This window comes from Patiria miniata, unplaced genomic scaffold (genome assembly GCF_015706575.1).
Source record: "Patiria miniata isolate m_02_andy unplaced genomic scaffold, ASM1570657v1 HiC_scaffold_13, whole genome shotgun sequence".
NCBI classification, from domain to species: domain Eukaryota; kingdom Metazoa; phylum Echinodermata; class Asteroidea; order Valvatida; family Asterinidae; genus Patiria; species Patiria miniata.
This window is the reverse complement of record NW_024037051.1, coordinates 8,054,187-9,207,619: the sequence shown is the minus strand read 5'-3', so window position 1 is coordinate 9,207,619 and position 1,153,433 is coordinate 8,054,187. Positions and strand designations below refer to the sequence as shown.

General features: G+C 39.6%; 24 protein-coding genes across 55 annotated transcripts in view; 6 read left to right on the top strand and 18 right to left on the bottom strand.

Annotated features, from left to right (window-relative positions):
* Window positions 1-28,036: 28,036 nt before the first annotated feature.
* Window positions 28,037-45,441, bottom strand: LOC119721206. The gene is made up of 3 exons (XM_038191143.1): window positions 45,296-45,441; window positions 42,663-42,836; window positions 28,037-28,607 (listed from the first exon to the last, which is right to left on the bottom strand). Exons 1-3 carry the CDS (start codon window positions 45,381-45,383, stop codon window positions 28,561-28,563), a joined length of 309 nt encoding a protein of 102 aa, XP_038047071.1. The 5' UTR covers window positions 45,384-45,441; the 3' UTR covers window positions 28,037-28,560.
* A 9,441-nt stretch (window positions 45,442-54,882) lies between these two features.
* LOC119721205 (2',5'-phosphodiesterase 12-like) lies at window positions 54,883-63,736 on the bottom strand. Its single transcript, XM_038191141.1, is given in 8 exon segments — window positions 54,883-55,258; window positions 55,261-55,338; window positions 56,220-56,340; window positions 57,815-57,967; window positions 59,027-59,159; window positions 60,255-60,417; window positions 61,803-61,942; window positions 62,664-63,736. Coding segments are annotated over 8 exon segments (1,926 nt in total). The 5' UTR covers window positions 63,611-63,736; the 3' UTR covers window positions 54,883-55,067.
* Window positions 63,737-67,484: 3,748 nt separating this feature from the next.
* Window positions 67,485-80,133, bottom strand: LOC119721561 (striated muscle-specific serine/threonine-protein kinase-like). The gene is made up of 10 exons (XM_038191641.1): window positions 80,098-80,133; window positions 79,975-80,008; window positions 79,200-79,484; window positions 77,310-77,435; window positions 76,421-76,585; window positions 74,617-74,818; window positions 72,631-73,100; window positions 72,081-72,156; window positions 70,427-70,576; window positions 67,485-68,661 (listed from the first exon to the last, which is right to left on the bottom strand). The coding sequence occupies exons 1-10, from the start codon at window positions 80,131-80,133 to the stop codon at window positions 68,382-68,384; spliced, it is 1,824 nt and encodes a 607-aa protein (XP_038047569.1). The 3' UTR covers window positions 67,485-68,381.
* A 2,927-nt stretch (window positions 80,134-83,060) lies between these two features.
* On the bottom strand, window positions 83,061-169,721 carry LOC119721204 (myosin light chain kinase, smooth muscle-like). 2 transcript variants are annotated; one of them, XM_038191139.1, is made up of 19 exons: window positions 169,324-169,721; window positions 162,970-163,085; window positions 161,796-162,021; window positions 144,562-144,918; window positions 135,889-136,070; window positions 123,465-124,421; window positions 121,289-121,381; window positions 120,130-120,429; window positions 115,796-115,867; window positions 115,056-115,337; window positions 112,697-112,978; window positions 112,253-112,346; window positions 110,896-111,096; window positions 92,144-92,282; window positions 90,276-90,475; window positions 88,501-88,653; window positions 87,205-87,250; window positions 86,238-86,318; window positions 83,061-85,395 (listed from the first exon to the last, which is right to left on the bottom strand). In XM_038191139.1, exons 2-19 carry the CDS (start codon window positions 163,010-163,012, stop codon window positions 83,305-83,307), a joined length of 5,799 nt encoding a protein of 1,932 aa, XP_038047067.1. In that variant the 5' UTR covers window positions 163,013-163,085; window positions 169,324-169,721; the 3' UTR covers window positions 83,061-83,304. The 2 variants fall into 2 exon arrangements, with proteins under 2 accessions (XP_038047067.1, XP_038047068.1); XM_038191140.1 differs by lacking the exons at window positions 144,562-144,918; window positions 161,796-162,021; window positions 162,970-163,085; window positions 169,324-169,721 and adding an exon at window positions 137,883-138,450 and having other exon boundaries at window positions 83,062-85,395.
* Window positions 169,722-174,758: 5,037 nt separating this feature from the next.
* Window positions 174,759-194,194, bottom strand: LOC119721202 (myosin light chain kinase, smooth muscle-like). 2 transcript variants are annotated; one of them, XM_038191137.1, is made up of 12 exons: window positions 193,976-194,194; window positions 189,429-189,453; window positions 187,800-188,099; window positions 186,619-186,651; window positions 186,173-186,257; window positions 185,566-185,665; window positions 184,899-185,002; window positions 182,944-183,085; window positions 182,037-182,230; window positions 179,524-179,676; window positions 178,021-178,138; window positions 174,759-176,896 (listed from the first exon to the last, which is right to left on the bottom strand). In XM_038191137.1, exons 2-12 carry the CDS (start codon window positions 189,436-189,438, stop codon window positions 176,846-176,848), a joined length of 1,290 nt encoding a protein of 429 aa, XP_038047065.1. In that variant the 5' UTR covers window positions 189,439-189,453; window positions 193,976-194,194; the 3' UTR covers window positions 174,759-176,845. The 2 variants fall into 2 exon arrangements, with proteins under 2 accessions (XP_038047065.1, XP_038047066.1); XM_038191138.1 differs by lacking the exon at window positions 193,976-194,194 and adding an exon at window positions 190,122-190,718.
* Window positions 194,195-204,864: 10,670 nt separating this feature from the next.
* LOC119721201 lies at window positions 204,865-284,239 on the bottom strand. 3 transcript variants are annotated; one of them, XM_038191135.1, is made up of 32 exons: window positions 284,143-284,239; window positions 278,305-280,110; window positions 275,378-276,703; window positions 271,964-272,275; window positions 269,384-269,435; window positions 267,530-267,720; window positions 266,780-266,983; window positions 266,568-266,619; window positions 264,215-264,366; window positions 261,322-261,519; window positions 252,260-253,876; window positions 250,091-250,885; window positions 249,427-249,533; window positions 249,052-249,195; window positions 247,559-247,655; window positions 246,566-246,678; window positions 244,654-244,970; window positions 243,221-243,391; window positions 242,671-242,740; window positions 241,564-241,656; window positions 240,466-240,612; window positions 239,199-239,276; window positions 238,522-238,704; window positions 237,587-237,673; window positions 224,913-225,021; window positions 223,359-223,439; window positions 221,709-221,848; window positions 219,514-219,730; window positions 218,866-219,144; window positions 217,184-217,538; window positions 210,597-210,762; window positions 204,865-204,999 (listed from the first exon to the last, which is right to left on the bottom strand). In XM_038191135.1, the coding sequence occupies exons 2-31, from the start codon at window positions 278,777-278,779 to the stop codon at window positions 210,597-210,599; spliced, it is 8,328 nt and encodes a 2,775-aa protein (XP_038047063.1). In that variant the 5' UTR covers window positions 278,780-280,110; window positions 284,143-284,239; the 3' UTR covers window positions 204,865-204,999. The 3 variants fall into 3 exon arrangements, with proteins under 3 accessions (XP_038047063.1, XP_038047062.1, XP_038047064.1); XM_038191134.1 differs by lacking the exon at window positions 284,143-284,239 and adding an exon at window positions 282,742-283,318; XM_038191136.1 differs by lacking the exons at window positions 223,359-223,439; window positions 284,143-284,239 and adding an exon at window positions 282,742-283,317.
* Window positions 284,240-287,842: 3,603 nt separating this feature from the next.
* Window positions 287,843-363,836, bottom strand: LOC119721200 (myosin light chain kinase, smooth muscle-like). Of its 7 annotated transcripts, none has more exons than XM_038191126.1 (28): window positions 363,075-363,761; window positions 354,699-354,786; window positions 349,226-349,429; window positions 345,390-345,569; window positions 343,909-344,070; window positions 341,125-341,277; window positions 339,837-339,969; window positions 328,106-329,054; window positions 323,778-323,832; window positions 316,352-319,032; window positions 313,392-313,700; window positions 312,926-313,160; window positions 312,298-312,641; window positions 311,657-311,956; window positions 310,324-311,286; window positions 309,872-310,069; window positions 308,608-308,959; window positions 307,742-308,028; window positions 307,325-307,441; window positions 306,426-307,070; window positions 297,748-298,026; window positions 296,971-297,309; window positions 296,720-296,813; window positions 296,132-296,332; window positions 295,460-295,801; window positions 294,917-295,069; window positions 294,440-294,563; window positions 287,843-290,503 (listed from the first exon to the last, which is right to left on the bottom strand). In XM_038191126.1, exons 1-28 carry the CDS (start codon window positions 363,124-363,126, stop codon window positions 289,799-289,801), a joined length of 10,644 nt encoding a protein of 3,547 aa, XP_038047054.1. In that variant the 5' UTR covers window positions 363,127-363,761; the 3' UTR covers window positions 287,843-289,798. The 7 variants fall into 7 exon arrangements, with proteins under 7 accessions (XP_038047054.1, XP_038047059.1, XP_038047060.1 ...); XM_038191127.1 differs by lacking the exon at window positions 287,843-290,503 and adding an exon at window positions 293,570-293,623 and having other exon boundaries at window positions 363,075-363,836; XM_038191131.1 differs by lacking the exons at window positions 339,837-339,969; window positions 341,125-341,277; window positions 343,909-344,070; ... (2 more) ...; window positions 354,699-354,786; window positions 363,075-363,761 and adding an exon at window positions 329,159-329,506.
* A 3,560-nt stretch (window positions 363,837-367,396) lies between these two features.
* LOC119721199 (twitchin-like) lies at window positions 367,397-418,388 on the bottom strand. The gene is made up of 53 exons (XM_038191125.1): window positions 418,309-418,388; window positions 417,543-417,852; window positions 416,445-416,747; window positions 415,411-415,992; window positions 414,692-414,879; window positions 414,157-414,271; window positions 413,487-413,806; window positions 412,350-412,617; window positions 411,485-411,787; window positions 410,545-410,835; window positions 409,750-410,052; window positions 408,788-409,090; window positions 407,988-408,251; window positions 407,084-407,368; window positions 406,030-406,332; window positions 404,990-405,295; window positions 404,216-404,515; window positions 403,640-403,751; window positions 402,682-402,857; window positions 401,869-402,156; window positions 401,001-401,139; window positions 400,441-400,604; window positions 399,590-399,892; window positions 398,369-398,653; window positions 397,410-397,697; window positions 396,644-396,931; window positions 395,965-396,121; window positions 395,059-395,259; window positions 394,549-394,690; window positions 393,881-394,080; window positions 393,249-393,401; window positions 392,933-392,978; window positions 392,644-392,730; window positions 392,420-392,531; window positions 391,573-391,863; window positions 391,169-391,232; window positions 390,557-390,693; window positions 389,190-389,396; window positions 388,654-388,789; window positions 388,050-388,225; window positions 385,053-385,092; window positions 383,553-383,899; window positions 382,858-382,993; window positions 382,371-382,549; window positions 377,773-382,023; window positions 377,304-377,501; window positions 376,231-376,419; window positions 375,183-375,402; window positions 373,750-373,855; window positions 372,692-372,935; window positions 371,906-372,068; window positions 371,065-371,240; window positions 367,397-370,374 (listed from the first exon to the last, which is right to left on the bottom strand). The coding sequence occupies exons 2-53, from the start codon at window positions 417,802-417,804 to the stop codon at window positions 370,232-370,234; spliced, it is 15,240 nt and encodes a 5,079-aa protein (XP_038047053.1). The 5' UTR covers window positions 417,805-417,852; window positions 418,309-418,388; the 3' UTR covers window positions 367,397-370,231.
* Window positions 417,816-456,692, bottom strand: LOC119721559 (titin-like). Its single transcript, XM_038191640.1, has 41 exons — window positions 456,406-456,692; window positions 455,609-456,199; window positions 455,058-455,351; window positions 453,969-454,559; window positions 453,032-453,325; window positions 451,858-452,448; window positions 450,866-451,162; window positions 449,905-450,207; window positions 448,707-449,009; window positions 447,852-448,157; window positions 446,756-447,058; window positions 446,104-446,291; window positions 445,196-445,310; window positions 444,401-444,703; window positions 443,456-443,758; window positions 442,339-442,929; window positions 441,610-441,906; window positions 441,110-441,261; window positions 440,618-440,768; window positions 439,366-439,668; window positions 438,430-438,726; window positions 434,685-434,987; window positions 433,861-434,163; window positions 432,943-433,245; window positions 431,814-432,116; window positions 431,037-431,339; window positions 430,155-430,457; window positions 429,142-429,444; window positions 428,437-428,739; window positions 427,719-428,018; window positions 427,012-427,172; window positions 426,428-426,569; window positions 425,725-426,027; window positions 424,889-425,191; window positions 423,507-423,809; window positions 422,447-422,743; window positions 421,654-421,956; window positions 420,836-421,138; window positions 419,628-419,921; window positions 418,277-418,586; window positions 417,816-417,852 (listed from the first exon to the last, which is right to left on the bottom strand). The coding sequence occupies exons 1-41, from the start codon at window positions 456,647-456,649 to the stop codon at window positions 417,816-417,818; spliced, it is 12,297 nt and encodes a 4,098-aa protein (XP_038047568.1). The 5' UTR covers window positions 456,650-456,692.
* A 114-nt stretch (window positions 456,693-456,806) lies between these two features.
* On the bottom strand, window positions 456,807-470,323 carry LOC119721558 (titin-like). The gene is made up of 19 exons (XM_038191639.1): window positions 470,184-470,323; window positions 468,973-469,275; window positions 468,345-468,647; window positions 467,777-468,079; window positions 467,135-467,437; window positions 466,054-466,356; window positions 465,298-465,600; window positions 464,549-464,851; window positions 463,890-464,195; window positions 463,151-463,453; window positions 462,429-462,731; window positions 461,678-461,980; window positions 460,798-461,100; window positions 460,262-460,564; window positions 459,343-459,645; window positions 458,410-459,000; window positions 457,729-458,025; window positions 456,939-457,529; window positions 456,807-456,817 (listed from the first exon to the last, which is right to left on the bottom strand). Exons 8-19 carry the CDS (start codon window positions 464,796-464,798, stop codon window positions 456,807-456,809), a joined length of 3,864 nt encoding a protein of 1,287 aa, XP_038047567.1. The 5' UTR covers window positions 464,799-464,851; window positions 465,298-465,600; window positions 466,054-466,356; window positions 467,135-467,437; window positions 467,777-468,079; window positions 468,345-468,647; window positions 468,973-469,275; window positions 470,184-470,323.
* A 5-nt stretch (window positions 470,324-470,328) lies between these two features.
* On the bottom strand, window positions 470,329-517,238 carry LOC119721557 (titin-like; the record flags this gene model as incomplete). The annotated part of the gene is made up of 62 exons (XM_038191638.1): window positions 517,229-517,238; window positions 516,774-516,830; window positions 515,183-516,624; window positions 514,862-514,938; window positions 514,514-514,680; window positions 514,124-514,180; window positions 512,903-513,972; window positions 512,373-512,449; window positions 511,896-512,062; window positions 511,621-511,677; window positions 510,428-511,497; window positions 509,897-509,973; window positions 509,420-509,586; window positions 509,145-509,201; window positions 507,952-509,021; window positions 507,426-507,502; window positions 507,111-507,277; window positions 506,852-506,908; window positions 505,488-506,713; window positions 504,760-504,836; window positions 504,450-504,616; window positions 503,411-503,467; window positions 502,886-503,205; window positions 502,214-502,331; window positions 501,385-501,651; window positions 500,418-500,750; window positions 499,791-500,070; window positions 498,869-499,052; window positions 498,447-498,540; window positions 496,377-496,649; window positions 495,623-495,883; window positions 494,579-494,839; window positions 493,348-493,614; window positions 492,472-492,741; window positions 491,352-491,618; window positions 490,268-490,561; window positions 489,291-489,593; window positions 487,870-488,172; window positions 487,052-487,218; window positions 486,390-486,525; window positions 485,748-486,050; window positions 484,737-485,039; window positions 483,693-483,995; window positions 482,890-483,192; window positions 482,324-482,626; window positions 481,126-481,428; window positions 480,562-480,864; window positions 479,952-480,254; window positions 479,220-479,522; window positions 478,589-478,891; window positions 477,968-478,270; window positions 477,235-477,537; window positions 476,603-476,905; window positions 475,982-476,284; window positions 475,249-475,551; window positions 474,621-474,923; window positions 473,998-474,300; window positions 472,622-472,924; window positions 472,009-472,311; window positions 471,437-471,739; window positions 470,797-471,099; window positions 470,329-470,486 (listed from the first exon to the last, which is right to left on the bottom strand). Coding segments are annotated over exons 1-62 (18,369 nt in total), but the record flags the coding sequence as incomplete, so codon positions are not given.
* Window positions 517,239-518,314: 1,076 nt separating this feature from the next.
* On the bottom strand, window positions 518,315-521,125 carry LOC119721556 (titin-like). Its single transcript, XM_038191637.1, has one exon. It carries the CDS (start codon window positions 521,123-521,125, stop codon window positions 518,315-518,317), a length of 2,811 nt encoding a protein of 936 aa, XP_038047565.1.
* A 1,988-nt stretch (window positions 521,126-523,113) lies between these two features.
* LOC119721196 (titin-like) lies at window positions 523,114-733,833 on the bottom strand. Of its 22 annotated transcripts, none has more exons than XM_038191102.1 (124): window positions 733,396-733,832; window positions 729,093-729,264; window positions 718,682-718,744; window positions 716,801-716,909; window positions 714,730-714,820; window positions 713,404-713,517; window positions 712,825-712,941; window positions 712,439-712,613; window positions 710,467-710,687; window positions 709,815-709,937; window positions 709,332-709,523; window positions 708,695-708,809; window positions 707,926-708,167; window positions 706,724-706,846; window positions 705,969-706,160; window positions 704,711-704,904; window positions 702,266-703,181; window positions 694,302-694,424; window positions 689,420-689,611; window positions 688,009-688,117; window positions 687,095-687,339; window positions 686,197-686,316; window positions 685,834-686,025; window positions 685,079-685,291; window positions 684,298-684,510; window positions 683,692-683,889; window positions 682,290-682,463; window positions 681,656-681,835; window positions 681,061-681,186; window positions 680,143-680,331; window positions 679,454-679,639; window positions 678,343-678,492; window positions 676,496-676,618; window positions 675,490-675,681; window positions 674,339-674,522; window positions 673,245-673,486; window positions 672,214-672,348; window positions 670,804-670,932; window positions 668,964-669,062; window positions 668,227-668,358; window positions 667,573-667,708; window positions 666,501-666,722; window positions 665,307-665,481; window positions 664,334-664,503; window positions 663,468-663,758; window positions 662,096-662,392; window positions 661,283-661,573; window positions 659,432-659,722; window positions 658,229-658,519; window positions 657,184-657,474; window positions 656,490-656,780; window positions 655,517-655,807; window positions 654,982-655,278; window positions 654,051-654,356; window positions 653,339-653,535; window positions 651,441-651,482; window positions 649,157-649,302; window positions 648,468-648,609; window positions 647,307-647,490; window positions 646,575-646,678; window positions 646,083-646,263; window positions 644,964-645,121; window positions 644,197-644,326; window positions 643,203-643,496; window positions 637,236-637,269; window positions 627,905-628,056; window positions 624,410-624,607; window positions 622,604-622,891; window positions 621,452-621,588; window positions 620,657-620,915; window positions 619,346-619,559; window positions 618,192-618,334; window positions 617,198-617,370; window positions 616,255-616,371; window positions 614,761-614,856; window positions 614,040-614,138; window positions 612,546-612,767; window positions 611,427-611,668; window positions 610,611-610,824; window positions 609,174-609,306; window positions 608,093-608,258; window positions 607,262-607,392; window positions 606,824-606,890; window positions 606,285-606,517; window positions 605,509-605,652; window positions 604,681-604,768; window positions 603,913-604,115; window positions 603,167-603,310; window positions 602,410-602,503; window positions 601,700-601,908; window positions 601,052-601,195; window positions 600,432-600,525; window positions 599,678-599,871; window positions 598,975-599,118; window positions 598,725-598,815; window positions 597,587-597,764; window positions 596,273-596,456; window positions 595,514-595,639; window positions 593,920-595,191; window positions 592,410-592,552; window positions 591,783-591,948; window positions 591,005-591,133; window positions 589,951-590,148; window positions 584,480-584,785; window positions 555,866-556,113; window positions 554,279-554,426; window positions 546,080-550,861; window positions 543,854-544,348; window positions 541,464-541,822; window positions 540,907-541,011; window positions 540,667-540,706; window positions 540,104-540,349; window positions 539,026-539,346; window positions 538,263-538,329; window positions 537,693-538,015; window positions 536,361-536,540; window positions 535,284-535,580; window positions 534,718-534,956; window positions 534,035-534,197; window positions 532,702-533,694; window positions 531,602-532,237; window positions 526,317-526,595; window positions 525,477-525,770; window positions 523,114-525,075 (listed from the first exon to the last, which is right to left on the bottom strand). In XM_038191102.1, exons 2-124 carry the CDS (start codon window positions 729,232-729,234, stop codon window positions 524,897-524,899), a joined length of 30,156 nt encoding a protein of 10,051 aa, XP_038047030.1. In that variant the 5' UTR covers window positions 729,235-729,264; window positions 733,396-733,832; the 3' UTR covers window positions 523,114-524,896. The 22 variants fall into 22 exon arrangements, with proteins under 22 accessions (XP_038047030.1, XP_038047031.1, XP_038047032.1 ...); XM_038191103.1 differs by having other exon boundaries at window positions 539,026-539,328; XM_038191104.1 differs by having other exon boundaries at window positions 668,254-668,358.
* Window positions 733,834-748,829: 14,996 nt separating this feature from the next.
* Window positions 748,830-755,599, top strand: LOC119721195 (serum paraoxonase/arylesterase 1-like). Its single transcript, XM_038191101.1, has 9 exons — window positions 748,830-749,136; window positions 749,931-750,001; window positions 750,137-750,192; window positions 750,453-750,621; window positions 751,516-751,645; window positions 752,184-752,378; window positions 753,180-753,267; window positions 753,375-753,503; window positions 754,521-755,599. Exons 1-9 carry the CDS (start codon window positions 749,063-749,065, stop codon window positions 754,686-754,688), a joined length of 1,080 nt encoding a protein of 359 aa, XP_038047029.1. The 5' UTR covers window positions 748,830-749,062; the 3' UTR covers window positions 754,689-755,599.
* A 28,165-nt stretch (window positions 755,600-783,764) lies between these two features.
* LOC119721555 (serum paraoxonase/arylesterase 2-like) lies at window positions 783,765-787,487 on the top strand. The gene is made up of 8 exons (XM_038191635.1): window positions 783,765-783,849; window positions 784,022-784,077; window positions 784,619-784,796; window positions 785,311-785,434; window positions 785,701-785,889; window positions 786,118-786,199; window positions 786,399-786,533; window positions 786,799-787,487. The coding sequence occupies exons 1-8, from the start codon at window positions 783,765-783,767 to the stop codon at window positions 786,967-786,969; spliced, it is 1,020 nt and encodes a 339-aa protein (XP_038047563.1). The 3' UTR covers window positions 786,970-787,487.
* Window positions 787,488-789,576: 2,089 nt separating this feature from the next.
* Window positions 789,577-796,063, top strand: LOC119721194 (serum paraoxonase/arylesterase 2-like). The gene is made up of 9 exons (XM_038191100.1): window positions 789,577-789,899; window positions 790,539-790,609; window positions 790,798-790,853; window positions 791,380-791,557; window positions 792,620-792,743; window positions 792,960-793,151; window positions 793,415-793,496; window positions 794,204-794,338; window positions 794,864-796,063. Exons 1-9 carry the CDS (start codon window positions 789,826-789,828, stop codon window positions 795,032-795,034), a joined length of 1,083 nt encoding a protein of 360 aa, XP_038047028.1. The 5' UTR covers window positions 789,577-789,825; the 3' UTR covers window positions 795,035-796,063.
* A 7,496-nt stretch (window positions 796,064-803,559) lies between these two features.
* LOC119721554 lies at window positions 803,560-835,109 on the top strand. Its single transcript, XM_038191634.1, is given in 30 exon segments — window positions 803,560-803,683; window positions 804,398-804,766; window positions 804,943-805,059; window positions 805,326-805,451; window positions 805,909-806,238; window positions 808,127-808,243; window positions 808,609-808,722; window positions 809,121-809,462; window positions 810,369-810,476; window positions 811,329-811,745; window positions 812,335-812,445; window positions 812,715-812,825; window positions 813,665-814,030; window positions 816,664-816,774; window positions 818,220-818,336; window positions 823,551-823,776; window positions 824,339-824,460; window positions 826,153-826,239; window positions 826,553-826,909; window positions 827,803-827,862; window positions 828,668-828,799; window positions 829,421-829,537; window positions 830,509-830,629; window positions 831,371-831,442; window positions 831,596-831,664; window positions 832,533-832,604; window positions 832,930-833,001; window positions 833,286-833,369; window positions 833,673-834,379; window positions 834,382-835,109. Coding segments are annotated over 30 exon segments (5,748 nt in total). The 3' UTR covers window positions 834,852-835,109.
* A 65,531-nt stretch (window positions 835,110-900,640) lies between these two features.
* LOC119721553 lies at window positions 900,641-935,715 on the bottom strand. Its single transcript, XM_038191633.1, has 26 exons — window positions 935,706-935,715; window positions 933,336-933,671; window positions 931,973-932,089; window positions 931,503-931,616; window positions 930,958-931,290; window positions 930,314-930,421; window positions 929,258-929,683; window positions 928,411-928,521; window positions 927,461-927,571; window positions 919,491-919,856; window positions 918,811-918,921; window positions 918,043-918,159; window positions 916,907-917,129; window positions 915,061-915,182; window positions 913,923-914,009; window positions 913,273-913,629; window positions 912,064-912,117; window positions 911,396-911,527; window positions 909,966-910,082; window positions 908,689-908,809; window positions 907,502-907,573; window positions 906,838-906,906; window positions 905,645-905,716; window positions 905,254-905,325; window positions 904,409-904,492; window positions 900,641-903,713 (listed from the first exon to the last, which is right to left on the bottom strand). Exons 1-26 carry the CDS (start codon window positions 935,713-935,715, stop codon window positions 902,543-902,545), a joined length of 5,013 nt encoding a protein of 1,670 aa, XP_038047561.1. The 3' UTR covers window positions 900,641-902,542.
* Window positions 935,716-937,255: 1,540 nt separating this feature from the next.
* Window positions 937,256-946,266, bottom strand: LOC119721552. Its single transcript, XM_038191632.1, has 5 exons — window positions 946,170-946,266; window positions 941,703-942,008; window positions 939,906-940,010; window positions 938,090-938,476; window positions 937,256-937,338 (listed from the first exon to the last, which is right to left on the bottom strand). Exons 1-5 carry the CDS (start codon window positions 946,264-946,266, stop codon window positions 937,256-937,258), a joined length of 978 nt encoding a protein of 325 aa, XP_038047560.1.
* Window positions 946,267-956,436: 10,170 nt separating this feature from the next.
* LOC119721551 lies at window positions 956,437-993,917 on the bottom strand. Its single transcript, XM_038191631.1, has 34 exons — window positions 993,821-993,917; window positions 989,354-989,659; window positions 987,557-987,661; window positions 985,815-986,201; window positions 985,170-985,292; window positions 983,694-984,062; window positions 983,343-983,459; window positions 982,943-983,065; window positions 979,191-979,526; window positions 977,829-977,945; window positions 977,360-977,473; window positions 976,828-977,160; window positions 976,201-976,308; window positions 975,143-975,565; window positions 974,330-974,440; window positions 973,029-973,136; window positions 971,112-971,477; window positions 970,463-970,573; window positions 969,296-969,409; window positions 968,439-968,664; window positions 967,771-967,892; window positions 966,781-966,867; window positions 965,965-966,303; window positions 965,344-965,364; window positions 965,003-965,062; window positions 964,288-964,419; window positions 962,769-962,885; window positions 961,414-961,534; window positions 960,493-960,564; window positions 960,223-960,291; window positions 959,557-959,628; window positions 959,142-959,213; window positions 957,917-958,000; window positions 956,437-957,610 (listed from the first exon to the last, which is right to left on the bottom strand). The coding sequence occupies exons 1-34, from the start codon at window positions 993,915-993,917 to the stop codon at window positions 956,437-956,439; spliced, it is 6,636 nt and encodes a 2,211-aa protein (XP_038047559.1).
* Window positions 993,918-1,008,460: 14,543 nt separating this feature from the next.
* On the bottom strand, window positions 1,008,461-1,045,742 carry LOC119721550. Its single transcript, XM_038191630.1, has 34 exons — window positions 1,045,646-1,045,742; window positions 1,041,179-1,041,484; window positions 1,039,389-1,039,493; window positions 1,037,566-1,037,958; window positions 1,036,352-1,036,474; window positions 1,035,676-1,036,044; window positions 1,035,325-1,035,441; window positions 1,034,925-1,035,047; window positions 1,032,202-1,032,537; window positions 1,030,839-1,030,955; window positions 1,030,370-1,030,483; window positions 1,029,836-1,030,168; window positions 1,029,210-1,029,317; window positions 1,028,152-1,028,574; window positions 1,027,341-1,027,451; window positions 1,026,041-1,026,148; window positions 1,024,126-1,024,491; window positions 1,023,457-1,023,567; window positions 1,022,290-1,022,403; window positions 1,021,444-1,021,669; window positions 1,020,776-1,020,897; window positions 1,019,820-1,019,906; window positions 1,019,000-1,019,338; window positions 1,018,380-1,018,400; window positions 1,018,039-1,018,098; window positions 1,017,324-1,017,455; window positions 1,014,691-1,014,807; window positions 1,013,321-1,013,441; window positions 1,012,400-1,012,471; window positions 1,012,105-1,012,173; window positions 1,011,439-1,011,510; window positions 1,011,025-1,011,096; window positions 1,010,187-1,010,270; window positions 1,008,461-1,009,884 (listed from the first exon to the last, which is right to left on the bottom strand). The coding sequence occupies exons 1-34, from the start codon at window positions 1,045,740-1,045,742 to the stop codon at window positions 1,008,711-1,008,713; spliced, it is 6,642 nt and encodes a 2,213-aa protein (XP_038047558.1). The 3' UTR covers window positions 1,008,461-1,008,710.
* Window positions 1,045,743-1,060,505: 14,763 nt separating this feature from the next.
* LOC119721549 lies at window positions 1,060,506-1,098,479 on the bottom strand. Its single transcript, XM_038191628.1, has 34 exons — window positions 1,098,377-1,098,479; window positions 1,092,830-1,093,135; window positions 1,091,296-1,091,400; window positions 1,089,848-1,090,234; window positions 1,089,205-1,089,327; window positions 1,087,834-1,088,202; window positions 1,087,483-1,087,599; window positions 1,087,083-1,087,205; window positions 1,084,359-1,084,694; window positions 1,082,996-1,083,112; window positions 1,082,527-1,082,640; window positions 1,081,992-1,082,324; window positions 1,081,365-1,081,472; window positions 1,080,307-1,080,729; window positions 1,079,496-1,079,606; window positions 1,078,196-1,078,303; window positions 1,076,280-1,076,645; window positions 1,075,611-1,075,721; window positions 1,074,445-1,074,558; window positions 1,073,599-1,073,824; window positions 1,072,928-1,073,049; window positions 1,071,939-1,072,025; window positions 1,071,113-1,071,451; window positions 1,070,494-1,070,514; window positions 1,070,153-1,070,212; window positions 1,069,438-1,069,569; window positions 1,066,796-1,066,912; window positions 1,065,414-1,065,546; window positions 1,064,235-1,064,306; window positions 1,063,940-1,064,008; window positions 1,063,287-1,063,358; window positions 1,062,873-1,062,944; window positions 1,062,033-1,062,116; window positions 1,060,506-1,061,731 (listed from the first exon to the last, which is right to left on the bottom strand). The coding sequence occupies exons 1-34, from the start codon at window positions 1,098,477-1,098,479 to the stop codon at window positions 1,060,558-1,060,560; spliced, it is 6,654 nt and encodes a 2,217-aa protein (XP_038047556.1). The 3' UTR covers window positions 1,060,506-1,060,557.
* A 12,201-nt stretch (window positions 1,098,480-1,110,680) lies between these two features.
* Window positions 1,110,681-1,125,346, top strand: LOC119721548 (vegetative cell wall protein gp1-like). Its single transcript, XM_038191627.1, has 9 exons — window positions 1,110,681-1,110,951; window positions 1,115,990-1,116,077; window positions 1,117,162-1,117,263; window positions 1,117,764-1,117,874; window positions 1,118,817-1,118,870; window positions 1,120,867-1,120,941; window positions 1,121,879-1,122,054; window positions 1,122,614-1,122,779; window positions 1,125,288-1,125,346. Exons 2-9 carry the CDS (start codon window positions 1,116,008-1,116,010, stop codon window positions 1,125,344-1,125,346), a joined length of 813 nt encoding a protein of 270 aa, XP_038047555.1. The 5' UTR covers window positions 1,110,681-1,110,951; window positions 1,115,990-1,116,007.
* Window positions 1,125,347-1,138,307: 12,961 nt separating this feature from the next.
* Window positions 1,138,308-1,153,433, top strand: part of LOC119721192 (ADP-ribosylation factor GTPase-activating protein 2-like) — a 17,297-nt gene continuing 2,171 nt past the window's right edge. The window contains exons 1-11 of the mRNA XM_038191098.1: window positions 1,138,308-1,138,460; window positions 1,140,685-1,140,803; window positions 1,143,046-1,143,115; window positions 1,146,254-1,146,385; window positions 1,147,242-1,147,458; window positions 1,147,963-1,148,084; window positions 1,148,913-1,149,058; window positions 1,149,950-1,150,078; window positions 1,150,889-1,151,026; window positions 1,151,720-1,151,845; window positions 1,152,560-1,152,680. Of these exons, the coding sequence (XP_038047026.1) occupies window positions 1,138,392-1,138,460; window positions 1,140,685-1,140,803; window positions 1,143,046-1,143,115; window positions 1,146,254-1,146,385; window positions 1,147,242-1,147,458; window positions 1,147,963-1,148,084; window positions 1,148,913-1,149,058; window positions 1,149,950-1,150,078; window positions 1,150,889-1,151,026; window positions 1,151,720-1,151,845; window positions 1,152,560-1,152,680 (1,389 nt within the window). The 5' untranslated portion in view covers window positions 1,138,308-1,138,391. The remainder of the gene's footprint in view (window positions 1,138,461-1,140,684; window positions 1,140,804-1,143,045; window positions 1,143,116-1,146,253; window positions 1,146,386-1,147,241; window positions 1,147,459-1,147,962; window positions 1,148,085-1,148,912; window positions 1,149,059-1,149,949; window positions 1,150,079-1,150,888; window positions 1,151,027-1,151,719; window positions 1,151,846-1,152,559; window positions 1,152,681-1,153,433) is intronic.

Genomic DNA, 1,153,433 nt, shown 5'->3' with positions numbered 1-1,153,433 from the left:
GATCACCATTTTGTGCTAACCGCACTAGCAAACAAATTATGTGCTAACCCTGTATACACAGAATAGTGACGGGATGTACATGTTCCCGTGCGCATAAGCCAAAATTCCTCGCTAACCCATGGAATACGCTTACCGTAAGCACAGAATTTTCTGCTTCAGTAAGCAGGGATTTTTCGCTAACGGTAAGCAGAGCCATGAAATTAGGCCTGGATTGAACTCCTCATACTATCATTTTGATTAACACTTTGTAGTTTTTGTTCTTTTTGTAGGTATTTTCACCAATAGATCTATCTCTCAAATGACGTCACTACCTACATACATCAGCATTTTGGGAGTTAAATTTTTGTGACGCACATCAGCTGTGCAGTATTCGAAGAAATCTTTAGCAACATGCGTACATGTTTAGAACATTTTACACACTGCGCGCACAAGTACCTGATGGCGTTGAATACATATAGTAGTTGTAATTTTCTGTGGAGATGGCTGTCTATAAGAGGAGTTTATTGTCTAGAGTACATGTATGAAATAAATTATCAAAAACAACAAAACCAATAACTTCTAGTGCTAACAGTTTGCTAAATCCCGGGCTATCCAACAGTATATATTTCCCCCAAAACTTTGAACAAAAAATCAAACTGGATCGTCAAGCTGTCACATCGGACAGAAATGACAGGACCTATCATAGTGATAGTATTAGGGATTTCACAGCACTCAACGCCTGCAACTCACTAGGGAGTGTGATTGAAACCTTATGACTGAGCCATCACACGGAGGGCATACTTGGTCTAACAAGCTATGCAGGAAAGCTGCGGCTGACTCGATGACAAGTTAGGGATACAACCGCACCTCCCACCGACTTAGAATTCATGGAACGCTGATGAAAACCTCTGAATAGAAGGAGGCTACCGGCTTCAGTCTAGCCTCTGCCCTTGGAGAAATCTATCACAAAGATTAGAAAGGTTTCTTGTGAGCAGCGGTTCAAAAGATCAATGTATGAATATCAGATATTTTCAGAGCTTTTATCCCACAACAATGGGATGCAATATCAGGTGAAACCAAACTAAAGATAGATAACAAGAGGTAATCTACTTATGTCAAAACTACATGTAAACAGTCATAGAAACACACACACGATAGGAACTACTTTAATAACCCTCCTGCTGTCTGAACACTCAGAAACAATAAAACAAATCAATCCTCTTCCCCTGACATGCCTTTTATACAGGCTAGTCACTAAAAGTCATATCATATTTCAAGCAAGTACTGTGACTAGTCAAATTCAGTCAACCGACAATAGCAGGTAAGTGGAAGGCTCAGTTGGCTTATCAATCACCTACAGTCAAAGCATAGCTGTATCAATTTATAGTCACAGCCAGTCAATCCTGCTTACATGTGTAGCTGGGAGCTCTTAACTGTTAAAAACAGTCACTTGACTGATTTTGACTGAAAGGGGTCAACTTCGCACAGAGTGTATAGGAGGGTTAATTGAAGGTAATATCTCAAATCTTATCCTAATCAATAAACACATACATGCATGAACTATATCTGTACAAGAACAGCACATAGAGGAACAGAGGGGAAAGATGAAAGGAATCTTGATGTTAACAATGTGCAAGTGAAGACCCTGATTGTAAAGAAAGAATTGGAGGTGGAGAGTCAATAACTAAATTTGTTTACTGCTGAGAAGTATACATGTGTGTAATTGTTATTCTGTAATAATTTGTCTTTTGTGTGTGTAATGGCATGCCTAATACAAGCTATGCTTTCAAGGTTTTGCCACCTCTAGTGGCCTTTATATCTTGTTCAATACTTATATTATTTTCTCATTTCTGTCATAAAGAGGAAATAAATGTGTTTGAATTCAGTTGAATTGAATTGAACATGTATGGAGTTAAGCACCATGTACAAAACCCTCTTTATGAGTTTATGTGGTTCTGAAAAGAATCGTCTAACCTGATGTTTCAAAGGTTTTCAGAAGACATAAAATTATATACAGTTAAGTTACATGTTCTTCCCTACAGTACCCAACAACCCTTCCTCCATCAATTACTAACAAACAAAATATTGAGTGCCAGCTAACAACATTAACTATAATAATTTGGTGCTTACAGGTACATAGCACTTCAGACCAACTTGTCAAAGCAGACCAGCACGTTTCACAACAAACAACTACCATGAAGCTAGCATCACTGAATTACTGGAAACTCTTCAATGGGTCAGCCACCAAGACCGCATAAAAACCCACAGACTGACTTGCCTTTACAATTGATGATCTACCATGACCAACTGGACATTCCCAAGACCCACATCACCCCGAAGACGGACAGGATAAGAAGAGGACACGACCAACACTTTCAAGTCTACACCACCAACCAGGCACCATTCACAAACTCATTTTGTCCACGGACTATCAAAGACTGGAATAAACTCCCTCAATCCATCATAAGCAAACCCACCTTCTTGAAACTGTCTTGTGACCACCCGCCTCCTGTTAAAACTTCATGTGGAGTCCCATGGAGGAGAACCTAGTACCAAGTACCAAGTAAAGTGCTCTACAATTACTACCCCTGTTTATCAAACTATCGGCACAATCCGGTCACTTTCCAAATGCACACTACCCATTTACACTCCTGAGTGGAGAGGGGCAAATGTGGTCAAGTGTCTTGCCCAAGAACACTCACATCAGGTTCCCCATCAAGATTCAATTCACGAACCATTGCACATGAGTCACACATCATAACCATCGGTCCACGGCACTCCAAATTTCACAATGAGATGCACATGTAGCTATAGACCCAGCCTGTTGCAGGTCTGCAGGTATGCAGTATTAATTACATGAATGAACCATGGGAGGCAGATCAAATGAATTATGCACCAAGAAATGACATCCATCCCTCACATTGTCAATGCAAACAGATAACTTGTCATGAGTCCTGCTCCGGGTTAGTAAAAGATCACAAGTTAAGCCAATCAAGATGTTCATACAATATTTACAACGGAGACCTTTCTATTTTCACACTTCTGTACCATTTTGCCGGCACACGCTGACACGTTGGTTGGTTTTCCTGTTACAGAGAGGTTGTTGAATCAGTATTCGATGAATTCGGAATGAATAATCCTTCTTCCTGCCTTCATCCGAGTATACCACGATACTGTCAAATCGTTATACTTTTCCTTACCACTCTCTGAAAGCATGGAATTTGTAGTGCTTATAAGGTAAAGGGAAAAGCCTAATACTAAAAGTTACAATCAAAACAACTTCCAACAAAATCAGTCATTACTTAGTTGAATTTCCATAAACAGGAAATGCTCTTAATTTGATTTTCAAAATGTCTTAGGTTTGAATTAACTTACCAAAAGTGTCCAAAAAGAACAGAACAACTTAAACAATACTGAAAACTCACCCGTCACAAATATGGCACATCAACACAATCAAATGTCAACCTAATAGAATTCAAAACAGCCGACTGGATTGAATGGTCACTATTTATTTGAACCGTTTATGAAATGTGACCTTCCAGTGTCCACGTTTTCATTATAGTCAGCTCTCCTGATTTCCGCATCCTTCACTGTGTGTGAGCACATCCTTCTTCCTCAGGAAGGACTAGCTTCTGTCAGGTACCCCCGGTATAATGGCACGTGATCACTGTACACTCACAAGGCCCCCTTCAATGGAGAAACCATTGTGCATGCTTTTGTGCAAAGCAACTGCCCTGTGATGGATTATCTGAACAATAGCTAGCACAATGCTTTCGCCATTGAAGGGGGCCTTCGTGATAGAATTGAGAGCATTCCTGGACTGGTCTATACCCAACTGTCTCAGTCGTTCAAACCTGATAAATTGCTATACAAACTGACCAATTCTTCTGGATCGCCAGACAGATGAAAAATGGACACAGCTTAAAATTTATTGTCTATAGATGATAAAAGGACGGATGTACATGTGGGCAGGTGTAAGCATCTCTGAGGATTTTTGAAGTCATATAGGCAATCTAGTTAACAAAAACTCCTTGATAAAACTAGGAAGTTGTGGCATGGGGTCAGGGTGCGGTGGGAGTGAGCTTGTTTCTGCATTCAATAGGGGACTTGAACAATAGAGGACAATAGGGTCCCCACTTCCCGAAGGTCCACAACTGACGATCGTGTTTCAAAACATATGGGAGGTCTTCCTAAAAAGTTATAAGTACAAACAAAAGAGGGACAAAAGGGAGTCCACGATTGCAGGTAAATACACACCTGTGTGGGTGTGCGAGGGATTGTATTCAGGATGGATTCAGATTGGTAAGGAATTTAAGCCTTTTGCGAGTTAAATTGGAATAAAATCTGGAACGCTGACTTAATCCAATGCTTTGCACGTTTTAACTTTGCATTCCCCCAACCAAAGAGACTGTTACTATATCACGTGATTCGGGGCAAGCCTTATGCTAGCAACACCCAGCTCCAGCATGGTCTGGTGTCTTTGTGCCATTCTCACCCATTGTGAACAATATATGGGGTGCTGAGCGTCTCTTAAGTAACTATGCAAAAGCTTGCCCCAAATCATGTGATTAGCAACAGTGTCTTTGGTCTGGAGAATTCAACGTTAAAATGTGCGAAGCGTTCTGAGCAAGTCAGTGAACCAGATGTTTTTTCCAATGCAAATCCCAAATTGATGTCTTATTAAGCAGGATTTGGGTCCACGTTAGGTTGGAGTGGGAGATATTGGGGCGGGGTGGGGCGGGGTAGGGGCAGGGTAGGGGCAGGGTGGGGGCGGGGTGCAGATAGAACAAAAATAGGAGACAACTGAATTATTAAAATATTAAACGAGATTCCCAAATGAAAAACAAACAAACAAACAAACAAACAAAAAACACAGGGTCATTTTATTGCACTTTTAAATGCAATTATCACATCAAGAATATGTGACAACCAACTTTGCTAACAGTGGATCAAATAATACGAAAATAACAGCGAATTGACAGTTCTATAAGTTTCGGGCATCACGAAGAGCTCAATTATACAGGGATGCTGCGCTCATCAATCCTCCATGGCACGGAGAATAAACAGAAAACTTGCTAATTAGAAATGATGGGTCGCTGGTCAGGGGGATGCAAAAAGACAAGAGCTAGGATGACAGTCACGCCAGGAATGATCACCCCTAACGTTAATAAGATGAGGTATTTTTTGAGAGACAATTCCACTCAAGGATTTTCACTCGAGATGATTAGAAACTTAGCGGTGCGTTATGTAAACAGTAAATCATGATATTACTCGACTCTGTCCACGATCACTCGACAAAAAAGTTCAGTCACAGTAAGTCCTTGAGATCGTAAAGAATAAACTTGAAGTACTGTTTGGCAGTCACTTCTAAACTCACTATAAAAATGCTTGAAAATTCAATTTGTGACTCAACGTCTTGATCAAACGCTAGACTTACCTATTTGAAATAATATACTTACATTTTTATGAAGTGTGGACAAAAACGGCTGCTGTTTATCATTTGTTGTATTATATTTTGTTCTTATGTTATAAATAAAAATTGTATTCTTATTTTTTTTTTTTTTTTAATTTTTATTTTTGGGGGGGGTTTAAAATATATTTATTTCTTTTCTTTTGCTTTGTTTCATCCCACCCCCCTGTTGCACAATGACTAACCACTGGTTTCTCCACTTTGCCCACTGTACTTCACTAGTGTATTTGGTGGTACGAATAACCCAAAGTAAATATGTCCAAACCCTCCTAGGAAAGGAAGAGTATATAGACAGTCTGTCTTATCCAGACGAGACTTCCATGGAAAGTAAAGGGAGATAGTCATCATGAAAATGTGATCCTACAACCAATGCCGGATTTCATTCGGTAGTCCAATCTGACTATAATATCAGCGAGAAGACAGCCTAAGGTATCAAGAATAATAGCATTAAGAGCAAAGTGAGATTGTGAGTAAGATGCAAAATAATTCTCATCCAGTTGAAGCCCATGAGGAGGATTTTTCTTTGACAGTTGGGATGAATATTTTTGGGGAACCAAAGCTGACCTCATAAAACAGTAAATTCTAAATCAGTGCATTGTGCATGTATTTTACAACCTAAATGCACTGTACATGGAACAAACACATACATGTTGCAGCACCTGTAGCTTAATTGGTTTAAATGTGAATATCCCCTTTTTTTTTACTTGTAAGATTGTGTTTAAATAAGAAAAAGCTTCAAATGTTCGAATTGTGCAGTATTTTGCACTTTTGGCAAACTATTTTTGTATATCGGCATGTCAAATTATGACGATCATAAGTAGCCATTTATTTGTCAAAAACCTATCAAAATAGAGACTGCACTGTTTGAGACACTGCGCAGTAACCTACAAAAAAATTAAGAATTCGTTGTTTTTTTTCGAAACATAAAATTGAACATTTGTCCAAAAGTAGCCTTGGATATTTGGTGAAGATTAAAGATATGGTCCATCATTTGTAATTTTTGCATTTTGTTCGTTTGAAGCAACAAAAGTGCTCAAAATCTAAAGAAGGGTTCTGAACAACTAACCTGATGAAGTTTCATCTCAGCTTCAGCTGTATATTCCGAGAGAAACAGCCTTCTGGGTCTCAATTTCAAATCAAAAGTTGCTGAATCATGTTTTGAATTGGGCCTGAATTCAGCGTCCGAGACACATTCTCACTGAGCCGATTGCAGCTACGCGATGTCGCGCACTGATCCGACGAATTATAGCACTGCGCGTGCGTGTGCGTCGTGCCAATGCTTGCACGCTTCGCCGAATAACAAAATAAACTACTACTTAAAATTTCCTACGGTGCATCTTAAGAAGCACCGTTGGAAAGGCCTTTTTTCGTTGATTACTTCAAAATGACAGCTTCCCAGAAAGAATAATTTCACAGGGAGTTAAGTCCCCTTACTATCTTTGAACCAAGTATATTTTTAAACCATAATTATGCCAGTTACTTTTCGGATAGCTGCAAATGATGGACTATAGCTTTAAAATCCCATTATCAATAAGACTTCATGAAAAGAAATTGCTTACTTCTTGATCTTGCCAAGGGGGAATAGAATATCAAGTCCTTATTCTGTAAAGCAGGCTAAGCTGCAGCATCACTTGAGAAAAGAGCCCGGGGGACCAGACTACACTAAAACCAGTATCCATCACAAGCATTAGCCTGTGATTGGAATAAAGATTGGAACCTAAAACTGATCAAATGGCAAGATTGCTCCAGATCACTGAATAAAATCTAAAGGCAGTTATGGGCCGTGTCCGAAACGGGCTTCCATAGCTATGGCCACGTCTACTGTCTGTGCGTCCCCGCATATTTTCAATGGGCGCAGACCCAGACCTAGCTCTAGACAGCTGATTCGGATGCAGCCATATAGACAACCTTTCTCATACTGCCACAGTATAAAAGCATGTAGGATCATTGGGGCAATTCCACGGTTACTCACGTTACATTTTAATGTATTTTTGAGTTTCCTTGGGCTGTAATTACCTTACTGAAAAGGTTTAATAACTGTTATCCCCATGGTAGATAGAGTAGACCTAGACCTACCTAAGCACCAAAGATGACATCCAGAAAAATGTGTAATGTATGATAAACAAGACGCACAAAATCAGTTACTCACATAACGAAAATGTAACGTGAGTAACCGATTTTGTGCGTCTTGTTTATCATACATAACACATTTTTCTGGATGTCATCTTTGGTGCTTAGGTAGGTCTAGGTCTACTCTATCTACCATGGGGATAACAGTTATTAAACCTTTTCAGTAAGGTAATTACAGCCCAAGGAAACTCAAAAGTACATCAAAAATGTTATGTGAGTAACCGTGGAATTGCCCATTTGCATTTATCCTAAAAGTAACATAGATACCGAATTACATGTTTTATCAAAAAGCTTACTTGGATTAAAGATCGTACTGGTACTTAACAGCCCGTGAAATTACTTTCGTCTGGCTTGCTGTCATTTAGAAGGAATCAAGAAGTGTAAGTGATTTCCAACGATCACTCAATTTCTTAGCTGATGTTTTATCAAAAAGCTTACTTGGATTTAAGATCGTACTGGTACTAAACAGCCCGTGAAATTATTTTCGTCTGGCTTGCTGTCATTTAGAAGAAATCAAGAAGTGCAAGTGATTTCCAACGATCACTCAAATTCTTAGCTGATTTTTTTTAAATAAAAAGTGCTAATGATTGACAAAATTGTGTTTCGTGATCAAAGAGGTACATGTATGCATGGCTTTTCACTGTTTTCTCAAAACCTGAAATATCCACTTAGCTGAAACATCAACAGGTTAGGTTTTGAACATCCGTTTTGGATTTTGAGTGGTGTTAATTTTAGAATGAACAAACTGCATTTATAGCAAATGATCCTATCTGCCTTTAAAAGTTGGCACTTTTTGTACACTGGTGATTGCAAACTTAAAAACAGTGCCACTAAAACCTTCTTTTAGGATTCAAAATAAATTATCTCAAGTTTTTCTGGAAAAGGTGAAACTCCCACTTTGAAAGGGAAAACCCTCAAAATCTGTTCTTAAATTTTGGATCAAAAGTACGTAAAGGCCCTACCTATTTAAGTAAACTTTACAAATGCATAATGCTCAGTGAACACATGTTCCTAATGCACAGATGTCCATCTGTACACATACGTGTATATCCAATTTTGTTCCATTGTTGACACAGACAACAGACCCTAGCTGATACTTAATCTCCCTGTGTTTCCATCAGAATTACAACAGAACGCAGCACATATAAATCCACACACGATTGGATCTTCAATTCAAACAAAATGGAACATAATTGATATGGGGAGTTGAACTTACAAAACTGGTTAAAAAAAGTTATTTTTATGCCCCTGGTTGACTCAAAAAAGATCCTAAAGCAAGCAATCAAAATGACTGCTGCAACAATCACGAACCAACAATGCACCTATATGTACACGCTCCACCCCCCCCCCAAAAAAACCCCCAACAACAACCCAAAACAACAACCACCACCCAAAACAACAAATCCACGGTGACTTTTGGCTGAAAATTTGAACAGAACACATGCCAAAAACACCACATTTAAAAGCAGCAAACACGTGGGTTTTTTTTTGTCACGATAACCACCAAAATTACGTTCATGTACATGTACATTCGCGTGTTTGAATGGTATGTTGAGCATTATAAACACGTGTATCTATCATGTTATTAATGAAGCAATGTATTCTCAACGGATCACTGAAGAATCCCCAAAGAATGTCAATGAAAACACTACACTTCCACAAGCGATGACTAACGATCCAAAACACCGTGGTCGTCTAGTTTCTATTCTCTGACATTCCTTGCCACTTCACTGCAAAAACACAAGACTTCATCCATACAGTTATGAAAATATTTACAGATAACGAAGCTTTAAGCACGCATACGCATGCACGTAAAATGGAGAAAATGTAAAATGCTGCAACACACAGCACTTAACCAATGGAATCAAACTAATGTAAACATGGATGAAAAAAATCCTGCAGGTAAATAACATTTACAGAATATGCGCTCCGACTCAGAGGAATAAAAAAAAATTGGTTTGAATTGATGATGGAGATGTCAGAGGAAGTATATATATCAATTAAAGAAAACAGCCGTTGATGGGTACAGTCTAAACAGAGAGAAAAGGTTTGTAGTTTTAGTGCGCATAAATCACAAAAATATTTATCCCCGCCTATGGAGCACTGGCAAAATATGAAATGGAAGATGGAATATAATCTAGGGATGTTATGGTTTCTGCCGTCGTAAAGTGCATCGGTGTTTATATCCTTCTTCATCATTGTCCATTTTGACCCATTTGCATGAACATTTTTCACATTTTTGAATGTATTTCCCCCCCCCCAATTTTTTACTTCAATTTGAAGGAACAGATAAATGTAGACCTTCCTTTGGCATTTCAGAACAATAATATTTGCCTTCAAAAGTGGAACATGTTTTCAGAATATTACAAATGTGTCAAGCTTTTTTTTTTTTTTTTTACATTTTAACAACAATTTGAAGTTTTACATCAGACCAAACCTTCTTGCTAATTTTTTTTGGGTCAAATTGGGATTTTAAAATGAGATCTGTTTTTATTTACCTCAAAACTTCAATTAAGATGCTGACGCAAGCAGGACAATTTTCAGATGTATATTAAAGCAAAATATCACGATGCTTTTATGATCAGATCAAGGGTTGCAGTTTTTTTATTTTTCATTATTTGGTAATATTTCGCTATTTTTCCATTACTTCTTAAAGGCTTTCAGCAATGGAAACTACACACAAATGAGGCTTGTGATCCATTGCATGAGGTAAAAAACTGCATATGCTGTGAACAATAAAATTGCTTAAAAATCTATACTAATGCACTCATAGTACATTGTAAGTTAATTATGGAGCACCAAATCGAAGTTAATGCACCCACTGAAGGATCAACACAAAATAACTGTGGCTCAAAAAACTTGTAATTCACCTTTTTCAGAATCACAAGAATCTAAATCATGCCTGAAATCTTCAGAACATAAATAAGCAATTGAAAAGAGGAAAACTATATTTTGATCTCATTCTATAAAGAATGTAGTATCCAGACGCCACTTCTCTGGTTGTGTACAAAGTCTATTGAGAGTTAAGTGTATTTTCTAACAAAACTGGAAATGTTTCTCAGTCCCAGATTCATGTCTTTTCAACATTTTTGCAATGACCGACCTTCATTGAGATAATATATGATTAAAAAAAACATATGGATTCCCTTGGGGAACTAACCCACCGGGCTGGTTTTCATGTGCAACCTCTATGAGAGAGAACATGGCAAAAAAATCATTAAAAACGGGCCCTTTTTCACATCTGTCGCCACCACTTCATTATTCGACAGAGTATACCTTAGTTCTTACTACAGTAAGACCTTAACAATATATACTCTTTCAGAAAATGAAAGAAAAACTGAATGAAACACTGATTTTCGAAATGCGAAAGCGGAGCGCAAAGCCCTTACGTCGTGGCTTAATTTGAAATATAGATGCTCTGTGGTGCAATTCGGGGGGGGGGGGGGCGATTCCTATCCACTTTCATTCTACTTTTTTTAGCAAAAGTTTTTTTGAGATTATCTAGACAATTTATTTCATTATTTTGTTTAGAATATACTGTTAATTGCTCTTAAAACGTTTAACTGTACTGAAAAGTGGAGACCGCTGTATTTTTATCTCCATTTTTGGTTCCATTTCCTTCTGGAAAAAGAACTGTATCATTATGCGTGACATGGCATGTAAATACTATTGTTGCAAGGCTGCTTTCTTACATTAAGATTTATCGGTCTACTGAGATTTTATGAGGAAAAAGTTGCAGGGGGGTAAAACATGAATAGCTTATTTATGGCAAGGATGTATTGATATTCTGAAATTTTATGAGAAAAAACTTGCAGAGGTAAAACATGAATAGCTTTTTTATTAAAACGAAACTACACTGGAATTGGCATAAAGCATGACTAGTTTCGATAAAAGCCCATCCCACTCCTTTCAGGTTGGGGATGTGTCACGGTGAGCTTTGCTATTTGTTAATCTTGAGTACAGAATGCTAGCAACATCAATCAAACTTTTAAATGAAAAGAAAAACCTTCAGGGGAAAGGTATGAACATTTGCCCTTTTGCCCCTATTGAAAGATCGAATGAAAAAAATCCTGGCAAGTATAATCAACTTTGCCACCATTGTCAAGGCTGAGGTTATTGCTTCTGGGACAAAGCTTCCATCATGGCAGAATTATCATACACATGTCATGATTTTGGATACCCTGAGAGAAATATTGATTCTGCACTGCCTGAAGATTTAGAAAATACCTCCTCTAGATATTTCTTATACCAGATGTGCCCCTTTGTACAGAGAACATTTGTGCTCCGCCGCGCCCTGTGTTCATTTAATTCATCTTATAGTAAAGCCTAACAGTAAAGCCTGTCAGAGATGTTGTTTCACACTGTACATGTAGTTGTAATAGTTTTACAATATCTACAATAGTTGCTTAACATTATGCATCAATCCCACAAGCTGTTATTTTATTGTACACTACTGTTGTAATGTATTTGTAAATGTATTGTATTTGTACATGTGTGTAGTCATTCGTATTGTATGCAGGACCCCAATGGAAACCAGTTTTAAACTGTTTGAACATACCCTTGGTAAAGAGATGTAATACATAAATAAACAACAATAAAGACTTTTTAAAATGCAAATGTGCTGCCTACCCCGGCCACAAATTGAGTGAATATATATAAATACCGATATTCGCTTTTACAGTTGGATTATTGAGTTTACATCTTTCACTGCCGCTGATGGAACAAACTTTTGCCATGGGGGTGCTGGAATATAGGATGGACAAAATTAATGCGAAAGCGGAGCGCAAAGCCCCTACGTCGTGGCTTAATTTGGAATAGAGATGCTCTGTGGTGCAATCTGAGATGATTCCTGTCCAATTTCATTTGACTTTTTTAGCAAAAGTTTTTTGAGATTATAAAGACATTTTATTTCATTAATTTGTCTAGAAATATACTGTTGCTCTTAAAACGTTTAATTGTACTGAAAAGTGGAGACCGCTGTGCTTTTATCTCCATTTGTGGTTCCATTTCATTCAGGAAAAAGTATTGTATTATTGTTGCAAGGCTGCTTTCTTACATTTAGATTTATCGGTCTACTGAGATTTTATGAGGAAAGAGTTGCAGGGGGTAAAACATGAATAGCTTATTTATGGCAAGGATTTATCAATCTACTGAAATTTTATGAGAAAAAACTTGCAGAGGTAAAACATGAATAGCTTTTTTATTAAAACGAAACTACACTGGAATTGGCTTAAAGCTTGACTAGTTTCATAAAAGCCCGTCCCGCTCCTTTTAGGTAGGGGATGTGTCATGAGCCTTGCTATTTGTTAATCTTGAATACAGAATGCTAGCAACACCAATAAAACTTTTAAATGAAAAGAAAAACCTTCAGGGGAAAGGTATGAACATTTGCCCTTTTGCCCCTATTGAAAGATCGAATGAAAAAAATCCTGGCAAGTATAATCAACTTTGCCACCATTGTCAAGGCTGAGGTTATTGCTTCTGGGACAAAGCTTCCATCATGGCAGAAATATGATATAGACATGTCATAATTTTGGATACCTTGAGAGAAAGATTGATTCTGCACTGCCTGAAGATTTAGAAAATACCTCCTCTTGATATTTTACAGTGTTTGTGCTAGACTTTCGAAGCGCCACGCTTAGCTGCAGCAAAACTAGAAACGAACAAAACGAAGGAGATATGTAGAGCAAGCATAATGTATAGTGTAGCGGTGCAATTTCATCGTCTTAGAACACTGCTTGCTGGAACACATTTTTTTCCTGGGAGTCGGGGGTGCTGAAGCATATTCCAGCACCCCGATCCAAAAAGTTGGGGGTGCTGCAGCATCCACAGCACCCCCGTTCCCGGGGGCTTGAAACTTGATTGTTATTATTCAGAAATTAGTCAATGCTTCCAGAAGAGGCATTAGGCTATGCCCATACGGGTGATTATGGAAAACATGCATGGTCAGTAAAAACCATTGGCCAGGGTTTTTTTTTTTGATGGAAGTCGGCCTAGTGGCCCAAGTGCCATGTTACATATTTTCAGAAGCATGTCAAAGTAACAGAAAATAAGTGGGAGAAAAACACCTTCCTTCATATTATTAACTGTTCCACAAATTTGAGCTTAAATACATAAACTATTTGTTATTCAAAAACAGTTTCATCGTGTGAACTTAACGAAAAGTTAAATCCACAAATGTGCAACTGCAAGGTAAAATAATTATTGACGTTCTAAAAAAAACACCTGAACTGATGTGATAAAAAACTAATGACTATGACTCATAAACACATAAATCTCATATTGGGCATAAACTTCTCTAAGTCATAGATGCAATTTGTATAATGATATGTTTGAGTACTATTAGGTTGATATTACATTGCTTTTTAATCGTTTTTTTTTGGGTTTTTTTCGAAAACTATTGTTTTGTACTGCGGAAAAGAAATTGTATGAATGTTCAATCAACCAACCAAGAGATAATGAACTAACTTGTATGGGATGTAGTTTTTCGTTGACTGAATTGAGTGGCGATTACTTATAAAAATGAGTACAAAAATTGTTTTGAGTACACCTATTTCTGAATATTCAAAACACTCTGTAAAAAGGATGACAAATCACCAAACTATTGGATATTTGTCCAGATTTTATTTTAAAATAAACCCTGTGCAGTGTTGCATTTTTCCAGAGTGATTCAGTCATCGGATTTGTGTCAGGATGCAACATTCTTTGCCTCATTTTTCTTACAAACATTTTCCAGGAAATATGCAGATGAAGACGGACAGATGACAAAAATCGTCCCCAAAACACCTGCATCATAATGTAATTTTCCTTGCATCGTTCACTTTATACTCACTGCTCCGTTAAGTAGACGTTCTCCCCTTTTTTTCCATTTCCCAATGAGTACACTGCATCGCGGTTTCATTGTTTATGTTGGGAAATCAGGAACGCCTTCTGTTGATTCTGACCGATGAGGGCATGCAGAAAATCAATAAGTTAAATCACAGGAGTAATCTATGAGTCTCGCTTTCAAATACAATCACGCAATGCTAAAAATACTTTGAACAAGCACAGCGCTGTAATCTATACTGCATCAATCACATTTATAACAAGAAATGCATAGACCAAGGGCGGATCCAGGGGGGCCCAAAGGGGGCCATGCCCCCCCCCCCAAATGAATCCAATTATTTATTTATTTTTTAGTGACTTCACAATAAAGGCAGGCAATGAGTACACCACCATCTTTTCCTAAAAAAACATTGGTTAAAGTGGTCAGAAATTGCCTCAGATCGCACCACAGAGCATCTAGAATCCAAAAAGTTTTTGGGGCCCTTAAGCCGGCCCCGAACCCGACGCCGTAATTTTGTTTGGACACACTTTTTGGGGACCAATTTAAACCCCCCCCCCAAAAAAAAAATTGTGTTCTGGATCAGCCCTTGGCACATGTATACTGCAGCTGAACTTCTGCCAGCCAAAATTACAATATGGCCAACAGAGGGCCCCTGTTACACTCTTCAATGTACACATGTTGCTTTAGTCATTTTAAATGCATCAGTGCTTAATGCCTAATCACCACATATTTCTCGATTATCGACTGAACTCACCTGAATTCAGTTTTAGTGGCTCAAGCACTTCCTGCATTCAAAAATCACATCATTTTCTTTTTGGTCGTCGGCTACGTTTTGAGATAAACATTTGATCCTTCTACTTAGCTCAGCAAATTGCAAAAATAAGGAAGCTTAAAAAAAAAAAGCAGATGGAATTTCGGCTGATAGTGCATAGGACTATAACAACACCGACATCTTTTGATCACGCTCTGAAGCATCCCGTTTATCATCTAAAAACTCGCCGGGATGAATCTTATTCCTCAACGAAAAAAAAAAAACCACCTGCAAATTCAGATTACCTGCCAATTGAAGCACTTCCGCGGCAAAGATTTACCACAGATCCTGCAAGAAACACAATCCTTTCAGTGCAAACATTGGAGAGTTAGGGTCCTAGCATATGGTCACTTGCTTGTTGGCGGAACTGATGACAGAACGGAACGGGTTTTGTTTGAGCAAGCAAATGCACTCGGTTTTGAGTAAATACAGGAGGAGTGACTGCAACTATCTGATTCGAGACGCTGGGATGGTTTATTTACATCAATATCATTCTTAGTTCTCATGTGAACACTGCAAGAACAAACCAAGATTTCATTTGAACAGTTCAATTATCAAACAACACTGACTTATGTCGTCAACTGTGACATGTTCTGTCAAAACCAGACACTTCTATGTATGTAGGTAGACCTTTAAATGAAAATAACAATGTGGGCCGATTTTTGTTTCCATTTTCACTTTTGCAAATTAGTTATTCTAAATCTGTCTCTAGCATATTGTAAACAAGTTTCAGATTGTTATTTTCCCTCTTAAGATGATTTTTTTGGGATGATTTGTAACAATTCAAGAACTGCATTCAACCTAAAATTTTCATCTGGCAATATTCTTTTTTTTTCACCTATATGACATCATTAAATTTAAAAGGGCATAAAACGGTCACAATGTTTTGAAGTAAATGCCCTTTCAAAAGAATGGTCAGCAGTATTCTAATCATTCCAGTCAAGGCTTCGTGACATTTTTTTAGTTTGACAAAGCACCAAAAGAGGCTTATCCTAAGCCTTTATGCTTCCATACTATCTTGTTTTTCTTTTGTGAATCTTGATACTCTTCGAATAAATGGTGTCCTTTTCAAAAGAATAGTGTCCTCTTTGACAGAATATACTGTAAACAATCAGGGGAGATTGATCTAAGTAAATATTAAGTTGAATTGGTCTCGGTTATCAACCAGGGATTAGAACAAGATACCCTGTTTTGGAGAGGTTTTTGCTTCAAAGTATTTTTTATCAAGAAAGCAGTCCTATTCAAAGCTCCTGAGAACAGGGATTTGATTGTCTTTGAGGATTTATGGATGAAGAATGTAGGATGACCAGGACTGTCTCAAAGCACACGTTTATGAGAGGTACATGCAAGGACGGATCCAGAACACAATGGGGGGGGGGGGCAAAAAAAATGGGGTCCCCCAAAAAGTGGGTCAAAAAAAATTACGGCCTGGGATTTGGGGCCCGCTTAAGGGCGCCAACATTTTTTTGGATTCTACATGCTCTGAGGTGCGATCTGAGGCAATTTCTGATGATGGTGGTGTACTAATTGCCTGCCTTTACTGCGATGTCACATAAAAAAAAAAAGTTGGTTTGGTTTTTTTGGGGGGGGGGGGCCCATGGCCCCTTTGGCCCCCCCGCCCCCGGATCCGCCCTTGAGTACATGTTTGTACAGCAATGCAGTCATTGCTTTACATGTATCTCTCATCATCTTGCCCCTTGGTGTCAATACGTACTTAGCGGTGGGGTCTTGCAGCGAGTGCATGCCAGTGGACTGCGCAGCTATTAACCGAAGCAGCATCCTTCGCACACTCGCAAAGAGGTCTCTGCGCTATACAGTGTGTACCAACAAATACAATTTTAAAAAAATATAACAAAATGCCAGACGTAGAGTGTGTAACCAACATGGATAATATAGGTATGGTTTGAAAGATATGCCTTTCCACTTTAAAAAATATGAGACATCAAACGCCCAAATCTGATAACTTTTGACAGAATTATGAGTAATTTTCCAAGAGAGGGCAAATTGACCATGGGACCAAGTTTTCAAATTTAGGCATTGGGAAAAAGGTAGCCTAATTGCCTCAGTGTGGATAGTTGCCTGGCCTACAAAAAATGTGTTAAGCCAGTTAACACAATTCTAAACACCATCTTGCTATCACCTCATGCTAAAAATGTTGAACATGTAAACACGTTTACAAACACACAGCAAGAAAGTGTTTAGAATAGTGTTTACTCGCTTAACACATTTTTTTGTAGGCCAGGCAATTATCCACGCAGAGGCAATTAGGCTACGTCATCCCAATACCTAAAATTGAAAACTTGGTCCCATGGTCAATTTGAACTCTCTTGGAAAATTACTCATTACTCTGTCAAAAATGGTCAGATTTGGATGTTTGATGTCTCATTCTAAAGTGGAAAGGCGAATCTTTCAAACCATACCTATATTATCTATGTTTGTTACACATTCTATGTCTGGCATACCGTTATATTTTGTTAGCATTTTTGTATACACTGTACAATGGCATGGACCCTTTTACGACTAGATCAAAATTAAGTGAGCAGTGAAGGCATGCTGTGTGTTGCATCCTGGGACAGTTTGCGCAACGAAGGGAGATTTTGTGAAGCGCAAACTGTCCAAGCAAGCAGCGTAAAATATACCCTCACTGAATGTTTCTTGTCTGGCGACTATCCGTAAAATGGTCTATGAATAAGCCTGCTAAGAATGACTTACACCAGGACATCATCCTGCATTTTGATTCAGTGACTAACTGAGCAGAGCAGAGCAAAGTGCCGGGGGGGGGGGGGGGGGGAATGGGGGGATATATATGGGGGGTCAAATGGGCCATTGGATCATTCCCCCTCCCCACTTTTCCTTGGTAAGAAACACAAAAATATGAATTTTGAGGTGCACTGCATTTTTCAAACTTCCGAACAACCAAAATGCATTCAATAGCACTGAAAAAAGGAGAACAAAAAGTACAAAAGCTATAAATGCTCTGCTTTGATGTATGGTTAAGGCGCTTCAGCGCCCCAGTATTGTGTAGCGCTTTGAGACCTTTGGTATAAAGCACTATATGCACCACATTATTATTATATTGTTACATAAGATTTACTGTATCATGAACAGTGCCCCTAGTGTAGCCCTAAACCACCCACCCCCCCCCCCCCCCCCCCCCCCCGTCAACAATTTCCAAATTTCCATGGCTGGGCATTTCTTTATTTTGGTCATCCCCCCCCCCCACAGATTTACCACACCACACTGCCAGAGACCTTTCTTCACTAGTTCCCCCCGGACTGTACTTTTTAGCAATCCACTCGCTTTGCTGGCTTGTCACACCGCATGACTGCTATAAAGTTCCAACGGCTATTTCGGCGAGATATTCGTCCATTTCTTTCTCCTCGAACTGCCTCTCTTTAGAACCCCCTACCTGAACCTTGTTCCCTTCTACCCACTTCTTTCACAATTCAAATGAAATGTAAACTGACATCTTATGTCACTGAGACTTCTTCCATTCTGTTTCGATTCATTCTGACTTGCTGCACACCATTTTAGCGGCCCAGACCTTTCGTATGGGCGATATCCATTATATATATATTTTTTAAGAGCAGAACTGAATAGAGCATTGCAAACATTGCAACAATTGCAACATTGCAACATTGCAACAATTGCAACATTGCAACAATTGCAACATTGCAACAATTGCAACATTGCAAACATTGCAAACATTGCAACATTGCAACAATTAAAATGATTCCAGCAAAGATGACTATCTTTGCTGGAATCATTTTAATTGTTGATTTTTCCAATTCGGGTTTTCATAGCAGGTGCTAATTGCAAAGGTAGGCTCTCTGATGAAGCTGATGTGCTTCATGGGATAATGAATAAGTCGGATATTTAGGGGGATTTATCGGACAGAGACAATCAAGAAAAATGTCTGTCTGGTCAGACGATTGTGTCAGGTCGGCCTTTCCAATGAAGTTTTTTTTAAAACCGGCCAACAATACAAACTTTACGACTGGACCCAGCTAGCGGGTACTGTGTGAACTACAGCATCCCATTAACATGTATGTATGTACACTTTATTCGTGGTGCCAATATGATTTCTACAACATAAATAAGCCTGATATTCTGTAATTGCGAGAAGACATCCCTCAGATATGGACAGGGAGTGTTGGTTAGAATATATAACAAAATATTAAACAGCCGTAAAGAAAGACCACTTTTTAAATAAATTAATAACTGCCCAAAATGTCATTCAGCAAGAATAAGACAAACAAACTGTGTTTCCTATTGCATCTATTATCTAAGAGTTTGCATACAAACTGAGCCACTGAGTGAATTTATGAAGTGGATGACAAATATTGTAGTGTTTGCAGAGCACAGTCGACAGTACGATTCTGCAATGGATGCGCACTAATGGCGATACATAATGAATACTTGGCATTTGATGCAGCGAGGTTCATCTAAAATGTTCACAAATTTGCCCCAATTTGTCAAAGTATACGTTATCTCCTATTCATAAATGTACCTACAAAAGACAGTTTGGCCGGTCTTATATGGTTGCCAAAACACAGGCTGGCTCGGGTCTTAAACACTTTTCCTGTGTCACATGAAATTTGGACTCCCATGAAATCTGGTCACTTTTACCCTTTTATTGATTGAACATTCACAATCCTCACTTTTAAGGCGTGCGCAATACTACCAATGAGTCAGTATTTCATAGTCCTAAATTACACCGGCACAACCTAAATTACACACTACACCGGCACAGCTGCACTCTGCGCCACATCGCGCAGTACGTGCCACATCGCGCAGTACGTGCCACGGGCGCGCCAATCTCCATATAAGGAGTTGAGTTTATGACTTCTCCCGAGAGGCACATATCATAACATAGTTAGAGGTGTGCCTTTCAAAAACCCTGAAGTAAAGAAAGACTTCAAACAATTCTTATGAGTTGGGTAGGTAGTTTGCTATTCATAATCCCTTTGGAGAACAACTGCACGCAGGAGTGTATCCAGAATTACAAAATAAAAAAAGAATGTTTATACAGGGATCCCAAATTTATAGAATGTGGCCAGTAAAAAATATCAAACACTACATTTTGCCTATCTCTGAATGAAAGAGCACCTTTAAATCACTGGACTTGGACCACTTATCAAGTGGGTATTTCGATCGATGGATTAACAACCATGGCTTGCTACTTTCATGAAATACACTTAACTTTTGATCGTCACAGATTCAAATTTGTATATCCCAATCCATATCTTGGATTTTACGATTCTGACTTGCATGAAATCCTCCTAACGAAGAATTAAGATGCATTCAGCACAATGCACTTACCCTTAAATTTCTGAACAAGTGAATTTTATAGTGCAAATGTAGAACTAGCCCCGGGCCCCAGTAAAGTGACACTTACTCTAAATGCGCATCCGTAACGGAAATCGATGTGATGGGTCTCCCACGAATATCCAGCGGAAACCCACACTTGTTCCACTTCTGTGCAGAGCTAAACGATCGCCTTGCCATTTGGGAAGCATGGAAAATGGGCAAAGTTTTGTACTACAAGCGAATGCGATGATTTTGAGAGTTGGTTTTGTACTACCGGTACAAGCGATGATTTTGAGATTTGGTTTTGTTCTACAAGCCATGATTTTGAGATTCGGTTTTGTTCTACAAGCCATGATTTTGAGATTTGGTTTTGTGCTACAAGCCATGATTTTGAGAGTTGGTTTTGTACTACAAGCCATGATTTTGAGATTTGGTTTTGTACTACAAGCCATGATTTTGAGATTCGGTTTTGTTCTACAAGCCATGATTTTGAGATTTGGTTTTGTACTACAAGCCATGATTTTGAGATTTGGTTTTGTACTACAAGCCATGATTTTGAGATTTGGTTTTGTACTACAAGCCATGATTTTGAGATTCGGTTTTGTTCTACAAGCCATGATTTTGAGATTTGGTTTTGTACTACAAGCCATGATTTTGAGATTTGGTTTGTACTACAAGCCATGATTTTGAAATTTGGTTTTGTACTACAAGCCATGATTTTAAGATTTGCCGGGTTTTGTACTATACAAAGCCATGATTTTGAGATTTGGTTTTGTTGACAACTAGGAGTCAAAGCATAACATAACGACAAAATCATGTGACCTAAATTTGAAAACAAAGAATAAAGTACGTTTTCATCTCTGAAAATAATTAACAATTGGTTTGCTTTTAATTTAACAAAGTGAGTTAGCATTATTGTCTCCAAGAGGATGGTTAAGAAATCGTTTCAAATTGGACATTGGGTACTATCAGATACAACAATTACATTCCTTGGTTTTTTTTTTTAATATGACCTTGTTTTTGAATTCTGCACTTTTGACATTTGAAAATTTAACAATGAAATATAACAAAATACCTGAAGAAGATTAAATAAAAGACCCACAACTCTGAGAGCCACAAGAAATTAAAACATTTCGATAATCTCCATCTCCAAGTGTAAAATTCAGTAAACCAAAACTGAGAACAAATCTGAAGGATCATTCCCCCCCCCGCCACCCCCCCCCCCCCCCCCCCCCCCCCCCCCCCCCCGTCTTGCTTGGTGCACGTAATTAATGTCCAATCAGCCGGGCTTCGTTAATTGTCAAGGTACGGTAGTTAATGATTGCCATGCAGCCAACTTGACACCGGATCTCAATAGACTAGGGAATTCGTGAATGAAGAATCACTGCACTGGAAGACAGGAGAGCATCACATAATAGACGGTTAACTCATCCATTATTAACAACTTACCAAGAAGCAATATGATGTGATGCCTTAGGGAGTTTGGGGACATAAGCTAAATGCTCAACAACATTTATAAAATAAGGGAATAAATGTGTGATTTGGAGGTTTAAAACACTATGTTTAAGACCGGTTGGAGTCTGGATGCTGATAATTACCCGAGCTGAAGGCGTACTGTGTGATATTGCGCACAACGCAGATGTACCGGTTTAGTGTGAATTTAGGGCTATGAAATACTGCCTCAGTAGTATTGCACATACCTATGTGAGGATTGTGAACGTTTAACCAATAAAATGGTGCTGGCACCAGATTTTATAGGAGTCCAAGTTTCATGTGACACTGGAAAAGTGTTTAAGACCAGCCAGCCATGTCTTTATCAACCGTTTAAAACCGGCCATGTGACAGGCTCTCGACCAATAGGAATGGGTAAACTTAGTTATTTATGAATTGGTTGTAATATCAGCCATCACAAGATGGGAAAGGTACGAGTTGTCAATTTTCCCCTGCCCTACATAAACATCTATGGTAGTGTTTACCATTTTTAGCTACACAATTAGAACTCCGAACCGACTTTATTGGTCTAATAAAAAAATGGATTTCTTGTGTTTTTAACTGCAATATTTTTTGGTTTAAATAAACCATGAAGACAGTGACAAAATGGGGAACCGCCAAATATCGGGCTGGATAGCTCAGTTGGTACATGTAGGCCTACATGTTGAGCAACATAACGGCATATTGCGAGGTTGAAGTTTCAAACCCCTCTCCAGTCAATTTCTTAATTCAAACTTCAAAATGCAACTAATAATAATAATAATAATAATAATGATAATAATAATCTTCATCTGTACCGGTATAGCGTTCAGATGCGCTGGTCGTGTTAAAAACTTTTAAAAATACACTTCAAAATAATGAATTAATTAATTGAAATAATACAAAGTTCCATGAAAAATGCACAGAAAAAAAATACAGAAAAATACATTATAAAATAATCAACAGAATTTAAGCCATTGCGCAACACTTTTTGTGTTGGTTTATTTATGTTTTGGGGAGTGCATGGCCTATAGTGGTTAGGGTTCGTGACTCGTGATCAGAGGGTCAGGGGTTCGAATCCAGCTGCTGGTCATATGTTGTGTCCTAGGGCAAGCCACTTCACCCCCACTTGCCTCTCTCCACCCAGGAGTCCAGGGGGGATTGAAATATTCTCAGTCATTTCATGCTACTGGAGATGAACGCCTGCTGATAAGCCACATTGGCTCGTGACAGACTTTACTGTTTTCTTTTTTAAATGTTTTTGAACAGTAGCACAGTATCTGTTTTTCTTGACCAATTTCTGACCCATAAAGGTCAACAGAGAAATCCTAATCCTAAATATGGCCGAAAGGAAGAAAAGGACACTACAGAACATTGTCGACTATATGCGTCTTGGCCGATCTCATGCTGCTTTCACACCATGTTACAAACAGCGGCCACTAAACAACCCCATAAATATTATGTTTGTTTGGGTGGATTATGAGATGTTGTATGGTCGGTTACACCTCTATGTTCCGACACCCCTATGTTCCGACTGCACATATTCCTATTCCTAACCCTAACCCTAACCCTAACCGGGAGTAACACAATCTAGGTTGTCGGAACATAGGGGTGTCGGAACATAGAGCAGTCACCGTATGGTCACTACATATTTACATTATACATACAACATTTACATACATTTGCACTGAGTTCGGCTCATTACTAGAGCAACGTCTGAAATCAAGTCACTCCTGAGTCGCTTTGACCGACTCTGACAGTCGATCTTCGCCATCTACCGGCAGCGCATCTAGTCGTTCAGTCTAATTGTTTCAGAAGTCAGACTTTTCATGTACTTCATTCAAATCTTGTCTTTAATTTGGTTCAGCGCAACTCTGGAACGCCTGTCTGAACTGGGTGTTTGATCTGAATAAGTTTTTTGTCAAGGATCCAATCCTGAGATTTTGGAGAGTGTGAACTCTGAATAGGTATGAGAATTGATGGAGACAAGGCAGGTGACCACCGCTGGACTGCTAGACGGCTACAGTTTGCAACTACTAGGAGTAGATGACACATCTTGGTTTTAATGTTTGAATTACTACAATGGAGTGCTGTGGCCTCGTGGTTAAGGGCACTGGATTCGTGGTCTGTGGGTTAAGTTGCGGGTTGTGGGTTCGAGTCCAGCCTGGGGCTGTGGTGTGCCCTTGAGCAAGGCACTTTGTCACTCATTGCTTCTCTCCACCCTGGAGTAAATGGGTACCTGTGAGGGCAGAGATGGTTATTGTGATTGAATAAGCTTGCTTGCGCCTATTAAACAGGCAGCATCCAGCTGTATACTCCCCAGGAAGCTGAGATGGTATTTGGAATGTTTAATTGGCCCGATGATCAGGGGTAATAATAATACTGTAAGCGCTGTGATTTACATGTAGTTTACTAATAAGAGCCTTCTTAAATGCCGATTATTATTATTATTATAATGCACATCAGTGCAATAGTCATATGGTTGAAATGGTTGAACATGGAGGTGAACTTTAGACCTCTAGAATATACGACAGCTATCATCTTTAATTTGTGAAGTGATAACCCTGGTATTAAATCATTTCATGGAAGAAAACTTATTCAATGGCTTGCATTTCTATCATTCTCTTGGAAAAATACACGTCAAGTCATACTACATGTATATATCTCTCTTTTTTGCACCTTTCCATTTCTGATGAAGTCATATGATTTACGGCAAATTTTACTACAAAAGTAAATCGATGCGAACATGCGGAACCTTATCTCCGCAGCTGTGTCAAACGCACAACGCGATTCGTCACTTAAGATCCAAACGGCACGTCTATATTCTCAGGGCTCCACTTGCCATGATTTACAATCCCTCAGTGGCAGGCAGAGTACATCTAGGCCAGTCCTAATTATCACAGCGCGACACATTTTAGTGTGGCGATCCTCAAACCGGTAATCAAATTTTTGGGCCTAAAATGTCAAGATAAGATCTGACTCTTGACTGCAGCATGTGCTCCTGGAGTAGGCCACTGTCTTGAACTGCCTCAGGGGAATTAAAGGAGGCTTACATCCAGAATGTTTCCTTTTGGAATCTTAACATTTCTCATGATATATTGGGAAGATTTTTTCAAAGTGATAATGTTCACACAACTAAGACCTTGAAAACTATCGCATGCATGAAACTGGGTCCTTAAAAAATGGAGCTGTTGGAGTGCTATAGCTGTCCTTCCAGTCATATGTTCTTTTCAAAAAGTCGCATCCAGAATGTGACCTTTTGGGATCTTAACATTTCTCATGATATATTGGGAAGATTGTTTTCAAAGTGATAATGTTCACACAACTAAGACCTTGAAAACTATCGCATGCATGAAATTTGGTCCTCAAAAATGGAGCTGTTGGAGTGCTATAGCTGTCCTTCCAGTCATATCTTCTTTTCAAAAAGGCGCTTCAAACTCATAAGTCTCATGTTGACAGTTCGGCTCATATTCAATGGCTTTATCGGCTATCTAGGCTAGGCAAAAAATCCCCACCATGTTTCAGTATGTAATTAAATAAATTGTGTATTTCGACATTTTCTCCACGAATGTAAGACACAAACGTGGATTTTCTGTGACCCAGATTTTTAAAATATTGCTTGTATTTTGTAAACAAAACAAATCACTGAATTCTGGTGATCTCTGGATTAAAGTGCCCCTTTAAGCAAGAGAGAAGGACGGCCAACAAATTAGCCGCTTTACGGTCGGGTTTCGCACTCTAAGTGACTGCTACTCATTTGTCCGTTTTTATCTCATACAATCAGTCTGTACATTATGTGCTATTTGGTCCTTCATAGGAATACATGTGCCGATACACTTTCACATTAGCAAACCTCTCCTTTGGATATCCAATACGTTCAATGCTCCTAATTCAATAAACCACATGAATGCTACTCAAATGACACATCCGTCTTCTGTAATGGATCCCATGGTGATGTTAAAGGTATAGTCTATCATTTGTAATTTGTGCATTTTGTTCGTTTGAAGCGACACACCTACTCAGAATCTGAAGAAGGGTGCTAAACAACTAACCTGATGAAGTTTCTGCTCAGCTTCAGCTGTATATTTCGAGAAAAACAGCATTCTAGGATCTCGATTTCAAATCAAAAGTTGCTTAATCATGTTTTGAATTGGGCCTGAATTCAGCGTCCGAGACACGTTTGCACTGAGCCGAATGCAGCTACGCGTGCATGGCGCGCGTGCGTGTGCGTTGTGCTTGCGCGTGTTTCGCTGAATAAAAAAAAACGAACTACTAACGGAATTTCCAACGGTGCGTCTTAAGAAGCACCGTTGGAAAGGCCTTCTTTCGTTGATTTCTTCAAAATGACAGCATGCCAGAAAGAATAATTTCACAGGGAGTTTAGTCCCCTTACTATCTTTCAGCTAAGTATGTTTTTCAACGATAATCACGCCAGTTACTTTTTGGATAGCTGCAAATGATGGACTACAGCTTTAAAGTACAGCATTCAATCTTATGGGAGTGTTAAAGATGCATCAAACTGAACTTATTCCTTTTTAAATACTATATTCTGTCTTGATCTTTTTGAGGTTCACTTTACATTTCTTTGTCATCAATCATTGCTTTCCAATTATGGGTAAAAACAAACTGAAGACACACAATTTTGCATGATTGATCAAACAGATATTGAACAAATGTTTTCATGCAGAGGAAATCAAGGTTTAGGGGAAGCTTATCAAGCTTGAGAAAAGACATTTGATTTCATCAATATGTGATACTAAGATTGAAAATTAAAATCTATTATAACAAACATATGATGAAATTTTGTCATTGCTTTGTCTGAAATCTTGATTTTATCCACTTCATACTTTGATCACTTAAAAGTTGACTTTTTTTTAATTAATTGTCAAAATAAAAACTCCTGACACTAAATGTACAACTTTGGAATGAAAATGTTCTTATGATACCCAAACATGTTCTGTTTTACCACAATTCAATTTTACAGACACAAAAAATATAAATTTTGTGTGTGGATCGGATTATTATCCTTTCTGGCATGTGTGCACTGGTGTGATGTGGTGTAACATTGAAGTTTTATTCACAGGATGAGTTGATGCATGTCAGTCATTCTACAAATTTAGGGTCCAAAATGTAACATTTTTTCTGCCACTGTTACCTCTGAACTTTTTATAATTTCCCATTCAAGTGTCATTAAGAATGACTTCAAATTTTTGTTTTAATTGTGGGGTAGATAATTTGCTGTTCATAGTTACTCTTTGGAGGACATGAGTGCATCCAAAATTATAACATAAAAGATGTCAGTGTAGTACAGGGACGGGAAAAGAAGTAGACCCCACATTTATACAATGACCCATGCAGTTTTCCAGATCATATTACAACTTTATTAAAAATGTATTAACCTGTCTAAAGATGTCGCTGACTCACATCAAGTTGATACACGTCAGTTCCCAGCTGGAGATCAATTAGTCAGCTGATGGGTTGCCCAACACTCTATCCATAACTAAAAGTAGTGGTCATTCAATCAAACACAGGCCATACACGGAATGGATGTAATTGGATGCTTCTTGTTTGCTGTAACCTTGCAGAAACAATGACAATTTTAATAAAGAACAAGATGAGCATCAAGCTGCCAAAATTCAACCTCCCTTTAAAATTCTAATCTTAGGCCAAAAAAAAAAAATATTCGGTCTCTGGTCAGACCAAAGTTCCGGAATTGACGCGGCCACGCGGCTTCTTTTTTTTTTTTTTCCTTCAAGTTTGGATTGTACAGACAAGGTGTGTACTATTTTGCTTTTTTGGTGTCCTCATATACATTGGTGTCCTCCATAATTTGCCTTGGTGCTTTCGATCATTTGCCTTGGTGCAATTTCCCATTCCTTGGTGCTCTTTGGTAAAAAAAATTGAGGAGGTGCGGAAATAGAGGGTTGGAGCTGTTGGAGCTACCACGGAACATTTTGGAAAAAAAAAAGATCGACGCGCATGATTAAAATCGACGCGCGCGCTGACCAGAGACCGACTTATTTTTTTTTTTGGCCTTATTTCCAATATTTGTTCAAGCTTTCTACTTAACAAAATTGATCAAGCTTTTCACTTTTAATAAAAACCAATCATCCATTCCAATTTTTCATGCACTGCTGTGTCCTGGCCTAATTATTTCTCTGAATGTTAGTTAATTAACTTTTAGCCAGTGACAGGTTGTCAGTTGGATTTACACAAGGAGCTAAGCGCAAACGAAATCAAGACAATTAGCAATCCCAGCGCAAGGTCTACACCCAGAAGGGACCACATAACATTGATTGCATTTAGCTATATTAGCATCCGCGCTATAACACCAGATCTAGCGACGTGCCTTACGGAGATCTACATGCGTACAGGTGGTGTTGATGCGGAAATGCACTCCGGTGCACCGCTGATGGAAATCCAATTTACAAATCCACCTCACGAAGAGAAATTTGCAGAGATTGTTCTGTCTTGAATCAGTACTTCCTTGCAATCCAATGAAGCGTTTAGGTTTCTCGACTCAACTCACACATCATTAGAATTAAGGGAGGAGTAGTGTTGATTTCAGCTTGATGACAGCACTACAGGCACCTCATCATCACTTGGTGGTTCTAAAGGATTTTGAAAAAAAAGTGTGGCTGGGGTGTTGATGTCCAAGATTTTTTATAGGATTGGGAGGGTGGATGAGGCATGATGGAACAACGGATCGAGATTTGCAAACTTGAGTGACGACTTTATTCTGGGAACTTAAGGAACTTTTGGCTTTTTTCCCCCATTATGCGAAAATTAACATGAGTAAGCTGTGTGTGTATGTGTGGGTAGGCATTACATTCACTGGGTGGACTTCCGAACAAAAGAGGTCCACATAAACCAGGTAGAGGCGACGTTGTGTGGACGTGGGCAAGTCCACACAGTGTTTCCCCATTTCTGGAAAACAGGTTTAGAGGCATTTTTGGGTTAGGTTTATCTGTGGCAAAATGAAGAGAAACACTATAGGAAATCATAGAAAAAAAATTGGGTTGAAAGTGTTTTCACATTGAGAGTATAATGAATTTTTTCAGAGCGTTTTCTTAACTACACGAAACCAAGGGAATGTCCACACTTGGTATGTAACGTAAACATCAGTGAACGTATAAACACTGCCTTATGGGGTACCAGAACAATGGGAGGTACCCAACAAGGAATGCCCACCGACTTGCGGGGTACCGTTTTGGTACCACACAAGTTTTTCATGAAATAGATATATGGATTTTACTCAAAAACTAGGAATTTCCAAGGCGGGTTGATCCGTCGCAAATGGAAGAGTTTTAGAAAAGGGATATTAAGTGCGAATTTCAGCCCAGGAAATAAATTCTGGTTAAAATAAGAGCATTTTGAATTTAGTGTGCGACATTGCAAAATTTTAGTACACGAGAACAAAGGAAGTACCCAACTTCTATGCCTGTGTAAGGGTGAGTATGTAAACACCGGCAATCGTGGACGTAGGACAAAAGAATTGGGGCACAAACAATACGTCCACGATTGACGGAACGTCCACGATCTCAAATCGTGTACAAAACCAATGAGAGCTGTCGCTAAAATGAGTACAAACAAAGGAAAGAGGATTAGGGACAATGGGGGCGTCCACGATTGCCGGCATTTACACACGTGGGTGGGTGTGTGTGTGTGTGTGTAGGGGGGGGGGGGGGAGTGGGTGGGTAGCCACCCCAACCACACCCTTTGGATCTGCCTTTGATCAATGATTGAAACTGGGTTGACAGGTCACAAATGTGGGGTGTCACACTATCACAGTCAAGAACATAAATTAGTGGTGGTGGGATTTAAATCCAGATTCTTTTTAACATTCGGTTTGAATTCCACTATTCGGTTACAATTTTGGAAACTGGATATTCGAAACCAAGCTTTAAAAAAATTAAGCCTTCCAATTTTGTGACACATGCTAAAGAAATCAACCGGAACTTCTCCCAATCTACTCCATGGTGTCTTATTGAAACTGTACTCGCTTGCTAGTAGTAGTCTTCTTGGTGTATTAATAGCCTGCCCATTCGACCTATCATATAGAGTTACCATGCATTTTGTTTTCAACATTACAGCTCTGACATGTTTTTTTGAAAGGTCCAGCGGCCATTCCATCCTGCAAACTATACCCAGTCATTGGGAGGGCATTTCATGTGGCATCTCACTCGTCCCCTTTTTGTTGGCATGACTGGAAGCTGGATGGGAACTTCTGGTGAAATCAGATAACTGTAATTCGGTTTGAAAAAATTTGGATAACTGATTTGTGAAATCTCTGATTTCTTCCACCACCAATATAAATGACATTTTGAACCACTCACAGGCAAAGATTTAATTAAATTAACAATGAATGATGCAATGACTTAGAACACAGCTTCGTGATTCTCATAAAACTTGCTGCTTTTTTACAACAATGGGTATGAGTTAAACGTGTCAAGAAGCATTCAACCTGTGATTTGTATGTGATGAATAAAAGCCTGCCTAAGGCAGCCACTTTCACATAAAAAGTGGAAAAAGCTTTATGCCTGGCCGCTTCTGCTCTTCACTTGGGGATACATGTAGCTAAAGTGCGTCTGTAGTCTAAAAATAATCTCAGACTACTTCTGAAGATTTAAACCCGATTTCGCCATTATTATAAAATTGGAAATAATACTATAGGCCATATCCCGTTATTGCAAACTCCAGCTGAAAAAATGTACTGTCCGTGCTATTTTCGAGTTTCATCTCGAAAATTAGATTTTGTTGGTATGTTGATACTTTTCTGTCTAGCACTACAAACGTTATTCACTTTTTCATGAGAAATCAACTGAACAAATTCAGCCCTTGTTGTTATGGAATATTTTTTTCTACAAAGCAGGAATTGTTGGGGGTCCAACAAAAATTCAATTCTAGCTGGATGTGGTTTTGAAGATGCCAAGATAGTGAAAGAGCAGAAGTTAATGGTTTCAAATATATAAACACTCATGAATAGGTCAAAATTTGTTAGGATAAAAAAAACCGAAATTTGTTGATGAGCTCAAAAAAGAAGAAGTAAATCATGCAGAAAAAAGAAGAAGCACATGCCTGTTAACATCCTCCCCCCCCCCCGAAAGCTTTAACAGTGATGCCTGTTTTTCAAACTGCCTTCCTAGTACTCTGTACCCCAGAAAGTGGTCAACAACACAAGTGTCATCCGTATGGATATGACCCGTGCCCCAACAGGCTGATTGATTCCGATCAATACGGTGTTAAATGCGGGGTCAGTGGTTCCAACTCGGCTCAGGAGAAAGACGAGGAGGGAAAATCAATGAGGTAGACTTAGCATCTGGAATGATGCTTGGGATTCAGGGAGTGAGGAGTTGATGCAGTGCCATTATATGTTGATGTTATCACTGAAAATCAAGGAGGAGTTCCAAGATACAATCTTGAAGGAATTACAAAAGCACAGAGAGAAATATGGTGAAGTTGAAATATGTTGAGCTGAGTTTGACAATCCGGGGATCCGGGATGATTCAAGATGGTCCAAGAAGACATAATGGCCTGCTGTGCAGGGGTAATAATATAAGAATCTGAGAAGTAATACTGTCCATTTGGAATGAGATGAGCACATTTATTCTCTCTAAAGATCTGTGATGATATAAGACGGTCCTAGAACGCAAAATGGCTTGATGAGTAGGGGTAATCGTAGCCTTTCGCCAAGGCCATCGTGCCTTAGAGCGGTGGAGCTGCGAAAGCCCAAAGTGACTGTAGCAAAGCTAAAGTCAGCACGCACGAGAGGCGACGCCACGAGGCCTTTTTCAACTTGATTTTGTTGATTTATTCATAGTTTTTATGCAAATAAGAAGAGTGCTGAAAGGTTAACCAATCACAACGCGGATTTTGCCTAGTCGCTTCCATTTGTAAAAGAAGGGTGAGTAAGGAAAACGTAAGAGCAAATAACTGAAAGTTCAGATGAAAAATAAGTTCACACACTCAAATAATTTCTTTAAATACTTTTATAAGTAAAATTAAAATAAGATAATGTAAGAACAATTACGCGGTCACGATCTCGTGGAAAACTAGACTCGCATTTTCTGTTTTCAAATTTTGTGCAAGCATCTGGGCGCATCGACACGTCCGGGTAGTAGCCACGCACGCACTAAAAGGCTGATGATCGGTTGGAATTTTTGGGGTAGCAAAAATCGAGATTATAAAGAAAGACATAAGAAATTTCTTGACAAGTTAGAAAAGGCCCTCGTGGCTTCGCCACTCGCATGTGTGGTCTCCCGCTCCAGTCGCTTCGCCTCTTTCACCGCTTTGTCTAATGCCGGCAAGTTAAGCCACGATGGCCTGGGTGAAAGGCTAGGGTAATCGGTGAAGCATCGCCTTTGATATCCATCATGTTGGATATATGTGCAATTCGTTCTTCCGTGTTTGTAAATTAGCGAATTTCCATCACTTAAACAAGTGTAAGAAGCTCTTCATTTTGAAGAAGACCTTTAATCTAGAATGCTCCCCTATGGGGTTTAAAACATGTTTACCACAAAATAGTTGGAAATATCAGTAAAAAGTCAAATATAAATGTGCACTCTATAGTCATACAGGTCTTTAAAATAATTTGCAGGTTTTAAGTGTAATTAGCACACAGACGAATTTCACGGTAAAACTTTGGTCCTAAAAAATCAAGCCATTGGGATGCTAGAAAAGTTCAAATAATATAACGACTTTATTTGTTGCTGGAAATGCATTGGTAAGGCAATAAAGGTAGTCTATGTAATAGACCCATGGTGAATGCCATGGGTCTATGATATGTGAGCAGATTCGCTGATTAATTAGGCAAGACCCCACCTCTTGACCTCCCAGATTTTGACCAATCAGCGGGCGCTTTCTATATCGGGTCTTCGGTCATTCACCCGTTGCGCGATATAGACAATGGATTAAAAAAGCCCTGTGTCACACGCTCTGTATATCATGTTACGCAAAAACGCGCCCGGCTGTTGTTGCATTACAAAACACTGCATTCGAATTGACCAACCAAACGTTTAGTCCTGATTTGGGAATGAAATGACGTCACGATTTAATAAAGTCGACTCCGATTGGCTGAGGCTCGAGATCGCATAAATCTGCATGCTTCAGATGTTAGACAGGAGTCTTGGCTCCGTGGATAACGGGTGATACTCAGACTACAATAAAGACTGCCATCTCAGATAAATACAGGATTTTCTATATGTTCAAAGGTAAAACAGTGTGTGGATTTCTTTTCACCGAGACCTTTGAAATATGGTTAGGAAAAAAACAACAACAACAACAACGACAACAACAAATTGGACACCTTTCAAAGATGAAAAATATTATCCAAACTATTCACTTGATCATGACAACAACTTGACGTCAGCGCAATCAGGTCAGATGACATTGTAACCATCATTTCCAGTATATTATACATCACTCTCCGCAGCCAATCAATACATATTTCCGTGCCACCAAATACGACACCCACCCCACCAGGTGCGTGATTATACAGACCCATTGTCCAGCCTTTTCAATCGCAGCGTCGTCAGCCCCGGGATTTTGAAAGTCGATCAGTATGCAATCTGTTATCAGCATGCAAACAGAAGAATACGGCCAGTAGAGCAATTTTGTCCCTCCTTTCCTATTGAACGTCTTGACATGGATTTCTCGGGAGCTATAGATCCGGGAGACTAGGGGGCAATTTCAGTATCAAATAGGTGTATCATGTACTTTTGGACAAAGTGCTTGGCATCTGCGGAAACACGTCTCACAGCTTTGAGCGTGTGTATGGATATGCACGGTTCCCTTCAGGGTGTAATATGTAGAGTACCGAATATAGCTCAGGGCATACCAACATTAACAACTCCCACAACAAAATATCTGTGTGACTCACAGTAAAACGTGAAGACATTTCAAAGATTGTTTTGAATTTTTTGTTTCATTCCAGATTTTTCTTTGACCTATTTTTGTATTCTATGAAATTCCAGCTCGTGTCCTTTATTACTTCACACCAGCACTTACATACGTACACCTTAAAATGATTTTATAATTGTTTTAAAAATATTTAAATTGTTCTATAAATCTTGTGATAACAGTGAATCTAAAGCAGTTTTATCAAGTGACAAGACATCTCTTTTGTGAGTTTGTGTGTGTTCTGAAAAGAATTTCTTGTCAAATAATGCAAAGTTCTGCAAACTTAACTCTTGTTGCTGTCTTCACGGACTTCACCATACCACCTTCACATTTGATCAATCTTGTGAGAAAGGTGCTCATTCAATTCAAGAGCCTTATTTGGCAAACTCTAATTCTGAGGCTTTAAGAATTAGCTTTGGCAGTTGAGGTGCAAGTTTGGGCACAGTGTAAATGCATGTACCGGTATCTAAAGGGGGATAAAAGTCATAAATTTCAAAAGTGAAGAGAAATGTCTACCTTGCCCCCCACCACTTCTAACTTCTACTTCATATACAGGATGTATTTGTAATATAAACCCCAATGATACAACCACTTCCTTAAAGCTAACTGTAAAGTAACTGGCGTAATTATTGTTGAAAAACATACTTGGTTGAAAGATAGTAAGGGGACTAAACTCCCTGTGAAATTATTCTTTCTGGCAAGCTGTCATTTTGAAGTAATCAACGAAAGAAGGCCTTTCCAACGGTGCGTCTTAAGACGCACCATAGGAAAATTTAAATTAGTAGTTCGTTTTGTTATTCGGCGAAGCGCGCGCAAGCATTGCCACGATGCACACGCGGTTGCTATAATTCGTCACATCAGTGTGCGACATTGCGTACAGATGCAATCGGCTCAGTGAGAACGTGTCTCGGACGCTGAATTCAGGCCCAATTCAAAACATGATTCAGCAACTTTTGATTTGAAATTGAGATCCTAGAATGCTGTTTTTCTCGGAATATACAGCTGAAGCTGAGCTGAAACTTCATCAGGTTAGTTGTTCAGTATCCTTCATTAGATTTTGAACACTTTTGTTGCTTCAAACGAACAAAATGCACAAATTACAAATGATGGACTATATCTTTAATGCAGAAATCATTATTTCATGTCATTTACTCAGGGAACAATAAGATATCTAGGCAGGTGCACCATTTTTCAGTCCCTACTCCACACTCAGTAAGTGTGACATCAATGTCATTTTGGTTGTTTCCTTCACATTCAAGAACACTTTAGTCTCATTATGTTGTATTGATTTCAATATAAAGACGGTATCAGCACAACCTTTCAGAAACATGTTTAAATGCTGCGGAACGCCAAAGTTTCCCCCAAAAAAGCTTTCAAATTCAGACATCAGATTCCAACTTTCCAATGATGTGTTTAACTAACAAGAGGGGAAAAATAATGCAAAACATGGACATACCAAGCCTGTGAATGAATATTATCGTGAGATTTTTAATCAATAGCACATTGATGGTATAGGGTTCAATTCCCACCCATGTATTGATTCAGGATTTCATCCAAGAGCTGCCTTGCACGCCCACTGTGCGTCAAGATGTGATCAGGTTCCAAATGGAATGAATTTGCATCTTAATTACAACCAAGTACAGTACTGTCTGATCCAAGAGGTTGTTCAAGAGATCTCAAACAACTAGGGCAGTAGTACACCCCCCCCCCCACCCCCAACCCCCCAAAAAGGACAGAAACAGTTGGAAAATAAAATACTTTAGCATCATGAAGCACTGAATGTTGGGAAAAACAGTATTAAAGTATGGATAGGAGAAAATGGTGGCAAAGATTCTGACAACAGGCTCACAGCACCCAGAGTAAAAAATACTCCCCATACCTTTTAAAAACAAAATTAAGTTATTGTGACGATACTAAATATGCCAAGAAAGTAGACAAAAGAAAAGATCACAAAGACATGAAATTGAAAAACATTAAAAAGCGGCAAAAAATACATCCTTCGACACTGGAAAACAAGGAGAGGATTAATTGATGTATGTGGCATGTTTTTCAATCTTGAAAGTCACATTGCCTGAAAAAAATAAAACGATGAGGATAAATGTATAAAATTTAAACAGGCCAAACTGACTAATTTCAAGCAGTGTGGTTTGTTGACTTCTACATGAGAACAACAACCTTTTACAATTACAACTATGATTTGTAGAGTGAATTCCCGACCAGTTTCACAACCATAAAGTTTAAGCCTATAAATCCAAGACATTCCTACAACATTTATGCATTAATTACAAATTCACTGTGTACCGTTTATCAGACTGAACCAGCAACATTCACTTTAAAAAGCGTACATACAAAAGGACATATCCTATACAAAACATTGGACATTAAACCATTCTATTTCTATGAATATGAATAAAAGCGCTGCAAACTGATTACTGACTGGATTGACCTGATACAAATCAACAAAATGAGGGCCTAAAGATCTGATCCTAAGAGAATCTTTGCCTTTGAGAAGAATTCTGCTGGAACGAAACGTTAACCTTCTAGGATTATTCTAAGCATAATGTGCAGCTTTAGCTGGTCTTGTTTAAAGATATAGTCCATCATTTGTAATTTGTGCATTTTGTTAGTTTGAAACGTTCGTTTGAATGTTCTCAAAATCTAAAGATGGGTGATAAAGCTGATGAAGTTTCAGCTCAGCTTCAGATGTATTTTTCGAGAAAAACAACATTCTAAGATCTCAATTTCAGATCAAAGGTTGCTGAATCATGTTTTGAATTGGGCCTGAATTCAGCGTCCGAGACATGTTCGCACTGAGCCGAATGCAGCTACGCGATGTCGCGCACTGATACGACGAATTATAGAGGGTGCGCGCGTGTGTGCGTTGTGTCAACGCTTGCGCGCTCTTTGCCGTATAAAAAAAAACGAACTACTAACGGAAATTTCCAACAGTGCGTCTTAAGACTGCCTTTTTAATAATGCCTTTGTTTTGCTGGGATGTGCATGAGTGAACCATTTGTGCATTCATTGTTACTGAATTATACTATCAAAAGATGCCCTCTGAGCTGGCCGCTACACAGAGGGTCAATTCGACTGCATAAAATGTACATTTGGCATGCTCAATGTTCTGGGTGCTGTAATGCATCTCCATTAGCACGTCTACGCATTACTGCCTGCTGCATATTACAACGTAAAACCAATCACGATTTGAGATTTAATCATCACAGAATAAGACATGTGACGAATGAGAATGTCCAGCCATTGCAAGTGCAACACACTGTGAAGTTTGATTATAATACTGGTACATGATGTTCTCTTCGTAAGTGGTTTGTGGCTGAGATGCTTTTATTGCATGCACTGCCTGCAGCCGTCGGAGGAGGACGAAAAACTTGGGAGCTTTTCTGAAAAACACTCCTTATGCACACGGCTGTGTTTCAATGTAAACACAATTCATCTTCAGGAATCTAAATGTATTTTTACACTCAATATGTATCTGGTCACTTTTGCGATCAAACCTGTTCAGTATTTAACTCCAACTGCGCCAAACAAGTATAGATTTCATGATTTTCTTTTTAAGATAAACAATCCAAAATAATTCATGTAAGCTAACAAGGGAACCAAGAAATGTGAGAGGAGTTCTTGTTCTATTTACACATTTTCAAAAAGGTACCGTGATTCAAAGCATTTTTTTTTATTGCATTAAATGAATGGGGCCGTATCATAAGTCCGACGCCTCATAAGTCCGACGTCGGAAAAACAAAGCGTACGAGGCGTCGGACCTATGAGGCGTCGGAGCTATGAGGCATCGGAGCTATGAGGCGTCGGACTTATGAGGCGTTGGACCTATGAGGCGTCGGAATACATGTATGGTCCTCTATTTGGTTGGGGGATGCAATTTTGTGTGACTTATGAGGCGTCGGACCTATGAGGCATCGGACTATGAGCGGACTCCGAATGAATAGGTCTCTTTCAAAGATGGCCATCTGTGTAGGAGAACTGCACCGTATTTTATGCATTCAAGCACACATTGCGCAGTGTTGAAAATGTTCCAAACACACGCGCTTGTTGCGCGAAACATGTTCAAAATACGATGCAGCCAAGGCGTGTTAAATGCAAGTTGAGGCTCAAAATGCTGTAGGAAATGACGTCATTTGAGAGGGACCAGTTGTTGTATAAATACCTTTATAACTTTACAATTGTAACTTTACACTCGGCACAAAAGCGAAAGGAACACAAATTTGTGACGTCACAGCAAGTATATTTGTGCTGCAAATTCACAAGAGTTGAACACATTTCACCTCAGGCAAATTTCGCTGTGATTGTTTCACAACTTCAGATTCACTTCGCTTTTCATTCATTCGTGACATATAAACCGGCTTTAAATCTGCTCATCAGATTATTACTTTGGCTTCCACCGTCTCCCTGGGCTTATGATCCCTTAACTCTTGAGATAATCCCAAAAAGGGGGCTGCTTATAAGTCCGACGCCTCATACGTCCGATGCCTCGTATGTCCGACAAAATCGCATCCCCCAACCAAATAAAGGCCCATAAGTCCGACGTCTCATAGCTCCGACACCTCATAAGTCCGACGCCTCATAGGTCCGACACCTCGTACGCTTCGTTTTTCCAGTGTCGGACTTACATGTATGAGGTGTCGGACTTATGAGGCGTCGGACCTATGAGGTAGAATAAATAAACTTTATGCCTCATATTCCGACGCCTCATAAGTCCAAAATTTCGGACTTATGAGGCGTCGGACCTATGAGGCGTCGGACTTATGATACGGCCCCTCCCAAAAGTCATAGTCGGCAAATGAAAGTCCGGGTGAAATTGGGGGAATTTGAAAAATAAATGAAATAATAGATAGAGGGCTTGAGGGTCGCGGAGGGCCTCAGAGCAATGCTCATAGGGTCTACATGTTTGTATTTGCCTTGAGGCACACCTTACAATACCTATTTCTTTTGTTCTACATACAATCATGGGTAAAAATACTCTTACTGTAAAAACCTCAGTGATATTCCCCATTTCAAAAGGGATTAATTTAAAAATCCTGAAATCAGGAGGCGAAAATCTGACAAAAACATCCTGTCAAAACTCATCCCTGCCATGCGCCAATGAAAAAGTAGTGAACTGGCTAATTAATCAAATTCTCCCCTTACCAATTTCTCCAAAATTGTGACTCTATAACTGTAAAATTGGAGTCCAGACAATTTGGAAGTTTCACAGCTAACTACCGGTAGTAAGAACAAAAACTGGTTCAAGTCCCATCCATGAGCAAATGTGCTACTTGTAAAAAAAGCTCAGCAAACAGTGCTGTAATATTAAAGCTGTAAGTTGCAAACCCTTGCATAAAAATTTACACTGTAGTAAAACCCTACCAAATGTCATCTTACGCATGCATGCACTCTACTAAGACATGAAGGCACGGATCAAACCATGACAGGTTAGATTTCCAAGAGACTTCTGAGAAGCTTTTAACCAATGCTGGCTGAAATTATCATACGTACTCATCGGTCTGGAAGTTGCCTTTTTTTGGCCTCCGAAAAACTTGTTTTGAGGTATACCTCGACTTCCTTGAGAAAAGAAAAAGATAAACGGTAAACCTCTTGCAGCTGACGTTTTGGAGGAGAGGAGGGGATGGGCACTGTTCCCTTCAAGTACTGTGTTTACGAGCCTAAATTTTACCTTTGTAGCCAATCAATTGACAATAAGCCATGATCAATAAAGAGGCATCCTTCCAAAAAAAATCAATTAAAGTAATCAGCCTGCTCATAGACAAAGTAATATTATGCGGGGAGAGATATTTACAGTTAGACAAGACAAGCTACATGCTATCCATACTATTGATTTACATAAACCATTAGTCTCCAAGTCTTTGTAATGTTAATTATGCAAAAAGGATCTCTGCATTTTTGTGCAGAAACTTTCTTGACCTCTACTCCTCAGTTACACATGAACTGTACGTGTTTAAAGATATAGTCCATCATTTGTAATTTGTGCATTTTGTTCGTTTGAAGCAACAAAAGTGTTCAAAATCTAATGAAGGATACTGAACAACTAACCTGATGAAGTTTCAGTTCAGCTTCAGCTGTATATTCCGAGAAAAAAAAACAGCATTCTAGGATCTCAATTTCAAATCAAAAGTTGCTGAATCATGTTTTGAATTGTTTTGAATTGCAGCTATACGCGATGTCGTGCACTGATCCGACGAATTATAGCAACCGCGCGTGCCTGTGCGTCGTGCCAATGCATGCGCGCGCTGCACCGAATAACAAAACGAACTACTAATTTAAATTTTCCTACGGTGCGTCTTAAGACGCACCGTTGGAAAGGCCTTCTTTCGTTGATTACTTCAAAATGATAGCTTGCCAGAAAGATTAATTTCACAGGGAGTTTAGTCCACTTACTATCTTTTAACCAAGTATGTTTTTCAACAATAATACGCCAGTTACTTTTTCAAATAGCTGCAAATGATGGACTATAGCTTTAAGTTTCTACAGTAAGGATCATGATTCATACATGTACTTCTTTTATTTTCCGTAATGAAAAAGACCCAAAACGTATAGTTTTAATACAAAAAGAAATACAAATAAGACTGCATCAAACTACCCACGAGCTCAGAAAAAAAAGTTACAGTAAACAATCCATTACCACCGTCCTTGGTTTTTAAATGTTCCAATTCGTTAAATGTGTTTGCTCTAATACTCGAGAACAAAACACTCTGGTCTCCTTACCGGTGAGATAATTCTAAGCTCTGTTGTTGTGTGAATAGCTAATGGCTCGTGGGTAAATACCTCATTCCAGACAGACATTGATTTGTTAATTTACAGGTGTATCAACAGACGCACTTCATAGTGGGTGGAAGAGACAGCACGCAAACACGCTGGGAGATATAGAACATTGTAATGAACAGGACTTGACAACTCTCTTGAGGAACACGGACAAAAATTGCCAACAGCGATTTGAAGAAAAGAGTCAACACTGACAGTTCAGAGACTATCTAAGAACTTTCAGCAGTCAACCACAAATTTAAATTAGAGATAACAAACACTAAAAAAAAATATATCCCTCTTTTGGAAATTACACTTCTCTCATTAATTTAACCCTTTTGTGCACAGGACGGTAACTAATGACAGCCCAAGAAAAGTATGCATCTGGTCCAAATAATCTGTGCACCGAAGGGGTAACGCACATTTTTTCATAATTTTCAAATGCCAAAACACATTCATCTTTTGGGTAATTCCACGGTTACTCACGTTACATTTTTGATGTACTTTTGAGTTTCCATGGGCTGTAATTACTTTACTGAAAAGGTTTAATAACTGTTATCCCCATGGTAGATAGAGTAGACCTAGATCTACCTAAGCACGAAAGATGACATCCAGAAAAATGTGTTATGTATGATAAACAAGACGCACAAAATCGGTTACTCACGTTACATTTTCATAATGTGAGTAACCGATTTTGTGTGTCTTGTTTATCATACATAACACATTTTTCTGGATGTCATCTTTGGTGCTTAGGCAGGTCTAGGTCTACTCTATCTACCATGGGGATAACAGTTATTAAACCTTTTCAGTAAGGTAATTGCAGCCCAAGGAAACTCAAAAGTACATCAAAAATGTAACGTGAGTAACCGTGAAATTGCCCTTTTGGAAATTACAGTTTGTTAATGAATATATTTTTCATGCTTTCAAATGCCAAATTTATGCAAATTTCAATATTGGGTTTTTCCCCTTACCGCTGTATTTTATAAACACTAAATTCCAATTGAAACCCAAAATCAAGTTGCTCTTCATTAAAAAAAAACCCAACAATACAACACTGTTATATTATTTTTCTAAACATAATGTACCACGTGAAATCAAAGTGCAGCGTTCTAACAGAAAGAAGGCAAATGCTCTTAAAACAATGTCCACCGACTACATGCTTCAGTATACCCAGCCACAAAACACAAACCAGACACTTAGGAGTTTAATCAAATTTCCCTGCAATAAATTCAATAAGTCATGCAGTCATGTTGTGTAATCAAAAAGGAAGAGCGTTACGCCACTCGGAAGAGCGTTACGTCACTCAGTTTGAGTAATCCATTGATAGTCAATCATTTTTTTTGCAATTCCAGAGATCAACCCGACCAGATTTCTCCAATCTTTCTATTAAGCCGAGGCTATCTTACAATCTAGACTCCAACCTCGGAGCCATTCTCCTCATTCTGTGGATTTCATTACACTCATCTGTGTCTTAAGGATGAAGTATGGTAGAATCAAGTGCGTGCACCTGTGATTCTGCATCATTTAATTTATTGATGAATTTGTAATGGATCATTAAACAGAACCACCTGGTCGTTAAAAACTTAAATTTTTTAATTGCATTTGAAAGCATTGCGCAACATTTTTTGTTTCCAACTATGACTCACACCCTATATTAGGATTCTTTCTAAACAAAAACCTGCTCACTGATATGAACATTTGTCTTCTAAATGTCAGAGAGTTTATCAACCCAGCTGATTTCACACAAAAACAGATTTTGCTTTCCCTTCAATAAGGAACATTACATCATTTTGCTATCGTTATTGAAATTTTAAAATGAAATTTGGTAACTTGTCACATCGGGAAAACAATATACTAAAATTCAGAATAAAAAGGTTATGTGTAAAAAAAAACTAGAAATGTAATATTGCTTGGAAAATATGAAAACATTCCAACCAATTTGAATTGCAAGTGTCTCCATCAGCGATTCATTCAATAAATAATTTACAAAATTCACTTACCTTTCCAAATCTTGAAAAGTTGAAATGCAGAATTCCTATCCAGAAATGCAATCGTATGGAAAATTCCAACTGACACTCCTAACGATAGTGATCTCTTGAGACGAATCAATTCCCAAAATGCTGATGAGATTTCCTCCTCTTCCAGAAGACACTGCAAGATTTGTTTTTCCTTTTCTGTAATCGTCAATAAAGAAGAAATAGTAGAGGTAAATTTTCTTCCGAAAAAGTATTTCCAGCTCCAATCCTAATGTTTTCGGTGAGGACTGATGTTACACGGTATTTCAAAACTCCGCCGACTCTCTGCAGAAAATGTTGTCAATAGTTCATCTCCAAACAGAATCGCATTTGTTTTATGGCCTGACAGCACCGTACGTTACTTAAATCCACACTGAAAATCCCCCGGTGCCCTGTCACAGCCGGTATCCGCAAGGATTAACCTGTGAGTACATCACAATACAGGCTTGTAATTCCAAACACGTTGCTGCAAGACTGTGCAAATGGGCCGTCCTGTCCGTCCTCCCCAGCCTATGATCGCAGGCCGGCAGACAGCAGCAATAATAGATTCTGGGATGGATTAGTGAATATGCATGCCTCTAGGTACGGCCACGACTTAATAGCACGGAGCTGAGCATCGGTCTGCGGGAGATTAAGCTCCTAAGAGGAGGTCTGGCTGGCTGGCCGCAGAATGCAGCCGGGATGGAACTAGGCCAGCCCACTATAGTCACAGCGAGACCTTCATTTGCATTTGGAATTGTGTGGGATGTACACGTAACCCTGGGAATATTTGGCCATCAGGCAAGCTAGATTAGATGAACAAAAGATTTCTAAATGTTGGCACCTTGCCAGTGGCTGTTTCCATTATCTTTACTGGGGCCTCAAGACATTTTTTCGGCCTTATAATAACTTTCCTGGCTGGTACTTCCTTACTAGGAATATTTTAAGTGCAATCAATATTAAAGACGCGTTCCCTGTTCTATTTTCGAATTTCTGCTCGAATAATAGATTTGTTTTTACAAGTGCTATTTTCCTAGAAATAGACAAGTTATTCACTTTTGAATGAGACATCTGACGTAAAAATCCACCGACATTCACAAAAATTGATTATTGACTACAAGGCAATAATGAGGCTCTCACAGGGCGGGTCATTTGTGTGCAAAATGAATTCCTTTTTCAGAGGGTTTCAGCAAAAAATTATCAATTTTTTAGGGTATGCATCTTTAAAGACTGACACAATGAACAAAGAAATCAATCATTCATTGAATATAAATTGGGCATCTTGGAGCACCTCATTGGGTTGATTTGTGTCATCTTTTTCCTTCCGAGAGATTTCAAGCAAAATTTATTGCATCATTTATCACGTTGTGATATCATTCCAATCGGTTTAGCGGTGTCTGAATCAATTAATCTTATTAATACCAAGGCTAGACTGGCAGAATTTAATGTCATCTGTCTTCCACTACAAATTCCTTTGGCAGGGTTAGCTCTGCAACTGGGTGGAAATTAGTCTGATGCTGCGAACGTGAAATATCTGAGCTGATTACTTGAAAATATCAAAATTTATTGGGAAAAAAATGAACTACCGTAAGCTTTCATTAGGTATCCTATGGTACACATACCGGGTACACTGCAGATTGCTAATCAGTTTTATGAGATACAAATGTTCTGAAATTATTCCCTTTTTACATTATGAATATGAGAACTTTTGGAAGGAGGGTTTTTTTTATAAATAAAAACAAGATTCCAACTGAAATTGTGATTCTTGCAGTGATTTAGGAAAATTGGTTGTCTACAAACAGTACTCTATACCTAAATCAAAAAAAGAAACAAAATTTTAGCAGACAGGGTCACTCTCGATAATTGTTTTGGTCTCCAACCTAATTGCCGAATTACAAGAAAACACACTTGGATTACATCATTTTCACACAAAGTCTGTTCACTACTGAACCATCAATCTTTAATTTCATACCCTCAACAAAATTGGCTGACTCTGATTTTATGTTAGAGCTAGTAATAAAACTGTCGCCAACTTCACGTTCACAGAGGATAAAATTGCAAATGATTGTTCACGTAATCATTGCAAAGTAGCACAACAGGTTTTCATCTCAATAACAGATGCAAGCAATTCAACAGACGTGATTACAATATGTACCTGTAGTTATTAAATGGCTAAGTGGCTTTTTTTGGCTTTCTTGGCTATTTTGGACGGTCTGTCCAATTTGCAGTAATTGACTGAGTACCCATCTGTGACGTGTGGTCGTATCACTGCGTAATTGGCAATTTCCACTAGCAGGCTTCTGCAATGGATCCACCGTCAGACCATATCACTTGTCATACAAGTGTTATTGTAGCTTTGTACGTGCATCTACATATACTGATATTAATGTATGCTAATATTAAAGCGTATAAAGCTTTGATGTTATATATTGTTGTAATATTGCCATCAGAAGTTACACAAGTAAACCGTTTTATTTTGTTTTCCTCCCACCTCTAAAACTGGAATGTCTTCTTATTGTCTTCTCTCTACAGGTTTCTTCAGGCTTGCGAGCTATAGTGCCTTGTGCGCTTTTGAGGAATCCTTGATTTTTGACAAGAAATAATTAATAATAAAGAAACTTTGAAATGAAATATGTTACCTTCGGCTGTTGATAGCGTAGGAGAGTAACATTCAGCTGATGAGAGCTTATAATTACCAGGCTCATCCAGTCTATCCTTGATTGCCATATTGCCACAGTGAATGTGTCAACGCCTTCCATCTCTTAGGCTTCAGGCAAAAGACATACACGCTAAAAGAAAATCAAAAACAAAACAAAATCTTACTGAAAGTAACTACCCTTTCTGGTTCAACATTCTACTCTCACTGTTTAAATACAGTGTGTTACAGTTACTTTTTAAATCATATTTGGCTTAAAGCTATAGTCCATCATTTGCAGCTATCCGAAAACTAACTGGCGTAATTATTGTTGAAAAACATACTTGGATGAAAGATAGGAAGGGGACTAAACTCTCTGTGAAATTATTCTTTCTGGCAAGCTGTCACTTTGAATTAATCAACGAAAGAAGGCCTTTCCAACGGTGCGTCTTATGACACACCGTAGGAAATTTAAATTAGTAATTTGTTTTGTTATTCGGCGAGGTGCGCGCAAGCATTGGCACGACATTGCGTAGCTGCAATCGGCTCAGTGAGGACGCGTCTCGGACGCTGAATTCAGGCCCAATTCAAAACAGATTTAGCAACTATTGATTTGAAATTGAGATCCTAGAATGCCTTTTTTCTCGGAATATACAGCTGAAGCTTAGCTGAAACTTCATCAGGTTAGTTGTTCAGTACCCTTCTTTAGATTTTGAGCACTTTTGTTGCTTCAAACGAACAAAATGCACAAATTACAAAAGATGGACTATATCTTTAAGTTGAAGATGACTCCCTGTGCTGTTTTCAAGTGTCACCCTTAAAAAAAAAAGTCTTTTTACAATTGATATTTTTCTAGCACTATAGAAGTTATTCATTTTTTGATGACACATCGAATGAAAACAGTTATTGAATTATTTCTTCACAAAATTTGAATTGTTAGCCGACAGACAATAATTAATAAAAAAAACTTTTAAATGAAATATTTTACCTTTGGTTGTGAATAACTGACAGGCTCAATAGGCTAAATAGCTCCTTTTTTAACAAAACATAACAAAGGTTGGTTTTTTTTTAACAAAACATACTAATTTAAAATATGCCAGTCGCAGTGCAGTTTCATTTGTGCACAATATGAAAGCCCCACTTCAGTGGGTTGCAGATGTTGGAAATTGGATTAAATAATTTTTTCTGAAAAACAAAACATACAAATTGAAAATATGTTGGGAGAAAATCCATACTTTTTGAAGAGCACGGAAACTTTAATCAACGATACAAACAGATATTTAAATACCATGCACGCACACTGTTGTGTTCACAATATAGTGCCTTAATTGGACTTTTTTGTGTGTTAATGCAATTGTAGGCCCCCCCCCCTGAAAAAAAATCTGCAGGCTTGGTGTGAGTGCAGTGGGTGAACTGTGAAATCCAACACTTGATAAGATGAATGCGTGATAGCGGGGATGAGCCCAAGATCCCTCAGGCAATTTGACATGTCAAGTGATAATCACTTCATCGTCTCGCTTTTCCCTGCTCAATGCACTGACTGCTCATCAACGCATACTGATGACCGCAAGACAAGCCACACACACTGACCGCTCTGTGGCCCTACACTGACCGCTAAGCAACAGCATGGAGGTATAGAATTACCTCCATGGCAACAGACACTGACCACAACAGCATAGGGAGTTTTCCGAGTCATTTTGCAGGTCAAGTTGGTCAAGTTGAAAAGGAATTACACAGGATCAGGAGCGTTGCCATACCAATTTGAATAGGGGGGGGGGGGGGGGGGGGCGGAGCGTGTAACAACACAATTGCCAAAAGACCAACCATGTTGGAAGGTAGCCATTGTATTATGGTAGTCATCGGCTGTTGAAAAATCTAAAAGTGGGTTGGGGGTTGGGGCAGACACCTACTTGTGGGGGAGGGAGTAGGGGTGCTGTTCATAAGCGGAGCTCTTGGACAATAGGTGGCGCTATTCGTTGCTGCATATTTGCCAACATGCACACAATTTTCCTAACAGGGTGACAAATTTGCTGTCCATGGGTGAGAAAAAAAATCAAACAAAAAAATCACATGCAACGGCACCAAGCTCAAAAAGGGAAAATTTATCACGAAAAAATAGTCACGTGACCACGCACATTGCGAAAAATTTCTTATCGTACTTACCATCTGGACACTCTCATGTCCGGATCGTAATTGTGAGGGGTCACGTGACTACGTGATAAATTTCTTGAACTTGGGGCTGGTACCATCTTCCAACATAGGGGGCGCTCTTCAAAACCAGTGATTATATGCTAAACATACATTATGTGCCCATTTTCAGGGCGTCTTGTATGGGTTTTGGGACTTGGTTTTCATATTCCTCGTTTATATCAAAAATATCTCTACCATTATTGGGAAATGGTTACTTCTAAGAAATAGTAAGATACTTTAAGGGCATTTTTGATTTATCTCGAGGGGACACTTTAATGCTCGAGGGGGCACATTTATGGCCGCAAAAGGGGCACTTGGGAAAATCTGGGGGGGCAAACGCCCCCCCCCCCCCCCCCCCCCCCCCCCCCCCGTTCCGCCGCCCCTGCCCATAGACAGCTCAATGTGCCATTAATCAGTTTTAACTGAAAAAAAGAGAGATTTTTCAGAATAGGTCTGACCTTCCCATGCCTTTTACATTACAGATTTTCAGTGTGGGTCACGTGTGCCCCCCCCCCCCCCAGCCATTGCGCAATCACGATTTCAGGCAAGATGGCGGTATCTGCGAAACGGCTTATGGAGCTTGATCAGGGCTCGCTTATAAAGGGCCCCGAAAAAAATTGGATTCTAAACGCTCTGTGGTGCGATCTTCAATTTCTGACCACTTCAACCAATTTTGTTAGCAAAAGATCATCATTCAAACATCAACTTTGAGTTTGACCAAAAAAAAATAAGTCGGTCTCTGGTCAGCGCGCGCGTCGATTTTAATCATGCGCGTCGATCTTTTTTTTTTCCAAAATGTTCCGCGGTAGCTCCAACAGCGCCCTCTATTTCCGCACCTCCTCATTTTTTTTTACCAAAGAGCTCCAAGGAATGGGAAATTGCACCAAGGCAAATGATCGAAAGCACCAAGGCAAATTATGGAAGACACCAATGTACATGAGCACACCAAAAAAGCAAAATAGTACCCCACCTTGTCTGTACAATCCAAGCTTGAAGAAAAAAAAAAAAAAAAAAAAAAAAAAAAAAAAAAAAGCCGCGTGGCCGCGTCAATTCCGGAACTTTGGTCTGACCAGAGACCGAATATTTTTTTTTTTGGCCTGATTAAGTTATTTATTTTGTTTGCGTGAGAAATCTCGCGTGCGCATGAGAGCGTGAGAACAACCTAAAATGCGTGAGTCTCACGCTCAATGCGAGAGAGTTGGCAGCCCTGGGAGTGGGGAGGTCAGTCCAACAGGTTCCCCAGGCTTATTAATGCACATCAAATTTTCCTGACTAGCTTACCCTTGGCCACTTGAACTATTCCGACAGGTTGGAGGATTACGGAACTAATCTATAACATCTTGACACTAACTGACTGTGAATCAAACACCAGATAATAATGAACAGTTCCAGGTGTATCTTCGGGTCAATCGGCCAAAAAGTACATTGACTTGATCAACAGGTCAGCTCAGTGTGGGTTAGTTTCACATTGAAAAAAGTCTCCCGTTTCTGGTCAGCGCGAGCGTCGCCGTAGCCATGCGCACCGCAAAATCAAAAAGTTTTTTTTCAATGCAAGATCATCTTGCATTGAAAAAAAAACTTTTTGATTTGTCTCAAAACCGCCAAACTCACTGGTTGATTGGAGTCCTGCTGCTGCACAATTTTAATATGTTTTTAGATGGAGTTATCATAGAGTATATGTGGCCTCTCTGGGCTCCCATATATTCTGCACCAAATTTAGTTGGGTACCATTTGCAGACGGTGTTGTCATTTTGTAACTGTGTGTCTGGAAGCCAGACTGAAGGAGCAATGGTCGTGTATCTAGAACCTGTAAACGCAGTTTTATGTAAGCGCAATATGTAAGGAAGCAGACTAATGACCAGCCTGGCAGCTCTGCACAATGTCGATGAAGGGTGCACGCCTGTAAATAGGCCAAAAATCCGTCCGCCAAGTTCATGAATAAAAGTTATACCCTCAAAATAGTTTTGAGAGCCATAAAATTGGGGAATTGAAAAGATATGGTAATGAACCTCTGGCCCGGACTTGGGGCTTCCAATTCTGAGCATTTTGGATGCTATTGGGCTCGAAAGTGGCGCTATTTTGCCATGTTGTGGAGGGATCGTTTTTCAAGATGGCTACCTGTCCGCTTTGGGGAAAATAGGGGTCGTCTTCTTTGGGCGAGAATATCTCGAAAAGTCAATGGTCAACCCACCCAAAAATGAAAAGGAAATGAAAGACGACACATTGATCATCATTTTTCTGTGCAGCTTGAATACCTGTGAGAGTTTGAGCATTTTTAAAAGAATTTTGAAGTATGCGCATTTAGCACTAGTGTCTATGGGATGTTTTTGCAGGGTTGCACCCTGAAGCTGTATGGTCTGACCTTTTCTCTGATTTTTGTCTTGACTATCCAAATTTCCCAAAGAATTTTCTTGTCGGTCTAGAATTGTAAGTGGGTGCAGAATTCTCAAGCCTTATGGCCTTACTGAGGTCACCTCAAGCTCCACTCTAAAGGATATTTTTGAGAGTTTTCAGCCGATGTTTGAAGAAATAAAAAGTAGGGGGGAAAAACATGCGTCGCCGCAGTTATAAACCGTCTGCAAATGGTACCCAATCAAATTTGGTGCATGGGAGTCCAGAGAGGCCACAAATAGTGCATCTGCAATCAGCCGACATTTGACATTTGAAGAAATAAAAAGTAAGGGAAAAAAAACATGCGTCCCCGCAGTTATAAACCGTCTGCAAATGGTACCCAATTAAATTTGGTGCATGGGAGTCCAGAGAGGCCACAAATAGTGCATCTGCAATCAGCCGACATTTGACATTTGAAGAAATAAAAAGTAGGGGAGAACAAAAAACATGCGTCACCGCACCACTTTTGGGGCAAGCTCCATGCCAGAAACCGGAGACTTTTTTTGGCCTGATGGAGATCTTTAGTTTTTAATGATGGTTAAAATTACATGTTTGTTTTGTTACGATAAATTGTCATCCAACATGTATTAGCTGTACATGTACATATGAGTTTCAGTTGGCAAATTGTTTTAGACGGGACTTTGGCAGATACGAGTGGTAACACCATTTTATAATCAGTTATGATTTCATTTTAACCAATCACCAGAAAATAATTTTTGGACAGTGAAAATGATCTCAAATAATCTGACCACATGGTGGGCGTTTTCGAATCCCTGTTCTTGACAACACTCGGGTTAACCTGACACGAGAACAGCGGTCTCGAACGTGACGAACAGACCCGAGAGGGCGTTCGCGGATCGATTTTTTCACTCCCCGGTTGATGGAGGGTTCGGCGAGGTGCAGCTTGAACAAAATGGCGGACTGTGCAGATTCGAAAGTTGTTTTGTGGTTGTTTTTTTTTTTGCTAATACCCTAATGATTGGAATAAGAATACCATTATAGTGCAGGTCTGCAATTTTGGTCTGTTTCACATTCATCTTCAGAGTCGTCCTCGTTCATTTGGAATAGGCCCAAGTACAAATTCAGACGATTGTCGGCCATTTTGCATTGCTTTATATCGATGCGACACGCACCCGCGCGTTCGTAACAACCGGCTCGAGAACACGTTCTCGTGCTACACGCGTGTTGTCAAGAACAGGGATTCGAAAACGCCCATAGGCGCTGTTTCTACTCACAATCAATGCTGATACAACAGGTTTCCTCAAACTGATTTTTGTCAAACATCTTCATCCCTCCCAAAACTTCACATTGTTTTCTGTAAGTAAAGTGACATTTTTGAGAATTCTTGGCATCAATCCTATTTTCATGATATTACTGTTGCTTTTCAGGACCACCAGCTATTTTGGCGAGTCAAATAACAAAAAGTGGATTTCGTTGTCCTTCAGGAAAGATAAAAGTAAACATTTTACCACATTGTAACTCAGTGAATGTACAAATTGTACATGCATGGGTTCTGTAAATGTAGCGACTGCATTGGGCACGATCAGCGGACTTCCGTAAAGGGCACGCAGCGCTCAGCTGTTTTCAGTCTTTTCCCAGTTGAATATATCTTCCACTGTTGGGTATGTTTGCTGTTCAGGTGACAGCGCCCTCTGGAGTCAAATCAAACTTTATCTCGAGACCCAAGAAAAAAATGAAAAATTGTGCTCTTGATTAAAAGTAACAGGATTCTGTCTCAGTACATATCAAAACAACTTTCAGAATGAAAGTATCAAGTTAGAACCCATCTTGGTACCCATCTTTCAAAAAGGGGCGCTCTTCAAAACTGACCATTTATCATATACTAGAAAACATGGTGCAGTTATGATTTTGGCGCTTGCTTTTCTTTCATTTTTCATGTCAGACCTCTCTAACCATTTATGGAAATAGTTACTGGAAAAATATCTTTGACAAAAATCTATCCGAATACTATAGGGGTCCTGCTCCAAAGCGGAACCATGCTGTATACTGATTATACTCTAGTATAATACAGTCAACAACCAAAAAAAAACTAGAGTTGAGTTTAGCAAGACCCGTAGTCTCTAGGGATATCCCAGATTCATGTCTTATCATTTTTGCAATGAATGACCTTCATTTTGAGATATATATGTTTTCCCCGATTTGTACCAGCATGACCAGTCTGAACCCCCCCCCCCCCCTCCCACCCGTAATCAGTAAGGCCAAAAAAAGAATAAGTCGGTCTCTGGTCAGCGCGCGCGTCGATTTTAATCATGCGCGTCAATCTTTTTTTTTCTCCAAAATTATCCACGGTAGCTCCAACAGCACCCTCTATTGCCGCACCTGCTCAATTTTTTTAACCAAAGAGCACCAAGGAAAAAAGCAAAATAATACCCCACCTTGTCTGTACAATCCAAGCTTGAAGAAAAAAAACCCACAAAACGAAGTGGCTATCGTTACGGCAGCCGTTGTTTAGCGCCCTCTACGATACTTTTTTGATATGCACGCAGGTATATAATTATTTGTTTCCCCACGTTTTTAGCGAGTAGTGCGACAGCTCAGTCGATAGAGGGTAGGATTTGGCACCGCGAGGTTGCGGGTTCGCATCTCAGTTTAGCACTCGAATTTTTTTCCTTTTCTAACCTGAGGCTTTTAAATTGGAGGATTTTTTTTAAAAGGGAAATAAAGTCCGAATTTCATCACGTTCAAATTCACTTTTTTCCGTCTAATTTTATATTTTCTTCTCATGTTTTTATAAAAGTTGCAATCTACCGTGACGATAGAAAATGGGAAATGCGTTACGGCTGCCGTAACAATAGCCACTGCGAAAAACAAAAAGCCGCGTCCCTGCGTCAATTCCGGAACTTTGCGTCTTTGGTCTGACCAGAGACCGAATTTTTTTTTTTTTGGCCTAATGGCGTAATGCACAAGCAATTTAGAAATTAGGGTCTAGGGAGGGTTTCCAGAACCTACCTCGCTTTGTGACTCAACTTTGCTTTCTTGTGAGTGAATCTTTATTTTTAATAAGGCGATTCAAAAGTTACAGCTCGATCAGTCTCAAGAATGTCAAGTGAGCAACCAAAACTCTCGAAGTCGAAGTTGTCAAACAACTTCCGTCAACAACGCGTGGCGCTCAGCTGTTTTCAATCATCTCCCAATTGAGGACGTCTTCCCATTCGCGAACCGGGTGGGGTTTCGCCTGAAACTAAAAAAGGCCCGTTTGCAGTACAAGCGACAGCGCCCTCTGTAGTCAAGTAAAACTTTATTGGGAGGCCATGGAAAAATGGATATTACTTTGTGCTCATGATTAGCAGGATCCCATTTCGGTACATGTACAATGAGACTGAAGGACCACTTTAGAACTTATTTTACAAATTAATGTTGCGATACATGTTCCTCGGGAGACTATTCAATTGTCCTTTGGATAGAAGCCTAATGGCTCATGGTTTATGTTAATACTCGTTCACATTTTGTCTGTTCAAAGTAAGTTGTTACATTTAAATAATAACAAATTCACATCAAAACATAATGGTGTGGCTAGGTGTGCTTTATTCTCAATCTCCGATCAAGTTAGTACATGTAATTGTAGGACTGTTTCAGGCACTTTAGTGAATAAATTTGACGTTTTTTAACCGTAGAACAAGACAGCAATTAAAAACTACAAATTCTATTGGCCTTCATAGACAGTCTTTTCAGCAAACTGAAGTTTTGTTTTGGATTGCAAGAATAAGTCTTTCAAAAAAGATACTTTTGAAGTCCCTTAACTAACGTTTTACAGGACATGGATACTGAAGTTTGCCAGATATGTTGCGCTGGTATGTGGACTTCACATAGTGCACTGTTTTAGTTCCATCTTGTTTACTCAATTATTTCTATAAAATAAAACATAAAAAGTTTATATAGTGGAGTCCCCTAACGTGGTGCACGTCAAGGTTTCGTCCAACTTTCCTCATGCAATGTTGCCAAACCTCTTGATTGACAAGCTTCAAATTCATTCAGTTATAGTTACTACTACTATTACCTTAATAATGCTTGCTGTTGAACACTTGCGAAAAACGTTAGTGTCAGGGAATTTTGTCCCAATTTCAAATACAGTGGCGTTAGAAAAATTTGGCACAAAACTGTTCCGTAATGTGGTGCATTAGAATAAATATTGTAATTTCTTTTAAAATGACTTTCTGAAAGTATTGTTATTTCCACTCACATATCCACTACATGTTTACCAGAAACATTCTTATTTCTTACTTATCTGGCGAAGTTAAGTACAATGCGCACTTCACAATAACAGTCGGAAAACACACCAAAATAAAATTTCTCTCTTAGGCCAAAAAAAAAATATGTCGGTCTCTGGTCAGCGCGCGCATCGATTTTAATCATGCGCGTCAATCTTTTTTTTTCTTCAAAATGTTCCGCGGTAGCTCCAACAGCGCCCTCTATTGCCGCACCTCCTCTATTTTTTTTTTAACAAAGAGCACCAAGGAATGGGGAATTACACCAAGGCAAATGATCCACAGCACCAAGGCAAATTAGTACCCCACCTTGTCTGTACAATCCAAGCTTGAAGAAAAAAAAAAGCCGCGTCTCCGCGTCAATTTCGGAACTTTGGTCTGACCAGAGACCGAATATTTTTTTTTTTTGGCCTGAACTTCGTAACAGGCAGGTAAACTCAAGGTTAATAAGAAGTGAACAGAATGTTGAGCAATTGGTTTATTTCACTTACTGTGAAATTTGAGGTAAAACGTTGACTGCGGCAAGGCACAAAAGGCAAAAAATAATCAATGTGCGCCACATTAGTAGACAATAGTCAGGCAAATTGGTGCAAAATATGATAGAATTGCTCGTTTGATGATAAAAGCATGAAAGTTGGCACACGGTAAGAAAATGCCCAAGAGAAAGTTTTCATCTATAGGGTCATGGCAGATTTGTATCTGTAAAAACAAATAGGTGGAATAACAAGCAATTTTCAAAATTTTCAGAATGGCTGCCATTGCTTGTTATTCTACCTATATATTTTTTCAAAGGACAAATCTGCGATGGCCCTATAGCCAGATATCTTTCTCATGGCATACTCTGACTGTTTGCCAAATTCCACGCGTTTATCAAAAAATGAACAATCTCATCACCAATCAGCCAGAATACAAGATGCTCAGCACTGTAGTACAGTAAAGGAGGAAGCTTCAATATCGGGATGTTTGACATCAAGACGTATCTCTCCAACCCAGTTCACACACCAGCGGCAAGTGGTCGGATGGAAACACAGCGTTAGGCAAAGCAACATGCCTCGTCACTTCCTCGTGGGTCGACATCGGAACGACGCGTTCTACGTTCATCTCGTTTCTCTCAATCATGATGTGGTCCAGTTTACCTCTGAAGCTGGCCACGAGGTTGTGTAAGCGATGTCTTGACAAGCATCTTGGAGGTTGAGGGAGTGTGTCAGGGCCATGCCTCCACAAAACTCGTCTTTTCCACCTGCAAAATAAATTTTAAAAATAAATAAAATACTGAATCACCAGATGTCATGGCCTAGCGGTTAAGAGCACCGGACTCATGTTCTGGTGTTTCAGAGGCAACAGTGACGTGGGTTCGAGCCCGCCGGTGGACACTTGTGCCCTTAAGCAAGGCACTTAACCATTCTTGCTTCGTTCTTCGGATGGGACGTAAAGCCGTAGGTCCCATGTGTTGTATAATGCACGTTAAAGAACCCAGCGACACTTGTCGCTAAGAGAAGGGGTTCGCCCCGGTGTCCTGGCAGTGGCCGCAGCACCTTATAAACCCTTAAAAGGTGCTACATAATGGGTCTCATATTTCTCATGTACTTTATTCATCTAATAATAGACATAACTCCCAGTGCCTTGAGTACCTATACTCCGTTGCGATAATGCCTGAATAGGTTTCTGCAACGTAACCATACAGACATACAGACAGATGTCCTGAGGTCTCACAGACTATCAATCAGGATCATCATTTGGAGCTAGATCCAACTCATGCTACTCGGAAGCACCACCCTTCTCAACAAAGCAAAATCTGTTACCTTCCAAAATTTAATGCAGTAGTGTCATATTGCAGTGCTTTAGACATGTTAGGACTGTAAAACATACCAAAAACTCTCAAGAAAGTCAAAACATTCACAAGAAAAATCAAATACAACCTAAAAAAATAAAATAAAAGCAATTCAAAAATTGTTTGAAAACTGAAAACAATCAAAACAGAATGCAACCAACACCCTAAAAAAAAAAGAGAGTGAGGCAGCAAGAATCACGATTGAAGACTAGGGGAAAACATGTCTCAAAGCAAATAAAACATGGGAAGTTTGTTCTTATTTTCTGGGAGATCTCAACCTGTATACTTACTTGTATACCAATCCACCGAGTTCTCTGCCACGCTTCCCTTGGTAAGAAACTCATACACACAGCCACCAGGTGTGCTGTTGAGATCACCACACAGAAGAACAGCTGGTCTGACTCCACCGTCCTACAAAACAGAACAAATTGAAAATAATCGGTAAGGATCTTTTTGGAGTCTATGCATGACTAGTTGATGGGGCATAGTGACCATTTACAAGGGCTGTATATGCAGGACACAACAAGGGGACACGCCGATTCACACCAGCACGACACTTCGCATGCATAACAAAGTTTCATATGAATGTGCACAAATCCTGTAGTAGCTTTGTGGAGGCATTGGATGTACAGCGGCAATTGGGTAAGAACATCTGTCAGATCACTTTGAAACTGTTGGCGACGTACATGTGCTTGTGCATTGTTCTTAGGCTCCATGCACAAACTGAAGATGGCGGTGCCTAGCCGATTCTTGACCTACGACTGGATTTAGACTGGTACTTGGTTGGTTCTTCTCCTAAGGACTTCCACAAGAGAGCACAACTAGGAGGCCAGAAACACCGGGGCAAACCCCCTTCTCTTAGCGATACGTGTTAATGGGTTGTTTTACGTGCGTTAGGCCTTATACAACACACGGGACCTCCGGCTTAACGTCCCATCCGAAGGACGAAGCAATAATGGTTAAGTGCCTTGCTTAAGGGCACAAGTGTCCGGGCCCGGGCTCGAACCCACGTCACTGTTGCCTCTGAAACACCAGAACATGAGTCCGGTGACTGTCTTCCCCAAACATGGCAAGACCATGGCAAGTGCAGCTACGCCATCTTGGTGGTAGACAGCACTATCAACAAGATGGACCAAATCCAATCTTGGAATCTTGGCACTCAGACCCAAGAAATGCTAAGGGTGCCTCATGCCTGCACATTAGCAAGAATAAAGCCTGTGTGAGGTATGCTTGGAATAGACCTTATGCATTAACCCCAACTCCCATCTTATACTAAGAACTGTACCAAGTGCAGGACCAAATCCGCTGAAATCCACCACAAGACCACCACTACTACAGGTGGATTTGGATGGACTTGGTAAACATGGCTTGCCTGCCAAAATCCCCCAAAAGGGGAAATGGATTTTGATGGAGTTGGGAAGGTTAGGGTTAAGGCTGAGTCAGAGAGCAATGGTTTTGTATCAGCAGGATAGACATGAGTAAACCATTTGTGCATTCATTGTTAACATATTCAAATAGCAAAGAACACACCCTGAGACACTTGCAACGCATGGGCCAATTTCATAGAGCTGCTTAAGCACAAAATTTGCTTAAGCACAAAAACGTCTTGCTTAATAAAATCAGGTTACCGGCCAAAACTCCATGCGATTGTTATGCTAAGTAAACAACTGCTAAATACCAGTCACAAGCAATGTACATCACATGGAGTTTTGGCCGGTAACCTAATTTTACTAAGCAATGTTTTTTCGTGCTTAAGCAAAGTTTCTGCTTAAGCAGCTCTATGAAATTGGGCCCTTCCCAAGGTCTACTTCTTGGGTCCGAGTGCTGAGTTTCTTAAGACAATGCTTAGTCCAGCAACAGAGAGAAACTTCTGGATCACACCCACCTGTTGATACATTGAGCAGACCCTCTCCACATGCTGCGTGACAATCGCTGTCTGGATCAGGCGGATATGAGAAGCTCTGGGATGGAAGTACAGATGAGTGTTGGCAACACACAGCCTTCTGGACGGATCGGAGATGAGCTCAAGAACTGCTACCTGGAAAGAAAACCCCCCAAATAAGGTTAGAAATCATGTGAAAACAAATAAAATATTGCTTTGAACTCTACATTTATTTGGGCAAGTAAAACTTGCAGCGATCAACAGGATACAATGTCAGATGAAAGTGAACATGTCAGTATTATGCAACAACGAGGTGGGGGACCTTTCAGGAGTCTAAAGCAGGTATGTATGAAGATCATGGATAAATGCAAAATTTGGACGGATAACATGATGAAGAATACAACTTGGGAGAAGTCTGTAAGTTCCAATTTGAAGTGACTTTGTATCACTAAAAGAGAGCTCTGAGAAAAACCACAGACGTTCCAGTTCCCAGAACCACATCTCTTTCAATGATACATATTCACTACTCAATGTTTTGTACACTCCATCATGCAAAGCACTTTAGATGATGCATCTGCAAAATTATCACAATTAAGGAATGTCAATAGAACATGAAATATTAAATTGACCTTCAAAACTGCTTATTATCCCTAACCCTCCAGGGAATTTTGGCTAGAAACCCTGCCAAACGCAGCAACATGCAACACTTGTCGAAGTGATAATCCTGCCCAGTGCAGCAAGATCCATCAGGCAAAATGTCTCAAGGCCAAGCTGCCTCAGAATCTGTGGTCCCCGAATGCACCAGGATACAACTGAGGCATTGTTCTATGAGATTAGTTTTCGCTGTCTCAGAACTGGCCGTTTATGCACTGGTGTTGGTAGCTGAATGCATCAAAGTGCACCAGACTTTTCCACCTGATGCACTGTGTTGTATCTGGCAGGGTTATGGTTAAAACACTGTCTTTAATAACAGAAGTTGCTTTAGCTCGTATGTTAGCCAATGAACGGTACTTCAGCTACTTCAGTGGAGTCCTTTAAGTCAAGGCTCCATGAGATGCAGTTGTCTTCAACACTAAGGGGGCCTACTAACAAAATTGTATAGGGACGCTGCTAGCCACCACGCGCCTGCAACCGTACATCCCATAGTGGAGTTTGCTTGCAGTATGCTACAGCATAGAGCAAGGAATACAGAATGGTCAAAGAAACTAAACCAACCTGAACGATAGCAGCCAAGCCTAGAAACCTCTTGAACATGGCCTCACTACGGACGACGGCCTCAAGGATATTTCTGTGCAATGGGTCCTTCTCTATTGCCTCACAGAATGCTACATCGTGACTGCCAAGTAACCTAAGAAAACAAACAAGACATCAATTTTCAGAAAATTCTTTCCACTGTTTGCCTCCTTTTGCATAGGCATTCAATTAATTGTTGTGGTGTCATTTGAGCTGTACAAATATCAATTCTCCAAAATTATGCAAAATCGCTTCTTGGATTTTGAGAATTTGTGGTGGTTGGTGTCTCTTCGACTTCAACGCTCCATTCCCATAAAGCTTGACAAGGGTTAGAAATAGGGGAACGAAACCATATAGACTTCAAAATCAATGGTGCCAATGGAATGTCTATCTAACTAGGTTTAACCACTTCGCGACGGGATTATCTTTGCCTAAAATTTCGATTTTCGCAAAAGGCAAAATTTTCCAGCCAACTTTTGATATACAGACAAACGCCACAAATACTGATTCGCAAGAGTCATTTCAACGGTATTTGTACAATATTTCTTGCCGAAACCTCATATGTTTCAATACTCTGGGGTGTGCACTGGAGCGTTAATTGTTCAACAAAAGACCGTACAACAATAGGCCGTGCACAACGGCCAATTCAAGATAACACACCGTCCACCTCCACTGACTTCACAGACTTTGTGTGTGTGTACAAAAGGCACGCGGGATTTAATAGCGTTATCCGGTTCGTTAGTGTGACGTCACCTCCATCACTTTCTGCACGATTGGAACCGGAAGTTAACGCAGCTGGAGCGTTTGTAGCCAATGGGCACTAGTAATCAGTGGTGGGCGCCCGTGAATGACGTTTTTACTGACGAACCGGATTAGACAAATTAAACGCCTCGTTTTTCCGTTGTCGGACTTATGAGGCGTCGGACCTATGAGGCGGAATAAATAAATTTTATGCCTCATAAGTCCGACGCCTTTCGGACTTATGAGGCGTCGGACCTATGAGGCGTCGGACTTATGATACGGCCCCAATAGAACAATTTCTTCAGCAAGAATCAGCAATACACTTAGCATGAGATACTGGCTGGCAATGCTACTGGAAACAAATGTTTTGCCAAGCCGAACTGTTCCGTCTTCGTCAAATTTGACTGCTTATAGTAGGCCCGTGAATTTTGCCCCTGACATGAATCACAGGGAATTCCCCCATCCCAACCTGAATTTGTCGGTCCGGTAGAAGACAGCTTCTCCCTCTGCCATGTTGCCGTGTTTGCATCGCAGGAGACCATCCAGGCCTGATGTCTTGAGAGAAGGAACCAGGGAGCATTCAAATAGCTTCCTGCCCACCTCCTGAAGACACAAAATGTCTGCATTGTAACCTGATAAAACAGGACAAAAGCAAAAAAGAAATTCATTACCGGAGTTTCCATTTTCATCGATGGAACTCATACTCCACTTCTGAAGCTTTGCAATTTCCTTTGATCAAAAAGAAATTCATCACCATCAAGCATACATGTAATTCAAAAACACAAATTTGTTTCTTATTTATAGGAAAAAGGTCTTCTTTTTTTCCCTTCAAACTATCATTCAAAAGTTTGTATTTTCTGGCGACCAAATATGGCAAGAGTGTTGCATCCTGACTCCATGTTTTTCTTCATATATCTCAATAATGGTCAGTCACTGCAAAAATGTTGAAAAGACACGAAACAGGAACTGAGAAACATTTCCAATTTTGTTAGGAAATAGTTTAACAAAATGTTCTTGACTCTCCATAGACTTTGCACACAACGCTTAAAGGGAATGTACATCATTGGCTTTTGCTGTAATTTTCAGAAATAAACTATTTTGAGGGGTTAGTATAATAGATCAAATATTGTTACACTGACATGTTTGAAGTTTTGTGTTCGAAAATGCTGGAAAGACCAAGAAAAACCAAAAATGTTCAAGTAGTCTGGTTCCCTGGGAACCAGTCTAGCTGGCCTGCACCCGTTCATGAACATGTAACCAATAGCAAACAAAATTTGGACTGAAAAAATGGTAACTTTGGAGCAGTAGTTGAAAAGTGGTCGGTCGACCACCGTTGGAAATTTATACAAAAATACCACTTTTCTTGAAAATGACAACACCAGGTGCCCTTATTTTACAGGATGCTTTAGACTGTCATTTACCAACATCCTAGTAAGGTATTTCATAAAAAAATGGTAGTTTTATTTTTCGATGTTTGCAAATGTTGTATATTCCCTTTAACCCTTACTCTCTGAGGGTAGTTTACTGCATGTCAGTTGGTTATGCCAATGCCCTCCAGCTGCAGTTTATTGGAGGATACTTCTATGTAGCAGTGAAGGCTCCAATTGGCAGGAGTTGGAGGCCCTGGAGGGTGCCTGATACTGACCAGCTGGGGGCACTCACTTTGTTATCAGAGGACTCTCATTGTTCTCTGTGGCATGTATTGGAATGCCTGTCCAGTTACCCTTGAAATGACATGGCAGATATTGGAGGGCCATGCAAAAAACATAGGAGATTTTCTTGAGGCACATATTGGCATGCATTGGAGGGTCAAGTAGGGTAAGGGTTAAGTGGCGTCTGAATACTACATTGTTTCCCCAAAAATACAAAATTAGGCCAGTTTTCAGTTTCTTAAACGAAACTGAAAACTGGCCTAATCTTGTATTTTTCCAGCCTCAATCCATAGTTATGGCCTTATGGGAGACCAAATTCTCAACAAGTTTAACACTGTAATCAGTGCATTGACAACTGTTGTCACCTGTGAGTTCCTTCAGGATAAGCTGCTCTCTGTAGTCGATATCCAGCACGTCTTTAGGGCAGTATGGATAGAGTACATCTCGCGAGAAATCCGAGTCGGCGTACATGTCTGCCAGAATATTGTAGCTTACAACTCTGAAACTGAAACGCATTCAGTAACACATTAAAAAGTTTGACCCCAGCAAAATTGTCATTTAAAGCCTAAAGAGTAAAGTTAAGTAATGAGCTATTGATATATACTTCGGCGAAGACTTCTTTGGGGGGGGGGGGGGGTATTTTATCTCCCATTACTTTGACTTGAGATGGAGTAGACCATGAATTTACAATTTTGATTTCTTCCGTAATTTATTATCTGAACCTTTTTTGGTAATCGTGTAGTTTAGGATCCCGTTTTCTATTAAGAGAACGAAAAGACACTTCTGTTTTTGTGGGACATAATAGTACCTAAGCATTTGGTTATAGGCTAATACAAGCAGGAAAAGTAATTTGATGTGTTTTGAATCATCTGAATAGTTCCCTAAGATACCATGTTCAATATCAGCTAGCTTCATTATGTGGAAAGAGGGCAGGGTTTGGAAAGATTTCCATATAAGAAGTTCACTCAACACCCTGTGTACAAACCCTATGAGAGTGGACTGAAAAATTCTAAGTGTTTTCTAAGAAAATGCTTGTATTTTCTCACTGCTCAAATTGATGATGACATGAAATTGCTATCTGGGGGCTTGTTAGTCAACACAGAGGAAAATTAGTGAACTTCTTATATGGAAATCTTTCCCAGGGTTTTGATTTATCAACACAATAGAACTTGTGAAACATAAGAGGTGTCCTAAACTACACGATTACCATTTTTTGGGGGACTTGCCTGTTACTGGATGTTTTATCTTTGGTGTATTCATGTCTTCTCTCAAATGGGAAAGCATCTGGTGCCATCTTCACATCGCAAGCCGTCACAACTTCCTTAGAGGTCCCCAATCTTTCCCCGTCACTCGGCATACAGACCAACTTCAAATGGCCACCCAGTTCAGAAGCCTGAGGTGTGTACACTTTTTCTTTGGACACTTCTACCCAATGTTTTTGATATCCTTTGATTTGCGATGTCAGGGAGGGGCTTATCACAATGGGAATCTGGATCGCTGTGTCAGCTGCATTGGTTTCCATGGGAACAGATGGGCAAGAACCTCCATCATTCGATAACGAAAACGTCCTACTTGGACCGATGCTTATCTGCGGTGTTCCGCCCAACTCTTGCCGAACTTCTCGATACCATGCATATGTACAGGCATCAGTCTTTGTGAACTCAAACTCCACCCGCGGGTAAATGGGACAACCTACTAAAATGCAGTTTGGCAGTTTTATGCTCACAATTGTAGGCACATTACGACAAACGCGGTACTTTGCCACGCCTAAATGTAAAATGGCACCGTCGACCCATGCGTCTTTATTCAAGACATCGGAACCAACTTGGCTCCCATTAACAAACAGAGAACAAAGTATTGGGGCATCTTCAGTAGACTGACTTGCTGCATCCGACGTTTGATCGCACTTCATCTTTTTATTCTTCTTCTTAGGCCTGCCCAGTTTCCGGACGTTGTTTTCTAATCGCGATAGGGACTTCTCGGCAGTTTCCATTTTCGAGCGCAGCATGTTGCTCTGTTTGTCACCGTAACTGTATGAGAGTGTCATGAATTCTTCTCCCTCCACACACCTTACCAGAAGTTGCTCCATCTTGGAGCCACGATGACGAAGCAAAGCCAATGCTTTCACTGAAACAGTTTTCTGTAAAAATGAAATTATTCGTTGCACAATCATGGAGCAATGTTCGGATTTACAACCGCACGGACGTACAACATGTGTGAAGGGCGTGTGCCCAATAGCGGATTTTGACCATGTGCGAACGAAACGTTTTCCCACGTGTTGTTGGCCACCCAATTGAAACGTAGTCGAGTGTCGTCTGCTGCAAGCTTACCGCTTTTAGCACACCGTGCTGGCTGAGTGCTTGGAGCGGCGGTTAGATTGTTTGTCTGGTCAAGAATATCGCTAAAGACGAAAATACAGTGCTTACGTATGATGCATGAAAGCAGAGATCATGTTCTTTCCACACGTTCTTAATTACAAAATATTACACACCTCAGCTACAAGTTTTAAATAGGAACCAGGCGCGAATCCGGGGGGGGGGGTGTTAACAAAAAACCCAGCTCTGTCAAACAATTGTTTTTTTCCATAGAAATTCATGAAAAATAATGCGAAACCCCACACCCCCCTGCTCCGACACCCAAAAATGTAGCAAAAAATACGGACAGAGCCAGCTTGGTTATTTACAACGTGCAATTTACGAAATAGAAATGGCACTTTCCCATTAAGTGGCACTTCTCTTGTGACTTGTAATTTGTATGGCTTAAACTGCACTTAAAGCATGAATACTCTTTGCCAGGTATATCCGTTTAAAGGTTAGAGAGGGCGGACATAAGAGACCGAACGACTATTTTAGGTTGAGTTATCAAATGTGATTCTTTTATATCGAACGTCAAGATTGTGATTTAGTGATTTGTTTTACATGTTGTACATGGCAGTTCATAGTGTGGTTCTGCACATGTGAAAGTCTGATCTGGTTTTGAACTTGATAGAATATATAACAAAAAAACTCAACACAAATCATTGTCCACAACTTACTTTTGTTAGCACACAACCTGTTGATGTCTTTATTGCAAACAATCAGTTTGTAATGTCAAGTATCCATTCTAATAAATAAATGGAGATTGACAGGAATATCTACAGCATAAGGAATTGCACACTACAAGCAACAAACTTAACCAAAGATCATGTAAAGCACTGAATTGAACACACATCAGAAATAAAATAAACATCTCAATGTCGGTTACACTGTTTCTATTTAATTCTTGTAACTGATGTGAACATCTACATATTTTGTTACATATCTTCCCGATGTCATGCTGGGGCCACCTGCATTTTAGTGTTAAATCAGCGTAAAGTTGAATATTTCATCCTTTTGTCTCCCAATGGACCATCCAGTAAGCACCGCCCCATGGTATTCTGACCGATCACAGCTGTGATTTAGGTCCGACGTGCGTGCACAAAAGTCTGACATGCGTGCACGCGCGTATGATGCGCGTGGCAGGAAAATACAGTGTGGCATTGGAGAGGAGCACGTGTTAAATTGCCCACGTGCGCAGTGGGTGGGGCCTACTGGGTCGGTCCATTATCGCTCACAAGGTTCCCCACCCCCAAACTTGACTTTTGTAAGTTTTTAATATTGGCAAGGTTGTAAATACTCTGAGTATCATCCGTTGACCAACAGAGCCCTCGCCGTAACCAACGGCTGATATATGTGAGCAATGCAAATTGTATGCGACCTTGCGTGCCAGCCAATCGAAGTTGACTTTAGAAATTGTGACGTCATTTCAATCAGAAATGTGGACTAAGCTGTTGATTGGTCAACTTAGCTGACATGTTTTGGTATTGCAAAAACGGGTTACGGAAGACTCGTAATACAACGGGTTACGGAAGACCTGATAGAAGGCGCCTGCTAAACGGTCAGAATCTCAAGGTCAAGACGTAGTCTTGTTTTGAATAATTAATTGCCGAATCTGCTCACAAATCATAGACCCTTGCTGTGCAAGGGGATATTCCATAAATGTATTGTCGGGAAATAGAATGGCAGACTTATCAATTTGTCGATGGAAGCGCTCTACAGGATAATTGCCGTCAAAGCAGGCATTTGAGGCGATGAAAACAGCCATTTTATTTTACAAGCGAGGAGAACCAATGTGCGATTATAGTCATTGTGAGCAGTGGGTGTTGAGGGTAACAAAATCACTCCCTACAACGTTTTAATTACATTACTTCTACATTGATGGTAATGTATAAGCACTCATGAAATCATTTACAATAATTATGCGGAATTTATATCATTATGTAACATTCAGTAGATTTATATATAACATATCTTTGTCAATCAGTAATTACATACAGATTTTGTTTGCATATTTTGTATCATGTGATTAAAGATTATTGCATTTACGAATACTTTTTTTAATGAATTTAGGAACACTTTTTATGTTATAATCAAAAATCAACAAAGTAAGTCATCAAACCTAAAGATGTTTTCAAAATAGAGCAGGTTTCGTGCTCTGTTGTTTCTGAAAATTAAAGTCATTTTTCTTTCTGTATTTCCAATAATTACCCCCCCCCAACATACTAAACTATCTAGATGTACGTAAAATAATAAACTTAAAAATCTAAATCAAAACAGAAAAATGACATCCTCTAAAGTCAAGATTCTGTACCATATCTCCAGCTCGGCAGTGAAAGTGCAAAAACTTCTTTCAAGTGAAGACACCTTGTGCTAATTCCATTTACATTTGGGTATTCTCTTAACTCTTCAATTATCAAAATTCTTTCAAAGAAAAGACGACTGAAAATGTGCAATGAACACCGAGCCAACATGCATAAGCCATTTGGAATTGTGGAGTTGATCGATATTGATATATCTGTTCACTATACACAGAGAGTTAAACATACTATGAGGATATGTCGAAAACATATTTTTTGCAAATTTTTCATGCATACAGTTTGCAACCGCAGGATCAGTGTGATTTTGTCATATACACCACAAGAGTTGAATCAAGGTCAATCACTATTCACAAATAAGGTGATAATAGTATAGGGTATAAAAAATAACAAAGGAGTAACTTTGCCACAATTCATTTGAATAGCTTGGTGATGACTGAACGACTTTTGATTGATCTGTGACTTCATAAGTTGTGATCAAAGTGCTATATTAAATTATTAGAGCGCTAACTCGCAGTACAAAGTGAAGCCTGGTGGGCGTGTCCATGTTTGTGCGCAAATGGGAAAACTTGAAACATGGGAAAACTTGAAATTCAGTACAGCTTTAGTAGGGCTATTTGCATTATGCATTTGTATTCTACACCGGTGCGTTGTCGAAGCCGATGCGCCCAAAAACCGAAATGCGCAATCAGTAAATGAGTGTTTCATTTTGCTCTGCGTAAACAACGCAAATGTGTGTGCGTATGTGCTGCAGACTGAAAAAAAATTGCTGCACTTGTGCGTTGCATTTAGAGCACATTATTCTGAATGCCTTCCATCTAATCCATTACGTTCTACAAACATGCACATGAATTCAAAATGCCTGTGCTCAGGATGGCTTCAAAGTATCTCCCCGGCGGAATGAGGAGTTAGCGCTCTAGTTATTTAGTAATAGCTCTATGGTTGTGATTGACTTCTGATGACTTGTCATAACTAATTACATGACTTGATTTAAACCCACGAATTGCAACCCGCCCATACGTGGTTCTAACACCCTTCAATTCCTGAACCAAGTATGATTAATGGCAAATAGGATCATTTGTTTTTCATACATTTTCTTCGTTTCGTTTCCAAAAGTAACACCACTCAAAATCCAAAGATGAATGTTCAAAACCTAACCTGTTGAAGTTCAAAACCTAACCTTTTGATCACAAAAAAAAAATTCGTCAACAGCACTCTTTGTTTCCCAAAATCAGTCAATTGACTGATGTAAGCTACATTTCTTGAAATCACCTACATTTCTTGATTTCTTCTAAGTGACAGCAAGCCAGATGGAATGATTTCACGGGGTGTTTAGTACCAGTGTGATCTTTATTCCAAGTAAGCTTTTGGATAATAATTTGGTAGGTTACTTTTGGGATTAATGCAAATAATATTATCTGCCTTTGATCCTTTCAAATGCTTATTAGCCGCAATGTGTAGAATAAGATGCCTCTATCATACATATTTTCTTTAACTGCAAATTTCTGTTTTACCATTAAATTCTTTGTTTTGCTGATTTTCAATATTTTTTATTACAATAATCATTATATTCTTCCAAAGAATGCAAGCAAAACCTACTAGGTGGATTCACTACTAAATACAGCAACCATCTTGGAAAATAGAGGGAAAAGTTTGACTCACTGCAAAATATTTATTCCAAATAGTTCCGAAGCCACGATAAGCTCCAACACCTGGGTCCAGTTTTCTGCTAACAGAGCCATCGTCTGTTACATGGAGACTGTAAGCAGTAAGCACAGCAAAAGGCACGCTTACCTCAGAGGAAAAAGATGCTTGAATCAGTGATGTAACAACAGAAATCTCCATGCGCATGCATACGTTAGCACATCCACGCTATGAAATAGTACTTGACAGCACAATTTTTCTGCTTTTTTTGTTTCGCAGCGCTATGAAATTGGGCCCTGGTTTTGCCGGTTTTGCTATATTCTGATGGATACAAGACTTAAAAAGTCAGCCACCATTTCTTAACATGTGTGGGCTTGAAGTCCCAAGCTCAGTATAGAGAATATGTCCAAAGCAAAAAATTGGCCAGGAAGTTAGGCTGTCAGAAATAGGCTCCATATATGGCTATGTCTCATGTCAGCATGTTCCCGGAAAGTTATTATTGACCGGGAACTACAGAATAGCTCTGGACAGGAGATTCAGACACGGCCCTAGTGTCAGGTGCCACAATGGCATTCCTGTCATGTGACTGCAGCCAGACCATGAGGCCAACGTCACATGATCACAATTCTCATTTAACCTGAACCTTTGGACGTACCAACGAGTTTAGGACACCGTTCCTCGGTTTGGGTGACGTCGGCGCTCCGGGTGATTTCAGCTCTATCGTCGAGGAGTACCGTCTCAGCGACATGTCTTCTCGGGTCTGCTGGGCCAGTAGGCGAAGCTTGTACTCCGTACGCTGCGTTCTGAGCTTCCTGGAGGAGAAGACAGCGCCCTCACGCTTGGCTTTCATGTCGGGCTTGTCGCTGAGCCACGGACTGGCAAAACACTCGTCAACTGATGGCCTGTCACTGAGGTAAGAGAATAGAACTGTCAGAATTACAATCTGAATTTTGGACACGAAATTAAAAAAAAAAAGTGTTCAAAACTGCTAACTTGCTGAATTATCCTGAAACATACAAATTGTAAAAGTGAAAATGAATAAGATTGCTGCAAACTGCTTTCTGACTGGATTGACCTGAAATATACAAATCTCAAAAATTAAGGCGACCTGACGTTGCGATCTTTACAAGATCTTCAGAGGCAAAATGGCAGAGGAACAAGAAACAAACATGTAGGGGACAGACCAGGGAAAGGAGTAGAAGAACGTACAAAGAGCAGAACAAATCAGGGACACACCACGAGGGATTAATTGGATAAATTGTAAAAGTTACAGAACCTCACGTTTCAGCCTTTGAGAAAGATCCTGCTAGTATCCAAACATCTGGCGCTCTAACTTTATGATTTGCATTTTTGATGGGATTGATGGGACACGGCCCAGAGCACATCCACAAAACGGAGGGTAAAGTAATTAAGAAGCTCACTACGAGCAATGGTTATATTTGGTTTGGCGCGAAGCAGTTCTTGAAAGATAGAGGCTCCAACTTAAAGTTCTCTGTAGCCTCATCCCCTTAAAAAAAATACTTGGCCTTTATTTAAAGCCAGAGTCCATCATTTGCAGCTATCCAAAAAGTAACCGGCGTAATTATTGTTGAAAAACATACTAAGTTGACAGATAGTAAGGGGACTAAACTCCCTGTGAAATAATTCTTTATGGCAAGCTGTCATTTTGAAGAAATCAACGAAAGAAGGCCTTTCCAACGGTGCGTCTTAAGAAGCACCGTAGGCAATTCAAATTAGTATTTCATTTTGTTATTCGGCAAAACGCGCAAGCATTGACACGACACACGCGAGCGCAGTTGCTATAATTCGTCGGATCAGTGCGCAACATCGCGTAGCTGCAATCGGCAAGTGAGAACGTGTCTGGGACGCTGAATTCAGGCCCAATTCAAAACATGATTCAGCAACTTTTGATTTGAAATCGAGATCCTAGAATGTTGTTTTTCTCGAAATATACAGCTGAAGCTGAGCTGAAACTTCATCAGGTTAGTTGTTCAGCACCCTTCTTTAGATTCTGAGCACTTTTGTTGCTTCAAACGAACAAAATGCACAAATTACAAATGATGGACTATACCTTTAAAGATAGATAATAGTTATATCTTTATCAACAATAACTTGAATTTCTTGCTCTTGTGTTTGGTGACTATTTCCTTTACAGGCTTTCAAGCAGTCCCAGGTGAAAAAGTAGGACAACGGTAGGATCAAAACTTTCCAAAAAGTAGGATATTGGAGGACAAAATCAGGATAAAAGTAGGACTTTTGCGGGCTTTCAGTAGTAGTTTTCGTTGATACTCACCCATGTCCGCAGCATCATAAGCCTCATTTGGCATGTTCTGTACTCTCAACACTTGTGCTCCATCCTCAACTAAGCTCTTAGAAGTACAGTTGCAGTACTCCTGTGCCCAAGCCCTTCATTGTGTGATTTACATATGACAGCGTGTAACATAGTTATGAAAAATATTCAATGAGATTTCATTTTTTTGAGTCGTGGGGAAAAAAAGTAGGAAAAAGTAGGAATTTCAAGAGAAAAAAAAGTAGGAAACGTAGGAACAAGGAAACTAGGAAAAAGCAGAAAAACTAGGAATACTTGAAAGCCTGCCTTTAAATTCTCAATTGATCTCTCCTCATCTGTAAAACCACGGTCCCAAACGACAACTTTCAATTTAATAATCTTACATCGGTTCTTTCTGCAGTATTGCCCATATAAACTGCTTGGCCTCCGCTGTGCAATTCTTGAAGAGATGTTTCCTGTTGATCTTCATCCTGGTGATGTTGTAGATCGTCTTCTCTCGATTCCGACCGAGAAATGGAGAGGTTCCACTCAGCCTGGCAAGGGAAACAAAAGGATGCAGGATGGATTCTTGTAATTCATCGTTTGCCTTGTTTTCCCGGGCAGAGCCACAAGTGACCTGTACAAGTGATCTCCAAAGAACTACAAAACTTGAATCGTATAGAGGTGACTAATAATCTAACACAGACTTGACTGTCTTGACACTAAGGCCAAAAAAAAAATAGTCGGTCTCTGGTCAGACCGAAGTTCCGGAATTGATGCGGCGACGCGTTTTTTGGGGGGTTTTTTTTGGTGGCTTTTTTTTTTTCAAGCTTGAATTGTACAGACAAGGTGGGTACTATTTTGCTTGTTTGTGTCCTATTTATACATTGGTGTCCTCCATAATTTGCCTTGGTGCCCTTTATCATTTGCCTTGGTGTAACTTCCCCCATTCCTTGATGCTCCTTGGTACAAAAATTTGAGGAGGTGCGGCAATAGAGGGCGCTATTGCAGCTTCCGTGTTAATTTGAAAAAAAAAAAGGTTGACGCGCATGATTAAAATCGATGCACACGCTGACCCAAGACCAAGTATTTTTTTTTTGGCCTAACCCTCCAAGATCCTTAAAGATCCATCAGAAGGTTTTGGAGGGTTTAAAGGCATAACCCTCCTGTGCTCAGTGACAATCTGTAGAGCGTTACCCTACATGTCAAATACTATCAGGTGACAGATTTTACCGAATCTGCAAACTGCCCTCACATTGGTACAATCAACCATTTTAAAATGGCTGCTACACAAGCTGTACTTGTATTAGTGGTCATACTATCTGCCAAACCACTTATAGCTATAGTCCATCATTTGCAGCTATCCGAAAAGTAACTGGCGTAATTATTGTTGCAAAACATACTTGGTTGAAAGATAATAAGGGGACTAAACTCCCTGTGAAATTATTCTTTCTGGCAAGCTGTCATTTTGAAGTAATCAACGAAAGAAGGCCTTTCCAATGGTGCTTCTTAGGACACACCGTAGGAAATTTAAATTTGTAGTTCGTTTTGTTATTCGGCGAAGCGCGCGCAAGCATTGGCACGACGCACACGCACGCGCGGTTGCTGTCTTTTTATTCTATATCTATGGCCGGATCAGTGCGCGACATGCTGCAAACGGCTCAGTGAGAACGTGTCTCAGACGCTGAATTCAGGCCCAATTCAAAACATGATTCAGCAATTTTGATTTGAAATTGAGATCCTAGAATATTGTTCTTCTCGGAATATACAGCTGAAGCTGAACTGAAACTTCATCAGGTTAGTTGTTCAGTTGTTCATTTTCTTTAGATTTTGAGCACTTTTGTTGCTTCAAACGAACAAAATGCACAAATTACAAATGATGGACTATATCTTTAGCTCTGATATAAGTTGCACAGTTGAATCCATAGGGATTTGTGGCAGTTGAACAGCAGCCTGTACAAAAAACTGTCCAGAGAGGTGGGGTTAGAGTTTTTGACAGTTTGTGATAGTTAATAGAATAGTCTATAATAGAATAGAATAGTCCATGATTGGACTTACCAGACAAATATCGTGACACCAACAGCCCAGAGGTCCGTCTCATACTCAATCAACCCATCAGTAGCTATTTCAGGAGCTACAAAAACACAGATAAAAACGACACCATCACAGCATCGCCATGAACGTGGCACTGAGATAAAACCTTCATAGCACAACGACCCAACAAGTGGCAAATCAAGGACTTTCTTTTCCAAGGCAACGAATTTGCCTTGGGGAGTCAGGTTGGCGTAGGGGGAGTCAGGTTGGCGTAGCGGTACTTTACTCGCCTTCCACCGCTGTGACCCGGGTTCGAATCCCGCCTGGGCCAATATGTGGATTGGGTTTTCAGTCCCTACCTGATTCCGTGGGTTTTCCCCAGAATATTCTTCTGGGCTTTTCCTCCCACCTCTAAAACTGTAATTTCTTCTCATTGTCCTCTCTACAGGTTTCATCAGGCTTTCGGGCTACAGTGCTTAGGGCACTTTTGAGGAATCCTTGGTTTCTTTACCAGAAATAAATAAAAATATAATAAAATAAAATAAAAAAAATTGAAATCAACAGAAATCTTTACCCATGAATTCTGGCGGAGAGTCTAACCCCTTCATCTTCATCCCCTCTTCCGATACCATCCTCCTAGCCGACCCAAAGTCAATCACCCGCAGCGCGTCCCTCCTCCTACTCTCAAAGACAATATTGTCGTGTCTCATATCCAGGTGAACGATTCGCCTCTTGTGCAGGTAACTGAGCACGCTCAGAAGCTGTCGCACCAATCGCACGATCTGTTCCTCCGAGTATTTGTCCTTCTGGGTCAGGTGACTCAAGACTCCGCCGCCATAGTAACGCTCGGTCACTAGTACGTAGAACCGTTTCGTCAGGAAAGCGTCGCGGAGTTGTAGAATGTTTGGATGCCTAACTTCTTTCAAGATTTCATACTCGAGGAGACTTTGTTTCTTGAGAGGTTGGGCCGAGAGCATGATCTTTGCGACGTGTTCCAATCCCGTGCTGTACTTGTAGCATTTACGCACTACAGCATATCTGCCTCTGGAATTGAAAGAACAGATCAGATAAACAACTTTATTTTCAATTCTAAACAGCCAATGTCCACTACAATGCACCAAGGCCTGTTCCATTCATGTGATTTGCATACTAGAATTCATACCATGGAAGTTAAAGGGAATATACAACATTTGCAAACATCGAAAAAAAAACTACCTAGTTTTTACGAAATACCTTACTAGGATGTTGGTAAATGACAGTCTAAAACATCCTGTAAAATTATGGCACCTGGTGTGAAGTCATTTTCAAGAAAATGGTATTTTTGTAAAAATTTCCAAAGGTGGTCGGCCGACCACCGTTGAAAAAACCTAACAATTTTTCAACTACTGTTCCAAATTAACCATTTTTCTTTCAGTCCAAATTGTGTTTGCTATTGGTTACATGTTCATGAACGGGTGCAGGCTGGCTAGACTAGTTCCATTACCTTACAAGTTTCCGGCATCTGTAAATTGATCCATTTTATATTTAGTGGAGTCAGGGAACCAGACTACTTGAACATTTTTGTTTTTCTTGTTTTTTTCCAGCATTTTCGAACACAAACCTTCAAACATGTCAGTCTAACAATATTTGATCTATTATACTAACCCCTCAAATAGTTCATTTCTGAAAATTACAGCAAATGCCAATCATGTATATTCCCTTTAAAGTGATAAATTTTCTCTAGAAACTGATTGCTTTTCAACATGAATTTCAAGTGATTTCCATTTTTTTCTTGATTGTGTTCATCATGTTTCATCAAAATTTAATTCTTTGAGAAAACTGCATGGCATATCTTTTTTTTAAACTCTGGCAGGAGCTTCTAAATGTCACTTGGTAGTCGGTCGGTCGGTCGGTCTGTCTGTCTGACTGTACCCAAAAATTGACCAAAAATATTTGACCAAAAATTGACCAAATGTGATGCGATCAAGCTAAATGAGACGTTTGTCGACCCCGGTCAAAACAAAAATTATTACAAATTCGAAAAGAGCACAATCTTATCATTACTGCTGTGGAAACCGCAAGCTGATACCATCTTTAGTTAAAAAATTATGGAAGTTGGAACACCAAGAAATGTGATGAAGTGATGTGATGAAGTGGCCTGAATTTTGGCCTGTATCTCCAATTGAAAATTCCCGACAAACGACTCATGTAGCTTGATTGCATCACAAATGCCTGCTGTGGTCAAATGCACTCTTGCCAAAAATTTTCGGAAGACCGGCTTTGTTTCGATCGATGCGCATCTATTTTGCATATGAAGTGAGACATTCTCAAACCGGGCCAGAGCTTATTGTGTAATCGCGCTTGTTTTTTTTTAGTTTCATCCCCAAAACTTCTGTCAGTGTTGAAATCCAGCATTTTTGTCTTCAGAAATAGATTCTTCCAGCAGTATTTCCAAACAGCCAGAACCCAAGTCATTGTTAAGATCACAAGATTCAAACACACCTTTAGTTTTGTCAAAAAATGAGACCAAACAAGAAATATTGATTAAAACTAACTTTACAGCAAATCAACAATCACCTACCGGCCAATTTCAATGTTGAAGTCGTAACCTTTTTGTGGCAAGCTTTCCTTGAGAGTCAAATCCACCGTTTCTTCGATGTCTCCATCGGGGAAGTTGTCTAGTATGCTCCCCTGCGAGGCAGATTTGCGATCTCGATCTAGACTGCAACTTCTTGATAACGTCTGGAATTTTGCGATTGCTTCTATGCTAAGAGGCTGTGAACCTGAGGAGAATAGATTACCACATAGTTCAACATTAAAATGATGTAGTTATTAGGAAAAAACCAAGATCTTCAAAATAATTTGTGAACAAATTTTGAGGGAAGAGGGAAGAAGTAGTTACTGGATAGGAGACAGGCAGGCATAGCTTGCTGAACATTTTTCCAAGGGCGGATCCAGGGGGGCTAAAGGGGGCCATAGCCCCCCCCCCCAATAAAAAAACGAAACCAATTTTTTTTTTTTTATGTGACATCGCAATAAAGGCAGGCAATGAGTACACCACCATCTTTTCCTAAAAAAACATTGGTTAAAGTGGTCAGAAATTGCCTCAGATCGCACCACAGAGCATCTAGAATCCAAACAAATTCTTGTATTTCTCAACACATTCTCGATTTATCAGTTTTAGAGGGGGGCAGGGACATTTTGCCCCCCCCCAACTATTTAAATTTACACCACTTTGTCTTCGCGCCTCTTTTCTTTTCTTTTTTTTTTTCTTTTCTTTTCTTCCTTTTTTTTTTTTTTTTGGTGTGGTTTTCAGTGGGGGGGGGGGGGGGCAAATGCCCCCCTTGCCCCCCCCCCTCGCGACGCCCATGCATATTTTGCAAGAGCAGTAGAGGTGTTTTGTCCATGGGGAAAAAAGAGGTTTCAAAGAGAGAGGGTGAAATAATAAATGAAGATTTATTTAAAGGCAGTGCAATTCAAAATTTCTTGTCATTTATCAGAAACTCAAACAAACCACATGGGGAAACTGACTATCTTTAGTTTTAACAGTGTTACGTTGAATATAAAAGAAATGATCTGTTGAGGGATTTGAACTTCTAAACTTTAGAATACTTGTACCAGTGCTCCACTAACTGAGGGATGTAATTGTTGGTGGTGTCCCAAGTTATAATTTGGTTTTTTTTCATCACGCCGGTAAGGGCTCCGTGTACGAACAAGAGAGGGCGCTTATTTACCACCTACAAGAGCCCCATGTACAGGACACACCACGTGCGCATACACTCTTGTGTTACTATACTCTCGAGGACAATGCTTTGTGTTTCCCTTTATCCCTGTAATATAACACTCTCCCATAGACTAAGCACACAAACTTACTACAGCGGACCGTTTCCAACAAAAGACCCAACTCCCGAGGACTGAAAGGATCTGTTGTTCTCCCTTTGTGTGTCGGTCCTCGGGGGTTATGTAGAACACGTACATACTGATTTGCGTGCGTATAACGCAAAGTACGCACAGCTACATTGGAATTCTATTCTAAATGTGCACAAAGTGTCGTCGGTATTCGCGTGAGCGTCAGGCGTCATCGGCATTGCGTTCGAATGTTTCTCCCAGTGGTCTCCCAAACTTTCCCTGTCTTGCAGTTGAGGGGGTACTTGTGCACTGAGCCCACAGTATTCTTGACTTCACGAACCTGTTCAAATTTGTTCGTCAATTCCTTTGTGCAACCTAATGTGGATTGTTTTACACGTATGTTTATTTACATTTGACTGATCCATATTTTTCTGAATAGATTCTGTGTTTTATAAATCAGAATAATAAGCATCAAAAAGTGTACTTTTCCTGTTTTTATCTGAGTTGGGTTCCTTACGTAATCAGTGATAGCTCACCTATGGGTAATGTCGTCACTGGGACCGATGATCGACTGTACAAACCAATGCCATGCTGCGTGCAACACGCCACACGAAACCGGTACTCGGTAGATGGAAGCAATGGTGTGATGTGCTTGAAGCACTGCTGGATCTTGTCATCCACATTAACCCACTGTTTATCATCTGTGAGGCCAAAAAAACAAAAAAACAATGTAGATTGTTTACCAACATGTATTGTACTATATGAAAGTAAATTCTGTGGGTGCAAAAGATGGATTAATCTCTAACACGGCAGAAACAAGAAGGCATACAGACTGTGATGGCAGAAGTTGTGCAATGACACGAAACAGGTCAATTGGATTTTGAACATCTAAAACAGTCAAATGCAGCTACTTGTTAAGAATTTCATATAGCGAAGATAAAAGCCAACCATTATCTTTTTAAAACAAAAAATATCCAAGTAAATCGAGTACATGTAGTTGTTAAGCTTTGATCTAAGCTGAGCAAATTTTCCTTCCGCAACGGCGATCCGTAGGTCGACTTCAGCATCCCCGGTTGCTGGTTCATCACACCTGATGTTGTCTCCTAAGTAACGAAAGACCTGAACATTTTGACAGACTTCTTGTTGAGACTGACAATGCTCTTGGGTTTGCCAGTGGTTGTGCTATCAATGTCTATATATTTGAAGTTCATCACCATTGACTTGACAAGTCAATCAGAAGTCTATTGCAACTCATTCAGGCCCAAGTCAAGATGCAAGCGTCCAGTGACAAAGGCACTCCTTCAATTTGTTATCGTTCACCGACCCCCTCTTCCTTGTGACTTGTGAATAAACCTGTCATTGACTTGTGATAGTCTTGTGATGGACTATTGCACTACTGATCAAGGGTAATATTCTAGAACTAACCTTCTTTCCTGCTCTGTAATCTGAAGCCAGTGATGTGGGCTCTACTGATGGGGAATTTCCAAGTCACAACCACCTCAGTGGCAGCAGCAAGAGCTACCTTTGGTCTGGATGGGGGGTCTGGCCGCTCTGAAACATCAACAAGGTTGGAATCAAAACAGTTTACATAAAGGATTGCCCAAAACGAGAAATTCTATTTTCAAATGTGACTTGCCCGTTTCATTTAGGGCCTGTGATTTGAGAGGAGCTCTGGCAACTTCAGATTAATTTTGTACAGATGTAAAGTCAATGCCAGCACCCAATTTCATCAAACTCTTCGTAACTTACGATGCATCGCAGCAATGCGACGCGTCGTATCTCTACGATGCCTCGCAGCTGCGACGCGTCATGCGATCCATTTCACGAAACACGTCGTAAGTGCGATGCGTCGTAGGTGTATTTATAGCACAACTCAGTGACTGTTTTATTATATAGTCAGCGTACAGTAAATAGTTGTCTAATATTCAACAAAGAGTCGTCAGATCTAGATCTCAGCTCGAAATTTGTCAAAACGTAAAACAAAATGGCGGCCGTGCGATGCAATTTTGAAGGAAAACAAGCTCTCAGTGGACTGTATATAGCTACTTTGAAATTTCAACTTCAATATCCAGTCTATTTCATAATTATTTAATGAATGTTCTATTTACAACTTTACACACATTGCCTCGGTATTACAATCTTGTTTATGTAATGTTTATGGCATAAAACTGGCTTAGAAAATGACTCTTCTTATTTTGCGATGACCACTAGACACGTCGTAACTTGCGATGTGTTTTAAGCCGTTGTCAAGGAACATAAGACACGTTCAACACATCGCAACTTTCATGAAATGGATGATACGACGTGTCGCGAGTTGCGACGTGTTACACGTCGTAACTCGAGTTGCGACGTGTCGCAGCGCTTCGTGGGCCTGTGCTAAAAGCACCTCCAGCTTAAAAAAAATGTGGTTCGTCAATGTCCCCTGCATATTGGACTCAAGTTATGACATCTGCAAACGTACAGGTTTACCCACTCCATTATATAGTGCAAGGGAATGTATGGTTTTATCAATAGTTGTTGTGAAGTGAACATCTAATGATTGTGGTATTTGATCTCTGTGTGAGAAAGCAGGCCTGAATCAGTTAGTTTACCCTCAGACTCAGTGATCAAGTGGCCAAGACGTCTGTACTATTCATATTAAAGATGGAATTTTTGCGTCGGGGTGATGTAAATCAAACTAGGTTTTGCCCTTCACCGACGTATAAACACTGTATACTCAGTGTGTTACCTCCTGAGTAAAAGTTGGAAAAAATCACTCGGGTGGGACTCGAACCCACAACCTCCTGCTTTCTAGTGCAGACGTCTTACCACTCGACCACCGAGTGATTTTTTCCAACTTTCACTCGGGAGGTAACACACTGAGTATACAGTGTTTATACGTTGGTGAAGGGCAAAACCTAGTTTGATTTACATCACCCCGACACAAAAATTCCATCTTTAATATGAATAGTTATGCGGTACCTGCTGCTATGTACATCAGATTTGAACCAGTCAACCGATCCCGTTAGTTCAGTGGTCGAGTGGTAAGACGTCTGCACTAGAAAGCAGGAGGTCGTGGGTTCGAGTCCCACCCGAGTGATTTTTTCCAACTTTCACTCGGGAGGTAACACACTGAGTATACAGTGTTTATACATCGGTGAAGGGCAAAACCTAGTTTGATTTACGTCTGTACTAGTAATAAGGAGGTTGCGGGTTGGAGTCCCACTCACATACGCTTGTGATTTTTTTTATTAAGTCTTAGACAGCACCAAGTGTACCACACTTATGAAATTACGTCAGTGAAGGGAAAAACCCAATTATTAAAAGCATACTCACCAAAAACGGTAACCTTGGCGCAACTGGTGGCACTCCCTTGATCGTTTGTAGCGATGCATTTATACATCCCTGCCTCCTCGTCCTCGATCCGCGTCACCACCAGTGATCCCTGACCTCTCTTGTCCGACGTCGTTTGGATGCGTTTGCTTCCCACAAGCACGTTGTCATCACGGAACCAAGCTAGGGACGGCAGAGGGTAACCCTTGACCTGGCAGGTCAGCTGGAGGTCGTTGCCCCCGGTGATGAAGGTCTCTTGGAGATGGACGGAGAACTTTGGAGGAGATTCTGAAGGGGGATGGATTATGGAATGAAAGGAGTAATGGACAGATGTTCTTGAAATGGTGGAAAATGGAATCAATTGTGAGTAACACTTGAGTAAGATAGTGAGGTTTTCAACAATGAGCGTACAGTATTAATGCAACAAATTAGTTATTTTCTTTTGTGAAAACAGATAATAATAAAACTATCTTTTCCCCTGATAACCGTCTTGAAATTGATTCGTCATACTTGTCTCCCATTTTTCTTTTCTCTTTTTCAAGATGTACCGGTAAGCCTTTTGCTTGGCTCCGTTAAATTTTGTACGAGTTCCGCCAAAAGCAATTCAACACAGAAGTAAATCTACAATTAACTAATAATTGAGATGCTTCTACATTAAAACCAACAGCTACCTACTTAAGCAACTAAAACTCAATAGTACAGTTCATTCAACTTTCAGGTTAAGAATGAGTAAAATATGAATCAACAAATTATTCTACAAATCAAAATAAAACATTACCAGTTTGGCAGGTATCCACAATCCAGGCAGCAAGCTGGGATTAGGTCAAAACAACATCCAATCGTCAGTCACAAGTTAATAATTTACAACTGGGCATGCTGGACCAAATTTGTTTCGTGATACTAGGCTCTTATTCCACAAGTCAACTACACTTTCCATCGCTCTATTTTTTTATTTTGTTTTTAACCAAACTGAGTAGTAAGGCCAAATATAAAAAAAAAACAGGTTTAGCGTATCCACCCACTTCCTTTGTGGAGGCCGCCTCCTTTTCTTTTTTTTAACCGAAAAAATGAAAATTTTTAAACAGTGACATCATTTTGGCCTCTTTGTCTGTTGCATTTAGCCTATATAAAGCTGGTATGACATTTCCTGAGTCCAATGGTGGCCATTAAAAAAAACACTGGCAGCCATCTTAAAAAATAGCCCGGTTGGGCGGCCATTTTGGAGGACACTAAACATGTTTTTTTAATCAATTGGCCTAATCGAGTCGCAAGTCACCACAACTCATCGCAGGTCAATCAAAAGCCATCCAATTTTAAGTCAAGTCACAAGCTTTCAGACAAGCTGTGAAATTGATTGACTTGTGAATTGACTAGTATAAACAACACCGTTACCCAAACACTGTTCTGACAAAAAATATATATGGTTTACCATTTGGGCAATTCCAATGTTATGAAAGGCAGTTTAATGTCCGCAACAGGGTCAATTAACCACGATATCTAATTAATGATTTGGAGAAATGATCCAAAACTCCTAGTCTGTAATCTCCTTGACCATTACTGCATAACCGATGGAGGAGATTTGAAAAAAAAACCACCATTTTCCGGTTTATTCACTGAGCTCTTAAAAGCTCTGTTACAGACATTACACATAATGCAGGAATTACCAATTTGCTTCAGAATGAATCATTTACTGACAGAGACAATAAGACTACAATAATTCATGCAACACAATTATACACAAACAATACCACAAATGCTAGCTGCATTTTTTTATGTTTTATTATTGACTTGTACAAAAATACAAAAAGGTAGAAAAAGTACTAAATTTTTTTTCAGTAGAGACTACATATAAACTTGTCTAGATGCTTCTGTTAAATAGGATCCAAAACAATTTTTCATTTTAGATAGCAATTTTGAATTGATCACTGCCAAAACTTAATGTACATGTATGAAACTATTCATAATTTTATGAAATTTAATCGCGGTACCCGCCGCTACATCTACATCCCATTCGAACCAGTCAACCGATCCTGCAAGCTCGGTGGTCGAGTGGTAAGACGTCTGCAGTAGAAAGCAGGAGGTCGTGGATTCGAGTCCCACCCGAGTGATTTTCCAACTTTCACTCGGGATGTGACAGCGTTTACACGTCGGTGAAGGGCCAAACCTAATATTAATGTACAGTAAGTACGAACTCCCCGCGTGAAGATTACGCGCGCCCGTGCATGCACGACTAGTACGCTGTTGCCACGGCAGCAAGCGGCAGCAAACGGCACGCGCGTGTACGTCTTCACGTGGGGAGATCGTACTGAAAATGTTTTCAATGAAAGCGTAGAACTTGCGGTTTATTTTCGGTAAACACGCCGCCCACGGACATATTTGCCTTTTCTAAACGCAGTGCAGGTACAATTCTGGACACAAGGAATATGTAAGCAAAATTTCAGCTTCCTCCGTCAGGTAAAAATATGAAAAAAATGTGTTATAATTTTTTTCGCTGTGGTACAATTTATACCCTGGACGTCAGTCGTAATGCAATAAAGACGTCGTTCAACCTGGGCTAAGCATGAACCAGTGTCCCGTCCACTGAGATCTCAAAAGCATCATCTACATAGACTAAGTCCATAGACTAAGGCAAGTAAAGTATTAACTACACCTACAAATGCAATCTATATCCTCTCCTGCATACATAAACTTTGGTGTTAAAAGCACATTTCTACTATATTAGTCATTCATAAATACCAGAGACAGTTTACCCATTCCTATTGGTTGAGAGCCTGTCACGTGGGTGGTTTGAAACACCCCTGCATTCCGCGCCACATCGCGCAGTACATGCCGCACGCATCTTCCAAATAAGGAGATTTTTAGCACTACGTGAGTGAGGCACATACCATAGATATGGCCGAAGGGGTGTTTCACAAAACCAGAAGCAAAATTGTTGAAAAAAAAAAATCGTTGGAAATCTGTGAGTTTCTGACTTGTTTTGACTCTTTGACTGAAACGTATTTATGAATGGGAATAAATATGTGCTTGGTCTGTATTAAACAAGTACTTGTTTAAAAACAACCAAGCACCTATTTTATTCCCTAACTAAAGAACATTAAATTCATCACCAAGGTCCATTTTTTTCACAAAGGAGCTTAGAAAAAAAAGGATTTATGGTCAATTCGGCTGAAAACAAGTTTCAAGTGCTTCAGTAAACATTTTGATAACCGTCTAGCAACAATTGTTTCTAGTATCTTTTATATGCAACATGCAAATTTCTGTGCCTCACAGCTCCGTGAAAAAAGTTTTTAAAATGTAAATCCATTATGGATGTACACTCAATATATTCATTTAAATATATTTTATACTATCTTTTTCTGCATACAATAAAGCCAAAAGTACAATAAATAGTCACCCAATTCTTTCAGCCAAATCTTACTTTAGTGGACGTTTATATTCTTAGCATCATATATTAGTAGTTTATTAATTCACAACTAATCACTAGAAATCCAGAAAATCCCTCAAGACACTATTCAGATGAACAGAAACTCTACAAGTTTTGAGACACTTTCTTTCTGCAATTTTCTATTGAAAAAAAAAGCTCAACTAAGGCCCCCCCCAAAAAAAATAGTTGGTCTCTGGTCAGACCGAAGTTCCGGAATCGATGCGGCGACGCATTTTTTTTTTTTGAATTTTTTTTTTTCAAGCTTGTATTGTACAGACAAGGTGGGTACTATTTTGCTTTTTTGTGTCCTCATTATACATTGGTGTCCTCCATAATTTGCCTTGGTGCCCTTAATCATTTGCCTTGGTGCAATACCCCATTCCTTGGTGCTCCTTGGTACAAAAATTTGTAGCTTCCGTGTTAATTTGAAAAAAAAAAAGTGGACGCGCATGATTAAAATCGACGCCCGCGCTGACCAGAGAACGAGTATTATTTTTTTTTGGCCTAAGGCACCATTTTTTTTTTCATATGTGTTATATGTTGTATAAAAATAGCTCTCTATATCAAAACATCTACATCTAGTATCACCACTACTTTGCTTGTAGACCTACTGTTTTTTTTCTGATTTTGCTGGAAGTGTTATTTTAATGAAGACTACAAACATACCTGTGATACTGGGGTTGCTCAGAAGATTATACGGCAGAGTGCACCAATTACCATACCAAAGATAACACCAGCAACAAACCGAACAGTTTGACTGTACCTCAGTAACATCCAGGTTTCATATCGTCCCAAGTTCAGTCTTTCATCCACCTCGCACACAAGAAAATCCAGATGGCCTTTCAGATCAAACTCCTGGCTGGTATTGAACGAAACAGCTCGGAGTCTGCCCACTTCAGGACTCCGTTTGGTTGAGAGGGATGCTGCATCGTTTGGCGAGAGTCTCTGTGGATCAAGCTTCTGTGGACTGTCTCTGCTCTCCGATTCTTTCCTCTTGTTGTCGCGGCTTATCTTCAGCATGAGCTCCGTGATGCTGAGCAACTTTGGCTCAGCCTCCTTGCCGAATATCTGCGGGGAGGAGACTTCTTCGTCCTTCAAGATCCGCCGCTTCTTTTCGGCAGAGTGGCGTGAATCAAAGGCCATGACTTCTGGCGAGAGACTAGAACTTTCCTCAACCTCTGGCTCATAATCGTCTCCAAAATCAACGGAATCCATGGATTCCTTGGACCATTTGCTAGAGAGTCTCCTTGGCAGAGGAGCCGAGCTGTTGGAATTGTGATCCACTGTCTCCTTTTCAGGAGTAGAAGACCCGGCTGGAGGTGCTTCCTCCGTGGAGAGAGCTCTGTTCTCCTGGATACGTCGTAGCGTGGACGGAAGCACAAGTTTCGATTTGGACCATTTGCGCTTGGAGAAGGCTGCCGCGCCTGGATGAGCCTGTTTCTGAGGCTCATCATCGAGACAACTTGTCTCCTTAGCCCCTGCACTTTCAGGCTGGCCGTTTTTTGCGACGCTGCCAAGAATCGAGCCCCACCCTATTTTCCCAACTTTTCCCTTGACTGCTTCTTTGCTACCTGACCTGGCATAATCTTGGCTGGCCTCGTTCTCCTTTCCATTGCTCATCTCTCCGTTTACTCCATCAAATGTAAAAAACGCACCGTCTGCTTTGCCGTTCTCCTGCTTCATCTGGTCGAGTTCGGCAGAGGCCTCGCTTGGCGGGACGGCTTCCAGGTCTAAATCAGGAACGTGTTCCGTGTAACAACCTGCTAGCGTTGTCATGGGTTGCATCGCAATATCTGTATCAGTCACCGAGATGTAGTCCTCCCCAATCACTCGCTCACATGATACCGAAGTTATGTCGGCACTGTTTAATACGTTAATTGAAGTTCTGTCCAAATCGTAGGCAAACGTTTCTTCACAATCTTTAGTTGTAGATAGCAATCTCAAGGCATCCTTAAGAAGCAACATGAATTCCTCAGGCGATACTGCCAGTTTGTGTAAAAGTTTGCACACACTAGATGAGGTTGCGATACATTTCCGATCTAGCACACTGGTACTTAGAGAGCACGGACTATCCCGTTCACTGGCTTTGAGATTCGATCTCTTTACATCACATTGATCAAATGGGACAAAATTACTCTCAAATGGTTCTACATCTGTAATTCTACTATGATTTGCACTGTCTCTTGGTCGTGAATTCTGCACACATTGACAAAGTACACCAGTTTCTTTGAGATCACAGCACTTTACAAGGGACGGATCATGCACACAAGCACACTCAACATAACTGGCCAAGTTCATCTCCAACAGACATGCATTGCACTGACACAACACGCATGCATTGTGGGATACGTCACAGACTCCCATACCTGTGTTCTCCGCGGACAGTCCAGCATTGCCGGTGCTCAGCGCTTCGGAATCATGCAGTGGGTGACCCATAATGCTTTGCGCCTTAAAGGGAGGAACGACCAGACATGCGGGGTTCTCATCATCACCGGCGCCCATACAGTCATCAATGATGCATGGCAGGGGTAGGATACCAGGATGATGATCATCATCATCTTCATCAAACCCATACCCCATACCTGTCTGAGCCTGTGTGCCACCCTCTCCCTCACCGTCCACCTGCAGGGTTTTGTTATCTTTCTCCTGGGAGCCAGCATCTTGACTCTGGCCCTTGCCTTGCAGCTGACGTTGTCTGAAGGCATTGATGTCGCTAGCTGCTATGCTGGATAGACGTCTCAACCTCATGGCGGATTTCACAGCGGTCAGTGCTTTCTACAGTGAGGAATAAATGTACAGACTATAAAATTCAAGACAAAAAGGAAAAGAATAAGTACAAGGAAATCAAGTCCCAAGCTATTCCAATGAAGAATGACTGAGGTATTCCTTTATCATTGGTCATCCCACATTACTCACACTCATGACCCCACTTGTGTTAGGACTTGTGATATAAACATGCAAATCAAGCCCTAAGTCCCTACTTTCAGATCCAAGCCCAAATGAGTGAAACAAATCACCATCAACCAACCAAAAGTCTGCATCAACCAGAATTACCAGCAGATGATTTCATGAAACTCTACGCAATGGCGAAGTCCACTTGCGCCACAATTTTGTGCCACTAGTTGTGCAACATTTCACGCTGAGCAACATTTCAGTCATGACAGTTTCACAAAAGTTTCATAAGCCCATGATACATTATGGAGTAACTTGCGCAATCATTTTAGGCGGCGTGAGTAAGATTTGACCAGCAAATTGTGATGGTCGTGGAGCGTCGTCAACTTATCAAGATTGATACAAGCCACACACAGCTTTGTGTTTGAAGTAAATGAATTGCTATTTTACTCTTATCAGGAGTTTTAGAGTTGCCGCACGGTTCCTAAGTCTCCAAGTCCTCATTCAAAATGGGATAACCAGTCCTGTGCACACTGGTTCAGGAGTTAAGTGTGTGGAGTACATGCGACTCATTTTTTATCTGCACGTGCACAGAACTTTAATGTCTTATGCATACATGTAGGAGCCAAAGGTACAGTGCCTGTGCACAGAGACAACACCGATAGGGCTGTACCTTTATGCCACTAGTTCCCCCAATCATTCCCAAGATGCACTGTAAGACTTACCTGCCATTTGCGTCTGGAGTTGAATGTCTTGAGTCTCTGTGTGCTGAGTTTAGCTACACCCTGGTCATGACGTTCATCAAACTGTGGTGATAGACCAAACAAGGATGTTAGATTCACATATCAGGTGGTGTACTATGTGGGCTGTCTATATAAACAACTCTAGCAGTGACACTAGCCTCCCCCCACCCCCGAGGGGGGAGGGGGAGGAAATGAGGAGGGAAAGACTGTGTAAAGTGGAGAGTTAGGAAGTAAAGCAATGCTTCATACGGGCAATTCCACTGTTACTCATGTTACATTTTTGATGTACTTTTGAGTTTCCTTGGGCTGTAATTAACTTACTGAAAAGGTTTAATAACTGTTATCCCCATGGTAGATAGAGTAGACCTATACCTACCTAAGCACCAAAGATGATATCCAGAAAAATGTGTTATGTATGATAAACAAGACGCACAAAATTGGTTACTCACGTTACGAAAATGTAACGTAACATTTTTCTGGATGTCATCTTTGGTGCTTAGGTAGGTCTAGGTCTACTCTATCTACCATGAAGATAACAGTTATTAAACCTTTTTAGTAAGGTAATTACAGCCCAAGGAATCTCAAAAGTACATCAAAAATGTAACGTGAGTATAAACCGTGGAATTGCCCATACTCATTTTTCTCATTAACATCAAACAAACCGCAAAGGGAAACTGACTGGGTTCACTTGCAATCTAAATTTGACCGCACAAAGAGAGAAACTGGCAAGTTCGGAGATTAACAAACATGGCCAGATCTTTAAAATTGTGGAGTGACCGTCCAGAGTTCCAGAGGTCGCCTGTTCACATCCCAGTCCAATTGCTATCCTTGTTCAATTGAGGCTAGAACTGCTTTTAAGGTACAACAGTAGAAACACAAAGGAACAGACGGTGAACCTTTCCAAATAGTCTTAAACTCAAGATTTATTTTGAAAAAGTAAAATTCATACCTTCAACCAGGAGTGTTGTAAACACTGATCCAGTGTAAGTCTTTTTCTGCAAAAGAAAACAACATTTTAAGGTAATTCTGATGACAATAAAACTTCAGAACTTATGGGGGGAGTAATTAAATTTATAATAAAAAATGTCTTTAAAACTATGGACTCAGTGACAAAGACAGAGGGTAATGACAGACACTGGAATAACATTGCCGTCTTACACCTGATGAAGCCTACATAAAGACTCGGTGGGTTTGTGCACATTCAACTGAAAAGAAGTTGGGATTACCTCATGTCATGTGTGCACTAATTAGTCAAAAAATCATTCCTGTTCCCCTGCCATCCCTTTTACACAGACTCGTCACCAACAGTCACATCATATTTCAAACAAGCACCGTGACTAGTCAAAATTCAGTCAACAGACAAAGGCAGGCAAGTGGTAGGCACAGCTGGCTTATCAATCACCTACAGTCAAAGCATAGCTTTATCAAGTTTTATAACACCTCACCCACAGATTCTGTGTCTTGATTGGCCGAGAGCGAGTCACATGTTACTTTCTAATTTTGCTATCTTTCTGTGCACGGCCGAAAGTACTATGCGCATAGCAACCAAAGTACTATACCATTAGCAACCAAAGTACTATTTCCACAGCGGGATCTGTGTGCAAATGCATGCTGGTGTGCGCGTTGCGCATTGTGCGTAGCGCGTATTATTCCAAAGAGAGCGCGCCGCAGACTTGGGTTCAAACATTTCGTGAAGGGTTAGTTTTTAAAAGAGAAATACATTTTCCACCAATTTTGTATTGAAATTGAAGTTTATTTCAACTGTGTTCAGATTTAAATAATGTAACATATTAAAATCAAGCAGAATCTGTGGGTGAAGTGTTATAAAACAAATATTGAATGCTTTATCTCGTGGTGAAGTAAAAGTAGCCTCCCTCGGTGATCCATGGAGCATTCTATTTTCCCTCGGCTTCGCCTCGGGAAAATAGAATGGTCCATGGATCACCTCGGGAGGCTAGTTTTACTACACCACTCGAAGCATTCAATATTTGTATAACATTAACAGTCACAGTCAGTCAGTCAATCCTGCTGTGTAGGCTGGGAGCTCTTAAGTTAACTGTTGAAAGTAGTCACTTGATTAATTTTGACTGAAAGGACACCTTTGCGCAGAATGTATGTTTGCAAAGGAGGGTTACATAATTAGTGCCAGCAAGTGGCGTCCTTCGCCGAGCAATCATGCATTACCATCTATCACTCTTCTGTGGAGTGCTACTATTCTTCAAATTATATTTCCAGGACATCTTACTTTGGATCGAGGACCATGACAGCTTTCAGGAACTCCTTGGCTTCATCTGAGATGTCGTCCCACACCTCATCCTCAAAGTCCCAGTACCCACGCTTGACTTTTATCAAGGTCTGCTTGTCATCTTCACCCATGAAGGGAGATATACCGCTCAATCTACGCAGACAGAATAACAAATCACAAGTTTGTTTTAAAATGATATAAACCAGAAATATACATATACTTTTCAGGGGCAAGATTTGACCAAAGGGGTGTCTGGCTATCCTATGAGCACCTTGTGGGATATTTCGGACACCTCATTTCTCCATGATGATTTTTTTTGGGGGAAATTTCAATTTAACAATACTTTGGTCATCAAATTTTCGAATGCTGACTTAAGCCCTTGGTTAAGGGGGAAATTATGGTCAAACTCTCAGACATTTTCCCGACAAATATATCAGGGTTCCCAGTACTTTATGAAAACAAAATTCCCTGAGTTTTTCCCCGATAGTTCCCTGAGAAATTTTTTAAAAATCCATGAGAAATATTTTCACTTTAAGGAGGTTGTTCTAAAGTCAAGAGGCGGTGTACCCTGTAGCATGACTGTCTTGAGAGGTGTGTAATATTCACACTGAATAAACACTAAAAATCTACAATAGCCAGTCAGTCAAAGGACACAACTTAAACACACATATGCCTATAATTGGAGAAACCTTTCCCTTCTGGGTCACTGTCAAATTCCCTGAGTTTTCTCTGACTGGAAAAATGGAAACTAGAGTGGCTGGGAACCTTGTCTAGCTAGGTATGCTAGTCCATTGTATATAGAGTTTACGTCAGAGAAGGAATTAGACAGTCTCAAATTCAATGGTGCTGGACCAAGCCTTTTCTGCTTTATTTAAGCCTCTGTATACAATGCTAGTGGACGATGTATTAAGTGCGAAGCAGTATAAGTGTGCCGACAATGTGGTCCAAGAACCAAAACCAAAAACAACTTAGTGATACCAATTTGTTAAGCTCTTGAGTGCCTATCACAAAGTATAACTCCTTTTACTCCTTTCAAACAACAGTAATTTTAATCTACCCATTTAAGACTGACATGCTAGAGTCCCACCAGACCAAACCATTCTGAAAATTTGAATTTTCAAATGACATAAAAGGTTTGATAGCATAAAAGGTTCGATGTTAGAAAACACAGACTACTGCAATATTTGGGACATTTCCAGAGTCTAGTCAATGACAACATTGAAACATAAAGTTCACCTTTCTAAACCAAAATGTATTTGGGTCGACCACTCCTTGTGGGCAATTTCAGGATTATGAAAGGAAATGTAATGTCCGTGACAGAGCCAATTAACCATATCAAATTAACGAGTCAACGAAATGATCTAACACTCCTAGTCTGTAATCTCCTTGCCCTTTACAAGATGATGGCTGTATATTAGATTTGAAACAAATATTTTCAGGTTTGTTCACTGGCTTGCACCTGTTCAAAATGTGAACTAAATTTGGTCGATGTTCGGTCGACCGTCATTGCAAGTTGATATGAAAACTCTGTTTTTCTCTAAAATGAGAGCACACCAGGTGCCATGATTTTACAAGATGCTTGAGACTATTATTCACCGACAGTCAAGTGAGGTATTTCATAATAATTTTGTAGTTTTGTTTTTTTGATGTTTGCAAAGGTGTTGTGTGCTAACTTAAAAGCTCCGTCACGGACATTACATACAACTGGAATTGCCCTTGTACTTTATGTCTCAGTTCAACTCCAGACAAGTCTGTAACGGGTGTAATTCACTCACAAAATGTGCGCCATGACACCAATACTCCAGACATCGGAAGCAGTAGTCACAGGCTGCTTACAAACAACCTCAGGGGCTACAAACTCAGGCGTGCCGAATTTGCATATGACGTCTCTGTCTGGCGACACCACCCTGGCTAAGCCAAAGTCGATGACCTTAAGGTCGTCCGAGTCCGGTGACACCAGGAGAATGTTCTCGGGCTGTGGTATGAGGACAGAGAAAAGGGTTTGTAAATGTTAAAGGTCAACAAATATTCCGAGGGTCTGTTGATGGTCAGATTTAGATTTTTCATCATATTACATTTGTGCACACGGGTTCACGCTGGTGGGGACCATGCAAAAAAAACATGTTAGGGCAAATAATTAATCTGTCTGACAAGTTAATAAAATTCCAGTTGAATTATGTGAACTGTGACTTGTGTAAAGGGATAATGACTAATACCAGAGACAAACTTCATTGAGTCACTAACCAACGAGACATATTTTGGCAAAATTGTATAGTAACCCTCCTACTGTTTAAACAGTCATAGACAGTCAAAAATTCCACATTTCAATTTTCAAGCAAGCACTAGGACTAGTCAAATTCAGTCAACAAACAAAAGCAGGAAACTGGAGGCACAGCTGTCATATCAATCACCTACAGTCAAAGCACAGGCATACCAAGTTACATAAACAGTCACAGCCAGTCAATTCTGCTTGATTGATTTTGACTGAAAGGACAACTTGGCACAAAATGTATCTTTGCATAGGTGGGGTAACTAAGAACCAACAAACTGTAAGCTTTTTTTTGCTGAGCATATTTATTTTCTGTGATTTCTGAGCTTTGGAGCTCTCAAAGAAACCCCAGCTGGTCTCAGGCCTTGAGATTAGCATTCAGACTCAAAATCAATGTTTATAGCTATGGACGCCATTTTAAATTGGGGTTGAAGACAAGTCAAGCAAGTCTGATTTCCTGATAGTGATACAGTTGTCATTTGATCAGTTTAACATGAGAAGAATCTACCAACGGATTATGTGATGCTGGATAAGCTTACGCTAGCAGGTATTTTGTCAAAGGTCAAAGTTAACGTTATGTGGAAGTAAGGAAAGAAGACGGCGACAAGACAACGTCATTGAATTTATTTCTTTTGGATTAAGTTAGCCTGATATAAATAATATTGGATGGCCTTTTTTTCTGGGGATACAAGAGTTTATTGCACTCACTGTAACAATATCGCAATATATTATGGACTCGTGCAATGTTGTTATACTGGCATGCAACGGAGAATTTTGAAAAAACAAGGAAATTCCAAACCACATAAGACTTGTACAGTGTTTTTTCAATTTGTAATGACATTCATGAGAAGTAAAAAAAAACAAGGAAATCAGGGGATCCGAGGAAAAGATGCATGCCTGGTTATAGCATGTGAAATACAGTATATTACAGTGTTGTAACTGAGAATTTTGAAAAAACAAGGAAATTCCAAACCACATATGACTTTGTACAGTGTTTTTCAATTTGTAATGACATTCATGAGAAGGAAAAAGGAGGAAATCAGCGGATCCGAGGAAAAGTTGCATGCCTGGTTATAGCATGTGAAATACAGTATAGTATAATCATCCTTACTCGCAGGTCGCAGCTGAGAAGCTGAATTGCGAAGGGCACGGCTAGAATGTGGTCAAGCAAAAGGCCCCTTTGGCAGCACCCATTATGACCCATGTATGACCACGGAGCACAGCCAGAGATTGACAGTGTTTGATTTTTCTGATATGCAATCCAAGTTGTGAAAGAAGTTGATGCCTCTCTATGCAACAGCTGTAAATTGTTTCCACTGACTCATTTTTTCCAGGCCAGCTTTACAGTCCCACTTCATCCTCTCCAGTACCCACCTTGAGATCCAGATGTACTATATTCTTCTGATGCATATGATGAACGCCCTCAATGACTTGCTTGACGAAGAAGACCGTCTCGCTCTCGGTGATGTGATCTTGAGATACAATCCTCTCGAAGAGTTCACCGCCACTAACACTGGGATTGGGAAGATTGTTAAGGAAACACAAATTTTGACACAGTTCACAGAAAACAAAACCTGTGAATACATTATTTCAATGAGACAATGACACAATTGGCTAACAAAAAAAACGAGCCACACCTAATTTCCTGAGTGACTACAGATGTGTACAATGCTGTTTAAATACTGAACACCTTTGCACATCCGTTCCTTGAAATGTTCAGAAACAGGTCAGAATGATGTATCTGAACACAAAATACTGATGCAAACACATCTTTCTGTTTATTCACACTTAGCAATGTTTAAAGGGAAATGCAATGAATTTTTCTCAGGAACATATTTTGTGCATTTTTCTGCTCCTCTTTATGTACATGCATGAAAACTATTTGACATCTGTTTTAGTGGTAAATTTAATAGAACTGCACTTTGTTAACATTCTTAAAAATTCCATGTTTTTTTGGAGAACTGAGGGCACAGTTGCTATAATGCCATTTCAGGAAGACACTGTTCAGTTTAGGGGTTTTCTGTTCAAATCTTTAACTCAAAATGTGCTCATTGAAAACATTTGTGAGAAAGGGTTGCTCATTGGCTTACTGCCATGTACTGATGCAACAACAAATCACCAACGGAAAGAAAATGTATGACAGCAAAATAACCAAAAGTCTAGCAATTTTTTGTGCTGAAGTAGCGGTGACATTGGGGTACCTGCTCAGAATGACATCACAGTAATTTGTTCATAAATATGGAAATTTGCAAAAGCATAATAACCAAATAGGAACCAACATTGTTTTTAGTGTGTCATATTTAATCTGTTGGAGAACCCTCGACAGAAACCATGTTTCTTTTGGGTAATCCAGTGGGAGCTGGTTAAATTTTATACTGTGTATGTTTTGTCTAAAATGTTCATGTGTATTTCTGAATATTTAATGTTGTTGTCTGTTGTACCAAATGTATCCCGAAAAATGAAATAAATGTAAAAGTACAATGGCAAAACGAAAACGGAAATAAGGTAAAATTGGACACAAAGGTGCCTTTTCAAGGATAGCATTGAACAAAATTACATTGCATGGGCCCTTTAAAGCCTATTTTTTGTTCTCAATATATGGAGAGCTCTTTTACATACTGGTTCATAAACTTTAAAGTAACAATACTTTTTAACAGCCAACTACCATCAGATACGAGACAGGAACTCCTAAACAGAAACAAAGTAGTTGAACCCTTGACCCTTTGTTCCACACATGGTTAAAAGGCCCAAGATTTCAGTTTCGGTTTTAAAGTATTCAAGTTTCACGAAAGCACCATTTTAAAAGTAATTCATAAATACCTTAGACAGTTTACCCATTCCTATTGGTCGAGAGCCTGTCACGTGGCCGGTCTTAACCGGGTGATAAAGACATGGCTAGCTGGTCTTAAACACTTTTCCAGTGTCACATGAAATTTGGACTCCTAAAAATCCAGTGCCTCTTACCGTTTTATTTGAACGTTCACAATCCTCACGTAGGCATGCGCAATACTTGCCAGTGAGTCAGTATTTTATAGTCCTAAATTCACAACGCAGCACTCCAGGTGCATTCTGCGTGACATCGCACAGAAGCGACGCGCGCGCCAATTTTCACAAAAGGAGTTTTTAAAATCTTACTCGCGAGCTAGACACTCCATTATTTAGCTAGAGGGGTGTTTCACCAAACATTAAGTGAACTTGTCGAACAAAATCGGGTTTTTGTCGACCGAAAAGTTTTGATTCTTTGACCAAAAAGGCATTTATGAATGGGAATTTTTGCTCGGGTAATTATCAGCACCCAGACTCCAAGTGGTCTTAAACAGAGTGATTTAAACCTCCCAAACACACATTTATTCCTTATTGTAAAACAAATTACAACATGGGTAAACTATAATCATATTTGAATTAATATCTCATTTTCTGTTCACATTAATATCAAGCCTACATAAGTTTTATCCTTACCTCTGATTACTAGACATACTTCCTTAAATATCTTAAAAATCTGTTCCTGAAAAATGTCCCAACCTGTGAGACCATGTGCAAAGCATTTGCACACCGGTATACACGTACGGGACACTAGTCTGAACCAATCCTTTAATTATACACTGCTCACTGAATCCGATCATGTAGTGCTTTACACCAGAAACCCTTGAATGGAAATCCCTCTTACTAAACCAACCACTCAACCATTCACCAAAGTAAAAACGATTTCGCAGCGTGCACTCAATCATGCAAACTAGTCCCAAATCTACAAAAAGTGAAACTATTTACTTCACAATCAAGCGACAATCATCAATTGTGTCCACTCAGTTCTTCATTGTGTCAGAGTCTTTCACAGATGTATTCTACTCACTATCTTGATTCGGAACAAAACCACAGAACGTTCATCGGGCAGCATTTACATTCAACGTTCCACCTCTAATATTTCTGCTAATTAGTTTTGTCATTTTTACTGGTTGGAGCTATGCTACGTATGGGTGTATTAATATTTTACAACCAAATAAAACTGGAAATCTATACATAAACCTGCCGATAATCATTGTGAAGGGTGTATACACCCACTGATAGTTATTGTGAATTGTAAAATATGATGTACATAAAACAGAGGCCTTTACATATATGCATACATATACCGGTACGCTTGCCCTAACACATGAGCAAAACACTGGGAAGAACATAACACTGCTATAAACATACCAAGTGTTCTTGTTCAAAGTGGGCTACAAAACTGTTTTACAGTATTTAAATTTTATTCAATTCAAAAGCACGGTCTGTTGACAAAAATAATTTCCAAATCATGACCTCGGATTGGGTGTGGACAACTGGACATCACTTTTGCCTTGGTCACTGAACAATGAATGATCATATACAATTGTATACAGGCAGTCCCATCATTGTCACGGTAACTACCAGGTCATCACTACCCACACGGTTACCTTGACTTCACAACCGCCTGATTTGTCCTCCTCACCAACTATTTCTGTAACAGTTACGAATAAAGTATGGTGGATTGGAAAGCGACATGCAGGATGTAACTTAGTCACAGCCAGTTGGTGAAGTACACTTGCTTTAGTTGTCTTTTATTTGTTTTGTAGATTATATTTTGTTTCCCGTTTGTGAACTTTTTTCTGTTCAAAATTGTTAAACAGGAAACATCTGGCAAATGCATCATGCGTGACCCAATCAGTCAGGCAACTCATGTTAGAAATTGTAAGTATTTTAATATATTTCCTCAAACTAAATTACACATTGTATCTAGTTTATAAATTTGTTTCAACCAATTTCATATCACACATGAAATACAAGGACTAAAACAATCACAGAAAATTGTAAGACCATTTGAAACAGTATCTGAAACCAAAATTCTCTACACCAAAGAGGAACAATTCATAGTTCTTTGCTCTACAACTGGTCATAAAATATTTATCTTGTGAACTAACAAAATTGAAACTCATTCCCAGACAACCAAATCACACCAGGATTACCAGGATCATACTGAAGGTAATCATGTAAGTGGTGTAGACACAATGGACTCGGCAAACAGAACAGGGATGGGCAAATGACTGATCATATTTGCTTCGAGTTGAATAAATATTGACTGGGAAAACAGCCAATGGGGCAATGGGCATGGTGAAACTGACTTCAAGGCTTCCTTGAAAAGATACGCCAAGTTGAAGCTGACAAAATGTCTCCATGTCCTCATATTTTGCAAAGAATCTGACCAAACAACCACACCAATTTATGAGTCTCTTTATGTAAAGGTGTACAATTCTTAAGTTAACATCTGGGGCTGTGGGCTAAATTTCAATAAGCTGTAAAGCAGACAAATACTGCTAAGCCAAAAGTCAGTTCGGAACCGGTCATGGGTCAACATCAAATAGCGTTTTGGCTGGTATCATGTATTCAGCCCAGCAGATATTTTCAATGCTTACATGTAGACAAATTCTGTGCCTATCGGCCCTATGACACTAGCGCCGCAACTGGTTACTTCGTATAAATATAAGAAATAATATCCCAAAATAAAATACTTTTTAACACTTTTCAGCAGATTTCTTCCCTTTACTTCAAATTTCTCTCCTTTACTATCGGGTCATTTTGATAAATTTCGGGTCCACTTTTTTTCCTGTCCCTGTTACATCTGACATCTGATTTTATATATAATTCTGATGTCGTCCTCCAAGAGTGATTATAAACAGAAACTACCTACCCAACAATTAAACCATTCTTAGTGATACTTTGCCCTAACAGTCCTGAATCCTCCAATTTCAATATAATTTTGCACACCCCCTAGGGAGTTAGGGTTAACGGCAAAGTACCAAGGTAACACAGACTCGAAAAATGCCACAGTTCGGACCCAAATTTATAGAATGACCCATAGATTGCTTCTTTATACTACACATTTATCATCCTCGTTACTACAGATTTCTGCCCTCTGTCATGAATAACCTAGTGACAAGCCTTTCAAAACTCAAGTATTAAACATTTTGATAAAATGATGTAATCCTGTATACAATACCGTGTATTCCAGCTCTGCACACATAGTTCATCCATTTCATAAAAAAGGCCTTTTAAAACCATCCAAAATGTCCATGTGGAACCCGAGTCCAGTAGATTTCAGGAACCCTTTCACACTAACAAGAAGTCAACACAGCTTCTACTTGGGTCCAATGCTCCGCACAAAAATCCAATCCTGGTCGGGCCCAGGGTGGAGAGGCTCCACCTGCTTGGAAAATCCAAAATCTACAGCCGACCCGTGTACAACCCAGTCTATGTGCAAGCGGTATGCCCTACTCACCCTGGTAAGCCAATAGAAGACCTGTGTAGTCTGCACGGGTAGGCAAGACAATAATGTGAAATGATTATACATTCAGATGAAAATTGTGTATAACAACACCACATCTTCAATCTGCCCATCACCTAAAAAAAACACCGAGATAGAAGGAAGTAACAGACCATTGTGTAGACAATTTTAGCGACACCACGGCAGCTATACAAATCCCCAGTAATCTAGGCATTATTGTCACCTCTAACCGTCTACAAGCAAACTAGAAAAATCAATAGCTGTCACAAAAGCGAGGAACTCTTACCCAGAAAAGAAGTCTACTTATAGGATTACACTGCCTGGATTTAGCTGGAGTCAGTCTGTGCAATGGGCATTGTGGGAATGGGAAACCACCAAGACTCCCAATTAGGCATTTTTGATGAAGCCATAAAAAAAAAGTATTGGGGGTTACTGACGTACGTGCTGACGTAAATCTATTTTTTGAATACTATTGAATGAAAAAACAAGGATGTTGTTATTGGGTCGTACTAACTACTGCACCAAATATCCTTTGACAAAGTTCTTGAGTGATACTTTAACATGTTGTCAACTTGCCATACAATGTCAAATGCATTCTTATCAAGAACAATATGCAGTAATTAGTCTCCTGAAGATGACTAGAGCAGGTTAGTCGAAACGTTGCGAGACCAAAGACAAGTTCTTTTAGATCTTAAAGCAGGACTGTTCTTACCAGAAGTAAAAAAACTACTTAGCGAAGTTGATGATAAGCAGGACAAGTTCTTTTCAGAACTAAATATCTACTGAGCAGTACATTGTAGTTATTACCACATGGTGTTACCGCAAACTGAAACGATACCGATACTCCACCATGTAAAGCCTAAAATCTCATAATATGCAGTTAGATCTCCACGCAATACGTACATGTATGTATACAAATGTACATGTATAAGTACTATGCATTTTATAAGGGTATAGATTGAATAACCCTCCTATCCTCCTATATGCAAACATACATTCTGGGCCAAGTTGTCCTTTCAGCCAAAATCAATCAAGTTAAGAGATCCTAGCCTACAAAGAGCAGGATTGACTGGCTTTGACTTTTTATGTAACTTGATACAGCCATGCTTTGACTGTAGGTGATTTATAAGCCAGCTGTGCCTACCACTTCTCTGCTTTTGTCTGTTGACTGGCTTTGACTAGTCACAGTCCCTGCTAAAAAATCTAATCTGACTGTTGGTGACCAGCCTGTGTAAAAGGCATGGCAGGGCAAGAGGCTTGATTTTTTGACTGTCTGTGACTGTTCAGATAGCAGGAGGGTTAAGCCCGCCCAGTGTGCAAGTGGGTGACAACCCATACAAAGTCTCCATTCCTACACTGATGTTCCATGTGATAGAGCATCATAGTCATACACATGTGCTTCCGTCAGACATTTGTGTTTCACCAATTACAGGTCAAAACATCATTTTCTGCAAAGCAACCCAATGAAACTGATCCAGGATAATAATACCTTATTGAATAATTTTTTCCTGCTATTGCTACAGGATTCCTAGGTCCTTCACAAATAAATGGCCAACAAAGAAAATGGTGTTTAATACGCACACAGACCCATACTAGATTGCATTTCAGGAAATTGTAGACTGGGTTTCCTCAGCACATCCTGTATGTATAATCTATATAGCATTTCTAAAATCACAACTGAAAAGAAAACGGAAAACATTATTCTTGTCCGGGTTAAAGGGAAAGTACAACATTTGCAAACATCCAAAAACGAAATAATCAAATTATCGCGAAATATCTTACTGGGTTGTTAGAGAATGCCAGTCTAAAGCATCCTGTAAAATCGTAGCTCTTGGTGTGCTGACGTTTTCAAGAAAAATTGTATTTTTCCAACGCTGGTCAGCCGACCAGCATTGGAGAAAACTGGCCTTTTTTCAAAGACTTCTCCTAATTTTTGAAATCTAGTTATTCCACATTTTCTTTGCAATTGATCACACACCTGTGAAGGGGTACAAGCCTGCTAGACTGATTCCCTGACCTTACAATTCCCCAAAGTCTATAATGTATAAATTACTCTGTTTCATCTTAAGTGGGGTCAGTGAACCAAACTACAAGAACATGATTGGTTTTCTTAGTTTTTCCAGCATCCCAAGCCCAACAAGTGAAACAAGTCAGTTTAACAATATTTACTATGACATACTAATCCTCCATGTCCATTTATTTCTGAAAATTGCAGCAAAAGCAAATGTTGTACATTCCCTTTAACAGGAATAGCAGATTGTTTCCAGCCAGCCATATGCCTGGTTTTGTGATTAATCGTGTTGCGTGCATGAAGCCAGACAAACAATGAATGCATTAGTAAATGATGTGTTCCACCGCATCAATGCAAACTTGATATACAGGGTGTGTCTCTATGCACATAGACTATTCATCAGTGAATAACTACAATAAAAGTTCTGCCAAAATATTTCTATGGCTGTGAATCAGGTTATGAATCAGGCTTCAGGCTATGGGTATTGTGTCTTTTTTCCTGAAATGGTGACCAATTGTTACATTTTCATTACTTTACTCCAGTTCATTTCATTGTAGGCTCAAATTTTGAGTTAAGCAGAGTTTTAAGTTATCCAATTGATTTCTAATTCTATATTCACAACAATTGGCGGGAATAAGATTTTACTCCGAGTTAGAAGGGTTTTTGTGTTAACAGGATCAAAATTTCACTGTACATTATCCATTAAAGCATAGTGCTGGGACAGTTATGGGCAGTACAGGGAGTACGAAGCACCAGGCCGGGCAACTTGGGACAGAACAGGGTCGACTGGGTTAAGATCCTGTACTAGAAAGACTTTAAAAGAAAATTTGCAATGCCAGAACAAGAGAATGTTAATTGTAATGCAGTTATGAAGTCCCTAGCAATGACTACCAGCAATGAATTTATAATTACAAACAGAATTATGAAACTATGAAGGTTGGAGACAGACTATTTAGAATGACTGATGATTGAATACCTCACATGATCACATCAGAAGACCGGGCACCTTTCACCTTATCCACACCGACATGCCATCACAACAAATCATGACAAACACAAATCAACTTCCCTGGGAGTAGTAACCAGCTGTTCAACTCCATTATCTGTGTCAGAGTATTGGGACAACGGGTTTTTTTTTTAAATGAAACCTTCTTTTCTGAACTGAAAAAAAAGACGTTTCTTTTTCATGTCAATTTTAATCAATGTCACTCACTCCAAAAGCTTCCATTTTCTTGTTTAAACAGACCTATTATTGACACAATGCAAGTGGAATAAAGTCCTAGTCTTTTAACTTCTAACTATCAATGAGTAACAAATCTCCTACAATGTAACCATACACATGTACATGGCAGACTGTATGATGACATTTCTAACCCCAGCCATTTAAAAGATATTGCATAGAAATTAATGGACTGCCCAAAACTGGGCTGACAATCATGCATAAATAAATACCCTACGTGAATTCAATTGACCTATTGCCGTTTGCGAATTAACCACGCGCCTTAGACAATTAACCCTATGGAATTTTGTACGCTAAGATTTTGTTTGTCTCAGATTTTGAGCGTTCCGCGTCCATTTGTACGTCAGGTAATTGGACAATATTTCACAAGCTGTGTTGACGCGATTCTACCGCGATAGGTTAATTGGGTTTTGCCCTACACCGATGTATTCTATAAACACTGAATAATCAGTGATGTCCTGAGTGATTGGGAGAATAAAAAAAATCACTCGGGTGGAACTCAATCCCACGACCTCCTGCCATGCCGTTTTGGTTTGTGACCAGTTTTGGCTAATAAATGAATATTTTCAGTGGTATAAGCAAATTCCGGCAGAGCCATAAAAACCGGCCTCAGGCTATGTGGTGGCACAACTACTACAACAGAAACTGTTTAGAAACCAGCCCTCAGGATTTAAGACAGTATATCTATGCTGAACCGGTTAGGCTACGTGGTGGCACAACAAATCCTGTAATAGAAACTGTTACTACAGCTGAATTAGTTATGATACATCCAAGCATAAAATGATTGTAATGTAACAAGTCTGCTGTACCAACATTAACATACCTGCTTACACCTCACACTACTGAAACTGCTTGACAGCTAGCAGCACATGCTGTAAATCATCCAAATCAGTGTTGAAGTCCAAGTACACTCGTGATCAACACAATGGTTGGTGCCAGTCAACACACAATGATTATGTAGATTCACTACATTCCTTCGTATTCCTCCATGTTCAGACTGACTCATCAGCACAATGATAGTACATCATAATTGTGAACAAAACTACTGAATTCACAGATATCAAATCAACTTGCTAAACATGTCCACAGTCCACAGAAATCAAGTGTGGGGCTCAGATCTCCTTGGCTTGAACTTTGATTTTACTAGGCTAAATGTCACTACTGACTCCTCCCCAAAGCACTACGGTGTCACCAGGCAGTACTTGATGTTCACGCAGATTAATAATTCACACGGTGACTTCCAACAATGGGTCTGAATAGGGACTCCCTTCATTTGTGCCACCCTTCTATTTACATGCCACATATTGGGTGCTCAGCCCGACTGCTGAACTCCCTGACAGGTCAAATATCCGTGCAGCTATTTGGGTGTCTCAATGCACAGTGGTGGTATTAAATTGGGTGCCCCACCTGCACTGGAATGGACTGGTCCAAATTCCAATAGGTGAACTTTGTGACAGGTAGTTGGTGAACTGGGTGCTGGGCTACAGGTGGCTTGCCACAAAAGGTGGTTTTAAATTGGGTGCCCCACCTACACTGGAATGGACTGGTCCAAATTCCAACAGTTGAACTTTGTGACAGGTAATTGGTGAACTGGGTGATTGACTTCAGGGGGCTTGCCATAAAAGGAAACACAACTAGAGGTCTATGTCTGTTTGCAACAGAACATAGGGCTTTTCCGCATTATGATTTTTTTTAATCAATAATATGCCCTGAATATGCATGAACATAAAATCTGTCAAAGTTAGCCGAAAATCGGCTAAAACGGTCACTGTGGACAGGATTTGACCTCGGCAATACGATGTATGTGCGTGTGTACAAGGTCTTTGCTTGGACAAAGAGTGATCTAAATAAATCACTGGCAAAGAGTCAAAAACGCACTTTAAAAATCGACAAATATTTATAAATTTTTTGATGACGTCATCGTGAAGTCACTTCGAACTTTGCATACTAGTATGATTAACTACCTACCCACCAAGTTTCATGACAATTGGACCTTTCCTTATATGAGTTTGGAAAAATTGCATTTTGATGACGTCATGATGACGTCACACATTTTTCAAGTTTTGTGCGAATAGCTATTACATAACAGACCAAATGCAAAAAAGAATTTTGCATTTTGCATGTTGCGTTCGGGAGATATGGCTAAAAGGTCCAAAAAAATTAATATTCATATAAAATCTCAGGATGACGTCATCATGACGTCGCCTCATTTTTAATCTATAACACATCCTGGTATAGCCACATACCAAGTTTCAACCCAATCGGACTTACATTTCTGTAGATATAAGACTTCACAATATGTACGTAAAGTTTCAAAAATCAATTAAAAAATTAGGTGATGACGTCATCGTGACGTCATAGTCTTGACATACTTTTTGTATGAGGGTCTTCCTTGGCTGTAACTTTGATGACGATTCCAGATCGCCAAGTTATAAAAATGGTGGCTTGAAAACGTGTACAAAGTCTATGGGTTAAAAATCCAAAAGCAGAAAAACTGCACCTTTAAATACGTGATTTGCCTTTACACTGAAACATTTTTATAAAATATTACTTGATATTCTGACTCTTGGGAATATTTTCAATCGAATGGCAAACGTAAAAAAATACGATTTCTTTTTCCTTCTCATAGTAATTCTCGGCCGAAGTTCAGAACTACTCAGTAAGATATATCAGTGTCGTATAGGAAAAGACTTGTGGAGAAAGCTGTGTACAAAGTCTATGAGAAAAAAATAATTATTCATGAATCCATAATAAATCACTTGATGATGACGTCATCATGATGTCATAGTCTTGGCATAATTTTTGTATGAGGGTCTTCCTTGGCTGTTACTTTGATGACGATTCCAGATCGCCAAGTTATGAAAATGGTGGCTTGAAAACGTGTACAAAGTCAATAGGTTAAAAATCCAACAGCAGAAAAACTGCACCTTTAAATGCGTGATTTTCCTTTAAACTGAAACATTTTTATAAAATATTACCTGCTATTCTAACTCTTGGGAATATTTTCAATCAAATGACAGGCGTAAAAAAATACGATTTCTTTTTCCTTCTCATAGTAATTCTCAGCCGAAGTTCAGAACTACTCAGTAAGATATATCAGTGTTGAATAGGGAAAGACTTGTGGAGAAAGCTGCGTACAAAGTCTATGAGAAAATTAATTATTCATAAGTCCATAATAAATCACTTGATGACGTCACCATGACGTCACTCTTCGGGACACATCTTGGCTATAGGGACTATGCTTATGCTAACTTTCAATGATATCTGACAAAGATTAATGCCAAAAGTGCTATAATACGTCCCTGTCTTTGCGCATGCATGAACATAAAATCTGTCAAAGTTAAAGGGAATATACAACATTTGCAAACATCGAAAAATAAAACTACCAAGTTTTTGCGAAATACCTTAATAGGATGTTGGTAAATGACAGTCTAAAGCATCCTGTAAAATTATGGCACCTGGTATACTGTCATTTTCAAGAAAAGTGGTATTTTTGTATCAATTTCCAACGCTGATCGGCCGATCAGCGTTGGAAACAACTGGCTTTTTTTCAAATACTGGCCCCAATTGACCATTGTACTTGTTTGCAATCGATTACAAACCTATGAACGGGTACGAGCCAGCTAGACTGGTTCCCTGACCTTACAATTCCCCAATGTATGTAAACTGCTCTGTTTCTTCTTATATGGAGTCAGGGAACCAGACTACAGGAAAATGATCGTTTTTCTTGGTTTTTATAGCATTTTCGAACCCAAAACCTCCAAAAAGTCAGTGCAACTATATTTGCTTTATATTTCCAACCCCCCAATTCCATCCACTTCTGAAAATTACAGCAAAAGCAAATGATGTATATTCCCTTTAAGCCGAAAATCGGCTAAAACAGTCACTGTGGACAGGATTTGACTTCAGCAGCACGTGCGCTGCAGTCTGACTGACATACGATGTATGTGCCTATGTACAACGTACGTGCATGTACATGTACACTGTGGACGTCCTGTCCTGTGCATGTTTTGAAGCAGAGGTATTGTCAATGTGAAGTTTTAAGCGTGCGCAGGGTATGTTCGAGTTCGCTTATCGCCTCGAAACTTCAAAATGTTTTAGACCTACCCTTCAATCGACAATTAAAGTAAAAACAAATATAAAAACTGCCATGGTTGATTTTTCAGGAATTTTCAAATGAAAAAGGGTCTTTTTATTATAACTTCCGGTCTGATGACGTCATTCGCCTTAAACTTCGCACACGTCTTAAGTGGGTCAAGGTCATCATATACACCAATATTTAGGCGATTCCGACAAACTTCGCCACAGACATCTATTCAAAATACATTTTTGCTAATTTTCAACCTGTCGCTAGAGGGCGCTCGAAGATTGCATGACGTCATTGGTAGATGATTTGAAGAATACTTTTAGCCAAGAGTCTAACACCGTTGAAAGCAAGTTCATCTCTATTACTATTTTCAAATAATAAGCCACTTCCGGTTTGGGCCATTTTCGACCGGAAGCAATGGTCACGTGATTTCACGCACACTGAATGAAATGAAGACCTCAACCTACTCTATCACTTGCCGGCAACAGAATGCTGCGGACGCGTACGGTTGATTTCTTATGCATTTTTAAATATTAAAAGTGCCACAATTTAATTGCCTATAAATTAACACGGGATGACGTCATCATGACGTCATCATTCCACAATGTTGTTTGAATTAGGGTCTTTGCTTGGATAAAGATTGGTGTAAATGAATAACTGGCAAAGAGTCGAAAATGCCCTTTGAAAAGCGACAATTTTTTTAAAATTTCTGTGTACAAAGTCTATGGGAAAAATTAAATATTCAAAAATCTATAATGAATTAGTCGATGACGTCACCATGACGTCAATCTTCGGGACACATCTTTGCTATAGGGACTATGCTTATGCTAACTTTGAATGATGTCTGACAAAGATTAATGCCAAAAGTGGCGTGTAGAAAAAACGTGTACAAAGTCTATGGGCTTTTGGGAAAAAAAGAAGAAGAGGAAGAAGAAGAAGAAGAAGAAGAAGAAGAAGAAAGAAAAAAAATCAGAACAAAAAGAAAGGCTTTTCCGCAACAATGCGGAAAAGCCAATGAACTGGAGTGGACTGTTTCAATTTATCTTGGGGAGGTTAGCCCCAGGATCTGGTGACAAAAATAGGAGTGGGTTACAAGGCCCTCTAACAAATTCACAAATAGACCCCAACTTGAAGGCTCCCATAAATAAATAAGAGATGGAAAGGCAATCAAATGAAATAAATCAAAGTGTATTAAAATGCAAACAAAATCAAAAGTCTATCCTTCCCCTCTCAAAAAAAAGTACCTATACATGTGTAAGCCTGACTTTTTTTATTTCAAAATTTAATTTTGTTTTGGTTTTGTTTATTTCAATTTACCAGAATTATAAAGTCTAACTAAAATATTCCAGGTATTTGTAAGATAATGTAGATGAACCCCATGTACTCCCCCCCCCCCCAGTGGCGTACGCAGGATTTTTTCAAGGGGGGTGTTTCAAAATTGGATGTCGTCATTTATGACGCTAGAAATGAAGATGGTAAATTGTGTTGGCGCCAGAAATAAAAAATAGTATCAGTGGGCTAAACTTTACGCTAAAATAAAAGTCAGGGTATATTTGGATGGGTTAAACTCGAAGGGCCGGGAACCCACGACCATCAGTTATCTTTTTGAGCTAAAGCATAGTAAATCGGGAAAAAAAATGTTCTGTGTCTTTAGAGTATGATGAACATATGAGTAAAGGGGTCAATGTGGGCAGTCCCCTCCCTCAACAGCATTTAAACCAAAAAAAAGAAGAAATTCAAGAAAAAAAGTGACACGGGCTGCGGAAGTGCTAGGATCTGTTCTTGTTATTGGCTAAAATCACTCAGCTTCGTCCCCTGGATCTCATGATTCTCATCCGTTGGGAATCTTTGTGTAAACCGCCCCACCCCTAAGGCCAAACTTCAGATACAGGATACATATGCGCTCTGGTCACAGGAGCGGATTCAGACTGCCATTTGCCGGGGGCCTAGAATTATTGTAATGAAGGGTCCAGGACCTGCGAAGCCCTTACGGCGTGGGGTCCGGGGCCCGCTTAAGGGCCCCGGGAAAAAAATGGATTTTAGATGCTCTGTGGTGCAATCTGAGGCGATTCCTGGCCACTTCCACCGTTTAGAAAACGTTTTAAACATCGAAAATTCCATTTAAATTTGTTATTTTTTTTGTTGTTTTTAAAGTTTGTTACGTACTCAAAGTTGAGAACCATGTTCCATCTCCGTATTTTTTCACAATTTTCTATTTTGGAAAGGGATTTATGCCACTTGTAGAGCCATTCGCTGCTGAAGGTACAAAATGGTGGGGGCACCGCTAGGGTGAAATTATAGCATAGAGGGAATTTGAATCCCGGGACATACCGTTATTTCGTTTTACCGTTTTGGATTTCCTAAAAAACAAAAACAGTAAACGAATCATCGACTGTTTTGTCGTTTTACAGTGTTATAAAACGACAAGCGGTATTAAGATAAATACGGTTTCTCCGTTTTATAAGTTTAGTAAAATTCATTATAGCATAACGATCAATGATTTTTGTTTTACAGATTACACAAATACAGACTGTTTTTTTCATTCCAGTGTCATGGTTAACAGTCCGTGGTGCATTTTGTGGCGGTGGGCAAGGGGGTGGAGGGGGACCATGTTTTACACGAAGAAGTGTTACCTCGGCATAATTAATGCGTGATGTGATTCCTGGCGCGGACCCTGACCCCTTTCTCATGCGATTCAGTCAAGTTGGTGGGGCTTAAAGAGTTCCAAGCAAAATGGCGCTGTAAAACTTCAAGGGAGGACATTACTTTTCACAATGGAAACAGGATGGTAATAAGACGTTTGATGAAGTTGCAGACATTTTGAAGGAAACTGGGGTTCAAGTCGACGCGGCTCTTCAATAGCCAATTCGCAAATGTTGTCGTGAGAACGAAATGTAAGGAGCGGGGCCCAGGCAATGACTCAATCCCAAGGACGCATTAATTAACATTTCGGTGCGTTGCTTAATTGCCGAACCTAAAATCAAAAAATGGTCGGCAAGACTATTGACCGTTTTGTCATTGTCATGATTTTGTAAAACAACACTCTAAAAATAAAGCAACTAACCGTTTAACGCTTTTTACAATTAAAAACAACAACAAAAAGTATTTTTGTGTGTGACTTAATACCGTTTGACCGTTTTACAAAACTGTAAAACGAGAAAACGGTCAATGGTTCGTTTACTGTTTTTGTTTTTGAGGAAATCCAAAACAGTAAAACGAAATAACGGTATGTCCCGGGATTAATTTGGCCGGAGGACCAATGCGAGCGCGGAGCGCGAAGCACTTACGGCGTGGGGGTTCCGGGGCCCGCTTAAGGGCCCCGGGAAATTTTGGATCGTAGATGCTCTGTGGTGCAATCTGAGGCGTTTCCTGGCCACTTTCCTCTGGTTTTTTTAGCAGAAGTTTTTTAAATTATGAGGGGATATTTTGTTTCATTTGTTTCAAATACATATAGGCCTATATACTCTTGCTCTTACAAAGTGTCTTCTGTATTCAAAGCTTAAAGTTGAGAACATGCACATAATTTGTAATTGTTCCGCGCTCGGTCACATAACTCTCTTTTCCCTCCATATTTTTACATGGCAAAGGGGGGTGTTTAACAGCCAAAACACCCCCCCTGCGTACGCGCCTGCCCCCCCCCCCCCCCCATTTTTGTTTGTTTAAGCTTTTGGATTATTCAAAATATTGCAGGCTAAAACGCACCCTACAGAACGATGTGCCACTTCCACCTTTCCAAACTATTAAAGCACCATAAAAATATCGCACATTTGGTAAGAAACACAACTTGTTACACCTGTATATTGTCAAAAGGATTCTTCAAAAGTTTCAATTCTCTGATTTCACATCCACTCCAGTCTCAGACCACCTGTACAGCTAGTTTATAAATAACCTGGACTTGTTTGTAATCTGGGATACTTTCAAAACAAACACTGTCTCAGATTCTGTCTAGCAGTTATAAATGCCAGATTTCTTAAACGCAAAAAGTCAAAGGTGAACTGAGGTCATATATGAATGTTGATATAAGCATTATCAGGTTACAAGGGCTCCTTTATAAGTCTGCTACACAGACTTGTGATGTCTGAGAATTTGGACAACTTGGAAAAAATATGATGATGAAATGATCCCTACAGAGTGCAACCCTGCAAAAAAAATCCCATAGACACTAGTGCTAAATGCGCATACTTCAAAATTCTATTAAAAATACTCAGAAGTCTCACAGGTATTCAAGCTGTACAGAAAAATGATGATCAATGTGTCATCTTTCATTTTCTTTTCATTTTTTGGTGGGTTGACCATTAACTTTTCGAGATATTCTCACCCAAAGAAGACGACCCTTATTTTCCACAAAGCGGAAAAGTAGCCATCTTGAAAAACGATCCCTCCACAACGTGGCAAAATAGCGCCACTTTCGAGCCCAATAGCATCCAAAATGCTCAGAATTGGAAACCCCAAGTCCGGGCCAGAGGTTCATTACCATATCTCTTCAATTCCCCAATTTGATGGCTCTCCAAACTCTCTAATATAGAATATTTTGAGGGTATTACTTTTATTCATGAGCTTGGCAGACGGATTTTTGGCCTATTTAGATCCACTTTTGGAGGATGATGGGAAAAGTCTCCGCCCACAAAAAGGGAGCACAATTAAAAAAAAAGAAATTCTAATAATCACGTGGTTAACATTAGGTAAGGTTATTATTATTATATATAGGTTTTCCCCACTAAAACATTTTTCATTAAAATCCACAAACATCTATCATTCAGTTTCGTCCGAGAAAAATTTCACACGCATGAAGAAAACCAATTTAGTCATTTATCATTAAATTTCAAAGTTTGGTCACCGAGTTGAGAATATTTGCTGTTGCCAAATGGCAGCATTCAGAGATTGAATCTGTCTGATATAAATCAATTAGACAAATTTGATTTCTGAATAACAATGTGTGCTGGTTGTTTGAATTTGCTTGAACTGAATTTGAAATTGTCTGACAAAAGACGAAATGAAACATTGGAAGTGCAAAATATTAGAAACGGTGAATTCGAATGATAAACATTTTAACATAGCCGAGAAAACCTCCATTAATTTTGAGCCAATGTGTTTCTGGAAGCATATCACCAAAACAAACATTCAAATGTACTTACAATACACAAGTGACACATTTATTTAGGCCTATTCTATTCTGCCATGGAATAATATTCAACTGTTCGTAATGCACATTAACATAATACCATTTTTACACCTGTCATTAGACACTAATTAACATACATGCAGCGAATTCAACTATCACAATATATTTTCACCTGTCATCACAACTCTTAACAATGATATGAAATTGATAAGAAAAAGAACAAAAGGACACCTGTGGGCTTGTCACATTCAGAAGGGCATACATTCAATCACAATTTGGGGTCTCCCTGGATGTACAATGCTTGTTCTTCGGCGAATATCACTGTGCAGTGCGCACAAATTAATGAAATTGTGGTGCATAAATTAATAAGTAACTGTAAACAGCTGCATGGGAAAACACTGGCAGCAAATTGACATCATGTTGATTGAAAATTGACAACGGCCGGGTCAGCGAAAATAAGGCCAAAACATGCTCAAATTAAAAACCGCCAGATTTCATGGCCAGAACAAGTAATGGAATTAAACAACCTTTTTTAGGTATACAAATCAAACTCTTCTTCAAAGATTTCAATTGAAAATTTGGGATTACAAATATTTTCATAAAGATGACCAATTTTTGACAAGCTGAGTTTCAAACATTTGTAGGTATTCTTCGTAACATTTTTTGGATAGCATATTATAATAATTTCTCAGACCGGAATAAACAGGAAAAAATTAACAAAACCGCTGCAAACTGCTGGATTGAACTGGATTGACCTGAAAACCAGAATTCTAGAAAATAACATACATTATTTGCTTTTGCTGTAATTTTCAAAAATGGATCATTAGGGGGTTAGTATTTTATAGCAAATATTGTTTCATCGACATGTTTAAAGTTTTGTGTTCATAAATGCTGGAAAAACCAAAGAAATTGCTGTTCTTGTAGTCATGGTTCCCTGACCCTACTTCAAATGAACAAAGCAATTTACAGGCGTCCAAGAATTGTCAGGTTAGGGAACCAGACTAGCTGGCTTGCACCTATTCATGGATGTGTAAACCAAATGTGGACTAACTAGATCTATCTAAAAAGGTGAAGGTCATTTCTCTGACACCATTTCTCTTGCCCTTACACAGGCAAGTGTGTATTTGCCTGCACCCCCCCCCCATTGTCCCTCTTTTGTTTGTACTCAAACCTTTTAGGAAGACCTCCCCACATGTTTTGTACACAAATCCAAATAAGGGACCTCTCAGGAATTGGGGACCATATTGTCCTCTACTGTTCAATGTCCCCTATTGAATGCAGAAACAAACTCATACACACACATTGGTCAAGCTGGATGGAAAAAGCCCACACTTATATAAAAATGATAACTATAAATTAAAAGGATACAGTTCCATGACCATGATGACATCTTGTTTGGTCTCGTAGGAATCGTAGATATTGATGAGACGTTTATGATCCAGCATCCCCATCACTAGGACTTCTCTCCTCAGATCATCCCACATCCCGTTTTTGACTCGGATGATCTTGACAGCGCACTCCTTACCTGTCTTCTTGTTGGTGCACTTCTTGACGACGCCGTACGCACCTCTGGAATCAAGGGATTTCGGAACAAATCACATTTATTCTCATTTACTGCCCCCTCTTACCCATATCAATTTTCCTCCGAGGTCTAGTAAAGTGATGTATTCCTCAGGATTCTTTCCCCTGACTGCCTTGTTGCGAAACTCCTTGCCAGAATCCTGCTTTCTCTTATCATGATATTTATCTCAATTCAAGGGAAATTTTAATAGATCCCTTCTTAGTCTTTTCCAATACTTCTGTGTTTAGTTTGATTGTGGCTGGCAAATTCCATTAAAAAATGATTTCCAAGATTTCAGAACAAGGTTTTTGTAAATAATTCACAGGGATGTACGTTCCACAGCGGGTGAAATGAAGGTCACATGTCCCATTTTTTCTCTCCATTCACCACATTGTCTGAACAAAAACCGATTTGTTTTATAGTCAAATTTTGTATCAAATGTGTATTCACAGTTAGTGAAGGAATTTGAAGCTCTGCACATGACCGCTCATAGATTGAGCAAGTTAATTTTGTCTCTTCTGTTTGTTTGTCTACTTTTATCGTCTGGTTGGAGGACAGAAGTTTGACCATAAGAGAAGAACTGTATCTTTTTTTCTGAACAGTTAACTGACTAAAACCTCAAATTCGGTTTTGCCCTTCACCGACGTTTAAACACTGTATACTCAGTGTGTTACCTCCCGAGTGAAAGTTGGAAAAAATCACTCGGGTGGGACTCGAACCCACGACCTCCTGCTTTCTAGTGCAGATGTCTTACCACTCGACCACCGAGCTAACGGGATCGGTTGGCTGGGTTTTTTTTTCCAACTTTCACTCGGGAGGTAACACACTGAGTATACAGTGTTTAAACGTCGGTGAAAGGCAAAACCTAATTTGATTTATATCACCCTGATGCAAAATTCCATCTTATAATGATTAAAACCTTATATTAAATAAGATGAAGGTCTGAGCTATACATCTCCACAACAAAACAACTGACATGCAAATAATGAATGTTTATGATTGCAATGGCACAAATAATTTCATTCAGTGATAGATGGAACATTCCATCTGTCACTGAATGAAACAACTCTTTCCATTGCATGTTGGTCTAACTTTACACCGCAGTTTTATCACACCAAAAACCCGAGGCTCTGATCACCACGAGAGTAAAACAGAACTGCTTACCTGCCAAGTTCAGTTTGAACATCATACTCATCTTCAACGGTTATATCCTTCTTGATTGTAATCCGACTGTCAGAGAAGAAATACTTCATTGGATCTAACAAAGAGAAACGATGGCCAAAAATATCCAAAAATATTCACAGAGGAGAATTTTAAAAGAATAGATATCTTTCAATTAAATTTGCTTAACAAAAAAAAATTGGTTTTACTTTATCTGACTGTTTTCAGCTGAGGAACACTCTATCTCAAAAAGTCTTAGTGAAAGAAACTTGGCGAGAGCAATGTCGAAGAAATGTTCCGTCACAGGTGGGAGAAAAGCATGGAATTATATTGGACAATTTGGAGGGATCGAAATCCCACAAAATCAGGCAAAGGTGGAAGGCGAGGAAAAAACCACTTTACAAACCTGGCTCCTGTATCACAAATCCTCAGAATTACTTTGCTCACCTGGTACAGTCACTTTAGCAGAATGTGAGACCTCCCCTGCCATATTGATAGCCGTCATCTTATAGCATCCCTCATCATCTGGCACGGCCTGGTCTATCTTCAAGGAGCACATATCCTCACCCTCAAACAGGAAGGAGAATTTACTGGTCGGGGAGAGAGGACGGTTGTCTTTGTACCAGATCACATCGGGTTCAGGGATGCCGCCCACGCGGACGTCCAAGCGAAGCTGCTCACCTGCCGGAGCGCTGGTGTCTGCGAAGCCTTTGATGATGTCAGGTGCCTCTGTGGAGACAAAAATATGAGAAAACTAAACATTCATTGTTGAACTTTCAGTCACTTGACTAGCTAAACTCCACAAGTCAAATGGCTACAAGTTATAACCTGAAATCAAGTAGAACAAAATTTCTCAAACACAGTGAAAACAGGCTACCAGCAGGCTACCAGCAAAACAAAGTCATGTAATGTGTGCATGGAATGCGAGTCACAAACCACTTGAAGTCAGCTTATGCAGTGGCAAAAGGATGATCTAAAACAATGTCAAACAAGACTATGAAAGACCATAGTCATCTGTTGAAGTTCATTCTGGTTACATCATCCTTGACCTACTGTTCGGTTCAACGACTCCGGAGAGCCCTCTGTGGTTTCACAACGGCAAGTGGCAGGCTTCAGAGCAAAAGCTTCAAAACATAATTTCATCTCAGAATCAGTCCATCAAATCTACAGCTAACACTTGTTATTTGAACTCTATTTTGACACGGCTGTGATAAATGAACAGAGAATGGCTTAGGAAGCAATGCAGTTTTGTTTTTCTTGTCAACCAACGCCAGCTGAATAAAACAAAACCATGTCACAATTACTGCTGACTCACCAACTGAACCATCCACATGTGTACACCAGGCAAGCACACCAACATATGCTCTTGAACATTTAGCTTCCGAATAGCCAAAGTGACGGGATGGGGGGAAAAAAATCCATCATTTACTCAGCTGCGCCTTGGCAGACAGTCGGAGGAATTACAAATATTGACTTTATATGATTGATTCCAACATGCTGGTTGGAAGTTCACAATGAAAATACATAAATTACCAGTGTACATTAGCGGTCTCTTTTTACATGCAAGTCTGCTTTTTAGCAAAGTGGAACTATAAACAAATGGGAAATTTATCTTGTCATTTGTATCAATGCCAGGGAAACGCCATTTAAATAATATGGGATGAATTAACATCAGCATAAATTTGAGTAAAAAGTAAAATTTAGTAAATCTGACTTCAGTATAAAATCTTACAAGTGCCGAATGAAAGGATTCAAATTTTCAAAGTTTGGAATCAACTATAAACGTCAGGCTGTCCTAAAAGGATGAAAATATCAACTTTTGAATTGTGACAAGTGAAAATTATTCTGTGAGAACATTTAGAATTGTAAAAAAAAGAGGAAAAACATAAACAAAAATAAGAAATAGAAAAATGAACGCATGTATGGCTAATATGCTTCACAAAAAGTTATTGTATTGTTCACTTCTTATTGATGCGAAAAAATTTGAACACACTTAATCAAGATCCTCAGGTAACACTAATTCTAAAATAAATGAAAAAAATTTCAGACTATGGACCACTGAAATACTATCGATTCAATGGTAAATCAGTAAATAAAAGTCAACAAATTGCAAATATGTGAAGTGTCAGGCAAAATGAGACGGAAATGGACAAAGGCTGTAGTCGAGAAAAATGCCAAAAAAACTAATGCAGGTGATTTTTTTATATTTTCAGATTTATTGATTTTTGTAATCTTTGATATTTCTACTACACAGATTTTAAAGACATACATGCAGTATAAAAATTGTAGAATAAAAGAGTTTTTATGAAAAAAACAATTGCCATCTTTCATTTTCACGAATACAAAACTTAAAACATTAGGCTAAACGCCTTTTATCTCAGCCTTTTTCGTAAAATGCGAAATTTAAAAGCAATATTTTGTCAATGGAATGTCTTAAGTGCAACAAACAGTATTCTCCTTCCTTCCTTATGGGCTCCATGCGCCGACAAAGAGGGCGCCCTTTACCTAGCAACGACGTCCCATGGGCGGGACATTTCGCTGGTTGATGCACACCGTTCCTTGCGTGTGACGCATGTACACCAGGGGATTTGTACTATGTACACGCAGTGGCCGTGCTTCGCGGCAAATGAATTGCAGTCAGGCAAAATGGCTTCAATCGGTCACCCCCAACTATACTCTCTTTGCCGGTGAGGGGGTACTTGTGAACGGAGCGGATACCTGCAAACCCTCCTTTTGATCTCTGCCCAGTTCTGTCTCATTTTGCCAGAATGCATCACTTATCTTGATTGCTAACCAACCCACCCACCTGCAACATCCAGGTACAATCTGCAGCTAGCCTTCCCCGTCTTATTCTCAGCCACACATTCGTACTCTCCGATATCCTTGTAGGTTACATCCTTGATCTCCAACAAACACGTGCCATCCTCCTTGTAGGTTGCTTGCATCCTCTCGTTGTTGATGATGTCTTCGTCTCGAAACCACTTGACGATCGGAGGAGGCTCACATAAGACCTTGCAGCTCAGGACGGCCGTGGCGTGCTCCATGACGTACACGTCTTCCAGACTGTCCATGAAAAATGGCTTGATGTCTGAGGTTGGAAAAAAAAACACATTCAGATGATAGTTTGCTTTTTGATACGGTACATTGACAACAGTTCTTATCAAGCTCTGGTTTGGCTTTTTTAAAACAAATTTGAAGTTGAAGTTGAAGCCATTCTTGTGACTTAAATAGAAAATTTGTTAGAAAAACAAATGCCTTATTAATATATTTCTATGATTAAAACATTCAAGTCTTGATATTCTCTGCATAATTGTTTACAGTAAAAAGTAAGAGATCACAATAATCTCTGAACTTTTAACAAATTTAGTATTTTGCTAATGATTTAAATCCTATTAAAACTTTTACAAAAAAAAATGAAATCCCAGAACCATCATGAAGCAAGCTTTATAGTTACTGAGACAATATCTTTTTCCCCAATAGAAGGCTTTTGAAACTTTTAATCATCTTTTTTTTGGTTCCTTTTATCACAATGCTGATATTACTCACCTTTTGCTATGGCAACGGAGTTCTGCTTCTTCAAACAGGATCCTGACGCTGATGCCTCTTGGTTCTTAGATACTGAGGGCAAAGTTGACAAGAATGACATAACAAATTTATAGTCAAGCTAGACATTTCAATATTTTTCACCTAATAGATCATGTTTAATGTGATGAAACGGGATAAGTTTACCCATCTGTCCGCAAATACAGGTAAACTATCTTACATGTACAATTAAAAGTGATCAAGTTGAGCAAAAGAGGCAACCTGTCACCTCTACGGCTGACAAATTGAGCAAGCCATCACAGCAGTCAATCAAGTGACTGTTTGGTAATTTGATACAAGCCATGCTTTGACTGGAGGTGATTGATATGTCTTTATGCCAGCTGTACCTACCAGTTACCTCTTATGTCTGTTGCTGGAATTTGACTAGTCACAGCGTTTACATGAATCTGATCTGACTGTTTTTTCTAGTCCATATATACATATGCATGGCAGGGGAAGTGGAGGAATTTTGTGACTGTCTGTGACTGATCAAGTGATAGGTGGTTTAATTAATACTTAATACAATTAGTTCATTGTTTGAACATTTAACTCACATGTTGTAGAAAGCAAAAAACAGTTTTGTAGTGAAAACACATCACTGCTTGTTTATGTTCATTCTTCTTCACTGGTTTAACCATTAAATTGCCTGCAATTCTTGGATGCAATTTTTGATAGATTCATTTTTTAGATACATGTAGGGTCCATGAAGTGAATTTTCTTAGGAACATATTTTTCGCAGCTTTCAACGCTTCTTAAAAACATTTGACATCCCTTTTTGGTTAATTTTATTGAAAGGTGCACTTCTTTAAACATTGACAACTTTCCATGCTTTTTTCGGACAACTTAGGGCACTGATGCTGTGATGTCATTTCAGGAAGACACAGTTCAGTTTAAGGGTTTTCTGTTCAAATGAAGAACTCAAAAATTGGATTACTGAAAAATTGCTCATTGGCTTACTGCCATGTACTGACACAACAACGGGATCATCAAAGTAAAGAAAATTTACAACAGCGAAATATCTAAAATTCTGTCAACTTTTGGTGCTGAAACAGCACCAAATACATTGTGGTTTCTGTCTGAAATGACTTCACACTTTTGCTCACGAATATGGAAATTTTCATTAGCATAAAAACCAAAAAGGCGCCAAAATCATACCCTTGAAAATGGCAAAACAAAAATTGAAAATAGGATTCAATGGGACACAAAGTTGCGTTTCCAAGAACTGCATTAAACAATTACATTGCGTGGGCCTTTAAAGTAGGGCCACAAGTACTGAAGAACATTCTATTCTGATCAAAAACATTTGCCAATTACAATGCACTTCAGATACAAAATCTAGCACGCTACTTAAAGTGCCATTCTTCATACCATTTTATCAACTGATAGCCTACCATTCGCAATATCTTCCACTACCAACGACACTGCATAAAATTACACTGTCACACAGAGTACAAGTGTGCAGCATTTCATGGCATTACTACCAACTCCCTCCGCATTGCTGAGAAGTCACCGAGATGCTCACGTGCGGAGTGTTTTTCCAGATCATGTTTATTGTGACTGTCAGTTTGAAATTGATCTGTAATGGCTAGCTGTGAAGGGCTATGACGAAGGTAGCGAGTCAAAACCAAAAGGCAAATACTCATAGTGTGCAAACATTATTCGAGTATTGTTTGACTCTGACATCTGCGCACACTCGGTCAATTTATTTTTCTTATTTCCTATGCTAAGTACTCTTCGGGTATTTGATTTATACAAGGAATAACAGGAAAGTTTTGCCAAATGTGAATGGAGAGGCACACCTTCGGAATTGTTTGTTGGACTAACTGAGGGATTTCTGGAATGATGAAGTACTGAACGTGCAGATTTTTCATTAACTTGGTCAAAATGATAAATCTTCGATCTTGCAGGACTAGAAAAACCCGAAGTGCAGTGGTGGGGCCAGACTCTAAAATTAGGGGGGGGGGGGCAGTAAAAACAAAATCTCAAGCCCGTGTACGCGCGCGCGTACCATTGTCAATGGTCCGGAAATATCCCTGTTAACTGTAACAGAAAATTCTGCAATATTGGTTAAAGTTGGAGTCTATCATTTGCAGTTATCCAAAAAGTAACTGGTGTAATTCTTGTTGAAAAACATACTTGGTTGAGAGATAATAAGGGGACTAAACTCCCTGTAAAATTACTCCCTCTGGAGAGCTGTATGTTGAAGAAATCAACAAAAGAAGGCCTTTCCAGCGGTGCTTCTTAAGACGCACCGTAGGAAATTTGAATTAGTAGTTCGTTTTGTTTTGCGGCGAAGCACGTGCAAGCATTGGCACGACGGTCGCACACGCGCGTGCGCGGTTGCTATAATTCGTCGGATCAGTGCGTGACATCGCGTGGCTGCAATTGGCTCATTGAGAACGTGTCTCAGATGCTGAATTCAGGCCTAATTCAAAACATGATTCAGCAACTTTTGATTTGAATTTGAGATCCTAGAATGCTGTTTTTCTCGGAATACACAGCTGAAGCTGAGCTGAAACTTCATCAGGTTAGTTGTTCAATACCCTTCTTTAGATTTTGAGCACGTTTGTTGCTTCAAACGAACAAAATGCACAAATTACAAATGATGGACTATACCTTTAACATACATGTATTTCACAGGTATGAAGGCGAGGAAAGAACAAACCATTGAGCCAACCTGACTTCCAAGGCAAATAAGGCATACACCAATCACACTATCACACGTGTGCACAGGTTGGCTGTAGATTTCGATTTTCTACCCGGGTAAAGACTCACAACTCTGGTCCCGACCGGTTGGATTTTACCCTTGTAGAGCGCTGGACCCATGTAGAAGCCATGTCGGACTCTTGCTAGCGCGAGGGGTTCCCAGGTCCAACACAGAGATTTGGAGTGGTGTGAAAGGCCATTAACTCTTTCAGTGCCAAAGTCGTACATGTACGAGGTATATTTGTTAGTTCGAAGTGCCAACCTCGTACATGTACGAGGTAATGTTCGTTCTTAAAACTTCGCCAAACCTCGTACATGTACGAGGTAGAGTAAGCATGTTATCACAAGGGGGCGCTCTCGCTCTTTCTAATAATATCATTTTCATTTAGGTACGACCTGTATTTATTTGTTTCATTCGAGTTCTTGCGAGAGGGGGCAGCACTGACACTCAGTGTTTCAGGGTGTAGCACCATGTACGTGACTACTATTGACTTTCCAATGTACCAAGGATATACCAGAGAGCAACAGCAACAAATTTAGTGAGTAAAACTTATTTACTTCTTTTTTTACAGAATTTTGAACAATTAAGAAAAACGCTCGAAGTTGGGCACTTTAGGGTTAAACTTTTCAAATTTCGCGGGTACTGAAAGAGTTAAGAATTTTGTGGCCGGCAACAAGGTTTGTGCAGAATTTCTGAACTAGAGCTGTTAGTATAGAATGGTAATTTTAAGTGCAAACTTGGCCATTAGCAGAGCCATGTACCTTTCCCATACATGCGGGTCTTTGATACACCCCACCCCCCTTTAGCTCTAGATCTATGGCCCAGTCTGCAGCTCAGTCAGCATTTGCAAAAGTGTGCACTAGTCTATGGTACTTAACACAGTCTCATAAATAGATTTCCTAGATAAATATAGAAATTGTTTTAAGATGTAGTTTATTGACAGAACGTTAAACCCGTTGGTGATGAAAAGACCAGGAAATGGCCGTGACATTTAGACCCGTCGTAAGTGCGTTGGTGAGTGGGAGTGTAGGGATGCCATTCTTACTGCACTGAGAATGATGGATAATGATGGATTGGTGGAAGTAAATCATCTTCAACAACTGCTGCACGAGTTTCACTTCAGGTGCAACTGACATCACAGTGAACAAAATCACTCATAAATGAAGGACTTTTTTTGTGTAAAAATTATTTATTTTCCCTATTTTCATCATCCATGTTGGCGTGCCAGCCAATCAGAGTGGACTTTAGAAACTGTGACATCGTTTCAATCAGTAATGAAGACTAAGCTGTTGATTGGTCAATTTAGATGCCATGTTTTTGTAATACAACAACGGGTTAACAAAGACCCAATATAGAAGGCGCCCGCTGAATGGTCAAAATTTTGAGGTCAAGACAAAGTCTTGTTTGCATAATTAATCGCGGAATCTGCTCGCATACATAGACCCTTGCTGTGCGAAAGGATATTCCATAGACTACCTGGCACATGGGTCCAACACCGTACCGGTAACCATTGGCCCACAGTGCTCCACAGCTTAACGTATCAAAAAGGCAAATATCAAATTTGATTCAAACTTACATGTAGAATACTTACATAAATGCATCAGACAGACCACATCGGATTCCTCAGACGGTTCGCTGATTCCATTCTCTCCCTCCGCCCGTACCCTGAAGACGTACCCTCCTTCAGGATTGACACTGGACACCCAGTATGAGGTATCGGTGACATCGGTAGCGATCAGGATCCAATCTTCTTCGCTGGCATCCTTGCCTTCTATGATGTACATGACGGTGGAGTCCAAGTCATTGTTGGGTATAGTCTCCCATGTTAGGAGGATGGATTCGCCGGCGATCTTGGAAACGTTGGGTTTGCCGACTGGACGACTGGGAATGTCTTGAAGCAAACAGGAAAGGAAAGTTGCACAATCGGGGTACTTGAGAAGTACCGTACATTTGTAGTTTTAAAAAAATTGTAGCACTCATATCCACATTTAAGTACTAGTCTGCACAAAAAACAGTACTCATCTTCATCACCTTATCTTTCACAAATGATTTACAAATACAGAATTGTGTTTGTACTAAAAGTTAAAAAAGAGGGCTGGATCGTGACACTGCAGAGTTTTCACTGTGTTACACATGCATACTTAGTCAATATCCTATTAGTAACTGCAGAGAAAAGAGCCGTTCATAACAACTTTTAGTATCATTGCAAATACACCACCAAGGACCTGGTACGCGATCCCACCACCGTACCCCCTGGTTTCAACCTAGACAGGCAAGAGTGGACCACTCTCAACAGGATCCGCACTCTACATGCCAGGTCTGCACACAATCTACATCAATTGAAGTTCTGGGACAACTCGGCATGTGAGTGCGGCCATCCAGATCAGACAATCTCACACATTGTGAATGATTGCATGCTGACGAAGTTCCCAGGAGGCATCAAGGAAATCCACCTTGTGACAGACAATGCCCTTACCTGGCTCTCCAATTTGGATCTGTCACTATAGTATACACTGCTGCAACAGTCATACGCAAGAAGAAGTATCATTGCTTTACCGATTACTGAGTTATCCAGTTCTCGAATTTTCCAATATCTGTGTGATAAGAGCACTTCCGAGTGCAGCACATGTAAATTCTGTCACCGACGGAGAAATTATGCTCCTCGAACAGCTTCCAAATCTTAAACTCAAGCTGTAAATGATAGCAAGGTTATAAATAATAAAGAAAACAACCCAAGAAAAATTTGATACCGGCACTTCCTGAACTGCTACATCGGAAGTCATCACTAAGCCTTCTCTCCTGGCCACGATAACCACTATCTTGCTCTTGATCATCATCAGAGACTGCAGAGAGAGAGACAGAGAGGAAACATGAGGCAAGGCGCTGTCACATGATTGGATATACCGGTATCTCTAGGTTTAACAAACTTAAAGCCAGAGTCCATCATTTGCAGCTATCCAAAAAGTAACTGGCGTAATTATTGTTGAAAAACATACATGTACTTGGTTGAAAGATAGTAAGGGGACTAAACTCCCTGTGAAATTTTTCTTTCTGGCAAGCTGTCATTTTGAAGAAATCAACAAAAAGCAGGCCTTTCCAAATGTGCTTCTTAAGAAGCGCCGTAGGAAATTCAAATTAGAAGCTCGTTTTGTTATTTGGCGAAGCACGCGCAAGCGTTGACACGACGCACACGCGCGCGCGGTTGCTATAATTTGTCGGATCAGTGCGCAACATCGCGTAGCTGCAAAGAACACGTCTCGGACGCTAACTTCAGGCCCAATTCAAAACATGATTCAGCAACTTTTGTTTTGAAATCGAGATCCTAGAATGTTGTTTTTCTTAAAATATACAGCTAAAGCTGAGCTGAAACTTCATCAGGTTAGTTGTTGAGCGCCCTTCTTTAGATTTTGAGCACTATTGTTGCTTCAAACGAACAGAATGCACAAATTACAAATGATGGACTGTACCGGGTACCTTAAATGTGTAAGTGTAAGTTTGTGGTTGAACTATGTGCCTTAAAGCAAATGTCTTTCATGAGCATGTTTGGTTTGGATAAGAACCGACAGGTTTTGAATGGCTTGGGCTGTATGCCCTGCCCATCATCAGGTGAAGATGAAAACGGACAGAGTACAGGGTGAGCGTCATAGGGATGCATGTGAATTGTTTCCGTTATGCAGAAAGAACACTTTCCTTTGTTGTGATCCGTGGGAAGAACTTTAAAATGGTGTTTGTGTTCAAAATTCCGTAACTTGAAAAGTACATAAGTGATTTGAGCGATTCTTGTACTAAAAGAAAACTTAATGACTGGGCTTTTATATCATAGATTTTAAAAGTGCTACAGGCAAAAGTTCATTCAAAAATTGGTCCTGCCTTTTGAGTTTTGTTATATTTTTTACTCACCCTGTATACTGTCAGAAAGTTTGAGTTCTACCGGTTCTTCTCAGCTCAGAACCACACCAGTAGAAAGTCATTAAAGATATTTGCCTTCACATGGTGCAACTGCAAACTTACACTTATTGCTGACTTCATCATGCGAAATGTCCAATCTTATTAAACCTGGCCTATCCCTGTGATTGAAGTGCAAATGCTCTTCTAGCAGTGAAACTGTAAGAACTTTTTTTTTTGTAAAGAGTGGGAACTTTAGTCATACATTCTGACAGATGACAAAACTGGATGAGTTACTCTCGTGCAAAAACTGGTCTACTGTCAAGTTGGAAGAGTAGAAAGAAAAGTCAGAATGCTGAAAAACTACACAGTGGCCAAGGAAATTGTAAAAACAAAATGTAGAAGAGTGAACCATCGTGAGGTGTTGCAAGACTATACTGGTAATTATAAAAAGGATTAAAAGACTCACATTCAGTCCTTCTGATTTGAGGCGTGCGATCGCACCCCCACGCCATCACACGCCTAAAAGCTTCCTGAGAAGTGCGAATAATCACACGCCTGAATCCCTCAGTACCGCACACCTTGGCATACATTTACGGCATAATTATATTTCATAAATTTTTGTCCATGCATCACTAATTTTTCCCTTCAGTGACCTATCAGCCATCAAAAGTGATATGTCCAAAAAGTCAAATTTGGCAGGGAAAAGATTGCAGTATTTACGGAGAAAACACTTAGAAATTTTCAGACCAGTCTCATACGGATTGTGCACAGGGTGACAAGTGATGGCTACATATGGGTATCTTTTCGTGAAAAATAAAGTACGTCAGTGCAGAGAAAACGGCTTTGTTGTAAACCAAAATGAATATTATGAAGGAAACAAACAGATTGTTCAGTCCCAGCTTGGATCACAGAATCACACGCCTAGAAAATCACACGCCTAAAAAAATCACACACCTAAAAAAATCCAGGTGTGCCTTTTTCCACACACCTGTGATTTTCAAATCAGAAGGACTGCACATTATGAGTTGGGTTACTTACTTCTTTCTGTGACTTCTAAACCGGCAATGCTTTGAGCAACTCCCAGTGAACTCCTTGCGACACATGTATACTCTCCCACATCCTTGGGTGTGACATGCGGAATAATCAGCATGCAGCTCCCATCCTCCCCGTGTTCCAGAATGTGGTGGTCGTTGGCCCCTATCTCCGACTGATTGAAGAGCCATACCACTTCCGGTTCGGGGGAGCCGGTAACTTTACAGTTAAAGGTGGCCGGGCCGCCCTCAACGGCTTTGCAGTCTTTTGTGTGGCTGAGGAACGACGGTCTGAAGAAGTTCGCTGTAATGGTTCCAATGGCTGGAGAGGGGATCGTGGACTGTGTTTCCTCCACAAAGAGCTCGGCGCTCCACTGAGACTCTCCGACTGAGTTGAAAGCTCTGCACGTATATTCCCCTTCGTCTTCCGGAAAGGCCTCAACGATGTGAAGCACGTACAGGTTGTGCTTGCGGAAGAATAAGAAATCCGGCGACTGCTTGAGTTCCTTATTGTTGAACAGCCAGGCCACTTTGGGTTTGGGATTGCCGCGTATCCGACACTCAAACTTGACTTCGGTTCCCTCAGCAACTGTCCGGTCGTGGAAAACTTCAGTGAATTCTGGCGGCTTAGGAACCAGTTTCCTAGACTTGATCTTTTTGACTTTCAGATGGGCACTACAATTTAATCGTCCTCCTAACCCATTGTAAATCTGGCAGGTGTACTGGCCGCTGTCTTCAGGGTACGCCGCCGCGATGATCATAAACGTCGTCCGCCCGTCAAACGTCATCTTGACGTCCTGACATGGGCATAGCACCTCGTCATCTTGAAACCATGTGACCTCTGGGATGGGATGGCCGATGATCTGACAGCGGAAGAGAGCCTCCTCGCCCTCTGTGACCGTCAAGTCCTCGATGCGATTCAGGAAGCGGGCCGGGACGGGATCCCATGGCTTGGGTTTTCTCTCTGTGGATAGAAAAGAGGTAGGGCCTATAGAGAATACAGGGGGTTGTAGAAAACAGTTATGAAAACACAATTGTCTCTACACACACACACACACTCAGACTTACGTTACATACCTTGTGTGGACATTGCTTTGTTTTCGTGTAGTTAAGAAAACTCGGTACAAAAAATAACTTTACTTAAACTGTGAAAACTCTTTTAACCCAATTTTTTTTCTATGATTCCCTATAGTGTTTCTCTTCATTCTGCTACAGATAAACCTAACCCAAAAATGCCTCTAAACCTGTTTTCCAGAAAGGGCAAAACCTTATGTGGACACGGCTTAGTCCACATAAGGTTAACACAACCTGCATTATGTGGACCTCTTTTGTTCACAAGTCCACATAGGGTATGTAACACAAACTCACCCCCACACACACAAATCACAAATATTGGTCTACTCGCCAAGGAAATAAATACCAGTATGTGAAGTGTGAAGTCAAGGCAGATATTTGAACAGGCCAGGACTATCCAAGGCACTGTGCCCAGGGCCTGCAAAACATTTGGGGGTCTACAAAATAAATTGAGGGCGTAGAAAAAATACCTGTTCGCAAACAGGCTTTTAGAGCTAACAGTTTGGCCTGGCTTGCTTAGTACACCAACATGAAATTGGTGCCTAGTGCGGAGTAGGGCCTACAGAACACTGATGCCTAGGGCATACAGAACATTTAAACAGGCCCTGTATTTGAATAGTCAAGGATTAGCAAGTTAGGGTTGCACAATGGCCGTTCCTTGCCCTTTAACTTTTCAGACCTGGGTTCTAATCCCAACCAGGCAAACACCCGAGGTTGGTTTCAGCCCCTTCTGATTCCAAGGGCTTGCTCTGAAATATTTTCAATTTTGCAGTGATTGGGTTCATTACGTAAATCAATTCCATTTTACAAGAATCATTGATAGTTTCATACTGGAAAAAGTTGGATGTGAATCTAAAACACTCAAAATAAAGAGTCAGTTTTCAACTAACTGAGCCATCTACCGGCAGCTCAATGATGACAGTCCTGAACTCATCAATATTTAGTTTCTGAAAATGCTCACAAGAATACTAACAAGAAGACCAATTCCTTTTGAAATATATCTCAAATTGTTTGGAATCTGATGAGCATGTAAACAGCTGCAGTGGCGTACCGGTATGGGGGAACTCATTCTCTCCCCCCCCCCAGCATTTTGGTTTTTAAAGATGGTTTTAATATAGTTCAGACATCATATAGTTAAGTCTTAATTTAGTTCCCCCCCCCCCCCCTATAAATAGCTGGATACGCTGCTGAACAGCTGTGTTACCAATCTTTTTTAGGTCATTCACTCCAAAAATAGATTCTTAAAATTTTCAGAATCAAACAAACTTGCAAATGTAAAAAAAAAACACACCAATATTTAGTCAAATGAAATAATCATAAAAGCGTAACTCATCATTATGCATTTACTCTGATTACAAGACCGTACTGGCTTCTGCTTGTGTGATCTGGAAAGACACCAAGAATTCTTTGAAAATGAGTAACACAACCAACACGTGTTCAAGCTTTTAACAGCTCATGGTACACGTGCACACTTCTATTGAAAAAACATGTTTGGCATTCAATATGCCCTACTTTACAAAACTGAAATAGCAGGATTATTTCTTTTATAGGAAATATGAGGTTAAGCCAGTTACAGTAGTGACCTATAGAACAATCTGACAACCATTTTAAAATTGTTTAAACAGCACTCTCTAAAGCCTGCCGAGTTTCCATTTTTACCGGTTCGACGGATCATCGGGCCATCAAAATACAGAGGTGTGCACTGAAAAATCAGACCGATCTGAACGTACACCGGGTGATTTGATGAAATCAAACATTTTTTTCACCGGAAAGGTATGCAGGCAGCACTCCTATTTCACCGGCCGCAATATTTATGTTTTAACCAATCTGATTAAACAAAGGAAGTCACGTGATTCAAACTTGACGGCTGCCAGTTTGCCATCATGTGACTGGTCATCATGTGACTGGTCATCATGTGACTGGTCATCATGTGACTGATCATTATGTGACCGATTATAGAACGGAACCAAGCATGTGTGCGGGTTAACGCTGCGGTCTCCGCAACGGTGAAACAAAAAGGTAGCAGTGATAACAGGTACAATTGGAATGGTGTGCATCCGGCTTAACATGTAACTTTTTTAATTCACACTAATGTACAAATGTAAGCCCAAATGTAACCCATCAACTTTATTGAAGAACTTCAGTTCAATGATCAAGTTTGGATGATATCAAGGTAATGGAAGAATTAATGAAGGTTACTACAGTATGAAAATTGTTTATGTTTTTTGCTGCTACACTGACAAACCAAAACAAAACTTCCATGTTTTGTTCCACATTGTTCTTTTTGAAATGACAGCACTTCCCAGCAGGCACCGACCGTCAGACTGACGTTGTATAATGGTTGTTTTATGGTCGCAACGTCGGATCAACCATACATAACCGAAAATCAACGTTGTTTTAGTCGACCAAAAGACGACGTTGGCATTATAACGTCTGCCAGACGTTGCTTTAGTGTCGACAATTTAACGTCAGAATTTTACGTAACAACAACGTCGAAATATAGTTGGAATTTGGTCGGGAATATTACCAAACGTAATTGCAACCATGGTATGACGTTGTTTTGTCAACGTCTATACAACGGACTGAAAAACAACGTTGTATTATTGTTATTTTTGCGTTTCCCTTCGCGACGTCACAATTAAGTCATGTTTTCAACCAAGATATGACGTTTGCTTTCTAACGTCGTTTCAACAACTCAAAAAACGACGTTGAATTGTGGTTGGCCGTTGGTTTCAATATCCGACGTCGTACTTATGTCATGCTTTTAACTAAAATGTAACGTCCGTTTTTTGACGTTTTTTCAACGACTCAAAATGTGACGTTGAATTATGGTCGGCTGCTGGTTATAATATATGACGTCGTTATTTGGTCATGTTTTTAACCATGATTTTACGTCCGTATTCTAAAGTCGTGTCAACGAATCAAATAACGACGTTGACTTCTGGTCGTTTGATGGTTAAAATATTTAACGTCATTATTAAGTCACGGTTTTACCTAAAATATAACGTCCGTTCTCTGACGTCTTTTCAGCGACTCAAAAATGACGTTGTATTGTGGTCGGCTGCTGGTTATTTTACATGACGTCGTTATTATGTCATGCTTTTACCCAAAATATAACGTCCGTTTTTGACCTTTTTTTTTAACGACTCAAAAAGTGACGTTGGATTATGGTCGGCCGCTGGTTATAATATTTGACGTCGTTATTAAGTCATGTTTTCAACCATAATATTACGTTCGTTTTCTAACGTCGTTCAAATGACTCAAAATCGACGTTGTATTGTGGTTGGCTGTTGGTTATAATAACTGACGTCGTACTTATGTCATGCTTTCAACCAAAACACAACGTCCATTATCTGACGTCATTTCAATATCTTAAAAAGCGACGTTGAATTGTGGTCGGCTGCTGGTTATAATATTTGACGTCGTTATTAGGTCATGTTTTCAACCATGATATTACGTCCGTTTTCTAACGTCATTTCAACGAATCAATTAACGACGTTGATTTCTGGTCAGTGGATGGTTACAATATCGTTATGTCATGGTTTTACCCAAAATAAAACGTCCGTTTTCTGACGTCTTTTCAGCAACTCAAAAATGACGTTGAATTGTGGTCGGCTGTTGGTTATTTACATTACGTCGATAGTGTGTCATGGTTTCGACCAAAATATAACGTCTGTTTTTCAATTAATAAAATAAAAAAAGTCATTAAGGAATGCATGTGCAACGTCGTAATTCCCAAACGAAATTATCGGACGCCTTATTAATTTGAACGACTAAAAAAGACGTTGAATTGTGGTCAGCTAGCTGATGGTTATAAAATTGATGTCCGGTCGTTATTATCATTGTTTCAACCAAAATATATCGTCCGTTTTGACGACTTTTCCACAATAGCCGCGGCGCGCGCCAATTATAATTGTCTTGGCCCAGAGCCAAATGCCGCGCGCGCGAAAACCGTATAGCCCAAACGTATTACACGTAAGCATATGTATGCCCTGTGTGTGACCTCTTGCATTCCAACGAACTCCACTGCTGTACGAGGCTGGCCAGTTTGAATATCCGTTAAAACAACAGTCACAACTGAAGCAGCTCCGGGAAGAGACATATTGGTCCAAAATGAACAAGTTTTGTGCACCTTTCAACAATATTGTCAATATTTGGTTCTGCGATGGAGTACTGTACACATTGGAGATGTTCCCACCCCTGATCTTAACTTCAAGTCAAGATACGACATCAAGATGTATAGGACAAGCACAAGTCAAGATTTCGATTGAACCGCAAGCAAGATGATCTGATTTTGCAATGTCTGAAAATGGTAAGTTTCAAACACGAATGTTTCCGATTTAGGGATTTGCAATTTCTTTGAAGGTCAATAGTTTTTGAAATTGTATCCTTATTATACATATATTATGTTCCCTATCAGTCATGTCAGTTGTAACATTAAAAGTCCATGGAAAGTACCTTAACTTCATTGTAGAAAGTTATTAGACTAGACATGTTGGATGCTATTGTCATTTCTTATTTTAAGAACAAAGTTACACTAACGGTGCCCTTTATTTAAACATTGAAGAAGTAGAAAATCCAAACTAATCAGCAGTCATGCATGTTCTGCCCGCCTTCCATCATCATGTCCGATCTTTATTTAGGCCTAGGAAAAATGAGGTCATTTTAAAGCATATCTCAACATGAGACGAGTTTCCCACACGTACTGTGTTGATTGAAGATTTAGAATATTAAATTTATTGTGAATTTAACTGCACCGCAACATATTCCGCATCCGGCCTAACTCAAACGATCGGAATGTCTCTTTTATTTTGATACAGATATTTTTATACGTTTTCAATCTAGTTTCGAAAGAGTTCAGAGTTTGGGAACCACGTATGACGATACATTATGCCACTTTTCTTTTGTTGTGTACTCTATGTCATGTTTTGTTATTACCAGTATTTACTATAATAATTGGTTTGTTATAGTCTTTGCAAAGCGCTTAGAAACACGGCGTATGAAGCGCTAAATAAATGTTAATTATTTTTTTTATAATTATAAAGAAAGTTACGGTGCTTGCGATTTCAAATTTTTCATTAATTAATTTCAGTAATATTCGTTTCTTAGAATCGCATGAAATTGCCCATTAGACTTAAAATAGGCCTATGCTTCGACTTTGCTTCTTCATAAGAATTATTTTTAATGCTTGTTTTCGGATTTCTGAAAATTAAACTGCTGCTGCACTTCAAAAAATCTGTTTGTTTTAATTATTTACGAGTCACCATTATTTTAAAAATGTGTTGGTATTCAAAACAATTGACAATGTTGTTCATTTTTTTTTCCTTTTCCAGCTCTCTGCTTTGGTCAGTTGAGGGAGACGAATACGCTACCTAAGCCCTACTTTACGTGGCACCATGCACCATCAGGATCAACATCGACCATCTGATGTCTTCTATACCTGCACAAATATTCACAAAAGAGATTAGAGATCATGTCTGTGTTGGTTGTGATTCAGTGTTTGATGCAAAGGCTCAGACCGACGTCTATTTTTTTAATTTCATGTCCAAATTAAGTTGAACTGTGGTAATGAAATCTGATGTCAAAATTGATCGGCCCATCAACATTGAACATTTGAAGTGTCTAATTGACATTATTAAACCTGTCAGACTGACGCCATTATTTTGACTATTAACTAACGTTAGAAAACTTAACACTGTTATTTCGGTTGTGTACTATATGAACCTAGCCAAGCAGTTGTGTAAAAAAATGAACACATTGTGTAATATGTTTACACTGTTGTGTAAACAACAGTTTACACAACAGGTTGCTAGGTTCATATAGTACACAACCGTTTGATTTTTACACAACCGAAATAACAGTGTTTAACGTCTACAAAAATAACATTTGCAACCATGTAGTGACCTAACTTCAACCATGAAATCCTTACGTTGAAAGGACGTTATTACGACGGTCAGATAGACGTCAATTTTGACCTCACACAGACGTTATTATTTGGTCATTTTTCGACGTCTAAATAACTTCAACCGCGACGTCCTGTTGACGTCCATATAACCAGTCAAATCACGGTCAGACTGACGTCATAATTTGACTATACACGGACGTTAGATTTCGGTCAGGTTTTCGACGTCTAAATAACTTACACTTTCAACCATATTCTGACCTAAATTCAACCAACAATCTGACGTCCTATCGACGTCCATGTAACCAGTTAATCATGGTCAGACTGACGTCATAATTTGACTATATACAGACGTTAGATTTCGGTCAGGATTACCAGTTAATCATGGTCAGACTGACGTCATAATTTTGACCACATACCGACGTTAGAATTTGGTCAGGTTTTCAACGTCTAAAAAACTTACACTTACAACCACGGCGGCAACCAAAAAACAACGTCGGAGTTGGTCGGAATCTGACGTCAGATAGACGTTAAACCGACCAAAAATGCCTGCTGGGTTAGTCAAACTCTTCAAAACTGCGAAAATGTATAGATCTCCTAGTTTTGTTTGACACATCTCAAATATATTGGTCTTATTGTAAGTTTTGTGGAATTTCCTTTCTAGAAGAGAGGAGTCCAACACCCAGTATCCTGAACACAAATCTATTTCAGACATTGACAAAGCCAGCTACATGTGCATTAATCAAACCAATTATTTTAGAAATTTATGACCGATCCCTTATTCTGATGTGTTGATACCGCACAGCAGCAACCTAACTTCATCACCTGTTCAGATAATCAAGATGGAGCACGCAGTTCATGTATGCCAGAGACACAACCTTGATGCCCAGGCCTTCTCAGGCCTCAACTGTATATGATGATACCAAGACCTTCATGTACTGATGATATCAAAACATTCTTAGGCAAATTCTACACAGGTTTATTTGTAATGCACTTTCAGCATTTGGATTAATGTACAGGTTTTTTATCTTTGGTGTGTTGAGTCTGTAATTTTGCTGATTAAAATGCTGATTAACATCAACATCAACAGGCGATAGAGCATTCTCTGCAGCTGCTCCCAAACTTTGGAATGAGCTTCCATTGTCTATTAGATGTGCCAAGTCGGTAGATGATTTTAAGAAATTACTTAAGACTCATCTTTTTAACTGTAATTGAACACAAGTCTGCATTTTATTCATGTTTTCATTTGAAGCGTTACATGCATTTGCTTTGTCCATGCATTTACTAGGAATAACAGTGATTGTTTCTTGTTCTATTGTAAAGCGCTTTGAGGAATCTTTGATTCATATTGCGCTATATAAATGCTGTTTTATTGAGTGGTCGGGCACAACCCGACCACTCTTTGGATCTGTTACGATTAATCTTTCTTTCTTTCTTTCTTTTTTTTTCCGGACAATACTTCTCCGCGGGTTTTCTCTTAAACGGTATATGGTATGAACTTGTAACTTTCAATATATATCGACCCTCATCCGAAGTGGTGCATATTACTCTGACGTCACGATTACGTCATCGGGTGTCAAATTACACGCGATTTTAGAGGAAAAAAGGGCCAAATACTTTCATCTATAACTCTTAAACAAAATGATCAAATATGTTCCAACTTTGTAATCAGATAGACCATTAGGTGATCAACACTTTTTGTCGTGTACGTGAACTCGCTTGACCTTTACTTCCGGGTCCACCGGAAGGTCAAAGTTACGTGAATTGAAAATGAAGACTTTAGCCTGAAATCAAAACAAAGCACAATTTCTTCCACACGGTTTACGGTATGATCATAAAACCTACTGTGAACTTGTACCATGTTACGAAGATAGTATAACTGTTGTTACGTCATCATGACGTCATCAGGTATCAAATTACAAGCGATTTGATTGCACGATTTGACAAAATACTTTGACCTATATCTCTTGAACTAAATAGGGTATCGTGTTCGTTTTTTCGTGAGGTTGTAGACGGTGCCTTGAGCAACATTTATTATTCCCGGGCACAAAACTGCTTGACCTTTACTTCCGGTGTTACCGGAAGTGCAATAGAAACTGAATCTAACTCTAAAACGGAAGCATTTCCGTACAGACAAATACATTATGGAAGTGTTAAGTGAGGAATGCCAATCACAAAAACATTATTTTGACGTCATCCACGAAAGGGCGCCCTCCAGCGGTACATGGAAAACAGTTTAATCTTTTAAAATGTTAAAACCCTCAATCAAATTTTTATGATATAATTGCCCCTATATATCCCGTGAGCAACCACAAATGAATTTGCAAGGTTTCATAATCATGACGTCATCAGACCGGAAGTTACTGTAGGGAGAATTCAACAATGACCATTTTATGTGTTAAGTTAAATCCATCATTTGATCCCTGTCTCATGACTTTGTTTTTTGCCCCCCCCCAAAAAAAAATGACATCTGTTACACTTTATATTGACCTTTTGCTTCCAAATACTGTGACGTCATCAAACTGGAAGTTAGCTGTTATTATTACATACACTTAATTTCCATATTTCCATGCGTTATTTTTACTTAATGATTAACAAGTGTCCTCCCTTCCCTGTTTTGACTGATGACGCCATCAAACCGGAAATAACTTGTACTCAAACTGTTAACTGAAATTTATCACACCTTAAAAGACGCATTATTTTTGTAAAAAATAATTGGTACTGGAAATGTTGAAGTTCTTGGTCCTTTTTTTCTGACATAAACATATTCATAACTTAATTGGACAATATCTAATGAAATGGTTGTCTACCCGACCACTCTGCGTTTGTAACAACAAACGCGAACCTCTAGTTATTATTATTATTAAAACTAATACGATAGTTTGTGCAAAGGAAAAAAAATGACTTCACAGCCTTTTATTTGTACATTCTCCAGATGACGTATACTGTCCAAACGGCGAGTCCCCCCCCCCCCCTTTTCAGAACTGATCTCTACTCCATCTTCAGAAATATAATTAATGACTATCCTTGGACTAAAATTCTGCAGTTGTTCCCCAGGGAATTCTACGAACATGCTCAAGAAATTGAAGAATGAAGCCTTGACTCATGAATGTCCTTAGCCTCCTTGCTCCATCCTGTAATCATCAAAATGTTCACAGAGCACACGGGCAAGGTCTTAACCAACTCCAGAGAACACTCGCAGCTAATAGGTCAAGTTATGGTGTGGCATCTTCCCCAGATGCAATTCTAGCCTCACCGACTGACCCAGGGATCAATCCGTAGGCCTGCCTGGGCCCGTATTCCATTACATCACTGATGTCACCGGTATCACTCTGACCGAATACCGATGAACGTGATGTCAATATTTATCATGGGACTTCATACTGACTAAAAGTTTATAGAACATAGGTCTTGAGGGTATGTACATGTACAGTCAATGACCATACAGTGCGTTGGAGGGATGTGGGAGTGAAGCATGATGGGAAAGGGGTTCGTGATACAAGGTCTATAATTAGGGACCACTCAGTGTTTTGTAGGGATGCATGGGCGGAGTCTGGTGGCAAAGGGACTAGTGATGGGGGCAAATCTCCAGGACTGAATTTAAAGGGGCACAAGGTCCTGAAATCCTCGAAAATGTCATGTTTCGGATTGTTTACTTAGCCTATTTCAAACATCTGGTTGAAAGGAAACCAACCTAATGTCTTACCATTCCCGAGAAAATACGAAAAAAAAACGCTTGTTTACATCGGACACGACGGAGCACGAATTACGTTTTTCATGTCGTTCTCAGTATACGATATACACGTTGTGTGACTCGGGAACAGCGGTGACCAATCACCAATGCAAAAATAGTGGTTTCTTCAACGTCCGCAAAAGACGAACACTTCACGAATGAAATCACAACTAGCGTCCAAACAGCTCGAATTTGTGGGGTCGCAAAAGTGGACCCCGAAATTCGTTCTCGCACCCATAATACAGGAATTACACAAAAAATGCCCAGTTTTGAAAGGATAGTTGTGTGGATGTTTATATCCTACTTTTAAATGTTATTTCCGATTAATATCATTTCGTTCACAGCGCGTTTTGTAGCCCAATTGGGCCGTTCCAGGACCTGGTGTCCCTTTAACCTATTGAACAAGTTCAGTGCAGGGGATCTATTTTTTTCATTATTTCATCTTGTTTATTTACGGCCTTCACCGACTTTCACAGTAAAGACATTTCAGTATCGTGATACTTGATCAATTTGGAACCCCAATCCATCCATTGTTCTTTCATTTTGTCTTAAAGTCATCTCACTTGACTTTTTGTCATTTTTACCATTTCAAACATGCAATCCTGAAAAGAATAGAGCATTAAACAACTCATAAAAGTTTGGTTTGCTTTACCCGCTGCCATATCAGTCTCAAAGCTCGGTGGTCGAGTGGTAAGACATCTGCACTAGTAAACAGGAGGTCATGGGTTCGAGTCCCTACCGATTTAGCTTGTGAATTTTTCTTGTGAGCCCTCAGACAACACTGAGTATACAATGTTTATAAAAATACGTCCAAGGGCAAAATCCAATTGAAAAAAATTCCATCTCATAAAAAAATTTCAGACGGATAATTCTTGCTATTCCACATTCTGAACATCATCCCGATTGGCTACTGTCAAGCTGAAGAAGCACGCGGCTCTTGGATTAAAAGTAGCAGCTTAATAAACCGAAATGATACAAACGAAAACAAACAATTAACAGGTTTGTGTCACTCCCTAATTTAATACCCCTCACTTCTTTACTTATTTGCTTTTCTTTTAATTTGACCCCTTTTGTGCTTTTTAATGACTTGACCCTTCCTTCAGCAGATCTAAGGTGTAGTTGTACGATGGAACTTTTATGTCGCTGAAGTCTGGTCAGTTACATCTAGTGTTTATTATATAACTGACATACAGATCCTTGTCATTTGATTGGTGGAACTCACATCACGTGACATTCGTTATTGCTCCCATTCACGCCGCGGCTCAAAAAGTACTATCTGCCCATGGGGAATGAGAAAATACTATCGAACAGTTAGGAGTATTCTTGTTCCATTACGCGGTATTTGTGTGCAAATGCATGCTGGTGTGCGCGTTCAGCGTTGCGCGTAGCGCGTATTGTTCCAAAGAGCCAGCGCTACAGTGTTGGGTTCAAACATTTTCGTGAAGGGGTGGTTTGGAAGAAAGAAATACATTTTCCTCCAGTTTTGTATTGAAATAAAAGTTTAAATATATCAAATGACAAGGAACTATATGTCAGTTATATAAAACAAATATTGAGTGGCTTTAACTTGAGAAATGAGAGGAATATTATCGCTCGGTAAAATCTGGACTTTTCCAGTTTACTCGGCTTCGCCTCATGAAATGGAAAAGTCCAGATTTAACCTTGCGATAATATTCCTCCCATTCCACGCTGAGCCACTCAATATTTGTATAACATTCCCACCTTTCATGATGAGTTGGGTCGTACTGGAAGTTACGCAATCCTCAGTAGCAGCAACACACGAGTATTCCCCTTCGTCGTCGGAGATGATGTCACTTATTTCCAGTGAGTGGACTCCGCTGTCGTCATGCCTCACCTTGTAACGTTGGGAGGACTCAGGGCTAATCTCTTCATCCTCTTTCAACCTTCAAGATGAAATGAAAACAAATCATTTCAATGAGATTTGAAGGTTTGCATTGTGAACTTGAATAAAGAAAGGAATCCACGCCACCATTGCTTAAACCACTACACCAGCAAGAGTCGAACAGAGTCCAACACCAGCAAGAGATGAACAGAGCACACTGTTTGAAACATGGAGTTAAAACAACTGGTTCTTCTCAGAACCGCACAACTCAAAGAGATATTAGTCACATGGTAATAATGCAAACCTTCCATTCTTTTATTTAATAATAATAGTGGATCGAGCATGAAAGTTCGTTTCCTGTCCCATTATTATATCACTTAAATAAAAGATACCTTTTTGAGACTTTGATTACACCAGTTGACAAAGACACCGTGATGGTGCCGCAAGCTCCTGATACGAGTTCTGTAATCAAAGTCTCAAAAAGGTATCTTTTAGTGTAGTGTGAGCCATTTTTGGCCTTTGAGAAAGACCCAGCTAGAACTGAAACGTCAGGTCCTCTTAACTTTTTTGATTTGTATACTTCAGGTCGATTCAGTCAAAAAGAAGTCGGAAGCAGTTTTATTCATTTCCCAAGATCCCCAGCTGTTCAGATTAGCTTTTTGCTGTAGATAAAGTTAGCTAGAGTTCCTTACCAAGTATCTTGTATGCAATTCTTTTCTCACAATATCCATATCTTACGGCTAACTCAGAACTGAATGGTTTTGCTTTGGTAGAAATTCCCACGGAAGTATGCCCTGCACTTTTATAAATACCATCCTGGTGTGTATGTCAAGAATTTGTGGTTTGCAGACGGGAAATGTTCTTATAATGTCCTCAACCTTGTCCAAAGTTTTTTTTATATTCTACTAGATAAGTAATCAAGTACTTTGTGAGGGATATGTAATGTTTCAGCACGTAAGCCTGTGGCAATGTTCCAAGATAATGCCATTCAACGTCTAGTTTAACGCACCGTGTGTGCAGTTAAACACGTAAACCTGCAGGCAATAAAACAAATTCCCATATCTGCCCCCACAAACTGAAAGTAATGTCCCTTAATAATGTTGTGATTGAAAACAGCCAGTCCGACTCGAAATCTGAAAGGGACTTGTCAAGTTCCAGATTTCATTGGATGTATGTTTCTTTCAGTGAGCAGCTATCTGTTCAAATTTAATCACAATGTTTTTGTGTAGTTTATTTAAAAGCTTATTCACATTTCTTCTCCAGATAATTTGAATGTTTTCATTCAACTTGTAAAAAAACCCAAGTGTGTCCAAGCCAGCAGAATTCATCTTGTGTGACCTGGTAACACCCATCCAAGATGTAAGAACATTGTAGCATTGAGATTTGCAAACAATGAGAGGACTCAGAAAAAAATATTGATTGAATGCATTTTGGATCAATTGAAAATGTTATCTGAAAAACCCAACTATCAAATCTTTGACAAAAAGGAGTACAGACAGGATTGGTTAACACAATGTGAAGTTAATTCATAGCTTGGTGCTATACCCTAAACCAACTAGGAATTTTATATCAAATAGCCAGTTTCCAGAGATTTTAATTTTAGAAATCATTGTTTGAAGATCCAAAAATTAAGTTGTATCCCTGCAAGGAAAAATATATGTATAGTTTTCTCATTTCCCTCCAAAAAGCAGCATCTACACCTGAAATGTCAACAGCTTTAGTTAAAACATCCTAAAGCCTATATATATGTTGAATACAAACTAAAAATAAAAAAATTTAAAAAAATTAAAAAAACAAGTAGCTGGTAAAGATGCCTATTGGCTTTTAATTATTTCTACAAACATTATACGTGTACATGTACCGGTATACCTACCCTACATACTTGAATATTATTCCACGTGTCACATAGTAGGCTAGTCTTCAACGAGCATCGTTAACAAATCCTGCCTGCCATAAATTCTATCACTATTCCACCAGTAAAAATAAATTAACACTCCTTAAAAGCAAAAGGTAGTGTAGCTCCTCCAAGATCACATGTCCTTAGCTACCCAAGCCTCGTCACTCATTTACTGCATTAATCCTTCGTCAAGACAGAATTCCTCCACCATCTTGTTGGACTAAGACATCCTAAAGAAACCAAAGAGTGCGTTACTACGTTGGCCCGTCTAGTCCAACGCAGACTAAATACTAAGCCCATCCCAGCTAACCATCATCATCATCATCATCATCAACGTTGTGTCTCTACTCCGCTGCATTCCGTCCTTGGCACAGCTCACTGCACATGCTTCACATTTCACACTCTTCTCCGCTCTACGAGTCGCAAGTTTTTCCAACGCCGTTCAGCTGTTGCAAAACCGTACCTAGCTCAATGCATCCCCCGCAGTTCTGCTGGCCTATACTCGCCAATTTGTGTGTACCGGTACTGGTTTCTGCAAGGTGACGTGCGTACATGTCACACAGCCTGGGGTAGTGATTTGATCTGACTTGGATGGGCCTACCTGGGGACTTCAATCCTAGATACCTAAGTCGGCCGGAGCGGTTTCGAGCTCACCGTAATGTAACACAAACATGAATATGTACGACAGGACTACATGTAAATGATTACACCATGTGTGCTAGATACATACATGATGTAAATGTCCGGTATTCAGAGCTGGTATTTATATTTCATTCGAGTCATAACTACATGCAGGCATACTTGCCCGATAGAGTCAGCACAAGCATTATTAACATGTGGTAATTAGCTTGACCTAATTCTAAATTTATTGACACAGAACAAAATACTAAAATTGATAACACTAACTCCCTACCATTGGTATAGGGAGTTAGTGTTATCAATTTTAACCATGTGTGAAAAAGCATGTTAAAATTTGAGGATTTCGGACCGTTAGGGTTATACATGTAAGCATGCCACAAAAGAGTAGAATATAATGAAGCAATGAGCACTGCATTAACGTTTTAAGTAATTTTCAGAATATGCACTTGTAACATGAAGCCTTAAAAAAAAAAAAAAAAATCCAACTTAATTCAACTACATTGTATAACAAGTCTCTGTGAACTTTCCTCCCAACTGGGTAGGCATTACATTCACTGTGTGGACTTCCAGACAAAAGAGGTCCACATCAACCAGGTAGCAGCGACGTTGTGTGGACTTGGGCAAGTCCACACAGTGTTTCCCCATTTCTGGAAAATAGGTTTAGAGGCATTTTTGGGTTAGGTGTATCCGTGGCAGAATGAAGAGAAACACTTAAGGGAATCATAGAAAAAAAATTGGGTTGAAAGAGTTTTTCACAGTTTGAGAAAAATGAGTTTTTTTCACTGGTTTTTCTTAACTACACGAAAGCAATGGAATGTCCACACTAGGTTTGTAATGTAAACATGCGTGTGTTCACAAATGTTTTTGTCCAAACACTGCTCATCATTCAGGTACAATTCTGAACACAGGTAACCAAATCATCATACCAAAACAAACTTCAACTTAAGATAGATTAATTGGTGGAGGCAGAGAGAACGAAAAACCACCATCCGCATGTGATACCAAATGGCACGCCACATCATCGTCAATGGACTAATATACAAACTTGATGGAAGAAGCGATCCTTAAAGACAATCCTTGGAACATGGCCAATTAATGCTTTACAGATGATGTTGTTTTGGGAGACTATGATGATGTCTTTCTCATCCATTCTCATCTGCGACTCAAGAACATTCTGTCGTGACACATGGTTTACAAGATTATGCATGCATCACACATACTGCACACACAGCATCAAATCATTCATCTACACGAACATAAGGAATGTTCACCAAGTCATACCGGTACATCTGCTGCGTCCATTTTATTCTATTTCTACAAGCATCAAATGGCTCAGAGAATCCATCACCAGAAACATCTCAAGTTTATTTTGAACTTTACTGCTATATGGTTAGTCAATCGCAATGGCTTTATTAGCTTCCAGTCCAGTAGAAGTAGGCCAATGGGAACATACCAGAACAAGCCTGGGATGGGACTTGAACCTTTATTTAGAACCTCTTGTTTACAGCTCCAAACATCCAAACTGCTCAAAAAATTTATCCACTGCCCCTACCACAGCATATATACAGGCTGGTCACCAACTGCCAGAACAACCATTGATTAAACCAAAAAACTGTCAAACCAAGCTGTTTTGATAGATAGAGTGACCTTGCATACTCCTACAACTTGCACAGCAGCCATCTTAGAGGGCAATGCCTTTGTTTTGCCGGGATATGCATGAGTGAACCTTTTGTGCTTTCATTGCTACTGAACTAAATCCATCATTGACAGGCACTCACCAGTGCTGACCCACCATATAGCAATGTCAGTCAAGGCATGGTACCCTCAGTTAACAAAACTACCACAGCCTGTCAATTGTACCAATATCAGCCCAATTGACCTATCGCCGTTTGTGAGTTAGCCACGCCCCTTAGACAACCCTATGGAGTTTTTGTACACTAAGTTTTGTTTGTCTCAGATTTTGCGCATTCTGCGTACACTTGTATATCATGTAATTGGACAATGTTTCACAAGCTGCGTTGACGCGTTTCTAACACGATTCTACCGCGGTCAATTTACAGAACTGGTAAAACCTGTCACCTTATAGATTTTGACAGATAGGGTATCTGTCCCTATATGTTGTCACTAAGAGAGGGAGTGATTTTAATACAGCATTCTCCCGAGGATGACATGTCCTGAGTACAATGTCCGAAATGTCATGAACAATCCATTAAGCCGAACCCAATGGTACTTTGACCAATCAGAGCCGCGATAAATGTCAGACAAAAAAGTTTGACATGCGTGTGCGCGTGCGTGTATGACGCGCACTGCTTGAACAGCGACATTGGAGAGATGGACGTGTATTGGTTGCCCACTTGCACAGAGGGTGAGGCATGATGATGGATCAGTCTTTTCTCACCTCCGGTTCTTTTCAGAACCAAACTTCTTCACAGAGGAGCTATGCCAGTGGTGTACGGTATGATCTCCAAACTCTATCGTTTATCACATCTTTAATTCATTGTAATGTATTTGACCAAGGAGCTCGCTGCCTTAAAGCTGGAGTCCATCATTTGCAGCTATCCAAAAAGTAACTGGCGTAATTCTTGTTGAAAAACATACTTGGTTGAAAGATAGTAAGGGAACTAAACTCCCTGTGAAATTATTCTTTCTGGAAAGCTGTCATTTTGAAGAAATCAACAAAAGAAGGCCTTTCCAACGGTGCTTCTTAAGACGCACCGTTGGAAATTTAAATTAGTAGTTCGTTTTGTTTTGCAGCCAAGCGCGCAGGCGTTGGCATGACGCACATAATTGCTATAATTCGTCAAATCAGTGCGCGACATCGCGTAGCAGCAATCGGCTCATTGAGAACGTGTCTTGGACGCTGAATTCAGGCTCAATTCAAAACATGATTCAGCAACTTTTGATTTGAAATCAAGATCCTAGAATGCTGTTTTTCTCGGAATATACAGCTGAAGCTGAGCTGAAACTTCATCAGGTTAGTTGTTCAATATCTTTCTTTAGATTTTGAGGACGTTTGTTGCTTCAAACGAACAAAATGCACAAATTACAAATGATGGACTATATCTTTAAACTGGCAGATTCTGGTAGTTTTAACAGGTTAAACATAGAGCATTGAGTTATGCCTATTTGTGCAATGTATATCATTTGTAATCAAGGGTTTTCAATGATACAATAAAATTAGAAAAATCACAAGACTAAGGTAGGGAGAGTGTGGCCTAGTGGTTATGGTTTGTGACTTGTGATCAGATGGTCAGGGGTTTGAATCCAGCTGCTGGCCATAATGTGTGTCCTTGGGCAAGCCACTTCACCCCCACTTGCCTCTCTCCACCCAGGAATATAAATGGGTACCAGTGGCATTAGCTGGGGAGTAACCTGCCATGGACTCGCATCCCATGGGGGGGGGGGGGGGGGAAATGGAAATATCCTCAGACATTTCATGCCTAGAAAACCGGAGATAAACGCCGGCCTGATGAGCTACATTGGCTTGTGACAGACTTCAAAAGACTAAGCTGCTTTTTTCAGGAATCGTGGAGGAGGCTTTGCTTTGGCATTCCGACTGCAGACAAATCAACTCACTTTAATTTAGACAATGCCATAAAACAATGAGTGCACTCATGATCAGGCTTCTGTCTGATAACTCATATGGTTTCTGCACCAGCCTACGTGCACACTTCAAGCACAGCCACAATATTAAAATGGCTGACATGAAACAGCAGGCCCATCACTAATCCTGTCTGACCATCATTCATGGCTGCTCCTGCCCCCTCCAATTTGTCGTTCATCACTCCTGATCATCTGAACATCTGCCACCATGTCAAAGACGGACCAAATATTTCTGATAAGCTCAATAATGTCCCATTCAGTTCATTATCAACGCTATTGACCAAGTCAGACAGACACTACACCTTGGAATGTCAATGGCACAGGAAATGGGTTTTGTATGTGAGTTAAAGTGGCACTTAATAATAGAAAACGGGAGGAAAGTTTTGAAGAGGATAAGCTGGCTGTGAAATAATGGGGCCTTGCATCAGTCTGGATTGTGGAATTGTTAAACACTTCCAAGATCCACAGATAGATTATCGGAAAGTGGACCAGTTTAAAATCTGCCGGGCTGGAATATATTGAATACACCATACGGTTTTGTTAATAGTGCAGGCCTACTTCTGAATCTGGAAAACCAATAAAGTGAGAAAAAATGGAAAAAAACTAAAACTTCATATTTTCAATCCAATAATCATATTCAATAATTAAAGATGCACTGTCCGTCCAATTTTAAGTTTGAACCTGAAATATACATGTAATTAACTTCTATTTTTTTCTAAGTAATTCAATTTTGAATGAGACATTGAATGAATAATATCTGCTTACATTTAGCTAAGACATAACTACTTTCCAGATTTTCGAATTATTTGTGGCTCAAGAAGAATTCAGTTCTCGCAGGGAAGACTGGTTCTTGGCCCCTATTAGTGTCAATAATATAGGGACCAGGCCCAGGAACCAGTCTAATCACAGGGTGGATATATATACATGCGCGCAAACGCAACCCAAACTAAAAAGGTTTTTTTGGTGTGTCGCAGATATGCCAAAAATGAAGCGATAACTTTTCATTTTTTTGTTAAAACAGAACACATTTAAAGTGCATAGTCAGTGCATCTTCAATTTTTTTTTAATCATAGGAGTCAATCAGAGTTTAAGAAGATAAAACTGATCATTCATAAATACCTAAGACAGTTAACCCATTCCTATTGGTCAAGAGCCCGTCACATGGGTAGTTTTAAACTGCTGATAAAACACCTCTGCGTTCTGCACCACATCTCACAGTACGATGCGCGCGTGCCCATCTCCATATAAGGAGATGTTAAGGACTACATGCGAGGCACATACCATAGACATGGCGAGAGGGGTGTTTCACATAACATGAAGTAAAATGGTTGCACCAAATCATTTAAAACCGGCTAGGGGCCTGGACGTGGATAATGACCCTCACCTTTGGCTCAGGCCATTATCCGCGTCCAGCACCCGATTTCATCAAACTCATCGTAACTTATGATGCATCGCAGCGCTGCAACGCGTCGCATCTCTACGATGTGTCGCAGCTGCGACGCGTCCTGCGACGTGTCGTAGGTGTATTCATAGCACAACTCGATGACTGTTTTATGTCTTTAGTCAGCATACAGTAAATAGTCGTCTGATATTCAACAATGAGTCGTCGGATCTCAGCTTGACATTTGTTAAAACGTAAAACAAAATGGCGGCCGTGCGATGCTATTTTGAAGGAAAACAAGCTCTCAGTGGAGTGAATAGCTACTTTGAACTTTCAACTGCAATATTCCAGTGTAATTCATAATTATTCAATGAATTTTCTATTTACAACTTTACACACATTGCCTCGGTATTATATTCTCGTTTTGTAATGTTTATGGCATTAAACTGGCTAAGAAAGGGATTCTTCTTATTTTGCGATGACCACTAGACACGTCGTAACTTGCGACGTGTTTTAAGCCGTTGTCAAGGAACTTACGACGCGTTCAACACATCGCAACTTTCGTGAAATGGACGATATGACGCATCGCAAGTTGCGACGTGTTACATGTCGTAACTCGAGTTGCGAAGCGTTGCAGGTGCAGGCGGAGCCCTCTAGTCAGTTTTAAACGTACTTGTTTAAAACCGACCAAGCTCATACATGTATCTATTCCCTAATGACTACTATCACCAACAGTATCAAAACTAATTTCATCCAAAAGCCATCAACTTTTTGTTTCAACATTTTTAAGTAAGATTAGAGGCTTTGCATGGTGGAGATACTAAATAATGAAAGGTTTGCGGAAACACCATGTGCGAATAATTTCTCAACTAAGAGAATGGTTCTGAAAAAGAACCAGAGGTATAAACTCGACGTTCCGGTCAGTATGCTCTGACCGTCTTCAGGAGAGCTATTCCCTAATGACTACTATCACCAACAGTATCAAAACTAGTTTCCTCCCAAAAGCCATCAACTTTTTTTTTTCTACCTTACCATTTGACTTTGACGTTTGACTTTGATGTGTCACAGCAACACTCCAGCAGGGCGGTATCCCCCGGCTTAATCCTGATCCTCTTCTTCAACATCTTGGCAATCTCCTGTGACCCCTGAACTTTGACCTCGTGACCTTTCACTACGTCTACATCACCTGATGAGTCTTCATCTTCACTGCCGTTTTCTGCATTTAGGTCTTCAAGGAAAGATTCAGGCACACCGTTTAGCTCATCGTCTGTGAAGATTTCTTCCACCGTCAATCTGGCATGAGAAAGTCTGACCCAAGAACGGTTAAATGCCTGAGCTGTGTAGATACCGGTGTCTTCAGGATATGTAGGGTTGATCTGAAGGGTGTGTCTGTTTAATGAAATCAAGAAAATAGAAATTTACAAATAATAGTTACACCATGAAACATCAGGGGTAGGATTGGGGGAAAATAAAAAGGGCAAGAATGTTGTATCCAGACACCACTTCATCGGTTGTGTACAAAGTCAATTGAGAGTCCAGAAGTATTTCCTAACAACATTTGAAATGTTTCTCAGTCCCAGATTCATGTCTTTCCAATATTTTTGCAATGACTGATCTTCATTGAGATATATGATGAAAAAAAGTGACGTCAGGATGCAGCATTCTTTCCATAAAAATAATCCACCAAATATATTTGGCAGAGCTGTAACTATTTCCCTTTAAATGCCACTCCAATAACAGCCCTTTCCATTTCTGTCATAAACACCTTTTATCCAAAAAGAAAACTCCTCAATCAGATTTTTTTTTTTTTTAAACCTGGACTCTGGAAAAATCCAGAAAAACCCCACCCCTGTAACATAAATAAGTGCTTCTGATTTGAAAATCACAGGTGTGTGGAAAAACGCACACCTGGATTTTTCTAGGCATGTGATTTTTCTAGGCGTGTGATTTTTCTAGGTGTGTGATTCTGTGGTCCAAGCTGGTACTGAACAATCTGGTATTTGTTTCCATAATATTCATCTTGGTTTACAATAAAGCCGTTTTCTCTTCATTGACTTTATTTTTCACAAATTATGAAGTATAATTATGCCGTAAATGTATGCCGAGGTGTGCGGTACTGAGGGATTCAGGCGTGCAATTATTCGCACTTCTCAGGAAGCATTTAGGCGTGTGATGGCGTGGGGGTGTGATCGCACGCCTCAAAACAGGACTGATGAATTAATCTCTTTGTTGAAGAAGTGTTGGTTCTGGACAGAACTGGTTGGAGAAAGATCTCAACGTTTCAGACAGTGCATGTACTATGTCTGTCCTCAAGAGAATAACAGTATTCAAAACTGAGGAACAGATAATTAACTGGTATTGTAAAGACCTCTACTGGCATCAAGCAAATAACACACTTTAAAAAAATGAGAATGTTTGCATCAAGGGGAAACTTCTATCAATGCTAAGAGAATTAATCATACATTTAACATTCCTTTTATGATAAAATCCCTTATGTTGACAAGCATGTTATCATAATGCATTGATCCTAGCATTTCAAATTGTTTTTTAGAGAAATCATTAATAATACACGGCATATAAAGATGGACATTTATCATCCACAATCACACTTTCATATCAAAATTATCATTTCTAGATTCTCAAAAGGCAAAGACTGATTCCAAAGTACAACTCAATAAATGTTATCAATCAACTCTTAAATAAACAGAGCACAGCACAACTCTTGCAAGCAATTTCAATTAATACTTGTGCTCAACACTCAAATTTAATACAATATAAAAAGTAGAAAAAAAAATTTCTACACCAATATTTGTCATGAGTAGACTTAATTTTGCTTTTCCTTTTTCAACAATAAAGAGCGCCAAAAACACTTCCAAGCTTCCACAATCTAAAAGCGAGTCACAACTGAACAAATATTTTTGTCTGATGCTTTTTCTTCACAATTTAGAGGGACATTACGTCCTGGAATGCACCCAATTAAGCTACAAAATGCATTTTAAACATAATGATGTTCATTGGAAAGAGCATTAAAAAGTAGAATGTAAACGTTCACACAACCATCCTTCAAAAATTTAAATGAATTTCGGGGGTCAGAATTTTGACTCTCAAAAATCGAGCTGTTGGGCGCTAGTCATGAATCCTGCTGTATTTAAACCACTGCTATGACGTCACACTATTGTTAAAAGTGTGTATTCGGATACTACGAATCTCTTACACTGGTCACAAGGTGTGGATTTGGAACGACGAATCTTTAATAAAGTGTGAATTCGGAATTACGAATCTAAGTAATAGGAGAAAGTATTACTTTCTATAAGTAACTTTAGCAAATTTTTAAATAAATAATTTTTAAAAGTAACTAACTTTTGCACTGCTAGAAAAATGGCAATATAAAAACAAAATCTATTTTTGGGTCGAAGCTAAAAAATAGCATGGGGACAACAACTTTAAACTCTGGTTCTCATCCAGATATGTTTTGACTAAATGCCGAGGCACGTGCATAGCATAAAGACTCAGCGGACATCGCTATTTCTAGCACACGATTTTGTCGGAAGCACGGCTGGAGTTTATTGGCAACCAACCGGCCAATAACACACCGACTGGAACAGATGTACATGATGGAAGCATTCCATTCTAACATCAAAATATCTCCCGATACAACAGGAAATATCCAGTCAGCATCGTATTTACTCAGACTGTACGCATGATGTGCATACAAAAGAGGGGCAACTAATAACAACAAAATCAACATTAAATTACACGTGTATAAAACTATACATGTAAATAAAAATTTATGAATTCATTCAAAGCCACTGTCAACAGTTTAAGGACCCAGGGATAAGATTGGAAGAAAATGAAAAATCCATGACATAATTGGCAGACCAACAAAGGGTCTATGTTATTAGTTGGTATACATTGCATGTACCGCTAAATTTTCCTTTTGTTCTACATCAACTTTGTTAGGTAAAAACACCTTCAAGGTAAAACATTAATTCCAAATTTCAAAAGGGACTTTTTTTAAAAGCCTGAAATTAGGAAAAAACATGACAACAAAATCCTGAAATCACAAAAAATCCTGACAAAGCTCACTCCTGGATCCTTAAAGCATGCGTGATGTACATCATGTTTCTTCTTTGACAAAAAGACCGCAAAAGAAAAGGTTGAATTTTGAATGTGGGAGGAGGGTTGAATCTTTGGGGAAAGCCCACATCATCAAGTACCTGTAGTACCTGTAAAAACCAAGTCCATCCTGGTGTGCCAGGCAGGAACTAGAGTCGCATGGGAGGTAGCCTTTAGTCAAGTCCCACGCGCTTATCCATACACGTTACGCACCCCAGATGCTGGCACGTAAAACGACTAGCACCGTGGCAAAGCCGCAAGGACTTTACCAACTCGTGGAGAGCGCTTATGTTTTTCTTTACATTTGTCTACCGATTTGGTAGACAAATTTTCATGCATAATGCATGACATGTTGTGAATGCATGCGCATTTTTTTTTTTTAGAACGCGTGTGGCGTGCTCGCTTGAGGGCACGCGCGCGTGTCATCACCTTAAAAATGGCTTGTTCGTGGTGATTGGTTCATATATCCACATACGTGCATGATTCAATTTACTTGAAAAAATGAATAGCTCCACGAGATGGTAAAGGCGCTCATGGCTTCACCACTCGACTGGTCTTTTTTCCTGCCTTGACTTTTTCGCACCTAGACTAAAGGCTACATAGGAGGTTGAATGACGACTCCACTCACTAACCTGATCTGCATTTCATTTTACATATGAACGGGACTTGGTATGCTCTCAGTTTATATCATAATACTCAAACTTAAAATATGAAACCTAATCATAAAAAAATTCTATGGTACTAGTTACGTTTTGATAAGTTAGGAAGATATTACATCTAAATGCAACTTCTATCTCTAGTACAAGTACAAGTACATACCAATGCATGTACATGTACCTCAATGATCGATACATGTACATGTACATGGAAAGCATCAACGCCAGATATGCAATTGAATGTGACATCACTGATATGTGACTTCAAAAAATTGCAGCTCCAATTGTGCCAAGTGCGTAAGAAAAACTTGGATGTTTGAGAAACCTCTATCCTATATCATGCTGGTTGTTAAATACCCAACATTAGATACCTGCTGTTCATGTTACGCAGAAAATAGTTTTGAGTTGTAAAATATTGATGAGGATGTACCAGTATGATATTTGGCTTGTGTTATATATCTACCTAGGGTTAATATCTAGACTTGGAATTTTGTAATGATTGATGTTTGGCATGTTTAAACTACTATTGTTTAATGCCATATTTAAAGGGAAGATACAACATTTGCAAACATCAAAAAAACGAAATGATCAAATTATCACGAAATACCTTACTGAATTGTTAGGGATTGACAGTCTAAAGCATCCTGTGAAATGGTGGCTCCTGGTGTGCTGACATTTTCAAGAAAAATTGTATTTTTCCAACGCTGGTCGGCCGACTAGCGTTGGAAAAAAACTGGCTTTTTTCCAAAACTGCTCCTAATTTTTCATATTTAGTTATTCCGCATTTTCTTTGCAATTGATTACACACCTGTGAGGGGGAACAAGCCTGCAAGAGTGATTCTTTGACCTTACAATTCCCCAAAGCCTTTACATTTCTCCGTTTAACCTTAAGTGGGGTCAGGGAACCAGACTACAAAAACATGATTGGTTTTCTTGGTTTTTCACAAGCCCAAAACGTGAACAAGTCAGTTTAACAATATTTGCTATAAACATACTAATCCTCCAAATCCATTTATTTCTGAAAATTGCAGCAAAAGCAAATGTTGTACATTCCCTTTCAATTACTTTCTTAGTCAACTCACAAAATTTAGTTGTTACTTGAGTTTAGCTGTTTGATTGCTCCTGTGAAAAATACAGACCTATGCTACTTTTCAGTAAATGAATATTTTGAAGTAAAGACTTTATGAGAAGTTCAGACAAAGATAACTGATACTGAATTTTTGATATTTCAGGCATGATTCAGGAAGGGGGAGGGGGAGGGGGAGGGTTGGATGGTGGATTTTTCCCTCAGTCCCCCCCCCCCCCCAAGAGAATACCATCTCCCAGAGAAATTCTCTGTAACCTCAAAGAAAAATCTCCCAATTTCCTAGAAGATTTTTAAATCTTGGTCATTGACTACTGTCCAAGAGAAAAAATTGGGCCAACTGTTCACTCACTGTCTGTATTTCTTAAGCACGGAAATATTTGTTGTACTTGAATGCACTTCATCGTCTTCATGGTCATTGCAACCCCTCAATCCTCCCCGGTACCCTGTTCAGCGGTCACCGATCCTCCTCACAGCATCCTTTACCCATTGTCCGCCTCAATTTGTTCCATCCCAGCCCAAGTACACATGCTCCACATGCCTCAGCCGTTTTACGATCGGTGTTAACCATCTGTAACTCCCGTTGATTTACCACAAAAATCTGGATCCCATCATACGTTGTTTGTTCAATATGGTCTCCATTTCGGTGAAATCTTGTGTGGTCAAGCCGCAAGCATGCCACGTGTAAATTGTAGATTGTATGATTACAAAATTTCAGAAATTCCAATCTGATGCAAAACATCATGTGATCAATTTTTCTGAAAATGATAGTAGGCCCTACCGGTGTCAGATTTTCCAAATTGGGAAATAAAAATGTTTCACATTTAGCTTTGCCCAGTAAACCTACATGTAGATCGAGATGGCATTTTGAGATACGGTAGGAATCAGTTCTGGGAAACGGGTTGTTGCAATCATTATAACTTTTTCTGTGACGGTAATTTTTTATAACTGGCCTAATTACTGAGACAGTCTATGTTATTGATACTGGTCAATTAAAGGTACTTTGGATCATTTGCATTGCATGCTTTTTTCCCTTTTGAAGCAACAAAATTGCTCAAAATCGCAAAGTACATACAGTCCTTCTGTTTTGAGGCGTGCGATCACACCCCCACGCCATCACACGCCTAAATGCTTCCTGAGAAGTGGGAATAATTGCACGCCTGAATCCCTCAGTACCGCACACCTCGGCATACATTTACGGCATAATTACACTTCATAATATGTGAAAAATAAAGTACGGCGGTGAAGAGAAAACGGCTTTATTGTAAACCAAGAACAATATTATGGAAAAAAATACCAGATTGTTCAGTCCCAGCTTGGACCACAGAATCACACACCTAGAAAAATCACACGCCTAGAAAAATCCAGGTGTGCGTTTTTCCACGCACCTGTGATTTTCAAATCAGAAGGACTGTACATAGTAGAGTACATGTAATAACTACCATGTGGAAGTTTTAGCTCATTGGCAAAGTACATTTGAGAAAACAGAGAAAACACGTGCACACTTTTTCAGGTCTTCTAACTGGATCCCGTTGCTAATATGCTTCAATGATTGTTTTCTTCCGAATGATGATACCATTTTGAGACAGAATAATGTCACAGGGTATTTGGTACCATCCCTTCACTTTGAGAAAGGTTTTTCTCATTAAATCGGTAGATCAGTTTCCAATTTTTATTAATACTCCTACATGTCATTAAAGACAGCTGACCTAATATCGATTTGAACTTGCAACCTCCACGATACCATATTTCAGTGCTACAACTTGAACTTTTCACCCCTGTGTTGGCAGAATCATAATTTGTCCATGTCTTTCCTCTTTGGGCACTTATTATTTTTAGTTAGCAGTGATAACTTAGCCCTGCAGTGAAATCTACATGGCACTACCAAAAATCTTCCAAAATAAATCTGAAAATCATTGGACTGGTGATGAGGCTTGGTGATAAAGGGTTTGTCAAAACCATAATTATTAATAGCTTAGAAGAAGCTTGACAACAAAGTTGAGGAACTGCAGGGGTTGTTATGGTTACTCAAAATATGACAGCATATAGCAGTCAACTGAGTGTGACTGCCCTCAAAGGGCCAATTATTTCTCTCCTTGTTTTAGAAGGGGTCAGGTTTTTTTAATTTAATTGCTAGTCAAAACAGCTAGTCAAAACAGCGGCGGGCTAGCCAAACTACCGTATTCCAAGTCAAATTATTGGGCTACGGCAAAGATGAAAGGACAGGAAAAAATAAATCATTAAATTCAGAAAGCAAACCTGTATCAAATTGTGATTAATGTTATTAACTGTTTAAGGTTAAATTAATTAGATCTCTTTTTAAAAAATATTGACAAGTTTGCCCCACTCTATAAGAGTACATGTACATGAGACACTCTATAAAAGAAAAAAACATGCAGGCTAGTGAAAATGCCTTCGGGCTAGTTAAGAGCCCGGCTCGCTAGTGAAAAAAAGGCTCGCAAGTGAAAAAAAAGTTAAGGTTGAACCACGCTGAAGTGTTCAAATTATTTTGGCAGCTTATTTTTCAGAACCCAATTTTAACAAAAAATTCAACCTGAGTCAGGCTTTTGTATAAGAATATTAACAACGTTACATGTAAATATGAAAAGGTGTTATTTAAAGTTTTTAAAAAGTGGAAATACAATATAGTTTTTGTGATCAATAACCTACAGCCATGCACTTGAATGAATAGCAAGAAATTTTCAGTGGTGATTGGGAAGTTGGCTACCATAATAATTGGGTACTGGAAAATAAATCTGTATAAAAACGCTAAACTTTGCAAGCATTGCTTTTTTTTCAGTACTTTTCCTGGAAGAGACCATAATTACATGCATGCACAAATTTCGACCAATAGTGATTTTTCCATTCCAAGTTTGTCAAACATCCTGTCGGCATTTGAGATTAAAATTTGCAGACAATCCCTGGCAAGCAAGTAACTGGAGATGACATCAGAATTAATTACTTATCAACAAGTGCAATGGCACTGCCTGCGCCAGGCGTCCTTTATGCCGCATAAGGAAGTGACCTTGCGGGGTCCTTGCGTGCAGTACACGGTTGGTGACTTAGCCATGTATGCAGAATGCGAAAGGAACATTAATTGAGGATTAATTTGACACGCCAGCATTTCATGCTGGAATGTTTTGGATGTGATTCAGATGATTATCGGGAATACCAAGTACCAAGGGGAAATTAAAGTCCTTCAAAAAGTGATGTGTCTTCTTTCTAGTAACGAAAGGCTGAAATAGAAATATCACTCATTTGCAAAAGTTGAAATGTAAAATAATTAAGATAATGCAGTTCAGCAAGATAACTACCCAACATCATACTAAAAAATAAACATGAGTTGGGAAAATAAGCAATTTTTTTCATAAATTATCTGTCTGAAGTCTATTTGTTACTTGTTCAGCAAAACATGTACATACATACACATGTATGTATAACGGTCTCTATGAGCAAATGGAAACATTATCACTGGAAGGTACAATAAATCCACTGTCTCCTCAGTAGGACAGTACAGCATCTGTCAAAAGATTTAGCAACAATTTGCCTCTATGGCAGCAGATGACACCAAGATCCTGTTTAATTCAGATATCTGCCACAATTGTGGTCTTCCCATGCTTGGGATCCACAAAGGCCCTGACAGTGACACGTTATAAAAACACCCATTTCAGCTGATACTGCGCCCAGGATGATGTTCAACAGGGAATACAAGTCTCGCTTGACATTTGGGTATACATGTATAAACTCATAAACTGAACATGGTCAAGCATGGAGCAATGATCCTTTTTAATAGCTCCATTGGGTTGAGAGTGTAACCAGATATACCCAGAAGGGTGTGAAAAGTGATTGGGTTATGGGCTTAGGGGTATCACATGATTGATTGGGTAAATCAGATTAGCTTTGATGGGTGTGAAGAGGGCTGGTTCTTGGGCCTTTGGGGCGTCAATGAAGTGGGTGAAGTGACATGACTGACTGGGTAATCAGATTAGCTTTGATGGGTACTGGGTGTAAAAGGGGCCAGGTGTGTGGGCTTTTGGGGGTTATGAAGTGGGAAAAGTGATTATTGTTAACTGGGTAATCAGATTAGCTGTGATGGGCGTGAAAAGGGCTGGGTTGTGGGCTCTTGGGGTATCAATGAATTGGGTAAAGCGACATGATACCTGGGTAATAGCTTTGATGGTTGTGAAGAGGACTGGGTTCTTGGGCTCTTGGGTAATCAGATTAAAGGGGAGATACAACATTTGCAAGCATCAAAAAATAAAGTGATCGAATTATCACAAAACTCTTTACTGAACTGTGAGGGAATGACAGTCTAAAGCATCCCGTACAATCACGGCTCCTGGTGTGCTGACATTTTTAGGTAAAGTGGTATTTTTGTATCAATCTCCAGTGCTGGTCGGCCGACTAGCTTTTTTTTCAAAAACTGCTCCTAATTTTTCATATTTACATGTAGTTATTCCGCATTTTCTTTGCAATTGATTACACACCTGTGAAGGGGGACAAGCCAGCTAGACTGATTCTCTGACCTTATAATTCCCCAACATCTATAAATTGCTCCGTTTCATCTTAAGTGGGGTCAGGGAACATGACTACAAGAACATGATTGGTTTTCTTAGTTTTTCCAGCATCTACAAACCCAAAACGTGAAACAAGTCAGTGTAACAATATTTGCTATAACATACAATTCCTCCAAATCCATTTATTTCCAAAAATTACAGCAAAAGCAAATGTTGTACATTCCCTTTAAGCTTTGATGGGAGTAAAAGGGTTTTCAAGTTTGTGTTTTTAGGTATTCGGAAGTTTCACCCACATGTATGCAAGACTACACCTGTCACCAAAGCAGGCAGAGATCCACAGTTGACAAATTTGGATTCCGCCATTCAAAAAAAACCCACAGTTTCCTCTATCATATCAGTCATGAATTCCTTTCTCAGAAGATAAACAAACACTCCAAAGTTATGGTACTATTACTGCAGGGTAAGCATCAATTGAAGACCATAAGTATATATAGTCCAGTACCGGTACTCTGTCCAGAGTTGACGAGACGTTCGTTCACTTATTGCGGCCCCATTATAAGGGGAATGTCAAGACTGACCCTTTGACCATTCATCAGCTGGTGACTTGGAAGAGAGTTTTCACAAGTGATAAATTTTTACAGAGGTCAAGTGGATACAAATTTGCTGAGGTATCAGGAAGAGTGATTGGCAATTTCTATTTGTAAAATTCTCACTGACCTGGGTGTGTGTACACAAAATTGTTGCTGAGTGGTAATTTCAACTCATTATTGATGTCACTTTGGGAAGAAAAACCTTAACTAATATATATTTACCATTTTGTTAAAAAAAATAATTTCTTTTTTCTTCAAATAATGTCCTCCAAGATATTTTTTGAAGTCTTTTGAAGTTAAGATTTCACGTGTACGTTTCTATGTAAGGAATGTCATTTGCTCATTTAAATTTTTCTCTCTTTTTATCCAAATTAAAACAAATCAAAAAATAAAGCACAAAGTGAAACTGACTAGGTGCATATACAGGGTGGATAAAAAAAAACGAAACCGAGATATTATTGCTAATTGGAACAGAAGTAGGGCACATGTGAATCAAAGGGAGATATCCTCTGTTAGGATTGAATCTCCTCTTTAAAATGACACCCTGGTCATGTCATTACATTCACGGTTGACTGAGCAGTGGCAAATTTTATGAAAGGGTTTATTTAGAGAATTGGGCCACTTTTCATGGTGAAGTTTCTTTTTTTACCCACCTGCCTTGATTGGCAACCATAGCCTTTCACTCTGTGACAAATGACACCACAAAAACCACAATTGAAAAGTGGCGCAATTCTCTAAATAGACCCTTTCATAAAATTGGTCACTGCTCAGTTAACCGTGAATGTAATGACATGACCAGGGTGTCATTTTAAAGAGGAGATTCAACCCTAACAGAGGATATCTCCCTTTGATTCACATGTGTCCTACTTCTGTTCCAATTAGCAATAATATCTCGGTTTCTTGTTTTTTGATCCACCCTGTATATAGGCCTATATCATGCTTAAAAGATTGAATAAAGAAATTGTTCCAAGTGGGATTTGAACCTGCGAACCTCCGGAAAATTAAAGTATTTCTGATTTCAACTCAAGTCCTTCAAAATCTCCAGACGCAGACTCCCATCGACTGTAAGGTGAATGAAAGCTTGAGACAGGATGAATCACTCCATGCAGTTACAGTTGGTCAAGTTGACATCTGCAACATGTCCACCAGCACTAATTGCATGTGTTGGCCATCACATGGTTGGCCATCACGAACCTACGTTATTACCTCAAGAGTTACATTGGAATGCGGACTTGATCCCCTGCTGCAGTGGAAGCCAACATGTTTTAATTAACCCATAACTTGTATTACATTGTACTACATAGTATTTTTTTTTACCCCTTGATGAATTCATACAGCCATAGAGTATGGGTGGATTGGGACAGTTAAGAGGTAGAGAAGTTCATTTGTCATTTGTGCATTTGTTTCGTTTGAAACAACAAAAGTGCTCAAAATCTACAGACGGACGGGTGCTTTTAAACAACTAGGCCTATAGCCTAATGAAGTTTTAGCTCTGAGAATGCTGTATATTCTGAGAAAACAATATTCTAGGATCTCGATTTCAATTCAAAAGTTGCCGAGTCATATTTGAGCTGCGCCAGAAATCAGAAACACGTTCTCGTTCAGCCGATTGCACTACGTGTACGCGATGTCACGCACTGAACCGACGAATACTAGCAACCGCACGTGCATGTGTATCGTGTCAATGCTTGCATGCACCCATTCACAGATTTGCCCAATTACAAACCAACCACTAACGCATATTTCCAAAAATGCGTTGCTTGACTCATCTTTAGAAATGGTCTTCTTTTATTGTTTTCTTCAATGACAGCATGCCAGAAAGAACAATTTCACAGGGAGTTTAGTGCAATTGCTATATGTATCTTTATAACAAAGTAAGCTTTTTAACAATAATTTGGTCAGTTACTTTTTGGATAGCTGCATATGATGTTCTGTACCTTTAAGGAGTAGCAGGCTGGGGGCTTTGTGGCAGCTCAGGAACTAATGAGTTAAAAAGGTTTCTCGAGTAATCTAAAGACCACAATAGAATTGATCATAAGTGTTTTGTTGAGTTATTTACATGTATAAAAATCATGGTTCACGACCACAAAATGCAACATGATCCCTCCAAACATTATGAATATAATGTGAAAGCGCAAGGACGCTTGAGGACACTCTCTGAAAGATGATCAGGAAGAATTTTCCAGACAAGATGACCCGGACAGGAATTTTAATATTAAAAAAAAAATTCAATAACATGAACATGTATGCACCTATTGCAGGGTACAATTTAAGACGGTGCTGAAATATTAAATTGAACTTTTAAATGAAGGCCCTGTCAATGTGAATTTTCCTTTGCAATTACATGCACATGTACAGTGTAGATATTGACAAAATTTAAATTAAAATAACTGAAAATTAAAAGTGCATATTTAGCAATATACATTCACTTCTGCAACAAAAACTAAAAGAGACGCGATCGGAACAGATGGAAAATCTCAAGGCTTTACAGATTTCGAGGAATGGAATGGGAATTTTGAAGAGGAGATTTAGATAGCATAAGTGTCTGGAAAGGATGCAGTGACTACACGAGTGTGAAGTTTGACAACTTCTAATCTCATAAATTAAATTGATGTCAATCAATCACTTGCAGAAAAGAATACGGGCTAACAAAAAAACCTGAAATGCTCAACTTTGTTGCTTTAATCTTTTATTCATAAATACCTAAGACAGTTTACCCATTCCTATTGGTCAAGAGCCTGTCATGTGAGTGGTTTTAAATGGTTGATAAAACCCCAACTGGTTTCAAACACTTTATTCCTGCACCGCTGCGTTCTGCGCCACATCGCGCAGTACGCCCCATCGCGCAGTACGCCCCGGGCGCGCCAATGTCCATAAAAGGAGATTCAAGTTTAACACTATACGAGTGCGAGGCACATACATGTACCATAGACATGGCAAAAGGGGTGTTTCACAAAAATATGATGTAAATCGATGAAAAAAATCCTTGGAAACTTGTGAATGTTTAACTTGTTTTGACTTTTTGACCGAAAGGTATTTATGAATGGGAATTGTGCTTGGCCTGTCTCAAACAAGTATGTTTAAAAATGGCTAGGGGTCTGGACAGGGATAATGATCCGAGCCAAATATCAGCGTCCAGTCTCCTAGCCGGTTTTAAACGTACTTGTTTAAAACCGGCCAAGCACATATTTATTCCCTTAATGCAAATGGCAATAAAATTGGTTTGAATATGAAATCTATTTTAGCATGATGTTAACAGCCAGGGTTATGAGTGCACACAAATAAAAGGATGTACCAACTAATGGATGTAAACATTTTAACGTATAACCAGGCTTAGTACGTTAAAAAAAAATTGTTTCTTTCATATAAAAAGCATTGTTGATCACGTTGAGAAACTAAGAATTATTCAAGAGCATGGTTCATCTTTTCACTAAAATCTTGTTTTTAACGAACACATTTTTGTTTTCTGAGAATTTCTCAATATTTTCTGAAACTTTCTTGTAATTTCCCAATATTTCCAAACCAGATTGACAGCTGGGAAAAAAAATTAGTGACACAGAAATCAAAAATAGTTCTTCAAACCATGCACGTACTCCAAAAAAATTAGAAAAATGGTACTTATGAAAGGCACCACACCTCATGTGACAAAAATACCATCAACATTGCTTTCCCAGCAGGTAGCAACCTCCAAGATGTGCACAGCGAGATAAAATAAGTAACCACTTAATTAACTGGGGATACAGTAACAGTTCCACGAACCATTGACGCAATGTCTACTCATACTGACCAATACCAATTCCACGTGGGCATTCCTGTTTGGGTCAGCAACTGAATCCCGCAACAACTACGTCAAAGTTAGCCTCACCGATTCTCAGAAACCCACCTAAGAATTATGAAGTTGTTTACCGTGATATTTGACAGAAATAATGCAAACAAGAACATTTATCTTCAATTATAAAATTTAGTACCTCGACCTCGCAGGAACCTGCTTGTATGTTATACAAAGATGTAGGGCAGTTCCATAAATAACACACGGAAGAATTTGAACACTACAAAAAAAGTTAATTGACATACCTGTAAATTAAAGTTTAGGGTCACGAGGTTGTAATTTTATGGCATGTTGCTTGTAATATCGTGGATTTTTCTGCATTTGTTTGATTAGCCTGACATTTAATTTGAAGATAAAATATGTCACTTCTCAGAATACAATATTTATTCTCTTCAAACAAAATCGTATTTCATCCAGATAGAAATCCTGAGCCATTGTGTAGACTTCCATTTCCATAGACAATGTGGTGTTAGGATTTTTACGATTCCTCCTTGCCCTAAAACTGTGGGCTGATGTTACTAATAAGTACTTACCCATAGACTCTTTTCTCTTAGCAAATAACTAGTGCCTACTAAGGTATTATTGCACTATGGGTAAGATGAACGCAGTGGAGTTTAGTTAAAGAGGTTGTGGAATGCTTGATGACATTTCCGTCATTTTTGGGGTATATGTAGCCTAAGGTGTGATGAAATAAAAACGACTATTGTGTCTTTCATGAAATGAGTACAAAAGGTACTTTTGAGAGCTGTTTTTCAGGTCCAGTTTCGACCCGAAATGCAATTTGTGTAAAAGTCGTCGTTGGGGGCAGCAAACAAAACATAGTAAATCGTGACGTAATAAACAGGACTCGTTTATACTACGCTGCATCGGGAGTCCTGTTTATTACGTCACGATTTACTACGATTTGTTTGCTGCCCCCAACGACGACTTTTGCACAAATTGCACATTCGGGTCGAAACAGGACCTGAAAAACAGCTCTCAAAAGTACCTTTTGTAGGCCTACTCATTTCATGACAGATACAATAGTCGTTTTTATTTCATCACACCTTAGACTACATGTACCCGAAAAATGACGGAAATGTCTTCGTTTTATAGTGGACCTTTCGGACAGATCCTATGGAGACCAGACCAGGTCGCTAGCCACGCCATGCATCGCTACAACTACAGCACAGACCAGAATAATGATACTGCGACGTGCAATGTGACAACTAATACATAGGCTATAAGTAGCGCATGATGGAGCTTCTGCTAAAAATATCCTGTTGAAAAACCATCTATAGAATTCTTTTGTCCAAAGATAACATGCAGCATATTTTGAGTAAAACTAAAATATCAATTGCAAGGGAAATGTGGACGGCCCTACGGCTAATTGGGGGGGGGGGGGAGGGGGGTTTGTTCAATGACACCCCCCTCCCCCAACCCAGCTACAGGCCTGGTGAAAATTACATTTATTAGGTACCGGTGTTGCCCACTGCAGAAAAGCAAGAAAGAATTGCGGATTTTTACCTACAGTGTACCGGTATGTACATGTACGTCTCTGACGACTTTCTTCAATATGTACACTTACAAATATCACGCACCCTTGCTGCGGAGATTCCAAGCCCCATATTATTTACAGCTTCTTATGACCTATTCACTGACACAGACTCTTCCTCTAGTACTCTCTGACCCAGTTTCCTACTCTAATTGGCAACTCTAGAGGTCCTAAATAGCCGCCCAGGCCCAGGGGCAATTTTCTTTTTGCATCTCAGTGAAGTAATTGATCTAATACGCATGCTCGAATCACATCACGTGAACGAATAAATATGTCACCTGATTCGGATTAAGTTCTTATACTTTATATTCCACGGCGCTCAGCGTGGTTTCGCTATAGCCTGCTGCATTACTTTTTTCTTCTTCTTTTTTTTTTTTTTAAATCGGTAGTCTGAAAGCTGCAGGTTCCGGGTTTCGAATCTTAGAGGAATTTTACTTTTTCATTTGTTTTTCCCAAATGTGAATTTTCTTCCCTAAATTGTGTTTCATCAAGTCTTGATGATCGATAAAATAAATTGCACCCTTTTCTTCTCATTCGTAGCTCTGGGGGATTTTTAAAAGGGAAGTTCTTGCTTGACATGTGATCTGACTGCTGGTGACTAGCCTTTGTTAAAAGTATAGCACTTGCGGGAAGTGGAAGTGAATTTTGACTGTCTGTGACTGCTTAAATAGTGGAAGTTTTAAGGACTGCATCCGAATTATAAAATCAGAGATGTCAGATCAGATGTAACATGCACAGGACAAAATGTGAACCTCATAATGCCTAGTTTGCTCCTTGGCCATATTCATGTATGCCGTTATCATTTCCTTCCTGCCACCAATATAATTAATCCTTATCTCATCATAAACAACATTCTAACTTAAGGATTTCAGATCCTTCTTGAGTGAAGGACATCGAACATAGATAAATTCTCTCAAAGAAGATGTTTTTTTATTGGCTGTATATCTGGCTGACAAGCACATGATAAGAGGATACATAAATAGCTTTGGGGTGTAGAGGAAGTTGATTGTATGGAAAAGTAATTGAAACTCAAAATGAAAACAAACATCAAGTCGCAAGGATAGAAAGTGACGCTCTTAGATATGAGATGCTCTAAGATATATGAGATGTGGTTTCATTATTAAAACAGGAAAGTAAGTGTCGATTACATTGAAAAGTTATAAGCATTCCAATTGGAAAAGTGGGTTATATAGTTGAATGTTGGTATTCAATGTATTTTGATGGCTCATCCATCGCACTACTAATAAAAAGAAAGTAATTTTCTTCAAGGCTGCTTCCGGTTTCGAGGAAAACCACAACTATTCAATCTCAAACATATGTTGAAAAAGACTTCCGGTGATATTTCGGAAGGAATGTTGCATCCTGAAACCACTTTTTGTTATCATATATTATCTCAATCAAGGTCAGTCAATGCAAAAATGTTGAAAATACATGAATCTTGGACTGAGAAACATTTCCAATTTTGTTAGAAAATACTTTGAAAATGCACTCGACTCTACATAGACTTTGTACTCAACCAAAGAAGTGGCGTCTGGAAACTACATTCTCTCCTATATTTCATTGCATTAACAGATGGCAAAATTTCTACAACACGGTAACACAAATGCTTAAGCTACAAGTACAGCAAATGTTTATCACTTCATATGTATACAGGTAAAAGTCTTCCTGATCATACTGTACATTTCACAAATACAAACTTTGTTACAAAAGAAATGTGCATTAGTTTTAATTGGTTTTGTGTTGCGGTTTATACTTCATAAATATAAGCTTAGTTTTATAAATGTTATTAAATAATGGAGCCCGTACATTCAGACTACGACATTCTAATTTGAACTATCAAGTTTTGACTCTGCTTTTTTTGTTTGAAAAAGCACATTGTATGAAAGGAAAACAGTTTCTGTAATTGGTTCATATAACCAAATATGGGAATATTTCCTTACCTGTCTCCCTCCAAAGTGATGGTGAAATCTGGATGCGTTCCAATAGCCGACCCGTTACAGAACCAGTTCACGTCCGGTCTGGGATGACCGCTGGTTACACAGACAAACTTGACCGGTGCCCCTTCCCTGGTGCTCACATCCACCAATCCCTGCATGAACTCTGGCACCTCCTCACCTTCAGACGCTGTGTCAAAGCCATCGCTGTCAATATCGCTATCGCTAGACTCTGCGGGGAGTGATTAGATAGAAAGAGGAAAGAGGAGTGGAAAGATTCCAACAAAAGAGGGCAGCATTCCAACAAGCAATGGTCTAAGTTGATGAATAGATCAAAATACTTTAGATTCTTGGTTCACCAATGAGACCACAAGAGGGCAGTCTTTTCTCACAGCATGTGGATGGTGGATGAACACCAAAGTTGGAAAAAATCCATGGAATAAAGTCTGTTACTTTCCAAGGCTAGGTCACATGGGTATAGGAAGAACCATTTCCACATTACCTAGATTTCACATTATAAATACAATGAACAATCATCACTTACCGGAATATAAAACATTTAAAGCTATAGTCCATCATTCGCAGCCATCCGAAAAGTAACTAAGTAATTATTGTTGAAAAACAAACTTGGTTGAAAGATAGTAAGGGAACTAAACTCCTTGTCAAATTATTCTTTCTGGGAAGCTATCATTTTGAAGTAATCAACGAAAGAAGGCCTTTCCAATGTTGCGTCTTAAGATGCACCGTAGGAAAATTTAAATTAGTAGTTCGTTTTGTTATTCGACGCACGACGCACACGCTATTCGTCGGATCAGTGCGCGACGTCGCGTATAGCTGCAATTCAAAACATATCAAAACATGATTCAGTAACTTTTGATTTGAAATTGAGATCCTAGAATGCTGTTTTTCTCGAAATATACAGCTGAAGCTTAGCTGAAACTTCATCAGGTTAGTTGTTCAGTATCCTTCATTAGATTTTGAACACTATTGTTGCTTCAAACGAACAAAATGCACAAATTACAAATGATGGACTATATCTTTAATAGACTAAAACTAAGTAACCTTTGACACTATAGGGTAAAAAAAGTTTATGGTATTCTTAAAACAAGTGGAGAAAAACGGGGCTTGGATGTAATTGATGGAATGACCCATTCGGTACAACATTTTCCCAGTGAATTACCTTCTATTGTCTCCAAAAGTCGACCAGCTGCAAAGTAAGACATCTTGGTAGATCAAGTATCGCTGCAGTTACTGTGGAAACCAGTCATCAGGTTGATCATCATCATTTAGTATTTTCTGATAAAAAAAAACAACAAAATTCACATGGATAATTTTTCTTACACTAGGAAACAACTTGTGACACAACTTAAAATGCTAAATCAGTTTAGTTTCTACATACATTCTTATCTGCATGATCTGCCAACTTTTTGTAAAAATGTTATAATTAAATGTAAGGACAATGGGAATTTTTAGCAAGTACTTTTTTGTCATTTTAATTTACTTTTAAATGACATGTCCAATCTATGGAATGGAAACCTTTCAATCTAAATGAAAATGTAAATGGCAGTGTCCAATCCATTTAGACTCCAAGCCAAAAATCCATTCCTTTCCAACCAGTCTAGATCGAGTACTTGCACAGCAAGGGACAATAAATGCACGAGGGCTGAGTGTGAGATGTGCGATGTGAAAAAGCAACTGCTTAAAGGGAATATACAACATTTGCAAACATCGAAAAACAAAACTACCAAATATTTACGAAATACCTTACTAGGCTGTTGGTAAATGACAGTCTAAAGCATCCTGTAAAATTATGGCACCTGGTGTGAAGTCATTTTATAGAGAGGTGCTATTTTGTGTAAATTTCCAACGGTGGGTCGGCCAACCACCGTTGGAAAAACCTAACTATTTTTTAACTATACTGCTCAAAATGTACCATTTTTTTCAGTGCAATTTTTCTTTGCTATTGGTTGCATGTTCATGAACAGGTGCAGGCCATCTAGAGTGTTACACTTACTTTACAATTTTCCGGCATCTATAAATTGATCAGTTTCATCTTTAGTGGAGTCAGGGAACCAGACTATTTGAACATATTTGTTTTTCTTGGTTTTTCCAGCATTTTCAAACACAAAACTTCAAACTTGTCAGTATAACAACATTTGATCTATTATACTAAACCCTCAAATAGTCCATTTCTGAAAATTACAGCAAAAACCAATGATGTACATTCCCTTTAAAGGATGATTCCCTGTCTTTTTTTCATTCAGAGGCAAATCCGGGCGTGCACGTGATCACTGCACACTCCTGAGGCCCCCTTCAATGGGGAAACCATTTATGCACGCTGCTGTACAAAGCAACAGCCCCATGACGGAAGTTGAACAACAGCTAACACGCTGCTTTCGCCATTGAAGGGGGCCTTCGTGATAGAATTGATGTCAGTGCCCAGATTGGTCTACTGCATGTATCTATAGACCGAACCACAAGATGTGACACATTTAATTCAAACTGATCTCCTGTGATTACCAATGGGTGTAAATACTGTCAGACAGCGAAACTGCATGACTTTTCACAATAATTGCTTTTCAAGAGATGGAATCAAAAGCTGTAACAATTACTGCACAAATTGCAATGCAACAATGTTGTTAGTTTGTCTGAGTGACTTCTTATTCTTGAAACGACTAAGGAGACTTCAAATGGGTACATGTACAATATATTTTTTTTTGGGTAGGCGGGGACTTAAAATGTGCCTTCGCCTCAGTTTTGTCACCTTTCATTGGATGCATTGGACCATCACTTAATCTTATCTTCTCCATTTCTTAGGATTGCAAGGATGGAGAGAAGTAAATTTTGGTACAAATTCGATGTAAACCTGTTAATTCAATGATGACAGAGAATCTTTTATAAAGAGATGTAGAAAGGTATCTGGAAATCTGGCAAATCCTTGAAAGTGTCAATAGGGTGTCAACGGGTTGATTCAATGAAAGGAAGTCATGTGTTCTGATGTTGCGATGGCTGAGAGTACTTAAGAATGAATTAGACACTTAGGATATATGTACATGAACCAGTACATATAGAAGAGTAAAGGGGTGGGGTATGAAGAAATGCATGGGAGGGGTTCAATAACGAAAATGTGGCAAAATTCATAATTATTAGTAATTTTTGATGAAATAAAAGACAATGATTAGGCCAAAAAAAAAAAATACTCGGTCTCTGGTCAGCGCGCGCGTCAATTTTAATCATGCGCGTCAACCGTTTTTTTCTTCAAATTAACACGGAAGCTACAACAGCGCCCTCTATTGCCGCACCTCCTCAAATGTTTGTACCAAGGAGCACCAAGGAATGGAGAAATTGCACCAAGGCAAATGATAAAGGGCACCAAGGCAAATGATGGAGGACACCAATGTATAATGAGGACACAAAAAAGCAAAATAGTACACACCTTGTCTGTACAATTGAAGCTTTAAAAAAAAATGCGCGTCGACGCATCAATTCCGAAACTTCGGTCTGACCAGAGACCGATTTTTTTTTTTTTTTTTGGCCTTACACTCTGTCATTTTAAAGGAAAAGAAAGTTTCGTAGTCTGGTAGGATTTAATACCCTCCCTCATTTAGTTTCCACTTAGGCCAAACAAAAAAATAGTTCTGCTTCCGATTACATGCCTTTCAAAAATAGGGTCGGTCGGTCTGAAATTTTTTTTTTTTGCCAATTTTTTTTATGCAGATTGAATGGGGTATATAATTATATGCGAAGTTTTAGCCTGAACTATTTCTATTGCACTACGAAAGCTATACACGAAATGGCAACAAAAAGTGAGTAAAACCTACCTTTAATTATTGTCAATATATTTACGTTCGATAATTTCAAAAAATAATGGAAAATTCAGGCCGTTCGCACCATATGTACAACGCTAGTCAAGACGCGGGGAGCTGGCCAAAACTCCGAGGTGTGTAATGCGTGCGTGTGTGGCGAGCGGCCCACCATGGGCCGTCAGAGCTGTTTTTACCGTCAACAATTTCGGGAAAAACGCGGCATGTATCACTCCAAATACGAGTAGTGCGATCTCAAAATGAACTCCTGAACACAGAAAATACATATTCAATACAATCAATTCTGTAAATTAACTTGCAAAAATGTTCTTTCTCAATCGGTGTTTTCTTGGCATTTTAACGATGTCGAATCCGACCAGTTGACAGTGGCCTGCACTGTACTAATAGCGCGCTATCGGTCACATAGCTAGCTATGGACTGGTTACCGCATTTTCATTATGTCTTCTAAATTGGCCCCTGCATGGCGCGGCGGGAACCAGTCGTCGCCACGTGATTATAGTCACCGTGCGTGACATCGAATTGCGAAGTAGTTATATCGCGAAGCGAATTTGTAATAACGGAGGTTTCTTTGAGAAAAAAAGCGAATGTAAGTAAGAAAACAAATAAATACAAGCATTTTTGGATGCAAAAGGGTTGTTGAGAGGTATTTTGTGAAGACAGAAAAGACAGATTTTATTTGTATTTATTCAATTTTTTTTTTTTTTTTTTTTTTTTTTTGAATTGCCAATAAAATTTTTAGGGTCGCAGCCTAAAAATAGGGTCGGTCGGGTAACCGGAAGCAGAACTATTCTTTTTTTTGGCCTTATCATTCAATAAATACGTTGACAGCTCATAATTATCGTGAAAAGTGAATGTGAAAAAGTGAATCATTTTTTAAATAGCATTCCCCCCCCCCCCCCCGAAGCAATTAACATAGTGTTCATTGAGTTAAAAAAAAAACAGAAGAAAGAAAGAAGAATTTTGAAGAGAAAAACTTTTAAGATAGTTTAGTTTTACTCAAGACCCTTCAAAAATGACTGCAAATTTACAGTGCTATGTGAGATTGTTGCCTCAGAATGTGTTGCTATGGATTGCGACAGGAACAAATGTGTGAGTGCACCTTTAAGGTACTTGTCACCAGCAGTTTCCAGGCCATTGCATTAGCGTCACACTCAACTTGACACTGTGACCAGTACGGGCAACACTTGATACTTAAAGTAAATAGCTGGGCATCATTCATCTTACTAAACAATTCGAACTATTTACATGGTCCATTAAAAAAATGATGGAATGCAATGCATTCTGGACTTCCTGTTTCAAACCTCAAGAATCAATATCCACTGCACTTGGTTATAGTGGGATTTATCTTATCCAAAAAAAAATATGCGGTCCGGGCTAGGGTGGAAAAATGACTTCACAATTTTCAAATTCTCAAATCTGAAATATACAACAAAAAAATAATAATATTTTTTGTAAACTGCTTACATAGATTGACTGGACTGATCTAAAGTATAAATCATAAAATATTTAGCCCTGATATTTTAATCCATGCAAGATATTTTAGAAAGGCATTTAAAAAAAATGTTTCATGTTCAACCTTAACTTTATGTTGTATTTCTAAATACTCAAATATTTAAAACCATTTTGGATGCCTGTAGGACTGTACACCCAAGAAAAGATTTGGAGGATTTGGGATTCTTCCTTGCATAATGCCTGAAAACAATGTTGTCACTTTCTTTGAATACAGGGTGAGTAAAAAAAAAACTGAACCCAAATGTCAGAACCACTGTTTTAGTGAAGTTTTGCATGTAGCACTTTCAAAATCTAGGATATGAAAGCCCAATTCATATAAGCTTTCTTTCAGCACAAGAATCATTCAAATCACTCATGTATTTTCCAAGTAACGGAATTTTAAACACAACCACCGTTTTAAAGTTCTGTCCACGGATCACAAAACAGTGTGCATTCTTTCAGCACAACTCAAACCATTCACACACATCCCTATGCGATTTGTTTTCGTTTTGCTGAAAGAACACTTACAATGGTCCCGACATTTGGGTCTTGTGTTTTGTTTACTCACCCTGTATAGACCTAAATGAAAAAAATCAGAAAGCCTAAATGCTCAATTAAAAAAAGTTGTTAGTTTTGAAACATCCATCCAATAATTTGTACATAGTGCAGTCAATGACTGGTGTGACAAAGTATTTCATTTTATGTTCACTGAAAGTTTGCGTGCAACAATTCCGGGCTGCATTGACAGCATGCATTCCTAGTTATTAAAAGTTAAGCTTGGTTGATTTACATGTATTCCACTGGACTCTAAATGCATTGCTCGCTGTTACTATATAATTTCTTGTTACAATTCATCGGCAAAAGTTTAGTCTCTGAAAGTCCTTTCTCAAATTCTGAGAAACTTAAGATAATTTTTTAAAGGACCTGATTCCACAAATGTACCCTTCAATTTTCAATCCAGCCAACAGAACCACAGTAAATCTACTGTGCTGTCAACTTTTTTGTTGAGTTTTTAAGAAGAAAAAGTAGCCATGAAATGACAGCTCCAACACATGGAAAGTGACCAGCAACCCTGACACAGGATATCAAGAGATCTGGAAAATATGCAGGGTTATCACAACAATTTGGATGTTTCTTTTAATGGTGCAACACTTGAGGATAATCTTGTCTGGTATTTGATTGATGACATCTCAATTGAGATTCACTTTTCCGGCAGACAATTTTATTTCTTACAGACTACCGGTATATATGTAGAGAGTTTAGGCCAATTAAACAAAATAAACCAGTTTCTCGTTCCTGCCCGCTTCCTTTTTCCCCCCCGCCGCCTCCTTTTTATTTATTATTTTGTTTATATTCATACATTTGCAATATATTTTGCACATATATTGTAAATAATATTGTCTTTTTATTTGTTCCAACAAAATTGTAGCTAGAGGTAGAGAGGGTTATGGCTCCTTTGGAGGCCATTTAGTATCAGCAAAATAGTTGAGAAAAATGAAGAATCCATCCGCCATCTTGGAAAATCTGCCATCTTAGGGGAAAAAAAAGAAAAAAAACCACCCACCTCCTTTCTTAAAAAAAAAAGGCTGGATGAGAATGAGAAACTACTTAAACTTTTCCTACTCGGACTTATAAAATAATATCTCTTTACAAATTGGATTATTTAAAGGGAAGATACAACATTTGCAAACATCAACAAACAAAATGATCAAATTATCACAAAAATGCCTTACAGTTACACTGGATTGTTAGGAATGACAGTCTAAAGCATCCTGTAAAATCGTGGCTCCTGGTGTGCTGACATTTTCAAGAAAAATTGTATTTTCCAACGCTGGTCAGACGACCAGCGCTGGACAAAACTGGCTTCTTCTTTTTTTAAGGATTTCCTAACAAATTTGGAAATATTTCTCAGTCCCAGATTCATGTCTTATCATTTTTGCAATGAATTTCCTTCATTGAGATGATATATGAAGAAAAAAGTGGCGTCAGGTTGCAACATTTTTTCCAAGAACAGTAGTATCCAGATGCCGTTACAGTGGTTGTGCACAAAGACTATGGAGGTTACGGGGCACGTCCAGAATATTTTCTAAGTATTTTCTAACAAAATTGGAACTTGTGTTTCTCGGTCCCAGTTTCATGTCTTTTCAACATTTTTGCAATGAATTATGATGGAAAAAAGAAGTGTCAGGATGCAACATTCTTTGGGAAAATAGACTTACCTAGCTGCAGTTTGTAAACTTGTCGCCTTGCTGGCCGTAATATCCAATGCAGTCAGTAGACACTAGCAGTGAGTAGTACTGGTAGAACAACTACAACTTCTACTGGCTGCATGCATCAGAACCACTTGACGGACGTGCGTGTGTGCCGAGTCGGTGATGTGGCAACGTGGACCCGTTCTCAGTTGTTACCCTGGAGGCAGAATTATTATTTACTCTAGCGCGTCTGTGGGGTCTTACACTGTTGTCGGCCTTTATATTGCAGATATTGATAGACCAACTATTCAATTAGATTGAAAAAAATTTTAGGACGAAATTTATGACTCACATTCTTTACTGCGCTCACTAGTCTTCACTGATGTAGATCCCCCGCCTACGTAGCGGCGCAGCTAGCTGCTCACACACCACCACTACGTACGTGTACACGCAACACATGTCTGTAATAAATACAACTACACGTTCCAAATGAAAACATCGACTACACATTCCAAATGAAAGCATCACCTACACGTTACAAATAAAAACATCAACTACACGTTCCAAATAAAAACACCAACTACACGTTCTAAAATATTCGGTATCAAATGATGAAAGGTTTGCGGAAACACCATGTGCGAATAATTTCTCAACTAAGAGAATGGTTCTGAAAAGAACCAGAGGTATAAACTCGACGTTCCGGTCAGTATGCTCTGACCGTCTTCAGGAGAGTATATTGAGCATACTGTCCGGAACGTCGAGTTTATACCTCTGGTTCTTTTCAGAACCGTTCTCTTAGTTGAGAAATTATTCGCACATGGTGTTTCCGCAAACCTTTCATCATTTAGTATCTCCACCATGCAAAGCCTCAAATCTTACTTATTTGGTATCAATTTAGAACATGTAGTGGATGTCTTTATTGGTAACGTGTAGTTGATGTTTTTATTTGAATTTGTGTATATAGATGACCCCATTTTTTATGGGTATAGTCCATCATTTCAGATCAAAAGTTGCTGAATCATGTTTTGAATTGGGCCTGAATTTAGCGTCCGAGACACGTTCTCACCGATTGCAGCTACGCGATGGTCGCGCACCGATCCGACGAATTATAGCAACCGTGCGTTTGTGTGTCGTGCCAATGCTTGCGCGCGCTTCGCCGAATAGAAAAAACGAACTACTAACGGACATTTCCAACGGTGCTTCTTAAGACGCACCGTTGGAAAGGCCTTCTTTCGTTGATTTCTTCAAAATGACAGCTTGCCAGAACGAATAATTTCACAGGGAGTTTAGTCCCCTTACTATCTTTCAACCAAGTATGTTTTTCAACAATAATTACGCCATTTACTTTTGGGATAGCTGCGAATGATGGACTCTGGCTTTAAGAACAGTGTTGATAGTATTTGTCTTTGCATAGACTAGTGTAGGGAAGAATGGTGTACTAAATTATGTTTGCTTCTTTTTTTTTCCGTGTTAGTGGGGATTTCTACAGCCTGGCATCCCCTAGCTTCCTCCCTACCTTCCGTAAAGTGCAGACTTCTACGACTGCGGGTGGGGGCGGGTGGGGGCGTGCTCCAAGAACAATGAATGCGCTTGACTCGCTGTGCTAATAAAAACTATATATGTACATGTATAGTGCTGAAGTGCAGGTTAAAAACAGGACAACTTGAAGCTAGTGAGTACCATCCCTCAATGCTGATTTGAACGCATCGAGGGAGGGTAGACTAGCTGGGTTAGAATAGCTGTACTAGAATAGACATCACACGCCGCCACCCAGCGTTCAGTTATTGTCTATCAACAAATTTGTGAAGTGATCCCCGTACTAAACCACTTGTATGAGACATTAAGATAAATTCAAAACGAATTTTTAAAAATATATTTGCAAAGTACTTATTTACATATTCACATCAACAATCGGACAACACTGAAACCTGGTATAAAACCGAATGTATATATATATTGATGTGTACATACCACTCTAAGTTCATAGGAATGTGTCTGGCAATAATATGTTGGACTGTGATTAGATTGCCAGATACAATTTAATATTCAGAATAATATCTTTGAGGAAAACAATTCATCTAATCAATTCCATCAACATCGATTGCTAATGAACAACTTCTCATTGACCTCCAAAGACTCCTTAAACATGGCAAAACTTCCTCTCTCATAATTATCAGATAAATGACAAATTCCACCATTCATAAATAATTAATTCATCCACTCGTCCAGATTCATGTTTAGAGAATTCAGTATTAAGGGCACCCGACTATTCTTCGATCAATCAAATCCAGGTTGTTTATGAAAATCTAACTTCATATCATAAATCGAAAATTCAATGTTTGCTTTCGTTTTGGGTGCTTTCGCCAACCGGCCATGACAATCCACGTAATGCACAATTTTGAGAGCCCCTTCTTGCAAAACCATTATTAATAAGCTGTTAATTTTCATTCGATAAAAAAGTAAATTACAGACAAGTACTTAAAAGCCAAATTCACTCGTATTGGGAAAGTTGCCTCGTATTCCTATACTATGGTTTCCCCGCCCCGGCCGACGCCACGTTGGTACTTGTACTTGGTAGTGGTTTGGTGACAAAATGTTTTCAAGGAATAAAAATGACCAGTTCAGCCAATGTTTTGTCAGACAATACTTCTTGTCTTTGCTGCCATGTCGGCGTGTTTGCGCAAAGGACGATGTCCGACTGTGAAGCTAATGGAATTTAGCGCGCAACACAAATAGCTCGAGCCATCTTAAAGTGAAACATAATGAACGCGCAATATGTTAATGTTTCATAAGATAATCACAGTTCAAAACCAACCATTGCATTTTTGAAATTACCAAAGGTACATAACATGATTTTGTGGCCAATCCAGGGAAAATTTTCGTCCTGTCTTTATAATAAAAGCATGCACAGTACAGTTCACGTGTAGCCTCTTTTGCTTAACTTGAATGAAATCGCAGTGACGTAACTGAGGGGAAGGAGCGAGGGAACGGGTCCCCCGCTCCTTCCCCCTCCCCGGCCCCCTCCCCACTTCAGGATTTGGAGAAGGCACAAAAAAATTTCGTTTGAAACTATGACCAAACCCTTTGAATGCAACCCCCCCCCCCCCACACCAAAGGGGCCCCAGTTTCGCTACTGTGAAAGCGATTTCGAGCACTAAACATCAAACTATCGAGGATTTGAATAAACACAAGATGCCTGAATCCAATCGTTTCGATGCAAAACAAACTTCACGAATTAAAGAAAAAGGATACTTTTTCAGGTTTGGAAAATTACTGTTTATTCCGTCCACAATGCGTCAAAATGGAACACACGATCTCTCCTATATCAACTTGAATAGAATATCACTGTCTATAGAACGAAAGGGTAATGAGTTCAAGTTTACACCACATGGCATGAGTAAGGAACTACGGTTTATTTTGAATATAACAATATTGAACACGTCACCAGTGATTTTAATAGTCTTAAATTTTGTTACAGCTAAGAAAAACCCACTCCATTTTCTGTCTAATAATTAAAAAGCTGATGAACAACAAACAACGCTCGGTATTTGAAAAAGCAGAAATTAATTTCAATTCATAATTTGTCCTATATAGTACAATATTCTTTCATACAGTGTCGAAATTCAGCGCTGCCCACCCCCTTTCACGCCCACCCCTCGTGCTAAAGTGGTACGCTCCACTGCGCCCGACAATATGCAAATGAAGCACACTTGAGGCTGTCAATTGGTCGTTCGGCCGATAATTGGCCACAATATGCTTCGGCTGTTCCAGTATAGTTCAAAGAGGGTGAGTTCGGTAAGGGGTGTGCCGATCCACAAGTTTGCTGCAGATAATTTTTATCCTGAACAATTTCAGACCATCCTGCTGTTCAACTGAGTAAAGGAGACCGATGGCAGATTTCTAGGTTTAAAGATGGTCAGATATCCTGCAACAAAATTGGATAATTCTGAACATCTTTGTGGCTTCCAAATTAGGGAAATCCCCTCAATTGATACAGTAGAATGCACAGAATCTTTGTAACTCGTACAGTTCGGTTTCTGAAAATTCAGTGGGCAGCGTGAGCACGAACGACAGAGAATCATTGCAAGAACACTGGTCCAGAACTGTCTGTTTGGAAGCAACAAAGGAACATCCTTCGATTTCAATAAAATGTTAACAGCATTAAAGATCTGTCCTAACTCTACGACGTCAACTGCAGGCACCCATCAACCGGGATATATATTTATATCCATATTTATAAGTAAATGTAAATATATTACATACAGAAAGATAGACAGAGTAACAAACAAACTGACTCGCTGATTGACGAGAATGAACACAGGGGAACAAAACGTGAATTACAGTTTAAGGTAGTATTTTAGAAATGGCGAGTCACATGAATTTGAGAACAAGAAAGTAAAGTTGTAAAGATTTCAGAGAGAGGAAGGAAGAAAGAAGACAGGAGTAGGGGGATGAACGGTTTGGACGATCACACGAGTGACAGAAGAAGGGGAAAATAAGAAGCAGATGAAGAATAGCGGTATATAGACGTAGAACATGTAGCGTAGGGGAGTTATAATAGATTACTGTTAACACTTAAAATTCTCGTAAAAGTAACATCTGACAAAGTTTAACGGATAAAGACTTTTGGAAAAAGATGGAGAAAAATGATGTAAAATTGAAAAATCTACATACAGGTTGGCCAGATTTTTTTCTGAATATCAACACAAGTATTTTTTGTTTTTGTTTATCAAACCACATATAAAATTACAACTCACCCTGAACGTTAAAAAAAAATGAAAACGAATCATAAAAAATGTATAAACACAAAAATTGTTACAAGTATGATAAATATTTTAAAACTTATAAGATAGTTCACTCTATCTACACAAATAAATAACATCAAACTTTCCCTAAATAAAGATCACTCGAGACTAGCTCAGTACCTGAACTCAAAACCTGAATAATGCACATTAACGAGAAATTTACAAGAACACCAAACAAACGACGCTCTTTTGGCCAGTTCACCTTACATTCTTAAAAGTCACTTTCGTAAGAATTAGGCCACTTCTTAAAATTGGGACCACGGTTACTTGGTTTCCAACAAATAAAAACATGGAAATATAACATCAAAACACTGTTTTCATGAAGACAGTTAAGATTCTATATATGTCTCACTCACTACATTAGTACTACTCATGACAACTTATTCAAAACGCCATGACAGTCTAATTTCAAAACTGCTAATTTAGAGGAAATTCCATGAACCGTTCCCGAAACTTCTCCATGAGATGCCTTTTTCCACCAGCTTTCAAGATTAACACTAGAATACACTTAACAAAATGTTTTCTCCGAAGAAACTTTTCCTGTAATAAAGCATCTTTGATTACAATCTCAGTAAATTCCAATGTTTCATCCGATTCGTTCAATTAATTTGTTTCAAATGACCGGTTAGATATTTCTGGTTTTTTTTTCAACAAATATTTTTTTCACCATATAAATCAAAATCAGGATTTAAATGAAGACATTTCACACAAACCCTTCACAGTCAATCACTGTTTACCAACAACCAATCAGATTATATATGACACAAGCAAAATGGAAAATGTAAACACCAACATCAGTTATTAAGATGACATTTACTAATAAATTTATTTTCTCAATCGCCTTTAACTCTCTCATTCAAATGAACATGTTTTGAATTATTTGGTTAGGGTTGGTTCGATGTCATTCTTTGACCGCAATACCTATCAATTTTGGTATAAAAAAAGAAAAATTAGAATATAGCTTTATGGCGGTTATCTTTCCAGAGATAAAAAGGGTTATCTTGCCAGAGATAACTGTAATATGTTTGATTCTACTTGAAGAAACAGTCGTAAACAAGTCATAAATATTGCACACTACAACTAGACCACGGCTCGCTATAATAAATTATCTACAATGAATCAAAATATGATGGAATTATCGACAAATTTTGATACTGTGCCTCAAGTTTTTGAATTTTAAATATAACCACCACACGTAATATCTGACCAAGTTTAGCAAAATGCTGAATGACTGACAAACAATGCCTTTTCTTATTTTCTGAAAGTTTTTGCTTGACAACTACCTTTTGAGAAATGCACACCGTTCTTTGAACTTCACGAGATATGTGATAACTTTTGGTATTCTTTTATGGTCACACCAGATTATACCACTAGAATACACGTACCAAGTAATGCTAATGTTAGCAAAATCAATTCGGGGAGTATAAAATAGTAGGGTGACATTAGGAATTACACGATGCATCAGCAATGCCTCGTTACAAATAAATGAACTGTTAGATGTCAGGTATTAGTGTCGGCACCAACAAATTTGGCACTTACACACAAAAACTCGGCGAGTTCAACTATCCGTGTTATTTCTTCCTGTTCCTAGCAGTTCCCAAGCCAGATCTGTTTTAAAACACTCATTTCGCCAACAATATATTTCACCATAACCCTACAAGGCACTAACGCTGGTTATGCCCTGTTATGTTTTTATTCCAAATTCAACTTCCCAAACTGCGGGATGTCTTTCCAGATGGAAGTTGAAATATCAAGAAAAGTCGAGAAATAAAAGTGTCAGCATTAAAGCAACCTCTTTGTGGAAAATTAGTACAAAATACGCCTTTTCCACCACTTTCGACTTTGGTGTACTACCATAGTATCCTTTCTATTTCAAATTTGCACCAAAACCAACCATTAACTATTTTTTTTTTTGGATTCCACTTGTAATTTTTTTTTTTTTTTTTTTTTTTTACATTTTTTTAATTAGATTTTTTTTGTACAGCTCTATAAATCTACAAAGAATGACAAAATATTGGACATTTTACACGTGTTTAAAAATCTTTCACAGTTTTTGTACAATTGTCAAGGATTCCTCCTCTATTAAATCAATCCCATATCCAAGCTGATCACAGTAAAAGTTTGAAAGCAGAAAAACTCATCATTTCACTTGGACGGGGAAATTTATTGAAATTGTTCCATTTTTACCATTATACAACATCCTCTTCTGAAATTTCTTCTATGGAAAACATTTGCTTGAAAGATGTTTGTCTTCTGCAAACACTTGAATGGAGCTTATTCTGGGAAATAAATCATGGCGCGATTTGTATTTTCTCCAAAGAAGGCATTTCTTTGCATACATTTGGTGGACATTTGATTTGTATATGATGTATATGAATAATTCTATGAATTGACAATGACGATAATGACAATACGGTCAAAATTGGGAGTACAATTAAATTCATTACTAGAAAAAAAATCAATCAAAGATATGTGTATACAATATGACTTGTCCGAGTACTTCATTTGGACTTTGTTTTATTTGTTTGTTTGTTTTTCTTAATCTGCTATCCGCCAATCAAAAGGCTTGCCCGGGGCCAAATGTCTAGAATGAAAGGTCCCACAATGCCGAGCTGCAGTTGCTGTGACAACAGTTGCCATGACGACAGCGGGGCAAAGACTGGGTGCAGAGTGGCAGCTGAGCTTCTGGAACAAAATGCAGCTTGGATGAAACAGAGCGAAGGACTGCCTCACAAGTCTAGTGTTTATAATATGCCTTTGACACGTATCATGGCTCGGACGGCGTTGATGGCTTTCTGTAAATCACACAGGGAAAAGAAAACCGAATTAGTGAAATTAATCGTCACGTATGGTGGAATTTCGCATCAGTTTGATGGAAATTTGCATATACGCGATTTCACCCTTCACCATGGAATTCTATGGACTCCATGCACGATCAAGAGCGGACACCGTTTGACTTCTTTTGAGAGCCCAGTGGTTGGGTGGAAGACACAATGTGCGCATGTGTGTACGTGTTCTACATAGCCCCCGAGGACAGACACACAAAGAGAGAACACATCCGTTCAGGCCTCCGGAGTTGGGTCTTTTGTTCAAAACTGTCCTCTGTAGTAGGTTTGTGTGCTTAGTCTATAGGAGAGTGTTATATTACAGGGACAAAGGAAAACACAAAGCATTGTCCTCGGGAGTAAAGTAAAACAAGAGTACATGTTTGCGCGAGTATGGTGCAAAGTATGGACAAAACTATATGTGCACAAAACTATAGTGCATTCGCGTGAGCGTCAGGCGTCATCGGCAATGCGTTCGAAATGTCCCTACCAGTGGTCTCCCCCAACTCTCCCTTTCTTACCGTTGAGGGGGTACTTGTGCACTGAGTTCATTCTGATTTCATTTTAAAAGAATAGACTGCCCTGCAGTGATCACTTACGCTCAAATAGGACACAGATTAATAACAATAATACCGGAGTCTTATATAGCGCACGTATCTACCAACAATTAGGTACTCAAGGCACTGGAAATTATGTCTATTATTAAAGACAGGTAAATGAAGTTTATGAGAAATATGAGACCCATTATGTAGCACCTTATATAAAGGTTTACAAGGTGCTGCGGCGCATATTGCAGCCACTGCCAAAAACACCGGGGCGAACCCCTTCTCTTAGTGATAAGTGTTACTGTGTTTTTTAAAGTGCATTACACAACGCACAAGACCTACGGCTTTACGTCCCATCCGAAGGACGAAGCAATAATGGTAAAGTGCCTTGCTCAAGAGCACAAGCACCATGTTCCTACGGTAAGGATCGAACCCATGTACCACGTCGCACGATTCAAACATCGTAACCATTGGACCACAGCGCCCCACATGTGCAGATTAGTGACTGATTGATCATTTAAACTCCCCCTGATGAGGTTTAACACTCACCAGCCATCTTCTCTTGATGACGTATTTCTTGAGACGAGCCTTGGACAGGGATGCTGTGCTCTTGATCTCCTTCTTTAGCCAATCGTCGTTCAGACACTGATCTGCCGTCATTCTCTCCCTAGTGCAAGACAAATACAAACACAGCAAAAAGGTGAACATCATAATAACAATAATAACAATGTGGTGCTTACATAGTGCTTTATGCCAAAGGTTTCAAAGCGCTTCACAATTATTACCCCTGTTCATCAGGCCTTGAGACCATTTTTCTGCAGCAGCTCGAGATCAGCACAATCCGGTCTCAACTCTCATGGGTACCTGTTTATGCTCCTGGGCGGAGAGAGGCAATTGTGGCGAAGTATCTTGCTCAAGAACACAAGCACCACCAGGGCGAACCCAGGTACTGTGGCACATGAGTCAAACACCGTAACCATTGAACCACAGCACTCCACATGCATTTCAGCTTAATGGCCAGCAAAAGCACAACACTAAAGACCAAATTAGTGCAATAAGTTTAAAAGATAACAGATTCCAAAGAATCCAGAGCTTCTCTTGAAAAAAAATATAAAGCTTGGGATGAAGGAAAAAGTATCTCAGGTAACGAGTTCCATCAAGAAAAAGTCCCACACCGCCTTTCAGATTGACGCTCAAGAATCACAGCAAATTGAATTTTTCCAAAGATTTGAGTTAAGTTTAACATTTTGAAGCAGTTAAGAGCAACAACACGCGCATGATGATTGTTGAATGATTGACTGCTGCTGTCATTTGCAAGGACTCGACCAGAGTGTCTTGGTATCAGACACCGCAATAGCAAATTGGAAATGGATTGCATTAAATTCACCTGTCAGTAACCAAATTCTATTTGGATCAAGCTGAGTTGCCCCAAATACTTTGCGTTTGGCGCAACTCTGGAATGTCTCACTGATACGAGTCTTACATCTTCCAAAATGGAGGCTAGTGGAGTGTCCCATTTTAAGACATTATCTCAACATGCACATTGATTTAAGGGGGGGGGGGGAAGAACACGAAACGGAAAAAAAAAATGTTTTCCAAACACCCCAAATCAGTGTTGTAGTGGAGACCTGTCTGAGACTTTCAAAACACTTTTTTTTATCCATTATTTAGATTTTCTGAGACAAAATAAGTCAAATAACTATGCTACAGATTGTCATTATTTGATGTATAGAATGCTGAGATAAATTTTTTTGAGATCAACACTCAAGTTCAAATAAAATTCTGTTACTGACAGTTAAAATCTTTCCGAGACCTTTTGGACGTCTTTTCAAGATCACTTTTTCCCATACACTGTTTATCTTAAACTCTACATTGAAACAATCCAACTGTTTAGTTTGTTCAAAGTCAAGGCACTGAGTCTTTCATCAATCACATCAGACTTGACTCAACTCCGACATTCTATTATATTACAAGCACCCCCCTATTACCAAATAAAATGAAACGGATGAACAATAAATGAATCAAACACAAAAAAAGAAACAATGTTCATACGACTTGTCTTCCTTCAGCAGATTTTCGATGAAATTCTTGGACATGTCTGAGATGTCATCGAAGCACTCGTCGTCAAAATCCCACTCCACCTTGAGAATGTTGCTCATTGTCTCTCCTTCATTGTCGCCCATGAATGGCGAGAGACCACTCAATCTGAGAAGAATTGACAAGAAATCCATGTAAGACACTGGGTGGAAGGATCATGTACAAATTCATCACACACAATAAGCCAGTTCAGTATCTCGATGAAGTAGTCCAGGTCAAAGGTCATTCGGGATAAAATCGCTGACGTGCTGTTATGGGATGTTACTTGAACGCCCATTCGGCTCGTAATTAACGCGCGAGCATTGTGCAACCATCTCCTAGCGCGTTCATGCGCCTTTGATGAGCGTTTGATTATCTTGAATGACCCGTGACCCATATCATTGTGCGTATGCGCAGTTAAAATACAGAACTGGCTTATTAGGAGCCATTAAAGCTATAGTCCATCATTTGCAGTCCTCCGAAAAGTAACTGGCGTAATTATTGTTGAAAAACATACTTGGTTGAAAGATAGTAAGTGGACTAAACTCCCTGTGAAATTATTCTTTCTGGCAAGCTGTCATTTTGAAGTAATCAACGAAAGAAGGCCTTTCCAACAGTGCGTCTTAAGACGCACCGTAGGAAAATTTAAATTAGTAGTTCGTTTTGTTATTCGGCGAAGCGCGCGCAAGCATTGGCACACGTGCGCGCGGTTGCTATAATTCGTTGGATCAGTGCGCGACATCGCGTATAGCTGCAACCGGCTCACGGTGAGAACGTGTCTCAGACGCTGAATTCAGGCCCAATTCAAAACAAGAATCAGCAACTTTTGATTTGAAATTGAGATCCTAGAATATCGAGATCCTAGAATCTCGGAATATACAGCTGAAGCTGAGCTGAAACTTCATCAGGTTAGTTGTTCAGTATCCTTCATTAGATTTTGAACACTTTTGTTGCTTCAAACGAACAAAATGCAAAAATTACAAATGATGGACTATATCTTTAATGTTGTTCCTCAAAGGAGGACATGGGTACACGCATAGTACTTGTGGGTCAGTGTGATACCACCTCAATAATGACTTCTGACTGAGGTAGTTGGATTAGTTTAAAGCAGAGAAGTTGAGGAAAATGATGACAATGGCACAACGTCTGAAATCACATCAATAAGGGTGCTATTATGATGTTGTGATGATGGGTAAGAGTACCCTGGTGAATGCGAAGATAGTGATGGTCATCGTGGTGATGATGATGTTGGTGTGGCAACTGTGATGACTCTTAAAAGTAAAAAAACTATTAAACAGTTCTGTAGTCAAGTCCATCACAAGTCCAGTCACAAGTTTTTGTTCGTTTTTTTGCTTTAACTGGATAGCCCATTCAGTGGAATCCACTGGTCTCCCATGGGTCCCAAAGAAGACAAAGAGAAGAAATTACAGTTTTAGATGTGGGAGGAAAACTCAAGAAGAAAATTTGAGGAAAACTCACGGAATCACGAAGGGGCTGAAACCCATTCTGCATGTTGGCCCAGGCAGGAATTGAACCTGGGTCACATTGGTGGAAGGCGGGGAAAGTACAGTTACACCAACCTGACTCCCCAAGTGAACTGTGTCAAATTGCAGTCCCAAGTAAATCACATGTCCAGTCACAATTCCATACACAAGTAACAGGGGATGAGCAATGACAAAGGAATACATATTCAAAATTACTTTTCGCCCTTCACCGATATAATTTTATAATCACTGTTTTCTCAGTGTTGTTTGCAAGACTGCACGAAAAAAAATTCCACAGTCTTACTCGGGTCGACTCAAACCCATGACTTCCTACCTACTAGTAGATGTCTTACCACTTGACCACCGAGCTTGCCAGGATTGATTGACTGGTTCGAATCTGAGGTACCATAACCAATCAAGGCGAGGGAAAGTTGCCTCAGGGAGATGTAAATTAAATATCGGGGACTGCCTTTGGCACAGTTTTGAATAACTTGTGACTTGACACGGGAATGGATGACTTGAGATGGACTTTAATTTGACGGACCTATGAGGACATTTTTTGAACTCAACTACAACACTGGGTGCTATAATAAGGGATGAGATTGTCAATTAAAAAATTAAAGTCTGAAAATGGAATGAAAAGTCTGAAAGATACACTTCTTTCTAAGGCCAAAAAAAAAAAAAATTCGGTCTCTGGTCAGACCAAAATTCCGGAATTGACGCGGCCACGCAGCTTCTTTTTTTCTTTTTTTTTCTTCAAGCTTGGATTGTACAGACAAGGTGGGGTACTTAAAATCGACGTGCGCGCTGACCAGAGACCGACATTTTTTTTTGGGGGGGGGGCCTAACTGGTGTCTTTGTCTCAGATTCAAAAAGTCTGATTTCAGACAAAAGTCTGAAAAATCTCATGCCTGTATAGTGATATCAACACTGACAGTGGTAATAGTGGTGAAGGAGTTGATAGTGATAATGCGGTGGTGATGTTGATGGCATTGTTTTACTTACAAGACATAGCAGATGACACCAACAGACCACATATCTGTCGTGTAGGCGACCTCGTCATATGATACAACTTCAGGAGCTAAGAACTCTGGCGTACCGCACGACACTTTCAAGCCTTTCGTCATCTTCTGAGCGAGACCGAAATCTATAATCTTGATTTTATTGCTATTCTTCCGTACGCATAGGATGTTCTCTGGCTGTAGGAAGGAAATAGAACAGAATCGAAAAGATAACCTACTGATTAAAACTGGTGAGGGTTTGCGGTTACACCATGTGGAAGAGTCTCTTTTGAGAAGATGTGTGATTCTGAAAAGAACTGGTCGGTTGAAAAACTTGACGTTCTGATCAGTATGCTCTGTTCGTCCGCAGATGATCAGAGCACACTCACTAGTTTACAATACCGCCATGCAAACTTTCAAATCTTGTTTGATTAAAACTGATAGAAGTTACACCAATGAATGAAAATTATTTTGAGGATCTAGTTCATCAAGGTCTGAAAATGATAATAAACATTTATAATGCGCACTCGTCCAACTAAAGATATAGGCGATCATGGTGCAACAAAAAGGAAACTAAACTAAACAAACAACTTCTAGATGCTACTTGAAAATGTGATAATTTACAAAAACAAAAACAAAAAACAAAACAGAAAAAGAAATTAGCTGTTTCGCCACCTAAAGAAACACAAGAGTTTCAAAAAATTGCATACTCTACTTCGTTATTTACAAAATTGGATAAGTAAGATTTGAGGCTTTGCATGGTGGAGATACTAAATAATGAAAGGTTTGCGGAAACACCATGTGCGAATAAATGAGTTTATACCTCTGGTTCTGTTCAGAACCATTCTCTTAGTTGAGAAATTCCGCAAACCTTTCATTATTTAAAATTGGATAAGAGAAAATATTCTTACTTTCATGTCCAGATGTAGAATCTTTTGAGCGTGCATGAATTTAACACCTTCGCATATTTGCCGCATAAAGAAAGTGACTTCCTTTTCCGTCAGGTCAAACTCTTCATCAATGACCCTCTCGAACAATTCACCTCCTGATACACTGTAAATACAAAGTGGTTGTGACAGACTGTAGTTCTGGACTCCAAGTTCTTATTTTCTTTGTGAAAGAAGTCTTTTTGGAAGGGGAGGGGAGAAGGCTCATGTTATCATTGCTTTCATAAAACTGACAGTGTACCATATACAGGGCGAGTCAAAAAAGCGAAACCCAAATGTCGGGACCATTGTTTTAGTGAAGTTCTGCATGTAGCCATTTCAAAATTTAGGATATGAAAGCCCGATTCATAGGCTTTCTTTTCGTGCAACGATCACTGAAATCACTCATGTACTTTTAAAGTTAGGGAATTTTAAACAAAACCACCGTTTTAACGTTCTGTCCACGGATCACGAGAAGGCAAGTGTTCTTTCAGCAAAACGAAAACAAATCACATAGGGATGTGTGTCAATTGTGTTCATTTTGCTGAAAGAACGCACACCTTTTTTGTGATCCGTGGACAGAACTTTAAAACGATGGTTGTGTTTCAAATTCCGTAACTTTAAAAGTACATGTACATGAGTGATTTGAATGATTCTGGTACTAAAAGAAAGCTTATGAATTGGGCTTTTATATCCTAGATTTAGAAAGTGCTTAGAACTTCACTAGAAAAATAGTCCCCACAATTGGGTTTCGCTTTTTTTGACTCACCCTGTATTTTTTTGAAAGTGTCTGGAAATTGATCTCATCTCAGCAAAGACTACAGTGATGATGTAAGACTCATAAATCAGGGTTTTAGACATATTTGAGTACATCACAAGTAAATCGCTAGTCAAATTGCAAGTAAAATAAAAAGACAATCACAATCAGCTCAACAGGGGATGAACATCGTCAACGAAATGGCTTGTTCAAAGTTCATGTAAAAAGCTTACAACTTCAATTTAACCTGGGTAACTTGTGATTGACTTTTAGTGACATGTGACGACTTGTGACTGACTCCATCACAAAGCCGTCATCATCTTCTACCAGTGTTGCAGTATTCGTACTCCGTACAACTTCAGTACTTTTGTGAGAATACTTGTACTCGCACTCATACTCCAATATCGTAACACTCAGCCTCGAACTCAATGTACTCGTACTCGAGAAGCAGAGTACTTGGACTCCACCATTAGATACTGTACTCCATCATCAAAGTAATCGTACTTGATAAATAAGGACTTGGAGGAAAACTCGAGTAATTGAATTTTTGAACGGACTTGAGAAATCTTCCTATTTTTATGCAGTGTTGCTGAATTCCACTCAGTACTTGAGATTTTTTTTTTTTTGCTTGAGTACTCCAGTAGTACTTGAACTCAGAGGTCCACTCAGAGGTCCAAGTACTCATACTTTTACTCGGAGGTTCGAGTACTCGTACTCGGAGGTCCAAGTACTCGTACTTGTACTCGGAGGCCCAAGTACTGGTACTTGTACTCAGAGGGCCAAGTACTCGTATTTGTACTCGGAGGCCCAAGTACTCTTACTTGTACTCAGAGGGCCAAGAACTCGTCTTGGAGGCCCAAGTACTCGTACTTGTACTCGGAGGCCCAAGTACTCGTATTTGTACTCAAGAGGCCCAAGTACTTGTAATTGTACTTAGAGGCCCAAGTACTGGTATTTGTACTCAGAGGGCCAAGAACTCGTACTCGGAGGTCCAAGTTCTCATACCCAGCGTTGCAAACCTTGTACTCGAAGGTCCAAGTACTTGGACTCGGGTACCTGTACACGTTCTGTATTGGTACTTTATAGCTTGGTACTCGGCAGTACTTTGTACTCAGATAAAAATACTCAACTACAACACTGTCTGCAACCATAACCATTGAAAGACAAGAAGACACTAACTTACTATTCTAGAATCATAACCATGTTGTTTCCTGTAGCAAATGCGTCGTACAGCTGAAGTAGTTTGGGGTGTTGTAGAACCATCATGATTTCAATTTCATGTTCACACTGGTGAAATACAAAATCAAATCATACCATGTCTGACAAAGTGAAACAAGTTCAATTGACCGAAATTGGATAAACAAAAAAGACTAGCAGCATTTAGGCAGATTTTTTTTTAAGAAGTGTTCCTTCGTTAAAAAGCCTGAATGAATTGTAATTGCACAAAGAAATAGACCTTTTTTTCCTGAGTTTATCTTCATCTTGTGAAGGAAAAACTAAGGAGACAAACTCCATCAGAAAATACTGGTCTCAATCTAAACAACAACAAAATCTTAAACTTTAACGCCGGTTTCATACTGGCATTCCAGTGTTGCATCAAACTAAACCATATTACGAGCAATTCAGGTAGATCTAGAAAGACTAAATAGTAATTTCCATTGAATTAACTCTGGAGCCACCTTTGATCAATAGTTGATCTTTTGATGTGATCACTCCTGTGTCAAATGTTAAACTGTTCATGCACATGTATGTAACTTTGATCTTTGGAATAATTTGGTTTGAAATGACCTCAAAAAGGGTGTCAATCTAACACAAGAATTGGACAAGAAAAGTTTAAATTGCAGAGTTACCTCTTTTTTGTCAGCTGGTTTTTCGGCTTTGATGAATTTGGCTGCCAACATTTTCTTTGTTTTCTTCTCCACACACTTGTTTACCGTTCCAAACTTGCCCCTGAGGAAAATCAGAATCCAGAAATTATTCACAATGGAAAGACGGACGAAGTTCACACTTTAGTACCACACTCCTTAACTTCAATACACTACCACTTAAATCTAGGTGACACTAATTTGTTGCCTACATTGAGAAAAAAAAATATAATGTAGTGATTAACTTGAACTAAGGCCTGTTTCTATTTTTTAGGCTTCACTCTAAAAGCTACAGGGAAGTGGGGCCTAGCGGTTAGGGTTTGTGACTCGTGATCAGAGGGTCAGGGGTTCGAATCCAGCTGCTGGCCATATGTTGTGTCCTTGGGCAAGCTACTTCACCCCCACTTGCTTCTCTGCATTCAGCAGTATACATAAATAGATACCGGCATTCGCTAGGAATTAACCTGCGGATGACTGGCATCTGAACCAAGATTAATAGAAATATTCTCAGTTGTTTCATGTCAAGGAAACTGTAGATAAATGCCTGACTTCACTTCATGTTCAACTCTATCTTCCATTTTCCTCAACTTACCTTCCAAGTTCTTCTCTTATCTCGTACATGTCTTTGACATTTTCTTTTCTGACTTTGACCTTCCTCTGTTCAAATGCGGCCTCATCTGAAGGTGGAAAATACTTCATATTAATGAGCTCACAAAGGTTAGACAATTCTCAGACAGCGCGTTCCAGAGTTGTGCTGAATCAAGATGTATTCAAAATGACTCAAGTCAGCCCAAATGTAATTCGGTTCCAGATGGGCAAACTTTATGTACTAATTTTCCATTGACTAGATTCTGAAGTCATTTTTAAACAACTGAAACAGTTGAATTTTTTGGCCCCTAATCAGTCCCGGTTGTTTCAAAAGACAAACTTCAATTCTTGAAGAAAGAGTTTACACGTATGTTGGGATAGAAAGAGGAAGAATGGCTCAATATTACAGAAAACGAGAGAAAGATAAAAGGAAAAAGAAAATTCACAAACCTGGCTCATCCTCTTCATCAACATCATCCTCAGCTTTTAAGACAAAGAAAACAGAGAAACGTTAAAATTTACCCTCCAAATACAAACTTGGTTATTTTAATCAACAAAATCTCCATAATCACATTTTAAAAAAAGGCTTTGATAAGTCATGATTTATTTACGCTCAACTACTTTCCTGTATGAGTTGTTCATTTCTTGAGCAACTTGTAACGGAAAAAACCCTTCTCCTTTCAGGTTCATGTGTAACGAAACCCGCTGCAGTAGCGTATAAAGTTCAATTCAGGACCCTTTCATTGGAAGTAAAAGTCAAGAATTGATCTATTTGAATGTAAAGTGGGAAATTCCTAGTCTCCCATCTGCTGAAATCCAAAACATTCCCTTTACAAAACCCTACATGATTTCGTCTACTTTCTTCCTCAAAGACGACGATGAAATTGTTTTATAGATTTCATTTTTGTTTTAATAGCATTGAGGAGATGTAAATTCAATAATCAGTTTAACCACACACCGACACAGTTTTATAAGCACTGTATACTCATTGCTATTTAGGACGTTTTTCAAGAACTCAAACTCACGACCTCCTGTCCACTAGTGCAGACGTCTTACCACTTAACCATCCATGTAAGATTGTGAAAGTTTTACTTACAAACACTCAGACAGTGCTGAGTATACAGGGTGAGTCAAAAAAAGCGAAACCCAAATGTCGGGACCATTGTTTTAGTGAAGTTCTGCATGTAGCCATTTCAAAATCTAGGATATGAAAGCCCAATTCATAGGCTTTCGTTTAGTACAAGAATCATTCAAATCACTCATGTACTTTTCAAGTAATGGAATTTTAAACACAACCACCGTTTTAAAGTTCTGTCCACGGATCACAAGAAGGTAAGTGTTCTTTCAGCAAAACGAAAACAAAATACCATAGGGATGTGTGTGAATTGTTTTTGTTTTGCTGAAAGAACACACACCTTTTTTGTGATCCGTGGACAGAACTTTAAAACGGTGGTTGTGTTTAACATTCTGTAACTTGAAAAGTACATGAGTGATTTGAATGATTCTTGTACTAAAAGAAAGCTTATGAATTGGGCTTTCATATCCTTGATTGTCAAAGTACTACATGCAGAATTTCACTAAAACAATCGTCCCGACATTTGGGTTTCGCTTTTTTTGACTCAAATCTGTACCTGTTTCTGACGTCATGATAGGTTCTGAGATGATGCTAGGCTTGCTGGTGCCCACGGCGTTCACACAACAGACCCGGAATTTGTAGGTACAGTTCTCCTTCAGCCCCTTGATGGCATAGCTGGTGCTGAAGACGTTCTTAGTCAGCACTTTCCAGTTGTTCTTGCCGTCTTCGCACATCTCTACCTGGTAGCCGGTCACGATGCTGCCCCCATCGTACGTCGTCCCCGGCCAGACCAAGTTGACCATGTCTTTGAAGACCTTGGCCGCGTACGGCTTGTTGGCAGGGGGTTCCGGAGCCTCTGAGAGTGGACAGTATCAATGATGTATTATCAGCAGAACTTACTTCAAAAATTGAAAAAAAACTTAATCTCTGCCATTCCCAACTGACCAATACAAAATTGCTATTTTAAGAAAGTGTCTGTGGTCCCCTCATCAGACATGAATAGACTTATTATCTTTAAACAATTGAATGAAAAAATTGTTTTGATGTAAAACAGCCAGGAAATAGCCTGAGCCCCAGAAAAACGATTCCATTTTTGAATAATTTCATCCTCTTTACATTGTTAGATGTTGATAAACACGATTTCTGGGGTTTTTTTGCTCTTCAGGGTTGATATATATATTCAAACTGGTAAAAACTATTTGAATATTTGGTTTATGATCGAATATTTGAGTATTCGATATATTGGGAACAGCCCCATTAAGTATCATTGGATTAATATCAATCATTTAAGTGCTATTAAAAGTTTTGTCAAGTTCATGTGCTATACATAACACAAAAGCAATAACTGAGACAATGAAAACAAACACTTCCGTATCCAAGTAGAAGTGACCAATAAGGTAAAACAAAATCCTGTTTAAGGGAATGTACAACATTTGCTTTTGCTGCAATTTTCAGAAATAAATGGATTTGGAGGATAAGTACGTTATAGAAAATATTGTTAAATTGACTTAATTCAAGTTTTGGGCTTGTAGATGCTGAAAAAAAAAAGAAAACCTATCATATTCTTGTAGTCTGGTTCCCTGACCCCACTTAAGATGAAACGGAGCAATTAATACACTTTGGGGAATTTCAAGGTCAGAGAATAAGTCTAGCAAGCTTGAACCCCTTCACAGGTGTGTAATCAATTGCAAAGAAAAGTCAGAATAACTAAATATGAAAAAGTAGGAACACTTTTTGAAAAAACCCCAGTTTTCTTGGACGCTGGTCGGCTGACCAGCGTTGGAAAAATACACTTTTTCTTGAAAATGACAGCACACCAGGAGCCACGGTTTTAAAGGATGCTTTAGACTGTCATTCCCTAACAATTCAGTAAGGTATTACGTGACAATTTGATCATTCCGTTCTTTGATGTTTGCAAATGTTGTATCTTCCCTTTAAACAGGAAGAAGATTTTTTAAAATGTGCATCAGCCGGAAGTTATTTCCCTTCGTTGATATTTGTGTCATTTCGAAGATGTCACAGCTGATAGATATAGACTCAAGGTATAAGTGTCGGATATATTAAGTGCATAGCTCGACTATAAATAGATATTTCAACAGCTGTTCAGCCAAACAATTTCTATATTAAGATCGGATCCGTCGGGAGTTGACGACTGATTCGTCGGGACCGGACATGTATAGCTTACCTGCAGGCATGGTGTCTACTTGTCACTGCAGCAGGGAGAAAGGGAGAGAAAAATTCAATAAAACAAGAGACAATTCAATAAAACAATTACAGCTGTTTAAATCATAGTTACTTATAAAAATGAAAAACAACAGTTTATTATAGTCCAAAGTCACACAAGATTGGAGGAAAACAGGTTTTGACGCCAATTTAATTGTTTACCTTAAAAGTTTTAAGTAATACAACTATAAATATAAATGTGTTCACTACAGAGTTCAAACTTTCTAAAGAATCCTTACATACACAACACCCAACAACGTACAATGTACAGTCTCTCTGCTGCCAAAATCTGGTTCCCATTTTTTGGGCCAGTTTCAGATGAACAGAAAGCTACAAAACACAATTCTGAATAATCTACGAAAAGTAGACACTATCGTCATGTAACGCTGTCGCCATCAAAACTCCTTGATAACCTTTGACATAGGCCAGAGGGGTGACCATAAACCTTGATAGCTCAAGATCTCATGGAGACTTTCCATCGAGAAATCACCATCATTTCACCAAAGACTGCAAAATCCCTTTACTTTCCATCCAGTGACGTTGGGCATCAATTACACGAAGAAACGCCAGAGTTCTCATTCACAATATGCATATCTCCAGATCTGTATAAACATCGATGATCGATTTCCATTTCTATAAACAGCTCGTTTCTTACCAAGTTGTACTTCCCTGGACAGTCAGCCCAATTTGTTTATCCAGTGAACATCAATGTACTTTCCAACACCACAGAAAAGTTCGCATCGATTGGAAGCAAGACAAATACTCCCGGAGACCACAATCTCCGTGTTTGTATCATTAGCAGTGTTCTTGGTTGATAAGACAAACTTTTCTGGTATTTACTTTCTGATGACAGTGCCGGAAAGAAGACACAAGCAGCTTAAGATATCAGTCCAATCCTATGTCTCCATCAGACAAAAAATAAAGGCATCTCTTATCTTACGGGCAGGGCCTACTTTCCCGGAGGGGGAGAATTTACGCTGTCTCCCATAACGTATGTCGGCACGTCTCAAGAAAGTACAGCCCGAGCATTGAAACTACCAAAACAAACACAACTAATCATTCCATAACTTTGATTTGAATATTAATCTTATCTTTGGAAACCAAAATAGTCGGTAAAGATGTTCTCTTTTGTTAACCAAACCCCCTTTAGAGTAAATGGAACATCCCGGTACCAGTGAGATGCGGAGGAAAGATTCTTAAGGTGCAGCAATCTCATATGGGATGCAGGGCCAGTGCAGAATGCTCCCTAACCATTCGCTCCCACAGAGAGCAAGTCCTTGAGGGATATATTACGACCTACGTCATCACCCTGGTTGGCATTTACCATCTGACGTAGTTCCCGACCCAAGTAATGTTCGTGGCATGTTTTTTCTCTAATCTCCCCACAAGCTTTTCCTCGGAAAAACCAGGGGGGTAATTAATGCAATCTGGATGTGTTGTTTGTTCCCAAATACTAAAGGGGAAGGTCGGAGTTACAAATGCAGATGTGTAAACAAATATAGAATTATAGAAAACAAGTTGGAAATGCTAGTAGTAAACTTTATGAGATATGGGTCATTCGATAAATTGGGGTCCAAAAGTATGACACTTTCTTTGTTTCTGTGACACCTGACCCGTGCAATTTGCCACGCAAGTATCATTAAAATTGTCTTCAAACTATTTTTATTTGTTTGGCAGGTATTTAGCTTTACACAATCACTTTTGGAGATGTAAGGAAATACAGAATGTGTCATGAAATAACAAAAACTTATATCAGATGTAGCAGGGACACGAAAAATAATTGAACCCCAAATTTATGGAACAACCTTCATCTTTAAACATGAAAAAAAATGAAGTTTTTATTTCAAAACTTTCAATGATGGAAATCTTTTCAAGGGACTCACACTAACTTAGCAACTGTAAAACGGTACAGCAAAACAGACTTAACCCTCACAGTCTTCTTTTTTTTTCATCCAAACCCAGAACTTGCCAGTTCTACCACCATTGGGTCAAATTATTTAAACACTGATCGCTGCAGCTGGATATTATGGGGTAAAGAAATTAGCAACAAATCCTCTGGTTTTTTTTCTTTCAAATTGTTACTTTTGGAAAACCTGGCAGAGCTACAGGCACAACATTTAAAAAGTTAAGGACTAGTGAAGGTTTGATTATAATGCAAAACTAGGGCTGTGCATCGGAACCGGGTGCCCGAGTACCCGACCGTTCATGTCAGGAACCGGTTCCAGATTAAGGAAACGGGTACCCGCAACCAACTTGACAAATTATCAAGTAACTTCTCAGACAATAACAAAGAAAGGTTTCGAATGTCATTTGTGGAGGATGTCAAAATGAAAACCAGGCTACATGGGAAAACAAGACATATTTCACATTTATGACGCTGGTATTTAAGCTGTATTTAAGCTCACTGTACACACTTGTATCTTGCTGTATTGGCGCACCGATGTGGAAGTATTATGGTGCGGACCTTTATGAACAATCTAAACAGCAACTTCCGAGATTTGAAATTCGGGTTTCTTTCAAGGGTACCCGGTTTTGTTCAATCAGGTACCCGGTTCTCATACTACCCGTAAATGCACAGCCCTATGCAAAACTCTGTGAAACAACACAGAAACACACAAAACCTTGAAGAACTTAAGAAAAAAACAAAAACAAAGACAAGCTAACATTACTCGGACACTTCCACAACCAAAAGCAGTTTTTGTAACTACTTTGTGATGATGAATTAATAATTCAATTTGACTTCTATCATTCCTAAGTAAGAGCAGACGTTTTAGTTTGCCGGAGAAATTATGTTGATGGGTTTGATGGTTAGAATTACAGCGGTTGCATGCCTTGCATAGCCAGCTGTGGTAGGGGGCTTGCATAAAGGAGCACGGTGAAACAGAATACCTAACTTTCAAGGGATGTAATCGCAATAATTTCTTTTCTTTTTTGATAATTGTTTTCAAAAGATTAGAAAAAATAGTAACTTTGAAAGAAAATGTATTCATTAATAAATTCAAAATTTGGTGAAAATGTCCAAATTTTGTTTATTTGAACCTGCATTGGTGCAGGGTGATATTTTTTTTCCCTGTTTATGTCTCAAGAATTAACACTCACAGGAATTAACATATTATTAAACCCTAAAACAAAAGAGCAAATTGAACAAACAATTACTGAAACTTCAGAATCAATTTAAAGTGTGCAATGAAGAGTTTGGTATGCATACCAGCGACAAGAGTTCAGGTTCTATTTCAAAATTGATTGATTCAATTTTGGTATGATTTGTACTCAGTAAAGATACAGAGTAAGGAAAACTATGTTTCAAAAAATGAAGGTACATGTAAGTCCTTAGAATATAACTGAAGGAAATATCACTGCTGTTGCATTGTACAGAAATTTGAGTAGAAAATGTAAAAAATGCCGGAAACAAATGAGGATTACACAATTTGTTTTCATACACTAGTTGAAATGAGAGGATATTTCAAATTAATAATTGAATAAATTGTTGATTTTCAGGAAACGCCCCCCCCAAAAAAATACAACAATACAACGAATAGGACTAGATTAAGTTTAAGTAAATAAAGCCATGTAAAAAATACCCTAAATAATTTGTCTTCACCTGTGCTTTTTAAACCATACTCCTGAAAAAGAGAAAACATGTAAGTATGAGTGTACACTTATAATTTAATTATAGGTTAATAACAAATTGAATTAAACAAACAAACAAACACACAAACAAACAGAGACACTGAAAAGAATCGGACTAATTTTATTTTGCAGTGAAAATGAAACATAAGAAATCAAATATTATGTTCAAACAGAAATATTATAGAAGCAAGCTTTGAATACTGAACATAGTCAAAGCAACCGAGGACTTCTAAAAATAATCAAGGATAAACATTACGTTATTAATAGATTAAATCAATAAATCTTACAATAGAACATTTACAAACTCATCAGCTGTTGAACTCGGCTTTTTTTAATGTAATTTTCAGATTACCCCTTCCCCTCAAAAAGTCACACACAAAAAAGAATCATACAACATTGGCAATGAGCCCCCAATAACCTTTAAAGCAGCATAAATCATACATCAAACACATCTATCAATTTTGAAATAATTTAAGCAAATTAGCGACAGCTATGAACGGAGGAGAAAAACCACGACACAACAAATAGTCCTTCGCCAATGCAGGTGACAACTTTGAGAGAAGAGTTGGACAGAAGTCGTTCGGGAAGATACAAAATGTATTACTGTTCGTCCAATTACAAATTTCAAAATGGAGGCACGACATAGCCAGGCATCATGATGCAGCATACTTCAAATTCCTTTCAGCAGTGCACGAAAGGTCCATCCACTATTACCATCCTCGGTTTACCATTTGTTTTATCAAAATGTCTTCCGAGGGGCAAAAAGAGTCTTCCGAGTAACAAAAAGACACTTTAAAAAACAAATGAGACAAAAGCATTGAATAATTTCTTATCCAACAATGGCAAGAATATGGAAAAGATTTGAAAGACAGAACTCACCACAAAAATCAGCAGAGAAGTACCAGCATCCAATATGGTTGCCTTCCACACCGTGATAAAAGTATGACAAAAATTCTGCTTGCAAGCCTGAGCTACATGTACACGCTGGCTAGCATCCCCCTATCTGTAGCTGTGTGTATACGTAAGAGATGTCCCTGGCCAAACCTGGACAGCAAAGGATCATGGGTAATTTCCCAACTCCGGAGCTCGCAGATGGAGTCTGCATGGGAGGTTCAAGGCAGAAAGAGCAGGCTTAGTAAAGAATTGCAGGGTGCTTTTTTTTCCCTCCTTGCAACGGGAAGCCCTGAGGCAATGGCAAAAACCTACAAACAAACAAACATGTCTAAGACAAGCAATCCGCAGAACATGCAGTCAATGATATGTGGAAATACACAAGCCATATATTCTTACATTCACATGTAAACTTAGATCAAAATTTTACAAGCTAAACATGGAAGATATTTTGGATAATTTGGCACTGTATTTCTGAGGAAGTTAGTATACAAAACTTACAGGGATAAGTTTGTGTTGATTAAGTGAATAAAATGTTACCGACTTAGTATACTTCTTTTTAATTGCAATGTTTAACTGGGAGGGCATATTTCAAAAAGTATTTAAATGAAAGCCCCTCTTAAGATGGATAACAGAGTTGAGTTTCATTCTGCTCAAAATAAAACTGGAGAAAGGACAAACATTACCATCAAAGGCTCAATGTACATGTAAATAATCGTTAATGAAAATTCAGAGATATTCAAACTCTCCCACATCACGAGCCCCTTCCATTTACATAGCAGATTCCATCCTCCTGGTATGCCTGGCATTCACAACCATATATGGTCAAGGAGTTCAACTCTTAGCCAATCACGGGAAAGCATGTGGGGAGTATGCTAAATAGAGTACGGCAGCTGCCAGGGGTCTCCCACCACTATTTTGACACGGGTTGAAAGTGGTATTTAATGTTGATAGTGATTTAGAAGAAAATGAATATACACACACTAGGGTTTCATTATAATTTGGTGTTTTGACACGGAATCGTCAGACAGTAGATTTTGGTGTTGAATGAACAGGACGATAATGGGGTCATTTGAGGATGTTTGTGATATCAGAGATGCATTATGCTGAGTAACACCATTATTTATTAAAGGTCTTGGATAGCACGGATCTATATCTGAGAACAAATGAGAAAACACTAGTTACATTATTGAACAAATTAAGAATTCTCTTGTGTACATGTTATGTTTGCCAAAAGTTAATTACTAGTATAATATAATTTTCATAATTAATGACATGGTGATGAACAAAATTAAATTTTACCATCAAATATAATTAAATGAAATAATATTTTTTTCTGGGTTTTTTTTTTCACCAAATAGGCCCTACTTGAGTTTTTATTCACCAGTTACAAGATTCTATCAACCATCACAATAGGTGAATATTCATTAAAATATTTACATAAAATCATTGATTCATTGATTGATATAAATTTTATTTCTTTTCACTTGTACACAGCTTTGCTTGTGAATATAGCAAAATTGAAACCCTGTTGTTTATAATTAACATGTACTGTGATACTAAACATAGCCCCTATCTGTTTATTATGGAATTAAGGAATAATTGTACGACTGATTTATTGAATCTTAGTGTTCCAGTCGACAGGGGTACACTGTTTATGTCCTACCAGATCGCCAACATGCCTAAAATATTTCGGGTGGGCCAAGTTTAAAGATAGAATCCAAATCAACCGGGACAAAAATGACTGGTTGGTGATGTTGAGACATGGCATGTGTCAACGTTGCCACCAGCTGTTCAAACCCAGTGCATGTCCAGTCTTCAATTATTGAAAGGTCATCCCCAAACATGCCAAACTCAAGGATTTTGGTGTCAATGTTTTTTGCAGTTTGTCCATACACAAAAAAGAATGACATAAAACAATGGATAAGGTACATGTACATTAGGCAAAAAAAAAAAGCATCTTTAGCATCCTGCATTTTTGGAAAAAAAGGAAAAAGGAGGCCCTTTTTTTGTTTGTTTCCAACATGGCCACCCGACCCATTTTCCAAAATGACTGGCCGGGCTATTTTTCAAGATGCCCGCCAGCTTTTTTTTAAAATGGCCGCCACTAGGACTCAGGAAATGGTATACCACTATTCAAGCTATATATGGGCTAGATGCAACAGACAAAGCGGCCAAAATGATGTCACTCATTCAAATTTATCATTTTTCTTTCTCTTTTTTCCGATTAAAAAAATTAAAGAGGCGGCCTCCAAAAAGAAAGCGGACAGGGATGCTAAACATTTGGCCCTAATCCACAGTTGCTAAAATTCTCATCTCATACTGACACAAAAAGTTGTTTACAATGATGGTTCTATTTTTATATTCCACCTTGACCATAATATAGCCAAATATGTTACCCATTATCTACTGTAAGTATTTAGAGCATGACCAATGACCTTTTAGTACATTCTTCCAGAGAATGCTTTTCACATTGGCATCATGGACATGGAAAATTGCTTAGCACATTTACATACAAAGCAAATGGCTAGGAAACAGCACTGGGATGAATGTGTACATTTCACATTTAGTTTGGTAAAAATAAAATATTACTATTATTATTTGTTTTCAAAGTAAAACTTCTGTCAGCTCCAGCTCAAAAAAATTATTGTTGGCATGGCAGCTTAGTGGAAAAGGGCCAAGTAATCTACCACTTATTGTGGCAGTTTCCACACAAAAAATATAGAGAGTTTTTGGTTTGACTTTTAGTTGAACGGAAGGCATAGAAGCGATTAAAGTTTAAAGGGAGATTCATTCTCCAATTGAAAAGAAAGAAATCCGATCACATGATGCAGGGATGTTAAGTGGACTCCAACATTTCTGCCTGAAATTTGTGTTAATAAAGAAGTACAAACACATGTATGGTGTCAAAATGTTATAGGGAAAAAGCCAGAAATCAGGCAATGGCAGGAGGACGTACAGGGTGAGTCAGAATGATCTGGACCCAAATTAAAGAAAATATTAACAAATATGTAGCAATTATCAAAACAAGTGCAAATAAGATATGTTATAGGCTGGTATTTTGAGCATTTTTGGTGAAAGTTTCATGTATGTCCATTGTACCATTTTGAAGGAAAAGTGCTAACAAAAAACACAAAACACTCGGTTCCACGGTTCCGTGGAGCAAATTTATTGAAATCGTGTACCGAAGCAGTGTAATAACAACTAAAAACCTAGTCGAGGTGACTGACTCACTTGAAGTTATTGTCACAATTAAAAAAGGCAAAACCAATTCCGGTGCAGACTGGAAAATGAGCCACTTTAATAAAAATGGCATAACTCCTCATCACAGCCACTTATTTGAAAAATTCAAAATTCCTGTGGAAGACAAGGTAATAACCATTCATATGAAACACTCATTTTTTTTCTCAATATACTCTATTTGCTAAAAAACATTGGTGAACTTGGGTCCAGATCATTCTGACTCACCCTGTACGCTCATGATTGATGTACTGCACATGTCTAAAACCTTACCACCTTTAATGTCGACCCTTTAGGGTCGACCTCCACATCCATGGCGTGACACCAGACGGACCAATCAGAATTTAAGAGAGTCGTCGTGTAAAAGTTCAAATGGTCAATCAGGAATACTCCCCCCCCCCCCAAGTGATGCATTGCAGGATAAGCAGACTTTATCATCTATTAATGTCAAGGAAACTGCTGTTTGCAATTTATAATCAAATTTTTAACTGTCATTTTTAACAGTCTTTGCGAGCTTGGACATCTTCAACTAATCACAAAATTGAATCACACAAATAATTGAGAATTTGAATTGAGAATGCAAGAGATACACAGCATTTCAAAATAAATTTCTTATATATAATTTCTAGTTGGTAATCATAACAAGAGAGAATATCTGACTTTGATTTTCTTTTCAAAGTGGAAGGGAGATTTGATTGCTGTGATTTCAACCACAGAATTACCACCAAAATCACCACAAGTTTCAAGTACAGGAATAGATTCAAATGAATTCAAAATGAACAAGAAAAAAACTAGTCGCGTGGGTCTTTTCTTTTCAGTGTTAAAAAAAAGGAAAAGGATTTTTTTATCAACAAAAATATATGGCAGAGATTGGCAGGCCCATTGGCTGGTGTGCGCCAAAAAGAATTTCCACAGAAAACGAAGTTATTTAGAAAAGCTCTCCCTAAAAGCGAACCCGAAAATGAAGCGTCTTTTGTGAGTATGATCTCTTCGGTGGGAGACATTTTTCATGGGGTGTGACAAAATTTGTTCCCAAAAATTTCAATTTGTCAGACGGCTGTGAATTTTTTTCTTCTAAAGTGTACTCCTACTCGGATTTGGAGTCCGGTTATACCAGGAAAAATCTACCTCTGTTCTTCCCCCCCCCCCCCTCGCGATTTGTTGTTGTTGTTGTTTTTGTTGGGGGTGTCATGTTTTTTTGTTAAACTTCCCTACCCCCTCACTAGCTACTAGCTCTTACTGTTGACAAAACCCTAAAGCAGTGTCCAAACAAGCCCCCAACTAAACTAAACACATTCCTGTTCAATAGGGCAGTCTACATGTATCATGTTTAAGCAGGCACACTTCGTCCACACTTGGGCCACACTTATGCCAGCCTTCTCCAAATTACAAAAAAATGTACATGAAGTGTGTGTGGTCCCTTGTGGCAGATAAAGTTGATAGGTTCAGTCACAGTTCACCCATGAGCTTGTAGAAGGACCTACTGGACACTACTGCTCAACCACAACAGCAGGAGCAACTGTTTCAATTTTCTGCTAGCAGAGCCTCCATCTATTTCATAGTGAGCGCAGCAAAATACACATTTACCTCAGAGGAAAAAGTTGCTTGTTCAGTGAAGTAACAATAGACATCTCCATGCTCAAGCAACCATTAGCACATTCATGGCATGAAATAGTGCTTAAGATCAGCAAAATTTTCTGCTATAGTAAACACAACTTTTCTGCTAACTGTTAAGCAGTGCAATGAAATTGGGCCCTAATTTGGGCAGGGGTTACTTTTGAACTGTTTATTGGTTAGAAAGGGTCTAGTGATATGTCCCCCCCCCCAAATGAGATTTGTACATGCTTACTCCTCTGCTCTGGGCATCTTTCAAAAAAAATGAAGGAATTTTTTTTGTTTCAATTTTTTTTTTGGCTTGGGGGGGGGGGGGGGGGGGTTGGAGCGGGGCTTTCTTTTTTGCTAGACCTGAGGGGCCCCAGAGCAGATCCACAACCAAATTTTCAGGGGGGTGGCCCCCAAGAGATATCGAGTATTGGTTTTTTTTTTCAAAAAGGAGAATGTGTCTTCACTCCTCTGATTAAAGAAGAACAAAAGTTCAGGGTTTTTTTTTTTTAGAGGGGGGTGGAAGGGGGCACGGCCGCCGTTCCCCCCCCCCCCCCCCCCCCCGGATCCACCAACGGAAGGGCCAGCCGACTGTCTTCTGACTGACTGAGCCACTATGTCCAAAGCTGACACTTCAGGGGGGGGGGAGGGATTGGGGTGAGGGTGGGGGTGGGTGTGGGGTCGGGATGGAAGGGGGAGGGGGGTTTAATCTGAACCTACATGATCGGGAACTGCTCAGTCACAACAAACTAAACAGCTTTACAATCCAAGTCACAAGCACTGTCATTCTATCCGTCTTAGATGTTGTCACTCAAAAAGGAAACAGTCAGGGAAGAAGACATAATGGTCTGGGCAATACATCTAATTTGTATTCATTTGCTCTTATCATAAAGCCATGAATGATGACGGATTCATTTGGTAATTTTTCTTGAACTTCGCCCACGACCTTTCAGTCCATTGCCTTTCAGTTGATTACCCCTGGTGATAGTCTGGCCCTGTGCCCAAATCTTGATCCACAACCGTGGTGGCACTCTTCATGTTGTCCAATGAACTTGTTAACCAAAAAAATTTGTCTGGAAAAATCTTACTTGTAAACTACCTGAAAATATGTTATTGCAATCAAAAACATTTACTTGCTTTTTGGTGAAGATGTGTCTTTGAATTGACTTTATGAGTAAGGAATGGTTACCGTAAAATTAAATGAAATTATCACAACATATCTTTTGTTCAAAATGAAGTAGATTCCCAAAACTAGATAAAATCCCAAACATAGCTTCTATCCCATGATCATACAAACATTTCTAACATTACCATGCCCGATAGTCTAATTAAATGGCCCCCATATCTTAACCTATTATTCACAGTGGCAAAAAAATTGTCCAAGTGATGGACTTCAGAGTATTAGTGGACAAGATTTATGTGTATTCCATGGGATTTAGAACAGTTGTGAGAAAGACTCGGACACTAGAAAATGAATGTCCACTTGAAAACCAAAGCCAAGTGAAAGCATCCACTCCCATTAATATGGCCCTATATGGTCATTTGCCTGTCCAATACTGTCCTATAGACCAATCTATGGGCACGCCATCAATTCTATCACATCGACCCCATCAATGGCGAAAGCATTGTGCCTCGCATTAAAATTGCGTCAACGCAGCTTGTGAAACATTGTCCAATTACATGATAAACAAATGGACGCGGAACGCAAAAAATCTGAGACAAACAAACATTAACGTACAAAACTTCCATAGTGTTGTCTAAGGGGCGTGGCTAACTCGCAAACGGTGATAGGTCAATTGTTCAGATAATCTGTGCACGACGGTTTCTCCATTGAAGGGGGCCTTCCAATTGTAGCAATAACGTGCCCGGATTTGTATATAAAGAAGCCTAGTGAAATCTATATCCACTACTTTAACAGAATCGTTGAAAGAAACAACCCTTCGGGGGGGGGGGGGGGGGGTTTGGAAGTACCCCTCCCCTATCCATCCATGAGAGGGGATACAGAAGTTCCTGACCCATAATAGGGGAGGATAATGGAAGTACCCAACCATCCTGGGGTAAGGGGGATGGACCTTATTCAAGAGGAAACCGTTTTTGTTGTGTTCCCTGAATGTGTTTCATAAATTGTGAATTTTTGAATGGGATGGTACCAGACTAATTATTCATTCTTGCCCCACATTCATTTTTTTTAAATGTGGCTTCAAACATTAGGCCATGTTTAATAACAAATTCTAAATTATTCATCAGAACAGACTGGTATTAATTTGTAACGTCATTGCTTTCATTTCTCTACACAAGTTCCAAAAATGAAGCTTTTACAAATGTATACTCACTCTCCATTTAATATGGCTGACTCGTGAATAAGGCCCATGGAAGTAACCAACTCATCCTGGGGGAGGGGTATGGAAGGGGTATTGAAGTACCCATCCCGTCTTGGGAAGGGGGGTATTGAAGTACCCATCCCATCCTTGGGAAGGGGGTATGGAAGGGGTATTGAAGTACCCATCCCGTCTTGGGAAGGGGGGTATTGAAGTACCCATCCCATCCTTGGGAAGGGGCGGGAAAGTACCCATCCTATCCTAGGGAGGGGGTATTGAGGTACCCAACCCATCCTATAGGAAGGGAGTATTGAAGTACCCATCCCATCATGGGCGTCGCCAGGATTTTTTCTAGAGGGGGGCAAAAAAAAATTTGCCAAAAAATGCTTGTATTTCTCAACACATTCTCGATTTATCAGTTTTAGAGGGGGGCAGGGACATTTGGCCCCCCCCCCCACTCATTAAATTTACACCACTTTGTCTTCGCGCCTCTTTTTCTTTCTTTCTTTTTTTCTTTCTTTTTCTTTCTTTCTTTTTTTTTTTTTTTTTGCTTTTCCAGGGGGGGGGGGGGGCAAGTGCCCCCCTTGCCCCCCCCCTCGCGACGCCCATGCATCCCATCCTTGGGAAGGGGCGAGAAAGTACTCATCCCGTCCTGGGGAGGGGGTATTGAGGTACCAACCTATCCTATGGGCGGGTAATGGAAGTATGCAACAAATCCTTGGGGAGGGGAAAGAAGGGGGAGTATCCAACCCATCAATTTGGGGGGGGGGGGGAAGAATGGAAATATATCCAACCCAAGGGATGGGGGTAGAAGTACCCAATGCAACCTGAGGGAGGGTTTTGGAAGATCTGCTTTTATTCTGAATCACATTTTTGGTTATGGGCCTGTAGCAAATTCAAAAGAAGGAATAAAAAAGGGAATTTAAACATTTATACAATGTTTCTCTGCAAACCATCAGGTCTTTTATTGGGTCTGGTAAATTGATGAATAAATCAACCAATGATTTATATATTTTAAAAAGCCAAAATACTGGTAAAATACACTTGTGATGATAAGGGAGATGATAAAAAATCTGATCAGCAACACTTGTGAATGTCCTTAAGGATAATGTGAAGTTCCAAAATGTTTAAATCATGTAGTCATACATGTATGTCTCATTAAAGATGAATAAAAGAAAGTTAAAGTTCTTTAGAAAGATCTAAACCGAACTACAGGGTAAAAGGCAAAAATCTGTTTATTCCCAGGATGAACTAAATTACAGATGCCAAGTTCTATAACATCTCTGTGCCTAAATATCTGTATAATATTCTTTTTCTGGCAAATCGTGAAGTATACGAGTGATCGTGGGTAATTATCAGCGCAATACATGTACACACTTAGGGAGTAGTTTAGAAAACTTGGATTTCCTTCATCGTAAAACATATTACTGTGAGATTACTGTGAGTGTTTAGATATCCAAGTGAATATAAAATTGCATACTGACATTCTGAATTTATGCCTTTGATATAAAAAGTGTCCAACTTACATACATATCACATGTACAAATAACCTACTTATATTACTGATATGTTAACTAGGGTTGATTGACCAGTAACCTGCTTATAATCTAGTTGATCTACTACTAACCTAGTGAACACTGATCTCAAATAGTTCTATGCTTTTGTACAAGTTACACTAGAAATGGTTTTACGTACTTATGTTACTACCGAAACATAATGTGAAAATGTTGTCACGTTCAGACAAACAGTAACATATATTGATCTGATCTACTTCATGAGGCAGCCATTTTTTTTGTTTGCATTTTTTTGTTTATATTTGTATTGGTTTACATTTAATAAATATTAATATAAACTTTGTACACAGCACACATAGCTACAAAGCAAAGGCAGTATTTGTTTGTTACCTATTTGATTCTAAAAAACCTACAAAAATGTTCTTTGGATCCAATAGTTATTAATAATGATTACTTGGACATGGTATAAAATCATGTAGCAGCTCATTACAAAGTAAGGCACATTATGAGATGCCGTAATCATTCATATCCAGAAATGGATGACCTGTGTGGAAGAGGACAGGGTGGGGGGGAGGGGGGGTTAGGGGGGAGCAGGGACAGAGGGGTAGAGCCAGGGCCCAATTTCATTGCACTACTTTCTGCTAGGCCTCTGTCGGATCTGGGTAATATCAGGGTTCAGGTTTTGAGTGGCATGCTGTAGTGATTCGCTGTAGCCCTAGCTAATGATTACCATTTAAGACCAGGTCTCGACCAGCTTACACACAGACTATAAGCAAAGTGCATGCTAATTTTGAAGGCAACATTTGTTTCAAATCTTAATGCAACACACTGAAGCATCCGTGCATACATGTGCAAGAGTTAGCATGTCTACACCACGAATATGCTACACGTAGCGCTTTTCTGCTACACATTAAGCAGTGCTATGAAATTGGCCCCATGGGCGCAGCAAAGAGTCAAAATGGGTAAAACAAAATTTTCAACAATTAAAAAAACCTTGTATTTGTAAAGTCAGTTTTGTAAATAGGAGCTCGCTCAATGACAGCCATCTCTGCAGGAGAACTGCAACTGCGTATTTTATGCAATCAAGCACGCATTGCACAGTGTTGAAAGTGTTCCAAACACGTGCGCTTGTTGCTCAAAATGTGTTCGAAATACGATGCAGCCGATACGCGTCATGCAAGTTAACGCTCAAAATACCGATGCACGTGGATGGTCTGTAGGAAATGACGTCATTTGAACGAGACCTATACAACATTTGTTCTCTGTATTTATTTGTATGGACTAAAGAGTTTGTTCAGTTTCTCCAGAAACAATCTAAGCAAGATTTCTTATACAGGTTTGAAAAAATATGCTCTTGAGAGAAGGAAGAACATTTTGGAAAATGAGCCATGATCACACTCTGTTGTGTTTATCCTAATTCAGGCAGCTCTTACTGTTTGTGGTGTTGTTGTTATAAGGGAATTTCATATGAAAAAAGAAGAAGAATAGTTGACTAAGAACAAACAAACATCTCTGTAACAAACACCAAGGGGTTCACATTCACAATAAATATGCATAGTGATTGATGAAGAAAGTAACATTCTAACATATTACAAGCTAATGTGACCTTCTTAGTGGCAAATTTCTGATGTGTGATATTTATAACAGCATGGCTCCACTGCAGATTATAGTAGGTTAATCAGGTTCGGTATATTTTCAGCCTATAAATCTTTCTACGTTGGTTTAAGTACTTAGGTGCTTACTAATGTCTATATTTATGGAGTTGGCTGATTAGGCATGGAAAGTTCATGACACCGAAGCGTGCTGGCTTCTCTGCGAGTGGAATCTGTCCCAAGAAAATAGTCTGTACTGTGAACTTGTGATGCGACGTTTTCCGAGTCCAGTTCAATCAAACGGAGACACTTTTCTGTCCAATGGTCATGACTGTTTCTTTTTTGAGGGGCTGTTCTAAATACCAGGGAGGGGGATCTCTTGAACTGAAGCCTGCTGCTTTAGTTTTATTCCTTGTGTTCTACCTTGTCGACTAGGGTCTTGGCAGTTTCGGGCATTTCTTCTACGTATAGGGTGGCTTCGGAAATCGTCGAGCCATGTTTGTTTGATGCTTCGCACCTATATAAACCGGAGTGCTTCTCAAAATCGACTTCGGTGATGGAGAGCATGTAAACGCCTTCGTCTTCATCGTCGTCGCAACTGATTAATACCCCGTCGATGTCCACTGGCCCGTCTTCGTCACTCCACTTGACCGTGATGGGTTTGTCACCGCTGATCTTAACTACGAAGGCGGCTGCACTCTTCTCAATCTCGGAAACGTCTTTCATCTCCTGAACAAACACAGGTCCTGCATTTTTGAGACAAATTGACAAAAAAATACACTTAATCCAACAAGTTTACCCGTTTCACTTTGGATAGAAAACCGGTGCAAACATGGCACCCACCCCATATTATTCCAAACGGTAAAATGGCTTGAAGTCAACTGATGTGAAAACCTTGCTTTCAAGGCCCCACAACTTATTTGGCAATTAATTCCTGATGCTATGACCATCTGAAGTCTCGTATAGTTATCATGCAAATGACGGCCAAGTATTTGGTGGTTTTGTTTCAGACCACTCCACATTATATGAATCTAGACACAAAAAAAGTAATGTTGTGATCTTGGAAGTTTGTCAATGTAATGCTGCCCAACATACATGTACTTAAATAAAGGATTAACTGAAATTTGAAAGAAAAGGTTATCAATCAAAATTCAAAAATAAATGCATTAATACAATATGCAAAACAAAAATCATGCATTAACAGTCAATGAAAACACAACTGTCATTCATCTGTAATTAATCCTTCATTAATCCCTATTAATCCTCAGGCAATTCAGCAGTTCCCATTGGCCAAAAGAGTCACATGCCTGCTATTAACATTTGTTTCTGACTACTTTTTGATTTGTATCTGGCAAGCAAACCAGGGAAGAGCACAGACTGGGGATGCTCAAGTTTTTACAAGGTGGTTTGATTGAAGGGCATTTCCCAATGTCCAAAATCTCCGTGTTGGTTAGGTTTCGTAAGGTTCACACTGTCACCCGAGTGTACATTGGTTGGTTGTAGATTTTGGATTTTCTACCCAGGTAGAGCTCCCAGATTTAGTCCTGACCAGGGTTGGATTCTATCCGTTGTACAGGGTGTATAAAAAAATGGAAACCTAGATGTAAATCTAAATTATAAAAAATGTATAAATATTTTCAAATAAGTTAAAGATTATGTGACAGACCAATGTGTCCTCTTTCCAATGATACATTGATTGTGTGTCTGTGGCCATGGATGACTGATCAATCATTGTTTTTCTGTCAAGGGTAAAAACCTACACTGGGCCAAGTTTGAGCAAAAAGTGAATAACCTATGGAAAAGTCCGGCCATGGCAAGACGGGCGGTCGACGATATGCGACGTCTTGCACAGTGGTGGCAACTTTGAAGGCATTAGGCCATGAGAGGTGAACTTCAACAATGAGAGTGGATACATTACTGTGTGAGAATTGAATAAATTGTTTTAAAGACAAGATGTCTTCTTTCTTTAAATTTAGCCGTTCCACATGAGATACCCTTATGCACAAACTTGGCCCAGTGCAGGTTTTGGTCCTTGACAGAAAAACAATGGTTGCTCAGTCATCCGTGGCCACAGACACACAATCAAGGTACCCGGTATCATTGGAAAGAGGACTCATTAGTCTTTCACATAATCTTTAACCTATTTCAAAATATTTATTACATTTTTGTATAATTTAGATTTACATCTAGGTTTCCATTTGTTTTCCACACCCTGTACAACGGATATAATCCAACCCTGGTCAGGACTACTGAGAGCTCTACCTGGGTAGAAAATCCAAAATCTACAACCAACCAATGTACACTCGGGTGACAGTGTGAACCTTACGAAACCTAACCGTGTATGATGGGAACCAGTTACGCGTACCATGGACCCGTGTTGATTTCAACATGGGCAGACAAGACAATAGTTTGAAAAGGCCTTTAATCGTCTTGCGGCATTTAACCGTGTAAGAAAGCACAGTGGAGACGTTAGTCACAAATACAGCTGAGAGCACTTGAATGAACAATAAATTGTGGGTAAAACTTGGGTGTGAAACTTTTCTTTTTAAAACTTTTCCATGAATTTTAATAAAAATATGACAAATACTTTTTTTAACCCTAACCTTCCGAACTCCATCAAAGTCCACCCCACCCACATTTTGGGGGATTTTAGCAGACAAGCATGAGTACCAAGTCCATCAAAACCCACCAATAGCAGTGGTGGATTTGTGGTGGATTTCAACGGATTTGGTCCTGAAGCATTACTTGAAGCAGAGTCAGTGATGGATTTTGGCAGACTTGGTATCGTTCTCAGTAAAACTCAGTAGGGAGTTAGTAGTAAATACCTAATCTTTACCAGTAAAACAATTATTTTGGTGGGTTGTGTGTGGTGCAAATGAAGGGAAACAAAACAAAAACAATTGGGGGGGGGTGGGAAGATCAGGTGCTTCTCATTTTGGTCTCTCATTAAATTTTGACTAATTTAAGTAGTTTGGAACTGTAGTTAGAAGTGAATCCAGGCTGGTAGGCTAAAATTATACCTCTGATTGGGATAATATATCCCAAAAGAAGGAATATATATCCCAAAAGGAGGGTAATGTCTGCCAAACGGGGGACATATCCAGACATCCCCTGGGAATATTATCCCTCCGAATGATACTGCTCCTAAAGGAAGACAATAATAACCCCTAAATGGGGAAAAATATATCTCCCAGTTGGACAGTTTCTAGACATACAACAAGACATCCTAATACACCCCAATTTTCAAGCCAGAAACCATCCTCTGCAATAATTAGTTCAGTTATTAAAATGGCTATTCGGGTTGATAATACCATACAGCATACCAGGCATAATAACAATGCTATATATGGCATGTGCAATGAATGGTATGGGCAAGTGAAGCAAGACTAAGCTAAGAAACATGCAAAGCATAGTGAACCGGTAAGAAGAAAATGAAGAAAGTAACAAGTATAAGGAGAAAAAATATATATAAAATTTCCCCACTTGTTTTTAGACAAATTAAAATGGCAAAGTATAGTGAAAACTTAATGTTATGGGGTTGATACTTTTTCATGCGGTACAGATATTTTTAATTTACACATATTTAGTGTGGTGTTGAAGTCCTCACAGAAAATAGTTTAAGAATAAAACCTTTTAACAATGATTAATTGGTAATTGCTAATGATGTACGAATACTAATTTAACCTAATGGAAATTATGTTAGAAATCAAAGGGGGAAGGAGAGCGTTAGTAAACCATGCACAAAAAGAATGGGATGAAAAAGAAAATTTTAAAAATAGAGAGAAGAGAAATGCTCACCCTTTGTGGCCATGTTGAAGCTGACTTCCAACAGAATGAGAGAGATTAACTAAAAAGAAGCCTCGAAGATGGCAGATGAGGAGGCTGAAGTTTGCTCGTTGGCTAAGCTCAGATACTAAAGTGTGTGTGTGCGGAAACCAACGTGGCTAAACCACGAGGAGAAAAAAAATGTACTAGGCAGAGCCAGACACACCACAGAGCAAAGAAAGCAAAGGGAAGTAAGACAGTCCTAGCGGCCTAATGCAGAGAATCGGCGGCTGAATACGGAAAGCCAGGGGCCGCATACAATGATACCCAGCGATGACCTCCTATCTGGTATGCATGGAATGAGTTCTAAAGAAGGCATTGCTACTAATCAAGGTATGTGGTGGCCACTTGCGGCCAATCACAGCGCGGGACAGTCAGCCCGGGGTGTATGAGTCGCCGGCCGTGATTGGCGGACGGCAGCCAGGGATGGTGTTGGGATTTCTCGGGGAGAAGCATTTTGTGGGCTAACCTCTCCGCGGTATCTCCAGTGGCATTTTTAAATAGACTGCTACCAGCGGTGAGCGCTGGCCATATATGAGCAATGATCGACCGGCCCTGTAGTGCTTTGTGATGTAAGTGTCGTAAGGAAAAATAGAGGAGGGTTGAAGATGATATACATGAAGAGGTGGAGAGAAATGACTGCCAATGAAATACTTCTTAGTTTATTATCTTAAAAAATTATCCACATTATATAGATAAAAAAAAAATTCTTGGGATGGGCAAGTTGCAAGTTTTAGTTCTTCACTTCCAAACTGAAGTAGTCATTCAAACATACAAACAAAAATTTAGAATAAACAAAAAGCTTGTGCTCTATCTTATAAATGCTCTTTTTAATTACTCCTTAATTGGACAATCTCTTAACTAAGACTTATCACCTCTTACTCATCTTCATACATACTGTGCATGTAGAAAAAAGGAGAACTTGATGTATTTTTTAAAGACATATCAAAAAGTATAAAATAAAAAAAAATAAAAAAGTATCTCTTCCGGCACAATTAATTTCAAAAGCTAATAAAAAAATATCAAGAGGAATTATTAAATGTATACTAGCTAGAGACTGGAGTTCAAGGAAATCAAAAGTTTTGAAGCAACTTATTACCAGTATCCCTTCAATGGATTAGTATTTTCCAGGGTCGTAACTATTGATTTAAATCCAAGCTGATGAGGAAGGGAATATTAAGGTCAATTGACCCTGACTCGGGCTGTACTTGTACCGTGAAAGTAGTGACTGATTTCATTATACTGTTCTGGGAATGAGCCAAGATTTCTATGAAATACGGATTCTGGCACAGGGCTAGCCAAGGAATGGCAGAAAATGTCAGGGGATAAAACGTGAACCCCTGGGAATCAATCTCAGCGAGATCGTAAACTGAGGTATTATGTATATGTACACAGTAACTTTGGCGGGATTAGAACCTTGGACATCATCGGCATCACTCTGTCAATCTGACAACCCAGAAACCCGCTTCTTCCTCGTAATCAATAATATTTCACTTAAGGCCTTTTCACACTAGAGCCTCACAACCCGGGTTGAACTCAACCCTGGGTGAACCCAGTGCTGGCCAGGGTAAAGTTTTTGATTTTTCAACCCCGCATTAAGAAGCTCGGTTGTTACGGTTTTGAACCCAGGCGAGAGTTTCAACCCGGGTTGAAAATTTCAACCCGGGGCAAAATCAATCTCAGGATTGACGCAGGCTTGATGCAGGGTTGAACATTTGAAACTCCGCATGTATTCAACCCCCGTCAACCACGAGATTTGTCCAGTGTAAGAAGGCCTTTATTCAACAGATGTGAAAGTTCAAAAGTGCAGTTCAATTAAAGCTCAACATGAGGTAAATGCCCACAATTTTGATTAAGTGCCTCCCTCCCACAAAATATGATTTTTTTTATCAAGGCCTCCTAGATTTTAAACATTTTCAAAAGACATCTCTTCAAAAATGAAAAGAATCGGTTTTGTGGGAATAGAAGGATAAACATAAGGCATGACGTACATGTAATGTGTCACCTAACGTCAGGTCATGCCAATAACTATAAACCAGCTGTGGTTGTAAGAAAGACCATTCATAAATTATACCAGAAAAAGTGACGCAAATCCATTAGCTAAAACCACCCCTATCCAGTGGCCTTAATGAAAACCCATCAGAGTGTAATAATTCCAACAACAAGATGTAGTGTCTACTATCTAGCCCATTTACTTAATTTGGAATGCCGATTTCACATCTTCTGAAAAGTACTGTAAAAGTCTTTATTTTTAGGTACAAAATTATTTGCTTTATTTTGAAAAGCAAATTTTGATGTGGGAAACACTGATTTCTTTGAAATAAGCAGTCTTTTTATTTTCTGTGTGTGCATTTTTTATTTGAAGAATCACATGACGTTACTTCTGATTGGTCAATAGAGGGCACTTTGATTCAATTACTTGGGCATGGTACTCGACAGACTACCAACTAGATTGTAATAGCTTGTATGTAATAGCTGCCCTATGAAGGCAGGATCAAAACTAAAATTTATTACTCACCTATTTGACTGCCGCATCTTCTTCTTCTTCCATCAGTGTTTCTTGACTCCCCGCCATTGCTCTTTGCGTGCACATCTCACAAAGGGCGTGTCCATCCTCCCCTACATCGTCCTTCAATGCTTTGCAGTGAATGCACGTTGTTGATCTCTGTTGGTGTTTACTTTTCCTGCAAAAATTAACAAAACGTCTTTTAGTATGTTGTTATTTACTCCCCCTCAATCCCCTTATAACAGAAATCTCAAATCTGTCACAATCCCGAACTATGCAGTTACCGAAATAGCACATTTTGATCTGTTGTGCTCTACAAAAAACAACAACTCCACAACCCCATATCTACTCAATACTTCCCCGCCAGCAACCCCCCCCCCCTTCCAAAAAGAAAAAGCTATGTACCCCGTCCACACATTTCTTTTAGATAAAGCATTTTCAATTATTTTCTAAGATTTTGTACATTTGCTGAACATTTCTGATAAATTTAGGATATATGAAACCTTTAGGCAGATCAAATGCTGTTGATTTTTGGGCACACTTACTCCAGGGGTGTGAGTGACCACTGATAAAAAATAGCTGAAAACAGCTGGATAAAGATGTGAAAAAAACCCAGATTTTTGGAAATCTCCTATACTTTTTTACACAGCAAGTGAGGGAAAAAAGCTGAAATCCAAAACAAAAAAGGCTGAAATCAGCTTTAAAGCTGAGATTTCACACCCCTGTTATACATATATTGCTTTGTTGTTTTCTTATGTCTTGAATTGTGATTACCGCCATAAGCTTACTAGTTTCCTCTGATTATGTGTATAACTGTGCTGACAAAGCATGTGTGCCACAAATTTCCCCAAAAATATGATAATTTTAGAACCAATGTTAGCATTATCTTTCTTTACTCCAGTTCAACAAAATACGACTTTGTTCTTCACTGAAGACGTTGAAAATGTCACTTCAATTTAAAGATTTCTTTTCATGTATTTCGCTCCAGTTCAATTATACTGAAATGCACTTAAACAATTTTAATCTGTGTTTATACATAATTTATCATATTTTAATGAACCTCATGTCTTTGTTGTATTACATGCCTAGTAATTCTCTCAACTGCAAGTGCACTTTGCACAAACCAATAGAGCAAAGTTCATTGCCCTGCAATACACTTGTCCACCAACCTCAACCTTAGTTAATTGGACTGCCAAATTTTCATTTCAATCCTCCTTCATTCTGCACTACTACAGCTGTGCAGAACCTAACACCCCCAACCGCCATATAAGCAGGCTAACAGGGCAAGTCCGGTGTACAGTCGGACAACATAAGTGCTGTATATTACCACATAACTTGACCATATATGTCCATGCACAGTGTGCGGGGCTTGATGATAGAGCAATGAACTACGGTTTTGTACTGCCCCACTGAAGACTGGAGGACATCAAATAGCGGGTAATGTTTTAATGAATTCAAAACCACACCAAATTAGTTGTTATTCTTGTTTTATGTGTCTATAGGAAGTGAGTGGTGTACTGCATGTAGTGATATCTCAGCAGAGATCCGAAACAGCTGTTTATGTAGTAAATCCAACACCATGGTGTACCATCAGCATAAGGCTGCCAGAATTTTCTTCTTCTTTTTTTTCCTACCAGAAAGTACATAAATGTCATTGTTGATAATGTTCAACTTAAGTGATGTTAAAGCGTCCCTGTTTTCATGAATGGATACGTGTAATGCACTGTTCGGGGAAAAAAAATTAATTGTGACTGGAGGTTTCGTGATGTGCCTGTCACTGTACATGCAAATGAAGCCTGCATGAGTTTCAATCTTAATTCTCTCATTAATTTTTCCTTCCTCCATGGTTCAATAAATACATCTTTTTGTTCCAATTCAATTTCTTTTGGTTACTGGAGATTTTGTGACGTGCCTGTCACAACATGACATGAGGCCCGCATGCATTTCAATTCTCATTCTCTCTTAATTGTTTTTTTTTCTTCATTTTTTTGTTCTACCTTACGGTTCAATTAAAAAAAAAAAAAATCTGAACTTGATTGATTTTGTGTTTAAGGGGTTGGGATGGGCTAGGGAAGGGTGTTGTAACCACGTAGCCTGCTATTACGGCAAATCCCAACATTAGGCTAATAAAATTCAGCAATTTACACCTCAAACCAAGATTCCATATATAAATATATGAATAGGTCAATGATGAGTGAATATGTAACTGAAAGTAACATAATCACTCATCAAACCTCACAATTGAAATGGTTCTGTATTTTTTCTTTGTTTTTTTTTCCTCAAAATGTAGTTGTCATGGGGAAATCTCAATACAGTTACAGAATGTACATTGATGAACAGAAAAACAAATGTAGTTGTTATCGCGGAATAGAGCTTTAGGCAAGACAAGTTCAAATTTCAAGTAACAAACTTCCCCTCTTTGCCATTTAATAATTTTTGGGTCTGAAGTTTAACTTTTTTTTCCTTCCCCCATTACCTCTGAACTTTTAATTTGCCCCACAAGTATCATTAGGCCTAAAACTAAATTCAAACTCTTCTCATTTGTTGAGTCAGCAGTTTGCTATACATAAGGGGGAAAAGGCATCAGGAGTACGTCCAGAATTTACAGAAATTGTTAATACTATAATAGTCAGATAAAATTGAGATAGGAAAAATGTAGACCCCAAATTTATAGAATGACTAATCTACACCAAGAAACTGATCATTTTCTATACAACTTCAAAACCTTGAATTTTTCGTCCATTATGACAGGACCTAGATTGTTCTATAATTGTGTGAATCCATGCAAAACAAAAAAGCACGTCATAAACTGAGCATGCTATCACCCTTTGCTGCATCTACCAGTAACATGGCATGTGCACTCCCATCCCATCCATCAATGTGCCAGACATTAGAGAATTATCACATGCAACGACCTTGTTAACACATGATGAGCGTAACATTATATCAAGGCATGGCAATAATGTGCAACCGACGTAAGATGGGTGTGCCAATGATAGAGCACCGGTATGTATACAGACATGATAAAAATGTTATGCAAGTGTGCAAAAAATGTAAATTACCGGGAAAAAATGAGTCAGATTTGGTGGTGTAGCGAGAAACTGTTCATGGGTGGGGGAAGGGTTTATCAAAAATTTCCCTGAAAAGTTTCAATTTGCCAGATGACATTGAAATGGAGACGAATCCAGGGTTTGAGAAATGCTTTAATCCACATCTGCTTTTTGGGGGGTGGGGGAGGCGAAGTTAAGGCTTATCTCGGCCAGCCTAGCCTTTTATTTTATTTTATTTTTTTGGCGACTGTTTTACCATGCTATAATGAGCATTTACTTTCCTAATTTAATTAATAACCACAAATAATTCATTTGTACCCATTAGGGTAATAAAGTGAACAAACAGAAAAATACCCAAATTATTCCAATTATTTTTCACTTTAGACCACTCTCGTAAATCTTGTACCCTCCATGGCTACCTTGTTTAATACAATTAGTTCTGCTGTCATAATTTGGGCGATTCACAATGTAGTGCGCCACCAAGAGTTTGCCACGGAAAGTTAATTTTTCAAGTCTACGGTCAAATGTCCCGCGTTGCGAATTTGTCGACCATCTCCCACAATGCACTGGGAAAAATGAACTCCCCGTGGCAAACTCTTGGTGGCAAACTCTTGGTGGCGCACTGCATTGTGAATCGCTTGAATTAAGTGTTTGTTGTTTCTCTTATTGCATAATCTTCTTCAAGTACCTTAATTCTTTGTAATCCTACCATTTTCAAAAAAAAATGAAGTATATTCTGCGAATCAATAAAACGCAGAAAGAAAAACAAAACTTTATGACAGTGACAATGCCCAATTTTAAATAAACAGATGGAAAAAATTCATGTTACATATTTGCAAACTTTTTATACACTCTTAAATTTAATGAATTTTATAAACACCAGAGGGTGCTCTATAAACTGATGTAAACTCTGTATGCAATATATACTGGAATTTGTATCCTTGTGGAGTCATTTCTTTGTTCTCGAGTACTAAAGTTTTCGAGTTTGAAAGTGTAGTTTCAAAATGCTCCTATTTTAACCAGAATTAATTCCCTGGGCTGAAATTTGGACTTAATATCCCTTACATAAAATACTTCAATTTGCAACACATGACACACCTTGGAAATTCCTAGTTTTTGAGTAAAATCCATATATCTATTTCGTGATAACCTTGTATTCACCTATAGAAATTGCCCTGTGGAGATGTATTCAATCTTTTGTTCCCTATTACACCCATGTCTCCACAGGGTACCGTGTACCAGATCATACAACATGAACATCCGGCTGTACACTGAATGTCAGGCAAGGTTATGAACACTGTCCAGACGATAACTCTCGACTATTTCAAAAGGTGAAGAGTTACAGCAACAGCATAATTCCAAGCTTTTTCTATTCTCTTTTCCTCTTTGAATATGTCTCAACCTCCAAAGAGCAAGCCAGTTCATGACACTGTTCTAACCTGGGTGTCAATTAAGTTGCACTCAGAAATTGTCAAGGATAACTTGCAGGCACCTAAATGAACTGCAAGCTATTTTCCCTACGGTCGAAATTATGAATACATTTTTCCGACAGATTCTGAAAAGTCTCCAGAACAACAGTGTGCCATCACAGTTGAGTCTATGTTCATGGGATAATTCCAGCCACGAAGCTCTAGTATATTCAGCCTTTTTTGCCACAATACAAATATAGCTTTTTCTAGATTATTTATAGTTACTTTTATAAAACATAGGCTCCCAAATTGATTTACATGTATATAGATCTTTATAGTTTTTGTAAGTTTTAAAGGTTTTGCTTTGAGGCCTGATGAACATCACATTCCCAGAAACAGTTCTAATTTAAGAGGCCAAGTTATGAGAGGGCTTTTCAGATGGAATTACAACATTTTTCGAACAGATTAGGAAAATTTCTTTAAGCATATTTCAAGGAATGAAATTTGCTTGCATTCTTCTTCTTGGAGATTGCCCCAAACAAGTTGTGCTTTAAATGCCTAAAGCCCACTGCACACCGTCTTATTTTACCAGATCATCAGACGTACACATAGCAGACGTGTGTGCTGAAAATTGGACCAATCTGACCATACACCAGGCGATCTCGGATGAAATCAAACATGTTTGATTTTTTCGCATCCGATTTCACCGGAAAGGTGTGCGGGCAGCACTCCAATTTCACCGGACGCAATATTTATGTTAACCAATCAGATTCACGAAGGAAGTCACATGATTTAAAATTGACGGCTGCCATTCTGTCATCATGTGAATGGTCATCATGTGACTGATCATCATGTGACCGATTACAGAATGGAATCGGGCATGTGTGCGGGGTAACGTTGCGGTCTCCGCAACGGTGAAGAAACCGGTGATCCAGTGAACCGGTAAAACGGAAAGGTGTGTGGCAAGATTTAGTGACATGGCCCTAACACAATTACTCATGACGGCCTTCTTACAATCATCATGTGTATTATGGTATTAAAATAAAGAGAAATATATTGGATCATGACTTCCTAATCTTGATCCTTATCAATGGATGACTTATTGTGTGATGATAGTTAACCTTAGTTGATCTCTGTCAAAGATTACATTGTATGTTTGTTGAGGACTTTGTGTTGCCTTCCATGATTTTTGTCTGAGGGGGTATTAGGGGTTAGTTCCTTTTTAGTTAGAAAATTCCGTTGAACAGCTAGGATATTTCTGAGATGGCATCACAAACAACATTCTTAGCTGTGTAAGATAGGCGACACTTTTTAAACGATGTATTCAATTACAAATTAAACAGTAGTACCCGGTGATTTACTGACGTGCATTTGGATTCGAACTTTCTGGATTTGTTTTTTTTTTGCTTGTTTTTTTTTTCCCAGACTTTTTTTAAATTAAAAACTAATAAGCCAGTTCCGTATTCCAAATGCGCATGTGCATATCAAGATTTGACGAGTTTCGTTTCGGGACAAAACAATTTGCCGTATGCTCGCAAAATCGTAGCGGGTACCAAATACTAAAGAAATGTTGTGTTCTGAAGTAAGCACAACATTTTTAAAGTTTGGACAGCGAAGTGTTTTAAGGTGTTTAGTATGCCCCAACTTTTTTGTGAACAAAAGTTTTCAACGTCTTTTTGACTGCATCGTGAAAAATTGCAAAATGCAGATTCAGGCACCAAGTTCCCAGTAGACTTGTGTGCAATTATCTGCCAGCATTTATCCTGAAGTAAAATCATTTCATAAATTGTTAACTGCTGAATGGGATGGCGCCAGGCTATTTTTGCAGCCTTATTTTACTTTAATTTTTTTCTATTCTGGCTAAGAACATTAGGTAACGCTTAATTACAAATTTAAAATTATTCATTTAAGCAGACTTGACTTATTTAGTAATATACTTTGCTTTTATTTCTCTTCGCAAGTTCTCAAAAATAAACAATTTACCTCACTTTCAATTCAACATGGCTGACTGGTGAATAAGGCCCATTTGTATACTTCACCTTTTACAGATCAGTTCAATTTGCCAATCTAAATCGGCTTGTGAAATTACAGATGAAGAAAGTAAATCCGGAAGAAAAGTGACAAATGAAAGGAAACTTACTGTAAAGAACTCCCACTTTGCGATCTCTGTAAGTTGGCAAAGATCTTGTCTTTCTCCATTCCCACCGTGCTGAAGGCCTTCCGGAAATGCTTCCGGAAACTCCCAATCTTATCCATGCCGGATTTCTTGCTCGAGTTCAGCATTCCGCGTCCGGAGACCGATGAAGCACGGACAATCTCACCAGGCAAGACTTCGAAGTCGTCATCTAATGTCTTGAGATTCTCCAAGGAGGAGGAGCGGACCATGGAGGGTTCGTCCAGGGATGCAGGGTGGGTAGTGAGAGGACTGGAGGAACGGGCTCGGGGGGAGTCACGAACATGGTCCAGGTTGAGATCTGTTGGAGCGAGGGTCTCACCTAGCGAGAGAAGGATACATGTAACCAGATCACCTCTTTGCCCTTGTTCATGTACACCGGTAATTAGTTCACTTTGTTTACGGGCATTGATTAACCCTCCTGCTGTCTAAACAGTCACAGACAGTCAAACAAAATTAATCCACTTCCCCTGCCATGCCTTTTACACAGGCTAGTCACCGACACTCCGATCATATTTCAAGCTAGCATGGTAACAAGTCAAATTCAGTCAACAGACAAAAGCAGGCAAGTGGAATGCAAGGCTGACTTATCAATCACCCACAGTCAAAGCATAGCTGTATCAAGTTACATAAACAGTCACAGCCAGTCAATCCTGCTTTATGTAGGCCGGGAGCTCTTAACCGTTACAAACAGTCCCTTGACTGATTTTGAGTGAAAGGACAACTTTGCAAAGAATGCATGTTTGCATGTATACGAGGGTTTTTAAAATGATAAAGTTACAAATCCAGCTGATATACATCTGTGCTTTGTCTCTGTTGAGTGTCACTGAGATGGCATATATTAGCCAAAAGCAAGAGAGTTCAAACAATACCACGGTTTGGATATATTCCATTTCAGTGGCCTATATTACAATGTGGTGGGACTATGCTTGAGCGCAGGTCGTACTCACAAACTCAATACCGCTCTGACCTAAAAGGTTAAAAAATGCACACAGGCTCTGACTTTAAGAACATGTGTGACATGTGAATGAGCATTGTCCCTCTTCAGTAATGGCTCCTAATTTTAATAATAATTTGGGAGGCTAATCATCTTTACTCGCAGCTGGTATGCTGAATTGCGAAGGAATGCGGCTACAATGTGGTCGGGCTGCTGGCACGTAAAGGCGCCTATGACTGCCGGCCACATCGACCCATATATGACCACGGAGCACAGCCTGAGATCGAAAGTGTTTGATTTTTCCGGAGGGAGGAAAACTGGAGGGCCCGGAGAAAAACCCTCGTGGCACAGGAGAGAACCAACGCACAACTCTACTCACATGCGATCCGTGGCAAGGATTCGAACCGTGGTCACCTTGGTGAGAGGCAAGCGCTTTACGCACAAGCCACCCATGCCACCCTTAATTTTGGGGGATACATAACTGTATGTGTTATTTTAATCGACATTTGTCACAGACTTCTCACAACATCTACCACAAGAAACACACTTGTTGCTGACTATTCCAATTTTCATGACATACAGCTACACTCCAAGAAGTGGAATTTGGTTTCCAAAAACAGGTAAATGAGACGGTCAGATGGATACAAGGAGTTCAAATTGTTGCATTTCAGAGTTAAACTAATCACAAAGACAATCAAAGTTCAAACACTACCTTTGACATCAAGTTTAGCTGTGCAGGACACCGATCCATTGGAATTCTCCACAGTGCATGCAAACTCTCCGGCGTCTAACATGGTAAACCTGTGCAGAGTTAGCATTGAGCTTTCCTCCGTGTTCACAATCTCTATCCGTTTATTGTCCGTGTTTAGGTGCCTAGGTAGCGACCAGGTAGCTGTCGGGGTTGGCCTGCCAGTGAAGGAGCATCTTAAGACGGCCGAATCATCGGTGCTGACCAGGCACGATTTTAGCCTCTCTGTGAACGCAGGGGGGTCTGTAAGGGAAAATGGAACATTGATGATGCTGTACGTTTGCTTCAGGAACCTTTCCTTGATGAGAAAGACATCTTAAGACTTCTAAAGGTTAAAAAGTCTATGGCATCAACGACTTTTTCCAAGTTTGCAAGGTGTCAGATGCTTGGGGATTCTCAGTGTAGGAAAATTAAAGTTTTCAAATTTGTTTTCAACTTTTTTTCATGTCCTCAAAAGTCATCAAAATCCCGTATCAAAAGTCCCCCAAAAGCCATCCACAAGTCATCCAGTATCAAGCCAAATTGCAAGCTATTCAAATTAATGTGTGACGGACTTGAAATTATTGCCAAATGTGGCACAATCTATTTAGAACTAAACCCAATATTTCTGACCTTCAGCCAAGTTCATCTTTTTCAGCAATCCCGGTGTCACGTATCCCTCCATCCCTTGACTGCTCTCATTGGACGGGATGGTCTGAATGTGGAACAGGTTGTTCTCGCACACCTGCAGGAGCTTGACGGCATCTCCTTTCAGGATCTCTCTTGTCTCGTGACCGTCTGCCACCAAGTCTTCAAGAACTTCGTACGTCGAGCCGACAGATGGGACAAGCTGGGGGAAAACAAGGAAGTCAAAATTTAATCCGTTGTTTGCGATTTCTGGTTAAAGCTATAGTCCATCATTTGCAGCCATCCGAAAAGTAACTGGCGTAATTATTGTTGAAAAACATACTTGGTTGAAAGATAGTAAGGGGACTAAACTCCCTGTGAAATTATTCTTTCTGGCAAGCTGTCATTTTGAAGTAATCAACGAAAGAAGGCCTTTCCAACGGTGCACCTTAAGATGCACCAAAGGAAAATTTAAATTGGTAGTCTGTTTTGTTATTCGGCAAAGCGCGCGCAAGCATTGGCACGACGCACACGCGCACGCTATAATTTGTTGGATCAGTGCGCGACATCGCGTAGCTGCAATCGGCTCAGTGAGAACGCATCACGGACGCTGAATTCAGGCCCAATTCAAAACATGATTTAGCAACTTTTGATTTGAAATTGAGATCCTAGAATGCTGTTTTTCTCGGAATATACAGCTGAAGCTGAGCTGAAACTTCATCAGGTTAATTGTTCAGTATCCTTCATTAGATTTTGAACACTTTTGTTGCTTCAAACGAACAAAATGCACAAATTACAAATGATGGACTATATCTTTAAGAGAGTTGCTCGACTACATTCATTTTGGTCCCACCTTAACACCTCTGAGACTTTTTGGTAAAAGTAACGGAGACTGTTGTCAACTCAACCAAATTAAGTCCAGTACCGACGGCCTGTTAACTTCCCAATTTGAGTCTGCAATTGTAAGTTATACAGGGCCAACTGGGTTGCAGAAGAATTACAATGTTAGTTTTACCAAGTGAATGACTTTCCGAAATTAATCCAAATGCGAACACACAGTAAGCATAACCACAACAGAATGTTAACAATCACATGCGGTAACTTTTTCCAATGTGAATGCGCCTTCAGTTAGAAACTTATTCTAAAAAACAGTCCCTCAACCAAAATCACAGGCCAATGATTTAGACACCCTCACAAACAGTCTCACAAACAGCGATCAAACAGCAAGAGCGCTCATAATTAGTGAATAGCAAGACATTCAAACCCCCTGTTCAACAAACTAGGCCATCAGCCTCGGTCCAAAATTATGGCCACCGGTATCAAATGAGGGAAACAATTCGGGCGATTCACAATGCAGTGTGCCACCAAGAGTTTGCCATGGAGAGTTCATTTTTCCCAGTGCATTGTAGGAGATGGTCGACAAATTCGTAGCCTGGACATTTGAAATTGTTAGTTTTTTCGGTCAGTGGTTTCGTAAGCGTATGATTCGAGGATCTGTTCGCCCATTTCTTTTCTTGTTATCAATATGGTGTTTTTTGTAAGGCGGCAGAACGCTATGCCCCAATCTATGACATATTAGCTCAAGTTGTCTACCGACATTCATTCAAATGGGCCATGTTTTGTCGACCGTAAACTTGAAAATTGGACTCTCCATGGCAAACTCTTGGTGGCGCGCTGCATTGTGAATCGCCCGATTTTTGGCAAGGTATACACCTCCAGAGTTTGAAAATATGTGAAAGCATTGCAGCGGTGACAGCTTTTTGGGTGTTATCACCCTTTTTTTCAAAATGTCCATCAAAATGCTTGTTACCACTCTAGGGGTGGTATACCTTGCGCATGCGCACAACAATCATTTGTGCCCTGATTCGATACTGAACAAACCCCCAGGCTGATGGCCTAAACTTTGATAGGAGACAAAGTGGAAGACCTCCCGTGTAGATGCCATAGACCAGTATCGACCATGAGATAAAGTCAATGTATAGACCATTATCACGTTGCGGCCATCTTGATTTGTTTCCCATTCAAATCAACGTAACCAAAGCGAGGCTGGAAGGAAAAATAGTCTGGTTCCTTTTTGCACAAAAACCATTATCATTCAGTACTGTTATTGCATACAGGGAACATGACTGAAATGGCGGCAGCATGAGAAAGGTCTATTTGGACATATTTTGAAAATGCGAAGTAAGAATGTTTGAACTTACAGTAGTGAAACCGCTCAAGTCCACTGATCCAGTCATACTGTCGATACTGCCTCGACCAGATCGTGGGACGCTCAGCAGTGTTGGGCTGGATATTAAGCTGATCAGAGACTCGGTGGATTTGCTGAAATTGCCATTCAAACCTGTACAGAAAAAAAATTAATTTAATCCATTTAATCCATTTTCATAACATGGAATTGTTACATTTTCATAACAAAACAAGTGGTTAGGAATCACAGAAGATGAGAAAAAAGAGAACAAAATTCCTCTATCAAGACACGTAGTAAGTTGATTGAGAGGTTAATTTTATATGGTTCATTTTTGTTAATTCATTTTGAATAGAATTCAGTGATTAACAATCAGTTTGAAACAGTTGTTAGCTATCACACAGTCAGTTATTTTGTTGAATTGGTTATCAGACACATATTGGATTTGTTCACATGATATATTTTTGCATATAGATGCTCCATTCATCAAATGTTTTCTTTGCTCACGAGTTGTCATCGCTTATTATGTCATGTATTAGTTTCTTAAGCCAAACAATCTGTGCACACACAAGACTCTCAATGTCATGATGCATGACTTTGTCCAGGTTTTTTCATGGGAACAAGACTTCTATTGGTTAACAAACAGTTTTGTATCGAGTGATTAGTTTTTTTTTATTGTTATATGTTAAATAACCTTCATAACGAATCATGTTAAACTTGGCATGTTGGAAAATTACATTGGGAACACTGTCAGTTCACAATGAGAATTCACGCGGTATGCACAGGGAACTCTGGGTCTTCCCATATAGGACTGCTGCAGCTGATTTCACGAGAATTTACGTAATGTTATAACTCCACTTGCGCCACAATTTATTGCATAACTTGCGCAACTTTTCACGCTGGGCAACATTTTACTTATGACACATTTCAAATAAGTTTCATTGTGTGGAAGTCCGCAACTTGCGCAACAAATTATGGCATAACTTGCACAATCATTTTAGGTGGCGTAAGTTGTGGCATAGCGACTGAAAATTGAACTATTGTACAGGCAAATCGTGATGGTCATGGAGCCCAGCATTGCAGAGCTAATCAAGGTTAATGAAAGACGCACACAGCTTTGTGTTTGAGGTAAATGAATCGCTATTTCACTCCTGACAGAATTTTTAGAGTTGCCGCACGATTCTGAAGAAAGTCGGAAAAGACTTTTTTTTTTTAAATGGCGGGCGGAGGTGATTCACGGACTGTTTCGTGACCCAACAAAATCATACACAAACAGCCCTTAAAAATGTTGCTATTAATCCTCGTCCAAGATGTTTAGATTATTCGAATCATTGCGCAGCTATGCCAAGTTTCGTGACATTGATCATAAGTAAATTGCGCAACTGCACAACAAATTTGTTGCACAAGTCCTACACATGGCGCAAGTTACGCAGTGTTTCGTGAAATCAGCTGCTATCTGAAAACAGTAAGAACACAGCACATCCCAATCTGAATGCAACTTCCTTCATTAAAAAAGTGTGTTCCAAAAGGAATGCAAGTTTTTCGAGTTTTGAGGAATTTCTTAAATTAAAACTGTTCTCTACTGGATCAAATATTCTGTAACAACTGCTTCCAGTATATCCTGTATGGAATGACTACACTTCCTGATGGAATCGCTAGGCAATACCTGGTTCCAATAGTGATGTCATGGAGCTTCCGGACAAGTGCATGGATACCGCACGGCGTTTACGCATGATTGGTGAGTGGTCTGATGATAGAGGGCGGTATAAATAAATCCCATCACAGCACACAGGAATGAAGAGCAGTTGTGTTAATGAAACGGAAATGTAGAACACACAATGGAAAATAAAAAACCATGGCAACTGAATCTTTGCTCGGCAACATCGGCCATTTGTGAACAAAACTTGCAATTTTTTAAAACAAAAGGCTGCCATAAAAAATAACAATTTATTTCCTGACATCAGGAAATAAAGATGTCAAGGAAGAAACATTAGCAAAATCTTGTGCACTATCTTCACTTCTTCTTTTTGCAGAAACTTCTATTTTTTTTCTTTTCTTAGAATGGTATTTTAGAAAGTAATAATTTCGATTTTTATATTAATGAAAAAGTTAGAAAGGCCTGATATATTTCATCTTTAGCAAAGACGTCGGTATTAGTTAGATATAGTTTGGCAGTTAGTTATTAATTGTTATTCATCAATGTAGTTAAATATTTCTTATGGATTATAATCTTGAGTTACAACATCTGCTGAAAAATTATTGTTACAACAGCTAGCAAACATTATTAGGTAACGTTTAAAACAGAAAAGCAACACAGCACACAATATTAGTTATCCCTTGAGCACAAATGAACATATTTGTGTCCTAGTCCCATATACCAAACTGCAAATGTTTTTCATATTCCATAGATGCAAGTATGATAACAACTTTATATTCAAGCAAACTTTGTTCAAAACAAACGTAACGATCCTCATACACACTGCAGGCTTCATAAATGCATACAAGTGATTAGAGTACGATACATGTACATATTCCATGTTACAGTAATTTTGCAGTATTGGAAAATATCACATTGCTGTTGCAATGGAACAACCAATCAACACCGAGGATTTACGTTTGCTTGAAGATAAAGCTGAATGTCATGTGACCCAAACACACCAATGTCAATGGAGAAAATGCATTTGAAACATCTCAAAGCACATCTTATGTTCCAGATGCACCAATCAATTCATCTTTTTTGTCTTGTTTAATTAGCAGATAGATCTTCGCATAAACAAAGATATGCATTGAAAATTATGCAAATCAAATGTTGGTCAATTAACAAAATGGCACGGCCAACCAAACAAAAATTATGTACGCAACTCAAAATGATTCAACCAAACAATGAAACAAAATGTTGCCTCAATGTAAATTACAGGGAACACAAATATGAAACAAAATGCTTGGCGGATAAATCAATCACTGCAAAGCACCCCAGACAATGAAAACACTATGCAAATCAAGCTGTTTAGGATTGGAAAATGTTTGAACTTAAAAACAAATTTTCCTCAGAAAATATGAAAAACAAAAATCTGCCTTTTTTCATTGTAAGATATCAAATGAAGACGATTTCTGAGAAACGCAAACCATGTTTATGGCCAACACAATTCACACTGACACAAATAATGATAGATCACCAAGCATGATCACCGAGCTAGTCATTACAGTCGTGGTCACATACCAAAGCGCCTCTCGCTAGAGGATTTGCCTTCCCGTAGATCTTTCGGGACCTCAGCAATCAAATCATGCAGTGATTTGACCCAAGCCTCCTTCACATACTTTGTCTTGGCCTAAGTGCACATACAAAAAAGAGAAAGAATCCACAAGTTTGTTACTTACAAGAAATTAGTAAAATCAGCAACTTTTTCTCATACCATTTCTTCTAATATAAAGTTATACTTATTATACTCAAATCTTTATCTTCTGTTTATAACAATAATAATAGTGGACATTTATAGTTCACCATGTCTATTCTGAAGCAATTACGGATGATATGCAATATTGCAATGTAAGCATAAAGCCCGGTTCATACTTCACGCGAAAGCATGTGCGGAGCGAAATTCATGTCATCAACAATGGTGGACGCGCTTCGAACGTATTGTTGACGTCACGAATTTCGCTTCGCATTCGCTTTCGCGTGAAGTATGAACCGGGCTTTAACATGTACAATGAACATGTATTAATACAACAGTTTACTAACACAGAAATTTAACACAAGTTAAGAAGTTGGGAAAACGTAGGTTTTTAACTGAGTTTTGAATTGTGCATGTGAGCTTTCTTTTTCTGAGTTGAGGAGGGAGTGTGTTCCAGAGAGCTGGGCCAGATCAATAGGGAATGTCAAATGTTTCCTACACTTTAACCCTAATGTACCTGAATCCATCAAAATCCCCCCCCCCCCCTCCGTTTCGGGGGATTTCGATGGATTCAGGATACCTCCATATTGCACAAACTGGGGGATTTTGATGGATTCAGGATTGTAAGCCAAGCGGAACTGCAGGATGATACATGTGTAAGGACGCCCGCTGGCACCCACCCATGCGCACACGCACACCCGTGGCCTTACATACATATTTGTTGGGAGGGGGGGGGGGCCATTTGTTTCCATTCTCTTGTTGTCCTTTGTTTCTATTGTAATCTCAAACTCCATTGGGCTTTCCTTATGGGCCAGATTTGTATTGTCCCTATTGTGCCTACTAGCTGCCCCATTGATAAGGAACCATATGTACATACGCACTGACACGGACGGACAAAGCAGATACCACTACAGCGATGGGGCAAATATGTGTTGTTTTTTTACTACAAAAAGTTCCCCTCAAATAATTGATTTCATGAAACCTTCTCTTTCCTACATGAGCCATTATTTAACAGTTCAGAGTTTACAATCTACATTACCATCTATTTATGAACTTTGAAATAATCAATAAATTTTTCTTTTTCAAGTTTTTGAAGTTAGCGGGACTATCAATGTGGCCACTGATTCGCTTAGTCACAGTTCATCGTCGTACGAAAATTGCCAGATAACCTTTGAATAACGACAGCAGATCTTTGGATATACCAAGTGTAACTGAAATCATAAAAAAAATGTATGCATTTGACGTCTTTGCATATTTATCCTCATATATTTCTCACACATGGACAAACTTCGTAAGATTTTTTTTTTTTGGTCACATGTCCACGTACATGCCTGACATGCGCAGTACGCCATTATTCTATATTTTTGCTGCGCACACAAGATAAAAATGTCTTTGTACTTTTGTATGATTTGTGCTATTTTGGTGGCTTTGTTGCGGCTTTCCGCTCCAATGGAACAGCCAGATTGTAAGTCAACAATAACTCATATTGGCGATAAGCCACAAATTCAATGGTGTTCTTACACTGAACCAGACAATGGAAACATCGACTTGTCGTTTCACAAACATGGCGTCGAAATTATGCCTTTAGAAAATCTATCTCTGTTAACGCAGCATAATATTTCTGGAAAATATTTGGCCCTGACTAATGATACTTCCTCTGAAAAGATCCAGTCTGTCAATTTGGAGTGCAGAGCCACATCTAAATTGAACAGTACCAACTTTGCAAGTAAATCCTGCAATTTTGATACGTGCATGAAAAGTGAAGAATACTCATGCACCCTGAACACCACCGCCACACCGTCTGTCTACGATGGTCACTGTGTCTACCGAAAAGGATGCCGAACTGTGCCAGTGTGCTATGTGAGCAATCAAATGTTGCCTGGATTGAGACCAAACCTGATGAACTCCAAGTACTACATGGATTTCCAAGTTACACTCCAACCAACGGACGCAATGGATTGTTGGCTTCAGAGTCCACACATGCCACAAAACTTCTGGCAAAGTATCCAAGTCACCCCTCCCCTTCAAAATGAGTCCTCCCACTCTACCACTGTAAGGCCTCGCACCGGTACGTATTATTTATTTGGTCCTGACAGTCCTAAAATCCTTTGCATACATTAAAACAAACATGTATCTTTTCAATTAAAAAAAAATACAATTCTTCCACCTAGGTCACATTTAGCTATGGGCATTGTATGTGAAGAAGAGAGGGGTGCGTATTTATAACTTTTGAGAGCCCAGTGAACAGGACACACCGCATGCGCATACTGGTTTCTGCACATATATGGTGCGAAGTAAACAAAGCTAATTTTATTCTGAATGTGCAAAAGCTAGCGTCTTCGCGTGAGCGTCAGGCGTCTTCAGCAATGCATTCAGAAGTCTCTCCTAATGGTCTCCTCCAACTCTCTCCTTCTTACCATTGAGGGCGTATACTTGTGCACAGAGCAATAGTTGGCAGTAACAAATGCTAACCATGAAAGAGGCTACATGACTTTTCCTGCTATAGAACTAAAATTCCTGCTATAGAACATGTACTGTTGTGCTGTTAATGGACCGAGACGAACCCCCAAACCCAGTCATTATCACGCAGTGAAGACCGGCTCCTCACACTGTTATTCCCTTATTTTCTCATCAACTTGTACTGCAGATGAAACCACCCAATCTGACAAATTTGTGAGTCGAGGTCAAGTAGAACCAACTTCCAGGATTATGTTAACGACAAAGCGGAAATCCAAAGGTTAGCAAATTTTCCTTATTATATTCTTTTTAAAGCCGGCCTGCAGGTCGAACCACGATTTGCTTGCGCCACAACGGAACCATGGGTATCACGCAGAAAAGTAATGCTCAGGTCACAAAACTGAGAAATCAACGCGACGGTGATTCCAAGGCATAGCCAGTCATGTGACTTCTTTAACAATAGCGGTTAAAGCACGTTGATTACTATGAAACGACATTCCATGGCAACACCTGTTTATTCAGCCATTTTTGCCGCACACTTATTGGGTACACGACTGCGAATGATTTCCGCCAGTCGCGGGAACACGTTGCAGAAGTTGAAATTTTTCCACTCTTGCAACTGTTGATTTTTTTTAAGCGCCCACCGATGCCGATATCATCTTAATATGCTCCCAGTTACTCTCAAGTTGCAAAAAATTAGCGACAAGTTTGTTCCCAACAGTCGTAGCTCATGCTGAAAATTAAGTCAGTCGCCGACTGTTCAGTGTTATCGCAAGGTCGACCTGAGGGCAGCTTAAGTCACCTGTAATTTGTGTGTCATGGATTTAAACATGGTTAATAGTCCATCATCTGATTTCCAAAAAAAACCATAAACTTACACAATGCATTATGATAATGTTGTTAGCTAGGGCACCCCATAAAGTACGTACGCACAAAATGCTGACTTTTTAGACACCCGACACCTCCCCCCCCCCCTGTACACATGGCTTACACAGTGGTTCCCCCCCTCCCCCCCCCCCCCCACATGGCTTACGTCCCCCCCCCCCCCCCCCCCCCCCACCGCCTGTACACATAGGTACACATTTTGGTGTACAATATACATATACTGTACATGTACACGTACTGTACATGTACTGTACATGTAGTGCACATGTACACGTACTGAACATACATGTACATGTAGTGTACATGTACACGTACTGTACATGTACATTTACTGCACATGTACTTTTGATTGGCGATGAGGTTATTGAACTTAACAAACTAGTTAGCAAAAACAAACAAGATTGTCATGGATATAAAGGGCAGGGTTTTGATTTTGTTGGTGGGAAATTTTGGGGTAAAACGATGACGAAGACGACAAAGTGCAACACAAGTATAAAAATTGCTATCACCATGGTGCACCGCGAATGCACAAAACTACGTTAATTCACATTGCATGAACTGTAAAATGCCTACGAATATCGCATTTTTTACCAAAAGATATCATTTAAATTTAAAAAAAATTTGTTGTTAGATTTTAGAGAAGTCAGCTGTAGGTTGCAAAAGTTGTTTTGGAAAAACACTCTTGACTCTCCAACTATGTGTACTTGACCAAAACTATAAAGAGTGGCCCGTATCACAATCGCCTTTTATAATGTTGCGGTTTCTTCAGTTTAATGGCTTCTACAGGCGTTGGCACTAGGAGGATAAATTTAAAACGGTGAGGTTAGGTGTACATCGATACATAAAAGCTGGTCCTGGTAGGTATTAAATATGAGAAAGTATATCGATTTTATGACAATTTATTCAAAGCAAATTATATCCCTCTGTGTTTGTACGTTTTTGGCTTGGAACACCCCCCCCCCCCCCGTACGCATGGTGTATGCAGTGTTAACAACCCCCGCCCCTCCCCCTCGTGCATACGTACTTTATGGATGGCCTCTCAGCTGTGCAAGACAATGAAATCATGATATGCTATTTCGTTGGTGCAATGCATCATAAGTGTATTTCTATGGCAACATGATGTTTTTCAATAATTTACTCTATGAACAGGTTTTATAGTAATCCTCTTAAATATCCTTGTGAATGATGCATAAGAAAACACACTGGTTGTTTTCTATTGTTTGCGTCATTTTGTTTGCGTCATTTTGAACATATGCACATTAGCTTAAACATGACCAGGGTTCGACCTTAACTCTTTTTTTTTTCCTAGCCAGCCGGGCTACTGAAACAGACTCTTAACTAGCCCGCGGGCATTTTCACTAGCCCACATTTTTGCTTTTATAGAGTGTCTCATACAGATCTAATAATTTAACCCTAAACAGTCCTTTCATGTTTTCCGTAGCCCAATCATTTTTCACTCGCCAGCCAGGCTAGTTAAGGAATAGTTTGACTAGCCCGCCGCTGTTTTGACTAGCATTTGGCTAGCGGGCTACCGCTAAAGTCGAACCCTGAACATGACGCAAACAGGACCGTTGTGTTTGCTGCCACCAAATGTCTCAAAAGTCTCCCATTCAAACATTTATTTATGTAAAACACACACAGATGTACACATGGTCAATTCTGTATATTTAATGTTCATTAGAGATTAAACAGGTGTGATATGCATACAATTAAAGCTTGGAATTTGCAACACATTTTTTACTTCTATTCGACAGTGTTTTTAGACTCTTTATCCCTATGTTTGTTTTCTAAAGCAAATGAAACCAAAGAGTCCAACGAAGGTGTTGAGAAGCAAGACCATGCACAATCCCAGGAATGGCAACTTTTACTGTTGTTACTGCTCCCAATTCTTCTTTTGTTAGTGTACATTTGGCGGTGGCAAAGGATTCAAAGACACAACATTAAACAGTTGCGTCTTCATCAAGCTTGCAACGTCTGAACAACTGGCTGTCACTTTCTGCCCATTGGTCTTTTAGACTGAGAGCTGGATACTGTTTAATCAAAATTTCGGGAACAAATCCCCTGATTGTCTTAAAGCATAGTATTATCGACCCTGATCACAGAATGGCCATTCTTAAGTTTCGCTAGATCAGACTATAAGGCCCATTGGCGCCATGCCGAATGGGGTCAATTTTACATTTGATCAAAATTTTGAGAACAAGAATGAAACCAGTATCATGTGATAGCTTGGAACTTGTAATTATGGAAATATAACTTAAGAATGATTTTAGATCAGACTAATTAACTTAAAAATGGCCCGAAAAGCGTGGAGGGTGGGCGTGGCATTCACCCACTCCTTTTCCTTTTCACTGATACCGTTGCAATGCAACGGTAGAGGAGAAAGTGAAACCAGTTGGTATTGATGCCTTAACACTCATGGAATATAAAAATATATCTTAAGAGTGGTTTTAGGTCAGACTAATTGCCTTAAGAGCGGCGGGAAAAGCGCACAGGGGGCAGGGCCTCAACCCCCACCATGTACATTTTGGATCCTATCGTCGCAAGGTATGTGTTAAATCCTGCGAAGTTTCTTTGATAGTTGTTCTGATGTCTTGCGGTTATTTTGACACCAAGTTTATAAAAATAGGGCATACGTAACTTTGTCACAAAATGTCCATTTTCCAACACAGGTGGGCCTAAATGTTAACTAATCCCATTGAAAAGTACATGCACATGAAAGCGTGCATGACAGTGCCGACTAACAGATCGAATTGAAACTGTGCAAATGTACTACAAAATTTAAATTGGGAGAATGAAACCATTGTTATTAATGCCTTGGCACTAGTGGAACATGAAAATATGACTTAAGAGTTCCTTTTGTCCAGACTAATTAACTTAAGAGCGGCGTGTACAGCGCGGAGGGGGCAGGGCCTCAAACCCCCTCCATGTACATTTTGGCTCCTATCATCGCAATGCATTTATTAAATTCTGCCAAGTTTCTCTGACAGTTGTTCTGATGTCTTGCGGTTATTTTGACACCAAATTTATGAAAAGTAGGGCATACCTTCGTCACAAAATTTGATTCAGCAACTTTTGATTTGAAATCGAGATCCTAGAATGCCGGAATATACATGTACAGCTGAATCTGAGCTGAAACTTCATCAGGTTAGTTGTTCAGTAACCTTCTTTAGATTTTGAGCACTTTTGTTGCCTCAAACGAACAAAATGCACAAATCACAAATGATGGACTATACCTTTAAGTTAATTAGTCTGATCTAAAATCATTCTCAAGTTATATTTTCATAATCTACAAGTTCCAAGCTATCAAATGATACTGGTTTCGTTCTTGTTCTCAAAACTTTGATTAAATGTAAAATTGGCCCCATTTGCCATGGCACCAATGAGCCTCGGTCTGATCTAGCGAAACTTAAGAATGGCCATTCTGTGATCAGGGTCGATGACACTATACTTTAAGACAATCTGGGGATTTGTTCCCGAAAATTTTGATTAAACACTATCCAACTCTCCGTTTATTTGAATTACAGATCAAATGATTAAATTATCCATGGGCGTCGCCAGGATTTTTTCTAGGGGGGGGGGGCGCATTTTTTCTACACAATCCTTGTACTTGCTCCAGCATATTCTCAATTTATCATTTTCTCGAGGGTGGGCGGGACATTTACCCACCCGGGCCAACCCCACTGATAAACCTGTAGACGCCCATTTTGTTAAATGTGTATTAAATTAATAGCAAATATGACTTCACACCTCTTTTTCTTTTCGTCTTTTCCCCCCTTCTTTCTGCCTTTTAAAAATATTTTTATACATTTGTTTTGCATTTCGGGGGGGGGGGGGGGGGGGGGGCCAAGCACACCCCTTGCCCCATCCTGGTGACGCCCATGTTATCAACGGAAGACATTGTTTTCATTCTTTGGTTTACCATTCTATGGATATGAATACCCTGGAATGTCCTGAAGCCCATTTGACAAAACTTGTCATTAAGATTTGAAGAAAGAAAAATTCAGTTTGAGGACAAGATTTGATAAAAGCTTGGAAATTTTCATTAGCCTAAGTAAGTAGATTTATATGGAGTTGGGAATCAAGATAAAATATTAACAGCGAATGAGTATCTTCCATTTTTTTTTCCATATTTTTTTTGGGGGGGGGGGAGATATTTTTGTGCGGTTTAATTCCCATTGTTCTCTCCCCAGTTTTTGCAAGCAAAAACTATTGACGAGAAACTGCTCATTTTGCATTCTGCTCTTGAGTATCGAAACTAGAATCTAACAGTGCCTACTATTCAAAATTACACTCAAGCATTTCTCATACAATGGGTGAATCATGCCTTACTGTAAAGACCTTTAAGCCCAAGTCACACATTCATGGTTGGAGCTACGAATACCCACAGTTTACCAAGAATCAATCGATCACGATGAACCGTTGAGATTCGTGGAGAAATCGACTTTCTAAGAATGCACTACGGTTTCAGGACAGATAGCCACGACCGTCCTAAGGTTTCTCTTCGAATACACCACCGTTTGTCAAGAATATAGACGGATTGTTGAAGAATATAGACGGTATTACTAAGAATAATGACTTTAACGCCACGGATGTCTGCGATTGGGCCACGGATGACCAAGGTTCTCCTACGAATAAAGCATGCATATTCGTAGTACAACCTTAGCAGAACCCTAGCACATCCAGGCATATCCGTAGGACATTCGTAGCGAATTCGTAGAGATTTCTAACACGAATGAGCTACGAATCTCCAAGAATATACACGAATAGCCACGAATGACACTACAAATGAATACGGTTGTCCTAAGGATGTCCCACGATTGCACTACAGATTAATTTTCATGAAGGTTCACCACGGGTATAATGAACATTTTAAAACTTCCGTAGCTCATCCACGAAAGGATGAATACTCCCAAGGAAGTACTCCCACGGTTTATCACGAATTTCAAAGCGTGGCAATCCGTAGCTCCAAACCATGAATGTTTGACTTGGGCTTTATACTGACATATGGTTTCAGATTGGCTATCATGTACTCAGTGCCAAATACTGCCTCTTAAGTGTGACTGACATTGGATATTCAGTATTTTTTGTAGTGTTAATTTTGCATGTTTGCTATACTCATTTATACTCAAGTGCCTAAAGGTTCAAACTTATGCAAAAGTGCCTAAGGTTCAAACTTATGCAAGATAGTATTTTACACAAAGAATGAAAGATGCCTTATTGTAAATAAAATGATATTAAAAGTCATCACTAAGGATGTCATTTTACTACACCTCATAAATATTCATGATCAAATTGGAGCGCGTCATTGGCCGATTCCACCGCCTTTGTCCGGGAGTAGAAATGATACGCGCCCAGATGATGACATCCCAGTGAGTATCCAGCTCGCTGCGTTTTTCTGATAGCTCCAAAATTCCCTCTGGAACCCCGCCTCGTAGAACATGTAGTCTGTGGCATTAAAACTTTACGGAACCAGTCTGTTGTTATAGTCCTTGTAACTACTGCAGTAAAGCCACATTAAAGAGTGTTGTCCACCAGACTATATCATTGACTGATGAAGAACTTGAAATCTGGGAGGGCCGCTATCGACAAGGCAGTGAGACCACTAAAAAGGCAGTGAGGCTACTAAATATTTATGAGGTGTAGTAAAACAAATACAGCATGGTTTATTTCTGGAAAGAAGTTGGAATTACTGGTCCCTCGGTGTAGGTCAGCTTGACTACCTACCCTCTGCTTCGCGTTGGGAGGTAGACAAGTAGACCTACACCTCGGGACTAGTAATTCCAACTACTTCCCAGAAATAAATGCTGTATTTGTGAAATATGTACTCAAGTCACAAGTGCCTACCTATCTGTTCAAATAAATGCTAACAGTATTTTACATAACAAGTGAGAAATGTCTAGTCTAAATATATTGTTTAATGTTGTGCAATTGAATGTCATTGCATGTCATTGGTACTAGCACAATATATGTGGTCTGAATGGACCAATACTGTAAAATAATTCAAATATTGCCAAAGTGACCTGCACACATATCAGGGTATTGTGGCTGACATTGGATAATTACATAATTTCTAATTTGTTTTTTATTTTTTGGTAAGTTTGTGTAACTCATACTCAAGCGAAAAGTGCTATGTAAATTAATGCTGACAGTTTAAAATAATAAGTAAAAGGTGCTTTAGTGTAAATACTAATTTTATATTTGTCCAGGCATGCTTAGTGCAATTGCATTAAATAGGTACTTAAGCGCAATCCAGTCACTCAGGATTCTGAATTTTCGCTGGTATCTCAGAGGGTGCTCGTTATCTTAACTGATGTTAAGATAATATTATTTATTTTGAACACATAATTAATGATCCCAATGTCTAGAGATTGTTTAGACGCTTGTAAATATTACCTTTAACTCACATTTATTTCTGTATAAGCAAGAGTTTACATCACACACGCAATTGTTATGAATATTGTATTAATGGCGGAGTAGTTAATGCCCGAGTTGAGGTGATTCACCCAAGTACAACTGTTCGGCCTCTTGCCATGCGTGTTGGCTCCCAATGTCTCCATTTTATTACTGTTTCTTGATATTATTTCATTATTTCTGTCTTTTGTTGACAGGTGGTTTTTTTTTCTGTACAGACTAATCAAATAAAAGTAGCATTTGATCAAAAGCTAAAGCAGTGAGTGCTGTCCTTGATGATTGACAAATTTATCCATCACACGCCCCTGTGAATATACAGGGTGTCTCCACATACAAAACGAACCCTATAAGCTCTCTCTTTTTCATATCTTTTAAAAAAAAAATATGTCGCAAATATCGATACATATTTGGAAAGTATACATGCAGATCATTAGCTTTTCAAAAACAAAGCAAAAATTTCCAATCGGGTAAATATTTATCGACTTATGGCCAATTCAAAGTAAGCGCCGATTTTCCTATCTGTCCACAGTCTCCATTGTCATTTGTCAGAAATGTAATGGATTTGAGATGAGGGTAATTTTGCTTTCTTTAATTTTAACTTCTTACATGTTTACTGTGTTTCTCCATCTGTGCCCCCTACTTGGTAGTCTATGTAATAGACCCTGGCCCTGGCAAAGTCGACCATGGTCTAAGATACGTAAACAGATTCGGCGATTAATTATGCAACTAGACTGCATATGACCTCGAGAAACTGACCAATCAGCAAGTGCCTTCTTATCTATATGCGCGTAAATATCACGCCCATGATGAGTCGCATTTTTGTACAGGTTGTTGTATTACAAAAATAAGGAATCGAAATTACCAATCACAATCTAAGTCCTGATTTCGGAATGAAGTGACGTCACGCATGCTATATCAGGCGTTCTACCGAACATGGCTGCGTGGAGAATGGGTGATACTCAGACTACTTGGTAGCTTTTTCGCAGATTTAAGTTTCAGCCCATGTTCTTATTGCGGCAGTCAAAGTTTCAGTCGCCATGGAAAAAATGAAAAAGCGGCGCTTGTTTTCAATTGCCCGTAACTCAATAAATATTTACCCAAATGTTTTTTTCCGTTGTTGAAAAGTTGATGAATTATACTCTCGAAATATGTATAGCATTTTTTTCTTTTTAAAGCTGTGAATAAGTAGGCGCCTTTAGGGTTCGTGTTCTTTTTTAGACACCCTGGGCATTGCCAGATCATATTAACATTTCTTCTGGTGTTAACTGGCTAAACATATCAAGAAGAAATGGATGGAAATGAGTTCACATTTCGTGAGAAAGCCTGGATAGTAAAAACAAAGAACGTGGCACATACATGTACACATGAATCAAGTATCAAAAATGTGACATTTGTTTACAACATTGGATGTTGTGGTCACCTGATGTCAACATTTTGCAAACGATTCTCTTCTTCACTACAAATCTCTTAAAATGTAAATGATTCAAAAGTGTTCACATGTACTGTAATGTACGCCAAATAATATGCAAAAGATGCTTAAATTTTTGTGTTGCAAGGCGGTTTGCATGAGTTACAGGGCACATGGTCTATAAGGTTAGAGATTTAATGCATCTTGCATTCCCTGAAATACATTAAAACCTTGGCATGCATGTTGTGCACACCACAATAAACCATTTGAACTGTATAACTTCATCCCACAGTGTTTTAGTTACAGTCCTATGTCATCCAGGGAGGTACTCAAATGCACATCGCTGGTACATTTCAGACAAACGGACCTGCACCTTGGCACTGTATTCAACTTGCCCACTTGCGAGATTTAGTCCCAGAGTTCATCCAAATCAGGATATAGTACATGTAAATCCGACAAAATAGCCAAATATACGGAATTTCTTCCAAATGGTTCAAGGGATGATGATGAAATCTTGTTAAAACATGAACACTTGTCTAAAGATGTGAAAAATCATGACGTCACAGCACAGTAAATTTATAGCGATTTACCGCAGAAGTCAAAACTTGACAAAAAAAAATAGGAATAGGACATTCTTGAACTGAATTGAGTACAGTGTTCAGTTTTGTTAATGAGGTGGTAGATACTGCTTTGAGCACCATTTGCTTTTCCAAGGCACAAAACTGCTTGACCTTTACTTCTGGGCTTACCGGAAATGCAATGATAAGTGATGCCATTTGTAATGCCATAATTTTGCATTTTGCTACAAAATGCACCGTAATGGTAGTACAGTTCGAATCTACCATATTTTGTACGTGTAACTAAGGCTGAGGCTTGGGCCATGTGGTGTGATGTACTGCAAACATTGTATACATATGTACATGCACTGTACATTGTATTGCATGCATGTATGTATTTAGTGGATTCAGGATACCTTCATATTGAGCTGTTGGGGGACTTTGGCGGATTCGGGATACCTCCAGTATCTACACTGGGGGATTCTGATGGACTCAGGATACCAGCATTTTTGCGTGACAAAATTGGTGGATTTTGGCGGATTCAGGATACTTTCTAGTAAAAGAGCCCCAGGAGTTAGGGTTAAACATTAATTTCAATACACTGTTTATACAATAAACTGGCCATTTGTTTCCACAACTTACGAGGCAAATGGTTTGGAACTAGTAACCTTTTTTATGAACTGGTCCATTTAATTTCTCGGGAAATTTTAGAAAACAATAGATAAAACAAAACCATCTGATTAATAACTGACAAAGGGGACAAACACAGACTTAGACATCTTACCAGAAGAGTAAGCGGTGCCAATCTGCCCTGAGACAGTTCAAATCGTCTCTCATCTGACTGGTCCTCTGTGACATTTAGAGCGGCCACCTAAAACGAGGAGTTCAAATACAAGGTGAACGCCTGTCCTCTTTGAACAAAAAAATCCTAAACAAAAATTGTCAAACTGGTAGTTTCCAATAAAGACAAGATAAGTTTGCAGTAACACCATGTGAATAAATCTCTTTTGTGAGTATGTGTGGTTCTGAAAAGAGCCGGACATACTCACAAAAGAGATTTATTTACATGGTGCTACTGCAAGCTTATCTTGTCTTAGTATCTTTCCACCATGGAAACCTTCAAATCTCATCTAGTTTCCAATTGGTTTTTTTTCCTGAACGATTCATAAAGTCTTCCAAATGTCCACGAGTTCTGGGTTGAAAAACTCTTTTTATGGCGAAATGCAGTAATCCCGGTTTTTACTTCAATTAATATCCTTTAGTGACAATCATTTATTTTCCTTTAAAAACAAAAAAATAACGTGCAACAGTAACCTCAATGACCCTCCCAAGGGAGGTGAGATGGTCTAGGGAATGTTTCATGGGCCGGATGAGCAGGGGTAATGGGTAATATAGGACCTTAATCACAAGTGTGTAAACACCTTCAATCGTGGGCCCTCTATTGTCCCTCTTTTGTTTGCACATTAACTTTTTAGGGAGACCTCCCATATGTTTTGTACACCATCGTCAATCGTGGACTTTCGGGAATTGTGGTCCCTATTGTCCTCTATTGTTCAACGTCCCCTATGGAATGCAAAAACAAACCCAACAAAACTGGTGTATATGTGCACTGTACAACTATGCATTATTGCATTCCTATTTGTATTCTAGCACACTGCCTACAATCCCCACTGGCAAGTCCCCCCTAAAAACAATGATATTGGATCAGGTATTGCCTACCATCAAGTGACTCTTGTAGATATAGCCGACTACATCTCCCTTGACTTCCTTCTTGGGCTTAGTGAAGAGCAGGATATCCTTGAAGAGGAACAGATGTCTCTCCTTGCCTCGGCCTTTGGGTTTACCGGACCAGGCGGAGAAGCAATCTTGACGGTAGAGTTTACCCAATTCAGTTACATCACGCTGGATGGAAAACAATTATCAAGAGATTTTCTCCGTAAACTTTAACAAAGCTAACCATCTCTACATTTGTAAGTGCTCATTTTCCCCATGGAATTTCATAAATGAACATTGTACAATGCTAAAAAAGTGTATTTTGTTTAACTGCGGGTTTTAGTTGCTCATAACTCCTCTGGCAACTCACTTGCTCCAATCTCTACCTTCCTCCTTCATACTTCCCTTCCCTTAAGTCTCTTCAAACTTCCGATTCACGTGGTGGCATCACCGGTAAGAATTTTATTTGTGTAAAGTGTGAATATGGGCATGAAGAACTCTTTCGTGTTTCTGAAAATAAGTTACTTTTACTAATTTTAACACAACAATACCTAACCAAATTTAGCTTTTTGAGCAAAAATTTGAAATTAAACCATTGGTCTGTTTCAACACTTGAAGGAAAATCGGCAAGAAATCAAGATAATTTGAATGTTGCAAGTCCAGAACTATTTATTTTTGCTTACCTGGAATCCCTCAATCAGGTTCAGATGCATCAAATCATTGGCTCTCTTTGGCACTTCAATCATCCCATTCAATGCAACCTGCAAAACAAAAGTACATCACACTATTACAAATTTTTCAACACCAAAATACTAGCAGACAAAAACACTTTACCACGTCACCTCTGTAGAACAAGGGTCTCTGTAAATTGACCTGAAAATAATTGCAGACCCGAGGTGTTTGTCATCATTAAACAAATATTCTGCTAGAATTCATGTCCCTATTTCCTTGTATCTATTTTTTTTTAAAGTCAAGTCCGTCACGAGCCAATGTGGCCCATCAGGCCGGCATTTGTCCAGTTTCAGTAGCATGAAATGACTGAGAATATTTGTACTCCCCCTGGATGGTATGTCAGTCCATCGCAGGTTACTCTCCAGCTAATGCGGGTACCCATTTATACTCCTGGGTGGAGAGATGCAAGTGGGGTGAAGTGGCTTGCCCAAGGACACAACATATGACCAGCAGCTGGATTTGAACCCCCAACCCTCTGATCATGAGTCACAAACCCTAACCACTAGGCCACACTCCCCCTTGTTTATCTATATAATACACATTTGTTAATTTCAGTTCATTGAAGTTAATAAGCAGGTTGTATCTGCTGATTACTTATAATTCAATAATCCATTACATATTATAATTCTTGCATCACAGATGATGGTTCAGAAGACCTTCACAGATACACAAGGTCTGGGTTAAATTGTTGTGGAATGCTCGAAGACATTTCTGTCATTTTTCGGGGATATGTAGCCTAAGGTGTGATGAAATAAAAACGACTATTGTGTCTGTCATGAAATGAGTACAAAAGGTACTTTTGAGAGCTATTTTTCAGGTCCTGTTTTGACCCGAACGTGCAATTTGTGTAAAAGTCGTCGTTGGGGGCAGCAAACAAAACATAGTAAATCGTGACGTAATAAACAGGACTCGTTTATACTATGCTGCATCGGGAGTCCTGTTTATTACGTCACGATTTACTATGTTTTGTTTGCTGCCCCCAACGACGACTTTTACACAAATTGCACGTTCGGGTCGAAACAGGACCTGAAAAACAGCTCTCAAAAGTACCTTTTGTACTCATTTCATGACAGACACAATAGTCGTTTTTATTTCATCACACCTTAGGCTATGTATACGCGAAAAATGACGGAAATGTCTTCGAGCATTCCACAACCTCTTTAATAATGTCCAGTCTCTGTAACCAGATATATCCATTGTCTGATTTGCACTCCATACCTCCAATTCTTGGCAGTCTTCTTTAGCTCTGGATGTATACTTGATGATCTCCTTCAGAAGCAGCTGGTACTTTGTAATCCTCTGCACCGGTTTGATCAGGTAATCCCCAAGGCCGAGTTGGCCGGGACCGGTACCGCCTCCATATTGCTAGATTTGACAAGAGGAGGTATTAAAGGGAGAAAAATATGATTTCATGTTATGATTTGTGATGCTATCAAGCTAAATGAGTCGTTTGTCGACCCTGGTCAATTTTTTTTTTACAGATTTGAAAAGAGCACAATCTCAGTATTACTGCTGTGAAAACCGCATGCTGGCACCATCTTTAGTTCAAAAATTATGGAAGTCGGAACACCAAGAGATATGATGAAGTGATGAGATGAAGTGGCCCTTGGCTTGAATCTCCAAATGAAAGTTCCTGACAAACGACTCATTTAGCTTGATCGCATCACATTTATAGTTTTCAAAACTGAAACATCTTTACGATTAGAATCGGAAATGATCAGAAGTGAAATGCATTTTTCATCATCACCACCACATATAAAGACAAAGATCATTTTGGTGGGTCCAATCCTTCAATCCCTGTGCAGATTTCTGCTCCTTATTTCACTGATTTAGTAACCAGTTTTCAACTGAATGTGCACAAACCATGAAGGGAATGTATATAAGAGTCATGTCGTAAAGGAAACGACACTGAAATCTAGTCATCAAACACCACATCGATTGCATTTTCACCACTGACAAGAGATCACAATCATGCATGGAATACAATACAATACAATACAATTAGGCATTTATAAAGCGCCCTTCAAGGAACACAGCGCTGTACAAGGCAATACATATAATAAATTACACAATGAACAATGAAACTCAAAATACAGAACATCAGTAACAAAACGAAGTACAAAGCAATACAAGAAATTAGACAAACATGTGTGTTTTCAGAAGGCCTTTGAAAATGCCCAAGGTTTTGGCCTCCCTGATGTTGATGGGCAGACAGTTCCAAAGGCGTGGTCCAGCGGCTTGAAACAGAAGCACATCTGAGCCCAAGAAGTCCAATGTGGCACAAAACACAGAGATGTTGACATGAGTGAAACTTACCAGGAAGAATGCTTTCGCCGCAGGTGTCAACACTGTGTCTGCCTTGGGTTTATTCTTGCAGTACATGACGTGCAGGTCGATGAAGGTAGATTGCTAAGAGACATAAGATGAAAAAGTGTCAAATTTGAAACAGTTTCAATGATATTGCTGTACTCAAATTGTCAAATACAAAAAAAACACTATGTGCATGCAAGGCCAAAAAAAAAAATAAGTCGGTCTCTGGTCAGCGCGCGCGTCGATTTTAATCATGCGCGTCAATCTTTTTTTTCCCCTAAATGTTCCACGGTAGCACCAACAGCGCCCTCTATTACCGCACCTCCTCAATTTTTTTTACCGAAGAGCACCAAGGAATGGGAAATTGCACCACGGCAAATGATCGAGAGCACCAAAGCAAATTATGAAGGACACCAATGTACATGAGGACACCAAAAAAGCAAAATAATACCTTGTCTGTACAATCCAAGCTTGAAGAAAAAAAAAAAAAAAAAAAAACGAAAAAAAACCAAAACACGTCACCGCCTCAATTCTGGAACTTTGGTCTGACCAGAGACCAATGACCAGGGGCCTAATACTGCTGTTCACAAGAGTGTCTTTTTGCAGAAACAGTGTGGGCAGGATAACGGATTATCAACACAGTACTTTCACATTCTTCATACACTTACTAAAGTGACAAATATCTGAATTACTAGGACAATATTAGTTATCCCGCGAGTGCGAGTGGAACATGGAATAATGTAGTGCGTCCCTGTCCCACGAGGCCGAAGGCCGAGTGGTATGTGGGATGCAGACGCACTACATTTTAAGTGTTCCACGGGCGCGAGTGGGATAACAAGTTTATCTTCAAGCAAACCTGATGCACAGTTAGTTGAGTTGGAATACGCACCGTATGCTGTACAGCGGTTTTCTTATTATTCGTGCGTGCAGCATGAATGGCGCAGGCATCTTAGTATAGCACGATACGCCGAGTGCGGTATAGACCGTGCTACATGGGATAATGTAGCACAGTTTGTTGACATGGATCGACAATCAGTATCGAGGATTCGAGTTTGCCTGAAGATAAATAATCAAACCTAAACTGAGAAGTTAAAGCGTATGGAAGTAACTTACCCATTTGATGAAAGCTCTGCCAATGCTGTTGGCATCATTTTCACACTCTTCCAACTCATGAAGAAAGTTACTGTTGAAAAGAGAAAAAAATTACGTAATAATTAAAATAGGCAACCACAGTGCAATACTCACATCAGAGTGTGTAGCAAGGCCAACTTCACATAATGAGCAGGTAGAGAATTTCGGAATATAAAGAGATAAAAACTAAGGCGATAATAGTGTGGTAGCGCAGTTAAAACATGTGGTAAAAATCGGTATGGGGTTATGGAGGCCCCATTGAAAAGGCATCAGATTCATGACTTGAAGTTCAACCTGCAACCTGAATACTACTGCTGCAGCCGAACCACCGAACCGAACTAAAAATAGCCGAACTTGGCCTTCCGAACCGAACCCGAACCGAACCGAACTTTGAGGATCAGTTGCAGCACTACTGAATACCCATTTGGAGCTCCACCAGTGGAGTAGTTTTTCAAACAAACTTTTGTCTAAACTTCAAAAGAATAAACTAAAAGTGTCAAAGCATCCCATCAGCCACTTTAGTTTGACTTACGTATTGTGGAATTCGTAGATCTCTTTGATGTTGCAGAAGATGTCATCTCTCTTGCCTTTCAGGATGATGGGGACGTTGGGATGTTGGATGGGAGGAATGAAGCGAGTTGTGACATACTTAAGATCCTTGACGAAGTCTCGCTCTGTGTCCAGAAGCTCCTTCAAGACATACCTACGGAATGCAACAACATGATGACATTAAGCTTCTGCTCTGCATCTTGTGAGCATGCATGGTTCTTAAAAATAAACTCTCTTATTGAATCTTTGGAATATTGTTCTTGGGCAGCACAATCCACTGTATGTGTACATTCAACTTCATGTGTTGCATTTTTAAATTTTGTGTACATATGTTACAGCTATCAAACTGTTGCTGCTCAAAAACCACAGCAAATAGAACTTGCTGAAGATAAGAGTTTTGATTAAACTCTCCAATTGGTGATGAAAATGTTCAACATTGAGTTTGTGTTTCACTAGTGTTTTATAACATTTCAGTTAAATAAAACTATTGCTGTCCAAAGCAGAGCTGTTGTGAGATAATCACAAAGTCATCACAAGTTATTACAAGCCATCCTAAGTATTCACAAATATTCACAACTCATCACAGGTCCTTCAGTCGTGTGAAAAAGGCATTTCCATGTTACTGTTATTTCGCTGTTACCAGTCAACTTAGCCATGATCAGTGTTACAGTTCAGCCCATGACAAGTCCCCACAAGTCCATCGTACGTGAATCACTCAAGTTGAGCAACAAACTATTTTCAAGAACTGTGACAAGGGCATTCCTCTCAACCTCGTCCCCAGTGCTTACTTTATTTCCAACCTCTTTTCCAATAGTAAGCCCTGGATAGGAAACTTTCTTCCTGTATCCTGATTCGATACCGCAATTGGCTAGTAATGGATTTTTATCGTGTACTTGCTGTTGCTATTCACAAAGTGCAGTACGTGTTTTCGCGATTATTCGTCCACGCCTTCTCGAAAATACTCATTTCCTTTCCAATTTGTTCATATTAAAATGAAATGTGATACTGCATGTTGTCTCGATAAGATCGTAACAGTTTAATTAAACAAATCGTGTTTTCGTAACTCACGCAATGCTGATATGCTCGCGCTGCGACAAATTGACTCTGCTTTAATACCCCAGACATACAACACCGCATACAAAAACAAACGCTAATGTAACGCACAAGCAGTCACCAGACTATTCCTCATTTGCATACGTGTTCAAAAATCTTGCACATGCAAATGATCCAATACCAGGGTGAGAGAGCAGGTAGTGATGGGCGCGTACTGCTCGACACCCTGGGGACGAGGTTGCATTCCTCTGGTCTTGCTCAGCCCCCTGTTTGACATGATCCTGTGATTTGATTTTGATGGACTTGTGATCTGAGATGATCACAGGACACATGACACGACAGTAAGCCAGTAAGCTAACCTACCCTCTTTTCGTCATAGCCTCCTTCCACTTGCTCCCCACCTCCTCCGCCCCTTCCTCGCCTTCCTCGGCCTCAGGACCATCCTGCTCCTCCCATAAATTCCTCGAGCCTCGTCGAGTGCCGTTATGACTGCTACTCACGTACGGCGTCAGGTAGCTCGCTGGTACCCAGCCTATGTCACCGGTCTCACCCCGGACTAGCCAGTTCAAGGCGCTGTTTGAATCCAAGACCTCAAAGACTTGATTCTCGGTCATGGAGATGGAGCCTTTCTGCTCGGTTGTTGGTGTGTAGGAGGCGACTGCCATGTAGAGATCATAGGACTAGAGAGGAAAACGTTCATTTGGCATTTAGCTTTAAGCTATGAAATCGGTGTCAAGCCAAGACTGATAATAATCTTACAAGAGACCTCCTAAAAAAATGAGTAATGATGAACTTACCAATTGCGATTCTGTTGTAACTGGGTTGTTAACTACAAGACATTACTGATGTTGTGTATTAACACTTGTTTCAGTAAATGTTACCATGGACTTTAATATTAATTTCCAATATTGTCCACTGCTTAAGAGAATACAGGAGTTTAAAATTGACAAATAAGGTAACTTTTCAACACCGATTTCTAAGGATTTGAGGAATGACGTAAGTTTTTTTTCTAAGAAAAATGAAACTCTGCTAAATAAAAACAATATCAAAAACGGTCTAGTGCACAGGGGCACTACTGAGGTATTTTGTTAGGATAAAAATGTAGTGCATATTAAATTGAAATTTTAAAAGTGAAAACCCAAATATACCTGTGCTGCCTCTGTGTCCGAAAACTGGACGGAGTGTAGAGATGGATTAGATGAATGTTAGTGGGGGTGCAGGTGGACAAATGAAACATGCAAGAAAATAAACAGATGAAATAATGGAAACAGTTACGAACACATGCAATGTAATATTAAAGAATTTGGGGTGGGGGGGGGAAGTAATTTTCATTTGCTAGCTTTTATTGTGTTACGTTTTTGGGAAGTCAAAAAAAAGAAATTGTTTATCCTTAATGCATGTACATGTAAAATGAGAAGGTTGATAGCCAAGTGAAATGACATCATTATCAGTAAATCTTAACCCTAACTCCCTAGCATAATTTACTACAAACCGTACCCATCCTGGCAAATTCCAACACACACATGGGAAATTGCACACACTCACTGTTGGACTTAGTTTCTTGAGGTATGCCAAACCCAATGTAAAAGACTGTCAGTTTAGGGGTACTGTACCCATCCAGACAGATTCCAACAATATATGCTGTTGGGGTTTGATGGGTTGAGTTCTGTTAGGGTTAACCCCAACTCCCCAGCCTAATTTACAAGGAACCATACCCATTCTGGCAAATTCCAACACCCACATGGGAAATTGTACACACACACACTGTTGGACTTAGTTTCTGGAGGTATGCCAAACCCAATGTAAAAAACTATCAGTTTAGGGGCACTGTACACATTCTAACAGATTTCAACAAAACCTGCTGTTGAGCTTTGATGGATTGAGTTCGGTTAGGGTTAATTAAGATTTATTTAGACAAAGCACAATATCAAGACTTCTCCTGTTTTTGAAAAAACATTTCAATTCAAACGTGTGATTAACACCATGGTTTAATTGCATAGTCATTAGATTTAAGGCAATGAGTATAACAATGAGTATAATGAGTATTATGAGTATAACAATGTAATGTAAAAAATAAGAGCAATTGATGTACCGGTACATACATGTACGAACAGGAATATTCGGTTGGTTAGAAGATGCAGTGGTGGTTAAGTTATTGTTTGTTATTCAGCCAAACAAAATGAAAAAAGTGACCAATAAAATACGTTTTGTCAAGGAGATGTAGTGAAAGGATACCAGACCACAAGAACAGATCAGGAGGAAGGGTTCCACTTACATCTTCAATCATCTTTCCCTCATCCAGTTCAGACAGCTGACCCTCTTTAAGAGATAAATGTCGGACGACACGCGGTCGTTTCTTCATACCGCCACTTGGCCGTCTCTCACTGCCTACAAAGACATAAGATTTGCCAGTTGGAAATATCAAGATTTATAGACTGAGTGAGTCTTCTGGATGGACAATTTTTTATTCAAGTATGACAGTCTTTTGCAGAAAATAAAAAGCATCATAAGAAAATCATAATTCTTATATTTTGTTTGTCGGAAGTCCTTGTTTACAAGATGTGAACCCGTGAGTCCCTGTACCGCCCCAAACCAGCCTGCTTGTCTCTCCTCGTACCGCCCCAAACTGCCCCACGAGCACTCTTATGGATTCATCAAGGAGTAAATACAGTGTAGTACAATGTAATAAAATAAAATTCCATCTTATGAATAATGTAATACACTGATGTGAAAGGGTTCAATAAAGCAAAAGTCATGTAGGAAGATTTTGATAATGAAAAACAAGAAAGCGTCTAACTTCCTAGGCATATTTGCTAGGATGGAACCTCAATCCTGCAAAATCCTCCAACTGCCTCCATGTAAAAATAGCACACAACCTTAATCCTCCTAAATCATCCGTTATTTCTTGAATGTGGTTCTTGGAGGGTTGACCACTGCCTCAATCCTGCAAAATCCTCCAGCAATCACTGTCACTATGTTGAGGCAGAGCCAGTGACATCCTGGAGCAGTGCGGAGGATTTCAAGTATACTATAGGCCTAACTATATGCACAGCTGAGCATAAACAGCACAAGGTCCTGCCTTGACAATGTGCATCCTCCAAAATCAGCTTCACATTTGTGCCATATAGGCTCAATCCTCCAAAATCCTCCCTTTTGCAAAGAGGATTTGGGAGGATTTGGCAAGGTTGGGGTTAAAATAAGTATTTGTAAAAGAAATATGTTCATTCATGCTGTTATGGGCGAGTGCTTTCTGAAAAGAAATTCTTACTCTGTTTCGAGATGAAGGTGTAGATTATTTTCTTGTCTTCTTTGTCTGAGGCTGAGGAGGGACTTCTCTTCAACAGTGTACATGGGATGTATCCAATCTGTGACAATATATTAGTAAAAAAGGATATTAACGACTGGCCCCTAAGAAAAATATCATTAAGTAATAATCATTTTTCCAAACTTAGCATAATGGTGGTCTTTTGACCAGTGCAAATGGCTTAGTTAGACCCAGCGTCCATCTAAGTCCTATTAACAAGGAAAGAGGCAATAAGCGATATAAGTGTAGCTTTGGTGCTGACTATGAAACTCCTATTCAGCTGAATTACTCAAAAGATCTCAAATTTTGATACACAATAACACTAGACCACAACACTGCACACTTTAATTCCAAATGAATCTAAAGTGTGCCTCTAAATCTAAAGTGTGAATGACACTAAAGCCCACCGCACACTTTCCAATTTGACCAGTTTACCAGATCATCGGGCTATTGGACGTACAGATCGGAGAGGCATGCGCTAAAAAATCAGACCAATCTGACCCTGGGCGATCGGATTAAATCAAACATGTTTTATTTTTTTCACATCCGATTCAATGACACCGGAAAGGTGTGCTGGCAGCACTCCGATTTCATTGGCTGCAATATTTATGTTAACCAATCAGATTCACAAAGGAAGTCACATGATTCAAAATTGATGGCTGATCATCATAATATGACAGATCATCATATGAACGATTATAGAACTGAATCGGGCATGTGTGCGGGTTAACATTGGGGTCTCTGCAACGGTGATAAAAACCGTACCGGCAACCTCGTCCCCAGGGTGTCGAGCAGTACGCGCCCACCACTACCTGCTCTCTCACCCTGGTATCGGATCATTTGCATGTGCAATATTTTTGAACACGTATGCAAATGAGGAACAGTCTGGTGCCTGGATATGCGTTGCACATTAGCGTTTGTTTTTCGTATGTGGTGTCTGGGGTAAAAACAGAGTCAATTCGTAGCAGCGCGAGCACGGCGTGAGTTACGAAAACACGATTTTTTTAATCAAACTGTTACGATCTTATCGAGACAACATGTAGTATCATATTTCATATTAATAGGAGCAAATTGGAGAGGAAATAAGTATTTTCGAGAAGGCGTGGACGAATGATTGCGAAAACACGTACTGCACGTTGTGAATAATAGCACCAAGTACACGATAATAATCCATTACTAGCCAATTGCGGTATCGAATCAGGATACAGGAAGAAAGTTTCCTATCCAGGGTTTACTATTGGAAACGAGGTTGGAAATAAAGTAAGCACTGGGGACGAGGTTGCCGTACCGGTGATCCTGTAATCCAATGAAACGGTAAAATCGGAAAGATGTGCGGTGGGCATAAGATTACCCAAGGGAATCTGAAGTTATCAGAAAAACAGCTGTACATGTATAATCCATCAAATCCATCAGCTTATTTCCTTGTTTGCAAGAACAGAATATCTAACAAGCCTTACCATTTCTGCGTTGGTCTTGTGTCTGACCAGCCACCTGTCTTTACTGCTCCTATCTAATAACTCCACCTGATCACCTTTCTTGACAGACATTCTGCCGTTTGATTCACTGTAATCGGACTCTACAGTGAAACTCTTCAATAAATCCTAATAAAAAAAAATCACAAAACAAGTCTGTCACTTCCCTAAGTAATGATTCCTCATGGTTATCATGTGGCGATCATAAGCACAGCTTTTCATGGTGAGGAGAGCCATGGTATTAGGCTCATATTACTGGTATGTGCATTTGAAACGGACACATGTGTGTGTCAATACGACTGAAAAACTTTAGTACAAATGGATGTACATGTACGCACTGAAAAATCAGAGGATGTTTACCTCCTCAATCTGAGATGATTCCCCAAGGCTCTGCTCCTCTTCTCTCTCTTTGAGGAGTCTTGAGACGATCCTATCATCATCTCCAGTTCCATCATTAGCGTTCAGAGCTGGAACCAGACAAAGACAAAATAACTTTCATTCCATGCATCACTTGATGTCCATGGCACTGTTCCCTACTATTTGTACAAACCCACCACTTTGTGAGCAGTTGGTTTTCTTCCTTGATAGCAATGAACCAGTTATGTTTGAATACACGTAGTTAATAAAATGAGTTTAACTGACATGGATTGACCCAAGGGCTGTACATATCTGGAGCAAGCATACAACGTTTTTAATGATTAACAGAAACAATGTTCATCATGTACATATGTCTGGGAGAATAAAAGGAATCAGTTGGTCAAATTTGGTCTAGATACAAAAATGTTTTTCAAATATTTTTATTTTGCCAGTAAAAATGACTAGTTTTTCTGAGTTCATTTGGAAAAAAAATCCTATATAGTCAACAAAGCATTTGTGAAAAGAATCATCTTTGTACAGACTTTTTGGATTATGCTTCAAAAACTCAATTTCAAATTGAGTAAGTTCAGGAGAGAATACCAATCAAGAAAGTGAGAGACAATTTAAGAGGATTTCAAAGTACACGACTATTGTTGAGACATCTTACCCTCAACAATGAGGAAGGCAGCACAGCTCTTGGCACCAATACTGTTCTCTGCTTTACAGACGTATTTTCCATCGTCAATAGTCCTGACTTTTGAAACTTCCAGCCGGCATGAATAACTGTCACCACTGTTTTCAACACGGGAACATTTGATGCGGTCCGTGCACTTGAGTTCCGTTCCATCGTGGAACCACCGGACCTTAGGTTCTGGCTCGCCGCTCACACACACATCAAATTGCACTGATTCTCCCTCCAGAATTTCAGTTGTTTTCAGGGGTTTGGTGAATTTGGGAGCCCCCTCCGTGTCGCTCTCAGATGTCGAGTTACCCGTCGAGCAAGGTTCTGTAGATGTCATGCTATCTCTGCTCGGATGCTTCCTGAAAGCTTTCCGATGGCGGATGGTCTCGATGTTACTATCCGGACGGTTGCGTTTGTTGAGACGGAAAGGCGCACCCTTGTCAGAGTTGTTGGAGTTTGACCTGCTGATATCTGGCGATGATTCGTCGGCCCAGTTGTAGTTTCGGTCCAAGTGGAGAGCTTCAGTCAATTGGGCTGTCAGTTCCTGAAAGTCCTCGTCCCCGCTTTGACCTGGGGTGACGTCGTCAATGACTGTTTCGTCTGCACTGAGCAGAATCCGTGGTAAGCCCTCTTTGGAGTTGGTCTGTACAAAGACATCATCATCCAGAGCTGAGGGGGACGATATTGAGATTGTCGGGCTGAAAGGATTTCCTTCTTGGGCATCACATTCTTCTTCATCGCCATCTGTAGCATCTGTAGCATCCGGACCATCGGCAAGCCCTACAACAAAATAATGATTGTAATATCTCTTATTAACTTATTATGAAGTGCCAATGCCAGCACATTTAAGAGTATTAAAGGGGTATGGTATTGTAACATTGTAAACTGTACTTTATAATCTGACACGTATGCCATGCCCCCTCCGATAGTTTTATTGCTTCGACTGTAGATGAATTTGATAGCTTTCGTAATGACACCAATGAGGAAGTACATGTTGACACAAGCAGTGTCCCATCAGAATAAATTGCCCTGCTGTCAATCTGTGGAGTATCATAGATTGATCAAAACAGTTCCATCCCTTCGCTTTGAGAAAACAAAATCACATAAACTTATTAAAAACTATGACTGCCTGTTTGACTCAGATGTATTAGAAACATAGGCTCTGCTTGAAGCTTTGTTTTGTCAAAGAGTATTTTGGAGTTAAATTTTAATAAAGTACACGTCAATGTTTAGGTGAGCACCAATATTTCAGATATATGCATGAACCATGGTTTTAAAATCATATAAACTTATTGAATAAAACTATGACTGCCTGTTTGACTCAGATCTATTAGAAATGAAGGCTCTGCTTGAAGCTTGCAATTATGGTGCAACTTCTCTTTCCATTTACCCTTCTACATAAATATTGCAATTTCACAGTACCGGTACTTGTAAAAAAAAAAGAGAGAGACATTTAGATGCCAAGTTAGTTGGCAAAGTATATTTGTTGAAGGAATTTGTTAAGGTAAATAAGTTCTTTGTGGCTGGTTCGTACTTCACACGAATGCAAAGTAACAGGGTTGGAACATTTGCAGTAAAATTTGACAGTTAAAGTTGTTCAACTTTTGCCTATTTGCAGTCCCGAAATGAATGATGATATCATATACATGTATGTGTGACATTCTGGTAAAATGAGACTGAACTGGGCACAGGCCATAATGGAGAAAAATGCAAAAAATGAATAGTGACAATTTTTTTCTGATTTTCAGATTTACTGATAATTGTATTATTTGATATGTCTACTATGCATGCTTTAAAAGAAATTGTATAAAAATCGTGGAAAAAAAGCATCTTTAAGGAGAAACCAATTGACATCTTTCATTTTCACGTAATTGGTATCTTTCATTTTCACATAAATGGAACTCCAACGTATTTTACTTTTTTGACACGTCAATAAATGCGAAGGTTAAACAGCCATAACTTGTCAATGGAATGTCCGATTGAAGTGCAACAAACAGTATTGTAGGGACAATTTTATTCTCTTTCCTATTAAACACCCACAAACCCTCATTTCGACCTCTTCCAAGTTCTATCTCATTTTGCCAGAGTGTCTCAAATATGTGCTTTCACGTATGGTATGACTGTAAGAGTGAATTCAGCCTTTTGAAAACTCACCTGCTACAGCAATGGCCCCACTTGTTGATGATGATCCCAGCTTATTCGTGGCACTGCAGGTGTACACTCCGGCTTCTCGCGCCGGTATGTTCCTGATGATGAGAGCCCAAGTGTCCTCTCCATCAAACTTTAGTTGGAGATTCTTGCCTTGATGTAGCTCAGTACCATCCCTGTACCAAGTCACATCGGGGACTGGGCAACCTCTTATTTCGACCTCTAGTCTCATGGCGTCTCCCTCGAGGACGAAAGTGTCTTTGAGTGGAGTCAAAATCTCGGGAGAGGATTCTTCGAGAGGCGAGTCTGTCGGTTCGGAGTCCTCTATGGAGTAAGGAGTGTCTGAATGGGTGTAACGTCCCAACAATGTGAATTTCTGAGTCTCCTCCCCAGGTGAGGCAGAACGTGGACTCAGATTAGGGTTCTCATCAACAGCGGTCTCTGGGAGACAATCGATGATCTCATCCAAGGTGAAGATTTTGTCTTTCGGGCCACGAAACAGGGAAGTCCTGGGTGACATGGATGGTGTGATATCGTGAGAAAAATCAACATTCAGCTTTAGATCGTTTCTGTCGGTTTCACTTTCAATGCTTGGAAGTGACTCCTGCACTTGGGCAGTTGTTGTGTAGCAGATAGGGGATGTGTCCTCCGGATTACTTCCCCATAAGTCTTGGTCATCGTCTTTGGACGTCCTGCCAACCTCCTCTTCAGAGGATTCTTTGGTTGCTGGGCTAGCTGGGGCAAAACCATTTTCTCGTGGCGAGTCGTCGGTAAGCTTTGGCTCTATCTGTAGATTGTTAGCTTCACGCATCATTTGCGCAGCGATAGCATTAGCTACAGTCTGTGCTGCCATCTGTTTGATAAAATCAACGTCTGTGTCGCTATCCATAATAACATCTCCTGTGTTGTCAGAGCGACCAACGTTTCCTTCCGATTCCCGTACACCTGGTTGGAGTGCATAGATTTGCTCCTGAAGTGCTTCGTCAACCTCCTTATCCAATGACGTCATCTCTAAGACAGAGTTCACAATGTTCAAGCAAGCGTCGGCTTTCTCTGACAGTGCCATGATCCTCTCCAGTCCAGTATCAAACTCTTCATCGGAGGAGTAAGAGTTCCTATACTTCCTCGGAGGTTTAGTTTTACGACTTGGTGTCTTCTCCTTCCGAGATCTTCCTACACCGTCACTTGAGGAGTCAGAATCGGACGAGTCATATCTTAAATAAAGATACTGGTTGGAATCAGGGTTGTGCTTGCTTCCGCGACTGCTCTTACGGTTCTTCCGACTCTCCGTGTGTTTTCTCGGGGATGCGTAAGGAGGCTTCTCCCTCCATTTTAAGGCAGGGCCCTCGCCGCTCCCGTGGCTTGAGTTTGGGTTCTCAGAGTAGCCAACCCCATTCCGGCTTCTGTTCCCAGCATTCCTACTGTCAGAATCGTCAAATATCGGGCTAAAGTGGAGTGGATTGACAACCTCAAGGCTGTCTGTGTGTTTGACCTTCGTCTGCCTCAGATTGGAAAGTCTTGTCTCATCTTCAAAGGAGGACGACCTTGTGCCACTCTGAGGAGCTAAGGGTACAGGGGTTGAGCTAGTGGGGGCATTTCTGTTGTCTGCTTCAGACTCTGCTTCTGTAAAACACAACAAAAATATTAAAACCAAACGGAATTAGCCATGTTTTAAGTTTTGTCAAAGAGTACTTTGGAGTTACATTTTAATAAAGTACATGTACATGTCAATGTTTAGGTGAGCACCAATGTTGCATGAACCGTGGTTTGGCTAACTCGGCTAGTTTGGCATAGATCAGCCACAGCACAGTTCACAATTAACATAACAACCAATGAATTTCTGTCACTACATGTAAACTTGCGTTTACAACTGGAACACAAAGTAACTAAGTTCTCTGAAAAACCAATATCCTGATGTCAAGAACTATACCCTGAATAACAGTGAGTTAGCAACCTGATTCATATTGACCTATTATGTATATAATACGTACTTTGACCAAACTGGTGCGATTCAAATGCAAACAGATCCTTCTATGTGAGCCATTGCACAGCAACCACACAGAGTTTTTTTGTTGAAGATCACATGTCAAAGTTTGATAGAAAGAATGAACCCCCTACATATCTGCGCTTCAACACAATCAACTGCTTGCCTTTTAGCTAGCTTTCAAATTGTGACCGATATTCGTGCTGCTTCAGGATTACATTTTTGACCACAGAATAATTTAAAACAATACATGATTAATATGGGTCTTTCCTATCGGCTTCTTAGGCACTGCTATAATGCATCTAGTTTCTGACTAAAACTGTGGTGAGGACACGAGAAATAAATGCAGAAAGACAGTACTGAGTAGTTTTACCTTAATTTGAGCCCTTGTAGTTTTGTTGAAGGGAAACATAAATTATCAAGCCAATCCATGCTCCTTTTTATCAGTATACAATATCCTGTACATGTACCGTACATCAAGATTTAAGAATGTTTCTTATTTCAGAGGAATTCACATGTAAATGCAGTAAACATTTTTTTGCATCATGAGACATTTTTGGTAAAATGGGCCTGGGTTAACAGGTGATCAACTTTTGTGATTTCGCAGTGCAAACCCTTGCCTTTACATAAAAAAAAATGAGTTCTCATTCGCATCATTGAGAATGTGTACACACTGAGGCTGCTTTGTCTGCTTGATTAACTTGCCAGTACCGGTAATTGTTATCAAATGGTAAAGAAAAAGTAAGGTTAATTCAGTTTAATACGGAGTGAAGAGAATTTTAGAAGTCCTGCAAAATCATTAAATGAGTTTGCATATCAGATGCAATTGAAAGAAATCTAGAGCTTAATAGTTTCCACCTGTTTGCTTCTCAACATTTGCTGATTGAACAGAATTAGCCAATTGGATTCAAAACAATTAAAGTGAAATTGATTAACGTCAAGTGTATGATAACATTATGTCAACTGAGCATGAGGACTACATGTACATGTAGATTGCGTTATAAAAACCTTAAGATAACATGCTCAGAACACAAAGACAATGATAAAAAGGCAATTATTGGATACTTTTTTATACAACTTTGTCTTGGTTTTCAAAAAGGTATAGTGCACAGACAGATCTACTGACAGACTTGATGAAGGACGAACCTTCGCCAGAAATAATTGTCCGAGAAACGTAAAACAGAAGACAGATTAAGAGTTGCTGAATGTACCGGTACATGTATAGTCGTCTGCACTCCAGGTCTGGTTTGAAACTGTTGGACTTACTAAAGATTTGTGAACCATCAAAACATACGTAAAAAAATCAACACTTCATCATGGATTTGGAATACACAAATGAGACATGTGGTAAAGAGCACATTTGGCTACACGTGTCATATGACAATCCTACAAGACTCTGCTCAGGATTCTTGTGTCATATTAAAGACATCATCATTATTACTTTAGTACTTCTAGTCCTGATCGGCAATTCAGTCAATCTGATTATCGTCGTTCTGACAAAATCTCTTCGGAACTCCCACGGTTATCTCTTGACATCGCTGACTTGCGCAGACTTGGGCCTCGGTGTGTCATCGTGTCTGGCCATCTACCCGGCCATCAAACACAGCGGATGGCCTTACAGCTGCACAACGTGCCTCCTCATGGCTTACTTCAGTCACATTTTCAAATTGGTGTCTTCCATGACGCTGGTTTTCTTGAGTCTCGAGAGATACGTTGCCGTGGTACATCCCTTAAAATATTCCCTGCTTGTTACGAAGAAAGCTACCCTCATTGCTATCCTAATTAGCTGGATAGTAGCCGCTATATTTTACTCGCCAGTTTTTGCTGACAATCTTCTTGGATTTGAGTATATGCCAGAGATGTATTTCTGCATTCCGGCATACTTCAGAAGCACAGCGTTTTCTCTGATATATCTCTTCGCTATTGGCTTTCCGTACCTGCTCACAATAATCGTGACTACCGTGAAAGTTCGGATTACACTCATCAAAAGCAGACGACAGAGAGAAATCATGACAATGGCATCGACCAGAGACAATCCTGTCACCAGAAGGCAAGACGTGGATGCAAGTTCAAAGCAAACGGTGAAACTCTTCCGAATGGTAACTCTGATGGCAATCGCGGGCTGTACTTTTTGGATCCTAATTTTCATAACCAATACCATAGTGTTCTGGTCTGAAGGCAGGCTGGTTCCGGACTTTGTCATGTTCCTGTCTCACTGGCTCGTCATCGCTAACAGCTTCATCAACGTCATCATCTATTTTGCGATGAACAAGACTTTCCGGGATCGTGGAGTGGAGCTCTTGAAGACAGTTCTATCAAGATTCTGTGCAAGGGTTTGCATCCATACTTTGCTTGGTAGAAAAAGAAATGAAGTTGATAGCGAGTATACACTTAATTGTCACCCAAACCGACAGCAGTCTGATGTACAGTGCTTAGAAAGAGTAGATCACAGAAGAAATATGAGTATTCAGGAACTTCCAGTTTGAGAAACATTTCGAGTCGGTTCACATCCAATTTTTCTATCATGTTCTGCCTACATGTAGTTTTCAAATATTGATTATTTTACTGTAAGATGTAGGACACGAGAGACAAATTATCTAGGTTTACGCTCTAAGTATGAACAACTGTCATCATTTGCAGGGTAAATTTTAGTTTTAAGGTTTGTTTTAAGCTTTATGTTTAGGTTCAGTTTCTTTAGGTTTTGGGGTTTGTTTTGTTGTGTCACTTGACATCAATCATACTGTATACATGTAGTACAGACATCATTCCACTATTACATACATGTGTATAATAAGAAATTAATCCAAAGCGTCCAGAATCCTCCAATTATGATATGATTTTTCACACATCCTACCGTAGGGTTAGTCTTAATGTTCACATAAATTTTACAAAGCCGTTGTAAACATGATAAAGTCCTTTAACCCTAACCGCCCTGAATCCTCCAAAATCCTTTTTGCAAATTGGAGGAATTTGCAGGATTGAGGTTACATGGCAAAAGTGCGTTGCTGATTTCGGAGTACGCACTGTGTCAAGGTCTCGGGCCGGACCTTGTGTTGTTTATGCTCATCCGTGCATAAATTTAGTCCTTGATTATACTTGACATCCTCGGCACTGCTCCAGGATGTCACTGCCTCTGCCTCAGCCTATTGACAGTCATAGCCGGAGGATTTTGCAGGATTCAGGCAGTGGTCACCCCTCCATGGACCATATTCAAGAAATAACGGAGGAATTTGCAGGATTGAGGCTATATGCTATTTTTCCATGGGGCCAATTGGAGGATTTTGCAGGATTGAGGCTACATCCTAGCAAAAAGGCCTAGGGAGTTAGGGTTTTAAAGTATGATGTACAAATGTACACACTGAAATAGTTGTATAATTAATATTCTGAAACAAACTCTGATTTTTAAAAAAATTTAACAAGAAATTGTGGAACACTGTACAGTACAAAGTCTACGCCAAAATTTTGCTTGCATGATGCTACTATTATAAGTACTGGTACACTAAACATCTAAGACAACTTAAGCTGATGTCACATGGGGCAATTTATGGGCAATCAGGAGTGACATTGGCTTTAGACAAAACTTTTTGATGCAGTATAAACTTTTTGGAAGAAAAATAGCCTCCAAAGTTTTTCCTTTGTTAAATAAAAAAAGGAGGATAGGATCACTTGATGTGATTGGCAAATAGGATTTAACCAGATAATTAGTTTTCAATTATATGACAAAATGCATGTATCACTATTTTGCATGTGAAAATGATCCTGATAAGCTTGCTTCGCTGGTAGCTTGATGTTTCATTTACATCCTGGTAAAAAAAAGAGTATATTTCATAGTATCCTATTTTGAGGTCATGTTGAGATACATGAATACATGTACACGTAAACTGGATGCAACTAAGACTACAGTACATGTACATGTAGGTATAATTAGATTCTTTCTTTTGATTTTGGACTCAACATGTTTAGAATTAAACCGTTTTGTTTCAGCAGCCACGACCTCCGGTAGCTGAAAATACACAGTCTTTGTGACCAAGAATAAAGGTTTCAAAGACTCCAAACATAGGCCTATATCTGCGACATCAGTCAGAACATCTGTGAAAAAAAGGGGAATTTTTATCACAAACTCCCCGACTGCTTCCATTTCGTAATATGTCAGAGGTTCACCTAACCCTCACCTGCACCACAATCTTATCGGACGGTGATAGGAATATTTTCTTAAGGGCCCTTGAATGTCTGTTTATCTTACTGGTAAGTGAAGAAACATCACACTGGTCCACATGGCCTGTAACACTGCCAAATCGCCCACAAAATTAATTGATTTACACTTTGAGCTTTGGGAGGCCTTGAAAATTAATGGAATAAATACAGATGTTGTTTGTGAATGACCAGATGTATAGTTCTATTACTCATAATCACATGCAATATACATGTACATAAAGTACTGTACTTTGGCTGTATTGTGAAATATAGCAAACCGAAAGTTTGTCATCGGGAACATAAATAGTAACAAATTAATTACATTATTGACGCTATTGGGATAAAATTGTGTTTCTTGGCCTGAAGGCACTTGTGGTGTAAAATTGCTTTATATTTTTAATCAGACAAAACCTTTTCATTATGGTTATAGTAAACACTCTTGAAAAAAAAAATGAAAAATTTGCTAAGCCATGCAACCGAACCCAAGTTATTATTACAATTATCTGACCAACCTCCCCCCCCCCCAAAAAAAAACACCTCAAGTAAAACCAACTAAAACAGAACTAATATCCATAAGTAAGGCCAAAAAAAAAAAGTCTCCGGTTTTTGGTATGCGCGCGCGTCGCCGCAGCCATGCGCGTCGGCAAAATGAAAAAGTTTTTTTTTTCAATACAAGATGATGTCTCCAAACCGCCAAACTCACTGGTTTGACTGGAATTCTGCTGCTGCACAATTTTAACGTGTTTTTAGATGAGGTTATGATCGAGAATAAGCTTTATGTGGCCTCTCTGGACTCCCATATACTTGCACTAAGTTTAGTCGGGCACCATTTGCAGTCATCAGCCGACATTTGAAGCCAAAAAAAAAAAAAAAAACAGGTAAAAAAAAAAAAAAAGCCGCGTCGCCGCACCACTTTTGGGGCAAGCTCCATACCAGAAACCGGAGACTTTTTTTTTTTGGCCTAATGGATCAAAATATATATTTATTATGAACTCTGAAACAGACTTTTTTTTTATAAACGAATTTAAAACAAAAACCTACCAATGTAAACTGCCTAACAGAAATATTTAAATGTTGAAGTCATAAGTCTTCGAGAAAAATACTTCTTCAATTTAAATTTCAGCCCCTCCTCTGAAAGATGGCATCATGTTTGGGACTGAGGCCATCCGGGGAACAATGTTTATAAAGTTTTAAAGTTTGACCATAAAACTGTGTCTAGCAACTTTGGTGGACACAAGTTTTGCCACATAAATTTCACACTTTGCAACACTTGCTGGTAGATGATTATATACATGTACAGAATGCATGTACTTTTCTTTTCTGTTATTTTGATGTTGTTCAGTGTGGGTCATGTGAACAATAGAAAAAAGGGCAGTTGTGTCTACTGCATTAATCGTTCTTATAAGCCAATGGATAATGGGCTAAAAATACTGCCCAAGTTAAAAAAAAATTTGGAAGAGGTTATTCAAATCCCCAGTTTCAGATTATTCTGAAGATTTGGATTAATAACATAAGACTGTCCATTTTCTAATAATTTAGTGTATCTGAATATTCATTTATCAAGTTAACATACTGTGCCAGCTGTGCACAGCTACCGGCAAGTTGTACGCAAAGCATGTTGGATAAAATTTGCATGCAGTGATCAATGTTATGGGCCACTGGAGTGTTTTGCAGTACTTATTGTATAAATGTCAAGGGCTTTAACCTGCTAAAAGGATGAGAAAAAATGAACTGCAATCAACAAAAAAGCTGCTTGTGACAATGAAGCGCCAAAACTCTACGATTAAAATAGCATCACAGATGCGTACCATACCGGTACATTTGTTTGTTTGGTTTTTTTCTTTCTTAATATTCGAACCGGTAAAAAGCTATTCGAATATTCTGTTGATGGTCGAATATTTGAATATTTGGTATATTCGGGGCAGCCCTATAATTACATGATAAGTTCAATGTGTGGAAGGCTGATTGTTGTGGCTGTTTGGAATGACTCTATAGAGTCAATTCAATGGAAAATTAATACATGAAGTTCGCATGTCTGAAACCTAAATCTGATTGGGTCAACCCGAATCCTTTCTAATACTATTTAGCTCAGCAAAACTCTGGAACACCAGTTTGAATTTGGTGTTAGCATCAACCATGCCAAAATTTGAACTTGGATGATACACGTATAGATGTCGAGAAACAGCCAGAGGTGAGATTGAAGTAAAAAAGTGGGTGGACTCTGGGCTGAACCAGAGGGTCGCAGAGCATCAGCCTACATACATAAGACTTACATAAGGAAAAATCAATGGTTCCATTACTTTTTCAAGCCCTACCCCCAGACCCAAGTGAACCAAACACATTCAATCCTGTATTATTAATCAATACTCAAAAAGTTAGTGAACAATTTCTAATAAGGCTACATGTAGAAACCTGTAACATAGCTGTAAGATTAACCTGTAAGATACCGGTAGCTGTAAGATTGGAATGTCCATTAATAAAATGTATACATATAAACTCAGTAGAAATACTATTAGTTATCCCGCGAGCGCGAGTGGAACACGGAATAATGTTGTGTGTCTGTGTCCCACATACCACGAGGCCGAAGGTACGTGTATGTGGGACACAGACGCGCAGTAAAGTTGGACCATCGCATTACACGAACCTTTCAGCGGTTTAGCGCATGCAGCTAGAATGTCGCTCTCATCTTGGAATAGCGCGCACGCAGGGTGCAATATGGACCGTGCAATACAGCCTCATATCACATTGTTGTTGCCATGGATCGACTAATCAGGGTCGAGGATACAAGTTTGCTTGAAGATAAATGTAGAAATCAGACAGAGAGAATCGCCGACAACCAAATAAACCACATCAGCTCAAGTACAACTTTGTTGACAAATTTCAGACTTACCCTTGACCACAAGAACACAGGAACACAGTAAAGTGCGAGGTGACTCCGTCAGACAACACGTGTATTCTCCCTCATCATCCAAACGCGTCTTAAAGAACGTCAGAAGACAATTATCTCCGTCACTGCTGAGGACTCCGTGGTCATTAGATGCTAAGGCTTCCTTGTCTTTATACCAAGTCACAGTTGACCGTTCATGACCTGCAAATAAAAAATAAAAAACAAGAATAATAAATAACAAAAAAAACACAATCAAATTTTCAAAGAAAGCAATGCCATTTTCTATGAATACAATCTCCACTTTAGTTTAATCTTCACTCTTACAAGGCCAACATTCCTCAATAATTGAAGTTAATCCTTTTCACCTCGAAGAGTCTCCAATTTTATTTGAGAATAAAAGATTTCAAACAAAGCTAAACAAAACGGTTATTAACTTACATTTTTGATGATACAAAACAGGGCTTGAAAAATCTGCGGGTATATGCTATCAAAAGTCACACTGCACTGTGCTCTATGCACTCCAAATGAATATGAAACTAATATGGGGCCCACCCTGTAGTTTTTTTCTGTACAATCCCGAACCCGAAAATAGCCACTTGTGCGGAACCCGGTTTCTGATATCATACACAAACACATACCAGACCTTAGGGGAACCAGAGCTCCTTCTGTTGACACTGTATTGTTAGGATCATTGCAAGGTAAATTTTAGGAATGATAGGGGTATTAATTATTAACAGCCTCCGTTATGCCAAGTGTTTGGTCTTTGAACTCACAGTAGGAACCAGCACGGCAATCATTAATTTCCATTCTAATGTTTCTATGCCTTTGAGGGGGGGGGGGGGCTTTTTCTTATTTTTTTCTTTGTGGGGGAGGCATTGATATGGTAAATTTAATATTTTATGAACTTGAGAATCTGGTTTAACATGTATGACTTTGGACTCTTGGAGCACCGTGATCCAATACTAAAATTACGGTGTTCGACCCATGTGCCATGGTACAGTGGTACGAACCCTGATGGAGAACATGGTGTTTGTGTCCTTGGGCAAGACACTTTACTACAATTGCCTCTCTCCACCCAGGAGTATGGGTTCCTCAGTTTGAGGGACTGAGGGTAGAGACCAGATTGCGCTGATCTCAGCTGTAGAAACGTGGTTTCGTGGCCTGATGAACAGGGGTAATAACTGTGAGGTGCTTAGAGACATCTACCTTTGGTGAAAAGCACCACACACTATATTTTCCATGGACAAAGACCAGAGAGCAGTCAAAAATTTTGAATACATGTAATCAAGGCGGAAACTGTTCAGAACATGCAAGTATTCACATTAATCCTCCTGCTATCTGAACAGTCATAGACATTCAAAAAAATCAATCATCTTCCCCTGCCGTGTCTTTTACACAGGCTAGTCACCAACGGTCAGATCATATTTCAAGCAAGCACTTTGACTAGTCAAATTCAGTCAACAGACAAAAGCAGGCAACTTGTAGGCAAAGCTGTCTTATCAATCACCTACAGTCAGCTTTATCAAGTTACATATGTAGCTGTATCAAGAGACATAAAAGATACATAAAAGAGACATAAAAGTCACAGCCAGTCAATCCTGCTTTATGTAGGCTGGGAACTCTTAACAGTCACATGACTGATTTTGAATGAAAGGACAACTTTACGCATGATGCATGTTTGCATAGGAGGGCTAAACAATTGTTTTCCCTGTTTAAATATTAAAAAAGGAACCAAGTTACTTATCATTTCCAATTTGTTATCAAGAAAAGAGATAAAACTCCAGTTTGTGGGATAGTAAAATACAAAACTTTGATTTTGTTATCAATCAAAATCAAATGCTGGTATTGAAATCATTTGTCCGACAGAAAAAAAGAAAACAATTCCAATCAATCTCAATTCCAAAGAAAAGAACAAAGCTTAGATATTCACGATACTGTGTTTTTGTTTGTGGTTTTTATTAACTACACAACAAATTAAATTCACTGCATGACCCAAATATTTCTGTCTGAATACAATGAATAAGCAAACCATAGTATTCTTGGAAATCTCAATCCAACATCTTCCAAATGTTTTACATCAATTCCAGTTGCTTAGTGTTATTTAAAGAATAATCTCGCCTTATCTATCCGGATGATGATCATGTTTACATGTACAAAATGTTTACTTAAATCATGAGTTTTTATTTCAGGTAAATCCTTCGGTGATACAGAACCAACCTTAAAAGTAAACAAAAAGATAGCCAACCCCATCACTCATGACTGAAATGTTTTTGTTGTGATTGTATTTTCCCATTTTTTCTTTAGGGTTGTTTCATATGGCTTTTTTGTTTACTTATCTTGATGTAAGCCAAAGGGAAAAAAATCTACCCCTGGCAAATGGAAAATAGGTCCTACAATTTATCAAGTTTTAAATATATTTCACAAAACTTTAACCCTCTTGCTGTTTGAACAGTCACAGACGGCCAAAAAAAATCAATCCTTTCCCTGCCATGCCTTTTTCACCTGTAGCTAGTCACCAACAGTCAGATCATATTTCAAGCAAGCACTGTGACTGGTCAAATTCAGTCAACAGACAAAAAAAGGCAAGTGGTAGGCACAGCTGGCTTATCAATCACCTACGGTCAAAGCATGGATGTATCAAGTTACATAAACAGTCACAGCCAGTCAATCCTGCTTTATGTAGGCTGGGAGCACTTAACTGTTAAAAACAGTCACTTAATTGATAATGACTGAAAAGACAACTTTGTACAGAATGTATGTTTGCATATAATGCTTGAAAATGATATGTAATATTCGTCATAAGAGAGCAATAGATATTCAATTGAACAGTCTGAATTTGTAAGTGTTGGAAATGAAACTTCAGAATTCTAATTTTTATTAACTAAATGTCACTCACCAACCACGGAACAATGAAGTTTGGTGGTCTCGCCCTCCATCGCGAATAGTTTCTGTGGGATAACAGGCCGTGCCTCCTCCTTTGGGGGTGGAGCCTCAACCGCCTCCTCATTTCTGACGTCAGGTCCATACTGGAGATACTGGACTGGCAAGCTTTATGGGAGAAAAAATACAAATAAAGACGATTTTACAGTGTAATTTTCAAATTATTGTCAACTGACAAAACAAACAAGTTTATGTTCCTTCAAATGCAAGCCACAAGTCCGAACTCAAAACTACCTGAAGGTTTGAAAAAAATGTAGCAAAACAAGTCCAAGAACGATACCACTCACCAAACTCGAAACCTCTTCTTTACTTCTGCCATCCAAAACAACAAAAATCGACTACTGATTCATCCAAAACAAACTTGCCATGCTCACAAACCCCGATACATTTTGACTGACAGTTTTAGGGTACTTCCAATCTCCAGATACCGGCAAACTTTACCCATCGAATCCAACAAAAAAATGACCTCAAACATTTCTTTGCCTCCGTGTCCAACAAGGAATCCCTCCGGGGAAACCTTTCTGACTAAACCCAACAACAACCCACCCTTAACCAATGTGAACCAACAAGCGACATTGTGCATTTTCCACCGACAGCCGAATGCACAATACCGTTCGTTTGTATCGGTATTCCATTGATTTCTAGTTTATCCTTGCTACACAGCCTGACTAGCCATGTGACAGGGAATAACCCTTTGTGCAAGCCGTGAAAATAATCGATGGCCGTTCCATGAAAAACAACTTCCCAGGGTGCCGAACCCATGTGACCTGATTTTACACAATGTCTCATGTTCGGCACTGATTCGGATCGCCTACCACTACCAGTTGGCGCAAACCTGAAAGGAATATTATTAAACACACAATCGGATTGGGTGAAATGTCATTGAGCCGGGTTTTGAATAAAGAATATTGATCTGTCCCTTGCTCTATGATCTAACACACCAGATTCCGCATGGAGCTGAACTCATGTGACCCTGTTACATGTGTTGTTAATGTAAATCATAAAGGATACTTGATACTTCAGTCCATGTGATCAGCTATGCGCAATGTAAATTGCACATAATCGCCTTCCTATTGATCAAGGTGACGTAATTATCTTCTCTTCATGCAGCATAATACTTGTCTGAATCTTTCAAGTCAAGCATTAACTTTAGCTTTGGTTAATTCCATCATTATGACATGTACCTGCCACAAAGAAAGACTTGAATACCACACAGCTTCTTAGAAAATCTGATTACATGTCTCAAGGACAAGCCATGAGCAGGCTTGGCATTTGTTGAGGAAGGCCACAAGACGAGTTTGAAACTTGGAACATAATGATGTAGACTGACCTACTGGATTTAACAAACTAAAGCAAACAACAACAAAAGTGTATTTGTGTCTATTGTTCTGAACAGAAAGATTCCTTAATAATAATATGTATAGAAACACTGACAAACAGGCTGAGGAAAAAAAAAAAAACGATAGAGATAAAAACCCAAGAATTGTTCCCAACTATGATGCCAGAGCTTACCCAACAATCATCACCATCTTTTCAAGCGAATGAACAAATTTTATATACATGTAGGTCTTCATGTATTGCAATTTATGTCTAATAAGAGAAGTTTGTTTACAGTTGTAGGGCTGCTGAAACCGGTAAACAAATAAAACTAAAAGATAAGACTAAGGAGCGGAAATGCAATACTCAAAACAGAAAGTATACTTTTTATGGACATACACTAAAGATTCAGTGATCAATGTACATGGGCTAATTTTTATCAGGCAGTGGACTAGCCCGAATGCCTCTGCCGTACACTACTACAGAGGAAGAGCTTATGATAGTGTACGGCCAGAGGCATTCGGGATAATTAAGCTTGGTCAGGCTTTTTTTTTAGTAAACGATATTTTGCCGGGCAGGCACTGATCCACTACTTTCGCTACCATTACATACATTACACAGAATAAGTATTTAATTACACTTCCAAAACAACCCCAAACCGGCCACCCCTGCCCTTTTCAAATTCAAGCCATGAAGGAATAAGTTCAACCGCAATATCTTCTCACCACCAGTCACACACAGTAGCATGTGCTGAAAAGTTTTAGGTCTTTGCTTATGACAGTTAATGCATACAAGCAACAAATTGTTTAATTCGGTGAAACGTCCCCATTTTGTACCTTCTTTCAATAATATTGAAGTCGCGGATACCGAACCGCTCGTTCTCGGTTTTCTCACGCACGCATATCATGTCAGAAATCATCACACGTACACGTGCAGAACACGCCCTCAATCGTCCACTAATTTTATGGCAAAATGCGGGGAGGACAACCTACCTTGACATTTCGTCTTCTACAATCTTAACATCAACTTCTGGCTCGCCAAATTCTGTTAAAAAAATATCAAAATAGTAATAATAATGATCATTAAAACTTTCGAGCACCCAAATGTGTTGTAATTACAAAGGGGCTATTCAATATGACAATAATGCTCCGTGAAGAAGAAAAAAGGAAGGCGAAGACAAAACAAGTAAACTGAAAACACAAACCTTCGACTGAGAGTTCTGTCGAGCAATAAACCTGCCCGACGATATTGCCAGCCGTACAGGTGTAAGTCCCAGCATCCGTGGGTCGAACCTCCCGTATCTCAAGCACGAAGTTGCCCGGTTCATCACTCTCAAACACACGGTACCGTCCCTCGTTCTTGAGCTCCATCCCCTCGCTGAACCAGCTCACCAGAGGCTTGGGGGATCCTGGGATAATGTGTTTGTTTTTGGTATTAGCAATTAACGGATTAAGGGGATTACGAGTAAGATGCAAATATACATAGAAAGGGACAGGCTGGCATACCCATGCATTTTTGCTGTTTTCGGGGCTTGCATGGAACCACACAAATCCCCTTCCCCTCCTTCTTACGAAAGTCAATCAAAATAAAAATAAAATAAAAAAAATAAAAAATCAGGGATTCTCCGACATAATAGGTGCACATACCGTTTAAATTTAGAAACAAACATTGACATTGACAGCCCAATACAGTGTACTTCATGAGTTATTTTGAAAACAAAACAGTCGATTTTCTCAAAATTACATCTCACGTTGCCGCTTCTTTTAATTTATTTAACCCTAACTCCCTAGGAGGTGTGCAAAATCATATTGAAATTGGAGGATTCAGGACTGTTAGGGTTTTAATAGAAGAAAGTATCGTTTCACAAAGAAAATTTCGTTTCACATCGGGGGCGATTAGTTACTTGAGGGTTTTTTACGACATTTATTTGCTATTTTCCAGCAAAAATGTGTACCTCTGACGCCACAAATTAGCCTTGCTGTTTGCCCAATCTCGACCACTCTACTCTGCGGCTTGAAGACGAAGCGAGGCGCCGTGGCTCCGTGCGTCGTAATCCGTACCGTACGCTTAGGGACCGCCTTGCCTTCATCACAACCGCCTCTCGGCGACCACGTCTCGCTTGGATGATGATCCACTATCTCATCCCTAAGCGGCAAGAAAGTCAATCTCTAATAACTTACAATGGAAATCACAAGACAAAGTATATAGGGACTCATACGTTCATTTTTTTGTAGGGTTAAACTTTGACTTCAAGACAAAGACAATTTCATTCTTTTTTTCCCTTTTGGAAAAAGTCCAGTTTCTAACTAGCTTCTGCACAATCAACATTCAGAAGAAAGATTTACAATTTAACAGTGCACTGTGTTTATACGGTAAGTATTTAACCTTTCTTTTTAATGTTAATATCCTGCGTGGTTTGTTTTCCTTTTTTGACGAGAGCCTTACTCCTTTGTATAAAAACGAAAAAAGTATTCTTCAAATCAAACCATCGCATTGCGATCTCATGTCAGTTTAATACGCCTCATCAGTGTTAAAAGACAACTGGCCAAAAAGAAACCTCTCTTTTTCCAGCAATTAAAATGGACACGAATGCAACGAAACAATTGCAACGTCATGCATCCCCATATAAATGTCAATCTCTTGGTAATCGAAAGCTTAAATTCCTCTCATGCTTATTTGGAGATTTTTAAATTTCTTTTTTGTTTTCTAGCGACACAAACATGTTATTCACTTTTGAATAGTAGTCAAACTAAAAAAAATTTCGTCCACGCTTCACCTTTTTTTGTCAACAAATTATTTAAAAGCGAATCTGTTTGTGTGTTTGAGGGTCAAAAGCTACCCAAAATCAAAAAAAAAATACACCTTTCCGAAGATTTCAAAAAAGATTTCGTGTGCTTTTTTGTTTAAATTAAACATACAAATTGAAAATTCGTTCAGAGAAAAAAAAACCCAAATTTGTTGAAGAGCAATGGGATCCGGAGAGCAACATTAAAAGATTATATTGATGAATTTCAAACTGCATTGAAATGCTTTGGAGGTCACACAGAAAAGAAAAGAAAATCGACCCTTGGTGCAAGCATCTGTGTACTTTTATCTGTGTGTATTAGGGGTGATTGTTCAGAATTATGCAAAAGTTAGGTTACCGCTTAAACTTTGCTAAGTTACAGCCGAAAATTATGTCAATACTTCACTGCTTTTGTGTGAACAGGGTCATCTCAGCCTGGGAAAAGTCGACTATATGATAATGCCTGTCCCAATATTTTTGGTATCTTCCGGCTTTATTTTTTACTTTTTAAACACCTGTGATATTGCTGACCAAACAAGATGCCATGCAATGTCATGATTGCCAATGCCCCTAAAATGGAACGCCTAAATTTACGTTGAAAGTAGAGGGCGCACTGCAACCAACACAGACCGTTTCCAGTTTCAGTCACAATATTCACGGTGTTTAGTTATTACGGATATGTGTGGGGCACACTACAAGAATAGAACTCGAAAACGTTTGCTTCATTCCACCATTCATCTAAATTCAAATAAATTTTCAAATCATCAGTCGTTCAGCTCTGGGAAACATTTTCCTAAAACAAATTTTACAAAAGCAGTCTTTCATTTAAAATAAAATAACGAGTTTACATTTTTTTTTCACAGTAAATATGGCACATTCAACGGTCGGTTCGACTGATATTTCTTGAAGCAAATATCATATCAAGATGTTGTGGAATATTAAATAAAATCTCAAAATAGATAATAATCAAAACTCTATGATTAATATAGAATTGAATACAAATATACGTACAGAAACACTTACCCGGAAGTGAAGTATGAACGAGCAGTATCGTATTCAGAATCTGAAGCCGATTCTATGAAACCAAAAAACACATAAATCATGGTTTTCCTTCATGCTTGAATATGAACAGAAAACGATTGGACTGAGAATGTCGGTGATAAATTTACGCTCAAAAAAAAAAATCCAAAGTTAGTAAATCGGGTTTTGACTAGTTTACATGTTCGTTTTCCACCCTGGACAACTGTCATTGGAAGATTAAAGCGTGACTACGGTATTGCCACAACTGGAAGGAAAAATTGTAAAGTACTAAAGTCTTAAAAAAAAAAACACACACAAAAAAACCCACTGGCGTTTCTCTCCATGACTGTCACGTAATGACAAGAGTATCATCAACAGCGACTCGACAGTTACCAACATTTAGTCAAATAAGACGGGATTTTTTGGTTTGTTCTAGAGGTCAATGATCACGTGGCATTTGAACCAAAAATGAGCAGTTACAGCCGGCAGGCTTAGTGCAAGAATGCAATGATAATTTCATCTATTGTCAATTAATCCCTTGCTTGCACGCATGGCTGACTGACTTGATCCTCTTTGTGTTATCCCCATAATAATCACTCACGCCCCATCAATTCCAAGCGCTTGCCTGACTTTTGACCAGGGTCTGTTTGTTTGTTTTCTTAGTTCTGAAGATTATAGTCCATCAGAGAACACAATTATGCCATATTTAAAGGACTGAATATGGTAGAGTATATTAAAGATTTGCAGATTTAGATGGGATGGGAAAATTCTCAAATTGCAAAGAGGGTAATTGTCTCTCGAATAATGCTCGTTTTATTTTTTCATGTTATACTGTACAGGGTGGTGCAAAAAGAAGGAAACCCACTTTTGACAGCAATTTTAACCAACTTGAATTATTTGAATTATTTTTATACAACGTAGTATAGCTCTTCAACCATTACATGGTGAAAAGAAAATTAAAAAACCCCGCAAGAATACTGTTATTATGCTAATTTGAATACAATTCATCAAAATCACTGTTGTCCACGTGTAAGTCTGGTGCCTTCAAATCAAGCTAGCTCCGAGCTCAGTCAAGCGGATGGAATAAAGCCGGCCGTGGACAAACTGGTTGTGCACATGACATTTTTAAACTACTCAGAGACAAAATATGCATTTGCTATCATTTTTTCGTCATTTTTGTTTAAAGATCAATAGTATAATACCTTTCAATTGAATGCTTGAAATATACTTATCAAGTCGGTGAAAATTGCTGTCAAAAATGGGTTTCCTTCTTTTTTCACCACCCTGTAGGCCTATATCAAATGTTGGGTTTTGTGTAGTCAATGCAGTAGTTTCCAAGGTATTACATGGTTACTTAGGAGTGGCGGGTCTATATCAACACAATTTTTATTTTAAACAAAGTATCAAAATAATCAAAACGTGTGTTTGACAAGGCGGTACAATCATGTTGGAAACTGACGAAACTGACGAAGATCTCTCAAACATTTTAAAACAACACTACTCATAAAAAGGCCTATTATCGGAACATTTCGAAATCCAAAATTCTCGCATAGGACAACTTTTCAAGCGAATCATAAATACTCTAAAAACAAATGAGGTTTTAGAGACAAGTCTGTAATAAGTATCAGTCAGTTAGCATTGTTATAAAGGGAAATGTGTCGTGCGCTACCGGTATGTGTTATTACATGTACATTAGCTTTGACCATGAACAATGAAAAGCGATCACGTTGAAATTGGACTATAGTTCCTTGTTTACTTCGCGGGTTTCCGTATACAATGTAGGCATTGCCTGAGGGATCCAGTCTTCATTGTTGCAGTTTGGTGAACCGAAGTAAAAAACGAAGTTGGCTTTGTGGGTGCTCTGTATGTAGTGTGTTCTATCAATAGCTCCATGGTTCTGCATGTGAACCTGGGCTGACCTATGCAAGGTCATGGATTTCGAAACTCGTTTTACTTGTTGTAGTTAATTGTTTATACAGAGGTGTTTTGAGATTTGTTGATTTTAGTTTACGCCACGGGTAAATTGCACAACCAATACGTTTGAACTGTGAACACCGCAATACTTAAACCTTCGATAAAACACCGTCTGTGACTTAAATAAGGTCCATGATGTTTGAATTTAAAAAAATAAATTTGTAAAAAGGGTTAATGAAAAGTATCCAATCTCTCCTGAGTCATGTTTTCTTGAAACATGACAAACACGTACAAAATACCACTGAATACACGTAAAAGCTGGACAGCGCGAATTGCAAGAGTGAAACCTGCTATCGTATGACGAAAGTCGGTACGCGCGTTTAAGTTTGTGAAGGGCTTCCTTTCGTTCAGGTAGTGGAAAACAAATTGCAAAAAAAAACATTGCATAAGCTGTTCAAGACAATGTTGTGAAATATAATTTGCAAATAGCAACTATATCTATTCAGTAGGAATTTGCTGAACTTAAATCTACTCAAAGACGCTGTGTTTATAGTGTCTCGTTATCTGAAAATTAATCATGCATGAAAGTTATGATCTTCACAGAATTAAAGATTTATATCAAGATCATTTCTTGATTATTTCGAAGATTCTAAGGTTATTTTCTCTTACCTTGAACGATCAACTCGGCAGCACTTGTTGCTTCACCAATTTCGTTGCTAGCCCTACAGGTGTACACCCCCGTATCGAAGCCTTCAACCTCCTTCAATAAGAGCGTATACACTCCCTGGGTTTCATCAGAAGTCAGCTCCACACGGTCAGGGTCTACAGCTTGATCGCCGTCTCCGAGCGATTCGTCTTTGTAGAACCAGCTGACACGGGCCGGTGGCCAGGCGTGGATCTTACACCGCATCAACACTGCATTCTCCCCGTAGCCCTCCCCGCTCGGCGCGCTCAGGAACAGCTCCTCGAGAAACTCCGGACCTGGTGTAACGAGAAATTGAAGTTGGCGGGAAATCTAAGTTGATTTATTCTTAAACAATTTCTGAAGTGGGGACTGAGTGTAGCAACTGCAGGAGATGAAAAGTTGGTAAGACTGGAGCACTGAACTTCTGAGGCCGTGCTGGTTACTTGATGCAAAGGCTATTAGGTTGTGACAAAGAGGTGAACGAACGGACCGCGGAGAGGCTTATAACATTGTCAACAGAGAGACTGTGACTGTCAGACTCGGCCAAAGAATTAAGTCCCACTAGAGAGGCCCCTGTATCGGTCTATAGTGACAACAGACTTTGAATAGGTCTCGAGTGCTAAACGGCATTATTGGTTGGCAAACCAAAAACCACAGACACAGACCGGGGGGGGGGGGTGTTTACATTTCTAGGGACACGGGGCACTGTGGTCACCTCCTTGACCTGGACATCTAACTTCGACATCCTTTCCTGAAAGGAAAAATTAACAATGCAATTAATACAGTCTGCAAGACTTAAGGGCACTGTAAGACCTTCAATATCAGAATCAGTGAAAAATATTTTGACATTTACTAATTGAATGTCAAGCTGGTGTTTTGAGAGCGAATACAGAGCTAATTATAATGCTATTTTGTCAACAAAGACAAACAACAACAACAACATCAACAACAACAACAACAACAACAACAACAACAACAACAACAACAGGAAACACATAATTCTGTGCACATACAAAAAAAGTCCGACGAAATTAAAATACACCAAGTTGTTTTTCCAAGTTAAGTGCTGAAAATACGATAAATCGAATATCTTACCGCCGGAGGAGTTTAACAAAGTATCGACTAAATGCGTCGTCAGATCTAGTCCAAGCGTCCTTTAAATATAGCGATTGTATGCATCCACAGGGGAGTGAAATGGCCGCTCGCAATAATGTAACAGAAAACACGAACGATCGTGTCTCATGATCATACGCTAAGTAAGGCCTACATACCTATCGATGTCAGCTATTAAGGTCTTGTGTACGTGTGGATCACATTATACACTGATATCAGCTACTCCCATATGCAACCTAGCATCACTAACCAAAACATCGTTTACAATTACCCTCACATCACTTATTGTTGTTTGGACGTCACAGTGGTTGCCATGGTATTAGTCAATAAAGAAAAAATTATCAGTTAGCCGCACCCGATGGAAGCTAGAGATGTGTGATGACGTGACAACCTGGAAACGTTTGTTCTATGAGACAAAATGATTTAAAACGGCCGCATAATAATACGTTATTAGGTATCCTGCAATAAATGAGGCTAATAACCTATAAGGTAAATAAGACTATAAAGAAAGGGGGTATCACCGTTCTCATGTTAATGGGTAGTTTACCACGGTACCGGTGTCTTCGATTTAAGGGGAGCCAGATCTTATATCCAGAATAAAAAATAATCCTGGTATTACATCGTGCACACGGAACAATGGAACCCTAACTAGTACTCAGTCTAGTCATATAGAAAATGTTGCGAAATCCGAGTGTCTCATAATTTTACCAAGGACACCAAATAAAGTTTACTCCATGTCATGCTGCCACATGATCCGTTAATAATCAGCCAGACAAGAAACAATTATAATTCTAGCCTAAAAATAACTCCCGTTACCAAAAATAACCTTTTATTTTCCAAGAATAGCAGCCAGGTTTATTTTTAGCGCTCATTAGCCAGCCATTTTGGTTCCCGTTAGGAAATCCCAATGCCCGGGCTTAAAGGATTAACAAAAGGGGCTGTCAATAAGGATTATGACAACGTGAAAGTCTACAGAGTTTAGCTCAAACAACTCAAAAGAAGACCCCAGACGCTCTCATAGTTTATCCGAGGGTAATGATGGGGACACAAGACGCTCATCACCGGAAACCCTTTAAAAGTTTGGTCTGTCCGTATCTGTAAACAAGGAGCAAGGCTGGAGGCATGCATCCATGCTCGTCTTTAACAAGATGGAGCATCCTCTATATTCAAGTCGAATGGACAAGTATCACGTAGCTATCACATGATCTCTCTACAGGTGGGACGGAGGGGGGCAAGATTGGGAAGGGCGGTTTAAATGTACATCAGTTATCAGTTTAATACCACCGAGTCGTGGTAACTTTACAAGTCTTAACGCGCTGCGTAAGCTAAAAGACTAATGGCTAAGGTAAGGAAAAAGTTGGGGGAAATGCTCAAGGTAGTCATTTTTTTCTCAACAGAAAAAAAACCCAGATTTGAGAGAGTATAGCATCACATCATTGATATAATACTAAAGCTCAAAGTATGTGAATTTTTGCGTGCACTAGTTGTTCAAAAGCAGGTCGTGCGCGAAGCTGGCGACAGGCAGCAACAGACAGCGAAACCTCCTTCGCGAAAGCGAGCAAGGTGAAGCCTCGTTAATGAGAATTCAGCTGATGACAGAGAGGAAGTGTCTCTAGGAACAGGAACCTTACATCTAAACCTGATCAGTTTGGGGGAAAATACCTAGTCTACCCTTTAGTTTCAATATCACACACTCAAATCAGATTGCAACTGCAGGAGGAGAGGGAAACTTAGCTGCTGAAGGATTACGGTAGTTTGGGAAATGCCAATACATGACATATGCCAGTACATTTTTTCAGTCGCATGTATAGATAATTTTCCAAGTTTCTTTATCAGGCAGTTCCACTCCATCGTCCGTCTGTTCGTGCCAAATTCTCTGCTCGTGCTTGAAATGTTGGCTCTTTAATATTTTACTACTTTACTTTATGCGTCCGCTCCAACCAGGTTGAGTGATGCCATCCTCTGCATAACGTCATTCCATTTTTTTTTGTTTCTTATTTGAGCTGTTCTGCTTGCTTCTGTCAGTATCAAAGCCGCTCAAATAATCGGATTAAGCGCCCTCATTTGTCAAATTGCAGATAATGTCCTCATTTGTCAAGTTGTAGATAATGCCAAGGGGCATTATAAAGCAAACACATTTATTTCATCAATCTGCCTAACTTTTACAAGCGATGAAAATGTAATTAAAAAACATTAAATTGGTCAAGCAATGTAGACAATTATTTACACGGCAGCACAATAAACATAACAATTACATCAAAAGGACATTTGATGTAGTTTCTTACCTTTTGGAATTCTTTTGCCTTCATTCGTCGGCGTGGTCGACTGTGAATCCGGGTTTTTGACCACCCTCGGGTCAAAGGTCGCCGGATTCCCGAGGATTGGAGTCAAACTTCCTTCATCTTCTTGTGAAGACGCTACAAGAGAAGCATCATCCTCGTCAGAGTCTTCTTCCTCGTCTGAATTTGGTTCGTTACAAAAGGCAGTTTCTTCCAAGTCAACCCTGGAAATAATGTCCAAACTGTTTTGTCTCGAGTCATCGTCCATGGATGAAAATGTGTCAGTATGACGCAAATAGCTGACTGCTGACTGTCTTGAGAGACCAGGGGAGCGAGGTGAGGGCGTCCTGTCGTAATCAGGTTTAGTTGCCAGCTTGAGGTCAAGGGTCAAGGGTCGAGAGACTGGTGACTTGACTTCTTCAGGTGGCGACTCTTCTTCCCTTGATGCCATCCGTGGAGGTGGGATCACAGCTGGGCCACCAAAAGCTGCATTCATGGCTATAAATTGCTCATACTCCTCCTGAGATAGATCCAAGCTGTCGGTTAGGTTGATGGTTGTTTGAAAGGACTCAGAGCGTTCTACCTTGTTGCCAGTCTGTTGTATGGATGGTTGTGGTGGTGCAGCTGGATTGTCATTTGAAAGACACTTTGGAGGTGGGATGACCGCTGGTCCACCAAAAGCAGCGTTCATGGCCATAAATTGCTCGAATTCATCCGGTGTAATATCTAAGCTATCTCTGAGTCCAAAAACTTCAGTCTGTGGTTCTTCGTTAATCTGCTCTCCCGGTGTTTTGTGCTCTACGCTCGAATGTTCGTTTTGAAATGAGTCTGGCATAATAGAGTCTGAGAAAGGATGTGACATCATCACAGGCGGTGCACCAAAGACGGCGTTCATTCTCATGAGATGATCCTCCTCCCCCTCTGTCATATCAAACAGATTTGATTCCACGTGTTGAATCATGTCAGGTGCTGGCACACAGCTCAGAAGTAAATCCTCATCTTCGAAAACGTCTTGAGTTTGCTCCTCATCCATGGCTAACCCAGGGTTGTCTTGGTCGAGGTCGGTGATGGTGGAGGACCGAGTTCTTTCTCCATCCTGACAATCACTCAAACTGTAGCTTCCACTATGACCCGACGATTCTTCCACATTGAATCCTCCATCGGAGACACCCTCATCTCGCGCTGCCTCATCGGCTGCGATATCGCTTGCAGATGACCCGGAAGTACTTCTTTTCCGGGGGTCACGTTCTTTATTAATCTGTATTGTAAATTCCACCGGAGTAGTGGCGTCGTGGTCGACTCTTATATTGGATATTCTATCTGGCAAGCCATCTGAAAAAGGGAATTATACAACATTAATACATGCAATCTCTTCCAACATCCCAAAATAAAATGGACATCTCACTTGAGCAATAGAGCCTGAAAAAAACGTCCCCAGGGCTTACTTTATTTTCAACCTCGTTTCCGATATTAAGCCCTGGGATGGGAACTTGCTTCGTGTATCCCGATTCGATTGCACATATAGCAAGAAATGGAATTACATCGTGTACTTGGTGTTGTTATTTCCAATGTGTATTACGTGTTTTCATGTTAACTGTAATTATTACGTCGGACATAAACTCCTTCTCAAAAATGACTCTCTCCTTTCCAATTTGCTCATATTATATTAATATGAAGTGTGATACTGCATATTGACTGGATAAGATTGTAACATTTGAACTGTGAAAAAAAATCGTGTTTTCCTAACCGTCACGCCGTGACGAATTTATTGTGTTTTTACCCCAGACACCATATACAAAAACAAACGCTGATGTAACACACAGGCAGGCACCAGACTATTCCTCATTTGCATATGAATCTAAAAGATTTGGATATGAGAATGATCCAATACCAGGGTGAGAAAATGGGTAGTGGAGAGAGCGTACTGCTCGACACCTTGGGAACGAGGTTGAGCCTGAACGTACGCCATTTTGTATTTGAGCTTCCGGACCCCTCCGCCACTCTTCTATGGGCATTTTACACGGGGTTGCCTTTTCTCTAATTTTAAAAACTCCGACTTTTACATGCTGATTTTCCTATTCGAAGGGTCTGGAAGCGCTCCACCAGGGGTCAACTTTCAGGCTCTAAATAATTGCGCACTTTGTGATCACACATGCGCCATAATCACTGTACCGACTATAAATACACACTTTCACCATTACTCGATCGTCAGGGTGCCCGACACAAAAAGCTACCGCGTAGTGAAGGTTTGTGCATGGTAGGGAGGTATCACGCGCCCGAACGAATGGATTTATTTCATAGGATTGGTGATCAAAATACTGCTCATCAAAGTTATCCACTAAGCAAAAAGCTGATGTTTACAGTCTCGCTGGTAACGCATTTTTTTTTGCCAAGACAAACTTGTTACGTGCACAACACGCTCGTTCGTTGTTTCACTTCACTCTACCAATCAAACCCAGTACCGCTCTATAGGTGATACTCAGTCTGATAAGGTTTCAATACCATCGTGTCCAACCCTCATGTTACAAGCGAACAATCACAGAGAATGAAACCCTATTCATCCAGCGTTGCTCAAATTTACACTCGGTGAAAGGAAGTTTGCTTTCACAAGAGCACTCAGGTTCAATGAAATATGTAGCAATTTTGATGTGCAGGCCTTGCTCGTTAAATAAAGGGACAGATATAGAGGGACACATTTCTTGCAATGAGTTCTGAACATGAAGATTGGTAGTCTTGTTAATACCAAAATAATTGATCAATTCAAGGCTTGATTTTAATTACTAGGGTAATGCAAACTGTTAATATGTTTTAATAAAATGGTTTAGATGAACTCAGATATGACTAAAGTTTTTTTTCTGAATAATCAAAAGTGAAAGAAAGCTTCGTTTGGAATGAATATAAATGAATTGCACCAAGTTCAATGTGAAACTTACCTGTCTGCGTTGCTGCGTCTGATGTATTTTTGTCATCTTCAGTCATGGACATTGATTCATTTGGGATTGATCCGTCATTTTCTGCAGAATTAGTTGTTGGAAACTCAATGCCAATTCTGTAGGTTTTGAGCGACGGAAGATCAACGTAGGCACAGGACAGATATCGCTTTGTAGGCACCGAATGTTCTCTTAGCGAGTGTCTCTGCATATTGTACCGTGCCTTGCAGCTTGCACACGGAGCGTTGCAGGTGCTACAAACACCTGTTCTCGGGGTCCGTTCATTATCGGTAGTCCCTCCAAATCCAGGTCTCCTCTCGAAGACATTTCCTGAACCTGTCGTCTGCTCCCAGTATTCATTCATTGGTTGAAGCTGTACTTTCATGCTGCATGGTTTAGAGGCGTCTATGGACCGAATGGCGCAATCCGATTGATTCTCAATGCCCAACTCTAAGAAAATGCTACCTGGTGGCGACATTCTGGAGTCTCTGTTATTTTGCCTTTCACCAAAACAACCAGAACGGTCCGACACAGTTACATTTATCCACAAGTGGTCTCAGATTGACGCTTAGTTGGATACCTTTGACACTCAATAGCACAATTTCATGCGTAGTAGGTGCAGAACAATACACCCACGTTCAATGCCACCGCTGCCAAGTTCACTAGTGTCTAATATCGATCAGAAATCAGGAAACAGTAAGGCACACTGGTACTACTGATGATGCAGACATTGAAATGACATCAAGGCATCAAAATAAAAGTCCAACCATCACCGATGATCGCAAAGACATGTCAAGGGCGGACAGGCAACTTTTCTTGCTGACATCATGAACGTTTCTGTATCTGGCACTTAGCTCATTCCAACGGTGTGCGATTCGGTATCCTTGTCTTTTGTGCTTTTTGTTATCATCGTTATGTTGGAATAAGGTCCGTGAACGATTGTCAATATACGCAGCCCCTCTCTGTGGGTCTTGTCCGTTTTATATTATTCTACTGAGGTGGAATATTACGCGATTGAAGGTTGACCTTTTATTAGTGTTGGGATATCGGTCCCATTGTTTGAGCTTCTATCTCGGCGACTGGAGTCGGTACCAACACCCAGGCGATGCTCGAGTACCGGTACGTGCCTCTTGAAAAGCGCAGAAAAATCCACTGATGAAATATTTCGTCTGGAATGTTTGATGTAGTATGAATTTATCAAACGGAGATGCCAGAATGATTGTAGCGGATCAGATCAAAGTGATGACGTTAAAATGACGTGAAGTTATGTGCACACAGAGGAGTGACGTTATACATCACGTGACATTTCGAAGTCTTTTACCGTAGTCGTCAAAACACCGAGTCAAACCACAAAGTTTAATGTCATTAAACTTCATCAAAAATGCAAAGGAAGTGACATGGGTTCCGTTAGGAATGTGAAGTCTAGTAAGGCCCGATGGTGATGATCATGGATGAAATGATGACGTCACATGATTATCTCTGCTCGATGTATTCAAATGAAACTTTATCCAGCACAGAAGTGATCCTACTCAGCGATGTGCCGTGCATAAGACTAATGAGTATTCTAGACAAGATGATGTACAATGATGAAGGCGTCCATTATTAAACTGTGTAATGAACAGACTGAGAATGATCACATGTCTGCTGCTCAGAAGGTGTACTCGCCTGTTCCCAGGGTTAATGTGAACTCCACTCGGATCCCATTGGAGGCTGTTGAGGTTGAAGTGTTCGGGGAGGTTCTCCTGTCTTGGAGATGACGTCTTGGTTCATCTTGATAGCTCGCCATCTCTTTCATCTCACTTGTCTTATCTGTGTTGAGAGAAAAATAAATTAAGGAGAGTTTTTTTTAATATATTTTACTAGCCATAGACGTAAGAATGCTATGGTGACTGAATAGGGCCGAGGAGATTCAGACTTATTGGAGGATCAGGACTATGTAAATTGTATCAAAGGCACCTGTTTTGGAAAAGTCAAATTAATCCATTGTGATTGAAGTGACTAACGGTTTGATGAAGCTGAACGAAGGCGGCCACACAGACACTCAGACAGCCAAAAGGCGATGAACATATACAGATGTAATTTTCGGATTCAAACAAAACGAATCAAGCAGATCCGACAAAGTTCAGAACCGGAACATACGAAAAAGCAGGCATCATCAATCAACCCATCTGGAAAAAATGGAAGTGGCCTTCTAGTTGTGTAGATAGAGTCCAAGTTAAATATGGCGCACATTTAAATTAGGTCCCCACACATCTCGAGCCAAGGTATAGTCAAGAGTCACGGTGTGTAGTAATTGAGCATGTCAACAAAATACGCCCAAGCCCCCAAATTTGTCATATCGCAGTCGCATAAGCTAGGCCAGCAATCACCATGTCCTTTTCATACATGATAAATGTCACTAGATATAAATGCCATTAACAATATTCCCATACCAGAATTTAACATTGTTTCCTGTGCTTGATTTTGATACCACACAAACCTCGCACCATGTTATATCTAAGAACGAAGCCAAAGTACTGCAATCTGTAACACGAGACAGGAATTGTACATGTTCTCTATATATAAACAAAAAATTGGGGTGACTTTTATTCAAAGATTCTTTATGCGATAGGAATATGAGAAACAATTTTTCTTGGGCGTAAAACGGGTGAAAGATAAAGCACTTTGGCAGAACCGACAAGTGTTTACGCACTGCCCGCACTATCAACACTTGTATCTGATGAGGTTGCTGTATTCTGAAATGCTTCCCTGCTCACCAACGATCTTCGTTGTTATTCGTGCATTAAATGCAAGGTTTAAATCACAGCTCCGCAATATCAAAACCACTAACCGGTGACATTTATGTCACAGTGACGTACAATCTCTCTGGATTCATATTTTCAAGGCATATTCTATACGTGTACTTGTTTTCACGCTTTTGACGCAGTAAGGGCCTACACAGTATCAAAATGATTAACGAAATTAATATAATAGCCCAGATATATTCAAGGATAGGATCGAACCACAAGCGTTATATTGAATTCATGAACAACACTTTGGAAAATGTCACTGACTTCAATAAGCCATAAAACAAGTCATGAGGTAGATGATGTTGAAGGAATAAAACCTCATGAAACACAAATTAACTGCAATACGGTATATCAAATAGTTACATGTAATGCAATATAATGTTAATGATATTCGATATCTAGCCTACGAGATTTTTTTGATGAGCACGATAAAAGAATAGCCTAGTAACCATCAAATAAATGCAGAATAATAAAATCCCTAGGCAGAAGTGGACGAGTTCGCATACATACGCTGTTTGAATTGATGCGTCTCGAGTGGAAACACAAGGCCATCGATGAAGCACTCAAACACAGAAAAATATACTTATCCGTCGGTTCTGGACATCGCAATATTGAAACTCAATAACCTATAGTTGTTATTATTTTGGCTGGTAGATGAACATCGAGGTGCTTGTAATGGTCAGGGTGTATTAGTTTGAGTTGACGAGCTCAGGGAGACGAGAGATGAAATTAGTGTTTGCTTTTGTCATTCACGTCTCCAATCAAAGTGGGAACTATCGTAATTGCAATATTTTAATGACAGGTTTTGCCATGGAACTATCAACTGTATTTTTTTATTATAGCTCCAGGGTTTCTTTGTCTTTCTTTGTCTCTCTTTCAAGAGGATCTACAGGGGGTTGGGATTGCAATCTAAACCCCCCCCCCTCGTTCAGCGCTGACTAATGTTATGAAACTAAAAATGGGGCAACAAAAAATAGGAAAGCTAAAGTTCCTAAATTTACTCTGGAATTGCCTTAAAATGCATGAGAAATCATCGTAGATTTCAAACATTTTCTGGCGGGCGTGCCCCCGGACTGCCCGTTCCATTAACTCCCCCTCACTTAAACCCACCCCCCCCCCCCCGTATCCTGCATGCTAGATCCGCCCTGATGAATCAGCTTTGCGTACTGTGACGTAGGCCCGCATTGTACATGTACATTACCAGCTGATATTGTTGCACAATAATCCATGGCACTAATCGCATATTTTGTTTGTATTCCTCAACATAATTTGAAAGGCTGCGTAGGCCAGTCTTATACCCAAGATGCGTAACCATAGAGGTAAGCAATTTGAGACTCCTTCATTTGAACACTTGATTTGCCTCTAAATGTATGCTCCTGCGTTCTGTGTTGACCTATTTTTCTTCTTCATATCTCGAGATGAGAGGTAAGGACTTGTGACGGACAGTCATTACAGGTTAATAACGTGCCAGAAAGCTGCGCATATAAACACTCATCGGACTTCGGGTTCTACCCATCCATTATAACAGTCCCTCGGGGCTTAGATAGCCGTGATGTCTCACTACGGAGTAAATTAGACACGTTAGGTAATCAACTTATCAAAGCCGTTGAGAGCAAACAAGCGAGGAGGAGGAAAAAAGAGCACTAAATACCTGTCATATGATCATCCGGTAGTTGAGTGCCTGGCAACAGTATCCTAGCAACGTTGTACCAAGCCTGCGCTCACCGAGTGGTGGTGGTGGTGGTATACAGTGATGAAACGCATAATGGTAATTGTTTTCATGCCGCCATTTTCTGTTCCCCGTTGTCGTATTCCAAGAGATATTGTAATACCACGGTTATCGATTTTCATAAATTGCTAGCATCGTCTGCATCCTGGCTTCTCCCGACTGGTCATTATCCAACTAGGTGGTTATACCGTTATATCGATAATGGCAACCCACCAGCGTGCTCTCTACAAGCAGTACATGTTTGTATTCGCCTTACCTCTGTCAATGGTTTTTCATGTGTGGATATAACTGGCTAAATTCCTCAAAGTCAGCCTAGCTGGGTTTCCAACAATGGATAGACAGACTTATTGTTCATGTGCGCATTGTGCTGATCCATATCCGCCTTGTCGTGCTTTGTCACTCTCAGTCTCACACGTGCTGGAATTCGTCTCTGCCTCCTCGGTCTTGTTTTCCCTCGGAATTTCAGCACAAGGTTAAAGTTGGTCAATCGAAATCCTCCGTTGAAATTCAAGGTTTCACTTGTCACGAGTCATTTGATGAGGATGTTCTTCCATAGGTCCAATAATATCTTTACTTATGCTTTCTGATTGCGTTGGAGGTTGTCAATCCTCAAAGTGTTAATGTGATGCCAGACTTCCCTGGTATTATCAACATCGTAACCACCCTGGTATGCTGTTTGATCCCTGGATATTACATCCACTTAAACAAACGACTCAATAATTCGGTGACTAATTATAATAACACAACAGACCAGTCAACCATGAAGAGAGTCTTCATGAATTATGGTAGTATAGCTATAATGCACTACTCCCATAAAATACCTCATGAAATATAAATAGTCTCGAATTAAGTAAATGGAAAACTGTAGTGGCTGGCTCCTGCATTCATTAGCTGTATGTGTGTTCTAAGCACTGTAGGCCTACATTTTCCATTTTAACGGAGAACAAAAACCATTTGAAATGTAATTTTTAAATTATTTAACAGTTCAAAAGTACACAAAGTAAACTCTAATTGTACTTGTACAAGTACGGAATATTTTGCCAACAGACATTTTAAGGGAAAAGCCTGAACAGTCTGGATAATTTATTCATTTGAGGGTCTCATTTGACATAAAAATTTATTCAAAGAGGATTCTGAACTGGACATGAAACCATTTCAAAAACAAAGATGGCATTTAGAGTTTTAGACCAACCACGATTAGTACACCATTAAGAGTACACCATTTACACGCACAATTATCGTAGGTTTACTTGGTGTTTACTTTTTGACACAACAAAAAACGAGATTTTAAACAATGGAGGAAAACAGGTTGCTTTTCATTACCTTGTGGCTAGCTGCATGATGGCGAGAAACTATAGCTCAATCACGAAATGTAGACAAACTCGGCTGGTCAAAATGTAATATCCATACTTGACGAACAGTGACACTCGATGTTTATGGTCAAGGGTTAAAACTGGAGGTGCACTCCTCATGATTATCTGTTATAGCAAACATCATACGTAATGAATGTTGATCGTACGATTATTAAACGGCCTTGTCTGTATAGGTGCTTCATTGAAATTAATAGTCGTTAATGAGAAAATGAAAAACGCACGACTTCAGACCCCTTACGTATCAAGCAGGAGGGTCATTGCCGTTCAGTGAAATGAGAAATAGATTGGACGGATGAATTTGATAATATAGTGATTACATTTTTGCATCTTATTCAGGGAGTCTTTGGAGGTCAATTTGGCAAACTGAATTGAATAGGATCTACTATCAGTGATTATACTGCGTCTCCTTATTTCAGTCGGTTCTGATTAGCATTACTCTCTGTCAAGGGCAAACAAACGAGACATGGATTTGCTTAGGTCCCCTCTGATCTGGCTCGGATTCGAATACACAACGCGTGAGGTCGGCCAGCCTTGGCGCCATTTTGGGCAGGACGATGCATGTTTTGATCACACTTTTACAAACAATTAAAGCTAACGCTGGTATACCCAATTTCATCATTGGAATGCTGTACGGAAACAAGTAAACCATAAACCACTCAAATCGTAAACATTTTTAATAGAGATGTCTCCAAGACTAGTAGCCTACATCAAATAATTTTCATTTTTAAAAGGAAATTCGATAAAACAAATAGCATGGTGATAATTGCATTTTTATATAAATATAAATCAACTAAAGTATAATACAATTGTTTACAATTCCATTGTTATGGGGTGGCAATATGGCGAATGGAGACTTCAATTCGCACAGCCAGTGCACTATTGTCGAGGGTGATCTCCATGTGGAGATGAATGGAGTTGACATGGCATGTACCTGTGCGTGGTCTCCATGTAAACTAAAAGTTGTCGCTTGTCCATTTGGTGAGACGCGTATAAATTTTAAGAGGATCACAAGAAGCGTCAAGTTTTCGAACCCATGTGCGCCCTCAATGTCTGGTCCGCTTCAGGTTTTGAAGCCTTTTAACATTTCCTTCGCCCCAATTAATTGCAGGCAGTATGATAATTTATTGAAAACTCTAATACGGCTCTAATGGGGTGCAAGGTAAATTCACAACAAGAACATTTGGCACTTATATCCATGTGGGTGGATGCAGCGACACTGGCTAGCAAACAACAAGTTCAGCTTGTTAGTTTTTCCTGTCCTCGTTCAATTTGCAACGATCAACTTAATTTGAAATGGGTTATTTTTTCTTGTAACCGCCTACCAGCATCCAAATCATCAACCCGATAACCAAGCCTGTGCCATCATGTTTAATTCAGAATGACGATATGGGATTCTGCATGAAAACACCGTGGCAGACATGTCAAGAACAAAGAATTACCTCAAGACAGACAATGAAAGGCTTCTCGAGTGTCCCTAATGGCATGGCTTCCTTTTAACGTACAATAGTATAAACCGGTCAACGTCACAACTGAAGACTTTTTTATTTTTACAGAGTTTAACCTCAGCCATTTTACGGGCGATGAGACCAAGCTTTGGTTTCTAATGGGTTACCCGGGTAAACTAAAACGATAAATAGAAAATGAATATCATCAGAAAATGAATATCATGGAAGCCAAACTTGGTATGGATGCGAAAATTGGACTCAAAGTAATAGATCTAAACTCCCCCAAAGTATGGAAAGGATGATGACTGGTTACAGAAGAAGGGACCGTAAAACAAAATGGGTGGTTCAGAGACCTGACTAAAGTAAATGATGTGATGGTATAACAGCAAACAGGAATAAAATGGAGATGGTTAGGACGCCTGGCAAGTAAAGAGGATGAAAGATGGAGCTGACTATTACAACAGAATGGCAAAAACTATATATGGAAAAATGGAAAGAGTGAGACCTCGGTCTAGATGGAGAGATAAGTTGGTGTTGGAAACAGCCTAACAGGGACAACAGCCTGGAAGAGACATACCGGTGACAGAGAGAAATGGCGTGCTATTGGCGAGGCCTTTGCCCATCAGTGGGACGATGTAAGCTGATGATGATGATGATGATGATGATGATGATGATCATCATCATCAGTTGGCTTGGTGGTGGGTGGTGGGTTGGGCGAGTTGAGGTGTACTTTTTTGTTGCAGTTGAGGTATTTGCGATGGATCACAAAATCATCAAAAGTGCATCGCAAGTCATCCAGTCCCTACTCACCTCACAGCAAGCTTTTTTTTCTCCCAGATGACCTGCGATGTAGCTCTTCCTTTGTTATTGTTAATTTCCTGTTACATGTACTTGTTACTTGACTTGTGAATCATTTGTGATTTACTTATGGCTGGACTTATGATAGCAACACTTGAAGCGTTCATCAAGGACAGAATGAAATTAAGCTATACTGTGGCAACCTGTATTAAGTTGGAAACCGTGTACAAAACAAATGAGTTGAGATGGGGAAAAACATAAAAGAGGTTATGTACGAAAAAACAAACAAGAGAAGTGTTCACCGTAAATAAACCTGTGTATGCCTTACGAACGTTGCAACAAAACACGAAAAAGTAGGCCACTAATTTTTGAGCCTACCCCAATGTGCATGGTTCTTCGTATACTGTGTAGCACTGTGTCTGTCTCTTCAACAAGTGTGACAAAGGGCTGCATATACCCTAGTCTGATATTTTCCCTGTTGCCCTTGACGTGTGAAACCATTCAATAATGTATTCATCGCACGACTTCAATATATAGTCACCATGGTAACAGCTACGACCGATTACTTTCGACTGGTATTATTATAATGTGGGGGGATTTCCCTAATTGTCCTGGTATTTTACACATCGCAATGTTGTTCCCACAATAGGTCAAATGTTCGAGAGAAATTTACAATGTACATTGCATATCTTCAAGTTTCTACTTGTACTCAGCCGTTACTGTTGTTATAGAAGATTCCGAGCATGTACATTCACAGAGCCCCCCTTCAATGGCGAAAGAATTGTGCCAGCTGTAGTTCATTGCAACTATCCCGTGAGGGATTATCTAATCAATATAGTTGACACAATGCTGGCGCCATTGATGGGGGCCTCATGCCCCTGTGAGTGTACATGTAATCGGAATGGTCTTTACTTCAGATAGCACGGCAAACATTATTACATTTTCGTCCAGGTTATCATGCGTTGAATAGCTTGTCAACAGAGGGCGCTATTGATTGAAGCCATAGTGATACGCCCCCAGATCGGTGATCTCCTCCGCTTTCCGAAACATTTTAGACGGATCTGTTAAACGTTTATTACTGGAAAGTGGAAACAGTAAGTGAAATAGACTTTGTGGCAATCCCTCTCCTTTCGAAGCAGACAAAGTAATTATAAAGTATAAGTAATAAGCTTTACCACTGAACGTCACAGAACTAAAGTAGTTGTGGGCCTTTAGTTTGAAGGAATGCACAATCAGAGGACGTGTACGAACTCTATCTCGATAATCGGTTATCAAGCTGTGCATCGATGAAGTTACCCATATAAAGTATTACGAACAATAAACAAACGCGTAGAAAATTCACAAATTAATGCATTATTACAGAAAATTCTAGATTGCTAAAGTTAGAATTCTTGACCACGTGTAACGTATTTTTTTAACGCACTTTTAATTTATTCGATAAAATCGGAGTGAAAAAAATTATTACATAACAATTCCGGATAGTATTGAAACGTATCTATCACTATTATACTCTCAGCGTCCGATTACATATTGATACCCTGTGTACTATCTTGGCGGTCATTCTGGGGATGCATGCAACTCCATTATAATGGTAAGAAATTCAAACTATGAATTTAATACAAGTTACTGATAACTTCTCTGTATCTATCCCTAGAAGAAAAACTGCACAGTGTGTATGCATTGCCTCTACAAGAGCACTGTATAAGCGTTAGTAAATAACCCATTATTTAGAGACCTGAATAGAGCCGAGTGTTTTGATTGCATTTTGAAAGATTTTAGAAAGCGTCCTTACTCAGACGATTCGGTTTATTTGTTTGCAATCCAGTCTTTTCTTGGTTATAAAAACACTTTTTCTGAATGAAAGCTGGCAACAAAAAAAATATTTAAAACTGAAGAGCATAATTGAAATTTGTGAGTGAGATTTACCCAATTGATAATCCCGGCCCATTTAATACCCCATGCCAAAAATATCTTCTTTATTATTACAAAGTACATTGGTAAGATATTTTGGTCGCGAAAATAGCACAGCGTGATTATCTGCTTTAGGAATTCAATCACAAAGTAGGCTTACACATAGGGTGAAAGTATTCATGAACCACCATTATTATGTATACATTGTACATTAAGCATCATACATGGAGATTTTGTACCACTTGGTATATATATTTGATAGTTAATAAAATTCGACATGCAACATGCTAAATGCAGGGCTAAATCCTAAATGCAATATTTATACTAATGCATATTATGGTAGGAAACGATTGAATTGAAAATAAATGCATTATGGCTTGGGAAACGAACTACGTTTCTAGATGAAAGATCTCAAATCTATTAAAAATGTAGAAAATATGAAAAGAACAAATAAGTACATTGTGAAGTACAAAACCTCAATATCTGCGGCCATAAATATCTGAATTACCTTAAATATGTTCACACGACTTTTTTTTTAAATTAAAACAACTCACTACATTCGTTGGAGGGGTATTTAAGAAACGTACAAGTTTGGTCCAATATTACTTTACCTTTTTAAAAAAATAATGTCAATTACTACACGATAACAATATTTCAAGAGAAAATTGTAGAATACACAGCAAGGTAATGCTAACTCAAAGAATTAATGATCCTAATGATCAGACACACTATTAAACGTTGAAGGGTGAAAGCAATAAATGTTTCCTTTGAGATAAAACAAAATCAGCTATTTCGTAGAGCGACGTAGATTTCTTTAATCATAAAAAAAAAAATTTAACACAAATTCAGCCAGGTCACTTTTGAAAAAAACGTTTCAAACAAACTTCAGCATTATCATCATCATAAGATTTGTTATGCCAATTTTCAGAAAACAGGAAACTCTTCACAGCACTGCTGACTGCAATGAGGTTTTAAAATAAATCTACCAAAAACATTTAAACAAAAAAGAACATGGCGAAAAAGCACCGAACTTCTTTTTTTACAGTAAATATTTACAAATAGCTATATAAAAAGCCTTCAAAAAGAATTGAATCTTAACGAATTCCGACACTTACTGAATACTACAGCTTGAATATCCTATTATATCGTCAAAATCTTTCCACTAGTAAAAAAATTTTATGATACACTGTAGGTCTGTACATACATGATTTAAAATATTGGACAGAGCTAAGAAAGCTGTACAATTTATCATTAATATTATGGAGGAAATGTTGCATAGATCTATTAACATTCATTTCCTAAGACAAAAAGACATGAAAACGATCTGAACTCCTCCACTTACCTTTGACAGTTCAAATTAAACCGTTACAAACGACTATGGCAGAGACTACCGACACTGAGCCTAAAATGCAGCAAATTGCTCGATGGGTTTCACTATATATATATATGCATTCATTTCCTACGTGGGACATGTACAATGAGCTCCGCTATACTAGACGCCTTTCCAGCCGAACTGACGGCCTCCACCATGTACTCGGCATCATCGTCCTCGCACACGTTCTTGATGATGAGCGAACAAGCGCCCTCATCATCTTGCTCAATCAGAAACCGACGGCTCTCCTGAATCTCCTCATCGTCCTGGTACCACGTGACTTCCGGTTCCGGTTCGCCCTCCATGCGACAGTCAAATCGCGCGCAGTCTCCTTCGAACACGGTAGCGTCCATGATTTGCTTAGTAATTTGTGGTGGGCGACTGAGAGCAGAGTCCGGTACATCCTTAGACTGCAACCCACTCGACAAGTTCGTTTCTTCGTCGTCACCCAAACCATTCACATCATTCACTGATGTCTTATCATCATTGTTGTTCTCACTGGAGTTTTTCTTCGCATGTTCATTCACTTTAGGACTCGTTTGCTCCACCTCTAGTTTACCACTAAGTTCTACTTCTTCTCTTGTTTTCTTTGACAGGTCGTCTTCTTCCTTGTGATGGGAGAGAGGCAGTTTACCCGAGTCTTCTAGTCCTTTCTTGAGGGTGGATTTGAGGAGAGATTTGTGGGTCGGTGAGCAAGGCGGAGACTGTTCGTTGGCCTTCTTCAATCCAGAGAACATGGTGAGTGAAGCCATGCGGCCTATCGCCCGGACTGCAGTAGTGGTTTTCTGTTTGATAACAAAAACATATTTAATGGTAAGTGTATGTGAAATGCCTGGTATGATGCATTTTGTGATAGGTATAGTTGTAAAGAGCGCCATCTATTGAACGGCATGCTGTTGCACATCAAAAAAAAATAAAAAATCACACTGCATGTCAATTTCTGCAATGAGTTTGCTATAATGATGCATTGTATGGTCCATCAACGTGTTAACATAACTTCTTTGTATTTAACAGTCAACAGATGGCGTCCTATGGATCAACTGTGTCACATGCGTCTCCAAGATCCCCAATTAAGACCGCGTCCGAATTACTTCCCTACGGCTGGCAAAAACACATAGGCCTACGTCTAAGTATGAAGGGCTGAAGCCGCTTTCCATAGACGCGTGTGTACCCGCCAGCCGTAGCCACGAAATATTCAGATGTAGCCTATTAGTTTGGAAAAGCAAATACAATCCATGCAATTGAACTGAAATCAACATCTTTCTTAGTTAGCGATACAAGCTGGCAAAGACAAAAAGTCAATTATGTTATTAAAACTCAAAACGGCGTTAATGATACAGAAAAGTGATTGGAAATTGATTCTAATCTCTTTTAATCGAGTACTTTAAGACTACTTCTCGCTTTTAATTCTAAAAAGTCTTGTCTCGTGAACATTTAGTTTCAAACTAGTTGAAAAAACAAAACGAATTTTAAGCACATGTAATTATGATCCAAGGACCGATTATAAGCTTGTTGTAGCAGGTGTAATCATAAAGCATCTAAATTAGCCTCGACAGACCCTGAAGTGAAGCATATACGGCTCTACAAAAAGATGGCAGTTTAAAGTGAATGCTTGAAATGTACTTCAAAAAGATACGTTAGAAAGATCACAAAGTTATGGGCCTTTTCACTCTATCAAGCGTAATATCTACCAAAAACACGAAGGATACTTCGAGATTCAACATAAATGAGACAAGCGTTACGAAAATGTGCGTTGGTGACTCGTAACATAATTTCTGTCTTGAGTACACTAGTGACAGTTTCAGACGAGCCAATAAAACGACTGAATCTCAGCTACCTTCTTTGGTATCGTATAACAAAATTTCCAAAAGCAGATTCAGATTAATTTCGACAGAAAGCCTTAATGCTCATGAGCAAATAACACAATTTGTCTTATATTTCCTTGTAAATGTATCTGTTATTATTTTGGTTAGACATCTTGGTTGTAGACTTCATTATTTCCGACGTGCATATTATCTCACACTACGTGCGTTCATCATTCCGCGTGAAACATGCATCGAGCCATATAAATGTGCGTGAACCAAAATAAATAATAAACCTTCCAGTACGCCAATCTGTGTTGTGTGGTTGTGCAAAAATATACATTCTGAAATGCTTTTACTTTTTTAAAGAAACGACAACAGTTTGAAGCAAACGAAACTAACCAAGAGTTTCCAAGTTTGTCATTAGCGACCAGCATTAGGGAATTTCAAGACACCGACATTCGGTCAATGTTGTTTACATGAAACACAGTAGCGTCTTTAAATAATTGAAGACATCTTTTCCAAATATTTGAGGTTATATATTTCAGTTTGTAGCAATATCTGACGCAATGGTAAACTACTTCGATATTCAGAGAACAACAAAAGAGGTAGCTAACTTCAGCTTAAATAAGCGTTTCAGTACGAACAACTATGCTATACTCAAACATGTTTTGCAAAAACAGTTGCGCTGAAAATAGTAGTCTCAAAAAAGCTTACATGAGTCAAAATTTCTCCAGGCACTGATTTAAAGCAAGCCTAAATAGCAGGACCTCGGCTTAGTTACCCAGCAAAAATCTCGTAAATTTGACTGAGCATCTTGGTTTTATCATAAAGCAAGGACCCAAGGAGTCAGAACTCTTGGGCGATTTACATTTTGACCATTAACATACCAATCCCACGGGAATGTCTATAGCTACAGCACTGTGACCGCAAGCCTCGACCATTCAAAGCGTGAATGCCAGCGGCCTTTGAACACGATGATCGTCGCCGCCTTTTTAGTTGGTAACCAACAACCTCCCTATATGCTGCATAATAAGTCATGTCACGTCGCTGCTCTTTTTTGAAAAATATATTTTACGACAAGATAGGTTTTTACAACTGCGCAGTTGTTAAATGTGAGTTATGAACTCAAGTTAGCAATGTGCAGTTGTTGGTGCTTAAAAGCGTTATCTGTCCCTGTAATTTGGAGATAAATTGGATTTCTTTGAGATAAGTTTTCATATATTTTCAGACATTTTAATTGGCAATATATCATTGATGAAATGTGTTTTTTTGGAAAATTTCAGAAGTTTTTACACTAAAGGTACAGAGCATTTTGTTCTTCATGAAATGATTGTTTCAGTGATGTTGACCACATTGTTAGCCAGTATTAGCCAACTCCGAACAAACACTTCAAAATCATTCATTTTTAGCGATGTATGACAACTGCGCGTGCGTATTAACCATGGTACTGTCTACGAAGCCATGCAAACTCCTTTTTTTGGCATTAGTGAGCGCGGATCTCTATTGTGTCGAGATTAGCGTAGTGAGCAACTGAGCAAGCTGGCGCCAGATGCTTTCTATTGTAGCTTTCGAGCGCGGCGACCATCATTTTACTTTTGAAGTCTTGGAGTATGAACTCCTTGCTCTATGGTTTTATGAAATAGCTCGAACTATTTGTTAAGGACTAAAAGTCCCCTGAAAACTTTGAGACAGTGTCTACTGAGTACATGAACCTTTTCTAAAGATGACGTCATTCTCATTCACATCAGAAGTGATACCGCCCTCTGTCATATATTCCGGTGGCAAAACTTCGATGTGAATACTGCGTTCGTTACAAACACATTTGACTGTTAGTGTCCACAATAACAATCGGATTATGTTTTGACTGCCACCTAGCTATAAATATCAACAGAGGGCGTTCCATGTTCAAGAATGACCCCAACTTTAACACACTCCATTAAAATAAACGTAATAGGTGTTAGGGCACTCCACGTATCAGTCATTCACGCGGAGGGTGAATTGTTAATAGCATTTCCCACGGCAACTTAGTCTGGTGCCTGAACTTGCCTCATTCTCCTGGTACATGAACTATACGTTCGAAAATCCCTCCGAGGCCTGTACCTAACAAAACAGCAGATATTTCTGAGTAAATCAAAGTTAGTATTCCATCACCTGTATCAAAAAAACATCCAACGATCTTTCTGTCATACCAGAAACTCCCGTCCAAACGAACCAACCTGCCATTGTGGTGTATTTAAACACTTCGATAATTCATTAAGTCCTACTGTAAAACAAGTAAGAATTTTCGTGTGACGTCATTGAACCACTGCACTCATTGATGTGGTAGTCCTTCGCACATGGGTCGCACTACAATCAAACTTAAAGGCATATAGGATCATTTCCCTATCATGCATTTCGTTTCCAATAATAACACCACTCAAAATCCAAAGAAGAATGTTCAAACCTAACCTTTTGAAGTTTCAGCTCAGTGGATATTACACTTTTCGTGAAAACAGACCAAGAAAAATGCACAACCTTTTGATCACGAAACACGATTTCATTCATAGCACTCTGTATTTCCAAAAACCAGTAAACTGTCTGATCATTGGATGATCACCTACATTTCTTGATTTCTTCTAAATGACAGCAAGGCAGACAAATTGAGAAAAAAATTCACTGGGTATTTTAAATATAAGGAAAGTACGACCTATAATAATTCGGTAGGTTACTTTTGGGATAACTGCAAATGATCCTATATGCCTTTAGAAAGGAAGTATCGAAAAAAAGTCAAAACCCACTGCAACACCTGCCGATTAAATAATGCAACAGACTTCAGGTTCCATCATTGATTCGATTGACTATAGCTGACACCAAATAAGACACATTTTGCACGCCATACAACATTTTTCCCAGCTCATTCCCAATGGCTATACATACCTGCCATCTGCGCCTAGCCACGAACTTCTTCAGTTTAGCCGTAGACAGCTGCGTGGCTTTCATTGTCTTGATGTCTTTGTTCAGCCATTTGTGCTGGAGACATTCCTCAACAGTCTGGCGTTTTCTGCGACAGGAAACAAGAAACGGAAATGTATGTCTTGGGTACACCATGGAGAAAGGAACGTGCAGAATCGATCGTTTGTCAAGAAAAATATATTTTTTTAAAAAAGATATACAACGCATTTATTGCAAATGAATGGTGTAAACCATAACATAATTCACAAAAAAGGAATATAACAAGCGAGTGGTATCAATAAGACAATATCAAAAAAAATCTAAATTCCGGAAAAGCAGGAAATTGATTCGTTTACTGTTGGCATAACCATGTCTAACCGATCTCTTATATGGTAAAACAATCTGTGCAACCCAGGAACATTGAGCGCTGACAAAAAAAGATAACATGTATACATAACATACTCTTTCCTCTTGATGAGTAGCTTTTCTATAAATTCTTTAGCCTCGTCCGTGATGTCATCAAAAGCCTCGTCTTCAAAGTCCCATTCTGCCGCCGTGACATTGTTGAGCGTCTCTGCGTCTGAGTCGCCCATGAACGGAGACAAACCACTCAGCCTGAAAGTAAACAAAATCCGTAAGTTAAAAGAAATAACTCTTGTAATGTTTTCACACGCCTCACTTTCTATAATGTTTCTCTCTCCTCGACTGCATCTATACAACTATTAATGTTCTTATAACATTGGAAAAACAAAACATTGTTATCTGAGTGATGGAAAAGATTGTACAACAATACAATATTTGAAACGTATTTGTAACATTTGGAAATTTTGTTTTCAAATTCTAAAACCTATTATTTACCGCAGTAAATAACCTTTGTTGATGCTCGCAAAAAACATATCTCTTTCCTTTAAAGGAAAATATCGCCTTTAATTCGATTAAAAAAGAGATAATACTCTGGGCAACTGAATATTTATTTTTGAAAAATACTTTAGGAATCAAACTTACAAAATATAACAGATGACTCCAATACTCCACAAATCAGTCGCAAAGCTGATCTGCTCGTAATTAATCACTTCTGGGGCAACGAACTCTGGCGTCCCAAACATGACCTTTGTGCTCTTGGTGGGGTCGAACTTCCGGGCCAGGCCAAAGTCTATCAGCTTGATCCGGCAGCCGTGGGTGTCCACACACATGACGTTTTCAGGTTTCAGGTCAAGATGGAGGATGTTCTGTAGGTGCATGTAGTGCACGCCTGCGCAGATCTGACGCATGAATTTGATGGCGTCCTTCTCGGTCAGGACGAAATCGTCATCGATGACGCGCTCGAATAGCTCACCACCGGCGATGCTGATTGGACAAAAATGACGTCATTGGTAACAAATATAGTTTTATTGATTTCTTTCACCACAATACAGATTGAGTCATTAACTTTGATATTAAGCTGCAATGAAGGATAACTCAAATGGTGATAATTACACAAATCCATATACAGATTTCAGAGGTGCACATTTTTAAAAATTCTTGAAAATTAGAGCAGAGTATGAAGAATGAAAGCAAAGTATTCAACTAAATAAAACGTAAGTCAGGCATCATTTCTATATAAATATATATATTTATAAATCTCTTCTTCATTCTATTACCGCAACTTTCCAAATGTTTTTTTTTCTTCCAACTTACAATTCCATGACCATGACCACCTGCCTTGGCCCTTCGAATGCGTCTACACACTGCAGCAGCTTGGGGTGATGCAACTCGTTCATTATGACAATCTCCGATCTCACCGCCTGGCGATCAGATGATTTGATCTTGATGAATTTGGCGGCAAATTGTTTGCCGCTCTTTTTCTCCAAGCAACGATACACAACGCCAAAGCGCCCTCTGTTAGTGAAACGAAAAACAGGCACACATTTTTAGTCTATGGTGAGGTAACTTGAGTTCAGTGAACTGACAAGTATTTTCATAGACTGTGAATGCATGGTATACCATGTAGAAAGTTTCTGCAATTTGGTTACTGATATCCAAAAATAGACTGAATATTGAGCATGACAATTCAATGCCTCGATAAAAACATTACACAAGTATCAATTAAGAGACACTTAAGCCTGATCAAATATTTAACCATTTTTTATTTGTTCTAACTTATTTATCAATACCGCATTTAAAAATAGGATGAAACAGCTTAAAACATTTTAAGAACCACGAATGAAGTAAAGATGAAAACAAACAAAGATACATCCCAACAAACAAACTGACAATCAGACTTACTTTCCACATTGTTCCTTCATATCGTAGAGCTCAGTGACCTCCTTGTCAGTTCGGATCGCGACGTCACCACGAACTACAAATTCTTCTGTCTCTTCTATATAACAATAAATAAATCAAATCAAAATACACTCTAATAAAATCAACAAGTGACCAGCTGTTAAAATATTTAAAAGTTGAGATAACCTCAAGTGACCAATCGGTTTTACACACTGCTACATTTTATTTCTGTTACAGTATACACAAACACCTACCATCAGACTCGCCACCAGTCTTCTCATCGTTTCCGCATGCCGTTTTCACAACAGTCAGCACAGGGTCCGAAACCGGACTGGGCTCGCTGACTCCATGCTCGTTTTCTGCACCGACCCGGAAGAGATACTCCACTTCTGGTTCCAAGTCAGCTATGACGTGTGACGTGCTGACTGTGGAGGTGACGTTCTCCCATTTCTTGTCGTCAGCGCGACACATTTCGATGACGTAGCCCAGAATGCGACTACCGCCATCATAGGAGGGACCGGGCCAGGAGAGGGTTAGGGAGGTACGGGTGACGTCAGAAGCCGTTGGCTTACCGGAGGGAGGGTCAGGTTTATCTGATTACGAAAAATCAAATGTTATCATCATCTCAAGCTGCTTTTCATTCGCTGTTTCTTAAATTGTTGCAATCTTTTCTCTTTGTTCTCAGCAAACACACTGTCAAATGTCTTTGAAATATTTCAATATATATTTCACTTTGCACTTGGGACATCAAGACAGATATTTCTTAACTTTTTTTCATCAACATAACTCATCTCAAACTAATATAAGGATACACTGTATCTTGTCAAATCTATTCATTCTTTCTCTAGCACAAAAACTATATTTAAATAAACTACCAACTTGTTTTCACCTAAAATAAATAAAAGATGTACATGTCAAAACTACCCATTTGTTCTCTCCTGCAACACTGATAACATATCATAAAAGGTCTTCACACATACACGACAATGACAGATATCTCAAACTACATCCACGATCCATTTTGTTCTCACCTACGACACTGACTGATATCTCGAAGCAATCTCCACCCAGCTCATTACAGACGGACAGAGTATATCGCCCGCCATCCCCTTCGTCGGCTTGACGTATGACGAGCGTTGCAGCACTCTCTGTCACGTCTATGTGTTTGCGCTCACTTTCCTCCACCTCTTTCCGGTACTTGGTCCACGTGACTTCCGGTTCTGGGCTGCCGGTTATTTGGCATGAGATGCTGAGGGTTTGACCCGCGATGACCTGGATGTTCTTCGGGCCGGACTCAATTTTTGCAGGCACTGTAACAAAAACATATTCAACATTTTAATTCAGTTTACTACAGAAATTGCAACCGATGCATTTTATACTCATAGACTCAACAAGCCTCGACTTTACTCGAGTAAGTTCCAGAAAACTAGTCCCTCGAATTAAAACTCCGATGGTTTGTTTTGTTTCCATGAACAAACTGAGAAAATAATAGGGCGACGGTGTGGAAAATACAAGGAAGATGTTTTTAAAACGACTTGCATGAATATTCATAAATGAGATTTATTCCCATTAAAAACAGCGAATGTTGTCCATTGTTTTGTGATCGATATTTTTTTTTAAAGTCAACAGATGTTACATTTACCAATTGAACTAAAGGCAACCACAAAGAAATAACGTACAATTTAAATACATGTACATCGAAACAAGAAAAGACTAAAAAGGATTACAACCTCAATCAACAACCGTTAAACACATCACTGAAAAAAACTACACCAGCTTTGAACCGTGTGAACCACACCATGATCACAGCATGCATTATTTTATGGCCTTCCCGCCAGTACAGCTCAATTTATTTCTTAGTACCACAACATACACGCATCCAGAAGACACACATATCCCCCAAGTGCATATTGCTGCATAGATTCCTCACAGTTTAAAGAGATGCCGAGGAGATAAAGAGTACATGAAATAGTTGAATTAATATGCCCCAGGCAACGCGGGAAATCCGATTACCAAGGATTGGCCAGTTTCATAACTCTGTCTTCAATTATGGTTGCATGTGACCCTGTGTGTTCGTAACCTGACCCAATTTATTATACATCATCACAATAAGACGCGGTCTTTATGCAACTTTTTGGCGATTTCAGATTGTCAACCTAATTGGCAATCTTGCAAGACGTGAACCTTAAAGAAGTGCTCACATTCTTCGTTCTTTAAAAGGACTCGTATAGGCCTACGGAATATGGTTTACGGTTGCATCAAACGTTTACCGAATATGTCAGTTATCGAGAAGAACTTGTGATTCTTCTCAGAACCAAATATCTTTTTGTAAATCAACAAATTGCCGATCTTGAAAACAACGCATGAAAAAAAGTTTGTATTCAATATTTGATTGAGAAAAATAAACAGACAATTTTTAAACATGGAAATAGTGGGGCCCAGTCATATTAACCCTGTATCAAATTACGTGCTTTTAATTTTTATTAATTTTTTTAGATTCAAGCCCCATGATCCCCAAAAGACACTTTATCTGTTTTGTCAAAACCCTCTTTAGCTTTGCATCGCCGGCTCAACCCACAGAAAGCCACCCACATTACAGATCAGAACAATTTTTGTTCTCCTCTTTATATCTTCCGTTCTGATGACTGCTTCAGATGTGTACAGCGCGTAGATAATATTAACCACAGTATGTTGACACGGTCGAGTGGGAAACAAATTAAGAACGATAAAAAAACAGAAAATATCAGCCAACAAAAGTTACGGTTCAGCTGACATGAAAAGTCCAGATGACAAAAACAAACGTGGCAATAGGAAAAGCTGACGGTGTTGTGTGTGTTCGTTGCTGACGAGTGTACGAGTAAAAAGGGAAAATACTCGATCTGCAACCCCTATAGCCCAACAGGCCAACACTATCCCCTGCAAAAGTGAAATATTGGTATATTCTTTCAAAGACAGCGACCTTAAACAGATCAAAGACACAAGCACAGACAAATAGTTGTTAATGTTAAAGAGAGCTCCACAATCCATGTTTCTTTCAACGTCTCCCTTAAGAATCTAAACACAATAATGACATCACATTGCCAAATTGTAATCGAAAACGACGTGGCAGTTTCTGTTTTGTTCCGCCCAAAACACGGAATTATTGTTGCATTTGGAAATATCGATCACACTCAGCGATATTTATTAATTCACAAAGGTAAGAACAAGCGTCGTGTATACCGGTAGTTATTATAGAGTCTATCACAAAATTTCTATAAATGGCGACAACGCCCCAGGCGTACTGCTCAACCATCTGTGAGACGCGAGTCGGAACGTTCCATATTTTCTCAGCAAGGTGCATCCTCATCATCGGTACGCTATTAAACGCGAGAGAGGCAGGTGTCTGGTCAAGCAGGGAAATGTTTGAAATTTGTCACCATCTCGACAGATGGCCCAATTTCAAGACGATTCGCATGCCTAAAAATATCAAGCAAATGTAGCATATTCTGCCTTAAAGTCGTTGAGACTGCACGAGATTGTAGGAAATTAATATAGAATGTGAATGCTAGAATAGTATTTTATAAACTTTGGATACTAAAATAAATGTTATTTTTTTTGCATTTAAATAAATATCTGACTCAAGTTTGAACAATCTTCTATAAAACACGAAAATATTGACGGAACTAAAAATATAAACACAATGTATACGGAAATCATCACAATGGTGCTGATATTGGCAAATGAATATAAACACGTGTATTTATATCCTTGTTCCATTTTCGATATAAGGAAATCGGTTTAATACATGATCCTTTCTGTACAATCTAAAATAAAAATGTGATGCTGCTACAATGTTCACATTCAGATTTCTACATTTATACAGTTTGTCTCATGTAATATGTTTATCAAACCGAATTAAATAGCCCCTCTTTAACCACACTATCCGTCATACACACTTAGAATTGTGATGTGTACCGAATCCATTTAAAAGCTTTTAAAATTAAGTTCACACTGGTATTTTTAGCGCAGACTTGTGAGTCTAAGTTCAAGCTAAATTGCGTGGGAAAATGAGGTTTAAAGAGGTGTTGTGGTTTTGTCGAGCGTCTCAAACAGCCGTTGGTAAACAAACCGAGTCTATGCAATTCCGATTCAAGATAAAAAGAAAAAAAACCCACCACGACGACCTTTGCCTGCTGGAATGTAATACTTGATTAATTAACTACGAACTGAATGGAGAATACCGACATTTGACACGAAAGCTGGGAATACATGGAGTTCACTTTGACGTAGTATCTGCTGCGATTCAAATATCGTGATAAATGACACAGATACAAGAATGCAAGCAGACAATACATTTTGACAACACTTTTCAATAAACTTTTTTTTTTAAAGATTACTTGGAGATATCAAAGATTAGTAATATGACGATCCTTATTTTAACACCTCGTCCTTGTCGATCTCTTTTATGTTAGGGATGTAAAAAAAAAATACAAATTGGCCCAGTTGACACATCGGTCACTTTTAAAATTTAATTTAGTCGAGCACCACAATTTGAAATGTAGCGAACGTGGGACAAACTTTTTTTCACGAAATAATATATGAATTAGAAACTTCTTTGTATACATTTAACAGGTTGTAAATTAAATGTTTAAAAATTGGGCACATACACACCATGTGGCTGAATTTATACCAGTACAACTTAAACCAATTTGCGACTTGACAGGCTAGCAAACATTCAAAGCGTGAAATTACTCCTTCCACATAGTGACAACTTAAGTGAAACTCCTGCACGCAAGGTAATCACAAGGAACACTAATTAAAGGGTCGTGACAGTTCGAAAACCTTTTAAACCCTGGGGATTTCTGTCTGATTCCGGTCGCGTTTGCTCAAATCAATTCTTTTGAACAAAAATAAAAACCCACAGCATTTACGGTAAATCTGCGAAGCTATTTACTGGAAATTAATTTCTGACAATATTACTTCCCGCAGCGTTGTTGTCGAGCAGCGATTATTGGGATTAATTCAAGCGTGATATCGCTGGAGTTATCAGCAAAACGATCGTGAATTAATTTCCATTACACCTGTAGGCTCGCATTTGTCAAGTGTGGTCATATCACATCGGGTAGAAGGAGGTACTTCCATGAAACACAGCGCCAAACACATATTAACCGTGTAGGCCCTATCGGTTAATAGTTTTCTCAAGTTTAATTTCGTACCTCATGTCAAGAACCTCAAGTGAGGTTTTCTTTTACGATATCGTAAATCCCATATTTTCATTTCACTAGCTTTTATATTAGTACTGCTTATTATGCTAACAATTAACCTATCGCATAGAATCGCGTCATCGCAGCTTGTGAAATTTTGTCCAATTACACAGGATATACAAAATTAATGGAAGCGGAACGCGCAAAATCTGAAACAAACAAAGCTTAACGTACACAATTCCACAGGGTTGTCTACGGGGCGTGGCTAACTCGCAAACGGCGATAAGTCAATTATAATCAAATCAATTAAATTTTATAATCATTTATATGAGTGACCCTTAAAAGCGAATTGTCAATTCAGACATAGGAACATACCTATCCATCATTCTGAAGATGAATAATTTAAAAGCGCAGGAAATGTTGATGTGTTCGTGACAGGTATGTGCGTCAAGTTAGCGAGATCGGGGCATGGGTGAGTGCGTGCAATAATCCAATATGTCTGATCCTACTACCACGTCATGTCTCGTTTGAGTAACGGTGAAGTGTGAATTGTGGAGGTTTTCTAAACCTTGGTTTTGTCGCATGCTGCGGCTCAATCTCTGGGTCTAGAATTATTTTGGTGCCTTTGGTGCTACAATCCAATGGAAACACTTTTATTTTTGGCCTCATATTTATGATAGAATTTAATATTCCTGAAGCAGGCCTATATTCAGAACCGGAGTTTCCCAAGTTAGGAACCTAAAAATCTCCAGGAGCATGTTGCTGGAACGAAGCCGAGGTTTGGAAAACGGATCCTTAATTTACAAAATTCCACATACCTCAGTACAAAAACAATATACACTGAGGTTCAAATTGCATAATATAACAACGGGAAGTTTGACTTGAACCAAGGGCGACTTGGATGAACACTGAGTTTAAATACAGATCAGTCTATGTTTATACAGGAAGTCAATAAAATTGGTTAAAAGGAAATCCAGAGCTGCTAATGCTGGATTTATAGTGATATCATTGTAGAAATGTCACAATGTCAGAAAAGCACTCGGAGTGCAACTTGTCATAATAAACTACATCGAACATGGGATAAAAAAAAATCTTCAATGACGTCAAGCAAAATATGAGATTTTAATGTTTTCTAAATCGTCAGGGAGATTCTTAAAACCAACTTTTCAAGATAAGGACACAAATAAACTCCGCCCGATAAAAGTTGCAATGTTTACCGTTCACACACAACTTCAGCACGGGACATTGTTGAAATGGGGCAAATTTAAACACTATAGAGCTGGCTGACCTTTGCTTAATGATTTACTTCCAAACTTTGCCCATTCCTCAGTTGCAGTCTTGCTGGAGAAAAAAAAAGGAAGATATCTAAAAGAAAATACATTTATAAAGCGCTCCCGCCGGTGAGACTTCGGCTTGTGTGAATGAAAGGCCAATTTGGATTTTAATTACATAGTGTATACATCTGCGATATACGACACGTCTCACTGTCAATCAAGGGGGTATCGTCTGCCGAGACCAGACAGCGATCGTTCCCACTGCTAGCGAGGAAATATCCGGCAGATTTAATTTGCGCGAAGGCTTGTAAATCACGGACGAACCCGTGTAATTGAGAGAATTTTCTGAGAAGTAAATCTGCGCTGACGCGGTGAAATTTAAAGTAAACTAGCGCGACGGGAAGGGAATGTGTATGACACTCAAGCCGCATGAACATCTTGCAATGGTGTATTAGTGTTAATGTTATTTTAGCGTGAACTATCGTGTTTCCATGGGTTTTTTCTACCGAGTTCTCTTTCTTGTTGTCTGCAGTAATCTGCAATGGAAACCACTAATTACATGGACACACCCTAATTAAGGAAATCAAATTAAAACAGCTACATGACAGGTGCATATTGGAGGATAAAAATCTCACTTGATATTTCTTCCAAATTTTCGAAATTGGAGAGACAAGGAGTTATCAGTTTTCAATGTACTATATCACTTTGATAACGAGGTGGTCCATATGTCCTTATATGACTGCAGCAATACCGATCAAACGACTGCATCATTTAAATGCGTCAGTGCTCATGTTTAAGTCAGATGTCACTGCATAAGCTTGTAAGAGACCACTTTATAAAGTGCTTTGGCTGATTGATGCATATGTGACTTTGCTTTCCCACAACATAAACGCTTTAAGACGTACAAATTGCATTACACCGGGTTTATCATGCCAGTATTCCAACATATCTTACTCTATTACATCCGAACAAGGTTAAATCATGTACGACATGTCGCGTCGGTGCATTACTGACGCTCCGACTATAACGTGCAATGCACATCAACTTGAAAATATTTTTGTTCTCAAATAAACCACACAGGGAAACCGGCTAGTGCATTATGATTATTTTAAAGTTCAACAAAGAAATTGACTGGAGAGGGGTCTGAACCTGCGATCTCCAGATTGCCATTCCGGTGCTCTACTAACTGAGCTATCCAGCCATATGATGGCGGTTCCCCATTTTGTCAATGTCAAAGGGCTCTATAGTCAGAAGCCATAGACCCGTATATATGCCATAGCCAGGGAGCACGCCCAAAGTGCTAGCAACATTAGCAATGCTGCAAACCTGGGAAATAGCAAACGGGGATCACTCAGAGAGCCGGCTTTTTATTATACTATTAAAACACTTGGAATTAAAATATACATCGGCAGCTTGCATAGGCTTAACTGCTAGGACTTCAAGATGTGATGTTCTTCACTTCAGTCCATTTACATGAAACGAGTGATACAAATGAGATTATACACTTGCACAAAAATCTGAATATGAATGCTACTTTTTCTTGATGAGCATTTCGTTAAGGGTTTGAATTAAGTTAAAGACATTACTAAATGATATGCCGTTAGTGTGAAGACCCTCAGGCGTGAGGTTGGGGTGGAAAGCGAAGTACAGTACTGCCGGGATCTATCGTAATGTTCTATGTCCAATCCGAGAGGTTAATTCAGCTTATTGCACTCGGTGTTAAGGCTGAAATTCTAATCAGCCATTGGGTGTATTTAATATCACAGCGCGTATACAGTCGACTCTCGTTAGTACAAACTCTGTTTAATAGTACAAAAGTCTGGTTATAACAAACATAAAGCCTTGGTCCCAACTGTGCGAGTTTATATTGACGAGACTCGACTGTACATTAACACGGCCCCAGTAACTCTATGGCAGGTTTGTCAAGTTACTCTCAACTTTTCGGATCCATTAAGCTGAGATTTCAATTAGACCTCGTGTGTTGCAGATTATTTCGGAGGGTACTTTGTTATTTCAATTTAGGCCTAGTACCAATGAATACACAAAGGGTTCACCCACTCCTATCCAACCAATACAAAGCCATTGCCCTCTACGGTCCATTAGGAGCCTCAAAATGTATTCACGCGTACATGGTAAATACAACACAGCACACGCCTTCATGGCAAGTTTGACACATAAATCATCGGTTTATGATAACAAAGTTACCGACATAAAACGAGAGACAACAGGTTTTTGCAAGGTGTTTCTAAAGGTGTGTCTGTCCACAACCGAATTAGGTCAATCAAAATATATTTGCAGAAGGTAGACGCCGAGGTCTGAGGCATAATCAAAATGGAAAAGGTTGTGGTATGTTTGAATAGCTCCATGCAGCATTGAAAACTTTTAATAACTTGACATGCCAAAGGGACCTAGGATGTTTACACAATGCATGGAACAGATTTATTGAGGGATAGAGTAAAAAAAATCCACAAGGTTATACTAGTACATGTAGCGTACTACGAGGTTTTCAACATTTGCAGTAATTCTGCCGCTGACAAAAAACAGTTTGTGTTGACTTGAAAAGGCCTTTGTCGTGTATATACAGTTTCGGAGGGAACCGAATCGGCTTATATATTTATGCCGCAGTGTTCGTTTCGTGCGAGGAATGTAGGATTTGACTTTGAAGTTTACTCGATTTGTACATATTGATTTCGCTGTGAAAAGCGACGTGAAGAACTCGTCGTCAACCCATTTTCCCAGGATTACTTGGTTACAGAATCGGACACTAATAATAGGGTCAAGTAAGTGGCCTTGCTTTGTTGAATGCATTTTGTCATGGTTCAATAAAACATCCAATATCAACCACTGTCATGTAACACTAAACCTGTCTTACATTTCTTTGATACTTACGGCAGATGACAAATTATTTGAGATCTTTGTTAACTTTCCCATCGATTTGCATTGAAAAATCCAAAGCAAAATACCCCAAAATACAGAAAATAAATTCAAAGGTGGTAAGTGAAAGTCAATAAACCCTATGGATATCTCAGAGTGAGTTCTTTGATACTCTAACAATTTAGCAACCATTTATGCACAATAGGTTCCATCCGTGCCTGTCCAATGCTCCAAGAGATACAAAACCATTGCCATTAACTCCGCCTTAACATATAAGGTCTATTCTTAAAGTAGTCCTTTAGTGCGTTGGCTGAAACAGTGAAAACGAAATGTTAGTTGAAATGTTATTATTACAGAAAACAAAATCTGTGAACTGACCTCCAGCGATGAGTTGAGCTGAACTCTCGGCCGTCCCAGCTGCATTGACAGCCTTGCACGTGTAGGTTCCTGCGTCACTCATCCTGGCATTATTGACCACCAATGAAACACCGTGTTCTCCCTCAAATTCGTACCGATACTTGGGGTCTGTCTCCCCGATCTCCACTTCGTCACAGTACCAGAAGATGTCCGGTTCGGGCTCGCCGGTGACTCGGCACTCTAGCACGGCCGACTTGCCCTCCACGATCCGCCGGTCGCAAAGTCCCTCGGTAAACTGTGGCTTTGAATGGGATTCTATATTGACTTTCCCATCGGCGTACGCTGGTTTTGACTCGATGGCTTTGCCAGACCAGTCAGAGTCTGACTCTTCAAATGAGGGCGCTCTCATGCGCGTCAGCGAGGTCTTTTTGGCGGGAACTGGCGGCGGTGTTTTCTTGGATTTCTTGGGCGAGGCTTCGGTGACTGTAATGGCGGGTCGGGGTGGGGTGCCGGGATTATCTGCATCAACATCGTCGTCATCCTCGGATATTGTCAGTGTCCTCTTGAAGACTTCGTCAAGATGATCTCGAGGGCTGCTGGTGGCTTTGGATGACGATACTTGGGACCTGAGAAATTCCTCATCATCATTTTCGTCCTCTTCCCACGCTGTTGAGAATTGTACACAATATCATTAGTGAAAATTGGTGTTTTTTTTTATACATGTTGTGTTAAGGGATATTGTGAAATTGACAGAATTTTCGGCATAATATCATTTGATGGGTACAGATAGGCTCTAGTGCGCAACAAATTGTTAACTTGAATATTCACCAAAAGAAATCGAAAGTCAGGTGAGGGTTTTTGGTCATTTGTCCATTTTTTGGCCAGTTATGAAAACGTTTTTTTTTTTTAAATCAACTTACGGACAATCTTGAGATCTGAAGTTGTCTTGTCCTGACCAGCTGTATTGGAAGCAATGCACGAGTATTCACCCTCGTCCTCAGGGAAAGCTTCGGTTATTGTCAGTTTCACCAGCGTGCCTGGGTACAATAGGAAAAAAACCAATGCTATAATACAAAGTTGTTTCAAGATTATTCGGACCAAAAATAAGTGGTCGTTACAATATTCAAGAACGAAAACAGTTGCATTCGTAAGACCTACTTCTGCAAGATTTTAAAGTTCGGTCGACAATGCAAAATTGGTTAAAGTTGGTTTTGTATACGAAGTCCTATTGATACAGATGTGTTTGGTTGATCTTAAAATTGCAACATTGTCAGTTTTATATCGTTATCATTTACACCCTTTATATTCATTTCTTGCAGGAACCTCAGTTCACGAACCTTCAGTCGTCATTTTGAAGTATTTCGACTCTTTGATTTCCCTGCCATCTACCGTCCAAGCAATGGTAGGCTTTGGTGTCCCCTCCACCCTACACTGAAACACCGCCAATTCTCCCTCCTTAATGCGCATGTCCTTTAACCCCTCGATGACCTTTGGCACCTTCTTGGTCTGCACGTGACGTGTGAGCACGTGACGGAAGTCTAATTGTTGCGAGTCGGATTCTGGCGAGCTTTTGTCCGTGCTGCTGTTGATGGTGTTGTTGTTGTTGATATTCTGAAGTCGCGGTCTGTTTCGAAATAATAACATAAAACTTTAATATTATGAGGTATGTAATTTTTTTTAACAAACTGCTTAACACAGAATGATGACGCTAAGTTGGCTCTTGGTGCATGATTCAATTTAGGTTTTTGCCCTTCATATGATTATTCAAAGGCAGTGAACAATACAAATCGAGGTGATAAAACCCCAAAATGACTTTCAAATGTACATAGGCCCTAAAAGAGTAAGAAGGCATAGGGACCTATGACAATTTTACGTTAAAAAATCCTTTCAACTGAAAAGAGTGCAAATTAAAGTTAGGAAAAATTTAAATTTCAATATCATGTTTTAAACCTCATCCGAACTTTTCAAATCCCAACTAAACCTCAGTTAGTTATCCAGGGTCGTATCATTGCAACAATTCATATTTTTCCCAAAGTGATTTTAAATTTTACATGCAATTATATACCACCACATGGTTGTCTTAAGAACCGGAACCCTATTATTCGTCTTTCCCAAAGCGATTTAAAGTTCTACAGGCAATCACTACTTCAATGACCGCCTTTATCTTTAAGAACCCTTCTATTCTTTATCCTGCCAGATTTACCTTGATTTCAACAGTTGTCTAAAATCTGTCTGCTCCTCTTCCAAAGCATGCACAACCACCGACACAGTGCACTTCTCCTCGCCGAAGGAGTTACTGACCGTACAGGCATAAGACCCAGCATCCGTCGCCAAGGCGGCAGGAATCTGAAGGATCCTTAGACTACTTCCGATACCAAGCTTCTTCATGAGGATCCGCTGTCCTGGCGAGATGATGCGACCATCTTTGGCCCAGGAGATTGCGGGCTCCGGATCGCCTTCCACCTTACAGGTGATTCTCAGGCTACTGCCTTCATCTACTGTCACCGACCGTGGCTTTTGCGTGAATCTGGGAGGAGACCCCGGACAAACTGGGTCTGTAACCAAAAGAACAGAGTGCTTTGATACAAATCAAGGAATACCATCTTTCCAAAAATACGATTGGGAGGTTTGGTAGACTACAGCACGACTAAGAACAAGAACGTTCGAGAGGTATGAAGGCCTGATGTTTTGTATCTCGACCAAAAGGTTGAAAAATATTGTAATAGGCTTGAAACGTCGGGTGCTCCTGCATTGTGTCGTTGGTTTACACATTATAACACACACCACAGCAAACATCAAGAATGAGATTTAATCACTAACGATGAACTTGTAACTTGTCACAAGTATACAACATGTTACAAAAAACGGTAATTACCACCAGTTTCCCGAGAAAATATTTTAACAGTTTACTACAACGCATCATGCTGCAACTGAAACAAATTAGCGCTATAAAAGGCAGGAAACATTAAGATAAATCGCGAAATCATGCATGACGTCAGACACTTTAAAACAAATGATTTGAAATTGTCAAATACAGCCATAATATTAACAATAAACAGCACACTGGGATCGCATGCATGCAGCCGTTTACCGGACAGCTTACGACAAAGGAAGAAATAGATGATCTGAAGACGTGAACTCCTACGAAGAAGTGAGCTAAAGAAAAGAAATAGTATTTAGAGGATTGGCTGATAAATTAAGATGAGTGCACTCAGTTTCTTTTAAATTAATGCCCTTCTATACTCCAAGGCTTCACGGAAACGAAAACTATAATGCTTCTTTTTATAATTAGCATAGAATTTCTTTTAACTGAGATGTTTGCTCCGTAGCAAGGCAATCACCAAATTGTCACTTTTTCAGATGTCAGATCAATTTTTAGCAGCCTTGATATTAAAAAGATAATCCCCAATTTATTCATTCTTAAACGTTATTGCGACGATTCAGAATGCATCACGTCATCAGCTCACCTTTTACGACGATCTTGGCAGAACACTGATCCTCGCCCGCCGCGTTGAACGCCTTACAGAAGTAGACCCCAGCGTCCTCGGGGTAGACCTCACGGATGACCAAGGAATGAAGCTCGCCATCATGAAGGAGTTTGAAGTCATCATCCTCCAAGATCTCACAGCTGTCAAAGATCCACATGACTTCGGGCTCTGGTGTCCCTAAAATCCGACAAGCAAATCAAAAACAATTTCAACATTGTAATTTACATTACCTGGCATATGTCTAAGCGGGTGCAATAATATGGTGTGGTATTTGTTATGAAGAGCACCAAATATTTTTTTGTCACCAGGCAAACAAGAATAACATGAAATGTAAAAAGCCGGGCGGTATCAATGCCTGGTTAATAAATTTGGAAAACAACAAAGTAGTATACCATATCAAGACATCTTGTGTAAATCAGCATCGTTTATACCTTTGACTTTTACAGTGAGAGCCAATGGACTACCATCCATCACCTCCACATCACTGGGTGTCTGAAGGAACTCTGGTTTTGTCTGAGAATCTGTCACGGAAGGGACAGATTCCTCGTTAGTCTTGGACTCAGCTTTGATTGCTGGCTCCTCTACGGCATCTCCAAGAACAAGTTCTACATTCTTGTCATCAGTGACGGATTCAAGATCCTGGCTTTCAGCTACAGAGACCTCAATTTCAGACAGACCATCAAGATGAGACTCGGATAGCATCTCCGGAGCAATGTCTGCCACTTCAGGTTCTTCGTTTCTCTCAGGCTGTTGGAGTTCCTTCTTGACTTGAGTTGATTCCACAATTCTCAGACTGGCTTCCGGTTCCGATTCTGATTCTGATTCCAGCTCGAGTTGCAGATCCAAACTCGAAGGCACTGCTTCATTTTTGTTAGCTTCGATCTGAACGGAAAGAGTGCCCATGTCGGCAACAGATCTTTCGACCGAAAGTTCTTCAGGTTCCTGCACAGGTTTCGTTTGCAGGATTGGTTCTGAATCTGGAACTAACTCAAGTTCAACTCGAGGGTCTTCTTGCACATCAACAGCATCTTGGTTGTCCAGCAAACTTGGTTCATTTGGTGATTCACTCTTCGCTTCTAAGTCTTTCTCAACATCCAGCACCTGCTCCTTGGGATTGGTAACAGTCTCGGATTTGGGCAACTCATCCTCAGAATTTGAAGAGGAAGCTGCTTCTGAATCTTCCGTAACATCTTTGGCTTGTTCCTCTTGCTTGGGCTCATCTTTTGGTTTCAACACCTCCTCCTCAGACTCCGATGGAGTAGTTTGGAGGAATATTTCCGTTCTTGAAGTCTTCCTTTGCAATTCCCAGGGCATTTTCTTCATCGCTTGAACCGCTGACACGGGTTCGGTTGGAAGGGCAGCCTCAACGGGTTCAGTCGGTTCACAAGGAGGGACTAGAATATAAGGAATTCAAACAGGTTAAACCTGATAAGTGACGACAGTTTCTTTGAATTGGAATGTTAATTTATAACGCGATTCAGTTTGTATAGAGAACGGCTGGAAATACATGTAAAGTGGAACATGTTTTATGCTTAAATCAATCATGCAGGTGCCATTGTACCTATAGGCCTACTTGTGTTCAAAATATTATATAAACTTGATTATATAATTATCAAGAATACAAAATAGCAGTTAAAATCAACGATTACGAAAACGAGTTTGACAGTTTAATTGAACTTCTACTCATAATGCTTTATTTCGTTGCTCATAATCCAAACTACTCGATCATCATATTTTTTGATTAGTGAATTCGATTCTACTTACTTTCCACGCTCAGTCTAGCTCTGCACGACGCCTCCCCAGCCCTGTTGCGCGCAATACACTCATACTCCCCTTCATCCTCGGGCAGCACCTCCGGTAGAACCAGCGTAGCCTTCTCGCCGTCAAACGCGATCTCGTAGATATCGTCGTCGGGGGAGATTTCCTTACCGAGGAACAGCCACTGAATAGTAGGGGCCGGCTCGCCGGACACACGGCAGGAGAATCGGGCGACACCGCCGTCTTTAGTGCGGCAGTTCGTTAGCCGTTGTGTGAATTTCGGTGGGTCGTCCCTGGCGACTTTGCCTATTTAATGGTGACAAGGTAAAATATTAACAATTTCAGGTGCTTGTTGCATTAAAAAAAAAATCAATCCTCAAGTTTTTGACATCTACATATTCAAACCAATTAAAAGCACACCAATAATATTCAGTTTAATAAAAAACCATTTCCGCAACACAATGTTCTTCTCAAAAGCTCAAGTAAACTAAAAAAAATAGGACGCAACAAAATCTGACACCTTTGAAAATGTTTGAACCCTGAATTTAAGTTGATAACCCATGGCTTTGACAATAAACAACATTATCTGGGAAAAAATCATAAAAAAATGGAATTCAAATACCAAATCCCCATTTGAAAAACCTTACCACGTAAAGCAATATTAGCACTTGATGTAGTCTTGCCAAGCTCATTGGCCAAGACGCAAGTATACCGTCCGGCATCTTCCTCCACAGTGTCATAAATCTCCAAGAAATGCTCCCCTCCGTCTTGATAGATCTCAAACCTCCCTTCATCCTTCAAGACTTTGGTGTTCTTCTTCCATGTCACGTCGGGAGCGGGGAACCCTTTGACCATGCAGGAGAAGCTGGCGGTCTCGGGCGGCGTGATGTGGGTGGATCGGGGTCGGAGGATAAACTCGGGGGGTTTGGGCGCTTGGGAGGCAGATTGGAGCGATGATCGGCGGGGCTGATGGTGGAGGTTTTGCGGTGGCCTGAAACAAGAACAATAGATTTAAGATAATATTGAGCCTGAAGTTTTGAACATGGCTTCGGTCGTGAGGAAGAAAGGTTCTCTTTTATAGTTTAATTTAAAAAAAATCGGATATCAACGGTATAGTAAGGCCAGTGAGGACCAAAGACAAGAATAAATACATTAAAGAAAGTTTCAGTAATTTTGACAATTTATTTTACATTATAAATATGAATTTCACATATCGTATAGGCCTACATCAACAAATCATTAGAGTTTATTTTCTAAGACAATTGCAACACTTACTCGGCATGAACCTCCTCATCTCGTTTCTTAACTCGACTGTCAGTTTCATCCTTCAAGACGGTACCATTCCTCTTAACGTCCTTCGTCTCAAGTTTGACGGGCTCAATTTTCTCTTCTTTCTTTGGTACAGGCTTTGGCTCATCTCGTGGCATCGAGGCCTTGGGTTGTGCTTTGGATGGGGCTTTTTCGACTGCTTTTACTTTCTTTGGCTCTTGGGGTTTCGGAGCCTCGAATTCTGAAAAAAATATATCAGAATTTCGTATAAGTTAAATCGAGTTCTTTAAGGAAACATATAAAAAACAATCAAACCTCTTTAAATTTTTGCAGTTTTTAAAAAAAATCGCTTGTTCTAATCCAAGACACAAATTTTCAATTTTGAATTGGTTCAGGACGGCTGCCGTTTATCCTGAGAATCTTGAGCTGTTAATCTTCCTCGGTTTTTGGTAAGTTTCACATACGCACTTACCTACAATCAGCTCAGCGGTGCTCGAAACCATGCCCAATCCGTTCTTTGCCGTGCACGTGTACACAGCATCGTCTTCTTCTCTGATGTCACTGACCACCAGTGCGCATGTGCCGTCCGGTTTGCGCGTAATCTGATGACGTCGGTCCTCCTGTACCACCTTACCGTCCATGATCCACGTGATCTCGGGAAAGGGATCGCCTGTGACTTTGCATTCAAACACGGCCTTCTCGCCTTCGCAGACCTCGCAGTCCGCAATCCTGCGGACGAAAGACGGAGCCTGTCCCTTTGGAATGACTGGCTTGGGTTTTTCTGGGCGAGTAAAAACAAACAGAGCAAGTATCGTCTAAATGGTTGACGTAAAATGTTGACACAGATAAAGTTGAAACTACACGCATTTTAGCTTTGCTGAATTCAAAGACTCAGAGAGAATTTCAAAATGCAGTTTAATTATAAGGCAAGCGATTGTCGGTGCATTCAGCCATTTCAGCCACAGGATTATTCACAAAACAATAGCAAAGTTCAGTTTCGACATGTTTCCATAGGCCTATAACTCCGTAACAAAATACTATCAGGAAACTGTAAGTGAAGTTTTGACAAATTAAACAAATGGGTGGATATAAACAGAAACATCGTCGTGGTAACTTAGTAAACTTCGAAAAATAGATTTGAACCTCGCCTTCAGGACCCAAGGTTACATTTCGAAATGCTTCTATTTCATTTCAACCGAATGCACAAGGTCATTGTACAGCTCCCTAATATGCCCTTTAGGCAGAGACATGATTCATCTGAAATATCTACAATTCCAGCTAAAAATACGCCATTTTAAGGCAAATACTCAAAAACGCAAAGAACTGGACGGGAAACACCTGCGTCAAGTAATCCAAAACTCCTGGTCAAGAACAAAGAAAGGTCATTGGAGTGAGATTACAGCAAGGATTTGGTATTGTCTGACGCTAAACAGGCGTGATCAGTGAGAATATTGATTACATTCAATAATACAGAGGTACTTGAAAACAAAAGGCCTATTTATTTCTGGTTGGAAAATGGTGACATTGATCCAGTATTAAACATTGTAACATTTTTAGTGATCATAAAATGTAGCGACGTTTGTTAAAATAATTTAGTCAGAAAGAAAACAAACGGCTCATACGAAATTACCAATTGTCTGGTATTAAAATAATGGGGGCCTGGATTTTTTTCGAGGAAGTAAATAATCCAGGACCAAAAAGACTGCCATCTTAGACCATATTTTGTTATCCCATTTTCTCACGTAGTCACAAACCAACAAAGTAATAAATTCCCACACAAAATGTCAGGGTGCTTCATAAGAATCAGTTAAATAACAGTAAGATGATGAATCTACGGAGTAAATAGCTCACAATTCATCAGTCACATCGTCCGAAAATGTACCTTTTTTGTGGTCATGATATCTCAAAATTGACGGCTTTCTACGACAAGTGAGTGTTTTAGAAACTCAAACTGAAAGCTGAATTTAAAGGGGCCCTTTGCACGAGTTGGCCATATTTGTCGAGTTCCCTGAATGTATTTCATAAATTGTTAACTGTTGAAAGGTATGGTGCCAGACTATTCATGCAGCCTTATTTTACTGTCATTTCTTTTTTAAATCTTGCTTAAAAAATTAGGGAATGATTAATTACACATTTTGAATTACTCATTGAAGCAGACTTGAATTAATTAGTAATTTACTTGTCTTCATTTCTCTCCGCAAGTTCAAAAAACTAAGATTTTACCTCACTTTCAATTCAATATGGCCGACTCGTGAATAAGGCCCATTACATTTTACAGCCGTAAAAAGTAGTAATTAGCAGCAGAATTAATTGCCCAGACTTTTAACTTGAAACAGAAAATATACAAGTGCATTTAACAAAGTACTATAGCAACTGTAGGCCTACCATGCAGGCTGATAAAGTTTAGCTTCACGATACGGTATACCGTACACATTTACTGCTTTGAAGCACTATTCCAAGTGTTCGTTTTTATATTACACCGTCTTTTGTGAATGTAAACGACACTTGAAAATATGTGGTTTTGGACTTATTCGATTACACGAAGAATTTGACTCCCTGCAATCACACAAACTTCTCCCTGGCAATTTACGCCTCTACTCCCACATCAGGGAGCAATTTGTCGCCAAGGCAACAGGCATTCCGCATCGTTCATGAACTCAAGGGATGTGTAAATATTACATGGTTTTGGGGCAATACTTTTGGCGGTTGACATTCCTCACGGTATTTAACGCCACAAGATAGGCTTGCTTTGGAGAGAGTTTTAAATTCCACAAATTTGATACAGCTAGCTGTATAAATTGACTCATTTTGCTTAGGGGTCCTTGTTATTTTGGGACAATCGAAGTACCACTTAAGGTATTGTTACTGAAACTGAAGGACGTATATTTAAAGACGTCACATCATTCGATCTTTGCCATGGAAACCTAGGCTATTTTAAATCAAAACTTTCTTTGTTTTTTTTGTTTTCGTTTTGATTTTTTTATTCCATTGCTTTGATTTTATCCATTGCTTCAACTATAATTTTAAGTTCTACATGAGGGGCATTAATAATTGTGGAGGCCCAAATGTATTTGACCTTTTGTACCTAACTACCTACTTTATCCAAACTTCGTTTTTATCGAACATCAATATTAAAGTCTAACAACTTAATACTGATAGCTATTCGAATTTGAAAATGAGACTGATCAGGATGACCTGTAAGTAGTATTCAAAGTGAATACAAATACTGAAAGCAAAACAAAAATAACAAACAATGTAAAACCAAATTTTTGTTTCGGTTTCCTTTTGTTTGATGCATCTTATTTTTTTTTCTTCCCTTGTGATTGTCAGCTGTCTGTTGACATGCTTGAGATTCTGACTATTCTGACTTCTACATCCCACGGTAAAGGCATCCAGATATTTCATAAAGTGTGAAACATTCTTAGCACTCACCTGTGACTTTGAGTTCTGCCATTGCCGAGGCCCGTCCGACTTTGTTCACAAGACGACAGGTATACATTCCAGCATCACTCGGCTCCAAGTCAAACATCTCCAAGAAGAAAACATCTTTCTCCGTGTAAAGCTCATATCTCCCCTCGTCTTTGAGGGTCCGCCCCTTGTAGTGCCAAGACAGATCTGGTTTGGGATTTCCCTCGACGGAGACAGCAAAATATATGGACCCTCCCTCTGTTCCTGTTTGATCTCTGGGTTTCTGGGTGAAAGTAGGCGGTTTTTCATCAGCTGCTGGTTTCACCTGATAACGGGAAGCAAGGGGAGACGGAGATTTCGCTTTCACATCAACGGGGGATTTGGCGATTTCCACGGCAGGCTTCTCAACGCTCGACACGGTCGTGTTTCTCAATTTCCCCGCTGATGACGAAGATAGAACATCCCTGTAATTGACAGTGTTCCCATTGTTCTTTGGCTTGCCGGTGCCATCAAATAAATGTTTCCTATCATTGAGCCGAGACATGACTACAGATTCGATCTTGGCCGGTGATTTGCTTGATGTGTCTACAGCCTTGCCGTTCTCAAATTTGGCCGTGAGTTTGCCGATACCTCCCGGTAACACCCCTCGACGATTCATGGCGGGGCTCGCTTGCGGTTTCCTTGATGATGTGTTTTCCTTGGAGTCTTTTCCCAGGGACGAGGTTTTACTGGGTGACACTGAAGTTATCAAAGCAGACGATCCAGCAGATAAATCATTCGCTGTGGTCTTTACAACTACTTCAACTTCGGTTGGTTTTAAACTCTTAACAGAAGAATGATCGCCGTGCGTCTTTCCTTTTGGCATTTGATGCTTCTTTTCCGGAGGGGGTGCACTCACGACAGTTGCTTCGCTTACTTTAATTGTCTTCTCAGTTACACCCCGTGGGATGGTAATGTCAATCGTACTGGAACTACCCTTCGTTACGTTGATAACAGAATCTGTAGTCTGCTTTGTACTCGGCACTTCATTGGTAGTCTTTGTAAGTTTTATGTTTTTATTACTCAGCAATTTACTGCTGGTACCCTGATCGGGCTGGTCGACAGCCACTTTAGGTTCCTGGTATTTTAGTCGAGCAGACGAGAGCTCGCCACCCCTTGCATAGTTTACATCTGGTCGCTTTTGATCTTTCTTCCGTTCCTTATCGGCCACCTTAGCGGCACTATACTCGTATTTCTTTGAGCTCACCGGTTCGTTTGTTTTCCATTTTGATTTTGAATCTTGGGTGCTGGTTGTATTTTTCGCGAATTTCTCAATTTTAGCGGCAAGTGAGCCACCGCCTTGTCCAGGGTACAGCGCCCTATCCACTGATTGCGATCGTTTCTGCTGCGTCCCATTCGTCGGGTTCCATTTCCCACTCACCGGCGATTGCATGACTGGTTGCTGCTTTTCTGCTTCCAGATCCTGGGGACTCTTCAGGGGACTACCCTTGGCGAACTTCTCAATTTTCCAGGCGAGAACAGCGCCTGGTTTTCGAGAATTTACGGCCCTGTCTCCGAGAAGTTCGAAAGTTTTCTCGGTCCGATAGACCGGCTTCTTGGATTCTGGATAGCCTGATGATGTGCTGGATCTCTCGCTATCCGTCAAGGAATCGTCACTTGAGAGCCGACCGTTCGTCCGGTCGTGGTTTACCCTGATCGATTCGATAGGTCGACCTTTCAAGTGGGACTCCTCTCTGGATACTACCACTTTAGGCAACGACTTCACTTTGATCTCCCGTCCAGCGTAAATCTTCTTATCTGGTTTTGATTCGGGGCTGGATATTTTGTCCGTCTTCCCGTTCGATCCGGTGCCTGAGAACACAGAAATCTTTGTCGCGAACTGCGGCTTCAGAGGTTGGGAAGCAGATCTGACGCCGGCAGAGGGAACACGAGAACTCTTCAAGAGTTTGTTGTAAGCAGACTCGTAAGTCTCCCTGCTGGGGTAATTCTTACTGGCCTTGCTGTCGTAGGTCTTGGACTGTTCGGGTTTGGAATGGCGAGAGAGAATCTTGTCCCGTTGGTTCTGGAACTCGGGAGGAGGCTCGCTGGATGAACGGGTCTTCCGTTTGGATTCAAGCTCTGCAAGACGAAGTCGGGATGGCCTCTCGACGCTTGCGACGTAAGAGGGTTTGTCACTCTCTCCGGATGATGCTCTTCCTAGGCGAGACTTGATGCTAGTAATATCAGTCCCTGGTGTTGATCGTAAACTTGCCCGGGCACTATTCACAGTCTGTTTCGGTCCTTTCAGTCTGTCATCGTATCTTGAGATTCGTTCAGTCACCTTTCCGGTGTTGCCACTCCCTTTAGGCGATGTCTGATGATGAAACTCTAGATTACTTCCTCGCCCACGTTTGTACCAGGAATCCAATTCAAGCAGAGACGAGCTGGGACTAACGCCTGCGCTGGTGCAAGGAGAAGACCTCGGTGTCCAGTCACTCGAACTCTTCTCTCCTCCGGACAAATAATCAAAATCGGATCGGTTTGAAGACGTCTGGCTGTCCTTTCCACTCGGAGAGGTGACGAAATCGTTGGTGAGAGAAATCTCTTCCTGTTTCTGCTGATCTGTGGTCTTGGTTACATCTGTGGGGATTCTTAGATCGATCTGGTTATGTTGCGCCTTCTCGACCTGTCCAATGTGATCCTCAGTCACTGCTCTCTCGCCCAAGCTATGTACGGAATGCAAGCAAACAGAAAAGAGTCAGGCAACAACAACATACAATCTTTCAAGTCTCAGTCAAGACACTGCAGCCGCAACAAGGACTTGCCAAGGTCGCTTACACTTGTTAGGGTTCTCGTGAATAATAAATTGTCTGTTTATTTCGCGACGCCGAGGAGTTTTCTTTGAGCCTCTATACCGCGTGGTGGGTTTTTATTATGCTTCCATGACCTCATCATCATACTGGCAATTGTGGCTCGTTAAATACGGCTAGACATTGCGCATAGTAATCTGCATGTACTGTGCCAGAATTAAAAATTCTTCGAATCTTTATTTAGGAAGGGAAATTGACAGTAATTACAAGTGTTTGGATTTTATACAATGTATATTACTGTTTTTAACACTTCATAATAATGTCAAACGGTTTTTACGGTTTAAAACACAGAGACAAATATCAATTTAATTTTTTTTCTTAAACAAATCTAATAACAAATATTAATTTCAGAAAGCATGTACATAAGTTCTAGATTATGTCAACAGTACTAAGAAATATTTTTTTCTCGGAGAAAAATATTATGAAGGCCAATGACCCCCCCTCCACAAAAACTCTAGTATAACTACATTTTAAAAATATTTCTCCTGTGTTGTGTATAACAACTTTTTACACGTTTTTATTTATACATTCGTCACAAAATAACATGGCCAGAAGAATCGGCAAAATCCCAAATGAACATTTTCAGACTCAAATTATCAAACTGAAAACTTAGCTTCTACAGAGCGCTGACCCGAAGGGCTGAATGTAATCTATTAGTGGTTTCGTATTTGTCTTCCTTTGTATATTTTTTCTTGTCGCGCAAAGCGATCCAGGAAACCTGTCAACATGACCCGCACACTTTGTATGCCCCTCATTGAATAAAGGTCACAGGTTGTACACCCTCTCTCGTCCGGGTGAATACCTGTTTATTTGTCTACAGGTAAGAGCAAACAGTTTGAAGTTCCAACTTGTTCACCATGCCATTGGGGGAATGGTGTAAAGACACCGCAATCACATCCACATAACCTTCCACCTACTGCACTTAAAGGGAATATACATCATTTGCTTTTGCTGTAATTTTCAGAAATGGATGGAATTGGGGGGTTGGAAATATAAAGCAAATATAGATGCACTGACTTTTTGAAGGTTTTGGGTTTGAAAATGCTATAAAAACCAAGAAAAACGATCATTTTCCTGTAGTCTGGTTCCCTGACTCGATATAAGAAGAAACAGAGCAGATTACATACATTGGGGAATTGTAAGGTCAGGGAACCAGTCTAGCTGGCTCGTACCCGTTCATAGGTTTGTAATCGATTGCAAACAAGTGCAATGGTCAATTGGGGCCGGTATTTGAAAAAAAAAGCCAGTTGTTTCCAACGCTGATCGGCCGATCAGCGTTGGAAATTGATACAAAAATACCACTTTTCTTGAAAATGACAGTATACCAGGTGCCATAATTTTACAGGATGCTTTAGACTGTCATTTACCAACATCCTATTAAGGTATTTCGCAAAAACTTGGTAGTTTTGTTTTTCGATGTTTGCAAATGTTGTATATTCCCTTTAAGTTATAGGCTTTTCATTTAATGGTTGTAAGTAACAAGAACTGCAGACGAAGGTTGGAAATCGAAGACAAAATCGACTACATATAAAACTACAAAACTATTTTAAGAGAACATATTTGTTGTTATCTCCATTCCAAAGAACTTGGCCGGACTGGCTTGCCGTATACACCACCTTTAAACGTAAACAGCGCCCCCATGACATCTCATAATTTAATCGATAGCTGCAGTAAACTAATGTGATTTGTAGCATTTGTGTTATTAAAGCCAATTAAATATAATTTATTTATTTGTTTAAAGAAATGTAATCGTGAAAGTGGTTAAAATAAGAACTAAATAAATAAATAAGTACATTTATCTGAATGCCCAAGATGACTAGTCATCAGAAACAGACAAATTAACCCTAATTAAGAAAGCTACCCCACCAACAAAAAAGTTCACGATCGGATTATCATCGGAAATGTCGATTTCAAGTTGTCGATCCCTTTTCATAACGTCACATAAATCATTCAAGACATAAACATTCCAGTGATAGTTCAAAGCCATAAAAGCACGTCCTTCACTGGCGTCCGGAATCATTTCTTGTTGCACAAAAAAGATCAAATGTCACTCCCTCTGCATCCACATCTCTTAATATTTAAAGGGTTCATGACATCAGTTTTACCGGGGCTGATATTTTGTGCAACTTTCTCCTCCTCTTAAAGGGAATATACAACATTTGCAACCATCGAAAAATAAAACTACCAAGTTTTTATGAAATACCTTAATAGGATGTTGGTAAATAACAGTCTAAAGCATCCTGTAAACTTATGGCACCTGGTGTGAAGTCATTTTCAAGAAATGGTATTTTTGTAAAAATTTCCAGCGGTGGTCGGCCGACCACCGTTGGAAAAACCTAACTATTTTTCAACTACTGCTCCAAATTCACCATTAATTCAGTCCAAATTTTGTTCGCTATTGGTTACATGTTCATGAACGGGTGCAGGCCAGCTAGACTGGTACCCTTACCGTACAATTTTCCGGCATCTGTAAATTGATCCATTTTATATTTAGTGGAGTCGGGGAAACAGACTACTTGAACAGTTTTGTTTTTCTTGGTTTTTCCAGCATTTTCGAACACAAAACTTCAAACATGTCAGTGTAACAATATTTGATCTATTATACTAACCCCTCAAATAGTTCATTTCTGAAAATTACAGCAAAAGCCAATGATGTATATTCCCTTTAAAGGTATGAAGCTAAGACACTGTTCAGTTTAGGGGTTTTCTTTTCAAATCGTGAACCCAAAAGTTGCTCACTGAAAATGATTGTGGGAAAACTTCGCTCACTGGCCTAATGTCAGGTACTGAATCAACAACATGATCAGCAAAAAGAGAGAACATTTTCGATAAAATTGTGGCAAATTGATGCTCAAATAGCTGTAACATTGAGGTTTCTGCCTGAAGTTACATCACACTTTTGCTCATGAATGTGGACATTTGCAATAGCATGAAAACCAAAAAGGCACCAAATATCCCCTTAAAAATAGCAAGAATTGGGACACAAAAAGGGTGCATTTCCAAGGTTTGCATAAAATAAATTACGTTATGTGGGCCCTTTAAGTAGAGAAAGTGGGAGGGGTGGGAGGTGGGAGGTTAAACCTCACCCAACCCGTCCCGGAATGTTGACAGGCAGTTTATCCTGAATGTTTTAATTCAATGTCAGCCCTCCTCTCTGTACCACTTCTGGCCCGAAGAAAATATGCAACTTTCTTTAAGTTTATGGAGGGGGGGGGGGGGTACCGTGGAAACCGATTTCAGCTTGTATTTTGAACGAGTCAACAGATTTTTTTTTAAAATCTACGTAGAAAAAGACGAAAAACAGTGATGAGATGACTAGGTCATATTTTGGCAATGCTTTTGTTCGCTTTGAGCTAGCTACGGTAATCAGTTACCGGTTGAACACGAATCCGGCCAATGGCGATACCAGCGTCACCTAACATCAATCACGACAACGTTAACGTTCAGAGTAAACAAATTAAGGACAACACTTTAGAAGCATGTCAACAATCCGCTCACGCAAGATCAGGCATTAATAATACTGAACAAGGAGACCGCTTTTTAGCAACAAAAGCAAGAAGTTTTGGCAACAAGCCGAGTGGCTTACTGGTTCATTGTTGAGTGATTAACGGGAGATTTAACAGTTAACCGGTAATTGAGGACGCAATCTGTCCTCAAGTTAAACCACTTAACTCTGATTATTAATAGCCACTTGATGACAAACTGCCCTCGGGCGTTAAACAATCTCACGTTCTTAATAAGCTGAGTGAAAACATCAATGGGAGTTCCCTTTTCCCCTTGAAACTTTCGACCCTTTCCGATCGCTCCTTTCATAAGTACGTGAACATAAATAAAGTGCAACTCTTGAAACCTTTTCTAGACCTAGTTCAATGAGTTTTTGTTTCTGTTTAGTATGACTTCATGTTGTGAACAACTCAGTTTGTGTGGGTGTTTGAGGAATCAAGTGTCATTTGGTACGAAAGAGACAAACAGAGATTTCCTGGACGCCTTAGGCAGTTCCTGTTTAAAACGTACAAGTATGTGCTCTGTTTACTTCTAGAGAAAAGCTGTAAAGCATGGCTTTCGTGAAAGTGGTTTACGGAAGATTTGGAGTCCATCGACCTCTCGTCAAGTCTTTCTTTTCACTTCAAAGAAAAGCCACTACAGGTTGTCAAACTGTTCTCATACTACATGGTTCAGCCTTGTTTTCTCGGATCTGCCATTTTGTCCAGAAATGTTATCGAACAAATTCCATATGCTGCACAGTTATTATACGGTCTGTAAAAGAAAACAATTTTTAAAGCACTCGGTTCTCTTGTAAAGCTTTCGATTCACGCTGGTGGCTTCAGATAAAAATTAAAAAGATGAATCCTGGCTAAAAATACAGTAGCATGAAATGCATGATTTAAGGCATCAACCTAGTTAGAGTGGCAAATGATGGGGTTACGTGTCTGAAAATCAATGGCCACAGTTAAACAAAAGACAATTTCCCAAAGTGCAGTTCGTTCATTTGCACGGAAGGTTTATCATTTATAAGACTGAAACGATAGGTACGTCTGCTTTTAGTTACCATTGCCAATCAATTAGTGATAAGAAAACAACAGGTGTTAAGATTAACATACCTTTGTTCAGAAGGTGCACCGTCGTCCTCTCCTTCCGATCCGTCTCCACCAAGCACTGTGCAAAAAAGGACGGTGAAATATCACAACATGAGTACTGTGTAAGGAGGGACATACCAAAATGTTGCCGAATACTTTACAAAACCACTGCGGACCGACATGGCCGTCTGAAGCTCAGAAGGGGGTAGAGCACTGGTTTTAGGGCCGTCTCTCAGTGGTATAAGTGCTGTCAATATGGTTTGTGTTTAGCCCCAATCAACTGGCGCTGTGATTTGACCTAGATTGCAGGCACACTCTCGTCTGATACCCAGACTCGCCAGACGGTAAAATCATCAAGATGACCCGCCGCAGGATTTGTTTTTCTGTGACCTCCAGGTTGTTATGTTGTTTGGTCTGAGCATGGAGGCAGAATTAGACTTCTGAGTCCGGTCTGAGCACGGGGAGTAAACCGAGGCCTTCTTGTCTAGAGACCCGTGGACTCTCGGCAGTGAAGGATAGAGGAAGGAATGCAGTAGACAATATGGTGAGTAAGTATAGGTTCTTTACCTTGCTTGGAGCCAGTGATGGCCTTATTTCTAAATATTCCAATGACTTTTTGGGATAGGAACATCAACGTGATGTCTAACGACAGCCCAAGGTTTTACTTTCAATACCTCTTTGGGACATGTCAAGACTAGCTGCAATTAATATTTGATTGGCTGAAAGGTGTTAAAGTAGATGTCAGCATGCAACAAAACTAAGCTTTTTATTTCTTAAAAATCAGTTTTATTTTTCTCAATTTCAAAAGCATATTTGTTTTCAAATCAAAAGCAAACTAATTCATGACCATAAACTACACACACTATCATCAAACTTGACCTTTGAACTGCGTAGAACCAATTCTTTGTCAACAGACACGACAGTTCAAATGTTATCCCCAATAAAAGCACTGTGTAACCAAAGTTCAAGATATCGTTAACGCAAAGCGCTCAAATTTTGTGGAAGGTAAACCTACATTCCGGAAGCACTGCCGTCTTGTTTCTTTATTCAACTACGCTATATAATAAGATAATACGTCGAGTGGCAATTTAATATTTCAGGTGCATTTCAATTTTCAACTGTACACGTTGGTCAAGTGCTTAATTCAATTGATCTACACCAACTTTTACTATACAGTTAAAGAAAACCATCACTTTATATTACCATGGAAAAGTACTAGTGCAGTTGACCTTCTGAAGCGAGGAATCGGATTCCAATTGTTTTGGTCAATATTGTTTTTACTACCGGCTCCATGCAAAGCCGAGATGATTAAAAATGAGATACTTGAGATACTTCTATCTGGAAAATATTCTCCCAGCAATAGTTGAAATTCTAACGGAACCGAATTTGATTGATATTCACCGATATTTATTTGGATGATTATCGAAATCCACATTTCATTCCAGATAATTCGACATAATACGAGTTAATACGAGATAAGACATGCTATGTGACTGCACACCTGTACTGATAAACCTCCAAGGTATCAGTGGCGACAAGTGGGTCAATCCGAATGGAATTCGTTCTTTGACCGCTGGAATATCTAGCCATTAATATACCCGGATCCGAATTAACGTGCTACGACCAGTAGTAACACACTTCTCTACGAGAAGCTGCTTCAGCTGCGTCCAAAGACGCAGGTGTAAATGCAAGCCGCAGACAAAAAAAACCAACTGAGGGCGCACTTCAACTAAGATCGTGCTACTTCGTAAACACGTTCTGTGAAATGTATGCAGTGATGTGTATGGTGTTATTGATATCAGGTGTAAGCTGCCTCAGTACGTGCTCCATTTGGAACTTTTCTCGTATTACACGTAATTCGAATTCATCAGCATGCTTGCCAATTTGTTCCACCTGACCTCAGTGCCGAGGTTATCAAAATACTGACGCGGAAACAAAAGTTTGAAATGTAAATGTATAGTAAATGTAAAAAAAAAAGAGAGGAATGTTCGTATACCTGTATAATCCGATATCAATCTTAGCTACCTTCAGATAAATCCGTTTGGAAACGAATTTCATTTGTACTGTCTCACATTATTAACAGTTGTCACATTATAAAAAGCCTTTCCGAAATTAAAAATGATACATTATGCACAAAGCAAATAGATATCCCAAATTGCAAGTTTGCTAAATTGCATTTCGTTCCCTTTTTCGATAGTAATTTGAAATCTTTACTTCACAAATTCATAATTTGAATATTCTAGTTGGATAGACATGGAACAGTCATGAAAATCGTGCTGGGCAACTTTATATTCCCTTAAAAAGTCGATAAGGTGCAAATTGGGACTGTAGGGTAATCAGAGGTCCTTGAAATGCCGCTACCGACCAAAAGAACTGCTTTTTCTCCTGCATCTTTTCATCTATGAATTGCTCAGACAGACCGCAGACACGGAAATGTCACTTCACGAGTCATCAACCGACCTCAGTGAACAAACCCAGGCGGAAAATAAGGGGGAAAGGCGGCAAAACTACAAAGAAAGCAAAGTGCGCATCGTCAGTTGTTTTTCCTTTCGAGAATTGAGGTGTTTTGACTCGGAGAAAACAACACAAACCTGCAAAATGCCCTAGGAATGTATCATAGACTTTTTGTTATTTTGCTGTAGGAATTTACAAGTCTGGCGAGCTCTTCCGAGTAAACAATAAGAAGTTGAGGGCGTCGTTAGGAAAACAAGGTTCTTTTTTTTTGGTAAACAAGACATGTATATAAGCGCGTTTCGCTGGACACCTCATTAGGTAAATATGCCATCTTCAATTTCCTTCCCAATTTACTTAACTTGAAGCATTGAAGCAGGGTGCTAGATGACGGGCGCTAGTGTGTACCGTCACAATAGTTGCTCACCCCCATGTATTGATTACTAGTATTTGCTACCGCCAGACGAACAATAGCTAGCTGTTGCAAGAGGGTATACAGTGGTAACAGCTATCGCATACGCCATACCATGAATGTCGATATGTTTACTGACTTTAGATAGCGCAGGCATTTTATGATCAAGTGTGGCCTACCGAGCACAGTATAAAAACTGTATACGCGAAGCTGGCGGGTGTACTGTTTTACAATCTATGTGTAAATGTTTACGATGTAAAAGGTGTGTAAGGGCACGCAAATGTCAGTATTGTAAATCATTCAACACATCCCATATTACCAGACAGACTTCGGCCATTTTTATAAGTGAAGTAACAAACTATACAAGCCCATACCGATGCTACAAGCAAGATGAGGATAACACAAAAGACGCATAATGCTCCTGTCCTCCGCACTTCTTTTCTACACTTCAAGGACAAAATTTGTTCGCAAATTGTTCAATGGACTCTTCACGAGAAATTAGGTTCGGTTTTTCATAATAAGCCGACTCTTCAATGACGGTGCCAGCACTGTTTATTTAACTGATTGTGGTGCACTACGACGGTTTCTTATTGTGAGGACTTTCCTCGGTTGCGCCCACGCAAGAAGAGCAGGAACTGCAAGGAAGTATAGGCCTATGTTTTTTTTATAGACTATATTAACGAGTCGGCCATATTAAAATGAACACGAGGTATAGACTCTTCATTTTTGGAACTTACGAGTAGAAATGAAAGCAATGGAATAAAATTTCTTGACAAATTAATACCATTATGCTCTCATGAATAATTTAAAATTTGTGATTAAACGTACCCTAATTTTTAAAGCCATATTTAACACACACAAAAATGAAAGTGAGGATTGGAACGCACTCCAATCATAAAATAGTCTGGCACCATCCCATTCAACATTTTACAACTTATAAAATAGATTCAGGGAACACGATTGAAAATTGCTTCCTCGTGAAAAAAGGTCTATTGGTAAGGTTCAATGATATTGATATGTGGGGTGAATACCCATGTTCGCCCAATACCTATGTTCCCCCAAATCCTTAGGGTTAGGGTCAGGGTTGACAACCCTTACCCTAACCCTAACCCTAAGGATTTTGGGGAACAAAGGATTTTGGGGAACATAGGTATTGGGGAACATAGGTATTGGGCAACATCGGGTAGACCCCGATATGAGAGAATATGAGGGATGTGCATTCCTATTCCTCCATGCCTTGCCCTACCTCTTCTGTCTTGGACACGACTCATTCAAATGAATAGCTGTTAGGTAGGCAGTATTGAATTCCATAGTGAAAGCCTCTTATTCAAGTGGGCATACCGCATAGATACCATTTTGCCCCAACCCTTTCTCTGGACACACCTCTTGCTTAATTAGGTAAGCAAGTTTGCTAATTGGAAAATTATAATTCATGGAAAATTCTGCATAATGCATAACATTAAAATGAATAATGATGACATCATCTTACCTTCGACAAGGAGTTCACCCTCGCTGTATGCCACCCCTGCAGCATTTCTAGCCTCACACTTATACACCCCCTCATCATCAGGCCCCGCCTCCCGAATAATCAACGAGCACAGATCCTCCCCTTCAAACTCGATCCTGAAGTGTCGGTTCTCCTTAATTTCCCTCCCATCCTTGTACCAATACACCTGCGGCTCAGGAAAGCCCGAGATCCGGCAATCAAATCGGGCAGCGCTGCCTTCAAAGACATCGCAATCACGGATATCTTGGTGGATGGCAGGTGGTTGGTAGGTTCTTTTACGGGTCCTGTGGCCCCGATACACGGCCTGGATCGTGGTGGCCGCGTCGGTCACTTCCCGAGCGGGATTGTCCACGTCTATATCCATGTCTTCCGAGTCTGAAGTATGACTGTTGAAATCGGCAAGACCGTGGTCTGAAGCTCGATCGTACTCAGCAAAGTCCGAGGTGCGGTCTGAACTGGTCAGGTCGCTTCCGTAGTTTGAGAAGGGTGCCTCGGTGTCAATGGTCAGTGTATCCCGCGTGGTTGTGAGCTGAGTTACGGTCGGTGTAGTAATGGTAGACTCATCCGTATTATCTGCTTCACCACCTGTATCTATATCAATAGCTCTGCGGGGAGGCGAATCCTCTGTTTGATACCTTTCCAAGGGCCGAGCTGCTTGTACTATTCTATCACTGGCCGCCTGGTGCACCAGTGGCTCATCCCGATCGTTCAAATCGATATTGGAATCGTCACAAGCCTGTGGTTCGATTTGCTGGTGATCTTCTTGTTGTGCTTGCCTGTTAGCGTCCTCTTCTCGCTTCGCCTTCAGCAAGTCTGCCAGGGAAGTTGAGTCGTTACTCGTCAACGGATCCTGACCTGTCGATTTCTTATGGTTACTGAATAGCCTCAGGGCCGTCATACGACCAATAGCTCTCACTGCGGTAGCCGTTTTCTGTAGTGCAAAAAAATACAGAATTCAACAAAATCCGAGTTAGTATGAACACTGTGTACACAAAACTATTACGAACCTTTTTTCTTGTCCAAAAGAAGACTTACATTGACGGCAGGTTATAAAGCGAAACAACCCAAGCTGCCCAGAGGACATAATAAATTGGGATTGATATGCCAGGGGGGTTCCGTGCAAGCAGCTTACCTACATTGATTATTCTCCTGGTTTTACTACAGAGCACGCTACGCCATAGCTACACCACCACGTCCCCATTCTGTAATGGAATGCATCTTTGGTCGTTGGTTCACACAATAGGGTTAACATTACTCTGTGCCGAACCGCAGGTATATGTAAATATCCCCCTGCCAAGCATTACTGCAACTGTACAATTAACAAGTGTGTACAAAGGCTATCTGGTTTCTAAAAGTGGCTACCCGGGCTGTAGCATGTGCTGATAAAACAAGGATCGGTGTGGCCGGATCACCTTTCGAGACCCCAAACTTTGCAGAGGGCGCGAACAATGGAAGTGGCAGTTTTAGCTCATTCAAAAGAACCATGAATGCATGAACACATCTCCTTGAGAATTCTCACCACACACTTGGCGACGCCAGGAATATTACAGTCGCCCATAATATCTTCAAGTACTTATTTTTCCCCCAACCTATAGGCTTAATGGTCATTATGAGGCTCAGGTAAACCCTTCACGGCCCATCACAAGATCATGGATCGATCTCAGTACTAGCACGGGTCGTGGTATAAATTCGGAAATTCCTTTATCTGGTTTTTATCGATTAGGATTAGAGCACCGCTAATTATGGCTGGGCACTGACTTTACGTCACTGTGTCTTGCCGCATGTGAATCGAATAAAAAATGTTTCACCCCTTAGTCTATATAGTTTATATACCTAACGGGCTTGCCGCTTTCATGCTTGGACTGAAACCCTCGACAATACAAGTACGACGTTCGCACTGTTACTGTCAGGGTAGATAAGCCAGTTTCATTGCCATGCAAACATATCGGACAGAATGATGGATTGCCTACGAAGAAAAGTAAAATCTTTTCTACGCCGACAATTTGTGATAAATAAGTTGTCAGAGAAAATAATACGTGCTTTTAAGTGCAAAAACAAGTTCGTTCCTAATTTCAAAACTCCTCCTTCTTTTTGCGTTTCCTGTATTCAGTAGCTCTATCGTGACCCAGTTCAATCACGAACAAAGACCACCAATTGGAGGAATAAAAATTCAAACTTTATAGACCGCAGCCTTTAAAATAACGATGTCTGTGGTCTGGGTATTCTTCTTCTAGCTCTCAAGTCACAAAAAATCGACTCAAGGGAGCGCAAATTACGCCCTTAAAAGTGCTTCAAATTGGAGGTCAAGCTATTGAACTAAACCAACATGGCCGGCCGCGATATCCAGTCAGAAAAAAACACGAATTCTGCTATTCTTAAAACTTTAAACCAAACAATAAAAGCAGAGGAATGGAGCACTGAAAACTATAGCTAGAGAACTTCAAAAGCTAGCCGGCACATTCCGTGGTACACGCGGGTCGAATCACTTACCGGTTCACGGATTTACGCGGCCGAGACACGGAGACTGCTAGGATTAATTGAGGGCAAAAGGCCAGGCATAAAAGTCCCGAACCCTTTTAAAAATGGACTGTAAAATCGGAGGTGGAAAGCAGAAAATGTGATGGAGGAAAACAGGAAACCGGATAATGACACGAACATGACGTATTCCCATCAGGGCGCTCGACAGCTTGAAACTGTTTCATACCAATTTGACTTCAGGCGATAAGCTTCTGTGGCGGACGCTTTGCTGTCAGGGTAAACTTGGAAAAACATTTCAAATCATTCAAACTGTGACAAAAATGTGAGTAATAAAAAACAAACAAATCGGCTTACCAATGCACTTAAACGCAGACCACAATGCACAGACAGCAACTGCTCTTGTATGACCTAACCATGATCAAACTCAAACCCTACACACAAAGGACCCGACCTCACATTGGAATAAATTGTCCATCTTTTATCCCATTTTCGTTAGGCGAAAATAGTTCAGATGAAATCGATTTGTCATGTTGACAGATCTGCATGTGTGGGCCACGTTTTTCTTAAACAATCCTCTAATAAGATTCATAAAGGTTGCTCTCTACACAAGAATAATTTACGACTTGCTTATTATGGCCAGATTTGTAATAGCTGTAAATCATTTCTGGTCCGCCAGCACGATATGGAAGACTGAAATGTATGGCATTAAATATTCTGCCGAGGGAAAACGTGTTTGTTTGGGTTAAGAGTTGAAAAGGAATGTGGACGTTAAAAAACCCGACAATGTACTGTGATAAACACCGTATTATGCAGAGTTTATGAGTCAGAAGCGACAAAAATATTTACTCCTTTTCGCTTTAAAAAAGGGAGATGTTTCGCGGAAGTCTAAACAATGAAATCCTTGAGAAAACGAAGACACATCTTGCGTGGGTGTTTCTGCTGCAATGGGCCGAATGTGTATAACAAAACCATGCATTTTAAGAAGTTGCTATTCAAGCTTTCAGAGAATCGGATCAGCAAATGTCTTTACCACGAAAGGCAAGTCCGTTTCAGCGCAGTTTTTCCGGCACCATTTTGTGAATAAGTTTCGACACCAATATTAATTGTCCGTGGTCAACATGTTGCCAATTATACGCATTTGCTCATGGGATGAAAGGTCGTTATGATATCCTTATAACTTGATATTTCATAAATAATGAAAGGTTTGTGGAAACACCATGTGCGAATAATTTCTCAACTAAGAGAATGGTTCTGTAAAGAACCAGAGGTATAAACTCGACGTTCCGGTCAGTATGCTCTGACCGTCTTCAGGAGAGTGTCAGAGCATACTGACCGGAACGTCGAGTTTATACCTCTGGTTTTATTCAGAACCATTCTCTTAGTTGAGAAATTATTCGCACATGGTGTTTCCGCAAACCTTTCATTATTTAGTATCTCCACAATGCAAAGCCTCAAATCTTACTTGATATTTCATGTTTTTCGAAACAAAGAGGTTATATTTGCCAAGTTTGTGTTCGGTTGTTGGTCAGTTTTCCAGCTCCCAGTTATGACCAAGATGAACAATGATGGATACAAATAATGAGTCTCATGAAGGGTTCGTCTTTTTTATATCACTAAAAATACTTAAAGTCAATGTGAAAACAGTCGTCCATTTTAGTGCCACAGAGTTTAAGAGTGGATCTTACTAATAACTGCATTGTGTTATTTCAAACAACGCGGCCTGAAAGGTTCGCAAACTGTTGCCCACAATTTGATTCATCGTTATTTTGTCGAACACCCGAGAGGATACTTTTATCAAAAGATGCATTATGATGAAAAAGAGTCACTCGTAAACGAAAGGAGGCGGAGGAGGATTAGTAGGAACAATGGAGGAGAGATACAATGATGACTTCTGACAGGAAGAAAGTGGGGGGTCTTGCCTGTCCACGCCCCAAGGCGAGACCCTTTTCTTTACAATTCTCAGTTGACCGACTCTTCTTCACGCCTCGGTGTGTGTTTGCTGGCGGGTAAATAACACCGAGTTTTGGGTCAGTTTTTCGGCTTCGCCGTTCATTCTCTCTCGGCCCCTAACCCATGTCGTATGCGTGCTTCGTTGGTCAAAATCATCAACCATCCAGTCTTACATGGAGGCTAAAGTTGTTTATCTTGAGGGATTTATCCTCCCTTGAGATTTCATTTTCTGTTAAATTTTGTCCCTTTCATGCTGGGGTGCAAATATAGTACCTGCTATTGTCCCAAATTAATTACAATTGAGTGGCATCAGCGTGTAATCTTTTTCTAAGGTTATGACCCCGATACTCTTTGCGGGAAGTCTTGAACATTGAAAATCAACGAGGGTAGACTCGAGGTTTTCATGACGCCATTGTACGGTTTAATCACTAAGTCTGTCACTCCATAGGCTGGTAACTTAGAATTCAATCACACCCCGTTAAAATGATTTGATCTTCCTCAAATACAGTGATTACTGTCTGCCACAGTCACCGATAATCGGTATCGGTATATATAGCGCAATCAGTAAGGGTGCAATGAGTACTGCCAAAGGGTACTACTACTAGCTGACTAGGGATCCATTTATTTCAAATTGTCATAGCGACCAGGTTGACGAACTAGCTGAAGACCAACATCTTGCAATTCTGAAAGTCTCCCGGGAATATTTCATTTAACTCAAAAACTTAAAAGCGAGCAGTTTTCCGACAATAATCATCAAATGTGAGAACAGCCCTTCGACAGAAAAGCAGTAAAACATCATAATTTAACAGCAGAGCAGGAAGGACATACCAATGCGAAACCACTAACTTGCGAAAAAAAGGTGATAACATTTCATTCATTACCATTCCTGTACCTGGGTGCTTATATACCTTTTAACTTTATGAGCATTATTTTTCTAAATATTCATCCAAATGAATATTGTGTGTGCTCTGTCCGTCCTCCTGAAACGTCCGAAACGTCGAGTTCTACACTCAACCAACCGGTTCTTTTCAGAACCACACTTCTTCCAAGAAGAGATTCAATCCACTTGGTGTTACCCGCAATCTTTCTACTTTTTCTCATCCGCCATGCAAAGCTTCAAGGCATATATATGATAGAGTACACTTGAAACATCATTCATGTTTAATGTATCAGTAAAGAAAAAGTTCCAAACTTCGTGCTTAATTTAATCCATAACTCAATCGACAAAATGTAAGATATTGAAATAATTTTGTAATCCAAGTCTGCTACTCACCCTTGACAGCAAGCCTTTGCTCTTCTGAGCGTTCGGATTCTTGGCATCCATACTGGTAAAAAATTACCGAGCAAAATGAGGAAGAAGTCACAAAAAAGGTTGGCAGGTTGTCCACTAGCACTCCCGGTCCCAGACAGCAGACACGCTACAACCACCTCACGACTCTGCAGACCTGGTTTAACTTTTGCCTTGGCTCGCTTTGATCCCGCGGTTTTATTCGAGGTTTTAATAGTCCCCGCCAAACAAGGCAACCGATTGTTCGGCCCTGCAAGACCCGCAGCGAGTGACCCTCTTCAATCACTGCACCCCAGAAGTTTCCCGGATTTGATGACGTCAGGTTTTTTCTCAGATCACGGAGGGCCAAACACCTTGCCCTAGAAGCAAAGCTGTCCTCCAACATTATCTTCTCACAGCGGTGGGTACTTGTGCCATCATTCTCTCTCCTCCTTTCCAAAACTCTTCTGGGAAGACTTGCAAGTGAGGTAACTCCACAACAAAACAATGCACACACCAACACCATCTGAGTTTGTCATTGTCAAAAAGTGTGCCTTTATGCAGGGCCAAAACCTTTAGCAAACAGGGTAACAAAAACGGGCAAATCTCAGCGGTATACAGATCCAAATTTGAACAAAGTCCTCCCGAGGAAACGTTAGAGAGAAAAGTTTTCAGTATTCCCTGAAGTCCCTGTGGCTAGGAACCTTCGAGTGCAACGACCTGTTTTTCTCCTCACAAGTTCTGACTTTAGAATATCAACAAGGACGTTTGATTGACATGAAGTTCATTAGAATGTTCAGGAACTAATGGGTCATTAGCAAGTGTTGGGATTAAAAGCTGAGGGAATTTATGAATGAGGAAAAGAATGCTGTCTGCGTCTGTATAAACACACTTTTTGTCCCTATAGACAGCTGTTTGGTCAAAGTTTCTTGAATTGGTTATACTGAATGTGTGGTAATTAGCACATTTTGGTCAGGAGTCCTTGTTCAGTTTTCTAACCAGCAGACGCCCTCTTGTAGCACCTCAACACACAAGGTTCTTGGGATAATCTCTTGGGCCTTGTGTTGAGTGAGTTGACTGACCTCAAGCAGATTAACCTTACTCAAGAGTTAGATCCTTCAAAAGACAACATTCACCGACCAAACATGCGTTAGGAATAATTCAATCAGCAATAGGTTATTGCAGTCGGGGAGTGCGCATCTAGTGGGTTTGGGAGAGTCCAACGTCAACAACTGCATCTGTTGTATAATGTTGAGCAACATGTAAATACCACGGGCGTGTGCATGCCGGCTGGTATTAGATGGCAAGGGGAAGATAGAGAGGGAGAAGCTGGAAAGTTTGATTCAGTTCAGATTTATTTTTCTTCTTTTTTTGTAATGAAATCAAAGGTTCTTCAAAACAGGTCAGGCACAGTAAGCTGAAAATTCTGCAGAGAGAAGCTGATGGTAACATGCTATATAACAAGATCTTACGCTGTCTGTCTGTGTGTCACGCTTTTTGTAGAAGGCCTAAGGAGTTTGCGGAAGCGCAAAATGCAAGGATTATTGGAGAGGTATCCAGTGTATGCTGGTCATGCTCCGATTTCATTGTCCTCTGAAGTCACGGTTGGCACGCGAAAAAAATTATGTATTTGAATTTCGTTCTGCTTCTTTGGCAAATTTGTTTGTTTCTTTGACACTTTGAATGCATTATCGCTGTATGACGCGAAACATAACGTTGATGATGAAAAATGTGGCAAAATTGCTTCACCAAGATTTACCACGCCCACAGTGGGGTCAACATGCAAATATGGGTCAAAGCAGAATACAACCCTTTAACCGTCAATCGTACAAATTCGCACGATATGAAAAGGCATTTCAAAACCTTACTGTACAATCGACCTCTTCTCAAAAGTACGTCGATTGAGCCAGAGGGCTTTACGACTCCATCTTGACCATCCAGCCAGCAGGTGCCGCGCGAAGCGCGGCATCCCGCTAGTAAGGAAAGCCCTGGAATGATATTTCATGGAAAACATCACAACAGTAAGTCCACTTTTTACCACTCGAATCCAGAAACAGGTCTGGCAAGACGAGAAGAGTACCACTACGTCAACCTGACACCCTCCTTTTTTCCTTTAGTTTATCGGATAAAAAAAATTGCAAACAAAAAAGATGTACTTGGCGAATTAACCCACCTTATTATGCACGTTATAAGGGTCCCACAGTTAAGATATATAGGGAAACAAGCAACACACACTAAACGGATTACGTGAGAAGACGGCTTTTACACCGTAAACATGACTTATGTTGAGACGTGTAACTTATTATTTGTTGGTGCAAATAAACCCAGCTGCCCCAAACACAGCCCTGTCGCAAACAAATCTTGATTCATATTTGCTCCAAGACACGTTGTCAATGAAAATATTTGGATGGACATTCCTATCTCACACGAGAAAGCTGTGTTTTCCTCGTTGCTTACGTACATTCTTGGAGTAAACACTTATTTGGAATTTCGTCAACATTTTTATGGAGGAAATAATTACCAGAAGGACGTCAGTAAGGTAGCGAATTCCACACCTAAAATTGTATTCTTTTCATCAGAGTGACGCAGTAACCACATGCAAGCAGACAGGATGTCTGGACAATGACATTATCATCGAGGTGAAATATCCTTCAAATTGATCATGATTTGGAGGTGGTATTTAGTCCAAAAGCATGGGCAGGATTCCGTAGGTGTGACTAAACCACCAAAGACGGGCATAAACACGGCCAGGAAGGAGTCAGAAAACACGGCCATAGGGCTTTGATGTCCTACCGCCCGATTCAGCTTCGAGAAGAAAGAAAGTCACAATGGTACACAAGGATTTACCCATGCTCATTATACACCCGGTTTGCCGTCTTAAAACTACCGCAAAGAAGTCAGTGATCGGGGACAAGAAGTCGATTGTTGGCAAGAGGACCTTATTAGTGCCGAACCTTGGCGGCAGATCACACCGGATCAAGCAACTTCGAATATACAACGTGTTATTCCACTTTCACATTGGTTAAAAAAGACACAAGAAAGAAGACAGTTTTTTTTTAACTGAGAATGGTCATGTTTTGAAATGCCATGCCTGAACGAAAGTGCTCAGAAGTACACAAGGGACGAAGGATTGAAGTTGGTTTGCATGTGGATGTATAATAGCAGAAAGCATGCCATGCGTTCCGTTCCCATGTTATTTTTCAATATTGTTCAGTCTCAGTCACATTTTCCCTTCGACGAAGATAGAATGCTTTAAGCATTCGGTTTCATCCGTGACAATCCACCCTCAACCATAACTCCCTCAGCTGTTTTGCAGGGAAGCTTCATGCATCATCCAAATCCTTCACAGTGGGGACCCAAAAAGGCACATTTATGTTTACTCTAACTTTCAAGTTGCATCAAGCTCCACGTGGAGTAATACTAATAATGACTTAGCTTCCCCCTACTCTATCCTGCAAAATCTACCAAAATCTGGCGGATTTTTAGAGGACTGGAAGATAAGGGTTTCCACTATTCTCATTTAATAATCACAGTGTACGTGACCTTAGGTCAACGGGTAATTTCAAGGAAGGCGGTGGTTACTTTAAGCTAAATGCGCCAAAAGTTCTGAAGTGTCGTTTCTATAAACACAATGTAAGCTTTTCACCTACAGTTAGGCCCTAGTATGTAAAAACATCCAACTGTAAGAGTGACAAGGTTCCATGATAGGCCTATGAGTTTTCCGAAGAGAACCTTTCATTTCAAGGCAAAATTCCTTTATGGAAGGATTACACGTTTCATTAAAAGTCATTTGTTCATTTGCCGCAGCCAACGAATGTCGGCTCATGGACATGTAACATTCATGTAAAAAGAAAATCGTTATTTTCACACGGACTACAAGATTGGCCTTCAAAAGTAAGCTTTTACTTGCTGAGAACATTAATGATTCAAGGAAATCGAAAAAGTCCTCCTCTGTCATTACAAGTCAACATCTAGATAAGGCACCATCGCTTGTTCTTGTTCGTTCATAAAGTCTTATTTTAAAAGCCTATTTTAAAAACCACATCTTACTTTTTAAAGAGAACTTTAAAAAAATGTTAGGAATGCTGAGCATATCTGAATCAACACACTGCACAATACTGCAGCTACAGTCACTCACTCCATATCGATTTCTTAAATCCCTCCAAAGTTAAACTCATTATTTATTAAGTATTGGTGTTTTCCGCTTGCTCAGCTTTCAAACTTTTTTTTAAGACCGATCCCTCGACTGAGGCAGAGTGTAGAGCGTACCGCGTATTATCAATGCTACACGAAACGAGGTCGATGAAGATTATTGGCTATAAGCATCACGTTATAACTCATTATACCAAGCCCACGGCACCGTAAGACACATTCCTACCATTACAGTTATTCAAATAAATAGCCAAAGATGTGACATTGAAAGGCGGTTAATGGTTTCATATTTCACAGCTCTTGTGAATTTTTTTTTATCACAAGATGGATCTGACGCGAAGTACCCATTCGCACGGACTTGGTTATTGGACATGATTATCGTTTAATAGTGGGGCACAGTATATTATAGGGGAAATATTTGGGGGAATTGTGCCTTTGATGATTCAAGCATGGCATTTGGCACACAGTCAGAGCACGTCAGTTAAGAAAGATATTTGACTATAGGGCCATCACAGATTTGTCCTATGAAAATATAGGTAGAATAATAAGCATTTTCAAAATTTTCAAAATGGCTGCCGTTGCTTTTTATTCTACACACATTTTTTTTCAAAGGACAAAATCTGCGATGGCCCTTTAGCCTAAGCTTTCGACCACACAATAACCTTAGTCTTTCGACCTCACAATAACCGCTTCAAACATAAAGTTTTGAAGCATTCTCTGTCTCACAATAACCGCTTCAAACATCAAGTTTTGAAGCATTCTCTGTCTTACTGTATTTCTAAAAGCAGGTTATTCCCTTTCGAATTGGCTTGCGTTTAAAAAAAATGTACCAAAATGTTCACAACATAGATAAACCCAACATGGTCGATGAGGTTCATCTTTGCCTCAAATTCAAAAGGCTCATGACTGCTGAGAAACATTTTCTCATATCCGCCTCGCCCCCATGGGGCGCGCCACTGTATGGTATTGCATGACATGCAGGAAATATCTCCTGTATGCTAGAGGGTGAAAATCAAGTTGTTTACGAGTGACTTCCACTTTAAGGTGAGTGACTTCCACTTTTAGGCCGCAAGTATTTGTCAACAGAGGGCGCTATGACTGCAAAACAGTCACTGTCCGGTTCTCTTTATCATCATTATCAGATATTATGATTGAAGGCCCAACACCAATCGACATGCAGCGTTCATTCTTGGCTCCAAGGAGATTTTACGATGATGACCGGAATCCGCTAATAAAGTAAACTCCCATTTACATTTTTGATCAATCAGATTCACGGAAAGGCAACCCAACATGCACAATTTATGGAACGCATACATGATTTTCATGGATTGAATTTTCTACAGATTCTTGTATTGGCCTAAACCTATCTTAACAATGGTGCCAACCTGGATAAAGAATGGGGCGAGGAAGGTGGAAAGGAGGGTGGGGGTGGGGCTGGGGTGGGGTCAGTGTGGAGTGCAAAGTAGTTAGAATTGGGTAAGCTATAACGATGGTGCATTATCAAATTCTTAAGTGGCAGCACTACCCTGCAATTCCTACACTATCCTACACTTTTCGATGAGTGGTTCATTCACCAAAAGGCACCTTCTACCACAAATATGTACAATGGATGTATCAGCTGCTCAGACCGAATGGGTAATTGTGCACTCATCAATGCCTGAAATGGCTACTTGGTTGTTCTAAAAGGCTATCGTCATAATTATGCACATTTATCTTTCACTCAGTCTTACACATGAAACTGTAAAATACAATCATTTGCGCGCCGACGATCAAGGAACAAATCTACATAATCACTCAAAGTGTTGAACATTATTTATCGAAACAGGATTGAGGGAAGATTTCGAGATTAGAAACTGTTGGGCTTACCTGCCATCGCCGTCTTGCCATGTAGCCCTTGAGTCGCAGCGATGCACCCCGTAACCTGTTGCTCTGTCGGTGTGCCAGAGTTCTCCTGGCTAACCACGGATGCTCCAAACACTGAGATATTGTACGCCGACTCCTGAGAAGAAAAAAGAAAGGAGAAACTCAGGGGCTTCAGATCAAATAAGGTCTCAAGGAGCCAGCACAAGGAGTCCCAGTCTTTTCTCTCCAAGGTTTTCTATTCCTCCACAATGGGTGGTGAAGTGGACCAGTTACGTAAATCAAGTGAAGGTAAACATTGGCTGATAATAGAAAAGGAAGCTTGAGGGCGTTTCAGACCGGAAAATGACTCCTGATTATAATTACAATTCCTCTGGAGATCGGTTTATGAAATGGACGAGAGCATAATCTGGGATCCTCAAGTGGTTTGGGCACAATGGGGCGATTCTTTTTTTAGGAGATGAGGAAATCCACTTGGTGGGTGAGTATATAGGGGGTATGATGGGTGTGGAAGAACTATATGGAACGGGTCAAGAGAGGGCAGGGTGAAAGAACCAGAACAAGATGTAGGGCCAAAACAAAAAATAGTTCTGCTTCCGGTTTCCCTACCTACCCTATTCTGACAGCCCCTACCCTAATCTTTTTAAGGGAAAAATGAGGAAAAGCACCCAAAACCATCATTTTTTACCTTTTACCCTTGACTACACACAGACGCCTTCATGTGATCGTACACAAAAAAAAAATGGCAAAAAAAATTCCCTACCTATACCTACCCTATTTTCGCATGCCATGTAATCGGAAGCAGAACTATTTTTTTTTGGGGGGGGGCCTCATTAGTACATGTATTGCACTGAAGAAATGACGATACCAACACAAACATTGACAATTAATTCATTATGCGTGGTGTGGTTTATGGTGTAACTATAGGGCTATGGTATCAAGTTTAACCGTAGAACCATGGACAAAGTAAAAAAAACCTAAAATCTTACTATACTCAAAGCATGATTCAAGCTAGCCTAAGTATCTTCTCCTATGTACTAATCGTGTACTCAGTGAATTACCTATCAAAATGCTATCTAACGTTTAAAGTTGTGACGTTTTCCTAGCAAAACAATTATCTTAACACAGAGGACTGGCCTATCATCCTAGGTAATTTTCTTATTACCTTGCATGTTTATACCATAGGAGTGATTCTTTACAAACACCTTCCTCTAGAAACACTTGCTCACACAATTAATTATCAGACCAACCAATCAAAGTTGTGGACAGTCTTGTTTTGGCAGCTCCCACTTACTCTTTGTCCTTGATTAATAATTTAATGATGAAATCCCTGGCGTCATTTGATACGTCATCAAAAGCCTCGTCCTCAAAGTCCCACTCTGCCGACGTGACATTGTTAAGTGTTTCTGCGTTTGAGTCGCCCATGAACGGAGACAGACCGCTCAGTCTGAAAGAAAAATTAATAGATGATTATTTTGAAATCGTCGGTCTTGCAAAAAAAAATCACGTGTGGTAATATATCTGGTGTGATTGGAAAGGGTGTGTATTACGGATGCATAAAAGAGAGGACAGTGAGACAAGTGGCGGCAGAGAGTTTTTCCTCAAACATCTCCATTTTCAGTTTAAAGTTTGCAATGATATTGTAAGAGTTGATGGTCGACAAAATACAAGAAATTAATCTGTTCATTGACGGAGTGTGGTTCTGCAGAGATACAGTTTGTCTGTTGGGGTTGTTAGGCTGTTTGTTTGCTTGGCTGCTTTTGCTTCAAGTACTTCAAGTCATCTGGCATAATCATTAAACATGTATTTTTTTTCATAAATATATTTGAATATTGCTAACCACGATGAGAATCTAAAATAATTCAATGAACACTAAAAGTTCACAGACGACTGACAACTTCGGAATGTCATTTTGAAGAACCAGGGCGGACCTATTTCAATTCACGGACTCTATCTTTATCCTTTCCACCTATACGTTAGCCTTTTCGCGATCAAATGTGCCTTCCTTGAATTTCTTACTGGAAAGCTCTTGCAGCTTTCTCTCATGATCTACAAAGCGCTTCACTTCTAAACAACAGGGCGCCCTCTTGACGCTGTCCGAGCAAAAACGATCAGACGAACAGTTTGCCAAGTTGCGCCAAAAATCACTGCGTCACTATTCCTGCCAAAATGTTTTTGTTACAAGTGTCTTCACGTGGTGCAAAATTAAGAAAACTATACCAATTCAGTACAATAAAAATAATGTTGCCGAATGCATAAATCTCTTCATGTACAAATGTTGGTAGGTCACATTAAAAAGTTTCCCTGTAACCTTTAATTAAAGAGTTATGACGCTTTAACAGGGTGCACTACATGTACGTGATTAAATTTGACAAGATTTGGTAAATGAGATGAACCTGATCAAATGACCTATGAAATTAAAATCTCATTCTCGATAATATCGATTTAAGTTTTCAGCATCAAATTTCACCACAGACATATTGCGGATAGAGTACAATAATCCTGGGGAACAAACGTTTGTATTTGTATTCGTGACCATTCGACTCATGCCGAGCATGTAATTTGGGATTCTTTTGTTGGCTCATACCATGGAGTTAATGACCCACAAACTGTCACAGTGGGCACAAGGCCCGTCGACAATAATAATGCTAAAAGTTGCGCAGACTCAACGATTAAAGATCGGATTACCACTTCAGTTGGACTTTTATGCTTTCATAAATTTGTTTTGAGTTTCGGAAAGTTTGGTGAACTGTCGTTGGAATAGCTTAAAGTTAATCCAGCTCACACACTGTCGTCTTTACTTCTTCGGGGTCACTGTAGGCCTACTTCTATTTAAAAATTACATTTATTCGACACAATTCGATCTTGTATAGGCGTACAAAATGTTGTAGAAATGTTCGAATCTTTAAATGACTCAGATAGAGCTATAAACCTGGCACAGAAAACAAGAGGTAAGAACTCTGCATAATTCTTTTAGGCCTAGTGCTTTTGGTTTCAAGTTGTGTCTTGGGGTGCGAGTGACAAACACGGTAAAACCCAGCACCTGCCGTAAATCATATATCGCCAAGTTCTGTTCGAGTTCAAGCCAATATAGCATGGGCCTTATTCACGAGTTAGCCATTTGTCGAGTTCCCTTAACGTATGTCATTAAGTGTTAACTGTTCAATGGGATGGCGCCAGACTATTTATGCAGGCACAATGCAGCCTCATTTTACTGTTTTTTTATCTGGCTTTAAACATTAGGGAATTTTTAATTAAAAATTAAAAATTATTAATTGAAACAGACTGGAATTAATTAGGAATATAATTGCTTTCACTTCTCTTCGCAAGTTCCAAAAATTAAGATTGTACCCAACTTTCAAGGGGCCATGGCCCCCCCCCCCAAAACGAAACAATTTTTTTTTATTTTTTATGTGACATCGCAATAAAGGCAGGCAATGAGTACACCACCATCTTTTCCTCAAAAAACATTGGTTAAAGTGGTCAGAAATTGCCTCAGATCGCACCACAGAGCATCTAGAATCCAAAAAATTTCCGGGGCCCTTAAGCGGGCCCCGAACCCCACGCCGTAATTTTTGTGACCCACTTTTTTGGGGGACCAAAATTTTTTTGGCCCCCTCCAAAATTGTGTTCTGGATCCGCCCTTGTGGCCGACTCGTGAATAAGGCCCATTGAACTCTAATGGAGATCAATGGGTGGCAGCACGTTCACGCACAGGTGACAAACGCGCGCACTTTGACCAATAAGATTGCCCGCACCTCAAATGCGTATACGACATGCGCGTGGGCGTGGCGCCACTTCATTATCCGGTTCGTAAGTATGACGTCATTTGAAGTTAAAACATGCCCACTACAAACGGAGTAGCACTGACAATCATTTGAACCATTGGAACCGGAAGTAGTGCAAAGTTGCGAGTTAAGCCAATGGGCGCAAGTAATTAGTGCATGGTGCGTGCGCGTGTGTGACGTAGCCACTTACGAACCGGATGGTGGCCTTTGCCTGATTATGACCTCTTCAAGACACAGATGTTCCAGACACGCGCCAGCCCAGATCGATGCTCCTGGGAGCTATTACTCACAAGACATAGCAGATAACCCCCAGACTCCACATGTCAGTCGGGAAGCCGATCCGCTCGTAGTTGACGACCTCTGGGGCTACAAACTCCGGTGTACCGAAAAGCACCTTGACGTTCTCATCCGGGTCTAACTTCCGTGCCATCCCGAAGTCGATTAACTTGATGCTGTGGGAAAATCAAAACAAAATGTCTGAATGACCGTTCTGTTTTGTTGTCAAAAAGCTTTTACTTCGTTATTTCTCTCTTGTGCATACAAAGTACACATTTAATGGATAATTAGAATTTATAATTATTGACGTTCTCGTGTTTATTGTTTCCTTTTCCTGTTTTGTTTTGTTGATTACGATGTCAAGAAAGTGGAATAAAGTGAAATTGTCCTTTTCTCTTGTCTACATTTTTAATAAATTCAGGCGAGCTGCAAACAAAGTTCTCTGTTATACAACCCTCATTTTACATCAATGTCATCTCATTTTCCCATAAAAACTGATAAAAATGATTTAAAAAAATCAAGGATAGACAGTTGTGATTTTGGTAACTTTTTTCTCTAGTCACATTCGTCGCAATCCTTCATCAGACACTTTATTATTATTATTATTTTTGTGGCTGCCGTGTTACAGCCCAGTGGGGGTATGACCCATTGCCCCCTCTGCTTAGAAGACAACACGGTCAGCGACCCAGGGATGTAATCGTCTGCCCAAAACCCTAGAGAAAGTGCCACACAGGAAAGGCATAATTGATCATCAGTTGATTATAACTGTCTTATTTGGGTTCAATATACGAGAAACCATACACACCTACTTGATTTGGTCTTAATGTACCGTAGAAAAAGTTTTCTGTGTCTCGAAGAAAAAGTCAAGAGGTCCTCTTGCCATATTTAATTAAATGTCATCCGCACTGCTGCTTCAACATCTTAAAAGGGTGTTGAAGATTTTGAAGGATTGAGGCAGTGGTCACCCCTCCACTGAACAATTTCAAGCCAAAATGTGGATGATTTTAGCTGATTGAGGCAATATCGACTGTCTACATGGAGGCAGTTGGAGGATTTTGAAGGATTGAGGATAAATCTCTGCAAAGGTTAGGATTAAGCACTTTTTAAATTTTAGTTTACGTCTTTGGGTACGAAAAGTTATCATGAGTCTATTATTTTAAAAATGAAAGATGTAACAGGTGTATGAACAAAAAGAAATTGAAATTTTAAAAGGGAAAAAAACACAAAAAGGAAATCATCCCCTCGAAAAAAATGTCCACGTTTATACTCTGCCCGTCGTCAGGAAACTGGTCTCCTGACGACGGGCAGAGTATACTGTTCGAAACGTTGAGTACCCTCCAGTTCTTTTCGGAACCACACATACTCACAAAAGAGATGTTGCCACATGGTGCTACTGCAACAACTTACCTTATTATTACCCTTCACCATGCAAATCTTCAAATCTCTTCAAATAAATAAAGAAACAAAAAGCTAGCTTTCCTCGGACTCATCTCACCTTGTTCCTATTTTGTCCACGCACATGATGTTCTCTGGTTTGAGATCGAGGTGGAGATAGTTGTATTGATGCATGTGCTGTACTCCTTCACACACTTGGCGCATGTACATGATAACCTCTCTCTCAGTCAGGTCGAAATCGTCATCAACTACACGCTCGAATAGTTCTCCGCCTGAAATACTGCAAATGCGAAACAGATGGAAAGGTTTACTTAAAGATGATGTTCTTTTCATCGTCATCTTCATCTTCATCTCAAATCTAGGGGCGAATTGGGTTAAAATCACTTATATTCATTTAATAGATCAGTAGTTAAGATTATCACCAAGTTCCATTCATAATGGGAAGCCTTTTGAACCTTACAAAATATTTTTAATTACTAAGTAAACAAACTCTTTGAGGTATCTCTTGCAAATTCGAAAGTGAAGAAGAATGTTCACTGAAAAGTTGTCCAATTTTGAAACATTAAAGACAGCTACAGCAACCTTTTGTGTGTGTATTTCCCTGTCAAAAGAGGGCGCCCTGAAAGGTGAATGGATCATGTCATCTTTACTCTCCGGTGGAATGAGTCAATGCTCTCAATCAATGGAGGACGCGTCACATTATTTAAGTTGACTGAGGGTGTTTCCCTGTCCTCGGGCATAAAAACATTTATCAATCAAGACGGAAATCACACGACAACCCGACACCAAAGAACCGGCGGTGACGCCGAAATGACTCGAAATGAAACCATTATTGCTATAAGGGATCAATGTCTACTTTCTTGAACCCAACTTCATCTACATTTTTTTTTCTAGGAACCTTCGTGAAGCCTCCAAAATCAACCACAGTTTTGGAAGCCTAGAGGATCGTAATTTATTAACTTACAAGGGATATAATATCAAGTAACGCAACAGTGGCTTGGTACGGTTAGATCTACCTTTTTGATCATGCCAAATTCGTCCAAACCTCTAATGGTTGGTTTTGAAGGATTTCGGTGTGTTTGGGTTAATCTTCAAATATTTTGCTAGAAATTCACGATGGGCCTTCATACTGCAAACCATGCTGGTCTCTATAACTCCAAAGACCACCAAGACGAGAAAAACTAAAACATGATCCCTTAAGACTCTCAAGTATAATAAAAACAAACACTATGTCATTTAAGGCTTCATTTGACGGAAAGTATAACCTGAAGGGAGTTTTCAGATACACCTTATTATTATTAGGAAGTGACAAGGTTCCTTTCTTCTCAAGGTGACGGTCACAGCAAATAATGACCGAAATTCCAAAAACGTCGACCGAGTCGTTGTCTTCGAAGAACCACACGTCTCTCTTGGAAATGGTCATTTTTAATTCATGAACTTCTCGAAAACTTTACCCATCGTCTTGTTGAAGGCACTGCTATCGGATTTTGTGCCCCTACAAATTGAAGGCAGGAAAAGGGGTCGGGATAGGACTTGATTAAAATATAGTATCAGTCGTGAGATTTTGTCCTTTTGTGTGAATAGAGGCAAGTTATAAGACCCCGTTCCCAGAGAATGAAAGAATCAAAAGGGATGAACGATCAACACGACTGTGTTCTGGGATACATATATATTGACACACTACTTCTCCCTCCTTCTGCTACTTCTTTTTAGTAAGCCGTCAAAATAATCCTGACAAGTTCCCAGGGAGAGAAAAAAATTAAAACAAATGCAAGACTTCCCCTACCCAAACCCCAATAGTTCTACCGCCGGCTACTCAACACACGGCAGACATTGTCAAGGAGGAAATGAGACAGCGAATTTTTAGGCTTCCTGTTCCGGAGGCGAATCCTGACCGTCCACGGGTGAGTAGAAACGTTCCAGAGAGAGGGGCGACGCATTGCGGTGAATCACTGGTCCTCGTGCGGTTTGATAAAACGCAGGCTTGTTGCGAATACATTCACCTGGTTTCTCTGACAGGTGAGAGATGTCAAAGTCCCCGTTTTTTTCTCTCTCTAGAGGTAGTCGTATTTCAGTCAGAGGTAGTGATGTTTGATTCAGGGGAACAGACGGAACAGAACATGAACACTTTCCCGAAGCGGTGTAGCAATTTCTTAACCCTAACCTTCCCAAATCTTCTTTGCAAAATGGAGGATTTTGCAGGATTGAGGCTATATGGCAAAAATGTGTGGCTGATTTTGGAGGATGCGCTGTGTTAATGTCTTAGGCCGGACCGTGTGTTGTTTATTCTCAGCCATGCATAAATGTAGGCCTATTATACTTGAAATCATCCACACTGCTGAAGGATGTCACTGGCTCTGCCTCAACATATTGACAGTGATTGCTTGAGGATTTTGCAGGATTGAGGCTGTGGTCACCCCTCCAAGGACCACATTCAAGAAATTAATGGATGATTTTGGAGGATTGAGACTGTATGCAATTTTACATGGAGGCAGTTGGAGGATTTTGCGGGATTGAGCTTGCATCCTATTCCTAGGCAGTAGGGTTAATGAAATAAAAGACTTTACACCACTTGGTTGGTTTTCAGACTGAGTAGACGTGCACGTATTCAGTTCATATCGCTTGTAATTCGTACTGTTCATGCATAGTGTAACAAAAAAAACACGTTTTGACTTCAGCAATATCGAGTTTATGATTTCACCACAGTGTTTTGTTCGTGTATTTACACTCAAGTGATCAGCACCAACCTAACTGATGGTATAGATGTATGGACAATCTGTAAGACCGTTACAGACAGAGTCCTAGACCGAAAAGAAAGACCTTTTTGGAAGTCTATGGACAGAGTAATCCATGGGGGACTTCCGACGGATTACGAAGTCCGCGTGAAGTGTTTTGTACTTGTAGACCAGGAGCCGTGGGTCTCGCATCCGGCGATTCATGAGACCCGATCGCCTACCACCTGCAGAAATCCTTGGAGATCTGAGTCTATTCATCGATGAAGCCCCATAAATGACAAGAGTTTTATCTGTGTCCCTGGGCGGCCTGCGTACATCGAGCAAGACAGGGTCACTGCACCGATAAAAACGGCTGGAAAAACATGACTCAAAGCTCAGCAAGCAACCCGACCGAAAAATAAAACAAACATCTTCTACATTTTAGGGTCTTCCTTGTTATTCGTCGTTCATTAGGAGAAGATAAAGAATCTTGCAAAGATCAGTGCATATCTGTGGTGAGGTGATTTGGGGGCATGTACTTCAGTTGACCTAAACAAGGAACTAATTGCCATATAAGTGTTTTGGTTAGCGACTCAATCTTGCGGAAGATGGGTCTGAGCAGTCCGTGATAAGAGGTGCACCAACTTATCAGGCTTCCTCAGTTCAGGCATAGAGCAAGGAACTATGGTTCAGGCATGGAGGATGTGTTCTTATTCCTCCAGGCAACGCACCCAGAGAAATCCTAGTGTAGCCTGTAGTCATCAGGTCTAAGCTTTATGGGCTTAAGTGTAATACAAACAGCTTTAAGTTTGTTTTGTTCTCAAGCCAAGATGGCGGACGGCAGTCTGACCACACCTTCACTCCTCTTCCAGAAACTATTTCTCATTACCTCAATCCCTCAAATTTGAGGGATTGATGGTATATAAATGCTGTTAAAATTCGTCAGAAACAGAAAAAGTTTTACAAGATCATCATCTGGTTCTTTTTCTACAATGCATCGGCGTCGGACTGTCTGATAGTCACAAATTAAACAAGTTAAAAAAGATCATTATTGTTGTGAACATCTCAGAAAATTGTCCTTTAACAATGCAACAAGTTTTTTTTGTTTTGTTTTTAAATGCAGCCCTCAACTTCCAAGTATATTGAACAGAGGGCGCCCCATCTGTACATACAAATGATGGCATCATCTACATTGTACATGGAGCTCCATGATTGTACTTACAATTCTGTCACCATGACAACCCTGTTAGGGGTCTCGAACGCGTCCACACATTGCAGCAGTTTGGGATGTTTGAGTTGGTTCATCGTGTCGATCTCGTTTCGCGCCATGTCCTTGTCTTTGGACTTGAGTGCTTTGATGTATTTGGCCGCCCATACTTTCCCCGTCGACTTCTCGATACAGCGGTACACGGTGCCGTAGCGTCCTCTGCAAAACAGTTGATAACTTTTAAAACTTTCAAGTTGACAATACAGAGAGCAAACATTGAAGATTAGGCCTAACGGGAGTAACGGGAATGTACAACATTTACTCTTGCTGCAATTTTCAGAAATAAATGGATTTGGAGGATTAGTATGTTATAGAAAATTTGTTAAACTGACTTGTTTTACTTTTTGGACTTGTAGATGCTGAAAAAAACAAGAAAACCAGTCATGTTCTTGTAGTCTGGTTCCCTGACCCCACTTAAAACGAAACGGAGCAATTAATACACGTTGGGGAATTGTAAGGTCAGAGAATCCGGGCTGGTCTAGCAGGCTTGTACCCCTTCACAGGTGTAATCAATTGCAAAGAATAGTGAGAATAACTAAATATGAAAAATTAGGAAAAGTTTTGAAAAAAAGCCAGTTTTCTCCAACGCTTGTAGGCCGACCAGCGTTGGAAAATTACAGTTTTTCTTGAAAATGTCAGCACACTGCCGGAGCCACGATTTTAAAGGATGCTTTAGATTGTCAGTCCCTAACAATCCAGTAACGTATTCCGTGATAATTTGATCATTTTGGGTTTTTTATGTTTGCAAATGTTGCATTTTCCATTTAACAAGCTTGTCGTTGTTTGTGATACAGCAGAGTGATCAATGTTGGAACTATTTGTTACCTTTTTCAAGTCAAATATTTTCATAATATTAATTTTTGCACGAAGAGGCTAAACAGAGAGCACCCATGTGCATCGAATATTGAAACTATATTTCCTCACTAATTCTCTTTCGGTACATGTGTATTTCAGCTAATCAAACCACGTTTCAGTTGATCGAAACATTTCAATTCTCATGCTTGTTTTCTCACTCCCACAAACACACTAACAGGAGAATGATCCCATTTATTTTAAAAGGATACTAATGTTTTGTGGCGTTTTAATATAAAAAGGGGAACAGTTTGTTCAAACTCATGAAAAGAAACCTGTCGCCAGATTGCTAGCTCCAAACTCCGCATTCCTTCTCAACAATAACTGTTATACAAGCGTTTCCTACATCCATTTATACATCCATTTAGTATCTTTTAGGGTCTCTTTATTCCGTTCGTTTCCTCGCATCAGACACGCTTGGACAATTCTTCATGGCGATTAAACATCACAAAATGTGGCCTTCCCAGATACAAAAGAGTTGTTACTTATCGCATTCCCTAAAAATCTTCTAAATTAGCATCTTGTGCTTTTCTAAACCGACACGCCTCGCTTGACGCCACGACGAAGCCTATGCGTCTAACAGAGCGCGAAACAGGGTCTGAAGTCTGAAAGATCTCACCAGAGGTTACCTTGAGTCAACTTCTCACAACATCCGGGAAAAACAAACTAAGGTTTCTGTTGTGTCAGATCTTAAGTTTTTTACCTATCAAAACATTACCCAAAGTTTAATGAAGTCGTACAAAGTGTCTTTTGCCGAGAGAGCACATCGAGAACGATCAACGAGAGATAAAAAGAAGACGTTATGGGCTATAATTCAAAAGATTATTTTTGTAATGATTTAAGGCTCGCTTTCTCTGGAATGATGTTTGGTGAATCTAATGAGGGATTTTAAACTAATCCAGCAACGCTCCGAATCAATGTAAACGAGGAAAGACCAGCAGTCTTCTCTTCTGCTTCACCACAAGGTGACACCAATCTTTAGAATCGTATATAGCAAAAGCAGAAAGTTAATGCGCTTCCCCTCCAAATATCTTTAAAGTAATTATTTTTCTGGGGGGATTTTTATATGAGATTCTTTTATTGATCTTAGTTATATAGTAATTATCTTTACTGTATAATAATCATTTTTTGGTCTGAGACATCTTTGATGACAATTTTACAAACTTTCGTCTAGACCATGACAATATTTCTTTCTAAATATATTTTCAATTACTGTCCGAAGATATAAAACAAATTAATAAAATAAAATAAAAGTGTTTCTGTTTTTCTTTCCAAGCTCTAAGTATGTCTATTTTGGCACTTGCCCAAACCAGAAATTCCTCTTTTGTATCGACTTTACAGCTTTACACCTCCATGGTGTTACACGCACCAAGTACCAACAACAATCTGCGAAATTCCAATCAATTCTTACAGAAAGAATGTTGTCTGTGAGATCCTGTATCGACGTATACGTCCATCAAAAGTCAACATCGCCCCAGGTCACAGACGCTGGGGCAAAAATATTAGGAGGACTGAACACTAATCGATACCGAGCAAGAGGACGAGGCAAGCATGAGGGCGAAATCTAGTCAGTTTTTAACCATGCAGTAACTCATCTCTTTCAAACGGCTTTTGATTTGTAATGGATTTTATTGTAGGTTTTTTGTAACGAATTTAACTTAACACTATTTTTTATCGACGTCTTTCAATGTATTGCTGATTTAAATTACAATTTTTATTGTATCCTGTGATTTAAATGCATTTTTGAATGTACACTTTTTATTGTACCTAGTTTTAATTATTGTAAAAGCGCATTTGAATATTTTTATATAAAATGTTCGCTCAATAAATAGCGTTACAACTGTGTATCGTACCTTTGGTAGACCTGTTATCGTATTTGTTTCCGAACGTAAGGAGACACCGGACGTTAGGGAGACGTTTTGATGCCTCCCTAATGTAACAGCCCCCTTTAGAGTCAACATTTTACTGCCGCAATTAGGTTATGTTTGTTGCTCGTGGTCTAATTAGTAAAAAATACCCAAATTCGTGGAAAAAGGGATGAGGGAATATTGGGTTGGGGCACATTTAGTTGGGGAAAAACGTGTGCACAAGTCTATGGGGATTTCCCCCTGATTAGGTACCATTTTGGCAACTACAGAAAAGTACTTCCAATACCATAGGCGCTTGTGATCGCTTATCATGGTAGGCCTTCTTTTTAGTCTCTCTTTTTTCCCCAGTCAAGTTAGAAACGAAGCATTCCAAAAACAGTCGAAACTGGATTTGTTGCCTTGCCACTTCAGTTTGGTGAGGAAAACATCTTTAAATGTAGCCAGTGACTTGGAGTTAGAATGGCATAACAAGTGACGTGAGAGTTTGCACTTTAGGACTACGAATAGGGACGCATAAAAAAACAGGGACACTTAGATGAAAACATTACCGAGAAATGCCTTTTCATGAGGCAACTGATTACTGATTCTCACCCTTCCACACCTGTGTAAATGAAGAATCTTCTATTAATCCTAAATCGGGTTTAAATTATACGAACAATTCCGTATTCCCTTCATAAGCTTCCTCAACACTGCGGAATCACGTTGAGTTTATCCGAGTCATCTTAGGCTCTTGTCAAGACAAAAATAATGGAAAACCACCTCTGGTAAAAGGGGCATTCTTGCGTGAGATTTATTCCGGGAAAGTTAGAATCGACCACAATACTGTGCTATATCCAGTCCCGGTTAGTTAATTGAGGTTTTTTACAATGCAACCCATCTTTAAATGGACTTTGAGGGGCAAGGGGAGGACAAAGTCATTAAAAAAGAAGAATCTATCTCCGTATTGGCTGTCCATGATAGCCCCACGAACTAAACAGAATGTGTGAAGAGGTGTGTAAATTGCGTTCCTTATCCCAACCCAACAAAAAAAGCTAGAGCGAATGGGACTACACAATCCTGGTGGTCTTTTTAGTCAGCAGTCAGCTCTTCGTTTGTGAATTTGTGTAAGGTTCGGGATTAAATGGAGCTTTTCATGATCTCAGGTATAGATGTAATGATCGCTTGGTCTCCCTTTGCGAAACGCCTCACGATATAGACATGCATGTGGAACGCTGTATCGTGCACTTTGATATACCTGCTGCAGGCTTTACAAGTACTGCCACAAAATTATCAAATGAATGTTTCTTAATACTGTATTATTAAGATGCATCGATAATTTATGATAAAACTTTCAGCCTTATTTGAATTCGTTACATGTTTGACAAATTCAAAATCTGCACACAAAAAAATAACAATAATTAATTTAATGTTTTTTTAACATAAGTCCATCGTGATTTCTACGAATTGTATTTGAAATTAACACTTTTCTTCCTCAGCAGTTCGGGGAATTCTCTAATATTTAAGTAACTCAATTATTCATTTTAGGACTCTACTAAAATCGTATTGTCTTTAAAATATATATCTGCACATCAAAGTTAAAATGGATCTTTTTTTAACACCGTGAAAAAAAATAATCTAATCGTAACAATTTCCTTGATAATTTAGGATCAGCAATACTTTTTTTGCTGTCATTTCAACTTTATCTGGGTTCACTACACATACCACCAATTCACAAATCTGCCAATCGAAAATTAATGCAAAATCTTTTTACAAGTCACTTCTCCCCCGACTTCAATATAATCATTTATCAATGGCTCTATCAATTGTTACATTCCTACAATGGTAGTCTGTTTGTTTTATTGACCCCGTTGACCTTGTCTTTTTGAATTCTATACACCCCTTCACTGGTCGGTATGAACAGCAATCCAAAGTGCAAACAAACGGGTACTAAGGTAGCTTCTAAATATGGTCACGGTAGACACCTTGTTACTAAACACAGGTATGGCGGGCCTACATTATCATGTCAATGGTATGCCGAGTTGACATATTAATCAATACAGATATGAAAAATATTCCAATTTTCGGTCAACATCTTTGTTTTCTGTTTTGAAGGATAGGTGCGGTATTATGACATGCAGCACGAGGCATTTGATATAATAATAAATTAGGAGGTGCGTGCATGTATATTTGAAAAGAGTGCGATGTACGCTACCTGTTGCTAAAGTCAATAGTACTGTATGTTATTTTGGACCTCTTGGCCGCGCCTGGCAAACGTGGGAGACATTTTCTTTTTCTTCAACAGTCACAAGGGTCCAAAATGTCACACCTCCCAGTGAGTTTAATTACCATCGGGGCATATACTTGATATCAGGGTCTGCCGGTCTGGTATAGGTTTGCAAGACGCAATTTCAAACTTAGTTTAAAAAAAGAAAAGAAAACAAATATCTCCCAATTACCCTAGTTTCAACGATTTTTGTTACTTATGAAAAAAATCATTACCATTATAAACATTACACTGAAGACAGGATGAAGAAATAAGAATTATGCTTTTGAATCTTTCCAGTTTAACTTAAAAAAAAAACCCAAACAGGCAAATGAGCAATGCAATAAAGTGTGTTATAAGTCTAGTGATTGGCTTATCTTTACGGATGCCCGTGGACTATTTTGAGATCATATCCCTAATAGTATAATATTCAATATTAAGTTGGAAACTTATTTGGATAACTTACTTTCCCAATTGCTCCTTGATGTCATAATACTCTTCCACTTTTTCCTTCTTCCTGATGGTCGCTGTCCTGGGCTCAAACGGCTCCGCGTCTACAAAAGTAGCGAAAGAAACGTGTTTATGCATATTTCCAACAGTTCATCTGAACAAGTTTTCAGAGAGGACGTCAAGTGCCTATGGAAGAGGCCAGATGAGTATGGGTTCTTTTCACCTAAGATAGCCAACCCCGTCTGATTCAGCGATTTCAGATGCTGAATTGCTTCCTATTAACATGCACATTATTCCCAAGTCACTTCATGAAAGCTGATCAGGCTGAATATGCCTCCAACAAGTGTCCAGTGTGGTCAGTAGGCCTAGTGGTATGCAAGGTGCTTTCGGTCAGTGGTGTGGATCGATCTGGCCGTATTGTCCGTACCAATGACACGCTCAGTCAATCATGGTCAGCGTACAAGAGAACCAGTGAGTCTGATGACAAATCTGAGGGGCGATTAGTGACCACTGGTCCTCTTAAGGATGAATTCTACAACGGATTAAAGAGGATTAGCTGGGGAATTAGGAGTGCATTATAAAGAGGAATGTCCTTGCGCGTTTGGGGAAAAAGAGTGAAATTGGAGGCTTTGATTTGGACTATAAAATTTCAACTCGTTATAATACATGGTTTGTTTCAGGCTATGGGACTAATATCAAACTTTGTCAGAATACTTTTACGAAAACGAATGATGAACATCTTTATTTTTCAATTACAAAAATCAAGTCAGAAAATGGTCCATTTGCAGTTATACCACAAATACTATAGGGGGAGGGGAGGGGTCGAATGTTTTCGTTTTCAAAACGTCATGCTGTATAGAATAACCTATTGTCATGCTGGCTTGAGTCTTCAATACTCTACTAATTATGATGGAAACAAGTCAATGACGTCATGTATGGTTGTCTTCAATACACAGTGACGTCACTGTCAAATCGCCGGGTTAATGTCCTGCGGAAGTGGGATGATCTTTCAACAAGAAAAGCTTTTGAAGCATCATGTTCGCAGAGGTTTACTTGGACAGTAGGTAGAAATGTTTTCGAGTATTTATGTTAAAGACAAGTCGAGCACAGAGCTATGTAAGCCTATGGCCAACACATTCCATCTCTCAGTCTTGGCTTTCATGGCTGGTTACCCAAAGGCATTATACGATACTTATATAGCAAGGCAAGGTTACCAGGGAAACGAACCAAACGAAATTGAGGAGGACCAGAACAGACAAGGTTGATAAATATACCAACAAATATTAGATAAAAAAGTACCATGCGTCAAACAATTTAGTTCGTAAAAAATGCAAAATAATTTTTAAAGCTTCAGTACATAAAAAGCATGAACATAATCAAAATCTTTTTGTGTCACTTGAGGTGTTATTTTGTCCAGAGTTCACACCAACCAAGCTCTGTTTTCAGCAAATATAGCCCACATACCGAGGGTTGTGTTACCCCACAGCTCGACCGGACACAGAAGGGGGAGGCTAGGGTTACTTACCCGGCTTTGTCCGGTACTGATTGACGGAAGGTGGTATGTATGGGGTCGTGCAAAAAAATGCTATACCATGACAACATGTCTTGGGATTGACAAAAAGGCTACTTTAGGCTTTGAATTCCAGTTATAAGTAGGCCTGGGTGGGGTGTCAAAGGCGAAATAAACGCCCAAGGTCAAAAGTGTGAAAGTATGGGTTTGGTTTGTTGTTGGAGCATGGTTGGAGTGTGCCACTTGTCACCAACTTCTTGGTGACAAATCTCAGGTCAGACATTCCAAAACATGACCTGTTTTTTTACAACAACTGTACATTTTTTCTGCAATGTGAAATCCTTCAAGGTCCATACCACATAACTTCACATAACAAATGGGTTGAAAAAAAATTCAGGTTTTGGAATTTCGACCTCAACTGGCGTTCAACAACATTCATGCCATGGTTTCTTTGTCAACTGTGTAAATATTATTCGTTGTGTATTGAATAGGTAGCATACCACTTATGCACAATGTGTGTATAAAGCTGAATTTGAAGATTAGGCCCCCCCCCCGACTGTATGAGTTCATAGTCATACAATAAACAAATTTCATTGTTCACCTGGTTATATTGGAGTGTGCTGTGATCTACCTCCAAATCTGATACACTATACACCATCTTTAGCCTATATTTTGAAATATTTGTTTCCTTTGAATTCAGATTCCCGATTCGTGCTTTTGTCGTGTTCCAGCGAGCTTAGACTCACGACAGGGGGTCATATATAGCTTAAGGGTGTCAGCCTCACACGCTGCTTTGAATGTCAAAAATTGGCCGTTTGTGGCCTTCCGTGCACTAATTAAAGGGTAATACTTCAGAATTTCTGGACATGCATGACGCATGGGTTCTTATTCCTCCATCGTGATCAAGAATAAGATCGTTCTCCTCTCTAGAATAAGACCGTTTTCGTTAATAAAGTTTTAAAAGACATACATATCATTTGCACACCGTATTATAAAAAAAACTTACTTGGATATGGTATACTGTTACTAAACACCCCGAGTCTTGCTAAGACGTTTTTTTTTTCACTGTCTTCTCGAAATGTGTAATATCCACTGAGCAGGAATTTCAACAGGTTAAGCTTTGAACGTTCGTCTTTTGATTTTGAATGGAGTTATTATTGGAAAAAGAAGAAAGAGCATGAAAAACAAATGATCCTATATGCCTTTATAAGTCAAGAAATCCTTTCACGATACACTGTCCTTGGAAGAAAATCCACTTCATTCGGATCAAAACCCGGATTTATCGACTCCCAATTAGGCAGCTGACGTGAATGGCGTTCTTGTTTAGGAATGTCAAAATGCTCATGTATCATCGACTTAGATCGACATGGCGTTGTTGCCAGTCAAAAACTCGAATGAACATCAACAAAAGGGAACAATCTTCAGGATTTTAGTCAAGCCTATTGAAAGAACTTAGGGATGTTAGTCAGACTAAAATGGTAACCTAATGTGCTGCCCACGTGGGTAACACCAGCTGTTAGCCACAGGGATCATGAACTCGATTCAAATGTGTTGGAAAGCAGACACGCCTAGAAAAAAAAACACGACTTGTATAGCTCAACTTCCCTTACGTTTGTTTGTTTGTTTGACATTATTTTATTGTAATAAAGATAATATAATTTACATCCATTATAAAAAAAAGTATCAATAATAATGATTATTTATTTCAACTGTCGTTTCCCATAATTCCTCAGTAAGCTCCCGTTATTCCAAGCAATTACATATGTCACTTTACCTTTATAATTTTGTTATGTTTTGGAGGTAAATCTGCGAACATTCTATATTTGTAGCTACTTTAGCCTTATTTCAATTTTAAAGAAATCATCTACAATTCTCCGTGCATTTCCAATGCAAAGCCCGATCCTGCGTTGCAAATGAGGGGGTGTCAAAACTCAAAACAAAATGGAGGTACACACAAAAGAGGGAAATCTAACTATTCCTTAACTGGACGATTTCGGATAATCTTAGGTCAACTTAGGATGGAACCAAAGTGCTTCCAAAACTAGAACTAAGCCTCTACCCTCAAATCAACATAGCACATCTGTTCTTAATTAATCAATGGAGGAAGGAAACAACTAAGCACAATAATATTGCCTAATGCTCTTCTTATTTGACTTGATGTAACCACACATGTCAGAATTGAGGTTAATCAAACATTGGTTACTTTTGTTACCGTACAAGTTTTGTCTTTGGCCCTCGACATAAAATCAGGAGTGATATCCTCTTGCAAAGTAGTGATATTCTGAAGTATAGTGGACCGAAATAATGCTCCCGACTTTTTGGCGTCGGCAATAGTTAGTTCATGATGTTGCCGTAATGCAAACAACAAAACATTACAGACCCACGATACCGCGATACCTAGCTCACAAACAAAATCAGAAAAAAATGCATGTGGTTAGACTTTTCATTCAGTACACTGCGTATCAAAATGTCCATGACTAGTGGGGCAGAATGTAAATTAATGATGAAAAAGGATGGAATTTTTGCTGTTAGGTATTTGACCTCTACACCTTTCGACCGTAAGTCACCTCAAACTTGTAATCGACTGTACTGTTACGGACGGAGCACTTACAAGTCTTGGAACAATAGGCCTTATTCACAAGGACGCCATTTTCGATCGTGTTCCCTGAATCTATTTTATAAATTGTAAACTGTTGAATGGGACGGTGCCAGACTATTTTTTGATTGGAGTGCAACCAAACCTCACTTCATTATTTTCTAACGTGGCTTAAAAACATTAGGTTATTGGTTAAAAACAAATGGTTAATTGTTCACCAGAGCGGACTGGTGTTAATTTGTAATGAACCTCTTTTCCATTGCTTTCATCTCTACTCGCAAGTTCCAAAAATGGAGTCTTGCTTTCAGTTAATATGGCCGACTCATATTTTGCTATGTCCTGAATAACGATTTGAGAAACTTTAAGTATGCAACCGGACAGCAAAATCCTTTGTCACTGTCAAGGTAAAACACTAAACCAATCAACACCGAATTGCAATCACAGAAATGGGAAAGAAGTTCAAGACCTTTGGTTACGTTCAAAAGATGTTGAAATATTGACCGAACTTCTGAGCCAATCAGACGCATGCCCGACGGTATCAACCTGTTGCAGAACTCAACTAAAAGGCTTTTGCTGTGTAATGCATTTGCTTACTTACTTCGCGACACACTAAGGTCAGACCATAGTGAGGCGACGGCAGGTCTATTGAATGGTACACAAAACACGGCTGAAGAGATGTTTTATGATCTGATGACTGCCTTGACTTTTGTGAATTGTCGGGAAATATGCGGGGAAACGCCTAAATTGAGAAGGAAATGGCACACTGCAACAAATTACGAGTAGGAGAACATTATTCATACCGAGTCTAGCTCAAGGACTTGTGAAAAATAATACTCCACTAAAAAACTCTAGATTATATGTCCATGTACAAATGTACATTCAGGGTTGTTCAGCAGTTAGCAGTCCAAATTGCTCAATGCGGTTTGAGGTCTGCATGGTAGAGAGGAAAACAAAGGTATGTGTGGCGATGCGCGGATGGCCAAGCGACTAATTGGGGGAAAGTGTATCTGAGAACTGCAGGGATCAACTCGAGTTTTCGGTCAATATGCATGACCGTCATCGAGATAGAAAAACAGAATTCTTCTGATGACGATCACTGCATACTGACTAAAACGTCGAGTGACCAAGTCTTGTTCTCAGAAACAACCCGTCTGTTACAATTGGTCTAACTTTACACGGTAACTTCCCATCCGCAAACTACTCCTGACTTTTTCTTATAAACCGTACCATTTCAATCTGACCCCACTTGATCACTATGAACGGAATCATTTTAAATTTAACAATCATTTATATGCCTAAATAAAAAAATTCTAATTGTAAAGGGAAAATCCCCTTTCACTTAACATACAAAAAGCCCTTCTCTCAGTTAACACACAAAGAAGACTTTTCAGCATGATAATTTAAAAAGTAGTGTGCGTGTAGCCATTTCGACGAATTTTCAGAATACGGGGTTTGTTTGGCATATGAAAACTAGTTAAACTCCAGTAGCAGCCTGCGGGCTCCACTAAAATATCCTTTGTTAAAAACTCATTCAACTGGCAAACATCGTAACCGTCAAAAAGAAATCACGACAAAACCTTCAATAAGTATAGGGAGAGAGCCCCAGGTCAACTAAACAATAAATGTTGCAACGGTAAGTCCTTTACGAACGTGCAGGTATTTCCTCATCTGACGAGGGTGAAGTGAACATCTTTAGGAAACTCATACTGCACGTTTTCTGAAAGATTTACACCTCCCCATTATAATCAAGTTACAATTATACTAACTTACTGACATCTTCAATGTAATTCTTTACATGTTTGCAGAAATATCACATGGAAAGCTCTAATGCCCTGAATGTTGACAGCATCTGACAACAAAGTTCTGGTTTGACATGTTTTGCATCATTCAATCAAAAAATTGCATCCCTGATGTAGTAGTTGTTGCTATGAAAGCTTATGCAAACTTTTATTCTCGTTAGTAATTTAAGTGCTGCATAATATAATATTCTCCCACGTGTTTCTGCCTAATAAGTTGCCTCACACGGCTGCCCACCACTTTTAACACAGAGGAGAGTAAGTGTTGTACCCAAGCCTGGTACCTCTGCCATGGGAATTAGATTCACATTACTCGCAGTCAAAAACGAGTCTGGGAACGTGACAATAGGAAAGATTTGAGTTGAATTTAATATAGCCCCTGAACCATCACGGGTGACCAAAAATGGTGAAGGTTCATCCCTGGACTATGAGATTTACGGAGTGTCCACAATGACAAACACTCTACACCCCTAACGATCCCAGACAACCCTTTCAACGATCGACCTGCTCGTCAATTTAATAATATTTGAACATTTCGATAAGTGTGTTTGCTGAACCTATATATTTCGGTGGGGGTGTGCTGATAGCGCAAGACATTGGGTTATACAGTATATGATTTCCATAACAGACTATAACCGATCAAATTCCACCCAAATATTATTTTTTATAAAGCAAACAGTTAGTCCGAATAAACGTTTTACAGTTTGCACTTTTAAAAAAAATTTAATAGCCGCGGGACACCGTTCTGTTATGCAAAGATGTTTTTTTTCCCCAGTCAGTCATAATACTGAAAACCAGAAATGTAGGTTGTGAAAAAATCACACGTCATTCAGGCTTCAGCTCAATCTCTCTCAATCGGGCATATTGTCTTTAAAAAAGAACAGTTTTCAGGGGCGGATCCAGGAATTTTTGCGGGGGGGGGGGGGGTTCAGGCTCCTAAAAAGGTCCGATTGTTGCGGACAGGCGGACATAATTTATAGGTGATTATTATCACTACAAGTGTTACAATTTATTTCTTGGGTATCAGAGCAGGGGGGGGGGGGGGGGTTCCGCCTCGTTTTAGGCAAGTCCAGAAACTTAACTTATAGTGCGACTGTAAATGAAAGATAACAGCTCGACGCATATAAAAGCACAACACAAACAGCGGAAGCGTTCTTGCAAGGGAAACTATTTCAACTCACTTGGATCTATATTTCTGTAAGTAGGCCTATGACTAAACAATCTGGTCTAGCATTACATCCAGTGAAATCAGTTGGAAAAATGGCGAGTCGATTTATGAAAACAAACACACCTAGCCTTACTTTTTCCTAGGTCACGTTAGGAAATACGTGTGCAGTTGGGGTCGCAAAGCAGACCTTCAAGGACGAATGGATTGTCCTTGAAATAACTCCGACAGTTTTATTCCGGACACTAGACATCGTTTTCGATGCCAATATAGGAAACCTATCAAATACATTACCTAATTAAAACAGGGTTTAAAAAGCTGAACATGTTTCTTGATAGTCATGGAGGCGTGGAAGTTTAAACCGCATTACATTCGAAGATTTTAATGGATAAATAACTCGGCATATGTTCTAAATTAAAAAAAAAAAATCCATTTTATCATCATGACCACGGAGAGCTAAGATCCTCCATCATGCTTAATAGGCCATCATCCTGGGGGTTTGGCCAGTATCAAATCAGGGAATAAATGATTATAGTGCGCATGCGCAAGGTATACCGCCCAGGTTTGGCCAGTATCAAATCAGGGAATAAATTATTATAGTGCGCATGCGCAAGGTATACCGCCCCTAGAGTGGTAACAAGCATTTTGATGGACATTTTGAAAAAAAAGGGTGATAACACCCAAAAAGCTGCCACCGCTGCAATGCTATCACATATTTTCCATCGCTGGAGGTGTATACCTTGCCAAAAATCGCTATGACGATTTTCCCCCTCATTTTATACCGGTGGCCACAATTTTGGACCGAGGCTGATGGCTTATAAAAATTCAGACTGAGACCTCGAGTGCAGAAAACATGCAAAACAAAATCAGGCCAACTTTACTCACGCTTTAGCCGACAAAATTCTCCAAATTCTCAAAATTTCAGTAATTTGTTTGAGGTCTCAATTCAATTTTTAAGGGAGAAATTTCTGCAGCATTTTGTACCTGAGACAGTGAGAGTGAAACCAAGTGATTTGAATTTGAAGCCTATAAATATAATAAGAAAAAAGTAGAAGATTGACCCTTCAGTAATCTGGTGGCATGACCTGATGACTATTATGTGCGGGTATAGAGACTAGGTACCAGATGTTCCTTTTGACTCGGTTGATTGATGCAGTACAAAACTTAAAAGGGGTGTTGGACTGGTTGTTTCATGTGCCAGTCTATTTTCTTGTGTTGCATGTTTTTACTCGCTTAAGTTTTGGGACTCTCATACACAGAGAGTCCCAATTTTCGGTCTAGCTAAAATCATAAGGCTCAAATTATATCATAATGCTTAAATTTACCTTCGGTCGAATCCGTGTCATACTCGTATTCCAAATCACTAGCGCTATCCATAGTGTCTATAGTCTCCTGTAAGTTACTGACAATCTCTATTTCTCCATCCCTCTATGCTCCATCAAATAGTCATCAGAAGTTAATATAATTCTACAATAAGGAAAGAACGGATGACCCATATCAAATCAACGGTCGGTTTGGTCATGGAGGTAGAATTCTACCTCCATCATGGTTTGCTATACAATTTCTGCAGCGAATGCAGGCAAGACTTTCAATCAGATTTGTGCAAGTCACAATCAGATTTGTGCAAGTCACAAGCACATGTCACTGTGATGTCAGTACTCCAGTAGTTCACATTCCACAACTTGCCGACAATTGTCTATGTTTACGGTGAGTACATAACACAAGGATGGAAATAGAATCCAGAATCCATCACTATACGCTGTCTGTAACCTCGTGTTGTTTCCAATTCCACCGGATGACTTCACGATATTCCAACGCTAACAAGCGAGGCCTTGGCTAAGTACTGTCCGTGGCTTAACGGCGTAAAAGTATCTCATCCGGATGTACTCTGCAACCGGTCCCCGTGTAGTAAAACGCTACTGGAACTCCACGATAATTTATCAACAAACTTAAAGCTCTGCTAAAACATAATGGCCTGAACACGGAAAGCACGGGTCTACCTGGACCCCTGTCTATTTACTGATGACACAGAGTTAACTCAATTTATTTTGAAAGCTTGAATGATGGAATTCGTCACAAGCGTACTATGCCCACGCTTTACACAACCATCAGGCATGACATTGACACAAAGAACTTCACTTGAATGGGACACACGTCAAAGTTGAACCTCTGTGGTTTTAACTTCGGGTCAAACCGCACTAGACGGGTAAACCTTCAGGTATTTCCATCTGAATGGAAACAGAGCGGGAAGACAAAGTTAAATAAACAACAACAAACCCTGATCCATACTGCTGATGATCAATCACGATTCCACCCCTGAATGGAATGTATTGTTCTTTTGGTTTTTTTTCAGTATAATCTATTTTTAACCACATTGGGTGATTCCATTTTTCTGTAAAGGTAGTTTCTTCCGTTTCTTTAACAATATTTTTAATTGAAGCTAACAAAAAGACACATGAACTTGGTAAAATCAGCGAAATTTTCCATAGCTTCATAATTTTATATTATTATATCATTTCTGAAGTTGACAATAAATTACAGACAGAGAAACATAGGGCCTACTGACTAACAAACGAACAAAATTACGGACATCAACTCCTAGTATAATATCAAAGTATAATAGACAGAATTGTGTTGAAAAGAAATACGCGTACGCAGTGTATTAAACCTGATGAAATGTTTAGGTTATTTCTCAAGCACAACTGTTATTCTGACCAGGATTTTAACTACTTCCCCTGTATTATATAAATAGTTACGCTTCTGTGTGGTCTTTCGATTGCTGACACCGCAAACTAAAAGTGCTTGGGGAATTGCAGGCAGTGAGTCAGCCCTATTACGGAAAGTTCTCGCTGAGAGAGGGCGGTATCACCTTGGTTCCAGGCAGGAAATGCCCCAGTAGGCGTTCCACTCTGACCCTGACACACGGCATATTATTACAAAAGGAAATATCAACTGGAACATTTGTGGTTTTATTCACGAAAAGAGAAAAAAATTGAGGGGATATTTACAAAAGACCGACTTGAATAAACCAACTGGGCATGTAGGCCTATAAAAAAACATAATGAACCGAACAATGTTGTTGTTTTTAATGGTTGAAAATTACGGCAACAGATATACCTACGTCCATAAACAAACATAGGCCTGTCTGGAAAAAAATATATTAGGTATTGACTGTTTTTCTTGTAATGACAATTTAACTTTGTGTCACGGTCTTAGGAATTCATATTTGTCAATACCGCCATGCATACCGCATCAAAACTATTAGCAATGATTTGTAATCGGAATTGCAAGATTATTGGCGGTGTCGTTGAACTTACTTTTTGTTTTATTGTCATGATTAAAATTTTGTGACGACTGAAATTATTCATTAGGCCTAATGGTTGTAAAATGTGAAAGTGTGCATGCCCCCATCGCTTCATATATGCACAGTGCAAATAATAACAATTTCTGCAACATTCCTTACATAATTCTCGATCTCTTGAATACTCTTTTCCATTGCAAGTCGTGTGAAACTTTCTGAATTTCTTTTTTTTTTCCTATCTGCTGTAAAAATGTAAACATAGCTGAGACAGGTAAACATTGACATTCTTGTCATTCACGTGTTTCCATATATAACTCCACTATTCTATGACTGAACAATGTTGATTGATGACTGACATATACCAAGTGCAAAATTCTACGCATTTGACCTTTAAACTTCGAACCCAGTAATTAAACTGGTAAGCTTTAACCTTTGTTAATGACATTTAAGCGTTGTGGTGATATTTAAGTTTTATCTTAATCGCAGGTGGAATATAACTGGGAGAAACAGTTTATTATATATCATTTCATTCCTTGCGGGAAAATGTAGAAAGTAAAAATTTGGGAAAAATATAATAAGTTTTATGATCATGCAAAATAATACTACTAGGCCTATACCTTTTTAACAGAGTCGGCATGTTTTTTTTCTTTAATATATACTAACATATTATAAAAACGGTGGTTCAATAGAAGTAATCGTCGGAATGGAAAGGATTTTTATTTTACGGAGGCCGAGTGTCCGGAGGAAAAAAAACCTGTCTACAAAACATTTGCGAGTGCCCTTTTCACGAACTTTGTATCCCCAATAAAAATGAACTTGTTACGCCACTGGGACATTAAACAAATCTGACGGGCCTGACACCCCCCCCCCCCCGAAAAAATTCCTGGATCCGCCCCTGGAACAGGTATGACGATAATCATACGGACATTGGTCGTCAGTTCCCACAAAACCAAAGGTTCCAAAGACATCTACTCATTGTGATTCAAAACGATGATGCTGATCGAAAACCAAATGATGTTCATATATGTTCATTTTAACAGCAGTGATTTATACGGGAAGGATTCGGTCACTTAAAAAAAAAGTCTTCATCACTATAACAATTGATACTAAATCCTTAATATGTTAATGTAATGTAATCAAACCCAGATACTCACCATTAAAAGTGCGTCCCCGTCGCATCTCGATTAGGCCTGGGTCCTAGCTCTATGATCCAACAATTTGTTTATGGGACACCTCTCTCTGTTGTTTGTTGCACTTTTCGTACAAGCCTGTTCCTCATGCGAATCCAATTACTCCCAAACGGAAACCGCTCAGTGGCTGCAGGAAGCAAGTTGATGTACAAATCACGTTGCGCAGGGTCATCAACAGAACGTTAAAACTCGAGACACTATTTTAATGTTGCTATTTAACTGCTGTAGCCTACAAGTACAAACCAACAAAGTGTCGTGAATCAAAACTCGTTATATTGACTTAAATGCAATGGTCACAATTTACCCATCATTTTGTATTGATGGGGAAAATGCCGCGAGCGTTAATAATTCCCACGGCCGGTGAAGATGCTACTACGTCAACATGATTAGCGGGGATCAACTGGACACAGTAGGCCTACCCCCAGGATGAATATAGGCTTGCGTAAACAATAATGATATTAGGTTTGATTGTTATTTCACGCGGGAATGATGTCCAACGATTGAAAAGTGCATGCACCGGCTATTTATCCCCGAAAACCTTGAATGAGACAATTGTTTTCCCAGTTCCTGTATTCCTTTTGGTTTCTGTCTTGTGTGTCAAAATTATTAATCAAGCGACGAAACCGAGAGATAAAACCGTTTCACGACGATTTGTTTCAGGCGTATATCTGTGTCTTTTTGGACGATGGGAAATATTCAGGAGTATTATTGGGAAGTTTAACGGGGAAATCGAAGGAAAGAATCACCGAGCTTAAAACTGACCGTCAGTATAAAGCACAGGTAGCCTATGGGTTACAATAGCCCCGCCCCTCCTTCGAATAATCCGTCCAATCACCTCCCTTTCTGTTTACTTGCGTGTATTTTCGATAAATGAATAACGCGACATTCAAAAGAGAATGTCTTTAATTAGGTGGCATTTGATAAACGGTTCCCCGAAATGTGTTCATTATCCTGCCACGCAAACACCTCTATGAAGACTAAATCTTCTTATCGTGAGGTTACCGACAGAAAGAATTAAAAATCGGCCTCGATGAAAAATCTAAACGTTGAAAAATCTAAACTATGGACAAAAATAACACGAGAGACCGTATCAGGGAAAAAGAAAGAAAAATAAGTAAGAGACACTCAGATAAAAATCCACACATTTGCCAGACAATTCTTTTTCATGAGCATTGCACGTTTATTGAAGTGCACTACATATAGGGGAGTACGGCTAAGAAAAATGTAAATAGAAATAAATAAATAATTTAAATAAATAGAAAAAAATCTATGTGCAATGCTTCAACAAAACAACAGTGAAACATTAATAGACCCTGATTCGAAAACGTGCCTTGTATAATAAATACATTAAAATTTGAAAAATAAATGTCAATCTACAAAATTACTGCATCATCAAATAAAATGAAATATTATTGAAGTTATGGGCAATAATTTCAATGCATTGATTTGCTTTTAGTTAATTTCACCATTCAAATCCAACCATGAAATAGTGATTCGGGTTCAAAAATTATTATCAGCCAAGAACACATCTATAAGTAAGTATACTCAACACGGTAAAACGCATGTGCAAGTGCCAAAAACGGTACAAACCAGGGTCTGAATTACAGAACATTTTATTTATTTAACATTCAAGAACTGACCAGAGTAAACATTCGTACTTCGATTTTTATGTCCAAGAATCATATTTGATATTCAATTGATGTGAGCCCGATGTGGATTTAAATTTCCCGCGTTACCAACAATTGGTTAATCTGATTAGTTTGACACTGTTTTTTTCCCAACATGTAAGTTCTAGAAGATATAATTTATAAGCATTCATACCGATTTTAATGTTCAAGAATTATGGTTGATATTCGATTGAAGTGGGCCGGACGTATATTTAATTTTCCCGTGTTATCAAAAATTGGTTAATTTGATTAGTTTGACATGTTTTTTTCTCTCCATCAAGTCCTAGAAGAAATAATTGATCAAGGTCTATTGAAATTCTAGAGATTTCTTTAGACGCTAAAATGACATTTTATGACAGAGCAGGTTTTAAAGTTTTAAACTGTATTTCTGATACAAAACAGATAACAAAGAATACAAGAAAATACATGGAAATTTAAAGGAAGAATTACTCTGGTCAGTTTTTGAATATTTCGTATTATCAATTAAGTATGGTTATTACTCAGGAGAACACGAAGCTGAGGGATGCAAGGGAAAAATCTGACCCCCACAATCATTCAAGATATTAACGCCCACAACTTAGATGACAAATGACAATCTGGAGAATCACGTGATTACCACCACGAAACCAGGCGATTCGATCCAGACTATGACGTCATCTACATCCATATTTGGAGGCCAGATCGAGGTTCTTATTATTTAAAACCACAGCAGTACATAGAAACATAAGTTTAACCGAACTAAGTGAAATAATAACACTATCGAATTGATAATGAATACTTCATAAACAGAATGACGAGAAATGTTTCCATTCAATGAATTATCGGGAGATTTATGAAAAGACAAAGTTGTCAACTTGAGTTGTCAGCAACAAACAAAACTTTGAGAGATAATAGATAAGAGAATTTCAAATTAGAAAATAGAACTGACAAGTCGTTTTAATCCAGTTGGAAAGATTTCCCAAAAGTAATAAAATTAAGAGTTAATGTAAACAATTTTGGGGGGAAAGGCTGAGGGATTTAAGGACATGCACCACCACAATGCCTCCTAGTTTTCCTCAAAGCCGTCCCCGGTTCACGCAGCCCCAACATTCTGCGTTTTGTCATCTTCTTTTCTCTCAAGAGTTTTTTTTCCTCCCTCTTTGGTGAATTTCATCTTCTTGACGTCTTCCAAGTTTTACCTCGTGCATCAAGATCCATTCAAAAAGGCACCAATATAAAGTCTTTTGTTTTTTAAAAGTCGGAGACAGCGGAATGTTTCAGTGAAGCTCAGCTTCATTATCAACACTGTCGTCCATTTGAGGATAGAGGGCGCCACCCTCTTCTCCTCTTGAAGTACTATTTAATCTGGCCCTTCCAGTCCCTTTAAAGAACGAGGGCCATTTATTTGGAGGATCTCACACATCTCTGTGGAAATCCTTGGTCATTGTAAAAAAAACACCAGCGTTACTCTCACTGACCTCGGGAAAAGTCGGGTCGTGGGAACGCGGCGTAGTAAAGTCATTCATTTTATAAAAAAAGTTCCGCAGTGAACAAAATTTTACAGACGCAAATTTCACCAGTGATTGTTTAAGTCCAACCACATTTTGTTTTTACATCCAAGTTACTGCAAGGAACATATTTAAACAAGTTTAACATTGATTTACAATATAAACTTTTTCTCTCTCTGTCAGTTTGGTTTTTAAAAAAAGGAATATTTACATCTTGTTTCATGTGTTGGAATAATAAAACATATAGTTTTTCTATTGTACACTGTTAATATATAAAACGTTTGTGCACAGTGCACAAATTTACCCGAGAAGTTTTCAAAAGATATCGTTACTGCTAATAAATAATGTCTGTAAAAGTACTAAATCTATCAGTACTATACAAAAACTTAATTTCAGAACCAACAAATTTTATCAAAGAGAATCAATAGTACACTTTGACAGGACATTCAAATGAACGGAAAGAACAAACTTAATGTCACATTATGTCAACAATTTATATTAAAATCGGTAAGATTGACTTGATTGAATTCTTGGCAAGATAAAGGGCTGATGTGGTTAAAGAAAGAGGCTGGTGACTGTACTTTTGAGGAGATAGCTTGGAATTTTTGAGAGGTTTTAAAATGAAGATGGTTTATGATATAACAAAATATGCATGACCTTACTTTGTTACTATCCCAAACTACTTGCTTTAAGTTGTCGATCCAAACACATTTGAAAAAGTTGAACCAGTAAGTAAACTTGACTTTTACTCAGTGGTACAACTTGGCTGAAACTGTTGTTCTTTTTTTGCTACTGAAATCACCAGCCTCGATAGTTGATGTCTTATTGTTGCCATCTTTACTTGCCAAACATCTGAGCTCTTGCCATGACACTGCTACCCCCTCTGCTTGGACCTATGGGGGCCTTCTTGCCTCCCGGCCCACTGCCAGGCGATGGTTTGTCCTGCTGAAACTTGTTCAGGAAGGGTAGCTTTTTAGAAGCTGGAAAAACAAAAAGACAAACACATTGTGTAAAAAATAAAGATGATAGATTGTAACACTATGTGGTAATAACTACTGGCGCTAAGTAGATTTTGTTCTGATAATAACTGTCCTGCTTAGTTCAAAAGAACTTGTCCTGCTTATTATCTACTTTTGCCATTAGGTTGGAAGGCGATGGGACTTCTCGCAATTATCTTCACTGAGACTGAGTGAGATAAATTTTGGTCTCAACGTTTCGACTAGCCGGCTCTAATCATCGTCAGGAGACGTCTAAACCCCAAACAAAATCCTTATTTAGCAGAAATCCATTAAATTCACTCACAATACAAAAACAAAACAAAAGAAACAAACAAATGAAACAACTCATTCTTCTATAAATATATTGGACTACAAAAAAACAAACAATTTCAGCTCCTCCCAATTTCCCATTTACAATGAAACCTCGATAGATCACTCGCTATATCTGGAAGAAAATAACCAGCATGGTGAAAAAAAATCATGTTAAAATTTCAACAAAAAAACAGAACCCTGACAAATAAAATCACATTCCATACAGGAACTTCTTTATCATACTCACATGCTACACATCATTATCAAAACAAAAAACAACATAATCCAATTTCCTGAAGTATGAAATTTTTTGTCATGTTTCAATTTTGACCGAGTCTCGGACCAGCTTCATCCACTTACTCTTCACGTTGAGTTTAGCGGCGCATGATGCACTGCCCTGGGCGTTTTCCGCCTTGCATTCGTAGTCACCGCTGTCCTCCATCTGTGCTCTCGGGATGATGAGTGAGCAGAGACCGTCTTCTCCTTGAGAGACCTTTTGACGAATGCCGTTCTTCAACGGTTTACCATTCTTGAACCTGGAATCATACAAACAGGTGTTTTGAAAAGTTGGCTTTAGGGATAACTGACATATAAACAATGGCTTTAGGCATGCAATTTTCCTGGGATCAGCTGATTTCCTCGTTTTTCACTTCACACTTATGCCATTAAAAAATGGAAAACGAAAACCACTGTTTAAAATCTTGTAAAACTGTGAATTTCCTCTTCTTTTGTTACTTCCCAGTTGCATGCCTAGGCGTACTCAATTTATCTAATACACAAAATTGAACCTAATGTATTACCCCTTATTTGTTTACAGGAAGATTTTGCCTGAACTCTTCCCAGGTTAAACAAAGTCTTCTAAAATATGAATTTATGCAAATTTTGTGTGCCTAAAGCAAATCTTTTGGGGGGCACCGATTCAGAAATAAACTGGGGGCTATTAAGGAGGTGACAGCCATAAAATAACAATATTGTTCAAACAAATTTTGCTTCCAAACCATTTTGACAGTTGATCACATAAAGGAAAGCTGAAGCAAGAAATGGGTGACTGGCAACACCCCGTCTCCCCCCCCCAAAAAAAAACCCCTTTCCGCTTAGATCACTGCCTAAATTCCCATGAATAGTTTAATAGTGTGCATCTTAAAACATTATATAAACAAAATATTACAAACAATGATTTATGGCCCTTAAAGGCCCTTACCATTTGCTCTCAGGAGGGGGTGTTCCAATGACAGTGCATTCAAATCGTGCTTCACTATTGGCTTGTACTTCACAATCTTGTATTTTGTTGTCAAAAGTGGGCGCTTGTTGACTGACTGGTTCAGCTGCAGGTGCTGGTGTCATGTCAGCAGGTGGGGCTGGTTCTAAATAGTAGGAGAGAACAAAATATTAGTAGCGGAACGGGTTTGAAACTGGGGAGGCATCACCAAAAAGGGGCACTTGCTCACCTTTTTTTCTTTTTGCACATCCGTGCTCAAAGGTCGACACATATTTTTCACTGGACACTTGGCCTCTGTACAATCAAATAGTGTGGGGGGGGGGGTGTGCTGGTACTATCTTCCAACATCGGGGGCGCTCTTCACAACCGATCATTATATCGTCATTACGCATTATGTGCCCATTTTCAGGCTCCATTGTATGGGTTTTGGGGCTTGGTTTTCATATTTCCTCCTTATATCAAAACTATTTTTACCATTAGGGGAAATGGTTACTTACAATTAATAGGCAGAAACCTTGTGGGACATTTTTTTTCAGCTCGAGGGGGCTCTTTTATGCTTGAGGGGGCACATTTTTGGCCGCAAAAAGGGGCACTTGGGTAAATCGGGGGGGGGGGGGGGGGGGGGGCCCGATTCCGCCGCCCCTGAACTGAGCCATCCAGCTTTATGTTGAAAGTCTACAAAACTTGTTGACAAATTTGGTTGACGGGGTGTCATTTGGTTTGTGAAAGTTGAAGATGTTGTAATTACAGACCAAACCAATGCCTCACCTTCCACCATCAACATGGCCGACGTGACCGCCTCCCCTGCTTCATTGTTGGCATGGCAACTGTATTTCCCAGCATCCTCTGTGTACGCCTCGGCTATGATGAGGATACACAGGTCGTCTTCCTCACTCATCTGGAAGTATTTGGACGATTTGATTGGTCGGTCTTCAAAGTACCAGGTGATGTCGGGAAGGGGCTGCCCCGTGACGCGACACTGGAAAGTTGTCCCGCTTTCCTCGGTGACAACCTGTGGTAAAATTAACACTGTTAAAAACTTCCACTTTGGATAAACAACTTTCAGTCACAGAATGATTTAACTCTATGAAAAAGTTTTACTGCCCAGCATCCTCCCCAAATATGGATTATGGAGGTGCTATAATCATTTGCAAAATGTCTTATTCATAAGAAACCAAGTACATGGATATCTAAAAATACAAAACAGCGAATGACATCACTAAAAGGTCGAAACCTCCCCTTATGTTCAAACAATTTCTAAATTTCAGAAACTTATTAAACCTCCACATTGGCAGCCTGTGCGGATTTAATTTTAACATGGCTGTTATCTGAACAATAATAACCACCCTGAACCTTCACCGAAGTTTGTCTGAATAACGTTATAGTCTTGATCTATGGTCAGAATGATAATAAATATTTGATTATAATAAATGAACGATAACCAAACTGAAACATATTCAAGTGGGCAGTAAGTATTGACACAGATTAGATGTGAGGACATCGCATCCGCTGGCGGTAGCCAAATGCTTCCGATCGGAAGTAACTTCATGAAAAAAGAAAGCTTTATAAAGAAATACTTATATAATAGGCTGCCTTCAAATTTCATAATTACTGATAGTTTTCAACTTTTGTTAAACCCAGCTGACAGGGAGAGACTGGTACCTGTAATCTTTTTACTGGTGCTATGGTAACTAAGCTAAGTGACCCGAGTAAGGCAGCGGTTGCCCAATTTTCCGTATTCTGTTTTCAAAAGGGCAGGAAATTATTGAAGTCTCAATAATTAAATTCTTTTTTTTTCTGTGTAACCTATCTGGAATATTCTTTACCTGGTCTTTTAGTTCTTCTATGAAGATGGGTGCTTCTGAATCGGCTGAGAATCGGACTGGTTCATCCACAGCATCTGTGGAGTCTTCAAACTGAGCAATCACCTCACTGATCAGAGAAAAAATATTGAAAAAATTTGAGATCTACGATGAAAATTTAAACCAATTTCTTTGAATATCAAGATGTGCTTAAGGGAGTCCAGTGTTGAAAACAAAGTTAAACTACAATGAACGCCGCTATTACAAACATTTGGCTGTAAGGAACATCCCCCTAGGCTCCCTAAATAGTAAATTCTATTATAATGCACAAAAATTTCAACGAACAACCGCTATAATGAAAATTTGTTATGGACCCCAACATGTTTGTTATAGCGGCATTTAACTGTACTGCTTTAGTCAGTGAAAAATTGTAAGATATGAATAGATGTACATGCTCTGCAAAAAGAGAAAGGTTAATTCACAAGACTCACATACAAAATGTGTTTTTTTCACTCTGAAATAAAAGAAATCAAGACAAGAAAGAGAATAGTACATACAGCGAGACCAGTGTATATTCTTGACTGATCAGGGCGCTATCCAATGAAATTATTGGAGTTTGTGCGATAGTTACTCAATTTGTCAGTTTTTGAAACAACCCATGGTTCATTATTACAGCTTTTAATCTGTAAATTGGAATCCAGGCACTCAATAGTATAAGAACATTTATTTCATTAAAAGCACGTCCATTATGTTTGTATCCCCATTTTCATAGTGCATTGTCATAGCGCCCTCAATCGGTCAGGCATACGGCCAATGAAAAAATTGATCTGACCTGTCCTGATCAGCAGGAGCAGATTGTGCAACAGGTGCAATGATTGCTATTGGTTCAGGTGAAGTGACAGGTGGAGAGGACTGTGGTCCAGTCTCACTGTAAGAAGGTGAAAGAAGCAGGTGTGAGTGAGAGAAAAGTTAAATGCAGTGAAGAGAAATATGTGGTGCATTATTACAGCAGAACAAAATTCAAGAAAGAATATAGAATAGATACAAATTAGGGTGATAGAATAGACCGGAAACAAAACACAATAATTCAGGGGTGAAAGCTGTGACACTCGAGACTGACAATTTGGGGGCTGAAGTTACGCTTATTTTACTCAAATTCTCAAGGCCCTTTCTGGTAGACCTATGCCTAGTAGTGTTGAACACAAGTCATCACAAGTCAATCACAAGTCAGCCAGTCCTATATCAAGTTAAAGGCATTCCTTTGCTACTGTTCATCACCTGTTACTTGAGACTGGACATGTGAATTGACTAGTGATTTACTAATGACTTGACTTTTGTGATCCATCACATATACCTTGACCACAACACGGTTGCCTATGCTATACACGGGTATAGCTTGTGCGAAAAAAAAGAAGAAAAAAGACAAACAAGCAAACTGACTTTTAAGCCAAACTTACTCAATGACTTGTTTGTCTGTAACGGCTGGTGTCTGGTCGTGAATAACTCTCAGACTAAATCCGCATTCTGTCTGGCCTTCCTTATTGGTGGCTGTACACACATATTCTCCCTCATCCGTTGCCAGGGCAACAGGAATTTCAAAAGTGTGGGAGAATTTGTCCGAGTACACCCGGAAGCGGCCTCCGTCTCTGATTGGTACGTCGTCTTTAGACCATGTGACTGTTTCAGGAAAAAATTATACACAATTGGATAAAAATGTATTTCACGATTAGCATTGAAGACACAAAGTCTTTGAAGTCAGGGGAAAAATAAGAAAATTATCTTGAAGCAAAAAATCAGAGTCAGGTGGTCAAGTAGAAAATTTCTCAAAAATTGTGTACACTAGTAAATTTATATTTGACTATGATAACCTGAGTAAAACATCACAAGACACATAAACCTCATCCTCTAAAAACTGCACAATACTTGCCCCACAAGCTTCCTTAGTTTCAGTATCTTTTCATTATGAAGTGATCCTTGTCTCTGGAACTCCTTATCAGACGAGTTAAGGGCAACACAGGGATTATCTCTCTTCACATGCCACCTAAAGACCCACCTCTTTAATCAGTTTCTCTCTCGCACATAATGACCTGTACTTTCACACACATTGACTTTTCAATGACCGGCGCCTTTGAATGACTATTGTTTTCCAATACTGTGCACCTTTAATACAAATGGTTTGTATTACTCTTCTCAATTCTATGTTAAGGCGACACTTTGTGCTTAACTTTTCTATATGAGGGCGACGCAAACCATTAAGGTGACAATTTGGTGTCGCTCTTTTGTTGTTTTAACTACTACTATTTGGAGAATTGTTGCAAACAACTTAAAAAGATTAGTTAGGGTAAAAGTGGGGTTAGGGTCATTGAAAGTTATGCTCAAGTCTATGGAAGTGTCGCCCTTTTATAGTTTTAAGAATAATTATTACTATTATTATTAGTCGAAGAAATCTATCTTGTATAATTACACATTTTACTTTTGGAAGTAAAATCAATCATTGTACAATACCTGTAGGGACTGGTTCTCCGTCTACATCACACACAAAGCGTGCCATCCCTCCTTCCTCCACAGTCTGTGACTGGGGTTCCTCAAAGAACTCTGGAGGGATGTTCTCATCATCCATGAGGGCTTGATGGTCAGTGGTCGTCGAAGTGATGTCTTGACTCATGTTGATACTGATACTGACACTAGGCTCTTCTGTAGAATCAAATACACATGTGAACAATTGGCATTTAGTAAGTAAAAGGTGTATTCTGACGGGACTTCCACTATTTCTAAGAGCTCCTTTCAGTCAATGTAACATTTCTTGTCTACCATGGCAATGCTACATTAAGACTCTTTGGATTTATTTTACTTGTAGAAATACATTCAAGTCTGGAAAAATTAGACAACCGCCTCCAATCCTTTAGAGAAACTCAATCATCAATGGTGACTTTTAATGCTGACAACAGTTCTGTCTTTTAGTCCTGCGCTAATTTATTTTAATAAAAATTTAATTTGCAGGAATGTAAGTAGACTCTGACTTTTTGGCCGGAAATCTGAGGTATGAAGGAAAAGTATAAACACATGTATGGTGCCAATATTTTATTTACAATTTGAGAAAACTAGAAATCAAGCAATTGACCTATCGCCGTATGCGAGTTAGCCCGCCCCTTAGACAATCCAATGAAATTTTGTACTTTAAATTGTGTTTGTCTCAGACTGTGCCCGTTCCGCGTCCATTTGTATATATCACGTAATTGGACAATACTTCACAAGCTGCATTGACGCGATTCTATTGCGATAGTTTAATTGCAGGAGGAATGTATCCTTTTATTTGACTTTGTGATTTTCTTTTTTTGTTGGAGCAGATTGTAGGTGAAAGGAATTGACCCATAAGCATCTGTACTACATTGTATTACATTGTGTTTATTCCCTGATGAATCCACAAGAGAATGGAGTAATAGGAGTAAGAGGAGTACTAGGTGGGGTGGTTTAGGGCAGTACACAAGGACTACTTGGTTAAGGTGTTAAAGTAGGAAAGGAGGTTAGCTCTACAACTTGCTAGTATAATCTGACCCGTTAGTTTATTTTTTCCTCACCTGTGACATTCAGTGTACACTGGCAGTCAGCCTCGCCGTGATCATTCAACGCTTCACAGGTGTATCTGCCAGAATCTTCAGGGAAGATCTCAGCAATCACCAGCTGGTGAATATTACCTCGGCTGACATAACGGAACTCATCGCTGTCTGGTATGTCTTGACCATTACGGAGCCAGCCAACATCCATTGGACGTGCACCTGGGTTTCAAGGTAAATCCAAATTCATTTACTAGTTAAAATATCAAAAATGTTCAAATACAGTCATTATTTACTCAAATGAAGACAATACTAAAACTTAGGGGCAAATCTAAGTTACCTTTATTTATATTACTCAATTTTCTTTAGATCACTGTTGTATCCATATTACCCATACCATTCACAAACTATCAAGTTGAAGATTACTTTCATCATAACTAGCAAAACTTTAGAATAAAAGAAGAAAAAAAAAAGCAGCCGAATAGTAACTTACCAGTGATATGCACTTCCAGGACAACTCGAGCTCCATCACTGACTGTCATATCCCTCATGCGTCTGACAAACTCTGGTGGTCCATCTCCCTCGGTGTCATCAATCTTCTGATCAGTCTCAATCATTGCCTCCTTCCTCTTGGCAATCAAACGTTCGGAGTCTTCATCTCTCTCATCTTCTGCTCTCTCCTCCTTCTCCTTCTCTTCTTGCTGAGCATCCTCTTTGGTGAGTTTGACATCTTCAGGTACATCTCCTTTTGTTTCATCTTCAGGCTTGTCAGGAGTCTTTTCTTGTGTGCCCAGGCAGATGGCTTCTATGCCTTCCTCGTCAGCAAGAGGGATGAATCTTGCTGGGCTGGAGTGATCAGAACCTGATTCCTCCAGCAGATCCGATTCCAATTTGAAAGGTAGTTCAGCTCTAGGGACAGAGCCAGGCTTGCTTACACCGACTGGGGCAAAGGCACCAAGCTTCGAACTTTTCTGTTTTGAAGAAGTGGTATATGAATCAAAGCTTCTGTCATATCGATCTTCGGCTGAAGTTGGTGACAGCTTTGATTCAGAGGGTGCCTTTCTGTAAGAATCCTCCATGTAAGATCTATCAATGTCATATCGCTTACCAGCTGAGGCATAGTCTTGGTCAAAGTCTGTTGTGATAACTTTCGGTGATAGTGATCTCTGCCGGTGGCTACGGCTTGACTCGTAGCTGTCACGGTAAGACTTCCTGCTGGTTGATGAATACAAATCCCTATCCTCAATTGATTTTCTTGAGTAGATTGGCGGTGAAGACCTTCCAGATGTTGGTGAGACTGAGCGTCTCACTGGTGACGAAGATCTCTGCCTATATGAAAGGCGAGGTTCATACCTGTCATAAGATGGGGAGGAAGAGGTGTATGAAGAACGGTAATCTCTACGCTCAGGTCTTGAATAACTTGATGTGCTTTGTGTTGATACGCCATAATCTCTGTGTTTTGAAGAAGAGGGAGGAGGTGGTACAGAAGTTCTATCTCTTGTTGACATCCTTTCAATGATGCGGATCTCTCTTGCTGTACGTAGAGAATCTGTGCCAACTGGTGTAACAGGACGCTCTGGAAGTGGCGATACAGGCCGAGGTTCTAGATGGGTTTTGTAAGATTCACTCTCAGTTGACAGCTTTCTGTAGTCTGTGCGTTCTCGCCCAGAATCACGGGGCAAGGGTTCTCTTGGGGAGGCAGGTCGAGGAGATGTATGAAATGTTCTCACAGCTGGTGCAGGTTGAGGAGAGGTCCTGTCCCTTTGGGACATCCTCTCAACAATACGGATCTCTCTTGGTGTACGCAGAGAATTTGTAGCGATTGGTGTTACTGGACGCTCAGCGAGTGGTGATGCAGGCCGAGGTCCAAGATGGGTCTCGTAGGATTTGCTCTCAGTTGCCACTTTTCTGTAGCCTGTGTGTTCTCGCTGAGAGTCACGGTATGAGACTTCTCTCGGAGAGGCTGGTCTAGGAGATGCATATGACTTTCTTGTGGTTGATCGCTGGGTTACATCAGAAATTGATGTCAAGGAACTCCTTGACAACTCAGGGGAAGCAGAAATCTTCGGACTTACATGTCTTCTGTCGTCTCTCTGTCGTCGCTCATATGTGGGTGTCACACTGCGTCTAGTACCTGGGATGGGTGACATGGCACTCTCTCTGGATGTATCATAAGTTGACAATTTGTTAATGATGCGAATCTCTCTGGGAGTACGCAGTGAATCAGTGGCAACTGGAGTAACTGGTCTTCCAGAATGGGGTGATGCAGATCGGCCACCATATGACTCAATCGAGTCAGTTGACAACAAGCGGGAATCTCTGTACTTGTGCTCGGATTCAGAAGACGTTGGTGTAACGCTTCGTCTTTGGCGTCTTTTCTCCTCTGGTGAGACAGGTCGTCTTCTGTGTGTTTCAAAGGTTTCTCTTTCTGATGAGGATGACCCATGATAATCTCTACGATACTTCTCAGACGATGTTGGTGTCACACTCCGTCGTTGGCCTGATGAAATTGCCGATGAAGGTTTCATTGGGGAAACTGGCCTCTTGACATCTCTCTGCAGATGCAGAGATGGAGTTACAGTACGTCTTGTTCCCAGGATCGGTGACATACCACTTTTTCTTGTTGAATCATAGGATGCCAATTTCTCAATAATGCGAATCTCTCTTGGGGTACGCAAAGAATCGGTGGCAACTGGTGTGATTGGACGGCCAGGAAGAGGGGACGAAGACCTTCTACTGAATGACTCAATGGAATCCACTGACAGCAAACGGTAGTCTCTTTGTTGTCGTTCAGCATCAGAAGATGGCGTTGTGCTTCGTCTATGTGTAGATATTTTTGGAGACTTGGGTCTTGGCCTGTGACCTTCAAAGGATTCTCTGTCAGAAGATGACAAGCGATAGTCTCTATGTCTTTGATCAGGGTAAGTTGGAGTGCTACCACGTCTTGGAACTGAAGAAACTGTGGGTGAAGCTGAGGACTTCCTCACAGTTGATCTTTTGGTTTCTCTCTCTCGTTGTTCATAGGATGGTGTCACACTTCTCCTTGTGGCAGGTGTAAGAGGTCTGTCACTGGTAGAATCATAGGACATCATTCTCTCAATGATCATGATTTCCCTTGGTGTACGTTCAGAGTCAGTTGCAACAGGTGTCACAGAACGTCTCAGGCCTGGTGAACGTGACCTTGAGCTATACGACTCAAGTGAATCAGTTGATAATAGTCTGAAGTCTCTAGGCCTGTGCTCTGAGTCAGAGTAAGTTGGTGTTGTGCCTCGTCTTGGAGCTGCAGCATGAGGTGAAATAGATCTTGGCCTGAAAGTGTCAAAGGATCTCTCATACTCAGGTGTTGTTGGTGTGCGACTTCGCTTTGGAATAGCTGACATACCTGGTGATTTGGACCTCTGCTTAAAGCTCGGAGGGGGTGGACGTTCCAGAGAGACACGGCGGTAGTCTCTTTCTCCATAGTCAGAAGCTGGAGTTGTACTCTTTGCATCGTACCTGGCCGTTGGAGTTGTTGACCTACCTCTGTAGGAGCTTGTTGAACTCTGTGAGTCATATCGAGGCCTTCTGTCATACGACAGAGAGCGGTCTTCATAATCAGAGGTGCTCGACATTCTGCTCGGTGTTCGTTCAGGAAGAGTAGACTTCTCTCTTGGCATGAAGGGATGTGGCCTGTTGCCGATGAACTCTCGTAATGAAGGTAGGTGATAACGACCAGCTTCTGATTTCTTGATCGGTCGACCTTCTTTTGGAGGAACCGACTTGGCCCTGACTGGTTGAGGATACCTCTTGGGCACAGGACGAATTCTTTCTTCTTCATCAAAGACTGGTGTGAAAATCTCTGGTAGTTGTCTCGCAGGAACGGAACTAGGTCTGAAAGCTTGAGCTTGCTTCTTGAGGGCTTTTAGGTGCTTCATGTAAGCTTCGTAATCAGGTGCCGAGGGTGTTATCCGTCCTGCTCTTGTTGGAGTGATACTTCGGGTTCTCTTTCCTTCGTAGCTCAACCGCCTTCCGTAGTAATCTTCATAGTCTGATGATAGGGTTCTTCTTCTTCGTGATGGTGTTGTGCTTCTAGCCCTAGACACACTTGGTGTTCTTGACCGTGGGAAGGATGGAGTCCTCTCTCTCAGTTGATACTCGTATTCCGAGGCACTCATGTAATCTTCAAACACAGCAGCAAAGTATCGCTCATCGTGGGGCGTAGGTGTAGCAGCACTTCCAGGGAGTGCGTGATGAGGCACATAGGACGGAGTTGGGGTTTTGAACTCTCCATATTTTCCCCTCTTCGGAATCTCGTAATGTGGGATGTAAGTAGGTCCATACCCATCATCTACCCCAGGATGCGAGACAGAGCGTCTGAAAACAGGTACAGGTACTGACTGGGCACGAGCAGGTGTTGGTGTTCGGGAATAAGGAATTGGCTTGTATCCTGCCAAGTGCTTCTGTTTCCTCACGTCAGTGGTTGGACTGTACAGAGGAGGAGGTCCGAACGCTGGGATGTAAGATGGACTGTAGGAACGTCTGCGACTTCTCACAGGTACTGAAGATGGTCGATAGAGTAGAGGCTGCTCCATTCTCTGTTGGATTCTTCTTGCCTTTCGTTCCTCAAAGGTCTCAGCAACTGGACGCACCTTGTGTGGTTTTCGATGTGGTTTAGGTTCCTTGGGTTCTGCTTTTGGTTTGTGACGAGTTCGGCGTCTTCCCCTGCCAATTTCTCCTTCATCTTCTGATTCAATATCAGCCTCAACTACAGATTAAAAATAATAAAACAAAAAAGGAAGATGATCAGCTGTCATTCCTACAAAATATTAAGCTTTTTGTCCTCCTTAACTCTGGAAAGAGACAAAAAGATATCTTGATTTAATGATTGGTAAATGATAATTTTGTAAATCGATGTTTGCTAAACAATGGATAGTTTTGTACAAATGTATATAACTAAATGCAATGTAGTAAGAAAACGAAAACAATCACTTTTCAGAAAAGGGAAAACCTTGCCTCATAAGTTACAACTCTTTTTCATTATAATTTTGTACATTGTAGAAACATCATGCTACTTAATTTATTACAAAAATCGTTTTAATTAATCGTTTGCACCTTCCAGGATTATCAGGTCTGCAGCACAGGAGGCCTTGCCAGCGGGTGAACTTGCCGCAGCTTTGTACCGCCCGGCATCAGTCGGTGTTACTCCCGTGATAACCAAGGTCTGAGCTCCCCCGGCATACTTCTCAATAGAGATGTGATCATCTTCATCAATGCGGACGTTGTCTTTGTACCTACAGCCCAAAATGAAACGGGATAGAAATTTAAAATACAAATTTAAATTGGGATAAATGTCATCATCACAGATTACAAAATGCTCAAGTGACCTGTTTTGAAAATATTGCCCAATCATTGCGTATTGACAATATGGTTCAAATGCACTAGATTATGTGTTAATTTGCAATCACACTTTTGAAGTGAATGCAGCATAGTGTAATAAAACAGGACACAGGGTAAAACCTTTTCTTGAGAGAAAAAAAAATAGGTAACAGTGGAATAAAATGCAAGAAATGAAAGTAAAGTATTAAAATTGCCGACATACCAGACAATTTGCGGTTCAGGATATCCAGATACTTGTATCTCAAGACGTGCTGTTCTGCCTTCCCTGACACGTTTGCCTCGTACAGGTTTGTGGAAGGATGGACGTATGTAGTCGAAGGTTTCATCTGGCTCCATTCCTTAAATGGTCAAACAAACAAATAATCAAAACTTGAAGCAGATTCAATTTAGGTGAAAATTACAAACTCTTAACGTTTGATCTTTAATCCATTATCGATTGGCATAATTAGTAGTGGTTGAGAAAATGTTAAAGAAATGTTTTCGTTGGTGGAACTCGTACCTACTTTTGATACCTAAACCACATTTACGTGAATTACTCCCCTCAATGTCCAGGTCACGATACTTATTATAAAATCTCAACATCAAATCTCCAAATCTAGAGTTCACTGATCACTGGCAATGCAGTGACTGTCATGAATACCTGGTGCCTGTGCAACTTCTGCCTTATCTCAATTAGGTTTAAATGCCATTCACAGCAAAATTTCACAACTCGAGCATAAATTAAGTCCAGAATAGAATAACTTACTTCAAACCATCCTCACTTACTGCAAACCACCCTACCTTATTCATTTTGCATCATGGTATATATCAACCACGTACAAAATGCACACCTAAACATCATTGAGACTGTGTTTTTTTTATATTAAAAAATATAAAAAACAAAATAAAATTACTTACTTTCTTCCACAACCAACTCGCATGCCGAGCTATCCTGACCCTCTTCATTGGTAGCTGTGCATCGGTAGGTTCCCGTATCACTCAGCCTAGCACTACGCACCTCCAGCGTGCATACACCCCATCTGTTGGTAATGTTGTAGTAGTACCCATCGTATATTGGGTTTCCGTTCTTGGTCCAGGCCACTTTGGGCGCAGGGTAGCCCTGTACGGCACAGGTGAGGCGAGCGCTGTCATTTTCGGCGACTTTCTTGCGACGGAGTGGCAGACTGAAGAATGGAGTGCAGTTCAGACGACGTCGGGCTGGGATGTGTTTGGAGATTGCAGCTAGGTCTTCAATACTGGATTCCCTGCGATTAGAATGATTTATTTGTTAGAAATGACATAAAGGAAACATTTATCTCTGTGAAATATTCATAATTACATCCGTAAAATTATGAGTTTAAAAATAATAATCACTGAAGCAATTTAGTTTAAATAGATATATGACTTCTTTCTGAAGCAAGCTTGTTTCCTGACTACAAAAGTTAAATTTATACTGGAAAATAATATCCCTTGCCATACCTTCAACAGATGATACAAGTTCAACAAATATCAAACTATAACACTGCTCAGAGGGCAATAGTTATTCAACTTGGCATATTACATTTAATTTTAATGATTGCTAAATAAAAAACATCTGATCTAAAAAAAAAATAAAATAAATAAAATATTGCCAAAATGTGAATGCTACAGTTTTGTTCATAGAGAAAGTGCACAGGGCAATTAATTCAAAGCTACAGCTCTATCTGATGAGCATCCTTAAAGGTTACGACAACACTATACAGGAATATTAGGAAAGGAAAACACAGTAATATATACACAATAACAGTTCGTATCCAGATTGATGACATAAATTTTGGGGGCATGCTGAAATAAAGACAGGGCACTCTATTCTTCAACTATTATTTTGAGGGCAGAAGGTTGCAGCATTTTCTGTACTGAAGAATAATGATTTTCAAAATAAATCAATTAGAAATAAATTCTAAATTCTAAACCTCAAAGGCAAAAGTCTTTTACTTTATTTTTTAAAATTGCTGAATAGAATAATCATGGACCCAGAATGGAAATGTAACCAATGTTGATAAAGTATTGTACTACCGGATTATTGTTCAAGCCTAAATATTCTTCTGAAATTGAGCTCATCACAAGGACCCAGCACTTAACACTTGAAACAGATTGTTAATCCGTAATCGATTGGCATCATTAGTTGTGGTTGAAAAAATGTTAAAGCAATGTTTTTGTTGGTGGAACTTATACCTACATTTGATGCCTAAACCACATTTATGTGAATTACTGGATTATTGTTCAAGCCTAAATATTCTGCTGGAATTTAAGTTCATCACAAGGCCCAAGCATTGAACACTTGAAATATTAAAACAAGGAAAGAAAAAGAGAGAAAAAAAAGAACTACAAAAACCCCCCAAACAAACAAACAAACAGCAAATCTGATTTCCAACTTACCTTGACAGTTCCGATCCTGGCTCACTCTCGGCTCCACAACCTGTGTGTAGTAACAGCAGGATTCAGCAACTTCATCGTAATTAACTTCACGGTTAGTAGCTAGCCTCTCGCAAATTAGTATCTTGACAGAAAACACATGCAGGTGTTGCACCATGCCAAACCACTCAGGAACAGCTTTTATTTGCAGCTCATTTAGTTGAGGTCTTTCAACAGCTGGATTGTTTGATTTCTGAAGTTTGCACTACTTTGTAGAATCATGCAGACAGATTATGTTGTTAGCAGCATATTTGAATGTCTTGCTATTCTAATACATGCACATTAGCTTCATATCCATGCAAATGTTCGTCAGTTTGTCCTTGGTTATTGTTTGTGTTCGTTTGTACTTTTCCATTGGTTTGTTGGTCTTTCTTTAAGTTATTTGAAATTATCAGAATTATTTTTCAGTTTTGCATTGCCACTCTATAAGCTTCTGCATTTTATAATCATGCCTCCACCTTTACATAACAACCTATTGTTCTCATAGTTCTTTTACATTGCTTTTGATGGAAATAAATATTATCATTGAATTTAATTGAACTGTAGATGAAACATTTGCCTAGCCCTAAAGTTTCTTCGGACATACTTTACTGGACATACCCTCTGGCGAAAGTCGCGTGTCCTCAAGATCATAATCCAAGCTAACGATAACCTGGGGTACGCGTTTGAGAACATCTCTGGCTGTGTCGCAAGAACTAGGCACTTGTGATTGCGAACTTGGCAACACGTCATGAAAAACTTCACAGTCATCAAGGTCGTTCAAATCCAAGAATTCCGTCAAGACAGAGGTTACGCAAGATTCAGCATCGTCATCTGAATTTTGAGAAAAACTTCGACGAAAGCCAGCCGCTGTAGCCGAATCCATGATGTCTGGTTGTCTCTCTGGTTTAAGGTACTGGCTCATTGATTCCTAAGATGTTTGGTTTTGTGCCGACGTTGAATTCAGAGACTGTGATGGATGGAGCTCGGTTAGTTTATCTAAGCCTGTGCTATCAACACTTCTTTATTTATTCTAAGTTACCGGCCATCTAAATTAAGAAGAGAATTCACTCCTGGTGTTGCTTTCATTTTAGCTGTGTCTATTTTTCTAGTCATGAGAAGAATTTATTGGCAGTATCCTGAAGCGAGAGAATAAACTGTGGTACGATGTTTCTCGACCAGCAATGTCTGCTTGATGCACACAAGCAGTCATCAATAAACATCCTGCAGTAACACATAAAGGCCCCAGAAACCCTTAATTTAGCCAAAGTCACATAGAAATCAAAAGGCAAACTGTCAGTTGTGTATAACATCTGCTCCGAAGTATCAACTTCAGTATGTAAACTATGTTTTAAACCCACCAAAAATAAACCCAGCCATAAAATAGATATGCTACACTCCTGCTGCGTGACAACTGCAGATATAAAACGCTATTCCCCTTGAGCCATTGAAAACCGATTAATGATTCTGATTTTAAAGAATTTTTCACAGCTGGATGGACCAAATCCAAATCAAAACTCGTGATGATACTGTCCTAGGAAAAAAACCCAGTTTCCTTAAATCTCATCCTACATCAGACTATTATCGATTAAGCTATCTATAGATAGGCCTACCTAATGCTGTTCAAAGTTAAGCTTCAGTTGAATTCCAAACGCTACCACATTTTATCCTCAATTGCCAAACTCTACCATGTAACCTCTGCAACCAACTGAACAATTCACATCCCAAGCTGATAGAGCTTACACAAAGAGTAACTGATATTTAATACTAGCAGGCAATAGCCTTATGCATATGCAACCGGGAAAGAGTCAGATTATACCAGAACAATGCATTCCATTCGCTTACACTTGGGTATAAATTTCAAACATTTGGACTTGCGCCACAGCTTTATAAAACTAAGTTTATGGTAGGTTCGGTACACGTAAAAGGGGTTAAAAAATAGATTGAGTGACAATGATGCATTTAATTTTGTTACTTTTCGGTTTAAGTTTGAAACCACTTAATATTATGTCAAACATTGAACCACAAAAGAAGAACTGTTCATCTTTCCCAAATGCCAAAATCTTCCCCCTTCTTTGAAATGTATACAGAAACAGTTATTTCCCTTTGAAATTCCAGTTACTGAAAAACCTATGAGCCTACAGGTAGCAGGGGCGTTATTTATTTTAAGCTGAACTATCCTTATATTTGGGGTTATTGCACATCGAATATAACTGTAGAGGGATAATCTGCTTAATGTCTGGATTAAGCAGCTTAACCACAAGGTGCTATAACTGCAAAGGGGTAATCCTGATTAAGACCAATTATTACAATCAGCTTAAAAATCAAGGGCACTATAATTGTTGATCACATTTTGAGAAAATGTGTGGATAAAATCAATATCCAAGATATTCTTGATGTAGTTTTGAGTGTTTTACTTATCAAGTCGATCTAAACAAGCCGATGCTGAAATAGGGTAACTTTTAATGCAACTGTTTCACAACACTAAGAACTAAGGCGTTCCAAGTTAAAAATTGATGCAAGTGAAACTCACAAAGTTTCTAAATTACGTTATCAGTAAATGTAGGAAACAAATAACAAATAAGTTTTTAATTGTTAGTAGATCTATGAAATAGTTACTGAAACGTCATTGTTAACATTACAACTTAGCCGCACTGTACATAACAAGCATGCATGTAAACAAAGCATGAATGTTAACAAAGCATAATGTCATGTTGTCTTAGGTAGACAATTTGTTCTTCGATTTGTTTAAATTTGATTAAATGCCAATGATCACATTTATTGATGAAATTTAACAACAAATAATTCCATACACCATTTGATCTACCGAGAATCCGTAGATAGAAATTATTTATCTTTTATCATCTTCTTAGCTTTTTTTTTCGGACGGGGGATTTGTTTTTGTGTCCTTACAAAAGTTTACAAGGCCATTCATAGTGTTAAAAATGTGAAACAAAGATGAAAAATCATGCAAAAACTTACGTTCAACTTTGACGTGTGAGTCACAGGAGATACGACCAAGGAGGTTAGAAGCTTGGCAGGTGTAGGTTCCAGCATCTGTCAAGAACACATCCTGCAGGATCAGGGTGCATGTGTCCTCATCATCAAACTCCATAGAGTAATGGGTGCCATCTTCAATCTCCTTGTGGTCCTTGAACCTGTGTTGAATGTGATAGGACAGTTAATTGTTTCATAATGCTTTTCTTGCATTTTAAAGTTGTTGTAACAATAAACTAGGACGTTTTTAAAAATTAGTACAATTTCATGAATTTGAATGTCATTGAGTTTCCATTTCTGTCAAGTTAAGCCACAGAAAGTCTCATTTATCACAAGAATTTGACAGTTTATTCTTTTTTTGGTTAATTTGTGTGTGTTTGTACCATTCTTATAAACATGTGCGCTAAAACTCTTTTTTAGCTGTGAGCATACTTTTTCAACATCACAAATCACAAAATTACATGTACTCAAAATAACTACGCTTAGATATAAATACTGTGCTCACTATTTTAAAACTTGAACTTTAAAAAGAAATTTTTGAAAGATATATTTCGATTATTTTTTGGTCTAAAACTGATGGGAATCTTACCATCTAATCTCTGGATCCGGCATACCGGTGACTTTACATTCCAGTCTTGCTGCACTGCCCTCAACGATGAGGATATCGCGTAGACGTTGTACAAAGCGCGGTCTGACATAGCCTGCATACTTGTCCATGAAATTGGCTGTACACAAAATATCAAGTCAATGGAAGTTATCCAAGTGCTGCTTTACCAACAGAATATGACTTGGCATAAAAACAAGGCTCCGTTCCGACGGACCAGCTACATCCATGCATTCATACAACCAATGTTATGTTAACTGAGTATTTTTTTAATGAGTAGGATATACGTCAGAGGTAAGCAAGAAATGAACAAATATTGACTACAAGACTCTGAACCAAGTTTGTGTCCTTTTGCAAATATTTTGACATTTTGAACAATTTTTTTTTGTCCAAATACTCAGAGTCCTATCTGATATCAAAAACTCAAACACTCAGACCACATCGCCTAGTTTCTCAGGTTTAATTTCTACTTTACCACCTTATACTTCAGTTTAAGACTCAAATTCAGCATTATTTCTTACCATCTACAGCCACTTTGCACTTTGTGATTGACGTTCCCGTCTGATTGGTCACTTCAGCGCAGTATTCACCCATATCATCAAGTGTTGTTTCCTGGATCTCCAATGTGTAGGTACCATTGTCCACGTAGAACTTGTAGCGCGGTCCTTCCTTCAGCTGTTTACCGTTGAGATACCAGATCACCTTGGTTGGTTCTGGTGGCACGGTCACTGATGGTGGAATCAGACATTGCGCATCATGAGGTTTCAAATCAAGTCAGCAACAAGTCAGGCACGAAACTTGCCACAATGTTATACAGGGCACGGCGATAACTCCTTGTAACTTGTATATTGTGGAATTAGACGTTGTGGAATCAGACGTTGCACATCATGAGGACGACCGTTTCAAATCAAGTAAGCAACAAGTCAGACACGAAACTTGCCACAATGTTTATACAGGGCACAGCGATAACTCCTTGTAACTTGTACAGTGTGGAAACCTTTATGAGGAGTTTTCAGTACAATAAAATCCTTTCCATTCGCACTCAGTCACACAATTTACAACCGGACAATGTTCTGTTGAATGGCCTTCCCCAACCAGATTTTTATGCAGGTTTTGAATAGACGTCCTTGTATACATTAATGAGGGAAGCCGTTTGCTTACGCAGTTATTTTAACAACCGTGAGAAATTGACTTTGGCACCATGAATGTACATTAACCCAAAACTCGTACTTTTCATTCTTCATGAGTGTACTCTGTACTGTACCCGAACTCTTAATCATGACAGATATGATTTATTCACAATTTTCAAGTGGATCAAAGGTAGAAATGCAAATCTCACAGGATGTTTACAAAAATGTTTGGAAAAGGTCAGCAACAAGTAATCAAAGAATTTTTTTAAAAAGAAAATCGGGTGTAAAATATATCAAAACAAAGGCAATTAATGTATGAATGAAATACAATTCTATGTTAGAAACAGGATCTTACATTCAGGGTCAATGGATAATAACACGAATTGAACTTTCAACAAAATTTAAAACAAGATTTTTTGTTCAAGGGTGATGCAAACAACACGTAAGAACATTGAATTATTAAGATAAGGCTAACACCTGTTCCAGACAGGTGCTTCAGAGTCGCGCCAAATAAAACCGTATTAGGAGCCACTACGATCAAGCAAAATACCTTTCGGTTTCAGACGGGCAAACTTTGTGTATCAATTTTCCATTGACAAGACTCTGGAGTCATTCTAAGTGACTACAACGGACAATTTTCAATGACCTGTGTATGTATTCACTCCTGTTTCAAACGTGGAACTTAATTTTTATCTATCAAATAATTTGGCTCAGCGTAAGTCTGTAATGCCAGTATGCAATGGATGTTATATTCTTACCTTCAAATGAGAGTGGTAGAATGAATCCTAGACCACATTCCTTGTCTTGTAGTGTCTTGACAAACTGTGGGGGTTGGTCAGCTCCCATCTCAGCTTGCATGGCGCGTAGACGACGAGCACGCTCACCAAGAGGGATCCTAGCAAACAATGATTACAACAAACAGGAAATCTTTGCTAGAAAATATCATAAAAGAAAACTGTTCATGACTAACAATGGCATGCCTGCTTTTCTTGTTAATGTTTGTTGTAATATATATTCTAAAGTTTGGAAGTTATTTATATTAGCCAGTTTTTTATGCGTTAAGATTTTGTACTTGTTTAAAACGACTCCCTTCACAACTGTACATTTGAAGTAAAGTGATTTAAATAAATGCTTAGCCCTCAAAATTTGAAGTGGGTCAGAGCTCCTCCAAAGTATTTGTATTCTATTTGTATTGAATTTATATTTTTGAATGATTGCATAAATGCCAGTGTACTGGATTTGAAAGTGAAAAAAAAATTCAGTAACATATATTTGAAAAGCTGTTGTCTAACAAACACGATTTGAATAATAAAAAAAAAGGAAACTGTTTAATTGTTCAAAATACAAACAAATCATCGCACAAAACTTACTTCTGTCTCTTCATTTCAAGGGTTCGTCTTTCTCCACGTCGCTCCAACTCCTCTTCATCAAGTACTACAAAAATAAGATAGTATACACTTCTCTTAACTTTCACAGGAGGACTGACAAGGGATTCATAAATGCATCCTACAATTTCTCCCCAAAAAAGAAGGAAACACATTACGGTGAAATCTCCATAAGTCAAACCCTGATAACTCAAAAAACTGTCAAGTCAAAACAAAGAATCCATTGCCTTCAGTAGTATAACAATGATATACAACCCTGCTTAACTCAAAACTTTGCTTAAGTCAAATTTTGAACCTGTTCCCTTGAGGTTTGACTTATCAAGATTTCACTAAAATACGTCATTTTAGAAGAAGTAAAGAATTCAGGATATTCAGAAACTCTGACTTACGTTCAATGTCCAGTGAAGCCACTGACGTTGCCGATCCGTACGAGTTCACCGCTTTGCAGGTGTACTCCCCTACATCATCAACGTTGGTGTCCTGAATGACCAGTGTGTACTTGCGATCATCATACAGCATCTTGTACTTGATTCCAATCTGGAGGGGTGTTTTACCCTTGAACCAGGTAATGAGGGGCTCGGTCAGGGCTGAGACTTCACACTCGAAGCGAGCTGCATTGCCCTCGATGGCTGTGGTTGTCTCAACAGGGACTACAAACTTAGGGGCAGCATCACGCACATCTGGAAATAAAGAAATCAATTTATTTTGTCATCTTCTGACTCAAATAAAATAAATAGCGTTCCAAATAAAAAGGTCCTTACAGGCATATAGGATCATTTGCATTTATCCCAAAAAGTAACCTACCAAATTATTATCAAAATGCTTACTTGGATTAAAGATCGTACTAGTACTAAATATCCTGTGTAATTATTCTGTCTGGCTTGCTGACATTTGAAGAATTCAAGAAGTGCAGGTGATTTTCTTCATATTTTAGTCAACTGACTGATTTTCGGAAATACAGAGTGCTATGGACAAAATCATGTTAGTGTCAAAATGTTGGGTATTTCTTTTTTGCTGTTTTCTCAAAATCTATGTCCTGGATATTCTTTTCTCAAAAAAGTATCCACTGACCTTAAACTTCAATGGTTAGGTTTTGAATATTCTTCATTTTTCAGCGGTGTTATTATTGGAAACGAACAAAATGCATAAATGGTAAATGATCCTAAATGCATGCCTTTAAATGCTGCTGATGCACCAAAAAGATCTCTTAAGCTCCTCCTGAAAGATGCAACTTACCCATGTAGACTACCCTCTCGTGTAGGGGTTGGCCACGGTAGACCTTGTGAATCTCACGAAGAGCGCCCCCATGAGCCAGGCGGCCAAGTGCATTGATGGTCTGTCCAGCTCCCTAAAACAAAATGAACATTTGAATTAATAAGATGAAGTAACTCTTTAAGGAAAAGTATGCAACTAGATTCCTCTCAGTTAGAGTAAACGATTTGAGAAGGTAGAAGTTTTACCTCTGGCTTGCGTTTCTCGTGCAGTTTTCTGAGACGCCTGGAGTTGAGTCGTCGGGCACGTCTTCTTGCGAGGGTATCTGTGTCCATCTGTAATTGAAAAAACAGTTAGGTTAAGAATCAAACAATCTTGTAAACTCTTACGTCAAACACTTATAATCACTTAGATTATTGAGGGTCTTCTGGAATGTAAAACCTGCTTCGTTTTCGTGATGATTGTTCTAAATCTGAAAGGCCGAGGAACACACAACTTAAACTTTACAATTTCAAAAAAAGGTACTGAATCACTTACATTGAGCCATGGATGGGCCAGGGCTTCTTGGATTGTCATCCGTTTGCTAAAGGAGAAATAACAGTAAAAGTTTACAGAGAAAAAGGCAAAAGACAAGAAAAATGCTTACTTGTCACGTTTTAGAATTAATATGCCAAATCACAGGCATTTTTATTCCTGGAATAAATCTGAAAAGGGATTTGTTAAATAAATTTATTAATTAAATAAATTTCCTTCAAATTGTAAATTTTCACAAAAATAGTAACAATGATTAACAAAAGATAAATCACAGATAAATAATCAGAAACTTAACGAAATTAATGATACACAAACTTACTTCTTGTCTTTGATGAGAATCTTCTCAATCCAATCCAATCCTTCATCAGAAACATCAGCGAATGCTTCCTCGTCAAAGTCCCATTCTCCTTTGGATACGCTCTTGAGGATGTCAATGTCGGACTCTTCCATGAATGGTGAAATGCCACTCAGCCTAAAATAAATGATCAGACAATTGTAATATTTCCGATCTCAGAAATGCAGTAATCACTAGTTATGAACTTTGGTATGCAAGTAGAAACATTTCAGCTTAATTCATATTTACAGATTTAGCTCAATCTGACAAAGCGTTTTTTTTAAAATTATGATCGTTAATATTGCAAGCTTTCATTCACCAATAAGTGCATTGTTCTATACACAGTCAACGGAAAACAAAAGATTTTTCTGTATCCCACGTTGACAATTTGACATTTTGTGGTGTCAAAACATTCACAAGACATCAGTTTACAAACCCATAAAAGTTCGTCTAAAAAACAAAATTACGTGCTAGCCTTTTTAGGGTTAAAAATTGGAACTTTAATAATGCTCTATTACAACAGGCCAATATATCCATTTCTCATCGCAACAAGGCATCATTTTAAGTTAATATATATATTGGGAAACCACACACAAGGAGTTCATCTTTAAACTTACATGACATAAGACAGCACTCCAAGTGACCACATGTCTGAGGGTAGACCAATGGGTTCAAAGTTCACGACCTCTGGGGCAACGAACTCTGGCGTGCCGAACATGACACGCACTTGCTCATGAGGATCAAGTTCTCTGGCTAGACCAAAGTCAATCAGTTTCACGTCATTGCCGGTACGCGTACGGAGCATGATGTTCTCCGGCTGAAAAAAAATAGTACTTGCTTTAAAAAAAGTGAAGTCTTTGGAAAGTCTCATGTGAAATAATTTTCTTCTACTTGAAACTTGCAATAACTCAAATCCAAAATCAAAAAACCAAAATCAAAAATCAAAAATCCAAATCAAGGAATGGTCGTTTGACAAGTTGTTTATATTTCATACCATAATCCAAAAGCAACAATCAGTTCTGAAATTTATGAGTTTCCTTTTCTCCAAGACAGACAGAGCTAGTACGCTGACCAAAATATCAACTTTACTGGTCCTCCTTAAAACCATGCACAAATCAAAAAGGAGGTACATTATACTATGGCAAAACTCCTTCACGCTGATTCTCCAGATTATTAAGTTCTTTTCAAAACAATGAGCGGTCATGTTATATCTAGGTACATTATTTTACCTCATCAATACTTGCCCAATGATAAATTCTCTGAAGACATTTTGGCTGTATCTTACCTTGAGATCTAGATGCAGGACGTGTTTCTCATGCATGTGTCTGATTCCTTCACAGATCTGCTTCATGTAGTCAACCACTTCAGGCTCAGTCAAGATGTGGCTCTCATCGACCAGACGATCAAACAACTCACCCCCAGACAAGCTGTGGAGCACAAACGATGGTGGTAAACAAGCAGGAAAGATTAGCTTCACTGGTTATAGTCTGTGAAAATTATTCTAAACGGTTTCTTAGAAATTAGACTCTTGAACTTTTAAACAATTCCACTGAACTAAAAAAAAAATGTAAATTGTGTGAATCCTTCATGTGTGAAATAGAACCCGTTAACTGAATATTAAGAACAGTATGCTCTCAGAGTTAATTTTGAGGAAACTCCACTTAGTCAAACAGTGAAAACAACAACCAAATCAAAAGAATAAGATGGTTGAATTTCAACTAAGATCTACTTTCAAATAGTAAGAATCTTTGCTTTTAAACTGTTCGTCACACTGTGTGAGTGGGATTTGACTTACAATTCAATGATCATAATCATCTCTTCATCGTTCTCAAACACCTCATGAAGAGACAGCAATGCCGGGTGATGGAGTCGTTTCATGATATCGATTTCTCGTTTGACGACGTCTCTCTCGTGACCCTGGCAGCGCAGGAACTTGGCGGCGAACGTTTTGCCTGTCGCCTTCTCGACGGCTCTGTAGACCACACCATATGACCCTCTGTGAAGGGAAAAACATGAGTTTCAGGAAAGTCAAATATGAAATGCAAGAATTTCATTAAAAATCTACAACACTAAAAGATAAATTTGATTTGCTTATTTTGTATCAAGATATGTCATATTTGTTTAGACCGTTCCAGAAGAACATTATTCTGAAGATTCCAATGAACTAAATGAAATATTTGACATTTGAAACAGTTAGGAGCAACTTCGGCAGAAGATCAACTGTTACATTTATTAGGAATGACTCCAGAGTCTAGTCAATGGGAAATTAATACATCAAGTTCAACTATCTGCAATCAAATTCTGTTTGAGTCACTTTGCGTCGCTCATACTATAAGTTGGAGGACAAGACTGTAAAATGTCAGTCTGCAACAGGTGTAGAAATCAATACCCACGGATGCTTGCCATGGCTGAATGTCTTGAAAAAAAAGATTGAGAATAAGGAACTACATTTGACCCTGGATAAAGGTTTTGCTATCTTCAACAGCATATAAGATATAAGATTTGAGAATAAAATCTTGCCTAACTTAATGCTGAACTTCTAACTTATGCCGTGTCTGAAACAGGCTTCCAGCTTGCTCCTAAGTAGTTGTAATAGGCAAAGGCCAAGACAACAGCTCTAGACCACAGATTTGGAAGCAGCATGTACTTGGAGGCAAAGAGATGAACTCCATTTTGGGCTAGGGCAGCAAGAGGTACTTACCTTCCGAGTTCTTCAAAGATGTTATAGTAATCATAGACAGAGCCGAATCGCTTGATGTAGTCAAACCGTGATGGGACCCAGCTCAGATCAACCAGGGAGTCGTAGTAGCGACGTTTGGCTTCGTAGTCCTCTAGCTCTGGACGAGTCAAGGCTGATGCTGTTGCAGTACAAAATATAACAACTTATTTAGCGTTAACAGCTAAAACAACTCTAAGGGTGGAAAACACAAGAATCGTTTTTACAACAAACTACAATGAGAGACTGCATTGAGAGGTGCATTAGAATAATTTGAAAGTTGAACAAAGAAATAGCCTGGAGTGGGGTTTGAAACCCTATGCTCCAGATTAACGTTCCGGTAATCCGTAGGTCACAGGTCCAAACCCCGCTAATCGGTAATCCAGGGGTTGCAGGTTCAAACCCTACCCCAGTCTTTGCTCAACTTTAAAATAAAAATTTTAAAAAAATGTTACATTTTTGTATTGTTTTGTTATAAAGTACTACAGAGAAAAAATAGAGGGCTTACATAAAATCAGTAAATTTTGCCAAAAACCTAAACGTACTTCTTCAGAAATTAATTCTTTATTCTTTATTCCACTTTTTCTTTAATAGCTCTTACATCAAGTGGCGTTCTAGCCTTGCAACAAACAAATTCCATAAAGATAAAAAATTACCAACTTACGTTTAGTTGCAATGACAGAGGATGCCTCACAAGGCTCACTAGCACCATAGGAATTCATTGCTGAGACTCTAAACTGATACTCAGACTCAGACTTCAACCCGACGATGGTGTGGAAGCAGTTTCTGCTAGTGATGCAGCGAGCCCAGGTGTTGGATCCAGCGTCGCGCTTCTCGACCACGTAGCTGATGATGGTGCTACCTCCATCATGGAGAGGTGGTTGCCATGAGAGACGGACGGTGTCCGAGGTAACGTCGAGGACTTCCAGGTTACGAGGTGGATCGGGATGCCCTAGGAAATCAAAGTGAGGAAAACTCAAATGAGATGAAAGTAAATCAAGAGTAAAACGATTATCCAGTTCAAGCTTTCTAAGAAATAGACCTGACAAAGCAGCTCCATAAGTTGAGTCCAGATCGCTTGAACTAGGGTTTTGTTACTAAAATCTTCACAATCGATGTTCAAAGTTTTGTTATGAAAAAACTTCTTGGAGAGGCAATGCAATGGAGGCACAAAGCACAAATTTCCTCAGCAAAACATTCTTCTTAGTAGCTCCAGAAAACTGACACCAAAGAAAATTTGGTCGAAATAATTTTTTGTTTATTTTGACCAAATTTTGATTGTAAAGTCTGTAATTAGATATTTAAGATTGAGTGCTAAAACACTCAATCTTAAATATCTAATGACAGATATTTTAGATATTTAAGATTGAGTGCTAAAACACTCAATCTTAAATATCTAATTACAGACTTCAAAATCATAATGATCTTACTCAGGATGTTGATGATGATGCTGGCTGACTCGTATCCCAACTCGTTAGTAGCCACCACGGTATACTTCCCAGCATCCTCCTTGGTGACCTTATTGATGGACAGCGTGGTCTCCTTGTCGCTAGTCTTGATCTCCAGGTTACCGGCGGGTTTGATGTCCACTCCGTCACGGTCCCAAGCGATGGTGGGTAGAGGGATGCCAGAGTAGGGTATGCGAAGCTTCAAGATCTCACCTTGAAGACAGTCAAGTGGGACGCGGAGGCGAGGCGGTACGTTGACTTTAGGAGCAACTGTGGGTTGAGAGAAAAAGACGATGCAAGGTTTAGAAAAGTTGTAAATAGAAGAATAAACTAAGAAACTGACTGGAGTAGGATTTTGACCCTGCAAGATCTAAAACACCATATTAGGCTGCAGACTGTGCTATCCATTCTAAGTTTGTTAGTCTCTCTATACGACAACATATTTTGTATCCCAAGGATACTAACACAGCAAATCAAATGTAAAGGAATTTGTAACAAAAAGAGTTCATTCCTATATGCAAAATCAAATTATAAGTGAATACGTAATTTTTTGAATATCTTAATTTCAACCTCACAGTATTCAACATTTGTTGATTTGGTCCAAAAGCAGAAATGTTAATGTATACAGGTCTCATTGCAATCGTTTACTTGTTCCTTCAAGAAAAGTAACAAAGTGTAACATTTTTCCTGTCCCTGTTACCTTGGTACTTTGTAGTTTGCCATTCAAGTATAAAAGAATGACTTCAGATGATTCTTAATTTATTGCGTAAGTAGTTAGCTATTCATAACTACTCTTGGAAGACGACTGCCTTGAGGGCTGCATCAGAATTATAGAAACATAAATGTCAGATATGTAACAGGGCCAGGAAAAAGAGTGGATCCCAAATTTATCGAACTACCCATGTAAGTTATAGGAAAAGGTGGAATCGTGAAAGCCATACCTTGTATCTGGACATCAGCCTTCTCCGTCTGCGACCCAGCTTTGTTCGTGACCTTAACCGTAATCTCCCCAGTATCCTCATCATAGACGTCACTGATCTGTAGCGTATGGATGTTACCGCAGGCTCGGATCTTATACTTCCTGCCGTCACGGATCTCACGGCCCAGACGGTACCAGGAGACTTGAGGAGAGGGGTAGCCAGCTACCTCGCACTCCAAGGTGCCTGCTCTGCCTTGGGTGACGGCGATGGAGTGTGGAGTACGGACGAAGGCGGCTGGGATGGATCCTGCGGGTGAGATAAATAAGACAATGAGTGAAAACATCATTCATATTGATAAGGGAAATAGACCAATCCAATGAGCGCCGCAATGATTAACATCTGACATAAGTATGTAAACACCGGCAATCGTGGACTAGGGACAAAAGGGATGGGCACAAACAAAGGGTCCACGATTGACCGATAATCTACGATTGAAAACCAAAGAGAACTGTTGCTAAAAAGTTACAGTACAAACAAAGGAATGAGGATTAGGGACAATAGGGGGTTCACGATTGCCGGTGTACAAAGATCGGTGCATGTAGAATGTCGGTCATGCATGTACTTGAATATGACACATGTGTCTGGAACACTTAGTGTGGCATTGGTGACCCGCACCTGTTGTTTCCCACGCCCAATGGAATGGCCTATTTTGTTGGTTAGGGACAGAAAATTATAATTATCTTATTTTCGACTCAAAAAGATATCTTTGATGATTAAACACCAATGGCAGATGACTTTTGTGCCAGTAACAATGGTACGTCCATCGTAACTGCAGAGGTCTGCAGCTGGACTGTACTGCAATAAATGACAAGATTTGGATCCAGAGCAACTGATTAATTTTCTCTTTTGTGTTTCATAAAGCTGGAAGTCTTTGGGTTTGACTTGTACTTGAGAAAGTTAATGGAAAGTAGCTATAAAAGGCTTCTATAAAAATGTAGTATGCAAATCTCAGGGACAAGAAAGATTGTAAAAAAAATGTAATCAGGACTAAAACATTTTCCTCTATCCAAAAAAAGAATTGTGCCTGTTTTTCATTTTTTTGCAAGTTGTTCGTACTTTTAGAATTGCTATTGCTCAATTCAAAACCTTAAAAGATTCTGACCAGTGTACATATACGCAACACAGAGACTGAGAGAGATGCACAAGTTTTCGAAGATAACCACATCGTAGGTGCTAACAAACCTCTTGGATCCTTGACCACCACTCTCTGTGAGGAAGCACTCGGCGGACCGAAGCCAGCTTTGTTCTCTGCGATCACACGGAACTCATACTCAGAGTCCTCGATGAGATTGATGATCGTGTGACTGTTTCCTGTCACTTCTTCTCTGTTTGCACGGAACCATCGTGTACTCGTTGTCTCTCTCTTCTCGATGATGTAGTTGGTGATTGGGCTGCCTCCGTCTGAGTCTGGTGGCACCCATAGGAGATGGACAGAGTGACGTTGGATGTCGGACACTGTGGGCTTACCTGGAGCACTAGGAACATCTTTAGGAGACAAACACAAAACAAACAATACCAAAAAGTGTTAACATTTGTAACAATAAATGGTTGGTAAAGCAAGTAATTGCACTGTCTAACATGAAATAGGGATTAATCCAACTTTATAAGGAATGCACCCAACGATTTTAATTTTGTTGTGGTTGGCCTCGTGACAACTTCAAATAAAGTTGCACATTTGAACTTTCTAGCGAATATACCCACTGTTGTGATTTTTCCACAAACTTAACATTTTCACAAACTTGGAGACACTGTAATAGCGTCGCTTTGGGAATACAGTATATATGAAAGCCTTTTCAAGAACAATTTACATGGGAAAGCTCACTCCTATTTTTTTAATATTGTGGTATTGGATGTATTCTTGCAAAGCTGACGCTTATCTTGTTTAAATTGGTCAGTTTTATATACTGGTATCTTTCTCATACTTTTGAATTTTTTTATCGAATTGGCCCTATAGAAAATGAAGAAACGTTAAATGTTAAATGTAACATCAATAGCAACACCAATTTGTCAGGAATATGGACAATGGAACTGACCATAAGGAGCCTTTGCCATGACTGACTCCCGCCCAATCAGAGGCTCGCTGGTGCCATATTGGTTCTCAGCGGAGACACGGAATAGATAGGCAGTGCCCTCCATGAGACCGCCGACTGTATGCTCAGTAGCTGATGACACGGAGCCAGCATTCTGCCAAATAGTTCTAGGGGAAAAAACCAATGAAACTGGCTTGGTGAAGGTCTTTTTATCTATGAGAGGTACCAATAGAATTGCTTATACTAGTACGTCTTGTGGAAAACAATATTGAGAAAGCTATTTGTAATAGCAATCAATCAAAGTCTTAAAAGAGTCTTCTTAGATATTATCATTGAAATAATAACCTTTTTTTTATTTAACCTTCTTAACATCACAATGGATCTTTTACAAAAAATCTTCTGAAAACTAATAACGGTATAAGTGCTCTTAAGCGATTCAAAGTTTCTTAAGGTGTTGGAACTCAGTTGAAAGGGCGATACAACACTGAGCAGAAAGAAAACAATCAAAATGAAATTTGTTTTGAGTTTTTCTTTTGGAAGTTAATTTTTTATCTCATTTGCACCTGTTTGCTTCTCTCATCTCTATGATGTAACGTAGGATGGGACTTCCTCCGTCATCGAGCGGTGGTTGCCACGACAATGTGATGGACTTCTTGCTGACTTCTACAGTGTGGATCGGGCCAGTGGGAGGGCCTGGCTTATCTGGAGTTGAAATAATTATGGCAATTCACAGTAAGCAACCTCTCACAGAAAATGTAGTTTTAGGAAAGTTTGATAATTTATGAAAACCAAAAGCACTACTTTCAGAAACATTTGTAAAATGATCATGAGTGCTCATGTCTCAAATTATTTTGTTCTGTGTTGAGGATATTTAATGAATCACAAGTGTACTACAATAATACAAGTGTTCAGTTGTTGTTTATCATGTTTTTGACACAAAAAAAGTCGTAAATTTATATAATACCGTATTAAATAAGTATAACTCTTGCTATAAAGGGGATGGCTTTAGGTAGTCCTTGTTGTTAGGCCAGTAAATCGACTTCAGTGGACCTCAGTGATAAATACTCGCACTTCCAAAATTTATTCAAAATACTTGTAACTCTCCAAGGTGTTTGAGACACCATCAAATTAAAGCTCATTTCATCATCTTCCATTTTCTGTTCAATTTTCAGGTGGTAATCAGATGACTTTTGGGAGAAAATTCCATCCAAAGATGATCTTAAATTAGCTCTACTAGCAAAACAATTTAGGGCACACAAATCATGATTTGGAATGCGAAGGGAATTTTGGGCCTATTTACCGGTCTTCACCCTTGTAAGATGAGCTCTATCACAAGGTACTCATGCATATTGCACAAAAATAAAAAGAACACTTTCACTTTTCGGTATTTTCCCGAAATCTATGCACAAAAAGAAATTCCAATATTCTTACCAACGACATGCACTTTAGCAGAGACCTGCTGGACTCCAAACTCATTCTCAGCTTCCAGGGTGTAGATGCCGCTGTCCTCTCTCTCTGTCTCTCTGATAGTCAAGTCGGCCTCGCCTCCCGAGGCATCGATGCGGTAACGTCCTTTAGTCTCCATCACTTCTCCGTCTTCTTTCTTCCACCTCAGGGTGGGTTTGGGTGTGCCGGTGAAGGGGATGGTGATGTGGAGAGTGCTGCCGGCACGGATGTTGAAGTCTCTCATGCGGCGGTCCAGGTCGAGTGATGGCAGCGCTGTATGAAGGCACAAGTTGGGATTATATTGCGAAATACGTTTCAAGTCATTCAGGTTAATTGATGGAGGGTTTTGTAGTTGTGACATTAGTACAAGTATAGTAAGTTTGTGTTACACATAGTTTTGAGCAACAGTGCCTGCATAGCACAAATGGAGAGGCAAATGCACAATTTGTGATGTTAAGGCAAGTTGTGTGCTACTCACTTCAATTCCTGTGATTTTATTGCACATACTTTGTGACATCAACTTTGCTTCATATTTGCATAAATTTGAAGTATAAACTGGACATTCTCCATTTTACTGAAAAAAACTTAACAGGTTCTTCTCATAATAACCCAAGAAATACATCTCATAAGACAATCAATCAATATCTATCTGGACACATCCTAATACCAATGTGCAGGAATAAGTGCCAGTACAAGTCATTATTTACTCATTAACATATTACAAACTGGGGGCAATATTGTGCATCTATAAACATGCTTGATACAATGTATACACAAACAATGCCAATTGTCACTTACATTTGATGTGGAGCTCTGCAGATGCTCGGACCTTCCCGTTCTCATTCTGTGCCACTGCCGTGTACATTCCACTATCCATCTCCCTAGCTTCGTGTATGGTCAATCTGTGTAGACCATCCTTGTCTGTTGTTATGCTGAACTTGCGACCGGTGAATAGCTCCCTTCCCTTACGGATCCTGTGACAACCAAGATACAAATGTAACGGTTTGTCTAAACAGCTTAAAGTAGCAAGCTTATTTAGATTGAAAATCATTATAAGCTTGACTATTTCATAAGGGAATAAATATGTGGTTGGTTGGTTTTAAACAGGCACGTTTAAAGCCGGCTAGGAACCTGGACGCTGATAAAGGCCCAAGCTGAAATTCCTATTCATAAATACCTTTCGGTCAAAAAGTCAAAACAAGTCAAAAATAATAATTTCTAACGATTTCGTTCAACAATTTTACTTCATGTCTTGTGAAACACCCCTCTAGCTATGTTTAGGATGTAGTATCTTCCGACGTAGTTGCACCTAACCGCTTCACACATTGAACTTTTTTTGTACCTAATTAAAATCTTCGGTATTATTTGGTTCTGTGTGACTCTAGAATGCCAGTCTGAAACAGGTGTTTTTTACTTTTTTCAAAATTGAGAATGTGTACTTCCTTAATTTAATGTAAGCATAATACTATGGAATTTTTCTGAAAAAAAGAAAGAAAGTTACTACATTGCTCGGGTGAGACTCAAACCCACACCCTCCTATCTACAGGCTAGGGTTCTACAATGACTTTTTGTTGACAAATTCAGAGGTGAGATCGGGGAAAACGGGAAAATCCACAAAATAATTGGCAGAGGGTTTCGGGCTGCTGATGGCCCAGAACAACGTAGGGTATGTGGTATATGTTTGTATTTGCCAAAAGGCACCCCTCAAACTACCAATTTCTTAGTAGTAGCCGATATTTAAAAATGTGAAACTTACCAGTCCACTTGTGGCGTTGGTGTGCCCGCAACTCTGCAGGTAAACTCAGCTTTGCTCTTCTCTGCAACCATCACATTGTGTGGTTCCTCAGTGAATGTTGGTGGTACTCCAGCTACGAAAAAAAGAAGGATTCAAATTGTCAAATGAAATGGCTGATCACATACTCCACAACTTTAATCAGTTGTAACGAGAGACACAATAATGTAAAAGATACAGTTTTTAAATTACTTGTGCAATACCAATGACTTAAAAAACAAAGGAATTCATGCCAAGGTCTCTGTTCAATGTGTTAGCAAAAAATAAAAACAGGCTTGTAAAACCATAAAAGCTGATGCTTACTTTAACTTCTTAATTTTGCTCACTTAAAAAGGGTAACAAAAGACAGACACTTATTCACTTTGTACGAAAAAAATGTGTCAATTAACCTTTTTTTCTTTTAATTAATCACAATCTAAAAAAGTCTGTAAATTAAAATATTAATAAAAGTGTATAAAAAATGACACAAAGGCAAGCCTACAACAATAACATAGCTTTGTCTCTATATTTTCTAATTACTAAATATTTTTGATTACTTACGGAGTGATTCTTTTGTGACGAATGCCTCTGATGCTTTGCTAGGATCGCTCTCCATCTGAGCAGCATTCACAGCACAAACCCTGAAGACATACTCCACGTTGGGAGTCAGGTTCTCAACATGACAGGAGTTAGTAGGGGCGGTCATCTTGTCTGTCCAGTCATAGGAGCCCTTCCTCCTACGCTCTACTGTGTAGTGGGTGATGGGCTGACCCCCGTCGGAGAATGGCACGGTCCAGCTGAGCTTGACCGAGGTCGGTGTGACGTCTTTGATGGCTGGGAAGCCGGGTGGGGATGGCCGTCCTAAGTGACGTTGAGAAAAGAGGATAACGGAGAAAAATGACAAAGATTACAAAATGATGTTTACAACTTTTTTTTTCAATTTAAAAGATTTTGCCGAAATTTGGACCACATTGAGTAAATAATAAATCATAACAATCATAATATGTAAAAAAAAGAATTCTTCAAAATAGAGGACACTGACAAATTGGAAGACTACTTCTATTAGATATTATATATATTTCAATGAACTTATTTTTTCCCAAATTTGGGTTTTTCTTTTCTTTCCCTCAGGCTAAGTAGATCAATTAATATTGGCTGATAGAGCACTGTTACGGTAATCTGGAGTTTACAGGTTTGAATTCCACCTCATTAAAAGTTGGCATGAAAAAGTAGATCAGTTGAAAGTGGTTACATTTCAGTAATCTGAGGTTACAACTTCAAATCCCACCACAGTAAAGTTTGACAAAACGGAAAGAAACATTTAGATATACTTACTTGCAGGGTCTTTGGCAATCCTGGGTGGATGCGTCGGTTGACTAGGCTTGCCAAGCCCGACGGAGTTCTCAGCCGTCACCCGGAATTCGTAATGATGGCCTTCCACCAAGCCCTTGACCGTGTACGTGGTGTCCAACACGGCTTCCCTGTTGATGCGCTTCCAGTGACTGCTGAAGTTTTCCCGGACCTCGAGGACGTAGCCTGTGATGGGTTTGCCGCCGTCGTGTTGCGGCTCGGTCCACGTCAGTGTCATGTGGTCGTGGTAGATGTTGTGGACTTCTGGTTTGCCTGGTGCACTTGGCACAGCTGAAGAAAAATAACAGAAAGATATCACAGCGATTGTTTGAAAGCTTGGAAGCAACTCTTAATAAATTGGTCGCAAAATAGTACGCAAGGTGTAGTGAGGGCAATATCTGATCTGGTTCAGATAATGTCGTCACTGAATCATAATGGACACAAACAGATCACAGTTTCTTGCAGGATGGAAGTTTGTGAATTGTGGAGATGTCAACTGTGGATTTCGTTTTGCCCTTCATTGATGTAAATTATGTCACACAAGCTGCGCAAACTTGATGATTGAGTGGTTAGAAGTAGTAAACAAGCGGTCACTGGTTGAGGTCCACCAAAGCCAGCTTGTAACTTTATCGTAAGTAAGATTTGAGGCTTTGCATGGTGGAGATACTAAATAATGAAAGGTCTGCGGAAACACCATGTGCGAATAATTTCTCAAGTAAGAGAATGGTTCTGAAAAGAACCAGAGGTATAAACTTGACGTCCCGGTCAGTATGCTCTGACCATCTTTATTGTGCAAGTTCTCGGACAGCACCAAGTATACAGTGAGTATACAATAACGTTAAAATTTAAAATAGTTTATAAATTGTAACGCTGATACGCAACCTTCAAATTAATTGAAAGGCTCACTTTGCCAAAGCCTAATATCAACTTATCTTATTTTAAGTACCGTACTCTAATAACTCCATTACATCAGTAGTCTATTTCTTTCTTAGCCAAAATAATTGTAAAAAACCAAAAAAACTTACAGTAGAGGCTCTTGCAGACCACAGCCTGTGATCCTTCCAGAGGGCTACCAACTCCGTTGATATTCTCAGCGCTCACTCGGAACTCATACTCCATGTTCTCACTGAGTCCCGTCACCGTGTAAGACGTGGTAGTTGCGTAAGTCGTAGCCACTGTCCACATCTTACGGCCTTTCTCTCGTCTCTCCACAGTGTAGTACTCAATCTTGGAGCCACCGTCTTCTCGTGGTGGGGACCAGGAGAGGCTGACTGAGAACCGGCCGATGTCGGAGATCTCAAGAGGGCCAGTGGGTGGACCAGGAACATCTGCAAATGATAAGTTGACGATAACGAACACCTGTAAAACTCTGATTTTCACAATGAAATATGTTTATGGTGCATAATGTGTCATTAGATAAACAACTTTAAATAAAAAGAACAAATAGTGTTTAAATTATGACGGGTGAACTAAGGTTTTGGGGCATGATTTAAGTGTTTTTACTGAGGTTTTGGTGTGATCCAGTAATATCATTATATACATTACATGCATGAAGACATATTATTATATGTCATTATAATCAACAGACTTCATGTACTACACAGTATCTAGCAGAGATTTGCCATTAAAGGATGATAATCCATGCTGAACTTCAAAAAAAAAATTGCAATTGAAGAGTATTCTATTAATCATTTTGAATTTCAGGTTCTGCCATTAATACTCTGATACTAGACTATGTCCTCACTATCTTCGGGGAATTCTTTGCAACACCAAACTTTTGTTCAAATAATTTTGCGACAACCAAGGTGGGAGTTACACCTTATTTTTATCAATATTTTATAAGGAAATGGGGAAGGGGATGTGTAGCATCGATTTAAAACAGTCATCTGCACTCCTTTTATGGTATAATTATTTAAATGACAAAACAAACAAACCGAGAGTTTTCACATATTTTTTTTGGGGGGAAGGGGGGAAGGAGAGGCTGTTCCCCATTGGCAACCCCTCTCGGATTTGCCTTTGGTGACGACCATACTGGATACAATAAAACAAAGATTCTATTGAGGAGAATAAAATACCTACCAACAACAATGACATGGATGTTAGCCGTATGTTTGCCAGCCTCATTACTGACGGTCAGCGAGTACTGCCCAGTATCAGACCTGATGGTGTTCTTGATGACCAACTCAGTCCTGTTCTCTTGTTTCTCAATCTTAGTTCGGTTGTCTTCACTGATGCGGCGGTCGTGACGGTACCACTCGGCGGTCGGTGTTGGGCACCCGGTGAAAGGCACATAGAGGCGAAGGATGTTACCAGCACGGACGGTGATGACGTCTTTGTAGTCAGAGAGGTCGATCTTTGGTTCAGCTGGAAATGGAAGAAAGTTGCAAATCTCATTGTTAAAAATGTTAAAGATAAAAAAATTAAAGACTTTAAGAGAATCTTTCGATTTTATGAAATGTGGCATAGCTGCACAACGTTTTAAATAATCTAAACATCTTGGACGAGGATAATAAGAGCATTTTCAACAGCTGTTTGTGTATGATTTTGTTTGGTCACAAAAAAGTCATTGAATCACCTCCACCCACCATTATGAAAAATTCTTCGGAATCGTACAGCAATTCTAAAAATTCTGTCACAAGTAAAAATCAAAACACACAGCTGTGAGTGTCTTGTATCAACCTTGATAAGTTGTGCAATGACAGGCTCCATGACGATCACAATTTGCTGGATAGTTCATTTTTAGATGCAATGCCACAACTTACGCACCTTAAATGATTGTGCAAGTTACACCATAATTTGTTGAGCAAGATGAGTTATGCCATTACGTAAAGTTTTGTGAAAGCGGCTGCTGGATTTGTGATTTGACTTGCAATGAACTTGACTACAATTCTGACAATCTTAGGTAAGAAAGATCTTGGTACATTTTGATGGGCTACATATTTTTAAAATTTAGAAAGTCATGTTTGACCTTGACAGCACTCACATTTGACCCTGACTGTAGCCTCTGTGCACGCGTCCCCACATTTACATGAGTACTTTCCGATATCTCTGGGTCCAACGTCTCTGATCGCAAGAGCTCTACGCTGTCCCTCCCTGATGATACTGTGTCTGTCTACGGCAAAGATCTGAACTCCGTCCATGAACCACTTCACCTCGGCTTTGGCGTTGGAGATGCGGCACTCTAGGGTGACGGTCTTGCCAACCTTGGCTGAGATGTCTGTCAGGGGTTCAGTGAACTCGGCCGTTTCTGTTGAGAAAGGAGACCAATTTAGAAAAAAATTTGATACTTGACAAAACGGATGCCAAATTAATGTTTCTTTTTCATGATTTTAAGAAGAATACGAGAAAATTACTATTAGAAAGTAGGATACAGTTGTTCTTTAAGTGCGGTTAAAAACTGAAGAGTACGAGAAAATTATAAACCTGCTAAAGTCAACAGTTGTTGCCCAGCCACAAGGGCAACTGTTACGAGACTTAGACGGGAAAAACTTTAAAGTGTATGGGCCTTGTGTAGAAAGTCCTTTAAATACATAAGCAGTGGGCTTTGTTCTATAGAAGTAAAAATCAAAAGTTGGTCCGTATAAGCTCTCCATCTCTACCCGTTGTCATTCTGTGCTAATGTCAAATTTAAAATTGAAACTTAAAAAGGTTTCTCAAACTTGCTCTATCGACCATTTTATCCCCGCGGGGAAAAAGCTAACACAAATTATACATTACAAAGTAAATATGCATTTATAAAAGGTCTAAAACAACAATTTGTCAAACTGTGATCATAATACGTACCAGCAGGTGTCTTTGCAGTGGCTGGCGCTGAGTTCCTGCTCATGGGTCCCACTCCCACCTCATTCTCAGCAGCTACTTGGAACTCATAGTCCCTCCCCTTGACCAGACCGGTCACGGTAAAGTTGGATTCCTTCAGGACCTTCCTGGTTGCTCGCATCCAGCGGATGCCAGACGTCTCCTTCATCTCTAAGACGTAGCCGGTAATCTCGGAGCCTCCGTCGCTACGAGGCGGTTTCCAGGAGACAGTCATGGTAGTGTCGGTGACGCCTGAGATCTCTGGGATGCCAGGTGCATCAGGGACATCTGACAAATGATAGCATTTTGATAAAGTAACATTATTAAAGTGCAATGGATGTAACTGTGATAAATGTCAGTCATTCAACGTAACCAAACGAATTTAGTTCTCCATGCAAATTGATAGATCTTACTGTTTGATCTGAGTGTCATGGATTTAATTATTTTAAGAATAGCATGACTTTTCATCAAATAAGGTTCACATCAAACTGCATCTATTCTAGAAGAAAGATCCCTATTGAAGATCAGTAAACAAAACTGGTTTTTTCACTGACAAATGATATAATGTAAGAACTTCAGTAAAATTGCTACAAAGGGCATATCTGTGTTTCGATTGGCAACAACTTGTTCTCAATATCCGAGCTGACTTTTGGACAAAATAAAGAGATATGCACCATGAACACATCCGAGGGATATGTAGGACGCATACACATTTCCTTAAAATGTTGAGCAAAAAAAATCTCTAATTCCGTTCTTTAGAATTAGATCGAACAATTTTATGGAGCCGTTAAACAAACAATGTTGCTCAGAAAATGTACATATGCTGAGAAAAACTCAACCCATTTGTGCTAAGTAAACATTATTTGTGCTTAACAAATATCCAGGTTAGCAGTGCATTGAAATTGCCCACACTGGTTATTAAGATATGTCTGAATTAATTTGCTTACCAAATGGACTCTTGACCAGCACAGCATCGGTGCTATTCAGTGGCTCACTCTGTCCGTACTTGTTCTCGGCTCTGACTCTGAACATGTACTTCGTACCGTCGATCAGTCCAGTCACTGTGTAGCGCGTTCCTCTGACCGTCGCAGACACGCGCGTCCATGTCAGACGTTCTGCTTCGCGCTTCTCCAGGATGTAATTGGTGACTTGGCTGCCTCCGTCGTCGGTTGGTGGTTGCCATGACAGCGTGACAGAATCCTTGGTAATGTCACTTGTGTTCAGAGGACCCTCTGGTGGGCCGGGTTTGTCTGTTGAGAACACAATTATTTGGATACTTAGTTTTTACTGTGTGATATCTGATGAAATATGGCACTGAAGAAATATCAACTTCAACATTAGCTTGTTGCTCTTCACTGACTTGACTTTCATGTACATTGTTTACTCAGTGCAAAACTTTAAGCTACTTTAAATATTTGAGTAAGGAGCTGCACGGAGAGGCTAACATCATTGCACAATGATCACATGATAACCTAGTAGTTTGGGTAACTGATGTATAACTACAACATCTGTTGTGATCACCCTGACTAAGTGGTTCTACATTGGACTTGATCTGTGTTGAGTCCAATGTGGATGCTTCCAGTTTGGGTTATGTACAGCATTTACCTCTACTGCTCAGATGTGCTTTTGGGGTACTGTCTTTGTGTCTTTCTTTGAAACTCATGTTTTGTACTCCTTCAACTTAAATGGCTTCCTGCCTCATAAAGGGGAAACTTCCGAATAAAAAACAAACTTCAACTCACCTAAAACTACCACTTTAATGGTACCACTGTCAGACCCTGCTTTATTTGTCGCTGTCAGTACGTATGTCCCTGCGTCATCCTTCCCAGTGTTCTTAACAGTCAGATTGGTAGCAAACTCGCTAGTCGCTGCTCGGATTCTGATAGCATCTATTGCCAGGTCTGAGCCATCTTTTGTCCAAGTGACCGTTGGGGTAGGTTTGCCTCGGCAGGGCATGTCCAAATGGAGGTTGGATCCAGCACGGACCGTGACGGTGTCGTGGTACAAGGCTCCAAGCTCAAGTTTAGGGGCAGCTGATAGGTTGAAAATTAAAGTTCATTTACTCTTTTGTTGTTTTTTAATCCAAAACAGGACAAATATTGATCAACCCGGGGAGGGTTACATCAAAACTGTCACAGTAATTTTTTTTTATAAATAAAACATGCTATAATGTTTACCTATGTCATATGAAAGAGGAAGAATGGATTCCAGTGATTGAATTATGAATCAAATCTGGTTAATATGGGAAATGAGGAGAACTGATCTATTTAACGATTGGCAAAAGAACTTAAGTAATCAAAGATTTTGAAATTAAAACAGCATACATACAGACTTAAAACGATTTTTCTACAATTTTTAAATTTGAACATTTGTCATTTTCTAACAACCACAGAAATCCATTTCATAACCATTCCACAATTAGGAATATCTCTTTTTACAGTTATACTAAACTTTTGTGAACATGAGCCATAGTTATTACAGTCTACATTAGTTTGTTTAAAAATGTTCGAGCAGGAAAGTTTGTTTCCTGTCCCATTATTATATCAATTAAATAAAAGATACCTTTTTGAGACTTTGATTACAGAACTCGTATCAGGAGCTTGCGACACCATCACGGTGTCTTTGTCAACTGGCGTTGTATCTTTTATTTAATTTAAAAATGTTGTTTTAAAATTGACTTACCAGCAGGTCTTTCCACCAAGACTCGTCCCGGAGTCAAAGCTGGTTCCCCGACTCCCGCCTTATTCAGCGCACTAACACGGAACTCGTACTCTGTCCCATGGATGAGCCTAGGTACTTTATGACTGCTGTCGGTGACGGGTGCCGCGTTGACTCTACTCCAAGTATCGCTAGACTTGTCTCGTTTCTCGATGATGTAACCGCTGATTGGTGCTCCTCCATCTTTGGATGGGGGCGACCAGTTGAGGGAGACGGAGTCGCCATGGATACTGGCAACGTTGACTGGTCCCGGCTTGCCTGGTACCTCTGCAATAATTAGGATCAAGGAAATATTGTAGAGGCTATTTTACATTTCCTAAGCAAACACGGTTGGAGAGCCTTTGTAAATAAGGTCACATTGCCAGCGTGGCTTTGTGTCCTAATTTTTATAAGGATGACAATGATGATAAAGATGATGATAATGACGATGCATGCAATTTTTTTTCAGTGGTGTAGATTTGGTCTGTACATTGTGAGGTACCATTTTGGAACCACAAGAAAGTAACATTAATGAAATACCACAAACTAATTGGGATTTGAACCTGAGACCACTGGAATGGCATACCGGAGCTCTACCAACTGAGCAATCTAGCCCTATGTTGGCAGTGTCCTAATTTATCAATATCTTTGTGAGGACATTAGTCAGAACCCAAAAATCCATGTGCACCATTTGGCCACGAATCAAACCCAAAGCCATGATGCTAGCAATGCTTCAAAATCCTGAGAAATGGCACTTAGAGATCACTAAGAGGACATACAGCTTTTCGTGTTTTTTGGACAAGAATAATTCAAAAGCAAATATTAAAACTGTGTTTTAAAAATGACTTACCGTAATCTCCTTTAGGCACAACCTTCTCTCCCTCCAGTGGCTCACTGACACCAGACTTGTTCTCGGCTCGGACTCGGAACTGATACTCGCTCCCTTCAGTCAGTCCAGGGACACGGTGCATGCATTCCGTCAAGGCTGCAGATACTTTAGTCCACATGCGCATGCTGCCCTCGCGCTTCTCTAAGATGTAACCGATGATCTGGCTGCCACCGTCGTCTGAGGGCGGGCTCCATGAGAGAGTGACATCGTTGCTGCCAAGACGAATGACCTGAAAAAAAGATTAAGGAATTTATAAGTGAGTGGTACCACAGGACAAAGTTTTTGAACTGGTAGTCAAATTAGGTTTTTGCCCTTCACCGACATATAAACACTGTATACTCAGTGTATTACCTCACGAGTGAAAGTTGGAAAAAAATCACTCGGTGGGACTTGAACCCACGACCTCCTGCTTTCTAGTGCAGAGGTCTTACCACTGGACCACTGAGCTAATGGGATCGGTTGGCTGGTTTGAATCTGATGTGCATAGCAGCGGGTACCGCATTAACTGAGTATACATAACTGCGTCAGTGAAGGGCAAAAACCTAATTTGATTCACATCACCCCGACGCAAAAATCCCATCTTATGAATAGAACTGGTAGTCATTGATCAAATTGTTACGTAATAACTGTGTGGAAGAATGAAGTATTGAGACAGATTCTTGTGACATTGCATAGGAATTAAACCAATTTTTTGTATGGATACACTTGCAAAATTTCCAGTAATTTTTGACAATTTATTTGGATAATTGGCAAATTTGTCAAATTTTGAAATATCTTGCAGAAATTTCATACACTGAAATCAAAAGGAAAAGAAAAAGAAACCTAAACAGTTCGAAATTCAGGTATGACTGATTTATAAAACATTTGTATCTTGTTAATGTTGGATTGATTTTAAAAATTGAAAGTATGAACATTTCTTTCCCAACAATACTCTCTGCATACTGTAAAAATAACAATATTGCAGTTTTATACAGAACCTCATCACATTGGCATATTGAGGCATTGCAGAGACTATGTCCATCATGACTTCTCAATATTAATTAGTATAAAAGCTTCAAAGACTGCTGGAATACATTGAGTAACCACCATAAAACTCACCTGCAAAGGTCCTTCAGGTGGCCCTGGCCTATCAAACACCTTGACTGTCACAGTCGCTGAAGCTTCACCCGATTTATTAGTAGCAGTGATCACGTAATCACCACTATCTCCTCTCTCAGAGTTCCTCGTGTTCAGGACAGTCACAAAGTCACTGGTGTCTATGCTGACCCGTATGGTACGGTCGATGGGTTTGGAGTTGTGTGTCCATTTGATGGTGGGTACCGGCGTGCCCTTATAGGGGACTTCCATACGGAAGGAGGTACCGGCCCGGACTGTGATCACACGTTGGTACTTGAGGTCTAGGTCCAGTTTCGGAGGGACTGGTTTGAAAAAAAAAAATTATAGTTGTGATATGGAAAAACAGTTTACAACCTTCAACAGAAAATGTTCCATTACAGAAAAATATTATACCATTTTACACAAAGGCAAGCTAATAAAAAAAAATCAAACTGGTACCGGAATTCCAAAAATTAATTTTAGTGAAGCCTTATTCACTCATTCGTTCTATGGAATGCCTTTTCTTTGAAATTCATTGATTTATCGAGGATGCTCTACCGCAACTATATGTTTTTCTGATTTGATGGTCTGTCTTACTTGTGTCAAACCGACTGGTAAAAAGGTGGACGCCAAATTTATAGAATGACTATTATCCAAATCCAACGGAACTAACCTGGTGGGTTTTCAGCAATGACACTCTGTGAAGGCTCGCTGGGGTTACCAGTTCCTGCTCGGTTGACGGCAGAAACTCGGAACTCATACTCACTGCCTCTCAGCAATCGACCAACCTGTCAAATACAAAGAATGTCATTCATTGGGTTTATCCACATAGAGTAAAACTATAACAAAAGTTCAGCTTTACAGCTTACTTTCCTTGAGCTCAATCTACGTTTAATAAATAATCCACTTTTCTTTAAAACAAAAACAAAAATACTTGTCTCTGTTCTTCAAAAATTGATATCCTTTGTCTTTTTCCATCTCAAAATTCTTCTTAGAAGCTGTTTATCAAGAGTGCCTTTTAGCCTCGAATGACCAATTTCAAAAATGCACTACAGAAGTGACTGGTCCATGCAACATGAATAAAGATTAAACGTGCACTTGCTGCGACATCACAAGTTCATGTTTATGTCTGCATTTCCACGGAGTATAGACAGCACTATGACAACCATCTTTTTATAGGAAGTTTCAATTTAATTTGTTTCACTCACTTTGAATGTAGTGTCAGGGATCGGTGTGAGTGTCGCCTTGACCCAGCGTGGACTGGTAGTCTGTCTCATCTCGACTACATAGCCGCTAACTGGTGCCCCACCGTCATGCAGAGGAGGGCTCCAGGATAGGGTCATGGAGTCAACGGTGATGTTGGAAACGTCTGGAGCATCTGGGGCATCAGGAACATCTGAGACAAGAACACAAGAAATACGTCAAAACAAAGCAAAATGAAACTGTAGTGATTCAAGTCTTGCAATGATCAAAACTATTTTTGATGATATAACAACACCATCGGTACTTTTCTTATGCAGCTGGTTCAATTATTTCTTTTAATTCCCTAAAACCCTTTTTCATTATTTAACTGACGGAGATTTCTTCCATTTCTTTGCATATGACTTACTTTTTGGTCTCATTCAATAAATTGCCAACACATAAGTCACACAAGGCTGTATCTTGTGACTTTGGAGGAGAACTTCTAAAAGCTTTCCAAGAATTTCTTTAATTTGCAAAAATCTTTACAACATGCTATAAAATGTTTCTGAAAAATTGCTACATTCTCACAAACACACAACATTTAACAGAAATCCTTTTTTTTCCCAGCTAAAATTTTCAGTTGTAAACTAAAGCAATATGTTAATGCATCGAATAACATTTTAAACATTTCAAAAACAAAATTTGATTAATCCCTCACAAAATGAGAGAAATTGACAGAACTCACTGTATTGTCCCTTGGGTGTCACTGCCTGTCCCTCCAATGGTTCACTCGTACCAAACTGATTCACAGCCATCACTCTGAACTGATATCTCTTATATTCCTTCAACCCGGTCACTCGGTAGGTCAAATCAGTGATGTTATTCTCCGTCACTGGCTTCCACTTGTAGTCAAGCTCTCCCTGTTTCTCCACGATGTAGTTGAAGATTCGGCTACCTCCGTCATCTTGAGGCGGGCGCCAGGAAAGAGTGACTGCATTCTCAGTCACGTCGGTTTGTTCTAAGGGTCCGCGTGGCGGGCTGGGCTTGTCAAAGATCTTGATTTCGATCTTGGCCGAGTCGCTACCGGCGTCGTTTTTGACGGCGACGGTGTAGTTCCCTGCGTCAGATCTCTCGCAGTTCTTGATGATCATGGCGACTGAGCGGTCTGTTGTCTCAACCTTCATGCGATGCGATGATGGTAGTGAAGCGCCCTCTCTTGTCCATGTGGTGCGTGGCACAGGGAAGCCGGTGTATGGTACTTCTACTCTGACAGTGGTGCCTACTTTGGCTGTGATGGGTTCTTTGACTTCTCCAAGCTTAGGGGTTACTGTTAAATTAACATTTTGAAGAATTTTTATGAGTGTCAAGAGATTTTACGAGTGAACAAACAAAATAAACAGAGGAGGGTTTTAAATCTATGACCTATGAAACACTGTTTTGGTGCTGTACTTTTGAGATTCCAACCCTATTTTGGGTCTTCCAATTTGTCAGTATCTTTGGTCAGGAGGTGCTAGTCAAATGTCACAATCCCTTTTGAGTCATACGATAATGTCAAGAGATTTGTGAAATTTGAAGGTATCACCTTGAAAAACTGGCTTATCAAGCATGGCTAAGTAATTCAAGCAATGTACTTGATTATCTCCATTTATTATGTTTGGTGTTGAATGATGCTTTTTGGCTAGTATAATGTAAATATCTCTGGTACTCCAAAACTGGTCAAAACTGATTTTGAGCCAAACAAGAAAGGAGATTACAAAATTATTAGAAATGTAAATTCACCTGCAGCCTCTTCTGCCTTCACTCTGATGGAAGGTTCACTAGGAGCTCCGACGCCCACTCTATTCTCAGCCACGATCCTGAACTCATACTCCCCACCCCGCGTGAGTCTGGTGATGATGCAAGACGTCTCGTCTCCGCCGAGGGTCGCCACTTTAGTCCAGTAGATGCTGGTGCGGTCTTTCTTCTCGATGATGTAACCGATGATCTCTGCTCCGCCAGTGGTTGATGGTGGGAGCCAGGAGAGACTGACCGAGTCTGCCGTGGTGTCGGTGACCTGAGGAGTGCTGGGGGCACCTGGGACGTCTGTAGTAAGAGAAATGTCAGAAAGAACAATGAACTTCAGGACTGAATGACATTTCTATTGTATTGTACCATATGCAAAGGAATAAAATACGAACCCCGGCCAGATTGGTGGTACAAACTCAACATTTATTTCAATTATGTAATCCCTTGCATAGCCTTGTGAGGAATTCCTGTGCACAAGGATATGAGCTAAAGTAGTACCAGTAATTTGAATATTGGTGCATATTACAATTTCACAATATTCATACAAGTAGGAACATAGGTAAGAATAAGAAAATTGTATTGGTCTTTAGAACTTTTAACAAGTAAACAAATATATATCACATTGAAGTTGATCAAAATTTAAAGTTTCCTCCTCATAGAAAGAACTGAAACAGTGTAACTTATAGGTGACCAGTGCCCACAAATTCTAGTAAAGTAAAAATAAAAGTATAGCTTTAAATTTAATTACCACTGGATAAAAAAAGAACTTTCCAGTGGTTTTAACTAGCCAATAAGTCTTCGAAATGTTGCAGCAATCTTAAATTTTTAAGAATCAAGTGGATGGTTACAATCGCACATTGTTTACTTCTGTGAGTTATACTTGGTTCCGAGAGGAATCTTAATAAACTAAACTTTTCAAATACTATGCGCTATTTCTTGTCAGCAGATGATGAACAATTCTAGGGAATTTAGTTGAAAGCATTACAGGTCAAAAAGGAGAGAGTGGCAACTGAAACCTGGAAACTGTATTCAAGTTTGTGGGAGCAGGGCACAAATCATATCAATTATTAGTAAATAGTTTGAGAGATTTACCGTATTTGCTCTTCATCAAAATCCTTTCCGTTCCCTCCAATGGTTCGCTCTCGCCAATCTTATTGATGGCAATCACCCTGAAGACATACTCTGCCTTCTCCATCAGATTCTGGACTTTGTAGGTGGTATCGGTGATGTTGACCGGTAGACGTGCCCAAGACGTTCGCTTTGTGTCGCGCTTCTCGATGACGTAGTGTGTGACGCGGCTTCCTCCGTCGTCTGATGGCGGGTGCCAGGAGAGAGTGACAAAGGTGCTGTCCATGTCGAGAGTGTCTAGAGGACCTTGAGGTGGGCTGGGACGATCAAGAACCTTCACACACGAGGAGAAAAATATAGAAAAAATAACTTGTCAATAGTTGTTAGACCTATATGATTGAATTCCCCTTTTGTAGTCTCTGTAAATGCAACCTCCTGAAAGTAAACGAATCACATATTAACTGCAAATCAATGTTAAGTTGTGAATAGAAAAACAAAAATAAAATTTTTAGCTGAAAATTGATGTAAATAAGATTCTTCCTTGCAATCTTGGGATGAAATGAGGAAGCTTGATATCTTATAATACAATCACTGAATGCTTGATTTTTGCTTATATCTCACATATAATGGGTCAGAAATGTGATATTCCATGTTACAAATTCCAGTACCCTCAAGTTCCTGTCAATGACAGATCCATAATCACAAACTCATTCTTTTGCTAATTAAAATGAATGTTACTTAACAACATTTCAGGTTACCATTTGGCGACAGTCCTATCCACAACTCTCACCTGGACGTGAATGATTGCATTCTCACTGCCTGCTGAGTTGCTGACGCTAAGTTTATATGCTCCCTCATCTCCCTTTACACAGTTCTTGGCAGTCAAGACCGTCTCTCGATCGCTAGTCTCAATCTTGACGCGAGTAGAAGACACCAGAGGCACACCATCCTTGTCCCATTTGACCGTCGGTTTGGGTTTGGCTTTGTAGGGGACGTCGAGGTGGAAGGTGGTACCAGCTCTGACCACCAGCGTGTCACGGTATTTGTTCAGGTCAAGCTTTGGAGCAACTGTGAATAAAATATTACTTGTTTTCATTAAGACCTCATTGTTAAAGTAATACCATTTACAAGAGTTAATATTTATTAGAAAAAAACTGATTTAGTGTATTCGTTTTAGTGCTGAAACAAGTTACTGAATTTTGTGACTCAAGTCGATTCAAGCCATTTCTAAGGCAGTGATTTGTCTGTAATGACTCACGTTGAGTTGAGTCACTGAAAATTGTGACTTGAGTCAAATAGGAGTCAAGTCATTGACTCAAGTAATTACAACCCAGCCTTTTTTCCGAAAAAAAATCTGATTATAAAATGGCATATTCTTCTCATGCTATGCTGATCAGTAGTTAAAGACAGAGTCCATCATTGGCAGCTATCCAAAAAGTAACTGGCGTATTATTGTTGAAAAACATACTTGGCTGAAAGATAATAAGGGGACTAATCTCCCTGTGAAATTATTCTTTCTGGCAAGCTGTCATTTTGAAGAAATCAACGAAAGAAGGCCTTTCCAACGGTGCTTCCTAAAAAGCACTGTAGGAAATTCAAATTAGTAGTTCGTTTTGTTATTCGGCGAAGTGCACGCAAGCATTCGGCACAACGCACACGCGCGCGGTTGCTATAATTCGTCGGATCAGTGCTTGACATCACGTAGCTGCAATTGGCTAGTGAGAATGTGTCTCGGACGCTGGATTCAGGCTCAATTCAAAACATGACTTTTGATTTGAAAACAAGATCCGAGAATGTTGTTTTTCTCGAAAAATGCAGCTGAAGCTAAGCTGAAACTTCATCAGATTGGTTGTTCAGCATCCTTCTTCTGATATTGAGCGCTTTTGTTGCTTCACACAAATTACAAATGATGGACTATACCTTTAATAAGTTTTATAATAATACATGCAGTTTCCTACACCGATTGCATCACTTATTTTTTGTCTTCCCCTCATCTCCAATATGTGTGCACTTCTGTATCATAGATTAAATCCAAATCATTTATTTTGTGGCTATGGCTATTTTTTGTCATTTGTGGGCTACAGCAAATAGCCATAGTCGTGGCGTTACCTGCAGCTCCCTTGGCATCAGTTACGTCACTCGGTCTACCCGTCCCCGCATCATTGACTGCCGACACTCTGTACTGATACGTCGTTCCTTTAGGGATGTCCCTGACCACATAGCTGCATCCCGTCACTGGTTCCTTAGTGATGGGGGACCAGCGGGTGCTGAACCGATCTGCTCGTTCAATGATGTATCCTGTGATTGGATTGCCTCCGTCTTGGGTCGGTGGGGTCCAAGTGAGTGTCAGGGAGGTAGCAGTCACGTCGGAGATTGCTGGAACTCCTGGTGCACTCGGGGTGTCTAGAAATCCAAAATGAATACAATTTTCTCTTCAGTAAACACAAGAGTGGATACATCTAACCGAGACTGACCAAGTATTATAAATCTGGAAACATTATTTAATTTTTTTATGGAATCCGTGAATATGACCAACACAATCCAAAATCAGAAAAATCAGGAAAATTTGGAAAACATACCAGTTTGTTCTTTTTAAAATGTGTTGACACACTGAGAACACATTTATTTGGGAAAATGATGGAAATTGTAAACTTATGACAAGCTGTAACAAAATTTACTTACATAATTCAAAGACCACGACACATTACATGTTTGGGACTCAGGCCGTGTTTGCATTGGTTTTTTTGGGGTAAAACTAATGGAGACTGTCGTCAACTTAATCAAATAAAGTCCAGTGTGAACATCCGGTAAACTTACTAAATTGTCAACTGTTGATTGTAAGCTTTTTGCTCTGCAGCGGTAAGCTTTACAGGGCCAACATTGTTAGTTCTACATAACAAATGACTACAATAATAACCACAATGGAATATTAACAATCACTTACTGTAAATTTCTACAAACTTAAGTCCAATGCCAATGTGGCTTTAGATTAAAAGAGTGATATTACTAAAACAGGCGATCTGAATAATTCTTGTCTGAATAAAGTAATGGTTTAAAAAGTGTTGTCATGTTGACATCTATATTAAACCCTGATTCAATTCAGGCCCAATTCAAAACATGATTCAGCAACTTTTGATTTGAAAACGAGATCCTAGAATGTTGTTTTTTTCAAAAAATGCAGCTGAAGCTGAGCTGAAACTTGATCAGATTGGTTGTTCAGCATCCTTGTTCAGATATTGAGCACTTTTGTTGCTTCAAACAAACAAAATGCACAAATTACAAATGATGGACTATACCTTTAAGGCAAGAGATCTTACCGTATGGAGCCTTTGCAATAACCGGTCTGCAAGGCTCACTGGGTGGTCCGGCTCCGGCTTTGTTCTCAGCACTGACTCTGAACTCATACTGACTGCCCTCCCGTAGGTTGGTCACTGTGTACTCCGTCTCGTGGATGGAGTGAGAAGTGACCCGAGAGAACTTGAATCCAAAGGCTTCTCGCTTCTCAAGGAAGTAGCCAGTGATCTTGCTACCTCCGTCGGATAGAGGAGGCAACCAGGAGAGCGAGATGGCTGACTTGGTGGTGCTGGTGACAGTCGGTGGTTCAGGTTGGCCTGGTAGATCTGAATCAAAACAGAGAAAAAGGTGTAAGTATGTTTTCCAATGAAATTACTCCTTGAACCAACAACAGAAATTTTTCAAAATCTATTTAGAAAATGAAAAAAATATGGTTATAATTTGAAACAATTTCCTGAAGAAAATTGGTTATTGATTAAATCAATTTGTATAATATAAAACGAAGTCCTGAGGAGCAAATATACGGCAAATTGTTGTGAGGTGAAATGTGATTTTCAAATTTTTTTTAAAAGTATGATCTCTAAGTGAAATTTAAATAACTGCAATACGGGAAACACGTCCCAAATAGGGAAAGGTCACCTTAGCACAAGAAATATCACTGTTCTGTGAGTAACTTTAGAAAAAAAAATATTTGCTTCAGTATAACCAATAGCTTGAATCTTTTAATACCACAAAGAGATACATTTGATCTACAGTAGGGTACTTTTAACATCAAGTGAGAAACAACTAAAAGCAGCCATTACTCTTACTGAGTCTATTTCTAAAATTTGAGTGTACATACCATAAGCAGGTTTTGCCATCTTAGTCACCGATGAGTCGCTAGGCGGGCCAAACCCAGCCTTATTCTCAGCCAGGATTCTAAACTGGTACTCTGACCTCTCCACCAGATCCCTGACAGTGTACGTCGTCTCTGCAATACTCAGGTGATTCACTGGTACCCATCGCAGGGCCAGTTTCTCTTTCTTCTGGATGACGTAGCCGATGATCTTGGAGCCGCCGTCAGAGAGAGGTGGAGACCACTCAAGAGTCATGGAGGTTTCTGTGGTTTCGGTGATTGATGGGGTACCGGGTGGGCCAGGCACATCTACAAAATTGAGCAAAGTAGACGATTACAGTATATTAATATATCAGTTTTGTAAAGAAAAACATATACATTATTGCATAAAGCCTCTCAAAGTTACCATGACATAACAAAATATAGCCTTATTTTAAAACTAAGACAAGCAGTCCCAGAGTAGTAAGGTTGCCAGAGTATAAAACACTTTAATTTAGGTTTTTTTCAAAAATCAGCCCACAGCCAATTAATTCATTGTACCTTTGACTAAGGATAGTGACATTTGCTCAGCAGTGTAAAAATTAACAGCCGGAAGTCCAAAAATGGTTTATCATTATTTGACCAAAACGGCTGGTTCATACTTCATGAGAATTTCATTGCAAAGCTAATTTGTTAGGGTAACGATGAGCGACACAATAACATCTCAATATCTGATTATAGTTGCTTGGCTTTCGCCTTTGGATGAACCAGGCTTAAGCCAGAATATTGTTCACAAAAATTGATTTATAACCTTTCTTACCATATGGAGGTTTGGCCACCCTCGGCTGACTTGACGCACTAGGTTTCCCGTTGCCTGCCTTATTAGCAGCAACCACACGGAACTGATACTCATTCCCCTCACGCAGACCTCCGATGGTTCCCGAAGTCCCGGTAAACGTCTCTACGGGAGTCCAACGAGAGCTGAACGGTTCTTGCTTCTCGATGACGTAGCCAGTGATTGGACTGCCTCCGTCGGTGGTGGGTGGTGACCAGGACAGGGTCATGGAGGTGCTGGTGATGTCGGTGACTGATGGCGCTGAAGGAGAACCTGGTATGTCTGCAAAGTGGAAATGAACCGTTTGGAAAACTGACCCATTGAATCCCTCTCACACAATCCAAAATCTGTTTGGACCCAAGTTGAACCCTGAGATTTTGAGAACCCCTTTCACACTAGCAAAAATTCCACATGAACTACATGGGTCTGGCACTCTACATAAGTAAAATTCAGCCCTAGTTGGGACATGGGGTTGGGACGCAAGAGGATAGTAGGTCTAACATCCCTGTACCACCCCACACACCACCCTGTCTCAACTCACTCTATCCTCCAAAACCTCCCTAAGCACTCTACTGTTTTATGGATTCATCAGGGTATAAATACTATTGAATACAATGTAAAACAAGAAGTTACAATGGGTTACTAGAACCTTATGGAAGCGACTTTGATCTGTGTTTTTTCAAAATTAGGTATTGGGATTCAATAAAATGGTCCTCAACATTAGGGTACGTAAATTAAAACGACGACTGACTTGAGCGATATGAAAATAGATCATCAGGTATTGACAATCCATGAAATAAATAATCAACAATTAAATAATAATGAATAAGATGAGGTACTTTTGAAGCCTGCCGGGTGAACCGAGCCCTTTGCTAAAAACATCCCTCCTCAAACACTGCTGCTGTTTTATGCAGAAATACGTTAAACTTCACAGAAGTGGTCCTTGAAAGTTTGTTAACTTTTAACAACTGAAGTAAAGCACCCCGAGACCTCTGAAACTGCATTCTGTCAGACGAGAAAAAGGTATCCATACTTATCAACTTACCAAATGGTGGTTTGATGACAGTCGGTCTAGTAGGTTCACTGGTCCGTCCAACACCAGCCTTGTTCTCAGCGCTGACCCTAAACTCGTACTCCATGCCTTCCTTCAAGTCCGGTACAATCATCTGAGTCTCTGTGACTGGGATGCGATTGACTCTAGTCCAGCGTGAGCTGTACTGATCTTTCTTCTCCACGATATAACCGGTGATTGGTGCGCCGCCGTCTGAACGAGGTGGGCTCCAGGACAAGGAGGCTGAGTTGGAGGTGGTTGCTGTGATGGTGACATTCTCAGGAGATTCTGGAACATCTACAGATAGACGAAAAATAGTTTGATAAGTAAATGAAAACTTAGGCTTTTTTGCCCTTCACCGACGTATAAACACTGTATACTCAGTGTGTTACCTCCCGAGTGAAAGTTGGAAAAAGTCACTCTGGTGGGACTCGAAACCACGACCTCCTGCTTACTAGTGCAGATGTCTTACCAATGGACCACCGAGCTAATGGGATCGGTAGGCTGGTTAAAATCATACATAGCAGCGGGTACCGCATTAACTATTCATTATACGTCGCTGAAGGGCAAAAAAGCCTAATTTGATTTACATCACCCCCGACTCAAAATTCCATCTTATAAATGAAAAATTAATCCACGTTATTGTTATATCATAATTACATCTCAATTAAAACCAAGTACTGTAATATTTTGGACACTTTTTTACCCTAAAATTAATTGGATTAATTAGATCGACTGACTGGTTTTATTTGAATCATTAAAAACTGTTTTAATGTATCAGTACTGAAGATAAGATGCAAACTGTGAGACTGCTTTCTTAACACGGGAAGAACCTTAAAAATATGGGACTTTTCTTTCCCAGTAGGGGATCTAGCCGCTGAATATTGTTATGAAACCAGTAAAATGAGACCAAAATAATAAATAGAAGTTCCAAAATTTATTCTCAAATTGACTTAGAATGCAGGAGAAAGCATTGCAGATTTCAATATTTTCTTCAGCAGGCCTTCACTCACACCCTGCCTTTACCATTGTATCAATCCCCGTTTCCTGAACAGCTAGATCCGCCCCTGTATCTTCATGTCAACTTTATGAAGGAATGAGAGTAATTTGATGCAATAGAAGCGGCTAGTTCTGCTCCTGCAAATGTTGATTAACAAGACTGGGCTTTCAAAGTCCAGCTGCACCTGAAAGTCTCAATTTAGGATATTATTTGTACTCAGGGAATTTTTAAGGGATGAAGATGTTCATAGTGGAATCAGTCAGTCAGTGGCTCAATCAGTGACTCAGTCAGTGGACATTGGCCTGTCCATTTAGCTCAAGCAAAAACTTTCTTTTACAGGAGAAAATGGTAAAATTTACTTCTCAACAATTCTTACCATAAGGTGGTTTAGCAACAGCAACATCAGACTGCTCGCTAGGCTTGCCGACCCCCGCTTGATTCTCAGCGCTCACCCTAAACTCATACTCCATCTTGAAACTCAGCCCCGTGGCTTGGAAGGTGGTTTCAGTGACTGTGTAGCGGTTGATCTTCTGCCAGCGAGTACTGAAGCGATCTTTCTTCTCGATGATGTATCCGATGATCTTGCTGCCACCGTCTGACGAGGGTGGGGTCCAAGCGATGGTGATCTCGGTGCTGTCTGTTTTGGTGACTTCTGGCTTACCTGGGGCATCTGGGACATCTGTGAAATAGGCAGAAAACCAGTTGAAAATGCGCAGAAGTGTAGAAACATGCGGGCAAAACTCTCAGCTTAAATTTTGTGTACACAGCTTCACATGCAATATAGATTTTCATCTATATACAAAGTTGCATGATGACAGAGTTGACTTTATTTAGATCTTGTCAATGATTAATGATCAAGGTCAAAGATGCAAAGGATTACACCCGTTTATAGACAGATTCTTCATGTTGTTAGCACAAAGTCAAATCAAACGAATGCCACAGAATCTATTCACTATCTGTTACAAAATCGCGACAGCATCACAGGTGATGTTTAGCTCCATGGAATTATGGAAAGTCACTATTACAAGTTTGAAAAAAAGCCTACAAAATTGTGAAAACTGAAGAAAGCAACAGTCTTGTTCCTAATGAAACCTAAGGTCATGTCCGAATTTACTGGCTATGGCTAGGGAGCAGCTTAAGCTACTTCACCTAGCCGTGTGTTGCTACTAGCCATAGCCGAGTCATTAAGACACAGCCTGAGACAGTACATACCATATGGAGGTCTAGCCGTTCTAGGAGCCGATGGCTCACTGGCTTTTCCAACACCGGCCTTATTCTCAGCACTGACTCTAAACTCGTACTTCTTATCCACTGTCAAATCCCGGACAGTGTACGTCGTGTCTGTCACCGGTTCCCTGTGTGCCTTGACCCAGCGACTAGTGCTGAGATCATGCCTCTCTATGATGTAACCGGTGACGAGGCTACCACCGTCGCTGATGGGCGGGGTCCAGGAGAGAGTCATTGAGGTCTCGCTGGATTCTAGGATTGTTGGGGCACTTGGTGCATCAGGAACATCTGAGAACCAAACCATTGAACATAATGTTAAGTTTCGATAAGGCAATTAAATGTCATGATTGGAAAGAATGACATGAAAGAAACCCATTTGAAAAAAGTCCGAAACTGGATTGCCCTGAAAAATGCCATGCAGACATCCAGTGAGTGGCCATTATGAATCGATTGAATACAATTGTGTGCACTCTGGGACCATTTTACTAGCCTTGAAAAAATCCATTTCTTGAGAAGCACAGGGTATCAACTTTGATACTCTCCTTTTGACAAGTCAGCATAAAATCTAGAATATCTTCTCGTGATCACCAATTTGCTGAAATTTAACGGGTAGCCAGGTACCCATGTTTTTTTTCAATCGGGTACTCAAATCCCATGCTATCCGTAAATGCACACCCCTATGACTCACCATATGGCGCCTTTGCCGTGAATCTATTGGACGAGTCACTCGGCTTGCCGACTCCAGCCTTGTTGGTAGCACTGACACGGAATTCATAGTCATTACCCTCAGATAGGCCACGGACAGGGAGAGATGTTACATCCGCATTCACCTTATGAAATGATACACAAAAGTTCAGTTTGAAAAGGTTTCATCGTTCGGAGGTTTTATCGTTACAAGAGAGAAGATAGTGCAATAAGATAATCCACTGTGATAGAAAAACACTAACATCTCATAAGAAAGTGTTGCTGTGATACACTTCCATCGAAAAAAAAGGCCATTATTGCTCAACCAGATTTAAAACTCAAAATTTTAAAACTGCTCTTCTTCAGTACATTTCCATTTCACTGTGTCTAAGTCCTGAAGAAGCACAAATGCACAATTTGGCCAACTCATAATTTTCTTAAAGTAACTTTCATAACGTCTTGTCTAAGTTTTGAAAAAAACAAATGCACAAATTTGTCGACTCATATTTTTCTTGTAACTAGCATACTCATTCTGTAACTTAACTGACGGTGCAGTTGTAGAAGTAAATCTTTACACATTAGACTTACCTCATCCACTTTAGTCCAGCGTGTTGAAAACTTGTCCTTCTTTTCAATGACGTAACCTGTGAGGTCGGCACCTCCATCCTCGATGGGTGGAGACCAACTCAAGAGGGCACTATTCGCAGTGACGTCAGACACTGTTGGCACATCTGGGGAACCCGGTGCATCTGTGGGTGACAAGTGAATGCGATCAGCAAATGATGAATCCCAGAAAATATGACAGAATATTCCCTCATTACATTTGTTACAAACTTTGGAATTTTTAAGCAAATTTGTATGAAATTTTTGAACGGATTACCTTTAGGTAATTATGACAGGCTTGCCTCTAAATAATCCTTCTAATGGGAATTACAACTCTTTCTTGAAGTCTTCTGTAGCATTAAAAATGTCATTTTCAAAAAACCGAAATTTAAAATTGAATATCATAAATCCATTCACAACTCACTTCCACTTTTTCATTTGATGCTTTTAAATTTGCAATCAGTTGAACTCACAATCAAAAATTTATAAATATGATAATTTTACTCCCTGAGTGTGGTACTAATGGTCTCATAAGACAGAATTAAACAATGTGCAACATGAAGAGCCATTGTCTTCCGTAGGTTCCATTTGAGGCTGATGTAACGGCTCTCTCAATGGCTAACCACAACTTAATATTGGCATGGGAAATCATATAAGTCGCTGTCAGTGGCCTACTCTATCACATAGCTTACCATAAGGTGGCTTGGCTAAGGCTTGGTCAGACGGCTCACTGAATTTCCCAGCGCCGGCCTTGTTCTCAGCCGCCACTCTGAACACATACTTGCTGCCCTCAGACAGGCGAGTCACGGTGTGTGTAGTCTCCATAACAGATGTGCTTATCTTGGTCCAGCGCATGGCAAAGTCTTGTCTCATCTCAATAATGTAGTTGGTGACTGGACTGCCATTGTCAGACTTGGGTGGAGACCAGGTGAGGGTCATGGAGGTCGCGGTGATGTTGGAGATCTCTGGGGTGCCTGGGGCATCTGGTACATCTGAATGACAAAATATGACGATACATTAACAATACTGAAGCATTATAAATTACTGGAATCTATCTATGCATTCAATAAATTCAAAAGGTTAGTCTCCTTTAAACACATAGAAGATTAAAAAAAAAAACTTCTGTAAAAACGAACATATATATGTCTAGCAAAAAAAGGAAGATTTCACTGAATTTTCTCTAAATGACAATTTTAAAATTCCATATTTTGTTTTAAACTGACACATGTTTAAATTAAATATTCCCACTGACTAGCATCACCAGTACACAGACGTTAACATTTGAGCTAAAAATGGTTACCTATGTAGAGTCCTGGTAAAGTAATCCAGGTCACTGGTTTTAATGACTACTAGTTCATATGTTTGATTAACCTAAAATTTGGGAACACAAATTAGGAATAAGACACATACCATATGGAGCCTTTGCAAGTTTAGGCTGCGAGGCTGCTCCTGGCTTGCCAGTTCCCGCCTTGTTCTCAGCGATGATCCTGAACTCATACTCAGTCCCTTCCCGCAGGTTTGGCACGGTGAACGTCGTGTCGGTGATCGGTACCCGATTGGCTACAGTCCAGCCCATCTTGCTGGTATCCCTGCGCTCAACGATGTAGCCCGTGATAGGGCTGCCACCGTCAGAGGATGGCGGGGACCAGTGAAGAGTCATGGAGTTTGCTGTGATGTCTGTGACTTCCGGTGAGCCAGGTGCTTCAGGAATATCTGAATGAAGAAGAGAAGAAATATTGAACCATTTGATTTGTAATCAAGCCATCACACGTCAATCACTCTTCAAACACAAGTCATTAAATTCCAAGTTGAGTGACAATTAATTCAAATGAACTTGTGACAAAGACATTGCTTTGTTATTGTTCGAACTCTTTTTTTACAATTTTACAGACTGACACATTTTAAAACATTTTATACACTTGGTTTGAGATTCTATTGAAGTTGTGTGCCAAAATCCCATGTCAGACAAGGTTCAAGGTTCAACCAAATATTGATTAATCTGGTCAGTTCCCTTTGTGATTCATTGAATTATTCCATAGTAAACTAGTTTCAAGTGTGAAACACATGAAAATCTGTAAAACTAAAAATCAAAGAGACGTTTGGTGCTACACTTACTGTAAGGTGGTTTGGCAACGGTAGGTCTTGTCGGCTCACTAAACTTGCCAACTCCAGCCTTGTTCTGACCAGCTACTCGGAACTCGTACTCCGTCCCTTCCGTCAACCCAGTCACTGTATAGGAAGCCTCGGGCACTTCTCGTTTGGTTACAGGAGCCCACAGGGTGCTGAATCGCTCCCGTTTCTCCACGATGTAGCCGGTGATTGGACTGCCTCCATCTGATTCAGGCTCAGACCACGACAGGTGCATGGAAGAGGAGGTTGTATCGGAGATGACGGGTGTCCCAGGAGTGTCAGGTACATCTACAAAGAGGGAAAATCAAACAAGAAATCTTGTGTACAAATCTGACTTTCATAAAATTTTATTCTCTGGACATTTTTCTAAGACCTTCTAAATCCTCAAAAATCCTCTGCTGTGTAGGAATCCAATAAAAAAAGACATTTTCTTTGTATCTGTGGCTTGATTATACCTTCCTCTATCCTGCCTTATCCTACACCACGTACGAGTAAGAAAGAAGTGGAGGGTTGAGTTAAGTAAACACTCAACTTTATCAATCATTTGCCCTCGCTAGGTACTCAAACTCCATTTATAAAGTCTTTGCTCGTAAGTTAAATCATTGAAAAGCAAAGCCCAGGGTAACAAACTCACACCTTCTTGAAAACCAACTATTCTTACCAATCTTTTGTCCACTCTTCTAGATATTGAAACACTTAAAACTTATAACCCTGACCTACTGCTTTGTATATATCTACCTGCTGATCCACATCAGAAGAACATGGTTGGTTAAGTTTACTACCCCTGACCTAAGAACGACCTTCCACTGACAATCCGATTGGCTGATCAACAACAAATACACAAAACACCTACAAAAACAACATATTCTGTTGGTTTCTCCTTTCCTCCTTTATCAGTGGGTTTTGCTATACCTTGTAAACTGAGAAATCTTCAATGGGAATGTGTTTAATATGTTAATCTGTTGATATGAGTTTTCATCGAACAAGACAAAATTTACCATAAGGTGGTTTTGCTTTGGTGACATTTGACGCATTACTGGGACCACCAACTCCAGCCTTGTTGACAGCAAACACTCTGAACTCATACTCCGATCCCTCAGTCAGGCCAGTAGCCTTGTAGGTCACATCACTGACCGGCTCACGGGTAACACGAGACCAGTGTCTGCCAAGAGCTTCCTTCCTCTCAATGTGATAGCCGATGATGGGTGAACCGCCATCCGAGAGGGGTTCGGCCCAGTGCAGAGTCATGGTGGATTCGGTGACTTTGGGGATTTGAGGGACGCTTGGTGCACCAGGAACATCTGTTGGGAATGATTAATTTTCATAATTTGTCATGTTGATCAACAGTAATACTCAGACAACTTCGAGATACTGAAAGTTATTTTCTTAAAAGGGGAGTCAAAAAGGATGCAATTTTCTCATAAAAAAAATATAATAAAAAAATAGAAAATATTGTCACATCTTACTGAATATAGATATACTAAAAGTTATTTTCTTACGAGGGGAGTCAAAAGAGATGAATTTTTCTCAAAAATAAAAATTTCAAAATAAATCAGAATATGGGTGATACTGATAGTCGTTTTATTCTAAAGGGCAGTCGAGAGGGATGCATTTAAAAAAAAAAGGGAAAAAATGAAATATGGGTGGTTTTTATTCAGTTATCAAGTCAATTGAATGTTGAACTGTACCAATATATGCATATGAATACATGCATGAAAAATCAAATAAAGGTTTTATATGAAGAATCCTGTGTCAGCGTACTTGAGCAAAATCCAATACTGGATTTTTCAAATTTACAGACTTGTTACAACTAACACTCGGTGATTATATTAATTGTTTTACTGTCCAACAAAAAATCACAAACCAATAACAATTCCTACCATAAGGTGCCTTGGCAACTGTTGGCCCTGTCGACTCACTAGGCTTCCCTTCACCTCCTTTGTTCTCGGCAACCACCCTAAACTGGTACTCCTCGCCCTCGCTCAGTCCCGGTACCCTCATCGTCGTGTCTTGGGTCGGTTCACGGTTGACTCTAGTCCAGCGCAGCCCAAAGCGGTCTTTCTTCTCCACGTAGTAACCGGAGATGGGGCTGCCTCCGTCTGTCTTGGGCGGTGACCAGGAGAGGGTCATGGAATCGGGTGTGATGTTGGATACCACGGGCGTGGCTGGTGATGATGGTGACTCTATGGATGCAAATCACAGGACAAGTTTTGGGATTAAACAACTTGTAATAAATGTTTCGTCTTCAAACATAATGGACTAAGAGTAAAATGTGGCAAAATCCATTTGTATATAAATCAACAAATAGGGAGGTTCAAGACTTTCAAAACTCAAATTTCAAGGGCCGTTTATGTTGCGGATGTCAACAAATTCTGAGTTCCTAATTTGCCAAAGAATTGGGAAATCCTCTGTAATTTGTAGAATTTCTATAAAACTAGAGTAATTTTGACAAAGGAGAAAGGCAATTTTGGTGCTTTAGAGGCATAGTTATAGTGTTTAACGATAACGTGCCAAGCAATTTTGTATGGAAAATCCCTCTATGTGTGGTTTTTTCAGCACAATCAGGCCAGTTACACCTTTGACGAAGAATTTTTGAACAAAAAAAACCAAAATCAGAAATAAGGAAACAGTCCTAATAAAATGAGATATAAACATACCATAAGGTGGCTTAGCCTTGACAGTTCTTGATGGCTCACTGGGTCTACCCACACCAGCCTTATTCTCAGCAGACACTCGGAACTCATACTCAGACCCTTCCTTGAGATCTGTCACGGTGTACGTGGTCTCGGTGAGGTTGTATTTATTGACGCGGGTCCAGCGAGATGTGAAGCGGTCTCGCTTCTCGACGATGTAAGTCGTGATGGGACTGCCTCCGTCTGAAGAAGCCTCAGCCCAGGTCAGGACCATTGATGAGGAGGTGACGTCAGATATGTCTGGAGTGCCTGGGGCATCTGGAACATCTGGAAGTAAAAAGACAGGAAAAAAAATCCTTTTAACAGCTATATTGTATTAATAATAATAATAATAATAATCGGCATTTAAGAACGCTCTTATTAGTAAACTAAATCACAGCGCTTACAGTATTATTATTACCCCTGATCATTGGGCCAATTAAACATTCCAATTACCATCTCAGCTCCCTAGGGAGTATAAAGTTCTATGCTGCCTGTTAGGTGCAAGCAAGCTTATTCAATCACAATAACCATCTCTGCCCTCACAGGTACCCATTTACTCCTGGGTGGAGAGAAGCAACGAGTGACAAAGTGCCTTGTCCAAGGGCACACGCACCATGACCCCGGCTGGACTCGAACCCACAACCCGCAGCTTTACCCACGGACCACGAATCCAGTGCCCTTAACCACGAGGCCACAGCACTCCACACTGTATTGACTACAGATTCAGAAGCTGGTTGAAGCAATTATAAATTTAAAAGTCCAAATAAGTCCAGAAAATCTCATTGCAAGTCATCCACTTAAAAGTCATGGCCCAAGCCATTAAAATGAACTACGGCAAAGGCAGTCATTGTTTATTCCCAACTTTTTTTACTTTACTTGTGATTTAATTTGACTTGTGGTGCAACTGACTTCATCTCTTATATCAAAATAATTTAAAAAAAGTAATTTAATTCCCATTGATGTAACTATTTAAAAACATAACTGAATTAAATAAAATCAATGACCGAACAAATAAAACTAACATTGAGGGTTCAATTCGAGAAACTTGATTAACAGCAACCTTTCTCACAGCTACTGTGACAAATTTTTGAGCTTAAACCTACAAACTCACCGTAAGGTGCCTTAGCAACTTTACTCTCCGATGGCTCACTAGCAGGTCCCAATCCAGCTTTGTTCTCAGCAGCTACTCGGAACTCATACTCAGTCCCTTCCATCAAACCCTGAACAGTAAACTCAGTCTCCGAGATCCTATCACGAGTGACTCTCATCCAACGAGTTGAGAACTTGTCCTTGCGCTCCAGGACGTAGTTTGTGATTGGACTGCCACCGTCTGAGTCTGGTGGGGACCAGCTAACTGTCATCTTGGTAGTGTCGATGTGTGAGATGAGCGGTCTTGACGGGGCGCCAGGGATATCTGTAACATGATTTTTATCAAATGTATTTATAAGCACATCCCATGAAATGAGATTTAACGACATTTTTCCAATCTACATTTGAAGGAGCAAATTATATCTCTCCATTACTCTTTATCGTGACATCTTACTGAAAATAGACATTACAGCAGTGGCAACTTTGAGATATTTAGTGATTTCCACTGTATATCGAGGGATTGTAACTAAAAGAAGCTCATGTGTTTATTGGGCTGGGTCACAATTTAAACCTAATATCAGTCATTTGCTTCAATTTAAACATATATCAGGAATGATTTATTCTCTTGGCCTGTGACCAAAAACTATAAAGGAAGACTCATTTATCAATTTCCTCCTAAAAATTACATCACCTCAATTTAAATCTCCACTATCTTTCATTGAAAATATACCCACGACCAAATTTGAACCAAATTTGTTTTAGGCGAAACCATTACAAATCAACCTGTCCCAACTCAAGTCACAGACTATTCAGATAAACCTTGACAAAGGCATTCATTTGTTATTCAAGTATTTGTAACTGGACTTATGAATTGACTTGTGATTAACTTGTGATGGACCCAAAAAACAAGTCTTATTTGAACACAAACAGTCTGACTTACCATAAGGATGTTTAGCGACCTTCGCCGCCGATTCCTCACTCAGTTTGCCGACTCCTGCAGCATTATCAGCGCTAACTCTAAACATGTACTCGTTGCCTTCTCTCAGATCTGCAACGGTGTAACTCAGATCTTTTACCGTGTACTTGTTGACTCGAACCCAGCGATTGCTAGCGGTGTCACATCTCTCAATGATGTAGCCTGTGACTGGGCTGCCTCCATCAGAGGTAGGTGGAGCCCATGATAGAGTCATGGAGGTGGGTTGGATGTTGGAGATGTCTGGAGTGCCAGGCTGGCTTGGAACATCTGGGAATGAAAAAAAAAAAGTGAAAAAAGTTATTGCTTGTAGTTTTACCTTACCAATTCAACAAATTACCTCACAAATTCAACAAATTAATTTTCATTTTATGTGCTCATATAACTGAGAACACAAAATTTGCAACAATTTGCAAAACTTTGCAAAGATTTCGTAACAGCATTAATATGCAATTTCTCAACACCTTTTTTACTGGTACCTTTTACAATGTGACATGACTTGATAAATATTTTTTTTAAATTCTATTTTCAAATGACAGACGCAGATGATGTATAAAATGCTTATTAAACTGTAAATTGTTGTTAATTTCTTTTTCTGATAGTAAAAACATAATAATGAGAAATCCACGACGGCTTTCATTCTTAAAACAAACCATAATTTTTTTGGAACTACCTCACTAATACACAAAAAATTAATATCATATAACTAAAAAATCACTACATGAATGTTTTAAATTTCCTTGTGTTTTCTTCAAGGGTTAATTCTAATAAGACAAATCTACAGCACTTACCATATGGTGGTTTAGCAGTGTACGTCTCCGACACTGGACTCGGTTTGCTTACACCAGCCTTGTTTTCAGCACTCACTCTGAACTCATAGCTGTTACCTTCCTTCAAGGAAGACACCTTGAAGGAAGTTGAAGTCACTTCATGAGGATTGACTCTCTTCCAGTACGTGGAGAACTGCTCCTTGATCTCGATGATGTAAGTGATGATGCGACTTCCTCCATCAGATTTGGGTGCGGTCCAGTTCACTGTCATGGAAGTAGAGTTGACGTCTGTGGCTGTTGGCTGGCCAGGGGCATCTGGGACATCTGAAATGCAAAATGTTTCAAAAATAAATCATTTAGTTTGTATTAACAAGATGATCCCTTAATATAACAGGGCTCCCCACAAAAATCTTAAAATGAAATTCCACGACTTTTCCAAGGACAAAATTTGAGCTTTCCATGACCAACTCATACACACTTTTAGGAGCCTATGCAAGTACAGAGCATACGTGCATAAAGAGGAAATGTATCATCACATATGGGTTGTGCAGGATTCTATGACTTTTCCTCAACTTTTTTCTTAGAATATCAACATTTTGTATGACTCCTTAACTTTTTTTCGTAGAATATCAATGTTTTGTATGACTCCTAGTAAAATAACCAACTTCCATGATTTTCCATGTTAGCTTTTAATTCCACGAATTTTCCATGACTGTGGAAACCCTGTTTTAGTTTGTGGTCCTGGAAAGGACAAATTCATTGTTGATGTAAATTTACAAATTGATGTACTCAAAACTTTTAAGACTGCAAATTACACTATGAAATACGACAAATTCATTGTTGATGTAAATTTACAAATTGATGTACTCAAAACTTTTAAGACTGCAAATTACACTATGAAATACGTAATATCTTAATAGGAAGACTTCATTATAGAATCTATTGACTTCACTGAGCCAACTAAACCAACAAGCTTACTGCACCAGTAAGCAAGAAGTCCCAGGTTCAAGTGTTGCCCAAGCAAATTTGGGACATTTCCTCACAGATTTTCAGATGTCATTAATGGAAAATTCAATTTTCTGTAATCACCATCGCATTGTTCCTGATTCATCTGATCAACGAAACAAATTCTGAAATCTCCCATGAATGTTGAAAAACTACTGACCAAAATCCCAACCAACCCACATTTATTCCCACATCAGTTATGAAGCATAACAAACCAGTACTTTAAATTAGAGTTTATTAAGTAAAGGTAAATTCTGTCACAAGCCTATGTGGCCCATCAGGCCGGCGTTTATCTCCGGTTTCAGTAGCATGAAACGACTGAGAATATTTCTATTCCCCCTGGATGGGATGCCAGTCCATCGCAGGTTACTCCCCAGCTAATGTAGGTACCAGTGGCGTACGCAGGATTTTTTCAAGGGGGGTGTTTCAAAATTGGATGTCGTCTTTTATGACGCTAGAAATGAAGATGGTAAATCAGTGGGCTAAACTTCACGCTAAAATAAAAGTCAGGAGTTTGTGTTGGCGCCAGAAATAAAAGAGGGTATATTTGGACGGGTTAAACTCGAAGGGCCGGGAACCCACGACCATCAGTTATCTTTTTGAGCTAAAGCATAGTAAATCGGGAAAAAATGTTCTGTGTCTTTAGAGTATGATGAACATATGAGTAAAGGGGTCAATGTGGGCAGTCCCCTCCCTCAACAGCATTTAAACCAAAAAAAAAGAAATTCAAGAAAAAAAGTGACACGGGCTGCCGAAGTGCTATGATCTGTTCTTGTTATTGGCTAAAATCACTCAGCTTCGTCCTCTGGATTTCATGATTCTCATCCGTTGGGAATCTTTGTGTAAACCGCCCCCACCCCTAAGGCCAAACTTCAGATACAGGATACATATGCGCTCTGGTCACAGGAGCGGATTCAGACTGCCATTTGCCGGGGGGCCTAGAATTATTGTAATGAAGGGTCCAGGACCTGCGAAGGCCTTGCGGCGTGGGGTCCGGGGCCCGCTTAAGGGCCCCGGAAAAATTTGGATTTAAGATGCTCTGTGGTGCAATCTGAGGCGATTCCTGGCCACTTCCACCGTTTAGAAAACGTTTTAAACATCGAAAATTCCTTTTAAATTGTTATTTTTTGTGTGGTTTATAAAGTTTGTTACGTACTCAAAGTTGAGAACCATGTTCCATCTCCGTAGTTTTTCACAATTTTCTATTTTGGAAAGGGATTTATGCCACTTGTAGAGCCATTCGCTGCTGAAGGTACAAAATGGTGGGGGCACCGCTAGGGTGAAATTATAGCATAATTTGAATCCCGGGACATACCGTTATTTCGTTTTACCGTTTTGGATTTCCTCAAAAACAAAAACAGTAAACGAATCATCGACCGTTTTGTCGTTTTACAGTGTTATAAAACGACAAGCGGTATTAAGATAAATACGGTTTCTCCGTTTTATAAGTTTAGTAAAATTCATTATAGCATAACGATCAATGATTTTTGTTTTACAGATTACACAAATACAGACTGTTTTTTTATTCCAGTGTCATGGTTAACAGTCCGTGGTGCATTTTGTGGCGGTGGGCAAGGGGGTGGAGGGGAACCATGTTTTACACGAAGAAGTGTTACCTCGGCATAATTAATGCGTGATGTGATTCCTGGCGCGGACCCTGACCCCTTTCTCATGCGATTCAGTCAAGTTGGTGGGGCTTAAAGAGTTCCAAGCAAAATGGCGCTGGAAAACTTCAAGGGAGGACATTACTTTTCACAATGGAAACAGGATGGTAATAAGACATTTGATGAAGTTGCAGACATTTTGAAGGAAAGTGGGGTTCAAGTCGACGCGGCTCTTCAATAGCCAATTCGCAAATTTTGTCGTGAGAACGAAATGTAAGGAGCGGGGCCCAGGCAATGACTCGATCCCAAGGACGCATTAATTAACATTCCGGTGCATTGCTTAATTGCCAAACCTAAAATAAAAAAATGGTCGGCAAGACTATTGACCGTTTTGTCATTGTCATGATTTTGTAAAACAACACTCTAAAAATAAAGCAACTAACCGTTTAACGCTTTCTACAATTAAAAACAACAACAAAAAGTATTTTTTGTGTGTGACTTAATACCGTTTGACCGTTTTTTACAAAACTGTTAACTGAGGAAATCCACAACAGTAAAACTAAATAACGGTATGTCCCGGGATTAATTTGGCCGGAGGACCAATGCTCGCGCGGAGCGCGAAGCACTTACGGCGTGGGGTCCGGGGCCCGCTTAAGGGCCCCGGGAAATTTTGGATCGTAGATGCTCTGTGGTGCAATCTGAGGCGTTTCCTGGCCACTTTCCCCTGTTTTTTTTTTTAGCAGAAGTTTTTTAAATTATGAGGGGATATTTTGTTTCACTTGTTTCAAATACATATAGGCCTATATACTCTTGCTCTTATAAAGTGTCTTCTGTATTCAAAGCTTAAAGTTGAGAACATGCACATAATTTGTAATTGTTCCGCGCTCGGTCACATAACTCTCTTTTCCCTCCATATTTTTACATGGCAAAGGGGGGTGTTTAACAGCCAAAACACCCCCCCTGCGTACGCGCCTGGTAGGTACCCATTTATACTCCTGGGTGGAGAGAGGCAAGCAGGGGTGGAGTGGCTTGCCCAAGGACACAACATATGACAAGGAGCTGGATTCGAACCCCCGACCCTCTGATCATGAGTCACGAACCCTAACCACTAGGCCACGCTCCACTATTATTATAAGGTTGACTAATTTGAAACGTACCGTAAGGTGGTTTCACAACAATTTTGTCGGTGTCATGACTCGGTTTGCCCGGCCCCGCCTTATTCACAGCTGTCACTCTGAACTGTAACTCCTCCCCTTCCTTCAGACCATTGACAGTCAGGCTAGTGTCTGGAGTACGCCCGACCTCAGTCCATCGGATGCTGAACGGTTCTTTCTTCTCAATGATGTAATCGGTGATTTTGTCACCGCCGTCGTCTTTGGGTTTGTTCCATGACAGACTGACGGAGCGAGACGTTGTGTCAGTAACTTCTGGGGTGCTGGGTGCATCAGGTGACACTGTTTAGAGTAAATTAAAACAATTTTGTTTTAAAAATGCTCTTTCGTAAATAAATTGAGCAAATCTTTAGAATAAAATTTGCATTTGCTTGGTTATGAGGACCATTTCAAAGGTTATACTCTGGTGAGGAAAAACAGCTTTTCTGTAGAAAATGCTGGTAGCCTGAGTACCAATTTCAGTTGAGATTTTGAGATCTAATTCCAATAACCGTAATTCATAATTTCAAGGTTTTCTACAGTGACTCAAAACATTAATTTACTGGCCATAAACATGTAAACTACTGGATCACCTCATGTCGTTCTTTACTTCACAACTACTTGTATCATTGTCAGCAAGTGTAAGTGAATGACAATTATCTTATAAATCACGAGTCAAATCACAGTCAAATCATAAGCCAGTCACATGTAATATGGGACAAACAATGACAAAGGACTGTCTTTCTCAAAATGCATTTGAAAAGTTTTTAACTGGATATGGGAATACTCAAATTGTAACTGACTTGTGATTAACCTTTGATTATTTTGTCATTGACTTGGAATGAGCTCTGTAAATTACCTGGAAGCCTGAATAATTATTCAACTGTCACAGACATTGTAACAGCTGCAGTCATAGATGCATCCATTGTCCAGTAAACTCACCGTACGGTGGCTTGGTAGTCACACTTTCTGACGGTGCACTAGGCTCACCAGCGCCAGCCTTATTCACAGCACTGACTCTAAACTCATACTCCTTCCCTTCCATCAAATCCCTCACGGTAAACGATGTCTCGGTGACTTCATATCGACTGCACTTGGTCCAGCGGCCCATATCGCCTTCTCGTTTCTCGATGACGTAACCGGTGATGGGGCTACCGCCATCAGATGACGGAGGAGTCCAAGTGATGGATGCTGAGGTTGATGTCGAGGTTGTGATTTCTGGTTTGCCTGGGGCATCTGGAACACCTACAAGATTGAAGAAGTGACAATAAATTAATAAATATCTCCACAGCAATATTTTCTTGATAACTTGATTTGTCAATACAAAGTCGATTTGCATCCTATTACAGTGGAATGCCGCTATAACGAACATCGCTGGGTCCACAAAAATTGTTCGTAATAGCGATCGTTCAGTAAAGCGATTTTAAGCTGCCAGTGCTCTGGTACTCACTTTTCAATAAATAATATTTGCACGCCCTGGTAGTTACTGAAAGACGACTTTGAACACCTGCCGACTATTGAATCATGTAATTACACAGTTTTTGAGCTTACTACCTACAGCAATGGGTGGCGTATCCCTTCTATTCCTTGGGGAAATAACAGCCACTTGTCACTCTTCTGCTGACATTTTTTTAACTACAATGTTCGGTAGGCTTTGGGCACAAAAATAGGGAGCCAAGGACAATGTTCGGTATAGCGATGTAGCGACGTTCCACTGTAGTATTACAATGTATTACTACAATGTATTACCTTTTACTTATTCCCTGATGAATCAATAAAATCAAGAGGTTTGGGGCAGTATATGGACAAATGGTTTAAGACATTTTTATATGGATACTTTAATGCAAAACTGAACATTTTATCAGTTTTATTTATACTACATTTATTTCTTGCCTACGGTCTGGTTCATAGTTTATTGTAAGTGACAGTAAGTACATGTAAGTACACTTTAGTAAAAGTTAAAATTAAAATAACATTCATTTGATGTTCCTTACTGTTACCAAAATTAATTCATTTCGCTGTAAAAAGTACCATGCAGTATGAAACACACTGCGGTACCATTTGTTTCTTTTGAGAAATATCTCAAACAGCATGCACATAGTTAATGGCAAGTTTCACTGTCTGAAAAGGTACACATTCTTTAAAACTACTGGAAAAAAACCCAGTACTATCTAGATACGTTGTGGGTACTTACCGTACGGTTTCTTGGGTGTGACTGTTGCGGATGGTTCACTGGGTTTACCCAAGCCAGCCTTGTTCTCTGCACTCACTCTGAATGTGTGCTGAGTCCCTTCCTTGAGTTTGGTTGCTGTGAACTCAGTGTCTGTGATACGCTCTTTGGTCACCTTTTTGGACGTCAGAAAAGAAGTTTGTACAAATATGTGCAATTGATTTTGTGTAACTCTGGTCCATATGGAAATATTTAAGTTCTGTTTTATACTTTTAAAAGACTTGTCGGTCTCTCAAATGAGACTGAAATTTAAAACACTTTATCTGTTACTTGTAATTTGTTAAACATAATATAGGATTTCGAAGATTTTTTTTTACAAAAATTTCTAATGACAACAGTAATCTTAAAAATGTCCTTCCATTGGCACGTGCAGAAAAATGAATTCTCATTAATCCTTGATAATAAAAGGGCTACAAAGAAGACATTTCTTTTGTAATTTGTAGACTAATTCGATACCTGAGTCCATCTGCTAGAGAATTCCTCCTTCATCTCAATGATGTAGCCTGAGATCTTAGCTCCTCCATCAGATGCTGGCGGTGACCATGACAACGTTACTGAATGCTCCTGGATGTTGCTTGCAGTGGGTCGGCTGGGTGCATCAGGAACATCTGATGAAATTAAAGAAATGAGATTTCAGATTGAAAATTGAAATCCTTTCTTCATAGTTTTGGAAACAGGTTTTTTCCAAAGTTAATGTCTGGCTACGCAAAGATAAATTGAGTCTTATATGCTGTGTGCACTAATGGCAATCTAGTAGTAGGGAAAACAGTTGTAAATATGAAACAGTGTCTTTGCCGGCCATCATGCAGCATACCCTCACTGAGAGGTGATGAACTTAAATCCATAAATTGAAACAGTGAATTTTTTTTAGAGAGAAATCAGTCGTAAACAATTATTGCATAGACCCAAATTATCTATATCTTACCATAAGCATAACTTAACCTAACTTAACTTACCATAAGCATCCTTTGCAACAAAGGTCTTGGAAGGTCTGCTTGGTTCACTCAGCCCAGCCTTGTTCTCAGCTCTCACTCTGAACTCATACTCCTTGCCGGGAGTCAGCTTGGTGACCTTGCATTCCGTGTCTTGAGGTTTGGCTGCGACGGTCCAGCGAGTTGAGTACTGCTCCTTCATCTCAACCGTGTAACCAAGGATCTTGCTTCCTCCATCAGATGTGGGTGGTTGCCATGACACTGTGGCAGATGTCTTGGTGACATCGGATACTTCAGGAGTGCTAGGAGACTCTGGGATTTCTATTAAGTAAAAATCATAAAATACATTAAAGCTTTCCAAATAACAAGAAAATGCAAATGATTTGAACCATCACAATTATTTTGTTGGTATCACGAAACCCAAGGGTTCCTCAAAAGTACCCAGCACTGTAGCTCAAAACCTGAAGAAACGTAGAGAGAGAAGAACTTTTAAAGGTGAGGGACAAATTCGAAAAGGATTCCAGACAAACATCTGGGGATTCAGGTTGGGACTGAAACCTCAATACACATATCCGCCTGGTGGGCATTGAACATGGGTCACAGAAAGGTAAGGAGAGAGTCGTTGTACCAATCTGACTCTCAAAGAAATAAGCAAACCAAGGTACCTATCTCATTAAAGAGGACTTTAAACAGGCAATTATACCAATTCACATAATCTACACATAAAGAGACAGAAACACCAATAATCCTTACCATAAGGTGGTTTGACCAAGACCTGCTGTGTAGGCTCACTAGGTTTCCCAGGCCCAGCCTTATTCTCGGCAATCACTCTGAACTCGTACTGAGCCTTCGACATCAAGTCAGGAACAACCATCGTAGTCTCCCTCACAGGTGCTCTGTTGACTCGCACCCAGCGGTCTTTAGTTACATCCCTCTTCTCTACATAGTAACCGGTGATCTTACTGCCACCGTCAGACTGGGGTGGAGACCAGTTGAGAGTTAAAGAGTTCTCCTGAATGTTGGAGACCTCGGGACAACTCGGAGCATCAGGTGGTTGAATGTGGTAAGTAGAGATGTTACTCGGTTTACTCGGCCCAGCTTTGTTCTCTGCAGTGATTCTGAAGTCGCACTCCTGGCCTTCCGAGAGGCCGGTGACAGTGAAGCTAGTGTCTTCGACGAGAGAGGCGTTGACGCGAGTCCAGCGGGGCGAGAATTTGTCCTTCTTCTCGATGATGTATCCCTGGATGTTGGAACCGCCGTCTGAGTCTGGAGGGGACCAGTTGAGGGTCACGGAGGTCGGTTTGATGTCGGTGATCTCTGGGGTGCCAGGTGAGTCAGCCACATCTGAGGAAAGGGTTTTTGGAGAGTGTAAAAAATTAATTTAGTATGTTATTTTTTTCCCTTGAATCCTGGTGTGCAGTTGACCTTAAAATAAGGCCAGTTCATGCTTCAAGCAAATATAAGGCCAATTTGACGGCAAAAATAAATTTACTGCCAAAAATTACCCAAGTGAAAATGTGCTTTTAGCTTTTTACTAAGGGCAAATTCTTTCAGCAACGTAACCAATTTGCTTTGGAATTTTTGCCAGCATGAAGCAATTTATAGATTATAATGGTCAAAACAACCACACCCTTGTCGTTTGAGGGTCTACAAAATGAATGTATCTTCTGTTTCTTTAAAATCTCTTCACCTATCAAGATGGCAAATATTTTACAAATAAAAACGTCAAGAGCACTGACGATGAAAAGATCAGAAGATTAACTAAAAAAAAACTAAAGGACCTTTTGGAAAATCCAGAGCAATTTCAGCATTAAAATCTAGGGTCATCTCATCAAATCAGATTGTTTCGCATCAAAAAAAACTTGCTCACCATATTGAGGTTTAGCCACTTTGTAGCCAGTCGACTCGCTGGGTTTCCCAACTCCTGCTTTGTTCTCAGCAGCTACTCGGAACTCATACTCGGAACCCTGCTTCAGACCACTCACAATGTACTCAACATCCTGAGTACTGTAATCATTGACGCGCGACCAGCGAGAACTGAAGCGATCTTTCTTCTCAATGATGTAGCCTGTGATGGGACTACCGCCATCTGAAGGGGGCGGAGTCCAGGTTAGTGTCATGGAGGAGGCGGTGATGTTGGAGATGGATGGCTGGCCTGGTGCATCTGGTTCATCTTGGAGATTATGAAAATTTAATGTTTTTAAATAAAGCTGGTTTAAAAAGATTTCTCAAGATTAAATCATAAGAAAAACTGTCATACAAATATTTCTTTATATCATGTGAATATACTTTGCAAATTATTTGACATAAAAAAGTACTTCCTAAGAAATATCAACTTATCAAAAATTGTTTGCCAATTTGTTTGCAAATTGTTTTTCTGAAAATATTGGAGCTCTTAAAGGCAAGAATTTAGCAGACAATGGAGTAGACTATCATAAGTCATTCAGTCTCCAGTCAAGTCACAAGCGTTTTGAACAAAAGTTAACAAAATTTAATGAAATGTTTCCCCCGTTACTTGTGGCTTCATTTGTGATTGACTTGTGCCCTGACTTGTGATTTGACTTATGATTTCACTTGTGATTGACTTATGATAGGTCTGTGATTTGACGGATGATTGACTTATGACAGACTTGTGATTTGACTTATGATCATCTTATGATTTGACTTATGATTGACTTGTGATAGACTTGTGATTTGACTTATAATCATCATATGATTTGTCTTATGATTGACTTGTGATTTGACTTATGATTGACTTGTCATTTGACTTGAACTGTTGACAGAAGCACTTAAGAATATCACGGCAATCTCTTACCATATGGCGGTTTGGCAACAGTCGATCTCGACGGCTCGCTTGGTTCTCCCACCCCAGCTTTGTTCCCAGCACTGACCCTAAACTCATACTCCGATCCTTCAGTCAGGCCAGTCACACTGTAGGTAGTCTCCGTCACAGTCTCCCTGTTGACTTTAGTCCAGCGTGTGCTCATGCGATCCCGCTTCTCTATGATGTAGCCGGTGATGCGGCTGCCATTGTCAGACTCGGGCGGAGACCAGGTCACAGTCATTGAGGTGCTTGTGATGTTGGAGAGAGTTGGAGTGCCTGGTGCTAATGGAACACCTGAAATATATTTAAAATATATCCAGTGACATTAATATTTATCGTGGAAATTTGGTTTGCCCCAAATGGCAAACTCAATTTGAGCAAAAGTGTCCAGGTATAAGTACTTTATTACAATTAAAAAAATATTATTTGCATCCCGTATGATGTCAAAATTATAACAATCTTTTTTGTGTGGGCACATAAAATATACCACCAAGTCCAAATTGCTCAACAGTGTAAGGAAAAGGGACAGTGGTTTTTAGTGGTGTTATGGTTTCATGAATTTACAATTTAGTTTTTCACATACTCATAAGCATACAATACTTTCAAATAACTTGTAGGTTTAACACAAATGACTCCACAGACTTTAGAAAGGATAAAACTTATTTTCAGTTTGCCAAGGCTTGTAAACATCTCAATTACATAAACACATTCTCAAAACAAACCAGTCAACCAATACAGTAAGAAGTTTTGAACAATTAGAATAACTCTGGGTATGCCGACACTTACCATATGGGTGTTTGGCAATGACTGTTGCTGTAGGTTGGCTAGGTTTCCCTGCACCGGCCTTGTTCTCAGCTGTCACTCGGAACTGGTACTCATTGCCTTCAGTCAAGTTATTCACCTACAGAAATATATACAATGCACAGACAGTAAGACTTACTGAGAACAAAAAAACTTATTAAGGTAGTGAAAGCAACGCAAAGGTAAAATTTGATACTTGTATTAACATTGACATATTCACTTTTTTTTCTCACACTGTTATTGGTTTTCCTGAAAAGTAACTTGGAGTGGTAGGGCCAGTTCATTCTCCGAGCAAACGCAAATTCTCAAACATTGAACAAACTTCAGTGAATTCCATGATGAATGTTTTGCAAAGTCAAACTTAGGTTGGTTTTGCATTTGCGCTTGTATGAAGTATGTACTGGCTTTATACGTGAATGTGAGAGGCAAATTACAGAAAAGTAGAGAAACTGAACTGACAATTGTACTTATGTAAAATAACCCTTTAAACTCAGCCCTAATTTTGAGGTTTTTGGACCGAGTTAAATTCTGGGACCTTTTTCATTAGTATTTTTTTATTTTGTCTGGGTAAGTTATATACCAAATGAAAGCTTGTGAGCTAGGCAATCGACAATTTCGGAAAAAAGATCAAAACGATACCCCCACCCTCAATTGCGGCCATTTTAAAAACCTAAATTTTGGGTTGTTTTAATCCATTTTTTTGTATGCTTAGATTGGATCATGCTTCCTCGTTTTCGAAATTATCAATGCATTTTTCTGCTAATCATTTCATGATAAAGAATCAATGTAAAATAAAAATCACTGTAATTTAATGTGATGCATGATCTACAAATTTATGCCAGAAGTGTAACATATAAACTGTGTCAGGGCATTGCATATTGTTAATGACGTACCTTGTATGTAAGATCGGTGATGGAGTCTTTGTTGACTCGGCTCCATCGACTGGCAAACTGCTCCTTCTTCTCAATGATGTACGTCGTGATTTGACTTCCACCATCACTAGAGGGAGCTATCCATGTCAGGTTGAGCGTCGTGGCTGTGATGTCAGAGATATCTGGAGTGCCGGGAATGCCTGGTACATCTGTGATTGCAAGATAGGAGAAAAATTCATCAAGAAATCTTTGGAGTGGCTTTACTTCAGTTGTAACTATGTTTATCATGTCAATATTTTGAGGTACCAAACTTCTGAAAATCAAACAAGCCAAACTTTTAATTCAATGATAAATGCCAGTGCAGTCAAATCTGTCATTAGAAATTTGAAATATGATTTCCTACTTGTGATTTACACTTCAAACTATAATTGTATTGATTCAAGTTTTTTTTATCTTGTAGCTTTAAAAACTATAAACTATCATTTCCAGAAACCATACAAGCGGATTCATTCAGCTTATATTTATTGAAGATACTTGCCTTTGAAGAATGCCATTAATAAGGTTAAAAATCAAAAGAAAAATTCAAGATGAATGAGGAATTTATGTGATAGTACATGTTCAAACCCTATCTTTTTAATTTCCGAGAGAGAATAACAAATCTTGTGATACTCACCATAAGGTTGTTTGGCAACCTTCTTCTGAGATGGCTCGCTGAACTTCCCGACTCCAGCTTTGTTCTCAGCAGCTACTCGGAACTCATACTCGGTCCCTTCTCTCAACTCGGTCACCTTGAGTGTTGTCTCGGTCACTGAGTACCTGTTGACCTTGGTCCATTTCGTAGTGTACTTGTCTCGTTTCTCGATGGTGTAGCCAGTGATTGGACTACCACCGTCGTCATGTGGGGGTGACCAGGTTAGTGTCATTGTGATGCTCGTGATGTCAGTGAGGGTAGGGGCATCTGGTGCTCCTGGAACATCTGAGAAAAGAAGAAACCAGAATCAAGTCAAGTCACAAATCTCCACAAGTCCATCACAAGTCAAGTCACCAGTCAAATCACAAGTCAATCACAAGAAAGGTCACAAGTAGCAGGAGATGGACAATGATAAAGGATATGCCTTACACAGTCAGAAATCGGACTGCGTGGAACAGGGCCATTAAGGAAAGACAATGTCCCACCCCACAGCGTGGGAAAAATGGACGTTAAATGGAAATGATGATGAATGATGACAGTCATTTGTTAAGCCTGTAAACTTAGACTTGAGATTGTTACGTGATTGACTTCGGAGGACTTCTGACTGACTTAGGACTGACTTAGGACTGATTTGTAGGACTTGTGAAAACTTCGCTATATTTCTTTTGAAAACATTCATCCATAACCAAGAAACTGAAAGAAACTACTCTTACTTTTCGACTTATGCTGCAGTAAAAAAAAAGGTTATTTAAACTCTTTGAGTACAGGCAAACATCCACTTTTTATCCTTGAAACCTGGAAATGACCAAGGTTAACAGTAATTAGAATCTTTTTCATTCGGTGCAAATGAGGAGTTAGGAGTGAGTTGATTTTGATTAGAAGGTCCTGGTTTTGACCCCCCAATTTTTTCTTCACCCAAAAAAGTTTCTAAAATTAATGTATAGAATTAAGCTCAGCTGTCTTTTAGGGGAGTATTTTACCACGGTGATACAGCAAAAAATAAACCCAGTAAACATTAATCCTTTTACGTTAAGGAAAGATCTGATTGAAAACATTTTGTGCAGACTGTTCTTCTTACCATATGCAGGCTTGATGACCCTAGGCTCCGACGGCTCAGATGGTTTCCCGACTCCCGCCTTGTTCTCAGCGGCTACTCTAAACTGGTACTCTTCACCCTCCTTCAAGTCTCTCACCACAAAGCTTGTCTCGGTCACCGTCTCATCTCTGTTCACGACGGTCCATCGTGTTGAGAACCTGTCTTTTCTCTCGATGACGTAGTTCTTGATTGGGCTGCCTCCATCAGACGGTGGGGCTGCCCAGGTAATATTGGCCGTCTTGGCTGTAGTGCTGGTGATTTTGGGTTTGCCTGGAGCATCAGGAACATCTACGACAAAACCAGTACAAATTGAGAGAAGTAAATCATTTGTACAAGTAAATAAAATTTTTCCTATTTTAAAATAACTCAGTCTTACAAGTTGAAATAATTATTTAATTAATTAATTTATGCGTTTCAAAAAGTAAAAATTTGGAGATTGTTAAGATATAATCTAAAAATATAATCATACCAGAGTGGCCCTGAACCAAAATGTAATCAGAGCGACTCACTGAAATAGAATTTAGTTTTTATTTCAAAAGTAGAACTTATGTTTGATGTTCACAATAATTTATTTAGGCATCACTTTGGAAAGCCAAACTGAAACAAGCGTAACCTGCAATTTCTAGAACTATACCGGTGCCTTCAAAGATGAGGAGACATGCTTTGCAAAAGAAACAATGTGGATCTTTTCCCCTATTCATTTCTAAAACTGGAATTGTCCAAAACCCAATCCATCACAAATTATAATCCCAGACCCCAATCCCGTCTTAAAATTAAAACCAAGATTTCCTTGAATTTTTTTTTGGGGGGGGGGGGGGTGGGGTGGTGAACACTTACCATAGGGTGGCTTCGCAACCACAGGTATCGTAGCCTGACTCGGTTTCCCAACTCCAGCTTTATTCTCAGCACTCACTCTAAACTCATACTCATCACCCTCTTTGAGGTTCTCAACAATGAATGTCGTGTCCGTTACTGAGGTCGGATTGACTCTACTCCAGCGACTGCTGAATTTCTCCTTCTTCTCAATGATGTAGGACGTGATGGGTGAGCCATTGTCAGACGGGGGTGGGGTCCAGGAGAGGGCCACACTGGTGGCTGTGACGTCAGAAATGCTTGGGGTTCCCGGGGCACCTGGAACGTCTGTATAAAGAAAATTTTGGCAAGTGATGAGTCATAGAAGTGATAATTGGGAAATTAGCTTGCAGCACATGAAAACCAAATAGGTCTGTGAAACAGAAGTATTCGAAAGAAATGACAATTTATAAATAGAGAAGCTCAGCACATAAAAACCTAAAAACCAGAAGAGTGCGCATGAAAACCAGAAGTGTTCAATAGTGTTCAATATCAAGCATACTTCAAGCACAGAATTGCTCAGCACAGAAAACAGAAGGACACGGCATACTGTTTGAAATGTTGAATTACCAAACTGGTTCTATTCAAACCACACGTAGTCACAAAAGAGATTTGACTACGTACAACGTACGTCTGACCACGTGATAAACATGTACAAGGTCTTAAGTTGGTGGTACCTTACTTTGGTCTGTAATTGCTTTCTACCTATTAGATGTCACATTATTAGTGATGTATCAAATTCACTTTTCCAACAGCAACTCATAAAAATGTCTGACAGGTACGTCCCAATTAATACGGAATTGCCCTACATGGAGCTACAGCAAATCTTCAAGTCTTACTCAACAGAAAACATTTGGTTAGCAAATGCAGGTTCATTTACTGATGTGTATATTGCTTGTGACTTGTTTTCAGCTGATATATGCATTTCTGTTCAATATTTTCATGAAATTGGGCCTTGTCGTATGAAACCAACCGGGAAAACATTTCATTCAGCTGCTTAGCACAAAATATCGCTTAGAAAATTCATGTACTGGGCACAAATAAACTGAGTACCAAGGGTAAGAAATATACACTGCAGGATATGTTTTGCGTGGTAACCTGCTTTTGCTGAGCAAATATTCTGTTCACGCTTAGGAAAACATTTCTTTGCTCCTAGAAAATTGGCCAAAAAAGAACAAATTACCGTAGGGACGTTTGGCAACAACAGGTGCAGACGGCTCGCTGGGCTTCCCAGGTCCTGCCTTATTCTCAGCAATCACTCTGAACGTGTACTCTGAGTTCTCCTTGACGTCCGTAACCTTCAGTGTGGTCTCTGTAACTCTGTCTCTTGTGACTTTAGCCCATCTGGTGCTGTAGGCGTCCTTTCGCTCAACGATGTAACCAAGGATTTTGCTGCCTCCGTCTGAGGGTGGTGGAGTCCATGTTAAGGTGATGGAGCGCTCGGTGACATCTGTTGGTTCAGGGGTGCCTGGGGCATCTGGAACATCTGTAAGTTGAAGAAGTATTTGATTTATTTATACGTGATTTAATTACGTTTTTCTCATTAAGGTGGTACACATTTCAATCTTTACCTAAATAGTCAAATTAAGAACAATACACCAATATAAAAAAAAATCTTGACAATTTTTTTTTCAAATTGTCTTTCTTCAAACCTGCTCCAGTCAATTTCTTTGTTAAACTTTAAAAGAACTTTTTTTTTGTTTAAAATGACAACTGGAATGATCAACTTCACAGTATTTTTTTTTTATTACTATCTTTACACCAAGTACTGTCGGCCTTTATCCAGACTTTTTGTCTGTAAAAATTAAATAAATACTTGATTTTGCCTTTGCCTTTTGACTTTTATAATCTCTGAATGCCCAGTGCTATATGAGTGCTAGTGAGAAAACCTTCATTGTAGTAAGCACTAGTAAGTAGGAGATTGGGGGTTCATATCCCACCCAGGCAAGCTCGTGACACTTTCCTCACAAGATCTTGGACAGCGCTAAAAATACAGCACTTAAACAGTATAGTCGGTTGAGGAAAACCATCTGTGATATCATTAATAACAGATATTTATAAGTGAGCATTTACCGATTAGCACTGAAACAAATATGTAAAAAAAAAGTCGCATCCTTTTCCAAAAATATAAATGACAAACTTACCATAAGGCTCTTTTGCCACGGTAGGCGCTGTGGTGGGGCTGAACGCTCCCATCCCAGCTTTGTTTTCGGCAGCTACTCTGAACTCATACTCAGTCCCTTCCTTCAATCCTGTCACCGTGAAGGACGTGTCTTCTGTGTTACCGACGGGAGACCACTTGGAGCTGAAGGGTTCTTTCTTCTCGATCACGTAGCCCTTGATCTTGGCTCCTCCGTCTTCAGTCGGTGGTTTCCAGGACAGGGTCATGGAGTGAGCTGTGACGTCACTGATGGTTGGTTTGCTTGGCGAGTCTGGTTTGTCTATTTTTTGATATTATAAAGTTGGAATTCATGAACAGATATTTCACCAATAATACAAAAAGGGGGAAAATTATAGAGATATGGGCCCAATTTCATAGAGCTGCTTTAAGCACAAAATTTGCTTAAGCACGATAAAACAGTGCTTAGTAAAATTAGGTTACCGGCCAAAACTCCATGCGATGTACATTGCTTGTGACTGGTATTTAGCGGTTGTTTACTTAGCATAACAATCGCATGGAGTTTTGGCCGGTAACCTGATTTTATTAAGCAAGACGTTTTTGTGCTTAAGCAAATTTTGTGCTTAAGCAGCTCTATGAAATTGGCCCCTGGAATATATTCATCTTAAACAATAATTTAGGTGAACAAATTTAATGAAAGCTTTCCCACAGTGAAATCATGGGATGAAAAGAAAAATCAACTTTGTTTTCATCTAGAAGCAGATACTTCAGAGAAATACCAGTAAAGTGTTTACTTTTTAACCCATTTCTATCAATATTTCATTCTTTTACATGTACTTTGTATTGATTCCCTGTTGAAACCATAAAACGGTAGCATGCTCAGGCAGTTTGGGGTGTTACAGGGAATAACAGGCAGGTCGGTTGTGGGTTCTACAGGGATTAATCATATAGGATCATTTTAGGATTACAAAAATAAAGATGAATATTTTCTTTTTCCCAAGTATAATTGGAACTCACCATACGGTAGTTTGGCCACAACAGCATCAGACAGTGGACTAGCTGGTCCTGTTCCTGCCTTGTTCTCAGCACTCACTCTAAAGCGATACTCGCTCTTCACTGTCAACTCCTCCACTCTCAGCGTAGTCTCCTTTACAAGGCTCCTGTTCACCCTCACCCATCGGTCTCTTGAGGTGTCACACTTCTCAACAATGTACCCAAGGATCTTACTGCCTCCGTCTGATTCAGGGGCCGTCCAAGTCAGGATGAGAGATTTGTCAGTGATGTCAGAAACATCGGGCTTGCTGGGAGCGTCAGGCTTTCTGATCTTCAAGGAAGCGGGGTTGCTCGGTTTACCCTGACCAGCCTTGTTCTCAGCTGTCACTCTGAACTCGTACTCTGTCCCCTCTTGGAGACCGGTGACATTATAGCTGGTATCCGTGACTGAGGTGATGTTGACTTTAGTCCAGCGAGAGCTGAACTTGTCTTTCCTCTCGATGATGTAGTTGGTGATTGGAGCACCGCCATCACTCTTTGGAGCTGTCCAGGTAAGAGTTAGGGTGGTCGGCTTTACGTCTGAGATATCTGGTGTTCCAGGGACTCCAGGCACCTCTGCAGATGAACGAAAATCAAAAAATTGATGTTAAAATTTAATAAGTCATCATTTAGTTAATTTCAACAGATTTTGTTTTCCAAGCCATCACCGATATTGTCTGAATGCTCAAGTTCATTGCCATATCAGGTATGGCAATCTGACTCTTGAATATTTAACCATTATTTATTACAATTGAGAAAAGTACAAAATAATAAAATCCAAAATATAAAATCTAATGATTTTTTTCCCAAATCAAACAATCTTTGTGTCAAATAAATAACAGCACTTCAGATTGGCATGGCAGAGTTGAGCTAAACCAAATAGTATTAGCAGGTACTTAGGTCAACCGAAATAGATTTTGATTTCTGACAGACAAATGTGTGTATCTATTTTCCACGGACCAGACTTTTGAGTCTGTCTGAATGACTACAATAATCAATTTGTGGCTTAGTTGCTCTAGCTGTTTCAATCGTCAATAGCTGTTTGACCTTTTCATGAACTTAAGTACTCTTTGGAATAATTCAGTTCCATCGACTCTAAAATGCTGGTCTGAAACAGGTGTTAGAAACAAATAAAAAAAATTGATCTGGATATGATTACCGTAAGGTTCTTTGGCAACTGTTGAATCAGTTGCCTCACTGAAGTTGCCGATTCCAGCCTTATTCTCAGCAGCAACCCTGAACTCATACTCCTGGCCTTCCTTCAAACCCTTGACTGTGTACGATGTGTCTGACGTCTTGCCTACTTGCACCCACTTGCCGAAGGGTTCTCTCTTCTCAATGATGTAATCGGTGATGGGGCTTCCCCCATCTGATCTCGGGGCTTCCCAAGACAGAGTCATGGACTTGGAGGTGATGTCGCTAAGGGTTGGTGTGCTCGGAGATTTGGGTACATCTGTCACAAAAACAAAATTTACAATAAAACTGGCATGCAACTGGGAATTTAGAAAAAAAAACAAGGACATTCCAAACCTCACAAGACTTTGTAAAGTGTTTTTCAAATTGTAATGGCATTCATGAGAAAGAAACAAGGAAATCAGCGGATCCGAGGAAACGTTGCATGCCTGAATAAAATGTCACTTCATAGATATGCTACCTTTGCACCCTTGGTTTGTATTTTGCATAGTTTGTACATTTTTTAATACTATGATCTTTGAGAATTCAAGTCTTTATTCAACAATTTTTTTGAAAAGTTTTTTTTAGCTCAATGACTACGCCAGCTCAGCTTTGTCTTTAATAGTTGCATCTCTTATTTCAGTAATATCTCAGAAATGTTTCAGGGAAAGTATTTTTAAATTTGTAACTGCTGCTGTTGTGGGCTGGACCTGCTGATTTTTATATTCCATAAACAAAAATAACTGCTATATGTTGTTTAATCTCAATGTGGATGTTTACATAGTGCTTGAAATGTAGATAGAAACATCACAAACAACAATTAAATCCTAATTTTTGGAAAATCGAAGAAGAAATTTAGTAGATGAATAGACAAAAATACATTTATTTGGTTTTGATAATTTTTAATTGAAATTGGAACTTACCATAAGGCAGTTTAGCCACTGCAGCATCAGATGGTTCACTGGCAGGCCCAGTACCAGCCTTGTTCTCGGCACTGACTCTAAACCTATACTCTGTCTTAGCTGTCAGTTCTTCCACTCTGAATGTCGTCTCCTTGACGGCACTCCGGTTGACTTTAACCCATCTCTCTTTCGAAGTGTCACACTTCTCAATGAAGTAACCAGTGATGCGGCTTCCACCTTCGGACTCGGGCACAGTCCATTTCAGGGTGATGGCTTTATCGGTGATTTCGCTTAAGTCGGGTTTGCCAGGAGCGCTCGGAGGACTAATCTTCAGAGACGCTGGGTTGCTAGGCTTGCCGAGTCCCGCTCTGTTCTCGGCGGTCACTCTGAACTCGTACTCCTCTCCCTCCTGTAGGCCTGTGACGTTGAACGTTGTCTCTCTGATTGAGGAAATGTTGACTTTGGTCCAGCGGGAGCTGAACTTGTCTTTCTTCTCGATGATGTAACCGGTGATGGGAGACCCACCGTCATTTTCAGGAGCTGTCCAGGATAGCGTCAGTGATGACGGCTTGATGTCTGAAATGTCTGGTGTGCCTGGGGCATCAGGAACCACTGCAGAAAGAAAAATGTCATAAATTGGTTTATCTTGTCATCAAATAAACTTCCAATCAGATACAATGCACAGAGAATTAATCAAAAAAATAAACAAATGAAATCTGACACTACAAAGTTGTTACCATCAAAACACTATGAAGAAAATAATTTCTTATAATTCTGTTTTTTAACGTATATAAAACAAAACTGGGTGTTGGCATGATGGAAATTACAACTTGAAAGAAGGTTTGCAGATGCACCATGCAGTGGCAATCTCTTAAAAAGAAAAGTGGTTATAAGAAGAAACAGAGGCGAATACTGGATATGTTGTCACTATGCCGTGACCTTCTTCAGGTGTTCTTCTCTCAAATGAATTTCTGAGACTCTTGAATTTGTACACCAAATTTATACCCAAGTAAACTGTTTTGTCACACAATCAGTTTCCCTGAATAAGAGTACTTTCAAGCAGGTAAATATTTCTTAATTGGAAATTCTCAAAAATATCTTCAAACGTACCATAAGGTTCTTTAGCTTCCGTTGGAGCTGTGGCCTCACTGAAGCTTCCCCTGCCAGCCTTGTTCTCAGCGGCTACTCTGAACTCATACTTCTGACCTTCCTTCAGACCGACCACTTTGTAAGACTCTTCGTCAGTCTTGGCAACCTGGGACCATTTGCCGTATGACTCCTTCTTCTCGATGATGTAAGACGTGACTGGGCTGCCTCCATCGGATGTTGGAGCACTCCAAGACAGGGTCATGGAGTTGGCTGTGATGTCACTGATGGAGGGTCTGCCTGGTGACATTGGAATTTCTAGAAGAAAAACAATCATAACCAATTAATGAGAAAATATATTTTTGACTATTTCCCGTGCACATTCCACTTTCTAACAAAATTCAGGGTTTTGCTTATTGAAAATTATCAGTTAAAGAAAACGTGTTTATTGGTTAATCTTGAAAGTTGAATTTAAAGAATCCAAAACAGCAACATAAAAACACAATTCTCAAGTTAAATAAATAAAAGAAAGCAAACTTTGTAAATTTTGTCAAAAAAACTTTGTCAGGACATACCATATGGCAATTTAGCTTCCACTACATCTGATGGTTCACTGGCAGGCCCAGTTCCAGCCTTGTTCTCAGCACTGACTCTGAACTGGTACTTGGTCTTTACTGTCAACTCCTCCACTCTGAGAGTAGTCTCCTTCACAAGGCTCCTATTCACCCTCACCCATCGGTCTCTTGAGGTGTCACACTTCTCGATGATGTATCCGAGGATCTTACTGCCTCCATCAGACTCAGGAATACTCCATGAGACTGTAGCGGCTTTATCAGTCACTTCACTCACGTCTGGCTTACCGGGAGCACTTGGTGGCGAGATCTTCAGGGAAGCTGGATTACTAGGTTTACCAACTCCAGCTTTGTTCTCGGCACTCACTCTGAACTCGTACTCAGTGCCTTCTTGAAGACCAATCACATTGAAGGTTGTGTCTTGTATGGAGGTGATGGTGACTTTAGTCCAGCGAGAGCTGAACTTGTCTTTCTTCTCCACGATGTATCCTGTGATTGGAGATCCACCGTCATGTTCTGGAGCAGTCCAGGTGAGAGTGAGTGATGTTGGTTTGATGTCTGAGACCTCAGGAGTGCTAGGAGCATCAGGGACATCTGAAGAAAAAAATATTGTTGAAAATGCTACATGAATAATCAGGAGGATAAAAGCGATTAATGCATATGGGACAGAATGTCATCTTTAATTCAAATTAAACTCACTGCATCCCTTTGAATTTTGTTTCACATGCTATTGTTGTGCATCAATTGTTTCGTTTCATATTTTGAATTTAAGAAGCATTTGGGAATAAGGAGATACTTACCGTACGGCAGTTTGGCCACTTTCGGTTCACTAGGCTGGCTTGGTTTACCCACACCAGCTTTGTTCTCAGCGCTGATCCTGAACTGATACTCAGATCCTTCCTTCAATCCAGTTATTTTGAATTCAGTGTCGGTCACTTTGGTGACTTCAGTCCAACGGGATGAGAACGGTTCCTTCTTCTCCAAAATGTATCTGGTGATTGGTGAGCCACCATCAGAGTCTGGTGCAGTCCAAGAAACTGTCATTTCGGTCTTGTCAACAGAGGTTATTTGAGGCTTGCTAGGAGCATCAGGCACGTCTAATTATCAAACAAAAGTGATGCACAATCCAGATTTTAAGGAATTTCTTTCAGGGGATATATAATTTTCTTACATTTGCGGAGAATTACTCCATTCAGTAGTTTCAGTATAACTCTTTATATTGTTTATCAATCAGGTGCAATATCAGATAACTGGTCTGATTTCTATGGTTAGGATGGATTCTCAAGGCAAGAAATATTCTAAAAATTTATTACTACAGATAAAAATAACTTACCATAAGGCAGCTTGGCAACAGCTCTCTTTGATGGCAGGCTGGGTTCCCCGATGCCTGCTTTATTCTCAGCAGCCACTCGGAACTCATACTCCGCATCCTTGACAAGATCCTTAACTTCAAATTTCGTCTCCTTGATTGCTCCTCTGGTAACCTTCACCCAGCGATCCTTGGCAGTGTCTCTTCTCTCAAGATGATAACCGGTGATGGGACTACCGCCTGTGCTGTCAGGAGGTGACCAGGTCACGACGGCAAATTTGTTGTCGATCTTTTCAATCTCTGGAGCTTCTGGAGCTCCTGGTGGTTGAATCTTTAAAGCCACAGAGTCGCTGGGTTTGCTTGAGCCGGCTTTATTCTCAGCAATCACTCTGAATTCGTACTCGGTTCCTTCCTGGAGTCCTGTGACGTTGAAGCTAGTCTCTTGAATTGAGGCGGTATTGACTCTGGTCCAGCGGCTACTGAATTTATCCTTCCTCTCGATGATGTAACCAGTGACGGGAGATCCTCCGTCACTGTCAGGAGCTGACCAACTCAGAGTGAGTGAGGTTGGTTTGCTGTCAGTGATAGCCAGATTCTTGGGTGATTCTGGCACATCTGTAGAAATAGAAAAAAAGATCATTTGGTTTGCTTGTACTTGTTTGATGTTTTTTGTTTTATTTCTGTTTGGAGTTGGATTACTAGAAAAACATATAATTCAAGGAATCTAGAGGAACAGCCATAACAATTACAGATTTTTTTTGGAAACAAAAGAATATCCATAAACAGGGTTTCTTAAACTCATTTTAAAACTTACCAAAAGGCAATTTGGCCACTTTGGATTCGCTGGGTTCACTCGGTTTTCCAACACCAGCTTTGTTTTCAGCACTGACCCTGAACTGATACTCGGTCCCTTCCTTCAATCCAGTCACTTTGAATTCAGTCTCAGTCACTTTGATGACTTCCGACCATCGGGAGGAGAACGGTTCTTTCTTCTCCAAGATGTATCTTGTAATTGGTGAGCCACCATCAGAGCCGGGAGGGTTCCATGTCAGTGTCATTTCAGTCTTGTTGACTGATGTAATTTCAGGTTTGCTTGGAGCATCAGGTACATCTATAAAAGAAGATCAAAGAGACAAAATATGGGCATGTCAGTGATTTTTTTTTTCTGCCAGTTTTGAAAGGAATGTGAAACAAGAAAAGAACATGGCACCAAAAATATCTGCAATTTGAGATAGAGGACTTACCGTGCCTAGAGAGGTTTTCGCCAAGATGTCCAATACATGCCCATTAAGGTTAAATAACAATGCACAATTTTATACGGACTTACAATTATGAACTTTAATTTAATTTTGAAAGCCAGAGGCATCTAAGTGTTTCATGGAAGATAAACTAAACTAGAGAATGTGGATGTTTGTCACAATGCCAACAATACTTCAGTTCTTCCTTGACATTTGATTTCTTTTGAATTATACCCACAAATACAGTATCATCTTACCATAAGGCAGCTTGGCAACAGCTCTCTTAGATGGCTGGCTTGGTTCCCCGATGCCTGCTTTATTCTCAGCAGCCACTCGGAACTCATACACAGCATCCTTGACAAGATCCTTAACTTCAAAAGTCGTCTCCTTGATTGCTCCTCTGGTAACCTTCACCCAGCGATCCTTGGCAGTGTCTCGTTTCTCAAGCTGATAACCGGTAATGGGACTACCACCTGTGTTGTCTGGAGCTGACCAGGTCACAACGGCAAATTTGTTGTCGATCTTTTCAATCTCTGGAGCTTCTGGAGCTCCTGGTGGTTGGATCTTGAGAGCCACACTCTCGCTTGGCTTACTCTCCCCAGCCTTGTTAACGGCAGTGACATGGAACGCAGCTTCAGAGCCGTCCGCTAGAGACTTCACTTTGTACGAAGTTTCCTCAATAATCTCGGAGGTAATCTTATTCCATCTTGAGGAGAATGCATCCTTTTGGTAGATGTAGTAACCAGTGATTGGAGAGCCCCCGTCATTTGATGGTGCACTCCATGTCAGCTGGATGGATGTTGGCGACACGGGAGAGAGTTTGACATTCTCAGGTGGTGAAGGAACATCTGTTCATTTGAAAGAAATGTGACAAACATTCAAAACATCTTTCACTAAATCAAACATTTAAGAATTCCAAATTGTAGATGCAAAGTTTCTCGTTTTTTGGGTGGGAGGGCTGGGGCTGGGGGTTAAAAAGATATTTTGAAAGACAGCACATTTCTATAAAACTTCAAAAATTTGGAAAACATTCTAACAAACTAACTGTTTTTTAGGGAGTTGAAGCTAAAACTCTAGTCCCCACTCTCCAGATTAAAGCTACCTTGACTGTGACTAGGAGAACAGGGGGGCAAAAGTATAATGTTTTAGAAGAAAACAATTGCTTCTGAAAACCATGAATGGAGACCTACCATATGGCAACTTGGCAACGATAGGGTTCGAAGGTTCACTGGGACTGCCCACACCAGCCTTGTTCTCAGCACTGACTCTAAACTGGTACTCAGATCCCTGTTTCAGGTTGCTGACCGTACACTCAACGTTGGTCATTTTGGTTTCCAGGACACGAGTCCAGGATCTTGCAAAGCTCTCCTTTTGCTCAATGATGTACGAAGTGATGGGGCTGCCACCATCTGACTTGGGAGCAGACCACTTTAGGTGGATGGTTGTTTCTGTGTCGTTTGTGAGTTCTGGTTTACCAGGGGCTCCTGGGACATCTAGAGGAGTAAAATAATTGAGAACAAATCCACATTGAATGTGAGCTTTGAGGAAACATATTACAAAGTGAAGCACACTGGGTTATGTCAACCATATCTGTAACCTGCAGGGATACGATTGGTCTCTGAAAATGAAAAAAGTAAAACCTGTATGGTGTGGGGTCCGCGGCCTATGTTAGGGCCCCAGGAAATTTACAATTCTAGATACTATGTGGTTCAATCAAAGCCAAGGCTACCTTGGGTAATTAGGATGGTACAGTAGTTCTGTCAAACTTTCAAACTGTGGTACTTGTTTGAATCAGACCAGGTGCATCAAGAATTGATTCCATATTAGAAACTGACATTTTGGTCTTTATATGATTTGAAGGTTTGCATGGTGAAGATAGCAATAAGATAAAGTTTACGGTTGCACCATGTAACAGATCTCTGTTGTAAGGTTCTGAATAGAACCGGGGAAACTCAAGGTTTTGGACAGTATACTCTGCACGTCGTCAGTCTTTGTTTTTGCTCAAAAGTTTCTGAGCTTTGTTGAAGTAAAGTGCACATATTTTCTTTCATGCGTCATTAAGAATTCTTGAGATTAACAAAAAAGAAATTTGAAATTAAAGAGAAGTACCGTAAGGTGGCTTGGCTTCGTTGACATCTGAAGGAGCGCTTGGTTTTCCTGTTCCAGCTTTGTTCTGGGCGCTGACTCGGAATTCGTACTTTGAACCCTGGGTCAGTCCAGTGACCTCAAAGGTCAGTTCGGTGATGGTTTCTGTTGACACCTTCAGCCAGCGTTTGCTTGAGATGTCTCGCTTCTCTAAGACATAGCCTGTGATTGGGCTACCTCCGTTGGAGTCAGGAGGAGACCATGTGAGTGTCATGGAAACGGCTGTGATTTCAGAGACTGTGGGCTTCTCTGGGGCACCTGGTACATCTGGGGGTAAAAATAAAGACATAAAGAGTTATAAATTCTTCCAAGCAGTGTGCCAGACTATTTATGCAGTCTTATTTTACTGTCATTTTCTTTTTAAAATCTGGCTTAAAAAATTAGGGAATGTTTAATTACACATTTTAAATTATTCATTGAAGCAGACTTGAATTAATAAGTAATTTACTTGCTTTAATTTCTTTTTTGTCAAAAAAATCAAAACTTTCACAGTCACTTACCATATTTCGATTTTGCAACTTGGGCCTTGGATGCATCGCTTGGTTTCCCAGCCCCAGCCTTGTTCTCAGCCGTCACTCTGAACTCGTACTCAGTTCCCTCTTTCAAGTCTTTGACCTTGAACGTCGTCTCACTGATGCTTTCTCTTGATACCTTGGCCCAGCGTGTGGAGCTTGTGTCTTTCATCTCAAGAATGTAACCTGTGATTGGACTGCCTCCGTCCGACTCGGGAGGTGACCATGTGACTGTCATGTGACTGCTGTCTACATCGGTGACCTTGGGAGCTGATGGCTTGCCTGGCAAATCTGTGAACCAGAGGTACGTATTGTCATGACTGATGTAACACATCGTTGCATCGTATCTCGACCTCCATTGACTTTGTGTGTACATCCGGGTTATTTTAAGTGAGATACGACCTTTTGACATTCTGAAACTCGCGTTTCACGTACGGCCCATTTTAGGAGATACAACCTTGTTGCACGGACACGGCGACATGAAAGTTTGCATAGTGGAGAATCAATGAGTCAGTGATGGATATTACTGAAATATCTTGTGCATGTATCGCTTTTGAGAATTGTGTGTGGTTCTGAGAAGAATCAGTTAACTTGAAATTTCAAAACATGCCCTCCTGAGGACACCAGATTGAAGTTTAAATTTCTTGATTTAGCCAATTCTATTCAGAACTACACACAAATTACAAAGGAAATACACATACATAGTGATCAGTCTAAAATACAAGATAACAAGAAAGGGGGCCCAAGCTAGAGTCGTTTTTATTAAAATAATATCAAACTTCTCTATTGACACTTATACTAAAGTAATGCCTAAATGGAATATATTTAGACAAGTGCGAGGCTGCCCATAGAAGTTATTATCACTTACCATACGGAGGCTTGGCTTTCACGAATGAACAAGCATCGCCCGGTTTCCCAGGACCGCGGATGTTCTCGGCTGTCACCCTAAACTGATACTCCTCCCCTTCCTTCAGGTCAGTCACCTTGAAGGTGGTCTCCGCTACAGGCTCCTTGGTGATTTTAGACCAGCGGGAGCTAAATTTGTCCTTGCGCTCAATGGTGTAGCCAGTGATGGGAGTGCCACCGTCAGACTGAGGTGGAGACCAGTTGAGGGTCATCGAGGTGGCTGTAATATCTGAGACGACCGGTGCGCCTGGAGTGCCAGGAACATCTGATGGAGAAATGGATAAGTGTTAATTAATTAGTAAACATAATTCCAAAATCTTGATATCAATTATACACATAAATAATCCAAAACTACTTGATCACTAGTCAACTTAACTCATTAGAAAAAGAAGTTATCAAAGTCATTATTTTCCATTAAATATCTCTACAAATTGAATCAAGTGGAATTGCATGAATTAAAAACAGCATATGTTTTCTAACTCAACCCATTTTGAATCAAGTCATAATAAGAATGACAGTTTAATTGAGGGGAACATAATTTAATAACTCCCTTAAGGTCTAAAATTTATGCCTTGAATTTGTAAAATTTCTTGTTTTCTTAAAATCAATACTTACTTGGGCAAAATGAGAATCTTCTTGACCAATTAAAAATCCTTCTTTTCAAACCGACTTGCTGTTTGTTAATTCAAGTATTACTTCAACTGAACACTTACCATACGGTGACTTGGCAACTGTAGGCTTGGAGGAATCACTGGGCTTCCCTGGACCAGCCTTGTTTGCAGCAATCACTCTGAACTGGTACTCATTGCCTTCCTTCAGACCATCCATAATACAAGAGGTCTCAGTGGCTTGTACTTGGGCCGCTTTGGTCCATCGTGGACTGAAGCGGTCCTTCTTCTCGATGATGTAGTCGGTGATGTCATCGCCGCCGTCTGATTTGGGTGCGGTCCAGTCCAGCTTCATGGAGGATTCAGTGACATCAGAGATCTTGGGGATTAACGGAGCATCTGGTACATCTAGAAACAAAAAAAAGCATTTGTTGAGACTTTTGGTGAAAAGAAAAATGAAATGTATAAACTTGACATTAGACAAAATAATTGACCGAAATGGGAACCTGCGACCTCTGTATTACTGCAATGGTACTCTGCCAACTGAAGTTTCCAGCTCAATGTGGTTAATTTAATAAGTTTATAAATTTGACAGATAACTATTGAAATTTCAAAGTTGACAACATCTTCACTCTAAGTCAATGGTATAAATGCTGTACCTTGATGAGAGAAAAAGAAATAGTGTAGACATACCACCAAGAGAAAAGAGCACATAGCCTAAACATTTAAATTAATTATACAATTGACAATTCAAAGTGATAGATTTGGGGAAAGTTATTAGTTACTGAAAGTCACTTTAAGTCATACTTTAATTTGATTGAACTTACCATAAGGCAATTTGGCCTTGATAGCAATAGATGGTGCACTTGGTTCGCCCACGCCAGCCTTGTTCTGTGCGCTGACTCTGAACTCATACTCCTTGCCCTCAATCAGATCGGTAGCTGTGAAGCTGGTATCCATCAGCGGTGTCTTATGAGCCTTCACCCATCGGTCTCGGCCAACATCTCTCCTCTCAACGACGTATCCCGTGATCTTGGCTCCCCCGTCGTGTTCTGGGGGACTCCAGGTGACTTTGACAGAGGTCTTGTCAATGTTTGATACGTCTGGACTGTTGGGAGCATCTGGGACATCTGAGAAAGGATAAGATTTGAAGGACAAACTTTCAGCGATTTCATGTGACAGCAAATTCTTGTCACCTGTGGAACTTAACATTTCAGAGGGTATCCTCTGCCTGTGAAGTACAAATTTCACAGTCATTATGGAATTACTGATCAAAGTTCATATTGTCAGAATTATCTAAACATTAATTCCCCCAACTGTTCATTGACTCAATTTTCAAGAAAGTCATTACAGTATAAAAGTAAGACTTTCCAACAAAAAAGTTGTGCATGGTTTTTCACTGTTTCACAAAAACTGTAATATCCACTGAGCTAAAACCTCACAGCTTAGGTTTTGAATGTTCTTCTTTGTGGTGTTATTATTGGAAACTAACAAAATGTTTGAAAAGCAAGTGATCCTAAATGCCTTTAAACTCGATTTAAAATGCTATTTCCATAGATGGCTTACCATATGGTGGCTTAGCTTTCTGAGGACCAGCAGCCTCGCTAGATTCGCCGACACCCGCAATATTCTCAGCGCTAACCCGGAACATATAACTGGTTCCTTCTACTAGGTCAGCCACAGTGCATGTCAAGTCTGTTATCATATCCTCCTTGTGTGCTTTGACCCATCGTTTCCTGTCAGCATCACACTTCTCAATGATGTAACCTAAGATGTCGGCTCCTCCGTCGTCAGTGGGTGGGGTCCAGGTGAGTGTCATGTGGGTGCTGTCCACGTCGGATATCTCTGGGATACCTGGTGCACCAGGAGCATCTGGTATGATGAAATAGAGGAGAAACAAAAAAATCAAAACATCAAAGTAGATGGTCCGGGATTTTCCAAAGGGGTTGGCTGGTGTGTTGAAGTCAATAGATTTTTCAAGGGGAGAGGGTAGACGAGGTGTTGCAGTCAACGCATTAAAAGATCAAAAGGCCTGAAACAGTGAATCGAGATTTGGTTTGGGAAAAACCATCCCAAGCCTTGGTCCCATCAATGTCAAAAAAATCCCGGGGCAAAGTGGTTAATCATGATTTTCAACAAGAAATTTAAATGCAAATCAAAGGTTGATTATTCAAGATAATCTAAGTCACTTTCTTTCTTTTTTGGTCGTGAATTATCTTACTTACCATAAGGTGGTTTGGCAACTGTCTTGTCAGAAGCCTCGCTCGGTTTCCCAACACCAGCCTTGTTTTCTGCCGACACTCTGAATTCATACTCGGTCCCTTCCTTGAGATCTACAACCGTATACACTGTCTCCGTGATGGATGTCTCTTTGACTTTCAGCCAACGTGAGCTGAAGCGATCCTTCTTCTCGATGATGTATCCGGTGATGGGACTGCCTCCGTCTGACGCAGGGGCTGTCCAGGTTAAGGTCATGGAGGTACTGGCAATTTCAATGACATCGGGCTTACCAGGTGGTCCCGGCACATCTGTAAAACGAAGAACAGCGATTTTATTAAAATATTCGTTTTCTTCCATTAATGATATTTTACTCTATAAGCACTGTATACTCCGAGCAATGTGAGAGCAAAAAGACTATAAACCAAAAGCTTGCTCAGATGGGACTTTAACCGAAGACCCAAACAGATTGAATTTGAATATTTACAGTTTGTGAGTCACCTGATCTGAATTAACAATTTTTGTATTAGACTAGGTCAGAATTACTCGGCTACAGTTAGAAGTAATACATGCTTCGATGGGACATGAATTAAGCTGCTTCAATAGGTGTATGTGATAATAGCAACTGTGGCCAGGTAATTGAGACACAGCCTGCTATTAAGTACCAAACACTCTCTTAGATCTAAGGACAGCTGTCATAGAGGCAGTTTGTTTAAGTTACACGCACAACAGAATCATTGGTAGAAAAATTACTTACCATATGGTGGTTTTGTGATTCTTGGTTCTGATGGAGCACTGAATGGTCCTGTTCCAGCCTTGTTGACAGCAGCTACACGGAACTCATACTCCTTGCCTTCAATCAGATCTTTGACTGTCAGTGTTGTCTCTGTGACTGAGTCTCTGTGAGCTTTTGTCCATCTTGTTGAGGAGGTCTCTTTCTTCTCAATGATGTAGCCAGTGATTGGACTACCACCGTCAGATTCTGGAGGTGACCAGGAGATGGTGATCTGTGTTCTGTCGACAGCTGTCGCTTCAGGCTTCTCAGGAGCTCCAGGTACATCTTTTTAGAGACATTAAATGTGTAAAAGCTTAAACAGGTAATGAACAGTGGAGAGTGCACCTTGGGCAAATTCTTATTGGATATATCATTTTAAGTGACTATCTCTAAAAGAGAACAAGGTTTCAAAAAGAATTTGACCAGAGCAGTTAATTCTGCCGAAACTTCTGTTCGTTTTCAGGAACCAGCCTCCTAACATGAGTTGAGTATAGCAAAAAGAGCTATTGTTCTGAGAAAAACCAAAGGTTACTTCTGAGAAAAACTGGAGGTGTCACCTTTGTGTAAACATCGTTGGTTCTTCTTAGAACCATTTGTATTTCTGGGATAGTCACTTCTAAATGATGTATCGGTCACAAATCCCCAAAAATTCTGGTATAAACCATTTTATAAGTCCACAATTCCAAGACAAATGAATTAAGGCAAATCAGAAATGGCATATTCAGATAACAAGCTCACCATATGGTGGTTTTGTGATTCTTGGTTCTGATGGAGCACTGAATGGTCCTGTTCCAGCCTTGTTGACAGCAGCTACACGGAACTCATACTCCTTGCCTTCAATCAGATCTTTGACTGTCAGTGTTGTCTCAGTGACTGAGTCTCTGTGAGCTTTTGTCCATCTTGTTGAGGAGGTGTCTTTCTTCTCAATGATGTAGCCTGTGATTGGACTACCACCATCGGATTCTGGAGGTGACCAGGAGATGGTGATCTGTGTTCTGTCGACGGCTGTCACTTCAGGCTTCTCAGGAGCTCCAGGAACATCTGTTGAATAAAGTTAAGTGTATAAATGTGATTAAAGAATTTCCATGGTGGAAAGTACAACTTGGAAAGGTTTGGGGACAATAAATATGATCTGACCACCTCTCAAAAAGAATTAATTCTGAGAAGAACCTGCAGGTTTTTATACTGTTCCAACACCTCTGGTACTCTTTGTAATAGACCATGGTGAAAGCCATGGTCTATAATTTTTGAACAGATTCGCTGATTAATTATGCAAGACAACCGCATCTTGACCTCTAGATTATGACCAATCGGCGGGTGCTTTCTATGTCAGGTCTTCTGTCATTCACCCGCTGTCTCGTTTAGACATGGATAAACATACCCCTCTAGACACAGCAACAAAGGCTGTGGTCACGCGCTCTGTATTATGATATGCCACATGTGCGCGGCTGTTTTTGTATGACAAAACACCGCATTCGAATTGACCAATCACAGTTTTAGTCCTGATTTGGGAAGGATATGACGTCAAGATTAAGCAAAGACAACTCCGTTTAGCTGTGGAGCGAATCGCATAAAATTCCATGCTTTGACATATGTATCAGACGTTATGCAGCAGACTTGGCTCCATGGATAACAGGTGATACTCAGACTACACCTCTGGTAGTTATTAGAAAATTTCTCTGTTAGAGACTGCCACTTCACATGTTCACGCAGGGTTAATTGTATAAACAGGTTTATCAAGTGCCTAAGTCAAGACATGGGGTAAAGAAAGAAAATTTCTTGCAAAATAAACATCAAAATGTTCAGACAACAAGCTTACCATATGGTGGTTTTGTGATTCTTGGTTCTGATGGAGCACTGAATGGTCCTGTTCCAGCCTTGTTGACAGCAGCAACATGGAACTCATACTCCTTGCCTTCAATCAGATCTTTCACTGTCAGTGTTGTCTCTGTGACTGAGTCTCTGTGAGCTTTTGTCCATCTTGTTGAGGAGGTCTCTTTCTTCTCAATAATGTAGCCGGTGATTGGACTACCACCGTCAGATTCTGGAGGTGACCAGGAGATGGAGATCTGTGTTTTGTCGACGGCTGTCACTTCAGGCTTCTCAGGAGCTCCAGGAGCATCTGTTGAATTAGATAATTGTATAAATGTAATTAGAGACTTTCCATGACATAGAGTACAATTGGGCAAAATTTGGGAATGATCCATGTAAAGTTACACTCCCTAAAACAGAAATGGTGCTCAAAAGGACTGGAAGCAGCAACTATGTGTATCACCTCAAATACTTCAAAGAATTATTTCCCTTTTAGAAAAAGTAATTTCACTTCATTATCCGAGAGACTTTGTCCAATTTGATTTTGTAATCAGGAGTAAAAAGAACAAATTCACAACTTGGGGATTCATAGTAGAAAATTCAAGCAAAATTGACACTCAACATACATGTTTGTACACAGCAAGCTTACCATAGGGTGGTTTCGTGATTCTTGGCTTCGATGGAGCACTGAATGGTCCTGTTCCAGCCTTGTTGACAGCAGCTACACGGAATTCATACTCCTTGCCTTCAATCAGATCTTTGACTGTCAGTGTTGTCTCGGTGACTGATTCTCTGTGAGCTTTTGTCCACCTTGTTGAGGAGGTGTCTTTCTTCTCAATGACGTAGCCAGTGATTGGACTACCACCGTCAGATTCTGGAGGTGACCAGGAGATGGTGATCTGTGTTCTGTCGACGGCTGTCACTTCAGGCTTCTCAGGTGCTCCAGGGACATCTTTTCAAAGAGTTTAAGTAAAAAAAAGAAGGTTTATTATGGAGTCGAGAGTGATGTCCTGAAAGGCAAAGTTACTTAAGATAAAAGATATAAACTGAGGTACCAGAAATTGCTTCCTGACTGGATTGACGTGAAATATTGAAATATGCAAACTGTAAACATAACATGACCTGAAATTTCATCCAAGCTGAATCTTTCTTAATCTTGCTTAATGGATAGAAAATCACCGTTTTTTAAATTTAAATATCTCAGGGAATAAGCTTACCATATGGTGGTTTCGTGATTCTTGGTTCTGATGGAGCACTGAATGGTCCTGTTCCAGCCTTGTTGACAGCAGCTACAAGGAACTCATACTCATTGCCTTCAATCAGATCTTTGACTGTCAGTGTTGTCTCGGTGACCGACTCTCTGTGAGCTTTTGTCCATCTTGTTGAGGAGGTGTCTTTCTTCTCAATAATGTAGCCGGTGATTGGACTACCACCATCAGATTCTGGAGGTGACCAGGAGATGGAGATCTGTGTTCTGTCAACAGCTGTCACTTCAGGCTTTTCAGGTGCACCAGGAACATCTGTCGAAAGAAAGCATATAAACACAATCAGAAGCAATGCATCGTGGACAAAAGTTTGAGAATGAGTAATGTGAAGTGACACTCCCTTAGACAAAAGTGGTTCTCAGAAGAGCCAGGTGTTAACTCTATGTTTCGCTTCTGGTTCTTTCTTAAACCGTTTTTCCAGTAAAGAAAGCCACTTCAATTGAAACTTCAGAGAGACATGACACTACCCAAATTAACTGCATAAACGGGTTTAAAAGATGACAAAGTCAAGACTCTGGAGCATTAAATGTAGAAAATTCAGGAAATTCAAAACTTTTAAAAATGTATGTAACAAACTTACCATATGGTGGTTTTGTGATTCTCGGTTCTGACGGAGCGCTGAATGGTCCTGTGCCAGCCTTGTTGACAGCAGCTACACGGAACTCATACTCCTTGCCTTCAATCAGATCTTTCACTGTCAGTGTTGTCTCTGTGACTGAGTCTCTGTGAGCTTTTGTCCATCTTGTTGAGGAGGTCTCTTTCTTCTCAATGATGTAGCCAGTGATTGGACTACCACCGTCAGATTCTGGAGGTGACCAGGAGATGGTGATCTGTGTTTTGTCGACGGCTGTCACTTCAGGTTTCTCAGGAGCTCCAGGAGCATCTGTTGAATTAGGTTAATTGTATAAATGTAATTAGAGACTTTCCATGGCAGAGAGTACAATTGGGCAAAACTTGGGAATGATCCATGTGAACTTACACTCTCTAAAACAGAAATGGTGCTAGGAAGGACTGGAAGCAGCAACAATGTGTATCACCTCAAAGACTTCGAAGAATTATTTCCCTTTTAGCAAAAGTAACTTCACTTCATTATCCAAGAGACTTTGTCCAATTTGATTTTGTAATCAGGAGTAAAAAGAACAAATTCACAACTTGGGGATTCATAGTAGAAAATCAAGCCAAATTGACACTCAAGATACATGCATTTACGCAAGCTTACCATAGGGTGGTTTCGTGATTCTTGGCTTCGATGGAGCACTGAATGGTCCTGTTCCAGCCTTGTTGACAGCAGCAACATGGAACTCATACTCCTTGCCTTCAATCAGATCTTTGACTGTCAGTGTTGTCTCGGTGACTGATTCTCTGTGAGCTTTTGTCCATCTTGTTGAGGAGGTATCTTTCTTCTCAATGACGTAGCCAGTGATTGGACTACCACCGTCAGATTCTGGAGGTGACCAGGAGATGGTGATCTGTGTTCGGTCGACAGCTGTCACTTCAGGCTTCTCAGGTGCTCCAGGGACATCTTTTAAAAGAGTTTGAGTAAAAAAATGGTTTATTATGGAGCCAAGAGAGCTATCCTGAAAGGCAAAGTTACTTAAGATAAAAGATATAAACTGAGGTACCAGAAATTGCTGCCTGACTGGATTGACGTGAAATATTGAAATATGCAAACTGTTAACGTAACAGGACCTGAAATTTCATCCAAGCCAATTTTTTCTTAAAGGAAAAACTTGCTTAATGGATAGAAAATCACCTTTGTTTTAATTAAAATATCTCAGAGAATAAGCTTACCATATGGTGGTTTTGTGATTCTTGGTTCTGATGGAGCACTGAATGGTCCTGTTCCAGCCTTGTTGACAGCAGCTACACGGAACTCATACTCATTGCCTTCAATCAGATCTTTGACTGTCAAGGTTATCCCTGTGACTGAGTCTCTGTGCGCTTTTGTCCATCTTGTTGAGGAGGTCTCTTTCTTCTCAATGATGTAGCCAGTTATTGGACTACCACCGTCAGATTCTGGAGGTGACCAGGAGATGGTGATCTGTGTTTTGTCGACTGCTGTCACTTCAGGCTTTTCAGGTGCACCAGGAACATCTGTCGAAAGAAAGTATATCAATACATCGTGGACAAAAGTTTGAGAATAAGTATTGTGAAGTGACACTCCCTTAGACAAAAGTGGTTCTTAGAAGAGCCAGGTGTTAACTCTATGTTTCGCTTCTGGTTCTTTCCAAAACCATTTTGCCAGTAAAGAAAGCCACTTCAATTGAAACTTCAGAGAGACATGACACTACCCAAATTAACTGTATAAACGGGTTTAAAAGATGAAAAAAACAAGACTCTGGAGCGTTAAATGTAGAAAATTCAGGAAATTCAAAACTTTTAAAAATGTATGTAACAAACTTACCATATGGTGGTTTTGTGATTCTTGGTTCTGACGGAGCGCTGAATGGTCCTGTGCCAGCCTTGTTGACAGCAGCTACACGGAACTCATACTCCTTGCCTTCAATCAGATCTTTCACTGTCAGTGTTGTCTCTGTGACTGAGTCTCTGTGAGCTTTTGTCCATCTTGTTGAGGAGGTGTCTTTCTTCTCAATGATGTAGCCAGTGATTGGGCTACCACCGTCAGATTCTGGAGGTGACCAGGAGATGGTGATCTGTGTTTTGTCGACGGCTGTCACTTCAGGCTTCTCAGGAGCTCCAGGAGCATCTGTTGAATTAGGTTAATTGTATAAATGTAATTAGAGACTTTCCATGGCAGAAATTTCAATTGGACAAAATTTGGGAATGATCCATGTGAAGTTACACTCTCTAAAACAGAAATGGTGCTAAGAAGGACTGGAAGCAGCAACTATGTGTATCACCTCAAAGACTTCGAAGAATTATTTCCCTTTTAGCAAAAGTAACTTCACTTCATTATCCGAGAGACTTTGTCCAATTTGATTTTAAAATCAGGAGTAAAAAGAACAAATTTCCAACTTGGGGATTCATAGTAGAAAATTCAAGCAAAATTGACACTCAAGATACATGCATTTACGCAAGCTTACCATAGGGTGGTTTCGTGATTCTTGGCTTCGATGGAGCACTGAATGGTCCTGTTCCAGCCTTGTTGACAGCAGCTACACGGAATTCATACTCCTTGCCTTCAATCAGATCTTTGACTGTCAGAGTTGTCTCGGTGACTGATTCTCTGTGAGCTTTTGTCCATCTTGTTGAGGAGGTATCTTTTTTCTCAATGACGTAGCCAGTGATTGGACTACCACCGTCAGATTCTGGAGGTGACCAGGAGATGGTGATCTGTGTTCGGTCGACAGCTGTCACTTCAGGCTTCTCAGGTGCTCCAGGGACATCTTTTAAAAGAGTTTGAGTAAAAAAATGGTTTATTATGGAGCCAAGAGAGATACCCTGAAAGGCAAAGTTACTTAAGATAAAAGATATAAACTGAGGTACCAGAAATTGCTTCCTGACTGGATTGACATGAAATATTGAAATATGCAAACTGTTAACGTAACAGGACCTGAAATTTCATCCAAGCCAAATTTTTTTTAAAGGAAAATCTTGCTAAATGGATAAAAAATCACCCTTGTTTTAATTAAAATATCTCAGAGAATAAGCTTACCATATGGTGGTTTTGTGATTCTTGGTTCTGATGGAGCACTGAATGGTCCTGTTCCAGCCTTGTTGACAGCAGCTACACGGAACTCATACTCATTGCCTTCAATCAGATCTTTGACCGTCAAGGTTGTCCCTGTGACTGAGTCTCTGTGAGCTTTTGTCCATCTTGTTGAGGAGGTCTCTTTCTTCTCAATGATGTAGCCAGTTATTGGACTACCACCGTCAGATTCTGAAGGTGACCAGGAGATGGTGATCTGTGTTTTGTCGACTGCTATCACTTCAGGCTTTTCAGGTGCACCAGGAACATCTGTCGAAAGAAAGTATATAAATACATCGTGTACACAAGTTTGAGAATAAGTAATGTGAAGTGACACTCCCTTAGACAAAAGTTGTTCTTAGAAGAGCCAGGTGTTAACTCTATGTTTCGCTTCTGGTTCTTTTCAAAACCATTTATCCAGTGAAGAAAGCCACTTCAATTGAAACTTCAGAGAGACATGACACTACCCAAATTAACTGTATAAACGGGTTTAAAAGATGACAAAGTCAAGACTCTGGAGCATTAAATGTAGACAATTCAGGAAATTCAAAACTTTTAAAAATGTACGTAACAAACTTACCATATGGTGGTTTTGTGATTCTTGGTTCTGACGGAGCGCTGAATGGTCCTGTGCCAGCCTTGTTGACGGCAGCTACATGGAACTCATACTCCTTGCCTTCAATCAGATCTTTGACTGTCAGTGTTGTCTCAGTGACTGAGTCTCTGTGAGCTTTTGTCCATCTTGTTGAGGAGGTGTCTTTCTTCTCAATGATGTAGCCAGTGATTGGACTACCACCGTCAGATTCTGGAGGTGACCAGGAGATGGTGATCTGTGTTCTGTCGACAGCTGTCACTTTTGGCTTCTCAGGTGCTCCAGGAACATCTGGTGAAAGATGATAATTATATAATATAATAAGTGTAACCGGTGAAATATTTCAATCATATCTTTTTTGGCATCTTTGCTTTTCTGATGTCTTTTGAAAGTTTTATTAATATTTTTTACCCCAATAGTCGGTACGTGGGATTTTTTTCACAAGTTTTGGATTGTTTTTCATGTTCACGCATTTTCCAAGTATTGAAATTATTATTATCTTCATCGTTTTATGTACATGTTATATTGTGAGAAAATCTGTCCTTTAACCCTGGGTGGGTCAGCCACACATTCCAAGTTTCTGGAAAAGTAATCAACTCCAGGCAGGAGGCCTGACCGCATGGTCCAGACTGGAGTCTTTGTTTCTAGCTCATTATTATTCATTAGATAGACTCTAGCTTTTCTACACTAGTTACTTTGTTTTATCACCCCCTCATTAGCTCTGTTTATTCATGATCCCTGTGTGGTTTGCCCAGGAATGTGAGGCACTGGCCAACATTCTGTGGTTTAGATTAGCTTGATTCAGTTTTGTGTTGGCCACCGACAAGAACACACACATGTTGTAAAAGTCTTGTGATTTAAAGAAAGTTTTACAGCGCTGGCTGCGCACAGCTGCCATGCTGCCACTGAGAAATAAAAACAGTATATTCCCATCTCAAACTTGAAGAGCCTATTCCCCTGGTCACATAAGAGAACTGCATTGTAACAGAATGAATTTTGGCAAATTTTAAATATACATCATATGAAGTGACTACCCGAAAAGATAAATAGTTCTTTGAAGAACCACTGGTGTTCACTTGTGCCTACACCTCCAGTTCTTAGAAACATTAAGATGAAGTCACTCTAAATAATAACTCCAAAATAGAAATGGTTCTGAGAAAAACCAGGTGTTAACTCTTGGCCAACACTCTGGTACTACTCAGAACCATTTTTCTTGGAGAGACAGCCACATCATTTGATGTATCTGAAAGACTTTGTCCAAGTTGTTTGTATTCACAGATTAATGTGATGCTGAATTGAAGACTCTTGTTCAAGAAAGAGATTTGAAGAAAATAAACAACAACATCCATTGACATCAAGCCTACCATATGGTGGTTTTGTGATTCTTGGTTCTGATGGAGCACTGAATGGTCCTGTTCCAGCCTTGTTGACAGCAGCTACACGGAACTCATACTCCTTGCCTTCAATCAGATCTTTCACTGTCAGTGTTGTCTTTGAGACTGAGTCTCTATGAGCTTTTGTCCATCTTGTTGAGGAGGTGTCTTTCTTCTCAATGATGTAGCCAGTGATTGGACTACCACCGTCAGATTCTGGAGGTGACCAGGAGATGGTGATCTGTGTTCTGTCGACAGCTGTCACTTCAGGCTTCTCAGGTGCTCCAGGAACATCTGTTGCACACAATTATATGCAATTAGAGACAATGTATGGTACAGAAATGTTTGAGAACAAGTAATGTGAGGTGCCACTCTCTAAAAGAGAAGGGGTTCTTAGAAGAACTAGTTGTTAATTCCATGTATCACTTCTGGTTCTTCTTAGAACCATTTCTCCTTTAGACAGAGCCACTTCATGTAAAATGTCAGAGAACATGACATTGCCAAATTTGATTGTATTAATGGGCTTATATAAGACAACAAAGTCAACACCATGGGGGATTAAAGGTAGATAATTTAGGTAAATTAAATTTAACAAATTCATTCAACAAGCTCACCATATGGTGGTTTTGTGATTCTTGGTTCTGATGGAGCACTGAATGGTCCTGTTCCAGCCTTGTTGACAGCAGCTACATGGAACTCATACTCCTTGCCTTCAATCAGATCCTTGACTGTCAAGCTTGTCTCTGTGACTGAGTCTCTGTGAGCTTTTGTCCATCTTGTTGAGGAGGTCTCTTTCTTCTCAATGATGTAGCCAGTGATTGGACTACCGCCGTCAGATTCTGGAGGTGACCAGGAGGTAGAGATATGTGTGCTGTCGACTGCTGTCACGTCAGGCTTTTCAGGTGCACCTGGAACATCTGTCGAAAGAAAGTATATAAATACAATCAGAAGCAATGCACTGTGGACAAAAGTTTGAGAATAAGTAATGTGAAGTGACACTCCCTCAGACAAAAGTGGTTCTTAGAAGAGCCAGGTGTTAAGTCTATGTTTCACTTCTGGTTCTTTTCAAAACCATTGTTCCTGTAGAGACAGCCACATCACTTGAAACTTCAGAGAGACATGACACTACCCAAACAAAATTGTATGAACGGGTTTAAAAGATGACAAAGTCAAGACTCGGGAGCATTCCATGTAGAAAATTCAGGAAATTCAAAACTGTGCAAATTTACGCAACAAACTCACCATATGGTGGTTTTGTGATTCTTGGTTCTGATGGAGCACTGAATTGTCCTGTTCCAGCCTTGTTGACAGCAGCTACATGGAACGCGTACTCCTTGCCTTCAATCAGATCTTTGACTGTCAGTGTTGTCTCGGTGACCGAGTGTCTGTGAGCTTTTGTCCATCTTGTTGAGGAGGTGTCCTTCTTCTCAATGATGTAGCCAGTGATTGCACTACCACCGTCGGATTCTGGAGGTGACCAGGAGATGGTGATCTGTGTTCTGTCGACAGCTGTGACTTCTGGCTTCTCAGGTGCTCCAGGAACATCTGGGGAAAGATGATAATTATATAATATAATAAGAGAACTGCATTATAACAGAATGAATTTTGGCAAATTTTGAAGATACATGATATGAAGTGACTACCCGAAAAGATAAATAGTTCTTTGAAGAACCACTGGTGTTCACTTGTGCCTACATCTCCAGTTCTTAGAAACATTAAGATGAAGTCACTCTAAATAATAACTCCAAAAGAGAAATGGTTCTGAGAAAAACCAGAGGTGTTAACTCTTGGCCAACACTCTGGTACTACTCAGAACCATTTTTCTTTGAGAGACAGCCACATCATTTGATGTATCTGAAAGACTTTGCCCAAGTTGTTTGTATTCAAAGAATTATGCGATGCTGAATTGAAGACTCTTGTTCAAGAAAGAGATTTGAAGAAAATAAACAACAACATCCATTGACATCAAGCCTACCATATGGTGGTTTTGTGATTCTTGGTTCTGATGGAGCACTGAATGGTCCTGTTCCAGCCTTGTTGACAGCAGCTACATGGAACTCATACTCCTTGCCTTCAATCAGATCTTTGACTGTCAGTGTTGTCTTTGAGACTGAGTCTCTATGACCTTTTGTCCATCTTGTTGAGGAGGTGTCTTTCTTCTCAATGATGTAGCCAGTGATTGGACTACCACCGTCAGATTCTGGAGGTGACCAGGAGATGGTGATCTGTGTTCTGTCGACAGCTGTCACTTCAGGCTTCTCAGGTGCTCCAGGAACATCTGTTGCACACAATTATATGCAATTAGAGACAATGTATGGTGCAGAAATGTTTGAGAACAAGTCATGTGAGGTGCCACTCTCTAAAAGAGAAGGGTTTCTTAGAAGAACTAGTTGTTAATCCCATGTATCTCTTCTGGTTCTTCTCAGAACCATTTCTCCTTCAGACAGAGCCACTTCATGTAAAATGTCAGAGAACATGACATTGCCAAATTTGATTGTATTAATGGGCTTATAAGACAACAAAGTCAACACCATGGGGGATTAAAGGTAGATAATTTAGGTAAATTCAACTTAACAAATTCATTCAACAAGCTCACCATATGGTGGTTTTGTGATTCTTGGTTCTGATGGAGCACTGAATGGTCCTGTTCCAGCCTTGTTGACAGCAGCTACACGGAACTCATACTCATTGCCTTCAATCAGATCCTTGACCGTCAGTGTTGTCTCTGTGACTGAGTCTCTGTGAGCTTTTGTCCATCTTGTTGAGGAGGTCTCTTTCTTCTCGATAATGTAGCCAGTGACTGGATTACCACCGTCAGATTCTGGAGGTGACCAGGAGATTGAGATCTGTGTTCTGTCGACTGCCGTCACTTCAGGCTTTTCAGGTGCTCCAGGAACATCTGTCGAAAGAAAGCATACCAATACAATCAGAAGCAAATCATTGTGGACAAAAGTTTGAGAATAGGTAATGTGAAGTGACACTCCCTTAGACGAAGGTGGTTCTTAGAAGAGCCAGGTGTTAACTCTCTGTTTGGCTTCTGGTTCTTTTTAAAACAAAACCAATTCTTCTGTACAGACAGCCTCTTCAATTGAAACTTCAGAGAGACATGACACTTCCGAAAAAAATTGCATGAACGGGTTTAAAAAATGACAAAGTCAAGACTCGGGAGCATTCAATGTAGAAAATTCAGGAAACTCAAAACTTTACAAATTTACGAGACAAACTCACCATAAGGTGGTTTTGTAATTCTTGGTTCCGATGGAGCACTGAATGGTCCTGTTCCAGCTTTGTTGACAGCAGCTACATGGAATGCGTACTCCTTGCCTTCAATCAGATCTTTGACTGTCAGTGTTGTCTCGGTGACTGAGTCTCTGTGAGCTTTTGTCCATCTTGTTGAGGAGGTGTCCTTCTTCTCAATGATGTAGCCAGTGATTGGACTACCACCGTCAGATTCTGGAGGTGACCAGGAGATGGTGATCTGTGTTCTGTCGACAGCTGTCACTTCTGGCTTCTCAGGTGCACCAGGAACATCTGGGGAAAGATGATAATTATATAATATAATAAGAGAACTGCATTAAAACAGAATGAATTTTGGCAAACTTTGAAGATACATCATATGAAGTGACTAACCGAAAAGAGAAATAGTTCTGTGAAGAACCACAGGTGTTCACTTGTGCCTACAACTCCAGTTCTTAGAAACATTAAGATGACGTCACTCTAAATAATAACTCCAAAATAGAAATGGTTCTGAGAAAAACCAGAGGTGTTAACTCTTGGCCAACACTCTGGTACTACTAAGAACCATTTTTCTTTGAGAGATAGCCACATCATTTGATGTATCTGAAAGACTTTGTCCAAGTTGTTAGTATTCACAGATTTATGCGATGCTGAATTGAAGACTCTTGTTCAAGAAAGAGATTTAAAGAAAATAAACAACAACATCCATTGACATCAAGCCTACCATATGGTGGTTTTGTGATTTTTGGTTCTGATGGAGCACTGAATGGTCCTGTTCCAGCCTTGTTGACAGCAGCTACACGGAACTCATACTCCTTGCCTTCAATCAGATCTTTGACTGTCAGTGTTGTCTCTGAGACTGAGTCTCTATGACCTTTTGTCCATCTTGTTGAGGAAGTGTCTTTCTTCTCAATGATGTAGCCAGTGATTGGACTACCACCGTCAGATTCTGGAGGTGACCAGGAGATGGTGATCTGTGTTCTGTCGACAGCTGTCACTTCAGGCTTCTCAGGTGCTCCAGGAACATCTGTTGCACACAATTATATGCAATTAGAGACAATGTATGGTGCAGAAATGTTTGAGAACAAGTCATGTGAGGTGCCACTCTCTAAAAGAGAAGGGGTTCTTAGAAGAACTAGTTGTTAATTCCATGTATCACTTCTGGTTCTTCTCAGAACCATTTCTCCTTCAGACAGAGCCACTTCATGTAAAATGTCAGAGAACATGACATTGCCAAATTTGATTGTATTAATGGGCTTATAAGACAACAAAGTCAACACCATGGGGGATTAAAGGTAGATAATTTAGGTAAATTCAACTTAACAAATTCATTCAACAAGCTCACCATATGGTGGTTTTGTGATTCTTGGTTCTGATGGAGCACTGAATGGTCCTGTCCCAGCCTTGTTGACAGCAGCTACACGGAACTCATACTCATTGCCTTCAATCAGATCCTTGACCGTCAGTGTTGTCTCTGTGACTGAGTCTCTGTGAGCTTTTGTCCATCTTGTTGAGGAGGTCTCTTTCTTCTCGATAATGTAGCCAGTGACTGGATTACCACCGTCAGATTCTGGAGGTGACCAGGAGATGGAGATCTGTGTTCTGTCGACTGCCGTTTCTTCAGGCTTTTCAGGTGCTCCAGGAACATCTGTCAAAAGAAAGCATACCAATACAATCAGAAGCAAATCATTGTGGACAAAAGTTTGAGAATAGGTAATGTGAAGTGACACTCCCTTACACAAAAGTGGTTCTTAGAATGCCAGGTGTTAACTCTCTGTTTGACTTCTGGTTCTTTTTAAAACAAAACCAATTCTTCTGTACAGACAGCCTCTTCAATTGAAACTTCAGAGAGACATGACACTTCCGAAAAAAATTGCATGAACGGGTTTAAAAAATGACAAAGTCAAGACTCTGGAGCATTCAATGTAGAAAATTCAGGAAACTCAAAACTTTACAAATTTACGCGATAAACTCACCATAAGGTGGTTTTGTAATTCTTGGTTCCGATGGAGCACTGAATGGTCCTGTTCCAGCTTTGTTGACAGCAGCTACATGGAATGCGTACTCCTTGCCTTCAATCAGATCTTTGACTGTCAGTGTTGTCTCGGTGACTGAGTCTCTGTGAGCTTTTGTCCATCTTGTTGAGGAGGTGTCCTTCTTCTCAATGATGTAGCCAGTGATTGGACTACCACCGTCAGATTCTGGAGGTGACCAGGAGATGGTGATCTGTGTTCTGTCGACAGCTGTCACTTCAGGCTTCTCAGGTGTTCCAGGAACATCTGGTGAAAGATGATAATTATATAATACAATAACAGAACTGCATATTACAGAATGAATTTTGGCAAATTTTGAAGATACATCATATGAAATGACTTTCCGAAAAGAGAAATAGTTCTTTGAAGAACCACAGGCGTTCACTTGTGCCTACACCTCCAGTTCTTAGAAACATTAAGATGAAGTCACTCTTGATAATAACTCCAAAATAGAAACGGCTCTGAGAAAAACGAAAGGTGTTAACTCTTGGCCAACACTCTGGTACTACTAAGAACCATTTTTCTTTGAGAGACAGCCACATCATTTGATGTATCTGAAAGACTTTGCCAAAGTTGTTTGTATTAACAGATTTATGAGATGCCGAACTGAAGACTCTTGTTCAAGAACGAGATTTGAAGAAAATAAAAAACAACATCCATTGACATCAAGCTTACCATATGGTGGTTTTGTGATTCTTGGTTCTGATGGAGCACTGAATGGTCCTGTTCCAGCCTTGTTGACAGCAGCTACATGGAACTCATACTCCTTGCCTTCAATCAGATCTTTGACTGTCAGTGTTGTCTCTGAGACTGAGTCTCTGTGAGCTTTTGTCCATCTTGTTGATGAGGTGTCTTTCTTCTCAATGATGTAGCCAGTGACTGGACTACCACCGTCGGATTCTGGAGGTGACCAGGAGATAGTGATCTGTGTTCTGTCGACAGCTGTCACTTCAGGCTTCTCAGGAGCTCCAGGTACATCTGTTGAATAAAGTTAGGTGTATAAATGTCATTAAAGACTTTCCATGTTGGAGAGTACAACTTTGGAAAAGTTTAAGGATTCAAATTATGATTTGCCAAACACCCAAAAAGAAATGTTTCCAAGAAGAACCAGCAGTTTTTTTTACACAATTTCTCTTTTAAAGACAGCCACTTCACCTGACGTACCTAACAAATGTTGAGCAAGTTAATGGAATAAACAGGTTCATCAGATAACAAAGTCAATATGGGGGTCAGGAAAGAAATTTCTTGCAAACTAAAAATCAAAATGTTAAGACAACAAACTTACCATATGGTGGTTTTGTGACTCTTGGTTCCGATGGAGCACTGAATGGTCCTGTTCCAGCCTTGTTGACAGCAGCTACACGGAACTCATACTCCTTGCCTTCAATCAGATCTTTGACTGTCAATGTTGTCTCGGTGACCGAGTCTCTGTGAGCTTTTGTCCATCTTGTTGAGGAGGTGTCTTTTTTCTCAATGATGTAGCCAGTGATTGGACTACCACCGTCAGATTCTGGAGGTGACCAGGAGATGGTGATCTGTGTTCTGTCGACAGCTGTTACTTCAGGCTTCTCGGGTACACCAGGAACATCTGTTGGAAGATATTGACATAGAGATTCATAAACAGTCTCAACAGGTTTTCTTTAAAGAATATTCAGATCTGACAAATAACCAAGAACTATTGCAAATTGCTTACTGACTGGATTGACCTGAACTTTAGAAAATTAAAAATACCTGACGTTTGGATCCAGGCAGAATCTTTCTTAAAGGAATATCCCACTACGATCTAAACTGACAAACCAATTAACTTTTACAATTTTGTAACTTAAGATATCTGATAAAATCAGCTTACCATATGGTGGTTTCGTGATTCTCGGTTCTGATGGAGCACTGAATGGTCCTGTTCCAGCCTTGTTGACAGCAGCTACATGGAACTCATACTCCTTGCCTTCAATCAGATCTTTGACTGTCAGTGTTGTCTCTGTGACTGAGTCTCTGTGAGCTTTTGTCCATCTTGTTGAGGAGGTGTCCTTCTTCTCAATGATGTAGCCAGTGATTGGACTACCACCGTCAGATTCTGGAGGTGACCAGGAGATGGTGATCTGTGTTCTGTCGACAGCTGTCACTTCAGGCTTCTCGGGTGCACCAGGAACATCTGTTTAAAGCATTTGATCAACAAATAAATTCATACAAAAGTCCTAAGAGTCATTCTAAAAGGTGAGCAAAGTAACTTTAGATATGAAAAATAAAGCTAGCATGATCTTTCTAAAAGGAAGATTCAACTGGAATTAATAAAAATGGCATTGCTCACATTTATATAACATTTCATGGCTTTGAGGGGGATACAAAATACATTGAACAAGCTATAACAATTTTGCATGAGTCAAAGACGACTGCAAAATTGTTATAAAGAGTGCAAAATATTCTTGTATCCCCGAAAAAGTCATCCAATACTATAATTATTATTTATATCAGGCTGACTTGATCAAAAAAAAAAAAATCTACGACACTGTCTTGTAATAATTGCAATCTGCTTTCCTCCCTTCCACATTAATGTCAACTTAGAACAGCGAAAAAATACCCCACTAGCGTAAGCTTATCCAGTGTCTCAAATTCCATCAGTAAATTCTTTTCGATCAGAATATTTACTGTCTTCTTGGTTGCTTTCAAGGTATTTTCAGCATCTTGATTTCGTAGATTTTATCGTATATTTCTTTGCTTACTGAAGCAAATCTTGCGCCGCTCGAAGCTGCCATTTTTGTTGTTGACAAACAGTGCGTACGTACCCCGCGTATGTGCGACCCTACCGCACACTACGCTCTGTTGACTGATTAACAACTGTGAGTTTCTACGCTGTTGCTTGAGCGGGAACCAGCAAAATGCACATCAATACCATGAAATGCATGGATATCTATGAAACACCCAAAGGGATGTTTCATAGCCATCAGGGCTATGTAATACACTGATTAATTTTTACTACTTGGAAGCCTGATATAAATAATAATAATGTTCAATATTGTAACTCAAGATATATAGGAGATAAAGCTTACCATATGGTGGTTTTGTGATTCTTGGTTCTGACGGAGCACTGAATGGTCCTGTTCCAGCCTTGTTGACAGCAGCTACACGGAACTCATACTCCTTGCCCTCAATCAGATCTTTGACTGTCAGTGTTGTCTCGGTGACTGAGTCTCTGTGAGCTTTTGTCCATCTTGTTGAGGAGGTGTCTTTCTTCTCAATGATGTAGCCAGTGATTGGACTACCACCGTCAGATTCTGGAGGTGACCAGGAGATGGTGATCTGTGTTCTGTCGACAGCTGTCACTTCTGGCTTCTCAGGTGCACCAGGAACATCTGTTGAAAGAGTTTGACACATACATTCACAAAAAGTCTTGAGAGGTGTTCTTAGAAAAATAGCAAAGCTGAAAAGTAAAAAGAACTGTAAATATCTTACTAACTGGATTGACCTTAAATATAGAAATTGACAAGTAAGAAACTGACGCTTGGATCCTTGCAAATTCTTTCTTTAAGGAATATTTTTTTCTAGGATCGAAATTGACAGGCTCATTAACCCTTTACAATTTTGTAACTTGAGATATCTTAGAAAATCAGCTTACCATATGGTGGTTTTGTGATTCTCGGTTCTGATGGAGCACTGAATGGTCCTGTTCCAGCCTTGTTGACAGCAGCTACACGGAACTCATACTCCTTGCCTTCAATCAGATCTTTGACTGTCAGTGTTGTCTCAGTGACTGAGTCTCTGTGAGCTTTTGTCCATCTTGTTGACGAGGTATCTTTCTTCTCAATGATGTAGCCAGTGATTGGACTACCACCGTCAGATTCTGGAGTTGACCAGGAGATGGTGATCTGTGTTCTGTCGACAGCTGTCACTTCTGGCTTCTCAGGTGCTCCAGGAACATCTGGTTTTGAAGAATGATAGTAAAAAAACATTTTGAATAGTTGTCAGTCACCATGAAGTTACCTACTTTCTTTACCAGGCCAAGGTTAAATTGGCTGTCTAAAATCTATATAAGTGTATTTAAAAGAAACTTTCCCATTTCAACTACCAATGAGAAACTTTTTTTTAGTCTATACATTACGTTCAAGTAGTCTGTTGGCTGACTGCAACATTTGTTATAGCAAAATGTACAAATTTTTCAAATTAAAAACTAAATAGCCCATTCTGATGCTCAGAATTTTCAAGCACTTTCATGGAAGTTTTCAGAACATCTCAGAAGATAATTATGTATACGAACTAGGTAAATTCTTTACGGCAAAAATAGGTGTAGTTGAATGGAGAACTCCTTTAAGATCTGAACCCATGTAGCTGTTTACGAGTGGAAGTTTATTCACTTCTTTATTGACAGAAATTATAATTTTTACCCAACCTTACTGATAAGAAAATAAGGATAACAAGTACCGTATGGCGGTTTGGCTTTCTGTGGTTGAGACGGCTCACTGAATGGCCCAGTTCCAGCCTTGTTGACAGCAGCCACATGGAACTCATACTCCTTGCCTTCAATCAGATCCTTGACAATCAATGTTGTCTCCGTGATCGGTTCCTTCGTGACTCTCATCCATCGCGTGGACGTCTTGTCCTTGCGTTCCGGTATGTAGCCGGTGACTGGACTACCACCGTCTGTAGAGGGCACTGTCCATGTGACGGTCATCTTTGTGCTGTCGATGTCGGAGACAGTGGGTATGTCCGGAGGGCCTGGCACATCTGAGAGACGAATGTTGAAAGAATTAAATTTTGTTGAAGACTTCCCCTTACTATGATATCTTCCTGTCAGTGGTGTAACTACGTACATACCCACCCCAGCAGATGTCTGTTCACCCCCTCCCCCACCATTTAAAATCTTGAATTGAACACAATTATATATCACTTGCCTTGAGGTGGCCCCCTTAAACAATTTCTGCACCCCCAGGTGCCCCCTTCAGAACCCTAATTACGCCACTGCTTCCTGTGTTAATTTTTTAAAGGTGTTTTTATGCATTCGTAACGCTGTAGACATACTAAAAAATAAAGTGAATTTTTAAAGTGTGACATTTGTTCTGTCCCTTTCTCTTCAGAACTTTGTAATAAGCCATTTAAGTATCATTAGGAATGACTTTTTATTTTTATTTGTTGGGTTCTTAGTTTGCTATTTATCATCACTCTTGGAGGGTGACTACATTAAGGAGTGCATCCAGAATTTTAAACTCATTTATACCAGATATGACATGGACAGCAACAAAAAGTGGACCCAAATTTATAGAATAACCCACATGCAAAGAGTTAATTTGTTCACTAACTTAGAATCTATTATGGAACAAAAATGACTGAGCATATAATTTTTTGGACAAATATTTATTTGACGGTTTGAAAGTGTTCAATGTTTGACTGCATTGCCACTCTCTGTAAAAATAGACAATGAATGATCAGGAATTTAAGATGTACATAAATCGAAGAGACCCTCCTTACCGTAAGGTGCTTTTGCCTTTTGCAGGTCTGATGGTTTACTGAATGGTCCTGTCCCGGCCTTATTGACGGCAGCCACATGGAACTCGTACTCCTTGCCCTCGTTCAGATCTTTGACGGTCAGCGTTGTCTCGGTGATGGTCTCCTTGGTAACCCGTGTCCATCTGGTGGACGTTTTCTCCTTGCGTTCCAGGATGTAGCCGGTGATTGGACTTCCACCATCACTAGAGGGCGTTTCCCATGTGACAGTCATTTGATTGCTGTCGATGTCACTGACGGTAGGTTGCTCTGGTGCACCTGGAACATCTGCAAATCAAGGAGTACATTACATCCGCAAAAATATTAACATGATATATCCAATGTGTCCAATAACATACAATATAATTGTTCACTATGGACTTGTGATGACTGGGTGTGTGGGTCAGTGTGTATGTGTCATGGTTCGTGTGCATATGGCGTGGAGTACATGCAATACTTTACTCTGATGTGCACAAACTCAACTCATATTTATGTACAGCATACAACAGAAATAGATCCAAGAGTCTTGCTTTACACTTTCTTTGTAGCAATTGAGGGGATGCTTGCACAAAGAAACCACATCCAACTTGTTTGTAAGTTGGGACACGGTCACTGGTATAATGCAATTCTTCTTCCCCAGTTTTAATTACAATGGTTGTTTCCTCAATAGTTTACCAAAATTCCACTGCATTGTGAATTAAGAAGACAGATTTAAATTCTAACACCAAATATAGTTCCTTTTTCTGGGGATGGGCATGAAGCTGGGAGAAGTCTCAAGTTGTTGCACGGGCTGACTCCAAGAAGAGATGATGAAATCATTAACAGTTTAAGAAAGTTTACGAAGTAGGGATAAATAGAAATTGACAAGTAAGAAACTGATGCTTGGATCCTTGCAGATTATTTCTTTAAGGAATACTTTTGTCTAGGATCGAAATTGACAGCCCCATTAACCCTTTACAATTTTGTAACTTGAGACATCTTAGAAAATCAGCTTACCATATGGTGGTTTCGTGATTCTTGGTTCTGATGGCTCACTGAATGGTCCTGTTCCAGCCTTGTTGATGGCAGCTACACGGAACTCATACTCCTTGCCTTCAATCAGATCTTTGACTGTCAACGTTGTCTCTGTGACAGGTTCCTTTGTCACCTTGGTCCACCTTGATGAGGTCTTCTCCTTGCGTTCCAAGATGTAACCTGTGACGGGGCTACCACCGTCAACCGATGGCGGTGACCAGGTGACTGTCATCTGAGTGCTGTCAATGTCACTGACAGTTGGTCTCTCTGGAGCTCCAGGGACGTCTAAAAACAACAAGGAAAGTAATTATTGATAGGGCAAGAAAATTGACTTATGTGAGATTTGAACCTGCAACCTCTTGAATACAAGTACCTGGGTTCCCACAGAAATCTTAAAATGGAAATTCCATGATTTTCTTCATGACTTTACCAGAACAAAATGAGAGATTCCCAAGATTAATTCCAATGCTGTGTTGGCATCTTAGGAGCCTATTTTCAATACACTGGCCAGTCATCACTCTAAGGCGAGGGATGACAATACCTTTCAGCCATAGAGGTGACTAGTTTACTAAAGTGAGAGAAAGAGCCAAAAGAATTTGAAATGAGAGTAATAAGAATTCTTACCGTAAGGCAGTTTAGCCACAATGGTATCAGAGGGTTCGCTTGGTTTGCTGACACCTGCTAGATTCTCTGCAGAAACTCGGAATTGATACTTGTTGCCCTCCACCAGATCTGTGACTTTGAATGTGAGTTCTGTCACCTGTAAATAAGACAATGGAAAGCTGAGTTAATAGATGATCTAAATGACAGTTTGTCATATTTGCATGACAGTAAAATTTGATGATTACAATCTTTGTTCATTAAGAATATTTCACAGCATAGAACACATGAATATGATGACCAAAAATGCACAGAATAAAGGTGAAAAAAGTGGTACTCCTCAACCTCGGGGGCAGTTTCAATGTTCTTCAGAAATCACCAATCAAACAAAACGTCCCCTTAATTTCACAGAAAATGTATAATTTTATATTCCATTAGTCCTTGTACCGCCTCAAACCATCCCAGCACTCAATAGTTTTATGGATTCAATAAGGAGTAAATACACTGTAATACAATGTAATACAAGTGCTAATGGGTATAACTATAGGCATATACATTAAATCTCTATTATCCTTCGTAAAAGTATGTAATGGAAAATTGAACACCATCTTAACTCATTTGAAAGCTTACTACTCGTGAGTAAAAGCAAAGGCAAAATCTACCATCCATTTCCATATTTGACTTACTTTCTCCCGATTGGCTCTCACCCAGCGACCACGGCTGACATCACATCTTTCAATGATGTATCCAGTCACAGGGGAGCCACCATCAGATTCAGGCGGGTTCCATGTGATGGAGATGGTAGTAGCGTCAATGTTCTCTGGTTTCGGTTTGCTGGGCGCCCCCGGGACATCTAAGACACATGCAAAAAAAAAAAAAACATGAACGGGCAATACCGTGAAAAGTGTATGACTCTCTTTAAGGCTGGTTCAAGTGAATTTGAATGCAATTTTGTGATGCAACAGGGAGATTTTGTGATGCAAATTTGAAAAGTTGAACACATTTCAAGTTGGGTCAATTTGGTCCCCCCCCCCAAAAAAAAAGGACATTAAATTTGTTTTCAACTTGATTTGAAATGCTACCAAAACGAAATCGTGGAAAGTGCATGCAAACGGCACAGAGCTGAAACCGAATTTGGTGAAATGAAATGAAATAAATGACTTTCATTATTTTCACAAAATTAACAGTTTTATTTTGTCCGTTTGGAACACGAGATCTAGTTTTGTTTGGACTGAGCCCTTATACTCACCCAATTTTGCATTATTACCATTGTATTCATTGAATCAAAACACATTATTAGAAATTATCAAAGAGCTTTAGAGAGCAAATATAGGTCACTTGACTCAACAAAGAAGAAATAGTTTTGTTCATTTAGCTGATTTTTCTCTCTAAAATGGATCTCTTTAGGTACAATACTGTCTTTAGTAACAAACCACTTGTGAGTAGAGAAGAGGGATTTGAGCTTGTGATGTAGAAGTGCAAACAGTTCTATAAATTATCTCACCATAGGGTGGTTTAGCCATGTGAGTGTCTGACGGCTCGCTTGGTTTACTCAAACCAGCTTTATTCTCGGCCACAACTCGGAATATATACTCCTTCCCTTCAATCAAATCAGTACAGGTGAAGGTCGTGTCAGTCAGTGCGACCTTGTTAACTTTGACCCAGCGGTCGCGGCCGACCTCTTGTCTCTCGAGAACGTAACCGGTGATCTCACTGCCTCCATTGAATTCAGGAGGAGACCAGGTGACTGTCATTTTGCTCGAGTCGATGTCTGAGATTTGTGGCTTAGATGGCGGGTGTGGGACGTCTGTTATGATGGGATGGAGGTGGGTGGCAGGTGGACAGGTAATGATATGAAAGAAGAAATGGATGATGATGGTAATGATTGAGAAAGAGAAATTGATTGATGTGATGCATCTAAGAGCAAATTTGAGCAACAATCACTGGCTTTAAGCATTGGTTGATTCTTGTCTTGCACTGTAGTAAAAACTCTCTTTTGTTGAAATGATTGTGGTAAAAATATCAATGAGGAATTTATACTCGCTAAATTTAAAAGAGTGAAGAGCAAATTGAAAAGACTTGTCCACCATATGGCTCTTTAAGAGGGTGGAAGTTTCACTCTTTTTAAGAGCAATACTTTACTTAACAATATACGTAGCTATAGTAAACCACCAATAAAAAATGCTATTGAGGCTGGTTCTGAAAATTTCAACAGTCTACATGCAATGAACTTGACATGGTTTGGGTCAAGCTAGTCTCATTATATTTAGCCAATGGTTATTGTGCAAACTTGCTCTCATACATGAGTCATGTTCAATGACAAAGGCAGAAAGATTGCATGAAACATAAATAGTATACACATAGGTTCTGAATTTGTCAGAAAGAAATGAGTTCTGAAAATGTAGAATGAATGATGATTAATGGTAAAAGAATAAGTGTAAGAAGTAACGAAATTATTGAGAGGTTGGTATGAGTCAGAAAATGGTATGCCAAAGATGAAAATGAAAACAAAAACCACTTGACCTGGTCTAGCATACAAAGACGGCACTGAGTATGAATTCAACTTGAGAGTTTGAAGTGGTGACAAAATATAGCACAGTAACGGATCCAGAAGGGGGCGCCCCCCTCCATTTTCCCAAAGTTGTTTTTTAGGAGGTACATCTTGTCTTTATTCCCTGTTTCTTCTGCTGTCAACTGGTTATTGTATCACTTCAAAGACAGAAATTTTCACCCACATGAGCAAATATATGCCCCGCTTGTATGTTTGGGATTCGCCTCCATTTTAGGTGCACACCCCCCCCCCTTCCGTAAATGATGTATCCGCCACTGTAGCACGTCTTTGAAAAACCCAAGAAAACTGAATGTGGAACATAAAAAAGGCGTAGAAAAATGGCAAGTGGATCATGGAAGTCTTCTGAATCTTACCAAATTGATGCTTGGCAACAACGGGCGATCCAAGCAACCTTGGTTCGCTCTGCCCGTGTTTGTTCACAGCGCTGACACGGAACAGGTACTCATTGCCTTCCAAGAGCTTACTAACTGTAAATTCTAGCTCTGTGGAGGTTGTGGTTCCCGCTTTGGACCATGTCGCCCGTTTCATGTCTCTCTTCTCGATGATGTATTCTGTGATTGGGCTGCCTCCGTCATCTTCAGGGGGCTCCCAGATGAGTGAGATAGTCACAGGAGTGATGCTGGTGATTCGGAGGTTATTGGGAGGTTGAGGTTTGTCTGTCGGAAAGGATGGAATAATACATGTAGTTATTTCTTGTGAGGTGAAAGTGAAGAAGTATTTGGAGGCTCAAGGAATGTTGCCTTTTCAAGTCAAATCTTTGAAAAGAATTATCAATATTTAATATTACCGTAATGGAAACTAAAAAGCTCAATATTTCCAGACAAAAATTTATCTAATTTTTTAAGAGATGACAGAAACAAAAGTTTCGTACTCCACTTTCATATATTCACCTACTGAGAACACCTATTTGTTTCTTGGCTAACATTTGGGTAAATCAACCTTTGCAAACTTGATGTTCAGAGATGTTTAATTCTTTTTTACAATTTTAATCACTTTCCTGAAATATGTCAATAAAAATTTTATATGAGGTGACAGCAACAAAATGTTTGTATGGCTATTTCGTATATCGACCTTCTGTGAATGGATAGTTTCTTTAGCTAGAATTTTGAAGGGAAAATTGGTGAACTTGATTTATTTTGATTTTTTTGTTTGTTCAAAACCTAGTCAAATTTGGGGATCACTGTGCTGAGGTTTTTACAAATTGTTGAGAATGTCATTCCTTTAAAAAAAGATAGAATATCACAGGGGCTAAAAAAGCATGAATTTTGTAGGGGAGGGGGGGGGGGAGGCAAAATCACCTGAAACCCCAAGAACTTCTCCTGATACTTACCAAGGACTATGACTTTGACAGTAACTGTATCCGAGCCAAGATCATTGGCTGCAGTGATTGTATACTCTCCCAGATCCGTCCTCTCTGATTTGTCAATGGTCAGTTTGACCTTTGCCCTCACAGTGTTCTCTGTTGTCATGGTGATACGCTTGTCTGGATGAAGTTCAATTTCATCTTTGGACCAGGTTGTGGTAGGTACAGGTGAGCCAATCACAGTGGCTTCTACAACGATCTTAGTGCCAGCTTTGACGGTGATGTTCAGTTTGTCGGTGTCGATTTCTATCTTTGGTGCAGCTGTTGATGAAACAGCAGACAAGAAATCCAAATGAAAATGAGAAATCATAACTTCACTGCACATGTCTGTCACTCTGTCTTAAGGATCATGCAAAGGCAGAGGACTGCGAAGGGTCAAGAAAGAAGGGTCAGAAATCCATGTCTTGTAAAAATTGAAAGGATTTAAAATTGTAAACTATGTCTCCTCAACCAGGAGCTCAAAAGGCTTTAGACATAACCTTTGGTTAGCTTGACAATCAGTAAGTCGGAATTCATTTATTTTAAGTCATTTAATAAATGTATGTACCTCTGCCATCCCTCTACAACACAAGATACAGGTTTTTTGGGGGGCAAAAAACAAGGCTTCCAGAATCCACATCGTACAAGCATAGTACATTCTTGAAAAAAAAAATGGTCACATGTGATGTGACACGCAGGAGATAACGCAAGCGCATATAGGGTGTGCAGTCTTCGAAATATGCGTGCAGTACACTCTAAGGACACTTTGGGTCGAGCAACTGGGACCGCCCAGCAAGGTTGACAGGCTCTGGAACCAGGCTACAAACCGCGGACACAGGAGATCAGCGCGACGGACCCCAGATGTATATGCGGTAGAGTAAGTGAGTGAGTGACACTCTAAATAGTCAATCAGCATTGTTTATGTATTCTACATGGCCGGCAGTTGATGAACGAACGTGCATGCAGCTCATGGTGTCGAGGCTGAGTCAGTCAGTTAGTCAGTCACTGAGTCAGGTAGGAAGAGAGTTATAGGCTGGCCCTATGGGAACCAGCAAGCAAAGTTTGTTCCTACCTTGTACAACCAGGGATGATTTGGACTCCACATCCTTGACCTTCACAGTGTATTCGGCGTCGTCATCAAACTGAACACCTTTGACCGTCAGCTGATGATGTTTCCCGTCCTTCTTGATCACAAAGTGATCGGTCGGTTTGATCTCCTTGCCGTTTCTCATCCAGACCACGTCGACGTTGTCTTTGTTGAGCGTGCACTCAAAGGTGGAAGTGTCACCGGGGCTTGCTTGGAGGGCTTGGAGGGGCTCAGTGAACTCTATGGGTTTCTCTGTAGGGAACATGGAGGAGAATTTGTCAGTGGGATTCCACTACATTTTATGGCCCTGTGAAACACCTTAAGATTTGCAAGAAAATGCATTCTTTCCATGCAATTCTTATAATGTGTCACTCGGGCACAGCGTCATTACAACTTTCAGTTTCCGATGGATGGGTGACGTTGAGATCAAGCAACTAATAGCAAACATTCAGTCAAGTCCACAGAGGTCCATTAGTATTCAATCATAAGTCATCCAGTCTCAAATAAAAAAAGAAGCAATTGACAAGTGTATTCCTCTCTCATCATTTAGCCCCCATTTCTTGTGACTTGTAAACTGTTCATAGCTGCGCAATGTTTTAAATAATCTTAACATCTTTCATGAGGATAATAACAGCATTTACGACGGCTGTTTGTGTATGATTTTGGTCGTTTATGAAAATTTCGTTGAATCACCTCCGCCCGCCATTTTGAAAATACTTTCATCCGACTTTTCGGACTTGTGTGGCAACTCTAAAAACTCTGTCAAGTAAAATAGTAATTCATTTACTTCAAACACAAAACTTGATAAGTTGTGCAATAAAAGACTCCACAACGATCACAGTTTGTTGGTAAAATAGGTCATTTTCAATAGCTACGTCACAACTTACGCAAACTAAATGATTGCACAAGTTACACCATAATAATCTGCGCAAATTGCGGACTTACGCGCTATGAAACTTTCATGAAATTGTCACAACTGAAATGCGCAGTGTGAAATGTTGCTTATGCAATAAATCACGGTGCAAAAGCACTTAAGCAATTGCGTAAAGTTTCGTGAAATCGGTTGCTGACACACGATGGACTCAACAACAGTTCTGACTCATACCTTCCACAATAAGCGATGCTGAACTCTCCTTCCTGCCAACCTTACATGTGTAGTTGGCAGCGTCCTCCAAACCAATGTCTTTGACAATCAGCGAGTGTCGGCGGCCCTTGCGCTGGACTTCAAACTTGGTATCATCCTCCTCAATCTTCTTGCCGTTCTTGAGCCAGACGACATCAGAGGTATCCTTGTCGAGCTCGCAGACAAAGGTTGCTTCTTGATCCTCGGACACCTTGACGTCTTGCATGGAGACGGTGATTTCCGGTTCGGCTTCTAAAAGATTAAATTAAGAGATAGGATTAAATGGAAAGATTTCAATTATAATGATTGGAAATGGAAAGATTTGATTTAATTCAAGAATTAAATTTAAGAAAAATTTTCCCGAACCCTTTTTTATTTATTGTCAGCTAGAATCTTTATGAAAATGAAATGCACACCAGTTAAACTTCAAGACCCTTTTAGGCAAAATAAAGAAATGGAAATAACTGTTTCATTGTTTGTTACTCAATCATTTTTTTCAACTGTTTATGCTGTTTTTATACAATGTTCTGACACAGTGTGTGAAAAAATATTGAGAAATATTTCAAATTGTCAAATTTTGCTGTAATTCAGCTTTATTTTTATAAGCGTTCTCAAAATAAATATTCTTTGTTTTGCTTGCCTTTTCTTTTCTCTTCTGACACAATGTGAAAAATCATTCAGAAAACTTCCAGTGCAGTATTAACAACTTGTCTTATCTGTTTGAAACACGTTTAAGTGCTTTATAAGCTTTTTAAATTTTTTATAAATATTAACACTTCTCATTTTGCTTGCCTTTTCTCCACTCATTTCATTAGATGGTTCTGCAAACTGAGATGAAACAATCTGTATGCTACTCACCATCAACCAAGAGCTCAGCTGAAGTCTTTCGATCCCCAATGACGCAAGTATAATCAGATTCATCAGGAAACTCGGTGTTTGTGACAGAGAGGCGACGTTCTCGTCCCCGTTTGACGATGAGATACTTGTCGCTCGGCTCAATGGGCTTGCCATCTCTCAGCCAGGTCACCTCGGCTTTCTCGTCTGAGACTTCACAGATGAACTCGGCCGTCTGCCTCTCTGTGACTGTGATCGGTGTTAATTCGGTCAGGAACTCAACTGGTGGTGCTGTTAGGATAAAGGACAAAAATCTCGTTGTTAAGGAGCATAATGTAATTCAGTCAGGGTACATTACATTGGTTAGAGTCTCAGATACCTAAAAATTGAATGGTTGAAACCAACCCATCGCAAATTTTCATCCAATTCATTTTATATAAACAAAGGAACATCAAACATTTCAAAGCAATGTGCATGACTATCAGTGCCTCTAACTAAAATTGAATCCAATTTCATGGAGCTTCTACGCTGAGGAAATTGGTGGTCAAAGATATATGAGCTAGAAAAAAAAGGAGTCACAATCATACGGAGTAGAATGATGCTATAAAGAACACCGCTATACTGAACATTTGGCTACAATGAAAATCACCTTTGCATCCCAATTTTATGTACATTTATAATGAGCACAGGGAGCCAAATAACTACACCAAAGGACTGCTGTACCCATTTGCAGATCCAGGGTGGGGGCCATGGCCCCCCCCCCCCTCCCCGTCCAAAACAATGGGGTTTTATTAATCAGAGGAGTGAACACACCTTTTTGTCTTAAATTTTCAGGAAATAAATGAAAGCATTGCATATGGCCCCTGCAAGCCATCAGCTACTCTTGCTTTTAGTTTTAATATTACTATGTGGAAAAAGCGCACGATACTATATATTTAATTTCCTTCCTCTTTAAAAAAAAATAAAAAAAAAAAAATCAGCCCTCTTGGCCCCCCGAAAATTTGGTTCTGGATCCACCCTTGGCTGTTCCAACCGATCTTTGGGGGCCCCTTGTGTTTGTTATAACAAACTTCTACTTTACACAGGGAGACATTTCACAAGGTAACTGTTTTCCCACACAAAATGTTTCTTATGCTTAGAAGTTCCATGATTTTAGGCCCGGGATTATAAATCAAATGCATGATTGAACTTAAATCTTGAATAATCGTACTCTGGTTATAAAAAAAATATGGTAATGCTGTGTATCTCAACTTACGCTCGACAAAGAGTCCAGCCGTAGTCTTGTCGTCACCAACGACACACGTGTAATCTCCCTCATCATCCCGCTGAACGTCCTCGATCACCAGGGATCGAATCTTACCCTCAGCCTTGGGCTTAAACCGTGGACTGTCTGGGAGCTCTTTACCATCTTTAAGCCACTTGACGACACCTTTCTCATGTGATATCTCACAGGTGATGGTGACCGTCTCCTTTTCCGGGGTCTCGGTTTCTTTCAGTGGTTTGGTAATCTTGGTGGCTGCGTGACAATACAAAAAGAATACAATTTTAAGGTTAGGAAGAAATGATTCAAGGTGTTGTCATGGCACGAGAACATGCACCAGCTAAGATGGCAGCCACTTACTAGGGTTTGGATTAATTGCTATACATGAAGCAGGGTCCACTGTCAGGTATCTTATTTAGTATTTTGATAGTGAATAATGATTTGATTTATCAAAGTAGATTGAAAAACACCAGCAAATGATCATAAAAAGACATGCAACATGGGCAGGTTTCTGAAAATGTATTCGTAAAGCTTTGCATTCTGCTTCTTCCAACCTGCGTGTTGTTTATGACTACTCCCTCCTCCCTTTGCAACTATAGAAAGAGGCGAGAGGTGCTTGCAAATGGAAATAAAGGGTCTGTTTTGCTGGCCCCATTGAGAGAAAGACTGTCATAAATACCTTCACAGACATGAAAGAGGGACATAATTTCTTAACCAGATCCTGAAAACAATACTTGATGATTTAGTATCCCAAAAATGGTATAATATTGCACAAAGTAATTGACTGCAGTGGGTTTTGAACCTGTAACCTCTTCAATACCATAGCACATTACAGCATTGGAAGAGGCTGTAGGCACAAATCCCCAACCAGATAATATTAATGTTTTACCAAATATTGATTAAAATTTAAGCTAGTCAATTCCACTTATGATTGGTTAAAAAAAGGAAACAAACCCTCATGTAACAGAGACAGGTTTTCTCATACAGATTTTTTTTTAAAGGGCGTAAAGTTTATAAAGAAATATCGAGTCAACAAACCTTCAACATCCAGTGTGGCCATGGACTCAGCGTCGCCAACGACACAGCTGAAGTTCCCTTTGTCTTCTGGTGAGATATCATGAACGACGAGCACTCGTTTCTTGCCGTCCTCTTTTATCTCATATTTAGGACCGGCTTCGATCCTCTCGCCGTCCTTGAGCCACGTCACTACAGCCTTCTCACTGGAGACTGTGCAGTCAAACGTGGCGGTTTGGTCAAATTCGGTCGCTTTTGTGTCATGCAGTGGAGTGACGGTGAAACCTGGAAAATAAAGATGATTATGAATTGACATGCAGCATTTCACATCATATTACCCAAGAAGACTGAAGACAAAATTATAGTAAATTTAAGATGAGGACATATTACTTATCATGTTTGCTTGGAACTATATGATACGAATTGAAAGAACTAAGGCATGTGAATTTTAGTGCAAAGCAAATTCCTTAGGGTATTACACATGTACAAGCATCACCAGTGGTGTAACTTAAGCGGGAGGGGTGTTATAGGGAGCATATCCATCTTCGACAGGCATGATGCCTGTGCCCCCTTTCCCCCAATCAGAATTTGATCAAAGGCAAAGATGAGCTTTTTATATTGTAGAAGCCCACTGAGAACACCCTCCAGAAAATAAATCCCCCTAAGTAGCCCCCTCAATGGAAATCGGAACCCAGTTACCTCTTAGTATTACAGCAAATCACAATTATAGACATCTCGAAAATCTATCTGCTTAATCTGTAAAAGGAAGAATTGATACCTTTGACTTGAAGTGTTGCTGAAGATCGTCTTTCTCCAATCATCACCGTGTAGGCTGCCTGGTCTTCCTTCTTCAAGTCATGAACGACCAGCGACAATCTCCTGTTGTCCTTCTTGACTTCATACTTTTCACTAGGCTCAATCTCAGTGCCTGCCTTGAACCAGGTGACCTCAAGGTCCTCCGGGAGGTCATCGGTCAGCTCACAGGTGAATTCAACGTCTTCAGACTCATCGCCTCTCTGACTCTGGAGATCCTTAAGGATCTTGGGCAATTCTAAAGAATAAGACAATATAAAATCAAAGTTAAAATTGGATGTTTATTTAAAAAATGTAAACCCATTTTTGAAGAACTGCACTTGTGCAAGTAAATAGTGTCATTCAAACACAGGAAGATACAGAATCTTTAAAGTTTTCAAGGGAACAAATTCTTACGTATCTACTCACACTGCTCAGCAAGACTCAAATGCTATTTATAAACTTTGATTTCGTTTTGGTTGGGCAGAGAAAATGAACTTAAATAGGATTTGAACCCCGAACCTCCACAATAAAGTACCAAACATGTCCAGCTCTGCTATGTCACCTTGTGGTTTATTTCAAAATGAAATATTTTATTCACAGATTTTACAAGGAACCTTACAAAGATTCATAGTTGACCAGCTTTTTATGTTTATTTTCCCCGTACCCTAAGAAGGTTAGCTACATTTTATGGCATGAACGATTTGCTAAATGATTGGCACATTGTGAGAGAATGTACCAGAGAATAAATGTAGTTACTCAATTTTTATTGGGACAGGGAGCCACCTCATGTATACCTTCAGTTACTCTGAGAATCGTTGAAGTGGTTTTCTCTCCAACTGCACACATGTAGGGTCCAGCATCTTCTGTTGTCACATCAGTGATTAACAAGGAATGCCTTCTATGGGCTTGTACGACTTTGTATTTGTCGTCATCAATCTCGATTTCTTCATCTCCGCAGAACCACTTGACTTTGGCTCTTTCACTTGAGACAGTGCACATGAGCTCGGCCGTTTCGTTGGGCGCCACGGTCACATACGGTTCCAGCATCTCCACAAATTCAAACTCTTCTGTAGGTTGCCAATGGGTGGTTGGTATTGATAAAATGTGTGTGGTGTTGGGTTGAGCTGGGTACTTCTTAATACCAAACTGTTGTATCAGCTGGGTGGAGGTGGGTTGCTGCTGGGTGGAAGTGGGTTCCATGCCCAGAACTTGCATGCTAAACTCACACTTACCTCAATTAGTGCCGGGTACAATTGGGTACAACTAGGTACAACTGGGTGCAATTTGGTGCTTTAAATTGTCACCTGCTGGGTGGAGGTGGGTTCCATTTCCAGAACAGGCATGCAAAGCTTATACTTACCTATCTGGTGATGGAAGCAAGGCGTGCAGCCATAAAATCACATTTTGCAAGCATGCCATGTAATATACTTACCTTTATTTGCTAATTAGGAGGTGGGTATGTGGAAAGACTGTGCCGTGTAAAAAGCTAGAAAGCAGGTGGATTTCAATAACAAGGGACAGGTCTTGTGTTACTCACAGTGAGTAAAACACTGTGCCAAACTACTCATTCGAAGTGTCTCAAGTAATGTAACAATTAAGTATAACTCCATTGTAAACAACACTCAAAGCTTCTTGTGACTCCTTAAGGGTGTATGTGCAAAGCTAATAAGCGGTATTTAAAGCGGACGAAAGCGTAACACACCAAAATGCAGAAGCTGGGGACATTTTCAAAAGACTAGGAAGCGAGAACATGTCAGTGGTAAAACTAACAATTAAACGAGAAATTGAATTGACACTTATGACAGACAAGATCTTCAATGCACAGAAATTGAAATCAGTTATCAACTGTACATAAATGTGATCATCTATAAAAATTACATATGAATAATCAATGGACTATAAAAACGACTAATGAACTTCTCATATACATTTCATGTTCAAAAGTTTTTCAGATAGAGTTTTGAACTGAATTGGTCATTGAAAGCCATATGGTCTCTTTTTTGTGTGGATTGAGAAATATTCTGCACTCGGAGGGCTGGGGGGAAGAACGTACCTTTTGGTGGTTCAACAAGGGGTCCAGCAGAAAACATGGGCGACTCCATCTGGTATGCTTCCATTTCTGGTATGAGTTCCTCCTCCGGCAGCTCCTGTTATGAGTGAAAAATGTACCAAGAATCGTGCTGAGGAATCAAATTGTTGGACGGGTTTGAAGAGTACAGCTTTGGGTGTTGGCGGGAAAACAAATATTTGGGAGTACCATTCAACACGTTGTAGTATTGAAAAAGTCTATACATGCATGACATATGGAAGTTTTAATAGTTTTTGCCCTTTCATAATTTTATAGACACAGTAAATTCACCCACTAGTGTGTTATGTGTTACTAGTTCGTGAAAATGGTCACGAGACACACACACAAACATCGCCAAACTTTAAAAAAAAAATCTGTCATTGTAGATTAAAGTCTCAATTCCTGACCTCATATTCTGGTTCCTCTTCGATTTCCAATTTCTTCTGCATCATCTTGAGCTGCTTGAGAATGGCTCGGAAGTCATAGACCCCAGCTTCACGCAGCACTTTCTCGTAGTCCTTGGGCTCCACACTTCGCAGGAGCTCCATGATGTCAATCTCTTGCTGTGCTCTGAGCTCCTGGGACGGCCGTCTAGGAGCAGAACAGGAAAATTGCAATCAAGACGGTCCAATTTAATCTTAGTGGATCCTACAATACAGTGCTTGACATTTTATTCCACGTCTCCCTGTTCTTTTTTAGCCAACAGTGTGGTATCAAAACAAAATCTGTTTTTATAAAACACTTAATGAATTATTTATTATCTAATTTATTGATATCTTTAGACACCACGCTTTTCATGACCATTATTAAGTTTGGTGATTTTCCTCCCACAATTGATGAAAAGCCACATGACAACAGTTTTATATTAAAAAAAAACTCAACCTCCGTTACAACTCCAGCTTTTGCTAAATTGTTTTCCATATGCATGCCCAGTGTTGTAGTCGATTCCATCGCAATTCTGGTCACAATCAAATCATAAATTCATGCACATGTCCGGGAACAGGGAAGAAACAATAACAAGAGAATGTTTTTGCTACAGTTTATCCAATAACGTGTGATTTGACTTGTGATAAGCTTGATGGTTCATGGTTAAACTTTTGCGGCCAAAATGTTGAATTACAGTTTAATTTACAAATGCTACTAAAAATCATACATTTAAAACACTGAAGACCATACACCACATAAAAAAGGGTAGCTTGAAAACCATACAGAAAATTAATCATTTTATTACCATAAAATAAACAAGTTAAAAACAAGAGAAGAAATAAGAATGACTCAGGAGTAACTTGTGGTGGATCTGTGAGGACGTGACTACAACACTGTACTTACCTTTTGAGTGGAATATTGAATGGAACCTCCTCTGCAGGTTTCTCTTGCACCATCAAGGAGACACCATATTTGGTCTTGCCGTTCTCGCTACTCAGCTGACATTGGTACTTGCCGGCATCTTTCGTGCTGACAGAGTGAATGGTGAACCGATGCTCATCTGTTTCCTCGTCGTAAGTCATGGAGAATTCGTCACCGGGTGTGATCTCACGCCATCCCTTGAACCACTGGACGGTTGGGGTAGGGGTGCCACCAACTTTTAAACGGAACGTGGCAGTTTCACCTGAAATAGAATAAAACCCAATTTATGTGTTGTTACATATTGGAAAGGGTAAAAAAGACAACAAAAAAAGAGACACTTAAATCAAAACTTCTGTCCTGATGAGAATTATTTTAAAAAAAAATAGGAGTCTAGAGGAAATAATATCATTAACAATGTTCAGCCAGCATCCCAATTTTCCTCCCCTCTTAAAGTCAAGATTGAGAACATTTACAAATTTACGACATCAACCATTCCCTGTTTGATTCTTTATATTTCTATAAACTAAAATAAAACATTATTAGAAAATGTAAAAATCAGCCAAAACCCAGCCAAAGTTGGAGATATCAACTATTAAATCCATTTCTTACCTTCAGTGACATCCAGAGCCTTAGGCACCTGGACAAAGATCGGTGGATTTGGTTTTGGCTTCTCGTCAACAAACATCCTCACTGTCGCCTTCACCTCCTCCGCTGTGACAGTATATTCCCCAGCATCTTCCGGTAAGACGTCGTTGATGGTCAATGTGGCCGTGGTACCCTTCCGGACAATCTTATACTTCTTGCTGGACTTGAGCTCTTTACCGTCCTTGAAGAAGGTGACTCTCTTGCGGGAGACGTCTTTGTTGAATTCTACCTCCAGGATGCCCTTTTCAGCTTCCTTTATGGTGGTCTCTTCGGGGATGTTTATGATGTGGACAGTTTCTATGGAAACAGATTTTAAATTTGTTATTGAGCTACTGGTACTTTGTGAGCAAAGAAATTGGTTGAATATCCTAATAAGAAGAAAACTCTTAAGCAATAAACAACTTTGTATTGCACGTTTCACACTCCCAAAATTCATCATACTCGCTTCTATTTCAAATTCAAACCAACCAGCTGACTCTTGCAAGCTTGGTAGTCGAGTGGTAAGACGTCTGCACTAGTAAGCAGGAGGTTGTGGATTTGAGTCCCACCCAAGTAAGCTTGTGAATTTTGTCTTACACAAGCCTTCAGACAGAGTATACAGCTTTTATTAAAATTAAGGCTGTGAAGAGCAAAACCCAATACTGAATTTACATCTCCCCGACACAAATTCCATCATACAATAAAGAGTGAAATTTCATAGTTTTCTCTTTCCAGATATGGTTGTGAAGAGAATATCTGCAGTCCAGTACTATTCAACGCAACAACAAACGCTACTTTAACCTCTCCTCTTGGTTTCATAGGCATTCCACAACCCCTATGACTGGCATAATCGTATAAGGGTTATACAAACAAGTGTACAGAACTAAAAGAACTGACCTGATTTAAAAGCACATCATTACAGTTATACAAGCTAACGATCCATCAGACTAACCTTTCACAAAGAGTTTTGTCCCTGCTTTGTCCTCTGGCAGCAGACACATATACCTGGCTTTGTCTTCAAGAGTTGCGTCCTTGATGATCAGCGAGCGCCGTCGGCCTTCCCTCTTGAACTCAAACTTCTCCCCTGGTTGGATCTCCTCCCCTTCTTTGAACCACTTGACATCGGTCAGTTCGTCGCTGATCTCGTACGTGATGATGGCTTCCTCGTCTTCGATGGACTCGACAAAGGCTCCGGGTTTGGCCACGAATTTGGCAGGGCCTGTAATTGAAAGAAAAGTTAAGTACATAAACTTTAAGTGTAGTAATGCTATAGAGCATTCATCAGTACAAATACTTGTATGGTTAAATGAATACACTTTAGGAATGCACACATTATTAGTGTGTTCCAAAATTTTTATATTAACCAAGTTAAGATCTCATTTCTAAGCCATTGTAGGACATGAGGACATTTTCATTTGAATCCTTTCCCAAAGTATAGCACTGAGACTTTCGATTTTGATGCCAATTTGAACTTCTTACATACATGAAAAAGTGATTGAAGAGGGCAGAATTAGTTACTGAAACTTTTTGGACAAAATGAAGCCACACACTTGAGCTGTCACACACAGCATGTCAAATTCCTCTATGAACTGAAAATGCACTTACAGTATAAACTTTGACCAACCACATCCGTTTTTAACCGTTTTTAACAAATACAATACATTTCTGCTGTCGGATAGTACTGTCAACCATAGAATTGTAAACTAAAGCAATGCTAAGGTGTGGCAACACAGATCATAAGACTTGAGCGAATGATCATAAATTGACTGAGTTTGCCTCACCTTCTGGTTCTTTGACTGGTGCTGCTTCTACCTCAGGCTTGCTGACAGGAACGATCTTCTCTGGAGTCACCTCAGTAGGAATCTCCTCCGGTTTGGATGGCTTGACTTCCTCAGTGGGCTAGAAAAAGAGAGAACATAAAACTCACCGTCTTCTCTTTTAAAGTATGTTTTATGAATTTGGAAAAGGTAAGAATTATAGAAGTGTTGGAGCAATAAAAGATATAATACACATGTCGGAACTGTAACACAATAGTTGCAAAGTTGAACTCCATAATAAACAGATAAGGAACCATGATCTAAAGAAACATTTATGGTTATTGTTAAAGTTTGTTAACTTTCATCCTTCAAACCGATTCCACACTTCAATATGATTTCATGATTTTGAGTAGACATTTCAAGAAAATAGTTCCATATAGTACTGTCAACCAAAGGATTGTAGACTACAGCAATGCTAAGGTATGGCAACACAGACCATAAGACTTGAGCGAATGATCACAAATTGGCTGAGTTTGAAACAATGAATATACAAATTAACAACAAAAATTAACAGAATTTGAACAAAGGAACTTTTACGGGGCTTCACACACAGCCCGGGGAAACCTTGCTGCTAGTGGAAATATCTGTAACATTAATGTTTCAGTGCACAAAAAACAATAAGAGCAAGATTCTTACCAGCGGTTCGGCTTTTTCTTCCGGTTTCTTTACAACTTTGACCTCAGGCTTCTCTGGTACCTTGACCTCTTCCTTGGGTTTCGGTGTGACCACCAAACTGACGTCAGCCTTCTCCTCTCCCAATTGATTCTTCAGCTTACATGTGTACTTGCCGGCATCAGTTGGCTTCACATCCTTGATGGTTAGTACACTCTCTTGGGTTGTATCATCAAAGCTGACGTCAATCTTAGCTCCTGGTGTGAGCTGCTTCCAGCCTTTGGTCCACGTGACCTCAGGTTTAGGAAAACCTTCCACTTTACAGCGGAAAGTGGCATCAGTACCTGAACAGAAATGCCGCAACCAAGATGAACGGAAACGGAGAACAAGGGAAAAAGTGTAAAATTCAACCACTGATCTTTCTTTGGTTCCACTTTTTTTTTCTCGAAAAATAGCTATGCCAGGTCTTCAATAAGCTCCTACTGTCTGGAAAAAAAAATTCTACTTCTAAAAAGCATTTCTGGAAATTTATTAGCAACAGAATCTTACCTTCAGGTGTGCTTGGCACTGTTGGTTTTTCCTCAAATTTAGGAGATTTTCTCACTTCTGTCAATTCAATCAAGCAAAAGCAAAAGTTAAGAATTAAAACAAGTACATGTAGAGGATACTCCCTTACCTGGGCTGTTTTTTTAATGACGTGGTTAAGTCTTTAACCATATAAAAATCATATCAACAATAAATTCATAAAAACGCAGCACAGAAGTCTCGACAGTCTTGACTGCAATCACTCTCTGCCCTATTACATTTTTCCTTTAAAGGGAAGATACAACATTTGCAAATATAAAAAAAAATAATTATCAAATTATCAAGAAAAACCGTACTGGATTGTTAGGAAAAAACAGTAAAAAGCATTCTGTAAAATTGTGGCTCCTGGTGTGCTGATATTTTCAAGAAATATGGTATTTTTCCAACGCCGGTCGGCCGACCAGAGTTGGAGAAAACTGGCTTTTTTCAAAAACTGCTCCTAATTTTTCCTTATTCTGCATTTCTTTGCAATTGATTACACACCAGTGAATGTGTACTTCTAGACCGATTCTCTGACCTTATAATTCCCAAAAGTCTATAAATTGCTCCGATTCATCTTAAGTGGGCTCAAGGAACCAGACTAGAAGAACACGATTATTTTTTGTGTGTGGTTTTTCCAGCATCTACAAGCCCAAAATGTGAAACACGTCATTTTAACAATATTTACTATAACATACTGTTCCTCCCATTTCATTTATTTATGAAAATTGCAGCAAAAGCAAATGTTGTACATTCCCTTTAATCACCAGGGTTTCTGCGGGAGTACAATCACATGTGTCTTCTTTGCCTGCACATTTCTTTACTCATTATGGTACAGTACTTATCCATTTAACAATACTTATCTATTTAATAAATCATCTATTGAACCACAAAGGGAAACAGACAACGAACTTGAACGTGCAAGGATTTGAACTTGTAACCTACAGAGGGTCACAGGTTCAAAATCCGTTCTCGTCAATTTCTTAGTCCAACTTACTATCAAAAAAGAAAGACATTACGATACCTTGGACAGTCAGCTTAGCAGTGCAGTAGTCTTCTCCTGATGGATTGATGACCACACACTTGTATTCCCCAGCATCCCTAGGTTTGGGTTTGGGTAGCGACAAGATGGCAGTGTCAGCTTCAAAAGTCTGGATGTTTTCGCTCGATGGTTTGAGGAGCGTTCCATCCCTGAAAATTAATATAAAAAATGTAGCTCACTGCCTCTTGCCAGAGTTAGTCAAAATATGTAAAAGGCTTACACAAGTGGAATTAATTAATTATTTACTCACAGGAAACATGTTTGGAACATCAAATAAAATCAAATTGTTTACCTGAACCACTTGACCTCCGGCTCGGGTTGCCCAGTTGCAGTACATGTGAATTTCATAGGTGTTCCTTCTTTCACATTCTACAAAATATAGTAACATAAACAAAAAATGTGTTGTAGTAAATACAACTTAACATTTTAAATGTTTAAAAGAATGTCTAAATTTGGCGGTCAACTGACATTTATCTATTAAACACACATTAGCAGCATGTGGACTGATACTGGAATCCTACCACAAGCTGGTCAATACTATCAGGTCTTCCCTCGTACATCCTAAGGACAAGACCTTGTAACTGCCCTGAATGTAAGGATACATATATCGGGGAGACCAGCAGATCTCTGGGGACCAGATTTAAGGAGCACACAAGATCCAACCCCCCACCCCTCGCAGCTGTGGGTGAACTTTTAGTTCACCAGAAACATAACATCACCTTGGACAATGTACAAATCATAGCACGAGAGGAACGCTTCTGGAACAGAAAGATGGGGGGGGGGGTCATAGAGATCAAGACCAAGAACCCAACACTCAACAGGGATGCGGAACACGACCTGCCCGCCATCTATGACAATCTGCTCTAACGTGACCACCCCAAAGGTTTCATGTGAGCGGGATTTAGCCACAACGCTGAATGAAGAGGTCGTGACTACCTCGCAAGCTATGTCATGCTTAATCAACAAACTTTGAAAGGTAACTATTATTTTCTATAAATACACATTATTCCGTTAGCCTACCTTGTCCTTGATTTTGTGGAGGATGACAGGTGCAATAGGAAGCTCCTCAACCTTCTCCTCTTCTTCAATGATGGTAGTGACAGCCTCCAACGTCTCTGGTGTCTCTTCTAGTATAGCTTCCACCTCCTCAAGTTCTAGAGGCATAACTTCCTTCTCCGGCAAACCTCTGATCTTCTCTGGCTTTTTCTCAGAGATATCCAAGACTTCAGTAGGAGCGAACTGAGGAGTAGCTTCCATAGGAACAACCTCCTCTGTGGATGGAAGCACATCTGCTTCATCTGTTGGTTGACGGATACGTTTAGTGATGGCGGTCTCTAGTTCTTCCTCTGGAAGAGTTTCCAACATTTCTGGATAGGCTGGAGCAGCATAAGGAAGTTCCTCTTCGGTGAAGGTTATCTTGGGCTTAGGAGCAGCTTCTTCTTCGATTGAAACAGCTTCAGGGAATTCTTGCTCTTCAGGCTTCTTGAAAGCAGCTTGCACTTCAATCTCTTCCTCTTTGCGAGGCTTAAACTTGGCAGCAACTGCTGAATCCACCTGCTCCTCAGTTACAGCCTTCACAGACACTTTAGCTTTTGGAACCTTGGTGACCTCCTCTTCAGAACTCACAGTGAAGGCTGGTTTCCTTTCAGGAACTTCCTCTGGTTTGGTTTCCTCTTCTGGGACAACTTCTATGGAGATTTCCTCAAGCTCAGTGGTAACTGGAAGAACCACTTCTTCTTTGACACGAGGCTTGACCTTGAATGCTACTTCTGTCTCAGCCTTTTCCTCTGTTACTGCTTCAACGTCAAGTTTGGCAATTGGAACCTTAGGTTTCTCTTCAGGAACTGCTTCTACCTCCTCAACAGTAACCTCTTCAGGAGAAACCTCTTCTGGTTTCTCTTCCGGAATCTCTTCAACTTGCTCAACCTCCTGGACTGGTGCTTCCTCTTCAGGCTTTTCTTCTGGTTTGGGAGTGATTTCTTCCTCCTTGGGTTTCTCTTCTGGCTTAGGAGTGACTTTAAGACTCACAGAGGAAGTCTCCTGTCCAAGAGGGTTCTTAAGAAAGCAAGTATACTTCCCAGCATCGGAGGGTGTTGTATCCTTGATGGTCAAGACACTTTCCTCAGTGTCCTCGTCGAAGGTAATGGTAAATTTTCCTCCCGTTGTGATCTGTTTCCATCCTTTGTTCCAAGTAATTGTGGGTTGGGGGAACCCGTCAACCTTGCATCGGAAGATGGCCTCCGTTCCTGTTTGCATTAAACGAAACAAATCAAGTTTGTTAACAAGGAATTTTGCTCAAGAGAACAACACTTAATTGGAGAAAACCCTGGTTGATCTTAGTAATTTAGAACACAAAGCCAAACACATGTAATTTTTTTTTTTACCTTCAGGCGTATCTTCAACTTCTGGTTTCTCGACAAATGATGGGCCCCTTCTTACCTCTGTAATATTAACAAACAAAAAATTTGGTCCAAACATTAACATCAATTTAAAAAACCATCCGAAAACCTATGTTCGGTGTTGTTTTATTGTATTTGATTTTCTGTGAAGGTTTGGAAAGTGGTAACACAATTTATTTTTAAATGTGTCTCAATCTGAAATCATGAGCAGTAAATCTCTAAAAAATAAAAAAACTACAAATACCTGTCACAGTCAGTTTGGCAGTGCAGACATCTTCCCCTGCAGTACTGATGACCACACACTTGTATTCACCAGTGTCCTTGGGTTTAGGGTGTTCAATTGTCAGTGTGGCTACATCTTCCTCAAAGGTTTGGATGAAATGAGTGCTTGCTTCAAGAAGTTCTTTGTTTCTAGATGAAAAAAGGGAGAATATGGCAAGACATTTTTCGTATTGTCTTTTGAAAACAAAATAATAAAATAGTGCAACAACATGTGCTTTAAGAATTGCAACCAAAAACACAATAGTGTATTTAATTGAGAGAAAGGAACGGCACTTACAGGAACCACTTGACCTCAGGCTTCGGTTTTCCAGTCACTGTACAAGTGAATTTCACTGGCTTCCCTTCCTTGGTACTCTGAAATAGGAAAATGTTTCAAACATTTTGAAAATGGTGTGTTCAATTTAATGTCTTGCAATACAATAATCTATCATCTAATCTTACAGACTAGTACCTTTTGCATTATACTGTGATTTGAATGAGGTACAAATGTTTTAAGTTTAAACATACTAACTTAAGTGTCTTTAAAAGATAAAAGGTCTCACGCAAGTTGAAACGCACTGAACGATACCTAGAATGATTAAAACGAGAAATACCAAAACTGAAATTGTATGAAGTATCAAATATGCTCAATAAGGGATGTACAGTGTATGTCGTTTGTTACTGCACATTCGTTTGTAGTGGACTCTGCGGCCCAATGTGTGACAGAAGAACAGTGGTAAACATTCCAGTGATCAAAGTCCTACCTATTTCAAAACTTTGGCCAATCACACCGAACGTGTGTGTTTGATTAAGGCATTACCCACCTTGCTCTTGAATTGGTCAGTGATGACAGGTGCAATAGGCAACTCTTCCACCTTCTCCTCTTCTTCCACAACCATCTCAACTGCCTCATGTTTCTCAACTTTTTCTTCAGGGAAAGCCTCTGCTTCTAGAAGCTCCTCTGGGAGGACCTCCTTCTCAGGCATGCCTCTGATTGTTACTGGCTTCTCAGATACATCAAGAGTCACCTCAGATGGGGCAATTTCTTCAGCAAAGGTTGTCGCAGGCTTAGGAGCAGCTTCTTCTTCGATGGGAATAGCCTCCGGGATTTCTTCCTCTTCTGGCCTCTTGAAAGCAGCTTGCACTTCAACCTCTTCCTCTTTTCGAGGCTTAAATTTGGCAGTTACTGCTGAATCCACCTGCTCCTCAGTTACAGCCTTCACAGACACTTTAGCTTTTGGAACCTTGGTGACCTCCTCTTCAGAACTCACAGTAAAGGCTGGTTTCCTCTCAGGAACTTCCTCTGGTTTGGTTTCCTCTTCTGGGACAACTTCTATTGAGATTTCCTCAAACTCAGTGGTAACTGGAAGAACCACTTCTTCTTTGACATGAGGCTTGACCTTGAATGCTACTTCTGTCTCAGCCTTTTCCTCTGTTACTGCTTCAACGTCAAGTTTGGCAATTGGAACCTTGGGTTTCTCTTCAGGAACTGCTTCTACCTCCTCAAAAGTTACCTCTTCAGGAGAAACCTCTTCCGGTTTGGAAACCTCAGGAATCTCTTCAACTTGCTCAACCTCCTGGACTGGTGCTTCCTCTTCAGGCTTCTCTTCTGGTTTGGGAGTGATTTCTTCCTCCTTGGGTTTCTCTTCTGGCTTAGGAGTGACTTTAAGACTCAAAGAGGAGGTCTCCTGTCCAAGAGGGTTCTTAAGATAGCAAGTGTACTTCCCAGCATCGGAGGGTGTTGTATCCTTGATGGTCAAGACACTTTCCTCAGTGTCCTCGTCGAAGGTAATGGTGAATTTTCCTCCTGTTGTGATCTGTTTCCAACCTTTGTTCCAAGTCACTGTGGGTTTGGGGAAACCATCAACCTTGCATCGGAAGATGGCCTCAGTTCCTGTATGCATAAAATGAAACAATTTTGGCTGAAGAGAGCAAACTAACTTGGATGGAAAAAGCCTGTTTGATCTCAGTACTTTAGTACCAAAAGTTGCACACTGGAATTGAAATGGTTTCCTACCTTCAGGCGTATCCTCAACCTCTGGCTTCTCAACAAATGATGGGCCTCTTCTGACCTCTATAAAAAAAATAATAAATCAGGAACAGTGAATGGCTCTGAAAAATAATACGGTCCAAATGCATCAAAGTCATCTGGTTCACAAATGTGTTGTTAATATAGTGTTGGGTCTTCTTGAAACATTAGGATGTTGAATCCTTCAACCCATTTTGGGTTATGTCACATTTTAACAACTTGAGCAATACATCTCTAACAGAGTGGAAACTACAAAGAAATACCTGTCACAGTCAGTTTGGCAGTGCAGACATCTTCCCCTGCACTACTGATGACCACACACTTGTATTCACCAGTGTCCTTGGGTTTAGGGTGTTCAATTGTCAGTGTGGCTACATCTTCTTCAAAGGTTTGGATGAAATGAGTGCTTGCTTCAAGAAGATCTTTGTTTCTATATGAAAAAGGGAGAACATGGCAAGACATTTTTGGTATTTATCTTTTGAAAACAAAATAATAAAACAGGGAAACAAGAGGTGCTTTAAGAATTGTAACCATCTGAATTCGATATGATAAAATCACAATAGTTTATTAAATAAACCTCTGTACTAATCACGTCACACTTTGTTTACATGTGCACTTTCCCATGGAGCCAGTGGGGGGCCCACGGTCCACTGAGCACCATAGGAAAGCCCACACGTAAACAAATTTAAGTGTGACATCATTAGTACAGAGGCTTATTAAGAGAAAGGAACGGCACTTACAGGAACCACTTGACCTCAGGCTTCGGTGTTCCAGTCACTGTGCAAGTGAATTTCACTGGCTTCCCTTCCTTGGTACTCTGGAAAATAGAATATGTTTCAAACATTTTGAAAATGGTTATATTAATCAATTAATGTCTTGCAATACAATAATCTATCATCCAATCTTTCAGACTAGTACTTTTTCCATGGTACTGTGATTCACGTGAGGTACAGCTTTTTACATTTAAACCTAATTAACTTTAGTGTCTTTTAAAAAAAGGCCTCACAAAAATTAAAACGGATTGAAAGATACCTAGAATGATGAAAAGGAGAAATACCGATACTCAAATTGTATGAAGTGTCAAATATGTTCATGTGAGACGTACTGTGTATCTCTATTGTTACTGTACTTATTTACTATGCATATTTGTTTGCATTGGACTCTGTAGCCCAATGTGTGACAGACGAAACAGTCGTAAAAGTTCCAGTGATCAAAGTCCTACCTAATTTAAATTTTGGCCAATCACACCAAATGCGTGTTTGATTACTCACCTTGCTCTTGAATTGGTCAGTGATAACAGGTGCAATAGGCAACTCTTCCACCTTCTCCTCTTCTTCCACAACCACCTCATCTGCCTCATGTTTCTCAACTGTTTCTTCAGGCAAAGCCTCTGCTTCTAGAAGCTCCTCTGGGAGGACCTCCTTCTCAGGCATGCCTCTGATTGTTACTGGCTTCTCAGATACATCAAGAGTCACCTCAGATGGGGCAATTTCTTCAGCAAAGGTTGTCGCAGGCTTAGGAGCAGCTTCTTCTTCGATGGGAACAGCCTCAGAGATTTCTTCCTCTTCTGGCCTCTTGAAAGCAGCTTGCACTTCAACCTCTTCTTCTTTGCGAGGCTTAAACTTGGCAGTAACTGCTGAATCCACCTGCTCCTCAGTTACAGCCTTCACAGACACTTTAGCTTTTGGAACCTTGGTGACCTCCTCTTCAGAACTCACAGTGAAGGCTGGTTTCCTTTCAGGAACTTCCTCTGGTTTGGTTTCTTCTTCTGGGACAATTTCTATGGAGATTTCCTCAAGCTCAGTGGTAACTGGAAGAACCACTTCTTCTTTGACACGAGGCTTGACCTTGAATGCTACTTCTGTCTCAGCCTTTTCCTCTGTTACTGCTTCAACGTCAAGTTTGACAATTGGAAGCTTGGGTTTCTCTTCAGGAACTGCTTCTACCTCCTCAACAGTTACCTCTTCAGGAGAAACCTCTTCCGGTTTGGAAACCTCAGGAATCTCTTCAACTTGCTCAACATCCTGGACTGGTGCTTCCTCTTCAGGCTTCTCTTCTGGTTTGGGAGTGATTTCTTCCTCCTTGGGTTTCTCTTCTGGCTTAGGAGTGACTTTAAGACTCACAGAGGAGGTCTCCTGTCCAAGAGGGTTCTTAAGATAGCAAGTGTACTTCCCAGCATCGGAGGGTGTTGTATCCTTGATGGTCAAGACACTTTCCTCAGTGTCCTCGTCGAAGGTAATGGTGAATTTTCCTCCTGTTGTGATCTGTTTCCAACCTTTGTTCCAAGTCACTGTGGGTTTGGGGAAACCATCAACCTTGCATCGGAAGATGGCCTCAGTTCCTGTATGCATAAAATGAAACAATTTTGGCTGAAGAGAGCAAACTAAATTGGATGGAAAAAGCCTGTTTGATCTCAGTACTTTATTACCAAAATTTGCACACTGGAATTGAAATGGTTTCCTACCTTCAGGCGTATCCTCAACCTCTGGCTTCTCAACAAATGATGGGCCTCTTCTGACCTCTATAAAAATTTTAAAAAATCAGGAACAGTAAATGGCTCTGAAGAATAATAAGGTCCAAATGCATCAAAGTCATCTGGTTCACAAATGTGTTGTTAATATAGTGTTGGGTCTTCTTGAAACATTAGGATGTTGAATCCTTCAACCCATTTTGGGTTATGTCACATTTTAACAACTTGAGCAATACGTCTCTAACAGAGTGGAAACTACAAAGAAATACCTGTCACAGTCAGTTTGGCAGTGCAGACATCTTCCCCTGCACTACTGATGACCACACACTTGTATTCACCAGTGTCCTTGGGTTTAGGGTGTTCAATTGTCAGTGTGGCTACATCTTCTTCAAAGGTTTGGATGAAATGAGTGCTTGCTTCAAGAAGATCTTTGTTTCTATATGAAAAAGGGAGAACATGGCAAGACATTTTTTGTATTTATCTTTTCAAAACAAAATAATAAAACATGGAAACAAGAGGTGCTTTAAGAATTGTAACCATCTGAATTCGATATGATAAAATCACAATAGTTTATTAAATAAACCTCTGTACTAATCACATCACACTTTGTTTACATGTGCACTTTCCTATGGAGCCAGTGGGGGGCCCACGGTCCACTGAGCACCATAGGAAAGCCCACACGTAAACAAATTTAAGTGTGACATCATTAGTACAGAGGCTTATTGAGAGAAAGGAACGGCACTTACAGGAACCACTTGACCTCAGGCTTCGGTGTTCCAGTCACTGTGCAAGTGAATTTCACTGGCTTCCCTTCCTTGGTACTCTGGAAAATAGAATATGTTTCAAACATTTTGAAAATGGTTATATTAATCAATTAATGTCTTGCAATACAATAATCTATCATCCAATCTTTCAGACTAGTACTTTTTCCATGGTACTGTGATTCACGTGAGGTACAGCTTTTTACATTTAAACCTAATTAACTTTAGTGTCTTTTAAAAAAAGGCCTCACGAAAATTAAAACGGATTGAAAGATACCTAGAATGATGAAAAGGAGAAATACCGATACTCAAATTGTATGAAGTGTCAAATATGTTCATGTGAGACGTACTGTGTATCTCTATTGTTACTGTACTTATTTACTATGCATATTTGTTTGCATTGGACTCTGTAGCCCAATGTGTGACAGACGAAACAGTCGTAAAAGTTCCAGTGATCAAAGTCCTACTAATTTAAATTTTGGCCAATCACACCAAATGCGTGTTTGATTACTCACCTTGCTCTTGAATTGGTCAGTGATAACAGGTGCAATAGGCAACTCTTCCACCTTCTCCTCTTCTTCCACAACCACCTCAACTGCCTCATGTTTCTCAACTGTTTCTTCAGGGAAAGCCTCTGCTTCTAGAAGCTCCTCTGGGAGGACCTCCTTCTCAGGCATGCCTCTGATTGTTACTGGCTTCTCAGATACATCAAGAGTCACCTCAGATGGGGCAATTTCTTCAGCAAAGGTTGTCGCAGGCTTAGGAGCAGCTTCTTCTTCGATGGGAATAGCCTCCGGGATTTCTTCCTCTTCTGGCCTCTTGAAAGCAGCTTGCACTTCAACCTCTTCCTCTTTGCGAGGCTTAAACTTGGCAGTAACTGCTGAATCCACCTGCTCCTCAGTTACAGCCTTCACAGACACTTTAGCTTTTGGAACCTTGGTGACCTCCTCTTCAGAACTCACAGTGAAGGCTGGTTTCCTCTCAGGAACTTCCTCTGGTTTGGTTTCCTCTTCTGGGACAACTTCTATGGAGATTTCCTCAAACTCAGTGGTAACTGGAAGAACAACTTCTTCTTTGACATGAGGCTTGACCTTGAATGCTACTTCTGTCTCAGCCTTTTCCTCTGTTACTGCTTCAATGTCAAGTTTGGCAACTGAAACCTCAGGTTTCTCTTCAGGAACTTCTTCTACCTCCTCAACAGTTACCTCTTCAGGAGAAACCTCTTCCGGTTTGGAAACCTCGAAAATCTCTTCGACTTGCTCAACCTCCTGGACTGGTGCTTCCTCTTCAGGCTTCTCTTCTGGTTTGGGAGTGATTTCTTCCTCCTTGGGTTTCTCTTCTGGCTTAGGAGTGACTTTAAGACTCACAGAGGAGGTCTCCTGTCCAAGAGGGTTCTTAAGATAGCAAGTGTACTTCCCAGCATCGGAGGGTGTTGTATCCTTGATGGTCAAGACACTTTCCTCAGTGTCCTCGTCGAAGGTAATGGTGAATTTTCCTCCTGTTGTGATCTGTTTCCAACCTTTGTTCCAAGTCACTGTGGGTTTGGGGAAACCATCAACCTTGCATCGGAAGATGGCCTCAGTTCCTTTTCACATAAAATGGAAACAAAGAGATTATTCCTTTAAGAACCCAACCAAGTTCACCAATGTAAGTTAAGTGACAGGAAACCTGTTCGTTTTAATTTAATCGTAAGTCAAGTTGTAATGAAACATTTAAATGAAAATGGCTCATCTCACCTTCTGGTGCATCTTCCACCTCTGGTTTCTCAATAAATGAGGGCCCTCGTCTGACTTCTGCAATTGAGACAGAAATCAAAAGTAAAAAAAAAACATCTGGCAATGAATAAACAACTAACATTACAACGTTGGTTTATGAAGAACTTTGTGCAAATGCTTTGAAAACACATGAATCTAAATACACAAATACCACATAAACATTAAAATCAAACCTTTAAAGAGAATTCTATCAAGACCAAACTTTAATCAAATCCTGTATGTTTTACTCACGAGTCAACTGTCTTCATTTGAAATGTTGAAGGAGACTGCAGATTTATAAGTAACGTTATGTGCTAAAGTCTGAAAACAGGAATTTCCCACTAAAACATGTAACTACCAAAAAGAATTTACCTGTCACAGTCAGTTTGGCAGTGCAGACATCTTCTCCTGCGGTATTGATAACCACACACTTGTATTCACCGGTGTCCTTGGGTTTAGGATGTTCAATTGTCAGTACGGCTACGTCTTCCTCAAAGGTTTGGATGAAATGAGTACTTGCTTCAAGAAGTTCTTTGTTTCTAGATACAAAATTGAGTACATGGTAAGCTTCATGATTATCAACTATATTTATTGTAGTACTGGTAATCCAGGGAGTATTCTCAACAAGTTCACCATCTGAGCCAGAAGGAACATTAACTTAGGCATTTGTAGTATCAAGTTAAAAATGTTACAGTAAAAAAAATGATTTTTAATGCTTACAAGAACCACTTGATCTCAGGCTTCGGTGTTCCAGTCACTGTGCAAGTGAACTTCACTGGTTTCCCTTCCTTGGTACTCTGGAAAATGAAAGATAATTGAATATTTTGAAGAAAAACAATTATTGCATTTTCGAAAAGGTCTCTCCTAACAGACCGTTCAATCAACTAAGGACTATGAAATCAACTATTAAAGCCAAGTGTCAGTCTTCCAACTGGCATATATCATTCAAAAATATATTTATCCACACATTTTGAATGCAGGTTGTACCAACGTTTTGGAATTTTGTTTATCTGTCTGTATTCAGTTTTTAGCATCACTAACCTTGCTCTTGAATTGGTCAATGATTACAGGTGCAACTGGCATCTCTTCCACCTTCTCCTCTTCTTCCACAACCACCTCAACTGCCTCATGTTTCTCAATTTCCTCTTCAGGGAAAGCCTCTGCTTCAAGAAGCTCTTCAGGGAGGACTTCCTTCTCAGGCATGCCTCTGATTGTTACTGGCTTCTCAGAAACATCAAGGGTCACCTCAGATGGGGCAAGTTCTTCAACAGCTTCGACTGGAGTGATTTTCTCAACAGCTGGAAGCAAATCAGCCTCATCCTCAGGTTGAGGAGCAACTTTGGTGACTGCAGTTTCTAATTCCTCCTCAGTAACGATGTCCAGGTATTCCTGAGTTACAGGTGCTGGAGTAACCAGTTCCTCTGGAGCAGATATGATGGCAGGCTTCAGCTTTGGTGTTACCTCTTCGGGAGCCTCCTCCTCTGTTGGAACAGCTTCTTCAGGCTTCCGGACTGCAGCAAGGAATTGCACCTGTTCTTCTGAACGAGGTTTCACTTTGGCCATGACTGCAGTTTCCAACTTCTCTTCTGTGACATCTTCAAGTGCAACTTTTGCCTTAGGCTTCTTTGTGAGCTCCTCTTCTGAGGCAATAATGAATGCTGGCTTCCTTTTGGTTTCTACTTCCTCAGGAGCTTCCTCAATAGAAACAACAGCTGGGATGACCTCCTCAGGTTTCTTGATCTCAGCCAGAATCTCCACTTCCTCCTCTTCATGAGGAGTGAACTTTGCCACGACTGCTGTTTCTAGCTGCTCCTCAGTGACCGCTTCCATTGCCACTTGTGCCTTGGGAATTTTGGTCACTATCTCTTCAGGCACGGCGATCACAGCTGGCTTTCTTTCAGGAGTTACCTCTGTGGGAGCTTCTTCAACCTCCACAACTACTTCCTCAGGCTTTTCAGTCTCAATAAGGATCTCAACTTCTTCCGTTTTGGGAACTTTGGCAACTCCTGCAATTTCAAGTTTCTCTTCTGAAACAGCATCCAAGGAAACTTGAGGCTTAAGCACCATCTTGACCTCCTCAGGAGCTTCTTTAACTGATGGTCTCTTTTCAGGAACCGTCTCTTCCGGACCTTCAACAGGCATAACCTCAGGGATGACTTCTTCAGGTTTCGACACATCAGCAAGAACATCAACCTCCTCCATCTGTTCTACAGTCACTTGCTCTGCTTTCTCCTCTTTGGGTTTTTCTGTGATTTTAAGACTTACTGAAGCACTGTCTTGGCCGAGGGGACTCTTGAGGTAGCAGGTGTACTTGCCAGCATCTGTTGAGGTTGTATCCTCGATTGTGAGAATGCTCTCTTCTGTATCCTCATCAAATGTAATGGAGAAGCGGCCTGCTGGTTTGATTTGCTTCCAGCCTTTGTTCCATGTGATGGTAGGCTTAGGGAACCCATCAACTTTGCATCTGAAAACAGCATCAGTTGCTGAAAAGGCAGAAAATAGTGATCAATTAGCTACAGGCACTACTTTGTTAAGCCTTGGTTAAGTCTGAGAACTTTAAAATCATTAACACCCAAATTTAAGCAATGACAAGAATACACTATAGTGGAAGATAAACAAAAGGTAAACTCACTCTCCGGGGTTTCAGGAACTTCAGGCTTTTCTGTGAAAGAAGGAGCTCGCTTGACTTCTGTTATTAAATTGGATAAGAAATCAAATCTTATTAAACAATTATATTGCTAGTTCCTTTATGCAAACACAGATGAAACAAATAAAATCAACACCTTCAAGTGCTTGTATGGAACTGATAGTCGCAAACACATTTGGATGAATGACACAATCATGGCTTTAAGTTGAGAACACTATCAACTATATTTTACCCAACACTTAAAGTTTAAGGCTTAATCCTGAGAAAATTAGATGGCTGTGATTTCTTATACAAAGTTAATAGATATTGTATCATACTACACAGCTAATTTCACTTGAGATGTTAACAGAACATTGTTAATAATCATCAATATTTTTAAATCAAATCAAATGGCTTACTTTTTGGATTTTGAAATGTACCCTGAAACCTTGGTCAGAAACCTACTGGCATAATACCGTTGTGGCCTTTTTAAATAATGGAATAATGGTAATACATGCAAAAGATTACCTGTGACGGTAAGTTTAGCAGAGCAGATGTCTTCACCAGCTACATTGACAACAACACACTTGTATTCACCAACATCCTTGGGTTTGGGTTTTGGTATCTCTAGTGTCGCGACTCCCTCTTCGAAGGTTTGGATATGTCTGGTTGTAGTCTCAAGCAGCTTTTGGTCACTGAGAAGAAATACAGATAATAGGAGGTTTCATAGAACAAAATCTACCAAAAGAAAACCCGGGACATCAAAATCTGGATGAAAATTTGGAGACATATGAAAACACATACAGAAGCCAACTAGTGAAGATTTTAGTCCAAATTATATTTGGTCCGAATCCAAATTTAGCGCAAGAAATTAACATATCAGTAATTATACATGTCAACTTGGACATAAACGGGTCAAAACTCAAAATATTTCTGCATTTTATAAGCTGTCAATTAAGAAATAAAAACAATTAGTTATCCATTCACAAGTAAATTTATCCAACATCAAGAAGCCAATAATTTCAGAATAACACTTACAGGAGCAACACGATAAATGTGGATAAAACTGAGAATTTACTTTTATTTTTATTTTCATGTCATCAGTATGGGAAGGATATGACTTACTGGTACCACTGGACCGTTGTTTCAGGTGTCGCATCGACAGTACAGGTAAACTTGACTGGTTTGCCCTCCTTAACACTCTGCAAATAAACATATTCAATAATAAACAATCAAAGAGTAGAGTTTAATAATAAACATGACACAAAATGGAAAATGAAGATGGAAATGGAAAAGTTGTTATAAATGTGAAAATTTTACATTAAATGGGTAGTTTTTAACCTTTTTTTTCTCCACAATTTCCACGCCTCCAAATGTATATTAGCAACTCCTTATTTTCTTTTATAGCCAAAGGGTCAAACTGAAGCACAGAAAATTAAAACAAATTTTGTGAAATTCATCTCAACTTAACTTAACCTGATAAATTAATTTCATCTGATTGAAGTGAGTTGTGAATCAGTGACAGACAACTGCGAAGCTCAAGTTGGCTAAATGAGGAAATTATTATCAACACTTGCCTTGCTCTTAAACTTGTCAGTGATGACAGGTGCAACTGGTAGCTCCACAACTATCTCCTCTTCTTCCACAACCACCTCTACTGCTTTCTGTGACTCCAGGTCTTCTTCAACAATTCCTTCAACCTCCTCCAACAGCTGTGGACCCTTCTCTTGTCCAGGCATACTGTGAACTAGAGGCTTCCTCCCAAAATCAAGGGTTATCTCAACTGGTGTCTTGTCAGGCGTTGCCTCTGCTTTTTGTGACTCCAAGTCTTCCTCAACAATCCCTTCAACCTCTTCCAACAGTTGTGGACCCTTTTCTTGTCCAGGCATACTGTGAACCAGAGGCTTCTTGCCAAAATCAAGGGTTATCTCAACTGGTGCCTTGTCAGGCGTTGCCTCTGCTGGAGAGACTTCTTCAGTGGTCAGTGTCTCGGCTTTGAATTCATCTCGTGGGATAATTCTTGCTGTAAGTGCTGTTTCAAGTTGTTCTTCTGGGAGGGTCTCCAGCAACTCTCTCGTTGGCATATATTCTGGCTCTGGTTCGTATGGATGTGAGATGACAACTGGCTTCCTCTCACGAATTGTATCTGGTCTATCTTCTTCAACTGGGGCAACCTCCTCAGGCATTTCTATGGGAGTGAAAAGATCCACATCCTCTTCCTTCCGAGGAGCAACCCTGACCGTTACAGCCTCTCGGAGTTCTTCCTCCTCAACAGAATCCATTTTTGCAATAGGTCTCCTCACTTGGGCCTCTTCTGGTGCTTCACGGACAAATGTAGGCTTCTTTGACACCTCCAATGAGACATCAACTGATGGAAGAGATTCAGACATTGTCTCCTCTGGTTTTGACAATTCCACTAAAATTTCAGCTTCCTCTTCTTTCTGAGGAGCAACACTGATTGAAACGGCTTCTTTGAGGTCTTCCTCATCAACAGAAGCCATGCGAGCTGTGGGTCGTTGAAGTTTAACCTCCTCGGGTGCATCTCTCAGTGGGACTTGCTTTTTGGAAGCTCTGTCAACACTGGCTGTTGCCGTTTCAGGAGAATACTCTTCTGTAATCTCAGTTGGAAGAACCTCAGATTCTTCAACAACTTCTGGACCAACTGTTACAACAGCTGCCTCTTGGAGCTCTTCTTCTTCATATGAGTCGAGTTTGGGTCTTGGTTTTGGAAGTTTGACTTCCTCTGGTGCCTCTCTGACTGGTGTCGGTTTCTTCTTAGATATCATTTCCAAAGACACATCTTCACTAGGCACCTCCTCTGGTCTAGCTTCAGGAACCTTACCGACTTCAAATTCTTCCGCCTCGCCTTCTTTCTCAAGAGGCAGTCTTTGTGTAGAAGCTTCTTTCAAATCTTCCTCTTCCACAATGTCCAGGTACTCTGTCCTTTCATACACAACATCAATCTGTGCTTCATCCTCTTCCCTAAGTGGTACCGGCTTCTTGACAGGTTTTACTTTGCTCACCTCTTCAGGAGCTGTCCTGACAGATGGTGCCTTCTTGCCTACCTTGTCTGCGGCTTCACTTGGAAGTTCCTCTGGTACTGCTTCCGGGACCCCATCGCTCACAAAACTTTCAGCTTCCTCCTCTTTCTCTGTAACTGGCTTCACAGCAGCTTCTCGAAGTTCTTCTTCAATGACAGAACCAAGTCGCTTCAGTGAAACAGTTGCCTCTTGTGTGTCAGGAGTAGGCGTAATAGTCAGTTCTATTTCTTGTGGTGTAGCTGTAATCAATGCTGGTTTCTTCTTGGAAACCTTGCCGACTGTGACATCAACTTTTGCGATTTCCTCTGCAGTGATGTCAACTGTAACTGGCTTTGGAAGCTCAGCTGCTTCCTCAATGTCCTCAGGGATGTACGCCTTTGTTGTTGCTTCAGCAAGCTCTTCCTCCGAGACTGATCCAAGTCTCTCTACAATTGGAACAGAGGATGTTGCTTCCACCTCAGCTGGACCTCTAATAACAGATACTTTCTGCTTATCAACCTGATCCAAGGGAACAACCTCTTCAACTGATTTCTGTGGACGTAGTTTTGCAGGTTGTTCTGGTGTTATCTCCTCAGCTTCTAACTCCTCTGTCGGGGCAAGCTGAACAGTAACAGCTTCTTGAAGTTCTTCTTCCGTCATCGATTCCAGAGGCTTCCTGGGTTGAATCAGGGATACCTCTTCTGGTGCTTCCCTTGGTTGGACAGTCTTCTTTGTAGCTTTGTCAACAGAAATATCTTTGATCTGGTCTGCTGCTGCTCTGTCCAGTTCCTCTCTAGGCAGCTCTTCTGCTTCATCCTCTCTCTCAGGAACTAGTTTAACAACAGAAGCCTCGGACAACTCTTCTTCTGGGTAAGACTCCATGCGCTCCCTGACTGGTAGAGGAGCTCTCTCAAGTGACTCAACCCTGATAACAGATGGTTTCTTGCCAACATCAACAGTCACAGCTTGATCTCCTGGTTTCTTATCAGGAGCTGGTCGTGATTCATCAAACACCTCAAGTTCTTCAGCTTCAAGTTCTTCAGAGGGAGCTATTTTGATCGTAGTAGCCATTTCAAGCTCCTCTTCTGGTAAAGACAACAGTCTCTCTGTCTTTTCTTCTGTAGGCGCAGGCTGAGTTGGAAGAGTACGAATCACTACTGCTTTGTCTTCTGATGGTAGATCTTCTATTGAGACCACCTCTTCTCCTGATATCTCAAATGAGACTGCCTCTTTTGGTGCTGTGCCTTCCAGCTCAATGTTCACTGACCTCTCACTTTGCATGACCTCAACAGTTACCTCAGCTTCTGAGAAAAGATTACAACAATGAACCATGGGCATCCTGAATATAGTGAGTCACACATTTGATTTGGTCAGGGGGAATGGTATCTAGAGTTGCAGGTAAGAACGTGTGAGACCGGGTTCAGAGATAAGGAATTTTTTTTGGTTTTTGATCCCTTTCTATTTCAATTCTAAAACTATAAAAGAAACTTATTCACATGATTTCACATGTAGGTTTTAAGCTCTGTCAATATGTCACTAAAAAGTTGTAACTTGTGGTCTGATATTAGACCACAAGCAGTTAGCGATAGGCCTTACAAAAAAACAAAAACGGTTGGTGTTTCCAAAATTTGCGGTTTTTTTTTCTAAATGTCAAAAGAATTGAGTACTGTGTATTTTCTTATGCTTTCTGTCTTATCCTACATTTTGTCACTTTAGTTGGTATTTAGGCCCATTTTAAAGTGGGGAGGAGGGTAAGGGTGGAGGTCAAGTTTGGGGGGGGGGGGGGGCAAATAAGTCATTACAATCCTGGTCCCTTGTAGTCAGGAAATCCTTTAGAACTGGTAATTTTTGGGTTAGTTTGATGCCGCGAGATTAACACAGAAAAAGTGTGAACCTTTTACAATGGACAAAGGTAAATACATGCTGGCCCAAAGTTTTGAAATTCTATTTATAAATTCCTTTAAAGGCATATAGGATCAATCGCATATGTCGTAATTTCATGAAATGGAACAATTTCAGGGCTATTAATTTATAGTGGACATCGTTAAATTAAGCTATTCAATGATTTGTGTCCTTTGGTGCTGGAAAAACCCGAAAAAATGCTGTTCATTTTCAACCGTCAAAGTGCAGCTAGTGGAATCTGTCGTGCATAGAACCCATAGGTCATAGGGAGTGCCCGAGTGTTGGCTATGTCATGGGAAAGTAATACATACATATACTTAGTTCACCCGAGCGTACGCATGAAGTCAACAGCTGGCTTGCAGCTGTTTACTGGATGCAGTATTTTAGAATTTGTTTTGTTCTCAGCGATGGTTAGGTCCTAAGAAGGTACTGATGCAAAATTCCTCTTTTTTTTTTTTTTTAGAATGGCAGCAAACCAGGCTCAATGATTTCACAGGATATTTCATACTATTATTTACTTTAAAATCAAGTGGGCTCTTTCATAATATTTTGGCAGTTTCCTTTTGGAGTGTTTGCAAATTATCCTTTCTGTCTTTAAAAAAGCTTACCCCAACCTCTCCACTTCCTGATAAATCTTACCCATCGCCTTAAAAAAAAAATCACTTTATACCTCGCAAGAAATTGCACTTATTGGCATGAAAAGTGTTGTAGTCGATCTGATCACAAGTCCTCACAAGTCCACAACAAGTTAATAACCAGTCATCCAATCCCACGTCAAGTCGCAAGCTATGGGCCTTACTCACAAGTCGGCCATATTAAATCGAAAGTGAGGTAAAATCTTGAAAATGAAAGAAACTTAATTCCTAATTAATTCCAGTCTGCTTCAATGAATAATTTGAAATTTGTAATTCAAAATTCCCTAATGTTTAAAGCCAGATTTAAAAAAAAAAGAAGTAAAAAAAGGCTGCATTGTGACTGGAGAAATAGTCTGGTGCCATCTCATGGAACACTTAACACTTAATGAAATACGTTCAGGGAACTCAACAAAAATGGCCAACTCGTGAATAAGGCCCATTGGGTATTGTTCATCCCATATGACCGGACTTGTGAACTGACTTGTGTTATACTTGTGACTAGTCTTGTGACAGACATGTGAACACAACTACAACCCAGGCTACCAAAGAAACTAAAAAAAAAAGATTCAATCCATTTTTTTCAAGTTCTAGATGCACATGCAAAATATCCGATTGTTGCACTAATCTTTTTCGGCAAAGATTTGATCATGTTGTGACTAGTTATACTTGCAAACCCATGCTTTCTTACAAGTGAACATGTGTTAATGTTTCAACTAATCATGCCAACAAGCAAACTGTCATTCATGTAATTCATCAAACAACAAAAACAAAAGACAAAGAAACAAGGCAAACTTTTTCAATTTCAAGATGCATATATTGCAACCAAAGCTTACAATACAAGGTTATGTGAACAATACTAACAATACAATGTTTATAACTAAAATGTAATAAAAGAAATACAGACGACAAAATACTCCTGCCCGCAATAGTCCTGGTTCAGTAAAAGGTGCAGACATTAAAATAGGGAAAGCTGCATGTGTATTATCTGGACATACCATTTAGAATAAACGAACTGTCTTACAACTACGTATTTGCCAAATATTCCTTCAAAACCAGGTGAATTATTCACACCATTTACAAAAAGGTTTGATCGAGTTAATTGCGATTTGACGGCAAATTTGGTAGAAAAGTAAATGATCCTTAAAGAGTTTGGAATTTAAACTTGTCCTCTATATAAATGATTCCAGAATACCATTTTCTTTCTTCTTCTTTTTTAAATGAAGAGAAAATATGATCATTTGGATACAAATCAAGATTTTAAAATTGCTAGAGATTGTTTTTTACTGGATTTTTTCCCCACTGTGGAGTTGTTTCAGTTACTGTTTCAAAGGAAATTTGAGACCAGGCAGCATTAGTTCACACATGCAGCATTCTGGAATATATTTTGTCAGGACGGGGCTTAACCTCCGTAAAAAGACCGCCTTGTCTGCCCCAACCTGATGGTATACGCTAGAAAATATAAAGCCACAAATTTAACTTGACAATTGTCAATACCTGGCTCCAATGTTTTAATAAAATTCGGAAAAAAACTTGGAAATTCCCTTTTCTTTTACTACTGTTTTAAGTGAACGGTAAGTCTTGCAAATTGAGTGCAAAATAGCCATGCAGCAGGTGTAGAAAAAATAAAAACAAAGTTTAACTAAACTGGCAAAATGTACGCTGTTAACCTGAGATTTTGTTGTTGCAGGTGGACTGATCTTTAAAATAATTACAGTAAAAGTATTCTTTGGACGTAATCAGTCATCAACAGTAATATGAGCACAGGAAAATGACAACTAAGTTTCAGTTATCAAAAGTGAACAATCAACAACTGCCAAAGAACAACTACAATTTATGTGATTAATAACTCATGCATAATTTTAAAATGTGCAGTCAAACGTTTTGTTAGTAAATAAAGCGAAAATAAAATGTTTTGGAATTGATCGGAAGAGGCATTCAAGAAAATCAATTGTAAATAATTTACGTAAATTTAATATTTACATTTGGGTAATAATCCTGATTATAGAGGTGATTAAAATACACTTTTTGCAGAGTAATAAAAAATAGTTTGGTATGAATATTTAATTAAGGTATGGAGCAAAATTACGAATCAACATTTGTATAAAAACTGTACAATAAGATTCATGTAAAACAAAAATATCCTTGGAATATTGCTCTTTTAAAAATTTGGACCACTTGGTACAAAGAGCCAATGAAATTTTCAGACATTTTCCAATATATAAAAAGCTGACTCTAAATTTCAATTAACATCTATTGCTCATTTACAATTGCTTAAATTTTAGTTAGATATAAAAACACTAAAACAACTTTCAAGTGTTAGTACAACAGTGTAAGCTATTAGAGACATATTTTTGGTGTATTCATTTTGCTTAAGAAGAAGCCAATTGATCTGAAATCGAAATAAACAAAACTAAAAAAATTGAAAATTTGGTCTAGCTTTAGGATGAGAATGGAATGGGTGACATATACAAAAAAAAAAAAATATTTACAACTGAAAAATTTATTTAATAGTCAAATAACAAAGCTTCTCAGTGATCATGAATACACCAAAAATCTCTATCATGCAAAGTATTTAAAACAACAAAAATAAAAAGACGTAACCAACGGAAACAAAAACTGCCAGAAATGCAACAACATCCCATTCCAGAAAATCAGCCAGGCTTAGCGTACCTTCCGTAGGGAACAATTCGGCCGACTTGACGAAGGATTGGTCTGGTCTGGCTTTTTCCTCCTCTGGTTTGGGTTTGGCACCTGGGACAAATTCAAAAGAGAAAAGGCATTAAACTTGTATTCCCCGTGTTCTTCAAAAATTTGATTTTGTTTTTACAAATAAACTGTCAACTTGTAATATTTATTTCAACCCCCAAAAACTCCTTTCTTTCCTTTTTCTTGGTTGTCTGCAACCTTATTTTTTGTCTGGGGCACAAACAGACCCACAATGGAAAACCATTGTGCAAGCTATTGTACAGAGCAACAGCTTATCTGAACAAAAAGCTAGCACAATGCTTTTGCCACTGAAGGGGGCGTTCGTGATAGAATTGTTAGCGTGCTCACATTGGTCCACAGCCTCTCAGCTCGACCTGCTTTTGGCCTTAACTGGGCTGCATAACTTCCAGAAAAAAACCCATACTTTGACTGAGATAAAAACCAACCTTTCTCAAGTGTAATGATGACTTCCGATGTGCTAGGTTTGCTCATGCCTTCATCGTTGATGGCCATCACCCTGAACAGATATTCTGTCCCAGGGGTAAGCTCGACGGCTATGTAAGTCGTTGTCTGTATCTCCGTGGTGACTGTCACCCATGTCTGCTTAGTGATCTCCATCATCTCGACGATGTAGCCGGTGATGAACAGTCCTCCCTCGTAGAGGGGCTTGGTCCAGCTGAGCGTGATCGAGGTCTGAGAGATTTCAGTGGCTTCTGGCTTGCTTGGAGAGTCTGGAACATCTGTGGATAAAATTAAAGCAAAAAATAATAAATAATCTAAACAACTACCTTGTAAAAGTGAAACAAGCTCTGTTAGTCAGTTATACTGCTAATGTATGGAGGCAAACAATCCTAATTCTTTAGTTGTTCATTGGGGTAAAACTTTACATAATGAACAAGTGAATTTTACAGCTTATGCAGTTCTGGAGATCTACTGCCAAGGCAGAAACCCAAGTGTAAACTTTTTTTTTTTTTTAAATAACCATAATTGGCAACTACTTTTCTTAATAACGGCCAAAATCAGCAGACTCATACTCAAATCCATCACACGTCAGATCTTAAGTCGGGTCAAAAGTCAAGTCATAAGTCATTTTCAAGTCCCGTCACAAGTAACAAGGGATCAACATGGACATAGGAATGCCTTTGTCACATGTCATTTGAATATCTTGCAAGTTGACTTAAAGACTGGATCATTTGTGACAGATATAAGATTGATTTGTGATTGACTTGAGAGGTCTTGTGATGATTTATAAGGACTTGACTACAACTCGGGATGAATCCACTAACCTATGACTGCCAGCGACACGTATCTCTCATCAGTACCAGCTGCGTTCTCCACGGCCACGTTGTATCGTCCCTCATCATCAGCCTCTGTCTCCGTGATGACCAGTGTCGTTCTAGACTCGGTCCTCTCTGTGTACACCCTCTTGGTGTGTTTGACCGTCTTGTCGTTGTGGGTCCAGCGGATCTTTGGCTTGGGCACTCCGCCCATCTTGCAGGTGAATCTGGCAGGTGCGCCTCGCCGGACAGTTAGGCTCTCAGGTCCCTCTATGATGCTGGCCGGGACTGATGATGTAAAGGGTGGGGCAAAAAAAAAATGGCATATTTAAAGTACTGAGTTTTGTTTGAAAATAAGGCTGTGACTTTAGATGTTTATTAATAAGGTGAATATGCTTTGCGAGGTTGAATTTGTGAAATGAATTGTGTTGTTAATCGCTGAAACCTGTGTAAACCTATTGAGGTTTAATAAGCATCAGTTCACCATAAGCAAAGGAGTTCAATTCCAAATGTAAATGCCAAATGCAAACAGTTCGGTAAAACTGTGGCATGATTCTTAACATTCTTGAATTTCTTTTATTGGTTGGACTCATTCAGACAGTAAGCTCAACAGTATGGTACATTTCTGCCCCCCCCAAAAAAAGGCAAACAACTGAGAATTCACAAATTTAAGTCTGAGCTTTACAAAAATATCTGCAGTGTTCTTTTCTCAATTATTAATAATGAGAATAAAAAAAGAAAAGATTTCAGCCAATCCTAGGAAAATTTGAATGCCTGAATTTTTTTTCATAATCACAAGTAAATTTAATGACATGGGAATCTACATCATTGTAGTCTTCTCTACTGAACGTAAGACTAATAAGCTACTGAAATATACAGATGAAAAGCATGACAGGTGTAAAGGGAAACAAAAGAAGTGCGAACATGCCACTTCAATTAAACAGCAACCAATGAAAAGGCACAGAACACCTGCATAACATATTGTCAGCTGCACATCACAGCAGTTACAAATTTGAAATATTTTTTTTAAAAATTAATCTCAAGCTCAAGCAAAGGCAGGTATGCATGTTTGCACTCCAAACATAAGAAAAATGTGGAAATACTCAATAGCTGGCAGGGTTATAGTACATACAAAAGTCTGGATATCATGCAAGACTCCGCTCTTTGGAAATTCAAACTTATTGCTTAGCACAAAGTTGCTCAGCATTTGCAAGCCAAAAGCTCAAGAAATAATCTTGAAGACAGAAAAAGCAAAGCTTGAAAATCCACCAAGAATTAATTACTAAAACTTATCTTGCAATTAAAACATTCCCAGAGAACAGACAAATTGGGAGATGAATGTTTACTAAAGACATCTAGTAATGAAACATGATCAGCTAGAAGTAAGAGCAAATTTTAGAGAATGAAAAACAAATGCTACGTAAATAATACATTGAACAATGAAATATTTTGGAAACATACAAGATTGCTAATCTAGTGTTTGAAATGCTTTGGACGAGTTAACAGAAACAGAAAAAAAAAATGAAATTTTTGGGGTTAAATGTTTTATCAAAAATAACAAAACAAAATAAAGAATCATGCAGATGCTGTTAACCAGTTCGCGCAGGATGACAGATAAACATGCAGTGAGCAAGGCGGAGATATCTGTCAGTGACACCCTCGCAGCCGGAAATATGAGTGTGCTGCCCAAGGGTGATGGCTTCAACCCGCCTGGCATTGAGGTCGAGTGAAAAGTAATCCCGCGCCATGTTCCGTTCTTGTCAAAATATTTCTGGCGTGAACTGGTTAAAATGACTCAAGTAATGAGGCAATGTTAGAATGTTCATGCTGTTAACTGTGCTACAGCTATCCAAAGTAACTCACTAAATATACTCACAAAAGTCGACATCTCCAACTAACATATGGCACAGTCCATTCTGTTGCCATGCTTTGATTATTTTAACAGAAAAGTAACATACAACAGTCCAAACACATGATGGCCAAATTCTGACTTCACAAAACTCCCAAAACAGAAACAAAACCAAGCACAAAAATACAGGAAAGCACACAGACACATTACATTGCAAGAAATAAAAAATAAACGGTGATGCAAAAATGTTAATTTCAGTACAAGTCAAATAAATTGCATATTACCACGTACAATGTACCTATGGTAACATTTTTGGATCACCATTTACATTTTTTCTACAAGTACCACATGCATTTCATTCAGAAACTAAAATGATATCTGTTTATCAATCAATGCTTTAATTAACATATTTCATGTATGGTATGATAAGTTGATATAACAATACTGACTTTGAATTTATATGTGATTACATGGAATGTGCATTATTATACAAAAAATTCAAGACATAAAAATAATTCATACGTAGTTTCAATGTTGAAAATTTACATTGCAAAAGCTACACGCCAAATATTGCTATATTTTCATATAAAAAACCCGCATACCATATATATGGAAACTTTTTGTTTTTACCTACGTGTACACTTAAAACTAGAGTAAAATATATATTGCTGAAAACTGAATACAAGTCCACTAATATAGAAATATTGTAATGTGTTTTCCTCAAAAATTACATCGTCGCATCAGTGCTACAAGTCGTAACTCGGATTTCTAAAATATTTAACTTGTGGGGGCACCATGTAAATTTTGAATTGATTTGAAACATGCAGAATTTAGTATATCGCGCATGTTTCAAATCAATGAAACCTTTACACTGTGACACAAAAGTTTAAAATTGGAATTATTTGAGATGAGAGAAATCTGAGTTACGAACTTGTTGCACAGATGCAACAACATAATGACTACATAGTGTAAACATCGGTGGGTAAAAACTAAGGAGAATACAGAGAAACCATTATAATACAAATATCACCTACATTATAAACTGTACATTTTGGACAAAAGTTTCCTGATCACTTATTAATCAGTCATGTAATCAAACAAAGACTTTTGAACATTTTGAAGTTTGCTTATCTTTCTGGTGCAAATATTTTTAGCATTTAGTAGTAATAACTAATAGTAACTTAATGGTTTTCCGAAGCACCTCTGCAGTTTGACGAGGATCATCAAAGAAGTCCATTTCTTTTTCAAAAACCCTTATTCATGAAGCAGCATCATGCTACTAATTTCATTAAAATATTCTAAAATGTCCATATGAGCTCTGTAAAACATGGAATAACGCTAACTTCTAAACTCTAACATTAATATTTCTGTGCGTACAAAAAAAGTAATATTTACATGAGTTGTAAACCCAACCCAACTAACTACATTAAACTGATAGATGGGTATGTTTAAAAGACTGAGAGCCATTTTGTTCATTAAAATAACATAATTCTTGCAAAGAAGTAACTTGGCATAACTAACAGTATGTAGGTGAAATCCTTCTTCAAATGATAATATTCAAATTTAACAACGGAAAGGTTGGCAACTGATTAAAATCAAGTCTCAAACAAAATGCTTGTCATAAGTAATATATTTTGTTATGCAGGATTTGTTTAACAATAAAAGTAAACTAGATGCTAATGGAGAGATTGAGTGTGATTGAATGTCAAATGGACATTAGTGCTGTTTATACTCGGATTTTTAAAACATTTTCTATACTGACTAATTCATTTTAAAAAAGTCCAAATTGAAATATTTGTTTTGCTAAATAACAAAACTTGGTACCCTTCTCCTAATTACTTCTACTTTTCCAATTATCAACAGAGGTAACTGGAAAAAAAAATTTGGTTCTACTGAAATCTACCAAACTATCTGCCAACTTCTAGCTCTAACCATAACTCTCACCGTTACAAATTAATTTACGCGATAACAGTTTTTTTCTAGGTTTGACATTTTGATCACACCATGCAAACAAGCATGCTGGGTAGGAAAGGTAGGTTTTCCATCACAAATACACCAACATGAAACTGTTATCAGGATCAACTTTGTCAATATACACGACATCACCTGGAAATGAAGAAACAAAGAGGGAAGGAACGGACAAGGATAAAAAAAAGGGGGGAAAACAGAGAAAAGGAAAAAGTCAATCTTAGGACGACGGATAAAACTTGACACTGAGGTTAGAAGTACACATTTTTTTCTCAACACGTTTAACTCCATTGCATGCAAACTCCAATTCTGAATTTGTGTTTCTGGCTATGGAAAAAGTAAAACATGCAGGAATGCTGAATATTTTGACAACTGATGGACGCATGAAGTCCATTTTTGAAGATGTTGCAGTTTTATTTGAAATTATGACAACATCTAAACATGCACAATTTGCTGTATTAACCTCTTTTTTTTTTGGGGGGAGTGGGTGTTTTTTAAATGAGCCTATAATTGCAACCAATCAAGCTTAAATGTTGACATAAAGCATGCAAAAGCGTAGCACAAAAACTAAAAAATGACTTTAAGGTTGCCAACATTTCACTGATGATTTACATGCCAAGTTTATGAAAGCAATGAAATTCATGATTTGAAGTTCAAAAAGGGAAAGTTTGAAATAACGAAAAATTAAATCGTATCATAACAGAGAAGAATTTTATTAGTACCATCAATATTTCAAAATGTTTGTTAAAAGCTGGATCAAACTTACAATTCTGTATCTACAAATTAGTAAATAAATTAGTACAAAACAGATCTGCACATGCTACAAGATAAATTCAAGTGCTAGATTATTAATTTTTTTAAAGGGTGCAATCAAAATTACAGCATACAATATACCGTAAGCAGTAAAAACTCAAGCCAAATTAAACAGAAGCACAATACAAAAGTAACAGAAAAACCAAACCCTGCTACCTCGTAACTAACATACATGACTAGTGTTATGAACACACACAAAAAACCCATTATGTTTAGTTACAGCACTTTTTTAAGGGCAGGAAATTATGAGCCTTGAAAAGCGAGACCTGTTTCCACGAAAACCTGGACAATATCACATTAACTCACACTCATAAATTTGTCCATTAGCGTTTACAACTGTGTGTGAATTTGTCCAAATTTTACAGGATTGAAAATGCAGCTCAATTTAAACACAAATATACTACAAAACAATTCTACTACTGCAAGCAAAAATAATAACAACAGATTCTGTGAGTACAGATTTGGACAGAAACTGACAGTTAAAGGAACAGTTCAGGTCACATTGATAAAACCACCAATACACTGTGCTACAGGCAAACCTCACACCAGAGATAAAGCAAAGAATTAAGCATGCAGTTAGCTTACAAGTCATCATCACTGAGAGAAGCAACGGTGAAACACAAGGAGTTAATCTGGTTCTTAAGGATGAGCATTGCCGATTTACCTTCAACGATGAGCTCCCCTTTGGTAGACACCTCGCCGGCTACATTCACCGCCTTGCAGGAGTAGGTCCCAACATCCTCCATGGATACAGTTCTAATCAGAAGGGTGCAGACGCCGGACTGGTCATAATCCATGGAGACCTTAGGGTTGAGTTTGATCTCAACCTCGTTCCTGTACCAAGTGATGTCAGGTTCGGGATTGCCGAAGACCTTACAGACAAAATTGACGCAGTCGCCCTCAATGCAGCTCATCCGTTGCAGGGACGTGATGAAAATAGGTGGGTGCTCGTCTGGCTCTTTCTTGTGAGCCGGCTGTAAGAAGAGGTCCGCTTTGGAGATTGCCTGACCGGCCTTATTGGTGGCTTTACAGGTATACTCCGCATCATCGTCACTCAAGACTTCTTGGATGATCAGAGAACCGAACCCTTCCTCTTCGCTGAACTCAATGGTGAAGTGTTCGGTGGGCTGGATCTCCTTCCGATCTCGGAACCAAGTCAGGGTTGGCATGGGAATGCCGCTCACCTGGACATCAAACTGGACAGGGTGTCCCCGAATGATCTCCATGTCGACCATATCCTCGACAAACTTGGGAGCCTCTGTGATCTCTTCTTCCTCAACTGGAACAATTTCAGGTTTTTCTGAAAGTGTTGGAGGCAAAGCGTTGGGTTTTGCTGTTAGTAGCGGTTATGTGTGTGGTTAAAGCAAATGTGCATACCGTATATACCGATTGCAAGATGTTGTTAGAGCAGTGAAATTAAGCTTCTCCATTACCATAGTAATGTGACTGTGCCATCGTCCAAAAGCTTTTAAAAGGCTCCAATGTTTTTATATATTGTGAAGTAAAAAGAGACTTCTCCGAATATCTTCCTCTACCAAAATACATCGTCATTCTATTGCATGTGAGTAATAGCAACCTCCCCAAAGCATTACCTTGAACTATTTTGTATATGAAATTTAATGGAGAATACTTACACCATGTACAAAGCAGTCTGTAGTTATATGTGATGTTATTAAAGCAGTGAATATGTTGAGCGTATCGAATAGTTGTTAAAACGAGATGAAAAAAATATAAATATATATAAAATATATGAAAAATACATACTTTCTGGAGCAATGAGCATCTCAGCCTCCGTTTCGGCACTTCCAGCCAGATTGACTGCCTTGACGGAGTAAGCGCCTTCGTCCTCAGCCAAGACATCTCTGATGGTCAGAGTACATGTTCCATCCTCCAGTTGCTCCATCTTGTAATGCTCATCTTCTGGCAACAGCTCAACGTCATCGAGGTACCACTTGACCACTGGCATGGGCTTCCCAGTCACCTGGCATATTAGCTTGGTCTCGGTGTGTGTTGTGATTTCTTGAGGTTTAAGGGGCTGGACGAAGGTTGGGGATTCTAGAGGCTTCTCAGGAGCTGCTTCTTCCGGTTGCTCCTCTTTAGGTAAGACAGTCACTGCGATGTCTACCTCATCAGTCACACGAGGAGCCTTGTCTTCAGGGACAGGAACCTTGAACTGCACCTCTGGTAGCTCCTTGGGAGCTGCCTCAATTGGAAGCTCTGTTTCAGTCCTCTCAAGAGGTGTTTCTAGAGTCACTTTAGCTTCAGCATCCTCTCTAGGACGTGGAATGCCAAACTTGAAGCCAGCAGAAACATCCTCTGAAGTTCGCCTCGGTCTGAGCTCATACTCTGCTTCCTCCGATGAGATCTTAGCTGGTGTCTTCTTCTTCTTAAGAGGGATCTTCACTTCTACTCCATCAATGATCTCGACAGCCATCTCCTCTGATACCTCTTCCTCCGGTTGCTCTTCTTTAGGTTGTTCAACCTCCTTAGAGACCTCTTCAGAAGACACCCTGATCTCAAACTCAGATTCAGTGGAGAACTCCTCATACTCCGGCATGACTTCTTGGAGGCTTAGTCCCTGACTGAGAATGGGTGATGGCATGATGACGGCACCAAAGCTATGATCTTCCATATCAAATTCTTCCTCTGATATCGAGGGGGCTTCACTGGTGCTGATTTGCTCCGTATCTCTGCTTGGCTGCTCAAGGAGATCCTGCTGGATGACAACTTTGGGTGTTCCTTTCTTTACACTCAATTCTGAAGGAAAATAAATGAGGGGAAGGAGTTAATACTTGAAGGTTTGCATGGTCAGCAATTAGAGTGAGTTTGCCGTTGCACCAAGTGACAAAAAAATTCTTTTTGTGCAGTTTTTTAAAGAAAATTTGAAACTCAACTTTTACTTAGGCTAGATTTACAAGGTAATGACAATCTTTTAAATTTCAGAAAATGCTCTCTTGAAAACTTTATAGCAGCAGTGCCAAAATACACATTACACAGTACCAAAATACAATTTTCAAATGCCTCAAATATGCATGGGTCACTAGAGGGGCCTTGTATGAATATTCATGATTTTTGTGTAAACACGTTATTTCAGTACCTTCCTCGATGATGATATCAGCTCTGCAAGTGGCCATTCCAAACTTGTTCTGAGCCTTGCAGAGATACTCAGCGTCATCTTCAGGTTTGGCCTCTGGGATGATCAGTGACGCATTGCCTTCATCATCAGCAACGAGTTTGTGATGATCACTTGGTTGGACCACCTGCATGAACAAACACAGAATTGTCCATATTGAACTAAATACAAAAGACACTGAATTTTAAAATAACTTCAAAACTATCTATAGGGTGAGCAAATTAATCTTGAGTAATGAAGACTTAAAACAGCATTTGGCACAGCAAATACAGAATACAGTACTAGCCTTCATGTCGCAATTTCAACTTGTTTCCAAATGTTAAGGAGCACTTGTCAGAAGTTATTTTATGCATAGATGTAACAAAGACTGGAAAACTTCACTACTGAAAGAATTTCTTATCATCCCAACGAGCAGCACCATGATATTTACTCTTAAACAGGCACCTGACAATATTTAAATCAATGTGTTATAGCTTTGGTAGGGTTTGCCTCCCATCTTTTCAAATGATCTTCAATAACATTTTCTGCAATTGGTGAAACAAGAGTTTCTTATTTTAAATCAGACCATAACAGAGACCAACAGTAACATCAGAAATCTACAGAAAGCTAAGTCTGGTTTGTACATCATGTATTATCTCAAGTAGTACCTTGCCATCCCTATACCATGTGACCTCTGGCAGTGGTGACCCAGTGACCTTTGTGACAAGTTCAGCCCTCTCCCCAGGTTGAGTCTCGACATCTTCTGGTGATTTCAGGAACTTAGGGGGTTGGCCTTCAACCTCTGCTGGGGTCTCCACCTCAGAGCGAGTTTCAAAGTCGCTTTCTATTTCACTGGTGACCTCGGTGGTTGTCACATCTGTTGTTATTACAACTTCTTGGGTCTCATCTGAAATATAAACCCCCAATTTTTCATTTACAGCATTCTCATCAAGGGGCAGATATGGTTGGCATGGGAGAGTACTTGTGTGTGACAATAACAAAGAATTACAGGTGCGTAGGATCATTTGCCTGATGTACTTTTTTTCTTTAAAAAAACCAGCTCAAGTAGCTCATTGCCAATTATACATTTTGAGAAAACAGAGAAAAAAAATTCACATTTTAAAATTCAGAAATTCTCCTTTAAAATTCAGCAATATCAAAATGACAATTTTGAAAAATCCATCAAGTCATTTAGTTTGTGACAACAAATGGCATCAGTCAACAACGTGCATACCTCTCTGTACAGTGAGTTCAGCTCCACTGATTGTCCTCCCAGCGATATTCTCAGCCATACAGGTGAAAGTTCCCGAATCGCCCACTACCGTCTCCTTCATGGTCACCCAATACTTGTCTGTCCCATCAAAGCCGATCTCAAACACATCGCTCTTGGTCAGCATGATGTTATCACGGAAAAAGGAGACCTCAGGCTTAGGACTGCCACTGATTCGACACTCAAATTTGGCGACATCGCCTTCTTTGACAGTTTGAGAGACCAGAGGTTCCTCGAAACGAGGAGGTTCAGGTTCCTCTCCTGAAGTGGAATTGAAAGACCAGTCTTCAATATTTTGGACAACGGTCAAGTCCGTCTGAAACTGTTGTTAATATTCATGCATGAAAGTAATATTTAGAAATGGTTTAGTAATGAGTGGTGTCTAACATGCTCTACTTTTCTATCTAATCTTTTTTTTATTATTAAGGTACCTGTACACTGTAACAGAATTCAAGAACATGAAATTGTCATTTATTAGAAATGCATCTATCGATTGTTGTCCCATCCCTTACCCATCAAACAGACTTTCTTCAGACTCACTGGGATTTTTCACTCACATTCAGTGACATGATTGACTGATGGTCTCTTGTCTAGTCCCTGTAAACCCTTATATATGGACTGATGACAAATGTTGTGAGGCAGTCAATGAGATGTCCCACCAGACTAACAAAGCCAATCATAGGCTTGTTAGTCCACATCTATTGGTACGGTATGAAGCAGTTATCAGGGCCTTCTGCTGATATTCAGTCGGTGACTTTTTTTTCACCTTTAAATAATGGCGTCTTTTAGCAGGAAAGAGAATACGCCTTTTGCAAACTTTTTTTTTCACAACAGCACTTTGGATTTATCTTAATGGGACAATTGGGCACTGAATAGCAGTGTTTGTCCAGAAAAAAAACGTAGCATTACTGTAACATTATTATAGGGAACTTAAGAATTTCAATATTAGATCCAGACATGATCTAGAATTGCTCCCCCCTGGGGAAGGGTTGTAGACAACAAATCAACAGGTGCATCACAATCAAGACACAAGAAAATCACCTGCTGTCAGAGACTTCTGGACTTCCCATGTCTCAGAAACTATCCACTCGGGTTTGGAGAAATCAAATGGGTTAGAGGAGTCATGCAAAGTTGGAGAGAAGCAGACTATCTCAGACGGAGGTGAGGACTCTTCGAGAGCATGCATTGTGGACAGAATCATCAGACTATCGAGACTGAGTCCTACACACATGTAGTGATGAGGGAATGAATGACTCTCATGCGGTCATGTTAACGTGGTTAATGGGGAGGGGTTATGTCGGGAGTGGAAAAACATGTTCGTTGATGACTTGTGAAAATGAATTTAACTAAACCTGTGAGTTTTCGTAAATGTGACCGGCTCCACAAAAAAGGGTATTTAGTCGCGCTGAGCATTATTATGTAATGGCCCACTCAACATTGAGAGGGTGAAAATTTCTTCAAAATGTGATTTTAATTTTTTTGTCATGAATGACATCTTTAATACCTACAGTTTTAAGTTTCATTCACAGAAATGTTGATTTTGATGAACAAAGTGGAAAAAACGACCATTTTGTGTGCATCGTTCTGTTGTTCTACAACAAAACCCTTTTTTGTGGAGCCTGTCACAAATATGGAACTTTTTTTGGCTTCTGGCAAAAAAGTCCACTGCAAGTCTTAATAAAAGTCAAGTACAAGTCCTTTCACAAATCCAGTCACAAGAAACAAGGGATGAACAACAAGAAAGGGAAGCTTTTTTTGTCACAGTTCATCTGAACAGCTTGTGACTTGACTTGAGACCGAGTACTTCAGAATGACTCACACTTAGATGTAATTTCTTTTTTGGCGCAAGTCATCAATGAACATGGAACATGCAATAAAATGTTGATTAGTTGGACTGATGTTATCGGCAACGGATATGTGATGTTGGAAAATGTTATGTCAGATGTCTAGACAAAAACTATGTCTACAAAAGGCAATTTATTCAGGCTAGCCCACTCAGTTCAGCACATTCAGTTTCTAAGCATTTTTGCAAAACTTCTATGCTCGATAAAAATGTCAGATTTTGTTGCACAATTCACATAAAATGTTTCCTACCATAGTAAAGAAATCTTAAATCAGATCAGTCAGCAAAAATGAAAACAACAGGTGATATTAAAATAGAAACAACACTTTCAGCATATATGATCACTCATAAACACAACATCTCTTGGAGCTCAGATGTGCATGTTTGAAAATGTGACAAAAAATGACAATTTATACTTGATTATTCTTTTCACTGCAATCACAATCCACAAATGACTTACTCACAGCAACACTTAAACGCACACCAACAATTAAAAACAGGAAATATTGTCAGAATGAGCCTCTACTCACGATTGACTTCAAGAACCACAGTCGCTGAGGCTGACCCCTCCTTGTTCCTTGCTTCGATCCTGAAGATACCGTCATCGTCTGGTTTGACATCCTTGATCTCCAAGGTCAGGATATAAAGATGGACGTCAGCGTACATGCTCATCCTTCTCCTGGACGTCTCTTCGATGGGCTGGTCGTTGTGGAACCAGCAGATGGTGGGACGTGGGGCAGCGATCAGACGGAACTCAAAGACCACTTTGCTGTGACCCTCGTCGACGCGTTTGGCTTTGGCTTTGGACATGAAGGCTGGCTTGATGCCTTCTGGTTCTTCCACAGTTGACTCCCTACAATTAAGATGCAGAAATACAATATAACCGTAGTAATTAATGGAAATTACTGAAACTATTACCGAAAGACATTAAATTATCAGGTACAAGTTGAGTAATATGTACTTTGGTTTATCAGCTGTGCAATATGCAACTTAGACTGAATTTCAATGTTTGTTTCAACAATTAAGTTGACCTTTATTGTAAATACAGTAATGTTCATATTAAAAAAGTTGGTTTTATTATTTTTCCAAAAACTATTCACCTGGAGAGACTCTTCCTTGAGACTGGTGTGTGGCTGCTGTCATAGCTCTCAACATCCGACAAATTAACTATAAAATAAATTTGATAAGAAAAACACTTTAATGCTTATTCTCTTTGAAAGTGTGGAGTGGAGAAATGGAAATGATGTGGCATTTGGGGTCTGAAATGGAGTACAGGTTAAGTTGAACACAGAAATCAAATTATCAGCATGGAAATGTTGCACTCTCTTGGCACCATTATTCTCAGGCCTATACATGAGACCCAAAAGGATCTTGAATTTGTTGTCAGTCATTCTTATAGGATGCATTGTATGTAACCAATCTCCAGACGTGCAAAAAACTATGGTAATTCGGGCAATTCACAATGCAGTGCACCACCAAGAGTTTGCCACAGAGAGTTAATTTTTCCCAGTGCATTGTGGGAGATGGTTGACAAATTTGCAGTGTGGGACATTTGAAACTTTTCTTTTCCGGTCAGGAGTTTCGTAAGCGTATAATTCAAGTATCTGTTACCCTTTCCTTTCCCCTTTATCAATATGGCGTGTTTTGAAAGGCGGCAGGATGCTATGCCCCAATCTATAACATATTGGCTCAAGTTGTCTTCTGACACTCATTCAAATGGGCCATGTTTTGTCGAGCGTAAACTTGAAAAATTGTCTCTTCATGGCAAACTCTTGGTGGCGCACTACATTGTGAATCGCCCGAATTGTTGAGCACCCTATGTTGTTATGTGCTCAAATACACATAAAGTATTTTCATTCAAACCTTCAACAAGAAGTTCAGCGCTCGTGGAAGCCATCCCTCCTTGGTTCTTAGCCACGCAGGTATACTTCCCAGAATCCTCTGGGAAGACCTCCCGAATCATCAGCGTTGCCATGCTTCCGTCATATTCCATCTCAAAGTCCTCAGACAGTGGGATAGGGGTGCTCTGACGATACCATGCAATGGTGGGCATGGGGTTCCCCTCAACACGGCACTTCAGGGTAACCGGTTGGCCGTCTTTGCACTTGGATGTCTCCAAGGGTTCGATGAATACCGGTGCCTCAGGCTCACCCTCGACTGTTTCCTCTGCATCGGAAAAAGCGGCTGGTTTGTTTGAAACAGCGGCAGCGCAAAGCAGTTTGAGAAGGCGACAAATTACCCGGCATGGATGAAAGCATTTTGGATTTTGTGTAAAACATTATGACAGAAAGAAGGGAACATTTACCCAGCATAGATGGATTTTGAAAAAAAAAAGAGGAAAAAAAGGCCAGTATAATTGACAGTTAAGAATGTATAATTACATGATAGTCACATCAAAGGGAAAATAAGCATAAACAAAGTGTGAATTGATAATGGAAAAAAAATGCAAAAAAGGCATCACACCATAAGGTAAATGAAAGCAAGCGATTCACATATTTGAGAAGTTGGTGACCAAATCAATGAATTTGCCACAGCGCAATGTAATTTTGTTTGGCATTGAAGGAAATGCCCATATTGTTTTATATTTATATATAAAAGAAATTACAGAAGCAAATGTTTGCAGATTTTTTAAACGGCAGGGATGACATGATAAAAACAAAGACACAACCAAAGGAAAATGATGCCCACAGCAAAACGCAAAGAGTGAGGGATACAGGACAAAAAAACAAAATAAAACAGAAAACAAATTACAAAACAAGAACAGACAGTAATTAAACTACAAACATTGACTAAAAAGTCTTGTTATAAATATGCAACATACAACCCATAACATACGATCATCAGATATTAATTTCTCCATTTGCAAAGACAAGATCGAGTACAATGATTAGATCCCTGACCCTTGAACTGGTAACCCTCAAGACAAAGCAAACAAACTAACCTCCAGTGGGCAACATACTGATGTTCTCCTGTAGTTGTTCTTCCAGCTTGTCCTCATACTGTTCCTCAGTTGCCAGGTAGGTTCTCGGCACCCATCCTTCTTCCTGTGTCATCTCGCTACGAGCCAAGCACCAGTCTCCCGTCCCCTCGTCAACTACGATGAGTTTATCGCCCTCGCGCAGCGACATCACCTCTTCAGACTCGGCCAGGTAGTTACCCATGGCAATGAATTTGGTCTCGGCGGTTTCTGAAACAAGAAGTATATATACACGTAATATCTTGTGAATTATTCAATGTTCTTCAGATATGGGTATTTAAACTTCTTGGTTATTGCTCATCCACTGTACTTGTGACTGGACTTGTGAAATGATTTGTGAATTACTTGTGAGTGGATTGTGATGGACTCGACTAAATACCTGTGACTGCCATTGTGTACCAACCAAGTCCTAAGCCAGATTGAAATTCTAACATTAATTGAGCAAAAAGAGAACGCTTTCTATTCATTTTAAGAATTGATTGAATATACATCTTGTAGATTTTATGAAATGTTGCACAGAATCCTACCCGTAGCTGTGGTGACTTCCACCTCCACTGTTTCAGCGGTCTGAAAATTAAAACAAAATATTCCACAATTTTAAAGATAAACTTGACGTAAGTTTTTTTTTTTAAAGATGTTTGTTCTGTGACATTTTTTGTTTCAAGACAAGGGACAGGAAACTTGCATTGATTTGCAAGTTTTAAGATTCTTTTCAAGAAAACAATAAAAGGACTGCTAGATTTATTGATTAGCCGACTGAATGTTACCCTTTTGCTGATGACAACAGTTTCTGTAGATTCTGTAGTTTCTGTAAATTCGACCGGTTTGGCTACATCAGTTGCGTCTTCAGGTAGGGGAGCAACTTCCTCAGTCTAAGCAAGGGGAAAATAGTAAGAAAGAAAATGTGAATGGAAGACCCTGTACTGCAGTGTTGAAGAACCTAACTCATACTAATGTGCTTATTTCCTAACTTGTATTAGCAAGGAATCTGCCATCTGTTCCCCAAACTGATAATTGTACCCATGATGATAAAAATGAAGTCCGTCAGGACCCTTGGGTACTATTCAGTTTCACAGACTTAAGTCCTACCTAATATCAAGAAGTAATTAACAAGAAGAACATTGACATTCAAAAAGTTACGCCACTTTTCTTTCAAATCAAACATCTCCTGTAAAGTTACTCTGCCTGAACTTCATTTTTACAAAAATTCATTCCATTCTTCAAGCATTTGCATTTCATATTTGAACTAAGTGAATAAAAACTTTTGGAATTCCCTTCGCAAAAACATGAATGAATCAAATTGCTAGAAAGAATAAAATCCTACCACTTCTGGGGCTTCTTCCACAATGGGTTCTTTCATGACTGTGACTGGCACCTCTGGAACCTCTTCAACTTCCTCAGGTTGATCTTCTGGAATCTCCTCAACAAGCGGCTGGACTGGTTTCTCTTCCACCACTTCTTTTGGTTTTTCCTCTTCGACAACTTCCGGTTTTTCCTCTTGTGGTTGTTCCTCTTCCGGTTTTTCCTCTTCCGGGGCCTTCTCCTCTGGACGTTCTTCCTCCGGTTTGATCTCAAATTCCACTGGGAGGACCTCTTCCTCTTTAGTGACCTCTGCTGTCATGGTAACTGTCTTGCGAGTTGTCACCACCTCGACTTCAGTATCCACTTCTGTTGAGTCGTCTTCTGTGTATTGAAAGAGAAACCAAATAATATTGGAGATATAATTTGAGTTGAACATTGAGAATTAGCCAGCACAGAGAATTTTACTGCACAACATGCAATTAACAAAAGTGATGCTTTTGATAATTTTTTTTATTTATTGACTTTAACAAAATATAAAAGGGAAACACCCGAAATACAAATTTAACTCTTGTACTTCACACACAGTCGTTCATAGAAAAACGACAGAGTTGCGAGAAAAAAAAGGACTTAATGCATTCTAACACACTACTTTTTTATTTATACACATATAAGTATCAAAAGCATGCAAGATACAACTAAATGACAAATATGGGAATAGAAAATGCAGGGAGAACATAAACTGCATTCTTCCGAATCCACAGTTTATAATGTACAGTAAAAAAAACAAAAATTGCCAAACATCTACACAACAGTGTTACAATTTAATGTTGAAATCAACACACATGTAGTAAATCAATGATTATTCTTCATAAAAGATTCACAGAATTTAAAATCATGCGGTCTTAACGTACACAACCCCTATACATTTTCTCTTGCAAAAAACACCCCCTGAATCTACCAGTTTCTAACAAACTAACATAAACTTACAGATGAACCAAACCAAAACAGCCAAAACAAAACAAAACAAAAACAAAAAATCTAACAAAAACATTCTGCTGTTGGACCATCAAGAATGAAGACAAATTAGTGTTGATAAAAATAAGCAAACACTTGACCTTTTTACATGATGCTTAAAATAAGCACAAATACAGACACACTTTCAGGCAATACTACGAAAATAAGAAGCTTTCTTCATTTTGTGTAATTACAGCCTGATTTGATTTCATCAGCAAATTTCATCTGGCACAACATTGGCACAATACAGCGAAAAATAACAAAACAGTGCCCCCCAAAAAACATGTTAAATGTAATAGGGGTAATTTATGAGTAACACAGATTTTTTTTATCACACTTGATTTACAGGTGCAACATAATTAGGGAACTTTTTCAATATACTCATGCTTGCATGCCTAATATGAAGGAATATCCAACCTCTGACGATCAATTTTGCGGAGCAGGTAGCCACGCCAGCTGGATTGGATGCCCGGCAGGTGATCTTCCCAGAATCCTCCGGGAAACTCTCGTCGAGAACCAACTCGCAGACATTCTCTTTAAACGTCATCGTGAATTCAGGGGCATCCTTTAACTCAACACCATCCCTGAACCACGTCACCTTGGGTGTCGGGAAACCGGAGATCTCTACGGTGAAGGTTGCTGGCTCGCCATCCTTAACAATTACCATTCCGATGGGTTTGGTGAAAGAAGGCGGAACCATCTCCTTGGGCGCATGTTTGTCAACCTGGACTGCCAGTTCAATCTCCTGAAGAGGACGTACGTCCTCGACGTCCAGTCCCAAAGTGGTTGTTTCTCGCGTCTCAGGCCGAGGTTTGGCATCCATCGTGACTGAGGACGTCTCAATAGTGGTCTTCTTGGGTCTTGCAACCTCAACTTCGATGCCAGCGAGTTCAGGTTTAGGAGGCTGTCGCTCCAGTTCAATGTGAGTTTTCTCTCTGACTGGCTCCTCAGGTTCTTTCTTAATTTCTGTTATTTCAATTTTCGATTATAACATTTCTCAATCTATAAAAGCTAAATTAGTTAATGGGTTGAACAAACACATTAACTGGGGCAGGATTGGAAAGTTAACTTTTGGAATTTCATACAAGAATTTTTCAAATTGAGCTTTCCAGCCCTATACTGGCAGCCTCAAAATTTGTCAATGTCTTTGTTCACAATAAAATACTGATAATGTTAACAAAATTATCGAAAGGGAAAAAGAAATATATTAAGGGAAAATACAGTGGAACATTTTGTAGAAATGTAAAAATTGAGCCGAATGTATGGCTTAAGAAAGAGTATCAAGAATTTCCATTTTCATGTGACAAAATGCACCAAGAAGAAAAGTTCATTTTAGGTTAGTTTGATTGTTTGGTATCTTTGATCCTTAGCATGCAAGATAATTTAAGAGAGACTCACCTTCAACAAAGAGCATTGCTGTACATGTCTCCTCCCCGGCCTTGTTGATAGCTTTGCACACGTACTCTCCCTCATCTTCAGGGATGACCTCAGGTAAGGTCAAAGTGCATACACCATCATCAGTAGAGGTCACCTCATACTCTGGTTCATCCTTGATCTCGGAACCATCAACGTACCACTTGACGACCGGCTTCGGCTTGGCTAACACAACAGCGGTGAAGCGAGCCATGTCACCATCGGCAACGGTCAAGGTTTCGATGGTCTTGGTGAAGTGGGGAGGAATGACTTCCGCAAGCTCCTCCTTAGGAAGCTCTTGGTACTCAGCTTCCAGGAGAATCTCCTTGGGTTTCATCTCTTGGATGATTTCCTGAGGAAGGATTTCTGCTTCTTCATCTTTTGGAAGTGGTTTCTCTTCAGGCTTGGCTGGAACAGTGACTGGCGGGATTTCAATTGGTTTCTCCTCATCAACCTTCTCTTTGGGAGAGGGAGGAGCTTCTGCAAGAAGTTGAAAACTAGAGATTATTCCTGCATCAAACGTAGTGTTGACTCTAAATAGTCTTGCAATTTGCAATGCTTTGTGGCACTTATAGCTGTGATGCAAGTTTTTTTTTTGCTATGCTTGTTTTCTATAAAGTCATGATTTTTTTGCATGCAGTTTCGTCAATTCAGATTTGTCACAATTCAATGAATTCAAAATTAGAGACTCTAGCTATCAATAAACTATACTGTGACCAAAAAAATACTTCATTTTCTGTGCATTGTTTGGCATGATAATAGCAGTGAAGTATCTGAAAGCACACATCTGAAAGAGAGAATATTTGTTAGATTTAGAGATGAAGAAGTTCTGAATTTTCAGTGCATTTTTTTTACTAGCTGATGAAGGATCTACAAGCACACATCTGAAAGAGAGCCGTTTTGTTAAATGAATCGTGAATGAAGAAAAAGCCATTTCTTCTTGAAGAAAGTACAAGATAAAGATCTGATGATTAGTACATGGTAAGCATGTTAATGATAATTTAAGCACTGGTAAGACCCTTTTTATAATTTTGTCCTCAACTAAAACAAGAAAGTACAAAACAAAGATGGTGATGATCAGTACATGGTAAGCATGTTAATGATAACTTAAGCACTGTAAGACCCTTTTTATAATTTTGTCCTCAACTAAAGCATCTACTCACTACTGTAAACCAAGCATTGTTCTGGTTTACAAGGAATGTTAGACTGAGACAAGATGAAATTTTGCATAGAGCAACACCTAAACAGTAATTGGGGTTGAATCAGCCAGCTGACCACAGCAAGTTGCTTGAGTGATTAGGATATTTATACAGGTGCTTTGGTTTGAGTCAAATGATTCTGCGATAACAGATTCAGCAATGCATGAATTTATGAACCATACTATAACGGAATGCTGAATACAAGAGCCATGAAAATGAATCAAAAAGCGATGAAGATGAGAAGCAGTGAATGATGACAGGAGCTCCTATTTAACACAGTATTGTTACACCAAGTTCCCCCAAACTTGGTTTATCATTTAGGTGTCTTGTGATTAAAACAAAATACCAATATATTGCAGTTCCATTCACATGTGATAGCTCTATTTTAATGTAGTAACCCCTCACAAGATAGCTTAACAATTGAGCAATTCACCCACTATAGCCTCTAATGTACCGGTACCTGAACAAAACCCTACAAATACGTTCGTTACAATACCAACAGAACAAAGTCATAAATGAACGCATGAATGCTTTTATGCTCAAATTATTTCCAAGCAATCCAATTATTGACCTTTATCTTTAAGACTCCTTTATTGTTATGGTTCTTTATAAATCGATTTTAGGTACAGGCATCCTTGCGCAGTTTAATGAAATTGATACATTCGATGATTTAGTATGATTTTATTAATTCTATTAACTTGTGACCTTTATTTAAAAGCTTCCTTTGTAACTTGGGCCCTTTAAAACCTTACTTTGTACTTTGTGGCCTTGCTTTGTAGATCAATACAGTAAATTAGATATTTTTAAAGGAAATTCAGATTAGGATATTCAATGGGAACAAGAAAAACATATTCTTCTGCTGTGGAGGAGAATGGGTAAATTGGGTGCAAACAAGCAATGAAGCATTCAAAAGCAAGTGTGTTAATGGTTACCATGAAATCTCAAATAACACTCAGCTACGTGTTAGGTGCTACATGCTGTTAGCAAACTACTAAAACACATCGCATCAAACCTTCATTGGTGACATGCAACAGGCCTGGTTGAGCGAAGTCATCCGATGGCTCAGTCGCGACATGCTCGGTCTGTACGTTCTCAACAAGAAAGGTGTCATCAGCAGCTCTAGCAATGCACAAGTCAGGCTCGACAGTCACAGCTGCAAAGAGATCTTCCACAACCATCTGCTTTGGAGGGTTGTTACACGCTCCCCACGCAGCCTGCTCTAATACATCAGGTAGCAGGTCTTTCTGGTAATTGTTCTGTTGATTTTGTTTCTCTTCCAGGATGTTCTTATCATCTTCAGGAGCAACAGAAGTTTCAGAGATCTCGTCAGTTGGTTCAGGATATTGGAAATCAGGAGATTCATTTGCAGGCTCAACTGTAACATGACCAACAGTGCATAAATGGCTCTTGAAAACCATTGAAGTGGATGGGGTCTCTTCATACTGGGCAAAAACCTTCTGTGGTTCTCCTTCCTCGAGTACAAATGAAGCATGCCAATTTGGGTTGTCTGTATCGATGTTACTAGCCTTTAAATCAACTGGGGGCAGCTCCAAGGATGGTGCCTGTTCATGATGGGCTTGGTCAGCCTCTATGTTTGAATCAACATCTGACATGTCTGGGGAAGAATTAACTGCATCACCAGGTTCTTCATTGCTGCTCTTGTGCGGCATAGAGTCTGAGCTTCTGGAATCCTTTGAGTCCTGTTTTCCAGGCCTGGCATCTTTGTCACTGGATGATCTCCTGCCGGATTCTTTGTCAGATGAATCACTTCTCCCAGATGTCCCTGTCTCCGAATCCTCACTTCCAAAGACCTGTACGGTCAGGCGTGCTTTACAGTATGCCTCTCCTTTAGAATTCCTTGTCACCACCTTGAATTCACCCTTATCATCAGCTGTCACCTCATGGATGACCAACTCAGTGTAGCAGTCCTCAAAACTCATGGTGTTAATCTCGTACACGTCATCATCTTCACCAAGTTCCTTGCTATCTTTAAACCACACAAAGGTCGGGTTTGGTTCCCCTTTTGCATAGCACTGAAACATTGCGGCATCTCCCTCCAGAACAGTGATATCTTTGAGCTCTTTGGTGAAGATAGGAGCACCAAGTGACGGCTTCTTCGAGAAACTAGGAAGGTCTTCTGTCATTGGAGAAAGAAATGAGGGCAGACGTTCTCCTGCTTCAATAAGAGTACCACGATCAGGAGATCCAATCACAAGAGGCAGTTCAGGTTGTTTGAACTGACTCTCAACATTTCTATTTTGGATTTGTGATTCCTGTGCCTGTTCTTTCTCTTGCAAATCCTCTGGCAAATCTTCGTGCTCTTGGCCATCCTTTGTTGTCACTTCATGTTTATGTACATCTTCAGTATCAGAGCCTAATGTTATCAAGTCTCGTTTCTCCTCAGTATTATCCCCAACTGTTACAACCGCAGAACCACTTGGAGTTTTACCAATATCTATCTCAACTTCTTGTCCCACATCTACTGATTCATTATTACTTTCATCACTGGCTGAGAAAAGAGTGATCGGTTTTAATTCACTGCCTGGTTGAGAGAGCAGAATTTTTCTGTGCTTCTCTGGGGATGAGACTGATTGCAAGGCTTCCCTCGGTGTACATTCCAAGTACACTTCAACAACCCTTGGACTGTGAGACTCGGCACTGACGTTCAGAGTCAAGTGACTGGACCTATGTTCATCTTCACGTGATGAAGTAGGTACCTTAAGTTTGATGTTGAGGGGTATGTAATTCTCTCCAGCTACTGGTGTAGCTTGGTTTGGAACTTTTGTGTCTTCGGTATCCTCTGAGGAGGAACAACTTGTAGATGTTTCCTTTTCTGTTTTCATTCGAAGGACAACTTCGGTAGATTCTACTGATTTTGTGACTGGTATGTTTGTCAGGACTTCTTTCACTGAGACCTTTTTAAAAGTCTGCTGGAACACAGATGTTTCGTAGACAGTGAAAGGCTTGTTGTCATCTGGCTGTGAGGAGCTCGAGTCCTTGCCTGGTTTGTCCACCAGAATCTCTCTGACGGTGACCATTTCACTCTCAGAGGAGGATGATTCAGACACTTTAGTAGCTGGTAGAGTTGGAACAATAGGGTCAATTTCAAGATAAAGCTGGTAAGACTCGGGCCTTTCAAGCTCTGTTCCTATATCTAACTGGGATCTTTGAATTAAATCAGGCTTAGAAGTGTCATCATCATTTCTTTCATCAGTTTTCTCATCATCACTGTCGTACTCTGCTGAGGAAGAGTTTGCTGAGGAACTTGCCGATGAGGTTGTTTTCGTTGGTATAAGCTCGCCAGAGAGAGTAACTGGACCCACCTCAAGATAGTCTTCAACAACAAATGATTCTCTTTCAGCATCAGATGAGGACTCCGGTAGAGAAAACAGATCTCTAGTCAGCTCTAACGTGATAACAGGTCTATCATGGTCCTCTCCATCAGGGGAAGACCTCTCTTCAAAATTGGTTGTGTGGATCTCAATTTGTTGTTCCGGTAAATGAGGAGCAACCCACTCGAGGAATGTCTGTGCGACTGGTGGTGCTTCGTCATCAACCTCATCTGACACAGATGAATTGGAATGTTTCTTCTCTTGGGCATCTGACAAGCTTTGTTCACTTTCGTCCTCGTCAGACGTGTACTCAGCATCACTGGAGGTAGTGGGACTGGATATTGATGGAGACTCGCTGTCCCAATCTTTACCATGTACATTCTCTAAATCTCCATCATCAGATGAGATGTCAGGGCTATGAGATGGTGATTTCTCCTGTTGTTTCTGTGTATCGTCAACATCTGACTTATTTTTTGATTCAGGCTCTTGAAACTCAGATACATGTAACCTAGGTCCACTGGCCTCAAGATAAACTTCAGTTACAGAAGGAACTGGCTCTCCCTCAGAATGTTTGTTTTCATTGTCAGAGTCCTCGTCTGATGAAGTCTTAGAATCATCTGAAGACCTACCAATTTCGTCATCTTTACTATCCTCATGGTCAGAAGACGACTTGGAACTTGACTGATCAGGATGCTTTGCTGGTGCTTCATCGACAAAGTCTTCTCTGTCAATTGGTTCTGGTTCAAGCTGAGACAGTTGAGTTTCCTCATCGTTTCTATTGTCATCATCAAAGTCCTCACCTGCAGCACTTGAAGACTTGCCATCCACATCATCATCATGACTGGATGAAGACCTTGAAATTCCTTTGTCAGAGTGTTCTTCCAATGCCTCTTCTTCAATCTCATCACTTTTTATGGGGCCAAGATCAGGATGATCATGACTTTCTTTGGTAGCTTCATCCTCCGAACTCTCACCCAATGAAGTCTGGGAGGAACCTGAAGACTGGCCAGGTTTAGAATCATCTTCACTATCAGAGGTAGACCTGGAACTCGCTTTATCAGAATGGCTTTCCTCTACAGGCTCATCTGCAAGCATTTCACCTCTAGAGGAAGCTGGTTCCAGATATTGTTGGTTTCCTTCCTTTTCTTCATCATCAGAGCCTTTTCCGTGGGAAGACTTGGAAGAATCTGATTTCATTGCATCAGCATCTTCTTCATCCTCGTGATCTGAAGATGACCTGGAACTTGATTTATCAGAATGAGTTTCCTCATCGACATGTTGGTCATCTCCAGAAGAATCTGGTTTAAGATTCAAATCTTTGTCTGAATCTTCAGCGTCCTTATCCTGTGATGACTTGGAAGAAAATGATTTTGCATCGGCATCCTCTCCATCTTCATGATCAGATGATGACCTGGAACTTGATTTAGAAGACTGACTTTTATCTACAGGTGTATCTGCAAGCTTTTCACTTACAGTGGAATCTGGTTGTTGCTTTTCCTCCTTAATATCACCATCAAAGTCCTTTCCCTGTGAAGACTCTGAGGAAACTGATTTTGCATCAGCATCCACTTCATCTTCCTGATCTGAGGACGACCGGGAACTTGAATTATCAGAACTGCTTTCATCTACAGGCTTGTCTGAGAATTTGCCACTTCTAGTGGAATCTGAATCAAGATGTTGTTTTGCCTCTTTGATATCATTATTCAAATCCTTTCCCGAAGACGACGTTGAGGAATCAGACTTTGCACCAGCATCTTCTTCATCTTCATGATCAGATGATGACCTAGAACTTGATTGATCAGAATGACTTTCATTTAAAGGCTCATCGGCAAGCTGACCACCTCTTGTAGAATCCGGTTCCAGACGTTGGTTTTCCTCTGGAATTCCACCATCAGAATCCTTCCCCAAAGACCTGGAATGGTCTGACTTGACATCACCATCCTCTTCACTTTCATGATCAGATGAAGATCTAGAGCTTGACTTACTAGAATGGCTCTCTCCTGAAAGATCATTAACCACTTGTGGACCTCCACTGGATCCTAGTCGAACGGAAGAATCCTTGTTTTGATCCTTAACTCCATCATCAGCATCTGCATCTGCCTTTTTATCAGCTTCATTGTCATGATCAGAAGATGAACTGGAACCTGACCTATCAGACTGCTTCTCAACAGACCCATCAGCCAACCTCTCACTCTCGACAGAATCTAGTTCAATATAGGCATCAGAACTAGCATCTGATTCGGACAGTGATCTCTCTGCAGCCCCCTTGTCCATGGGAGCCTCTGATTCAGTAACCTTTTGTTCCTCTGGCTCTACAGCCTCTTCCAATGGTTCATTTTTATTGTCATCTTTCGACAATGCATCACTTTCAGAGTGCTTCGGTGGTTTCCATTCCTCTAGCTCCTCATAGCCGAAGTGCTTCTTCAAAGGAGATGACACCCGTTTTGGTTTCACCTCATCTTCTGGAATGGGTAACATTAATGCAAAGAAAAAAGACAAAACAAAATGCATGCAATAAACACTAACAAAACAAAAATGACTGTAACAAGAACATGTAATACATGCACGTAATCGTTCTTCCTAGCAACATTCATGCTACAAGCAACAAAATGAATTCTGTATACCGTAATAAAAACTATCAAACTTTTTTTTTCTGGAACCTATATTTTAAGCAAAATCATTAGTTTTCTTGAAAAAAAACCCATTTAAATTAAAATCATTAAAAATTGTGTTATTTTGTTAAAAGTGTTTTAATATGTTAAAAAACACATTTGTCACTGGATGTCTATGCTTACAGTGAATGCAAAACTTCTGCCAAACTCAATATGTTCTATGACAGACAGGAATCTTATTCCTTTTTATTTTGCTTACGGCTGCAATGGCTATTTGTTGGCTCAAGCCTTTCAAATATTTTCTTTTGTAAAATTTTCAAAATAATATGCTTTTTTTTCTCTCCAAATCCTTAAATAAAAAGTGCAACAAAAAGAAACAAAATGTGCATGTGACTGATTTGATGGAGTTAAACATAAGTTAAGTTGTTTAGATTTCTTTTCATAATTACACCAAATGTAATTAAATGTAATTGTTTATACTAATTCCTCTACTGACTAGAGCTACTTATGAATAATATGAGTAAGTGATGATTTTGCTATTACATCTAAGATTACTCATTGCCAACCCAACTGTTCCATTCATAGAGTTCATTTTTTTAATTGACCGCTTCTGACACTTTGTCAGAATGCTTGACCAAGTGAAATCAGATTTGAGTGGAATATAAAAATGCAAAAAGTGCATAATTTTGTGGTAGTAGTTTACGGTATTCTCCAAAAGAAAATTCTGTTTGAAAGTAATCCAAAAATTTCTCAAAAACAAACATCATTGAGTTGGTAAGGAGTGCAGAGTGATCTAACATGCAATCTACAAAATGTGAAGATTAATCAAACAAAAACATTAGTGTGATTAGCCAACCTTCGACAATTAGTTTAGCTGATGCACTGTCCAACCCCAACATGCTCTTTGCTACACACGCATAGGTTCCTTCATCTGCCTTGGTTACATCAGTTATGATCAGTGAGTAGTTACATCCCCGGCTGGCCACACTGTTCATCCTCGGATCCGTTATCTCAGCTTCATCTTTGTACCATTTGACAATAGGAGTTGGTTTCCCAGTGATGTTGGCATCAAAGCACGCAATACCATCCACCACAGTTGTACAGTCTTGTGGCGGTTTGGCTATGTCGGGCTCTTGGAATTCCTCTATCGCATACACAGTAATTTCAGGGATACTAGGCTCCTCAGTGAGAGCTTCATTTAGAAGTTCTTCCCTTGAGACAACCGGATCTGTTGACTTCTCAACCTTGATCGCGACTCTCCCTTCTTTAACCGGTGCAACTGCCAAGGAAGGTGCGTCCTGTTGATCTTCATCACTGTCTTCCTCATAAAAGTCTGAGCTTTCATATTCTGAGGATGACATTATATCCTCTGAAGACGTGATGCGTTCCCGCCAAGAACCCCCTGGTGTTGTGACAGTTATCATTGGTATTGAATCAACATCCTTGACAATATCAATGCTTCTCGGGCGTAATGGACCTACACCTGCTTGGCTAGAACTACTCCTATTATCCAGTTCCAGCTTTTCAGAATGACTCCTTTCACTAGTTGAGGGGTAATCTTTTTGAACAACTTCCTCAGAACCAGACTCCTCCCCTTCAGAGGAAGTACAGCTTTTTGATGTGCTGCTTAGATCTTTTTCTGACTTGTCTTCCGGCGCTCTATCATCAGTCCCCTTGTCAACTACATGTACTTCTTCGGAATCAGATCTACTAGTACCTGAATCCGAATCATCTTTTGATTTGGATCCCAGATTATCCCCATGATTCACACCATCCTCAGTAACCTTGGGAGAATGGACTGATTGCTCATCGGGTGATTCACTTTCAGAGGAGTCATAGTCTGAGCTGGAAAATGTGTTTGCCCTAACTATACCTGGCTTCCTTTGTGACAGAGAAACAGGTGGATCTACTTCGGCTGTCATGGCTGTTGGTAATGAATCTCCCTTACTGTCTTCTGTGACAGCATCTCCAGTTGCAGCATCTGTGAGATCTAAGGATTCATCCACTGAATACCGAGAAGCCAGTGACCTGAGTGAATCTCTAAGACTCGATTTTTGAGCGGGAGGGGGTGTTTGGGAAGGTGCGTATGTGAGAGGTGAGGGTTGTGAACGTGCAGGTGGGGAGTCAAAATCACCTGTTTCGTCTTCAGCATACATCGACGACAGGGCTTTCAGGGATTTGGTCTTTCTAACCGGTGCGGTCACTTCGGGCTCGGTGAAATCAAATGTGTATTTGACCTCTGGCTTGTCAATTTTAGATTCAACCTGGTTTTCGTGAGAGCTTGATTTGTCATTTTCACTGTCAGAGCTCGATTTGTCACTTTCGCTGTCAGTTTTTGACCCACTTGACTGTTCTTCCTCAGTGTCATCTTTTTGTTTTGGTTGGGATCTCAATTTTGCCTCTGTCTTGGGGAACACTGTGTCCAATTCAGGGGATGTAACTAATACATCTTCCTTTCCTGGCATAGCGTCTTTGGGACCATTAATCTTTTGACCAGGTGAGCCTGTTTTTTCAGCAGGTGGTGAAACCTCTTTCAAATTTCTTTTGTTCACATCTGCCTCTTCTGTTGAGTCAAAGTGGGTTAGAATGAATGGGGTTAGTACTGTTAGTGCAACAACCAATCAAATGGGATGAGTTAGCTTTAATGTACATGTCTTACAAAACTGAACAACCAAAATTGTCAGAAAAGGTCCTGAGGAAATACATATATGAATGACCTTGAAGCACGCCTGGTTGAAATCCATCACTGTCACCTCAAGAGTGAAAGGCTATTTGTTCATGAATTAGTACTGCAGTTATTTAACACGTTATTCTAGTTATTTAACACCTCAAAGTCACCAAAAGGCCAATCATTGTATTAGAACCCCTTTTCCCATTACTGTGTTAAAGAGTGAAACTTCATATAAATTAGATTTCCCAACTCTCCCTCTAGAATTTTGATCGAGTTAATCACAATTCAATTGCGCATCAATTCACTATTCAGGTCAAAAGTAACAAGAGATTAACAGTTACTCACACTTTATTTAAATAGATTGTGAGTTTACTAGGGACTGGATGACTTGTGATTGAATTGTGATGGACTTGTGGTGAATTGTGACTGGCTCGATTACAACTCTGTCTCTGTCTCCCACTTTCTTATCTTAATCAATTGATTTATTATGATAAAAAAAACACTAAAGGGTATAAACCTACCACCCCAAACCACAGACTTAACAGAAACAGTGTAGCACATAATAACCAAACTCTTCACAGAACCAACTGACTGACCTGACACATGGAGGGTGGCCACGCAGGTGGTAACACCTGCCTGATTGGCTGCCTTGCAGGTGTAGTCGCCAGAGTCTTCTGGAATGACTTCCTGTATTTCCAAAATACAAGTGTCGTCCTTGAAGGTGATGGCAATCTCTGGAGATGGCTGTGAAGGGGAGAAGTAACATTTGAAGGAAGAGTTTACTGGTGATAAACATGAACTGATGGTTATAGTAACATTCGTTTTGTATTCTCAGGAGGCAGGAACAAACTTAACATTTGGAAGGAGTTGTATTTAAACTTAACATTTGGAAGGAGTTGTATTTTAAGTCCACCACAAGTCAAATCACCAGTATGGTAACAAGTAACAGGGGATGAATGATGACAGAGGAATGTCTATGCGAATATCTTGTCAATTGACTTGTGAACAGATGATTTGTGATTGACTGATGAGGAATTGGCCATAACTTCTTCATGTGCGACTGGAATTAAGGGGTCTCAACGCATGCAAATTCTTTAAGTTGAATAAAAGGCAGATCCGTGTTGTATCAGACAAATATCTTGTTATATTTTCTGTGTTTTCTGGATCTTAATTCCTTAATTCCTACATAAAGTAAAAACAATCCAAAAGGTTTGTTGGGCTGTTTCAGCAATTTTAAACATAAAAATTGTCACTATCTTCATCTGCATCGGGTCTTAAAATTTCAAACTATAGAGTCCATGCATAAGAACCCTCACTCGATTACAAAGAGAAAGTCAGGAGGGATCTGAAGGCATTGATACTGTTTTGCCCAGCATTCGCACGAAGATTATACAGGTTTGAACATGTTCAAAATTAAAAGTGGAGTATATCATTTGTGATTTGTGAATTTTTTTCGTTTGAAGCAACAGAAGTGCCCAAAATCTAAAGAAGGGTACTTAACAACTAACCTGATGAAGTTTTAGCTTAGTGAATGCTGTATATTCTGAGAAAACAATAATCTAGGATCTCGATTTCAATTCAAAAGTTCCCAAGTCACGTTTTGAACTGTGCCCGAAATCAGTGTCTGGGACACGTTCTCATTCAGCAGAATGCAGCTTCGTGACGTCACGCACTGAATCAACAAATTATACTAACCGCTCGTGGGTGTGTTGTGTCAATGCTTGCGCACACCCATTCATGGCTTCCCCGAATTCAAAACAAACTACTAATGGAAATTTTCAAAACTGCGTCTTTAGACATCTTTTGAAATGACCTTCTTTGATTGTTTTCTTCAAAATGACAGCATGCCAGAAGAACAATATCTGAGGGAGTTTATTCCGATTATTATCTTTAAACCAAGTATGCTTTTTCAACAACAATTTTGTCAGTTACTTTTTGGATAGCCGCAAATGATATACTCTACCTTTAAACCAATCATACCTACTTCCTGTCAAATTCACACAAACCAGTGTGTCCCCCGCAATGTGTCATGTCCCTACCATAGAGCTTTCACCGATAGTCACGATGCGCCATCTACTCTTCATGCATGGATTCCATAATTTAGAAACTTTTGTAAGGAATCAATTGTTTTAGCACCAGAATGAAAAAAAATAAATATAATTTAAATAACAAAATCAACTGACCTCAAGCAGCTCTTGTCCATGGTACCATGTGATCTCAATCGGTCGCGTTCCCACCACACGGGCTTCAAACACAGCCTTGTATCCCTCAGTGACCTCCAGACTCGTGATTGGCTCCACAAACTCTGGCGGCTGGAAGGTGATCGTAATCTCTAGAGGTTTCTCCTCAATGGGCTTGATGACTTCCACAGTCTCCTCTGTGACTCGGTCAACCTTCTCCTCCTGTATCTCAATCACAGTTGTTGTCTTATCTGCATGAGGAGTGAGTTACAGATGGGTATCATCAAAGACTAGTCATAGCAGCGATGTAGTTGAGTCCAACACCAGTTCTTGCAAGTCTATCACACGTCCTAGTTCCAATTCAACTCACAAGTTATTGAGCTTTGACAACGGCATTCCTTTGTTGTTGTTCATCCAGTATTACTTGTGACTGGACTTGTGATTTACCTGTGACTGGACGTGTGATTAACTTGTTACTGGACTTGTGATGGACTCAACTACATCCTCGATTCATAGTGATATTTTTGTATCAGCTTGCAGTTACATGTACATGCATGTAGTAATCTCTTATTAATTGTCAAACATGCAAAACACAGGAGAAACATTAATAAGCAATAAAATTGGCAGTATCCACTAATCAAACAAAATGAACTCTACAAACTTGTTTACACATAAAACCGAATTCAAACTGAGCTGTTGCGCATTCAACACTCACCACAGTTGTGTAAATCTCAAACTCCACACTTTAAATATGTCATTCACTTTTTAGAAATCATGCAAACAATGATGTGTCAATCAATAAACACTCTTGCAAAAATACTCAAATCACACTTGCTCGACTACAAAACATAACAAACCAATTTATCATTAAAAAAGTAGGTTAAGTCACATAATATAATACACAATATCTAGAAAAAAATCATGCAAATATTAAGTTAGTTCTGTTTTACAAATATTTCACACAATGTAACTCAACCACTTTGAGTAATACATGAAAACATTTACAAGATGGTAAGAAAGGTATACACAATCTGTAAACAAAGAACAGCATTAAATACAATTACTCATTACAGACTTTAATAACCAATTGGATTCTAAGTAGTTAAAAAAATGTTAGTCAAAGAGGAGACTTATGAAATACAACTGTCATGCTTTTTTTTCATGCATACTTAGATTTCAAATACTATACCAGTGGTAATTGTAAGCACAGCTTCAGTTGTTGCTCGTCCAAGCGGATTAACTGCTTCACACATGAAAGTACCAATATCATCTTCGGTAACTTCAGTTATAAACAGTTCGCTGACACCGTCATTGTAATTGATGACAATGTACCTGTCCCCGCGGAGAGTCTTGCCATTGTGATACCACTGAATGGTTGGAGCAGGAACACCTGTAACCTGGCATTCAAAGCGGGCCTCTTCGCTCAGAGTGGTCGTGATGGTGGTTATCTCTCGGATGAACACAGGGCCTTCTCTGTACATCTCAGTTGTAACTTCCTTTATAATCTCACGACTCAGTCTGTCGGCAGTTATCTCGGTTGTAACTTCTCTCATAATCTCATGACTCAGTTTGTTGGCAGTAATCTCTGCTGCCAGGTTTTCAACTACAAATTCAAATTCTGTTGGTTCTTCGACTTTGCTGTCTACTTCCGTGCAGACAGTTGTTGTCACCCTGCGTTTGATTTTAACTTCCTCAATCTCCTCTGTGGGTTTCTCTACAGTGAACTCAATTTCCTGAGGCATTTTTTCAATGCCTTTCTCAACAACTGTAACCTCGGTGGGACCAACTTTTTCCGGTTTGTCAATTACAAACTCTATTTCACCAAGTTCCTGAGGAATGTCCCGTTCAATTGCTGTTCGTACAACTTCGGTTTTGCGTGGTTTTACGGACACTTCAACTTCATAAGTTTCCTCAGGTTTATCCACCAAAACTGTAACATCAACTTCAGACGATTCTTTAGGCTTTTCAATCTCAAATTCGATTGGTTGTAACTCCTGAGGCAAATCCTTTTCCACGACAGTTCTAACTACTTCAGTCTTCTCTTGCTTCACTGTCACTTCTGTTTCGGCAACTTCATCTGGTTTTTCAACAACAAACTGGACCTCCTGGAATTCTCGTGGGTAATCTCTCTCTACAACTGTTGTAGAAACTTCCATTCTGGGCTTCATGGAGATCTCAACCTCTGATGTTTCTTCTGGTTTTTCCACAACAAACTGCACTTCCTGTAGTTCTTGTGGAAAATCTCTTTCCACTTCCACCATAGAAATTTCCTTTCTTGGTCTCATTGAGATCTCAACTTCAGTTGTTTCTTCGGGTTTGTCGACTTCGAAGGAAACCTCCTGTGGTTGCTGCTGCTCTTTCAAGAACTCAGTAGTAACAATTTCTGGCTCCTTTGGCTGCTTCACCACTTCAACTACTTCGGTTTCCTCTGGCTTTTCTACGACAAACTGGACTTCTTGGAATTCCCGAGGGAAATCCATCTCCACCTCAGTTTCAGACACCTCCATTCTTGGTTTCATTGAAATTTCTACTTCGGTGGTCTCAGTCTCAAGTGGTTTTGTCACAGTGACATGGACTTCTTCTGGGCCTGCCTGCAAAGTTTCAACTTCTGTCTGCTCTACAGTCTCAAGAGGAGCTTTAGGGAAAAAATGACACAAAACTCAGGATTAAATACTTAAATAATTAAATACAGGAAAGGCAATGAAAATCTTTGTATCATTCTATTATTATGTTTAAGTTAAATTATTATTGCAACATAAGTTTGTTTCAATGAAAAGAACACAAACAGAATATAAAGAAAACACTTACATTCAACAATGAGCTCAGCAAATGAAGAAACGATACCCAAGATGTTGGTTGCTCTGCATTCAAATTCAGTGTCATCTTCCTCAGTCACTTCAGCAATGAGAAGGGTACTTTTTCCTACCTCCACATCTGTTGTGATTGTGTAGCGCTCACTGGGAGTGACTTCCACACCATCTCTAAACCACTGAACTGTTGGTTGCGGGGAACCTTCCACTTCACAAACTAATTCTGCTGGCTGGCCAAGGTGGACCTCAATATCAACCAGCTTTCGTACAATTTCAGGTGCCATTTCAAGTTCTGAGCGCTCTCTCCTCTCAGGCTGAATCTCAGCATGGGAAGTAATATCTGGCTTATCAGCAACCTTCACAGTCACCTGTGCATCTTCTGAGATGGGTGCGACGGTTATATCCGAGACAACTTCCTGATCAAATTCGGAAGGTCTAACACTGAGAGTAACTTCTTGCTGTGTTGGGATTGATAGAGGTGTGATCTGGACCTTTTCAGCTTCATGATCAACCTCCTTGGCAGTAACAACCTCTGTCTGGCCCTCCCATGTTGTTGGTTTTGTTACTTCACTTGTCTCTAGTGGAGTGACTTGCTCTTCAGAAACTGTAACAGATTCGTCATGTTTGATAATGTCCTCAGGCCTAGTCCAAGGAAGAATTTCTTCAGTGCCAGGAGCTTCCAAAGGTGCACTTTCCCATTCCTGGATTGTCTCCTTCTTGTCACCTTCTGGCACATCAGAGGGACTTTCCCAAGACAAAGGAGCACGCTTTGAAACACTCTCTACCGCATCTGAAGTAACAGTTGTTAGCTGGTCTGGCTGGACAGGAGTCACATCTTCTGTGTCGTGCCATGGAACTTCGTCTTTCTTTTGTGGTACAGAAACAGCATCAGAAGGGACTTCAGCAGCAGTCTGAAAAACAGCTGACGGTGCAACACTGTCAGGTTTGTCCCATGAGGACACTGTTGTCTGACCAGGTGCTATAACAACCTCAACTGGCATCACTGTAGCTTCACCTGCTTCTTCTTCTGTGGGTTTAACTTTGTCTGATACCTCCCATGTTACTTCTTCGTGTTTTCTTGAAGTCTCTGTAAGAAGCACTGCCAGTTCTTCAACAGCCTCTTCCTTACCCACAGTCACACTTACATCTTCCACTTGTTCCCATTCAGATGGGAACTTTTTCTCTGGGGCAATAACAGCCTCAACAGAAACAAGGGAAACTTCTTTTGTTTCTTCTGCAGATGGTTTGACATCTTGTGCAATTTGCCAAGTCGTCATTTCTTGTTTCTTTGACGTCTCTGCAACCAAAGTTGCAAGTTCTTCAACAATTTCCTCCTTGTCAGTGGGTACAACAACTTCTTGAGTTTCTTCCCATTCTGCAGGAAGCTTCTTCTCTGGAGCAGAAACAGCTTCTGAAGGAATGATACTAACTTCCATAGCCCTTTCATCTTCAGTGACAAATTGCTCTGGTTTGTCCCATTCAGTGATTTCTTTAGTTTCAGGAGCAATCACAGCTTCAACTGGCACTGTTGAAACTTGGTCGGGTTGAACATCTGAAGGTTTTACCTTTTCTGGTGCCTCCCAAGTGATTTCTTCTTGTTTTCTGGATGTCTCTGCAACCAAAGTTGCCAGCTCTTCAACAATTTCCTCTTTTTTGGCTGGCACAACAACTTCCTGAGTTTCTTCCCATTCTGCAGGAAGCTTCTTCTCTGGAGCAGACACAGCTTCTGATGGAACGATACTAACTTCCACAGCTCTTTCATCTTCAGTGACAAATTGCTCTGGCTTGTCCCATTCTGTGATCTCTTTAGTTTCAGGAGCAATCACAGCTTCAACTGGAACTGTTGTAACTTGGTCAGGTTGAACATCTGAAGGTTTTACCTTTTCTGGTGCCTCCCAAGTGATTTCTTCTTGTTTTCTGGATGTCTCTGCAACCAAAGTTGCAAGCTCTTCAACAATTTCCTCTTTTTTGGCTGGCACAACAACTTCCTGAGTTTCTTCCCATTCTGCAGGAAGCTTCTTCTCTGGAGCAGACACGGCTTCTGATGGAACGATACTAACTTCCACAGCTCTTTCATCTTCAGTGACAAATTGCTCTGGTTTGTCCCATTCTGTGATTTCTTTAGTTTCAGGAGCAATCACAGCTTCAACTGGCACTGTTGTAACTTGGTCAGGTTGAACATCTGAAGGTTTTACCTTTTCTGGTGCCTCCCAAGTGATTTCTTCTTGTTTTCTGGATGTCTCTGCAACCAAAGTTGCCAGCTCTTCAACAATTTCCTCTTTTTTGGCTGGCACAACAACTTCCTGAGTTTCTTCCCATTCTGCAGGAAGCTTCTTCTCTGGAGCAGACACGGCTTCTGATGGAACGATACTAACTTCCACAGCTCTTTCATCTTCAGTGACAAATTGCTCTGGCTTGTCCCATTCTGTGATTTCTTTAGTTTCAGGAGCAATCACAGCTTCAACTGGCACTGTTGTAACTTGGTCAGGTTGAACATCTGAAGGTTTTACCTTTTCTGGTGCCTCCCAAGTGATTTCTTCTTGTTTTCTGGATGTCTCTGCAACCAAAGTTGCCAGCTCTTCAACAATTTCCTCTTTTTTGGCTGGCACAACAACTTCCTGAGTTTCTTCCCATTCTGCAGGAAGCTTCTTCTCTGGAGCAGACACGGCTTCTGATGGAACGATACTAACTTCCACAGCTCTTTCATCTTCAGTGACAAATTGCTCTGGTTTGTCCCATTCAGTGATTTCTTTAGTTTCAGGAGCAATCACAGCTTCAACTGGCACTGTTGTAACTTGGTCAGGTTGAACATCTGAAGGTTTTACCTTTTCTGGTGCCTCCCAAGTGATTTCTTCTTGTTTTCTGGATGTCTCTGCAACCAAAGTTGCCAGCTCTTCAACAATTTCCTCTTTTTTGGCTGGCACAACAACTTCCTGAGTTTCTTCCCATTCTGCAGGAAGCTTCTTCTCTGGAGCAGACACGGCTTCTGATGGAACGATACTAACTTCCACAGCTCTTTCATCTTCAGTGACAAATTGCTCTGGTTTGTCCCATTCAGTGATTTCTTTAGTTTCAGGAGCAATCACAGCTTCAACTGGCACTGTTGTAACTTGGTCAGGTTGAACATCTGAAGGTTTTACCTTTTCTGGTGCCTCCCAAGTGATTTCTTCTTGTTTTCTGGATGTCTCTGCAACCAAAGTTGCCAGCTCTTCAACAATTTCCTCTTTTTTGGCTGGCACAACAACTTCCTGAGTTTCTTCCCATTCTGCAGGAAGCTTCTTCTCTGGAACAGAAACAGCTTCTGATGGAACGATACTAACTTCCACAGCTCTTTCATCTTCAGTGACAAATTGGTCTGGTTTGTCCCATTCAGTGATTTCTTTAGTTTCAGGAGCAATCACAGCTTCAACTGGAACTGTTGTAACTTGGTCATGTTGAACATCTGAAGGTTTTACCTTTTCTGGTGCCTCCCAAGTGATTTCTTCTTGTTTTCTGGATGTCTCTGCAACCAAAGTTGCCAGCTCTTCAACAATTTCCTCTTTTTTGGCTGGCACAACAACTTCCTGAGTTTCTTCCCATTCTGCAGGAAGCTTCTTCTCTGGAACAGAAACAGCTTCTGATGGAACGATACTAACTTCCACAACTTTTTCATCTTCAGTGACAAATTGCTCTGGTTTGTCCCATTCTGTGATTTCTTTAGTTTCAGGAGCAATCACCGCTTCAACTGGAACTGTTGTAACTTGGTAAGGTTGAACATCTGAAGGTTTTACCTTTTCTGTTGCCTCCCAAGTGATTTCTTCTTGTTTTCTGGATGTCTCTGCAACCAAAGTTGCCAGCTCTTCAACAATTTCCTCTTTTTTGGCTGGCACAACAACTTCCTGTGTTTCTTGACACTCTGCAGGAAGTTTCTTCTCTGGGGCAGACACAGCTTCAGAAGGAACAATAGTTACCTCAGTTGTCTCATCAGTTGCTTCAAATTGGTCAGGCTTGTCCCACATAGTTACCGTCTTCTTTTCTGGTGCAATGACAGCTTCGACCTCGACCAAAGAAACTTCATCAGTGCCATGCGATTGGACCAACTCTGTTCCCTCCCATGTTATTTGCTCTTGTTTCCTAGATGTTTCAGACAGCAAAGATGCCAGTTCCTGGACAACTTCTTCTTTGTCAACAGGTTTGGTATCCATGGTACTCTCCCATTCAGCTGGAAGCTTCTTCTCAGGAGCAACAATGGCCTCTGACACGACAAGTGTGGCCTCATCTACCTCAGTAGGAGAAACATCACCAGCCCCTTCCCACTTGGTTTGCTCCAGTTTTCCTGGTGCAGATAGTGATGTCTCTGTTACCACACCAGCAGTTACAGCGGTGTCTTCCATTTCAACGTCTTTTGGCTGATCGTACTGTGTTACTTCAAGGTTAAGTGAGACTGACATTGGAACTCTTTGAGTTCTTTCAACCTGCTTTGTTTGGTCTTCTTCTAGCAGTACATCTGCAGGCTTAGTCCAGGATACAGATGAATCCTTCTTTTCAACTGTTGTAACAGGTTCTGTTGGTATAATTGAAACCTCGGCAGTATCCTCAACAGTTGTTTCTTCTGACTGAAGCCATGGGAGCTGTTCTTCCTGTGTTGGAACTTCATATGCATCTTCTGTGATTTCTTTAACAGTTACCTCGCTCTCCTCTTCAGGGGCCTCCTCCAAAGAGGATTCCCAAGGGACAAGAAGGGCCTTCTCTGACATAGCAAGAGCATCTGTAGGAATTTCTTCTGCATGCACCGGAGCTTTTGAGGGCTCAGACTCTTCCGGTCGCTGCCAAGTGATTCTTTCCCCTTTCTGTGGAGCTTGCATGGGTGCTGAAGGAAATTTCTCACCAAGCTGTGCTTTATCTGGATAAACATCTTGGCTTTCTTGCCAGGAAACATTATCAGACTGTTCAGGAGTTTCAAGAATCAGAGAAGGACGTCGTTCAGAAGAGGCTGCCATAATTTCAATATGTTCAACATCCTCTGGAACATCCCACTCCAAAGCCTCCTCTTTTTTCGGAACCTCCATTGGTGCAGATTGCATATGGTCACCAGCTCTTGCTATTTGCTCCGGCTGAGCTATATCTTCTGCTACATTCCAGGGAATACTTTCTTCAATTCCGGTTGTCTCCACTGAAACAGAAGGTCGGCGATCAGATCTGACTGCTCTTTGCTCTGGTTGTTCGATATCCTCTGGACTTTCCCATGACAGACTGTCTGATACTTGGGGCACTTCGACAGTCAGTGAACGCCGCCTTGTACTTGGCACAGCTTGAACTTGTAGGCTAACAATATCCTCTGTTCTGTCCCACTGGAGGGCATCTGTCTTTTCAGGTGCTTCCATAGGTGCTGATGGTAGTTTAGTTCCAGAAATTGCCCTTTTCTCTTGAGAGATCTCCAAGTCAGACGATTCCCAGGAAATTGTATCAGACACTTCTGGTACTTGAACAATCAGGGATGGACGCCTCTCAGTTGAAGTTGATACAGACTCAGGTTGGAATTCTTCTGAAGTATCCCACACTATGTTATCTTCCACACCTGGTGCTTCAACCGTTATTGATGGCCTCCTCTCTCCTGACTCTGGTTTGATATCAAGACTGACACTTTCATAAGCATCCCATGGGACATTTTCTTCCCTGGCTGGGGTTATCATTGGTCCAGAGGGAAGTGCACTTCCAGAAGCGGCATGAACTTCTTCTGGCATATCCTCAGGACTCTCCCAAGAAACAGGAGCCCGTTTCTGTGGTACCGTAACAGCTTCTGGAGCAACAGCTTCAGCATGTTCAGGAACTTCTTCTGGTTTGTCTTCTTCTTCTGGACTGGTCCACTGCACAAGATGCTCTTGTTGGGGAGCCTCAAGTGGTTGCGATGGGATGTCTTCAACATGGAAAGGCTGCTCAATGGGCAAGTCAGAGGGTGCGGTATCCCATGACACCTGCTGTTCTTCCTGGATTCCATCTGGTAGAGATTCCATGAACTTATGCAAGATGTTCTCATGCGGTAGCCCAAGATCTCGCTCCTCCTCTGATGATTCCTCCTCCTCCTCTACGGTGATTTCTTGGATCTCCCTTGTTGTTGTTACTGTTGTTGTTGTCTTCCGTGTGATCTTCTTGATGTACCCCATCTCATCTGGCAATTCTTCTTCAATGACCTCAGTGGTTGTTACTTCCCGTGTTGGAGCTGGATGAAGATCAATATCTGAAATCATAAGTTGGTAAGATTTCTTCAAAACCTGATGCAAAACTAATAAGAACATTGATAGGAATAAAATTTGTTATGTAAAACCATATTGTGTGTGTGTCATTTTTGTAAAACAATAAGGGAAGCATAAACAAATGTTTCAAAATCACTGTATGTTGCTGCTTTTCATTTTGAAGCAAGAAAACTTACCTTCATGGAAGATGATGAGTTCTGCCTGGGTTGACACACGGCCTGCCTGATTTTCTGCAACACACTCATACACGGTTTCATCCTCTTCATTCACATCACTAAGGATCAGTGTACAATTACCATCAAGTTCATACAATGAGATGAATCTATCACTTGTCAATGGACGGCTGTTGATCAACCAGGTGATAGTGGGACGAGGATGGCCAATAATTTGGCATTCAAACCGAATGTCTTCTCCAATAGTGGCCTCAATGTCGGTAAGATGCCTGACAATTTCAATAGTAAATTTCTCTTCTACAGGCTGTTCGCCAACATCAATAACCATCTCAATAGGTTGCAGTTGCTCTTGCTCACGAGAAACAAAAACTGTGGTTGTTTCTCTTCTCGCTATCTCATCTTCTGGCTGGATTTCAAATGCCACTTCAGGGAAGGTACGCTGGAGAGTTAAATCACTATCTGTTCTCTCTGTTGTTGGTGCCTCCTGCATTTCAACTATCAGTTCTACAGGATGAACTTCACGTGGTCTGTCTACCGAGATCACTGTAATTTCTTCTCTTTCTTCTTCTGGCTGCTTTTCGATGACAACTTCTGTGATCTCTCTAGTGTCCGGTACCTCTTCTTTTTCAATTGTAATCTCGGTTAAGTACTCAGGAGTTTCCTCAGTCTGTCTATCAATTATAACCTCAGTGATTTCTCTTGTGTCTGACACCTCATGTTCTTCAATAACAGTGGTGACAGTTTCGGTGACGGTTTCAGTTCTTTCAGTAACCACTTCTTCAACAGGTGTTTCAGTTGTTTCAACGATCTTTTCATAAGGTAGGTACTCTTGAGGGCCATGCTCTTCAACAATGTCAATGAAGTCTTCTACTATATCAACTTCGTCCCCGTACTCTGGTTGAACAACTTCAAACTCCTCAAAAGGTGCTTCTGTTGGTCCAGTTGGTTGTTGCTGGACATCTATCATAAATTCTACTGGCTGCAATGTGGTCTTCTCTCTATCAATTGTAACCTCTGTTATTTCCCGAGTTTCTGGACTTTCCCTTTTCTCAATAACAGTTGTCACTGTTTCGGTCAATGTAGGCTTTTCTTCAACATCCACAACAAATTCCTGAGGCTGGGGTTGTCTTTCAATGGTGATCTCCATTCTCTCAGACATTTCAGTCTCTTCATCTGTTGGCACCTCTTCTGGAGATTCTTTTGGCATTAATACAATCTCAAAGTCAGGAAAATCTTCGGGATGCTCCTCTTCTGGAGAAAGTTCTACAGGCATGACAATTTCTGCATATTCTGGTGTTCTTTCTTCTTGAAACTCAATTATTATTTCCTTCTCCTGTTCAACTGGCTCTTCTCTCTGAATAACAATTTCCGTTGTTTCCCTGACATCAGGTTGCTCTTCTGATTCTTCCACAGTCTCCACTGTTGTTGTAATGGTCTCTGTAGTGGTCTTGGTGACCTCAGTAACAACCTCGTCTGGTGTTTCATCAACATCAAACACCACTTCAATAGGTTCAAGGGGTTGTGGTGCTCTTTCAATGACAACCTCTGTTGTTTCTTTTTCTTCTAAAGGGGAAATCTCCAATTCAACTGATGCCACTTGTTCTGGTTGAATCTCTGTAACCTCCACTGTTTCTGGTTTGTCTGACACATACACATCTGCATAAGAGGATACTGTCCCTTCTAAATTGGTAGCACGACACTCAAATTCAGCATCATCCCCTTCTTCAACAGGACTGATGATTAAAACATTTGTACCATCAAGTTCACTTACAGATATGAAACGATCACCTTGCACTCGTTTACCTTCTCGCAGCCATTCAATTTTGGGACTTGGCTGGCCAATAATCTGGCACTCCAGCCGTGCATCCCCACCAAGTGGTACATCAACATCACTCAAGTCCTTCAGAACAACTGGTCTAACACATTCCTCAACAGTTTCTTCCAAAGGTATCTCATGTGGAGTTGCCTCAACTGGCAAAATTGATTCTGGAGTAAGGCTGTCAGGAAATTCAGTCATAACTGTTGCCTCTAGCTCTTCTGGATACAGTTTCTCTGCTTCAAGTGTCTTCTCCATCAGCTCTGGCTGAGGAAAACTTGGACTTTCCAGTTTTTCCTCAGGTACCTCTTCTGGTTGTTCTTCATGTACCTCTTCAGGTTGTTCCTCTTCAAGCAAAACCTCAGCAGGTCCTCTTGGTTGCTTTGGAACGTCAATGACCATTTCCACAGGCTGAAGTGGTGTTTCTTCTTGTTCGATTACAACCTCAATGCTCTCACGTACGTCTGGAACCTCTTCTTCCTCGACCACAGTTGTAACAGTCTCAGTCACAACAACCTCAGTCAATGTTTCTCTGGGCTGCTCTTCAACTTCTACAATAAGTTCAACTGGCTGCAGAGGTTCAGTCTTCTTCTCAATGGTAATACTTGTCTGCTCAGAGACTTCTTCAAATGATTCTTCCTCTGAAGAAACCTCCTTGGGCAAGTCAACAACCTCATACTCCACAAGCTCTTCTGGTAGCTCTTCTTTTGGTGTTATTTCTACAGTGACCTCTTCAGACGGCATTACAATTTCCTCAAACTCTGGCTGAGGTTGAGCTCTATCAATGACAACTTCTACAGTCTCAGATTTCTCTTCATCTGTAGTTATCTCCAACTCAACCACTGCCACTTGTTCTGGTTGAACTTCTGTAACCTCCACTGTTTCTGGTTTGTCTGACACATACACATCTGCATAAGAGGATACTGTCCCTTCTAGATTGGTAGCACGACACTCAAATTCAGCATCATCCTCTTCCTCAACGGGACTGATGATTAAAACATTTGTACCATCAAGTTCACTAACAGAGATGAAACGATCACCTTGCACTGGTTCACCTCCTCGCAGCCATTCAATTTTAGGACTTGGCTGGCCACTTATCTGGCACTCCAGCCGTGCATCCCCACCAAGTGGTACATCAACATCACTCAAGTCCTTTAGAACAACTGGTCTAACACATTCCTCAACAGTTTCTTCCAAAGGTACCTCATGTGGAGTTGCTTCAACTGGTAAAATTGATTCTGGAGTAAGGCTGTCAGGAACTTCAGTCATAACTGTTGCCTCTAGCTCTTCTGGATACAGTTTCTCTGCTTCAAGTGTCTTCTCCGTCAGCTCTGGCTGAGGAAAACTTGGTCTTTCCAGTTTTTCCTCAGGTACTTCTTCAGGTTTTTCCTCCTCAGGCAAAACCTCAGCAGGTCCCCTTTGTTTTGGAACATCAATTACCATTTCCACAGGTTTAAGTGGTGTTTCCTCTTGTTCAATTACAACCTCAATGCTCTCACGTACGTCTGGAACCTCTTCTTCCTCGACCACAGTTGTAACAGTCTCAGTCACAACAACCTCAGTCAATGTTTCTTTGGGCTGCTCTTCAACTTCTACAATAAGTTCAACTGGCTGCAGAGGTTCAGGCTTCTTCTCAATGGTAATACCTGTCTGCTCATAGACTTCTTCAAATGATTCTTCTTCTGAGGAAACCTCCTTGGGCATGTCTACAACTTCATACTCTACAAGCTCTTCTGGAAGCGCTTCTTTTGGTGTTATTTCTACAGTGACCTCTTCAGATGGCATCACAATTTCCTCAAACTCTGGCTGAGGTTGAGCTCTATCAATGACAACTTCTACAGTCTCAGATTTCTCTTCATCTGTAGTTATCTCCAACTCAACCACTGCCACTTGTTCTGGTTGAACTTCTGTAACCGCCACTGTTTCTGGTTTGTCTGACACATACACATCTGCATAAGAGGATACTGTCCCTTCTAGATTGGTAGCACGACACTCAAATTCAGCATCATCCTCTTTCTCAATGGGACTGATGATTAAAACATTTGTACCATCAAGTTCACTAACAGAGATGAAACGATCACCTTGCACTGGTTCACCTCCTCGCAGCCATTCAATTTTAGGACTTGGCTGGCCACTTATCTGGCACTCCAGCCGTGCATCCCCACCAAGTGGTACATCAACATCACTCAAGTCTTTCAGAACAACTGGTCTAACACCTTCCTCAACAGTTTCTTCCAAAGGTACCTCATGTGGAGTTGCTTCAACTGGTAAAATTGATTCTGGAGTAAGGCTGTCAGGAAATTCAGTCATAACTGTTGCCTCTAGCTCTTCTGGATACAGTTTCTCTGCTTCAAGTGTCTTCTCCGTCAGCTCTGGCTGAGGAAAACTTGGTCTTTCCAGTTTTTCCTCAGGTACTTCTTCAGGTTTTTCCTCCTCAGGCAAAACCTCAGCAGGTCCCCTTTGTTTTGGAACATCAATTACCATTTCCACAGGTTTAAGTGGTGTTTCCTCTTGTTCAATTACAACCTCAATGCTCTCACGTACGTCTGGAACCTCTTCTTCCTCGACCACAGTTGTAACAGTCTCAGTCACAACAACCTCAGTCAATGTTTCTTCGGGCTGCTCTTCAACTTCTACAATAAGTTCAACTGGCTGCAGAGGTTCAGGCTTCCTCTCAATGGTAATACCTGTCTGCTCATAGACTTCTTCAAATGATTCTTCCTCTGAGGAAACCTCCTTGGGCATGTCGACAACCTCATACTCTACAAGCTCTTCTGGAAGCGCTTCTTTTGGTGTTATTTCTACAGTGACCTCTTCAGATGGCATCACAATTTCCTCAAACTCTGGCTGAGGTTGAGCTCTATCAATGACAACTTCTACAGTCTCAGATTTCTCTTCATCTGTAGTTATCTCCAACTCAACCACTGCCACTTGTTCTGGTTGAACTTCTGTAACCTCCACTGTTTCTGGTTTGTCTGACACATACACATCTGCATAAGAGGATACTGTCCCTTCTAGATTGGTAGCACGACACTCAAATTCAGCATCATCCTCTTCCTCAACGGGACTGATGATTAAAACATTTGTACCATCAAGTTCACTAACAGAGATGAAACGATCACCTTGCACTGGTTCACCTCCTCGCAGCCATTCAATTTTAGGACTTGGCTGGCCACTTATCTGGCACTCCAGCCGTGCATCCCCACCAAGTGGTACATCAACATCACTCAAGTCCTTCAGAACAACTGGTCTAACACATTCCTCAACAGTTTCTTCCAAAGGTACCTCATGTGGAGTTGCTTCAACTGGTAAAATTGATTCTGGAGTAAGGCTGTCAGGAACTTCAGTCATAACTGTTGCCTCTAGCTCTTCTGGATACAGTTTCTCTGCTTCAAGTGTCTTCTCCGTCAGCTCTGGCTGAGAAAAACTTGGTCTTTTCAGTTTTTTCTCAGGTACTTCTTCAGGTTTTTCCTCCTCAGGCAAAACCTCAGCAGGTCCCCTTTGTTTTGGAACATCAATTACCATTTCCACAGGTTTAAGTGGTGTTTCCTCTTGTTCAATTACAACCTCAATGCTCTCACGTACATCTGGAACCTCTTCTTCCTCGACCACAGTTGTAACAGTCTCAGTCACAACAACCTCGGTCAATGTTTCTTCGGGCTGCTCTTCAACTTCTACAAAAAGTTCAACTGGCTGGAGAGGTTCAGGCTTCCTCTCAATGGTAATACTTGTCTGTTCAGAGACTTCTTCAAATGATTCTTCCTCTGATGAAACCTCCTTGGGCATTACAACAACCTCATAATCAGCAAGTTCTTCTTGGGGAATTTCTGTAGGCATTACTATTTTTGCAAATTCTGGCTCTATTCTTTCTGGCTGCTGAATGATTAGTTCAATTTCTTCTGGCTGAGGTTGTTCCCTCTCAACGACTACTTCTGTTGTTTCAACAATTTCAGGCTGTTCAAACATTTCCTCTGTCTTTACTGAGGTGATGGTTTCAGTAACTGTTTCTGTCACTTCTGTTACTGTTTCCTCAGGCCGTGTGTGAATATCCAGAATTACTGTTGGAAGTGGCTGTGGAGGTTTTTCAATTACTACCTCTGTTCTTTCACTGATTTCTTCAACACCTTCCGCTCCTGGAGCTATCTCAAGCTCAACAGGCGCAAAGTGCTCAGGTTGTTCTGTTATTTCAACTTCTACCCTTCTCGGCTTATTCAAGACATAGACATCTGCATAAGACGACACAGTGCCCTCAGGATTGGTGGCACAGCATTCAAATTCTGTGTCATCTTCCTCAAGGACAGGGCTGATCAACAACAAGTTGGTTCCATCCATTTCACATATGGAAATAAACCGATCACCCTGAACTGGTCTGCCATTGCTCAACCACTGAACAACTGGTCTTGGTTGACCAATGATTTGACATTCCAGACGAGCTTCTTCTCCAATTGCTACATCAACATTGGTCAAGTCTTTGAGTATCTCTGGTGGTCTTGTTTCTGTTACAGTTTCTTCTTCAGGAACCTTTTGAGGTGCTGCATGCTCTGGAGTAGTTTCTTCAGCAGGAATTTCTTCTGGAATTTCATCAACCTTTTCTGGATAGACTTCTTGCAGTGGTTTATGTTTTTTAACTTCTGGTGTTTCATGAACTAATTCTTCCTCAGGATAAGACGGAAGAATAAGCTCCTCAAATTCAGGCTGAATAACAACTTCTACAGATTCAGATACATCTTCATCCGTAACAGTTTCAACAACTTCCGTCACAGTTTCAGTGACTGTTTCAACCTTCTCTCTCACCACTTGCTCTGGTTGTTCTCCAGGCATTACAATGACTTCAAAATCTGGAAATTCCTGAAGCTCTTCTTCACTAACGACTGTTGTAACAGTTTCAGTAACAGTTTCAGTCACTGTCGTTGTTAATTCTGTTTGTGATTCTTCTGGTATCTTTCCAGAGTCAATGATTAATTCAACTGGTTGAAGACGATCAGGTTTCTTTTCAATTGTAATGCTGGTTCGCTCAGAAACTTCCTCTTCAGATTCGTCTTGAGGCACAACTATAACCTCAAACTCAGGCTGTCGTTCTTCCTCAGGCAATACAAGCTCTGCATACTCTGGCTGTCTTTCAGTTTGCTCGGCTGGACCTCTTGGCTGCTCATGAACATCAAATATCACCTCAACAGGTTTGCGGGGTTGAGTTTCGTGTTCAATAGTGACCTCTGTTGTTTCCATTGTTTCTGGAATCTCCTCCTCTTCCTCCGTTTCCACAACAGTAGTCACTGTTTCAGTCACAGTTCTTGTCACTTCTCTCCGTATTTCTTCTTCAGGTCTTTTGCCTGCTTCAATGATAAGCTCAACTGGTTGCGGTTTCTTGGGTGTCCTTTCAATCGTAATGCTTGTTTGCTCTGAAACCTCTTCATCTGATGTGTAGCTCTCTGGTTCTTCATGAGGCATTATTATAACCTCAAACTCTGGCTGAGGTTCTTCTTCGGGTTCAACCAGTTTTGCATATTCTGGCTGTTGTGGTTTAGTTTCCCTTTGAATGGTCACCTCAGTTGTTTCTCTGACAGAGGGAATTTCTTCATCTGTCTCTTCCACTGTAGTCACAGTTTCTGTTACCGTTTCTGTCACTGTCTGGACAACCTCTTCTACTGTTTCTTGTGGTCTTTTTCTTACATCAACAACAAATTCAACAGGCTGTAGAGGCTGTGGTTGTTTTTCTATGAATACATCAGTCCTGTGAGTGTCAGAAACATCTTCGCCTTCACTTATAACTAGTTGAACTTCCTCAAAAGATTGAGGTTGTCTTTGAATCTCAACTTGTACCCTTTCAGATGGTTCCTCCATCACATAAACCTCTGCAATGGAAATCACTGTGCCACCTGGATTTGTCACACGACATTCAAATTCAGTGTCGTCATCCTCATCCACAGGATTGATAATGAGTACACAAGTACCATCTCTCTCAAGAACAGAGGTGTAGCGATTACCTTCAACAGGAATACCATCTCTGAACCACTCCACTGTGATAGGTGGATGACCAACAACTTTACATTCAAGACGTGCTTCACCCCCAGCAGGTACATCAACATTCTTTAATTTCTCCAAGATTTTTGGAGGTTCAATTCGAGTCACTACCTCTTCAGGAGGAACCATTCTTGGGACAGCCTGAACTGCTTTATGCTCTTCTGGCATTATTTTTTCTGGCATTTCAGAAATAGTTGGTGCAGGATGTTTGACAGCAACTTGCTTTGGTACAACATCAACTTCCTCCAGCATTTGTGGCATGATTATGTGTTCATATTCTGGTGCAGATTGTGGTTCCACAGCAGGCTTCCTTGGCTTTTCTTTTGGTTTAGTGGGCTCAGACATGACCAATTCAGCATACTCTGGCTGAGGTTTTGGAGGTTTTTGACTTACATCTACAACAAACTCAACAGGCTGCAGAGGCTGTCCTTCCCTTTCTATCAGAATATCTGTTCTCTCGGAGCTTTCTTCGTCTTCACTGATGACAAGTTCAACTTGAACAGGTTTTGTTGCCTCAACACGTACTTCTGAAACTTGTGTGGGCTCTGGTTTTTCCATGACAAAGATCTCAGCTTTGGTGAACACCATTCCACCAGGATTTGTGACAACACATTTGAAGTCAGTGTCATCATCATCCGTAACAGGATTGATAACCAGAATGCATGTTCCATCCCTTTCCACTGATGAAAAGTATCTATCCCCCTCGGCAGGAATATCATCTCTAAACCACTGAATGGTAAGAGGTGATTCCCCACCTACCCTGCATTCTAGTCGAGCTTCTTCCCCAATGTTGACATCCACATTCTGTACTGGTTTCAAGATTTTCGGATGCTCAACTTTCTTCACAGGTTCTTCTGGAGTTGTTACAGGCTCAGTTTTCTGGGGTTTCTTCTCTGTTGGCTTGATCAGCTCAGGCTGTTGAGTAGCAGGATGGATGGATATTTCTTCCTTGACTTCTTCTTTGGGGGCTGGCATAATCACCTGTTCAAATTCAGGTTTGGGCTGCTTTGGAGCAAAAGGTTTTGGTTTCTGAGGTCTCCAAGGTTCTTGTTTTGGATGCTCTTCTTTCACTCCAACCAATAATTCAATTGGCTGTGGTGGCTGTTGCCGTCGATCAATGACAACCTCTGTTGTCTCTCGACGCTCCGGTGTCACCTCCTCAATGACTGTCTCAACTCTTTCAGTAACTGTTGTTGTTGTTTCTTCCACATCCCTTGGAACATCCACGATGAACTCTACTGGCATCAATGGCTGTCCAGGACGATCAATCACAATCTGTGTTTCTTCTCTCTGGTCAGGTGATGGATGCCTTGTTAATGGAAAGACAGGTTGTAATTTCCTAGAAACAGGCACAGTTTCCTCAGGAGCCCCAGGATGAACAACCTGCTCATAATCAGGGATTGGTGTGGGTTCTTCTACTACTTGAGCACTAGGTGGAATGTACTCCACATCCATAGGAGGATACTCTTCAATTCTCTCCTCAGCTGGAGCAAGTCTGTGTATTACAGGCTGAGGGAATGTCATTTTTAGAGGCTCTGTTGTGTCACTCACTGGAGCTTTCTGTTTTGGGAATATCATCTCGGATGGCTTCTTCTGAACTGGTTCAGGCTTTCTATATGCAAAATCAAAGGGAATTTCACTTGGCAAAATCTCTTCAGGTTCAAGCCTTTTCTCTGTGGGAAAGGATGGTTTAATCTGAAGCTGCAATGGAGACTCTGGTAGGATCTCTTCTGGCCCAGGAGCACGCTCTGTTGGTTGTGCTGGTTCAAATCTTAATTCCAGAGGTGGAGCTTCTTCCTTTGGATAGATGCGTTCTGGCTTTGGCTTGAACGCTTTAGGTGCTTCTGTTTGAGGTAAAGGCATTTCATCAAGCGGTGGCTTCTCAAACTCCAGTGGAAGCTCCTCTTGGTAAGGAGTTGTTTTTCTTCGAATGATGGTGGACATAGTCTCTTGACTAACAGGTTGTCTCAGTTCTGTGACATCGGGCCTTTGTGGAAAGTCTTCGACCTCTGATTCTGTTTCTACCTCTTCCACTGTAGTTGTTACAGTTTCAGTGGTAGTTGTGGTAGTTTTCTTTGTTATTGTTTCATATTCTGGGCCTTCTCTTCCAACAACCCTGGTTATTACTTCTGAAGGTTGTCTCCCTGGTCGAGGAGGCTGCTGCTTTGGTTGAACAATGAGCTCAACCTCCTCAGGGGGGACATATTCTGGACGGATATCAACCTCAGTCCTTCTTCGCACTTCTGGTTGAATTTCTTGTCTTGTTACCTTGGGTTTAGGTGTTGGAACTGATGGTTGTATGACAAACTCTACCTCTTCTGGTGGTAACTTCTCTGGGTGTAATGAGAGCTGTGTCCTTTGTGGTACCTGAGGTCTATCACGTAATGTTTTGGTAATAGTTTCGTGGACACGGGTACTGGTTACAGACTCGACATCTGATTCTCTATCGATGCCTATCTGTAACTCAACAGGTTGGCGAGGTTGCTTCCGATCAATAGTTACAGTAGTGGACTCTGGTCTGTGTGGCTGGGACATCTGCTCAATACGAATGATCAGAGATGCAAAGCTGGATGCTGTGCCAAACTGATTGGTGGCACGACACTCATATTCACCCTCATCCTCCTCTATTACAACTGTGATTATCAAAGTACATGTACCATCTTGCTCTTGAATGGACAGGAATCTATCACCCTCAACAGGTCTTCCTTGTCTAAGCCATGTCACTCTTGGGGTTGGATATCCATCAATTATGCACTCAAGCCTAGCTTCCTGGCCAACTGTGACTCTTGTATCTGTCAGTTCTCTTATCACATATGGCAGGTGAGGTGAAGGAGCATAAGAAGGAGCTCCTAGTGGTCGAACAGCCAGTTCTGGTTTTGGTTTCCTATCACTCACAGGTGCCCTTCTTGGTTCCTCAGGCTCAGGGAACCGTGTAGGAGTTTCTTGTGGATATATCTGCTGATGCACAATTGTCTCATCGACAATCTCTGCATATTCTGGCTCTGGCACATCTGGGAAAGTGATAGGTGTCTTTGTTGGCACAACTTCTTGCAGCTGAAGTAGTGGCTCATGTACCTCTGGAGCTTCATGGGCAACTGGAAGTTTATCAAGGCTGTCAAGCCATTTAGGTTGTGGCTTCACCTTTGGTTTAATTTCTGGCTCATGTACTGTTGCTGGTTGTTGTGGTGATGGGATTCTTTCTAGAGGTTTCAACGAAACCTCTTTGGGTTCTGTCATCTTTGGTTTGATCTCCTGTTCTCTGACAACTGGAGGGGGATGCAAATCCGGTATTTTCTCCAAGGGCTTCAATGAGACCTTGGGCTCAACCTTCTGCTCAGATTGAACTGGCTCTTCCTCCACTGGTACCTTGGGTTCTTCAGGTTGGATATGCAAAGTTGACCTGGATGGTTTAGGTCGAGGAGGTTGATAATGCACTGCCTCAGTCTCAACGCGATCCTGAGGTGGTTCTTCAGGCCAACGTCTAGTCTCAATAACAACCTGCTGAGTGTGCTCTTCTGGTGGCTGTTGATAAACAGGTCGTCTTGTTTGAGGACCTCTTGCAGGCAGTTCAACCGTCACACTCTCTGCTCCACTCTCATGGTCAGATGTGACTGTTCGTACCGTTGTCGTTGTCTTAGTTGTTACAGTCTCAACAACTTCTCTGCCATCTTCAGTGTGCCTGTTAACATAACGCTCAGTCCAACTGCCTTCCTCTTCAGGTTCCTCATGGATAGTGGTTGTGATGAGGCTGACATCTCGATTCCGATCTGGAGACTCAAACTGCACAGTCAGGTCGGCATAGGTTATACACTTCCCAAGCTGGTTAACAGCTTTGCACATATACTCTGCATCATCATCAACTGTCACATCCAGAATTGTCAGAGTGCATGTACCATCATCTTCATAGGTGATTTCAAAACGTTCATCACTCGGTATAGGTCTGCCATTCTTGAACCATGTGATAGTTGGTGTTGGCCTGCCATTGACTTTGCAAGTGAAGCGAGCAGTGTAGCCTTCTAGAATCTCCTGTGGCCTGCAAGGTTGTACAAACCTTGGCCTTTCACCATGTTCAAGCAGGATTTGAGCCTCTCGTCTACGTCTGTGCCTGCGCTCACTGCGAGGAATTGGCTTCACAATCAAATCTGCAAAACTTGTGACTTCTTCTCCGTCTGGATTGACAGCCCTGCACTCAATCTCAGCAGTATCATCTCTCCTGACATTGTGGATAGTCAGCGAGCAATGACCAAGGTCATCATAGTGAAGTGTGTATCGCTCCCCAGGATGAATCTCTATTCCGTCACTAAACCAGCGGATACGAGGCATCGGTCTGCCCGTAACACGAGCATCAAACTTGGCGGTGCTGCCCTCCAGAACCTCAATATCCAATAGCTCATTCATGAATCTCGGAGGTTTACGGGTTCTGATGATGCGATCAGATCTCTCCGAGAAAGAAATCTCTGAAGGAGCCTCAGTGTCACTTTCAACTGTGGTTGTGGTAGTGGTTGTAGTTGTCTTCTTGACACGTCTAATTATCTCTGACTGGGACGTGTCGTCCTCTTGAGTGATTAAAGGTCCTGAATTGTAGAAACACAAAAACAAACTTCAAACATTTGACAACATTTTTATAAAACCCTAAAATTCAAAATTGTGTAAGAATAATGGATAATGGGCTTTGACAAAAGTTTGAAGCATACAATATAAAACTTACATGGATAAACTGCCAAACCAGCCTCTGGAACTAGACCGAGCAAAAGAATAATTGTTTCAATGAACAGCTAATCACAAAAATGTAACGTACCTCCAACAGTTATTCTGCATGTACAGGCTGACGTTCCAAGAGGATTTTCTGCCCGGCAAGTGTACTCTCCCGTGTCTTGCGGAACGGCATGAGTAATGACAAGACTCACACGATTTCCGTTGATCAAGTACTGGTAATCTTGGGAATCAGGTACAACCTGGTCATCTTTGAACCACGTAATGGTTGGGAAGGGATGCCCAGTGATGATACACTCAATCTGTATCGTCCCGCCTTCGTGGATGGACACGTCGTTTAGAAGTCGTCGGAAGTGGGGTGGTTCTGGCTTAACCTCTTGGTAGCCACCAAATCCCCCGATGGAGACCGTGATATTGATTGGCTGAACCGGATACATTCCTGGCTCCACCATATACCGTCTTCGAGACTCTGGTTCCATTGTCACCATGGGCTGATGCGTGGACTGGATTATCATTGGTTGTATGTCCACGTATCTCATGCTCTCTGACCCATCATCTGTGACGGTCTCTGTCACGGTCCGTGTCGTGGTGGTTGTCCTACGCGTCACAGACCGAACCTCATCATCTTCGGATGCATCACTGAGAAGGTTGATGTTGATAGGGCGACGCGAGTATGAGATTCTTGGGCTTTGGTCATCGATGACAACCCCACCAGGGGCTTTATCGACACCGATGCAAATTCTCATCTCGCGACGACCCTCACTGATGTCACTATCAATTCCAGGGTCAACTATAGTCGACAAAAAAAAATGAAACAAATAAATCATTAAAAAATTATCTCAGCCATTATTAGATAACCAGCTAATTTGAGAGGATATATTTGTTCAAGATATTGTTCAAGATTTTCTATGCAATACTTTCTGCTTAGCAGGTCTCGGAATGGCCAATTGACTTTACCTCTGACATTGAGAGTTGCAATACATGTTGATTCGCCTGCAGGATTTGATGCTCGTACCATGTAATCCCCTTCATCATTGGGCCTCACATTCCTAATCTCTAGGACATTCCGCCCATTCTCTGTCACCCTGATGACAATGCGGTTGCCAGATCGTAACTCTTTCCCACTCTGTGAAGGAGATAGACATGACAGATATAAAGTGATCAGAAAAGGCAATATTACGTATCTTTTTTTTCATTTATTGTAAATCAGTTGAAAGGCTTTAAAATGATCAACTTACTCTCGATTTCATGTGCCGCTACGTATCCCATTATAGTTTAAAATTTCTAAGATAATTACGGTAGTGCTGACAAATATGTATTTATTCAGCATTCATAGCGACAATGACAGGGATAATACAAAAATACGAGGTACAAAAGTTTCTTTCAAATGGACATATTGCCAAAATACAATTAAAAATCTGTTTTTAAACATCCAAGACAATTTCTATTGAAAAGAAAGAAAAGGTTTTCTTGAAAGTGAGAAATGTGTCAAAGGTAATTACATGTATTCCTGACGGTCAAAATTTGATCATGGAAAACATTGACAAATACACACTTGTCATATTTTCTTACCTTGTACCATCTGACAGACGGGCGTGGCTGCCCAGACACATGGCATTCAAATCTTACATTGCCACCTTCATGTACCTCTTGGCTACTCATACGAGAGTTGAATGTTGGAGGTGTGGACCTGACAACACGCTTGCTCTTGGGCTTAATGTGGATCTCAAAGTCTGAGGAGTAACCTTCGGGTGCCATGGTGAAGGAGGAGCGGAGCGGTCGCTCTGTGTCACTTTGGACAACTCGTCTAGGAGCTAGAATGGTGACAATTCAGGGACAAGTACAAATTTTTTTTAGTACAAGTTCGTCTAAAGAGAGTACAAGTTCACCTAAAGAGAAATTTCTTTAATGTGGGCCTGTTTCAAATTTCCAACGAAGCGTGAGACAGTATATGACAGATATCAGGCAAATGCATGATCATTTATTTTATTACTTTCTGTACGGTGTTTTATAACTCACGAGACAATCACAAGTTGTCCAGTCTCATGTCGAATGACGAGCTGTTTAAAGGTAGAGTCCATCATTTGCAGCCATCCGAAAAGTAACTGGCGTAATTATTGTTGAAAAACTAACTTGGTTGAAAGATAGTAAGGAGACTAAACTCCCTGTGAAATTATTCTTTCTGGGAAGCTGTCATTTTGAAGTAATCAACGAAAGAAGGCATTTCCAACGGTGATTCTTAAGAAGCACCGTAGGAAAATTTAAATTAGTAGTTCGTTTTGTTATTCAGCGAAGCGCGCACAAGTATTCGAACGACGCACACGCGCGCGCGGTTGTTATAATTCGTCGGATCAGTGCGCGACGTCGCGTAATAGTTGCAATTCAAAACAATTCAAAACATGATTCAGCAACTTTTGATTTGAAATTGAGATCTTAGAATGCTGTTTTTCTCGGAATGTACAGCTGAAGCTTAGCTGAAACTTCATCAGGTTAGTTGCTCAGTATCCTTCATTAGATTTTGAACTCTTTTGTTGCTTCAAACGAACAAAATGCACAAATTACAAATGATGGACTCTACCTTTAAATGAGCTGTGAAAAAGGCATTTCTTTGTCACTGTTCACCCTGTTACTTGTGACCTCACTTGTGATAAACTTAGTACAGACTTAACAATTTTGTCACCCAAAGTAAGGGCGGTGGCTTCTAAAACATTGCAACTTATGCAATTGAGTTTGTAAGAATCTCTTTTAGGGAAATGGCCTGAATGTCGCACGTCAGTTAAAGAATAGGGTTGGGTCAAGATTTCCAAGGTTCCAATTTAATACATAGGCAGATCATCTATGGACTGCAATTTTGACTGTTTGACCTATGAAGGCTCTACGGTCTTATGATTTGACTAAAATTTCTAAATGGAGTAATTCCTTTTGAAAGAAGACAAACAATTAACTTTTTTTTTTTCAAGATTTCACTCATATTTATACAAGCAATTAACCTCTAATTTACAGGTAACAAATCACAAAGCATTTATCAAATATGTCTGTAATCTCACCTTCAACAATAAGCTTAGCAGTGCACGACGCCAATCCAGCAGGATTTTCAGCTTTACAAGTGATCTTCCCGTGATCCTCTGGTCGGACTCGCTGAAACACCAGCGTGCTCGTCCCGTCATCCCTAACAACGATCTTGATGTTTGGAGAATCGTGGAGCTCTTCGCCGTTCCTAAACCACCAGATTTCTGGCCTCGGGGTTCCGACAACGGTGACGTCAAACTTTGCCGTCTGGCCCTCCGGCACGCGACAGTGATTGATGAACTTGGTGAAAGTCGGCGGGATGCGAACCTCCATGATTCTCTTCATTGGAGGCGGGTGCGGGACAGCTGTCGGTGTTTGTAGCTGGTGCACCTGTGTCTGATGAGTACGAGTGACTTCAGGTGTGATCTCTGTTTTTGTTTCCTTCTTTGTTGTGGTTGTGGTTTTCATTGTACGTCCTGCGAAGGGTTTTGCTTCCTCCACAACTTTGGTTGTCATTGTGATTGGTTTTTCAGCAGCTGCAGACGTCCCCTGTTAAAATATTGTAAATATAGCATTTGGGTCATTCCATAAAGTTGGAGCCAAAAGTGTGACATTTTTGTGAGTCCCTGTCACACCTGACCTGTGTAATTTGCCGTTTAAGTATCATTAAAATGGACTTCACGCTATTTCTTATTTGTTTGGCAGGTACTTTGCTTTACATGATCACTCTCGGAGATAGAAGGCATTAAAAAATGTGTCTTGAATTACAAAATCTTATAAATGTCAGATGTATATGTATAGGTAATGATGTAAAAAAACAAACCATCAATCAGAATATCAAATGCTTCAGCTCATGAAATCTGCAACAGCAATCGTAATTCCTTGCTGATATTTTTTTTTCATCATAAATGATATTGCCATGTAGGTTTGCCATCTTCTAATATGTAAAGTAACATTCAATAACATGGATCAGTGTTGTCAACAAAACATGTTTTAAAAAAATCATAAACAATGCTATAGGGCATGTTTTTTAGTTTTTCTTCAAATCTTATATAAAAATGCATCATTTGCTCTTGAATGTGCCTGTTTTTTTTAGAATTTTAGGAGAAAGTTTGCATTCCTGCTTCTATGAATATCCTATGTGATAATCCTATGAATATCCTATGAATATCATATGTGATAATCCTATGTACCCAAACTAGGATTGGGACCAACTGTTTGGCAGTTAGTATCCAATGTGGTAGCATACACTATGAAATGTTCGATGTTGCTGTTGCATTTGACGTCAGTCTGGAAAAAAAAGGATTTCTTCAAGTTTGACATTATAAGGTTTGTGAATACTACCTGCAGCGGCTGTGATGGTTGTGAAGGCTCAGAGGGCTGTGATGGAGACGATTCATGAGTCGACGTCCCACTCTGCACCTGTCCCTCAGGATGAGGCTTCTCGGCCTCGACTGGCGGTCTCTGTATGACGGGAACGGCGTGGACATGTGGCTTCTTGACCTCACGCTTGACAGGCAGAGGGAAGGCAACCTTACCGTCGTATGGAAGGAGCTCGTCAATGTCTTCATCGGTGTCCTCAGAGGTGTCTAGGCCCTGCTCAGCGCTGTAAGCCCCGCTGACGTCACCTCCGTATGACTCGCTGAAACTTAGCGGGCATACTCCTTCTGGAGCACCAGCTGAAAACATACAATGAGGAATTTTGCTATCTGACATCTCTCAATGAGCTTATAAACATGATGGTGGAAAATTGTTGTACTATAATCAACGATACTGTAATCCTCATTACACTATTGACAAAAACCAAAAACTTTTGTTGGAATGCACACGCAAGAACAATGTTTTAATTTAGTGTATGCATGCACTATAGGTGTCAGTTGAAATTTAAAAAAATTATAAGGATTAAGGAAATCTAGGGTAAATTGCTTCTGACAGTATAATCTATTGAATTTAATAATCACGAAGTGCTACTAACCACATGCAAGGTAATTATTGGGAGGAATAGGTTACAAAAAGAAGTAAAAAGATGGTGGACAGGAATATAAACAGATCACTGATATATATCATATATAAACCATGACAAGTACATCTCATATATAACATGTATAAAGTTCAACATAAAAAGGTGTAATCGGGAGCATTACAATTTTAGTACAAACTAAAAATATTTCAAACTATACTTACAAACGTGTTATCCTTGGGTGGGAGGTTCAAAACAGGTGAAGGAAATCAGATGCGGTTAGCAATTTTTGGACATTCAGGAATTCAAGAAACATTTGGATGGGGAAAGAGTCACACATCATGCAGGTGTCAACTAACTCAGACAGACATATTGCGCATGCTTCAAATTGTATGATAATTGTAAATTTCAGCATGTTCCTTGTTATAGACAACAGACTGATCCGAAGAGTGTACTGATTTATTTCAATCCACTGATTTAGGCAAGAAATGCAGGTCCAGATCAACATTTTCAGGGAAAGAAAGAAAATTTTGGAACACCTTATTGTGTACAATATGTAAAGATTTGGCGAATTTCAGGAAATTATGAACAAGTTTTTGAGCTTTTTTGTGGCACACAATGAAAATAAAAGTTGAACAAAATAACACATGTAAACGTAATCAGAACATATCTTTCTTCCGTTTTTAATATTTTCAACACATATTTGCAAAAGACAACATTAGTACTCAAAGTGAATCATCAAATTTTCATGCCGATGCAAACACAGAATCTATAACCTTCTAGCAACAACAAAATTGGGACAAAAATAAATTTGGAGTCAGTATTAGGTATTAATAGCTCGGCAGACACAAGCAGACAAAGAGAGAGGCAACCAAAATGTGGGTAAATTGTATTCGCTTTATTGACCATATTGGGAAACATTTACTGATTACAACAAACCAATACAAGCCAGGGACAGGACATACAGGAAACAAGACATACTTTTTAAAAGGGATAAGTGAAAAGTAGGATTTTATTTTGACACTTGTTTTTGCTCTCCTTTACATCACAAGCTCCACTTGATTCTTCTCCATAATCTCTAAAACAAAATCTTCACGGTCAGAAAACACGTATTCAGATACTCCTACAAATCCTTTTTTTTCGCCCTCATCCCTACAGGATCATGCTATCATCAATAACTCTCATTCTCTTGTCCTCAAACATATAAGGATTGCTACAAGTTTTTCTTATTGCCAAGAACTGTAGCCCAACGGAACCCTCTACCGGTAGATATTAGGGACTCACAAAGTATGTCTTCAAATCTACAATCAACAATACAAATCTTCTCGCATTCACAAAGGGGGTTCTTAAGGCTGCTTAGTACCGTGTCTGTGCCCTGTGCGGGATATCCTATTAAGGAGTTTGCGGGTATTGTACAGATGCAGGTAACAGATGATGAACTAAAACCGGATAGAGGAGGATGGGATTAACTTGGGCAGCAGCTTTTCTCACAGACTTGACTCTGGGTATTCAGATATCTTGTAACAAAATCATATGTCCAAATTGTTCATTTACGATTTATTTGAACATAAATGAACATGAAACGAGGGTGGCCAAAGCTTTTTAAATTTGTACAACGGTGTATCAAACTGATAAATGAACAGTGGTCCTCCAACTGTTCCGCAGAAGGCACAACAGCTTTAGGCAGGATTTAGTCAGAGCAGTTTTTCCAAAGCATCCTCAATGGCAAAGGTAGAAGGTGGGAATGGGACCAAATCTTTTCACTACCACGGGATTCAGATGCTATCACACTGTCAAGATTCCAGCTAGCAATCTCTCTCTCTCTTTCCGAAGCTTCTTCTTTTTCATACACAAGTCCCGCTAAAAATATAAACAGACTTACCTTCCACAACGAGCAACGTGCTGCAAGTCACCTCCCCAGCAGGGTTGGAAGCCTTGACGGTGAACCGTCCCGAGTCATCTGCAAACACCTCCTGAATGACCAAGGAGCAGGTTCCGTCCGGCTCGTCTGAGATCCTCATGTAGGGCGAGCTCACGATCTCCTTCCCTTCTAGGTACCATTTGATTTCGGGTCGGGGACTGCCTGTGACCTTGCAGTCAAAGCGGGCCGGGTGACCCTCCGTGACCTCCACCTTTTGAATCTTCTTTACAAACTTAGGGGGCACGGCCGCCGATTGAATTTCTTCAACTGAAAGGTAGGACACAGACAGAAGAGTGAGATGGTGGGATTCATGGTGAAAGATCTTCTTTTTTTTTTCATTTAAAAGATTTGGTCCAAAAGAATACTTCATACAATTTTCAGTGGGTTTGCAACCGAAATGTATTACCTTAAAATCCGGGTTTGGGTTTGTGAGATTTATTTATGATATGGATTAATAGTAATGAAGTTGTAGTTAATGGAATAGTGGTATTAGGAAGCAACTGCACATTGCATCAGCCGTCGGGAGTGACACGTGCATCTTTGGCCATGCCAATGTAATAACCAGTCAGAACCAGTTCAAACTGGTCCATATCAGATTCAGCTGGTTAAAAGTTTTGATTATGTCAGGGGAAATAGGGGATTAGGTGTGATAAGCCATGAAAGCTTAAGAAGGGATTTTTTTTTTTTGGAATCAAGGAATGCATCCCACTTCAATTGAAGAAATTGTGCAAGCGTGCGGCCATGCCTGTCCCGTTTTAGCAAGAAGCTGTGCAGTGCTGGATTGCCACATATAAATACAATGCTAAGTGCTTGGTGCAAGAACAATGGTTAAAATATGAATGAGATTTTACCTCTGGAAGTTGTTTTAATGATTGGATGAAGGAATAAGCGATTAGTTTGTTGTTACCATCAATGCTGGAAGGTAGGAAATTGAAGATGAACCTGGAATCTTTAAATGTCCATTCCAATTAAGTCACCTTATTCAATGTGTATTCTTAATCATTACCAACACAAATTACACAATACTCAAGGTAGATGAATTTTCAGCAAGTAAATGCAAACATGTTTTGCCTTTTTTCCGAAGCCTTTGAAATTACCATGCATGACAGCCGAGTCAAAATTTGAGACTAATTTATTCGAGTAAGACTAATTTGTTAGAGTATTACTTTTCTAAAATGTACACTTAAAAAAATTTCCAAGAATTTATGTATGGCTCTTCGACTGTGGTTTTGGTAATGTTACGTTATTTCAAAGAAATATTAAGAATACACATAAAGGGACGGTTTGTGAACATTCAAGATTCCAATTCCTCTATGAATTCATTTACCTCTATCCAATTAATTTTAACCGGCACCATGTTATTAACCATTAGCACTGTAGTATATGTGTACAATTCAGCCTCTTCTTTTAGACAAGAATGCAATTTCGGTAATGTGATTTACTTAAAAAGTGAATACGAAACTAAAAAATATCAAAAATGCTGTAACAAACACACATTTTGTTAAAATGTTGTCTTTGCTTAAATCGATACGCAAAAGCAAAATCACACAAAAGCAAATGTCACATTGCAAAATTTCAAAACTGTAAGGTGTATTTCCACTTTTTTCTTCTTTTTTTTTGATTCTGAAATTGCATTCTTGTAGTTTTTCAAGACCAAAAACACGAGGCTGATTGATCACTATTGGAGACATTATGTGCGGTTGCAAACCCACTGCTTCTAAAAGCATTTTATTGTACAGCTCTTCAGTTTTCCATTCAAGGGAGTTTAGATTCATTACAATGTTACGGGAACCAGCTCATACTTAACCCCAACTCTAGAGGCATTTATGTTTTGCTAGAGACTTTCCCAAATCCTTCAAAATCCACCACTCTGGAGGTACCCATGGCCCATTCTTTCAAAAGACATCAAGCCCAACGTAACTAACAGTGGCCGATCTCTTCCTTCCTCGATCCTACAAAACCCTACAAAACCTCCTGGTGGATGTTGAAGCATCTGGGAGGGTTAGGGTTAATATGATACTTTAAAACCTTTGGTCATGCTTTCGTAGAGAAAAACAAACGATGCCAGATGACATTTTGAGAAACACTACAACATTGTTTCTCCTTGTTTAAACTAAAAATGTATCACAACAAACAGGCCCTAGCAGTCTAGAATAATCAAACAGTTCACTAACAATGAAAAAACAACAACTGAAAAGCCAAAAAAGTGATTTCACTTTGGTATACCATGAGCCGAAGCTAACTTAGATGTGAGTGGCTTAAATCTGAAAGCTCTGATTCAGAAAAAAAATCTACATTGTAAGTATTACCAAATGAAAATCAAGAAATTTCTGAAAACATTTGAAAATCAAAAACAATTAAAACACATGCATTTAAAAAAAAAATTGAAACCACTGGGTACAAAAACAATTAGAGTTATAACAAAATCAATCTATCAATTTAAATCACTGTGATTTACGTAAAGTACATTTTAAAAAAGCCTAGAACACAAGATACGCGTAGTTAATGCTACAGGTAGACAGCACATATAAATTATTCGTTTATATCAATCCTTTGATAAAAATTCAATTTGCACCACATAGGTTGCATAGAAATGAAAGAAAAGCCATTGCATCCAAATAAAAAAACCAATCAATACTGAAAGACTAAGGAAGCACATTTCAAATCAAAATCAAAATCAAGACATCAAAAACAAAGAGGACTAAAGAGCTAAAACCATGCTTTTTTTTGAACAGCAGAATGCAAAAGCCTGCAAGTTTTGCGCACTTAAAAACTTAAAAACACCAACAGATATCTTGCAAACTGCATTTGTTTGCTACAATCTGTTTGCATAAAATGACCTTCACTTATGAAATTTTAGGTGCAATTTAATCCTAATTTTCTTTTCAGAAATAGCTTACATCTCTTGTATTTCTAAAGTTCTTTTGTATTTTTTCACTTCAGTGATTCTGTGGCTAAGAAAGTGCATTTCAGATCTAAAATTGTGCAAGTAGAATTGTTCCTTAAAATATTGCATTGTAAAATTAAAAACTTAAGGCTATAAAACTTGTGCATATTTCTTCTTCGTCTTCTTTTTCTAACTATAAAGGATTACATGCTATAGAAAACTTAATATTGCCTCACTCTACTTTTGTTTTTGTGCACACTTCAAACTCCAAAAAAAAAAGAAGTAAAACACAATTATACCAAATTTTTTTTTAAAAGGTGCATAGTACTCTGTCGAAACATTTAATTTTGCCTAACTAAAAATTATTTAATTTTAATGATTTTATTATTTTAGCATGTTCCTTTGCAAGTGCAATGACAAAAAAAATATTACATTTTGCATAACTATGTCCACAAATTTTGAAAACATATATAACTAAGCTAGTTTGACTATTTCAGTGCATAAATGAATAGTGAACTGATGTAATTGAAACAGGTTTTGAAATTGTGCAATGTCATTTCTGAATACTAAATTTATCAATTTGGACATGCAGCTGGGCTGGTGAAACACTGGACACAACTAAAACTTATACGTAAGTTTAAAAACCAGACATGTAGGTGGCATGAAAGTCAGTCATATAATTAGGGACACAGCCAACAGTTATAGGGACAGGTTTGACTATTAAAGACTCTTTTCTCTGGATGTTACTAATCAGTAATGCAGACATTTTCAGGACAGGGTGAAAAACCAGGTAATATTTTGAGGTAGCAGTTCATTTGAAGGCATAGGCAGTACAACTATTCATGAGTACTAGAAATTTTATATCGTAAAACCTCCACATACGTGACATATTTGAAGGACTTGTTGGTATTTTATCATGCATTTTTCTAGTAAACCAAATCATGTACTTAATATATAATGAATATATATGTGGTGAATGAGTGGTGGGATTAGGTCAGCTAATCTATTAAGGTCTTCGTCTTGATGCTCTAATCCAATACCATCAGCATCTGTTACACGTCAATTACACCGAGTCAGCCCAACGTGCCGCAAACTTGTACTAAACTTGGCAATTGCTATCATTTAAGAAAATGTAAAGCACCATATGAACTCCACCTGTTAATAGCAGCCTGGCTGATTCCCAATCAAGTCTTATTGGCTACGGCTCGGCATTTGCACCCCAACAGTTCGATCAACAGCCGAAGACCAAAAAGCACTCAATTCGAACTAAGCCATAAAACTGCTTGCACCAATGAAAGAAGTTAGACCGCCCAGCACCATTACTTCGTCTCCAACCAAGTATGTGAAGCAGTTAACAAGATGCATATCGGCTTCTCCCTATTTTTATCTACAAGATACATCGGCAGTATGTGGTTGAATTTCCACTTTTCACTCGATCAATATAATCAGAGTGCAAAACATTCCAACGAAAGGCGTCTGGCAGAGCCAAGCTTGACAAAATTTCTCACTTTTTTGTCCCTTAAAAAATGAGAATCTACACATTAAGCATCACATGATATTCTGTAAAAAATATAGGTGCAATCTTATTTTTGATATTAAAAATAAAATCAAGCTTGCGCGATCACATGCTGAACACTTTAAAACTAAGCATGGTTACAGTTCCAGAGGTTTAAAAATAATGCAGAAAATTACGTTGCAGTATTTGTTTTTGTCAAGCTTGTCTCATAACAATTACATTGGAAGTTCAACCATCCATTAAATTCTTCTTTTTTCAAAACATTTTTCATCCCAATAAGACAAGTATTATATTGAACTTACTAGAACTATTAGTTTGAATCTTTTTCTTAGCCTCTATTAGTTTGAATCTTTTTCTTAGCCTCAACATGAATACAACCAATGCTGAAATATTCGATTTTCAATACCTCCCGTGTCTTTTTTCAAACCACTCCTAACTACAACTTTTACCACACATGATTATTCTTAAACAATTTTGAATACACTTTTTGTTTACCATTACTAGAGTTTATTAAATGTTATTTATTTACTTTTATACTCGATAAAAAAATTCAAATGATCGTAAGAGCACTAAACGGCAAGGCTACAGCATGCGAGTGCAATAAAGACAAACAAATTTTCTTTAAAAAAAAATCCCATACTTTACTGTCGTAATAAAAAATTACTGTAAGACACTTTGTGAATTGCTCCAAGTTAACTGTTGGAGTCTCTTCATGAATACAAATGTAAACTTACTCCATCATTGACTCTTGTCTATTAAAATTTACTCTTATTGGGTTATTTTCAATGATCTATCCATTATGCCCTGCCCACATGGTCAACAATGCACGGGTAACAACATGTGGGCCCCTCTCATGCCACACTCCATGTTAAGGCCAAGCATGTTATAAACTATTCGTCACTGTCAGACTTACACCGAACATAAACCACGCTGTGATTGGTCAACACATGACAGGGCAGGGCTTAATGGAATCGATCAGTTGGTCGAGTACCTCACGTTGCGTTTACAAATCTTCTCCCGAGGACTCACCTGCAACTGTCAGCCTAGCACTGCAGGCTGCTACTGCCGCTGCACCTGGCCCGTTACGCGCCTCGCAGGTGTACGTGCCTGCATCCTCTGGGAAGACTTCGTTGATCTGGAGACGGGCGATGCCGTCCTCGTAGATCATGCGGAAGTAGCGGGACGGCTTGATGATGGCATTGTTGAGATACCAAGAGATGGATGGAGCTGTACATGAGGGGACAGAGTAGCATTATCAGGGGTGAGATTTTGGGGAAAAAAGAACTTCCATGAAATAATCGGCAGAGGATTTGAGGGTCACCAAGGCCCCCAGAGCTGTACAGGGTCTATGGAATATGTTCACATTTGCCTGAAGGCACCCATTAAAACACCCGTGTTTGTTCTACATAAACTTTTTATATGCAAAAACCCTTTTATTGGAAAAGTACCTAACGAATGCCAGATTTCAAAAGGGATTCTTTAAAAAAAATCCTGAAATCGGGAAAAATATGACAAACAATCCTGAAATCAGGGAATATTCCTAACAAATGGCACCAGTGCAATATGAAGAAAGGTTTTATGTTTATGATCTGAAAGATTTCAAGCAGCCATTAAGTACCATGTTCGTCTTCTTTGATGGGGTATTTTGAGCTTACAGATCAAATTTTGGCCTCAAAATTCTAGGGTTCTCCCAAAGCTTTTTTCCCAATCCACAGGCTTATTTACATTCATGTCCCTCATACATTTATTGCGGGTAGTGAGACCAGTGTCCTTTCACAACTTGTCAACAATGCTCAGCTGTGGTCTTCCTCGCGCAATTCACCCTTTTTTTCCAGTCGGACTCAAATCAGCAAGCCAATTGAAGGCATCTTAGTTGTGTGGTTAATAACCAATTAGCAAGTGGTCTTCAGTTCAAATCTCACACGAGCAAATCTCTCCAAAGTTTTCCTTAAGGGCTCAAAAGCACTAGCATAATCTTCTATTACATGACGCTGGCAGAAGCCCAACATTGTTTACAAAAAAACACACCATTCACAACCTATGAAATCAGTTTCTGGTTAAGAAGTATACATGAGATACTTACCTGGAATTCCTGATACTTGACAAGCAAACTCCACAGGGCTTCCCTCTCCTACCTCAGTATCTCTAATGGGAGTGTGGATGACAGGTGCCTGGCCCCCTCCTGGTACAGCTGCATCGGGTGCTTCACCTCCTATGGAGTATCAAGACAATCACCCCTTGTGTTTGAATTATACTTGATCACAAACAGGGAAAGAATGTTGCAACCTGACGCCACTTTTTCCTTCATATATTATCTCAATACAGGTCAGTCAGTGCAAATATGTTCAAAAGACATGAATCTGGGACTGAGAAACTTTTTCGAAGTTTGTTAGGAAATGCTTAGAATTTTTTTTTTAACTCTCCGTTGACTTTGTACACAACCACTGAAGTAGTGTATGGATACTACATTCTTTCCACAAACAGGTGTGTAAGAAAGTTGTGAAGCAATGCAGTACCAAAATTAAGGGGCAGTATATCCTGCCATGGAACGTCTGCTGTACGAAAGTGACACAAGATGTCTCCTCCCATCCATATAATATTGTCACTGACGAGTTGGTATATTGGAACGTTTTTGTTATGCAAGATTATTCAAGCAAAAAGATTATTCAAGAGTTTATTATTCACTGATTTTATTCGATTTCTGGCTTCAATATGGAACTCTTTGCCAGTATCCTGTGTTCCTACTCTTTTATAACTGATTTCCATTTCTTTCTCTTTAATTCATGTCTCTTCCTGTCTTCCCTGGCCTTGGCCAAATGGTCTGCAAATTCCACGAGGAAAAAAAAATAAGAGAAACTTACGTTCAACGACCAGATGAGCAGTGTGGCTGACTGAGCCAGCCGAGTTGATGACCTCGCAGCGGTACATTCCTGAATCCTCTGGTCGGGTTTCGAGGAGAAGCAACGTGTGGACATCTTCATCTTGCAGTTTCTTGAAGCGAGGATTGGTCGAGAGCTTCTGGCCGGCCTATGAGTGTCAGACCAAGAGAAGTTGAGACAAACAAAAAGGAAGCAAAACTATGACAGTAGAAGAAGCTTCTTTTAAGATAAAAAAAAAAATCAATATGGATATGTGGGTCTGTTGAGGGGGAGTTGGAAGAGTTCAAATCCAGCTAATGGCCACAGTACAGCATGTTGTGTCCTCAGGCTGGTCACTTTACCACAACTTTCCTCTTTCCTCCCTGCAGCATAAATGGACACTATGCTAACTAAGGGGAAAGGAAATATTCTCACTTGTTTAATGCCACTGAATTCCAAGATAAACACTGGCCAGATGAGCCCACAGAACACCTCAAACATGGCTGCTCAATGCAAGGGGTCTATAGACTCCAGATTGACCTTATTTTCAATTTTTTTTTCCTCCCAAAACAGTTACATTTCGATCCTCGCAGGTTCTATGTCAAAGCCATTTTTCCTTTCATTGCTTACCTTGAACCATTCCACCTGTGGTTCGGGTGAGCCAGCTACCCTGACGGTGAATCTAGCTGGCTCTCCTGCTGTAGTGACGGTCTTCTGAGGCGGCATCACAAACTCAGGAGCCTGACCCTGAGTGGACTTGCTGGCTTGAGAATCTGGTTTTAAGACAAAGGTCAAATGAGCCCGTTTAAACAACATCTTTAAAGAAATGAATGAAATCAGAATAACTTTCAACACTGCCAACTTTGACAAATATTTTTTATTTGGTTTAAGTTAGAGTGTTTGTGCTTTGATGAGGCTTCGGGTCTTTGTTCAAACAAACCTGTCTACAATTTGCATAAATATGAAGAGACACCATGAGTTGACAAATGTTAGCTATTCAAATATTGAGGCTGTGAGCATGTCTGCATATGTGAATGAAAGGGGGAATTTGAAGAGGATAAAACAGTAAGACAACTAATATATCATTGTGAACATTATTGATTATAATTCACCAACAAAAACCCAAAACTATGCAAAATGTTGCATGTAACTTACTAATTTTTCTAACACTTACAACAGTTGTCTTACATGTTTTAACAGTTGTAGAGCTGGAGATCAAGAAGTGATTTAAAGCAGGACATGGTGTAGACATGTGGTATTTATGGAGCATTTGTAAACATGTTTTTCTTCTGGAGACAAAGGCCAGTGTTCTTTTTGAATTCTTCAGTTACTGAGCAATTAGTTTTTGTTAGCAGAACCATGATGGTTTACTTTAAGTCCAAATACTGCTTTTCCTGGAAGAGAAGGCGTTAATATGAAAGAAAGGGCCAACCGTGATGTGCAGAGAAAAGTTAATACAGAGATGATGAAGGCTATGAAGGAAATCGCTGAAATGAAATCTGTTAGTTTCCGCAGGGAAAACGTGAATTTGTTAGTCCAGAAAAAAGGTCAGAAAATAAAGAGTACAATTTTGAAAGTAGATAAATGCTGTGAATTGATAAACATCTACAACTCATCTCTAGAAACATGTTCATCAATTCATCACTGAATGTGACTATGTAATGCCAATGCTGAAAATATGTTTCCATTGAATACAGCAAGAAAGAACAATCTCAAAACGACTGAGTGCAAATCTAAACTGAAGAAGATCATGAAAGAAGTGCATTCCAAATGAAGTGTCATTATGAAGTGTCAATACCTCGGAGATGTTAGATAGAGAAAGCATCTCTGTGCTGAAGAAACGATGATGGCAGTGCACTTAAAACAGTCAAAACATGTACACTTATAAACCATCATATTAAAAGAGCACAATCCACCCAAACAGTGCACTTGAAGCTGGTTGACTATGCATGAATATAAAGCAATAGGGAAACCTGTTGTGTATTCTGCTCAATCAGCTTAAAATGGTCTAACAGAGTTTGCCTGTGGTTGGATCTTCAAAGATCCAGATGAAACAATGAAGAGTGTTAGTGCAATGACAGCGACCAATGTTAGCAATCACGCCACCTGTGAAAATCACCTCAAAAATCACAAACACTACCTTCAATGGTTAAACATGCAGAGCAGGATGCTTCACCCTCGCTGTTTTTAATCGTCACTTTGATCGTTCCGGAGTCGTCAGGGAAAGCCTCGGGGATACACAAGGAACTACTGGTGGTGTCGATCACGATTTCAAAGTCTTCGGAATGGCGAATGGGGACTTCGTCAAGAAACCAATGGACTTCTGGCTTTGGGGAGGCTACAAATTCCACGTCAACGAAGACGTCTTCTCCATCTTTGCAGGTGAAGTCTTCAAGAGGAACGATGATCTTGGGAGCCATGGGTTTGGCTGAACGCGAAGACGGATCCCGTTTGGAAGCTGCGGCTACTGGTTCATCTTGAGACCCTACCTCCTCATATTCACTAGATCTTGATGAGCTGGATCCTTCAGACTCAACGGATTTACTCTTATCTTTTCTGCCAGCATCAGGAGTCAGGTATTCTCCATCATCTTCCTTCTTACCCTTGACATCATCTGGGGTCAGGTAACCTTCTAAAGATGATGCAGACGGTGACCGCTTCTTTTTTGGCTCCGAGTGGAGCTGTTCGTAGTAATCCTCATTCGAGGAAGAGCCTGGTGGTCCATCCTCCTTCAAATCATCTTTTCCTTCCTCTTCGTCAGATGATTTAAGAAGATCATCAATCTTAGTCTGGACAGGTAGAGCTGCTTCATCTACTCTTGCTTTCTCATAGACATGGTCCGATTCAGACTCACTTGAGGATTCCGAAGGACTCTTCTCTACTGCCTTTGCTGGTTTGGGTGTGATGCTCGTTTCACAATTTTGCTCCGAGTCATCGCTGCTTGATGACTCTGAGCTGCTTCTCGGACGTGGCTTATCAGCAAGGATGTGATCAAGTTTGACCTGCTCAGGACCTTCTTTTTTCTCTGCACTTAGAACCTCATCAACTAAGGGCTCATTATCATCTTCTGATTCTGAGCTGAAAGGAAGGGTGGTTTCCAATGTAAACGGGACAGCGGCAAAGTCCTTATTAACTTGCTTAGGTTTCACCACATCTTCAACAAACTCTCCGTCATCGAGTTTTATCTTCAGCTGGACTGGTTCCACCCTTTCAGCCTGAATGGGAGCCTCCTGATCATTCGCAACGGGAGGAGAGGCTGAGGTCTCTAGTGACGGAGGGGCTGTCTTGGAAGGTTTCTGGGCAACTGGAGGAGGGAGTTTGGGTTTAGGCTTGGGAGGTGTCTGGGATTTGGTTTCTTCATGCATTTTGGCAAAACGTTTCTCAAGTTCACTCATCGGCTTCTCTTCCTCGGCTACAAAACAAAAAAGTGTTAGGGAAAAACAAAACAGTTAGGGAGAACAAACACAAGTTGATGCATGCAACGAGTAAAACCTGTTGGACACATTTAAATAACAAATTGGTTCCGATGCAAGAACTTTCAATTATCAATTAATAATTCATGCAGTGGTACAGGCAGAACTGACAAATGAAATAAATCAACTAAAGATTTGACCAAGATCCAATGAACACATTTTAAATAATGTTGGTTAGATGGACATTAAATGTTTTGGGTAGTCGAATTTCAGTCTTTAAAGGTGGGAATCTCTGTAAGGTTTAAAGGAATCAAGACCTACTTTTGTCTGGTTTAGGCACCACTGATACAGGCTTATATCCCTTTCTTGCTTGGAGAGCCTGCTGTAGTTCTGGTGACATCTCTTCGTGTTTTAGTTGGGGCTTGACCACTACGCCCGATTTGAACTCTTTAATAGGAACATACCAAAACAGAAAATGCTGCGGGTCAGCTTAAGGGGGGTGCTTTGTCTTGCAAATTTATTGTTATAGCAGGAATGTTCATGCAAGATCATTTATCAGATGTTAGCCATTTTGTGCCAGACAATTCACAGACTTGGGAATTTATTTGATGCAAGATCATTCTCCTTTTTTAATTTTTTTTTTTATTTAATATTTCATAATGCCACAAGTTTGTAAAGTTGCATGGTTGCCATAGAACCATGAATATTCATCTCATTATGAATATGCAATATAAACAAAAAGGCTTAGTCCATCACACATTCAGCTGGAGCACAAACATGCTAAGTGCACATTACGTTTTGACAAAAATACTGCAAAAGTCTGATCAGTACCTGCTCACAATCGCAAATGTACAAGGACCTTTTGACCTTGACCCAAAATTACCCTCTGGAAGTTTGCCCCTATTAAAATCATCAATGCACATTGAAGCGCTTAGTTTATGCATTAATACATCGAAAATACCGATCAACATATTTCTGTTGATGTTTCTGAAACCAAAACTGCACTTCACAGATTTATGCTAATATTGAAATCAGTTAAGGTAGTTACTAGTTAGCTTCATTTTAAGTCATGCCTCTTACCTTTGCCTGTTCGTTTGAGCTGTACTCCTTGGTCAGACTTCCTGAAGACGTGGAGTCTGGTTTCGTGGGAGATCATGCCAAACTTGTTCCTGCCTACCACCTTGTAGATGCCGCTGTCTGATGGCCGGGTCTTAGGGATGTCAAAGTAATGGATGCCATCAAACCAGATCTTCGTGCGGGAACCCTGTACGGAAATGTCACACTTCAATTTTACTTCTCTTTATCTCTATTTCCCTTTATTAAAGGGAATATACAACATTTGCAAACATCGAATAACAAAACTAATACATTTTTACGAAATACCTTACAAGGATGTTGGAAAATGACATTCTAAAGTATCCTGTAAAATTATGGCACCAGGTGTGAAGTCATTTTCAAGAAAAGTGATATTTTGTATAAATTTCCAACGCTGGTCGGCCGACCACTGTTGGAAAAACCTAACTTTTTTCAACGACTGCTCCAAATTTACCCTTTTTTCAGTCCAAATTTTGTTTGCTTTTGGTTACATGTTCATGAACGGGTGCAGGTCAGCTAGACTGGTTCCCTTACCTTACAACTTTCCGGCATCTATAAATTGATCCATTTCATCTTTAGTGGAGTCAGGGAACCTGACTACTTGAATATTTTTGTTTTTCTTGTTTTTTTCCAACATTTTCGAACACAAAAATTAAAACATGTCAGTGTAACATTTTTTGATCTATTATACTAATCCCTCAAATAGTTCATTTCTAAAAAGTACAGCAAAAACCAATGATGTAATTTCCCTTAGGGGTTAACAGTGACAATCTTCAAACAAATATGATTTGAACGGTTCATGGTGACGCCAGCGAAAAACAGTACGATTCAATAGAACCATGGGGCGTGAAATATCGTTTGTGAGGTTGTCTGGTCCTGAAAAGAAACTCAACGCTTCAGATGGCATGCCCTGCCTGTCATGAGACTCTTACTTTTTTAAGAATGATACAAAGGTTTGATTTCAGAGTGTCAAGAAGTTGAATATCCCTCAAAACAAATTAAAACAAACTTTACATTGGCCTGTTAAATATTTTATAAATAATGAAGTATTTCGCACTTATGTATAACCTCAAGCTTATCAATCTACTGTAATGACACAACAGAAATTTGTGTGTAACTTCACTGTCTATCAAAACAACTTCTTCCTGAAAACAAAGAAAGACAACTTCTTCAAAGAGATCGTACAATGAATAAACTGTAGGAACTGTGTAACAAATCTGTACTTCATAACAACAACAAAAATATATGCAACTGTTAAAATTTGCTCTTCCTAACATTAGTACCACATTAAGCACTTACGTCAGCTTGCATGATGTTATCCTTGTACCAGATGACCCTGGGTACTGGATTGCCCACCAGCCTGACAGTGAATCGAGCTGGTTCGCCCTCAACAGCCTCACAGGGTTCTGGCAAGGTGACAAACTGAGGTGGAACGGGTGCATCGACTTGCTCCGCACCACCGCTGTGTTGCCTAGCCCTGAAAATAAGAAATGACAAAGGTTAAAGAATATCACTTTTTTGTGATTGAGGGTTAGAACTGCTACAAAACAGAAAATTGTTATCTACTGTAGCTGCCACTGGGAAAAGACATACTCATAGAATTTTCCCAACAGGGACAAACCACTGTCATGCTAGCATTAACTCCCATGCAGAAAGATTTAGGCAACCGGGTTAAAATCCTTGGGCTTCACTGGATTCAAATTTTTCAATTCCACATGGCGCTTTGATGTGTCTATCAGCATCTTAACCCTAACCCTCCAGGGTATGTTTGCTAGAACCCTGCCAAGCACAGCAACATGCAACACTTGACTAAGTGACAAGCCTGCCCAGTGTAGCAAGATCCATCAGGGGAAAAGTCTCAAGGCCACACTGCCTCAGAGTCCGTGGTCACTGCAGGCAGCAGGATATAACTGTGGCATTGTTTAATGGGACTTAGCTCTCATTGTTTCAGAGCTGGCCATTCATGCACTGGTGTTGGTAGCTGAATGCATCAAAGTGCACCAGTTCTTTTCCACCTGGTGTACTGTGTTGCGTCTGGCAGGGTTAGGGTTAAGCCTAGTTTCCATATTGACGTTAAGCTTATGCAGACTGCACAGACAGTGCGTGTAACCGTCGGCAAAGTTGATCTGGGTTCAACTTTGCCAGTCGTCTGCAAGATAATTTGTGTCTGTCTGGGTTGTCAGTGACATTACCGGACTAAAGTTTCCATATGTCTGTTTGGGTCTTGTTTGCGTTGCTCTCTGCATTTCTTATGTCGATATGGAAACCAGGCTTTAGGTCTTGTGTGATAGATTTTTGCATTGGGTAGACGTGAATGTTGACATTGGGTTTTGCCTACCACTGACACATCGCCCCCTACTAAAGTGCACAGGTAAGAGTAGGAAACTACATGTTGAACTGTAATATTTCTCACTGTCTCATTACTACAGCAACTCACTCTGTTTTGAGGTACTCTTCAAATTCCAATGTCTTCTCAATTCCTCTCATTTCCTCCGGAAGTTGGGTGTCTAGAATGAGAGCTTGCTGGGCTGCAAAGTAAACACAAATACAACCAATCAAACACTGCAACTCCTTTTAATTCCTCAGTTCAATTTCTTATGAGACTATTTTCATGACCATCATTAATGGAAACATTAATGTAGCTAATCCAGGATAAAGGTTAATGAAGATCAGCAAATATTTCTAACCTTTGCAGACAAGTTTTCCACTGGTCTCAGCTCTACCACTCTCATTTTGGGCCACACACATGATAACTCCTGCATCCTCGGGGTAGATGCCTTTCATGTTCAGTGAGCACAGGCCAAACTCGTGCTTGGTTTTGATGCGTGATCCTGAAAAACCAAGACCAAAAAACACTCATTAGAAAGCTGCTCCTGCTATAGCCCAAACCTCACCTCAAGCTACAAAATACTTTCAATGCCAAATTTATTTCCCAGCCTTCCATTGCTGTGACCCGGGTTCGATTCCTCCACTGGCCGAATGTGGATTGGGTTTTCAGTCCCTACCTGATTCCGTGGGTTTCCCCAAGAATATTCTTCTGGGGTTTTCCTCCCACCTTGAAAACTGTAATTTCTTCTCATTGTCTTGTCTCTACGTGTTTCTTCAAGGCTTGCGAGCGACAGTCCCTAGGGCGCTTTTGAGGAATCCTTGGTTTCATTACCATTAAGTAAATAAATAATAATACATCGGGAGATCTCCAACATAGGGGGTTGAATAGCTCAGATGGTAGAGGGCCGGTAGCGTTTTCCCATGGCCAAAGTCTGAAGCCCACTCCAATCAATGTCTTTGTTCATCCTTATACAAGTAAGGAGGTTAGATGAATAATGTGCAAGACTTACTAGGGAAGGGGAGGGGGGAGAGGGGGAGTTTGAGGCAGAGAAGATGTCTTACCAGTAACGACTGGCTTGCTGTTCTGCAACCAATCCACCTTCATGGTGCTATCACTCGCTGGTTGCAGTTTGCAAGCAAAGTGAGCCGTCTCTCCTTCCTTCTTGATGACGTTATTCAAGGGGACGACAAACTTTGGAGGCGGCGCTTTGGGAGCCTCGTAAATCTGGGCTGGATAGTACTGACCGCTGCCACTCCTGAAAATCATTCCACAAAATATGAAACGTGATTGCTAACAGCTTCTGGTCTTCACAGGAATATTAAATTTAGAAAAAAAAAAAAAATTCCCTTCATTTAAAACTATTTTCTTCTCTGTGTTGTTATCTTTTCAGTTCGGTTCTTTGCTAAGATTACTTATTCTTCAGTTTCTTTGTTCTATTTACAGACTCGTACTTTCTGAGTTATTGAATCTTTCCTTAATAACAAACTGTTCAAGATGTGGCCATAAGCCCTTCTCTATTTGCAGCATTACGTACATCTCCTAATGCCATGTGTAAGAGCATGCATGTCAGACTTTTGTCAGTCATAATGGTTGCGAAGATATGACTTTGCTCGGACAAAACATCAAGGGACAGGGCTTAACAGATTTATTTGGAGTACTTGACTTTTTTTCTTTGACAATTATGAAAGGTAAAAATGGTTTAATGATGGATAAAATGTTCATTGTTTTAAAGAAATTGCCAAAGCAAAGCATTACAAGGGTAAAGGATGCCATGGAAAGAACAATGTGAAAAGAGACAAAGTAGATGAGACTTACTCTTCACTGAGTGATCTATCATGTTCCAATGTCTTCCCAATACCAGCTTGCATCTCCTCAGGCAACTGGCTCTTGGTGATCAGACCTCCTTGAGCTACAAGAAAAGAAAAACTTCATCATTGTCATCATCATGATTGGTACCATGGCAATAGAAGCTATAATTTAATCAAGGATCTTTCTTTCCACGTTTGTCCTTTGGACCGCGGAAGCAAAAGTAGACTTGGAAATGGTGCAAGTATAATTAACTGTTTCTGTTGGTTGAGCTCGGTCATCGTATGTACCATTGGTACTTTGTAAAATTTAATAACGATAGATTTAATAAAGATAGCCGTTCAGATAAAAAGGTTGATTGAACATCAAAAGGCAAGGTCTACTATATCCATGATCAACATCTGTTTAAATCCCCCCCCCCCCCCGAAAAAAAAAATACTATGTCACAACTCATCAGATTTACATGAAACAATCAGAACTAAAAATATATTTCAAGGAATTCTTTGAGGTCAACAAATTGTATTTTCTTATTTGCTTCAGAGTTGTAAGGACACAAACAGTGTTTAAAGGTAATAGACACCATTTGCAATTACCCTTTAGAATGTTAATATTTTTAAGCTATCTCTTACCTCTGCAAACCAGCTTTGCAGATGTCTCTGTCCGCCCACTTTCATTGGTGACAGTGCAAGTAATGGTCCCAGAGTCTTCGGCTGAGACGTCTTTGAAGTCCAAGCTGGCGATGCCAAACTCAAAGACAGTCTTGATGCGAGAACCTGCACAATAAATATTTGAGGAAAACTTCCATAATATTACAGCTGTTTCTATTGAATTTAAAATACAAATGAAAAAAAAAGGTCGTTTGTCATTTTATAGTGGTGATGACTCATATTTGACAATTCCTTTAATCGTTTAGCATTTTTAACTGCCGCAAGGTTTGGAAATTCATTGGAATTTCCCAAGAAACTTTTGAAATTAAAACTTTTTGAATTATCCAAAATCCATTATTCAGAGCCACATTGTTACAGCATGAAATATGCATCACTCAATGAACAGTTAGCATGGGCGCCTCATTCCTTTGCGCTGCAGCTGCATGTAGTTGTGTTGGTTGAGTGTAATGGCATTCTGTATGTGTGTATAATTTGTCTAATGGTTATAGTTGTAAGACAATCTTGGCCACATGGTAAATCCAACTTTGTCTTAGAACTGAATTGACTTAAAATCTGGGGTACAAAATACAGGTACAAAATACAACTGTCACACTACAGCTTTTTTCTTACCAGTGATGAGTGGTCGTCCATCCTTGGACCATTCCACCTTCATGGTAGCATCGCTGGCAGGTTCAATCCGGCAGGCAAAGTGGGCCTTCTGTAGCTCGGATCTCTGTAAGCTGTTGATTGGGACGATGATGCGTGGTGCTGGGGCCCTGTCTGCCTCGTGGTAGACGCCGGTGTCTGGTCTGGATGGTCGGCCGTCCTTTACAATACCACTGCAGTAACACATGGTTTCGAAAATCAACATGGATATGGCGTGATAATGGCCAAATGTGAATATGAATTTGTTTTACGCCACACAGGAAAATATGCGCTTCTAAATTTGCAAAAGTTTAACGCATTTTGAATCCGGTGCACTTAGCAGCTAACGTTTTTTGTTTTGCATTAACTTGAGGCATGCACTGACCTTATGCACTGACCTTCTGTTAGAAAGGTTTGAAACCTTTGGAACTTTATTTCAAAATTTCCAAGGCATACATACAAATTCAGACCTCTTTTTGTCTATGAGCACCATTTTGAATGGAATTTGAGGAAGTTTAATGTGGGAGTTCCTCTCATACATTTTCTCATGTAAGGTACCAAAACTATTTCATTGCTTATTATTGGTGCTGTGACTGTGCAACATTGCACTTAATACACTGCTTGATGACATTTTGTTTTTACTATGGGGAGAAAACAAAAGATTTCTTTTAAATTCTTTAAGATGGTCCACTTACTCGTCACTGATGGAGCGATCGTATTCCAACGTCTTCTCAATGCCCTCTCTCATGCTGTCTGGAAGCTGACTTTCGGTGACTAGGCCGTCTTTGGCTGTATATCAATCAGAGTTACATCAATGTATAAATAATGGAACAATATGATAAACTAGCTTGTAAATGCCATGTGAACATCATGTGATCACCATGTGAACATCTTGTGAATACCATTAAAACACAATGCACAATGAGAAAACCACAGGAACAGCAAGAGAACACCATGTAAAACAATTGGAGCACCACATCAACACTATGAAAACATACATACTGGAATTTGTATCCTTGTGGAGTCATTTCTTTGTTCTCGTGACTAAACAAGTTGAGATTGCAAATCTGCATGTAGCTTTAAAATGCTCCTATTTTAACCAGAATTAATTTCCTTGGCTGAAAGTCGGACTTAACATCCCTTACATAAAATACTTCAATTTGCGACAAATCAACACACCTTGAAAATTCCCAGTTTTTGAGTAAGATCCATATATCTATTTCGTGATAACCTTGTAGAGACGTATTCACCTAGAGATATTTCCCTGTGGAGACGTATACAATCTTTTGTTCCCTATTATATACCCATGTCTCCACAGGGTACCGTGTACCACATCACCATGTGTGATGAAGGGTTCGCAAGTGCCCTATCTAATGGGGACTAAGCCAAAATACAAGCAAGTTTACCAGTTTTTAAGCAAGTAATTGAGTTCCAAATCTTGACATGACTTACAGTGCACAATGAGCTTGCATGAGACTTCATTCTTTCCACTCTCGTTGGCAGCGCGACACGTGATGACTCCAGCGTCTTCAGCATACACACCCTTGATGTCCAGGCTGGCAATGCCAAACTCAAAGGTGGTCTTGATTCTTGAGCCTATGGGATAAAGTAACATCAATTTTATTTCATGAAGTTTTGAACAAAATTAGGCACTGTTTAGTTTGCAGAAAAAGAAAGACTGTTTTTTTTTTTGAAGAGAAAATGGAAAATAATTCAAATCTAAACTATTCATAAGATGGAATTTACGTTGGGATGATGTAAATCACTTTTAGGTTTTGCCATTCACTGACGTATAAACGTGATCTTTTTCCAACTTTCACTCGGGAGGTAACACACTGAGTATACAGTGTTTATACGTCGGTGAAGGGCAAAACCTAATCTTGAATTTAAATCTATATTAAACAAGATAAGGCAGAATTGGCTTTGTTTCTATGTCTTCAAATACTTAAACAGTTACTTCTAATTTATGTGAAAGCAAGCCTGTTTTCCTGATTCTGTTTATAAAATATTTCACGAATGTTTCCAAAATCTGCAAAAGTTCTCTTGCTTAATTGTTGTGAAGGAAAGGGGGAAAAAACAATTACATATTTTGTTACATCCTTCACAGCCTTGCAACTACGCACTTTTCTGATTTTAATTTAAAGTAATATAAAATATTTCAAACTGTATAATTAAAAAAAAAATAACACTTGTCTCACTTGTGAACAACGGCCTTCCGTTCCTCAGCCATTCCACTTGCATGGTGCCATCACCGGTCGGCTCAATCTTACAGGCAAAGCGAGCGTCTTTCCCCTCATGTTTCTTGACATCTCGTGGGGAGATGACAAAGTTCGGCGGGGGAGCCCGCTCCGATTCGTAGGCTTGGGCTGCAGGCTTTTCCCTGGCTAAGGCATCATCGGGTCTGTAGTAAGAAAATTTTAAAAACAATTCCAATAAAAATGACTATTAACAGCATATTTCACAGTGATGTACAATAGTCTTGCTTGCCAATCAAAAACAGAATTTCAAATTACAATAAAATATATTGTAATGCTTATATAGTGCTTTCCATCGTATGAACCATCTCAAAGTCCTTTACAATTATTCCCCTGTTCATCAGGCAACAAGACAGCCGATATCAGCGCACATTCGGTCCTCTACCCTTACAGGTACCCATTCATACTCCTGGGTGGAGAGAGGCAACTGTAGTTAAGTGTCTTCCCCAAGGACACAAACACCATGTTCCTGGCATGGTTCGAACCCACCTGCCATCGTACATGCGTCAAACACCGTAACCACTGGACCATGGGATTCAACATGGCATTCTACAAACTGTGTAAACATGCCATTAGTTTCAACATTGAGCTTGAGATTTGAAGCTTTTATGTCAAGAATACCACACTACAGCTCTACAACATCGTAGGATTTTGAATAAAAAACTTGGTATTGATGCGAACCCTGTGACCTACAAGATTGTAGCCACCTACCCTCTGAGGTATTCCTCGTACTGAAGAGTCCTCTGTATTCCTCTCATCTCCTCAGGCAGTTGGCTGTCAGAGATGACTGAGCCTTTAGCTAAAAATGAAAGACACACAGTGACCGTTAACAGCAAATTAATATTTTTATTATCATTATATTGTTTACATTTGTAAAGTGTTTTGCTAACAAAAGAACAGAAAACAATACAAATTAAAATATTATAAAAATAATGAATGTTTATGAGTGCAATGGTAAGAATATGTTCATGAGGTGACAGATTGATTGTTCCATTCCACCAGGCGAAGCCAAGTGGAATGGAACATTCCATCTGTCACCGAATTAATTTATTATTTCCCTTGCACAAATGTGAACATTCATTATTAGTTTTATACAACACCTGAATAAATCCTCGCCACCAATCATGTGACTGCGCAATGAAACTTCTACTTACCGTGGAATAGAACTTATATTTTTGAGGTGCGGCCGAGCCGTGGGTAGGTACGAATAATTCAATGACACATGATCAATGACCCACCAATCAGATGATGGGGATTTATTCAGGCGTTGTATAAATTACACCGTTTAAAAGCACAAAGACAATAAAAAGTATCGGCCACACCTCAAAAATAGCAGTTCTATTCCACGGTAAATGAAGTTTCATTGCGCAGTCACATGAGTAAGTCATTTTACATATTGTCAGTAAATATTTCTACTAATTCACAATAAATAACTTTGCATATCACAGGTCTCGGGTGATAAAAATTAACTTCATAAATGTAAGTTTTTCAAGTCAGACCACTGTATTAAAGACACTGATGTGTAATCTATTGGCTTACTCTGGCATGTGAGTCTGCCGGAGGTCTCAGTGTGCCCGCTGGCGTTAGCAGCTCGACATGTGATGATCCCAGCATCTTCTGGGTAGATGCCTTGGATCTCTAGGTGACAGATGCCAAACTCGTTGCTGGTCTTGATCCTAGAACCTACAGAGTGAGAAGATAAAATAAGATACATGTACATTTAGAATGAAGCACAGACAGATACTTGTTTAAAACAACTAACAAAGGTTAAAATCAGCCACATGAAGTCTGGTTTCTGTAAACTCCTGTCTGGTAGATTAGGTAAAAGCAATCATCTCTTCTTGTATATTTCTTTTGCGTGATACTTATTGGCACCAAGTTTTGACACAAACGGCAAGATGCAAAAGTTCCAGACACACTCACAGAATAAAAAAACTATTAAAAATTGGTACATACAGACGGGGAAAACTTATCAAAAATATGGCACAATGAAATGGGACACAGCATGTTGTTACTTAAAGTATCTTAATACTTGGTTTATGACACGGGAGAAACCAACTTTCATTATCTTCTTACCAATGTAAAGTTGAACAAAGATACTGACCGGAGCAGGATTTGAAAATGCAGACTTTGAAATATTAAGTAAGTGCTTCGCTAACTGAGTTGTCCAGCCCTATATCCTTAAACTTTCAAAGGCTATGACAGCCTTGAATATGTCAAAGGACTTTAAATCAAGTCTCCAAAAATATTCATTGTCAGAAGTAATCAACTCATGACAGTGTGAATTTTGATAGAAATTTCCAGCCGATTCTTACCAGCAAAGAGTGGCATTCCATTCTTGAGCCACTCTACCCTCATGGTCTCATCGCTAGCTGGCTCCAGCCGGCAGGCAAACCGGGCGTTCTCACCCTCCTTCTTGTGCATGTCGTTCAGCGGGATGGTGAAGCGAGGCTCGGGCGTCTTGGGGAACTCCTCGTCGTCCGAGTACTGATCCGGCCGGGTGAAGATGGAGCCGGAGGAGTGAGGCTCCACTGGAGGTCTGCTTTGCCTGAAATAATAACGTCGTAAGAGTTAACATTAAAGGCGTAAGAGCTAACAATGAAAATTGAAATCATTCACTCATGACTTTCTGCAGTGTCCACTGTTAAATTGCCATGCATTTGTGCTACAAGTACCTAAAAGTTGACGACATGTTTTTATATAACTGTAACTGAATTATAGTTTTTAAGCCACACCATAACCTGGATTTGTACAATATTTTTGGCTTGTACAATTGGCCACAATTTAGCCACTGCTACAAGTTATATTTCAATTTAACGTAAGGCAGCACAAGAGTAATATGAGTTGTACTTACTGTGTGGGAGCCTTCCTTTTCACCAGGGGTGGTGCCGTCCCGTAAATCTTTCCAACGGGAGGTTGGTCTAAAATTTAAAAAAAATTTAAAACAAGAAAAGAAGACTTAAATTACCCCTTTTTTTTTACAAAGTTTCAAGAACTGAGGAACTTCCAATAAACTTGCTGACAAAAGAATATGTCTCATTTGATATAACAGAAGAGGGCATTAAATGAAATATGATGTCTATAAATTAGGCTTCACAAACTTGGCAAACTGTAAAATTGATTAAACACTTTCATTAAGTTAACAAAAGTGTAAAAGCAATTGGAAAAAATTGTGGTTATGGGATTTAATACTTCTGCACTTCCCTGAAAGGCATTCCAATTTCCATAAATAATCACTTTATATCACTCATGAGATAAAAAAGCAACTTTTAGGAGACACTGATATACTTACAGGTGACTTGCACTTTACACCTGCAGGAGACGCGGCCAGCTGAGTTGAATGCTGTACATGTGTACCAGCCGCTGTCTTCACGACTCGTCTTGTCAATGGAGAAACTACACACGCCTTGTAGCATCTCAATTCTGTCAAAGCAAACATCCCATGAAAAATAAAGCTAGAAATTTGGTAGGCTCCATAAAGTCTTCTAAAATTCATTTAGTTCAAGTGCACTGCTGTAAATTTGAACAAAATCATTCTATTTTTAACAGCACTGTCATATTGCTGAGAATTTCCTGAATCCTCCAATATCCTCCACTGTGTAGTTCACTAATAGCACATTCCTTCTTCATACTATTAAGGCACCCATGTAAAATAATAATAATAATATAATATTAATAATAACAGGTTCTTATATAGCGCGTTTAACTAAGATCAAAGCGCTTTACATTATTATTACCCCTAATCATTGGGCCAATTAAACATTCCATATACCATCTCAACTCCTTGGGGAGTATACAGCTCGATGCAGCCTGTTAGGCGCAAGGAAGCTAATTCAATCACAATAACCATCACTGCCCTCATAGGTACCCATTTACTCCTGGGCGGAGAGAAGCAATGAGTGACAAAGTGCCTTGCCAAAGGGCACACGCACCATGACCCCGCCAGGACTCGAACCCACAACCTGCAGCTTTACCCGCAGACCACGAATCAGTGCCCTTAACCACAAGGCCACAGCACTCTACATGTGCTTTACCTTACTCAATACTGAAAAATGCTTGACAGCCTCCTGAGGTGTTTTAGCGAATCTGCATAAGTTACGGACAGTACAAAAATCCTACCAACCTGTATCGGTTTGACCCTCTAGTGATGTGATGCCCGTCCTTCTGCCAGTTGACTTGTGGACTAGGTGCTCCATGGACCTTACAGCTGAGCGTGATAGGTTCACCCTCCATCGCAGTCACATTCTCAATCCTGTCGATGAAGGATGGTGCCACTAGATGTTGCTTGGCTGTAGAGAGAAATAATGCATCAGTGTTTACAAAAAAGAAGAATAGAGATGTATCTTTATGTAAAACAGAATTACTGATATTTCAAACAGATTTTGAAAATTCAGAAGTATTTCTTTTCTAATATAACGTAACTGAATTTCTTACAACAGAATTCTGGAAAATGGGTGACCAATGCTATGGCCAAAAAAAAAAAATCTCCGGTTTCTGGTATGCGCGCGCGTCGCCGTAGCCATGCGCGTCGGCAAAATGAAAAAGTTTTTTTTTCAATGAAAGATGATGTCTCAAAACCGCCAAACTCACTGGTTTGATTGGAATCCTGCTGCTGCACAATTTTAACGTGTTTTTAGATGGGGTTATGATCGAGAATAAGCTTCATGTGGCCTCTCTGGACCCCCATATATTTGCACTAAGTTTAGTCGGGCACCATTTGCAGTCATCAGCCGACATTTGAAGCAAAAAAGTCAGGTAAAAAAAAAAAAAAAGCCGCGTCGCCGCACCACTTTTTGGACAAGCTCCATACCAGAAACCGGAGACTTTTTTTTTTTGGCCTAACTAACAACACAGCATTGGAGAATTGTGAAGCAGAAGATATCTTTAGATTTAAGACACTATTTTCGGGAAAATGAGGGGAATAACTTCTGAGACTGATACCCAACAAATTAACGAACACATTAAATGTGCATGCTAATTAATTTCTTATTGGTGAACTTGCGCAGTTGGTGAAGCTCTAGTATGGTATTCCGTATGTGGCTGGTTCTAATACTGTTCCAGTTTTGTTTTCTTCGCTTGCAACGTTATGTTGAAATTTTTGTCTGAGCAAGAAAATTTCTAAGCAAGTAAAGTTTTCTGTTCAGTGACTCTATGATACTGAGCCAAGGTCTGTACTTTACTCAAAAACAAGAAATAAGGCTCACCTTCTACCGACAGCCCCACAGTAAACTCTGACTGTCCTGCTCTGTTGGTTGCCACACATCTGTACTGACCGCTGTCCTCAGGTTTGGCATAGGTGATGAGGAGTGAGTGAACACCGCCCTCGTTGACCAACATCTGCCAGGTGAATAAAGTTCAAGTTAAGTCAGCTGGCAGGTCTATGCTATCCATCCCAATGACCAAGTTTATGATGTTAATTATGTCAACCTCCTAGGTGATAGTGTCAGCAAAATAATTCAATGAAATCTGGCAAAGTTTTACAGAGCTGAGCAGATTATTTGAAGACGCATGGTTAAATTATTCTATAAAATATGTAAAACAGCTTTCCTCTGCTGATAAAGTCTTGTCTTCCAAGCATTGATCTTTGCACTGATACTAACGTCTGCTATTTTCTAGGTGGCTTGTTAGCAAAATTCCCCATCAACAGCTAACACACATTCTAAAATAAATTATAGCTATTACATGTAGCATCAAAATATCATTTAAATATTACATTTTGCCCCTTCATCGATTTTATAGGCACTTCACACTCAGTGCCAAAAATTAAATAAGTGAAGGGCAAAGCCCAATATCAAAATTTACAAAATTCTTAACTATTAATGTAAGGTTTACAATCTGCCTTTGGAATTAAGTAACTCAATTTGACTGAATTTAGGCAGTACTTTGAGTTGAAATGTATTGGCTTACAATCTCCAGGGTTGGTCATTTTGAGCTCGTACATGTATATCAACTCACGTGAGGGAGTTTGGCCCAGTGGTTAGGGTTTGTGACTCATGATCAGAGGGTCATGGATTTGAATCCAGCTGCTGGCCATATGTTGTGTCCTTGGGCAAGCCACTTCACCCCCACTTGCCTCTCTCCACCCAGGAGTATAGAAAGGTACCAGGAGTAACTTGCGATGGACTAGCATCCAGTCCACGAGGGATAGAAATATTGTCAGTCGTTTCATACTACTGAAACCGGAGATAAACGCCAGCCTGATGACAGACTTTACTTTTTTTAAATTTATTATTTTACTTTATATCAACTCACCATAGAGAAAGACTTTATCAATTGAAAGAACAATATGAGATTTGAAGGTTTGCATGGTGGAAAGATACTACGACAAGATAAGTTTGCGATAGCACCATGTGAATAAATCTCTTTTGTGAGTATGTGTGGTTCTGAAAAGAACCGGAGGGACTCAACCACACCCATCCTTATAACATCGCATCATCGTTGGAATCCCTCATTCTCCTGATGACGGGCAGAGCATACTGTTCGAAACGTTGAGTCCCTCCGGTTCTTTTTCAGAACCACACATACTCACAAAAGAGATTTATTCACATGGTGCTACCTCAAACTTATCTTGAAAAGAACAATAGTTCAACTATAATCGCTAAAATCTGAATATTTTGAAAGCAAATCCAAAATCAACTCACCCTGTGGTTAGGATCACTATAGACCCGCTCCCCATCCCGGTACCACACCAGGTCAGGCGGCGGTCTACCCTTGACTCGGCAGTTGAAGCGAGCAATCTTGCCTTCCTTGATGATCAGGTCACTGGGTATCTCCTTGATACTCGGTTTGTAGTGTTTCTCGTTGACCTCACTGTCTGGGGTACCGCGCTCTGGGATGTTGTATTCTTGGGTTTCCCTGTGAAGGAAATTTGACAAGGGTTAATTACACAGATACAAATTAACAGGATCACAGAACATAACACCATATTCACTTGTTACACTCGTAGTGTAAACAATAGCGTACAACATCATCTACAAAATAACTAGAATTGTTGATTGTCCTCAGTGGACAGTATAACTGGCTTTTCTGAGAAGTTGTTTATTGATAGCTGAATTTTGAAGGAAGGCCTATCAATTTATTTTATTCCTTTCATTTCAAAATTATTCAAAACACTGTAAACATCAAAATTGTAACACGGAATACTTCTTTTAGTTAAGAAAATAAATTAAAAATTCATTAAGAAATTCATCGTGACGTCATTCCATATTATGCATAATATTCACATAATCTAACTACCCACCAAGTTTTAAGACAATCCGACATTCCATGATGTTTTTACAAAATCACATTGTTGTAGATCTCTAGATATAGAACATTAAACTATGCACCTTTAAGATGATGTCACATGACATATGTCATGTGAGGACATGATGAATTGGATTGATTTTTTTTATGGTTTGAGACAGTTTTATCAATAGGAGGGTTAAGGTAGTTAACAGTAAGTCTTTTAAACTTACTGCCTGACTCTGTGGGCCAGCACACCCTTCATATGCTGTGGCATATCGTTCTCATCCACTCGTTCCACATACAGCCTTCCCGTACTGACAGCTCTGCCTTTAGGGCTGGCTGCAAAAATGGTGTAGGCACCCCTGTCCTCTGGTAGGACCATCTGAATGCGTAGTGAGCAAAAGCCCTCGGTGGACTTGACATCTAGGCGGGTGGAGCGAACCACGGGCTGGCCGTTCTTGAACCACTGAATCTGAGGGGAGAAAATTACACACGTTTAACAAACTGCCGCGAGTGTGGAATATTTACCTTCACTGACACCAACTTATCTAAAAGTTTTTCTTTGTCCTTTTATTGTATGGTACAGGCATTATTTACCATGTAGACAGTTCCTAAAGAAACCTGTCAACCCATTAAAGATTGCTGTTCCAGAGACTTGCCAAACCAAATTATTCGAAAGATTAGAATAAATTGATTAATAAGTTCATGTGTGAAATAGTTAGGATTTACTATGTTGAACAAAAGACTACTGTAGTAATTTCACTCCACAGTCTTGTCAATGGAAAATGTATACATAAAGGTTGCCTGTCTAAAATCATAATTTGTTTGCGTTGGCCCGAGTTGATCCTAAACTATTTGGTTTTGAGCAACTCTGGAGCGCAAGTCTAAAACTTGTGTTAGATATGTTCAAATGGAACAAAAGGAAGACACATGTACATGTATATATTTCAACAGCAGTTTTGTTAAACAGTGAAGGCTTAGTGTAGACTGTTCAGACACAGGGAACTAACTCTGCAGTACACGTTGTTTCAAAATCCATTCCACACATTTCTACAATTAGTTGCTGGAAAACTCTACCACATCCGACCTAACCAAGTTGATCCAGTGTTCAAGCTACCACCTACATACAAGTCACATTTCATAGAATTGGGGGGGGGGGGGATTTCATGGAGCTGGTAAGCTGAGAACTGATTTGCTTAACAAACTAGGTAACCAGCCAAAATGTCATGGCATGTGTATTGCTTGTGATTGGTTCACTGCATCTTTTTGCTTAGTAAGAAAATATGCTAAGCAAAATGTTCAGCTAAACGACTCCATAAAGTTGGGCACAGGTCAAATTCTCAACTCACCGTTGGTTTTGGAGAGCCCTCCACCCTACAGCTGAAAGTGAAGGGGCTGCCTTCCAAGACCTTGAAGTTCTTCAACTCCTTGATGAAGCACGGGGCACCCGGCCTCTCCGTGTCTGTCTCCATGCCGGATTCTAGCTCAGTCTCTGTCTCTGTTTCTGTCGCCATGCCTGGCAAGTTGGGATCCTGGAGGAGCCTGGCCTCAAAGGCAGGCACACTGAAAGGCTGCAAGGAAATAAATCAAGACAACTTGAAATACATGATTTTATCAGATATCACCGATTCTGCAAAGTCAAATGGAGACTTTCTGTACAGCATCAGCCTGACCAATGCAAATTTGGTTGAAAAAATTGTAAAAGCGGAGCCTATTTGAAATTTATGTTCAAAGGTTGCTATCCTTTACCAATAGGAATTTCCTCGTGAAATTTGATTCTTAATGAATACAGGTCAAACGATCTCCCAAAATGTCTATTTTTAATTGATATCACTTGAGAAGGAATGTCATGATTTCAAGTCACAGAAAACCCCTTAAATAATGTCCTCTTTTTCTCCTTTAACATTGATTTTTTTTCCTTTTAAATCTGCCAATTTTTTTAATGGTGATTCATTTTAGACTGTCCCCATTGAGTTTATTTACCACAGCTTCGATCATTTTCAAGACATATAATTGGGAAAATGAAAATCTAGCAAAATTTAAGTAACTTGGGCTTTTTGATAATGTCATGCTAGCATTTGCCTGAATATGGTGCATGGTAGCAAGAATGACAGGAGTTTTTCTGTGTGCCAGTTATGAATTGAAATTTAGAGGGCTTTTCCTGTTTTAAATTATAAAGATTTAATAAGCTGATGATACATCTTAAGATAACTTGGATCATAAACTTCAGAGGTCTACCTCTACATGAAACTAATAAATAACAATGAAGAGAGTGTTAGTAAATGCTTGCTTCATGTGATATGGAGGTACTATCACACAAAAGGAAGAAATCTATGTCATTTGTACTTCTCAAAGCAGAAGCAACATGCCTCATGCCTGGACTTCAAAGTCATGCTTACAATTTATAAATCAGTCAAAAGTATATCAAGAAACCCACACTTCATTTGGTATCAATTTTTTTTCTTGGACTTAATTCAACAGTAACTTACAAATTTAGAATTAAAAAAAATAAATACATTTCACACACCCTTACGTCCATGCAACACACTTAATAATTTCAAGTAAACAAACAATACAGTCACACATTGCTATAAATTGATAAAAAAAAATCCTGGATGAGTTAATAAAAGAGCCTCGTAAACATGTAATTAATATATTTCTCTTTCCAGACTGTTGGCTGTCACTTCCGTTGATGTTACATCAGTTAGGAAATTACACAAAATCATATTAGTATACAAATGTACCGAACTAGTAATCATCATTTTACATCAACATTAATATTTGTCATCATGTTCACAACTTGACACACCACACCATGCCAATAACCAAGCTTCTCTACAGACCCCCGCTGGTGCCATGTCTGGGTAGTCACCCGATGTCCGACGATCTCTCAAATTGATCTCTTTCTGAAGTCTGGTTTCAAACGGCGACACCTTATACACCTGCGAGTGAGAACGTTTGTTAGCGACTTATCTCTGTTCTACTGATGAACAACACTAATTAATTTTGGTAAGTACAGAAAGTGTTCTATAAAATGGGGAGGGAAGTCAACAAACATGATGCAAGGAGTCCCGCAGAGGGACAAATTCATGCAACAAATTCTAAGAGCTTGAACAGAATGGTTTGGAAAATGCCTTTTGACAGTGACTTAGTTTTCATCCTATTATCCTGATTATGTGTCCGGATTTGTCAATAATGTGAAGATTTTGTTACAAAATGAGGAAATAGGTCAGGGGCTAACGGGGGGGGGGGGGGGGGGGGGGCAAAGGGGGTGGATCGGCACGCCAATCAGATAATCCATCATGGGGTAGTTGCTCTAATAAAGGGGCTTCGTGCATGTAAACTGATTATGTGTCCGGATTTGTCTTTAATGCATTGGCGGAGGTGGACCCAGATGAGGGAGGAGGGGGTAGAGGGGAGGGGGTAAGGAGGGGGTAGGGGGAGGGTAGGGGGAGGGTAGGGGGAGGGTAGGGGGAGGGTAGGGGGAGGGGGTAGGGAGGGGGTAGGGGGAGGGGGGTAAGGGGGTGGAACAGCACGACATGCTGAATGGTGACATGTCTCTACCTGATCGCTGGGGCGAGGTGGGGATGGGTCTGCCGAGCGTTCTCTCAACTGCACCTCTCCCATTAAGCGTTTCTCAAAGGGCGATGGTTTGAATGGCTACAATGTCAAATGATTGGAGAGCTTGAAGAATTATGCCGCACAAAGCATGAGTTTTGCAATGGTTTGTACATGAAGTAGAAATGTACTTTACATATGGGTCATTCAATAAATTTGGGGTTCACTTTTTCCCCTGTCCCTTTAACTTCTGACATCTGTGATGTTATAATTCTGATGCAGTCCTTAATGCAGTCATCTTCACAAGAGTGATTATGAAAAGCAAACTACCTACCCAACAAATAAAGAATCATTTGAGGTCACTCTGTTAATGACACTTGAATGGCAAATTACAAATTCCGAGGTAATAGGGACAGGAAAAAAGAAAAAAGCCTCAAGTTTGGACCCCACATTTTCAGAATGACCCACATTTGAGAAACATTAGCAAGGATTGACTGCATGGAACGTACTGGTATTTTAGCTATGGTCTGGAGAAAAAAAAAATGATCAACTCCAAGACAACTTCTTTATTATTATTTATAAAAACCAAGGTATTCATACGAAAAAGAAATAAACGTACATGTATCATCTAAGTAATTTTTTCTTCTTTGGTTTCATTGGGTTTTTTTTCTCAATAAAATTCAGAGAATCTTGGAACTATTTGGCATTGCAGTTCAACACAAGATTTGGGTTTGAGAATTCTTAGGAGATCCACTGAAATGCTTTCCATTCAAATACATACATGTACCTTCATATAACACCAACTACAAGTTAGAAATATGAAAACATCTCAACAGTGTTGATTTACTTTAAACTGAAACTTAAAAAACAGTCAATACCTGCAACAGAAGGTGGTTATTATAAATGGATAAAAAGTAATAGTATTCATGGATATAAAGTGCACTGCAAAGAACATGTGATAATCTTAACAAAACAAAAAAAAACTTTCAAAATAAATAAAACCGACATTGTTCTTACAGAACATCAATTTAAAATACTTAAACTCTCACGCCACATACAGTGTAGTTTATATTTGAAATTGTAAACGTGGACCTCAGTGACTTCTGTTTGTTAATGTTAATATCAGGGAACGAAGGAACGCTAAGTGTTAATATTATGAGCAAATGTTTTTTTCAAACACGTGAGCTCTTTATGCAAGAAACGTACTGCATATTGCTAACAACCTACATACATACAACATACAATAGGGTGAAGTGTGCACATGAAACTATATCAACTATAATTCAAGTCACAAGAGAAAGTATTCTATTTTCGATTTCAATTGAAAGAACTATTCGCTGGTGATGCAATCACATAATAAATGACAAAAAAATAACTGATGATTGTGATCAGTTTATTAACATGCCAGTTGATGAATCTAGCTCATGCAACAAGATGGCTGGCATAGCAACAGGGTGTAGACATAAGTAACAGATGATGGTTGTTATAGCAACAGTATACCTCAGCAGACTGTATACTTTTGTCGCCGTCCGCCCCACCGGAAGGTTGAGGGAGGTACCTCTCCCTGTAAGCAACTTCCTGCAAAAGACGCTTCTCAAACGGGGAGATTTTGTAACCCTAGGGGGGTAAAGAGATGCATTTGGAAGGAGGCAGGGAAGGGATAAAACCATGCACTCCATCGTAAATGTCACAAAATTTCAGTTCCGGGAAAATTTAAGAGGAAAATGAGGAAGAAACGCTATTATGGGGAGGGGTTCTATCCAAGGGAGGCAGGTTCCATTTAGTACAAAATTTGGGTCAAAATGCTCTGTTACAAGAAAATCACATCAGCTTTGAATTAGAAAATCACTTTCCGTTTTTACCAACTACGGGTGACTTAGAAGCTTGTGGATTCAAGACCAAATGCTGATTAATGAATACAATGAAATAAGTGATTTCAATTCAGATGTAATTTGAGATATATTGATATCAAATCTCTTTCCCTCACACTTTCTCCTTCAGACAATATGCAAGTTTTCAAGTAGTGCTCATTTTTGTCTTTTGATTGGACAAAACAATTTCCAAATAGTTGTGAAATAAGGACTGCAATAGTTTCAGAAAATGTCTTAATAATGCTTTACATGTCATTCAGCATAACTATTTACCAAAAGCTAGCATACTTATGGTCTACCATAACAAAAATGCATGGAATTAACTGATGATACCGTAAGTTAAAAAAACCACTCAGGAAGAATAAAACCAAAGAATGTGGCGCATACAGAAGTTTCAGCAATAGCTGCTCTGCTCACTCTTTAAGAACACAAATTGCAGCACAGGCAGCAGCAAACTAACCTCAACAGCTTCAATTATAAATGTGCGATGTCAAATAGCTTGCAATCACTTCTTCCACTCATCATTGCGTATTTGTTCAACTACAAACAAAATGTATCGATGAATTGTTTACCTCATGATCGACATCATGGTAGACGTTGCCCTGCATGTCCACACTGCTCCCGTGCACAGTGGCCCTGCCCGGTGACAGGGGCTCTTCTTGGAAGGGATCTGAGTATTCTTGGACTGGACCGCGGAGACGAGCTTGCTCCTCGTATTTCTGACGCATCCAGCGATTATAGTCAGCTGTGGAGAAGTATAGCAACATAGTGTTCAGTGTATATGCATTTATATTCATCTATGCAAATTTGCTACTGACATTAAGTTGGAAAGTGCGTACTTCTGCATGTATTCAATGGTTTGTAAGGAAAAATGCAGTGATTGATCAAATTTTAAAGATTTTACACATTGGGTTCATCCATTTTTGTGTTCATATTTTTGAATGTCTTTTTCCAATGCATCTGATGACTTTGCTTTTGAACATTTTTGTGCTGGACTTGAAGGGCAAGCCTACTGTACTGTCTGACTGAGTCACTAACTGACTGACTAACTAAGTATGACTAGTGTCCTCAATTGAGACAGTTAGGTCCAGTTTTAACTATGTAAGCCTAGTTTTGTTGCCTTAATTTGTTATCTAAGCTATACATATCAATACCTCTTGTATCCTTTTGTTTGACGAAATTCCTATATAGCTAAATCTTGATAGCTTGTTTAAGTTTGGAATCTGTTAAAATAATGATGACAAGTTTATAACAGGCCCAAAGAAAGCAGTAAACATACAATAATATGTTTTTCTCACAATGTCTCGGGACAGCACTGAGTATATAGTTTTTTTTTTTTTTTTAATGTCGGTGAAGGGCAAAACCCTATATTGAATAAACCTTTGTTGCTGGAACCAAAAGCCCGCCTATTGTCATCTTAGTGACTGAGTCACTGGCTGACTGATTGACCAAGACAGTATGTCCTAAACAGAAACTTGAAGGTCCAGCTCAGTTTAGCAAGCTAGTCTTGTTTATACATGATCCAGTGATTTAAAGTCTCTTAGCTTTATCTTTGAGAGGATTTACCTTCAGTCATAAGCAAGGCTTTACAGACAGCTTCGCCAGCATCATTCTTGGCGATGCAGGTGTACTGTCCGATGTCATCGTCCAACATCATGGTGATCTCCAAGGAGACAAAGCCTGTCTTCATGTCTTGTCTCGGGATGAACCTACAAACGACAAAATTCAAAATTTATCTTACCACGACAGATAACTTTCTGAGCGGTCTCAAGAAAAAAAAAATTCACAAGAAAAACAAAATGGAGTCCCAATTATATGTCAGCAAATAAACGGAGACCTTTAAGCTTTTTTAATTTTTGCGCTCTTTAGTTAAAAAGTGGAGTACCAACTTAACTTCAAATTTTGAAATACAAATTCTGCATGCCTCTCTTGAACAGAAGCCTATACTTTATTTCAAAATCATGATCTCAGTTTCCACTTTAATGCTTCTGTTTAAACACAGATGAATGATTTGGAAGTAACTGGGATAATGGAGTGAGAGTGATAGTAAGCCTCTAGCTACTATGGACAGAGAAGTCAAGTTTCACGAAGGTTAATTACGTGTATACATCTTGATCAATCAGTATTGATCCACATGGCACACATTTGGAGGCGAATTAGACACATCAATCTTAAAGATTGATGTGTCTAGTTCGTCTCCAAGTGTGTACCATGTGTAAGACTATTCACATAAAGGAAAGAGAACCCCTTTCATAACCTATTCGAGTACTGTGATATCCAATATGAGTTTCACAAGTTGGCCTATATTGTGGGCGTATAATTGTGCAAGTGCATAACAGGAACTAGAAATTTACGAAATTATAAACATCCAATTGGCAAAGCAATACCTAGAGCTATTTATATTGCTTATTTTTATAGAGCATTTGCTTAAAATTTACTGAAATTCTATGCAACTTACTATAAACCTGACACTTCAGTTGTTAGAAAAATTCCAGTTTGAAAAGGAATGACTCCAAAAATGGTTTTATTATTGTGGAAATGGGGAAAATAGTCAAACTTTAATTTGAAAGACAAGCTCAACTCTCTTCGTGCAGTGAACTTAATTTGTTGGCTTGAGCATCATAATGCCTTGTTTTAATTCTATCTGATGGAGGCAATGAATTCTTTACTCAAAGGGTTAAATGCAGTTTTAGTTCTTCTTTTTAATCTTGATGACCTACCTGTACCCAGCGACTGGGGCACCGTTCCTCAACCAGACAATCTCTGGGAAGGGTTTGCCTCTGACAGCGCAGTCAAAGCGGCAGGTCATCCCCTCGTTGAATCGCATGGGTTGCATCTCCTTGGTGAACTCTGGCTTAGTGTCACCAGCAGAGGGTGTCTTGCTGTCGGCTGAAGGGACACTGTTTAAGGCATTGGTCTGGGGTTTCCCAGAGCCTGAGAAAAAATGAGAGCGGGTAACAGTAAGCACTAAAAACATGTTTGAATCGACTGACTTTTGGCCATGGGGAATGAGAAAGTACTTAACTCTTTGAATTGGGAAGGTTTTGTTAAGCAGAGTTGTAATCGTTCCAATCACAAGTCAAATCACAAGTTAGGTCACATATAACAGGGGATCACAGTTCATTTGAATAGCTTGACCTGACACTGGATAACTTGTGGTGGACTTGTGGTGACCCGCGACAGACTCCATTACAAATCTGTTGTTAAGTCATTTCAAATGTCTGAAATCTCGATTTTTAACCAGCTCAGAATTAGCCAATATGGTATCTTGATGAAGTAGTCCATGTCAAAGGTCATTTGCGATAAAATCGTTGACGTGATACGCGATGTTATGCGGACGCCCATTCTGCTTGTAATTAACACGCGAGCATCGCGCGCCTGTCTCCGTGCGCATTCATGTGCCTTTGATGAGCATTCGATTATCCCGAATGACCCGAGACCCATATCATTTTTGCGCATGCGCAGTTGAAATACCGAACTGGCTTATTGTACTTTAAGTCCATTGCAAGTCCTGTTCAATTAAACAAAAATAGGTCAAATAAAAAGCCAAACCACAATTCAGGTTCACAAGTAACAGGGGATGAACATTGACAGAGGAAGGCCTTTATCACAGCTCATCTAAGTCGCTTATCACTTGTCTTGTACATGTAGTAAGACAGATGGCTTGTGATTGACTAATAGGATTACTTGATTTCAACTCTGCTTCAGCAGTTCTGAATCCATTAGGGTCGAGCAATGTCAGGATATGGATTTGGAGAGCTAACCACCATTATAAACAGGCATTCTAGAGTTGCTGCCAACACAAAAAAGCAAAAAAGAACCTCAGGTCAACCCAAATATGATTTGGTCTCAGACACGCCAACTTGATCCATTAAGTTTCTATTGACTAGAACGATGGCTGAAATCAGGATGCTCTGATCAAGTCGCTTTGAACGACAACATCTTGAGCACGTAGTCACTCCTTATTGTTTTAACATCGAACTTCATATCTTCTGAATAATTCAGTTTGGTTAAATTTACTGAAGACACACCTGTCACTCTCAATTGGCAGGTGGTTGACCTGCTACCAGCTGGGTTGGTAGCGGTGCAGGTGAACTTCCCTGCATCATCGGTAAAGACCTCGGGTATAGTCAGGGTGGCTACGCCGTTGCTGTAACCCATCTCAAAGTCCAGGCTTGGCTCGATCTTAGCACCGTCGCGGAACCAGGCGATTGTCGGTTGGGGTTGGCCCTTGAGGGTGCAGGATAGTGTGGTGGATTGCCCTTCTTTGGCTTGGACGTCAGAAAGAGACTGTTCAGAAAAGCAGAGGAAAACCCATTAAAGTCAAGTCAATCAATAACAAATTAATGAATATGAAGAAAATGAATAGATTCAGATTTTACTACGTTTTCATTTGAAGGTCACAACCCAACGTCATCAATGTCTTGTTCAACTGTATATTAATTAGCTCTACACTCCTGGCTTTCTTCCAAGGAACTTTCTCCATTCACCAACAAAATCAAACAGTGCACAAACCAGCAGCACATATTTTTCAGTTAAAAAAAAAATCCTAACGTTAAGAATGATGTAAACAAATGATGTTTGGAACCTGCATATTCAAGCCTTTGAAATCATGAAAAACCACGTGGGAAATTACAGTAGATTTTGCGTAAAATCTAAAATTGAATTAATGTTATCACCGTTTTTTCCCTAAAAGGATGGGCATGCCAAATCTGACAGGAAGGTTGTAATGTAACTGTTGACACGCCCATCAAATTATGAAAACCAACGACGGCAACAATGTATGGCAGAAGGATATTTTCGCCTTGTGATTGATGAATGCCAACCTTAGTGAATACTGGAGCAGACTGCTGTGCACTCTGTTGTGGTGGTGGTGGTGGTGGTGGTGCACTGTGTGATACAGCATCCTGCTCCTTAGTCACTGTCTCAGCGGGGATGGGGCCCTTCTGACCTGCCTTGCCACCTGTTACAGACAGAATGGGGAGGTCAGTAACTAGACACACTAACTGATCGTTTTTCCTGTTGCATCTCTGAACCTCGGGCAACATTCACATTACTTACGACCCACACTAACACAGGTGGCTATGGGAAGTGGCCAGCCACTTCCATTGGCACATGTGTAATTTCAAGTTGTAGCCATGTAATTCAGATGCAGTCTCACACTAAAAATGGAAGGTAAACTGCTTTTGAGCATATCAGGATGCTTTAAAGGGTTCATCATGTTGTAAATTGCCTTATTTCAGTTTCGTACCAGTCAGTAGGGCAAAGTCAATATGCAGAGGCACAAGAGAAAACTTTTATGAAAGAAACACAGGTTTTTAACATTGCCAGGTTGTTTCACCAAGATTTACTTCAACCCAGAAGCACTTGTATTCCATTGCTCTACACCGTATTCAACTCCTCAATAAAACCATAAAACCAAAAAGTGGAAATGGTTTGGGGCGGTATAAGTAGCAACAGGCAGTACACTTTGGGGTGGCACAGGACTAATATAAGTTTACAATAGGTGAACTGTGGTGACTCAAATCATAGTCACATATTTGGCACAATGACAACAATGACCATTCTTCCATTATAACTTTCCAAATTTACAAAGTTTTAGTTTACCACCCAAAAAGATAATTTCCCAACCTTGTATGCTTTATATATGACTTGAAGCTTTGCATGGCGGATGAGGAAGTTTTCGGGTAACACCATGTGGAAAGAAATCTCTTCTTAGAAGAAGTGTGGATTTCGGTTCTTTTCAGAACCAGTTCAACCAGTTCTTTTCAGAACCACACTTCTTCCAAGAAGAGATTTCTTTTATGCTGTCATCCATCCATACTTACTGCTAACATTCAGCTGCGCCTGACTGGACGCGACGCTGGCCGAATTCTCCGCTCTGACCGTATACTAACTTTCCAAATTTCAAAGTTTTAGTTTACTACCCGAAAGATCATTCCTCAACCTTTAAGGCTATGTCATCCATCCGTACTTACTGCTAACATTCAGCTGCGCCTGACTGGACGCGACGCCGGCCGAATTCTCCGCTCTGACCGTATACTCCCCTGTGTCCTCGTCAAAGACCTCCGGGAAGACCAGCGTGCACCGCTCACCATCCCGGCCGATCTGGATGTCCGCCGAGGACTTCAGCTCGTCCTTGTTGTGGAACCAGGTGACGGTGGGAGCGGGAAGGCCGGTGACGGTCACCTCGAAGCTGACCTTGTCGCCTTCCTTGACCTGCTGGCTCTGGAGGCGTTGGGTGAAGCGAGGTGCATCCGTGACATCTATTGGTTCAACAGATTGCAGAATATCATCTTCAAGAAAGATCTTTCATTTTAAGCATGAAAACGTTCAGTAATCAATGCCTATTTCTTTTTTCTTTGCATGCAGTGGTTATTCAAAATTTCAATTAAAACATTTTTCAATAAGAAAAACGTTTGCGAGAACAATTGATGCAGAACGAAATTTTCAAAACAACACATGCTTAGTGTGTTATAAACCAATTGCACAGGTACTTGTATTAGCACATGAGAAAAATTTCGATTTTATCCTCTTGAACACTTATTCCAGAATTACAAACATTTGATCATAATTACATGTACAACAAATAATTAGTGACTTGTAATTAAATTTAATCTTTCCAGAAGATCAAAAGTTTTTTTGAATACTGCATCACAATCAATTCATGCAGTGAAAAACCTACTATTGAATTACATCACCCTGACGCAAATTCCATCCTATGAAAAATCCATGCAGTGTTTCCAGATTAAACAAAATAAAAAAGAAAAGCAATCAAATATCTTAAAAAAATAATGAACTTAAAATAATATTCAACAAACGGTATAGTTATTATCAATTTTAATAAAAAAGCAAAGGTTTTATCTTTAGAAGGCAGTATATCTACTCAAAAAAACAAAATAGAAATACAAGTCAATTGTTGAGAATAACTGCTGGGGAGAAAATTTGCATTCAAGTAAAACTGCAATCACAACACATCAACAACACAGCACATCAAAGCAAGCAAGCAATATGGCAATCACACTATTGTATCCACAGTAAGAGGTTGCTTCAGAATCACACACACAGTTTCAACTGCAGAACCACTGCTTTTGTACATATTTGGCTGGGCGAAGACTGACAAATCAACGACTGTAGTCAGTAAATTCCATGCATAAGCCACATGCAAGCCACTCAAGGCTCTACTCAGAAAAACAGAAGTATAACTGCAGTTAATATCGATGTATGATACTGAAATGGACTTGTCCAACCACCTAACATAGAAGACATTACTGGGGAGTCAGGTTGGCATAGCGGCACTTTCCTCGCCTTCCACTGCTGTGACCCGGGTTCGAATCCCGCCAGGGCCAATAAGTGGATTGGGTTTTCAGTCGCCACATGTACCTGATTCCGTGGGTTTTCCCTAGAGTATCATTCTGGGTTTTCCTCCCACCTCTAAAACTGTAATTTCCTTCTCGTCTTCTCTCTACAGGTTTCTTCAGCCATGCAAGCTACAGTGCCTAGGGCGCTTTTGAGGAATCCTCGGTTTTATTAACAGAAGTAAATAATGATAATAATGACACACTGTGACTTGCTTGCCCATGTCGCAAACTTAGTATTAAATTTGAGGCACACATTGATTTTAGCAACTGCACTGGTCAATGGCGCATTGAGTTGCATGTATACAAAATATTTACAAGCACATGTTCCATGTACAAGCACTGCCCCACCTCAGTAATGACTTCTATTTGTGGTTGTATTTGTTTTTAAAACAGAAACCCCCGGCTACCATTTCAGCAACTAACCTTTGACTACCAGCTCAGCGGTGGACACAGCGGTACCGACAGGGTTTTTGGCCTCACACTTAATCTTGCCCGCATCGCTAGCGTCCGCTTTAGGGATGCGGAGGGTAGCGCGGCCCCCTTTGAGGCTGATCTGATATCTGGGGGAGTTTTTCAGCTCAGTGTCATCTTTGAACCAGCTGACACTGGGCTCGGGGTTGCCTAGTTTAGGGAGGAAGGGGGCGATTTGAAGAAAGCAAGCAAAACAGAGATAGAATAAGAAAGATGCTACAACTGTGAAGACAGGAGACAGCAACATCTATGCAGAATATTTTATAGAAAGCAACAATTGGCTAAGTTTGCAAGGTGTAGTACAGCAAGAACTTATAAAACACTAATGAAGTTCCTATGAAAATAAAATAATAATGAAAATGTAACACTCAACCTTATCTTTTTTTTTTGGGGGGGGGGGACTTTTTAGCAAGTATTTTTTAGATGGGCGAATGATCAATAAAAGCTATTGAAGATAGGATATGTGCAAACAAATTCTTAACCCAACAATTTAAAAAGAAAAGGTTGCAAGGATAAATTTTCAATTTCTGTTGCTAAAATTTACACTATGATATGTACATGTACCTCTACATCTATGTATTTTTTTGACGATGAACGGACCAAACTATATACTGAATAGATTGATTGCATTCGACAGCCACCTTGGAGGTGTGTTTCGTTATGTTAATTCATTAACAATGAATGCAAGAAGAGGTATTACTCTGTGGTGGAACAAAAGCTTACAGCTCCAAGATGGCTGCAGTGCAAACGATCCATAGTGTTGAGGGTGCAGACAGAAATTATGCAAAAACACTACAAGGGCCGTGCTATTTTGACCATCTCTCAGCCGGGGGGAGATCTCGGCCATCGAGTGACAAACAATTTTGCAACTCAGTACATGCATAGAACAACTTATCATATACATACCCAAGAAATCTCATGACCAAAGGTTAAAGGGTTTTGGAATTATGGCTAATTAATTATTCATATGCATGAATGGTAATTCTGCTCTGTGTACACTACATATATTGGGTAATTCAGTTTTCACGGCGCATAGCGCCGGAAATTTTTTTTCGCTGCGCGGCAACCCGTATTCCGATTTTCATGTTTTTGGTATCAAAAGATGCGCAAGGCTCGAGGCTTAACAGTCAGAACAGCTCAGGTCATGAAAAATTTGTTTTAAAGCTATCGCGGAAAAAGTTGAGGGGTAGCAGATTCCGCCCATCCCCTTTAGGGTTAAGTATTCAAAGGTATTTTGAAAGAGACGGAACTGGGCACAGGCCATAGTGGAGAAAAATTTAAAAACCAAAAAAAATGGGGTGATTTTTTTTTCAATTTTCAGATTTATTGATATTTAAAGAAATAGTAGAAAAATCGTGGAATACAAGTGTTTTTAAGGTGAACGATTGTCATCTTTCATGTTCACGAATAAAAAACTTGAAATTTGTAGGCCTATTTCTCAGTATTTTAAATTTGTGACATTTTGATAAATGCGTTCTTTCATTAAACATCCATAACTTGTCAACAGAATGTCCGATTGAAGTGCAACAAACAGCGCTGTAAGGAGAATTTTATTCTCTTTCCTAATATCTGCAAAACTTCATTTTGACCTCTGCCCAGTTCTGTCTCATTTTGCCAGATTGCCTCACATATAAATGTATGATAAGGTTAACAGTAACTACAGTTTTTTTTAAAATTTCGGAAAAACCTTAGTAATTGAACAGACTATAGAGATGTAAGTATATCAAAAAAAATAGCACCTCCAAAAACTGAAAAAGGAGTGTACATGTAAGCAAAAACCTGCTTGAATGTGAAAAAAAGTGGAAATGCAGTAGATAACCCCGAAAAGGCCCATGGCGGATAGATGAGAAGTGAAGATCAACAACTGAATGAGTGAAGTGGAAACGTGATGCGAAAGACTAAGCGGCGGTAAAAACTAGCTGTGGACAAACAGAAAGCCAATCCGTATCGCTACTTGGGACACTGAGTGTATAAAGGATGGCACACACGCTCCCAGGCACGGCTCAAGTGTTGTACAAACAGTGCAAGGCTGGTGGATAAGTGCAGAAGTCATGAAACTACAGTGATGCATGTGCAAAATAAAACTCGGTGGGTAGAACTTCAGATTTGTTTTCAAGGGTTGAAATGTTGTGTTTTTGGTTCAGTCCTTGAATTTTTGACAACATGTCAGGATTGGTAATTACAACTCTGTTCTAAATTAGAATATCTACTCGATTATAACAAACTACTGCTCTCCCCTCCCCCCTCGTCCCTAGGTTTACTTGAAGGACAGAATCTAAAACACTGCAAGAATAAGTTGAGCAAGTCAAGTAGATGCTCTTGTTTTAATGTGCTCAAATGTTCTAATGGATGTTTTGGAGTGATGGTATGACTCACAGCAGATCTACAGCAAACAACGAGTGCCCACCTGATTAAAGTTACACAACTGAATTTCCACTGGACGATGCATTAAGTTCTCCATTGCCACATTCAAGAATTTATAATGCTGAAGAATTTGTTGTGTTTTATTGATACATTTGTGGGGAATTTTTCTGCCAACCAAATGTAAATTTTGTGACAATTCTTTACCTTTAACAAATTACTTTTGTCAATGTTTGAATACATGTATTCTGAGGGCACAAAATCGCAGAAGGCAGACAGAACATACGTACATCAAAGCATGAATGTATTCTTGTGATTTGTTTTCAATGATAATGCATGTCCATTGAAGAGTTTATTTCTAAAACGCAATCTACTCCATTTGTTCCCTTTTAGCCCAAAAGGTAATTTCAACTACTATTATACAGTTAAACACAATACAATACAGTGAAACAAGAATACAATAAAGTGAAAAACAAAGTTTACAAATGGCAGCTATACTGTTTTCATTCTTTAAAGTTTCGTTACTGTGCAATTTGTTCACATTTTTTTACAAATGGATGTATCACGTTTTGGAAATAGATTCGACATAGAATTCATGAATGAGTTGTGAATTTTCAATGTTCCCCCAAAAGGTAATCTTTTTAGTTTTTCACAGTAAAACACATCTTGTATCAAACATGCAATATCATTACATGTATGATGCAAGATATGTTTTTCATTTTTTTTTTAATGAAGCAATGGAAAAACTATCTGCTGACCAAAAAAAAAAAAATTCCAAGCGTTTTTTAATTTTTAGAAATTATTTTTTTGGGGGGGGGGGTGTTGTAATAATCTCGCAAAGTGATGATGCCATTTCATTTGGAGGTTATTTTCATGTTTTGTCTTTTGCTTTTTTTCAACTTTTTTTTTAATGTTTCATTGTTTTGAAAAGAGCTAAAGGCAGAAATTTGCAGAAGGCAGAAAGAAAACATCAAACCAAATATCAAATCTTGCAGATTGCATTTTTCAAGCATGCACATTTTTTGAATGATTTATGCTAAGCTAAATCACAGATTGATGCTCTAAATGACCATGACAAGTCCCTACCTTGGATGACAGCCTCGAAGGAGGCTGGCTTTCCCTGGACAAGTGACACGCTCTTGACCGGCTGGCTGAACTTGGGCGGGTCCTCTTTGAACTTTGACCTCTGGCCGAACATGGCGGTCACTTTGGTGGAGGTGGTGGTGGTGGTTTCAACACTGTCGAGAAAACAAAAAAGGAAATTGTAAATGCAAGGAAAACCAAACTTGATTTATTCTCTTTTTGAGTCACTTGTCGTGAGAATGAACAAATAAGTAAACAATATTAAAAGTTACAATTATGCAAAGAATTAATCACCAATTTCATTTAAACATTGAAAAATTTGAAGTTACTGATTTATGTAAATATCTATGCATCTATGTAAATATATTATAGATTACAATTGCAGATGCCATTTAAAGTGTAGATGTAAGTACAATCCAACTAGTATTTGTTCTCTTTTTGAGGCTGTGTAATTAGAATGAACAAACAAGTAAAAAAAAATAAAGGTTGCAATTATGCACAGAATTACTCACCAATTTCATTTTACAATGAAATAAACTGAAGTCACTAATTTATTTTGTATTGTGAACAACTGTCCTACATAGTGACATATATAAGATAGTGACATATAAGTTGGATTTTATTCCTATAAGATAAAGATTTACAGTAGCACCATGTGACAAATCTCTTCTGTGAGTTTGTGAGGTCCTGAAAAGAATGATGTTACCTGAATGGTAAAATCATTCATCATGTCGGACTTAAAGAATCCGGTGTGTGACGCAGCATCCAAAACAGCCAATTAGGATTAGGTAAGAGAAAAGCGCACAGCTAAAACCTAATGGACCAGGCCGGCGGTGTGACACGAAACAAACCTGGATCAGCCCACTGACTTACATACCACGCCTGTTGACATGCAGATGCGATCATGAACTACTAACTTACTACTTCTTAATGAGGGGTGGTGACATCCCTGGAATTTAGCATTTATGGTGTTATATTTGGGAGCCCTGTGGTAATTCTTACTGAGGGGGAATTGGAATGTGAAATGGAATGCAGCTTTTTTGGCTACAAACTGATTCCAAGAATTTTTTTTTTAACTCATGAAAAAGGGTTGCCTTTCTCTTTCAGTATTGAATCATATTTTTTTCCCTAAAGAATGAGGTTAAATTTGGAGACTGATTCAGGTACCATGAGAGCAGATGCCAGTTCAACTATGACTTGTTTTCAATATGGACTTGGATATTTTTCTTCAATGCGTGGGAGGGGATTTACTTGTGTCAAGCCTGTTGAAGTACAAGCATGTGGGCTCCTTGTTTTACATCCAACGTGTCAGATGATTGGAATGGTCTGTTTGGCATCAGCACGTGTTACTTCTTGCATCTTTTTCTTATTTTAAGTCCAGACGTCAATACCAGATTTGTTACATTCCTGACTGGCAGAAGTAAATAAACAGCACCAACAACAGAAACTCAGTGAACCATTTGTTCCGCAGAAATGGCAAAGGTTATAATAAAGCAACAAATAAAGCTGAATTGTTGGGCCTCAGCACATGTACCAAGTACATTACTGAAAAAACTTTTCTTCCAATATCATTTAGTCTCTCAAAAATGAGTGCATTTCAACAACAACAAAACCGACAAATTGAATGTACCTCCTACATTTACATGGAACTGACAACAATGCTATGGTCTCACCAATTTAAACATTTTAGAACAGCATGTGTGTTTCGGCACATGAAATTCCAACACCAAAACAAAGATTTCTGAGAACGCAGATCTTCTTCAGAAAATTACTATTAAAGAATTTCAACAATAATTGCAGCTGGGCAGAAGAATTTCTACAAGTACAGTGTTCAGGCCCGTTGACAAAGGGGGGGGGGGGGGGGGGGGCTGGTGGGGCCAGGCCCCCCTTGGCGAGCAATTGACCCCCCCAACGGCAAAAGCCATATATATGTATTTTTGTATTTTTATGGTAGTGGGCCCCCTTAGTTGGTACTATGGCCCCCCTGATGCTCAGGGCTGGCGACGGGCCTGACGGTGTTCATCTTAAAAGTTATAGACTTGCCCTTATTAACTCATAACACATCCCAGCATGTGATTTACTAGCTCCAAGGGTTTTGAGTTGTCAAAGTATGTGTCCTTAAACAACCTTGATTTGGAGGTCACTGCACTGTGGTGTTGCCTTGGTGACAAAGATTTGAGGTCAGTGACCTAATATATTTATGACTGTTTTATAATGCAACAATCAATGGCAAAAAGGCCAATATGAAATAAAAATGTGTTACTAAATTATTGTTTTTCTTGTTCTATACCAAAGTAAAAACAAAGTTAAGTTGAAATATTTTAAACCCGGTTTTAAGAACTGTCATATTGGTGTCGCTGTCGATGTTAAACAGACATTAAATTTCTTTTACCTTGTTTCTTTGGGGAAATTTTTTTTTTTCAATGCTCATAAACTATATCAGAATTTTGTTAAGAAAAAATTAAGCCAACCAGCGACAAACTTTGGTAGTACATAAACATTTGCATAACTGAATGCAAGCTATCTACTTTTCAAGTGAGTTTCTCTTTCTTTTGGGAGGGGGAGGTTTATTTAGCAGCTTATTTTTCTTGATAAGATCCATGAGTCACAAAAATAATTGATGACACAATAATGCATAGTTCTCAATAAACTTGACTGACTTAATATGGGAAACATTTGTTCCTGACAATTCATCACGTACGCACACACATTGTGATGCAAGTGGTGTGGAATGTGCTGATACCCATCTGGTGGCTCATGAGGGCCGAATTACTAGTAAGACGCGGCAACATCCAACCACAGCAATTCTCTAACTAAGCCTTGATGTACAAGCTAGACTGCTGTAAGCATCACTGCTTCCCATGAGCCAAACTAAGACATCTTGGAACAACATCAGTCCACATCGGATCCCTGACTGTAAACTGTTTCAGTTGCCAGACCTTTCTTACATGTACATGATGTACCATCCTAAATGTGACAAACAGCTGAACGCTAAAGGGAAAGCTCATCTTGGCAAAATACTCTCACAAGAGCATTCTTGATGAAAATCCAATCCAGGTTAGGCCAGCCCACACATTTTGAACTACAAAAGTCGGTATCGATGCATCATTGCTCCACATTCAATCGAGATGACTTTCACATGTCAAGAAGTTTCCACGCTTGTCGATCATGGAATGAAATAGTTGAGGCAGTTGGCTATTAACCAATTTAAGGCACACAATACCATTTAGGGTATTGTTCACCTTCATTTTGAAGTGTGATTGGCAAAGTTAACATTAAAAAAAAGTGGCCACATGCGACTTGCATATAAACTGCAGGCCACTGTCGAAAAAAAGACACCACACAAAATTTGCCCTAGACAGGGGAACATTTTACTTCTTCGAATACCCACACAATTGTTATGGACAACACCCTGATTCAGTCGCAAAAAAAAAATAATAATACAAAGGCATGGACCATTTGCAAGTTTCAAAATTCAATACACGAATATTTATCTTGCAAGAAGCATGCCAAATGATCACAAAACAAACTTGTGAAATCTGATTGATCAATAATTCAAATAAATTCAGAGTTTTTAGATTTTATCAAGAAATGGACACCACCATTAACACATAAACAATTTGAAAACACATTCTCAGCACCATGAAATACAATGCTTTAGGACGGTCCCAACCAATCACACAGTAAGGAAACAACACAACGATGACATCATTCTATTTTCGTTCTGAAATCTAAACAGTTCTGATCTAAGTCCTTCCTGGCTCAGCCTGCGTTGGCGGTGGCCCCCATGTCTGGAATGCCAAGCATCTACATGACATCTCAGTAGGGAGCTCAGAAAGTGAAATATAAAGATGTCTGATAACGACAGACCATCCAACTCCCAATATCATGACTGATGGTTATATTTATTAATACTGGTGACATCATGGCCTATATTCTTGGTATCATACTTTTTTACCAGATGTGTTGTTAATTATAAATAATATTGCAAGTGATACAGTATAAAAAAAAAATTCAATTTTTAATGATTGCTAGACTTTAATTTTCATTGGTGTTTAAATTTAGTAGACAGTGAAAGTTCCTTTTTTTGCGTGAATTTTTTTTGGCAATAGGAAACACATATGGTTGAAACCACTATGAATGCAAAATACAGAGAAGCTCTATAAATAAGATCTTTAAGACATCTAAAATATTCATCAATCTCACTCTTCGTCCTCAAAAGAGGGAGGAAAAAATATCGAGTAAAAACTCTGCTTACATTCAATAGAAATGTGACCTTACATAACCCATAAACACTCTCCATCAAAGAAAAACAAACAACTTCAATTCTGGATAATTTGGGGGCAAAACCTAACCAGAAAAACAAAAGCCGAATTTTCAAGATTAAACTAGTTCTGCATGAGTACTTTAATATTGAAGGAGTTTTGATTTCAGTGTAAGGAAATCCCTGCCTATGCATCGCACGGCACAGAGATGCCATCAACATACAAGCATATGGTAGGCCTTACCATATAAGGTGCTGTACACTGCTACCGCAGTGTGAGCTTCAGCTATGCCCATCAGGTACGGTACATACACACACTCGCTCAGGTCCCCACATAGCAAGTCATGGTCAGCAATAAAGATGGCCCGATATCATGAAGGCCATGGACTAGAATCTTTGTGGTTTATTCATAGTAGCGCAGGTAAATATCTGCGACAAAAGGACTTTTTTAAGACTTCAGGTTTTTACGAAGGATATTTAATATGCCTGCAGGCTCGACTATCTAAAGTACAAAAATGTGCGGTATGTTGTGAAGTGCGTTTACCAGAGTGCTGCGAAGCTAGTGGTATTATTCAATACAATTTCATGCTCTAATCTATGCCACTACTTGTGGTTAAATTCCTATTACATAAAAGTGACAATTTTGTAATTATTCGAACTCTTACACAGTGCATTATATTTCAGTCGAATTAATGTAACAATTAAATGGTACAACTATTTAGTAATTTGTATTGTGATCTAATACTTTTTAAGTTGGAGTTTCTGTTAATAGAATAATATTCCAGCTACTCATGTTAAGGTGCTTTTATAGCCTTCTCTGTAAACAATCTGTTAATCTGTTAATCAATTGGAAAAAAAGGTCAGATGACAAGCTCACTACACGTCCAGCATTAAAAAAAGATTTCGCTAAAATAAACAGGATTTAAGATGGCGCAGACAAAAATGAAAGATGCAACTAAAATTTACAGTTTCAGATCTAAAGAGGATTACTGAGGGGCGGAGCTAAGAAGCCACTCCCAAAACTCAAGCTGCTGCCCAAACTAATTGAGCTCTTTCTTCACATGAAATTCATTGATTTGCACAATTTTATAAAATAGGAATTACATCCATACATGACGTACCTTAGTACAGAAATTAAAGCAAGTACTTTTTTAAAAAATGAAACTAGTTAATTCTTAAAATTACACAAATTGTTTACAAATTAATGGAAACATTTTTCCTACCGATTGAATCACCCCCTTTGATTCCAGGTCCATTCCCGACAGCTTTAAATTGGCACCAGCAGGGCCTTGTCTTGGTTCTTCGTTGCGAAAAAACAGAAGCTTCCAAACTTTTTTATTTTACAAAACACCAGACGTTAATTCCAGACACTTTCTCACAGAAAAAATGGACGGCTCGACAGCCGAGTTTCTCTTGCTCTCTGGATGTTGTTCTCTTGGTGGTAGGACTGCAAGTCAGCCCAACATTATGGTTTACAGATGCAGCCCTAGACTGGCTAATTAGCATACCGGTGCACTTATACAAGCTGGTCTCTGATTGGCTGGTCCCTCCGTGAGCTGCATGTGCAGATTCCATTCCAATTAGCACGAAACTGAGCAGATCAATTTGAATAACCCCGCCTCTGCTGTGATGTCATCTGACTGGCAGAGTGCCAAACTTTTTAATGGAGAGCATTTCATAAGGTAATTCTGTTGAGGGCTTTAAAGTATTTTGCATATTTGGGCTGTCTATACATCCTGCAGTTACTTGATTGGCAACGGAGTACGGCTCTAGGATAAATGTATTATAATTTCAACTACTGATGTAAAGCTTATTATTCCAAGATAAGTGATAAATGTGATATAGGAGGCCCAGCCCAAGGCAATGCTGCAGACGGCTTGCTCCCACAAAATGAAAGTTAAGGTCAACTGCTGCTGAATGAAAAGTCCAAAATACAATCCCAAAAGGCAGGAAAGATTTCAGGTTATTTGAAATACTTAAAAAATGTATATGTATGTGTAAACAGTGTGTACTTATCTCCGAATTCTAAAAAAAAAGAGAGTTCAAATCAGACAAATTTTGCTTTATATGCAGTTGCTGATATTTATTTACTAACATTTAAAAAAAAATGTAAATTAAAAAAAGTGTTGTTTTATCCACTTATTTTACAAATTTGTCAAAGTTAATCAACTAAAATTAGCTGACAAGCAGATTTATGCTTGAAAAATGGAGCAAAATAGGGCAAGAAAGAGGCACAGAATACAGGGGCGGATCAAGGTTTGCCGGATGAAACGGGGGGGGGGGGGGGAGGGGGGTTTGCTGCCAAGAGGGGGATTATGCAGGCATTTGCTGTATTTGTCTGCATGATTTTCTTATTTTTTGCAGTGCAAAAGGAGGGTCTAGATCCTCTAAACAACACCCCCCACGTCCCTTAGATAGATGCACCACTGGATATGATCTGGTAATGATGCAGACTGGCAAAAGGTCACCCAGCTTCTTCAGAAATTCTATCACAGATGACATTGCAGGTCTCCAATAAAAGCACCAGGCATTTTCGCTTGGATACGGAGTGTAATGAAGTTCACTGTACTGCAATAAATGTGAACTTTATTTACCTGTCCACTGAGTGATAATGAATTGAAATATGCAAACTTATCTTTCACGTTTTGAGTGGACGAAACATTGCTGCTGCGGCTTTTTATAAAACCCCAGGGTTAGAAATTCCTTCTGTCAAGATTCGTTGATTGCGACAAATGTACCCTCAAATCAAAGTAATGTCACATGTTTAACCTTTTTGGCGTGCTGAAGTGCTACGAGTGTGTCTGAATGTCTACTGCGATGTCAATAAAAGGTTAAGGGTAGAGAGTGATATTGAACCTTTTGGAAAGCTCTGGAGAGGGAGATGTCATGCCGATAGATTCATTGATTTCCACAAATGCACTCTCAAATTGAAATGAATGGGGAGCGTTTAACCTAAAGGTACTACAGCATGTCGAGGCAGAATACTGCATGTCTGACTGTATGTTACAATGTCTCTTGAAGGTCATAGTGAACAGTGGTATTGATCCTCTTGAAAAGCCCTTGATGAAGATGTCTTCTGAAGAGAATCACTGATCGACACGCAAGATTGTAAATCTGGAGTTTTACCTTTAGATACAGAATCAACAATCCTGGGAGAATACAGAGAGTACAGGACAAATTTGTGAAAGTAACACATTTTTGGGGAGTTAAGAGTTGGATTTAGCCTTTAACAAACTCCTGAAAGAGAGGTTACTGGACATGAAAAATTGTCGATTCACAAAAATCCGACCTGAAACTGAAGTAGAGCACCTTAGTTAAAAAACATCAAAATATGTTGCTAAAATGCAAATCTAAGTTGAAAGAACTGCATCTTTAGCTGAATCAATTAGATATTTTGCACAGAACCTACCTGAATTAACAAAACACAACGCACCGTTTTGATGGCACAATCTTAAAAATTAATCCCATACATCCTCCAAAATGAACCAGACACAGATTTTGAAGGTTTGAGGCTTTTTGGCAGTTAAGTGACCCCTTTGCTTTTAGGGGATACATCAATTGTGTAATGTTCAACCTCGATTTACCGCTTGTTAAATTTGAGCATTCTTTCTTTAATTGGGGTTTCTGATTTATAGAACTTTGGTTCCACTCGCATTTAGTTAAAGTTGTGTAGTTTCTTAGAATGCTCCTGTTTTTTTTAAAGAACGCTGGAGATGTGCAAGGCATGCCAAAGATTGATAGCATGCCATGGTTCATAATCAGCAAATCAACGCTCTGAATTGGCCACCTCTCCTCCCCATAATTTTCCCCTCGAGTAAGCCACTCAAATCCACCTGCCTCTCGCGACTTAGGAGTCCCGGAGATATTAATGGATCAAGGAGCAGGAGACAGAAACCTGTGAGGGTCTGAAATCCTTGTGAAGGACATTGATAATGGCCAATTTCCATGGAAATCGGAGAGGAGTCGGTGATCCCATGTGTGAAGTACTTGAGACAGAATTTTTTATTGATCAATTATTGAGAACCCGAGAAAAAAAGTACTTTTGTTGTACCATATAACAAAAGTAGCCTTAAGGCTGAGACTGTTGTACAGGCGTGAGTAAAACTTACATATGGGAATTCATTGCCAATTATATTGAAATAACAAAGAATATTCTCTGAGACACCTGCAATGCCTAAGGTCTATAGGAAATTTCGAAATTCTTTAATATATTTCAAATACAGGGATGCAAGGGGGTTCTTATATATTTTTCGAGAAATTTCGAGAACTTTGGCACCTATGTGTTTTCTGCAATTCTTATGAAAGTTTGAAATCCTGTGAATTCAGGACTTGTATGTATATCCCGACAATTTTCTTAAATAACCTCAAGAAAAAAAATTTCTTCAATCTACTTTGATCTCTTTATCTCATCTTCACATTTCACTTCTGTGAATATAGAGTAGCCTTTGATGAGAGTTTATTTTGTGAGTGATCCAAACTGCCGAGACACTAGCTTCATCCATAATTCTCACCATCATAATCTAATCATCGAATTTTAACAAAAATTAAGCCAGATATTCTTCATTCAAAATGTGAACTTGTATAGGTTTTCTGAGATACTCAAATACTTTTCTAACATTTGTTGTGAGACTGTAAAATACATTTTTTTCACTGGACATGTTTACATGTATTCAAACTGATGCTGACGTCTTGCTCTGTACGTATGCCTGTAGATTTTTTTATTTTATAACTCTTTATCTTTTATTGTCAATCATCTGGGCAAGGCAGTTGAAATTTATTTTTCACCTGTGTTTCCTCTTTTTTTGGGGGGGGGGGGGGGGTTATGTTGCTAATAAGCCTCTGTACTGATGACGTCACACTTTAGTTTACATGTGCGCTTTCTTATGGGAGCCTGGTGGGGCGATGGTTACGTAGCCCGATCAAGTAAAGTGTGACATCATCAGTACAGAGGTTGTTCTCTCTTCCCATCTGTCTGTTGTTAATGTTTTCTATCCTTTCAGATTTGTTTTATTATAAGTTCCTTCAGTTCTGAAATAAGACTACTAAAATGAAAAATAATTATAATCTTACCTGTCAGATTCTGTAGTAACAGTGACTACTGGACCTACAAAATAAAAATGGAAAACATTTTTTTATTTGAAGTGGACAGAAAAAAAGGCTCAGTTTAAAGGGCATTTTTTTTCATAAACAAATTTCATATACTAATTAATTTATATTTGACATAATTTAATATGTATATATGAAGACCTTGTTATATGATGAATGTTTGTCATTGGGCTTGTCAAAATAGACACACAGTTTGTTTACATGTTGATGTTCCCTCCACTCAACCACAATTTACACGTCACCGCTGTGACAAATTATTACACACACTGAAAAAAAGAAATAATTCCAATAATAAAAATGGGGACATGTCTGGAAATTAAACCAGCTGCCAAGAGTACTGAGTCCCAGACGGGATCCTTCCATACTTAGAAGCCGTCCAATCGAAAACAGAGTCAGCATGATCTGGTTGGTATGCGAGGAATGTCTAACATGTCTGGTATGGTGCAGCACCTTTTGGGGCTGTGTTGGCAGACTGTAGCACAGTGTACATTAGAGGATACGAGTGTTTTCCAAATCGTGGATTCTTTCCCAGTTTGGCTACGTCTCTTGTTCAAGAGTGTTTTTAAGCTTGTAGGTCAAAACCAAATGGTCAAAACCATATTACACGATATGATGCGTTTGAAGCAAAAAATAGATTTATATTGAGTCAGCGTCCCTAAATCAGTTGACTTGAAACCATCTCATGAAGAAAACCTGACGAAGCCACGGTTTGGAAAAAACCCAGCGTTTCTCAAGTCAAGAGGGATTAGGCGACTGAAATGTTAAAGGTTTTAGCGGGATGAGGCAGGGTTAAGCAATACCCGGTTTAGGCCCTCAAGACATCGGTTGAATGAGAAATAAACTAAGACGTATCTAGGGCCTCTGGGGATGCAAGAAGGCATCTGTACATATGTAAGGGACGAATGCAAAATTAAGCAAGCGGTAATTCAAGATAGAAAGCCCCAGGGTACCTCACAAAACAATGTAGAACCCCGTAAAACCTCGAAATAAACCTCGAGTTACCGCCTGTTAAATTTCGCATTAGCCCCTAATGAATGCACTGCACGCAACCTCACATTAGATTTGCAAGATCCGTGACTTGTAGCCTGACTGCCTAAAGATAAGCACGTATGCTCTGACTTATTGCATACTCCCTGAATGATATGCATAATATAAGATTTCGAGGACGACAATACTGAATGAATCACGAACCCCTTATCCATAAAGAAACCCAGTGATAACTACATTGAAAGTACATGTATGGCATTATGCTAAAATGATACTCGGCAAAATTTGATATTTTACATGAAATCGAAAAAATTATTTGGAGAACCACGATATTCAGATGCACAGGAAACAAAACAGTGCAGGTCAAATTTAGGCCTTCATTTTGATTAAAGAGACGTCGTCATAAACCTGAATCAATTTTGAATCAAAGGCCAGAAGTACACAAATTAACAAATGTGATTATAAAACAAGCACTGTTTGCAAGCAAAAAAAAATCACCAGTCGGCACTGCCTGCCTGCCATCAGAAGAAATCATCTGATCTTTCTGACGACGACAATGACATACAAGATTTCTAAGACAAGAGGCCTGGAAGATTCAGGGTGAAAGCTTGGCTGTATATCATTGGCTTCTTAATTGGAATGTCTGACGTGCTTTAGCAGATGTTACGCAGGGAGTCAGGGGCAGATTATCTTTCATGATATCCGACCACTTTGACTTTAAAATTCCAAGTACCGACGAGCATCAAACACCAAAACAATTTGCTTTTCTTGTGGATCTTTAAGCCTTTGAATGAAAACAGACAAGTATGTGATTGATATCACATATCATGTATGTGATTTATACTTCTTTTTTTTACTGGCTTATTTATTTGGTCATTATTGTACGATGGTCTTATCTATTCTTTATTATCCTTTATTCTTCATGTATTTCTTTTTTGCCAATTTTTTCCTTTGTTTGTTCACTTTATGTAGGATAATGAATTAGTTGTCAGTTTCGTTAATTCTCCAATCGGTCAATCTTTCATTTTGTTTGTTAATTTATTCATTACTGTTGAATTTGCGCATGATAATCTTTCATTACTACATGTACATTGTTTTGTAAGTATTTCGATCCGCTGATTCATCTGCTTATCTATATAATGGTCTTCAATTTTTACTTGTACTGCAGGCGCGGATCCAGAGGGGGGGTTTTGGGGTAAAAAAAACCCAGCTCTGTCAAAAAAAAAAAATTTCATACAAATTCCTAAAAAATAAGTCGGAACCCCCCCCCCCCCCCCCCCCCCTGCTGTGTCACCCAAAAAAAATTATACTGGATATAATGTCTGCCTGTTCAAAATACAGTACACCATTCTGAAATCTAGTGTTAATAATTGTCGGATTTGAACAGTGCCCCCTATTGAAATATGGTCCCCCCCCCCCAAGTTTTTGATTTTACGGAGGCCAAGTGTCCGGAGAAAAAAACCTGTGTACATTTTCAGATTTTTTTGCTGATGAAAACCCCCCCTGCTAAAATTCCTGGATCCGCCCCTGTACTGTTATGCACTGTTCTGATATTTTTGTTTTTGACTAGTTGCATGATTTATTTTCCCCACTGCAGTATCTATTTTGCTGATCTATCACTTAATATATTCATCCCATGTGTATTGTATCTATGTTTTCTCCGATTGTTAGTGTGTCACTCTGTTTGTTAAGTTATCTCCAGTCCACATAAGCCCTAGGCTTCGCAAGATGCCTCCATAATTGCCATTCAATTTATTGTTCTTTCTACCTTATTTTCCTTAGTAATATTAATGGTATCAATTGTTATTTCTCTTTGTTACACTATTTAATATGTTTTGGCATTATGGAAATATCTGTTGAATGAAATTGATGTAAGGGCAACTCTTACCAAAAAATGTATATACTTTTTTACCTAAAAAGACAAAAAAATTGAACTCAACAGGCACCATGACAAAAAATTGCTTCACTAGTTTTCCCTCTTGGGCAATTTGAAAGTTTCTAAAATATATGCATTGAAGCGTTTTAAAATGAACTTGTTTTAAAATGATTGTTTTGATGTTTGGTAATTAAATGTAACTACCCTGTGGTGTTCTTTATTAAAAAGCTCACGTTGCAATTATGGATCCGATTTAGAATTCTGCTTAAGTTATTTGATCCAAGGATGCCTTTGGCAATTTGGTAAATTGCTGCAGGACATGACATTATCAGAGACATTTGAAGAATTCAAAAAATCATTTAGAATGTTTGCTTACTGCATCTAATGACTGCAATTACATTCTTAATGCAAACTTTTAATTTTAGAAAGACTGTCATCATCTGTACAATATTTTAACCCAGCTATCCCAAATATATCCAAATTCAACATCTGTTTTTTGCATGATTTAGAGAGATAAAAAAAAAATCAAACAGTTATTCACCTGGGCTTAACATCTCAAATTGGTTGAAGTAAAAAAGAGTGTGTGATTGTTTTAGCTCACTCTACGGGATTTTAGATGCTGAAAAAAATTCCTGCCAAATATGCTTTAGTGGTTATAAAATCTGTCGATCTAAACACATATATGTTTTTGAGATAAACCGAAATTGCCTCAATGTTCACAGATGGTCAATGGTTAACAGTTTTCTTGCCACAGTTATTGCCTAATAAATTTTTGTTCAAGTAGTGCTGCGTAAAAGATATCTTTCACAAGAAACTGAGATGTTTACTTCAAAACACTGCTGCTGGTTTCTCCACATGTCAGCATGATAGAACATGACTAACATCCCACGCAACATTTCTCTGGCATGATTAGAATGTGCTAATGATAGAAACCATGCAACTAGCTGCCTTAAAAGTAAAGGTACACATGTATATCTTGAAGATTGAAAAAAAAATTATGCAAGTATTATTTTCATCACGAAAACTCTAATTTGAGAACTAATCTAGGGGTCATATCAGAAATATTATCTTGACAATTGATCACACCTCCCATGCAATCCCTTCCACATTATCATCAATACTGACGCATTTTCTAGCTATTTCAGGAATTCAGACAGATATGCATCATTTTGAGGGGCATACAATTTCAAGGGCAGGAATCGAAGAGGAAGATGTGACTGCGGACAGATAGGGGAATGCATGTAATTCAGTGAAGGCAAGGTCAATAGCATATGAGCCACCGTCCTTAACTGACAGTATGTCTTTTATAAATCAATGAACCACTGAAGGAGAAATCAATTCAGGGTAGAAACTTGGGGGCCATTTATGCGTTCTTATTTAATAAAGGTCATGTTACAGTGCTGTCTTTTTTTTTTCAAATTGAAACAAATTGACACAAGTTTCAGATTACATTACTGATATTATATCATAGCCAATAGCTCAAGTTACACAATTCAAAATACAAAAATTGGTTATGAAATTAATATGAAAATTATTCTTAATTTTGTAAGATAAAAATGGTCTAAGCTCAGCATATAAGACAAGGCGAGCCTAGTAAAGCTGGTACCAGAGGGAACAATATTCTACTCAATGGATTCAGAGGGGCTAGTCACTGGAAGTCATTTCATGCATCTGAGCTATGCAAAGGGCAACATTTAGCCCATTCGCCTTCATTTCGGGCTAATCCATTTGCTGTAATTTCAGGGCAATGTTTAATGTGGATAATCTTAACTTTTTAACATTTAAATATCTGCGATTTTTACTGTACATATATTGTATAGATATTTTTTTAATGATTTTTATATATATATATATTTTTTGTGCAGACATAGGTATGGCATGTATGCAGTGTTCTCCAACCTGTAAAAATAACCTGGTGCCCCGCCATGATTTCTGAGGCACCGCCATGCTTTCTGAGGCACCGCCATGTTTTTTGAGGCACCACCATGCTTTCTGAGGCACCCGCCATGCTTTAAAAGTTGCCGCCATGCTTCAAAAGTTGCAGCCATGCTTTAAAAAGCATACCCTCCAGGGCATATTTTGGCTAGAAACTCTGCAAAAAGCAGCAACATGCAACACTTGTCAAAATGACAAGCCTGCCCATTGTAGCAATCCATCAGGTCAAAAGTCTCAAGGCCAAACTGCCTCAGAGTCCCTGGTCACTGATGTATTAATAACAAATTATGCTCAGCCAGAAATTGCCTAAAAGCTGTTATCAAACGTAAATTACATGTTCATCTGCAAATAGCGCCCCCCAGCATAAAGAAATGTATATCTGCAAATAACGCCCCCTTGCATATAGCGCCCCCCCCCCTCCACTTTTTGACGGAGCACTGACCTTTAATTTTCAAAGTTGGAAAACACTGTGTATGGGAATTGAAGGCCTTCAGGTCACACTCACAGTTTTTAGGTTAACTTTTTTTCAATTCCAGACATATGCCTTTGGCTTTCATCCATGTTTTTTTTGTATTTTGTGATTTATGTTGTTGTTTTTTTATGCAGAATAAATAATAATAATCCTATGAGATAGCACTGCCCGACTCACAAGTGACAGTCAGTCAGTGAGTCGGTCGGCGAGATAGGTACAGAGAGGCCACTAGGCTGGCACTCTGGGTCCAGCAAAAATGCTTTGCTGAGCAAAATTAGGCAAGCAGGCAAAGGTTGCATCATGCTTATTTCTTGTACAGAGTCTTGGCTGATTACTAATAGTGGTTCTTAGCACAATTATGCGTAGCACATTGACATTTTCTTTGGAGTAGCAGCACAATTTTGTTTAAAAGTGCCCAATTTCATTGTGCTTTTAACTATAGGTTACCAATCAGCTTAGCATAAAAATGCTTTGTTTACCAAAAGCACTGTTTCGTTAAGCTTGCTTTATGATGATTTATGTTTCACAGAAAACCTTTTGTGGTACATGTAAGTTGGAGCACAGTTTAGCAAAAGTGCCCAATTTGATGGTGCTCTCCAACCAAAGTTGCAAATCAAACAAATATCAAAATCAAAGCAAATCAACACAAACATTAACTCACCTCCGATCTTGAGGACAGCAGAGCAAGTGGTCTCTCCATGTTTATTCTTGGCCTGGCACTGGTACGTCCCGGCGTCTTCATCGAAGACTTCGCCGATGATGAGGGAATGCTTGTCCTCTTCCTCCAGGATCTGAAACACCCCCTGGTTGACCAGCACGCCGTCCTTGTACCAGTCGACCTCTGGCTTGGGGTCGCCTCGGATGTAGCAGTCGAAGCGGACAATGTCGCCCTCGTAGGTGTTGCGGTCGCCGAATGCGCGGACGAAGCGTGGCGCCTTGCTCTCTTGACTCTCCGCTGCGGGTGAATAAATGGGTGAAGTGGAATGTTCATAATATTTTTTGCTTTTAAATTCAAGTTTAATTTTATTAAAGAATAAACGAAACTAATACAATTTTACCAAAGATGCAAGGCTCCAGTTGAGACTTAAGATGCAAGGATATGAGGATAATTGAGGAACCCCAGAAAAATATAGGCCAAGTTCAATACAGGAAATTCAATCATGCTGCACGACCTGTTTTGCTTTCCAAATTTCACGCAAAGACTTTAGGGAATATATTGTTTCAATGTACACATCAACAAAACAGGTCACAGTTCTTTATCGTGCGTGTTGGTTGTGGGCATGGAAAAAGCTACACAAGTGTCTTTCTTATTTACTGTACCGTCTAATGTAGAGTTTTTTTAAACCCTCTCTTATTTAAAATGCTATAAATGCAGTGCAGAGAAGTTTCTGCTTTCCTAGTGAAAGTTGGTGTTATGTGACTGAAACATCCAACATTTGTAAACAAGTATCCAATCTTGAGCTGCAGTGCAACAATGAGACACCTCACCGAAACACAAATGAAGTGATCGTCATTTTGAAAAAAACGCTGCCTCAAAACTGTGAACCTATCTGCAGTATCCCATAAGTGTGCAGTGGTCAACTGTCTGGAAATCATACACTTAAACATCCGCCTTTCCACAAAATATTCTGCTGTATTAGTTTTGTCTTCCTTACATCCAACATGCAGCTGTGCCACCGAGGTGCAATCTCCCGCATCGTTGCTCCCTTTGACGCTGTATGTCCCAGCATCCTCCAGTACCACCTCTGGGATGATGAGTACTTGGCTCAACCCTTGAGACGTTACCTGGGATTGGTCATCAAGAAAGAGGGCAATCACCGATTGGTCAAAACTAACTGCGATATGTGATGTCAACAAAAGTTTCAATGTCAAAACTGCTCCTACATATGGCTGCTTCAGCCAGAACTTGAAGAAACTCACAAGAATTATTATACTTGGTGATGTTTGTTAAACAAAACAAATTACCTAAAAACTGGCTCATACTTGGCAAAAAGGAAAATGTAAACAACAGTATCTGACTTACACTGCCAATTATCTAAACTTAAAACACATTTTATCACGCAAATTTTGCTACAAATGTTTTTGTGACGTCAATCTGCTCATTATTGGCATGGATGTAATGCATGAACCTGCCTCAAAAGAACACAAGAAACCAGGCACCAATTTCATGAGACCCCAACATTTCTGACTTCAGCTCACGTCTCCAGCTTCATAGTGTCAAGCTCCAAACTCAATGACTCAAGCTCAATATTGACAAATTGTCTGCTTCTGCAGCATCTAGTTCTACAACTTATCGTAGCCAACTTTTGGGAGTATTATTATTCGGTTTTAACATTAGTGCAAGTCAACCTGGAGCCAGCGACAAAGCAAGACACAAAACAAAGATTTAAGATATGATCACGCAGAAAAGTTTAACACCAACCTGAATATATTTGCTGGGTTGTATCTCGACACCGTTCTTGGACCAGATGACTTCTGGCTCTGGGTCGCCCGTAATCTGACAATGGAACTCCACTCTCTCTCCTTGCACTGCTGTCTGGTCAACCAAGGGCTCCACAAAGTCTGGAGGGGTCTTGGGAACTGATAAAAGGAAAAGGACTTTGATTTGTGGTTACTGGGGCGGCTTTAAACCATACCTGGGATGCTCCAAAACTTGTAATTCACACAATGAATTTACTTTTAGTGATACACTCAGAGCTTTAACCCATTTTTGTTAGGATGCAACCCCAATCCTGCAACATCCTCCAACTGCCTCCCTGTAAAAATTGCCTACAGCCTCAATCCAGCAAAATCTTCCGTTATTTCTTGCATGTGGTCCTTGGAGGAGTGACCACTGCCTCAATCCTGCAAAATCCTCAAGCAATAACTGTCAATATGTTGAGGCAGAGCCAGTGAAATCCTGGAGCAGTGCGGAGGATTTCAAGTATAATCTAGGCCTAAATTTATGCACGGCTGAGCATAAACAACACAAGGTCCGGCCTAAGACCTTGACACAGTGCATCCTCCAAAATGAACCACACAGTTTTTCCATATACCCTCAATCCTGCAAAATTCTTCATGTTGCAGAGAAGATTTTGAAGGATTTGGGAAGGTTAGGCTTAATAACAACAATGTGGTACTTATATAGTACTTTATCCTAAAGTCTTAGTGTTTCAAAATTGTTATCACTGTCCATCAGGCCATGAGACCAGTTTGGTGCAGCAACTCAACATCAGTGCAATCTGGTCTCTACCTTCACGGGTACCCATTTATACTCCTGTGCATGGACCGGCAATTGTAGTAAAGTGTCTTGCTCAAGAACACAAGCATCATGTTCCTCATCAAGGTTTGAACCCATGTTCCACTGCACATGAGAAGCGCACTGTAATCACTGGACCACCGCGCGGCCCTCCACAGTGCTTTTCAGAAAGCACGTGTAATGGGGACTCGCAAATGAAAGTGTCTTAGTCTATCCACCCAGCACGTTACTCACAGCCTGTAAAACATTATGAATTAAACAACATTAAATTTAAGTTTCTGTCATGCACAATCTTTAACTCACCATCAACACTGAGGACAGCAGAGGATGTGGATTGTCCAAACGTATTAGTCAGAGTCACCTTGTAGATTCCCGCATCGACTGGCCTGACGTTAATGATCATCAGACCAATCTTGTCTCCGTTTTTGACGTATCTCACACGAGACGTCTCAAACACTGGCTTGTCATCTCTGAACCACTTGATCTAATTTTTTTTTTATAAAGAAAAACATAAGCCAAGGTGAACAGTTGTTCTAAGGCGTTTGACCAGCACCAACTGATTTGCATATTGTAGCCTAGCCGCGTGAGGTCACTGTAAACACTTCGTAGAGTACGTGTGCATGCATAGCGCATGGCTACTGTTTTATGTTAGCAGCACGTCCATCGATCATCAGACACTGTCGTCAAACGCCTTGATAATGGCTAGGTCTATTCAGGTTGCAAAATACACTCCTCAAGTTCATCTTATATTCAGATATCCAAACCAAGAATAAGAACACTACATCAAGCCCTTACCTCTGGTTTGGGAGCACCTTTTATCATCCCTTCAAAAGTGATGACTTCGCCCTCTGTGGCAGCTATGCTCTCAAGCGGCTGCACAAAGTCTGGAGGTACTTTCTCTGCAATCACAAAGACCAAATTTTCACTCGATATCTACGGACACTGTCACAAGACGTTAAAGCTTCAACTCAGGACAAATCAGTACAAATCAATGAAATCAAAACTGTGCTTAGGGTCGGGACAACAGTGCTACAATCACCCAGGTTGATTTCATGCAGGTTAAAAAGGTCTTAAAATGAAGTGTTTTGATATTTAAATAACTGGTTAACCCTTCACCAATGTAATTTCATAAGCACTGTGTTCTCAGTGCTATCCAAAAACTTGTGAGAAAACAATTCACAAGCTTACTCAGGGAGGACTCGAACCCACAACCTCCTGCTTACTAGATGTCTTAATCACTCAGCTACCAAGCTTACCGGGTGGGTTGGTTGAGTTAAATTAATATTTCAATATTTGTGCGACATAATTTTGCTGATTATTTCTGGGGAGAGACACTTCTACTTGTTAGAAGATAGTGATTGGTTCAAATCCCACACGAGTAAGCCTGTGAATTTGTACTTGCAAGCTCATAGAGATCACTAAGTATACAGCCCTTTTAAACTAATGCCAGTTAAAAGAAATTTAACCCAATATTGAAATTTACATCTCCCTATCAAAAAATTCCAACACACAGGAATATTTACTCACCTTTGATGATAAGATGACACTCAGACCTAATAGCCCCGTGTGTGTTCTCAGCTTCACAGTAGTAAGTCCCGGCATCAGTGGTGGTAGATTTCTTGACAATCAAGGCGTACTTGTTACCAAGCTGCTGGAACTCGTATTCATCAGAGGACTCACGGATCGGACGATCCTTGAAGTACCAGGTCACCTGACAATACAACACATGAATGATGTAGCACCTTGAGCACCAAATACTGGTGGATACGCGCGCTTTATAAATACACGTTATTATTATTATTGTGAACAAATGACTCAACTTCAAAACACAGACATTTAATTTTTTTTTTTACTGGTTGCCAAAACCACACAATCAATGACAAAAATATCTTGATCTAATATGTTAACGCGATAGCTGGTTTCGATACATACGAATACCGATTGTCATCTATTGATCAATACCAGAATGACTTCCAATTGTTTTTAATTCTACTTTCATGAATTACTTGCATTTTTCTACTGAATGACATGTATTGGTCTATGTCAAAATGTCTTAATGGAACAGGAAGTTTCAACACAACAGTCATAACTGTCACTGAAAAGAAAATTCAAATTTATAAATCAATTTAAGATTGACATACAAACTTGGTGATTCAATTTTCAATGAGTTAATAGACCAAGCCCTGCCCAATGTTGTTTTGACCACATCACTGTGATTAACGTCAGACAAAAGTCTGACGCGCATGCACTTGCATATGACGAATGTGGTTGGAACACCAAGTGTGGTTAACATGATAATAATAATAATATGGTGCTATATCTATAGCGCTTTTGCCACAGGTTTCAAAGCGCTTCACAATTATACCCATTTATCACACAATGAGACCAGTTTTTGCAGCAGCTTGAGATCAGCGCATTCTGCTTTCTACCTTCACAGGTATCCATTAACACTCCTGGGTGGAGAGAAGCAATTGTAGTAAAGTGTCTTGCCCCAGAACACAAGCACCATGTTCCCCATCACGATTCAAACCCACGTACCACGGCACATGAGTTGAAAACCGTAACCATTGGACCACAGCGCCCCACATGTTGTTACCCACCCATGCAATAAGTGGGCCCTAATGGATCCGTCAATTGGACTTTGCCGCAGCTTTCTACAAAGACATGTCTGGAGCAGCACTGGCTAACCTTTGGCGGTGGACTGCCCACAATGACGACCTCCAGTCTTACTCGAGCACTCTCCACAACTTCTGTCTTCTTCTCGAGTGTCTCCACAAAGATGGGCTGACCCGAGACTTGGGGTCTGGACTCTAGCTGGACTACAGACACACTGTGTGTGGAAAGAGGGACAGCCAGCATGAAAAATGGAAACTTCCACAAACTTTGTTTCTTTGGATTCCCTGCTATAAGTTACTGATTTCAACACAATTGTTGACAAAGACCCCAAATGGTTAAAAAAAAAGGCCTTTATTCTGATACTCTCACAGTAAAAATCAAACTGCCTACAAATCACAAGTTACAATAAAGCCCGTGGAATCAGCAACCATCTTTGAGGTTTTTTTTGTCAATTCAAATCAGAAACAGTGAATGCACCAGAGGTCTACTCAGGTGCATCACTGTGAAATAAAACACACCTCCAGATGGTGGCAATATAAAGGATCTGTGTGGCTGACAATTAAATTTGTTTGAAATGTGCAAGTCAACCATCAAACAATTAAAAAGTTTTTCAAACTATCTCTAGACTATTTTCCTCACAGACTTGCAGAGTACAAAGCTCATAATACTTTGGTTAAGAAGGAGAAAAGTTCACTTGTAAACATAAACTGTGTTTAATTTTGATACACATTTTTGGAGTAAACATGATCAGTATTTCTTACTGTGAAGCCGGCTGCTCAGCTACATTGATGTGGACAGCATTGGACTCCACTCCAGCCGCATTCTCAGCCACCACCTTGTAGGTGCCAGAATCCTCAGGCTGTGCATCTTTGATAACCAGGGAGTAAATCTCCTTGTGCCTCTTAATCTGCGAAAAAACCACCAGTATGGAGACTAACATATCACTTAATGCAGATGAAGAGCAAACATCTGTAATTGGCAACTGACTTGATGTATGGAGGTACCGGTAGGGACTAATACAAATGTTACTGGTTTTTCAGAGAGGGGCTGTTACTGAATCCGGGCAGGCAAGTAGAGTTTGGTTTGGGGAGGCTAAACAAACCAAGGGAGGACATTTTTCCATTCCTTTCACTGAATTTGTAATAAAAAAGAGAGTAAAATCTACCGGTAACAAGAAGCACTAATTAGACTCCTATGAATGGTTTTAGAAATGACGCAACTTTGCAGAAACAAGATTGAAAGTCGAGATTGCATTTGTGAGGGCAGTTGGATGAAATTTCCATGCTTGCAAGCAGAATAAAGGTAGGATTTTTGGTGACTATATAGAGATGGCACTGAATTCGCACAAGCTTAGCTTTAGCTGGAAAAAAATAGCATAGATTGGTTTGGCTGATCTGATGTTAATTCTGTCTTGAAGAATGAAGAGTTGGATGAACAAATACATATGCTGCTTCAATGGATAAATATTGCTAACAGAAATAAATTTGCCCGATTACGGGTAAAAAAAGATGAGCACAGCAAATTATTCTTAAGTCAAAGATCCTCTTTTGATTGGTGAGTGTCAGAGTTAAAAAAGGTTCTGTACAGGTTTTGGCTTCATTTCTTTTGTCTCAAACATTTTGTAGAATTGTTGATTTCCGTCATGATAGGATTGCAAAACTTTCACAAGAAGAAGGTTCATCGCAAAGTGTCCTCGTTTGTGATTCAAATTGTTTTGGTTTGCTTACATCAATACGTTCTTGGCCAACCACTGCTGTGCATTTAATTTGGGGAATTTCCGTATTGCAATTGCAAGAGCTTTCTGCACCTTTTTACACAAAAACTAGAACTAGCAAACTATCCCATTCTATGCTACAATCTATTTGCCAGATACCTAAATTTTACTTTGTAAATCTACTTTTCTATTGTTTCTGTCTATTGGAAGCATGCAACGTAATCTACTGTGTGCATAGCTGTGCACTTAGCAGTGTTCTTAAAAAAAAAGTCAAAGAAACGAGCTGCAAAGAGAATGGTGTACAAGTACATAACACAACATTTCAAAGGAGGCAAACATTTTTATTTAAACTGTAATTGCTCAATTTGAAATAAAGTCTGGTATGTCTGGTTTATCAGTAAATTATGGTCAGGCGAACATGTCATTTGACAATGATCAAATCAAAGAGGAAAGATTGTTTGGATATCGATTCATAGCTTCTTAACTAATCTTTGAAAATAGGCTTTGAAAATATGACTGAATAAGCAGCACGAGTAGTGAAGAATTGACCAGTCAATATGAAAATAAAATATTAGGACGATTGCAGCTTGAGTCACTCCACCTGTCATACTTTTCTGCACAGATGAAACTGTCAGTGTTTAGTTTGGTTAAGTATTTGGAGAAGGTACGGAGTGGTGCAACCGGTTTGTCAGAAAAGAAAAAATCCTGCAGGGTGAAAAAAGGGGTTAATTGTTATTCTACAAGAAAATAAAATATCTATATTATTCAAAATAATTTGTTGGATAGGAGGCGACATAGGTTGGTGTTTGTTATCATCGTCAGTGGAAGAGAGTTGAAGAGGTCCTTTGGTTGAGGGAAAGTCAGAGTGGGCTTGGAATCTGGAGAAATAATTCCAGTCATTTTTACCCCATACATATCTCGTTACTGACAGTTTCTTTAAAGGAAGAAAAACTGTTGAAAACAGTATCTTGACAGCGAATCACTTTTTTATGTTAATAGAAGAGCAGTATTATTTGTCTCAGTACATTTGTTTTCACACAAGAAACAGTTCTAAAAGGCAAGTATTCAGGGTTTTCAAAATTCAGAATGAACAAGCTTTCCGTACAGCTTAAAAAAAGAGATTCTTTCAAGTTTAAAACTTTACAAAAGTCAAAGCCTAAAATGACTGGAATGTTCTCCCTATTCCTTTACTTTTGAATTTGTTTTGTAAACTTTAAGCCAGAGAGAGAGAAAGGACAGCAAGATGTTGGAGATCAGTTGGTTAATGGAAGTGGGGGTATAAGGTGCTAGTGGCATCGGGGCAAGAATGAATCAGGCCATTCTCTACGCACCTCCTTGACTGTATGGGTTCGTGTCTCAGTGTACTTCACACACTGAAATGAAATAAAGCATCCGCAACAAACGCATCGTCAAATTGGATGGACGGGGACAGGTGTCTTTGTTGAAGTGTTGTTCACTTGTCGCAACCCAAACGAAGATATTTGCTGGACACAAAAGCGTCAGCATATTGATCTCTGACTAACTTAGTCACCCACTGATTGACTGACTAAGCCGCTGAGAATAAATAATGTCCTATACGGAGATTTTCAGGTCTAGCTCATCAAGGCAAGCCTAACCCTTCTTACCATATGGTCATTCTATAAATTTGGGGTTCGTTTTTTTCCTGTCCCTGTTGCATCTGAAATCTATCATTTTATCATTCTGATGCACTCCTAATGAAGTCATCCTACAAGAGTAATCATGAATAGCAAACTACCCACCCAACAAGTAAAAGATTGTTCTTCTTAACCAGTTGAGGTTGGGTTTATTTAGACAAGAACGAACCAAGGCACGGGTTTAATATTCACTCAACCGCAATGCCAGGCGGTGTCAAAGCTATCACCCTGGGGCTGCAGAGTCACATTTCCAGCCTCGGTCGGTGGCTGTGGCTTGCCGACAGATATTTTCTGGCCTCCATCATTGCGTTTTTTTCAGTCATCCGATCTGACTTTCGGAAACTTTTGCTTGTACACCCGGCCTCCGGCATGAAATGGTTAATGATGCTTGACAAAGTGCCAAGGTAACAGGGACAGGAAAAAGCCACGATTTAAAGACTGACCCATATACTTCAAACAAGAAAACATTTAAAAACAAAATCTATTGCTCAATTCATTCCAAATTGTAGAGACCATCAGTCAATATTTATGGACGGCATTAACCCTAATCACCGCAACCCCTCAAAACCCAACTGCAAGATTTGTTTGACTCTGTTGGAGTGAGTACTGCACTAGTAAACTGATTATGCTTTACACAGGGTTAGACATACCATCATAATCAGAGACCAACTGTTTGGGTATTGAGTTTATGGTGTTGGATATTGCAAGAGTGAGGATTGAGGAAGGTTTCCTAGTAAATCACTTAAGGGGTTAGGGTTAACGATGTAAGAAATTTGTTTGCACTGAATGCAAAGGTTTTGATTTAAAATGAGTGAATAACTCTTGCAATTGTCAAAATTAATGGTTTGCTCTACGATGAGTAAGCATGAAGTAGTCTGCATGTAACATCTACAGTGCATTATGGTATGATATTGCAGAGTCTGAAACAATTGCTAAAGGGTAGGTTGGCAGATGTCATTTGGCAGCTAAGTTCAAGAAATGAAGGGAGCATATTAAAAACCTAGAATGTTGGGAGTGTTACTTTGATAATAGTGCATCTTAAAATTGACAGTACGTAGTAAGGGGAATTGAACATGAGGGAAGAGAGTTAAATTTCCAAAGATAACAGTTGTTTTCCCAAAGGGAACGTAGGTCTCCCAAAGACAACATAAAAGGTTTAACATAGGGAACAGCGTTTCCCACAAGAATATAAAAGCCTAGAATGTTTGGAGTGTTACTTCGATAATAGTGCATGCTTGTGTGTCCCCCACATGTTTGTTTCTTGTTCCTCCGTCATTTGCCTCTGAAGAAGGCCTTGCTATGACTCAAATATCAGGCCATGTTAGTTTTCTGATAAGAGTACAGGTGTTGTACATTTTTGAAAAACTGCTCTTAAAGACTTACTATAGATTTAAATTAATCTCAAAATTTTTGAAAATTATTCTGAGCCATTTATGTTCCGGATCAATGAACCCTTATATTACGAATCATATACAAATAATCACAATAGCAATGAAGTAACCAATGAATGAAATTCAAAAGGCAGTGAAGAACCTGGCAACAAACTGAAAGTTCATAATACACACTGCACATACCTCAATCGTTTCAGTTTCAACAACTTTAGTCTCGTTGCGATACCATGAGACACTAGGTGCAGGCAGTCCTTGAATACGGATGGTGAGGCGTAGCTCTTGACCTGGGGTGACCGTCACCGATTCCTGAGCGGACATGTTGATGAAAGTTGGACCCTGGGATGTATCCATGTCCTCATCTGTGGATGGAACGTCTGGTGCTGAAAAAAACAAACAAATGATTGCCAGTTTAATCTCAGTATTAGAGCACTGACTGCAAGCTTATATTTGTAAAAGTCCAAAGAAAGATGCTGTAATATGTTAGGAGTATGTTGGAGGCAAAGTAGAATGCCGTGGTCCAGTGGTTACGGTGTTTGACTCATGTACGATGGTGCGTGGGTTTCAGACCCTGCCAGGAACATGGTGTTTATGCCCTTCGGCAAGACACTTAACTACGATTGCCTCTCTCAACAAAGGAGAATGAATGGGTAAACTCAAGAACAGATCAGCATAAAACAACCATGGAGGGAGCTAAAACAATTTTTTTATGGTACAATTCTTTGAAGAGCAGAGAAAATTGACGGGCACTGATGTAAATCTGTAACATGTCGACACCACACCGAAACTCCACCAGCTGAGTTATATAAAACCCCTGAAGTTGGTTATCTCCGATTAGCTGGACCAAAACAAGACTACAAAGTTCAATAATTTGAAAAACTACTAAAGTTCTTCTTACCCCTGACCATAACCTCAGCTGTGGAGGTGACAATCCCAGCTTTGTTGGAAGCAACACACTTGTAACTGCCGGCATGATCCATTTCCGTCTTCTTGATTCTCAGAGTAGCCACGCCGTTCTCAAACGAGATCTCGTAAGGAGGGTAGTTGGTGACGGTCCTCTCGTCTTTGTACCAGGCGACGGTAGGTGGAGGGTCGGAGGTGATGGTGCATGACAGCTCCGTGGGTTCCCCTTCTGTTGCTACTACAGTACCTGATGGAAGTCTGGAGGTGAACTTGGGTGGAACTCCAACTTTCTTGGGCAAGCCTGAACAAATAAAAGTAGACATCAGTCCACTATCTATGAAACAACTTATGAAATTTAAACTTTTTTAAGTGGTAGCTTGCTTCAAAATTTAAATGTCACAGGATTGTCACTGAACTGCCCCAAATCGCCCTGGTCATTACTCCCTGTAATATCTGAAAGCATGTGAGTGGTTTAATGGGTTCAGCAGTGAATAAATACAATGTAACACAATGTATTACACGTGTTAATGGATTAAATAGGAAAATTTTAAACAAACAGAGTCTATCTTGAAAGTGAAAACACTGGCACTTAAGAGGAGGCAAACCCGGAATGTATTTAAAATAATTACATTGGACACAAAGTCCGCCATGAAAATAACAAAATGGCAGTTTTTTATTTGTAGATTGAGAAATTGTTCCTATATCCATTTTGTCAATTCAGCAGTACTAAATGCATTTAAAAGTCAATTGTATTTTTCTAAACTTCCCAGATAAGTAAAAACTGAACTTGCCTATTACTCCCTGCACTGCCCCAAACTGCACCAGCACTCTATGGCTGCATGGATTCTCGGGAGATAAATACAAAGTAATTCAACGTATGACAACAAACCACTCGGTAATTCCAATAAAACAAAGTTGTTCATTACCTCTGACCATGACTTCCACTGTTGTGCTGACCGTACCCATCACATTCTTAGCAACACACTTATAGATGCCAGTGTCGTCAAGAGAGACCCTTGCAATATCCAGACTGGCGACATCCTTGAAGAACCGAGTCTTGTAGGTCAGCTTGCCCTTGACCGGCTTGCCATCTTTGTACCACGTCATGTTGGGCTCCGGCTCGGCTAGGACTTGGCACTCCAGGTGTAACGGTTGGCCCTCTGTGACAGGTGCAGCCACCTGTAGCTTGGAGGTGAACTCGGGCAGCTTGGGAGCAGCATACGCTGGTAAAAAATTTGGAGAGAGAAATGATACAAATTTAGAAGTGCTGTACACACCTGGCATAACAAGGCAAACTGAAATGTCAGAATACAGAGATGAAACTGGCCTCTGTGAACAAAATCGAAAAATAGGCCGAACAAAAATCTGTGTCTGAATTCTGGGCCACGCTGCAGTTACATTTACACATGTAGATTTATTTCTGTTCACGTATTAAACAGAGCAGTAGTTAATCTATTTTACCTGGTACCATCACCTCCACTGTAGTCTTAGAAGTACCCACTGCATTGGTGGCCACACACTCATAGACTCCCGCATCCTCTGGCCTGGCATCATCAATATCCAAGACAGCAATGTCTTTATCAAACGACGTGCGGAATCTTGGCTCGTTCTCGATGGGTTGGCCATCTTTGTACCAGGTGATCGTGGGTGTTGGCTTGGCCGAGACCTGGCATTCAATGCGGTAGGGTCTTCCGACGATGAGTGGATCACCGTGTTGCACCTCAGCGACAAACTCTGGTGGCTTTTCATATCCTAAAGACGGATACAAATTCACATTGTTTGCCAATCTCTTTTAAAAATCCAGATGAGAAAGTCCATCACAAGTCAAATCGGAAGTCAATCAAAACCATCACAATTTACGTCACAAGTACAAGAAATGAATAAATGCCTTTTTTTCACAGCTCATTTGAACAAGGCTTTTAGTGTGTGAAAAATCACATAACAATTGGAGGATTCGAGACTGTTAGGATAAAGGCTGACTTCTGTCAGACTTATGAAGACTGTGAAGATTTAACGACAACACCGTTGGAAAGATATTGAAAAGTGCAAGATTTTCCAACTTTGTTCCATTTTTTTTGGGGGGGGGGGGGTTTTGATCTTGAACTTTTTTTGGTACATTTCATTACATTCAATAGCATACGTATTAAAGGTTGAAAAATAAAACTTGTAATACCTAGTACTTTACAACCTTGGATGTTTTTTTTATGATTGGAATTTGTTTTTAAATTCAGTCTTAATCCTGACTAATACTTCACTCACTGTCAATGAGTACATCTTACTTAATTAACATTTAAATGATAAAGAAGATAATCAGAACTAAATATCAAATTTAAAAAAAAATTCATTAGAACAGGATTGGCAACCAAAACGCTTGTGAGCTGGTCAAGCGCTTCAGGATTAAACAATGGTTTAATTCAAGATGAAAGAGGCATACCTGGTACCATGACTTCTACAGTTGACGTAGCTGTGCCAAGTGGATTAGACGCCACGCACTCATAGACTCCAGCATCTTCAGGTACGGCATCAATGATGTCCAAGCACGCAACATCTTTCACAAAAGACGTCCTGTACCTGGGCTGGTTCTGAAGTTGCTTACCGTCCTTGTACCACGTTATTGTAGGAGATGGTTGGGCAGTGACTGGGCACTCAATGCGGAAGGGTCGTCCCTCGAGGAGGGGCTCGGCAACTTGCATCTTGGAGACAAACTCTGGCGGCTTGTCATAAGCTAAACGGAAATGATCAAAAGACTTATATCTTGATAACGAGAGACACATTTATAAGTGTCTAAAAGGTTTACTAATGTTAGCCTAACACAAATCATTTAATGGAAATTTGAGGCAAGAATTACAGATGTATCAAAAGCTCAGCAACAATAAAGTGTCTTTACTAAAGATCAGAAACATTTATATATTTCTGCAGTGTGGAGGATTTCAAGTATAATCTAGGCCTAAATGTATGCACGGCTGAGCATAAACAACACAAAGTCCGGCCCCAGATATTGACACAGTGCATCCTCCAAAATCAGCCACACTTTTGTGCCTTACGGCCTCAATCCTGCTAAATCCTCCATTTTGCAAAGAGGATTTTGGAAGATTTTGGAAGGTTAGAGCTAAAGAAATCCAAGTTACCTGGAACCACGACCTCCACAGTTGATGTAGCGGTGCCCAACGGATTGGCTGCAACACACTCATAGACACCAGCGTCTTCAGGCATGGCATCAATGATGTCCAAGCACGCAACATCTTTCACAAAAGACGTCCTGTATCTGGGCTGGTTCTGAAGTGGTTGACCGTCCTTGTACCACGTGATTGTGGGAGATGGTTGGGCAGACACTGGGCATTCAATGCGGAAGGGTCGTCCCTCCAGGAGGGGCTCGGCAACTTGCATCTTGGACACAAACTCTGGCGGCTTGTCATAAGCTAAACGGAAATGATCAAGATATATATCTTGATAAGGAGAGACACATTTTTATAAGTGTCTAAAAGGTTCAATAATGTTATCCTAACACAAATCATTTAATGGAAAGTTGAGGCAAGAATTACAGATGTATCAAAAGCTCAGTAACAATAAAGTGTCCTCACTAAAGACCAGAAACATTTATGTATTTCTGCATCATGCTGATAGTAATTTCTCTGCAAAGACTACACAAGACTAGTAACCAACTTTCAAGAATTTATTCACTCAGGATTGATAACAAATCTGATAATAATCTCTTCTGGCAGACCGTGAAATAGTTAGCATCACAAATGAGAACGATGAACCCTAACTCCCTAGGCATTTTTGCTAGGATGCAACCTCAATTCTGCAAAATCCATGTAAAAATTGCATACAGCCTCAATCCCCCCAAATCCACAGGTATTTCTTGAATGTTGTCTTTGGAGGGGTGACCACTGCCTCAGACGGCAAAATCCTCCAGCAATCACTGTCAATATGTTGAGGCAGAGCCAGTGACATCCTGGAACAGTGCGGAGGATTTCAAGTATAATCTAGGCCTAACTTTATGCACCGCTGAGCATAAACAACACAAGGTCTGGCCCAAGACCTTGACACAGTGCATCCTCCAAAATCAGCCACACTTTTGTGCCATACGGCCTCAATCCTGCTAAATCCTCCATTTTGCAAAGAGGATTTTGGAAGATTTTGGAAGGTTAGAGCTAAAGAAATCCAAGTTACCTGGAACCACGACCTCCACAGTTGACGTAGCGGTGCCCAAGGGATTGGCTGCAACACACTCATAGACACCAGCGTCTTCAGGTACGGCATCAATGATGTCCAAGCAAGCTGCACCTTTCACAAATGATGTCCTGTATCTAGGTTGGTTCCCCAGTGGCTTGCCGTCCTTGTACCAGGTGATTTCAGGAGACGGCTTGGCAGTGACTGGGCATTCAATGTGGAAGGGTCGCCCCTCAAGGAGGGGCTCAGCAACTTGCATCTTGGAGACAAACTCTGGTGGCTTGTCATACGCTAGAGGAATAGTTACAAAGTCAAGCTATTTCAATGACATACACACTTACAGAGTGTCTTGTCTAAAGATCAAGAAATATGTACACAATATTTGTCAGACCCATTCTTTGCTTACCTCAACATAATCAAGGCATTTCATATCATTAAACCTATCTTAGAACCAAAACAAAATGTAAAATATTTGGCATTAACTCTTGAACGACCATACTATCCTCAATGTACAATGCTGTATAATCCCCGAGCAATTCCTAAACGAGGCAAATTTTGCAATTTTTTATCCATGTGGAAATAGTTTACAAATCAGCCTACATATACTGGGGACTTCTTGATAATCCGTAAATAACTGGGTATTTAAATAATGGACACGTTGCAAAAAAAAAAATTCCTTAAAAATCAGCTAGTTGGAATGCTAGCCATCTGCATAAACTTACTCACACTTCTGTTTTGGCTGGTTAACAGGTAAAAATTTAACATGATGGACCTTTAATTTCAAATAATATGAATTTTGATTCAAACTACTCATGAATTCTTGAATTACACAACGTTGTGTCTTGTCTTGATGAATACTGCACCAACACCCCTTCTCAGGGGTCACACGGGCAGGGTATACATATCCTTCCTGCCAGAAACACCGGAACGAACCCCTTCTCTTAGCGATAAGCGTTACTGGGTTCTTTTACTTGCGTTAGGCCTTATACAACACACGGGACCTACGGCTTTGCATCCCATCCAAGCAAGAATGGTTAAGTGCCTTGCTTAAGGGCACAAGTGTCCCCACCCGGGCTCTAACCCACGCCACTGTTGCCTCTGAAACACCAGAACATGAGTTCGGTGCTCTTAACCGATAGGCCATGACACTCCACATGGTAAATGTAAATTTAAGTATTGAAGAAACTATTGTTAGAAAGTTACCTGGAACCATGACCTCCACAGTTGAGGTAGCTGTACCCGATGGATTGGTTGCCACACACTCATAGACCCCAGCATCTTGAGGTACAGCATTGTCAATGTCCAAGCAGGCCACGCCTTTCACAAACGACGTCCTGTATCTGGGTTGGTTCCCCAGTGGCTTGCCGTCCTTGTACCAAGTGATTGTGGGTGATGGTTGAGCAGTGACTGGGCATTCAATGTGGAAGGGTCGCCCCTCAAGGAGGGGCTCGGCAACTTGCATCTTGGAGACAAACTCTGGCGGCTTCGGCAAACCTACAAGAAAGTTATTATAAAAATAAGATGTTGCTGACTTTGTTGTTTGTTTCTGGGTACAGATTGTCAGAGAAGTTTATCAATAGGGAATGCTGTAAAGCCATGGCAAGACATTAACAAGACTCTAATGTAGCCGTAAAAAAATTTGGAAACATTGTTTTCATCTCCAATTTCGGCTGCATCATTGGCTTTAAATCGTTGAGAGGCAGTCAATGTTTAAACCAAATGGAGATACTCTAAACATTGGTGTCTTATTAAAGGACTTGACGTTCCTGAAGCAGAGCATGGACTGGTTCTGAGCCTGACTTTCCCCAAGTTAGAGCCCTGAATCTCCTATAGACAAAGTAATACCTGAAGCCTACCGTAGGTTTTGTAAACCCCCTTAATTTCTTCAAGAGATTGGACAGCCTGGGTTTACCTAATGGCACCTTGCAATTAATGGACAGGCGCAACACATGTGAGGCATTTCGGCAAACTGAGACAGAACTGGGCACAGGCCATAGTGGAGAAAAATGCAAAAAAACAAATGGGGATGATTTTGGTTCTTATTTCAGATTTATTGACATTTGTAATCTTTTATATGTCTTCTACACATAGTTTAAATAGCTAATTTAAAAATCGTGGAATCAAATTGTTTTGAAGGAAAAACAGTTGGCGTCTTTCATTTTCACTACTGCGAAATTTGAAACTTTAAACCTTTTTTCTCAGTATTTTATTTTTTTGATTGTCGATTACATGCGAACTTTAAACAGCCATAACTTGTCAACGCAATGTCCGATTGAAGTGCCACAAACAGCATTATAAGGAGAATTGTATTCTTTTTCCTCATTTCGACCTCTGCCCAGTTCTGTCTCTTTTTGCCAGAACGACTCACATTGTGTCATGAGTGAATAACTGGATATCAACTTGCTCTATCCTGTAACTTCAGCCATACTCCATGATTTCAGCGCTATTATTAAACAGTTTTGAGTGGTAAGATTCACAATTTATTTTTTTAGAATAAAAACAAAAGTGGGGAAATTAAAGCTAAAGTCCATCATTTGCAGCCATCCGAAAAGTAACTGGCGTAATTATTGTTGAAAAACAAACTTGGTTGAAAGATAGTAAGGGAACTAAACTCCCTGTGAAATTATTCCTTCTGGGAAGCTGTCATTTTGAAGTAATCAACGAAAGAAGGCATTTCCAACGGCGATTCTTAAGAAGCACCGTAGGAAAATTAAATTAGTAGTTCGTTTTGTTATTCAGCGCAGCGCGCACAAGTATTGGAACGACGCACACGCGCGCGCGGTTGTTATAATTCGTCGGATCAGTGCGCTACGTCGCGTAGAGCTGCAATTCAAAACAATTCAAAACCTGATTCAGTAACTTTTGATTTGAAATTGAGATCTTAGAATGCTGTTTTTCTCGGAATGTACAGCTGAAGCTTAGCTGAAACTTCATCAGGTTAGTTGTTCAGTATCTTTCATTAGATTTTGAACACTTTTGTTGCTTCAAACGAACAAAATGCACAAATTAAAAATGATGGACTATAGCTTTAAACAGTAAAGGCAACTTCCATACCTGGTACCATGACTTCCACAGTTGACGTAGCCGTACCCAGCGGATTGGTGGCCACGCATTCGTAAACACCAGCATCTTCTGGTACAACATCACTGATATCCAGACAGGTGATGCCCTTCACGTAAGATGTCCTAAATTTCCTACCGTCCTGGATGGGCTTGCCGTCTTTGTACCACGACACGGTGGGGGCTGGTTTGGCCGAGATCTGGCACTCGATGTGGCACGGCCGGCCTTGTTTCGGAGGCTCAGCCGGCTGAGGCTTGGTGGCAAACTCCGGAGCTTTGTCATACGCTGGAAGAGCGAAACAGGTAAGGTAGCAGTGAGGGCTAAAATATGAACTGAATCAATCTTTCTGAGATCAAATCTTGATGACAGGAAAAAACAAGAGTTGAATTATGCATAACACAATGGAGTCTGACTCCCACAGTGGTACTTACGTACCTTGTACCTTGCTTTAAAAATTCTGTGACCCATGTTTCTTTTCCACCAAGGCAGATGTGTAGGTTTGGTTTTTAATCTCTAATTCTGTAGGTTTCTCTGAAACATTATTCTATTTTTGGTCTCCTGCCTCTTTAATTGAATTTTCTTCATCGTCTCCTCTCTAACTTTCATCAGACTTTCGGACCAAGAACCTCTGCACATCTGAGGAATTCATTGCAGAACAGTTCTAATGAAACCATTGAATTCATTACCGAAATGAATGATGATAAAATAAATAGTCGTCAGACAATAAAGAATTGCAATGGTAGTATAACAACATTTAATCATGAGTGATTGTCAAGAAAAATGAATTCAGAATTCAGAATACATTACCTGGAACTTTTAATTCCACTTTTGACTTGTTGGCTCCAGCAGGATTGGAGGCCACGCATTCATACACCCCAGCGTCTTCAGGAAGAACATTGGGGATGTCCAAGCTAGCGACGTCCTTCACCAGCGAGGTCTTGTAGCGCGGCTTAGTCCTGATGGCTTTGCCGTCCTTGTACCAGGAGATGGTGGGAGGAGGCTTGGCCGAGACCTGGGCCTCCAGGCGGCACGGTTGGCCCTCCTGGAGGGGCGTGGCTAGGTGCAGATTGGAGACGAATGTAGGCGGTCTGTCTGCATCCAGGGCTGGAGGTTAGATACAAAACAAAGAATTCATTATAAAATCAAAATCTCCTTGGTCAATGGGCATCAGGTTTTTTTATTGGGGGGGGGGTGATTTAATCCTGTTTTTTTTCCCTTTGTTAAGTGCTTTGATTTTGTTAAGTTAGACAAATATAATATTTTTAACATGACCAGTAAGTTTTGATTTCATCAGCTCTACTTTTAATTTTAGAGTTGAACAAAGAAATTGACTGTGGCAAGGTTTTGAACCTGTGATTTCCAGATTGCTGTTCCAGTAAACTTCAGCTCTATTCTTTGAAGTTTATGTGTAGCCAGATGTATTAGGTGTGTAGCCAGAGGCGCTGACTTGAAGGCCTTCGGGTCACAGTTTTTAGGTAAACTTGTTCAATTCCAGACATACGCCTCTGGCTTTTTGGTTGTTTGTTTTTTATGCCGAATAAATAATAATATTAATAATAATACTAATAATTACTCTTTTTGCCCCAATAGGGTGACTTTTCCATAGACTTGTGCACAAACCTAAACTGTCACCTAACCCAAGTTTACCTTATGTTTTTTCCACGAAATTTAGTATTTATACTAATTGGACCATGAGGAATCGATCTAGATGGTTAGCGACAGCAAAATTCCTTGTCCTAAGGGTCGTTTTCATAAAAGGCGACAGTCATTTTGTCGCCTCAATAAGGTGTAACGCCCTATTGTGGACGGAGTTCGCAAAACCTGTCGCCCTATTACAGTAGTAGTAGTAATAATCATTCATATGATTCCTAGCCAATATTGTCCAAATTGTTCACATTTATTTGATGAGCTTACATACAATCATGAGAACCAAGTACAAGTAAAACTTATTGAAAAGAGTTAACACACGGATACGTGTAAGAAGGTCAATGAGATTAAGGGAACGTGTTCATGTATTTTACACAGGCTTCTGTCAGCAAGACAAGGGCATCACTTGTGTAGTCGATGGGAGAGTGTTACAGGGACAACAGGCAATACATTGCCTTGTCTTCATAAATAACGGTAATGTGGGATCCACTGCTTTCAAGTCCTAATAAGCTGACTTTAATGTTGCACTCACAAGTGACGGTGATCTTAGATGCCGTCTCGGCCCTGCCAAACTCATTCTTAGCCCTACAGGTGAATCTGCCCGCATCATCCATGAAGATCTCCTCAATGTCCAGCATACAGACTCCTTGCTTGTCTCTGGTGATCTCATAGTCTGGGTGGGTATCGATGGATTCGCCGTCTTTGTACCACTGGACGGAGGGGGTCGGGTCGCCGGTCAGGAGGCACTGGAGCTGCAAGCGTTGACCCTCGATGGCCTCAACGTCTTGGAGAGGCTTGGTGAAGTGGGGAGAGGAGCCTCCCTCTGTGGTTGCAAGAAAGTACCATTTCATGTGTTTACTTAAGACCATGTCCAAATTTGGCATTTCTTGTATACAGCTACAGCTATTCACTGTAATATGCCAATGGCAACAATCAAAGCCGTTGTCAAAAATACTTAATTCAGACACAGTCACATTTTAAAATATCTGGTGGGTTTAATATGTCTATAGCTTTTGACAGTTGGTGATTTTGCAAACGTCAAATATGTGTGTGCATGCATTAGGTTTTCAGTCTGTATGAAATCAATTCTCGTCCTTGTTCCCTGAATTTCTTTCTTCGCGGGAAAGTTTGATAGCATGCCCTCTCGCGGACAGTTTTACAGCTAAAAATGGTGCAATCCACAGTAAGTATCAAGTCCAGCATAAGTCAATAACATGTTAATAGCAGGTTCCTCTTAACTCAAATCACAAAGTTTTTGTAACTAAAATTGGATGAATCGTGAAAAAGGAATGCCTTTGTCGTAGTTTATTTGACTTGAGACTAGATGCCCGAAGATCACTTGATGACTTGAAAGGATTTCAGATGACTTGACATAAACGTAGAGTCAACAGCACATACCATTGACAGTGATCTGTATAGTACACTCTGCTCTGCCAACAGGGTTAGTGGCAGTAGCAATATATGTGCCCTCATCTTCCGGCAAGACGTCATCAATAATCAAGGAGTGTGTGTCTCCATCTTGCTTGAAGCGATAGAAGTCGTCTCCCAGACGCTCACCATCTTTAGTCCTAAAAAAAAAAAAAAACAGAAGGTGCAGAGAAATATTTTAGAACCTGCTCAACTGTCTCCTGCAGGCACCGCCCTTTGGAAGGTAAAAGTAAAGTCAGACAGCAGCCATTTTACCTGCCATTGTCGTATTTGATCAACAACAAAAAAAGTAATTGAGGTGCTCAGTCAAATTTTGTACTGTAAAAAGAATACAACATGCAGGTGACATCTCGTCAGGAAAGCATGAGTTACCGGGTGTGTTGTTTATTATTTTTATCGCTCTGGTTTCTTAATAACTTAACCAGCTGGGACACTACATGTTTTCACAACATTTCAAAATGTTGACAGTTTCTTGACTGTGTTACGTGCAATGCTTACAGTTGATTTCAACAACAGTTGAAAACTATTGGTTTCCAATAAGATCACCTATGAGGTATTAGCAGTGTCTTTATCTTTATCGTTTCGGTTTGCGGTAACACCATGTGGTAATAAATACTGCTTAGAAGATATTTAGTTCTGAAAAGAGCTTGTCCTGCTTATTATCAACTTTCGCTTAGTAGTTTTTGTTCTGATAAAAACAGTCCTGCTTTGAGTTCTAAAAGAACTTGTCTTTAGAACTTAAAGCAGGACTGTTCTTATCAGAACAAAAACTACTTAGCGAAAGTTGATAATAAGCAGAACAAGTTCTTTTCAGAACTAAATATCTTCTAAGCAGTAGTTATTACCACATGGTGTCACCGCAAACTGAAACGCTACCGATACTTCCCCATGCAAAGCCTCAAATCTTATGTCTTTATCTTTACTTCATCCACACAATACTAACCATGCGACAGTTGGCAAAGGTTCTCCCTCAACTTCCACTGTGAGTGTAAACGGTTTGCCCTCATCCACTATCTGATCGCCGGGGTTCCAAGTGAAGCGTGGGGCTTTCTTGGAAGCCAGGTCCAGGCGGCCCGAAGACACCACCGATTCCTTCTCTGGGACAATCTTGGAGTCCGCTGAAATTCAAATAATAAAAAGATGCGGACGGTTACCTTGGGAATTTGGCAAATCAATTCTGTGCGTGGCAGTACAAGTTTTGATGGGTTTTTGTATACAAAAACAATACATTTCATTTTCAAGTTTTCAGAATGTTACGTGTTATCAAAAAAATTAATTGAGGTATATTCCGTCAAAAATATAAACATCTATGCCTAAAGGAAAATTACCATTACTTTTATCCATGAACAATTAAACTCAATGCATTAATTATGTAGCCATAGATTTAAGAAATATTTTAATGGTACCTTGATGACTATAGATATAGAAAAATGAAACAAACTGCACTGAAGGTTCCAGTATTATTCCTACAAGCTCCGTGCAATTACACACGACTGATCGTCTCTCCCAGTGGTCTCCCCCAAATCTCCCCTTCATGCCCAAAAGAATTGACAGAAAACAGTAGAAAATCTACAAAAACACTTCAGATACAATGCATAGTCAAACTCAAAAGAGTCTACAACTTTATACGAGTATTTATAAGTCAGTTTCTTTTCTTTTGAAAAAAAAAAAACCTTTGAATAGGGACTAGATACATACAGGACTGGATTGAATTGACAGTTAGGCCCAAAAAAAAATAAGTCGGTCTCTGGTCAGCGCGCGCGTCGATTTAAATCATGCGCGTTGATCTTTTTTTTTTCCCAAAATGTTCCGCGGTAGCTCCAACAGCGCCCTCTATTTCCGCACCTCCTAATTTTTTTTTACCAAAGGGCACCAAGAAATGGGAAATTGCACCAAGGCAAATGATCGAAAGCACCAAGGCAAATTATGGTTGACACCAATGTACATGAGGACACCAAAAAAGCAAAATAGTACCCACCTTGTCTGTACAATCCAAGCTTGAAGAAAAAAAAAAAAAAGCAAAAAAAAAAAAAAAAAAAAGCCACGTGGCCGCGTCAATTCCGGAACTTTGGTCTGACCAGAGACCAAATATTTTTTTTTTTTGGCCTTACAAGATGAAGTAACATTTGCAACTTACGAATAACAGTCAGTTTTGCAGAGCATGTGGCTTCACCGACAGTGTTGACCGCTTTGCATACATAGGTGCCTGACAGGTGGGGCTTGGCTGGGGTGAAGTGTAAGATGCAGGAGTCGTCGTCCCCAAACTCCATGTTGATCTCGGGTGTCTCTTCAAGTTGAACACCATCCTTCTCCCAGAAGACGTCAGGCTCTGGCTCACCCTTGACTACGCAGTCAAAATCTGAGAAGAGAGCAGTGAGATGTTTCAAATGTTATGAGCCAAGTTTGTCAAGAGCCGATATGGCCAATCCGGCCTGCACTTATCTCTGGTTTCAGTGGCATGAAACGACTGAGAATATTTCTATTAGCCCGGGATGGGATGCCAGTCCATCACAGGTTGCTCTCCAGCAAATGCTGGAACCAATTTATACTCCTGGGTGGAGAGAGGCAAGTGGGGTGAAGCAGCTTGCCCAAGGACAACATATGACCAGCAGGCTGGATTCGAACCCCTGACCCTCTGATCATGAGTCACAAGCCCTGACCACTAGTTTAAAGCATTCAATTATTGCTTCATCTGAATGTACAGAGATTCTTATACATTATTTCACTGTCCAGTAGAAAATACATCCTAAACAATGAATTATTCTGATGCAGAAATGGGGATATAATGAGGATGGTGAAACCGCATGTGACTGTGGGGCTGAACAGTCCATGGACCACCTGCTGGTCTGCCCCCACCTGCCAGAACCCTGCACCCACGAGGACCTAGAGAAGTTCAACCCCCGAGCGAGATTCTCTAAACCCAATGTTGATTTAAGGTGTTCATATACATGTAATTGTTCCTCCTATCTCATTCTATTTTAATTACTCAAATTTTATCTGTAATGTGAGTCACTGTTATTGTTTTTTATCTGTTCCAGCTTTACTATTTACATGCCTGTTGTGCCATACATGTCAGAGAAGTAAATGAGAAATGTTTGCTCTGGTAAATAGTAATAAAAAATGCAACTGTTGAGATCAGGACTACTTCAAACAGCTTAGATTTTTCAAAAAAAAACTTTCTTGATATGAGAAATCAGGCAAGAACTTACTGGCAAATCTGCCCTCCTTTATGGTGCAGTCTCGGGTGAAGCGGGTGAAGTATGGCAGGGTCTCTTTAGGCTTTGTCTCTTCTTCTGGCTCTGGCTGGACCAGTTTGCCAAACTGCTTGACACGAGTCGGTTTGAACTATTATCAAAATGGAGGAGAATGATGAGTGTAAACATGTGTTATGACGAAATTAAGAAGGGGGATTTAATAAAAAATCAATACGTTTTGATCCCTGCAGGTTATTTCTCTTTTGTTTTTTTAAGATATACCCTACTACGAAGGAACATCAGGCCCTCTACTTTTTACTAACTGTATATTTGAGGTCAACCCTGTCATTACGGACACTGCAACTTTTATTTTTTCTTAAAATTTAGAACTCTCACAAATATGGAACTCAAAATACAGTTTTAGACTGCAAGGGGAAAAACAGTTTCTTTTTGGAAGACATGTTGAGTTTCAATGTCCTGTGAGGACTGTGACCAACCATGTGGTTAAATTTTCATGTTGTTACAAAATTTGTTCTTTGATAAATGGTGAGATTTATTAATAATAATTCTAAATACAGATTATAAAGCCACTATCCTAGAAGTATTTCATGATTAAATAAATATGAGAAATAGAGAAATTGCAATGAAAATTCCTGTCCAGAACATTACCTCCTCTGGTCTGACAGTATGTCTTACAATGTGATCATAGTCATCATCGGGCTCCGCCCAGTCATGATCTAATTCAGATGACGGGCGACGTTCGTCTTGAGTTTGGGGTTCTTCATCTACTGATGATGGGCGCTACGTGTACATGGGTTCAAGGGATTAGTTAGCAATTTGTTAATCGGTATCACATGCAAAGGGATGGGCAATCTCTAAATGGTTTACTTGAATAAGCTTTGATTACTTTATTGTCTACAGCATTAAGGGCTGAGGATGATTACAGCACATGCATTTCTCCTAGTCTAGAATTTCGAAATTGTAGGAATATGTAAAGGGTTAAACCCTTCTCTAACATAAACTCATAAGTCCCATATTGTCAGTGCTAGAGGATAAACATCACAAGCTTCCTAGGTGATATTGAACTTAAATATCTTCCTTAATAGGGCAGAAATCTTAACCATTTAACATCTGCCCAATGTAATTCCATCAAGCTAAGTTTATAATTTGACTTTATAAAAGTTCTCATTTATATCCTGTAAAACATTAGAAAGGTTCTGCATTTTTCATTTTTTTCATAGCTATGCTGATCAACCTGATCAAACAACATTTTCCAATCGGTGATAAATCACTTGATAATTCTGAGTCATAAAGATGATGAAACATTTGGTATTATTCACATCCCATGAACACAACCAAACAATAAACCAAGCATCCTTTGCTAGTGATCAGGATGTACCACCTACCTCGTCCATGGGTCCATCCAACTCACTCAGGTTCAGCTCATAGGCCGGCCTGACTTCAGCTTTGTCCAAGGGTTCCTCAAGGACTACAGGACGGGAGAACTATTCAAGGGAAGTAGGAAAGAATGGAGACTAGAGCTAGGCCATGCATGGTAGGGGAGCAAGGAGAGGTTTTATCTACAAGTCAGGATACTCTTTCTAAATAAGCCAGTTCGGTATTTTAACTGTGCATGCGCACAATGATATGGGTCACTCGGGATAATCGAACGCTCATCAAAGGCGCATGAACGTGCAGGGACCCGGGCGCACGAGGCTCGCGTGTTAATTACAAGCAAAATGGGCGTCCGCGTAAAATCGCGTATCATCACATCAGTGATTTTATCCCGAATGACCTTTGACATGGACTACTTCATCGAGATACCGAACTGGCTTATTATAATCTACACATTTTTCTTCCCAACATTTCTAGTTTGTTTTTAACAACCCATAGACAGATAATCAAGAGTCAATTTTGTACAGTTACCAAGGTATTTCACAACTGAGTTGAGACTTGGCAGAAACTGCTTCTTGAATATTTTTGTAAACAGACTTTGTAGTTATCATTGTTTCCTTCAGGAATTATGTGGGAAAAACTGGCTGGATTGGAACCTACTTCAGAGAAAATTATCTCATTATTAAACTCATCACAGCCTGCTGCATAGGCCAGCGTGTACATATTCAAATTTTGAGTTTGACAAAATGATTTTCAAAACAATTGTATACATTTCATGAATACCACCACATGATTTCATCAAAATCCACTTGAAATAATAATAAAAACCAAGTCAGGAATTTTGTGCCTAAATTTGAGAGATGATTTTAAAAAATTGTATTGCACACTGCAGAAGCATTTGAGACCAGGTCCAAAGTGGGCATTGTTGTCTGTGGCTATGCCTTCTCACTGTAATAAAGTCAATGGTAAAGCCTCAAGCCATAGCCACAAAACACCTAGAAATTATTACTAAGCAAATAAATGTGTTAAGCAAAAACACACAGTGAACCAGTCATGAGTAGTTTATACTGCATGATATTTTGGCTGGTAATCTGTATTTTTGTGCTTAGCAATTTCTTGTTCTTATCAGCTCCGTGAAATTTGGGCGATTCACAATGCAGTGCACCAGCAAGAGTTTGCCTTTGAAAGTGAATTTTTCCCAATGCACTGATGGTCGGCAAATTTGCAGCGCGGGACATTTGAAATTGTTAGTTTTTCCCGTCAGTAGTTTCATAAGTGTGATTCAAATATTTGCCTTTTTCTTTTCTTTTACAAATATGTTTTTTTTGTAAGGCGACAGAGCGCTATGCCCCAACCTATAACAAGCTGAAGTTTTCTACTGACACTCTTTCAAATGGGCCGTGTTTTGTCGACTGCAAACTTGAAAAATTGACTTTCCATGGCAAACTCTTGGTGGCGCACTGCATTGTGAACTGCCCGAATTGACCACTTATTGGTCATTAGCATTTTTGAGGTATGGCACAATCAATAGGAGGGCTATAGATCTCTCTCATAGGGCGCCATCTTCGTAGGAAAATTACAACTGCGTGTTCAACGCCATTAGATGCGTGTGCGCGCAGTGTGCAAAATGTTAACATAAACGTATGTTGCTCAAAAATTCTTAGAAATACGGCGCAGCCGATGTGCGTCATGAAAATTTGACGCCCAAAATCAATGCACGTGGCAATCTGAACGAATACATCATTTGAGAGAAAGACCTACTTGGAGTGAGTAAATATGGCTACATAATGCACCCTCTTATTGTGTCCACCATATGCCAAAACAGCTTAATGGCATGACACTCAAACAAACCTCTGTTGGTTCCTCGGTCTGTTTAGTTACGAGGTCATCATCTTGGAGGTCAGAAGGAATGGGGTCAAAGGTCAGCAGGTCACCAGCGGCAATTAGTTGCTCTTGGAGTGCCAAGGGTTTGCGGGAAGACTGTTGGGGGAAAGGGTGTGGGAAAGGAGGGTTGGCGGGTTTGAACTGCATGGAAAGGTTGTTACATGCATGAAAGAAAGCTAGGAAAACTACAATGTATTTCTCAGCAATTTTGTATTCTTTGTTAAAACATTTCAATGTGTTTTTTTTTCTAATATATGAATGATAATTTGTAGATAACTTTGTTAGGGTTGACTTGTAGAAATTACTACCCATTTTGAAATGTAATGATGGGTGGAAATATACTGTTCAAAAAAACTTTTTTTATCTTGATTAAATGCCACCGTAAGTTAAATATGTAAAGGGGGTGAAGGAGATATGCCACAACCAGAAATATTACAGTTTGGGAATGGAAATCGCAAATATTCTTTTTTAGGGGTGCGAGAATTCAGGCGGCACACATCTTAACATTTACCAAGACAAAATCTGTAAAAATCCAACACGTGCAATTTCTTGATATTGGGATTCAGAAATTGTTTAAATTTGGATTTACTGTAGTGTTGAAATGGATAAACTGATTGTTATGTCATACATGTTGTGTGCACTGAATCACAAAAACTTCAATAGGTGCCCTTGATGAATTTTAAAAACAAAATATGAAAATTATATTTGACGGGGAAGTGTTTGATTTGGGTTTTTTTTTAAAGCAGAATAAAAGGATGATATGAATACCAAAGGTAAGGCATGAAGGAATGGATATGAAACACCACAACCAGATTTTAAAGGAATAATACAAATCTTACCTGCTTTTTCTTGACATGGAATCACAGTCACCCCACACAACCAGATGTTTTCTTAAACCTTTCACAACCATTTTTTTTTTAACCAATATTCGCACACAAACCACTCAAAAATAACTTTGAATCATTTTGGACAATTAGTTTGAAGTATTCGTAACTCCAATTTTTAAAGACTTGTTTCATTCGTTTAATCGGCGGACAGAGTTCCATACCTGGACATCACATGACACTCTGTGCACAAACTCTATGAGACTGGTCTGAAAAATTCCGAGTGTTTTGTCAGTAACGCTTCAATAATTTTCCCTGCTAAATTTGAATTTTTAGGACATGTAATCGCTTTGTAATGGCTGATAGGTCACTGCAGGGATTTTTTTTTAGTGATGTCCATGTATGAAATTCTTCCCTAATCAGCTATACCTTAACATTTTTGAAGGTTTTATGAATGGATTTGAAGCAATGGAATGTTGTTTTCTAGACATGGAAGGTTAATTAAAAAAAAAACCACTTGAATCAATTGAAATAAGTAAATCAAGCTGCATACCTGCACTGGCTTGACAGTCTCTTTGACAATGACTTCATCCTCAATGGGTTTATCCAGTCCAGTAAGATTGAGCTCATACTCGGGTTTATGCTGAGCTCTAGACAGGGGTGTCTCAACTACCGGAGGTTTGGATAACTAAATAAAAACGGGTACAATAACACATGCAAGGAACCAGGTATCAACAGAAAAGTAATCATGCTTCAAAGAAATGGCTACGGGAGTTCTAAAAATTTATAAGTAAGGCCAAAAAAAAAAAAAGTCGGTCTCTGGTCAGCGCGCGCGTCGATTTTTATCATGCGCGTCGATCTTTTTTTTCCCCAAAATGTTCCGCGGTAGCTCCAACAGCGCCCTCTATTTCCGCACCTCCTCATTTTTTTTTTTACCAAAGAGCACCAAGGAATGGGAAATTGCACCAAGGCAAATGATCAAAAGCACCAAGGAAAATTATGGAGGACACCAATGTACATGAGGACACCAAAATAGCAAAATAGTACCCCACCTTGGCTGTACGATCCAAGCTTGAAAAAAAAAAAAAAAAGTGAAAAAAAAAAAAAAGCCGCGTGGCCGCATCAATTCCGGAACTTTGGTCTGACCAGAGACCGAATATTTTTTTTTTTTGGCCTAAAAGGAAATTTGTAGAAATCTTTGGCTATGTTTTCCTAGGGAATGCTAGGGAATGCAACTTCTAGAACTTTTTATTAAAGTATATTTCTGTCTACAGTAGAAATTAAATATGAAGTGTAACAAGATATCTGGGTCATTCACTATGATGTTATGCAATTTACTGGAAAATCTAAAAATAAAACAATTACAAATAATCTATATTTCTAACTTGTCAACATTTTCTACATAATCTACTCATATCAATTTTCAGGGAAACCTATGGGATATCAAATAATGTTAATTAGAAACCAAACTTAATTTTGACACAACAAACTGATTGACAGAATTGAGTTAAAATTACCCTCTACATCACGGAAATGTTTGGTTGGGTATTTTTTAAATTTGATCCTTAATTCTTCTATGCCTACCTGCACTTTCTCCATTGATGTCTTAGCCAATGGTGCGTAAAGAGGCCTTTCCTTTGCCTTCTTTGCATCTTCCTGTTTCTTGCGCTTGTCCTCCAATTCCGTCTTCCTCTTCTTGTCTTCATCTTGTAGACGGTCGGCGAGGCGGAACAGCTCGTCATTCTTGTTCTCGAAGGACGACATGAGGCGGTTGTTGGCCAGATGGAGGTTGTTCAGCTGGCTGACAAACGTTGGCGAGTCAGGTCCTAGAAATTGATTCGCAGAAAGAAATTGTTTTAAAGATTGTGCGGCGTACTCACAAGATACACTTGTGAAGGTCACAGTGTTTACGTGTACTAGTTGGGGCAAGCATGGCCCAAAAGTTGCATGACTAATTTTACAGTGAGTGTAGACAAACTCCATGCATGTTGGGCAACGTTTACGTGTCCATCATATTCATCACTGTGTCACCGTAAAGGGAGTGTTTGTGCTAGGAATCCACAGGGTGAATTTACTACTGATTTGAATGGAATGATTTAAGAGAAAACAAATCTTTAATCGTTGAGAACCGTATTATCAATTTGGACTATCAAACTTTATCGTCTATTCGGACTGTCAAACTTTATTATCTCTTCGGACTATCGAACCTTCCCATTATTTAACCTTACTCCATTTTCGGACTAATGAACACTTCAGAATACCTAACCTTCGGACTAACGAACCTGCAGACTATTGAAACCTTGGACTATCGAGCAGGAACCGGATAAACGCCTGTGGGCACCGTGCTTCAGAACGATAAACTTTACACGTACATTTAATACGTAAATGTACATGTAGCTACGTCAGAGTCAGTTGGTGAAATCGAAAATTGTGAGAGAACTGTAGGTGTGGGTGTATGTGTATTATGGCACAATGCGGTATTTTTTGTAGGCCCCCTTAGTTTCCCTAAGCCCTAGGCACAGTGCCTATTGTGCCTATTGGATAATCTCGGCCTGCTGGTACCCTGTTTTTATTTGGCAAATTATGTTCCATGTTTACAAAATGTCTTTTCAATAGCTCTGTGAATTTTTTTTTTCCGTTTCAGAGCTGAGCAATTAGTAGTATTCTAGTAGACTCACCATAGAGTTCCCTGGCCATCTCATTGAGTTTCTGTAGGCGAGCCTTCTGTGGTTTCTCTCCCTTCTCAAGGAAATCATCCACCTGATCCATCAGCTTGTGAGCCTCCTCCTCAGATTTGCAGATGGGGATCCTACGACCGATGGCCAACAGCAGACCGTTGCCTTTGTTCTGCCATTCCACAGTCTAAACAAGAGGGTAAAATTAACAAAACGTAATAATTTTTAACATGAAAAATGTACTGCTGAATTTTGAAGTTTAACATTTTTACTAGTGATTCATTTCTGCTGATCCAACTTTTTCATGCTCAGCAAACTTGTGTTCTAATTAACTAACTATGTACTGACATAAACCCTGTGAATTCAAATCACTTTAATGAGTATCATTTCAGTAGACACAGACACAATAAACCAAGGTTGGATGCCAACTTTGGACTACCAGAAAGCCGTACCAGTGCTAGTACAATTAAGCAATTCACCTGTCCAACATTTTCCAATGATAGTCCAACCATACTGACCAGAATGTCCAATTTAGACACTAGTTTTAAGTAGCTTTTCTCCCCTAAAAATCTTTCAATTGTTTTGTTTCCCTCCACCAACTTTGTGTCAGAAAACAGTTTGTATATAGTGCTTATAACATGTTGTCAGTACAGGGCAAAACCTAATGTCATCCTAATGTCAACAAAACGATGTCATTCTAAATCTTCAAGATATCGCTTGACACGATGTTCCCCCAAATTTCTCGCAAGCCAAAATATCCAACCCTATACACATATTGGATCACACAGTCGTGAATTTCTTTACGCCCAAAGACAACGTGTTTCCCTTTGTCCCTGTAATATAACACTCTCCCAAAGACTAAGTACATAACCGATCGAGATTATATCGAGGACCGTTTTCAACAAAAGACCCAACGCTCGAGGACTGAAAGGATATTTTGTTCTCCCTTTGTGTGTCTGTCCTCTACTGTATGTACACACATACTTGTTCCGTAGCTGTGGGGACTGCACACGAGTTGTCCCATGGTACTATGGGGAGCGTAAACACTGTGGGGCCAGCAGAAAGTCCCCACAACTCGGTCCTAATTTGCCTGACAATTTATTCCCCGTTACGCAGTGACGGCCTGACCAATACGTCACACAGATACCACTCACTGTTTTGAACAGCTTCTGGAAGTCAATGGACAGCAGGAGTTTATCTCGATGATCATCTATGTCAAGGTCGAGTGTGTTCCATTGTCTCATGACCTGATCCATGTCATGTCGGACTAAGGCAGACTCGGGCGGATTCTGCTTCAGGATGGCTGTGGCCGAACTCATGTAGGATTTGAGTTGGTCCTCCAAAGGCTGTAACAAGCAAAGAATTTTGATATTATTATTTTCAAGTGTGTCAGATCACAGACAATAAATGAACGACTACAGTATTTTACAGTTTACCATTTGAGTCGCATTCCAGGGATATTTGCTTTTGTTTCATACGATTAGATCCCACATCCAGAATATCCTAGAAGTATTCACTTCTTAAAAGCCACTTGTGCAGAGTAAATAAACTCAAAGTGATTCAATCTAAGGCCAAATCTTGTATTTGTTATTGGTTTCTAGTAGGCAGTACGATCAGCGCTTTAAGCAAAACGGGTATCATGTAACGGAAGATTTTGTCTAAAATCAGTTTAAAACTATGTGCATACTATGCACCACCGATGTGCACTGTTTTAAGCTGCCATGTGCAAAACTGGTATTCTGAGAATCAGGCATTCACGTTGGCAAAGCCACAGTTAAACGTCTGATATATCATAGCATGTAAATTTTAGGTGACCCCGTGCGCCAGCCATTCAGAGTGGTCCTTACAGGCTGTGACATCCTTTCGATCAGAAATGTGGACTAAACTGTTGATTAGTCAATCTCGATGCCATGTTTTTTTAATACAACAATGGGTTACGGAAGACCTGAAAGAAGGCGCCCGCTGAATAGTCGGAATCTCGAGGTCAAAACGCAGACTTGTTCTGCATAATTAATCGCCAAATCTGCTCGCACATCATAGACCCTTGCTGGGCAAGGGAATATCCCATAGACTACAGAACTGGTTCACACTGAGTAAATGTAAATGTCATCACTGACCAATTCTTAAAAGCTCATGACAAAGTTTAATTCCATTTCTCACTTCAATCTGTGATCTCCAGTCATCAAAGCGTCTCAGCTTGGACTTGGCAGTCTCCTCTGTGTCTCCATAGTTACCCTGCATGCCTTTCAGTTCCTTCTGGGCTTTGGTCAGGTTCACAGTGAGCTGCAATGAAAACAAAAAACATGATTTATTATACAATTGTTAATCAAATTAGGTTTTGCCCTTCACCAACGTATAAACACTGTATACTCAGTGTGTTACCGCCCGAGCGAAAGTTGGAAGAAAATCACCCGGGTGGGACTCGAACCCACAACCTCCTGCTTTCTAGTGCAGATGTCTTACTGCTCAACCACCGAGCTAACGGGATCGGTTGGCTGGTTCGAATTTTTTTTTTACTTCCAACTTTCACTCGGGAGGTAACACACTGAGTATACTACATAAGATTCAAACCAGCTAACCGATCCTGTTAGCTCGGTGGTCGAGTGGTAGGACATCTGCACTAGAAAGCAGGAGGTCGTGGGTTCGAGTCCCACCCGAGTGATTTTCTTCCAACTTTCACTCGGGAGGTAACACACTGAGTATACAGTGTTTATACGTCGGTGAAGGGCAAAACCTAATTTGATTTACTTCACCCCGACACAAAAAATTCCATCTTATGTATACAATTGATCCATGTGGAGAAGTAGGAAACTTCACAGTATGTGACGTGGCCTGATAAAAAGAGGATAAGTTGCTAAATTATCAAAACACCTTTCACTCCCGAATTATCTGAGGAGTTGTACCTCTGATATTAAAAAGTACTGCCGGAATTAATTTGATCAAATCAGGTTTCAAAGTATGGTTTCAAGTCTGTTTTTTTTTTTTAACTTTGGGCTGGTTTCTTTTGACTGTTACAAATGATGTTGAGCAAACTGTTTACTTTAAATCAGAAAACAAATTGTTCTTAAATTCTTAATCTGTAACCTACTCAAGAGTAGATTATAGCAAGCAATATCTTGGGCACAAATTAGGATTAACCCTTTCCTTACTACACTGTTGGATTTATTGACTTGGCTCTCCCAAGAATGAAATTGTTTGCTCAGTCATGCGGAAATCACTAGAGCGTGAAAAATGGGCCACAAGTTGAAAATTCACTTTTTTTTAAACCCAGATTTTCACTGCCAAGGAGTGATTAAAATCAAAAGTGTTGTGGAATAAGTTTGTTCATTGAACTTTACTCTTTTACGGGATGTAAAAATCAAGGCTATATAGGTGCAAAAATAAGAAAATTATGCCTGTTTGCTGAGCTGGTCCCTGTTATCAAACTGGAAGCCATTTCACCACATGACCAAATGGCAATCCATACCTCAAACCGTGAGTAGTAACTTCTGAAGCACTTTTCTTTAATATATGTTAATGTAAAACTGTGAATAAACTACACCGTTAGAATGATTCTGAAAACAGTCTTTCGGCTGGTATGGGCTCCGTGCACTGACGAAAGAGGGCGTCCTTTTACCTAGCAACATTGTTCCATGGGCGGGACATTTCGCTGGTTGACGCGCACCGTTCCTTGTGTGTGACGCATGTACACCAGGGGATTTGTACTATGTACACGCAGTGGCCGCGCTTCGCGGCAAATGAATTGCAGTCAGGTAAGATGGCGTCGGTCGGTCACCCCCAACTGTTGTTTCTTTGCCGGTGAGGGTGTACTTGTGAACGGAGCGAATATGGTTGATGTAGCAGAAGGGACGTATTCCATTGTTGACAAAAATCGCCCATGGTAAGGAAAGGGTTCAAGATTGTAACCCAGCGTAATGGAAGCTCACATAACGTTTTATCATAATGTCATTTTTTACCAGATTCAAAGCAAGTTAAAATTTAAAAATTGAACTGGACTCATTTCCTACCTCAGACTTGTGCATTTGTAGCTCAGCTACACCCATGGAGTTACTCATCTTCCTCTTCTGTTGTTCCAAGTTTGTCAGTAGTCGGTCTTTCCTCATCCCAGTCTTGTGGAGAACCAGCTCAATATCAGCCTTTGAGACAGACACTGGATCCTGAACAACAGAAAAAAGAACCAACACGACATCTTACAAGACTGACAAAAACCAATGCTAATTTTAAACACCCCCAACCCCAGAAGAAATCTCTCACTTCAAAATCGAATGAGCATGCAAAATATAATGCATTCACAAAGAAAATCTGATGTCATAAAACATTAAGAAGCATGCAAAGTGATGTTACAACTTTTAACTTTTCATCGCAAACATAAACCTTAACAACTCCTACAAAATTAATAAGTAGACCATTTCTCAAATTAGGTTTTGCTCTTCACCGACGGTTAAACACTGTATACTCAGTGTGTTACCTCCCGAGTGAAAGTTGGAAAAAAATTGATTTATATCACCCCGACGCAAAATCCCATCTTATAATAGACCATTTCTGTTGGATCCTGCTGATCTTTGGTACTGTTGGGATTTGAGATATTATTGGGTCCTTGTGAAATGCTAGGGAATTAACACTGATGGAAGTTCTTAACCTTGACAACTCCTACAAAATTTAAGAACCGGCCATTTCTGTTGGATTCTGTTAAACTGGGCAGTGGATAACATATTTTTGTTCAAGCTGTAGGACGCTGTTGGGTTGAACAGTTGTACACGCTGGAATTTGTTGGATATTGTAGAGATACTGTTGGCATTTGAGATATTCTTTGGTGCTTGTGCAAAGGTAGGGTATTAGCACTGATTGAGATAATCAACTCAATATATGTAATGAGCATTTTATAAGAGTGTCTCCTGACGTAAGGCAGAGAATACTGTCCGAAACGTTGAGCTTCCCCCTGGTTCTTTCCAGAACCACACAAAAATCACAAAAGAGATTTCTTGTCACATTGTGCAACTGAAAAATTACTCTTATAGCTGACTTCACCATAAAAATTCATAATGAGCATTTATAATGGGATAGAAAAGTTTGCCATGATCAGGTTCAGGATAATCTAAAGCCTTTTCCAATACTTACAATCTTTTGGATGCCAGCAATCAACTTCTCCCCTTCATCCACCGTCTTGTCAAACATGTCATCCAGGTCTTTCTTTTGATCTTCCAGCCTCTTGAGACGGATCTTGGCTTCAGAAAGCTTCGTCGGAGTCGACGGGGAGTAAGGGATTTGGAGTTCCTTCTCTGTCTCGTCCATGGCTCCGTTGAGCTACAAGAAAGAACGAAAGAAGATCTTATAATAAGATCTATTTCCTCCAAACTCACAGTGTTTCCGCTGTCCTCTGCTTAATGAAAGTAAGGAGGCTATCAATGCATGACTGTCAGTGGAAGTTGGGGTTATATTAAGTTCAAAATGAAAATATCTGGCCTTCAACAAAGTACAGTTGCTAACACTGAAAGTTTAGAACTCAGCGCTGCAAAAGTAAGAGAAAAGGTTGTGGGTTCAAGTCCCACCTACTTCTCCTGTGATTTTTTCTTCTAACAGCTTTAGTAAAGAAGGGGTGTGCATTTACGGGTAGTACGGGAACCAGGCACCCGATCGAAAAAAAAAAGAAGTATGGGCACCCCAGTACCCGTTAATGAAACCAGTTATGGGTACCCGATTCCATAATCTGGAACCAGTTCCTGACATCAACCGTCCGGTACTTGGGTTACCGGTTCCAATGCACAGCCATAATCCAAAGATTGACTGTTTGTCATTTTGGTAGTTACCTTGTTGACATTATCATAGAATCCGACGGTCATGTTGAGCAGTGTGCGGTACTTCCCAGTGCGATCCTGGAAGTGATGATACAGCTTAGTCAGATCATCAATCAGATTCTCCCGTCCTCCCTTGGTGTCTCCTTTCTTGCCCAGCGAGTCGGCGGTGTCAATGCGATCCTTCAACTCATCACTCACTCTCTGCCGGAGAAAATCCATGTATGCGTGTTTGAAAATGCATCAACACGAAACAAGTCATTTAGCAAGTCAAGATTCTGAAAGTGATCATGTGATTAATGGTTCGTCCTCAGCTTAATACAAATCAAGGTTCAAGTCCTGATTAATGGTTCATCCTCAGCTTAATAAAAATTAAGGTTCAAATCCTGAGAAATGTTAACAATGAGTCAGAATTCCCAAGAGAATTCCTCAATCACTGCACGCCACATTTTCTATGATGACGATCCGGTCTTAAAATCTATGGTATGATTCCTTAGCCTTTCATGAGTCACAAGTAATTCACAAGTCATTTCACAAGTACCAGAGGATAAACAATAAGCCAGTTTGGTATCTCGATAAAGTAGTCCAGGTCAAAGGTCATTCGGGATAAAATTGCTGACGCGATGTTACGCGAACACCCACTCCGCTTGTAATTAATGCACGTGCAACGTGCGATCGTTTCCTTACGCGTTCATGCGTCTTCGATGAGCGTTCGATTATCCCGAATGACCTGTGACCCATATAATTGTGCGCATACGCAGTTGAAATAGCGAACTGGCTTATAACAAAGGAATGCCTTATCCCAGTTTATTTGAAAAGCCTGTGACTTGAACTGAGACAGGCTGACTTGAAAAGGGATTTGTGAACTTGTGACGTTTTTGTGATGGACTCTACTATAACAATATCTGCACTAAGGTTTAGCTGTCTACATACCTTTGCAATGTCCTCAAATTCAGCCACTCTGCCAGGCAATCCCTTGGTGTCGTCTGGATTCCTGCTCACATCAGAGGCCACCTGTGGGTAATACTCGGTCTCTGTCCGGTGTGCTTTGTCCATGCTCTGCAAGGATGCACAAGATGTGCAGTATTGGCATGAGTTGTGCAAGAATTCAACTTTTAAAAAAAATTATTAGAGATTTCTTAAAATTTGGTTCACATCATTTTGTACCTTTCCCCCAAATAGCTTTAACCCAATACAACATTCTCCTGTCAATAGGCACAAGCCTTTGATCATTAGTCATTTGATAAACATTCATTAAGCAGAGGTTTCCAAAACAATTTCACAAACATATTTGAAAAATATACAAGAATGAAAAAGCAAGAACAACCACAGTGAAATATGACTGATGCAAAACATTTCAAGACCTAAACAATGATACAACAAATTACGGATGTTAATGTTATGGAATTAAAATGTCACATCAGTGAAGGGCAATATTTTTGGCTGCTTCAACCAAAGCAATGTGTGTTTCTCAACTTCCGTTTAACCTTCAAATCGGACTTGATCTGATTCTAACATCTGTATTTACCTGTCTTGCATCTTGGACAAACTTCTGCCACTTGGTCAGAAACAGCTGGCCAGAGTTCAGTCGCTTGGTCAGCATGTCGTAAAGACCACTTAGATACTGATTCCGCTCACCAAAGCTCTTCATGACATGGCTGACGTACAGTTTGGAAGATTGGACGTCTAAATCCGGGTCATTTTTTATCTATAATGTGGTAAAAATGTAGTCATCAGATAAACGCAAAGCGAATGAGGTTGCTATTTAGTGAAGCTTCAATTTTGTTTCAGACCAACATTCCAGAGTCATGCCAAACTTAAATATTCTTAGTAAAAGTTCAATGTTTGAAATAACAAGAACAACAAGGAGAAACTTCACACAAAAGATTAACTCTGGAGGTCTTATAAAGTTTGTCTTTTTTTATCACTACATTGTATTACATTGTATTTATTCACTGAAGAAACCATAAAACCATTCGAGTGCTCCGTCAGTTTCGGGCGCTATCGAGAGTAACAGGGAGGGCGGTGTCAGATGCTAGAGGGACTTATTTTATGGACACAATACAGAATCTGAGTGAATGGACACACACTACAAGATTTCTGTCTGAGCATTTATAGACAACATGACTTTGAATAATCCAACTCTCGCAATGAATACTCACAGCAGATGCCTCAGAGAGGAAGTTGCGTCCAGTGTTCTCAAACTGCACATAGATCTCAACCGAATTGTTCCATTTCTCCTGCAGATTCTGCACTGTCTTGGCTGGTATGTCAGGCGCATCCATGCTGATGTAACAGTTCAACTGCTCTTCGATGTTCTCCATTGCATTTGTCAACTGCAAAGAGAGGACAATATTCAGTAGATAATTCGTTTTCTACAGTTAATACAAATGGATCTCAAAACCAAAAATGTTGCATGTGACTAACAAAATAAAGTTAGTACGAATGAAAAGAGGCATTAGCGAGACAATGGTGGGAAATGGTTACTTTAAGTGCAATCTATAGGGCTCGCTCAGTTACGGCCATCTCTGTAGGAGAACTGCAACTGCGTATTTTACGCAATCAAGCACGCACTGCGCAGTGTTGAAAATGTTCCAAACACGCGCGCTTGTTGCTCGAAATGTGATCGAAATACGACGCAGCCGATGTTATGCAAGTCACGCTAAAAATGCTGATGCACGTGGATGGTCTGTAGGAAACGACGTCATTTGAACAAGTTTATTGCATGCTTGCCATACATAATTGGCATGCATGCTGAATGCACACTAATATAACTGTTTCATTATAAAAGATAGTCCATTTGAATGTCTCAAGCTACATGACCTAAAATGACCATCACCCAATGACATGGGAGACCTTTTAGAAGAGAGGTGGTTAACCGTGGTTCCAACACAGACCACAATAGTGTTAACTTGACATTTCAATAAGTATACTTTTTGCTTTATCAGGAGAATGTTGCACTTATCACCCAATATTGGAATCATGTTTATTACCAACAAACTGTAGTACGTATACAGTTGAATATAAAGCAGCTGTAACATAAATCTTATCTTCCTCAATACTCCAAAGTCCTCCGGGCGGTTTTGGAGGATTTTGGAGGATTGAGGCTGAATGCAACATACAATTTTTGAGGATTGTGGCAGATTGAGGGCATATGGACATTCAGTATCGGTTGATTTTGGAGGATTGAGGCTAAATGGTGTTTGATGGACATTCTATATCGGTTGATTTTGGAGAATTGAGGCTGAATGGCGTTTGAAGAAGAGGAGGATTTTGGAGGATTGAGGCTGAATGTATTTTGAGAGGCAGGGCTGTTGGAAGATTTTTAAGGATTAAGGCAGTGGGTATCCTTCATTTGAACACAAGTGCAAAATTTTGGAGGATTTTGGAGAATTTTGGATGGTGCCTAGCAAAAAGGGCCTAGGGGATTAGGGTTAAGAGTTGCAATTTGGGCAATTATAGCAATTTTTTAAGTCAGTAATATTCATCTTTCAATAAACACTTCGGCTGTATTTTTTCAAACCCAGTTCCCACCTACGTTTGACAATCAGTATATATTCCTACCTGTTTGGTTAGCTTGTGGAATTTGATCAGTATGAGCACAGCATGCAGCCTTTTGTCCACACAGACGGTCACACGGGACCAGTGCTGCTGTAGTTTGTCACATCGGTTCTGCAAGGCGTTGACCTGCTCTCTATCTACTAGAGCTGGTATCAACTCAGCTGATGTCTTGAAGACTTTGTCAACTTGCTTGGTCCTCTCCTGTAAGACAGAAGAAATCTCAACTATTACAGTTTTCAGTTCTCAGCTAAAGTGTTCAATATAGCAAAAGCATTTCCTTTAATCGTTATCTCCAATGACTGGTATTTTCAACATCAGTCTGTGTTCAATTCAAACATATCTGAAAAAAAAAATATTGCCCTAGCAAATAAATCGTTCTTTTTATAAACTGGAATGGTGTTTGAAGAGACAGACATGACTTTACCCTTGCTTAAACTATAACATGTGTGAAAGAGGCTGTGTTGGGATTGGGTATAAAATTGTTACTGCGGCTTCAAATTTTTACTATCGGCTTGCAACATTAAATGGCTGTAGCTGTTCACAGTTTCTGTTCTGGCCATACCCTCAGACTTAGCCGCAATTGCAAGTCTGGTTCCAGACTCAACCTACCAATATATCATTCATCAGTCTCTGGTGGCCGTCCTGGAAATCCATACTGGTCTGCAGCTGGTCTCCCATGTCAGTGCTGGCTGCCAGGAACGTATCGGCCACGTTGACCAGCCACTTGACAATGACGGAGTAGCTCTCATCAAAGCTGACTTGTAGGGAGGATTTGTGCTGGGTCTCTGGACTGCATTCTGACTGCAGACGTTCGGACTGGCTCTGAGGCAACGGATCAGAAATAATACCACCTTTAGGGTTGTATTTTTCAAGTCAACTTTGAAGAATTAAAGTATTTTGTCTGAGCGATGGATGTAATTATCAAAAGTCACACCAATGTGCCTCAACCCATTAGCACTTATTTTAATAAACTGTATTTATTGTGAATCCATAAACTAAACAGTGCTTTTGGCTGTTTTTGATTGGTACATGTATAAGGAGTAACAGGCTCGGTAGTTTAGAGCAATACAGGAACTAGTGGATTTAATTTGAGCCACATTAAAAAGTAAAAATTTGAAGTCTGTCGGAAAGTGAAACTGTTGCAATTTTTATCATTCAACTTAGAGAAATCGGCTTTCAATAATTAACACCTGTCACATTGTAACACCTCCTGCGAAACTATATAGATCAAACTTCAATTTCTTAATGATCCATATTGCAAGGCTACGAAAGAAAAGTAAATGTTATTCTCAATAGCTGAATAAGGCAACAGAGACTTCCACGGAACTCAATTTATAAAAATAGTGGTAACATTTGAAATCTGAATGGTCATCTGAATCCTCCAGCTTACCTCCAGCAGGTCCAGTTTGTCCTTGATCCCGGGTGCTCCTGGCGTCCCCCTGCCAACCCTCTCCAGTAAGGTGTGACCCTCTTGAATGACGGGCTCGGATATCTCGGCCACGGCATTGCCCAGCTGGGCCAGGCGGGCTGCCTTGCTGTGTGGCTCACTGGGCAGCTTCTTGGGACCGAGTTGAATCTCGACCTGGGACAGGTACGTCTGGGCCTGAGGAAAAAAAAAATCAATTTTATCTCATTAATTCCAAGTTACTAATCTTTGTGAATACTCCAAGTTCTTCCATTGTGAACGAACAGTGACTTCTTCTTTGTTCTTTTAATGGGCATCAATCACTTTTGTGGATGAGCTCTACATGTATGTTCCAAAGTCTGCAAAAATTAACAAACCTGCTGATTCTAGGAGAGTTGGGGTTCAAAGGTCTGGCTCACGCCATGACAGATTTGAGGCATTCTATGTCAAATAATACATTTGGCGAACACAGATTTAAACACAGATTGAAATGTTACAATGTAGAAATTTGGAAATTTGCCCTTGCAAATTGTTTTCAAATATTGTTATCACTTTGGGATTTTCAACTCTGGTCCCCGCTCTTTGCTCTTACCAAGGATGGCAATAGATAATCTAAGCTGAGGTCAGCCTTAATGTTAATCAAAATGTGAAAAGCAAACATTCCAGGGTCTGCAACAGGTCATATTTCTAAGATTTTTTGTTTACAGCAGTGATGTTTTGAGAGTCAGTTTTAGACTTACAAGTTCAGCATTTTTGTAGAAGTCCAACACAGCCTGTAGCAGTCTTCCCCTATTGGCCAAGCGTCGAATGTAATCATCGCTGAGTGTCTCAATGGCTCTGGTCTGGCTGCGCAGATGATCGGTGTGTTCTGGATTGGAGTGTGAGATCTGCTCAGCTGTCTGCCGTAAGCGGTGCACGTTGCCTTGCATGTCCTGTCAAATATAAGGTTAGGATACCCTCAATCACTAGTGGTATAACAGTTGCTATATAAAACATACAAATGACAGAGACAGAAAGTGCAGAGACTTTTTATAGAATTTTTTATCATGGAAAATATGGATTCCTATCATTTTGTGTGTGTTTTGACAATAACAGAGACTTACTTGAGCCGAAGACTGGAAGTCAAGATGTTCCTTGAGGAGGCGTTCAGTGGCAGCTGCGTCTTCACCAACGTCCTTTCTCTTCAGATAGTCTTCACCTCTGGTCTTAAACCAGTCAGAGATCTGAAACAATGGAGTGAAGGTATGACACTATCTCAAACTTGAAATGCTGTAATGTTCTACCCCGATTGTTCTGAACAGTTCTACTCAATGTCTTCGTACCTGCTGATGCTACATTACATTCAAACCGTCAGTTCACCCCCTGCCAGGAAGGTGGATGAGTGATAAAGCATCTGCATTACTATAAACCAGGTAAGCGTGTGAAATTTTCTCACAAGATCTCAGAGAGCACCGATTATAGTGCTCATAAGAAATTACATGGGTTAAAGGCAAAGCCCAATGTTCAAATTAATTTCTATTGCTACTTTTATTTGCTAATGCATGACCAAAGTCTTTTCAAAATAATGTTTATTTTAAACACTCAGATTCATTCATGTATCTTCTGATTGTGTGTCATTTCAGGGTCCCAACTTTCGGAATTCTTTCAATAATATTTCTAAATTAGTTAATAGCCTTCCCTGTTTTCAAGAAAAAGCAATACATTTTGGCTTCTAGAAAAATACTGTCAACGTTGATTTCTGCATTTTTAAAATTTGTTTTAAACTTTGTTAACTGAAGTTTATGGGGGTCTCCGTTTTACAAGCTATACTTTTTGGAGACCTCCAACACTTATTAAAATTTGAGATATTGACAATTCTTGTCGTAAATTTTGAATTGACTAAGTGAAAAAATAGATGAACTGAACTGAACTTCAGCAAAATCTTCTGTGGACGTACCGGCAGCAATATCAATGACAAGGAAACCCATTTAACTTTGAGTAAACTATGAGGTATTACTGTACCTGATTAATTTCCTGATCCAGATCGCTCAGCGCAATATACTGCTCCAATCGTCTCCGTTGTTTGTTCCACAGCTCCTCCAGGCCGCGCCTCCTGTCCTGCAAGTCATCCAGGACCTTCTCCACACCCAAGGAGGATTTCTTGGAGGCGTCCTTGTCGTCTTGGGAGGAGTCCTTGCTGAGGGCGTGGAGTTGCTCCACTAGTTCCTTGCCGAGATTCATCGTGTCCATGGACGTGGTTAGGATATCTTTGTTCAAGAAAATTAAGAAGCAAGTACATATTGAGGAATTTTTTTTACAGACAGGAAATGCATTATGTGAATCAACTCTCTTTACGTAAGAAAAGCTAATATATGACATGGGTTCTCTATACCACTACCCCCCTCAATGGTAAGAAAGTGAGAGTTGGGAGAGACATTTCAATGCATTGTCAACGACACCTGATGCTCGTGCGAAGATGCTATGGCTTTTTGCACATTCAAATTAATACAAGTCGTACATACGTCATGGGATTCTCGAAAGTGGTAAAAAAGCACCCTGTCTTGTTGGCACACGGAGCCCATATTGTCTGATACCTAATAAATCTGTCCAAGTTCTTTAAACGAATATTCCCTACAAACACTAATTTATAGGTTGGCACCAAGTTTAACTACATAAAAGGCTTAAAATAATGTGTGAAATTCTGGCTTGTATATGAAAAAGAAAATGAAAATCTTATTAAATTTCTGGTAACGGGGGTTTCATATGTAAATGGTTAAACCATTTTTAATTTGGTTTGTGGAAAAGACTGTCCATAGCATTAGTAATCCTAATAACAAGGACGGATGTACCGGTATTTTACGTTGTGTTCTTAAATACATCAAACTAATAACATTCGAGCAACTTGCTTGTAACTGAAGAATCAGTTTGTGAATTACCTTCTCTGATCTTGTGGTGGTCCTCCATCAGCTTGTCAGTGCCTGGTATATCAGGAGGAAGATCAGGAGATCTGAACTGCGCATTGGCCTTGTCAAGTTTATCAGAGAACTGAAACAAAGAAACGAGTATCAGTATTGTTATGTGATATATCTTTATCAGCAGAAAGTGGGTAGGTTTCAAAGATACAGCACTTGTCATTTCATCAACAACATGTTGGGGCAAGTGGCATTTTTCTTGCCTTCCATCACATTGAATCTGGTTTAAGCCCAAATGTGAATTGGGGTTTTCAGTAGATACTGCAATACTGCAAAACTGGAAATGTTTTCATTGTCTCTCCTCTAGGTTTCACTAGGCTTTTGTTACAACTGATCATGTAGTAACCAACTGACAACGTATCACCAACCGATGCTGTCACAGAAATTGACCGATACTGTATCACTAACCGATAATGTAACAAACACTGACTGACAGTGTAGTAAAATGTAATACACTGTCAGTCAATTGTTGTTACATTATCGGCCCTAATGTTGCAAAAACTGACCGATAGTTTAATAATATTTACTACACTATCGGTCATTTTCTGTTAAATTACCGGTAAGTGATACAGTATTGGTCAATTTGTGTGACATTATCGGTTGGTGATACGTCATCCGTTGGCTACTACATGATCAGTTGTAAAAGGCTTTACAGCCTCGGTTTCATGTCAGAAAGATATTATTTAATAGGACAACTTTTTGTTTCTTTCCATTGTTTAATTACACCTGGCCTGCTGAATATGAGTAGTCCTTCCCAAATTTGTCAAGGGATAAGATTGAGCCTTAGCATAACTCATATCTTAGGAGTTTCCAATTTCTTTTCAAAGTTCTGAAGAAGTGAGATAATCTAGAGAGCTTTTTTTCATACTCTGTAGACTTCTGTATACTAAGAGTTTTGTCCTGTCCTAAGAAACAAATTTATTCAACGTGGTTGCTACTACTCTTACTCCATCAGACATTTGCTTTTTAAAACATGGATTTGATAATAATAATAATAATAATAATTTGGGAGGCTAATCATCCTTACTCGCAGCTGGTATGCTGAATTGTGAAGGACGCGGCTACAACGTGGTCGGGCTGCTGGCACGTAAAGGCACCTATGGCTGCCGGCCACATCGACCCACAATGACCACGGAGCACAGCCCGAGATCGAAAGTGTTTGATTTTTCCGGAGGGAGGGAAACCGAAGGGCCCGGAGAAAACCCTCGTGGCACAGGAGAGAACCAACGCACAACTCTACTCACATGCGATCCGTGGCCAGGATTCGAACCGTGGTCACCTTGGTGAGAGGCGAGCGCTTTACGCACAAGCCACCCATGCCACCCATGCCCCATTTTACCATTTGGTGAGCTCTTTGATCTTAAGATGACCTCACCTCAACAGCACTTTGATGGAAGGCCACCGACTGATCCAGCAGCTTCCTTCTCTCTTCCAGCTGCAGGTTGAGATCCTTCCAAGCCTCACCCAGAGACTGGGCCATGGCTTCGTAAACGTCATCGTAGAATTGTTGGGTTGACACTAGGAAGTCAGCCTGGGTCAAGAGGCTGTTGATGTGTTGCTGTTTGGCCTGGTAAAATACAAAAAGGACTTGGACTGAAACTTAATGATTTGAAACTTCACTGAAGAAGTGGAACTATTCACCATAATTGTCCAAACAAGAACAGAAGAGCTCGTTTGTATTGTAAATGTGTTCTAATTTAGTGACAGAATTTGTACACCTGTACAATCTATTCTACAATGTATATGTGACAGCGCAAAATTGATTGTGCTTCTGCATGTTCTGTAGTTCATTTTACAGAACCCATTTTGTGTCTTACTTTTATCATCTAACGAAGGATGATCCAATATGTTCTGATAACCTATTTTTGAATCGGCTGTGAAATTGTTTATCCGTTTGTTTTCTGTGTGTGTGCTGCATCTTCTCAAGTCGACCACAATAACACATTGCTGATACACTGTTTTCGTAAATTTCTCTGTTTATCCAGTAAGTAATTACGATTTTGTTGTGTGAATTATTTTTCAAGAAATAAAGTGGCTCAATAATTTCTGAATTACCGGTAGCGCCTCGATAAAGCATTATTAGCACTACAACAATTTGGTTGTTGATGCAAGTATTGCATTGTAAAGATTTCAAAATAGTTGGTGTTCATATCAGGCTGGCTTTATGATATTCTGAAGTGAACCGGGTACTTTGTAAAGCAAACTTGATTTATTGAAGAACGTTTCCCTTTCTCAACTTTCAGAGTGAGGTAAGTGAATACATTGTAACAAGATGTAGAACTCTGCTTAATGTCACATCACATCTCTTGTTTACTTCCAAATGCCAGCACAAACTTACAAAAGTTACAGTTGTTCAACTTTGGTTCACACAGTTATCACCCCTTCAATACAAGTTCAAGTGTCACAGGTTTTGATGTTCTCAACACGTAGTTGGTAATAACTGTTTGACTCGATGGGTTCACATGGTCTGATTAGTGTACTCTGACCTCAACTGCACGACCTTTTGATCTAGGATCTTGAAAGGGGTAATGTGTCTAATGCATTACATGTAGTTACTGGTATTGTAAGCTTCCACAAATGTACGACAGCTGGTTCATGCTATCCAACAAAGTGAAGCAAATTCAAAGTTGTGGTTAAGATCTTCTCATTTGGCTGAGACTGTAAAAATTGTCAAGGAGACAATTGTCTCCCCAAAAGTTGATTTAGATTTTTTTTTTTAAATCCAATACTCAGGCTGTTTTAAAATACATTACTTTTGATAACATCTTATGGTTACAGTGGGTTCAAACCCGGACATGGAACATGGTGCTTGTGTTCTTGGGCAAGACACTTTACTACAATTGCCTCTCTCCACCCAGGAGTATAAATGGATTGCGCTGATCTTGAGCTGCTGCAGAAACTGGTCTCATGGCCTGATGAACAGGGGTAATAATTGTGAAGCACTTTGAGACCTTTGGTACAAAGCGCTATATAAGCACTATATTATTATTATTATTATCTGGAGAATGACAATCTTAGTTTTACTAAGACAAGATAGGTTTGCAGTAGCACCATGTGAATAAATCTCTTTTGTGAGTATGTGTGGTTCTGAATAAATCTCTTTTGTGAGTATACATGGTTCTGAAAAGAACCGGAGGGACTCAACGTTTCGAACAGTATGCTCTGCCTGTCGTCAGGAGAACCACACATACTCACAAAAGAGATTTATTCACATGGTGCCACTGCAAACCTATCTTGTCTTAGTATCTTTCCTCCATGCAAACATTCAAATCTCAATCTTAGTTTTGATTTTGGCTCACAATGCTGGAAAACCAGTCAGCCAAAAGTACAGAATTGTACTGAATTTCTTTTATTGCTTTCCATACATGTACATGAACATGTACACAGCAAATGATGTATCAGAGATTCACAGGTGCTGCCTATAACCCCTTGCTCTATGCTATAACAAGCAGAACCTCCAGTCAAAAAGTCTGGATCTACTTTGGAGCAAGGTCAATCCCCGATGGGCTCAATTTTTGATGAGAATCCACCAGACAGACTAACGAGTACATCAGTGCTGACATTGGACAACTCCAGACTTTCAGTTTCTATGCCTCATGTGCACCAAACCCTTAATCTGATGTCTGTGAACTAAGGTTGTTAAATTATCAGCAGATTTGAGTTTGTCATTCCAGTTGCATTTGGTGGCTCCTATCAAATGTCACAGTCAAAACTGAAAAACATAAAGAAGGCAGTACCGTACCTCTTGATTTATTTGTCCGGAAGGGAAGAGGCAAAAGGTCTCTGATGATCTCATAAATTCAATAACGTAGAAAAAATGAAATTCTCTACAGTGTGCAACTTGACTGATGAGGTATTTTTTTAATGAAAATATGGTGTTCGGACTTTTGGGTATAAACAGACAAAATACTGAAATACATGTATCTGAACTGTTTATTAACCAAATTAATTGACTGTTTCAATTATCATCCGACATTATAACTTAACTCTTTATTAAATTGAAACCAAAAATTCTTATAAATTTGAATAAAATTGTTTCCCCCCCATTTTTTTTTCAATTTCTAAACAAAAGGTTTAAGTAGTAATGATTTTTGCAATAATGAAGTTGTATTGGTTTAAGAAAAAAAAAATCAGTGCTGATGGACATGAACATTTTTAAAGGACTTTCCTTAAAAAAACCCCATATTTTCTGCGACTTTTTATCATTTTTATGGGTAATGCAGGTAAATCACTGCTTTATGAGTCTCACACTGAAGAATGCAATGGTGAAATCGTTTCCAGCATGCATTTCATCATCTTGAATGACAACTCCAGTCCCTAATTAAATTTCAGGAATCAATAAGAACGTCGGAGCCTTCTCCACTATCGCATCTCACATCCAGTCATCAACGATTAGACACATTAGACAAACAATCTTCAAGACATAAGGTACTCATGTGTAGAGTCCAGTGCCATCTCATTTTTTTTTTTTTGGTTGGCTCCTCTGGATATATTTACATCTCAGGAATATTCTGGAGGCGACTTATTCAATCCAATTCTCGGGTGAGCTTTGAAAACAAACCCAGGGCATTCCTCGTCAACGGTAGATGCCTGGCATTCCAGCAGAGCTCTGCATCTGAACTTCAAGAGTCTTGACCGGGACCCTCCAGAAAGTCACTGATCATGCTGATGTGATATACATGTACTGCAGCATAGTTGTCTATAAATACCACTCCGAGAGAAACTGGACAAAACTTTTCATCTATCATTTCGGTTTCCTTGCCAAGGAATTCAGCCAAGATTGCTTGGTACATTTTTGTCAAAATTTATTTCAAATTTTGAAGATGTTGTTAGCAGCAAAAGACTTGTACATTTCTAACTTGTATTTTTTACAATAAAATTCTCTATCCATGGACATTTTAATTGGCAAGCAAGAAGCACAAGCCGTACTTTATATTGATGCTTGGTACATTTTTGTCAAAATGTATTTCAAAAATTGAAGATTTTGTTGGCAGCAAAAGACTAGTTGGACATTTTAAACTTGTATTTTTTATAAAATTCTCTATCCATGGACATTTTAATTGGCAAGCAAGAAGCAAAAGCCGTACTTTGTATTTATGTAATTTGAGTAGATATCATTTGAAAGTTGATTCAATTTTGCATCACGTTGATGTAAATTTCATTAAAACAAAATACTTTGAAACATCTGTTTCGGTCATTCTGGCTTCAGACGACTTTCAGCAAGATAACAAATAAAATATCTGACTTAAACCTGGACTGGCCAGTCCCCAACAAATACTGTAAGAACAAAATTGCTGACTAAATGTGCACAGCTGTTCTTAATAAAAAAGGACTTCAACAATCTCACCACAGAACACTAGACGAAAAACCATCATCATAAAACCTTACCAGATCATAAGACGTCAAATGAAAAATGAAATTTCTTATCATCAATTTTTTTCTCTGTGCAAGATTTAAGCTGGTTTTCTTAGGAACAACTTGAACTTTTTGAAGGCAAATGATTTTGCCAGAGCCCCATCAGACACCAAGCCAGACGGAATAATTTCACAGGGTGTTTGGTAACATAACAAACTTTAATCCAAGTAAGCTTTTTGTTAATAATTTGGTAGGTTAATTTTTCGGATAAATGCAAATGATCTTAAGGGCCTTTAAACGCAACAGCCTCACTTGGTTCACTGTGAGATGGCAAAATAGCACCATGGTTCTTGCACGTTCCCATCCACTACAGACAATCGTGCATAGCTATACATTGTATTATACGTAAAAGTACAAGTCACTGGTACGTAAAATAAGCTATGGTATCATATTATGTGGGGCGCTGTGGTCCAATGGTTACGGTGTTCGACTTGTGAGCCGTGGTGCATGGGTTCGAATCCTGACCGTGGGAACATGGTGCTTGTGCTCTTGAGCAAGGCACTTTACCATTATTGCTTCGTCCTTCGGATGGGACGTAAAGCCGTGGGTCCCGTGTGTTGTGTAATGCACGTTAAAGAACCCAGTAACACTTATCGCTAAGAGAAGGGGTTTGCCCCTGGTGTTTCTGGCAGTGGCTGCAATGTGCGCAGCAGCACCTTGTAAACCATTATAAGGTGCTACATGTACATAATGGGTCTCATATTTCCCATAAATTTTATTTACCTTTCTTTAATAATTGACATAATTTCCAGCGCCTTGAGTACCTAATTGTTGGTAGATACGTGCGCTATATAAGACTCCATTATCATATTAACAGGAATAAGAGAGTATGGGATACATACTGCAAGTTGTTTGAGCATGTCGTTGTGTTGCTGCCTCAGTTGAAGGGCTTCTTCCAGTGTGGTGCCAACATCGGTCATCTTGGGTGTCATCTCCTCCACTTTGACACGAATCCATTCTGTGGACTGAATGAAACCAAACGCAAACATGCAATTCTATTAATTTCTTTGTTAATCCTAAAATGTTCAATATAAAAATGACCACTATAGGATGTTATTCTTGATGTCTTGGTTTGTCTTACCATGACACACCAGTTAACCTAAACAAAAGGTGAAGCCTAGAACATCACTTTCGCGCAGGATCACTCACTACCGGTACCTACTTGTGAAGGCTAAGAAAAGATGGCAGGTTTATGTCAAGACGACAAACTAAAACAGAAAACAAGATTTTTCACATTTTTTGATGCGAACAATTTTTATTTTCGATGCAGAAAATGACAAAAACTGAATACAATACCTTATTTGGTAATTTAATAGCAACAATGTCCAAAGCATTGCCTAAGTGACTGAGGATTGTGTTCATAAAAGTGGTAAGTTGGAAAATGCAGAATAAATTAACATTTTGTTCAAAATCTGGCACATGATGACACTACTTTCCACAAATATACCGGTATATAAAGTTTTGAGACCTGCAGAAACTTTACAAAAATCCCTGGCATTCTTTTTCCACCTACGCTTTCTTTCAACTCGTGTTTATGTGTTCCCTTACTCTTAGCCCATGCTGGTTTAATCCTGGCTTATCTTACAATAACAAAAACAGACTCCAGAAATCCCCCGGCATAACATTCATGCAATACGATGATCCATAAGAATGTCAAGTTGAATACTCTGAAGCCAAAGCATAACATTCTATATCAAATGCATGGCACGCGCAGCCTCATGATATCCCGCTGTTATCACAACGGTGGGAGAAGGCAAGGACCAATTTTAACCCCGATCTCCCACTGGCAAAACAAGGGCACGTCATGACCACAGCCCGAAGGGAGTTAATAGGCTAACGAGCCGCATCCTATAAAAAGGAACTTAGAAATAAAACAGGTTTTGGGTTTCCAGTGACTACAGATCATTAAACTACTCCTACAGCCTGAGATAAATTGAGAGTCAGCTTGACTGTTTCGTCAAGTTGTACTCTGTACTTCCACCAATAATGGCTATTGTTGACTACCGTTTGCTTTACTTTCAGGGAAGTTGAAAGTATTAGCATGTCTTTTTACACTAATAATCCCCATAAACTCTTTCACTACAGAATTAATTTCCCTAATTTGACGGAATTAAACCAAATGTGGAATTAAACCTTTGTGTAGATGTCAGACCATCGTCCCCACTAGGCACCCTTGCAACTTGCAAGCCAATACATGTACCGGGTATCTCGGCCTCAGCATATGCTAAGAGTTAAATCAGATTTACATGTATTTCTCAAAAACATGCTCTAGGGTTTAGGGCTATTCAGCCAATAGCTTTTCATATTGTCATTATTCAGGATAAACTGAGGTGAAACTGGTAATGTTCCCAGACCCGACCGAGCATTTCAATCAGTGGACATTATCCATCAATGTAGCCTCATGGGGCTACTCGACAGCCAACTTCAACCAAGTAGCAAACGCATGACAATGGTTTGTTTTGGCTTGTGGGACCCAACTTAAATTGGTTTCGGTATTTTCCCGAGAGTTTGTCTCTGTCAGTTAAGAAACTTGAAGAATGTTTAAATCTTAAATTGGGTTAACAAGCCATCGAAACACAGTGTGAGGGATACTTTTGGTTAGCAATTTCAATACAAGTTCACGTTTTGATGACAGAGCAGTTATTTACAGGGTAATGAGTTGCACTGCTGTAAACATGTTAAATGCACGTTCAATTTTTTCCAGCATCATGGAACTTTGGCAGAGTTTGCATTTGACACAGTGTACTGCATTATTACTTATTCTGATGGCCTACCCTTTGTTTTGTGATGCAATGCTAATGCAGGAAGGCTTTGGTATAGTGCAAACATGATGTACATGATTCCTCTATGGTTTAACATTTCACACAAATTATTGTTTAGTTGGTTTTCAATTAACTTGTCTTGCAATGTCCTGACAGAAACAAAATACCACTGATGCCATCACATTTTCAACTCCTATTATGTTGTGATTCAATCAAATTTTAAATACTGCCAAAAGAGATTTAAAACAAGTTTCACTGTCGATTCTGAAAAGGTAATACAATTCCTTTTGGGGCAAATATACCTGCAGGACCGCATGTGATCAGTGTAAAATATTCACAAATAACTGCTTCACGCACAGCATGGCCTTAGAAGGAAAAGAATTTGCTTGCGAGTGAGAACCCTGTTGAGCTGGAAGGCTGAAACTAGATCAGTCTCCGTAAAGAACTTTATTGCCAGAAGACAAAACAGAAAATGAAGAAACTTGAGATGAAGATGCTGGTATGGGTACAAGGAGGGACCCTGAAGGAGACAGCCAGGGGGGAATCTTAGGATGCGAGGAGAAAGATTGAAGGTCCATTTGTTGAGACAAGGTCGGTGAACCAGATAAAGATATGTTACCCTGGGCTTTTTAGATTGATGGGTGATATCCAATGTATAGGATTGCAAAATTTTGAATACAAAAAAAACAGATTTGTTTTTAGAAAAACAGAAGTACATATAAACTTCTTGTAAATTTTCTTGTGTCATAGACTATATTTTCTTTTCAGATTTTCTCTGTCTGAAATTAATCTGTTTGAAATCACTGCCTGAGCTGTTTTACTTATTTGCTTTGTTTTATTTTGTTTAATTTGAAGATATAATAAATCAAACTCTTTTCAATTTGCTTGTTTTAAAAGTTTCAATACCTCTGACAGAATCTTTTAACTCGGCCACTATGTTTCTTGTAACCGATGCGCAATACTTTCCGAATGATAAGCTTTGACCCAAACACTCAGTGCAAAGCAAGGGAGGGGTTACAAGTGCTGAGCACTGGACTGATATAAACATACAGAGAAGGCAAGCAGGCACACATAATAACATAAACACATTTGATAACCTCAATGTGCATGTACTTTGTGCATGAACTTTGAAATTCTTGTAAATGCATCAAGATTATCTTCTTAAAGGCATATCTATTCATAGGATCATTTGCTTTTCCATTATGTTCATTTCCAATAATAACAACACTCAAAATCCAAAGAAGAATGTTCAAAACCTAACCTGAAAAATCTATATCAGAAATTACAAATAAATTTTTTGTGTGGCCTCCAGAACACTCAAAAACTCAGTAGCATGTAGATTTCCCACGGATAACATACAGAGCAGCACATCATCAGGAAAACTTGTTATCCTCCAGACAAATGAGGAATTTAATGATGGATAATTTTAAGTTTGATCCCCTCACCCACTGCTTTGCAAAACATCCAACCCCCTGAGTGCAATGCCTTCCAGATGGCAAGGTTATTGCTTTGACAGCAAAATGTACAAGTGTAGGCACTGGAGTTTTGATCACTAGCAAGAACGGTTTTGAGACAGGGCAGACAAGAACAGAATTGTGTCATCCAATAAACAGAAATAGGAAATATGAACTATGCTACATAAATAGAATACTTACATGTACAATGTTTTGTATATTTTTCTCTATTGATACGACATAAAACATGTTTTATTTTATTTAGGCCTAAATGTTTTTATTATTGTTATTATTATTAACATTAATATTTTTTTGGCCTTTGAGAAAGGTCCTGCCAGGATCCAAAGTAAGGCCCTCTTCTTCTTCTTTTTATTCAGCTTTATGAATATTTTTGTTAAAAGTTTAATTTGGATTTTTAGCTCATAAGCTGAAATTATGGAAGACTTGACGATGAGAATCAAAGAAGGTTGTTCCCAGAAATGAATAACAATCTGGAGCTGACATTTACCCATGACTGGCAGTTTCAGTCATCTGGCATCTACATCTAGTTGTGTATACTTGGGTCAGACTTTTCTGACCCAGTCACAATTGAATAAACATGTTACATACATTGTACAGTATGTATGTATGTGTAATATGTGTATACACTGTAATATGTGTATACATTGTAATAGCCTTATGTTGAATTTCATTCAAGTACGAATACTATTTAGTGTGTGTGTGATTTAACATTCAGTATGCACACATACACTGTACTTAAATGGCACTAAACTGAGAATGTTTCTCAGCCCCAGATTCATGTCTTTTCAACATTTTTGCAACAACTGACCTTCAATGAGATAATATACATTGAAGGATGAAAACAATGGCATCAGGATGCAACATTCTTTCAAAGAATTTGGAGTAACTTTTACTTTTAGCTCTGGAGCAATGTTGGACATCAGCCCAGATGAAGGCACAGTGCACGAAGCTTCAACTTGTCACGTTTGTTATCATTCGGAGTAAGTCTCCTATCACATTCCATAGATACCGCTTTATGGGAATTTTATTGCAGATCTGGAGCCTATGATTGATGTGTGAAGTCTGGCAATGTTCCGGCTCCAGTGTAAAAATAAACACAGCAGAGCTCATTTTGAAAGTTTAAAAATGAGACATAAATATGGAATCATGAACTTCAATAAATAATGAGAAGTAATTATATTTTGCACATAGGACCAAAATGTATGTTCCATTTTTTCGGTCAGTTGTAGATAATACCAATTAAATTCATTGGTAAAGTGCATGATAACGGTAGGCCTAATATTTTTATTACATAATACTGACAATAACAAGCGATGCAAACTTTATAATGTGCACATTCATTTGTAAATTAAAAGTACATTTGAAAATATCATACGGTAACTAAAATGTGTAATAAAAACTTACTCTTAAAACTGCGAGAACTATGCGATTATCTCCAGATTGCACGGCAACCGTGCTAACAGCTGTCACGGGTAACTTCGTTGCCATGTTTATAATGTAATTTCCTTCATCCACGGATTAAAAAAAAAAAAAAAATCAATCAAATCCTCTCTCTCCGCATCCGGGCAAATATACAGTATTAGAGCATCAAGACGCCATATCTACGACTGATGGAATTAGGGCGCAGGGGGACGTAATCAAAGGGAAGTGAGGTTTACGATGATCGGGGACGACCCACTGGGATCGGGCTTCAAGCACACTCTGAAGAAAAAAGTCCCGCTTGCTGGGAAACTTGCTGTGATGAGCTTAAGCAACGGCACACGCCGGACAACCGGTCCAAGCTAGCAGGGAGGCCACACCATATTTAGCTAGACTGGTGCTGTACTAGTTGTGATTGGTTGGCCGAGTGGAGGGGGCTGATGTACACTAGAAGTACTGATGTGATGTTACCAACACAGAACCGTGCATCACTACAGCATAGCTGGAGCTCTTGTACATGTACATGTAGACTTACACCAGTTGACAGTGTACCACGATCACAAACAGAACACACTATCCCATGATTGGCATAGTCCCCCACAAACTCACGACAACTTCTTAAGTCGGTTCATTCGCCAATTAAATAGAAGTTGGTTGGCCGGTGTGTTTGCCGAGTGACTCTGGTGTCAATGGCGGGACCCAACCATTTCTCGTCAAGGGTGGATAGGCATGAAAGGAGCCAGAGACTTGGGTTTCTCTGGAATGTTTATTAATAAGACGGCCTGGGCTGAGGTCAAACATTTGGACTTCGGGTAATAATTCTAAGGCTTTGGTATTTATAAGTGGCGTCTAATCACAATAAAATAAGAACATCAAAGACACGGAATTCAAGGAAGTGACATGTTATCCCAATAAAAATGGCACACAAATAAGAAGACATTTACTAACTAGGTCCAGTCAGAAAAAATAGAAAATGACACTAAAAATTAGGAAGGGAATAAATAATCAGTTGCTGTTGGTCAAGTTAAAAAAATTACTCACCGTTTAAACTGTTCACAAAATTTGTTAACTTTTTTTTTCAGCTCACAGATATTATTCACACAGTGTACCCCAACTACAAAACAAGAAACTTTTTCAAGGGGGAAATAGATTGCCTTCATTAAAGTTCAAGGATCTTACAAGGCTGCTAATACTACACGTAACTGATTTCAAATGTTTTTCTTTCCATTTGCAAGATATAGTCCAAATAATCCATTTACTCTGCAAATGTTTTGTACATAGTACATTTAAACTGTTCAAATTATATTAGTTCTGACATCAACTACCGGTACACTGCACAAAAACTGAAGTTGACTGGTTCTCAAAATAGTTGAGGGACAGATTAATCGGACAGCGCCACCGCTTTTCAATAATTGACCAACTGTTATCATTGTGTGGAAATGATAAAAGACTTCAGATATAAATATGAGATCAGTAATTGGCATACCGGTGTAGCATGAATTTAGGTTTTATGAAATACGGACTCATTGGTGGTATTGCGCATGCTCATGCATAGACAATTAGGAGAGGGAAATGTCACGTGAGAGGGTTTAACCAATAAAAGGGAAAGAGTACGATTTTCATACGAGTACGATTTTCATATGACACCGGTGTGCTCCGCGCTTTCAATGCTGTCTTTCAAGATCAAACTGTGTGAGTACAGGTCCCGTGATAATGAGCAACTCAAACTTATCACTACAGTGAAAGCGAATGGATATTGACAGAAAAGATTTGTGATGGGCTTTTTGTAGTACTGATGCTATTACATGGTCTAGTAACATGTACAAATATACATGGGCATTCCAAATGTACACTGAATGTTTAACTTGAGCAGTTAATTTAAACAGTGGACAATAAGTGAAGGTTTCCTTTGTGTCCACCAAAAAAAAAGATTTGATTACAAATGGTTCTTGATTGCATTTACAGTTAATTTAAACAGTGGATAATGAGTGAATGTTTTTTCTTTCTGTTCACCAAAAAAAAAAATGATTAAATGGTTCTTGACTGCATTTACCATGTATACACATCGCCATAAAACAAAACAAAAAATGAAGGAGATTCAATTCCAAATATGTAATCAAATGGATGGGTTTCAGACCTCTTCGCCATTAACACATTGTACGGCTAAATGCCATAGTGCAAAACAAAATGGAGTACACAAATTACCCACACCCGGTTGAATGACTAGGCGAAATTTTAATCACCTATAAACCTTAACCTTTCTCACTCCTCTAATGTCCTCCGGGCGGTTTTGGAGGAATTTGGAGGATTGAGGCTGAGTGCAACATACAATTTTGGAGGATTGCAGAGGATTGAGGGCACTTGGACATTTGGTTGATTTAGGAGGATTGAGGCTGAATGGTGTTCGAAGAAGAGGATTTTGGAGGATTTTGACTGAATGCATTTTGAGAGGCAGGGCTGTTGGAGGATTATGATGGATTGAGGCAGTGGGTATCCTTCTTTTAAACATACATGTAATAGCAAAATGTTGGAGGAATTCTGGAGAACTGAAGATGGTTCCTAGCAAAAAGGACCTAGTGGGTTACGGTAAACACGTTTCAGACTGGCGTTCCAAAGTTACACCAAACCAAATTATTTTAAAGATTTGAGTTATGTTTAACATTTAAAACAGAGCTTTTACGCAAAAATTGATGAAGGATTAACTTTCAGTCACTTATATTTTATCAATGGAGAATTCATGCATAAGGTTTGCCAGTCTAAAACCAACATATATTTGGGTAAACCTAAGTCCCTCCTGTTGTTTGGTGTCAGAGGACAGTTGTTGATTTCATCAAGACTGTAAGCAGTAAGCAACTTGGCAGCGGCATCTTCTTTGGAAAATTGAATAAATATCTCAGTGCACACACGGTCACACATTGTTAAGTTAAAAAAAAAATTAAGTATACTCTCAAGTATATAAATTTGTACAAAGCCAATATCCTTCAGTACGACAAGCCGTCAGGAACATGACGGATGCAGATTGAGAAGATTCTCAAACATACAACATGACCAGAATAACAGGAGAAAACTTTGCAAATGTACCGGTAGGCTTGTGTGAAAGTGACCTACATCTCCCCCACAATTAAAGAAAAATTAACTTAGAAGACTCACCTCATGCACCAAGGCTTCAAACTCCTCAAGCTTTTTGGCTGCTTCATTTTCAGGTGTTTCCTCCCTCTGTTGTTGTGGCAGAGATGGCTCACCATTGACTCTCCCTGATGGGGGTGGAGACATCCTACCGTTTGGGGGCGGTGTCCGGTACACAGGAGCAGCTGATTGGACCTGGTTGACAACCACGGGGCGGATGGGTTCATCCACTGCACCGGGGTGAGCCGTTGCTCTTGGGGCCACTCTTGAACCAGGCGAAGCCAAACGGGCACGAGGAGAGGTCATTCGGTCGTGGGGGGAAGACACTTGATCACGAGGGGAAGACATTTGATCACGAGGGGAAGACATTCGATCACGAGGGGAAGACATACGGTCATGAGGCGAGGTCATCCTTTTCGGAGATCTACCCATAGCACCAGGATGTTGGTCATAGGGTCTACTTGGTGATGTGTCCATCCTTTCAGGTCCAGGACTCATCCTGTCTTGACGGGGGCCGAATCTTTCATATCCAGGACCCATCCGTCCATTACTCGGGACTCTACCATTCGAAGAAGCTACTCGTCTTGGATCCAATCTCTCTGAGGATGGTACTCTCCTGCCCGAGAAAAACTGACTGCCTTCCTCGCGTGACACAGCCATGGGTTCGATCATGTCTTCTCTCCTGCCTGAGAACACCTGACCACCTTCCTTGCGTGTCACGGACTCCGGTTCAATCATGTCTTCCCTATGAGCGACATCTTGCCAGTCTGGGATGGACCGGAATGAACTGGATCGTTGCCACCCGGAAGAACTGACGGGAATACCCCAGATTTTGTCCATCTCTCGTTTCTTGGCCTCCAGCTCGGAGAGCTTTTGACTGATGTTGTTGACCTGTGGTTGGAGCTCATCGGGAACACTCGAAGCGGGAGACTTCACAGTTCTGAAATTATAACAAACAAACAAAAATCAGACAATTTCGGAAAATTTTTATCAAGTACTACTGACTGCTCTTACATTTTTTAAATAAATTAATATGGATTTTAAAACAAAGTCTATGAAATTGATTCCTCTGGTCTCCATCATACTTCCAGCGCCTTGAGTACCTAATTGTTGGTAGATAAGTGTGCTATATAAGACTCCAGTATTATTATTATTATTATCATCATCATGTACAACCCTCAAATAAAAATATAGCAGAATTGTTTCTTTTCAGTACAGCACAAATATCTTTGTCTTGACCTGTAAGGGCAGAGATGGTTATTGTGACTGAATGAGCTTCCTTGCGCCTAACAGGCAGCATCGAGCTGTATACTCCCCAGTGAGCTGAGATGGTATTTGGAATGTTTCATAGGCCCACTGAGCAGGGGTAATAATGATGTAGCACCTTGGGCACCAGTCCTGGTGGATACGTGTGCTAAATACCCACTATTACTTTTACTGACAGAGCACTGTGGTCATAAACACAAAATTCCTACTATTCCATATTTCAAGGCATGCTTAGCCCTAACCCCCTCAATTGATGAACTAGGAACCTTCCTCACTCCTGCAAATTCCAACACCATATGGGAAACTCTACACCCAAACTGTTGGGTTCTGATTATGGTGGTATTGTTATTTCTACTTTAAACTTCCTGTTGTCTGAACAGTCACAGACAGGCAAAAGAAATCAATCCTCTTCTCTCCCATGCCTTTTACACAGGCTAGCCACCAACAGTCAGATCGCATTTCAAGCAAGCACTGTGACTAGTCAAATTCAGTCAACAGACAAAAGCAGGCAAGTGGTAGGCACAGCTTGCTTATCAATCACTTATAGTCAAAGCATAGCTGCATCAAGTTACATAAGGAGTCACAGTCGGTCAATCCTACTTTACGTAGGCGGGAAACACTTATCTGTTAAAAGTCGCTTGATTGATTTTGTGTGAAAGGACAACTTTGCTCAGAATGTACTTTTGCATAGCAGGGTTAAATAAAAACGAAAACCTACACAATAAAAGCTCCATATAATCAATTCGGGTGATTCACAATGCAGTGCCACCAACAAGAATTTGCCACGGACAGTCCATTTTTCAAGTATACGGTCGACAAAACCATTAGAATGAGTGTCAGTAGACAACTTCAGCTAATTTGTTACAGATTGGGGCATATCGTTCTGCCGCCTTACAAAGAACACCATATTGATAAAAAGAAAAGAATAGGGCAAACAGATACCTGAATCATACGCTTACGAAAGTACCAACTGGAAAAACTAACAATTTCAAAAGTCCTGTGCTGCGAATTTGTCGACCACCTCCCATAATACACTGGGAAAAATTAACTCTACGTGGCAAACTCTTGGTTTCGCACTGCATTGTGAATTGCCCGAATTCAAGGTTGAATACTCTCGCCACAGACAAATTACTTGGCTGTGGCTGGAAAACACATATGTCCATGTGTCATTCTAAAACAAGTAATTCAGACACCCTCCCATACCTGTCAGGTGAGAGTATGGGCAGCACCATCCGATCCAGCAGGGCCTTGCCCATAGCCATGGTATCTCCATATTCCCTCAGCAGTGAGTTACGGCGTGGGTTGTAAGCGTTTAGCAGCCTGTGGCTGGTGTGGGGGTCCGAGGAGGTGATCTGTGGCGCTAGCTCCAGGCACACTCTGTCCATCTGATCTATCAACTGGATTGGGGAAAAAAGGAATTTGTTGAAGATTGCTAGACAATTCTTCAGCCCAGTAAGGGATACTTTCAGCCGTTTAAAGATTCGTTTTCTGATAATGTTGTAGTTTATTTTTTTAAAATGTGAACAGTTGATGCTGTTGATGATATTGTTTAAACTGAATGGTCAATAAACCCATCTGCCAGGTTTAAATTGGATAAGCCCAATTACAACATAATCACTCCCTATTTTGACTAATATTCACAACTTGTGTCAGCTTTAACATATTAAGCTGGAACAGACATTAAGTTTTTGAATTTCTCACATTTTTTATAAGAAATGTGTACATATGTAACAAATAATTTAAAATGTACTAAAATCAATGAATATGAGCAAGTATATCTGCTTCAAAATCAGAATTTTTTTTTTCCCGAGACAACACAATCATCAAAGATCAGAGATAAAATAATAAGGGTGAACAAAGAAAATGATTTCAGCAGGGTTTGAACTTGCGACCAACTCCACCAACTGAGCTATTCAGCCCTTTGTTAGTGGTCGCCTACTTTGTCCACGTCTTTGTTCAAGGGGTACTAGTCAGAATCCTAAAAGCCACGTGCCAATTGGCCATGGATCACGCCCTTAGTTGCAAAGCTGGCAACATTGGCAATACAGCAAAAACCTGGTAAATGGCACTGCAAGTTCACTCATAAATACATATGGCGAGGGGAAATACACGGGGGGGAGGTGGCTTTGCCACCCATCGCCCACTTCGGGTGGAAGTCCTCCCATATGTTTTGTACACGAATCCAAATTGGGGACCCTTCGGGAATTGGGGACCCCATTGTCCTCTATTGTTCAAAATCCCTTATTGAATGAAGAAACAAACTCACATACACCCTTTCTTCTTTAAAGTATGGAGTACCGAAGTGAATACGTCATGTGCACAAAATGTGTGAGAAAGACATTAGCCTGTGATTCAGCCCGTGAACCAACACGCGCGCGTATTCCATTTGTTTGTACTACACTTTCTGGTTTTAACTGATGTCACACTTTGGTACTCCATAGCAGTGAAGCTTAGATCATACCTTTTCAGCATTTCGTTGGAACATGTGTGACACGGACAGCCTGGATGCCCTCTCCCCAAGACCCTGTGTGAACCTCCTCCAGGCTCGCTCTAGTATCTGGGCTTTCTCGTGGTTGGGTTCTGGATCGTAACGGAGGGATCGTCTCAGCACAAGGGCGGCACTCAGGAGTTCTTTGCCGTAGTTGTATGTTCCCTAAATGGGAGACAAGAAAATGCAATACAAATTTATTGAATCTGAAGAATATCGCCAGAGAAATCAAACGGTGCAGGAAGGAAATTGCTTTTAAGGTTTCAAAAGCTGAACCAATCACTCAAAATTAAGTAAAAGCAGAAAAACATATACATGTTCCCATGTCTACAAGTTTCCTTTAATGCAACCATTCACTTGAAATTAGCTTGTTCTTTTGAACATAAATTGGAAAACAGAACACTAAATTGGGCAATGTTTACATTTTGTAACACTTTCCGACTCAGCAACTGCGGGTTACCCAATCCAAATAAGTTTTCATGCACACATAATCTCTAGAAGTTGTACAGACGGAACGACTAATACACTGCTGTAGTTTAAGTCAATTTGATTTCATCGGCTTTCTTAAACTTTTTACTCACATTTTCGTGTGGCATCATTTCTAAAATCTGATTCAAAACTTACAATACACGGATGTCTGTTCAATTGATGGAAATGAATGAAAAAGAACGTGCATGTAGTATCAGTGTCAACAATTATTTGAACTAAATGGAAAGACATAATCTTACCCTAGCTGTTTCTTCAAACTTGTTGTGGTCTCTGCGTAAGTTTTCAGCCTCTGCTGCTGAGCGGCCGATATCGATGTGCTGTGAAAGCATCACTTGCAGTAATTCCTGCAGCCATGCTATCGCCTACAAGAAGGTTTAAAAAAAATCATCAATCACTAGGTTAAGATTCACCTGATTGATCCAGGGCAAATTTCACAGAGCTAATAAGCACACAACTGAGCATGGAAACAATTGCTGAAGCAAAAACAGATCCTTAAAGTAGAAAGATTGCGGGTAACACCAAGTGGAAAGTAATCTCTTCTTGGAAGAAGTGTGGTTCTGTGGTTCTTAAAAGAACCGGTTGGTTGAGTGTAGAACTTTTCGGACAGTGTGCTCTGTCCGTCCTCAGGAGGGTGAGTGAACTTTTTCAGAACAACACTTCTTCCAAGAAGAGATTACTTTCCACTTTATCTCATCTGCCATGCAAAGCTTCAAGCCATATAAAGGGATCCTTAACACAAAGGTTAAGTCACTAGTTTTTTATGACTACTGCACACAACTGAATCCTCCAATTTTTTATACGATTTTCACAATTCCGAGGGATTTAAGGCTACACTATGTTCTGATTAAAGTTAAAGCAGATTGAGTGTAAACTGAAATGTTACGAGGGAATTTACTCTCAAAATATAAGAAAAAGGGCCACATGTAAAATGCATACTGCCCTCTATGGGTGTAAATGAGAGTGACTGTTAAGAACAAACACGACATAAGCTCTTGTACCTGAGGATTAACAGCGGCAATATTATTATCTGTGATCAACAGGCAAATGCATTCCTTAACCTAACCTTCCCAATTCCATCAAAATCCATCACCCCGTTTGGGGGGATTTTGGCAGATAAGCCATGTGTGCCAAGTCCATCAGAATCCACCAGAACAGTGGTGGATTTCAAGATGTGAATCAGAGTCAATGATTGATTTCGACAGATATGCTACTGTTCTTAGTTAAACTCAGTAGGGAGCTTGGGTTAACACAATATCATACCCTGAAGTGTTTACTCAGTCACAAACACAATTTCTGTTGGTTTTTTTTTTTCTTACACAATTGTCACACTTTTTCAACCCAACGTTGGTCAATGACAAGGGATACTCTAACTACTAATTCTGAGACTAGAGATTGCTAACAGCTAAAAGATATCCAATATAAAATGTTCACTCAGACTAACCTGGTCAGCATCTCTCTCACACGTCCTAAGCTGCAAGATCTGCTGCAGTTTCAATTTCCTCAAATTAGCCATCTCATCGCACCTGTCCTTCCGCCCTTCCAACTCGGCTAAGAGATCCTCGACATGGTCCTTCTGTTTGGTGTAGTCTGGCGTGATGTCTTTACCGAAGGCGTTCTTGACCGGGAGGGAGAGCATGTCCAGCAAGGAGTGTCCTTCTTCTTTGCTGTCCTCGGCTGCAAATGCTTTGTATGATCAAAATGAACACTGACTCTGAGTTTTCTTTTTGTTTTAAGGAAAGCACGAAGTTTACCGAGAACTTCTGTTCACAAATGTTATATGAATTTATGGCATTAGTGAAATTTATGGCATTTTACAAGTTACAAACTGGTGTTAATTTATTGAAGCTGCCATGCGAAGAAGAAAGTTGCCTTGTAAAAATTGTGTACCAACTAAAATATCATTTGTTACTGGCCGTGTGGCTAAGAAAAGAACCCCAAAAAGCGTTGATATTCCGAATCTCTTTTCTAACTGGTCCAAAAAGTGCAACGAAAAACTGTGGAACTGTAAAGACTGCTTTTCAATGAAATTTGGGGCTTAAATGCAAAAGTAAATTAAACTTCATTCTCAAAATATACTCACAGATTTGCTAAGGTATCAATTTACTTTCATATTAAACGAATCCTTTCTGTTTGTATATTACCAATGGTAATAATATAGTGCTTCTCAAAAAGTTAAAAAATATAACTTCCTCTGAGTCAGAGCAACTTACCCACAGCCTCACATTGTTCCGTCAGTTCTCTGAGTGCATTCTCGACCGTCTCTACCGTCTCTACGTTTATTTCAGTTACACATATCTCAAGAAGAATGTCCATCTTGCCAAAACACTGGTGAAAAAAAATAGAAACCATTACACGTATAGCTAATCCATACCTGATATATTTGTTGGCTTTTCTGATAAACCGTTACTCTCACTAGTGTCAGACTTCAACCTAGAAAACCTGGAATTCTTATGAAATAACTATTTAATCTTCGTCGGCAAACTTGACAAATTCCAACACTGGTTTTGTCACATCTTGAAAGAGCTATTATGAAGCAGCCCTTTGTACAGAATCAGCATATTGTAACAGAAGTAAAGGTGCTCTTCAGATAATTTCCAATCATTACTATCTAGATCGCTCGATATTCAGATATTCAGGTGGTTAAAGTTTGTTAGCGAAGTCTCTCTTTCAGCATAACCATGCAAATAGACCACTGCACGGTTGCTTTCTGTTGGCGCTTCTTGACTTTGTTGTTCTTATTTTATTTCAGCACCTTGGATTCCTGTTAGATTTGAGTAGATTCAGAAAGGTTCCTTGAGAAAATAAGGGTGGGGAAAAAAAAAACCATGACACTGTTAAAAGGAATACCTGTTCAGCTAGTCGATGGAAGCGCACGGAGCAGATCAACAGGTTCCTTCGCTTCTCCAATCTGGAAGCATAACTCCTACAGACGGTGTCCATGAATTCCTTCTGAGCGCTGATATCATCAGCTCTGGGATGACCCTGCTTGATCATGCTGTCTGCTACGTGTCTCAACTCGGCAAAGTTACCATAGGTGTCCTGAAGAACAAAAAAAAGTTGTTATAATTCTTATGATTTACAAGCGCTACAAACTCCAAGATCCAGTTCATATTTCAAAAAAATTTTGCCAACTAATGCCACTTCAGTGGTTGTTTCAAAAGCAGAAAGCTGTCATGATTTTAAGGATCAAACAATCATCACATCATAAAGCACAAACAATGAAGTAAGTCACACTAATCTTTACAATCAGTAATTGCTACACCAAAAAGTTTTATCTTCCTCTTCCTATGATCCAGTGCGACACAGCTTCACCATATTTTGTCTACTTACAGTACATTTCAGTTCCAGCTTTTCATGTTCTCTCCTAAGTTGATCGGCAGCACTCAGCGTGTTCCCAATGTCAGCCTGTGATGCTAGAAGCTTCTCACCGGGCCCAACAATCCAATCAACCACCTGCAAAAGACAGACAGTACCAGCAATTAGCTCTCTTATATTTCTGAAGTCAGATATTAGAAGAAGGTTTGCATGAAGTTCAAACTAATGAATATGTGGCGTTCTTGTAAGTTAATGAGTTATCTCAGCAAAAGATAGATCAGCTTTGAATTGGGGGAAGAGTTTGTTTGGATTAAAACATCTGTCTAATTTTGCTAATTTTTTTTTAATAATCAATCTTGTTGGATTCAATGAATTCTTGCTTCCAAAGTTTAATATGTTTGAAGTTTGTTTATTAAATTCTGCACAGGTGCATGGAATAGTAACTTTCATTTCGCATCATCAAAAAATCAGTCAGTTAAATGGTTATCTATTATCTGTGTAAATGCTACATCTTCATTCCCAAGACAAGATAAGTTTGCGGTAGCACCATGTGAATAAATCTCTTTTGTGAGTATGTGTGGTTCTAAAAAGCAGAACGTTTCGAACAGTACGCTCTGCCCGTAGACACCGATATTGACTTGCTCAACTCCTGCAACATCTCCTTTACCTTCTTAATTCCTCCTTCCAGATCACCCAGGTCCATGTTGACCCCCAGCTCTCTGTCCCTATCAGTCAGGTAGATCTTGAGTTTACTCTGTCTCTCTTGTAACTCCTCCAAGACTTGCTCCAGCTGTCCCTGGAGCCTGACCTGGTCCTCTGTCAGATCGTTGGCATCACGTCGGAAGCCAGAGTCAGCGTCTTCCTTGAGACGTCTTAGTAAGGCGTGACCTGAGGAGGCATCATTCGATGAATTCACAAAAAAGATGAGTACGCACGTCTGTAACTTGAGTATGGGAAATAGGAAATGCTCCCAACTGCTAAATGACTGAATTGGCCTGAAATATAAAAATTGTAAAAGCTAGACGACCTGCTGTTTCAATTTAAGCAGGATCCATCTAAAAAAAAAACGCTTCTGCTACGATGGAAACATTAATAATAATAATAATAATAACACGATTTATAACGCGCATTTTCGCAAGTAACAATGCGCGACTAAGGACAACTCCAGAAGACAAGTTACAGATTATGAGAAAACAGATCAGTTTTCAGTCTGCCCTTAAAGTTGTCAAGAGAACTGATGTTGCGGATGTTGTGTGACAAGACATGTGGGGACCAGACATTTGGCCCTCTGATAAGCAAACGTAAAGCCTTTTAACTTTAGACTTTTTAAATTTTAATTGTAATTTAATTTTTATCTGTAATGTCTGTGATATCTCAGATGTGGGATAACTGGGATAACTTTATATAACTCCGATATAGCAATACAATGTAAGTGGTAACCCTGACAGTGTCAGGGCTGATCATTCAATGCAACTGCGAATTAAAGAGTGCCAATGGGCCCTCAAATGACCAAGAGGAAATAAAATCATGTGATTCTGCATGGCTACTGGTTAAAGTCATTCACTGAGAACACACCATTAAAAAGATTATTAAAAAAACTTGGTTGTGCAATCACGCTGCGTGACATTACAACCATTTGCCAAGAGGGTGTGCACAATTTAACCCATTAGCACTTATACTACATGGTATAGTGTTTATTCACTGAAAAATCAATAAAACCATAGAGTGCTCGGGCGGTTTCGGGCGCTACAGTGAGTAATAGGCAGGACGGTTTGGGGCACTACAGTGAGTAATGGGCAGGGCGGTTTCGGGCCCTACAGTGAGTAATAGGTGGGGCGGTTTGGGGCAGTACAGAAATAGGCAGGGCGGTTTGGGGCCCTACAGTGAGTAATAGGCAGGGCGGTTTCGGGCCCTACAGCGAGTAATAGGCAGGGCTGTTTCAGGCGCTACAGTGAGTAATAGGCAGGGCGGTTTCGGGCAGTACAGAAATAGGCAGGGCGGTGTCGGGCAGTACAGAAATAGGCAGGGCCGTTTGGGGCACTACAGTGAGTAATAGGCAGGGCGGTTTGGGGCAGTACAGAAATAGGCAGGGCGGTTTGGGGCACTGCAGTGAGTAATAGGCGGGGCGGTTTGGGGCAGTACAGAAATAGGCAGGGCGGTTTGGGGCACTACAGTGAGTAATAGGCAGGGTGGTTTTCAGGCCCTACAGTGAGTAATAGGCAGGGCGGTTTCAGGCGCTACAGTGAGTAAAAGGCAGGGCGGTTTCGGGCCCTACAGTGAGTTATAGGCTGGGCGGTTTCGGGCCCTACAGTGAGTAATAGGCTGGGCGGTTTTGGGCGCTACAGTGACTAAAGGGTTAACAGTGACAGACTTAGAATAAAAAAGCCATAAGTCCTAAAAAATATAAGTCCTCACAGTCAACTCACAGTCAACCCACACCAATCGGTCTCAAGTCGAGTGACAAGCTACTCAAACGAGCAGTCACAAGGCATTCCCTTCTCACTGTTCGTCCTGCGTCACTCGTAACTTTACTTGTGATGGACTTGTGACAGAATTGCATAAACACTGCTAGGGTTAAGGAATGACTCGAGTTTCAATGGCATACTATTATTACCCTTTTTTTTTTTAATGAAACCTACCAAGTTGTAAGACACTGCTTGGTTGGTTGATGACCACCTCACGTAGTCTTCTCTGTCTTCTCAGGAGATCTTCCGGTGTTAGCTGCTCATCACGTCTTCTGTAGAGAACCTCCTCGTTAGCTTGTTCAAAGCGACGCTGGATCACCTCAGAATCCTTCATGAATTTCTCAAAGTCCTGCAGGGAAGAAACGATAGTGATGTGAAGTTCCAAGAACACGAATTGTAAGGGCTTCATAGAACCGAGTTATCAAGTTTTCAATACAAGTGCATTTCAAGGTATTAGAATGCATCTAGTGATATCTTTCGGAGAAATTTCAAAGAAAAACAGACTTCCTCAATCAGTGCAGTGCACTCAAAGTTCATTGTAAATATAAACGAGTACTTACTATTCTGTTCTGGACCCATTCATTATGGTTGTAGGGCAGCGTTCCACCAAAATCGTCCGTGAGCTCGCGAGGGTCAATGAACTTTGTAAGCTTGGAGACATTGGACAACATCAGGGTCTGTAAAGAGTACAATTTTTGTTAAAATACACAAGAAAGGGGGACTGGAAAAGTTACTTTACTTGTGTAGGCATATTTACCGACAGATTTTTAACAAGGTGGGGTCCTCTCACCTGGGTAAAATATTTTTTCACTCTCTAATAACGGGTATGTCTGAACATATCAATCATCTGAATACAGAACTGAAATCAGCTGGGCCCAATTTCACAACGCTGCTAAGCACAAAAATTTGCTTAGCACAAAAAAGTCTGGCTTGTAAACAGCAGGTTATCAGCCAAAACTCCAAGTGATTTTCATGCTAAGCAAACAACAGCTGAATACTAATCACTAGTTATATACATCACGTGGAGTTTTGGCTGGTAACCTGCTTTTATAAGCCAGACTTTTTTTGTTTGTGCTTAGCAGCACCGTGAAATTGCCCCCAGGTTACATTAACTTTGTCTCAAATTTGTGTCTGCTTACCTCAAATCCATACTGTGGTTTATCCTTCTTGAGGCTAAGACTAGCTCGCTTACTCTCCCAGAAGGCATCTGGCTTGATCACATACACAGAGTGTATACCGCTGGGTATGGATTCCTAAAGAATAAGCAATGAACGTACAGACAGTACAATTACTAACTGTAAGAAACTTCCAATTCAATAAGGATTAATATAAGCGATTTGGACATTTTATTTTGAGTATTACATACAGAGCAATATGTGATTCCTTTAATGCAGAGCTTGGATTCTGTGCCCAAGTACCCCTTCAATGGATAGGACAAAGGAAGGATATACAAAGGAAGCGTTGGGGGGAGACCACTGGAACGGACATCCAAAGGCATAACCGTCGCCCCCTGATGCTCATGACGGTATGGGTTTGTTCACATTCAGGATAAGAATTAGCCATGTGTACTTTGAACCATACGTGCTCGAACCAGTACGCACATGCAGTGTCTCCCCACTGGAGCTTTGAAAGGGCTCAAAATTAGCCATCTACTGTTTGTGAACAGGGTCCATGCCTCGTTCAAGTTTACTTTACTAATAACCAACTACACACATCATGCAGGTTCTCATACAACTCAAACTTGAGTGATTCTCATCAATTCCACCAATTTGGCATGATAGTAACAGTACAATTTGGACTAGGCCTGGACGAGAATTAGATTTTTCTGCTCGGGTACTCGCAAAGAAATTACTCACGAGTAGTCGAGTAGTTACCCAAATTTTATCCTTACTGTGCAAAGTTTTGAGTCATTTACTTAAAAATTTTTTTTTTGGACAAATGAAATTCTAGGGAGAGAGAGGCGGATGGAGTGATTCCCTGTTTGCAGGGGACATATTAAGCAGTGAACTCTAAACTTGAAATTGCTACTCGTGAGTAACTACTTCTACTCGTGCCAGGACGAGTACTCGAGTAGATGAAAAACCAAGAGCAGAACAACGAGTAGCATAAACTACTCGTGAGTACTTGAGTAATCGAGTAACTTGCCCAGCGGTAATTTGGACCCATACCAAGACATCTCTTACATTACGGCAAAACAGAATATGAAGATGATTATGCACATCAACGCCATTCCCATTAGACAAAATCTATCTGATACCGAATGGCCTCCAGACTGAGTAGGCAACAAAGGAAAGGAACGTGGCCATGACTACTGATCTGACCCATCACACAAGCAAATTGCCTCAGTTCAAACACATTCATGCAACCAAGTAAGTTTGCCCATCTCCACACAAGCATAGACTCACTGGCAGAGACGCAAGAAGTTTATATTTAACCGTAGCCAGTTAATAGTGCCAGTCATTTACCTGGAGTACTTTGAAGAACGCCTTGAGAGACTGCCAGGTGGACGTGCGCATGTCAGTCAGGATGCTATACCCATGCTCCCTGGCCTCCTCACTGAAATATGAACACGTCGTCATGGTAATCAATTAGTGATGAGGCAAACCACTAGGTCTTTGATTGAGGTGAGATTAGTTGCAAATGCAATGCAAGGGATGATAAGCATCTCTGCTATGAGCAAAATAATGGAATTAGAGATTTTAGGGGTTTCTTGTGACATAAAAGAGTGTCACTGTGTTTAACATAAAATCCATGAAACTGTGTTTGATTTCAATAAAGAAATTAATCTTATGAGTTCTATTTAATAAATTCGATGGTGTTTTTCAATTTCTTATGTGTCTTTTTTCCCCCCATATTCCAGTGTGGACAAAATTACTTTGAGGACTACAATGGACTGAGTTCTTAGAACATTTTATACTATCATTATTTTTTTCCTCTTCTATTTATAACAATGTATACACTTTATCAAAGAAAAAGTCTAAGCTATTATCCTTAAACTTATTGTATAAAGATTTCACAAATAGTTTCTTCACTGATAACATTTTTCCCAATGACTAACTGTAATCTCTTTCAATGAAGACCTTCAAATTGCTTACAATTGCTGAACTCATAGAACCCATAGGGTTTGTTTCGGAACACTCTTATTCAGAAATGCTGATTCAGTAATACTCCACTCAAATGCCACCTTGATGCAAACAGCGTGTGTCCATTGGCATAAAGCACACTGACAAACAGAGTAGTAAATGTTGGGCTAGGTTTTATTGCTGTTGGTATTATACAACTATAAAAGTGCCAGTTCCAAGTCTCTGGTGTGCATAAAGTGGGCATGGGTGTGGGAAAAGTACTCAGTGTTGCTGGATGTTACATGTCTTTGTTGGGTTGAAGTTTGGTTCCAATATAACAGTAGGGTGCCCGTCAGTTTCCAGTTTGTTATATGATGGAAATTGACAAGGACAGTCTGTTGGAGGTTTGAGCTTTTTAGGACAATGTGATCACCAGGACAATTAAAATAACCAGGGAAAAATTGAACAGTGGAAATGATGCAAAAACAACCACTCAATCAACAACTTTGAATGACTTTTTTTTATAAATATTCTTGGGTCTTGTAACATTAGTTAAGATTATGAAGACAAAAAGAAACTGAGGTTTTAAAAATTTTTTTTTTTTATAAATAAAATCACGGGGCTCCGAATATCTAGAGAGTAGGTAAATTAGGTTACACCTTTGGTATTATCAGGGGTGTGAGTGACCACTGATAAAAGAAAACAGCTGAAAAAGGTGTAAAAAAGCTGAACTTTGGAAATCTCCAATACTTTTGTACACAGCAAGTGAGGGAAAAAAGCTGAAATCCAAAACAAAAAAGCTGAAATCAGCTTTAAAGCTGAGATTTCGCACCCCTGATTATAACTAATTAACTAATGTACGGTACAATACATTTTTCTTTGTACTGATCCAGATCAAGTCACTTATAAAAAAAAATACAAGCCAACAGTCAGCTATGCTTCATTAACTGCATACCAGGGAGACTAGATCAGTTATAAATGCCACAGCTCATGACATATTTTACACTCCCCTGACATGCAAACAATGTTTGGATTAGGAACATTACTGCAACCTGAATGTCGCTGATGCAGAATTGACTGTATAGTCTCCTGCATTCTGTATATACTTCAATGATTGATTTTAAACAAACTCAAGTGGATCAACACAGCAACACACATGTAAACCCACTCCAACTGGAGAAGATAGTGACAGTGGCAAGTAATAAGTTTTTTCCTATTTAATACTTTTTTTAACATAAATTATCTGACTTCATAGCAAGTAAATAATGTATATTCTTCTGATCTATTTAGATTTTTCTGGCAAATCAACTTTTTTTCAGATAAAATCTGTTTAAATGACTTTCCATTAATCTGCATATTCAGATTTTGAAAACCATGTTTAAATTTTTAAACAATGTTTTTATTTGACCCTTTCATTCAGATACATGTATTTAGGAACCAAAGAATTGGCCTGCTTGATTCCCTTAAATATTACCTGGGTATTGTGGCAAGATAAGACAAACAAGTGGCAATGTCTTCTAAGGAGACCTCTGCAGGTTGGGCAGGGAAGGAGATGATGGGACCTCCTCTTCTATCTTTGCCTCCTGTAAATCATTGACAGATAATCAACAGTATTAAACATCGACTTGGTGGAGCTATGCACACAAACTATCCTTTATGTACATAAAGTGGATGGAAACAAAAGTATGTCAACATGAAACACAGAATCTACATTGTACATGTACATGTGAGCACTAGTTGTTACATACCTCATAATGTATGTATACTTGTACATAATTTGCTAATATTCTCTATAGTACCTGAGAGCAAGGCCGGATTCAGAACACAATTGGTTTTTTGGGGGGCCAAACAATTTTTTTCCCCCCCGAAAAAGTGGGCCCAAAATTTTCCGCCCCAAATTTAATATGAAAAGCAAGGGGGGAGGGATTGTATTGATTTTGTTGAGTTTTGTGTGTGGTAAACGAAGTGGCCGCCTTTTTTTTGCGACATCACTAAAAACAATATAAATAAATAAATAATAGAGTTCGTCTTTTTGGCCCATTGCCCCTCCACTTTCCTGGGACTCACCATTGCCTTTGAGCACATGAACTTAAAAAAAAACCTGTTTGGTGTTTATATAATTCTTTGGATTGCTATACTGAGAAGATAACAAATTGAAAGGTGATTTGCCAAACTCACATAAAACCTGTTTCATTCTGTGGCATTCTGTGATATTACTTGTCATTGTCTTTGAAAGGACATGTTAAGAATTTTTCTCTTGTCTGAAATTGTAACAAACACCACAGAATGATATGCATCCATTCTTGGTTATATAAATATTAATCAAAATAAAGAATGATCAACCAAAGTTGGAGGCAGGTCATATTGAAGCGTATATATTGAGGTTTGTTATATTTTGAAATGAGATGGACCCTAACACCATGGCATTCGTAATGGTCATAAAATTTATAATTATTACTGACGTCCCCAAGTCATAAAACTGAATGCCAAACACAGCAGACTCAAGCAGCAGCAGTATGTACACGTACAAGTACCTGTATGTCCATGAATAACAATTTATTTGGAAAGGGAATTGTAAATATACATGTATACAGTAACCACTGTACATGTACATGTATACAATGTAATTAACCCATTTAAATGTACATGAAGGTCCTCAGGCCCGAATAACATGTGTTTACAGTAACCCTTCCTACCAATTTTTTTTTGCAGCCAAATAGCCGTCTTCAAACTTCTTATTGTCTTATTTGGCCCAAGATTTAAAATAAAGTTTGTGTAAAAACATGTCAAAGTAAAAAAGTCTTCCCTATGCGAGTTTTTTTGTTGTTATTGGTTAATTAAACAATCCAACGGGTTAATTAAACAGAATAACATTAAAGATGTCCTGAAGTAAACAAAGTAGGTTTAAAGACTGACAAACACTTTTTAAAAACATTACGCAATAAAATTATTTTCTTACCTACCTGAACCTGAACAATATTTAGGGCGTTACCATTGAAACACAATTTGTTCGGCCTTATACAGGAATATTTACATGTATAGGCTCTAGTTTGAAATCTACATGTACATGTACAGACTGTCAACTTTGTAATCTATCAACTGGGTATATTTTTTTCTCAATAGTATGTGTATTGTTTAGGCATCCTTTATGAAGAACCTGCCCTAGTTCAATCTATCATAAAAAGGTTTAATAGCCCATTTAATCTGTAAATCCGATTAAGGATATGGGCTCAACTACTTCCTCAATAAACTTCCTGTACACATTCCAACATTTCCTATTGGCAAGGAACTTTACAAACAATAATAAATAGCAAGTACAATCACTGACAAATTGCAAGCAACATTCAGAGTTTACCTGAGACTACAGCAATCTTTCGCTTGAGGAGGTCCGTTATCTGGGAAGCCTGCATGACTGGATCTGTTACAAAAAAAAAAATGAAAAAATGGATTGCAAGCTGATATTATTACAACTTTAGGTAAATTTCAAGTTGGAGCTCAGCCACAGCAACTGCAAACTAAATTATTCATTAAAGATAATAATAATCAAAGGTTCTTATATAGCGCTTTTAAATAAGATCAAAGCGCTTTACATTATTATTACCCCTGATCATTGGGCCAATTAAACATTCCAAATACCATCTCAGCTCCCTGGAGAGTATACAGCTGGATGCTGCCTGTTAGGCATTAGGAAGCTACATGTTGAATCAATCACAATTTAACCATCTCTGCCCTCACAGGTACCCATTTACTCCTGGGTGGGGTGGGGTGAAGCAATGAATGACAAAGTGCCTTGCCCAAGGACACACGCACCAATAGCCGCAGGCTGGACTCGAACCCACAACCTGCAGAATTACATGTACCCGCAGACCACAAATTCAATGCCCCAGACCACGAGGTCATGGCACTCCACTACACATGTACTCAACAGATTAAATTGTCAATCATGCTTATTATTGACACTGTACAGCTCTACAACTGCATCACTTTCAAAGTGCACAGAGAAACAAAAGAGGAAAATCAAATTCTGGAAAGAAATTCTATGCCAGGTGTCTGTACCATTGACAAGAACAATACTAATATTTTGCTGATGTCGGCTAAAAAAAATTCCACTGGATGATACGCACAAATACAAATGAACATAGTGAACATTCAATTTTCGGAGGCCTGTAATTCATAAAGTGCATGATACCAATACTGTGTGCCACGCCCCTTTACATGTACAATGTACACGTGTACACCCACTGCCAACTAATGCAAAACCAATTGTATCTTTACACACCGATACAATACATAATGTACACATTTGTAAAGACCCATTTCATACACTACCGAGGTATTTGCTCTGTACATATGTGTTGAACTACCGGTATTTCAAATACGTTCAAGACAAACAATAACAAAATAGTCTTTTGCTGTTGATTTCAAATAAATCAGCACACGCTGGTTGGTCCCGGGGATTTCCGGTTGGCACTCAGCTGGAGTTTGGAGGAAATAATTCGTGGCATTCAAGGCTGGTCAAATTGTAGAACTCTAAACAAAATATGTAACACACGCAACAAATTGCACATGTACATGTACATGTACATAAGGCCAGAGAACACAGAAAAATGTACTGGTACATATATGTACAAAATATACATACAGTACATTGAAAATGTAAATCCCTAATACATGTACATGCATCTCTGTTGTCAAGTATACAAATATTAAGTGGCTCAGCGTGGAATGGGAGGTATATTATCGCAAGGTAAAATCTGGACTTTTCCATTTCACAAGGCAAAGCCGAGTGAACTGGAAAAGTCCAGATTTTACCGAGCAATAATATTCCTCCCATTTCACAATTTACAGCCACTCAATATTTGTTTTAACTGACAAATCCTTGTCATTTGATATATTTGAACTTTTATTTCAATACAAAATTGGTGGAAAATGTATAATTTCTCTCTTCCAAACCACCCCTTCACAAAAATGTTTGAACCCAAATTTGAACTGTTAATTCAATTAAAAATTGGTGGAAAATGTATAATTTCTCTCTTCCAAACCACCCCTTCACAAAAATGTTTGAACCCAATTCTATAGCGCTGGCTCTTTGGAAACAATACGCGCTACGCACAACGCTGAACACGCACACCAGCATGCATTTGTAAACAAATACCGCGTCACGGAACAAGAATGATCCTAACTGTTCAATAGTATTTCCCATTCCCCATGGGCGAATGGGACATTTTGAGCCCTGGCGTGAATGGGAACAATAACGAATTCATGTCACGTGATGTGAGTTCCACCAATCAAATGACAAGGATCTGTATGTCGGTTATACATTGTATAACACCTTTTATTTAACTCTTCAATGACATAATTTTAAGTACATGGGTGACCACTGACAATATGACAATGTATACAACAGGGTGTATTTTTCAACTTTCCGAAAATGCGAAAGTTTTCAGGATTTGTCATATTTTAGTTGTAAATTGATGCATAGTACGAACATTTACCTGTTCACATACTACATGTACATGTACACACTGTACTTTGATTTTGTCTAAATTTGCTACACAACCAATTTGGTTGAACCAAACTTAATAAGTTGTTCAAGAAAATCGATCCATGCAAAAAAACATAGTTCTTTTCAAAAAATGTAAATCACTGTCTCGCATTCAAGTCCAAGCCTTTGGAATTTTTATCGACTATCAGATTCTAGTCCATCCTACAATCGAGACTGTTGTTCTGGAGTATGTTTGTGCAGATAAGATGTTTAACATCGAGACAACTGCCACAATATTATCATGATGACTATCTACCGTACGCTTGCAGACAGCAGCCGCTTAAAGGCATGCATATCAACCGAAGCTTCCATGACCTTTACAACACTCGTTGGTTGTTAGGAAATGTACTATAAAACTGGAGCTTGTGTAAACGTTCACTATTTAAAACCAGAACCCGGGGTTTAAAGGTCGAAATGGAAAAGAAATGGTTATTGAACCAGCCAATTAAGGAAAATGCATGCACGCTGACTTAATTTATGTTATTAATAATTATTTTTAATAAACAATTGCCAGATGACTAATAGCATTTTCGACTGCCATTCAACATCCACGGTGTTCTTTTTCATTGTGTATTATGAGTTCGTTATTGTGATAAGTGAAGCGTAACATATCAGAAACAAATGAATAATGGGGGTCATGTACAGGCCACTGGTTATTAAATTAATAACATGTTTGCATTGCTTTGAATTATTTCATTCCCAAATTTAAACTTTAAATTGATACATAAAATTTTACAAAGACATGTTCGGAAACAGAACTTTTATATTTGTTTATTTTATTATTTTCATTTTAATTTTTTTTTGAGGATTCTGGAAATATTTACAGAACAATTCAGGAAGGTACTGGTACAAGAATTTTATTAATAATTTTGCATTACAGGTACGGGGTACAACAGCTGTTGAGTAAAAAGTGCAATGGACACGCATTCACCTGGTGTCTCCTTGATCTCAATCTCTTTTGGGATAAAAATACAAGTCCTTTCAGAAAAAAAATTACCACATGTACAAAGCCATCTGAGTGATAGATGAGATGCCTTGAACAGTTAAGCTGGAGTTCCCAAGCTCAGAGAATGGAGTTATTCAGTTGTCACAGTTCACGAAGGGAACAAGCAAAGCTTTCAAGGTACCGTAGTAGGCCTGGTGCTAAATTGAATTGCCACGGGGAAAGCAACAAATTCAGGCATAGAAATCACTGGGGTCATTCAGTCAAACTTTTTAGTCCAAGGGGCAGACTGGCTATTAAACAAAAAGTTACTGCATAAAAACTGAAAATTGAATTGGTAAAAGGGCCATAAACTTCCTTTTCTCTAGTGTACTTTTTTATTATAATTGACTCAAACTAAAATTTTACAACTTGGAAGAGTTCAAAGGGTGAAGGTTATCTATATCAGACAAAATGCTGTATGATACAGTATTATGTACAATTATGTAAACTGTAAAAGAAAAACGGCACAACTATAGCAAGGTACAATGTACCAGTAGGCCTATGTAAAAAATAACTCTCTCAAAAATCTATTTAAACTGAAAATTAGACATTTGAAAACCACAACCATTAGATTTTGGGGTAATGATAATGCCTCGCTGAAATGAACCGACTTCAACTTCTGTGTACACATGTATGGATACATCAACTGTAGGCACTCACATGATATTCTTTTGTAGGATAACCATTTTGTTTCAATCAAAAAAAGTACCCAACACCCACACAGATCAAAGGGCATGTTTGAGATGCGTGCGGTTTAACTTGCACTTCAACTACAATTACATTTTTAAACACTTCATGTACATGTACATGTAGGCTTCCTTCAAATACAGACCTGTACATATTTTTGGATACATCAAAAATGTACATTGTACATGTACTGTACACGTACATGATATTCATAAAAAAACTTTGACCTCAATGTCAATGTTCAAATATTTGAATATTTGATCAAATTCAAGTTCCAATAATCAAATACTAAATTATTTTTTAAATAATGCACAACATGCATTTTATGGACTTTTGAAAGGGCTATGCTGGATAATGTAAATACTCTGCATTCATAAATCAACACATGATGAAGGCCAGTATCTTGACACACAAACCCAAGGGCCATGGCTTTCCCTAGAGAACAATAACCAAGTGTTATTGTAATGACCAATACCTCAGGAATTAGCCATAATACAAAGCCACTGGCATTTCTTGTAATGGATACAGGCGGCGCTAAGGTCAAAGGTACTGGCCAAAAAATGTGGAGTCTAAAAAGGGCTGGCGCAGTAAGGCCACAAAAAAAAAGTCTCCGGTTTCTGGTATGCGCGCGCGTCGCCGTAGCCATGCGCGTAGGCAAAATGAAAAAGTTTTTTTTTCAATAAAAGATGATGTCTCAAAACCGCCAAACTCACTGGTTTGACTGGAATTCTGCTGCTGCACAATTTTAACGTGTTTTTAGATGGGGTTATGATCGAGAATAAGCTTTATGTGGCCTCTCTGGACTCCCATATATTTGCACTAAGTTTAGTCGGGCACCATTTGCAGTCATCAGCCGACATTTGAAGCCAAAAAAAAAAAAAAAAAAACAGGTAAAAAAAAAAAAAAAAGCCGCGTCGCCGCACCACTTTTGGGGCAAGCTCCATACCAGAAACCGGAGACTTATTTTTTTTGGCCTAATGGTGTCCTTGGGAGAAAGCGAAACTACAAACATGTGGGGCTATATAAACCTGGTAGTTTGTTTGTGTGACTTAAGCCTAATAGAAAAAAAATCCCCTTGTAACGTGTGAATAGTTAGCTGCGAATGATTTGGATTGAAAGCAACGATTTATGGCAAAAGGCTAGATGCTTTCTCTTTTTTAAGACTTAGAGGGTGGAACAAACAAATGACGGGATCTGATCTATGTCAGAGCTAGTCAGAATTTATAGGAATTTTGTTACTTTGCCAAGACATGGGGGGGGGGGAGGAACAACTTTGGGGCGCGGCTTCTCAACACATAAATAAGGAAAGAAAAGTTTTGTCATCCCACACAGTTAAAAAAAAAAACAATTTTACGCCAAGTAAAGGTGTACATGTACATGTATGTTCTAAGTGGTTCCTAAATATCAACATCTACTTTGAAAACCGAAGTCCCTTGGCAATGTTTGCTAAGTATTACTTAATAAATTGAGATTATAAGGTTCTTGTGCAGCAGCAGGAAACCAATGGAACAATCTTTGAACTTGGAACTTCCAAGTCAGATCAAGATCGTACCCAGCAATAATTAGTTGCTGGAATTAGGCCTATACCTTCATTAATCTAAAAAAAAAATCCTCCAAAAATCTCCAGGTGGATTTTGGAAGACCTGAGAGGGGGTTACGGGTTTATTATTAATTAAGCCAATTTTCAGGGATGTGCTTTCTTCTTGGTAAACACAAGTACTGGTACCGGTACTGCCATCAATTGCTTTGGGCGCAACATGTTTCAATTTGCACAAACCATGCAGATAGGGAACTTTTTTAATTGATCCTGTTGGACAGCAGGCTTTGAAATATAACTTTTGAAACCAACTTTTTCATATATTCAACAGGACCACATAAACATGTTCATGCATGAAAGTCTTGATGCTACGGAAGCTTGAATTGCCTTCCGCGATACCGCGTTACCGCGATAATTTATCACAGAAATCCAGAAATCAGAGATACGTATTCCTCGATACCGCGTTACCGTGATAATTTATCACAGAAATCCAGAAATCAGCGATAATTCCTTCCGCGATACCGCGTTACTGTGATAATTTATCACAGAAATCCAGAAATCAAAGATAAATCATTCAACGATACCGCGTTACTGCGATAATTTATCACAGAAATCCAGAAATCAGAGATACGTATTCCTCGATACCGCGTTACCGTGATAATTTATCACAGAAATCCAGAAATCAGAGATAATTCCTTCCGCGATACCGCGTTACTGTGATAATTTATCACAGAAATCCAGAAATCAGAGATAATTCCTTCCGCGATACCGCGTTACTGTGATAATTTATCACAGAAATCCAGAAATCAAAGATACCTATTCCGCGATACCGCGTTACCATGATAATTTATCACAGAAATCCTGAATTCAGAGATAATTCCTTCCGCGATACCGCGTTACTGCGATAAATTATCGCATTTCTGGATTTCTGTGATAAATTATCACAGTAACGCGGTATCGCGGAAGGAATTATCTCTGATTTCTGGATTTCTGTGATTATCACAGTAACGCGGTATCGCGGAAGGAATTATCTCTGATTTCTGGATTTCTGTGATAAATTATCGCAGTAACGCGGTATCGTTGAATGATTTATCTTTGATTTCTGGATTTCTGTGATAAATTATCACAGTAACGCGGTATCGCGGAAGAAATTATCTCTGATTTCTGGATTTCTGTGATAAATTATCACAGCAACGCGGTATCGTTGAATGATTTATCTTTGATTTCACGATTTCTGTGATAAATTATCGCAGTAACGCGGTATCGTGGAAGGAATTATCTCTGATTTCCTGATTTCTGCGATAAATTATCGCGGTAACGCGGTATCTCGGAAGGCAATTCAAGCTTCCGTATGATGCGCATATGACCGACCATAAAGTTCCAACAGAGTTGGTGACCTCCTGGGGTCAGGGTAGAGGTTAAGATTGAATTCCCACCAACTGTACAGGTTACTTCACTGTACTATACACATCTGATATAATCAATGTATCTTCAACTTTTGAAGACTTGTATTGCATACACATGGAACATTTGCAAGAAACAGTGTAAGCAATGTATCTTGAACTTTTGAAGACTTGTATTGCATGGGGAAACTGTGAATGTCTTCGATACAACTGAATAAAGCCTCAAATATTTGAAATGTGAATTACATTTGTACAATCACTGTTACAACATGTTACTTTTAAGTAAGCTTTTGGTCACCTTGGTCTGGTGACAAATGCATGTCTATCAAAAGATCAACTTTCTTGGAGCCGAGTTGTCAGTATCCATCCTGAATACAAATGTGATTCTGCATGTATAAATACATGTAGGGACACAACAAGTTCAAATACTTTGTGATGGCGATTACAAAGTGATAGCGGCTGGGCTGTAGGTACAGTACCAGGTGCCAAGTGTTGGCAAACCGCGAGCAATCAGTATCTATTATGAAACAGTGACTGCGTTGAGATGAAGTATTAATCACAATTAAATTTACATTGTAAACAAAATTAGGAGTGGGTGGGTGTGGCAAGGGGAAGCATTGAGGTTGGTGGGGGTTGGATAAACTTGGATTACATCATCAGACCTACATACCTGGGAGTTTCACACCGATGCACTCAGACTTGTGTTGCCAGCCGTACACTGCCATTACACTGATGTTATAAAATCCAAACTGAAGTCAGAAATCTCAACACGAAACAGGCTCAACCATCCCAAAAATTATGACCAGATAGCTGATCATCACTGATGTTCTTCAGCGTGATTTCAAATTTCTCATCTTCAATTTCGCACGATGATGTCCCCTTTAACAGCAACCTATAAAATTATGTACACCAATCAAGTGGGACAGCATCGCAAGCTGGAGCAATAAAAACAGCAGAGATGTGTTTATCTTGATTCAAAACTAAGAAGTGCATCCGCTGGGGGTGGTTGGAAGACACAGAATACCGAGTTTACTGGTAATCCAGGCCATTAGTAAGTCCAGAGGATCCAGCCTCCATGCTGTGCCCAGACATCCAGGCACACTGACACGTCTGAAATCCAAAGCCAAGGACTATGAACCCCCTTAGAGCACTCAAGAACTCCGAAGGATTTGATAAGAACAAACCGACAAGCAACGACCTAGTACCCGCCTCCGCCCGATACAGCGAAGGAGTTGTAATAAGCTGTCACCGAACCCACGTAAGTATGAAAGGCATGCGATCCGCTAGGAAGGCAGAGCTGTTGACATATTCCATGTTGGAGCCAGAGCAACAGATGTAAGAGGTTGAGGAAGAAAAAAAAAATGGTACCAAAAGGTGACGGGCTGTATATGGTAGGATAAACAGAGTCCTGTGGGAGTACATCAGTAATTGTGTCTGAGGTCTTGTAATCAATGTCTGTGGCAACGAGCTCCAGTGGGACATCAAAGCTGGCAACTGTAGTTGAATTTGACACCGGTGTGCGGTAATTGTGTAAAATATTAAATTTTTTGGACAGCTTGGGTGCGTCCAATGCAAATCTTCAAGACCAATATTTGGCAAAGCAGATTTCATTCTTATAATCTCAGCCTTATCGATGGCATCCGGTGATTAAAACTTAAATTCATTATAATTTATCGCTTGTACAATACATTCTTCACAATTTAATCAAATAGTAATCCTCAGCATATCGTTTATAAACAAATATTATTTCGAACCATTGGATGTAGTTTCATCACCCCTCCCCCCCCAAAAAAACATATTAGGGGACTGCGTTGGGGGAGTTAGTTGGGGAAATGTTACATAAATATATTGCAGGCTACATGTACATGTACATCATTTTCAGCACAAAAACGCTAAGTCAAGAAGCAAAAAAAAATTTAACCCTCCTACATTTGTATTGTTTGATCAATCACAGACAGCCAAAATTTTCTTCCACTTCCTCTACCATGCATTTGTATACAGGCTGATAAAAAGAAGTCAGATCACCCATCAACAGACAAAGAGGGAAATGATACGTGTAGGTACACGTGTAAATGTACAGCCGGCATATCAATCACGACGTTGCTTGATTTAATATCCGGTACAAGTGAACTCTTAACTGCTTTAAACAGTCACTTGACTGATTTTGACTGCAATGATGGCATACAGTTGAAGCTGAAAATTCCAGCCAAAGAGGGATAGAAAAACATTAATAACAACAAACCAGAACGATTGAACTAAATTTTATGGCTATAGTATAAGTATAACAAAAATCTTGTAAAAAAACACTGAAAAAAAATTCAAAGGTTGAGGTAGATGTAGCCTTGAAATACTTCCCAATTTTTTAGGGGAGTTGATTATTATCTTTATCAACATTCCAAAATAACAATAGTCATTATTTTGAAAATTCCTCAAAGTTTTGAAATTCACTCACCCATTGAATGAGTGGTCTTTGGGTAAGAAAAATAGCCAGACATACCAGTATGCAAATAAACGCCTGCCCCCAACAGCGATTTAGACTTTTGTGTTGAGGCTACTGATGATAGTGTGCTTGAAACGGAATCAGGTCTGGGTTGATATTTAACCCACATGAAGCACGCAATACATGTGGGACAATCGCTGTTCAAAATGGTTCTCCAAAAATTAAACAATTTTAAAGTTTTGGCAAACACAGACTTCAAAACCAGCTTTTTTGGAACTTTTCTAAGCATACTTAAATGCATTCCAAATTACGTACAAAAACATTTTGTATACATGTATGTATGTAAGCCACAAAAGCCACCATACACAGCTTACTTCAGACAGAATTGTCAAAAATAGCTTGAAAGTCCTCCATCCCACACCAAATTGGCACACAATTGTAACATCGATCTAATGGGTGTCCAATTTTGAAATCTATACTCTCCATTTAACGATTCATGCACTTGGAATGTATTTCTAGTTGGCAACAATGATTAACGATTGGTGACTAAGTACAGCATCAGTGCACGCTGTGTGATGTAGGTCTACTCCCCGTCTTTGCTTGGGTTACAAATGATTATTTTTGACACAACTGTGTACCAGTGGCCGTATAAACAGATCTACAATGTGCTGGTTTAATTTTTTTACTAAATGCCACAATGAAGCATGAAGGCTTAAGGGTTCTCCCTAAAAATGTTTAAACTATTTGAGAATCTTTTATTTCTATGTTGAGATGTTTATCAACAATACCAAACAGTTTTCACCTGTTGTAGAGTCGTAAAACCTTCCCACTGAATTAAATGTACATGATTTTATATTTTTTTTTTTTTTTTTCAAATACATACATTTCTGAACAGTTTCTGTTTTTCTGAACAGTTCCTGTTCATTTTAAAAACATAAAGAAAACTACCGGTAGTAACATCATCAATTTTAAATGAGTAAATTACTAATTGATTTCTTTGGTACTACTCTTGTGCCAGTTGTGAGTGACTCTATGAAGAGACTACATGTAACTTGGCGTTTTGAAGAGTGTGATTTGTTCATTTTTTAAGTAGTAATTTAGTTTGTATTTTTCCTAATTTCTTTTTTTTAATAGAAAAAAAATATAGAAATGAAGAAAATCATACTCACGCTTGCGTTCAGTGTAGACACCACCATTTCTGGTGTCGGACCCACTTGTATCATGGACGTAGCTGTACTCTACAATGCCAGACGTTGAGCTGAGGTTGGAAGAGTAACGTTCACCTCTGCCTCTACGATGACTGGCAGCCATCTTGGACTACCTCAGCTGCATGTACACGTACTGCAAAACAATTGGGGGTTGTAAGATTTGAGGCTTTGCATGGTGGAGTATCGGTATCGTTTCGGTTTGTGGTAACACCATGTGGTAATAACTACTGCTTAGAAGATAGTTAGTTCTGAAAAGAACTTGTCCTGCTTATTATCAACTTTCGCTGAGTAGTTTTTGTTCTGATAAGAACAGTCCTGCTTTAAGTTCTAAAAGAACTTGGGGGTTGGAAAGTAATGTTTATGAATAAATTGTTTGAAAGAATCAAATTTTGAACATCCCAACTCATAGCTGCCTGGAGAATCTTTCACAGGACACGGTACTTAATAGGATTCAGTCGTTATTTCTGGCTGTGTACCGGAGGATGTGTGTGGAAAAAAAAAATCTCTTTTTGACACTGGCTTCATCTTCATTGATTGACAGATTTATCATAAATTTATATTAATACAAACTTTACTCAGCTGCCTACACTAAGGGCTATAAAACAAAATTTAAATGAAAAGTGTTTAAGTTTAGACACAAACTTTGCATTTTATAAAGCGTAACTTTCGTGATTTTCTTGTATTTATTGGCACTGACGAAAAAAAATTAATGCAAACTGACTTTTTAGGGTGTTTAATACTTTAATCGGGGGAATATTAGCCTACTCCAATTTTTCTCTGGTTGGAAAACTGGCGATCATGTAGTTACAGCCCGGTTCAGAACAAAATCCACTTTTCATTGATTTGACTTACCAAACTACATGTTATTGTAGTTGGCGACATAGTAACAAAATGCAGGTACATTGTATGGCATAGATAGACGGCAGTGTTTCAAATTTTTTGAGGGCACTTTGGGGGTAAAATGACGATAGCAACGACAAAACGCAACACGAAAATAAAGATGGCGATCACCGAGCGATGCACTGTGAATGCTTAAGGCGCACTGAATCACATGGCACCAATGAAAAACCGCGTACAAAAATTGTAATTTCTATCGCAAGAAACTGTTCAAAATAGCCCCCAAAATAGTTGTTATTGGAATTGAGAGAAGGCTGCTTTCTGAGGTTGAAAAGGTAATTTTTCAATGATATAAATCACCCTTGACTCTAATTTGATCAAAACTAAAGTAGTAGTGATCACCGGTTTGAAGCAGTCTACCACATTCCACACAACTTTAAAAGAACATTTAATTAACATGAAGCATGTTGCAAACATTTCAAATTATGACTGTCGTTTAATCATCTACAGCTCAACTAATGCCCCACCCACACAGACCTGTTGTGGTACATGTACACACACAAATCCCTGGTAGACTCTGTCCTCTGAGCTTCCCACACATAAAAAAAAAAAACCAGCATGGAAGTCAATACAATCTGGTTTCCAACAATGGCATACCATCAATGGGTATATCTGTTCACTGAGCTGAATGCAAATTACATGTCAGGGGGTACAATGGAACCAACTTCTGTGGTATTTCACACACTCAATACTCAGCATGTGTACACACACTGGCCTAGCTGTGTACTGGGAGGGTTAGCATAGTAGGGATTAGAAGGTCAGACAAGTTTAACAAGACCCTTGCAATTGGATATTATGGACAACCAAAACTTTCACACAAGTGTGAATATGGAATGCGGATTTGGTATTATATTGCAAAGTTGTTTGGAAGGTAGACTTGGTATTCAGTCTCGTTGTAGGCCTAATATTTTATCTTTTGGAACTTCCTTTTGAACTTCTTATTCACACTGTGTTGTTCAAAATGATGTAATTTCTTAGCACATGAATAGAGGCTTTAACAATGCTGGGGATTAGTCAGTTAGTAATCAGAAAGTTCACTGACACATGACACCAATCGATACTAATAACATGATGTTGTTCTGGCTGAATTCACAGATGAGTCACAAATGAACCATCACTTGTATAGACTGCATTTCACACTACATATTCATAACCATTCACTAAAAGATTTACAACCCAAGGATGCACTTAAATACTACAGGTTATCACAATCCACATTTAAATTAATTCAGCCAAACAATTTTTCAGGTAAGGAATTACACCAAAAATTGTTGATATTAAATCAACTGTAAATTCCATAAATTCCTTTGAGAAAATATAGGTAGAATAACAGGCAACTTTCAAAATTTTCAAAATGGGCTGCCATAGATATTTTTTCAAAGGACAAATCTGCGATGGCCCTTTAGCCGATCTGTTTCAAGACATAATCTGATTGTGTGCCAAATGTCATGCTCGTATCATCAACGGCACAATCCCATCCTATTGGCCATACTACACATGTGATGTTTAAAAACGGTTAGGGGCCTGGTCGCCATCTTGGGCCAGGCACCTACCTGGTTATAAACCACACATTTATAAAGTCTGCTCCATCAACAAGTAGGAACAGGCCCCTCTTTTTTATGAATTTAAGAGTCAATGATTTTTTTTTATTATTCCAAAACGACTTTTTCAATGTACATGTAGGCTATAATTAAAAGCAGACTTCTATGCTAAGGACAACATTTTGTTTGTATTAGTTTTGAACAGCTTCGTGCGATAAAAAGTGCGATATTCATACACGTTTTATTGTTGATTCCATGCGAATCTGCACAGTTTGACGTGTTCATAATGTAGAAAATCACGGAAGCCACGAAGCTACAAGAAATTTTCTCCTCGATACATACATCACCACTAGGACCGTGAGATTTTGAATATTTTGTTCATACTCTGCAATCGTATTTGCTCTTGCATCAAATGTTTGTTGAATCAAAATAAATTGCAGAGTCTCTAACATTTGAAAATTCATCAACAAACGACCGTATGTTCTTGCCTAAATGTACTTTCTGGATTTCGCGTACATGTAGGACCCAACCACACGAGCGTTAAGCGATTTTATGTGACGTATTCTGTGATATGGGTCAAAGGTTTTTGGTCCGTGCGTGTTCGTGCCGTCGCGCTGCAGACAAAGTTTAAAAATAATTTACATAAATTCTCTTTTTTAAAATTTGCTGGAATTCTCTTGAATGAACTGTTTTTCAAAACAAAAAAATTATCGGAAAATGTGCTCGATTCATGGTGGTTCTGGCTGAAAAAAATGTATTTGCACGAAGCAATTTTTGATTGATTCGGAACTGATTAAAAAGATCTGGAATTAGGAAAAATGGCATCAGCACTGTTGACATTGCAAAGTCAAAATTAAAAGAGCATACATTTGGAAAAAATATTTTGTAGTAACTCCATCACTCAAGGTAAACTTTTTAACCAATTTCACTTGAATTCACGGATTTGAGTCGAAAGCAGCCTGAATGATGTTTGTTATCCGGAACTCATGGAACAAGGTAAATGACTAACATTAACAATGACTGAACCATTTGAAAACAACATGAAATAAAATTCAATAACAAACTTAGGCATTAGTCTGACGGCTTCAATTACACCTTATGTATAAGGCCGAATAAAAAAACAACATGTTTCTCGTCCAGGTTTTTGAAAAAAAGGAGGAAGAGGGGCTTTTTATTTTTCCTTTTTTTCTAGATGGCCGCCATTTTAAAATTTCCTGCAACCGTTGGTGTTTCCACTGTTCAAAGACACTTTTAAAAAGAAAGACAAGTTGGACAGGAGAACTGAACATATTTAGGCTTACAGTGTCATTTAGAGTTGTATTGGTCTACAATGACATGAATGAACAGTTTTAGATGCGTTTGCTTTAACCGCGGACTTTTTCTGTGTTTTTTTACTGCATTTTTTAAAAATAAAAAAATTATTAAAAAAATCCAGGCGGCCTCCAAAAAGGAAGCGGGCGGGGACGAGAAACATGGGTTTTTTTACTTCGCCTAATTAAAGTAAATCACTAAAGCAAATTACACACGATAATTTTGAAATATGAAAATCACATTGCTCCATGAATGTCTACACACATGACACAAGCAATAATGAATAGACATATAAAGATTCAACCAGTGTCAAATTATTCAATCCAAATACCCATATCCATTATCTGCTGTCTTTGACTTGACATGGTGTGTACATGTATGTACATGTACAATTTACAAACACAAACACTGACCCGTGAAACGGTTCATCAGCTGCTCTTGAATTTTTATTATTTTTGCAAATTCTGAGTGATTATGAAATATTTAATGAATGTCATGCATCATATTCACCCTACCTTTACTCAGGATACCTCAAGACAGCTTCTATAATTCAACACTGTGTCTACATTATCGTCTTTCGGTAGTTTCTAGAGATAAAAACGAAGCATATTCCTCTTTCAGTGTGTAAAGTACCGCCCTACATGTAGCTTGTCATACGCTTGAATAGTCCGGCCTGCCGCGGTCGCAGGTACGGTACAGGTCGCTTGCCCGAGGATAACGCTGCGGCTGTTCAGTGTGTTTTGGACTTTGGTCGTGATTGTCACAACCCTCTCTACCAAAATGTACACACGCTTCCTTATTCCTCCATACAAAACATATAAGCCAATTACTTCCTGTGTAAACTCTTACAGAATTTTTTTACCAGAAAAAGTTAAGACATTTCTGTTTGGTATGAACAATTTTTCAAAAGGTGCATTTGGTTGTAGATCAGTAGAATTTTCCAGAGGGAGAAATTGTGATTCTACCAACAGCACGGAAGTCACTTTTTCAACAGGTGTTTCTGGTATCGGCCTCTAGAGGTCGCTCTTCATGTTTAACGGGCACGCCCTACCTTCATATGAAATTTCCAGGGACGTAGTAAACTTTGATCGCTCCTGTATTTAGTTACTAGGCTAGTATTATTACTATTTCCAATGAGATTGAAATGAAAATAAGAAAGGATTTGGAAAAGTATTTCACGATCAGAGCAAATGATGTGTATGCACATGGCTGTATGAACTGTGCCTTATAATTTGTTTTCTCTTAGTTCCTTTTGTCTTTTTAAACTTGCCTTGTACAAGTGGATGACAACTGTTGCATACTGTCTACGCACAAAAAGACCTGAGGCCTAAAGCAATGAATCAGGATTATTAATATTCTTGAAATTTAAGTATTTTGATTCCCCCCCTTATTATATTAAAATAACATTGGTCAGTCGGATTAACAGGGGCTTTTGTTTTAGCTGGTTTGGCTGACTTACAATCTCCCGAAATGACCAACACGGCGAGTTTCATCTTCAAGGCGGTAGTGTTTATATGACTGTTGTTCTGCTTCAATTAAAAATTGCTGAAAGTAGGGGGGGGGGGCTGGTACCATCTGTCGATGGGTGCGCTGTTCAAAACCGACGAGTACGAGGCTTTTTCAGGGCGATACATGTGCGAAATTAAATAAAAAGGCACTCGTAACTGCAGCTGGCACGAAAAGGGCACGATTTTTTTCTCTCAAAAGGGCACTTGTTCAGAAAAAAGGGCACTTGTTAACAAAAGAAGGGCACTCTTTACACACATTGGGGGTGGGGGGGGGGAAAGCTGGTGAAAAAAAACCTTTTCAATGAAAATGACAGACTCTACAAAATATTGGGGTGGTTTTTTTCGCGTTCAAGATTGGTGGCGCTTTCGTGTTCTTCCTTTTATTTCGCCAAATGTCGGATCAGACGATATAGCAACGTTGTCAAATAATTGAAGGCTGTATAATTTGAACGTACTACATATAAACATGCATGAGGTGAGCCATCCTGCATGGCTTAACCTGGTACCTAACGTTTGCTGCGCTCTCGTATTAAGATATTTTTGTCTCTGAATAAAACAAAACAAATGTGATGTTAAAGAGTATAGTGTCACTTCAGGGACGCAACAAAAATACACAGCTATATAATACTCCTGTAGATAATCCGTGTATATCTGATATCGATGTTTGTATGTCTATCTTTTTGTTGTCTTTTTAAACCCAAACACGAGTCGGTTTTCTTTTATAGTTTGGGGTTTAATCGATAATTTTGAGGGTTTGGTTTTCAGTTCTACAGGTATGTTTCAAAAACTAATGAGACCATGAATTTGCTAAATTTATGAGACGTCAGGGGATCGCGTAAAGTGATTAGAGCCAGACTTAAACGGTAAAAACCGGAGATTCGCTGACAGTCTCTATTTTTCTTTTTAAGAAAGTCGAAATAGCTGGAGAGGGAGGTGAGAATCTATATGTGCCCAGATACAAGGAGTAGAAATCTACGCGTCTGCCTTTTGAAAATACACAATTGCGGTGTTCATTGTTGCGTAATGATCCGCCTAGCACTCGACTGTTTTGCACATTAGGCTGTGTTACCAGCTTCTTAACAAACCAAACACACTGGGCTCATTATATCGACTTGTTTTTACCCATTAAGGTAAATCAAATGGACCCAGTAATCTTCCTGGCACGTTTGCTCACCTATCATAAAGACAACTTTTCTCAGTTTAAGGAAAATTCTAAGGTAACGAAATGGCCGAGTGGTTAAGATTCGTCGTCCACGGTTAGCGGGGTCCCGGGTTCGAATCCCGCTGGTGTCTTTTTGGTTTTTAACGTATGAGTTCAATCATTTACTATAAGAGATTTAATTTCCCGTCGTAAAGCACCAACAGTACCTTAGCTTAATCGGTAAGCACTGCTGCTGGTACTGTCCGCGAGTTCCAGGTTGGCGCCTTCGTACAGGTTCAGGGCATGTGGTCCACTCGGAGGATCAGGGCTTAGGGGCCGCCCTGTTCCTCCCTTAGCTCTTTGCTTTTACATGGTGCCTGGCCCTCCGGGGTTATATGGATGGACAGGGAAGGAAGTGTGTATTGGTCGGGGACGCCGAGACCCCGGAAGAGAACTAAGGGATCGGCTGGGGCATTGTTATGGCTCAGACCGACCCCTGAAAGCTTGACTAGCACATAACTTTTTGATTTTTTTTTACCCTCTATCTTTTATACATTGGTTTAGTTTGATATTTACAGCTGCTCGGCAGGTCTACGGGTAGTATCAAAATTGAAACAAAGGTGTATGTCATAAATCAATGAATATTTCATAATTGACTATAATCAAAACGGAGTTTCGTTTGATCAATTTGACTATCATTATATAATGACGCGATTGCCAATTGACGTAAGAAACGCCATAAATTATACGGGGAAAGAATAAAGATGTACATTGTAATATAAATATTATTTATACATCTTTCAAATAACGTGTCTTTAATTGTGAGCATTTCAAACAATACAGTAATTCGCAATAGTAATAGAATGGTATATGATAGCACGATCAATGCGTCTCTACTTAATTTTAAAAATATATAATTTAGGCCCCTATGTGTGAAATATTCTTTGATTGACTATGAGCATTTCGTACGAATGAGTTAATTCGCAAAATATAGCAACACCAAAAGAGAAAGGAAAAAGACAAAATTCCTTTACCCTAAAAACTGGAAAAATAATTTGTTTTAAAAAAGTCAAATGGGACACTTCATGTATTGATTTAACAGTTTGCAAGGGGTCAACCTTACATATTAGCAAAATTGGGAAAAATCAGAAGTTTCTGGAAAATTGCAGCTTGTAAGGGATTAACCTTGCATTTTTAGTAAAATTTAGATGTTTATGAAACATTTCAAATTGTAAGGGGTGAACCTTGCATTTTTTAGCGAAATTGGGCAAAATCAGATTTTCTGGAAAATTTCAGATTGTAAGGGGTTAACCTTGCTTTATTGATATTTGGCAAAATAAGATGTGAATGAAACTTTTCAAATTGTAAGGGGTTAACCTTGCTTTTTAGTAAAATTTGGCAAATTTAAATGTTTCTAAACAATATCAAATTGTAAGGGGTGAACCTTGCATTTTTTAGCAAAATAGGGCAAAATCAGGTGTTTATGAAAAATGTCAGATTGTAAAGGGTTCACCTTGCATTTTTAGCAAAATTTGGAAAAATCAGATTTGTATGAAAAATCAAAAATTGTAAGAAGTTAACCTTTGCCCAATTAGGGCAAAATCAGATTTGTATGAAAAATCAAAAATTGTAAGAGTTAACCTTTGCCCAAAATTGCAGATTGAAAGGGGTTAACCTGGCATTTTTAGCAAAACTTGGCAAAATGAGATTTTTATGAAAAATCTCAAATTGTAAGGGGTGAACCTTGCATTTTTAGCAAAATTGGGCAAAATCAGATGTGAACGAAAAATGTCAGATTGTAAGGGGTTAACCTTGCTTTTTTTAGTGATATTTAGCAAAATAAGATCTGAATGAAACTTTTCAAATTGTAAGGGGTTAACCTTGCTTTTTAAGTAAAATTGGGCAAATTTAAATGCTTATGAAAAATCTCAAATTGTAAGGGGTGAACCTTGCATTTTTTAGCAAAAAAGGGCAAAATCAGGTGTTTATGAAAAATGTCAGATTGTAAAGGGTTCACCTTGCATTTTTAGCAAAATTTGGAAAAATCAGATTTGTATGAAAAATCAAAAATTGTAAGAGGTTAACCTTTGCCCAATTAGGGCAAAATCAGATGTTTCAGGAAAATTGCAGATTGAAAGGTGTTAACCTTGCATTTTAAGCAAATTTTGGCAAAATGAGATTTTTATGAAAAATCTCAAATTGTAAGGGGTGAACCTTGCATTATATTAGCAAAATTGGACAAAATCAGATGTTTCTGAAAAAAAATTCCGATGTAAGGAATTAACCTTACTTTTTTCTTTAGTGAAATTTGGTAAAAATGAGGTGTTTATAAAAATTTCAAATTGTAAGGGGTTAACCTTGCATTTAAGCAAAATCGGGCAAAATCAGATGTTTCTGGACAATTTCAGATGTAAGGGATTATCCTTGTTTTTTTTTAGTGAAATTTAGCAAAGTTAGATGTTCATGAAAATCTCAAATTGTAAGGGGTGAACCTTGTATTTTTAGCGAAATTGGGCAAAATCAGAACTTTCTGGACAATTTCAGATTGTAAGGGGTGAACCTTGCATTTTTTAGCAAAATAGGGCAAAATCAGGTGTTTATGAAAAATGTCAGATTGTAAAGGGTTCACCTTGCATTTTTAGCAAAATTGTGAAAAATCAGATTTGTATAAAAAATCAAAAATTGTAAGAGTTAACCTTTGCCCAATTAGGGCAAAATCAGATGTTTCAGGAAAATTGCAGATTGAAAGGTGTTAACCTTGCATTTTAAGCAAAATTTGGCAAAATGAGATTTTTATGAAAAATCTCAAATTGTAAGGGGTGAACCTTGCATTATATTAGCAAAATTGGGCAAAATCAGATGTTTCTGAAAAAAAATTCCGATGTAAGGAATTAACCTTACTTTTTTCTTTAGTGAAATTTGGTAAAAATGAGATGTTTATAAAAATTTCAAATTGTAAGGGGTTAACCTTGCATTTAAGCAAAATTGGGTAAAATCAGATGTTTCTGGACAATTTCAGATGTAAGGGATTATCCTTGTTTTTTTTTAGTGAAATTTGGCAAAGTTAGATGTTCATGAAAATCTCAAATTGTAAGGGTTGAACCTTGTATTTTTAGCGAAATTGGGCAAAATCAGAATTTTCTGGACAATTTCAGATTGTTAGGGGTTAACCTTGCTTTTTTAGTGATATTTGGCAAAATAAGATGTGAATGAAAAATTTCAAATTGTAAGGGGTTCACCTTGCATTTTTAGCAAAATTGTGAAAAATCAGATTTGTATAAAAAATCAAAATTTGTATGAGTTAACTTTTGCCCAATTAAAGCAAAATCAGATGTTTCAGAAAAATTGCAGATTGAAAGGGGTTAACCTGGCATTTTTAGCAAAACTGGGCAATATCAGATTTTTATGAAAAATCTCAAATTGTAAGGGGTGAACCTTGCATTTTTAGCAAAATTGGCAAAATCAGATTTGAATGAAAAATGTCAGATTGTAAGGGGTTAACCTTGCTTTTTTAGTGATATTTGGCAAAATAAGATGTGAATGAAAAATTTCAAATTGTAAGGGGTTAACCCTGCTTTTTAAGTAAAATTGGACAAATTTAAATGTTTATAAAAAATCTCAAATTGTAAGGGGTGAACCTTGTATTTTTAACGAAATTGGGCAAAATCAGATCTTTCTGGAAAATTTCGGATTGTAAGGGGTTAACCTTGCTTTTTCAGTGATATTTGGCAAAATAAGATGTGAATGGGCAAAACTGGGCAAAATCAGATTTTTATGAAGAATCAAATATTGTAAGAGTTAACCTTTGCCCAATTAGAGCAAAATCAGATGTTTCAGGAAAATTGCAGATTGAAAGGGGTTAACCTGGCATTTTTTAGCAAAACTGGGCAATATCAGATTTTTATGAAAAATCTCAAATTTTAAGGGGTGAACCTTGCATTTTTAGCAAAATTGGGCAAAATCAAATGTGAATGAAAAATGTCAGATTGTAAGGGGTTAACCTTGCTTTTTTAGTGATATTTGGCAAAATAAGATGTGAATGAAAAATTTCAAATTGTAAGGGGTTAACCCTGCTTTTTAAGTAAAATTGGACAAATTTAAATGTTTATAAAAAATCTCAAATTGTAAGGGGTGAACCTTGTATTTTTAACGAAATTGGGCAAAATCAGATCTTTCTGGACAATTTCGGATTGTAAGGGGTTAACCTTGCTTTTATTAGTGATATTTGGCAAAATAAGATGTGAATGGGCAAAACTGGGCAATATCAGATTTTTATGAAAAATCAAAAATTGTAAGAGTTAACCTTTGCCCAATTAGAGCAAAATCAGATGTTTCAGGAAAATGCAGATTGAAAGGGGTTAACCTGGCATTTTTAGCAAAACTGGGCAATATCAGATTTTTATGAAAATCTCAAATAGTAAGGGGTGAACCTTGCATTTTTAGCAAAATTGGGCAAAATCAGATGTGAATGAAAAATGTCAGATTGTAAGGGGTTAACCTTGCTTCTTTAGTGATATTTGGCAAAATAAGATGTGAATGAAAAATTTCAAATTGTAAGGGGTTAACCCTGCTTTTTAAGTAAAATTGGGCAAATTTAAATGTTTATGAAAAATCTCAAATTGTAAGGGGTGAACCTTGTATTTTTAACGAAATTGGGCAAAATCAGATATTTCTGGACAATTTGGGATTGTAAGGGGTTAACCTTGCTTTTTTAGTGATATTTGGCAAAATAAGATGTGAATGGGCAAAACTGGGCAATATCAGATTTTCATGAAAAATCAGAAATTGTAAGGGGTGAACCTTGCATTTTTAGCAAAATTGGGCAAAATCAGATGTGAATGAAAAATGTCAGATTGTAAGGGGTTAACCTTGCATTTAAGCAAAATTGGGCAAAATCAGATGTTTCTGGAAAATTTCAGATGTAAGGTATTATCCTTGCTTTTTTAGTGAAATTTGGCAAAGTTAGATGTTCATGAAAATCTCAAATTGTAAGGGGTGAACCTTGTATTTTTTTGCGAAATTTGGCAAAATGAGATCTTTCTGGACAATTTCAGATTGTAAGGGGTTAACCTTGCTTTTTTAGTGATATTTGGCAAAATAAGATGTGAATGAAAAATTTTAAATTGTAAGGGGTTCACCTTGTATTTTAAGCAAAATTGGGAAAAATCAGATGTTTCTGGAAAATTTCAGATGTAAGGGATTATCCTTGCTTTTTTTAGTGATATTTGGCAAAATAAGATGTAAATGAAAAATTTCAAATTGTAAGGGGTTCACCTTGCATTTAAGCAAAATTGGGCAAAATCAGATGTTTCTGGAAAATTTCAGATGTAAGGGATTATCCTTGCTTTTTTTAGTGAAATTTGGCAAAGTTAGATATTCATGAAAATCTCAAATTGTAAGGGGTGAACCTTGCATTTTTAGCAAAATTGGGCAAAATCAGATTTGAATGAAAAATGTCAGATTGTAAGGGGTTAACCTTGCTTTTTTTAGTGATATTTGGCAAAATAAGATGTGAATGAAAAATTTCAAATTGTAAGGGGTTAACCCTGCTTTTTAAGTGAAATTGGGCAAATTTAAATGTTTATAAAAAATCTTAAATTGTAAGAAGTGAACCTTGTATTTTTAACGAAATTGGGCAAAATCAGATGTTTCTGGACAATTTCGGATTGTAAGGGGTTAACCTTGTTTTTTCAGTGATATTTGGCAAAATAAGATGTGAATGGGCAAAACTGGGCAATATCAGATTTTTATGAACAATCAAATATTGTAAGAGTTAACCTTTGCCCAATTAGAGCAAAATCAGATGTTTCAGGAAAATTGCAGATTGAAAGGGGTTAACCTGGCATTTTTTAGCAAAACAGGGCAATATAAGATTTTTACGAAAAATCTCAAATTTTAAGGGGTGAACCTTGCATTTTTAGCAAAATTGGGCAAAATCAGATGTGAATGAAAAATGTCAGATTGTAAGGGGTTAACCTTGCTTCTTTAGTGATATTTGGCAAAATAAGATGTGAATGAAAAATTTCAAATTGTAAGGGGTTAACCCTGCTTTTTAAGTAAAATTGGGCAAATTTAAATGTTTATGAAAAATCTCAAATTGTAAGGGGTGAACCTTGTATTTTTAACGAAATTGGGCAAAATCAGATATTTCTGGACAATTTCGGATTGTAAGGGGTTAACCTTGCTTCTTCAGTGATATTTTGCAAAATAAGATGTGAATGGGCAAAACTGGGCAATATCAGATTTTTATGAACAATAAAATATTGTTAGAGTTAACCTTTGCCGAATTAGAGCAAAATCAGATGTTTCAGGAAAATTGCAGATTGGAAGGGGTTAACCTGGCATTTTTAAAGCAAAACAGGGCAATATCAGATTTTTATGAAAAATCTCAAATTGTAAGGGGTGAACCTCGCATTTTTAGCAAAATTGGGCAAAATCAGATGTGAATGAAAAATGTCAGATTGTAAGGGGTTAACCTTGCTTTTTTAGTGATATTTGGCAAAATAAGATGTGAATGAAAAATTTCAAATTGTAAGGGGTTAACCCTGCTTTTTAAGTAAAATTGGGCAAATTTAAATGTTTATGAAAAATCTCAAATTATAAGGGATGAACCTTGTATTTTTAACGAAATTGGGCAAAATCAGATCTTTCTGGACAATTTCGGATTGTTAGGGGTTAACCTTGCTTTTTTAGTGATATTTGGCAAAATAAGATGTGAATGGGCAAAACTGGGCAATATCAGATTTTTATGAAAAATCTCAAATTGTAAGGGGTGAACCTTGCATTTTTAGCAAAATTGGGCAAAATCAGATGTGAATGAAAAATGTCAGATTGTAAGGGGTTAACCTTGCTTTTTTAGTGATATTTGGCAAAATAAGATGTGAATGAAAAATTTCAAATTGTAAGGGGTTAACCCTGCTTTTTAAGTAAAATTGGACAAATTTAAATGTTTATAAAAAATGTCAAATTGTAAGGGGTGTACCTTGTATTTTTAACGAAATTGGGCAAAATCAGATCTTTCTGGACAATTTCGGATTGTAAGGGGTGAACCTTGCTTTTTTAGTGATATTTGGCAAAATAAGATGTGAATGGGCAAAACTGGGCAATATCAGATTTTTATGAACAATCAAAAATTGTAATAGTTAACCTTTGCCCAATTAGAGCAAAATCAGATGTTTCAGGAAAATTGCAGATTGAAAGGGGTTAACCTGGCATTTTTAGCAAAACTGGGCAATATCAGATTTTTATGAAAAATCTCAAATTGTAAGGGGTGAACCTTGCATTTTTAGCAAAATTGGGCAAAGTCAGATGTGAATGAAAAATGTCAGATTGTAAGGGGTTAACCTTGCTTTTTTTAGTGATATTTGGCAAAATAAGATGTGAATGAAAAATTTCAAATTGTAAGGGGTTAACCCTGCTTTTTAAGTAAAATTGGGCAAAATCAGATGTTTCTGGAAAATTTCAGATGTAAGGTATTATCCTTGCTTTTTTAGTGAAATTTGGCAAAGTTAGATGTTCATGAAAATCTCAAATTGTAAGGGGTGAACCTTGTATTTGTTTGCGAAATTTGGCAAAATTAGATCTTTCTGGACAATTTCAGATTGTAAGGGGTTAACCTTGCTTTTTTAGTGATATTTGGCAAAATAAGATGTGAATGAAAAATTTCAAATTGTAAGGGGTTCACCGTGTATTTTTAGCAAAATTGGGAAAAATCAGATGTTTCTGGAAAATTTCAGATGTAAGGGATTATCCTTGCTTTTTTTAGTGATATTTGGCAAAATAAGATGTAAATGAAAAATTTCAAATTGTAAGGGGTTCACCTTGCATTAAAGCAAAATTGGGCAAAATCAGATGTTTCTGGAAAATTTCAGATGTAAGGGATTATCCTTGCTTTTTTTAGTGAAATTTGGCAAAGTTAGATATTCATGAAAATCTCAAATTGTAAGGGGTGAACCTTGCATTTTTAGCAAAATTGGGCAAAATCAGATGTGAATGAAAAATGTCAGATTGTAAGGGGTTAACCTTGCTTTTTTAGTGATATTTGGCGAAATTAGATGTGAATGAAAAATTTCAAATTGTAAGGGGTTAACCCTGCTTTTTAAGTAAAATTGGACAAATTTAAATGTTTATAAAAAATGTCAAATTGTAAGGGGTGTACCTTGTATTTTTAACGAAATTGGGCAAAATCAGATCTTTCTGGACAATTTCGGATTGTAAGGGGTGAACCTTGCTTTTTTAGTGATATTTGGCAAAATAAGATGTGAATGGGCAAAACTGGGCAATATCAGATTTTTATGAACAATCAAAAATTGTAATAGTTAACCTTTGCCCAATTAGAGCAAAATCAGATGTTTCAGGAAAATCTCAAATTGTAAGGGGTGAACCTTGCATTTTTAGCAAAATTGGGCAAAGTTAGATGTGAATGAAAAATGTCAGATTGTAAGGGGTTAACCTTGCTTTTTTAGTGATATTTGGCAAAATAAGATGTGAATGAAAAATTTCAAATTGTAAGGGGTTAACCCTGCTTTTTAAGTAAAATTGGGCCAATTTAAATGTTTATAAAAAATGTCAAATTGTAAGGGGTGTACCTTGTATTTTTAACGAAATTGGGCAAAATCAGATCTTTCTGGACAATTTCGGATTGTAAGGGGTTAACCTTGCTTTTTTAGTGATATTTGGCAAAATAAGATGTGAATGGGAAAAACTGGGCAATATCAGATTTTTATGAAAAATCTCAATTGTAAGGAATGAACCTTGCATTTTTTATCAAAATTGGGCAAAATCAGATGTGAATGAAAAATGTCAGATTGTAAGGGGTTAACCTTACATTTAAGCAAAATTGGGCAAAATCAGATGTTACCGAAAAATTTCAGATGTAAGGGATTATCCTTGCTTTTTTAGTGAAATTTGGCAAAGTTAGATGTTATGAAAAATTTCAAATTGAAAGGGGTTAACCTCGCATTTTTTTAAAACTGAAAATAAGAAAAAAAATTAAATGTTTCTGGAAAATTGCAGATTGTAAGTGGTTAAACCTTGCTTTTTAAATAAGATTGGGAAAAATTAGATGTTCATGAAAAAAATTCAAATTGTAAGGGGTTAACCTTGTAGAATGTTTTGACGGTACCGGTATAAGGTCGGATGGGTTTAGGACTATTTACCGGTATGCGCCCATAGGGGGTGTTGGGGAGGGCGCTCTTTGGCACGCCCTCTCCAAAAACATGTTTGATGAATATTCTCTTGGACCATTAAACCAGAAAAGCACTGGTACGCTAGTTTTCAACAACAACAACAACAACAACAACAACAACAACAACAACAACAACCTAATGCTTCATTTTAGCATGGCCTGGGCTTTAGCGGTCCGAATTTAGAACGATGCTGTATAGGTACATTGTTTACTAGGCATGTCTACGCTGTCCTTCACAATATATTATTAAATGTCAAAGGATAACACATTTGCTACTTTAGGCTTCAAATGCTTGTGTATTCGTCCGAATGTGACAAGTTATACTAAGCACAAGCGGCTCACAAACATATTTTTTTATCAAAAATACTTGTGAAAACCTCTTCACCAAATAGGTTACTTTCTGCCTCCAATTAAATCATACAATGATTCGTGCCCATGACCATGATTGCAGCGATCGCAAAGCCGCAAATCTCAAATCGGTGTTTTGAAGTTGCTGTCCTCGTGATTAAAACAATTAATTTTTTTCCCTACGTACCTTCACTTTATTTAGTTTATAAAACAAAACCTATTTTTTCCCCTATCTGTTGGGCGTCTACATCCTTTCGTAAAAAGTATTTCTTTTTATCCAACTTGCACGTGCCTGGATCCTCAAAAAAAAAAAAAAAAAAAACAAAAACGGACCCTTTGAATTGCGCCCTCAATATTATGTATATATGCGGTATCTTATTAACTTTTGCTCTAATTGGGCAAAGGTTAATAAAATACCGCATATTAACAAAATGTTAACAAAATGTGTGCCTTTAACAAAAAAAAAATTAACAAAATGTGTGCCTTTAGGCCAAAAAAAATAAGTCTCCGGTTTCTGGTATGGAGCTTGTCCAAAAGTGGTGCGGCGACGCGGCTTTTTTTTTTTTTTTACCTGATTTTTTTGCTTCAAATGTCGGCTGATGACTGCAAATGGTGCCCGACTAAACTTAGTGCAAATATATGGTAGTCCAGAGAGGCCACATAAAGCTTATTCTCGATCATAACCCTATCTAAAAACACATTTAAATTGTGCAGTAGCAGGATTCCAGTCAAACCAGTGAGTTTGGCTGCATGTTCGGGCGCCTCTACCTGGGTCTGGGGGCAGGGTCTCCCACATCCCATTTTAAAGCATGTACTTGCATTTGCATGAATAAAAATGAACCAAGAGTATTTACTTGTACTTGTCAGCTTTTACGGGCTATGACCGCGGGGTTTTGGACAGCGTCGTTTACTTTTTACATTTTTTCTTATTCCCTCTTCCTTTCCCCTTTCTTCTCCATTCTTCATTTTCTATTTTGCCGAATGCTCACAATTAAAGACACGTTATTTGAAAGATGTATAAATAATATTAATATTACCATGTACATCATTATTCTTTCCCGGTATAATTTATGGCGTTTCTTACGTCAATTGGCAATCGCGTCATTATATAATAATAGTCAAATTGATCAAATGAAACTCCGTTTTGATTATAGTCAATTATGAAATATTCATTGATTTAGACATACACCTTTGTTTCAATTTTGATACTACCCGTAGACCTGCCGAGCAGCTGTAGATATCAAACTAAACCATAGTATAAAAGATAGAGGGTAAAAAAAATCAAAAAGTTATGTGCTAGTCAAGCTTTCAGGGATCGGTCTGAGCCATAACAATGCCCCAGCCGATCCCTTAGTTCTCTTCCGGGGTCTCGGCGTCCCCGACCAATACACACTTCCTTCCCTGTCCATCCATATAACCCAGGAGGGCCAGGCACCATGTAAAAGCAAAGAGCTAAGGGAGGAACAGGGCGGCCCCTAAGCCCTGATCCTCCGAGTGGACCACATGCCCTGAATCTGTACGAAGGCGCCAACCTGGAACTCGCGGACAGTACCAGCAGCAGTGCTTACCGATTAAGCTAAGGTACTGTTGGTACTTTACGACGGGAAATTAAATCTCTTATAGTAAATGATTGAACTCATACGTTAAAAACCAAAAAGACACCAGCGGGATTCGAACCCGGGACCCCGCTAACTGTGGACGACGAATCGTAACCATTCGGCCATTTCGTTACCTTAGAATTTTCCTTAAACTGAGAAAAGTTGTCTTTATAGGTGAGCAAACGCGCCAGGAAGATTACTGGGTCCATTTGCTTTACCTCAATGAGTACAAACAAGTCGATATAATGAGCCCAGTGTGTTTGGTTTGTTAGGAAGCTGAATAACACAGCCTAATGTGCAAAACAGTCGTGTGCTAGGCGGATCATTACGCAACAATGAACACCGCAATTGTGTATTTTCAAACGGCAGACGCGTAGATTTCTACTCTTTGTATCTGGGCACATATAGATTCTCACCTCCCTCTTCAGCTATTTCGACTTTCTTAAAAAGAAAAATAGAGACTGTCTGCGAATTTCCGGGAGTTGAAATAAGGATCGTCCCCTCGATAGACCTCAGACTCAGTAAAGTTCAACATTGGGCTCTTTTCAACAGCTGTTTTTGCGGAAACTTTACATCTGGATTTTTTAGACGCATCTGATTTAGCCCAATTTTAGTAAAATATGCTCCAAATTTTGCTAAAAAAGCAAGGTTAACCCCTTACCATTTTAGATTTTTCATACAAATCTGATGTTGCCAAATTTTACTAAATATACAAGGTACACCTCTTACAATTTAAATGTTATCATAAACATTTCTTTTTGCCCAATTTTGCTAGAAATACAAGGTTAAGCCCTAACAATCTGCAATTTTCCAGAATCATCTGATTGTGTCCTATTTTGCTAAAAACAAATGCAAGGTTAACCCCTTACAATTTGAATTTTTTTTCATTAACATCTAATTTTTCCCAATCTTATTCAAAAAGCAAGGGTTAACCCCTTACTATCTGCAATTTTCCAGAAACATTTGATTTTTTCCCATTTTCGCTTTAAAAAAATGCGAGGTTAACCCCTTTCAATTTGAAAATTTTCGTAACATCTAACTTTGCAAAATTTCACTAAAAAAGCAAGTTTAATCCCTTTATTATTACATCTGAAATTTTTCGGTAACATCTGATTTTGCCAAATTTCGCTAAAATATGCAATGTTCACCACTTACAATTTGAAATGTTTCATAAACATCTAACCCCATACAATCTGCGATTTTCCAGAAACATCTGATTTTTCCCGATTTTGCACAAAAATGCAAGGTTAACCCCTTACAATTTGATTTTTTTTTCATAAACATCTAATTTTGCCCAATTTTACATTCAGCTGATGCTAACAAATTATCAGGTAACTGTATCATTAAACGGGACAGGTGCACATCGGCCTTGGAGCTCAGACCATGTGTCATGCCCTCCTCATTGCATAGATGATGCACATAACACTGCCCAAACAATGATGAACGCATTGCGTATGCTTAAAGAATTACCCACAATTCCGGTTTTTACCGTTTAGGTCTGGCTCTAATCACTTTACGCAATCCCCTGACGTCTCATACACTGACTTTAGGCAAAATAGTCAGACTTTCGCGGTCTAGTAGCCAGACTTTGACTCTTAACGAAACATCGAATGAAAAGGGAAACATCAAATGCATATTGCAAAAGATCGAATGCAAACATACCGATGAAACATCGATTACAAATAGCTCGAAATGTCAAACATATGTGTAAAACATTGCTCACATATTTGAGAATATCGCAAATATATTGTAAACCAACACACACAATTTTATCGAGAAACATCGCACATTTAATTAAAAAAAATCGAACATAATATTGAAAACATCGCACATATATATCGTCAAAAACATCGCATATATAAATTGAAAATCGCATATAAATGTAAAACATCGCACACATATATTGAACATCGCACATATATTGTAAAACATCGCACAAATATATTAAACATCGCGCAAATAATGAAAAACATCGCACACTTATATGGAACATCGCACATAAATGTAAAATATAACAAGCACATATTGAACATCCAACATATATATTGCAAAATATTGAATATTGCAACGTTTCACACACCATAGAGGTCAGGCCCTATGGGATTTTAATCAACAAAACTGTTGACTGAAGGTCTATTCTTTTCTTACATGATTGACGGGTCACTGAGCGTGGAGACCAAGGTTGAACTTTGTTTCCATTTACTTTGGACTCCATTTTCAAAAGGCAGGAAAAGGACGCGTTGACACAGCATCCTGAATCACAGTGCACACAAACCTGGCAAGGTTTTGCAATTTGCACAGACATCGCAGCCCGAGTGCACGTAGGTATAGGAAAGTGCCGCTGCTAGTGAGCTAGGCCCTACTGGTTTTGCCCGACTAATATCTCTCGAAGCGACTAAAATGGCAAGTTTCATCTTCAAGGCAGCGTTGTTTGTTGTGAGTGTGGTGCTGCTTCAACGACTGATGAGATTTGCGTAAGCACGTTTACAAAATTTGACGATTTGAGTCTATACTAAACAAAATTATTAAAATGCCAGCGCTTGTATTGAATATGTATAGGCTATGCCAGGAATAGGGACGATTATCATATCATAATAGGCTATGGACTATGCATGCTGCATGCATGTTAAAGGGAATGTACATTATTGGCTTTCGCTGTAATTTTCAGAAATGAACTATTTGGGGGGTTAGTATAATAAATCAAATATTGTTACACTGACATGTTTGAAGTTTTGTGTTCGAAAATCTGGAAAACCAAGAAAAACAAAAATGTTCAAGTAAGTCTGGTTCCCTGACTCCACTAAAGATGAAATGGATCTAAAATGCCGGAAAATTGTAAGGTAAGGGAACCAGTCTAGGTGGCCTGCACCTTTTCATGAACATGCAACCTGAAGAAACCTAGTAAATTTGGACCAGTAGTTGAAAAACAGTTAGGCCGACCACCGTTGGAAATTATATACAAAAATACCATTTAAATGACTTTACACCAGGTGCCCTAATTTTACAGGATGATTTAGACTGTCATTTACCAACATCCTAGTAAGGTATTCCGTAACAACTTGGTAGTTTTATTTTTCGATGTTTGCAAATGTTGTATTTTTCCTTTAAAGGCAGGGGAATGTTACATAATCCCATGACTGCGCAAATAACCCCATTCCCCATCCCCAAAAGGATGCTTATCAAAATATATATTATAAGAGGGAATAAAAATAATGCAAAATTTGCGACGAAAAGTCTCACCACTTCTTTCCCATGATTTCCCTTTTAGAATCATCATGGGAGTGCATAGGCACATGTTTAACCATACACCAGGACCCTGCCGCACCATCCCGGGGATAGGTGAGGAGAACCGTTATTAACCCGTTTACTAGATATCAATGAATATTTATTTCAAATCATATATGCACAAATCGTAATTGATACTTTGTACAGCGTTGAAACAATCATCACGAATTCTTCCTTTTATTTCATCAGATGTCGGCTCCGAAGATATAACGACGTTGTCAAACGGTGTCGCCATTATCACTTCGGTTTGTTCTCTATATATATACATTGTAGGCCTATATATATATATATTTTAGAATGATGTCATAAGGTAACTCTGTTATGATAATAATAATACAAATTGAACTGATGAACATTGCAAGTTTCGCCCAGTTTCAGATGGTTATGACTTAAAACGGCGCATAACGGCACCTCACCAAGAAATGAGGAACCGATCGGAAGATAATTATATCTCAAATTTAACAAGGCTCGAAAAATAACCCTTGCCCCCTTGTTACTACCCAAGGGCGTAGCCATTATCGAGGCTGAAATGGACACGATCCAAGGCCGCATCTTCTCCTTTGACTTCAACCAACCGGACAAGGCCGTGAAGGAGGTCAAGATTACGGGAAGTTCCTTCAATAAGACGGCCTTGAAGCCAGTGGGAATGAGCGCCTGGGAAGACCCCCAAACGGGTACGTTTCTGTAATAATTATACTGTTAGTTTATATATGCATCAACATTTATTTGCAATTGTTCGAGCATTGCACGGTTAGAACTAGCCCCAGTCTATGGTCAATCACTGGACTAAATTCCAAAGCACAAAGTTGAGTCTAAGTTGTGAGGTCCATCACGAGGTGCACTCCTGTAAATAGGCCCAAAATCCATGCGCCGAGCTCATGAATAAAAGCTATACCCTCAAAATATTCTATATTAGAGAGTTCCGACAGCCATAAATATGGGGAATTGAAGAGATATGATAATGAACCTCTGGCCCGGACTTGGGGCTTCCAATTCTGAGCATTTTGGATGCTATTTGGGCTCAAAAGCGGCGATATTTTGCCACGTTGTGGAGGTGGCTACTTTTCCGCTTTGAAGAAAATAGGGGTCGTCTTCTTTGGGTGAGAATATCTCGAAACGTCAATAGTCAACCCATCAAAAAAAAGAAAAAAAGAAAATGAAAGATAACATGTTGATCATCATTTTTCTGCGCAGCTTGAATACATGTGAGAGTTCTGAGTATTTATAAAAGAATTTTGAAGTATGGGCATTTAGCACTAGTGTCTATGGGTATTTTATTGCAGGGTTGCACCCATAGACTTGGGCAAGGTTAGAACGCGCGGATGAGTTCTTTTATGAACCTAAATTCGAACCTGTAGTTGCAAGCTAGACTGGTTCCCCCATACACTGGAAATCAGAACTTGGAACCAGTCTACATTCAAACCAGTCGGAACTTAGGAGGGCGCTATGTAGATAGGTTGACAGGCTGTTTCCGAACCCGCCATTTTATATATTTTAATGAAGTAAAACAAATTGAGTTTTGAAATAGAGACACGGATTTCAGCCCGAGATTGTCTCATTTTTTCCAGGCAAAGTCTCCTTGTTTGTGGTCAACAAACCGCTACCCCCAAGAACACAATCAGTGGAGTTGTTTGACTACGACCACAAATCCAACACGCTACGTCACAAGAAGACTGTCATCAGTGACGCGATCTTTTCGTAAGCATGACTCATTTTTCCATTTACCTTGTCTTTATTGGCTTCGGGCCTAGTGGATCTTTTGTCGCCTTCCACCTCTAGCGAACCAGTTCACAATCACTAATCGGTATGAAAAAAAGTGTAGATTACCGATTGACCGTAAAAAAAAAAATATTGTTCGTCTGCAAAGTTTAAATGTTACCAAGCCAATTTGCATAACTTATGGGCTAAACAACACATATAAAGGGAGGAATTTCTTTGAGGAGTGGACTGATAATGACAATAAATTAACGTTAAAACAATGCACGTTGGAAAGTTAGTAACACCAAGTACTTGATATATATATCCATTAAGCCTATTGCTATTTCACAACCGGGGGTTACGTATTGGATACAAGTGAAACAAAGTATGTAAACGAGGTTGACCTACTCAGTAATGTCGTCGTAATATCAAGTTTTTTCTTGCACCGAGTAAGTAAGCCCAATTTTCCGTTATCAGAAAAAAGTCACATATCGTAACGATTTGATGTGTCCATCTCGGTCTTGCTTACTTCCCATAGCCCCAATGACGTGATAGCCGTGAGTGCAGACACGTTTTACGTCACCAACGATATGCGCTTTGGTCGCCTTGGGCCTCTAGAGGTCGTCCTAACCCTTCCCACGGGAACTGTTGCTTACTACGACGGGTCTGAGGCTGTACAAGTAGCCAGCGGCTTATCTGGGGCTAACGGCATCAGCAAATCACAGGATGGCAGGTAGGCTTAATTGGTGTAAAAAGGCTTATACGGGCATTTATGGATCATTTGCTTTTCACGCATTTTGTTCGAAGGTTCCCATAATAATACGAATCAAAATCCGACCAAGAATGTTCCAAACCTAACCTGTTGAAGTTTCAGCTCCGTGGAAATGATACTTTTGGAGAAAACAGTGAGAAACTATGCACAACCTTTTGATCACGAAACACGATCTCTGGATCTTGTCCTATTTCTGGTTTTTGTCCATCAGAAATTTCGCCCATAAAGCATTGTTTAAAAAAAATCAGTCTAGTTGGAAATCACATACATTTCTTGATTTCTTCTAAATGACTAGAAGACAAACGGAATAATTTCACGGGGTGTTTAGTACCAGTACCAGTAGAATCGTCAATCCAAGTAAGCTTTTGATACTAATTTGGCAGGCTACTTTTGGGATACATTCAAACGATACTGTAGGCTATATGCCTTTAATAAAAAAGGAAATGCTGTGATAAAATCCAGCTGCCATTTTTATGAAATACATATTCAAGCACAAACATTTGCTCAGTACTGACATTTCATGTGTTTGGTAAGCAGAAAGGGTTACAATGCCACGTGACACATACTACTCTTGATTGGTTCACGGCAAATATTTTCCCTTGGTATATAATTTTCTGAGCAAAGCTTAGCAAGTCCGTGACATTGGGCTCAGGTTGTTTGCAATTGTTGTTCTCCATTTACTTTACCATTTTCTGAATAAATAAGCTTAGCTTCTGATTTCAAAGGTTTTGTTTGGTACTTGTTCTATGTGACATGCTGCAGGTACATCTATGTTTCTGGACTACTGGACGCCCAGCTTAATGTTTTTGAAAGAGGCAAGGACGGTCGAGGTTCACTGCTGCTCCGCAAGGCAAGTTGAAATCGGACCACCAGACACTGCAAATAAACGATATTTCTCAATTCTATACATTCCGAACTTCTTTGAACATGCCATTGTATTAATTGTTTGGTTTCCAGAAAATTGACGTGCACACGTCAGTGGACAACATCAACGTCGACAAGGCGGGCGACCTGTGGCTTGGCTGCCATTACCTGGGGTACACACTTGATCTACTGACTGGAAATAGGTGGACGGGAACCGCTCAGGTACGTGGGTACCAGCTAGTTATATGAACCTTCTTTTATATGGCAAATCACGAAACCATTATACAAATTTTTGAAGATGTCAAATTGTGGTTATGCTTATGTAATACCTGTTGTTATGCTTACCGTTATGCACTATTGATGACGTGGATAGGAGTGAATTAAATTTTACAACACTTTACATTGAAGTTTGATAGCTGTTTTCCTGCCGATATTCTTACCTTCCTTGTAAGAGTTATTTATTTATTGTGTTTCCGTTTTCAGATCAAACAATTTCTTTCATCGAATAGCATTAGATAAAATGAAAAACAAATTCCCCAAAAACTTTCTGAATAGCGCAAAATGCTTAATGTAAAGGCACACGTGAGATCTCACAGTCATAATAGTAACCCCGTCCCTTACCATCTTACCCTGTTGTTAATGAACCTTTATCCAGATGTTTGAAAACAACTCAAAATGTCTCATACACTCAACCAAAAAAGTTAGTCCCCCTTCCATTACTTTTTTGCCTAACTCCAAAACTACTGAGCACCTCTCGCTCAAATAAGTTCAAAAGTTCCTTAGCAATCCAGCCATACTCTTTATTTGGCCCAAACCAGTGATAATGTGTACGAATTTATGCAATTTCATGACAAATGATACCGAAAACAGTTGCACTTTTGTATACGTGCAAGTTGTGGTTCACACTCACCTTGCACGTATACAAAAGTGCAACTTTTTTTCGGTACCATTATGTTATACATTGCATAATTTTGTAAGCATTATAACTGTTTTGGGCTGAACAAATTGGAATTAAGGAATTTCTGTACTGATCAGTCGTAATTTGAGCAAGATGTGCCCAGTAGTTTTTGAGTTAAACAAAAAAGTATTAAGAGGGGACTTTCTTTTTTGGTTGAGTGTTGCTCAGTGCTTATAAGACTTGTCCTCGAGAGAATCCTCAGTAACTGTCTGCCTTTGTTACTATATAGGCCTATACATTATTTTGTATATATTATTTTGCGAAATTTCCTCATCATGTAGGTCTTAAGGATGCGTCTTGATGCGGACCTGAACCCCGATGTACGGGAGGTACTCGCTGACGACGGCAAACTACTCAAAGGCTCAAGCGTGGCCAGCGTCTACGGAAACAAGATGCTGGTTGGAACGATTACCAACCAAATGATACTGTGTGATCTCATTGCTTTCTAGATGAGCAGATAGATATTGACCTTTTGCACAAGCAAATGTGCTCTCTCAATGGTGGAAAAAAAATCAATATTGACGGACCCTAAGTTTGCCTGGAACACTCTGGTACACCATGTGAACGAGAGATTGGCACACTCAATTAGGTTAGATACTATCTATACACACGATGTTAGGATTAACAGTAGGAACATTTGCAATTACCGATTTAACGAGAAAATAATTGCTCAGAGTGAAGACATGACTGGTACCAAATATCCTCTGAAATATTCTACCTGGAATGGTATCATTCGGAAGAAAACAGTTGAATGTGGTTCAGGATAATCTGGCCGCGGGTACAGATTTTACGTGCGTCAACAACGTAAACGAGACAAAACAAAATTGTGCATACGTTTTCTCTGTTTTTTTCCCTCCAAATGTAATATATCCGCTGATCTGAAACGTCAATTTAATTTGTATGCACCGTTCCTAAGATTTTGAAAAATTCGGCTGTTTCAAACTATATTAAACAACAATATATTCCTTTCTCCATTGTACTATTAAGCAACGGCGACTGAGCTACTTCTTCCGTGTAATTGAGCAAGTTGACTGAAAACATTTTCAAGAAATAGAAATCTTTCATCTTGTATTCAGCTCGTTCGTCTGGTTTTTCCTTGTCCAAGGGTTATTTGAGGGTGGCTGGGAAAAAAGAAGGACCAATTTACAATTTATTGGAGAAATTGATGATCGGTGCAAACTGTGCTATCAATAATAATTCACACTGCAATACCATTAGACCGATATATTGAATTGATGTGAATAATACCATGCTCTTTTTGCAGTCATCTAAAATCATAAACGATTGGACGACTTCTTGCGTATGGCGTGCACAGCCTATCGAGCCTAGAGTTGTCGGTCAAGGGTAGAACAAACGAGATTTCCCGAGATCATGTTATGAGACTTTTAATAGGCATCTCGTATGGAGACTTAAACGTGTTCAATAGTGTTTAAGGGGGGGGGGGGAGGGGGGAGTTTTTTCCTAGGTAGTTGTGTCCTTACTGCATGCGTGGCTGATACGTGGTAGTCTGGCCTAGTGGTTGGAATTTTTTATCCAATGTCTTGGATATATGTTATCGTTACAGGTTCACAAACATTTCTCATTTTAAATACCCCCCCCCCCCCCCAAAAAAAAACACTTGTGGCGATAAAAAAGTTACTTCAGGGACGCAATGACTTTGTTTGCCCTTAAAAGAAAATAAGAGGAATGTAAAAAGATAATTGACAATAAAGAGTAAGTAATAAAGACCAATACTCATGTAGAATAATCTGCAGTATCTCAATGTTTGATGTCAATATTTTCTTGTCTTTGAAACTCTTACGCAGGTCAGGCTCTTCATTATAATTTGGGGGTTAACCAATGGTTTTCGGTTTTACATGTATGATTCAAACTATTACAGGACTGAGACCGCGAATTTGCTAGATTAACGTCCTAAATCCCCTCCAAAAAGTTAAAGAGGTTGTGGAATGCTCGAAAACATTTCCGTCATTTTTGGGTATATGTAGCCTAAGGTGTGATGAAATAAAAACGACTATTGTTTCTGTCATGAAATGAGTACAAAAGGTACTTTTGAGAGCTGTTCTTCAAGTCCTGTCATGATGTCTGCCCAAACCTGATGTTTTTCTTTCGCTCGAGGGGGAATGGGGGGTACGAGCGAATGTTTTTCTCAGCTACCTCACGTGACAGGCACAACCTCGTATGTCACATGTCATCCACCTCATCAAAAAAACCCGACAAAACCACGGTCATCTTTGTGGCTTCCAAAACTGCAACCTGTCTTTCCCAACAGCATATCAGCTGGCAAAACACAAGAAAACTGAAGGTCACCAGTGCAAAAGAGGAAGACCGATAACTTCACGCCGTCACTGAACTAGACACACATGTAGGGCCTACAGGGGTATACATGTTCATGTTCAAGTATATGTACATGCAAGTGCATGTACATGTACATGTTCAGTTTTTTTTATTAATCGAAATTAGGGGGGGGGGGGTGGGTGGGTCAAAATAATTTGGGAAAAAAAGTCGAAATTTTTAAAACATTGAAAATTCTGAATGGCAAGGGGTGAACCTTGTATTTTAGCAAAATTTGTCAATATCAGATTTGTAGGAAAAATCTAAAATTGTAAGGATTAAACCTTGCTTTTTTTGCAAAATTTGGTGCATATTTTACTAAAATTGGGCAAAATCAGATGTTCCTCAAAAATTCCAGATGTAATAGATTAACCTTACTTTTTTGTAAAATTGGGCAAAATAAGATGTTGATGAAAAATTTCAAATGGAAAGGGGTTAACCTCGCATTTGTGTAAGCGAAAATGGGAAAAAAATCAAATGTTTCTGGAAAATTGCAGATTGTAAGGAGTTAAAACCTGCTTTTTGAATAAGATTGGGAAAAATTAGATGTTCATTTAAAAAAATAAATTGTAAGGGGTTAACCTTGAATGGTTGGTGTGTGTTTTGTAATTATGGCAATAAATAAGTGTATTACTTGTAACTACACCCACCCTTCATCGTATGACCCTTTTCCTGCGGTTTCTTTTCCTAGAAGTTTGAACGTCATTTGCCTTTTAAATGAGACATCAAAAAGGTACCCTCATGATTAGTTTTGTGATAATTATATAGGCCTGGACCTACTTGAAATTTCGAATTATCAAACAATAATGCAGTAAAACTACACTACAACGAACACCGCTATAACAATCATGTGGCTACCACAAACATTCCCTTTAATGTGTATATTAAATTGTTTTATAGGTTTCCAGGCTATTTTAAAATGTTTATCATTCGAATTCACCGTTTCAAATATTCAAATGCATCCATCAACATCGATTTAGTGCACTTCCAATGTTTGATTTCGTCTTTTGTCCGACAATTTCAAATGCACTTCAAGCAAATTCAAACACGTTTTCGTCCCGGAGTATTCCATTTCGTCTCGCCTACGCCAAACCTTGTTATTCAGAAATCAATTTCGTCTAATTTATTTATACAGGCTAAGACGAATTCGATCTCTGAATGCTGCCCTTCTTAAAATGTTAGACGAATTTGATCTGTAAAGACGAATATTTGCGACCCTGTGACTAAAGAGGGTGACCAAATTTTGAAATTGAATGGCAAATGACTGAATTGGTTTGCTAAAAGCGTGCTATTTGTTTCTCGGACGAAATTGAATGTGACAGTTGGTGAATTTGAATGAAACATGCTTTAAAATAGCCGGGAAAACCTATATAATTCGCAAACACTACAACGAACGACCACTACAACAAACATTTTTGACAGACTCCGTCATGTTCATATAATGTGACGTTCTAGGTAGAGCCCTTGTACAACCTATGGGCGTCGCGGGGGGGGGGGGGGGCAAGGGGGCAGGGGCGTAACTGGGGTGAAACATCTGGGGGGGGGGAACCTGGGGAAGCACACATTTGTTCGAGAGGGCAACGAAAAACTGCCGCTTGCCTTTTTCGTTTTTGGACTGATAAAGGCCAATCTACGTGCATGCATATAGTCCAAGCGCTTATTTCGATAGCGCGGTGTATAATGTTTTGTTCATTTCAAGGTTTCAAATGGGGGGGGGGGGGGGGGGGATCCGGGGGCATGGGCAACCGAAGTGGGAGAAAGGAGAAAAAGACCAGTAAAAGAGACTCGAGGTCATACTGCAGTTTATTTAACTGGTTCGGAGGGAGCGTGGGGGTAAATGTCCCTGCGCTGCCCACCCTCGAAAAATGATAACTCGAGAATATGCTGGAAGAGTACAGGTATTTCGGGAGGAAATGTGCTTTTCCCTGGCGACGCCCATGCCTATACTAAATCAAGCAGTGGCGTAAATTTGTGTAGAGAAGGTACATGACGATATAATAGTCATAAACTTAGTGCTCTGATTTTGCTAATTCGAAAAGCGCGGGGTTGGGGTAGGGGTGGATAGGGGTGGGGGGGAAGGACAAACACATGATTGCACGTTCATAATTGCAGTCTTGGGCATACATTATTCCGACGCATTGCGTGTGCATGCTTTAAGTCCGTGAATCTTACTTAAGAATTTAAGCAACTTAAGAAATCCCATTTCGCAGTTGTCTCAGTCACTCCTACATATCCCACACTTCAAACCTTTTGCACTCGAAATTATGATTAAACCTCTCCCGGACTAATATTGCCAATTCGAAAAGCGCGGGGTTGGGTAAGGGTGGAGGGGGGGGGGGACAGCCTTGCATGTTCATAATTACAGTCTTGGGCATACATTATGCCGAGGTATTGCGTGTGCATGCTTTTAGTCCGTGAAACTATTGCATAACTTTTTTCATAAAAAAAACCTGTTAATTTCGTCTCCTCTGACAATATTAATCGAAAGTTTCCGCAAAAACAGCTGTTGAAAAAGAGCCCGATGTCGAACTTTACTGAGTCTGAGGTCTATCGAACTCCCGAAGATTCGCTGACAGTCTATATTTTTCTTTTTAAGAAAGTCGAAGTAGTTGAAGGCGGAGGTGAGAATCTATATGTGCCGAGATACAAGGAGTAAAAATATACGCGCCTGCCTTTTGAAATACACAATTGCTGTGTTCATTGTTGTGTAATGATCCACCTAGCACACGGTTGTTTTGCACATTAGGCTGTGGTATACAACTTCCTAACAAATCAAACACACTGGGCTCATTATTCCTCGAATATCGACTTGTTTTCGCCCATGGAGCTAAAGCAAATGGACCAAGTAATCTTCCTGGCGCATTTGCTCACCTATAAAGACAACTTTCCTCAGTTTAAAGAGAATTCTAAGGTAACGAAATGGCCGAGTGGTTACGATTCGTCGTCCACAGTTAGCGGGGTCCCGGGTTCGAATCCCGCTGGTGTCTTTTTGGTTTTTAACGTATGAGTTCAATTATTTACTTTAAGAGATTTAATTTTCCGTCGTAGAGTACCAACAGTACCTTAGCTTAATCGGTAAGTACTGCTGCTGGTACTGTCCGCGAGTTCCAGGTTGGCGCCTTCGTACAGGTTCAGGGCATGTGGTCCACTCGGAGGATCAGGGCTTAGGGGCCGCCCTGTTCCTCCCTTAGCTCTTTGCTTTTACATGGTGCCTGGCCCTCCGGGGTTATATGGATGGATAGGGAAGGAAGTGTGTATTGGTCGGGGACGCCGAGACCCCGGAAGAGAACTAAGGGATCGGCTGGGGCATTGTTATGGCTCAGACCGATCCCTGAAAGCTTGACTAGCACATAACTTTTAGATTTTTTTTTACCCTCTATCTTTATACTTTGGTTTAGTTTGATATCTACAGCTGCTCGGCAGGTCTACGGGTAGTATCAAAATTGAAACAAAGGTGTATGTCATAAATCAATGAATATTTCATAATTGACTATAATCAAAACGGAGTTTCGTTTGATCAATTTGACTATCATTATATAATGACGCGATTGCCAATTGACGTAAGAATTATACCGGGAAAGAATAAAGATGTACATTGTAATATAAATTTTATTAATACATCTTTCAAATAACGTGTCTTTAATTGTGAGCATTCCAAACAATACAGTAATTCGCAATAGTAATAGAATGGTATATGATAGCACGATCATTGCGTCTCTATTAAATTTAAAAAATATAATTTAGGCCCCTATGTGTGAAATATTCTTTTGATTGACTATGATCATTCCATACGAATGAGTTAATTCGCAAAATATAGCAACAACAAAAGAGAAAGGAAAAAGAGAAAATTCCTTTACCCTAAAAACTGGAAATATAATTTGTTTTAAAAAAGTCAAATGGGACACTTCATGTATTGATTTAACAGTTTGCAAGGAGTTAACCTTACATTTTAGCAAAATTGGGAAAAATCAGATGTTTCTGGAAAATTGCAGATTGTATGGGGTTAGATGTTTATGAAACATTTCAAATTGTAAGGGGTGAACCTTGCATATTTTAGTGAAATTGGGCAAAATCAGATATTTCTGGAAAATTTCAGATTGTAAGGAGTTAACCTTGCTTTTTTAGTACAATTGGAAAAATTTAAATGTTTATGAAAAATTTCAAATTGTCAGTGGTTAACCTTGCATTTTTTAGCAAAATAGTGCAAAATCAGGTGTTTATGGAAAATTTCAGATTGTAAGGGGTTAACTTTGCATTTTTAGCAAAATTGGGCAAAATCAGATTTGTATGAAAAATCAAAAAATTGTAAGGGGTTAACCTTGCCAAATTAGGGCAAATTCAGATGTATCTTGAAAATTGCAGATTGTAAGGGGTTAACTTGGCATTTTTAGCATAACTGGGCAATATCAGATTTGTAAGAAAAATCTCAAATTGTAAGGGGTGAACCTTGTATTTTTAGCGAAATTGGGCAAAATCAGATCTTTCTGGAAAATTTCAGATTGTAAGGGGTTAACCTTGCTTTTTTTTTTAGTGATATTTGGCAAAATAAGATGTGAATGAAAAATTTCAAGCTGTAAGGGGTTAACCTAGCTTTTTTAGTAAAATTGGGCAAATTTAAATGTTTATGAAAAATCTCAAATTGTAAGGGGTGAACCTTGCATTTTTTAGCAAAATAGGGCAAAATCAGGTGTTTATGAAAAATTTCAAATTGTAAGGGGTTCACCTTGCATTTTTAGCAAAATTAGGAAAACATCAGATTTGTATAAAAAATCATCAATTGTAAGAGGTTAACCTTTGCCCAATTAGGGCAAAATCAGATGTTTCTGGAAAATTGCAGATTGAAAGGGGTTAACCTTGCATTTTTAGCAAAACTGGGCAATATCAGATTTTTATGAAAAGTCTCAAATTGTAAGGGGTGAACCTTGCATTTTTAGCAAAATTGGGCAAAATCAGATGTTTCTGAAAAATTTCAGATGTAAGGGGGTTAACCTTGCTTTTTAAGGAAAATGGGAAAATTTTAATGTGCATGAAAAATTTCAAATTGTAGGGGTTAACCTTGCATTTTTTAGCAAAATACGGCAAAACCAGGTGTTCATGAAAAATTTCAGATTGTAAAGGGTTCACCTTGCATTTTTAGCAAAATTGGGCAATATCAGATTTTTATGAAAAATCAAAAATTGTAAGTGGTTAACCTTTGCCAAATTAGGGCAAAATCAGATGTTTCTTGAAAATTGCAGATTGAAAGGGGTTAACCTTGCATTTTAAGCAAAATTGGGCAAAATAACATTTTTATGAAAAATCTCAAATTGTAAGGGGTGAACCTTGCATATTTTAGCAAAATTGGGCACAATAAGATGTGTATGAAAAATTTCAAATTGTAAGGGGTTAACCTTGCTTTTTTAGTACAATTGGAAAAATCTAAATGTTTATGAAAAATTTCAAATTATCAGGGGTTAACTTTGCAATTTTAGCAAAATTGGGCAAAGTCAGATTTGTATGAAAAATCAAAAATTGTAAGGGGTTAACCTTGCCAAATTAGGGCAAAAGCAGATGTTTCTGGAAAGTTGCAGATTGAAAGGGGTTAACTTTGCTTTTTTAGTGAAATTTGGCAAAGTTGGATGTTTATGAAAAAATTCAAATTGTAAGGGGTTAACCCTGCATTTTTTAAAACGAAATTTGGAAAAATCAGATGTTTCTGGTAAATTGCAGAATTGTATGGGGTTAATTTGGCATTTTCAGCAAAACTGGGCAATATCAGATTTTTATGAAAAATCTCGAATTGTAAGGGGTGAACCTTGCATTTTTAGCAAAATTGGGCAAAATGAGATGTTTCTGAAAAATTTCAGATGTAAGGGGTTAACCTTGCTTTTCGAATTGTTAGGTGTTAACCTTGCATTTTTTAGCAAAATAGGGCAAAATCAGGTGTTTATGAAAAAATTCAGATTGTAATTGGTTAACCTTGCATTTTTAGCAAAATTGGGCTAAATCAGATTTTTATGAAAAATCAAAAATTGTAAGGGGTTAACCTTTGCCAAATTAGGGCAAAATCAGAAGTTTCTAGAAAATTGAAGATTAAAAGGCCAGGCGTTAACCTTGGATTTTTAGCAAAATTGGGCAAAATGAGATTTTTATGAAAATTTCAAATTGTAAGGGGTTAACCTTTGCCAAATTAGGGCAAAATCAGGTGTTTATGGAAAAAATGCAGATTGAAAGGGGTTAACCTTGCATTTTTAGCAAAATTGGACCAAATCAAATTTAAATAAAAATAAATAAATTTAAAAAAATAAATTTTCATGAACACCTGGTTTTTCCCAATTTTACTTAAAAAATCAAGGTTAACCCCTTACATCTGAAATTTTTCAGAAACATCTGATTTTGCCCAATTTTGCTAAAAATGCAAGGTTCACCCCTTACAATTGGAGACTTTTCATAACAATCTGATATTGCCCAGTTTTGCTAAAAATGCAAGGTTAACCCCTTTCAATCTGCAATTTTCCAGAAACATCTGGTTTTGCCCTAATTGGGCAAAGGTTAACATCTTACAATTGATGATTTTTCATACAAATCTGATTTTTCCCAATTTTGCTAAAAATGCAAGGTGAACCCCTTACAATTTGAAATTTTTAATAAACATTTAAATTTGCCCAATTTTACTAAAAAAGCAAGGTTAACTCCTTACAATTTGAAATTTTCCATAAACATCTGATTTTGCCCAATTTCGCAAAAGAAAATGCAATCTTAACCCCTTACAATTTGAAATTTTTCATAAACATCTGATTTTGCCCAATTTTGCTAAGATGTGCAAGGCTCACCCCCTTACAATTGATAAATTTTCATAAAAATCTCATTTTGCCCAATTTTGCTTAAAATGCAAGGTAAACCCTTTACAATCTGAAATTTTTCATGAACACCTGGTTTTGCCATATTTTGCTAAAAAATGAAAGGTTAACCCCTAACAATTTGAAATTTTTCATGCACATTAAAATTTGCCCAATTTTACTAAAATCTTACAATTGATGATTTTTCATACAAATCTGATTTTTCCCAATTTTGCTAAAAATGCAGGGTGAACCCCTTACAATTTGAAATTTTTGATAAACACCTGATTTTGCCCTATTTTGCTAAAAAATGCAAGGTTAACCCTTTCAATCTGCAATTTTCCAGAAACATCTGATTTTGCCCTAATTGGGCCAAGGTTAACATCTTACAATTGATGATTTTGCATACAAATCTGATTTTTCCCAATTTTGCTAAAAATGCAAGGTGAACCCCTTACAATTTGAAATTTTTGATAAACACCTGATTTTGCCCTATTTTGCTAAAAAATGCAAGGTTCACCCCTTACAATTTGAGACTTTTCATAAAAATCTGATATTGCCCAGTTTTGCTAAAAATGCAAGGTTAACCCCTCTCAATCTGCAATTTTCCAGAAACATCTCATTTTGCCCTAATTGGGCCAAGGTTAAAATCTTACAATTGATGATTTTTCATACAAATCTGATTTTTCCCAATTTTGCTAAAAATGCAAGGTTCACCCCTTACAATTTGAGATTTTTCATAATCATTTAAATTTGCACAATTTTACTAAAAAAGCTAGGTTAACCCCTTACAATCTGAAATTTTTCATTCACATCTTATTCTGCCAAATATCACTGAAAAAAACAAGGTTAACCCCTTACAATCTGAAATTTTCCAGAAAGATCTGATTTTGCCCAATTTCGCTAAAAATACAAGGTTCACCCCTTACAATTTGAGATTTTTCATATAAATCTGATATTGCCAAGTTATGCTAAAAATGCCAAGTTAACCCCATACAATCTGCAATTTTCAAGAAATATCTGATTTTTCCCAATTTCGCTTAAAAAAGCAAGGTTAACCCCTTTCAATCTGCAATTTTCAAGAAACATCTGATTTTGCCCTAATTTGGCAAGGTTAACCCCTTACAATTTTGATTTTTCATACAAATCTGATTTTGCCCAATTTTGCAAAAAATGCAAAGTTAACCCCTTACAATATGAAATTTTTCATAAACACCTGATTTTGCACTATTTTGCTAAAAAATGCAAGGTTATTCACTGACAATTTGAAATTTTTCATAAACATTTACATTTTTCCAATTGTACTTACAATCTGAAATTTTCCAGAAATATCTGATTTTGCCCAATTTCGCTAAAAAAGCAAGGTTAACCCCTTACAATTTGAAATTTATCATACACATCTTATTTTGCCAAATTTCACTAAAAAAAGCAGGGTTAACTCCTTACAACCTGAAATTTTCCAGAAAGATCTGATTTTACCCAATTTCGCTAAAAATTGCAAGGTTCACCCCTTACAATTTGAAATGTTTCATAAACATCTAACCCCATACAATCTGCAATTTTCCAGAAACATCTGATTTTTCCCAATTTTGCTAAAATGTAAGGTTAACTCCTTGCAAACTGTTAAATCAATACATGAAGTGTCCCATTTGACTTTTTTAAAACAAATTATATTTCCAGTTTTTAGGGTAAAGGAATTTTCTCTTTTTCCTTTCTCTTTTGTTGTTGCTATATTTTGCGAATTAACTCATTCGCATGGAATGCTCATAGTCAATCAAAAGAATATTTCACACATAGGGGCCTAAATTATATTTTTTAAATTTAATAGAGACGCAATGATCGTGCTATCATATACCATTCTATTACTATTGCGAATTACTGTATTGTTTGGAATGCTCACAATTAAAGACACGTTATTTGAAAGATGTATTAATAAAATTTATATTACAATGTACATCTTTATTCTTTCCCGGTATAATTCTTACGTCAATTGGCAATCGCGTCATTATATAATGATAGTCAAATTGATCAAACGAAACTCCGTTTTGATTATAGTCAATTATGAAATATTCATTGATTTATGACATACACCTTTGTTTCAATTTTGATACTACCCGTAGACCTGCCGAGCAGCTGTAGATATCAAACTAAACCAAAGTATAAAAGATAGAGGGTAAAAAAAAATCTAAAAGTTATGTGCTAGTCAAGCTTTCAGGGATCGGTCTGAGCCATAACAATGCCCCAGCCGATCCCTTAGTTCTCTTCCGGGGTCTCGGCGTCCCCGACCAATACACACTTCCTTCCCTATCCATCCATATAACCCCGGAGGGCCAGGCACCATGTAAAAGCAAAGAGCTAAGGGAGGAACAGGGCGGCCCCTAAGCCCTGATCCTCCGAGTGGACCACATGCCCTGAACCTGTACGAAGGCGCCAACCTGGAACTCGCGGACAGTACCAGCAGCAGTGCTTACCGATTAAGCTAAGGTACTGTTGGTACTTTACGACGGAAAATTAAATCTCTTATAGTAAATAATTGAACTCATACGTTAAAAACCAAAAAGACACCAGCGGGATTCGAACCCGGGACCCCGCTAACCGTGGACGACGAATCGTAACCACTCGGCCATTTCGTTACCTTAGAAATTTCCTTAAACTGAGAAAAGTTGTCTTTATAGGTGAGCAAACGCGCCAGGAAGATTACTGGGTCCATTTGCTTTACCTTAATGGGTAAAAACATGTCGATATAATGAGCCCAGTGTGTTTGGTTTGTTAGGAAGCTGCATAACACAGTCTAATGTGCAAAACAGTCGTGTGCTAGGCGGATCATTACGCAACAATGAACACCGCAATTGTGTATTTTCAAAAGGCAGACGCGTAGATTTCTACTCTTTGTATCTGGGCACATATAGATTCTCACCTCCGTTCCAGCTATTTCGACTTTCTTAAAAAGAAAAATAGAGACTGTCAGCGAATCTCCGGGAGTTGAAATAAGGATCGTCCCCTCGATAGACCTCAGACTCAGAAAAGTTCAACATTGGTCTCTTTTTCAACAGCTGTTTTTGCGGAAACTTTACATCTGGATTTTTTTAGAAGCATCTGATTTTGCCCAATTTTAGTAAAATATGCTCCAAATTTTGCTTAAAAAGCAAGGTTAACTCTTTACCATTTTAGATTTTTCATACAAATCCGATTTTGCCAAATTTTACTAAATATACAAGGTACACCTCTTACAATTTAAATTTTTTCATAAACATTTCTTTTTGCCCAACTTTGCTAGAAATACAAGGTTAAGCCCTAACAATCTGCAATTTTCCAGGACATCTGATTGTGTCCTATTTGCTAAAAAAAAAAGGCAAGGTTAACCCCTTACAATTTGAATTTTTTCATGGACATCTGATTTTGCCCAATTTCGCTAAAATATGCAATGTTCACCCCTTACAATTTGAAATGTTTCATAAACATCTAACCCCATACAATCTGCAATTTTCCAGAAACATCTGATTTTCCCCGATTTTGCTAAAACAAATGCTAGATTATTCCCTTACAATTTGAATTTTTTTCATGAACATAATTTTGCACAATTTTACAACTGGAATTTTTCAGAAGCATCTGATGTTGCCCAATTTTAGTAAAATATGCACCAAATTTTGCTAAAAAAGCAAGGTTAATCCCTTACAATTTTAGATTTTTCATACAAATCTGATTTTGACAATTTTGCTAAATATAGAAGGTTCACCGTCACAATCTGCAATTTTCCAGAAACATCTGATTGTGCCCTATTTTGCTAAAAAGGAAAATGCAAGGTTAACCCCTTACAATGTGATTTTTTTCATAAACATCTAATTTTTCCCAATCTTATTCAAAAAGAAAGTTAACCCCTTACAGTCTGCAATTTTCCAGAAACATCAGATTTTTTTTCCCAATTTCGCTTAAAAATGCAAGGTTAACCCTTATAATTTGAAATTTTTCATAAACATCTAACTTTGCCAAATTTCACTAAAAAAGCAAGGATAATCCCTTCCATCTGAAATTTTCCAGAAACATCTGATTTTGCCCAATTTTGCTAAAATGCAAGGTTAACTCCTTACAATTTTGAATTTTCCATAAACATCTGATTTTGCCCTATTTTGCTAAAAAAATGCAATCTTAACCCCTTATAATTTGAAATTTTTCATAAACATCTGATTTTGCCCAATTTTGCTAAGATATGCAAGGTTCACCCCTTACAATTTGAAATTTTTCATAAAAATCTCATTTTGCCCAATTTTGCTTAAAATGCATGGTGAACCCTTTACAATCTGAAAATTTTCATGAACACCTGGTTTTGCCGTATTTTGCTAACAAAATGAAATGTTAACCCCTAACAATTTGACATTTTTCATGCACATTAAAATTTGCCCAATTTTACTAAAAAATCAAGGTTAACCTCCTTACATCTGAAATTTTTCAGAAAGATCTGATTTTGCCCAATTTTGCTAAAAATGCAAGGTTCACCCCTTACAATTTGAGACTTTTCATAACAATCTGATATTGACCAGTTTTGCTAAAAATGCAAGGTTAACCCCTTTCAATCTGCAATTTTCCAGAAACATCTGGTTTTGCCCTAATTGGGCAAAGGTTAACATCTTACAATTGATGATTTTTCATACAAATCTGATTTTTCCCAATTTTGCTAAAAATGCAAGGTGAACCCCTTACAATTGGAAATTTTTGATAAACACCTGATTTTGCCCTATTTTGCTAAAAAATGCAAGGTTCACCCCTTACAATTTGAAATTTTTAATAAACATTTAAATTTGCCCAATTTTACTAAAAAAGCAAGGTTCACCCCTTACAATTTGAAATTTTCCATAAACATCTGATTTTGCCCAATTTCGCAAAAAAAAATGCAATCTTAACCCCTTACAATTTGAAATTTTTCATAAACATCTGATTTTGCCCAATTTTGCTAAGATGTGCAAGGTTCACCCCTTACAATTTATAATTTTTCATAAAAATCTCATTTTGCCCAATTTTGCTTAAAATGCAAGGTAAACCCTTTACAATCTGAAATTTTTCATGAACACCTGGTTTTGCCATATTTTGCTAAAAAATGCAAGGTTAACCCCTAACAATTTGAAATTTTTCATGCACATTAAAATTTGCCCAATTTTACTAAAAAAGCAAGGTTAACCCCCTTACATCTGAAATTTTTCAGAAACATCTGATTTTGCCCAATTTTGCTAAAAAAGCAAGGTTCACCCCTTACAATTTGAGACTTTTCATAAAAATCTGATATTGCCCAGTTTTGCTAAAAATGCAAGGTTAACCCCTTTCAATCTGCAATTTTCCAGAAACATCTGATTTTGCCCTTATTGGGCCAAGGTTAACATCTTACAATTGATGATTTTTCATACAAATCTGATTTTTCCCAATTTTGCTAAAAATGCAAGGTGAACCCCTTACAATTTGAAATTTTTGATAAACACCTGATTTTGCCCCTTACAATTTGAAATTTTTAATAAACATTTAAATTTGCCCAATTTTACTAAAAAAGCAAGGTTAACCCCTTACAATCTGAAATTTTTCATGAACACCTGGTTTTGCCATATTTTGCTAAAAAATGCAAGGTTAACCCCTAACAATTTGAAATTTTTCATGCACATTAAAATTTGCCCAATTTTACTAAAAAAGCAAGGTTAACCCCCTTACATCTGAAATTTTTCAGAAACATCTGATTTTGCCCAATTTTGCTAAAAAAGCAAGGTTCACCCCTTACAATTTGAGACTTTTCATAAAAATCTGATATTGCCCAGTTTTGCTAAAAATGCAAGGTTAACCCCTTTCAATCTGCAATTTTCCAGAAACATCTGATTTTGCCCTTATTGGGCCAAGGTTAACATCTTACAATTGATGATTTTTCATACAAATCTGATTTTTCCCAATTTTGCTAAAAATGCAAGGTGAACCCCTTACAATTTGAAATTTTTGATAAACACCTTGTTTTGCCCTATTTTGCTAAAAAATGCAAGGTTCACCCCTTACAATTTGAGACTTTTCATAATATCTAATATTGCCCAGTTTTGCTAAAAATGCAAGGTTAACCCCTCTCAATCTGCAATTTTCCAGAAACATCTGATTTTGCCCTAATTGGGCAAAGGTTAACATCTTACAATTGATGATTTTTCATACAAATCTGATTTTTCCCAATTTTGCTAAAAATGCAAGGTTCACCCCTTACAATTTGAGATTTTTCATAAACAGTTAAATTTGCCCAATTTTACTAAAAAAGCTAGGTTAACCCCTTACAATTAGAAATTTTTCATTCACATCTTATTTTGCCAAATATCACTGAAAAAAGCAAGGTTAACTCCTTACAATCTAAAATTTTCCAGAAAGATCTGATTTTGCCCAATTTCGCTAAAAATACAAGGTTCACCCCTTACAATTTGAGTTTTTTCATATAAATCTGATATTGCCAAGTTATGCTAAAAATGCCAAGTTAACCCCATACAATCTGCAATTTTCAAGAAACATCTGATTTTTCCCAATTTCGCTTAAAAAAAGCAAGGTTAACCCCTTTCAATCTGCAATTTTCAAGAAACATCTGATTTTGCCCTAATTTGGCAAGGTTAACCCCTTACAATTTTTGATTTTTCATACAAATCTGATTTTGCTAAAAATGCAAAGTTAACCCCTTACAATCTGAAATTACTATAAACACCTGATTTTGCACTATTTTGCTAAAAAATGCAAGGTTATTCACTGACAATTTGAAATTTTTCATAAACATTTAAATTTTTCCAATTGTACTAAAAAAGCAAGGTTCACCCCTTACAATCTGAAATTTTCCAGAAATATCTGATTTTGCCCAATTTCGCTAAAATATGCAAGGTTCACCCCTTACAATTTGAAATGTTTCATAAACATTTAAATTTTACTAAAAATGCAAGGTTAACCCCTTACAAGCTGCAATTTTCCAGAAACATCTGATTTTTCCCAATTTTGCTAAAATGTAAGGTTAACCCCTTGCAAACTGTTAAATCAATACATGAAGTGTCCCATTTGACTATTTTAAAACAAATTATTTTTTCCAGTTTTTAGGGTAAAGGAATTTTCTCTTTTTCCTTTCTCTTTTGTTGTTGCTATATTTTGCGAATTAACTCATTCGTATGGAATGGTCATAGTCTATCAAAGAATATTTCACACATAGGGGCCTAAATTATATATTTTTTAAATTTAATAGAGACGCAATGATCGTGCTATCATATACCATTCTATTACTATTGCGAATAACTGTATTGTTTGGAATGCTCACAATTAAAGACACGTTATTTAAAAGATGTATAAATAATATTTATATTACAATGTACATCTTTATTCTTTCCCGGTATAATTTATGGCGTTTCTTACGTCAATTGGCAATCGCGTCATTATATAATGATAGTCAAATTGATCAAACGAAACTCCGTTTCAATTATAGTCAATTATGAAATATTCATTGATTTATGACATACACCTTTGTTTCAATTTTGATACTACCCGTAGACCTGCCGAGCAGCTGTAGATATCAAACTAAACCAAAGTATAAAAGATAGAGGGTAAAAAAAAATCTAAAAGTTATGTGCTAGTCAAGCTTTCAGGGATCGGTCTGAGCCATAACAATGCCCCAGCCGATCCCTTAGTTCTCTTCCGGGGTCTCGGCGTCCCCGACCAATACACACTTCCTTCCCTATCCATCCATATAACCCCGGAGGGCCAGGCACCATGTAAAAGCAAAGAGCTAAGGGAGGAACAGGGCGGCCCCTAAGCCCTGATCCTCCGAGTGGACCACATGCCCTGAACCTGTACGAAGGCGCCAACCTGGAACTCGCGGACAGTACCAGCAGCAGTGCTTACCGATTAAGCTAAGGTACTGTTGGTACTTTACGACGGAAAATTAAATCTCTTATAGTAAATAATTGAACGCATACGTTAAAAACCAAAAAGACACCAGCGGGATTCGAACCCGGGACCCCGCTAACCGTGGACGACGAATCGTAACCACTCGGCCATTTCGTTACCTTAGAAATTTCCTTAAACTGAGAAAAGTTGTCTTTATAGGTGAGCAAACGCGCCAGGAAGATTACTGGGTCCATTTGCTTTACCTTAATGGGTAAAAACATGTCGATATAATGAGCCCAGTGTGTTTGGTTTGTTAGGAAGCTGCATAACACAGTCTAATGTGCAAAACAGTCGTGTGCTAGGCGGATCATTACGCAACAATGAACACCGCAATTGTGTATTTTCAAAAGGCAGACGCGTAGATTTCTACTCTTTGTATCTGGGCACATATAGATTCTCACCTCCGTTCCAGCTATTTCGACTTTCTTAAAAAGAAAAATAGAGACTGTCAGCGAATCTCCGGGAGTTGAAATAAGGATCGTCCCCTCGATAGACCTCAGACTCAGAAAAGTTCAACATTGGTCTCTTTTTCAACAGCTGTTTTTGCGGAAACTTTACATCTGGATTTTTTTAGAAGCATCTGATTTTGCCCAATTTTAGTAAAATATTCTCCAAATTTTGCTTAAAAAGCAAGGTTAACCCTTTACCATTTTAGATTTTTCATACAAATCCGATTTTGCCAAATTTTACTAAATATACAAGGTACACCTCTTACAATTTAAATTTTTTCATAAACATTTCTTTTTGCCCAACTTTGCTAGAAATACAAGGTTAAGCCCTAACAATCTGCAATTTTCCAGGACATCTGATTGTGTCCTATTTGCAAAAAAAAATGCAAGGTTAACCCTTACAATTTGAATTTTTTCATGAACATCTGATTTTGCCCAATTTCGCTAAAATATGCAATGTTCACCCCTTACAATTTGAAATGTTTCATAAACATCTAACCCCATACAATCTGCAATTTTCCAGAAACATCTGATTTTCCCCGATTTTGCTAAAACAAATGCTAGATTATTCCCTTACAATTTGAATTTTTTTCATGAACATATAATTTTGCACAATTTTACAACTGGAATTTTTCAGAAGCATCTGATGTTGCCCAATTTTAGTAAAATATGCACCAAATTTTGCTAAAAAAGCAAGGTTAATCCCTTACAATTTTAGATTTTTCATACAAATCTGATTTTGACAAATTTTGCTAAATATAGAAGGTTCACCGTCACAATCTGCAATTTTCCAGAAACATCTGATTGTGCCCTATTTTGCTAAAAAGGAAAATGCAAGGTTAACCCCTTACAATGTGAATTTTTTCATAAACATCTGATTTTGCCCAATTTCGCTAAAATATGCAATGTTCACCCCTTACAATTTGAAATGTTTCATAAACATCTAACCCCATACAATCTGCAATTTTCCAGAAACATCTGATTTTTCCCGATTTTGCTAAAACAAATGCTAGATTATTCCCTTACAATTTGAATTTTTTTCATGAACATATAATTTTGCACAATTTTACAACTGGAATTTTTCAGAAGCATCTGATGTTGCCCAATTTTAGTAAAATATGCACCAAATTTTGCTAAAAAAGCAAGGTTAATCCCTTACAATTTTAGATTTTTCATACAAATCTGATTTTGACAAATTTTGCTAAATATAGAAGGTTCACCGTCACAATCTGCAATTTTCCAGAAACATCTGATTGTGCCCTATTTTGCTAAAAAGGAAAATGCAAGGTTAACCCCTTACAATGTGAATTTTTTCATAAACATCTAATTTTTCCCAATCTTATTCAAAAAGAAAGTTAACCCCTTACAGTCTGCAATTTTCCAGAAACATCAGATTTTTTTCCCCAATTTCGCTTAAAAAATGCAAGGTTAACCCCTTATAATTTGAAATTTTTCATAAACATCTAACTTTGCCAAATTTCACTAAAAAAGCAAGGATAATCCCTTCCATCTGAAATTTTCCAGAAACATCTGATTTTGCCCAATTTTGCTAAAATGCAAGGTTAACTCCTTACAATTTTGAATTTTCCATAAACATCTGATTTTGCCCTATTTTGCTAAAAAAATGCAATCTTAACCCCTTATAATTTGAAATTTTTCATAAACATCTGATTTTGCCCAATTTTGCTAAGATATGCAAGGTTCACCCCTTACAATTTGAAATTTTTCATAAAAATCTCATTTTGCCCAATTTTGCTTAAAATGCATGGTGAACCCTTTACAATCTGAAAATTTTCATGAACACCTGGTTTTGCCGTATTTTGCTAACAAAATGAAAGGTTAACCCCTAACAATTTGACATTTTTCATGCACATTAAAATTTGCCCAATTTTACTAAAAAATCAAGGTTAACCTCCTTACATCTGAAATTTTTCAGAAACATCTGATATTGCCCAATTTTGCTAAAAATGCAAGGTTCACCCCTTACAATTTGAGACTTTTCATAACAATCTGATATTGACCAGTTTTGCTAAAAATGCAAGGTTAACCCCTTTCAATCTGCAATTTTCCAGAAACATCTGGTTTTGCCCTAATTGGGCAAAGGTTAACATCTTACAATTGATGATTTTTCATACAAATCTGATTTTGCCCTTTTTTGCTAAAAAATGCAAGGTTCACCCCTTACAATTTGAAATTTTTAATAATCATTTAAATTTGCTCAATTTTACTAAAAAAGCAAGGTTAACCCCTTACAATTTGAAATTTTCCATAAACATCTGATTTTGCCCAATTTCGCAAAAAAAAATGCAATCTTAACCCTTACAGTTTGAAATTTTTCATAAACATCTGATTTTGCCCAATTTTGCTAAGATGTGCAAGGTTCACCCCTTACAATTTATAATTTTTCATAAAAATCTCATTTTGCCCAATTTTGCTTAAAATGCAAGGTAAACCCTTTACAATCTGAAATTTTTCATGAACACCTGGTTTTGCCATATTTTGCTAAAAAATGCAAGGTTAACCCCTAACAATTTGAAATTTTTCATGCACATTAAAATTTGCCCAATTTTACTAAAAAAGCAAGGTTAACCCCCTTACATCTGAAATTTTTCAGAAACATCTGATTTTGCCCAATTTTGCTAAAAAAGCAAGGTTCACCCCTTACAATTTGAGACTTTTCATAAAAATCTGATATTGCCCAATTTTGCTTAAAATGCAAGGTAAACCCTTTACAATCTGAAATTTTTCATGAACACCTGGTTTTGCCATATTTTGCTAAAAAAGCAAGGTTCACCCCTTACAATTTGAGACTTTTCATAAAAATCTGATATTGCCCAGTTTTGCTAAAAATGCAAGGTTAACCCCTTTCAATCTGCAATTTTCCAGAAACATCTGATTTTGCCCTTATTGGGCCAAGGTTAACATCTTACAATTGATGATTTTTCATACAAATCTGATTTTTCCCAATTTTGCTAAAAATGCAAGGTGAACCCCTTACAATTTGAAATTTTTGATAAACACCTGATTTTGCCCCTTACAATTTGAAATTTTTAATAAACATTTAAATTTGCCCAATTTTACTAAAAAAGCAAGGTTAACCCCTTACAATCTGAAATTTTTCATGAAAACCTGGTTTTGCCATATTTTGCTAAAAAATGCAAGGTTAACCCCTAACAATTTGAAATTTTTCATGCACATTAAAATTTGCCCAATTTTACTAAAAAAGCAAGGTTAACCCCTTACAATCTAAAATTTTCCAGAAAGATCTGATTTTGCCCAATTTCGCTAAAAATACAAGGTTCACCCCTTACAATTTGAGTTTTTTCATATAAATCTGATATTGCCAAGTTATGCTAAAAATGCCAAGTTAACCCCATACAATCTGCAATTTTCAAGAAACATCTGATTTTTCCCAATTTCGCTTAAAAAAGCAAGGTTAACCCCTTTCAATCTGCAATTTTCAAGAAACATCTGATTTTGCCCTAATTTGGCAAGGTTAACCCCTTACAATTTTTGATTTTTCATACAAATCTGATTTTGCTAAAAATGCAAAGTTAACCCCTTACAATCTGAAATTACTATAAACACCTGATTTTGCACTATTTTGCTAAAAAATGCAAGGTTATTCACTGACAATTTGAAATTTTTCATAAACATTTAAATTTTTCCAATTGTACTAAAAAAGCAAGGTTCACCCCTTACAATCTGAAATTTTCCAGAAATATCTGATTTTGCCCAATTTCGCTAAAATATGCAAGGTTCACCCCTTACAATTTGAAATGTTTCATAAACATTTAAATTTTACTAAAAATGCAAGGTTAACCCCTTACAAGCTGCAATTTTCCAGAAACATCTGATTTTTCCCAATTTTGCTAAAATGTAAGGTTAACCCCTTGCAAACTGTTAAATCAATACATGAAGTGTCCCATTTGACTATTTTAAAACAAATTATTTTTTCCAGTTTTTAGGGTAAAGGAATTTTCTCTTTTTCCTTTCTCTTTTGTTGTTGCTATATTTTGCGAATTAACTCATTCGTATGGAATGGTCATAGTCTATCAAAGAATATTTCACACATAGGGGCCTAAATTATATATTTTTTAAATTTAATAGAGACGCAATGATCGTGCTATCATATACCATTCTATTACTATTGCGAATTACTGTATTGTTTGGAATGCTCACAATTAAAGACACGTTATTTAAAAGATGTATAAATAATATTTATATTACCATGTACATCTTTATTCTTTCCCGGTATAATTTATGGCGTTTCTTACGTCACTTGGCAATTGCGTCATTATATAATGATAGTCAAATTGATCAAACGAAACTCCGTTTCAATTATAGTCAATTATGAAATATTCATTGATTTATGACATACACCTTTGTTTCAATTTTGATACTACCCGTAGACCTGCCGAGCAGCTGTAGATATCAAACTAAACCAAAGTATAAAAGATAGAGGGTAAAAAAAAATCAAAAAGTTATGTGCTAGTCAAGCTTTCAGGGATCGGTCTGAGCCATAACAATGCCCCAGCCGATCCCTTAGTTCTCTTCCGGGGTCTCGGCGTCCCCGACCAATACACACTTCCTTCCCTATCCATCCATATAACCCCGGAGGGCCAGGCACCATGTAAAAGCAAAGAGCTAAGGGAGGAACAGGGCGGCCCCGATCCTCCGAGTGGACCACATGCCCTGAACCTGTACGAAGGCGCCAACCTGGAACTCGCGGACAGTACCAGCAGCAGTGCTTACCGATTAAGCTAAGGTACTGTTGGTACTTTACGACGGGAAATTAAATCTCTTATAGTAAATAATTGAACTCATACGTTAAAAAACCAAAAAGACACCAGCGGGATTCGAACCCGGGACCCCGCTAATTGTGGACGACGAATCGTAACCACTCGGCCATTTCGTTACCTTAGAATTCTCTTTAAACTGCGAAAAGTTGTCTTTATAGGTGAGCAAACGCGCCAGGAAGATTACTGGGTCCATTTGCTTTAGCTCCATGGGCGAAAACAAGTCGATATTTGAGGAATAATGAGCCCAGTGTGTTTGGTTTGTTAGGAAGTTGTATACCACAGCCTAATGTGCAAAACAACCGTGTGCTAGGCGGATCATTACACAACAATGAACACTGCAATTGTGTATTTCAAAAGGCAGGCGCGTAGATTTTTACTCTTTGTATCTCGGCACATATAGATTCTCACCTCCGCCTTCAACTGCTTCGACTTTCTTAAAAAGAAAAATATAGACTGTCAGCGAATCTTCGGGAGTTCGATGATAGAGCAAGGACCCAAGGAGTCAGAACTCTTGGGCGATTTACATTTTGACCATTAACATACCAATCCCTCGGGAATGTCTATAGCTACAGCACTGTGACCGCAAGCCACGACCATTCAAAGCGTGAATGCCAGCGGCCTTTGAACACGATGATCGTCGCCGCCTTTTTAGTTGGTAACCAACAACCTCCCTATATGCTGCATAATAAGTCATGTCACGTCGCTGCTCTTTTTTGAAAAATATATTTTACGACAAGATAGGTTTTTACAACTGCGCAGTTGTTAGATGTGAGTTATGAACTCAAGTTAGCAATGTGCAGTTGTTGGTGCTTAAAGCGTTATCTGTCCCTGTAATTTGGAGATAAATTGGATTTCTTTGAGATAAGTTTTCATGTATTTTCAGACATCTTAATTCGCAATATATCATTGATGAAATGTGTTTTTTTGGAAAATTTCACAAGTTTTCACACTAAAGGTACAGAGCATTTTGTTCTTCATGAAATGATTGTTCCAGTGATGTTGACCACATTTATATACAGTATCATCCAACTGCGAACAAACACTTCAAAATCATTCATTTTTAGCGATGTATGACAACTGCGCATGCGTATTTACCATGGTACTGTCTACGAAGCCATGCAAACTCCTTTTTTGGCATTAGTGAGCGCGGATCTCTAATGTGTCGAGATTAGCGTAGTGAGCAACTGAGCAAGCTGGCGCCAGGTGCTTTCTATTGTAGCTTTCGAGCGCGGCGACCATCATTTTACTTTTGAAGTCTTGGAGTACGAACTCCTTGGGTCCTTGCTCTATGGTTCGATAGACCTCAGACTCAGTAAAGTTCGACATCGGGCTCTTTTTCAACAGCTGTTTTTGCGGAAACTTTCGATTAATATTGTCAGAGGAGACGAAATTAACAGTTTTTTATTATGAAAAAAGTTACGCAATAGTTTCACGGACTTAAGGCATGTACACACACAATACCTCGGCATAATGCATGCCCAAGACTGTAATTATGAACATGCAAGGCTGTCCAGCCCCCCCCCCTCCACCCTTACCCAACCCCGCGCTTTTCGAATTGGCAATATTAGTCCGGGAGAGGTTTAATCATAATTTCGAGTGCAAAAGGTTTGGGATTTCTTAAGTTGCTTATAGTTCTTAAGTAAGATTCACGGACTTAAAGCATGCACACGCAATACGTCGGCATAATGTATGCCCAAGACTGTAATTATGAACGTGCAATCATGTGTTTGTCCTCCCCCACCCCTACCCACCCCTACCCCACCCCCGCGCTTTTCGAATTAGCAAAATCAGAGCACTAAGTTTATGACTTATTATATCGTCATGTTCCCCTTCTCTACACAAATTTACGCCACTGCTTGATTTAGTATAGGCATGGGCGTCGCCAGGGAAAAGCACATTTTCTCCCGAAATACCTATACTCTTCCAGCATATTCTCGAGTTATCATTTTTCGAGGGTGGGCAGGGACATTTACCCCAACGCCCCCTCCGAACCAGTTAAATAAACTGCAGTATGACCTCGCGTCTCTTTTACTGGTTTTTCTCCTTTCTCCCACTTCGGTTGCCCGTGCCCCCGGATGCCCCCGGATGCCCCCCCCCCCATTTGAAACCTTGAAATGAACAAAACATTATACACCATTTTATATTTTTCATACAAATCTGATATTGACAAATTTTGCTAAATATACAAGGTTCACCCCTTTACTCTTGTTTATACAACACTCGGTGGGCTGTTTATTCGAGAATTACGATGAATAAACTGCACCCGGTGTCACGGTCTCGCTTCTCCGGCGTGCTGGATTCTCCGGGTGAATGCGGCGGATAATTGAGCACGTTACAGTGCACGTTACATGAGCACGATACATGCTCATATGTGTCCGCTGTGCTTACTTTTCCTCGGGCGGTGCTATGGAGTCTTCCAAGTCCACCCAAGAATGTGTTATGTAACACTTCCTGTGGGTCAAGCTTAAAGAGGACTGGAGTATTTTGCCCGGGTCATTCCATGGTCTTGCAACAGCGTGGGAGTGTACCTGGGTGTATGGAAGAATAATTAAGAACGAACTCCTTAGCTCCATGGTCTGTGCATGGCTCCTTGGTCTGTGAAAGGTCTGTGTTCCTTGCTCGTTCGTGGTTGTCTTTATTTTCGCAACCATGTGGATCCTTCACATCTTTACATGTACAGTGTATTGGGAGTTCCGCGCGCCACGAAAATTCTGGATTCGACTGGTACCTTGTAACGTATACATTTGTACATACAAATATCCAAAGATCTCACGTGCACCCGTACAACCCCAAAGGACTCAGCACACAATAAAGTTGGCGAAATGTACACTACTGCGCAACTTGCGCATGCGTGTTTAGGCGAAATTTCCCTCTGCGGAGAAGCTAGCACGCCGGAGAAGTGAGACCGTGACACCGGTACTGCGCAGATTGGTTTTTATAGCGCCATGCTAACACCATAAACATCCAAATTACGAAAACATGCAGCTGGCGGTACTGCCCAAACAATGACGACTGCTTTGCACATGATCCAAGATTACCCACAATTCCGATTTTTACCGTTTAGGTCTGGCTCTAATCACTTACGCGATCCCCTGACGTCTCATGCACTGACTTTAGGCAAAATAGTCAAACTTTCGCGGTCTAGTAACCAGACTGTGACTCTTAACGAAACATCAAATGAAAAGTGAAACATCAAATGCATATTGCAAAAGATCGAATACAAATACCGATGAAACATCGAAAACCTATTGCTCGAAATGTAAAATATATATTTGTAAAACATCGCTCACATATTTAAGAAAATCGCAAATATATTGTAGACATCACACACAATTGTATCTAAAAAAACACCGCACATTTAATGTAAAACTTCGAACATAATATTGAAAACATCGCACATATATATCGTCAAACATCGCACATATAAATTGAAAATCGCATATAAATGTAAAACATCGCATACATATATTGAACATCGCACATATATTGTAAAACATCGCACACATATATTAAACATCGCACACATAATGAAAAACATCGCACACTTATGTTGAACATCGCACATAAATGTAAAAGATAACAAACACATATTGAACATCCAACATATATATTGTAAAACATTGAATATTGCAACGTTTGACACGCCATAGATGCCATCCCTACTTCCTTCACAAGATTCTGTGAAGCTCATCAGCCTAGCCCTTCCCGGCCCAGCGCCCTAGGCCCTGTTTGCAGGGCGGGGGTACCGTACGAAGTGCTATCATAAAGGAAGCACATCGGTATCGTGAACAGCTCCCCTGGTGTAATGTGGTGTTCTTGTGTAATGTTGTTTTCGTGTATATTTACGGTTTTTTATTTGGGGGGGGGGGTTTAGAATTAAGGATGAGAACGTACTGTTTACTTTATTGTTCAGGAAAATAATGTTTGATTACAGCCTGGTGAAGGACTGTTGGGAACAGCGAACGGAATAGGCATAGAGGCCTGATTAAAGAGGTTGTGGAATGCTGAAAATCGTTTTGTTTTTTTTACATTTTTATATTGTAGAGTAGACCCATATATAGCATAATGACAAACTCCCATTCTTTTCTAATGTGCGTTTATATGTTCATAAAACTGAAATTCATCGAGTAATTTGTTGGTCGGCGAGCGCATAATTGAAATCAACAGTCGTCGGGCTCTTCGTAAAATCAGAAAAAGCGTGACGTAATAAACATGACTCGTTTATACAACGACTGTTTACTGCTGTCCAACCCGCCCCGTTAGCATGTGTGACTCGCAGTCAAGCAGTGAAAAATCAACATTTTGTAAAAGACTCGCGGAGATTGATATTCCTTCCCATTGCTTAATTTTTGGATGAGTATATTGAACAAGGACACGGTGACCTCTGAGATGTTCTTCCGTATAAATTTGAGCCCCAACTGCCCGAAAAAGAGACCAGCGAAAACACGGATACTGCAACTGGCCAGCTGAAAACGCCAGGCAACGCGGCTCTGATGAGTGGTAGGTCTGCGACGTTTGCGTGAAAAAAACAGCTGCGTTTTATCCTAGGACTCAAAGTATTATGTTCATGATAACATTTTTAGATGAGCATCAACAGTCCTACCGCAACTTTCTTCGTGATTTACAGACAATCTTAAACGTTATTCTGGTGAATATTCAGTCCAAAGAGACGACAAATCATCAGGTTGTTTTCGAATTATACGCGTACGGCACGCATAACGCATCACGGCAGTGGATGTGGTCGACCGTGTCCAGAACTAATGTTGTACGGTTAGCAGCGTCGCGGGCCCCGGTCAAGTTCCTTGCGTTGCCTGGTGCTTTTTATGTATACGTTCGCCACAAAATATTAGTCCTCTTCTCTTTTCTTTCCTTGTGCATTTTAACCCTTGTTTTAACATCCTGAAACGATAATTACGAATTTACTTGAAAGTTGAATTTCGAAATTGTTAACTTTATTGTTTACCAAAAAAAGCTCTTGCCGTACAAAATGTACAGTGCATGATCAGCGCTCTATCCGTTAATTTGGCTGAAATCCGATCTCGTGTTTTCGCACGGTACCCTTCGGACAAACTGCATGGCTACGGAGGATTCTTATTCCTCCATGCTGACACCCGGACGGGAAAGCTGGAAATTTATTGCAAACAAAATGTGGTGTGATTACCAGCGACTGACACAATTATAGGCATATAGGTTTGCCTTGGCCTAGTGCGTTCGCTACCCGTACACGTATCAGCAACGAATTATTTTGAAATTCCAACACCGTTTACCGGTGTCATAATCTACGCTCCCAGCGGCCGGGCAAGCGGCAGTACACCCGTGAATTTCCAGCCAGCTTTACATAGCGCGTGTCACGGTGATGCGATGTGCATGTTGATGAAACGCAGACATTTCTTACTATGGTTGGCTGTGGGGCAAACACAAAAGAATGATCCCCGATCTATAATAAAATTATGTGTATCTATCAAAACACTAAATAATCAATAGAAAGTACCAAAAAAGTCAATGGAGATATCTTCCTATTAATTTCTGAACTTGCCCATAAGAATTTCGGGGGTAAAAGCTGTTGCCAACTACGGTTGAACTTATGGAGCATGTGGCTGCCCATACGAAAGGTCGCTCAGTGTAATTGTAAACAAAGTCATGTCGTTGCACGGAGTGATTTGCAAAAAGTTTCGCTGGAACTACATGAACTACGCTGCATTGGGAGTCCTGTTTATTACGTCACGATTTACTATGTTTTGTTTGCTGCCCCCAACGACGACTTTTACACAAATTGCACGTTCGGGTCGAAACAGGACCTGAAAAACAGCTCTCAAAAGTACATTTTGTATTCATTTCATGACAGAAACAACAGTCGTTTTTATTTCATCACACCTTAGGCTACATATACCCGAAAAATGACGGAAATGTCTTCGAGCATTCCACAACCTCTTTAACAGTGTTACCAAACAAACCTGTAAAAACAAATTCTCGTTTCCTCTTTTTTTCTTTTCAACACGGTTCGAACCCCCCCCTCCCCCACCCAGCTGGACCCCCCCCCGCTCTGACACCCCCAGCTCTCCATGTTCATTGGGTGATGTAAATCAAATTAGGTTTTGCCCTTCACCGGCGTATTAACAGTGTACACTCAGTGTGTTTACCTCCCGATTAAAAAGTTGGAAAATATCACTCGGATGGGACTCTAATCCACGACCTCCTGCTTTACACTTTACCACCGAGCTAACAGGATCGGTTGGTTGGTTGGTTGGTTCGAATCAGATGTAGGCCTACATAGCAGCGGGTACCGCATAGAAGATGATTTTTTTGGGGGGTGGGGGTTAGCAGAAGAGTTATCCGTGATGGAATAAAACCCATTTGAAGATGTCCGTGGGGTTTGTCCACTTGTTGAACTTGTTTTGATTGTATGAAAAAAAAACTTTGTGAAAAGGTTAAGGATCGAAGTCCAACACGAGTCCTGTGTGTGTGCAAACTTGGGATTGTACATTCACCACAATATAAGTGTCATGGTTGCTAATATGTCTACCGGCTATATCATGGTTAAGTCTTTGTCGACTGACTGAAGCAATATGTTTCATTGCAACTGAGTCAACATTGCCTCGACAAGATACATTATGCTGGTTAGGTTAATCCAGTGAGTTTTAAACCAACAAATTTAGCTGTGTACAAGGTCTATCGGCAGAAAGCATATTAAAGATGGCTGGAGTTTTGCTAAAAGCTACACTTTTTCTTGTATTCGTCGTCTGCCTGCGGTTCGGTATCAAAACCGCGTGAGTATTTTTATACCGTGTGATTTTTTTTATGCCGAGATTTCATGCGTTTGGACGGGATCGAATAAAATTTGTAGGGACCTCAGTTAGCCAACTGTCTTAAAAGGGTAAGTTTGAGTGATTGAAGAATAGATTTTGCGTAGTATAATCAATAGACAATGGAATGAGACATATCAATCATGTTTTGCTTTTTTTTTTTAGTTTGTATACCATATAACTTGAAACGCCATGATGTTGGGTATCGGTATTTAGGCCTTCCAACACGTCCAAGTGCTTGAAAATTGGGTTTGATTTAGTCTCCTTGTCATTGGACAGCACTGAACCATACAAATTGAATTTAAACGAAAGATTACTGTTTATGTAGATATTTTGGAAGTTGGGCATTTGCTCCGTTGTCTTTTATTTTTTTGGACAACTTAACAAGTCTGTGTAGTCATGTTTCTTCGCAGGTTAATGCTGGGCGTGCATAGGCACTCGTTCAACCACACGCCAGGACCTTGCCGTGTTGTGCCCGGAATTGGTAAGCATAATAAGACCTTATCGCCAAAGGAACTTTGATCAGAGAGATAATGGTGTGCAACTTTGAATAAAAGGAAAAGAAAATCTGACATATAAAAATCACGAACAAAACAAAACTCTAACATACTGTAGAATATAACTGGACAACTGTGTTTTTGAATTGAATCATTCAGATATTGGGTCTGAGGATATCACAGTCACATCGTCAGGACTGGCCTTCATCTCTTCCGTAAGTACAACATTGTCTTGCAATTTCATGATAACATGGCGGTCCTTCAATTGCAATACACCCGAACTTCGCATGGCTTACATCCCAGCAGGAAGACACGATTCCAAAAAAAAATAAAATAGAAACTAGGTGTATGACGTAAGAGAAGGATATACATGTAGCTGATCTTGTTTTCTCATGTGCTGTTATGCTTCAGGCTCTTTCGAAGACTCTAAAAGTCGCAAATCAGTGCATAACCTCAAAAGTGCTTGCGCCGATCGGATCACATTTTATTTCTTTCAACAGTGTCAACACTCATACCTAGATTGAGAGATTCTTTTAGGGTGTGTAAATGAAGTGCCCATGAAACATGCGCGGCTCGGCGGCTCTTGCACCCTAAAACGGCAATAAATTGAAAACGAGGTGTACCTAAAAATGAAATCTGTTATGCCGAACCATGCACTCCTCTATTACCGTTACTACGCACGCGCGCATACTGTTGTTTTTCTCCCTTAATGATTTACATGGTCACTCTGCAAGTTTAACTAAAAACTTTTTCCAGGGGCTCAAGTATTCCCCAGCGGATTGGGAAACAGAATCTGAGAGACAGAGTCGCATCTTCACATTTGACTTCAACCATCCTGAACGGAACGTGAGTGAAGTCAGCATCAAAGGAGAATCGTTTGACAAAGAGGGCGTCAACTACTTCGGATTGAGTATTTGGGAAGATGAGAACACAGGTATAGTGTACATGTTATTAAAAAGAAACCCGCAGTCTTACATTTCGGTACATCTGTGGCATGGAATGTAACAATTAAGACTTCTTGCCATCATCTGCCCTTTTAAGCCTTTTTTCATCCTTCTTTTTTTATCTAACAGTCAACCCTCGTTTATTTTATAGTACATTTTGTACATGAACAATACTTTGCTATAGCCCTACTATGTATTTTCGGACCTTCAGATGTAAAAAGCAGACCTAGCCTGGTTCCCGGACAAAAACGATTGTGACTACTATATTCTGTCCGTTTATGCGCTCGTCTGAATGCGACGGTTACCTGACCTAGAGGAAAGTAAGGCTCAGGGAACCAGACTAGTGTAGACCCATGGCGCTCTGTATCGAAGAAAAATGGGAACTGTCGTCACCACCTCCCATTTTCCTTGCACCCAAACCCGAGATGTTCTTTTCCTTGAAAGACTACGAATTCAAAACCCTCTCTTACCGCAACACTTCATGCTCTGGTCACATTTCACCAGGTAAAGTAACACTCTTCGTCGTCAACCGGGCAAAGACAAAGTCATCAGTTGAGTTATTTGACTACGGGCAGGAAACCAACACACTGGTGCATAAGGAGACGGTTACCAGTGAAAATATATACAGGTAAAACATTGTCCACTTTGGTATTGAACGGTCGATTACGTATACTGAGGAATGGCCAGGCAGGCAACGCTTAGGGTGCAGTGCTAATAAAAAAATTAGAAGGAATGGCGAAACCAAATATCTAAAAAATTCCCCAACAAAAACTTCCACCGTCCATGACATTATGTAACTATTCAATTGCTGTATATGCTTTTGGGCTATTATCTATATGTTATTCTAAAATTTTGCATCACCTGCTGAAACAATGAATCTTCATTTTCCCAAAGCCCAAACAATGTCGTGGCAGTAAGCACCAGGAGCTTTTATGTGACAAATGACTCAAAATACAGAAGCATCTTGGAAATATTTTCTCCAATACCGACCGGGACGGTGGCTTACTACGACGGCAAAAAGGCTAGGATTGTGGCTACTGGCTTCACAATGGCCAACGGAATCAACCAATCACCGGACGGCAAGTATGTTGTGAGGGGTGGTTTATTTCTCTACGAGCAATTTTGATTGTCTCAATTTAAACGCAAATTTTAAATGACTTCAGAGTAGCTAATGGTTCCGCCAATCGTCAGTTCTGATTGGTTACATTATTAAATGCGGATTCAGGTTGGTTCAAATAATTGCAAGATGTATTTTAAAGATTATTTTGTTGCAAATACAAATCTATTACTACTAAAAATGTGTTCTCGCAGGTACGTGTACGTGGTTGGGGTCTTTGATGGCGAAATCAGCATTTTTGAGAGAAACAAGGACGGCTCTCTTAGGTTGTTAAAAGTAAGTTTTCAGTGAACCTAAACCTCTTTTGAATTTATAGTTAATGAATGAGCAATAACAAAACACAGCTGAAAGATAACTGCTGAGTACAGACAAGGGAGTTTTTATTTGTATGCCCATGTTTTTGGTACTTTTAGACAGATCTCAACCGCTATCACAACAATTTACTTCTCAACTAGATTTGTTCACAATTATACAGAAAATGGACATGCACACAACGGCCGATAACATCGACGTGGACAGAGCCACTGGTGACCTGTGGCTTGGTTGTCACCTCCAGCCGTACAAAGCGATCTTCGGTGGCGAACACAGCCACAACAGGGGCACTTCACAGGTAGAGAACCTTTAATACTTGAGGATTGGATATCAGAGACTACCCCAAGTCTTTGTTCTGAGACACTCAAATGTTCTCTGCTGTTGGAGCGCCCAAATTTCACATCTCACTGCACATTTTATGGCACAATTCCGAAACTTTTTTCCATCGGTCTTAGCGGCCGAAGTTTCGTAAATCATCACTAATAAAGTATCATTTTTAAAAAGGTTAATGATGAAAACCTCGACTGTAGTTTTCTATTTTACATTTGTTCTCTTCCTCATAGGTTCTGAAGGTAACCTTTGACAAGGACCTGAATGCGGACGTAAGAGAAGTGTTAATAGATGACGGGCAGTTACTAGCGAGCGGTTCTAGCGTGGCTTGTACCTACGGCCAGCAAATGCTGGTTGGGACAGTCAGGGAAAAGATGTTATACTGTCAGTTATTGGCATACTGAGCTTGTTACCAATATTGTTACCCAGCCAACAATATGAGTCGCATGTCGCCAGAACATGAGCCTTTTAACAGAATCTTACACGATGAAATAAATCGGAACAGTCAACCTTTCTATCCACATAACATCCCTCTGCTAATATTGAAATGTTGAACGGAGTGAATAATGAAAATGAGCAATTTATGTGTTTCATACTGCATAAGAAAGCTATGAGAAAAAATACTCTAAGTCTCATTTCGTATGAACTGTTCACAGTTTTATGCCTGGGCGTCGGGGTCCCGTTGCAGATCATTTCATTTAAATCGGCATTACAGCTGAAGGTTTTTGAAATGTGTTTACAGAAAGATATACATGTAGTTGAACATAATTTCATTGCGTTTTATAATTTGAAGACGGGTGACATTTTAAATCCGTTGTGTTACTGGTATAGGGTCCTCGCTTCTATCCCTGTCCGATCTGGCCCCTGGAGGGTGCTGCTTGTAATCTTGCTCATCGCTTTCGAAATAATCTTGTCAAGAAAACGCAAAATTTTTGTCGGCAAGTTGCTCCTTATCATAACCAAAGTAAGTTCATTAGGCCAAGAAAAAAAGTTGATCGCCCGGGATTTTTTTCAAAAAGAGGACGATAAGGGCCTTTTTAATGTTAATTTTTTATTTTGTTCCAAGATGGCCGCCAAGTGTTTAAATTCAAAATGGCCGCCATCTTCAGTTCAAAATGACCGCCAGTTTTTAATTAGATGTCCTTATAGTAAGTAAAGTAAAAATATTCACATTAAACATGTTTTATGTATTTTATTAAAGCGAAATACAAGAAAAAGGTAGCTTTATGAGATGAGAAAAAAAAATTCGGCTTTAAAGAAGGATGCGGGTGGGGACGATCAACTGTTTTTTTACTTGGCCTCATCAGCGCTACCTCACTGCATGCTGATGTTTTTTGGGCATTTGTAGGATCACAGAGTAGCAGGGGTGAATCTAGCTTTCAGAAAACTGGGGGGGGGGGGGGGGGGCAGGGGGAAGGGTTGATATAAAGGGGGCTGAGTGAAGACGTGCCAAAGTTACGCCCTGTTATGTGGATCCGGAAGCAAATGCCTCCAGCAAAATGTTCAAATCTACGATGCATTATTCTGTATTCTAAGGTAATTTAAGAATAAATGTATATAGGAAATTCAGCAGTTCCATGTATTATTCTTGGCCCCATTTTTTTTTACTTGCATCATAACATTAGTCAGCGGCTGAACGAAGGGTTGCACCCCCTCCGCCACTGACCAGGAGTTGGAATTAAAGGAGAAAACATCATTGATTTTTTCCCCATTCAAATCAATGTAACCTAAGCGAGGCTGGAGGGAAGAATAGTCTGGTTCCTTTTTTGCACAAAAACATTTATCATTCAGTACTGTTATTGGATACTGGGAACATGACTAAAATGGTGGAAGCATTATATAGGTCTATACGGTAGGCCTGAATGTCTATATAGTGTATTTGTGTAGAAAATTAGTCCATGATTAGCTCGCAATTTCTCAATGTAATGATATTACACCGTTTTATATCGATAATACAAACAGCTTTTTACAGTCATCTAAATCAACAGGTTATTTGCATTTTGAAAAACGATTGGACTAATAAAATGTTCCTTACAGCAAACGTAAAGTCTTTATCCTAAACCTTGCCACATGCATTGACTTTGCTGTGCCGATATAATTCAAAGAGAACGTTTGAATCAGTGTGAGGCCAAATAACATCCTGTTTCTTTTTATTAATTTATTGAGAAAATGTTAGCCTTTAGTTCAAAAGTTGAGGTTTCTATTTAGAATTGAACACCCCTTTTGAAAGAGTGGAAGGGCCCCACCGTAGACGACAATAGAAGCCTTGCCCCTGAATGATTTCGGTTCTACGTGTTCTATAGAATATTTGCTATTATGATAATGCCAAAGGTCAACAGGATAGACCGACAACGATGTCTGCGAAAGCCGGAGTTTATTTACGGTACAGCGATATTATACAAATTCACGAAATCAATGGTAATGCGGTGTTGGCTAATTTTGTCTACTTGATCCCGACGCGGAGCAGAGGGGACAGTCAGAATCGGCCAACACAGAATGGCCAGTCCTTTCACAGTACTTCCCCTCAAACCATGTATTCGTTTTATTGTAGCCTAGTACGTACCCCATCAGCATAATAAAATTCGAAAATGTTTCTTATGTATGTAATCATTATTTTGTATGTTCGAGGCTCATATATTTTTTCACCACAGTGTGACGTGACAGCACTTTGTTAGTCTATGGAATATGCCCTTTCACAGCTAGGATCTATGATATGCGAGCAGATTCGGCGATTATTTGTGCAACTAGACTGCATCTTGACCTCGAGATTCTGACCATTCAGCGGGTGCCCTCTATATCGGGTCTTCGGTAACCCATATTTGAAAGCCAATGTCGGTTTTTAAAGATCTCTATGCCCGTTATACGAAAACATGGCATCCAAATTTACCAATTAACAGCTTTGTCCAGATTCCGGAATGAAATGACGTCATGTCGACTCCGATTGGTTGGCGCGCGGTGTCGCATAAATTTGCAGGCTTAGTTATATCAGACGTTGGATTGGAGACTGGGAGGGCTCCATTGGACAACGGGTGATACTCAGTCTAGTACTTTTGTGTGGGCTTGTTGCAAAACCCAAGCCATTTCAGGTGCGTAACATAGAACCACCTTGATATCGCTGTTGATAAAGGTTTCAGGATTAACCAGTGACTGTGCAGTTTCCACTGTCTCTGATAACCGATAATAACTCCAAACCGATAAAGGAAGCGGTGTTATCGGCCAATACGTCCGTGGGATTGGTGGATCGTGGAACGGTATCAACGATGGCTGGAATATTGCTGAAAGCTACACTGTTTGTTGTCTTCGTCGCCTGCCTGCAGTTCGGCATTAAAGTAGCGTGAGTAGAATGACGTGTGGGACATTCTCATGAGTTGTGACCGGGTGGGGAACTCACTGAGTTGGTCTACATGTACTTATGCGTAGGCTATAAACACTGAGGCATTCAGGGGTCAATGTCATGGAGCTGCTTAACACACACATTTGCTTAGCATGCAAAGTCTTCCCTGGCAAAAACAGGATTACCAATGAAATGTCCACGTGATGTGTATCGCTTGTGACTGGTATTCACCTGTTGTTTGCTTAGCATGAGAATCACATGAAGTTTCGGCTGGTAACCTGCTTTTATAAATCAGAGGCTATGCTAGTTTGTTGTGCTTAGCAGCTCATCAGGACTGATGTTCAAGTGTTTGACACTGAAAAAGTTTTGCTTGTGGGTTTGAAATCATCATCCTGCACATATTAGTGTCGTCTAATCAAGAAATTACACGGATCGAGAAGTACTCAGCATGTTGGGGTTTTGTCCTGCACAAACATAATTTCATAGCCATTGTATGCTCAGTGCAGCCTGAAGGCTTGCGAGTTGAATTTAAGGGCTAACTCGGGTTGAACTTGAACCCAGGACCTCCATTAAATTATCCGACTGCTCTATTAGTCGGTGTGCATTTTTGTAAAACTTAGACACTATTTTTCTTCCTAGGTTAATGGTGGGTGTGCACAGGCACTCGTTCAATCACACGCCAGGACCTTGCCGTGTTGTACCCGGAATTGGTCAGTATATATAGATATAGTTACCAAAATGAAATCGGAATCAGAGAGACAAGATTGTAACAATAACAAAGCCAAACATGCCCAAAGCAACATTGAAAAGACGAAGATTCGGGTGCAAAATATTTACACAGCTTATTACACGGTGTTTTGGTTCTTGTTTGTCCTTTTTTTTTTATTTAATCATTAAGATTTGGGGTCTGAGGATATCTCTGCAACATCATCCGGAATCGCTTTCATATCTTCAGTAAGTATCAAATTGATATGATTTACATTTATATTCCCGCCAATAATTGCTTGATCATAATCTCTTAAGTAAACTTCGATATAGATCCAACTCATCAATGTGTGGCTTATATCATAATAAAGACAAGAGAAGGCTTACACTTAAATACCGTAGATCCAGGTTTCATCAATATGCATTGTGATTTAAATTATGGCATTTTACACCCAGACATAACTGTTTTTATGTGTGCTGGTAAGATGTGGCCGATGCGGGTCAAAGGGCAAGAAAAGGGCAAAGGGGTTAGGTTTTCAGTTTCGTTATTGAGGTTGTGAAGAACAGTTCGATCATTCAATTCAATCGTTTGCCGAGATACCGGCCTGTACAGTGCACAACAGGATTGTGAGATTTTGGTAGGATATTTTTCTTCTCAAAATATATGAACAATTTGCAACTTAAATTTGGCCAATACAAACCAATAAATCGTTTGGACAGTCGTCCCTGGATTATAAGATCATCTTTAAAAAAACCCCGCTTTCTACCTTTTTAGGGGCTTAAGTTTTCTCCGGCGGATTGGGCAAGGGAATCCGAGATTAAAAGCCGAATCTTCACCTTTGACTTCAATCATCCGGAACGCAACGTCAGTGAGGTCAGCATCAAAGGAGAATCCTTTGACAAGGAGGGCGCCAATTACCTCGGATTGAGTATCTGGGAAGACAAGAACACAGGTACGACCGCAGTTTTAAATCAAGTCAAAGTTTGATCACCCTATTTTTTTTGCAGTGGAGATGGTTAATATCGTTGTCATCAAATTCCTATTTACTTCGATTAATATGCATGTCGATATTAACATGCTTTTTATCTTTATGTTACACCCGATCCACCAACTTATTGGTAATCGCGTCCATGTTTTCAGCTTTAATACATGATGGCTGCGTCGTTCGAGTAGCTTACACATGTAACACGAGAGCGTTCAAATAGCCACAACGTGACATTCGTGGCTGCCTCGGCGTCAACCAGCCACCACTGCCCCAGCTCGCGTGTGAACCCGGTGTGTACACGGGGAAGCTAGTCGAACGCACCAAATACATTGCTCACATTTATCCAGAGCCTACATTAAAGCGCGAGCTGAAGAGCGCTATCTAGCGATGAAAAACGGCAAGTTATTGCCTCCGCATTCATGTAGCTTTTTATTATTTTCACCAAATGTATTACAACGTGAGCTCACGGTATTGGGGTGAAGTGAAGTATGGTTCACAGACCAAACGATTCTGACGATTCAGTCTGACAAATCTCAGGTAAGGTGGCCGCCACTGCTAAAAATAGGCAGGACGAAACACGGGCAGTATCCTGCCCGTTTCCGAAAACACACGGATACATTTACAACAGCTCGGGGATTTCCGGGAGTTAAACAATTGTTATTTACCGTCAAAATACCCGTCCTGCTTTTTATCCGTTTTGACAATTTCGACTTCATAAATTCAGGCGTATTTACACAGCAGTGTTGTAGTCGAGAACATTTCACGAGTACGAGTACTTTGTCATTTGTACGAGTACAAGCATAAGTACTTTCCACCAGAGGAGCAATTTTTAATATGTACACGTGTTCTCAGGGCTTTTTGTCAAACTAGGTATCTAACAAATGTAGGAGCCTCCCAAACAGTAGAAAATCAGTTCCTTATACCTGCATGTACCTCTGGTGACAGATGGTGAAATGAAGAGCGCCCACTATTGAAATTGAAGACAGAGAGTTCAAAAGCTGATTTCATGTCATATAATTATTTCACCAGGTAAAGTAACACTGTTCGTCGTCAACCGGGCAAAGGGAGGGTCATCAGTGGAGTTATTTGAGTACACGCAGGGTACCAACACACTGGTACACAAGGAGACGGTTACCAGTGAAAGTATATACAGGTAAGGCCAGGTAACTGGCACTAACGATTTTCAGTTATGACGCCAATTGTAATTAAATGGCCTCATGGTAAATACCTATGGTATTTTATTGGATATTATCCAAATATCCCACGTACGGCACCACGGAAGATAGGATCTGCTACCAGTGTATTCTTAATTGCAGAAATGTGTTGCAAATGATGAAATAAGGGTTTTCTTTCCTTTTCCCACCGAAAGTCCCAACGATGTCGTGGCAGTGAGTGCAAGGCGTTTCTATATCACAAATGACTTCAGTAAATTTAAAAGTTTCTTGGAAATTCTGTCTCCAATACCGACCGGAACAGTGGCTTACTATGACGGGGAAAAGGCTAGGATAGTGGCTACTGGCTTCGCAATGGCTAACGGAATCAACCAATCACCGGACGGCAAGTATGTTCTGCGGGCTCGGTATTTCTCAGTATGATGGATTCTGATTGGTTATTTAGTTATTGAAGCACAATTAAGGGGCTACAGGCTAACTGGATTAACCGATCACTGGACGGCTAGTGTATTCAATTGCTGTGTGTTTCTGTATTGTCAGTTCTTGTTGGTTATAATTATTGAATCACAGTTCAGTTCATTTAAAATAATTGGAAGATTTTGAGACACTTCTGTTAGTAATGACAGCTTTTGACTTGCGTCTGTTGTGGCAGGTACGTGTACGTGGCTGGGGCCTTTGACAATGAAGTAAACATTTTCGAGAAAAACAAGGACGGCTCGCTGACGTTGTTAAAGGTAAATTGTCTGTGATCTTTAGAGTTCAGAATAAAGAATAGAAACACTAATTGGTTCTTGGGATAGTGTGACTCAGTCAGCATAAGAAAGTCAGGGTGAGTAAAAAAAAAAAGGAAACCCAAATGTCGGGACTGTTACTTTATTGAAGTTCTAAATGTAGCACTTTGAAAATATAGAATATGAAAGCCCAATTCATAAGCTTTCTTTGAGTACAAGAATTATTTAAATCACGTATGTACTTTTTAAGTTACGGAATTTTAAACACAACCACCGTTTTAAGGTTCTGTCCACGGATCACAACAATGGTGTGCGTTCTTTCAGCAAAACGAAAACAATTCACATACATCCCTATGTGACTTGTTTTCGTTTTGCTGAAAGAACACTTACCTTCTTGTGATCCGTGGACGGAACTTTAAACGGTGGTTGTGTTTAAAATTCCGTAACTTGAAAAGTACATACGTGATTTGAATGATTCTTGTACTAAAAGAAAGCTTATGAATTGGGCTTTTATATCCTAGATTTTGAAAATGCTACATGCAGAACTTCTCTTAAACAATGGTCCCAACATTTGGGTTTCGTTTTTTTTTACTCACCCTGTATAAGCAATTTCTTTGTAAGTCATCAATGTTTAATTTCTTTCGTCCTTATGAAAAATTGATCTCAGTCTCTGTAACACTTTAAAAATTCACGATTTTTCATACTGACAGAAACTTAACATGTTCACTACGGTCGATAACATCGAAGTTGACAGGGCTACTGGTGCCCTGTGGATCGGTTGCCACCATCAGCCGTACAAAATGTTGATGGGAGACGAAAATGACCGCAACAAGGGCACTGCACAGGTACAACCTTAAGAGTAACTACTTTCAATCTCGCATTTTAATTCGGGCGATTCACAATGCAGTGGGCCACCAAGAGTTTGCCATTGTCGACAAATCATGTCCCATTTGAATGAGTGTCAGTAGTCAACTTTAGCTAATTTGTTATAGATTGGTGCATAGCATTCTGCTGCCTTAACAAAACACCATATTGATTAGAAGAAAAGAAAAGGGCAAACATTATACTCGAATCATACGCTTACGAAACTACTGACTGAAACAGTTTGAAATGTCCCGCGCTTCGAATTTGTCGACCATGCATCTCCCACAATGCATTGGGAAAAATGAATTCTCCATTGCAAACTCTTGGTGGTGCACGGGTCCGAGGACGGGTCGTCGAAAAAATTGCCAATAAATTAAAGTATATGTACATGTATCAATACCGTGTAATAAAGATATTGTCTTTCTTAAAAATAAAGTTATAAGCCGAAAACAGAGTCATTTTTATATAATATTTTGTTAACTTTTAAATAAACCTTTACCTCACAGGTTTTGAAAGTCGTCTTGGACAAGGACCTCAATGCGGACGTGAGAGAAGTCTTAATGGATGATGGGCAGTTACTAGCAAGAGGTTCAAGCGTGGCCAGCACCTACGGTCAGCAAATGCTGGTTGGGACTGTTAAGAACAAGATGTTATACTGCCAGTTACTGGCATACTGAGGATGAACCTTACGGCATGTAAATGTCACAAATGATTTTTGTTGATTTCGTGACGTTATGAAATAAAGTGTACACAATAAGAGGACGCTATTTAGTTTGGGTAAACTCTGTTGTATTGAGCAAAATTTGCCCAATCAAAACAACGCTTCTATTACGTCCGCCATGAAACATAACAGGCTACAGATGCCTTGGCATCGGGGTTTTTGCATTTAAATTCCTTCAAAATCGAGTTAGCTGGAGAATTAAAAATATTAGTGTAGAAGTAGTTTAAATAGTGGGACTTATAGCCACGTTTATCTATATATAGGTGCTTTAAGTAGTCGTTTTTATAGCCAAAACGAATTTGAAGAGATTGAAGAATTTGAAGAAATACCATTTCAAAGTCTATTGAATGACTGGTTACGGTCCACCTTATTTCCGCAAACATCCTGCATGTTTCTTTATGATAAATTATTGTACAGCGCCATCTTGCGGTAGGTTTAGCTTCGGGGAAGCTCATTTAGGGGTTGCTGATCTCCATGGAAACAATCTGGAAAGCTCGTTTGCCATTCTGAGCTGCACAAACAAGTGAAGCTACGCGCTGGTTGCCCACCACTCCATTCGAATGTGGGAAGGGAACCAGTCTCAACCATTCCCGTTCTTTAGAAAAGCTTAAATAGATCCGTCTTGAAGTATACATTAAAACATTTTTTTCAACGGAAAATTTATATAAAATAAATTTTTGTGTGAAGACAAAAAAAAAATGCTATGTCAAATATAAAAAGGTAAAACATGTCAATTGCATAAGATATTGTTCTTTACAAATCTATTGTTCTTGGAGTGGTGATGTGGTGGTCGGTGACTTCACAATAACGGCCAATTAATCAGTGGTGGTAGGAACATAGGTAGGAGTTCAAAGAGGAATACGTTGCGTAATACAGCTTACTCGTATCTTTGTTCTGCTGGCAATGCACACCTGAAACCATTGTTCACGTGTAGTTTTAGTTAATATTTTTTCTCTGTGATCAGAAACAAGGTTGTTTGAATAAACTGAACGAATCTAGACTACGTGTATGAGAACAAAATTAAATCGCAGTGAATTTATTTAATAATACGTCTAACTCTTGGTATTTTATAGACCTTTTCGCAGGATTTCAAACGGGGGGGGGGGGGGCACAAAAGCGCATCAAAATAACGGGGTTTGGTCTTGGACCAATGATCTTGATTTTACCCCTTTACCCCCAAGGTCACAGCATTTCCGGAGTAATCCAAGCCTGCTATGGATTCACTAGTCGGCCATATTGGATTGCGAATGAAGTAAAATCTTCATTTTTGGAATGATGTGTACAGAAATGAAAGCAATGTCGTTACAAATTAATACCAGTCCGCTCTGATGAATGACTTACTGTTTGTGATTCAATATACTCTAACGTTTTAAGCCACATTTTAAAAAAAATGTGAGGTTATGGTGAATAAATAGTCTGGCATAGTGAATAAATAGTCCGGCACCATCCCATTCAACAGTTCACAATTAATGAAATGCATTCAGGGAACACGACAAAAACTTGTGCTTAAGGCCCATAGTCCGCTAGTCGACTTAAGTTGTTCCGAAAGTGTGCGGTGAGACTAAAAAGACCAATCGTTCGGGTGTTGACGACAACTCCCTAAGCCACGGGATTAAAGTAATTTGTCAGGGATTGTTTGATAACGCCTTTCTTTTGGCGGGCGGCAATTACTCTTTTCTGCAACCAAGTATATTCAAAGACCATAATGCGCATGCGTCAGTTGGTTACGAAATGGTTCTCGTACTTAACTTCCCGTAAAATAAAATCCTCTAGAGCCACGAATGAGAAGAAAAGTGGAGGAATCTATTTGATATATCATACCAGGACTAGATAACACAATTTACGGGGAAGAAAATTGAATTTTGGGGAAAAAAAGAGAAATGCAAAAGTCCTCCACGATTCGAACCCGCAAACTGCAGCATTCAGACTACCGATTTAGTGCAACCACGCTGACTGACATGGAATATAAAGTCTTAGAACTTATTCCGAATCAGGCGACACATATATTCGTGTACGTGATATGTTTCACACATGCGTATTACATATATAATGTTTTTACATAATGTTGCATGTATTTGCATTTTGGAAGAGCAAAACTTGATGCGTTGCCGCGCGCCGTAGATAAAACAAACACACTTTGCCCGATTCCTTAATTCGTTAATCCCAGCTGGAGAGAGTCGCGTGAGACAATAGTACACGCTAAACACGCCCACAATGAACAGTGAACCCGTGTTACATGCGCAATGCCCCGTAACTCACCATTCAGCGCTTTTGGTCCTTGATGCGAGCCTTCTCATAACCACTCTCCACTCTCTGCGGGCGAGATCTACACACAGGCGGGATTTTACTTCAACTTCGTTTGGTAAGGAAACATATATATCTAACTTCCAAACAAGCAAAGACGAACACTGATTGAGAAGTTCTTTATTTGAATGCAGATTCTGCCAAAAAATAATGTCAAAAAAGTAATATGACATACGTACAGTTTCTGCAGTGTTGTACTGTCCCAGAAGAACGACTTTACAAACTGCGATAAACGCTGGTTCTTGTTGGCAACGTGTTCAGAGACTTACATGCAGTATTCGGTTAGTGCTTTCTTTGAAACGGTATTTTGGTAAAGTTTTCAGACGTCAATTTCAGACTTCAATGAATACCTCGCCACGTACAATAATGTAAACGACTTATAATTACACTCCTGCCAAGTGTTACCAGTATTTTACACACACATACACATTACATCTCAGCCGCTCTAAAAAGCACTAGAAATATTCTGCTCCCGATAAGCAATAAAGTAAAGGTGTTTTAACGCAATCGAACATGAGATGAAACCATGCATATTATGGTGTACTTACTGTTGATGGGTATTATAATAAATGATATCATTAAATACAATATTCATTTGACTGTCAGATTATGTAATGTACTTCACTTTTTAACTTTTCATTTTAGACACTGCAGTCTTTCAGTTCTTGTGCCCTTGAAGATGGGGAGGGCGTGGCCATTGCTGGCTCCTCCCCTTCTCGCTGTGGCTCTGCATCTAGTGTGCTACACACCCGCAATTTCATTGGAATTCCCATCGGGTAAGTCCGGTTTTGAAAGTTTGATTAAAACCAGCATCCTATATGTCCTTATGCACAGAAAGAAAACTGGATTATGGCAAGCCAACTCTGATCCTTAGAGGGGCGGCGGAACTGGGGGGCAGGGGGCACTCCCCCAGTTTTACCCAAGTGCCCCTCTTGCGGACACAGATGTGCCCCCTCGCGCATAAATGTGCCCTCTCGAGATGAAAACCAAACTGGCCGTAAAATTAAAGACAACAATGTGTTTTCAGTAACCATCTCCCAAAATGGCAAAGAGAGTTCTGATATGAACGAAGAATATGAGCCAAGCCCCAAAACCCTTACAATACGCCCTCAAAATAGGCACATAGTGCGTAATTTGCGTAATAACAGGTTTTTGGTCATCATCAATCCTGCCATCTGAGATTTTGTTACGTTGTTCGTTCACATTCTCAATCGAGGTGTGCAACAAACGCTTGGGTATTATTTGTGTGATCTTAAAACCAAAATACTGTCTGTATCAATACATAGTTATTTAGAAATACCTGCAAATAAAGTCCTTACGAAAAACACGCCGATTGTTTGAGCGTCCGAATACATTCCCATTCACTTTAGAAGCTCAGGTCAAATTTGGATTACTGTAAATACAACTACATTTTATGGATTTTTAGGGCCTATAGCATCAGTTAAACAGTTTTTTAAAGTTTAACCTGACTTCATTCGAACCTTGATAAGAAGAGCACTGTTAATACAACGTCATGCTTATAACAAGCACAATTTTAGGTCCAAAATCTTTGTTTTTCTTTGTTTTCCAATACTGTTAATACAAGGTACCTGTTATAACGAGGTAATTAGTAAAGTCCGAAGGACCTTGTTATAACGGTGTTAGATTGTATACGATAAACAAGGATGTTCAGAAAAACGTTGCTGTGTTGATATTTGTATGATACGTATTGCTCACTCCGAAGATTTTTTTTCCCGCGGAATTAGTTTTATCATTGCCTAGTCTAATGGGATTGCTGGACCTGTCTGCTGTATTGACCTAAATGAAGAATTGGTATGGCGACTTGCGGTAATGGGCCAACAGAGTAATAATTACGGAAGTCACAACTAAGACAGATGGGGCAAATAATTGGAAAAGCAAAACAGAACGATGTAATGTCTTGTCATCATTAGCCGTCTTTGGTTCCGAGCGTGCTCTGTAATGGATCCGTCAGTTTCAATTAGTGGAGCGAAAACTGGGAGCAAAATAACACTAAATTGAGATCTAGGTCTATTTGTCCCACGAGAGCAACTTATTAATTAATTTAAGTCTCAGTGACAACCATGACAAGCTGTGCTTTCAAATATACAGCAACGAAAGCCAGGGTTATAATGGGAACTGTACGTACGTATGTTATGTATGAATGGTTAGTCTTATACTAATGTTTAGCCTACACGAGCAACAATTATATGAAAAGGTGCAATCAGCAAGTACAATGATGGATATGACAATAATGAACTTTAATCACGTGACGTCGGGTAATCAGGGCGATGATCTTGAAGCCGGGAGTGTGGATTGAAGTTTGGGAACACACGTCAGAACCAGTTGCGTAGGCCTATATAGCCACTGACCAAAATGCAGCAACGGTCAAGTTCGAGCAAGGACCAGTGGTTGACCAGTGGTTGGTTCGTGACGTACCTAGCGCATGCGCACTGAAGATGAAGTGCTAACGATTCAAGTCGAACTATTGTCATGTCAACGACCGTCAGAAAATGGCGATTGCACAATTATGCAACACTTGTGTTTCTCTTTATTTACACAAATAATAGTAATTAGTTTAGAACGTACATCTTACATAATCGCCAATATTATTGTACAATGGTGACAAAAGTGACATAATCGTAAACAAACGTGGAAAAACTGTGCAATGAAAGTGAAATGTAACGCTCAAAGTTTCGTTTCCGCCATTTTTGTTGATAGTTGGTTTCCCCTTCAGCATGCTATGGAAATTGCTATTGTTGACCAGCTATAAATCGTGGCTATGCTGGTCCTGAATAATTGACTAGAATCGTCCAACTATCGTCGACTAGACAGAGTTCGGGCTAACTTAGTCGAACTAATGGTTAACAATAGTTCTTGCTCTAACTTGGCCAACGCTGGATAAGCTGATGAGCTTCACAGAATTTTGTGAAGAAAGTGGGAGTGGCATACTGGGTAATTTGTCATGACCTATGAATAAAGCATCTGGCTGCAGCTGCTCAAGACCACAGTTAGCCGATGCAGGCAAATGCTATCCGAAATCTTCCTCATAGAAATGCATACATTCCGCACCGGATGTGATTTATTTGTCATTGTGGACCATGTGGACACATTTTGAGCGTCGCATATACCCTTCGTGAATTCGAAACGGAGCCTGAGCAAGTGACGAGAATTGAAAATTTACAAAACAGATAAGTTTTAAAAAATTTCCTACATTATTACGCTTTTTAGCGGAAACCCCCCCCCCCAATTATGATTGGGAAAAAGAGTGATGACTCAGTCTTAACGGTCGTTAAAAGCTCATCGCAGAGTCGTGGCCGTGATGACTTGCATGTCACAGGTCACAGGTCACGCAAAATCTATCCAATCAGAGCGTGAACTCATCAGCGTATCCCAGCGTCCTGTTTGCAGGGCGGGGGTACGAGCGAAAAGTGCGCTCAAATTGTACACATCCTTCGGAGGTTCTATCAACCCAATGATAATACCAAGCCTTACGAGATGCACTTAACATTCATACACAATTTTGGTTATGGTGACTTGGCGAATAACCACACACGTAAACAAATTGAAGTTCTCCCACTTGTTTGGTTTCGATCGATTCAACTCTAATTTAATTTGACTTTGTTCATTTTTCAATTGGCAAACTGCTATCCAGGGATGGCATTACACATGCACAAAGAAACTACAGAAGTCCACAAAACCCCTTCCCTTCCTAAGTAACTTTAAGTGTGTGAACCTCTGGGCTGCGTGAGTTTGGCTTTGGTTTCCTGATAGTACAGAGTGCAGGTGACGGAAGCTATTTTCTCCTTATGTTCTGATTATCCTGTGAAAGACAAAACACATTAATTTAGCAGGCAGATCACTACCGATCGGTTGCTCTTTCATCTTGACTGTACGTTATTAGAATGACGGAAGTATTCGCCCTCTGACCATTCGCCCACGTTTGGATCTAGATCTGTTATTGACATTGAATTAGGCGCAAAGCTGATCTGATTGATAACCTTCAAACAATCCATCATGTCTTTGAAAAACACCATCAGCACCGCCACCGTAATTAGGTAAAAGTGCCGCCGTTTATCAACCCCGACAGAACAAAACGTGTTTGGTCTGAAATGTTTGCCGCTTGCGATCCGTATTCAGAAAAGCAGAATTTGTGTCCAAACTATGATACTCACGGCTAGTTGCTTTTAGTATCATCGTTTGTTTTTACTTAATGAGTAGCTCATTCAAACGAAAAGGTTGAGCTTTCAATTGTATTTCCACCAGATTTATTCCCTTTTTCCCCCGGAGTATTCTGATCTAAAATTACAGTTATTTGCACATTATAAATCGTCTGGTCCCTAGTTTTACTCTAAGTATAATTTTTTTCAACAGAATGCAATGTTCCCCTTTTGTTAAGAAATAAAAAGGCTTGTTAGGATAAAAGATGTCTTACACCATATTGCTTTTGCCCTATTCTGACCTTTTAATTAAGAAACTATAGGATCCGTATGGAAACCAACATTAGAGCAATTCTATTTGGGTGCAAAAACTGCGTGTTGTGGTCAATCCATGCTGACTTGCACCGGGAAAATCAAACCACTTTAGGGACACTTTAATCGGTTTGTTTGAAAGACAGACTGCGCAAGAAGGCTTCGGCCACTAAGACGAGTTCCACCTAATCCTAGTTCGACAACCTACATGGCAACGACGCCGCAGATGTTTGTTTCCTTGTTCTATTTTTGTTGCAACATAAAGCCTCGTTTTTGTTCCAATGTGGCGATTCCGCACTGGTTCTGCACTTGTGTTTTCAGTTGAAGTACATAGGATCATTAAGAGGTTTGGAGCTGTTTCATTGCTCAAAATCATAAGTAGGGTGCATAACCACTATATCTTGAATGTTCTCTCAATCACTATACATTTTGAGAAAACAGAAAACACGCCTCGTGAAACTTTTAAATTAAGCCCGCCTGCACCCTATTTTGAAACCGCTTTCAGTGATGACTTTCTTCTAAAGGGAAACATGGCATGAATAATACTTCAAAAAAAAAATATTGTGTGCAATTTCCTACTCCTTTGAAATGAATGAAAAGTATTTAACGTCCCTTTTGGTTTAATTTGACTGAAAAGCGCACTTCTTTAAACATTTAAAATGTTTCCATGTTTTTCCTCAGAACTGAGGGTTTAAGCGGTGATTTACCTTTAGGAAGACACTGTTCATTTAAGGGGTATTCTGTTCAAATTGTGCACCCAAGAATTTGCTCAAGAAAATTACATTTCGGAGAAGAGTTTGCTCATTTGCTTACTGTCATGTACTGAAACAACAACGAATCACCAAAGAAAATAAAATTTACGACAGTAAAATATCCAAAATTTTGGCCACTTTTGGCGCTGAAAATAATACAACATTGAGTTTTTGCCCAAAATGACATCACCGTGAGTTTTTCTCATGAATACGGAAATTCGCTCTTAGCATAAAAACCAAAAAGGCACCAAAATACCCTTGAAAATGGTAAAATAAAAAATTTAAAATAAAGTTACCGGTGGGACACAAAGGTACATTTTCAAGGATTGCATTAAAAATAATAAAGATTACATGGGCCCTTTGACGGTACCATTCAGCCGGAATAATTTCACAGGGTATCTCCACTTGGAGCAGTACAGAGTTTCTGTCATTAAAATTGTATTTTCCAGGTAATTGCATATGATCCTACGTTGCTTTGCGGGCGGATTTAAGCTGTTGAAATTAGCTGCATGTATATGTCAAAAGAGAGAAAAATACCTGGATGGTATGACGTCACGGGTCACACGATCTCAAGGTCGTTGGTAACTTGTTTTCTTTTGTCATTTTGCTTTTTATCACCAGTTCACTAGGTACATCCAAGCATTATCACGTTACTCAACTTTGTTGACATTTCGCCGATATCGATTCATTAAGACGATATAATAATCGACACACAAAATATTACAGTGTGAAACACTTCATTTCTTAGATTTCAACTCGCATCGTTTCGCAAGGAGCTCAAGCTCACAAGAGATTTATTTCCTATGAAGGGATGTTAATTTATATACACTAAACCTGATAATAAATATAAACTTTCTCCTTTTGTTTTACATAATATATACCGGTAGTCTCGCTTTTTCAATAAATTAATTTTGAAAAAAATAAAATATTGACTGCAACCCCTCCCTTTATTTTTCATGATACAAGTAACCTGTCGACCTGATGAATTCAAGTGTGGTGAGTCAATATGTTACGATTCTACCATTGTATGTGATGGGCGTCAAGACTGCGACTCATCACCACATGATGAGGAGGACTGTGGTGAGTTGGCTAAGTAATCAATCTAGCACGATTGTGCAAGATAGCGACCTCGCAAGCAATTTTGCTGTAATTTTACAGCGTTTGCAAACACATGCACAGTAGTTTTCTGAAAACATAAAGTACAGTTATTTACATGAATAATATTTCACGGAGTATTCAATGCTATAGCGCCGATTTCACACCAAGCTGCTTCGTTTGATCAGACGATCCGCACAATTAGCACCTTTAAACGGTCACTGAAGCTATTTTCTAATTACAAGTAGTTTATTATCGTTATGAACTCTTGTTGTCCTAGTCCAGTCCCTTATTCCGTATCTTCGCCCCTTCTCCCGCCCAGCTTCCCGTCTAGTCCTTTGGCTAGTTTACGGTATGCCAAACTCAATCTTTGCTTATCGGGAAGTAGCCTACCTCCAGTTCAATGTGCAAGTACATTTTGTTAGTTCATTCATCAATAATAAAGTACACCGTATCCAATAACATATAGCTATTATATTCTCAACTGGTAAATACAGAATTGCAAGTGAAGTCATTGAATGGAAATAACATGCTAGAAAGCGACGACCATACTGACAAAGACCTCGAATATCCACAATAATTAGAACAGTGACTGCAGCTATAGCAACCACTTCGCACATCCCTGCTCTTTTCATTGGCACTGTACATCAGTGGTACGCCTTACATCGCTGTAATTACTTCTTAATGTTTAAATGTCAGATTACTGCGACGACGATTACCCGATCATTCTTTCGGCGAGAAACTCGTCATACGACATCAAGTATCCAGGCGGTCGGCTGAGAGGAGATCCAACCAGCCTAACATCCACAAGTGCCAACTGTTCCTGGACAGTGCAAGCCAGTAGCGACCAAGTTATCCGAATTCGCTTCTTGGTTCCAACGACACATCCATACCTAGATGCGTTTGTCTTAAGTTTCACAGTGGGGTCAGAGACAGTTGCAATGTACAATGGAAAACTAAAGGAACCGAGTATGTCGATTACCAACTCGGCGGTCCAAATTACCTTCATCAAGAGTAACTTCGACTATCCTGGTCGACTCCACTTGCGGGTTGAATCTGAATATCCAGGTACGAAGATGTAGCTTGCCTGTTCTGTTTTCCACTTTCTTATATGTGCAAGAGTGTTTTAGTAGGCTCCAATCGACTAGTTCTTAGTCAATCACTATGCCAACTGCGTACATTACAATTTTCCTACTAGGCAAACTGAATGTAACGATTCATTTTTGTCTTGACCAATCTCTAAGTGTCCTGTGAGAATGGGACGGAATTCAACTGTGAGCCCGATAATGTCTGCATCCCGATCAGCAAGAGATGCGACGGATTCCCAGATTGTGACAGCAAAGCAGATGAAATAGGATGTGGTAAATACATGTAAAGAGGTTTAAAGAATGGTTTCTTTACGTGGGCCTGAATAATAGAACTATATATCACAAATATCGTAAAAGGTGTGAAAATCTTGGCAACATACGCCACGATTTAACCATAAGTCAACCGCTCGGCGGTCCTTCACGAACTCAAGAATGCGCCTGTAGCTTCTCATGCGGGACTTATATAGCATTAGCCAGAACAGAAATGCCGATGTTGAGGCCGCTCTTAAAGGCATTTCAATGTTTTCTCTCTTCACTAGGGGAATGTCGTTCAAACAGATTTCGGTGTTTGACGTCTGACGGACAGTCAAAGTGCGTGAGCAGTGACTATAATATATGTGACCTGGAACCAGATTGTAAAAATATGTACGATGAACTGAATTGTGGTGAGTTTTTGTCTAATGGCCATCAGAAAAAAAGCCAGGTAAAAATCGTCTTGAAATGCAATTGTGTTTGCCGCTACGAAAACGAGAGACGCTTTGTAAATAAACTGATTATAACCATTTATTTTTTTACATATTCATTGCAAATTTTTAAATTATGTCACGATAATACTTCCTTCATCATGGCCTTTATCATGACCAGGCCCTTAGCCGGTTTTAAACATGTTCATTCCCTTATTTATACATTGATCATGAGTTCTTGATCCCAAAAGATATAGGTTGTAAATTGGACTGCATATCCGCACTCGATTGTGAAAACACGATATTAGACATGTTTGTCAGTCAAGGCAACGTAGGCCTACTCTTCTACCTTACCAAAAGTTACTTAACTTACCAAAAGTTGCCCGCTCTCTCTTAGAATTGAATGTTTTCTTTGTGTTTCCTTGTTTTATGGTAACAGCTATATGTGGTCCACCTGTTAATGTATCTGACGGTGGTATCTACCAGCTGACCTTACCACGCACCACAGATTCAATGTTCTGTGTGTGGTTGGTCTATGCTTCTCCTGGCCACCTCATCAACATCCGCGTCAGCGATACATCACTCATCATTTTAGGGAACATCCTTGTAGGCTCTGGCCACGACCCAAGTAACGAGAGCTCGACAATCATTAACAAATCAACGGGCACGATTCCCCAGGTTATTACGGTTCATTCGGGAAAGGCTTGGATACCGTGCGCTGTATCCAATAACAACTTCTCTTTCGAAATCACACAACTAAGTGAGGTAGGTGAGTAAAACACCAGTCTTGTTGCCGCTTTTTAAATGCTTTTAGTTAAGTTCGGTGTGTTAAGGTAGACATAGGCCTATACAGTAATAAGACTAGCCTTTTGCTTTTTAACACCCGATATTTTGTTTGATGGGCCTGCGGTTGCATAAAAATATGAAATGCAGAATGCACCAAAAACTAGACCTACCTTGGGTTTCATACAAATTGGAGTATGTGCCACATGTGCGAAAATGGACAGTCTGGACGTGGTCCCATCGTTTGCGGGTACTGCAGCTTTGCGCGCGTATGGTGCAGAGTATGAAAGAATTATTACATGTATGCACAAACCCGTGACGTCTTCGCGTGAGCGTCAGGCGTTGTCGGTAATATTTAGGGAGGTTTCGCAAGCGAACGGATACGCTTACACTTACGCTTAGCTATCTGTATCCGTTTTTTACTTACGTGAAGCGAGCAAGATATGCGTGTCGTCTGCACGTTTAGCGGATAGTGAGTGGCGTATGACGTCATACGTGCAGACGACACGCATACCTCGCTCGCTACACGTAAGTAAAACACGGATACGGATAGCTAAACGTAAGTGTAAGCGTATCCGTTCGCTTGCGAAACCTCCCTAATATGGCCAAGGGTCCCTCCTGCGTATTTTTTTTCCTAGGAGGGTTAGGGGCAATGTCATGAATAATTCAGTTTTTCCTTTGAATCATTGCAAGACTTAGGTTGTCGTTCTATTTTCCCCTTAATTTAAAATTATCTCAGTGATAAATTTGGAGAAGAAAAATAGCTGATGAAAATGAGCAGCGACGACGTGGATTCGAACCAGGGATCTTTCTATCCATAGCTCATCTCGCTATCCACTAGGCTACTGTGTGGTAGCTCGACGACAACCGTTCTTTAAAATGCTTTAATGTATTGTAACTAGTTGAGTAACTAACAACAATGCTGTTGATGTCATTGTCCGTTCTCATGGATAAACATGAATTATTCATGACATTGCCCCTAACCCTCCTAGGAATAAAATTTACGCGTCCCTCCTAATGGTCTCCCCAACTTTTCTTTTGTTTAATACCGTTGAAGGGGTACTCGTGCAAAGAGTTCATACCATAAACATCTTAATGGCTGCGTTCGCGTTACTCTTGATACGCTCAAGATATTGTCAAGAGTAGGAAAATGCGTGCGCATTACACTCGGGTCACATCGCTCGACGGTTAATGTTAATAATCGGTCAATGTTAATAAAGCAGACACAGTTATTACTGCCGCACTTTACTAGCAGAAGGCAATTCTTCGTTACTAAAGCTAGGCCTAATGCGCCTATGCTGTTATATACGTTGTGCGTTTTTGGATCCTGTTTTCCCTTTTGATTGTGTTTAAACAATGTATACTCGGTGTTTTCCGAGTGCTTACGAGAAAACATGGACAAGCTTACTTATGTTACACTATGAACACTGTGTTTAGCAATTAAACACAATCTTGCTATCACTTTGTAAACATGTTTAGCTTCTTAACGTGGTCGATTCCTAACCATCAATGTTCAATTGCTAAACACTATACATCCTTACTCTAAACATGTATTTACACATGTTTACAACAAACTGATAGCAAGAAAGTGTTTAGTAGATTTAGCAGTTTTTGCAGTCTAGGTGGGGCTCGAACCTAAGACCTCCTGCTTATACTGCCTCCTTCTGCTGATCGATCATAGTAATGATTTACATTTAAGCGGTCGAGGTCACTAACTGTGGACGCATGGGCCTAAAACACGAGTATCGGGGGAGTGAAGGGGCATGTGGGCACTTCACCTCTCGACAATGCTTGTGAAAGTACGTGAATAAACTTGCAGACATCAATATACTTCATCCTCCTCACTTCATTGTCACACTGTTGTCAATCTACAGTGCAATGCAACACCACAACCGAATTCGCCTGTTCGTCTGGAGTGCAGTGCGTAGCTGCCGACCTACGCTGTGATTCTGTACGCGACTGCAACGATTATTCAGACGAGTTGGGATGCTGTAAGTAAAAAGTCTGTTGATGAAAGGGAACGTAGATCTACTCTTCGTATTCTCCTTTTGGTACAGGTTATTGGGAGTTATAAGCTTTTAGGTGACATTTGGTTCCAAAGAGGACCATCCCTTAAAATAAGCGCTGAAATTCAACTGGTAAACAGTTGCAACTTCTTACCCACCGCTTGTCGGGCCACACTCACTGCCAAACTGAAATAGTTCAAACTGAAGGATATAGTTCTGTCCCCCCTATTAATCTTGAATACGCCATGCTGCTCAAATCCTGTCAAGTGCTGTTCTGATGGGGCACCCGTAAGAGTAGTAAACAGGGTTTCTTTTTATATTTCACACTGATATGTTTTCTTTATGAACAGTAACGTGCAGCAAAGACCAGTACTTGTGTGGTCATCAGGGCGCATGTGTGGATAGTCAGCAGATCTGTGACAGTTACAATGATTGTGGCAACTTTGAAGATGAATGGGACTGCTGTAAGACTTTTTTTTAAAAATCACATTAACCATAGCCCATGTGAAGAGATAAATCTAGAGGTGTTATTGTGCTGTTCTGATGATGTCTCTGTACATGTACTAGTTGCACGTTAAGTCGTCATGCATAAACTTCAGAAGAATGTCAAGCAATGAAACTTCACACTGTTTTGTCAAAGAACTAGGTTTGACGAAACACTTTCGGTGTTTCGTCAAAAATAGGTTGGACGCATGAAAGATATGTTCTGGATACCGTGCTTGTAACTCACTGGACAAAACCAGATTGGGCATTCAAATTAATTATCCCCATATTCCATTTAAAAACATAACGTACAGTTTACAAGAAATGACACCATGTCCACATTTTTTTTATGGTTTGCTGTTCATGTCTTTTGGAACAGATACTACGTGCGGTCCACGTCTAGTTCATGTCAACGTCTCCGTCGTAATATCGATGCCGCCAACCCAAAATGGCATATACGTGTGCGTTTGGCAAATTACAAGTGACCCTAACACTTTCCTCACCATGGAGGTTCTTAAGATGGAAATTGGATATCAGAGCTACGCAGCCTTTGGGAACGGGGATGAAGTGTATTCTCTATCCTCCCTGGTCGCTAACGAAATAAACGTACAAGTTGCTGGAACCTTATATCTCTTTGATGGAAGTCAGGTGTGGATGGTAACACGTTCCTTCTGGAATGAAATCGATTTTGAGGTCAGGCTTAATGCTGGAACGGTCAAAGGTGAGCTTTCCGATTAAGAAGTTCTGCAGGGGCGTACGGGCTACCGAATTTCGACCTGACTCTTTTCTTGGACAAAATGGATATTTTTTCTTGTCAAAACTACACTTTTCAAGTTAAATGGCCCGGAAAAGTGACGCGGAGTAGTGTCATTTCGACCCAGGAATGTGTCAGGCTAAATCTGACCCGGATTGCGGGTCGAATCTGACTCGATAGTTTTAAAAGTATGTTGTGTGTTCAGAGGCAAGAAAACAGCAGCTGCTTCGCAGCATGTGACGCACACAAAAGCTACTACTCCAGTTAAATGGAATATACAACATTTGCCTTTGCTGTAATTTTCAGAAATGGATGGATTTGGGGGTTAGTATTTTATGGCAAATATTGTCACGCTGACTTGTTTGACGTTTTGGGTTCGTAGATGCTGGAAAAACCTAGAAAAAAGAATCATGTTCTTGTAGTTTGGTTCCCCGAATTAAGATGAAACGGAGCAATATATAGACGTCGGGGAATTGCAAGGTCAGGGAATCGGTCTAGCTGGCTTCACAGGTACGTGATCGATTACAGGGAAAATGTGGACTAACTAAGTATGATAAATTTGGGGCAGTGTTTGAACGCTGGTCGGACCAGCGTTGGAAATTGATACACAAATACAACTTTTCTTGAAAACGTCAGCACACCTGGTGCCATGATTTTACAGGATGCTAGAGAGTGTCATTCACTAACAGTCCAGTGAGGTATTTTGTGATAAATTGGTTTTTTTTTATGTTTGCAAATGTTGTATATTCCCTTTAAAATTGAACAACCAAGAATGAACGGCCACACGTAAGGCCATTCCATGTTTCCTCGACTTCCCGTCTTTCACGGATGGAGGCTTGATTTAAGACCTATGTTTTGTATTTCATTTGCAAGGTTCTTGTGACGCCCAGAGTCTTCAGAGTGGCTCCAAGTGCGTGCCTGGCAGTGCACGATGTGACGGTAGAGCAGATCTACCAGACTACTCAGATGAAGTGGATTGCGGTAAAATAAATTCACTTGCTGCACTCGTGAGAGGAGTCTCTCTTTGGTTGATTATCTCTCTTTATTTGTGAAAATGACAAATGTATTATAAGTACCTTCTGCAGAATCACCACTTGAAAGATATCTTGAGCCGTTGTTATTATAATTATTTTCTCATTTTGGAGATGTTTCTATGTTTTATTAGTTTAAACCCTGTGAGGTACCATTGCAAAATGCAAGCATTTTCACACCACGGTACTTTACTATTCAGTACGATGGTGTATGAATTGTGAATGTGAACAAAATCCTTTCAGTAGACGTTTTGGTGAACACATCCATTCTCAAGGTTGTTTAAAATAGGTGGATAGAAGCCCTTTGAGCCCAAGAAAAAAATGTTACCCAAATCCGCATTTATTGGCATTGCTCAAATCCCTTGAGAAGGTCTACAGAATATAATGTACAGAAAAGAATATAAGACAATAGATCGTATAGGCTTCAGGACTGGGACCATAATGACAGGATGATTGACTTGTGGTAAGACTTGCGTGATAATATTTTGGACAAATTCTATGGAAGTTGGCCTTGGTCTGGAGTTTGGATCGTAAAATCTGGGTCATGACTTCAACCCAGGCTAGAAGTGGATTCACCAGGATTTTTTTGACCATGTTTCAATAGGGAACTGCTAGATTATGCCTTTTTTTTCGACGGAAAATTATTTAAATACAAACTATTTAAAAACATACGGACAAGGTCAGGAGCGTTGCACACATTAATTTTGGAGTATAGTTGCCATTGAGATGAAGGAAAAAATGCATTTGATATTGTTAAACAATTCCAGATTAGATTTAATCTTATTTTGTCCCCTAAATGCAGGTTTTTGTGGAACGACCAACTTGAATCTGTCAACTCACACAGAAGTGGTAACAGTGGAAGTTGTCAATCCTAGGCCCCGTCAGCAGCTTGTTACAGTTTACGTACACCGCAACCAAGATATCCCCCTGGTTATCGCTAACACTTCATCAAACATCAGCGAGTGCGTGTGGAAGGTTTCATCGTCAATAGGAAATGTAATAGAGATCAATGTTGCCAAGTTTGCCGGTAACAATCTACGCATTGGTAACGGCCACGACCCAAGTGAGGGCGTGCCCATTTTGTCCCATTCTTGGATTTGGTTGTTTTACAGGAAACTATTTTCTTCGGGTTCAGCTTTGTGGATAACAACTGGTTTGTACAGTTACGATTGGGAACCTTACCAGCTACAGTTTACCCTCCGTAGCTTCGCAAGTATCGGTAAGCAGTATCGGGAACTACACTCAACCAAAAAAGAAAGCCCCCCTCCAATACTTTATTGTCTAACTAAAAAACTACAGAGCACCTCTCGCTCAAATAACGACTAAACAGTACAGAATTTCCTTAGCAATCCAGCCATACTCTTTGTTTGGTCCAAAGCAGTGATAATGGGTACGAAATTATGCAATTCATGACAAATGATACCGAAAACAGTTGCACTTTTGTACACGTGCAAGTTGTGGTTCACACTCACCTTGCACGTATACAAAAGTGCAACTTTTTATTCAGTAGCATGTGTCATAAATTGCATACTTTTTTCCCTGGACGGATTTCCCTGATTTTGTGTGGTTCTGTGTCCTCTATAGACAATTGTTTCCAGGGAAATAGTGCCCCCTTCAGGATATGGATATTCTGTCCCTTTTTCAACGGATAATTAGCCCCCAAAATATTGTGTACCCATTCAGGAAACCCATACTTCTATTTTTTTTCGGGGGATTCGATTGCAAAGGAGCATTGAGTAAAGTGAATTTTGTCCGGTTAGGATGAATAACAGAATTATTGACATGTTTGAAATTGCTTTCGTTTTCAGATTGTGACGAGGGCCAGTTTGCATGTTCTTCAGGGACTAAGTGCCTGGAACAATCTTCGGTCTGCAACGGGATTCACGAGTGTCCAACTTATTCAGATGAACTCAATTGCAGTAAGTAAAGGCCTACTTATACCTCATTCAATCTTTTATATACACCTCATGTCAAATCAGATGAAAACGAAAACGCGCAACAGTATTGTATCTACTGTAGGCTTCAGATAAAAAAAAAAGTTTATGTTTTCAGATGTGCTATTGGATGAAAGCCCCATGTATAAATAAAACCAACTCTCTTACCAGTTTAAAAAGATAACTAAAAACCAGAAGTGACTTTTGAGACGCCACTTGATAACGACAATATGTCATGGCTTTCGTTTCGATAGCAAGTTGCCAGGAAGAAGAATTTGCTTGTTCAACAGGAGAGTGCATACGGATCGAAAAAGTGTGCGATCGGTACTCCGACTGCCCGAAGCTGAATGATGTATACAACTGTGGTAAGTCCAGCTAAACAGTTTTGTGTGTTATGATCAACTTTCAGTAATTTTGTTTGACCGTCCCAGCTCTAAACGAATCCAGACATGCCCAGTGCATGATCACTTTGCACACACGGAGTCCCCCTTTAATGGCGAAAGCATTGTGCTAGCTCTTATCCTGACCAAAAACTAGCACAATGCATTTGCCATTGAAGGAGCCTCTGTGATAGAAGTGACGTGTGTCCGGATTGGTCTATACTTCGGACGATGCTCTAGTTTGGGCCAAGAGTTTGCAGGCGCGGTTTCATGAGGGGGGGGGGGGCTGGGGGCTGTAGCCCCCAAACTTTGTTTAGCCCCCCCCCACCCAAAAAACAACAACAACAACAACAACAAGAACAACAAAACAATCGCCCCCCAAAAAACATATGTCAAACCCTCCCCCTTCATGTTGAAAACTGTGGAAAATTGTATTGATAATAAATACGTATAGTGTGCATGATAGTATGATTTGATCAACGCTCCCCATTAGAAATGTGGTACGAGTCCCCCCCCCCCCCCCGAGTGTCCGGAGGGGGAAAAAAACGGTCTACATTTTAGCACACCTCCCTGCAAACATTTCTGGATCCACTACCGTTAGCCTCCATAAAATATATGCCTGGATGGAAATGTCATGACCCTTACAACTCAATTTTAGTCTACCACACTTTCCGTGCCGCGAAAAATATCAAGATGACCGATGTTTAATACTTTCTTGTCTGGAACTGCGCTATAGTTCTCTTCGAACAAATGACAATCAGCGATATATTTTTTTTCAACCCATTGATAAAAGACTCTTACAAATGCTTATTTCACAATTGCAGGTCTCTGCGGGGACCCAAATATAGCATTGAATGCTTCAGTTAGCCGATTTTTCACGGCAGCATTTGACGTAGATCGCAGGTACGACTGTGTGTGGACTGTTACCGCTGAACCGTCTACACGAATTCTAATCACCGTTCTGACCTTGCGATATGCACCCACCACCTTCTGCGATGGGAATTATGGAGACTTTGTTAGAGACAGCAACCGAAGCCAATGTACGGAACTTGCCGACTTTGCATCTTATGATAGAATATTCCGCCGACATATTTCTTCGAGTGGCCCCGCACTATGGATAAAGAACACCGGCTACCCTTATGTTGATAACTGGGATATTACGCTTACACTCAGTCAGTTCGTGGATGTTGGTAAGTAAAGGTAAAAGAAATATTGCCGACCGACTCTGCAGGGTATAAAGTCCATATAAATCATTGTATACAGATATTGAATGCTTCGAGTGGTGTAGTAAAACTAGCCTCCCGAGGTGATCCATGGACATTCTATTTTCCCGAGGCGAAGCCGAGGGAAAATAGAATGCTCCATGGATCATCGAGGGAGGCTAGTTTTACTTCACCACGAGCTAAAGCATTCAATATTTGTTTTATAACACTTCACCCACAGATTCTGCTTGATTTAAATATTTTAAATTATTTATATCTGAACACAGTTGAAATAAACTTCAATTTCAATACAAAATTGGTGGAAAATGTATTTCTCTCTTCCAAACTACCCCTTTACGAAATGTTTCAACCCAAGTCTGCGGCGGTCTCTCTTTGGAACAATACGCGCTACGCGCAACGCGCAACGCGCACACAAGCATCCATTTGCACACAAATACCGCGCTGTGGAAATAGTGGTTGCCAATGGTATAGTACTTTGGTTGCTACGGGTATAGTACTTTTGGCCGTGCACAGAAAGATAGCAAAATTAGAAAGTAACATGTGACTCGCTCTCGGCCAATCAAGACACAGAATCTGTGGGTGAGGTGTTATAAAGCTTTTTATAACACCTCACCCACAGATTCTGTGTCTTGATTGGTCGAGAGCTAGTCACATGATACTTTCTATTTTTGCTATCTTTCTGTGCACGGCCAAAAGTACAATACCCGTAGCAACCAAAGAACTATACCATTAGCAACCAAAGTACTTTTCCCACGGCGCGGTATTTGTGTGCAAATGCATGCTGGTGTGCGCGTTGCGCATAGCGCGTTTTGTTCCAAAGAGAGCACGCCACAGAGTTGGGTTCAAACATTTCGCGAAGGGGTAGTTTGGAAGAGAGAAATACATTTTTCACCAATTTTGTATTGAAATTGAAGTTTATTTCAACTGTGTTCAGATTTAAATAATTTAAAATATTAAAACCAAGCAGAATCTGTGGGTGAAGTGTTATAAAACAAATATTGAATGCTTTATCTCGTGGTGAAGTAAAACTAGCCTCCCTCGGTGATCCATGGATCATTATGTCCATGGATCACCCCGGGAGGCTACTTTTACTACACCACTCGAAGCATTCAATATTTGTATAATACAACACCTGAATAAATCCCCGTCAGCTTTATACAACACCTGAATAAATCCCCGTCATCTGATTGGTGGATCATTGATCACATGTTATTGAAATATTCGTCCAAACGCACGGCGCGCGCGCGGCGCGCAGCGCACCGTGCAATGGAAGTTCCATTGCACGGTGAATAGAACTTCCATTGCACGGTGTCATCGCTGCTGGCAGTGGCGCTGTTTTAAATCGAGCTTACTTGAATTTGATGGTTCTCAACCCGTTGAACAGTTTGCATAAATTAAATATGATGAACTTCCTTGTCAAACTATCAAACAGTTTTTAACCTGAATAAATTGGCTATTAAAAGTCAACCAATCAGATGACAAGGATTTATTCAGGCGTTATATAAAAAAATAATGAATGTTTCACGTTCGTGCAATGGAAAGAATAATTTCATTCGGTGACAGATGAAATGTTCCGTTCCACTCGGCACATTTCATCTGTCACCTCATGAAATTGCTCTTACCATTGCACTCACAAACATTCATTATTTGTATAATATTAAATTACTAGAGCGCTACTTCCTCATTCTTGCGCGCGGAGACGCTTTGAAGCCGTCCTGGGCGCAGACATTTTGAATTTATGTGCGTGTTTGTAGAACATAATGAAATTAGATGGATTGAATTTTGAAAGTGCACTCTACATTCAACGCGCAAGTAGAACATACGCAAACAACTTAAACGCGTCATGACAGTTCAAAAACGTCACGGCAAAAAGCATCTGCAGCGAATACGCGCACGCGTTGCGCTGTTTGCGTAGAGCAAAATGAAACGCTCATTTGCTGATCGTGCGTTTCGGTTTTGGGCGTATCGGCTTCGATAACGCACCGGTATGGAATACAAACGCAGACGTACAAAATACGTACACAATTTCTAGTTCTCTATCCGTTTGTGTACAAACATGGATGCGCCCATCAGGCATTACTTTGTACATCAAGTTAGCGCTTTAGTAATTTAATATAGCTCTATGATATAAAGTGACTGTATATTGTAGGTCGGGGTGCTCGTATGGATGTCAGTTGCGGCACTGGAAGACGGTCTGAAATCCTCTTTCACTGTGCATCAGGTACAGCGAAAGTAAAATATTTGCATTTTGCCCGGAAATTTCTACTCAATAGGTTTATCCAGAAATGTCCGATCCTCTCTGGAAAAAAAACTCGGTCCTTAAAAAATTATTATAAAATGAAGTTGCAGTGTAGCGTTTTTGGCATATACGTATAAAGAACGTTTGACAAGACAGATTTTGAATTGTTATCAGGACTGGTCTTCACATGGTCCCAAAATCCGACTCTAAGCTGAAAATTGGGTTTAAATTGAAAGAGGTCTTGCCAAATTGGTTAAATATACTATGTGCATTGCAAATTGAAACGCTGCGATTGGTAAACAAAAAGTATAGGACCATTCGTACATGTGAAAATAACATTAAGCCTTGTGTATTTTGGCAGTGTGCCAAAATGGAGAGTATAAGTGTCCCTCTGGGAGAACGTGTATCGACCAATCCGCTGTCTGCGATGGCTGGCCAGACTGCCCTGAGTACGAGGACGAATTTGGATGTAGTAAGTGTCTCAAAGAATATTAAATTTATTCCGACTTGTGTTTATGTGATACAGGTTGTATTTTACATCAATGTAAAATTGTTTTGTAGTCTGGTTCCTAGACCAAAAGATTCTGACTATTCCCGATGAATCTTAGGTCCGGTAGCCTCCGGTAATACATTGTATTACAATTTACCTCATGTGACTAAAACGGGAGGAATTCCTCCTTTTTCCGAAAATTTCCGGAGTTTGCCGAATTCGTTTCGTCGACAATCGGATAGCGCCCGAGTATTTCCGAATATAATATAGGTTTAATTAACTGCTAATTGCTTATTATTATTTTTTTTAAATGAGTTGATAATTAATATTCATTGCTTTCATTTAGAAAACTTGAAATTCAACGACGATTTTGTGCATCAAATATACTCGGATCGTATACGCTCGAATCGTATGGGCGAACTTTTTGCTGCGTCATGTACAATTTTAAATTTGACAACCGTTACTGAGATTTTCCAAAACTTGGTCTTCATTCGGCTCCGCCTGCTAACAGTGCTATTTGGGTGCCTAATTTTGAAGATTCCAGATCAACATTAGTCAATGTTATCTTACAGAAACATCAAACTGTATTATCATAACTGTATGATATTACAAGGCAAGTGATTCACTTAAAAATTTGATCAGATCGAACATTAAAAGCTAAAAGTGATAAAGCGAAATCGGAAACGAAGCCGAGCTTTGAAAAAGGGTCATCAATGTCGTCATGTTTATTTTTTTAGCTACGGAGGCTGCCTGACCTAAGATTCGTCAGGAATAGTCAGAATCGTTTGGTCTGGGAACCAGACTAAATTGTTTTGGTGGTGTGGAGGATAGTTGTCGAGTAGGCCATAAGCATTTCCTAAGGAATGATTTACTTTATATAATTGTTATAATTATTATTCGTGGTTTATTTATTTCATTTAAAACCACTCCTAGCAGCAAGCAAGGGCTAAATAGCGGCCATTTACAACAGTTGTCAACTTACATAATTTACAAACCTTAACATACTTTGATAAAATATTTGTATAAAGACATGTATTTATCATAGTACAGACATGGATACATGCATCAAAAAGGTTGAGAATGGAAGATGAAGGGAAAAGGGAAAAGTAAAATAGGAAAATGTCGAATCAAGTAGGGGACGGGAAGGATATTAGGCCTACTTAAATAATAAATAAAAAAATAAAATTAAGGAAACTATGTATAAATATATTTTCCCCCTGAATCTAAAGGAATCTATTTAGTCTCCTGGCCGACGAATGCTAGCCTGTTTATCAAAATCTTGACAAAATCGATCGCTCACAGATTGTGCACAATGCCAAACATTTTAACTAATACTATGTTGTTGCTGTGAACTTTCTGTCGTAGTTGACAAATGGAAAACATTCAAAATGATAATGTTAATGGGTTTCTATTGGGTTCCTTTGCAGGAGGTTGTTCTGAGGAGGAATTTACGTGTGGGACAGGCTGGAGCGGATGCTATGAAAAGAAGCATATTTGTGATGAATACGCCAGTTGCTCTGATAAGTCAGATGAGCTCAATTGTGGTGAGTTTTTCTTGCTAGGCTACATTATCCTAGTCTGAGTATCACCCGTTATCCACGGAGCCAAGTCTCCTGTATAACGTCTGATAGGCTATGTCTATAGACATGCAGATAATATGCAAGCCGTGGGAAAGAGCATATATGTAATGGATTCACCGGCTGCTCTGATAAGTCAGATGAGCTCAATTGTGGTGAGTTTTTCTGGCTAGCGTCTTAAAAAGTCTCAGTTTCACATCTAACAAGATTTTAACTACATAATTAAGTTGTGGCAAAGGGGAAAATTATGTAAAATATAATCTATAAGAGATTTGACGGATCAATCCGGGCACGCTGCCAATTACATCACGAAGGCCCCATCATTGGCGAAAGCGCTGCGCTAGATATATCGCTTTTCGTCATGTGGCAGTATTCTGTAGTATTTGGTCCTTGACCCCCTTCAGCATTCATTACCCTTGAAGTTGTTATCTTAAGCATACACCTGGAAGAATATCGCATCAAATACAAGGCTCTATAGGCTTGTCAGGGTTCGAAATAAGCGGTAGCCCGCTAGCCAAATGCTAGTCAAAACAGCGGAGGGCTAGTCAAACTATTCCTTAAGTAGCCCAGCTGGCGAGTCCAAAATTATTGGGATACGGCAAAGATGAAAGGACAGGAAGAAATATCTCATGAAATTCAGAAATCATACCTATCAATTTGTGTATAATTTATCAACTGTTTTAACGGGTTAAGTTATAAGAATAGATGAGAAATCAGTTGGAAATGGGTACTAAAGCGAATTTTACCTACGACCTATATTCGTACCTAAAGGTCTCCTTGTTCGATCACGTCAGTTTCACATCGCGTACTTGCGTGAGAACGAAATGATAACGACGCGAAGAGTTTAATACCTACCTACATCTGATGGATTCTAGATTTCGTTTGGATCACGTTTTAATACAGTTCTTATCAAAGGTCATTTTAAATTTATTTGTAAATAAAAATAAATCCTTCAAAAAAAACTTGTCAGCCACAAAATTATTCAATGAATATTCATGCCTAAACGAGTGATCGAGTTCCACGAGTCCACACGGAAGTTTTCGGAAGTGACAGGTCCATTTTTTGCAGGATATTTTTCTTTCTTATCATGCGATTGTTCAGTTTCCATAAAATTCCGCGGGTGATTTTTTAAAGAAATCAATATACCAAACTAATTTTTGAAACTCTGACTTTTAAACATTAACTATTCTTTACGAGGGGCCCTGAAGCGCCATCACCAGGCCCGGATTAAGTGTTTCGTAGGCCCCAGGCACCAGTGTTCCGAAGAATGGAAAGGAAGGGGAAAGGAAGAGGGAATAAGAATGTTAATAATAAACACCGCTGTTCAAAACTCCGCATAGCTAAAATCCGGTTCTGAAATCTATGTCAAAAGATTGTACATTGTCAAAAGATTGTGCCGCGCGAAGTCGCTTCATGTACGGGGGTTGACAGCTGCAGCTGTGCATATAAAAGATATAAAAATATTTTTTTAAATCCACTCTAGGATTTAAAGACCCCCCCCCCTGCAGTCTGGGATCAGGGAACAGGCCTGAGCAAGGTATGCGCAAAGGTACTGAGCATGTACATGCAGTTTTGCGACAATGAAATAAAACATTATAGCTGGATTGAATTTTGTATTTTCGACCAATTTTAAAAATTAATTTCGAACGATTACAGTACAATTAAGCTTTAAATAAAACAAGTTAATCATTCTTGAAATTGTCATCCGATAGAAAAGAAAGAAAATAAAACAAAAAGTTATGTGGCGATGGCCAAGTCTTCAGGAGTCGGACTTATGACCCTAACTCAATGAGCCCCTTACCGACTTCCATATAGAACTCTTCTGGGACTCGGTACCCGGCCCACCACACCTCCTTCCCTGTCTATCCATGTAACTCGAAAGTCAGGCACCATAAAGGGAGGAAACGAGGTGGCACCCTAAGCCTTGCTGCCGAGTCAGCAAAAGAACCCCGTACCTATACGCAGATGCCAACCTGGACTTCGCAGACAGTCCCAACTTGTGAGTCAGCTTACCGACCGACCGAGCTAACTGCTGTTGGTAAATGACGACGGAAAATTAATACTCTTAAATGACAGAATCGCGGGCATCGAAAACCAAAAAATGACACCAAGCGGATTCGAACCCCTAACCCTGGGTCCGCTGTTAGACAGCTTAACAACTAGGCTGTTTCAGTTGGTGCTTTTCTCTTTGCGTTTAAAACATAATCCTTATTTCCGCAGTGGGAGAGTTACTTTGTGTTTCATAGCTGCACTAAAGATGCATCAGCATCGTGCTTTACACATGAATGCTGTTACGTAACTCTTTTCTACAATCATTCTTATGTACCGAGCAGTTGACTATTCAGAGTCACTACGATCAATTAACCTTACCAAGCGCGTCCTTATTCTATCTCATCAATTATTGTTTCGCGTCGCGCGTCTCTCGGCCGGCACTGACATGTCGCTATGATTTAGAGAAATTCTAGCAAGTTTCCCCTACCTCATTATATTTATATCAAACTACTGACCCGTTTACAAATTTTAAGAGGGAATTGTGTTTGTCTGATTCTAATTCAGCTCCCTTAGCTAGCTTGGGAAACTTCATCTTTTCTTGTACTTACGCTAAGTCTAGAGAATGATGCCATTATAATACAATGTCGGTTGCATGATTAGAATCGTGACCACGCGAGGGCAATGACGGCCAGTGGCGTAAATCTGTGCTGGCGAGTGGGGGGGGGGATGGGGGATGACAAAATCATAAAATTTGGGCGATTCACAATGCAGTGGGCCACCAAGAGTTTGCCATGGAGAGTCAGGTTTTCAAATTACGGTCGACAAAACAAGGCCCATTTGAATGAGTGTCATTAAACAACTTTAGCTAAGTAGTTATAAATTCGGGTATAGCGTTCTGCCGCCTTAATAAAAACACCATGTCGATACAAAGAAAAGAAAAAGGCAAATTTATACTCGAATCATACGCTTACGAAACCAATGACCGGAAAAAACCAACAATTTCAAATGTCCCGCGCTGCGAATTTGTCGACCATCTTCCACAATGCACTAGGAAAAATGAACTCTCGGTAGAAAACTCTTGGTGGCACATGAAACGCCCGAATTGCCCGGCCATGGACATTCGAAGGGGAGGGGGGGGGGGGGCTGGACACCACATTACACTGTGACGAATATCAATTATGTATAGTCGCGCTTACATTTTTAGAAGCTTTTGTACTTTGTTTCTCATCTTTCCAGTGCTATTGAATACATTTTAGTTGCTGGGACGTTCCGGAAAAAACCTCAAAATCCTCATTTTTTTTCATCACAAAAAAAGTCGGGGATGATTCAATAGCCCATCCCCGCGGTCAAAAAGTGTGGGGGTATATATACCCAAACCCTACCCCCACCCCGGCAATTACGCCCCTGATGACGGCCTACGGAGCCAACGAGCCTGCCACTCGCATGGTCTTTTTTTCGTGTCCGGGTTGCCATACGCCTTGACTCAAGTCTACGGTCATGAAAAGGCCTTTGAGATGAAACAAAACAAATCCATGAACCTTTGGCGACTACGATCTAAATTGGGGTCGTATTGTGTACTTAGCAAGCGAGTATAATTTGTACTTACACCTGAACATGTAATACGCCAATCGGCGGCGGCGGAACGTTTTTAAAACTGGGGGCATCACCAAAAGGAGGCATTTGCTAAAAAAAAAGGCACCTTCCGTCGGTGCGAAAGAGGAGAAAATTGTGAAACTATTTTCATTCACATTGTAAGGAATACATGTTACCCAGAGCAAAATTTACTACCAACATTGATATTCACTTTTAAAAATGTTTGCATTACATTTTACAAGCGTAAGGAGCACTATTATTTCTTTACAGGCCAGTTTTCCATTTTGAGAGGGGCACAAATTGTTGTATTGCGAGAGGGGTCATTCGTGTTTTCGAGGGATAGTTTTCCATCTCGAGAAGGTTCACAATCTTGTTAATGCGCGAGGGGTATTTGTGTTTTAAAGGGGCACTGTTGCATTATAAGAGAGGAGATCATTTTTAAACGCGATCATAATGCTTTCAAGTGCGTTTGAGGGCTGTTTTATTTTCATCGCGAGGGGGCACATTTGTGACCTAATTTGGCAAAATGAGGAATGTTCCCCAAAACCATGTTATGAGTTATCAACGCCTTAAGTTGGATACACTAGGAAAATCATGTAACAAGAACCGGAGAATGTCCCTGTCTAAACAAACACATAATACAAATCTGTGGCTATAGATTAGGCCTATTGCATGGGAGTGGGGGTACAAGGACGGATCCAGAACACACTTTTGTTAGGGGGGGGGGGTGGGAGGGGTGTACAAATCAAGCCAGGCCAAACTGGTATAGGTCCTAGCTCTAACAACCCGTTGGCACCAATTCTCGAGGGCGTCATTCGCTTCTCAAAGGGGTGGTACATGCATGTGTATCTTGATCAGTACTAATTGTGCGAGTGCGAAGTCTAAACGGTGCGGGGTTCGGGGCCCGCTTAAGGGCCCCTGAAAAAAATTGGATTCCAGGCGCCTAGCTGTGGTGCGATCTGAGGCAATTTTTGACGACTGCCAAAGTTTTAGTACAAGATCATCATTTAAACATCTTTTTCGAGTTTGGAGTCATTAAATCAGCTGTTCTCAGCTATAAAATCAAATGTAGGCTACGTATTTTTATTCAGGGACGAAAAACGTTGGAGAACGACATCAGTACGTCCCCCCGTTCCCCACCAATCGACGCCCATGGTTGGCACCGTGCTTCAAAACGACAGACTTTACACGTACATTTTATACGTAGGGCCAATGCATACATGCTGTACAGCGTCAGTTATGGCACACTGCGGTATTTTCGCAGGCCCTCCCCCAAGTTTTCGTAGGCCCCCAAATTTTTCGTACGCCCCCGAATTTTCCGGGCCTGGCCATCAGGGGTCAACTTTCAGGCCCTATACACGTTTTACGTTTTACGTTGCCACATTGTTGTTTATAAAAAAAAAAGAGAGAGAATATAAAGGAAAAAAAAACATGCAGTCTAGTGAACATGCCCTCTGGCTAGTTAAGAGTCTGTTTCAGTAGCCCGGCTGGCTGGTGAACAAAAAAGTTAAGGTCGAACCCTGCTTCTTGCCATGCACCTGGAGTTTATGTATTTCTTAATTTCTCAACTGTGAATGTGGCTGTTATACATTGCAGGTCCGTGCGGTGACAGCCTTATCAACATGACGCTAGGCTACGCCAACTTGACCTCGGCCGGGTGGCCAGGGAACTACCCATCAAATATGAGATGCTATTGGGTTGTGCTGGCTCCCATGGAACACAGAATCCTGGTCATATTTATCGAATTTGAGACTGAAGGTGTTTACGATTACCTGCAGTGGTCCAACGGACGTTCATTTAATGATGGCCTCAAAATAAGCGGGTAACTGATGAGATTGCACATCAACACGACATGCATGATAATAATCGGTTTCTTGCTCATTAATATTGGTATCGGTACTCGTAAAGGAGAAGCTGTTGTGACTTTGATATGACACAAAACTGTTGATTGGATTGTCTAGCCAGAGAAGATCGACACTTGTGGCTAATAGTTTATGCAGCAATTCCCGTCTATCGAATTTGTTCAGTTTCGTTAACGTGAGCCAGTATACAACTAACATGATCTTCTCAATCTCCCGAGTTTAAGACCTTTGCACGGTGCGCCATGACAGTGGGTACTGGGTTTTGTTATTTAAATTCAGTTACAATGAAAGTACAAAGTGCCTATAATCAAGTGTATCACACAGGAACTAAGAGACCTGCCCCGCTGCCCACTATAAAACACGAAGAAAGCACTCCTCAAATGAGTTGTATTGTTAAAATTACTTTTTAAAGTCGTGTTAATAACGAAAAAAAGAGAAGAAAGAGCAAATATCTTGTTTATTACACTCTTTAATGCTCATATATTGTCTTTACAGACTGATTTGTTTACTTTCCAAATGCAGGTCAAATGGTCCCAGTAGAGTTGCCTCAAGAGGCAACGAATTAGCCCTGCATTTCTATTCAAACTATTACGACGAAAGCAAGGGATTTTTACTTCAACTTGAACAAAGGTCCGAAGACGCAAGTAAGGAACTTGATCCATAGATACACAGTTTTTCCTGTTCAGTTTTCGTGTAATGGATTCCACATACTAAAGGTGCTGCTCTGTATTTAATCAATCATGCCGCTATGAATCTGTTAAAAAATTAACACGGGTTGGTATGGACTGGGGACAAGGGCGGATCCAGAACACAATTTTTTTCGGGGGGGGGGGCGCCAAAAAAAATTTGGTCCCCAAAAAGTGTGTCCCAAAAAAATCACGGCGTGGGTTCGGGTCCCGCTTAATTGCCCCGAAATGTTTTGATTCTAGATGCTCTTGGTGCTATCTGAGGCAATTTCTGACCACTTTAACCAATGTTTTTTTTTAGGAAAAGAGGGTGGTGTACTCATTGCCTGCCTTTATTGCGAAGCCATGGCCCCCTTTGCCCCCCCCCCCCCGGATCCGCCCTTGGTAGGGGAGGGGGTCTATCCCCCAACGCAATATTTCTACGAAGGGAACGCCAAAGGCGATGTCCCCATATTATTTATTGCAGCGCGTGTAAATGTTAACAATATATAGGCCTATAAATGTATGTGCATTCCACCCTCCTCCCAAATATAGTGCTTGTCCGCCACCTTTCCACGTAAGTGTAAGTGCAAAAGTGTATTCCCCCTTGTTGACAAGAAATTGCCGCCGCGGCTCGTAGACAGCATGTTATTAGCAGATAAAACAACTACATTTGTGAAGTATATATAGGATTTTCCGGTCAAATTCTTCAAATAAGAAGCCGATTTCACTTTCATATACAATTATATTAACATGAATTTTACCTCGCCAGTTGCATCTGTGTTTCAAATTAAGAATCCAAACGTTCAATTTTGTTTTAAGGCAAGCAAATTCATTTGGCATCATATTCAATTTAATATAAGACGTTCTTTAAAACTGCACATTTGTCATCCGATTCTGCTGGAGATTTTCACTAAAATTTTATTTTGTTTTTCGTATTAAGGGCAATAAATCAATTTCGCAAAATGAGAATTCAAAAAAGTTCCAGAAAGAAATGCAAACAAGTAGGTTAATTATACAAGTCAACTGAATACGTTTCTTATTTGTACTTTAATTCATACTTCGTTGTGTTATCTCTAATCAAGTGCGTTTCTTGCACACTAAATGTGGGCAATTCCAGTGTTATGTAATGTCCGTAACAGAGCTTTCATGAGCTCCGTTAATAAACCTGAAAATGTTTTTTTTCTTCAAATCTTCTACATCCAATATCTAGTAATGATCAAGGAGATTATAGACTAGATCATTTTTCTGAATCATTAATTAGATATCATGGTTAATTGGCTCTGTTACGGACATTACACTGCTTGTCATAATGCTTGAATTTCCCATACATGTATAGGGCCAATTGGTCTTTTTGTCGTACTCTGTTTGGTTAATTATTCTCTGATTGTAAATTCTTCTTTTCTGATCTGGGCAATTCTGTAATGTGTGTTTGAAACATTTATTTGATTTTGTTTGATATGTGACCGTTTGATTTGATACCCGGTGGCTGATGTAATACCTTATTGTTGATTAGAAACGTGACTGTGGATTGGATACCTGATTGTTTTGACACCTGACTCTTGATTTGTTGCCTTATATATTGATGTAGTTGATTTGATATCTCATCCTTGATTCGATACCCGATCGTCATCTATTCGAGACAGCGATACTTTTCGTTTTTCTCTATAGTTTCATGCGGAGTTGGAGAGGTATTGTGCGACTATCCGGAGTTCATATGTGTTCCTGAAAACACTGAATCGCTGCGATGCCCGACAAGTAAGTGACTTTTTTTGTATGGTGTATGAAAGTTCCGTATAGGTGAGTTATTTTTCCTTTTTAATGTTCAAGTGTGAAGAACCGTTCAGTATCAAAGAAAGGACATAGAATCCTGGTTGTTTTTTTTGTGAACATAATCACTTTGCTAACAGGATATTCAACCAAAAATAATGCCAGAGTACGTGATGCTGATTGTACGGCCAGTTACGGCATATACAGTATTCATTCGAAATTAGTTTGGGGAGATTCCTTGTTCAATTTTTAAAAAATTGTTTTGGAAAGACTAAAGTGTAACATAACTTTGAACCCTCAGATCATTGCGGCGAGGAAACCATCTCTGTGAACCTTCTACCAGTGAGTTTTTCTTCGCCAAATTACCCAGCCGATTACCCCGATGAACTTGACTGCACGTGGACTATCATTACCTTGCAGTATCGCGTGATTTTTGTCCAAATCGAGGATTTTTATACGGAACTTAATGACGATGTGTTGCTATTGCAAGGTCCCACATTCTACGGAGTCTTGCCTTCAGACTTCAGATTTGACGGCACAACAAAAGTTCGCAGCATGGTCTTCAACTCATCGTCGATTTTCATTCAATTTACATCGGATTGGATTTTTGGGATGAGAGGATATCTATTATCGATTCAAAGCAGCTTGCCTTTCAATGGTAAGTATGACTGGGGCATATCAGATCCACGCCGTAGATTCCCCTTGTAATAAGCCTGAGAGGAACGTCACGCTTCGTTAACGATGTCCACTCATCCCCACCTACACTGAACACCCCATGGGCAATTCCATGGTAACTCGCGTTACATTTAAAGGGGGACTTGCGTAAACTTTGTACTTTATTCTATTAAGTCAAATTATTTAGGGTAGACTTTTTTCCCCTCACAGAAGATCCCTTGAATTTAAGTGACTACAAAAAAGAAGCGAACAACATTTTCTGTTGGTTTGGCAAGAAGTTTGTTTTTACAATTAATTCGCGTTACACAAAAGGACGTGGCAGAAACTCTCTTTTGAAAGTTTCTTCATACTGTGGACTGTGGGAAGAATCTTTTTAGTGCCCTCACAGCAGTAGGGTGTAAGTCATGCTGCCATATCAATGATTAAAAAAGACCGATCATAACATTTCAAGGGGGTCATATTTCGGTAACTCGCGTTACGGTAACTTGAATTACTGTTTGTCCGCCAATCTTTGATACAAGTTAAAACATGTTCGAAACCTATAATCGGACAGCAGTTTTTCACATAAAATATGAATCCTTCTCCATGCCTTATAAACAAAACTTAGAATAACACATGCATATTAAAAATACTACAATACTAAATCCACAATATTGGCCACCAAAACAGATTTTTTTTTATACTTTTTTTGGGGGGGGGGGGTTGCAACCATACCCTCTAGATCCGCTACTGTTTGCAAGGTACTGATGTACAATGCAATGGTTCCATGGCAGATTATCTGAACAATAACTTGCACGATGCTTTCGCAATTGAAGATGCCTCTTAATGGCTGCCAAGAAAGAAATATATCCACAAGTATCTCATCTTTTACTACAGATCCAACTTGGTGCGAAGAAGTGGAATCGCCAAGCGAAGACTGTGAACAATTTGGGATAGGTACGTTTTTACAAAATATATTCAACCAAACACGCTTTTCCCCAAAAAATACAAGAAGGATACATTAATCATACAGGGTTGCAGGCCCTCGATTGCACTTTAATCATAGTCGAATGTGGATGCGTTATCAAATCGAAACCCTTAATCGATTTGATTCTTTGGAGGAGAGCGGCACATTCCGAAGATACTTTTGTCATTTTCTGTGCTGAGCGCCTCGCTCCCCATGCGAGATCTTGCCCTGAACCATACACCGGAGGTAAAAGGGTTTTTTAGTCAGAGATGTAATGTTTCAAACTTATTAAACGAATCGCTGAACCAGATCTCATTTAACTCTGACTGTCAGTGAGTGTACACTCACTGAGAGTCAGAGTTAAATGAGATCTGGCCGTTAGTCACTTTAGGTAACTTGGAACTGTGATACCTTTTGTGTTTACTATGTTATGTAAAGCTGCAGGTTGTGGGTTCGAGTCCAGCGTGGGGTCATGTTGCCTGTGCCCTTGAGCAAGGCACTTTGTCACTCATTGCTTCTCTCCAACCAGGAGTAAACCTGGTACCTGTGAAGGCAGAGATGGTTATTGTGATTCAATTAGCTTCCTTGCACCTAACAGGCTGTATCAAGCTGTAAATACTCCCCAGGGTGCTAAGATGGTATTTGGAATGTTTCATGGGCCCAATGAGCAGGGGTAATAATGATGTAGCGCCTTTAGCACCTGTCCCGGTGGATACATGCGCTTTAATAATACCACTCTTATTTCACATACGCCAAACTTTGAAAATGTCTCACTCTTTTCTCTTTTCTTAACAGAGAGAATCCCGGTGTCGTGTGATATGAACAACAAAAGTCTTTTTGACTGTAAAGACGGGTCGTGCGTGATTCCTGAAGCCAGATGCGATGGGTTTACAGATTGTAAAAGCGGACTTGATGAACAGAATTGTCGTAAAAAAACTGTTATTTTTATAAACTGGAATAGGGTATTCTTGTGGCAATGCATGATTGATCACCATCACAGCAGTTTACATTTTCCCCCAGCTCTCCTCATAAGCTTCCGATTTTCTTTTCACGTCAGTGGGTGTGCAAACCTGTCAGGCATATATGATCATTTGCATTTCATTCAGTTTGTTCGATTCCAATAATAACACCCTAACAAATCTAAAGACGAATGTTCCAACCTAACCTCTTGAAATGCCAGCTCAAAAATGGTATATTACATTTTTTTTTAGTGTACGTGGCATGATCCGGAGAGCCTTTTCTAAAAAAATAACAAATAAATTATTTCCACCACATTAATACGCATAATTCAAAATCATTTTTATTGGTACACGGTCGCATCACAAACTTCATCTCATTATGTTCATCATCATGACCTCAAGAGTTGAGAAAAATAACCATCTGTATGGAATACAACTTGATATCAACATGGTTGAAAACTTGGTGAGATAATGAGAAACAAAAAGGCCCAACCTGGCCTAAGAATCACTTGTCTATAATTCCATCGTCCGAAAGTTTGTATATTGGGGCCACACTCAATTTGAATGAACGATGTTTTCCTCTTAACAGAAAATACCCACTGCCCTGAGTTTTACGCGTGCAATGCATCCAGCAAGTGTATCTACTGGGAGGAAGTATGCGACGGCACGGTCAACTGCGGCTCTGGTGACGACGAGATCGATTGCGGTAAGTCTTGACATCAATTTCAAACACAACCCAAAGTTTGAAAGAGCAGAAAATCAATGCATGAAAAGAAAACATGGCCCTCGGCTCAAACCTCCCCATTGTTTAGATAATGTAGACCATGTTGGAGGCAACATATTATAACACAGTACACGCGTGAAGACCCCAGTACGGGTCAAATTCAACCAAGCCAAAATCCGGCTTTGACCTAGTACTCTTCCAAGTCAAAATGACACTTCTCCGATGCACTTTTTCCGGGCCATTTGTCACGGAAAAGTGTCAGAATGACACAAACACAAATTTTTATTTTGACCAACAACTAGTGTCCGGCCAAATCCGATCCGGATTTGGGTCGAATCGTATATCTGGGACATTGAAGAATGTATAATTCACAAGCGCATGAGTAGGCCTACTGCTAAATCAACTGTGGTTAGTACCAATCAAAATCGAGAGATTATTGACGGGTCCACACTCGCACAATGACTCGTTATTCTCGCGTATTTTCCTTCATTCTCCTTATTTTATAGCTAAAAATCATTTATAGCAATACCACGTGCATTACCACATCAGTTTACACATTGACACAATATATAATGATAATATATAGTGCTTAAATAGCGCTTTATACCAAAGGTCTCAAAGCGCTTCACTATTATTACCCCTGTTCATCAGGCCATGGGACCAGTTTCTGCAGCAGCTCAAGATCAGCGCAATCTGGTCTCTACCTTCACAGGTACCCATTTATACTCCTGGGTGGAGAGAGGCAATTTTAGTAAAGTGTCTTGCCCAAGAACACAAGCACCATGTTCCCCGTCCGGGTTCGAACCCACGTACGGGGAACACGTGCGTGAAATTACCCAACTTATGTTTCTGCATTCTAAGTTGTTGCACGGTAACAAATCATTCATATTTCCCAATATTATCTATAAGAACAATTTTTAGAGTCTCTTAATGTTTAATTTCATTGTTGTTAGATACCAAGCGTTGTCCCAATGGCTGTCAGTGCAACTATGACGTCGACGATTTCCATGTTCGGTGTCAACAAGGGTGGAGTCCAAGCACCCTCGCCAACACTGCAAGAAGGACACAGGCTCTGTGAGATATAAATACAAAGTTGTACACTGTGTAATGTCTTTGGTTTAACAATTTTTTAAAATATATATTCAAAGGCACATGAAATCATTTGCATTTACCCCAAAAGTAACCTACTGAACTGTTATCGAAAGCTCACTTGGATTAAACATCGCCTGGTACTTAACACCCCGTGAAACTATCAGTGTCTCGCTTGCTGTCATTTAGAAGAAGTCAAGAAATGTTGACGATTTTCAACCATCAGTCTATTAATTGATTTATTTTTTATATAAAGAGTTCAATTGGCGAAATCGTGTTTCGTGATCAACAGGTTGGCCATGTTTTTCACTGTTTTCCCAAAAAGTGTAATATCCATTGAGCTGAAGCCTCAACAGTTTAGGTTTTGAACGTTCTTCTTAGGATTTCGAGTGGTGTTATTAATGGCAACGATCAAACTGTATGGAAAGCAAACGATCCTATATGCCCTCACAGTTTGACATTGTTTAACAAAGACGCACACATGTAGTGTTCATCCCGGTTCATACTTCACGCGAAAGCTTGTGCGAAGCGAAATTCGTGTCGTCAACAATGATGAACGCGCTTCGAAAGTCACGAATTTCGCTTCGCTTTCGCTTTCGCGTGAAGTATGAACCGGGCTTTCGGCTCTATTTAAGAATAGCAGTACCACCAACATGCGCGTGTAGCTGCCGATTATTGACACTGTCTAAAACAATTCTTAACGTTTTTCCTTTCAACGGTTTACAGACAACTTACTAACGGTGACATCCTTACGCTTGAGTCGGGTGGTTTCAAAGGACTGCACTACCTCGAGGCGCTGTGAGTAGAGTTTTCAAACTGCATCAGAAAGGGCTTGCATTTCTGGTCTGAAACTCAAAGAAAGATATCTAAAACTGACTTTCCCCTTTTCACAATCCAGTAAAAATACCCCTTCTGTCCTTCTGTCTCACAGATTAATGTTTATCATTTCAGGTACCTGACAGATAACCACATACAATGGATACAGCAAGGTGCTTTCACTGGGCTGAATATAACATATTTGTAAGTAGTAAATATAGGTTTTCCCAGATGTTAATAACACTATCACAGAAAATAAAAAAACATAAACAAAACAAAACAACAGCAACAACTTAGCTTTTTCAATACAGCGCCGATATCGCCATATGAGACGAATTTTACGATTTAGAATGCAGCTACAAATGTGACATATGTAATACGTTCCTTAATAAAATTCATTGATGGCTGTTTGAAATTGAAATTGAGCTCGAAGATATTCTGTAATGAATTTCAAGTATTATGCCAGGAAATTTGCTTGATATAAGTGTTCATATAATTGAAAACCTTTTAAAAAATCTAAGGGTGTATGGGGGGGGGGCAAAGGAGGCCATGGCCCTCCCCCCCCCCAATTTTTTAAGGTGACTTCGCAATAAAGGCAGGCAATGAGAACACCACCATCTTTTCCTAAAAAAACACTGGTTAAAGTGGTCAGAAATTGCCTCAGATCGCACCACAGAGCATCTAGAATCCAAACATTTTTTGGATCCGCCCTTGAAAAAAACCCGTTATGCGTCGCCCATTGTTTTGGGTGGTGCAGGGCCGAGGGGCGGGAGCGGGATTTTGAGTAAAGAACGAGCATCGTCTAAACGAACAACAGTTGGTTGTCCGCCGGCACGTTTTCCGCAAACTACGAATTATGGACTGAAAAAATGCACAGGCACTTCTAATAATGATCGATGCATACTTCCATACTTCTAGTATATAAATATTTGCTTAGTAATATTTCTTCTCAATTCAATACTATTCCTTTCAAATTTCAAAACATCTATATTCACAGGGATTGTACACCTATGTGCGTTTATTTAAGCAAATACCCACAGATATTTAGGTGAATATCTTTTCTTTTCCGCAGAGATATTTCTAACAACAATATAACAAGGATTGATTTGCCCATCTTTAACGAATTGGAGCAACTCGAAACATTGTAAGTGGCACTTTCATTTCATTCGAAAGGAGAGACGTGACTAAAGTATTTGATGGGGGACGGCATGCCACTCTTCTATTGCACACTGCTGGCTTTTTTTCTATCCGACGTAACATGTTCATATTTTTGTACCAATGCCAAATTGGCCATCTGCTAGACCAAACGTGATGTGTAATTGTATACATGCAGATATTATTTTGTCTGTAGCATTCGATGGCTCTCATTGCACGTGTTAACATATACCCTGCCCACTCCAACTTTCGTCGCGTCATAGATTGAAGTGTATGAAAATTTGACTTTTTTCATTTTCCTCCTTTCCATACAGGATGATGGTAAATGTTCCCATCAGGTCTATTTCTACAGATGCTTTCCAGGGACTGTCAAATCTTGAAACACTGTAAGAGAATTATTTCCTTCTTACGCTTGCATAGTTTTACCTGCGTGCCTTTATGAAATTCGATCATGGTTCTACAATTTTAATTAGAAGATCAAAAACGTCCATAAAGGTACAAACAACTACTTTCGAAATCTGTTATGCTATAAATATAGGCCCTGTAGCTTTAAAAAAATACGACCGCTCCCAAAAAACCTTGTTTCCCAAGCAAGGCATAGTAAGCAAGCAAAATTCACAAACACATGAAATAAATGATTTCTTTTTGATTTTTCAACAACTACTTTTAGTGTGATCATAACCAAACTACGAGGCGACATGTTTATTGAGGTGGAAAAGGGAGCGTTTCAGGAGTTAGAGTCTCTGCAAACTGTGTGAGTAAATGAATTTCATTAACTGCTCTCATCAACTCTTTAGATCAACTTTAAAAGATAGATGTTATCCACACTGTGATTCTAGGCATCTGGTGAGTTTTTAACAATCTTTTTTTTTTCGGTTTTACCTCCCCTTTCCTTCATAACATCCAAACACTCGCTTGTATTTTTTATTTAGATGACGGTAAACATGTTCTGCTTTTGTATACTTTATAGTAGGCCTACGTAGTTCCCTGTTGACAGGTGTTTCTCGACAAGATACAATTAATAGCCTTTTTGGTTTCAACTCTGTTCGCTTTATAGGTACGTTGACGACTACCGTTTATGCTGTGATTTTGCAGAGTTAGAACATTTCTCGTTCGAAACAGACTGCCACACTACCGAGTTGCAACCACCACTGAACCTGTGTGGAAGTCTGTTGCAGAACAACGTGTTGCGCGTGGCATTGTGGGTATTGGGGTTGAGCGCCCTCTTGGGTAATGTAGTGGTTATCATTTGGAGGATAAAAGGCGCAGGTGGTAGAGGAGGTAAGAAGACGCATTCATTTATGGTGTTGAATCTGGCAATTTCGGATTTCATGATGGGTGTGTACATGCTAATGATAGCAGGTGTTGATCTTTCTTATGGCGAGGCATACTTCCGTACTGCTAGCGTGTGGCGGTCCAGCGTGGTGTGTAAGATAGCTGGAGTGATATCGGTCTTGTCCAGTGAGGCGTCGGTGTTTTTCGTAACACTCATCAGCATCGATTGCTTCTTGTGCATTGTGTTTCCATTCAATCGTGGTATCCACCTCCGAGAACGATCGACAAAAATTGCAGTCAGTTTGCTTTGGTTTGTGGCTTTTTCCTTGAGTGTTGTTCCTACTATCTTGGTCGAACCAGAATCAGATTGGTATGGACTCTCTGATGTCTGCATAGGACTACCTTTCACCACCAAAGCGACCAGGGAAGATAGCAGCCAAGCTGAATTAGACACCAACAATCCACTAGGAAGCCAGCAACTTACTCTTAATTTGGTACTGACAAGAAACCCGCCTGGATCCTGTCGGTGGTTCTGTTTCTCGGTGTCAATCTGGTTTGCTTCTTGATCGTCTTCTGTTGCTACGTCGCCATTTTTGTCATTGTCAAAAGGTCGAGTAAGCTGGTGAGAAAGAGTTCTCATCGAAACCGCGAAATCAAAATGGCCGTCAAGATGGCGGTGATCGTAGGTACGGATTTCGCTTGCTGGATGCCGGTGATCATCATGGGAATTCTCTCTCAGACTAACACGATTGAAATAGGAGCCGGTATGTATGGTTGGATTGTTGTATTTATCCTACCAATCAACTCCTCACTTAATCCGTACCTGTACACGATTTACTCGGCTTGCACACGGCAAACTACTAGCAATAGTGATTCGCAGGACAAATCTGAACCAAAAAACCCAAAGGCATGCTCAGTCGAAACATTGGATGTCTCAATGTCTGAACTCAGACAAAATTAAGCAGCTGCTAAGACAAGTTCAGAATTATTATGTAAATGAGATTTAATGTTCAAAATCTCATGTAGTATCGTTGGACTCGTGAAGAGTGCATATCTATAAGTTTGAAAATCATGATGTTTGGAATAAGTTTCCTACACTAAAATAACACAAGATGTATGGTTTAATTAAAACAAATGTAATGACTTTGATTTCGAAAGCAGACACCCACACAGTCCTGTTGTTTAATGTTTAGGATGTACATGTTCAACCCACATGTAACGTGCATTTCTGACATTTATTGTATTGATATTTTAAGTAAATATTATCTTAATTTAAATGATGCAATCAAGAAAAGAGAAATAAAGTAAATGCTCAACTGCAAGATGCAATATTATTCAAGCACAATGTGGAAACGTTTTGAAGAACAATGTATTGTTCATGTAATGTTACGTAGCAAATTCGAGAGTATCTACATAATATAATTGTATGATGGCATATTCTAAATCTTGTGTACCCTGTAAATCTGTTTCGTAGAATTTATGTATATAACCATTATCTTTTAAGGTTCAGCTATTTAGAATGTTAAAACTGAGATCGATTTGAGTGACTGTTTCAAAGCAAATCCAGTGAGAAACACATGCAGTTTTTCACTGAAATGTTAATAACCTGTCTTTGTTGAATCTTAAGAGCGATATCCTAATGATGACAATCATTCTTGCCGTAGATGGTGTTTTTCAATGGATCCGTTTGTGTCATTTTGTGAATTCAAAAAATTGTACAGCTTTCTGACGCTTGAACAATGCTTAAATCTACTCCAGGTACAGGGTTACAAAAGAAATTAAAAGAAGAGTAGGTACTCAGGAAAACGGAAGGTAGGAATTAACATTCCTTTGGAAACAGGACAGATCATAGGTTGGAGGGAAACAAGCACCAGGTATCAGCAAATCATTGCTGAAATTTAGACATGTATTTTTGCCCGGACACTCGGTCTCCGTAAAATCAATGGGTGGGGGGGGGGGGGGGGGGGGGGGGGGGGGCTCGTATCATACATTTTAATGGGGGCGCTGTTCAAATCCGACAATTATTAACACTACATTACATAATACTGTACAACTAGCCCCTATTAAACCAAGCAGGCTCTGTCCATATTTTGGGAACAGGCGGACATTATAACCAGTATAATTGTTTCTGGGGTCGGGGCGGGGTCGCCTTATTTTTAATGAATTTATATGAAAAAAATTGGACAGAGCTGTTGGTTTTTGGGAGGACCCAGTGGAAATTAACTCTTAGACGAAAACACCAACACCCGAACATATTTTTATGGGTATTGTCAATCTATACGAAAGGGCGTCTCTGAATGGGTCTGAGCCACCATTTTCCTTATCCTAAAATGGAGTATTATTATACAAACACGTATAATGAACTAACATGTACTTAAATTGTCTAATTATTGGTTCATGTTTTCAGCAAATCTTCATCTTTAGGTCTTGCATGTACTTTGTGAAATTCCTTTGTCTTCTGTGTAATACCAACAGTAAAGTCAGGCATCATCAACCTAGTCTACAAGGTGTCTCAAAATATAGTATACCAATTTTTAAAATGTAAATTATCAGAAATGTGCGGCGCTTTAAAGCTATAGTCCATCATTTGTAATTAGTGCATTTTGTTCGTTTGAAGCAACAAAAGTGTTCAAAATCTAATGAAGGATACTGAACAACTTACTTGATAAAGTTTCAGCTCAGCTTCAGCTTCATATTCCGAGAAAAACAGCATTCTAGGATCTCAATTTAAAATCAAAAGTTGCTAAATCATGTTTGGAATTGTTTTGAATTGCAGTTTTACGCGATGTTGCGCACTGATCCAACGAATTATAGCAACCGCGCGCGCCTGTGCGTCGTTCCAATGCTTGTGCGCGCTGCGCCGAATAACACAACGAACAACTAATTTAAATTTTCCTACGGTGCTTCATTTTTCCGATGATGTCGCCGGCCCCTTTACGCTCCCTCCCCCCTCCCTCCCGGCTCGCTTTTAAAATCTGTAGCCGGTTGCCATTTGCAACTGTGCATCCCCCCGCTATGACACTGCCCTGAGGTGGGTTTTATCGGCGCTAAGAATGTCGGTAAAAGGAAGAACAGCAAATATCAAGCAGCGGCATCCATTTTTAGAGATCTTCGAAATACTGCATCGTCACGCACATATTTTCTTTTTTTATTAAGTACGACATTCTTAAAAGTTGGTATATAGAGCCCACGTGCCTTTTAAAACTTTTGAATTTGTAACAAATAAATTTGCTTGTTTGAGTTTGCAGGCCTTTACTCAGATTTGAAAGTTGGCTTTAACTGACGCGCTCCAGTTCTGAAATTGCGCACACTATTCACACCGAATTATTCGAAAGTTGAAATTAAATAATTGATTGCTTGGTGTGGGCCGATTTTTTTCGTGCGATGTCTCATTTGAAAGCTCATTGGAATTTTCTATTTGGGGGATATAATTCCATTTGTAATTGTAAACAACATAGTTATTTACGATCATAAGTAAGACTTTTTTGACACGACGTATGAAAAGACGTCGCGCCGGCAGATCAAATTCTAGCACTGTACAAGAGTCGCCATGGCCCCTATAAAGGAGGGGGGGGGTTTCCAACCCCCACTTCTGTGATACAATCGTTTTCATAGAAATTATCTGAAAATAATGTGAACCCCCCCCCCCCCGCTCTGACACCCCAAATAATCTATACTGGTAATAACGTCCGCCTGTGCACAACATACGGACAGCAGAGGCAGCTTCGACGTGGGATATTTGTACGCTATTTTGCAATAATATAGCATTAAAAGTCGTTGGATTTGAACTGCGCCCAAATAGTATGGTGCGAGCCCCCCCCCCCCCGATTTTCGGAGGCCAAAATGTCCGGAAAAAAACCTGTCTACATTGCAAATTTTTTTGGCTGATGAACTCCCCCCCCCTGCCGAAATGTCTGGTTCCGCCCCTGCCGCCTGTTGGGTTCCACGCTTTTAGCGGGTCATTTATATTCATCATCGGTAGTTTTTCAAGGTGTCAAAAGGCAACTTATGAACGGACGAGCCATCGGCTGATACCCCGCTGTTTGGTCGTGGCCCACAGGCCTTCCCACATTCTGGGGACTCCAACAATAATTGCTTACCCCATTTCATTCTTTCATCCTACATGAGCTACAGAACCTTCATTTGGGTCAAAAAAGTGGTAAGTCGATATCACATTTCATATCAATGTACCAACTTACGTCAGATCTAGTAACTATTGAAGGGGATGGGTTGGGAGGAGGGGGAGTGGTTCAGGCCCGTCAGATTCAGATACACATGTACATACTTTATAGTGTCAGAGCAGGAGAAGGGTTCGCCCCCCAGCCTCTCTGGATCCGTGACTGCATGTCACTGACAGTCAAAGGCTAGTCTGTAAAAGCCCCATGTTATGGAATTTTCCAATTCAAATTTTAAGGTACATTGGGGTTTTCCACTTGAATTTGTTTTTCTATTTTTTATTTCCAGTTTTAAGGCTGAGGGGCTTTGTTTTCTTGCGTGTTCCTAATTTGCGAATAACTATATATTTGGGAAATGTTCACAATTAAAGAAACGTTATTATTTTGAATCGTAATAAACACATTACAATGTACATTTTTATTTTTCTTCCGGTACAATATTGCATACTGCGTTTCTTACTTCTATTGAAAATTGCGTCATTAATAATGGCATAGTCATATTGATCGAACAAAACTTCGTTTTGATTATAGTCAATTATTAAAAAAATCATTGATTTATTACACATACCTTTGCTTTGTTTTTAATACTACCGTAGGCCTGCCGAGCAGATGTAAATAGAGGCTAAAAAGAAAATCAAAAGGTTATGTGCTAGCCAAGCATTCAGGGATCGGTCTGAGCCATAACTATGCCCCAGCCAATCCCTTAGGGCTCTTCCGGGATCTCGGCGTTTCCGGCCAATACACACTTTCTTTCCTGTCCATCCATGTAACCCCGGAGGGCCAGTCGCCCTGTAAAGCAAAGAGCTAAGGGAGGAACAGGGCGGCACCCTAAGCCCTGATTCTCCGAGTGGACCACATGCCCTGAACCTGTACGAAGGTGCCAACCTGGAACTCGCGGACAGTGCCAGCAGCAGTGCTTACCGATTAAGCTAAGGTACTGTTGGCATTTTACGACGGAAATTAAACATCTTATAGTGACTGAATATAACGCGTGTGTTGAAAAGCAAAAAGACACCCACGGGATTCGATACCGGGCTCCGCGATTCGTGGACGACGGATCTAACCACTCGGCCACCAGGCTTCCTTAGAATTCTCCTCAAAAACAATTTGTCTTATTAAGAGGCGGAGAAACCTGGAACATTGCTGTGTGCATCTGTTTGGCCCCAAGGACGAACAGAATTGAAGTCGGCAGTAATGAGTCAACTGTTTTCATTTGTTTGGACAATTGTATACGGCAGCCTCGTTAGTAGTAGGCCTACACGTGCGCTAAACGTACTTATCGTTACGCAACAATGAACACTATTATTATGTAGGCTAGTTTGAATTTTGGCGGGGTGGGGGGGGGGGGTCAGGCCTGTTAGATTTCTATATCTGATCTTATCATGTTTGTAATGTTTAGCCTATTTTGTGTGTGTCAGAGCCGGGGGGGGGGGGGAGGGTCCAGCTGGGTGGGGGAGGGGTTGGGGTTCGAACCCCGGATCCGCGCCTGACTTCTACTGTTTCTATTTGGACAGATACAGATTTTCAACTCCATCACTACTATTGATATTTCCCTTTTCATTCGATGTTTCTTTAAGAGTCAAAGTCTGGTTACTAGATCGCGAAAGTCTGACTATTCTGCCTAAAGTCAGTGTATGAGACGTCAGGGGATCGCGTAAACTGATTAGAGCCAGACCTAAACGGTAAAAACCGGAATTGTGGATAATTATTTAAGCATACACAATGCGTTCATCATTGTTTGGGCAGTACCCCCAGCTGTGCCTGTACTACCCATAGTGTTATGTGCATCATCTATGCATTGAGGAGTGCATGACACATGGTCTGAGCTCCAAGGCCGATGTGCACCTGTCCCGTTCAATGATCCAGAAACCTGATAATTTGTTAGCATAAGCTGATGTAAAATTGGGCAAAATTAGATGTTTATGAAAAAAAATCAAATTGTAAGGGGTAAACCTTGCATTTTTTTTTAGCAAAATCGGGAAAAATCAGATGTTTCTGGAAAATTGCAGATTGTATGGGATTAGATGTTTATGAAACATTTCAGGGGTGAACAAGGGGTGAACATTGCGTATTTTAGCGAAATTGGGCAAAATTAGATGTTTCCGAAAAAATTCAGATGTAAGGGATTAAGGCCAAAATAAAAAAAGTCTCCGGTTTCTGGTATGCGCGCGGGTCGCCGTAGCCATGCGCGTCGGCAAAATGAAAACGTTTTTATTTTCAATGAACGATGATGTCTCAAAACCGCCAAACTCACTGGTTTGACTGGAATCCTGCTGCTGCAAAATTTTAACGTGTTTTTAGATGAAGTTATGATCGAGAATAAGCTTTATGTGGCCTCTCTGGTCTCCCATAATATTTGCACCAAGTATAGTTGGGCACCATTTGCAGTTATCAGCCGACATTTGAAGCAAAAAAAAACAGCTAAAAAAAGAAAAAAAACAAGCCACGTCGCCGCACCACTTTTTGGGCAAGCTCCATACCAGAAACCGGCCTAACCTTGCTTTTTTAGTAAAATTTTGCAAAGTTAGATGTTACGAAAAATTTCAAATTGAAAGGGGTTAACCTCGCATTTTTTTAAAGCGAAAATCGGAAAAAATCAAATGTTTCTGGAAAATTGCAGATTGTAAGGGGTTAACCTTGCTTTTTGAATAAGATTGGGGAAAATTAGATGTTCATGAAAAAAATTCAAATTGTAAGGGGTTAAACCTTGCAATTTTTAAAAGCAAAATAGGACACAATCGGATGTTTCTGGAAAGTTGCAGATTGTTAGGGCGTAACCTTGTATTTCTAGCAAAATTGAGCAAAAAGAAATGTTTATGAAAAATTTTAAATTGTATACCTTGTATATTTAGTAAAATTTGGCAAAATCAGATTTGCATGAAAAATCGAAAATAGTAAGGGGTTAACCTTGCTTTTTTAGCAAAATTTGGAACATATTTTACTAAAATTGGGCAAAATCAGATGCTTCTAAAAAATTTCAGATGTACAGTTTCCACAAAAAACAGCTGTTGAAATAGAGCCCAATGTTGAACTTTACTGAGTCTGAGGACTATCGAGGGGACGATCCTTATTTCAACTCCCGGAGATTCGCTGACAGTCTCTATATTTCTTTTTAAGAAAGTCGAAATAGCTGAAGAGGGAGGTGAGAATCTATATAAGCCCAGATACAAAGAGAAGAAACCTACGCGTCTGCATTTTGAAAATACACAATTGCGGTGTTCATTGTTGCGTAATGATCCGCCTAGCACACGACTGTTTTGCACATTTTGCTGTGTTATGCAGCTTCCTAACAAACCAAACACACTGGGCTCATTATATCGACTTGTTATATGGACCCAGTAATTTTCCTGGCGCGTTTGCTCACCTATAAAGACAACTTTTCTCAGTTTAAGGAAAATTCTAAGGTAACGAAATGGCCGAGTGGTTACGATTCGTCGTCCACGGTTAGCGGGGTCCCGGGTTCGAATCCCGCTGGTGTCTTTTTGGTTTTTAACGTATGAGTTCAATCATTTACTATAAGAGATTTAATTTCCCGTCGTAAAGTACCAACAGTACCTTAGCTTAATCGGTAAGCACTGCTGCTGGTACTGTCCGCGAGTTCCAGGTTGGCGCCTTCGTACAGGTTCAGGGCATGTGGTCCACTCGGAGGATCAGGGCTTAGGGGCCGCCCTGTTCCTCCCTTAGCTCTTTGCTTTTACATGGTGCCTGGCCCTCCGGGGTTATATGGATGGATAGGGAAGGAAGTGTGTATTGGTCGGGGACGCCGAGACCCCGGAAGAGAACTAAGGGATCGGCTGGGGCATTGTTATGGCTCAGACCGATCCCTGAAAGCTTGACTAGCACATAACTTTTTGATTTTTTTTACCCTCTATCTTTTATACTTTGGTTAAGTTTGATATCTACAGCTGCTCGGCGGGTCTACGGGTAGTATCAAAATTGAAACAAAGGTGTATGTCATAAATCAATGAATATTTCATAATTGACTATAATCAAAACGGAGTTTCGTTCGATCAATTTGACGTTCGATCATTATATAATGACGCGATTGCCAATTGACGTAAGAAACGCCTTAAATTATACCGGGAAAGAACAAAGATGTACATTGTAATATAAATATTATTTATACATCTTTCAAATAACTTTAATTGTGAGCATTCCAAACAATACAGTAATTCGCAATGGTATTAGAATGGTATATTATAGCACGATCAATGCGTCTGTAATACATTTAAATATATATAATTTAGGCCCCTATGTGTGAAATATTCTGTTTATGAAACATTTCAAATAGTAAGGGGTGAACCTTGCATTTTTTTTAGCGAAATTGGGCAAAATCAGATCTTTCTGGAAAATTTCAGATTGTAAGGGGTTAACCTTGCTTTTGTACTAAAATCTGGCAAAATAAGATGTGTATGAAAATTTCAAATTGTAAGGGGTTAACCTTTCTTTTTTAGAAAAATTTGGAAAATTTAAATATAAATGAAAAATTTCAAATTGTCAGTGGTTAACCTTGCATATTTTAGCAAAATAGGGCAAAATCAGGTGTTTATGGAAAATTGCAGATTTAAAGGGATTAACCTTGCTTTTTTAAGCGAAATTGGGAAAAATCAGATGTTTCTTGAAAATTGCAGATTGAAAGGGGTTAACTTGGCATTTTTAGCATTACTGGGCAAAATCAGATTTATATGAAAAATCTCAAATTGTAAGGGGTGAACCTTGTATTTTTAGCGAAATTGGGCAAAATTAGATCTTTCTCGACAAATTCAGATTGTGAGGGGTTAACCTTTCTTTTTTAATGGTATTTGGCAAAATAAGATGTGAATGAGAAATTTTAAATTGTAAGGGGTTAACCTTGCTTTTTGTAGTAAAATTGGGCAATATTAAATATTTCTGAAAAATTTCAGATGAAAGGGGGTTAACCTTGCTTTTTTAGTAAAATTGGGCAAATTTTAAGCATTACTGGGCAAAATCAGATTTATATGAAAAATCTCAAATTGTAAGGGGTGAACCTTGTATTTTTAGCGAAATTGGGCAAAATTAGATCTTTCTCGACAAATTCAGATTGTGAGGGGTTAACCTTTCTTTTTTAATGGTATTTGGCAAAATAAGATGTGAATGAGAAATTTTAAATTGTTAGGGGTTAACCTTGCATTTTTTAGCAAAATTGGGAATAATCTGATTTGTATGAAAAATCAAAAATTCTGAGAGGCTAACCTTTGCCAAATTAGGGCAAAATCAGATGTTTCTGGAAAATTGCAGATTGAAAGGGGTTAACCTTGCATTTTAAGCAAAATTGGGCAAATTGAGATTTTTATGAAAAATCTGAAATTGTTAGGGGTGAACTTTGCATATATTATCAAAATTGGGCAAAATAGATATTTTTGATAAAAAAAACGATGTAAGGAATTAACCTTACTTTTTTCTTTAGTGAAATTGATAAAAATTAGGTGTTTATGAAAAATTTGAAATTGTAAGGGGTTAAGATTGCATTTTTTTTTAGCAAAATAGGGCAAAATCAGATGTTTATGGAAAAATTTCAAATTGTAAGGGGTTAACCTTGCATTTTAGCAAAATTGGGCAAAATCAGATGTTTTTGGAAAATTTCAGATGTAAGGAATTATCCTTGCTTTTTTAGTGAAATTTGGCAAAGTTAGATGTTTATGAAAAATCTGAAATTGTAGGGGGTGAACCTTGTATTTTTAGCGAAATTGGGCAAAATCAGATCTTTCTGGAAAATTTCAGATTGTAAGGGGTTAACCTTGCTTTTTTAGTAAAATTGGGCAAATTTAAATGTTTATGAAAAATCTCATATTGTAAGGGTTGAACCTTGCACTTTTAGCTAAATTGGGTAAAATCAGATTTGTATGAAAAATCCAAAATTGTAAGAGGTTAACCTTTGCCCAATGAGGGCAAAATCAGATGTTTCTGGAAAATTTCAGATGTAAGGGATTATCCTTGCTTTTTTAGTGAAATTTGGCAAAGTTAGATGTTTATGAAAAATCTCAAATTGTAAGGGGTGAACCTTGTAATTTTAGCGAAATTGGGCAAAATCAGATCTTTCTGGAAAATTTCAGATTGTAAGGGGTTAACCTTGCTTTTTTAGTGATATTTGGCAAAATAAGATGTGAATGAAAAATTTCAAATCATAAGTGATTAACCTTGCTTTTTTAGTAAAATTGGGCAAATTTAAATGTTTATGAAAAATCTCAAATTGTAAGGGTTGAACCTTGCACTTTTAGCTAAATTGGGTAAAATCAGATTTGTATGAAAATTCCAAAATTGTAAGAGGTTAACCTTTGCCCAATTAGGGTCAAAATCAGATGTTTCTGGAAAATTGCAGATTGAAAGGGGTTAACCTTGCATTTTAAGCAAAACTGGGAAATATCAGATTTGTATAAAAAATCTCAAATTGTAAGGGGTTAACCTTGCATTTTTTAGCAAAATACGGCAAAACCAGGTGTTCATGAAAAATTTCAGATTGTAAAGGGTTCACCTTGCATTTTAGCAAAATTGGGAATAATCAGATTTGTATGAAAAATCAAAAATTGTGAGAGGTTAACCTTTGCCAAATTAGGGCAAATCAGATGTTTCTGGAAAATTGCAGATTGAAAGGGGTTAACCTTGCATTTTAAGCAAAATTGGGCAAAATGAGATTTTTATGAAAAATCTCAAATTGTAAGGGGTGAACTTTGCATTTTTAGCAAACTTGGGCAAAATGAGATCTTCCTGAAAAATTTCGGATGTAAGGGGGTTAACTTTGCTATTTTAGCAAAATTGGGCAAAATCAGATATTCCTTAAACAAATTCCGATGCAAGGAATTAACCTTACTTTTTTTGTTAGTGAAATTTGGTTAAAATTAGGTGTTTATGAAAAAATGCAAATTGTAAGGGGTTCAGCTTGCATTTTTTTTTTAGCAAAACAGGGCAAAATCAGATGTTTCTGGAAAATTTCAGATGTAAGGGATTATCCTTGCTTTTTTAGTGAAATTTGGCAAAGTTAGATGTTTATGAAAAATTTCAAATTATAAAGGGTTAACCTTGCATATTTTAAGCGAAATTGGGGAAAAAATCGGATGTTTCTGGAAAATTGCAGATTGTAAGGGGTTAACCTTGCTTTTTGAATAAGATTGGGAAAAATTAGATGGTCATTAAAAAAAATCAAATTGTAAGGGGTTAACCTTGCATTTTTTTTTAGCAAAATAGGACTCAATCAGATGATTCTGGAAAATTGCAGATTGTTAGGTCTTAATCTTGTATTTCTAGCAAAATTAGCCAAAAAGAAATGTTTATGAGAAATTTTAAAGTGTAAGAGGTGTACCTTGTATATTTAGTAAAATTTGGCAAAATCAGATTTATATGAAAAATCTAAAATGGTAAGGGGTTAACCTTGCTTGTTTAGCAAAATTTTACTAAAATTGGGCGGAATAAGATGCTTCTATAAATCCAGATGTAAAGTTTCCACTAAAAATACAAGGTTCACCCCTTAAAATTTGAGATTTTTCATATAAATCTGATATTGCCCAGTTATGCTCAGTTTTTAAGAAACATCTGATTTTTCCCAATTTCGCCTAAAAAAGCAAGGTTAACCCTTTCAATCTGCAATTTTCCAGAAACATCTGATTTTGCCCTAAATTGGCAAGGTTAACCCCTTACAATTTGTGATTGTTCATACAAATCTGATTTTGCCCAATTTTGCTAAAACTGCAAAGTTAACCCTTACAATCTGAAATTTTCCATAAACACCTGATTTTGCCCTATTTTGCTAAAAATGCAAGGTTAACCAATGACAATTTGAAAATTTTCATAAACATTTAAATTTCCCCAATTTTACTAAAAAAGCAAGGTTAACACCTTACAATTTGAAATTTTCTATAAACATCTGATTTTCCCCTATTTGCTAAAAAAAATGCAATTTGAACCCCTTACAATTTGAAATTTTCCATGAACATCTATTTGTTACCAAATTTCACTAAAAAGAACAGTAAGGTTCATTCCTTACATCGGAATTTTTTTTTTTGATTTTCCCCAAAGTTGCTTAAAATGCAAGGTTAACCCCTTTCAATCTGCAATTTTCCAGAAACATCTGATTTTGCCCTAATTTGGCAAAGGTTAAACCCTTACAATTTTTGATTTTTCATACAAATCTGATTTTTCCCAAGTTTGCTAAAAATGCAAGGTGAACCCCTTTCAATCTGCAATTTTCCAGAAACATGTGATTTTGCCCTAATTTGCCAAAGGTTAACCTCTCACAATTTTTGATTTTTCATAAAACATCTGATTATTCCCAATTTTGCTAAAATTGCAAGGTGAACCCTTTACAATCTGAATTTTTTCATGAACACCTGGTTTTGCCGTATTTTGCTAAAAAAGGAAAGGTTAACCCCTAACAATTTGAAATTTTTAGATGTAAGGGGGTTAACCTTGTTTTCTTAGTGCCCTAATTTGGCAAAGGTTAACCCCTTACAATCTTAGAATTTGAGATTTTTCATAAAAATCTGATATTGCCCAGTTTTGCTAAAAATGCAAGGTTAACCCCTTTCAATCTGCAATTTTCCAGCAACATTTTATTTTGGCCTAATTTGGCAAAGATTAACCTCTTACAATTTTTGATTTTTCATACAAATCTGATTTTTCCCAATTTTGCTAAAAATGCAAGGTTCACCCCTTACAATTTGAGATTTTTTATAAAAATTTAAATTTTCCCAATTTTACTAAAAAAACAAGGTTAACCCCTTACAATTTGAAATTTTTCATTCACATCTTATTTTGCCAAATATTACTAAAAAAGCAAGGTTAACCCTTTACAATCTGAAATTTTTCAGAAAGATCTGATTTTGCCCAATTTCGCTAAAAATTCAAGGTTCTCCCCTTACAATTTGAGATTTTTCATATAAATCTGATATTGCCCAGTTATGCTTAAAATGCCAAGTTAACCCCTTTCAATCTGCAATTTTCCAGAAACATGTGATTTTGCCCTAATTTGCCAAAGGTTAACCTCTCACAATTTTTGATTTTTCATAAAACATCTGATTATTCCCAATTTTGCTAAAATTGCAAGGTGAACCCTTTACAATCTGAAATTTTTCATGAACACCTGGTTTTGCCGTATTTTGCTAAAAAAGGAAAGGTTAACCCCTAACAATTTGAAATTTTTAGATGTAAGGGGGTTAACCTTGTATTCTTAGTGCCCTAATTTGGCAAAGGTTAACCCCTTACAATCTTAGAATTTGAGATTTTTCATAAAAATCTGATATTGCCCAGTTTTGCTAAAAATGCAAGGTTAACCCCTTTCAATCTGCAATTTTCCAGTAACATTTTATTTTGGCCTAATTTGGCAAAGATTAACCTCTTACAATTTTTGATTTTTCATACAAATCTGATTTGTCCCAATTTTGCTAAAAATGCAAGGTTCACCCCTTACAATTTGAGATTTTTTATAAAAATTTAAATTTTCCCAATTTTACTAAAAAACCAAGGTTAACCACTTACAATTTGAAATTTTTCATTCACATCTTATTTTGCCAAATATTACTAAAAAAGCAAGGTTAACCCTTTACAATCTGAAATTTTTCAGAAAGATCTGATTTTGCCCAATTTCGCTAAAAATTCAAGGTTCTCCCCTTACAATTTGAGATTTTTCATATAAATCTGATATTGCCCAGTTATGCTTAAAATGCCAAGTTAACCCCTTACAATCTGCAATTTTCAAGAAACATCTGATTTTTCCCAATTTCGCTTAAAAAAGCAAGGTTAACCCCTTCCAATCTGCAATTTTCCAGAAACATCTGATTTTGCCCTTATTTGGCAAGGTTAACCCCTTACAATTTTTGATTTTTCATACAAATCTGATTTTGCCCAATTTTGCTAAAAATGCAAAGTAAAGCCCTTACCATCTGAAATTTTCCATAAACACCTGATTTTGCCCTATTTTGCTAAAAAATGCAAGGTTAACCACTGACAATTTGAAATTTTTCTTAAACATTTAAATTTTCCCAATTTTACTAAAAAAGAAAGGTCAACCCCTTACACTTCGAAATTTTTCATACACATCTTATTTTGCCAAATTTTACTGCAAAAGCAAGGTTAACCCCTTGCAATCTGAAATTTTCCAGAAACATCTGATTTTTCCCAATTTTGCTAAAAATGCAAGGTTCACCCCTTACAATCTGACATTTTTCATAAACACCTGATATTGCCCTATTTTGCTAAAAAGTGCAAGGTTCAACCCTTACAATTTGAGATTTTTCATAAACATTTAAATTTGCCAAATTTTACTAAAAAACAAGGTTAACCCTTTACAATTTGAAATTTTCATTCACATCTTATTTTGCCAAATATCACTAAAAAAGCAAGGTTAAACCCCTTCCGATCTGAAATTTTCCAGAAAGATCTGATTTTGCCCAATTTCGCTAAAAATACAAGGTTCACCCCTTACAATTTGAGATTTTTCATATAAATCTGATATTGCCCAGTTATGCTAAAAATGCAAAGTAAACCCCTTACCATCTGAAATTTTCCATAAACACCTGATTTTGTTCTATTTTGCTAAAAAATGCAAGGTAAACCACTGACAATTTGAAATTTTTCTTAAACATTTAAATTTTCACAATTTTACTAAAAAAGAAAGGTCAACCCCTTACACTTCGAAATTTTTCATACAAATCTGATTTTGCCCATTTTTGCTAAAAATGAAAAGTAAATCCCTTACCATCTGAAATTTTCCATAAACACCTGATTTTGCCCTATATTGCTAAAAGTGCAAGGTTCACCCCTTACAATTTGAGATTATTCATAAACATTTAAATTTGCCCAATTTTACTAAAAAAACAAGGTTAACCCCTTACAATTTGAAATTTTTCATTCACATCTTATTTTGCCAAATATTACTAAAAAAGCAAGGTTAACCCCTTACAATCTGAAATTTTTCAGAAAGATCTGATTTTGCCCAATTTCGCTAAAAATACAAGGCTCACCCCTCACAATTTGAGATTTTTCATATAAATCTGATATTGCCCAGTTATGCTAAAAATTCCAAGTTAACCCCTTACAATCTTTGATTTTCAAAAAACATCTGATTTTGCCCTAATTTGGCAAGGTTAACCCCTTACAATTTTGATTTTTCATACAAATCTGATTTTGCCCATTTTTGCTAAAAATGAAAAGTAAATCCCATACCCTCTGAAATTTTCCATAAACACCTGATTTTGCCCTATTTTGCAAAAAAATGCAAGGTAAACCACTGACAATTTGAAATTTTTCGTAAACATTTGAATTTTCCCAATTTTACTAAAAAAGCAAGGTTAACCCCTTACACTTCGAAAATTTTCATGCACATCTTATTTTGTCAAATTTTACTACAAAAGCAAGGTTAACCCCTTACAATCTGAAATTTTCCAGAAACATCTGATTTTTCCCAATTTCGCTTAAAAAAAGCAAGGTTAACCCCTTTCAATCTGCAATTTTCCAGAAACATCTGATTTTGCCCTAATTTGGCAAGGTTAACCCCTTACAATTTTTGATTTTTCATACAAATCTGATTTTGCCCAATTTTGCTAAAAATGCAAAGTAAAGCCCTTACCATCTGAAATTTTCCATAAACACCTGATTTTGCCCTATTTTGCTAAAAAATGCAAGGTAAACCACTGACAATTTGAAATTTTTCTTAAACATTTAAATTTTCCCAATTTTACTAATCGATTTGAGGCCATAACTTTGGCTTCAAATAATTTATCCCAGCTGGACACTGAGGCTGGTCAGGTAGGGGTCAAAAGGTGGCCCTCCAGGTTTGACCGCTAGACACAATGTTTTATTACCTTGGCTTGTCAAACTGAAGGGCGGTTTGACTATATATACCCTGGTTTTACGAGCAAAGTTCATGATTGCTTGAGCAGCCAAAGGGTGAAGTTATACCCATGTTATTTCGTTAGCATAGAATTTCTAAATTTATTATTTTCCGGCTTTCATGAGCTTAGTTCTGCGTCTGTGATTTTTAATTATGCCTCGCACTAAGTCCAAGCAACAAGCTGTCTCTGGGCCGGCGGATGGAGCGAAACGGTCTCGGGGACGGCCCTGATCGTCCTCCCAACCAACGCTGCCGGTCGCCGGTGGAAGTGCGACTGCGAGTTCCGGCGAGATGGACGCGGCAGCCCCGGCTGGCACCGCGGTTCCCTTGGCTACAGGCGGTCAGGGGAGTATCAACGAGGTGAGTTGGTTGCCGCTCCATCAGTCAGTCGGCCCGGAGGAAGCTCGTCCAATGCGGAGTTGGGTAAGTACATTGTGACCATATCTTCCCCATTTCCATCCCTGTCTGTAAGTTCGGCCGCGATCACTTCTTCAATTGCATCGTTCTCTTTTGCTAATGATGTCGCTTTAACTAGTGTGTGTGATGATCTTGGGTCTAGAGTGCCACAAAATTTGCAGGGAAAATTTGGAAAGGGGAGTTTGTTGAGTTTGGCGCACTTTTAAGTCCCACCGTGGTTCGGGTGCTGATAATTCTTTGGATGATACTGGTTTTTGATCGGGTCCATTGAGTCGCCGGCTTGGCAGTTTCGTCCTCATAAGCAGGCTCCTAGATTTTTGTCAATCGAACAGTGGACATCTGCCTTTCTAGTTTTTGCATCGTTATTTGGTACGACACCCTACGCATGCCCGCCATTTGCTAAATTATGCGGATACCATCCGCTCTGCTGCTTTCCGACATGCTGGCTATGGCTGGCGGGATTATGATGTGCAGTTTTGATTGCGGCAAGCGCGTTTGCCATCTCGTTCCTGGGCCAGCATAGATGCTGAACTGTGGCTTGCTCTTCTCGGTGCGCCGGCTGTTAGTCAGCCGCATAATTTTTGTCCCTTCCAGCAACGTGACCGTAACGGTCTCGGGTTTGGTTTCGGCACAAGACGTGCAACCTCCCTTCCCACCAGTTAACTCACATGCAATGATTTTAACAGGGGATACTGTGTCCGCGCCACTTGCCGTTCCACCCAGCAATTCGTTGTAGGGGAAACCAAGCAATTCGCGCCACAGCACGCCCCGCGGCAGCTGGCGCAAACCCCAGTAAAGCTAAGTAAGATGCTGCCATTTTTACGCACCTTCACGAATCGGCAAGATGCAGCTTTGTTGGCTGACGGTTTCTCACAGGGTTTTAGGCTTGGCTATTCAGGGCCTAGGGCAAGCTTCTCTGCTCGTAATTCATTGTCAGCTCGCAAAAAAAAAAAGCCACAATATTACAATCTAAAATTGATCGCGAAGTTGAACTGGGTCGTGTGGCTGGCCCGTTTGAGTTTGAGCCTTTTCCTCATTTACGTTGTTCACCCGTAGGTCTTGTTCCAAAACAGACTCCTGGGGAGTTTCGATTAATTCATAATCTGTCTTCTCCAGTTGGAAATTCAGTAAATGACTTTTTTGACACAAGTTTTAATGACGCCATAACCATGCTACCTAACTTTGATCAGGGTGCCTAGCTTCTGGCCAAATCGGATATAAAAATCTGCATTTCGTTTGCTCCCCATTCACCCTGACGATTTTGAGTTAGGTTTTTCTCACGAGGCATGATCTTTTATGATAAGTGTATGCCTATGGGTTGTTCTATATCATGTGTTACCTTCGGGCGTTTTAGTACGTTCCTTGAATATTGTACTCGTAAGGTAGCACAATTGCCACGTTTTCTGCATTTTCTTGATGTTTTCTTGTTTATGGGACCAATCACATCTCCCGAGTGCGCACGTTCCCTCAAGGCTTTTCAAGTAGTTTGTGATCAGTTTGGGGTCCCGTTAGCATATGATAAAACTGAGGGTCCCACCACTTGCCTAACGTATCTGGGGCTCGAAATTGATACACTAGCCCAACAGGTACGAATCCCACCTGACAAACTGGTTGCAATCAACCACAAGCTTTGCAGTTCGCTAAGCAAGAAAAAACGTACCCTACATGATATCCAATCATTGCTGGGCAGTTTGAATTTCCTTTGTAGGGCTGTATTGCCGGGTAGGGCTTGTCTTCGCCGGTTACATGATTTAACTAAGGGTGTAGCCAAGCCTCATCATAGAATTCGTATTTCGCATGGTGCTCGGGCTGATTTGCAGGTTTGGCAGCAGTTTTTGCTGCATTTTATTGGCACGGTTTTCTTTCCAGCGTCAATTTGGCTCAATTGCGACCATTTACACCTGTACACCGATGCGTCTGCAGTGATTGGGTTTGGGGCTTTTTTTTTTTTTTTTTTTTTTTTTTTTGGATGGGAGTTGGACTCATGGTAAATGGCCCGAGTTTATCGAATCGAGACGTTTTTCGAAAGCATTTTTCGAGTTAGTGTTTCCCATCACTCTTGCATTACTGTTGTGGGGTGAGCATTTGCGCATCAAGCGAGTGATTTTTTGGTGTGATAACCAGGCTGTAGTTAGTATCATCAATAGACAAACGTCTAAGTGCCCGTTAATTATGCAACTGGTGCGTACATTGGTGGTTCAGTGTTTGACATGTAATGTTCAGTTCAATTCTCGCCATGTGCCAGGCCTTGCTAATGGCGTTGCTGACGCTCTTTCCCGTTTCCAGATGACACGTTTTCGTCATCTCGCCCCCAATGCAGACTGCGATATGACTCCCTTGCCTGCCAACCTGTGGAGCAGTTACAGTTAGAAGTTCAAGGTCTTTTGCAAGAGTCACTTGCACCCCGTACGCATTCATTAATTAAGCGAGCTTGGAGTCTTTTTCGATGGTTTAGCGATCGTCACAATTTTGATTCCGAGCGATGTCCGTCTTACAACAATTGGTGCAGTTCATTGCATTTTTGTCTGTTTCTGGCTTACCGCCGTTATATTAGGATCCCACCAAATTGGTTTAATTAATGTCATGTGCAGCAGATTTAATCAATTTGGTACATTAAATTTTTTGTTTTGTTTTTTGTTTTCTAACCTACATGAGATTACCCGGGCAAGCCAACAGTCAGGATTGTCGGGGATTCGTTTGTGACCAGGGCATCTCGTGTGGCGAACGTTTCTCCCTGGGGGATGAGATCAAACAGCTGGCCCACATCCACTGGATGGGTCGACGGGGATTGCAGTTTCACCAATTCAATGAACTAATAACTGAGGCGTGGCACAACGCCACACAGATGCCGGACTTCATCATCTTACACGTTGGGTCAAATGACCTCGGCCTTGTTCACAAGCAGTTGCTGACTTTTATAGCCCGTCAATGCCTTGTTGCCGTCCGCGAGATGTTCCCCCATGCGGTGATTTTCTTCTCAGAGCTCCTGCCACGATTAGTTTACCCCACTGCCTTGAAACAGAGCGCCGTTGAGAGGTCCCGGCGGTCCATCAATCGCGGTATCTATGCCCTTTTCCGGAACACTCTCGGAGGGGTCATTTGGCATCCTGAAATACAGTGGTCCCGTTCTGAGTTGTTTGTTGCCGATGGAGTCCACTTGACAATTGAGGGATACGCATTCCTTATTGCCAATTTTTATAATTCCCTTTTTGGTTTTTGTTAAAGTATTATTTACCGATTCTAACTGAGGCTCTTTGGCGGCGGTCATGTTGGAAGTCCCAACATGTCCGTTTGGCGGGAATTGCATTCCAAGACCCCCAATAGGCCTCAGGTGCTTACCATAAAATCAATACTTCATTTGCTGCAGGGCATGGATGGGATAAACAATTCCTAAATCCGGTGGTGGTTACTGTACACATTTTGAGCGGCAAACTTATGAAGGGGGTCAATTACAATTTGTACAAGGAATGCGACTTGATTAATATTGCTAATTGCATTAAACGAGAACAGTCTTGTTTAACAATAATATGATATGTACTTGCACTGAAGTTTTGTCAATGAATTGAGCTGTTTCGTGAGCCAGCTTCGGCCGGAAACAAAATATGCTGCAAATATTATGCTGAAAAGTTTCGCGAGTTAGCATCGACCGGAAACAAATTATTGCAAATGTTATGCTGAAAAGTTTCGCGAGTTAGCATCGACCGGAAACAACATATTGCAATTATATGCCGTTATGTTTCCAGTTTTGGACGGAAACAAAATATGCTGCAAATATTATGCTGAAAAGTTTCGCGAGTTAGCATCGACCGGAAACAAATTATTGCAAATGGTATGCTGAAAAGTTTCGCGAGTTAGCATCGACCGGAAACAACATATTGCAATTACATGCCGTGATGTTTCCAGTTTTGGACGGAAACAAAATATTGCAAATATTGTGCTGAAAGTTTCGCGAGTTAGCATCGACCGGAAACAAATTATTGCAAATGGTATGCTGAAAAGTTTCGCGAGTTAGCATCGACCGGAAACTACATATTGCAATTATATGCCGTGATGTTTCAAGCTTTGGACGGAAACAATATATTGCAAATATTGTGCTGAAAAGTTTCGCGAGTTAGCTTCGACCGGAAACAAGTCATTGCACATATAAATATGTTTAAGTTCATATATGTTTACCTTATGATAATTGCAGTTTCGCGAGTTACCATCGACCGGAAACTTTAGACTTTTCCGAATTTAATTGTGAGAATAAAAGGCTGCTCAAGCCACGATGAACATAGAATGGTGAGTTTACTGCCTCTGTTTTGTGTCCAACTTTTTGATCATGCGGGGATAAAAAAGAAAGGTCAACCCCTTACACTTCGAAATTTTTCATACACATCTTATTTTGCCAAATTTTACTGCAATAGCAAGGTTAACCCCTTGCAATCTGAAATTTTCCAGAAACATCTGATTTTTCCCAATTTTGCTAAAAATGCAAGGTTCACCCCTTACAATCTGACATTTTTCATAAACACCTGATATTGCCCTATTTTGCTTAAAAGTGCAAGGTTCAACCCTTACAATTTGAGATTTTTTATAAACATTTAAATTTGCCCAATTTTACTAAAAAACAAGGTTAACCCTTTACAATTTGAAATTTTTCATTCACATCTTATTTTGCCAAATATCACTAAAAAAGCAAGGTTAAACCCCTTCCGATCTGAAATTTTCCAGAAAGATCTGATTTTGCCCAATTTCGCTAAAAATAAAAGGTTCACCCCTTACAATTTGAGATTTTTCATATAAATCTGATATTGCCCAGTTATGCTAAAAATGCAAAGTAAACCCCTTACCATCTGAAATTTTCCATAAACACCTGATTTTGTTCTATTTTGCTAAAAAATGCAAGGTAAACCACTGACAATTTGAAATTTTTCTTAAACATTTAAATTTTCCCAATTTTACTAAAAAAGAAAGGTCAACCCCTTACACTTCGAAATTTTTCATACACATCTTATTTTGCCAAATTTTACTACAAAAGCAAGGTTAACCCCTTACAATCCGAAATTTTCCAGAAATATCTGATTTTTCCCAATTTTGCTAAAAATGCAAGGTGAACCCCTTACAATCTGAAATTTTTCATAAACACCTGATATTGCCCTATTTTGCTAAAAAGTGCAAGGTTCAACCCTTACAATTTGAGATTTTTCATAAACATTTAAATTTGCCCAATTTTACTAAAAAACAAGGTTAACCCTTTACAATTTGAAATGTTTCATTCACATCTTATTTTGCCAAATATCACTAAAAAATAATGCAAGGTTCATCCCTTACAATTTGAGATTTTTCATATAAATCTGATATTGCCCAGTTATGCTAAAAATTCCAAGTTAACCCCTTACAATCTTTAATTTTCAAGAAACATCTGATTTTTCCCAATTTCGCTTAAAAAAGCAAGGTTAACCCCTTTCAATCTGCAATTTTCAAAAAACATCTGATTTTGCCCTAATTTGGCAAGGTTAACCTCTTACAATTTTGATTTTTCATAAAAATCTGATTTTGCCCATTTTTGCTAAAAATGAAAAGTAAATCCCTTACCATCAGAAATTTTCCATAAACACCTGATTTTGCCCTATTTTGCTAAAAGTGCAAGGTTCACCCCTTACAATTTGAGATTTTTCATAAACATTTAAATTTGCCCAATTTTACTAAAAAAGCAAGGTTAACCCCTAACACTTCGAAAATTTTCATGCACATCTTATTTTGTCAAATTTTACTACAAAAGCAAGGTTAACCCCTTACAATCTGAAATTTTCCAGAAACATCTGATTTTTCCCAATTTCGCTAAAAAAATGCAAGGTTCACCCCTTACAATTTGAAATGTTTCATAAACATCTAAATTTTACTAAAAATGCAAGGTTAACCCCTTACAAGCTGCAATTTTCCAGAAACATCTGATTTTTCCCAATTTGCTAAAATGTAAGGTTAACTGCAAACTGTTAAATCAATACATGAAGTGTCCCATTTGTCTTTTTTAAAACAAATTATTTTTCCAGTTTGTAGGGTAAAGGAATTTTCTCTTTTTCCTTTCTCTTTTGTTGTTGCTATATTTTGCGAATTAACTCATTCGTATGGAATGCTCATAGTCAATCAAAGAATATTTCACACATAGGCGCCTAAATTATATTTTTTTTAAATTTAATAGAGACGCATTGATCGTGCTATCATATACCATTCTATTACTATTGCGAATTACTGTATTGTTTGGAATGCTCACAATTAAAGTTATTTGAAAGTTGTACAAATATATTTATATTACAATGTACATCTTTATTCTTTCCCGGTATAATTTATGGCTTTTCTCACGTCAATTGGCAATCGCGTCATTATATAATGATAGTCAAATTGATCAAACGAAACTCCGTTTTGATTATAGTCAATTATGAAATATTCATTGATTTATGACATACACCTTTGTTTCAACTTTAATACTTCCCGTAGACCTGCCGAGCAGCTGTAGATATCAAACTAAACCAAAGTATTAAAGATAGAGGGTAAAAAAAATCAAAAAGTTATGTGCTAGTCAAGCTTTCAGGGATCGGTCTGAGCCATAACAATGCCCCAGCCGATCCCTTAGTTCTCTTCCGGGGTCTCGGCGTCCCCGACCAATACACACTTCCTTCCCTATCCATCCATATAACCCCGGAGGGCCAGGCACCATGTAAAAGCAAAGAGCTAAGGGAGGAACAGGGCGGCCCCTAAGCCCTGATCCTCCGAGTGGACCACATGCCCTGAACCTGTACGAAGGCGCCAACCTGGAACTCGCGGACAGTACCAGCAGCAGTGCTTACCGATTAAGCTAAGGTACTGTTGGTACTTTACGACGGGAAATTAAAACTCTTATAGTAAATGATTGAACTCATACGTTAAAAACCAAAAAGACACCAGCGAGATTCGAACCCGGGACCCCGCTAACCGTTGACGACGAATCGTAACCACTCGGCCATTTCGTTACCTTAGAATTTTCCTTAAACTGAGAAAAGTTGTCTTTATAGGTGAGCAAACGCGCCAGGAAGATTACTGGGTCCATTTGCCTTACCTTAATGTGTAAAAACAGGTCGATATAAATGAGCCCAGTGTGTTTGGTTTGTTAGGAAGCTGCATAACACAGCCTAATGTGCAAAACAGCTGTGTGCTAGGCGGATCATTACGCATCAACAATGAACACCGCAATTGTGTATTTTCAAAAGGCAGACGCGTAGATTTCTACTCTTTGTATCTGGGCACATATAGATTCTCACCTCCCTCTTCAGCTATTTCGACTTTCTTAAAAAGAAAAATAGAGACTGTCAGCGAATCTCCGGGAGTTGAAATAAGGATCGTCCCCTCGATAGACATCAGATTCAGTAAAGTTCAACATTGGGCTCTATTTCAACAGCTGTTTTTTTGCGGAAACTTTATAAAAGTAAAACAAAAACAAAAACAAAAACCCCGTAAATATACACGAAAACAACATTACACAAGAACACCACATTACACCAGGGGAGCTGTTCACGATACCGACATGCCTCCTTTATGATAGCACTTCGTACGTACCCCCGCCCTGCAAACAGGGCCTAGGGCGCTGGGCCGGGAAGGGTTAGGCTGATGAGCTGATGAGGAAGTAGGGATGGCATTCTGGGTAACTTATCATGCCCTATATATAAAGACATAATTAAAGCTGCTGTAGCTTTTAAAGGGTACAGGCTAGTCTGGTTCCCTGACCCCATTGACTTGAAAAAAATATCTTCAGGTGGGGCCGGGAAACAGTCTACAATCCCGGCCAAATGATTGGGACACTTCCTGCATGAGCCTAGCAACAGTCACCCACTCCCCCGCTCCCCCGGTCAACGTTGTTCTCTCTAGCTGATGGAGCACACACCGCGCAATGACAGACAACATTGAACGGGGGTCGGGGAGGGCGGGGGCCCAGCGAGACTCGGCCAGGATTGTAGGCACGGTGCCTACCGTGCTTATTTGGTAATCCAGGCATGGCCACCAGGGCTCAACTTTCAAGCCCTATACACGTTTTACATGTATGCACATTGCCACGTTGTCGTTTACAAAAAAATAGAGAATATAAAGGGGAAAAAACATGCAGCCTAGTAAACATGCCCGCGGGCCAGTTAAGAGTATGTTCAGTAGCCCGGCTGGCTAGTGAACAAAAAAGTTAAGGTCGAACCCTGGTAACTTCCTTCCAACTCCCAAATCACCCCCCCCCCCATTTCGCTCGAACTACTGTAATACGCGGATGATGACCCATCAGCCCCTTCAGAGTTGGAAGCATTTGTTGCAGAACTGCCATTTTTTTTACCCCTTTGAAATGCTGGTGTCCCCAGGTCACGCCCCTGACAAAAAAAAAACACTGTCGTGGCATAATAATGCGCATGCGCAGCGCAATTTTTACAACCCGACTTTTAAAAGAAGCGACGTTTTGAGAAAAAAAAATCCCCCAATTTACTTGTACGATAACTCATATTTCATCAAAACAAAAATCCAAGTTCGATCTGGCCTGAACTTGACACAAGCCCAGTTTTTGCGCCTGCCTTGCTGTAGGGCGCCCTCAACGGGAGATAATTGAGTTCCAGCTCCTTCCAACCCGAGAAATACCCCCTCCCCTTCCCCAATTTTCGAAATTGCTGTCATCGGATGACTGTCTATCTGCCCCTTCAGATTTGGGAGCATTGTTGCGGAACCACCATTAGTGACCCCTTTGAAAACGATGCCCCCCCGGTCACGCCCCCTAACAAAACCACTGTCGTGGCATATAATGCTCATGCGCAGCGCACTTTCGACGAAACCACCCAGTAAATGGATCGCCATAGTGCAAATACGTGTGTCCTCATGTTACAACTCTCTGAGGTGTCCAAGACACCCATGCATCAAATTAAAGCTTATTTTCAGCAGTCTATTTACTGGTCTGCACCCCTAGGCTTTTGAATGTACAAAGCGCCCTCTCTTGTTCGTGCATGGACCCCAAAGACATGAATTATGCATTGGGCGGAGTCAGAGGGCAAAGGTTTTCTATTGCTGGGCTAGGTGTAAGTAAACCAGTTGTGCATGCATTGTTAATGAGTTAGATAACCAAAAAAACCTTTTGAGATTATGCGCCTATCAATTGTTTCCCCCCGGGCTGCCCCACCCAAGATGTGGGGATTGTCACTTTTGAAGTGACAAAATCCCCACCCCTCGGGCAAAATTTAAGTGACAATCCCCGACCATGCCCCGACATACCTACGCGAGGCGAACTAGTAAATGCCTTTCCAGTAGTACGCCAATGTTAACAATTTAATTTGAGTGACCAAAATCCCCACCCTGGGGCATGACAAACGTGACCAAATCCCGACATCGGACCTGGGGCAGCGGGGGGGGGGGGGGGGGGGGAATTTTGATAGGCGCATTACATGTAATTACGCATAAAAGTCTACAGACCACGTCACCATTGACGTCATACCAACGGCCAACACACGGGCAACCCAAACATTTGTTTTTATTCATTGCTTTATTTCTTAATAATTAATGCTAAACGCAAAACATTTGTTGTTCAATAGTATGAATAATATGAATTCGACAAATTGTAAGGCTTAAAAAGGCCCATTAAACGGCATGCATTTCGCAAAAGCTAAAACTGATAAAAGATAAAAGAAAAAGCTCAAAGCAAGACAGCAATAAAATAGTTCAATAATGTGTAAAATAGCGTTACTAAAATAAAGAGCTGAAAAAGTACATACATGCGTAAATCTTATTGATAATTCTCAGGAATGTCGAAAGGAAGTACAAATGAATAACAGCGGTCCAAGGTTTGAACCTTCAATGGTACGTATTGAGCGCTGGGCCTTTCAAAGATTTTGGATACATATTTTTCTTGCCTTTTTGAGGTATGCTGGGAACAATAGGACAGCGCTGTTTGGTTACGGTGTCATATGAAAATCCGACTCCTATGAAAATCGGACCCCTTTTCCCGATTATTGGTTTATCCCTCGCACGTGACAGGTCACTCTCCCGTATGTGATCCTAAAAATAGCATAGTCTCGTACTTACGCATGCGCAATACTACCAAAGAGTCCACATTTCATGGAGTCGGATGTTTACGCTACACCGGCATAAATGCAAAAGAGTTTACCCAAACTAAATAGCGCCCCCTTGTTACCTATCGCGATAGAATCGCATCACCGCAGCTTGTTAAACATTGTCCAATTCATTATACAAATAAAAGCGGAAAGCGCAAAATCTGAGACAAACAAATTTAACGTACACAGTTCCTGGTAGGGTTGTCTATTAGGGGGCGTGGCTAACTCGCAAACGGCGATTAGTGAATAACTGGTCCGTGATTTTGTCACACATTATCTCATAAAAGGCCAGTGACCGACAATAGAGCCTGAAAAATGACTGATGGCGCGCTTCGCGCAATTCGGGATCCTCGAAGAGGAAAATTAGCGTGTTACAATTCGGAGTTTTTCACACTTATTTTTGGTACATTGGTGTCGGGAAATCACCATCGGAAAAGTCCTTGGTAAAAATGTTATTAGCATCTCAATTAATGGAAACTGAAAGAATCGCTTAATGTGAAAGAGAAACATGGTGCCCAAAGTTGACATTTCACTTCCAAAACTCTAAAATACATGAGGACTGTTAGAAGTCGGAGCACTCGTACAAAAACGAACATTATTTTATGAAACAATTTTGTGGAGGTCAATGGGCAAAATCTGAAACTTTAAATTTAAAATAAAATGTCTTAAATGTCCTTTCAATAAAAACTTGAAGAAAAAATTGTTATTCACAAACAAATCTAAAATTACCTTTGATAACTGTATTCAAGTAAGTCCGTCCTAATCTAGAATCCATGGGATGTAGGTAGGTAACGATTTGCGTCGTTATCATTTTCGTTCTCACGCAAGTCCGCGGTGTGAAAATACACGCGATTAAACAAGGAGACCCAGGTACGAAAATCAGGATGTGTTAAGATAAATTGATAAAACATGAAAGTTTCTTGGAAAACATGAATGTTTCTTGGAAAACATTCTGTCAAAATTATAGCAAGAGAAAGGGCGACCCCGTGTAAAATGCCCATAGAAGGGTCGCAGAGGGGCCCGGAAGCTCAAAGACAAAATGGCGTACTTTCAAGCTCTATTATGAAAAGATCTTACACAAAAAAAATACTATAATTTGCATTAGAAATTAAACTAGAGGTACATTGTACTCCGACAGCACAAACCTTAGCAGGGGCGGATCCAGGAATTTCCGCAGGGGGGGGGGGTTCATCAGCAAAAAAATCTGAAAATGTACACAGGTTTTTTTCTCCGGACACTTGGCCTCCGTAAAATCAAAAACTGGGGGTGGGGGGGGGGGGGGGCTGATAGCATATTTCAAATTCGATGATTATTAACACTAGATTACTGAATGGTGTACCTTATTTTGAACAGGCAAACATTATACCAGTATAACTTTTTTGGGGTGTCACAGCAGGGGGGGGGGGGGGGGGGGTTCTGACTTATTTTTTGGAATTTGTATGGAAATTTTTTTTTTTTGGACAGAGCTGGGGGGGGGGGTTGGAAAAAATATATCTCGTAAAAAAGAACTTGGAAAAAAACCCAGTACGACTAAGGTAATTTGTCCTTTACATTGTTATTTAAACTGGAATATTTGAACAAACAAAAAGCAAGCTAGTGCAAGGAATGCATCCAGATTCTCCTACAGGGAGGGACGGGTTTCTTCTACTTGGAGGCCTTCCTAAGAAGCTCCGCCCATCTTGTTGACAATGTTGCTCAAGACGTTCAGCTTCTGGTTCACTTCTGAGGACTGGCAGAGAGGTGCGCAGTTGTTGGGATTCTGAAAATGAATGAATGATTAAAGAAAAGGGGAATGAGATAAATTGCAAAACTATAGGTTTTTGTCTAAATTGACTGTTTTTGGTGATTTTCTTCAGATGGTGTTTGACATGCATTTTACTTTTTTTTTTTTTTTATAATGTAAACATTTATTATATACAGCCTGGCAATGAGGTCACTTGTGCATGTCAATGGGTGCACACCTGTAAATAGGCCTAAACCCATCCGCCGAGCTCATGAATAAAAGTTCTACCCTCAAAATATTCCATATTATAGAGTTCTGAGAGCCATAAAATTGGGGAATTGAAGCAAAATGGCCATGAACCTCTGGCCCAGACTTGGGCCTTCCAATTCTGAGTATTTTGGATGCAATTGAGCTCGATCGAAAGTGGTGCTATTTTTTTTTCATATCGTGGAGGGATAGTTTTCAAAAAGGCTAATTTTCCGCTTTGGGAAAAAAATTGTCTTCTGTGGGTGAGAATTCCTCGAAAAGTCAATGGTCACTCCACCAAAAATTGAAAAGAAAATCAAGGATGACATGTTGATCATCATTTTTCTGTGCAGGTTAAGTACCGGTGAGAGTTCTGGGTATTTTTAAAAGAATTTAGAAGTATGGGCATTAAGCACTCTTGTCTATGGGAATTTTAATACACTGTTGCACACCTATGCGCCCCGAGGGACTGTGTGTGACCAGAAGAGGGTCCTATTTCCTGAGGGCGAAGGTCGAGGGAAATAGGCATGGGCGTCGCGAGGGGGGAAAGGGGCGCTTGCCCCTCCCCCCCCAGCAAAAAAAAAAGAGGAATAAAGGGGGAGAAAGAAAAAGAGGCGCGCAATCATGTTGTTATTAATTTAATGGGTTGGGGGGGGGGGGGAAATCTCCCTGCCCTCCCTCAAAAATAATGATCAATCGGGAAAATGCTGGAAAATGTAGGGATTTTTTTGGGGGGGAAATGTGTTTTGAGAGGGGGCTGTTATCGGGTGCTGTTATCGGGTACTACCGGCTCGTTTGTGTGACATCATCTCTTCTTAACCACGCGTACTTCACACGCATAGAGCTATATGACTCTGTGAGATAGCACAACCTCGTTTCCACGAGTACGATCTTGCTGCGCCCATAGACATCTAATAACATTTATTATAATACACCTCTTGCTTGTTCTTTATCCTGGTTGGCTGAAATGTGGTCACGTGTGATTCACTTAATAAAGGTTAGTGTCTGACACTTGCATCAGCGTGAACTAGACGCGCGTCGAGGCATTGCGCGCGTAATTTCCAGAGTATATTGCCTGATCGGGCATTATAACACCTCACCCACAGATTCTGTGTCTTGATTGGCCGAGAGCGAGTCACATGGTACTTTCTATTTTTTGCTATCCGTCAGTGCACGTCCAAAAGTACTATACTCATAGCAACCAAATGACTATACCTCTAGCAACCAAAGTACTATACGCACTGCGTGTAAAATGCATAGGGGTACGTTGCGCGTTGCGCAACAGAGCTGGGTTCAAACATTTCGTGAAGGGGTAGTTAGAAAAAGTGCAAGTTAATTTTCAACTAATTTCATAATCAAATAGAAGTAAATTTGTATTGTATTCAGATCAAATTAAGAAGTTATCGCTTAAAATCAAGCAGAATCTGTGGGAGAGGTGTTATAAAACAAATATTGACTGCTTTATCTATCCACCCTGGGTAATCCATGGAGAATGCTCAAAGATCATCTCGGGGGGGGGGGGGGGGGGGGCTAGTTTTGCTACACCACTCAATGCAGTCAATATTTGTAAACTATACTCAAACATTTTGAACTGGTAACAGCGCCCTCTGACAAAAGTCAAACTCAAAAATGTAATCTAGGGAAACTAAAAGCGTTAATTGACGAATTGTTTATTGCTTAAGAGTTATTTGTTAAATTATATAAATCAGTACAATAAAGTTTCTGGTCTTATTTTATATTTTGGACATACATGTAGGTGAGTGATATCAATACTTATGGACTGGCATAATTCGGTCAAAGATCTACCTGGATGTTATAATACAAATAATCAATGTTTTGCATTCGTGCGATGGTTAGAATATTTCCATTGTACCATTCAACTCGGATTCGCCTCGTTCAATGGAACGTTCAATCTTTCAACTCGTGAAAATAATCTCACCGTTGCACTCATAAACATTCATTATTTGTAGCTTTACAGTCCGTGTAGAGTCAGGAATAAGACCAGACAAACAAAAAAACAGGAATGGCAAACCGATATATTTTGAGTAATTTGACTTATTCATAGGGTATTTATGTGCATACTAAAGGTAAAATATTTTATGCTTTAAAAATACTGACCAAATAGGTGTTGGCGAATGCTATGATGAGGTCTGGGACTGCCTCCACGTAGGCGTCGCATTCAGTCTTGAAACCCGCAGGGACCCAGTAGATGCAGTAGTACTGGCTCACGAACGTCTGCACTAGGTGCTGTAAGCAACATTTTGATTTCCATTAAAACCCAGTACAAATAAATAACTTAATGTTAAGCCAAGACAAGATGAGTTTGCGGTAGCACCATGTGAATAAATCTCTTTTGAGATTTATTCACATGGTGCTACCGCAAACTCATCTTGTCTTAGTATCTTTCCACCATGCAAACCTTCAAATCTCATCTTAATGTTAAGCCATTATGAGTAATATTATCACGGCTCATGTACATGTTTATTTGCCTTTGATGTCCAGAAAAACCAAAATGTACAAAACCAACCAAAAAGCGAAACTTCAATTGCTGGTTGCTTGTTATTTCAATTGTACACAAATAGGCCTACGTATTGAAAAACTGTGCAGAGATGAGCGAACATAAGAAGCATGAGCTTGGCTAGCTCCCGATTCGTGAATGTTAGTAACATTGGGGAGGCGGGAACTAGACTAGGCCGCAATACAGGCTGCAACCACGCCATCGTGCTAGCAATGTGTTCAAGGTGGAGCAATGAAATCAATTAAAAAAGTGTACTCGATGTGTACTACCGAGTACTACCGTGCAAAATTTGAGTACGAAGAATCGAGTACGGGCCAAGTCCAACATTTTTTCGAGTACTGATAGTCGAGTACGGGCCGAGTACCTGTGTGTACTCGAGTTGTACTCGAGTACGAGTACTAGTACAAGTACTCCAACACTGCTGACTGGTTCATTGATTAGCACTTGTGAACCGGGCAGTGCTATCATATAGGATAACCCAACGCCAATGAATGGGCTCAATCTGACCCATTGTGTAGACTGATGCGTGAACAGACTTCCAATGAAGAGATACATGTACGAATACATTGAATATAATTTTTTGTGTGATTTGTTAATGCTTGCATATAGTCTTGATGTTCTAACTTTTGCATTGAACTTTCTGCAAGTTGGGAAGGTCTCAGAATTAACCGGGCAACCTCATTAACATGTTTAAAGTGAGTAAACATCATAAAAATGCTCAGGGGTAAGTTGTGAGAAATATTTTACCAGACCAACCCCTAGAGTAAAATGGTCCCCGCTATTGTCAGGACCTCAACCATGAGGAAAATATAGAGATTCTCACTCACCAACAATCCCTTGTCGACGGCCATGCCATGCGCCATGGTCAGCAGTTGCTCACACCACATGCAGGGGAAGCTGGAATCCTGTACGGTCGACAACTTTTGGCTCTCTTGGATACCGCTGGCTAAAACATAAAGATGTAAGAACAATCCATTTATTAACTTGATATCACTCAAGAATTTGGTTCCTCGGAAGGAAATAAAATGCATCGATTACTTGTAGCTTGTATCTTTGGTTTCATTATAAAAAAAAAAAACTGGAGGAGTGACACCGTATACCCTATGATCCGCAATTGCCCGAACTCCAAATTTCATTCTGCTATAAGAGAGGTATTTTTCTACCATTCTTATATTCCTAACTTGGTAAGATTCTTATCTTACCAAGTTGGTGGAGCATCCTAGCCACTTTATCACTGGTGGACGTGCCATGTTCTTCTGCATACTGCACCTCTTGTTTCATCGTCAGAACATATTCTTGTGAATAACAAAAAATGGAAGGAAATAAAACTTTAATTACAGAAGATATGCACCTTGCAGGTGGGCATCGGGAAAAGACTAATCAAGAACATCGGCAATCACTTTGCCATGTAGTTTTCAAGCTCTCCCCGTGCTGAGTTCAACTTCAAGTTTCAACCCGAAAAACAAATTTTGTTTTAAAGTGCTTTTTTTCGTGCTACCGATACAAAATTTACAAAAGTTATTTACTTTAGATAAAAACAATGACCAATGTTTTCCTTTAAATCCACATTAATTTTAGCTATGGATTGTATTTTACAGATTTCGAATTATTGCGGCACAACAATAAACCAGGCGTATCTTTTTGTGCGGTATGCGCGCAAAATAAAAGCACATTTTCAGAGGATTGGATCATCCATAGTCGAAAAAAGTAGCTTTTCTGGTTAAACAATACTTCGTAAGGAGAAATATGTTGAAGAACATGGGTAGAGAAACTTACTTTCATCTCATTTCCAGAAAAAGAAAATTCGTTTTGGAAAGATTTCCACATACAAAGTTCACTCAACACTCTGTGTACAAACCCTATGAGAGTGGACTGAAAAATTCTAAGTGTTTTTTAAGAAAATGCTTGTATTTTCTCACTGCTCAAATTGACTTTGATGACTTGAAATTGCTATCTGGGGGCTTGTTAGTCACTACAGAGGAAAATTAGTGAACTTCGCATATGGAAATCTTGCCTTCGTTTTCTCTGATCATGTCTCTCTGTTTTACTGACCTTGCCCGCTAACCGCCACGATGAACATGATCACCAAAATCCCAACGCTTTTGTCCATTTTAGGAGAGTTTTTTTTCGGATGTACTGAAAACCGTCAAATGACAACACAAGCTTTGCTCTCTCGTGAGGAGACTGCACAAGGTTTCGACTTTAAGTGACTAGCTTCCAGCTCGCGATAAAGATTTCAGACCATCGGCAGCAGTTTTTATACCCCATGCAAGGGCGGATCCATGGGGTGGTGGGGTGGCTATTTTGGGGACACTGAAAACGTCATTACAAAATGTTACGAAACATGACTCAATGCTTCAGGCCTTTGGTCGATTTATGTGGCAAACCTCGTCCAGCCCATCCTGAAAACTTTTTTAATTTCAACACCCAGCCACCCCTTTTTGGAAAAGTGGATCCGTCAGTGCCAAGCTTCCTTTTTTTGATGCCCAGGGGAAGACAGGCAATGTCCCAAGTTATCCAATCAAAAGCCGTGCAAAACAATAAGGTCTTCCCCACCGACGCCTCATCCAATCGTTCACAAGAAGCACCGTTCTAACATTATGCTTTTATTGTTACCAATGCATGTTGGAACTTTCCAACTACCAACCTTTGGACTTTGGTGTGTTCAACTCTGAAAACTTGACTTGTGCATGGAAATGTTAGGCAAGCCCCTGTCCGTGTCTATATGACCACGGCGAATGCCGTGAGATGGCTCCGGTGATACTCAGACTAGGCTGACTACGCCTCTGTGTCCAAATCTTGCGGGAAGGCGTACATATAGGAATGTACATGTATTATTACTATATAGTCATATTTTTTAGGTGTCACAGCAGGGGGGGGGGGGGGTTGACCCCCTGGATCCGCGCCTGATATACAATCACAAATCCATCCCCCACAATCCATCTCAGCTAATCATATCCACGAGGATCTGTTTCCGTGGGATAACAAAGAATAAATAACATCATCTGTCTATACCCTATTACTGAATTTGCTATTTACACTACATACTAACTAAAATTTGAAACTTTGCATATGCATGGTGGTAACTAGTGAAGGTTTGTGGTAACGCCACTGGACAATCTCTTTTGAGATGTGTGCTTGTGAAGGATCAGCAGCCTCATCCAACCTCATCTAGTTGCAGCCTCATCCACGCAGTCTGGCTATCTTCTGAAGACGATCAGAGAATACTGATTGAAACGTCGAGTTTCACAACCAGCCGGGTCTTTTCAGAACCACACATCTTCTCAAAAGAGATTTTTCCACATAGTGTCACCGCAAACTTTTAAATACGTACTTGTTGATATATCTTGCTGCTATAGGAGGAATTTGTGATTTAGAAATAGATTTTTTGCTAACTAACTAAATGACTGACTGACTGATTGACTGACTGTCACTGGCGACAATCAGTGATAATGCACATCAGCATCAGGAACAGTAGTTTGAGTAGAACCCGTTATCCACGGAGTCAAGTCTCCTTTATAACGTCTGATATGTCAAAGCATGCAGATTTATGCGATCTCGCGCCTCAGCCAATCGGAGTCGACTTTACTAAATCGTGACGTCATTTCATTTCTAATTCAGGACTGAAATTGTCATTGGTCAATTCGAATGCAGTTTTTTTTTGTAATACAACAACAGCCGTGCGCGTGTCGCTTAAACGTTACATAATACAGAGCGCATGATCACAGCCTTTTTGCTGTGTCTAAGGTGGTTTTAGGCTGATTAGTCAAAATCTATAGAGCTTAAGATGTGGTTGTCTTGCATAATTAATCGGCGAATCTGTTCAAAATTTTAGACCGTAGCTTTCGCCATGATCTTTTACATAGACTACAGGAACAGCTGATTATTGCAAAATGTGACTGATACATTTAACCCTAAAAAGGCCGGGTCGGAATCCGCACCCCCCCCCCCAATTTCCAACGCTGGTCGGCCGACCAGCGTTGTAAAACCTAGGTTTTTTTAAATACTGGCCCCAATTGATCATATTTAGTTAGTCCGGTTTTGTTCGCAATCGATTACACACCTATGAACGGGTACAAGCAAGCTAGACTGGTTCCCTGACCTTACAATTCCCAAACGTCTATAAATTGCTCCGTTTCATTTTAAATGGAGTCAGGGAACCAAACTACAGGAAAATGACTGTTTTTCTTCGTTTTTATAGCATCTACGAACCCCAAAACGTAAAATATCGGTGTAACAATATTTACTATATATAAAACCAACCCCCCAAATCCATCCATTTCTGAAAATTACAGCAAAAGCAAACGATGTATATTCCCTTTAAAAAAATATTTTTGTACGCACATTGTTGTTCATGATACATTCTATAAAGTGAACAAACAACATGCGGGCTAGTCAAAATGCCCGCGGGTTAGTTACAAGGGCGGATCCAGGGGGGGGGGGGGGCAAAGGGGGCCATGGCCCCCCCCCCCCCCAAAAAAAAAAAACGAAACCAAATTTTTTTTTTATTTTTATGTGACATCGCAATAAAGGCAGGCAATGAGTACACCACCATCTTTTCCTCAAAAAAACATTGGTTAAAGTGGTCAGAAATTGCCTCAGATCGGGGGGGGGGGACCAAACATTTGTATAAATTGTGTTCTGGATCCGCCCTTGGTTAGTTAAGATCCTGTTTCAGTAGTCCGGCTGGCTAGCGAACAAAAACATTAAGGTCGAACCCTGTTTAAGGTTGTAAGATTGGATGCACCAGTGGCGGTTCTACGGGGGCTAGGGGAACCCCCCCCCGAAGTTTGTCTAGCCCCTCCCCTCCCCCACATAAATTCCATAAAAAAAATGCACTAGCAAAATGTAACAATTTGAAGTACATAGGAACAGTCTCCCCCTAAATGAGAAGGGTGCATTTGTACACTTTTAGTTAATATAGTGTGCCTGATTGTAGGATTTTATCAGCGCTCCCCATTGAAAATATGGCACGAGCACCCCCCCCACGTATTGATTTTCAGAGGCCTAAGTGTTCGGAGAATATAACCGGTCTACATTTCTACGAAAGCCCTGTAGTGCCATCAAGTATATGTTTTGTCCAAGTTCGTTTTTATGAGATACATTTTGACGAAGTTCGTTTTTATGAGATACATTTTCTCGAAGTTCGTTTTTATGAGATACATTTTCTCGAAGTTCGTTTTTATGAGATACATTTTCTCGAAGTTCGTTTTTATGAGATACATTTTATCGAAGTTCGTTTTAATGAGATATATTTTACGGAGTTACGGAGTTTTATGAAGTTACGGAGCCCCTAAAGGGACATCCAAAATTATTTCCTTATCTCGTGCTCACGACATAATATCTCGTGCGCACGAGATAATTATCACGTGCGCACGACATAATATCTCGTGCGCACGACATAATATCTCGTGCGCACGACATAATATCTCGTGCGCACGACATAATTCTCTCGTGCGCACGACATATATCTCATGCGCACGAGATAATTATGTCGTGCGCACGAGATATTATGTCGTGCGCACGAGATATATGTCGTGCGCACGAGATATTATGTCGTGCGCACGAGATATTATGTCGTGCGCACGAGATATTATGTCGTGCGCACGAGATATTATGTCGTGCGCACGAGATATTATGTCGTGCGCACGAGATAAAAAAATTATTTTGGATGTTCCTTTAGGGGCTCCGTACCTGACACGCTGCTTTCGTTACACACAAACTCGTCCACTGCACGTGCAGCAAGCTCCGTTGATACTTATAATTATCTCGTGCGCACGAGATATATGTCGTGCGCAAGAGATATATGTCGTGCGCACGTGATAATTATCTCGTGCGCACGAGATATTATGTCGTGCGCACGAGATAAGGAAATAATTTTGGATGTCCCTTTAGGGGCTCCGTAACTTCATAAAACTCCGTAACTCCGTAAAATATATCTCATAAAAACGAACTTCGAGAAAATATATCTCATAAAAACGAACTTTGACAAAATGTATCTCATAAAAACGAACTTCGAGAAAATGTATCTCATAAAAACGAACTTCGTCAAAATGTATCTCATAAAAACGAACTTCGAGAAAATGTATCTCATAAAAACGAACTTCGTCAAAATGTATCTCATAAAAACGAACTTCGAGAAAATGTATCTCATAAAAACGAACTTCAACAAAATGTATCTCATAAAAACGAACTTCGAGAAAATTTATCTAATAAAAACGACCTTCGACAAAATGTATCTCATAAAAACGAACTTTGGGAAAAATATATCTCATAAAAACGAACTTGGACAAAACATATACTTGATGGCACTACAGGGCTTTCGTACATTTCAGCTCGCCTCCCTGAAAAAAAATCTGGATCTACCTTGCTAGCCCCCCAAAAATATTGGCTCTAGAACCACGTCTGGCCGATGCACTTTCAGCTTATTGGTAATCTCATTAACTTATGTTACTCTTCTTTGGGGGGCTGAGGTATGTATTAACCCATCAGCACGGAAGCTATGCCTTGACACCTCTGATCTGAAGAAACCTTGCACCTGATGAAATAATACATAACAGAGTTTCGTGACTCGTATACTCGGTCAAATGACAATGGCTTTTCCAGTGGAATCTTAACAAGCACGAGGTTATACAGTCACGATCCCGTGTGTGTTTTTCAGCCAACACCTAAGGAACTGACTCTGTGGGAAAATGTGATCAAATGTGTTCGATTGGTATCGTAGGTGACATAAATTATACGACAGATTATAACGAGAAAAAAATGTCTTCTTGCCTACCCGCGAGAGCCTTCAAATAAAAAAGATTGAAAATGCCGATGAATATAACCTTGCAATGTATAGTCATTCCATACCTTCATCAGGCGCAGATCCAGGGGAGGGCCGCGGGGGCACGTGCCCCCCGTTAAATTTGAGTCCAAAAAAAAAAAAAAAAGAATAGAAGGGGGAAAAAAGGGGAGGTGAGGGAAGGAGGAGGTAACCTCCTTACAAAAATACCGGTGCCGATATTAAACATGAGCCTGCAAACATTGCGTACTCGACTCGAGAAGCTTCGAAATAAACCGCGATCCCATCGTACGTACCCCGTACGTACGTACGTACGTACGTATTACCCTGCATATACCATTATTAAATGCGATTCATACGAACGTACACGATTTATTCTCTACGAACATGCAGCTTTATGTGCGCGACAAACACACGTTGCGCAGTGCTCTTTGGACCACACCATTGGTCAAGGGTGTGTTTTAGTAAGAACAATTTTCCAGCAGTTCCACGCGCTTTTGAATTACAAATTATACTTTTTTTTCACGGAGTCCAAAACATTTCCTTGTTTTAAATTGACTTCTTCAACGTCACGTCATCATATAAGTTTCGTAGACTTTATTCGAGAAACGATGTAAAACCCTGAAAAAAATTGAAACACCCCTGAAGGTCATGGATCCGTCCATAAAACGTTTTTTTAACGAAGAAAGTTGAGATCCAAAAGTTGGGTTTTGACGTCACTACGCGTTGCAGAAAATACAAATCTGAAAAGGTTGGTACATAAAAGAGCTCTGTTTGTCTGAGGACAAAAACAATCAGCAGTTATTGCCCAAAGGCAAGTTTTAGCACTCGAGACATGCTCTTGCAAGCTAGACAGAAAGCAAGTGTGTTGCTTTTTGAATTGCAAGTGGGATAAATTTGATCGTAGTTCGCCGGTGGCGACGCGGGCCGGCATCCGTGCCGGACCGGGAGGTATACACCTATTCCCGATGTCTATTTCTCAACGTTATCATCAACAATTATTTACTGTAATTTTTTTACATAACTAAATGATGAATCCACCTTCAAAATTGTACCATGCGGAAATTGCAATCATGGCGCCGAAAGACCCGATGTCTATTATAATGTAAAGACCAGACGCAGTGTCTCACACAATTTGTCTTGCTGCGCCGCCGATTTGCCGATGGTTTATTTACAAATACATGCACGTGCAATAGGCCCTATTCTTGAAATTGAAACTTGACTGAATTAAAAGAACATTTCTTTAAAATGTTTGGGCATTTTACATTATGCAAAAAAAGAGGTAGAAACTTGGATGACCGTATGATTAATTTCTGTAGTCATGAGATAAAACTGAGCTGTGAAGTTACAATGCAGGCTAATTGCTCCTCTGTTTTAGTTTGATTAAATTACACTAATTTTAAACTTGAATTCAATTAACATGTTCAGGCGGTTTCTTCTCGTTGATAAACTGAAAATTTCAACTTGAAACAAAACATTAGAAAGCATCCTTACACCAGTTTACAAACTAAGTTTGTACAATTGCTTTTTCAAAAATATAATGCACGAAGACACATGCAGACGAAAAAACATGGTATCAAGTGAAGAACAGAAGAAACTGAAAAGGCTTGTAAAAGCAAGATTATATTTTAATCAATGAAAACATCTTATAATCTTAAAACAATTTACTCAAATAACTCCGGATAAGAGGGGCCAGGAATTGCCTCAGATTGCACCACAGAGCATCTAGAATCCAAAACTTCCCGGGGCCCTTAAGCGGGCCCCACGCCGAAAGATGTTCGCGCTCCGCATTGGTCTTCGGAAAGATGCCCTATACTCATCCTTGCAAGATACAATTCCTTTACAAAAATAAGCACGGAAATAACTATGCAGACGAAAATGTTTGGTTATACAAGTGAAGAACAGAAGAAACTGAAAAGGCTTGTAAACGCAAGAGTATATTATAAACCAATAAAAAACATCCTTATAATCTTAAAACATTTTGCTCAAATAACTCAGGGGAAAAGGGGCCAGGAATCCCATCAGAATACACCACAGAGCATCTAGAATTCTAAATTTTCCGGGGCCCTTAAGCGGGCCCCGGACCCCACGCCGTAAGACAGGCGTGATTCGCCCTCGCATTAGTCCTCGGAGCAAATGCCACAACGCACCGTTGCAACAGTTTACAAAACTAAGTCAATACAATTCCTGTTCCAAAATAAAAAGCAAGAAAATATAAAGACGTAAAATGGTTTTCGACTTTCAAGCACACAGTAACTTAAAAATTGTAAAAGTGAGAGTATGTTTTACAAAAAATCCTTAAAATCTTAAACACTTTTGCTCAACTAATTCAGGGGAAAGGAGCCAGGAATCGCCTCAGATTGCACCACAGAGCATCTAGAATCCAACATTTTCCGGGGCCCTTGAGCGGGCCCCGGACCCCACGCCGTAAGGGCTTCGCGCTTGGCGCTCGCATTAGTTCTCGGAGCAAATAAATCAATCCTGGATAAGCGCCTGTTCAAGTTCAGACAGGTCACTGAACAGTCACTGACATTTACTTGAACTCACATTCCATCTGGTATGGGTTTGCTATGTACCTCTTATGTTTTCGTTAGACTTAGCGAGCTGAGCTAGACCAGCCAAGAAAGTTCCCAATCCTCCTGTTAAGAAGTTCTTAACCAGAAACAATACCTTCCTGTCTTAAATGTTCTTCCTTCGCCAATTAAAATCCTTCATGTTGGCTTAATGTTTGACCTATTTTGTGGCTGAGATTCATCAAGTTTTTTTTTTATAATCGACATTTAGAACATCTTTTGACAAGCTTGTTTTATTATCCCCATTGAAGCAGTCAATATTTGTATAATTTATAAAATATAAGTTGTTTAATTATCATTGGTAGCAATATCCCATCCAAACCTCTGGCCATGTCAAGCAGGCAACATACATTAAAGTAGCTAAAGAGCAGTGTAGATTCAGAGCCCATCTGAAAATCTCTGCCACTTTTGGTCTGTTTGACGTTTCCTCCTTTTTTCCCTTAACAGTCTTGACAGTGGTTACCAGGTTTGAACATATTTATTTCATAAACACAACTGGGCATCTTCATCGGGATAACAGTGTCAACTTTACATGTTCTGAGGACTGATAATATGACAGGTGCCTTCCCGAATTAAATTGTGTGTGTGTGTGTGTGATAATGCACAGTAGGAGCAATCGAACACAACAACGTCATATAATAATAATAACAGGTTATTATATATTTATTAACTTAAACACTCTGCGCCAGATTATCTCTCCTCTCTTCTCAAAATCCAAAAGAGTTCTTACTCCCTTCGTTCTTCTGCTTGTGAGTCTCTTGTCATCCCCAAGTCACAGAAATTGGCTGGTGACAGGGCCTTCTCTGTTGCCGCCTTCCGGCTATGGAACAACCTGCCCATCTCCATCAGAAACTCAGGCAGTGTCTTTTCCTTCAAAAAGGCTCTCAAGACCTACCTTTTCCCCCAAACGTAGCTGAATGTCCTTCTTTTTCTTTTTTTTCTTCTTTTGTTGTGTCTTCTATTCCTCTTTCTTCTTTTCTAGCGCCTTGTATCCTTTGGTAATTTGGCGCTATACAAATCTAGTTATTATTATCATTTATTATTATAGCGCTTTTAACTAAGATCAAAGCGCTTTACATTATTATTACCTGGCTAGCGAACAAAAACGTTACGGTCGAACCCTGTTTAAGGTTGTTAGATTGGATGCACCAGTGGCGGTTCTACAGGGGGGGGGGGGGGGGGCTAGGGGGCGCTAAAGCCCCCCCCCCCAAAAAAAAGTTTGTCTAGCCCCCCAAAAATAAATTCCATAATACAAAAAATAAAATGCACTAGCAAAATGTAACAATTTGACGAACATGAGAACGGTCTCCCCCTAAATGAGAAGGGTGCATTTGTACACTTTTATTTAATATAGTGTGCCTGATTGTAGGATTTTATCAGCGCTCCCCATTGAAAATATGGCACGAGCACCCCCCCCCCTCCCCCACGTATTGATTTTCAGAGGCCTAAGTGTCCGGAGAATATAACCGGTCTACATTTCAGCACGCCTCCCTGAAAAAAATTCTGGATCCACCTTGCTAGCCCCCCAAAAATATTGGCTCTAGAACCGCGCCTGGCCGATGCACTTTCAGCTTATTGGTAATCTCATTAAATGTAACTCTTCTTTGGGGGGGCTGAGGTATGTATTAACCCATTAGCACGGAAGCTATGCCTTGACACCTCTGATCTGAAGAAACCTTGCCCCTGATGAAATAATACATAACAGGGTTTCGTGACTCGTATACTCGGTCAAATGACAATGGCTTTTCCAGTGGAATCTTGACAAGCACGATGTTATACAGTCACGATCCCGTGTGTGTTTTTCAGTAAACACCTAAAGACCTGACTCTGTGGGAAAATGTGATTAATTGTGTTAGATTGGTATCGCAGGTGACATAAATTATACGACAGATTATAACGAGAAAAAAATGTCTTCTTGCCATCCCGCGAGAGCCTTCAAATAAAAAAGATTGAAAATGCCGATGAATATAACCTTGCAATGTATAGTCATTCCATATCTTCATGTTCAGACAGGTCGATGAACAGTCACTGAAATTTACTTGAACTCACATTCCATCTGGAACCCATACCAGATGGTATGGGTTTCAAGTTAAAGTTTGCTATGTACCTCTTATGTTTTCGTTAGACTTAGCGAGCTGAGCTAGACCAGCCAAGAAAGTTCCCAATCCTCCTGTTTAGAAGTTCTTAACCAGAAACAATACCTTCCTGTCTTAAATGTTCTTCCTTCGCCAATTAAAATCCTTCATGTTGGCTTAATGTTTGACCTATTTTGTGGCTGAGATTCATCAAGTTTTTTTTTTTTTATAATAGACATTTAGAACATCTTTTGACAAGCTTGTTTTATTATCCCCATTGAAGCAGTCAATATTTGTATAATTTATAAAATATAAGTTGTTTAATTATCATTGGTAGCAATATCCCATCCAAACATCTGGCCATGTCAAGCAGGCAACATACATCAAAGTAGCTAAAGAGCAGTGTAGATTCAGAGCCCATCTGAATATCTCTGCCACTTTTGGTCTGTTTGACGTTTCCTCCTTTTTTTCCTTAAAATCCTTGACAGTGGTTACCAGGTTTGAACATATTTATTTCATAAACACAACTGGGCATCTTCATCGGGATAACACATCGGCGGCGGAACACTTTTAAAAGTGGGGGGGGGGGGGGGGGGGCAAGGTCCAGTTACTGTTTCCGGAGGAAAATCAAAGCAAATGGGAAAAGTGTGAAGTTGGTCCGAAACGTGTGACCTACGTATGTTTACTGCGGCTTATACACAGGGCGGCTTATACGCTGAGCCTTGAAGAATAAAAATAAGATTCACATGTGTAGTTAATGTACTGGTATAAGAAGAGAGGTGTTGCTGAAATTAATTATCAATTACAAAGGCATTAACAAACCGAAACCAAGGTACCGAGCGGTAAAAAGTGATACCATGGGTGGTGTGCAGCTAGCTGCATGCTTTCCCCCAGCGGACCACACCATTTGTGGTAATGAAGGGGTGTACTTTCTTGGGAACAATATTTACCAATATTTCTGCATTTAAAAAACACGAAAAAAAGACGACTAATACTTTTTTATGGTGTTCGAAACATTTCTTCATTAGATAATAAGTTGTTTAACGTCACAGTATATATTTTTTTCTTGAAACGAATTCAAGAAACGATGTAAAACTCAAAACAGGGACTAAATCACCCCTTACAAAATTAATGGATTCGTCCATAAAAATGTCAGCATCGTTTCATACGGCGCTAAAGGGTCTTTGTTTTTGACTATTTTTGAAGAAAGTTACGATCGAAACTAGAATTTTTTACGTTACTATTCGCTAGTATTAACAAAAAATTGAAAAGTTTTGAGATAAAAACGGACCTGTTTATTCTTAAGACAAAACAAGTAAGCATCTGTTGCCACAAAAGCAAGATTTGTAGCGCTCCAGTCAGACAACACACGGTGGGTTGCATACTCTCTCACGTACTGCGGGAAAATGTTGTCATTCACCGGCGCGGCGCAGCTAGGCTGCCTGGCCGGCCATGCACTAACTTTTAAGGCCGGGGACCGGGACGGGGCAGCCGGCAGCACTTCCCGGTGTTTATTTCTCATCATCAATTTCCATATGTGTTTGTAAGAGTATCGATTGAAAATGATTTGATATAAATTTTGTGGCCCTTTTTATAGCTTCTGTAGTGTAACTGGAACTGGTTCAGAGCTTTTTGACTAGAATTTTTGGAGGCGGCTTATATACGCCGACTTCAGATCTTAATTTGCAGATTTTTGCGTGCTGCGGCTTATACACCGCACGGCTTATATTCCGAAAATTACGGTATATCCCTATTTTTCGAATCATTTTTCTAATTTTGTGTCGCCATACTCACTTAGGTATAAGGCCTATTGTCAAATTTCAACCCCAACCAGGGGTGTCAATCGCTTTTCAAAAGTGGGGGAACATACCTTGATCAGAATCGATGCGAGCGTGAAGCGCGAAGCCCTTGAGGCGTGGGGTTCGGGGCCCGCTTTAAAGGGCCCCGAATTTTTTTGGATTCTAGATGCTCTGTGGTGCGATCTGAGGCAATTTCTGACCACTTTAACCAATATTTTCTGAGCAAAAGATACATTGTAGTACATAATACTATTAATAGGGCCCTATAAATGAGACACGTGTTCAAAAATCTTTTTTTTACCTCTTGCATCATTTTAATTAACCTGTTTTTTTAAAAATCGCTCCTAGTAAAAAGTAGGGGGGGGGGGGCAAAATAGCTACCTATTCAAAAGTGGGGGGGGGGGGGGGGGCAACTGCCCCCTCTGCTCCCCCGGTTCCGCCGCCGGTGGGATAACAGTGTCAACTTTACACGTTCTGAGGACTGATACTATGACAGGTGCATTCCCGAATTAAATTGTGTGTGTGTGTGTGATAATGCACAGTAGGAGCAATCGAACACAACAACGTCATATAATAATAATAACAGGTTATTATATAGCGCTTTTAACTAAGATCAAAGCGCTTTACATTATTATTACCCCTAATCATTGTGCCAATTAAACATTCCATATACCATCTCAGCTCCCTGGGGAGTATACAGCTCGATGCAGCTTGTTAGGCGCAAGGAAGCTAATTCAATTACAATAACCATCACTGCCCTCGTATTTTTTAGGTACCCATTTACTCCTGGGTGGAGAGAAGCAATGAGTGACAAAGTGCCTTGCCCAAGGACACACGCACACACGACTCGAACCCACAACCCGCAGCTTTACCCGCAGACCACGAATCAGTGCCCTTAACCACGAGGCCACAGCACTCCACATACTGTGCAAGATTAGATGCACTTATTTTTGGCTAAGGAATATTATCTTATTATCACCTAGCGTACTTTTACGGAGCCCCTACAGGGACATCCAAAATTATTTTTTATCTCGTGCGCACGACATAATATCTCGTGTGCACGAGATAATTATCACGTGCGCACGACATATATCTCGTGCGCACGAGATATATGTCGTGCGCACGAGATACATGTCGTGCGCACGTGATAATTATCTCGTGCGCACGAGATATTATGTCGTGCGCACGAGATAATTATGTCGTGCGCACGAGATATATGTCGTGCGCACGAGATATTATGTCGTGCGCACGAGATAAAAAAAAAAAAATTGATGTCCCTTTAGGGGCTCCGTATACTTTGACTCCTCTGGTCGAAAAAAAAAACTGCACCTGATGAAATAATACTTATAGGGTTTCGTGTCTCAAACTCGGTCAATTGTTATTAGTTTACCAGTGGAATCTTTAAAACTCAAGATGTTTATTCAAAAGTAGACCTTTCCCTTCACCGACCTATAAACATGATTACTAAGTGTGTTATTTCGCGAGTGAAAGTTGGAAAAAAATCACTCAGGTGGGACTCGAACCCACGACCTCCTGCTTTCTAGTGCAGACCTGTTACCGCTCGACCACCGAGCTTAAGATGTTTACCTGCACAGCGTATGTATACAATCACATCTTCTCCAGTCAACACGTCTTGACTCTCTGTGGGAAATGTGATAAAATGATATTCCTCAATAAATAAAAATGGAAAATGTTGATGAACACATGTTATTAAATACATGTCTTTATGCCATGTATAGTAATTCCATACCTCCATGGACCAATACATGTTTTCAGCACAGAGTTATTTTCAGACAAACCGATTCAAACAGTTAGTGAATTTGTACTTGATCTGGTATGGATTTAGTATGCGTCTCTTATGCTTTGTCGGACTTGGTGAATTGAGCTAGACCAGCCAAGAAACGTTCCATCCAGATCGTCCTGTTTTAGAAGTTTTTCATAACCAGAAACAGTACCTTCAGTTTTGTCTTTGATGTTCTTTCTTCGCTAATTGAGTCTCTTAGGTTGGCTATATTCGTTTGGGTCTGGGGTTCATCAGTTTTTCTAACAATGCACATTAGTGAAAGTTGGGAGAAGGGTGTCAGCATTTCGTCTTTTGTGAGACAATTTCAAATTCAGTTCAAGCAAATTCAAACAATGAGCACAGGTTTTCGTCCGGGATAGTCTGGTTCCCAGACCAAAAGATTCTGACTATTTCTGATGAATCTTAGGTCAGGTAGCCTCCGGTAATACATTGTATTACAAATTACGTCACGTGACTAAAACGGGAGGAATTCCTCCTTTTTCCGAAAATGTCCGAAGTTTGCCGAGTTCATTTCGTCGACAATCGGATAGCGCCCGAGTATTTCCGAGTATAATATAGGTTTAATTAACTGCTAATTGCTTATTAAAAGTTTTTAAAATGAGTTGATAATTAATATTCATTGCTTTCATTAAGAAAACTTGAAATTCAACGACGATTTTGTGCATCAAGTATACTCGGATCATATGGGCGAACTTTTTGCTGCGTCATGTACTATTTTGAATATGACGACCGTTACCGAGATTTTCCAAAACTTGGTCTTCATTCGACTCAGCTCCGCCTGCTAACAGTGCTATTTGGGTGCCTAATTTCAAAGATTCCAGATCAACATTAGTCAATGTTATCTTACAGAAATATCAAGCTGTATTATCATAACTGTATGATATTACGAAGCAAGTGATTTATTTACAAATTTGATCAGAACATTAAAAGCTGTAAGTGATAAAGTGAAATCGGAAACGAAGCCGAGCTTTGAAAAAGGGCCGTCAATGTCGTCAATGTCGTCATGTCATATTTTTAGCTACGGAGGCTGCCTGACCTACAATTTAGACGTGAGCGTCGGGAATAATTGTCAGGTATATAGGGAACCAGACTACGTCCGGAAGCATTCGATTTCGTCTCGTCTACGCCTTTCGCCGCTTTGTCTAATGCGGGCAAGTTAAAACTACGATGGCCTTGGTGAAAGGCTACGCCAAACCTTGTTCAAGATTCGGAAATCAAGTTCGTCTAATTAATTTAAATAAAACGAATTCGATCTCTGAGTGCTGCTGATTCGGCAACCTTGAGTTAATTTGATCTGTAATGACGAATACTCTCAACCCATGACTAAAGAGGGTGACCAAACTTTGAAATTACTAAATTGGTTTTGTTGAAAGCGTGTGAATTTCTCGAGGCCGAAATTGAATGTTAGAGTTAGTGAATTTGAATGAAAAAATATGGTTTAAACTGTAGCCGGGAAAATCTATAGTGGATATGTGTAACAGATCTTATGCTTATTAGATCATCCTGTACTCTGATTGAGTATCAGAGTCATTCGTTATGATTAGCCCAACATGCCTAGTGGAGACGCTCTGTCTGTTTGAAGACAACTTGTAGTCTGGTGCAAAAATCAACTCCTAATTTTCACAAGAACAGCCTGAGCAAGGTCAGTCTTATTCTGCTGATCAGGAAGGACTGCCTCTGTACTGTAAATGTAATCAATTTAATGGTGACGATATTTTCCCCCTAATGTCGTCAAAATGTTCGGCTGAGAGCCCTTTCAACCCCTTCAGGTTTTCTTAAAAAATATTGCTGATTCTGTGTTTATCAACCTTTACATAACATAGTATACGGCTCTACCTTTTCGACCTCCTTTTAAGCTTGTCCCTCGCATTTTGAAGAACACAGACTTGTACGTGAACACATAACTATAATTTACAAGTCTGTTGCGGGCGGCGGAACTGGGGGGGGGGGGGTGCAGGAGGGGCCTGCCGCCAGATTTTCTCAGGCCAACAAAAGTGCCCCTCTCGCGGTTGTAAATATCCCCCCTCGAGATGAAAACAAAACTGCCCCTCAACGCACACAATATGAAAGCATATGATCGCGCTACAAATAAAATTGTCTCCTCTCTTGTAATGCCAAACCGCTCCTCAAAAACACAGTACCCCTCTCGCATTAACAGGATTGTGCATCTTCTCGAGATGGAAAACTATACCCCTCGAAAGCACAAATACCCCTCTCGCAGTAATAAAATTGTGCCCCTCTCGAGATGGAAAATTGGCCATCAAAAACAATATAGTTGTCCTCTTGCTATAACTTCTCGAGATCGAAAACTGCCCCATGAAAGCACAATTAGTGCCCCGCTCATTAAAATTGTGCCCCCTCACAAGATGGGAAAATATCCCCTAAAAACTAATAATACTCTTCACGCGAATAAAATGATCACTGAACTTGCCATCAAAAGCAACAGTGCCCCTCTTGCGATAAACAAAAATGGTCTCTCTACATATTAAACTAGGTAAAAGAAACACAAAGAGCAAGATAGACAACATATTCATAATTTTTTCCTCGTCACATAAGCTTATAGCGAAATTAACTGGACCATTATTCATTTCGTCCACGTTCACACCGACAGAAGGTGGCCGGTTTTTAAGCAAGTGCCCCTTTTTGGTGTCCCCCCCCCCCCCGTTTGAAAAGCGTTCCATCGCCCCTGATCCGGGCCTACAATTGCGCAGCTACGCCAAATAATGGATCGTAACTTTATTGCGCAGCTGCGAAACAAAGTCTTACGAACATGACGCATGGCGTTAACTTCTCTCCCACTACGGATCAATCCACTCAAAAACAAACCTGAATCCAAGGACAAAAATATTTCAAGGGCGCCCGGGTAATGGGGATTCTGCTTTCCCAAATATAGATGACAGTTAATTCCAAGAAATTTGACAAACGTACATAAATTTACCCAAAATTAGCCAATTATGGCTTAGCTGATATCTCCGAAAAGTGTACTGAAAAGATTCCCAAACTTATACCCATCCCAGCAAAAATTATACCATCTTTTGCTTAAAAAGATGTTTTTAAAGTGGTCAGAAATTCTCGGATCGCACAACAGAGCATCTATAACCAAAGATTTACCGGGGCCCTTAAGCGGACCCCGAACCCCACGCCGTAAATTTTGAATCGCCTTTTGGGGAAACCAATTTTGGCCCTCCCCCCCCCCAAAAAAAAATTGTGTTCTCAATCCGCCCTTGCCTCGACATCTACCTTGATTCCTCCGTTGTGAAAAACTACACCTGATGAAATAATTGGTTCGTGACTCTAACTTGGTCTTAATGGTATGGCTAGCTTTACAAGTGGAAACCACTGGAATGCTTAAAAATCGAAATATTTACGAAAATCTGTTAAGGTACTTTATCGAGTTTGAGTCAAGTATTATTTCATCAGGTGCAGCTTTTTTATCAGATCAAAGGAGTCAATGTAGTTTGAATCTTAATTTGTCGATCAGGAAGGACCGCCTCTGCCACTGTTATTTCGGTTGTGTAAAAATCAGACGGCTGTGTACTATGACCTAGCAACCCGTTGTCTAGACTAAACTGTTGTTTACACAACTTGTGTAAAATATACGGGAGTGTATTTAGGACATGACGAAAAAAAAAAAATTCCGGACCGCTATTTCGTCCGGGCGGATTACTGTCGAAATTGTGAAACACGTTAGTATACGTTCTAATTCAATCCACCATGGATAGCAGAACTTGCGAAGTAATCAGCCCGGGCGAAATAGTAATCTGCCCGGGCGAATTAGTAATCCGCCCGGGCGAAATAGTAATCTGCCCGGGCGAATTAGTAATCCGCCCGGGCGAAATAGTATTCTGCCCGGGGCGAACTAGTTATCCGCCCGGGCGAAATAGTAATCCGCCCGGGCGAATTAGTATTCCGCCCGGGCGAATATGTAATCTGCCCGGGCGAAATAGTCATCCGCCCGGGCGAAAAAGGGCCTACAATTGCGCAGCTACGCCAAATAATGGATCGTAACTTTATTGCGCAGCTGCGAAACAAAGTCTTACGAACATGACGCATGGCGTTAACTTCTCTCCCACTACGGATCAATCCACTCCAAAACAACTAGCCTGAATCCAAGGACAAAAATATTTGAAGGGCGCTCGGGTAATGGGGATTCTGCTTTCCCAAATGTAGATGACAGTTGATTCCAAGAAATTTGACAAACGTACGTAAATTTACCCAAAATTAGCCAATATTGGCTCAGCTGATATCTCCAAAAAATGTACTGAAAAGATTTCCCAAACGGATCCCCATCCCAGCAAAAATGATTTCCTTAACATTCCCTACAAAATTTTTTAAGAAGAAACACACTGTAGAATCGGTCATCCTTTTGTTTAAAAGTGGCATTTTATTCAATTTGTTATTTATGTATAAGCAACACAAAATATACAAAAATACACATACATTCAAATTTACTGTGACTACTCCAAACACTCAAACAGTAGTATAAAAATACATAGACTACACCAGAATGTAGACCTATTTCTCCTTCCCAATACAAAGCCCACACGTTCCTTTGTCACATCAAATGATAAATGTCATGATGCCAAAATGTGACATTGACAGAGCAGGCTGTTCACAGAATTAGTATAATTTCTATTCAACTGACATCCCAATTTTTATTTACGGAATTCACATTGTCATGTTGCAAACCTTCAATCCTTACCTATATCATTGCTTAATAAACCTCAGCATATTACTTTACAACCAATTGGTGAAGTTAACAGTTCTTTTTTCAGCTGATTTTGACAAATAAAATTTTTTTTTTTTAGATCACAAGCACTGAATGGTGGTCTTCTTATTCATGGAATACTTTTAAATTCGGGCGATTCACAATGCAGTGCCCCACCAAATGTTTGCCACGGAGAGTTCAATTTTCCCAGTGCATTGTGGGAGATGGTCGACAAATTCACAGCGCGGGACATTTGAAATTGTTAGTTTTTCCGGCCAGAAGGTTCGTAAGCGTATGATTCGAGTATCTGTGTGCCCTTTTCTTTTCGTTTGATCAATATGGAGTTTTTTTTGTAAGGCGGCAGAATGCTTTGCCCCAATCTATAACAAATTAGCTCAAGTTTTCTACTCACACTCGTTCAAATGGGCCATGTTTTGTCGACCGTGACCTTGGTGGCGCACTGCATTGTGAATCGCCCGAATTGAGGACACAAAGTATTATGTACCATGTATCCTCCAATACAAGTAAATATCTGAATTTAATTCATCAGTGCACTTTTGCACAACGTAAATGTACTTTTTTGACGAGGGTGGTGGGTGGAATGGAGATCGAATGTCATTATCCCCCTAAACAAAAATCATTTTTGTTGAGAGTAATTGAATTGTTGAACTGTCGCCAAATACATGTAGTGTGTCTCGTTGATAAAAAAGCTATGCAGCACACCCCCCCCCCCCTCACCTTCTCAATTTAGGGGGGGGGGGGCAGGTGCATGAGGTGAGAACAATTAATAATAATAATGATAATAATAATAATAAGCAGGCATTTATATAGTGCTTTTACGCCGCAATGGGGGTATCAAAGCGCTTTACAATTATCATTTCCCCTTTTTCAACGGGCAAGCACTCCTGAAACCTTCTCAACTCCCTGGGGAGCATACACGGCCGTTGGCGGCCATTTCGGCGCTCTTGGCTGTAATCAACCTCGCACAGTCACCAACACTGCCCTCACAGGTACCCATCTACTCCTGGGTGGAGAGGAGCAATGAGTGACAAAGCATCTTGCTCAAGGGCACAAGCACCATAAACCCTAGGTTATGGTGAGTTTTGTTCCTGCATTCAATAGGGGACATTGAACAATAGAGGACAACAGGGTCCCCAATTCCCATGATCCCCGAAGGTCCCCCATTGTGTACAAAACATATGAGAGGTCTTCCTAAAAAGTACAAACAAAAGAGGGACATTAGGGGCTCCCCCATTGCAGGCAAATACACACTTGGTTTCTGGTTACCCCCACCTCCTAAACATTTGTCTGGGGACATCCATTGATATAACCCCAACAACGCATTCATGTATTCACTCAGTGACGGGTCTAAAAGCCTCCGGGCTGGCCTCTCCCATGTTGGACGGTAAAGGGGTGTTAGGCTGTGACAGGTTATTGGTTGGACTGCTGCGGGCACTCTGGATCCAGTCTCCGCCCCCTCCCGCTCCGCCCACCATTCGCTGCTCAAAGTTCTTCCGGATGTCAAACAGGTTGATCACCGAGACCCTCTGTGTAAAGGATGGGTCAAGGAAACATGCTTCCAACACCTCTGACTTGATAAACAGCTGTGATGCTGTACCATTATAGACCTACCAGGACAGGGATATGGGTTCTACGCATGAACAAAGATCCGTGCCTCTGAAGAGATCCTTTTAACTCTTTCAGTGTCAAAGTCGTACATGTACGAGGTATATTTGTTAGTTCGAAATTGCCAACCTCGTACATGTACGAGGTAATGTCCGTACTTAAAATCGCCAAACCTCGTACATGTACGAGGTAGAGTAAGCATGTTATCACAAGGGGGCGCTCTCGATCTTTCTAATAATAGGGACCATTAGAAAACGATGCAGATACGGGATGCTTGTGCAGCTCGGAAAAACTGTGGATGACGTCATCAGTTTGTGCGGTAAATTTCAACGCACTCGCACGGCGTTTCTGCATCGCACGTCAAAATGGTAAGTTCACGTAAGGATTTTCCTCGATAAATCACGGCAAAAATACTTATCTTATGAACTCCCAAATTTTGCAACTTTCAGTTATAGTGTGCAGATAATGTTACCAGTTTTATTGAAAGAAGAATTACAAAGATGTGATGGGGACTTTATTATTATTATTGAGCCTTTACTTTTCAGCTAAAAAAATCAGCGAAAGTTTATTTTGTTTAACCATCAGTGTTGTAGCCGAGGCCACAACCTCCGAGGCCGAGGCCAAGGCCGAGGCCACAACCTCCGAGGCCAAGGCCGAGGCCGAGGCCACAACCGCGAGGCCAAGGCCGAGGCCACCACCTCCGAGGCCAAGGCCGAGGCCAGCTATCAAAACACGTAATAAAATATAAATCACTAAAACAAGGCTAAGATTATTTTGGAGTTTTAACATCTTTTTAGTTGAATTCACTGAGTTTTGGAGTTCCTGGCTTACAAATTTACAGCTTGCGATGGGTTTCCTCTTGTAGGGAGTCCGGCCTATTTATTTTTTAAAGAAAGAAATTTCAAGTTTTGTATCACTGAAAGCAAATTACACAACAAAATCAATGGCGTTTGAATTTGGCTCATAGGTGTTTGCCCTTTGGAAAAAATTTTGGCCAAATTTTGAGTTTCTATTCTGTAAGATTTACATCAAAATTCCATCTTATAAGATTTACATCATTTACTTTTAGCATGTTTTATAAATCTTATTTTCAAAACCTATCAAAATGCTTAATATCATAGGAATCCCCATTAAATAAACAACAACTTGATTTTTGAATCAGGTTTTACCACTCATAACCAAAAAGCTACGACCCCCCCCCCCCCGACCTTCGCACTGTCCAGGCGCGCGCTGAGCAAACACCGCGATGCGACCAGACAATGCCAGACGGCCCGCCGTTACGCACGGGCAAAGCATAGTTCCAATCCCGCTCCACACAACGGGATAAGTGTCCACGCATCATCACTGTTAATACCTCGGTACCAGACAAAGTCTGGCAATGGCCAATCCCGCTCCAAACAACACGGCAACACGGAACATGCGTGCATGATATCACTCAGTTTATCAGAATTTTTTCAGATGTCTATTTTTTTGTGAAATTTCCAGATTCATTTGCACACGTTTGCGTATCAAAATTTCAACATGAAATTTCACAAAAATTAGACATCTGAAAAAGGCAACACTTTCTGATTAGCCTGTAAAAAGGGTGAGTATGCTTCTAAAGCAAAAAAACCTACAAACTAAGCCTAAATGTGAAAATCAAAATTTGGCAAAGTGCGACACGTTTTTGTACATGTGGATGTGTGGCCTATGTTTACGGAGGTAGTCCAGTAAATTGGCCACATTTATGGGGCTAAACCGGGGAGAGCTAAATTAATTGGTTTACTATGGTTCACTCTCCTACAACCGAGTGGTTCTACTTATAAAAATAACTTGGCGGAACGAAATTTTCTGTTGTTCGCCAATAATATCAAAATATGTTATTGACAAGACAAATACGAGACAATATATATACAAATGATCAGGTATTTACAAAAAGAATTATAGTAGGAACTTTGGGTATGTAGAACGGAACTTTGTTGGGTATATAAAACGGAACTTTGTTGGGTATATAAAACGGAACTTTGTTGGGTATATAAAACGACAGTCAAAAAGGGAAAATAGGCTAGTTAACTGTCACTCCAAGGATAGTATCTGAAATGCATAAAAACAATAAATGACTAATGAATTATGGGAATAACTTCCAGATCAAAATACATTATTAACGATATTTAATTCAAAGTAATTTGGGAAAAACTGTTTTCCTTATTCGTAAATCAAAACACTTTTTATAAATGCATCAGTAAAAGAACAAACTGTGGCATAAAATGACTGTTGCCCAAACAGAAGAATTATTTAAATGGCAATTATGCAAGAATATGAATATTTTATATACGTGTAGTGCAATTTTAAATCCGAAAATAGAAATGAATTATTCACCAAGTTATGTTATAAAATAATTCATTTTATCACTGAAAGATAAAATACATTATTCTCCACGAACACACGGCTGGCTGAGTTTCAAACTCTCTGTTAATCAGCGGATGGTTGCTATGGTATGGAATTAGTAAACATTTTGATTGCCCAAATTGCAGCTGGCCATCCATTGCTGGCATCAAGCCAAAAGTGCTGTTCATAGGCAGAAGTTGATGTAACTTCCAAGGGAGATATAAATATTGATACAAATGTGATAAGTCCACGCGCGCGCACAGACGCACTACGTGCACGCCGTGGATGAAAGGCCAGTTCGGCGTAGCTTTTTGAGACCGCAACAACAAAAATAAATTTCTCCTGGAATAAGCGTTTGTTTGCTTACATTCCATGGATTTTCGTTCACATTTGAACTTCGGTTAGTGAACTTATGATTTGCAAATGTTATGCAGCTGACTTCAGTGATCTTTGGGGGTTTTGGAGACGGCATTTACGTATATCCTACGAGTACGACCATACAGCTTTTACAAGATGCCTCGTCAGAACGTCAGCCCAAGCGATCCGCTCGCTTGTCGACATTTCATGCGATTTGTCACAGCCGTCCAAGGTTTCCAGAACATGAATTCTCAGCGTTATAGGCCTAGGCCTACTCGTACTTTTTGGAATGCTGAATCACCACTGGATTATGTCAGCCGTCCATGATTGAAGCTTGTGTAGTCCTATTTGAATCATGGCCCTTCATAAGTTTACGGACACCGAAGTCCAGGTGCTAAATCAACGGTCATGACGGTGCGTTCCAGCCGAGTCCGGGCGGTGCATCCCCGCCCAGCTTTCAATCCGCCCCGGTGCTGGTGGCTGGTGTTCTCGGCATGCTTGACCGCGGCAACGTGTCGGCCTGCAGTACAGTGTGAACGCTGGATCTTTGTTCGTCACGACCCTCTCTCGAGATTTCCCGCTTCGTGCAATGGCTTGGACATCATGCTCAAACATGCCAGGCATGATGGAATTCAAGGTGAGAATTTTCCAATCACACAGCATTTGTTTTGGGCCCGTTTGTTTGTTGTACTGTGCAATATCGTGTGAAGTTTAGTTTTAACGCTAGGCCTCAATTATACGCAGCCAGCGGTAGGGCCCTATTGAAAGTGCGGAGATCGATCGACATTTGATTGAATCCTACAATTTACTTTCATACCTTCATGGTTTGACCTAATTTGGATAGTTGAATTAATGATTTTGATATTTAAACTGAAAAAATTGTCCAATATGTCTGATGAGTTTTACGGCACATTGAATGTAATATCACCATGATCACTCAGACGGGGCATCGGTGTTGACGTCGGCATAGGCCTAGGCCGATTTGATACAAATTCGATCATTCGGGGACCGTTAAGCGCGATAATAAAATGCCTATCCACTGCAAGCTGAAGGCGAATCATGGCGATTAGGCATCACTTGATCACCGAGGCCTTAACTTTGGTAGCCTACTGAGTCAACTTTATACCTGGGTAGCTTAATTGTTTGCCATAATTAATAAGCCTAGGCCTACATCCTGGTTTCCTTAAAGCTATGACTATGAGCGTGAGCTATTCTAAGTGTGCAGTTGACTTGTTCATTCACTTTTGCAATTACTTCCCTCAACGGAGATACCTGGTCCCTACTTCATTTTCTTTAAAAAAAAAAAAATAATTATTGAATTTTATCAATAGTTTTGTTTTTGCAGCCAGCCATTTATGTTTAATAATATAATTAATAGGCCTTTGTTGGCCCTATATTACGACATGTTGAGGCATGCATTGGGGGCTTGTTTTGTTTTCCTAACATATAGGACTAAAACTCATGAAAGAATTAGCAGGGGCTAGGCTCTTGCGCCTATTCAGTTATTTCATTTGTTTCATTTGTATTTGTCTCAAATCGTGGCCAGAGTGCAAATGTAACCGTAAAACATAATAAGAAGTAAATGAATAGCCTAATATAGTAATAAATAAATAAACTAACAAACACACAAATATATATAAAAAAAAAAAAAAAAAATAAGATACTAGAGCTAAAACAGCCCTGGGCAATTAATTAATTTTTCAGACCATTTCTAGTCTGACAAATGTTATTGTTCTGCAGCTAATTTGAGCCGATCTTTCGGCATTGGTTCCTAATACAATAAATAGGGGCCCGGGGCCTATAATAACACCGCGGTGCAACCTGAGCAGTTTTTAGCCAGTGCATGTAATGCTAATTACATAGTTATAAACATAATCATGATGATATTAATTGTAGGGCCTACACAATTAAATGTAAAGAAAGCACTTTAATGCAAATTTAAAAAAAAAAAAAAAAAAAAAAACAAGAAGAAGAAGAGGAGTGACAGTGTCCCCACTGGCATGATTAATCTTGACAGTTCCTAAGATAAGATAGTACTTCCACATAAATTTTCGATTTTGGCCAAACATGACATGATCGCTGTTTGTCAGAGCAGCTGCTTTCGGAGCAGGTTGGCAGATCTGAGATCACTGGATGGGCACTTTCTTAACCTATTTTGAAAAGGCATGTTAATTGTTAACCCAAGGAAACTGGCCAAAGAGTCCAAAAACGCAGTAGGCTCCGCTTGACAATGTGTAATTAACCCAACCTTGTATGATTGCAGCAAAATGCTAGATTCTTTTTCACACAATTAAGGGGGACCTATTCATTCGAGGTATAGTTTCTCTCCTGTTTAGCTTGACATCCTTTTCTGTCACCTGGGCCAACTTGTGAAGCCATAGGAATTTATACTGACATTCAAAATTATAATGAAATACTATACTACAAACTTTAATAATTAAATAGTAAAAATTTCTACTAATGCTATAACAGCGAGACTTTACCATAGACTTGTGCACAAACCTAAACTATCACCTAATCCAAGTTTACCTTTTACCTTTTCTTCACGAAATTTGGTGATTTTCTCGAGCTAGATAATTTGCTACACAAACATTCCTTGTCCTAAGGGTCGTTCTAACAATAGGGTGACTCCAATTTGTCACCCCCACATGGCATGTTGCCAAAATCCAGATGTGACTTGCCAAATAAATTAAAAAAAAAAAAGAACCTGTCGCCCATTTGTGGGATGCTGTAGATTATATAATAATAATGATAATAATGATAACTAACACCCTGACAAAACAAATAAACACCCCAACAAACAAACAACCTAACGAACACATAAACAAAAAATAAATGAATACATTTAAAAGATAGATATGTTTGCAAAGGATAGCTGCTGCTTTGAGTATTTTCTGTTGCAGGATGCCAGGGGATAGCACACGCTACAAATTGGTTTGGGACCGGGACTCAAACCATCGAATGCTCTTCAGATTTGCAACATTGAGGTCTTCCAAGGTTGGACATCTTGTCAAGTTCGGTTGGTACTGATCGTCCAGCAATTTGGCCATTTTGGCGTCCAGATTATAAACTGTTGCCTAAAGGCGAATATCAGGAAAATAACTGTCAACAGGAAAAAGCTGTCAACAGAAAAAGCGGCACACTTTTTTGACCATGACCTATTAAATTCTATGGACATCCATTTCAATTAAGTTGACGCGATTTAAAAGCATGATGGCATTGAGGAGGATAATACAACATAAAGTGTACGCTAAGTTATATGATCCGTAGACACATACATTTAACCACACGTTGCGCGTTTACGTGCTTGACGCAGATCTTTAGCAGCCCAATTGTACTATTCATATGTAGGCCTACCTGTAAGTGTAATAATATTTCCCATTGTCATGTTAACGTTGATGCACCGTACTTAAGCCTCCTGCTGGTTATGATTTTTCAAAAAAGAAAAGAAAATTGGGCTTCAAAAACAAGAAACAGATAAAGCTGGTTAGAAACATTTCTTGACATGAAATGAATATTGCTAAGTAAATTACAACTTGGAATTTTCTAAATTGCATTCATGCTTTTGATGTCATTTTATTGGGTTGTAGGTTGTACATAGTCCTGGCTATTTTGTACTGTATTTTATATTGAACACGGAATACTTATCTTCAGGTAACAGTTTGAATGACTAGCTATAGCTATACATTGACCGTTTACATTTAATAACGGCTACTTCAACAAGTTCATTGTTTTAAGGGGATTTAAGTAATAATTGTAGTTTTGGAAGTTAACATAAACAATTAAAAAGTTAAAAAAAAAAAAAAAAAAATCTTTATGCCTCCAGATAATTTTGCTCCAAAAACTACAAAGAAAACTTGGTCGCCTATTTGGGGGCCGGAAGGGAATTTTTTCGATCTTTTCCACCAGGATGGGTTTCGTACTGGCTTTTTCACCTTTTTCAGGAGCAATCATAGCTAATTTGTTTAGTTCACGTTAGTGATACTCACAATAGGAGGTTGATATGTTGGGGATATTTCCCCTTACTGATTTATATTAGATCTACCCACGGGAGAATAGTACATTTCGTCCTCTTTTTGTCCACGAATGGTTTTGCCACTTTGTAGGCCAGCTTAGAAGGTAGACACTAACATTTCCCCCTTTGTATCAATTGAATCTATATCGATCAGGATTGGTTTGAGAAATATATAAAAGCATTTAATCAACATTTGTAATTAGTTTTACCTCTTTTGACAACGTTATCCAATGATCAAGTTGTGGCGTATGATTATAATACCTGACTTTGTAATGTGTATTATTATAATGCATGTTTAATTTTCAAAAATTTCAAAGAGGCAGCTTGTGTGGTTTAGGAAGAGTGCCTAAGATTTGTGGCAAGCATGCCGATGAGGTTACAGCATTAATGATGTTTGCAACATTAACTCTTTAAAAAAAAAAAAAAGAAATGGTAGCAGTTCGCACTCTATCCTCAGTTGGTAATAGTTATACACAACTCCAGTAGGGCCCTGGCGCTAGTATTTGTTTCGTTCAGTCTTTCTCTTTTGGGGTTCTACTCTTCGGGGTAAGGGTGTGAGGGTACTGCCTGTCGTCCCATGGGGCGCGCGTCGCGCGTTTGGCAAAGTTGGCTGGGAGCGACGGGCAGTGCCTCAATTCAAACTAAATAAACAAGTTGGGTGAATAGTTCTTAAGTAAAACCTTTGAATTTGGACGTTAAACATTTAACAAGTTGTGTTTAATCTTTGTAAAAAAGTACGCCAAGCACCCATTTGTACTGATGGGGCATGCCAACCGTATCTACGAGCGGTGGACCAAATCGGTGTGCTTTAACTACAAATAACTTCTTGAGTAATATAGGCATATAAATACTAAAGTCACGTGACAAATACTTAAGTCATGTGACAAAACACTTTGGCTAGCATCCACTTGTTCTGGTGGGGCTAGTGAATGGTTGGCAAGCGTGCCAAGTTTTCGGGCCCAGTGATGCCAAGCATGGCAAGTATTTGGGGCAAGCGTGCCCCGTTTTTAGCTTGTTTAAAATGTTTCTAAGGCAAATATCTTTTAGCAAATAGGTAATTATTGGTATGTTATAGCTTGTTAACGTATTTACGGACATTTAATACAGTTAAACATTGACCGAGGAGAAATAAATTAGCGGCTCAAAAAATCTATGCCAGAAAAGTCAAATCAACTCTCACTGTGTGGTTTTGTGTGTTGTCTGAGAATAATTCATTTTATCACTGAAAGATAAAATACATTATTCTCCACGAACACACGGCTGGCTGAGTTTCAAACTCTCTGTTAATCAGCGGATGGTTGCTATGGTATGGAATTAGTAAACATTTTGATTGCCCAAATTGCAGCTGGCCATCCATTGCTGGCATCAAGCCAAAAGTGCTGTTCATAGGCAGAAGTTGATGTAACTTCCAAGGGAGATATAAATATTGATACAAATGTGATAAGTCCACGCGCGCGCACAGACGCACTACGTGCACGCCGTGGATGAAAGGCCAGTTCGGCGTAGCTTTTTGAGACCGCAACAACAAAAATAAACCCACCTCCTCCCCTTCAACCACCATACTTTTATACTTTTATAAATGGGCGAAGTTGGCTGGGAGCGACGGGCAGTGCCTCAATTCAAACTAAATAAACAAGTTGGGTGAATAGTTCTTAAGTAAAACCTTTGAATTTGGACGTTAAACATTTAACAAGTTGTGTTTAATCTTTGTAAAAAAGTACGCCAAGCACCCATTTGTACTGATGGGGCATGCCAACCGTATCTACGAGCGGTGGACCAAATCGGTGTGCTTTAACTACAAATAACTTCTTGAGTAATATAGGCATATAAATACTAAAGTCACGTGACAAATACTTAAGTCATGTGACAAAACACTTTGGCTAGCATCCACTTGTTCTGGTGGGGCTAGTGAATGGTTGGCAAGCGTGCCAAGTTTTCGGGCCCAGTGATGCCAAGCATGGCAAGTATTTGGGGCAAGCGTGCCCCGTTTTTAGCTTGTTTAAAATGTTTCTAAGGCAAATATCTTTTAGCAAATAGGTAATTATTGGTATGTTATAGCTTGTTAACGTATTTACGGACATTTAATACAGTTAAACATTGACCGAGGAGAAATAAATTAGCGGCTCAAAAAATCTATGCCAGAAAAGTCAAATCAACTCTCACTGTGTGGTTTTGTGTGTTGTCTGAGAATAATGAAGTAAGAATATATACCATGCCTTAATAACAAATTCCCAAATAACCGATAGTTTTGGGAAAATGGGAAAGTCTATTTCAAATGATAAATGTGAACATAAATATTATAGCAACACTAAAATTTAAGTTAAAGTTTGCATACTCGTGTTGCTCAGAAGTTACCAATTTGTTTTTGTTTCAAAAGGAAAAATTGAGATTCACAAAAATAAAGTACCTGATAACATTGTTTTCCGAAATTGCCGAAAACATATTAAAATAGTAGGAAATTGTGTTTAAATAAATCGACGGTGTTTACACGAAATGTTCAAAGTATAAAATATAATCAACAGAAAATTCTTTTTGCCATGCCACTCATGCAGGAATTAGATAGAGAATCATTAGGGAAAAAACTGATTCTCAAAAATACTTGCAAATCACGACGACAGATTGATTTCTAAAGTTACTAATCAGTCGTGATCACAAGACAAATTTCCGGCCGTGTCCGTTTTGACGGCCTTAATTTCTGGCAATAAACAAAGCATACAAAAGACCAGAATGTTGCATAAATGATGGCATAAAAAGATTCAGGCATAAAAAGGTTTTAGGCATAAAAAGTGAAATATCAGACAAGGGATTTACTCACCACTTGGGATGATCTACGTTCATGCCTTCTCCGGTGTCCGATGTCAAAATCGAAGATCAGCAGTTAAAATAGACGAAAATATGTTACTGCTATCAGGGAGCCTCACTCAAAATTTGCAGATAAAAGTGGAGAGTGTAAGAGCTCGCAAAATGATGGTTTGAACGCAACAAGGTTTTGGATCGAAATCAAAGTATTCCGCAGCTAGCCTTACAAGAAAACTAACCGAAACGCCCGGAATGTCAGCTATCTAATTTGAACAAAGCGCGTGGAATGTTAAACTCGCCTGCTCGCTACGCTCTTTGCATAGTTGAGCAAAATTCTAGGCGGCGCGCGCTGTGCAAAAAAAAAGGTTAGTTGGCCGCGAGAGGGCGCTAGGCAAAAAGCATGATCGCAATGGGTGCTCACATGTGAATCGACACAAACACGAAGTTAAGAAGTTATGAAATGAATGCTGGAGTAAGGAACCAGTCGGGTAAAAGTAAGTACTGAAACCCGACCTGGTTACATGGGTGTCATTAGAATTGAGAAAAGTCTGCTTTTGATTGTAAAGGTGATTTTTGAGCCCCCCCCCCCCATTTTTTTTTTTTAACCCTTATTAACTTATTTGATCAAACAAAACAGGGGCCTACACTTCATGATCGCCGTGTTTGATAGCTCCATGATGATGATATAACTAACCAGCATGGCCTGCTTCGTCGTGAACTATAAATTATGGTCAACTCTGTGTGTGAAAAAAACCCTACATATATCTGAAGTGCCTGTGTAAGCTCATGTTACAAAGGCAAAGGGCTTCTGTCACTAAAGTAAAATATAGGCCCCCTATTTAAAAAAAAAAATGCGAATGTGTAGTGTAGGGCCCCTGTTTATACAAACTGTCTGGACATGCTGAAGTCAAATTATTTGTAAAAAAAATGTTGCAACCTGACGGTCACTTCCGCGATTTGCAACTTATACACACCTACATCATGTAGGTAGTAGTATGTATTATTTGACAAGTGGCTGGGATAACCTATGTCATGTATGTGGCAGTAGGCTAACTCAACTTATTTCCAGTTGGGTCTGTTGGCATGGTAGAGGATATAGAAGGAAATTCCAATTTTAGTGGTGGGAGGAAAACCCCGCAATGACATTCTAGGGAAAACCCGTGGAATCAAGCAGGGACTGAATACCCTGATCCACATAATGGCCCAGTTGGGATTCGAATCTGGGACAACCTCATTCTCCATGAAGGTAAAATAAGTTTATTTGGGTAACAAATAATTCCAATTACTTCTCTATGTACAATTGAATAGTTGTGTTTGTTTAGTGTGTCGTCCAGAGGGTGTATGGATGGCCAAAAGAATTAAATAAAAATTAAATCAGTGAATAAATATCCATTTTGATTAATTAATCAATTAGTTCATAATTAAGTGGACAAGGAGGCTTGTTTTAATGTTTGTTTAACCATGGAGATAGAAATACCTCCATGGTTTAACAATGTGCATTTTAGCAAGAATCTTAATTGGCTCCTTTATGATGTTGTGTCTCTATACAAAACTCTGTGGCTAGTATTGTTTTAAGATAAATCATACATTGAATGCTGTGGTCCTTATGGCATTCACCCAAATAATTTGTTTTCATTACTTGAAAGGTTGAGGCAAGGAAGAAGAAATGCTGGTGCTGAAAGAGTGGCTGGTGGTCCACAGGCCAGACAATGGACTGACATACGTCAGGTGCAAGCAAAGAAAATGGCTACAGGTAAAGCTAAGACTTTTGACTCTACGTCAGTTTAAAACTGACTTAGAGTCAAAAGTCTTAGCTTTTAGAATACCTCTAATTCTGTTGTGAACTGCCAAACAATTCTGTGCCAGACTGTAAGAATCTTATATCCTGATTGCATGTCTGAATATTACTGCAAATACAGAATGCTTTGTGTTCCTTGAAAATGTATTTAGAAAAAGTAGGACCAGAAATGTGTTAGGTTGGGAGGCTGTCTCTCCCAGCATATGGGACTACATGTGGCATAATTATGTTAAACAATGTAATGAACATGATGCCAGGTTGAATGAATCAGTTCAAAAAGACAGTGTAGAGTGCCAGAAACAACAAAAGGCCACAAATATACAACTCTATGAATGTTCCCTCACGACTCAAAATGTTAAATTGCAATATTGCATGGCAAAAAAATGTTTCTGGTATTTACAGTACGAGATCTTGTGAGCAGATTATATTTGATATTTTTATTGCTCTTTTACTGCAACACATGCCAAAAAATAGCTGAAGTGTTAGGGTTATTAATAAACTAGGAGCAAAATCGCTGTAACCAGCCAAGTTGATCAGAGTAGTCGGAGGACCACCGACAAGAGACTGGATGGCTAATAGAAAGGAATGTAATGATTTGAAGGTCCAGACTCAGGCTGCAGGTAATCCAAGACCTCAAACTGGTTTTCTTCTGCCTGACAATAGACAGGATTTTCTTAATTAGGCTTTGAACAAATGTGGTGATTAAATGTCAGCGCGATATGTTTTCATTTCTTTTAGGTTTGTGGCTCTTACAAGAAGGTTTGAAATCACTTAGTGAAAAAAATCACCTTTCTTTTTGTTGTAATTGTGTTGACCTCTACAAATAAATTGTACGTTTGGTCAACTGTTACTCAATAGAGACCAATGCCTTTCTCCAGAAATCCACCTCATTTCCTATTCTGAACTTGTCTCTTACCAGGATAGGAGGATCCATACCAGCATAGGAAACATTTGAACTAGTCATAGATGCCTTGGCACTGCAGACAGTGATGGAGTCTCAGGACAAGAGACAGAGACGGGTCTCTTTTGCAGTTGGTTGGTGACAAAGAAGTTGCATGTAGGCCTATTGACTTATTGTACACCTTGTGCGTTACTTTAATGTACAAGACAGTTTTTTGTCGAGGCTACAAAATAAGAACTCGAAGTGGAGGAGGAGCTGTTGCAAATTGAGAAGTCCAAGTTGCACTAATGAAACCAAATTGGGCTGTCCAGAAAGACATCTTGGAGTGTCTTCCATCTATGCAAATTAACGCGGTCTTTATTTATTTAAATGAATAACTTAAATTCACGAACAAAATCAAAGACATTGAATGGAATTGGAGTAATATTTTAAGTGGCAAGCATGTTTCAAATAATAATTGTTCCTGCACATTTGCACATTTAATGTTAATTTCTTCATTAAAAGTTTGTTCATTTTCAAAAGGGACTTTTCATTTGAAAAGATGGGTGTGGAAGTTATGTTTTCATTGGGCATTATGGGCCTTATTCACGAGTCGGCCATATTGCATTGAAAGTTAGGTAAAATCTTAATTTTTGGAACTTGCGAAGAGAATGAAAGCAACTTAACGTATAATAAATTCCAGTCTGCTTCAATGAATAATTTAGAATTTGTAATTAAACATTCCCCTATATTTAAAGTCATATTTTGTGCCTGCATAATTAGTCTGGCGCCATCCCATTCAACTGTTAACAATTGATAAAATACATTCAAGGAACTCGACAAAAATTGCCAACTCGTGAATAAGGCCCACATTGTCTGCAAAACTCAAATTCGGCAACATTTTACCAAAAATCAAGTACCTGTAAGTCTATGAAATGTTTATTCAAAAAAATACCTTTTTTTGCATCAGTTAAGTTCAATGAGTGTTGAAGTGTTGTCTTCGTGAAATATACATGTCATTGTATTTGTAGATGTGTAAATTATTTTCATATTTAAAGAATAAAATTGCAGAGGTCTTATCCATACATGAGGTCAAACGTTCACTGAAATGTGATGAATTATTTTGGCCCCTGGCAGCGCCCCCGTTAAGTGCTTCAGTAGCATCATTTTCACCTTCATTGTCATCCTATGCATCAAAATAGTTCTTCCTGTCCCTAAAGACTCTCTCCCGTTGCAAAGCACAAGGATTCTGCATCAAAAGCAGCAGAAAAAACCCATGATAAGTCGCAGCGATTTCACTCACTCTGGCAGAATGTTAATTTTTAAAACATTTTCCCCACCAAAAATTACATTTAAGATTGATTGTTTTATTGCTACAATTGATTCGGATCAAGTGTAAAGTTAAGTTTGATTCGGACTAAAATTTCTTTTTGCAAGGGACATAGTTTAATTGTAAATTTCAGGGTTTGCTTTGGAGATAAGATTGATTTTGGCAGGATCAGATTAGTCGGGAAGTTTTATGAAACGCACCACAGCTGTTCGTCATCAACAGAGGAGGACGCCCTCCCGTATGTCCGTTCGTCACAAAAATCTAATCCTCTCAGCAACGATGCACGTACGCGATACGCAAACGTCGCATGACGTCATAATACGCACACGCATCCCGTACCTGCACGGTTTTCTAATGGTCCCTATTATTCGCGAACATTCTAACGTGACGTGAACAAAAACCGGTACCGGGGTAAGTCATTGCAAATATTTCCGCAAAGTTTTGCTTTTATTTTTGGGGTTGAGTCTCATTAGCCTTCATCGAGTCGAGTCGAGTCATTCTGATGAGGGACTCGAGTCGAGTCGAGTCATTTGCTCGCAGTGACTCGAGTCGAGTCATTTGCCCTTAGGGACTCGAGTCGAGTCGAGTCACCAAAAATCGTGACTCGAGTCGGACTCGAGTCGAGTCATTGACTCGAGTCATTACAACTCTGATATCTATACACCTGTCGGTCGGTGATGATCGAGACGCCAAAAGAGAGGACGGCCCCTATGGGCGTTCGTAGAACACGTTTCATCGTATATTATGGATTGATGGTGCTTAGCTTTACCGTTTGTATTACACAGAAGAAAAAGGACTTTCTGTAAATAATGATAATAACACATTCTTCATACATAATTTGCGTTTATGAACTGTCAATAATGAAAAGTACATGTAAGATTGAAAGATGAAGATCAGCTAAAAACATGAATAAATATTTTAGTCAATTAAAGATATACATGTTTACAATAATAACACTCCATTTTTTAACAGATATTTTCATGATCTCTGCTCTGGTCTGTCAAACCAAGTTCATCCAATCAGAGTATTTGAGAGAGAAACTCGGCACTCTGCCTATTCTCATCCATACTGTAGCAGTACACAGATGTACTAAAAAGAACAACAGGATATTCCAATAGCTTTTTCTCACGTGCTGCATCTCTTTGGAATTCCTTGCCTGGTGCTTGTTTCCCTCCAACCTATGATCTGTCCTGTTTCAAGAAGAATGTTAATTCCTACCTTCCGCCTTCCTGAGTACCTACTCTTCTTTTAATTTTTTGCTATAACCCTGTACATTATACGTAAAGGCATAATAACACTCTTGACTAATTCATTTTATTCAGTATTATACATTTCATGAAGCAGATATTTTCATGGTCACTACTCCACTGTTCTGTCCAAACTCGGCACTCTGCCTGTTCTCATCCATACTGTAGCAATACACAGATGTACTAAAAAGAACAAAGGGATATTCCAATAGCTTTTTACCATGTGCTGCATCTCAATGGAAATCCTTGATTAATGCATGTTTTTCTCCACCTACCATCCGTCCTGTTTCAAGAGGAATATTAATTCCCACCTTCAGTTAACTGAGCTGAGTAACTACATGTACTCTTCTTTTAATTTATATTGTAGCCTGTACCTGGAGTGGCTCTTAGTCTTGTTTAGGGCGAATATGCATACAAAATGATACCTCGCAATCTAAATCTTTGCACTTTTTTTTAGCGGAGGCCACCGAAACAGAGTAATAGTCTTTTCAAGAAGAATATATTGGATCTTGTCATTGGAATAAGCTCTGCAACTACTGAGTTAAGATGCTTTAAATGCTTTAAAGAATTACTTAACAGTTGGCATACAGGCAATTGCATAAACACTAACAAATATAAACACCAATTTTCATACTTTACTATCATAGTAGGTCACAAAATGATGATAGAAAAGTGTGCGAAATACAAATAAGGTAATATTCTAGTCTTCCGAAAGCTGTATAAGTATTTGAATTCACAAAATGACAGAAACAAACCCATTGAAACACATCATCTCCGGCAAGAATGATTGTTACCATTCAGATTTTTTTCCAGAGTTTTGACTCTCGAGTAGAGGTTCTTAAAATTTCAGTAGAAAACTGCGTGTGTTTTTCACGGGGTTTGCTTTGAAACAGTCTCTCGAATCTAGTTGATGGGTTCAATCCCAGTTTTAACATTTGACTACTAATTCAACTTTAAAAGGTACTGGTTATATACATAAATTCCACAAAACAGATTAAGAGGGTACACAAAATTGAAAACATGCCATCATAGAAATATATGCAGCGATAACTCTCAAATTTACATGCACAATACACTGTACTTCAAAACGTTTCCTCATCGTGCTTGAATTTCCTTGCATCTTGCAGTTTGAGCATTGTTTTTTAAATGACTTGATTTCTCTTTTCTTGATTGCATCATTTAAATTAAGATATTTTACTGGTTTATAGTAAAATATCAATACAAACAATCAATGTCAGAAATATATGTAGACTGTACATGTACATCCTAAACATTGCCACTAACTGTATGTATGTTTAATTAAATTGCTATGTTGTGTGATTTTAGTACGATTTATTTTGACATAAAATTTATTCCAAACATCATGATTTTTAGTCCAAGTATGTACTCTTTACGATTACAACGATACTACATGAGACTTTGAACACTAAACTGTCATTTACGTCAAAATTCTGAACATGTCACATAGCGTCTGCATATTTTTATTTGAGTTCAGACATTGAGACATCCAATGTTTCGACCGAGCGTGTGTTCCGATTCTTTTTGTCGGGTTTGTCTACAGAGTTACTATTGCTAGTGGGTCCAGGCGTGCAAGCCGAGTAAATCGTGTACAGGTACGGATTAAGTGAGGAGTTGATTGGTAAGATAAATACAACAATCCAACCATACATATCGGCTCCTATTTCAATCGTGTTAGTCTGAGAGAGAATTCCCATGATGATCACCGGCATCCAGCAAGCGAAATCCGTACCTACGATCACCGCCATCTTGACGGCCATTTTGATTTCGCGGTTTCGGTGAGCGCTCTTTCTTACCAGCTTACTCGACCTTTTAACACTGACAAATATGGCAACGTAGCAACAAAAGACGACCAAGAAGCAAACCAGATTGACGCCGAGAAACAGAACCACGGACAGGATCCAGGCGGGTTTCTTGTCAGTACCAACATTAAGAGTAAGTTGTTGGCTTCCTAGGGGATTGTTGGTGTTCAATTCAGCTTGGATGCTGTCAGCCCCGGCCGCTTTGGTGGTGAAAGGTAGTCCTATGCAGACATCAGAGAGTCCATACAAATCAGAATCTGGTCGAACAGAGAATGTGGGAACAACGCTCAAGCAAACAGCCACAAACCAAAGTGAACATACCACAATTTTTGTCGATCTGTCCCGGAGGTGGATACCACTGAATGGAAACACAATGCACAGGAAGCAATCGATGCTGATGAGTGTCACGAAAAACACCGACGCCTCACTGGACAAGACCGATATCACCCCAGCTATCTTACACACCACACTGGATCGCCAGACGGTAGCAGTACGGAAGTATGCCTCGCCATAAGAAAGATCAGCACCTGCTATCATTAGCATGTACACACCCATCATGAAATCCGAAATTGCCAGATTCAACACCATAAATGAATGTGTCTTCTTACCTCCTCTACCACCTGCGCCTTTAATCCTCCAAATGATAACCACTACATTACCAAAGAGGGCGCTCAACCCCAATACCCACAATGCCACCCGCAACACGTGGTTCTGCAAAAGACTTCCGCACAGGTTCAGTGGTGGTTGCAACTCGGTAGTACGGCAGTCTTCTTCAACCGAGAAATGTTCCAACTCGGCTAAATCACAGCATAAACGGTAGTCGTCAACGTACCTATAAAGCGAAAAGAATTGAAATCAAAAGGCTTTTATATCTTGTCACGAAACACCTGGTCAACAGGGAACTAGTAGGGGTGCACATCGGTAAATAGGCCTAAATCCTTCCGCCGAGCTCAAAAATAAAAGTTATACACTAAAAATATTCTATATTAGAGAGTTCTGAGAGCCATAAAATCGGGCAATTGAAGAGATATGGCAATGAACCTCTGGCTTAGACTTGGGGCTGCCCATTCTGAGCAGTTTGGATGCAATATGGCTCGAGAGTGGCGGTACTTTGCCATGTTGCGGAGGGATCGTTATCTTAAAATAGCTACTTTTCCGCTTTGGGGAATATAGGCCTAGGGGTCGTCTTCTTTGGGTGACAATATCTCAAAAAGTCAATGGTCAACCCACCAAAAAATTATAAGAAAATGAAAGATAACATGTTGATCATTATTCTCCTGTGCAGCTTTAATAAATACCTGTGAGAGTTCCGAGTATTTTTTAAAGAATTTTGAAGTATGGGCATTTAGCACTAGTGTCTATGGGAATTTTAATACAAGGTTGCACCCGTAGGCATAAGAAAGCAGTACAAGTTTACCGTCATAAACACACCAGATAACTGGAATTACAGTGAGGATAACATCCATATTTTGTAAGTGGATCTAAAGAATTGAAAGTACATGTAGTTAATTAAATATATTTACTCACACAGTTTGCAGAGACTTTAACTCCTGAAACGCTCCCTTTTCCACCTCGATAAACATGTCGCCTCGTAGTTTGGTTATGATCACACTATGAAAAATATTGAGAAACCAAAAAGACACCATTCATTTCATATGTTTGTAAATTCCGCTTGCATACCGGTATCGCCTTGCATCGGATACAAAGAAAATTACAATTGGTGTTTTTTATGGAGTTAGTATTTAATAAATTCAAAGAATCCTAAGGACTTGTATTTTTTAGCAAGACGGATTTCGAAAGGACGTGTAAGTATTTATGATCTTTATCAACGTTTCTGATTTTCTAATTGAAAATGTAGACCCATTCTCGAATTTCATAACGTAGAATTTTCAGTTATAGATTACACACTTTCAGTATAGCATCAACTCAAGTCCATGTGTTGATATATCAGGATTTTCTTTTTCGAATCGGAAGCTTTCTCAATACATTCCACAAATTGTACACGACTTTATTCTCGACTCGGCTAAACTAACTTGAAAGCGAAGTAAATTCTTCATTTTGCAATAACATACAAGTTCATTACAAGGTATAAACATCAGTAATTCCTCTGGTGAATAATTAAAAATTTGTGATTTAAACATAGACCTATCCCAATGTTTAAAAAATAATGAGATTGAAACTTGGAACGCCTCTTATCAAGAAATAGTATGGCATCATCCCATTTAACAGTTTACAATGTATAAAACTGATTCAGGGAACTCGAACCAAAAATGGCGTCCTTGTGGATAAGGTCTTCGATTCTAATTCAGGAAAGCAAACCATAATGGCGCAGTTAAGACTATGCAAACGTAAGAAGGAAGCAATTCTCTTACAGTGTTTCAAGATTTGACAGTCCCAGGAAAGCAGACGCAGAAATAGACATGATGGGAACATTTACCATCATCCTGTACGGAAATGAGGAAAAAGAAAAAAAAAAGTCAACATGGCACCTCAATCTCTGAGGCGACAAAAGTTGGAGGGATTTAGTGGGCAGAGTTATGTTAACATGTGCAATGAGCTGAGAGCCACTCGAACAAAAATATCTGCATGTACCATTACACATCACGTTTGGTCTTGCAGATGGCAAACTTGGCCTAGTGGTAATGATAGAATAGAAAAGAAAAGGACAGCAGTCAGTAATTGAAAAGTGGCGTACCGTCCCTATCGAAGAAAAGTTACGTCTCTCCCTTCAAATAAATCGAATAAAATGAAAGTGCCACTTACAATGTTTCGAGTTGCTCCAATTCGTAAAAGATGGGCGAATCAATCATTGTTATATTGTTGTTAGAAATATCCCTGTGGGAAGAAAAACACGATATTCAACTAAGTATATTGATGATTCATCGGAGGTGCCTGTGCATTAATTATGTCCGTAAACTAACGTGCAGGCGGACAACCAACTGTTGTTCGTGCGCGTAACACCCCTTAACATCACGTCACCGATGTTATCTCGAATGACCTCGGATCATTGAAATACCGAACTGGCTTATTGGACAACATTTCACAAGCTGCGTTGACGCGATTAATTCCACCGCGATATTGACGCATAGACAAAGCCATCGAAGATACAATGTACCAACATAACCGACATCCAAGTAAATATAACTATGGGCAAGTTCGCGCAAGAACTATTGTTGACCAATGGTTAACCATAGTTCGACTAAAGTTAGCCTGAACTCTGTCTAGTCGACAATGGTTGACTACGCAGGTCGACTATTTGAAACCAGCCTACTGGGCCTGGTTGCATCGCTGGTTACCAACATCCGCGCGCATTCATAACGTACAGCAGGGAGCTAGGACCCAGAAGTGCTACCATGGCATTTTGACCAGTGTTTGCACGGAAAAACACGACGGAATACGCATGCGTTTTTCCTGTCATTTTCATTCAAAGTACGATACACGTTGTACGGTCATATAAATCTCACACACAGCACCAATGCACAATGTGGTTTGCACATTCGCAAAAGGGGACCCCGACATTCGTTCGCGCACAAAATAACACAAAAACGCCCAGTTTTGAAAGGATGGTTGTGTGGATGTATATATCTTACTTTTGAATGTTCTTTCCGATTAACATCATTTTGTTCAAAACGCAGTTCGTTGCCTAACTGGGTTCTTTCCAGGACGCAGTGTCCCTTTAACGCTCTCACACACACATTTCCTGTAAAGATACTTGAATTTCGTTATAGGATGTCTTCGAGCTGAGTTTCAATTTCAAATAGCCACCAATGGAATTCATTAAAGGTGCGGTATAGGCCTACGTAATTCACATTTGTAGCATTCTAATTCGTTCCAATTTCGGTAGTTTTGTCTCGTGTGGCGATATCGGCTCTAGCTATTGAAACAAAGCAAATTGTTTGTTTGGAATTTGTGTGGTAGTGTTAAAATATCTGGGAAAACCTACATTTACTACTTACAGGTATGTAATATTCAGCCCAGCAAATGCACCTTGCTGTATCCATTGTATGTGGTTATCTGTCAGGTACCTGTAATGATAAATATTCATCTGTGAGACAGCAAGAAAGAATGCCGGAAACAATGATTTTTAATTTCAGATATCCTTCTTTGATGAGTTGATATTCACAAAACTAATCAGTTAATGGGTAGCGCATAGTTTGACACCAGAAATGTAACTTTCTGATGCATATTATGGAATTCGGGCGATTCACAATGCAGTGCGCCACCTAGGGTTAGACATGGAGAGTCCATTTTTCAAGTTTACAGTCGACAAAACAATAGCCCATTTGAATGAGTGTCAGTAGACAACTTGAGTTAATTCTTTATAGATTGGGGCACATACCATCCTGCTGCCTTACAAAAAACACCATATTAAGAAAAGGAAAAGAAAAGGGCAAACATGTACTCGAATCATACGCCTACGAAATTACTGACCAGAAAAAGTAACAATTTCAAATGTCTCGCGCTGCGAATTCGTCGACCATCTCCCACAATGCAATAGGGAAACTTAACTCGCCATGGCGAACTCTTGGTGGCGCACTGCATTGTGAATCGCCCGAATTGTCTCCATATTTGCCGTTCGGCATAAACGTTCGTTTTGACGGCAATGTAAACTGTACTCACAGCGCTTCGAGGTAGTGCAGCCCTTTGAAACCACCCAACTCAAGGGTATGGATTTCACCGTGGGTAAGTTCCCTGGGACCATTGAAAGTGAAAAAAGAAAAACAAGTGAAGAATTGTTTGCACAGTGTCAATAATCGGCAGGTGCACACACGCAATAAACGTGTTCGGTATTTCAACACCGCATGCGCATAATGAGATGAGTCAAGCGTCATTCGGGATAATCGAAGGCGTATGAACGCGCGCAGAGACGGTCGTGCACTAATAATTGTGTTACTAATGGAGACCAATGGCTAATTATAACCAGAATGGGCGTCCGCGTTTTCCCGAATGACCTTTGACCTGGTTTACTTCATCGAGATACCGAACTGGCTTATTGGGCAGTATTGATATTTTTACATGAAGCAGAACCAGCGGCGAAGCTACGAGAGGGGGGCGTGGGGGGGGGGGAGGGGCTGCACGCCCCCATAGAAAGTTCGCCCCCCCCCAGTCGCCCCCACTGAAAATTTGGCACCGGAGAAAAGCAGAGCCATCTGAGTTACCATGAATAGCTGGAAGCATAAAGTCCCTTTTTCCGCGATTTTGTTCGTATTTTTCACCAAAACTCTTGTTTTTTTTTTGCGCAAGTGTACCTGTTTATTGAAACGTTCCTTGGAAAGCGAATAGCGGTAGTTACTGTCTAATGTAGCAATGATATACGTGCGTCTTTGGTAAACAATGTCATTTTACGTTAAGTGTAAAGCGTGAAGGTATACAGGATCATTGCTTTTCAATGCATTTTGTTTGTCTCCAGTAATAACACCACTCAAAATTCAGAGTACAAAGTTCAAAACCTAACCTACTTAAGTGTCAGCTCAGTGGATATTACGCTTTCCAAGAAGAGACAGTCAAAACCATAGCCAACCCGTTGATCACGAAACACGATTTCGCCAATAGATTTATTATTTCCAAAAAATCTTACGGTTGGAAATCAACTACATTTATTGATTTCTTCTGAATGACATCAAGCCAGACGGATTAATTCCACAGAGTGTTTAGTCCCTGGCGATCTTTAATCCAGGTAAGCTTTTGATAATAATTCGGGAGGTTCCTTTGCATATGCATTCCATAAGCATTTGAATATCTATTTAAACAAAAATGTTAAACCGAACTCAATAACACAAGTGTTTAACTTTGTTTTTATATCTTACAGAGCCTGTGTCCTTTTTGCAGTGTTGGCGAGGGTGCTTTGACTCCAACCTTGCTGACATCGAACATGGAAATCGTCGACGTCATAGTTGCATTTACAGCCGTTGGGGCAGCGCTTGTTAACTACAAATGAATTCAAATGTTGACAGACGTTAAACATTGTTCTTATAGATTATATTGAGATTTGATCTGTTTCCGTGCAACCACTTGGAATGCAGAAGCATAAGTTGGGTATTTTCACTCACGAACGTACGGATTGATGTGGTAATGCTTAGTAAGGATGATTAGCGATCATACAATTTTAATTTTCAACGAATTCACGAGAATACACGAGAATATGCGAGAATTAACGGATTAAGCACGCCAATAATCCCTCGATATTAATCAGTACCAAACAAAGCTAATTTGGCAGTACTCACACCGGTTAGTTAGTGACTTCGTCATACACGTGTACGTTAATTACTTAGTGTGGACATTCTTTTGTTTTCGTGTAGTTAAGAAAACCTGTGAAAAAACTCGTTTTACTCACACTGTGAAAACTCTTTCCACCCAAATTGTTTTCTCTGATTCCCTTTAGTTCCTCTCTTCATTTTGCCACGGATAAACCTAACCCAAAAATGCATCTAACCCTGTTTTCTACTGTGTGGACTTGCCCAAGTCCACACAACGTCGCTGCTACCTGGTTCATGTGGACCTCTTTTGTTCTGAAGTCCACACAGTGAATGTAATGCTTGTACACCACGATTACAAGCGCCCATTGGCTAAACACTCAAGCTGTGTTGTAACTTTTGGTTACAATGGTTCCAATGCTACTTGACGTGCAGTGGGCGTGGTTTTAACTGAAGTGACGTTACACTAACGAACCGAATATGGCCTACTCACTTTTTACAGTCCCAGATAAGATTCGATCTCGACCCAAGCAAGGATCGGATATTTTGGCCTGACATTTTTCTTGATAAAAGTGAACAGTTGTGTACCTGTCAAATTGACTACTTTTACACGTGACAAATGGCCCCAAAAAGTGCATCACAGAAGAGTCATTTTGACCAAAACAAGAAGCGTGCCCGGTCAAATCTTACCCAGATTTTTGCCCGGTTAAATCTGACCTGTTTCAGGGCTTTGTTCGTGTTTACTCGTATAAATATTATGTTCACCCGAAACATGGTCTATACAAAACCAAAAAAGTGGAGGATGTTTAAGGGCCATATTTTCCTTATCATGCATCGATTTTTTTGAAACTTTGGACTGTGTCTGAAATCGTTAAGACAACGAGACTTACCGCAATCAATCTCGTCGTCACCAGAGCCACAGTCGGCCTTGCCGTCGCACACCTCTTCCCAGTAGATACAGTGTGAAGACGTTTTACACGCGTAAAACTCGGGGCAGTGTATATTTTCTATCAGAGCAAAGCATCATAAGAAAAATACGTCTCAAAGGCCTTCATCATTTCTGTACGAAATTCAGTCTGGACACAATACAAAGAAAAGGCATTTGAGGCCAAGTCGGGCCATTTACTCCATCATTATCCCTCAGAATTTCAACCGTTTTGATGTCAAGTTGTGTTCAATACTGATGGTTATTTTTCTCAACTCTTGAGGTTATGACGATGAACATATTAAGAGGAAGTTTGTGGTGAGACCATCTGAGACCAATTGGTGAGACCATTTGTGGTGAGAAAATAAATCTGATTTTGATTATTGAATAAATGTGGTGCAAACAGTTTATTTTATAAACATGGCGCTCCATATGATATGGCCATGTGCGCCAAATGTCGGCGTTGAGCTGTTGGGAGCAAAAATGATTTTTTTTATATTGCCCCAATAAGCACTGGAAATGATGGTCTGCCTTGAGTTGCAACTTGCAAGCAAACTCAATTTGATATTCTTTGATAAACCTTTCAAATGCATGTGAGATCATTCGCATTCTTCCCAAAAGCACCCTACCGAAATATCAAACAATTTAACTTTGATTAATGCTCGTTTTGGTACTAAACACCCCGCCAAAAATATTCCGTTTGGCTGGCCGTCACCAGTCAAGAAAACGTAGGTGATTTCCAACCATTAGTCATTATTGACTGATTTTCGGATCTCGAAATCGTGTTGCAAATGAAATGAAATTGTGATCAAAGGGTTGTTTTTGGTTTTTCACTGCTTTCTCCGAAAGGTTAGGTTTTGATCGTTCTCCTTTGGATTTTGAGTGATGTTGTGGTTGGAAAGAAACGAAATGCATAAAAATCAAATCATGCCCGACAGGTTTGCACACGCATTGACGTGAAAAGAAAATCGAAAATACGTGAGGGCAAATGGGAAGTGTAACCGTACACACAGTCGTGAATTTCTGTACGAAATGAAAATGCATTGTGTTTAATTGATGTTGTTCAACAGAGGGCAGCACAACGTTTACTGCTATCCCGAGTATACTCGGGCGTAGCACCTGCCGGGGTGTAAAGCTATCCCGAGTATATTCGGGCGCAGCCGTCAAAGTGTTAACTTTGTCCTTGTAATATAACATTCTCCCATAGACTTAGCCATAACCATACCATCGAGGACCGTTTTCAACAAAAGAACCAAACGCTCAAGGACTGAAAGGATCTTTTGTTCTCCATTTGTGTGTCTGTCCTCCGTCGTAAAAACCATACGTGTACACTGCTGGCGGTCGATCATTGCCACAAGAACACAATTTTCTGAATAATATAAATAATAGTTTTACCACAAGACAGTTCATCAAGTCCCATGTTGCAGTCTGTAAACCCATTGCATCTGGCCTCAGGAATCACACACGACCCGTCTCCACAGTCAAAAAGACTTTCGTCATGCATATCACACGACACCGGGATTTTCTCTGTTCAAAAAAAGAGAAAAGTGTGAGGCAAATTCAATAACACACTGAGTATACAGTGTTTATACGTCGGTGAAGGGCAAAACGTAATTTGACTTACATCACCCCGACGCAACAAAAAAAATCCCATCTTGTGAATAGAATCAACTATAGCTATCATAGTTCCGACTTCCGATTAACCTTGTGGCCTAGCCTGTGCACATTCACTGAAAGTCCAAGTTTATTAATATATCTAGGTTCAGCGATTTGTTCAATAAGTTTGGAACACCATAGCTGTACCTAAAGACCTTTTTACTAGACCTACGTGTATTATGGTCCAAGGCAAGATCTCGCATTATGTGGGGAGTGAGCCGCCCGAATAAATGACAAATATTATCTTCGGAATGTGCCTCTCTTCTTCAAAGAATCAAATCGATTAAGGATTTCGATTCGATAACTGACCCACTTTCGGCTATGATTCGAGGACGATCGACGGCCTGATAGGGTAAATGTAAATATTAACTATAACTGTTTGGTTGAATTAATAGGTAAAAACGTACCTAGTTTTTCGCAGTCATCTATTGACGATTCCTCTTCGTCGCACCAAGTTAGATCTATGGTAAAAGATAAGATACTTGGGGAAACATTTTTATTGCAAAAGCATCGTGCCAGCTATTAAAGATAATCCACCCTGGAGCCATTTCTTGTACAATAGCTTGCACACAGCAACATGGTACAGGAAATGGAGGGGGTGGAGGATGCGTGAACAGATTCGCTGGTTAATTAGGCAAAACCCCACCTATTGACCTCCTCGATTTTGACCAATCAGCGGGCGCTTTCTGTATCAGGTCTTCGGTCATTCACCCGTTGCGCGTCATAGACAATGGATAAAAAAAACTGTTTCACGCGCTCTGTATAAAGTTACCCGATATCGCGCCCGGCTGTTGTTGTATTACAAAACGCTGCTTTCGAATTGACCAATCAAACCATTTGGTCCTGATTTAGGTATGAAATGACGTCAGGATTAAGTAAAGTCGACTCGGATTGGCTGGCGCGCAGCTTGCATATATCTGCATGTCTAGACATACCAGACGTTATACAGGAGACTTGTTCCGTGGATAACTGGTGATACTCCCGACTAGTTTACTACTGCAGGGTGTGTCAAAAAAGCGGAACCCAAATCCCAAAAAATATATGTCATATTTCAAACTAATTGTGTGGCACCGAGAATAATTATGAATGAAAGCCAATTTCATAAGCTACTTTAGATGAAAAAAATACTACGTCACTATTGTCCTCAAACATCACCAGCGATAACACCTCAGTTTAAAAATTACAAATATTCAAAAAAACTCCTTTTGAAGGCCCATCTTTTGAAAAAGTGTATTTTTTTAATCATATTGTTTGCCTAACCAGGGCTGTTAATAAAGATATTGTGTATACAGTTGCCGACAGTTGTTGAAACAAAGGATTCTGTGTCATTTTCTTTGTTGTTCCAAACAGTCAGAATACACAATAAACTCTTTTTGACGAAACAGGTTTTAGGGTCACTGCATTGAAATGGTGATATTCTTTGAACGGATTGAGCAATTTCAGAAATGTTTGTCCTCTAAATGGAGCTAAGGAAATTGGCTTTCCAGTATGTTTGATGCTACATATTTTTTTTTTAAATATGAAATATGTTTTCTGGGGTTTGGGTTCCGCTTTTTGACTCACCCTGTACAAGGAGAATCTATGGCGTGGGACTGAAATGCCCCTGTCATACTTACTCTTGAAAGGGAAGCTGCTTTGAAACGACAGTAGAAATCCTCTCTTCCCAACACTCCCGTCTGATGTAAACTGAATGGAAATCGACGATGAATTGAAGACCATGCTGCGAACTTTTGTTGTGCCGTCAAATCTGAAGACCGAAGGCGAGACTCCGGAAAATGTGAGACCTTGGATTTGCACCACATCGTAATTAGCTTCAGTATAAAAGTCCTCGATGTGGACAAAAATCAAAAGAAATGGCAAAGTAGTGATGGTCCACGCGCAGTCAAGTCCGTTGGGGTAATAGGCCGGGTAATTTGGCGAAGAGAAGTTTACTGGTGAAAAGTTCACAAGCACGGTTTCCTCGCCGCAATAATCTGAAAGGAAGCAAAGGCTAAGTTGGACTGAAGTTTATTCGACAACAATTTTGCAAAAAAATGAACAAGGAATCAGGCCCAAAATAGTTTTTGAGGCAGTAGTGTGTATGGTGTACCTAACCTGGCCTTACCATCTGAATATCCTGTAAGCAAAGTGATTATATTTTTTAAAAAGCAGCAAGGATTCTACGTTCTTTCATTGATACTGAACGGTTCTTCACACATAACCAATTAAGAATAATATTAATGCACCTGATCATACGGGACTTCCATACACCGACAAAGTCACTTACTTGTCGGGCATAGCAGCGATTCAGTGTTTTCAGGAACACATATGAAGTCCGGATAGTCGCACAATACCTCTCCAACTCCGCATGACACTAAGGAGATAAAAGAAAAGTATCGTTATTTGAATGAGATAATCTCGTCGGCAACGAATGGGTGTATAATCGACGATCAAAGATCAACTCAACCACATTAATGGGGTCAAATCAATCGGGTATCCAATCAACACAGTCACGTTTCTAATCAACAATTTATATCAACAACAGATATCAACGCAACAACAATCAAGCATAATCAGAATTAAAGATTGTATCAAAATTGAAAAGAATGTCAAAAATTATAAGATCGAATAATTATTACCGCAACCCAGCGATCATACCGTAATTTTATCACGATGTGATCACATTATTTAAAAGCAGCAACTTTTAGTGGCCCTTCCCTATTCTCCATGGGCAATGTACACCACAGAAGGGCCTGGTTTACTATGAAGAACCTTTGTACAGGAAAGTCCATAGCCTATTTGATGACAATAGTTGGATCCAGTGCTTTATAATATCAAAATAGCCAATCAAGAGCCAGGAATATTTACCAATGGCTAACAAAGGATTGAGGGGGGTAACCAGCCAATCAAAATGGTTCGATGATACTTGGCAAAGCCTGGCTGTGGGATAGGAATTAACGTTGATCACTTTTGTCTCAGCCTTTGAAGGTACAACTTGTACTGTATGTAGTGTATAACTGGATTCATGTCGCATACTGTAATATTTCACAAATGTATAGTTGTTTTATCTGCTTATATAACGTAAAGCCTGTTGCAGTTACGTGGAAGGGATGGCAGACAAGCACTATCTTAGAGGGTTCTTTTTTTTGGGGGGGGGGGGCGCACATAGATTGATATAATTAGTTAAAACCTATACGCACTGCAATAAATAATTCGGGGGAAATCGCCATTGGTATCCTCCACCCAAAAACATTCTTCCCATACCAACCCATGTCAATTTTGTTTTCTTTGCTAACTGATTCAACGAGGCACGATTGATCACAGAGCAGCACCTTTAGTATCCAGAATTACCAATTCCATTACTTAGTTTTCTTAATTACCCCAAAACTGAAGACAAAACCACCAATATGCATTAAGTCCCTTACTTTCGTCTTCAGGCCTTTGTTCAAGTTGAAGTAAAAATCCCTTCCCCTCGTTGTAGCCGTTTGAATAGAAATACATGGACGCTTCGTTGCCTCTTGAGGCAACTCTACTGGGAAAATCTGACCTGTATTTGGAAAGTGTACAAAGTAGTTTGCAGGTTAAGACAATATATTACGTGATGTAGAGCATGTAATACGCAATACGCTCTACTGATCATTAGGTGACCATCGGACAAATTATGTATGCAACCGATTTCAGGCTTGGTCAAGCAATGTAAAAACCAACTTTGACAATATTAAACTGGATCAAGACTGTGAGAGAAGAAGTATTTTGTAATTTGGAGAAAGTAACCCCTACTTTCCATTGGCCAAATTCTGTGAACAACCCGTGATGCTTGGTCCTAAGATGTAACTGACCACATTTGACATTAATTGGATCAAGACTGTGGGGGAAGTAGCATTTTGTATTTTTGAAGAAAATGACCAGTCGCAAGGGCGTCAATCGCTGCCGAAAAGTGGGGGGACATACCTTGATGAGCACTAGTGCGATCGCAAAGCGTGGATTCAAGACGCTCTGTGGTGCGATCTGAGGCAATTTCTGACTGCTAAAACCAATTCTTTTTAGCAAAAGATCATCTTTTAGGCTAAACATCATATTCGACTTTGGAGTCATTGAATCAGCTATTCTGAGCTATGTAATCATTATAGTTAGCTACAATTTTTATTCGGGGACGAAGAAAGTGTGTGTGTGTGTGGGGGGGGGGACAAACGATAATCCCCCACTTTAAAAAAGTGTGGGCCCCCCGTCCCCCACCGACTGACGCCCATGACCACTCGTGACCACGGTCACTAGTGCTGGTCACTTGAGAAATGATTCCGGTCAAGGAAGATCCTGTCCAAATTTGTCTGAAATCGGCAAAGGAATTTGGCAGATATTGGCAAATACAACATTTCCTATGAGCGTTTTCCCAAAGAAGGGAAGAAAAGCGACGATCACAGTATAATTATTGGCGTGCTTCGCACGGCTGATATAAAAAGGTAACAATATGTTTTACCCTTTTCCGCCGAAAAGGGTAAAACAATCGGACACTATTCAAGGGCGGATCCAGAACACAATTTTTTTGGGGGGCCAAAACAATTTTGGTCCCCCCAAAAAGTGGGTCAAAAAAGTTACGGCGTGGGGTTCGGGGCCCGCTTAAGGGCCCCGAATTTTTTTTGGATTCTGGATGCTCTGTGGTGCGATCTGAGGCAATTTCTGACCACTTTAACCAATGTTTTTTTGAGGAAAAGATGGTGGTGTACTCATTGCCTGCCTTTATTGCGATGTTACATAAAAAAACAAATTGGTTTCGTTTTTTTGGAGGGGGGGGGCATGGCCCCCTTTGGCCCCCCCCCTGGATCCGCCCTTGACACTATTATCGTGTAATGATGCAAACGAGAGCATATAAACCTGTCGCACGGTGCGCCATGACAGTGGGCACTGCGGCAGGTCTTTGTTCCTTTGCAATACACTTGATAAGGCATTCTGTGTTTTCATTGTAACTGAATTTACAATCGTGGCGCACCTTGCAAAGGTCTATAGACACACAACTCAGGAGATTGAGCATATCGTGTTATAATTAGTTGTACTAGCTGACGTTAACGATATTGAACACATTCGTTGGACATGTAATGGCTGCATAAACGATTAGCCACATGTGTCGATTCTCTTTCGCTTGATAACCCAATCAATTGTTTTGTGTCACGTCTATGTAAAAAGCTTCTCCTTTGCAAGTGCCGATTCCAATCAATTAGCAAGAACAGATTACGATCATGCAGGTCACTGTCGATGTGCAATCTCATAAGTTACCCTGTTATTCTGAGGCCGGCAGAAAATATACGCCCATTCGACAACTCCAGGTAATCGTAACCATCAGTCTCGAATTCAAGCAGTATGACCAGGATCCTGTGTTCCTCAGGAGCCAGCAAAATCCAGTAGCATCTCACATTTCTTGGGTAGTTTTCTGGCCAACCGGGCGAGGTCAGATTGACGTAGCCTAGCGTCATGTTGATACGGCTGTCACCGCAGGGACCTGCATTGCATAACAGCCACATTCACAACTGAGAAATTAAGAAATTATTCTGCCAGAAATCTGCAAAGAAATCTATTCTATCAAATTTCTGTCAAACTCGTTTTTTTAACAAAAAGTTATGTCAAAGTTAGCCAAAAATCGGCTAAAACTGTCACTATGACAGCCACATGACGGATTTACTAAACGATAGCTAGCACAGCGCTTTCAGCCCGCAGCTCACTAGAGCTACGCACAAAGCTAAAACAAGCCAGTTTTAAATTAACTAACTAGATTAACTAGCCAATGAAATCACTTACTCTGTATACGTGATTTTAAGATATTTTGGTGCAATCTTCTAAAGCCTGCTGGCGTAATTGTCCCGGCTGACAAACATTTTTAGCTCAGCACGTGGCTCACGTTCACGGCATACGGTGAGATTTTCGGGTCGCGAGGCGAAAGAAAATCATACAGGGGAGACATTTGCCTCACGACCTCGCGAGGCAGAAAACTCAGTACAAATTTACCGCACACGTGGATATTTTGTGAGCTACGTGCTAATAAACGGCTCGCATGACTTTTTGCTCAGCACGCGCGCGCTCTTCGTGGGAATTTTCAAATTTGTATTTACAAATTTGTATGCGCAGCCGTTGCGCGTCACAAAAATTTGACGCCAAAAATGCCGATGCACGAGACAATCTGTAGGAAGTGACGTCATTTGAGAAAGCCAATGATGGTGCCTTCGTGATAATATAATGGATGGCGTGAACGGCCGGATTGGAATAATTACGGGAAGATATCTTTTTTAGTGTTTTTTTGTTGTTGTTCATTTCCCCTTTTGCCTCAACTGTCTAAAGTCGGTAAAATCTCGTTAACAGGTGAAACTGAAACGTTTTATGTAGAGGCTTGGATTATGTAGCCTAGCAGAAAAACTCACCACAATTGAGCTCATCTGACTTATCAGAGCAGCTGGCGGGTCCATCACATATATACTTCTTTTCTAAGCATCCGCTCCAGCCTGTACCACACGTAAATGCATCCCCAGAACAATCTCCTGCAAAGTAACCCAATAAAAAAAATATTTTAAAAACCATTCATTTTGAATGTTTTCCGTTTTTCAATTACGATGAACGTTCATAACAACATCAACATCAGAGTATTAGTTAATATGCTTGGCATTGCAATAATCTTAGACAGCGATGTTGTCAATATTTTTTTTTAAAAAATGGGCAAGCATGCAGCGGCTCAGAGACTAAAGCAATTTCATTATATTCATAAAAAAGTATTTGCACATAATTTGTTATTTTATTTAATTATTATTTAGGTAATTTAAGTAATTTCCTTCCCGTCCCCACTTGATTTGACATTCTTCCTATTTTACTTTTTTCCTCATCTCTTCCTCTTCCGTTCCTTGTACATTTTATAATACTTAACTAAATACTTCAAAATAAAAAGATTTTAGGTTTTTTTTAATATTTATGTTAAGTGATAACTTTTGTCAGATGACCGTCATTTAGCCCTTGCTGGCTGCTAGATTCAATTTCAAATGAAATAAACAAAACCACGAATAATAATTACAATAATTATATGAATTAATTCATTCGTTTTGAAATGCTTAAAAACAAAAGTTTACATCGATGTAAAATACAACCTGTATCACACAAACACAAGTCGGAATAAATTTAAAATTCTTTAAGACACTTACTACATCCAAACTCGTCCTCGTACTCAGGGCAGTCTGGCCAGCCATCGCAGACTGCGGATTGGTCGATACACGTTCTCCCAGAGGGACACTTATACTCTCCATTTCGGCACACTGCCAAATACACAAGGCTTAATGTTATTTCCATATATAGGTATTGTCCTTTTTGTTAACAATCCTAGCGTTTCCATTTGCGATGTAGTTAGTATAACTTACCGATTTGGCAAGAAGTGGGAGTTGGTCAGTAACATTTGTTTACCAGGAGCGTAAATCCTGGGGGATGGGGGTATATATCCCGCCCAATTTTTGACTAGGGGAGATGGGCTATTGAATCATTCCCGCCGCCCACGTTTTCGTGATGAGAAACTCGAAAATGAGGATTTCGATGTTTTTTTCCTCGAAATTTTTAACAGCCAATAGGTAGGCCTATCATTGCACTGAAAAATTAAGACAAAAAAGTACAAAAGCTTAAAATGCGCCGTTTTTATTTCACCGCGAGTAAACATAGACATGAAAATGTGTATCATGAACAGCGCCCCTAGTGTAATGTGATATCCACCCCCACCCGCTTTTCGAATTTCCACGGCCGGGCAATTTTTGGATTTTGGTCTTCCCCATCCCCCCCCCCCCCCCCCCCCACTCGTCGGAACAGATTTACTTCACTGTGTTTTACCTTTACTTACCAATATCCACGAACTGACTAAGCGTAAGCGTAAGATCCCAGTTATCATAATAACTATGGACGGTGTCCTCTATCCATAGCGCGGGGCCACTCGAAGAAGCTTGTCTGCGGAATTTCGTATTGGATGCTTGCAAGGTGACAAGTTCTGTACATCCACTTCGGTTGCTGTCTCTAACAAAGTCTCCATAATTCCCATCGCAAAAGGTGGTCGATAAATATCGGTGGGTTATGACGGTGACCAGAATTCGTGTGGACGGTTCAGCGGTGACAGTCCACACACAGTCATTTTCACGATTTACGTCAAACGCTGCCGTGAAAAATTTGCTAACGGAAGCATTCAATGCTATATTTGTTTCCCCGCAGAAACCTGCAATGTTGAAGTAAACGTTTGAAAAGCGTCATTTATCAATACAAATTGAAGGTGAAGCTACTGATTGCCCTCGTTCAAAGAAAAACTAAGGCGCAATTCAAGAGCAAAAAAAGGATTAAAGAGGACACTTAAGTATATCAGTGGGTTTGTTAATGCATTCAGGTCCCCTGAACAAAAGAGGGCAATAAGGTAAACAATTCCAGGTGGTCCACGATTGACGACCATGTGCAAAAGATATGGGAGGTCTTCTAGCCCAGGTGGACTCCCTTTCCTCCCTACGTTACGGAGGGAGTCCAGGATATGAAGTGCTCAAAACCGGGCAAAAAAATTTATGACCAATATTTTCATATGTTTACCTTGTTGGAGAAGCCAATTTTTACGTCGGAGTATTCTATGTGTCCTTATCTATTGGGCCGCTGGGTTCAGGAATTCCATATGCGATGCTGACCGACGTTAATCAGGAAAATAAACTCTAAAGCAACGTTAAACTTGTACGTTGTTGTAGACTCTTTTCATCAGTTTCTCACCGCCGAGTCTAGTCGTACATATACATGCATGACGTACGTCCGTGGCGTGCAGCGTGAACGCGCAGTGCGCATTCGCCATTTGTTTAGTAACCACTAGTCTGGTTCCCAGACCTGACAATTATTCCCGACGCTCATGTCTGAATGGAACCAGACTAAGTAACCACCCTCAAATGCATGCGCACTTTTAGGGTTTTTGGTTGATGGAATAATGGAATACACACGATGTTGGTCGTTCAGCAACTTTATTCTAACAATCGAACAACTAGACTACCCGTAATTACAAGAGAGAATTCGGAGACATGTGTCTCGTTTGATGGTTGAAAGAAAAGTGAGCGAAGAAAGTAATAAAGGAGAGTGAGTGAAGAATCTAATAAGTAAGGTGGGGCTGACTATCCAATTTAAAAGCAATAAATACTAGAGACTGAAGGAATGTACTAATGGACTTTGTGGTTAGGTGAAAAAATGTGGTAAGAGGGACAAAGTAATAAAAGTGGGGCTTGGCTCAGTAATAGTAATCAATCAATTAGGGAGATTGATACCATAGGGTCATAACTTTTACCCACCACTGGACTGTTGCTGGGGGCAATGTACGAGGGGTTAAAAGTTCACAAATTAAGCTATAATTATATGGAAGAAAACGCTACAGGAGCCCCCTTCCAGTGAGTGAGAAGTAACAAAAATTGATAAAACACTTAAGAACGAACGAATGTGACATAGCGTTTGGCCCAATGAACTGTGCGGCCTGAGCGGGTTGTACGAAGAGGTGGAATATCTGAGGTTGGGATATTCTGCTCGGTATTTACAGGATTGGTTTGAACTATTGGGATAGAGTGGTTGGGTTTGGGAAGAGCAGAATTCATAGCATGACCTATATCCAAATGGGCAGATTTAAGGCGATCTATGCTAACTGTGTCCTGACGATTGTTCAGTTCAATGACGAAATGTTTAGCTGAACGACTGAGTACTTTGAAAGGTCCGTCGTAAGGCGGTTGTAGAGGTTTGCGCACTGCGTCACGACGAACGAAAACATGAGTGCATGTCTGAAGTTCCTCGGGAACATGCACTGTGGGACGCTGCTGTGCGCGGGTTGTTGGTGGCTGAAGATCCTGCATGGCGCGTTTCAAGCGATGAACATAGTTCGTAGGCTCTAAGGCAGTGGCATCAGTGGTGTTGTCAAAGAATTCGCCAGGCAGGCGAAGTGTGGTGCCATAGACGCGTTCGGCAACACAGTGACCGAAATCGGACTTGACTGCAGTTCGGATTCCCAAGAGAATCAGCGGCAAAGTCTCTGTCCATAGGCTTGCGTCTGGTTGTGCCCGTAGTGATGACTTCAGTTGGCGATGAAAACGTTCCACTAGTCCATTCGCGATTGGGTGATAGGCTGTGGTACGTATGCGGGTGGTACCAAGCAGATTTGTGAGTGCGCGAAAAAGTGCGGATTCAAACTGGGCACCGCGATCAGTGGTGATAACCGATGGAACACCAAATGAGGCAACCCATCGCGTTACAAAAGCACGAGCGACTGTTTCAGCTGTGATGGCAGGTAGAGGGATGGCTTCTGGCCAACGTGTGAAACGGTCAATACAGGTCAACATGTATACACATCCATTGGATGTGGGTAATGGTCCAACAAGATCAATGTGAACATGCGAAAATCGGGCATCTGGAGTAGAAAACTTAGACAGGGGTGCAAAGGTATGGCGATGGACCTTTGAGCGCTGACACTGTATGCACGATTTTGCCCATTGTTGCACATCACGGTTAACACATGGCCAAACGTAGCGGTCCGTGATGAGGCGTTGCGTAGCGCGAATTCCAGGGTGAGATAGGGAGTGTAGAGCGTCAAATACTGCACGACGCATCTCCACTGGAACAAACGGACGTGCGTTGCCAGTAGAAATGTCACAAGTTAATGTAATGTCACATGATGGTAGGGGAACTTGTTTGAACTTGAGCGAGGATGACGATGTGCGCAAGCGTTGAAGTTCCTCGCTGGTGTTCTGCAATTCCGCCATTTTGTGGAAATCGATGAGTGCAGTATGGTCCGTGCGAAGAGCATTTAGTTCGACACGAGATAGGGCATCTGCGGCAGGGTTATCTCCACCTTTAACATGTCTGATATCACAGGTAAACTGTGAAACAAAATCGAGGTGGCGAATTTCGCGAGGGGAGTGTCTGTCCGTTGTGGTGCCCTGAGCATATGTGAGTGGTTTGTGGTCCGTTAGCACATGAAATTGACGACCCTCGAGTGAGTGACGAAAATGGCGGATGGCAAGGTATATGGCCAAAAGTTCGCGACCAAATGTGCTGTAACGTGTCTCTGCTGGTTGAAGTCGCTTTGAGAAGAAAGCGAGTGGTTGCCATGCATTGTCAATTCGTTGTTGAAGAACAGCTCCCACTGCGACATCCGAAGCGTCCGTCATGACGCACAGAGGCGCGTCTGGCTTTGGATGTGCAAGGAGAGTGGCGTTAGCGAGGGCAACTTTGATAGCGTGAAATGAAGCGGTGGCAGAGTCATTCCAAGGGAGTGGTGCCGACTTCTTTCCGGCATTAGAAAGTAGATCGGTGAGTGGTTGGAGGACCTGGGAACACTGGGGAATGAAACGGCGGTAGAAGTTGACGAGACCGAGAAATTCCCTGAGTTTGGTGAGAGTTGTTGGTTGGGGAAAATCACGGATAGGACTGACCTTTCCAGCAAGTGGCTGCACTCCGTGACGGTCAACGTGGCGGTCAAACAGAAGGCGAAGATGCGTTTCATGTTGATCGGCATCCGTACTGGCAACTAAGAGGTCATCGATGTAGGCATAACAAAAGTCCAAACCTCTTGTTACTTCATCAATGAAGCGTTGGAACGTTTGGGCGGCGTTGCGCAAACCAAATGGCATACGGGTAAATTCGAAGAGCCCAAACGGAGTCGTGATAGCGGTTTTAGCAATATCGTCTGGTGCCATGGGAATCTGATGGTATGCGCGGATGAGGTCGATCTTGGAAAATATCACAGTGGCATGTAGTGATGATGTAAAGTCTTGGATATGTGGCACTGGATAACGATCAGGCACTGTGGATTTGTTGAGAGCCCGATAGTCACCGCATGGACGCCAATCCCCAGGTTGCTTTTGGGGACCATATGAAGAGGTGAGGACCAGTTACTGGCCGAAGGGCGCACGATACCTAAGTCCATCATGTGTTGGAACTCGTCTTTGGCGACTTTCAAACGGTCAGGTGCAAGACGGCGTGGGCGTGCGGCTGTAGGGGGGCCAGTCGTGATGATATGGTGCTCAGCGTTGTGTTTGATTGGAGTGTCACTATAGGTGGGACGCGTTATGCTGGGGAAATCCTTCAAAATGTCCGCGAATCGAGATGGGGTGGGCGGTTTGAAGATGGGGCTGAGCGATGGCGATGTTGATGCTTTTCCATCGATGCTTAAGCTGGTCGTAGCATCAACTAGCCTGCAGTTGCGAATGTCAACAAGAAAGTTGAAATAACGAAGGAAATCTGCGCCTATGATTGCATGTTGAACGTCGGCGACGATGAACACCCATCGGCATGGCCGCCGAATCCCAATGTCAAGTGTCAATGACCTTTCACCATAAGTAGCGATTTGCGATGCGTTAGGCGGACAGGCTAAATACCCCCTGTTCACTTACCGGGAGCCGCTTTCATTTGAGCCCCTCTTTTATCGGCTCCCGCTTGAAAAGAAAGCGGGTGACCTGTTTCTACAAACCGTCCCACGGTTGGCACTCCCGGCTCCCGCTACAAATAACCATTTTTATAACAATGAATCCTGCGGTTTCATACCCATCAGTGGCGGCTTCTACTCACCGACCGCAAAGACCTGGTACATTGCTAATCCTCTGATCTTTTGTCTGCCCTAAACATACAAGCCCCACTGCAAACCGTTACCATGCACGGCTGTACCGTGTGCGTTCATGCGTGGACCGTCTCCCGCTTTGGCTTGAAGGGTCCCACACTTCCTCAATAACAATACCGTCCCACGGTAAATGAACAGGGGGTATTTAGCCCGCCCGCCTTAGCTGCTTGAAGGTCATGTCCATGACAGCGGTGGGCGCGGTCGTGAGATGAAGGAGGGACGACACTCACCTCTGCTCCTGTGTCCACCAGGAATTGTTGCTTCGTTACTCGATCTGTGACATAAAATAGGCGATGAGATGGGGAACGGCCGACAAAGCATGTCGCCCCTACTTGCCGGCTTGGTCGTTTTCCTGGTGATCGGCCTTATAAGAACATGGCTGCGTACATTTGTGGGCCATAGCTCCAAATTTCTGGTGGTACCAACACTCTGCATCGTGCGTGGCCGTGGCTGCTGATCTACGGTCATCAGTGCGTTGGCGACGCGGTTGACTGCGGCTGCGACTGCGTTCACGTGGACAGCTGGTGAGGGTGGATATCATTGATGCCAAATTCGCTACTTCGGCCCGCAGTTGTTGAATTTCGGTTGGTGGCGGAGATTCAATGGTAGTGATGTGTGCAGAGACGGGTGCCTGGGTAGGGGAGACTTCCATGATTTTATCTGCTAACTTTGCCAATTGGTCGATGTCGACCTCTTCTGAGGTGGAAGCAAGAATTAGCCGAGCATTGGTTGGAAGCCGCTGGAGAAAAAGTTGTTTCATTATTGATGGCTCCAATGTTCGCTCCCCCAAGAGCTGTTGCATCTTGCGGAGCAGTTGGGAGGGTTTTCGATCCCCCAACTCCTCTGTTGTCAAGAGTTGATGCAAGCGTTTTTGTTCAGATTGAGATGTGCGCTTAATAAGCTCCTTTTTCAGCGTTGTGTATGGAGCCTCTGAGGGTGGAGTTATTAAAATATCCCTCACCTCCTGCGCTATAGATGGCTGCAGGGACGCCACCACATAAGCATATCTGGTGTGTTCGGAGGTTATGCCTCGAGTGGTGAATTGTGCCTCCACTTGGGTGAACCATATTGTTGGGTGAGATGGCCAGTATGGTGGGAGTTTGAGGCTGATGGTAGCGGTTACGGGTGGCGGAGCTGTTGCGCCAGTACTAGTTGTAGCAGGAGTAGTAGGCATCGCTGCAGTTGATTCCAAAATTCCACTGTTTTGTTGTATAGATCACGTCTGGGTCACCAGTTTAGGGTTTTTGGTTGATGGAATAATGGAATACACACGATGTTGGTCGTACAGCAACTTTATTCTAACAATCGAACAACTAGACTACCGTAATTACAAGAGAGAATTCGGAGACATGTGTCTCGTTTGATGGTTGAAAGAAAAGTGAGCGAAGAAAGTAATAAAGGAGAGTGAGTGAAGAATCTAATAAGTAAGGTGGGGCTGACTATCCAATTTAAAAGCAATAAAAACTAGAGACTGAAGGAATGTACTAATGGACTTTGTGGTTAGGTGAGATTGATACCATAGGGTCATAACTTTTACCCACCACTGGACTGTTGCTGGGGGCAATGTACGAGGGGTTAAAAGTTCACAAATTAAGCTATAATTATATGGAAGAAAACGCTACACACTAACTTGTACTGAGCGCGGTCGCCTATCCAATGACCCGGCATGTTTTAGCGACCGTGACCAGAAACATGTTTCGGCTTTGGTCATTGGTGGAGTGTTTTCATGACTTCGGTTGGCTGGAGTGACGTCACTGCACGTTCCCACCAAAACCAACCAAGGAGGGCGCTAGCGTGTGCGCTTTCGTACGACGCGGTACGGTGATATGATGAGAAACTGATGAAAAGAGTCTACAAACACGTACAAGTTTAACGTTGCTTTTCCTGAGTTTATTTTCCTGATTAACGTCGGTCAGCATCACATATGGAATTCCTGAACCCCCCGGACCAATCGATAAGGACACATAGAGTATGTAGGCATGAAATAAGCTTCTATAACGAGGTAAAACATAACAAAACTCTGGTCAAAATTTTGGGTGGTCTTATGTAGAGAATTGTCATCCTGGACGTCAGTCGTAATGCAATGAAGACTTCGTCCAACCTGGGCTAGGAGGTCTTCCTAAAAGTACAAACAAAAGAGTGACAACGCAGAAGGCCCACGATAGAAGGTATTTATACACTTGTGTGTGTGGGTGGGTGGTCCGTCGGTCGGTAATGTTTAAAGAGGACTAGACAATTATCATGTTGCGGCCATCTGATTTTTTTCCCATCAACGTAACCAAAGCGAGGCTGGACGGGAAAATAGTCTGGTTCCTTTTATTGGATACAGGGAGCATGACTGAAATGGTGGCAGCATGATAAAGGTCTACAGGCTTGGCCCGCTATTAGGACCAGCAACATTTAATAAGCATTGGTCCTGTTAGTATTAGTGTCTTCATTGTGTGAAGGCGCTATTCCTTCTGGTGCCCTTATGGGTGCATTAAGTAAACACATAACCCATGCCGGGCTTTCTTACTACTGAAGATCCATCAGTATGTCCCACACTGATGAATGCCTGCTCAAAGGGAATTATACCACTGCGCACTGGGGTCTGTATGGTCCGACCGATAGTCCGAAAGTTCTTTAGTCCGAAGGTTCTTTAGTCCGAAGGTTCTAGAGTCCTAAGGTTCGAGAGTCCGAGTGCACAAACTTCCCATAAGTTAGTCCGAAAATGAAATAAGGTTCGTTAATCCGAACATTTGAATCAATAGTCCGAAGGTTCAATAGTCCGAGGGTTCATTAGTCCGAAGGTTCATTGGTCCAAAGGCTCATTAGTTTGAAGTTTCAATAGTCCGAAGGTTCAAGAGTCCGAAACGAAAATAAGGCTCACTAGTCCGAAGGCTCATTATTCCGAAATCAAAATAAGGTCCGAAAGTTCGAATGAACAATCGGGCCCGATAGTCCGAATCGACAATTAGCTCCGATAGTCCAAATCGACAATATAGTCATATTGTCAATTCGGAATATCGAAAAATATTGTCCATTCGGACTATCGAACCTTAGGCCTATTGTCAATTCAGACTATCGGACCTTATTCTCTCATCCGTACAGCAGTAGATGTATGTTCGTTAGAATAGCATCAAGCCCTTGTCAAGATCGATCAATGTGCTTACTTTCATTAAGCAAGTACATTTTACACAAAACATTTTTTTAGCTGGACTTACCACAGTTGAATTCATCATTCCGCTTCGGACAGTCAGAGTACCGATTGCACACGTTATCGATCGGTATGCACTCTCCTGTTGAGCAAGGGAATTCTTCTTCCTGGCAACTCGCTATCGAAACGAAAGCCATAACATATTGTCGTTATAAAGTGAAGCCTCAAAAGTCACTTAAGGGTTAAGTTTTCTTTCGAACTGGTGAAGGAGTCGGTGTCGTTTGGGCAGGGCAGTATATAGAGGAAGGGGTGGTAGCTGTGTTGTAGTACTCGTACTCGGTTTTCGTGCTCGGTTCTCGTACTCGAGTACTACTTGAGTACTTTTTTTAATTAGGGTATTCGTACCCGTACTCGAATGTCAAAGCACTCGTACTCGAAATTATTAATGACAGTACTCGTACTCGATCATCAAAGTGCTCGTACTCGAATAGCAGTACTCGAGAAAAAAAGTATAACTTGACTTACCACGGCCTTTTTTATCGATACTTTCACTTTGAAATAGTTGATTGGCTTGCGGAGAAATCTAGGTTTCCTGATTTTCCTCTGTAGGCGTCCAGACAAACGTATTTAAACACCTAGCCGTGATTGGGTCTGTATATCGGTCTGACTGGGCCTGGGCCAATTACGCCCAATGAACCATTTGCCGTATGGCCGTATTCGGAAATTCTCGTACTCGCACTCGTGCTCGTAAGTTCAAGCACTCGTATTTGGAGACCTGTACTTGTACTCAGAAGTGCAAGCACCCGTACCCGTACTCGTGCTCGGTAACCTTAGTACTCGGTACTCGGAAAAAAAGACTACAACACTGGGTGGTAGTTCCATCCGATGCATGTATGAAACGTTCACTTTAAAGTCTGAAACGAATCTACCATACAATACTGTGGCGTGTTTTCCTTTGCGTCTGATTTGAGGTATGCGGTTTATATTAAAGGGTACAGAAGGTAGGCCTTTACTTACTGCAAGAGAGTTCATCTGCGTAAGTTGGACACTCGAGAATCCCGTTGCAGACCGAAGACTGGTCCAGGCACATAGTTCCTGAAGTACATGCGAACTGCCCCTCGTCACAATCTGATTACAAATACAATTTTCAAATTAAGGTAATGTATTTTCTCGATTTAAAAAGCCTGCGGTCAGGCAGAACAACCTGGTCAAAGTAGGCCCTATTTACGGTCTGCCTTTGGTTGCCCTGCAGTCCTGGTTCGACAATAATGAAGGACTGTTTACATTCGTGAACTTTGCAACTCTTCTGCTCTCCTTCATTTGTGTGTGTGACGAAATGAATGTTTTTCATAGCAGTATTGACTTACTTTTTCGGGGGGGGGGGTTACACAGATAACACAGAAAAAAGAAATTCTATCCTCAGAAATGTGGATTCATTTGAAAGAAGTCTATATTATAAAGACGCACGAAATATACGTGTCGGACCCGGAATTTAATGTGACGTTTTCTGAATAGGGACATGCGGATAGGGGACAGATAGCTAGTGGGAGAGACACTATTTCCTCGGAACACAATATCAATATCCAGGCAAAGCTAGGACAGAATGTCCTAGGGATAGAACATCCTTTCACAGAGGCAGACGAAAAGCAACGTTTTGCCAAAATAATTGATCCGAAACTCGACTAGATTTTGTTGAATATGTGTGAGGTAAAGTAAGTAACTATGCCATGGTTTACTCCGGGTGATAGTCGATATTAGCCCCCGTATATCAACTATCCACCCTCATACCATTGTAGTTTTATAGAAAACAAATATTTCACGACATAAGATTAATTAACGGAATTCCTTGCATGGTACTGCTTACCAATACTTGTGAAGCTACGGAGGGTAAACTGTAGCTGGTAAGGTACCCAATGGTAACTGTACAAACCAGTTGTTATCCATACAGCTGAACCCGAAGAAAACAGTGTCTTGCGAGACAACAAAGTCTCAGAATGGGACCAAATTAGTGCGCCCTCACTAGGGTCGTGGCCGTTACCGATGCGTAGATTAGTACCGACAAACCTGGCAACAGTTATCTCTATGCGAGTTCCCACTGACGAGGAAACCTTCCACACGCACTCACTGATGGTGGATGTAGTGTTAGCGATAACCAGGGGGATATCTCGGTTGTCGCGTACGGAGACTGTTACAAGCTGCTGCTGTTTATATCCGTCAAGCCCGTAGGCAACTTCCACTGTTACCACTTCTTTGTGAGTTGACAGATTCAAATTGGTCGTTCCACAAAAACCTGCATTTAGAGAAAAATAAATTAAATCAAAGCTGTAATTTTGTATATATCCCTCACTACATCCGGTTTCTCTCTTTCATCTCAATCGCAACTATCCTATATTAAAAGAGAATATGCAGTCGGTGTGTCTGATGTCTTATTTTTCTGCGTGTCACTTTTTTTGTCCAAGGCCTGGACAGGGTCGATTATACATACATGTCCTAAACTGCATATAATGCCCCGATTCCACTGTCCTCTGAAGTAACGGTTGGCACATGAAAAAATATGTGTTTTGTTTTGCCTGTCGGTATATTTGTTTCTTTTAGACATTGAATAGTTAAATATTACAAGATTACTCTATAGAAACATTCCCAAACGTATCGCTAATACGTGAAACATAAATGTCGATGATGAAAACTGTGGCGATCGCCAGCATCCATGACTTACCACGCCCACTTGGGGCCGCGAGAAGCGCTGCATCCTGCTAGTACCTCAAATGATCGTAATGAAACTTTAAAACGTCTCCAAAAGAGGAAATACTTATTATAACGGCTCAAGCTATCTTAAAAGTGGTGAGAGAAAGAGAGAAAGAGAGAAAGAGAGATATTCAGTCAAGGAGATACTCTTCTCGTGCAGGTGAATATATTTTACCGCAATCCACTTCATCCGAGTAGTCTGGTAGATCTGCTCTACCGTTACATCGTGAACTGCCAGGCACGCACTTGGAACCGCTCTGAAGACTCTCGGCGTCACAAGAACCTTTGAAAATGAAATACAGAGCCGTATGTTCATTACAGACGGGAAAGTCGGCAAAACACAGAGTAGCTTTTCCACTATGATGTGACCGTTTATATGCAGTGTTGTTCAAATGTTACTGGAGGAATGGTTTTAATCAGTTTTGTGTGCGTCTCATGCTGCGACTCTCTCACTTCTCTGTTTCTGCATGCAAGAAGTCTGGACGCACAACTTACTGCCAAATGTGACCAAATACCAAAATATGCACGTTTACAACTTCCAGGGTCTGATTCGTTGACCTGACCCATTACTGAGTCGAAATGACCCAGGAATGCGTCACTTTCCCGGGCCCTTTGATCTGGAAAAGTGTAATTTTCACGCGTAAGATTGTCTTTTTGACCGCGGAAAAGTCTTACTATCATGACACGAAAAGCCGCCATTTCGACCCAGAATAGTGACAGGTCAAATCTTACTCGGATTCAGGGTCCAACTTGACCCGGAACTTTTATGAGATTCAGTAGCCAATAGTACGCAATACAACTCTTTCGTCGGAAACTCACCTCTGACCGTTCCGGCATTTAGCGTAGCCTCAAAATCGAATGCATCGCTAAAGATATGTGCCACCATCCACATCTGATTTCCATCGAAGAGATAAAGGGTTCCAGCAACTTGCATGTCTGTTTCTTTGGCGAGCATAGAAGATATCTCGTGCCCGTTACCAAAGGTTATGTAGCTATGAGGTCCTATTTCCATGGTAAGAACCTCCATAGTGAGGTAAGTGTTGAGGTCACTGGTAATCTGCCAAACGCACACGTATATGCTATTTTGGATCGAGGGCACAGATAGGACGGCGAAGATGTTGACATTAACTAGACTTGGGCCACATGTAGAATCTGTTCCAAAAGATATGAACAGCACACTTTTAAAAAAAAAGTGGACAAAACACATGCAGCGTGAGGTCTCATTGGTTGACATACTTCTGAAATGTATGCATGACGATAAACGTGCAAATAAAACAAGGTAGACAACAGAACAACACAATAACACCTCTAGGTTTCACTCTTCACATGGGCTATGGTAAATGTGATTTTAAACAAATCCTTACAGCAATCCCATTCATCTTCAAAGTTGCCACAGTCATTGGAAATGTCACAGATCTGCTGACTATCCACACATGCGCCCTGATGACCACACAAATACTGGTCTTTGCTGCACGTTACTGTTCATAAAGAAAACACAATGTCAGAAGCCCTGTGAAATAGAAATGAAAAAAAAAAGAAACCCTGTCTACTGCTACTGCTAGCCCAATCAGAGCACCATTTAACAGGGATTGAGAGGCATGGCATGTTTAGGATTAATGGGGGAAGTCTCTAGCTTTCAGTTTTTAACTATTTCAGTTTGACAGTGTAGCCCGACAAGCGATTTATTAAGATTTGGAGTGGCTACTGAACTTCAGCGCTTAATAGATGGTCCTCTTTGGATCAAAGATCACCTAAAAGCTAAACTCCCGACCTGAACAAAAGAGGAAGACGAAGAGTATAGATTCAACCTCCCTTTCAAAAGACGTTTACTTACAGCATCCCAACTCGTCAGAATAATCATCGCAGTCGCGTAAAGAATCACAGCGTAGGTCGGCAGCTACGCACTGGACTCCAGACGAACAGGCGAATTCGGTTGTGGTGTTGCACTGTACTGTAGATTGACGACATAGTGAGAATGAGGTGAGCGGATTAATTCTTTATTGGGCATATTTATGTCTGAAATTTTATCCATGTACTTTCACAAACATTTTCAAAGGGTGGAGTGCCCACACGCCTGCACTTCCCCGAAACTCGTGTTTAGGCCGATGCGTCCGCAGTTAGTGGCCTGAGAAGGAGGTCGACGACATACACTGCCCTCAACCGTTCAAATGCAAATCATTACAATATTGATCAGCAGATGGAGGCGGTATAAGTAGCAGGTGGTAGGGTCAAGTTCCACCTAAGTAAGCTTGTCGATGTTTTCTCGTAAGCACTCGGAGAACACTGAGTATATATTGTTTATAAAAATACGTCGGAAAAGGTCAAATACAATGATCCAAAAACACACAACGTACCAGCATAGGCGCATCAGGTGTAGCTTTATTAAGGAAGAATTACCTTCTGCTAGTATGGGCTCCGTGCGCCGACAAAAGAGGGCGCCCTTTGACATAGCAACGACGTTCCATGGGCGGGACATTTCGCTGGTTGACGCGCACCGTTCCTTGTGTGTGCCGCACGTACACCAGGGGATTTGTACTATATACACGCAGTGGCCGCGCTTCGCGGCAAATGAATCGCAGTCAGGCAAGATGGCGTCGGTCGGTCACCCCTAACTGTACAGTTTTTGCCGGTGAGGGGGTACTTGTGAAAGGAGCGGATAGCCATTGTCTGCTTTATAGCAGTTGACATTAACCGTTCGAGCGATGTGACCCCGTGCAATGCACACGCATTTTCCTACTCTTGACATTATCTTGAGCGTATCAAGAGTATCGCGAACGCAGCCATTAAGATGTTTATGGTATAAACTCTTTGCACGAGTACCCCTTCAACGGTAACAAAAGAAAAGTTGGGGAGACCATTGGGAGGAACCCTTGGCCACATAATTACCGACAACGCCTGACGTACTTTGCACCATACGCACGCGACGCAGTACCCACATACGATGGGACCAATCCAGACTGTCTTTTTTGCACGTATCGTACATACTGCAATTTGTATGAAACCGAGGTAGGTCAATTTATTTTGGTGCATTCTGCCTTTTTATTTTTTTTATGCGACCATAATTTATTATTAAAACCCATAAAACAAAATATCGGGTGTAAAAGAGCAAAATGCGAGTATTATTTCTGTATAAGTCTACCTTAATACCCCGAACGTAACTAAAAGCATTTAAAAAGCGCGACAGGTGTTATACTCACCTACTTCACTCAACTGTGTGATTTCGAAAGAGAAGTTATTATTTGACACAACGCACGATATCCAAGCCTTTCCCGAATGAACCGTAAAACCCTCGGGAATCTTGCCCATTGATTTGTTAATGATTGTCGAGCTCTCGTTACTTGAGTCGTGGCCAGAGCCTACACGGATGTTCCCTGAAATGATGAGTGATGTGTCGGTGACGCGGATGTTGATGAGGTGGCCAGTAGAAGCATAGACCAACCACACACATGTTATTGGCTGAGAATCTGATGAGTGTGGTGAGGTCAGCTGGTAGATACCACCGTCAGATAGATCGACAGGTGGACCACATATAGCTGTGGGGAAAAAACAATTTAATACTAAGAGAGCGTGGGCAATTTGTGGTAAGTTGTTGATAGAAGACAGTAGGCCTATGTTGCATTGATTGACATCCATGTCTAATATCTAGACATGCAGCCAAATTTACAACTCGTATCCAAACTGAAGTGGATCTTTTGGTATAAAGCACTCATGATTGGTGTATAAATAAGGGTATAAATATGTGCTTGGCCGAAATAAAACAATATGATTATCTGACTCCTGTGAAAATTGGACCCCTTTTCCCTTTTATTGGTTAAACCCTACACGTGACCTGTCCCTCTCCTAATTATCAATGTATGAGCTCATATATAAATTCACTCTACGCCGGCTCATGCTTAACGCGAATTATGCGACTACGAAGCAAGTTTGTCACCAAACATTCGCTGGAGTTAAAGTGTATTACGCCTACGGAATCATAGCACCTGCCGTGACGTCTAAAATGCGCTGTCACAAAGTATGAACAGACCTTAACAGCCATGTGCTTGCAAAGGCCTAAGCGTCGCCGTTTTTAAGTTTATCCGATTACGTATGCACCCCCATGGCTTTTTGAATATTGTGTTTCTCAGAAAATATTCTCAGTATGATTGAAATGTTAAATTATAACGGAAGAAGAAATTCTAGACTTCATGGCGGTGAACAAATCGACGTCATCGATGCCGAAACGTCAATGCTGGTTACTGGTAAAGCAGACCTTAAAGTCGGGAAGAACTTGTTCGAAAACGTCCCAAAATCTATGTATTTATCTCCATTTCTAGGAATCCCCTCAGTTGTTATTTCACAAGTAGTTGAACACTTATATCATCTATAAGTATATTCCGAATTTCAATTTAATCTGTTGTTGCAAACGCTTGTGTTACTTCTTGAACTATCTCCAAGGTAAATTTCGACAAGGATTTTTTGCCGACCAAATTAACTCACGTGCATGGTTTTCAGGTTGGCTGATTATGGGGCAACAACGACGAAGTGCATATTAGCATATCCATTAGTGTGACTCGCGTGCTTCGCGTGGATCTCGGTATCGACCAATGGAAGTCGGCAAAAAGGGTGATATTTATTAAAGCCAGAGTCCATCATTTGCAGCTATCCAAAAAGTAACTGGCGTAATTATTGTTGAAAAACATACTTGGTTGAAAGATAGTAAGGGTACTAAACTCCCTGTGAAATTATTCTTTCTGGCAAGCTGTCATTCTTATGAAATCAACGAAAGAAGGCCTTTCCAACGGTGCTTCTTAAGAAACACCGTTGGAAATTTCCGTTAGTACTTCGTTAGTTTATTCGGCGAAGCGCGCGCAAGCGTTGACACGACGCACACGCGCGCGCGGTTGCTATAATTCGTCGGATTCAGACCCAATTCAAAACAAGATTCAGCAACTTTTGATTTAAAATTGAGATCATAGAATGCTGTTTTTCTCGAAATATATAGCTGAAGCTGAGCTGAAAATTCATCAGGTCAGTTGTTCAGCACCCTTCTTTAGACTTTGAGCACTTTTGTTGCTTCAAACGAACAAAATGCACAAATTACAAATGATGGACTATATCTTTAATTAGTAACTCGTGAAGGAGGCAATACTGCAAATGTTTACTGCACACCATAATGGATAAGAACCTTATTAAATTTCGTGAGGCTTGAACAGATTGACAGATTTTGCAAACACCAGTGTTAACAACCTATAAAAATGCACGTAGCCAGTCCTATTTTTCCAATTTCAACGAAAAGTACTGAACATATCAAAACGATTTTTAGCACATAGTTGGATCATTATAAGGGAAACAAGCCCTGAAAGTTCCATGAAGACACGGTATTACAAACCGGAGAAATTGATTTTCAAAGATTGCGCCCGCGAACGTAAACATATCTGTGTGCATGTTGTTTCATTCAAAATAAAGTATTACGTAACCTTTAGAAATCGGCCTTCGTAACCGCATGGCTGTTAAAGAAGACAAGTATACACTAAGAGATTGTCATTGCCAACTAAGAAAAATTACAAAATCAACAAAATTAATATTACACTTGATCATGTTCGTCAAACTTATACATCGTTTCGCTGCAACAAAAAAGGTTATAAGAATCGATTTTTGTTGGGGGTATAAAGAAAGTCAGTTTTAAAACATAAGGGCCTATAAAGGAACCAATTGTAGAAAAAATGGCTATTTTGAGAGGGGAATATAAATGTGATACTGTTGTGTAATTAAGTTGTAAAAAAAATGGTTCTGAACGGTTTAATAACAGAAGCTTCTCCCGTTTTCGTTGCAACAAACATAACAGCATTTCAAATCAATGTTTACCTGGCCTTTTTTTCTAATTTTCAAAAGACAAAAACTCACCACAATTCAGTTCATCGTACATATTTGGACAATTTGGCTGCTGGTCACATATATAGCTACTGTCCACACACGTTGACTGTCCGTCAGACGTCAAACACCGAAATTGGTTTGAATAACATTCCCCTTTTGCAGAAAGAAGAAAAAGAAAGACAATGAAAGGGCGGCTTCAATAGCGGCATTTTTTCTATATCGTTTGCCTATATCAGTCCTGCATGAGAAACTATACAGACGCTTGTTGAGTTCGTGATGGACCGCCCAGCGGTTGACTTATGATTTAATCGTGGCATACGTTGCCAAGATTGTTCATCCCTCTACAATATTCCTGTTAAATACATTTGATTATTGAGGCTCACGTGAACAAACAAACAAACTTAAGTAAAACTCTTTACATGTATTTACCACATCCTATTTCATCTGCTTTGCTGTCACAATCTGGGAATCCATCGCATCTCTTGCTGATCGGGATGCAGACATTATCGGGCTCACAGCTGAATTCCGTCTCATTCTTACAAAACACTAAGAGATTGGCCAAGGCAAAAATTAATTGTTACATTCAGTTTGCCCATGATTACTTTGATCAAGTGTTATGGTTAGCGATAGAAAATTTGTGCCTAGTTTCAAATGCGCGAAATTGTGCATAATGATTGACTATGAATTGGTTGAGTGGACCAAATTGCAACAGACTTACACATGTATGAATACGGAAAACAGAACAGACAAGATTGTTGATGGTTGTACATCTTTGTACCTGGATATTCAGATTCAATCCGCAGGTACAGTCGAGAAGGATATTCGAAATTACTCTTCGAGAACGTGATTCGGACCTCGGAGCTGTGAATCACCATACTCGACTTGTCAAACTTCCAAAAGGCTGCAACTGGCTGCCACGGTGACCCCACGAAGAAATTCAATTGAAACCATTTAAGGAAAGAGTGTGTCGTTGGAACCAGGAAGCGAATCCGGATAACTTGGTCGCTACTGGCTTGCACTGTCCAGGAGCAGCTGGCTCTTGTGGATGTTAGGCTAGTTGGATCTCCTCTCAGCTGACCGGCTGGATACTTGATGTCGTATGACGAGTTTCTCGGAAGAATGATTTGGTCATCGTCTTCACAGTAATCTGGCATAACCACAAGCAGTAAAAAAAAAATTGAACACTGACTGTAGTGGTGTAAGGCACCATTGATGCACATTATCGATTGATAGAGCAAGGAAGTACGATGGCTGCTAGCTTTATTTACTGTTGCTGGTTCTTATCATTGTCGTAGATGTTGTCATTGAAGTCTTTGTCAGTAGGGTCGTCGTTTCCAATCGCCCATGCTACTTCCATTCAATAACTCTCACTTGCAATTCTCTATTGACCAGTTGAGAATGCATAATTGAACACATAAATGAACAGTGAATTTCTGGCACTTCCCGACATACTCACCACAGTCCCGTTCATCATGTCGCCATGATAAGTCGCAGTCTTGACGCCCATCGCATACAATGGTAGAATCGTAACATATAACCCCACCGGTACCGCACTTGAATTCATCAGGTCGACAGGTAACTTATGACCGTGTAAAAAAAAAGTTGGTGCTACAGTCAAACATTTCTGTTTGTCCAGAATTAATTTCTGAGAAGCGATAAAATATACACAAACGAGAAAGTTCACATCTTTGTTTCCCTTATAATAATGGTAGCCGGTTATGCAGCCTCAGCTATACATCTACAGTGATGGTGAATAACTTTAATACTTATTCCTTCAAGAAATATATCTCAGAGCTTAAGCTCGACGCGAGTTGAATTGTAACAAATGGGGTGTTTCCCACTAATGTCTTCACGCGTCAATACCAAAAGCTGGGTCGTGATTATGTGTGTAAAAGCCATCAATGCCAAATGCAACGATTATATTCACCACAATCGAGCGGTCAATTTTGTTTCTTAACATTTACGGTAAAACAAATTTGTCTTGTATCACAAACATTTAGGTGAAACAAACATTGAATCGAGCTTTTGTTTATACGCAGGTGTACATTGAGCATACTGAAAAAAAACCGGTGTCTTCGAATTCTTAAATTGCCTCTACCTTCTTGGTAGCCGCCAAAATAGTCGATGTTGAATCGATTTTTCTGTAGATTGAAAGAGAATGTTGAATTGGAGCTTTCATTGTAAAGGGCTGCGCTGAGGATGATTAACCCAAAGCCGTTGACGAAAGAGGCCGTTCTTGGAACTACGAAGCTGTCGTAATGTTTAATCAAAACTCCTTCAAATGTCTTGTGAGTAATTCTTGTAAAAAATTGGTCAACAGAGGATTGAAAAGTGACGTTAATGACAATGTCATATAGCACCGGAACAGCCCAGCAACTGGTTCCCTTGGTAACGTCTCCACTCCATTCTGAATACAGTCCAACTTCCTCAGAAATACTGACGGCTTGATTTGAGTCCAAAACTATGTAAGGACATACTTCTTCATCTGCAACGACATAATAAGCCGCAATTTATTATATTATATAGTTCCAGGGCCGTCGCAAGAGGGGGGAGGGGAAGCCTCCCCATTCAAAATTTATGTCGGCAAATCCATAATTGTTGTCGACAAATAATACAAATTTAGGGTTCGATAAAAATTTAGGGCCTTTAGTATTATTTTACTGTTGTCGGCAAATTTTCATATCAGAGGATTGGGTTTTTTTGCTCGTCAAATATTTTGTTGCAAGTTTGCGGTAAATTTTACTTTTCACAACTCCCATATTTTTTCTACCGGCAAATATCAGGACCCTGTTTTTTGGCCGCTTGACGGATGTTTTGTACGTAAACGTGTAGGCAAATTTGTTACGACACCCCCTATTGAAAATGTTCTCGCGACGCCGCTAATTAGTTCAAAAAAATACTTCTTTTTATTCAGTAAGGCCTGTGGGTAGCATGTCAAACCTTCACACTAAGCAAGTTAGCTTGAAGAGAGCGAGAGCGAGACGGCCTTGTGTCCGATTTATCCGCGTGTACAAATGTGACAAACAAGTTCTCCGGCAATACCAATCAAAGAAGAATCGACAAAATTCAGGCCTGTCATTCTCACGTCCTATATCAAAAAGGACTGCTACAAATTGTCTTTCTTGCCTAGAAAGAACAGCCCAATGGAACGAACTATCGGTAGATATTAGGGGCCCACAAAGTTTAACCGTCTTCAGGTCTCAAATCTACGATAGAAATATATGTGACCTGCAAATCATTGGCTTTCCAATGATATCAAATTTATTTATGTAGCTTAATTCTTTCCAAAGATTTGCGGCAGGAACTTCAACAGTGTCCTCCCAAGTTTCGCTAACTTCATTTCGAGAAAAAAAGGCTTTCAAAAATAAGAAACCCATTGCGCCGCCAACGGCAGTGAAAAACGTTTTTCAGATTTTCCCCTTTCTGTGGGTATTTTTTCCCAACAAAAAATGCATAGTGTGAATCTTGGATACCTTGGCTACTCAAAAAACAATTCAATATCGATCTTGAGATGTTTTTCCAGTATATCCGACTTCAGGCATCAATTACTCAAAACAAGGTTTTAGGGAGGACATTCCTCATTTTGCCTCAGTAGGTCACATATTCTTTCAATCACACAGGGGTTCGTATTTAACTTGCTGCTAAGTAACGCGTGTGTGTCATGTGCAGGATATTACACCAAGCAGTTTGCAAAGTATGTTACAGACACAGATACAGATATGGACTTTCCGTAGAAGGGTAACGTTTTTTGTTTCTGTGACAACTGTCAAATATGTACGTCCTGTCACTCTTTCTCGTTAATTTTTTTTAACAAAGTCCAAAATTCTGTTCATTATTCTGTACATGTTCGTAAGTGTTGTCCTCTGAAGTTTCGGTTCTATTGGTTGATAGTGCACTTTAAAATTTGAACTCACAGTCATAGCAATATCCATCTGTTAAACAGAGGCAAGTTGTATTTTCGCCGATGCAAAACGATCCGTTGTTGAAAGTACAGAGATGGTCGCCATTGCCGCATACCTCTAAGTAAACAAAATGGAGAATAAAACGGTATTTAGAAATATAGTGTCATATAAATGAATGTTTATGGGTTTGCAAAATCACCATTTGTTTTGTAGCAGTGACGTAGCAAGGTCATTTTGATTGGGGGGGGGGGGTGAAAAGGGCACTTGCACATCCATGCTGAAATGTAGACCCTATTTTTCTCCGGACAGTTGGCCTCCTAAAAATTAAAATAGTGTGTGTGTCTGGGTGTGGGCGTGTGCGGGTGATGTGATCTGACAAACCGTGTCATGGAGACATGCACACAATATTCCAAGGTACGTTGATTCGTAATTTCATGACCGCTGATCAGATTAGGCAAATCATTGGCAACAAGGGTAACTACTTACTGGAATATTATATTGTCATTAATTCCCTTCCCGTGGAATGGAAACAACTTTCCAAAGAAACGATTGGTAACATTAATATTGATGTTCGAAATGAGCTAATTAAGATGAATATGAAGCACATCAGGAAGACATTTACTGACACAAAATTCACTATCCCCATAGCAGAGACATTTTGGAAAAACAAATTCCCCACTCATAACTTTGTTTGGGATGTAATATGGAAGAGGCTCAACTATTGCTGTCCAGACAGTAAGTCATTTTCAATCAATTGGAAAATCATTCATAACTGTTACCTCACGCAAGTCTGGCTTTGCAAAAGGAAGAAGAGTGATTCAGAAAATTGCACATTTTGTCATGATAGTATTGATTACATTGAACACTTTTTTTTGGTCGTGTAAAATGGTAAAACCCCTTTGGAACGAAATTGAAAAGATTGTTGCATCTAAGTATGGCAAATCGATCAGTCTGTTTGTGGAAAATATTCTTTTCGGGGTCGGGGAAACATACAATAGTTATCGGTTTCTCAATACTTTAATTAATATAGGTAAACAAACAGTGAGTCGTTTTAAATTTGGCCAGTATTCCAACCTTATCATCCTTTTTGAGCAGGAACTCCAGCTTCGTCATGTCGAGTAAACTGTTTGTTAGAATTTTTTGTTGTGTGTAATTCAGAAGTACCTATAGAGCAGACGATTAATTGTACATGTACATAGATTATTGTTATTTAATTGTTGATTGTATCTTTGAATAAAACAGAAAAAAAAATCGTCGCAAATGGAAGGGTGTTTTAGAAGAAGGATATTAAGCCCGAATTTCAGCAAAGGAAATTAATTCTTGTTATTTGAGAGCATTTTGAAACTACAATTTCAAACTCGAAAAATTTACTACACGAGAACAAGAAATGTCTTCAAAACGATACAAATTTTAGTATGTGTGTGTGTGTGGGGGGGGGGGGCATTGTACCATGATGGGGGCGCTGTTCAAAACCGACGAGTATGCACACTAACTGGACCATATACGGCGCTGCTCAAGGCGATACGTGCGCGAAATTAAAGAAAAGGCACTCGTAAAGGCGGCTGAAACTAAATGTGCACTTCTTTTTTTCAACACGGCACTTGTTCAGAAAAAGGGCACTTATTGACAAAAGAAGGGCACTCTTTATACAAACAAATGGGGGGGGGGGAACCTGGTAAAATGCTCACAATTAGTCAGAAGGCTCGATATACTCCATCAAATTTTAACACCGCTGCGACTGTGTTAGTTGATTAGCTCATAGTCCTATCTGGTGCAACGCACGAAAACAGCAATTTGAATTCTACTTACGTTCATTTGAGACGGCTTCAAAGCTGAACCTAGGTCGGCTTCCCGGGTTGTAAGGAGGCACCATTGTTAGTAACTCTCTAGGGGAGAACACCTCAATCTTTTCCCGACACCTAGTGGAGAAAAACTCAAACCCATCAAAGGAGAAGGCACAGACACTGTAGTCGAAAACAATAGCCACAGACCTATGAAGAGTTGCTCTGATGGCCGTCCCTGGCGGAGCAGTCACATTGAGGCAAAGAGTGAGACTTCCATCACTTATGACGACGACCTGATTAGAAGAGTTGAGCTGCACAGCACTACAAAATTCTGGTGATGAAAGCAAAATGACAAAAGAAAACATGTTACCGACTACCTTGATACTGTGACGTCATGCCACCCAAGTATTCATACTGTACATCTAGTAGGGGAGAGTGGGGGAATGCCGAATATCTTTCCTTTTTGGCTTCTCACAACAAGCTAAGAGGGCATTTTCTAAGGTTGATACGCCAAACAAAGTTCAAGTCAAGTCCTCAACATAATCATATTTTTGATTATTTTGTCAATAGTCCTTTAGGTCCTTATGGCTGGCAGAAAGAAAAAAAATTGCGTCGTTCGGAATTACCCGCACCCTGAGGGGGGGGGGAATTCTTACACTGACATTATTGCAACAGAAACATGCAATATGAATTGAAAGTCGCTGAACATGAACCATTGAGAACAGTCGGAAGTTTGTCCGGAATAGGTACGTTTCCCAGTCATTTTAACACATATCACCCAAGTTCCCTATAACAATACTTTAATTTTGTCCCCGAACATCGTCGAGCTCAATTCTCAATTTCAAGGGCTTCAACAATGCTCGGGGACAAAATTAAAATGTCTTTATTAGGAATTTGTGTGACATAAGTTAAACCAGCTGGGGAAACCTGTAGAATGAAAGACCGTAATGACAAAAGCTATCTACGTCTGAAGGAGGTACGGGTGGCTAGTGCGTCTTTACATATCTTTTTACTAAAGAACGAACTTTACGTACATGCATAGGACATTAATCTCGACTCTTTATCTGTTACTACAAACTATTCTAAGATACGGGCAGTAAAAAGTGGGAAATGTTATTTACCATTTTCAAAAGATTAATGCATGTTGGTGTTAAAGAGCCACCTTTTCACGTTAGCGAATATGAAAATGTTCGTGAAAGTTGACCATGGAAATCATTTAATGTGCACGACTCAGTTTTCTTTGACTCCTAACCGAATTAAAGGTTAAACGGATATAAATGTCTTCTCTTATGGATTCATCTCATTACAAGGGACATCGAAATCACGTGCAAACATTAAACAACTTAAAAGTGTTCGTATTTTAACCCTTCGGTCTCCTCCCTTACAAACCAAGGAATGCACGGGCTGATATCATATAAATGATAATGCGCGCAAACGAATCTAAAAAACAGTATTAGCTGTTTCAGCTCAACGCCAATCTTCAGATGAGACGAATCTCACAACATACGAATGAATTAGAAATCGCCGATGACGCTGCACGTGTGTGTCCTCGATTTACACCATAAACAAACACCAACACACCCCACTTCTCCCACTCGCCGACACGGATTTACGCCACTGTCACGAACGTTTTGTTCTGTCGTGGCTGTGTGTCCAGATTTCCCTGAGAAATGGGCGGTACTTGTACAATAACGGTGGTGGTGCTGACGGTAACTGACAAGACGTGACCGAATTACTTGAAGTTAACAGATCAGCCGCGATCTAGATTCGTATGAATAATGAACGTGGACGGGTTCTCAGGGGGCGAATACTTCCGTCTAATAACGTACAGTCAAGATGAAAGAGCAACCGATCGGTAGTGATCTGCCTGCTAAATTAATGTATTTTGTCCTTCACAGGATAATCACGACGTCAGGAGAAAAAAGCTTCCGTCCGTCGCCTGGTCTGTACTGATCAAGAAACCAAAACCAAACTAACGCAGTCGAAAGTTGTTTGTTTGGGTACATTAGACTAGCAATTGGAGGGGAGTGGTTTTTGTCGACTGTAGTTTCGTAGTGCCTGTTTAATGCCATCACTGGAAAGTATATTTCGTAAGTTTTCAAAATTGAAAACGCCAATTGGAAATCAAACTGAATTAAATTATAATAGTGTTGAATCGATCGAAACCAAGCTATTTTGGAGAAATGGTGTTACTTCAAAAGTCAAAACCTTGATAGAGATGATAGAACGTCCGAAGGATGTTGTGTACAGTTGGGAGCAGATTTCCGCAATGAGAGATTGTTGGTTTGGATCGTTTTCATTATTATTTGCACTCAAGCAATTGAGCAAGCGTTTGGTATATAGGTATTGTTCTTGTTTTCAACTTTTATTAACCTGACCTTGTGTGACAGCAGAAATGTATCCCATTCGGTTGAGAGTCAACTTGAATTTACGTAAAGCAAGGAACATTTTATGTTCCTTACTTGGGGGTTCTATCGCCGCTTGGTGGCACTTTTATGTAGAATGTATTTCCTACATCCTGGCACTTACTATTAATTTTAGTATGCATGAAACGTTTGGTCATGAATAACCTTGTTAAAGGTCAATGGCTACGCCCTTGGTTCTGATATGTGCACCCTTACTTCAATGCATTGCACACTTGGAAATGACAATATTGAATTGGACAACTGGCCGCTCCGATTACCAGTAGTCACGCGATTACAGTTCAATATTGTCATTTCCATCATCGTTCCTTGTCGAAGGCGTCTTTTCATATATTTCCTAATTATTGTTTGTGTACGCATTAAGACTAGCCATTCATATAACAAATAGTTCCATTATAACCCTGGCCATTGTTGATTTTTCTGTTAATATGAAAGCACAGCTTGTCATGGTTATCAGACTTGAATTAATTACTTGCTCTCGTTAAACAAATCGGCCTAGAGCCCACTTAAGTGATTTTGCTCCCGGCTTATGTTCGACTAATTAAAACTGACGGGTCCATTATAAATCATGCTCGGAACCGAAGACAACTAATGGTGAGAAAACATCCGATCTTTTTGTCTTTCTCTCCCCATTATTTAGCCCATCTGTCAATGCTCCGATTGAGTACTTCTCTACCAGGCCATTACAAGCAGTCACAATGCTAACGCTTCAATGAGGCATTTAAGTGCGTAGGTGATCAAATTTGCAAGACAAAAGGAAAATAAACAGGATTTATCAAGTCAAAATGCGGCTATACAGCCACATTAAGCGCTACCTTTTGGTGCGACTGAAAAATCGTCGAAATGATTACATTTACAGGAAAATAACCTTGACCTGCTATACAGCGAATAAAAATCTTTTCAGGATCGACCTGTGTTTTAGGTAACGAAATTATTTGCAGTCATTTCTCCCAAAGTAGAGCTAGATGTGTTTTGACTGTGGTTGTTAGGATCACACAGAACTCAAGACCATAAACCCAAGCATTTGTTGCAGAATCAACGTACAACCGAACAAACGAGACAAAATCCAAGCTCAAGATAAGAATGTCGTAGTAACTGGTCACTCAGTATCCGGGGATCACAAAGACATTCCTCTTTTTTTCTCTTTGTTAATGCTGTGTTTCAGTGATAGAGACATTGGAAATACATCAATTGCTGGCTTTTTCTACATTAAAAAAAATTGGTTACAAAGTAAAAATAAAAAATACACAAAAATCAGTGAACGAGATGATGTGTATGTGCGTAATGAACTAATAGACAAACCCTAATAAAACCCTTTTCCGACAATGTAAAGTTTCGCTCAAAAGGAATGAAATTCATATCTTATGAAATACGGGAAAATGGGAACTTGATTGTTTTGTTGATTTTTCCAGTACATCTTAGCGTAAACTGAACGAACGCTGTATCTTTAAACATCCGTCTTAGACATTAGCGTTTCACCAATGGAGAATAAAATGGGCATAATACAGTTTATTTTGTGTATAGAGTGTATCCGTGTACGCATAAGATAAGGGAATATAAACGCGTGCTTGGCTGGTTTTAAACACTCTGTTTAAGACCGGTTGGAGTCTGGATGCTGATAATTACCCGAGCCGAAGGCGTGACGAGTAATTATCAGCATCTAGACTCCAACTGGTCTTAAACATAGTGTCTGATATCGGCCACGCACATATTTATTTCCATTCATAAATGCCTTTTCGGTAGATAAATCAAACGTTTTCGGTCGAAAAGTCAAAATGATTCCAAAATTCTAAATTGCCAACGATTTTGTTTAACAGTTTTACTTCATGCTTTACGTTACCCCTACAGCTATATTATGGTAAGAACGTTCGACCAATAAAACGGTTACTTAAAAGGCACCGAATTTCATAGGAGTCATGTGACGCTGAAAAAGTGATTTCGACCAGCAATGCCGGTCTTTATCAAACGTATAAAACCGGCCACGTGACGGGCTCTCGAACATAGGAATGGGTAAACTGTGTTAGGTATTTATGAAAGCTGGTTTAATCGAAGTTTTGAAACAGACTTACCGTTCGGGAAGTTTTGGGACAACACAGGTGTGTAGCACACTAAATGTAGAGCCACAGCGAGGAGGGGAGGAACCAGCCATGTCCACGCCCTCCCCATCTTTAAGGGCACAACGACTCAAAGACTGCAGTGTCTAAAATTTAAAAAAGGTTTATTTGAAAAGGTAAAATTGGGCCACATATCACATAATACCACGACAATATTGATATAATTGTATTTCCTGATCCCAGTTATAATTTCTATCCAAAAACATACCTTAATAGGCGCAGTTCGTCTCTTTTCAAAATACCTTCACGTTATTGCTTTTGTAACGGGTAACACGTAATGTGTGTAAAGTACTGGTAACAACACTTTGACAGTTTAATTATAAGTCGTTTGCATAATTGTACGTGGTGAGGTAGAATTGATCAAGAGGTTTATAATACATTTTGCCAAGTCTGAAAACCTAACCAAAATTCCGTTTTCAAAGAAAGTAAAGGACGAATACTACATGTATAACGTCTCTGAACCCGCTGCCTCTGAAGAGAAACCATCATTTATCGCATTTCGTAAAGTCGTTCTTCTCTGACAGTACACTGCAGAAACTATACGATAGACAAAGAACTTCTTTGCAGTGTTTTCAGTATCAATGAAATGTACTGCACAACCAGTATTCGTCTTGGCTATTTAGAAGTGAAATATGTTTCCTTACCAAATAACGTAAATTGTAGCCTGTGAATGTAGACCTCACCTGCGGCTCGCAGACTGGAAAATGGTGATGAGAAAGCTCGCATCAATAACTAGACGCGCTAAAGGATAGAACACCTTGACTCGGGCTCATTGCTCACATATAACACGAGTCCCCTGATTAGTGTGGGCGTGTTGGCGTATACAACGTCATCTGATCACGTGTCATTGAATTATTCGTGCAAATCCACGGTAAATTGAGGTTCCATTGCACGGTCACGCTTCAGGCGGCTCTGATCGTGCCGAGCAGATGATAAGGATTTATTCAGGCGTTGATATAAAACAATTAATGTTGCACATTAACGAATGTTTCTCATTTGTATAATAGTTCCCAGGGGCTCGATAAAGGGTGTAATCGGGAAAAGTGTGTTTGTTCTTTCTTTTTTAAGGTAAAATTAATTACATGTATCTATTGCGTTTTTTAATCACTCCCTGCATATGTTTTGTCAGAGCTCTGGAAGTGCTGTCTGACTTGTTGAGATCCTGATATATTTTAAAAGAGTGACGACAGTTTACAGACAAGATGACGACATCCGGTGTCGAAATCATTTCCGAAGATCCGAAGATATTTTAAATTTTGTGGCGTCGTCATGTCGTCATCATGGTATCAAATTGCAAGCGATTTAAGGCCAAATTTTATATAATTTATGTGAACCATGAGTTAAAAAAATAAAAAACCGGATTTTACTACCGACAAGCAAAATACTTATTGCAGAGTTCCGTGAGGAATGCCAAACACAAAATACATGATGACGTCATCAACCGAAAGGGTGCCCTCAAACAGAACATCAAAGACTGTTTAACTTTAGAGATAAAAAAACCATTGTTCCACATTTTACCAAATTGCCCCTAATGTGTTTTCTTTTAACAACCAAATAGTTTCGCAAGGTTTCAGAATCATGACGTAATCAGACCAGAAGTTATGGTATAGGGAGAATTTGAAGATGATGTTTTCTTCTTTTAAATTCAAATCCATCATTTGATCCCTGTCCAAAAACTATGTTTGTATCACAGACATGGGCGTCACAAGGGAGGCAAGCCCCCCCCCCCCCCCCGGACAAGCAAAAAACAAAAAGAGGAGGGGAAAAAAAGGTGGAAAGGGACAAAAAGAGGCGCGAGTCATATTGATGTTAATTTAATTGATTGTTTGGGGGGGGGCAAATGTCCCTGCCCAACCTCGAAAAAATTTATAAATCGGGAAAATGCTGGATAATATAAGGTTTTTGTGGGAAAATATGCTTTACCCCACTGTTAAAAAAAAAATCTGGCGACGCCCATGATCACAGATACGAATATCCGGTACAATGTTCATATTGGGGGTGAAAATGCAAATACTGACTCCAAAAATGACTAATATAATTGATAATATCAAGTTAATTAAAAACTAACAATTGGGCCATGATAAAACCCATGATTTCCTAAATATCTCGCAGAATAGTGAGCTTCATGACTTATAATGCAGGTACTCCAAAAAAAACAAAGCAAAGAGAGCAAACACCATTAACTGCCTGCTTCCTGCCTCAATTTCTCGTCCATTGTCAATTGAGCAGCATTCAAAACAAATTTATTTTATGAACCCATCAATAATTCCAGTTGTATAGTTCAATGAAGCGCAATTTAAGCCAATCAAAAATGTCAAAAGCCGCCTATTCTGTTTTTGTTTCTTTTTCGTCGCAAAGTACGCGTTACCCTTTGTGTAACACGGTCGACATGCAACAACGGCGGTGGTTTCTCGTCAAGATTGAGAAGGGACACTGGCGTTGCCTTAATAAGTGCGATTTGAAATGCACGCTTGTTCCTGGGAGTATCTATGCCTTTTGTAATTTTGTAAAGTGTGAATTAATGTGTATTTCAGACATGGTGCCAAAGTATTTATTTTCTGTTCTCCACATTTTCGTCTTATAATTTTCCCTTTTGTTAGTACTCTGGTAGAAGGGGGAGGCCCACTTTTATCGACAATTAAATTAAACGAATATTTTCAACATCTGATTGATATCTTTTGCTCAAAAGCTCTTGAACTTTCGAGAGGATTATGTTTACGGGATTGAAAATGATCCCTTCAAGGATCAGGAAAGTGACAATGATTCCTTGACTGTGGAATCCAATCAGAGCTCGTAGATTCGCTTATGCATATCTCGTTAAGACTTGGGAGATAAAAGCAAGATGACGTCATCGCTCAAAAGGACGCCCTCTAGCGGCATATCAAAGACGGTTAATTATTTGGGTTTTTTTCCATAAAAAAACCCCGTTGTCACAATTTTACCAAATTGCCCCTAGACTTAAGCAACAACAAATTACTTTGCAAGGTTTCAGAATCATGACGTAATCAGACCGGAAGTTATTAATGGGAGAATTTAAATTTTTGTAATTTCAAATCCATCAATAATCCGTGTTTAATGAATATGTTCATAGCACAAATGATGATGTCCGATAAACTCTTGACCTTGGGGTTTTATCAAACGGCAAGTTAGGGGTTTCTAATAAATTCGATTCATCATAATTTCCATATTGCCAGAAGTCCTTTTCACGGGAATTAATAAAATAATCCAGGGTCTTTTTTGACATTATGTGCAAAATCACATGACCCTTCCTTCCGGTACAAACCAGAAGTGCCATATAATTTAAAAGTGGAAAAAGATTTGAACTTGCTGTCAGTTTCTGGCTAGGTTGTACTTTACAAACAAAGTTACGGGTGACGTGATACGACGTTAGAGCGCCCTCTAGCAGCAAGTTGAAAATGTTTAAAATGAATTCTCAGTTGATTATTGTGGCAAACTTTATGACAAATTATTTGATGTGAGCCCAACCATTCTGCGTTTGTTAATCAACAAACACGAAACCCTAGTATTACCCTTGTTGTTTGCACTTGTATCTCTAACCCAGAAACCCTAGACAGAAAACCGATCCGCAATCAATCAAGTTACACGAAAAAGGGAATGGTGTTCACGGCTGAATGCTTGCAAGACTTCTCGGGGATTTTTTTTTTAGCGCACAAGGCACCTTATATTGTTCGGTCGCATAAAGCCACTGATTCTCCGTAAGAATTTGACGTTGACTCGAAGATACCCTCAATAATAGTGGTCTTGTGAATAAAATGATTTTTTTTGGCATTTGTACCGAAAGAGAATATATCAGCAGTTTAATCCGGCTGTGGCAAGGATGAACAGTAAGGTAAAGCAGAAACGTAAGGTAATTCAGGTTTGTGTTATCTTCTCGTGTTTTGGCCCAGAAGGTCGCCGTTCGAACTTTTTTCGCGCCCCGCCCAGCCTCCCAAAAGGCTGCTTTGTTCGGACTCTGGTTTCTACGCTCGAATATGTCCACCCCATATCTAAGACAATAGGCTCTGGAGCCCGAACAAAGCAGTGGTGCAAATAGTAACCTATTCACCCATTCCTCACCCAAACCTCGCCCAAGCCTCATCTAGCAATGTGGCTGGGTTGCTTGCAGAGCTTTTTCAAGACTACCGCCAATATATAACAAATGCTCTTGACCGTACATAGAATAATTATTAACCGGCGCAGCGGGCCTTAAAATGAGGTCGATACCGATTGTCACAATACCCCGGGATCACAAGTCTTTGTTAAAGGAAAATGTACCATATTGACTACATGAATTTTTGCCGAGATCAGTTGGATCTCTATTTGCAGAATGCTAGTTGAACGCAAGACGATTTGCATCCATGATGATTATCTAGATAAATACATGCCCTGAATTTCTGTTGTTCACAATTCATTCATTATAGCGTAGTACTGTTGCGATAACCTTCTTGACTTACCATCTCATTGTCCCTGAGAAGCATGCAGTATAAGGAGTACAAATAGTCGTGACTCTCACTACATGCATGTAATTGTATTTTTAATGATCAACTCGATCTTTTTGGACTGCGAATCATGATAGTCTGCATCTAAGGGTGGGTGACTGGCTGTTCAAGACTAGATGAGAACCCAAGATTGTTGTGGAAATACTAAAAGGAATTTCCGTACCTTACTGTGAGGGCAATAATTTGATCAAAATTAATACTACTTAAAACGGCTACAAAATCCACTACCAGCTGCCAAACTGCGACGGGTACGTGTCACTTTGCTCTCATAATAATATTTGCGGATAGAAACACATATTATTACAAAGCCTTGAGAACGTACGCCTTTTCCCACAGTTGTTCACTCAACTTCAAAATAACATGGTCGTTCGATAAAACTGACTCGCAGTGCTAGCAAACAAAGACCAATAAGCTACAGGATTGGCATGCCATGCTAAATCATATTGCCTATCTGTGTTTATCGTGTCTATATAAGGCGTGGTGATGATACAGTGGGCTGCCGAAAAATACAGGCACAATTGTGCTTCATTGGATCGCTATACGATTGTAAGTTTAGAATGCTTACTTCTGCTTTTATGAGGGAAATTGTTGTTAGATACCTATGTTCCAATGATGAATTTCCTCAACCTGTGCATGGTATCCATGTACATTTTGTCGACAAATCTCAGCCCTTATGTGCCTATCGGGCCGTATGCCTAATCCGAGGTGTGCCAAACCTCGTTCTACCGCAGCCAATACATAAATTGCCCAACTCTGACGTTTTCCTAATTAATTATGCAAGTAATCCTATAAAAATAGGTATACATTCACAAAGGCTTTAAATCGCTAAAATAAGGGCTGACAACCATGTTTGTTCCATAACTCTAATAAAACCCCACACATATTCTAGGCCTTGTCATCTGAACAAACACGGTACACCCATACGCCAGACGCCTTTAACGATCATGTAACTTAATTTGGACCCACCTATATTTCTCATTCGTAGATCACCATCTCAAAATCGTTGTCGAAATATCACTACACTGTATATCTAAAAGTACCATATCCCAATTAATTGCTCTGAGGCTGAACATTATGTGTAGATTATTGATTGACTCGGGTGACTTCGTCCCCTAATTTAATTTACCAATGACATGGATCTTTTAACGACTGCCAAAGAAGCTGGGTTTCTCCTAACTTACTTTCCTTTCGACTAGAAGGAAAAAACTGAAAATACTTCTGTGTCCACACTGACAGTAAGACGAGCATGTGCGAGCCTCTCCACAAAATGTAAAATCTTGAAACTCATGCACTTCGGCTCGGTTGGGCAGTGATTTAGCACGGCCCATATAGGCTAGCATACAAAGGCAGGAGCTAATATCGAAGCCCGTGTATTCGTGACCAACCGGATAAAACTTCTGATATATTCTCTTTTGCCCTTAATCTCGCTAGCGGTGCAAATACTTCATGTATAACGTCTCTGAACCCGCTGCCTCTGAAGAGAAACCATCATTTATCGCATTTCGTAAAGTCGTTCTTCTCCGACAAAACACTGCAGAAACTATACGATGGACGGAGGACCTGTTTGCAGTTTCTGCAGTATCAGTAAAATGTTCTGCAACCAGTGTTCGTATTTAGAAGTGAAATATATTTTCTTACCAAATGACGTAGGAGTAAATTGCCGTCTGTGAATGTAGACCTCACCTGCGGCTAGCAGACTGGACCATGGTAATGAGAAAGCTGGCTTCGATAATAAGAAGCGCTAAATGATAGAACTCCTTGACTCGGGCTCATTGCTCATATAACACGGGTCCCCTGATCAGTGTGGGCGTGTTGGCGTATACGACGTCATCTGATCACGTGTCATTGAATTATTCGTCTCAACCCACGGCGCAACCAAACTGCGAAAATAGAATTGCCATTCCACTGTGAATTGAAGTTCCATCGCACAGTCGCACAATATTTTAAATGGGGAGCGCCGGGGAGGGGGGGGGCACGGAACATTTTGGGGGGAGGGGGTTATCCCCAACCCACCCACCCCCACCCCCAGTTAGGCCACTGATAGTCTGTGATACTTTCTTTTTTCAAGAAATGAAGAACAGAAGTGAAGAAGGCCTTGAAAATGAAATATTACTATACACATTATGTCAACATGTTTATTTCATACATTTTTATTATCCTTCAGGATAGGCCTAACCGGTTCACTCGACATGATTATATTTTTATCATATCTGCCTGGGAGTTGCGCAAAAGGAACGTTTTGGCAAATTGGACATGATGCAAACCGCCATGCAAGTATTCGGTTCGAAGTAGAGGTTACTGATGAGGCTACCGTGTATACAACCATGCATGCACTGGTTTCTACCGGCTTCTCCATACGGAGTGATTCAAAAGAAAGTGACTAGATTTGAAAATATTTATCAAATATTTGACTCGCTCCACTTCATAATAAAAAAAACATAGAGATAAAGTACATCTTATTGATTTTTATTTGTGAACATTTCACCTAATTGGCATACTCTATTCTCACTTTATTGTCCATTTCAATAAAAATATCACAAAATTAAAGATCAAAGAATTTACAATTCTACGAACTGATTAATACCCACGGAGTACAATGAAACATGGAAGTTTTCCCTCATCGATGAGTGGACGAGAACTTGCAATGGAAACTATATTATTATATCGCCACCAATATTTCTGAAAAAAAAGAGTTGACTTGTTCCTCATATTCAAACCCAAAAAAATCTGACAGTAAAATAATGGTCTTGATTTCAATTATTAAAATCTGTGTTATGTGTAATTCTAACTAAGCTCTATTGCTTCCAATGGCACTTCATGGACAGCTATAAAAATGATTTCTTTTAGTAAAACCTGCATAACTTAAGATGGCATGGTTCAATTTGAGTAATTTCTTTTGTTTTCAGATGAATGGAAGAACATGCTCTTTTAAGACATACTTCATTGTATCAAACTTGATTGCGCTTTGAATCACCCTGTAGTTGATAATTGCCGTATAGGCACAAAAACAATAGCCTTTTCATTCATAGCAATTATATAAGGATAACATTATTTACTCTTCTTTGTACCGCTGGAGCGTAGAAATGGAAGAAACGAGCTGCTGAGGTCGTGGATATTTTATGAACATCAACAAAAGAGACGTAGACACAACAATTAATTGCCTCTGCGCGCCGCATTTTGATAAGGGTAAACTTTAAACTCAGTGTCGGAATTAGTTTCTAGCAATTTTATTCAATGATTTAAATGCGTCAAGTCAATTTGTGAATTTTCACCTAAATTGACACCATCGAAATGCAACGCAAACGCATTAACATTCAGTTACACACGCACATTGGCAATTCATATGTTACGATCCACATTTATTTGTTTTTGTTTACTCTCCTAAACCACAGATGGCCCCGGGTTGATGCCCCATAAGTTAAACCCCAGGATATAAACCAAATCATTTGTTGGTCCCAGTATTAAATTAAATATAGTTTCCTTCCCGATCAGAGAAACCGAAAAAAATAACACGTTAAAATAGTGTGATTTTTTTACTTAGTACACTAACAGTCGGTGATACCTTCCTTTGTCAAGAAATGAAGACCAGAAATGTAGAAGGCTTTAAAAACAACAAAAACATTGTCAACATTTTCTTTTATATCCTTTATTAACATCACAAACAACAAATATCACGATGGTCTTTCACAGCATAACTGGCTTACACTACAAGATGATACTTTATCACATCTGCCTGGCAGTTGCGAAAAAGGGCACTCTTTACAAATATGGGGGGGGGGGGTAAGCGCTGGTGAAAAGGGGCATTTGAATGGAAAAAGGCAGTCTTTACAAAATATTGGAGGGGGGCGTAAGAACCCCTTATCTTAGCTAAAAACAATAATCAATAATTATCACATTTAAGATATACACGTATATGTACAGTGTTGATGAAAATAAAGGTAATCTAAAATAATGGGTTAACATGTATGTACCATTGCATCTCTTCAGTCATGGATGACCGAGCACCAATGATTTCCAAACAAAGGCCGACATAACCCTGTTTCCAAGTTTGCTGGATATTAAGCTGTCAGGTAATGCGCTGTCGCTGTGGACCGTGTGTTAAAAGGGGGCATGTTAGAGATGTTGCTTAAAATGGCAAATAATAATGTTGTCCGTGACAATTGTTTATCATCACAAGGCCAAACGCCTACCTTTCCAAGTTTGCTTGATTCAGCGGTGAATTGAGCTGTCCAAAATGTGCGCAGTCGCATTGGATGATGTGTTAAATGGGGGAGGGAGAAATTTGCTAAATAATGTTTTGAATTGTTTTGAATTGCAGCTTTACGCGATGTCGCGCACTGATCCGACGAATAGACCTGAGACGTAATGACGTAATGGCTTTGTTTACATATGCGCTTTCCTATGGGAGCGAAGTCGGGATGCCAGATGAAGTGGGGTCCGTCTACTACATAGGAATAATTTAAATTTTCCTACAGTGCTCCTTAAGACGCACCGTTGGAAATGCCTTCTTTCGTTGATTTCTTCAAAATGAGAGTTTGCCGGAAAGAATAATGTCTCAGGGAGTTTAGTTCCCTTTCTATCTTTCAACCAGTACGTTTTTCAACAATAATTACGCCAGTTACTTTTTTGGATAGCTGCAAATGATGGACTCCAACTTTAAAATTAATGGTGCTCGGCTTTCAAGTAGCGCGCTAGTACGGCCGTGACCTCGTGACCTTTAACTCTGCAACTACTGAGTTCAGTTTATTGGCAATGCTTTTGAGAATTATTTTACAGTTGGCATACACGCAATGGCATAAACTCTAACAACTATAGACACCAATGTTGACACATTACTATTATGCTAGGTCACAAAATGATGATAGAAAAGTGTGCGAAGTTCAAATAAGGTAATATTCTCGTCTTCAGAAAGCTGTACAAGTTCTTTTCAATTCATGAAATGACAGAAACAATCCCATAGAAACACACCATCGACGGAAAGAATGACATGTCACCAATTAAGATATTCTTTCGAGAGTTCTCACCCTCGAGATTCAACCAGGAAAGGCTCTTCATATGTTAGTAGAAAAGTGCGTGTGTTTTTCACTGGATTTGCTTTGAAACAGTCTCTCAAATCTAATTGTTGGGTTCAATACAAGTTTAAAAATTTTACCAATAATTCAACTTCAAAAGATAATGGTTATATTCATACATTCTACAAAACAGATTTACAAATGTATTTAATATGTAGATAGTACTCTCGGATTTACAAGAACAATACACCGTACGTTTTAAATTGTGCTTAAACTTTCTTGCATCTTGAGGCTTGACCATTTTTACTTTATTTCTGTTTTCTTGATTGCATCATTTAAATTCAGATATTTTACTTAATTTAAAGTAAAATATCAACACAACACAATAAATGTCATAAAAATATGTAGCTTTGACTACATCCTAAACATTGTCACTACGGACTGTATGTGTGTCTTTCTTCGGGAAATTCAAAGTCCTTACTTTTTTTAATTCTTTTTTTTTGGGGGGGGGGGGTGTGATTTTAGTGCTTTTGTGTTAATAGGAAACTACTTCCAAACATCATGATTTCAAACTTAGCATTAATATTATTATTATTATTTTACCATTAATATATGAACTGTAAACGATTACAACGATACTACATGAAACTTTGATCATTCAGTCTCATTTACATCAAAATTCTGAACTTGTCAAATAACGTCTGCATATTTTTATTTGAGTTCAGACAGTGAGACATCCAATGTTTCGACCGAGCGTGTGTTTCGATTCTTTTTGTCAGGTTTGTCTACAGAGGTACTATTGCTAGTGGCTCCAGGCGTGCAAGCCGAGTAAATCGTGTACAGGTACGGATTAAGTGAGGAGTTAATTGGTAGGATAAATACAACAATCCACCCATACATATCAGCTCCTATTTCAATCGTGTTAGTCTGAGAGAGAATCCCCATGATGATCACCGGCATCCAGCAAGCGAAATCCGTGCCTACGATCACCGCCATCTTGACGGCCATTTTGATTTCGCGGTTTCGGTGAGCGCTCTTTCTTACCAGCTTACTCGACTTTTTAACACTGACAAATATGGCGACGTAGCAACAAAAGACGACCAAGAAGCAAACCAGATTGACACCAAGAAACAGAACCACAGACAGGATCCAGGCGGGTTTCTTGTCAGTACCAACATTAAGAGTAAGTTGTTGGCTTCCTAGGGGATTGTTGGTGTTCAATTCAGCTTGGATGCTGTCAGCCCCGGCCGCTTTGGTGGTGAAAGGCAGTCCTATGCAGACATCAGAGAGTCCATACAGATCAGAATCTGGTCCAACAGAGACTGTAGGAACAACGCTCAAGCAAACAGCCACAAACCATAGTAAACCTACCACAATTTTAGTCGATCTATCTCGGAGGTGGATACCACGACTGAATGGAAACACAATGCACAAGAAGCAATCGATGCTGATGAGTGTCACGAAAAACACTGATGCTTCACTGGACAAGACCGATATCACTCCGGCTATCTTACAAACCACACTGGATCGCCACACGCTAGCAGTACGGAAGTATGTCTCGCCATAAGAAAGATCAGCAACTGCTATCATTAGCATGTACACACCCATCATGAAATCCGAAATCGCCAGATTCAACACCATAAATGAATGCGTCTTCTTACCTCCTCTACCACCTGCGCCTTTTATCCTCCAAATGATAACCACTACATTACCCAAGAGGGCGCTCAACCCCAATACCCACAATGCCACGCGCAACACGTGGTTCTGCAAAAGACTTCCACACAGGTTCAGTGGTGGTTGCAACTCGGTAGTGTGGCAGTCTGTTTCGACCGAGAAATGTTCTAACTCTGCAAAATCACAGCATAAACGGAAGTCGTCAACATACCTATGAAGCGAACAGAGTTAAAACAAAAAGGCTATTAATTAAATCTTGTCACGAAACACCTGTCGAGAGGGAACTACGTATATAGGCCTACTATTAAGTATAATAAATTAAGTATAACATGTTTACCGTCATCAAAATAAAATAAAAGCGAGTGTTTGGATGTCATGAAGGAAAAGGGAAGGTAAAACCGGAAAGAGGATTGTTAAAAACACCAGATGCCTATAGAATTACAGTGAGGGTAACATCCATCATTTAAAGAGGATTTAAAGAGTCGATGAAAGCAGTTCATTATATTCATTTACTCACACAGTTTGCAGCGACTTTAACTCTTGAAACGCTCCCTTTTCCACCTCGATAAACATGTCGCCTCGTAGTTTGGCTATGATCACACTATAAAAGTTGTTGAGAAACCCAAAAGACATCATTTATTTCATATGTTTGTGAATTTTGCTTGCGTATTGTCTTGCTTCGGAGACAAAGAAAATTACAAGTGATGTTGTTTTTATGCAGCTATAGTATTTAATGAATTCAAAGAATCCTAATCTACAGGCCCTATATATTTTAAGCAAGGTGGATTTTGAAAGGACTTGTTAGTACGTTATAACCTTTATCGACGTTTTTGATTTTCTAATTGAAATGAAGACCCATGAATTGCACACCATACATTTTTTCCAGTCGCGAATTTCACACATAAACCCCGTGTCCAAGTATTGATGCAACAGGGTTTTCTTTTTCGAATCGGAAGCCTGCTTAATACACTCCACAAATTGTACACAACTATATATACGAGTCGGCTACACTAAATCAAAAGCGAGGTAAATTCTTCATTTTAGGAACATGTGAGTAAAAACGAAAGCAATGAAATACAACTTCATTACAAAGTATAACACATGTCTGCTCTGATGAATAATTTAAAATTTGTGCTTAAACATATATATCCCAATTTTAAGCCACATTAATGAAAAAGGAAAGTGAAGCTTGGAACGCACTCCAATCATAAAATAGCTTACAATGTATAAAACTGATTCAGGGAACACGAACAAAATAGCGTCCTTGTGAATAAGGTCTCCCATTCTAATCAGGGGCGTCGCCAAGGGGGGGCCAGGGGGGGCACGTGCCCCCCCTAGAAAACCTAGTGCCCCCCCGAGTGCCCCCCCATCTGAGATTTGGGTTGGTAAAAAAATATATATATATTTTGTTATATTCAACTCCCATCATCTGAGTTGGTTAAATAGCAATTTCTGGAGATATCTTCAGATCGAATTTAGCATCAAATGTGGCACCATTTTGCATCTAGCCCATCCTCCGTATGCGAAAATTTTCCAAAGGGGAGGGGGGCACCCCCTCCCCTTAGACCCCTCCCCCAGGACGGCGATCCGTATCCACCTAAGTGCCCCCCATCTAATGCTGGTGCCCCCCCTGTGCCCCCCCAGACTGAAAAGTCTGGTGACGCCACTGATTCTAATTCAGAAAAGCACACCATAAAGGCGCAGGTAAAACTATAAGTGTAAGAAGGAAGCAATTCTCTTACAGTGTTTTAAGACTTGATAGTCCCAGAAAAGCAACCGCAGAAATAGACCTGATGGGAACATTTACCATCATCCTGTATGGAAAGGAAGGAAAAGAAAAGTAGTCAAAATTTAATACACTTTAATCTATGACGCCCCGAAAGTTGGAGGGATTTGTTGGATAGTAGTAACACATGCAATGAGAGCTAGCCGATCGAATGCACAAAAATACGCTAAAATAGACAAATATTATCGGCATGTACCATTTATTACGTTTGGTCTTGCAGATGGCAAATTTAGCCTTGGGATAAAAACATGAATATGTCACATCGGATAGAAAAAAAGGTCATCAGTATGCAATAGAAGAGTGGCGTGGCGTCCCCCATCAAATAATATAGTCACGTCACTCCCTTCGAATGAAATGAAAGTGTCACTTACAATGTTTCGAGTTGCTCCAATTCGTAAAAGATGGGCAAATCAATCCTTGTTATATTGTTGTTAGAAATATCCCTGTGAAAAAAAGGATATTCAACTGAATATCTTTTTGCCTTTGCTGAAATAAACGCATATTGAACTAAACAATCCCTCCGAGTACAGATGTTTTGAAATTCGAAAGGATGAGTATTGAATTGAGAACAATATTACTAAGCAAATATTTATATACTATAAAAGTATGTATCGATATTATCAGAAGTGCCTGTACATTAATTAAGTCTCCGGTTGTTTACATCGGACACGACGGAGTACGCATACGTTTTTCCTGTCGTTTTAATTCAATGTATTGTAATGTACACGTTTTGTGGTCATTTACATATAACACACAGCACCAATGCACAATGTGGTTTCTTACACGTCCGAAAAAGGCGAACACTTTACGAACAACCCGATATTTTGAGGTCGCAAAAGTGGACCCCGAAATTCGTTCTGACACGAAATAACACAAAAACGCCAAGTTTTTAAAAGGTTAGCCATCCCTTTTCAAAGAATAGCCATAATTGGATTTCATTAAAGGTGCAGTATATATAATTCACATTTGTAGCATTCTAATTCTTCCCAATTTCGGTAAATTCGTCTGATGTGGCGATATCGGCATTTACTACTTACAGATATGTTATATTCAGCCCAGCAAATGCACCTTGCTGTATCCATTGTATGTGGTTATCTGTCAGGTACCTGAAATGATAAATAGGCATCTGTGAGATAGAAAGAAAGAATGCCGGAAATAATGATTTTTTTAAAAACTGGATGTGAGTTGATATTCACAAAACTCATCGTGTTAATGGGTTTTTTCTCTCATGCTGATTCTTGACTTGTCTCAATATTTTGTCGTTCGGCATAAACGTTGTTTTGACGATAATTGAAAACTCTACTCACAGCGCCTGGAGATAGTGCAGCCCTTTGAAAGCACCCAACTCAAGGGTACGGATGTCACCATGAGAAAGTTCCCTGTGGACCGTTGAAAGGGAAAAAAACAAGCGAAGAATTGCTTAGACAGTGTCAATAATCGGCAAAAAAGCCAGTCCGGTATTTCAACTGCACATGCGCACAATGATATGGGTCACAGGTCATTCGGGATATGAACGCGTGCGGAGACGGTCGTGCGCTAATTGTCTTATTACTGGAGATCAATGGCTTATTAGCGGCCTACAACCAGAATGGGCGTCCGCGTAACATCGCGTATCATCACGTCAGCGATTTTATCCCGAATGACCTTTGACCTGGACTACTTCATCGATATACCTAACTGGCTTATTGGGCAGCTTTGCTATTCTTACATAAAGCAGAACACTGCATAATGTGCATCTTTGTTAAAACAATGTCATTTACATGTTAGTGTAAAGTGTACGGGCACATAGGATCCTTTCCTTTTCATACATATTGTTTGTCTCCAATAATAACACCACTCGAAATTCATTGTACGAAGTTCAAAACCTAGCCTGCAGAAGTGTCAGCTCAGTGGATACGCTTTCCGAGAAAACAGTGAAAAACCATACCCAACCCGTTGATCACGAAACATGATTTCACCAATAGATTTTACATTTCCAAAAAATCAATCACTTGACTATCTTATGGTTGAAAATCACCTACATTTATTGAATTCTTCTAAATGACAGTAAGCCAAACAGAATAATTTTACAGGTGTAAAGTCGAGTCCCTGGCGATCTTTAATCCAAGTAAGCTTTTGATAATAAATCGGGAGGTTAGTTTTGCATATGCATTCCATATGCATTTGAATATTTATTTTAAAACAAAAAACAATGTTAAACCAAACACATAACATAAGGTACAACTCACAGAGCCCCTGTCCTTTTTGCAGTGTCGGCGAGGGTGTTTTGACTCCAACCTTGTTGACACCGAACATGGAAATCGTCGACGTCATAGCTGCACTTACAGCCGTTAGGGCAGCGCTTGTTAACTACAAATGAATCCAAACGTTGAAAGACTTTTAGGCCAAAAACAAAAAGTCTCCGGTTTCTGGTATAATGCTTGTCCCTAAAGTGGTGCTGCGACGCGGCTTTTTTTTTTTTTTTTTTACTTTTTTTTCCTTCCAATGTCGGCTGATGACTGCCAATGCTACCAGACTAAATTTAGTGCAATATATATGGGAATCTACAGAGGCCACATAAAGCTTTTACTCGATCGTAACCCCATCTAAAAGCACGTTAAAATTGTGCAGCAGTAGGATTCCAGTCAAATTAGTGAGTTTGGCGGTTTTCAGTGAGTTTTGCCGACGCGCATGGCAACGGCGACGCGCGCGCATACCAGAAACCGGAGACTTTTTATTTTTGGCCTTAACATTGGTCTTCAGCGTTATATTGAGATTTGATCTGCTACCGTGCAACCACTTGGAATGCAGAAGCACAAGTTGGGTATTTTCACGCACGACTGTGTGAATACACGGATTGAAATGCACATGGTACTGCTCTATTTTTTATCAACGAATATATCTTTTAAATTTTCAAAGAACACACGAGAATATGCGGGAATTAATGAATTAAGCGCGCCAATAATCTCTTGATTTTAATCACTACTAAACACAGCTACTTTGGCGGCACTCATGCACTTGTAAACTATAGGGCCTATATATTTTTAAAAGTCCCAGATAAAATTCGACCCAAATCTGGATCAGATTTAACATGACAGAGGCCAAAATGTACGTGTTCTACATAACCCCCGAGGACCGACACACAAAGGGGGAACAACAGATCCTTCCAGTCCTCGGGACTTGTTCTTTTGTTGGAAACAGTCCTCGGTATATAGTAAGTTTGTATGCTTAGTCTATGTGAGAGTGTTATATTACAGTGACAAAGGGAAACACAAAGTATTGTCCTCGAGAGTATAGTAAAACAAAAGTGTCTAAAAATGTGTGTGCGTGTCAAAATGACACTTTTACGTGACAAATGGCCCGAGAAAAAGTGTGTCAGACAAATTCATTTTGACCAGAAAGCGTGCCGGGTCAAATCTTACCCGGATTTTGGCCGGATTGAATTTGATACGTACTGCTGGGACTTTTACGTGTTAATGAGTGTATATTAAAAATATTATGTTCGCCGGACCAAAAAGTGGAGGATGATTAAGGGTCCATCGATTTTCTGCTGTTTGAAACTTTGGACTGTGTTTGAAATTGATATCAAGGCAACGAGACTTACCGCAATCAATCTCGTCGTCACCAGAGCCACAGTCGGCCGTGCCGTCGCATACTTCCTGCCAGTAGATACACTTACTGGATACATTGCACGCGTAAAACTCGGGGCAGTGTATATTTTCTGTGAAAACAAAGCATCATAAGAAATAGTACGTCTCAAAGACCTTCATCATTTCTGTACGAAGTTCAGTCTGGACACAATACAGACTTTCGGACAATGGCATTAAAGGCAAGTGATTCTTAGGCCAAGTCGGACCTTTTTCTCCATCATTATCCTACCAAAGTTAAACCATTTTGATGTCAAGTTGTGTTCAATACTGATGGTCATTTTTTCTCAACATTCAACCGATAAGACGGTAAAATGCACCGGATTTCATAGGAGTCCAACTTTCATGTGACACTGGAAAAGTGTTTAAGACCAGCCAACCGGTCATTATTATCAACCGTTTAAAACCGGCCACGTGACGGGCTCTCGACTTATAGAAATGGGTTAACTGTCTTAGGTATTTATGAATGACTAATTAAAGCTGGACTCGTTCTTTACGCGAATTTGACAGCGAAGCGAATTCTTAGGGTAACGGCGTTCGTCACAATGAAACGATTATTGACGTCATGAAATTTGCTTCGCTTCGTGTGAAGTATCCGGTTCGTGATATGCACTCCATCCACAAGTTGCACGCCCAACAATGTGCCTTAGTCTTCAACAATATGAAGTTGGCACATAACTTGGAAGAGGCTTGGAGAAGACTTCGTAATGTATACACGCGCACGCACCACTGATTACAAGCACCCATTGGATAAACACGAAGTTGCGTTAACTTCCTGTTCCATGCACTGGTACAATGCTACACCGTTTGCAGTAAGCATGATTAAGTTGAGATGACGTCACACTTACGCATCGGATGAACAGGCTTTAAATGATATGAAATGAAAGGAGTAACTGACTATTATGATATGGCCTTTTGCTGCAAATGGCAGGGTCAGGCCGTGTATATAACCAGGGGAGCAGAAATGTTTCGGTTTTTTTTCTGGAAATTTTTTTTTCTGCAAACAATTTTATTCTGGAAAAAAAAGTACCCTACCGAATTATCAAACAGCTTACTTTGATTGAAACTCGTACTGGTACTAAACACCCTCGTGAAAATATTCCGTACGCCTAGGTGACTGTAGTCAATTGACTGATTTTTTGAATAAATAAAGCTTTTGACAAAATCGTGTTTCGTGACCAAAAAGTTGTTTTTCACTGCTTGCTCAAAAAGTGTAATGTCCATTGGGCTGAAATTTCAACAGGTAAGTTTCTGATCATATTTGTTTGGATGATGAGTGGTGTTATTATTGGAAACGAGCAAAATGCATGAAAATCAAATGATCCTATATGCCTGACAGGTTTGCACACACATTGACGTGAAAAGAAAATCGGAAACTCGTGAGAATTGGGAAACATAACCTGTACACTGCTGTGCTGGTGATCAATCACTGCCACAAGAACACCCTTTTCCAGATTAGAAAAATAACAGTGTTACCACAATTCTGTTCATCAAGTCCGCTGTTACAGTCTGTAAACCCATCGCATCTGGCTTCAGGAATCACGCACGACCCGTCTTTACAGTCGAAAAGACTTTTGTTGTGCATATCACACGACACCGGGATTTCCTCTGTTCAGAATTAAAGAGAAGAGAATTAAAGAGGCACATTAAGTGTCGTTTGCATTTAAAGCTTTGCACCCTTTCCTCCATTTTCAGTGCTACTGAATACATTTTGGTTTAATAATTAGGAAAAATACCTCAAAATTCGCCTTTTTTTCGCTCCTCACCACGAAAATGTGTGTGTGGGTGAGTATGTAAGAAAACCGGCAATCGTGGACTAGACTGGGGACAAAATGGTCGGGGCAAACAAGCAAACAAGGAATGAGGAATAGAGTGTCCACGATTTCCGGTGTTTATACAAAGATGTGTACAAGCATTACATTCACTGCCCACATCCCCACAGTGTTTCCCACTCTCTGGAAAACAGGTTTAGAGGCATTTTGGGGTTAGATTTATCCGTGGCAAAATGAAAGAGAAACACTAAGGGGAAAAATAGGAAGAAAAATTGGGTAAAAAGGTGACTAAAAATGTTTTGTTTTACAGGTTTTTCTTAACTACACGAAACAAAGGAATGTCCACACTTCGTATGTCACGTAAACATGTGTGTTTAAACATGCGTCTTGGTTGAATTACATGGTGCACAAAAACGTACCTATGAGCATGGTTTCACAGTCTTCACCTGACGATTCATCTACATCGCACCAAGTAAAATCTGTACGTTGTAAAGAGATAAGACATCTCGTTCTGTGAATAAATTTGGCCCTTTAGTTCAGTTGCATTAGTTTACTATAGTGACATACAAAATCCTTATTAGGAATCACACTGACTGATTGAATTGCATTAATTGAAAAATCAATTCGGTTGGGGTACTACTGCTTTGACACCGACGCCCAAAGAAAAAAAAATCTGATAACAAAGATTGGTAGTCATATAACCTACAATGCTGTTTGATTACATTTCCACCATCACAGTTCAATTGACGGATTGAAAAACGAGGGCTAAAAATTGGTACGGCTGTTGGTGCTTCCAATATATTAATATTAGGGGAACGACATTTTAAGTTGTGCAAATGCCCTATGGTAAAGGACTTATGTGCATGCCCGATCGCTCTGGAGCGTCTTTTTTTTTTTTTTACATATTCATTGCTTAATTCTCAATTCGTCTTAATTTTTAGTTAATTATCACTATTTAATTATCAACGCTACGTTTTGAGGGTTTTTTTCACATTTATAGTTCTTGTATTAATCTCATGGATGTTCAATTTGTGCTCTACGCGTATAACTCCATTAGCTGTTCCTTCTACTTACCTGCGCCCACACAGCGAGCATGTTTACAGTGTGTATTGTGTCTGCCTCAAGAGCACAACCTTGCATATATGCAGCCCACAGGATGTTGTCCCATACATTCTTAGATTCATTGGTCATTTGACATTGAAAGTTTCTAAGTACAGCAGAAGTACAAGATCATTGTTCTAAGGTGTTATTACTCATTAAATTCTCGAGGGGAAAATTTCGACATCTAATTTTTCAAACAAGAAAGGAGGAGACACGAAGCCTCACCACGCTCGAGAATAAAAGCTAGCCTGTTAATACTTACTCTCGAAAGGAAAGCTGCTTTCAATCGACACTCGAAATCCCCTCCTTTCCCTAGCAGAATCTGATGTAAATTTAATAAACATTGACGACGAATTGAAGACCATACTGCGAACTTTTGTTGTGCCGTCCATCTTGAAATCTGAAGTCAAGTCTCCGTAAAATGTGGGACCTTGAAATTGCACGACATCGTATATAGCTTCCGTAAAAAAATCTTCGATTTGGACAAAAATCACGAGAAACCACGAAGTAGTGATGGTCCACGTGCAGTCAAGTGCAGCAGGGTAATTGGCCGGGTAGTTTGGCGAAGAGAAATTCACTGGTAGTAAATCCACAAGCACGGTATCCTCGCCGCAATTATCTAAAGGTAGAAAGGCAAAGTTGGTCTTTTGTCTCCAAATATAATCTTGAGAATATGACGAGGCAAAAATCCCAATTCAGATCAAATGAATACTCTGTATGTTCATGGGCGTCGCCAGGATTGTTTCTAGAGGGGCGCAAAGCACCCCCCCCCCGAAATCTCTGTACTTTCCAGCATATTCTCGATTTATCATTTTTTAGGGTGGGCAAGGACATTTGCCCCCCCCCCCCCACCCCCACCTCAATAAATTAACAGCAATATGACTTCGCTCCTCCTTTTCTTTCTTTTTTCCCCTTTTTCTCCTTCCCCCTTTGTCTTTTCGCCACACCCCCCCCCCCGCTCGCAACGCCCATGTGTATACTCTACCTGGCCCCTTTTCAATAACCCAGAAAAGTACCAATGTAATCGGATAAAATAATCATGTAATCGGATAAAATGACGCACATTATCAAACGAGACACCGACAAAGTCACTTACTTTGTGGGCATTGCAAAACTTCGGTGTTTGGTGGCACACATATGAACTCCGTATACTGGCACATTACCTCTCCAACCTCGCATGAGACTTAAAATAAAGATACATGAAAACAAATCGCTATCTGTATGCAGCAATGGGTAATCAGGTATCATGTCAAGAACGGTCGGGTATCAAATCAACAATCAGGTATCAAATCAACAATTTGGTATCAAATCAACAATCAGGTATTAAATCAACAATCAGGTATCAAATTAACAATCAGGTATCAAATCAACAATCAGGTATCAAATCAACAATCAGGTATCAAATCAACAATCAGGTATCAAATCAACAACCAGGTATCAAATCAACAATCAGGTATCAAATCAACAATCAGGTATCAAATCAACAATCAGGTATCAAATCAACAATCAGGTATCAAATCAACAACCAGTTATCAAATCAACAATCAGGTATCAAATCAACAATCAGGTATCAAATCAACAATCAGGTATCAAATCAACAATCGGGTATCAAAACAATAATCAGGTATCAAATCAACAATTAGGTATCATATCAACAGTCAGGTATCAAATCAACAAGAATATATCAAACCACCAAGAAGGTATATCAAATAATATTATCGTCCTACAGATTAAATTTGCGGAAAGATTCATGTCCATTTTCACAGTTGACACATTCTAAAATCTTTCACGACAAAACATCGCGTTTTACTCAGCCATCATTAACGCAATAACATGAAACCTTTCGATAGTTACAAACAGAATCACCACGGCGAAAATGTGTTTTGTGGAAAACTGCAAAAGAAATAGGTCAGTTACTTTTTTTCCCACAGCACTCAATTTACGAGTCATAATTTCACGAGATACACCCAGTCATAATTTCACGAGTTACAAATAAAACGTTCAGAATGAAGAAAAATTGCATCAAAAACGTTGTTCCCCAATTCCCAATTTCAAATTAAACTATTTTTTTTATGACATGACTTACTTTCGTCTGCAGGCTTTTGTTCAAGTTGAAGTAAAAATCCTTTCTCTTCGATCGACCAGTCCGAAAAGAAATGCAAGGATAATTCTGTGCCTCTTGAAGCTATTCTACTGGGAGAATTCGATCTGTATGTGAAGATATAACGTAACAAGTTAGTCTTTGAATATGATAAGGTTTTGTGGCATTGTAAGGAAACAAAATAATCCAAACTGTAAAAGAGTATAGGCTCATACAGCTCAGGATATTGAGCACTGGTGTAGATAAGAAGTGCACGAGCAAGGCATCCCCTCTCTGTCAGAATTTTGGGAAGAAAAAGGTGTGCGTTTTATTAATATGAAAGGCCTATTCATAGTCCTCCCCCTCGGGAAATGAGACCCCCTAAGTTTCCCATCAATAATACCAATGGCTCATTCGCGAATTATTTTTTTTAACTTATCGTGATACGTCTCCGAACTTTCATGTTGTAAAAATAGTTCGTTCTTTCGAGTAAAACCATAAGAAAAAAAGCAGAAGTTGAAATGTAGAGAACAATGCGTGATACCAATCTTATTTAATTGTAAATGTTAAGAAAATCTACTCCCGGGGTCGCTGGAGCAAAATGAAAGAATTGAACATTCAGCTGAAGGCCTAACACATGTCGTAAATATTGATAATGTAGTCTCATAAATTACCCGCTTATTTTGAGGCCGTCCGTAGACGTACGCCCACTGGACCACTTCAGGTAATCGTAATGATATTCGGTCTCGAATTCAAGAAATATGACCAGAATTCTGTGTTCCTCAGGAGCCAGCACAAACCAGTAGCATCTTATATTTGTTGGGTAATTCCCTGGCCAGCCGGGTGAGGTAAGATTGGCGTAGCCTAGCGTCATGTCGACATGCCTGTCACTGCACGGACCTGTATTGGACACGATAGGCGTAAGTTAAACTATATATAATATTATATTCATATATTTTCATAAAGCTGTAAAGTTAACTTGTTTATTCCCAGTGACTACTTGGATAGAGAGAACCTAAGGAAACCAGGGCATGAAATATATAGCTCTATTGGTGGTGCAAAAAGAAGGAAACCCACTTTTGACAGCAATTTTCACCTACTAACTTGTTGAGCATATTTCAAAAAATCAATTATATGGTATTGAGATATTGATCTTTAAACATAAGTGAACAAAAAATTATTGCAAATAGTATTCTGTCACGGAGATATGGTGGTTTAAACATTTTATGTGCCAAACCTGTTTTTCCATGGACGGCTTTATTCCGTCCGCTTGACTGAGCTCCGGAGCTTGAATTGAAGACAAAAACACTACATTAGACTTAAACGTGGACAACAGTGATTTTGTGACTTGTATTCAAATTAGCATAACAACACTAACCGATTTTTTTCAAGATTTGTTCACCATGTATGGTTGAGGAGCCATTCGTCACTACATTATAAAAACAGTTCAAATGAGTTAAGTAGTTTCAAATTCCTGTCAAAAGTGGGTTTCTTTCTTTTTGCACCACCCTCTATAGCGGGGAAAGCTTACCGCAATGGAACTCATCAGAAAAGTCATTACAGTTAAGGCTTCCATCACAGATATGCTGTTTTTCGTAGCATTCGCTGCCTGTTCCACACGCAAACTCCTCTTTGGAACAACCTCCTGAAAAAGGAAACCAAATGTAAATGGCAAATGGCAACCCATTACTTGTTAAAACGTTCAGCATTTTCGTTTCCAAAAAATTTAAGAAACAATTTCATGAAGACTTTTTATGTTAAATCGGGCCAAAAATAGGATTCCTTGGCAAGACGGCTGCATTAAAAATCATAAATAAACTTTGTTAATGTTACTGAATGAAACTTTCCTGTACACCTCCAAACTGATAGATCAGTTCAAAAGATGGAATTTGCGCCAGGTAGGTATATATTTAGATATTTACATCACCCAGACTAGTAGGAGTTCGTTGGTTCGACTTCTGACAAGTGATTTTTTTCCCCTCGCAATCAATGGTACACCGAGTATACATTGTTCATAAACAAATACGTAGATGAAGGGCCAATCCTATATTGGAGGATACATCAGTGGCGAACGCAAAAATTGTCGGGGTGATTATTTTTTAACCAGCCCCGGCAAATTCAAAACAAATCCGGTTCGTAGACATGCAAGATGCTGGTTAATCTGACGAATTTAAGTTCGCAATATGCAAACACCACGGGGAAAAAAACGAGCAAGATTGTCCCTCTAATACAACACTGTCCCATAGACTAAGCACATAACCGTACGATCCAGGGCTAGTGTCCAAACCCGGGTCACTGGGTGAAACATTCGTCCAATGAGAGCTCATTATACACTCTCATAAGTACAGGTCAGATTCGCCCCCGAACTTATCACTAATCCTGGTTGACTCCATCTGACCTGATACATTTCAGGGTTTAATATTGACACCTTCAACGTTAAATAAAAACTTCTCATGATCATTCTGGGTTAATTTCGCCAGAAAATTGGCATTTTTGACCAGAAAAATTACGTTTTGACACTGAAAAGTATCAAGTGAAATAGGAAACGGATTCCGAGACAGATCTGACCCAGGACTTTTTACTTTATACGGTATGGTCGACCCAAAGAAATCAGAGCTCATAGAAATCTGAGGTCATCGGGGACGAACAAAGGTTAAACCTTTTTTTTTTTTTAATTTCCTGACTTGTTCACACTTACTACATCCAAATTCGTCCTCGTACTCAGGGCAGTCTGGCCAGCCATCGCAGACAGCGGATTGGTCGATACACGTTCTCCCAGAGGGACACATATACTCTCCATTTTGGCACACTGCCAAATACACAAGGCGTAATGTTATTTCAACATATGGGTAAGGTCCATTTTGTTAACAATTTTAGCGTTTCCACTTGCGATGTAATTAGTATAACTTGCCGATTTGGCAAGAAGTGGGAGTTGGTCAGTAACATTTGTTTACCAGGGGCGTAAATCCCGGGGATGGGGGGATATATCCCGCCCAGTTTTTGACTGGGGGGGTGGGATATTGAATCATTCCCCCACGTTTTCGAGATGAGAAAAAAAGAAAATGAGGATTTCGATGGTTTTTCTCGAAAAGGTAGGCCTTTTCAACATTGCACTGAAAAATTGAGAACAAAAGTAAAAGCTTAAAATGCGCTTTTTTATGTAACAACGAGTAAACATAGCGATGTACATTGTGTATCATGAACAGCGCCCCTAGTGTAATGTGGTATCCAGCAACCCCCCCCCCCCCTTCGAATTTCCACGGCCGGGAAATTTTTGGATTTTGGTCATCCCCCATCCCCCCACTCGTCGGAAAAGATTTACGTCACTGTGTTTTAGATTTACTTACCAACATCCACGAACTGACTAAGCGTAAGCGTAAGATCCCAGTTATCATAATAACTATGGACAGTGTCCTCTATCCATAGCGCGGGGCCACTCGAAGAAGCTTGTCTACGGAATATCGCAGTGGATCCTTGCAAGGTGGCAAGTTCTGTACATCTACTTCGGTTGCTGTCTCTAACAAAGTCTCCATAATTCCCATCGCAAAAGGTGGTCGATAAATATCGGTGGGTTATGACGGTGATCAGAATTCGTGTGGACGGTTCAGCGGTGACAGTCCACACACAGTCATTTTCACGATTTACGTCAAACGCTGCCGTGAAAAATCGGCTAACGGAAGCATTCAATGCTATATTTGTTTCCCCGCAGAAACCTGCAATGTTGAAGTAAACGTTTGAAAAGCGTCATTTATCAATAAAAATTGAAGGTGAAGCTACTGATTGCCCTCGTTCAAAGAAAAACTAAGTCGCAATTCAAGAGCCAAAAAAAAAAAGGATTAAAGAGGACACTTAAGTATATCAGTGGGTTTATTAATGCATTCAGGTCCCCTGAACAAAAGAGGGCAATAGGGTACACAATTCCTGGTGGTCCACGATTGACGACCATGTGCAAAAGATATGGGAGGTCTTCCTAAAAGTACAAACAAAAGAGTGACAACGCAGAAGGTCCACGATTGAAGGTATTTATACACTTGTGTGTGTGGGTGGGTGGTCCGTCGGTCGGTCATGTTCAGAGAGGACTAGACAATTATCATGTTGCGGCCATCTTGATTTTTTCCCATTCAAATCAACGTAACCAAAGTGAGACTGGACGGGAAAATAGTCTGGTTCCTTTTATTGGATACAGGGAGCATGACTGAAATGGTGGCAGCATGATGAAGGTCTACAGGCTTGGCCCTTTATTAGGACCAGCAACATTTAATACGCATTGGTCCTATTAGTGTCTTCATTGTGTGAAGACGCTATTCCTTCTGGTGCCTTTATGGGTGCATTAATTAAACGCATAACCCATACCGGGCTTTCTTACTACTGAAGATATATCAGTATGTCCCACACTTTAGTCCGAAGGTTCTTTAGTCCGATCGAAGATTCGAGAGTCCGAGTGCACAAACTTCTCACAAGTTAGTCCGAAAATGAAATAAGGTTCTCTGAACATTTGAAGCAATAGTCCGAAGGTTCGATAGTTCGAAGGTTCAATAGTCCGAGGGTTCATTTGTCCGAAGGTTCAATAGTCCGAGGGATCATTAGTCCGAAGGTTCATTGGTCCAAAGGTTCATTAGTTTGAAGGTTCAAAAGTTCGAAGGTTCAAGAGTCCGAAACGAAAATAAGGCTTAGTAGTCCGAGGGCTCATTATTCCGAATTCAAAATAAGGTCCGAAAGTTCGAATGAACAATCGGGTCCGATAGTCCGAATCGACAATTAGCTCAGATAGTCCGATTCGACAATAAAGTCATATTGTCAATTCGGAATATCGAAAAATATTGTCCATTCGGACTATCGAACCTTATCGTCAATTCGGACCATCGGATCTTATTCTCGATTCGGACTATCGAACCCTATCGACTATTCGGACTTAGGACCTTCGGACTATTTAACCTTCTTCTGTTTTCGGATAAAAAAACCCTTCGGACTTTCGAACCTTCGGACTATTAAACCTTCGGACTTACGAACCTTCGGACTAATTACCCTTCGGGCTAAAGAACCTTCGGACTATCGCACCTTCGGACTATCGGGCTGTAACCATCCAAAATCAATTACATGTTAGCACACGATAGGAGAAACATAATAAAGCTGGTTGATTCTCTCATCCGTACAGCAGTAGTTGTATGTTCGTCAGAATAGCATCAAGCCCTTGTCAAGATCGATCAATGTGCTTACTTTCATTCAGCAAATACATTTACACAAAACAATTTAGCTAGGCTTACCACAGTTGAATTCATCATTCCGCTTCGGGCAGTCAGAGTACCGATTGCACACGTTATCGATCGCTATGCACTCTCCTGTTGAGCAAAGGAATTCTTCCTGGCAACTCGCTATCGAAACAAAAGACATGAAATATTGTCGTTATAAAGTGAAGCCTCAAAAGTCACCCCTGGGCGGAGTGACCTGATGCCCCTTGGGCATCAACAAACCCAATTGTTTGAATACAATTTTTTTTAGGACCATTAACGTTCACCTCCTATCTAATCCTCATTCAACCCTTGCCAAATCAGCTGGTTCAATGAACTTTGCAGCCAGGGCTACACCCATACCGTGTCAACAAACTTTCGACCAGGCCTCCTGCCAAGTCTCATTGAAACATCAACAAAGACCTGTAACTTGACACAGTCATCACCCTTCATAACTGCATACCACAGCCGCCAGTCAATTATCTTTCCAGCGCACTGTCTTGGAACTGTCTGGACAATGTCTGGCACGTAGCTTTTTGTTGTATTGCTATGAAAAGGGTCTTGCGTAGTGCGGGAAAGTACCTGCTGCCCTCTGACGAGTTGTTGTAAAGTTTTTTTTGTAAACGCTGCGCAGTTAAGTTATGTTTCGAACTGGTGAAGGAGTCGGTGTCGTTTGGGCAGGGCAGTAAATAGAAGAGGGGTGGTAGCTGTGTTGTTGTACTCTACTCGGTTCTCGTACTCGGTTCTCGTACTCGAGTGCTAATTGATTATTTTTTTAATAAGAGTATTCGTTTACCTGTACTCGAACGTCAAAGCACTCGTACTCGAAATGATTAATGACGGTACTCCTACTAGGGCAGCAAAGTACTCGTACTCGACAAGTCGAAATTGTACTCGATCATCAAAGTACTCGTACTCGAATAGCAGTACTCGAAATAAACTCGATTGGGTCTGTATATCGGTCTGACTGGGCCTGGGCCAATTACGCGCCTAATGAACCATTTGCCGTATGGCCGTATTCGGAAGTTCTCGTACTCGCACTCATGCTCGTACTCGTAAGTTCAAGCAGTCGTACTCGGAGACCTGTACTTGTACTCGGAAGTGCAAGCACCCTCACCCGTATTCGTGCTCGGTAACCTAAGTACTACGTGTTCGGGGAAAAAAAGTTCTCGACTACAACACCGGGTGGTAGTTTCATCCAATGTATGTCTGAAACGTTCACTTTGAAGTCTGAAATTATTGTACAATACAATACTGTTGCGTGTTTTCCTTTGCGTCTGATTTGAGGCATGAGGTATATAATTATTAAAGAGTACAGAAGGTAGGCCTTTACTTACTGCAAGAGAGTTCATCTGCGTAAGTTGGACACTCGTGAATCCCGTTGCAGACCGAAGACTGGTTCAGGCACATAGTTTCTGAAGTACATGCGAACTGCCCCTCGTCACAATCTGATTACAAATACAATTTTCAAATTAAGGTAACGTATTTTCTCGATTTAAAAAGCCTGCGGTCAGGCAGAACAACCTGGTCAAAGTAGGCCCTATTTACGGTCTGCCTTTGGTTGCCCTGCAGTCCTGGTTCGACAATGATGAAGGACTGTTTACATTTCGTGACCTTTGCAACTCTTCCAAATTGCTCTCCTTCATTTTTTTGTGTGTGACGAAATGAATGTTTTTCATAGCAGTAATGACTTAATTTTTTTTTTTGGGGGGGGGGGGGTTTACACAGATAACACAGATAAAAGAAAATCCATCCTCAGAAACGTGGATTCATTTGAAAAAGTCTATATTATAAAAACGAACGAAAAAATTCTCCGTTAAGGCATGCGGATAGGGGACAGATACCTAGTGGGAGACACTATTTCCTCGGAACACAATATCAATATCCAAGGCAAAGCTAGGACAGAATGTCCAAGGGATAGAACATTCTTTCACAGAGGCAGACAAAAAGCAATGTTTTGCCAAAATAATTGATCCGAAAATCGACGAGATGTTGTTGAATATGTATGAGGTAAAGTAGCTTAATTAACTTTGCCATGGTTTACTCCGGGTGATAGTCGATATTAGCCCCCGTATATCAACTATCCACCCTCATACCATATTTCACGACATAAGATTTATTAACGGAATTCCTTGCATGGAACTGCTTACCAATACTTGTGAAGTTACGGAGGGTAAACTGTAGCTGGTAAGGTTCCCAATGGTAACTGTACACAACAGTTGTTATCCATACAGCTGAACCCGAAGAAAACAGTGTCTTGCGAGACAACAAAGTCTCAGAATGGGACCAAATGGGTGCGCCCTCACTAGGGTCGTGGCCGTTACCGATGCGTAGATTAGTACCGACAAACCTGGCAACAGTTATCTCTATGCGAGTTCCCCTTGACGAGGAGACCTTCCACACGCACTCACTGATGTTGGATGTAGTGTTAGCGATAACCAGGGGGATATTTTGGTGGTCGCGTACGGAGACTGTTACAAGCTGCTGTTTATATCCGTCATGCCCGTAGGCAACTTCCACTGTTACCACTTCTTTGTGAGTTGACAGATTCAAATTGGTCGTTCCACAAACACCTGCATTTAGAGAAAAAAACTAAATCAAAGCTGTAAATGTATATCCCTCATCACATCCAGTTTCTCTCTTCATCTCAATCGCAACTATCCTATATTAAAAGAGTATAATGCAGTCGGTGTGTCTGATGTCTTTTTTCTGCATATACATACATGTCCTAAACTGCATATCGTATACATGTATATGCCCCGATGTGCTCTGAAGTAACGGTTGGCACATGAAAAAAATATTTGTTTTGTTTTGCCTGTCGGTGTATTTGTTTCTTTTAGACTTTGAATAGTTAAATATTACAAGATTACTCAGTAAAATATTCCCAAATGTATCGCTACTACGTGAAACATAAATGTCCATGATGATGATGAAATATTTGGCGATCGGCATCATGGTTTACCATGCCCACTTGGTGTTGCGGGTAGCGCGGCATCCTGTTAGTACCTCAAATGATCTAGTATCTCAAATGAAACGTTCAAACGTCTCCACACGAGGAAATACCTATAATAACGGCTCAAGATATCTTAAAAGTGGTGATTCTTCAGAAGAAAGTTATAATTTACATGTCCGTTTCACAACTAGAGAGAGAGAAAGAGAGATATTCAGTCAAGGAGATGCTCTTCTCGTGCAGGTGAATATATTTTACCGCAATCCACTTCATCCGAGTAGTCTGGTAGATCTGCTCTACCGTTACATCGTGAACTGCCAGGCACGCACTTGGAACCGCTCTGAAGACTCTGGGCGTCACAAGAACCTTTGAAAATGAAATACAGAGCCGTAGGTTCATTACAGACGGGAAAGTCGGCAAAACACAGAGTAGCTTTTCCACTATGATGTGGCCGTTTATATGCAGTGCTGTTCAAATGTTACTGGAGGAATGGTTTTAATCAGTTTTGTGTGCGTCCCATGCTGCGACGCAATTTCCGGTTTCTTGACTCACTCACTTCTCTGTTTCTGCATGCAAACTGCCAAATGTGACGAAAGACCAAAATATGCATGTTTACAATTTCCGGGGTCTGATTCGTTGACCACACCCATTACTGAGTCGAAATGACCCAGGAATGCGTCACTTTTCCCGGCCCTAATTTTCACGTGAAAGATTGTCTTTTTGACTGTGGAAAAGTCTTACTATCATGACACAAAAAGCCGCCATTTCGATCCAGAATAGTGACAGGTCAAATCTTACTCGGATTAAGGGTCTTACTTGACCCGGAACTTTTATGAGATTCAGTAGCCAATAGTACGCAATACAACTCTTTCATCGGAAACTCACCTCTGATCGTTCCGGCATTTAGCGTAGCCTCAAAATCGAATGCATCGCTAAAGATATGTGCCACCATCCACATCTGATTACCATAGAAGAGATAAAGGGTTCCAGCAACTTGCATGTCTGTTTCTTTGGCGAGCATGGAAGATATTTCGTGCCCGTTACCAAAGCTTATGTAGCTTTCAGGTCCTATTTCCATGGTAACAACCTCCATAGTGAGGTAAGTGTTGAGGTCACTGGTAATCTGCCAAACGCACACGTATATGCTATGTTGGATTGAGGGCACAGATAGGACGGCGGAGATGTTGACATTTACTAGACTTGGGCCACATGTAGAATCTGTTCCAAAAGATATGAACAGCACACTTTAAAAAAAAAGAGGACAAATGTGGTCTCATTGGTTGACATACTTCTGAAGTTTAGGCATGACGATAAACGTGTAATTAAAAAGGTACACAGCCAACAAAACAACACAATAACAACTCTAGATTCATCTCTTCACATGGGCTATGGTTAATGTGATTTAAAAAAATCTTACAGCACTCCCATTCATCTTCAAAGTTGCCACAATCATTGGAAATGTCACAGATCTGCTGACTATCCACACATTCGCCCTGATGACCACACAAATACTGGTCTTTGCTGCATGTTACTGTTCATAAATAAAACAAAATGTCAGAAGCTCTGTGAAGTAGAAATTAAAAAAAAGAAACCCTGTCTACTGCTCTTATGGTAGCCCAATCAGAGCACCATTTAACAGCGATTAAGAGGCATGGTATGTTTAGGATTAATGGGGGAAGTCTCTAGCTTTCAGTTTTTAACTATTTCAGTTTGACAGTGTAGCCCGACAAGCGATTTATTAAGATTTGGAGTGGCTACTGAACTTCAGCGCTTAATAGATGGTCCTCTTTGGATCAAAGATCACCTAAAAGCTAAACTCCCGACCTGTAAAATAAGAGAAGACGAAGAGTATAGATCCAACCTCCCTTTCAAAAACGTTTACTTACAGCATCCCAACTCGTCAGAATAATCATTGCAGTGGCGTAAAGAATCACAGCGTAGGTCGGCAGCTACGCACTGCACTCCAGACGAACAGGCGAATTCGGTTGTGGTGTTGCATTGTACTGTAGATTGACGACATAGTGAGAATGAGGTGAGCGGATTAATTCTTTAATGGGCATATTTATGTCTGAAATTTTATCCATGTACTTTCACAAGCATTTTCAAAGGGTGAAGTGCCCACACGCCTGCACTTCCCCGAAAGTCGTGTTTAGGCCGATGCGTCCGCAGTTAGTGGCCTGAGAAGGAGATCGACGACATACACTGCCCTCAACGTTCAAATGCAAATCATTACTATATTGATCAGCAAATGGAGGCGGTAAAAGTAGGAGGTCGTAGGTTCAAGTCCCTCCTAAGTAAACTTGTCGATGTTTTCTCGTAAGCACTAGGAGAACACAGTGAGTATAATATTGTTTATGAAAATACGTCGGTAAAGGGCAAAACACAATGATCCAAAAACACACAACGTAACAGCATAGGCGAATAAGGTGAAGCTTTATTAACGAAAAATTACCTTCTGCTAGTATCGGCTCCGTGCGCCGACGAAAAAGGCGCCCTTTTAACTAGCAACGACGTTCCATGGGCGGGACATTTTGCTGGTTGACGCGCACCGTTCCTTGTGTGTGACCACGTACACCAGGGTATTTGTACTTTGTACACGCAGTGGCCGCGCTTCGCGGCAAATGAATTGCAGTCAGGCAAGATGACGTTGGTCGGTCACCCCCAACTGTACTCTCTTTGCCGGTGAGGGGGTACTTGTGAACGTAGCGGATAGCCATAATTTTGTCTGCTTTATAGTAGTTGACATTAACCGTTCGAGCGATGTGACCCCAATGCAATGCGCACGCATTTTCCTACTCTTGAGAATATCTTGAGCGTATCAAGAGTAACGCGAACGCAGCCATTAAGATGGTATAAACTCCTTGCACGAGTACCCCTTCAACGGTAACAAAAGAAAAGTTGGGGAGACCATTGGGCGGTACCCTTGGCCGCATTATTACCGACAACGCCTGACGTACTTTGCACCATACGCGCGCAACGCATGACCCACATACGATGGGACCAAATCCAGACTGTCCTTTTTGCACGTATCGTACATACTGCAATTTGCATGAAATTGAGGTAGGTCAATTTTTTTTGGGTGCATTCTGCATTTCCATATTTTTTATACGACCATAACTATTAAAACCCATAAAACAAAATATCGGGTGTTTAAAAGCAAAATGCGAGTCTTATTTCTGTATAAGTCTACCTTAATACCCCGAACTTAACTAAAAGCATTTAAAAAGTGCAACAGGTGTTATACTCACCTACTTCACTCAACTGTGTGATTTCGAAAGAGAAGTTATTATTTGATACAACGCACGATATCCAAGCCCTTCCTAAATGAACCGTAAAACCCTCGGGAATCGTGCCCGTTGATTTGTTAATGATTGTCGAGCTCTCGTTACTTGGGTCGTGGCCAGAGCCTACACGGATGTTCCCTGAAATGATGAGTGATGTGTCGGTGACGCGGATGTTGATGAGGTGGCCAGGAGAAGCATAGACCAGCCACACACATGTTATTGGCTGAGAATCTGATGAGTGTGGTGAGGTCAGCTGGTAGATACCACCGTCAGATACATCGACAGGTGGACCACATGTAGCTGTGGGGAAAAACAATTTAATACTAAGAGAGCGTGGGAAATTTGCAGAGTTGTAATGACTCGAGTCAATGACTCGACTCGAGTCCGACTCGAGTCACATTTTTTGGTGACTCGACTCGACTCGAGTCCCGACAGGTAAATGACTCGACTCGACTCGAGTCACTGCGAGCAAATGACTCGACTCGACTCGAGTCCCTCATCAGAATGACTCGACTCGACTCGAGGAAGGCTAATAAGACTCGAGTCCCAAAAATAAAAGCAAAACTTACTTGCGAAAAATATTTGCAATGACTTACGCCGCGCCGTTCGCGTTGCCAGTTTTTGTTCACGTCACGTCATGTTCGCGAATTATGTACGTTCATATACAGCGGCCGTCTGTTTTCCTTCCTCCATAATGATACAACAAACATACACCGTGTCGCGGACTCCCACCTTGTGGTTCTATAGCATGTAATGCTAAACCCGGAACCAGACTTAAAACGCATTTCTCAATCCGTGGTTTCATCATTGGTTTCGGGCGATTTCTTATAAAGCTCTTGGTGGAACGCTGGCTAAATTTATGTCCCGATTTCACACACACACAAAATGGATACGGATGGGACCACCTTTAAATAATCAGAAACAGTTTTGTATAATGTAATTAGGTTTTGAAGTTCTCAGCGATCAGCGAACAACAAAATCTAAACCCGAAGCCAAAACAGTTATAAGACCGAAGTTTCACATCTTCTTATCTGTGACGTGAGCTAGCAATGGAAACTGTTGGTTGGGTACCATACAGCATACTTTATGTCTTTGGATTTTTCGTAATAGACTGGTGCCTTGTAATCTTTCTCTCTTGTGTTTGTTGCTTTTTATTGTAATTTATTATATAGTGTTCACATATTTGTGACTCGAATTGACTCGAGCTAAATACTTGACTCGACTCGACTCGACTCGACCACACACTGTGACTCGACTCGACTCGACTCGACCTTGTTGACCTAATGACTCGACTCGACTCGAGTCACTTCTTTAAAATGACTCGACTCGACTCGAGTCACAAAAATCAGTGACTCGTTACAACTCTGGAAATTTGTAGTAAGTTGTTGATAGAAGACAGTAGGCCTACGTTGCATTGATTGACATCCATGTCTAATATCTTAGACATGCAGCCAAATTTACAACTCGTATCCAAACTGAAGTGGATCTTTTGGTATAAAGCACTCATGATTGGTGTATAAATAAGGGAATAAATATGTGCTTGGCCGAAATAAAACAATATGATTATCTGACTCCTGTGAAAATTGGACCCCTTTTCCCTTTTATTGGTTAAACCCTACACGTGACCGGTCCCTCTCTTAATTATCAATGTATGAGCTTGCGCAATACCACCAATGAGTCCGTTTTTCAAATGTAAATTCACGCTACACCGGTTCATGCTTAACGTGAAATATGCGACTACGAAGCAAGTTTGCCACCAAACATTCGATGGAGTTAACAGTGTATTAGGCCTTCGGAATCATAGCACCTGCCGTGACGTCTAAAATGCGCTGTCGCAAAGTATGAACAGACCTTAACAGCCATGTGCTTGCAAAGGCCTAAGCATCGCCGTTTTTAAACAAAGTTAATCTGATTACGTATGCACCCCCACGGCTTTTTGAATGTTGTGTTTCTCAGAGAATATTCTCAGTATGATTGAAATGTTAAATTAAAACGGAGAAGAAATTCTAGACTTCATGTCGTTGAACAAATCGACGTCATCGATGCCTAAACGTCAATTCTGGTTACTGGTAAAGCTGACCTTAAAGTCGGGAAGAAATTGTTCGAAAACGTCCCCGAATCTATGTATTTTTCTCAATTTCTAGGAATCCCCTTAAGTTGTTATTTCACAAGAAGTTGAACACTTATATCATCTATAAGTATATTCCGAATTTCAGCTTAATCTGTTGTTGCAAACGCTTGTGTTACTTCTTGAACTATCTCCTAGGTAAATTTCGACAAGGATTTTTTGCCGACCAAATTAACTCACGTGCATGGTTTTCAGGTTGGCTGATTTTGGGGCAACAACGACGAAGTGCATATTAGCATATTCATTAGTGTGACTCGCGTGCTTCGCGTGGGTCTCGCTATCGACCAATGGAAGTCGGCAAAAAGGGTGATATTTATTAAAGCCAGAGTCCATCATTTGCAGCTATCCTAATTGGCTTAATTATTGTTGGAAAACATATTTGGTTAAAAAAAAATAGAAAGGGGACTAAACTCCCTGTGAAATTATTCTTTCTGGCAAGCTGTAATTCTTAAGAAATCAACGAAAGAAGGCCTTTCCAACGGTGCGTCTCAAGAAGCACCGTTGGAAATTTCCGTTAGTAGGTTGGTTAGTTTATTCGGCGAAGCGCGCGCAAGCGTTGACACGACGCACACGTGCGCGCGGTTGCTATAATTCGTCGGATTCAGACCCAATTAAAAACATGATTCAGCAACTTTTGATTTGAAGTAAAGAACCTAGAATGCTGTTTTTCTCGAAATATACAGCTGAAGCCGAACTGAAACTTCATCAGGTCAGTTGTTCAGCACCCTTCTTTAGATTTTGAGCACTTTTATGGCTTCAAACGAACAAAATGCACAAATTACAAATGATGGACTATACCTTTAATTAGTAACTCGTGAAGGAGGCAATACTGCAAGTTTTTACTGCACACCATAATCGATAAGAACCTTATTAATATTCGTGAGGCTTGAAAAGATTGACAGATTTTGCAAACACCAGTGTTAACAACTTTTAAAAATGCATGTAACCAGTCCTTTTTTTCCAATTTCAACAAAAAGTACTGAACATATCAAAACGATTTTTAGCGCATAGTTGGATCATTATAAGGGAAACAAACCCTAAAAGTTCCATGAAGACACAGTCTTCCAAATCGGAGAAATTGATTTTCAAAGATTGCGCCCGCGAACGTAAACATGTCTGTGTGCATGTTGTTTCATTCAAAATAAAGTATTACGTAACATTTAGAAATCGGCCTTCGCAACCGCATGGCTGTTAAAGAAGACAAGTATACACTAATAGATTATCATTGCCAACTAAGAAAAATTACAAAATCAACAACATTAATATTAAACTTAATCATGTACGTCAAACTTATACATCGTTTTGCTGCAACAAAAAAAGGTTATAAGAATTGATTTTTGTTGGGGGTATAAAGAAAATCAGTTTTAAAACCATTAGGGCCTATAAAGGAACCAATTGTAAAAAAAATTGGCTATTTTGAGAGGGGATTATAAATGTGATACTGTTGTGTAATTAAGATGTAAAAAAAAATGGTTCTTAACGGTTTAAGAACAGAAGCTTCTCCCGTTTTCGTTGCAACAAACACAACAGCATTTCAAATAAATGTTTACCTGGCTTTTTTTCTAATTTTCAAAAGACAAAAACTCACCACAATTCAGTTCATCGTACATATTTTGACAATGTGGCTGCTGGTCACATATATAGCTACTGAACACGCACGTTGAATGTCCATCAGACGTCAAACACCGAAATTGGTGTGAATAACATGTCCCTTTTGCAGAAAGAAGAAAAAGAAAGACAATGAAAGGGCGGCTTCAATAGCGGGATTTTTTTCTATATCGTTTGCCTATATCAGTCCTGCATGAGAAACTATACAGACGCTTGTTGAGTTCGTGATGGACCGCCCAGCGGTTGACTGACGATTTAATCGTGGCATACGTTGCCAAGATTGTTCATCCCTTTACAATATTTCTGATAAATACATTTTATTATTGAGGCTCACGTGAACAAACAAACAACATTAGGTAAAACTCTTTACATGTATTTACCACATCCTATTTCATCTGCTTTGCTGTCACAATCTGGGAATCCATCGCATCTCTTGCTGATCGGGACGCAGACATTATCGGGCACACAGCTGAATTCCGTTTCATTCTTACAAGACGCTAAGAGATTGGCCAAGGCAAAAATTAATTGTTACATTCAGTTTGCCCATGATTACTTTGATCAAGTGTTATGGTTAGCGATAGAAAATTTGTGCCTATAGTTTCAAATGCGCGAAATTGTGCATAATGATTGACTATGAATTGGTTGAGTGGACCAAATTGCAACAGTTTTACACATGTATGAATACGGAAAACAGAACAGACAAGATTGTTGATGGTTGTTCATCTTTGTACCTGGATATTCAGATTCAATCCGCAGGTACAGTTGAGAAGGATATTCGAAAATAATCTTTGAGAACGTGATTCGGACCTCGGAGCTGTGAATCACCATACTCGACTTGTCAAACTTAAAAAAGGCTGCAACTCTCTTCCACGGTGACCCCACAAAGAAATTCAATTGAAACAATTTAAGGAGAGAGTGTGTCGTTGGAACCAGGAAGCGAATCCGGATAACTTGGTCGCTTCTGGCTTGCACTGTCCAGGAGCAGCTGGCTCTTGTGGATGTTAGGCTAGTTGGATCTCCTCTCAGCTGACCGGCTGGATACTTGATGTCGTATGACGAGTTTCTCGGAAGAATGATTTGGTCATCGTCTTCACAGTAATCTGGCATAACCACAAGCAGTAACAAAATTGAGCACTGAGTAGTGGTGTAAGGCACCATTGATGCACATTATCAATTGATAGAGTCAAGGAAGTACGATGGCTGCTAGCTATATTTACTGTTGCTGGTTCTTATCATTGTCGTAGATGTTGTCATTGAAGTCTTTGTCAGTAGGATCGTCGTTTCCAATCGCCCATGCTACTTCCATTCAATAACTCTCACTTGCAATTCTCTATTGACCAGTTGAGAATGCATAATTGAACACATAAATGAACAGTGAATTTCAGGCACTTCCCGACAAAAGCATAGGTTGAGTTTGGCATACCGTAAGCTAACCAAAGGACAAGACGGGATGCATGGGCGCCCGTCGGCGATTTTTTTCCCGGAACGACATCCGTTTCTCATCTTCTGATTGGTCCATTATATGCATGTCTAATGCCTTGTTCCCCACAACACAAACCCAAGATAGGCTTTACGTCTTGTGAGAAATGTGCCTTCCTCAATTTAGTTATTTTAAAGGTAAAATGTGAAGACGTGAAAAACGCTCATTGGGGTTCGAACTCCGATCACCTGATTAGAAGGCAAGACTCCTTCCAACCTGCAACCAGTCCAATAATCAATTGCCAATCGTCGGTAATTTAAACACCATTATATATTGTTATATAACTTAATAAAGCTCTGGACATCACGAATATTCATAATGCAGAGAGAGAGAGCGGCCTCTTTCGATATTGTCGGATCTCGTTTGGGGAAAATAATCAATCGCGGACGGGTGAGGGAGCTAGGGAGGGTAGTGACAATGACCAAGATAAAGATAAAGGGACTAGACTTTAAACAGCAACAGTCATTTCAATAATGAAATACTTGTAAAAATACTCCTGCCCAGAAAATAGCTTTAGTGAACGTTTAAAGGTGCCGAGTGTGGGGATCTTTGATCAAATGAAGCATTTTTGCGTAATAAAGTCGCCAGCATTAAATACTAAGTGAAAAATTGGAAACTCCATGTGTTAACGTGCAAACACTGCAAAAATACAACCAAGGTGCTTGCGAGGTCGCTGTCTCATATTGTCATGATATACTAGAATGATTACTGAGCACCCCATACTCACCACAGTCCCGTTCATCATGTCGCCATGATGAGTCGCAGTCTTGACGCCCATCGCATACAATGGTAGAATCGTAACATATAGCCCCACCGGTACCGCACTTGAATTCATCAGGTCGACAGGTAACTTATGACCGTGTAAAAAAAAGAAGTTGGTGCTACAGTCAATCATTTCTGTTTGTCCAGATTTAATTTCTGAGAAGCGAGACAATATACACAAAGGAGAAAGTTCACATCTTTGTTTCCCTTATAATAATGGTAGCCGGTTATGCAGCCTCAGCTATACATCTACAGTGATGGTGAATAACTTTTAGACTTATTCCTTCAAGAAATATATCTCAGAGCTTGAGCTCGACGCGAGTTGAATTGTAACCAATAGGGTGTTTCCCACAAATGTGTTCCCGCGTCAATACCAAAAGCGGGGTCGTGATTATGTGTGTAAAAGCCATCAATGCCAAATGCAACGATTATTTTCACCACAATCGAGCGGTCAATTTTGTTTCTTAACATTTACGGTAAATCAAATTTGTCTTGTATCACAAACATTTAGGTGAAACAAACATTGAATCGAGCTTTTGTTTATACGCAGGTGTACATTGAGCATACTGAAAAAAAACCCGGTGTCTTCGAATTCTTAAATTTCCTCTACCTTCTTGGTAGCCGCCAAAAAAGTCGAAGTTGAATCGATTTTTCTGTAGATTGAAAGTGAAGGTTGAATTGGAGCTTCCGTTGTAAAGGGCTGCGCTGAGGATGATTACACCAAAGCCGTTGACGAAAGAGGCAGTTCTTGGAACTACGAAGCTGTCGTAATGTTTTATCAAAACTCCTTCAAATGTCTTGTGAGTAATTCTTGTGAAAAATTGGTCAACAGAGGATTGAAAAGTGACGTTGATGACCATGCCAAAGAGCACCGGAACAGCCCAGCAACTGGTTCCCTTGGTAACGTCTCCACTCCATTCTGAATACAGTCCAACTTCCTCAGAAATACTGACGGCTTGATTTGAGTCCAAAACTATGTAAGGACATACTTCTTCATCTGCAACGATATAATAAGCCGCAATTTATTATATTATATAGTTCCAGGGCCGTAGCAAGAGGGGGGAGGGGAAGCCTCCCCATTCAAAATTTATGTCGGCAAATCCATAATTGTTGTTATTGTTGTCGGCAAATTTTCATATCAGAGGATTTGGTTTTTTTTGCTCGTCAAATATTTAGTTGCAAGTTTGCGGTAAATTTTACTTTTCACACCTCCCATATTTTTTTCTGTCGGCAAATTTGAGGGCCCTGTTTTTGGCCGCTTGACGGATGTTTTGTACGTAAACTTGTAGGCAAATTTGTTACGACACCCCCTATTGAAAATGTTCTCGCGACGCCGCTAATTAGTTCGAAAAAATACTTCTTTTTATTCAGTAAGGCCTGTGGGTAGCAGGTCAAACCTTCACACTAAGCAAATTAGCTTGAAGAGAGCGAGAGCGAGACGGCCTTGTGGCCGATTTATCCGCGTGTACAAATGTGACAAACAAGTTCTCCGGCAATACCAATCAAAGAAGAATCGACAAAATTCAGGCCAGTCATTCTCACGTCCTATATCAAAAAGGACTGCTACAAATTGTCTTTCTTGCCTAGAAAGAACAGCCCAATGGAACGAACTATCGGTAGATATTAGGGGCCCACAAAGTTTAACCGTCTTCAGGTCTCAAATGTACGATAGAAATATATGTGACCTGCAAATCATTGGCTTTCCAATGATATCAAATTTATTTATGTAGCTTAATTCTTTCCAAAGATTTGTGGCAGGAACTTCAACAAACTTCATTTCGAGAAAAAAAGGCTTTCAAAAATAAGAAACCCATTGCGCCGCCAACGGCAGTGAAAAACGTTTTTCAGATTTTCCCCTTTCTGTGGGTATTTTTTTCCCAACAAAAAATGCATAGTGTGAATCTTGGATACCTTGGCTACTCAAAAAACAATTCAATATCGATCTTGAGATGTTTTTCCAGTATATCCGACTTCAGGCATCAATTACTCAAAACAAGGTTTTGGGGAGGACATTCCTCATTTTGCCTCAGTAGGTCACATATTCTTTCAATCACACAGGGGTTCGTATTTAACTTGCTGCTAAGTAACGCGTGTGTGTCATGTGCAGGATGTTACACCAAGCAGTTTGCAAAGTATGTTACAGACACAGATACAGATATGGACTTTCCGTAGAAGGATAACGTTTTTTGTTTCTGTGAAAACTGTCAAATATGTACGTCCTGTCACTCTTTCTCGTTAATTTTTTTTAACAAAGTCCAAAATTCTGTTCATTATTCTGTACATGTTCGTAAGTGTTGTCCTCTGAAGTTTCGGTTCTATTGGTTGATAGTGCACTTTAAAATTTGAACTCACAGTCATAGCAATATCCATCTGTTAAACAGAGGCAAGTTGTATTTTCGCCGATGCAAAACGATCCGTTGTTGAAAGTACAGAGATGGTCGCCATTGCCGCATACCTCTAAGTAAACAAAATGGAGAATAAAACGGTATTTAGAAATATAGTGTCATATAAATGAATGTTTATGGGTTTGCAAAATCACCATTTGTTTTGTAGCAGTGACGTAGCAAGGTCATTTTGATTGGGGGGGGGGGGGTGAAAAGGGCACTTGCACATCCATGCTGAAATGTAGACCCTATTTTTCTCCGGACAGTTGGCCTCCTAAAAATTAAAATAGTGTGTGTGTCTGGGTGTGGGCGTGTGCGGGTGATGTGATCTGACAAACCGTGCCATGGAGACATGCACACAATATTCCAAGGTACGTTGATTCGTAATTTCATGACCGCTGATCAGATTAGGCAAATCATTGGCAACAAGGGTAACTACTTACTGGAATATTATATTGTCATTAATTCCCTTCCCGTGGAATGGAAACAACTTTCCAAAGAAACGATTGGTAACATTAATATTGATGTTCGAAATGAGCTAATTAAGATGAATATGAAGCACATCAGGAAGACATTTACTGACACAAAATTCACTACCCCCATAGCAGAGACATTTTGGAAAAACAAATTCCCCACTCATAACTTTGTTTGGGATGTAATATGGAAGAGGCTCAACTATTGCTGTCCAGACAGTAAGTCATTTTCAATCAATTGGAAAATCATTTATAACTGTTACCTCACGCAAGTCTGGCTTTGCAAAAGGAAGAAGAGTGATTCAGAAAATTGCACATTTTGTCATGATAGTATTGATTACATTGAACACTTTTTTTTGGTCGTGTAAAATGGTAAAACCCCTTTGGAACGAAATTGAAAAGATTGTTGCATCTAAGTATGGCAAATCGATCAGTCTGTTTGTGGAAAATATTCTTTTCGGGGTCGGGGAAACATACAATAGTTATCGGTTTCTGAATACTTTAATTAATATAGGTAAACAAACAGTGAGTCGTTTTAAATTTGGCCAGTATTCCAACCTTATCATCCTTTTTGAGCAGGAACTCCAGCTTCGTCATGTCGAGTAAACTGTTTGTTAGAATTTTTTGTTGTGTGTAATTCAGAAGTACCTATAGAGCAGACGATTAATTGTACATGTACATAGATTATTGTTATTTAATTGTTGATTGTATCTTTGAATAAAACAGAAAAAAAAATCGTCGCAAATGGAAGAGTTTTAGAAGAAGGATATTAAGCCCGAATTTCAGCAAAGGAAATTAATTCTTGTTATTTGAGAGCATTTTGAAACTACAATTTCAAACTCGAAAAATTTACTACACGAGAACAAGAAATGTCTTCAAAACGATACAAATTTTAGTATGTGTGTGTGTGGGGGGGGGGGGGGACATTGTACCATGATTGGGGCGCTGTTCAAAACCGACGAGTATGCACACTAACTGGACCATATACGGCGCTGCTCAAGGCGATACGTGCGCGAAATTAAAGAAAAGGCACTCGTAAAGGCGGCTGAAACTAAATGTGCACTTCTTTTTTTCAACACGGCACTTGTTCAGAAAAAGGGCACTTATTGACAAAAGAAGGGCACTCTTTATACAAACAAATGGGGGGGGGGGAACCTGGTGAAATGCTCACAATTAGTCAGAAGGCTCGATATACTCCATCAAATTTTAACACCGCTGCGACTGTGTTAGTTGATTAGCTCATAGTCCTATCTGGTGCAACGCACGAAAACAGCAATTTGAATTCTACTTACGTTCATTTGAGACGGCTTCAAAGCTGAACCTAGGTCGGCTTCCCGGGTTGTAAGGAGGCACCATTGTTAGTAACTCTCTAGGGGAGAACACCTCAATCTTTTCCCGACACCTAGTGGAGAAAAACTCAAACCCATCAAAGGAGAAGGCACAGACACTGTAGTCGAAAACAATAGCCACAGACCTATGAAGAGTTGCTCTGATGGCCGTCCCTGGCGGAGCAGTCACATTGAGGCAAAGAGTGAGACTTCCATCACTTATGACGACGACCTGATTAGAAGAGTTGAGCTGCACAGCACGACAAAATTCTGGTGATGAAAGCAAAATGACAAAAGAAAACATGTTACCGACTACCTTGATACTGTGACGTCATGCCACCCAAGTATTCATACTGTACATCTAGTAGGGGAGAGTGGGGGAATCCCGAATATCTTTCCTTTTTGGCTTCTCACAACAAGCTAAGAGGGCATTTTCTAAGGTTGATACGCCAAACAAAGTTCAAGTCAAGTCCTCAACATAATCATATTTTTTATTATTTTGTCAATAGTCCTTTAGGTCCTTATGGCTGGCAGAAAGAAAAAAAATTGCGTCGTTCGGAATTACCCGCACCCTGAGGGGGGGGGGGGGAATTCTTACACTGACATTATTGCAACAGAAACATGCAATATGAATTGAAAGTCGCTGAACATGAACCATTGAGAACAGTCGGAAGTTTGTCCGGAATAGGTACGTTTCCCAGTCATTTTAACACATATCACCCAAGTTCCCTATAACAATACTTTAATTTTGTCCCCGAACATCGTCGAGCTCAATTCTCAATTTCAAGGGCTTCAACAATGCTCGGGGACAAAATTAAAATGTCTTTATTAGGAATTTGTGTGACATAAGTTAAACCAGCTGGGGAAACCTGTAGAATGAAAGACCGTAATGACAAAAGCTATCTACGTCTGAAGGAGGTACGGGTGGCTAGTGCGTCTTTACATATCTTTTTACTAAAGAACGAACTTTACGTACATGCATAGGACATTAATCTCGACTCTTTATCTGTTACTACAAACTATTCTAAGATACGGGCAGTAAAAAGTGGGAAATGTTATTTACCATTTTCAAAAGATTAATGCATGTTGGTGTTAAAGAGCCACCTTTTCACGTTAGCGAATATGAAAATGTTCGTGAAAGTTGACCATGGAAATCATTTAATGTGCACGACTCAGTTTTCTTTGACTCCTAACCGAATTAAAGGTTAAACGGATATAAATGTCTTCTCTTATGGATTCATCTCATTACAAGGGACATCGAAATCACGTGCAAACATTAAACAACTTAAAAGTGTTCGTATTTTAACCCTTCGGTCTCCTCCCTTACAAACCAAGGAATGCACGGGCTGATATCATATAAATGATAATGCGCGCAAACGAATCTAAAAAACAGTATTAGCTGTTTCAGCTCAACGCCAATCTTCAGATGAGACGAATCTCACAACATACGAATGAATTAGAAATCGCCGATGACGCTGCACGTGTGTGTCCTCGATTTACACCATAAACAAACACCAACACACCCCACTTCTCCCACTCGCCGACACGGATTTACGCCACTGTCACGAACGTTTTGTTCTGTCGCGGCTGTGTGTCCAGATTTCCCTGAGAAATGGGCGGTACTTGTACAATAACGGTGGTGGTGCTGACGGTAACTGACAAGACGTGACCGAATTACTTGAAGTTAACAGATCAGCCGCGATCTAGATTCGTATGAATAATGAACGTGGACGGGTGCTCAGGGGGCGAATACTTCCGTCTAATAACGTACAGTCAAGATGAAAGAGCAACCGATCGGTAGTGATCTGCCTGCTAAATTAATGTATTTTGTCCTTCACAGGATAATCACGACGTCAGGAGAAAAAAGCTTCCGTCCGTCGCCTGGTCTGTACTGATCAAGAAACCAAAACCAAACTAACGCAGTCGAAAGTTGTTTGTTTGGGTACATTAGACTAGCAATTGGAGGGGAGTGGTTTTTGTCGACTGTAGTTTCGTAGTGCCTGTTTAATGCCATCACTGGAAAGTATATTTCGTAAGTTTTCAAAATTGAAAACGCCAATTGGAAATCAAACTGAATTAAATTATAATAGTGTTGAATCGATCGAAACCAAGCTATTTTGGAGAATTGGTGTTACTTCAAAAGTCAAAACCTTGATAGAGATGATAGAACGTCCGAAGGATGTTGTGTACAGTTGGGAGCAGATTTCCGCAATGAGAGATTGTTGGTTTGGATCGTTTTCATTATTATTTGCACTCAAGCAATTGAGCAAGCGTTTGGTATATAGGTATTGTTCTTGTTTTCAACTTTTATTAACCTGACCTTGTGTGACAGCAGAAATGTATCCCATTCGGTTGAGAGTCAACTTGAATTTACGTAAAGCAAGGAACATTTTATGTTCCTTACTTGGGGGTTCTATCGCCGCTTGGTGGCACTTTTATGTAGAATGTATTTCCTACATCCTGGCACTTACTATTAATTTTAGTATGCATGAAACGTTTGGTCATGAATAACCTTGTTAAAGGTCAATGGCTACGCCCTTGGTTCTGATATGTGCACCCTTACTTCAATGCATTGCACACTTGGAAATGACAATATTGAATTGGACAACTGGCAGCTCCGATTACCAGTAGTCACGCGATTACAGTTCAATATTGTCATTTCCATCATCGTTCCTTGTCGAAGGCGTCTTTTCATATATTTCCTAATTATTGTTTGTGTACGCATTAAGACTAGCCATTCATATAACAAATAGTTCCATTATAACCCTGGCCATTGTTGATTTTTCTGTTAATATGAAAGCACAGCTTGTCATGGTTATCAGACTTAAATTAATTACTTGCTCTCGTTGAACAAATCGGCCTAGAGCCCACTTAAGTGATTTTGCTCCCGGCTTATGTTCGACTAATTAAAACTGACGGGTCCATTATAAATCATGCTCGGAACCGAAGACAACTAATGGTGAGAAAACATCCGATCTTTTTGTCTTTCTCTCCCCATTATTTACCCCATCTGTCAATGCTCCGATTGAGTACTTCTCTATACAGGCAGTCACAATGCTAACGCTTCAATGAGGCATTTAAGTGCGTAGGTGATCAAATTTGCAAGACAAAAGGAAAATAAACAGGATTTATCAAGTCAAAATGCGGCTATACAGCCACATTAAGCGCTACCTTTTGGTGCGACTGAAAAATCTTCGAAATGATTACATTTACAGGAAAATAACCTTGACCTGCTATACAGCGAATAGAAATCTTTTCAGGATCGACCTGTGTTTTAGGTAACGAAATTATTTGCAGTCATTTCTCCCACAGTAGAGCTAGATGTGTTTTGACTGTGGTTGTTAGGATCACACAGAACTCAAGACCATAAACCCAAGCATTTGTTGCAGAATCAACGTACAACCGAACAAACGAGACAAAATCCAAGCTCAAGATAAGAATGTCGTAGTAACTTGTCACTCAGTATCCGGGGATCACAAAGACATTCCTTGATTTTTTTCTCTTTGTTAATGCTGTGTTTCAGTGATAGAGACATTGGAAATACATCAATTGCTGGCTTTTTCTACATTAAAAAAATTGGTTACAAAATAAAAATAAAAAATACACAAAAATCGATGAACGAGATGATGTGTATGTGCGTAATGAACTAATAGACAAACCCTAATAAAACCCTTTTCCGACAATGTAAAGTTTCGCTCAAAAGGAATGAAATTCATATCTTATGAAATACGGGAAAATGGGAACTTGATTGTTTTGTTGATTTTTCCAGTACATCTTAGCGTAAACTGAACGAACGCTGGATCTTTAAACATCCGTCTTAAACATTAGCGTTTCACCAATGGAGAATAAAATGGGCATAATACAGTTTATTTTGTGTATAGAGTGTATCCGTGTACGCATAAGATAAGGGAATATAAACGCGTGCTTGGCTGGTTTTAAACACTCTGTTTAAGACCGGTTGGAGTCTGGATGCTTTTAATTACCCGAGCCGCAGGCGTGAGTAATTATCAGCATCTAGACTCCAACCGGTCTTAAACATAGTGTCTGATATCGGCCACGCACATATTTATTTCCATTCATAAATTCCTTTTCGGTAAAAAAATCAAACGTTTTCGGTCGAAAAGTCAAAATGATTCCAAAATTCTAAATTGCCAACGATTTTGTTCAGCAATTTTACTTCATGCTTTACTTCACCCCTACAGCTATATTATGGTAAGAACGTTCGACCAATAAAACGGTTACTTAAAAGGCACCGAATTTCATAGGAGTCCAAATGTCATGTGACGCTGAAAAAGTGATTTCGACCAGCAATGCCGGTCTTTATCAAACGTATAAAACCGGCCACGTGACGGGCTCTCGAACATAGGAATGGGTAAACTGTGTTAGGTATTTATGAAAGCTGGTTTAATCGAAGTTTTGAAACAGACTTACCGTCCGGGAAGTTTTGGGACAACACAGGTGTGTAGCACACTAAATGTAGAGCCACAGCGAGGAGGGGAGGAACCAGCCATGTCCACGCCCTCCCCATCTTTAAGGGCACAACGACTCAAAGACTGCAGTGTCTAAAATTTAAAAAAAGGTTTATTTGAAAAGGTAAAATTGGGCCACATATCACATAATACCACGACAATGTTGATATTGTATTTCCTGATCCCAGTTATAATTTCTATCCAAAAACATACCTTAATAGGCGCAGTTCGTCTCTTTTCAAAATACCTTCACGTTATGGTTTTGTAACGGGTAACACGTAATGTGTGTAAATTACTGGTAACAACACTTTGACAGTTTAATTATAAGTCGTTTGCATAATTGTACGTGGTGAGGTAGAATTGATCAAGAGGTTTATAATACATTTTGCCAAGTCTGAAAACCTAACCAAAATTCCGTTTTCAAAGAAAGTAAAGGACGAATACTACATGTATAACGTCTCTGAACCCGCTGCCTCTGAAGAGAAACCATCATTTATCGCATTTCGTAAAGTCGTTCTTCTCTGACAGTACACTGCAGAAACTATACGATGGACAAAGAACTTCTTTGCAGTGTTTGCAGTATCAATGAAATGTACTGCACAACCAGTATTCGTCTTGGCTATTTAGAAGTGAAATATGTTTCCTTACCAAATGACGTAAATTGTAGCCTGTGAATGTAGACCTCACCTGCGGCTCGCAGACTGGAAAATGGTGATGAGAAAGCTCGCATCAATAACTAGACGCGCTAAAGGATAGAACACCTTGACTCGGGCTCATTTCTCACATATAATACGAGTCCCCTGGTTAGTGTGGGCGTGTTGGCGTATACAACGTCATCTGATCACGTGTCATTGAATTATTCGTGCAAATCCACGGTAAATTGAGGTTCCATTGCACGGTCACGCTTCAGGCGGCTCTGATCGTGCCGAGCAGATGATAAGGATTTATTCAGGCGTTGATATAAAACAATTAATGTTGCACATTAACGAATATTTCTCATTTGTATAATAGTTCCCAGGGGCTCGATTAAGGGTGTAATCGGGAAAAGTGTGTTTGTTCTTTCTTTTTTAAGGTAAAATTAATTACATGTATCTATTGCGTTTTTTAATCACTCCCTGCATATGTTTTGTCAGAGCTCTGGAAGTGCTGTCTGACTTGTTGAGATCCTGATATATTTTAAAAGAGTGACGACAGTTTACAGACAAGATGACGACATCCGTGTCGAAATCATTTCCGAAGATCCGAAGATATTTTAAATTTTGTGGCGTCGTCATGTCGTCATCATGGTATCAAATTGCAAGCGATTTAAGGCCAAATTTTATATAATTTATGTGAACCATGAGTTTAAAAATAAAAAACCGGATTTTACTACCGACAAGCAAAATACTTATTGCAGAGTTCCGTGAGGAATGCCAAACACAAAATACATGATGACGTCATCAACCGAAAGGGTGCCCTCAAACAGAACATCAAAGACTGTTTAACTTTAGAGATAAAAAAAACATTGTTCCACATTTTACCAAATTGCCCCTAATATGTTTTCTTTTAACAACCAAATAGTTTCGCAAGGTTTCAGAATCATGACGTAATCAGACCAGAAGTTATGGTATAGGGAGAATTTGAAGATGATGTTTTCTTCTTTTTAAATTCAAATCCATCATTTGATCCCTGTCCAAAAACTATGTTTGTATCACAGACATGGGCGTCACGAGGGAGGCAAGGCCCCCCCCCCCCCCGGACAAGCAAAAAACAAAAAGAGGAGGGGAAAAAAAGGTGGAAAGGGACAAAAAGAGGCGCGAGTCATATTGTTGTTAATTTAATTGATTGTTTGGGGGGGGGCAAATGTCCCTGCCCAACCTCGAAAAAATTTATAAATCGGGAAAATGCTGGATAATATAAGGTTTTTGTGGGAAAATATGCTTTGCCCCACTGTAGAAAAAAAAATCTGGCGACGCCCATGATCACAGATACAAATATCCGGTACAATGTTCATATTGGGAGTGAAAATGCAAATACTGACTCCAAAAATGACTAATATAATTGATAATATCAAGTTAATTAAAAACTAACAATTGGGCCATGATAAAACCCATGATTTCCTAAATATCTCGCAGAATAGTGAGCTTCATGACTTATAATGCAGGTACTCCAAAAAAACAAAGCAAAGAGAGCAAACACCATTAACTGCCTGCTTCCTGCCTCAATTTCTCGTCCATTGTCAATTGAGCAGCATTCAAAACAAATTTATTTTATGAACCCATCAATAATTCCAGTTGTATAGTTCAATGAAGCGCAATTTAAGCCAACCAAAAATGTCAAAAGCCGCCTATTCTATTTTTGTTTCTTTTTCGTCGCAAAGTACGCGTTACCCTTTGTGTAACACGGTCGACATGCAACAACGGCGGTGGTTTCTCGTCAAGATTGAGAAGGGACACTGGCGGTGCCTTAATAAGTGCGATTTGAAATGCACGCTTGTTCCTGGGAGTATCTATGCCTTTTGTAATTTTGTAAAGTGTGAATTAATGTGTATTTCAGACATGGTGCCAAAGTATTTATTTTCTGTTCTCCACATTTTCGTCTTATAATTTTCCCTTTTGTTAGTACTCTGGTAGAAGGGGGAGGCCCACTTTTATCGACAATTTAATTAAACGAATATTTTCAACATCTGATTGATATCTTTTGCTCAAAAGCTCTTGAACTTTCGAGAGGATTATGTTTACGGGATTGAAAATAATCCCTTCAAGGATCAGGAAAGTGACAATGATTCCTTGACTGTGGAATCCAATCAGAGCTCGTAGATTCGCTTATGCATATCTCGTTAAGACTTGGGAGATAAAAGCAAGATGACGTCATCGCTCAAAAGGACGCCCTCTAGCGGCATATCAAAGACGGTTAATTATTTGGGTTTTTTTTCCATAAAAAAACCCCGTTGTCACAATTTTACCAAATTGCCCCTAGACTTAAGCAACAACAAATTACTTTGCAAGGTTTCAGAATCATGACGTAATCAGACCGGAAGTTATTAATGGGAGAATTTAAATTTTTGTAATTTCAAATCCATCAATAATCCGTGTTTAATGACTATGTTCATAGCACAAATGATGATGTCCGATAAACTCTTGACCTTGGGGTTTTATCAAACGGCAAGTTAGGGGTTTCTAATAAATTCGATTCATCATAATTTTCATATTTCCAGAAGTCCTTTTCACGGGAATTAATAAAATAATCCAGGGTCTTTTTTGACATTATGTGCAAAATCACATGACCCTTCCTTCCGGTACAAACCAGAAGTGCCATATAATTTAAAAGTGGAAAAAGATTTGAACTTGCTGTCAGTTTCTGGCTAGGTTGTACTTTACAAACAAAGTTACGGGTGACGTGATACGACGTTAGAGCGCCCTCTAGCAGCAAGTTGAAAATGTTTAAAATGAATTCTCAGTTGATTATTGTGGCAAACTTTATGACAAATTATTTGATGTGAGCCCAACCATTCTGCGTTTGTTAATCAACAAACACGAAACCCTAGTATTACCCTTGTTGTTTGCACTTGTATCTCTAACCCAGAAACCCTAGACAGAAAACCGATCCGCAATCAATCAAGTTACACGAAAAAGGGAATGGTGTTCACGGCTGAATGCTTGCAAGACTTCTCGGGGATTTTTTTTTTTAGCGCACAAGGCACCTTATATTGTTCGGTCGCATAAAGCCACTGATTCTCCGTAAGAATTTGACGTTGACTCGAAGATACCCTCAATAATAGTGGTCTTGTGAATAAAATGATTTTTTTTGGCATTTGTACCGAAAGAGAATATATCAGCAGTTTAATCCGGCTGTGGCAAGGATGAACAGTAAGGTAAAGCAGAAACGTAAGGTAATTCAGGTTTGTGTTATCTTCTCGTGTTTTGGCCCAGAAGGTCGCCGTTCGAACTTTTTTCGCGCCCCGCCCAGCCTCCCAAAAGGTTGCTTTGTTCGGACTCTGGTTTCTACGCTCGAATATGTCCACCCCATATCTAAGACAATAGGCTCTGGAGCCCGAACAAAGCAGTGGTGCAAATAGTAACCTATTCACCCATTCCTCACCCAAACCTCGCCCAAGCCTCATCTAGCAATGTGGCTGGGTTGCTTGCAAGCTTTTTCAAGACTACCGCCAATATATAACAAATGCTCTTGACCGTACATAGAATAATTATTAACCGGCGCAGCGGGCCTTAAAATGAGGTCGATACCGATTGTCACAATACCCCGGGATCACAAGTCTTTGTTAAAGGAAAATGTACCATATTGACTACATGAATTTTTGCCGAGATCAGTTGGATCTCTATTTGCAGAATGCTAGTTGAACGCAAGACGATTTGCATCCATGATGATTATCTAGATAAATACATGCCCTGAATTTCTGTTGTTCACAATTCATTCATTATAGCGTAGTACTGTTGCGATAACCTTCTTGACTTACCATCTCATTGTCCCTGAGAAGCATGCAGTATAGGGAGTACAAATAGTCGTGACTCTCACTACATGCATGTAATTGTATTTTTAATGATCGACTCGATCTTTTTGGACTGCGAATCATGATAGTCTGCATCTAAGGGTGGGTGACTGGCTGTTCAAGACTAGATGAGAACCCAAGATTGTTGTGGAAATACTAAAAGGAATTTCCGTACCTTACTGTGAGGGCAATAATTGATCAAAATTAATACTACCTAAAACGGCTACAAAATCCACTACCAGCTGCCAAACTGCGACGGGTACGTGTCACTTTGCTCTCATAATAATATTTGCGGATAGAAACACATATTATTACAAAGCCTTGAGAACGTACGCCTTTTCCCACAGTTGTTCACTCAACTTCAAAATAACATGGTCGTTCGATAAAACTGACTCGCAGTGCTAGCAAACAAAGACCAATAAGCTACAGGATTGGCATGCCATGCTAAATCATATTGCCTATCTGTGTTTATCGTGTCTATATAAGGCGTGGTGATGATACAGTGGGCTGCCGAAAAATACAGGCACAATTGTGCTTCATTGGATCGCTATACGATTGTAAGTTTAGAATGCTTACTTCTGCTTTTATGAGGGAAATTGTTGTTAGATACCTATGTTCCAATGATGAATTTCCTCAACCTGTGCATGGTATCCATGTACATTTTGTCGACAAATCTCAGCCCTTATGTGCCTATCGGGCCATATGCCTAATCCGAGGTGTGCCAAACCTCGTTCTACCGCAGCCAATACATAAATTGCCCAACTCTGACGTTTTCCTAATTAATTATGCAAGTAATCCTATAAAAAATAGGTATACATTCACAAAGGCTTTAAATCGCTAAAATAAGGGCTGACAACCATGTTTGTTCCATAACTCTAATAAAACCCCACACATATTCTAGGCCTTGTCATCTGAACAAACACGGTACACCCATACGCCAGACGCCTTTAACGATCATGTAACTTAATTTGGACCCACCTATATTTCTCATTCGTAGATCACCATCTCAAAATCGTTGTCGAAATATCACTACACTGTATATCTAAAAGTACCATATCCCAATTAATTGCTCTGAGGCTGAACATTATGTGTAGATTATTGATTGACTCGGGTGACTTCGTCCCCTAATTTAATTTACCAATGACATGGATCTTTTAACGACTGCCAAAGAAGCTGGGTTTCTCCTACCTTACTTTCCTTTCGACTAGAAGGAAAAAACTGAAAATACTTCTGTGTCCACACTGACAGTAAGACGAGCATGTGCGAGCCTCTCCACAAAATGTAAAATCTTGAAACTCATGCACTTCGGCTCGGTTGGGCAGTGATTTAGCACGGCCCATATAGGCTAGCATACAAAGGCAGGAGCTAATATCGAAGCACGTGTATTCGTGACCAACCGGATAAAACTTCTGATATATTCTCTTTTGCCCTTAATCTCGCTAGCGGTGCAAATACTTCATGAATAACGTCTCTGAACCCGCTGCCTCTGAAGAGAAACCATCATTTATCGCATTTCGTAAAGTCGTTCTTCTCCGACAAAACACTGCAGAAACTATACGATGGACGAGGACCTGTTTGCAGTTTCTGCAGTATCAGTAAAATGTTCTGCAACCAGTGTTCGTATTTAGAAGTGAAATATATTTTCTTACCAAATGACGTAGGAGTAAATTGCCGTCTGTGAATGTAGACCTCACCTGCGGCTAGCAGACTGGACCATGGTAATGAGAAAGCTGGCTTCGATAATAAGAAGCGCTAAATGATAGAACTCCTTGACTCGGGCTTATTGCTCATATAACACGGGTCCCCTGATCAGTGTGGGCGTGTTGGCGTATACGACGTCATCTGATCACGTATCATTGAATTATTCGTCTCAACCCACGGCGCAACCTAACTGCGAAAATAGAATTGCCATTCCACTGTGAATTGAAGTTCCATTGCACAGTCGCACAAAATTTTAAATGGGGAGCGCCGGGGGGGGGGGGGCACGGAACATTTCTGGGGGAGGGGGTTATCCCCAACCCACCCACCCCCACCCCCAGTTAGGCCACTGATAGTCTGTGATACCTTCTTTTTTCAAGAAATGAAGAACAGAAGTGAAGAAGGCCTTGAAAATGAAATATTACTATACACATTATGTCAACATGTTTATTCCATACATTTTTAATATCCTTCATTTATCACCATACTGAGTGCAAACGGTGGCCATATTTTTTCAAGAAATGAAGAACAGAAGTGAAGAAGGCCTTGAAAATGAAATATTACTATACACATTATGTCAACATGTTTATTCCATACATTTTTAATATCCTTCATTTATCACCATACTGAGTGCAAACGGTGGCCATATTTTACAGGATAGGCCTAACCGGTTCACTCGACATAATTATATTTTTTATCATATCTGCCTGGGAGTTGCGCAAAAGGAACGTTTTCCATTTTGAATTTTGTTGTCAGTCTCTCTTTTTGGAAAAGCCGAATAAATTGGCAAATTGGACATGATGCAAACAGCCATGCGAGTAATCGGTTCGAAGTAGAGGTTACTGATGAGGCTACCGTGTATACAACCATGCATGCATTGCTCATCCGATACCAATTCGCAAGGGTTTCTACCGGCTTCTCCATACAGAGTGATTCAAAAGAAAGTGACTAAATTTAAAAATATTTAACAAATATTTGACTCGCTCCATTTCATAATAAAAAAACATAGAGATAAAGTACATCTTATTGACTTGTAACTGTGAACATTTCACCTAATTTGCATACTCTATTCCCACGTTATTGTCCATTTCAATAAAAATATCACCAAATTAAAGATCCAAGAATTTACAATTCTACTAACTGATTAATACCCATTGAGTACAATGAAACATGGAAATTTTTCCTCATCGATGAGTGAACGAGAACTTGCAATGGAAACTATTTTATTATATCGCCACTTATATTTCTGAAAAAAAGAGTTGACTTGTTCCTCATATTCAAACCCAAAAATCTGACAGTAAAATAATGGTCTTGATTTCAATTATTAAAATCTCATTTCAATGCATGTGTGTTATGTGTAATTCTAACTAAGCTCTATTGCTTCCAATGGCACTTCATGGACAGCTATAAAAATGATTTCTTTTAGTAAAACCTGCATAACTTATGATGGCATGGTTCATTTTGAGTATTTTTTTTGTTTTCAGATGAGTGGAAGAACATGCTCTTTTAAGACATACTTCATTGTATCAAATTTGATTGCGTTTTGAATCACCCTGTTGATAATTGCCGTATACGCACAACAATAATAGCCTTTTCATTCATAGCAATTTAATATATAATGATATCATTATTCAGTCTTCTTTGTACCGCTGGAGCGTAGAAATGGAAGAAACGAGCTGCTGAGGTCGTGGATATATTATGAACATCAACAAAAGAGACGTAGACACAACAATTAATTGCCTCTGCGCGCCGCATTTTGATAAGGGTAAACTTTAAACTCAGTGTCGGAATTAGTTTCTAGCAATTTTATTCAATGATTTAAATGCGTCAAGTCAATTTGTGAATTTTCACCTAAATTTACACCATTCGAAATGCAACGCAAACGCATTAACATTCAGTTACACACGCACAGAGGCAATTCATATGTTACGATCCACATTTCTTTGTTTTTCTTTACTCTCCTAAACCACAGATGGCCCCGGGTTGGTGCCCCATAAGTTAAACCCCAGGAAAAAAAACAAATTATTTGTTGGTCCCATTATTAAATTAAATATAGTTTCCTTCCCGATGATAGAAACCGAAAAAAATAATAAGTTAAAATAGTGTGATTTTTTTACTTGGCACACTAACAGTCTGTGATACCTTCCTTTGTCAAGAAATGAAGACCAGAAATGTAGAAGGCTTTAAAAACAACAAAAACATTGTCAACATTTTCTTTTATATCCGTCATTAACATGACGAACAGCAAATATCAAGATGGTCTTTCACAGCATAACTGGCTTACTCTAAAAGATGATACTTTATCACATCTGCCTGGCAGTTGCGAAAAAGGACACTCTTTACAAATATTGGGGGGGGGGTAAGCGCTGGTGAAAAAGGGCATTTGAAAGGAAAAAGGCAGTCTTTACAAAATATTGGAGGGGGGGGGGGCGTAAGAACCCATTACCTTAGCTAAAAACATTAATCAATAATTATCCAATTTAAGATATACACGTATATGTACAGTGTTGATGAAAATAAAGGTAATCTAAAATAATGGATAACATGTATGTACCATTGCATCTCTTCAGTCATGGATGACCGAGCACCAATGATTTCCAAACAAAGGCCGAGAAAACCCTGTTTCCAAGTTTGCTGGATATTAAGCTGTCATGTCAATGCGCTGTCGCTGTGGACCGTGTGTTAAAAGGGGGCATGTTAGAGATGTTGTTGCTTAAACTGGCAAATAATAATGTTGTCCATGACACTTGTTTATCATCACAAGGCCAAACGCCTACCTTTCCAAGTCATGCTTGATTCAGCGGTGAATTGAGCTGTCCAAAATGTGCGCAGTCGCAGTGGATGATGTGTTAAATGGGGGAGGGAGAAATTTGCTAAATCACGTTTTGAATTGTTTTGAATTGCAGCTTTACGCGATGTCGCGCACTGATCCGACCTGAGACGTAATGACGTAATGGCTTTGTTTACATATGCGCTTTCCTATGGGAGCGAAGTCGGGACGCCAGATGAAGTGGGGTCCGTCTACTACATAGGAATAATTTAAATTTTCCTGCAGTGCTTCTTAAGACGCACCGTTGGAAATGCCTTCTTTCGTTGATTTCTTCAAAATGAGAGCCTGCCGGAAAGAATAATTTCACAGGGAGTTAAGTTCCCTTTCTATCTTTCAACCAGTACGTTTTTCAACAATAATTACGCCAGTTACTTTTTTGGATAGCTGCAAATGATGGACTCCAGCTTTAAAATTAATGTTGCTCGGTTTTCAAGTAGCGCGCTAGTACGGCCGTGACCTCGTGACCTTTAACTCTGCAACTACTGAGTTCAGTTTATCTGCAATGCTTTTAAGAATTATTTTACAGGTGGCATACACGCAATGGCATAAACTCTAACAACTATAGACACCAATGTTGACACATTACTATTATGCTAGGTCACAAAATGATGATAGAAAAGTGTGCGAAGTTCAAATAAGGTAATATTCTCGTCTTCAGAAAGCTGTACAATTTTTTTTTCAATTCATGAAATGACAGAAACAATCCCATTGAAAAACACCCATTGAAACACACCATCGACGGCAAGAATGACATGTCACCAATTCAGAGATTCTTTCGAGAGTTCTCACCCTCGAGATTCAACCAAGAAAGGCTCTTCAAATGTTAGTAGAAAAGTGCGTGTGTTTTTCACTGGATTTGCTTTGAAACAGTCTCTCAAATCTAGTTGTTGGGTTCAATCCAAGTTTAAACATTTTACCAATAATTCAACTTTAAAAGATAATGGTTATATTCATACATTCTACAAAACAGATTTACAGGGTACAAAAAAAACCCTATCATACAAATGTATTTAATATGTAGATAGTACTCTCAGATTTACAAGAATAATACACCGTACTTAGAAACGTTTCACATTGTGCTTAAACTTTCTTGCATCTTGAGATTTGACCATTTACTTTATTTCTGTTTTCTTGATTGCATCATTTAAATTCAGATATTTTACTTAATTTTAAGTAAAATGTCAACACAACACAATAAATGTCATAAAAATATGGTATTTTGGTTCCCCGCGTGTGACAGTGCGACAGCTCTGTCGAGAGAGGGTAGGATTTGGCACGGCGAGGTTGCGGGTTCAAAACTCGGTTTTGCACCCGAATATTTTTCCTTTTTAACCTGAGGGTTTAGTGGATTTTTTTTTAAAGGGAAATAAAGTCCGAATTTCATAACGTTAAAATTCACTTTTTTTTCTAATTTTATATTTTCTTCTCATGTTTTTATAAAAGTTAAGTCCAAAACGCCATAGCGTACACCCATATTTTTATGTCATTTGGGAGAGAAAAAAATCGCGGCCCGGTCCCACGCGTAGGACAGGTTGAAGCGCAATCCTCCATTCCTGTGAAGCCTAGGTTCCCCCACTCGCTCCCAGATTGCTTCTTTTACAACTCGTTCAAACCACTTGTCCTCTCCGTCCAAAATTACCACTTCTTTGATGTTGAAGGAATGGTTGGTTTTACGCGAGTAGACTGCTGACTCTGAGATGCTGTCATCACTACCGGGTCTTGTGTGTTGGTTCATGCCATCCCCAGGTTTGGCAGTCAATGAATCCAGATACCAGCGCTCTATACCGACTATACTTCGGTCGGTCATAGTACTGACGTACACAGAGAGTCTGGCCCTGATGTGGCTGTCATAGCTCAGGTGTCGTCGTCCTATCCCTCTAGACCCCGGGAATATCTTACTCTCGGATACACACACTGAGCAATTGCCTGGGTTAGTTTTACCCAAACCCTTGCAAGAGTGCAAACTGCAACTACCAAAAATTGGGTTGTGCCTACCGAATTGTTTGGGTTAGAATTTCTGTTAAATTTAATCATAACCTGGGTTAATACAAGACAAAATGTAGTTATAACTACATTTTGGTCTTGTATCAACCCAAGTTTTGGTAAAATTTAGCAGAAATTCTAACCCAAACAATTACTGAGTGTTAGCTCACATGTTGGTTCTCGTCATTCGGAATCCCGTTCTCGTCTCCATTCAACACGAGAATGGGGTTTCGAATACGCCCCAAGGTTCTCGGACTTTTCCCCTGAAACTAAGATTATCCCAACGATAAATTGGAAAAGAAAAAAATAGTCGATGAAAAAGTAGGCTGTAGGTGGACTTGAACCAGAGATCTTTCAGTTGTATGCATGGTTCATCTCAATATCCACAAGGCTACTGTGGAAGCCTGCAACATTATAAGGTGCTTTTGTTAAGTCTGTGGCAGCTTGCAACAGCCGTTCGTTAATGTAACCAGATGACTTAATAATAACAATGGTGTGACGTCATTTTTTCTTCTTCATGAAATACATAATTTCCCATCGAAAGTACTAAACATGAACCGCTTCACCCGCCTACCCGTGGTGACGTCAAAAGAGAAGACCTGAGATTCTGTCGTTGTCAGGTGTTAAAGTCATGTGTCGTCGTCGTCCCGTGCACTTCGCCTTTCAAGAAAGAAACAGTTAACGTTGGTTGTGAAAATCATTAATTTATGTTTATGATTGAATAACTGTACAGTATTTGTTTTAAATATCACTTTAATTAATTGTTTTATAGTATTTCTTTCTTTTTTTAATACATGGCCCTCAAGGAAAGCAGGTTTTTTTATACTGAGGAGAGGCCACCCTGTTTAAATAAGACTGCAAATAAATAAATCCGGGGGTCGAACCTCCGACTCCCAGGTTTGCCACTCTGCAGTCTACCGACTGGGTCATCGGTTGCCTGACTTATTCAGGTGTGATTTCTATGGCTGTGTTCGATTAGCTTACACGTGTATACACGGGGTTTACACTCTATGAAACCACAAAATAAGGCTAATGGAACACTGCAGTGTATTCACCTGGCATTCTGGGACTTTCAAGGTCAAAGGCTGTTACGGGCCGGAATTTTAAGATTTTAACATACCTGGCATACTGTCGTCTGCTCTCCAGGTAAAAAGGAATTTGTTTTATCATTTCATCCGGATCAATCATAATTGCCGGTATCTGAATTATCCAAACAAACATCTTTTCTATTATTGAACACCGTTAATATGTTGGAATATTTGTGTCATAAATCACTCCATTGTTCTCAATTCGTATTCAAGTTCCCGCCATCTTCAATCTAGCTAGCCAGGAAATCGTCCACGTCATTACTCTCTGGTAGCTACCAGAGACCCGTTCGCGAGGGGCAGTGGGGGTTGACACCGCAGCACACACGATGAACACGTGATGGCTAATCGAACGCTTTCGTGAAAGTTTTTATTACACGTGTAAGCTAATCGAACGGACCTGTAAACCACGTCGGTCGGCGTAATTTTTATTCCAAAGACGAATGGGGCCAAGTCATTAATAATAGTTTCGATCGGGCCAGTACGTTTATGCATGAGAACAGAACAATAATATCAAGATCATTGTTGATATTATTCTAACATGTCAAGAAAATGGAAGTCGGAGAGGACGACAGAGGGTTCGAGCCCTTTACTTCAAGTTTGGCACTCAGTAGTCTACCGACTGGGCCATGGTCTTTCGCTTGTTCAGGTGTGACGTCTACATATCTAAAAACCTGTCGGTCGGCGATGATCGTGACGTCAAAAGAGAGGACGGCCCCTATGGGAGTTCGTAGATCACATTTTGTCGTTTATTATAGATTGATGGTGCTTAGTTTTACCGTTTGTATTACACAAAAGAAAAAGGACTTTCTGTGTTCGGAAAAATAATGATAATAACACATTCTTCATACGTAATTTGCGTTTATGAACTGTCAATAATAAAAAGTACATGTAAGATTGAAAGATAAAGATCTGCTAAAAACATGAACAAATATTTAGCCATTTAAGATATACATGTTTATATAATAACACTCAATTTGTTTTAGTGTTTTTATACAATTCAGTAAACAGATATTTTCATGGTCTCATGCTCCACTGGTCTGCCCCACCTAGTTCCTCCAATCAGAGTATTTGAGAGAGAAACTCGGCACTCTGCCTGTTCTCATCCATACTGTAGCAGTGCACAGATGTATTAAAAAGAACAAAAGGATATTTCAATAGCTTTTTCTCACGTGCTGCATCTCTTTGGGATTCCTTGCCTGGTGCTTGTTTCCCTCCAACCTATGATCTGTCCTGTTCTAAGAGGAATGTTAATTCCTACCTTATGTTCAGTTCCTGAGTACCTACTCTTCTTTTAATTTCTTTTATAACCCTGTACATTATACGTAAAGGCATAGTAACACTCTAATTCATTTTATTCAGTATTATACATTTCACAAAGCAGATATTTTCAAGGTCACTACTCCACTGTTCTGTCCAAACTCGGCACTCTGCCTGTTCTTATCCATACTGTAGCAGTACACAGATGCACTAAAAAGAACAAAAGGATATTCCAATAGCTTTTTACCACGTGCTGCATCTCAATGGAATTCCTTGATTAAAGCATGTTTTTCTCCACCTACCATCCGTCCTGTTTCAAGAGGAATATTAATTCCCACCTTCAGTTAACTGAGCTGAGTAACTACATGTACTCTTCTTTTAATTTATATTGTAGCTTGTACCTGGAGTGGCTCTTAGTCTTATTCAGGGCAAATATGCATACAAAATGATACCTCGCAATCTAAATCTTTGCACTGTTTTTTTAGCGGAGGCCACCGAAACAGAGTAATAGTCTTTTCAAGAATAATATATTGGATCTTGTCATTGGAATAAGCTCTGCAACTACTGAGTTAAGATGCTTTAAATGCTTTAAAGAATTACTTACAGTTGGCATACATGCAATTGCATAAACACTAACAAATATAAACACCAATTTTTAATACATTACTATTATAGTAGGTCACAAAATGATGATCGAAAAGTGTGCGAAATACAAATAAGGTAATATTCTAATCTTCAGAAAGCTGTATAAATATTTAAATTCACAAAATGACAGAAACAAACCCATTAAAACACATCATCTCCGGCAAGAATGATTGTCACCATTCAGATTTTTTCCAGAGTTCTGACTCTCGAGTAGAGGTTCTTAAAATTTCAGTAGAAAACTGCGTGTGTTTTTCACGGGGTTTGCTTTGAAACAGTCTCTCGAATCTAGTTGTTGGGTTCAATCCCAGTTTTAACATTTTACTAATGATTCAACTTTAAAAGATACTGGTTATATACATAAATTCCACAAAACAGATTAACAGGTTCCCCAAATTGAAAACATGCCATCATACAAATATAGGCAGAGATAACTCTCAAATTTACATGTACAATACACTGTACTTCAAAACGTTTCCTCATCGTGCTTGAATTTCCTTGCATCTTGCAGTTTGAGCCTTGTTTTTTAAATGACTTGATTTCTCTTTTCTTGATTGCATCATTTAAATTAAGATATTTTACTGGTTTCTAGTAAAATATCAATACAAACAATCAATGTCAGAAATATATGTAGACTGTACATGTACATCCTAAACATTGCCACTAACTGTATGTATGTTTAATTAAATTGCTATGTTGTGTGATTTTAGTACGATTTTTTTTGACAAAAAACTTATTCCAAACATCATGATTTTCAGTCTAAGTATGTACTCTTTACGATTACAACGATACTACATGAGACTTTGAACATTAAAATGTCATTTACGTCAAAATTCTGAACATGTCACATTGCGTCTGCATATTTTTATTTGAGTTCAGACATTGAGACATCCAATGTTTCGACCGAGCGTGTGTTCCGATTCTTTTTGTCAGGTTTGTCTATAGAGTTACTATTGCTAGTGGCTCGAGGCGTGCAAGCCGAGTAAATCGTGTACAGGTACGGATTAAGTGAGGAGTTGATTGGTAGGATAAATACAACAATCCACCCATACATATCTGCTCCTATGTCAATCGTGTTAGTCTGAGAGAGAATTCCCATGATGATCACCGGCATCCAGCAAGCGAAATCCGTACCAACGATCACCGCCATCTTGACGGCCATTTTGATTTCGCGGTTTCGGTGAGCGCTCTTTCTTACCAGCTTACTCGACCTTTTAACACTGACAAATATGGCCACGTAGCAACAAAAGACGACCAAGAAGCAAACCAGATTGACACCAAGAAACAGAACCACAGACAGGATCCAGGCGGGTTTCTTGTCAGTACCAACATTAAGAGTAAGTTGTTGGCTTCCTAGGGGATTGTTGGTGTTCAATTCAGCTTGGATGGTGTCAGCCCCGGCCGCTTTGGTGGTGAAAGGCAGTCCTATGCAGACATCAGAGAGTCCATACAGATCAGAATCTGGTCCAACAGAGACTGTAGGAACAACGCTTAAGCAAACAGCCACAAACCATAGTAAACCTACCACAATTTTAGTCGATCTATCCTGGAGGTGGATACCACGACTGAATGGAAACGCAATGCACAGGAAGCAATCGATGCTGATGAGTGTCACGAAAAACACTGATGCTTCACTGGACAAGACCGATATCACTCCGGCTATCTTACAAACCACAGTGGACCGCCACACGCTAGCAGTACGGAAGTATGCCTCGCCATAAGAAAGATCAGCACCTGCTATCATTAGCATGTACACACCCATCATGAAATCCGAAATAGCCAGATTCAACACCATAAATGAATGCGTCTTCTTACCTCCTCTACCACCTGCGCCTTTTATCCTCCAAATGATAACCACTACATTACCCAAGAGGGCGCTCAACCCCAATACCCACAAAGCCACGCGCAACACGTGGTTCTGCAAAAGACTTCCACACAGGTTTAGTGGTGGTTGCAACTCGGTAGTACGGCAGTCTGTTTCGACCGAGAAATGTTCTAACTCTACAAAATCACAGCATAAACGGTAGTCGTCAACATACCTATGAAGCGAACAGAGTTGAAACAAAAAGGCTATTAATTAAATCTGGTCACGAAACACCTGTCGACAGGGAACTACGTAGGCCTACTATTAAGTCTAAGAAATTAAGTATAACATGTTTACCGTCATCAAAATAAAATAAAAGCGAGTGTTTGGATGTCATGAAGGAAAGGGAAGGTAAAACCGGAAAAAGGATTGTTAAAAACACACCAGATGCCTAGAATTACAGTGAGGGTAACATCTATCATTTGTAAGTGGATTTAAAGAGTTGATGAAAGCAGTTAATTATATTCATTTACTCACACAGTTTGCAGCGACTTTAACTCTTGAAACGCTCCCTTTTCCACCTCGATAAACATGTCGCCTCGTAGTTTGGCTATGATCACACTATAAAAGTTGTTGAGAAACCCAAAAGACATCATTTATTTAATATGTTTGTGAATTTTGCTTGCGTATTTTCTTGCTTCGGAGACAAAGAAAATTACAAGTGATGTTGTTTTTATGCAGCTATAGTATTTAATGAATTTAAAGAATCCTAATCTACAGGCCCTATATATTTTAAGCAAGGTGGATTTTGAAAGGACTTGTTAGTACGTAATAACCTTTATCGACGTTTTTGATTTTCTAATTGAAATGAAGACCCATGAATTGCACACCATATATTTGTTCCAGTCGCGAATTTCACACATAAACCCCGTGTCCAAGTGTTGATGCAACATAGTTTTCTTTTTCGAATCGGAAGCCTGCTTAATACACTCCACAAATTGTACACAACTATATATACGAGTCGGCTACACTAAATCAAAAGCGAGGTAAATTCTTCATTTTAGGAACATGTGAGTAAAAATGAAAGCAATGAAATACAACTTCATTACAAAGTATAACACATGTCTGCTCTGATGAATAATTTAAAATTTGTGCTTAAACATATATATCCCAATTTTAAGCCACATTAATGAAAAAGGAAAGTGAAGCTTGGAACGCACTCCAATCATAAAATAGCTTACAATGTATAAAACTGATTCAGGGAACACGAACAAAATAGCGTCCTTGTGAATAAGGTCTCCCATTCTAATTCAGAAAAGCACACCATAAAGGCGCAGGTAAAACTATAAGCGTAAGAAGGAAGCAATTCTCTTACAGTGTTTTAAGACTTGATAGTCCCAGAAAAGCAACCGCAGAAATAGACCTGATGGGAACATTTACCATCATCCTGTATGGAAAGGAAGGAAAAGAAAAGTAGTCAAAATTTAATACACTTTAATATATGACGCCCCGAAAGTTGGAGGGATTTATTGGATAGTAGTAACACATGCAATGAGAGCTAGCCGATCGAATGCACAAAAATACGCTAAACTAGACAAATATTATCGGCATGTACCATTTATTACGTTTGGTCTTGCAGATGGCAAATTTAGCCTTGGGATAAAAACATGAATATGTCACATCGGATAGAAAAAAGGTCATCAGTATGCAATAGAAGAGTGGCGTGGCGTCCCCCATCAAATAATATAGTCACGTCACTCCCTTCGAATGAAATGAAAGTGTCACTTACAATGTTTCGAGTTGCTCCAATTCGTAAAAGATGGGCGAATCAATCCTTGTTATATTGTTGTTAGAAATATCCCTGTGAAAAAAAGGATATTCAACTGAATATCTTTTTGCCTTTGCTGAAATAAACGCATATAGAACTAAACAATCCCTCCGAGTACAGATGCTTTGAAATTCGAAAGGATGAGTATTGAATTGAGAACAATATTACTAAGCAAATATTTATATACTATAAAAGTATGTATCGATATTATCAGAAGTGCCTGTACATTAATTAAGTCTCCGGTTGTTTACATCGGACACGACGGAGTACGCATACGTTTTTCCTGTCGTTTTAATTCAATGTATTGTAATGTACACGTTTTGTGGTCATTTACATATTACACACAGCACCAATGCACAATGTGGTTTCTTACACGTCCGAAAAAGGCGTACACTTTACGAACAACCCGATATTTTGAGGTCGCAAAAGTGGACCCCGAAATTCGTTCTGGCACGAAATAACACAAAAACGCCAAGTTTTTAAAAGGTTAGCCATCCCTTTTCAAAGAATAGCCATAATTGGATTTCATTAAAGGTGCAGTATATATAATTCACATTTGTAGCATTCTAATTCTTCCCAATTTCGGTAAATTCGTCTGATGTGGCGATATCGGCATTTACTACTTACAGGTATGTAATATTCAGCCCAGCAAATGCACCTTGGTCTATCTGTTGTATGTTGTTATCTGTCAGGTACCTGAAATGATAAATATTCATCTGTGAGACAGAAAGAAAGAATGCCGGAAATAATGATTTTTTTTTAAACTGGATGTGAGTTGATATTCACAAAACTCATCATGTTAATGGGTTTAAGTTTGGGACCAGAAATGTAAGCCCTCTCTCATGCTGATTCTTGACTTGTCTCAATGTTTTGTCGTTCGGCATAAACGTTCGTTTTGACGATAATTGAAAACTCTACTCACAGCGCCTGGAGATAGTGCAGCCCTTTGAAAGCACCCAACTCAAGGGTACGGATGTCACCATGAGAAAGTTCCCTGTGGACCGTTGAAAGGGAAAAAAACAAGCGAAGAATTGCTTAGACAGTGTCAATAATCGGCAAAAAAGCCAGTCCGGTATTTCAACTGCACATGCGCACAATGATATGGGTCACAGGTCATTCGGGATATGAACGCGTGCGGAGACGGTCGTGCGCTAATTGTCTTACTACTGGAGATCAATGGCTTATTAGCGGCCTACAACCAGAAAGGGCGTCCGCGTAACATCGCGTATCATCACGTCAGCGATTTTATCCCGAATGACCTTTGACCTAGACTACTTCATCGATATACCTAACTGGCTTATTGGGCAGCTTTGCTATTCTTACATAAAGCAGAACACTGCATAATGTGCATCTTTGTTAAAACAATGTCATTTACATGTTAGTGTAAAGTGTACGGGCACATAGGATCCTTTCCTTTTCATACATATTGTTTGTCTCCAATAATAACACGACTCGAAATTCATTGTACGAAGTTCAAAACCTAGCCTGCAGAAGTGTCAGCTCAGTGGATACGCTTTCTGAGAAAACAGTGAAAAACCATACCCAACCCGTTGATCACGAAACATGATTTCACCAATAGATTTTACATTTCCAAAAAATCAATTACTTGACTATCTTATGGTTGAAAATCACCTACATTTATTGAATTCTTCTAAATGACAGTAAGCCAAACGGAATAATTGTACAGGTGTTAAGTCGAGTCCCTGGCGATCTTTAATCCAAGTAAGCTTTTGATAATAAATCGGGAGGTTAGTTTTGCATATGCATTCCATATGCATTTGAATATTTATTTTAAAACAAAAAACAATGTTAAACCAAACACATAACATAGTGTACAACTCACAGAGCCCCTGTCCTTTTTGCAGTGTTGGCGAGGGTGTTTTGACTCCAACCTTGTTGACACCGAACATGGAAATCGTCGACGTCATAGCTGCACTTACAGCCGTTAGGGCAGCGCTTGTTAACTACAAATGAATCCAAACGTTGAAAGACTTTTAGGCCAAAAACAAAAAGTCTCCGGTTTCTGGTATAATGCTTGTCCCTAAAGTGGTGCGGCGACGCGGCTTTGTTTTTTTTTTTTACTTTTTTTTCTTTCCAATGTCGGCTGATGACTGCCAATGCTACCAGACTAAATTTAGTGCAAAATATATGGGAGTCTACAGAGGCCACATAAAGCTTTTACTCGATCGTAACCCCATCTAAAAGCACGCTAAAATTGTGCAGCAGCAGGATTCCAGTCAAATTAGTGAGTTTGGCGGTTTTCAGTGAGTTTTGCCGACGCGCATGGTAACGGCGACGCGCGCGCATACCAGAAGCCGGAGACTTTTTATTTTTGGCCTTAACATTGGTCTTCAGCATTATATTGAGATTTGATCTGCTACCGTGCCACCACTTGGAATGCAGAAGCACAAGTTGAGTATTTTCACGCACGACTGTGTGAATACACGGATTGAAATGCACATGGTATTGCTCTATTTTTTTATCAACGAGTATATCTTTTAAATTTTCAAAGAACACACGAGAATATGCGGGAATTAATGAATTAAGCGCGCCAATAATCTCTTGATTTTAATCACTACTAAACAGAGCTACTTTGGCGGCACTCATGCACTTGTAAACTATAGGGCCTATATATTTTTAAAAGTCCCAGATAAAATTCGACCCAAATCTGGATCAGATTTAACATGACAGAGGCCAAAATGTACGTGTTCTACATAACCCCCGAGGACCGACACACAAAGGGGGAACAACAGATCCTTCCAGTCCTCGGGACTTGTTCTTTTGTTGGAAACAGTCCTCGGTATATAGTAAGTTTGTATGCTTAGTCTATGTGAGAGTGTTATATTACAGTGACAAAGGGAAACACAAAGTATTGTCCTCGAGAGTATAGTAAAACAAAAGTGTCTAAAAATGTGTGTGCGTGTCAAAATGACACTTTTACGTGACAAATGGCCCGAGAAAAAGTGTGTCAGACAAATTCATTTTGACCAGAAAGCGTGCCGGGTCAAATCTTACCCGGATTTTGGCCGGATTGAATTTGATACGTACTGCTGGGATTTTTACGTGTTAATGAGTGTATATTAAAAATATTATGTTCGCCGGACAAAAAAGTTGAGGATGATTAAGGGCCATATTTTTCTTATCATCCATCGATTTCTGCTGTTTGAAACTTTGGACTGTGTTTGAAATTGATATCAAGGCAACGAGACTTACCGCAATCAATCTCGTCGTCACCAGAGCCACAGTCGGCCGTGCCGTCGCATACTTCCTGCCAGTAGATACACTTACTGGATACATTGCACGCGTAAAACTCGGGGCAGTGTATATTTTCTGTCAAAACAAAGCATCATAAGAAATAGTACGTCTCAAAGACCTTCATCATTTCTGTACGAAGTTCAGTCTGGACACAATACAGACTTTCGGACGATGGCATTAAAGGCAAGTGATTCTTAGGCCAAGTCGGACCTTTTTCTCCATCATTATCCTACCAAAGTTAAACCATTTTGATGTCAAGTTTTTCTCAACTCTCGAAGTCATGACGAAAAAAATATGAAAAGGACGTTTGCAGTGAGGCAACGTGCCAATAAGTCTGATTTTGAGTTATGCCCAAATGTCGTGGAAACAGTTTATTTAATAAAAATTGATCAGGCAATATTCATGTTGCGAATCAATACCAGAGAATTTGAGTTTATTTGATTGAATTGATTGATTGCATTATACATTTAGTTCAATGCTGTCCTTGGACAAGGAATTGTACAGTGTTTACAATAAGTTTAAATACAATAATTATAGGTCAGTAAAGTTTTATATCAAATAAGTACACAAAGGACAACATTTAGGTTTTGGTGAAGCAAAGATGCTTTTGTACCCTAACCTAGGGACAGACAATGGGACAGACAGGACAAAGGACTACAACAGCATATGAGTGTGCATGCAGGTACTAAGACATAACAATACGAAATAAATTAAACATTAAAGCTATAAATAGTAACAAGAAGTTTTTGGACAAAAATATAGTCTGTGATGGTGATTTTTCCTTAGATTCACCAAGACTGTTCCAGTAATTTACACCACGTTGAAAAATATAACCGTTTTTAAACAAGGACGTTCGACTGCAGATGTTCTTGGGTGGCTCTGACACAGTGTTTAAAACAGGTTGGATGGAGTCTGGATGCTGGTAATTACCCGAGCCGAACTTTTCGATCCAAAAGTCAAAACAAGTCAACAATTATAAAAATACAACGATTTTGTTCAACAATTTGACTTTGTGTTTTTCGAAACACCCCTTAGTTATATTATTGTGTGTCCATCTCGCCAAAAGTGGTAAGCAATTCCCTATATTATGGCTGCGCGATGTACTGCGCGATGTGCTGTAGAATCCAGCTGTGCCGGTGAATTTTGAATTTTAGACTATGAAAAACCGACTTACTCCCCGTATTGTGCATGCCTACTGGAGGATCGTGAACGTTCAACAGATAAAACGGTAAAATGCACCGGATTTCATAGGAGACCAAATTTCATGTGACACTGGAAAAGTGTTTAAGACCAGCCAGCCGGTCATTTTTATCAACCGTTTAAAACCGGCCACGTGACGGGCTCTCGACTTATAGAAATGGGTTAACTGTGTTAGGTATTTATGAATGACTAATTAAAGCTGGACTCGTTCTTCACGCGAATTTGACAGCGAAGCGAATTCTTAGGGTAACGCCGTACGTCACAATGAAACGATTATTGACGTCATGAAATTTGCTTCGCTTCGTGTGAAGTATCCGGTTCGTAAGTGATATGCACTCCATCCACAAGTTGCACGCCCAACAATGTGCTTTAGTCTTCAACAAAGCAAATTCTTAGGGTAACGGCGTATACGTCACAATGAAACGATCATTGTCGTCATGAAATTCGCTTCGCTTCCAGTATCCGGTTCGTAAGTGATATGCACTCCATCCACAAGTTAGACGCCCAACAATGTGCCTTAGTCTTCAACAATATGAAGTTGGCACAGAACTTGGAAGAGGCTTGGAGAAGACTTCGTAATGTATACACGCGCACGCACCACTGATTACAAGCACCCATTGGATAAACACGAAGTTGCGTTAACTTCATGTTCCATGCACTGGTGCAATGCTACACCGTTTGCAGTAAGCATAATTAAGTTGAGATGACGTCACACTTACGCATCGGTTGAACAGGCCTTAAATGACATGAAATGAAAGAAGTAAGTGACTATTATGATACGGCCTTTTGCTGCAAATGGCAGCGTCAGGCCGTGTATATTACCAGGGGAGCAGAAATGTTTCGGGTTTTTTTCTGGAAATATTTTTTTTCTGGAAACAATTTTATTATGGAAATAAGAGTACCCTACCGAATTATCAAACAGCTTACTTTGACTGAAACTCGTACTGGTACTAAACACCCTCGTGAAAATATTCCGTTTGGCTGGCCGTCATTATGAAGAAATTAAGAAAATGTACGCCTAGGTGACTGTAGTCAATTGACTGATTTTTTGAATAAATAAAGCTTTTGACAAAATCGTGTTTCGTGATCAAAAAGTTGTTTTTCGCAGCTTGCTCAAAAAGTGTAATGTCCATTGGGCTGAAATTTCAACAGGTAAGTTTCTGATCATATTTGTTTGGATGATGAGTGGTGTTATTATTGGAAACGAGCAAAATGCATGAACAGTAAATGATCCTATATGCCTGACAGGTTTGCACACACATTGACGTGAAAAGAAAATCGGAAACTCGTGAGAATTGGGAAACATAACCAAAACCTGTACACTGCTGTGCTGGTGATCAATCACTGCCACAAGAACACCCTTTTCCAGATTAGAAAAATAACAGTTTTACCACAATTCTGTTCATCAAGTCCGCTGTTACAGTCTGTAAACCCATCGCATCTGGCTTCAGGAATCACGCACGACCCGTCTTTACAGTCGAAAAGACTATTGTTGTGCATATCACACGACACCGGGATTTCCTCTGTTCAGAATGAAAGAGAAGAGAATTAAAGAGGCATATTAAATGTCGTTTGCATTTAAAGCTTTGCACCCTTTCCTCCATTTTCAGTGCTACTGAATACATTTTGGTTTAATAATTAGGAAAAATACCTCAAAATTCGACTTTTTTTCGTTCCTCACCACGAAAATGTGTGTGTGGGTGAGTATGTAAGAAAACCGGCAATCGTGGACTAGACTGGGGACAAAATGGTCGGGGCAAACAAGCAAACAAGGAATGAGGAATAGAGTGTCCACGATTTCCGGTGTTTATACAAAGATGTGTACAAGCATTACATTCACTGCCCACATCCCCACAGTGTTTCCCACTCTCTGGAAAACAGGTTTAGAGGCATTTTGGGGTTAGATTTATCCGTGGCAAAATGAAAGAGAAACACTAAGGGGAAAAATAGGAAGAAAAATTGGGTAAAAAGGTGAGTAAAAATGTTTTGTTTTACAGGTTTTTCTTAACTACACGAAACAAAGGAATGTCCACACTTCGCATGTCACGTAAACATGTGTGTTTAAACATGCGTCTTGGTTGAATTACATGGTGCACAAAAACGTACCTATGAGCATGGTTTCACAGTCTTCACCTGACGATTCATCTACATCGCACCAAGTAAAATCTGTACGTTGTAAAGAGATAAGACATCTCGTTCTGTGAATAAATTTGGCCCTTTAGTTCAGTTGCATTAGTTTACTATAGTGACATACAAAATCCTTATTAGGAATCACACTGACTGATTGAATTGCATTAATTGAAAAATCAATTCGGTTGGGGTACTACTGCTTTGACACCGACGCCCAAAGAAAAAAAAATCTGATAACAAAGATTGGTAGTCATATAACCTACAATGCTGTTTGATTACATTTCCACCATCACAGTTCAATTGACGGATTGAAAAACGAGGGCTAAAAATTGGTACGGCTGTTGGTGCTTCCAATATATTAATATTAGGGGAACGACATTTTAAGTTGTGCAAATGCCCTATGGTAAAGGACTATGTGCATGCCCGATCGCTCTGGAGCGTCTTTTTTTTTTTTTTACATATTCATTGCTTAATTCTCAATTCGTCTTAATTTTTAGTTAATTATCACTATTTAATTATCAACGCTACGTTTTGAGGGTTTTTTTCACATTTATAGTTCTTGTATTAATCTCATGGATGTTCAATTTGTGCTCTACGCGTATAACTCCATTAGCTGTTCCTTCTACTTACCTGCGCCCACACAGCGAGCATGTTTACAGTGTGTATTGTGTCTGCCTCAAGAGCACAACCTTGCATATATGCAGCCCACAGGATGTTGTCCCATACATTCTTAGATTCATTGGTCATTTGACATTGAAAGTTTCTAAGTACAGCAGAAGTACAAGATCATTGTTCTAAGGTGTTATTACTCATTAAATTCTCGAGGGGAAAATTTCGACATCTAATTTTTCAAACAAGAAAGGAGGAGACACGAAGCCTCACCACGCTCGAGAATAAAAGCTAGCCTGTTAATACTTACTCTCGAAAGGAAAGCTGCTTTCAATCGACACTCGAAATCCCCTCCTTTCCCTAGCAGTATCTGATGTAAATTTAATAAACATTGACGACGAATTGAAGACCATACTGCGAACTTTTGTTGTGCCGTCCATCTTGAAATCTGAAGTCAAGTCTCCGTAAAATGTGGGACCTTGAAATTGCACGACATCGTATAGAGCTTCGGTATAAAAATCTTCGATTTGGACAAAAATCACGAGAAACCACGAAGTAGTGATGGTCCACGTGCAGTCAAGTGCAGCAGGGTAATTGGCCGGGTAGTTTGGCGATGAGAAATTCACTGGTAGAAAATCCACAAGCACGGTATCCTCGCCGCAATTATCTAAAGGTAGAAAGGCAAAGTTGGTCTTTTGTCTCCAAATATAATCTTGAGAATATGACGAGGCAAAAATTCCAATTCAGATCAAATGAATACTCTGTATGTTCATGGGCGTCGCCAGGATTGTTTCTAGAGGGGCGCAAAGCACACCCCCTCCCGAAATCTCTGTACTTTCCAGCATATTCTCGATTTATCATTTTTTAGGGTGGGCAAGGACATTTGCCCCCCCCCCCCCCCACCCCCACCTCAATAAATTAACAGCAATATGACTTCGCTCCTCCTTTTCTTTCTTTTTCCCCCTTTTTCTCCTTCCCCCTTTTTCTTTTCGCCACACCCCCCCCCCCAGCTCGCAACGCCCATGAGTATACTCTACCTGGCCCCTTTTCAATAACCCAGAAAAGTACCAATGTAATCGGATAAAATAATCATGTAATCGGATAAAATGACGCACATTATCAAACGAGACACCGACAAAGTCACTTACTTTGTGGGCATTGCAAAACTTCGGTGTTTGGTGGCACACATATGAACTCCGTATACTGGCACATTACCTCTCCAACCTCGCATGAGACTTAAAATAAAGATACATGAAAACAAATCGCTATCTGTATGCAGCAATGGGTAATCAGGTATCATGTCAAGAACGGTCGGGTATCAAATCAACAATCAGGTATCAAATCAACAATTTGGTATCAAATCAACAATCAGGTATTAAATCAACAATCAGGTATCAAATTAACAATCAGGTATCAAATCAACAATCAGGTATCAAATCAACAATCAGGTATGAAATCAACAATCAGGTATCAAATCAACAACCAGGTATCAAATCAACAATCAGGTATCAAATCAACAATCAGGTATCAAATCAACAATCAGGTATCAAATCAACAATCGGGTATCAAATCAACAATCAGGTATCAAATCAACAACCAGTTATCAAATCAACAATCAGGTATCAAATCAACAATCAGGTATCAAATCAACAATCAGGTATCAAATCAACAATCGGGTATCAAAACAATAATCAGGTATCAAATCAACAATAAGGTATCATATCAACAGTCAGGTATCAAATCAACAAGAATATATCAAACCACCAAGAAGGTATATCAAATAATATTATCGTCCTACAGATTAAATTTGCGGAAAGATTCATGTCCATTTTCACAGTTGACACATTCTAAAATCTTTCACGACAAAACATCGCGTTTTGCTCAGCCATCATTAACGCAATAACATGAAACCTTTCGATAGTTACAAACAGAATCACCACGGCGAAGATGTGTTTTTTTGTGGAAAACTGCAAAAGAAATAGGTTAGTTACTTTTTTCCCACTGCACTCAATTTACGAGTCATAATTTCACGAGATACACCCAGTCATAATTTCACAAGTTACAAATAAAACGTTCAAAATGAAGAAAAATTGACATGACTTACTTTCGTCTGTAGGCCTTTGTTCAAGTTGAAGTAAAAATCCTTTCTCTTCGATCGACCAGTCCGAAAAGAAATGCAAGGATAATTCTGTGCCTCTTGACGCTATTCTACTGGGAGAATTCGATCTGTATGTGAAGATATAACGTCACAAGTTAGTCTTTGAATATGATAACGTTTTGTGGCATTGTAAAGAAACAAAAATAATCCAGACTATCAGGGAGTATAGGCTCACGCAGCTCAGGATATTGAGCACTGGTGTAGATAAGAAGTACACAAGCAAGGCATCCCCTCTCTGTCAACATTTTAGGAAGAAAAAAGTGTGCGTTTTATTAATATGAAAGGCCTATTCATAGTCCTCCCCCTCGGGAAATGAGACCTCAAAGTTTCCCATCAATAATACCAATGGCTCATTCGCGAATTATTTTTTTTAACTTATCGTGGTACGTCTCCGAACTTCCATGTTGAAAAAATAGTTCGTTCTTTCGAGTAAAACCATAAGAAAAAAAGTAGAAGTTGAAATGTAGAGAACAATGCGTGATACCAATCTTATTTAGTTGTAAATGTTAAGAAAATCTATTCCCGGGGTCGCTGGAGCGAAATGAAAGAATTGAACATTCAGCTGAAGGCCTAACACATGTCGTAAATATTGATAATGTAGTCTCATAAATTACCCGCTTATTTTGAGGCCGTCCGTTAACGTACGCCCACTGGACCACTTCAGGTAATCGAAACGATTTTCGGTCTCGAATTCAAGAAATATGACCAGAATTCTGTGATCCTCGGGAGCCAGCACAAACCAGTAGCATCTTATATTAGTTGGGTAATTCCATGGCCAACCGGGTGAGGTAAGATTGGCGTAGCCTAGCGTCATGTTGACATGCCTGTCACTGCACGGACCTGTATTGGACACGACAGGCGTAGGTTAAACTATATATATATTCATATATTTTCATAAAGCCGTAAAGTTAACTTGTTTATTCCCAGTGACTACTTGGATAGAGAGAACCTAAGGAAACCAGGGCATGAAATATGTAGCTCTTTGGTGGTGCAAAAAGAAGGAAACCCACTTTTGACAGCAATTTTCACCTATTGGTTGAGCATATTTCAAAAAATCAATTATATGGTATTGAGATATTGATCTTTAAACATAAGTGAACACAAAATTATTGCAAATAGTATTCTGTCACTGAGATATGGTGGTTTAAACATATCATGTGCCAAACCTGTTTTTCCATGGACGGCTTTATTCCGTCCGCTTGACTGAGCTCCGGAGCTTGATTTGAAGACAAAAAAATATTACACTAGACTTACACGTGGACAACAATGATTTTGTGACTTGTATTCAAATTAGCATAACACTATCCGATTTTTTTTCAAGATTTGTTCATTATGTATGGTTGAGGAGCCATTCTTCACTACATTATAAAAACAGTTCAAATGAGTTAAGTAGTTTCAAATTCCTGTCAAAAGTGGGTTTCTTTCTTTTTGCACCACCCTCTATAGAGGGGAAAGCTTACCGCAATGGAACTCATCAGAAAAGTCATTGCAGTTAAGGCTTCCATCACAGATATGCTGTTTTTCGTAGCATTCGCTGCCTGTTCTACACGCAAACTCCTCTTTGGAACAACCTCCTAAAAAAGGAAGCCAAATGTAAATGGCAAATGGCAACCCATTACTTGTTAAAGCGTTCAGCATTTTCAATTCCAAAATCTTTAAGAAACGATTTCATGAAGACTTTTCATGTTAAATCGGGCCAAAAATAGGATTCCTTGGTAAGACGGCTGCATTAAAAATCATAAATAAACTTCGTTTATGTTACTGAATGAAACTTTCCCGTACACCTCCAAACTGATAGATCAGTTCAAAAGATGGAATTTACGTCAGGTAGGTATGGATTTAGATATTTACATCACCCAGACTAGTAGGAGTTCGTTGGTTCGACTTCTGACAAGTGATTTTTTTCCCCCTCACAATCAATGGTACACCGAGTATACATTGTTCATAAACAAATACGTAGATGAAGGGCCAATCCTATATTGGAGGATACATCAGTGGCGAACGCAGAAATTGTCGGGGTGATTATTTTTTAACCAGCCCCGGCAAATTCAAAACAAATCCTGTTCGTAGACATGCAAGATTCTGATTAATCTGACAAATTTAAGTTCGCAATATGCAAACGCCACGGGGAAAAAACGAGCAAGATTGTCCCTCTATTAAATACAACACTGTCCCATGGACTAAGCACATAACCGTACGATCCAGGACTAGTGTCCAAACCCAGGTCACTGGGTGAAACATTCGTCCAATGAGAGCTCATTATACACTCTCATAAGTAGAGGTCAGATTTGCCCCCGAACTGATCACTAATCCTGGTTGACTCCATCTGACCTGATACATTTCAGAGTTTAATATTGACACCTTCCACGTTAAATAAAAATGTTCATGATCATTCTGGGTTAATTTCACCAGAAAATTGGCATTTTTGACCAGAACAATTACGTTTTGACACTGAAAAGTATCAAGTGAAATAGGAACCGGATTCCGAGACAGATCTGACCCAGGACTTTTTACTTTGTACGGTATGGTCGACCCAAAGAAATCAGAGCTCATAGAAATCTGAGGTCATCGGGGACGAACAAAGGTTAAATCCTTTTTTTTTTATTTCCTGACTTGTTCGCACTTACTACATCCAAATTCGTCCTCGTACTCAGGGCAGTCTGGCCAGCCATCGCAGACAGCGGATTGGTCGATACAAGTTCTCCCAGAGGGACACATGTACTCTCCATTTTGGCACACTGCCAAATACACAAGGCGTAATGTTATTTCAACATATGGGTAAGGTCCATTTTGTTTACATTCTTAGCGTTTCCACTTGCGATGTAATTAGTATAACTTGCCGATTTGGCAAGAAGTGGGAGTTGGTTAGTAACATTTGTTTACCAGGGGCGTAAATCCCGGGGGATGGGGGGGGGGATATATCCCGTCCAGTTTTTGACTGGGGGGATATTGAATCATTCCCCCCACGTTTTCGTGATGAGAAAAAAAGGAAATGAGGATTTCGATGGTTTTTCTCAAAATTTTCAACAGCCAATAGGTAGGCCTTTTCAACATTGCACTGAAAAATTGAGAACAAAAGTAAAAGCTTAAAATGCGCTTTTTTTATGTAACCACGAGTAAACACAGCGATGTACATTGTATATCATGAACAGCGCCCCTAGTGTAATGTGGTATCCAGCCCCCCCCCCCCCCCCCCTTTCGAATTTCCACGGCCGGGCAATTTTTGGATTTTGGTCATCCCCCATCCCCCCACTCGTCGGAAAAGATTTACGTCACTGTGTTTTACCTTTACTTACCAATATCCACGAACTGGCTAAGCGTAAGCGTAAGATCCCGGTTATCATAATAACTATGGACAGTGTCCTCTATCCATAGCGCGGGGCCACTCGAAGAAGCTTGTCTACGGAATACCGCAGTGGATCCTTGCAAGGTGGCAAGTTCTGTACATCCACTTCGGTTGCTGTCTCTAACAAAGTCTCCATAATTCCCATCGCAAAAGGTGGTCGATAAATATCGGTGGGTTGTGACGGTGATCAGAATTCGTGTGGACGGTTCAGCGGTGACAGTCCACACACAGTCATTTTCACGATTTACGTCAAACGCTGCCGTGAAAAATCGGCTAACGGAAGCATTCAATGCTATATTTGTTTCCCCGCAGAAACCTGCAATGTTGAAGTAAACGTTTGAAAAGCGTCATTTATCAATAAAAATTGAAGGTGAAGCTACTGATTGCCCTCGTTCAAAGAAAAACTAAGGCGCAATTCAAGAGCCCAAAAAAAAGGATTAAAGAGGACACTTAAGTATATCAGTGGGTTTATTAATGCATTCAGGTCCCCTGAACAAAAGAGGGCAATAGGGTACACAATTCCTGGTGGTCCACGATTGACGACCATGTGCAAAAGATATGGGAGGTCTTCCTAAAAGTACAAACAAAAGAGTGACAACGCAGAAGGTCCACGATTGAAGGTATTTATACACTTGTGTGTGTGGGTGGGTGGTCCGTCGGTCAGTCATGTTCAGAGGGGACTAGACAATTATCATGTTGCGGCCATCTTGATTTTTTCCCATTCAAATCAACGTAACCAAAGTGAGACTGGACGGGAAAATAGTCTGGTTCCTTTTATTGGATACAGGGAGCATGACTGAAATGGTGGCAGCATGATGAAGGTCTACAGGCTTGGCCCTTTATTAGGACCAGCAACATTTAATACGCATTGGTCCTATTAGTGTCTTCATTGTGTGAAGACGCTATTCCTTCTGGTGCCTTTATGGGTGCATTAATTAAACGCATAACCCATACCGGGCTTTCTTACTACTGAAGATATATCAGTATGTCCCACACTTTAGTCCGAAGGTTCTTTAGTCCGATCGAAGATTCGAGAGTCCGAGTGCACAAACTTCTCACAAGTTAGTCCGAAAATGAAATAAGGTTCTCTGAACATTTGAAGCAATAGTCCGAAGGTTCGATAGTTCGAAGGTTCAATAGTCCGAGGGTTCATTTGTCCGAAGGTTCAATAGTCCGAGGGATCATTATTCCGAAGGTTCATTGGTCCAAAGGTTCATTAGTTTGAAGGTTCAAAAGTTCGAAGGTTCAAGAGTCCGAAACGAAAATAAGGCTTACTAGTCCGAGGGCTCATTATTCCGAATTCAAAATAAGGTCCGAAAGTTCGAATGAACAATCGGGTCCGATAGTCCGAATCGACAATTAGCTCAGATAGTCCGATTCGACAATAAAGTCATATTGTCAATTCGGAATATCGAAAAATATTGTCCATTCGGACTATCGAACCTTATCGTCAATTCGGACCATCGGATCTTATTCTCGATTCGGACTATCGAACCCTATCGACTATTCGGACTTAGGACCTTCGGACTATTTAACCTTCTTCTGTTTTCGGATAAAAAAACCCTTCGGACTATCGAACCTTCGGACTATTAAACCTTCGGACTTACGAACCTTCGGACTAATTACCCTTCGGGCTAAAGAACCTGCGGACTATCGCACCTTCGGACTATCGGGCTGTAACCATCCAAAATCAATTACATGTTAGCACACGATAGGAGAAACATAATAAAGCTGGTTGATTCTCTCATCCGTACAGCAGTAGTTGTATGTTCGTCAGAATAGCATCAAGCCCTTGTCAAGATCGATCAATGTGCTTACTTTCATTCAGCAAATACATTTACACAAAACAATTTAGCTAGGCTTACCACAGTTGAATTCATCATTCCGCTTCGGACAGTCAGAGTACCGATTGCACACGTTATCGATCGCTATGCACTCTCCTGTTGAGCAAAGGAATTCTTCCTGGCAACTCGCTATCGAAACAAAAGACATGAAATATTGTCGTTATAAAGTGAAGCCTCAAAAGTCACCCCTGGGCGGAGTGACCTGATGCCCCTTGGGCATCAACAAACCCAATTGTTTGAATACAAATTTTTTTAGGACCATTAACGTTCACCTCCTATCTAATCCTCATTCAACCCTTGCCAAATCAGCTGGTTCAATGAACTTTGCAGCCAGGGCTACACCCATACCGTGTCAACAAACTTTCGACCAGGCCTCCTGCCAAGTCTCATTGAAACATCAACAAAGACCTGTAACTTGACACAGTCATCACCCTTCATAACTGCATACCACAGCCGCCAGTCAATTATCTTTCCAGCGCACTGTCTTGGAACTGTCTGGACAATGTCTGGCACGTAGCTTTTTGTTGTATTGCTATGAAAAGGGTCTTGCGTAGTGCGGGAAAGTACCTGCTGCCCTCTGACGAGTTGTTGTAAAGTTTTTTTGTAAACGCTGCGCAGTTAAGTTATGTTTCGAACTGGTGAAGGAGTCGGTGTCGTTTGGGCAGGGCAGTAAATAGAAGAGGGGTGGTAGCTGTGTTGTTGTACTCTACTCGGTTCTCGTACTCGGTTCTCGTACTCGAGTGCTAATTGATTATTTTTTTAATAAGAGTATTCGTTTACCTGTACTCAAACGTCAAAGCACTCGTACTCGAAATGATTAATGACGGTACTCCTACTAGGGCAGCAAAGTACTCGTACTCGACAAGTCGAAATTGTACTCGATCATCAAAGTACTCGTACTCGAATAGCAGTACTCGAAATAAACTCGATTGGGTCTGTATATCGGTCTGACTGGGCCTGGGCCAATTACGCGCCTAATGAACCATTTGCCGTATGGCCGTATTCGGAAGTTCTCGTACTCGCACTCATGCTCGTACTCGTAAGTTCAAGCAGTCGTACTCGGAGACCTGTACTTGTACTCGGAAGTGCAAGCACCCTCACCCGTATTCGTGCTCGGTAACCTAAGTACTACGTATTCGGGGAAAAAAAGTTCTCGACTACAACACCGGGTGGTAGTTTCATCCAATGTATGTCTGAAACGTTCACTTTGAAGTCTGAAATTATTGTACAATACAATACTGTTGCGTGTTTTCCTTTGCGTCTGATTTGAGGCATGAGGTATATAATTATTAAAGAGTACAGAAGGTAGGCCTTTACTTACTGCAAGAGAGTTCATCTGCGTAAGTTGGACACTCGTGAATCCCGTTGCAGACCGAAGACTGGTTCAGGCACATAGTTTCTGAAGTACATGCGAACTGCCCCTCGTCACAATCTGATTACAAATACAATTTTCAAATTAAGGTAACGTATTTTCTCGATTTAAAAAGCCTGCGGTCAGGCAGAACAACCTGGTCAAAGTAGGCCCTATTTACGGTCTGCCTTTGGTTGCCCTGCAGTCCTGGTTCGACAATGATGAAGGACTGTTTACATTTCGTGACCTTTGCAACTCTTCCAAATTGCTCTCCTTCATTTTTTTTTGTGTGACGAAATGAATGTTTTTCATAGCAGTAATGACTTAATTTTTTTTTGGGGGGGGGGGGGTTTACACAGATAACACAGATAAAAGAAAATCCATCCTCAGAAACGTGGATTCATTTGAAAAAGTCTATATTATAAAAACGAACGAAAAAATTCTCCGTTAAGGCATGCGGATAGGGGACAGATACCTAGTGGGAGACACTATTTCCTCGGAACACAATATCAATATCCAAGGCAAAGCTAGGACAGAATGTCCAAGGGATAGAACATTCTTTCACAGAGGCAGACAAAAAGCAATGTTTTGCCAAAATAATTGATCCGAAAATCGACGAGATGTTGTTGAATATGTATGAGGTAAAGTAGCTTAATTAACTTTGCCATGGTTTACTCCGGGTGATAGTCGATATTAGCCCCCGTATATCAACTATCCACCCTCATACCATATTTCACGACATAAGATTTATTAACGGAATTCCTTGCATGGAACTGCTTACCAATACTTGTGAAGTTACGGAGGGTAAACTGTAGCTGGTAAGGTTCCCAATGGTAACTGTACACAACAGTTGTTATCCATACAGCTGAACCCGAAGAAAACAGTGTCTTGCGAGACAACAAAGTCTCAGAATGGGACCAAATGGGTGCGCCCTCACTAGGGTCGTGGCCGTTACCGATGCGTAGATTAGTACCGACAAACCTGGCAACAGTTATCTCTATGCGAGTTCCCCTTGACGAGGAGACCTTCCACACGCACTCACTGATGTTGGATGTAGTGTTAGCGATAACCAGGGGGATATTTTGGTGGTCGCGTACGGAGACTGTTACAAGCTGCTGTTTATATCCGTCATGCCCGTAGGCAACTTCCACTGTTACCACTTCTTTGTGAGTTGACAGATTCAAATTGGTCGTTCCACAAACACCTGCATTTAGAGAAAAAAACTAAATCAAAGCTGTAAATGTATATCCCTCATCACATCCAGTTTCTCTCTTCATCTCAATCGCAACTATCCTATATTAAAAGAGTATAATGCAGTCGGTGTGTCTGATGTCTTTTTTCTGCATATACATACATGTCCTAAACTGCATATCGTATACATGTATATGCCCCGATGTGCTCTGAAGTAACGGTTGGCACATGAAAAAAATATTTGTTTTGTTTTGCCTGTCGGTGTATTTGTTTCTTTTAGACTTTGAATAGTTAAATATTACAAGATTACTCAGTAAAATATTCCCAAATGTATCGCTACTACGTGAAAAATAAATGTCCATGATGATGATGAAATATTTGGCGATCGGCATCATGGTTTACCATGCCCACTTGGTGTTGCGGGAAGCGCGGCATCCTGTTAGTACCTCAAATGATCTAGTATCTCAAATGAAACGTTCAAACGTCTCCACACGAGGAAATACCTATAATAACGGCTCAAGATATCTTAAAAGTGGTGATTCTTCAGAAGAAAGTTATAATTTACATGTCCGTTTCACAACTAGAGAGAGAGAAAGAGAGATATTCAGTCAAGGAGATGCTCTTCTCGTGCAGGTGAATATATTTTACCGCAATCCACTTCATCCGAGTAGTCTGGTAGATCTGCTCTACCGTTACATCGTGAACTGCCAGGCACGCACTTGGAACCGCTCTGAAGACTCTGGGCGTCACAAGAACCTTTGAAAATGAAAAACAGAGCCGTAGGTTCATTACAGACGGGAAAGTCGGCAAAACACAGAGTAGCTTTTCCACTATGATGTGGCCGTTTATATGCAGTGCTGTTCAAATGTTACTGGAGGAATGGTTTTAATCAGTTTTGTGTGCGTCCCATGCTGCGACGCAATTTCCGGTTTCTTGACTCACTCACTTCTCTGTTTCTGCATGCAAACTGCCAAATGTGACGAAAGACCAAAATATGCATGTTTACAATTTCCGGGGTCTGATTCGTTGACCACACCCATTACTGAGTCGAAATGACCCAGGAATGCGTCACTTTTCCCGGCCCTAATTTTCACGTGAAAGATTGTCTTTTTGACTGTGGAAAAGTCTTACTATCATGACACAAAAAGCCGCCATTTCGATCCAGAATAGTGACAGGTCAAATCTTACTCGGATTAAGGGTCTTACTTGACCCGGAACTTTTATGAGATTCAGTAGCCAATAGTACGCAATACAACTCTTTCATCGGAACTCACCTCTGATCGTTCCGGCATTTAGCGTAGCCTCAAAATCGAATGCATCGCTAAAGATATGTGCCACCATCCACATCTGATTACCATAGAAGAGATAAAGGGTTCCAGCAACTTGCATGTCTGTTTCTTTGGCGAGCATGGAAGATATTTCGTGCCCGTTACCAAAGCTTATGTAGCTTTCAGGTCCTATTTCCATGGTAACAACCTCCATAGTGAGGTAAGTGTTGAGGTCACTGGTAATCTGCCAAACGCACACGTATATGCTATGTTGGATTGAGGGCACAGATAGGACGGCGGAGATGTTGACATTTACTAGACTTGGGCCACATGTAGAATCTGTTCCAAAAGATATGAACAGCACACTTTAAAAAAAAAAGAGGACAAATGTGGTCTCATTGGTTGACATACTTCTGAAGTTTAGGCATGACGATAAACGTGTAATTAAAAAGGTACACAGCCAACAAAACAGCACAATAACAACTCTAGATTTATCTCTTCACATGGGCTATGGTTAATGTGATTTAAAAAAAATCTTACAGCACTCCCATTCATCTTCAAAGTTGCCACAATCATTGGAAATGTCACAGATCTGCTGACTATCCACACATTCGCCCTGATGACCACACAAATACTGGTCTTTGCTGCATGTTACTGTTCATAAATAAAACAAAATGTCAGAAGCTCTGTGAAGTAGAAATTAAAAAAAAGAAACCCTGTCTACTGCTCTTATGGTAGCCCAATCAGAGCACCATTTAACAGCGATTAAGAGGCATGGTATGTTTAGGATTAATGGGGAAAGTCTCTAGCTTTCAGTTTTTAACTATTTCAGTTTGACAGTGTAGCCCGACAAGCGATTTATTAAGATTTGGAGTGGCTACTGAACTTCAGCGCTTAATAGATGGTCCTCTTTGGATCAAAGATCACCTAAAAGCTAAACTCCCGACCTGTAAAATAAGAGAAGACGAAGAGTATAGATCCAAGCTCCCTTTCAAAAACGTTTACTTACAGCATCCCAACTCGTCAGAATAATCATCGCAGTGGCGTAAAGAATCACAGCGTAGGTCGGCAGCTACGCACTGCACTCCAGACGAACAGGCGAATTCGGTTGTGGTGTTGCATTGTACTGTAGATTGACGACATAGTGAGAATGAGGTGAGCGGATTAATTCTTTAATGGGCATATTTATGTCTGAAATTTTATCCATGTACTTTCACAAGCATTTTCAAAGGGTGAAGTGCCCACACGCCTGCACTTCCCCGAAAGTCGTGTTTAGGCCGATGCGTCCGCAGTTAGTGGCCTGAGAAGGAGATCGACGACATACACTGCCCTCAACGTTCAAATGCAAATCATTACTATATTGATCAGCAAATGGAGTCGGTAAAAGTAGGAGGTCGTAGGTTCAAGTCCCTCCTAAGTAAGCTTTGTCGATGTTTTCTCGTAAGCACTAGGAGAACACAGTGAGTATAATATTGTTTATGAAAATACGTCGGTAAAGGGCAAAACACAATGATCCAAAAACACACAACGTAACAGCATAGGCGAATAAGGTGAAGCTTTATTAACGAAAAATTACCTTCTGCTAGTATCGGCTCCGTGCGCCGACGAAAAAGGCGCCCTTTTAACTAGCAACGACGTTCCATGGGCGGGACATTTTGCTGGTTGACGCGCACCGTTCCTTGTGTGTGACCACGTACACCAGGGTATTTGTACTTTGTACACGCAGTGGCCGCGCTTCGCGGCAAATGAATTGCAGTCAGGCAAGATGACGTTGGTCGGTCACCCCCAACTGTACTCTCTTTGCCGGTGAGGGGGTACTTGTGAACGTAGCGGATAGCCATAATTTTGTCTGCTTTATAGTAGTTGACATTAACCGTTCGAGCGATGTGACCCCAATGCAATGCGCACGCATTTTCCTACTCTTGAGAATATCTTGAGCGTATCAAAAGTAACGCGAACGCAGCCATTAAGATTGTATAAACTCCTTGCACGAATACCCCTTCAACGGTAACAAAAGAAAAGTTGGGGAGACCATTGGGCGGTACCCTTGGCCGCATTATTACCGACAACGCCTGACGTACTTTGCACCATACGCGCGCAACGCATGACCCACATACGATGGGACCAAATCCAGACTGTCCTTTTTGCACGTATCGTACATACTGCAATTTGCATGAAACTGAGGTAGGTCAATTTTTTTTGGGTGCATTCTGCATTTCCATATTTTTTATACGACCATAACTATTAAAACCCATAAAACAAAATATCGGGTGTTTAAAAGCAAAATGCGAGTCTTATTTCTGTATAAGTCTACCTTAATACCCCGAACTTAACTAAAAGCATTTAAAAAGTGCAACAGGTGTTATACTCACCTACTTCACTCAACTGTGTGATTTCGAAAGAGAAGTTATTATTTGATACAACGCACGATATCCAAGCCCTTCCTAAATGAACCGTAAAACCCTCGGGAATCGTGCCCGTTGATTTGTTAATGATTGTCGAGCTCTCGTTACTTGGGTCGTGGCCAGAGCCTACACGGATGTTCCCTGAAATGATGAGTGATGTGTCGGTGACGCGGATGTTGATGAGGTGGCCAGGAGAAGCATAGACCAGCCACACACATGTTATTGGCTGAGAATCTGATGAGTGTGGTGAGGTCAGCTGGTAGATACCACCGTCAGATACATCGACAGGTGGACCACATGTAGCTGTGGGGAAAAACAATTTAATACTAAGAGAGCGTGGGAAATTTGTAGTAAGTTGTTGATAGAAGACAGTAGGCCTACGTTTCATGGATTGACATCCATGTCTAATATCTTAGACATGCAGCCAAATTTACAACTCGTATCCAAACTGAAGTGGATCTTTTGGTATAAAGCACTCATGATTGGTGTATAAATAAGGGAATAAATATGTGCTTGGCCGAAATAAAACAATATGATTATCTGACTCCTGTGATAATTGGACCCCTTTTCCCTTTTATTGGTTAAACCCTACACGTGACCGGTCCCTCTCTTAATTATCAATGTATGAGCTTGCGCAATACCACCAATGAGTCCGTTTTTCAAATGTAAATTCACGCTACACCGGTTCATGCTTAACGTGAAATATGCGACTACGAAGCAAGTTTGCCACCAAACATTCGATGGAGTTAACAGTGTATTAGGCCTTCGGAATCATAGCACCTGCCGTGACGTCTAAAATGCGCTGTCACAAAGTATGAACAGACCTTAACAGCCATGTGCTTGCAAAGGCCTAAGCATCGCCGTTTTTAAACAAAGTTAATCTGATTACGTTTGCACCCCCACGGCTTTTTGAATGTTGTGTTTCTCAGAGAATATTCTCAGTATGATTGAAATGTTAAATTAAAACGGAGAAGAAATTCTAGACTTCATGTCGGTGAACAAATCGACGTCATCGATGCCTAAACGTCAATTCTGGTCACTGGTAAAGCTGACCTTAAAGTCGGGAAGAAATTGTTCGAAAACGTCCCCGAATCTATGTATTTTTTCTCAATTTCTAGGAATCCCCTTAAGTTGTTATTTCACAAGAAGTTGAACACTTATATCATCTATAAGTATATTCCGAATTTCAGCTTAATCTGTTGTTGCAAACGCTTGTGTTACTTCTTGAACTATCTCCTAGGTAAATTTCGACAAGGATTTTTTGCCGACCAAATTAACTCACGTGCATGGTTTTCAGGTTGGCTGATTTTGGGGCAACAACGACGAAGTGCATATTAGCATATTCATTAGTGTGACTCGCGTGCTTCGCGTGGGTCTCGCTATCGACCAATGGAAGTCGGCAAAAAGGGTGATATTTATTAAAGCCAGAGTCCATCATTTGCAGCTATCCTAATTGGCTTAATTATTGTTGGAAAACATATTTGGTTAAAAAAAAATAGAAAGGGGACTAAACTCCCTGTGAAATTATTCTTTCTGGCAAGCTGTAATTCTTAAGAAATCAACGAAAGAAGGCCTTTCCAACGGTGCGTCTCAAGAAGCACCGTTGGAAATTTCCGTTAGTAGGTTGGTTAGTTTATTCGGCAAAGCGCGCGCAAGCGTTGACACGACGCACACGTGCGCGCGGTTGCTATAATTCGTCGGATTCAGACCCAATTAAAAACATGATTCAGCAACTTTTGATTTGAAATGGAGAACCTAGAATGCTGTTTTTCTCGAAATATACAGCTGAAGCCGAACTGAAACTTCATCAGGTCAGTTGTTCAGCACCCTTCTTTAGATTTTGAGCACTTTTATGGCTTCAAACGAACAAAATGCACAAATTACAAATGATGGACTATACCTTTAATTAGTAACTCGTGAAGGAGGCAATACTGCAAGTTTTTACTGCACACCATAATCGATAAGAACCTTATTAATATTCGTGAGGCTTGAAAAGATTGACAGATTTTGCAAACACCAGTGTTAACAACTTTTAAAAATGCATGTAACCAGTCCTTTTTTTCCAATTTCAACAAAAAGTACTGAACATATCAAAACGATTTTTAGCGCATAGTTGGATCATTATAAGGGAAACAAACCCTAAAAGTTCCATGAAGACACAGTCTTCCAAATCGGAGAAATTGATTTTCAAAGATTGCGCCCGCGAACGTAAACATGTCTGTGTGCATGTTGTTTCATTCAAAATAAAGTATTACGTAACCTTTAGAAATCGGCCTTCGCAACCGCATGGCTGTTAAAGAAGACAAGTATACACTAATAGATTATCATTGCCAACTAAGAAAAATTACAAAATCAACAACATTAATATTAAACTTAATCATGTACGTCAAACTTATACATCGTTTTGCTGCAACAAAAAAAGGTTATAAGAATTGATTTTTGTTGGGGGTATAAAGAAAATCAGTTTTAAAACCATTAGGGCCTATAAAGGAACCAATTGTAAAAAAAATTGGCTATTTTGAGAGGGGATTATAAATGTGATACTGTTGTGTAATTAAGATGTAAAAAAAAATGGTTCTGAACGGTTTAAGAACAGAAGCTTCTCCCGTTTTCGTTGCAACAAACACAACAGCATTTCAAATAAATGTTTACCTGGCTTTTTTTCTAATTTTCAAAAGACAAAAACTCACCACAATTCAGTTCATCGTACATATTTTGACAATGTGGCTGCTGGTCACATATATAGCTACTGAACACGCACGTTGAATGTCCATCAGACGTCAAACACCGAAATTGGTGTGAATAACATGTCCCTTTTGCAGAAAGAAGAAAAAGAAAGACAATGAAAGGGCGGCTTCAATAGCGGGATTTTTTTCTATATCGTTTGCCTATATCAGTCCTGCATGAGAAACTATACAGACGCTTGTTGAGTTCGTGATGGACCGCCCAGCGGTTGACTGACGATTTAATCGTGGCATACGTTGCCAAGATTGTTCATCCCTTTACAATATTTCTGATAAATACATTTTATTATTGAGGCTCACGTGAACAAACAAACAACATTAGGTAAAACTCTTTACATGTATTTACCACATCCTATTTCATCTGCTTTGCTGTCACAATCTGGGAATCCATCGCATCTCTTGCTGATCGGGATGCAGACATTATCGGGCACACAGCTGAATTCCGTTTCATTCTTACAAGACGCTAAGAGATTGGCCAAGGCAAAAATTAATTGTTACATTCAGTTTGCCCATGATTACTTTGATCAAGTGTTATGGTTAGCGATAGAAAATTTGTGCCTATAGTTTCAAATGCGCGAAATTGTGCATAATGATTGACTATGAATTGGTTGAGTGGACCAAATTGCAACAGTTTTACACATGTATGAATACGGAAAACAGAACAGACAAGATTGTTGATGGTTGTTCATCTTTGTACCTGGATATTCAGATTCAATCCGCAGGTACAGTCGAGAAGGATATTCGAAAATAATCTTTGAGAACGTGATTCGGACCTCGGAGCTGTGAATCACCATACTCGACTTGTCAAACTTCCAAAAGGCTGCAACTGGCTGCCACGGTGACCCCACGAAGAAATTCAATTGAAACCATTTAAGGAGAGAGTGTGTCGTTGGAACCAGGAAGCGAATCCGGATAACTTGGTCGCTACTGGCTTGCACTGTCCAGGAGCAGCTGGCTCTTGTGGATGTTAGGATAGTTGGATCTCCTCTCAGCTGACCGGCTGGATACTTGATGTCGTATGACGAGTTTCTCGGAAGAATGATTTGGTCATCGTTTTCACAGTAATCTGGCATAACCACAAGCAGTAAAGAAAATTGAACACTGACTGTGGTGGTGTAAGGCACCATTGATGCACATTATCAATGGATAGAGCAAGGAAGTACGATGGCTGCTAGCTTTATTTACTGTTGCTGGTTCTTATCATTGTCGTAGATGTTGTCATTGAAGTCTTTGTCAGTAGGGTCGTCGTTTCCAATCGCCCATGCTACTTCCATTCAATAACTCTCACTTGCAATTCTCTATTGACCAGTTGAGAATGCATAATTGAACACATAAGTGAACAGTGAATTTCAGGCACTTCCCGACATACTCACCACAGTCCCGTTCATCATGTCGCCATGATAAGTCGCAGTCTTGACGCCCATCGCATACAATGGTAGAATCGTAACATATAACCCCACCGGTACCGCACTTGAATTCATCAGGTCGACAGGTAACTTATGACCGTGTAAAAAAAAAGTTGGTGCTACAGTCAAACATTTCTGTTTGTCCAGAATTAATTTCTGAGAAGCGATAAAATATACACAAACGAGAAAGTTCACATCTTTGTTTCCCTTATAATAATGGTAGCCGGTTATGCAGCCTCAGCTATACAGTGTGTCTCTAAAAAAAGTAAACCCAACTTCAACGGCAAATTTTCAGAAAACTATAAAATATTTACACATTATTTTTTATGGTTAGATAGTCCAATAAGTCCTCTGTCCAATGATACCACGTAGGTTATGTAACTCTCATGCATGACTGAGCATGATTCAACTTAGTGAATGGGTGTGAAATCATCACTGTGGCAAGTTAGAATTGCACTTTGATTGGAAGTTCATCAATCAAATGACATAGGAAATGTCTGATTTCTTACGAGCATAGCTTAGGGATGTGTACCCTCGACATGACCGCCATTCCTTTCGATGCAAAGCTCGCAACGCCTCCTCATGTCCCTGACAGCACGCCTGATCATTAGCGAGAAATAACTTGCCACAGTGATGATTTCACACCCATTCACTAAGTTGAATCATGCTCAGTCATGCATGAGAGTTAGATAACCTACGTGGTATCATTGGACAGAGGACTTATTGGACTATCTAACCATGAAAAAATAATGTGTAAATATTTTATAGTTTTCTGAAAATTTGCCGTTGAAGTTGGGTTTACTTTTTTTAGAGACACACTGTACATCTACAGTGATGGTGAATAACTTTAATACTTATTCCTTCAAGAAATATATCTCAGAGCTTGAGCTCGACGCGAGTTGAATTGTAACAAATGGGGTGTTTCCCACTAATGTCTTCACGCGTCAATACCAAAAGCTGGGTCGTGATTATGTGTGTAAAAGCCATCAATGCCAAATGCAACGATTATATTCACCACAATCGAGCGGTCAATTTTGTTTCTTAACATTTACGGTAAAACAAATTTGTCTTGTATCACAAACATTTAGGTGAAACAAACATTGAATCGAGCTTTTGTTTATACGCAGGTGTACATTGAGCATACTGAAAAAAAAAACGGTGTCTTCGAATTCTTAAATTGCCTCTACCTTCTTGGTAGCCGCCAAAATAGTCGATGTTGAATCGATTTTTCTGTAGATTGAAAGAGAATGTTGAATTGGAGCTTTCATTGTAAAGGGCTGCGCTGAGGATGATTAACCCAAAGCCGTTGACGAAAGAGGCCGTTCTTGGAACTACGAAGCTGTCGTAATGTTTAATCAAAACTCCTTCAAATGTCTTGTGAGTAATTCTTGTAAAAAATTGGTCAACAGAGGATTGAAAAGTGACGTTAATGACAATGTCATATAGCACCGGAACAGCCCAGCAACTGGTTCCCTTGGTAACGTCTCCACTCCATTCTGAATACAGTCCAACTTCCTCAGAAATACTGACGGCTTGATTTGAGTCCAAAACTATGTAAGGACATACTTCTTCATCTGCAACGACATAATAAGCCGCAATTTATTATATTATATAGTTCCAGGGCCGTCGCAAGAGGGGGGAGGGGAAGCCTCCCCATTCAAAATTTATGTCGGCAAATCCATAATTGTTGTCGACAAATAATACAAATTTAGGGTTCGATAAAAATTTAGGGCCTTTAGTATTATTTTACTGTTGTCGGCAAATTTTCATATCAGAGGATTGGGTTTTTTTGCTCGTCAAATATTTTGTTGCAAGTTTGCGGTAAATTTTACTTTTCACAACTCCCATATTTTTTCTACCGGCAAATATCAGGACCCTGTTTTTTGGCCGCTTGACGGATGTTTTGTACGTAAACGTGTAGGCAAATTTGTTACGACACCCCCTATTGAAAATGTTCTCGCGACGCCGCTAATTAGTTCAAAAAAATACTTCTTTTTATTCAGTAAGGCCTGTGGGTAGCATGTCAAACCTTCACACTAAGCAAGTTAGCTTGAAGAGAGCGAGAGCGAGACGGCCTTGTGTCCGATTTATCCGCGTGTACAAATGTGACAAACAAGTTCTCCGGCAATACCAATCAAAGAAGAATCGACAAAATTCAGGCCTGTCATTCTCACGTCCTATATCAAAAAGGACTGCTACAAATTGTCTTTCTTGCCTAGAAAGAACAGCCCAATGGAACGAACTATCGGTAGATATTAGGGGCCCACAAAGTTTAACCGTCTTCAGGTCTCAAATCTACGATAGAAATATATGTGACCTGCAAATCATTGGCTTTCCAATGATATCAAATTTATTTATGTAGCTTAATTCTTTCCAAAGATTTGCGGCAGGAACTTCAACAGTGTCCTCCCAAGTTTCGCTAACTTCATTTCGAGAAAAAAAGGCTTTCAAAAATAAGAAACCCATTGCGCCGCCAACGGCAGTGAAAAACGTTTTTCAGATTTTCCCCTTTCTGTGGGTATTTTTTTCCCAACAAAAAATGCATAGTGTGAATCTTGGATACCTTGGCTACTCAAAAAACAATTCAATATCGATCTTGAGATGTTTTTCCAGTATATCCGACTTCAGGCATCAATTACTCAAAACAAGGTTTTGGGGAGGACATTCCTCATTTTGCCTCAGTAGGTCACATATTCTTTCAATCACACAGGGGTTCGTATTTAACTTGCTGCTAAGTAACGCGTGTGTGTCATGTGCAGGATATTACACCAAGCAGTTTGCAAAGTATGTTACAGACACAGATACAGATATGGACTTTCCGTAGAAGGGTAACGTTTTTTGTTTCTGTGACAACTGTCAAATATGTACGTCCTGTCACTCTTTCTCGTTAATTTTTTTTAACAAAGTCCAAAATTCTGTTCATTATTCTGTACATGTTCGTAAGTGTTGTCCTCTGAAGTTTCGGTTCTATTGGTTGATAGTGCACTTTAAAATTTGAACTCACAGTCATAGCAATATCCATCTGTTAAACAGAGGCAAGTTGTATTTTCGCCGATGCAAAACGATCCGTTGTTGAAAGTACAGAGATGGTCGCCATTGCCGCATACCTCTAAGTAAACAAAATGGAGAATAAAACGGTATTTAGAAATATAGTGTCATATAAATGAATGTTTATGGGTTTGCAAAATCACCATTTGTTTTGTAGCAGTGACGTAGCAAGGTCATTTTGATTGGGGGGGGGTGAAAAGGGCACTTGCACATCCATGCTGAAATGTAGACCCTATTTTTCTCCGGACAGTTGGCCTCCTAAAAATTAAAATAGTGTGTGTGTCTGGGTGTGGGCGTGTGCGGGTGATGTGATCTGACAAACCGTGCCATGGAGACATGCACACAATATTCCAAGGTACGTTGATTCGTAATTTCATGACCGCTGATCAGATTAGGCAAATCATTGGCAACAAGGGTAACTACTTACTGGAATATTATATTGTCATTAATTCCCTTCCCGTGGAATGGAAACAACTTTCCAAAGAAACGATTGGTAACATTAATATTGATGTTCGAAATGAGCTAATTAAGATGAATATGAAGCACATCAGGAAGACATTTACTGACACAAAATTCACTATCCCCATAGCAGAGACATTTTGGAAAAACAAATTCCCCACTCATAACTTTGTTTGGGATGTAATATGGAAGAGGCTCAACTATTGCTGTCCAGACAGTAAGTCATTTTCAATCAATTGGAAAATCATTCATAACTGTTACCTCACGCAAGTCTGGCTTTGCAAAAGGAAGAAGAGTGATTCAGAAAATTGCACATTTTGTCATGATAGTATTGATTACATTGAACACTTTTTTTTGGTCGTGTAAAATGGTAAAACCCCTTTGGAACGAAATTGAAAAGATTGTTGCATCTAAGTATGGCAAATCGATCAGTCTGTTTGTGGAAAATATTCTTTTCGGGGTCGGGGAAACATACAATAGTTATCGGTTTCTCAATACTTTAATTAATATAGGTAAACAAACAGTGAGTCGTTTTAAATTTGGCCAGTATTCCAACCTTATCATCCTTTTTGAGCAGGAACTCCAGCTTCGTCATGTCGAGTAAACTGTTTGTTAGAATTTTTTGTTGTGTGTAATTCAGAAGTACCTATAGAGCAGACGATTAATTGTACATGTACATAGATTATTGTTATTTAATTGTTGATTGTATCTTTGAATAAAACAGAAAAAAAAATCGTCGCAAATGGAAGAGTTTTAGAAGAAGGATATTAAGCCCGAATTTCAGCAAAGGAAATTAATTCTTGTTATTTGAGAGCATTTTGAAACTACAATTTCAAACTCGAAAAATTTACTACACGAGAACAAGAAATGTCTTCAAAACGATACAAATTTTAGTATGTGTGTGTGTGTGGGGGGGGGGGGCATTGTACCATGATGGGGGCGCTGTTCAAAACCGACGAGTATGCACACTAACTGGACCATATACGGCGCTGCTCAAGGCGATACGTGCGCGAAATTAAAGAAAAGGCACTCGTAAAGGCGGCTGAAACTAAATGTGCACTTCTTTTTTTCAACACGGCACTTGTTCAGAAAAAGGGCACTTATTGACAAAAGAAGGGCACTCTTTATACAAACAAATGGGGGGGGGAACCTGGTGAAATGCTCACAATTAGTCAGAAGGCTCGATATACTCCATCAAATTTTAACACCGCTGCGACTGTGTTAGTTGATTAGCTCATAGTCCTATCTGGTGCAACGCACGAAAACAGCAATTTGAATTCTACTTACGTTCATTTGAGACGGCTTCAAAGCTGAACCTAGGTCGGCTTCCCGGGTTGTAAGGAGGCACCATTGTTAGTAACTCTCTAGGGGAGAACACCTCAATCTTTTCCCGACACCTAGTGGAGAAAAACTCAAACCCATCAAAGGAGAAGGCACAGACACTGTAGTCGAAAACAATAGCCACAGACCTATGAAGAGTTGCTCTGATGGCCGTCCCTGGCGGAGCAGTCACATTGAGGCAAAGAGTGAGACTTCCATCACTTATGACGACGACCTGATTAGAAGAGTTGAGCTGCACAGCACGACAAAATTCTGGTGATGAAAGCAAAATGACAAAAGAAAACATGTTACCGACTACCTTGATACTGTGACGTCATGCCACCCAAGTATTCATACTGTACATCTAGTAGGGGAGAGTGGGGGAATCCCGAATATCTTTCCTTTTTGGCTTCTCACAACAAGCTAAGAGGGCATTTTCTAAGGTTGATACGCCAAACAAAGTTCAAGTCAAGTCCTCAACATAATCATATTTTTTATTATTTTGTCAATAGTCCTTTAGGTCCTTATGGCTGGCAGAAAGAAAAAAAATTGCGTCGTTCGGAATTACCCGCACCCTGAGGGGGGGGGGGAATTCTTACACTGACATTATTGCAACAGAAACATGCAATATGAATTGAAAGTCGCTGAACATGAACCATTGAGAACAGTCGGAAGTTTGTCCGGAATAGGTACGTTTCCCAGTCATTTTAACACATATCACCCAAGTTCCCTATAACAATACTTTAATTTTGTCCCCGAACATCGTCGAGCTCAATTCTCAATTTCAAGGGCTTCAACAATGCTCGGGGACAAAATTAAAATGTCTTTATTAGGAATTTGTGTGACATAAGTTAAACCAGCTGGGGAAACCTGTAGAATGAAAGACCGTAATGACAAAAGCTATCTACGTCTGAAGGAGGTACGGGTGGCTAGTGCGTCTTTACATATCTTTTTACTAAAGAACGAACTTTACGTACATGCATAGGACATTAATCTCGACTCTTTATCTGTTACTATAAACTATTCTAAGATACGGGCAGTAAAAAGTGGGAAATGTTATTTACCATTTTCAAAAGATTAATGCATGTTGGTGTTAAAGAGCCACCTTTTCACGTTAGCGAATATGAAAATGTTCGTGAAAGTTGACCATGGAAATCATTTAATGTGCACGACTCAGTTTTCTTTGACTCCTAACCGAATTAAAGGTTAAACGGATATAAATGTCTTCTCTTATGGATTCATCTCATTACAAGGGACATCGAAATCACGTGCAAACATTAAACAACTTAAAAGTGTTCGTATTTTAACCCTTCGGTCTCCTCCCTTACAAACCAAGGAATGCACGGGCTGATATCATATAAATGATAATGCGCGCAAACGAATCTAAAAAACAGTATTAGCTGTTTCAGCTCAACGCCAATCTTCAGATGAGACGAATCTCACAACATACGAATGAATTAGAAATCGCCGATGACGCTGCACGTGTGTGTCCTCGATTTACACCATAAACAAACACCAACACACCCCACTTCTCCCACTCGCCGACACGGATTTACGCCACTGTCACGAACGTTTTGTTCTGTCGTGGCTGTGTGTCCAGATTTCCCTGAGAAATGGGCGGTACTTGTACAATAACGGTGGTGGTGCTGACGGTAACTGACAAGACGTGACCGAATTACTTGAAGTTAACAGATCAGCCGCGATCTAGATTCGTATGAATAATGAACGTGGACGGGTTCTCAGGGGGCGAATACTTCCGTCTAATAACGTACAGTCAAGATGAAAGAGCAACCGATCGGTAGTGATCTGCCTGCTAAATTAATGTATTTTGTCCTTCACAGGATAATCACGACGTCAGGAGAAAAAAGCTTCCGTCCGTCGCCTGGTCTGTACTGATCAAGAAACCAAAACCAAACTAACGCAGTCGAAAGTTGTTTGTTTGGGTACATTAGACTAGCAATTGGAGGGGAGTGGTTTTTGTCGACTGTAGTTTCGTAGTGCCTGTTTAATGCCATCACTGGAAAGTATATTTCGTAAGTTTTCAAAATTGAAAACGCCAATTGGAAATCAAACTGAATTAAATTATAATAGTGTTGAATCGATCGAAACCAAGCTATTTTGGAGAAATGGTGTTACTTCAAAAGTCAAAACCTTGATAGAGATGATAGAACGTCCGAAGGATGTTGTGTACAGTTGGGAGCAGATTTCCGCAATGAGAGATTGTTGGTTTGGATCGTTTTCATTATTATTTGCACTCAAGCAATTGAGCAAGCGTTTGGTATATAGGTATTGTTCTTGTTTTCAACTTTTATTAACCTGACCTTGTGTGACAGCAGAAATGTATCCCATTCGGTTGAGAGTCAACTTGAATTTACGTAAAGCAAGGAACATTTTATGTTCCTTACTTTGGGGTTCTATCGCCGCTTGGTGGCACTTTTATGTAGAATGTATTTCCTACATCCTGGCACTTACTATTAATTTTAGTATGCATGAAACGTTTGGTCATGAATAACCTTGTTAAAGGTCAATGGCTACGCCCTTGGTTCTGATATGTGCACCCTTACTTCAATGCATTGCACACTTGGAAATGACAATATTGAATTGGACAACTGGCAGCTCCGATTACCAGTAGTCACGCGATTACAGTTCAATATTGTCATTTCCATCATCGTTCCTTGTCGAAGGCGTCTTTCATATATTTCCTAATTATTGTTTGTGTACGCATTAAGACTAGCCATTCATATAACAAATAGTTCCATTATAACCCTGGCCATTGTTGATTTTTCTGTTAATATGAAAGCACAGCTTGTCATGGTTATCAGACTTAAATTAATTACTTGCTCTCGTTAAACAAATCGGCCTAGAGCCCACTTAAGTGATTTTGCTCCCGGCTTATGTTCGACTAATTAAAACTGACGGGTCCATTATAAATCATGCTCGGAACCGAAGACAACTAATGGTGAGAAAACATCCGATCTTTTTGTCTTTCTCTCCCCATTATTTAGCCCATCTGTCAATGCTCCGATTGAGTACTTCTCTACCAGGCCATTACAAGCAGTCACAATGCTAACGCTTCAATGAGGCATTTAAGTGCGTAGGTGATCAAATTTGCAAGACAAAAGGAAAATAAACAGGATTTATCAAGTCAAAATGCGGCTATACAGCCACATTAAGCGCTACCTTTTGGTGCGACTGAAAAATCGTCGAAATGATTACATTTACAGGAAAATAACCTTGACCTGCTATACAGCGAATAAAAATCTTTTCAGGATCGACCTGTGTTTTAGGTAACGAAATTATTTGCAGTCATTTCTCCCAAAGTAGAGCTAGATGTGTTTTGACTGTGGTTGTTAGGATCACACAGAACTCAAGACCATAAACCCAAGCATTTGTTGCAGAATCAACGTACAACCGAACAAACGAGACAAAATCCAAGCTCAAGATAAGAATGTCGTAGTAACTGGTCACTCAGTATCCGGGGATCACAAAGACATTCCTCTTTTTTTCTCTTTGTTAATGCTGTGTTTCAGTGATAGAGACATTGGAAATACATCAATTGCTGGCTTTTTCTACATTAAAAAAAATTGGTTACAAAGTAAAAATAAAAAATACACAAAAATCAGTGAACGAGATGATGTGTATGTGCGTAATGAACTAATAGACAAACCCTAATAAAACCCTTTTCCGACAATGTAAAGTTTCGCTCAAAAGGAATGAAATTCATATCTTATGAAATACGGGAAAATGGGAACTTGATTGTTTTGTTGATTTTTCCAGTACATCTTAGCGTAAACTGAACGAACGCTGTATCTTTAAACATCCGTCTTAGACATTAGCGTTTCACCAATGGAGAATAAAATGGGCATAATACAGTTTATTTTGTGTATAGAGTGTATCCGTGTACGCATAAGATAAGGGAATATAAACGCGTGCTTGGCTGGTTTTAAACACTCTGTTTAAGACCGGTTGGAGTCTGGATGCTGATAATTACCCGAGCCGAAGGCGTGACGAGTAATTATCAGCATCTAGACTCCAACTGGTCTTAAACATAGTGTCTGATATCGGCCACGCACATATTTATTTCCATTCATAAATGCCTTTTCGGTAGATAAATCAAACGTTTTCGGTCGAAAAGTCAAAATGATTCCAAAATTCTAAATTGCCAACGATTTTGTTTAACAGTTTTACTTCATGCTTTACGTTACCCCTACAGCTATATTATGGTAAGAACGTTCGACCAATAAAACGGTTACTTAAAAGGCACCGAATTTCATAGGAGTCATGTGACGCTGAAAAAGTGATTTCGACCAGCAATGCCGGTCTTTATCAAACGTATAAAACCGGCCACGTGACGGGCTCTCGAACATAGGAATGGGTAAACTGTGTTAGGTATTTATGAAAGCTGGTTTAATCGAAGTTTTGAAACAGACTTACCGTCCGGGAAGTTTTGGGACAACACAGGTGTGTAGCACACTAAATGTAGAGCCACAGCGAGGAGGGGAGGAACCAGCCATGTCCACGCCCTCCCCATCTTTAAGGGCACAACGACTCAAAGACTGCAGTGTCTAAAATTTAAAAAAGGTTTATTTGAAAAGGTAAAATTGGGCCACATATCACATAATACCACGACAATATTGATATAATTGTATTTCCTGATCCCAGTTATAATTTCTATCCAAAAACATACCTTAATAGGCGCAGTTCGTCTCTTTTCAAAATACCTTCACGTTATTGCTTTTGTAACGGGTAACACGTAATGTGTGTAAAGTACTGGTAACAACACTTTGACAGTTTAATTATAAGTCGTTTGCATAATTGTACGTGGTGAGGTAGAATTGATCAAGAGGTTTATAATACATTTTGCCAAGTCTGAAAACCTAACCAAAATTCCGTTTTCAAAGAAAGTAAAGGACGAATACTACATGTATAACGTCTCTGAACCCGCTGCCTCTGAAGAGAAACCATCATTTATCGCATTTCATAAAGTCGTTCTTCTCTGACAGTACACTGCAGAAACTATACGATAGACAAAGAACTTCTTTGCAGTGTTTTCAGTATCAATGAAATGTACTGCACAACCAGTATTCGTCTTGGCTATTTAGAAGTGAAATATGTTTCCTTACCAAATAACGTAAATTGTAGCCTGTGAATGTAGACCTCACCTGCGGCTCGCAGACTGGAAAATGGTGATGAGAAAGCTCGCATCAATAACTAGACGCGCTAAAGGATAGAACACCTTGACTCGGGCTCATTGCTCACATATAACACGAGTCCCCTGATTAGTGTGGGCGTGTTGGCGTATACAACGTCATCTGATCACGTGTCATTGAATTATTCGTGCAAATCCACGGTAAATTGAGGTTCCATTGCACGGTCACGCTTCAGGCGGCTCTGATCGTGCCGAGCAGATGATAAGGATTTATTCAGGCGTTGATATAAAACAATTAATGTTGCACATTAACGAATGTTTCTCATTTGTATAATAGTTCCCAGGGGCTCGATAAAGGGTGTAATCGGGAAAAGTGTGTTTGTTCTTTCTTTTTTAAGGTAAAATTAATTACATGTATCTATTGCGTTTTTTAATCACTCCCTGCATATGTTTTGTCAGAGCTCTGGAAGTGCTGTCTGACTTGTTGAGATCCTGATATATTTTAAAAGAGTGACGACAGTTTACAGACAAGATGACGACATCCGGTGTCGAAATCATTTCCGAAGATCCGAAGATATTTTAAATTTTGTGGCGTCGTCATGTCGTCATCATGGTATCAAATTGCAAGCGATTTAAGGCCAAATTTTATATAATTTATGTGAACCATGAGTTTAAAAATAAAAAACCGGATTTTACTACCGACAAGCAAAATACTTATTGCAGAGTTCCGTGAGGAATGCCAAACACAAAATACATGATGACGTCATCAACCGAAAGGGTGCCCTCAAACAGAACATCAAAGACTGTTTAACTTTAGAGATAAAAAAACCATTGTTCCACATTTTACCAAATTGCCCCTAATGTGTTTTCTTTTAACAACCAAATAGTTTCGCAAGGTTTCAGAATCATGACGTAATCAGACCAGAAGTTATGGTATAGGGAGAATTTGAAGATGATGTTTTCTTCTTTTAAATTCAAATCCATCATTTGATCCCTGTCCAAAAACTATGTTTGTATCACAGACATGGGCGTCACGAGGGAGGCAAGCCCCCCCCCCCCCCCGGACAAGCAAAAAACAAAAAGAGGAGGGGAAAAAAAGGTGGAAAGGGACAAAAAGAGGCGCGAGTCATATTGATGTTAATTTAATTGATTGTTTGGGGGGGGGGGCAAATGTCCCTGCCCAACCTCGAAAAAATTTATAAATCGGGAAAATGCTGGATAATATAAGGTTTTTGTGGGAAAATATGCTTTGCCCCACTGTTAAAAAAAAAATCTGGCGACGCCCATGATCACAGATACGAATATCCGGTACAATGTTCATATTGGGGGTGAAAATGCAAATACTGACTCCAAAAATGACTAATATAATTGATAATATCAAGTTAATTAAAAACTAACAATTGGGCCATGATAAAACCCATGATTTCCTAAATATCTCGCAGAATAGTGAGCTTCATGACTTATAATGCAGGTACTCCAAAAAAAACAAAGCAAAGAGAGCAAACACCATTAACTGCCTGCTTCCTGCCTCAATTTCTTGTCCATTGTCAATTGAGCAGCATTCAAAACAAATTTATTTTATGAACCCATCAATAATTCCAGTTGTATAGTTCAATGAAGCACAATTTAAGCCAACCAAAAATGTCAAAAGCCGCCTATTCTATTTTTGTTTCTTTTTCGTCGCAAAGTACGCGTTACCCTTTGTGTAACACGGTCGACATGCAACAACGGCAGTGGTTTCTCGTCAAGATTGAGAAGGGACACTGGCGTTGCCTTAATAAGTGCGATTTGAAATGCACGCTTGTTTCTGGGAGTATCTATGCCTTTTGTAATTTTTTAAAGTGTGAATTAATGTGTATTTCAGACATGGTGCCAAAGTATTTATTTTCTGTTCTCCACATTTTCGTCTTATAATTTTCCCTTTTGTTAGTACTCTGGTAGAAGGGGGAGGCCCACTTTTATCGACAATTAAATTAAACGAATATTTTCAACATCTGATTGATATCTTTTGCTCAAAAGCTCTTGAACTTTCGAGAGGATTATGTTTACGGGATTGAAAATGATCCCTTCAAGGATCAGGAAAGTGACAATGATTCCTTGACTGTGGAATCCAATCAGAGCTCGTAGATTCGCTTATGCATATCTCGTTAAGACTTGGGAGATAAAAGCAAGATGACGTCATCGCTCAAAAGGACGCCCTCTAGCGGCATATCAAAGACGGTTAATTATTTGGGTTTTTTTTCCATAAAAAAACCCCGTTGTCACAATTTTACCAAATTGCCCCTAGACTTAAGCAACAACAAATTACTTTGCAAGGTTTCAGAATCATGACGTAATCAGACCGGAAGTTATTAATGGGAGAATTTAAATTTTTGTAATTTCAAATCCATCAATAGTCCGTGTTTAATGACTATGTTCATAGCACAAATGATGATGTCCGATAAACTCTTGACCTTGGGGTTTTATCAAACGGCAAGTTAGGGGTTTCTAATAAATTCGATTCATCATAATTTTCATATTTCCAGAAGTCCTTTTCACGGGAATTAATAAAATAATCCAGGGTCTTTTTTGACATTATGTGCAAAATCACATGACCCTTCCTTCCGGTACAAACCAGAAGTGCCATATAATTTAAAAGTGGAAAAAGATTTGAACTTGCTGTCAGTTTCTGGCTAGGTTGTACTTTACAAACAAAGTTACGGGTGACGTGATACGACGTTAGAGCGCCCTCTAGCAGCAAGTTGAAAATGTTTAAAATGAATTCTCAGTTGATTATTGTGGCAAACTTTATGACAAATTATTTGATGTGAGCCCAACCATTCTGCGTTTGTTAATCAACAAACACGAAACCCTAGTATTACCCTTGTTGTTTGCACTTGTATCTCTAACCCAGAAACCCTAGACAGAAAACCGATCCGCAATCAATCAAGTTACACGAAAAAGGGAATGGTGTTCACGGCTGAATGCTTGCAAGACTTCTCGGGGATTTTTTTTTTAGCGCACAAGGCACCTTATATTGTTCGGTCGCATAAAGCCACTGATTCTCCGTAAGAATTTGACGTTGACTCGAAGATACCCTCAATAATAGTGGTCTTGTGAATAAAATGATTTTTTTTGGCATTTGTACCGAAAGAGAATATATCAGCAGTTTAATCCGGCTGTGGCAAGGATGAACAGTAAGGTAAAGCAGAAACGTAAGGTAATTCAGGTTTGTGTTATCTTCTCGTGTTTTGGCCCAGAAGGTCGCCGTTCGAACTTTTTTCGCGCCCCGCCCAGCCTCCCAAAAGGCTGCTTTGTTCGGACTCTGGTTTCTACGCTCGAATATGTCCACCCCATATCTAAGACAATAGGCTCTGGAGCCCGAACAAAGCAGTGGTGCAAATAGTAACCTATTCACCCATTCCTCACCCAAACCTCGCCCAAGCCTCATCTAGCAATGTGGCTGGGTTGCTTGCAGAGCTTTTTCAAGACTACCGCCAATATATAACAAATGCTCTTGACCGTACATAGAATAATTATTAACCGGCGCAGCGGGCCTTAAAATGAGGTCGATACCGATTGTCACAATACCCCGGGATCACAAGTCTTTGTTAAAGGAAAATGTACCATATTGACTACATGAATTTTTGCCGAGATCAGTTGGATCTCTATTTGCAGAATGCTAGTTGAACGCAAGACGATTTGCATCCATGATGATTATCTAGATAAATACATGCCCTGAATTTCTGTTGTTCACAATTCATTCATTATAGCGTAGTACTGTTGCGATAACCTTCTTGACTTACCATCTCATTGTCCCTGAGAAGCATGCAGTATAAGGAGTACAAATAGTCGTGACTCTCACTACATGCATGTAATTGTATTTTTAATGATCGACTCGATCTTTTTGGACTGCGAATCATGATAGTCTGCATCTAAGGGTGGGTGACTGGCTGTTCAAGACTAGATGAGAACCCAAGATTGTTGTGGAAATACTAAAAGGAATTTCCGTACCTTACTGTGAGGGCAATAATTTGATCAAAATTAATACTACTTAAAACGGCTACAAAATCCACTACCAGCTGCCAAACTGCGACGGGTACGTGTCACTTTGCTCTCATAATAATATTTGCGGATAGAAACACATATTATTACAAAGCCTTGAGAACGTACGCCTTTTCCCACAGTTGTTCACTCAACTTCAAAATAACATGGTCGTTCGATAAAACTGACTCGCAGTGCTAGCAAACAAAGACCAATAAGCTACAGGATTGGCATGCCATGCTAAATCATATTGCCTATCTGTGTTTATCGTGTCTATATAAGGCGTGGTGATGATACAGTGGGCTGCCGAAAAATACAGGCACAATTGTGCTTCATTGGATCGCTATACGATTGTAAGTTTAGAATGCTTACTTCTGCTTTTATGAGGGAAATTGTTGTTAGATACCTATGTTCCAATGATGAATTTCCTCAACCTGTGCATGGTATCCATGTACATTTTGTCGACAAATCTCAGCCCTTATGTGCCTATCGGGCCATATGCCTAATCCGAGGTGTGCCAAACCTCGTTCTACCGCAGCCAATACATAAATTGCCCAACTCTGACGTTTTCCTAATTAATTATGCAAGTACTCCTATAAAAATAGGTATACATTCACAAAGGCTTTAAATCGCTAAAATAAGGGCTGACAACCATGTTTGTTCCATAACTCTAATAAAACCCCACACATATTCTAGGCCTTGTCATCTGAACAAACACGGTACACCCATACGCCAGACGCCTTTAACGATCATGTAACTTAATTTGGACCCACCTATATTTCTCATTCGTAGATCACCATCTCAAAATCGTTGTCGAAATATCACTACACTGTATATCTAAAAGTACCATATCCCAATTAATTGCTCTGAGGCTGAACATTATGTGTAGATTATTGATTGACTCGGGTGACTTCGTCCCCTAATTTAATTTACCAATGACATGGATCTTTTAACGACTGCCAAAGAAGCTGGGTTTCTCCTACCTTACTTTCCTTTCGACTAGAAGGAAAAAACTGAAAATACTTCTGTGTCCACACTGACAGTAAGACGAGCATGTGCGAGCCTCTCCACAAAATGTAAAATCTTGAAACTCATGCACTTCGGCTCGGTTGGGCAGTGATTTAGCACGGCCCATATAGGCTAGCATACAAAGGCAGGAGCTAATATCGAAGCACGTGTATTCGTGACCAACCGGATAAAACTTCTGATATATTCTCTTTTGCCCTTAATCTCGCTAGCGGTGCAAATACTTCATGTATAACGTCTCTGAACCCGCTGCCTCTGAAGAGAAACCATCATTTATCGCATTTCGTAAAGTCGTTCTTCTCCGACAAAACACTGCAGAAACTATACGATGGACGGAGGACCTGTTTGCAGTTTCTGCAGTATCAGTAAAATGTTCTGCAACCAGTGTTCGTATTTAGAAGTGAAATATATTTTCTTACCAAATGACGTAGGAGTAAATTGCCGTCTGTGAATGTAGACCTCACCTGCGGCTAGCAGACTGGACCATGGTAATGAGAAAGCTGGCTTCGATAATAAGAAGCGCTAAATGATAGAACTCCTTGACTCGGGCTTATTGCTCATATAACACGGGTCCCCTGATCAGTGTGGGCGTGTTGGCGTATACGACGTCATCTGATCACGTATCATTGAATTATTCGTCTCCACCCACGGCGCAACCTAACTGCGAAAATAGAATTGCCATTCCACTGTGAATTGAAGTTCCATTGCACAGTCGCACAAAATTTTAAATGGGGAGCGCCGGGGGGGGGGGGGCACGGAACATTTCTGGGGGAGGGGGTTATCCCCAACCCACCCACCCCCACCCCCAGTTAGGCCACTGATAGTCTGTGATACCTTCTTTTTTCAAGAAATGAAGAACAGAAGTGAAGAAGGCCTTGAAAATGAAATATTACTATACACATTATGTCAACATGTTTATTCCATACATTTTTAATATCCTTCATTTATCACCATACTGAGTGCAAACGGTGGCCATATTTTACAGGATAGGCCTAACCGGTTCACTCGACATAATTATATTTTTTATCATATCTGCCTGGGAGTTGCGCAAAAGGAACGTTTTCCATTTTGAATTTTGTTGTCAGTCTCTCTTTTTGGAAAAGCCGAATAAATTGGCAAATTGGACATGATGCAAACAGCCATGCGAGTAATCGGTTCGAAGTAGAGGTTACTGATGAGGCTACCGTGTATACAACCATGCATGCATTGCTCATCCGATACCAATTCGCAAGGGTTTCTACCGGCTTCTCCATACAGAGTGATTCAAAAGAAAGTGACTAAATTTAAAAATATTTAACAAATATTTGACTCGCTCCATTTCATAATAAAAAAAACATAGAGATAAAGTACATCTTAATGACTTGTAACTGTGAACATTTCACCTAATTTGCATACTCTATTCCCACGTTATTGTCCATTTCAATAAAAATATCACAAAATTAAAGATCCAAGAATTTACAATTCTACTAACTGATTAATACCCATTGAGTACAATGAAACATGGAAATTTTTCCTCATCGATGAGTGAACGAGAACTTGCAATGGAAACTATTTTATTATATCGCCACTAATATTTCTGAAAAAAAGAGTTGACTTGTTCCTCATATTCAAACCCAAAAATCTGACAGTAAAATAATGGTCTTGATTTCAATTATTAAAATCTCATTTCAATGCATGTGTGTTATGTGTAATTCTAACTAAGCTCTATTGCTTCCAATGGCACTTCATGGACAGCTATAAAAATGATTTCTTTTAGTAAAACCTGCATAACTTATGATGGCATGGTTCATTTTGAGTAATTTCTTTTGTTTTCAGATGAGTGGAAGAACATGCTCTTTTAAGACATACTTCATTGTATCAAATTTGATTGCGTTTTGAATCACCCTGTAGTTGATAATTGCCGTATACGCAAAACAATAATAGCCTTTTCATTCATAGCAATTTAATATATAATGATATCATTATTTACTCTTCTTTGTACCGCTGGAGCGTAGAAATGGAAGAAACGAGCTGCTGAGGTCGTGGATATTTTATGAACATCAACAAAAGAGACGTAGACACAACAATTAATCGCCTCTGCGCGCCGCATTTTGATAAGGGTAAACTTTAAACTCAGTGTCGGAATTAGTTTCTAGCAATTTTATTCAATGATTTAAATGCGTCAAGTCAATTTGTGAATTTTCACCTAAATTTACACCATTCGAAATGCAACGCAAACGCATTAACATTCAGTTACACACGTAACGAGGCAATTCATATGTTACGATCCACATTTCTTTGTTTTTGTTTACTCTCCTAAACCACAGATGGCCCCGGGTTGATGCCCCATAAGTTAAACCCCAGGAAATAAACCAAATCATTTGTTGGTCCCATTATTAAATTAAATATAGTTTCCTTCCCGATCAGAGAAACCGAAAAAAAATAACACGTTAAAATAGTGTGATTTTTTTACTTAGTACACTAACAGTCTGTGATACCTTCCTTTGTCAAGAAATGAAGACCAGAAATGTAGAAGGCTTTAAAAACAACAAAAACATTGTCAACATTTTCTTTTATATCCGTCATTAACATGACGAACAGCAAATATCAAGATGGTCTTTCACAGCATAACTGGCTTACTCTACAAGATGATACTTTATCACATCTGCCTGGCAGTTGCGAAAAAGGACACTCTTTACAAATATTGGGGGAGGGGGGGGGGTAAGCGCTGGTGAAAAAGGGCATTTGAAAGGCAGTCTTTACAAAATATTGGACGGGGGCGTAGGAACCCGTTACCTTAGCTAAAAACATTAATCAATAATTATCCAATTTAAGATATACACGTATATGTACAGTGTTGATGAAAATAAAGGTAATCTAAAATCATGGGTTGACATGTATGTACCATTGCATCTCTTCAGTCATGGATGACCGAGCACCAATGATTTACAAACAAAGGCCGACAAAACCCTGTTTCCAAGTTTGCTGGATATTAAGCTGTCATGTCAATGCGCTGTCGCTGTGGACCGTGTGTTAAAAGGGGGCATGTTAGAGATGTTGTTGCTTAATATGGCAAATGATAATGTTGTCCATGACAATTGTTTATCATCACAAGGCCAAACGCCTACCTTTCCAAGTCATGCTTGATTCAGCGGTGAATTGAGCTGTCCAAAATGTGCGCAGTCGCAGTGGATGATGTGATAAATGGGGGAAGGAGAAATTTGCTAAATCACGTTTTGAATAGTTTGAATTGCAGCTTTATGCGATGTCGCGCACTGATCCGACGAAAAGACCTGAGACGTAATGACGTAATGGCTTTGCTTACATATGCGCTTTGCTATGGGAGCGAAGTCGGGACGCCAGATGAAGTGGGTCCGTCTACTACATAGGAATAATTTAAATTTTCCTACAGTGCTTCTTAAGACGCACCGTTGGAAATGCCTTCTTTCGTTGATTTCTTCGAAATGAGAGCTTGCCGGAAAGAATAATTTCACAGGGAGTTTAATTCATTTACTATCTTTCAACCAGTACGTTTTTCAACAATAATTAAGCCAGTTACTTTTTTGGATGGCTGCAAATGATGGACTCCAGCTTTAAAATTAATGCTGCTCGGCTTTTAAGTAGCGCGCTAGTACGGCCGTGACCTCCTAACCTTTAACTCTGCAACTACTGAGTTCAGTTTATTGGCAATGCTTTTAAGAATTATTTTACAGGTGGCATACACGCAATGGCATAAACTCTAACAACTATAGACACCAATGTTGACACATTACTATTATGCTGGGTCACAAAATGATGATAGAAAAGTGTGCGAAGTTCAAATAAGGTAATATTCTCGTCTTCAGAAAGCTGTACAAGTTTTTTTTTCAATTCATGAAATGACAGAAACAATCCCATTGAAAAACACCCATTGAAACACACCATCGACGGCAAGAATGACATGTCACCAATTCAGAGATTCTTTCGAGAGTTCTCACCCTCGAGATTCAACCAAGAAAGGCTCTTCAAATGTTAGTAGAAAAGTGCGTGTGTTTTTCACTGGATTTGCTTTGAAACAGTCTCTCAAATCTAGTTGTTGGGTTCAATCCAAGTTTAAACATTTTACCAATTATTCAACTTTAAAAGATAATGGTTATATTCATACATTCTACAAAACAGATTTACAGGGTACAAAAAAAACCCTATCATACAAATGTATTTAATATGTAGATAGTACTCTCAGATTTACAAGAATAATACACCGTACTTCAAAACGTTTCACATTGTGCTTAAACTTTCTTGCATTTTGAGATTTGACCATTTACTTTATTTCTGTTTTCTTGATTGCATCATTTAAATTCAGATATTTTACTTAATTTAAAGTAAAATGTCAACACAACACAATAAATGTCATAAGAATATGGTATTTTGGTTCCCCGCGTGTGACAGTGCGACAGCTCAGTCGAGAGAGGGTAGGATTTGGCACGGCGAGGTTGCGGGTTCAAAACTCGGTTTTGCACCCGAATATTTTTCCTTTTTAACCTGAGGGTTAAGTGGATTTTTTTTAAAAAGGGAAATAAAGTCCGAATTTCATAACGTTAAAATTCACTTTTTTCTAATTTTATATTTTCTTCTCATGTTTTTCAAGTCCAAAACGCCATAGCGTACACCCATATGTGGATGTCGTTTTGGAGAAAAAAATCGCGGCCCGGTCCCACGCGTAGGACAGGTTGAAGCGCAATCCTCCATTCCTGTGAAGCCTAGGTTCCCCCACTCGCTCCCAGATTGCTTCTTTTACAACTCGTTCAAACCACTTGTCCTCTCCGTCCAAAATTACCACTTCTTTGATGTTGAAGGAATGGTTGATTTTACGTGTCATCACTACCGGGTCTTGTGTGTTGGTTCATGCCATCCCCAGGTTTGGAAGTCAATGAATCCAGATACCAGCGCTCTATACCGACTATACTTCGGTCGGTCATAGTACTGACGTACACAAAGAGTCTGGCCCTGATGTGGCTGTCATAGCTCAGGTGTCGTCGTCCTATCCCTCTAGAACCCGGGAATATCTTACTCTTGGATACATACACTGAGCAATTGCCTGGGTTAGTTTTTCCCAAACCCTTGCAAGAGTGCAAACTGCAACTACCAAAAATTGGGTTGTGCCTATACCGAATTGTTTGGGTTAGAATTTCTGTTAAATTTAACCACAACCTGGGTTAATACAAGACAAAATTTATTTATAACTACATTTTGGTCTATCTTGTATCAACCCAAGTTTTGGTGAAATTTAGCAGAAATTCTAAACCAAACAATTACTGAGTGTTAGCTCACATGTTGGTTCTCGTCATTCGGAATCCCGTTCTCGTCTCCGTCCATTCAACACGCGAATGGGGTTTCGAATACGCCCCAAGGTTCTCGGACTTTTCCCCTGAAACTAAGATTATCCCAACGACAATTGGAAAAGAAAAAAAATAGTCGATGAAAAAATGGCTGTAGGTGGACTTGAACCAGAGATCTTTCAGTTTTATGCATAGTTTATCTCAATATCCACAAGGCTACTGTGGAAGCCTGCAACATTATAAGGTGCTTTTGTTAAGTCTGTGGCAGCTTGCAACAGCCGTTCGTTAATGTAACCAGATGACTTAATAATAACAATGGTGTGACGTCATTTTTTTTCTTCATGAAATACATAATTTCCCATCGAAAGTACTAAACATGAACCGCTTCACCCGCCTACCCGTGGTGACGTCAAAAGAGAAGACCTGAGATTCTGTCGTTGTCAGGTGTTAAAGTCATGTGTCGTCGTCGTCCCGTGCACTTCGCCTTTCAAGAAAGAAACAGTTAACGTCGGTTGTGAAAATCATTAATTTATGTTTTTACTTTAATAACTGTATTTGTTTTAAATATTTAATTAATTGTTTTATAGTATTTCTTTTTTTTTAATACATGGCCCTCACGGAAAGCAGGTTTTTTTTATACTGAAGAGAGGCCACCCTGTTTAAATAAGACTGCAAATAAATAAATCCGGGGGTCGAACCTCCGACTCCCAGGTTTGCCACTGTGCAGTCTACCGACTGGGTCATCGGTTGCCTCACTTATTCAGATGTGATTTCTATGGCTGTGTTAGATTAGCTTACACGTGTAAACACGGGGTTTACACTCGAAAAAACCACGAAATAAGGCTAATGGAACACTGCAGTGTATTCACCTGGCATTCTGGGACATTCAAGGTCAAACGCTGTTACCGGCCGTAATTTTAAGATGTTAACATACCTGGCATACTGTCGTGTGCTCTCCAGGTAAAAAGGAATTAGTTTTATCATTTCATCCGGATCAATAATAATTGCCGGTATCGGAAGATAGGCTCTGAATTATCCAAACAAACATCTTTTCTATTATTGAACACCGTTAATATGTTGGAATATTTGTGTCATAAATCACTCCATTGTTCTCAATTCGTATTCAAGTTCCCGCCACCTTCAATCTAGCTAGCCAGGAAATCGTCCACGTCATTACTCTCTGGTAGCTACCAGAGACACGTTCGCGAGGGGCAGTGGGGGTTGACACCGCAGCACACACGATGATCACGTGATGGCTAATCGAACGCTTTCGTGACAGTTTTTATTACACGTGTAAGCTAATCGAACGCACCTGTAAACCACGTCGGTCGGCGTAATTTTTATTCCAAAGACGAATGGGGCCAATTCATGAATAATTCAGTAGTTTCGATCGGGCCAGTATGTTTATGCATGAGAACAGAACAATAATATCAAGATTATTGTTGATATTATTCTAACATGTCAAGAAAATGGAAGTCGGAGAGGACAACTGAGGGTTCGAGCCCTTTACTTCAAGTTTGGCACTCAGTAGTCTACCGACTGGGCCATGGTCATTCGCTTGTTCAGGTGTGACGTCTACATATCTAAAAACCTGTCGGTCGGCGATGATCGTGACGTCAAATGAGAGGACGGCCCCTATGGGAGTTCGTAGATCACATTTCGTCGTTTATTATAGATTGATGGTGCTTAGTTTTACCGTTTGTATTACACAGAAGAAAAAGGACTTTCTGTGTTCGGAAAAATAATGATAATAACACATTCTTCATACGTAATTTGCGTTTATGAACTGTCAATAATAAAAAGTACATGTAAGATTGAAAGATAAAGATCTGCTAAAAACATGAACAAATATTTAGCCATTTAAGATATACATGTTTATATAATAACACTCAATTTGTTTTAGTGTTTTTATACAATTCAGTAAACAGATATTTTCATGGTCTCATGCTCCACTGGTCTGCCCCACCTAGTTCCTCCAATCAGAGTATTTGAGAGAGAAACTCGGCACTCTGCCTGTTCTCATCCATACTGTAGCAGTGCACAGATGTATTAAAAAGAACAAAAGGATATTTCAATAGCTTTTTCTCACGTGCTGCATCTCTTTGGAATTCCCTGCCTGGTGCTTGTTTCCCTCCATCCTATGATCTGTCCTGTTCCAAGAGGAATGTTAATTCCTACCTTCTGTTTACTTCTCGAGTACCTACTCTTCTTTTAATTTCTTTTATAACCCTGTACATTATACGTAAAGGCATAGTAACACTCTAATTCATTTTATTCAGTATTATACATTTCACAAAGCAGATATTTTCAAGGTCACTACTCCACTGTTCTGTACAAACTCGGCACTCTGCCTGTTCTTATCCATACTGTAGCAGTACACAGATGTACTAAAAAGAACAAAAGGATATTCCAATAGCTTTTTACCACGTGCTGCATCTCAATGGAATTCCTTGATTAAAGCATGTTTTTCTCCACCTACCATCCGTCCTGTTTCAAGAGGAATATTAATTCCCACCTTCAGTTAACTGAGCTGAGTAACTACATGTACTCTTCTTTTAATTTATATTGTAGCTTGTACCTGGAGTGGCTTTTAGCCTTGTTCAGGGCGAATATGCATACAAAATGATACCTCGCAATCTAAATCTTTGCACTTTTTTTTAGCGGAGGCCACCGAAACAGAGTAATAGTCTTTTCAAGAATAATATATTGGATCTTGTCATTGGAATAAGCTCTGCAACTACTGAGTTAAGATGCTTTAAATGCTTTAAAGAATTACTTAACAGTTGGCATACATGCAATTGCATAAACACTAACAAATATAAACACCAATTTTTAATACATTACTATTATAGTAGGACACAAAATGATGATAGAAAAGTGTGCGAAATACAAATAAGGTAATATTCTAATCTTCAGAAAGCTGTATAAATATTTAAATTCACAAAATGACAGGAAAAAAACCATTAAAACACATCATCTCCGGCAAGAATGATTGTCACCATTCAGATTTTTTCCACAGTTTTGACTCTCGAGTAAAGGTTCTTAAAATTTCAGTAGAAAACTGCGTGTGTTTTTCACGGGGTTTGCTTTGAAACAGTCTCTCGAATCTAGTTGTTGGGTTCAATCCCAGTTTTAACATTTTACTAATAATTCAATTTTAAAAGATACTGGCTGTATACATAAATTCCACAAAACAGATTAAGAGGGTACACAAAATTGAAAACATGCCATCATAGAAATATATGCAGAGATAACTCTCAAATTTACATGTACAATACACTGTGCTTCAAAACGTATTTTCATCGTGCTTGAATTTCCTTGCATCTCGCAGTTGAAGCATTGTTTTTTTTAAATGACTTGATTTCTCTTTTCTTGATTGCATCATTTAAATTAAGATATTTTACTGGTTTATAGTAAAATATCAATACAAACAATCAATGTCAGAAATATATGTAGACTGTACATGTACATCCTAAACATTGCCACTAACTGTATGTATGTTTAATTAAATTGCTATGTTGTGTTTTATTACGATTTTTTTTGACAAAAAAACTTATTCCAAATATCATGATTTTCAGTCTAAGTATGTACTCTTTACGATTACAACGATACTACATGAGACTTTGAACATTAAAATGTCATTTACGTCAAAATTCTGAACATGTCACATAGCGTCTGCATATTTTTATTTGAGTTCAGACATTGAGACATCCAATGTTTCGACCGAGCGTGTGTTCCGATTCTTTTTGTCAGGTTTGTCTACAGATTACAACGATACTACATGAGACTTTGAACATTAAAATGTCATTTACGTCAAAATTCTGAACATGTCACATAGCGTCTGCATATTTTTATTTGAGTTCAGACATTGAGACATCCAATGTTTCGACCGAGCGTGTGTTCCGATTCTTTTTGTCAGGTTTGTCTACAGAGTTACTATTGCTAGTGGCTCGAGGCGTGCAAGCCGAGTAAATCGTGTACAGGTACGGATTAAGTGAGGAGTTGATTGGTAGGATAAATACAACAATCCACCCATACATATCAGCTCCTATTTCAATCGTGTTAGTCTGAGAGAGAATTCCCATGATGATCACCGGCATCCAGCAAGCGAAATCGGTACCTACGATCACCGCCATCTTGACGGCCATTTTGATTTCGCGGTTTCGGTGAGCGCTCTTTCTTACCAGCTTACTCGACCTTTTAACACTGACAAATATGGCGACGTAGCAACAAAAGACGACCAAGAAGCAAACCAGATTGACGCCGAGAAACAGAACCACGGACAGGATCCAGGCGGGTTTCTTGTCAGTACCAACATTAAGAGTAAGTTGTTGGCTTCCTAGCGGATTGTTGGTGTTCAATTCAGCTTGGATGCTGTCAGCCCCGGCCGCTTTGGTGGTGAAAGGCAGTCCTATGCAGACATCAGAGAGTCCATACAAATCAGAATCTGGTCGAACAGAGAATGTGGGAACAACGCTCAAGCAAACAGCCACAAACCATAGTAAACCTACCACAATTTTAGTCGATCTATCCCGGAGGTGGATACCACGACTGAATGGAAACACAATGCACAGGAAGCAATCGATGCTGATGAGTGTCACGAAAAACACTGATGCTTCACTGGACAAGACCGATATCACTCCGGCTATCTTACACACCACACTGGATCGCCACACGCTAGCAGTACGAAAGTATGCCTCGCCATAAGAAAGATCAGCAACTGCTATCATTAGCATGTACACACCCATCATGGAATCCGAAATCGCCAGATTCAACACCATAAATGAATGCGTCTTCTTACCTCCTCTACCACCTGCGCCTTTTATCCTCCAAATGATAACCACTACATTACCCAAGAGGGCGCTCAACCCCAATACCCACAAAGCCACGCGCAACACGTGGTTCTGCAAAAGACTTCCACACAGGTTTAGTGGTGGTTGCAACTCTGTAGTACGGCAGTCTGTTTCGACCGAGAAATGTTCTAACTCTGCAAAATCACAGCATAAACGGTAGTCGTCAACATACCTATGAAGCGAACAGAGTTGAAACAAAAAGGCTATTAATTAAATCTGGTCACGAAACACCTGTCGACAGGGAACTACGTTGGCCTACTATTAAGTATAAGAAATTAAGTATAATATGTTAACCGTCATCAAAATAAACTAAAAGCGAGTGTTTGGATGTCATTAAGGAAAAGGGAAGGTTACACCGGAAAAAGGATTGTTAAAAACACCAGATGCCTAGAAATACAGTGAGGGTAACATCTATCATTTGTAAGTGGATTTAAAGAGTTGATGAAAGTAGTTAATTACATTCATTTACTCACACAGTTTGCAGAGACTTTAACTCTTGAAACGCTCCCTTTTTCACCTCGATAAACATGTCGCGTCGTAGTTTGGCTATGATCACACTATAAAAGTTGTTGAGAAACCCAAAAGACATCATTTATTTTAAATGTTTGTGAATTTTGCTTGAGTATTTTCTTGCTTCGGAGACAAAGAAAATTACAAGTGATGTTGTTTTTATGCAGCTTTATACTTTTTAATGAATTCAAAGAATCTTAATCTACAGGCCCTATATATTTTAAGCAAGGTGGATTTTGAAAGGACTTGTTAGTACGAATAACCTTTATCGACGTTTTTGAATTTCTAATTGAAATGAAGACCCATGAATTGCACACCATACATTTTTTTCAAGTCGCGAATTTCACACATAAACCCCGTGTCCAAGTGTTGATGCAACAGGGTTTTCTTTTTCGAATCGGAAGCCTGCTCAATACACTCCACAAATTGTACACAACTATATATACGAGTCGGCTACACTATATCAAAAGCGAGGTAAATTCTTCATTTTAGGAACATGTGAATAAAAATGAAAGCAATGAAATACAACTTCATTACAAAGTATAACACATGTCTGCCCTGATGAATAATTTAAAATTTGTGCTTTTACATATATATCCCAATTTTAAGCCACATTAATGAAAAAGGAAAGTGAAGCTTGGAACGCACTCCAATCATAAAATAGCTTACAATGTATAAAACTGATTCAGAGAACACGAACAAAATAGCGTCCTTGTGAATAAGGTCTCCCATTTTAATTCAGAAAAGCACACCATAAAGGCGCAGGTAAAACTATAAGCGTAAGAAGGAAGCAATTCTCTTACAGTGTTTTAAGACTTGATAGTCCCAGAAAAGCAACCGCAGAAATAGACCTGATGGGAACATTTACCATCATCCTGTATGGAAAGGAAGGAAAAGAAAAGTAGTCAAAATTTAATACACTTTAATCTATGACGCCCCGAAAGTTGGAGGGATTTGTTGGATAGTAGTAACACATGCAATGAGAGCTAGCCGATCGAATGCACAAAAATACGCTAAAATAGACAAATATTATCGGCATGTACCATTTATTACGTTTGGTCTTGCAGATGGCAAATTTAGCCTTGGGATAAAAACATGAATATGTCACATCGGATAGAAAAAAGGTCATCAGTATGCAATAGAAGAGTGGCGTGGCGTCCCCCATCAAATAATATAGTCACGTCACTCCCTTCGAATGAAATGAAAGTGTCACTTACAATGTTTCGAGTTGCTCCAATTCGTAAAAGATGGGCAAATCAATCCTTGTTATATTGTTGTTAGAAATATCCCTGTGAAAAAAGGATATTCAACTTAATATCTTTTTGCCTTTGCTGAAATAAACGCATATAGAACTAAACAATCCCTCCGAGTACAGATGTTTTGAAATTCGAAAGGATGAGTATTGAATTGAGAACAATATTACTAAGCAAATATTTATATACTATAGAAGTATGTATCGATATTATCAGAAGTGCCTGTACATTAATTAAGTCTCCGGTTGTTTACATCGGACACGACGGAGTACGCATACGTTTTTCCTGTCGTTTTAATTCAATGTATTGTAATGTACACGTTTTGTGGTCATTTACATATTACACACAGCACCAATGCACAATGTGGTTTCTTACATGTCCGAAAAAGGCGAACACTTTACGAACAACCCGATATTTTGAGGTCGCAAAAGTGGACCCCGAAATTCGTTCTGGCACGAAATAACACAAAAACGCCAAGTTTTTAAAAGGTTAGCCATCCCTTTCCCTATTGGATTTCATTAAAGGTGCAGTATATATAATTCACATTTGTAGCATTCTAATTCTTCCCAATTTCGGTAAATTCGTCTGATGTGGCGATATCGGCATTTACTACTTACAGATATGTAATATTCAGCCCAGCAAATGCACCTTGCTGTATCCATTGTATGTGGTTATCTGTCAGGTACCTGTAATGATAAATAGGCATCTGTGAGACAGCAAGAAAGAATGCCGGAAATAATGATTTTTTTTTAAACTGGATGTGAGTTGATATTCACAAAACTCATCATGTTAATGGGTTTAAGTTTGGCACCAGAAATGTAAGCCCTCTCTCATGCTGATTCTTGACTTGTCTCAATGTTTTGTCGTTCGGCATAAACGTTCGTTTTGACGATAATTGAAAACTCTACTCACAGCGCCTGGAGATAGTGCAGCCCTTTGAAAGCACCCAACTCAAGGGTACGGATGTCACCATGAGAAAGTTCCCTGTGGACCGTTGAAAGGGAAAAAAACAAGCGAAGAATTGCTTAGACAGTGTCAATAATCGGCAAAAAAGCCAGTCCGGTATTTCAACTGCACATGCGCACAATGATATGGGTCACAGGTCATTCGGGATATGAACGCGTGCGGAGACGGTCGTGCGCTAATTGTCTTACTACTGGAGATCAATGGCTTATTAGCGGCCTACAACCAGGGCCCAATTTCATAGCACTGCTTAACAGTAATCAGAAAAGTTGTGCTTACTATAGCAGAAATTCATGCTGCTGCTTAAGCACTATTTCATGCCGTGAATGTGCTTACAGTTGCGCGCGCATGGAGATTTCTATTGTTACGTCACTGATTTAAGCAAAGTTTTCTTCTGAGGTTAAGCCTGCTTTTGCTGCGCTTACTGCTTAACGGTCCCTATGAAATAGATGGAGGCTCGGTAAGCACAAAGTCGGCTGTTAAGCAGCGCTATGAAATTGGGCCCAGAATGGGCGTCCGCGTAACATCGCGTATCATCACGTCAGCGATTTTATCCCGAATGACTTTGACCTGGACTACTTCATCGATATACCTAACTGGCTTATTGGGCAGCTTTGCTATTCTTACATAAAGCAGAACACTGCATAATGTGCATCTTTGTTAAAACAATGTCATTTACATGTTAGTGTAAAGTGTACGGGCACATAGGATCCTTTTCATACATATTGTTGTCTCCAATAATAACACCACTCGAAATTCATTGTATGAAGTTCAAAACCTAGCCTGCAGAAGTGTCAGCTCAGTGGATACGCTTTCCGAGAAAACAGTGAAAAACCATAGCCAACCCGTTGATCACGAAACATGATTTTACATTTCCAAAAAATCAATCACTTGACTATCTTATGGTTGAAAATCACCTACCTTTATTGAATTCTTCTAAATGACAGTAAGCCAAACGGAATAATTTTACAGGTGTTAAGTCGAGTCCCTGGCGATCTTTAATCAAAGTAAGCTTTTGATAATAAATCGGGAGGTTAGTTTTGCATATGCATTCCATATGCATTTGAATATTTATTTGAAAAAAAAAAAAAATGTTAAACCAAACACATAACATAGTGTACAACTCACAGAGCCCCTGTCCTTTTTGCAGTGTTGGCGAGGGTGTTTTGACTCCAACCTTGTTGACATCGAACATGGAAATCGTCGACGTCATAGCTGCACTTACAGCCGTACTTACAGCCGTTAGGGCAGCGCTTGTTAACTACAAATGAATCCAAACGTTGAAAGACTTTTAGGCCAAAAACAAAAAGTCTCCGGTTTCTGGTATAATGCTTGTCCCTAAAGTGGTGCGGCGACGCGGCTATTTTTTTTTTTTTCATTTTTTTTCCTTCCAATGTCGGCTGATGACTGCCAATGCTACCAGACTAAATTTAGTGCAAAATATATGGGAGTCTACAGAGGCCACATAAAGCTTTTACTCGATCGTAACCCCATCTAAAAGCACGTTAAAATTGTGCAGCAGCAGGATTCCAGTCAAATTAGTGAGTTTGGCGGTTTTCAGTGAGTTTTGCCGACGCGCATGGCAACGGCGACGGGCGCGCATACCAGAAACCGGAGACTTTTTTATTTTTGGCCTTAACATTGGTCTTCAGCATTATATTGAGATTTGATCTGCTACCGTGCAACCACTTGGAATGCAGAAGCACAAGTTGTGTATTTTCACGCATGACTGTGTGAATACACGGATTGAAATGCACATGGTATTGCTCTAACGGATTATCAACGAATATATCTTTTAAATTTTCAAAGAACACACGAGAATATGCGGGAATTAATTAATTAAGCGCGCCAATAATCTCTTGATTTTAATCACTACTAAACACAGCTACTTTGGCGGCACTCATGCACTCGTAAACTATAGGGCCTATATATTTTTAAAAGTCCCAGATAAAATTCGACCCAAATCCGGATCAGAATTAACATGACAGAGGCCAAAATGTATGTGTTCTACATAACCCCCGAGGACCGACACACAAAGGGGGAACAACAGATCCTTCCAGTCCTCGGGACTTGTTCTTTTGTTGGAAACAGTCCTCGGTATATAGTAAGTTTATATGCTTAGTCTATGTGAGAGTGTTATATTACAGTGACAAAGGGAAACACAAAGTATTGTCCTCGAGAGTATAGTAAAACAAAAGTGTCTAAAAATGTGTGTGCGTGTCAAAATGACACTTTTACGTGACAAATGGCCCGAGAAAAAGTGTGTCAGACAAATTCATTTTTACCAGAAAGCGTGCCGGGTCAAATCTTACCCGGATTTTGGCCGGATTGAATTTGATACGTACTACTGGGATTTTTACGTGTTAATGAGTGTATATTAAAAATATTATGTTCGCCTGACCAAAAAGTTGAGGATGATTAAGGGCCATATTTTTCTTATCATCCATCGATTTCTGCTGTTTGAAACTTTGGACTGTGTTTGAAATTGATATCAAGGCAACGAGACTTACCGCAATCAATCTCGTCGTCACCAGAGCCACAGTCGGCCGTGCCGTCGCATACTTCCTGCCAGTAGATACACTTACTGGATACATTGCACGCGTAAAACTCGGGGCAGTGTATATTTTCTGTCAAAACAAAGCATCATAAGAAATAGTACGTCTCAAAGACCTTCATCATTTCTGTACGAAGTTCAGTCTGGACACAATACAGACTTTCGGACGATGGCATTAAAGGCAAGTGATTCTTAGGCCAAGTCGGACCTTTTTCTCCATCATTATCCTACCAAAGTTAAACCATTTTGATGTCAAGTTTTTCTCAACTCTCGAAGTCATGACGAAAAAAATATGAAAATATGGAAAGGACGTTTGCAGTGAGGCAACGTGCCAATAAGTCTGATTTTGAGTTATGCCCAAATGTCGTGGAAACAGTTTATTTAATAAAATTTGATCAGGCAATATTCATGTTGCGAATCAATACCAGAGAATTTGAGTTTATTTGATTGAATTGATTGATTGCATTATACATTTAGTTCAATGCTGTCCTTGGACAAGGAATTGTACAGTGTTTACAATAAGTTTAAATACAATAATTATAGGTCAGTAAAGTTTTATATCAAATAAGTACACAAAGGACAACATTTAGGTTTTGGTGAAGCAAAGATGCTTTTATACCCTAACCTAGGGACAGACAATGGGACAGACAGGACAAAGGACTACAACAGCATATGAGTGTGCATGCAGGTACTAAGACATAACAATACGAAATAAATTAAACATTAAAGCTATAAATAGTAACAAGAAGTTTTTGGACAAAAATATAGTCTGTGATGGTGATTTTTCCTTAGATTCACCAAGACTGTTCCAGTAATTTACACCACGTTGAAATATAACCGTTTTTAAACAAGGACGTTCGACTGCAGATGTTCTTGGGTGGCTCTGACACAGTGTTTAAAACAGGTTGGATGGAGTCTGGATGCTGGTAATTACCCGAGCCGAACTTTTCGATCCAAAAGTCAAAACAAGTCAACAATTATAAAAATACAACGATTTTGTTCAACAATTTGACTTTGTGTTTTTCGAAACACCCCTTAGTTATATTATTGTGTGTCCATCTCGCCAAAAGTGGTAAGCAATTCCCTATATTATGGCTGCGCGATGTACTGCGCGATGCGCGATGTACTGCGCGATGTGCTGTAGAATCCAGCTGTGCCGGTGAATTTTGAATTTTAGACTATGAAAAACCGACTTACTCCCCGTATTGTGCATGCCTACTGGAGGATTATGAACGTTCAACAGATAAAACGGTAAAATGCACCGGATTTCATAGGAGTCCAAATTTCATGTGACACTGGAAAAGACCAGCCAGCCGGTCATTTTTATCAACCGTTTAAAACCGGCCACGTGACGGGCTCTCGACTTATAGAAATGGGTTAACTGTGTTAGGTATTTATGAATGACTAATTAAAGCTGGACTCGTTCTTCACGCGAATTTGACAGCGAAGCGAATTCTTAGGGTAACGCCGTACGTCACAATGAAACGATTATTGACGTCATATAATTTGCTTCGCTTCGTGTGAAGTATCCGGTTCGTAAGTGATATGCACTCCATCCACAAGTTGCACGCCCAACAATGTGCCTTAGTCTTCAACAAAGCAAATTCTTAGGGTAACGGCGTATACGTCACAATGAAACGATCATTGTCGTCATGAAATTCGCTTCGCTTCCAGTATCCGGTTCGTAAGTGATATGCACTCCATCCACAAGTTAGACGCCCAACAATGTGCCTTAGTCTTCAACAATATGAAGTTGGCACAGAACTTGGAAGAGGCTTGGAGAAGACTTCGTAATGTATACACGCGCACGCACCACTGATTACAAGCACCCATTGGATAAACACGAAGTTGCGTTAACTTCATGTTCCATGCACTGGTGCAATGCTACACCGTTTGCAGTAAGCATGATTAAGTTGATATGACGTCACACTTACGCATCGGTTGAAAAGGCCTTAAATGACATGAAATGAAAGAAGTAAGTGACTATTATGATACGGCCTTTTGCTGCAAATGGCAGCGTCAGGCCGTGTATATTACCAGGGGAGCAGAAATGTTTCGGGTTTTTTCTGGAAATATTTTTTTCTGGAAACAATTTTATTATGGAAATAAAAGTACCCTAACGAATTATCAAACAGCTTACTTTGATTGAAACTCGTACTGGTACTAAACACCCTCGTAAAAATATTCCGTCTGGCTGGCCGTCATTATGAAGAAATTAAGAAAATGTACGCCTAGGTGACTGTAGTCAATTGACTGGTTTTTTGAATAAATAAAGCTTTTGACAAAATCGTGTTTCGTGATTAAAAAGTTGTTTTTCGCAGCTTGCTCAAAAAGTGTAATGTCCATTGGGCTGAAATTTCAACTGGTAAGTTTCTGATCATATTTGTTTGGATGATGAGTGGTGTTATTATTGGAAACGAGCAAAATGCATGAACAGCAAATGATCTTATATGCCTGACAGGTTTGCACACACATTGACGTGAAAAGAAAATCGGAAACTCGTGAGAATTGAGAAACATAACCTGTACACTGCTGTGCTGGTGATCAATCACTGCCACAAGAACACCCTTTTCCAGATTAGAAAAATAACAGTGTTACCACAATTCTGTTCATCAAGTCCGCTGTTACAGTCTGTAAACCCATCGCATCTGGCTTCAGGAATCACGCACGACCCGTCTTTACAGTCGAAAAGACTTTTGTTGTGCATATCACACGACACCGGGATTTCCTCTGTTCAGAATTAAAGAGAAGAGAATTAAAGAGGCACATTAAGTGTCGTTTGCATTTAAAGCTTTGCACCCTTTCCTCCATTTTCAGTGCTACTGAATACATTTTGGTTTAATAATTAGGAAAAATACCTCAAAATTCGACTTTTTTTCGCTCCTCACCACGAAAATGTGTGTGTGGGTGAGTATGTAAGAAAACCGGCAATCGTGGACTAGACTGGGGACAAAATGGTCGGGGCAAACAAGCAAACAAGGAATGAGGAATAGAGTGTCCACGATTTCCGGTGTTTATACAAAGATGTGTACAAGCATTACATTCACTGCCCACATCCCCACAGTGTTTCCCACTCTCTGGAAAACAGGTTTAGGGGCATTTTGGGGTTAGATTTATCCGTGGCAAAATGAAAGAGAAACACTAAGGGGAAAAATAGGAAGAAAAATTGGGTAAAAAGGTGACTAAAAATGTTTTGTTTTACAGGTTTTTCTTAACTACACGAAACAAAGGAATGTCCACACTTCGTATGTCACGTAAACATGTGTGTTTAAACATGCGTCTTGGTTGAATTACATGGTGCACAAAAACGTACCTATGAGCATGGTTTCACAGTCTTCACCTGACGATTCATCTACATCGCACCAAGTAAAATCTGTACGTTGTAAAGAGATAAGACATCTCGTTCTGTGAATAAATTTGGCCCTTTAGTTCAGTTGCATTAGTTTACTATAGTGACATACAAAATCCTTATTAGGAATCACACTGACTGATTGAATTGCATTAATTGAAAAATCAATTCGGTTGGGGTACTACTGCTTTGACACCGACGCCCAAAGAAAAAAAAATCTGATAACAAAGATTGGTAGTCATATAACCTACAATGCTGTTTGATTACATTTCCACCATCACAGTTCAATTGACGGATTGAAAAACGAGGGCTAAAAATTGGTACGGCTGTTGGTGCTTCCAATATATTAATATTAGGGGAACGACATTTTAAGTTGTGCAAATGCCCTATGGTAAAGGACTTATGTGCATGCCCGATCGCTCTGGAGCGTCTTTTTTTTTTTTTACATATTCATTGCTTAATTCTCAATTCGTCTTAATTTTTAGTTAATTATCACTATTTAATTATCAACGCTACGTTTTGAGGGTTTTTTCACATTTATAGTTCTTGTATTAATCTCATGGATGTTCAATTTGTGCTCTACGCGTATAACTCCATTAGCTGTTCCTTCTACTTACCTGCGCCCACACAGCGAGCATGTTTACAGTGTGTATTGTGTCTGCCTCAAGAGCACAACCTTGCATATATGCAGCCCACAGGATGTTGTCCCATACATTCTTAGATTCATTGGTCATTTGACATTGAAAGTTTCTAAGTACAGCAGAAGTACAAGATCATTGTTCTAAGGTGTTATTACTCATTAAATTCTCGAGGGGAAAATTTCGACATCTAATTTTTCAAACAAGAAAGGAGGAGACACGAAGCCTCACCACGCTCGAGAATAAAAGCTAGCCTGTTAATACTTACTCTCGAAAGGAAAGCTGCTTTCAATCGACACTCGAAATCCCCTCCTTTCCCTAGCAGTATCTGATGTAAATTTAATAAACATTGACGACGAATTGAAGACCATACTGCGAACTTTTGTTGTGCCGTCCATCTTGAAATCTGAAGTCAAGTCTCCGTAAAATGTGGGACCTTGAAATTGCACGACATCGTATATAGCTTCCGTAAAAAAATCTTCGATTTGGACAAAAATCACGAGAAACCACGAAGTAGTGATGGTCCACGTGCAGTCAAGTGCAGCAGGGTAATTGGCCGGGTAGTTTGGCGAAGAGAAATTCACTGGTAGTAAATCCACAAGCACGGTATCCTCGCCGCAATTATCTAAAGGTAGAAAGGCAAAGTTGGTCTTTTGTCTCCAAATATAATCTTGAGAATATGACGAGGCAAAAATCCCAATTCAGATCAAATGAATACTCTGTATGTTCATGGGCGTCGCCAGGATTGTTTCTAGAGGGGCGCAAAGCACACCCCCCCCCCCGAAATCTCTGTACTTTCCAGCATATTCTCGATTTATCATTTTTTAGGGTGGGCAAGGACATTTGCCCCCCCCCCCCACCCCCACCTCAATAAATTAACAGCAATATGACTTCGCTCCTCCTTTTCTTTCTTTTTCCCCCTTTTTCTCCTTCCCCCTTTTTCTTTTCGCCACCCTCCCCCCCCCCCCCCCCCGCTCGCAACGCCCATGTGTAAACTCTACCTGGCCCCTTTTCAATAACCCAGAAAAGTACCAATGTAATCGGATAAAATAATCATGTAATCGGATAAAATGACGCACATTATCAAACGAGACACCGACAAAGTCACTTACTTTGTGGGCATTGCAAAACTTCGGTGTTTGGTGGCACACATATGAACTCCGTATACTGGCACATTACCTCTCCAACCTCGCATGAGACTTAAAATAAAGATACATGAAAACAAATCGCTATCTGTATGCAGCAATGGGTAATCAGGTATCATGTCAAGAACGGTCGGGTATCAAATCAACAATCAGGTATCAAATCAACAATTTGGTATCAAATCAACAATCAGGTATTAAATCAACAATCAGGTATCAAATTAACAATCAGGTATCAAATCAACAATCAGGTATCAAATCAACAATCAGGTATCAAATCAACAATCAGGTATCAAATCAACAACCAGGTATCAAATCAACAATCAGGTATCAAATCAACAATCAGGTATCAAATCAACAATCAGGTATCAAATCAACAATCAGGTATCAAATCAACAACCAGTTATCAAATCAACAATCAGGTATCAAATCAACAATCAGGTATCAAATCAACAATCAGGTATCAAATCAACAATCGGGTATCAAAACAATAATCAGGTATCAAATCAACAATTAGGTATCATATCAACAGTCAGGTATCAAATCAACAAGAATATATCAAACCACCAAGAAGGTATATCAAATAATATTATCGTCCTACAGATTAAATTTGCGGAAAGATTCATGTCCATTTTCACAGTTGACACATTCTAAAATCTTTCACGACAAAACATCGCGTTTTACTCAGCCATCATTAACGCAATATTCATGAAACCTTTCGATAGTTACAAACAGAATCACCACGGCGAAAATGTGTTTTGTGGAAAACTGCAAAAGAAATGGTCAGTTACTTTTTTCCCACTGCACTCAATTTACGAGTCATAATTTCACGAGATACACCCAGTCATAATTTCACGAGTTACAAATAAAACGTTCAGAATGAAGAAAAATTGCCTCTAAAACGTTGTTCCCCAATTCCCAATTTCAAATTAAACTATTTTGTTTATGACATGACTTACTTTCGTCTGCAGGCTTTTGTTCAAGTTGAAGTAAAAATCCTTTCTCTTCGATCGACCAGTCCGAAAAGAAATGCAAGGATAATTCTGTGCCTCTTGACGCTATTCTACTGGGAGAATTCGATCTGTATGTAAAGATATAACGTAACAAGTTAGTCTTTGAATATGATAACGTTTTGTGGCATTGTAAAGAAACAAAAATAATCCAGACTATCAGGGAGTATAGGCTCACACAGCTCAGGATATTGAGCGCTGGTGTAGATAAGAAGTGCACGAGCAAGGCATCCCCTCTCTGTCAGAATTTTGGGAAGAAAAAGGTGTGCGTTTTATTAATGTGAAAGGCCTATTCATAGTCCTCCCCCTCGGGAAATGAGACCCCCTAAGTTTCCAATCAATAATACCAATGACTCATTCGCGAATTATTTTTTTTTAACTTATCGTGGTACGTCTCCGAACTTCCATGTTGAAAAAATAGTTCGTTCTTTCGAGTAAAACCATAAAAAAAAACAGCAGAAGCTGAAATGTAGAGAAAATTGCGTGATACCAATCTGATGAAGTTGTAAATGTTTAGAAAATCTATTCCCGGGGTTGCTGGAGCGAAATGAAAGAATTGAACATTCAGCTGAAGGCCTAACACATGTCGTAAATATTGATAATGTAGTCTCATAAATTACCCGCTTATTTTGAGGCCGTCCGTTAACGTACGCCCACTGGACCACTTCAGGTAATCGAAACGATTTTCGGTCTCGAATTCAAGAAATATGACCAGAATTCTGTGATCCTCGGGAGCCAGCACAAACCAGTAGCATCTTATATTAGTTGGGTAATTCCATGGCCAACCGGGTGAGGTAAGATTGGCGTAGCCTAGCGTCATGTTGACATGCCTGTCACTGCACGGACCTGTATTGGACACGACAGGCGTAGGTTAAACTATATATATATTCATATATTTTCATAAAGCCGTAAAGTTAACTTGTTTATTCCCAGTGACTACTTGGATAGAGAGAACCTAAGGAAACCAGGGCATGAAATATGTAGCTCTTTGGTGGTGCAAAAAGAAGGAAACCCACTTTTGACAACAATTTTCACCTATTGGTTGAGCATATTTCAAAAAATCAATTATATGGTATTGAGATATTGATCTTTAAACATAAGTGAACACAAAATTATTGCAAATAGTATTCTGTCACTGAGATATGGTGGTTTAAACATATCATGTGCCAAACCTGTTTTTCCATGGACGGCTTTATTCCGTCCGCTTGACTGAGCTCCGGAGCTTGATTTGAAGACAAAAAAATATTACACTAGACTTACACGTGGACAACAATGATTTTGTGACTTGTATTCAAATTAGCATAACACTATCCGATTTTTTTTCAAGATTTGTTCATTATGTATGGTTGAGGAGCCATTCTTCACTACATTATAAAAACAGTTCAAATGAGTTAAGTAGTTTCAAATTCCTGTCAAAAGTGGGTTTCTTTCTTTTTGCACCACCCTCTATAGAGGGGAAAGCTTACCGCAATGGAACTCATCAGAAAAGTCATTGCAGTTAAGGCTTCCATCACAGATATGCTGTTTTTCGTAGCATTCGCTACCTGTTCTACACGCAAACTCCTCTTTGGAACAACCTCCTAAAAAAGGAAGCCAAATGTAAATGGCAAATGGCAACCCATTACTTGTTAAAGCGTTCAGCATTTTCAATTCCAAAATCTTTAAGAAACGATTTCATGAAGACTTTTCATGTTAAATCGGGCCAAAAATAGGATTCCTTGGTAAGACGGCTGCATTCAAAATCATAAATAAACTTCGTTTATGTTACTGAATGAAACTTTCCCGTACACCTCCAAACTGATAGATCAGTTCAAAAGATGGAATTTACGTCAGGTAGGTATGGATTTAGATATTTACATCACCCAGACTAGTAGGAGTTCGTTGGTTCGACTTCTGACAAGTGATTTTTTTCCCCCTCACAATCAATGGTACACCGAGTATACATTGTTCATAAACAAATACGTAGATGAAGGGCCAATCCTATATTGGAGGATACATCAGTGGCGAACGCAGAAATTGTCGGGGTGATTATTTTTTAACCAGCCCCGGCAAATTCAAAACAAATCCTGTTCGTAGACATGCAAGATTCTGATTAATCTGACAAATTTAAGTTCGCAATATGCAAACGCCACGGGGAAAAAACGAGCAAGATTGTCCCTCTATTAAATACAACACTGTCCCATGGACTAAGCACATAACCGTACGATCCAGGACAAGTGTCCAAACCCAGGTCACTGGGTGAAACATTCGTCCAATGAGAGCTCATTATACACTCTCATAAGTAGAGGTCAGATTTGCCCCCGAACTGATCACTAATCCTGGTTGACTCCATCTGACCTGATACATTTCAGAGTTTAATATTGACACCTTCCACGTTAAATAAAAATGTTCATGATCATTCTGGGTTAATTTCACCAGAAAATTGGCATTTTTGACCAGAACAATTACGTTTTGACACTGAAAAGTATCAAGTGAAATAGGAACCGGATTCCGAGACAGATCTGACCCAGGACTTTTTACTTTGTACGGTATGGTCGACCCAAAGAAATCAGAGCTCATAGAAATCTGAGGTCATCGGGGACGAACAAAGGTTAAATCCTTTTTTTTTATTTCCTGACTTGTTCGCACTTACTACATCCAAATTCGTCCTCGTACTCAGGGCAGTCTGGCCAGCCATCGCAGACAGCGGATTGGTCGATACAAGTTCTCCCAGAGGGACACATGTACTCTCCATTTTGGCACACTGCCAAATACACAAGGCGTAATGTTATTTCAACATATGGGTAAGGTCCATTTTGTTTACAATCTTAGCGTTTCCACTTGCGATGTAATTAGTATAACTTGCCGATTTGGCAAGAAGTGGGAGTTGGTTAGTAACATTTGTTTACCAGGGGCGTAAATCCCGGGGGATGGGGGGGGGGATATATCCCGCCTAGTTTTTGACTGGGGGGGATATTGAATCATTCCCCCCACGTTTTCGTGATGAGAAAAAAAGAAAATGAGGATTTCGATGGTTTTTCTCAAAATTTTCAACAGCCAATAGGTAGGCCTTTTCAACATTGCACTGAAAAATTGAGAACAAAAGTAAAAGCTTAAAATGCGCTTTTTTATGTAACCACGAGTAAACACAGCGATGTACATTGTATATCATGAACAGCGCCCCTAGTGTAATGTGGTATCCAGCCCCCCCCCCCCCCCCCCTATCGAATTTCCACGGCCGGGCAATTTTTGGATTTTGGTCATCCCCCATCCCCCCACTCGTCGGAAAAGATTTACGTCACTGTGTTTTACCTTTACTTACCAATATCCACGAACTGACTAAGCGTAAGCGTAAGATCCCAGTTATCATAATAACTATGGACAGTGTCCTCTATCCATAGCGCGGGGCCACTCGAAGAAGCTTGTCTACGGAATACCGCAGTGGATCCTTGCAAGGTGGCAAGTTCTGTACATCCACTTCGGTTGCTGTCTCTAACAAAGTCTCCATAATTCCCATCGCAAAAGGTGGTCGATAAATATCGGTGGGTTATGACGGTGATCAGAATTCGTGTGGACGGTTCAGCGGTGACAGTCCACACACAGTCATTTTCACGATTTACGTCAAACGCTGCCGTGAAAAATCGGCTAACGGAAGCATTCAATGCTATATTTGTTTCCCCGCAGAAACCTGCAATGTTGAAGTAAACGTTTGAAAAGCGTCATTTATCAATAAAAATTGAAGGTGAAGCTACTGATTGCCCTCGTTCAAAGAAAAACTAAGGCGCAATTCAAGAGCCAAAAAAAAAAGGATTAAAGAGGACACTTAAGTATATCAGTGGGTTTATTAATGCATTCAGGTCCCCTGAACAAAAGAGGGCAATAGGGTACACAATTCCTGGTGGTCCACGATTGACGACCATGTGCAAAAGATATGGGAGGTCTTCCTAAAAGTACAAACAAAAGAGTGACAACGCAGAAGGTCCACGATTGAAGGTATTTATACACTTGTGTGTGTGGGTGGGTGGTCCGTCGGTCAGTCATGTTCAGAGGGGACTAGACAATTATCATGTTGCGGCCATCTTGATTTTTTCCCATTCAAATCAACGTAACCAAAGTGAGACTGGACGGGAAAATAGTCTGGTTCCTTTTATTGGATACAGGGAGCATGACTGAAATGGTGGCAGCATGATGAAGGTCTACAGGCTTGGCCCTTTATTAGGACCAGCAACATTTAATACGCATTGGTCCTATTAGTGTCTTCATTGTGTGAAGACGCTATTCCTTCTGGTGCCTTTATGGGTGCATTAATTAAACGCATAACCCATACCGGGCTTTGTTACTACTGAAGATATATCAGTATGTCCCACACTTTAGTCCGAAGGTTCTTTAGTCCGATCGAAGATTCGAGAGTCCGAGTGCACAAACTTCTCACAAGTTAGTCCGAAAATGAAATAAGGTTCTCTGAACATTTGAAGCAATAGTCCGAAGGTTCGATAGTTCGAAGGTTCAATAGTCCGAGGGTTCATTTGTCCGAAGGTTCAATAGTCCGAGGGATCATTATTCCGAAGGTTCATTGGTCCAAAGGTTCATTAGTTTGAAGGTTCAAAAGTTCGAAGGTTCAAGAGTCCGAAACGAAAATAAGGCTTACTAGTCCGAGGGCTCATTATTCCGAATTCAAAATAAGGTCCGAAAGTTCGAATGAACAATCGGGTCCGATAGTCCGAATCGACAATTAGCTCAGATAGTCCGATTCGACAATAAAGTCATATTGTCAATTCGGAATATCGAAAAATATTGTCCATTCGGACTATCGAACCTTATCGTCAATTCGGACCATCGGATCTTATTCTCGATTCGGACTATCGAACCCTATCGACTATTCGGACTTAGGACCTTCGGACTATTTAACCTTCTTCTGTTTTCGGATAAAAAAACCCTTCGGACTATCGAACCTTCGGACTATTAAACCTTCGGACTTACGAACCTTCGGACTAATTACCCTTCGGGCTAAAGAACCTGCGGACTATCGCACCTTCGGACTATCGGGCTGTAACCATCCAAAATCAATTACATGTTAGCACACGATAGGAGAAACATAATAAAGCTGGTTGATTCTCTCATCCGTACAGCAGTAGTTGTATGTTCGTCAGAATAGCATCAAGCCCTTGTCAAGATCGATCAATGTGCTTACTTTCATTCAGCAAATACATTTACACAAAACAATTTAGCTAGGCTTACCACAGTTGAATTCATCATTCCGCTTCGGACAGTCAGAGTACCGATTGCACACGTTATCGATCGCTATGCACTCTCCTGTTGAGCAAAGGAATTCTTCCTGGCAACTCGCTATCGAAACAAAAGACATGAAATATTGTCGTTATAAAGTGAAGCCTCAAAAGTCACCCCTGGGCGGAGTGACCTGATGCCCCTTGGGCATCAACAAACCCAATTGTTTGAATACAAATTTTTTTAGGACCATTAACGTTCACCTCCTATCTAATCCTCATTCAACCCTTGCCAAATCAGCTGGTTCAATGAACTTTGCAGCCAGGGCTACACCCATACCGTGTCAACAAACTTTCGACCAGGCCTCCTGCCAAGTCTCATTGAAACATCAACAAAGACCTGTAACTTGACACAGTCATCACCCTTCATAACTGCATACCACAGCCGCCAGTCAATTATCTTTCCAGCGCACTGTCTTGGAACTGTCTGGACAATGTCTGGCACGTAGCTTTTTGTTGTATTGCTATGAAAAGGGTCTTGCGTAGTGCGGGAAAGTACCTGCTGCCCTCTGACGAGTTGTTGTAAAGTTTTTTTGTAAACGCTGCGCAGTTAAGTTATGTTTCGAACTGGTGAAGGAGTCGGTGTCGTTTGGGCAGGGCAGTAAATAGAAGAGGGGTGGTAGCTGTGTTGTTGTACTCTACTCGGTTCTCGTACTCGGTTCTCGTACTCGAGTGCTAATTGATTATTTTTTTAATAAGAGTATTCGTTTACCTGTACTCAAACGTCAAAGCACTCGTACTCGAAATGATTAATGACGGTACTCCTACTAGGGCAGCAAAGTACTCGTACTCGACAAGTCGAAATTGTACTCGATCATCAAAGTACTCGTACTCGAATAGCAGTACTCGAAATAAACTCGATTGGGTCTGTATATCGGTCTGACTGGGCCTGGGCCAATTACGCGCCTAATGAACCATTTGCCGTATGGCCGTATTCGGAAGTTCTCGTACTCGCACTCATGCTCGTACTCGTAAGTTCAAGCAGTCGTACTCGGAGACCTGTACTTGTACTCGGAAGTGCAAGCACCCTCACCCGTATTCGTGCTCGGTAACCTAAGTACTACGTATTCGGGGAAAAAAAGTTCTCGACTACAACACCGGGTGGTAGTTTCATCCAATGTATGTCTGAAACGTTCACTTTGAAGTCTGAAATTATTGTACAATACAATACTGTTGCGTGTTTTCCTTTGCGTCTGATTTGAGGCATGAGGTATATAATTATTAAAGAGTACAGAAGGTAGGCCTTTACTTACTGCAAGAGAGTTCATCTGCGTAAGTTGGACACTCGTGAATCCCGTTGCAGACCGAAGACTGGTTCAGGCACATAGTTTCTGAAGTACATGCGAACTGCCCCTCGTCACAATCTGATTACAAATACAATTTTCAAATTAAGGTAACGTATTTTCTCGATTTAAAAAGCCTGCGGTCAGGCAGAACAACCTGGTCAAAGTAGGCCCTATTTACGGTCTGCCTTTGGTTGCCCTGCAGTCCTGGTTCGACAATGATGAAGGACTGTTTACATTTCGTGACCTTTGCAACTCTTCCAAATTGCTCTCCTTCATTTTTTTTTGTGTGACGAAATGAATGTTTTTCATAGCAGTAATGACTTAATTTTTTTTTGGGGGGGGGGGGGTTTACACAGATAACACAGATAAAAGAAAATCCATCCTCAGAAACGTGGATTCATTTGAAAAAGTCTATATTATAAAAACGAACGAAAAAATTCTCCGTTAAGGCATGCGGATAGGGGACAGATACCTAGTGGGAGACACTATTTCCTCGGAACACAATATCAATATCCAAGGCAAAGCTAGGACAGAATGTCCAAGGGATAGAACATTCTTTCACAGAGGCAGACAAAAAGCAATGTTTTGCCAAAATAATTGATCCGAAAATCGACGAGATGTTGTTGAATATGTATGAGGTAAAGTAGCTTAATTAACTTTGCCATGGTTTACTCCGGGTGATAGTCGATATTAGCCCCCGTATATCAACTATCCACCCTCATACCATATTTCACGACATAAGATTTATTAACGGAATTCCTTGCATGGAACTGCTTACCAATACTTGTGAAGTTACGGAGGGTAAACTGTAGCTGGTAAGGTTCCCAATGGTAACTGTACACAACAGTTGTTATCCATACAGCTGAACCCGAAGAAAACAGTGTCTTGCGAGACAACAAAGTCTCAGAATGGGACCAAATGGGTGCGCCCTCACTAGGGTCGTGGCCGTTACCGATGCGTAGATTAGTACCGACAAACCTGGCAACAGTTATCTCTATGCGAGTTCCCCTTGACGAGGAGACCTTCCACACGCACTCACTGATGTTGGATGTAGTGTTAGCGATAACCAGGGGGATATTTTGGTGGTCGCGTACGGAGACTGTTACAAGCTGCTGTTTATATCCGTCATGCCCGTAGGCAACTTCCACTGTTACCACTTCTTTGTGAGTTGACAGATTCAAATTGGTCGTTCCACAAACACCTGCATTTAGAGAAAAAAACTAAATCAAAGCTGTAAATGTATATCCCTCATCACATCCAGTTTCTCTCTTCATCTCAATCGCAACTATCCTATATTAAAAGAGTATAATGCAGTCGGTGTGTCTGATGTCTTTTTTCTGCATATACATACATGTCCTAAACTGCATATCGTATACATGTATATGCCCCGATGTGCTCTGAAGTAACGGTTGGCACATGAAAAAAATATTTGTTTTGTTTTGCCTGTCGGTGTATTTGTTTCTTTTAGACTTTGAATAGTTAAATATTACAAGATTACTCAGTAAAATATTCCCAAATGTATCGCTACTACGTGAAACATAAATGTCCATGATGATGATGAAATATTTGGCGATCGGCATCATGGTTTACCATGCCCACTTGGTGTTGCGGGAAGCGCGGCATCCTGTTAGTACCTCAAATGATCTAGTATCTCAAATGAAACGTTCAAACGTCTCCACACGAGGAAATACCTATAATAACGGCTCAAGATATCTTAAAAGTGGTGATTCTTCAGAAGAAAGTTATAATTTACATGTCCGTTTCACAACTAGAGAGAGAGAAAGAGAGATATTCAGTCAAGGAGATGCTCTTCTCGTGCAGGTGAATATATTTTACCGCAATCCACTTCATCCGAGTAGTCTGGTAGATCTGCTCTACCGTTACATCGTGAACTGCCAGGCACGCACTTGGAACCGCTCTGAAGACTCTGGGCGTCACAAGAACCTTTGAAAATGAAATACAGAGCCGTAGGTTCATTACAGACGGGAAAGTCGGCAAAACACAGAGTAGCTTTTCCACTATGATGTGGCCGTTTATATGCAGTGCTGTTCAAATGTTACTGGAGGAATGGTTTTAATCAGTTTTGTGTGCGTCCCATGCTGCGACGCAATTTCCGGTTTCTTGACTCACTCACTTCTCTGTTTCTGCATGCAAACTGCCAACTGTGACGAAAGACCAAAATATGCATGTTTACAATTTCCGGGGTCTGATTCGTTGACCACACCCATTACTGAGTCGAAATGACCCAGGAATGCGTCACTTTTCCCGGCCCTAATTTTCACGTGAAAGATTGTCTTTTTGACTGTGGAAAAGTCTTACTATCATGACACAAAAAGCCGCCATTTCGATCCAGAATAGTGACAGGTCAAATCTTACTCGGATTAAGGGTCTTACTTGACCCGGAACTTTTATGAGATTCAGTAGCCAATAGTACGCAATACAACTCTTTCATCGGAAACTCACCTCTGATCGTTCCGGCATTTAGCGTAGCCTCAAAATCGAATGCATCGCTAAAGATATGTGCCACCATCCACATCTGATTACCATAGAAGAGATAAAGGGTTCCAGCAACTTGCATGTCTGTTTCTTTGGCGAGCATGGAAGATATTTCGTGCCCGTTACCAAAGCTTATGTAGCTTTCAGGTCCTATTTCCATGGTAACAACCTCCATAGTGAGGTAAGTGTTGAGGTCACTGGTAATCTGCCAAACGCACACGTATATGCTATGTTGGATTGAGGGCACAGATAGGACGGCGGAGATGTTGACATTTACTAGACTTGGGCCACATGTAGAATCTGTTCCAAAAGATATGAACAGCACACTTTAAAAAAAAAAAGAGGACAAATGTGGTCTCATTGGTTGACATACTTCTGAAGTTTAGGCATGACGATAAACGTGTAATTAAAAAGGTACACAGCCAACAAAACAGCACAATAACAACTCTAGATTTATCTCTTCACATGGGCTATGGTTAATGTGATTTAAAAAAAATCTTACAGCACTCCCATTCATCTTCAAAGTTGCCACAATCATTGGAAATGTCACAGATCTGCTGACTATCCACACATTCGCCCTGATGACCACACAAATACTGGTCTTTGCTGCATGTTACTGTTCATAAATAAAACAAAATGTCAGAAGCTCTGTGAAGTAGAAATTAAAAAAAAGAAACCCTGTCTACTGCTCTTATGGTAGCCCAATCAGAGCACCATTTAACAGCGATTAAGAGGCATGGTATGTTTAGGATTAATGGGGGAAGTCTCTAGCTTTCAGTTTTTAACTATTTCAGTTTGACAGTGTAGCCCGACAAGCGATTTATTAAGATTTGGAGTGGCTACTGAACTTCAGCGCTTAATAGATGGTCCTCTTTGGATCAAAGATCACCTAAAAGCTAAACTCCCGACCTGTAAAATAAGAGAAGACGAAGAGTATAGATCCAAGCTCCCTTTCAAAAACGTTTACTTACAGCATCCCAACTCGTCAGAATAATCATCGCAGTGGCGTAAAGAATCACAGCGTAGGTCGGCAGCTACGCACTGCACTCCAGACGAACAGGCGAATTCGGTTGTGGTGTTGCATTGTACTGTAGATTGACGACATAGTGAGAATGAGGTGAGCGGATTAATTCTTTAATGGGCATATTTATGTCTGAAATTTTATCCATGTACTTTCACAAGCATTTTCAAAGGGTGAAGTGCCCACACGCCTGCACTTCCCCGAAAGTCGTGTTTAGGCCGATGCGTCCGCAGTTAGTGGCCTGAGAAGGAGATCGACGACATACACTGCCCTCAACGTTCAAATGCAAATCATTACTATATTGATCAGCAAATGGAGTCGGTAAAAGTAGGAGGTCGTAGGTTCAAGTCCCTCCTAAGTAAGCTTTGTCGATGTTTTCTCGTAAGCACTAGGAGAACACAGTGAGTATAATATTGTTTATGAAAATACGTCGGTAAAGGGCAAAACACAATGATCCAAAAACACACAACGTAACAGCATAGGCGAATAAGGTGAAGCTTTATTAACGAAAAATTACCTTCTGCTAGTATCGGCTCCGTGCGCCGACGAAAAAGGCGCCCTTTTAACTAGCAACGACGTTCCATGGGCGGGACATTTTGCTGGTTGACGCGCACCGTTCCTTGTGTGTGACCACGTACACCAGGGTATTTGTACTTTGTACACGCAGTGGCCGCGCTTCGCGGCAAATGAATTGCAGTCAGGCAAGATGACGTTGGTCGGTCACCCCCAACTGTACTCTCTTTGCCGGTGAGGGGGTACTTGTGAACGTAGCGGATAGCCATAATTTTGTCTGCTTTATAGTAGTTGACATTAACCGTTCGAGCGATGTGACCCCAATGCAATGCGCACGCATTTTCCTACTCTTGAGAATATCTTGAGCGTATCAAAAGTAACGCGAACGCAGCCATTAAGATTGTATAAACTCCTTGCACGAATACCCCTTCAACGGTAACAAAAGAAAAGTTGGGGAGACCATTGGGCGGTACCCTTGGCCGCATTATTACCGACAACGCCTGACGTACTTTGCACCATACGCGCGCAACGCATGACCCACATACGATGGGACCAAATCCAGACTGTCCTTTTTGCACGTATCGTACATACTGCAATTTACATGAAACTGAGGTAGGTCAATTTTTTTTGGGTGCATTCTGCATTTCCATATTTTTTATACGACCATAACTATTAAAACCCATAAAACAAAATATCGGGTGTTTAAAAGCAAAATGCGAGTCTTATTTCTGTATAAGTCTACCTTAATACCCCGAACTTAACTAAAAGCATTTAAAAAGTGCAACAGGTGTTATACTCACCTACTTCACTCAACTGTGTGATTTCGAAAGAGAAGTTATTATTTGATACAACGCACGATATCCAAGCCCTTCCTAAATGAACCGTAAAACCCTCGGGAATCGTGCCCGTTGATTTGTTAATGATTGTCGAGCTCTCGTTACTTGGGTCGTGGCCAGAGCCTACACGGATGTTCCCTGAAATGATGAGTGATGTGTCGGTGACGCGGATGTTGATGAGGTGGCCAGGAGAAGCATAGACCAGCCACACACATGTTATTGGCTGAGAATCTGATGAGTGTGGTGAGGTCAGCTGGTAGATACCACCGTCAGATACATCGACAGGTGGACCACATGTAGCTGTGGGGAAAAACAATTTAATACTAAGAGAGCGTGGGAAATTTGTAGTAAGTTGTTGATAGAAGACAGTAGGCCTACGTTTCATGGATTGACATCCATGTCTAATATCTTAGACATGCAGCCAAATTTACAACTCGTATCCAAACTGAAGTGGATCTTTTGGTATAAAGCACTCATGATTGGTGTATAAATAAGGGAATAAATATGTGCTTGGCCGAAATAAAACAATATGATTATCTGACTCCTGTGATAATTGGACCCCTTTTCCCTTTTATTGGTTAAACCCTACACGTGACCGGTCCCTCTCTTAATTATCAATGTATGAGCTTGCGCAATACCACCAATGAGTCCGTTTTTCAAATGTAAATTCACGCTACACCGGTTCATGCTTAACGTGAAATATGCGACTACGAAGCAAGTTTGCCACCAAACATTCGATGGAGTTAACAGTGTATTAGGCCTTCGGAATCATAGCACCTGCCGTGACGTCTAAAATGCGCTGTCACAAAGTATGAACAGACCTTAACAGCCATGTGCTTGCAAAGGCCTAAGCATCGCCGTTTTTAAACAAAGTTAATCTGATTACGTATGCACCCCCACGGCTTTTTGAATGTTGTGTTTCTCAGAGAATATTCTCAGTATGATTGAAATGTTAAATTAAAACGGAGAAGAAATTCTAGACTTCATGTCGGTGAACAAATCGACGTCATCGATGCCTAAACGTCAATTCTGGTCACTGGTAAAGCTGACCTTAAAGTCGGGAAGAAATTGTTCGAAAACGTCCCCGAATCTATGTATTTTTTCTCAATTTCTAGGAATCCCCTTAAGTTGTTATTTCACAAGAAGTTGAACACTTATATCATCTATAAGTATATTCCGAATTTCAGCTTAATCTGTTGTTGCAAACGCTTGTGTTACTTCTTGAACTATCTCCTAGGTAAATTTCGACAAGGATTTTTTGCCGACCAAATTAACTCACGTGCATGGTTTTCAGGTTGGCTGATTTTGGGGCAACAACGACGAAGTGCATATTAGCATATTCATTAGTGTGACTCGCGTGCTTCGCGTGGGTCTCGCTATCGACCAATGGAAGTCGGCAAAAAGGGTGATATTTATTAAAGCCAGAGTCCATCATTTGCAGCTATCCTAATTGGCTTAATTATTGTTGGAAAACATATTTGGTTAAAAAAAAATAGAAAGGGGACTAAACTCCCTGTGAAATTATTCTTTCTGGCAAGCTGTAATTCTTAAGAAATCAACGAAAGAAGGCCTTTCCAACGGTGCGTCTCAAGAAGCACCGTTGGAAATTTCCGTTAGTAGGTTGGTTAGTTTATTCGGCAAAGCGCGCGCAAGCGTTGACACGACGCACACGTGCGCGCGGTTGCTATAATTCGTCGGATTCAGACCCAATTAAAAACATGATTCAGCAACTTTTGATTTGAAATGGAGAACCTAGAATGCTGTTTTTCTCGAAATATACAGCTGAAGCCGAACTGAAACTTCATCAGGTCAGTTGTTCAGCACCCTTCTTTAGATTTTGAGCACTTTTATGGCTTCAAACGAACAAAATGCACAAATTACAAATGATGGACTATACCTTTAATTAGTAACTCGTGAAGGAGGCAATACTGCAAGTTTTTACTGCACACCATAATCGATAAGAACCTTATTAATATTCGTGAGGCTTGAAAAGATTGACAGATTTTGCAAACACCAGTGTTAACAACTTTTAAAAATGCATGTAACCAGTCCTTTTTTTCCAATTTCAACAAAAAGTACTGAACATATCAAAACGATTTTTAGCGCATAGTTGGATCATTATAAGGGAAACAAACCCTAAAAGTTCCATGAAGACACAGTCTTCCAAATCGGAGAAATTGATTTTCAAAGATTGCGCCCGCGAACGTAAACATGTCTGTGTGCATGTTGTTTCATTCAAAATAAAGTATTACGTAACCTTTAGAAATCGGCCTTCGCAACCGCATGGCTGTTAAAGAAGACAAGTATACACTAATAGATTATCATTGCCAACTAAGAAAAATTACAAAATCAACAACATTAATATTAAACTTAATCATGTACGTCAAACTTATACATCGTTTTGCTGCAACAAAAAAAGGTTATAAGAATTGATTTTTGTTGGGGGTATAAAGAAAATCAGTTTTAAAACCATTAGGGCCTATAAAGGAACCAATTGTAAAAAAAATTGGCTATTTTGAGAGGGGATTATAAATGTGATACTGTTGTGTAATTAAGATGTAAAAAAAAAATGGTTCTGAACGGTTTAAGAACAGAAGCTTCTCCCGTTTTCGTTGCAACAAACACAACAGCATTTCAAATAAATGTTTACCTGGCTTTTTTTCTAATTTTCAAAAGACAAAAACTCACCACAATTCAGTTCATCGTACATATTTTGACAATGTGGCTGCTGGTCACATATATAGCTACTGAACACGCAAGTTGAATGTCCATCAGACGTCAAACACCGAAATTGGTGTGAATAACATGTCCCTTTTGCAGAAAAAGGAAAAAGAAAGACAATGAAAGGGCGGCTTCAATAGCGGGATTTTTTTCTATATCGTTTGCCTATATCAGTCCTGCATGAGAAACTATACAGACGCTTGTTGAGTTCGTGATGGACCGCCCAGCGGTTGACTGACGATTTAATCGTGGCATACGTTGCCAAGATTGTTCATCCCTTTACAATATTTCTGATAAATACATTTTATTATTGAGGCTCACGTGAACAAACAAACAACATTAGGTAAAACTCTTTACATGTATTTACCACATCCTATTTCATCTGCTTTGCTGTCACAATCTGGGAATCCATCGCATCTCTTGCTGATCGGGATGCAGACATTATCGGGCACACAGCTGAATTCCGTTTCATTCTTACAAGACGCTAAGAGATTGGCCAAGGCAAAAATTAATTGTTACATTCAGTTTGCCCATGATTACTTTGATCAAGTGTTATGGTTAGCGATAGAAAATTTGTGCCTATAGTTTCAAATGCGCGAAATTGTGCATAATGATTGACTATGAATTGGTTGAGTGGACCAAATTGCAACAGTTTTACACATGTATGAATACGGAAAACAGAACAGACAAGATTGTTGATGGTTGTTCATCTTTGTACCTGGATATTCAGATTCAATCCGCAGGTACAGTCGAGAAGGATATTCGAAAATAATCTTTGAGAACGTGATTCGGACCTCGGAGCTGTGAATCACCATACTCGACTCGTCAAACTTAAAAAAGGCTGCAACTCTCTTCCACGGTGACCCCACAAAGAAATTCAAATGAAACAATTTAAGGAGAGAGTGTGTCGTTGGAACCAGGAAGCGAATCCGGATAACTTGGTCGCTTCTGGCTTGCACTGTCCAGGAGCAGCTGGCTCTTGTGGATGTTAGGCTAGTTGGATCTCCTCTCAGCTGACCGGCTGGATACTTGATGTCGTATGACGAGTTTCTCGGAAGAATGATTTGGTCATCGTCTTCACAGTAATCTGGCATAACCACAAGCAGTAACAAAATTGAGCACTGAGTAGTGGTGTAAGGCACCATTGATGCACATTATCAATCGATAGAGCAAGGAAGTACGATGGCTGCTAGCTTTATTTACTGTTGCTGGTTCTTATCATTGTCGTAGATGTTGTCATTGAAGTCTTTGTCAGTAGGGTCGTCGTTTCCAATCGCCCATGCTACTTCCATTCAATAACTCTCACTTGCAATTCTCTATTGACCAGTTGAGAATGCATAATTGAACACTTAATTGAACAGTGAATTTCAGGCACTTCCCGACATAAGCACAGATTGAGTTTGGCATCAGATTGAGTTTGGCAGATCGTAAGCTAACTACAGGACAAGACGGGATGCATGGGCGCCGGTCGGCGATTTTTTTTTCCCAAACGACATTCGTCTCCCATCTTCTGATTGGTCCATTATATGCATGTCTAATGCCTTGTTCCCCACATTACAAACCCAAAATAGGCTTTACGTCTTGTGAGAAATGTGCCTTCCTCAATTAAGTTATTTCAAAGGTAAAATGTGAAGAAGTGAAAAACGCTGATTGGGGTTCGAACTCCGATCACCTGATTAGAAGGCAAGACTCCTTCCAACCCGCAACCAGTCCACAAATCATGTGCCAATCGTCGGTAATTTAAACACCATTATTTATTGTTATATAACTTATTAATGCCCTGGACATCATGAATATTCATAATGCAGAGAGAGAGAGAGAGAGAGAGAGGGGGAGAGAGCGGCCTCTTTCGATATTGTCGGATCTCGTTTGGGGAAAATAATCAATCGCGGATGGGCGAGGGAGCTAGGAAGGGTAGTGGCAATGACCAAGATAAAGATAAAGGGACTAGACTAGAACAGCAACAGTCATGTCAATAGTGAAATACTTGTAAAAATAACAATGCAAAAATACAACCAAGGTGCTTGCGAGGTCGCTGTCTCATATTGTCATGATATACTAGAATGATTACTGAGCACCCCATACTCACCACAGTCCCGTTCATCATGTCGCAATGATGAGTCGCAGTCTTGACGTCCATCACATACAATGGTAGAATCGTAACATATAGCCCCACCGGTACCGCACTTGAATTCATCAGGTCGACAGGTAACTTATGACAGTGTAAAAAAAAGAAGAAGCTGGTGTTACAGTCAATCATTTCTGTTTGTCCAGAATTAATTTCTGAGAAGAGAGACAATATACACAAACGAGAAAGTTCACAACTTTGTTTCCCTTATAATAATGGTAGCTGGTTATGCAGCATCAGCTATACATCTACAGTGATGGTGAATAACTTTAATACTTATTCCTTCAAGAAATAAATCTTAGAGCTTGAGCTCGACGCGAGTTGAATTGTAACAAATGGGGTGTTTCCCACTAATGTCTTCACGCGTCAGTACCAAAAGCGGGGTCATGATTATGTGTGTAAAAGGCATCAATGCCAAATGCAACGATTATATTCACCACAATCGAGCGGTCAATTTTGTTTCTTAACATTTACGGTAAAATATCTTGTATCACAAACATTTAGGTGAAACAAACATTGAATCGAGCTTTTGTTTATACGCAGGTGTACATTGAGCGTACTGAAAAAAAACCCCGGTGTCTTCGAATTCTTAAATTGCCTCTACCTTCTTGGTGGCCGCCAAAAAAGTTGAAGTTGAATCGATTTTTCTGTAGATTGAAAGTGAAGGTTGAATTGGAGCTTTCGTTGTAAAGGGCTGTGCTGAGGATGATTACACCAAAGCCGTTGACGAAAGAGGCCGTTCTTGGAACTACGAAGCTTTCGTAATGTTTTATCAAAAATCCTTCAAATGTCTTGTTAATAATTCTTGTGAAAAATTGGTCAACAGAGGATTGAAAAGTAACGTTGATAATCATGCCAGGTAGCACCGGAACAGCCCAGCAACTGGTTCCCTTGGTAACGTCTCCACTCCATTCTGAATACAGTCCAACTTCCTCAGAAATACTGACGACTTGATTTGAGTCCAAAACTATGTAAGGACATACTTCTTCATCTGCAACGACATAATAATCCGCAATTTACTATATTAGTTCCAGGGCCGTCGCAAGAGGGGGGGGGGAACCCCCCTTCAAAATTTATGTCGGCAAATCCATAATTGTTGTCGACAATTGATAAAATTTAGGGCCTTTTGTATTATTTTACTGTTGTCGGCAAATTTTCATATCAGAGGATTGGTTTTTTTTGCTCGTCAAATATTTCGTTGCAAGTTTGCGGTAAATTTTACTTTTCACAACTCCCATATTTTTTCTACCGGCAAATTTGAGGACCCTGTTATTTGGCCGCATGACGGATGTTTTGTACGTAAACTTGTAGGCAAATTTGGTACGACACCCCCCTATTGAAAATGTTCTCGCGACGCCCCTAATTAGTTCGAAAATACTTCTTTTTATTCAGTAAGGCCTGTGGGTAGCAGGTCAAACCTTCACACTAAGCAAGTTAGCTTGAAGAGAGCGAGAGCGAGACGGCCTTGTGTCCGATTTATCCGCGTGTACAAATGTGACAAAAGAGTTCTCCGGCAATACCAATCAAAGAAGAATCGACAAAATTCAGGCCTGTCATTCTCACGTCCTATATCACAAAGGACTGCTACAAATTGTCTTTCTTGCCTAGAAAGAACAGCTCAATGGAACGAACTATCGGTAGATATTAGGGACCCACAAGGTTTGTCTTCAACTCTCAAATCTACGATAGAAATATATGTGACCTGCAAATCACTGGCTTTCCAATGATACCAAATTTATTTGTGTAGCTTAATTCTTTCCAAAGATTTGCGGCAGGAACTTTAACAGTGTCCTCCCAAGTTTCGCTAACTTCATTTGGAGAAAAACTTAGGCTTTGAAAAATAAGACACCCATTGCGCCGCCAACGGCAGTGAAAAACGTTCTTCAGATTTTCCCCTTTTTTGTGGGTATTTTTTTCCCAACAAAAATGCATAGTGTGAATTTTGGATACACAAAAAAGTCAAAAAATCATTATTCTGTACACGTTCCTATGTGTTGTCCTCGGAAGTTTTGGTTCGATTGGTTGATAATGCACTTTAAAATTGGAACTCACAGTCATAGCAATATCCATCTGTTAAACAGAGGCAAGTTGTATTTTCGCCGATGCAAAACGATCCGTTGTTGAAAGTACAGAGATGGTCGCCATTGCCGCATACCTCTAAGTAAACAAAATGGAGAATAAAACGGTATTTAGAAATACAATGTCATATAAATGAATGTTGATGACGCTTTTGGCGCAGTCTATATGGGTTTGCAAAATCACCATTTGTTTTGTACCAGTGACGTAGCAAGGTCATTTTGATTGGGGGATTTCTTGAAAAGGGCACTTGCACATCCATGCTGAAATGTAGACACTTTTTTTCTCCGGACAGTTTGGCCTCCTAAAAATCAAAATAGTGTGTGAGCATGAGTATGAGTATCTAAACACCGGCAATCGTGGACGTAGGACAAAAGAATGTGGGCGCAAACAATACGTCCACGATTGACCGAACGTCCACGATCTCAAATCGTGTACAAAACCAATGAGAGCTGTCGCTAAAAAGAGTACAAACAAAGGAAAGAGGATTAGGGACAATGGGGCGTCCACGATTGCCGGCATTTACGCACGTGGGTGTGTGTGTGGGTGTGTATATGGGTGAGCTTGTCTTACATACGCAGTGTGGACTTCCGAACAAAAGACGTCCACATAATGTAGGTAGCAGCGACGAAGTGTGGACTTGCCCACGTCCACACAGTGTTTCCCCATTTCTGGAAAACAGGTTTAGAGGCATTTTGGGGTTAGGTTTATCTGTAGCAGAATGAAGAGAAACACTAAAGGGAATCATTGAAAAAAAATTGGGTTGTAAGAGTTTTCACAGTTTGAGAAAAATGAGTTTTTCCACTGGTGTTCCTTAACTACACGAAAAGAAAGGAAAGTCCACACTAGGTATGTGAAACAAGTCTGGGTGTGTGTGTGCGGGTGATGTGATCTGACACACCGTGTCATGGAGACATGCACACAAATATTCCAAGGTATGTTGATTCGTCGCAAATGGAAGAGTTTTAGAAGAGGGATATTAAGCCCGAATTTCAGCGAAGGAAAATAATTCTTGTTATTTGAGAGCATTTTGAAACTACAATTTCAAACTCGAAAACTTCACTACACGAGAACAAGAAATGTCTCCACAACGATATAAATGTTAGTATGTGTGTGTGTGTGGGGGGGGGGGGGGGGCCTTGTACCATGATGGGGGCGCTGTTCAAAACCGACGAGTATGCACACTAATGGACCATTTATGGCGCTGCTCAAGGCGATACGTACGCGAAATTAAATAAAAAGGCACTCGTAAAGGTGGCTGGAACTGAATGTGCACTTCTTTTTTTTTCAAAACAACACTTGGTCAGAAAAAGGGCACTTATTGACAAAAGAAGGGCACTCTTCACAAATATGGGGGGGGGTAAAACTCGGTGAAATGCTCACAATTAGTTTATGTCAGAAGGCTCAATATACTCCATCAAATGTTAACACCGCTACGACTGTGTTAGTTGATCAGCTCATAGTCCTATCTGGTGCAACGCACGAAAACAGCAATTTGAATGCTACTTACGTTCATTTGAGACGGCTTCAAAGCTGAACCTAGGTCGGCTTCCCGGGTTGAAAGTGGACACCATTGTTAGCAACTCTCTAGGGGAAAACACTTCAATCTTTTCCCGACACCTAGTGGAGAAAAACTCAAACCCATCAAAGGAGAAGGCACAGACACTGTTGTCGAAAACAATAGCCACAGACCTATGAAGAGTTGCTCTGATGACCGTCCCTGGCGGAGCAGTCACATTGAGGCAAAGAGTGGAACTATCATCACTTATGACGACGATCTGATTAGAAGAGTTGAGTAGCACAGCACGACAAAATTCTGGTGATGAAAGCAAAATGACAAAAGAAAACATGTAACCGACTACCTTGATACTGTGACGTCATGCCATCCAAGTATTCATACTGTACATCTAGTAGGGGAGAGTGGGGGAATCCCGAGTATCTTTCCTTTTTGGCTTCTCACAACAAACTAAGTGGGCATTTTCTAAGGTTGATACGCCAAACATAAGTTCAAGTCAAGTCCTCAACATAATCCTATTTTTTATTATTTTGTCAATAGTCCTTAAGGTCGTTATGGCAGGCAGAATGAGAAAAAAATGGTGTTGTTCGGAATTACCCGCACCCTGATGGGGGGGGGGGATTCTTACACTGACATTATTGCAACAGAAATATGCAATATGAATTAAAAGTCGCTGAACATGAACCATTGAGAACAGTCGGAACTTGGTTCCCTATAACAATACTTTAATTTTTTCCACGAACATCGTCGAGCTCAATTCTCAATTTCAATATTAAAAAGCCACAGAAGGGCTTCAACAATGCTCGGGGACAAAATTAAAATGTCTTTATTAGGAATTTGTGTGACATAAGTTAAACTAGCTGGGGAAACCTGTAAAATGAAAGACCATAATGACAAAAGCTATCTACGTCTGAAGGAGGTATGGGTGGCTAGTGCGTCTTTACATATCTTTTTACTAAAGAACGAACTTTACGTACATGCATAGGACATTAATCTCGACTCTTTATCTATTACTACAAACTATTCTAAGATACGGACATTAAAAAGTCCGAAATGTTATTTACCATTTATAAAAGATTAATGCATGGTGGTGTTAAAGAGCCACCTTTTCACGTTAGCGGATATGAAAATATGCACGACTCAGTTTTCTTTGATTCCTAATCGAATTAAAGGTCAAACGGATATAAATGTCTTCGCTTATGGATTCATCTCATTACAAGGGACATCGAAATCACGCGCGAACATTAAACACCTTAAAAGTATTTTAAGTTAGTATTTTAACCCTTCGGTCTCCGCCCTTGCAAACCGAGGAATACACGGACTGATATCATATAAATGAATTTAAAAAACGTATCAGCTGTTTCAGCTCAACGCCAATCTTCAGATGAGACGAATCTCACAACATACGAATGAATTAGAAATCGCCGATGATGTTGCACGTGTGTGTCCTCGATTTACACCATAAACAAACGCACATACACCCCACTTCTCCCACTCGCCCACACAGATTTACGCCACTGTCACGAACGTTTTGTTCTGTCGCGGCTGTGTGTCCAGATTTCCCTGATAAATGGGCGGTACTTGTACAATAACGTTGGTGGTGCTGACGGTAACTGACAAGACGTGAACGAATTATTTGAAGTTAACAGATCAGCCGCGATCTAGATTCGTATGAACGTGGAAGGATGCTCAGGGGGCGAATACTTCCGTCTAATAACGTACAGTTAAGTTGAAAGAGCAACCAACCGGTAGTGATCTGCCTGCTAAATTAATGTATTTTGACCTGTACTGATCAGGAAACCAAAACCAAACTAACGCAGTCGAAAGGTGTTTTTGGGGGGTTCGGTTAACTAGAAATTGGAGGGAATGAGTTTTGTCGACTGTAGTTTCGTTGTGCCTGTTTAATGCCATGGAAAGTATTTTTCGTAAGTTTTCAAAATTGAAAACGCCAATTGAAAAATAAACTGAATTAAATTATAATTAGTGGTGAATCGCTCGAAACCAAGCTATTTTGAAAAAAAATGTGTCACTTCAAAAGTCAAAACCTTGATAGAGTTGATAGAACGTCCTAAGGAAGTTGTGTACAGTTGGGAGCAGATCGTTTTCATTATGTTTTGCAATCAAGCAATTGAGCAAGCTTTGGTTTATTGGCAAAAACAATGTTTTTGTTTTCAGCTCTTATTAACTGACCTTGTGTGACAGCAGAAAAGTAATTTGGTTGAGAGTCAACTTGAATTTACGTAAAGCAAAGAACATTTTATGTTCCTTACTTGGGGGTTCCAACGCCGCTTGGTGCCGCTTTTATGTAGAATGTATTTCCTACATCCTGGCACTTACTGTTAATTTTAGTATGCATGAAACGTTTGGTCATGAATAACCTTGTTCAAGGTCAATGGCTACGCCCTTGGTTCTGATATGTAGCACCCTTACTTCAATGCATTGCACACTTGGAAATGACAATATTGAACTGTAGTCACGTGACAACTGGCAGCCCAATTACCAGTAGTCACGTGATTACAGTTCAATATTGTCATTTCCATCATCGTTCCTTGTCGAAGGCGTCTTTTCATATATTTCCTAATTATTGTTTGTGTGCGCATTAAGAATAGCCATTCATACAACAAATAGTTATAACCCTGGCCATTGTCGATTTTTCTTTTAATATGAAAGCACAGCTTGTCATGGTTATCAGACTTAAATTAATTACTTTCTCTCGTTAAACAAATCGGCCTAGAGCCCACTTTAGTGATTTGCTCCCGGCTTATGTTCGACTTATTAAAACTGACGGGTCCATTATAAATCATGCTCGGAACCGTAGACAACTAATGATGAGAAAACATCCGATCTTTTTGTCTTTCTCTTCCCATTATTTACCCCATCTGTCAAAGCTCGGTATATATTAGTACTTCTCTATCAGGCCATTACAGGCAGTCACAATGCTAGCGCTTCAATAAAGCATTAAGGAGGGTAGGTTGATCAAATTTGCAAGACGAAAGGAAAATAATCATGATTTATCTATTCATGCGGCTATACAGACACTAGGCATTAAGCGCTACCTTTTGGTGCGACTGAAACATCGTTGAAATGATTACATTTACAGTAAAATAAACTTGAACTGCTTCACTCTCAGAAAAAATTACACAAGTTGTGTAAAATTTAGCCATGTATGATATGTACTATACGAACTCGCTTGCAATTGTGTAAAAAGTTACATAATGCGTGTTGGGTAAAAGTTTTCTTGACAGTTGTGTAAAATTTTACTTGATGTATGTGTAAATATATTTACACATTTATTAGGCAAAAGACAATTAAGTAAACTTTACGTAACTTTCAGGTGAAACAATACTATATTATCATTCTTGACTATGTACTGGGAACGGTGTATTGTTCAATTTCTTTAAATTGCCTAATTTTGGCCGGCATACAAGTTGGCTGGCATACGAGTTGGCCCGAGGTACTTTTTTCTGGCTAATTTTACCGAAATTGTGTATTATTTTACATTACAAATTTTACCTAACTATTTTTTACATATCTTTTCGAGAGTGTATACAGCGAATGGAAATCCATTCAGGATAATGGGCATAATACAGTGTATTTTTTGTGTACAGTGTTTCTATGTACGCATTAGATAAGGAAATATAAACGCGTGCTTGGCCGGTTTTGAACACTCTTTTTAAGACCGGTTGGAGTCTGGATGCTGATAATTACCCGAGCCGAAGGCGAGAGTAATTATCAGCATCTAGACTCCAACCGGTCTTAAATATAGTGTCTGATATCGCACTCTCAAAAAGATATGTAAAAAATAAATATGTAAAAAAAAATTGTTATGTAAAATAATACATAATTTCGGCAAAATTCGCCGGAAAAAAGTACCTCGAAAACATGTAAATTGAAAAATACATATTGGATAAGTAAAGCAGTCAGTTTACCTTAATTATGTAAAAACGTTCTGCAATTTGGTAAAACGTGCTAAAAACAAGGTAAAAACGTACACGCGGTGACGCGATGCAGCTAGCACTGCACATCATAAGTGAAGATGGAGTACACCGTGACGTCTGAAACAACGAGGGGATGTGCCGCAGCTAATTTCGGTCTTTGAAGGTAACATTTTTAAAGCTCTTGTGATTGTTATACCGTCCCCAGAAATGCCTGGACACTTTGAACGATAAAAACCCCAGAATATTCTTAATATTTATAGTAGTGTTTAACTCGGCCACTGCGCGTATTATACAACTCGTACGTGGTCAAACTCGTAGCGATCGAGACAACTCGTACATGTCGTACGCGGGCCAACTCGTACGCCAGCCAACTCGTATGCGGGCCAAAATTAGCCAATTTAAAGAAATTGAACGATACACCGTTCCCAGTCCAAAGTAATCGTCGACCACATATCATTTTGTATACGAGTTCAATTCTGTGTACGAGTTGGACCGCGTACGAATTTGTCCACGTACGAGTTGTGGAAAGAGTGTTGCGACCTGACGCTGTTTTTTCTTCTTCATATATCATCTCAATGGAGGTCAGTCATTGCAAGAATGATGATAAGACATGAATTTTGGACTAAGAAACATTTCCAATTTTGCTTAAAATTTTTTTAGACTCGACATAGACTTTGTATACAACCACTGAAGTGGCGTCAGGTTGCAACATTTTTTCCCGAGTATTCCTGTGTACGAGTTGGTCGCGTACGAGTTGGTTTGCTTACGAGTTGACCTGCATTCGGCCTATGTACACGTATACATTCATGCGTGCATGCTCGCCGTGGCTGTGGGCCAAGGGTTACGCATCCTGTACTTTTGTATCTTATCTTGCAAAGTGCCCAAGAACTGCTATGGATTGGGGACGGTATGACAATCACAAAGAGCTTAAGGAAAATGTTATCTTCAAAGAGCTGTTGTCACAGTCGTCATGGTTTCTCCAATTATGATATGCTGCACAGTGCGGGAAGGGAATAAATAATTGATATTTTACATGATAATATAGTATTGTTTCACCTGAAAGTTACGTAAAGTTTACTTAATTGTCTTTTACCTAATAAATGTGTAAATATATTTACACATACATCAAGTCAACTTTTACACAACTGTCAAGAAAACTTTTACTCAACACGCATTATATAACTTTTTACTCAATTTCAAGCGAGTTTGTATAGTAGATATAAAGCATGGTTAAATTTTACACAACTTGTGTTATTTTTTTTTTCTGAGAGTGCAGCCAAATACATTCCCATTCAAATTCGGTCCAAAAGTCAGAATAATTCCAAAATTCTAAATTACCAACGATTTACTTCATGCTTAACTTCACCCCATAGCTATATTATGGTAAGGACGTTCGACCAATAAAACGGTTACTTAAAAGGCACCGGATTTCATAGGAGTCCAAATTTCATGTGACACTGAAAAAGTGTTTAAGGCCAACTATGCCTGTCTTTATCAACCGTTTAAAACCGGCCACGTGACAGGCTCTCGACCAATAGGAATGGGTAAACTGTGTAAGGTATTTATGAATGCTGGTTTAATCGAAGTTTCGAAACAGACTTACCGTCCGGGGACACCGAGTTCCGGGATAACACGGGTGTGTAGCACACTAAATGTAGAGCCACAGCGAGGAGGGGAGGAACCAGCCATGGCCACACCCTCCCCATCTTCAAGGGCACAACGACTAAAAGACTGCAGTGTCTAATATTTAAAAAAAAAAAGTTTATTTGTATAAAAGGTAAAATTGGGCCAAATGTCAGACAATCTAACGACAATGTTGACAGTGGCGTAGCCAGGATTTGTTCAGTGGGCGGGGGGGGGGGGCGCTGGAACATTTCATGGGGGGGGGGCGTCATGTAGGGGTCGTCAATCGCTTCTCAAAAGTGGCGGGGGACATACCTTGATCAGAACTGATGCGAGCGCGAAGCGCGAAGCCCTTACGGCTTGGGGGTTCGGGGCCCGCTTAATTAAGGGCCCCGAAAAAAAATGGATTCTAGATGTTCTGTGGTGTGATCGGAAGCAATTTCTTACCACTTTCCTCCATGCTTTAACTGATATTTTCTTAGCAAAAGATAAAATATTTTGAACATCGTTTTCGAGGTTGGAGTCATTGAATCAGCTATTGGTATTCTGAGCTATAGGCGTGGGGTTCGGGGCCCTTAAGCGGGCCCCGAACAAAATTGGATTCTCGATGCTCTGTGGTGTGATCTGAGGCAATTTCTTACCACTTTAACCAATAATTATCTTAGCACAAAAGACAATAATTTAAACATAATTTTCGGGGTTTTCTCAGCTAAAGGCACAAGAAAATTTGTTGAACATTGTTTTTGAGGTTGGAGTCATTGAATCAGTTACCAGAATTCTGAGCTATAGGCGTGGGGTTCGGGGCCCGCTTAAGGGCCCCGAAAAATGTTGGATTCTAAATGCTCTGTGGTGCTATCTGAGGCAATGTCTGACCACTTTAACGAATATTTTCTAGGCAAAAGATACATTGTAGTATAGGGCCCTGTAAATGAGACACGAGTTCAACAAAAAATTGGGGGGGGGGAGACATTTGATATTGTGTTCCCCCCAGGATTGACGCCCATGGCGTCATGTAGATCAATGATAATTTTTTTAGAAACTCAAAATCTCAGTGGGGGGGGGGGGGGGCGACTGGGGGGGGGGGGGGGACTGGGGGGTGACAAGGAAAAAGTTTGTGCGTGGCTGATTCGCGTGATATCACTGACTGAAACTGTGTGACCCACGGACCACCAATCTATAAGTATAATACGTGTTCCGTGGTGTGAGCGAGCAGTGCAGTGGGTGTTAATACGCATTTTAGATTATCATTATGCGCTATGTCACGCCGGTTGTCAGCTCTGGTCCGTGGTCGCCAGTCGAAGGGTCGTTTCTCAGTGGTCGTCATGTGGATCATTCGCGACTATTTAGATTTAGATCAATGATAATTTTTTTAGAAACTCAAAAACTCAGTGGGGGGGGGGGGGCCGACAAGGTTTCATGGCTGCGCCACTGAATGTTGAGATTGTATTTCCTGATCCCAGTTATAATTTCTATCCAAAACATACCTTAATATGCGCAGTTCGTCTCTCTTTCAAAATACCTTCACGTAATTGCTTTTGTAACGGATAACACGTAATGTGTGTAAATTATTGGTAACAACACTTGGACAGTTTAATTATAAGTCGTTTACATTATTGTACGTGGCGATCGAGGTATAGTTTATAACACATTTGCCGTGAAGTCTGAAAACCTAACCAAAATTCCGTTTTCAAAGAAAGTAAAGGACGAATACTACATGTATAACGTCTCTGGACCCGCTGCCTCTGAAGAGAAACCATCATCTATCGCATTTCGTAAAGACGTTCTTCTCTGACAATACACTGCAGAAACTATATGATAGACAAAGAGCTTCTTTGCAGTGTTTGCAGTATCAATGAAATGTACTGCACAACCGGTATTCGTCTTGGCTATTTAGAAGTGAAATATGTTTCCTTACCAAATGATGTTAATTGTAGCCTTTGAATGTAGACCTCACCTGCGGCTCGCAGACTGGACAATGGTGATGAGAAAGCTCGCATCAATAACTAGACGCGCTAAATGATGGAACACCTTGACTCGGGCTCATTGCTCACATATAACACGAGTCCCCTGATCAGTGTGGGCGTGTTGGCGTATACAACGTCATCTGATCACGTGTCATTGAATTATTCGTGCAAATCCACGGTAAATGGAAGTTCCATTGCACGGTCACACTTCAGGCGGCTCTGATCGTGCCGAGCAGATGATAAGGATTTATTTAGGCGTTGTTGTAAAACGATTAATGTTTCACGTGAACGAATGTTTCTCATTTTTAAACTAGTTCCCAGGGGCTCGATAAAGAGTGTAATTTGGAAAAGTGTGTTTGTTCTTTCTTTTTAAGGTAAATTAATTACATGTATCTATTGCGTTTTTTAATCACTCCCTGCATATGTTTTGTCAGAGCTCTGGAAGTGTCGTCTGACTTGTGGAGATCCTGATATATTTTAAAAGAGTGACGACAGTTTAAAGACAAGATGACGACACCCCGTGTCGAAATCATTTCCGAAGATCCGAAGATGTTTTAAATTTTGTGTCGTCGTTCATGTCGTCATCATGGTATCAAATTGCAAGCGATTTAAGGCCAAATTGTGTATAATCTATGTGAACTATAAGTTTAAAGAAAAAACACCGGATTTTACTACAGACAAACAAAATACTTATTGCAGAGCTCCGTGAGGAATGCCAAACACAAAATACATGATGACGTCATCAACCGAAGGGTGCCCTCAAACAGAACATCAAAGACTGTTTATTTTTAGAGATTAAAAAACCCATTGTTCCACATTTTACCAACTTGCCCCTAAAAGGTATTCTTTGAACAACCACAAATAGCTTCGCAAGATTTCAGAATCATGACGTAATCAGACCAGAAGTTATAATATAGGGAGAATTTGAAGATGATGTTTTCTTCTTTTTAAATTCAAATCCATCATTTGATCCCTGTCCAAAGACTATGTTTGTATCACAGACATGGGCGTCACGAGGGCCCCCCCCCCCGGACAAGCAACAAAAAAAAAGAGGAGGGAAAAAGTGGGGAAAGGGACAAAAAGAGGCGCGAGTCATATTGTTGTTAATTTAATTGATTGGGGGGGGGGGGCAAATGTCCCTGCCCAACCTCGAAAAAAATATAAATCGGGAAAATGCTGGAAAATATAGGGATTTTTGTGGGAAAATATGCTTTGCCCCACTGTAAAAAAAAAAAAATTCTGGCAACGCCCATGATCACAGATACGAATATCCAGTACAATGTTCATATTGGGAGTCAAAATGCAAATAGTGACTCAAAAAAAAGACTAATATAATTGATAATATCGAGTAAATGTTGGGCCATGATAAAAGCCATGATTTCCTAAATATCTCGAAGAATGGTGAGCTTCCATGACTTATAATGCAGTTACTCAAAAAAAAAAAAACAAAGAGAGCAAACACCATTAGCTGCCTGCTTTCTGCTTCAGCTTCTCGTCCATTGTCACTTAAGCAGCATTTAACATAAATTAATTTTATGAACCCATCAATAATTCCAGTTGTATAGTTCACTGAAGCGTAAAGCCAACAAAAAATGTCAAAAGCGGCATATTCATGAATATTTTGTTTTTACATCGTATGTTTCTTTTCGTGGCAGAGTACGCGTAACCCTTGGTGTAACACGGTTGACATGCAACAACGGCGATGATTTCTCGTCAAGATTGAGAAGGGACACTGGCGTCGCCTGAATAAGTGCATTTGAAATGCACGCTTGTTCCAGGGAGTATCTATGCCTTTTGTAGTTTTGTAAAGTGTGTATTAAATGTGTATTTCAGACATTTCGTTGGTACCGAAGTTTTTATTTTCTGTTCTCTACATTGTCGTCTTATAATTTTCCCTTTTGTTAGTGTTCTGGTAGAAGGGGGAGGCCCACTTTTATCGACAATCAAATTAAACTAATATTTTCAACATCTGATTGATATCATTGGCTCAAAAGCTCTTGGACTTTCGAGAGGATTATGTTTACGGGATGAAAATGATCCCTTCAAGGTTCAGAAAAGTGACAATGATTCCTTGACTGTGGAATACAATCATAGCTCGTAGATTCGCTTATGCATATCTCGTAAAGACTTGGGAGCTAAAAGTGCTTAGTGAGGAATGTCCAAATCCAAAATAGCAAGATGACGTCATCGCTCCAAAGGACGCCCTCTAGCGGCATATCAAAGACAATTAATTATTTGGGGTTTTTTCCATAAAAAAAACCGTTGTCACAATTTTACCAAATTACCCCTAGATTTAAGCAACCACAAATTACTTTGCAAGGTTTTCAGAATCATGACGTAATCAGACCGGAAGTTATTAAAGGGAGAATTTGAATTTTTGTTATTTCAAATCCATCATTAATCCGTGTTTAATGACTATGTTCGTAGCACAAACGATGATGTCCGGTAAAATGTTGACTTTGGGATTCCAAATGCTGTGACGTTATCAAACGGCAAGTTAGGCGTTTTTAATACATTCGATTCATCATCATTTTCATATTTCCAGAAGTCCTTTTTACGGGAATTAATTGAATAATCCAGGGTCTTCTTTTTATATTATGTGCAAAATCGCATGACCCTTCCTTCCGGTACAAACCACAAGTGCCTTATAATTTGAAAGTGGAAAGTGGAAAGACGTTAGAGCGCCCTCTAGCAGTAAGTCGAAAATGTTTAAAATGAATTTTCAGTTGATTATTGTGGTAAACTTTATGACATAAATTATTCGATGCGAGCCCGACCACTCTGCGTTCGTTTCTCAACAAACGCGAACATCCCGGTGTTTGCACTTGTTGTTTACCTTTAACCCAGAAACCCTAGCCAGAAAACCGACCCTCGATCAATCAAGTTACACGAAAAAGGGGAATGGTGTTCACGGCTGAATGCTTGCAAGACTTGGAGGCAATTTTTTAGCGCACAAGGCACCTCATTGTTCCGGTCGCATAAAGCCACCGATTCCCGTAAGAATTTGACGTTGAAGATACTCTCATTAATTGAATTATTGCCCATACACATCAATCAATCTTCAATAGATAGCATCGACGATTGTAATAGAATATTCCCCCGGACAACAGGCAACAGGCTGTACCTAGATCATTGAGCTGCTACGTGCATGCGTTTTCTAAACACGGACAACTTTACAAATATCAGAAACCATTCTTATTGGTCAGTAATGGTTTCATGAATATTCAAGATGCACGACATAAGCGGCATTCATTTGTTGGGAGTTGCTACCTTTTGTCTGCGTCACCGTCGCGTGGCATATTTCTTCATGTGACATGCGCAGTAACGTTGATAACGTAAAAGAGTAAGTCACGTGGAAGGGAATGTGAGAGTTACTTCGATTGCTGCGTAATAAATAGCTACAATTTTCCCAATTAAAAAGAGACTGTCAATTCGAACGCCTACGTCAACGGTTCTCAACAGCACTGCAAATCGGTTAAGTCGTCTTAAACTTGTCATCCAGCGAAGGTAAGTCCCGTATTATATAGTCTTGGTTCAAGACTGGCTTTGGATCTATTGCCTTAAATACAGCCAGATCCTGACAAGCGTGGCAAAGCTACCGCGCAGGTAAAGGTTACTCTATTTAACAAGCTGAATCAAATCCAGTCTTGGGGACTCACTTCCTGGACAAGTTCAAGTAATTAGTATATACCTCACGTGCCCTGTTTCATGTATTCAAAGCATGTTATATCAACCGTACGTTTATTTTGACAGCCAAATTGTCATCAGATTAAGTTGGATTCATTTCTAAGTGAGAGTTGCATTTTTTTTATACAAGTGATCGCATTTTGCATGAAACCGCCAGTAGCAGTGGCCGCGATATCAGGGGGCGGGGATTGGGGGACATATTTTGTTTGGGCAATGGCGATGCTCCTAATGGTACCAGTGCATTTTATTGCAATATAAGTACCTACATTTGCAAACTGGTGTTATAGCTATAGGATATTGCTTGTGCAGCACACCTTTTACGGAAATTGCGCAATGTAGATGGCTATAGCTTTAACAGTCGGACCCATGCACACAACCCTTCGAAATTCCCCGGCTGCTGGTCCCCATATCGCCATTGCAGGCATTAATATTACGCTTGTCGTTTGCATTTGCTGTTTGCACTTGTTGTTTACCTTTAACCCAGAAACCCCGTCCAAAAGAAGAAGGGAATGGTGTTCTCGGCTGAATGAGTGTCCAGACTTCCCCGAGGCATTTTTTTAGCGCACAAGGCGCCTCGTTGTTTGGTCACATAAAGCCAACGATTCCCCATAAGAATTTGACGTTGACGATACCATTATAGGGGTCTTTTAAATTATAATGAAAGAAAAATTGCATTCATTTTAAACCTCTTCGTTTTTTTCGCTTTTTTTTTCAAACTTCGCATTGCATTTCTAAAGTCACTTTCGGTGCTCAGGCCTAAGGCCAAACGGTTTCTGGTATGGAGGTTGCCCAAAAAGTGTGGCGGCGACGCGACTTCTTTTTTTTTACTTTTTTTTTTTTTTTTTTACTTTTTTCCTCTTTAAATGTCGGCTGATGACTGCAAATGGTGCCCTACTAAATTTAGTGCAAAATATATGGGCCCAGAGAGGCCAAAAAAAAGCTTATACTCGATCGTAACCCCATCTAAAAACAAGTAAAAATTGTGCAGCAGCAGGATTTCGGTCAAACCAGTGACTTTGGCAGTTTTGAGACATCATCTTACAGTGAAAAAAAAAAAAAACTTTTTAAATTTTGCCGACGCGCATGGCTACGGCGACGCGCGCGCAGACCAGAAACCGGAGGTTTTTTTTGGCCTAAATAGACTAGTGGTGAGATACATTTTCAATTTCATGAGCAGAACAGTGACGTCATCTTGGGGAGAGCTTCCAGGCTTACACTCTCAAAACATATATTAAAATTTGGTTGGTTAAACAAAGTTGATCAAAATTATAACCAACAATGTGTACATTTGTCCAATATGACAAATTTTGGGTACATTTTACCAAACGTTGGTTAAATTTTATTTATTTACGTAACCAACTTTTTAACCAACTGTTGTGTGGTTCACCTGGTAACCAGCGGTTGTTTAAATTCGTAATTTTACCCAACGTTGATTGAATTTAACCAAATTTGACGAACGTTTGGTAAATTTAATTATTTTACCGTCTGAACCAATGTTACCCAACGCTGGGTAAAATGTAACAAACATTGGTAAATTGAACAAATTTAAACATTGTTGGTTAACAATTTTTGAGAGTGTATCTTGTGGTTGCACAAGGGAACTTGCCAAAGGGTCCAGAATTTAATACTGCTGAAACTTTCCACTTGCGGTCAATAATCCAGCCTGGTGGTAATAACAGCCACATTCAAACATTTCAGGTTACTTGTTTTCAACTTCGTTATTAGTGTTGGTTTATATAAATTGAACTGGTAGCCAATGGCAGTGGTGTAGCCACTGGGGGGGGGGGGGGGGGGGGGCTGGGGGCTGGGGGCCCCCCCCCCCCCCCCCACCAACAAAAAGTGTACCCACCAACAAAAAGTGTTTTGTGTACCCCCAAAAAAAACTTGTATCAAATGTTATATTTTATACAACATTTTATGCCATCCTCTGATTGTTTAAAACTTTTTATTCTCATTAAGAAATCAGCGCAAACAATGAAGGCATACACCTGTTTGGTTCTGTTGATGTGCATGAGCTGCGTCTTTGCCATGGCACTTCGTAAAGGTATGTGTACGTATTGTGTTGATCGCGTTACTTCCCGCATTCCTTACGTGCAAGTATGGATTTCAACGACGAAATTAGCTATTACCATTTTATTTATAAATACCTAAGACAGTTTACCCATTCCATATTGGTCGAGAGCCCGTCACCGTTTTAAACGTTTGGATAAGAACGGAAAACGGCCTTGTTCCAATCACCACAGTTAATCGAACGACCATTTTGAGGAACTCTTCGGCGGTTCACGTACATGATTGGTCAATGTGTCCGCATACGGCAATTTGGTCACTAGTGTGCGTAACTGGCCCAGTAAGACCGATATTCAGAACCATTCACGGCTATATCTGTTACATGTGTTTGTCCGGACGTGCGCAAAAGAAAGTCAGGAAATTTTGATTTCTTCGAAAGCAACCATTTAAAAAAAAAGTATCGATAAAAATGGCCGTGGTAAGTCAAGCTAGCATTTTTGCCCTCGAGTACTGCTTTTCGAGTACGATCGAGTACCTTGATAATCGAGTACCGTGATTTCGACATGTCGAGTACGAGAACTTTGCTGCCCGAGTACGAGTACCGTCATTTCGAGTACAAGTACTTTGACAATCGAGTACGAGTACGAGTATTCTAAAAACAAAACAAAAAAAGTACTCGTAGTACTCGAGTACGGGTACCGAGTACGAATACTACAACACTGAATAACAATGAATGCTCAGTCATCCTTGGCCACAGACATGCAATCAGTCTATCATTGAGATGACACATTGGAGTTTTACATGATTAAAATGATTTGAAAATATGTATTAAATCTTTTTTAATTTACTTTACATATAAGTTTCCTTTGGGGATACATCCTGTAATATGAGTCTCAACCTTGAACTCAGTATTGCAATATCATTTATCAGTCTAAATTCGTTGATTTGGTTCCCAGAGAGAGATGTTGAAGACCAGTTGATTGAACTGCGCGAACTCCTGGACAAATATTTAGAGGACCGATACTTGGAGGACCAATACCTGGGGAAACGTAAGTGGCACAAAACGCTATATAACTCTTGTTTTTAGCTTCGGAACAGCAGCTTAACGGATTGTCGTTTCTCTCTGTTAGTTGGTTAGTAGGTTCTTTGGTTAGTAACAAACGTTAGCAAATGCCTGGCATGGCTATAAATCACCTTGTCCCTCGGGCCTGGGTATAAATATCAAGTGCTCCGTCAGTCCTGGGCCCTCTGGGTCGCTTACCAATTTATACAGTACTGGAAAATTCGGTTACTATAGGCATGCTAGGGTCGAAAACCTGATGTTAAATTGTACTGCACTCCTTCCAGAAATTAAACGGCACAATCACGTCACGCATGCATATGAAAACAAATGCGTTGATCCGCAGCTTACGAGATCATTTGGAGCTTGTTTACGTGACACTCCCCTAATGTGGAGAAAATGTTTTCATAAAAACATGGGATCTCATCTGTCTCCGATCTCATCCGGTCACAGATCCGTTTGGGCCATTTCCGTAGTGCATCGTAAGAGCATTTTGTACCCTGGTTTCCAGACCAAAAGATGTCAGTCTATTTTGACAAATCATAGGCCAAAAGGGTTTGACAAGCCTTGGCTTCGTGTTCGTTTCCAACTCTAGTTTCAGTTTTCCAGCTCTATTATCGAACGGTATATCTCAAGCTGGAGATGGATGGAGACCACAGCCATAGTTTCAGAAATGGCCCTGCGGGTAAAGGCGCCATGGAGCACGTGGCCATTACGGGTATAGGAAGTAGCTGTCCCTTTCCGAAAATGTCCGGCTTTTCCCGGATACTCGGAAATGTTCACGATATAGCTCGTGAATTTCCGCGTGTAAGATGGTCTAATCTACCAACGACATTTCCCGCTATTCATTGCATTGATTTCAGGGCGCGGGGGAAGAACTTGCTCCAACAACAGCCCGTGCCCTTCAGGTTGGCGCTGCGCTGTGCGAGGTGTCGGCACCACAGGGAGTGGATACTGCGTCGTCGACAAGTAGTGCGCCCCACACCAACCCGGAGACCGGAAACCAACCCAACGGGCGCCACGCGCTCAACCGACGCTTTCTACTCTTTGAACTCGAGTCACGGATAGGCCTACAATGATTCAAACGAAATATTGACGTTTTAGAAGACAGCTTAATACTTTCGATGTTTGTTTATAAGGAGAATGGGGTATCGTTTGTCAAGGTGATGGGTATGCACATTCTGCAGGGTGCGGTTCCTGATGGGGAAAAAGAAAAAAAACTAATTTAAATCATCTGATTTTGGGTGGAAGATTGTCCAAAAAAATCTTTGAGTTTCTTGCGATTATCACGAAACAGAGGAATTTTATTGTTTCAAAATTTGGATTAATTACGAGAAAAACTGCGATTTGTCAGGCCACACAACAGGTTCGGAACGGTCTCTTCTATAATTATGAGAAAATGTAAAATACGCTAAAAAAAGGGGGACATTTAATGTTTTGAGATTTGGGTAGCCTATATAGAACCGCACCTGCCCTGCATTCTTTTGAGTTAGTTTGCATAGTTTACTCATTCTTAATATTGTAACTGCAGTATATATTAATATTTCTGATGGCTTTCACTCTTTACACGTTATTTTTTTAAGCTACTCAATCATAACTGTAACTTTACGTCTTGACTGACCCCACTTATAATCATACCCTATCCCTAAAAACTCTTACCCAAACCCTGACCCTTACTTAGTACACCCACAACCCAAATGAAAAATGGCCTCATCCTGAGAGCCAAGTCTCCTTAATCTCCAGTGCAATGCTCAAAATATCCGGTCCCTTTTGAAGAAATCAAGTTGTGCGCACGCGCAGCAAGTTTTACTCTGCCTAGTCTTGTTTCAAATCATTCTTGTGAAACTGAAATGGACTCATTTTTGAGAGTATTCATTAGCTGGAGTTTGCGTCGGGGTGATATAAATTAAATATTTAGGATTTGCCCCTCACCGACGTCTAGACGCGGTACTCAGTGTGTTACCTCTGGAGTGAAAGTTGGAAAAAGTCACTCGGGTGGGACTCAAAACACGAGCTGGTGGTCGAGGGTTCGAGTCCCACCCAAGTGACTTTTTCCCAAATTTCACTCCGGAGGTGACACACAAATACGTCGGTGAAGGGCAACTCCAAATATTATTTCTGGAGAATGTTGTAGAATTTGCTCAAAATTTAAATATTTCTTTAGATTTAGGGGATTTCCTCAAAATTTCCAATTTTTTTCCATTTCCTTAGAAATTCCTTCCATAGTAAAACAAATCCTTAAAATGAGGAAATGTCCTTAAAAGTAAAAGCGCTGCCCTCACCCTAGCCCTAACCCTTGCCCTAATCCTATAAACCCAAACTCTATCAATCGTAACTCCTACCCCAACCCCAACCCTATCATCCAAAAATGGTCCAAAGTTACTTTTTCCCCGAAGTTCCTTTTAACTGTCAGTATCAGCTATTAAAGTTTTAGTATTAATCGGGTGGTATTGCGTAAACCTGCATTTGGCATTTGTGGTTGAATTGGAATTAAAATATGTTATACGCAAACCGTTTTTGTACAATCTTGCACAGTTTGTTATTGAAATGCCTGATAAACGTTTGATGTCAACATTTTGGAATGTTAATAGCAGACAAGGGCGTCAATCACTTCTCAAATGTGAGTTTCTTTCAGGGGGACATACCTTGATCGGAACTAAAACGAGCGCGAAGCACGAAGTCCTCTAACGGCGTGGGGTTCGGGGCCGCTTAAAATGTTTGGATTCTAGACGCTTTGTGCAGGTGCAATCAGAGGTAATTTCTGACCAATTTAATCAGTTTATTTTAGCAGAAGATTACCATTTAAATACAATTTTCGAGTTTGGAGTCATTGAATCAGCTATACTCTAATGTAATAGCATCATAATTTTTATGCTACAGTTTCTTTTCGGAGGTGGGGGGGGGGGGGTAAACGATACGATATGTATAAGCTTCCCCCCCCCCCCTGTCCCCACCGATTGTCAAGGGCGGATCCAGGGGGCCAACGGGGGCCATTCCCCCCCCCCCCCCCCCCCAAAAAAAAAAAAATACCAAAAAAAAGAAAAGAAAAAAAAAACAACAACCACAACAACTACAAGGAGAAAAAAAGTCTGCAATTCAGATTTTTTGGCTGATGAACCACCCCCCCCCCCTGCAACAATTCCTGCATCCGCCCCTGCAGTGGGGGTCCACGGTACACAGAGCACCATGGGAAAGCACACACGTAAACACATATTCTAAAATTTGTATCCTTGTGGAGACATTTCTTTGTACTCGTGTAGTAAAGTTTTTCAATTTTGAAAGTGAAGTTTCAAAATGCTCTTATTTTAACCAGAATTAGTTTCCTTGGCTGAAATTTGGACTTGATATCCCTTTTCTAAAAACTCTTCCATTTGCAACGGATCAACCCACCTTGGAAAATCCTAGTTTTTGAGTAAAACCCATATATCTATTTCGTAGAATCCTTGTGGAAACCTATTCATCTATAGAAATTACCTTGTGGAGACCATTACAATGTTTTGTTCCCTATTGTGTGCGTGTCTCCACAAGGATACAAATTTGTGTTCATAATGGATTATTCCCTCGGACAGAGAGGCGGTATACCCAGATCATTGAGCTGCTACTTGCATTAGTTTACTAAACACAGACTTTATTGTGGCATATTTCGTCATGCGACGTGCGCAGTTACGTTGATAACACAAAGGAGTAAGTCGAGAGTGACTTCGATTGCTGCGCAATAAAAGTTACAACTTTCCCAATTATAAAGAGACTACCAATTCGAACGCCTACGTCAACGGTTCTCAACAGCACTGTCTCTGCAAATCAGTTAATTCGTCTTAAACTCTTCATCTGGAGAAGGTAAGTCCCGTTTTATATAGTCTCGGTTCAAGACTGGCTGTGTTTCTTATATTACACAGCCAGATCCTGACAAGCGTGGCAAAGCTACCGCACCGGTAGAGGTTACTCTGTTAACAATACGAATCAAATCCAGTTTCGGGAAGACGGCGCTAGCTATCCGGCAAACTCCAAGCAATTAGCATACCTCATGCGTCCTGTATTCAAGCATGTCATATCAACCGTACATTTAAAGCCGATCAAATGTCATTAAGTTGGATTCGTTTCTGAGTGCAACCGCCACAGTTTTGGGGGGAATAATTTATACAAGTGCATATTACTGTAACCCTATCAGTACCTGTCATACATTTGCAAATGGTGTTATAGCTATGAGATATTTCTTGTGCACTACACTTTTCACGAAAATTGCGCAATGTAGATGACTAGCAATCGGGCGGTGTTCAGCCGCCCACGCCCTCGCTTCGAAATTCCCTGCCTACTGGTCCCCATGTTGATATCGCAATTGCTGGCCAGCCATGCCAGTACATGTATATGGCAGGCATTAATATTACGCTTGTTGTTTGCCCTTGTTGTTTGCACTGGTTTACCTTTAACACAGAAACCCTGATCAGAAAACTGACCCTGAATCAATCAAGTTACACGATAAAGGAAAAGGTAGTCACGACTGAACGCTTGAAAGACTTGATCCCTGAGGCGCAACCTTTTAGAGCACCATGCCAGGCGCGGTTCTAGAACCAATATTTTTTTTGGGGGGGGGGGCTAGCAAGGTGGATCCAGAATTTTTTCAGAGAGGCGTGCTGAAATGTAGACCGGTTATTTTCCCCAGACACTTAGGCCTCCGAAAATCAATGGGGGGGGGGGGGGGGGGGGGGGGGGGGTCATGCCATATTTTCAATGGGGAGCGCCAATAATATCCTCAAATCATTCAAACTATATTGACTACAAATGCACCCTTGTCACTACTATTTCTTTAGGAGGAGACCGTTCGCACTTCATCACAATCCTTCTTTTTGCAAAAGCAATTTCTTTTTACGCAATTTATTTTGGGGGCTAGACAAAATTTTGGGGGAGCTAAAGCCCCCCTAGCCCCCGCCCCCCCCCCCTTATATTCGTATCGCCTTTCTAAGGGCCCTGTCACACTTCTGCGTATCCTAATTCCTTATGAGTTGCGCATTGACTTTTTTCATACGCAGTCGTACGCACAATACGCACCTCATATCCATCTCTATCGTTTTATGTAAGTTTTATGTACGCAGGCATACGCATGGTACGGCCCAGTACGCTGGATAGTTTTGGGCATGCACAAAACTACGCTGCGTACGCTGTTACGCAGGTCATAAGTTATAAATAAGCAGCGCACCGGTCCCGCATCGGTCGAGCGCGGTACGAGTACGCAATGTGTTCGTGAGGGATAAGCCGTTCATACGCGGCAATACGCTGACCTCCTATATTGGACGTATACATAGCGACGTATTGCACGAATTAGTACCGCTCGTTCTGCGAGCGGGCAGCGCATTGTACTTATTCGTAACTTATGAGAAACGCACAGATGGCGAACTTGCGCACTGCATACGCAACTCATACGCATCTCATACGCAGTGGATGCGCTGAATTCGTTACTTGTTCGCTAGATGTGCGTCGCACATATGTCAAAAAAAAAATTTCGACGTTTTTGATCGTACGGCTGCGTATTGAAAATTGTTGATAAGGAACTCATAAGGAATTGGGATACGCAAAAGTGTGACAGGGGCTTAAAGTCTCTGCATGTCGGTGCGTAGGCGCGGCGGTGCGTATAGGTGCGGCCTATTAAAATAGATCAGTGGCGAGATAAATTTTCATATTCATGAGCAGAACAGTGGCGTCATCTTATGGAGCGAGTTTCAGTCTTACACCCTCAAAACATGTATTAAAAAATTGGTTGGTTAAAAAAAGTTGGTTACAATTTTAACCAACAACAATATTTAAATTTGTCCAATATGACCAACAAGCTGATTTACCTGATCATAGATCGGGTAGGGCGTATTTGTGTTGGGGTTGAAAGTGTGGGGAGTTAACTGTAAATGGGGGATTTAGTTGAGAAGACATGTAGCTATAGAAAAGCAATTTACGGTGACGCGATCTGAGGCAATTTCTGACCACGTATGATATAGTAAAACAAAAGATCATCTTTTAAACATCATTTTCGAGTTTGGAGTCATTGAATCAGCTGTTCTGAGCAAAAGAATATTATAGTAGGCTACAATTTTTATTCGGGGAAGAAAAAGTGGGGGTAGGGAACCAAACGATATTCAGTGCCCGCTTTTAAATGTTGGGGTGGGGGTCCCCCGTCCCCCACCGATTGACACCGCGCCTATGATAATTATGTACCATGGCATGTATAACTGTCTGTAAACTTTCCCGTTGGTCTGTTGCATTTTGTGAGGCAGTCGCGTTTGTTAATGTGACAATAAATCATAATGGAATAAAACGTGAAGGTGGCATTTGCAATAGAAATGTTGAGTGTGTTACCATAAAATTACATACTCTGAATCATGGAGGAAGGTCATTATGAAGGTACAGTATTGGACTCTTCAACAAACGTAAACTTGAACTTCTTACAATTTGCGAGACCTGTGAGGAAAAAGTCGATTTAACTATTTTATTCAAGTTGGCATGGTTCAACCATAATATAAGCAAGGCCAAACAGCCAACAACCGCCAATATTATTATTTATGCACTCTTCGTTATTCCAACCCAACATAGTTCAAAGATCACAATATTTGAAGCAATGCATCGATACCTCGTTGATTTACCCGATCACAGAGCGGGTAGGGCGTAGAGTTGGGGATGAAAATGTGGGGAGATGAATGTAATTGGGGGATTTAGTTGAGAAGACATGCAGTTATAGAAAAGCAATTTCTGTGGTGCGATCTGAGGCAATTTCTGACCATTAAAACAATTTTTTTTAGCAAAAGATCATCTTTTAAACATCATTTTCGAGTTTGGTGTCATTGAATCAGCTATTCTGAGTAATAGAATCATTATACATGTAGTAGCTACAATTTTTATTTGGGGAAGAAAAGTGGGGGGGGGGGGGGAGGGGACCCCAAAAGTCTCCACTGCTTTAAAATTGGGGGGGGGGAGGGGTTCCCCGTCCCCCACCGATTGACGCCCATGATAATTATGTACCATGGCAACAGTCTGTAAATGTTCCCGTTGGTCTGTTAAATTGGCATTTTGTGAGGCAGTGGCATTTGTGAGAAAACGTACTTGAAAGGCTTGCCGTAGTACACAGGCGAAGGCTGATTAAGAAGGTCATAATTAAGTTTCAGTATATTGGACTCTTCAACAAACGTAAACGTGAACGTCTTACAATTTGCGAGACTGTCTGCGAGGAACTTGTCGAGTCAACTGTTATTCAACTTGGGGCAACCATTATAAGAGCAAATTTTACTCGGCCTCCGAGAAATGTTTGCTCCTGAAACGATCTGAGACCGCGGTCTTTCGCGACGCCAAAATCGCTCCACGTCCGTGGAAAAATGTGGAGGGTGTCTTCCGCCGGATCGGACACATTTTCGTTGATTTTTTGTGTGACTGCGTTTAAGATCGCGATGTTTGAAGCAATGCATCAATCCTTCGTTGATCCCAGACAGGCCCCCGAAATTATAACGCAACACATGTGGCGGGCAGCGAACTCACAACGCTCAGCCTTGGTGGAAGCATGGAGCTGTATTAACACACGATGGAAGCAACAGAGCACTATACACGTCACTCACATGCTTGTGCTTCAAATCATGCAAATAGCGAGCACCGCAGACCCAACCTCGTTTTCAGGGTGTGGAGCAGGCTGCAGTACGCGTTGCCATCGACAGTTTTGCATAGCCCGGAAATACTACGCAGTGTAGACTTTCGATTGGTCAGACCGCGCAAGGCATACTTAATGTGTAGTCCTTCTGAGTATTCGTTGCACTCGGCGCAGGGGCGGCAAGCGAAGCATATGAAAGAATAGGGGCACTCGGTGGCCACGCACCATGGAGAAAAAATATTTTACCAAGGTCACCCCATCCACAATTTAGTGAACGCTTTTGCAGAACGGCTGAGTAGAACACGTAAACGAAACCCCTAGGTTGACCTCGCTGACCTCGCACAGTCTAGACTCGCAGAAAAGCCAGCACAGGGGGCGGCCAGGCAGTCAACGTGAAAGCGCACACGACGGCAAATTCCTGTGCAAAATGCAGTCACGAAAAATAGACGAAAAGGATCGCCGGTCCGTACGGGAAAATCAGGACGACCCGAAGTGTCCGACCCGGCGGAAGACACCCTCCGTATTTTTCCACGGACGTGGAGCGATTTTGGCGCCGCGGGAGCCCGCGGTCTCGGATCCTTTCATGAGCAAACATCGTCTCGGAGGCCGAGTTAAACTCTCTCTTATATATATAGATGTTAGGGACATTCTACCCAACGTTGGTTAAAGTTGGTATATTTTTGTAACCAACTGTTAATTGTGTTGTTCACATGGTTACCAACGGTTGGTAAAATTAGTCATTTTACCCAACGTTGATTACATTTAACCAAATTTAACCAGATGCATTGGGTAAATTTAATTGTTTTAACCAACCGTTGGTTACCAGGTGAACAACACAACAGTTGGTTGAAAATTTGGTTACAAAAATGAACCAATTTTATTCAACGTTGGCTAAAACGTTCCCATCATTGGTCAAATTGGAAAAATGTACACTTTAATCGTTAGTAGAAATGTTAACCGACTTTTTTTCAAACCAACCACGTGTCAATACATGTTTTGAGAGTGTATCTTGTGGTTGCACACAAGGGAATTTGCGAAAGTGTCCAGAATTTAATACTGCTGAACTTTCTGCTTGCGGTCAAGTGATAATCCAGCCCAGTTGTTATAACAGCAACACTGAAGCATTTCATGTTACTTGTTTTGAACTTTGTTAATATTATTGGTTAGGAGCCAATGGATAAATTGAGTCAATATTTTGTACGATAACAAAAAACTTGTATCAAATTACATTTTATTTCTATTACTATTGATTCTCAGAAAGAAATCAGCAAAAATATGAAGGGATACACCGGTCTGATTTTGTTGATGTGCCTGAGCTGCGTCTTTGCCATGGCACTTCGTAAAGGTATGTGCACGTATTGTGTTGATCGTTACTTCCCGCATTCCATACTGGTAGGTAGAAATTTCAAGGACGAAATCAGTTGTTACAATTTTTATTTATAAATACCTGAGACAGTTTACCCATTCCTAGTGGTTGAGTTCCCGTCACGTGGTCAGTTTAAAACGGTTGATAAAGACCGGCTGGCCGGTCTTGAACACTTTCCAGTGTCACATGAAATTTGGACTCATAGGCCTATGCATGAAATCCAGTGTCAGTAACCTTTATTGGTCGAACGTTCACAATCCTCACGTGGGCATGGGCAATAAACTGTAGCGAGTCAGTATTCATACAGGGTTTATCCAATAACATAAGATGCATGAAACCCAGATGTAGGCCTAAATATAAGTAAAGTATAACACAAATCTAAGAAATGTTTTCAAATAAGTTAAAGATCATTGTGAAACACCAATGCGTCCTCTTTCCAATGATACCTTGATTGTGTGTGTGGCCAGGGATGACTGAGCATTCGTTGTTATTTCGTCGTGTCAAAACCTGTACTGGGTCAGTTTTACTTGCTAACTGGTTTGATATGCAAACGTTGAAATGGACTATAGTCATCGTGCAGAGGTTTATGTGGAAAGAGGTGGTGGCCACATTGAATGCATTTGGCCATGAGGGGTACACTTCAACACTGAGAGTGGTTAAATCACTGTGTCAAAATTGAACACATTGTATTTAAGAAAAGGCCTGGATCTCATCTGTCTTTAAATAAAGCCGTTCCACATGCCCAGAATACCGGTTACCCCTGTGCATAAATTTGGCCCAGTACAGATTTTGGCCCTTCACAGAATAACAATGAATGCTCAGTCGTCCGTGGGCAGAGAAATGTCACGCAATCAAGGTATTATAGAAAGAGGACACATTGGAGTTTGACGTGATCTATAACTTATTTGAAAATATGTATAAGATTATTTTTATAATTTACTTTACATACGAGTTTTCTTTTTTGGATACACCCTGTAATATGTGTCTCGACCCTGAACTATGCATTGCAATATCATTTATCAGTTAGATTGTATAGTCGTAATTTTTTTGATTTGGTTCCCAGAGAGAGATGTTGAAGACCAGTTGATTGAACTGCGCGAACTCCTGGGCCGATACTTTAAGGACCGACACTTGGAGGACAGATACTTAGAGCATATGGAGAGATGTAAGTGGCACAAAACGGTATAATTATAACTCTTGTTTTTAGCTGCGGAACGGCAGCTTAACAAATGGTCGTGTCCGTTATGGTTCGTTAGTTCTTTAGTTAGTAACAAACGTCAGGCGCAGGTATTTATACAAGTACTGGAAAACTGGGTGATATAGGGTCGAAAACCTGATGTTAAATTGAACTGCACTCCTTCCAGAAATTACATGGCACAATCACGTCACGCATGCATATGAAAACAATGCGTTGGTCCGCAGCTTCCGAGATCATTTCGAGCTTGTTCACTTGACAATCGCCTAATGTGGAAAATAATTTTTCCTATAAACCATGGGCCCGATGATCTCATCCGTCTCCGATCCCATCCGCTCACGTATCCGTTGGGTCAATTTCCGTAGTGACAGCATTTGTACACTGATTCGCAGACCAAAAGATGTCAATCTATGAACACAAATCATAGGTCAAAGTGGTTTGACAAACCTTGTCTTTTTAACTATTTCCAGCTCCACCAGCTCCACCAGCTCCACCAGCTCCACCAGCTCCACCAGCTCCACCAGCTCCACCAGCTCCACCAGCTCCACCAGCTCCACCCGGTTCTGAAATGCCTTACGACGGTAAGTCTCAAGCTGGGGATGAGGACCGCAGCCGTAGTGTTAGAAGTGGCTCTGTGGATAGGCGCTGCACATGGCCATAACGGGTGTGGGAAGTAGCTGTCTCTTTCCGAAAATGTCGGGCGTTCCCGCTGATACTCGGAAATGGTCTAATCTACCAACAAAATGACTGTCATGCTTGGTGACTGTGAACGGCCTCTTCATAACAAAGCCAACCGCTTGTGAGCTTGTGAATCGTCTACCATATGTGATTTGGTAGATATATTTACCCAGTGACTGGTACCTGACCCCAGTTGCCCGACAAGGCCGCACCGACACTCAAAACAGCACAAACGCAGCTATACCAAGTTCCACACAATCGCTACTGAACTTTCATAAGTTGTCGTAGTTTCCTCGTACCATCAAAGAGTGGAATATTTTACCAGACCCTGTTGTCATATCACCAAATTCCATCTGCAAAATTGTAATCAAGCTGTCCCCCCCCCCCTACATGCATGGCTTTGTGCTGCATTAGAGCCCGCCCAGCCATAAATTGAGCAGAAGAAGCAGAAGGCCAAGCATTCTTAGTACTGAAAAATTTGGCGACTAGGCATGCTAGGGTCGAAAACCTGATGTTAAATTGTACTGCACTCCCAGAAATTACATGGCACCGTGACAATCATGTAACGCATGCATATGAAAACAATGCGTTGGTCCGCAGCTTCCGAGATCATTTCGAGCTTGTTCACTTGACAATCGCCTTATGTGGAGAATAATTTTTTCCTATAAACCATGGGCCCGATGATTTCATCCGTCTCCGATCTCACCCGCTCACGTATCCGTTGGGTCAATTTCCGTAGTGACAGCATTTTGTACACTGCTTCCCAGACCAAAAGATGTCAATCTATTAACACAAATCATAGGTCAAAGTGGTTTGACAAACCTTGTCTTCTTCTCTATTTCCAGCTCCACCAGCTCCACCTGCTCCACCAGCTCCACCAGCTCCACCAGCTCCACCAGGTCCACCCGGTCTTAAATCGTCTAACGACGGTAAGTCTCAAGCTGGGGATGAGGACCGCAGCCGTAGTGTTAGAAGTGGCTCTGCGGATAGGCGCTGCACGTGGCCATAACGGGTGTAGGAAGTAGCTGCCCCTTTCCGAAAATGTCTGGCGTTCCCGCTGATACTCGGAAATGGTCTAATCTACCAACAAAATGCCTGTCATGCTTGGTGACTGTGAACGACCTCTACATAACAAAGCCAACCGCTTGTGAGCTTGTGAATCGTCTACAATCCGTGATTTGGTAGATATATTTACCCAGTGACTGGTACCTGACCCCAGTTGCCCGACAAGGCCGCACCGACACTCAAAACAGCACAAACGCAGCTATACCAAGTTCCACACAATCGCCACTGAACTTTCATAGGTTGTCATAGTTTCCTCGTACCATCAAAGAGTGGAATATTTTACCAGACCCTGTTGTCATATCACCAAATTCCATCTGCATAATTAGAATCAAACTGCCCCCCCCCCCAAAAAAAAATGCATGGCGTCGTGCTGCACTAGAGCCCGCCCAGCCATAAATTGAGCAGAAGAAGCAGAAGGCCATGGCATTCTTAGTACTGAAACATTTGGCGACTAGGCATGCTATGGTCGAAAACCTGATGTTAAATTGTACTGCACTCCTTCCAGAATTTACATGGCACAATCACGTAACGCATGCATATGAAAACAATGCGTTGGTCCGCAGCTTCCGAGATCATTTCGAGCTTGTTCACTTGACAGTCGCCTAATGTGGAGAATAATTTTTTCCTATAAACCATGGGCCCGATGATCTCATCCGTCTCCGATCTCACCCGCTCACGTATCCGTTGGGTCAATTTCCGTAGTGACAACATTTTGTACACTGCTTCCCAGACCAAAAGATGTCAATCTATTAACACAAACCATAGGTCAAAGTGGTTTGAAAAACCTTGTCTTCTTCTCTATTTCCAGCTCCACCAGCTCCACCAGCTCCACCAGCTCCACAAACGCCACCAGCTCCACCAGCTCCACCCGGTCCCGAAAGGCGTTATTACGGTAAGTCTCAAGCTGAGGATGAGGACCGCAGCCGTAGTGTTAGAAGTGGCTCTGCGGATAGGCGCTGCACGTGGCCATAACGGGAGTAGGAAGTAGCTGCCCCTTTCCGAAAATGTCGGGCGTTCCCGCTGATACTCGGAAATGGTCTAATCTACCAACAAAATGCCTGTCATGCTTGGTGACTGTGAACGGCCTCTTCATAACAAAGCCAACCGCTTGTGAGCTTGTGAATCGTCTACCATCCTTGATTTGGTAGATTATTTACCCAGTGACTGGGACCTGACCCCAGTTGCCCGACAAGGCCGCACCGACACTCAAAACAGCACAAACGCAGCTATACCAAGTTCCACACAATCGCCACTGAACTTTCATAGGTTGTCATAGTTTCCTCGTACCATCAAAGAGTGGAATATTTTACCAGACCCTGTTGTCATATAACCAAATTCCATCTGCAAAATTGTAATCAAACTGTCCCCCCCCCCTACATGCATGGCTTTGTGCTGCATTAGAGCCCGCCCAGCCATAAATTGAGCAGAAGAAGCAGAAGGCCAAGGCATTCTTAGTACTGAAACATTTGTCGACTAGCCATGCTAGGGTCGAAAACCTGATGTTAAATTGTACTGCACTCCTTCCAGAAATTACATGGCACAATCACGTCACGCATGCATATGAAAACAATGCGTTGGTCCGCAGCTTCCGAGATCATTTCGAGCTTGTTCACTTGACAATCGCCTAATGTGGAGAATAATTTTTTCCTTTAAACCATGGGCCCGATGATCTCATCCGTCTCCGATCTCACCCGCTCACGTATCCGTTGGGTCAATTTCCGTAGTGACAGCATTTTGTACACTGCTTCCCAGACCAAAAGATGTCAATCTATTAACACAAATCATAGGTCAAAGTGGTTTGACAAACCTTGTCTTCTTCTCTATTTCCAGCTCCACCAGCTCCACCAGCTCCACCAGCTCCACCAGCTCCACCAGCTCCACCCGGTCTTAAAACGTCTGACGACGGTAAGTCTCAAGCTGGGGATGAGGACCGCAGCCGTAGTGTTAGAAGTGGCTCTGCGGATAGGCGCTGCACGTGGCCATAACGGGAGTAGGAAGTAGCTGCCCCTTTCCGAAAATGTCGGGCGTTCCCGCTGATACTCGGAAATGGTCTAATCTACCAACAAAATGCCTGTCATGCTTGGTGACTGTGAACGGCCTCTTCATAACAAAGCCAACCGCTTGTGAGCTTGTGAATCGTCTATTATCCTTGATTTGGTAGATTATTTACCCAGTGACTGGGACCTGACCCCAGTTGCCCGACAAGGCCGCACCGACACTCAAAACAGCACAAACGCAGCTATACCAAGTTCCACACAATCGCCACTGAACTTTCATAGGTTGTCATAGTTTCCTCGTACCATCAAAGAGTGGAATATTTTACCAGACCCTGTTGTCATATAACCAAATTCCATCTGCATAATTAGAATCAAACTGTCCCCCTCCCCTACATGCATGGCTTTGTGCTGCATTAGAGCCCGCCCAGCCATAAATTGAGCAGAAGAAGCAGAAGGCCAAGGCATTCTTAGTACTGAAACATTTGGCGACTAGGCATGCTAGGGTCGAAAAACTGATGTTAAATTGTACTGCACTCCTTCCAGAAATTACATGGCACAATCACGTCACGCATGCATATGAAAACAATGCGTTGATCCGCAGCTTCCGAGATCATTTCGAGCTTGTTCACTTGACAGTCGCCTAATGTGGAGAATAATTTTTTCCTATAAACCATGGGCCCGATGATCTCATCCGTCTCCGATCTCACCCGCTCACGTATCCGTTGGTCAATTTCCGTAGTGACAGCATTTTGTACACTGCTTCCCAGACCAAAAGATGTCCATCAATGAACACAAATCATCGGTCAAAGTGGTTTGACAAACCTTGTCTTCTTCTCTATTTCCAGCTCCACCAGCTCCACCAGCTCCACCAGCTCCACCAGCTCCACCAGCTCCACCAGCTCCACCAGCTCCACCAGCTCCACCAGCTCCAAAAGCGCCACCAGCTCCACCAGCACCACCCGGTCCTGAAAGGCGTCATTACGGTAAGTCTCAAGCTGAGGATGAGGACCGCAGCCGTAGTGTTAGAAGTGGCTCTGCGGATAGGCGCTGCACGTGGCCATAACGGGAGTAGGAAGTATATAGCTGCCCCTTTCCGAAAATGTCAGGCGTTCCCGCTGATACTTGGAAATGGTCTAATCTACCAACAAAATGCCTTTCATGCTTGGTGACTGTGAACGACCTCTACATAACAAAGCCAACCGCTTGTGAGCTTGTGAATCGTCTACCATCTGTGATTTGGTAGATATATTTACCCAGTGACTGGTACCTGACTTCAGTTGCCCGACAAGGCCGCAACGACACTCAAAACAGCACCAACGCAGCTATACTAAGTTCCACTCAACTGCCACTGAACTTTCATAGGTCGTCACAGTTTCCTCGTACCATCAAAGAGTGGAATATTTTACCAGACCCTGTTGTCATATCACCAAATTCCATCTGCATAATTAGAATCAAACTGTCCCCCCCCCCAACATGCATGGCTTTGTGCTGCACTAGAGCCCAGTCATAAATAAAGCAGAAGAAGCAGAAGGCCGGGCATTCTTTAACCTTTTTCCCGCTATTTATTGCAATTATTTCAGGGTCAAGCGGGGTTTCAGCTTGCTCAACCGACGTTCCCTGTCCTTCCGGTTATTACTGCCGTGTGCATGCGAGAACTGCGGATGGGACTCGATACAGAGGAAGGTGCTACCAGAGCAACTAGTGCGCCCCGCACTAACTCGGAGGACCAGATACAACCGACGATTTGTACTGTTTGGGCTCAGCCACAGATACAATACTTCAAACGAAAATATTGGCGTTTTAGATGACAACATTTTCGATGTTTGTTTTAGGATAATGGGTTATCGTTTGCTGAGGTGGTGGGTATGCACATTATGCCAGTTGCGGTTCTCAATGGGAAAAAAAAAAAAACTAATTAAAAAATCATCTGATTATGGTGGGAGATTGTACAAAGGAAACGTTTTGAGTTCCTTGCGAATATCAGGAAACACAGAAAACCTGTTGTTTCAAAATTTGGAATTACGAGAAATTTGTCAGGCCACAAAACAGGTTCGAAACAGTCTCTTCTTAATTTTGAGGAAAAGTAAATTACGATAAAAAAGGGGAATATTTAAAAGTTGAGATCTGGGTAGCATAAGAGAATCGCACCTGACCTGCGAATGTTGTTTTAAGATAGTTTGCATCGTTAATACTCATTATTAATACTTTAATTGCAATATAGGCCTATATATAATTATTTCTGATAGCTTGCACAAGTACAGTGTTTATATGTCGGTGAAGGGCAAATTCTTATATGATTCCTGAAGAATGTTGTAGAATTGGCTCAAATTTATGAATTTCCTTAGCCTTTAGATTTAGGGGATTTCCTCAAAATTTGATATTTGTTTCCATTTCCTTAGAAATTCCTTCCAAAGTAAAATGTTCCTTAAAAATGAGGGAATTTCCTTGAAAGTGAAAGCTTACTCTTGCCCTAATCGTATGAACCCAAACACCATCAATCGTAGTCCCGACCCCAACCCCTTTACTATCATCCCAAAGCTGTCCGAATTTACTTCTTCTTCTTTTTACCCGAAGTTACTTTTTACTGTCGGTATCGGCTACTATTTCTTTTTTTATTAATCAGATGGTATTGTGTTAAATTGCATTTGGCATTTGTGGCTAAATTGGAATTAAACTAGGGTATGCAAACCGTTTTAGTACAATCTTGCACAGTTTGTTATTACAATGCCTGATAAACGTTTGATGTCAGCATTTCGGAATATTAATAGCAGACAAGGGCGTCAATCGCTTCTCAAAAGTGGGGGGGGGGCGGGGTGGACACTTGACTATAGCGAGCTATAGCGAGCGCGAAGCACAAAGTCCTAACGGCGTGGGGTTCGGGACAGCTGAAGGGCTCCGGGGGAAATGGATTCTAGACGCTCTGTGGTGCGATCCATAGGCAATTTCCGACCAATTTAACCAATTTGTTTTGGCAAAAGATTACCATTTAAACATAATTTTCGAGTTTGGAGTCATTGAATCAGCTACTCTGAGCTACAGAATCATGTGTATGCTACAATTTGTATTCGGAGTGGGGGAACGATAATCATCAACAGAAACGACGTTTTGTAGACTCAGTTATAATTAGCAAAGCTGGAATGAATTGAACCCGTCGCTTCAACACCAACAAACCCCGACAGTTCGAAGACAGAATAGTAACAAAACCTGAATGAGGTGCACCATATAGATAACAACAGAACACGATAGTTCGATGAAGGAATAACTATAGAATACCTGAATTAGGTGAACCATTCAGTAATAAATAACTGAAGACCACGACGGTTGACATTGACCAACGAGAACAGTTGCATATAAATAACAAGTCCCCATGGGCAGATGTTGGTGCAGATTTGTGATGGTTTTTAACCCCATGCGCACGGGAAGCGGTCATGGCCGCGGCCGCTAATTCTCATTGGAATGCAGTTGCCAGCTGTGGTATACCGTGGCACACGGCTAGTGGGTAGTTCCACAGCTGCTGCTTTTGTGCAGTCCCGCTACCACGCAAAGGCTGTGCAGTCATGCGGGCCACTTGCTCTATGGGTGGAGGAATGTCCCCATTACACCCCGTCCTTAAGGGGTTAAAAAGTGGACAAAATAAGTTCACCTTATAATAAATTTAACATATTTTTAAAAGCAGTTGATAAAACAGTAGTTATGATTCAATTTCCAAATGACATGAAGATTGTATTGGGCCTGGCATGACTTCGTGTCCAAGTCCGATTAAGTTCATGTGACAGAAAGCGGAGGTTTTTTTTTTTTAGCTTTGCAAATGAAAACTAGAACGGTGAAGCCGACATTTTATTGGTCGCTGCCAGCGTTTTAAGCATGATACGAAAAGACAAACGCATATAATCCTTAAAATATTACATGTGCCAATTGGCAATGCAGCTAAATGAAACAAAGTTAAGCTCTTGGCTTCCCACAAACCCAATGATGATTTGTAGGACTGGAAAATGTTCCTCCATGCAGTAACGTGTTTTTTTTTAGGCTACTTAAATGTCCCGCTGATTACAGGCGGTGATGACTAATTCCATTGCTGCAGTAAACTATTTGCATCATGAGCTGTAACCCTGTATATTGGGAACAAATACCAGATTTACAAGAGAGTGCAAAAGCTGCCTCGCTAGTTGATATAAATAAATTCATGCTGAATACGGAACATTATCTTGGTCATTCGTAAATAACACAAGCCTTTGAACGGTCGTCATTTTGCAGACGGTTGGATGGGTTGGCAGGCGCGGTTGGATGTTCCGCCGGGTTACGGTGAGCAATAGTGGTTGGTCGTGATAGCGCCCTCTCGCGGCGGCGGGTTATCGCTGTGTGGTGCATGCAGTGCTCTTCAGTACTAGGTTTATCCATCCAGTCCAGACGATTACACTCATGAGTACACTATCATGATCGCTAAAATATTATAATATTACGTGGTACTAAAGATGAACCATTTTAGCTGCGGGATGCTATTTAATTTTTGTGTAGACATTTTGAGCATGGGTTGGCAGGCCTTAGGGCTACAGTGTTTTAGTACACTTTTGTCTACCCTGGCCGGTTTGGAATGTTATATTGTTTTTGTTTTCTGTCCCTCTATCTCCTCTCCCCTGTCAAACTGTCCACCCTCCCCCCCCCCCCCCCCCCCCTCCCCCGACCCATTCCTACTCGCATTCTTCAGTCTTGTCTGGTCTGACCGTTTCCAATTTCCAATTTTTGTTTACTTTTTACTTTTTATTTGCTTTGTCATTGTACTTTTGTTCATTTGTTGGCCGAATAAATAATAATAATAATAATAATAATAGCAGCTCAACGTACAGCTCAAATGACTTGGTTTTATGTTTAAACTCCAAACACTGCTACTTCCAGAAATTACATGGCACAACCACGTGGCTCATGTGAACACAAATTCGTTGGCCCGCAGTGTCCAATTTTTTTTCCTCCGCTTTTTATTTCTATAATTAATAGGGAATGTCAACCAAAAAAATGACAATTATATTGTCGTCAAATTAAAAAACCTAAAAGAGCGTACTCTGTCAGTTATGGCGTGTCAAACGTTGCAATATTCAATATTTTGCAATATATATGTTGGATGTTCAATATGTGTTTGTTATCTTTTACATTTATGTGCGATGTTCAATATAAGTGTGCGATGTTTTTCATTATTTGCGCGATGTTTAATATATTTGTGCGATGTTTTACAATATATGTGCGATGTTCTATATATGTGTGCGATGTTTTACATTTATATGCGTTTTTCAATTTATATGTGCGATGTTTTTGACGATTTATATGTGCGATGTTTTCAATATTATGTTCGATTTTTTGCATTAAATGTGCAAAGTTTTTCGATACAATTGTGTGTGTTGTTCTACAATATATTTGCGATATTCTCAAATATGTGAGCAATGTTTCACAAATATGTTTGACAATTCGAGCTATTTGTATTCGATGTTTTATCGGTATGTTTGCATTCGATCTTTTGCAATGCATTTGATATTTCCCTTTTCATTCGATGTTTCGTTAAGAGTCAAAGTCTGGTTACTAGACTGCGAAAGTCTGACTATTTTGCCTAAAGGCAGTGTATAAGACGTCAGGGGATCGCGTAAACTGATTAGAGCCAGACCTAAACGGTAAAAACCGGAATTGTGGGTAATTCTTTAAGCATACGCAATGCGTTCATCATTGTTTGGGCAGTACCCCCAGCTGTGCCTGTACTACCATAGTGCTATGTGCATCATCTATGCATTGAGGAGTGCATGACACATGGTCTGAGTTCCAAGGCCGATGTGCACCTGTCCCGTTTAATGATCCAGTTACCTGATAATTTGTTAGCATAAGCTGATGTAAAATTGGGCAAAATTAGATGTTTATGAAAAAAAATCAAGTTGTAACGGGTTAACCTTGCATTTTTTTTAGCAAAATCGGAAAAATTCAGATGTTTCTGATTGCAGATTGTATGGGGTTAGATGTTTATGAAACATTTCAAATTGTAAGGGGTGAACATTGCATATTTTAGCGAAATTGGGCAAAATCAGATGTTTCCGATAAATTTAAGCTGTAAGGGATAAACCTTGCTTTTTTAGTGAAATTTTGCAAAGTTAGATGTTACGAAGAATTTCAAATTGAAAGGGGTTAACCTCGCAATATTTTTTAAAGCGACAATGGGAAAAAAATCAAATGTTTTTGGAAAATTGCAGATTGTAAGGGGTTAACCTTGCTTGTTGAATAAGATTGGGAAAAATTAGATGTTCATGAAAAAAATTGTTAAAGGGGGTTAACCTTGCATTTTTTTTAGCAAAATTGGGCAAAAAGAAATATTTATGAACAATTTTAAATTGTAAGAGGTGTACCTTGTATATTTAGTAAAATTTGTCAAAATCAGATTTGTATGAAAAATCTAAAATGGTAAGGGGTTAACCTTGCTTTTTTAGCAAAATTTGGAGCATATTTTACTAAAATTGGGCAAAATCAGATGCTTCTAAAAAATCCAGATGTAAAGTTTCCGCAAAAACAGCTGTTGAAAAAGACCCCAATGTTGAACTTTACTGAGTCTGAGGTCTATCGAGGGGACGATCCTTATTTCAACTCCCGGAGATTCGCTGACAGTCTCTATTTTTCTTTTTAAGAAAGTCGAAATAGCTGAAGAGGGAGGTGGGAATCTATATGTGCCCAGATACAAAGAGTAGAAATCTACGCGTCTGCCTTTTGAAAATACACAATTGCGGGGTTCATTGTTGCGTAATGATCCGCCTAGCACACCACTGTTTTGCACATTAGGCTGTGTTATGCAGCTTCCTAACAAACCAAACACACTGGGCTCATTATATCGACTTGTTTTTACCCATTAAGGTAAAGCAAATGGACCATGTAATCTTCCTGGCGCGTTTGCTCACCTATAAAGACAACTTTTCTCAGTTTAAGTAACATTCTAAGGTAACGAAATGGCCGAGTGGTTACGATTCGTCGTCCACGGTTAGCGGGGTCCCGGGTTCGAATCCCGCTGGTGTCTTTTTGGTTTTTAACGTATGAGTTCAATTATTCACTATTAGAGATTTAATTGTGTATTGGTCGGGGACGCCGAGACCCCGGAAGAGAACTAAGGGATCGGCTGGGGCATTGTTGTGGCTCAGACCGATCCCTGAAAGCTTGACTAGCACATAACTTTTTGATTTTTTTTACCCTCTATCTTTTATACTTTGGTTTAGTTTGATATCTACAGCTGCTCGGCAGGTCTACGGGTAGTATCAAAATTGAAACAAAGGTGTATGTCATAAATCAATGAATATTTCATAATTGACTATAATCAAAACGGAGTTTCATTTGATCAATTTGACTATCATTATATAATGACGCGATTGCCAATTGACGTAAGAAACGCCATAAATTATACCGGGAAAGAATAAAGATGTACATTGTAATATAAATATTATTTATACATCTTTCAAATAACGTGTCTTTAATTGTGAGCATTCCAAACAATACAGTAATTCGCAATGGTATTAGAATGGTATATGATAGCACGATCAATGCGTCTCTAATAAATTTAAAAATATATAATTTAGGCCCCTATGTGTGAAATATTCTTTGATTGACTATGAGCATTCCATACGAATGAGTTAATTCGCAAAATATAGCAACAACAAAAGAGAAAGGAAAAAGAGAAAATTCCTTTACCCTAAAAACTGGAAAAATAATTTGTTTTAAAAAAGTCAAATGGGACACTCCATGTATTGATTTAACAGTTGCAATGAGCCTTACATTTTAGCAAAATTGGGAAAAATCAGATGTTTCTGGAAAATTGCAGCTTGTAAGGGGTTAACCTTGCATTTTTAGTAAAATTTAGATGTTTATGAAACATTTCAAATAGAAAGGGGTGAACCTTGCATTTTTTAGCGAAATTGGGCAAAATCAGATCTTTCTGGAAAATTTCAGATTGTAAGGGGTTAACCTTGCTTTTGTAGTAAATTTTGGCAAAATAAGATGTGTATGAAAAATTATAAATTGTAAGGGGTTAACCTTGCTTTTTTAGTAAAATTGGGAAAATTTAAATGTTTATAAAAAATTTCAAATTGTCAGTGGTTAACCTTGCATTTTTTAGCAAAATAGGGCAAAATCAGGTGTTTATGGAAAATTTCAGATTGTAAGGGGTAAACTTTGCATTTTTAGAAAAATTGGGCAAAATCAGATTTGTATGAAAAATCAAAAATTGTAAGAGGTTAACCTTGCCAAATTAGGGCAAAATCAGATGTTTCTGGAAAATTGCAGATTGAAAGGGGTTAACCTTGCTTTTTTAAGCGAAATTGGGAAAAATCAGATGTTTCTTGAAAATTGAAGATTGTAAGGGGTGAAGTTGGCATTTTTAGCATAACTGGGCAATATCAGATTGATATGAAAAATCTCAAATTGTAAGGGGTGAACCTTGTATTTTTAGCGAAATTGGGCAAAATCAGATCTTTCTGGACAATTTCAGATTGTAAGGGGTTAACCTTGCTTTTTTAGTGATATATGGCAAAATAAGATGTGAATGAAAAATTTCAAATTGTAAGGGGTTAACCTTGCTTTTTGTAGTAAAATTGGGCAAATTTAAATGTTTATGAAAAATCTCAAATTGTTAGGGGTTAACCTTGCATTTTTTTGCAAAATACGGCAAAACCAGGTGTTAATGAAGCATTTCAGATTGTAAAGGGTTCACCTTGCATTTTTAGCAAAATTGGGAATAATCAGATTGGTATGAAAAATTAAAAATTGTAAGGGGTTAACCTTTGCCCAATTAGGGCAAAATCAGATGTTTCTGGAAAATTGCAGATTGAAAGGGGTTAACCTTGCATTTTTAGCAAAACTGGGCAATATCAGATTTTCATGAAAAATCTCAAATTGTAAGGGGTGAGCCTTGCATTTTTAGCAAAATTGGGCAAAATCAGATGTTTCTGAAAAAATTTCAGATGTAAGGTGGTTAACCTTGCTTTTTTAGCAAAATTGGGCAAAATCAGATTTGTATGAAAAATCAAAAATTGTAAGGGGTTAACCTTTGCCAAATTAGGGCACTAAAAAAGCAAGGTTAGGCCAAAAAAAAAATATTCGGTCTCTGGTCAGACCAAAGTTCCGGAATTGACGCGGCCACGGGGCTTTTTTTTTTTTTTTTCTTCAAGCTTGGATTGTACAGACAAGGTGGGTACTATTTTGCTTTTTTGGTGTCCTCATGTACATTGGTGTCCTCCATAATTTGCCTTGGTGCTCTCGATCATTTGCCTTGGTGCAATTTCCCATTCCTTGGTGCTCTTTGGTAAAAAAAAATGAGGGGATGCGGAAATAGAGGGCGCTGTTGGAGCTACCGCGGAACATTTTGGAAAAAAAAAAGATCGACGCGCATGATTAAAATCGACGCGCGCGCTGACCAGAGACCGACTTATTTTTTTTTTTTGGCCTTAACCCCCTTACATCTGAAATTTTCAGATGTAAGGGGGTTAAGGCCAAAAAAAAAACTATTCGGTCTCTGGTCAGACCAAAGTTCCGGAATTGACGCGGCCACGCGTTTTTTTTTTTTTTTTTTTTGCTTTTTTTTTTTTTTCTTCAAGCTTGGATTGTACAGACAAGGTGGGTACTATTTTGCTTTTTTGGTGTCCTCATGTACATTGGTGTCCTCCATAATTTGCCTTGGTGCTTTCGATCATTTGTCTTGGTGCAATTTCCCATTCCTTGGTGCTCTTTGGTAAAAAAAATTGAGGAGGTGCGGAAATAGAGGCAGTGTTGGAGCTACCGCGGCACATTTTGAAAAAAAAAAAGATCGACGCGCATGCTTAAAATCGACGCGCGCGCTGACCAGAGACCGACTTATTTTTTTTTTTGGCCTAACCTTGCTTTTTTAGTAAAATTGGGCAAATTTTAATGTGCATGAAAAATTTGAAACTGTTAGCGGTTAACCTAGCAAACTACGGCAAAACCAGGTGTTCATGAAAAAATTCAGATTGTAAAGGGTTGACCCTGCATTTTTAGCAAAATTGGGAAAAATCAGATTTGTATGAACAATCAAAAATTGTAAGGGGTTAACCTTTGCCAAATTAGGGCAAAATCAGATGTTTCTGGAAAATTGCAGATTGAAAGGGGTTCATTTAACCTTGCATTTTATGCAAAATTGGGCAAAATGAGGTTTTTTATGAAAAATCTCAAATTGTAAGGGGTGAACCTTGCATATATTAGCAAAATTCGGCAAAATCAGATGTTTCTGAAAAAAATTCCGATGCAAGGAATTAACCTTGCTTTTTTTTTTAAAAATAAGATGTTTATGAAAAATTTCAAATTGTAAGGGTTCAGCTTGCATTTTTTTTTTTTGCAAAACAGGGCAAAATCAGATGTTTATGAAAAATTTCAAATTATAAAGGGTTAACCTTGCATTTTTTAAGCGAAATTGGGGGAAAAATCTGATGTTTCTGGAAAATTGCAGATTGTAAGGGGTTAACCTTGCTTTTTGAATAAGATTGGGAAAAATTAGATGTTCATGAAAAAAAATTCAAATTGTAAGGGGTTAACCTTGCATTTTTTTAGCAAAATAGAACACAATCAGATGATTCTGGAAAATTGCAGATTGTTAGGGCTTTACCTTGTATTTCTAGCAAAATTGGGCAAAAAGAAATGTTTGTGAAAAATTTTAAACTGTAAGAGGTGTACCTTGTATATTAAGTAAACTTTGGCAAAATCAGATTTGTATAAAAAATCTAAAATGGTAAGGGGTTAACCTTGCTTTTTAAGCAAAATTTGGAGCATATTTTACTAAAATTGGGCAGAATCAGATGCTTCTATAAATCCAGATGTAAAGTTTCCGCTAAAAAAACAACGTTCACCCCTTACAATTTGAGATTTTTCATATCAATCTGATATTGCCCAGTTATGCTAAAAATGCCAAGTTAACCCCTTACAATCTGCAATTTTTAAGAAACATCTGATTTTTCCCAATTTCGCTTAAAAAAGCAAGGTTAACCCCTTTCAATCTGCAATTTTCTAGAGACATCTGATTTTGCCCTAATTTGGCAAGGTTAACCCCTTACAATTTTTGATTTTTCATACAAATCTGATTTTGCCCAATTTTGCTAAAAATGCAAAGTTTACCCCTTACAATCTGAAATTTTCCATAAACACCTGATTTTGCCCTATTTTGCTAAAAAATGCAAGGTTAACCACTGACAATTTGAAATTTTTCATAAACACCTGATTTTGCCCAATTTTGCTAAAAATGCAAAGTTTACCCCTTACAATCTGAAATTTTCCATAAACACCTGATTTTGCCCTATTTTGCTAAAAAAAGCAAGGTTAACCACTGACAATTTGAAATTTTTCATAAACATTTAAATTTTCCCAATTTTACTAAAAAAGCAAGGTAAACACCTTACAATTTGAAATTTTCCATAAACATCTGAGTTTGCCCTATTTTGCTAAAAAAAAATGCAATCTGAACCCCTTACAATTTGAAATTTTCCATAAACATCTATATTTTACCAAATTTCACTAAAAAAAAAAGTAAGGTTAATTCCTTACATCTGAATTTTTTTCAGAAACATCTGATTTTGCCCAATTTTGCTTAAAATGCAAGGTTAACCCCTTTAAATTTGCAATTTTCAAGAAACATCTGATTTTGCCCTAATTTGGCAAAGGTTAACCCCTTACAATTTTTGATTTTTCATACAAATCTGATTTTTCCGAATTTTGCTAAAAATGCAATCCTTTACGATCTGAAATTTTTCATGAACACCTGGTTTTGCCTTATTTTGCAAAAAAATGCAAAATTAACCCCTAACAATTTGAAATTTTCAGAGGTAAGGGGGTTAACCTTGCTTTTTTAGTGCCCTAATTTGGCAAAGGTTAACCCCTTACAATTTTTGATTTTTCATACAAATCTGATTTTTCCCAATTTCGCTAAAAAAGCAAGGTTAACCCCCTTACATCTGACATTTTTCAGAAACATCTGATTTTGCCCAATTTTGCTAAAAATGCAAGGTTCACCCCTTACAATTAGAGATTTTTCATAAAAATCTGATATTGCCCAGTTTTGCTAAAAATGCAAAGTTAACCCCTTTCAATCTGCAATTTTCCAGAAACATCTGATTTTGCCCTTATTGGGCAAAGGTTAACCTCTTACAATTTTTGATTTTTCATACAAATCTGATTTTGCCCAATTTTGCTAAAATTGCAAGGTGAACCCCTTACAATCTGACATTTTTCATAAACACCTGATTTTGCCCTATTTTGCTAAAAAATGCAAGGTTCACCCCTTACAATTTGAGATTTTTCATAAACATTTAAATTTGCCCAATTTTACTAAAAAAGCAAGGTTAACCCCTTACAATTTGAAATTTTTCATTACATCTTATTTTGCCAAATATCACTAAAAAAGCAAGGTTAACCCCTTACAATCTGAAATTGTCCAGAAAGATCTGATTTTGCTCAATTTCGCTAAAAATACAAGGTTCACCCCTTACAATTTTTGATTTTTCATATAAATCTGATATTGCCCAGTTATGCTAAAAATGCCAAGTTAACCCCTTACAATCTGCAATTTTCAAGAAACATCTGATTTTTCCCAATTTCGCTTAAAAAAAGCAAGGTTAACCCCTTTCAATCTGCAATTTTCCAGAAACATCTGATTTTGCCCTAATTTGGCAAGGTTAACCCTTACAATTTTTGATTTTTCATACAAATCTGATTTTGCCCAATTTTGCTAAAAATGCAAAGTAAACCCCTTACCATCTGAAATTTTCCATAAACACCTGATTTTGCCCTATTTTGCTAAAATATGCAAGGTTAACCACTGACAATTTGAAATTTTTCATAAACATTTAAATTTTCCCAGTTTTGCTAAAAATGCAAAGTTAACCCCTTTCAATCTGCAATTTTCCAGAAACATCTGATTTTGCCCTTATTGGGCAAAGGTTAACCTCTTACAATTTTTGATTTTTCATACAAATCTGATTTTGCCCAATTTTGCTAAAATTGCAAGGTGAACCCCTTACAATCTGACATTTTTCATAAACACCTGATTTTGCCCTATTTTGCTAAAAAATGCAAGGTTCACCCCTTACAATTTGAGATTTTTCATAAACATTTAAATTTGCCCAATTTTACTAAAAAAGCAAGGTTAACCCCTTACAATTTGAAATTTTTCATTACATCTTATTTTGCCAAATATCACTAAAAAAGCAAGGTTAACCCCTTACAATCTGAAATTGTCCAGAAAGATCTGATTTTGCTCAATTTCGCTAAAAATACAAGGTTCACCCCTTACAATTTGAGATTTTTCATATAAATCTGATATTGCCCAGTTATGCTAAAAATGCCAAGTTAACCCCTTACAATCTGCAATTTTCAAGAAACATCTGATTTTTCCCAATTTCGCTTAAAAAAAGCAAGGTTAACCCCTTTCAATCTGCAATTTTCCAGAAACATCTGATTTTGCCCTAATTTGGCAAGGTTAACCCTTACAATTTTTGATTTTTCATACAAATCTGATTTTGCCCAATTTTGCTTAAAATGCAAAGTAAACCCCTTACCATCTGAAATTTTCCATAAACACCTGATTTTGCCCTATTTTGCTAAAATATGCAAGGTTAACCACTGACAATTTGAAATTTTTCATAAACATTTAAATTTTCCCAATTTTACTAAAAAAGAAAGGTTAACCCCTTACAATTTGAAATTTTTCATACACATCTTATTTTGCCAAATTTTACTACAAAAGCAAGGGTAACCCCTTACAATCTGAAATTTTCCAGAAAGATCTGATTTTGCCCAATTTCCGCTAAAAAATGCAAGGTTCACCCCTTACAATTTGAAATGTTTCATAAACATCTAAATTTTACTAAAAATGCAAGGTTAACCCCTTACAAGCTGCAATTTTCCAGAAACATCTGATTTTTCCCAATTTTGCTAAAATGTAAGGTTAACCCCTTGCAACTGTTAAATCAATACATGAAGTGTCCCAATTGAATTTTTTAAAACAAATTATTTTTCCAGTTTTTAGGGTAAAGGAATTTTCTCTTTTTTTCCTTTCTCTTTTGTTGTTGCTATATTTTGTGAATTAACTCATTCGTATGGAATGCTCATAGTCAATCAAAGAATATTTCACACATAGGGCCTAAATTATATATTTTTAAATTTAATAGAGACGCATTGATCGTGCTATCATATACCATTCTAATACCATTGCGAACTACTGTATTGTTTGGAATGCTCACAATTAAAGACACGTTATTTGAAAGATGTATAAATAATATTTATATTACAATGTACATCTTTATTCTTTCCCGGTATAATTTATGGCGTTTCTTACGTCAATTGGCAATCGCGTCATTATATAATGATAGTCAAATTGATCAAACGAAACTCCGTTTTGATTATAGTCAATTATGAAATATTCATTGATTTATGACATACACCTTTGTTTCAATTTTGATACTACCCGTAGACCTGCCGAGCAGCTGTAGATATCAAACTAAACCAAAGTATAAAAGATAGAGTGTAAAAAAAATCAAAAAGTTATGTGCTAGTCAAGCTTTCAGGGATCGGTCTGAGCCATAACAATGCCCCAGCCGATCCCTTAGTTCTCTTCCGGGGTCTCGGCGTCCCCGACCAATACACACTTCCTTCCCTATCCATCCATATAACCCCGGAGGGCCAGGCACCATATAAAAGCAAAGAGCTAAGGGAGGAACAGGGCGGCCCCTAAGCCCTGATCCTCCGAGTGGACCACATGCCCTGAACCTGTACGAAGGCGCCAACCTGGAACTCGCGGACAGTACCAGCAGCAGTGCTTACCGATTAAGCTAAGGTACTGTTGGTACTTTACGACGGGAAATTAAATCTCTTATAGTGAATAATTGAACTCATTCGTTAAAAACCAAAAAGACACCAGCGGGATTCGAACCCGGGACCCCGCTAACCGTGGACGACGAATCGTAACCACTCGGCCATTTCGTTACCTTAGAATGTTACTTAAACTGAGAAAAGTTGTCTTTATAGGTGAGCAAACGCGCCAGGAAGATTACTGGGTCCATTTGCTTTACCTTAATGGGTAAAAACAAGTCGATATAATGAGCCCAGTGTGTTTGGTTTGTTAGGAAGCTGCATAACACAGCCTAATGTGCAAAACGGTCGTGTGCTAGGCGGATCATTACGCAACAATGAACACCGCAATTGTGTATTTTCAAAAGGCAGACGCGTAGATTTCTACTCTTTGTATCTGGGCACATATAGATTCTCACCTCCCTCTTCAGCTATTTCGACTTTCTTAAAAAGAAAAATAGAGACTGTCAGCGAATCTCCGGGAGTTGAAATAAGGATCGTCCCCTCGATAGACCTCAGACTCAGTAAAGTTCAACATTGGGCTCATTTTCAACAGCTGTTTTTGTGGAAACTTTACATCTGGATTTTTTAGAAGCATCTGATTTTTTCCCAATTTTAGTAAAATATGCTCTAAATTTTGCTAAAAAAGCAAGGTTAACCCCTTACCATTTTAGATTTTTCATACAAATCTGATTTTGCCAAATTTTACTAAATATACAAGGTACACCTCTTACAATTAAAAATTTTTCATCAACATTTCTTTTTGCCCAATTTTGCTAGAAATACAGGGTTAAGCCCTAACAATCTGCAATTTTCCAGAATCATCTGATTGTGTCCTATTTTGCTTTTAAAAAAAATGCAAGGTTAACCCCTAACAATCTGCAATTTTCCAGAATCATCTGATTGTGTCCTATTTTGCTTTAAAAATGCAAGGTTAACCCCTAACAATCTGCAATTTTCCAGAATCATCTGATTGTGTCCAATTTTGCTTTTAAAAAAAATGCAAGGTTAACCCCTTACAATTTGAATTTTTTTCATGAACATCTAATTTTTCCCAATCGTATTTAAAAAGCAAGGTTAACCCCTTACAATCTGCAATTTTCCAGAAACATCAGATTTTTTTCCCAATTTCGCTTAAAAAATGCGAGGTTAACCCCTTATAATTTGAAATTTTTCATAAACATCTGATTTTGCCCAATTTCGCTAGAATATGCAATGTTCACCCCTTACAATTTGAAATGTTTCATAAACATCTAACCCCATACAATCTGCAATTTTCCAGAAACATCTGATTTTTCCCGATTTTGCTTTAAAAAATGCAAGGCCAGTTAACCCGTTACAATTTGATTTTTTTTCATAAACATCTAATTTTGCCCAATTTTACATCTGGAATTTTTCAAACAAATTATCAGGTAACTGGATCATTAAACGGGACAGGTGCACATCGGCCTTGGAGCTCAGACCATGTGTCATGCACTCCTCAATGCATAGATGATGCACATAACACTATGGGTAGTACAGGCACAGCTGGGTGTACTGCCCAAACAATGATGAACGCATTGCGTATGCTTAAAGAATTACCCACAATTCCGGTTTTTACCGTTTAGGTCTGGCTCTTATCACTTTACGCGATCCCCTGACGTCTCATACACTGACTTTAGGCAAAATAGTCAGACTTTTGCGGTCTAGTAACCAGACTTTGACTCTTAACGAAACATCGAATGAAAAGGGAAACATCAAATGCATATTGCAAAAGATCGAATGTAAACACACCGATGAAACATCGAATACAAATAGCTCGAAATGTGAAACATATGTGTAAACATTGCTCACATATTTGAGAATATCGCAAATATATTGTAAAACAACACACACAATTGTATCGAAAAACATCGCACATTTAATGCAAAAAATCGAACATAATATTGAAAACATCGCACATATAAATTGAAAATCGCATATAAATGTAAAACATCGCACACATATATTGAACATCGCACATATATTGTAAAACATCGCACAAATATATTAAACATCGCGCAAATAATGAAAAACATCACACACTTATATTGAACATCGCACATAAATGTAAAAGATAACAAACACATATTGAACATCCAAAATATATATTGCAAAATATTGAATATTGCACCGTTGGACACGCCACAGCTAGCTAGCTGCAGACAACATGACTGAGGTTGGCATAACTTTTTCTCCCTCACAAGAAAATTCGCCAGGAAGGTTGAAACAGTTGGTGGCGCTCTCTATAGAGTTTATCCTGCTGTTGTGCTTTTTGTAGCGCACATTTAGGCTATGCGTTTTTCAGTACACGTAATATTGCCTCTGGCATTTTTAAATCGCCCAATTTAGCTGTTTAGAGCGCAAAGCCTGCATGTGCTACGTCAGCAGGCGACGGATACACGTACGTACGTCCGTACGTACGTACATAGCATATGCGCCATACAGCTAGCGCGGCACTAGCATCTAGCACACTGCAGCAAGATGGCCGATGCAAGCAAGAACGATTGTCATGCAATTTTTAAACGCCTTCATTCCATACCAACCAATAAGGTAACTTTATGAAAATATTTACTGTGGTTTATATGACTTTATAAATTCAAGCCCGAAATTCATGCTCAAAATGAACTCAAGAATGACTAGAAAATTGGTTTAGTCGTTGAACATATTGCATGAGTCGTAGTACAGCCTTCGTGAAGTTAAAAAGGGGCACATCGTCCTGAAATCACAGAGAATTGTATTTTTTAGATTGTTTATTACGTGAGTATGTCATGAGGTGTAGTACCAGAGTTTGAGGGCAAACTGTGCAGCGGTTCTGTGGGAAATATCTGCATTTTGATGGACGTTTTTGTACTTGGGCCCCTAATTGGAAAAATTCTGCCAACCGGACACCACTTTTTTCAATAAATTTTCTAGCGCCAAAAGTTACCTCTTTTATGGTTATTCCCTCCACTTTCCCTCCTCTACTCTCACCCCCTCCTTTCCTTAATTTATATTTATCAATCAGTCGCTCACTTCTTCGAAATTCGAACCTCGAACACTTGCTTGATACACGAGTCTCTTAACCGCTAGGCCGCGCACGATCGCTGTTGCAATGATCAATCTTTGGACGTATTTGAAGTATCCATTGAAATAAACTAAATATTCATGAGAAAATAAATATTCATAATGACGTATTGCACTATCATTGGCCGGCTCATGCGACGTCTCATGCGACGTCATGGTTATCGATGTCATGCGTACAACGTACCGCTGTTCCAGACACTTAAATCAGTTTTGACCGGCTGCTTCAACTCAGATCTGCACTACATGTGCATGCAAAATGTGCTCCAAAAACACATTTTTACCAATTTTTTTTCGCATGTCCACTCTTTCCTGGATTCCTCTTGGTTGAAATCACAAGGTGAGGTGAAAATTTGGATGTTTGGCGGCAGGTAAGTGGTGTCCGGTTGGCAGAATTTTTCCCCCTAATTTAGTAATTAGTGTTTTGTGCTGAAAACAATTTTGCGGGGTTCTTCATCTATGAGGCTCCATTAGTCCGAGTTACTTGGACCCAACTTATCGCCTTTTTTAACATTTGGACATGGTCTGGCGATAGTAAGGTCCAAGCTAATACCGCGAGCTGGACAACACCGTCCCAAAAACCAACATTTTCCAACAAAAAACATCAGATTTCACCCTCAAAACGGCCTCCAAATTACTAGATATGCGCACTCGGTAACGGAATCGCACTCGGGATACGGGGACCATCGAATGTACGCTGGGCATGAAGAAGAAATCGCGTCGTTCAAACATTAACAGTAGTCGGAAATTTAACGTGTTCAAGATCGCGAGGGGAGCTCTCAGAATTGAACGGGAAATTTCACTTTTCTTCCGGATCGTAAGTAAACTTCAGTACAACCATCTTAATCATTAATGTCTACTTGTACTTCAGGTGGCATATCTAGTAATTTGGAGGCCTTTTTGAGGGTGAAATCTGATGTTTTTTGTTCGAAAATGTTGGTTTTTGGGATGGTGTTGTCCAGCTCGCGGTATTAGCTTGGACCTTACTATCGCCAGACCATGTCCAAATGTTAAAAAAGGCGATAGGTTGGGTCCAAGTTACTCGGACTAGAGGCTCCACTACGAGGAGCCTCATAGTTCTAGGAGTAGGTTTGATTTTTTGAGGGAAATTTGTAGTCCCAGTAACTAGGACTCTACGGATCGCTTTTTTAACGTTTGGACATGGTCGGGCAATAGTACTATCGCCCGACCATGTCCAAATGTTAAAAAAAGCGATCCGTAGAGTCTTAGTTACTTGGACTAGGAAATATGGGGGTAAAATGACGATGACAGCGCGGCGACAACACGCAACCCAAAATAAAGATGGTGATCACCGCGCGATGTACCGTGAGCACGCACGGTGCGCTGAATCGCAAGGCACAAACCACGCAGGAAAATCATGATTTCTACCCCAAAAATCTGTTCAAAATTGCAAAAGGGTTGTCCTTAGAATTGAGAAAAGTCTGCTTTTGATTGTAAAGGTGATTTTTGAGCAATAAAAAAACATTTTTGACTCTAATTTGATCAAAACAAAACAGGGGCCCTATACTTCACGATCGCCCATTTCCTGGCATTCCTGTGACAGTCTGGGATAGACCCGTGAACATGGCATCAATAACGCCACGCGTAACTGTGATAAAAACTTTCAACGTGTTCAAATTTAAAATAAGATGAAGATAATTCCCAAATAAAATCATTGCTTTTCCTGTTTTTTTTTTTTTTTTTTTTTTTTTAGTGCTGCTTTGACTGCAACAGCAAGAATTCCTCCTGGGCCAGTGTGACCTATGGCGTCTTTCTCTGCATTGAATGCTCGGCAGTTCACCGCTCCCTTGGTGTCCATCTCACCTTTATAAGGTCAGCAGAGATGAAACTTTTCCGATTTTAATCGGAAAACCGACTTTTTGAATTTTCCAACGAAATTTCCGATTTTTTTACAGTGTGTCCCACAAAATTTGATTTTCTGATGATTTTTTCCACAAAATGTCATTTCATTTCAATCATAATTTCGAAGAAAAGTCGATGGAAATGGCGTGTTAAAATCATCACGAACGTAGTTTTAATCTCTTTCACCTGTCGTTATTGGAGAGTTTCAACGGTAGAAACACAGGGCATAACACTGATCGGAGCCTTCTCCGGCTTGACAAAAGGTTAAACATTGACAGGCAACATGGAAAAATCACTGTGTCGCACGTGCGTGCGAATATGCAAAGGTACAGCGTACGTACCGCACCACCGTACCGTCCGCGAGCACATGGCCGGCCGGGACGGGTAGCCTTGTGAAGGATCCTGTGGATAAAATCATTATGTTGTGCGATTTTCGGAGGTTTCAGATTGAGTTGTACAAAATGCAATGCTTTAAAAATCATGATGATCATCTCGAGGATAGCGAAGAGAGCATTAGCGAAACATTTCACTGGCATTTGTTGGAAGAGAAAGACGATAATGCCTGATTTTTCCCATGTATGAATGCAAGTGGTTGAATCATGGATATGATTGAAGCACCATGAACGGTGCCCTTTCGGACTTTTCCCTCGACTTTCTCAAGTAAGAAGTAAACTTCTTTATTGATGACTCCATTACTCTAACCGTAATTCAGGCGTTTTATGCAATAAAAACACTGACCGGTTTTTTTTTCATCGTAAAATTTTGTTTGAATCAAAAATAAAGCAGGAGTTGGTGTCCGGAAATTGGGCACGAAGTGTATGTATGCATGTATAAAGGCAGCGCGGCCCAGATTTCAGACACGTATTTTTGTTCGGCCTATTTTTCCGATTTTTTTGCCACATGCCAGTTTCATCTCTGGGTCAGGTGTTGAAAGCGGTTCTCAGTTGCAAAATAAAGGATTTTTTTCACACTGTTGAATGTTTATGCAGAAGTTGCACTGCAGTTGTGGCGTTTTGAAAGTTAACAAAACCGTAAATTTACTTTCTGCATACATTTCAGCAATTTGTAAAGAAAAGTTGAAGAATTAATTTGACCCAAAGTTTACCCATGTCAACAATATGGACCTGCAAATGTACCTCTTGTTACTGTATATTTCTGCTTCCTCATGCTAAAAAAAATGAACGGTTTCGCATCCTAAAAACCTACAAATGATTTATTTTTCTGCTCAGAAAACCTTTAAGAAAAACTAAAATTTAGTTATTTATAAGGGGTGAACCGTGAGGTCTGTTCAGGAGAAAACACAGTCAAAGTGATTTTTCTGTAGCAGACCATAGGTCAACAATCTGTAAATGATGACGAATTACATAGTGCATCAGTCCCCCCACTTTTGTTTTAAAGTTCAATCAGACATAGGGACCTTAACTCTAACTCCCTAGGCCTTTTTTGCTAGGATGTAGCCTCAATCCTGCAAAATCCTCCAATTGGCCTCATGGAAAAATAGCCTCAATCCTGCAAATTCCTCCGTTATTTCTTGAATATGGTCCATGGAGGGGTGACCACTGCCTGAATCCTGCAAAATCCTCCGGCTATGACTGTCAATAGGTTGAGGCAGAGGCAGTGACATCCTGGAGCAGTGCGGAGGATGTCAAGTACAAGGACTAAATTTATGCACGGCTAAGCATAAACAACACAAGGTCCGGCCCAAGACCTTGACACAGTGCATACTCCCAAATCAGCAACGCACTTTTACCATGTAACCTCAATCCTGCAAATTCCTCCAATTTGCAAAAAGGATTTTGGAGGATTCAGGGCGGTTAGGGTTAAACAGTAACACCTGATAAGGTTCCATTATTATCCTAACTACTTGAAGATATTACCTTTCACCATTGTTGGAATTACAGTATATGGTATACAAATGGAAGTGGCCCAAAACATCTTGACTTCATCTATAAAATAAGTTTGAGAAAAGATTTAGAGAGGATTAAAGTAACAGAAGTTGACAACATTTTGAAGTTGTGATGAGTTTATTCAATTTGGTTTGCATCAGTTGTATGCCTTTCTGAGATCAACCTGGTGTTGTCACTCATGGGGCATCACATTTAAAGTGAGAAACTGGACAACTGTATGTGGTGTTATGTAAACAGTAGGATTTGATTTAGCCATGCATAGCTTTTGTGTACGATCCATTTTTTTTTTAATTCTTGACTTACAGATCCACTCAGTTAGATTCTTGGACATGGCCCCAGCTACGAGCAATGCAAGTGGGTGGCAACACAAATGCAGTAAGTAACTAACTACATGCACTTGTCTGAGTTTAGAGGAGGCTTGAGGAGCAGAAATGTTTTCAACTCGTTCATTCTGTATAGAGGGCTCTCACTGAGCCATGTGACTCGGCCTACAAAATGTACATTCGGGTACCGGAAAGTCAGCGTCGCCATTGTATTAGGCAAAGATCGTTAAGTGCAGCACGTCTTATACCTCAGTTGACCTAACTTGGGTCTTGCTGCCCCACTTACGAGGCCAAATTAGATCTTAAGGGTTTTCTTAACCCTAACCCCCTGGTCGTTCCCAGGACTACCCTGCATGCCCTGCTCGATCCAACACAGTCCTACACAACCCAACTAGCCAAGTTGTTGGGTACCTGAATTTGTTAGTTTGTTAACCCTTTCCTTACCATGGGCGACTTTTGTCGACAAGAACTACCCCCCTGCTGGTTCCCATGGGCGACTTTAGTCGACCAGGAAACCACACACAAAGCACCCTCAACACAGACATATTCACTACTTTTCAGAAAGGCGACATGTTGATATGTTTGGCCGCCCATACATCAACTATATACCAGCTGAAAGAGTGTTTTCAGATCTTTCTTTTGGTGTGGTTTATTCATAGTGTTACCATTACAAAAAAAAATGAGAAAAGTGCTTCAGAAGTATCCACGCACAATTTGAGGTATGGAGTGCCATTTGGTCATGTGGTGAAATGGCTTGCAGTTTAATAATTGGGACCAGATGAACAAAAAGGCATAACTTTCTTATATGTGCACATATGGACCTCATTTTTACATCACATAAAAGAGTAAGGTTCAAGGAACAAACTTTACACACAACACCTATGATTTTAATCACTCCTTGGCAGTGAAAATCTGGGTTGAAAAAAGTGAGTTTTGGACTTGTGGTCATTTTGTTCACGCTCTAGTGATTTCCGCATGACTGAGCAAACAATTTGGTCCTGGGGAGAGTCAAGTCAATAAACAATGTGGGCATGAACGGATTAATCAAGACATCAATGCTAAATTCAAAAGTATAAAATTTGAAAAAGTATAAAGTAAGTAAAGTCAGTCAGTGTCAGGAGCCAATGTGGTGTTTATCTCCGGTTTCAGTAGCATAAAACGACAGAGAATATTTCTATTGCCCCATGATGGGATAATAGTATATCGCAGGTTACCCTAACAACGACCCAAAGAGGCCGACCCGTCAATTGAGGGGTTAACTAATTAATCAAAAATACATGGATTTTGATCACAAAATAAGACGAATAGGAATAAGTATATGCAATATCAGAAAATTGAAGCAATTGAAATTTAATTAGCTCTTCTTCGCTTACAAAATAATAAACCAGTGGAGAGCATGCAAATATGAACAATATAATTTAAATGACTAGTTACCATTACTGACAGAGCTAAGAATTCAGACGAGGGACCACTACGATGGGACACCGTAGTCTAATAGTTACCCTCATAAATGTGGCCAATTTACTGGACTACCTCTGTAAATAAAGGCCACACTTCCACCATGTACAAAAACATGTTGAACATTGTCAAATTTTGATTTTCACATTTAGGCTTAGTTTGTAGTTTATTTTTGCTTTAGAAGCATACTCACCATCTCTAAAGGCTAATCAGAAAGTGCTGCCTTTTTCAGATGTCTATTTTTCGTGAAATTTCCAGATTCGTTTGCACACGTTTGCGTATCAAAATTTCAACATGAAATTTCACGAAAATTAGACATCTGAAAAAGGCAGCACTCTCTGATTAGCCTATAAAGAGGGTGAGTATGCTTCTAAAACAAAAATAAACTACAAACTAAGCCTAAATGTGAAAATCAAAATTTGACAAAGTTCGACATGTTTTTGTACATGGTGGAAGTGTGGCCTTTATTTGTGGAGGTAGTCCAGTAAATTGGCCACATTTATGGGGCTATCTAATAGTATATAGGCAATTTAAAAACTACTGGGTGTAAAATGGGAGGGGTGGGGGGTTATAATTGGAACATACTCACAAGACTATGCAAACCACTGAACACTTTGGTGTGAAGCAATGGTGGTAGTGTTGGTGCAAAGTAAAGTTCATAGTGTGTTGCACATAAACAAGGCCAAACTAACTAAACTAGGCTTCCTGCTTCAGCCGTACATGTACAGGGACTTAGAAACTAGGGAACTAAAATGCACACCACCATCCACCACCATGCCCCAGTCACGAGTCCACGCCCTACTGGCTTGCAGAGTGCTGGGTCAAATGCCTTTATTTCAAGATGAGGAATACTAATGCAGTGTGTCTTTCTTATTTGGAGATATTTGCATAAACACTAGAGGTATGGAGGCAAGGAACTTTTATCCCTAGCACTGTGAGATAGACCAATAAAGACTACAATGAGAGCTCCATCTGTGGTTTGACTGCAACCCAAATGCTGTCTATTGTGGTTTAAACTAAAGTACATGTAGATTAAGTTGAAAAAAAGTAACAGTAATCTCTGAAATAGTTTTGTATCATGAATCTGACCTAAGATTCTACTTTGGATTAGGCCACAAAAAAAAAGTCTCCGGTTTCTGGTATGCGCGTGCGTCGTCGTAGACATGCGCGTCGGCAAAATGAAAAAGTTTTTTTTTCAATGAAAGATGATTTCTCAAAACCGCCAAACTCACTGGTTTGACTGGAATCCTGCTGCTGCACAATATTAACGTGTTTTAATAAGGGGTTATGATTGAGAATAAGCTTTATGTGGCCTCTCTGGACTCCCATATATTTGTACTAAGTTTAGTCGGGCACCATTTGCAGTCATCAGCCGGCATTTGAAGCAAAAAAAAACAGGTAAAAAAAAAAGCCGCGTCGCCGCACCACTTCTTGGACAAGCTCCATACCAGAAACCGGAGACTTTTTTTTTTGGCCTTACTGTGGCCAAAGCACTCCCTTTAATAGTTTAAAGGTGCAATTGGAACAATAATTACTCTTTAGCTAATTTGTACTCCTGGGTGGAGAGAGGCAAGTGGGGATGCAGTGGCTTGCCCAAGGACACAACATATGGCCAGCAGCTGGATTTGAACCCCTGACCCTCTGATCATGAGTCACAAACCCTATTCCACTGGGCCAGACTCCCCCACAGAGTCCTTTGATCCACACATTTATTCCCCCATTCATTTTTCAGACTGTGTTCTTCAGACAGCATGGCACATCCACCGCAGATGCCAACAAGAAGTACAACAGCAGAGCGGCCCAGCTGTACAGAGAAAAGATCAAATCGCTAGCGGCTGCCGCTATGAGGAAGTATGGCACTGAGGTAAAAAGAAAAAAATTGATATCCGATGTCTGATTGAAATCAGGATCAAAATCGAGACATGAATTTTGAAACTTATTGTTTGTTCCGCTGTTAAACCTACATTTCCAAACTTTTTTTTTCTCGAGATTTTCCTGATTAAAAAAACACAAGCTTGTCCCTGCTTACTCACACATTGAGATTTTAATAGTTCATGGTAGTGGACAGCAGTGGTGGTGTGCATTTACAAGTAGTATGGGAACTGAGTACCCAATTGATGTAAAACCCGTAAAAGCCGTGTCCTGAAAGTTGCTGTTCAGATTGTTCATAAAGGTGGGCGCGATGACAGTACCACATTGGTGCATCAATGTAGAAAAATACAAGTGTGTACAGTGCGGGCTTAAGGATTTGCAACTTTAAGATGCACACAAACATAAAATCAATGTTTTTCCATAAAGCTGTTCTTTATTTTGAATATTCCCCACAGATGGCATTCAAAACCTTACTTGTTCATTGTGTGAGAGGTTACTAAGTAATTTGTAAAGTTGGTTACGGGTACCCGATCCCATAGTCTGGAACCGGTTCCTGACATCAGTGGTCAGGTACACATGTACCCGGTTCTGATGCACACCACTATACAACTGGCAGTCAAAAATATGTTTTTCTGTCAATATTCTGTCAAAATGTCTGCAGTGATTTGGGTTTTATTATTTTGGCGGATGTGGTTTAGGAGAATGTTCTCTTTCTGTTTTAAGTTTTACTTGAAAGATCTAAGTACTTTTTTTATTATTTTACTTACCAATCATTGTTTCAGAATCATTTGTTTTGAAATGTGTGATCCTGAAATAAAACCAAACACTGATTCGTCTTTGTATTGAAGACCCTTCACATCGGCGATCTACATGTAAGCTCGCCAGACCAGAAGGAAGTAGACTTCTTCAAGGAGCACACAGGGGAGCATAAGGACTTCGTGCCGACCACAAACCTTCCCCAGCAGCAAGGCATGAACCTACATGTAAGCTCCTCCCCTCCAGTGGCAGAGGTTAAACTTGAACCGGTGCCCATAAAGAACGGGCAGGACACACCAAATGAAGAAGGTGAAAAACATTCTTATTCTTGAGGCCTCAGTAAACTTCACGCAATGTAAATGAAAAGCAGTTTTGATGTAACGATAAGTTATCAGCAAATATTCGCTGTGGCATCACAGATTGAATTCATGTTGACTTTAGTTCTGATTGTGAAACAGCTTTAGGACAATGTTACCCATTGCTGTGGCTATTCACCAGAGCGTGTTAATGAAAAAAAAAAAAACAGTCGTAGCCTAGAAATACCTGATTCAGACATGGCCTTGGTTTTCTTTTCTTCTTTCTAATTCTCCACTTATAATAAATGCACATTGTACAAATATGTAAGTATTTACAGTAAACTCTTGTTAAGTCAAATTCAGATAACTCGAAACTCTGTTTATCTCGTAGTAATACTCCATTCCTTTCAAGAGAATAGGATATTATATACATGAAAACCCTGTAACTCTAAAAAGGAAAGTGTGTAAATATACAATGAAATATTTCGTCCGCCCGATATTTTGCCACAATTTTCAGGAGACACCAGAGAGCCCAGCGTAGACCATGTGTTAGGCACCTCTCCGTCCCAGTCAGTGGCTAAGGCAGAACCGAGGAAGTCCACCATTGGCCAACGCAAGCCGATGGGTGCAAAGAAAGGGGTAAGGCATCCGTCTTGTAGATGATTCCTCCAAGTCCCATGGACAAATGTTGATTTACTGAGAACTTCAAAAAAAATATGTTGTGGACCACCAGATGGCTCTGGCTTGCAAGAATGAATCCTCCTATTGTTTGATCAGTCACAGACAGTCAATGTTTTTTTTTTCCACTTCCCCTGCCATGCATTTATATACAGACTAGTAAAAAAAAAAACAGTCATATCACATTTGCGTAAACACTGTGACTAGTCCAATTCCATCAACAGACAAAAGAGGTAACTGGTAGGTACAGATGACATATCAATCACCTCCAGTCAAATCATGGCCATATCAAATTAACAAGGGAATCGTTAATAGTTAAAACAGTCACTTGATTGATTTTGACTGCTGTGGTGGCATAGCTGTGAATTTGTCAGCCATAGATGGGGAGGATACAGATATTGGCATAAGGACTCAAAGTTGGAGTGAGTTGAATAAACAATTTCTGGAAGTCATTCCCATTTAAATGTGACGGTTAAATAGAAATTGTGTTTCATCACTCGGCGAAGATCAGTTTTCTCTCGACAAATGGAACAATATTCTGTTGACAAAGATTTGATTTGTGATACACTTGAACAAAATAAGTGCAGGAAGGCCGGTAAGTGAGATCTTTAGAACATCCTAATTTAAGCAAATATTTGACATTGGTGACTTTGTCACATCTCCCTTTTCATGTAAATCCGTTGGCTGTCTTCAAGTTTCACAATTTTGTCGGATAGACAGTTTGGCATTCATTTATGTAAAAATGTGGAAAGCATTTTATGGAAATGTTTGGATCCTTTATGTCCACAGCTCGGGGCCAAAAAGGGCAAGCTGGGAGCCCAGAAGGTGACGACAAACTTTGCCGACATCGAGTCCGCTGCTCACCAGGCAGACTTGATGAAGCAGGAGACAGTAGTCAAACACAAGAAGACCAAGGAGGAGGAGGAGGCAAATAAGTGAGTTTAGCTCATCTCCAGATGGTAAAAGGTTATCTCAAAGTGATGAGGGGTCATCTTGAGGTGATGAGAGCTCATCTCGAGTTTAGAAAAGGTCATTTCAAGATGAGGAGGGGACATCTCAATGTGGCGAGAAGTCATATCAAAATTATGAGAGGTCAACTCGAGAAGATAAGAGGTCATTTTGAAAAGATGAAAGGCCAACTCATAGTGATTAGAGGTCATCTCCCGAGAGCTTGACTTTAATGAGCAGTTTATCACAAGATGATGATAGATCATCTTAAGATTATGACAGGTCATCTTGAGTTAATGATAGCTCATCTCAAGACAATGAGGGGTCATCTTGAAAAACATGAAGGGTCATCACACAGTGATGAGAGGTCATCTTCCAGATGATTACAGGTCATCTAAAGATGATTAGAGATTATTTCATGATGGTGAAAGTCTTCTCAAGATGAGAGGTCATCTCTAGATGTTGATATTGCCTAAAGAAGAGTAGTCCAAAGATGAGGGGCCGTCACAAGACAATGATAGATTATCTTAAGATTATGAGCAGTCATCTTGTGCTGTTGAGATGATCATCTTAAGATATAAAAGAAATAATCTCAAGATATTGGAAAAACATATCAATATATTAGAGAGCATCTTAAGATGATGAGATGTTATCTTGAGATGAAGAGAGATTGTCTGTTAGATTTTCTGTTTATTTTGTGTATCAGTGTACGTGCGAGAAAAGGAATCTCTGAAGAGCAACCTGACCCCAAATTTAATGTTTTGGGTGCAGAACTGTTTTGGAGTGACAGGGTATTTAAAGTAAAGTAATTGTAGCTGTTGAGGTATTTCAAACAACAATTTTGAGCTCACGATGTGATTTTTTTGTTTTCCCCCCAGGGCCTCCATGCGCCTTGCCTACCAAGACATGACAGTTGAACTCAAGAAGCAAGAGGAACGGATGAAGACTGCAGACCCCAAGAAAGCCCAGCAGATGGAGAGACTAGGAATGGGTTTTGGTGGCCGGAGGTGAGTCTAACCTTAACCAAAAATTGGGACTGATTTATTAAAATCAGTTGCTATTGTCACTTATTTTTATGCACATTTAAATTTTGGAAACTTTGAATTATCCCTTACCCTACTTGACCCTCCAACGCATGCCAATTGTGCCTCAAGAAAATCTCCTATGTTTTTTGCATGGCCCTCCAATATCTGCCATGTCATTTCAAGGGTAACTGGACAGGCACTCCAATACATGCCACAGAGAACAATGAGAGTCCTCTGATAACAAAGTGAGTGCCCCCAGCTGGTCAGTATCAGGCACCCTCCAGGGCCTCCAACTCCTGCCAATTGGAGCCTTCACTGTTAAGACTTGTTATCTGCCAAATAACTGCAGCTGGAGGGCATTGGCATAACCAACTGACATGCAGTAAACTACCCTCAGAGAGTAAGGGTTAAGAAATATTAATAGGACTGTTTGTCATGTATTTTGTCATATTTGTGTAGTAAATGAAGAGTGCCAAAGTGTCCTTGTCTTTTTGAGGTTAACTTACTTCGGCTTGACATCTGGGCCCAATTTCAAGGCAGTGCTAAGCACACAAGTCCGTGCGTACGATCACCATTCGGTGCTAACAGCACCAGCAGAAAAAAATTGTGCTAACCCTGTAAGCACAGAGTTCTTAGTTACAGGATGTGCGCATGCGCAGAAGCCTGTGAAAACCCGTGAAAAACGCTTACCGTAAGCGCAGAATCTTCTGCTACAGTAAGTAGGGATTTTTCGCTAACGGTAAGCAGAGACTTGACATTGGGCCCTGATTTGTTTTCTGTTTTCACCTGTAGTGCTATTTCCCACTCGGCCATGAGCGATATGCAAACCATCAAACAGGAGAAACCATCGACAGCCAAGTCGCAGAGATCGTCTAGCAGAGACTTCTTTGATGAGTACGATGACAGCCGATCCTCTGGCTACGCGTCCAGGTAGGAACACTAAAGGGCGATATGCCACCATTCATATGGATGCTCAACCATTGTTCTCTCGGTTTTTATCCCCCGGGCTTTCAAGCCAGGTGGGGGATATTGCGATCGCGTATTCTTTCTGTGTGTCGGTGTGCGTGAGTTTGTTTCTGCATTCAAGAGGGGACGTTAAACAATAGGACAGCAGGGTCCCCAATTCCCGAGAGGTCCCCAGTTCCTGAGAAGTCGCCAATTTCGATTCATGTACAAAACATATGGGAGGTCTTCCTAAAGAGTTAAATTACAAACAAAAGAGGGACAATAGGGGGTCCCCGATTGCAGGCAAATACACACTTGTGTAGGTGTGCGTGTGTTCCATTTCACTGTAAAGTTCAGTCATCAATCTCGACCACGCAAAAGGAGGTCTGTGGAGAGCAGGACGATGTCAAAAAAATCCTTTCCAATATGGATATTTACGAGGTCTCTGGAGAGCTCAGCTCACTATTTCTAATGGCTCTAACATATGATAGTCCAGTGTCTCAGCCAAACTCTCCATTCAACCCCAAACTCCCCATGGTGGACCATCAAGGCCTTTACTGAAAATTGTTCTCACTAACATGACTAACTGTCTGTACACGTATATGTATACAAACTGCCAGGATGCCAGGGTGATCGTGCAAGTTTTTCCTGCAGTATTTCTTTTTTTTTATGAAACAGGAACAAAGATGACATTTTCAGCAGTCGTAAAGTCAGAGATGATGACAATGATAAAGACGACTGGGACATACTGGACAAGCCCAAAGAAACAGATAATTACGAAAGTATCAAGCCTCTTGCAGACCGGTGAGTCAATATGTCAGTATGCACCATTGTCAATGTTGCTAGTATCGAGACTTTGGGCGTGATCCCTGGCCATATTACATATAATGGGTTTATGGCTTCTGGGACGAATAATTCAATGACATGTGATCAACGACCCACAAATCAGATGATGGGGATTTATTCAGGCGTTGTATAATGTCTGAAAACATCCCCAGTGAATATTATTATAAGCGTGTACATATGACTTTAGTTAAGTAATTAACGGATTAGTCCCCGTACCACCCGATAGTGCCGTGCCTGTTACTCCTTATACCGTCCCAGCACTCTTAATGTTTTATGTGTTCATCGAGGAGTATATGGGCTCCCTGCACCAATGAAAGAGGGCGTCCTTTTACCTAGCAATGATGTCCCGTGGGCGGGACATTTAGCTGGTTGACGCGCACTGTTCCTTGTGTGTGACGCACATACACCAGGGGATTTGTACACGCAGTGCTAGTGGTACGGCCGCGCGTCGCAGCAAAATGCAGTCAGGCAAGATGGTGTCGGTCGGTCACCCCCAACTGTACTTTCTTTGCCGGTGAGGGGGTACTTGTGAACGGAGCGGATATGGGGTAGTACAATGTAATACAAGTTCTAATGGGTTAAAAACTATAAAAATTATGAGTGAAGTTGAAAATGCTATTTTCTCGTCTCGTTGGAGTTGGTCTTAAACACATCTCTTCCCTTTTCCATTAGGATGTCGTTGGGAAAGAAGAAGCAATACGAAGCTGTCTCCAGCTCCACCGAAGCTCAGAAGAGGTTTGCAAATGCCAAGTCCATCTCTTCGGATAACTACTTTGGAAATACAGAGACGGACGTGAGTATCTCATTGTCATCGAGTTGTGCAGAAGATTTGAGATTGAATTTCTTAAAGATTTCAGCTGTAATGCCATATTCAGAATTTTTTGCCTTCGAAAAAATACATATTTTTAAGTTTAATAAAAACGGTTTTGACTGTACATTGCGTGTTTTGTAATATTCATGTTTGGTTAGAACATCACTATGTGGAAAAACTGGAAATAGGTATGCTGTAATGTATTTTATTTGCAGATAATTGATGTCAAATGTATGAGTTTAAGCTTTGTGAAATGTTTTGGTCACTGCGTATCTCACTATGTCAGCATTAACATTCCATGCGATGACTAGTGGCAAAAACGTGTGAATGATTTTGGAGGATGCACTGAGTCAAGGTCTTGGGCCGGACCTTGTGTTGTTTATGCTCGGCCGTGCATAAATTGAGGCCGATATTATACTTGAAATCCTCCGCAATGCTCAAGGATGTCACTGGCTCTGCCTCAGCCTATTGACAGTGATTGCCGGAGGATTTTGCAGGATTGAGGCAGTGGTCACCCCTCCAAGGACAACATCCAAGAAATTACGGAGGATTTTGAAGGATTGAGGCTGTATGCAATTTTGACATGGAGGCAGTTGGAGGATTTTGCAGGATTTAGGTTGCATCCTAGCAAAAATGCCTAGGGAGTTAGGGTCAAACAAGGTCTCCAAGTGTATCGCTTACAGTGTTTTTTGAGTGTGTACCGTCTATAGATGCAAATTTTGAATGCTTGTCCAG

Bases quoted from the DNA above. Each gene is read 5' to 3' on its own strand.
- LOC119721206 (XM_038191143.1), bottom strand. From the start codon at position 45,383: ATGGCAATCAAGGATAGACTGGATGAGCCTGGTAATTATAAGCTCTCA. The intron at 42,837-45,295 runs GTAACATATTTC...TGACGATTACAG, and splicing joins TACGCTATCAACAGCCGAAG to AAAAGGAAAAACAAATCTTG. The intron at 28,608-42,662 runs GTAAGTGAATTT...AAAATCCTTTAG, and splicing joins ACTTTTCAAGATTTGGAAAG to AACCACCAAGTGATGATGAG.
- LOC119721561 (XM_038191641.1), bottom strand. From the start codon at position 80,133: ATGGAAAGTGTAGTTGACTTGTGGAATAAGAGCCTA. The intron at 73,101-74,616 runs GTAGGTGATTGT...TTTCAATTCCAG, and splicing joins TTCAACATTGAAATTGGCCG to AGGCAGATATGCTGTAGTGC. The intron at 72,157-72,630 runs GTAAAGATTTCT...GTGTTTTTGTAG, and splicing joins CTCTCCGCCAGAATTCATGG to CTCCTGAAATAGCTACTGAT.
- LOC119721204 (XM_038191139.1), bottom strand. From the start codon at position 163,012: ATGTCTTACTTTGCAGCTGGTCGACTTTTGGAGACAATAGAAG. The intron at 115,338-115,795 runs GTGAGTAATATC...TTCCAACCTCAG, and splicing joins CTCCGTTGCCATAGCAAAAG to ACATCAAGCCATTTTTCATG. The intron at 92,283-110,895 runs GTATCCTTTTAA...TCCCAATCCCAG, and splicing joins GTCATCATGGTCATGGAACT to TGTTAGTGGCGGTGAACTCT.
- LOC119721202 (XM_038191137.1), bottom strand. The intron at 186,258-186,618 runs GTTTGTGAATTT...TTCCACCTTCAG, and splicing joins TGATGAAGAGGATGAGCCAG to ATGAGGCCGCATTTGAACAG. The intron at 176,897-178,020 runs GTGAGTGTTAAA...TGTGATTTACAG, and splicing joins TCATCAAGAGAAGATGGCTG to AAAGCCATCAACGCCGTCCG.
- LOC119721201 (XM_038191135.1), bottom strand. From the start codon at position 278,779: ATGTCGCCACCAGGTAGCATTTTCTTAGAGTTGGGCATTGAGAATCAA. The intron at 276,704-278,304 runs GTAAGTTTCACA...TCCCTTTTTCAG, and splicing joins AGACGCAGCAACGCAGACAG to ATGGCTTGCCAGATAGAATA. The intron at 240,613-241,563 runs GTAAGTTTCACT...TGTCAAATCTAG, and splicing joins CGGCGAAAGCATTCTTCCTG to CAATATGGAGGCGGTACCGG.
- LOC119721200 (XM_038191126.1), bottom strand. From the start codon at position 363,126: ATGGATAGCGCTAGTGATTTGGAATACGAGTATGACACGGATTCGACC. The intron at 323,833-328,105 runs GTAAGATGATGT...TTTTTTGCACAG, and splicing joins GGGTGAACTCCTTGTCGAAG to TGCTTGGTGGAGACGGATCG. The intron at 313,161-313,391 runs GTAAGTGCGTAT...TATTTTTTTCAG, and splicing joins CACCGCTGAGCTGATTGTAG to AATTCGAGGCTCCGAAACCC.
- LOC119721199 (XM_038191125.1), bottom strand. From the start codon at position 417,804: ATGGACAGCACCTTTGTCACTCTCTCCTGGCACCCGCCATCAGACGAC. The intron at 383,900-385,052 runs GTAAGTTGGAAA...TTCTAATCGCAG, and splicing joins CCAGGATCGGAACTGTCAAG to GGAATCCAGTATTGAAGACC. The intron at 375,403-376,230 runs GTATTGTACAAT...TTCCTGAAACAG, and splicing joins CGGAGAACCAGTCCCTACAG to TCACATGGTCTAAAGACGAC.
- LOC119721559 (XM_038191640.1), bottom strand. From the start codon at position 456,649: ATGACAGTTTCTTGGACTGCACCAGACTCTGATGGTGGCTCACCAATC. The intron at 426,570-427,011 runs GTAAGTCTAATG...TCATTTCATAAG, and splicing joins GCTGGACTAAAGTGGATGAG to GTGAATGCGGATGTAACATC. The intron at 421,139-421,653 runs GTATGTACACTC...GTTTTGATTCAG, and splicing joins GATGGCAAAACCTGCTTATG to ATCTACCAGGCCAACCTGAA.
- LOC119721558 (XM_038191639.1), bottom strand. From the start codon at position 464,798: ATGACCTTAACCTGGACAGCCCCTGCGTCAGACGGAGGCAGTCCCATC. The intron at 461,101-461,677 runs GTAAGTGATAAT...TCTGGTTCACAG, and splicing joins GAAAGCCAAGCCTCCGTATG to ATTTGCCAGGCAAGCCATCA. The intron at 458,026-458,409 runs GTAAGATGATAC...CTTCTTTTATAG, and splicing joins TGTTGCCAAGCTGCCTTATG to ATGTACCTGATGCTCCAAGC.
- LOC119721556 (XM_038191637.1), bottom strand. From the start codon at position 521,125: ATGCCCATGGTTCATTGTTGTAATCTTTTCTCAGAAGCTGAGGTAACT.
- LOC119721196 (XM_038191102.1), bottom strand. From the start codon at position 729,234: ATGGCTGCCAGTCATCGTAGAGGCAGAGGTGAACGTTACTCTTCCAAC. The intron at 647,491-648,467 runs GTTAGCCAGTGC...TTGTATTGTCAG, and splicing joins TGGGCAGTCCACCGCCAAAG to GTGACCTGGTACTTCAAGGA. The intron at 556,114-584,479 runs GTAAGTCTGTTT...CTCCTCATGCAG, and splicing joins CACGTTGCTCGTTGTGGAAG to ATAAGACAACAACTGTGATT.
- LOC119721195 (XM_038191101.1), top strand. From the start codon at position 749,063: ATGGCAAGTTTCATCTTCAAGGCAGCGTTGTTTGTTGTGAGTGTGGTG. The intron at 751,646-752,183 runs GTAAGCATGACT...TACTTCCCATAG, and splicing joins ATCAGTGACGCGATCTTTTC to CCCCAATGACGTGATAGCCG. The intron at 753,268-753,374 runs GCAAGTTGAAAT...TTTGGTTTCCAG, and splicing joins GTTCACTGCTGCTCCGCAAG to AAAATTGACGTGCACACGTC.
- LOC119721555 (XM_038191635.1), top strand. From the start codon at position 783,765: ATGTTTCTTCGCAGGTTAATGCTGGGCGTGCATAGGCACTCGTTCAAC. The intron at 784,797-785,310 runs GTATAGTGTACA...ACATTTCACCAG, and splicing joins TTGGGAAGATGAGAACACAG to GTAAAGTAACACTCTTCGTC. The intron at 785,890-786,117 runs GTATGTTGTGAG...GTGTTCTCGCAG, and splicing joins AACCAATCACCGGACGGCAA to GTACGTGTACGTGGTTGGGG.
- LOC119721194 (XM_038191100.1), top strand. From the start codon at position 789,826: ATGGCTGGAATATTGCTGAAAGCTACACTGTTTGTTGTCTTCGTCGCC. The intron at 793,152-793,414 runs GTATGTTCTGCG...CTGTTGTGGCAG, and splicing joins AACCAATCACCGGACGGCAA to GTACGTGTACGTGGCTGGGG. The intron at 793,497-794,203 runs GTAAATTGTCTG...TCATACTGACAG, and splicing joins GCTCGCTGACGTTGTTAAAG to AAACTTAACATGTTCACTAC.
- LOC119721553 (XM_038191633.1), bottom strand. The intron at 905,326-905,644 runs GTAAGTGGCACT...ATTTCCGTACAG, and splicing joins TTGGAGCAACTCGAAACATT to GATGATGGTAAATGTTCCCA. The intron at 903,714-904,408 runs GTGAGTAAATAT...TTCGCTTTATAG, and splicing joins TTAAAGTCTCTGCAAACTGT to GTACGTTGACGACTACCGTT.
- LOC119721552 (XM_038191632.1), bottom strand. From the start codon at position 946,266: ATGGGGAGGGCGTGGACATGGCTGGTTCCTCCCCTCCTCGCTGTGGCT. The intron at 942,009-946,169 runs GTAAGTCTGTTT...TTTCATCACCAG, and splicing joins GTCCCAAAACTTCCCGAACG to AATTTTGTAGTGCTGTGCAG. The intron at 938,477-939,905 runs GTGAGTTCAAAT...ATGTCGTTGCAG, and splicing joins AGATGGATATTGCTATGACT to ATGAAGAAGTATGTCCTTAC.
- LOC119721551 (XM_038191631.1), bottom strand. From the start codon at position 993,917: ATGGGGAGGGCGTGGACATGGCTGGTTCCTCCCCTCCTCGCTGTGGCT. The intron at 989,660-993,820 runs GTAAGTCTGTTT...TTTCATCACCAG, and splicing joins GTCCCAAAACTTCCCGGACG to AATTTTGTCGTGCTGTGCAG. The intron at 969,410-970,462 runs GTAAGTGTGAAC...TTCCTTTTTCAG, and splicing joins CGAGGACGAATTTGGATGTA to GAGGTTGTTCCAAAGAGGAG.
- LOC119721550 (XM_038191630.1), bottom strand. From the start codon at position 1,045,742: ATGGGGAGGGCGTGGACATGGCTGGTTCCTCCCCTCCTCGCTGTGGCT. The intron at 1,029,318-1,029,835 runs GTGAGTTCCGAT...TCATTTTCAAAG, and splicing joins AAATGCCGGAACGATCAGAG to GTTCTTGTGACGCCCAGAGT. The intron at 1,020,898-1,021,443 runs GTAATTTATGAG...CTTCACATACAG, and splicing joins GACGGCCTCAAAATAAGCGG to ATCGAATTCTCCCAGTAGAA.
- LOC119721549 (XM_038191628.1), bottom strand. From the start codon at position 1,098,479: ATGGGGAGGGTGTGGCCATGGCTGGTTCCTCCCCTCCTCGCTGTGGCT. The intron at 1,089,328-1,089,847 runs GTAGAGGCAATT...CACTGTCATAAG, and splicing joins TTTTGGCGGCCACCAAGAAG to TTACCTGTCGACCTGATGAA. The intron at 1,084,695-1,087,082 runs GTGAGTTTTTGT...TTTTCCCCACAG, and splicing joins GTACGATGAACTGAATTGTG to CTACATGTGGTCCACCTGTC.
- LOC119721548 (XM_038191627.1), top strand. From the start codon at position 1,116,008: ATGAAGGGATACACCGGTCTGATTTTGTTGATGTGCCTGAGCTGCGTC. The intron at 1,116,078-1,117,161 runs GTATGTGCACGT...TTTGGTTCCCAG, and splicing joins TGCCATGGCACTTCGTAAAG to AGAGAGATGTTGAAGACCAG. The intron at 1,118,871-1,120,866 runs GTCCACCCGGTC...CTCTATTTCCAG, and splicing joins AGCTCCACCAGCTCCACCAG to CTCCACCAGCTCCACCAGCT.